The sequence below is a fragment of the Lycorma delicatula genome, chromosome 2 (assembly GCF_047948215.1).
Source record: "Lycorma delicatula isolate Av1 chromosome 2, ASM4794821v1, whole genome shotgun sequence".
Taxonomy (NCBI): domain Eukaryota; kingdom Metazoa; phylum Arthropoda; class Insecta; order Hemiptera; family Fulgoridae; genus Lycorma; species Lycorma delicatula.
The window spans coordinates 127,907,521-129,048,539 of NC_134456.1; the positions used below are offsets into that span (position 1 = coordinate 127,907,521).

General features: G+C 29.7%; 8 protein-coding genes, 1 long non-coding RNA gene and 1 other non-coding gene across 16 annotated transcripts; 6 read left to right on the plus strand and 4 right to left on the minus strand.

Moving 5' to 3' along the window:
* The first annotated feature begins 4,725 nt into the window (after positions 1-4,725).
* LOC142319216 (sodium/potassium-transporting ATPase subunit beta-2-like) lies at positions 4,726-126,462 on the plus strand. 2 transcript variants are annotated; one of them, XR_012755137.1, is made up of 8 exons: positions 4,726-4,928; positions 103,326-103,466; positions 108,983-109,096; positions 114,010-114,197; positions 115,903-116,007; positions 117,699-117,867; positions 121,198-121,361; positions 125,304-126,462. XR_012755137.1 is itself a non-coding variant. In XM_075356245.1 (7 exons), the coding sequence occupies exons 1-7, from the start codon at positions 4,766-4,768 to the stop codon at positions 121,305-121,307; spliced, it is 990 nt and encodes a 329-aa protein (XP_075212360.1). In that variant the 5' UTR covers positions 4,726-4,765; the 3' UTR covers positions 121,308-122,351. The 2 variants fall into 2 exon arrangements, 1 of the variants encoding a protein (XP_075212360.1); XM_075356245.1 differs by lacking the exon at positions 125,304-126,462 and having other exon boundaries at positions 121,198-122,351.
* A 7,188-nt stretch (positions 126,463-133,650) lies between these two features.
* On the plus strand, positions 133,651-142,926 carry LOC142320249 (tetratricopeptide repeat protein 19, mitochondrial-like). The gene is made up of 5 exons (XM_075357950.1): positions 133,651-133,784; positions 135,157-135,391; positions 136,288-136,574; positions 139,620-139,812; positions 142,112-142,926. The coding sequence occupies exons 2-5, from the start codon at positions 135,176-135,178 to the stop codon at positions 142,403-142,405; spliced, it is 990 nt and encodes a 329-aa protein (XP_075214065.1). The 5' UTR covers positions 133,651-133,784; positions 135,157-135,175; the 3' UTR covers positions 142,406-142,926.
* A 333-nt stretch (positions 142,927-143,259) lies between these two features.
* LOC142319217 (uncharacterized) lies at positions 143,260-148,983 on the minus strand. Its single transcript, XR_012755138.1, has 3 exons — positions 148,796-148,983; positions 146,409-146,540; positions 143,260-144,921 (listed from the first exon to the last, which is right to left on the minus strand). It is a non-coding gene; the product is annotated as an uncharacterized LOC142319217 (long non-coding RNA).
* Positions 148,984-149,360: 377 nt separating this feature from the next.
* On the plus strand, positions 149,361-163,077 carry LOC142319219 (BTB/POZ domain-containing protein 6-B-like). The gene is made up of 7 exons (XM_075356248.1): positions 149,361-149,613; positions 152,615-152,748; positions 154,007-154,211; positions 160,401-160,566; positions 161,096-161,204; positions 161,820-162,075; positions 162,405-163,077. Exons 1-7 carry the CDS (start codon positions 149,410-149,412, stop codon positions 162,894-162,896), a joined length of 1,566 nt encoding a protein of 521 aa, XP_075212363.1. The 5' UTR covers positions 149,361-149,409; the 3' UTR covers positions 162,897-163,077.
* omd (integrator complex subunit 5 omd) lies at positions 154,292-227,171 on the minus strand. Of its 5 annotated transcripts, XR_012755140.1 has the most exons (18): positions 226,856-227,171; positions 226,252-226,313; positions 204,640-204,893; positions 201,307-201,451; positions 198,252-198,428; positions 193,197-193,333; positions 188,580-188,672; positions 181,747-181,867; positions 180,412-180,612; positions 179,545-179,703; positions 179,120-179,333; positions 175,361-175,581; positions 173,857-174,071; positions 168,512-168,790; positions 166,445-166,750; positions 165,488-165,708; positions 157,097-157,287; positions 154,292-154,616 (listed from the first exon to the last, which is right to left on the minus strand). XR_012755140.1 is itself a non-coding variant. In XM_075356247.1 (16 exons), exons 2-15 carry the CDS (start codon positions 204,868-204,870, stop codon positions 165,490-165,492), a joined length of 2,718 nt encoding a protein of 905 aa, XP_075212362.1. In that variant the 5' UTR covers positions 204,871-204,893; positions 226,856-227,170; the 3' UTR covers positions 154,294-154,616; positions 165,488-165,489. The 5 variants fall into 5 exon arrangements, 2 of the variants coding, with proteins under 2 accessions (XP_075212362.1, XP_075212361.1); XR_012755141.1 differs by lacking the exons at positions 226,252-226,313; positions 226,856-227,171 and adding an exon at positions 206,769-206,790; XR_012755139.1 differs by lacking the exon at positions 226,252-226,313 and having other exon boundaries at positions 154,293-154,616; positions 226,856-227,170.
* PIG-S (phosphatidylinositol glycan anchor biosynthesis class S) lies at positions 215,440-216,669 on the minus strand. Its single transcript, XM_075357625.1, has one exon. It carries the CDS (start codon positions 216,667-216,669, stop codon positions 215,440-215,442), a length of 1,230 nt encoding a protein of 409 aa, XP_075213740.1.
* A 15,334-nt stretch (positions 227,172-242,505) lies between the features above and the next one.
* Positions 242,506-683,296, minus strand: LOC142320250 (uncharacterized). Of its 2 annotated transcripts, XM_075357951.1 has the most exons (6): positions 683,198-683,296; positions 677,135-677,342; positions 481,027-481,237; positions 366,447-366,538; positions 247,515-247,826; positions 242,506-243,390 (listed from the first exon to the last, which is right to left on the minus strand). In XM_075357951.1, the coding sequence occupies exons 5-6, from the start codon at positions 247,824-247,826 to the stop codon at positions 242,809-242,811; spliced, it is 894 nt and encodes a 297-aa protein (XP_075214066.1). In that variant the 5' UTR covers positions 366,447-366,538; positions 481,027-481,237; positions 677,135-677,342; positions 683,198-683,296; the 3' UTR covers positions 242,506-242,808. The 2 variants fall into 2 exon arrangements, with proteins under 2 accessions (XP_075214066.1, XP_075214068.1); XM_075357953.1 differs by lacking the exon at positions 481,027-481,237.
* A 120,443-nt stretch (positions 683,297-803,739) lies between these two features.
* TRNAE-CUC (transfer RNA glutamic acid (anticodon CUC)) lies at positions 803,740-803,811 on the plus strand. The gene has a single exon. It is a non-coding gene; the product is annotated as a tRNA-Glu (tRNA).
* A 97,825-nt stretch (positions 803,812-901,636) lies between these two features.
* serp (chitin deacetylase-like protein serp) lies at positions 901,637-981,608 on the plus strand. The gene is made up of 6 exons (XM_075356250.1): positions 901,637-901,748; positions 939,171-939,355; positions 958,947-959,096; positions 960,923-961,022; positions 977,812-978,133; positions 979,643-981,608. The coding sequence occupies exons 1-6, from the start codon at positions 901,691-901,693 to the stop codon at positions 980,472-980,474; spliced, it is 1,647 nt and encodes a 548-aa protein (XP_075212365.1). The 5' UTR covers positions 901,637-901,690; the 3' UTR covers positions 980,475-981,608.
* Positions 981,609-1,050,906: 69,298 nt separating this feature from the next.
* LOC142319949 (uncharacterized) lies at positions 1,050,907-1,051,524 on the plus strand. The gene has a single exon (XM_075357626.1). The coding sequence runs from the start codon at positions 1,050,907-1,050,909 to the stop codon at positions 1,051,522-1,051,524; it is 618 nt and encodes a 205-aa protein (XP_075213741.1).
* The last annotated feature ends 89,495 nt before the right edge of the window (positions 1,051,525-1,141,019 follow it).

The window sequence follows — 1,141,019 nt, forward strand, 5'->3', positions numbered from 1 at the left end:
AGGAAACCGATTGTAAATAAAGCGCAATAGAAAAAAAGCTGACAATGCAATTGTAGAAATTTCAATTGTTGAAAGTCCTACAACTATGGGTTGTTTCTGATGCATGGTTTACACACACATACATAGGCAACTTAATTTAAAATATTTATTATTTTATATAAATATAATATTTTTTTCGTTTATTTAATTCAATCATTTTAACTAAAGCGAGCGTGCATACCGTATTAATTCGCGCGAGTGTGACGTTACTAGCGGCAACGATTAGAACTAACTAAACTAATGTAATTTCACAACTTACGTACAACAAATTTCGCATGTGCCGTCGGCAGACTAGTGTAGCCGCGCCAGGTAAAGTCTCAACCGGGGGATCTAGTTTTAGATCTAGCCAGACCGAGCTACTTTTTACACTTTAAATATTATTCATTTATTTAATTCTACCGCTCACCTATTACGTCATAACATAGCAGACTACTTACTACAACAGAACGTTTTTTGGGGTGGGGTGCGATTTTGAAACAAATGTATGTTTCCAATGTTTTTTTTTTTTTTTTTTTTTTTTTAACAATTGTGTTTAAGAAAATATGAACGTAATTAGGCGAAATCTCAAGATTCTCAGATTGACCTTGCTCTACAGCCTCACTCCCTCGAACTTTTAAGTAGAAAATTTAATGGAATCAATGCTCCTTATATAGAAGTAATCTGAATAAGTTTAGTCAAAATCGGTCCAGTAGTTCTGGAGATATAAGGGGATTTAGAGGCCAATACCGAGCGCGCGCGTACATACGATGATTAACATTCGGAAAATTTCCATCCAATTTTTTGAGTCCCTTAGGTGTCAAAATGTCATGATAGGTGAAAACCACATATGCCCAAATTGGACCGATTACAATACTTTCCCTTCTAGAGCTATAGCCTTGTTATCTAGACGGGAAGTAAAAAAAGAAATTATATTTAAATTTAATATTTATTTAACAAAATAATTTAAACATAATGATATAACGTTCTTGAGGATGATGCTCAGGAAATTAAAATAAGTTATTGCAGTACTTGTCAAAGTTTGTAAAGCCCTGTTGATGCGCAAGATGAGAATGGATTACTGCTGCCTACGATGTCCTACCGTGACACACTAGACTCTCCACTTTTAATAGTGCTATCACTAATTCAATAGAACTACTGCCAATCTATGCGTTGTCTTTTCTAAATTTTGACAATTAATATATTTTTTCTTGAAAATGCCTGATATTTCAATTTATTTAAAATCACTTTTCTAAATTTAAATTTATTTTAAAATTATAATTAATTTATTGACCAATTGTATCCAGATAAATTTTAATTTATGCATATATAATATCATAAATTATAATTTTTTGAATATAACTGAGTTTTAAAGACTAAAAGCCGTTCAGCTACCGATGACTATGAATTAAGTGTATGTAATTGATTACTGACAGTGACTGTATGTACGCGTACTAGAATTAATCTCTAATACGAGTTTTATGTGTTTGCTGGTAGTTATAATTTTGCTGTATCTTATACTACTCTATTTCGTCATGAGGGAATTTTTCCTGACTTTAAATTTCTATAGAATTACTTACTTCACGGTATTGTTATTTGAAGGTAAAAAATACAGAAAAAACTGAAATGAGCGATTAGAAGTAAATAATTTCATTTAGAAATAATAATTTTTAATTAACTGACTGAACAGAAAAAACAATCAAAAAATACAATATTGTACCAGGATTTGTAGGCCTATTATTTCTAAAACATTTAAAGGAAAGTTTATTTGTAGTTTTATTTACCTGTTAATAACACTTATTTTTAGAAGGTATTCAAAATTCGATCAAGGTATGAAGCAAATAACGTCACTAAACGTAGTAATCCTTTTTCATGAACTTAAATCAGTTCATGACGTTATTACGTAAGCATCTTAAGGGTTGGGGGTTCGCATTTTCTTACTATTTCTGATAAGAGGCGAGGGGTCTGTTCTATCTTAGCTTATGTAAAATAAAACAGAGGAAGGAAAATCGTTAAAAGTATATTGTCAATAAAGTTTAATCTATATCAGAATTAAATAAATTGTTTTTCGTTATGTATAGAACATTCCAGACATGTTTCACAAATATTTGATTATTGTAATGTCATAAGAAACTTTTAAAAACGTTCAAGAATAATGTTGCAGTTTTGATATATTATGAAAACCTCAAACTTAAGAGATTCATGGGCCTCTATTCGTCAAAATTAAACTCTTGATTACTAATTATCTCAGCAATAATACTACTTAATTTATATTCATGAATCTGGTTTTTAAAAAATTGCCTTAGGAATAGACTATTTAAAAGTTTTTTGTATGTGTATCAACGTTTTAGCTGATTTTTCAGATTTTCAGTTGATAAATCCGCAGATTCAGTGGACGCTAAATCTCTGTTTGCATATCACGTCCTATGATCTTTCGGGTAATTTCGGCAACTTTCAGCTTCATACGTTCCTACTTACGTCAAGTTCTGAAAACGATCTTAAGCAATTAATCATTAAATGAGGAAATCTTTTTAATAAGTTATTTTTTTACTTTTATTAAACTAATAAAAAAAAAATTAAATACATATTTTTACATAATGAAATTTAACATAAGCTTACAAAATTAACTTTAAAAAAATGTATTTCTTTTTGTTAAATGAAAAGAATAAATTATATTAATGAACAACTTTATAGTGGAATAAAAATAATAATTAAATGTAGAAATCTTAAGTAATCAAGGGGAAATATAATATTTGCTTAAACGAGAAGAGTTAGTCACAACAAAAATAATACATGTTACTTGAATGGCTCATCAAAATGTTTTCTTAATCAACCTTTAGTTTAAAACACACGTAGAATTTTTCGTAAAACTAGTCTTTAAATGAACGACCAGCAACAACGAATGACTGCAAGCAATAGGTGACAATGTAATTAAATGGAACGCTGTTTAATCTGATCAAGTGTTCGCTCTTTTAACATTGTTCCGAAATATTGCATCGGGTCATGTGTCCGCAACGTATAAAGACGGATCAACGACAGACTGCAAACACAAAACGGCCGGACCGATTCTCATAAAACAGGAACAAAATATCCGCCTCAAATTGCACAAGTAACATGATGATTTGGAAATATTTCAAGAGAATAAACCAAAAAATCGTTCAAAAATTATCAATTGGACTTATCAAAATTAAATACTTAAAAAGACTGATATTTAAATATATAACAGGTTTCCATAACAATATTATGAATGGAAAATACTACCGTTTATTTACTACAGACACTATCTACAGGTACTACGCTCAATTATAGTTACGCAAGACTTTATTTGGCGGTATAAACATCGCTGTAATAGCGAATAATAATTCGTTACTCGCACACCTTTATCATGCAACCTCTAAGTAAATAAAGGGGAAGAAAAATGAAGTAAAAATTCTTTACAAACACAACAAAGGAAGAAATAACTTATTGTATTATCAAGCTATTTATTTTTATTAAAGACAGGTTTTTTTTTGTAATTTTATCATCGTTCTTGATTTAAAATTTCTCTTTATTTAAATATGCAAAAAGGAAAAATTAAGAAATGAAGATGATCTACAAAATTTAATTTATCGTAATGAAAGACACAGATAATATCACTAGACAGCAGATTTCATAGTTAAAAATAATTTATTTGAAACAGTTATGAAAAGCCTAATTAAACCCTATTTATGTGTAGATAGTTAAAGAATCAATTGATGTGAAGAATAATACGTGTAAATAACGTATAACAAAGTTTAATTCAATTATAAAAGAAATAATTTTTTCTAAGTCAAAGGGTTAGTTTAAAATTGAAGCTAAAAGAAAAAAAAATTATCGATGTTACAAACAAGAGATCTGAATGTTATTTAACGTGGTTAAGAACTTTACATTTTTGAATAGAGTATCAAATTGTTTTCCCAAATCCAGTAAATTATAATAAACAATTAATTATGATACATGCCTATCCATTAAAAAAAAATATTTTTTAGCAGTTTGAAGATTTTACAGCCGTTTCCGGGCTAGAGAATTTTGATGTCAGAAATCATATGGATTTTCTTCTTCTTCTTTTATTGTAATAAAGAAAATATTTATTTTCTCTTGTGAAAAAAGTTTTGATATAATTTAATACAGAATGTTATGCTTGTGTATTATAGTATTATATGAGATTTTTACGTAATATCTGTTTGTTAATTTTTAACGACCTTCTTCTTTTAAAGTAAGAATTATATTTAAAAAATTTAACTGTGCAAATAAATATTTTGGAATTTCTATAATATGAAAGCATTAATAACTATTTTGATTCAAGTGCCACTTTTAACACAGATGTAAAAAATGAATACGTAAAAAAACACCGAATAAAATAACTGATTTATTCACAGTTTTAAAGAGTAGTTTTTCTGTTGCGGTAAGTGCTAATAAAAAATTCTGTTACGCTAATAAAAAATATATGAATAATAAATTACAAATTTAAATTATAATCGTGTATAAAGATGGACAGGAAGAGATGAAGTTCGTCGGTAATAGAACGATATTACATAATTGATAGTGCTTTATTAGCACCTGCAATTCGGATACCACAACTTGAAATCGAACAAGATCTGACCGTCTGTGACCTTGAGGTATCTTATCAGTAGGAGGTCACGTGACGCATGTAGAAGGGGAGGGAGTTCGCAGCGTGCGGCCACGCGCTCTTCTCTGCTTTCAGTAGCTGTGCGGTGTTCGTTGTGGTATCATGCGGAAAACTCCCTCCACAGCGAGGGCTGCCAATAACGGCGTCGGCTACGAATGGGAATACGCCAAACCTCAGGATGACAGGACCAGATGGGAGAAAATCAAGCACGGCATCTGGAATCCGGAAACTCATCAGTTTCTTGGACGTACGGCCAAAAGCTGGGGTGAGTATTACGCAGATATTTTGTCTTGCAAAATATATTTATTATTCGGTTAAAATTATTTCGTTTACATGTGAATATTACTACCGCTCATCAAAATATTTTAAAGGTTTCTGGGATACTCCCTGTTAAAAACCTTCTTTTGAAATCGATTACAGATGAGTTAATCATTCTGATTTGTCTGAATAATTTTACTTTTTCTCCTTAATAAAAATCTAGTTTTGAATGAATAAAAATGAAAAACATTTATCACTGTGATCATTGTGAAGATTTATTATTAATAATTCTAACAAAATTTACATTAATTTTTGTAAATAAATTTTTGGCCTTGGTTTACAATAAGAAATCAAAATATTATTTTGAATCTAAAATTTATAATCTTATTTATTTTATTTTTCCACGACCTCCTTGGACGTTTTAATGTGTGTGCTCGTCTTTTCCATTATGCGTGAGCATATAGGCGTATTTGGGTCAAAATAAAAAAATAAAATCATCAATCGATAGAATTGTAACAGTTATTGTTATTATTAGAATTAGTTTTATTTTTTATTTTGATATTTTCTTCCAAAATCTTTAACGTTGTTTTTTATTTTTTATTATAAAATTCGGTAAAACAATTAAAAAAAAAAAATTATACGTTAGTCTATATGAAGAATAATTTAAAGCAATAATTACATTTTGCCACTTAATATTTAAGTTTATGGTGGGTGAGTTTCTGTTACTGTATTTACGTTTCGTTCAAATAGTACACCAGATAATATTCTATAATAGAATAGTTATTCCTTTCTTACTACGTTAGCTAGTGTTAATTCGATAAACGATTGACTGTTAAATTTAAATATGTCAAAAAAACTATTAGAAGCTATATAATAAAACAGTTATATCTGTTAAATTATCCTAAGTATCTTGAAATACATTTTGATTATTAAGTTAGTAAACTACTTACGGTTTTTACCAATATAAATATAACTTAAGAGAAACTATTTTAATTGACATTAAACGTAAGATTCAATTAAATTATCGTTTAAAAATTCAATGAAGAATAATATTTTTAAACAAAAATGAACGAAAAAGTAATTTTTTTCAAAATCTTAATATTAGAGCATATTTTTAATTTTGTAAATGTTAAACACCCTCGCCATTACGCATCATGTAAATCGGTAGCCGATTAAGAGATCGGGTATCTATTTTAATCGCGTACTTCTCTACCAATGATTTTGAAATACAACAGTAAAAAGTTAGGGTTGATTTTATTTTATTTTTGAATATTTTTTCTATAACCTACCCGGTTTTATTTCATTATTAAATTTATCTTAAAGAATATTTTTAAAAAATTGAAGAAATTTAGCAATTTTTAATCTAACTTGAATTTATTTAATATTAAACAAACAGAAACAGTCTAAATACATTAATTGCATAATAACTAATTACTTCTCATTGTCCTTGTTCAATTTAGGTACCTTGGATCAATAATTTTTTAGTTATCGACAATTTTTTATGTAAGAGCTGTCTCAATCAAAAATAGTAATTTTTAAACGTTAAAACCCAGTTTTCGTATCGATGCTTAAGAGATTGTTAGTAGTAGTAGAAAACAATCGTTATCATTTCGGGATGGAAAATGATCTATAAATAAAAAAAAGGGTTAAATATTTCTCTAAGGTACACGGTCGATGTTTAACAACTGAAGAGAGAAAATGATTGACTAGGACCTTGACTTATGAGCAGCAGTCCAAATAACACCTTTGTAGTCTTTAATCTTCTTACTATCTTTACAGTACTCTCTCCCCTAGTTTAATGTTGTAGATTTACATTTTTTTTAAATATCAAAACCACTTCATCCCTAATGAAACTTTTTAATTTCAATAATGATGACAATAGTAATGATGATATGCAGTAATGATGTCCTTTGACTTTTAATTACACGAGTTTATTGTATTCAGATTACAATTTTTTTTTTAATAATTCCTGGCTGAAATGTCGTTATTTCAAAAATGGTCGATAATCGTTAAACGAAATTTACTGGTAAAAAAAAACAGAAAATTGAATGTGGACATTGAGAAAAAATTAGTTAACTGGGGAAGCGGAAAAATAAGACAAAAATAAAAAGTTGCACTATGATTTTTTTAAAAAGAATTACATGATGAGAATGTAGGCCTCAATTAGAAAGTTTCTTCAGATTTTTGATAAATTTGGGGTTTTCATTTTGGAAACAGACATCAGATCAACTTTTTATTTATATCATTTTTCTTGTCTTAAAGAGACTTTTAAAATGATTTATCACACAAAGGGTGTGACCATTTTAAATATTTGAGTTACAACCTCTGGGCCACCTCCTTCCAAGAAGGGGATGAAATTCTATTTCTCGTCAAAAGGTAAAGTAGTTGACCGATACCTTACCCTGAAAGTTACAGTATTCTATGTGGAATGGTTTTAAAGTTGTCGAGGGGTTTCCATATTTTTGACTCGCTCTAGTGATTTTGCGTAGATCTAAAATGAAAGTAATTATTGTTGAATATTTCATACAGTAACAGCTTGTTATCTGTTGCAAAGTTGTTAAAATATTTGTATAATCGCGCATTGCTAAAAAAGGAGTTATTTATTTTTCTATATTTTATAGCTTCATTTAATTTTCTTGATATATGTTTTTAAATTTATTTTTATTGTATTATAATATTTACTTTTCGCTTTATCTAATAAGCCTTGGATGTTTAAACTTCTCGAGAGTGGTTAAGTCGTTAACGGGATTGACGTGTAACTCATATATCAGCTACATTTCCCAAATGCAAATAAAAAAATTGATACCACGGAGTTTCCGAAATATATAGTGAATCAACTATATTTAATAATAGTCTCTTAAAAGACTTAAATAATATTTATTATAATATTATTTCCTTTAAGCAGCCATTGTACGCCGACACGGGCTTTATTTTTTCTTTGTGTGCCAACGGATTTTTATTTGCAAGGTTATGTTATAATTGTTTGCTTAAAAGTTTAACGTTAAATTACATAATTATCATTGGAGAAGCACATATGTAAAATATAAAATTACTTTTTTATAGTCTTTCTATTTACAAGTAGGAAACATTTCGTAGGGCGCACGTATATATAATCAATAATTACAGTTAAAATTTTTTTATTCATTGATAAAATAATTCCATTATAATAATAGTTGGGCTGCAAACCGAACTTTGATAAGTACTCTATTATGACTTCTTTTATTGTAAGCATTCGATGATAATTTCAAAGAAATTTTGTATAAGATTTTTTATTTTAATTTTTTTTAAGGCAAAAGGTTCTTTAAAGAAAAAAATTGTCGCTAAGCCGCCTAAATTTAAAAACGGAGTCTCAAGATGTATAAACTTTTTTAAACAAAATTTTAACTGAAAATAAAAGTAAAACTTTGTCGTAAAGTAAATATTAAATTAATTTGGCAATAATAAGTTTATATTTTATGCCTTACAGGATGGTAGTCCAAATACATTATAAAATATTAGTCTAATTCACTATAATTGATTAATAATTAGTGTTATTTAAGAAACTTAAAGTTCATACTTAAAAAAACCTGTAATCATCCTCATTTGCGTTCTGGGTAAATGGATTATATCAAAAACGTGATTAATATATTCGGTCTTTTCTTACGATTTTAGTTTAATTTGCAGTTAATTTCAACGTGCTATGTCACTTTCTATCGATTAAGTACAACTTTCGATTTTAAAATCAAGACGCTCTTTTTCGGTTTTTTGGAATATTGCCCCTGGAACATAATTTAAAAAATGGTAATATTAAATAAATTTTAAATAATGCCTGTTTATTGAAAAAGTACAGGAATATATTTCATTAAAAAAAAAAAAAAACATCAATTTTGTTATTGACAAATTAATCGATTCTTATTAATAATCATTATTCTTTATTCTAGACAGTCATATCGAACGTTGCATTTCGTTTGACTGGACATCCCACTAGGTTTTTAATATTTTTAAGTATTTGAAGGAAAGGACCTAAACAGATTGTCTGTCGATTAAGTTGCTTCTTCACTATGGAAATATGACTGAAGTAGAATGTACCTGTTGAAATGAGCTTCAGTGATATACGAGTATATCGAGAGAAAAAGAACAGTTCTAGATCGTATTATTAAAGGACAAAGCTCTTACGTAAACAATTTAGTGAATTATTTAGCCCGGTAGAACAATGTATAATAGTTATCGTATATCCGAATTTTAGACTTTGACTTCAAATAATTCGCAGAACTTCGCTAATCCTATGTAGGTGCGTAGCCGCTGAAATTTGTGTTTAGAAAATAAAATCGAAAACAATATTATAAAGGAGAGTCTAACCTCTAAATTCGTATCGTTAGATTTGTAACGAGTTACTGTGAATTCATCTGTCGTGTTAGTTTGTTCTTGATTTAACTTTGACAAATAAATCAAATAATTTTTACTGAATCAAGAAGTATTTTTTGATGTATCAATAGTACTGATTATTTATGTTTCTTTATTTTGTAAGATGTTTTATACTTTCAGGAAGAATAACGAAAAAGATTCGTTTTTGTGTTCTAAATTATTAATATTTTTTAAATTAAAGATTATTTTCCTATTTTATTTATACGGTTACGGGATCGACTGCTGCAGTCATTTAGCAACAGTGGAAATTTGTAGCTTATGAGAAATGCCATACCAAACTGGGATTCGAACCCGAGACCTCCGGATGAAAGGCCGAGACGCTACCACTCCGCCAGGGAAATCGGCGAGATTATTTTCATACTAGAAATTTGTTAAAAATATTTTTACAGTATCTATGTTATTTTTTCGAAAAATGAGATAAACTATTTTTTCAAACTTTTATTTATTGCACAGTTTTTATTTATAGCCTACAAGCGGGAAAATGAATGATAGTCATAGGCTGCTTGGAGTAATTTTTTAGCAACTTCAAATAATGAAACAGGTTCTCAACCAAAAAATAAATGAATAAAAAAGTTTATTTATTGAAAATATTTGGTATAAAAATTATTCTGAAAAGTATTTCAAGACCAATGTAATGAAATTTACTTTCATTAAACGAAGTTATTAATTTTTGTGTAATTTGGTCACGTATCAAAGTTCATTGAATAACATCGTCATAAAATCTTATCGGTAGAAATATCTTTTATTCATCCATTAATTTTGGATAGCTGTTTTTATCAGAAATCGATTTATCCTAATTATTTCGTAATTAACAGCTTTCATACTCATGAATACTATCTTCATTTCCTTTTCATGTTACTTTTTTAGTATTGTAAACATTTTTTGTTTTACTGGAATCAAATTACTTTTACATTCAATAAACTATGATAAATTTATTACAGTTTAATGGCTGTTGTAACTGTCAATTAAATGTCGGGGTTGGTTTGTTGATGACAGAATGCAACTTCGCTTGTCGAATATGTATGAATTATATCGGTAATTCATTTAAAGGTATTGCAGAATATTTTTGTAATCTAGTCAACAGGTACTTTCCTGTTGAAACTGGATTTTTTTAGAATAGGTTAATTTTCCTTAATTAAATTAGGTTAATTAGGTTAATTACATTTTGTAGATAATACTACTAACCAGTAATTTTCATTTATAAATATATTTATTAAATAAATTACTTTTTGAAATTTTATTACTGAATTATTGATTGTAATTGAAATGCTTATTGATTGTATCGTTAATAATAAAGCAATAATTTTATCAGTAAAAGAGTTACCAGGAATTTATTTTTTCGCGAACAATTTACTGAAGGAAATATTATTAAAAATAAATAAAAATTATGAAGTATTAGATTCGCTTTCACGTCTTATGAATTAAGGTTGAACTGCTAGAAATGTAAAATGAAAAAAAGAATTAAAAATAGCAGAAAGAAAAAAGTTACAATAATCTTTTAGAAAGAAGAGACTTTAGTAGATGCAATATGTCGACTACATTTATCTTGAATTCGTGTGCAAGTTCTAATTTTATACGTACCGTAATAGTTCTTCAGATTTTTCTAAGATTATTTTAGATCGTCCGATTTATAGCTATTTCTTCTCCAGTTTTCTATTTTATTTTATAACATTTTTTACCAGATTGGTAATAGCTAATTTTTGAATTTACTGAATTTAACAGTATACGTTTACGATACGTATGTATAACCTTTTTATGCGACAGATCTAGTTCTGATTGTAATTTCATTACGTGATCACTATATTTAAAAAAAAAAAACAGCATGTAAAATAGAAATTTATACATGAATTATGATTACGTTTATGGATTTTTTTCTGTCGAATAATGTTTTATTTAAAAATTTCCCTAAATATAAAATACAAGTAAGCTTCAAAAGTCTTCAAAAAGTATACCATTTACTTTTTCCTGCAAACTTTGATTATGAATTTGCGCTTACTCAAAATCAGTCACAAACTACGTATTTGCAAATAACTTGAAAATAACGTAAAAAAGTGAAAGCATTGGACTAATTCCGTACTTCGTGACTATTTTTAATTCACGTCGTTAATTCAAAATAAGAACATGTGTATTTTAGTATATCATATTTTAAAGTTGTTGTTGAGGTTGATTAAATATTTTCTTCTTCTTCATTACAGGGATTCATTACTAGATCTGTTCCGATACCCATCTTTTACTCGATCTTCCCATATCTCTTCTTCCCACAAGTTGATAAGCTAATGAATAGGCATGCTAGCTCCTGGTTTTCTTTTCTCGTGTCATCCTACACAAGCGGTTACACCACCTTTGTCTGTTTTGTCAAAAAAAAATCATGTTTTGTGTATTTCAGTATACAAAAACCTGTCGTGTAAAGGTTGTACTGACCTCTTCGTATATCTTCATTCCTGATCCTATCCTTCCGTGTGCAACCATATACACTACGTAAAAACCTCATCTCCACCGTCTGAATTCTGCTATCCAGCTTTTAGGTGTCTACCAAAGATTCGCTACCGTATAATAGAGCGAGGACGGCTATCGTGTTATAGAATTTAATACATGTATCTTTCTGTGTTTTATTTTACAGATGGCTGTGTATGTTCCCACATATTAGCTGAAATTTGCTAAGTTTTGCAAATGCATCATTATCGAACTGTGTCACATCACAGCCCAGATATTTAAAATGCTTTACTTGCTCAATTATAATCCTTCAATCAATAACTTTGTACTTCTTGGACACTTCCCTTTAAAAGCCACAGTTTTAGTTTTCATCGGTGATATTCTTAAATTATATCGCTTTTCAAATTTTCCAACATTAATACTGCTTTCTGCAATTCGTCTTCACTTTTCCTATATAAAAACTTTATCATCAGCATGCATTAAAGAGTTTATTTAAGTGTCGGCTGAGAGCTGCACACCAGAGTCAACCAACAACTTCTATGTTCGCAACATGTCGTCAATATATATATTAAATAACGTCGGCGATATACAGCAACCCTGTCAAACACTCGTATTTATTGGTTGGGTCTCCGTTACGGCACCATCCACCTCAACCACAATCACCGTCGCCAAATACAAACCTTTCAAGACTTGAATTAAATGAGCTGGAAATCCTCTAGCTTCGAGGACATCCCATAGGATGGAGCGCTTAACAAAATTAAATGCTTTAATGAAATCTATGAAAGCTGTCTGGATTTCAATGTTGTATTCTCTTTTCGTTGATATTATTTGTTTCAGAATAAAAATTGCAAAGAAAATGATCTACCCTTCCGGAAGCCCATCTGTTCTTCAAGCATTAATGATCCCGCTATGTTTCTCAATTTATTATTAATTATTCTGGTATAAAATTTATACGAGGTATCGAGCAAACCAATGTCTTTGTAATTATTTTATTTGTTGTTGTGCCCCTTTTGAATAATGGGATCACTTTAGACTGCGCCCATTCCCTGGGAATATTATGATGCTTCCATCACATATTAAAAGGTGTAGTGAACATAAATGCAGCGAAATAGCTAAAGTCCCATATTTAAACCATTTATTCCCGGGACCTTCCATCCTTTGCTCCTTTTAAGGCTTCAAACAATTCTTCTAAATTTATGTAATTCTCAACACAGTTCTGACAATTAGTGTGATCGTCATTTCTTTCTGTTCCATCATACCAAAGTTCAGTATAGTATTTTTCACCTAGTCTTCCTTACTTACTGTTTATTGTAATCGTATTCTTCTTTACTTTTTTAAGAACTTTCATAACTTTATACGGCAAAGTCTGTCTTCCGTGAACATCATGCTGAATGGTTCCAATGAATCTTTCCCGTGATTGCTGATGAGGTTTTTATTGGGTTGGAAAACGTCTCTTCGTATTTTAACGCAAAAGTAAAATAATTTTTCTGTTATTTCAAATAAAGTTTTACAGAATTTGTAATTTTTAAGTTACAGAGTATGTTGTTTTGATCGGACAGTTTTTCCCATTTATGAGGTAAAGTCATAATCCCTTATAACTTCTATGTTTTGCGGACGAAAAACAGTAATAAATGATTTTCACAGGCTTCTCTTGAAGTCAACTTTACGCCGTTCAGAGAGTTTTGTAGAAACCGAAACAAATAGTAGTCTGACGATATAAAATCAGAACTGTACACGGTGGATGCATTAAAACCTGTTGATCAAGCTCATAAAGCTAAACGTTGATTGACAAATCTAATGAAAATTACATGAAACAAAGTTCGATCATATGAAAATTAATATTTAATAATTGAATATTTAAATACACAGTTATATTAATATATTTTGCAACCGCCTGTAATTTTTTAAAACTTGAATAAAGCAGATAATGACAAAAATCATTGGTTGCCCCTCTATAATGTGATTTAAAAAAATCATGTCAAGCATAGCATTTTTCATATGCTACAAATTTCCATTCTCATAGAGCAAAAATTACCAAAGTAGTTGATGACCGTCATCTCATAAAATAAATAAAAACTTTCCACACAAACAGTGTAATACACCGATCATTTAAAGTCGTAACAACATAGGAAAATAAAATACGCATTTATAACGTGGCATCATTTAGTAACAGGCATCAAGTAGCCCTCATACAAATGCATTTTAAAACAGTTAGGTAGGGAATTTTCTTTGGTTTCCCTTCACCTTTGGAGATGTATTTTAATCAAATGAAACTTGCAAAATCAGTAGAAAGTGACTAGGAAATAATACTATTTATAAAGTATTGTATTTACTTGACTTTTACGTTGTACTAGAGGCCTGTAAGTTATTACAACAAATATCAATTTTTTGTCGTTTTCCTTGTGCTTTATTTCAACGATTATAATGGAAATGTATTATGTTTTGCATAAAAAAATGCGATTTAACTGAATAATTAAAAATTTGAACTTAAGTTAACTTAAATCAAATGTAAACACTCTCTTACTCTTTCACTATATATACTAGTATATTTACACTTATGTACACACATTCTGTAACAATCAGTATCCCTGGAAGAAGTTACCAAACAAAAAGTAAACAAAACGTTTTTTCAAGACCAAATACCTCTCCAATTTAATGCAATATATACATATTTCTGTCTTTGTTTATGTGTATCTTTTTAATTTAAATTTCCAACTCTAGAACAGTTTGAGAATCTATAATATTTGGGTTTCTTTTTTACATCAACTTCTCTAAAATATATATATATATAGTGATTTTATATACTCAAATTTAAAATATGGCGATAGTTTAATTTTTCAAATATTAATAACTCTAAAATTTGCAGTTTCAAAAAATTATGTTTCGTTTGATAAAATTTTATGCATTTTTTGTGAATATTTACTCCAATATGATTTAAAAAAATCATGGAATACCATATCTGTTCCTATTCATGTAATTATTTAGCATCGTATCTCTTAGGCTAGGGATTCATTCTGTAGAGATTTATTTATATATATATAGATATATATATACATGCACTAGCCGGTTAGGGTTCATTTCGCTCCGTCAAGAAGCCTACCGTAAAGCCAAGGGGCTCCAACCCCTGGATACCCAACGCGCGTCCATTATCTTCGCGGTTGTGAGAAATTTTCGCATTTATATGCTCATTTAACCTCAGGGAGCTGATCTCTTTCCTCTGTCGTATCTTATTCACCTGAAACCTTTCTTTTTTTTTTTTGAACTCTACTCCCCTGGGCCGGTCCGACTGGTTGGTATTGCGCCACCCAGGGGAGTGCCTGTTCTACTCTAATGGGCCTTCCCAACTACCGGCTATAAGTCCGGCATGGCAGGTCGGCCCACCGGTCAGTTCTTTTGAGTTCTTCTGCCCCACCCGTATATCGCCACGTTACGACAATACCAGCATTGTCGCGACGCGGCGATTGGGACTTCTCAGATCTTGATATTAACCTAACGATAAAACCCTTAGGAGTCCCCAGTGGATCATCAGAACCGACACACCTCGGCATGTCAGCCCTCACCACTGAGGCTGTCCACCCTGCCCTATGCTAAAGTTTAAAAACTTAGTTTCCTCTCATCATTGTTTTTCTGCGTAAGTATTCTTTTGATGACCAACTCAACTTTTTTCCAAGTTTCTTCACTGTTTATCATGTTATTGATTAGTCTCCCAGTTCCATCAGATGACAGGTCAATACCGTCTGTCTCTTCCCTCCATTTATGACATACAGTGAAAGTATGTTTGACATCATCATCACAGTTACAGTACATACAGGCTGCAGTTTCCCTTCTACCGACTCTATGCAGATAGTAATTAAAACTACCGTGTCCTGTAAAATACTGTGACGTGTAAAAGTTTATTTCACCGTGTTTTCTATATATCCAGTTCCTTAGATTGGGGATTAGCCTTCTGGTCCTGTCTCCAGGGCCTGCTGTGCTCCATCTCTCCTGCCATCTCTCTATTAGCCTATGCCTCGCTTCATGTACTTCAACACCTTGATCTCTTTCGACTCTGAAATGAGCCATAAGGTCGATCGGAGGCACTCCTGATAAAACGCATAAAGCCTCATAGGAGACTGTCCTGTACGCGGAAACCACGCCTAGCAACAGTCTTCTATGGGTCCTAACTAAGCGTGCCAAATTCTTCTTTATCCGTACTGAAGGCCACCATACCGGGACAGCATATAATATCGATGAAATAACCGAGGACGCAACAACCCTCCTTTTAGACGCTTTAGGTGCTCTTTGAGAGGTCATAATAATATTAAGAGATTTAGTCATCTTATCAGCCCTATTGCAAACCTCATGTATGTGTTCCGTAAATGCACCATTTCTCTGAAAGGTGACCCCCAAGTACTTTAATCTATCTGTTTCTGCTATTACTTGTTCATTGACCTTGATATTTAGCCGTTCGATGATCCTTCTGCCAGTAAATGTAATAAAATTACATTTACCAGTATTTAGCGTTAGATTCTTTTCACATAGCCAACCATTTATTATCTGCAATGCCAGATTTGCCTTTTCTTGTGCCTCCAATTCATGCCTGTCACTCGCCAAGACCACCAAATCGTCGGCATAGGCCATAACTTCAACCCCAGCAGGATAGTCTAGATTTAAGATCTCATCAAACGTTAAGACCCATAATAATGGGCCTAAAACTGAGCCCTGGGGCACTCCACCATGTATATCTATCTCCATTTCTCCTTCTTGCGTTGCCACCTTGCATGTTCTATCAGAGAGGTATCTCATTTCTTGCCTCCTCAAATATGGACTAACATTTTTTGCTAATAGCGCTCTATGTATATGGCTCCATTTAATGGAGCCAAACGCTTTCTTGATATCCAATGAGACAAGCAATGGAACACCCCTCGTCCTCCAGGTGCCGCGTCTTACATCTGTCATCCAGGAGACTACTTTCTTGGCGGCCATCACTGTGGAGCGACCTTTCCAAAATCCATATTGCTTTTGGCTAATCCCCACTCCTTGCTCAATTTCTCCAATAATCCTTGCGGCAAGCATCTTCTCGATCACCTTGCTCGTATTATTTAAAAGGCATAACGGCCTGTATCGAACTTGTTCTTGTTCCTTTCCACCCTTGGGGAGAAAAACAACTCTTGCTTCTCTCCAGCACCGCGGATAGCAGTCATTCTCTAGCCCATGGCTGGCAATGTCCATCATTTCCCAAGGCCGTTTTTTAAAAAGTCCTTTAAGTATAGCAACTGGAATTCTGTCTACGCAGGGGCGTCTTTTATTGCCAACCTGGCCAATGGCACAATTCAGTTCGGCAGGTGTAAATCTCCTGGGCTCAAAATCAGGTAAGGTGATAATCGCTTCTTCTTCGCACGGAAATAACTCGTTGAACTGGTCCCTGGCGTGATGCTCGCTCAATATCGGTAAACGCCTGCCGAACTTCTTCGTGACGATTTTGTATGCCTGGCCCCAGGGATCATTGTCCAACTCCTCGCAGAGTCTGGCCCAATGATCCCTTTTGGCTTTCTTGATAGACCTATTAAGCTGACGCCTTGCTTCTAAATAACATTTGACTGCGGTGTCATATTCAGAGCCGCCTCTGATCCTTAGTCTTTGCTTTTTCCTCCTAGCTTGTTGTAGAGTATTGCGAAAGCACGCTATCTCATTAGACCACCAGTATACTTGTCTTCTACTCCTGGTGGCCCTTATCTCCCTATCCATCTCTTGTTGAATAATTGATGTGAGAGTATCAGGTGTCAATTCAATTATAGTGCTAAGTCTTTGTGACACTTTATCGACTATTTTATCAACCTGGCGAGCCGTGGGTCTAATCACGATAGGTCTTTCTACTGCAGTATGAGTACCATCTCTTATGACCAATTGTAATGAAAAATGGTCACTAGCGACATCATTGTCAAGGACTGTTAATTCACACTGATCCCTCAACCATCTGTTGTCAATGATGACTAGATCAAGTATCGAGTAATGACCTCGAGCCTCATAGGTCGGCGTGCCATCATTTATACAGTGACCATCAATCGATTCCATAAACTCTTCAATTAATTCACCGCGTCTATTACTCTGCGAGCAGCCAGCATAAACAGTTTTGCAATTGAAGTCCCCCAACGAAACAAACTTCTTATTCTGCCTAGACAGAATTCTATATATGCTATCCAAAAACTTCTCATAATCGATGATTGAGATGTTGGGGGAAACATACGCCGCTACAATAATTATGGAATCCAACTCCGTCGCTATTACGCCTTCAGCTCTCTCCTTAAAGCTCAAGGCCATTCTATTGCTTACATTCCTGATGACCACGTCACCCACTGTGTCAGCGATCCATGCTGATTTCGCCGATTCATATCTATTAGGTTCCGTGATCACCAACAGGTCAACATCACGTTCAAAAGCCAGTTCATGTAGCAAGTCTTGCGACAGCGTGCTTCTGTTCGCATTAGCTAAGAGGAGTTTAGTCATGTTTATTATGAGAACACGCCCAAGCACCAGTCCGATGGTCATGACTTCCACAATTGAGGCAGCTCTTAGGCTCCCGACACTCCGCAATCCTATGCCCTTTGCCGCCACAGTTAAAACATAAGTCCAGCCTGTCTGGGCTCTTGCAGTCTTGTCGACGGTGCCCAGAGCCCCAGCATCTGTAGCACTTTTCGTCATCTTCCCTAATAAAGGCTCTGCAGTTCACCCAGCCGATACGTAAGCGTTGCTGCACCATCCTACAGGCTGCCTTATAGGATGTGATCACCGTAACATTCTTAGTCTCCGCGATTCCGGGTCTAATTGAAGAGATCCTGACGTCCTCAGGAATAGGTTATAATAGTATAATATTAGTGAAAATTTTCTAAGTGTTTGAACAAGCTATTGCAAGTTAATAGTTTTAACAACCACTTATAAAAATTTTAGAGAATTTCATAAGAATTCAATAAGAGATTTTTTCTAAGTCCTACAAGACTTTTAGTAGAGGGAATTCCTTTCCTTTATAATTCCCGAACCAGACATCATAATCCAAAAATTCTTTGACCAAAATCCGAACCATAAGCTTCCTGACCCTTTGACCCCCTCCCAAAATTTGACCCCCCCCCAATTTTTTGGACCTCATTTTTGGCATCATACATTTTCGATCTCCCCCCAACCCCCCAATGTTTTGTTTTGGGGCACCAAGGCTTGTGGGTACTCATAGGGCTTGGGATAGTCCCCTGAGTACTGTGATACATCATGAGAAGACGAAGTTCGCTCCCGCTGGAAGCTACAGCCATGCAAAGCACCAGTGCACAGAAGTTATCTCACGTCAAGAAAACCGACGTTAAGGGAAAAAAGAGAGCGCGGCAAGGGTCCACAGATGAGGAGGAACCTTTGCCAGAGACATTGGGAAGTCTGATTCACCAACTAGGGCTCACGATGGCGGCACTTAAGCAACATATAGGGCCCGGCTTGCCCAAGTATATAGGCACCCATGAAATGGAGCTAAAGAAGATTTATGAAGGCTTAAATGCCTTGACTGATCTGTCGGCGCCTTTGACCTTAATTTCGCAGGCCACACAAACGACGTCCACCTATAGAGAAGACGATATTGAACAAATACTCACAAGAAAGCTAGATGATCAAGAACTTATTGAGTTATTACATAGGAGATGGCCCAACGTACTTAGGGCTAAATTGAGTTTGGCCTTCTGGAGTAGGGGATACGTGTAGCTTGAGAGATGTTTGCAGAATCCGTGACAGTGAAAATTATGATGCAAGGAGTCCCAAATATAAGGCGGGGGATATTATGAAGGATGAGCAAACTGTCTTTGGAGAGGAGACAGAAGTGAAGCGGAGAAAGTATAAAATTTACTATGACCCTAGCATGGATGAGAAGAGTACTATGCTTACCATACTGAAAGCTCTTAGAAGAATTAAAAGAAATAATTATAAATTAGCATATATATTGCCTAATAATAGTATAGGAAACTATACTAAAAAGATTTTGTCGTACCTCTATAAGGAAAAAGAAGAAGCTATCAAAGTTCTGACTCTACATACGGACAGTGCTGATACCCAGGTTAGGCCCGGGCAAATGCGTATTAAGAAGTCAACCCTCCTACGGAGCATAGCAGAACATTAGTCGTTAAAGCTGCGGGTAAATCATATGCTGAACTTTTGGGTGCCATGAAGACGGCGGTTGCAAAAGATGATGCTAAAGATGTAATTTCTCTAAAAAAAGGAAGAAATGATGAGGTACTGGTAAGAATTCAGGGTTCTAAAAGTGCTGAAGAATTTACGAGTATTCTAAAAAGTAAAGCTGCAGACCTAAAAGTGGATCTTAAAACAAGAGCCGGGCGTCGAACCATTGTCCATATCAGAGATGTCGAAGTAGATACCACTGAAGAAGAAATCTTAGCGGCAGTAACGGCAAGAGTTGGTGATATTCACGTGAAACCTGGCTACGCTTATCGACACTTGATCTTCCTAGATCCTCTCTTTTTCCTGTTTAGCCTCCGGTAACTACCGTTTAGTTAATTCTTCAGAGGATGAATGAGAATGATATGTATGAGTGTAAATGAAGTGTAGTCTTGTACATTCTCAGTTCGACCATTCCTGAGATGTGTGGTTAATTGAAACCCAACCACCAAAGAACATCGGTATCCACGATCTAGTATTCTAATCCGTGTAAAATTAATTGGCTTTACTAGGATTTGAACGCTGTACCTCTCGACTTTCCAAATCAGCTGATTTGGGAAGACGCGTTAACCACTAGACCAACCCGATGGGTCAATCTTCCTAGATCCGATCTCTTCTTAGAGGGCATAATGAAAAAGATTGAGAAAACTGCATGGAAAAAAGTAAAAGAAAAATTAATAATAAAAGGGACGTTATGTACAAAAAATGAAAGAGGAAACGACGTACAGATTTTACTTGAAAAAAAAAGAGTTACTAAAGGCAGAATAGTAAGTAACTACAGAAATTTGAATAATAAATATTTTGCAGATAGTCATTAAAGAAAATATTTTAGTTATTTTATTTCATCATATTTCTGTTGCCGTGGTGACAGAAATATAAACGAGTAAAAGGATTAATTTTTATTTCTAATGAATATCTGTAATTCACAACTTCATCCCCAAGGGGAGCAGGACCTTGATCTGTTGCTTTAAACCTTGCCAGGAATAACACGAAAGTACCCTGAAAATTTGAAAGCAATCGGTTTTGTTTGTTCTCATGTGATGCTGTTGCAAACAATCAGATAAAATTTCGCATTTACTCGTGTAAGTGATTAAACGATAGAAAGTGATTCAGAAGTGTAGAAGTATAAAATTACTATTTTAAGGAAAGTTCTATCCGTCCTTATTTATACAAAAATCAACCATATGTTTACCTTATTACCTTATAATTACCTTATTTTTAGCAAAAAATCAAGTGATAAATAAAATAGCCAAATAATCAAATGATACAGGATTTAAAAAAATGTTGACGATATATATACGATTTTCTTGATGATAAGGCGAGGGTGAAATCCGGTATTCAATAATTTACTCCCGCTTTTTGGGATACAAAGAATGAAAAAAATCGTGAAACAATTGAAATGAGGGAAGTATGTTTTATCAGGTTTCACCATCAAATTGTATCAATAGTATGCTTGTAACGATTACTGTTGTAAAACTAAACACCCATTCTAAAACACCCATTCAATTCCATACTCTTTTACTACCGTACTGTATCAAATTGACGCGTCGGTTTGTTTACTGATGGACAGCGTAAATCCTTTTGATGCACAGCTTTTGCAAGTAGAGCGTGTACATCACTTGGATATTCGTGCAACAGGTTGTTCATGACTCAGTCTATCTTATTCACTTCACTGTTATTCATTGCTGCAAATTCATAAGAAATGAAGACTGATTTCTGTGACCTTTGTCACTTAGTGGTAAAATTTGAATTACTAGGCAGACTCTCTTATAGTTTAATTCGCTAGCTTACGAGTAAATTCTGTATTACGTACGCGCACGCCCACACACAAGATTTAGTAATGTTACAGGTAAATCCTTTTATTTTACAAATTATATTAGGCGATTTAACTACTTTTTGTTAGAAAAAATATAAGTAGTCCTTAATTATAATTTAGGTTTTGTTTAAGAAAAGTAAAAATGTTTTTAAGTAGTACACTTTTTTACGTGTTATGAAACAGTTTAATAAACAAATCATTTAACAATTTATTCAATTATAAAATAATATTTGTTATTTCACTGTAAAACAGAATAATATTCATTAACATTTGAATGTGTGAAGAAAAGAAAAATTTGTTACTTAGGTTATTTTGTACTTGAATCATCCTAAAAAACTATAGTTTGGCTAACGAAGGAAAATATGTTTATGAAAATATGTTTTAGTTTTGTAACATTGGTTTCACCCGGTGTAACTAATATCGGTTTCACTTGCTGTGATATAAAAACACGTAATATATACAATAAAATATTGTATATATCCTCTTTGTGTTACTTTACTTTATTAAGGCCTAGTTTATACAGAATGAAAGTGTCATTTACATTTAAAGACGTACATGCACATACGGTTTTTCTTCCTTTTTGTACATGCAATTTCCGTGCTGTAAATTTTATATTCAACAAATCTGGAAAAATGTACAGTTACCATATGGTAAAAAAATATTAAAAAGAAGTTTTTTTTGTCCTCAGTCATTTGACTGGTTTGTTGCAGCTCTTCAAGATTCCCTATCTAGTGGCAGTCGTTTCATTTCGATATACCAGATGTAGGATGTACCGACATCCTATATCCCTAACAATTTGTTTTACATATTCCAGACGTTGCCTACCTGCACAATTTTTCCCATCTACATGACTCTCCAATATTAAAGCGACTATTCCAGGATGCCTTAATATGTGGCCTATAAGTCTGTCTCTTCTTTTAACTATATTTTTCCAAATGCTTCTTTCTTCATCAATTTGCCGCAACACTTCTTTATTTGTCACTTTATCCACCAAATTGATTTTTAGCATTCTCCTAGAGCACCACATTTCATAAAGCTTCTAATCTTTTCTTGTCAGGTATCGTCCAAGTTTCACTTCCATATAAAGCTACACTTCAAACATCAAACATATACTTCCAAAAATGTTTTCTTGACGTTTAAATTAATTTTTGATGTAAGCAAATTATATTTCTGACTGAAAGCTCGTTTCGCCTGTGCTATTCGGCATTTTATATCGCTCCTGCTTCGTTCATTTTTAGTAATTCTACTTCCCAAATAACAAAATTCTTCTACTTCCGTAATCTTTTCCCTTCCTATTTTTATATTCAGTGGTCCATCTGTATTATTTTTTTATAGCCCCTAATAAAAAAACTGCTTACTAAAAACATTTTCATGGCTTAAAAAAATGATTTTTTTTATTTTGCCCAAATAAAAAACGGCTTCTTAAAAAAAAAAAAATCTCTGTCATCATTTGTCGTATCAAGATGGTTTTCTTAACTAACCATCAATTAGGTAAACTGTTGCTGACTTTAGATATCACTATGTTTTTCATTTTTATTTTCCTAATGTATCCGTTGCAATCTTTCTTTCTTTTTTCTGTTTAACCTCCGGTAACTACCGTTTAGATAATACTTCAGAGGATGATTGAGGATGATATGTATGAGTGTAAATGAAATGTAGTTTTGTACATTCTCAGATCGACCATTTCTGAGATGTGTGGTTAATTGAAACCCAACCACCAAAGAACACCAGTATCCACGATCTAGTATTCAAGTCCGTGTAAAAATAACTGGTTTTACTGCCACTTATTTTATCCGTTGCAACTGTTCAATTGATTTGCAACGACGAGATAACCCATTAGACCAGCCCGGTGGGCTAGTATGTTTTTAATCATTTTTTTTTTGTATCAGCTGATTATCAAAACATATTAAACAATAATAAAAATTTTAGGAAGTTTGACAAATATTTACTTGTTTTTATTTGTATATTTTAAAAACTACGGTATTTTAGATCAATTTATTGAACTCCGGATTACATTTTTTTTTTTTTTAAATAGGTTTTAAATATATTTGCCACACTCCACTATCTTTACATTACAACCTTTTAAGCTACTTACTACATCCTGCAATTCCCCAAAAGCTAAGAAGATTGGAAATTTGGTAAAAGTTAGTTGATATGATAAAGTGCTATGAAAATTAAACGTTTTCATCTTAAAAAGTAAAGGTTAGTTAAAGGATATTAAAAAATAATTTCATCTTCAAGTATTAAAGAATTTGAATACACTGTATGCTCACATATATAAGAATTTAAACATATACGTATGCATAAGAATTAATATATACTAGTGAAGAATTATTAGTGTAAAAAAAAAGTTACATGTAATTATTAAAAACGAGTTCTTTAAAAAGTCGTTATTATAAATATGAGTAATTATTTCTATTATTCTGATAACTACTACATACTGGTATTATCAATATTATTGTTTATTGTAAATAATAAGTTTGTGGTAAATAGAAAGTTTTTTCTACAATTTATTTTAAACATTAACCATTAATTGATGTTATACACATGTTAATTTTGTAAAATTATGTAACGATTTTTGATAAAATGAGATTTATAATATTAAATGTCTAGTTCAATTAACTACATATATAATATGAATGTAAACAGCGAATACATTTTTAAATAAACAATAAAATGGTGTTATACTTTTGTAACGAAGTTATTTAAAATAAATCTAGGTACGTGTGTGTAAATCCATTACAACACACACACACACACCTATCAGGTATGATAGGTATATGCATTTAATTATATCAGACATATATAACGCAAAAGGTGTTATGCTAAAAATAATAATAATAATAAAATTAAGTAATTTTAGGGAAGCTAAGAATTTTTATTTTATAAATCATAAATAAAATATTCTAGTTACCGTAGAAAAGCAGTTTTCTCATAACATTCATCGCTGTACTTCAGAACGAATAGTGTCGCACATCAAAGACTGGTCAATATTGGAGGAAGAGTTAGCTAGTGATCACCGTGCTATAGTGTTTTCGATAGTCTATGAGAGGACGGGGCGCCGCACACGACTACAGCGTAGGAAACCGTCGGAACTTCAAGCTAACAGAATTATAGAGAGAGTTGCTTAGGATCTCGGTCCCACAAGGAATGTCAAGCCTGAAAAACTCATGGAAGATCTCGTTCCAGCGTGTAACCAGGCAAGTAGGCTGACCACCCGGTGCAAGAAAAAGGTACACTGGTAGACAGACAAAATTGCTGGCCGGAGGGTGGCTGCTCTGTCGGCAAGGAGGAAACTACAAAGGGCAAACAGGAGACTACATCCTGAGACGGGGAGGCTGTAATTGGAGTATCGAGTAGCAAGGAAAACCTTATGTGCTACTATTAAGACTGCTAAGATAAAGGCATGGGATGACCTCCTGGAAGACTTGAATATGGACCCGTGATGGCGGGTCTATAAACTGGTTACGGACTAGTTTGGTGAACTTGTCTCCTCTTTGTCTCGTGGGAATGCATTGAGAGCCATCCTTGAACTACTTCCGGGGATTGAGACGGACCGACAAGAGATAAGAATCAATCATGGAAATAGACCAACCACAGAGGAACTGAGAGGTGCAGCTATGAAGATAAATCCGAACAAGAGCCCTAGACCGGATCAGATTCCGAGATCCATTATTAAAACGTTTGTGGAGAAGCATCCGTGGAGTATTCTGAATACTTTTAACGGGACACTTGGGGAGTGTCATTTCCCCCTATGTTGGAGAGAAGCCAAGTTAGTCTTTATACCAAAGAAAGTCAGGACATGTCTGAATAGGCCATCTAGAACTGGTCCCTAAAAAAACCTCCATGGTAGCCATGGTTGGGAGGAGAAATATTACAGACATCCAGGTAAAGATTGGTGAAGTCACAATAACCACGTCGGCGTCAGAATAACAAATACTTTGGCGTCTGTTTGGAGAAAAGAGCACTTTTTAATATGCTTATAAAGAAAGTCACAGAACGAGCTGAGAAGGTCGTTGGGAAACTAAGCAGGCTTATGTGTAAACATAAGGGGCCTAGGGCCTCCAAAAAACAATTAATTCTGACTGTTATCTCTTCTGTAATCATGTATGCGGTACCAGCATGGGGGTATGTTCTTGAGAGGAGGAGGAACGCGGATAGGCTGGCCTCCCTACAGAGAAGGGCTGCACTTAGAATAGCGGAGGTATACCGTACTACTCCTGACCTTCCGAGGCCGCGCAATGCTTAATTGCCGGTCAGGTTCCGGTAGGGGGAGCTGGTGAGATGGATAGGATTAGTCGGTAGGGCACAGGCATACATACGCAATTTATTAACACCTTGCGGAACCTGTTGCGAGTCCAATACTGATCCCTTGGGGGCGTACGTAAATGGCATTCCCCTCCTCATCAGTACACCAAAAAAAAAAAAAAAAAACATCGCTGGATACTTATTATATTTTCAGCTCAATTTAGGTTATGTTGAGTGGCAAAGTTAGCTTTTAAATGAAATTTCTAAAAAAAATGTTTTCATTAAGTTTTTACATTCAACCTCCCAACTCATAGAATATGTAAGTTACTCAGATAAAAAAAGAGATATCGTAAAAAGAGCCTATTTTTGAAATGTATTCGATGAGTTTCTTTCTATTAAAAACAGTTTTATTGGTTTATTAATAAAATAACGTGTAACGAACAAGCTTTCACTCAGCTATTTTTTTTTATTTATTGAAGTCGATATTATAAGAGCTCAAATCTAGGTATCTTTTTTTGCTAACCAGACTACAGTAAACTAGATTCAAAATAATCTATATTCATTCTTTATTCTGATTATTTATGTAGTATAAATCTTTTTTCAGCTGAAAGTGTCTAACCTATGTAAAATCGAATAGTTTCTGTTTTAAAAACTTAAGCAAAATTCATGATTAACTTGGTTGCAATGGCCAAGGTCATTAGGAGAAATTGAATACAGTAGGATTTTCATACCAAATATTTATTATTTGTTTGAATATTCTTTTAAAATATTATTATATCGTAATAAATTTCATCAAATTTTTATTAAATAGGTTTAAACATTAATATCTGTTTTAGTTAACAAATAAAACTGTTTGTGGTCAGCAAGACTGCATACTCTGATATCTTGGCCATCCTGAGATAACCGTAGGCGAGATTTGTTCATAAATGATTTATATTTTCTGTTTTGATTTATATTGTTCTGTTATATTCATGTAACGTGTTATTACATCTAATTACAATTTTAAAAAGACAAGTGTATTAAATAGGATTTTTCTTTATATCAATTAATAAAACTATATTTGTTATTTAGGTGCACTCAAGATTTCGTTTTTAATCACAATAGAGAAACTTGATTTTATTGATGTAATGTTATAGACACGATTATACTTTATTTGAGTGTAATCAGGTTTACACGTTGAAAAATTAAAATGGATTTTTGACATTTAAAAGTTATTACTAAATGAATTTTAGTTAGAAATGACGTTTCGATTAATGTTGAAAAGAAAAGCGAAATCGGTTAAATATGTATAAACCATGTCTATAAGATATAGGTTCAAAAATTAAGCTGAATTTTATTTGAGTGTAAGAACTATGCCAATCAACGCTGACAACCATTTATCGATTATCTCAGAATGACAAAAATGCGAATGAATAGTTCTGGATAGATATCGATTGAGCTTGAACTTTAAGCCCATGTAGCCATTATCGATCTAAATACTCCTGTCAATAAAACTCGTACAGTTTTCTACCGTTTATTTCGAAGTAAATAATTTAATTATTCTTTCTATAGGTATATTGACAGCAACATACAGATATCACGTCGACAGCCAATATTATTAGTCTATATCTACCCTCTACTGTTAAAAGAATAATAGTTGAAAAAATGTTAAAAAATATTTTAGAAAAAACTTTTGCAACGTTTATGAATATAAAATTACGTTTATATTTATTAAATTATGTCCTTACTATAAAAGTGGGAAAATGGTATGTATTATAATTACAACGTAAATCCCTTTATTGTAAAAAAAATTGTAATTTACATAATTACTTGTTACTTGCATATGTAATTATGAAATGGTAATAATAGCATATTACTGTCATTTAAAAAAAAAGTCTTTAAATATTATTCATTTATTATTATTTTTTAGGTTACTTTGTTGCCTATTAAAAAATATTTACTTTGCAAAAATTAGACGCTTTAACGAGTAAATTTTCCTGTCTGTTGGTTTTCATTTTTAATTAACAAATCTATACACTAGTTTGTTTAAGTATTTATATTGTATTGACATGTCCATTTAAGTGGAATAATAAATGATTTAAGGTGATTTTTCTTAACACTTCAATATTTCGTTTACATAGTAATTACTTCTCAAGGCCACTCTCATTATAATTAAATTGATTTTGAAGAGGTAGCAGAACAGCTTATAATTACTCCTAATAACTACCTCGAATCATTTTTTCCTCTTTATGATTGGTACGATAGTGAATTGTATTACTGTTTTATATGTGTGCGCGCGTCTGTATATATATAATATTTGTGAAACGGTAACAAACTTAGTTTGAATATTAAAATAAAATCAGTTTTATTTTAATCAGAATTTCAGGTTACTGTCATTACATTTTCGTAACTAAGTATTCTACAATAAAAAACTATCGTTATGCCTTAAATAGCACTGTTATTAAGTAATATTGTCTATATAAACTATTAATGTCATCGCTAACAAAAAAATTTCGATTTTTTATGAAGTATTTATTATAAGTTAAAAAAGAAAAGGTTTTTCTTGCTCTTTAAAAGGAAATTTTAATGCATTAATCGCGTTAGGCTTAATTCCATAATAATTAAATAAATGTGGCATTAAAAATTATTTCAAAACATTTAATTTATTGAATGTAATAACATGACTTAAAATACTTACAAATCATAGCATTCAGGCTGGCGGTGATGTAAATTTTTAAACTTGAAGACGTGCCATATTCAAATTCAGTAACGCCAACACTAAAAGTAACCGCTGCAAACTTGGAATAATCAAAAATATCACTATTGAAAAAACTGAACTGAGAATTCATATGTTATTTTTACTACTCTAGAATGGATTTGAAATGAATGAAACACGTGAAAAAATATTTAAAAAAAAAATTATAATTAATTGGTATCTGATTATTGTATATATAAATGTTTAACAGATTCAAAACATCTTAATATTTCGAAGGAGAAGATTCTAAGGTTGTTATAGACCATCTAAATTATAATTTTGCCCTGTCATAGTAACATTAGACACCCGAATTATACAAGGATGATTGACCATTACAGCCTTAATCAGGCGTGGGCAGTTGGTAGTCGATAAAGGACATTCGGAGGTCTTATTGGGGGGCCTGGAAGAGGAGAATTGGGGGCTTGTTCTACCATTGTCGTAGATTCTGCTGCAGGAGATAAGACTGTGGTAGAAGATATTTATCTAGCGTTAAAGAGGATACAAGAACTGAGTGTTACAGCCGTCTACGGAGTAACAGCAAACAGAGTAGGCTGGTTTCTTAAGAAGTTAATTGAATATCTTAATAGGAGGAAGGATAACAGAAGTTCCGTTTATCTTGAAGAGGAAGGGCAGCAGAGGCGGGCCGGTTTGAGCGGCCAACAGCGGAGTGGTGAGGGGTCAGTGACGATTCTCATTAAATTCGTAGGGCCTCATATGCGGATTTACTTAAGAAAGTTAAGCAGGAGGTGCATAAAGAAGACCTGGGAGATGTGTTATCTATCAAAAAAAGGACAGTGGGAGGTGGTATATATAAGGGTCAGAGGGCCAAATAAGAAGATGGAGGCTGTTCAACAAAAGGCAAAGGCAAAGCTGGAGGGCGTCAGCGTCGTAAGGGGAACAAGGAGCAAACCTGTCTACATCCTATATTCGTATTAAAGATTTAGAGGAAGATGTCACCGAGCCTATGATTTTGGCGGCAGTGCGGAAGATGGCGGATGTACGAAGAATACCACCGGTACATTACCGCATGTGGTGGCTGTGCATTTTGTTAAGGCGGAAAGGATTAGAATTGGCTGGATACTCTGTCGGGTCTCCATGAGTCAGAATGTCGGACCCAAGTGTTTTAGGTGACATAAGGTGGGCCATATTGCGGCCAGATGTAATGGGCCTGATAGATCAGGTACATGTTTTGAACTGTGGCAGGGATGGTCATCAGGCCTCGAAATATAGAGAAAGGTCTAAGTATTTGGAGTATGGCCGGTTGGGCCACAGGACCGGGAGTGGAGTGTGCATCAAGGATGGTTAAATTCCTTCATATTAATGTGAACAGAAGTCCCGCCCCCCATGATACCATCTTTGGACTGGCGAGGAATATTGAACCGGATATATTCGTTATATCAGAACCAAATTTGGCGAGGTCGGCCACTGATGGGTGGTTAGTGGGTGGTTCTCGTGGAGCTGCCATCTATCGGCTTAACGCTCGTATGCCTATATTGCATCATGGGTTGGGCCGTGGATATGTATGGGAGAGTTTATGGGTTTTATCCGTTATAGCGTATATGTTTATTCGAATAGTGGATTTGAAGAGTATGAAATTGTCCTGGAGGAGTTAAGCAGGGAAAGGTATCAGCATGATAAGGGAGGAGATTTCAAAGCGAAAAATGTTGCATGGGGCAGGAATATTACCAACGGAAGAGGCGCGTTACTTGAAGAGATGATGGCAGGCCTAGGACTTGTGTGTCTAAATGACGGTGAGGCACCAAGATTAGTCAGGGACAGGGGGTCTTCCTACTTATAGAGAGAGTAGGATGTTGGTCGGTGTTGCAGGAAGAGATGCTCAGTAACCAGAAGCGCTCTGTTTTGGAGTGGATGCGGCGGGGTTGTTGGGCTTCATGACATCGCACAGGAAGATTTTTGATTGTGGGCTGAGTAGGCTTGAGGTAGTGATAAGGGAAAGATTAAGCTATCTCGAAAGGATATCGTCGGAGTTCCTCACGAGTGTGCTAGGAAAGGCTTGTGAGGAAAAATTGCGAGATAAGAATGTTACGGACAGAAAAGTATATTGGTGGACAGGAGAGGTGGCCGAGGAGGAGAGGTGTACCACACCTCTCCTATTTGAGTTATTTTTGAGGTGTGTAGACCACTTGCTTTCAAGGATGCCAGGTGAGCCGAACGAGGAGATAGCGGCGGTGGACATACTCAGGTTCACACCGAGGGAGTTACTGTATGCAGCGTCTACGGTAGGAAGGAAAAAGAGTCCGGGATTGGATGGGATCCCGGACGAAGTGGTTATTGTTGTGGTGAAGGCAGTATCGAGGCAGTTGTTATCAGCCTTTAATAGTGTTTTGTTGGAAGGGGTGTTTCCTCAGGATTGGAAGAAAGGAAACCGCCCTCCTCGGTTTCCTATTAAGGAAACCGGGGAGGGCGGTCGATAACAGGGATAGTATCGACCTCTATGTTTGTTAACCAGCGTAGCCAAACTGTTTGAGAAGCTCCTGAAGGAAAGACTGGTGGAAGAAATTGATAGTGGCGAGGGGCTTAGCCAGCACCAATTTGGATTTCGCAGAGGCCGTACTACGACCATGGTGGTAGACTGGGTCATGCGTTTGGTGGATGATGCGGCGAGTGGTTCCTGGCGGAGGAGGTCCATCCCGGCGGTGGTGTTGTTGGATATTAGTAATGCTTTCAACACGCTGCCGTTCGGATGGATAATTAAGGAACTGAAAAGGCAAAATGTAAAGGCATACATGGTTAGGATTATATATGATTAGGAGAACGATGGTGGCTGTGCGGAGAGCAGGCAAGTGGAGGTAATAATGAAGGCTGGAGTTCCACAGGGCTCTATTTTACCACCTATTCTGTGGAATGTAGTTATGATGGGTTGTTGCGTCTGCGGTACCCAGAGGGGGTACATCCCACAGGATTCGCAGAAGACCTGTCATTGGTCGTAATGGGGAAGACGGAGGAGGAAGAAGTGTTGAATAGAGGAAATGCTGCTTTGTGGCCGATGAATGATTAGTAGAGTGAAAGGAAGCTTTGTTTGGCTGTTGACAAAACTAAGTTAATCATAATGGCAGGGTGGAGACACCTAAGCCCGATAATACTCGAAGTGGAAGGATTGGAAATTATTCCGGTGACCAGAGCAAAATATTTAGGCGTCTGGGTAGACAATAAGAGATCGTTTACGCCTCAGGTTGTGGAGGCGGTAAACAAGGCGAAGAGGACGGTGGCTGCTGTCACATTAGGCTGACCGCTGTTCCTAGTTCCTCAAAGCGCCGGCTGTTGGTGGCAGTGGCGAGATCGGTTGTGCTTTATGCGGTGCCAAGTTGGAGGAGAGCCTTGCAAAAGAAGACAGGGAGGCAGAGGCTCATCAGCCTGCAGCGGCCTTTGGCCATCGGTGTATCCCGGGCTTATCGGACAGTGTCGACGGAGGTAGCGCCAGAGATAGCGACCTTGCCTCCGTATTATCTGGTCGCTGAGGTGATTATCAGCAGGTCGGAGGGCCTCCCAAGAAACCAGGTGAGACAAAGGCTGATGGAGGATTGGCAAACGAGGTGGAACGGGGCCCAGGTTGGGAGGTGGACCTGGAAATTGATTCCGAAGTTGAAGCCGTGGCTGGCAAGGAAACATGGTGAATTGACGTATGAACTGACGCAATTCTTTTCCGGTCACGGCTGTTACAAGTACCTCTATGAAAGAAAACTGAGGAGGTCGAAGAGATGCTTTTACTGTGATTACAGTGACACAGCAGAGCATACCATCTTTTATTGTAATAGATGGGTTGCGGACAGAGAGGTTCTGGCGGTGATTGGTGAGGTTACACCACAAAATATAGTGGCAACGATGCTCCATGGTCCGAGGAACTGGGCTTTGATCACCGGAATGGTTGGGCGTATAATGAAGACAAAAAATGTTGAGGAGCGTCAGTTTGTGGAGGAGGCGGAAGGGATTTAAATTACCGATTTGTGGGAAGCAAGGGTGCCTTGGATAAAGGGGGGTTATTGAATACCGAGCCCGGCCGTCTAGGAGATGCCGCTGGAGAACGACATAGCCGGGGTCCGTGTGTTCACTTGGACGGTTAGAGGCAGGCACATGGTAATACCAGAGTCCCGGTGAGGGTCCCCCTTCGGGGATCCACATTAGATGCAAGGAATGTAAGGACCTAGTCCCGGCTTCCTAGGTTGTGCAGTTGGGAACGGTATAGCCGGGCCCAGTGTGACCAATCAGGGGTTAGAGGCAATGGCACCATCAGGGCTGAGTTATGCTGTATAAGCGGATCGCCCCTGTGGGAGAGGGATAATTTAAAAAAAACCTTAATCAGGGGAAAATACTTTAAATGTCTAGTAAAAACAATCTGTTGCAACTAGAGTATTTTGGCCAGTTAGTTATGAATGTAACGATCGAATCATCATCTCTATAAAAAAAGGATGTTGCGTGTGTTTGTTGTATGTGCTCAGATTTTTGTTTTAGCTACTGTTGGCCCAGAGCGTACCAATGGTGGTGCGCCGGGCGGCTGCACGCAGCGCACGAACAATTCATTCGTTCGCACGATTTATACGAACACGATCGTTTACGAGCAGGTTTACGAAAGATTTTTTTAAAATTATATTTGTATTTTGGTGATGAAAAAGGAAAACATTGGGGTTAGAGCTGTGTTATAAAATCACAACGCAAGAAACAAAAAAATGTTCAGGATTTTGAAGCTTTTCTTTGTAAAAGTATTTGTTGTTGTTAGTAAGCTAAATTCATGAACATTATTTATTTACAACATAAACCATGTAACATTTTCGCGGTGGGCCATAGGGACTATGGCCCACCGCGGGCCAAACCAAAAAAGGCGGGCGGGACGCCCGCCTTTTTTCTCGTTTTCGTTGGTTACAGAAGTGAGCTTTGGTTACAAAAGTGAGAAATTATTTCTGTGTATATGGTGTTAACAAAATAAACATTAACAGGAATGAATACATGTCAAGATTTAGAAACGTATGTATAAAGTTTAATCTTGGTCATTTATACTTATTGCAAATCTGTTTTAGAAATAAAATGCCACATTCTTGATTTAGATATGACGTAACAAAAGATAGGAAGATGACAAATTTTTTTGGCCCTTCATATTATTATGTATATCTTATCTTTAACCGTATTGAAATGACTTGCAGGAAATGGTTAACCCTGTCTGCTTCTCATTTGTTATCGTTTTATAATTAATACGAATAACGTTTGGTTGAAAGTTTTTAAAACATGAATTCTTTCATGTATTTTTACTGGACCTTCCTTACTATGAGGCCTGGACAGATACACTCTTACAATTCTTCCTTTTGGCATAAAAAGGAAGATTATGTCATTTACCAGCAATTAGAAATTGGATATTCTCTTCTACTCAGTTCTACAGAAGTTTCACGGGAGCATCACATTAAAATACAAGTGTTCGTTAAAATGGTATCTTAACTTAAAACTTTAATTCTTATTATATCGTCTGTGTTCCTAGACTTTCATCCACACGTGTTTTTTAGGTTTTGAATTGATTTATGTCATTATTTTTTTTTTAGAGATGTATGGTGGTCAAGTTTGAAAGATTCGAAGATTTTCAATTAATTTCCTGAATATATAAAGGATTTAAAAATTTTTTTTATACCTTTTATTTTTATACCAAGAATTATAAGAATAAATATACGAACATGTAATTATACTTTAAATATAAATAGATTTTAATGACGTAATTCATAAAAATTAAAATGTATCATGTATTATTTGTAAAAGAACATATAAATTCGTAGTATATTATTGCTTAAAATAATTAAAAATATTTTAATAAAAAAACCAAAAGGAAATTTGCAGAAAGAAATTATAATTTCATGGCATTGTAACATACAACTATAACTTGAATTCATAAAAATAACAATTTATTTTCCACTGAACATTGTGAAAATAACTACATAAAAACCATATTGTATGGAAACATTTTTTGTTTATTTTCTTACAGTTGCTTTGAGAGTTGTACTTCTACATGAAAGAAAAGTTGTGTTTCAAGATGCTATATAAAATATGTTTTCAGGTATAAAAGAAAAATGTTGTTATAGATGACAATCTAAATTATATATTTATATATTGTTTTACAATAAAAGTTTCAACTGGATTGTGTTTTTTTTTTTATGAAGGGCGCTCCTGGTTGGCTGCTTGGTGGCGTTCTAAATGAATTTATCACACTATAGCCATCACCCATAACAAATGATAAAATTGCACGCGAGTTCAGTCACTCTATTGTTCATCTAAGATGAACGTTTTTTTGTACTGTGTTAAAATACAAAATCAGCATTTTAACTTTGATATTATTGTTCACTCAGATTTGATATTATTCTTAGTTTAATTGATAATAGTAATTATTGTTAATAACACTCAAATTATATAGGTTTTATGTTATTGATTTTGTAAAGGTAGGAAGTTGTGCTAATAAATTTAAAAATGTTGTTTGAGTAAAAATGATAAAAATAATAATTAGTAAGAAACGTATGTTTAATTGAAATTTTAATTTGCCTTATCTGAGTTATTTGTTGTGCATAAAAATATCCACAAATTGCTTCGGAGGAATAATTTTTATTTATTATTTTGTTGAAATTTAATTCTTTCTAACCTTATATTTTGGTCAGAACATAAAATGGTTTCATTGTTCTACCTGCTATATGTTGGAGGCGTTTCTTAAATTTTAGGACGTGGATTGTTTGCTTGAAGCTAAATTACATTGTGTCTTGCTGTTAATATCATTCCCCTTTTAGGCTTCCTTTGGTTCTTAAAAAAAATAATAATAAAATTAATAACAGGATTAAATATATCGAACACATTTTGATGATTCAGAAGACCTACCTAAAAAGGGTTACGAGTAAAATGAGTACTCATATAACGCATTAAAGGAAATTTTATGATTTTAAAGATCAAGAAAAAATAATCATGCGCATTGGATCAGTTCAAATGATATCAAAAATGATTTGAGTATATTTAATGATTGAAACTAAAAAAACGGAGCTTATTGTGAATATACATATGCCTGCGAATTTTTACGCTTTTTTTACTCGATACACTTACGAGAAGTGTAAAAATGGGAATTCCGTATAATACACGTACGAAAGTATATATAGTTAAAGAAAACTGATAAAATAGTGAATGTAGTATTGAGTTGTTCTACATACTTATTTTTTTTTAAAAAAAGGTATTTATTTAGAATAGAAAAGAATTTGTTCAGGTTGTCAAGTGATTGAAAAACGTAGTAATGAAGACGGTTACATTACAGTATTTTGTGTAATCATTTTGTTCTAATAAAATATTAACGCGCGTCTTAGTTGTCAGTCGGCCTTGGCACAGATGATAAATGTTACATTATACCGTATCGTTACCGGTATCGCGTTTACAATAAACTCATAATATATTCATCTGCGTATCTTTGACTTAATACCTCTTCTCTTCTTTTCATAAAATATTTCAAAAGTTAATTTGTATGAATCTACAAATCTAGCGGTAATACACCACAAACGGAACACATTTTAGGTAGATTTCATAAGAAAGCTTCCTATTGTAATAGGTACCATGATTCGACTTCCGTAAAATTTCGACCTATCTTCGCGTTTCACATCCTTCAGACCCCAAAACCACCGTCAGTCCAAAAGTTTATATATATTACGTATGTACTTCACTTTCTTTTGTACACGATAACTGCCGTAATTTTGCGCCAATCACTTCCAAATTGATACATAAAATATAACGATCCAAAATATCGGTTGAGTTCGTTAATCAGCAAAATCGGACCATGGGAGTGAAAATGGGGGGCTTTTTTGAAAAAACAAAATATCTCTATAACCTTTTTATTAAGTAAAATATCGAATTCGTTTAAAGTTCCTACTATTCTTTTGATAAGGGCCTAAAACTTATCTAAGTAAAGTTTTTGGATATCACCAACCATTGGTCCAGGGGATGGAAAAAATGGGGATTCGAAGACAAAAAAATTATATCTCCCTTAATAGGCACAGTATCGAATCGGTTTAAAACTTTTGTCTGAAACAATTTTTGATATGACCAATTTTTGATATAATACGGCAAAGGATGACCAAAATGTTGCTGGAATTGTAAGATGGGGCTTGTCGTATGCTAAACGTGTGAAACATTTTTTCACATGCAACCATTGTCGTATTGAGTAAATTTGAAGTTTTTCTTAACTTTAAGGTGGACATTTTTTTTATCCCCTACTTAGCACCGTTGAAATCTACCTACGCCTTCCGGCGTGCCAAAAGGAATTTTTAAATTTAAGTTTATTACTAATTACGTTGCTGGAGACACTTTATGAATATGGGCGTAGTTATAAAATGTAAAAGTGTGTACTCTATGGTAGCGAGTGCTGTTGATAACTTTAGCTTTTTTAGTAACCTGTGCATTATACATTATTTAAATATCATTTCTAATTAAGTAATATGTTATAATATTATGCTTATTAGTATTATGTTCTATTGCTACTGAAGTTAATGAATCTTTCGTACAGAAATAAAGAAAAACTATTTAACATATTTATTATACGTTAGTGGTGACAAAAGAGCCCACGACTTTTGAAATTCAGAAAAAAAAGAATTTTTAAAATAACATTTACAATAACCGTTAACAAAAATGATTTTTATTTTGATACTATTACCTTGTAGATTTATATTCTATGAAGCCATTATTGATTGATTGTATACAAATTTCAGATTCATGCGATAATAAAACTAATTTAAATTACCAATAGATAAGAAATAAAATGTACAATTTTTTTTATTAATTGTATAAGTAAACGAAAACAAAAAGATGATTATTTGTGGAGAGCAAGGTTTTATTGACAACTATAAAAACGTTACATGTTGCTAACCTTGACGGTATGAAGCTTTGTACTGATCTGAAGCGCATCGTAGTCATTGTTCTTTCTGTTGAGTGGTGTGTGTTTGTCTCGGATTTTTTAAGTAACTTTCCTAAGTTCATTTATATATGTGTCCATAAATAAATACTTATTGCATTTGTATTAAAAATTTCCTAAAACTAATTTTCAGGATGAACCAGATTTTTTTAAAATAACAATTTTTTTCGTCTTTCATCAATATCTAGGTTTCTTATTTTTCCATTAAGATTCCAATGGAATTTATTGGTGGCGGTAGTTTTTTTTAATTAAGAACTAGAAATTTTGCTGAAAACTGCATTAGACTTAAACCTTATCTGTCCGTTTGATATTATAATATCAATCAGTAATATCATACAGTTATATAAATAATATTATTATAACATAGTCACATTTAGACTGAGTTACAGGAAACGTTTTAAACGTGAATTATAACAACCAAAATACTACATAAAAATTAAAATTAAAAATGAAGCAGGAAATCTTAAAATATTTGAATATTTAGAATAACAATTTTATCAGTAATCTGTAAAGTATATATATATATATATATATATATATATAAGAATATATATTAGAATGGAAATTTAAACTTTAGGTAAAGTTAAACTAATTTTTTTAAATGGCTTGACTTTTCATCTGGAGGTCCTGGGTTCGAATTCCGGTCAGTCATGGCATTTTCACACACGTTACAAATCTTTCGGCCGCATGGTGGGAGGAGAGTGAGAATGAGTTTTCTCTACATTTTGAGGTTTGAGGACTATGAAAATACCATCCAATTAAAATATAATCTCCTTATATATATATATATATATATATATATATATATACGTATATAGATCTATGTAAAATATTTTGTAGCTGGGAAATTTCCAAAATTGCATGATCAATTTCATTGAAATTTTGTTATGCTGTAATAGTATATCTAAAGTTGTACATGTGAAAATTTTATACAGATTAGTTGAGTCGTTCTTGAGTTAAGCATAATTTAAGGTAAACAAAATTTTAGCGTGGAAAAAAGTTAGAAAATATGTAACATCATATTATGTATTACATGTTTTCGAATAACGAAAAGTTGGTCGTTTTGCGCAGAACTAAGCAAGATTTTTGCGTCTTGACAGCGTTTTATGTAAAGCCAGTTTATATTTTAAATAAAAATAAAACTAAAAAAGTAGGAATGAAAATACTTCTTTTAAAAGTAAATTTATAAAAATATTTAAAAAAAAGCTTGCTTAATAATTATTTAAATTTTTTTAAAGGCTGCACCAAATTAAGGATTTGTAAGTTTTTGATCCATATGCAAGAGCTTATTAATTTGGCGTTGACTTCTAAAATAGAAATTTAAAAAAATAATTTAAAAAGTTCGTATTATTATTTTTTAAAGATTATTAAGTCTGTTTTATAATTTTTTTAAATGTTAATTTCATTTTTTGAATAAATATTTTTGCTGGCATAGACCTATTTCACTCTTTCCAGATTTTCTTTTTTTCCTGTTACTTTTTTTAACTTTTTTTAGTCATTTTGTTAATGAAATTAACTCCTTCCTTATATATCGGTGCAAAGCTAATTCTCATTTATAGATAAAAATGTTAAAGAATAGCTCATATTTACGCATAGAAATTTAGTAGATTCAGGCGCTCTAATGAACGAAATTCATCAGTTTTTTTTTGTATCCAGCCGACCAGTAGAGCGACTATGTATGCGTTTTACAACCTAGTTATTAGCTGACATATGGTGCGGAAACAAGTAAGGAGCACATATGTTGAATCCATCAGTCACGTAATGTGTCAACATTCGCTGGGGTGAAATAGCGCCGAATTATGCGCATCTCGTTTAATAGGTTGTCCTTGAATGAAAACAATATATTTGGAATTTAGGTTAAAAACAATCGGTAGAAAACATTGCTCATTATGCGAGAAGTAAATAGCATTCTGTATTTCAGTATATGTATTTGATCCAGAATTTGAATGATAGTTTGCAAAATGATTTTATGGCGGATATGATAAGCATTTCTCCCGCACCCCTTTTTTCAATCTGAAATCTACAACTTACAATCTAGAGTATTGTATAGTGAGAGAAAATATGGAGGAGAGGAAGTTGGCAAGATAATTGCGTCTCGTAAAAAACTGGATCCAGAGAATTAAAAGTATTAATGAAGGACGGTACTTTATAAACAGTTAGATTTTTGCAGTTTATAAATGCACGTATTAACAAAATAATGTCAAATTAAAAATCATCTAAACATATTTTGCAAGGACGGATTGAACGAAGAAAGGAGAATGAGGCGGTGGTTACAGAAAGACGTTTTTATCTGATTAAAAAATAATAATATAAGAAATTTAAAAAGCTTGTTTTACCAAATTTTTTAAAGTTACATAAAATTGTTTATGGCAGATGTTAAGTGTAAGTTTATTTGTACCAAAGTTCATAAAAAATAAATTAAGGATAAAAACGTATTTGTATCTTCTCTTGTCAGTTTTATTACTGTTAATTGTTTTGAGGGAATTATGGTTAGTATTATAGAAACAACAACCTAAATTGAAGACCGATGCGAGGGCAGATTGTACTCTAACTACTCTACTTAGAAGACAGTTTTGAATTATGTATACACTGTTGGTTGTTGTATATACCAAGCAGACTAACCTCACCAAAACCGGTTTATAAATTAGCTATTTTAAACCGCGAAAAAGTACCTTGTGCAAAATTATGCAGTACCTCTTCACAAGTTGATTTTGTGATTGTACGATTGTTTTTTTCTTTTTTTATATTAGATTCTTTACTTTCACCCTTGATCGTTTCTGATATGATTTGTATCTGAAGGAAATTTATTTAATCATTGGATTCGTGTCTAACGATAGTATAACCAACTTTTTATTGTTAAATTGTTAAAATATTTTTCAGCCGCCTCTAAAACCACTACTTCGACACAACGTTTGGATATTTCTAACTTTTCAGAATTCTGTCTCTTCATCTTATCGTACTCTAATTTTTCCTTTCAATTTTATTTTAATGTTCTCAAAAACTTTTCTACTTATTTTATTATCCTTCTTCGTTTGTTATTTATAGATTTTAAAACCAGTTGGAGCATACCGAATTGTGTTGCAGCAACGTAGTTTTATTAGGTTATATATTTCTCATTCAGCCACTTCAAAATTTACGTAAAGTTTTATGGTTGAACTATGTAAGCGGGTTTCAATTATCATATTAGCCAGCAAAATGAACAATTATTTCTTATTATAAGAGACATTTTATGAGAATTATCAGACTTGTTCACCGGAGCGGCTGGTATAGCGATATAATGCACAGTAAGTAGGATTACTCGTAGGGAGGTTTTAAAATAAATTTTTTAGAGAAAAAAAAGAGAAAATGTCGAGACAGTGGAAATATTATCTTTCAAAACAGGTAAAATATCACAAAATATAAACAAACAAAACAAAGAAAATAAACAGCAAAAGTTAAAGTATGAAAACTGCACTGCTCTATGAAGTCTTCATTTTTGAAGCTCAAAATTTCATGAACTATTTTTGTATTATTAATTGCAACTGTTTTAATTGATTATCAATCAATACAGTGATAATCAATTAAAAAGAAAACCTTATTAAATGTACGGCTGTTACGGTTATAGAAAATTATATATGATTATGTAAATTAAAATCAGACTCTAGAGCAGTGATCTTCAACCTACGGCCCGATATTGGATTAAATATTTGTTGCTTGACTTTTAACTTTAAATCTTGGTGAAAGATTTAGCGAGAAGAAGATGTAACATCTTTTAAAAAACTAGTAAATTTAAAAATTATGCTGATTTCATACGCAAGACGAATGTTTACATTGATTCGATGCATAAATATTCCATGATCATTTTGACACTTTGCCTTTTTAGTGTGCGCACGGTACAGTTCATGTTCCGGGAATTTTCGTTGCGCACTATTGGCAGAACTGATTTACTGGTACCCCCACCACTGTAGAGTGTAGCCACGGAACCCGAGCTTGGGTGTTTGGTCCGCACGTCCTTCCTATACTATTGTTCTCTCTGAAACATTGGCACACCATCATTAGTCACGTCTTAGTAGCATAAACATGATGCATAATACGTTTTTTTTCTTTTTTTTCCCTACTCTCCTCGACCGGATATCCATTTAAGTATACTCAGTCGAGGAGAGTGTCCTTTTACTCTAAGGGAGCGTCCCCCGCCCACCGGTTGTACACCCGGCACGGCAGGTTAGCTCCCCCGGTCTCGGATCTTTAATTTTATTTTATTCGCCTGCCTTTAATCCCCTGCGTCGGAGACGGGGTATGGCTACGCCACCCCCCATCCCCTCAGCAGGGAACCGGGTCTCGGTCATTATGCCTTTGCCTCTAATCAGCGGCACCGACCCCACTAAGCGCCGAGGCTCCCGCAGGCGCGGCACCGCCAACCGGGACTCGGTCTTTTATTTGTCCCACACTCTCCAGGAGTTCCCCCCCTTCTCAGGAACCCGCACACCACGGCGGGCCCTCCACGGAGGGACTGTCCTCCCTACCCTAATTTCACAAACCCGTCCTTCTGTCCTCTTCTTCCTTGGTGGGTAAGATTTCCCCGGCAAACCTACGGAACCAATCCCAGTTATCGTCACTATAGACCATCCAATTTAAGAGGTTTTCAGGTGTAAGTCCGTTGTCCGAAATTTCTCTTCTATTTGGAGCCCATCTTGGGCATACAAACACAGTGTGATCCTCATCATCAGTCTCTGGGCAGTACACACATTGTGAGGTAGGTCTTTTTCCAATTCTAAACAAGTAATGACCGAACGAGCCATGCCCCGTCAACAGTTGTGTGGTATAAAAATCTACATTACCTAGTCTATTATTAGTCCACGTATTTATGTCGGGGATTAGTCGCCTGGTCCAATCCCCAACTCTAGAGTGTGTCCATGTATCCTGCCACTCTTGATCAATTAGCCGTTCAACCTCATCTTTGGGCATACCCCTATATCTAAGTGCTCTTCCTTTAATTTGTAAATCAATGGGTATAACCTTCGTTAATATACACAACGCGTCGTATGACACTGTTCTGTATCCCATGGCTATACGCAGTAAAGCAAGCCTGTGTACTCTTTAATTTTGTTTTGTTTCTCTGAATATTCATTGTATCTCCCCATATCGGGGCCGCATAAAAAATTGCTGATGTGGTAGCCGTAGTTATCAGTCTCCTTATTACCATTTTCGGTGTACCATGGTTCTGGAAAAGAGTCCTCAATGCCTTAATCAAAGGAGTGACCTTCTTAAAAATCATCTCTACGTGTTTGCTAAATCTTAGGCTTTTATCCAAAAGAACCCCTAAATACTTTGCTTCTTTGACCTCCTTAATTCTCTCTCCTCTAATGTTTATATTGAGGTTTCTAATAGGTCTTCTACCTGAAAACACCAAACAACAGGATTTGTTAGGGGATATCTGTAGCATGCTTCCTACCAGCCATTCATTAATTATTCGTAACGCCTGATTTGCTTTATCCTCTAGGTTATTAACTTCTCTGTCTTCCACTAGAATAGCAATCTCATCAGCATATCCAACAACAAAAACCCCCTCGGGATAATCCAATCTTAAAATTTTGTCATAAAAAATATTCCACAGTATAGGCCCAAGGACTGATCCTGTGGAACTCCTCCAAATATATCAAATGTGGATTTTCCTTCTAACGTTTTAACCTCAATGAATCTATGGTAAAGGTATTGATTAATCTGGTTGACTAGATAATCACTTATATTCATGGCTTGTAATGCTGCGATAATGGCTTTCAAAGGAACAGATCCAAAAGTATTTTTTATATACAACATTATAATAAGTGGGATTTTCCTAGTTCTCCACGTGCCGTTTCTACTATTTAATGCCCAGGTCTTAATTTTGTCGATCGCGTTTATCGTAGACCGGCCTTTTCTAAAACCATATTGCTCCTCATGTAAACAATCTTTTTCCTCGATTTCTTCTCTGGGCAGCTCTGACTACCTTACCCATGTTATTTATTAGTGTCATTGGTCTGTATCCTACTTGTTCTTGATTTGGTCCTATTTTAGGAATAAAAACAGTTCTGGCTTCTTTCCAACTATCGGGGAAGTTACGGTTTTGTAAGCCATAACTTACAACATCCACTAATTCCCAGGGTATGATCCTGGCAAGGTCTTTAATGATGGCGGCAGGTATGCCATCCGGTCCTGGACTTTTTTTATTTTTTAATTTCATGATGGCTTCCAAAACCTCCTTTTGAGTGAACCTGCCACTCTGACACTCAATTACCTCTCTATTGAGATCTTCTATTCTGGGAAATAGCAATTTAACCTGTCGTGCCGACATTTCAGCACTCAATGGAAGATACGTGCCGACATTGAGTGCTGAAATGTCGGCACGTATCTTCCCAGGCGTTTGGTCACTATCTTAAATTTAGCTTGTTTGATAAGGAAGTTGAGTATTTTCCTAGCTTGTCTGCATTGCTCTATCGCAAGACGACCTTCTTCTTCCGTTCTATTTCTAGCGCGTAATCTCTGAGCTACTCTTTTGTATCGTTGCATGATTCTTCTCTGCTCTTCTATCTCTGCAGACCACCAATAAACCGGGTGGTGTTTATTGTTACTCGGCGGTATTTTAGCTATCTCCTCTTTAATTATATCCTGGAACGCCTCAGGAGTTATTTGTGGACAAATTTTGATTCTGTTTGCTGCGTTGTTGGTAACGCGGTGAATCTGTTGTTCTGTCATTCTACTGAAGATGTTTAACTGTCTTCTTCCTGGTGGGTACTCTCTAAGGGTCACTAAAATGGCCCTATGGTCACTAGCAGTTTCTTCGTTAAGGACCTCAAAGTCAATTGAGTCAGTACGGATCCTACTGTCGATTATAGCCAAATCAATTATCGAATTATGTCCTCTTGCGCTATAAGTGGCGGTCCCGTCGTTAACACAATTCGCGCCAATAGCCTCAAGCAGTTCCTCTAGTATTCTTCCTCTAATATTCGTGCAGGCCGCACCAGCTAGCGCTGTCTTACAATTGAAATCGCCTAGGACAAGCGTTCTCTTACAGGAGCGCGTCATGACTTGCTGTAAGTCAAAAAGTCTATTTTTAAAGGCTTCCGTAGTACAATTAGGACTAATGTAAATTCCTATTATTATTATATTGCTTAACTCTACGGCTACAATACCATAACCCCTATGATACAGGTCCACATTGCCTGCAATCCTCCTGATGGCCACATCCCCATTCCTGTCAGTCACCCATTGTCCCCTGGCCGCTAAGTACACATTTGGTTCCGTGGCCACCAAGAAGTCGGCATCATACCTTGTTGCAATTTCTTCAGACAGATCACAAGACAAGCGACTTCTATTATTATTAATTAGGAACACTCTATTCATGACTTTTATCACAACTCGTACTGCCAGTCCTGTGCAACGTACTATTACATTCCAGGCCTCGTGTTGCCTTCTTACAGTCTCTGATTTCATGGCCAGGTTTCCCACAGTTAAAGCATAAGTCCGAGCGGTCTGGACCTCGACATTCTCTTCTACTATGCCCGGCACTCCGCAGCGGTAACACCTCTCGATTTCTGTCCGGATGTATGTCTGGCAACACACCCATCCTACTCTTAGCCTTGATGCAATAAGTTTTACTGCATTCTTTGTGAGGTAACCATAGTGGCGTTCATTGTGTTTCCATACGCCTCCCTGAGGGATGTAATCTGAAAACTTTCACCCGTACCCAATACTTTTTCTACCGCCTCCTTGACCTCACATTCCTTGGTGTCGCACAGCATATCCTTTAATATTTGTAATTGTAATTGTAATATGTGATAATTGCTATTAAATTTGTTTCCGTGAAAAATTCAATAAAAACCGAACATAAAACAAATTACATTCAACTTTAGTGTGGCAAACCCACGGCACACTTATATAAACATACACAAAAACACACGTTTACTCTAATGTTTTGATACATTACCATATATGGCCAATATTTGTATATATCATTTGCTGTGCGGCCCGCAATCCCCATTAAGTTCAGTCATGTAGCTCTTTATTTCATAAAGGTTGAAGACCATTGCCTTAAAGGAACGAATTTGAATTTTAAATTCACGGAACTTTTGAAGTTAAGTTTCCATTGATAGGTCTAAAATTTTGCCTAAATAGCTCCGTAGTAACTTGTCTTAAAACTAGTTTTAAATAATGTTTTATTGATTAGTAAATAAAGAAGGCCTGTCTGATAGAATATCTAACATGATTATTTGATCTAATGATATACGTTTAACTTTGATAAAACTAATCCAATGGAGAAATTTAAGTAATCATCATGTATTACTTTGTATTACATCTGTATTACTTTGTTTTTTGTTTGCCTACATCTGTATTACTTTGTTTTTTTTTTGTTTATAATTTTAGTAGATAGTTTTTTCTATTTTTTATTATATAATAAAATTATTTGTTTGCACTAATTTCTTCTCCACTTATCATTTACTATTTTTCAATTTAAAATAATTAATTTAAAAAAAACCGAAGGAATCGACGCAATAAATAATTTTATGATAAATAAATGGTTTTAATTTTATTTTATCTTACCATTAGCTGTATTTTATCCTGATTATAATGCACAAAAAATACTTTCAAGGAATTGGTGGAATAATAATGACTTTGCCTCTTTATCCATAGTAATTTATACGTTTTATTCTTTTTTATCAAAATTAAATACAAAATATTAAAATTCAAGATTTGTAAAAAATTAATATATATATATATATTAATTTTTTTAACACTCATATTATACATTCAGCTCAATTTTTGGCAAATTTTATCGGCTAGTTGATAATTGTGTTTGATATTAACCATTATTACGGTGTAAAACAACTCCCTTATGCAGCTCGCGCGGTAATTCATGATCATTCTAGAGCTCTCTTTTCAAATTCAGTGTTACACAAATCCAGCTACTTAATAATAATAATTATTAAAAATTCGCGGAATTTTTTAACGTAGAAAAAATTATTTGTATTGTTAAATCTAGAAATAAAAACCTATATTTTAATCAATGAAGTCAAAACTGGGTATCAGTTAAGAATTAGATTTTAAATTACATTCCTGAAAATTGTATAACGTCGATAGGATATTGGATCTATTTAGGTAAGATTATCTTGTACGTATGATATCAGAATTCGGGATAGTTATCTGCAAATTTGCGTCACCGTAGTATAAAAAATACTACTTCATAATAACGGGACCAAATTATTCAATATGTTAACACCGGAAATCAGATAGGCTTTAATTAAAAAAAAGCTGCGATTTCTATGAATAAAAATCATTTTATTGAGTAGAAGAATTTATTTCTGAGAAAAACTGATAAGAACATCTGTGTACTAATATGTTTTATTATTTTTATATTATTCTGCGTAATGATGTTTTTATGAATTAAATATAATGTGTTGATATCTTTTATGTATCAGCAAATAATATACATTATTTGTGTTATTTTTTTTAGTTTATTTTAACAATATAAATTTGATTTTTTGTTGTACTCTGTACTACATATAAATAATGTGAAGTAATGTTGTAAGCAATGCAACTGTAATAGTGAATTATTGACTATTAAAATGTGTGTTCCATCAGTTATCAGGGTAAACGGTATTTCCCAAAAATTTATGATTATAAAAAAAAAGGTTATATCGTTTTTCTTATTTAATTCTATAAACCAATAGAATTTACATGAAATTACGTTTATAAATATATTCACACTTTGCGATGAAATTTCTATTACATTTAATTTAAGTTATATTTCGATTTAATGAAATTTGCTTATATAGAATTTAATTCTATAAAAACAAAATCATTAAAAAATAGTTCACAGTATTTGAACCGGAACAGAAATGAAAACATCATAGATAGTGGAGTTTTCTTACTTTTAATTTTTACTGTTTGATGATTTAGTTCCTCCCTCTTCAAAGGAATATTCAACATTGTAGTGTTTAATAAAAATCTCATCAATTTTCTTTAAAATCCACTCGGCCGTTCGAATTTTTCACGGGCAAAATATAAAATACTGAAACAGGTGAACCTTTTTTGTTCTTTGAGAATAATTAAGTGACCTTGAACAGTATCATTGATGCATAATATATATCAATCCCAATTAACATATAGTTCGTGGTTAATTTTTTATTCTAGTCGGATGTAAAACAAAAGCTACTGAAAATAGTTTCCTACTTTGTATGATAATGAACACAAATTCTAAATCTGCTTCCACGATACTGTTTGTTAGTTCAGTATGTTTTTTATGAAGTTTTTTACATACTAATATGTACATATAATTTTTGTTAATTATTTTATTTCATATGTAATAAGTTTTATAGTTACTCTGTTTAGAAATTAAGTGATATATTTTATTAAATGAAAAATAAATAATTAATTCATTACTTTGAACAACATTATACCATTTGTTTTGTTTGTAAAATAATAAAGGTACATTTTTTTTTTAGATATTATAATATTCTTTTACTTTCCTAGCATCATAGCTCTAGAACTATGCAGCAAGAAGGAAAGTATGGTAATTACTCAAAAAATGGGCTATAGGTTTTTCTTTGCATTTCTCGACGGTTCATGAGCCAGGGACTTCAAAAAAAAGCGGGGGTAATGTTCGTACGTACGTATGTATGTGTATTGGTGTGTTTGAAGCTTAATAATTTTTGACTGGATAGACCGATTTTGATGAAATTTAGCACAGAGATTCGTGAATATGGGGAAATTTGTTGGTAAATGTGTGCGGTCAATATCTCTAGGGAGTGAGATAGTTTCTTTAGGGAAGAATTTTCTCAAACTTTTGCAAACATAACCCCACTTTAGATATTAAGCTCCATTTCATGTGTAATCAGCTCTTATCTTAGTTTTTTTTTTAAGAATTTTCCCTCAAAAATCTCCCCTTACCTGAAAATCGAAAAAAGGTATTTTTTAATTTATTTTTTATTAAGGAAATATATATCGCATATATTATGATATCTTTCGTCAGTATTCAGCCACTGGAATGTTCCTTTTCAGTTTACAGCAGTAATAGGTAGGCATATTTGGCCCATTTTTGCTAATAGCATGTTTCCATTATTGGTATATATCCTGGTGAAGTAGTTCACCGTATTATCACTTACAACGCTAAGGTTACGTAGAAAAAGTCCAAATGGTATTTTTAGAGACATACTACACAGCTTTTTGTAATTTCAAGAAGTTGACTCACCAGTTCTACGTTGTTCTCAGCCCTTTTGTTGCCTGGTTATTTATTAAATCAAATTATTGTGAAAGATTTATTTTTCGTAGAAGGAATGTGTCATAGTAATGAGTTAGTATCGATGTCATTCTATGAAGTAATACCATATTAATTCCACTGGTCACTCCTTCAAATTATTCCACTCTAATATAAATTAACACTAGACCGTTTGGTTAAGGTTCAAACAATGTTTTTTTAACCTCTGGTACCACCGTTAGGTACTGCTTCAGAGGATGGAGATGAATGATTTATAGCGTTTGTGAAAACGCCATGCCTGACCGGGATTCAAACCCGGGACCTCCGGATGAAAGGTCGAGACGCTACCACTCGCGCCACGGAGGCCGGCAAAACAGTTTTCATTGAAGCGATTTTCTGCCATCCAGGTTCTAACTATTCATTAGCGACACTCAATCCTGGACCCTTTATCTGAATCTTACGTAGTCATATAAAAGAAAGTTTTATATATATTTAAAAAGTGTTTGAAACTTAAAAAAAGTTTTGTTATTTGATTTTTTTAATGCCTTAAAATAAAACTATTTTAGTAATTTGATAACAAACATTTTTGTAAATTGATCTCTTGTGTACATGCCTAGCTCTGCATGATTTTATGAAGTTATGTGGGTGGTGGAGATAAGCTTTTAATACTGTAATGTCACGTAAATTTACTACAAGATAAAAATGCAAGTACTAAGGTATTTCATTATAACTTCTACATAGATTAATCGAATTTGATATCTTTTGTCAGATACTTTCGCGTTTTTGATACTGTTCTCTGAAACATAATAATGGCAATGCGTGTCTATTTATATTTATTCTCTTCGACAATTTATTTTATGAATTTTTTGATTTTAATTGTGTAATATTTTATTTTTAATAATATTAAAATTTTTACTAATATGTATGTATAACATGATGAATAGCTTATAAAATTGAAATCTCAAAAATGGAACATTCTTGAAAGTAATTAATTTAAAAGAAAGTTGTAGAAAAAACTTTTTTTTTCACTAATTATCCGTCGGGTAATTTGTAATCATTTTGTTGATTGCTTTAAGCAAAAGTGTGGCTATTCTTTTAGATACTGTTTTGAATTTTTTCCTTGAATAGATTAAAAATTATACACTAAACTATTATAAAATCAGAATCACTAATATTATAATAGGGGGGACATTATTGCTCTGAATCATTAATGATAACTTGAAAATTAATAATTTATAAGTAATATAAATAAACAATGGTGTTATCCTCCTGAGACCATCATTTAATCCCCCCCACTCCAAAACTAGATATTATTATCTTTTAAGCATATTAAATAAAACAGATATACATGTTATAGTTTTTGAATGATAAAAGTATGAAAATTGTTCAGGAAACAACCTAGTTTGTAACAATACATTTTTATTATACTTGTAATTAAATTTTCTGTAATTAAAAAGAGTTACGCAAGAAATTATCCTTTTGTTTTGAGTTTAATTTTGCGTTGCAGATATATTTCACGCGGAGAAAATATTGTTTTTTTATTACTCAGATGGCCTTAGCAATCCGAATCACGTAAAATATAATCAAAGGAAACTTTTTAACGGCCTTAAATATCACATTATAATATGTTTATTGTCTGTTTTAAAATTATACGACAATAATATATTTAAATTTGCAAGACATATAACCGAGAAATCTTCGCTTTTGTAAACATAGAACCGAAAAATATTACTTTACTTAAGACAGATTTTTAATCCTGTCACTGTTTATTCGAAAAAATGTACAGTGTAAAAGGGCCGGTTAAATTTATCTATATTAAAACACACACCATGTCTGCTTTAATTAAAAAAAATTATATTTATTAAAAGTATGGCATCGAGTAATTTAGCAAAATCTTTTTAAAATTCCTTAATGCAGTTTAGCCAAAAGAGATATGTGGATATAAGCTTTTATTTGTTGTATTTTCTGTTTTAATATATAGGTACTACTTGTTTAAAAACAATCGACATTTAATATTTCCTTTAACTGAAACAAATGCAAATTAATTAATGTAATAAAATATCAAAGCTAAATGTTCAACAACCGTAAAAAATTCGAAAACATGCTGATTTCAATCGGTAAAAAATCATCATTAGTAGATGGAGAGAGATAAGATGAAGTAAACGTAATGTATGTAAGAAAATAAACCTATATTGAAAATAAACTAAAAACCAAACAACAAACAAATTAATGAATATGTAAAATGTAAAACAAAAAACAATCTCTACAAATGAAAAATTAAGGATTTGAATACAATTATTCGTTTAGAAGCCTCGTACGCTGCAAGAATATTTGACAAGAAAAAAAATGGGGTTTTAAAAGAAATCTAAAAGAAAGAAAAGAAATTTCTAAGGAAAATGTTAGGTCCTGACAGGATGACAGACTTAATATATAAAAATATGCCCCTACAAAATGCTGTCATAGAAATTTATCCACAGAGGCGATTTAATTTCATAGACCACTTTTTAAGAATGAGTGATAATAAATTCAAAGAAAATCCTTCTCTTTTATTTAGAAAATAAAATTTTCCTTAGCTTTTTTAACTAAAACAGTGTATTGGGATAAAGTTAAGAAATACTTAAACAAAGATGAAATAGAAATACCGGACATAAAATCGGGAATTAAGAAAAAATTAAAAGAAATATTGGAAAGGCAAGTTTTTTACGAAGTAACTTCAAAACAAAAACGGTAGCCACAGAATAATTAAGGAAAAATACCAATGACAGACTTAAAATATACTGGCTGGAAAGGAAGGAGAGGGAAGCTAAGAAGTATTAAACGTGGTCCAGTAACTGGTGGAAAAGAAAAAAATTTAAGAACTTAATTGTGTGATGTAAATAAAATAAAAAAAACAATACAAAACATTAAAAAATGTATTTATTTTTGTATCTATAAATATAGATCAACTATTAACTGAAATACGTTTACGATATTGTTTTGGAACAGTCCAAACCGAAAATGGAAAAATTTCTTAAACTATTCAGTCGGACTGGGCCACCTCTTCTATGATTGTTATATTGAGATGGTGTTTTAAAAAGATGTCGGAAATGCTTCATACTTTAGTATTAACAAAAAGTAAAATGTTCTATATTTTTATGATAAAATAAAATAATTTATTAAAAATAAAAACCGGCTTCAACAAATAATAGTTCTAAAAAGTTAAAAATAATTATGTTTTTATTTATTAACTAAAGTAAAAGTATTTACAACAAATAGCTATTTTTGAAGTCAGTGTGCCAGCCAGAACAAATCAAACATAAAGTTACGTAAAGTTCGCTAAGACATATATACTTGGTGATAATATATGTACTTAAGCATCTATGAAGTATTCTTCTATCGCATTTTTGTATGTCACATTTTATTATTGTATTATATTTTTGTATATCTCATTTTATTTCAGTAAAACTTCTATTACCAATTTTGCATCGTATCAAGTAGGATTTGTATTATATACATCATAGGTTTTTTTTGTTTAATTTGTGATGGTTGGCTCCAAAAATAGTTATTTGTTGTACGTACTTTTACTTTAGCTAATAAATAAAAATATAATTATTTTTAACATTTTAGAACTATTATTTGTTGAAGTCTGTTTTTATTTATATTTTCTAAATTATTTTATTTCACAATTTTACTTATAGATACCTGTGTGTGTGTGTAAAATATTTAATATATTTAAATAATTATATATTTAAATTATAATCAAAATATGGGTAGGCCTACTAAACGCGACGTTTAAAGGAAAGTTACCAAGAAAGGAATGATCGTTTAAGAAAAAATAGAGAAAGAAGTATCATGAAGATTTCCGCATAGATTTCTCAACTACGAGAATGTACACTCACAAATTAGAAAGTACAATAGTCTATTTTTACGGAATGAAAGTCTAGGGAGTCATGGTCATCGTGCCAATTTAATACACAAACGTTTGGTACGAGTGGCAAGCGGCTAAGGGTGTCGAGCCGTTCGGTTTTTATGGTATTTTTCCTAAGATTATAATCGGATTTGGTTAAAATTTATTTGGTATCATTCCGAAAGTATACTATTTCGATTAAAAAAAAAATGATCAAAATCGGTTTACTAAAGTCGGAGATATTGCGTACATACATTAAAAAAAAAAAAAATACAGTCGAAGTGATAACTTCCTCCTTTTTTGAAATCTGTTAAAAAAAGTTTGAGTGCTTATTAAATTATTAGATATCGGTCATTTATCGTTGTTTAAAAATGAATTTTCTAATCAGTAAATGTTTTCTCTTATTATCTTTACTAATAATGTACGTATTCGACTCTATATAACACTTATATTATACTGACTCAAATATTATCCTTTTTTCTTTTTTTTTGTTAAAGAGGTAGGGAATCCCATTTACGGACGCTTAAGCAGTGTCGGGCTCGCTAACAGGTGCCGCAAGATGTTATTAATATGCGTATGTAAATCTGCGCACTACCGACTAAACCGCCATCCCTGGCTACCACCCTTCCTGAAACCGCTAACGAAGCATTCCTTCTGGAAGAGAGGTTACACGCCCACTCACACACTCATACGTCATAGTGCAATCGCATCATAGTGGGATATCAACAGAAACATATCAGTTACAGCAAAACAACAGCAAACAAGAAACATCACCATACATCAAGATACAGAAACAGATTATGAAACTACATACTATAGACTACACACAAAAAAAAAAGTCACACAATATCTGTGGACGCCAACCGATACGGGAGCGAGTGTCCGCAGCCTCTTCACGTCAAGGCGACCCTCACATGTACGAGGGACCCCCTAGTTGCTCACTCACGAACCTGTCCGCCCCGCACTCTCCGACGCCGCCTATTGTTTCGTGACTCCTCCCATGCTTGGAGGTCCCTCATCATGATTTTCATATACATAGTGACCGCCTTCCAGTTTTCTTTCTTTTCTATCATTATGTCCATCAGCTCCTCAGGCTGGAACATCACTTTAGTACGTCAAGTAGCTCTGTCCTAGGTCCTTCGTATCTCGGACAATGGAAGACACGTGGTATGGCATTTCATCCTTCTCGCATACCGGGCAGTTCTGTTCATCGTCGAGGCCTTACTTATGAAGATATGCTCTGTATCCTACATGGCCCGCCATAAACTGGGTAAGGCTGTAATCCAGCAAGCCATGAGCTCTCCCTCGCCAGCGCCTTACATCTCTCACCAGGCGGTGTGTCCATCTGCCTTTTGTGCTGCCGTCCCACAGTTCTTGCCACTTGTTCTCCGTCTCCTCCGTCAGTGTACGTGTCCATCTTCTTCTGTCTGCAGGGGAGAGAGCCCCAAGCTCACGTAATCTTATCCGTATTTCGATTAGCAAATCTATCGGAAGCATTCCCGCAAGTACTTCTATCGCATCCTTCGACGGTCCTGTATGCTGCGGTGATTCTTAGGCAGCACCTCCTGTGTAAGGACTCCATCATGCCTTTGTACTTTTGGTACTTCGTTACTCTCCCCCATACCTCTGCTTCGTAGAGTAGCGTTGAATAAACTACGCTTACAAGTAGTTTCCTCCTTTGCTGCTTCGGGCCATGGCAGTTCGGAAGAAGGGCAGCAACTAACTTCCTTGTTCTTTCAGCTTTTTCACATGCCTCCTGTACGTGTGTGCCGAAACGAAGCTGGGCATCTATCCAGACGCCTAGGTACTTAACCGCCGGTTTGTCCTTCTAGTCGTATCACTATGGTGGGTCTTCGTTTGGCCTATGTGATCACGACAGCTTCTGTCTTTTCGGGCACCATCTGCAGCCCAACCTCGTTCATCCATCCGCTTATTGTGTTGTAAGCATTGGTTATCTTCTCGACTGCCTCTCTCCTGTTCTTGGCTTCAGCCGCGAGGGCCAGGTCATCAGCATAGCCCAGTAAGGAAACTTTTGGGGCGAGCGGGAGCCGGAATACCCCGTCATATGCAATATTCCATAAAGTCGGTCCAAGTACCGACCCCTGCGGAACTCCCCTTTCGATGATTCGCTCCACTATCCCATTCTCCACTTCACAGCGCAATTTACGCCCGGTCAAATATTATACTTGACCGATTTCAAAATATGTAATTGGATGTAAGAAAAGAGACTCTGTGAAGTAAATTTCACAATTAAATTAATGTTTTTCGTTTCACATTTTATATAACTTTCCTTAATGAAAATAAAATAAAACATTAATTTATGAATTATAAAACCAGTTGAATAATAAAATCGATGCTATTTTATTTTTTTTAACGAAACTATCCGTATCCTTGTCCTTCTACTGACAAGTTAATTCGAAAAAAGTCTTTTAACCTTACCTTAATTGTCTTACAATTATTACTACGTGCTTTGTTATAACAGAAAATAATTAATTATTTTACTATGAATTCTTAACCTTGAGTATAACGTTACTATTATTACGTGTATAGTAACTTAATTCATCTTTCTGTATGTATTCATTTTTGTACTATTACGTTATTAGAGTTTAAAAATAAATCAAAGTCAATTAAGTTAATTGTATAGAGTTTAAATTTTATTCTGATTTTTTCACAAGCGGACATTGAATTGTCTTTTTGTATTCGTATTTTTCTTGTAAGCTTTTTTAATCCCCGTTATTTATATTCATCTTGGCTCCTTATCTTTGTCGTATTTACGACGGGGTTAAAGTTGAGAAGAAATGATTAAGCGCTTGTGATAATGAATTTATTTAAATAAACATTTTTAGCTACAAAGTAATAGGTAATTAGAGTTAGATCTCTTGGTACTAAATTTTTAACCAGAACTTCAATTGATAGAATATTTCTGTACCTATTTATTTAAGTGTATGTGTTTTAGGGAATAGGATCTGCTATAATTTTTTGTTCTCTGTAAGTGACCGAATAGAAAAAATATAAAGTGTAAAGTTATCTTGCCCTACCAAAGAGCATTTGTATATGTGTATGTCTCTCTCTCTTCTCTGTGTGTGTGTCCCTTAGCTTAGCACCGGAATGTACCGATAACTAGCGGAAAATCCCGATTCGTTAGTACATATCTCGTGGTGGTGAGGTTTATACTTGTATTATTATATAATAATATATCAATATATATGCGAAATATACAGAGTGTTTCTAAAATGGTGGGCTGGCTATACTTCTTCGGATTTTACTTGTAAAACTAAACATAAAATATCCGTAGGAAAAATGGAAATTTCTCCTTCGTTCTCCCACTGTCCGCCATTTTGTTGTTTTTATATAAAAATTTATATCTCAAGTTCGGATAAACGAATTACATTAATATTTGGTAAGCGTCTTGGTAATAAAGTTTTAAAATTAGCAAAAAATCAGAATTTAAATAACTTGGCAAATTACAAAATGGCGGCCATTTTTATTTTTCAAGCCGTTATATCCCCATAAATATTAGTTTTATTAAAATCTATGTTATTTGATAAAATATTAAGCCTTTTATTTTGAATAAAATGAAATTTCTATTTTTTTAAATCGGTTAACCGATTCGGTTGACTCGGCTAGCCTAGTTGTCGCAGAAAATTGATGTTATAATTTTGTGTCATAATTATTATGTCTATTATTGTGAGAAAATTATTACTTAATTTGATACTAATTTACAATTCTAGAATTAACAATAAATAAAAACAATTAATATTTAATCGAATTGAACGTAAAGTATAGGATATGAAAACAGACACAAAATTACAACATAAATTTTCTGCCAAACTCGGCTATTTGTTAACCGATTTAAAAAAATGAAATGTCATTTTATTTGATCACTATCGGGAAATCCCGAATTTTTAGTATCAATTATCGTTATTCGTTAGTATCTAGAGTTAAATTTCTAATTTAACCTTTCGTTATATCAATTTCATCATTCAGAAAAAAAAAATGTTTTTACACAATAGGTAATCAATTTTGGACATCTAATAATCCCATTCTGAGACGCCGCCCGCCCTGTTAGGCACGCCTCCGCAGCTAATATTTCATCTAAAACGATAAAAAACTCTTTAAGTGTTATACCGTTCTAGATAATTTTGCAGGGATTTTAAGTACAATTTTTATTTTCTGAGAATGAGCTGGAGTGAAATTAGTTTTATAGAATTTATTACTTTTTTTTAATTAAAAATATAAAATAAATAAAAACAAATTCGACCGCCTCAGTTGAAAAGGCGGTAGGTAGCATTCTTGCCTGGAACACCAAAAATCCGGAATTTGATTCTCGGTTAGGTCTAGAAAATTCAGTGCCAACGTAGTTACTGATAATCTTAATAATTGTTACGACTTGAAATTCAAAAAGAAATTATAGAATTAATTAAAATAACTACCTTTTACCCGAAAAAAAATATTGTAAACAATAAGTTAACGAAGCAGAATATTTGGTAACTAAATTAATTATTTTTCATATAATGGTTAGAAACTGTGGGGTGTATAACTGTGGAACAAACACAGGTAAAATCTAAAATATAATTAACGAACATGTTAGTTCATCGGATTTTCTTGACAGCTACATGATTGCATGTCCCAAGAAGCGAAGGGCATTATTAGTCGATATAAAACGAAAGAAATGTACCAAAATAATATTAAAAAAAGGTTTTTAAACTACAGATTTAAACGTAAAATAAAATAAAATTATCAATATTTTTTAATTATATTCGTTTATTTATTATCTTATCATACTACTACTCTACTTTGATAATCAGACCTTAGGTCCCAAATACATAGTTACAAAACTTTCCTTATCATAACTTTATATTTCTTTTAATTTATGTTTACGTTTATTTCGATATGTGTTTATTTTCGTTTTGTGTTCCTTATCATTAAAAATGTACAAGTTCCCACACAATCAGCGGTAAATTATACAGTAACGTCTTAAAAATGCTGGCTTTTTATACTTTTATAATTGTAGAAAATTTAGACCTATCATCCATTTTTTTGCCCAAATTAAATAAAGCTTCTTGTGATTTTCATTGTAAGGCTTGTTTAAAGTGAACGATCATAGACGTAGAGATTTATGTGCCCTTCTCATCATGAGTTTGGTTTCTAGTGTGGAATTTGAGTGATCGCCTTGAAATGTTAGTGCTATTTAGAAAAAAAACCTTTCCGTTTATCCCGGTTTTGAAAGTTGATGCTGTAAATTGATACAACGATATAATGGAGCTGTAAAAAAAAATTTTCATGTTGAATTTTAAAATTTATTCAGAATTTGTCAGTGGATAGTCAATGGATTTTTTTTGTTAATTTCCAGTTATCTTCTGCAGTATTATATATCTCATATTATTATTATAATTGTGATTTTTATTGCTTGAAAGTAAAATTAAATATTACTTTAGTTCGTATTTTGAAAAAAATAAATTAAAAAAATATGGAATATTATTACCTGACCAATACGGTCTAACGAATTTATATAAATTTACTAACTACAGAAGACACTTAAAAATAACGGATAGTTTTTTCGTTCTATATTATTATTTGAGATTATTATAGCTTAAATTAACATTTATGATAAATAGTGATTATTTATTTGGTTGAATTTCTCTGTTTAAACTAATTATTACTTTCAGCATTTTATATTTGATTATAGAGAGTTTTGTTACATTAAAACGCAAATATATAGTATTTATAACAACGCTAAATAGCAAATGAAATTTTTTTTAGGAATTAATGAATGTACGTGTAGCCTGCTTGGGGATAAAGAAATAGATTTTTTAGGAAGGTATTAATTCCCGAATTAATTATTAATATTATTATTACAGTTTCCTGGCGTAAACTATGCGATGAAAAGTTTTGAAATTCGATCTTTGTGTGTAACGATTGCATTTTTACAAAAATTTGGAAAATAATTTCAGGGTAATTATATTGTAAATGATTTGTCTTCAGTACAAGGGACTGAAGTCTTATTATAAGATCTCGTACGATGTTTAATGAGAAAGGTTAACAGTATTAATAAGATGATTTCGAAAACCTTCTAATTGAAATAAAAAAAGCTAAATCGAGTTTAAATATATAGTTTTTTAAATTTTACCTGAATCTAACGTTTTAGGATCTTCATAAAATTACGACAAAAATATTACGTTCTTGAACCTTATTGAGATACAGAATGTATGGTCCAGAAATTATTGTTCAGAGGGTATAGTTACCTAAATTAAAATTTGGCTTTTATTCAGCTAAAAATAAAATTTTTGTTGAGGATTTAAATAATATTAATTTCTTAACTATTACTATGTTTGGGTATGTACTCAAATATTAAAAAAAAAATTTCCTCTTACGTTTCTAAACTTTACCTCGCACTGACATAAACGTTTTGTGTATTATGCTGTTTGAAAACGTGTATGTATGATTTTAAATACTTCTATACAGCTACTCAGCGGACTAAGTATAAAATCCGGGTGTCTTCTAACCGGATTAGTTAATACTTTTTCGTAAACACGTTTAAAAAGATGAGTTATAGAGACGTTTAACAGATCTTCTATGAATGTAATTTGACCAGTATGAATAATATATTAATATTATTCGCGTAGAAAAAGAATCATTTGATTTTCATTGATTGGTAATGATTAGTATTTTGAACGGAAAACAAAATCTCCGGATTGCCTCGGCCTTTCATCCAGAGATCCCGGGTTTGACTGGCATGGCATTTTTCATACGCTACAAAATTCCATTTCCACATTCTCGCGGACAACCCCGGGCGGGAACTATGTGTGGAACTAATTTATCAGGGAAAAATTCTAAGAAGGTTAGTTAGTTATATTTCCTATTGCGAAATAAAATGCAGCATAATGATGAAACATGAACATTTTTGCCTGAGAGCAGTAATATAAATTCGACGTCCAGTAATACAAATCCGATTCGAGAAAGAGATCGAGTGAATGATCAATCGAATGTCTTTCAAATGAATAGTATGATGATATTTAAAACTGGGAACGTACGACTACCGCTTACTTCCTCGAGACCAGTGTGGAGGCATTTAAGTCAAGAATTTTGTATATCAGTAGTTTTTACACGACCGTCTAAAAATTAGTGTAATTATTTAAGGTATAATGTATGTATATTTGTTCCACCGTAGCAGCTCAACGGCTGAACCGATTTATATATATGACCCCGCGTTGAAATCCTTACGTTACTGGGAGTGAGTAGGATATTATGTTCAATCAATTTAAAAAATTATACTATATTCAAATAATATATTCAAAATTGTCACCTTTACGCTCTTTAATTGTACTATATTAGTAATTATTATCCTCTATTAAAGAGCAATGTTTGTCAGCAATGGTTTTTTTTTAGTAGTCCTGTTTTTTAATATTTATATTTTTTAAAAATTAATCCATTTTTCCAATCAGATTATATCGTTATGATGAATTACTTATATACGAGCGCAAGTACAAAAAACGTAAATATTGATATTGTTATTTATCATTACTTATGTCTTATATATATATATTTATTTAGCTCATGTTAACATATTGATTGAAATGGTGACGTGTTTAAAACAATTTATAATATCGATTGGATTATTTATAAATAATATTGTTTGAATTGTAAACAGTTGTCCTGCTATATAATTAATGGAAGTAGTATTGATGTTTTTTTTTGTTTTTTTTTTAATGAAATGTTTCAGGTTCATTATATTTTTATCATCTGATAGATCTTAAAATGTCGTGCTAAAATTATTATTATTATTATTATTATTATTATTATTTTTATTATTATTACTTCGAAGTGTAAATAAAAATTACATTATTTTTTAATACTATTATTTTATAATGATAACTCCTCCTGATTTCTTTAGATAATTTTAGAAAAGTATAACTACTAAGTATTAAAACTAAAAATAAATCTGAAAAGTATGTTTCGTTTCTTGACATACCACATAATAACGGTATTATGAAGAAAATAATCTTTTATCGCATAGTTATTTCAACATTTGTTATGAAATCCTTTAATTTATTACCGTAACCTATTATTTGATAGAAAATATTCTATTCTGGAATATGAACTAAGCAGTTAATAATTTTTACATTTTATTAGCCTGATAAAACTTATGTAAGATTACTTTTTGTGCGACAGATGACTTTTTAAATGTCATCTCATGTTGCTGCGTAAGTCGTCATTCTTGGTATTTATTTAAACAGTAACAATAGACTTACGCCTACGTACAGTTACCGATGGATGATAAATGAATTTTGTAGGGTGCGAAAAATGCCATGCCGAACCGGGATTCGAATCCGGAACCTCCGGATGAAAGGCCGAAACACTTTGCATTTGGTATTCTACTTTTTCTCACAACAAAGTATTTCCTGGCGTAAACTGAGTGATGAAAAATTTTTTAATTCGAGGTCTTTTGTGTGTAACGATCGCATTTTTACAAAAATTTGGAAAATAATTTCAGGATAATTGTGTTGTAAATGATTTGTCTTCAGTACAAGGGACTGAAGACTTTATAAGATCTTGTACCATATTTAATGAGAAAGGTTAATACCCGGTTTGTAAATATTTGTTAGCTTCACAGATGGAAGTAATGCGTTGGGGTTTTTATAAATCTTAAAGGGCGGGCTTTTACTATAGGAGTAGAATTAGATTTTTTTTATTTAATATAAAGTTAGTTGGGGGTAAAAATGTAGTGGTATATGTTTCCTCTCTCATTAATAACGAGAAATTTTATTGAAAAATCAAAAAAAAAATGTTCAGACCTAATATTTATTCTATTCATACGATTTGTTTTAAAGCGTTGATTTTTCTATGCACTTATCGCTTGTCTTTTTGATGCCATAACAGTATTATTTAACTAAAAGAAATATCTATTAAAAAATAAGAAATTTTATTGTAGGTTTTAGTTATATCAAGTAAAGTAAACTTGAATGATCGTTTCAATATAATTACTGAAAATTTTCTCGTCTACAACATTTTCTCTTGGTTATTTTTAAGAAGTATCGATTCTTTTATATTTTAAAACGATCCAAAAGATAATTTTAAGATTATCCAGTTTTGTCGGTGAATATTTTCTAAACATGCCGTGATGAGGTGCAAGTAGAAATACAGTCACTTATAAGCTGACTATACTGTTTTTAAAATCTACATATCTAGTCTTTAAAATCTGGGTATAAAATTGTCAAACTGAATAGAAGTATTTAATCAAGCAGTGGTTTACAATATATATAATTTCTCGTAACCGATCTTGTAGAACTCTCAAACGAAGTAGAAAAAAAATTGTCCTTGAGATTTAAATATAGCTTCAGATGTGTTAATTACTTTTTTAACTTATTATTTTATATATTTAGTACCAATTTTTTTATATTTTTTTATTTTTAATAAACTTTCAGTTAAAAAAAAGTTTATTTCTTATCGAAATAATTAATACTTTTACAATTTTTTTTTTCTTAATGTTTGAGCTCAAATATCTTGCTCGAAAATATGGAAACTGGCTTATTTTTTCATTGTTTTAATATTCTATTTTTCAGAAGTATTTACTCTATTATTATTATTATTCTATCAACTTTTTTAATGTAAAATAATTGATGACTATTTGCAATAAAAGGTAAAGTTTTAGTACTCGTTTTATGAGATAAAACTAACTGCGTACGGAGAAAGATAAATTATGGGACTATTTATGTAGTATATAAAGTACACAGAAAATGAAAGCTATTGGATTGCCTTCACAATTCTCATTCATTAAAAAAAAGCCTTATCTTAAAAATAAGTCAAACCTTGTTATCGTTCTGCTTATTTCTGGACCTTAGCCCGTTGGCGGAGAAACATTACTGACCTATATTCTGAGTAAACTCATTATCGCCTATTTTTATTTCTTTATTTGGTTACTTCTACGTAATAGTAGTTATAAATTCTTTCAATTAGTCTTCATTCATATTTATCTATATTATTTCATTTTCAGATATTTTATTAGATAGTATGCTAATTAACAAAATTATCTCGTTTAAAACTCAAAATGTTTATTGGATAAAATAAGTCAAACCGAATGTATTTCAATATAAAGTTAACTTCTTAAGATATTAAATAGGTGAGTATTTTGCTGTTCATAGTTAAAATTAAAAAATTCTACACGTAAATTCTGTACACAAATAAACTCATAAATTCTACAGAAAATTGAAAAATATTTGTAAAATTATAAGAAAAAATATGCAAATATTGGGTATACACGATGAGGTAGTTTGCCGTGCAATTAAAAATTTATTTAGAAAAAAGGCGGGCCTACCGCCCGCCATGAAAATGTTACACTGTTTATGTTTCATTAAACATAATTTTGTTAAATGTTTTTGCCTATTGTGACTAAATAAAGTTTATGAATTTAGCGCACTAACAAAAATAAAAACTTTTACAACGAAAAGCTTCAAAATCCTGAAAATTTTTAGCTGTTTCTTGAGTTGAGATTTTTTAACACAGCTCTAACCCCAGTTTTTTTCCTTTTTTATCTCCAAAACACAAATACAATTTTAGATAAATCGTTTGTATCAAAAAGTATGTTATTTGAACGAATGAATTTTTTCGAGAAGTATAAATTGTTCGAAGAATGAATCATCGGTGCGCTTCATTCAAAAGAAAAATGTTAGCATATCAGCAAACAAACCAACATACCGTGCTTATTAAAAAAAAAAAAATGTATACAAGATACATTTAACATCTATTACTAGTTAATTTCTCTATTTTCCGACTAATTTTAATATCATTTTAAAGTTTTTCAATTAAATTAGAACTTAAGTAATTATTATATTTAAAGGTTCATCTGTTAAAAAAAACGAAAAGTAAAAATCAATACTTTTTTATTTATTTATATTTTAGCTGTTAAAGTTTGGAGCCTGATTAAAAATAAGCAACTACAAACGACTAGTTTATTTTTAATTTAGTGCTGACTGCAGCTAATCGAAACTAAAATTTAAAAAAATTGAAAATACAGACTCTTATTTTTTAGTATAGTTTTTAAAATCAGGTTTATTATTTTCTTAAGATTTTAATTTATTATCTTCATATTAGGGATGGAAAGACTTAAACAGATTTCCCGAATGGAAAAAAAAAATATTCGCCAGAAACTCAAAAACGCAAAGGCTGAACTAGATAAAAATATAAAGGTATATTCAGGGAGAAAACTTAAATAAACTATTAATGATAGTAAGGAATAAATAACGAATTATCTAAATCGATATATTTGGCAGAAATGTACGTAAAAATTTGCACACGAATCGAATTAAAAACCATATCTTTTTTTAAGGTTAAAAATTCATTTTCAAAAGATTAACCTCGCTGAAATCGTCAACGGAGTTAATCCGTTTAAAAGGGTTAAAAAAGCCTTTTTTTAATTTAATTTAATTTTTTTTATGATCTGTTATAAATTAAAAATAACATATTTAAGCTGTTGAGCTCTAAACTCTATAAACTAAAGTAACGTTGAATAACGAATATATCGCTGAAAACATTAGACCTGACGTCATCGAACTTACCCTTTGTTTTATTGCAAACTGTGCCGGCCATATACCCTGTCAGTTCGGTATATTGACCTTTTGCATCCAGAGCTGAAGGTGACTTGCAGCCTACACTTTTAAGTTCGTTTATTGCACGTTAAAAGCAATTCACTCTTGTAGAACACGGTCCGAAATAGTAATCTGAATGGGAAACTAGTCATATGTTTGCAAACAAAATAATGTAACTCATTATGATTTATTTATTGAAAATTAAACTAATAAATAATAATTATTAATATATATCAATATCTATTAAATATTGAAATTAGATATTATAAGAATAAATGGCCAATTCATCAAATTTATTAATAATATTATTACATTTTTTTATTGAAAATTTTGGTAAAAAAATCTTCAAATGATTTACTTTTATGAGAAGAAATTACATTTATGAAAAATAATAAGATTTTCGTTTGAAAAAAAAGTTTAATTAAACGTTTTGGTGCTGAAAACTCTTTATTCCAAAAATTAAGAAACAAATATTTAATTACTTTTCCCAGCACTTGGAAATGTTTATAAAAAATAAAATAAAAAAATAAAATTTATTTGTTGTCTGAGATTTCTGGACAGTGAGAAGTTTTATATTTATTGAATAATAAAACATTGACTTCTTGGTTGAATATTAAAATATTATTGAAAAAAATAAAATTTGATAATAATTTGTAAAATAATAAAAAATGCTATTAAGTAGATGGTCAGCTAAAATGAGACGTTACAGTCCTTACGATATTTCTGGCGTGTAAATGTTAGCAGTACTATTTTTGGTTGCTTATACCACACAATATATTATTTACATTGTATATGCAATATTTTTTTCTACTTCTGATTAATTGCACGTCTACAGAACATTGATTTTGAAGTTATCAGAATTTATGTATTAAAAAAAATTTAGGAGCATTTAATAAATACAAATAAAGAACTAAACGGTTTTTAAAATCAATTGTAAAACAAGGTAAAAATTGTTCATAAATATACTTTATGCAAGATCTAAACCTAGATGATTATTTCAATTGTTAAGTAAGTAGTGGACATTAAGGATAAATTATATATAAACAAATAAGTAAATGGAAAAAATAATAATAATAAAAAATATTGATTCACAAATTAATAACTGTTACGAAACACTAAAAAGTGCATTTTTAGCAGGAAGCGATGAAAAATTACTAACCGTTGTTTTAAACAATCCTATTAGAAAGCGTAATTTTAACTTAAAAACATCTGAACCATTTAAACCTTCAATTCAGATTGTCCACTACGAGTTTTACAGGTTGCATGCCTCATGTATGATGAAAAATAAAACTGTCTCAAGAAATATAAAGGTAGTTTGAATCTTAAAGCAGTCAAAGAGAAATCCTCACCTGTGAAATTTAAAGGCTAGGATAATTTATAATTAAGAACATTAATTATAAGAAAGATTAATCATTAATTTATACAAGGATTTTTAATAAATTTGAATTCGTAAAGTCTATTGGATATTGGTCTCCTACCTTACTTCAACAATAAATTTTCTTCTTCGTTAAAGATAAAGTAAGTTTCTAAGTAATTACGCATTTTTAAAACTAATTACGTATAATTTTTAATAAGCTTAGTTTCCAAGCAATGGTGGGCTGTGCCAGTTTTACTATCTTCTATAAATATAGTAAAACACACACACACACACACACACAATACTCGTGTGTGTGTGTTTTATCTTTCTAGAAAAGATAAAATTAAATCAGCTTAAAAGAAAGACTGAAAGTAGAAAAAAGAAGCATTTTTCTTACACACGCGCGCGCGCGCACACACACAATACTCGTGTGTGTGCGCGTGCGCGCGCGTGTGTGTAAGAAAAACGCTTTTTTTTCTACTTTCAGTCTTTCTTTTAAGCTGATTTAATTTTATCTTTTCTAAGGAAGTGGCCAAGTTTGAAGATTTGTCACAGAAAATATTAAAGGTGTGATTAAAAAAAAATAATAAATATTTTTTACATTGTTGCTATGTTACGCGAAAGTCAATTATTTGGGTATTGTGATTCTAGATTCTCTTTTCCGTGTTGTAGTGAAGTAAGGTTATTTTGCTGAATTCGTAAACTTGTTTTATATTCTGTTCTGTATGCTGTTAATGAGCTTTCTAACAAAACCGTTGAACTCAGCTGTGTCGTAAATATAATTTATTTTTCTGCGAAAATCCTCCATATTAAGCGACATGCGATTTGCCTTGTAAATCATCGCATCAAAAGCGGCATCTTATGTTGCATAGGTTGAAAGTAATCGTTGATAATATATTTATCAGTGTGCGTAATAAGTATTTTAGTTTGAATCATTTGACGCGTTGTTTGAAATATTTTTCTTCCAGTCAACTGTTTTATTCTGTAATCTCCCACAATAATGATTCCGTGCAGTAATCCTTCGCTACGAACGTTGTTCCATAGACTTACTTAGTAATCTTTAAATTTGATTCAATTAAGGCGGTGAAAATATAGCTCGGCAGTCTTGTTAAACAGATTAGTGAATGAATAAGAGGCGTGTGAACGTGAATAAAACTGAGGTCATATTCTTTTTCTTTCTCGTCTAGCTAACGTAAAATTAGGTAGTGTCGCATTCAAGATACCCTTAATGTGCACTGATTAATAGTTTATATATGAAAATTCTGTGCATTATTTTACTTTTATCTAAATGCAGCAGGTTTAATGAGTTTTACTCGTTTCTAGAGAATGGATTCTTTTCACACGGCCAGCGTTTATTGTGGATCTACCCAAATTTTAAATAAAATATTTTTAAAATGCAATAAAATGGCTTTGAAAGACGCACTGAAAAATAAACAATATTTTTATTATAATAACCATTCTAATTTTCTTCAAATTTCGATTTTTAAAGTCGTTGCTAAATTAAAAACAAAGAAGTTGTGGGTAATTGTTTAATTTTAATTTGTTGGTGACCTCAAATACTTAAAATATAAATAATTATGTTATAATTTAAAAAAACATTTAATGAGTTTTCTAAATTCGGTTTTATTTTTAAATTATCAAATTGGTGGAGAGATATAGCTATTTTTTCAGATAATGGCAGGAAATTAAAAATAATTCAGTTTGCTGATGATAAGGCAATTATAATTTCGGAACCGCCCTTTTACTTCCTTGTACGAAGTAAAGGAAGTATTGTGATCGCGAAGAATGTTGGTTTTCAGATTTCAGCGGAAATATTCATTTTGACCATCCCTGAATCCATTTTGACTAGTTTCAGCATGACGTCGGATGTACGTATGTATCTGACATAACTCAAAAACGATTTGGCGTATTATGTTGAAATTTTGGATTTAGGACTGTCGTAACATCTAGTTGCGTACCTTCCCTTTTTATTGCAATCGAAGAGCCAAAAGTGACCAAAAAAACTCAAAATCCAAAAACGTTTGGATTTTGGAGTTTTTCTAAACTGCATTAATAAGCTCTCATTGAGAACTTTTCAACGATATATCCTAAGTGGTAATTATTATCATTGGTTCCAGAGGTAGTCAAATAAAATTTTAATTAATGAAATATTTGGATCTTACATGGGAAGGCACATCGGTTCGAATCAGATTTCATCTCCTTTTCTTTCTTTTTAACTTTTTTTTAAATTTAAATATATTGATTTATTAATAAATATTATTAACCCGTGATTGTAAAAATACTTTTACAATAAATAATTATTCAATAATATCAAGAAAAAATAAAACAAATAAAAAAATCATAAGCTATTAGTGAATAAAATTTTATGAAATAAAAATGTGTATATATAATCTAATAGGCATTATTACATGTATGTATGTAATAGATTTGGTGAAACATCTGAGTATTTAATATTAATTGAAAATTATAATTTAGAATCGTATTATTTTTAGATTTTCTAGTTTAATTTCTGTTTAATTTTATTTAACTATTCTGGAATTTCTGTTTAATTTTATCTACATTAAAGTTAACTTCAGAGTGACTGAAAAGTAGACCCTCTCAAGAGCAATTTATACACTGAGGCATACATGCTTGATCTTTAATAAATTTCAAAAAATTCTTTTCTTTTAGTTCATTACTCCTCTGATGTTGTCGGACAATATTCTCTTCCTCTTTATATTTATCATCTTCTCTTAATTTTTGTATTCTTCCCTTAACATTTTCTTCCCCTTCATATTCATCTTCTTGTAGTTTTTTTTTTTAGATATATTTCTTTGCTACCTTTCTTTTTCCTGTATGAATGTTTCTTTTTCATTTTTGATTATTCACAAAATAATTCAATATTAAAAACTGAATATTTTATACCATAAGGTCGAAGTTATCATTTTTAACCAGTATACAGGAGTTCACTAAACGGAATAGTTTAATTATTATTAACTTTTATTTATATGAGACATCAGAAATCTAAAACCTTTGTTAATAATCAGCAACTCACGAAGATACGAATAATACTGATCTAGTAATACGAGTAATAAACGGACTTTTACTCTATCCTAATATTTCATCTAAAATTGTTGAATTAATAATTGTATTAATATTTGTTGTTAATAAAAACTAATATTTCAGCAATTGTGTAACTGCCCACTTTATTATAGAATTGGAGGATCGTATCTCACTTTCAAATGAAATAAGTTTAAATGAAGTGTAGCAAAAATGTGTATATGTAATTTAATAGGCGTTCAAGGGTCATGTGGTGTTCACATGAGATTTTTATTTAAATTCTAATATAAGGCAAATGTCATAATAATAATAACTCAAATAAATCCTTGATTAAACAATAATTAACTTCATATTATTTACTACAAGAAATAAATTATAATTTTACTATAAAAATTGATGGATGAAATGTAAAAAGAGTTACACCAAGACATTTAATGTACTCAGGTACATTAAATGTCTTGGCAATTAATCTATTTTAATGTACTCAGGTACATTAAATGTCTTGGTATATTAAATGGTGTACTAATTATCAAAATTTAGTTAACATGGGACGTAAATCTTAATCCATTTTATCAGAAATTAGAATCTTATATGTATTTGATTAGACGACATATGTCAACTTTGTAATTTGAACATTTTTTGTTAATATTTACCACGGTTGGTATTCAAGACTGATATATAACATTGTGTAATAATATTTGGGTATTTATCCACACAAAATTTATCTACGGCTGTATTTCTACACAAAAAAGCTATTTGGGTAATGTTAAAACTGAAAAATGGGTACTGAATAAAATCAGCTTTTAATGTTTTCTACAAAACATTAAAATGCAATTGAATAAAAACAATTAATGTTTTTTTCTTTTATAAATGTAAATTTAAAAAGTCATGAAGAAATTTACGATAAAAAATATAGTGATAACTATGTCTCCTGTTTTTTAGTGTTAGGTATTTTGGTTTAAAACTAAAAAATAAATCCCTAAAAAAAAACCTTAAATAAACCCCCAAAAATGTAAAAAGTAACATTAAAAATTTGTTCTTTTAGTAATAATTTAAACAATTCTTGCTTCACAAAGTTTTCTACAAAATAAAAATAAAAGAATAAAAAAATTTTCTGAGAATAAAATGAACAACAATAATCCGCTCAGACAAATCTGTACCAAAGACAGTTTATTAATTTTACCAGATGATGTCCCGTTTGGCCCTCCAGTTTGTATAGTATTTGTGGAGTTAGGTTTTCTTCTGATATCTGGTTAAAGAATAGATCTTATCCACCAAGAATATAACTCGCAGACTTTCCAGCAGTCTTCACTGTTTATTATCGGTACAATAAGTCAGCTGAAAGTTTGCCCCTCGCCAACTGCCGTGTCTAGTGTACTAGTCGTGCACAAAACATGGATCGCCTGCTCATATTCTTTTCTTTTAATTTCCAATGTTTTATACGTTATTATAAACGAATTTATTAACCACACAAATTTTTGTCCTTGTTTTTATTTCACTTATTTTACTTTAACTACAAACAAATGCTAATAGCATAACCGTAATGGAGAAACTGTTACTCCTTAAACTGTTAAGTTTTTGCTAAATCTTCGTCGCAGTAATCATCTTCGCTTGTAGTAGAATAATCACTGTCTTCATCACTACTTTCTCGTAAATTTATAACAAATCCTTCCTCAACTAAATGTTCTTCCTCCAAATATTCATCTTCTAGTTTATTGTATTCTCAAATATCGGTGACCAGTCTTTCTCTGTTATATTAAAAATTCTTTCTTCACATAGCGTAATCGCGGGATTTAACTTGAACGTGACGTTTCTTTGTGCTGCATATCCTTTTACGTTTGCCCATATCATTTCGATGGGATTTAGATATGAGTGGTGTGGTGGCAGGCGAATGGCTCTGTGTCCGTGATCTTCTAGAAGGCGATCCAAAGTATACACCTTGTGCCTGTTTGTGCAGTTTAAATAATTTGTAAAGTTCTGATTTAAGCATTTTAGAATGAAACGGTATTTGCTTTTCCTGTAAACAAGGTACCATTTCCGATTTCTTAGATTTTATGGTAGGTGCCTTAGCGTATTGATTATTATGGAACGCAGTACCATATTAATCAGTACTACAACCGATCGCGGGGGAAAATTTAAACAGAATTTGTTTTCCACCATTTCAAGAAATTTTCGGAGTTCATGTTGTCGTGATAATCCCCACTTAACGTGCTTCTTTTCCATATCAGCAGATCGTTGTTTATGAATCCTATCTCGCCGCCACCGTGCTCGATTATCGTTCGGTCTCCTTTTGATATAGGACAATGTATGCCCTGATTAGAATTCTCCGACCACGTTTTGTTTGAGATATGAGAAAATAAAATGTACGTTTACATAAACAACGGGACGTTTTTCTTCTCTGTAACGTTTAATACATCTTAAATAACGTATTCTTTTTTAATAACGTATTCTTCTATTTCATCATTTTCGAAGCGAATATTTCTATTATTTTTTATTCTTTTCCATCGAAATCCTACGGATTTCGAGATACACCTGATGCTCCATACACCACCCTGAAAACTTGAAGCCTGCTTATTATGAATATGTTTAGCTGTAAGAAGCACTTTTTCTTGCAAATAGAAATCGTAAATATTCGCCTGACTAAACATTTACCTCAAGTTAGTAATTCTGTTTCCCGATTATATTTTTGGGGGGGTTGAAACGAGCATTCACCCTCCGACGTTCGATTCTTTTCTTCTCTAATAGTTTTCACAGTCGTGACCGAAAACCCACATGTAGGAGCAGTTCTCTCTATACAACTTTTCACAAGAATAATAAATAATACGCTCGGACCACCTGTTTTTGGAACTGTTTGCCGTCTCTTTCCAAAAACTGATTAACGTTCTACATTATTTTCTGAGCTTGACTAAGGAGAGTTTTCCCTCTCTTAAGTCGTAAAACTCTCCATAATTGTTCGGAGAAAAGAAAACTAAAAATATGCAAGAAAATAAATAAATATTCAGTAATATTAAAATATAATTAAAAATATTATACGCAGGATAATACACTCAACAAATGAAAAACAAAAATACAGACTAGTGTAAACAAATTAACTCTACGCGGCCCGCAGTACTTCACAATTAAACTGTAACAAGATTCTGAATCTATTTGCATTTTATAAACGAATGTGTCATTTTATTAGTAATCGGATGTCGTCATCTGGTTTGATAGTACAACAAACCCCGCTCGCCCGTCCCGCTTAAGTCAGGCGACAGTTCGGTTGACAAAAGCAGAGGCAATCCTTCAGCTCATTTAGTACAGTCCGACTCCTAAAACCGTCTATTAGAAGTACGGAAGGTTTTCGTAATAAAACGCCTGGTCCACATTCCCGGACGCATTTAATCGAGTCGGAACCCTGTACTAATCCATTATTAATCCAACTCTTTTCTTGTGCTCGTACTACAAAATCGGGTGGAAATTTTTCACCTTACGGTAGCTGTTTTCTTTTAAACATTACACGGGGGTGGGTAATTTTTTGCTATCCGAAAATAATATCGAGCAACGTTGTTTTCGTATCTGAACACTCTTTGCATCTAGATTTCCTATTTTTGATGAAATTTTAAAAGTCACTGGTGTACAATCCACATTCTCAATTTCATCTAGAGAATAATTGTTCCTTTTTCGTAACTTTATAACATATCTTTGAAAGTTTTCAATTTACCTTCGTAAGCTTCTATTAGCCGCTGTGCTATTTTCGTCCTTCTTTGGATGGAAAAAATATGTCGCCAAAGAAATCGGCGTAACCGGTTAAGACCAGCTTTAAATTAGTTTCTACCGATATTTAATTCCTTGGAAAATTCCAGGGCTTTCATCTGACACATTCATGTAAAAATTCCGAAACCAAACTGAGGAGCATTCCATACATGATCTGCAAGTCTTTCTTTTATTTCCGGATATTTCGGATTTTTCTGTCGAAATGCTCTCTTGTTTTTAATAACAACGAGAAATTCATTTTCTTCTTTCGCCACTCACGAATGCTGGATTCTATTATATAGAATTTTCTGTTTGTATCATGATTTCCATTCTCCTTTGCGTAAACAATAACAAGTAACTTTTCTGTAAGCGATTCAACTTGCACTCTCTTTTTTCATTCATCCTAAACTTCTACTGTATATAAAACGTTTACGTACTGAACGGTCGTTGTCACAACGAAAACTGATCATAAAATGACTACTAGATGATCGATAAAAAGTTTTTCGTATGAAATAAGAATAGCTATTGTACGAAAAAAATACAAAGGGCAGCTTCCGATTACTGGCGCGACCTCGTAGATAAGAGTAATTTTCTAATTCATTCGATAATTACTCGTAGCCAAATTTTTTTATTTTATCTAAATCATTTTATTTCACTGGATGCAGGGTCGTAGTCAAAACAAAGCAATTTGTATTACAATTCGAGTGGATTGATTATATTTGCGTTAAATGATTATATTATCATCAATGTGAAGCCTTAAAAATCTGTAGACGACGTGCAGGCTATTTTGGAATCGTCATTCGGGACAAAATGATGCGCGTGGTAGATGGATGTATACGTTATTCATTTAAATAATATATACTTTGATTTTATAATATTGTTAAAGACTTGGATTGTCGTGGAAGACTTTTGATTCCATTTTAATCGATTAAAATGGAATATGGTGAAGTCTTTAAGTGCTGAAGTTTTTCTAAGTTTTTCCTAAGTATAAACTATTATTAATTATTGGCGATACTAATATAAATATTTTAGATAATGATTTAATTTCAATCGATTATATAAATGTAATGAATAAAAATGAGTTTGCTTTAAAATATATATATATATACTAGCATCCCCCTCTGCTTGCTCGCGTTGTTTGTTTACTTACATTTCCCGTTGCAGTCAGGGGATGTTTAGCTGGTCGAGTTACACACCATTCCTGTCTGGTCCCCCTGTGTTCATTAAACTCATGCTTGTGAGAATAATAATGATAAATAAAAATTAAACTGTTCAATTTATAAAAACTTTCAGTGTAATGTAATTTCTTCAAATCAACAGTTTGTTCAGTATAGAACCCACTAATTGGTTTTTAGATTTCCCGTCGCGGTTTCGCTCGCATAACACATAATCAAAATTACAAACGTAAATTATCATCACAATGTTGCTAAATCTCATAAAGATTGATTCAATAGCGGTAGCGGTTGCTGTAATTTTTCGATATGTAAAAGGCGTATGAAACGGCTTGGAGGAGAGGCGTTTCTCTTAGCTCTAAATATGCTACTGTATATTACAATAGTAATATACTACCAGTGCCTCCTGTTACTCAACATTATTACCTCCCTTGGCGGCCTTCTCTCGTGAAATATTGCTTTAGTCTTGCCCAATATAAAAAAAGAACACGAATTCGGTTATCTTACGAAACAAATATGTTGATACTGTCAGTAGCGTGAATCCAGATGTTGTAGCTTATACAGACGGTTCCAGATACGATAATTCTTTTGTTTGTGTTTTTGTGATTGGCAATAGGACATACATGTTTGGCCTTCCTAATATCGCCAGTGTTTTCGTCGCGGAGCTGTTTGCGATTAACAAGGCATTAAATATACTTAGGCCAATATTACGACTTGTACTTGTCTGTTCAGATTCCATGAGTGCCTTGCAAGCCATTAATGTTATGTACTCTATGATAGTCTTTCATCTCTGAAATGACTCAACGTAAGTATGAGCTTCTTCTGGATCCTCAGCCGTATTGGAGTTTCAGGCAATGAGCGCGCTGACCGTGCTGCAAAAGAGGTTTATTAGTAGCCTCCTTTCACTAATTGCGTTGTTTCGAATGATTTTTTATGTTTTCTGAGGAGTGTAGTTCGTGATGAGTGGCAGAGGGAATGGAATACTACCATCAATAATAAACTTGGTCCACTAAGGACACTGTGCCAGCTTGGGGATCTTAATATAGGAATAACCGTCGTGAGGAGGTTATTACTTCCCGTTTGCGAATAGGGCACACTAGCCTCGCTCATGGATATCTCATGACTTAAGACTGATGCACCCGTTTGTGTTTGCTGCAACTGCTAACTGACGGTACGCCACGTACTAATGGACTGTCTATTGTGCGGCACTGCACAGAAATTTAAATTTGGATCAGAAATATTTTTGATAACGATATGACTGTGCTATGAATGTCCTTCGATTTCTGAAGGTCATATATCTGGATTTAAAAGTTTGATTATTCATACAATCTTTTTAGTCTATTTATGCCGTTTGGCGTATACCAGATGGTATTAATTTTTAATAATACAAGTAACAAATTTAAATTGGCAATATTTTTTAAAGAACCATCACGGATCATCTTTCAACCACGTTTCATGTAGGTTGTGACTTATCTAAGATGCACAAACAGAATTTAACTAGTAATAATTTTTGAAAAACTTAACATCGAAGATCTGATAGCATATCTTGAAAATGATATCTGGAATTTTGTATTATGTAATAATAAGTAATGTTTCATTTAATAACTTAATAAAAAAAAATATTTGAAGGTTAAGAAAGTACATTTAACTTTCAAGTAAGTTGATAAATACTTCTGATAAGAATAAATCTCTTAAGCCGTGGATTAAACTGGAGTCATAAAATCTATTATCATGAGGTATAAAATGTATAAAAAATTAAAAAAAGAACCATCCAGTTTGAATCTTAAAACTAATTTTAGGTCTTACTAAAATCTGTTCAATGTCATAGTGAAACTAAGAATAATTATAAAAAAAATAAAATAAATAAATGTAATAATATTAAAAAAAATAGTATGGTTCTGTATTATTGATATTATTGACAATAAATTAAAAAATTACATGAAAATTAGTTGAGTCGTTCTTAAGTTACGCTCAATTTAAGGTCGACAACAGATAACATAACCTCAATTTGAGATTATGTTGATTTAGTATTGATATATTTTTCATACGCGCTTTTGCAGTGAGTCGCAGAGAAGAGTGAGTTTAAACTTGATGCTTGTGTGTGTAGGTTCTACTTATTAATAGAACGTATATATAATATTGCGTTGTATTCTGTGCGTCTCTGACTGCGGAATAGAGAGGGCGTCGGAAACGAAAGTCGCTTTTCTTACGCAGAACTGCGCAAAAGTTTATTTTTAAATTTGGACAGCTGTTTTATTTTTCTCCTGGTGGTAATTTTCCTCGATCACGTTTTTTTTTGTATAATAATCTCGGAAAATATTATTTGTATGCGGTTTTTAAAAATGAAAAATTTTCAAGCATTTCAAAAATTTATTTTGAAAAAATTGTTTTTTATACAATTCTCTTTCAAGCATAATATACTAATCAGAGATAACATGTGTTATTATTCATAATCAAATTTTAAATATTATACATCATGTGTATGACATCAGTATAGTAAGCGTTTTATTTTTTTTAATTAATGAATTCATTACGTTACAAAAGGCTACTTTTTGAAACAATGTACAGGTACGTTGGAAGTCGCAAGTGGAGGTAAAACAAATTCGGTATTTTAGATTTAAAGGAACGTATACAGTGGTCTAGAATAATATTTGTATTTACCTTTACTGTACTAGTAAATACATGTTTTTATTCTCTTACCTTTTTTTTAATAAACTGAAATTGGACGTTTAATAACTTTAAAAGGTTAACAATAATTATAAATAAAATATTTATATTATAATTTTTGTATATATTTAAGAAATTTTTTAATGACACTATGATTCAATTCGTACAAAAATAATAGTTTCATAATAATAAAATAATAGTTAAATCAATATAATAAAACAATAGCAGTAAGAACATGCTGGCGACAAATCATATTACCTCGGCTCTAATTCCAACATACCAGACTGGTCAGTTTTTAATTGTATTTTCATTCAGGAGTTTTGTCAATGCTTGTTCAAATTCCAGTGACAAAAAATGCGGGAGCCCATAAGAACACAAATAGAAACCTTTACTTTTTTTCTAACAAAAAACAAAATTTAAAAACAAAAAATTTAACTATGAGTACTGACTGAATTTCCCCAAAAATCATATAGTAATGTGTGGATAAAAATTTAGCTTAAAAATTACGGATTTCCACTTTGGATGTTATTTGAAGCCCGTAGAAATGTAGTTGTTATTCTCCATACAAGTGACAACTTCATTTTTTAATTAAAGGACTCGATTGAGTAGGAAATATTATTATTCTTCCAGAATGTAAGTCCTGGCGTTTCTTGTGCATCAGATGGTTTACATAAATCACACATATCAGGCAAGATAGTAGAAAACAATAAATTAAATATACCCATTTATGTTATGAAACGGCAAATATTCTCTGCCTCTATACTCAACAGAAGTTTTCCATTGGTGTAAAGATTACAGATTATAATTGTTTCGTATACTCGTATTTAGTGTAAACGTCATTTTTATTTTTAAATCGTAATGTTTTTACGTTATTTATTACATTTTATATAATCATTAAATAACTAAGAATAGTGAATAAATTACTGTAAGTACGTATATTAATGCATACAGAATTTGAATTGTAGAAATAAAAATATCAACTGATGAAATCTTTCAATCCGGTCCTTTTGTGAACGTATTAAGTGACAGAGTTCGTTGACATCTTTCTTATATGTGTTTCTTGTGAACAGGATTTTACAACATAACCTAGAGTGTAGCGAGTGTAATGTAGTAAATAGACCAGGAGAAAAAAAAACCAATCAAAATGTTTTTTCATCTCTTAAAGACGAACATTTTCTTGGTAAAACTGAAAGTTGTTCTCATTTTGTTTTCTGTCTAAACATATCAAAAATATTGTTTGAGTAATTCAGTTATTATTCCGTTAAAGTAATTCCCGATTTGAATCTATGATCTTTTTGAAATTATTTTACGAAAATTATGGTTTATAATGAAAGTGTTGTAATAGAATCAATATATTGGAAGTTTTGTTATAGATAAACCACATCAGTTGTAAGATACATAGTGATAAAGTATAGTCGTAAACAGAAAACATAAACAAAAAACCAAAAATCATTTTAAAACTAGATATGAATTTCAATCGTTAAACCATCAACACATCAGTAAACGTAGTGATACATATCATCAACACCTTTAAACAACACATTTAAACAATGTATTTCTGTACGCAAGTAATACAAGTACAGATGTATAATCAAAAAAGAAAATAAATATGAGACTGAAATAGCAATATTTACAATAAATAAATAGGAAATACTTACGAAAAAATAAAAAAAATGTGTTTTCTTAATAAAAGCAACTAAATATCTTGACCGACATAAATGATTCCCTCCAAGTCTCTAAATATAAATTATGGAAAATCAACAATGTCAATAAATTTAATCAGGAGCAACAATTCAATTTAATAGTTTAAATAAAATAAGTCAATTAAACAAGAACGAGAAAAATAAAATAACTAACATAAAAATTGTATTTACAACAAATTATTATCTCAATAAAAGCCAAAATCAGTCATTACAATATGGTAAACAAATCTGTACTCGTCAGAATGCATCTTCAGTTTGAAATTAGGTAAAATAAATGCAATAGGAAAAATGGAAAAGCTTAAGCCCAATAAAAATAAGTTAAAAAGAATACGAATTCAGAAATAATAAAAACTTTTCCCAGTATAATAAAACTGAGAAAACTTCAGATGCTATCAGAAAAAGAAGAGCAACATTCTTTAGCCGCCTTATGAAAGCGAATGATAATAACCGATGGACTTTAATAATTTAAAAAGATTTAAAATAAATGAAAATATCTGAAGAAATAATACAAAATAGAATAAAGTTCAGAAAATTTGTAAAAGATTTCAAGAGTTTCCAAGAGAAGGAGAAAATAGAAACTAACAACGTCTGGTCAGAAAAAAGTAGGCAAAAACTAAAGGAAAGAATGAAGAAATATTGCAAAGAAAACGCTTATAAGAAAGAAAAATGAATGTAAAATTTTCAAATTATTTTCTCAGTCGGACAAACTCCAAGAAAAAAGAGGTAAAAAGTAATTAACGCTTTTATTGTTATTATGTTTTTTAAATTTATAAACACATGTCGAAATAATTTTTTAACGTTTCGAATATGTTGGTTGATTAGTTATTTATATTGTTATTTTTAATGGTTAATATTTCTTTTTTAATTTAAGTTCTATTTCATATTAATATTTACTTACCTTTAGCGTACTAATTCCCGTGTACTTAATGACGATGAATGTTTAACAAAATGCAAATCTAGTTTTAGATTTATTTTTGTTAATAGTCTTTGAGCTTTATCAATCAATGATTTTATTTCAATAACAGTTTAGAATAGATCTTTGTTTGTATTCAGTTAATTCTTACTTTAAACAGATTTTCTGTTTTTTAGATTAAAAAAAGCCTTAAATTACAATCTTCTTTACAGCTGTGATTTCAAAACCAGACGCTATCGTCTTTTTGGAAACTGAAAACGTGGAAGTATTTCCTTCCATTTAAGTATTTGGAATTTAAATACTTTTAAATTAAATATGATGATAATTTCTTTAGTAAATAAATAAATCAGCAAACAACTGAGGCTCGATAAACAGCTACAATAAAATCAAACATTTAGAAAAAACTGTATTTATATTTCAGACATATAATATATCAATTTAAAAAGATTATGTGAAATGTAAAAAAGAAAGCCCGTTGACAAAAAATGCATAATTTTTAGATTTTTATTTTTACTTTTTCGGCTATAGCATTATATGCTGCTATAGCTATAACAAGAAAATACATAGTCAAAAAAAAAAAAAAAATATTCGTCTTTTTTAAATTTTTTGCCGTAAGGAGATACTAATAAAAAATGTTCTTACAAAAAGAATTGATTTAAATAGATTTTAAATAATCTGTGAAAAAACTTTTTTATTCCAATCCTCTCAAGTCCAAAAAATCTATTTTTGTCAGACGAGTGTTAGCTCGTTTGTGTGTATGTACTTATTTCTGTCTTATAACTCTAGATCCCGTTGAACGATTTTCTTCAAATGGGATAGACCTTCGGGGGAAAGAATTAGATTTTTGCAAAGATTGGAAAAAGGGGAAGGAGTGTTTTGGCTGATATAAAATTTCAAATATTTATCGGGGCATTTTAACAAAAAAAAAACCTTTCTTAATGAATATCACAAATTTCTAAATTTGTTTATTTAATATTAACCGTACTCCTTAAAAAATGACTATGTAGTTTTCTTTTTTCAGCTATTTTTACTTCCTTGTACAAAGTAAAGGAAGTATTGTGATCGCAAAACATTTCGGATTTTATATTTAAACGGAAATATTCATTTTCCCCATCCCTGAATTCATTTTGACTAGTTTTGGCGTGACGTCTGTACGCGTACATACGTATATGCGTACATATTTCGCATAACTCAAAAACGATTAGCCATAGGTTGTTGAAATTTCGAATTTAGGACTGTTATAACATCTAGTTGTGCACCTCCCCTATTGATTACAATCGACTGTTCCAAAAGTGTCCATAAAAAACCCAATTTCCAAAAAAATTTGGATTTTGTATTTTTTCTTAACTGCAGTAATAAGCCCTCATAAAGAAATTTTCAACGATATATCATAATTGGTACTTATTTTCATTGGTTTCAGAGTTAAAGCCAAATAAAATTTTAACTAATAAAATATTTGGATCTTACAAGGGGAGGCACATCGGTTCAATCCGACTTAATCTCCTTTTTTTCACTTTATTGTTTTTAAATTTAATTATTAACCTGTGATTGTAATTTTTTTTACAATAAGTAATAATTCAATAATAACAATAAAATGAAAAAAATATCAGAAGTTTTATTATTATTTATTAATGAAATAAAATTTTATGTACTTTTCATTTTAAAAAAAAAAATGTGTGTATGTAATTTAATAGGCGTACAAGGAAGTCATGTGATGTTCACATCATATTTTTGTTTTCTTGCTTCTGAAAACATGTTAATCTTTCAGATTTCTTGCATGTATTCAGATTTCATGGAGAGTTTCTTGCATGTATATTTTCTACATCAATAGTCTTTCAAACCACTATAAAATTCTTGCCTGTTCCACTCCGATGGTCTGTGCTAATAAAAAATAATTTTTATTTAAAAAAAAGATTTATTTTAAATTTAAATCCATGTTGGAACCTACCCATTGCATCTAATAATGTAAAAATCTTTTACATTAAAAAAAAAACCTTATTTGTTATTCCAAAAAACATGGGTAAAAATTCGGTTGCGATTGATTGGGTAGATTTTGCTTTCTTGTACGAAGTAAAGGAATTATTGTAATCGCAAAAGATTTCTGTTTTCAAATTTCAACGGAAATATCCATTGTGACCATCCCTGAATCCATTTTTACTAGTTTCGGCGTGACGTCTGTACGTACGTATATATCTCGCATAACTAAAAAACGATTAGCCGTAAAATGTTGAAATTTTGGATTTAGGACTGTTGTAACATGTAGTTGTGCACCTCCGTTTTTTATTGCAATCAACTGGACCAAAAGTGTCCAAAAAAGCCCATAATCAATAATATTTGAATTTTGGACTTTTTCTTAACTGCAGTAATACGCCCTCATTGAGGGATTTTCAATGAAGTATCATAAGTGGTACTTATTTTCATTGGTTCCAGAGTTATAGCCAAATAAAATTTTAATTAATGAAATATTTGGATTTTACGAGAAGTCCATCGGCTAGAATCTGACTTCATTCCTTTTTATTTTTAACTTTTTTTTTTAATTTCAATATATTGATTTATTAAAATTATTAACCTGTGATTGTAAAAAAAAAATTACAATAAATAATAATAAATAATTCAATAATAAAAAAAAATTTGAAAAAAAATCAGTAGTTATTAGTGAAATAAAATTTTATGTACTTTTCATTTAAAAAAAATATGTATATGTAATTTAATAGGCTTACAAGCAAGTCATCAATTTTTTGTTTTGTTTATCCCAAATAAACAAAACCCTCTTCCTCTTTATACAATAGTATAGATATAAATTACAGTTAAGCGCCTCATCTGTTTCATTGAAAATAAAATACTGATAACGTTTTAGAAAAAGGCACTACCATTAAGATATTTGTGTGTTTATGATTCATTATCCCCCTCCTAATTAAAACTGCAGCACCTATTTATATCTTTGTGCAGTTTTATTTTTTTAAATTAATGTATGATTAACAGCAGTTATTTTATTTCTGATTACTTTTGTGCAGAACAGCATTGATATGAAAAAATAGTGTTAAAAGGAGATTCAGTTGGAAAAAGTACGGAAATCACTCGTCGAGTGTAGGCGTCAGCAAGCAGATGTTTATGCTTCATGTTTTTTTTTTTTCATATACTTGTGTGAATCAATTTAAACGCTTTGAATTCAATACAGGATTCTGTAATGGACCGCGATCTATCTGTAATGCGATCTATCCAGGACTATTGGTAAACATTTTTCTGTTTAGCACGAACGATTATCAACTGAAGAACATCAGGATACACTATTATGATAATCGGCTTTTTCATGAAAATATAAAATAAATGAATTACCTTCTGCTGTGTGATTGCTATCAAATTTCTGAGTTGCAAACAGAAATTGATTACGGTTTTTCATTAGTACCTTTCATTAAATAATAAAATAAACTATTTGTCATTGTTAAAACGAAAGATTATTTTATAACATGAAATAACTAATAAGTTTTCATCTTTTTACATTTATCTCTTAGTGGTTTGAGATAAGCTAGGTGATGATAAACTGAAAAGGTCGGATTGAATCGATAATAGCCCGCTATAAATTGTGTCACACAAGCTTTTTAGTATACCTAATTATCATATTATTCCCTTAAAGATAAATAATTATTATAAAATTATTATGAGCATAGTTGTTTATTATAGTAGATAACAGTTTCTCAGTAAAAAGGATTATTCTACTTTGTGGCGGATTGTTGATTATTGCACATAATCGTTTAATGGAATTTATCAACCAATCCACAACAATATTTGTCATTTTATAGTAATTATGAAATATTTTTTATGAATAATGTAACTTTTTAATTTTTTTTTTTTTTTTATATAATTGAAACAAACTTTTTTCATATAACCATAACAACAGTGTTTTTTCCGTACTAAGTTGTTTACATAAAGTATTCATCATAAGAAATTGAATTTATTATTAATTAAAAAGCTATACTTTGTTCGGGTTGCCATTTTCTTTTTTTTTTACCGAATTTTCGTAGAAAAGTACGGTATTACTTTCGGTCGCGTGGTGGTATTTGGGGGTGAAAATTACTTTACGTTTTGGGGTATGAGGAGTATGAAAACACCATTCGTTTAAAATCGGGTTTCCTTATATATATATATATATATATGTACACATAAATATAACATTTTGTAATTTTATATTTAATATGATCAATAACTACTTGATCAGTTCATTAAAATTTAGTTATATTGAATTAGTGTATCTGACGTTGTGCCTGTGAAAATTTGATGAAGATTAATTGAGTCGTTTTTGGTTGAGTCTACAATTAATTTAAGATCGAAAAAACTTGAGCGGGGCAAGTTAAAAGTGTGGTTCGTTATTATGCAGCAAGTTGAACGTTGACGTTTCTTTATCTGCGTATCTATTGTTAGCAATATTAAACCTGATTAAAAAAAAAGAATTAAAACTAAATTAACGAAAATTCGGTCTTCTTGTGCAGAACTGCTCTAGTTGTTTTTTCATTTAAATAACGAAAAAAAATTTTTTCATTCATTATTGATATAGTAGTATTATTTTTATTGTAAGTCTATACTTGAAACAGTATAAGGAAATGATGTTTGATAATGCGGTGCGACCCTCTTGTGATTTCCAAGATTCATCCCAGTTTTTAGTTGTAAATTACCAGTTCTAAATTATTGTTTTGGACCTGATCAATTCTACATTTAAATTTCATGTAATAATTAGTACAAATAAGCTGTCGACCTTTAATAATTTATAAATTTAACTTTATTTTTTTTTTTTTTTAGAATCAATGATTCTAAATTATAAATTAAGAAATAAATTACTAATCTCTTAAAGATTAATAAATATTTGTAATTTAATATTTAATATATTAAATAAGACATTCAGTCTTATTACTTAGTTTTATTTTGTATTTAAATGTATCGATAAGAAAAGAAGTAAGCATCAGAAGTATATTATTCTGGTATAAATGGCATGCACATTTTACTTTCGGTGGGATGAATCCACTAGCGTTGCCACACCCTTTTATCAATGTATTCGTTCCATTAACCTAATTAAATAATTTTTGTTTATGTTGTAAATGAAACATTCATTTATAATATTTAATGAAAATTCTGTATATTTAACGCATTCCATAATAAACTAACGAAGGAAACCTTGAAGCTGTTCTTAAAAATAGTACTAAGATGAACGTCATCAATAAAAACCAAAGCTCGTTTGTGTTTTTTACCCCTGTACGGACCCATCTTTAGAATTACATATACTTTTATTTGACCTGCTTTTGGGTAAATTTCATAAGAAAGCTACATATTTTAATGGATATCATGATTCGACTTCCGGAAAATTACGATATATATTCGCGTTTCACATCCCCCAGACTCCAAAACCACCGTCAGTCCAAAAGTTTATATATATATATATATATATTTATTTCACTTATTGTGAACACGATAACTGCCGTAATTTTACGCCAATCACTTTCAAATTGATACATAAAATATAACGACCCAAAATCTCGGTCGAGTGCGTTAATGGACAAAACTGACCATGGGGTGGAAATGGTGGGGGGGGGGGGGTGAGGTTAGAAAAAACAAAATGTCCCTATAACTTTCTTATTATGTAAAATATCGAATCGAATTCGTTTAAAAATCTTACTATTTTTTTTGGATAAGTGCCTAAAACTTATCTAACTAAAGTTTTTGGATATCACTAACCATTGGCCCAGGGTTTCGAAGACAAAAAAAATCATACCCTTCCTTAATAGGCACAGTATCAAATTGGTTTAAAGTGGTAATTAGTCCTCTAAACATTACCTAAAACTTTTGTCTGTAATAATTTTTGATATGACCAACCCTTAAGGCAAGGGATGACCAAAACGAAATATTCAATAAGTTTCTTATTAGTTTATATTAAGTTAGTTTATATTAGTTTATTATAGGTTTCTTATTAAAATATCGAATTCGTTTAATAAAGTTCCTACTATTCTTTAGATAAGAGTCACGGGGTGGAAAAAATGGGATTTCAAGGACAAAAAATCATAGCTTCCTTAATAGTTACAGGATCAAATCCGTTTAAAAAGGTTAAGGTTAAGGTTTAAAATCGTTTCAGGCAAACTTTTATGAAATATTTATAAGACTACGAGTCCTATAAATATTTCATAAAAATTTTGCCTGAAACGATTTTTGATATGACTTACGGCGAGGGATGACCAAAATATTGTTGGAACTGTAAGAAGAAGAGGCGGCTTCCCATATGCTAAACATGAGAAACTTGTTTACATATGAAACCATTGTGGTATTGAGTGAATTTGAAGTGAACGCATTTAAACTGTCGTGACTTAGTACTGTGTATATTTTCATCTTTGCAAGTGACGATATTTTGTCGCCAAGAAATGTGATTTTTCTGTGTGTTATCCCTGCTTAATGTGAAAGTGTGTGAATATGCCTAGACTTAAGAAGAAAAGTTACCGACAGCAAAAAAACTCCAAACGGGTGAGTCAATATTTGACGAGGGAACGTAAGGACGTAGATAAAGACAATTACAGCCCCAGTCGTCAGAGAGAGGCTCGTCTTAAGCAGGTCAAGGAAAACCAGCAAAAATGCCTTAAGACACGGGTAAAGTGCGCTCTTCAACGTGAGCGTGAAAAGTCATCCCAACAGAAACGTCTTCTTTCTCCTACGAAACGCGCTATTCAACGTGAGCGTGAAGAAAAGTCTTTCCAATGGAAAGTTCATCTTCTCAACATCACTGTTGTTACATTTATACATGTTTTTAAATAAAACGTTTTGAAAACTTTGTTTTTTTTATCAATACAAAGAGAAAAACCTAGAATCTCCTACTAATCCCCTGATAGGTGTGCTGTCAAACAGTTTAGGAAAAATCATAAGGAAGTATTGATAAATTTAGCAATAGCTTGTAGTTTAATGAGAAATCGTAGTGTCCGTAAAACATGGTAAGTAATGTTTGATACGAGCTCGTACAATCCGAGTTCGCCTACCCCTATTTTGGCCCGGTGAAATCTACCTCCGCCTTCCGGCGTTTCAAAAGGAATTTTTTGTTTCAAATGAATCATATCAATTTGGTACTATATGTCGTCATCATATGGTTAGTGGATCCTAAGGCAGGTCTCTTGCATCTTGTCCGTCTTAATTCTCATCTATTCCCAGATAGCTTTAACCTTAAGATCTTGATAGCTTCCATTTTCTTGTAGATTATTAATAATTTTTACTCTTTTTCATCATCTCTTTTCACATCTTCTACTGATTTTTCTAGCACTGTTTTAATCAATCCTTCTCTGTCGTGATAAATTCCAGCTACCTGGGTTTTGGATTATAAATTATCTATCTTAGCTTCTATTCTCATTACTTCATTTTGTTTATCAATTTAATTTTCTCCAATTTAATCCTTGTCCACATTCAAAATTCCTACAGCCTTTCGTTTTCTTTTTTTCTTAGTGTCCTTATTATAGATTCCAAATACAACACTTCACAAGAGATTTCAAGAATAACGCCATCTTACTAAATAATAGCTGTTGAATGCTTCCTTAGCCATTCTTATTGTTAGTTTTTTTTTTCTACTTTTGTAGTCTTGTGTTAACATCTAAATATCTGTGGTGTTTTACTCGATCATTGTTTCCTTTTTTGTGCTGACTTCCATTGGCTTATGGTTTTCTGTCGTTAAGTTTTGTTTCCTAACATTCATTTTCATTTCAATTTTCTCTCTTGGCAGCTTCTAATTTTGAAATAATTAGTTTAGTTCTGTGTTTCACCTGCTAGAAGAAAACTTGTCGTCTGTGAATCTTATACTTTATTCTCCTTCCGCCTGCACTGATTACTTCATCTTCTTCTAGAGCAGTTTTTGATCACATCTTCAACACGTTAGGTGGTAGGCATTACCCTTCCTTACACTACTTCCTAAATCAGACCACTCGGTTTGAGTATCTTTTATTTTATGATTCAGCTACAAGTATTTAATTAGTCTTCTATCTTTCCAGTCTACTCTTTGGTTTTTTCTTCATACATCTTCTTATTCTTTTACCTCTTAATATAAATATCGTTGAACAACAGTAATTAGCCCCTTTGCATCCTTATTCCCTTATATGTATTAACAAAATTAATTTCTGTTAAAAGACATAAATTCGTAATTAAGACGTAATTATAATTATTAACCTTTAATATTTGTTCGAGTAATTAAACCAAATAAAGTAAATCTTCTCAGCCATGAACAGAGTAATAACTCTATTCACGATTGAATTTTGTTGTAATCATGGTTTTTTTTTTGTGCAACGTAATTTTTTGTACGTCATGTTTTTCAATACTACTCTGTCATATGTAATTTACTTATTTATAATTTATTTATATGCTACGTATTGTTATTTTCAGCCCTGATGTAACATTCATTTTAAAAGTGGGGGACATCACTTGAAAAATGTTAAGGGATCACTGATAAAACTCTTAACCTTACAATATATACCTTTTTAACTTTAAAATATATTTATTTACATGCGCGCGCTGCCACAACACACACACACACACACAGAGAGAGAGAGAGAGAGGTAGTGAGAGAGAAAGAGAGAGATAAAGATTGATAGACTCTCTGTAGGTATTAATATGAGATTAAATTAAATGGATTTAAGTATGCTTAAATGTAAATATTTAAAATCTATATCATAAGTTTCACCTACAAGTACTTAATTTAAACGTAGGAAGAAATAAAAAGAGATTATAACAAGACTTTGCTGTTTTGGAAAAAAAATTCGTGATCCATTTATTGATAATAAATTTATGAATATTATTTATGTTAGCGTTAATGTGGCTACTTTTTTTCTTTTTTTGTTTAGCCTACGGAACCACAATAAGATGATGATGAGGTTGATGTGTGAAATGAAGTGAAATGAAGTGTAGTCTTGTAAAGTCTCAGGCGACCGTTCCTGAGATTTGTGGTTAATTGAAACCCAACCACGAAAAACACCGGATTCCACGATCTAGTATTAAAACCCGTATAAAAGTAATCTTTACTAGGATTTGAACCTTAGAACTCTCGACTTCGAAATCATCTGATTTGCGATGACGAGTTCACCACTAGACCAACCCTGTGGATCGAAAAAAAAGAAAATACATAATTTGTATTTATAAAAAAATAGTTCAAGTTAATATTTGATTCTTAAATAAATTTCTCTAAGTATATTCCATCGCTGCTTAAATTTAATTAATTTGCTGCTATAATGTCGGTATATGTTAGTTCCAAAAACACACACCACACAAATTTAAGTTTTACTGGTTATTAAAAAGTTACTTTATTAAAATTTATCTATTTTTTGCGATAAGTAGTTTATTTAAATTTTAACCAATTATTTTTCATTTAAAAAATCAATCAAAAAAATATAATATTAATTGTTTCCTCTTTATTTAAAAATTTTGAATGAAATCTTTCTTTAAAATATATATTTTCTTAAAAACTATTTCGTATTAAGAAAACATTTTTATTATATCTTATTTATCCTGTTTGAGAGAAGTTAATAATTTTAATTTAAATAATAATTGTTACTGCCAAAATGGCTTTACGTTATCAAAAATTGTTATAATTTTTTAATTGTCAATATGAATAAAATTACCACTTAAAATAAGCGTAAATCTTATATAATATAATATTCTTTTAATCTGCAGGTGTATTAATAAACAAGTCATAATTATTAATTAATGTAAGTTAATTAAGTATTAATTAACGTGATTCAATACGCGCACAGATAGGTACTGATGGTGGAATATATTAAAATGTACGGAAGTAATACCCACTTACAAGATAGAGTAATATTTTCCGGTGTATTCAATATCTTTGGTCGTTACGACTAATTTATCATACAACAGAATATCTAACATCAATGTGTGCTAGACAGGAAGGTCGGTTCAGTAGTGTGGCATAAGACTAGGTTAAGCGGTAGCTTGCCAAGTCTTCTTTTCAGTAAGTTTAGGCAACTTTTAGAACATAAATAATTTTAATCTACTTGCGATTACCAATTTTAAAACGGAAAAAATTATGATTTTGTAAAAAGTAAAATTAAAATAATAACGAATGACTACTTTACCTAGCAACTAATAATTTAATTTGCGTGGAATGCGGGATCGTTTTTAATTCACTCTGACTAAACCAGAAAATGTTTTTGAATTACTCGGAATAGTTCCTGTGATCATAATTACCTTTTGATAAAAATTTCTGTAAAAGATTTCGTAGTTGTTCAACGTATTCTTTCACACATCCATTACTGTGTATTTTAAGCAGATTATTTATTTTATTGTTAAGTTTATATAAAAAATTAATTAAAATTGTTTTAGATAAAAAAAAAACTTATTTTTATTTATGTTTTTTTATGAGTATGTGAAAAGTATTTGTCGAGAATGTATCCCATTTACATCCATGGGTGCAGTGTATAAATTTAGTCACTTATTATCAGATTTTTTTACGTCCAATTTCTAATAAAAAAATTCTACTTTCATGAGTTCTAAACATTGATTAAATAATAAAGCACGTATATTGTATGTATTTTTTATAGTAATTAATAATTTGTATACGGGTGCATTATATATTTTAAAGTTAATCACATTGAGTTCAATGAATTAAAGCTGAACGCACTGCAGATATTTTTACAGCTGCGCGCGGTTTTATGTAGCGGATTATTACAACATTGAAGGTTGGCAATCGCTTTCTTTAAATAACATTAATCTTGGCAAATGTGCAAACGTTGATATTTTGCAGCGTTAAAGAATGAAAAATTGACGCAACTTTTTATTTAAAAAATTTTATGTTCATAGTGATTAAAAATGAGGAAACCCCTGTAATAGTTAATCGGAGAAGTTGATTTATTAAACATTTTATCCAGGAATTTATTAAAATTATAGACTAATAGTTTATGTTAAGCCAATTTTTAAGTTTCAGTTAAATCATTTATTTTTAAAAAGCAAAAGCATAGATAATTTTAGAAACTTTAGATTAAGGTGGCAAAAATGATGCCGAATTTTCTCGGAAAAGTAAAATTAAACTGATGATAAAATTAACTTTTTAAGAAGTTGAATATTATTTTTATTATATTTATTTTTTATTATTTTAATTCTCTGAGAAAAAAATTCATTATTTCATTTTCTCAAACCTTTATAATATTACAAAAGGTTTCACGGTAAGAACCTTTCTTTAAGGTACTATGTTCTGAAGTTTTATAAAATTTTATGAAAAACTGTTCTTCAAAAGCATATACTTTTTGGGCAATTTGAACAAAAAATTGTAACAGCAATATAACATTTACGTTTATCCTATGTAATCATACATTAAAACTGCTCTCACCTTAACAAAAAAAAAATAATAAATAAATAAAGAAATAAAAATAAATTCAAAAAATAAACCCCTTATAAATAAAAAAATAAATAAAAAATAGCTCCCAAGTCGTTCCCCAAGATTCCTATAAATTTGGTCGAGGGTATTTGAAAAAAATCCATATAAGTTGAAAAATGCGTGCAAAAAAATTTTTAAGGTGAACTTAATTCCTTTCCAGATATAGCACTCTCCTTATCCCCCTATCAGTCATCTGTCTTTTTTCAGAATTGAATAGAATTAATCCCGTTTGTAAAATTTCATTGTTGTTCCTATAGTAATAAAGTTAAATTTTGTATGGTATAAATGTTACTGATTTATAAAGCGATAACATACGCAATACAGACAAATCCTCGCTTGAAGATTTTTGTGTTTTGAACTCAAGAAACTCTAGAAATTCAAAAGAGCAGAGAGATTGCCTTTGAATGAGCTGGGAGATCGCCTTTGAATGATAAAAAAGTTTACTTGTGTTAAAACAAGTAATTTACTCGGACGAACTAGGTATCGATGTTAATTTACCCACGTCGAAATTAGTTTTCTGGTTTCAAAACGGGTGTAGTTAAGTATTATTTGTATTATTTAAATATGTCAGTTTTAAATTTAAACACACCAAGATAATTGTAAACATTAATTAAAATAAATGAAAATCAACAATAATAATAATAATTTATAAGTACAATAGTAAAATATCTATGCTGCTTGAAATCATCAGCAGTACGATCCATTCATGATTGAACTATACAATTTATTTTGTATAAAATAAGAATTCTTGTTAACGCCATATAATAGTATTATCATATCGACCCCTATACAGCTTCCCTAACCTACCGTTCTGAAAACCACACTGTCACGGAAGGGGTGACGTTTGTTACTTGTTTAGACTAACGCATGGCAGATGTATCTAGTTTTATCCAGTTCAGCGTTTTCTAATTTTCTTTTGTTTGTGGTTGCTTTGTATTATACGATATTTGTTTTAAAAATAATTTTTATTCTGTTGCCCTTGTTTGAATAATTTGATAAATGTTTTTTATTGACTACCTTACGTCAATTTCTAGTTTCCGTATTTATACGCAGAACGTTTGAAAATTGTGGTTGTATCAGTTTCGAAAATTTAAAATAAATATGACACTTTTAATAACTAATGTATGTATATAAAGTTTTTAACAGTTGTAAATTAGTATGTATATATATTAAATTTATTTTTTCAGAAACTTTGTACAAAAAATCATTTTCTTGGAATAATTTATTTGAAATTTGAACTTTAATAATAGTTATTCGCACTGCCCTCGTTATGATAGTAAGGCACAGCTCCAATAGTCCGGCGGAAGCCATTTTGAATGAAACAGTTCTCGTACTTCACCGACGTAAAAAAAAAACAACCGTTGGTTGTATTCTTCTTGCATGCTGTTTGTATTTATTAATAAAAGATAATTGCATTTGGCGTACTTAGAAACTTTTAAAATAAAAAGAACACAAAAAAGGTTTGATAATGTATGTTAAACCAGAAAAATCTTTGCGTCCTCTTGCATAAATTTTTGTTGCTTCTCGTTTGAAAGGAATACTTAAAAAATAATAAAAAAAGATGTTTACCACAGAAAACAAACCTTTTTACATTTAGAAATTTCATTTGTTTATTTAATTTAAAAAGTGAAGATGATTCTCAACGTTTCAAAGAATACGTACGGAAATTTTAATATAACCTAAGGAGAAAAGTTCAAAATAAAAATACTTTAATACTTATATTTTTAGTGATAAACTGTGCTTTAAAAGTGTTGAACTGTGTTAAACAATGAAATTGATATTCAATTTTATTAAAGACAGTATAACTACCAATAGAAGAAATAAATTTGTAATGCATCGAATTATAGAATGTCAGGGGTTTTTAATGTACGTATATTACACGAATCATTTAGTTTGCATTATTTTATACTTTCAGCGTAGAAAATTAAACACATATTTTTCTGTCTTTCACTTATTATTCATGATGATACTCCCACAGAATCGTTACGTGTAACTGCACAAATTAAAATTTTAATGATTCAAAAAATTAGTTTGTTTTTTAGCAGAAGAAAAGAATCTTATCATTCATTATTAATCCGATTTATTTTCACGTATATTGTTAGTGAATATTCTCAGTTTTACTTCACACACTATGAGTTTTTCTCGTTGTTCTTGGATAAAAATTATTTTACTTTATACCCAAAGAATAATCCCGCATAAAACGAAACCACTTGTTGCTTTTTAAACAGTAGTAAAAAACACAACAAGAACAACTTGTCTTTATTAGTTGTTATTTATAATTTTTTTTTATTAATTTATTATATGTATACAAGTTTTACCTTATTATGTAATGAATCTTTGTATTTACGGAGAGTATCTACGGTAATGAATCATTTTTGAAGGAATTATTCTAATTACAGTTTTTTTTTTAAATATATGTTTAAACAATGTTAACTTGTAACGTTAAAGAAAAAAAAGCAGTAGATCGATAAAGTCTCCAATGCCATTTTACTATACTCTGAAATCCTGAAAAACAGCGCGAAGAGGCGTCCCGCTTTATCAAAATACATTTCTTATTACAACTATCTGACTCCTAAGTGCATGCAGAACTTATCTGGTTGAAACATTCTTAAGTTGGTTTATTATGAGGATCTGGGAATTGAAATTATTTTTTAATATCGTCTATAGTACTTACTAACGAAATTTTAAATTAAAATAAGATTTTAAGTTCAATATTTTAAACACATTATTTACTTTTTTTGTGATGAATCGGACAACAGCTGATTGCCACACATTTGACGGCTTATTCATGCAAAAGATATAAAACCATATTAAACCTTTGGTTTTACTAGTAAATCGGTTTACAACAATTATTTGCATTTAATTTAAATTGAGATGGCTTGACATAATTTATACTTATTTGTATAGTTATTTGAACTATCGTATATTACCAAGTTGCTTTCACGGTTTATATGGAAAAAATTATGAAAAACTGTACTTATGAAAAAACCTGTACTCGAAGACTACGATTATTAACTATGTGTCGGTCCGTGGTGATTTTGTGGCAGTACAATGATTATACTTAAAGTGTGAATCAACGGAAACTTACACGACGTTAGCACAGTTCTTCTAGCACAGTATTGAAGCAGTACCTAAAGTGTAAAACCAACCAGTCTTTAGACATCAATACTTAAGATTATTAATTACTGCATTTTTAATACTTTAAAGTTTACACCTACATTTTCTCTATATCCTTATCATATTATTGATAATCTTCCTCTGTTGTTCGCCGCGATCGAGACGCGGCCTTCCACAGCCGCATTCCCTGATTGGCTAGTAAAAATCATATTCTTACCCAACTGCGGTATTACGGTAATTATAAAATTGATGATTATAATTAATTAAAACCTTAAGATAATAATTTCAGAAATAGCTTTAACCTCTAACTTAGTTACAGAATTTTGATTGTGAGTTTCGTCTCTCACTTACGGGGATTTTTTTTGTAACTTCGCTTATCTTTTAAACGTAGAAGGAGGCTTATAGTAAAGTTGAAGATGAATGACAATTCTGTTTTACGCGAGTTAGATTTTATAAATAATTTTTTCTTGAAAAAAACATTTCCTAGAGGTTCTGGAAATGTAGTAAGTGTTATGTAAGATATTTTTTACACCGGAGAGATTTCAGTTTTTTGCTGAATTAAAAATTTAATGCTGTATAAGCAAACGCATTGTTGGTTAAACTTTCCTTATCCTTGTCCTTGATGTGATCTACACAAGTAGTATGAAAAACTATGAAACCTTTGTTCGTAATGTTAATAGTACTCTTAGTGACCACCTACGTGCAGTTCATGTTATGATATGAAATTATTGTTAAGTATGGAAAATATGTATTTTTTTATATTTCCTGTAAAAATGATTTAGTAGGATATGAAGGTAACTGAATATTTTTAAAGTTATTTGTTTTTTTTTTGTTTTTTTTTAATAGTTACGTGAAAAATAATTTTACCAAATTATTTGATATTTACGCAAAACATTTAAAAATATATAAGCTACTATCTTATCATTAGTAATTACTTAATATTTATTTACTCATACTTATACTATAATATTTTTATTTGTTAAATATAGTATTAAGAAAAATTATTTAAAATTTGTATTATTAGTTGGTCAGATCTGTTCTCGTAAAAGTTAATGATTTCAGTGAAATTATGTAAAATAAATATTATATATGTACATAGATAAAAAAAAATAAAACACCAATACTTCGGTAGATGATCTGGGACATTATTTTAAGCAAAAAGGCTTTTATTAAAAATGTCCGGATACGCATTGATTCTTGTTACGAATCATAAGTTTCTAAAATGTATGAGTTTTTGAAACTTATATTTTTTCTATTTACATGAATTTTCTCAGAAATAGATTCTCTACAAATTTTGAAAGAAATTATAATTTTTTTATGGCATCAAAGTTAATTTACAATAAATCTAAAAAAATGGGATTTTTTGATTCCAATCTTTTGGGCACTGCAACAGTTTTCTTAGAAAAACACAAAAATTGACCCTTGATTATGGTTCCAAGAATTTCAGGAAAGCTTTATTTTGCTTTTCTTGTAGAAATCAGGGTGAAATATTTCTCTAGTCGTAACACGAAAATAAAGCGTTTTTGAATGTTTTTAAATGAAATCTTTTGTGTATTTTAACCTCCCATATCAGCTCCCAAAGTATTGCGAAGCATTCTTGAATACTATATGTATATTGTCTATATTCTAATATCTACCACCGTAATTTATATTTAACATAAATACACATTTAATTGATTAAATTTATATTTCAGTAATATAGTTTTATTTAATAAAAATTTTTAAATATTTATGGTAGTACGATTAGAAGCTTGCTCTTGTCTGGATTATTTTCTATAAAATATACTTTATTAGATTAATAGTATTACACTTTATTAGATAGTAGTTAATTTCAGAGGTTCAATTTTCAAGAGTTCAGAAGTTTTACCATCTTTAGAAAATATAATGTTTTCAGTCACAGAAAAATAAAACAAAATACAGGTGAGCAACTAAAACCGAACCCGTAATGAAACCTCTACCCAACACTATTTATGAAAACTCTCACATAACTAGCGCGATTATTGGATGTATATTTTACTACTGATTGTTGTTGCCGTTTGTCAAGTGGTTACGTGTCAGTGCAGTATACATTTTGTTGCAATGCAGTGTTGTGAGTGAACTTGCAGTGAGTGCAGTTTGTATAACACCCTCCGGGTTAGTCTAATGGTAACGCGTCTTCCCAAATCAGCTGATTTGAAAGTCGACAGTTCTAGCGTTCAAGTCCTAGTAAAGGCAGTTACTTTTATACAGATTTGAATACTAGATCGTGGATATCGGTGTTCTTTAGTGGTTGGGTTTCAATTAACCACACATCTCAAACTGAGACTGTTCAAGACTAAATTCATTTACACTCATACATGTCATCCTCATTCATCCTCTAAAGTAACACCTGAACGGTAATTCCCGGAGACAGGAAAAAGAAAGAGAAGTTGCATTTGTATAAAATGCCTTATTCAGTCCAGGAGAGGATAGCTATAGTTGAGGCCTATATTCGATGTGGATCGTTTGAAGAATCACGTCAAGTATTCATAGAAAAATTTCCGAATGCCTGTATCCTAGCGAAGAGTAGTATACACGATTTAGTTAAAAAATGGCGTGCAACAGGTTCGGTTTCAATTGCAAAACGAAATAGGCAACCTTCTGTTAGAACTAAACAGGCCATTGCCGATATTAAAAGGAGAATTACTGCCAGTCCAGAAGATGCCGTTTTCGAAGAATTCTATGCGCACCTAACTGATAATGAAAATGAATACAGCTTCTTCCAACAAGACGGATCAACGTGCCACACATGAAACGTTTCACTGAATCGCGTTCATGCAGCTTTCACGTTCCCCATAGTTGTTTACTTGCGATTTTTTCCTTTGGGGCTAATAAAAAGTTTATGCATCTAATACCCACAATATTGATGAACTGAATGTGAACATTCAACGAGAAATCAACGCAATTGACAAAAACTTTTTGCGTCAGACGACTCTCAATATAATCAGTCATGTACACAAGTACATCGATGCCCAGGGTGGTAATTTTGAACATCTTTCATAAAATTTCATTCCAACATAACCTACCGTTTCTGCAGCGGTTACGTTATGGGTTCGGTTTTATGTTGCTCACTCTATAAATAACGTTATTATTCGTCTCTTAATAGATAGTTATAGATAAATGAAGAAGAAAGTTTAGTCCTCCAAAAGAGTTTTTCTCTTGAAAAGAGAAATGTGTGACGAGTTTACATTCACTTAGTAATAAAAGTTCAAACGCCCACATATATGGGCCTGAGTTCTACAATTAGGAGTTACAATTTCTAATCCTTATTTTTCTAATTATTTATACTTGAAAAATCAAAACTGTACTGTTTTTCTTTTAATATTATTATTGCTTTTTAGTTCCTTGTACGATGTAAAAAAGGAAGTACTGTGATCGCAAAAAATTTAAGTTTCCAGATTTCAACGGAAATATCCATTTTGACTAGTTTCGGCATGACGTCTGTACGTACGAATGTATCTCGCATAACTCAAAAACGATTAGCCGTAGTATATTGAAATTTTGGATTTAGGACTGTTGTAACATCTAGTTGTGCACCTTCCCTTTTGATTGCAATTGACTGGACCAAAAGTATCCAAAAAAGCCCATAATCCATAATATGTGGATTTTGGACTTTTTCTTAACTATATTAATAAGCCCCCATTGAGAGCTTTTCAACGAAATATCATAAGTGGTACTAGTGGTTATTTTCATCGGTTCCAGAGTTATAGCCAAATAAAATTTTAATTAATGAAATATTTGGATCTTTGGGAAAGGCACATCGATTCGAATCAAACTTCATCTCCTTTTTTTAACTTAAATATATTGATTTATTAATAATTAATTATTAAAATATTACGATGAATAATAATTCAATAATAAAAAAAAATGAAAAAATATCAGAAATCTTTAATGAAATAAAATTTTATGTACTTTTCATTTAAAAAAAAAAGTGTATATGTAATTTAATTGGCGTACAAGGAAGTCATGTGTCGTCCACATCAGATTTTTTTTATTAATGACTTTAATAAATACTATGACGTGTTACTTGCCTCAAAGAAACATAGCCTACAAAGAAGACTGATAATTTACCAAATAATAGGAAGTATTTAATTTATAGCTAAATCAAAACTAATACATTTTATTGGATTATTTATGAATAAAAGAAATGAATTTTTATTGTGGCACAGTACTAAATATTGTATTAATTATATTTTTTTGTGTGTTGATTGTATTAAATTATGTAAAGGATTAAAAATCCATACAGATTAATAAAGGAATGTATTCAATCCATTTAAAAGTAAATACATTATATTTAAAAGAGCAAATATTTTATAATTATCGCATTGTTTTTAAAGTATAAATTAAATTAAAAGAGAACATAAATGGTTCTATTAATTGACACAACTTACCGACGATTTCGGTCATTTACTTCATGGTGTATTTCACTTTCACATTAAAAGGCTAAGCCTGGTTGACACTCAAATAATATATGAGAATGAAACCAGAACGTATTAAAATACACATAGAATCCTTTCCTAAAGGATTTTTTTTTGTTGCAAATTACAAATTCTGTGTAGTCTTAAAAAAAGTATAAGAAAAATGGTCTAAAAATTGGAAAATGTTTTATTTAAAGAATTTAATATGCTGTTAATAACTTTAAAAAAAAAAACTTAAATGTAGAAAAAATTTCATTCTACGAAAAACGTTTTCCATAATCTAGTAAAAAAAATAAATTAAAATATAATTATAGAAATAATTTAATTATCCACACATCTCAGAAATGGTCGACCTTCTTTTTTCCTGTTTAGCCTCCGGTATTTACCGCTCAGATAATACTTCAGAGGATGAATGAGGATGATATGTATGAGTGTAAATGAAGTGTAGTCTTGTACAGTCTCAGTTCGACCATTCCTGAGATGTGTGGTTAATTGAAACCCAACCACCAAAGAACACCGGTATCCACGATTTAGTATTCAAATCCGTGTAAAAATAACCGACTTTACTAGGACTTGAACACTGGAGCTATCGACTTCCAAATCAGCTGATTGGGGAAACGGGTTCACCATTAGACCAACCCAGTACGTAGGAATGGTCGACCTAAGGCTGTACAAGACTACACTTCATTTGCATTCATTCATCCTGTGAAGTAATACCTTACGATGGTTCCAGATGCTACTTTTACTAAGATTTAAACCTCAAAACTTTCGACTTCGAAGTTCAGCTGTTAAATAACTGATTTGCGACGACGAGTTAACCATTAGACTACCCCGGTGGACTGATGAAAGAAATGTTTGAAAATTATGTTGTTTAGGAACGGTCGAAGGACATGCATAACGAAGAGCATTCCCGACGATCTTAAATTCCACTACTGACTTCAAGAAGCGAGTCAATAATGAAATTAAAAAATTCAAGTCTAAATATAGGATTTATTTGGAATTGATTCTTTCAAATACTAATAATTCTTGGTAAAGTTGTTCACTAAGATTCAGGTAACAAGATATGTACGCGCTAGGTGACACAAATGTTTTTAAACGATTGAAAATGTAAACGAGGGCCAATCCACGTTTGAATTTTGCTTGCTATACAGTAGAAAAAGAAAAAAAGATGAATTTCTTGATTCGATGTTTAGCGGTGATAAAAGTAGGTGTATAACGTTCTGGCGATGAGGTAGTCACTTAAGTGACTGATATTTTTCACCGAAGAAATCACGCGAACAAAATGTTTTGCACGTAATTTAATGGCTACGATGAATTAAAATCGATTTGTTGTCCGACAGAACGACTTTATGCCCGAAGAATAACGATTACTGTTAATGTGTAATGTGAAACGACCCGACGTTGTACGGCGTTATAAAAATCGGTAGCTGTTGTGTTCTATATGAAAAGTGCGTTCACATCGTTTTCTTTGAAAGTTTATATGGGACTTTTTATTCAACGGGCACATGTCCCGGACTAGATTCATGCGAGAAGTTGGCGGCAAAGAAGTATAACGACAGTTATACATGTCATTTTGATCCAAAACGACAAATTTTTGGATCAAAATGACAAATATCTCTCGATTTTGTCACCATTATGTGATAAGTAGTCTACGGTACTAAATATAGTTTTCCTGATGGGCGATTCCAAGATATATTAGAAATCCTGCTAACTAACGAGACAATTTAGCCAACAAAAGAAATACCGTTTTTGCTCTCGTCTGATCTGCTCTATGATAAAAGCTATTGTAAATTTCTGTTTAAAACAGCGTGGCAGAATAATTGGTAAGCCGTTTTCAATAATTCGGACATTTATATTTATTCATTTACGTGCAATTTAGTATAACGGATAAATGATCTCAGTTATTTTCACATAATCATGCTGAAATACACGATTATGTTTTGACGTAGAAATATCAATACAGGATTTTGTTGTGAAGAAATCATTTTTTGACATTTGCGGTCGTAAATTTGTATGTACATTTTTTTTTAAATTTGCGGTCGCATAAATTTTTAATTTTTCCTGGTTGATTTTTTACTTTATTGTAGCGTAAATTATCAGTCACAATCTTTTTCGTATTTTTAACGTAGTCAAAAATAACCTTTTTAAAAATTGATAATGATTTTGTATTCAAATGAAAATAAGTCACTCTTAAATGAATTTGTATATATATGTATACGTAGGTGTATGGTTGTGTGTAAAATGTACACGTGCGCGTGCGTGCGTGTATAATGTATATATATATATATATATATATATATATATAGGCAGAATGGAATAATTCCCCTTGTTTATTACAATAAACAAGAGGAATTATTTCATTTTATCTTGAAAAGCAATTATTATCTTAAGTTGTCAGTTGTATTGAGGTTAGGAAAATTATGTTGTTTCAGACCTGAATAAATATTAAGAGAAATAAATCCCATAAAACTTAATTACAGTCAAGTCAGTCAAATATAGTATTTTTAAATGTATTTTATAATCGGATTTAATAATTGACCTTCAAAAGAGAAACGAAAAAACAACTGTCTTCCCCTCGGGAACGCCATTGATCGTTTTCATTTCGGTCAATGCGACGCCTTCCCGGATCGATACACCTGATTCAACAACGGCGCCAGTTTGACCGACTCCTCCGTCCCTTGACTATCTTCCCCTACTCCTTTTCTTGAAGGGTGGTTGTTCATACAACTAACTCCGACACTTTTATTCCTCTCTTTGACAAATGTTCCAAAGGTTGTTATTCTTTCCATAATAATATGTAATTGTGTAACTGGACACGTTGTTATTACTAGAAATTCACGTATAAAAAGACAGTTTAATATTAAAGTACATTGTTTTGTATGTGATAGGTTGTAATGGACATTCAGTATTTTACTAAAAGATAATTTATTGATTTACTCATGGCTTATCAATAATAATAATTTTAATCACGTTATCGAATATCATACCAATTACCGGTCGATTTTAGTGCACCTAGCTTTTGCGACTGTGAATTTTGTTAACTAATTTCCACGATATACGTAGTTTAAATGTAGAATATTTTTTTTTTTTGTTAAAGAAAAATGTTCAAGCGCTACATTCATTCATCTATACATGCAATATACGATGTTCGATCAAAAAATAACAAGAATTTTAATTTTTATCAAACAAAATTTACTTATTCTTCTATACTGATAGTGCCCTTTTAAATAGTCTCCCGTTGATGCAACCCGCTTATGCCAGGATTTCTTCTAATTTTCAAAACATTTGTAGAAAGAACTTTTTTGTACAGCCTTAAGTTCACTTAGTATTTTTTCTCTATTTCATATATCCAAACATGGTCCTTTTAACGTTCTCTTAATCAGTGAGAAGAAAAAAATTCGCAGAGTGCCGTGTCTGGAGAATATGAAGACTGTGGCATCAGTATGGTTAATTTGGCTAAATAATCACGAATTAATATAGAAATGTCATTGTGCATTGTTCATTGTGCGTTGTCATTGTGCAAAATCCAAGAATTGTTTGCTAACATTTGTAGTCCGTTTTCTTTGGATTGCCGCACGTAAACAGCGTAACATTTCTAAGTAATACTGCTGTTGACCGTATAATCTTGTGGTAAAAAAATTTATAATGGACGATGCGATTATAATCGAAAAAACCCTAAGGAGAAACTTAACATTTTGTCATACTCAGCGTGCTTTTTTAGTTTTGGTTCCTTCAGGAAGCTTCCATTGGGATGATTGGGCCTTCGTTTCAGTAACATAACCGTAGATCCACGTTTCTCACCTGTTATAACACGTTTAAGTAATTCTGAGTCGCCGGCGATGTCAACTAACAATTATCCTGCGATGTTACTTTTGTTTTAAATTAAACAGATTTGAAACAAATTTTGCTGATATTCGTTTCAGACTCAACATGCCAGTCAACATTTTCACGAGCGATAAGAGATTCCCATCTCTTCAACGATTTTTCTACTAGCAATTCGATAATATTATGACAGTCATCAGTTATTGATGCGGTAGGACTTTCAACCCTTTTGTCAGCCTTCTTGAAGACCGCTCATAAACACTTACGTTGACATAACATCCTCGCGAAAAGCCTACATCACTACATCGCTGCACTTCTATTTTAACGCAAACTTTAATGCAAATCAGTGATTTGTTTTTTCTGTTATTTTCAAAAAATAAATCACCAAAATAAAAATACACTAATTTTTCGTCTAGTAAATTTAAACTACACGTCTAATTTGCCTGAAAATATTGATATACATTTTGGACAGTGCTACTAAACGATAATAAAATTAGTAGTGAATCTGATATTGAACATTTTATTTTTAATAGAATACTAGTTTATTCTTAATAATTTTTTGCATTCTGTTTTCCAGATCTTCATTCCAGTTTGTTTTAGGATCTTGTATATATAAATATACTTTTAAATTTTTCTTGGATGGAGAGAATTATTCAGATTAACATAATAAGCAGGAGAAGTTACTCATATTTTCAATTGGATAACCTAAGAGAGAGCCGAGTAACATACAAAGCTCTAGAAGCATTTGTTTAAAATTTAATTTTTTGTTACTTTTTTTATTTATGGTAATAGAAAGTAAGATTATTATGGAGAGAGCCGAGAGTAATAGTGAGGATTAGGTAAATAACATGAATTATTGACGTGTAGGTTATTACGAAAACATAGGTTTTTTCTGAGAGAACATAAGGAAAATTTAATTTCATCTAAAAAAAAATTAAAAGAATAAATGTAAGAAAGCAGCTGAACAACAGAAAGAAGCACAAATACTTGCTCGATATTCTTTTCAGATTACCTCTGTATAAAAGTAGATATATACTTATTATCTTACTAGCTCGTTGTTTGTTCAACCATAAATTTGATTAACCTCCACTCTCCACCATCATAATTTGGACAAACAACCTAACTGCAATAACTGCAGTTACTGAGGTGTTATGTGTTATATCACAGGGTTACTTACCATGATATCCCTACCTCTTTCCATCAATTGATCAAAAGTTATTTGTGGGAATAAGTTATTTACAGGGAATGGATTTTATCTTATTGCCCTCAAAAAAGTAGCACATAAAGCATTATGTGGTATTACAATACAACTTATATTACAAGTAGTTATACGTTTTTTCTAAATACATAAAAAGGAAACTTAGATAAATTCCTAAATCTGAATTAATAAATAAAAAATTTTTTCAAAAGTTTTATGATTACAATCTAAAAATCTCTAAAATTTTGTAGATTATATATAAAACTTTAAATTCAAAATTTTAAAATCCATCATAGACTTTGGACATGGCCAAACTTATTCTTTTGATTTCTCACTGTGCTCAAACTCACTGAGCAAGGCAGTGTATATATTTATATGTAAACTATTAATTTTATAATTTATACTTAAAATTTATTTTATCTTTTTTTTAGGTGGAATTATAACATTTTATATCATCTTCTACGGCTGCCTTGCTGTGTTTTTTGCAATTTGTATGAAAGTGCTTTTATCTACAATAGACGACCATGAACCTAAATGGCAGCTGGAAGATTCTATTATTGGTACAAATCCAGGTAATAAAACTACTTAATAACATTTAAATATTATGTAACTAATTTTCTTTATTTTGTAATTTCATTATTTTCTTTTTCATAAACATTTTTTTTTGCAATTTTTGTTGAAGGTTTATTATTACATAGAAACATACTTTAGACAAAATAATATTTTTCTCTAACTTTTTCTTTAACAAATTAAAAATTTTACTCAGATTATTTTTAATGATAGAGCAATTATTTTTATTATGATTTTACTAAAACGTTAATCTTTTTGGTAAAAATATTAACTTTGTTTACAATATGCATATTTTAAGTTGGAAATGTGATTCAAACTTTCATCTTAATCACTTACAATATTTTCAAACAAAATTTATGGATGCTAGTTAACTCTTGCATATTCATTTTATTTAACTGTATTAACATTTTAAAACTAGATTAAACCTTTTAAACTAGCTTAAAATTTTTAACTATTATTTTACTAGATTGAATCAGTAAATGTGAACAATTGACATTTGTCAGCTTGTTAACATTTGACTTTTGAAGTTAAGGATATATTTATGAATCAGGCATATTTACAACATACTTTGTATGTTCATGCAAATTAATTGCTTTAGATTTTTTTCAGTTTAAGTTAAAAATAACTTAAAAGTTAAATAACTAGTTTAAGTTAAATAACTTATTTTCTATTTTGAGTCCAAATTCCAAAAGCAACTCAAAGTAGAATAATTATGAGTATTTTATATGAGTATTTTATAACAATTCAAAGTTAAAGTTTAACTTTGATAAACTGGTCAACAAAATTTAATTTTTTGTTAGTTAAATGTGAGTGAATGACTGATTCTTATAGTATTTTTTATGCTGATTTCATATATGTTATGGATTTTTTCTATCGGGCTCAGTTTTTTTATAACTGACATTTTTTTTGAAAAATTAAATGTGTGGTGAACATAATTTGACAATACATTACATACATTTTATAGTCGCCTAAAATCTATTTCTTTTGGATTTTTGCTGTAATTTGCTATAGATAGATCTCTTTCTAGATTCAAACAGTAGTCAGCTAACATTTTTAGGTTCCGTTTTCCCTGGTATTGTGTTTCAATTGTAGATATCTCCTGGTGAAAGCGTTCTCCATGTTAAGCACTAATAAAAAAAAATCCAGTTTATCACTGGAAAAACTCTAAATGTGAATGTAGGAAATGGATTTTGAATGACATGCTACACCCAAGTTCTTTGTAGTTTTGAAAGAGTTCACTCACAAGTTCTCTGTAGTTACTGGTCTTATGATTTCCAAGGAAGTTGTTTACCACATTTTAGGACATTTTGGAACATTACAAAAACTAATAGTGTTTAAAAATTAACACTTCATAAACACACTGATTTAATAAACATACACTCACTTTACTGAACAACATATACCCACATCCAAAAGCCAGCTACGTAGCTGAATGTTACACACTCGAGAACTCGCACTTGAATGAGAATTAAAAATATTTCTCTAGTCTGCACAACAATTTGTAAGTAAATATAATAACAACAGAAATAACTAATGAGTGAATGATATGTTTATAGTATGATGAAAATAGGAAGAATGAGTCACATTCTTGTTCATTTTAATTAGTGTGTAAATAATAAACATTATGACTAGTGTTTAACAAATCAATTTGAAAACAATTAAGATTCTGTAATAAATGAACAAAAGCTATTTAGTTGATGCATAATGTAATAAAATATGTTCACAAAATGCTATGCTTTGGAGTTCATGCATGATACTTCCTGAAAATAGGAATGGTAGTTACAAAAAAAAACTGGTAGAAAAATTCTGATTTCATATTTGAAATCAGCATGAAAAATACTATAAGAATCAGTTATTCACTTTCATTTAACAAAATCATTGTTGATCAGTGTAATTTTAAGTTACCAAAAATCATAACCATAAACTTTACTGATAAATCAGAAAAACGAAGATTTTTTTATTAATTAAAGTACAATTTTAGCAAATTATATTCGATTGTGAATGTACCATTTCTTGAATTATAAAAAGGTTTACAGCCAATCATTTGCAACATCTTGTAACTTAGGTCTTGCAATATCACAAAAAACAAGTCATAACAGTTACCATCCAACTACAAACAAAAGTAATACGTGCTACACATGCACACACACACATATATATATATATATATATATATATATATATACACACACATATATACACACACACATTCATTCAAAGACTTATGTGTAGTTCTTGCTATGGGTTCACCTTTATCATTACCTGAAATATACTTCAACACTTTGAGAGAATAATAGTATATAGCATTACACATACACGTGATATATTATTATGGGTGAGATATGTTGACAACACATTAGTGATAAATAATGAAAATATAAAAAATTAACATAATATATTAATAATAAATTAAATATGTATTCGTATAACAAAAATAAAAAATTTATACAAGAACTGGAAATAAATTGTTACTGGTATTTATAGAAAACCTAATAGTAGCTTATGCACAATTCACAAATCTGATAAACATACCTTGGATACACAAAACAAATATTCATAAAAATATGATACATAAAGCATTTACGTATACAAATAAGAATGAGAATAAATAAATAAAGAAATCAAATATAAAAGGAAATTACAAATATTAATGCTTATAACAATGATGATTTCATTGGTAAATTATATAGAAAATATATAAACAACAATTATATGTCTTGAAAAACCACACTTTAAAATCACTAATAATACTGGTAATTATAAAAATGAACATAATTTACCTGTAACATATATTACATTTAAATATCAAAACAATAATACAATAATATAACATTTTGTATAAAACAGTTAATAAACTTATAAAATATGTATATCTTTCAAAATAATGAAATTAATAAAACTTTAACTTTGTGGCATATATAAAATTAAATGCATGTGATATTATTTTCATGTACATGTATGTGCGTATATATATATATATATACACACACATACATACATACATTCACCACCAAGTAATGGCGAGCTTGGAGTGGTGATGATTACTACCAAACGTAAAAACATGTTCCTCACTTTTAGTAATTCCCTTCTATTTTTAACAAATTAATGCAACAATTTTGAAATTAAATACAGTTGGCTAATTCTGTACTGTACATTGTAAATTGTAATAATAGATAACAAATTACTACCTATTACTAATTAACATGGTAAATATTGCAATAGATGGTTACTTTAATTACATATTGGAAAATGAATTAAATGTTTAATTCCTAAGCTAGAAAACAGTAAGGTTTCCATTATTCATTGCTCATCAAATTCATTTTATCTCCTCTCAGTTTCTGCACTTCTAACATCTTAAACATTGTGTTGTAGCTTGCAACATGTTGTTTTACCTCAGACCATACCATCTCGATTGGATTTAAATCAGGATGGTAAGGTGAATGCTGCAGGACTTGATGTGCACTTCTTTCCAACAATTCGTCAAATTCGTATTACATTCTGTTACTTTGTTCAACTTAATTAGTTCATACAATTTGAGACGAAAATGGAATATGATGTTCATGTTCATGATGGAAGTTTTTCAGAAAAGGTATTATGATATGATTCATTGTTAATAACTACTACAGACTCAGGAGGAAGGCTAGGAACATTTTTCTTCAGCCCATTTCAAATAATTTTTAGTATTCATGCTACCATGGTAATTGCCACTTTTTTGGTAATCCAAGTTAACATTGCATTTGGAATAAAGCCCATTTCACCTCCGGCGTGAATCATAATTGAACAAACCTTTATTTATTGGTAAATGAAGTTCTGCACCGCTGTCATCAGCCTATTATTTTGCCATTAAATGAAATGATAAAACATAAGATTCATCTAAGTGTACAATCAACTGGTTACATTTTTTTAAATCACTGATTATCTGCAAATATGAAATCCTTTTCTTCCTAATATCATGTTTTTCAACTAAATTTTTTTTTGTTTAGCGCCTTTTAAAAACTAATTCTTTCAAAATTCTTCTTAAACTTGTTTCATTGCTGTTAAAATTAATTGTGATTTTCAATTCTTTATAGTCTGGTAACTGTTGGCTGCTTCCCTATCTTTGAGTGAAATTCATTCACAGTTTACCTAACCACACCTTTATCAAAATCATCTAATCTGGTAACTGGTTTAAATCATTCCTTTTTCTTTTTCGGGATGATGAACAAACATTCTACCCCTTGGATCAAAAAAGTTATATTTTTTTCTTTTCTTAGGCTTTGAAACTGAGTCCTGGAAATTCCACAGGCAGCTGTAGTTCTCACTTCTGTACAGCAATTAAATGGTTGTCATTTTTTAATTTTCCTACAGCTAAAGATTCTTTCTTCATGAAATCATACACGTTTATAATTTTGCACACCTGTCTTCAAAGTTTTTTACCTTTCACAGCAGACTTAAATTCTGACATAACTATTTGCATGTGAGCCAACTAATTTAAAAAGTTTGAACCATAAGCTGTGATAAAAACATTTTACAAAATATCATATTATACATTAATTGACTGTGTAATAGAATACACGACATAAGCCAAAATAACCATACCAAGAGGCAGAACCACAGAACTGAACTTTATATACATGGAAAGTTAAAAGAGAAACAAAAATATATTAAAATAAAAATAATTGTTTTGCATTTGAAATATGATGTCACTTTCTTAATACTGTAAACACACAAAAATACACTGCTTTGTAAACAATAGTTGTATCCTTTTTTATGCTACTAAGAGATTACTAATCATAATGAACAATAGTATAGCAGTGACATGTGAGTTGATAATCCATGCTAATTGTTACCTGGTGGCTACTGTACATATTTAGTTAAAACCACCAGATCTTTCATTAAGAGGTTTTCTGAACATTTCAATAATTATAAAAGAGGTAGTAGTAAATTTTTAAATGTAATGGATCATAAAAAAAAACAAACATACAATTACTGATATACACAATAATTTGGAAATAGTAAAAATAAATAATAATAATAATAGAGAAACTGAAATTCTTGAAAAATATTATATCAGTAAATTTTAAAATAAATGTAAACTAATAATGTAAACAAGTAGAATAAGATGTTTCATTACATAAATTAATAGAGTTGATATCATAGTATCATAATATTTCAGTAAGAAGTATTATTCAATGTCACGCCATGGTATTGGATGGAGGTTTTAATAGTATAAGACAAGCAGATATTTTTTATGCATAATTTATAATTTTAACTGCTGATAATGAAATATTGACTTCAAAAGTGCTACAGTTGGTAAGTGTCTCTTACATTTTAATGTTCTGTATTTGGTGGTTTTGATTTCATAATTTTATTATTGTTTAAATCATATTTATATATATATATATTTTTTTTACTTATGACTTCATTTGTGTACAGATGTCAACATAACCATTTTAAAACTTCATACCTGTAAGTTCATACTATAAGTCAAACACCAGAAATACAATGTTACATTAAGATTACACACTTTTTTGTTTAGGTATGGGATTCAGACCAATGCCAGGAGTGGATGAGGGTTCATTAATCTGGTATCAAGCAAGAAATACATCAAATGTAGAAACTTGGTCAAAGTCATTAGACTTGTTCCTCCATAGTAAGTAATATTTATTCACTTTTAGTTTTAGTCAAACCATTTGAGTGTAAATAATTATTAATGATCTCTTCTTTAACAGTTAAAAGAAGAAAGTTAAAAAAAGCAGTAGTTGGTTATTTTTTAATAATGTCACATTGTATTTATAATAATAAAAAGGCAATTTCATATCAAACCAGTATCAACATGAAAAATATACTTAAAGTTTCTCATTTATGTATTTACCAAAATTAGTTATGCTTTTACTTGTAATAATTGATGATGATATTAATTAAAAAATATAAGCCTTTGCAATTACAAAGAAACCAAGATTTGTAATAAATGTTTTTAAAAATCTATTTAAAAATGTTTTCATTCTTTTTTGATAATCCTCATTCTGATGTAATCATATAGATCATAAAAGTTTATACTTTAGTTCAGTGGCAGCTCATAGCTAAAAGTAATGGGGGTGCTGCTCCAGAAAATTTTTTTCTGGTCCTTTTCAAGGCCATGTGGTTAAAGTTTTCTGTATAAATAAAAGAACTGAATAAAAATGAATAAATTAGAATAGCTGGAAGCAGTATAGTAATCTAATTCCACACTTTATCACATTCAAAAATATGGTCACTCTATGAGTGTATTAGGTTTAACTGAATCAATAATAAAATGTCAATACAGAGATAATGTTTTTTTAGTATTATTAGATAAGAACTTAATAAAATGTCCGCCTAAAAACATTGTAGTCCAATGGTGTTTAAATTTAAATGTATACAGAAATTTAAATTTCTATATTTGTTTTACTAAAAACAAATACATAATTAGTTTTTACTAATTACCTCTTCTTTCACCCTTGTTTTTTGACAGATTTGGCAATCAAAGAGCTCTTGCTTTCCACCATCTTCTGATCACTACTGAAAAAACAACTTAACCATTTTCATATTCCTTCCACAGACTAAACTAGAAAAGGGAACGAACAAGGGACATTCCATACACATGTTGAGTAAAAAAAAAATTACCTTCCACCAGCATGCCAGGGTTGACACTGCGAAAGTGACAGTGCTCAAACACAACGCTGTTGGTTTTTGGCTGTTGTATGGCCAAACGGTTGTTTGGCAGTTTGGTGTTGGCCATGCATAGATTTTTATATCTTTTTCATAATCTGGAGGATGGCTACTGACATTAAATTTAAAGATTATATTTTGTACAAGTATAAAGAAAGAATTAGAAAAAAGGACTCATATTAAATGTTACCAATAATATCAAGTGGAAATAGGGATTGCTGCAGTTCTACAGTGCCTATACGCAAGCTGTCATTGCCTTAGGTTATGAATATAAAAAAAAAACCACCACTAATAAAATATTACTTATATTTCAAAATATTTTATGAATATTTTCAATCTAATGTTGTAATTTATCTACTGCTTTTTCTGTTTCATAAAATTATTATGATCATGTAATTTAAAAAAAAAGTAATTAGAATTAATTTTTGACTGCCATTATGGTGGAAAGAGAAAAAACTTGGTGTTTTGAATCCTTTCATATTGTATAGCCAAGTTTGGGAGTGCATTTGTAGACCCACCTAGATCATGAAATAGAATTTTGTTTTCCTCATTATGAAAGCACATTTTAATTGATTTCAGTATTAACACAAACAAAATCACTCTTGATAATAAGGCATATTAAAAACACTAATACTAGATTTTTAAGAAACAATTTATATTAGTAATAAATTCATTTTTAATATCATATTTTGATTATACATGAACAATATAAATTACGTGAAAATTTCCCTTATATTAGGTAGAATAACATGAGAATGGAAACAGTCTATTCAATAAACCCAAATAAAATCTAAGTTATTAAAGTAATTTTGATAAGAAAAAAACTAAGGATTATAGCAAATGATAATGGAGATTTGTAGAAGTACCAGCTATGAGGATTGCAGCAGTTGAGTAATTAGAGATTTCTTCATTGTGTAGTATGAAAGAAAATCATAAAATGCAAAATATTGATGCATTAAATATTATGAAAATTTATGCACTCACATATGTCTTCGATATAAGTCTACAGCATATGCTAAGTATTAGGATATTACAGCAGGGTCATTCTAAATTTTTAAATGTGAAATTTGAAAAAAATGCCCACACTAAAGAAATATTAATGTCCAATACAATGAAAACCAAAATTGGAAATATGCACTGGAGGAAGAATAAATTGACCTTGGAAAGAATTTATCACTATCTTGCTCAAAACATGTAATTACCTTATATATACCAATCAGCAAGTTAAAATTTCAATTATATATATGCTTACGTGGCTTATTTTCAGTTTGGTTGCTATTAGTAATTGTATGCATATGTGTATGTACTTGTATATGTCATGCTGAAAACAGTTCAAGGAATTGTGATTCTTTGGTATAACAGTGTCAACAGTTAGAAACTGTTCAGTGTGAAACTGTATAGATTGCTTACCCAGTCTGTCCATGGGAGGTAAATCATGTGACTTTGGATATTGGTATCTATCTAATCCTAACTTCACATTCTTCAATTTCAGCTGTTGTAGAAAAATGGTCACAACTTGAAGATTGTAATTTAGAAAATGTGCACTTTTGTAATTACAGAGCCAAATTTTAAAATAAAATGCTTTAAGTAACTTACTTCAAAACATTTTCAGTAATTTTTAGGTTATTGATCATGGTCACACAGCTGACTGAAAACGTTTTGAATTAAGCTACTTAAACAACCAGATTTAATTTGTTATTATAAAAGTTAGTGCTTCTAAGTTACAACAAAAACATAGGAAACTTGGTGATTTTAATTTCCATGTCATAAGAGATGCATTGACTAATTATGAAAAATAATTATTATTAATTGGTTGATGGTGAGGATAAGATTTGTTGGTTTTGTTATGCTCTAGCTTTTCATTAAATTGTTATGAGTTGGTAATCTATTAATGAATTACAATTTTACTCTGAAACAGTAGCTCCTTACTAATCACAAAGAAATGGTTTGTGTATTAATACATGTTAATATTCAATCATTTTTTTTTATCCTTATCAAGCAAACAGATGATATCTTGTAAGAGGAAATTGATATACTCCTCTTAAAAGAAAAAGTTCCTGGATTCACTTGTTAAATTGATAAAAAATAAGCAAAGTTTTATGAAAATGTATCAATAATAACCCAACATGTAATTTAAACAAGCAATGTAGTTAAGATTTTAATTCCATTATTAAAAATCTATTTTTAGATTTTATTTGAATACATATTTTTTAAATTTGAAAATTACATGATTGCCAATTAATTATATACTGCTTTAAACATGAAGATTATGCTAGTTCATTCTTTTGATTTAGGATTCGCATTGTTCAGAGTGAATTGCATTATTTCTATTGTCAGTTGAATTCAAGTTTATGTTAAATTCATGTTTTATTTCCAAATGTACCTATTTCTTCTGTTAGTTTGTATATAACTAGATCTCATTTTATAACCCACTGGATTGGTCTAGTGGTGAACGCGTCTTCCCAAATCAGCTGATTTGGAAGTTGAGAGTTCCAGCATTCAAGTCCTAGTAGTCAGTTATTTTTACACGGATTTAAATATTAGATCATGGATATTGGTGTTCTTTGGTGGTTGGGTTTCAGTTAATCCATATCTCAGGAATGGTCGAACTGAGACTGTACAAGACTACACTTCATTTACACCCATACATATCCTCTGAGGTATTATCTCTGGTAATTACAGAGGCTTTCAGAAAAGAAAAAATTAAGAAAAGAAAAGATCTCATTTTATAAAAAATAACTGTTATTTTATGATTAATATTAATATAATTATCAAAATGTTTACAAAGTTAACAGTAAACTATTATTCTATGATCACATTCCTTAAAAAAGATTTGGTTTAGCAAAAATATTACATTGTATAAACTGTAATTACATTGATATAAATCTACCAGAAAAGTTATCAGTAATTTAACTTCAATTTGTAAAAAATTTGGAAAAGATTCTGGACAGACAGGCAAAATTTTTCCTTTATGAATATTAATTACTGATTATGAGACTTTTTTTATATTAAGAAATTTAACTTTTGATATTGTAATTTAATTATGACATTATACTTTATAATGTTCATTGTAATGAAAAAATATAGCCATTATTATCTGAAATATATTAATTGTAGATGATCATATAAAAATTTTTGTTATATAAAGTTACATTGTGCTTTACCATTTTTGTTATAATTTTTCTTCTCGGCCAAGGATATTCAGAGATTTATCAGAAGCAGAACTTGTACAGTCTGTTATGAAAATAAATTAGTTCAAAGTTCTATTTTGTATTTTATTTTTAGGATTTGTTTGTGAAGATCTTAAAATTACCCTTGTTATTTAATTTAATCTTTGAATTGTAACATTTTTTATATGTGTAATCCCTAAGGTAATTTTTTTTTTCAGTTGTTGATAGATATCAGAAATTTCCTCTATTGACTGGATTAAAAATTGAAAGCCTGCTTCAGTTGTAAATTTAAGAGTGATAGGTGCTATACCCAGACACTTGTAAGGAGCCGACCTCCATGGTGCAAGTGGTAGTGTCTTGGGCTTTCATCTGGAGGTCCTGGGTCTGAATCCCAGTCAGGCATGGCAGTTTCACACGCTACAAAAATTGTCATTCATCTCATCCTCTGAAGCAATATCTAACAGTGGTCCCGGAGGTTAAAAAAAGAAGACACTTATAGGAAGCCTAATATAAAGCTACAAGTATCCTGAAAATGGCATAGTGAGAAACAAATAGCATCCAATACTATGCTCAATCATTCAAGCAAAAGTTTGGAATTAATGGTTATAATAGTTTATATACCAACTAGGTTATACACTTTTTTATGTATTCAACAATTTATTAATTCATATTCTGCATTTTATACTTTATTTGTAATTTTTTTTAGACTACAACAACTCTGATTCACTACCAGGTCATGGACATAATCAAATGATATGCGATTACAATATACCCCCTCAACCAGGTAAAGTGTGTGCAGTTGATATCAATAGTGCATCATGGGGTCCTTGCATACATAAAGCCAATTACAGTTATTCAAGATCTAGTCCTTGTATCTTCTTGAAACTGAACAGAGTAAGTAAAAACTTAATGTTTTATATAATGTGCAATACTTATCTGTAATACTTTGGGAATTTCTGTTATTTAATTATGTCTTAAAAGGGATGTGGAAATGTATTTTATATGAAAATAATTCATTTTCTTATGTTGATTGGGGATAGGATTTGCATACGTCTTATAAAAGATTTATAAGCATCTTAAACTTACTATTCTGGAATTCTCCTCTTATAATGAACTCCTAGATTTTTTCTTAGGCTTTCTTCAATTTCTGTCAACAACATAACCTATAGATGTTTTCTATTATCCTGTCTTGTATTCTTGAAATAAATTGTTTAACAGGAAAACATTTATAAATTTTTATATTGTCTGCAATATTAACAGCGACTGTTTGTTTTTTTCAACTGTAATGTATATAAAGAATCTAAGGCACAAGTGTCTTTAGCAAGTTTTCTTTTTTTATGGTAATGATGTCCATTATAGAGCTACCTTAGAGATGAGTATTACCATCCACCACTAAGGATTTTAATATATATGGTATAGCATGTTGTTTTGTGACAGTATATTCAGCTCAATAAAGAAATCATTCTACTTATTACATTTTTAGAGGAATACTTATAATTTTGGGAACAATGGTCTTTCTTGTGAGCATAGTGTCTTGCATCAGAAGATGCCTACAACCACTTGGCTGTTGCACCTGACACACAACTTCAGAAAAGTGCACTTAAAAAGTGTACTTTTTTACAAATTTCAAATTTTAATAATTCTTAAATTTTAAAATTTAGAATATATAAAAATATTTTAAAGGCAATAAAAACTTAATTTTTATGTTTATTACAACTTAACAGTCATCTCCAAATATTTATCTTTAAACTCAACTCAAGAAAAGATGTTCAATTCTCAATTTTAATTCTATCTTCTGAACATCTTTTTTTTAGTGTTAGGTAAATCATTCATCTTATTTGATTAATTATTATGAATGGTTGAGTTTAAAGATAAATATTTGGAGATGACTGTTAGGTTGTAATAAACATAAAAATTTAGGTTAATTGCCTTTAAATTTTTTTATAAATTTTATTTAAAAGGTTTTATCAGTAATTATTTTTTGAACACTTTTTTATCACTGTTATGCTGTATTTACATTTTTATTCATACTTGGTGGATAAAAGTAGATTTTTTATCTTTTTTTATGATTGTTAAAGAATGTTTTCAAGAACTTTCCACAAAGTAAAAATTAAGAAATTAATGAATATTTAATTTGTTAAAACAATTATTCAGTAGTTATAAAGAAATTAGTAATATGAAAAAAAACAACACTAATAGAGAAATACAAAACATTCAGTTTCCAGGATTCTACTCCCATAAGTGTTCTAGGAGCTGCAGAACAACTGGATTTTAAGAGAGAAAGGTATAAATTTACTGTCTTATCCAGAACTCTTGAAACTTTTATTATTCAATTGTTGATTAAATTAAACCAAAAAAATTAGCTAAATTCCTTACTGTTCAAGTAACTAATCAAAATCAATTAAATGCACTTGTCATTTTCAGTTGTTACTGTTGTTGGTTAATTAATAATATAGTAATAATTAATAGTAATAACAGAGTAAAAATAATAGTTAATCATATAGTAGTAGTTGGTTAATTAATAATTGAGCATAGATAATTTCTCCTCTCTCTCTTAATTTTTTTTAAAAATTAACTGTTTTTCACTGATTTTGTTTAGATATATGGATGGATGCCTGATTTCTACAATGATAAAAGCAACCTTCCTCAACAAATGCCTGATTCTCTGAAATCATATATTAAAAATGTAACGGATGAGAAGAAGGTATTTCTTAAGAATTACATTCCTTTTGTTTAATATAACTTGGAGTATTATGTAGTTAGTGGGTAGTTTACTAAAGCATGAAAATGTTTAAATTTTACTGCCATAGAACGTATTGAATGTACATAGAAAATTTATTTATAATCCCCACTGACATATAATCTGGTTATGAATGAAAAAAAAAATTCTAATTGTACTTTTAGAAATATTGAGTTTATTAAATATTTTCTAAATATATATATATATATATATATACAGGTGTTTCCTAAATGGTGCGCTGGCTATACTTTTCGGATGCTACAGGTAAAACTAAACAAAAAATATCCTTAGGAAAAATGGTGATTTCTCCTTCGTTCTCTCCCTGTCCGTCATTTTGTTATTTTTATATAAAGATTTGTATCTCAAGTTCAGATAGAGAAATTACATTAATATTTGGTAAGCGTCTTGTTAATAAAGTTTTAAAATTAGCAAAATATCAGGAATTAAATACCTTCACTAATTACAAAATGGCGGCTGTTATTATTTTTCAATTCGTTATGTCTCTGTGGTGAAATTTGGCTATATACTAATTAAATGATTTTTTGTTACTGTAAATACAACTGATATTTTACTCTTGAAACTGAACCAATTTAATAAATTGTAGTTAAATTAACTATTTAATTTGGTACAAAATAATAAAATACAATATATTTTATTGAATAGTGTCGATTGTAATATGTAACAATATTTAAAAAAATTATTAATAACTACTTTTCAGGTTACATGGAAATTTTTTTTCAAAGGACCTTTCAGAGCTAATTATGTAGCTCATCGTTGTTTTGAAGTATAGTGAACTCTACTTGGTTCAAGTAATTCATAATTTTGAATTATTATGAGATAATAAATATAAAAAATAATCAGAGTTATTTGTAATACTATGTTTCATTATGTTTATAACACTGTTATATAAAATACTCTATTGTATTTATATTACATTTTAATACGTTTTGGAAGGCAGTACTTCCTTTTATTTTTTGACTTGCATTTTGCAAAACAGAATTTTGTAAAATTCTAAGAAAATTTTGTTGATAAGTTGACTTCTTAGTAAATAATTTATTCATGTTTCTTAAGTATGAGGTAGAATTTGAATTACATTTGAAAACAAAGCAAATACATGTTGTACTGTTTGCAAGTTATTTCATCATTTCTGTGTGCTTTCAATAAAATAATTTTCATATTTGTATTAGTGCTTTGTTCAAAAAGCATTAATTTTTTTCATGATTTTTCCATTCTGGTTTTAGATTATCTCATTTTAGAAATAATTTAAATATTCATTAAAAAATAACTTAAAGTTCAGTAAAAAAAAAATGTTTGACCATAGTGTAAATGCTCAAAATAGTTGCTTTCTGTTGAGGAGAGGAAAAAGGAGGATGAGATTGATTCATTAAATATTTTTACATTAATTTAATTGAAATATCATGAAATACACTGTTTTGAATGGTTTATATATATGTAACATACATAAACATAACTCAGCTATAATTACACTTCATAAATATAGGGCCAATTAGAAAATTATGAAATTTTTATTCTTTCATTAAAGGATCTTTCACCTCAAACAAGATTATCTTTATTTTTATAATCTTTTTTTTATATTTTATAATTATTTATTAGTTTCATGTTTTAAAATTGCTGTGATCTTTTTTTACTTATAGTTAAATACGATATGGGTTGATTGTTATGGAGAAGCTCCTGCAGATAAAGAACATATAGGAGAAATTAAATATTATCCTCAAAGAGGTTTTCCAGGGTACTTTTATCCCTATATTAATACAGAAGGCTACTTAAGTCCTTTAGTTGCAGTTCAACTTTTAAGACCAAAATGTATGTATATTATTGCTTATTACACATAATATCTGCCCATGTTTTTTCTTAAATTAGTCTTTTATCAATGAATAATATTAAACATAAAACTTTACAGAAATGATTGAATCATATGAGAAGTTGGTTGCTTCATGCAACCAGCTATAACAATAAAGTAAATATAACAATTTAATTACAATTGTACCATTACAACCATGTGTAATGATGCAGTTTTATATATAATGGATATATATATATATATACCTTAAATGCATTTTTGTTATCATAGATAAATTATTATTTGTAAAAACTGATTTTTTCACTTGCTGTTTATTACTTTTTTCTTTTCTTTATGTTTAGTGTTTTTGAAGACACCGCACTTTGACTGAACATACATAAAACCGTTATATATTTGCCAAATTACTGATAAATTCAGACCAAGTTGTGTAGTTTGATACCTTTAGAGCTCTATAATAATATTATTATTATTGTTTATACAATCTTATCAGTTTCATAGTGATAGTTGTATTTCCTTTATCCACTTACATTTTAAATTGGTATTTGTTTAATGTTTTTCAGAATTAAAATTTAATTGTTATTACTATTATTGAATTAACTAGAAAAAACGTGGGGGCTATGACCCGCCACGAAAGTTTTACATGGTTTATATTTCATTACATATGTACATATGGTTTTTTTAAAATCTTTTGCCAATTGTAACTAAATAACATTCATGAATTTAGCATACTAACAACAACAAAAACTTCAAATTCCTTAACATTTTTAGCTGTTTCTTGAGTTGTGATTTTTTAACACAGCTCTAACCAGTGTTTTCCTTTTTTATCCCCAAAACACAAATATAATTTTATATAAATTGTTCGTATCAAGACAGAAATCGTTTGAACAAATGAATTTTTCAAAAAGTCTAAATCGTTCAAATGAATGAATTGTTCGTGCACTTCATTCAAAATAAAAATGTGAGCGCCATGCTTTTTATTGTAGAGATTCTATATCCACTGTCAACATTATATTGCTTTCTATAATTTTAAACTGACTTTTGGGATATAATTTTCATATTCAGCCTGAATGATAGATAAGCATGTAAATTTTGATCCTTAATGACAAGAATTTATCCTAAATAAAGGATGTCCATAAAGTCTTTCCATGATTACAAAAAAAAAAACTATTACTGTTACAACTGTGCGGTTTATGACAAAAGAAAGAAAAAAAAATTATCAACTTTGTTTTACCATGTCAACAAACTTTAATATGTGCACCTTTTGTCCCCCATAGAATGTCCAACCGATAATCATGCCATGTGTTGGTCAACATTTCTTCGATAACACTAGCAACAGCTTCAGTTATTCATTGTCTTAATGTGTCCAGATCAGGTACGGATGTTGCATAGATCCTGTCTTTAACATGACCCCAAAGGAAAAAGTGTAAGGGAGTCTGGTGATTGTGGTGGCCAGGAAGTAGGACTGTCATGCCCAATCAATCTGCCATGAAATGATTCAGAAAGTCACTAACTAGTAAACCCCAATGTTGTGGTAAACCATACTGCTAGAAAACCACCCCAGGTTTTAAGTCATTTAGCTGAGGTATAGTAAAGTGTTGCAGCATAACCAGGTAAATGTAGCTGTTATTGATTGCTCAATGAAAAAGAAGGGACCAACGATTCTGTTGTGCATCAAACGGCACCTCAAATTCACTTTAGGGGAATCTCTCATTTTTTCCAAGCCCCATATTCTCACATTATGCCTGTTTACTTTTCCCGAGATGTGAAAAGTAGCCTCGTCTGAAAAGCACACACACTGCAGGCACTGATTGTCATTATCAATCCGTTGCAAAACCTCGGTCGCAAAGGCAGCATAACGAGGGCTGTCATCTAGTTGTAGATATTGCATTATCTGAACTTTATACACGTGCAACCTTAGTATCTTGCATAAAATTTTGTGCACTGTTGACCGGGGAATCCCTAGCTCACAAGATGAACAATAATGGGTAGATTTTGAAGGGCTATGTAGAAATGCTTCCTGCACAACCTCAATCTTCTCTTCACTAATGGACGGCTGTCCTGTTTGCAGAAGTTTAACTACCCTTCCAGTCTCTTTAAACTTTGCATATCACACAACGATACTCTTGCTATCAGGTACTGGTCATCTGTATTCCCTTCTAAAATTTTGCTGCACATTAATTGGTGATTTTGACTCTTGATACAACACACATTACACTTTCTCCTGGATTAATGCTATTTTATATAAAATTGACCACAATGCCTTCTCCTCTGTCTCTACCTGCAACAAACCAATATAAAAAACTTGATAATTTTTTATTTCTTTTGCCACAAACTGCACAGCTGTAACTGTAATAGTTTTTTTGTAATAAATTTTTATAATCAAGGAAAGACTTTATGGACACCCTGTAATTCAACAAATTCTAGGATTTGCAGTAATGAATAGGATGGAGCTTACATTGAATGTTACTTTTAATGATGTAATTGCAGTTTTTATTTTCATGTAATTTGATGAAACACTAACACATACTAAATTCCATATCTTAGAGATCAAAAATTTAAATTCTAATGTTGAAAATATTTTAAAATAGAGGTAGAAAGTTAAATACTAAATTGAATGATGTTTCTCTGTTTTATATTTAAAAGAGAGAAAATGTTCATTAACTTTCAGCAATATATCAGTCTTCATTCAACAAATCTGTACATTTATGTATGCAATACTGTATGTATGTAAGTAACAATAAAAATTACTTAAACTATTATTAATTTTTTTTTGTATTATTACATAAAAAAAAATTCTTTTATTTGTAATAATGAGGGGTCAGACTAAATGAAAAACAGAAATTTCAGATATTTAAAATCAAACTAATCTTCATCACCTAAAAATTAACGCATTAAATTTATTTTTAGAATAATAGTATATCTAATTTATACAGGAATTTTTATGATCTGTACTAATGAAAAAAGAAAGGTGAGAAGAACAAAAATAAAAAAGATTGCTGGTACACGTAGTTGTACATCCTTTCTAGCTATAAAACACAGCCAATTTGAGAAGGCACTTGATGGCTATGATTGCATTTAGCAGGGAAAATCACCTATCTGTGATATCTTACTTTTCTTAAAAAATAAATGCAATGAATCATCTGGCCACAAATAAAAATGAAATTTAATTTTTTAATGCCAGGATTTGAAATATATGAATTGACAGTTTATTATTACAAAAGTGGTATGTACATATAGAAATATTAATTGTAAAACTGAAAAGCTTAATTTGATCTTTTCTATTAAATATCACTTATGTTTAAATTAATGATTACATTATTTTCTTATTGCAGTAAATACACTGATTAACATCGAATGTCGTGCCTGGGCAAAGAACATAAACTATCGCCGTAGTTTGCAAAATAGAGAAGGTTCTGTTCATTTTGAAGTGATGATAGATTGAGTGATATTATTTAATGTGAAAGTGTTCATTTTTAGATATATTGACTTACAAAAGGTTTGAGAAAATTCAGTGCTTATTTAGTAATTAACATATTACTAAGTTTATGAATAAGTAGAGTTTATGCATTGTATTGTGTAAGATCTCATGTTCAGTACAAAATCAACTGTACAGATTAAGCATGAGTTATTTATTTTAGTGTATATTATATATAATTTCAATTTAGTTCCTTTACTAAACCTTAAATTACAAGCTGATAACTTTTTTTAATTAAAGAGAAACTAATAATTTCTTCCTTAAATTACATTTTATTTGACTGATAGAAGTTAAAAAATGTTTTTTTGAAGTTAAAAACATTTGTTGAAGCTTTATTTTCATTAATTAAAATTTATTTTAGGTAGCTTGTAATTGATGTTTATTTAGCTATCCAAGAGATTCAACTTGTAACCTATACAAGAAGCAATTATTATTATAAATACAAATGACATAAATATGGAAACTTTTTTCTTTATCTTTACTAAATCAAAAAAAATGAATTGTCAAATTCATGATGATTTAATTTCAGTTACAATGATATTTATTTTAATTTTCACAGTTAAGTAAATTTGCAAATGATAATAAAGTACTTTATTTATGTCACATTTGATCAAATTATGAGGTACGTTGTATGTTTATTATTGACCTCAGAGCACAGTATTAGATTGCGTGAATAAATACTTCGTAAAAATTTATTTATTAGTAATGTACTTTTAATGCATATATTTTTTATATATGTTTATTTAACAGTTGTTTTTAAGTTAGTTTAATATATTAATTTATAGCATTTAATATTTAAAATAATTAATTATGAAATAAAACTACGTCCAATACAATAAAAATAACAATAAAGTTCAGAACAATACATACAGAATAAAATGTAACAGATGCAAAACTGTTGTGGAAAAGTGTTAGTTAATGTATGTTTAGAAGTTAATTTTAAAATTAATTCAAACTTCCAATTCTTTTAAAGACATCTTATACATTTTATACTTATTTTAACAAGAAAGATGATATGCTAGATGAAAAAATGTAAGGCTTAAAGTAAGACACAAGTTAATCTATTTTGATAAAAGGATGAAATTAAATAACAATGGTGATTAAAGTTAAAATGATGAATAAGATTACTTTGAATAACAAAGTTACAGGGAAGTTAATATTAGAGTATTATTTTCAGGAATTTATCTAATAAATTAATTCCAGTATTTTTGTGGATTTCTATATTGATACCAGTAATGCAATTTGTAAAGTCTTGGATACATCTATGCATCTGTATCACCTGTAACTTTTACTCTATTATGGATTTGCATTTCAAAAGCTTTTTGCTTGAATTTTGATAAAATCTTCTAATGCAATTGTTGTTCATTAAAAACTAATAATATAAAATATTAACAATTGAAAATATTTTGTTTATTAATTTTTTCAGTAGAGTTTATTAAAATAAAGAGTAAACATTTTTCAATTAAAGTCACTCAAATTATATAAACTATGAAGTTTAGGACTAAGTATTTCTGTTCATTAAAAGAACAAGAATCTATCAAATAACATTTCTTAATAAGTGCCACAGTAATAAGTATAAGTATTTATCAAAAAGGTAGTATTGATTTTTTAGAATATTTTACACATGGAGACATGTGTAATTTGGCTTTGTAAATGTTTAACAAAAAAAGTTTTGAGATATTCTCATATGAGAATAGAGAGCATGTGTTCTTATCCTCTGAGTAATTGGTATGATACATAAACATTTCTGAACTGTAAGCTTCAAAACAGGTGTATTTATCTTGCTTTACATTAATTTCTAAGTAGTCAGATAGCTATACCACCCAAGTAGGAGTAATAACTGGTATCTTCATTCACTAAAAAGCATGAGTGTTATATATCTCCTTAACTTGGATGTAGAGTAAATATTGTCTAATTATAAGATGTATCTTTTTTGTGTGTACATGAAATACCCCTCACACATACATATATACGTTGCCTTTTGTACAGTGCATCTCATACAAAGGAACTGCTTTTTTTGCCTCAAGACTGATATGGTTGATAGAAATTGTTTTTATGAATTTCCATACAGAAAATTCTACCTGGGAAGATTATACTTTTATAACCTTTCACTTTTGAAAACCATTCAGTTGTATTTAAAATTTAAAAAAAAAAAATTAAATGACAAATTTGTATTGTTATAATGTTCATTATTTTATTTCTTAAAGTTTACATTATTTTATTTCTTAAAGTTTATTAAACTTAAATTTAAGATTTAATATATTAGTATCTATGTTTGCCTTTATATTGTTTAACATGATTTAAAAAAAAAACAATATCTCTGTTCATTATACTGTAATAAGTCAACATCATGTTCATTTTGTCTAATGATTTAAAAATCGACATGTATTTAATTTTTGTATTTTTAATATGAAGAACCACAATGCATATTATAAGGACCCTTTTCTATTACTGTGAAAAGGAGAAATTGTTTTTAATTAATATATATTAATTTAAATAATAGGAAGACACAACTCTCTTACAGGTTTTAAAAACATATATTTTAACTGTAATTAAATATAGTCAGTTTCTTTTTTATTCAAGATTCTAGGGATTATGTCCTATTATTATTATGTCCTAGGGATTATGATACTGAGAGAAAGATATGCTTGTAGTTCTTCATGGACAAAAAACTATCCATCAGTAAAACAAATATTAATAAAAAAAAAATATATATTAATAAATATTATAACAAAAAATATTTATTTTAATTTAATATCAGAAGTATACTTACATGTACTGTAACAACTAGATAATATAATGTAATATACACTGATAAAAAATTTTATTTCTTCATAAAAATGTTTTTTAATAGCACTCAACCTTCATGAACTATACCTGTCATATTTTAATAAAGTAATTCGATACCATATCCAAGTTTTACTTATAATTATGAATTACTTTTTATTTATTATTAGTTATACTTATTGATTTGTTTTTAAGAAATTCAAGTAATATTATTTACTTTATGAACAAATGTGGATGTGACTTAGTATGTGGATGTATAAGAGAATCTCAATGCTAAAATTATAAAATAACTCAGCAATCTTTTTGTGTTAAATTATTCATGTAAGTTTGTTTTAGACAGTTTTTAAAAAGAAAACAATTAATATATTTAATTAAAAATTAATTCTTTTTTCATTACAAAATTATACAAGTACAAAAATTATTTTTTATTCAAAAGACCATCCAGTTAATTTATTTATTGTACCAAAATAAACAAAATAAGATTTATTATCCCATTTTTCCCACATTTTGTATTTTAAGCATGTTCATTAAGACTAACACATCATTTATGCACACATTGTTAATGTTACAGCTTAACAAGTATAAATGATCACTTAAAATATGAGTATTCTTTCTGACCATATTATAACAACAGTGTCTTTCAATGAACTATATTTCCATGATTTATAGCTTAGTGCAGATCTTGAACTTTTGCTAATTATAAATAAAAGATTATTTCTTTTTATTAAATATTTATATTTTAATTTTAAATTTGAATACTTTCTCTAAATTTTTTTATCAAGTTTCAGTATTTCTAATAACATTTTTCTAATTTGAAACGGTTCTATATCCTTTCATATGCTTCTTAATAAGTAAATTTTTTATCAGTGATATTCTGCGACTTATCTGTGATTTTTTTTTTAAATTTAATTATAGGCAGGAGAAGTGTACTTAGAAAGTATCACAAGTGAATTTTAAAGTATCTATAAATGTTATGAAAATTCATTATGTTGAAGTGTCCTAGTAGTTAATAATGTTGAATAACTTTAAAAACAAAAGTGTTTAGAGTAATGTAGATAATATATTGCAGTATGTTTATTTGTAAATAACTGATATTAAATAATCGTAAAATAATATATAAAAAAGCATTATTGTATACAATAAAAATCTTATATTTAATGTTTTGCCATGTTTCAGCTGCCTTAAATGTAATGTTAAAATATGAACCAAGATTATATTAAATGGAAGAAAATATTTAAATTTCCAAGTAATTTGATGAATAGTAAAACATTTTGTCAAATTACTTTATTGTTAACACAATAGTAATACAAGATAAAACTGTTGATTGCATACAATTTGTATGGAAACTTAAAATTGTGTAGTATATTCTTGTTTATTTTATTTAAGAAAATGTTCTTGTGTACTGTATCCATTGTATTTTTATAGTAATTTATGCGAATCACATTGTATAAATTTGTTAAATTAGTTTTGTTGTATGGATATATAAATTGTTTCATTTATAGGTATTTAAAATAAAACACATATTCTGTATATATTTTTAAAAAGTATGTACATATGTGTAAAATTTTAAAATGAAATGAAATAAATATTTTAATTATCAAATACATCTTAAGTTTAATTAATACCATTCTAAACCCAACACTAGTAAATGGAAATACTTTTTCCTTATTTGAAATTCTAGATCTCATCTATTCCTGAAAAAATGATTAGTTTAATGTTAACAGCAGTCAGTGACCTGTGGTAAGCTACTTATGACAAGAAAGTAACCTGCATTAAATCATTTTTTTTTTTTTTTACTTGATCTAAGGAAAGCAGTCTGTGTGTTTTAACCACAGTAAAGTGGATTCAATTTTGGAATTTAATTCTTAACTTTTTCCCTTTTTTCCATGGTGCTATTTCTTGGGAGAGAGCCTATATATACGCTGAAAAAGCTTTGTGGGGAGTAGCTTTGAGAAAGTTGTATTTGACAATTGATATTTAACCCTTTGAATCCTGACCTAAGTATTTTTTTAAATTCAAATTTTTCATTGCATTTTCTTTTTTCTATGCCCACAAAATTAAAAAAAAAAAAATTAAATAATTTTAGAGAAATCTGTTATATGTTTTCAGAAATAGGGCTTGTGAGTCCTGTCATGATTTAAAGGGTTTGAAAAGTTTGAAATTAATTAGTATAATCTGATATGTATAAAACAATATTGTATTTATTATCATAAATATTATATATTATACTATTACTACTTATTTACTTATTAAATTTTTGAAATTATTATATATACTATATGTACGCAATTAGTTAAAAACATTTGTTTCATAAAGTGGTTATATATATTGATAAATAAAAAAAGTGAATAGTTATGCTGTGTAATAATGAGTACAAGAGATTCAGAAGTTCCATCAGTAGTTAAGTGGTATCTATGGATTTCCATTAAATTTATATTAAATTTATAAAAACTTAGATCTGCGAGTCTCATAAGGATACAAAGGGTCACTAAAATAAGGGTAATCACTAAAGTAAGGATTATATTCTACTTTAAAAGTAAAGTAGGAACCTTAAGTAATATTTTAGTCTCCTTCCCAGCAAGAACTGATCAATGGCTTTATAGGTAATCTTTATGGGGAAAAAGGAAATATTATAAAGGAATATTTTTAAAACCAATAGGAAAAAAATGAGATACTGTTGAAACTGATTGGGAAGTCATATTGGATACAGTTGCATTATTAGAAGTGTCAGGGAACAAAAAGGCGGAAATTGTTTCATGGTTAGAGGAGAAGGAAATACCACAAATACTTTGTTCACAATTTCCCAATTACTGTCTGTTGTTAATGAACTCAGAAAAAAATACAAATAATATGAGCTTGATGACACTGCAACAGAAATGGGACATGAAATCGTTTGACTACTAATGCCAGTAAAACCCAATCGAGCTAATTTGTGCACAGATAAAAAGATGAAATGGCAGCCAGATACAATATATTTCAGATACTTGATGTAAAAGCATTATTGGAAGATGCATAAACTGTATAACAATAGATGACTGGAGAAAATGCATTAGACATTCAGAAGACCTTCAAGTAGAAGATTTTCATAAAGAAGGATTGCAGGACAACTGCCTACTAACAAGATGACAGATTTATCAGGTAATTTAGACATATAATTCATTTAAGGTGAAGTCTGTATTTAAATTTAGTGGTAATATTTAAAAATTTTTGAACATGTGGGAAAATTAGGGAAATATTTTATGTAAAATAAATTTCAAATGTGAGATAACTTCTTATGTGCACCAGAGTAATGCAATAAATACATAAGATGAGTTGGTGAAATGTTGACCTGGAAAGAAAAAAGGAACAATTCAATATTGTACTGTTACCATAGTATAGGGGAAATGAGGAGAAACCTTAAGCAATGGAAGAAGAAAGAGCATGTGACCTTCATCTGGAAGATGATTTCAAATCTGTAATAACTCAGTTGCTTCTTGTTTTACTCATCTTCAATTATTAGGGGAAAATCAGGCATTTAATAAAACATGAATTTCATTTTACAAGAAAGAATTACGTTGAAGATTTTATAGAATTTCTGAATGCTGACATTTGCACAGTTTCTGACAACATGTATGAGAGATTATTCTTGGTTTATAGACTAAGGAAGAAATAAAGTTAGAAAATTATACAGGTAGCTAATAGTTTCTTCAGATTTTTATTCAGAAATTTAATGCTCTATATAGTATAGGGAATTTCAAACGAAATTATTCTAAACACTTATTGATGTAGGACAATTGAATATCAGTTTCTTAAACAGTACAGAAAAGAATTATCTACACATTATACTTATTACAATTTTAAATGCTGTAATACACAAACTGCTCTACCAGTTAGATGAAAATTTTTTTAGTGATTTTTGCTAATCTCAGATTGGTCAGGGATTTACAATTCTGCAGATGTTATGATGCATTTTTAGGTAAAATCAGTATAAATATTTATTTAAAAAAAGTAAATGAGTGGCTACTTCTTCAATTTAGTAGATGTTCACAATAAAGGTGAATGGGTGGAATTTTAGGAATTCACATTTCATGCAGACATAAAAAAAAATTGACTGAAATTAAAAAACAAAATTGTAAAACTTTAATCCTTGCAAATTATTGTAAACTGTATCGTAAAATTCTGTGCAAAGTCACAAGAGCAGTACAATTAATAAATAATAATGGAATTATTTCCAGATCTTCAAATAAATCTATGCTTGAATGGGATATATAGTAAAAATCTGATAATATGTAGAAACTGGATGGAATAGCGAGTGAAATTCTAATAGAAAAAAATGTTAGGTAATGACAAATAAATGATCTGATCCATATAGCTTTATGGTGTGTAATATTGTGCACATCCACAATCTTTGAAATGTACTAAGGATTAATAAATCCAGAAATAGATGACTGTTTCATTGCTCATAAGACAAAAAAATTATATTAAACTCTAATACTATACCAGTGCCAGTTCTTGAGTTCTGGCACCCGATGAAGCAGAGGAGTGAATGTAAGCACCTTGACTCATACTCTTAGTAATTTATTACATCTTGCATCAGACCAAGCTAAAAAATTATAGTTCTTCATTACTTTATTAATTTCAGACAAATAGTCACTTTTTATATAAAATGTATGTTAGTGCAATTCATATATTGTTCCGCACAATATTTATTATTTATTGTTTTAACATTTAATAAACATTTATTCTTATTTTACTTTAAAATATCTTCTTGAAAAAGTAACAAAATTAAAAGTAATTCATTCTGAAGGGTTTGAAATTATTGCATCAGTTATTGAAAAGTGTGATATGTTATTGTTATATGTTATCGAGAAAAAGTGCATATCTGTATCCTATTAAAAGACTTAGAAATTATTCTGGTGTTTTCATATGAACAGTTTCGATGATCCTCAGCAAAACAAAAACAGTTTAGAGTTGCCCTGACCAACATTTCAATACATTAGGGAAAGGAATTTAAGAATATTTTTCGAGCATAATAAACAGTCTACAAATTTAAACTACATAACCTTTTGAATATATTTTTTTTTACTTCATGGTAATTTAAAAAAAATAATATGATGTATGATGACATATAATAGTTTGAATGTTTTTTAAAGAATAAAATAACTAGAGAAGTTTGATCTCTCATGTTGTGAAATGCAACACATTCCTAATAGGACTCTAGAACAGGGGAGGGATAGTATGTAATATTCTACAAAACTGTAATTAATATACTAAAAGTATGGAAAATAATATTCATACTTTTTTCATAATGAAAAAAATGTGGCAATCTTTTGGATAAGTCCACCACCAGAGGTTTTACATTGCATACTGTAAATAAATGAATCTATTTATTATTAATTGAAACAACCAAATGCCATATATAATAATAAAAAAATTATCATATTATAATAAATTATAACATTTTTTTGTAGAATTGTGTAATTTTTAAATAAAACACAATAAAAATGGTTTTCTAGTACATGCCAAAAATGCCATACCTGACTGTGATTAAATCTGGATGAATCTCTGGATGAAAGTCAGAAACTTACCACTCTGCGATGGAGATCAGCATATGGTAGCCAGAACTGTTTTATATCTTGCATATTGATTTAAACTAGTCATTGGTTTGGGTTTCATTTTGATGGCACCCCATCAAAACTCATAAAGCGGTAGTAACCCATGTGACATTACTCTTATCAAAGACTAATTTTGGAAAGTAATATCCAAAATTAGTCCTGCTAACTTGCAATTTAGGAGTTGGCTGTCCAGAGGCTAAGGGAAGAAACCCTAGATAGAAAATCACTTGGACTTGCAGGTTCAGGGTTGCAGCTATGGGCACAGGACCATGACTGCAACCCCCAACTCCATCCTCTATCAAAAATGTTTCTGCAAAAATCCCATGATGAGCATCAGAACAAGACTGTTATGGTTAAATAAATTGGATACAATATAAAGAAATAAATATTGACATACAGTTTAGAAACGTAAAATATGATCAAGAAGGATGAACAAAGAGTAAATAGAATTTAGATGAATTTTTATGATAACTTGTAATGTCCAGACTTGAAAATTTAAGAAATGATGAAAAAAGAAAAATAAACCTAACAATATCAAAAAACTGACAAAAATCCATATTTTTGATGCACAAGATATTTAGCTTTTATCTATTTAACAAACAAATAAACATAAGCACATTGTGCTTAAAAACCATATTCGGTTTAACCCAATAAATAATAAAATGTCAATACAGATATTATTTTTTAGTATTATTAGATAATAACTTAATAAAATGACTGCTTAAAAACACTATAGTCCAATAGTGCTTAATTTATATTTCTATGTACACAGAAACAAATATATAATTAGTTTTTATTACTACCTTCTCTGTCACCCTTCCAGCATGTTTTTGGACAGATTTGGCAATAGAGCCCTTGCTTTCCGTCCGTCACCTTCTGATCACTACTAAAAAAACAACTAAACCACTTTCGTATTCCTTCCATCAACTAAAGTAAAAATAGGAACGAACAAGAATGTTCCATACACATGTAGAGAAAAAAAAAACCACCTTCCATCAGCAAGCCAGGGTTGGCACTGCAGGAGCAATAGTGTTCTCTCTCTCTGCAGCCTCACATGCAGCTTCCTATGTGTGCATGCACACAACAGACAAACACTATGTCACTGGAACTGTGAAGCGCACAGTTCCATACAAAGATTTTTGTATCTTTTTCATAAACTGGGGGATGACTACTGACATTAAGCTTAGGGATTATATATTGCACAAGTATAAAGAAAGAATTAAAGTAAAAAGGACTCATTATATTAAATTTTATCGATAATATCCGCATCTGCAAATAAATAAAACAAATCTGTTTATAAGAGAAGTTGAATTAGATGCATCTGTTTTGACAAAGCAAAAACAATTTCAAAGAATTTAGTGTGAGTAAAGAATTAAACTTACTCAAAAAGGTTTAAAATATTCTGTCAAATAAAAAGAATAAATATTTTGATACAAAAATTACTTTCTGAATTAAGTAAAAAGAATACAAATTGAAGACTTTCCATAATGCTGGAAGACTGTATGCTGTTAATATTAAAGTAAATGAATAAATAAAAAAATGAGAATCTTCAGCCGAAAGGTTATATGAACTGAATTGAAATCGGCCAGCAATATAGCAGGCATTAGAGTGGCAAAAATAGAACACGTAATCGAATGGCAAACAACCTCACACGTCATCTCTCTCACTCATGAAACTGCTTTTATTGGTGCTATTCCATTTATTGTTTAATGTTGTCACTCTGTCATTTCTATCGGCATCCTGCTTAGCAGGTCCCACACTTTTTTCTATTCTAAATGTTGTGCTGCCACATCTTTGAGTATGTGTTCATCTTTTGTAAGAAAGGGTTACAGTTATATGTTTGATGTTTGAAATCTGTACCAGGTAACTGGAGAATAATATTGTACGACTGACTTACATCAGAAATAATAGTTGTATCCAACCTAATACATTCCCGAATAATCCCTAGAACAGCCTGTGCTGTGAGGTCGGGATCAGCTGCTTTTCTTTCAACATACATCTCCAAAGACCCATTGCTGGGGGTATATTCTACCTCATAATATTTATATTGCCAGTAACAAGACTGAACTATTTCTATAGATAAATTAGACCTTCAAAATTTCCTCTGATTTCTCAGAAAAGATGCGGTGCAAACTTCACGGAGATAATTTAATCAGTCTGTTACTGTACATTCACTCATTCCCAATGCCCACACAAAATTTTGTACTTGTGTGCATTAATAACAGCAGTAAATGAATAGAGCAGCCGTTTGTAAAGGAATGTTTCTTAAACCATCTATTCTTCCACCTATTCATAAACCAATCTCGGATTTACAACTATTACATAGTATCACCAATGATCATTTTTATCAGAAAGATGTAAAGTCGTTTCATGCTAAGTGTTACACACAAACATTATGTAGAATTCTTTTCAATTGTAAAATTCAGCTGTTTTGTCCTTAGAATCAATTTGGTGTACAAACTGGGATAGCGATATGATGAATTAATGAAGATAAAACAAAATTTAAATGGAAGTTATATTCTACTGTGTTCAGGAAATTTAAAAACTTGTTGAAACACTTACTCACTAGTCATTAATATTATTACAGCCAGCAGCATCCACAGAAGTAAATTACAGTTACATAAATAGATTAAGGATGGTTAATGTTATAAATTATAAATAAGTACATTAAATAATAATTTTCAATAAACAATTATAGCACTTAAACTCCCTGGGAGAATAATGCAAAAGATACTTAAAAAATTAAATGATCCACACAAATGAATGACAACTCTTACATAGCATCACCAAGTCCTGTTAAAAAATGTATTCAATATTCTGGTTTGTCAATCAGGCTATTGGCGAGTCGACTTTTAGAAAAGGTTGTGATCACAGTAATTGGCGATCACTGTAGAATGTTTACATTTGTTACAAATAATATTTGTAACAAATATTATGGAATAAATGAAAATTACAGATTTCCGTGAATCTCAAGAAAACAACCAATTATGTAAATTAAGGTAAAGCATTTAAACAGAGTAATAAATGCTAAATTAATTTATATAAATACGATTTATGAAACTGTTATACCTTCATAAATGTAGAATATTTTAACTTGAAATATTGAATACTTTAAATTGTTTAATTGAAGTAATCTATATAAACTTCTGGGGAATAAATAAGAATCATGAGAGTGTGTTTATTAAAAATTAACCGAGTACACTGGTAATATCAATATTTAAGTTGAATTAAATTTTAAAATGATTAAATAGTAATTTTAATTTATTCATTATCGCAACTAGGGGTTAATGACCAAACAGTGGTTTTTGAATCAGTAACAAATTTCATAGTGTATGAAAATTGTCAAAGCTGACCAGTATTTGAGCTAAGAACCATCTAGATGGTTGAGCTGCCACTGGACTGCTTTGGAGATTGTCTTTTGGATTTGAAAACAATTTTAACTCAGTTGGTGAAATAATATAGTTATTTAAGCCTCAAATATTATTACTTTTTTTCTTTTTTTTAAATTCAGCACTTGACAATTAGGAGAGTTCAGCAACATTCATATTAGTGGTTACAGGATCTTGTATTGCCTCAATACAAACACATGAAAAGTATACATTAAATGTTTAATACTTTTTGAATATAATCAAACTAAATAAAAACTCCTGAATACTGTATATCTTACCCATTATCTTAATTCCTGAAGAACAACTTTTCTAATATATTTATATACAATAGCTTTTAAGTACGTAAATGAATATGAAGGGTGATAATATTTAAGCAAAAACTGCTTTACTGTTTCTCAAATTTAATTTTACTTAGGAAAGAGGAGATTATGAAAATAATCAATTTATAGTCCTTTAAGTAAGTAAACATAAACAATACCATCATAAACAGCACACATGAAAAAATTCTGCTTTTTTTTTAATAGCAAAATTTTTTTGTAGGTATAATACTACTATGAGAAGGTTTTAATGGGCCAGAAATGTAGAAACAACTTAGAACTGCTGAATAATATTAATAAATATAACGTTCATTAGGATTCCTGGTTTAAAAGAAATTAATTAGTTTGCATCAATTGGTAAGTATTTTACAGTGAAATATATCTTAAAAAAAAAAAAAAAAAATTAGGCTTGCAAGCACCTATTTTTCGAAAAGGTTTTATTAATGCTGTTAAAATATGAATAAATAACGGTTACTTCAATCCTACAATGGAAATGTTTTGGTTTAAAAATATTTGATAAAATTTATTATTAGAAATATGATAGGAAAATTGGATTAATGTTGAAGATTTAGGGGATTTCTCTTTACTACTGGAAAATAATACGAAAGTACCATACTTGACAACTTGCACTGGGTCAATCATATATAACATGCATGGTAGAAGGCCAGAAGTAATATTCTACAAAGGTAAAATTATGTATTACTTTAACATTTTTTTATATAAAGTGAAATATTAGATTTGTTTCCAGCTTCTTAATGTAAATTTTTTTTTTTACATTAAAAAAAATTCATTGGGCCCCATAACCCAATGAAATGAGGATTAGACATATGACATGTAAATTGGATATAGTCTTGTACAGACTCTGTCTTAAATGTAGATTAAAACCCATTTCTTTTCTTTACAAATTAAGTAAAAAATGTTTATATTTGTTTTTCAAGTTTTTCTGGGTTTAGGCAATGGGACGGATGAGCCTTTTATAAAGAAATAAATATCTTTCTTAACATCATTCTAATCAAAAGAATGCAGATTTTAATATTTGAAAAATGCCAAGTATAAATGTGATGAATTAACTGAGTAATAAATAGTAATTAACAGCTGATTACGTAGTGATTTCAGAAGGCATGGAAATAATGTTTTCTTCCTTTTCATTAAACAGATATTTACAAAAATATAATATTAAAATAAACACTCTCACAAAAGTTTTGACTTTTAAATATATGTTGTTTAAAAATGATTAAAGCACAATAAAAAAAAAAAAACAAAAACACATACATTAGCATGAATGAAGCACCTGTGTGTTTCAAATTGATAAACAAAAAGTGAAATCTTAAAATACAAATTTACGAACATAGTCTAATTAAAAAAAAAATCATAAATTGGACCATACTTAATAAAAAATATTAACATAAATTCACATTTATAAAATTATATTTTTATCCCATTATTTAAAATAATTATTTTAGTGTTTACAACTTAATTAGATGTAAAAGAAAAATAATAAGTTTATTTGGACAAGCACAATTCGGTTGTACAATTGCCAAAAAATGAAATTACATTATATAAAAATATTTTTTATAAGTGCTTAAATTATGAGTAAAATAAAATGCAACATAAATGATGGTGCATAACCAAAATTTCAGCAAAGTATAATGTTTTCAAGACAAACAGCAATTGCATTTTTTTGGGGAATAAAAAGAATAAATTCTAATTATTCAGTAACCTATTCTAGTTTACAGGTTCAGAAAGCAATGGATCCAAAATTAAGTAAGAACATTTGTAGTGATAAACCATACTGCAATCTAAACAGTAACTGCAATCTAAATCATACTGTAAATCTAACAGCATTGATGTTAGCTAGTGGATCAGTAGAGAATCAGGCAAAGGAATTTTTTCAAAAGCTAAGTGGGGATGAAGCAGCAAAAGAGATTATTAATAAAATTATTGCAGCTAAAACTGCACTTGACGTAAGTTTTTATTTTTAAACTATATATTAAATTTACCTACTCTTCCAGTTTGAAATTGAATATATTGTATTGTAAATGAGATCCAGCTTGATATTTCCAATTCATCTGGAACAACTTATAATGTAGTATTAACAAAAAATAAATTGTGGGAAAATATAGCTAAATAAACATATTGTTATGCTGTACTTTGTGAACCCTTCATCACTTGACCATTATATCAATATAATTGTAAGTTTTAAAAACTTAAGTAAATGTATTTATATTGATTTTGTATACATTTATCCTTTCTGTCTAGCACAGAGAAGAAAGTAATATTTTTCATCAACTGGATCCACATGAATTTATCAAATTTGTTGGAAAATATGTAGACTAGCTGGTCAACAAATAAAAAACTCACGTATTATGGAATTAGTCAATTAATTATTTAAAAAAAACCTACACTTCTCTAAAATGTACTTAAACTTTGTTTTGGATAACATTTAATCAAAACTTCAAGTATTTGTTCTGATATTTTTTTGTATTAATTTTTGCAGGTACTACCATTAGCCAATAAATTCCAACAAACACATAGTTTATATACTCATATGTAGACTAAAGCCCAATATGTTGCAGTCAAGGTACAAATATTTATACTACAGAGCCAGTTCCTGTAGTGAAAAAATGAAGGTATTGCTTTAATTCTGAATATCACATATTGGTTGTGGACTTGCTGCACTGCTGTTCTGGAAGTAACTTGCTTCCAAGACCAGTGATTACGATAGTTTCAGTACTGAGGTTCATGTCAAGTCACTAATTACAAAATTTATGGCCCTTACCCACTAGATTTTATATAATAGTTTATTAGGAATAAATGCAAGATAAGTTTTTGAAGTTTTTGTATTTCTTTGTGTTAGTAGGAAAATAAAACAGACAGAGCAGAAAAAATCTTACAGAAAGCCATCTCAATCGGAGAAGAAGCAAATGGTTTACCTACTGGTTTAGCTTGTGCTTATGAGATGTTGGCTAGCATTGCCTGTCAAAAAGGAGATATTGCAAAAGCTGAACATGTGGTGATCAGTGCACTGAGAAAATTTAAATCTGTTAAATATTCTTGTTCTAACAATATTGTAATCAGCTTCTCCATGAAACTTGCCCGATTATATCAAGAAAACAATAAGTTTGAGGCTGCAGAAACAATTTTCAGGTATGTTTCCATTCACAGAATGTCTTAAAAAAATACATATACATATATATAATACATGTACATAGATAGTTACTATCACAAATTGTAAAGATCTTGTACAAATTTAATTATGTGTTTCTTCTATAGTGTATAGAGTTTACCTGTGGCACTTATAAACATCAAAAGAAGTTGATAAAATGAGTTTTTTTTTGTCAAAGTATATCAATTTTCACACTCTACAAACTTTTTTAAATTATTATAAAAAATAAAAATATTTTAGGATATTTCTTGCAACGCCTATTACAATTTCACAAAACAAACTGTACAAATTAACTTATCATTAAGACAGTATTTGTCTGCAGAACTTTTCTGATATCTAAAAATTAAAAAGTGCACTAATATTATGTTAACTATCAAAACAATAAGCAATTTAGTCTACAAAAAAAACATACCAAGAGATTCATTAACACACAGACAATTATTAACATTTTGAAAATTGAAAGAAATAATACTTGTATTTAAAAAAATTAGTTATAATTTTTTGAGTGCATGTTGTAATTGTTTCTGCCAGTAATATAAAGTAGAATCAAACAGTTAGCCTTTTATACAGTTGATTATGCTGCTTCATGTACAATGGAATCCAGTCAGTAAAAACAATTTTTGTATAGTTGTATCCTTAAAAACTGTATTTTAAAAGTGTGTCCTTATAAACTCTATCCTCACTAATCTTTAAAGTAGTATTTTTTCAATATATGTGCATGCTCTTTCATATTACAAAATAACCAGATAATAAAAACTAAGACACAAATCAAAATCATACTGTTAATTTTCTAATTACTCTTTTGTGCTTGTTTTTGTAAGTAATTTTTATTATTATTATTAACTACAGCACTTGATTTTTTATGACAGCATTGATGCAAGTTGTCTCCAATTGGGTTTCTTGGTATCGTGTCTGCTGGTTAGAAGAATCATCAGATAAGGGTAAACACCTCTGCTGACAGAGCTCTGTTCGGGTTTGCTCAGCTGAATATTGTACTCTCTGTTATTTCAAGATTTACAACATCTAAGATGAAAAATTTTGTTAGGATGATCTCTTATAAGTTGTTCAGGTAGGCAGCACCTAAATCTGATTGGATTCACTCTCCAATACTTTGAAATCACTTGTAATAATTTGTATCCCTCTAAATCCAGCATCTTCGACTGCAGGTGGAACTGTTTGATACTATTTCACGATGTCAAGTATTTTGGAAGACTTTGTAGAGGGGCTACAGCATATATTGTCTGCGTATATTGATCTGAAGATATACCTTTTATATTGCTTTCATGAAGAATGTGAGAAGGATATGAGTTTTCCACTCATATAATGTTGATATATCTTTGGAACTGATGGTGGAAGGGTCCTAACTATTCATAAGTATTTGCTATTTCAAACATTTGATTGTTCTTTTGTAGTTCAGTTATAGAATTTAATCATTTGCCGAAATGTGCTTACTCCTGATAAAGGCTGTATGTTGAATTCTGGATGTCTTTCAGAATTTTTTCAATATCTTACTAGTTATATTACTTTTTGTTTTATTTAGATATTAAAAATCTTAATTAAACTTTTAATATCTTCATTGATTTGGATGTTGTAAAAGAGGCTTATTAATCAATACTGCTGTGATGTGAGGTCTGTAAATAAAGTACGAGACTGGTTTACTTTTTATTTACAATCCAATTATATATGGATTCACATTTGAAATAGTTCTCTTGAGAAGTCACGCAATGCTTCAAACTGTTTTCCCACTCTTCATTGCACTATTGGAACTCTAAAACCGGAATAACCTTCAGGTGGTTGGTTACATTTTTTAATGTTTTTACTGTTCCACAATGGTGTCTTTTGAGGTGTTCTTCAAAGTCTGGGAGAGGAAAAATTTGCAGGGACTCAAGTCAGGTGAATATGGTGGTTGAGGAACTACAGGAATGTTTTTCTTTGCCAAAAACTCATTAATTGAGAGTACAGTGTGAGAAGGTGCATTGTCATGATGCAGCATCCAGTTGTCTTTGATGGCTGGTCTCACGCGGGCAACTCTTTTCCACAGTCTTTCAAGTATTTCTTGGGTAAACATATTGATTTACAGTCAGTCCTGAAGACAAAAACAAGTCTCTGATTCGCTCCACACTGTCGTCACTTTTTGACGATAATGGTCTACCAGAGCATGAACCATCTGGAACAGATTCCTGGTCATCTGAAAATGCTATAAACCACCTAAAAACTTGGGCTTGTGACAGAGCATAATCTTCATACACCCTTTTCACTTTTGAAAAAGTTTCAGTAGCATTCTCAGAGAGTTTAACACAAAACTTGATTGCACAATGTTGCTCATAATAGTATCACTAATTTTTGTAATGCATAACAAAAACTCATTTCATAAAAAGTCTGTTTACATTTCACATGGCAACAGTAGACTAAAAATAATGCCTAATATAAATCAGCTGTTCATATAGCCATATGTTTACTAGTAACTTTAGTGTTACCACGTTGGCTGCCAAAAAAAAAAAAACTAGTCTCTACATTATTTATAGACTTCATATGATAATAAAGAATCAAACCATATTTTGTGTAACATTCACATGACCTAAATTATCAAAATATTCTGGTCTGGATACTTACTTTCATTTTGCTATAAACAATATGCTGCACCCCCAACAGGCTGTTGAGCACATTCAAGCAAGCAACTGATTTGAGGTATAATCAAAAGTTACAGAATTTATGTATTGCAGCTAATTGATGATCACTTGACATTAATGCATGTGTAAGTTAGTCAATCAGGTCAGTTGATGAGCAAGTTAATCAGGGTGGGGTATAGACCAGTGTGTGACTTATATCTAAAAAATAAAATAAATGGTCATGTGCCAAATATTTGCTTTGATGCTCAGAAGTAAAAAATGTAAAATCACAATTAAAAATCATTAGCACTGTAGCAAGACTGTGGAGAATTTAAAATTTTTATATATTATAATTTATTTTTTCTTTGTTGACCATATTCAATTAGTCAAAAAATGTTAATTTTAATCTGTTATCAGAAAATGCCTTGATGTACAGGAAAAAAAGTATTACAGAGGACAGACAGATATTGAAACATCAAAATTATGGGTAAATACGTTGTTCTGGTACGGCAAATTACTTCATGAAAAGCAACGTTACAAAGAAGCTGTGAAATGTTTTGAAACATGTTATCATTTATCATGTCAAGTTAAGTCTGTTCAAATACCTCAGGTATAAATTTTTTTCTTTATGTTCGTAGGCATAAAACAATGTGTAAAATAAACCACAACTTCCTAACAAGTTTACAATGCATTTTTTGGTGTTTTCAGCTCCTTTAAACACAGATATGTTTAAGACACATCATTGTATTATAAAATAAATTTCTTACACAAATGTGAAATTTTATGAGAAATTTAAATCCTGGCCTTAGAATTAGACAGTATAAAAACCAAAATGCAAACAGAGTTTTAATCTGTACTTAACTTTCATAAACTAAAGTAAATTTTCTTAAAATAAATTATTTTAAGTATTTTTATTAGGAAACTTAAGACTTATATTTCTAGGATGGAATAAGTTCTTCATAACCGTGGTGAAAACTTTTCAGTCATAATAAAGTAATTTTCTAACTTTTAAATGATTGTGAATATGGTAAAATATGTTATTCCACATTTTTATTAATAATGTGTAATAAATATACCATTTTACTATATTTTATTGGTCTAACTTTTATTTGATAGAATTCAAATTTCAAAACTGATAAAAGTGAAACTTTAATACATTCTAACAAATATTTGAATAATTTTTTTTAAAAATTAACTGCACACTTGTATTTTTACAAATTATTTTGCACCAGAATGAAAAACCAATTTTCTTTCGCTTTAGTAAAAAAAATAACCTATTAGTACAATTTCAGTTACTCTATATTCATTCAACTGAAAATTCAGTGTAAAAAAAAAGATTTTTCCTAATCAAAATCATTATGCAAGAAAACATTTTTGCTGAATAATATTTGAATATTAAACGTATAAGAGTAAAGGAATGAAAAAAATATTTAAACTACTACAAATTTATGATTATAATCATGAAAATTAGCAGTAAAATTGGCAACAGTTGAAATTTCATTCGACCAGGAGGCATTTACTGCCATTCATTAGATATTAGTAAAATTATTGTATTTAATTTATCAATCAACATAACTAATACTAAATTCATTGAAAAGCAAACTTTTAGTAGTGGCTTACATTATGGTAGTTAACAACTACCACTGTAAAATATGTGAACTGTATAGCTCCTGCAATCTCATATTCAAATACTAGTTAGAATTAGAATACTTTATTAAGAAACATAATGCATCGTGGGTGTATACTGAAAAAGAGTATAAATCTTGAAACATATAACCTACATTTTTTTTTTTTGTTTCTTTGAACACTTACACAATGAATTAATATTTATTTCTCAGACAAATTTAATTTTCATGAAGAGAAAATTCTCTGTAATTATTCTCAAAATATCTAAACAAATTGCAAGGCAAAACACTAATCAAAACACTTCAACAAAAAAGAGTGCATTGAAAAGATTGAACGAGATTAAATATGCATTTAAAAGTATTTTGTTTATTTTAAACCTCTATACTTAAAAATGGTTTAATATAAATTTCTACATGGACCTTAACTAGTTAAATGGTGGAAAATAACATTAAAGAAATTAGTCTTAGACATGCAATTTTAGTTTTTAATAACTTTAGTAGTACTTATCTAAAAGTAGTTAATCCTTATTGTAAATTGGTTTAGCCTTAACTCAGAACTATGAATATAACCTTAAAATAACTTAGTGAAAGTTAACCTAATAAAATATACATTTAAATAACTACTGGTTTCAAAGATTAAACTAAGTGAACAAGAAAGAACTCTTGTTTCGTGTAACTGTCATAAGGTTCATACTGTCAACAGGTTATCCACCTTTTTTTTCTCTGTCTATCCTTCTTCAACTGTAATAACTTCAGGTCCTATAATAATGCTAACAATATCCCCAATCATACCTCTTATTCTTTCCTTTAGTCATCGACCTTTGTAAACATCACTAGAAGAATTACTGTATATTTAATGTGATGATTCTTAAACTTATGATTGGGTAAAAACCTTATCTTGTTTTTTTATATTACCTTGTTAATATACTTGTAAGTGCAGAATATTTCATATCAGTAAATAGTCCCTAATTTTTAATAATATTACATGAATTTATAATAGCAGACTGATTAACTACTTCTGACATATATATATATATATATATACATACATTCAGATCAGTTCATAAATTACACATTAAATGTCATGTTAAGAATGGATGGAGAAAAACAAATCGAAAAGACAGATCACAATCTCATCATAAAAAATACTGTGACAGAGGTTGAATGTTACTGGCATATTATTTGAAATGTTATTCTACTAAACAACTTGTTTGTCACAAAGTGGTAATTATGAGATCGTATTTTTGTGTCCATCTATATAAACTATTTTTGTTTTAATTCTAGGTAATGGTTATCTTGCATAACTTAGCAGAAGCTGCATACTTCAATGGGGATAAAGACAAAGCTCTGCGTCATCTTCTACATGCTGTTATGTTAGGTCGTCTAACAACTTTTTCTGAACTACCCGTATTCTATATTAGAATAGGAAACCTCTATACGGAGAAAGGTGAATATATTGAAGCTAAATTATGGTATGAAGGAGCTCGAAAAATATCTAAAGCTATGAAGAATAAAGATCAAGAAGCAGAAGCTGAAGCTACTTTAAAAAATATAGATAGCCTTATGGAAAACATATAACATTAAACAACAATTTACTGTTGTTTAAATTGTTAATAAAAATACTTTATGTTAATTTATAGACAAAAAAATGAAATACCAGCTGTAATTTCAATAAAATATTTTACTTTGAAATTAAACTGGTATAAAAAAATATTGTGGACATAACTTAATGTACTATGAACATTTATATAAGAAAGTATTTTTTCATAAAATAATTCTCTAAATACTAAAATAATTGTACATTTCAGTAATATTAGTACTTATAAATTCTACTTACTAATACTTATTTTAATATGAATAACTGAAATTTTTACTTAATACTAGTCACTCTGCGTAAGCGTAACAACAGAAACGACAACCAATGTGTACAGGACAAAAACTTATTTTATCAAAATCATATAATTCTCTGTAATGTAAATAACAGCACATTAAATATACTAACAACTCCATTAATTTATGTCGTTGTTATAGTGTGATTGTTTTGTTCACTAGTTTAATTGTGCTTTGTAAACAATATTTTTCAATAAATCTGAACACAATTCTCTTATGTAAACTGTTAATTTATTACAATTTTAAATATTATTAGAAAAACTAAAGAGATAACATAATCAATGTAAAAGTCATACTCAGCTGCATGTAAAATTTTAATGTTAAGTGGAGTAAAAAGGAAATGTCATCTACATATTAAAATCTTACAGAAGCTTTTTAATAAATGGTGAAATTGATAAATTGGCTGCAATTTTCATCTTATTATTAATTTTAGAAAAAAGTGTACACACACATTGTAAATGAGACTGGTTCAGTAAAAAAGTTTTTATTCACAATCCAATTATACATGGACTCATATTGGAAATGGACTGGATTTGTTACATAGATTTGAAATAATTGTAAACTCTTGTTTAAGATATACTTGAAAGTAACATCACAAACCATCTATTTAAAATGTATGAAAATAACTTTTTACTTAAAATGATCAGAGAGTTCTGCTATAAAAAAAAAATTATTCCCTGAGTACTAGTATATTTATACATTTACATACCTTTTTCTCAATGTTTTATTTATTATTCGTCTCAGTTGGAAATTAGATAAAAAGTAGTTTTGTGAGTGGTCTAGCCAAGAAGTGACAAAACTTGATGCCAAGTCTCATAAGCCAAAGTAAATTGATAACTTGGCAATTCAAATCCAGACAGATGGAAAGTCATCTTAACTATGAAATTTATCAGTGAAAGATAGTTGCTGTAAATAAGCATTTTTAGTGAAGTCACTGCATTGCATTTGTATACTCCTGGCATGCAGTGTTTATTGGTGTGTGTTTTATCATGTATCTGCACACTCAACACACAGCATAATAAAAAAAAAACATGAATCACTAAAAATGACTAAACAGTATGTGCAGAAAACCAGGTGGACAGTCGCTCACTGACAAAAAAAAAACAACACAAAAGTGTAACACAAAACACTGGATTCAATCTTAGAAAATCTACTCACAAAAATATATTATGTATAAGAAAATATTAAACACAACATACCAACTTTTACTTATATATTTACATATAATTTTACAAATTTTACATGCCAAATTTATATATTTTACATATATTAAAGCTATAAGCACAATATAATTTAAAAATACGAAACCGAACGATGCAAAAGTCAACTATTGGTATTACATTTTTTAGGTTTTTCTGTTACTGTGTTGGCAAGTTGTTGTTTTTTGAGTTTAATTGATACAGCGGTTGGTATATTGATGAATTATTTGAATTTCCAGAAACTAGCAAATATTAGCAAGTATAAACCAACTTTCCAAGCCAATTTAAGACAAGCACAATTTAAAACAGAAACATATGCAATACTACTCTGTAGAAGACTACGTCATAGTCTTGTAAAATCTTCAGGAAGCATATTCCAAGAAGAGAATTTATAGTGAGTTGGGAAGTGAAATTGTGATTTTTATACGAGTAAAAATCATTTTGTCATTCTAATATGGAAAAATAATTCAATTTTGGATCAACAAAATTATCATTGATAATTGCAGCACTTGATGGAAAGATTGTTTATATTTTATACTTAATATATTTTCTAAAATCAAACAATCTTAGCTTTATGGTTGTTAACTTAACCATTGACAATAGGAATGCCTTGGGACCCTTCCCTTTGTTTATTCACAAATATACATAATATTTCTTTTTTCTTTTTTGGGAAGGAGGTGGAAATGCATTTGCACACAAGAGTGCCGGGCTCCCAATGGTAGTTTTTATCAAACCGTCATCAGTAAACTACCAGCTAAAACCACACCTCCCTTTCTACCAGGACTCGACCCAGAACTATTTTACACAACACTTAAGGCCAAGTCCTGCTATCCAAGCCTAAAAAGGTCGTCACCCAGTTTTCACCTAGCTCAAGACTATCCAGGTCACTTTTTGCCTTGCGGTCCATTGTCTTCTGGTCTTGGGTTCCTAGGTCTCTTGTCAGCAAGGGATGTGCATTTCCATTCCTCCACAGCGATAGTCTCCCAGTCTTCATCTGCCTGTGACCTGAATAACCCACTAAACATTAATAAACAACTTTCGAAAGTAAAACACCAATCATGAGGGAGGAGAGAAAATTGTTGTATGGTCATCATACAGATTATCTTATTACTGAAATAGTAATTACATTCACTAAACTGAATAACAACCAAAATGAGAATAATAACAAAAAAGAATTACTTTTTAAAGTTTTAAATCTGATTCTCTTCTACGAATTATGTAGGCCGTCTGGCACTCCCTTACCAAAAGAGCAATGGGAATTATGCTGGCAACTACCAGAACGGCAGGCTCGGACACTGTCCGATATGCAGAAGCGACTCGCAAGACAGCGGTGCACTGCACTTGCACAAACCGCCTCTGGTTTCTCTCAAATCTTAACGGGGCCCACAATTCCACCCTGTATCTCAAGACGGAATGCACTGGACATCAGCAGTGGCCATCTGCTACCCTTCCATTTGCTGGTCCACCGAAAATCATCATGAGCCAGCTGAGAACGATTATGGCTCTCACGAGTTTCTTGGAGGCTCTACATAGCTGCACAGCAAAGCTGGGTTTCTGATCAATCATCATACCGAGGTATATGACGGCCGGCTTGATCTCGACAACCACAGCCTCGACCCCCAAGGGAGGAGGGTATCAATACGCTTCTTTGTAAGAACCATGATCTCTGTCTTGTTGAGGGTTAGAGACAGCCCAAGGTTGTCCAGACTTTGATGAAGATGCATTGCTCACATGAGTCTCAGGTGCTCTTCACAGCACGACCTGGAACAAGTAGCGTGACATTGTCAGTGTACCCAACCAAGATCTAGTGAGTAAGTTTTGGTTCTATTATACCTACATCCTGCAGGTCCACTCTCTTTCCACGTTGACTACAAGCATTCAGACTTGTACACCACATAAGGTGGTAACATGTCTCCAGTTCAATTTCCACAAAACAATAGTGAGGTACAAGATTTTGTAGATTCCGTAATAAGTTCTACATACTTTAGTCCTATTTTACAAGTAACCTTACTTGACCCTGGGTCATGTCGTAGATTTGTCTTATCATAGTTCCAGATATTTTCATCTGGCACATCACTGAGGATAGTAACTAAGTTGTCAAAATAATCTGACTATTTTTTCATCAATAGCAGCTCTTACTCATTTTATGTGGAGCATTTATTGCTCATTTACTCATTTATTGCTGTGGAGCATTGTTAAGTTTGAATGGTGTTTCCTAAACAATGCTGCCCAATCAGGTGCTGGGAAATTGTTTTTAAAGTTATTTACTGTATAACTGTAAATAACTGTTCTGTATGCCCCTGTTTGTCAAGAACGTATTTAATGGAGTATATCAAATCAAGATCAGTAATTGGAAATCCAAATTCAGCCAACTTGATATGAGCCTCAAATGTATGTTCTTTGGAAAACACTGTGGGATGGCCATGTTTTTTTAACTTATTTGTTTTAAGCTTATTTATTATTGGGTAGATGAGGTATATTATAATACTGACTTGCATCTGTTTGTGTTCTTATTCAACTTAATATATCCATCAAACAAGCTTTCTAAGGTATCAGCATTGTAATTAGCATACTTTCTAGAACCTGCATTTTTTTGTAATTTCTCGTCATGATGTCCTCAGCAACTGTAACAAAAACAATTATTATAACATTTTATAACAGTAAAATTTGAAACAGAATGTTATTAAACAAATTTTTTAAAAGATTTGGTGGCAAAAAAAGGTATTTGTAAGAAGCTACTTTGGTTCTGGCACAAAGTAGCCCCAAAAACTAGTTTAGGTTACACTTATGAAAACTTTAAAGTTTAGTGTCAAAACAAAAAAATTTAAGAAAAAACTATGATCACACACTAGCAACATGTTACTTAAGGTAATATTTTGACACGTTATTTTTAACTATTTTCCACATTTTCGTGTTGGACCAAACTAACCCCGCAAGGACCAAAGTAGTCCAGGTTGACGGTAAGTAAATGTGGTACCCGAAGATAAGAGAACAGTAACTTGAATAAGAACTAAGTCTTTAAATGCTTCAAAAGAATAAAAAAATAACAAAGTTTCTCAAACAAGGCAATACATCTAGGAATAAATACAAAATGAACATAATGGTTTATACTTTAAATATAAAATTCATAAAAGCTCTTCAAAAAAAGTTTTCTTCAATATTTGTGGTTAAAAGCATTAATAACAGTAAAACCTTGATATACAAAGTGACCACAATGTTACCAACATACAGGTTGGTAACACTGTATATTAAGTAATTGTAAAGGCTAATCAGCTGTTTTATTTTAGTCAACAAAGAGCAGATTTGGTAGATGTTGATATTACTTTCATGAGTTCAGAAAGAATTTTGTTTGGTGCAGTGTTAATTTAAAATGGCAGACACACATGATTATTCAACCGAAAACTTGTTTGGTAATGCTTGTACGCATAGGTATACAAATGCAAATGACACTGATAATAAAAGACAAATTCATTTAGAATTTTGGTAAAAAAAGCCCAATCAGTAATAACACTCTTAACAGAAGGGAAAAATATTTACTGGGATAGTCCTCGATTTGATACGATCTGGACATCCTTCCAGTTGATTAAATAACTGATGGTATTGAGGTATCCGTGTGTAATCTACTCTTAAGTCAACCAAGAGGTCTACACAGAGCCTTTGCTATTCAACACTTCAGAAAATAATGATAAAAGATCTGGGTTTAAACCCTTTAATTCTGATCAAGTTGATGAGCTTTCTGACCTGGTCATGGCTTTAAATGTAACTTATTGCAAATTTCTTTTAGGGTTTTCCCAATATTTCTATCAAGGGAATTAGGTTTCTTCTCCAAGTGTGCCATTTACCAGAGTCATAAATAATGGAACTTCAACTTTTGGTGTATAGAAAATTTCACTTTTATGAGAAAATCAGGACCACCTACCACATATAATGATGTGGACAATATCTGATAGTACCATACTTTTTTGAAGGAAGTATTAACATTTCATATTTTAACGTGCTTGAAAATTATTTTATTCCTCAGCTTCCATTGATTATTATGAAATTAACTGCCATTTTTTACAGCAAGATGGAGCTCAGCTCACTATGCTGTCAATAGGAGACTTTTATCTTAACATTTTGAAGAGCGAAGGATAGGCTTCAACAGTCATTAGCTACCTAGAAGTACAGACTTAACCTGAGACAACTCCCTGTGAGCATAATAAAGAAAAAAAAACACATTTGCAGCTGAGGAATGTTTTAAGCGGTGAAAACTGCTGTCCCTCAGTTTTTATAACTGTTCCTTCAATATATGCGAGAATGTCTCGACACACTTGACTGATAAAACCGTTTATAAACAACAGTAGCAAGATACAGACGCAATTTAAATTTAGTTTTATGTGTAAAAATATTAAATAAACCTATGATAAAAATTTTATTTCTTTTTTTAAGCAAAATGAACTTTGTTGCAACAGTAAAATACTTTTTAATATTATGCTAGTTTCAGTTTCGTCATGAACAGTAATTTACTTTTAAATATTAATTAATATTTAAATGAAACCACATAATTAGCTCTGTTTAGTCCCAAAAGACGAAAATTCCTGAAAATGTTACTAAATCTTTGTCATGAAAGAAGATACGAGTAAAAGATATAACACCACCGAATATTATCTTTTAGATTTCCTGAGTTATGGGCGTACACAAGAACTACGAAGTATATTATCGTAAACCTTTTTAAGTATCTTGGAATATGCTACTAGAACTTTTAAAAACTTTCTTTTCTTACAAAAAATATGGAGGAATATTTCAAATTATTTTGAATAAGGGTCGCATTAAATTTATTATTTATAAAAGTTTACATAAAAATTTCAAATATGAAATTAATATTTCTGAATCGACTCACGAGAAGAAAAAGTTTGGTTCATAACCTGAAATTCTTTACACTCTTTCGCAAAAGTAGTAATTAACTATGTGGTTACCACAATCTATGTTTTTCCATCATGAACCATACTTTGTTCAATCTAACAATTAAAAATACATCAACACCAACCCTTAGAGACACTCTACCATTAATTGCTGCGGTCTGCCGATTGCATAATCCACAGCCTTATTAATCTTACCATACAAAGAAGTTTTCGTCTTAAGCAATGAAAAATATAATTATTTAGACACTATATGTACATTTAAAATATAAAAATGAAAATTTGGAATCAAATTTACCATATTTCCTTTTCCTTGGATCTGATTTTACTTCAATAACTTTGTAAAATATTATGCTTGTATTATTTTACACAAAATATTATTTACCGACTAAATCGAAACAAAAAGTTTTTTGCTATCAGATGATCCCATGAAAAACTACTAACTAAAAAAATTAATGTATTTTTATAATTTAGAAAATAATTAGGCGGCACTGGATAACTAATTTTACTTCTATGATTCAGTTACCTCCTCTTCTTTCGGCATTGTCATGGATTTAAAAATAGTTTTGCTTGAATTTTAGTACGATGACTGGATATGCGGTTTTGTCTCTTACTGCGACTAACGACACCAAAACTAAGGTACAAGTATTTTAATCTGACAAAATTAAAAATGAATAAACGCTGCGAGTCAGATTGGCAGCTTAAGAAAGAAAAATTAACGGAAAGGGGGAAATATTTATTGGAAAGTGGATTATGGAGCGACTGCAAATTTTTAGTCGGGGAAATACCCAACCAGCAAGTAAGTGTTTTTTATTACATAGGATGGTTATTTATCAAATTTTTATTTTATCTGTATTTATACTTTAAAATTTATTTATTAACACTAACAGTATAAGTATTGCATATTCAAAACATTAAGAGAGCAGAGAACAAATTTAGTGAACTGACATCCACATCACAGAGAGTTCTTAACGAAGTAGTTTAAAAACAAATTTTTTAATTTAAAGTGCAAAACTGCAAATAAAGGATAATCATAGTTATTTTCAGTTACATTAAAGTACAGCAACAAAACTTCCGTGTAAGTTAACTGATAAGATATATATATAAACTTTGAAATACCTTCCTTGAAATCACATAGGTAAATAAAATCAAAATTTAAGAATAGAATCGTGATTTATTTGTTGATGTTTGAATTTATGCATTCAATTTGAATTCTAACACTTTTTCTTCATGAAATATGTGTGTAGTATATTTAAATTTATTAACATGAGAGTATACGTATGATTTACTTTTTGTATATCTGAGAATGCCTTTCCTTAAATGTATATAACTTTAAGCAGTGTAAAAGATAGGGTAGTTGTTATTGTAGGATTTCTCAAATTTTGTGATTAACTATGTCAGCAGTTTTTTGTACCAGTAACGATTCAAACCACAACATATGCTTTCAGTGCTCTTGTGTACCTTTAGTGGCCAAATTGACAACCATTTTTAAACAGTTCCTCTTTAATAAAAGCTGGATACACATACCTAGATACAGTCACTAATTCTTGTTATGTAATGCATTCATAAACTAGATAGGAAAAATTATTTTGGCTAAAAGAAGAAAATATGTATTGCACAAAAAAGTTAAATAATGGTTCTGTAAAAATAGTAGCAATTAAAAATTTTTTGTATGTAACTAGGTAGCCCCTTGCTGCTCTGCAGCATTATTATTACAAAGTAATGTTTTATATTTTAAAAAATTGTGTGCTAAAATCTTATAATATTTATGATATGTCTTGCCCCCAATTCCCTTGTTTTTTCTTTCCATTCCTACCACAGGTAAAATGTATGTTCAAAACCTATTTCCACTGTATCCCGACATTTTTTTTTTATTCTACTGTTAATGCCAGCAGATATGTCAAAAACATTGACATATCCTTGGAAAATATAAATAACCTTGGAAATTTCCTCAATTAAGGAATAAATTAGGATTTCTCAAATTAGATTCAAGTTTGGGGTCCAATGACATCTGATGACAAATCTGTCAGTAATTTCTGAGCAGATTAAAAGAAATCAGACCTATCTGTCTATTAAAACACTCAAACGGACTGGAAATAGATTTTCAGCCCAATTTTTTTTAATATATACGATTTTGTTTTTCTATGATGGGTTTGTTGGATTAACTGAAATGACTTATTTCTGTCTTTAAATTGTACTTGCAATCTATATGATTAATTCTAATACTGTAAGAGTATAAATGAATAATTGAATTAATATTGTTTATAAACAATATTCAAGCACTAACAATAAAATTACAACAGAGAAAAATAACAACAAACATTTGCAATTGTAAATATTAAATTTACAATTGCACAGAGTTATTGACTAAGGTTTTTTGATCAGTTCAAATGAAAGGGCACTCCAATTTTGTTTTTAGAAAGTATTTTGGTTGTATCAAATGTATTGTTTATTTTTCAATGTGTTTGGCTTTTAATTAAAGATTATTCTGTTTTTTTTTTTTTATTAAGCTGTATGTTTATTATAAGTTAATGCAGTTCATTCACACAACTGCAGTGGTATTTGAAAAATAAATATAAATTCTCATCTTTCTTGAGAAAAGTAGAGGCAAAAAAAATAAAAATAAAGACTTCATGTAGGTTCATGAGTTGTATATGAACTCATGATGGTATAGTAGGTTAGCTATATGTCACTTATGCTTGTTGCCTACCTCTGTGGCAAGGTAAAAGAAAATAATTCAGTCTAAATTTTTACTTTGAAATGATGTTAGGAGTAGAAACCATTCATGAGAAACTTTGCTGAATAATGAAAATATCAACATTGTGGTAATAAACGATTTATGGCAAAAACTTATTACTATGTAATTTATAACTATTGTTTCCATAAATAAACAACTACTAAAAATTTTACCTTTCTGCTTTTGTTGTTAAGTGTATTTACATTTTTATAATAGAGTTTAAATCATTTTATTTTACATATATATCTTTTACTTTATTGTAATGGGTAGAGAAGCTTTCATAAAGAAGAAAGAGAGAGAAAGTAAAGAAAGAAGAATTCAAAAGGAATGACAAAGGGTTCTTTCTAGAAAAGGACTTATAGGAAAACTCAGAAGCTGCAGACAATAAAAATTTTTATTTTTGAACAATCAAAAGGATTTGTCAGGTACTGGTTCTGCAGGCCAGGAGGAGGTACTGTTGGGGACCAGTGGAGGACAATTAAGTAGTTTTTCAAGTTTGAGTTCGGTGCAGGTTCTGATAATAGCAAGTGTTTGGTAATGTGTATCACAAGAATTCCGATTTGGACAGTGCTTGAAAACAAGAAGCAGTTCGGCGAGTTATTTGTGAACAGCAGTGTACATATTCTATTCACAAAACATTGGGTAGTTCTTTTATAAAAAGTAAAAGTAAATAATACTTCCTGAAATTGAATTATATGCGTTTCAGTTATATCCATTGTTATCTTATTAATTCAATATTAATTCCTATTAGTCAATATACATTTTTTTGTAAATCTGATAGTATTTAGGTATTTATAATTTTTTTATTAAATCAATTTTGTTTGTAATCTGTATCACTGTTTTAGATGTTATATTTATTATTTATTTCATATATTTGAGGGTAATTAAATTATATATATAAGAAATCTTTCCTTGCATAATTTCTCAGTGTCCTTGTTGAACTAAGAACACGCAACAATATATATATTTATATTTGAAAATATATGCAGCCACAGTATGAATAAAACTTGTGTTGTCTAAAAATCTAGCATTGTGTTTTTTTAAAAAGTATTCTTTCTTCTAGGAATTGGCTGCACATAAAATATTTTTAACCATGGCAAGCCCTGTTTTTGAAGTGATGTTTCATGGTGAAATGGCAGAAAGGAATATTATAACAGTAAATGACATTCAGCCAGATGCATTTAAAGCAATGCTTTTGTAGGTATTCATTTATTTCTTTTACTTATTTTAATTTTATTCTAATACAGGGTCACATAAGAATCAAAAGTTAAATTTTATCAAGATTGCTGTTCACACAAGACAAATATTTTTTATGACTTTAATTCATGGCTTTCTCCATAAGAAATACCACTCACCAGAGTAGCAAAAGTGTTTTTCACAACCAATTGAGTCAGTGAAATATCACTGCATTCCACACAAATGACAATGTGACTAAAATAAAAAAGTACAACATATAATAATGTGGTAACAGATGAAACAATATCATAAGCCTATGTATGTTACACAGAGCAAGTCATGTAATATTACTGGCGCTTTCTGAGCTTATTCTACTACAAAAATAATGAAAAATGTGTAAACATGAGTCTGTAAATGCTCTGTTAATGAGATACGGCTAGCAAAAGATTTCACCCTAATTCCGAGGCAAAGACTGAAATAAAACTATTCTGAAATTTTAGGATCCTGAATTTGTAAACTTGATTGTTTTTTATGGTTTTTGACCTGACAAATTGAAGAAATCATAAAGTTACCCCTTAATTTGGATTCCTAGAATTTCAGTATGGTTTTATTGAATTCTTTGCCCAGGAATTGGGGTGAAATCTTTCGTTAGTAGAGCATTTCTGGTCACATATTTAAATGAACTTTTTTAATTATTTTCACTGGTAGAATGAGCTCAGAAAATGCTGGTACAGGAATTATCCTGTAGGGTTGAGTAAGTAATTAATATGAAGTAAGTTAATACTAATAAAACAAACTTTAAATTGTACTATATAATACTAATGTAAAAAAATTATAAGAAAATTGATTTTCACAATGATGTAAGAATTGAAAGAAAAGTAGAGCTTGTATCTGCTTTTTCTCTCACAAGTAACCCCTTTATGTGCGAGACCCTGTGTAGTCATGTACTATGCCTATTCCTAAGATGCCATAGCAGTTGAAAAAATGCATAGTCAAAGGAAAACATTCTTTTCTGCAGATTAAATAGCAAAGAAAATCATAGAATTATGTATTAGAGCTCCCATTTTCTCTTTGAGTTCCCAAGGTCAACTTTATTATTTTACTCTTCCCCCAAAAAAAAAATTCACTTGAAAATTAATATAATTAAAATTAATTAATTGAAACTATTATCTAATTTCTTTAAACCGCAGCTGCAGTTTAAAATAATTACCTCTAACACTTATTCGTAACTTTTCATAAACTTAAATTACATTGTATTTCTTTTTGTTCTATATTTAAGATATGTATATTCTGATATTGTTGACCTGCAATCATTTGATCAAGCTTGTGAACTTTGTTATGTTGCAAAGAAATACATGATGCCTCATTTAGTGAAAATTTGCACAGATTATATATGGAAAGATCTTAATGAAGAAAATGCTTGTAGAGCTTTTGAATTTGGCAGATTATTTGAAGAATCCATTCTAATGGATAAATCTATGGTGGTATGATAATAATGAAATGATTGATAACTAGAAGTGCTTGAAATTTGAAAAACTTAAATGCTTTTTTTTGTTACTTTGACATTTTTTATTACAGTACTCAGTTGATTTATTCTCTAACTATTCTATTAACAAAATAATTTAATTTACTTACATAAGTATTAATAAAAGGACAAGTTAAAAGCATTAAAATATTCTATATAAAAAATTAACTAAATTTGCTGAGATTAATCAGTTATAATCCATTTTCAGGCAGTTCATTTACATTTTTCATCCGATGTTTTTTTTTTTAATTTATTGCAATACTTTTATGGAATATAAAAACCACACAAGCAATAGGAATGTTACACATTTTGTACTGTCTAATCCTTTTCTTTTGCAAATTTATATCAAAGTTATTTCTTCCCCCTGCAAAAAAGGAAAAAAATTAAAACATTCATTAATAACTTCCTTTTTAAGTCCATTTGCACATTTTTGTAGTTGTCCAAGGATAAGATCAGAATCTCATGACTTATCCAGAGTATCTCTGGAGATACTCTTTACTCTAAGTATCTCTTTACAGTATGAGATAAGTTAATGTATTTTTTTAATCTGAAACTGCTTTAAATGCACTAAATTTACCTTTCTATTTAAGATTTGCTCTTATAAAACCAGTTTTAAATTTTTAAACAGAAAAAGACAAAAGTTACTATAGTGACACTTGAAGGATTTACAGAATGAACAAACTTTTGTTTTCAACATGCTCTTCTTATTGCATTCATTACTACTGGCAGATTATAGTTTTGAATGTAGAGTTTCATTAACTGAATCCTACTACACTCTGTTGCAATGTATAAGTCAGGAAAAAATTAATCAATGTCTTAAAAGCGCTTGAATTTTGAGCTAATGAATAATAAATGAGATATATCAGAAACAAATTCACAGATCTAAATTTTTTGTAGTCTTTTTAATATCTTAACCATAATAAAAAGTAATTAAATATGTTTTGAATAATATAATTATTTCTTGCAGTAAATAGAAAATGTGTGCTGTAACACTAAATTGTTCCGGTCTTTTTTATGGGTATGATGCATGTAAAGCATCTGAGGTACAAGTAACACTATATCAGTCTTACTTTTTCTCAGAGTACTGCTCATTATATAGGCGATCCATGTGGTGAATATAGTGAAGGTGTCACCTGTTAAGGCTAAACATCTGAATTTTTAGTAGGCTTTGTATACCGATATAAAATAGTATATTTGGTTCAGTAAAGAAGAAGCCATTTCACAGCTCCCTTTTTCTAGTAATCATGCCATGAAATGCTTGTTTACCTTGGAAATGGCCATACTATTTTCAGGAGTCATGCCACATGGTTTTTTGTGGCACCCAGCATTCACATATAAATTCTGGGCACCAGCAACCTTTTTTAAGTAATGAAATAAATATTTAATTTTTTTTTATAACATAATTTCACAGTTTACATGATATTCTTCAATGAATATACAAAAAAAAAAAAAAAGCTGACCTCCACTATAAAGGGTAGCGTCAGCCTTCCTTCAAGAAATTCCCAGATTCAAAAACTGATCAGGCATGGCATTTTTCACAAACTACAAATTTCTTTTCTGTATTCCCATCACAAACTTTGAGAGCTTAAAGGTGAATTTACTAATTAACATAAAAAAATCTTACCTTGTACTACCTCTAATTCTATAAGACCATCATAATCATAAGTAATATAATTCTAAAATAATTTGGAAATCCTTTCAAATTTAGAAAGACAATTCTTTCTTGTAGCAAGCCTTATTAACTTTCACAATCCTTATTTAATTAACTATTACAGTCTAATTGTAGTAAGCATATTCTAGTCTCATCAATGAGCAAATGTTACTTCCATTCTGTGATGGCTCATCCAACATATTTCCTTTGAAAGGTTTTTTCAAAGTAAAATTTACAAGAAAAACTTCTGTATTGTTTACAATGTGGGAAAGATTATTCTGATCTTCTTGAATGAAGGCCAGGTCTTCTGAAATAGCTTTGACTTATAATGAAACAATCCAAAGTAATGCACCATTGCCTAACTGTAAAGTGTTGCTTTTAACACTATCAACTGAATGGCTCAACGCCTTCAAGAACTTTTAGACCTATTAACTACGCATCTGAAGTAAGTAGTCCATCTAAGAAGGTTCATTTGGAGAGTATGTGAAGTGACTAGGGTAACGTTATACTGTTGTGTCCTTTACCCTACTGCACAATATACAACAACGTTCTTCTAAAATCACAAAGTGATGAGAAAGCCTAAAAGAAGCATATATTACATAAAGATGTGCTCTAATACATCTGTTGTTGAAGTGAAATCCATCATTCTAAATGAGTCAGATATAAAATATTTTCTTAGTTAAACAAACTGAGGCAACTCTAACATAACTGATCAAATTGAGGAAGACAAAATAAAAAATTGTTTTAAAATCGATTGATGATTGAATCTTCTTTGTGAAATTGTCACGAAGAAATACACAAATATCATCTTGATATCTCTGTATCCTGAACTTAAATTTCACATTAAAACTATGTACTTGCTTGAAATATACTTTGCAGTGAACATAGAAAAAATGTAGACAATGTGTTTATAAAAAAGATTTTGAGATCTCTTGTTATCTACATGAATTACTGATTTTCTTTTTATTACTAAACTAATAACAATTCTAAGCCTACTATAAAGTGGCAGATAAAACCTTTCTTAGTGTATTTAATTTTAATCTTAACACAAATTACTAAAATGCTTAAAGTGATTAATTTTCACTTAATGAACATGATAGTAAAAATATCTAAGATACATTATATCTTAAAAATATATATTTAAGAGTGGATTATAACATTCCCTTTACCTTTTAATTGCATTTTTTAATTACCTTTTCAAATTTTCAATCTTTATTGTCACAAAAATAATTCAGTAATTTAAAAATGACCCATGGTTTGTATTAATAATAAATTGTAACATTCCTAAGTAGTTACTTCTGCTTTACATGTTTTTGTGTATTTTTAGCTAACGTTTTGTGCTTTCATAATGTTTTCATTTACACAAATGAATTATTTTCTGCTTCTGAAATGTAAAATGTAGTACTAATGCTTGGTTTAATATTGCAGTAATAAAGTTAAGTGCTGAGAAGAAAAATATGTAAAATAATCAATAAAATAAATATAATAAAAGATTACAGTATAAAAATCTCAAAAACTGATCTATATTAGTGATATAAATTATCATCCACAATCATATAAAAATCAGATCTTGAGATAAAGTAAGAGAGTGAAACAGCTGGACGTAAAGTGTAATTTAAAAATAATTTTGTTTATACCAATATTTAGATTGCTGACAGATAATTGTTATTGGTGGACATAGCTCATAAATGCAGTTGCAAAGTAATCTATGCTTGTTAGATACCAACATTGTTATACAATGTTTTCGTTGCTTGTGTAATAAGCTCAATTTTAAACTACTAAAATTGAAATAAAAAATCAGTTTTCCTTCTGTGTATAAATCTGAATATATACTTTCAAACTAGATAATAGATAATATCAGTCTTTATTATGTTTCTCATTAAAAAAAATAACAGGGTTCAGTAGAAAAGAATAAAATGTTTATTCATATTAAAAGTTTATTATTATTTCTAATTCAAAAAGAATTTTTTACTGAATGAGAAATAGATTTATGTGGTGTCAAATTGAAAAGATGTCATTCTTAAAAGTATTTAAAAAATGTTTTTAACATTTGTCAGTTTTACAGGTTGTAGTTTCTGAGTTCAGGTTATGTAAGAGAACATAATTAGAAAACTTATTTTTTCAACAATTTTAAGTTTTTTCAAAACTTAAGTTTATATTTTTAGCTAAATACTAGCCAGGCTTGGGACAGCTTTCACAATCACAGTTTGTTTGGATCAAATTTTAAGTATAGTTTTTTGAAATCAATCTGATTATTAACACTACCAATCCTGATTATTCTGTGGCATAGATGCTTATTATGGTTGAATGTAAACAGTTCTATATTGAGACATAATCACTATGTTTTGAGTTAAAAATGTTTACTCACTTAAATGTATGATGTTTAATTTCAGCTATTAATATTTTATGAGATCAGTTCATATTCATGTTTTTAAGTTATGTATTTCAAAGGACATGAGCATTTACAATTACTTTTTAACAGAATAACATCTGCAATTTAACTTTAATATATGGCAGTTGTCAACTCAACAGATGCTCTGTAGTGGGGTTTGTACTGTTACTTAAAATTAATTGGTCAGCTGTTCATTTGACAAAATTACTTACTCAAAATTGTACTATAATTACACAAGTTATGTAAATATCCATATTAAACAAAGTTTACTCAGTTGTGCTTCTAGATTTTTATTGTAGAGTCTGTATTCTTTACTTTAAAATTTTATAAAAAATATTTGTAATCAGTTTAGATGTAACTGTCAGTTATTCTAAAAAAACACAATTTATTCTGCACATACATACTTAAAGCAACTTAAACATAATGAACCAGAGCTACTTTTGAAGTGTTTTCTGCAATACAAAAAGTGACACAGTTGCTGTTGCTATGTGTACTTGGTATATTTAAGTGCAAATGGTATAAAGTATTTTGTTGAAATCTATCAATGCTGTATCTAATAATCAAGTGGCAGGACCTTTTATGAAATCATGAAGAAAATACCTGAAAAAAGGGTAATTTGCATACAATCATCATAAGGATTATGAGACCAAAATTTGGAGTGCTTTCTTCTAACTTATACAGTGATAAAAATTTATCAAATATGTTTAACTGAAGACTAACAATGATTTATTATTGCCTTTCATATAATTTTTTTGTGATTATAAACTTTTACATTTATTTAACTTTGCCTTAATAATTTTACAGTCGGAAATATGTTTATTTTAGTTTAAAGTATTAAAGAAATTTAAATAAGATTAAAGAATATTTTATTGTAAAATAATTTTAAAACTGCAACAGCATCACAGAATTAAGAGGTAATTGTATTTTACATTATAATTTTTTTTATAAAAAAAAAAGTTTTAAAATATTTCACTCTATTGTTTAAAAGCTTCTTTTAACGAGGATTTGTTTATATTTTTCCCGAAGTATAACATTTTTAATTACTTTTTTATAACCTACAAGTATACAATTAATTTGCATATCTGCAATTAAATAAACACATTTTCCTTTTCGCTTATATTTATATTATTCAATCTGTGTTCTCTGCTTTGTTCATAAAAATTTCAGTAAATATATCAAAAACATAAATAATAAAACATGAATACATCAGTAAAAATACATATTTTTTTTTCATGGGAGAAAATTTAAAATGAAACATATATTTTCGTAATTTAATGATAGATTTAATCATTTTTTAATAGAAAATGTTAAACGTGTATTAAACAGAATAAAAAAACTAAATCTATTTTAAAGTATGATAAATTTATTTCTTCTGTATACTTAAAATGTGAAAAAATTGCTATTAACAATCCATTTCAAAAAACTTATAGCAGTATTTTTCTTAGGCTTAAACATGGTAGTGGTCAGAGAAGGTGTACAGCAGATCTATATGGTGATCTTTTAGATATCTGTATGAGATTCTTTAAATTTAAGCTTAGGTTTTTTTACATTTGGACTATTTGAAAATATTTTTTATAAAATTCTAATGTGAAAAGCAAAGATCAAGACTGAACAATATAAATCTAGAAACACAACACAGTACAATTTTTATAATATGGATATACATGACTCAGGTAATTGTACAATTACTAATAAGCAATTTTCTCATATCATATCAAATATATATCAGCCAGTCAGTCATTTTCTTGTGACAACAGGTCAGACTACCTGTTGTCAGGTGTTGACTGACTAGTCATAACACCTCAATCTATCTATTTATGCTTGAGGTGGAATATCTTCAGTTAACAAGTGTTTAATTTTAAGGTCTCATTTATACGTTTGATAAAATGATTGTTTCGATTTTACTGACTGCTAAAAATATGGATTTGATTTTGAAATATTACCAATATTCATCTGTATGCAAACATATATTTACTCCTTGTTTACTACTGGTTAGAACTAAATTTTAAGTCTATGAAAAAAATATGAATTAGGGTTTGATAAGGTAATAAAACATTTATATGAAAGCAGAATAATCTAAATATTTTCCTTTTTTTTTTTAACAGATTATTTGTGCTGAGACCAAACATATTTTAGAGGATCCTAAATTCACTGAAGTTGAACTAACAACTTTATTAGCGATTTTGGATCAAGATAAACTTAACATAGATTCTGAAATGCAACTCTTCAATGCTGTTCATAAATGGGCTGTAGCTGAATGCAAGAGAAAAGGTACAAAAAAAATTTATCTTGACTTTTTAAGTAAAAATGACACATTTTTTTGCTAATAATTAAAATGGATAGTTTGTTTTCAGTCAACTTTCTTAAATTATGTAAGTGACTTCAACAATATGCCACCAAGTTATTATAAATACCTAACTGTTATGGAATTTGGTATGTACGAAATAAAATGTACCAACTTGCTTCCAAAGTATGTAAAAGTGTTCAGAAACACAATGATTATAAAGAGTAATTGTTTAATTTTTTTAGCCAGCACAATTATGAAATTGAGGTGAATGTCAAAGTTATCATAAAAGACAGATGTATATCACCTGCTATCTATCATTAACATGATAATTTTGTTTTCTAAACAACTTTGTAATGTGAACCAAAATTTTTCATTCCCTACATATAAAAATCTACAACCTGGAATTGCAGTCAGCTGAAATTCCAGGCTGTTCTTAGCAAACATCTCATACAAATAATTAAAAATAAACCAAGGGTAATTAATTAAATAACTGTCATCTTATTTTAATTTCAGAAATGCCAGCTGATAACTCTGATTCTTTACGATCAATTGCACTACCTGCTGTGCAGAAACTAAGATTTCTAACAATGAAACCTTCAGAATTTTCAACAATTCCAGCAAAGTAAGTAACTGTATTATAGGTAATCTTGCATTAAAAAACAGAAAAAAAGATTATCACTTACACAATAGACCATTTTTAAAATGATGTAAAAATAACACTACTTTCTGAACAGATTTGAAATCTAATTCTCAATGAAATCAAGACAAGAGGATGTAATTTGTGAACTGTAAACAATGATGAAATAAAAATTATTGATTTCCTATAGAAGGGATTTGAGAAAAGTATTTTTTAAGTGAGCGAGTATTTAAGTATGTATTAACATAAATTAATAATCTCCAATTTTATAAAAAATGCTATTAAGATAGTCATAATCACTATGATTATAGGCAACCAGACATTTAATAAATCAACAAAATCATTCTCTGAGGAACAAGCATCCTAAGCCAGGCTTTCAAGAAAAAGTAAGTGGTCTTTGTTGCATTCTTCACTGAACCAAATACAAACATCCTCATTTAGTGTTACTAAAAGTTGGAAAACATCACACAAACCAAAATCCTCAAAATTTATTTTTAAATATATTTTAATTTTGAACAAATAGAATCTACTCTAAAGATACTTTAATTTAGATGAATCAGAAATTTTATTCATTATGTAATGAAACACATTACTTTTCAGATCTCAACTCCTGCAGCAATCTGAAGCATTTGCAATTCTTATGAATCTATGTTCAGATAAAGAGAATTTCCCAATGCCAGTAAGCTTTTCAACATCCATTACTCCAAGGTATAAGGTTATGAATGAAATTGTTAACTTTCAACCAAACTATTGTGAACGAACAATTCTTCAACAAACAGCAATACATAACTTTGGAAATTCTGAAAGCAGCCTGTCGTTCAAAGTGAATCGTGATGTTCTCATTCTAGGAATTCAGGTAAAAAAATTAATGTTTAAAAGTGATCAGGTTGAATTTATTATTTTAAGTGTAAAAATAGAGAAAAAGAAAACCCATTCTTATAAGACTAATGGCCATCTACCAGGTTGGTTGGTATTCAAAAATAAAGTAAACTAACTAAAATAATTTTGGTAAAGAGGCTGGTGAGATATAAATTATTATCTAATTTGAACTATTTAGTAGTAAGGTTTCACTAATGTGTCCTAGGGATATAATATATATATATATATATACTTGTTTATGGGATATATATATATATATATATATATATATATATATTTGTTTATGGCTTTAAAAAAATGTTTCAGGTACATTCTCAAGTTTTGGCTCAGTCACATTCACAAAATATGTTTACATCATACAAAGATCTCGCACTTAATCATCCAAATGGTCTTTTAAACTGTACATTTCAGGGCCATGGAGAAGAGAACAATACTGGAAATCACAAGGATCCTTCTCAGAATACAACTTACAGAGAAAGTCTCTATGCCCAGTTATTAGGTGATGACAATTCATGTATAACATTCTGCCATTTTCAAAAATCTGTTCATTGGAATAAGATACTTGATGTACATTTTAATGTGCCTTATAAAGTAATCAATAACAAGACATATAAGGTAAATGTTATTTTACGTAAAAGTGGATGGTATCCCATGGGTAAATATATACATTCTACAAACACATGTGGTCCTGTGACATTTACATTTTCTAATGAAGAAAACCAGCAAAGCCAGTTACCTCAGCTAAGCCAGCTTGATCAACAGTTCTGCTTTGTCCATTCAATCATTTTTTATGTGTAACTGTTATATTAATCAATTTATGAAAATTTTTAATGTAATTGCCATGAAATGGTGAACGTTTTTAATTTAATGTACTTATTACAAACATATGTACGAATAAATATATAAATGTATTTATTATTAAAAAAAAATTAATGCAGTTGTTGATTTACTTAATTAAAAGCAGAAAATATGTCAATTATATATATATATTCATTTTAATAAATCCATTAGTAATAAATCCAAATAATCCATCCAATAAAAGATTGTGTTTTCATTTTTAATTTGGTTTTCCTTTGTTTACATTTCCAAATCAGATCAATGCAAGATGGCCGCTGTCACACACAACGACCAAATTTCTTTGAATTATATTTAACAGCTAAAACATCTGTATTTTATTAAAAAAACACAATAAAAAAAAATTTTAGCACGATATATAACCCACAAAAAAAAGATTATTTTCATCTATTTTTAATAAATCTATCTATTTTTAATTTGTACAGTTTTTTAATAAATAAGGGGCTAATAAATCAGATGGAAATGTAAACAAAGGAAAACCAATCAAATCAATGCAAGATGGCCGCTCTCAAACACAACGACCAATCACAAAGAGCCCCTATGGCCTTTGCCAATGTAAACAAAATCACAACTGATTAAGTAACAAATTTCTTTGAATTATATATATTTAACAGTTAAAATATTTAACAGTTAAAACATCTGTATTTTATTAAAAAAAAATAAAAAAACCAAAACAAAAAGAAAAGTCACCAAGAAGGATGACTTACAGTAAATAAATTAAAACGCCCAACTTTCATACCCCAGATAGACTTAAGACTATGCAAACAAAAAAAGTAGAAATAACCAAATACACAGAAAATAATATTCCTACATAATGACCAAAAAATCCTTTGTTAGGTTATTTTTTTACATATATATGAACTAAACAATCGTTTTTTGGTTATTTAGTGTTCTTTGCTATGTAAAAGCAAAGAACAAAATTCACAAATAGTAACACTGAAACCACACAACTAAGTATTCGTTTTTTTTTTTTGTTTTTTTCTAACCTCCAAAACCACCATTATGCATTGCTTCATTTGATGATATGAATGATTTATAGCGGATGAAAATGCCATGCCTGACCGGGATTCCAACTCGGAACCACTGGGTTAAAGTCAGAGACGTTACCACTCGCGCCACGGAGGCCGGCAAACATATTAGTTAGGAGCCGAATAAAAACACGACTTACCAATATGGCGTTGTGTGTCAAATCAGTTTTATACGGACTATAATTACTTTTAATACGCGAAAGCCTTTGCAATGATTGAACATTAACTTAAACCTCTTCAAAAATTATTATTCCTTTTGAACTAAGCCACATTTTGATATCATTGTTTTTCTACAACACGGCTGGAATTCTTTTTGTTTAATGATAAGAAGCGTTGTCGAAGACCTTTTTGTTTAATGATAAGAAGCGTTGTCGAAGACAATAACCGAATTCTCTTCCGAAGGACATACACCGCTAAACTATTTCTAAAAGGACATACACCGCTAAACTATTTCTAAATAATTCAAATTCGTGTAATTTTTTTACAAATCGCATTTTTATAAAAATCTCACCTTTTTCTCAATTGACCTGCGGGGTTTTGTTTTCTTTGGAGACCGTAATTCATTAGTAGATTCATACTCGAGAATCTCGTTGTACACTGAAGCAGCACAACTTCTACTTACATTAGCAGTTTATTAACATCTGAAATCAACGCAGTTTGATTATTCTGTAATTTGTAATCATTACTCTGCTTTTGTAAGCATTTAAAATGTGTTTTTTCGCACGACTTAAGGGCTTTTTTTCGCAGCCCACCTTTATATATAAAAATGTTAAGTTCGTTTGTGTACACTTCAAAAACTCAAAATGTTCTGCACCGATTGAGCTCAAATTTTAGCACGATATATATAACCTGCATCAAAGATTGTTTTTATCTATTTTTCGCATCAGTCACATACCCGTGACCACGAGAAAACAGTTTTTTAACGGTATATTGACTGCTTGCTTCCCTTCATCTCCCACAGAGTTATGGGAAAGATATCGATCACATATGGCTGAGGATATTTTGCATAGAGTATGCCTAGAAAATATCAATATGACCATGGAATTTACAGAAGGTATTTACAACGAAGCATTGATAAATATTGAAGACAAGTGCTTAGCTATTGCAAATAAAGTTCTTAGTCAATTGGGAATGCCAGCACCCACCCGAGTTGCGATTGCTTCATTTGATGTGGATTTATGCCGTAAACAGAGTTACAACATTGGTGATCTTCAGTAATATGTTCAATCAAACATTCCCAAATTAACGCGTGAACAGAAAGGCATTTATGATCGCATAATGCAAATGATAAATGACGGAGTTGGGGGGACCTTCTTCTTGGATGCGCCAGGAGGAACTGGGAAAACATCCCTCATTAGATTGATAAAAAAAACCATAGTTTTTTTTATGATCTGAGATTAATTGTCTGAGATTTTAAGTGTATAACTTAAAGGTTTTAATTAGCATATAACAAACAGGAGAATACAAAAATTAACAAACATTTATGAATCATTAAATATTTTTTACATTTATGCATCATTACTAAGAAACAGTAACGAATAAAGATGACCAAATGTAGCAATATTTCTCTGTAATACTAGTCTCAATGTTTCTGTATACTGTTTAGCTGGACGGGCTAATGCAGGATCTCGCCACATAACACCACTTGCATCACGAGCAAATAATGCTGGAGAAGGTACATGGTCTCTCATGTAATTCCAAACACAGTCTCTTAACACCATGACAACCTAAAATCAATAAAACTTTATCAATTATTTTTCCTGGGAATCCTTGGGCTCTATGAGAAAGGTATGGTGTAGGAAAAACTTCTATACTGACAAAAGAAGGTAAAGAATAATGTCCTATTTATACCTATTTATACCTATTTTTAGTTTACCCAACTGGATTGTCCCTTGTCCCACCTCATAAAATATAACTGTTAAGTGGTGGTTGGGTTTCAATCAACCACAGGTAATTAAAGGTAATTACCAGAAGCTAAACACTGTTACTTCCAAGAAGGAAATATTTCCATTGCCATCTTATACTAATATTGGTGATATTAGTATGATACCTGCTGTATTAAAAAAATTTCCTAAAAAATACCCATCTTTTATCAAACCAGAAAATCTAAATCTAAATCTTGTACTTTGATGTTCATAAAATAATGCTGAATATAGTCTTATGGCCATAAATTACATTAATAAGTAATCTTATTAATAAGATTATGATGAATAGTTTTGATGAATTATGATGTTGTTTTTACTTCATTGTAATTTCACATGAAATTACATTTTCAGTTTCTTAATCTTGAATGTTTATATAAATATTTTTGTAAACCTAAATGAAGGATTAATTAAAATAGATTATGTACAGTTATGAAAATAGAATTTGTAATGCTTTAAAGGTAAACCTCTTTCTATTCCATAAATGATATATAATGTTGCATTATTAAAATCAAGTAGAGGCATAAAGTATATTACTTGCCTGTAAGGGTGGCAGATGAGGAATTACATCTGACAAACAGGAAAGAGGAGGTGGCAAAAGCTGACCAAGTGCCATAACTTGGAGTAACGTCACTGTCGCTTCAACAAGCTGCTTATCTTCACCAGGTTGCTGACGCTGCTGACCAGCAGTTGACCACTGTCCGATTAGTGTAGCTGTAACAGCCCTTAAAAGTACTGAACAATAACAAAGAGCTGGTCTATGACTTGCTATGAACTTCAACAGAGTCCAAAGTAAAGGTAACCAGTTAAAAAGTCTCCTAATACAAAGGTCACGTTCAACTGTTACCTGTAATCACAAATAAATCACTAAGTATATAGAGAAATTACAATGTAATATGATAGTGAACATAAATGTGTTAAAATTTCACTTTTTTTAATTTGTAAAAAAAACTGATATTTATTTGTAATTAATAACTCCTGTACTCTTGTAATTAATGACTCCTGTAAGTAACAAAATAAGTAACAAACATATCTAAATAAGTAACAAAACTAAAAGTAAGAAAAATATTGAATATTAAATAAAAAGGATAGCAAAATAAAAATCCCCACTTCCATGACTTCAATATTAAACCAAAACTTAATTCATACACATTAAGGTAAAACACACATGAATAATAATAATGTATGTATGTAAGCATTTTATATAAAAACCTATACAAAGACTTTTTTATGACAAATTGCACAATTGATGTCTAAAAACTGAACAAGTAAAACAAAAATGGCACAAAATGATAATGCATTTTTATATAAAAGCTCAAAATAATATATACTAAAGAAGGATAAACTTAAAAAAAATGTTTGACAAATGCTACAGGTGACTAAAGCATCATCTTTCATTGCAACCACTATAGTCACCTGTAGCATTTGTCAAACATTTTGTCTTTAAACTATTGTATCATCAGAAACTGTAATTATTTTTGCACTATCTGGATTTGGACAATTTTAGTTACCATCATTTCATCTGAAAAGCGTAAAACACAATTTTTTTGCACTAATTTTGAGAACATCAACTTTAAATTACTATAAAATCAAAACAATTAGAGATAAAAATCTTCTACTTATAAGGTAGTTTAAATGATTGCTTCCCAATAATTATTAATTAGTTTTCTACTATTAATACCCCAATTTTTGAGGTAACTAAAATTTGTAACTAAATTGGCTGAATCCAGTTAGCTTAAAAATAAGTTTCCATAATACAAGTGCCATCTTTCATGGTGACCACTATAATATCATACTATTTAATCTAATAAAAACAGATTTAAAAAAAAATGTTTGATTTTTAGAAACTTTTGCACAGGATTAAAATTTTTGGATTTGCACCGTAAACAATTTCAAAATAGAAGGAATAATTGATCACAGAGAAAGTGGGAGATTAAAATTAAGTCGCAGAGAAAATCTGCATATTTTTAAAAGAGCAACAACAACCATCATTTTTTTGTGGTTTTGTCATTTTGTAGCTTCATCATTTATAAAACTACATTTCTAATTGCTCACAACCTTTATCAAGTCTGGAGATCATATTTTTGCATTGTCACAACACCTTCATTCTTAAAAATTGTAATACTTATTCTTACTGATTTTCTATACCTGATTCTTATTATAGTGCTTTCATAATGATCATAGGTTATTTTCACAATTTTTAAATTATAAAAACATTTAAAAAAAATTTTCCCAGAGAAAGAATCTGCATATTTCAACACTGATCATGTAATTTAATGACATTAATTACTAATCCTATTGATATCTTTACTAGTAACAATAAAGGCTGAGATAGATCTTACTCCAAAAGTTGAATTAATTCTCAATTAAAATCTATGATTTGAAAAAGTACTACGATTATGAAGGTGCCCACTAGGATATCTATAAAGAAGAGCAGTAGGTGTAAGTTACAATTTAATATAAAAATCATACTATGCAATTAGGATGCAATTTAATAGATTACTTTAAGATACTTTAAATCTTAGATACTTGTAAGATACTTTAAATCTTACACTGTTTTGCTAATATTGCTTTTATCAATAAGTATTTATTATGTAAAGACATTCACCTTACAGAAATCCTCTTCTGGCCACGGAAGTCCATTATACATGACATCTGGTGATATCAATTCAACAAGAAGAAGTGCTAATGATATTACTGCATCAAGAGATGCCTGGACATTTTCATTCAGACAACAAGCTCTAAGCATAGCAATCAAGCACTGTGTGTTACATGCTACTTGGTCTTCTTTAATTTCTGGCACAGATGGTGTAGATCTTAATCCACAACCTATCACACCAGCATGAAATACTGACGAATGCCTTTGTGCCAACATGCTACTTGTTCCCTGTGTAAAATGAAATATTATCTTAATTATCATGTAATTTAAAATTAATCAAAACTATAAGGCGTATATGTAAAAATAATTTTGTGGCAAAAGATGCCATACTATATACAAAATGTAGAAAGCAGATTTTATTTTGAACTGTTTTCATTATTTACTTATCTTCAAAATTGGTAGTTTAAACAAATTTGGAATTGCTCAGAATTCCCTTCCTGGTTAGGTTCATCAATATTAATGAGAAAAGTTTACATTTGAAAGGGCAACTACTTCTAATGATCCAATTTATTTTTTCTTTGTGACCAATAAAAGCAAAAAATAAGCCTATGGCTTCTTAAAGTAGCCACATTAATTGACAGTTCCTCTGTACTTGGAAAATGTTCAATTATAGATTATCCAAGTACAGAGGAACTATCTATTTTTAAATGGTTTATTATTTTATACCTAAAGCTCTGAAAATAATAAAAATGTGCTTTAATGATTTAATGATTTTAACAAGTAGACATTTATTTTAGTTTTTGGTGCATTAATGCAAAAACTCTAGCAATAATTATTATAAACGTAACACTAATCATCAAAGTTTAACACAATTTACAATCTAGTGTATATTAATATAATTTACTGAAGTCAACCAGCTTAAATATTTATTGCTCAGGAAATGAGGTGAATAATATCTAAAATCTAGCCTTTATTCAGTTTTTATATTATAAATTTGATGACTGAAATTTATTTATCAAGCACATAGATGACACACATATAAGACAAACACTTAAAAGGTAAAGCTGAAATTCATGATGAAGGAAGGTCATAAAAAAAATTGGATTTTTGTAACTGCAGGATTTTGATTTATTTGATAAAATACTTGGGAAATGCTTAATTAGATGAATGTATTTAAATAAATACATCCAAGGGTGGTGGTTACTTGACCAATTAATAAAAAATTGAAATTTACCCACTTCTTTCCTAGATGTCTCAGGACATAACTATTTTTTATTTAAGCTGTTTACTGTGGCAGCACAGCTTTTATTATGGTGTGCATACCTATTTTTGTGATTGCAAGGTTTCACAGAAAAAATCGTAACTAAAAACTATTGGTCCTGGAAGGATGAAACAAAAAGCAATTTATTCATATTTTCTCAAGGTAAAAGGGTGGTCTACTTACATATCTCTCTTCTTTCTATGAGAAAATTACCAAAATAAAGTTATATGTAGGTATATGTTAGTAGTTTTACCATAAATAATATTAATGGTGATATATACTTAACCCTAAATTTTTTAATTTTTTTTTTAAATTCAAATTTTTGCTTCAAATAACTCTGAAGGGGCTGGGAATAAGAATCCCAAATTTGCACAACTTACATTGTTTTTATAGATGTTTATGGCAAACAAAAAGGTTTCTTGTGTACTTACTAATAAAAGTTATAATCTTTCAAAAATGAAAAACCTGCTAAATGTGAACCATTTTGACTCGTTAAGTAAGTGCTCCAAGGGGGTTTCTTGTCTTCTTGGCACTTTAATATTTTTATACTTATTACTATAGTTGAAATTCATGTTGCAACATGCACATTTATGCTTATTGCATCATTTAGCTTTGCAGTTACAGACTGGTCAGTCTGACATTAGTCAGTGACCTGTTCACATCTTTACTGAGTGCCTCAAATTTCATATTCTGTGTTTAGAAGTGTTCATTAAATAAATAAGTTTTACTTAATATATTTGCAAATTTTAAAATCAGTTACATTTTTACAAACAATTTACATAATACAATGTTATAGAAATTTATGTGAATGAAGAGTGTCATAAAACAGAGTATGGTAAGTGTCAAAAAACTCGTTAAAATTTGTGAAAATTAAAAATTAGTGATGAAAACCAACAACTTATTTTTTAATGTGTTAATTAAGATGTCACTAGTGTTTATAAATATCATGAAAAAAATGTTTTTGTCAAAATTCAGTTACCTGTATGGACAGTTCTGTTGTGGCCCTTTGAGAACTCATAAAAAATCAGTTAAGAAAAACTTAGGATAAATAACATTAAAGCAAGCTTTTAAAAAACAAATTTTTCAAATTTAAATTTAGTTCCTGGAAAATCTCTTTGTGTTAACTGTTTCAAAATATTTTTTCAAAAGTGGTAGATAGTAAAATTCCACCCAGCTGGACCACATACATCATTTCAAAAGTCTGAACAAAAAAAGTGTGGGTACTGATCTGCAAAGCCCTGTGAAAGTTGACACCACTTGAACTAACTACAGTGATAGGTTGTTCACACGCAATTTCAAGAAAATCATCAGAAGAAATATCACAGCTGTTGGTTAACTATACTAAATACAGGCTATTTCATTGAAGAATAATTAAAATTTTGCTACAATTTATTTTTTCTTCGATAGTGTTTACAGAAACCCATATAAAAATAAAAATGAATTCTTGAAAAAAGATATAGGCTACTCATCGAAATCTTAGTTTGGGTAAGTTTTATAAGCATTTTTGAATCAAAATTGTAGGTTACTGATATTGGTTAAGTTATTAAATTACAACCCATCCATAATAATTAAAAAAAAAACTATTTTAAAAATATTGAAAACTTCAACATAAGGGCTAAATATAAAAAATGTAAAGTGCAAAGAAGACAAGAAACCTCCTTGGAGCACTTATTTAATGAGTCAAAATGCTATCGCTTTTAACAGGTTTTTCATGATTTTTGAGAGGTTATAACTTTTTTATTTGTAAAATACACAAGAAACCTTTATATTTGCCATAAAATCTATACAAACACTCCAGGTTGTGCAAATTAGAGGTTTTTATCACCAGCCCCATCAGAGTTATTTGAAGCCAAAATATTAATTTAAAGAAAAAAATTAGTTTTCAAAAGTTCATAAACATTTAGGGGTAAGTATATCACCATTAATATTATTTATGGTAAAACTACTAACATACAGCTACACATAAAAAATATTTCTAACTGTGTATGCCATCCCTGCCTCTTGAAAAAAATGACCAAAAATGAAATTTCACTGTTTTTGATGTTCAACTTAATTGGTAATTTTCTCAGAAAAAAGAGAGATAGGTAAATAAACCACTGGACCAATCTCTTACCTTGAGAAAATATGAATAAATTGCTTTTTTTTTCATCCTTCCAAGACCAATAGTTTTTTATTATTTTTTCTGTGAACCCTTTCAATCACAAAAATAGGTGTGCCCATCATAACAAAAATGGCCGCCTCACATGTAAACCGCTTAAATGAAAATAAAAAAGGTTTTAAGGTCTTGAAACATGTATGGAAGAAGTGGGTAAGTTTCAATTTTTTTTGAATTGGCCAAGCAACCAGCTTATGTTTTTTTGGGACACTTCAAACGGATTGACCCAAAAGCAGCAATCAAGACAAATAAAGTTTCTGGGGAAATATTTATTTTTATTTTGTTCTTGAATTATACATCGACAATCCAAAATTTCTGGCCTTCAAATCAGGGAATCTCCTTGTTAATCTTCTGTAAGATTCAATTCTGCTATAATGCAACACTTTAAATCTACAAGCTGTTATGAATAATATTCAGACATGGAAAAACTGGCAAATGATATCAATCTCCCACTTTATCAGTGGTCACTGTTACAATAACTAACAAAGTAATGTTGCAGAGTAATCATAATAGATTTTGAACAAATCTGTTAAGGGTTCTTAATTACTTCACGCACAAAAAAATTCAAGCACAGTTCAGGAATTACTGTTCGTAAAATACAAAAGCATATAATTGGTCAAAAATGATTTGTGAAATAAAAACCAAATGGAAAATAAATCTCATACTTGATGAATGAGGCAACTCATGAATGGATCTCACGAATAAAAGTTTATTTTAGTTTATTTTCCAAACTCTAGTTCAAACATCATTCTCATTTAATAATGTTTAAGGAAACTACTTCAATAAAATGTAATAATGTGACATTATTAATTAGTTTAATATTAAAATCCATTATCTCTATTCATTCAATAGCAATTAAATTCTGGATTACTTTATCTGGCTTCAGGAGAAAGCATGTTATCATCAATTGAATTGATGTGTACGTGTGTGTGAAAAATAAATATTTTATTCCTATATAATTATGTAGGAATTATAACATTATTATGTGCATAAATAACTGAAATTTAAGTTGATCTATTTCTGTAAAAAACTTTATGTTAAAAATATGCAAATCAATGTTCTCTATAAGTTTTCTTTTAAACATTTACCTACGCCTATTGCAAATGACAGAGACTACCTAATAAAGAAAAGCAGAATTTTAGAAAAAAATTAAATATTGAATGACTACTACCGGCCTTGTTAATTAATCATATAATGAAATGCATCATATTACTATATTAAAATGTGTACAGTATATATTCTCAGATGGTATAACATACTAAAATAGTTAAAATACACAAAGAGAATAATTAAATTTTTCTGCAAAATAAAAAGTACTTTTGCAATGTAAGATTGTGAAATAGATGCAAAGTAGAGTGGGCAGTTAAAAATATCCTAATCACATTTAAGAATATGTTGTGAATGTAAAAACACTCATTAAATTGACTGGAACATTATTATGATACAAAGGAAAGCCTAAGGAATGTTTAAGTATATAGCTATTTTTTTTTTGAAAACGTCAAACTCTTCTAATTTAACTTGATTATAAATTTAAAAAAAATGTTATCAAAATTTAAGGTTTACTTTTCCATAATTAAAATGAGTTGACATGGAAGATAAAGTCTGGTTTATAATAAAAATAAATAAATCTTGAAATAATCAAAAGTTCCTTTAATTCTCCACACACTACTATAAAAAAAAAAAAATAATAAAAATACTAAGTTACAAACACTAATGAAAATATTTCTTAATTATAAATGTTTTGCTTTTTTACAGGTAATTGAAACCATTAAAAAGATGATAAGTGATGGATTACTATTATCAATATGTACACTATAAAAAAAAAATTAAGTTTAATCAGGTCAAAATTAGTCCAACTAAATGTATGGTGACAGCTAAGTGAATGGGAAGTTAGAATAAAAATGAAACTTGGTCTACAGTAACAACTGTCTAACCAACCTGTTTTTGATTTTCTTGAAGCAGTGATACAGAGGGTGTAGTAGAATTTAGTGAGAGAAGCTCTCCAGTTGCACCAAAAAGATATGAAGGAGGGTGGAATAATGCAGTCTCTAAAAGTTCTCGTAAAGCAAGAGCTCTCGACACATTTGATGTAGTAGCCAATCTTTGTAACAATCGTCCAGCAATTTTGGTACCTTGAGATCGCTGATAACCTTCTGTTAAATGGAACAAAATTTATACAAATAGTAGACATTATGATTATCTTAAAGTTTATTAAATATTTAGCAACATTAAATAATATAATGTAATTTTTATCCAAATGTAATTAAATCATGTGAGATTTGAGTGAACTTAAATCTACCATACATCAGCAAATTTAAAAAAAAATAAGAATAAGTACTGGAAAATAAATAAAATTTAAATATAAACTTAAATGCAATATAAATAAATTTAAGAATGAGTATTGGAATGAATATTGCATGCTACTCACATCTTCAATAACCCTAGGAGTTTAAAACTTCAGCATTCTACACTAAACACAGTGCATCTCTTTCAGCAGAGGTAATGTTGCTTTTCAACTAGCATTCATTTTAATTTGATAATCTGCTAAGTAACTCATGATAAAAATAACAAAAAAAAATCTGAATGGATGCAGCAGTAATTTTTAAGACAGCACTGAATTACAGTGGAAGTAAATATGTTTTCATATTTCTAATTTTAATTATTTAAAAAAATTAAATATAATAATCTCCACACTCATTGTATCACAACTCCTATTCTTTTTATTGATAAACTAGAAAGTTGTCACATAAACCAAAAACATCAGTTGATAATATTAAATAAAGATATCTGCACATGATTTTGTAAAATCAAAATAAAAGAATTCATATAAAGATGTTTAGTTGGTAAGTATTAAGAACACTTCTCAAAGAGTTAAATACATTAGTAAATTTAATTTAAAGAACAAGTATAAATTGAAAAAAAAATAGTCAAATAATGGATAAGGAAATGGGAAATTCCCATACATAATTTTCTAAATAACTGCCATAAATATCTTCCTTTTTTCATGTTTTTGTAATTCATAATCACCTCTTAACTATGCGTTTGCTATCATATGAAATAAAGAATTAATTATTGGCATCTTTCTTGATAGTACCAATATTTTGTGGTTGTTGTATTTGGTAATGATATTAAAAACAAAAGAAAAAACCATTTTCTTTTAACATCATGGATTCTGTGCTTTATGGTTTTAATTCAAGCAAATAAACAAATTATTCATGTAGAACGAATATGACAGGTGGCTTATGGAGTGGATAAAGAATAACCTCCTATCCCCATTCAAAATAATAGTGGTGGAACCTTTTAAGCTCAGATTTTAAAAGATTCACTATGTAATCAGTTTTAATTTTTATGAAAAAAAAAAAACAGACTAAAATATTAATATAGAGATATTCATAACATTAAAATCCAGTAAATTAAAAATCAAAATAGTAAAAGCACAAACCAGACAAAGAAAGACAAGTATAAAAGAATGCAACAGATGCATGAGTAAGCCATATTGTCAGTTGAGTAGACAAATTTTCTTGTGAAATGTTCAAAACCAGTTCAAGAACAGTAGCAATAGTACAGGAAACTATTGGTGAACGACACTCACAAAGACTTTCTGCAATTGCTCCCAAATTAGGCCACAATCCGCTGAGGGCCAATTTCTTTGATTTTTGTTCTCTAGAAAAAGTTAAAAGAAATAAAACAAATATCTAAAGAAAAAATAAAATTTCCTTAATTAAGAACAATTTAAATTAGTATTTATATACAATACAATTTTACAATTGTACATTGTATAATACAATTTTACAATTGTTTTTTTTATTATACAATTTTTATTAATATTTATATACATTTTTAGAAGCTCATATATTATAAATATTAAGTCACAATTTTCTCAGGTTTTGTATTCTTGAAAAGTCTTTTTTCATATAGACAGCATTCTTTGTACACTTATTCAGAGTTCAACTTACTTTGTAAATAAAACTGAAGTGGGATAAAAAATAAATTATATAACCATCTTAAAAAAAAAACTTCCTAATATTGAAAATAACACTACTCAGTTCTCATTAAAATCTCAACTTTTGAAGTAAGTGCTAAATTATGGATTAAGTTGTCTGTAATTTGATGTTGACCTTCAAAAGTCAAAATTCCAAGGATTTAATAAATTATTTCTTACATTTTTTTTGGTCTTAGTTTAGAAAATGCAGTTGTTGACACTGGACATTTTAAGAAGTAATTATAAAATATCTAAAAAATATTCAAATATCTTATTTGCTTTCATTTTACTTTTCTGAGACACTAGATGTAAAAATTTTGAAAATGTTTAAAAAAACAGCCAACTTTAACACATAAGACCAAGTATTAAGTTTAAAAAAATACATATTATAGCTACAACAAGCTGTGTCCTAAAGCTGTTACCAGTCTAGAGAATATTATTGCCGCTATCTTTTGGTAGCATCTCTCTTTAGAGTATGGTTACCTAGTTCCATCATTTTTTATTTTCTTGCATTTCATAATAAAAATGTTATTTAAAATCTTTCTACATATGTATACTCCACTGTCCAAACTACCAATAACTTCAGAAATGTTTTAACAAAAGTTTATCAAAATTATATTAATATAGTATCATTTAAAAAATAATAATTAAAATTAAATTAAAGTAAGTTAATGGCAAAAAATTTGAATCAGATCAAGTAGGAAGTAGTATTGTAATGTCAGCATATTTTGGAAATGCTATATAACAAAAACCAACGAATGAATGACGAATCAACCTGTAAGCTTCATTTATTAGAATCAGCTATTCATAAGTGAAGCTTGAGCTGACAGCGACTTTCATTTATAAATGTACAAGGGTTATCTCAAAAGTATTGCACTGTGTGTGCAGGCTTGCAAAAAAAAAATAACACTGAACAACTCGACGGAACCAGTATAGCCTGAACTGTCACAAAACAGACCATTTAAGCTGTTCAGGGTTTAAATGCATAACAATGTCAGTGCATTTCAAAGACAAGACAGAAGTGAACTTGGGGTCATGTAATAAAATTTAAGCATTCTGGGTACTTCAAAATTGAAACTTTAAGAGGCAATACTGTGCCAATAATTTACCAATCATTAAGGGAAGTGTGTGGTGATAATACTGTAGATTACAGCACCAGATTGGCATAAAACGTTTAGAGAGGGCAGAAAAAGTATAGCAAATGAGTCAAGCTCTGGCCGGTTGCCACTATGATCAATGAAAGTGAGAAAAATCAAAAATGAAAGTGGAATACCAAAAAACACCACATTTTAACACAACAATTGGACAAAAAAAAAGGTTGCAGTGCAATGGCTACCACACAAACTGAATGAGAAGCAAAAAGCAGAATGCCTTGAAATTGCATGAGAACTGCTTACATGTTACATGTCATCTACATCCATGGAAAATATACGAGTTATACAAGATAGGATTTCACCTTTGCTTTTCAACATTGCCTAAGAGGAGCTCTTAAAAAAAGTAAGAAAACCAAACTACGGCTAAGGATTTGGGAAAAAAATTGTAGCTCTTGCATTTGAAGATACTGTGATTATTTTAACAAAGAAAAAGGAAGATATTGACGTGTTATTAAGAATCCAGCAGAAAGAAATACAGTATGTGGGACTAAAATTAATAACAATACAACCAAATATCAAGCATTTTGGATGAGTAGAGGAAAAAAATTACCAGCTTTAATATATTTTCAATTACATTCAATTAGTAATATATTAAAATACCTTTGTACTTATTAGTTCTAGAAATAATAAAGAGGTAAAAACCTAAGTCTCTTACCAACTACAAAATTAAGTCATGATTAATATCACACCAATCAAGACTAAGAACTCACAAAAAAACTGTTCATCTTGTCATTCTAGGCAACTGAAATATGGTTAATGAATTAAATTATGAAAAAAATCATTATATTTGAGAAAAAAATCCTTAGGAAAATACCTCAGCCAACAGAGGAAGGAGATCAGTGACAGAGGAAGCACAATCATGAAATAAGATACTTGTTCAAAGAATCAAATCATCATAAGAATTAAAAGCAAAAGTTAAAATGGGCTGGGCATATCATTAAAAAGATGATGGAAACATGATAAAGTAAGTGTAGAAAGTAACAGCAGCAGGAAGGGAATTTCCAGGATGACCTACATATTGGTGGGACCACCAGAATAAGGACATGGAAAGGATCAAAATCACTGTAGAGAATGCTCAGGGAGAAGTAGCATGTTGATGATGCTGAAGTAGTCTGGGGTAAGTATGATCATGACTGTAAGCACACTGATTCAATAAAAATATAACTGACTTTGATGCGTTTGTATCAAAATCATCCTCAAGGTGAAATATTGAGAGATTACTATTAATATTACATTAGTATAGATGATAATCTAATTATCTGAGAATAGAAATACTTTAAAACTCAACTCCTTAAATAACACTAAAGATGTGAAGAAATGTACATACTCTTATAATAAATTTTATGAATTATAATGATATTAAACTTACAAAAAGCAGCAAGGGTAACATAAGCAAACTGCTAAAACAGGGAATAAAGGATAGAACTACAGATGTTGGATATTTTTCTGTATGTGCATGCATGTGGTGCTTGTATGGTGTTGTAGGGAGTTCTTCCACTCCCTTGTTCATGTGTGTTGTTTGGTCAGTTGGGTTTTAAAGTGGACATGGAGTGTCATTCTAATATAATAAAGATGTCATCATTTTCAGTTACATTCAAACAGTGTCAATCTTATTATACAGTCCATTTAACCGTTTTATAATAAGCAACCAACAGACATTTAAGTCAGATTTCTAAAAAAAAAAGACAAACTAATCCGAGTAATATGAAAAAAAAGAATGGTAATAACTGATCATGTTATCAATACACTATTTCTTATAAGAACAAATGGATGTTAAGTAAATAAATGGGGGTGAATAATCTGTTATAGTAGTTATGAGCATTTTCTACCTTTATGATTATGAGAATATTACTAAATCCCTATTGCTTAAAATGAGAAAAAAAGAAAAGTAATATTACTTAAAATGTAAGATCAATTTACATTTATGGTGTAGTATTAAAAAACGATGAAATTGTTAATAATTCAATAAAGAAATAAAATTATCATTCAAGCGAATTAGGAGAACTTTGTTTATAAATTAGTATACAAGTAAAATATAATAATCCAAATATAAAAGGTAAATTACCTTAACAGTTTTTCCAAGTTAAGCCAAAGATGTACAGGCTTACCAACTTCTAATTCCAAACATGAACGTAAAGATAACATAACCGCTTGTGCAAAACAGTCCTGATCTTGTTGAAAATGGGCTACTTCTACAAGTGCTGCTAATTGTCGATCTGTCATTGGTCTCATCATTACATGAGATAAAGCACCAGGAAGCATACTGGGATTTTGATAACCTGCAAATGTTATCATTGCATCTTAATATTTAAGAAAACATTTTAATCCACAAATTACAAATGATAGTAATAATGATCGTAGTAATAATCGAACCTTTCAACGTTAAATAACAGAAAATTTTTTGAAAAAACTTATAGGATATTTTTCAAAGTACTTGAAAAGACCTTTAATAAACTTACTTTATTAATTTTTAAAAATTAATAAACTTACCAAGAAAAGTGAGAAGGCGTACAGCAGTTTGCAAATAAAGAGGCTCATCACTAAGTAAAAGAGGTTGAAGAGTAGGTAATTTTTGTTGGACACAAGTTAAAAATGGAACAGGAGATCCTTTTAACCTAACAAGAAGATCAACATCTTTTAACAATAATTCTGAAAATAAAGAAACGCACATTAAGTCTCAAAAGTATAAATTTAGAATGTATGAATTAAGAATCTTCAGTGAGCTCTTAAAATTAACAAAAAGAAAAAACTAGCAACAAGAAAACCTCATATTGTTAGTCTTTACAAAATTACTCAATACATTTATCGAACAATTAAATAATAATGTAATGTATTTGTATGTATGTATACTCTATATATATATATATATATATATATATATATATATATATATATATAAATAAACACATTTGTTTTTAAAACATGTCAGTAGACATAAAGAAAGGAATTGCAGATGGGTTCAAATCAAGGTTCATACAATTTTCAATCAGTTATAAGAAACTTTAATTGGATCTGAACTTGGGTCTTGTAGCATCATAGAAAAACTGTCATCATGTCTGATTGGTAACAAAATAATTGTTATATCAACATCTACTTGCTCATAATAGTAAGTGATGCAGGTTATATAAAGTAATTACTAATTGTAATTAGTTATATAAAGATACATTAAACTTTGAAATACAACAAAAAGAATTTTTTATTTTACTTACATTAACATTTTCTACTTATTCAATGATAAAAGCTAATATTTTTAATTGATTACTCAGAAGTAAAACTTCAATGATTATTACCTGTCATAAAATAATGAAATTTTTGAATAGTAATACAATAAATTATGAATAATAATTATACTTGTACCTAATATTTCAAGAGCAGTCAATTTAACATTTTTGTTAGGATGAGATGCTGATTCAAGTAATAAAGATATAAATTTTTCTGCTCCTTGCTCACTGTTCAACATTAAATGAACTATAAGATCAAGCAATGGCTGCCTTCCCTGAAAGAAAGTTGCCCATGCTGGACCATTATCAGCTAAGCATCCAAGTACATCACAATTCACTGTAACAATATCAAAAAAATATATACATCAATAACTTTTATAAATTTTCTGTTGGAAAAGGTTTTTAATTTAAAATAAAAACTACTGATTCAAGAAAATTAAGAAAAAAATCTTACAAAAAAAATTATTATTATAAAAGAATAGCCTGTTAGGGGAGTAATGATAGGGTCTTTATTAAGGTTTGTATAAATTTATTGTTAGTTTTATTATTTCAGGTTTATAAGTTTTTTACATATTTCAAATAGCATTAAGTTGTGTGAGCTAAACTAAAAAGTGAAAAATAAAATACAAACATTCTTTAATCTTCCTGCTACCGTGAAAGTTCAAATTATTTATTTGTTTGATTGACGATTAATTCACCACATAAGTTCAAGCTTATGTATGGGAATATTTAATGAAAAAGTTTATAGTGTATGAAAAATGCCATGCCTAATTGGAATTTGAACATGGGACTTTCCACAAGAAATGCTGGAACATCTGTTAACAATGATAATGTCTAACATCGAAAAAATTATTGATGACAGTTACTTTGCACATTTCTCATCACATTTAAGATCAAATTAACATTTTTAACTTTCTGAATAAAAGAAAAGTCCTACACATTCAAAAATATTTTCAGTTCTATTTTGAAATATCATTTTTTCAAAAAAGAAAAAAATGATTGTTACATTTTTTTTCTAGATGAACTAATTCACCACAGAAGCTTACAAAAAAGCTTGTACATGGGAATATGGAAAAATAATTTTGTAGCATATGTGAAAAATGCCGTGCCTGACTGGGATTCAAACCCAGTCCCCAGATGAAAGGCTGAGATGCCTTTCATCTGCTACAAAAATCAACAGAGTGGCCATTTTTTTTATTGTAGAAATTCATCTTCAGTCATCCTATAAAAATGGCTGAAGTTGTATTTGCACTATCAGAAATGTTAAGAAAGACTAAACACTGTAAAAGTTATATACATAAATTTTAACTTTTTCTTGTATAGATTACTCCCAATAATGTTAATAACACAATCTATAATAATTTAATGATACATATTAAAAGTAAAAAAAATGGTCTGCAGTAACAAACAATATTTATTATAATTACTTTTAAAAAAAGAACTTAAATTACAAAAAAAAAAGATCACTTACATGACTGAAGAACATCAGCATTAAGAGCACGTAATAATGTTGGAGAAAGTGATGCAAGCTTTAAGAGATAGGGTACAGTAGCAACTCGTTCTTGTTTTCTATCTCCAGTTTGTAAACTCCACTAAAAATAATAAAATAATAGAATAAGTAAAAGACCCTATATATAACATTCCAAAATACAGAATACTTCAATTTTAAACATAGATTAACACATTTAAATTATTAATGCATAAAACAATAGTGAAAAGTATTAACACAATTTGTAATAATGAAAAAATTTGAAATAGTTGTAGTTACATTATAACTATTTAGTTATTAAATATCAAACTAAATAATAATCACTGAAAATTTCAATTTTTAATTTTTTTAAAAATATAATTCCAATTATTCTGATAGTTATAAGACTAATTAATTATTAAATCTCCTCTATAAACTACACTACCCAAACAATATTAAGTACATAAGATTTAACTGTATCAGAAATATACATTATGCAGTTATTCACAATATTAAAACTATAAGTTAAAAAATTTCTTAATTAAGGATATAATTTAATACATTTTTTAGTATTGTGTATTTTGAGATACAAATAACCAAACTAAAATGAATGCAAAGTGTACAAGTTTTGTACTATAAATATGATTACTACTTATATAAATTCAAAACTAAATAATTTAAAGAAAAAGTAAAAAAAGTAAATTTAATTTAGATAAGTTTTAATATATTGACTATAATAATATGTAACACATATATCTGATAAATGCATGCAATTTCCATAAGTTATTGAAAAAATTAATATTTATTTTAAAAAATAGTAGTAGTATTAGTATCTCAAATTGAATTCTGAAAAAACTGTTCACATGATTTTGTTAAAATTATACAATATTAACTGCAATGCACTGACACAGATGATTTGAATGTTCTCTGGCATGTATGACCAGGGCTGTAGCCACTGGTGAAAAAAAATAAATAAATAGAATGAGTATTTATAGGATAAGAATTTATTTTACAAAATTAATTAATATCAATCTTGTGAATAGCGTATTTTCCTAGGTAGCATTCCACAACATAATATTACACAGTAGTAGTAGTAATGGAACTTGGCATATGATTGATGTTAATTCAAGGCTTTAATAATGTGTGCAATGACTATGTTTTGCAACTTAATAATAGTATGTCAATTCAACATATTATTATAAAACATACATATTACACAGCTCACTCCTTCGTATTTCAAATTTGTATATGTTACAGAATTTGATAAAATTTAAGAGTTCATGCAGAGCATTAAGCACTATAGAACATAATGTTATGATTCTTCACATTTACTTTTTTGTTGAAGCAGTGACAAAATATGCTTCTATTTTGTTCCATTATGATAATACTAAATATCTGCACAATTTTTGGCATCCTCAGGTTGAAAACTTACTGAAGAAAAACTTTCTCTAATTTAAACTACAGCTTATGATCAACTGCTATTTTTAAAACAGTGGTTAATCCATATTTTCACGCTCTGATGCACTGGTCGTAAAATTATTTCTTAGGTTTATAGATGCTTCTGAATCATATATATGATTTTCGTTACTCAGGTATGTTTATTTATCGATTTATGAAATGTTGCAAAAACGCAACTTCAACAGGAAAGGGTGTCTAAATTAACACAAACTGATATAGCTTACTATTTTTTAATATTTTTATGAATGTAAATAAAAATTAAACATAACAGAAATTAGGATACAATATAAATGAAATGTTTATGTTTTATTTCAGTATATAATGAATATATCAATTTAATTTTTATGGTAATCAATAGAACATTTTGGGTGATGTCCAACTTTACACTTATTATATGAAAATACCATTGTAATTTTACATTGTCGGCAGTGGATTCTTCTGTTATTACATTTTTTTGAGGACGATGGTTGTCAACTGAGTATCACTAAGTTGCTGCAGCTGAAAATACTGTTGGCTGTCCAAGTGTCTGCATTTGTGGAATAGCCATTTCTTCTGTGTTATTTGCCTTAATGATAATAATGCGATAACTACAAGTCATCAAAATTTGAGTTGCTTGACTTGTTCTTTGTAAATGTATTGATAAAGCTTCCATGAATTTACTAAAGCTACATCAAGAAAGTTTGAAAACAAAGACCACCACCATTTTTTACCTTTCATTGTTATTTAATAGTTGCTGAAACCATTGCCCAGTAAATCAACCCCTTCCATATAGCGATTGTATTGCTTGATGAGGTCTGGCTGTTGGATTGAATTTTCATTTTTTTCACCTTAGAATACCTTTTGACATTATTCAGAGGTTCAATGGATTAAAAATTTGTAATTAGAGTAACAGGAGAGTTGTTGTTCCATAATGCAATAAAAATTGAATTGGTAGTACCAAACTGATAATTGTATGTTCCACAAGGTTCCTTACACAAAGAACAAGAATCTTCCACAGGGCAGTTTTGAATTCTATTTTCCCTAACTGTTTCAGTTGTGAAAAAGTCTTCCTTCTTCAGTAAACTTATCAGTTTATATAAACTAAAAATCTATCAAATAATTGGTGTTTAATTTTTTAGGATTATCTAAAAAAAATGCGCAATAAATTCTGAACTGAAGCACTTAATCCAAGGCTAGAATTTACTTCTGCTTCTTTTCCTTGATAAAAGAAAAGTTGAAAATGTATCCTTGAGAAGAACTTAAACACCACACATTGTAGCCACAATGTACAACACAATTGTACAAAACACTGTATTTTCCAAAGTTTTCATTCAGAAGATCAATGTAAGGTTGCACTGTGTTTATGGATGAATATACATGTCAATAACAATGAGTCATTCTGAATATTCATTGCTACTGAAGTTGCTAAAATGCAACATCAATTTTTTTCTGTCAAGATATAGACATAATAAACAACTATGATATGATAAGTTTACATAGAAAAACTATAACTACTTTTGAGTAATAATCAGTTAAAGTAATATTATAAATTGGAGTTTATTCTTATATAAATTATTTATAAGTCATCTCAGAAGAAGCAAAAAATGATTAAATTTAGTGAACAATAACAAAAAATATTTACTACCAACAAAAATTTGTTGCTATTATTTAATTATGTGCAAGATTTTTATTAAAACAGGCTACTTGAAAACAGTAAACAAATATTATTTCACGTAATAGTAACATAAAACAAATTACATTGCGTTATTGCAAACTTCAGCTGAATATGGATTAAAAGGACTTTATATTCAGACAATATATATATATATATATATTTCTTATTTATATATGTGTGTGTAAAGATATACATATATATATATATATATATATATATATATATATATATATATATATATATATACACACACACACACACACACACACATACATATATAAATAAGAAATTCTACATGTATACTATTAAAACTCAAAATTGATTCTCTATAGCAGGGGGTGGCCAACTTTTCTCTATATACGATCTACTTTTTATCTTAGAAGTGTGTCGCGATCGACTTGTTGTCAGAGGCATAGTCTAAGGGGGAAGAAGGGGTGTGAAATGCATACTATGTTTATATACTGTGTTTCAGTATAAGGTGCATTCCAGAAAGGTATGGGTAGATAAGTAAAATATATTTTTTAAATCACTTATTAAGTTTTCGAGATATAGTCTCATGAAGAAAATAAATTTCTAGACCCAGCTTTTGATAGCAGCATTCCGTACATGCGATACCTAAAAAATTTGATTTTCCGACACATTTTCAAGAGAGATTTTTACTATTAATGGGAAGACTGAGTTTGCATGTCTCTAACCAAGGAATCATAATTAGGTGTATATCCTGACAAAGACAATAATAATGAGTAACCATAGTAAGGGAATCAGTCAGGACAGAACGCTGTTTAGTCTTCGTTAGCTACAAGTATGAAAATGCCGATTCGCATTGGTGTGTAGATCCGAAACAAGAATAGATATATTCGCTATATTTGGTGATACTGGGATATTTTTCTCGGTTGACATATTTCCAAAAATCTTCTTCAAATTTTCTGGCTTGCAAGATTAAGTCAGTTTGCAAAATTATAATTTCATTTTCTAATGCCCTTTGATCCATATGAGATATGTCTGAAATTTTTTTACTTATGCGTTTCACACTTAAATCTTTTTTAAAAGGAAAAGATATAAATTCCACAATTTCTTTAATTTTTTCAAAATCCTGGAATCTTACCTCAAAATCTTCAATTACTTTTTGGATTTCCGCAATGTATTTGTCGATCTTATAATTAATATTTTTATGTTTTTGTAGGTTATCTGCCATATTTGGAAAATGATTCATATTATTTTGTTGCAGATCTTCTATTAGCAAAATAAACTTTGTTTTATATGCGTCTATGCAGCTGATCATATCAATTACTGTTTTATTTTTACCTTGTAATTCTAAATTTAAATGACTTAATACTGAAGTAAAATCGGTAAGAAATGCTAAGTCACTAAGCCAAGTTTCATCATTTAAATTTTCACAGTTTCCATCTTGTTCATGAAGAAAATCTATAATTTCAGACAATAAATCACGAAATCACTGCAGATATTTACCTCTGCTGAGCCATCTGACATCGGTATGTAGTAATAATTCAGGTTGGCTGGCCTTCATCGAGCTGCAGTTGGAAGAGAAGCCGTTTGAGGGAACTTCCTCGAATTGAATTAACAATTTTAAATGCTATGTCCATTTTTTCTTTTGTGTTTAGTCTCTTGCTAGCTAACGCTTGCTGGTGGATTGTGCAGTAATAGTTCAAAAAGGTTGGGAATTCATCTTCATTTTGACATAGGGCTATAAATCCATTTCTGCAACCTATCATTGCAGCTGCGCCATCCGTTGTTATTGAGACTAATTCAAAAAGTGGTACTTTCAAATCATTGAGCAAGTTTTTAAAGGCTTTGAATATGTCTACACCTCTAGTCCTTTCCTTCAAAGAAATCATACCCAACAATTCTTCTTTAGATGTAAAATCCTTAAAACCATATGAACGAAAACAAGTATTTGTGCTGTGTCACTTATATCTGTCGATTTATCACACTGAAGGGAAAAACAAGAACATCTATTAATATCATTATATAACTGCTTTTTTACATTCCCACTCATCCTTTCAATCCATCGCATCACTGTGTTTCGAGACAATTGTAGATCTTTAATTGCAGCAACAATTTCACTCTTGTTCTTAAAATCGTTAAAAGCGAATCTGACATTTCCAAAAAAATTTCCTTTACAAATTCACAGTCGGAAAATGGCTTACATTTTTTTTCCTAAGAGATAGCTTATTTTGAATGATGCAGTAGATACTGCTTGTGACTTCAACCTTGGCTTTTTAAAAACGCTTTGTTGATTTGTTAATTGAGTTTTAAGATCCCTAACTTTATGTTTTCTCAATTCAGAATTTAGTGGATAATCTGTTTGATACTTGTTATGTAAAGCTAAAAAATGTCTCTCCAGATTACCCTTTTTAGCAATGGCTACCGAGGTAAGGCATATTAAACAACAACATTTATCATTCACCATTGTAAAAAAGTAATCGAGTTCCCATTCTTCATTGAAGTGATAAGTTTTCGATTTTTTCAGTTTACTACTCATGTCCATGGGTATACTAGAATGAAAAGAAATATGACAATTTAAAGAATAAATATTGAATTAAATATTTTCCTAGAAAATTCAAAAACTCATGAACTGCGACAATTATCTCTGTTACATTGAGAGAAATAATAACAATACTGCATATTACGAAGTATATTAAAATACAATATACAAGTATATTAAAATCTAATATAGATATATTCAAATTTACAAGAAGTATGTTAAAGTTACAATATATTTATTATGGTTTACAATACTGACTTCTTAATTTAAATAGAATTATTGTTATTCCTAATATATTTGTAATACTGTCCCTTATTTTTCTCTCAGTATAATGACCGCAGATCTGTTGCTGAGAATGCTCACTTATCAAGTAAATAGATAGGTAAGAAAAGAAATTTAATTTAAAACAAAGAAAAGGTACTTACTTACATTTTAAACAGAAGAAAAATTGAAACTCAACCTGGTCACAGAGGATAAATTATATTGATTAATAATAATACTGTTAATACAAAAGAAAAGAAGCTACCGTGTGACACTACCAAATATTCAAGCTAACTGACTGTGTTCTTCAATTAGTCGAGTCGTAACTGTTGCGTTCACAACAACTGTTGTGTCCGGTGACAGGTGTAACACATAAGTCAAAATGTATTGTGCTGGGTGGCCGGAAATCACAGTGTCAGGCTGTCAGAATTCTAGGAATTTATGACCTTGGCAAATTCCCAGAATGCATTAAATTATTGCTAGAAAGTTTTGTCTTCTACAATCGCTTCAAAGCCCATGGTACACGGAATTCCACCCCAGACATTGCGAGCAATCAACGATGACCAAAATTGGCCTCGCGGTCGACTTGTTGGCCACCTCTGCTCTATAGAGTACGCAAATGATGTTTCATTCAAATAGAATTAAATTGTAATCTCAGAAAGAGAATTAAATTGTAAAGTCTCAGAAAGTTCCATTTTTTATGATTAAAAGATTATAAGGTATTTCTATTATGGATAACAATTAGAGCTAAAATAACAAATAGACCAAATCCAAATAACTGGTTGTAATGGTAATAAATTATGTACCGTAATCAGAGTAAACAGTAACAAGGAAAATTATTAAATAACTTGCCAACATGTAACATATATATATAGTTACAATAAAAGTTGTATACTCTAATAACTAATAATTTTCAGTTTTAAAGAAAAAATTGTAATAAAAAAATTTAATCCAAACCTGAAACAATTCCAGTAAAGCATTTCGAATGTCTAAAAAGTGACTGCCTGCAAGATGACCCAATATTCCAACAACTGAATTCATTTTTGCCACCTAAATCAAAGCAAGGATTTAATTAAGTAAAATTGGCAATATAAAACATAACTTAATTCAAACACACAAGATAACAAGAAATAGATTTAAGTATAAGTATTTGGTAAAAAAGACTATTAACAATAAAGATATGAAGATTGGAGGCCAAGAAAATAAATATTGTAATTATTTAATAAAATAAATCTGTACATAGTTATATCCTCTTTACTGACAGTATTTAAATTGTATTTATACAATAATAGGGTTGAATGAAACAAATTACTGTTCTGTTTAAATAAAGTAAATCTCAATGTGCTCCACAAAATTAGTTTGTATAGAGAATGAAATAGTCTTAATTTAAAAAAGTATAATTTTTAATTTACCCCAGAAAGCAGCGAGATAAACTGAAGAGCTACAGATTAGCTTAATATTTTATGAATAAAATTATCAATTTTTACAATTTATAAAATAAAAGAAATAATTGGTAAATTAATTAAAGTACTCAGTTTTAGTAAAAGTACACCTGTGCTTTTATTGCATAGTGTGTGTGTACCACGAACTACACAATTTTGGTAATAAGGTTAATGATAAATAACTAAATTTTAGAAGGCAAGCTAAAGTAAAAAAAGCAAACTACATGTGACTTGTAGATTTTGAAAACACATTTGATAATGTGAAATAAAAAAAAGATTAAGACTTAATACAGAGCTAAAATACAAAGATAGAAGAAATATTTAGTTCTGTAATCAGAGCATAATAGTAAAATTACATGAACAGACGCATAATTTTAGATGAGAATTCTGGGGAAGATGGTAAACTATTTCTGTATAACACAACAATTCTGCAATCTCAGGAGATAGTATCTTGGAAATTGAAGGGTTTGAAATGAGGATAAAATATTAACCTACAAAATCAGGTTCAATAATAAATAGTTTCACTAGAACATCAATGCTATCAATTTCACTGCATGTTGTTGGCTATTGATTGTGGCAGTTGGTACCATTCAAAAAGAGGAAAAGCAAATTGTAGAAAAGAGATCAGTGAAACAAGGATGTAGCCTATCTTCCATTGCTTTTTGTTTTGAATGAAAATGAAACAATAAAGAACTAAAGGAAAAATTTTAGGCTGGAAAAACAATCAAAAGATGTTTATTAAGGTAGTAAAATTGCAAAGTATGGATGAAGTAAGGAAGCATAAAAAACAGACATGTACAAGCTAAAAAGCTTCCATGCACAAGGAAATCTGCTAATATTTCAGAAAATATAGGACATAACAATGAAACCAAAACAACAGGACCACCACAAAGAAGAAATTGTACAGCATTTAAAAATGCAGTTAGAGGAGGATATTAAAAAACTGTGTGCTGATAGGGTATAAAATAAGGAGATTTTCTAACTACTGGGTGATTTTTTAGTTCTGTTACCCAATTGTTAATGTCTGGTAATTTTTAAGAAAGGGAAAATTTTGTTTTGTGACACGAAGTTGGTAGCGCTACTTAACCGGTATAGATACGGCAGTGTGAGTTGATTCTCCTTGAGCTGTGTAAACTTTTGTGCCGTTTCTGGTCGTGTTACGAACAGAATGTCTTTTACCATAGAACGAGTTTTCATTCTTGAACAATATTTTGCTATGAAATCATATGTGAGTGTAAAAGAATCATTTCAAGTTAAATTTGTTGGTGTTCCTCCGCCAGAAAAATGTCAATTTCTAGGCTAGCAAACTGATTTCGAGAGACAGGTAGTGTTTGCGACAGAAAACGTAGTGGTCGACCAACTCGCTTGACAGATAACGTTTTAGAGAATGTGAAAACAAGATTGCTCAATTCTCCACGGAAAAGTTTACGAAAACTTTCCACGCAAGTTGGTTTGTCATATTTGAGTGTTCAGAAAGCTGCTAAAAAATTGAAATTGTATCTGTATCGCGTACGATTAGTCCAAGAGCTTCAGCCTCCAGATTTAAACAAGCGATTGCAATATTGCCGTTAGTTTAGGTCTCTCATAAATGATAACGGAATTGAATTTTTAAACAGTGTTCTTTAGTGATGAAGTTTGGATCCATCTCGATGGTTATGTGAACAGCCAAAACTGTCCAATTTGGGCGGTTGAAAATCCTAATGCTTTACAAAACAAATCTTTGCATCCTGAAAATTGGTGTGCGATATCTTGTCATCGTATAGTCGGACCCACATTCTTCGAACAGACAGTAAATGGTGAAGTATACAGGAATATTGTGCGCCAATTTGTGTTCCTCCTGGAACCTCAAAAACGGTATTGCTGGTTTCAGCAAGACAGCGCTACATGCCACATGTCTCGAGAAACCGAGACGTGTTTCTTGCAGAAAAATGGATTTTCTGCAAGAGTTCTGTGATGATCGAATAATACGCAAGGGCTTATGGCCTCCAAGGTCCCCAGACCTCACATCTCCTGACTACTTTTTGTGGGGCTATATTAAGTCTGAGGCCTTCAAAAACAATCCTCACACTATTGATGAACCTGAAGTCAATATTACAGACTTAATCATGAATATTTCCAATGCAACTTTTAAAAAGGTTTCTGCTAATATGCTGAAAAGAGTCCGTGCGTGTATAATCGCAAGGGGTGGGCATTTTGAGCATATTCTTTAACAATTATGTAAGAAATAGCTTTTTATTAAATCTCTTTTGTAAATAACAAATACATTTTTTTATTCCACCTAAATTTCCCTTTCTTAAATTACATTTAAAATTGGGTAACAGGACTAAAAAATCACTCTGTAGAACAGAAAGACATTTCAAATCTCGTAAAAAAAAGAAACACTTTGTTGACTAATTATTAGAGTTTCCAAGGTTAATTAACGTGAAAGTGGTGTAGGATTGAAACTGTAAAGATTATAAATATTAGAATACATTTACAAAACTTATACCTGAGGACTATGAAGATAAAATAAAGAAAATACAGAGTAGAGTACTCAAATCAGCCAAATGTCAACATGCATAATAATAAAAAAAACCTTTTTGATCATGAACATATATTTTTGTAAATTTTTAAAATTCAAATTTCTTGTTTTCAGTGGTAACATATAATACAATAAAATTTGTTGTTTTTTTTTTACTCAGATTAAGGTATTGAAGGAAATTTCAAATTGCTAATTCCCATACAACAGAAAGCAACATTAATATATTTTTTCTTCTTACGGCCTATTTATATAAAGCTTGGTCTTCTTTTTAATAAAAGATTCCACTGCATTATTTATAATGCTGCAATATAAATAATGTTCAAAATAAATAAGTAAATGTTAAGAAAAATCTGTTCTAATAATGTCATCTTTATTTCAGACATTTTAAAGATCTGAAATTCCTGGATAAACTTTCTTGATTCCAAATCCCCTTTATAATCAATGTAAAATTAACAAAAAGAGAAGCTATGCAAAGTTCCTTATAAAACGTTTATCTGTTTGTTTATAAATCATTAGTTACATTTAAAAATAGAGAAAAACTTCACAAATAGGTGAATTTTGATATGAAGTAAGTCCTGCCTTCATGGTGGATCACTTTCAAACAGAAGGTTCTGGTTTTGAATATGTTTGGCATTGTTTAATCCATTGCACTCTATTTGAATTTTAATTTTGAATGTTTTTAAGGAAGGTTATAGCACATCAAAGCATAAACTTTGCATCTGTCTTTGACTGATGTAACAAGACATTTGGAAGAGTTGTAATATGTATGTTTTAATTTTTAATTTCAATAATAGTTGTTGGTTTAGGAAAATTCTATTGAGATTGCTCGGAAATTTTGTAGCATGAAAAATGCCAAACCTGACTGGGAATCGAACCCAGGACCTTCTGGATGAAAGGCTGAAACGCTACCATTTGCCAAGAAGATCAGTAAAAAGTACTATTATGTGTTGTGTATTAATAAAATGTGATTTTACATCATACAATTCTACAGCTGCCAGCTGGTAATATGATTTTTGTATTACATGAAAGTCTGAAAGAATTATTTTCTCAATTAGTAATTTAAATAAAGCATACTAATAAATACCAGCTAAAAAAAATTAATTCCATAATAAAAAAATAAAACTTAGAGATTGACAAATTATTATTGTGCAACAGAAGCAATAAATCATTCTTTTATTATTTATAAATTAATTTTAAAAAATGATTTGAAATAATGAAAAATAATAAAAATTCAGTAGTCATATGGAGTAATGAAAAAATTTTGGAAAAAATTAATGTGGCTAATAAGGATGATGATGATGATGATAAATTTAAAAAAAAAAACTTTAAAAATTATAGTTTACTTTAATTATAAAAAAAATTATTGCATTATCAACATAATGCAAGAGATTAACAATTTGTTATGGTAAAATTGGTAGAATATGGAATGTTGGGAGTGCAATGTGCAAAAATCATAATTTTAATATATATTGTTCACATTTAATCATTAATATTGGTCCTAGTCTTGCTTCTAAAAATAAAAAAAGTAAACGAATCCAAACCAAAAGTAAAGTATTAATTTAAGCTAGCAAAAAGTCAATTATTCAAATTAATTAAGATGATATAACTTACAATTGAATCATCACTCTTCTTTTGTGAAAAATCCCTTAAACCACAAGAAAGTACTCTTGTTATAACTGTATGTGGGAAACAACTTCCGACATGGGCAACAACCCAGTCAAAATGAGGACTATGATGAACACTAGTGTCTGCAAAACAATTGTACAAGATATATGAAAAAAAAGCTTTATAAACTAAACTAATTCAAGTAAATTGGTATACTCTCCAATTTACACATTCTAAAGGCAGGTTTCCTATAGGAAGTGAACAGAATGCAAATTTTTCTAAAATAGGTTAAAAACGTATATGCCAATGATAATAAGATTAATTTAATTTTAAAAGTGATAATAACATCTTAATGAGAGTATTTTCTTTCATGTGAGTAAAATAGATCTTTGAGACTTTAAGGCTCTCTTGATTAAAGGCCTGTTGGGAGCTGCGTTCCTTGTTCATGTAGTAAGTGTACTTGTAACTTATTATATCTGTGGAGCAAAGGACAAGATGGATTGTTAATCAGAACCTAACAGCAGAGTGGTGGTTGGGAACAATATATTGTTAAACTAATAAGCAATATATAAATTCAATTAAATAGACCATCTAGTACAGAATATTAAGATAAGTCATACCTTACTTTAATTTATGTCCTACCTACCTTATCTTATCTACCTTAATTCCTGTTCTACCTCAATGTACTGTGTGGTTTATTTAACAGAATCTAAATGTAATTTAACAATACAGAGGAATAATATGAATTTTACAAAGATTAATTTCAGTAAAATAATAATAAATAACAAATTTGATTACCAAAATGCATTATTATCAACACTACTTAACTTATAAATTTATCAATCCAATAGAATGAAACACATAAAAATTTCAGTCATTTTTAACACAACTCGAGTTTCACAATATTTTCATTTTATTTGGAAGTTTTGGTGTTAATTTAACATAACACCACACAATTTTCACTGTACTGAAAATTGTAGTACTACGTATTAGAAATACTACTACTTTTTCTGTTTTGCCTCTGTAACTACTATAAGATAATTACTTCAGAGGAAATGAGGATAATATGATGTATGAATGTAAATGAAGTGTAGTCTTGTACTGTCTCAGATCGACGATTCCTAAAATGTGTGGTTAACTGAAACCCGACCACCAAAGAACACCGATATCCAAGATCTAGTAATCAAAGCCATACAAAAATAATTGTAAAAACTCTAGACTTCAAAATCAGCTGATTTGTGATGACATGTTCACCACTAGCCTCAATCTAGTGGCTTATGCATTAGAAATACTGAATACAAGCACAGTATAAAAAGTGAGAAGCCTAACTAAAATGTAGCTGTTTTGAGAATTCTCATTATTATATAGTTGATATATAGATATATACAGTGGTGGCTCAAAGCTAAAATTAGTGGAGATGCTGCTACAGAAAATCTTTTTCTAGGCCTTTTCAAGGCCATGGTTAAAGTTTTCTGTAAAATAAAAGAACCTAAAAAAAAGAATCAAATAGAATAGCTGGAAGCAGGATAATAATCTTTTCTTTTTCCTGTTTAGCATCCGGTAACTACCATTTAGATAATTCTTCAGAGGATGAATGAGGATGATATGTATGAGTGTAAATGAAGTGTAGTCTTGTACATTCTCAGTTCGACCATTCCTGAGATGTGTGGTTAATTGAAACCCAACCACCAAAGAACACCGGTATCCACGATCTAGTATTCAAATCCGTGTAAAAATAACTGGCTTTACTAGGACTTGAATGCTGTAACTCTCGACTTCCAAATCAGCTGATTTGGGAAGACGCGTTAACCACTAGACCAACCCGGTGGGTTAGGATAATAATCTAATTCTACACTTTATCACATTCAAGAATGTGGTACATTGTTTTCAGTTTAAAAAAATAAATAATACAATATCAATAAAGATAATATTTTTTAGTATTATTGAATAATAACTTAATAAAATGTCTGTTTAAATGCACTACAGTCCAGTGGTGCTTAATTTAAATTTCTATGTATACAGAAACAAATACGTAATTAGTTTTTACTAATCTCTCTTTCTCTTTCATCTTCCAGTGTGTTTTAGGTCGGGATTTGGCAATCACAGAATCCTTGCTTTCCGCCATCTTCTGATTACTACTGAAAAAACAATTAAACCGCTTCCACATTCCTTCCACTGAATAAATAGAAAAGGGAACGAACAAAGAATGTTTCATACACATGCAGATTAAGAAAAAACTACCTTTCAACAGCAGGCTTGGCACTGCGGGAGCGACAGTTCTTTTCTCCCTTGCAGCCTTGCGTGCAGCTTCCTACGTGCGCAAGCACACAACAGCCAAACATCACACCACTATAATTGTGAAGCACACACTTCCATACAGAGATTTTTGTATCTTTTTCATAAATTCAGGGATGACTACTAACATTAAGCTTAAGGATTACGTATTGCACAAGTATAAAGAAAGATTATAATATTTACTCTTAATATTACCCCCTTTACACAATAATGTGTATAAAAATTCTATAATTGAAACATCAGATGATGTTGATACTTTATTATCTTACTAATCAATAACTGATTTATTTTTAACATCACTCCCGCTCTTTCTTCTCTGATTTTCTAGCTTTTAATCATGTAAAAAGCTCCTGTAATTTGTTTCTAATCTCAACATTTTTGATTCCTCTCTTTTCTTCTACACTGGTAGTTTGAACATTGTTTTATTGAACCATTCTAAAAGTATTTTACTTCTAGAATTGATTTTAGCTTATAAAAAACCCTCTTTTTTATTTTTCACACATTCTTAAGGCCATTTTCATTTTTTTTCTAATGGTAGCTTCCATTTGCTATGGTACCCATAGCAGTGATAAAACTTCTGTTTATTTTAACCACACTTTTAAATCTGCTCTTAACATAACTGATGCTAGCTGTATTTTTAGTGGAGACTTCTTCAATGTAGTCTACTGTCGTTTTGCTAAGTTTTCTTCATCCAAAGATGTTGGCTGTCGAAAGTTGTTCGATTGATCACTGCTTTCATTTAATGCTTAGTATTCTCTATTTTTTGCTTCTAATAAATGTTATAGCATACGCATCATATTTATGGCTTAACCCTGAGACATGGTATATATGTAAATATATGGAAGCATAAAAATCTACACAAATAAATTTTGTACAAATTTGGCAACATATGACTACAACACAACAACATATGAAATTTAAACTATTCAAATGAAAAGATAAAAGTGAAAATTGGTAATTCAATTAAAAAAATGTTAGTATAGTTGGATAAAGTTATATTTTTTAGACGCTTCAATCTCTTTTGGCAGACTGGTTAATTTCCCATGTCAAACTCAAAGTTCTGTGTGTTTTCGATTGAAAATAAGATATGCCAAAAGCCAAATGCTCTTATTTTCCTTTTAATCACTCAGTTAGTTTAATGTAGCACTTGATGCATGCTACATGTGGAGCCCAGGATTTATCTTGGTCTCCCAAGGAACAGTTAAAATAATGTTTGAAAGCAGTTTTCAGCAGAGTTGATACTGATTTTCATTGACTCTTCTTGGTGAATTCTCCGCAATCATAACAAAAAATATTTGGAGAATTTTACAAACCAAATTTTACCTCATTATAAAATTCAAAATGTTTCAATGAATGAAAGTAAACTGAAATATTACAGAAATACTTAATTATAAAAATATTTAAGTTTTAATTTATAAATACTTAATTTCTTAAAATATTTCATAAAATTGTTTCACAATGGAATGCAATAAAACACAGTGCAAAACACTCACACAACTTAACAAATCTTGACGGTTAATAAAATAATAACAAAAGTTGTTCTGTCATAAAAATCTTTCACTAAATTTATGGCATCACTTATGAAACAATCTTTATAATGTGTATGATAACACCACTACCACAACTAAAAAACACAGCAAGTTATACCAAGAGCTGAACAAATACTGAAGAAAATTTCATTTTGTTGAATTACTCATTATTTGACTCATTAACATGTCATTTCTGACTCATTAACATGTCATTTTGACTCATTAACATGCCTGTTTCTGGTTTGACATGAAATGGACATCATTTGACTGTTATGTATCAAATAATGGTCTACATACATCACAATTTAAATTAGATGTGAATAAGCAAACATATAGATTTACTAACTTATTTGTATTGTTTGTTTCATGAATGATGGAACAAATAAATTTATGGGATTGCAACTTAAGAATGTTAAGTGATGGGTTGTTTCAAAATACATATTCAAATTCAGCATGCAAAATACTACATAGTACATCTACTCGCTTTTTAGTTCCAAATTTCATGTTGACCAGTGCTGTAGTTACAATCTAACCTACAATATTTTATTTATTTTTGTTACCATAGAACCGGTAATTCTGTGCGATTCATTAGCTAGGCAATTAAAATGTATGACAATAACTGTACAGTCCCTGTGGGTTAATTGTTCCCTTCCTATTCCTTACCCTTTCCTTAAATTTTATTCTTTCTTCTTTGTCTAGGTGCTAAGAAAGCTGGTTTTATCTCTGATTTGCCATGTAGGCAGCTTCTAGTATTTGGTAGAAGAGCAGATTTTTTATTGGATCTTAGTGGAACAGTGATCCTATGCATCAGAAGAAGTGAAATCTAAGGTCTCAGTTTTTAATCTAGGAGTTGGACAAACAGCCAGATAGTGGCTGAGGCCTACTAATAGATTATAAAGCCTGGCTCAAGCCAGGTTTATCGCATAATCCTGCTCTTAATCAATCAATCAAAACTGGTCAGTCAGTTGGTACAACAGTTAGCAACTTGGCTTCTAAAATGACAGAGCAAAGACTCACCCTTCAGAATATTTCTTGTACTTCTTAATCAATATTAAATAACAAATATGAAAAATTATTATGAAACAACGATTTTGGCGTACATAAATATTATCATATTAAGTTAAGGATTATTTGAAATCAAATAATACATAGTAATCTCAAATGGCAATGATTATTTTAAGAAATCCTTATGCATAAACAAACAAACAATAATGATCATTAACAAATAATACTATACCTAATAAAGCATTAATACAAGCATCTGTATTTGAATGCATAAGGCAAGACAGACACTGAGTGTTTATTTCAATCAATGTTCTAGTAGCACGGCAGGACATCCATATATGCATACTTTCATTTAAACCACCATTAGTATGTGCAAGAGCCTGCCCAGCAAACTTGCTAGATAGCTCACCTGAAAAAAAAACCAAATACAATATACAGAAAAGTAATAAATAAATAAAGCTTTACTTTTCAGAATAATTTATATATAAAATACTATAGTACAATTACACTAGTACAAAGTAATAATGGAAATCAATCACTTCTGATGATTTACATTGCATCCTGCCTTTGAAGTAATTTTCTACTAATATAACAATCCTTGTACTCTTCCGTTGCTTCAAATGCTCCCTGAAGTCCTTTTCTAAAAGAATAAATATGTGATAAAAATTCATAGAGACTGCCAAGAGAGTCTAACTCATAGGACCTAATGGACCTATAATAGTTTGTACAGGCATACTGTTACAGGGTACATGCAAAAGTTCTCAAATTCACTGAGAAATAAATGCAAGATTGTGACTGAATTATTTGTTATTATCACAATATTTATAAAAAACCAGGTTTAGTGAACATATATGTTTATTAAAAATTATAAAATGATACAAAACACTTAATAAAAAATCTGATGTGGACCCCACACAACTTCCTTGTATGCTTATTAAATTTTATATACACATTTATTTAAAATGAAAAGTACATCAAATTTTATTTCATTAATAACAAATGATATTTTTTCATACTTTTTTTTTATTGTTATTGAATTATTATTTATTGTAAATTTTTTTACAATCAGAGGTTAATAATCATTAATAAATCAATATATTTAAATAAAAAAAAAAAAGTTAAAAAAATAAAGGAGATGAAGTCTGATTCGAATCGATGTGTATTACCCTTGTAAGATCAAAATATTTCATTAACTAAAATTTTATTTGGCTGTAACCAATGAAAATAAGTAGCACTTATGATATATCGTTCAAAAGCTCTCAGTGAGGGCTTATTACTGCAGTTAAGTAAAAGTCCAAAATCCAAATCCAAATTTGGGCTTTTTTGACACTTTTGTTTCAGTTGATTGCAATCAAAAGAGGGGTGCACAACTAGATGTACAACAGTCCTAAATCCAAAATTTCAACATACTACGGATAGTTGTTTTTTAGTTATGCAAGATATATAAGTATGAATATACGAACAAAGTCATGCCAAAATTAGCCAAATGGATTCAGGGATGGTCAAAATGGATACTTGAAATTTTCAAAAAATTTCAAGTCAGATTTCAAAATGGTTGAAATCTGAAATTTTTTGCCATCACAATACTTCCTTTACTTCGTACAAGTAAGTATAAATGAATATACTGAATTAAACACCCTGAAATATGATAAATTAAATTATCATATAGTAGTATGTATTATATATCATACAATACTCCCTCTATGAATCATGAGACCTTGCTGATGGTGAGGGGGCTTGAATGCTCAGTGATACAGAGCAGCTGGACTGAAGATGCAACCACATTGGAGAGGTATCTGTTGAGAGCCAGACTAAGGAATGATTCCTGAAAGAGTGTAGCAGCTCTTTCATTACTTGTTAAGGGTGTAAGTCAGCAGGACTTAAACGGCCATATCAACTTCTTCTGAGTACTGCAGAGCTGAAAGCAATGGAAAACTACAGCTGCTTTTCTTCCAAGAAACACCAGCATAGTTTGTACCAATAACGATTTATTGGTTTTTAATGAAATGCATAGATTGCTCTGGCCTTGAACCAGATTCAAATTTAGGCTACAAAGTAATTTAAAAAACTCTTCTTAATCAAAAACTGTTTTGGAATTAATATGAAAGAACAGTACTAATATTTCAGTGTTTCTTTTAATTGCTACCTTAAATGTGGCAGAATGGTATATAAAAAATTCTACATTGCCATCATGATTCATTATTATATTTGACAGAGTTAATAAAACATTAATTGCAAAAGAGACTGGTATTAAACCTAGGTGGTTCCTAAATACTAAAAAGTATTAAATATTTTTTTCAATTTTTAAAATTTTATAAAAATAAAATACTAATTAATATTGTAATATGAAATATTTGATATCAAAATAGAACAAAAGATATTAATATAAATATAAAAAATCTGTTCCTTTACCTTTTGTATATTTTATTTAGTGCTAGTCATTTCATTGCTTTTTGTTTTTAAAAGCAATGATTTTAAAGTCATTGCTTTTAAAAACATTAAAAGCAATGATTTTTTGATTTGTAATTTATTGATTTTCCATTAAGTTTAGTTACTTTTGCTGATACTGTCTTTATCATTACAACTAAATGAATAATGTTACAAATTGTCTAAAAAAAGAAATTTCTATTTGACCTCATTTAAGTTAAATGATTCTGATTTTTCAGTTTGTAAAAATTCTCAGTTTACATAGGTTTTTACAACTAACAACATGTATCTGTTCAGAGTCACTTAAAAAATTCAGATGAATCATTTGATATCTATTTCATGAAAACGAGGACATCCAGTCTAGAATTACAGTGTTACAGATATATAAACACGAATGATTGCACATAGGTAAAAGTATAAATTTCAGTCGGGTAAAAGTATATACTAACTAGTCAACCAGGATGCTTCTGTAGGATGATACATGTATAATGGTAACAAATAACTATAGACTTAATGTAAAAATAAATGCTTACAAACAATAAAAATAAACATCCCAATTTATCCTAAATCACATTATGTACAACTTTGTTGTATGTAAACTACAGAGCATAAATTGTAGTCTCTATTCTCTATTGGCTGGTGACTGCTTTATGTCAGCAAATTATGTTATGTTTAATCCTAATTGGTAGTAATAATTTGTAGTTATTATACATATACTTATCGCTTTAGGTGCAATGATGATTAGAAAATTGAGTGGAAAAAATTACATAACTCATTTTGCTCAATCTGAAGATTTATCTCACTTCGTGCAATGTAACTTCTTTAAAAAAACTACAAAATAATCACACAATGTTATTTACCTAATAATTCAAGAGACCATGTTGATATTATAGGTGCCCATGCTTCTGGATTTGAACTAACAAAGTTACATAGGACACTATGAATCTCTGATATCACCATTTCATCTTGATTCTGAGGTTCATTTGATGTTGTGTTTTTTCCTGCCTACATGATAAAACAACAAGAGATTATAACAAAAATAAAATGTTAAAGTTTACCATATTTAAAACAAGGAAGAACTAACTGAAAGAACAGTACTGTTTTTATCATAAGTTATCCCAAATAAATAAGAAATATTTTTTTCTGTAATCAGCTTCTTGCGAGTGACTTTATATTAATTACATGGAAGCTTTACTTAATATATGTAAGATACATTATACAGAAAAATTTACTTAATTTGTGAAATTTGCAACATAACCAAATTGTTCACAAAAATTCAACATAATTTTAGAAGTTTTAATAATGAATCTTCATATTAAGCAAACAAATTTTAATCTCATACTTCAGCATATATATATAGACATTTTCATGTGTTTAAACTGGCTAGTATAGTTATGTTATTTCCAATAAAATCTTATGAAAATGATATTATATATTTTTTCTATAAACTGTTTAAAGTTACATTTATAGAATTATTAAATTCAGTTTTATTAAACATGTATGGGTAAGGTATTTTCATAAATTTATAAGTAATCTGCATTTTATTTTTAATTGAAAGCATTTCAAAACAGATTTTAATGATTATGAGCTTAAAATATATTTGCAATCAATGAGACATGTTTAAAATGTTTCCCATCATTTGTTTAATTATTTCTTTAGTTTACTTCTGATATTTAGTTTACAACATCTAATATTCTTTTCAGAAACTAAGTGACTTTTTAACTTATGTAAATACAGCAAGTGAATTTTCAGAGATGGAACAAACATTTTATTAAAAAATGTGAATGTCATCTGTAAGGGTGAAATCACCACCCCTGCATTAAAAAATCAAACATTTATTGACAATATTGACTTCATGGTCATGGTAATATTTAGCATTATGAGTTGAACAAAAACAGGTTCATACTTAATTTTATATTATATCTTTGTACATTCTAAGTACAAGGTCTGTAAATAAAGTAATGAGACTGGTTCAGAAAAACTTTTTATTTACAATCCAATTATACATGGATTTTATCACCTTTGAAATAGTTCCCTTGGCAAGCCAAGTAACACTTCAAATGGTTTTTCCACTCTTCATAGTAGTGTTGGAACTCAGAAACCACAATATCCTTCAGATATTTGGTTACATTTTTTTTATGTTTTCTTCTGTTCCAAAATGGGTTCTTTGAAGTGTTTTTTTAAAGTTGGGAATAGGAAAAAGTCACAGGGACTGTGACTTTTTCAGTCACAGGTGAATATGGTGGTTGAAGAACTACAGGAATGTTTTTCTGTGCCAAAAACTCATTAATTGACGGTGCAGTGTGACAAGGCGCATTGTCATGATGCAGCATTCAGTTGTCTTTGATGGCTGGTCTCACGCGGGCAACTATTTTCTGCAGTCTTTCAAGAATTTCCTGGTAAACATTGATTTACAGTCTGTCCTTTAGGCAAAAACTCCTTATGGACAATGCCATTACTATCGAAGAAACATTTTAGCATGGTTTAATTTTTGAATTGCTCATTTTTGAGACATGCTGAGTTTGAAGTGTGCCACTCCTTGCTCTGGCGTTTTGTTTCTGGGCCGTACTCAAATATTCAAGATTCATCACCAGTAATTAATATTTTTTAGAAAATCAGGATCAGTTTCAATTTGTCCTAGATCATGGCACACTTCCACCCTGTTGTTTTTCTGTTTAACAAGTGAGTTTTTTTGGGAACAATTTTGCACAAACTGTTTTCATGTCCAATTTGTTTGTCAAAATTTGATGAACTGTGGTATGGTTAAAATTCAATTGTTCTGCAATCATTCTGACAGTTCATTGCCAGTCGTACCATAACAAGTCTCTGATTCACTCAACATTGTCATCACTTTTTGACATTAACGGTTCCCAGAGCATGAATCATCCGCAACTGATTTCCAGCCATCTGAAAATGCTTTAAACCACCTAAAAACTTGGGCTCATGAGAGAGTGTCATCTCCATAAGCCCTTTTCAATTTTGAAAAGATTTCAGTAGCATTCTTAACAAGTTTAACACAAAACTTAATTGCACAATGTTCTTCATAATTAGTATCAGTCATTTTAGTAACACACAACAGAAACTCGTTTCACAAAAAGTTTACTTACGTCTCACATGGCAACAATAGACAAAAAATATTAATACCCAATATAAATCAGCTGTTCTGCAACCATATGGTTACTAGTAACTTTACAGTGTTGCCACTTTGGCTGTCAAAAAAAACTAGTCTCATTACTTTATTGACAGAAGCATACTTCTGGTTTTATTTTTTTCTGGGCGAACACACTTTCATGTTATCATTATCCAGAAACAATATGCTTACTGTAAAAAATAAATGTTAAAAAATGGACAATTAAAAACTAATAACCCAGAAATGCAAAAATATATCTTCAAAGTAAAATGCCTGCAACACATGCTTAAAGCAAAATAAAAACTCAAAGATATATCACATTATATATCTCCACTCAATTATAATATACAACATTTAGAAAATTATTTTTAGAAAACAATATCAACACATGCTCAATAAATTTATTCAAAAGCACAAAATAATTCCAGTTTCATGTATTTATATAGTGAAAATGATGGTAAAAATCTTAGAATATGGAAGTAAGATTGTGGACAATTGTTGCCATAATTTCATAAAATATCAACTTTCATGTTAAATACAGACTTCATTTTATGAACCTCCACAAAGCTTTCTTCTTTTTTTTTTAATGTATAATAGGTACCTAAAAGCAAAAGAATGAAGAACATCTACAAATGTTTAAAAAGAATATAAGGGGAAAGTAATAATAATATTTTTTAACAGAATTTATCAGAACTCATACTTATTAAACTGGTAATGTAAAACGAAAAAATGGTTAAAAAAAGATAATCTGAACAAAAAATAATAATTGAAAATACTAGAGAGAAATTTGTGATTAAATACAGATGTTTCTTTAACATTTTTTTTTTTTTTTGCTATATTGCCCATTTAAAAAAAATATATTTCTGCTAATTTATTTCATTTATTATGTAATTTATATGCTGTAGCATTTAAGTTTTAATAAAAAGTTAGCTATATTACTAAGACTAATTATAAAAAAAATAATCATAATATGTATGTTTAATATGTATAATAAAGTAATCTGTCAGTTATTTGTACTACAGACAAAGAAAGTTCATCATATAAATGTTAGATTACATTTTACCTTGAGCTGCTTAACGTAATTGGAAACAGCAGAATAAAACAGTGTGCAAAAATATTCCAGAACTGCATCACGAGCAGCAGGAAGAGTCTTTAGCAATGAGAGAGCTTTCCGTGCTAATTCAAGAGGGTGGACTTTTAGAGAACGAGTAGCACCAGCAATAAAAAGACGCAACTCGGCCAATAAATCTTGCTGTGATAATACAGGTCTAATTACACTTGTACCTCCAGACATTATGATCTACCAGTTCACACAGTCTAAAACATAAAAACAAAAATTATCAATAATCTTAAATAGGACAAATAAAAAATAAATTTTCTTAATATATATTTTTATTTTTGTCAAATTTTTCAGTGTGCACAAATATATTAAAACTTTGTCAAAAATGCTTTACAACATTAGAAAATTAAACTGAACATCTTTTATTATATAATATATATATTTAAATACTGATAAAAAATATTTTGCTTACAATTTTAATTAAATTTATTAACCTAGCCTACTGATGCGATTATTTACTTGAGATGAGAATACTAAATTAACTGTATAAATCAAACATATGAATGAATTATTTCATTCAGTTCAGGGAAATGGATTATTTCCTAGGACTATTTTCCAAGGATAATCAAGCATAATGATAAATAGATTTAATGAGAAAAATCAGTTGAATTAATCAATAACTTCCAGATCATAGCAGGAATTTAATTGTAGAACTTATTTACAATGCAGAAATGCTATAATTACAGTAGTTGTCTGGCCAATAATAAGCATCTATTGTGTTAATAAATTTTATTTTCTTATCTGTTTTAAATACAACCTCACAAGTGGATTTGTAAATGCATTCTAAAGGATAAACATGGAATGAATGAATTAGAATGAAAGATATTATGAATAATGGTAACATGGTAAAGTGTGATAATGAGAACCAGTCAACAACTAAAAATTTAACCTGTAGAAAAGTTACTATAATATATATATATAAATAAAATTAAGCAGTTAATACAACACACAAGTTAAAAATTAATGCTGTTGCACAAATGATAAAATTCATCAATAAAAAATTACCTGTGCAGAAAGTTTTATATCACATAAAAAAAAGGTAATAGTTATGGGTAATTTTTGGAACAAAAACAAACCTGTTACAATTATTTATTTTTTTTGTTTTCCGGCTGGATGATATCGCCACATAAGCTTGAGCATCGCATATGGGAATGGAATTTTGTAGTGTATGAAAAATGCCATGCCTGACTGGCATCAAAACAGGGACTTCTGGATGAAAGGCTGAGATGCAACCAGTCCACAATGGAGATCAGAATGAATAATTATTTCTTATTTAATAATAATTGTCTTTCAATGATCTGAATTAATAAAAAATAAAAGCTACAAAAAACAAATAAACTGTACACTAAGAAGCAGTTTTATCATGAAATTTAAATAAATATTTTTAATATTACAGTAAATACTTCATTTATTTTTAAATTATATATAAATATATATATATATAATCCAATACAGCTAAGTCAATACATGGCAATGAGTGTACACACCTATACATAACATTTTAAATTAGTCAGAAATATTAGTGGCAAGCAATAATAATGATGCCACTAAAAAGTATGTTTTTATTATTTTGTGAGAAATAATTTCATCTCGCTATCATACAAATGGTAAAACTATGGTAACCAGATAATACTGGTCCCTATATATAATACCAATACAAACTTCAGAATGTCCTCTTAAAGGACAGAGTTCACATTCCATTCATTTGATAAGTAGACATCTGCAGTAGTAGTAAAATCTAAAATCTTAGATAATGTTATGATTTCTAACTATTCCACTGACATAGCAAATTACCATTAGTCTATCAATATAAAGCCTTTTCTGCATATTATATATATATATATACATAAAAGCATTAACTACTTAGTTGGCTATATGATAGTTTAGTCAAAATAATAAAATTTCCCCTATGCATAGCCTAATATTTTAATAGAATGAACTTTCACACGTAAAAGGAAAAATATTTTCTGAAGGAGCATCCACAATTTTTAAAGAAATAATTATGATAAAAAATCAGCGACAAAATCTACAGAAGCACAATGAACTATTGATAAACATTTTCATAATCATACCATTTTGTAAATAAGGTTGGAGGAATACTTCATATAACTAACTCTTCCTTTGAATTCACAAGTTACCTGTCAACAGCCAGAATATGATGTTATTACAAATAAATGTAACATCTGTTAATTTTAGGACAAGGGATTGACTTATATGTGAATCACATTTTATTGGCAATTCCCAATGATGTGTTTATTCCCATCTCATTAAAAATGCACTAATTATTAATCATTTTCCTAACAATAATACTGATACTCTATCCATTAACATATTTTTATTAGAATAAATCATTGTTAAATAGATTACAAATCAATGGCTAGATGGTAATTCATGATTATACGATGAAAGTAGGTAAAAGTTTTACAAAATAATATAACATACTTCCCTAGCAGTGAAGACAAAAAACTGAGTAGTGTAGAAAACACTGGTTTAAAAAATTGATTTTTATTCACAACAGAAATAAACTGTATTTTAAATAAACTTATTTGTACTTATCAAAATATCTCTGATCTTGTCTTAAACTGTTTTCATCTTTAAGACCTTATTCAGTATCACTGAAGAAGTCAAAATGAGGGGTCAAAGATGTTATCACAATTGTAAAAAATATGCATTCATTTGAAGTAAATTTGGTTTTACTGCCATTTAGTTTTGAGTAATTATAAATCTCAGTGATTTGCACAATACTCTTACTTTGTTTTTTAATTAGCAACTATACTTTTATACTTATACAGTAATCTAGCAATCTCCATTTTTGTTTTCTTTAAATTTCTATAATGTATCTTAAATTTTGTTTCACAATATGGTCTTTTTCACCGAAAGATCATCATAGGAATTATCAAATCAAATACACTTAGGTAAAAAGAACATTTGTTTAACATAAAAATGACTCTTTATTATTAAAATGACTTATTTTTGTATAATCTTCAATGCTAATGATCTCGTCAATGTAAAAAAAATATTTAGTTGAAATTACAGATTATTGCTCAGTTACAGCTGCTGATAAGAGATGAATTTTGTAGTGTGTGAAAAATGCGTAACTAGGATCTGAATTTAGGATCTTCTGCATGAAGGCAAAGACACTGCCATTTACAATCGAGGATAGCATATGATTATATTTACATGTTAAAAATACATACATCTTAGTTATAGACAATACAATCAAAACAAAAATACATTAAACATAATATGAAGAAAATTACAAAAACTAACATTAAAAATTACATATTATATATAACTGCACACTAATCATAGAATTTTCTTACATCCATTGCATATGAATGATTGATTTCAATGGATTACAATGACGCATGAAGCACTGTCAATAAAACAAACTGACTCCTATTGAATAGCATAGCTTTCTCAATAAAACAAAAATTTATAAAAGCGTAATAAAAATTCTGTTTTTTTTCAAGTAAAATGATTATAAAATATATCAATATTAGTCTTGTAATTGGTAGCATTAGCTTATGGAAAATAGGACATTAAAAGAAAGTGTAAGAGTTGAATTCATGCTCATTGTATAATTCAATAGGTGTTTCAAATCTTCACAGCTAGAAGTAATACTAAATGACTCCTGATACACTAGGTTGTGTAATCTTAAAAACGACACTTTATTAAATACATTGATGCTTACTTAGATGATCTTCCTGATGATTTGATACGTACATGTACCTTCTTTATAATTAACCAAAATCTTAAGAAAAAAACAATGTGAATTTTTTAATTAATTCCACTTATTTCTAAAGTTTGGCAATTATTTATTACTTTTGATTATATTGCCTCACAATAGATAGCTATAGACTTATAGCAATTTGTCTTCAGATTTTACTACAGGCCAAATAGTCCTATGACACCAGCAGAATCATAGTATTTTTTTTTAATCATTACCTATGCTTTTTATACTACATACAATGTTCAATGAAAACGGGCAATTATGGGCACTGTACACATTATTTTTCCGTTTAAACAGACAAAAGAAAAACACACGCATATAACTCAAAGTCAAAAGACATTCACTGAAAAATGTATTTTTTGTAGCAGAGATGCAGGACAATTACTTTTACATGTTTGGTAACACTGAACATTTTTTTTTTTTTTTACATAATGTGTCTTGCACTTTTTAGTAAAACTGTCTATTTTGTAATGTGCTGGTTGTGTTGAGGATGTAAAATCAGTTTTTCACTAGAGCAACATTTTTATTTTTTTTTATTTTAGAGCAATATCTTGTAAACAAACGTTATGTATAGAAGTAAGTACTATTTCAGAGTTTATTTCCATGTGAGTATAAAATATTCTTTACTTTGACTGCTTTTCTAAAAATGGTGGGGTAGGAGAAAAATGCTCTACCCACTGGGTTGGTCTAGTGGTGAATGCGTCATCACAAATCAGCTGATTTCAAAGTCAAGAGTTCTAAGGTTCAAATCCTAGTAAAGGTAGTTACTTTTATATGGATTTGAGTACTAGATTGTGGATACCAGTGTTCTTAGGGTTGGGTATCAATTAATAACACATCTCAGGAATGGCCGACCTGGTACTGTACAAGACCACACTTCATTTACATTCATACATATCCTCTGAAGTAATATCTTACAGTGGTTCCAAAGGCAAAAACAGAAAAAGAGGGGAGAAAAGTGCTCTTGTCACCTTGTAACCAGTGCTGAGAGCTCAAAATTGTTTATATTAAAAACCAACTGCTATAGTCTTTTGAAAAATCATTACTTCAACTATCTTCTCAAGTTGAAATTCATGAAAAAGCTTTAAGAGCAATAAAACATTTAAAATTAAAACCTTACACAATCAGAGTTATTCAGATAAAGCTGACTAGACTAATTAGTGGAAGCAGTTTCAAATATTTTTAAAAGTATGTATAGAATATTGGATAATGTTTTACTTCAGTGATGTAACATGGTTCCATCTAAGTAAAAGTGGACAAAATCAGAAAATTTTGATCATGTTTCAAGAATTGTTTTTACATAGTAAAAAAGTTTGTGTTTGGTTACCATATCATTGAAAAAAAATTACAACGATATTTTTTATAATAATATTGTAAAAATATATTCACTAAGTCATTATAACTAAATTTATTACACTTTCAGACCCTGAAGATAGGAGGTATTGTTGCTGACAAGATAGTGTTATAACTCATGCAGAAGCTAAGACCATGAATTCTTTTGATCATCAACTATGTTACATTAAAGATGTATTTTATTATTTACTTAGTATTTTTAAAGTTGTAATATTTTCTATACATAAAAATACATCCTATGTTTTATGAAAACACAGAATTGTTATAAATATACATTTTTAACAATTAAATTTGATTTTATAAAAAAAATCACAGTGAACACCTGCACTAATTGAAATATTTATTATTATTAATCTACCTCATTACAGTACTTAGCTGAAGATAGTCCCTTATTTTATACTCATTTCCAGAAATAATTTTTATAATTTCACATATATCAGTTGGTACATATATCATAAATGCATAATTAATCAAAATGTACAAACTATTAAAGGTTGTTTCCCTCGGTCAACATTTTTCAAAAACTATTAAAGCACTTGATACTAATATGTTTTGTATAGCATGCAAATTAATTTGAATACAGGGAAACGTTTATTTCTATGTTGGGGCTACACTGCTTGACTGCACCCATTCTTTACGTTGACTATATAATGCGAGGTTATTGTTCTTTGGTTATTTAGCAATTTTCATGTTATAAATAGTATTTTGTGAGTTTATTTCATTTTTTATTACAAAATCATATTTTATGTTCTGTGTGCCTTGAAGATATAATGGATATAACTCCAAGAAAGCATTTGAAAATTGTTTCTGTATCAGAGTATACTAGTATGATACAATGACAATTTGCTTCCAAGTATGATGTACTGAGAACAGTGAATAATACTTTAAAACAATTTAAAGAAACTTGTTCCTTTTCACCTCAAAGGAAAGATAAATGTGGTTATAAAAGAAAAATTACTTTTAAAAATAATTTTGACAAAGGGAAGTAATCTCAAATTTTAATGCAAGTTTTAGTTTGAGTAATGAAAAGTGTTGACTGATCCTATGAAAACATTTACGGAGTTAAAAATAACAAGTATCTTCAATTCAATTCTGCATTCTCTAGTGATAATTATAATAACCCCCTCACAAAAAATGTCTTGGGGTTGTTTCACCTTTGAAGAACATTGTTCATTACTTCCAGTTGATGGTATGTTGAAAAGTGATGGATACATCAAGATTCTGAAGGAAAGGTTTGTGACCCAACTTCAAAACAAATTCCCACAAGGCAACAGTGTTCTAACAAGATTTGGGGCCATGCCATACTACCAAAAAAGTGGAAAAATGTTTTGAAGAACAAACATTCAAGTACTACCTTGGATAGACAACTCCTCAAGACATAAACCCAATCAAAAATCTCTGGGCAATAGTAAAAAAGAACTCTCAAAAATGAATTGTACCAAAAAAATTGACTTCATTAAAGCAATAATATCTGTATGGTTTCATGATGAAGTAATAAATAAAAAATGAGTAGTACAATTGTTGAATTAATGCTAAATTGTGTATGTGAAGTGATTAGGAATGAAAGAGGACATATTAATTACTGGATATTCACAAATTATACAAGTATGATCTTTTTTCTAAATAAAGTTACTTTTTATTAAATAACATATATGTTCGCATTAATCTGCATGTTACTGTAGATGCTGTTCGCTTTATTTAAGTTATTACAGTAAAAATGTAGCTTGAATTTTTATCTTAAATTAAATGGAAATTACTTAAATTACTGTATAACAATTTTTAAAACTATTTAGTTTTGTAAAAATCTGGTTTGAAATAATGTTTTATTTTTAATATAATTTTGGTGATTATAATTAAAAATCTTGTTCAGATTTTTTTTAGGGAACTGATTTGTTTATTCTTTAAATATTCTATAATGGGTTTATTAGGTCTATACATAAGTTTAAGTTTATTTTTATTTAGGTGTTTGTGATGAAAGGTGTTTTTTTAATGCTATTTGTGTATATGTATTTTATATCTTTTTTAGGCACTATTACTATAATCACTGTACTAACTACTAACTAGAGTTACTGTAATATTCTTAAGTTTGTAATTAGTTTTTTTTTGTGATTTATTACAAGTAACTATTTGTGACAATTTTTGATCATTTATTAATGTATTTATCACAAATATACAATCTAATTTTTCAGTAAAATTCTGTTTTAATAATATTAACTTTCTTTGGCAATTAATTTTATTATCTTAAAAACTATATTGACAGTAACATTTTATATTCATTTTTTTTTTCTTTTTTCTGTTATTTAATGTGTAGTACTAACACTTAAAAGACATTACTGACATCACCACCATGTGCATGACATTTAAAATAATTTTAACAAAGGGAAGTAATCTCAAAATTTTAATGCAAGCTTTTAGTTTGAGTAATGTAGTAATGAAACGTGTCGACTGATCCTATGAAAACATTACAGAGTTAAAAATAACAGGTATTTTCAATTCAATTCTGCACCTCTGGTTAAAAAAAAAATTATGTATAAATTTTTTTTTTTAATATTCAAATAGTTTGTTAACATGTGTTAATAAATTTAATATAATATGAAATATAAACCATCAAAACACATAAGCTAAGTTAAATTTACCACAGTAATTTCTTATAACTAATTTTCATGGTATCCTGAATGTTCAGTTGGTATTTAATTTTATATCTATTACAATAAATCATATTCTGTTAAATGTTTATCATTTTATTGGAAATTATGTTTTATATTTTCACATTTTTGGAATGAAAACCATTCCAGTACTGGACAGCAAAATTTGCGCACTAAAAATATAAAACATAATTTTGAATAAAATGACAAATAATTAAAAGAATATGCTTTAATGTAATAGATATAGAATTTAATACCACATGAAAATGCATGATACCGCGAAAACTAGTTACTGGAAATTAATATGGTAAGTTTAAACTTGTCTAATTACTGTGCTTTAGTGGTTTATATTTCATATATATATATATATATATATATATACAAAACAAAAATTATTCACATTAATAATAAATAAAAAGCAAACACTATCTGCATCTGATCACAGACTCACCCCAGGTGTTTTTTAAGATAGCTAGTTATGTATTGAAAACATAAAAAATAAAATAAAATTGAAAACCAATTAAATAGTGAATACTGGGATTGAATTAAGAAAAAAACAAAAATATGAATACCTAAAATAAAAATAATACATAAAATGCGATAATAAAACAATAGCCTATTTAAAAGTATGAAAATGAACTTAAATGTTAACTCTTTTTGAAACTTCTATTCAGCTTCCTCATCAGTGGTATAATATAATAAGGGCTCCTGCTGTTAATTATGCCTATTTTTAAGTTGTTAAGAAACATCAAAATTTATTGTTCTATTTTCAATTGTTCTTTCAAAATTAAAACTAAATAAAAGCTATATAAAATGGATGAATTTTAACAATTCTTTTCAAATTCATTTAAATAATACAGAAAATCAGTAAAAATGTCTATTTAAAAATACACTAGTATCATTCACTAATATTCAGCTGACGTAAAAATGATCATAAATATATATAAAAAATTACATTTTATAAAGATTAGTAACTGAATAAAAAAGTAAACTAATTACATAGCAAACATTTTACAAACTGTTGTCAAACAATATGTTTTTAGTAATAAAAATGAAAGGTTAAACAACAATAAAAAGACAAACCATTTTTTCAGTTCATTTTATTACGTTAATAATACCAATGCAAAAACAAATATAAAAAGATTACCACAATTACAGTAAGAAATATTATTTACAACCAACCATTAACTTAGAAAAAAAATTAACTCACTTCAGTACAAGGATATTTTTTTTCTTTAATAAAGGCAGCCATTTTTTAATAACACATATACTAAAATGATATTACTAATAATAAATTAATTACATACATGAGTGATAAATATATATATATCTTAATAAAAAGATAATTTTAAACAATAATGGTTTTAGATATGGGAACACATCATTATACCCTTTTTATTGGGTTGTTTATCAATACTTAAAAAAAACCCATAAACAATAAAAAAAGTTTTTGAAATTAGTCAGTACTCAATTATCATCACTTGTAAGGAAATGACAAATATATTTATTAATTACATCTAATATCAATGAATGGATTTTGTAATATTCTTTTATAGTTTTGGCTAGGGGTTTAAAGCTACTTGAAATTAATAATTTTATCTAATTTGATGGATAAAAATTAAAAAAAATTTAAATGGTAAATAAATGTTTTCTGAAATAAAATGGTGCAGCAATGGTTTATCTTTAAGTAGTAATTATCAACATTAATCAAGAATATTAATTAATTAAAGTGAAGTACAAGCAATGAGAATAACTTGTTTACAAAAAATTCTGATCACTGAAGTATTGTTAAACACCATAATATTTCAATAAAACTACATAAAATGAAATATGTAGCATCATTTTAGAACTTCTAACTTCATCAGAGTAAATTCATAAAATTAAAACCTTGGCTTACAATGATCATTTGAATTTCCAAAAAAAATGTGCTTACGGTAGAATGTCCAATGCCTGATTAAGGAACAAAATGAATCAAACAAGCCAATGCTACTGTCTCTCAGTACACACATTAAAAAAAAAAAAAAAAAAACACTAACATGACTGTTAATGGGGGTGAATAAAATGTAGATCATTATCTAATGGCTGATCAAATTTCACAAAAAGGTTTTAGATTATGATATAGCAAATACAGATTATTCTTCCCAACAATAAAAGGGTAGTGCATGGTGAATTAAAAAAAAACTATATTTTAAAAAAATTATGTAGGACTTTAATCATGAAAATATATCTGCCTGTAATAGAATAACAGTTTTTTTTTTTTGGTAGATAAAAACATGTAAATTTTCTCTTATTCTTTGTAATCAGTAAATAATCTGTTAATAATTAATCAATGAGTAATCTAATTAACAATAAAAATACAAGTTGTACTTTTTATTATATGACCATAACAATATTGTACATAATTTTTAAAAAATAGGGTACAGAGTTATAGCCAAATAAATTTTCCCCTACCAGTTTATTTATTTATAACATTTTACACTAACACTAGGAAAAAAGGAAAAGAAAATTTTGAAACATTGAAGTATCAGCTGAGTATATCTGCATTTGCTTACCTTAAAAAAGGTAATTTTTAGTAGCTAATAAGAATGAACAATGAAGAATACATAAAAATGACCTTAAGGAGTCAAAGCTTCTGTTTATCATTAGGTAATGGGACATGATAGACCTCAGTAGTCTTCCACCAAAATGGAATTCTTATGAACAAGATGATAACAGCAAATGATACTGCAGCTCCCCTACTTAAGTGCTCATTTTCTTTGGTTTTCATTGTTTTGCTTGTATTTGTTAATAAACTTTTGTTTTAGAATTATTTTGTGATTATATGAAATTTAACACATACACACATTTATAAATTTTATCACTAAATAAAACTATAAAATTAATCACATATATTATGTACGTTAGTTTTCAGTATTTTTTCTTTACCATTGCACATAGTAATTTTAACAAAAATAAAACAACCCAAAAATATGATGGTAATTGCAAAAATAACAATTATACAAGAAATGGACTTCAATTATTCTTTTTTCTTTTTAAATTCAAACTTTTTGGATAGAAAGTAATAAAGCGGATAGAAAGTAATACAGGTATCATAATCGGAATGAATAAAGGAATATAAACAGCATATTTCTGATCATCTGGAAAATACAGAAGTGCTAATAAAGATGGATGTGTAAAAGCATTTTCTGCAGAATCAAAAGCTTCTCTTGCATGATATAAAGCACCAGTTATGTTACCACTGTGAAGATCTTCCTGTCCAAATCCAATATGACTAACAGCATTCTTAACAGAAGCTCCAACTTCTTCATTAATAACAATATTACTTATTTCCTTTAAAAGTTGAGATAACGACTGAAGAGTCATTTGTGCAAGACTTATCTGTTCTAAAGCTCGTAACCTATACAGAAAATCAAGCTCCCACAGGCGTAATTTAACTGATTTCAAAGGAAGTACAGTTAATTTGGGAATAGCAAAATCTTGATCTGTGATACCAATAAGTGATCTTAAGTGAGCTAAAAATGTGCTCATAAACATAGAGATATCAGTATTCAAAACCTGAGAACCATTGCAATGTACAGGTTCTGGATTTAGTATTTGTATGCCACCCCATCTAGGAGACAAGACTGCATTTACTAGCAATCCATCATTTGTACGGAAATATAAAGGCGATTCTTCACACAGTGCTGTATAAATAATAAAATGAAGACAAGGCTGTTTTGATACACCGGACCCTAATTTTTTCTCTAATGGTGATATAATATGTGGTAACTGATCACTTGTAAGCACAAAATTATTTTTACCATCACGTTTTGGATGCTGACCCAATTCTATAAAATATAACCACTGCGATTTCAATTTATGTTCAGCGACTAAATTCAATTGAGATACCAGAGGTTGAAAAAACTTAACAACTGAATCTTCTTGATCATATAAGATATTAACTTTCTCTGGTTGTGGACTTATTGTTGTAAAAATAATATCATAACTTGATGAAGCACGAACTCGACGTTCTTGACGTTTACTTCTGGTTAATACATCAGTGGATCGATGGGTCAACACTGATGTAACAGTTTCTTCAAGGTCATTATCTTGCAAAATCCATATTTTCAAAACAAATCCTATTTTATCAACAGAACCTTTAACAAAATAAATGGTGCGATAATTACCAACAATGATTTCATTTTCTTTATAGCTATTCTTTATTTCAACAAGTAAAATCTGACCAGGAATTTTAGGATGCATGTCAACTTCTGATTCTAATTCAATTACGGATTTACTTTCAACATCACAATTGACTTTTAAAAATGTTACATTGAACATTTTTACATCACTTAAATAATTTTTAAGTTCATTAATAATGTTAATAGACCTTGAGGAGTCAAATGAACAAACAGATATTTTAACTGAAATTTTATAATCAAAATATTTTAAAGCTTCTATTTTATCATTAGGTAATGCGACACGATAGACCTCCGTAGTCTTCCACCATAATGGAATTCCTATGACCAAGATGATAACAGCAAATGATACTGCAGCTCCCATACGTAAGTGCTCATTTTCTTTGGTTTTCATTATTTTGCTTGTATTTGTTAATAGTCTTCAAATTCTGTAAAAGAGAAAAGTATCAGAAACAATGATAAAAAGGCTACTTAAAATTGACTCAAAATTTAAAAACTAGTTAATTGTTTGTGAAAAAAACAATAATGAAACAAGCCCAATGGAAGTACGATTCTGATATCCATTGACTCTTAGAAAACTAGTGGCATAACTGCTGCACCTGCAATGCAGGGGACCCACAGAGTAAGAAGACTATTTTTTTAAGAGAATTTTCACAAAACAATGAATTCTATTAAAAATAAATTTTTACCTTATTCTTTAATGTAAGAAGTTATTTTCACATTAGTTTTACCAAAACTAGATGGTGCACTTTAAAAACAATTAGATTTAGTGAAAATTAGAACAGTATTTAATGAACCTGTAATGCCTGTCGGTCTGGTGCCAGCGTACGTGCGACCTTGTAACCAAGTCCAAAACAACTGCAGTGACACATGGAGTGAGATAGGAGATGTTAATTATTCCCACCTCTTTCCCCGCCCTTCATTCAACTCTTAGAATTTGCAAACAGTGTATGTTTTGTTCACATACCCAAACGTTTGGTTAGTTGTCAGAATTCTTTGATCAAGTTCAGACTTTATTTATTTGCGCAGTTATAACTACCGATGCGTAAATTTTATAATATTTGAATTACAGCTATATAACTATGTAAATAACAGTAAGCTATATTTTTATGTATTTTTGCAATTCTCTGTAATTTTTTGACTATATTGTGAGCTAGTGTTTATTAAAATGAAGCCTTTTGAAAAACGTTATGAATATTTAATTGACACCCAAAAAAGGTAACTCAAAGAAAAACACAGAGGCTGGCTGCTTCAAAGCTTGGAAAATTGGACTCATTTTTAAGACAGAGTGTTCCTTTGACTTTCAATCAGCAAAACAATAATGATAAAAGTAATGCCGAGTCCTCTGAGGAAATTAATAAATGTAATTTGGATGATGTTTGTAATTCAAATGAAGAGGCTTTTTATGAAGGCACTGTAGCTATATCTTTGGAAAATGTAAGTGAAGATAAACACAATTTTTTTTAAAATTATTTGCATCAAAAACAATATAAACTGAACCTGAAATGATAACTATGCATTTAATGTAACCCAATATTATCCCACAGACCGCACAACTCTCCCCGATGTATTAAGATGACATGAAAAAATTCATTCTTTGAATTAGTCCTTGTAAACCAACAGGTCCTTTCCCAAAGGATCCAGAACAGAATAACAGATCATTTTTCAATAAAAAATATACATTATGAAAAATATATATATATATAAAAAATTATATATATTATGAAAAATATACAAAAGTAAAGTTAAAAATACAAGAGTGGTTTTGTTATTCTTTAGAAAAGGATGCAGTATATTGTGAAGCCTACTGACTATTTTTAGAAAGAAAATATACATCATCCTCCTCCTGAATAGATGGCATTTGAGACTGAAAAGGGGCTTCAAAAAAAAAAAACTGACAGTAAATGAAGAAAGCATATCACATTTGAATGCATGTGTTATTTTTAATAGCCAGTGAAAAAGTCACATTGTTGATATTAACTTGGAATCTGAGTAGAAAAAGGAGACTAGTAAATAGGCCAAAATTTAAAAATATATTACCCAGTAACATGCAAATTAATCCGAACACAGATGTTATTTAATAAAAGGTTACTTTATTTAGAAAAAAAAATCATACCTGTACAATTTGTGAATATCTAGTAATTTAATGTCCTCCTTATTCTTAATCACTTCACGTACACGATTTGACATCGATTCAACAAAGAGTACTACACATACTTTTTGATTTCTTCATCTTGAAACCATACCAATATTATTGCTTTATTGAGATCAATTTCATTAATTTTTGACTACTGGCCAAAGAATATCAAGTGGGTATAAGTTTGGGGAGTTGGCTGGCCACAACACCAATTTAATGTTTCCACTTTTTTTGGCAGTATGGCATGGAGCCAGATATTGTTGGAACACTCCATTGCCTTGAGGGAATTTGTTTTGAAGTTATGTCACAAACCTTTCCTTCAGAATTCTAATATATCCATCACTTTTCAACATAACATCTACTGGAAGTAATGAACAAGGGCCTTCAAATGTGAAACAATCCTAAAACATTTTTTCTGGGGATGTTTAACTGATTGTTGGGTATGATCCGCTAATGTATTTTCATCTGTTGCTTTTCTAACAAATGGAACCCTTGTCCCTGAACATAAAAATGTCAGTCATTCGAAAACTACATTTTTCCAGTCTTCTTTGGGCCCATGTGCTTTGGTCCACAAAAGCCTTTTTTTGCAAGTTGCTGGTGATAAAAGCTGCTTTTTATCTGGCCAACGAGCTTTCCATCCAGCTGGAAGAAGTCAGTGTTTAACAGTTATCACATGTAAATTTGTTCCACTGGCTGCTAATTCTCGATTTAAGTCTAAAGGAGGTAATTATGGATAAAGTTTATTTTTTCTCACAAATAATTGATCCTGAGTTGGAGTAATTTTCCTTTTACGGGCATACTTACTTTTCCTTTACAGACGAAAAGCAACAAGTTTCTTTTAATTATTTTAAAATAGCATTCACTAACCTCAGTACAATAGTCACTCGGGAGCTATTTGTCATTGTGTCATACGGTATGTTAAAAAACAGAAATAATTTTCGAATGCTTTCTTGGAGTTATGTCCACTAGTATATTTTCAAGACATATAGAACAAAAAATATGAATTTGTAATACAAAATGAAATAAACTTTCACAAAATACTACTTATAAAATGAAAATAATTGATAAATAACCAAAGAACAGCAAACTCACATTACACAGACAACTAAAGGAATGGGTATGGTATAGTCAAGTAGTGTAGCCATAATATAGAAATAAAAATATTCCCTGTGTTCGGCTTAATTTGCACCCTACTGTAAATGTTACCTCGATATTGGCAGCATTAAATTTACTTTTTAGAGGTCATAGAGAACAGACAGGGAAAGCTCAATGGCAGACATATTTTGGAAAAGTCTTACTTTTAAGTAAATATGATCCATTGTTGTAAGAACTAATCAGTGTGCTAAGAACAACGAAAAGTATAAAAGTCAAAAAAATTCAAAATAAACTGATTCAGCTATTACCTAAAAATACTGAAAACACAATTCTGAAACAGATTAAATCTGCTCAGTTTTTCCCTAAAATAATGGATACTACTCAAGAGATCAACTAAGTTATGTAATCAAATATGTCACAATTTCTGAAGACCCATCAAGTTGGATATTAAAGGATTCTTAGGATTTAAAGAAGTAACTGATCAAACTGGCCAGGACTTAGTGGAAAAAATGTTAAAGTCTTGATGACAGAGGATTAATGTTACCAAAATGCTGTAGACAAGATTATGATAGAAAGGTAAACATGTGAGGTGTTTACAAGGGTGTAAAAATAATTATCGAGAAAAAGAAAACAGCAGCTAGTACATTCACTACACCACTCACAATTTAAACTTGAATCATGCTACAAATATTCAAGAAAACAGTGCTTTTTTGATATTGTTGACAAACTGTACATCTTTTTTGGCCACAGGATCAAAAGATGGGAGCTCATCAGCTCAATTTGCTACACTCTAAAAAACATAGTCCCACACTCTGCTCATTGAGACTTAACTCCTTAAAAGCTTTAATATACAAATATGTTGTTATCATGATACGTGCTATGTTGGTTATCATGTTGTTATTATAAAACCTCTAACAAAAATAATTTAGAGTTCAACTAAATCAAGTAAAAAGGCAGTGGCTACCTCTTTGAAAACAAGCATGGAGAGCTTTGAATTGTATTTCAAGTTGTTATACACTCAATAATATCCAAATCATCAAACAAAGTGTCCAAAGTTCTCAAAATCCAGATATACGGCCAACAACTTGCTAAAGCCAATGTTCTGCTAAACAATGCTAAAGAAAAGCTAAGCAATATATGCAATAACTTCGATAGTACAGTTGTAACTGCTACAGCTATTGCTCAAGAGTGGGGTATCAACACACAGTTTAAAAACAAAAGAAAATGAAAGGGAAAAACATGTTGATAAATACACCTGTACTATCTGAGAATGAATGACTTACTGACCTAAAATGTACTTCAAAACTTATGTATTTTATGATACATTTGATATTATAAATGAAATAACAGGTTTGAAGGGATGACAAGTGCAGCCAAAATTTTCAGAGTTCTCACTCCTGAATTCTTCTTATTAATTTCTGACTAATAATTCAACAAAAAAGCGACCCAACTCAGTCAAGAATATAATGAGGGCCAAGCTTTATCGGCAAAGAAGAAAAGCAATTTTTTTGCTCTTAAGGAAGGCACAAAGAGAAGAAATCAAGAAAAAATCCATTAAAGAGATCACTGACTTTTATTTATTGATAATTTCTCAGTGACTTGTAGCATCCCAGATGTATGCACAGCTTACTTACTGTTCCTTACATTGTTAGTGACTGTGACTTTGGTTGCATGAACTTTCTCTAAACTTAAATTAATCAAATATTAGCTGCAAGCACAATATTGCACGAAAGATTAGTGTAGTGGACTTACGAACTTAGTGTGTTAAGTGTGGCAGGTGAAATTGCAAGATCAGTTGATTATCTATGAATAACAAAACTTCTGCTCAAAATGCAATTCGATCATGGAAATTTTTAACAATGAACACTAATTCGAATTAGTTTTTCATTTTACTGTTTCAGACCAACATTTTTTTTTTTTTTTGGTAATAATATCTCGGTGGTGTATTATTTTGTTTTTCAAATATACAAAATCATTCCATTATGCTTTTAAATTACCTTATACAATATAGTGGTTATAAATATTTAAATACAAAAAAATTATGATTATATAGTTAGCATTTCATTGTTATAAAATAAAGTTTCTATTAGTCTGAATGTTATTCTTTATTCATAATTCCAAATGTATCAAGGGAAAATGTTTCAATCATAAACTCAATTTTTATGACAGATAAGTTTTTGAAAGTGAAATTGAATAATTTTTATTTGTTCAAAAGACAAGAACTAGTCAACCAAGTGTATGAAATGAAATTTATGATGATATTGTCTTTATAATTTTAATATATTAGATTTTGTTTCATTTTGTAATTGCACACAAGTTCAGTAAATTATTGCATTTCATTTAGTGTTTTGATGTCTGAATTCCACTGAGATTTCATTTAACAAAAAACTGAAGATAATGAATAGATAATCTAAATTATCAATCAAAATAATTCATCAATTATAACAAATAACTTTGTGTAAGTATTTGTGTGTTACAACCTTCTGCTGGATATACACTACATATGAACTAGAGTTTTAGGCTATGCTATCACCGATATCGCACTGGTATTATTTGGACATGTCATATACATATAAGGCAAGTGAAATTTACTATGATGTGACATTATTGTATAAAATATTTTACCAATTTAGTGCAAGTTTTCAATAAAATTTTACAAAGCATGAATTTTTCAAATGTTGAAATTAACGACTCCTTAAGGAAATAATATTTTAAATGTGTTCCCTTCCCCCAGAATTTTGGTTCTAGCACAAGTTATGCTGGGGACCAGAAAAAACAGTTATATCACCATTCGAAACTCACTATTAACAAGCTCAAATCATAAATACCAGAATATCTTTTACAAAAATTATTTATGTTATGTATTTCAATTATAATTTAAATATTACATATTTTTTGATGATGGCATCTTTATACACAGAGTATCAAAGTTCTTCTGGGACTCTCATAAATTATTCTACTCGTGAAAATAAAGAAAAATGTTCATATATTGTTATATTAATGTCCTTAAATGTTGTATTTGTAAGTTATGCCAGGTGAAAGATTTCAGCTACCCAGGTGAAGTAAGGTTGTTCTGACATTTTTAGGATACTAATTAAGCAGCAGAATTAGTCTTATGATTTTTTACCTGAAAAATCAAATAAAATAGGTCACAAGCAGTAGATTTTGAGAAATATAGATGAGAAAATTGGGGTAAAAAACCGTTTTTTTATGTTTAACAAACAATAACTTTGTTAGATGGGTAATAAACACATAAAACTATTAAACAAAATTTGTAGATAATTTAATTGTGAAAAAATGGTGTAGGATGAATAAAACAATGAATAAATGATTGTTAAATAGAAAAATTCAAATTTTATTTAGAAACACTACACCCAAGTGCATTATACACACCAGTTAATAATAATGCTCAAAAATGAGGCCCTCATTTTCAGCACATTTCTTGGCAGGCTTCTGTACTACTTTTGTTGCTTTTTAAAGTTTTCAGGGCTGTTCTTAAGTTGCTCAGTTGCTTTCATAATGCGAACAATTAATTCCTCATGAGAATTTATTTTTTCTATGCATTCAATATTTTTCATACATCCCAAACACAAAAATTTAAAGGTGTTACATCAGGCGATCTCAGTGGTCAGGAATGTAGACCTCCAAGACCGATCCATTTCTCAGGGAAATGATGATTTAAGCAAGTGGAAATTACACAAGACAAGTGGAAGGGTGAACCATCCATTTTATTGAAGTATAATTTGCATCTTAGCGCTAGAGGAACATCTTCAAGCAGTTGTGGCAATTCTTCTTGAAGAAAGTGCAAATAGACTTTCTGGTTTCTATTTAGCCTCCAGAACTACCGTAAGATATTACTTCAGTGTAATATACGTATGAATGTCAATGAAGTGTAGTCTTGTACAGTCTCAGGTCGATCAATCCTAGCTGTGTGGTTAATTGAAAGCCAATCACCAAAAAACACTAGTATCCAAGATCTAGTAAATAATGTAATCAGTCCAAACAGCTAATTGTAAAGAAGAATAAACACCATACATTGATTTCAACACCATACTTTGATGCTAGACTAGTGTTGAAAATTGACTTCTACCTTTTTATGAGAATTTACTCCTGCCCATGTATGCTCATTGTGTAAGTTGTTGATGCCATTTCAAGTGAAATTTGCCTCATTGTAGACAAAACATATTTCTAGAATTGTCAATTTGTATTCCACCAGTTGCAAAACTCTAAGCAAAGTGGACCATATCCTGGGTTTAGATGTTGAATTGGGTGTTTATGATAAGGATAAAACTTGTTTTGTTTAAGTATCCTCCAACCATCAGATGCAAAACACTGATCTGCTCAGAAAGACGTTTACTGATGCCTGGACTGTGCTGAACAGCAATGATAATAATTTTATCAATAACAGTGTCATGTTGGATAAATTGTTAATAGTTGGTATGAATACTAAGTAGTGAACCCATTTCCTAAAGATATTGAAAAGTCATGCTAATTATTTTGGGATTTGAAATCCTGCGATTCAGAAAACTTATTTCATATTCTACTGCAGCGCTGTAGTATTACCATTATACACCAAAAATGAACATCATATCAGCATATTCCTGTGTAGTAAATAAGTATGGCATTACTTCAATGCCAAATAGATAATGTTCAAATTATATTCACAGAAAACCTTCTCAAATGACAGCACAGTTTACAGTACCTGATATATTTAATGTACCTTACAGAATGATTTAAACACTAATACAGTATTAAGCATTGTTGATCAGCTGTTATTTTATTGCCAACTTTGAAATAATAATTTTTCAAATAATTTATTGTATTTCTGTCATTAATAAAAAAAATTATTATCTAAGTAATTTTGGTTTATTTATTTTTATTTCACAATTGTTTAATTTCCCTTTTTTTAATAGCAATTTTTACAGTAAATTTTGTTTTTGCAATTTTTACATCAAAAAAGAATTTGGTTTTTATTTATATTAAATAAGTAATTTTCTGACAAATGTAGTACTGTAGTTTCTAAATAAATTAAAAATTTTCTAACTTTCCTTTGTTGAACATCATTTTGTTCAGAATCAGATTATCTGCATGTTTTGTTAAAAGTTTTATGTTTATTACCCAGTTAACAAAGTTATTGTTCATCAAACATAAAAAACAGTGTTCTTTACCCAAATTTACTGGTTTCACCCCACATTTCTCAAAAACTACTGCAGATACAGTTCTGTAACCTATATCAATTGATTCTTCACATCAAAAAATCATAAGAAATCATTAATTCTGCCCCTTAATTAATGTCCTAAAAATTTCAGTACAACCTCATTTCACCAGGTCAGTTTAAATCTGAGTGAAATCTTTCACTAGGCATTTAAGGGCATACGTTTATATGAACTTTTTCCATTTTTTCCATGGGTAAAATAGGTTATTAAAGTACCACAAGAACTTCAGGATACACCCAGTATATTCATAGAGCAATAAAATTCATGTTGTTTTATTTTTATAGATATGATAAATGTAATTGGTACATATATTTTCCTAAAAAATAAATAGCGATAATTCTAAACAATTACTTAATATTCTTCAATTCTGTTCATAACTTAATATATAATAGTAGATATGCTTAGGATCAGGAAAACAAAAAGCACATCACCTGTGCAAGGCCAAAGTTTGCGTCACGTTATCAGTACTCTAGTCAATTATCAATCAGTTTTCAGTTATGACAACCTGTTCTGCTATTTCATTTTGTGGAGAGTGGTTTGGGTTAAGGTTAATGATAGTTCTGTGGAGAGAGGAATAAACCATCAACTAACCTTAATAATCAGTTGTTGAGGATGACTGACATGCTCTTTGTAAGGTGATTATCTGTAATATAAATGACTAATCACATGGGACATGTGTTGTATGTAAAAATTGGCCATATAAACGTAAATTTGGCAAAGCGTCCTTTGACATAGTGTTAAGTATTGCCATACCATGGTAATTTATCCCTAAACTCTCTTCCACCAAAGTCTAACCTTAACCTCTTTCCACCGAACGGAACAGCATCTTGATAACTCATAAAACTGATAGGTAATTGACTAGTAAATTGATAACAGGGCACAGATCTTGTCCTGGCAGGGGGTCACCTGCTTTTGACATTTTGTGTTTTCTTGATCCTAAGCATATCTATTATAATATATTAAAGAATGAACAAATTGAAGTTAATCAAGTAACTGCTCAGAATTATAAAAATAATTTGTAATATTATAATTGGCAATAAAATGCTATGGTATCCTACATCATAATTACAAATGATTGGTGAAATTATAAAAATATGATAAAATAAAAAACTGTACATTCTGTAACATCATAGAGCTTTATATATAACAGAAATTATCATCTAATTAATAAATTTTGGAATAAAGGGATTTTTCTCACCTTCTTCAATTAAATGCTATATCTGGGCAATAAGCTGTAACCACAGAAGTCTCCTCTAAATGCTGTAAAATTGATTAAAACAAATCCAAAATAAATTTTTGCCCCGCATACAATAATGGTATAAAAAATTAAAAAAAGGGAAACATGTGTTGTTAATATTGTTAAGGTTAGAAATTTTTTAATGACAATTTTCAACATACTTTTCTTTAACCATTAAGAGGAAAAAATCATATATCAGCAAGAAATGATTTTGATGGTTTAAAAATTAATTTTCATACTATAAAGTAAAAATATATTCGTCAATATTTAAATTAAATTAATTATACATGCATTCGTATCGGGCACAATTATATATATCATTTAATATATTTTAATTATATAATTATACTGCTATTCGAAATAGTATATTAGATGTATCCAGTATAGTATTTCGAACAGCTACTTCTCAAACACAACTTTTCTATAGAAATTGTTATATTTAGAATTACTTCGCTTCTTCATTAAAAAATAAAAATTTTATTACGAACTCAATTAAGTCAACTGAAAAATCCGGCAAAATAATAATCTATCCACATCATTCTAACCTAAAATACATTTGTCTTACCTAATGTACCAAATCCATTTTAATATCAACATGAAGTTACTCTATTAGTGTAAACTTAGAATAAATTACTGATAGAAGGTAGAAATTTCCATATACAAATTTCTGAGGATAAAATGTTAAAAGCCGTTGTAAAAATTTCTAACCACAACTTAAACACTCGCACACAACGTTAAAAGTCTCTAATCAAGAATACAATACAATTTAAAACAAACTTCCATCTTTAACCAGAAGAATGCGCAAATGAAGAACACTAGCGCTATCCTTCGTATTGATGGACAAGCATTCACCATCCTGGTAGAATGATTTATTATCACTATTTTTTTCTACTGATCGTGATTTCTAGTAGCAAAACATATCAATAAAAACTACGTTCACTCCTGACTAATATAAGCATGAATTTAACCACTTTGTTTAGAGGTAATATCTACTAATACTTACGCCTTATCTGTAAACAGAAATACTGTTTACAGATAAGGCGTAAGTATTCAATAGTAATTTTATTCCTATTAGAGGTTGTAAGGATTACAACCATAGACCCCAAACCAGTAAAGAGATCAATGAAATGAATAACGAATAAATTAATAATGAGGAATCATTATTAATAATGATCTGTCAAAGGAGGAATCGGCAAAAGACAAAAAATCGTTATCCAAAATGCTTCCAAGTAACTAACGCTCGTTTCACTCACAACCTTCAGAAAATGCCAGAGATTGTGACCGAAGTATTTAAAATTAAAGCGGAAATGATCAATTCTCGTGTTAATGAACATAATTACATTCCAAAACAAATGACTTTTCTCAGGAAACTAAAACAAGGGTCATCGGAGACAGCTTCCTGAATTCCAGAATTGAATTGCTTGAACCACAAACGCTTTCAAACCAGATCCAGAGAAATTGTTACCTATATAGTATTTTAAGATAAAGTATTCGATCAGAAACAAGTTTGTTAACAGTTACGACGGATTGTGTAGAACGTGAGTTAAAAGATAGTTTAAATAATATATCACTTTAGTCTTTTGCTGTCAGGTATCTAACTATAAGCTAGAATTTGGAATTAAGAGTATTTTCCTCAGATTTATCCAGTTTATTTCTAAGCCTCCCATTTTTTTCTGATAAATAATAGTTTTTTCAAAATAAATTGTACATTCACTCTAGAAAAAACTCTAATAATTGCATAAATCAAGGACATTGTAAAACTATGAAACTGCATTTTTACCACTTTGCAGTTGTACTCCCTGTGTAAGATTTACTATTGAAACTGCACAGCCAATATGTAAATCTAGAATAACATTTTTCCTGTTACCATTTACTATTATTAATGTTATTATTCTCTATAAAAGTTGAAACAGTGTACATAATGTATTGTTTCGCAACAGAAGGGTGCACATTAATTTACTGGTTTGTATATATACCCGTCTTTCTTATAGCTGTGGTTCAAGAAAAGCATCTTATGTACAAGAGGCAACACTCAGAGATGCCTCTTGAGATTAATGGTGTCCAATACTCTTTCAGATCTCAGGGTTAGGCATAAATACGTACAACAGTACATTTGTCTTAGTAAAGAAAGAAATGGGAAACTGCTTCATTACTCACTTTCATTAGTAAGCCTGAGGCTTGTTACATTTGAGAATGGATATTTTTGAGTTTTTTTGGAACAACTAGTGACTTATTCAACGTTTTCAACAACTATAATGGTATCTAAAAAAATATATTATTATTATTTTTTATTATCAACGTATGGCTATGTTAAATATCATAATTGTAATGTTTGTAGGTGACCTGATATAAATCACAAATCGCTCATGAAAATTACAGCTATTTTCAGGAATAACAGATGTCCCTTGTCAGGTTTCCTAGGCATAAATATGGAGTGCAGTAGTATATTACTGCCTTTTTTTTCTGAACCAAATCTTCTCCTGCACATCAGCATGCAAAGCCATTGAAATGCAGGTGATATTCAGCTTTCCAAGTATACTTCTCTCTTAATCAAATGCTTACATATTTTTAATTTGTTTAAAAAACTTTTTCAACAAAAAAAAAGTTAGCTTGATTTATTTTAATATGTTACATACCCAAATGTTGAATTGTTTCACTATGTTAAAATAACTATCAAAAGAATTTAAAAAATTGTCAAATGGAATCATTATGATAAGGAGGAGAGATCCTGTTTATGATGCTGTTAAAACAAGAATAAATTATTCAGTTACTTGTCCCTGAATTATGAAGAAAATAATCTATCAGGGTAATCTATAAATTAAATTTTGACTTTTTAACTGTTGAAAAATATGAAAAATAAGGAATATTAATATTTGAAGTATCAATATAAAGATGCTGTTAATGAGTATTCAGACAGAGTTTTTTTTTTTTAAACAAACTTTTCATAAAATGTTACACCACATCAGAGTGTGTAGGGTGAGATATAGATTCATAAAAATTTATGTCTGACCCATTCTGAAAAGATTCATTGTATTTATGATATCAAAGTGTGAAAAGCACAGTTATTGCCTGTTTGAGAAAGAACATTCCGCCTGTGTTGCTTTGGTAAATCTACCTTCGACCTACAATAACAATAATTCATAGAAAAGTATCTGTGTCTTAAGTCCATAATCCTAATTTCATTAAGATATTTTAACAATTCTGTACTGCATTTACGAACAAATGAATCTGAGATATGGGAAAAAATTAATCCAATTCTTGATGCTTGATGAGTAGACTTTTTTTCTTGTCTGATGAATTAATTTACCACAGACGCTTGTACTTGGGAATATGAAGATGAAAATTTATAGTGCATGAAAAATGCTACGCCTAACTGGGATTTGAACTGGTACTTCCAGATGAAATGTCAAGATGCTGTCACTCTGCCACAGAGTTCAGCAAACATTTCTACATACATATTTTTACTATATTTGACAAGCAACTTCTATGTGATAACTTGTTATTGACAGGTATGTTAGAGCATGTCGTGGAGCACAATATGATCTTGCAGTACAGTAAGCTTCTATTTCCCAGCTTTTCATGACTCTGCCCTCAGATCAATATATATATTTAGAGTACAACAAAAACAAGGGTTTATTCAGAAACTCATTTTTATACAGTTACTTTTTTATTAAAAAAAGGCTTTTAACAACAAAAAATTTACTGATACATTGATAATATATTCTCATTAAAATATTTGTTTATTTATCAAATAAAAACCAATTAACCTAAGTTATATGGTAAGTGAATTAATTACATAAACAATGAACTTTTTATGTTTATTTAGTAAAAAATTACTAAGAACGTATGAAAGGTAAATTTTCAACAATCAGATCAGTTAAATTTACAGATTTATTTATTTATAAAAATTGTGCATTTAATCTAAAATACAAATAAAGAATTTAAAACTAAAAAATCATATAATTACAGAGATTTTGATTAAGAAAAATGATTTAATCATTATGTGACACAAAGAAATCAAACTATAAAAATAATCTCTAAAACAAAATGAAGACTGTTCATTCTTCATAGTTAAAAACCTGAAATAATGATATTTTTGAATTGAAAGGCTCACACAATCAACAGATTTGTTGACCAGTAGTATAAAAATATATCTGAATACCATACATCATCATCATATTACTCTAATTAATCTATTTTAGTGTTGTCTGCCCTTCCTAGCATTGTCCTCTAACATCTGTAGTTGACATGTTTCGGAGAACCTCCATTCTCAAAACTAGTTGAACACTAAAAGTTAAAAGTTTGTCAAATGTAATTTTAGTAAGAAGGGCAGAAAATAGCACCCAACTCAATTATAATAATCCAAGTGGAAATAATAAATTTGGTGAAAATTATTCTATTAAACTTCTTTGTAAGTTTAATCTTCTTAAACACAATATTTATCTCATATGTTCAACAATAACATAAGCTAAAACAGTAGTTCAAATATTTTTCCTTAGAATTGATTACCTGCTATCTTCATTTGCAAATTACAATTTTCTAAATTTTAGTTTATTTTATTAGGCCTATTTAGATTATCAAAACATATATTAATTTTTTAGTTAGATTACCTTTTATCTGCTACTGAGCTGTAGCAATTAATAGATTAGATAGGGAGTTCACAGCAGTAGGTGCCAGGAAAAGTGAATACTTTTAGATCCTTATTAGTTTACTAAACTAATGTGAAAGTTTACTAAACTTTCACATTATGTCTCCTTGTTCTTCAGAATAGTAGAAAATATAAACTGATCAATTTGATGATTTTTGTAATTTAAAATATTTTTCTCTTTCTGTTTTTACTTTATGAGATTTCTTTCATGAAGTATGAAATCATAATGTTAACATAAATACATTAAACATGTGAATATATGAAATATAAAAAAATAATTCACAATTCAGAAGCGTTTTGAAAAATAATTGAGCAAATATTTATGTATTCATGAACAAGTTGCAGAAATTCAGAGTTTTTAAAAATTTCTCACTTATATTATTATTACTTAAAATTTTATTGAAGTAGTAAAAAAATCTTTTAATTGTTTTAAATAAATTGGCAGGAACATTTTTTTAGTGGTTTGGTAATTTATTAAAAATAGCAATAGGAGCATAATAAATCCTACCCTAAGCCAAAGTATTATGTTCTATTACACAAAAACAGTTTCTCTTGGTAGAGGTGAATATCATTATTGTTTTTAAAAATAACAATTACTTTTTTTTTGTAAAAATGCAGATTAATAAATAATATAAACTCAAAGATACGTTAACATATGTAATTTTCTAAATATCATTTTTACAATTTATATTTATGAGCACCAAAATGGTTTGACTGCCTGCTTTTATATCTTGAATAGATATAATTTTTGGGGACCTAATAAATGTTTAATAATGTTGGAAAGCTTAGTATTTTATTGAGGCTCTTCAACACAAAGCAGTACAATCTGATTTTGTTGTAAACAAGATCATTTTGCTCATCTGAAGAGAATATCTCATCCAATAGAGAACTTGTCACTTAACGAAACAAGAATAATAGTAATAAACAATTAAGTAAGAATAAATTAAAAGAGTACATGATAAAATATGCACATAAAAGCATCAGGTACACAAACTCACAAAGAAGCTTTCAGTGCTCATATGTTGAGAAGCACATGTAGCATCAAAGTTGAAATTGGATCTAAAATTGCATAATATCTTTTTGGTCAAATTAGCTAACACAAATACTTTTTGTTTAATAACAAAACTTCTGCACTTCTGTGAAATTTTCTGAAGTGAATCCAATATAAGGTATGTAAAAAGTAAAACGTACAATAGTTTTCTGTTGCCCTCTAAATGAACCAAGGAAGAAAAATTAAGAAAACCATAATTTCAAAAAATCATTATGAAATCTTAATATTGCTGAATAGAATAATGAACAATTACAAATTACTATCAAATTTCCATGAATAGTTTTTTTGAAAGGCCTTTTGGAGCTAATTACCACTGTCTTCTTCAGTTAAGTCTCTAGTAAAACTGTCTTTGATGGTGGTGTGTTACTTGATAAAAAGGTAGGAGACTTATTAAGTATGTAATCAAGTAATATATTCACTATGATTTTATTGTTTAATATGCATGTTTTTGTCAAATTTAATTTGCTACATGTAAAATTTTTGTGTTGGGATAATGTCTTGGGTATTTGTCCTGCTCCTATGAGATGACTAATAAAAGTTAATTCTGTTCTGTTGTATATCAGATTTAGTATATAAACTCTGCTGTTTAATTTGTAAACTCCTGGTTGCTGGGTTTGTCTTCTTAGGTTGGTGTAAAATCAGATGTATTGTATTAGTTGTTTTGAAAGTAACAGAGTAATATATTTTTTTGAATGTTGACAATTTTATAAGATTGTTGAATGATAAATGTTAGTGTACATATTTTCTATCATTAGGTTGCTTTTGATTTCTGTATTTTATGTACAATATTATTTTTTAATGTTGAGGTAACCACTCTATATTAAATGTTTTTTTTTATATTAAATGTTTTACTTATATTAAATTCTTTGGTGTACTTGTTTGCTGATAATGTTGGATGAATTAGGAAATATAATACGGGTAAGAAAGCTTATTTTGTGCTGTGTGGAGTGGTAATATATGTTGTGGATAATTGTGTCAGTTGTAGTGAGTTTTTAATATATTTTACAAGTGTGTTTGTTATTTATTTTTGGTATGGTGAAATAGTCGCCTTCTGAGGCACGAATGTTCGTGTCTTGGCCTTTCACCCGGAGGTCCTGGGTTTGAATTCCGGTCAGATATGGCATTATGCCTGACCGGGATGGCATAAAAGAGCTTCCCTGCTCTTAAATACTCGTAGCTCTTGTAATAGAATCTTCACTGTAGGAAGCCAATATTTTTGCAGGTGAAAATGATAAACTGTCCGTCTTACCATACATTTATCCAAAGTTGTCCAATCCTGTGATACACCTTTTAGAAGATGGTTGTTTGCCTGGTGTTGAAAAATGTTTTGTTTTGTTGTCATCATCATCTGTTATTTTTTCAGTTCGCTATTAATTGTTGTCACCACACATTCAGATACACCACATGCTGCAGCAGTTAGTTTTAACTCAAGTTTTTGATAAAGGAATTGTCACAGCCTTGTTATCTGCTTCTTCCTCCATAAACTTGTAAATATTAGAAATAATTTCTCTGCCTTGACTGTGAATGATGCGATGCGTCCTTTCAATTTTGATTGAACGCCAATTTTTTATGTCCATTTTTAAATAACTTTTTGTGCAAACAGAAACTTTTTAAATATTAAATTACTACCAATGAAACTCCATAAAATTGTTTGCAAGCATAAAATCACTGACAACACGTTATTTGATTTATAACAGGAAGATTACTACATAAAAATCTTATTATATTACACAACTTCTCAATGCCCAGTTGAATTTATGTTATCTGTAGTTTTATAAAGGGATTATTTGGGGTAGAGTTATTTAAAATTAATTACAACATAGTTACCAAACTGCAATAACTGGTTGTTGCTACTGTGTACTGACATTAGTCATCACATCAGCAAATCCTTAGATTAATACTAATGTAAATAGGATGACTTAATAATAATACATTAACTATGGTAAGTCATTGCTTATATAATTTCAATGAGACAGTGTGAAAGTGTCTTGCTGACAGACAGTCAACATGATGTTTTTGGAAGAGAGATCCCTCCCTACTGCCCGTGCATCAGTCGGCCGGCCTGGCTGTGTGTGCAGATAGTTTGGCACAACTGTACCAAGATAGGTTGTCCATTTTAATCATAGTAAAGGGAGTTACTTATATATGGATTTGAATACTGGTACTTGATTTACTTATACTTGATTACTTGATTACTGGTACTTGAATACTTATATGGATTTGTGGATACTGGTATCCACAATGTAGTAACCCAGCCAGCATAGAACTCCGTTAGCGTTCAGCCCGGAGAAAACCATGACAATGCTCCTCAAATGCCATTTGGCAGTGAGTTGGTGAGTCTGTGCTTTGATGGCAGGCCAGCACATAATGTATGTTCAGGTTCAAAAGTACTTCAGAATGTTTCTAGATGAGAAAATGCAATTTAAGAAGCACCTTCAATACATCACAGAGAAGGCATGTAGTGCCTTCTTTGGTATTCGATGTGTGGTCAATCCTGATTGGGGTCTTAACTTTAAGACTATTAGTATCCTGTATAAGGGTGTCTGCGAAGCAATTATGCTATATGTGGCACCAGTTTGGTTGGATAGGCTAAAATTCAAAAGCTATCAGTATATATTGTTGAGGGCTCAATGCCTAATATTGTTAACGGTAGCAGGTGACTACCGTACATTTCATGGGAGGTGATCTTGGTGATTGCAGAAGTGAAACTGATAAATTTGCTTGCGTCAGAGAGGCAACAGCATTGTTACCAAGAAGTTGAGTTAACTTCTGAAAAAATTCTGAAATTGAACAACATGGTAATCAATGTTTTGTGGCAGGCCAGATGGGATGAAGCAGAGGGTGGACGTTGTATGCATGGTCTCTTTCCAGATGTTGTTAGTTTGTAGGCGCCTCATGGGGTAAACCCAAACAAGTATGTGACACATTATCTTTCTGGGCATGGACAGAGGTTCAGCCAGGTGGACTGAGGAATGTGTCTGCAATGCAGACAGTTGGATGACATTCATAATGTTTTGTATGAATGCTCCAAGTATGAGTTGATGTGCACAGATACTATTTGTCGGCTCGATATTATCGGGTCGGTGTTAGATCTTCGTGTTAATTGGCCAAACCAGACTGAATGGGTCGTAGTGGAGAACTTCATAAATTACTTGGCAAAAGGAAGGATTGCTGAGAGGTTTAGGGTGCCGCTTGGGCTTTCCTGCTTTCTGTTTCTGTTTTTATTGTGTTACTTTTCTGTTGCTGTTTTGTATTCATGGTTTTTTTTTGTGTTTGTTGTTGTTCTCTTATTCTTTGTTATTACGTGTTAAACTGAACTCTTTACCTTTTGGGTAGGTAGTAGATTTCAGTTCCTTATTTTTGTTTTTCAGTTTTGTTTGAGGTTTAGTTTAGATGTGTTTTGTTTTCTTTTCTTGAGAATTCTTAATGAAACACTGTCATACGTGGCATTTGCATTGGTAGCATCCTGACTGAGGTAAGAGCAAGGCTGGGAGATTTTTTTTGCTGAGGTTTTGAAGATGACCTTTGGTAAAGCTCATAAGGGCTATGTATGGAGGGGGTGGCATGGTGATCAAAACTGCCATACGGAAAGTGTTGTTCTCTACGGAGTCAGGATGCTAGCATAAATAGTTCAAGAAAACAAAGTTCAATCTGGAGGAGTATGAGTATAAGGGAAAATTCTTAAATAAATTAGATTGTACACCATAATATTATTAGAGAGTATTTATCCATAATGATTGGCAATAAGTGATATACTAATTTAATTTTTATTTAAACCAAATTTATGTTAAACTAATGTATTTTCAACTTACATCAAAATGCTTTCAATGTATCAGATAAACAGACACAATCCAAATCTGATTCAGTTAACGAATTAGATCCTTAACATGAGCTTTTCTACTCAATAAACCTACCAGTACTAACATTGAAAACAGTACTATGAAAACAGTGACACTGATCACTAGCTTCAAGAATGGTTGGAAGATAATTAAATAATAATTGAAATTTTTAACTTGTTTTATTGGAGCCATTCCTCTGTTGAGCCCTAGTAGAAAATTAAGAGAAAAAATTATAAATGCCTATGTAAAAGAAATGCATTTGTAAACACATAAAACTGAAACACAACAAGAAATCAAACTGGTTTTAGAGAGAGATTTTTATGTTTTTGTAACTTTAGATAAAACTAGGAAACACATTTCATTAATAAAAATTAAAATTGAGAATAATATGCTTAGTGTATTGCCTGCCAATGGCTTTGACTTTTTCTGTGAACGCCATTTTTGTAATTGTTACAAGACTTTGTAGCTTTCAGTTTTAAAATGTTTATTTACATAATCTTTTACAAAAATATTCTCACTTAATTTGAATCTAAAAATTTTTCCTTCACATTTTCTTGTTTATTGCAAGCATTCGTTTATTAAACAAGCAATTATTTATTGACAGCAGTCATGATATTTTTAAATGACTGGGTTATTTATAATATTTCATGAACAATGTCAATATATATTATGTAAAAATATTTATTATGCATTGTCGCCGAATGGTTTCATAACCTTGCGGTAGCCCTAAAAAGGGCCGTTTTTTCGATAGTTGTGAGAAGAGCTGTTGGGTCCGGAAACTGGTCTCCGGCGAAGTCTGGGAGTTGCAGCTCGTCCATTGAAGTCCGACCGGGCTTTCCCTCAGCGGCAGCTGGGTTCCCACTACAACGTGGCAGTGGTGGTCTCCAGAGAACCGCAGTGTCGGGTCGGCGTTGGTCGTCCTTTTCCGGCTCGGCCGAGGCGGTTCTCCCCGAGCTACCCACGCTGGGCCGGCTCCTGCTGCTGAGCATGGCGAGCTGGAGCTGTAGCAGGAAGGTAGCGTCCGCGTCCAGCGGCTCTCTCGGTGGGCTAGCCATGGTGATTAAAGCTCGGCGGGCTGGCGAGGCCTGCTGCTCCGGCGGGGTTATTGGCATCCGCTGGGAGATCCCACGTTGAGGCGGCCAGGGAACTTCTTCTGTCTTCTTCAATCTTTTTTTTCTTGGTCTTTTCCAGGTGGTGGTCAATGATGAATTGAAAATTCACTCTCGTGCACGCTCTTTTATTGGAGCCTGAGAGTGATGGGGCTGCAGCGTCACTATGGTGGGAGAAATGCGCGGTCATCTGCGCAGTGGAAGTGATGCTTGTATCACCGCGTCTATATACTGTGAGCCAGCTCACATTGTTGCTATTGTATTCACCCAGCGATATTAAATTAGGCATATATGTAGTAACAGCATCCTGTAACCTTGGTTAATAAGACTGAAAGGAACCTTCCCAAGACTCCTTCTTGGCAAGATTTGGGAAAAGACAGAAAACTAACAAAACTAGTAAAAGTATAATGATATTTCTTAAAAATAAATTATTTCAAATTATTATAATGTGTGTTATTCAAATATAGTCATTCAATGCTGATAAGTGTAATAAAATACTGAATGTAAAAATATAGATTTTTTAAAAGGATGTTGTAAGAATTCAAATATTTACTTAAATATGGTAAAATAATTTTTTGAAAACAGTTGAGCAATAAATGTTGTGCTTGTTACTAAATCATTCATCTGTGTAAAAAAACTCAATTCAAACACTTAATAAATTGCAACATGATCATTCTCTAAGTTTTTCATAATTCCTGCTACTATATTTAATGCCCTACTGTGTGGTTTTAATTACTTAAGTCTCATATCATCTTCACATTGTCATTGTAACCAACTGCTACTTTAATTGTGGTTTGGTTTATAAAATTCTTCAAAAGATTTTAACATACATATCAAGATTTTAACACACATATTTAAAATACATATATTTTTAACTGACGTGTTATTTCATTGGTCCAGTTGATCTGCCACTTGATAAGTAGAACAAAAATACGAGTATGTCAATGTTAGCAGTAAAAGTGTACCTTTTGCAGTAATTTTAGCTAATTTTACATGCAAACTTTTATGTTTAAAATTATAACAAAATATATAAATATCCCCAATGAAATATTGTTTAAATTATGAAATCAGTAAAACAGTGCAAATTATACAGTATTTGACTACTAACAATTTAATTAGGTAAACTGTATCAGCTAAACTAATACAAATAAGAAATTTTGTTTTAAATATGAATAAAGTAGCACTTTTTTATGTTTTTATTCTTGCCTCAAACATAATATTATAGTTTTTATAATGTTATACTGAAGATAAAAATAAAAAAAAATGTTTGATTGGACAACATGTAATTTTTTATTTTTATTCGCTTTTGTATAAACAACATGTATAAACAATTAAGATATTTAAAAGAAACATTAAGTACATTGTCCTTTTGTTAACAGCAAAATTCAGTTAATGGAATGTAGGTTTAAGGACTAGTCATGTAATAAACTTTTTCACATCTCTAGTTTTATTTATATGAATTATGATGTAGATTATGGGAAAAAGTATTGTGAGATGAATTTTTGATAGTGAAATAGTTGCGCATTATAGAATAATTCATAAGCATTCTTTATTTTTGTTTCTGATTGTACAAAATATAAACATTTTGCCTTTTAGTTTCACTTTAGACTGCATTGTTGCAAGGAATTCAGATATTTTATTGGTAGTGCTGCATATATTGGAATGACTTTAGAATGTACAATAAATAGTTCAAAATCAGTACAGTATGGTTGTAGAACTATGAGCTATGAGAGGAGTTTAGAGAGAGCAGAGTATGTTAATTTTTGGGGGTCTATATTTAGCCTTTAATGTTCAAAAATAAATTGTGATTAATGAAACCATACAATGTTAATTAGTGGGCTGGCTGATGAAACTATAGATATATAGTGTCTTAAAGGCTATTTAATAATTTCACAGGCTTAAAGGCTGTTTAATAATTTTTCAAGTAGAAAAAGTAAAAACAAACTTTAATAAAATAAATATGAGTAACTAAAAAAGATTGCAAAAACAAGAAACTGATTATTGTAAAAATAATTGAAAAATAAAATCAATAGCACAGAGTAATAGAGTAAAGGTTGAAGAGGGGAAAGGTGAAGAATAAAGGCCCATGTAATAACTAGAGATTAATCTGCCTATAATGCAAAATCAATAGTTATATTTTGCCGGTCTCCTAGGCAGAGTGGTAGCATCTAGGCCTTTCATCCAGAGTTCCTGGGTGTGAATCCTGGTTAGGTATGGCATTTTTCATATGGTACAAAAATCATTTTCTATATTCCATGCACAAGTTTATGTTGTGATATCAACAAGCAAAAAATAAAAGGAAAAATAATACTAGGGTAGTAATAAATGAGGTTAATCATTAAGCGCTTTGTAAAACCTTAGTGATATTTCCATGATTATAAGGATTTTTATACAGAAAGATACTGCATTTATGATTTATGCAAATGTTTAGTAGTTTAACCAGTTTCAGTATTTTTCTGTTATTATACAATGAAAAAATGTTAAATTTATAGATTTATTTTTTGTAATATAAAAAATAAATAGCAAAAAAATAAAGTTAAGTTTTAATATTTTGTTTTTGTGTTTTTAATTGAATAACTAATCACTTAATTTCAAAGCTTGCATCTGGGTATATGGTATGGAAATTTTTAAGCATACAAAAAATGTCAAACCTGATTAGAATATTAGCTCAGGACCTTCCAAGCCAAGAGGCTGAGACCTACTAACAGTTCACCAAAGAATTTGGTAAGTGTAGTAAAATTAGAAAAAAAGTAAATTTTATTCTGAAATCTAGGCAAGAAAAATAGACAAATAAAAATATTAAATATTTTTCTGTATTAATGGTAAATATGAAACTCAATTTTCAACTCACTTTAGTTTGTGAAATATTCTGGTTTATGGACTGATTTTCTCTATTATAGAACTTATCCCACTAATTGGATTTAACTGTATAAGCTACTTAAATACTCATACTGCACTCGAACAAAATCATGCTTTGATTCTTTAATACTGTGTGCACCTTAACAGGAAAATTCATCTTAATGTTACTCATAAAAAAGTACAATACTTTTCCTATTTAAAATGTATGAAAAAAGTTTAAATTACACTTATTAGATTTTAAAGTTTAATTCTTTACATTTCCAGTAAAGCTTGCAGATGCAAGTACTCTAGTTTTACCTAGAAAATGTTCTACATGCTTCAGCAATTAAGCAAAGTTTGAATTGGTTACTCACAATGATCCTTCTCTGACTTCTTCAGGCATTGCAAAGAAATTTCTATGTAGTTAATATGATTCTCATTAGTTTAGAAATAGATCAAGCGGTAAATAGAAAAAGAAATTCTTGAAGTATGAATTTATCATTTTTTTTACTGATATTGCATTTACAATTTTTCTGTTAATACTGTATGCTTATCTTTCAGATGATTTTAAATATAAAGTTTGTATGGGATTAGATATGAATATTTTTTTATGAGAAAAATGTCAAGCTTAATATTCAAACTTGGACTTTACCAGAAATAGGTGGAGAATGTCACTAGTTGTCTTAGGTGATTCATATTTTTTTAATTTGTAAAGTGGTAGTAGGGAGTTCAAATAACTATTTAACAGGTATTATTATTTTATTTTTCCTGTAATTTGAAAGTTATCTGATTACAAGTACATAGAAATTAATGTAAATAATATATCTCATTATCACATGTTTTTTATAGTCTGAAATGATTAGCAATCTAATGAAGTAATATTAATTATAATAATTAGCGGTCATTTGCAACTGTTACCACTATGTTGTCTTAACTTCATTCTTTTTTTAGCAAAAAATACATAAATATTGCCTTTTTGCTTAAAAGATATGTGTAAGGACTATTCTGAAAGTAACTGTACAATAATTTCTCTTACAGATGTTGGCAAACTTGTGGGATTCAAGATTAATTGCTTATTGACTGACATTTTATGTTATAGTTTTTTGCTTTTCACAATGTTTAGTATTTATATATATGTTTATAGTATTTTTTTATGTATGAAGTGTAAAGTTCTCAAATGAATGAAACAGTTCAGATTATGAAATCTGGGTAATAATAATGTTATTTGCTTTGGGAACGAGATACCAATAGAAATTCTTGGGCAATTGGTAATTATATATGGTGTAAATGCAATGAATGAAAAACTTCAGAACTTTAATTCAAATGTGCACAGCAAAGAATGTACGAGACAATCCAGCAAGATTTAAGCTATAAGAGCATTTATTCGCGTTTGCTACTGTGTATGTTAACAAAAGACCACAGACAAATGTGAGTGGTGGTATACTTTGAATTTTTGACACCTTAAAGAAAGTTAATTTCTGGATTCCACTGTACCTGCGATATTGTAATATAGTTATCGGAAAATGAAATGGCAGTTGCTTGATTTGTATCGTTTTCAGTCATCGAAAAGACAATGAACATTTAAATAAAACTAGTTATATGCAAATTGATTGTCACAATCTCTTAGAATCAGTATAATATGCTGTCATTTGACGCCATTCTAGAAGAAATAATAATGAATGTCTCTGAAAGGAGCATCATGCTATTTACAACAGCTTGGGAAATTCTGACAGAGTGCACTGGGTCTCTGTGTTATAACACACATCTAGGCACACGTTTTGCAACTGTGTACATTGCTGAAAAATTTCTGGTGCGACCTTTTTATTTATTCATCATGCTGTCCAAACTTAGCTCTGAGAGATTTTGAATAGGGTTTAGATTTTTTTTAGATATGTTGTGATTCATAAATAACGACAAATGGAAAATTCATCAAGCAGTTGTTAAATGGGATGGCAATAGTAAGTGTAACAAGAGTATTCTGTAACTCATGAATCACTTCACGTCTCTATGTGGCGGCGTTTATACGAAGTTAGGCTAAAGTAGATGTTTTAATAAAATTTATTTAATAAAAAACGTTACGTTCAACGGCCTTCAAGATACTTTCAAGATACTTTTTTAAAGATTTTAAAACATTTCTACAATTTCTATGGTTTTTAATTTTAAAAAGCACACAAATCAAACATTTACATAATTCAATAAATCCTTATCTAGCTGTTGAGATAAGAAAATAAAATTAAAATGATAATGATTATTAAAGAATTTAAGTGTAGCTGATTTCTTCATGATATAGGTTTACCACAGCTGGCATATTAAGAAATTAGGTACAAATATACATATGGCAGCCCTCACATCCATAAAAATTAAGGAGAATCAAGCTAAGAATATTACACTGCCAATTCTTTCTTAGCTTAATGGTGCCCAATCAGTTCTCAAATTATCTAGGTGAACGTAAGAAAGTGGTACAAAAATTCTTTGTCAGTATATGATTAATTTATAGTTGTTTACAAATGGCAAATGATCTGTTTTTGAAATAAACTTATTCTCAGCTGATCATCACAAGAATAATTTATTCTATAGGATAATTTTATTCATAGCAATCTAAAAAATATACTCTTTTTAAATTTCCGTAATGGTATTTTGTAGCTTCAAATAAAATGTTATTTAAAAAAAATTTTTTTTTATTGTACTTTATAATTATGAATACATAAAAGCTACCCTATATACATGGGACCTGTATAGCAAATCATTCTCAAAAACATTATTAATTTAGATTATTCGTTTATTATTAAAAAACTGTACAATAAATCATTTAATATTGAATAAATATTTAAAAAATAGTACTGTAAAAGGGATTTGAAGTCCTGAAATGTAAATATATATGTATTTTTATATTTGTAAAGAAGGCATTATTGATAAGTAAATTAGGCCTAGAACATATTTTGTGTCCAAGAATTTGGGCCACTGCTATCTGGGGCCATAATGCGAGTCATGAGGCAATTGGCCGTGTCCCGTCTGAGGGGACACAAGCAATCCTCACGTCCGTACAAACTTATACACAACACCAAACACCATTACACTGACAAGCATTAAAACAAGGGCTGTAACTATTTTGGCAAATGCATTTAAACCAGAGTCATTAGGATCAAGGGGAGCAGATTGTGTTTGAGATGGTCGTCTTTTGCTGGCAAGTCCTCGAGCAAGAGCAGGGAAGGCAAGACTCTGAGTGAAAGTTAATTTGTGCAATGATTCTGACAAACTATATGGACCGACACTTCCACGAGCTGCAGCACGAAGGAGAGCATATTCTAAATCCAGAGCATCCAAAAGTGAATATCTTGCTGTGGCAACAGAACTGCGTCGACGATCTCGTTCTCTTTCCCAAGGGTCACTTAATCGTGGGCCTCCACTAGCTGCCACACTTGTCATAGAAGATGCTGTAGATGAGGACCGTGATCCTGCTGAACAAGGAGGAAAATCTTCTTCACCAGACATGTGCTCCGGAGATGATGGTCGTCGGAGTAGGCGGGCATGGTTAGGATGTAAAAGAGCAGAACTAGGGCGTCGTCCTGCTAAACTGGGTGAGGGTTCTCGTTCTGCAGCACATCCAGGACTAGCCTAAAAACAATCATTAAATTAGAAAAATTAATTATGAAAATATAAACAGATATTGGAAAATAATTTTTAAATAGGTTGAATATAGTTCAGAATATTCTAATAAAAAAGATACAGCCAACATGCAAAAATACAGCCGTATTTAGAAGATACATGCCAATCGGGTTATTAGTTATATTAACCACTGATGTGTGGTTAATCGAACCACCAATCAGAATGATCATAATTCCAAACAATTCTGTAGGCACACTCAGAAGTCTAACATTAGTAGTTTGGCCATTATAAATTAGTGTGCTTGCATGGTTAGACCGAGCACCGTCAACAGACAGATCTAGGCGATATTACAAGAAGAAGGAGAAGACACTCAGGATGTGGTGTAATTTTATTACTGCCAACCTAATCTGGGGTCTCCCTACCCCGGCCACTACTGGCGAGTCAAAACAGTTCTTTTAAGAGTTATTCTCCCAGGGTAGCCTAGCTTTTGCTGTTTGTAACACTAGAAGCAAACATTTTTTTAGATCAAACTTAATAAGGTAGGTTCCAAGGTGGCTCAGCCACTACTGTATACCCCAACCTGATGGTCAAGTTGGTGTCTAATGATAATAACAATGTTTAACATTTTTCATTTGTCTAAAAGTTCTAGATATTCGGTGATGGGAAAAGCCTGTTATTCATCTTCCTATGGTAGAGAGGAAGCAGTGATTGTATAATCTACTGTTGGTATATGTTATAAGTAGCGAATGAGGAAAGGGGCCGAGTTACTCTTGGTATAAGGAGTTCCCCCCCCCCCACCACTAAAAATGCCAATGGCCTCCTCAGTGGGTGGTTGAACAGTGGGGGTATAGCAAAACTATTGTCCTGGGAGCGTAACTGCCCCCCAAATGTGAAGGAAGTTCTACAGGAAGTCAATGATATTAGAATACAAACCCCTGTATTAAAGCTCCTAGTCATAATTCCTTATATTATCCTATGATGCTGGGGCTTCTTCTGTTAAATCTTCCAGAATTAAAATAGCTTTTCTGGATCTCTGGGAGAAGCAACAAACGAAATTTAAGGACTGATTGCATATAGGAATGCCATGGATTACAAGGTGCAGTTATCAGTAGTGATTACATGCTACTTACGAAGTTGAGAATAGCTGTAAAGAAAGTAGAGAAAGTGAAGGTAATTAAGAAATGGAATTTAGAAAATTTGAGGAAATTGGTAGAGTAAACAATGGGAGAATAATTATATAAGGAAATTAAAGAAAGCAAAAAGGATAATGAGAACAGTGAGGAGACTTGGATGAAAACAAAAAATGTTACAATAAAAACAGCAGAGGAAGAAATAAGGCTATTATGAGGGAAATAGAGCCAAGAAATCACAACAGATATTTGGTTAACAACTGAATTCTAAAATAGAAGAAAGAAGGCAGTATAAAAATAAGACAAGAGAAAGTGAAAGAGTGAAGAATTGCAAATTAAACAATGAGTTAAGTAGAAAAACACAAAAAGATAGGGATAGGAGGCTGAAGGAAGAATACTAGATCTAGAGAATCTAGAGAAAAAAGAGAAGTAAGATGTGATGTATAGGAAGGTGAAGAGCATTATATGGGATAGATGGAAAGGAAATGTGATGTAATGAGAAAAATTGAGGATAAAATGCTACATGAGGAGAAAGAAGTAACAGAAAGATGGCTAGAATATATGGAGGATCTGTATATGACAAGAGGAAACCTGAAGTACTAAATTTAGAAAAGGAATGGGAGGTAGCCGATAAAGAAAAAGGACAATTGATATTAAAATGTGAAGTACATAAATCAGTTAAAAAGATTAAGAATAAAAATGAATGGGAGAAGAACTTTCCACAGAATTTTACAAAGAAGAATTTTTAAAGAAGGAAGAAATAGTTGAACTGTGTAATAAGATATACAGCTTGCAAAGACTTTGTGAAAGCAGTATTGATACCAGTTCTGAAGAAAATTGGTACCAGAAAATGAATAGAATGCAAAAAATAAGTTTAATAGCCCATCCAGCTAAAATATTGTTAAGAGTCCTAAACTGGAGGTTCAAGAATAATGGAAGAAAATTCAGGGGTGAAAAAATTTGGCTTCAGGAAAGGAAGTAATCAGATATAACAAGGGGCTACTAAGGATGGCAGGAGAGAGAGGTATTTAGAGATAAAAAAAGGAATGAGTTTGTTTTTCATAGATTTAGAGAAAGCAATTGTTTGAGTCAAATGGGAGAAAATGATGGAAATTCTTAAAGAGAAAAAGTAGAATGGAAAGACAGAAGGGAATTCTTCCCTTACAATTTTTTTTTTGGCTTCAAATATCTACCTCAAGAGTGCATTTGCATATTAATTGTAATATTGTTTTAAAATTAAATCTTGTTATCTTAAAATAAATAAAGGTAAATAAATTTTTATTTAAAGACTAAAAAAATATAAAATGACTTTTTTTTCAGCATTACTCAATAGAGATCAGATTACTATGATATGTATTACATAGATAAATTGTAAATATAAAAATATAAATTTCAAGATAAAAGAAAGATGTAATTAAAGTCCATTTTAATTAATTAAAATATAAACACATAAAATAATGTATGTACATTAAAAATGAAAAATTACTATAAAGTAATTTATTCATAATTCAGAAAGTTGTTGAAAATTATTTTTTATAAAGACATACTGAACAAGATGCAGAAAGTTCAGGGTTTTCTAAAACTTTTTCATTATCTTTATTTAAAAATTCATCAACTCAATATTATTGCTTCTCTAAAAGAAAATCTTTTGATTGTATTTTAAATGAATTGGTGGAAAGATTTTTTTTGTATGATTTGGTAATATACTAAAATGGGAAATTAAGGCATAGTAAGCCATTTTCTTGTAACCTGAAGCATTAATTGTTAATTTAATGAAAATAGTTCTATTGTTTTGTTTGATAGGGGATATTATTTTTTAAGAATAACGGGCTATCCTTTTTAATAAAGATTGAATAAAGGAAAATATTTAAAATAAATGAGATATTCTTGCATTAATTTAAATTGGAAATCCAGAAACTGAAGAAAACTTTCAACTAACAATTATTTAAATTACTGTTATTTTAATTATTAAGCATTGTACATATTAGAATATGAATAAGTTGATAAGTCAGAATAAAAAAAAATTACAGTCTGTCTACATAATAAATCCAAATCCCAAAGTGTAATATTGATAATTGGACAGCGCTCAAGTGCTGAATTGAGGATCTGTGTAGAACTTTCAACATAATTTGGAAATTCCCTTTAATGTCTTATGACTTCCCTGATTTTAGGAGTATAAGGAGGACTTCCTTTTTACTGAAAACCTTTTAATGTAAAACTAGTAAACTTTACATGACAAGCAAATCACCTACTTTTTGTACTATGACTTTTTGTATGCTCTGTGTATATGTACAGTCTCTGGATAGTCTCATAGGAAGAATTGCCTTTCTACTGCGCTCCAGTAAGAAGAGACTGTCCTGCCATTACTGAATGGTATGTTTTGTAAATGGAATATAAATGTTAGTGTTTAGATATCGGTAGCTGAAACTATTCTTTAGGTTCCTTTTTAACAAGAATGATAAAAAAAGAATGGGAAGGAAGAGAGTAAAAGGATAATTAATTTACAGAGGGACTGTTTCTAACTGAAATAAAATTAGTAGTTTTCTATCTTATCTACAACCAGTGCATCTGTCATCCTTTGTATCAATTTGTGTTGTAGTACTAGTTCAATTCATGTTCCAGTGTTTTGTACCTGCTTTTATGTTTCAACTAGATTATTATGATTAGTATTTTGATGATGCAGCATGCTTCTCAAGCAACCCTTTCTCTAGTCATAGTCATTTAGTACAACTTCTTCTCAAAACCAATATTTGTTTTTTGAATAACCCCCTTTAAGTTACCATCACCAACAAATCCATGGTTCATTATAATACTTATGTCATCAGAACTCAATTAACTTTCAACATAACTGTTTGACTTGAAACATTGATTCACTTAAAATATAGTAAACATTTATCTTTAAGGAAGAAATAAAATATTCTTTGTTAGTTTTGTTACTTCATTACATAATTTTTTTTTTCTATTACTTTGCTTAAAAATGATTAATAAAAAAAGTAATTAAACCTGAACTGAATCAATGCCTGAGTCTGGATGGGATGTTGTTTGAGCAGGTACAGTACCATCCTCGGTTGAAAAAACAAAACTTTGTCCGTCTGCTTCTCCACGTGGTGAATCTTGGCTAGGCCAAACTTGAAGAAGTGGAAGAGAACACATTCCAATTTCCTTTTCTCCTCCACCTCCATTCCTTCCACCAGAATTTCCTCCTCCTATACCATTGCAATCTTCAGTACCACTGCTGATGCCTTCCTCTCCACCGCTTCCAGTTGTGCTCTGCTTCCTCACTCCCCACAATTTCCTCAACTCCTTCAGTGGCATCTGCAAATAATATAAAAAATTACAATCATAAAAATTTATGTTTCTAATTAAAAAAAACAAATATTCTGAACTCAGCTTTTTATAAGTGTAAATGGAATAAACCAATAGGTAATAAAAGATGCCAGTTGCATACAGGAAACTGTACCCAGGTTCCTAAATTTGGTGATCTATAGGATCTAGTTCCTTCAAAGTTACAGCTTTGGCTATGGGCATTTTACTTTACATCCTTCAGTTTTCAGTATGCTATTCCCTGGAATGTTCTTGTTATTATAAAACCATTAGGTTTGGACTGTATTGTATATCTTATTTAGGAAACATTTATTGTCATTAATATTATTATAAGAATGAAAATAGACAATATTCTTAAAAACAGAAAACATTGAATTTCCTATTTAATATCTGTTATACTGGACGTATTAGTTTTAATCTAATTCATGATTCCCATACAAATTTTTACAACATAACTACTGCCATCAATGCTATTCAAAGAGAATTTTCCATACGTTAATCCCTTGATGGTATTTCTTAATCAACACAATATATAAAATAGTCAAAAGATTTTAACCAGGGATAATCCCATTTACTACAGCTATAATGTCTATTCTTTCAAAAAATTCTGGTTTTATGATTATGAAGCATTAAGTATATTTGATTTTGATATGAATAACAAATGTTAAGATAGAACTGACCAATCTTTCTTCAACGCAATCAGTTTGTATCTTCAAGCTTTTCTCTCTCTATTGTTCTCTTATGTCACTTTAAATTGGTAGAGAAATAGAAAATTGTTTGCACTTTACTTTTACGAGTAATATTTCGTTTTATGCCTCCACTTTTTTGGCATTTTTTCACACAAAAAATTTGTAATTGTTTCTATTTTTGAAAATGAGGACCATCTATTTCTATCATCATTCCTGGACAACCTACCTTTTTTGGGTTTTTTAATAAATGATCAGCATACACCTCTCTAAGGTACATTTTCCAATCCGTTACTGCTTCACTTGGCATTAACTTACGCTCACTAACCTTAACTAATTTTTTTTTTTTTAATACCATTTGACAACTTTCAACTTTTTAATATTACTACTATTATTATTATCTTTTTTGTTTACTACAACTATATAATATCTGAAACTGGTGTATTAAAAAACTTAACTTTACTTCAAACAAACTTAAAAAAAATTCTTGTCATTGATTAACCTATTAAAATGAAAAAAAATGTTCATCTAAAATTATTGGTTCATTTAAAATGTGCAATGAATTCATGCAAGGACTCATGAAATAGATAGACACATTTTAAAAGTCATGCCAATCATTTCATATTGCATGATTCTGTATCTCCTGAGTAGTAACAGCTGAATAAATAGCAAAGTATTGAATTATCACCTGTAATTTTTATATTAAATGTCTTATGTTATGTTACTTAAATTCTTGTACTAAATTTAAACAGTTTCATTGAATTTAATGACTGACTTCCTTCATTGTAGAAACTATCTAGATACCATAATTAAAAAAACCCAAGCATCAGTCAATACATTATAACCAAACATTTGATCTCATCTTTGTACCAAACTTAGACAAATTTTATGGTATTTATTTTTTTACATGGAAGTAAAGACAACATTAAACTTTAAATAAATAAAGCAGCAAGCTGTTGAGATGTTGTTGTTTATCTTGAAAATAATCAGTAAGTATAAGAGCAGTATACAACGTTCACGTTTCCTGAATGATGTGGCTGTTGTTTTGGTGCAATCTACCTTCACCAATCTGTAACTAAACTCATGTTAGGGAATAGGTGACCCATGTAAGGGAACTTCATAGCTGTAATACAGTTTGGATTTATGCGCAGATTACACGCCAAGGTTAAAGTATCTGGTCACAGTATCCGACACTTGACCAACTGATATCCTGTAATGGACAAATTTTTCCATTTGTTACTTCAGAATTATATTAAATAAATATTAAGTGAGTTTCAGTTGCAAACTAGATCAATAAATAACTAACTAAAATGCGGATTTATTGGCTGATTGATAAAACCTTGATTCAGTAAAATTCTATGTTTAAGTAATTTATTCAAAAAACATTTACAACAAACAATGAAAGTTAGTTATAATAACCTCAAATAACTTCCATCAAAGAAGAACTTTCATGTAAGTGTTTAAAATAAATTGAAGAAAGTACAAGAGGATATTTTCTACTGGGAATATAAACATGTAAATATTTATACATGTTTATGTTTACACACATGTCAGAACAAAATAGATTCATTAGTCTAATATAGAGCAAAAACAGTCGGTAAGTCAAATTAACAGAATATGATGGTATTATGTTTTACTTTACAATAGTGTATGCTTTATCTAACTTGAAACAATCATAAACATCTTTGTTTGAAGTAAATGACATGAAATTCCATAGCTGTGCTTTTGAAGTCTCATTTATATAATTTTCCTCTAGGCCTGTTGTGTGTAATTACTAACTCAGCTAAGGATATTGAAGTAAATATAAATAATGTTATATATTTTTCCACAGTAAAGAATAATGATTAATTTTAGAATAAAATTATCATATTTTCTTACATAAATTTTATCAGGTTTTATTAAAATCAAACAAAATGAAAAAATAGATAATATCTCTTTTATTAAAGAAAATATAAGATTTATTTAAAAAGAAGAAGCACATCAATAAAAAAAAGAAGTATTAAAAATTTATCTAGGTAAGTTTTATAATTTTCAGCATTAGTAATCATATCCTGCCTGATGAATGTATGGAGAGATGCCAGTTACATTTAGCTGGATCAAACTGCACCGGGTTGATCTAGTGGTGAACTTGTTATCGTAAATCAGCTGATTTCCAAAGTCGAGAGTTCTAAGGTTCAAATCCTAGTAAAGGCGTTTATACGGATTTGAATACTAGATCATTGATACCAGTGTTCTTCGGTAATTGGGTTTCAATTAAGCAAACATCTCAGTAATGGTCGACCTGAGATTGTACAAGACTACACTTCATTTACATTCACACCTCTTTAATCCTCTGAAGTAATAACTTATGGTGGTTCTGAAGGCTGAACAGAAAAGAAGTAAAAAGAGAGAAAGAATCAAATTGATCAATTTTAATGAACTATATAGTTATTCCTAACATATTGATTACAATATATTGATTATTAAATCATATGGCAAGTTAAAAATTCACAAAATGCTAGCATATCAACTGCCAAATGGTCTGTGGACACAAATAGTGATCTAAGAAATTTTAAACTCTCTTTAATTTTCTTTTGGCATTAATACTAAATTAATCTTTGATTAATATTAAATTAAATTTCTGAGAAAATGAAATTATGTAAGCCAAGAAAAAATTTATGAATGTCTTAATGACAAAGAATATAAAAAGACAAAGAATTGCCATCTTTTTTTATTTGTTTTACATTACTTTTAATTTTTGTTTTCTTTATCTATTTCAAAATTTAACTTCTAGGTGTCTAGCTGATTGTAGTATGATTTTGTAATTTCTTTTATTAATAAATATTTTATTTTCTATTTTAAATATCATTGTCTGAAATTAATAGTTTGAATGATAACAACTGTACATGGAACAAATTTCTAAATTAATGAATAAATAGGTATACTTATTATATAAATTAAATAAATTGTTTCACTGGCTTAAACAAATCAGTTGGCTAGCATAAATAAATAAGGATGGCAATCTGCCAATCTCCATGGCGAAATGGTAGCGTCTTGTCTTTCATAAAGAAGATTCTAGGTTTGACTCTGGTCAAGGTTGCTATTTTTTCAAACACTACAAAATTCATCTTTCATTATCGTTAATTATTATAATTCAGTGTAGAACTCTTATTTATTGGAAAAAATAAATCATTAAGAGATTTAATTTTTTCAATGTTTAATAGAAGTAACTGTTTTATTTTTTTGGGAGTTCTTACAGATCAAATATTAAATTGGGTTTATTATGACCTACTTATCAATAAAACTTATAATTTTTATAAATTATTAAAATTGAATGCTTTGTACCATCTTATCTGAATAACCTTTAGTGTTTAATTAGAATCATACATTTTTAATCCTGTCATAAAATTAACATATATTTATTAAATCTGGGTATACTAGGCTCAGCCAATATATGAACTTGTGACATCATGAGCAGACTGCACATTACTAGTCGGCCTGAAAACATCAACTCCGTGTATCAAATTGAAATATTACTTATATTGTATGCGGTAATAACTATCATATTTATATCTACTAATTATATACAATACATAATTAATTCTTTTATGACCTTTATTTGTACTAAATTATTAATTTTTAATAATAAACAAAAGCTTACTTGAATTTTCTTCATGCTTCTAATTCAAACTTCTAGCAAGTTCACCATCATCACTTAATGATCACTGTCACTTTCACTATCAGAGTCTACACATATAAAATAAAATTCTAGCATTTTATCTATCAGTGGTTCCAGTTTTTAATACTCTTTTTAAATATTTTTTACTTTTTCACAAGAGGGTTTCCAGTCATCTTCACTCATGGAATTAATTTTCTCCGTAGCTAAATTTGTGAAAGAAAATGTTGTGTTAGGATTTGCCACATGTTTTTTTACAGCTGACCATACTATCTCAATCAGATTCAAATCAGGGTGGTATGATGGCAATCTAAGAACACGGTAGCCATGTTTTTTCAAAAGGTCATCTAAGTGATATTTTTGTACTTTAGTTTTATGTAACCTTACTAATTCATATAACTGTGGTTTCAGCATTTTTGAACTATATGGAATATGGGTTTTCTGTAGCCAATTGGTCATATCTTTTCTTCTGGAGTTAGAATTTGGCGCTTTATCAGAATTTACCTGTATTGTGACAAGGGGCGTTATCAACAACTACAACTGACATTGGTGGAAGATTTAGAATCAATTTTTCATATTGCCATTTCATGAAATTGTCTCTATTCATGTTGTCATGGTAGTTGCCACTTTTCAAACTGGCTTTCCAAGTTAGTAATGCATTTGAATAAAACTGATTTATCCTTCAGAATGAATTGCTAATAAAGGGTCATCTTTATTAATCAGCACATGAAGTCCCTCAGCAATACCATCAGACCATGACTTTGTTGAACAATGCGAACTTAAAACATATGTTTCATCCAAATAAACAATTGTATCATTGATTTTTCTGTACTTAGCCATTGCCTGCAAATATTCATTTCTCTTCCACCTGATATTGGATTTCTCAATTAAAAGTTTTCTGTTATTTTCAGTTTTATACCATTTGAAACCTAACTTTTTCAAAATAATAGCTAAAGTTGATTCACTGCCTTTAAAATCAATAGATGACTGAAGTTCTTACCTTATTTTTTTTAAAGTAGATAATTCATTCTTCTTTGAATGAAATTCATTAACTGTTCTTTTAACTACACTTAAATCAAAACTGTCCAGTCCACTGACAGGTTTCAAACATCGTTTATACATTTTCGGCATGCTTAAAGAACACAATTGGGATGTTGATTGAAGAATCTTACCTTTTTTTCTCTTCTCAGTTTTGAACTTGTGTTCTTGATATCCCACAAGCAGCAGCAGTTCTTTCTTTGCATTTTTGAATGTCAATTATATGTTTGTCATCAGTTAATTTACCTACTTTTAGAGCTTCCTTATTCATAAAATCATGAACATTATTGAAAGTTTCATGTGCTTGACTCCTAAATTTTTTTTCTTAACTATTTATTTAAATTCTGCCATAACAAACTGCACCAATAACACATGCACAAAAATAAAATTAAAAATAATACTTAACAAAAAATTTGTGAAAAACGAGTAATTATAAAATAGTGTGACTGCTATTCGAATACCTTCACTGAACACGATATAAATTGGACTAAAGCTTATTTCTTTATATACACATTGTGTACTATGAATGACGGATCTAAATATAATCATGACGAAAGATATCATTTCTAACTGCTTGTATAAATTTTTATAGGCCTGTACATAATACCAATCAGAGCATTAGTCATTGGTTAAGGAATTATTATTGTTTACAAGATTGAGTCATTAAGCATTTTTATATATGTAATCAACTCAAGCGGAAAGAATTGAACACACAACATAAGTGTATTGTTTAGGCGCCCTTACTGTTTGTAGGTCGAAAAATTATGTTTGAATGATTTCAAAAATAATGTTTTGAAAAACAATAATATAATGGGATGTCAGCACATGACGTCACAAGCTCATAGATTTGCTGGGGCAAATATACCTGGTTGAAGTTTTAAATAAAAATTGAAAAATCTTTCTGTAGCTATAACTCGAAAACTTAGATAAAACGCATATGATTATCAAAACTTGAATTTTGTTAGTACTTATTTCTAAATTGTTTTTATTACTCTACACACACACACACACACACACACACACACACACACACACACACACCCCAACTAAATTTTAAATAATATTAAAGGAAGTAGTAAACATAATTTCTGATAATAGGTTTCGCATAATTGAGTTGTTTTAATTTTTAAAGTTTTTCAAGATCACGAAAAACCAACAAAAAATGAGTTTAATTCATAAAAGAATTCATGAAAATGAAAGAATGAAAGATTAAAATATTTGTAAAATCAGTTGAGACATTGTTTCTCAAACCGCATGTATTAATAATATTTCTACTTCCTTGTACGAAGTAAAGGAAGCATTGTGATCGTGAAAAATTTCGGTTTTCAAATTTCAACGGAAGTATCCATTTTGACCATCTCTGAATCCATTTTTACTAGTTTTGGCGTGACGTCTGTACGTATCTCGCATAACTCAAAAACGATTAGCAATAAGATGTTGAGATTTTGGATTTAGGGCTGATTCCAAAAATAACTGGATTTTGGACTTTTTCTTAACTGCAATAGTAAGCCCTCTTTGAGAGCTTTTCAACGATATATCATAAGTGGTACTTATTTTCATTGGTTCCAGAGTTATAGCCAAATGAAATTTTAATTAATGAAATATTTGGATCTAAGGGGAGAAGGCACATCGGTTCGAATCACCCGTTTTAAAAACTTTTTTAAAAAATTTAAATATATTGTTTTATTAATCATAATTATTAAGCTCTAATTGTAAATAAAGGAATTACAATAAATAATTATTCAATAATAACAATAAAAACATTTAAAAAAATGGAAAAATATCAGAAGATATTAATGAAATAAAATTTTACGTACTTTCATTAAAAAAACAAAAATGTGTATATGTAATTTAATAGGCAAACAAGGAAGTTATGTCGTGTCCACATTGGATTTTATTTGTTTAAGTGACTTTTTTGCATTTTCCATTTTAATTTTTAACTTAAAAAGAATTTTTTAAAGGAATTTCCGGTAATGAAATTATAATTTATTTAAAACTAATTAACTGAATCAAACTAATCTTAGTATTTCAATCTATAAAAAGATTTTCAAATCAAATTCAATTACCTCTGTTAGTATTTCTATCATTAGTGAATGTTTAATATTCTCACTTGGTAAGCCGAACAATATTTTTTCCGTATGATCTTGGTTTAAACATTAACCAAGTTTTATCAAGAAATTTTACATATACCCACCCTCTATTTGGGCGATTCGGGTGAATACTCAATCAATCTACAGCATATATATATATATATATATATATATATGCTGTAGATTAGATATATATATATATATATATCCTATCATGTAGGTATTACTTCTGTTGTTCGCTCAAAATAGAATAAAGACGTTTTGAAAAGAACTGGACAACTGGCTATTTCAAAAAGAAAAGCAATTACTTAGCAGCAGAGCTTTTAAATGTTCCTTATATCAGTGAACAGCATTGTTTTTGAAGAGGAGCTCTACCAGAGACGCCTGCTCACCCATTTATTTTTTCATCACTCTCATCATTCTACAGTTTATTATGAATTGCATTCTGCTTCTTTTGTTCTGCTTTTTATTTTGACTCTAGAATTTAAAAAGAATTTAAATTACACAAAGTGCAGTGTTTTACTTTATTGCTACTATAATTCAAATTTTTTTTGTACATTTTACGACAAAAGTAATATTTCTAATTAAACAGATTGGAGGCTGTTTAATTCTGGAAAATTGTAATCGGCGATGGAAAAATGAAATTAACCAGTTTATTAATTTAATAATTGCTGATTTTATTTTATAAACTGAACAATACCTATATTAGGTATAATTTATATGTAACTACTCTGCGTACAATGAAAAATAATGTTTGGCTTAGAAGCGTGGAATTAATCAGTGGAAATTCATAAAAAAAGACTTCGCACTATTTTCTAAATTAATCCATAAAAAACCCGTAAATTAATCCGTATATGGTACGATCTATAAAATTTACTCGATTTGTTAACTAAGTTAACGTACCTGATTTTTGGTCCATTTTTCAAGTACATAGTCTTTATATGTCTAATATACTTTATAATATGTCTAATTTTAAAGATAAACTGTTTATTTTGCAGAGGGTATAATTATTTTAATTCAGCGTGTTTTCTTCTGTTTAGTGGAAGGTTTACAGGTGCTACAAAGAAGTCATTGTTATTTTCGATCTGATATGCAGTATGGCAGTTATCGTTGATACTACTAAAAAAGTAAAAATAACTATCAAAGAAAATGAAATGGATGTGAAGATTTTTCCCTGCTGTTTGGTGAAGAAAGTGATACAGATTCTGAATTAATTTTTAGAAGGGGAGGCACTTAATGACGGTTTGATATATTCTGGATGTAATACTTATTATACACACGACAAATAGTTATTTTTGTGTTTTATAATTATTTTCCTTGGAATATTTACTAACATTATTATATTATTCACGATTTCATAAAAACACAATGAACCCAACTGTTTTGATTATTGAATTTGAATAAGAAAGGAGACATCAGAAGTTATAGTCTAAATTAGACATAATACTTAATAAGAGAAGAATATTAACTGTTAAATACTAGAAACTACTCTGTTAATAAATTAAAAACAGAAGAAAAAATATTTCTCTAATATTTTCCTTTTATTAGCTCAACAGCAGACCCGGCAATGCTTCGCTATTGCTAGATTTGAGTATATATATATATATATATATAGTTTAAATGAACGCAATTGAAAGTTTGATAAAACATTAACAAAATGAAGATTACGGAACCTCACAAAATTTAACATTTTCCTTTTACTCTTTCTCCCCTTACCCTTTCCCAATTTCCTTTTTCCCTTGTCCCTTTTTCCAATTTAATTTTATCACATCCCTTTCCATCAAACCTCCATCCACACCACAATCCACCCCCCATTCCCCTTTCCCTTTCCTCCCAATTTATCTTTCTCTTTGTTTACGCCATTGCGTAAAGTTGTTTTATTCCAATAAATTCATGGTTATGGTCGAGTCTTGTAGTTTACAGGCTTGGTAAATTTATTTTGCATTTTTGTAAGGCTTATCTTATGTGTACTTTTAATATAGTTTGGTTTGATTTGGCTTGTTGTTTTAGTTATCAATTTCTCTCGGGCTCCAGTTTGACTTATTGTTGCATCATCATATTGGTGTCAGCTTATTTCTATCACGCATTATTTATTGCTGTTTAGTCTTAATATATGTATTTTTCTTAAGTGTTTTTGTTCTCACCAATTTTAATATTGCCATAGTTCCTAGAAGTCTAATTCTTTTTGTCTGCCCTGATGTCATTTCTTCAACTTGTGCGTATTCAGAAATTTATTTTATCAGTCTTACGTAATTCTTTAATGGTCTGCTTGCTTGTAAATTATTTTTGTTATGTCTTCGTTCCCGAATTCCACACGTTTTCTCTAATCGTTCTCATAATAACACTTAGGCACTACTTTTGTTGTCAACACACACACATTCTTCTGTCCATTGCTTTGTTCGCTTCCCCTACTTCTCACCACGCCACACGTTTAGCATTCTAGTCCTGGCTTTCACGTTGTGAGGATCCACAAGGCTGATCCTCCAGCCTTGGAGGATCAGCTAGCAATTGTCTCTCTCTTATAATGTTTAAGTACTTTCATCGCATTCATACTCTCATAAACGTTGTGGTATTTCTCTGTCGAAATATTCTCTAGTTCTACTCGTCAGTGTTTCGTGATTTCACCGATCTCTATGTTTTGTTTTGCCTCGTTTCTTTGTTAAGTTAATCTTCAAATTCTGTATATTACGTCTCTCTTGAAAGTGTTTCAATCGCTACAAACTGCCAATTCTATCGACGCCGAATCTTCTCCAGCTGCTGATTACATTTTTCATCGATGCATTTTCTCTCCAAACTCGTTGCTACATATCTGAGGTGCTACGTAATTATTCAACTTCTAATTACAAATTGTTACTTCTGTTATTTTTGATTCGCCATTACAGACTACACCAAGGATAAACTGTATGTATATGTGCACTTTAATTTCACGAGTTCATTTTTTACCAATATTCGTGTGTTATTAAGGGATGTTCAAATCCTTCAATATTATTTATAGTAAACAGTTACGTTATTAGTAAAATTTGTGAAACATTCAGTTAATCATTATGCATTTCAATTTCAAGTTTGGTTTAAAAAACCATTTATTCACCTAAGTATAGTTACGAAAGGTGGCTTAGATAAGGTCATGTTATTTATGTCATGTGCAACATATTTTATGTGCTTACTTATTACAATTTGTTTTTATTGTACTTGACTCTATCATTCAATTTAATGTAATTTGTTAATCGCAGAGATTAATTATTACCTACTCATGAACCGAATTCATATTACTTCTCTTAAATTAATCTAAAGAAAATAACTCCTGCTGTGAAGTTACGTTTTTGGACTTCTTTGTAATTTTATATTTTCAAGAAAGCTTATTTACCAAAATGAACTCTATTTATATGTTTACCTATTTCAATTTGTTTATTGTAATTAACTCTATCATTTAATCTATTGTTATTTGTTAATCGACGGGATTAACTCTTATCTAATTCATGTACTGAATTCATTTTACGTTTCTTATGTTAATCTAAAAATTATATCTCCTGAAGTGAAGTCGTAATTGTGGACTTCTCTGTAATATTGTAATTTGTTCTAGTAATATTTATTGTTTTTGTATTCCATCCTGTAGTTTGATTAATAATGTAATTTAGTTATTTAAACTGTTTTTACCCACGTATTTTAATGCAATATTTTCAAATTGATTATTTGAAACAAGTATATTTATGTTTTTGTCGCTTATTATTAGAATCGATATGTTGTTTCAGCCGATATTATTTTGCGTAAATTCTGCATAGACTTAAGTTAAGTTTCTCTCGCAATTTCATTTAATTTTGTTTAAATATATTATTGGAAAATAAGGTGTCTTATATTCCTTTGTTTTTCAGGCTTTGTTTAATTGTAGATTCTCAAAACTATTATTTGAAAAATGTTTATTTTCTGTATTTGTTATGTATTATTATAAGCTATGTTTATTAAGTATTATTAAGTTACGTTTATTTCATAATATCTTTTAATTTTTTTAAGGTTATAATTTAACATAAGTTCAGTTGTTTTCTTTCTAATTAAAGTCCAATTTCTTTTGGCAAATACGAGCTGTGTGTTTTTTTATCTTTGTTAACTTTACCCAACACCCTTATTTATACTCCCCTTCCTCTTTCCCCTATACCGTTTTCTTTTTCTCCTTTCCCCTTTCCATTTCGTTTTCTCGGGTTTATTTTCCCCATTTCCTCCTTTTTATTTTTTCCATTTTCCCCTTCTTCCCTTTTTCGATTTTCCCTCTTTTCCTTTACTGATTTTCTCTTTCTCCCCTTTCCCCGCGCGTAAATCGATTCAAGAGTTTTTAGTCTATAGCGGACACATTGGAAACATTGAAATGGAATCGTAAAATATTTAGTATAGCGTTTCTTGCTTTTACGTCCAACAGATAACGCTGTTTTAAAAAAAAAAAATGTTTTTACCTGTCACAGGTGTGAAATCTTAGGTATATAAATAGTAGGTATATCAAAACATGAGCGTATTCGAATGCAACGTTGTGTCAAAGTTTCAAAGCAATCGGTAAAGAACTTTCGGAGATTTAAGATTTTGAACAAACAAACATTTACATTTTTACTTATCTAGATTTAAGGGAGACTCTTCAAGAGCATTATATTTCTTAGAATCTTACTTAATTCTTTAAGGATGGCAGAACATGCACTATTTCGCTTACTATTCTGGAGAACTAGAGTAAGAAGTTTTATTTTATTAAACTACTGTAAAATCCTGAACATTTACACTACAAGGCTAAGTGTTTACCGATACTCAAAATATATGTGGAGAATATCTATGAAGGAAAATTTTTATGTTGAAAATTGCACTTTAACGTTCTCTAAGATGAATATTATGGATTATATTTGCTAGATCTTAACTTTAATAATAGCTATAAAATTACCACATAAAATTTATAAACTACATTTTTCATAAATACGTTTTAAAATAGCATTCAACACAAGACATTAATTTACCACTTGTTTATGGATTTGTATTGGTGAGGTATGCAATTATTCAGTTTCACTATGCAAAGAGAATCATAGAATAATAATTCGTGGAAACTGTCAGATATAGCAAGGGCTTACACAGCAGAGCTCTTCACTACACAGAACGTTTCTGCGAAGAGAAAGGGCTTATAAGTTCCGACTCTTCAACTGTCGCTAACTACTATTCGGAACAAGAACATCGAGGACGTCCTTCTTACAGACATCCTATCGATTCTATATGTAATAAATAGAATGGAACAGCGATGTGTATTTGTATGGACTTAGGCCATGCTGGTGTTTCAGAAAATGAAAGCGCAGACGAAGCTGCCAGAATGGCAGCCTGTGAAAACATGGACATGATTCCTGTTCTACTGGTAGACGTTAAAAATTGTCTAAGAATGACTTCCAGAATCACGTGGAGTAATGAATGAAGAAAATTAAATATGAAACTGAAATTAAAATTATTCCATTTAAATGGAAGAGAGACGCGAAACTGACTCGCCGGGAACAAGTAGCATTCACCAGATTCAGAATCGGTCACAAGTGAATAACAAATTCACATTTTTTAAACAAAGAAGAAGACCAATATGGAACGTATGAGACAAACCACTTACTGTTAAGCATTTACCGGAAGAATGTAGAATATATGAAAACCTCAGAAAGAGGCATGGATTAACAAATAATATCGCTGCGATTTAGACACTGGCAAAGAAGAAATAACAGTTTCCATGACAGCCGTTGTCTACCTAAAACCCGTTTGTAACAAGCTTTCAACGAAAGTCAGTGTTTGTTATGTTAATTGAGAATATCATATACGAGGACCTTTTGCACCTAAACATAAGGTTCTCACAATCTACATGCTATTGTCCAAACGTTTTGGGTATTTTATTTGAAAGAGTGTTTAATGTTTTCACTCTGTATGTTATGTATCTGTTTTGTCTAAATATATCATAGTATACACCCTTACTCTGACGATCCAACTGTTGATTTTATTTTCTTTGTAACGAATGTGACGATTGACCTTAGAAGTCGATGCCCATAAACTCAATTAGAAAAAAAAAATATACATATAATAATAATAATGTATGGGAATGGAACAAACTGTACGGTTGCGACAATTGTGAAATTACTGACAATTCGAGTCGAGGTCCTGTTTTACTCTACCTTTTTGTGTTTCACCTATTTGTGAAGTTGATTATTCATAATGCGTTTTTAAAACGGAAAAAAAATTCAGTAAAGTTGCTTGCTGCTAAGCAAAACAACATATATGTAACTATTTTTCATAAAATTTGTCACTTCAAAATAGCAGCTAGTGTACATGTGTTGATAAGGGCTCCGGATGTTCGTTCTTACTTACCTAATCATGGCATTGCGGGTGTTCTTTGTTAATAATAAAAATAAAAATGGATTTGTGGTAAATATTAATTATTTTGTATTATATACACTGAAGATAAAAACAGATTGAACATAAAAAAAATTGGGTACAGTGGAATTACCTGATATCCAACAGTCAGTTACGAGTATGTCCGATGTCCTTGAAAAAGTGCTTAAGATATTAACTCGTAGTAAGATTATTTTTGGAATTTATTTCGCAATAAACTCGGTTTTTACTTTATTTTAATTTTCACATTATTAATTAAATTTCGTTATGGACCTCAATTTGTTAATTTTCAATAAAAGAGAGACCTCCACTGTTCACAGAATTACTAACACCAATGTCTAAATTATTCTTCACACCTAACTATAATGAAACTCAAATTACCAATCTATAGCAAAAAGAAATCTATTTTTAGTTTATAAAAGACATTTGGAATAATAAGTATTCTAATGATCTTAAATTAACACAAATTTATAAATTTATTGATGAGAAAATGGGAAAAAAAATATTTTTAAATAATATAAAAATGTTTTACCCATAAATTATCAAACTATTGTTCCATCTTCCATTAAAATCTTTCTTAATTGCTACAGGAATAGGGGGGATGAGTCTCAACTGCTAGAAAGCGAACTAAATCGATAATAAAGGTCAGGCTCATCGATACCTCAATAGGTTTCAAATATTTATTCTTCTAATTGATTTATTCAATATTTAATTTTTAAACTTTTTCACTCCGGTTTAAATAGTTAGTTATTTTGTAATCGGGAATTAAAAACTTCAACATATTTTTGTTCTGCGCCGACTTTCTCAAGTGCTAAAAACTGATTAAGTGATAAAACTGATAGCTTTTTCTTTTTATTTCACATCTCGTTTTAACATTATCTTTATTCGTCCTTCCTTTCAAACACTGTTTTTTTTTTATTTCATTATTTTTTATTTTTTACTTTCGTAATAGTAATAAAATGGTAAATCAAGATAGTAACCAATTCATGAAAACAGATAAATCTATCTACGGATACCAACTACATAAAGCTACACCAAATACCCTTGTGGCGGATTACGTTTCAATCACTAATTCATTTACTTTCCGTATCACAATAGTTTATTTAAGTTAACTAAATGTAAAAAAAAGTAAGTATTCCCTGCATTTTTGTAAAAAATGTTAAGTAAAATTATTATTTTTCAATTTTATTTTTATTTAATCTTCTATATAAAGCCGAAAATTTGTCTATTTGTTTATGTGTTCTAGCATTACGCGGGAACCAACCGACCAATTGCTTTTAAATTTGCAGGATACTTTTGTGTTATCCCAGGGAAGGTTTTAAGCCATAGACTGAAGTCCTAGCCCCTTTGGGAGTGAATTTGTAAAAGATATTCTTTAAAGAAAAAAATCATTAATCTTTTTAGCTCATTATTACACGTTTCTTTTTTTTAACTTACTTTCGTTCCACAATTAACGCTTTGGTTCTACGGCGTAGTACATATGCGCAGTAGGTAGGTATGCACGAAGGTTATTCGTTCGAACGATTTATACTTTTTTATACAAAGGATTTATCTAAAATCATGTGTTTTGGGGATAATATAAAAAAAGTTTAAACTCTTTTCCATAAAACAGAATGGTGCGTGAGTTTGTTTGTTTGCTGTATGTGCTCACATTTTTGCTTCCTTGTATAAAGTAAAAGAAGAATTGTGATCGCGAAAAATTTTGGTTTTCAGATTTCAACTGAAATATCCATTTTGACCATCCCTGAATCCATTTTGACTAGTTTCGGCGTGACCTCTGTACGTATGAACTTCCCATTACTCAAAAAAACGATTAGTCGTAGGATGTTGAAATTTTTGATTTAGAATTGTTGTAACATCGTTGTTACAACAACGTTGGAATTACTACTTGGTCTGTCATACCCTTTTTTAAAATGTCTTTCACTTTATCAGTCGTATGCCCCCGATAACTATCCATACTAGGATACCGGTATTTTTTTTATTAAGTAAATCTCCTGATCGCTTTTGCCATACACACTTGATCCAATCTAAAATTAAGGTTTCGTCCATACAACCTGATTTCTGTGCTCTGATAATAAATTCTGTGCGTCTGGAAGTCGTTTAGAAATGGTTTTTTTTCGTCTTATTGCCAAATCATTTCGTGCAATAAATCGTGTTATCCATCCACGGCTTGCTTTAAAATCAACTTTATTCAATGATTTAGCGATTTTACGAGCATATGATTGACACATTTCTGTCGTGACAGCATAACCGCATTTCCTTTTTTCCATAACAAAGTCATACAATTTTTTTTCTATGTCTGTGTATTTTGGTTTTTTCCGTAGGCGTAAGGTGGGCTTCGCCAGAATTACAGCATATGCCAGGTGTCTCACCCTTCCACTTCAGAGAATTACAATACTGACATTTGTATCATAGTGCCGGCATTGTTTTCGTAAGCCACATCAGGATCGTAAGTCAAACTTGAGAGTCTTGTTTTTTCGTCGCGGCTAGCGACATTCCAACAGTTTTCCAGGATTATTTTTCTCATATTGACAATGCGCATCTCTGTACTTCAGGATGAATTTTCTGATAAACAGCCACTGCTGCTTGGTTACTTCGGGATAAAATTTTTGGTATAAGGCTTGTGAATCTCCGTACACTTTTGATGGTAATAATCAATTGCTGCTCTGTTCACTTTTGGGCTTTTCTGTCAATATTAGGTCACTGCTCTTTTATTTATTTTTTTTCTTGTTTAACTTCCGGGATCACCGTTAGGTATTGTTTCAGAGAACGAGATGAATGATTTGTATCGTGTATGAAAAATGCCATGCCTGACCGGGATTCGAACCCGGGACTTCCGGATGAAAGGCCAAGACGCTACCACTCGCGCCACGGAGGCCGGCAAACTGCTATTTTATTTACCTTTTATTTACCAACTTTTTTTTGTATTTTTTTTAAGCTTGCCTGATTTATTATTTTTTTGAAAAAGTCTATTTTTTAGGATTTTTATTTCGAGTTTGATGGTGCTAATAAATTTGGAAAGTTTATTCCTGAATAGGCAAACACACATCAAAGTGACTTTTGGAAAGATGCCCAGTTAAAGGTAATCTTTTCACTGGGCGAGTAGCTGAGCCGAATTTCAAGTAAAATTCATTGTTATGATTTACTTAAAATAAAAATAGTTTCCAGCAGGATCTAACTCGCAAGCTCTTTCGTAAGTTGATTGACGGGACTTTTGCATACGTAATCGGTGAACATGAGCAACTGTCGCCGTTTTCATCGTGAGATGAGTAAGAAAACTCGTTCCAGTTATTAGCAAAGTTATGATTGTGTCGCGCATCTCTCCTGACAGCTCTTGAGTATTGTAAATGAGATAAGAAAGGGAACGAAAGAGGCAGGTCTGCCCATTTGAATGATTTTATGGGTATTGATTCCTCCCCCCCCCCTTCAATTTGATATATTCCACTGACATATTTAAATCCACATCATATTTAACTCAACACCAGTACTGTTAAACACGCTAAAATTAAAACGAAAAGCATTGCACTGCTATTAATGAAATCTGATAAACAATTTCTGTGTTTTATTTTTATTTATTTAATCTTATATAATTTTTTTTATTTATTTTGATCATTTTATTTATTATTTTTTAAATATTAGTGGTGAGAATGCTTGGCTGGTGTTGTTAACAGCAGCTTAATAATAAAGACAGATGATTTTGGTACTGTTAAAATATATTGTAATTTATGGTCTTAGATAAACATAAAAGAGAACGAAGAAAATTATTATGTAAGAAATATTTATGATGTAAAACTGATTGAATAAATCATTAATTTTAGAAGATACCAACGATGTTTAAAAATTAACGTTCGATCATATTTCACTTCCTTTCACCACTTCAGAAGCAAGATATCGAAAAACGCAGAAACTGATATTTAAATATCCGCATAAGGAATATTTCAGACAAAGATCAAATCGATATCTCTTTTAGAAGCAGAGAAAATTGAAAAACTGCAAAGTATCATTTCACCATACTTCATCATCCCAGAAGTCGAATTTTACAAACTCCGTTCTTTGGACACCTCTAATATATATAATGAACATATCCTCAACATTTTGTGTCTCTAACTTTAATAGTTTAGGCTTGTCGTTGATGAGTGAATAAATCAGTCAGGCAGGATATTTTATATACATACATATTTGATATATAATGGCGTTTTCTTTCAGTAAAATAAATAAATAACATTTCTTTCAAGACATATAAGAACAATTTGCTAGTGTGCTGAGAATATTATTATTATTTTATTTTTAATAAAACAGTTTAATTCTTTATACGAAGTAATAAAAGTATTAGTTCAATTTTACAAAAAGTACAAAATTTTATTTTACAAAATGAGAATTGACAGATTTAATTATTAAACGGTCCAGAAAAATGCTTTTTTTTATAAATATAACTTTTTTCTTTTATTTCTTTAAAAACTTAAACATGAAACGAGAAAAAACTACTTGGGTTTTATGACTTCTTATTAAATTAACTCAGATTGGGGAATATTTTTCTTTGATGAATAACAGTAAAAGAGAAAAACAAAGTTGATATTAAATACGGGTAAATCTCAAGCTTTTACGTACAGTAATTTTAAGTTTATTTTTAGACATTTCCTAAAGCTATCGCTGTTAAAACACCTAGTGTATTCTATAAAACCAGCGTATTCTATAAAAATTTGTGTTCACTGAGGTCATAATTTTTGACACTCTACTCCCAGGATTGACTGGTAGATTTTACAGTTAGAATTGTTAATTTTTCATCTTAATTAAAAATTCTATTCACATTGATATATATCGTTCAATTTTATTCGTTACGTTAAAGTAGAAATTTAGTCATAACATTTAGTAATTCCAGTTAAAACGTAGAAATAATGAGTACATCAGACATTATTTTACGTCAACCTAAACAAAGAAGTGGAACAAAAAACGGATATACATATTTTGTTTTCCAGATGGGTAGATTCCATAATCTAATATTATTATCATAGATGGAGTAATTTTTAGCTCAATTATTTTTGTTCATTTTTGAGACTTATATTTTATACTCGTAATTAAATTTGTACACAAAGTACCATGAAGATAGTTGGTCAATATTTTGTAAAAATAATAAAAAAATTATATTTTACATCGTTATTTTACCCGATCTTCGTGGAGAAGTGGTAGCGTCATGGTCTTTCATCCGGAGGTCCCGCGTTTGAATCCCGCTCAGGTATGGCATTTTTCATACGCTACAAATTTCCTTTTACTTTCCCGTCTAGCGCTACAGCAGAGCTATAGCTTTAGAAGATAAAGTACTGTAATCGGTCCAATTTGGGTATATGAGGTTTTCACCGGATCTTGATGTTTTGACACCTAAAGTACCCAAAGAACCGGATGGAAATTTTCCGAATGTTCGTATGTACGTGTGTGTGTTCGGTATCGCACTCCTTATATATATATTCAGAACTATCGGACCGATTTTGACCAAACTTGGTCAGATTAATTCTATATATGGGGCACTGATGCCATTAAATTTTCAATGTGAAAAGTCAAGGGAGTGAGGCTGTACAGCAAGATCATCATCTCGAAATTTCGCATAATTAAGGTTTTATTTTTCTTAGGCACATTTATTAACAATTAAAAAAATAATAATATTTGCAAAAAAAAATTTTTAAATCGCATCCTAACCCCAAAAATTGCTCTACTAGTGGCTTAGTGGGTATACTGCGTTAGTATCCCTTCTAGCTACAAGGAGCGCTATTGTAGCACTGACGTACAGCTGTTGTAGTCGTCTGCTATATTGTGACATCACGGGTGAGCGGTAGAATTAAATAAATAAATAATATTTAAAGTCTAAAAAAGTATTTAAAGTGGCCGCTATTACCGCTGCACCCGCGCGAATGAAGTACGGTGTGCACGCGTGCTTTAGTTAGAATCATTGAATTAAATAAACAAAAAGTGTTATATTTAAATAAAATGATAAATATTTTAAATTAAGTTGTGTGTAAGCCGTGCATCAGAAAAAAGCTGCGTGACGGGAAGTCCTAAAACTGCTTTATCAGCTTTATTCACATTCTCACGTACAAGCTTCTTTTATGTAATCTTCTTGATGTTAGAAATTCATCAGTAAAAAAAAATTATTTTATTTTTAAATGAGACTATGTAAGCAGTGAAATACTTAAAAATTTAGAGATAACATATTAACCTTATTAGGATGTTTCATTATCTTACAATTTAAAAAAAATATAACAGATCTAAAAAAAACTTAAAATTTATTTATCTTTTGGTTAAATTAGTTTATTAATAATTAGAAATTATCGTGCTTTAGCTAAGCATTTGAAGTTGATGCTACGAATCAATTACAGCAAATCTCACCAAAAAAAATCTTGGCACAGCTAACATAAGATATTTGTTTTTTTAGTCATGGATTTAATTTTACTTATTAACATAAAAAAAAAAAAATAATTGCTTGACTATGTGTACGAGAAAATTTTCTCGTATAAATTTTAAGATTATAAATTGAGGTCTTTTAAAAGATCTTTTTGTAAAATTGTTAAAATCTAATTTCATAAGCAAACGATTTTTTTTTTACAAAAAGTTTTAGCTGAAAAAAATTCATAGAATTATTGTGCTCCGATATCCGTGGCAGACTAATAGCGTCACTGCTTTTCTTGCAGAAGCTTTTACGTTCGAATACCGGATAGGTTTGTCATTTATCAGACGCTAAACAGTTCATGCCAACCATCTTATATATATATATATATATTTATATACATATTTCTTGTGTGCGTGTGTATGAAAGTGAACTCCTCCTAAACGGCAGGACTGATTTTGATGAAATTTTGTGTGTGTGTTCAAGGGGATTCGAGAATGATTTAGATTCACAATTTGGTCCACTGGAAAATGTTTATTTAATTCATTTTTTATTTATATGTAGTTGTTGATTTTGGAATGTTTTACATTGGATCCGGCAGACTGCACTACTATCACAGTATCGAATATTCAATAATATTATATTTTAATTTTAGTTTGTCCCGACAGTTGGTGCTGCGATCAAATTGAGAAAAATATTTCGTAATTTTGTGTTACAAAAAATCGCGAGAAAACAGTTTTTTAATAAATAAGAGGCTAATAAATCAGATGGAAATGTAAACAAAGGAAAACCAATCAGATCAATGCAAAATGGCCGCTGTCAAACACAACGACCAATCACAAAGAGCCCGTATGGCCGTTGCCAATGTAAACAAAATCACAACTGATTAAGAAACAAATAGGCAGCACTGCGATCGGGTTTAGAATTGCGCGCGTATTGATAAATATTATATTATATTATTATTTATTGAAATAACGTTTTAAAGTTTAATTAAAATATATACATTGTGCAAATTTGTAAGGTACAGTATTGAAGTGAAAATGTTTTTTTAATTTATTTATGTGTTGTTGATCTTGGGATGGTTAATGTTCACAATTGGGTCCGGTAGGCAGCGTGTGGGTCCGGTAAGCAGAGCTTCGATAGCGTTTTAGAAGTTTTTTTTTAATTTTTGGTTTATCAGTCAAACCTGGTAGTTGGTGCTGCGATCGGATTCTAGGAATTTTTTTTATTCTGTTGCTTTTTCGCATATAAGTTACTTGCGTCGTAGCTTAGTGTTGTTCTTACATTAAGATTCGTATTTAGAGAATAGTTTGAATTAAATCCGATAGGTAGTGCTGTTCTGACAATTGGATTTATTTACATTCTGAATTTTATAAAGTTAAAGGTGAAATTTTATAAGGTTCCGTAATGTTTTGTAAGTTTCTTAATGTTCAGTATTAATTGTAATGATTTTGCAGCCATAACACTTTTCGTTAAAAAATTATTTTCCACCGAATACTGTGATTAGAGAGTGGTGTGAATTAAATCCGATAGGTAATGCTGTTGTTTTGCCATTTGGATTTATTTACATTCTGACTTTTATAAAGTGAAAGGTTAAATTGCTAAAGTTCAGTTTCTTAAGGTTTTATGAAACTTTCAATTGTTGTCATTTAATCTGTATGTATACTCAGATCTAGCAACAGCAAAGCATTGCCGAGTCTGCTAGAATTGTGCGCTTATTGAGAATATTATATTATATTATTTTTTATTGAAATAACGTTTTAAAGTTTAATTAAAAAATGTACATTGTGCAAATTTGAAAGGTGCAGTATTGAAGTGAGTATTTTACATGATTTTTCATGAATTTTAATGATGTATACACGTGCATTCAATAACAATCAACTTAACCTACAAATTTAAATTGCCAGTTCTCATTTGATTCTATGCAACTTATGAAGTATTGAACGACTCTTTGAAAATAAAAATTTAAGTTTGTAAAATAAATTATAACATTTATAAAATTAAAATATAAGTTACTTATAATATAGTTTTAAATATATTTAAAAAATTGAATTTATAATGTTTTAGTTGATTAATTTTATAAAAAGTTTTATAAAATTATTTTTAATTTACGATTATCTAAAATTTGGTAAAATAGATGTTAAAATAAAGAATGAGAAAAATGATAAAAATTTCTACTAAAATTTTAACTACGTTGCTTTTTTACAGTGCTTTAATTTTTTATTAATTGATTAATTAAGCTGTTACATGGTTATGAAACATCAAAATTATTAAATTAAAAAAAAAAATATGAAGGAGGTACTTTTTAGAATGGTGTTAAGTGAAAATTAGTAGTAATGTGGATGAAAATGTATTAATTATACTAATTATTAATTTTACGACATTTCGATTTTTTAATTAAATTTTCATCGGACATCTCAATATTTAGTGAAAAAAAAAAAAAAATATTAACCATACTACACATAATTAATCAATAAACCCATTACAATAATACAACAATCACAAACTGATAATATCATACTAATAGTCATTTTAATGAAATTTAGAACACATTCCTGCTAATTTTAACTTAATTAAGTTACTTATATTTATGTGTGTGCATTTATTACAGAATAATGCCGCCTCAGGACAACGTCTGTCGGGTCCGCTAGTATATATATATATTTAAAGTGATTCTAATCGAGCGTGAGCCCTTTACCACTACCACTGGAAGAATAAACAAATTAATGTGAACTTGACATAGAAATCTGTTGTTTTTTCTTCTTTTGACGTTGAGATTATTTTTTATGCTTATGTTCTACGATATTCATTGTCTTCGTATTTATTATATTGTAATTCAGAAAATAGACGTCTACAAAAAGTGATCGAAAACACCACTACAAATTTTCATATTTACATTAAATTAAACGAAAATGAAAACATTTTTTCTTAAATTTAATCACAATGTTTTAAAAGTAGAGTAAGAGCTATTATAAAGAATTATTAGAAAATCTGGGTAATCTGGTTCCTACAGTATTATTTTATCATTTTAACAACAAAGAGGAAAATGGTTTGTCCTTTTTCATAATGAAAATGAAGGGTAGAACAATAAGTGCATGAAATATTTAATCCTAAATCACTGATGATGCTGACATGAGGGATTAATAACGAGAAATTCTATCTTATAATAAACCTTTCAGAATGTCTGTAAGTCTTAACATACTTTCTCTACAATATGTGAGAAAGCTACTATTTGCAATTAACCGCTTTCATATGCTTAGTTCTTAAAATCGTAGCGTTGATATCATATTTAATTAAAACAGCAAATTCGGTAATTAAGAAGTCTGGTGGTGAACTCGTCGTCGCAAATCAGCTGATTTCAAAGTATAGAGTTCTAAGGTCCAAATTCTCGTAAAGGCAGTTACTTTTATACGGATTTGAACACTAGATGGTGGATACCGGTATTTTTTGGTGGTTGGGTTTCAATTAGCCACACATCTCAGGAATGGTCGACCTGAGACTACAAGATTACACTTCATTTACATTCATACATGTTATCCTCATTCATCCTCTGAAGTAATACGTTACGGAGGTTTCAGAGGCTAAAAAGAAAAAGAAAGAACAAAGTAAAAATCAACTAGAGAAGGAAATTTCGAAAAAAAATTAATATTGCAAGAAGTGTGTGCTTATTTATAAAAATTTTGTTTAATTCTCCCATTTTATAATTATTTATAAATTTTAACATTTCTGAGACACCTTTTTTGTACGATTTATCAATTTGTTTTTCAGTCAAAATTAATAATTTAATTTTAATAATGTTTAAAAAAAGAATCACTTAATGAATTCCTTGTGTAGTAAAATTGCATGTTAAACTGCATCGGTTGTAACAAATTTTTATTTTACGTAGTTATATATATATATATATATATATATATATTTTTTTTCTTTATTTTTATTTTTTTTTAAACAAGTTGTACTTTTGATTTTTTCCTGTTTAGTCTCCAGGGAATCACCGTCAGGTATTACTTCAGAGGTTCAGTGAGGATGACATGTATGAATGTAAGTAAAGTCTAGTCTTGTACAGCCTCAGGTCGACATTTCTATCCATCGGATTGATGAACGCATCTTCCCAAATCAGCTGATTTGGAAGTCGAGAGTTCCAGCGTTCAAGCCCTACTAAAGGCAGTTAATTTTATACCGATCTGAATACTAGATCGAGGATACCGGTGTTCTTTGGTGGTTGGATTTCAATTAACCACACATCTCAGGAATGGTCGAACTGAGACTGTACAAGACTACACTTTGTTTACACTCATACATATCATCCTCATTCATCCTCTGAAGTAAAACCTGAATGGTATTTCCCGGAGGCTAAACAGGAAAGAGAAAGGTCGACCATTCCTGAGAAGTGTGATTAATTGAAACCCAACCACCAAAGAACACCGGTAACCACGATCTAGTATTTAAATCCGTATAAAATTAGCTTCCTTTACTAGGATTTTAACATTGGAACTCTCGATTTCGAAATCTGCTGATTTGGGAAAGTTCACACTTATAAAAGTGTGAGCTTGTTCCTCAACTGAATTTAATAAACATTACGAGTAATTTGGTTATATTTTAGTTTTAGTTTGTGTTTGGTTGAGGTACTATTAAAAAATTTTGGTCTTCTGCAAATTCAATTCAGCCTTTCCTATTTTGTAACTAGTGTAATGTTTCTTACTTATCAGTTATATTTTTTTACTACAGTTATTTGCATATTTATCGCAAATAATTTTGATTCTGAATTTATATGAAAATTTAAATATAATGAATTGCGTGTTCACGTTTGGATAAAACTATTCTTCAGGTCTTCTTTTATAATTATTTTTTCTTGTAACTTCTAAATTTCAAGAAGTAGAATTCTGTCTTATAAAATAAAAATTAAATTAATTTTATTTTAAGTAATTTAAACTTTTTTCAAGGCAAACGAAATTGATTTTGGGATCTCCTATTTTTTTTTAAAGAACTTATTTACACAGTATAAAAAAAAAGTTTTGTTATAACTTTTTCTTTTGATTATATTTGTAAAGTTATAGAGGAATTCAACTCCTTTTAGATCTACAATATTTTTTATTTAAGAAATTAATTCTTTTTATCCTACTATTTGTAAAATATTAAAATGTAAAGGGGGAATGATTAATATAAAAATGGTAAATAATAATAAAAGAAGGATAGAACTATTAAAGTATGGAATTGTGTTCCTTTTAAAAGTTTTATTGTTATTATTAATTTTCTTTACTTAAATTGTAAACTTGCAGAACAAAACAACTAACTACATTGCTGTAACAAAGATGTCAGTTATGTCGATAATTTAATTTTGATGACGCAATTTAATTTCTAATGATATTAGATGTAAAGGCTTAAAATAACTTTACTGAAGCGTACTGTGCTTTATGCATTGTGTATTGTATATTATTGTATGAAAATTTAATTTTATAATTAATTACATAAAAGTATAGAATGTAAAAGAGCTCTTGGTTTTGTTTAGTTTTTAACAAAGAAAAAGAAGAGCTAAACAAATTTAAAAAATATATATATATATATTTATAATTAAACTGAGATAATCTAGTTACTGCATAAAAAAATTAAATTGAAATTTAGCTTTAGTCGCCTAAACTCAATTAATTATATTTGTTAAAATAAAATTGTTAAATAAATTTTTCGAAAGTAAAACGTATTCTTACTTGAAATAATTGTTGGTTATCGCATTTTTTTTTACATTGATATAAATTTCACATCTCGTAAATTGTCTTTATTCATAACAAAATAATGTTTAGCAATGTTTTGCTGTATGTTAAGTTGTGTTGTTAGCCAAATCAACGTTCATTTTACTTAAAATAAGAAATAAAGTATTGTAATTTCAATTTGCTTCGTTGTTATCACCAGTATACCATTATATTTATACCAGTATATTTGCTTCGCACCAGTATACCATTCCCAGAAGGTATAACAAATATAGCCAGACGGAATACATCCCCAAAAAATAACTCATAAAGGAAACAAAATAGGAAAAACTAGTTTGTATCCATTTTGTTACGCTATCGTTTAAGATAGTTCTCTTTTTCTCTGATTTATATCGATGTAAGATCTCATTAGCCTAAGGACGATCAAGCCAAGTAGTTTATAATTAAATATATTTTTAATATTAAAAATATTTCAGTAATATCATAATTCATTTCACTTCATGAGTACTACAATTTTATCACTGATCGAGGAGTCGTGCATGCATATTGTTTACGTAAGTCCACGTGAACATGTGACCGTAGCTCCCCCGTCTGTCATTTGAACAATTCTTCAATAATATATAGACCTATACTCGCATGAACCTGTAGATAAATTATCTATGTATATGTCAGTATTAACTGAGTTTCATCGCACTATCCGGACATGTACATCATTCCTCATTAGAATTAATTAACCGCTTGAGATATTCATCCATTCACAGCAATATTCAGTTCCACTGCACTTACTCTGTATGTCTATATACATATGTGTATATATATTTATTTATTTATATATATCTTTAATACTCTCTCTTTCTTTAATATAACACAGATTATAATTCTACTATTTTAGGAAAAAAATGTTATAACTATTAATATAAATACAAACTGTATTTATATTAATATTTGTTATATGGAATTGCATATTTTTCGCTAAAATAAGTATAAAGTACAAGAATATACAAAAATTGCAAAATAAGCATACTAAGCGCCCAATACAGTGTCAGCGATAGCGAGTTTTGCAAATGAACACCTTCATTCTGTTTACTTCAGTGACAGGTAGTTCCATTACTCTTTTTTTTTTGTCTTCAGTCATTTGACTGGTTTGATGAAGCTCTCCAAGATTACCTATCTAGTGCTAGTCGTCTCATTTCAGTATACCCCTACATCCTACATCCGTAACAATTTGTTTTATATACTACAAACGTTGCCTGCCTGCACAATGTTTTCCTTCTACCTGTCCCTCCAATATTAAAGCGACTATTCCAGGATGCCTTAATGTGTGACCTATAAGTCTGTCTCTTCTTTTAACTATATTTTTCAAATTTCTTCATCTATTTGCCGCAACACCTCTTCGTTTGTCACTTTATCCACCCATCTGATTTTTAAAATTCGCCTACAGCACCACACTTCAAAAGCTTCTAATCTTTTCTTCTCGGGTACTCTGATCGTCCAAGTTTAAGTTTCACTTCCATATAAATCGACGCTCCAAACATATACTTTCAAAAATCTTTTCCTGACGTTTAAAGTAATTTTTGATGTAAACAAATTATATTTCTGACTGAAGGCTCGATTTGCCTGTGCTATTCGGCATTTTATATCGCTCCTGCTTCATCCATCTTTAGTAATTCTACCTCCCAAATAACAAAATTCTTCTACCTCCATAATCTTTCCTCTTCCTATTTTTACATTCAGTGCTCCATCTTTGTTATTTATACTACATTTCATTACTTTCGTTTTGTAATTGTTTATTTTCATGCGGTAGTTCTTGTGTAGGACTTTATCCATGCCGTTCATTGTTCCTTCTAAATCCTTTTTACTCTTAGGCTAGAATTACTATATCATCAGCAAATCGTAGCATCTTTATCTTTTCACCTTCTACTGTTACTCCGAATCTAAATTGTTCTTTAACATCATTAACTGCTAGTTCTATGCAAAGATTAAAAAGTAACGCGGATAGCGAACGTCCTTGTCGGACTCCCTTTCTTATTACGGCTTCTTTCTTATGTTCTTCAATTATTACTGTTGCTGTTTGGTTCCTGTAAATGTTAGCAATTGTTCTTATGTCTCTGTGTTTGAACCGTATTTTTTAAAATGCTGAACATGAGAAAGAAAATGTAAATTTGTTTTTTTGGGACCCACAACGAAGATTCGTTATTAACGCCTGGAATCGATGCTTCTACAATAAACAAACTAGTTTAACAATAGCAACAAACGCTAAATATCACGGGCGTATAAACTAAATAATACGAAAATAAAAAAAATAAAATTATAAATAAAAAGGAACAATATCACAGAAAAAACAGTAAAAATCTGAAAAACTGAAACACTAAAAATCACATACAATAATTATTAAATATTCGAATACAGAAAAATTTAACATCAAATATGTTCAAACATTATTTTACACTTAAATCTTTCTTTTGATATAAAATTAATTAAAAGATAAAAGTTGCATTGATTCAGCAAACGTAGAAGTACTTCAAGCTATTGAAAATTGTGAATTAATGGTATGCAAGCAATGCCAATTTTACTAAGTAATTGCTAAGATGGAATACAGATAGAAAAATATTAAAAGTTATGATTTTCTTTTCAACCTACTATCCGTAAATAAAATTATGCTCGTGCAAGTCAATTTATTTATACATTTAATTAGGACGAATTTTTTATTATTAATGTCCTATATTAAATTAAATTCATGTAAAAGTGTAATTATGCGAAATTTATAAAATACAATAAGTTTAGGATTCTAAGAAAAAATAGTCAACACGTTTGATTAACAAAATAAACAAAATTATGGTTGTTTATTTCATTAGTAACATGGATATTTGAATACTTTTCAATATTATTTTATCGTTTAGAAACTATAACCTGCGCGTACACATTAGGTACTTCATCCTTTAAAAATGATTAATTCTCTTATATCTTGAGATCGTGATTTTATTAATTGTAATAAATTCCATTTAACATAAATATATTTTATGAATCATATTCATCTTATTGGATAGAAAAATCTTTCTTTTTTCTGTTTAGCCTCCGGTAATTACCTTTCAGATACTTCAGAGGATGAATGAGGATGATATATGTGTATGAGTCTAAATGAAGTGTAGTAAATCTTGTACAGTCTCAGTTTGACCATTCCTGAGATGTGTGGTTAATTGAAACCCCAACCACCAAAGAACACCGGTATCTACTATCTAGTATTCAAATCCGTGTAAAAATAACTGCCTTTACTAGGACTTGAACGCTGGAACATTCGACTTCGAAATCAGGTGATTTGGAAGACGCGTTAGTAGAATAGAAATGCCGGTTTAAGACCAATTTCAAGGTCATTCGACGCTGGTAGTAGAATAGAAATGCCGGTTTAAGACCAATTTCAAGGTCATTCAACGCTGCCGGGTGAGGTGTAACATGAGTGAACCCCTGGTGCGAGGCTAGATGAGGCGAAGTGAGCACCTCGTGCGAGGCTATAACAGCGAGCTACTGACAGCTCCGTGGCGCGAGTGGTAGAGTTTCAGCCTATCATCCGGAGGTCCCGGGTTCGAATCCTGGTAAAATAATAAAACCTTTTAAAATAGACATATATAAATTTAATAAAAACTATAACAATTACGTCAACGAACAAGTAGATATAAATCGTTATTATTTTCCTTATGAAAACGCAAAATAAAAGCACAATCATGTTTAGACCTGCTTATCTATTGCACACACACCTGCTCAAGTTTTAACAACTATTTTTTCCTTATAAACAGGAAACGCTTATCAACCGCTTGTTTCGACATCCTTATCACCAATCACATCCGCTCGACTCCGATTAAAACAAAAATTAATCTTTTCCTTATAAAACAAGAAAACAGTCAACCCACCACATCCTACCAACTGGTATAAATAGCTAAGTTCGAACAGTGCACTACCATTTCAAAAGTAAATTTGATTGCAGACGAAGAATTTATACTGTACGTTGTTAAAGGCGATATATTTGAAAATTTTGATCCGAATATTGGTGAAGTATATGTTTATATTGAATCAATTCGGAATATATATTTGAACCAAAGAAGAAGCATCATATTAAATAATCAGGTAACTGTTTTGACTCTTAATAAGAAAAGTTTATGTAGAAAGCCGGTAAGCACTAATGGTATTCTCACCTAACTTCTAGTTAAAACACTATTTTAAAACTTCCTAAGATAAGTCAGTGTCTTAGAAATTAGAAATAATAACAGTAAAATCTCTTAAAATATAAATTTAATAAAAAAGTAGAATAATACGATTTTAAAAATTGAAAAGACAACTATTAACAATGTCCTCTTTTATGTTATGTCACATAGATATAATTAAAATTAAATTTTGATATATATCTGAAAAATTAAACATATTTATTTAATTAAACAAAATCGAAAATGTATGACAAGTTTACGAGCACAAAATGCGACATCCATATTGTTTATATCGTATCGTATTATAATTCGATATATCGTCCTAACCTAAAGTATTCGATATATCGGCATAACGTATTTTAGTCGATGTTAATTTACGCGCGCAATTTTCCAAACCCAATACCGTTTATATCATATCATCCTAACTTAAATTAATCGGTGTCAATAATAGGCGCGCAAAGTGATATATCGAGTATAACTAAAATATAAATTATCCATATCTATCATTATTCAAAAACTAAAACAAGTATTTTTTCTTATTTGTTTAAGATATGCACAATAAGCCGCCTTATAATATCGTATTACAACTTAACATAACTCTTCAAGTTTTTACGGCGACAAATAATAAAATTATTATAAAAATTTTAATTTTTATTATAAAAATTATTATAAAAATTTTATCATGCTTCATTGGGTAACAAAAAAAAACATGAAAGATACATAAAAACGAAGTAAACAAATATAAAATGAACATAAAAGGAACATAATCGAACGTGATACACACATAAACGAACATGAACCATACCTGAACAGTATACGAAACGAACATGAAAGAATCAGAAACTTACATGATAAAAACATGAATTCAACATTAACGAACATGAAACAACTTAAACAAACATAAAATGAAAAAGAAAGAGTAATAATTCGAATATTAAAGGTCATAACACAAACGTAAAAACATCCTAAATTATTATAAACAAATATGAAATGAACATAAAAACAATGAAAACTTTGAACGATTCCTTCAATCTTACATTGGAATTCGTGAGAGTAAATCGTGCTAGTACCTTTATCTTCTGATAACCAGAATTAGAGTTACTTAAACAGTCAAATTTAACTGTAACTCAGATGAGATTGGTTTAATTTACGACTACATTAAAACTTAAGTAAATATACAAGAGTACTAAATTAAATTATCAAATGGACTATTTCATATTTGTTTATAATAATTTAGGATGTTTTTACGTTTGTGTTATGATTTTCAATATTCGAATTATGACTTTCATTTTCATTTTATTATTGTTTAAGTTGTTTCATGTTCGTTTATGTTGAATTCATCTTTTTATCATGTTAGTTTCATGAACTTTTATGTTCGTTACGTGTACTGTTCAGGTATGGTTTATGTTCATTTATGTGTGTATCACGTTCGATTATGTTCCTTTCGTGATCTTTTATGTCATTTTATATTCGTTTATATCCATCGTTTTTATGTACCTTTCATATTTTGTTTTTTGTTACCCACCTGAAGCATGAGTAGTCTATAACTTAGGTTGTACAGATTACAATACAATTTGCAATTTAAAAAAAAAAACATGATTCGTTATATAATCTGAGCGAAGATTATATGCACACACAATGTAATTATATTTACTTTTTTAATTAGATGTTTGTATAATGGAAACAACGTTTTCGATTTTGTTTAATTAAATAAATATGTTTAATTTTTCAGATATTTATCAAAATTTAATTTTAATTATATCTATGTGGCATAACATAAAAGAGGACATTGTTAATAGTTGAAGGGTTGTTAATAGGATGTGGTGGGTTGACTGTTTTCTTGTTTTATAAGGAAAAGATTAATTTTTGTTTTAATCGGAGTCGAGCGGATGTGGTTGGTGATAAGGATGTCGAAACAAGCGGTTGATAAGCGTTTCCTGTTTATAAGGAAAACATAGTTGTTAAAACTTGAGCAGGTGTGTGTGCAATAGATAAGCAGGTCTAAACATGATTGTGCTTTTATTTTGCGTTTTCATAAGGAAAATAATAACGATTTATATCTACTTGTTCGTTGACGTAATTGTTATAGTTTTTATTAAATTTATATATTTCTATTTTAAAAGGTTTTATTATTTTACCAGGATTCGAACCCGGGACCTCCGGATGATAGGCTGAAACTCTACCACTCGCGCCACGGAGCTGTCAGTAGCTCGCTGTTATAGCCTCGCACGAGGTGCTCACTTCGCCTCATCTAGCCTCGCACCAGGGGTTCACTCATGTTACACCTCACCCGGCAGCGTCGAATGACCTTGAAATTGGTCTTAAACCGGCATTTCTATTCTACTTCTACTCGCCTTTACTACTAGACCAAGTCGGTGGGTCTATAGAAAAATCTGACACATTTTTCTAAAACAAGACTTCATCAGTGTACATAGTTTACATTAAATTCATAACTGCGTGAATTACTATGTAATGAAATCAGACAAAAATCAGACAGATGACAAAACAAAAATAAATACTACAGAAGTATTAATATTTATTATTACAAAAAAATAAAAAAACTGCGGTAGAATTAAAAAAGAATGCGCAGCTTCTAGGTAGTGAATTATTGTTATTTTGTTTCATACAACTTTCATCCGATGAATTTGTAGTTGAGAATATGTGGTGTACTGGAAAATTAGAGAACAGATGCCCTTGAAAACTTGCCACCAAGTCTAAGTGGATTTAACAATAAAAAAAGATTACTGATTTTACTTTGGATTTTTAAAGTAAAAAGTCATACAGGCATAGTAGCCTACAACCAAAAAAGTAAAAAAAAATCTGATGCAAACACCACATCATTTCCTCGCACGCCTATTAAATTACTTATACACATTTTTAAAAGTAAATAACATTTTATTTCACTAATAACTTCTGTATTTATTCATTTTTTTATTGTTATTATTAAATATTATTTATTAAAAATAAAATTTGCAATCAGAAGTTAATAATTATTAATAAATCAATATAGTTAAATTAAAAAAAAGTTAAAAAAAGGAATGATGTCGGATTCAAACTGACGTGCCTTCCCCGTATACGATCTAAATATTTCATTAATTAAAATTTTATTTGGCTATAACTCTGGAACCAATGAAAATAAGTACCACTTATGTTGTATCGTTGAAAAGCTCTCATTGAGGGCTGCTTATTACTGCGAAAAAGGTCCAAAATCCTAATTTTTTTGGAATTTGGGCTTTCTGGGACACTTTTGGTCCAGTTGATTGCAATCGAAAACGGAGGTGCACAACTACATGTTACAACAGTCCTAAATCCAAGATTTCAACATCCTACGGCTAATCGTGTTTGAGTTATGCAAGATATACGTATACGTACGTACAGACGTCACGCCGAAACTAATCGAAGTGGATACAGGGATGGTCAAAATGGATATTTCCGTTGAAATCTGAAAACCGAAATTTTTCGCGATCACAATACTTCCTTTACTTCGTACTAGGAAGTAAGAAATGAATCTATTTACCACAAGGGAACTGTGTTTTTTTTGTACGCAGTACCAAATTGGTCAACTGATTGATTTTTGATATAGTAATAAAAACTCTATTTGTTTATATTAGCAAGGACAGACCGAGCCCAATTTCTTACCTAAATCTTTTTACTTATTTTTATGATAAAAAGATAAATCATTTACCATTGGTTTGATTAAAAATATTAATTTATTAAAAATTTAGTTCTAACGATTTATTTAAAAAATATCACGTAAATTTTAAACTTTTTAAATAATATATAAATATATAAGTTGAATAAAAATACAGTTATGTAGAGACCGTTCTGAATTAACATAAGAAAAAAACAATATTAAAATATTTACATAATAACTGTCTAGGATGACATTTTCTTTGCCAATAAAAGGATATATTTTTATAAAATTCTTAAGCATAATATGACTTTAACGTAATATTACTTTTAATAAAATGTTGACTAAATTTATTATTTGAATAATTAGTAATATAATCAAAACGAAAAGGAAATAAAAGTAGAAAACTCTTAGAAGAAAGATGTATGTAATTATTAAAAGTAGAATCTGTTTAACCGGATTTCATAAGAAATAACAAAACCAAGATTTTTTTGAGGTTTAATTAAATTTTGAAATCTTAATATAATTTTTCTTTCATTCAACTTTACGATTTACATCTGTTTATAAATAAAAGCAATATAGAACAGTATTCTTCATTCTTATCCGAATTAAAAACGAAATTAAATTCTTTTCAAAAACTTTTTAAGTTGTCTGACTTTTTACAGAGAAATAAAAAAAGTCTTCTTTTACTAAAGATACACAGAGACAACAAACGGGTTTTATTTACATTAATGAAAATGAATGTGCGGCTTGAACTACTACGAAGTGAATTTCTACACAGTGCAAGAACACTGAACAAATTAGGATGCGGTGTACCTTTTGTATATGGTGCTACGTAAAGGAATAAGGTATGTGCTTACTCATCCGTAAAATCCACTAATTAATTAACAACCCAAATGTCACCCTTTTCTAGTATTTTGTAAATATAAAGATACACACTATAAAACCATTTAAATATCAATAAAATTCATTAATTATAAAATTCTCGCTCAAGAAAAAAAATTAATCATTTAAATTTTAGTTCATAAATGACATCAGTTTATTTCAAAAATTATACTATTAATAAAAGTAGCGCTATCCATAGTGACTGTAGAAAATTTTTATTGAGGTAAACTGGTTTTAATAAAACTGACCGAAGAATAAGAACTTCTATAAAAAATTTATTGAGTACAATAATGACAAATAAATAGTCTAAGGTAGGTGGATCGTCCAAAATCATACAACTAACGTAAATTAGTAACTTACGAGTAATATGATAAAAGTTTTTCATTATTAATATAGTGCCGAATGAATTACAAAAAAAAAAAAAAAATATTGCTTTAATTTTTACTTCCTTGTACGAATTAAAGGAAGTATTATGATCGAGAAAAATTTCGGTTTTCAGATTTCAACGGAAATATCCGTTTTGACCATCCCTGAAATCATTCTGACTAGTTCCGCCGTAACATACGTTCGTATGTATGTACATATGTATTTCGCATAACTCAAAAACGGTTAGCCGTAGAATGTTGAAATTTTGGATTTAGAACTGTTGTAACATCTAGTTATGCACCTCCCCCCTTTTGATTGCAATCGACTGGGCCAAAAGTGTCAAAAAAAGTCCAAAATTCCAAAAATTTGGATCTTGGACTTTTTCTTAACTGCAGTAATAAGCCCTCATTGAGAGCTTTTCAACGATATATCATAAGTGGTACCTATTTTCATTGGTTCCAGAGTTATAACAAAATAAAGTTTCAATTAATGAAATATTTGGATCTTACAAGGGAAAGGCACATCGGTTCAAACCCGACTTAATTTCCTTTTTTAAACTTTTTTTAATTTAAATATATTAATATATATATAATTATTATTAACCTCTGATTGTAAAAACGTTTTTACAATAAATAATAATTCAATAATAACAATTAAAAAAAAAAATATGAAAAAATATCAGAAGTTATTAATGAAATAAAATTTATGTACTTTTCATTTAAAAAAAATGTGTATATGTAATTTAATAGGCGTACAAGGAAGTCATATATATATAAACACCTTTTTTGTAAAAATATGTAGTATTAGTAAAAATGCTTATAATTTTATTCACTCAAGACGAAAATGATTGTTCTGTATGGAAAAAAATTACCATGAGAGAGCAGTTAACCGGCATATATTACGCGTTATTCGGTAATGTATACGTCACTGAATAACGATTTCATAGCTTTAATATAATAATCCCTTTTATTGAAGGAGAAAGAGCAACAAATTTTTTTTAATTCAAAACTCTTATAGTGTAATATAATGATATAGTATAATAAAATGACATATATATTGTAATATATATATATCATTTTATTATCCGCGAACGAACAGTTAAATAATAATTAAATATGTATTAAATTCAATATGTATACATGTGTGTGACAATTTTTGTCTCAGATTTTGATTTTGTTTTGGGGTTCGGATTAGAATCGCTACAGAATTACAAAAAATATACGAGTGACCGTGATCCGGCGTCAGGTTCATCTTAAAATGGCCACCATAAATTAAAATTTTGTAATAATCATTACGCAATAACGTATAAGCTATCATGTTGATTTAAACGCACTTACGTAAGGTTTACTAAAATGCATAACATATATAAATATCTATGTTTTAAATCAAGTGTAAGATCTCAAAATGGCAGAAAAACTAAATTTTTAATAATTGAAAAAAAATTTCATAAAACCGCCAAAATCCAGGATAAATAAATTTTATTAACTTGGCGTATATAGCATAAGTAGAAGTAAGAGATAACTTTGTTTTGTCTAACTTTATTAGAACTGAAGAACTTTGTTTGAAATGGATTAATAATTAAGAGAACAGTAATAATAATAAGAATGATCGTTTGGGAAAGTCTTACAAGACTTTTCATTGATTACTGCTTTTATTTTGAAATACTTTTTTCCGAATTTAGACAGCAGTTCTTATCTTGTGATGTATTAAAGGTAATTTATTAATAAAATACTCACTCCGGCACCGAGTTAACCTACTAAAATGATTTGCTATACGATGGAAAGTTTCCAACCATAACAGTGTTGGATTAATTGCAAGGCCCAAGTATATCATATACGTATATAGTCAGTGCATTTATCATATGTTATTTGTCTTTCCATATACGAGCCGACGTAAAGAATACTAGGGCTTTAGAGGATTGACCACGTTTTCTAATATATATATTATTTTACACTTCCAAACGTTTATTTCTGAATGAGCAAGGTAGTTAGTTTTTTATTCAGTATTTTAAGCGAGCCTAAACATTTACTAATTATTTATTTTTATACACTATTTAAATCTTTCTGTTTATGAAACAATTCTTTGCCTGGATGGAATAATTTTTTTTTTCAGAAAAAAGTCACCATTTTCCAAATCACACCCGATTTTTTGCTACGGATCCCTTAGCTTGTTAAATTTATCTGCAATTTGAATTTTCTTTCAACAAAATCTTTATTATCTACTTTTTTCAGGGTAGAGTCATTTATTTTTCCTGCTATCATAACACACTACAGTACAAGGTAGTAAAAAAATGAGAATTAATTTTCCAGTTTTACAATTTTACATTGCACTTTTTAGGAAATAATTCAAATGCTTATATATATATATATATATATTAAAATGTATATAAAACATATTTAAATGGAATAATATATTTTACATTTTCTGTAACTTTCAATTTTTTCCTACTAAATCTCTTTACAAACGACGTTAAGGGCGGTATACATTACTAGAAAATTATAAGCTGCATCAAAAACATGTAAGGAGTAAAGTGAGTTACATCTTGTAAATCCCTTCACAAAAATGTTTTTAGTAAATTCTGTGCATTACAGTTGTTACTAAGCATACATTTTGAAATAACAAAAAATTGTTTATACTACTCATAAAAAATCAAAATTCTTTGTAAATTATCATTTAAAAAATAATTTAGACAAGCTTTTAGTTACACTAGAAAGCCATTATATATATATATATGTATTTCATCCATTTATCAAAATCAGGTGGAAATAGATCTTGTACACTTATATGGTTAGGTATAATTGTTTCTGTAACGTTCGTGTGACGAACGTTACAGAAACGTTCAGACCGTTATGATGTTCAGATCGCATTCATGTTACGCAATCCGATGGATTGCGAAACATGAATGCGATCTGACAAACTTTTGGTGCTTCAGGTGAGAGATATTTTTAACGGATTCAATATTGCTTCTTCAGTGTTGGCATTTCTCACAAAACGTTCACGAACAGAATCGAATCTTTGTGATTTAAGTATACCTGTTTCTCAAACTCGCCTCTCCAAAGCCTCAAATGTTTTACGATAAGGTATTCTTCGATTTGGATAATTTTTCCGGTATTACGCATTGCAGTCAATCCATTTTTATCTACCTTATCATAAATTAACATGTCCATAAACTTTACAATAAACTTTACTTTTTTATTTTATTTATTAAACCAAAACCCATAACAAAACACTAAATTTACCCCTCGATTTGTATCGCAAAGATTTTAGTACGGTCTAATTTCACAGGGGGAGCAAGAAATCAGGGCTAAATGTATCAAGAGCCGAAACTCGCTAACAAACCGTTTTCTGACCTAAGTTTATATGAACGTTTTTTCTTATTTTTGACTATAGAATCATCTCCCAAGATATTGCCGTGCAATTTGGAATTACTCTGTATATAATAGAAATAGGAAAGTATGAAACCTTTATGAAATCTTTTAGAGCTATAATCAATGGCGATTCTTTATTATTTATTCATGACGCGTTAATAATCATTTGTAGTTGATTATACGAATTGATTTATTGATTTTATTCGTTTTATTATTATAATATGATGTAATTATAACAAAAATATCATTTAATATTACTCTCAAGTAACCATGTCTAACACCAAGTACTTTTAGTAATTGCTGACCTAGCTTTAGGTTTTACTTATTCTCTAAAAAATGCTAACACAAAGTAAATGTAGCGTGTTTGCGTGATACAAATATTAAAGTTGTTTATTGTAAATGGAGGAGGATGATGGTTCAAGGAGGCTTTACCGTATAAATAAATGGCAATACAACGCATAAATGTGGGTTACCTTTAACTGAATTATCATTATGTTAAAAATCGGAAAAAATATTTATCGCTTTGTGAAATGTTTCTTTCTATATAGTAATGAATCTATAAAGAAATCCTCTCTTACCTAATTATAATGAAGAATAGAATTATAAAAAAACAACAACTTAGATTTAAGAAGAACTGTGAATTAATTATTTTAAGATTTAAATTCGGTTAGGGTGGTTAGTTACCCTAATACATTTTTAAAAGGCTTTGGATATTACGTGATGTGATTCCTCCTCCCTCCCTTCCACTTCTTAATATGATCTGGTGAATTAAACTAAAATTTCAGAAGTAATTAATTGACTGAAAGTAAAATAAGACCCTTTTATTATAATTTTGTTAAGCATGACCCGTTGGTATAAGTATATAATTAATGTTAATATACAAAAAACCGTTTACCAACAATTGAATTCGAAGTGTTCAAGCACTTTCGGAATTAAAATCCATCTTCAGGAACTCTCATATTCGTCCTATTTGTAATAGTAATTAAAACTTCACATGTAAATTAAAAAAAAATTGTGATATTTGCTTAAAACATAACAGTTGGTCGTCATATGTTATAGAATTATGACAACGTAAAAGTCCTGTCAATTTGGCGGTTTCAACTGTTGTGTCTAAGCGCTTGAGCGCTTCGAATTTAGTTGTTAAGTGATTTTTTATATATTAACTTTAAAACCCTTTTAGTTAAATTAATTTATGTAGAAATAAACAGAGAAAAACTATGTAATTAACTCGTATAGGTAAATAATAAATTTTTTTAGAGGTAATTATTAAATCATTAGATAAAATCTATTTTTTTTCTTCAGAAATCAAGTCAGCAGCTGAGAATTAAATGTAAGGATCTGGTTTAGGAATTTTTCTAATGCCATTTCGTTATATGAGTTGTGGAATATTTAAAAAAAAGAAAGGTTAAGCTCCAAAAAAGAAAGGTTAAGAGTAAAGGAGTATTTGGGCTGAGTATAAATACGACTATATAAAATCAAATAAATCGGTGGCCATGCAATGGCTAAAAACTGGACAAGAAATTAATTTATCAAAAAATGGAAGTTTAAAAAAGAATCTTCTTATTAAATAGAATTAAACAGCCAGGAAACAATGATATAGAAACTTCGATATTAACGAAGTTAATAATATCATAATTATCTAAAATTTTAAATCTATTATAAATCATTTTTGAAATCATATGAATATCAAACAAAGATTTAAACAGAATTGACGGATCCAAACAATCTCTTTATAGGAATCAGTTTTTATTGTATCCAATCCTCTATTGTAGGCGTGGATGCGGCCGTAGGGAGCCATCTCTGTCTGAAGTTTGAGTGGTTTAAACTATTTTTAAGCTATTACACTTTCGAATCTGACGGTATTTTATTTTTCGTCAGTAATATTTTCATTTTATTATTTATTGCATTATTATTTATTTAAAATTATTATTATTATTCTTCATTATGGTTTTTCCTTTTATTTTTTTAAGTATTTGTTAAAACATTAATTTCTCCTTATTTGCTGATAATGACTGTTCAATAATGAAAAATACAATGTCGTTTCGGATTATTAATACCTAGTTGTAGTTGAGTATTTTGTACTTTTCGCATTCATTTAAGAAGTTATCGAATTTTGAAACCTGGCAAAACACCCCCAGACCGAGGAAGCTGTCGATCTACCTTTACAATAAGTGTGATCCATAAATTATTAGAATTATTATAAAACAGCATTGTACTGGAACTTGATAAATAACTTCTAGAATAGGCCAGATTTCGATCAGGAAGAATTTGTATTTGACTAGATCGATTGAGGAAAGTTTTCAAAAGGGACTCAAGTCGGCATCTTTTTTTCACCTTATATGTATATATGTGCATATGTGCATATGTGTATATGCATATATGTATAGTTTAATCCATAGATCCGTAAAGGTTAGTTGGTGTAACATCTCAGGAATGGTCGAACTCTCTCTCTTTCTTTTTCTTGTTTAGCCTCCGGGAATTACCGTTCAGGTATTACTTAAGAAGATGAATGAGGATGATATGTATGAGTGTAAATGAAGTATAGTCTTGTACAGTCTCAGTTCCACCATTCCTGAGATATGTGGTTAATTGAAACCCAACCATCAAGGAACACCGGTATCCACGATCTAGTATTCAAATCCGTATAAAAGTAACTACCTTTACTAGGACTTGAACGCTGGAACTCTCGACTGGAATGGTCGAACTGAGAGACTTTACAAGATTACACTTCATTTATACCCACAATATCATCCTCATTCATCCCTTGAAGTAATACGTGAACGGTAATTCCCGGAGGCTAAACAGGAAAAGAAAAAAGAAGGAAGTTGGCCGGAATAATAAACATGTAATACCTAAGAGGAATTAAAAAATTTCTTCTTTGATTGTAATGTTTGCAAGAGTTGTGTCCTGGGTAACAGTATGGTTGAACATCTGACATTTTACTAAAGTGCACATTTAGCCTAATTTCAAGATTACAATAATCAGAATATTCATCAGAATATCATCATTCCGTTAAATGGATACCCGCCGTTTCAAACGTATCGCCTCTTAAGATGGATGAACTGCTCTAACTGAGAAAGAAAATTGAAAAAATATATCTGTTTCAATTTAGAAAATTATCAACAACACAGAAATAAACAGGTTACTATCTAGAAAACCTCATGGAAAGTAGATCTAGAAGTTTCTGCCCGTAATTTTAGATTATAATCAAAACTGTTAACAATATTGGGATACTTCGAATAGCCATTAATAATGATGTACTGTTAAAAGTGAATTATTCTTTCTATGAGAAAGTCACTGAATAGATTATGATTGGTACGTAGTTGGTACAACGAAATATCGTTGAAAGTATCGCCTGAGATTGTGCTCATCAACCACAGACGCTTTGAACATCTAAATACAAATTATCTAATAAGATAATATGATGGACATATTGCGTGGCATTCCACTACATTTGCATTCTTAAGTTTCTTAAAAATGTTTGATTAAATTACACATGTAATATGATTACTAAAAGTGTAATTTTAATTATTTTGAAAGTTGTATGTAGTAAACTTACACTACTACTTATTTATGTTTTTTAGTAATAGTTTCGTAAAATTTCTACCCTTATTTATTAAAGGTCATACGACGAATATTTCAATCTATTCACAATAAATTATTTAAAAACAAAATCTGCAGCAGAACAAAATCTTTCATTTCTTAAACTTATCTCTTTTTTCTCTATTAAATAATAATTATTTGGTTTTCAGATCGCATAAAAAAAAATCATAATTACTGTGATTGATGACAGTACGCATTTTGTGATGGTTGCAAATAAATATTCACATAAACACTCATATCAAGAGTTAAAAATAGAAAATGAACTTGTTAAATGTACAAATAAGAACTCTTACCTTAAAAAATTATTAAAATTTATTTATTAGTAGGAATTAATTCCTTTTAAGCTGAACGAAATAGAAGAAATAGTTCTTAGGAAATTATGAGAATTTATTTAACGAGTAAGTAAAAGAATTATTCCAATACGTAAACAATTCTTTAACAAGCATTTACTCGAGTTAAGTCATTGAATTTTAAATAATTCATTGAAATAAACGAAGTGAAATAATTTACTTATGTTTTATTCACTAACCTGGATGCTACATTATCATTAACTGAAAATAAGTTACAGAAAGAAATAATTCGATGTAGGTATAAAAACCGAAGTCAAATTTCTACACATTTGAATTAATAAATGTTTTTATTTCGAATTTCACGTAAATTTAACGAAGAATTAATTTCATTTTTCCAGGATGCCCGTAAAAAGGATATTCTTGAACCAAACGGAAACTAAACATTTCGTTTTCAATTGACAACGCAATTAAAAATTTCTAATAAGTAGAAACTTTTGCACATATTATTATTAATGTTTAATTAATAATATTAATTAAATATTATATTAATAATATAATTCATATTTAATATATATGTTTAATATATATCTTTTAATTCATATTATTAAATATGAATTATAAAATTACTCACTGAATATATGCTTTCATCTCTAGGTAACTGGGTCCTTAAGGCTTTAAGAATAGGTAAGATATCAACAGTTTTTTCAGTACTATCATATACTGAACAGCTGTATTTGAAAAGGCCTGACTTATCTACTTATCGTACTCGAAGAAGAAAAAGAAAAAAGAGATAAAAAAGGAGAAAAAGAAAATATATGTAACTGGGTAAACAGAACACCAAATGATTTCACTACTTTTTATTTATCCAGTAAGTAACAATAGAAGAATGGGCTGGAAGAATGCCAGATCCTACTTCGCAAAGCTTTTATTTATTTTGAAATTATTTTCAACTAAAATTTCCAACCTAAGTGCTGTGCTACACTTTCTTAAAAAAACATATTATCTGTAAGGATAAAACTCTGACCTAAGGGATCCACCAAGCGAAGGTCCTCTGATGTATATTTAATTAACTGCGTTTACGAATTGTTTTTATAATATTCTACAAGAAGTGTTCTTCGTATTTGTAGTTATGTATGAAGAAAGTTTATTGTTACTTTTAGTTTTTTTAATTGTAAATTTACGCTATTTGCAAGCGGCAGCTATGGATCTTGGTCAGTCCTTGATTCAGTTTTTTTTTGGATAAAGCTCTGAAATAAAACTAAAGGTATAATATGTACTGTAATATTTTAATTATAAATAATATTAACAATTAATGAAATCCACCTTACCCTCACAGTGATATGAACTCAAGATCTTTCGGCTTACTTGAAAGCCATCATCAAGAGATAAAATTACTACGTTAAAGTAAAAAATTTAAAAGATCACAGTTTTAATGTAAAACAGTCAAATTTTTTACTTTAATGCAATAATTTTATCTCCTGATGATGGCTTTCAAATAAGCCGAAAGATCTTGAGTTCATATCAATGTGCTGCTAAGGTGGAGTTTTAATTGTTATCATTATTAATTTAACATATCAGCGGTGCCATGCTTGAGAAATTAACTTTAATTATAACCTAGAAGAATGTTCGAAGCAATATTTCTTTTAATTACGTGAATTGAGACTAGATTATTTGGTATACTTGAAAATAAATAGATATAAGTGATAATTTGTAACACTAAATTCTGTAATTGCTCGTGAAATTTTCGTAAATTTCACTGAAATGTTTGAAAGTGGTGGTTGTGAGAATATAATTTTTACATAAGTATTGCGCACGAGGCGTGTTTGTATTTATTTTTGGACAATTGTTTGAGTTTTTCATTTTAATAGATTGATAATGATGAACTGGTTGTCTCCTGATATGCTCAGGTCCAAACCTATGTCACAATGTAAATATTTTGATTATGATATGTTTACGAGTATCATAATTTCAATTGCAAAGTGAAATTATATATATGTACTATATATAAAAGTAATGTTTTTAAGACATGTTTTTTCCTAATCATCCGAAGGAAAAAAAAAAATTAATTTTTTAACACGAAATAGACACAAGTAAACTTTAGCATACTAATAAATTTTAAGTTAACAACAGTGTTAAATCGGTAAGAATTGAAAACTTCTCAAGGAAAGCACGTTAATACATTTTTTGAAAAATTAAATGGGATATCCAATAACCTCCTTAGATATAAATTAGCATCGATCAGTTATTATTCTATAATAAAAATATTAACGAATGGAAAATAATTTTAAAATTAATTGCCATTCGATCGAATGTAAAAGTGAAATTTATAGATCCCATTCTGAATCATTATTTGAGAATACCTTTTAATGAAACTTCTTTTATTAATACATAGTGAATACCTTGATTTGAATTAAATTGTTTAGATACTGTAATGAACCTTTACACGACTTATTAAGGCAATAATTTGCTTTAAAAATATAAATATATAAGATCGTATTAGTATGTATATTATCTTTAAAACAAAATTGATTTTTTTCATTTATATAAATAAAAATTCTTTGAAAACTATGTCTTTGTGAGTATATACTTAGATCGAATTTTTATGGTTTTCTTTTATTTCTAAGGAAGAAAATATATTTTTTTCATTTCTGAAAATATATACTCACATGGAACTATTTCATAAAAGAGGAACTTTCATCTTTCAACCATTATGCCCACGCTGATTGTCCCGGTTTTAATGTGTAGTATTGTATGAAGTACAAGTAAAGTTGAGCATATGATCAATTCATGAGCCATGATCAACAAAATATGCGAGACAACAAAACAAATCAAACTACTGAAGAATCAACTTAAGACCTCAACTTAAAACATTTTATATCATTTGTTTATAAAAATAATATATAAATACTATATATATATATATAGTTTATAATATATGTCTGAATGTTTATAGTTTATATATATGAATATAAGTTTATTTCCCTCTTGATTGGATAGAATTAAATATAATAAAAATACAAATTTTACTTAAAAATATTATCTTTATTAATTTCTTGAGTTAACAATCAACTATACAAACTTATAAATTAAAGACAAACGTTTCACTTAGAATTCTCTAAGCTTCTTCAGGTGACAATACACATTCATACACACATCATAAAAAATTCTCTTCCATACAGTTATTACACTATTCTCTTACATACTATATCCTTATTTCACGTGTAGTAATATTTTGAGTCGCTGAATAAATTTAGGTCGGTCAGAGACAATAAGTGTATCAAGTGTAGTTCAATACACGTAAGAATGGATTTTGAGAAAAAATATGAATATATATAATATTTTAAATCATTTGTTAAATACCAATTTTTTTATTGTACCGCTGTTTTTGCAGATAACAAGGGATAGGGTTTTTGCTGCATAAGAATATGTACTGTTTTATGCAACTTAATTTGTGTAAATAAATTTCGCTGAGTAGAAATGTCAGTATATCTACTATTTCTTCACAGGAATTTTTTAAGAAGTGATTTTATATTAGTTTCCAACTGATCAACGTTAAAACTCTGATATTAACAAAACTAATTATAATTTATTATTATATTCAAATTTTAACTTGTTGGTCTTTTCTTTTCAAATAATAAATTAAAAGAAACTTCAAACAAGTGGGAAACAGTAAAAAAAGACACTCGGAAGATAATAAATTACAAAAATTATACAAATAAATAAACTTCTTTATATTCTATGATTAATAAATAATAAATATTAGCCGAATATTTCTAAAAGTTTAATTTAAAACTTAAGATACACTATCCTTTTCTGTTATTCACTATCGTATAAATAAGTTCAAATTTCTTGCTTTCAAATTGATATAAGAAAATTCTTTCATTATGCATGTCAATGTAAAATTGCAAAACAAAACTTAGAAACAATTTCCTGAAATTTTTCAGGAAACAAAATGAAGAGATAATTATTAAGTATTTATTTATGAAATGGCTAATACTTACTATCTTATAAGATTATGTAAATATTTATATTAAATAATTAAGAATGAATTTATTTAAACTAGACATATTAATTTACACAACTAAATTCTTAACAATATCAGCTACTCTTTTTCACTTAAAATCTTTACGAGTTTGCTGCCCTTGATTAAAAATATATTTTAGTCATTTAGTCTTGCTCATAGTAGATTTACTAAAAAATTACAACATAATCGTAAGCTAAGAAATTATGTCATCCGTCTCGCTTGTAGAAAATCTTTCAAAACTTCGTTGTATGTTAGTATAAACAACATATAACCTTATAATTGTCTAACTGTTAGGGATGTTTTTAAGTAATTATATGTAAAAATTAATTAATGCATGTGCCCTCTAATATTCTACTCCGGTGTTTCAGTTTTTTGAAACGAAAAAAAATTTACGAACGAGACATTTTAATATTTAAAAGGTATAATTTAATTTTGCATTAATTTTTTTAAATGGCCGCCTTGATTTTTTCCTAAATAAATTAAAAGATATCACGACAGGCGAGGAAAAAAAGGCAAATTTAACAAAGCCCCTTTTTTACTGTTTAAATTGATAAATAATAACCATTAACAAATTTGGTAAAAGTAAACAAAAAACTAACTACAATGTAATTTTCTGTAAGTCACGGATAAAAAGTATACTACTTTTCTCATTACAATTGAATATATAGATATTAAATGTTTCAGAGTAAAATATGAATATTGTTTCCAGTCCTACTGAAAAAAACAAAGGCACCAGCGCATGTGTATGTTTACACACACACACACACACACACACACACACATTTTGATTTTTGCGTAGTTGGCTGTTCGAGTATAACGCCCATTAACTGGGAGAGGTTGTAGAGTAGTATTTAGCTCAGCAGAAGAGATTACTTTTGTTGCACGAAAAATCTTTCCAAACCATTTTTTATCATATTAATATTTATTTATTATTGACTCTCTCGTAAAATCCATTGGCGTATTTATATACTCAATGTAAAGTTTGCCCCCTTATTTACCATGATATTTTGTTTACCACATCTAATCCTAACAAGAAGAAATAATCATGCTAATTGACCTTGACCAGAAGTGTGTTTTACGATAAAAGGATCTTTTCGTTGCTATCTTACTCACATACGAAAGAAATCACCTCCCGTTCTGCTTTGCGTATAACATAATATGTGATATAAATATACACTGATTAATCCAATTGTATATTTGTTTACACACTAAAAAAAGCTAAACATCTATTAATTCAAAATATCGTTGTTGTGTGAAAAAATACGTAGAGTTATTCTTTTTTTCAAATGAAAGAGATAAATTCATATAATTACAAGATTGTGTAAGTAATATAATCAAGTTGTGAGCGACATATTTATTTACACATAATGTAAATACTAAAAAGTAATTTATATATGCTGTACGTTTTTCCTTAGAGACAATTTAAAAAAAAAACATTGAAGAAATACAAGAATATTAAATAAATAATAAGATATTAAGAAATATCAAGGACATTCAATTTTAATTTATTCATATAATTCATTCACTTGCGATAACTTTCTTCACATACATACATTAATGCCTTATTTGTTTTTTATGTAATATTACAATGACTGCAAACTGCAAGAAAAAGCCTCCGTCAGATTAACACGTGATGAATTTATTATACATACATTTGTATTTCATTAGGAATATACTGCTTTTAGTAATTTAGAGAAGTAATCTATAAGATCGTGCGTAATATAAAATTTTATACCTATATATATATATATATATATATATATATTAAATTATCATAATTGTAAATCTTTTTTTATTTACTTACAGAATAAATAGATTATTATTAATGCTTCACTAACAGTGATCATTTTGATTAGCTTAAAGATGTCTTCTAATTATCAAAAAATGTTTTTCATATTGAATAATATTTATTTTTTGTTAAAAATGAAATAAGTAACGGATAAATTATAATATTAAGGGACATATAGAGTAGCAAAAAATCTGAAATTTAAAATGATTTTTCGTACTTTATTTTCTATCTATAGATCCAAGAAAAATAATTTTATTAATTGATGACAATCGGCTCAGTCAAGCGTTACTTTTTAAAAAACAATATGAATGTGCGTTAAGTTCCACAGCTATAAGCCATAACTGGCTGAAAGTAACTTTTTTTTTCTATTACGTCTTCTTGAGGCTGGACCTGTGTTGAATTTAAACACAGCTTCAAGGGAAAATCAGGATGAATTCACTCCCGTACTTCTTTCATCATCTTTGTGCGAATAATTGTTACCAACATTTTTGACACTGTGAGTAACTTCCGAACTTTCGTTCAGTTTGCAGTGCAGTCCTTGTGGTGTTATCGGGGTTATGTATGCTAAATTGTCAGGAATGCTTCCTTGTGGTGCAAGAACCGATCGCACTCGAACACCATGTGTTTTGCGATTCCTCCTTTCCACAACAATCACATTGGGTGGAAGGTCTCAATGCCCGCACACACCTGTATGCTTTAAAACAACTGTTACCGGTCAGAAACTGGATCAGCTTGTACCCTGCATCACGCTTCCAGCCATCGCTGGAGGTCCCGGATCAATCTGAAGGGCCATTCACTCTTTTTTGTCTAATCTCATGGTTGAAGGTACTCTGATATGAGTCATAAAACACTCCCAAAAGTGAAAAACCGAATTTAAGAATAACAAGATCCCATAGCAAGTTGTCAAGAAAAAATGAGAAGTGAAGTGGTTTCTTTACGCCGAATAATATACACAATTGCATATCAGCATTTTAAGTTCATAAGAATGCAGGTGATACCCAACCTTGCAAGTGACACCATTTGGCTCACCATAGAGAATTATTGTTTTATCACAAGATCGCTTTTAATTAAATGAAAGACCCGATCTAGACTGCACATTATTATTTAATACAATATTAAATTAACTAAACTCCAGAAAAAAAAAACAGCCTGATGCTCAATCACAAACTGGTTGAGCCAATTACAATGATTTAATGATTCTGATGCCCAATTACAGTTTCCTAATGTTAGATGAATTTTTAGCTTATGAAAAATACCAAAGCCTGACCGGGATCCAAACTACAACCTTCCGGATGAAAGTTAGTGACGATATATACTCTACCATGGAGATGGTGAAGTAAGTACATTAAAAATATTAATTAAATTATATTGAAAAAAAAAAATATATGTAACAAATGATAATAAATAATACTACGTAATAATAAATAATTAATGAGAAATTGCTTCATTACATCGTTCAAAATAGTCAAATTTAATATAAGTTAATTAAAAAACTTCGACTTCTCAAAAACGTCGTTGGTGAAAAATCCACTAAAAAAGAATATATATATAAAAGTTCATGTCAGGTTAATCAGTTTTCAGTCGTTAATAAGAATGTTATATAAATATTTCAATTCGAAGAATCAAACCGATTTACTAGGATTAAAATTCAACCCTCCTCTACAGAAACTTTTGAAAACTGATGTATTTGACGTTAGATAATGGAGAGAGATTTATATCTTTAGAAATTTGTCGTTTAGTGATTTACTGCGCGTTCCATTCTCTGTGTACTAGTGGGAATTTTTTCCCGTGTAAAAAAAAAACAATTCCTCCTATTAATAAAAATTTACGTTTTTCTTTCTAAAAGCCCTCATAAATTCCCGTTTGCATTATATTATTGAAAAAAGTTTCGTACAAAAAATATTAAAGAACTTAAAATTCCTAACGTCCTAATGAATTAATAAATTATAATCATTGTAATGAAAAAATTTTCAAACAGCTAAAGTTTACTTTGGGTGAGCGGACTGTTTCAGTAAAAAGGTGTATTTTACCACCAGAATTACAGCTTTGTTACCTGAGTTAAGAAGACTGACGATTAGAAGTGGCGATGACTATAAATCAGTATAAATCTTTATTGTATCACAGCTAAAACGGCATCAAATTCCTTGTTAGATTGTGGAAGTGGCGCGAGAACTTTGCTAAATGGCTATATTTGTTTTTTTCACAAATATGACAAAGTTATTTCAGTTTTTATTTATATTAAATTTTACTATAATTACAGTCCACACTTATCAATTATACTTTCTTTCAATTAAATAAAAATTTCAGATTTACAGTGTGATTCATAATCATATTTTCAGCATCAATGTTGATCGGTCTAATTTATTTCACTAAATCCAACTACAGACTACACAAAATAACATTTATAAATCCGTATTTTAAAAATTCATTCCTTTATGATAAAGGTCTAAATTTATTAATGTTCGTAAAGTATTAAAATGAGCTACTTGGAACATTATTTTTAGCTGAAAAAACAAATTTTTCACTCAGTTGTAAAGTAAAAACAATTGTACGTTAAATTCATCGTACAGTTACAATAATTTAAATGCAGGTCTCAGTTTGTTTAATTAGTAAATTAATTAAACTGAATGGACTTCTACTTTTATTACCGACTTTTTGAAGAAAAGTACGGTATTACTTTCGGTCGCATATTGAGTATAAAATTTTGTGGCTCGAAAATCTCCAAAATTACTGGACCAATTTCACAGAAATTTAGATATAGAGCAGTAGTGTAACTGAAATTGTGTTCGTAAAACTTTTATGAAGATTGATTGCGTAGTTCTTGAGTTTCGCTCAATTTAATGTCGACACAGACAATATAATCTCAATTTCAGGTTATGCAGACGGGTTAGTGGTACATTTTCATACGTGCTTATGCAGTAAGTCTCAGTGGTGAGTTAATTTACTACTTGTGGGAAAGTTTGTTTTCATTTACCCATTTACTTCATTTACTCATTCATCAAACGTAAGTAGTATATTGTAAACTGAAAATGAGTACTTTTCTGACTGCGAAGTAATTAGGTCATTGGAAACAGAAAGTCAGTCTTCTTGAGCAGAACTGCGCAAAAAGACTTTGAGATCACTACTAGCAGTTTTTGAAATCAATAAAATAATAATAATAAATTATCGGAAATATGTTAAACAGAGGAAATTATCGGGAAATGTTAAACAGAATTGTCATGGTTATAAAAATTTTTAGATAAAAATAAGCTTTTTGTTATAGTAACTGTGATTAGATGTTTTTTTATGTCTTTTAACTAAGTCTCATTTGAGTATATTTTCCTTCGTGACAAATAACACGAAGATTGTTATAAGTATAGAACTCACTAAAAGTGGTTATCTGAAATTCTAAAAAAAAACTTGTATGTACATGAAAACTATTTTTTACGTTAAACGAATTACACAACTCCGTCATATAAAATGCTAAATTTAATATCAAATGCAAAATTAAACGTCGTCAAAAATTAATTTCTACAAAATGTAATATATGATTAAAAGACTATGCCCTAAAACATATTTTCATAATAGAAAAATAGTTTTTGATCTTTTCTGATAAATATATTTTTAGTCAGATGATTTTGAATACAATGACAACATTATATCCTCTAAAATCGAGCATTGTATAATTTCTTGAACGTTGACTATTTTTACGTGTAAATAATACTGTAGCTTATTTGTGTGTTCTCTTTTTACTTTTACTTTTACGTGGAGGCCGTTGTCAACTATGACAAAACCTGCTTATTAACCGGTGATTTCAATGCCAAGTGTGTAGAGTGGCCACCAATAGGAGGAAGGGCTCTCCTCTTATTTGTGAGTGAAGTAATAGCAGGCCTGGTCTGTGGTGGGAGTTCCTACTCAGGAACTTCCACATTCAGGTGGGGAGGATACGCTTCTATACTGGATCTTATCTTCGTCAGCGAGGAACAGGCTGTTACAATTATCAATTGGAGGGTTCTCGATGAGAAAAGCATGAGTGACCATGCGTATTTTACCTTCACTGTATCCATGGCGGACCCAGTGCTTATGTGATAAGACAATTATTAAGATTCTGCCCAGTAATTCTTCAGAAGCTCAGGGTGATCCTTGCTGATAGGTTGAAGGAAGGAACTATCCTGGCTAAAAATGCGATACAAGATACCTTAGAGGCATGTTGTGAAGTCGAGAACACATAGCCTACAAAACAAGAAGTAAGCGGTCTCCAGAGATTACTGAATCTCGACGGAAATGCCAATGAGCCACAAGAGCATGGCACAGGCTCGGAAGCCGACGTCGCCAGGAAACGTTTCTCGGCCTAGAAGAAGCACCTCAAAAAACACATTGAGAAAGCCAAAAAGGATAAGTGGGCTGGGCTATGTGCCCAGTCCCCAAGTTCCCCAAGATTCGTGGGGTGATGCTTATAAGATCGTTAATAAATATTTTGGCTGAACTCCCTCAGTTATAAGTCGCAGCCAATTGATAACGGCGATGCCTTGTTCTCTTGTGATGAGCCCTTACATAAAAGTGAGATTGTAGCGGAAGAGATTACATTCTTTACTCTGGAAGAACTGCGATTGGCTTCTTAGAGACTGAGAACAGGGAAGTGACCAGACCATAACAGAATGCCTGCTGAAATATTTAAAGTGGCAGTTGACGTTGCATCTCTCACATTGCTCGAAGCGCTTAATCCCGCCCTATCGTGTGAGTGGACGCCCCGGGTGACGCAGCTGGATGCAATATTGGCGAACTAGCTGGGTACAGGCCGATCTGTCTCCTGAACTCCTATGTAAAATTGCTAGAGGCATTAGCTAGGAGGCTGCAGGATGCAGTTGACGCATGCGGTGGGTTTATCTGTACGTTTTCCGATGAGGAAGTCTACAGTGGATGCACTGACGAGGGTCACCACGCTGATTGAGAAAGAGGTTCGTTCGTGGCACTTTCAATTAAACCACACATCCCAGGAATGGTCGACCTGAGACTGTAAAATACTACACTTAATTTAAATTCATACCTATCATCCTCATTCATTCTCTGAAGCAATACTTACGGTGGTTTCGAAGGCTAAATAGGACAAAAGAAAGAAAGGTTCGTGACACCAGACGCACTAAGAAGCCACTAGTGATCGTGAATCTGAATGTCCGGATCACTTTCAACCATATGAGTTGGTCGGCGATCCTCTAAGATTTGAAAAGGAGGGATATCCCAGCATACCTTAGCAGAATATTGCTTGCCTACCTTTTAGATAGGGATTATTACTGCGGCCGTAGGGTTCGCTGACGATTTAGGGCTGGTAGTAGTAGATGAGACACCTAATAACCACATGACCAAGGCCAACCAAGCCGTTGAAACTGTAAGGACACGCCTGGAGAGTAAGGGGATGAGGCTGGTCATGGACAAGACGGAAAACATTATCCCGGGCGGCAGGAGAAAGCTTCCCGAAATAACTATCCAAGGGGAAGAGTCAGTCACACACCACGTTACGACTGGTTAGATATCTGTGTGCATGGTTGGACAGAAGTATGAGGTTCTCAGTACATGTCCACAAAACGCGAAAAAGGTGGCGATGGCTCTCTCCAAATTCATGAGGAATATTGGAGGCCTACGAGCATCCATAAGAAGGTTGTTGACCACAGTTGTGGGGTCCGTCGCTTCATATGCTGGTCCAGTTTGGTTCAGTGCCTTGTAATACGAAAGACGCAGAAACGCGCTGAACAAGGTTCAGAGAGGGATGTTGCTTTGAATCGCTTCTGCATATGGAAGCGTCTCAACCGAGGCGGTGTTAATTGTTCCTGGAGTGCTACCTCTGGGGACCTCAAGATTAGGGAATAGGCAGCTGGGCAAAACGACGGGACAGATTTGGACTTCACTACTGAAGAAGTGACAAGAGAGATGGGATGCTGCCATTACTGGTCGATTGACACACGAAATCATCCCGAGCGTGGAAAAGAGGTTATGTCGGAGGCATGGGAAGGTTAATTAATCTTTTACTAACCCAATTCCTGACGGATCATGGTGCATTCAAGAGCCCCACGGTGATTGAAGAGCAGGAGGAGAAGAGAGGATGCAGGGTTTGACTACATGTCCCCATACTTTCTTCGAGTGCTCCAGGTGGACCGAAGAGAAATTACAATGCATTGAAATCACCAGAAGGCTCGCAAACCTCCTGGATAAACTGATTGACAGCAAAATTTATTGGAAAGCGATTTCTACCATGAACCGGGCCATTCTTCAAGCAAAAATGGCAGAAGAGAGCTATCACCAATGATTACTACTGGGTTGGGTGAGGATGAGACAGCCTGGACGAGGAGGTAGCCGGGATCCATAGGGGTCACCACTACTGTTGAGATGCCCAGGACTCTCTGAACCACTCTTTAAAGCCCACAGGAAGTACACCATGCCCCTGAGTAATGCTGAAAGGCGGATATCAGACGTTGAATCGGGGGAGGGGTTGTAATCAGTGAGAGCCCGACACTGCCGTCTATGTAGGCATACGGCCACTGGAAGAGCTTTTACCTCCTCTGATGGAAAATAAAAAGGATGCACTGCATACCCTTCTTAAAAGTGATAAACTATAGCTACATATCCAGCTAATATGAATTTAAAATATTAACTATTGTCATTAAAATATTTCTTTATGTTTTGGTAAGCTATAGATTCATTTACATTTTATGTACGTAGATTATACTCATAAAAAGTTATAGGCTAAATTTATACTATTTTCTTTTTAAATTTATCATAAAATATTATTAAATCGTAAAAAAAACAATAAAATTGTTAGAGATACATTTTTATGTATTTTTCACACTTTTACACATCATATCAAAATAAAAATGTAGATATTTACTTGTCAGTCAGTTTATTTCCCATACAGCGTCTGTATAGTAGGCTCTTATTTAATACTAAAATGGAAAAACAAATATGTAAGGTAGGATTTTAGAATAGTTACGAGAAATATAAAAAACTGAATTAATTGAAGTTTTCGAGTTTTCCCAGTAGCTAAAACATAGTTTACAATCATTTGCAGGATTTCAAATTTATAATTTAATGCAAACCTTCGTTTAAAAATTGAAAGAAAGACAAGAAAATATATATGGCACAACGAAATTCGTTTAAATGTTACAACGCTTCTTTATGTGTGATTCTTTAAGCACAAAATTGTTAGAAGAATTGAGAGCAATATCACTTCAATCTGTACCGCTATATGTATATTTCTATTTCAACGTAACATAAACATTTCTCTGGAAATTATATAAAGCATATATTACTTGTAGATTAGTGTAATTAAAATTTATAATTAAATAAAAAAAACTATGTACTCTTATTTACTTACAGAGTTACTACCACTAAATCTGAAGTTTAGTTTATCTGTCCTTGGTAGGTTGTGACGTAAAATAGCTTTGATAGATTATTTTGTACAATAATTAATGTAAATGTCCTAACCCATTAATAATCTTTCGATATGGATTTCTGCTACCCATCTGTGTACTCTAATATAAATTCTTTCGACATATTACTATAATCTTTTTATTTAAAATATTATACATTTTTGGCCCCACAAACAAAAAGGAATTAATAAATACAAGTAACTTCCTATGTACTGCAGATATACAGTAAATCTGCATCCATACTTATTGTATAACATACATTATTTATTTAATAATTCCTACAACTGTTACTGAATAGTTTTAATAATTTATAAACATATAGTTATTTTTTGAGGTAATACTACATTTTTTAAAGACTCCATGTGAAATACTGAATTATATGGAAATTTAAAAAAGTTTTTACGTTTAGTTAAAATTAAAATACAGGATAATTTAGACGGAATAATTTGGGAACTGATTCTAGAGCTTGAAATAAGGAAAACTGTTCATACATTCATACATCCGAAAGTTATACCTAGCGGAAAAATATCACCCGAAATTCAGTTCCTCCGGAAAATTAGGTCATACTGAAAATTCTAAGGTGTTAAGTATGGCGTAAACTTGATCGTTTCTTATGTTTTCTAACCTGCAAAATCGAATAAAACAGGTCTTAGAACTGTATTTCCCTTAGTGTTATTGATATCCAACGTAAAATAAAAACATCTGATGATGAAAACGCGGGTTTTTATTTAGATTTGATGTAAAAAATAATAAATGAGTAAATTTTAATATCAAACCGTATACAGACTTCGATTCTGAGAAAACTGATGTAATAAAGTTTATGAAAAACAAAAAGAAGTCACTTTTACGATTAAAAACAAAACAGAACAAAACTTAACAGAAAAATATTATGAATTTGTAAAAATTAATAATCAATAGTAAATTATCCCTTATATAATGCCCTTAAAGATTTCAGTACCTCATTTCATCGGGGAACTGAATTCCGGGTGAAAGTTTTCGCTAGCTATAACTCGATAACAAACCGTTTTCGGACGTATGTTTATGAATTTTTTACCTTGTTTCAAGCTCTAAAATTAGTTTCCAAATAATTCCTTCTGAATTAATCTGTGTTTTCATTTTATTTAAACATAAAAGCTTTTTTAATTTTCACCTTTCTCTTGAATCACTCTGTATATTAAAGGAATTCTTTCATTGCAAAAGACATTTAAAGTTAAATCCTACATAATTTAAATTTCAAAAGCTTAATACATAATTTTAGATGTAGATAACTTAAATTAAAAAAAATGTACAGTTTTTCAAATACATATTGTAGTAGTAGTTTAAAAATAGTGTTATAAATAAAAAAAAAATCTTGTAATAAGAATCTCGTTATAAATAAAAGAGTCAATCCTCAAAGGAATATCTTCAACATTTTTTATTTAATACCAATCCAACAATGAAATCGAAGAAAAGAAAAGCAATTTCAGTAGTTATACCTTGGTTTCGATACAAAAAAAAAATAAAGAACTGGCAAAAGTTAAATATATTAAATAGAGGAAATTCAAAGTAATAGTTAATTCGTTTAATTAAAATGTTCCCTTTAAGATTTGCCATAACTATTTTTATTTGTTAGAACAATTTGATTAAACTTTTATTTATTTATTATTATTGTAGAAGTTAAACAAATCATAAAATATTCATCATATTTTCATATCTTGTTCCCAGCAGTAAGTGGTTTAAGGTGTAAAAACATTCATAAAACAAACAATAAACTCAACGTGATTCTCATAAAACTGGCGCTATACTTCCGTAATCGTATTGACTGGAAAATATTTTTTAAAAATAAAATTGATTTGAAAATCAGTAATTAAAAAACATAGCGTACATACATTGGTTAAAATGTTAACATAAAAAGTTAAAATACTTCTAATTGAAAACGATTTAATTAAAACAATAAAAATAATTGTTAGGTCAAGCTGTAATTTAATTTTTAAACGACATTCAATATACATGATTAAAAATGATTACAAAAAAAACTGCTAGATAAAAAAATGTAAATATTTGCTGATATAATGAAACAGCTTTGGAATAATTACAAGTCACGCAACTAAGTTTATAGCTTTGCAAATAACACTGCTTTCATTGTTAATGGAATTTTCACCTTCTTTAATTCGAAAGCAGACAGGTATTTGATAACAGTAGAATTGCAAAACTGAAAAAAAAATTCATTTTACCTAATATTTATTTAAGGAGCTAAATTAAAGAATAAAAAAATATAAAAGGAATATTTTATTTGACGTATAATCGATCTGTATATAGTATTACAAATTTTACGTTAAGATCAATACGTATAACTTGAGTTGTGTTCATATACAAGTGCGTCTAAACAAACCTACTGAACTCTCACCCATATATTTTCCAATGTGCGATTTTACTGAAATGTATATAATGAATTCAGTATTAAATTCATATCTGTATTAATTAATTCTACATAATAATATATTATTCTATATTAAATTGTACCAACATATATATATTTATATATATACATAAGTGTATTGAAAATGGTGGGCTGGCTGTACATTTTCGGATTCTACGTTTCAAAACGAACAAAAAGGTCCAATGAAAAAAAAAAATGTTTAGTAATAAATCAAAATAATTAATAGAATAATAATAAATCAAGTACTTGATTTAATAGAGGTTGAAATGAAAAATTACAAAAAAAATTATATAATACATTTTTCGTCATAAATTGGTTATTTATCAACCGATTTTCAAAAAAAAGGTGCATTTTGTTCACTATAAAATCCTTAAAACTTTTGCAAAACGTAATGATAATAAAATTGAGCACTACCGGAATGTAGAGGATTGAAAAATTGACATGGCCAGCATTTTAAAATTTTCGAAAATGTTTACACTATAATTTTTTACTTATTAGACAACGTTGGTTCAAACGTGTGTACCAGATATTATTAGGATTCCTCAATATAATATTGAAATATAAATTTTTCATTAATAATTACAAAATTGCTGACAGAAAGAAAATAAAGGAAAAATTGACATGTATTATATGAAATTTTTTGTTCATCTTAAAACGTTGAAACCGAAAATGTTTAGTCAGCTCTGCAGTTTATGTACACCCTGGAAATACCACATTAAGTAATTATCTTACGATAGTTGTCCAGTTGTCACCGGTACAATAACTAATCGGTTAAAAATTAATTTTTTATGTTCATATTCCAGTGATCACAGCGACAGCGACAGTGATCGTGTTTAGTTTGTATCATCTGATTCGTGTCTAAATGATGACTAATCAATTTCCTTTCTTAACTATGTATCACAACAAAAAGAAGACAGAGATTTAAAGTAAAGTATTTCAGGGTCGTTCCAAACGTTTTCGGTCTGACACAGCATATAATTATGATATTTATCAAGTATGATCCTATAGATGGAGTTCTACGATGTTTTAGGGTCGCGCGTTTAGTTGCTTATTTGTAGCAATAAAACAAACAAGTTTTGAAATGTTCTGAAAAAGGAATAAAATTGAAGTTGAAACTATTAAAAAGTACTTTGTTTTAAATGGTTTAACCCCAATGAACATAAAAAAAAATTAAATTCCTTCGTTAAAGGATTCGTTTTAGACAGTACAAAGTGAGAAACTGAATTTAAACTGGGTCGTACGGCCATAGCAAACTATCAGGATGTTTAAAAACCATTACGACTGACGAAATCGTCTCAAAAATCCGCAATGTCGAATAAATAATCGCCGACTGTAGGTACGCGAGCTTACCGACGTCGCAAAACACTTCAATAAACCATGACCATTTCACTTTACGAATGTTTTGGGCATGAAAAAGCTTTCCAGTCTGTGGGTACCGAGTTTGGTTAACATAACCCACCGGGTTGGTCTAGTGTTAAACACGTCTTCCCAAAATCAGCTGATTTGGAAATCGAGAGTTCCAGCGACCCTAACTAAAGGATGTCCTCAGTGCAGTGTTCTGAGACCCTTTGGATTATAGAATTCGATTCCATGTTGCGTTTGAGGTTGCCATGTGGTTGTCGTATCATCGTTTATGCTGACGACTAATGAGCGTCAGGAACGCTACATTTCCAAGGTAAATAACCTATTGACGTCAGAACGAAAGCAGGAGATTGAAGACCGGGGACTTGCGTCTTGGCAGGTCAGGTGGCAAGAATCCCCCACAGGTCGCTATACGCATGGTGTATTTCCTATAGCATCTGATTAAGGTGCGATTAGATGGGTTTACCCCAGTCGGTATATTACACAGTTTCTCTCCGGGCATGGTGCCTTTTTGGGCGAGTTTGGCTAGGTTTCGTTTGGTGGATTTGAGTCAATGCCCGGATTGTGGGACTGATGATACAGTCGACCGCGTCCTCTATGTCTGTCCCCGATACGAGGTCGAACGTTCACAAGCTGTTAGGGAACTTGAGAGAATACATTCCTTTCTAGTTCTCCGTATTAACTAGATGATCCGCGAGGAGTGGTCTATAGTGGCTGATTTTCTTCGCGCCCTTGCGATGTGTAGGTTTTCAAAGGGAGTTTAATCGAGTTTTTTGATCATGGTAGGATCCCGGGTGGCTAGAATTCCGGCCTAGGCATTGGATTAGTTGGAGTTAAGCACATTGGCATCGTGCCACGGTTATATTGGTATTGTTTGTGATTCGATTTGGAACTCCCACTGGCGGGGATGGTCACGCTACCGAAGAAGGCAAAATTTGATTTGTGTTTTACTGATGCAAATGTCTGCCGAGGCATTTACTTCGGTGGAGTCCCGACCGAGACCTGGCTGTGAGATGTAATCAGTTGGAGGGTCTAAAGACGACCTCCGGTAAAGCCCCTCAGGACTCGGAACGTAGGGAGTGGTGTGGCGAGCGGTAACGTCACAAGATGGGTTTCTTTCCCTACGGGGTTGGGATGCAATAAATAAGGGTAGTTATAAGTGTATACAAGTCAGAAGAATCAGCTGTCAATACTGCAACAAGGAGGAGGATATTATTAACATTAAAAAAATTATGTTAATTTTAATAGATTTTATAATAAAGTAGGCTATAAATACATTTAATTAGTTATTTTAAAAAGAATATCTCTTGTTAGCAGTTTGAAAGTCAACATATATGCGTTTCCCTTTTTAAAATCGTCTCTTTAGTAAATCAATGTAATTAATCGTCAGAATATATTTTTAAATACAGAGTATGAAATAATAAATAAAAAAAAAATGAAAGAGAACGAAATAATATCACTTACGAACGCAAATTAAGAGAAAATTTCAATATAAATTTATAGAATAATGGCAAAAAAAGAATTGGACGAAAATATTCAAAGGGTACATTCAGCAGTCATAATTCAATTAAATCTGAAGCAGATATCTGCTATGTACTCCTATTTAATTAAATAAAATAATATTTTCCTTGGTTTTAGATATAATTAAATTGAAGTACGAAAAACAGAAAAAAAATCTAATTTAAAAGAAAATATATGTAATTTGAAATCACAAAATGAAAACCAGTGCTATTCAAAAATCTTGTCTGTTTAAATACCGTTTTTTTTCTTTTTTGGCTGGATGATTCCGCAGGATAAGATTAAAGCTTGTGTGAGGAAAATGGAAATGGAATCTTGTAGTGTACGAAAAATACCAAGCCTGACCGGGATTCAAATCCGGAACCTCTGGAAGAAAGGCCGAAACACTTCCACTTCACCACTGGCAAAAAATAAAGATAAGGATTTGATGAAACTGTAATCAGATTTCATAGACAACCTATGCATTTAGTTGCTAAAATAATTTTTCCAATTTTAAGAAAAAGGAATAGATATTTTGTAGGCAAATGATTATGAAAAAAATACATTACAAGTTTCAGTGATATTAAAACTCTCTTTAAAGAAAAAGAGAAAAAACAGTTCATGGTGAAAAAATCTAGTCATACTGTAATACGAAGTAATAATAAAAAACAAATAGTAAATAATTTAATGAAATAAATCCTTAAAAATTTAATTAATTTAAATCGTAACTAATAAAAACATTTAACCACTGTAAAATCTGTTACAATCATCCAAAATTCTCTTTAGTAACAAAAAAGATGAAAAAACTAGAGTAAGAATACAATTTTAATATTCTGCATAATGAGTAATAGATAAACCAAAAAACAATCAAACAGTCGATGCGAAGTATTAATGCGAAATATTTGAAATTACATGATCCTAATGTTTTACATTTGTTACGTCTATGCCAGAAGGATGGACTAATGAGTTTGGTAGTATGTTTCAATATTATTTTACTGTAAGTATAGTACAGCAATTTTCAATTCTTGTGAATTACGTCACAAACGACATATTAAAAGATTGACAATAAAAAAAAGCAGTTGGAATACCTTATATTTTAAAAAAGCAAACAACATTTTAAAACAAATTAAGTTAACTATCAAATAAAGCATTAAATAAGTTTTAAAAAAAATTTCTCAAAAATATAATTACAGGGTTCCGTAAAAATATTAGAAATGAGAACAGTGTTAATAGCATTACCATAGCATTTCTTATTTAATATATCATGTTTAGACAAATAATGGATTTACCTTAATAGTTGTAAATAATAGTATAGTTTTCAATTTATTTAATAAAAGTTACAAAACCCGGTCTAGTTCTTTTGGCTGTTTAATCATGTTCAGAAGAACGATTTGCGTAATAAAATACTAAAAAAACAAATTTATTCTAACTAAGGTAAGCTTTTTGTTGTACCCTTAGCTTTTATTCTGTCTTTTTTAAAATGCACTAAAAAAAAGAGAAAAAAAGGTAAATAAAAACATAAAGAAATAACAGAGCACTAACTCTATATAAAAACGGTATTTTTTTATACGTAAGTTTGATAACACCACTTATTTATTTTAACAATCCATTCATCATTTATGTCAAATATTCTGATAAAAGTGGAATAATCATTTAACATTGACCTCAATATGAATGTGTTTTTAAACAAATTTTATAACTCATTATTTTTTTATAAGAGAATTTTTTTAAAAATTTTTGTATTGGTTTTACCTATTCATTATGATAAAAAATATTTTTTCTTTTACTGTGACTCTTTTCATGATCTGTTTTTTTTTTGTATTTCAATCAATGGTGGAAGTGGATAAATTACAACATTACAATATTGCGACACAACGACACTGGCTAAAAAGGCAAATGTACTGTAGTCGCAGAGAATCCACTAGTAACATATTACGATACTTGTAAAACAGTCCTATAAATAAAATTGATGGTTTACGTATTATCTACGATGTAGGATCGTTACAGTTCGTTTATTTTAACGTAAAATCTTAATCTTGAGTAATAAATAAACTATTCTATCAAGAGTGATCATCTTAAATTAGAATATTTTCATATAAATTCATTAATTAATAAAAATTGAGATTATTTAATTTCCAGTAACTACTACTAAAAAAAAAGATGTGAAGTGGACCAGAAAAATTACTATACTGCCTAAATATTTATTTCAATGATTTAAATGTTTCAGGTAAGTAGCTTACGTAGTATAAATAATTTCTTAATCGTTTTTCAAATGATCCTTTTTAGAAGTCTTATCTTCTTCACTTTAATCTTTCTTCAGGTTTTTTTTAACTTTTAATGAATATTAGATAAACAGTTACAATAATTAAAGTATTATTCTATACGAAAAATAATAATAATATATAAATGTTTTTAAAACTGCCAAAATTAGAACCAGTTAAAAAAAAGATTTAAAAGAACTGTCAAAATGTGACTTGTGCAAAGTTTAAAATAAATTTAAATATTTCAAAATTAATACAGGTAGTATTTAATCATACTCGCAGTATTGATATTTTTTCTCGATGGGTGTAAATTACTCTGTTATATTTATTTCAGATTGAACGAAAATAACGATGACCTGGAAAATAATTTTAATTACAGATAGTGATGGAACCTATAAACTTATTATTAGAAATGAGTGTTTTGCATGACGAAACAGATCACATAACTAATAAGCCAGTGTCATTTTCAGACCACTAACTCAGGTTTTTCATAAAATACGTAAAGATTCTTAGACAAAACCAATAAACGTATCTCTTCCGATAAAAAATTTTATATTAGTCTCACAAAATAACCAGCTTTGCTATTCATAAGGCGCATCCTCCAATTTTGTATATTAATAATTAATACTAACTATAGAATTAATTATCAATTATGTTAAATTGATGAAACTATCCGTTACAAAATTTGGTAAGATTAAAGCGATTCTAATTATTATTAATAATTTATTAATTTAATATTTTTTATATAATTAACATACCTATATTTACGTAGTTATGAAACAATTTATAGACTACGAGGTTACTCAATCTTGGATTGTTATTCTGTAGAATTGTATTTATCTCATTAAATTTAAGATTATGCTTGATTTAGAATTTGGTAACTCATCTGTACAGTGAAATAAAACTGAAAAATATCTTGTTTTAAATTTTCCTTAGTGGGCAATACTTTTTTTTTAATTTCTGAAGTTGTAACGAATGAATTGCTGCAAGAGTTATCTAACGAAAAAACAGAGGAGACTGAAAAAAAAATTAAATAAATTTTCTAATTTGAGTTCCGTATTAAAAAACAATCAAATTACATTTTTCATGCAATGTCTTAAGAATCTCCAACAATCATGCGTTTTTTAGACGAATTATAAACAATTTTGTGTTATTGCATGTATTTATTATATGTATTATAAACAATATGTAGTAACCCCACATATTATTGTAAATTTAATGATTGTGGTGTACCAAAATAGGAATTTCTGTTCTGGAAAAATTCAGCGGTAAAATATTAAATAGTTTTTAATATTCATTCTTTATTATTAAAATTTTAAGAAGATAGTCAGCAATATAATATAATTATGCAATAAAATATCGTAAATTTTATTTGATGAAAAAAGATTTTTTTGTAGCAGTGATAAAACTGCTACTATTAAAAATAATGATTTTCCAAACATTATTTTAGAAATGAAAACATATTTTTTTAATGATAGAATTTTTTCTATTCAACTTACACACGTGAACGTAAATTAGTGAGTCACAAACAACATATATAAATGTATTACCTTAAATCAAGTGAGAAAAAAGCTGTTGCAAAAAAGTCCATTTGGTTCATTTGTGTTTATTTAGTTTATGTTCATCGTGAAACATGAAGAGAATTTTTTTAAAACGAAAACTTTTACGGGGATTTAACCTTTCCATAATTTGAATATATGTTATATTTTAACATGGAATTATTACTAGCGGGGGAGACATTCTCCTTTTACCAGATTTGTTATTTAAAAAAAATTAATCCCTATAAAGATGAATCCAGAAAAAATAAAAATTTATAAATTTTCATTAATCTTCATAGAATCAATTTGGAATTTCAAGAGGAATTATGTTTTTCTTGTTTAGCAAAAAAAAAATTATTGATTTGCTCATTCATGATTAATTTAGCAAATATACTGAATAAAAATAATAAAGGAATTAAAATTTGAAATAAAGTTTGTAGGAAATATCCTTTAAACTACAATTTTTATATGAGAATCCCCTCCTGGAATATTAAGATTCACAGAAAACGTTTTTGCGTTTATTTGTTTATATAAATATTTATTATTTTCTGAAAAATAGCTGCAACAGTTCAATGACCTATAATCTGATAGCACACACAAAAAAAATATAATGTAGATGAAAAATATAATATATTATAAAAATATAATATAATAATTTTAATATATAAATATAAAAAAATAAAATATAATGCTTATTATTAAAATGATGTAAACGTGTTTTTAAAATTAACACACACACACACACACACACACACACACACACACACACACACACACACACACACACACACACACACACACACACACACACACACACACACACACATCTAATCTACCTAATGTAAGCTTTCATCTGTTCAATTCAATTATAAAAAAAATAAGAATAACTATGAGTACAGTCAAGTTGAGAAGCAAGGAATAATAAATTATCTTCCTCGACGATCAATGGTGCATAGTATAAAAGAGATCTGTTTAAACACCTCAATTTCTCATGTTCCCATGGGGACGATCACAGCTGAGAATAATGCAGCAACATGGATTGGATAAAAACGTAGATTACTGCTGGAATGCGTGAGGTTATGTACAGTTAATTTCTACATTCTCTCTCTCACTCACTCTCTCTCTCTCTCTATATATATATATATATATAGTAGAGTGATGCTATTGATAAATAGGAAAGAAAGATATAATATAAAGATAGAGACTGATTAGATTTGATTTTATTTTTTTGTTTTCAGGAATAAAACCCAGAGAGAGAAAAAAACGGGGGTGAGGAAATGTTTTATTATTTTTTATAAACGTATGCTTGCTGCCTATACTAGCTATATAAAAGCAACAATGAAGAGATGTAGAGGATTGATATTACTAGCAGTAACCCTTCAAACAAAATAGTTTTGTCCAAAATGTCAGTACAAAGGTCGTAGATTATATCTACGATTGACGCAGAGCTTTAGTCGAAATACGAAGCTTACTTACAGTAATAGTTTACAAACATCATCGTAACAAAACTAAATACTGTAGTAATTAGTAAGAGTAAATTAGAGTATAAATTTAAATTACAAAAAAGTACTTTCAAAATTATATTTTATAACATTTTGTTTTTAAATTTGACGATATTACACAGTTTGTGATACACTTTTAAACTCCAGTAGAATATTTAGGTATTATAAACATATCTATACAGCTTATATTCAAAAGAATATATGCAATAAAAGTTATTGCATTGTTTATATATGTACTTATACATACATTGTATATGAATTAATTACCAACTATTCTGGTATAATTTTTGGTTAAATTTTCATACAAAATCTTTTGTAATTTTCTTCTTTGTGCAACTACACGTTGATTTATTTTTAAAACTTGTTTAAACTTATCAACTTGATCAATCAAACTCTTATATAATGATTTAGAAACTACGATTTTTTTAATGATAGAAACTAACTATCCCTAAAAACAGCTAAGTAATATAATTGTATTGAAAAGCGTAGGAACCGATGAATTTTCACTATCGTGTCTTTAGTATCGAGTATATAAGATGTAAAAAAATATTAAAATTTTTTTTAATTACAAAATGAAATATTTTATTTTGTATTGGAGTAAGTAAATATTTTATATTTATTGTTTTGACAGGGAATAAACATAATTCTAATAATGTAAAGTGTTGATACACCTAATAACACGAAAACTATTGAAAAACATTTTAGATAAAATTTGTTAAAACATTTTAAGAACTTGAAATAATTTAAAAAAAAAAAAAAATTAACATTCGAGCATGAAAATGAAAAAAAAATTTCTGACCTCTAGATAAGTGGCACCAATTAGAATATTTTGAAATCTTATGTGGTTTAATTTTGAATCATCAGGAAAATCAAGTGGATCAAGAAGTTTTATTTAGTAAACTGTTTAGGAGTGACGACGAAACGGAGAGTCCATTAGACCTCATTTAATTGAAGTCTGAAATGTAGTAAATAAATGTAGCAAATTAAGTCTGAAATGTAATAAGTATGTCTTAACAAATTAATCAAAATTTCAACTTATACGCTAACTCTTTCAACAGCTACAACAATAGACCCACTAAATTTTCATTTTACTATTACCATTAACAATTCAAACAAAAATAAACTATTAACGTTTTCTTAAATGCTGGATTATTTATGTTTGCAGCCATTTGAAATTTTTTAATTTATTTATTAAATTTAAAACGTGTCCCATTCAATTACTCCAATGAGATCGACGGAAGTCGTTGCGGAGAAAATTAATAGGGGATGAGATTGTTGAAAATATGAGTGGTTCTTCGAGTAATAGCAGTGACTGATATTGCGGACTCGATTCCGGTCCCTCCGCTATGGCAAACGATGCCGGTTTTACGCACGTAGCCGGTAGCTGACACGACCCCTGGGATTGACATACTTCTCTCCAGGTATTTTTAGGCAAGTAGCGGCGGACGCCGTCTCTGTGATGCACAAACTTAGGACGGTTGCTCGGAAAGACTATGGGTTGTCGGGCTGTCAAAAGTACTTGGTGTACCGAGGTATCTTTGAAAGCGTGACCTTTTACGAGGCGCCCGTCTGGGTGCATAGGTTGGATATAAACAGAGCACTTGTTCAAAATTTAAGGAGTGCCCAGCGCAGAGACTTAATTGTATGCACTGGTGTTTTTAAAACAACTTCCTACGAGGCTATCACCTTATTGGGGAAGGCTCTTACAATCGATTTAGTGGTGAAAGTTCGGGCAGTCATGAGAAGATTGCGAAGAGGCAGGGAGGCCAAGGTATTTGGGATGCGGTTTCGAGCCGGGCCAGTACCAAAGCGGAACGGTGATCATATTGCACCGGGTCTAAATTTCGAACAGTCGGCCGTCTCCCGCCTGCGGAAGAGGCTTCAGAGCCTCGCGATGGAAGCATGGCGATGGAAACATAAACTGTTTTGAGGCTCAGTTTCCGTTTGTGGTACAGACATTCGGTCTTATGCTTTAGGGTGACCGATTGGGTGGTTGGGGCGGGAGAAATCAATATCTCTTTCGGATAGATTTGATCGTCTGCCGGTGGAGGAGACTGTTGGTGCTGCTCCACAAAAGGAAGAGGTTAAGCTGCCTCCGCTATTATTGGTTGGTATTTCGGATATCACAAAGTTGTACGAGTTGTTGGAATCGATGGTGAATAAGACGGAATACATCGTGAGAATAATAAACAGTAAACAACTTCGGCTACTGTCGAAGGATATTGAGAGCTACAAAAAATTATTCGTGTTGTTCGCGGTAACTCCCGTTAAAGCCCAATAGGGCAAGGAACGGGGGGTGGTGTGGCGACCGGAACGTCACTAAGCGGGTGTCTTCCCCTACGGGATGGGATGTCGGTAACCTGATAGGGCATAACTTCAGGAGGCGTGATGAGAGATTGTTTTGGGTGATGGTTAAGAATCTTCACCATTCAATCCCAGTTGCAGTTATACAGCAGCAGATTGAGAGTCGGGGGCACAAGGTCCGGAGCCTCGTAAACACACGCAACGAGTAACAAAGGAGCCGTTGGCGTCATTTTTCGTAAATCTAGAACCTCAGGATAATAAGGAGGTGTTCGGGATAAAGTAACAATAATAATTGCTGAGTTAGGTTTGAAACACCAAATAGAACTTCAGGGTTGGTGCAGTGTGTGAAGTGTCATCTGTACGGTCACACTAAAAATAATTGAATGAGGCCGTATCGCTGTGTGAAGTGTGCTAGGGAACACAGGACCACCGACTGCCAGAAGGTAGATAGGAGCACAACGGCGATTTGTGCATTATGCCATGAGGATCATCCTGCAAATTAATAAGGTTGCAGGATCTATAAGGAGATCTTTGAAAGAAAGAGAAAAGGAGGATGAGTTATGCTCCAAGCACGCTCCTGCGAGATGCGAGGGTCTGAGAAACACATTGTACGACCTAGGCCATGACTTCTCGTCTTTAGGCCAGTAGTAATGCGGATAATAGTAACTGAGACACTGACAATATTCACTGGAATCCGCATCCCAGGTCATTCGCTGAGGCAGTAGCGGGTACCAAAAATAAGGCTTCAGTTACACTGGATAGATTTAGAAGCTAGTAAGTAACGTTGAGTTCTTGGTTCAACAGACTGGAAACCCTCCTCGGTCTGCTGACGAAGGTGATTTTTAAACTTTTTTGATTAGGAATTACATGAGAAGGGTTATACGGAACATCAATGATGTAATGAACCAGCAGGGAGGAACTGTAGACGCTGATCTTCTGCGAGCTGCTAGATGTTTCTTATTTCGGAAACTCATTTTACTGATAGGAACTATTTGAGAATTAGGAACTGTTCAGTATACACAACCAACCACCCTGATGGAAGGGCGCATGGGGATACTGAAATTGTTGTAAGGAATAGGCTACGGCACAATCAGCTACCTCCGTTCAGCACCGCCCACATTAAGGCGACCCCGATTGAGATCTTGGATTGATTAGGGTCCTAATTTAACTATCATTGAGTAAGGTGACTGAGATGCGAATATCGTATTCTGGGCATTTCGGCTTACCACTACACATGGAAGGTCCCTAAAGGTGTTTGTTGAAAGGATGCAGGGTTGGAAAGTGAAGAAGTGTTATCCGAATATCAATTCGGTTTTAGGGGTGGTCATTCGACTGTGGAACAAGCCCATACAATTACTAGTGTTATCGTCAGGTGTCTGGAAGAAAAAACAGTATTGTTCGGCGGCCTTTTTGGACAAAGAGCAAGCATTTGACAAGGTTTAGATATCAGGTCTTCTTTTCAAATTAAAATCGTGACTACCACAGCCATACTTTCTAATACTAAGCAGCTATTTAGATGGTCGCTTCTTGGCGTTAAATACAATCAAGAGCTAGCTATCTGGGGTTTTCGCTAACAACTCGGGGTTTTCCGCAGGGCTTAGTTCTGGGGCCGGTTCTGTTTCTAATCTACACTTCTGACCTGTCTACTACAACCAATGTTACGGTTGCGTCATTCGTGAATAACAAGCTATCTTGGCGGTTGACGATAGTCCGGCTACTGGCTCGGAGAAATTGCAACCTGCAATGAGCGATCAGCATTTGGTTGTGTACATGGAGGATAAAGGTTAATCCGACGAAGTCCAGCCACGTGACATTCACAATGAGAAGGGAAGATTTTCCTGCAGTACGGTAAAAGCACAGCTACAGTACGGTAGTGTGCTTTTACCTTGATCGACGTTTGACGTGGATGGATCATGTTAGGGAGAAGAGGACGTTGCTTGAAATTAAGTTTAAGAAGATGTACTGGGTGTTGGATAAGAGATCTCAACTTTGTTCAACAAGGTTCTATTCTACAAGACTTTATTGGAACCGATATGGACGAATGGAACTGACCTCTGGAGAACAGCCAGTAACAGCAACGTGGAGGTCATTCAGAATAAACTTCTACGGAACATAACCCACGCGCCGTGGTTAGCGAGAATTGCTGAAATTCACGATTACGTAGGCATTCCATACGTTTGAGAGGAAGTTGCACGTCTAGTTTTGAGGTATGTACCCAGATCGGATAAGCATATTAATCATCTCGCTTTGAATCTGCTAGACAACAATGTATTTGATCTTGTTGATGACCTATTATGATGATCCAGTTTGGCGGCTTAACCCACCCGGTTAGACTAGTGGTGAACGCGTCTTCGCAAATCATCTGATTTCGAAGTCGAGAGTTCCAACGTTCAAATCCTAGTAAAGGCAGTTATTTTATATGAATTTGAATACTAGATCGTGGATACCGGTGTTCTTTGGTGGTTGGGTTTCAATTAACTACACATCTCAGAACTGGTCGACCTGAGACTGTCAAGACTACATTTCACTTACACTCATACATATCATCCTCCGAGGTAATACCTGACGGTAATTCCCGGGGGCTAAAAAGGAAAAAACGTTTGGCGGCATGATGTTCACGTTTATTGTTTCTTGGGTGTGTCAAAGTTACTGTTTCGTTTATTGTTCTATTTAAAGTTATTAATTTGTTGTTTTAAGGTTAATGTCAGTTGGACATTCAAAAACACTATCAAATGTTATATTATTATGTTATATGTTATACTATGGTTTTTGCATTACTTGATTATCATTGAGTGGTTCCTTTTCAAGGGATGGTCAGTCATACGACTTATTTACAGCTATGTTGTAGTAGCTGATTGTAAGTAAATAAAGAAATTCAGTAAGATTCATTAAATTTAATTCGCATCAACTGTCATTAGCGATCTCTCTGGAGTAAAATTGTTATATACATATCAATGTTTAACTGTGTAACAAACCTGGGATCTTCGATGTAACTGACAAACAGCTGGTGACAGCTGTTCCAAAAGTAGTTAATATACTAATAAAGATTTTTGTATTTTTTTTAAATATATTAAAAATTTTCTTTTTTTGTTTAACCTCCTTGACCATCCTTAGGTATTGCTTCAGATATTGAGAATGAATGATTTGTAGCGTGTGTGAAAATCCCATGCCTGACCGGATTCGAACCCGGGACCTCTGGATGAAAATATTAAAAGTGATAATTAAATAAAACCACGTATTATTATTTATTTATTTTTTTTTTATCTGGAATTTTATGGGCATCGACTGCTAAGGTCATTAGCCCTCGTCACAATCTTTAAAAGAAATTACTATCACCATCTGGATCGTCATATGTAAGGGTGTAAAGGGCCCTTACATTTTATTTAAAAGCACAAACTATACAAAACATTTAAGACATAAAAGACAAGGACAATCACAAACACTTACGGGGTGTAAAGGGCCCCGATATTAAAATTTGAGATAAGGTTCTCAAAAGACCATGAAATTAAAATTAAACTTATCAATACCATTTCTTTCTTTCTTTATATATATATATATATATATATATAAACTACCGCTTAGAGTATCTTTTACCACAGCTTTAAACTTTCATTTTATAGACTTTTAAGAAGTCCACTGGCGTGTAGAAATGCAACTATATTTTCTTCATTTCCATTATCCAGATCAGCACTAATATTATTTGTAAGACGGAACCTCTTTCTGAGGTCCTCATATATAGTACACTCTTCTATTAGATGCTTGATTGTCAGTGGTTTATTACAAACACCGCACATGGGTCTCACTTCGCCGGTTAACAAATATAAATTTGTTAACCGCGTGTGACCGATTCTAAGTCTGGTCACCGCTACTTGTTCACGGCGAGTCAACTTAAAGTCGCTTTTCCATTTATAAGGAGAGTTTTTACTGAGTTTAATTTTGTATTTAAACTCCTCCATTCAGCGTTCCACTTGTTTCTTACTATGTTTGTTAGACGGTTTTTAACATCTGCCACTCTTACAGGAAATGCATCCAAATCATCGTAGACTGTTGCCTTTCTGGCAGCTTCGTCTGCGATTTCATTACCTGTAATACCAGCATGCCCCGGAGTCCATACAAATACGCATCGCTGTCCTCGTTGTTTTAGAACGTATAAAATGGACAGGATATTTGCAATTAGGACATCCTTAATGTTTTTGTTCCGAATTGCGACAAGTGCACTTAATGAATCGGAACATATTAGCACTCTCTCTTCGCAATAGTGTTCAGTGTGCGAAGAGCTTGCTGAATTGCAGTGAGTTCTGCCGTGTAGACACTGGCCACATCTGGCAGTTTCCAAAAGTGAGCTTCTTCATTTATTATTATTATTAATAATAATTCTTCTTCTTCTCCACGTATTATTATTATTGACGGAAGAGTTTAAGTGGGAAAGTAATTCAATAGACGGTATAAAATAAGTGAGCGAATAAAATAAATTTTTTATAATTTTTTAACTTATACTAAATGCAGAAAGCATTTTTATAAAATATTTATACGATCCTGGTGTGCCTATATTTATATAATTTGTGATTAAATAATATTCTGAAATTTTTTTCTAGAGGAATATATAGTTTTTATTTATAGAAGTATTTATAAAATAAAGCGAAGTTATTATTGAACACAACAACCAATAATTATGCATGCATGCATGCATGAAAGGATAGGGCGCGTGTGTATTTTCATTTCAATATTCTCGCAGTAGTAGTAATAATTTCATTCGTACGTACAATAACATACATGCAAGCGACATCAAAATGTTAGAGCAATGAAATTTTACTTTTCATGAGTAAAGTTAATTAGGATACTTTTTCAAAAGTATTAAACTAACGTAAAAAATCTTGATTGTTTTTCATGGCCTTTGAAATATTGTAGCTGTAGTTCATGAAATATACAACTAGGAATTTATGCTTGCAAAGTTAGTTTCGCTGCCAAAACATTTAAAATACAAAAGGTGAACACAATTTACCACACGAAAAACAACAAGGAAAATGGGATCTTTGAATCATTCAGTACCTTTTCTCACAAAGGACTCATAAAGAAGTACTGTGTTTGTTTTATTTTTTTATACCTTTGAAGATGAAATATTCTTTCTGAAAAAGGTACATCATGATTAGTTATTTTTCTTACCTAATATTTATTACTATTAAAACCACGCTGGTAATTTAAATATCTGTTTTTTATATTAAAATTTAAAAAAAAAGATATCCTATTGAAGTTAATCAAGCGTAAAAACATATGATTAATTAAACAACAGAATCTGAATATATAATATCATCTTGTAATATACTAGAAATTAATTTTTAGGAAAGATTTATGTGAATTCTAACCATTGAAAGAAGATATAAATGGAAGGTAGTTAAACTAAAACTGGCAATCATCTTTATTAAACCGCATTTATATTTTCAAAACACGACATATTCTTACTACGTCAATTATTCCGACAAGAAGGTGGGTTTTTTTTTTAAATGTTCGTCAAACTAAATATTTTTCTCTTAAAGCTGTGTAATTTATTTTAATTTAAATAAAAAATCAAAAAAATTGAATTATATAAGGCTGGGTTTTTTTAAACAGCATTTATATTTTCAAAACACGACATTTTCTTACTACATCAATTATTGGGTCAAGAAGGTAGTATTTTTTTTAAATATTCGTCAAACTAAATATTGTTCTCTAAAGCTGTATAATATAATTGAATTCAAAATAAAAAATCAATAAAATTGATTAATATCAAGCTGGGTTTTTTCAAACCGCATTTATATTTTCAAAACACGACATATTCTTACTACGTCAATTATTCAGACAAGAAGGTAGTTTTTTTTTTAAATCTTCGTCAAACTAAATATTTTTCTCTTAAAGCTGTGTAATATAATTGAATTTAAAATAAAAAATCAAAAAAATCGATTAATATAAGGCTGGGTTTTTTTAAACAGCATTTATATTTTCAAAACAGGACATTTTCTTACTTCGTCAATTATAGGGTCATGAAGGTAGTTTTTTTTTAAATATTCGTCAAACTAAATATTGTTCTTTAAAGCTGTATAATATATTTGAATTTAAAATAAAAAATCAATAAAATTGATTAATATCAAGCTTGATTTTTTAAACTGCATTTATATTTTCAAAACACGTCATAATAATACTACGTCAATTATTCGGACAAGAAGGTAGTTTTTTATTTAATCTTCGTCAAAATAAATATTTTTCTCTTAAAGCTGTGTAATATTATTAAATTTAAAATAAGAAATCAATAGAATTGATTAATATAAGACTGGTTTTTTTTAAACCGCATTTATATTTTCAAAACACGTCATAATAATACTACGTCAATTATTCGGACAAGAAGGTAGTTTTTTTTTTTAAATCTTCGTCAAAATAAATATTTTTCTATTAAAGCTGTGTAATATAATTGAATTTAAAATAAAAAATCAATAAAATTGATTAATATGAAGCTGGGTTTTTTTAAGGAATTTAGTTTTAAACAATTTTAAGGTAGATAGTAAATGGTAGGGCAACAGAGTCGATTTCCATGTTAGTTTTACATGAGCATTAGCCGGCTGTATTCTATGTGTGAATTGGTAGCAATTATATTTATTTTTATATTATATTTTATATATTTTTGTATTACATTTTGAGTTTAATATTTTTAAGCTAATACGAAGAAAGTTAGTAATAATATTTTTTTTACAGACTTTTAAAAGAAAAGTACGGTATAACTTTCGGTCCCACGGTGGGATTGTGGATGACACTGAATTATCTTTACATTTTGAAGTATGAGGAGGACAAAAATACCATTCACTATGAAAACTGCCTTGCCTGACTGGGGTTCAAACCCGGGACTTCCTGATGAAATGCCGTGACGCTATCGGGATCGACGGAATTTAGTTAAAAATCGTTATAAGATTATAATAAAGTTCGTGAATTAGAAAAATTTAGATATACATTATTGAAACATAGTGATAGTTTATTTTAATATGAAAGATTATCACAGCGCGAACTAAAGTATCAATAAGAGCTACCTACACTAATCTCGCATCGCCATCATGATTGATGTCCAAACTACTGTTAGTCCCATTCAGGAACTAAACATATGGTACAATTAATATAAAATTATATTTGGATACTCGTTACAAATCTTCACCTTTAATTATATATCTAAATCGACTGAGCATTCATATGTAAAATAGCTTCAGCAGCAACCTCAAAATATTTCAAGCAGTTTGAAAAATATCATCAAATTCTTCATTTGTAGATAGGACTTCTCAATCGTAAACTAAATATGGCACAATATCAATCTTAATTCTTTTGATTTCAACCAAAATCAACCTTTAAAGGAATTATCTTACATAGTCATTATTTTACGTAGTAGTTAGTGTGATATAACTATTTTATGTTTTTTAAATATATGTTTATATATATATATATATAAATTCGTTTTTTTTAAACAATAATATCTTTTAGACCAATAAATTCCGAATCCTTTGAACCCAGATAAGAAAAACATTACTCAATCCGCATTATAAAATGCTAATGAATTTTCTCTACTAAGGCGATTACAGTTTTTTTTTTCAACGAATCTCGCTAAAATTTTAAGAGTAAAATTAGCGCACGTATTTTTATGTTTTAAAAATAAATTTTAAAACAAAATTCCATTAATGAATAATAACATTCATTATAACAAAAATATTATTTCCCGATTTAGTAACGTTTAGTTAATTAGTACAAGGTAGTAGCAGTATTGAGCTACCTGGATTACATACCACTCCCAATTATAATTTAATTATTTGATGAAATTGTTGTCTGTCGATGAATAAATTAATATTTCATTCTATAAAAGAATTTGTTAAAAATATAACATTAAATGATTTCTGAGATTAAATTCGAATCGCAGAAGTTTCATCAAAATATTTACAAAATTTGTATCGCAAATCCAATAGTTTATTGAAGTATTACAATATCAATTCTAGAGCACATGGACATTATGCACTTTCTTTATGAAGGCTCAGTTTTCACATTGTTTTTACAACAGTTTAAAGTTAAATATATTATCATTATATCAATTTAATTATATAAATATATTAATTTCGAATGGTGTACTTGAAGTAAAATTTAAAAATGTAATTTGCGAAATGAATATATAAGGAAGAGTTTTGCTGCATCAATTAATGACGGACATCCAAATCATGAGAATTACATTGTTTGTTGAATTCATTCTCATCTCTTAAAAATTTTACCGATAAAATTAAATTAAAAAACCTATAGCCTAACTATTGGTGAAAGGGCTGGTTTTTTCTGAAATTAAAGCTATTTATGCTAAGTTTATACTTAGTTACTAAGTAAATAATTAAATGTACTTAGTTCAGTTTGAAACCGTAAATATTTATTTGATTATTGAAATAATAATAAAAGAAGTGTGTCTATTGAATACAAATCAGATACAATACAATACAAAAAATTTGTAAATAATACTCATAGTCATTCAACAGTTATTTCAATCCTTTTCGATTTTTGTAGTCAAGGTGAAATTAAAATCAATACCTACAACTGACAAATCATTTAATTTGACACTCTTTAGAATGTATAGTTTTAAAATAATACTTTTCACTTTTATGATGTGCTTTTTTTTAATCAGTTAATCTGCGTCTTGATAAAAGAAAGAAAATAAATATAGAAAAAGGTGGTGAAGGCATTGAACGTGATGTAAGGTTATTTAGAATGTAGGAGTGTATATTAATTTTTACCCTGTTTTCCATTTAATTTTCACCGTGAAAATATATTGAGTATCAAAATGAAATTAAGCTAATCGTGACCAAAGTTAGTAATAGACGTTTTATCAATACTGTGCTCAGAGCTGGAAGTGAAATGAATGCTCTTTTTAAATTGTGTGCAGCTTGGGACAGAGCACAATCAGATGAGTCTGCTCCCTGAATAACAAGGATGAGAAGAAAATCATTGAATATTTTTTAAAATCCAGTATCGCTGGAATTTTTAATCGTAGGGTAAAAGAAGTAGGGAGAACAATAAATACCTGTAATGTCAATGGTTATTAACTTACATTTTATTCAACAATATTACCGGAAAATACATGCGAGTCGCTCACAAAATTTAAAAATTTGTTATTCATCATGGAATCAAGGTATAAAATAAATCTAAGGGGATATCGTATACCACACAATTAAACTATCTAAATTTGTGTAGCTTATTGTATTTAGATTTATTTTAGGCATTTTTACTAACCAGTACTGTGATCAATAAGCATGCATTATACTTTTATTAAATACAATTCATGTAAATTAATTTTAAACGAGTTGTAATAAACTGTGCACTGTGCAGTGTAAATTATTGGTGTCTTTAGTTAAATATTTTATTAAATGTTGTATTATATTTTATGAAAATCTGATAATAACAGTACGAAAATTGAAAATGCAATGTATTATTATGTTGTCAGAATATCAACTATTGACAAACAGTAAAACAATAAATGCATAGTAAAGCAATGGACGTAGAGCAGACCTGATGGATGTATAGTAATTACAACCTATGCACTGTACTTAATCTAGTGACAACAGATAAAAGCGTTATACATAGTGGTAATTAATTACCACTATATTATCTAAAATATTTTCAGTTAAACATGTTCATATACAAGAGACTTAAAACGACCAATCAGTACTAGGTTTCTTTAGGGGTTTTATTAAATAAACTCTAATTTTATGGCTTATTATTTTTTTTCTACCATTTATATATTGTAAAGTTTTGTAGCATAAATTATTTCACAAGTAATTATTTTATTTTCAGTTTTTATTTTAATACGAGATCCTCCTGTTCATACATTATTACATTGATCCACGATTTTGCTTGACAATAACAATTCAAAGACAAATTAGAAAACATCTGGAAGGACAGATATCTACGGTAAGCGCCCGAATTACGGTTTCCAATTCGATATCTTAAACATGTCATACGCACATCAGGTTATGCGTATGTACCTACTTATACGACAATTTTCTACTGTACTTTTATTGTTGTTATATATTTTATTTTGATGAATGATTGGAATAATAAAATCTTCAATTTAAAAACAGGAATTAAAAGTAAAATACATGGATTTAAATATTTTTATTTAGTGTTAGTAAATAACAGATTAGTCATAGCTTATACTTAACCAACCGGGTTGGTCTAGTGGTGAACGCGTCTTCCCAGATCAGCTGATTTGGAAGTCAAGAGTTCCAGCGTTCAAGTCCTAATAAAGGCAGTTACTTTTATAGGGATTTGAATACTAGATCGTGAATACCGGTGTTCTTTAGTGGTTGGGTATCAATTAACTACACATTTCAGGAATTGTTGAACTGAGAATACAGAAGACTGCACTTCATTTACACTCATACGTATCATCCTCATTCATCCTCTGAAGTAATACCTGAACGGTAATTCCCGGAGGCTAAACAGGAAAAAGAATGAAAAGTCATAGTTTATACTTAGCGAAGAGATTATATTGCACATAGAAGTAAGCAAATTCACAATGGAATTTAATTTCACAGATTTTAAATTTCCGTCCCTCGGTTATTTATTTATTTATTTTATTTTTTTCTGAATTTTTATGGGCATCGACTGCTAAGGTCATTAGCCCTCGTCACAATCTTTAAAAGAAACTACTATCACCATCTGGATCGTCATATGTAAGGGTGTAAAGGGCTCTTACAGTTTATTTAAAAACACAAACTACACAAAACATTTAAGACATAAAGACAAGGACAATCACAAACACTTATGGGGTGTAAAGGGCCCCAATATTAAAATTTGAGATAGGTTCCCAAAAGACCATTAAATTAAAATTAAAATTGAAACTTATCCTACCATATCTTTCTTTCTTTCTTCTACGAGTCTCATTTATAGTTTGTTTAAGCACCCTCGGGGCGACCAGAACCGCCGTTGAGCAGTATATCAGTCGCGCCAGGGTGCCGTGGCAGTTGAATCCTTCTTATAAACAGGCTATAGGCATGCACAGCGTACACCCGCAGCCTCGCGCCCTCAATCCACCCTTGAGGGTCCCCCATGCCATCATCGGACAAAATGCCATCATCCTCGGTTATTTATTTATTAATTGGCTCCAAGCAAAAGTAAACAAATTTTATTTTATTTCATTGATATAATCTGTTTGACAGCAATTACGAGATAGCAAAATAAAACTTTGCTCGTATTTTTAAATAAACTGTAGAAATACTGAATATTGAAAAGGTAACTAACAAAACATAAAAAATTCTTCTTTATTTATAAACTTTCAGGATACTAATAATTTATTACCTCCAAAAAAATTAAGGAAAACATAATGAAATTTATATAAATTTCATTATGTTTTCCTTCATTTATTATTAATTTTTATCGTAATTTTAACGTAATATTGAAATTATACAAAGTTTTCAGAATAAGAAAGCTAGATCCACTCCAGAGGCACAGCGGTTCGCACGGAACGACGATCTACACGACTATCTTGAATTATCTTATGTTTGTGAAGAGGTCATACGGTTCGGTTCAAATTATAGGAAGCGGTTACATAATCCCGTGAACTTTTTAGCAGTTATTTTTCTAGAAATTATGCTGATGTCATAAACTCAATACTTCTCTGTTAAATCACGATCTTGGATACTGCGCTGGAGAAGGAGTCGAACAGGCGCATCTGGAAGGGGTCCAAAGGAGAATAGTCTTCAGGATTGTATCTTTTACTCCTCAGTCTCAACAGAGGCTGTGCTAGTTATTGCTGAGTTCCCAGTCTTCGCCAGTTGGTAGTGATGCGGTGTGACGTCATTTGGGGAGGAAACAAAGTAACTGCTCGGGCGGGCATGATACGAGAGAGGCAGAGGAGGTTGGATCTATCATGAACGAGGCGTTGGACCCACCCTTTAAACAAACAGGTTGAATCATGGATTTGGCCGCAAATTTGGTCAACCCAATTTCTGACTAACCCAGTTCTTAACGGGGCACGTGGCGTTCAGGTCATACCTTTTCGGGAAAAGTAGGGCTATTACCTCTGAACATATTGTGATTCCCCTGAACATATTGTGTTCAGGTGTCGACGGTGTATGGTCGAAAGAGGCATCTGCTAACAGCTAACTAATGTAACTCTAACTGATCGTGTCTCGATATGGACACGATTGTACCGAACATGCTATCTGGAATCGAAAAATTCAGGGCTGTGTCAGGATATATAACAACGATACTACAGCACAAAAGCAGGGAAGACAAAGCAGCGAGGGGTGATAGACAGCCTCCTGTGAAGTCATCGTTCGTCCGGGCTTGCCGGGATGGGCGACGTCGATAAGATAAGAGGCCTCCGTCGCTCTCAAGCTGTTAAGACCGATATCCGGCAGGGGCCCCCTCGGGGGATCCGGTTAGAAGCAGGCAGCTGTTAAAAACCGAGACCCGGTGTGGGCCCCATTTGTGTGATACTCACATTGGAGGCAGTGGCATCAAGACCGAGTCCTGGCGCTAGGGTGGGGTTCACGAACGACATAGTTGGGGCTGGATACCTTGCCTTAGGGGTTAGAGGCAGGCACTGAAACCATCCGTTAGAGGGGACAATCCCCTCGGCTGTGCTATGCTTCACGGTGAATCCGCCTAGCCGGGAGGGAAACAAGCAAAAAAAACTCTCCGAGAAAACAGCGAGGATGTCCGGCGATTGAAACGCCTAATGTGCTGGATTTGAGAGAATATCGTGACTTTTAGGCTGGTTCAATATCACATATGTGATGAACATACCTTAATGTGGAGCCCAGCCTCTTTCAATGTATCTTAAAGAGCTTGTTATATTACTATTTTGTTTTATCTTTAGCTATTATTTAATGATGTTAAACATTTTTTTGTTTGTTTTTCATTAGACCTTTGAGAATCTATAAGACCTATGTGGTCTTATTCAGTGCGAATATTTTTATATATATGTACTTTATTTATATCATCATGTATATGCATGTTTTATTGAGTGTATTCCATTGGAAACCTCACATCATGTGCTTTTTGTAATATGATTTACTTGTGGTTCATTAGTCGGAACCGATTGTAAATTAACACATTGTGAGGAAAAAATTCTATATTATAAGAAATTGTTGAAATAATAAGATAAATATATAAGGATTAAAAATTTGTTTAATGAAAGATACGCAATTAAAAAAATTAGTAATATATTTTAGGGTGTTGAACACAATTTATAACAGAAACTAAATACCCGTAGCAACAATTTGTATACCATTTTGACAGGTTTAAAAGAAACTATAATGACTAAAATTTAAACGATCGAATATTATGATAAAAGAAAATATATGGACTTCTGATGGAATAAAATAATCCAATTTTTTTTTTGTGTTGTCGTCTTGTAGATTACTAGAAAGTTAGGTCTTCTATTCAGTACCTTAAACTAAGGTTTTTTCACAGAAAATGGTAAAAAATGATTTGTTGTGATAATTCTCATAAACCATACACAACCATCTCATAATATGAAATGTAATGAGATTTTAATCTTAAAGTTAGTTTATATAACTATTAATCAGTTTAATTATAATCAGACTTACTTGTTTTAATTATACCTTGCTTTAATTATACTTGCTCATTAAACCCTTGTTTACTACAACTGAACAGTTGATTTTTTTCTTAATATGTATGTTGCCGATAAGAAAAAAAAAATCGTGTTTAATATAACACAGCTCTGAAATCAGTATTAATAAATTGTCCATTTTACTTGTATCAATAATGCCTTCCGACTGAATTTAAATTTAATTTAGAATATAAATTATGAAACTGCAACCGATTAGTTTTCTTTCATCCATACATCTTTCCATTATCTTCGCCAGATTAAGATTTTTGTGAGCTTCCCAGTTATCTTTATCGCGTTCATCAAAAACGATATCTTCTAACTATTTTAACCGTTTTTTAAATGCTTTAATTTTCTTATACTTTACAATAATTTTTGTAAAAAAATGGAGTCTGTTGAAATAGAAGAAGTTTTTAATTGTTCAGTTCCAATGCTTGTAAAAAAATAATTTTTGATTTAGTTTCAAAATGCTGAATTTAATCAGGCATGTTTACTGAGAAATTGAATACCATTTTAAAAAAAGAATTGCTGAAAACTTTATTGATATTCACCCTTCTTATAATCCAGACCCGAACTGTAAATTTACACACCACTCAAACGCTATTCTTTAAACTGATATTAACAATTCAACATTCATAAAGAAGATATTTCGTGAAACATTTATGAAGAATTTTGCTTCTGTCATTGAAAAAAAAAATAAACAAATAAATAAAACGTGAATGACAGACAAGCTACTGAAAAGTCGTCCTAGACACATACATGTTCGTAGTCTCAATTAAATTAATTCCACACCACTACCTTTCACATTTTGTAGCGTCAACACAACTTAAAACCGGAATTTGGATTTATCTAAATTATCTAAAATTTCCAACTGTAATTATAAAGAATAAGGGTGTCGATATAAGATAGTAAACAACAACTGAATTTTAAAATTCGGACCCCAAATACTTCCTTCAGTTTCTTCATTTAAATGAAATATAAATGAAGCAAATATGATTGTAAAGTTTGGCATTCTTATTTCAATCCACCAGAGGTTTGTTTCCTTCTGAAATCAATTACCCTTCTATTAATCCAAACATATAATTTCATACTTCCTACGGACGTTTCATAAAATAAAAAGTGTGTAAAATGCACCTACATTATACAACTTATGCCAAAGTTTTTGTAAGTTCATATTATTGAATTCCGTCTTAAGTAAACAACAAACTGTTTTTAATTTCTTCGGTTATTTTAAATTGAATATGCTTCATACCCACCCAGGTACTCATTTAAAATGCTATTCCTCTAAACCCAGTCCTCTTTTAGGAATAATATCCAAAATGGAAATTCCTCGAAATTGTCCCAAACGGATGTTTTTTTTAATAGGGAAAGAAGTAGGTTTGGCGGACGATTCCGTTTATCAAATGACTAATTTGATAAGATATCGAATATATACTCGATATCGATATATATGACATTATATTGTGTTTTGTTTTTAGGAAAAAATAAACGTGGCTGGAGGATATTTAAAGTACAGATGAGGAAGAAAAGAGAAATGACAGATGGATAAATTAAAATGGCTATTTATGATCCATCGAGTTGATGGATACTGAATAAGAGAAAGTAGATGTTTTACGAGTATTTCTGTTTTTACGTTAATAATTATAATAATTAATTTTGTAATAAATGCTTAGAATCAACTAAGAAAAGTAGAGTAACATAAATTATAACATTATTAATAAACTAGAGTAACATTAATTATGAAGCAGATCGGTTAGTGATAATATGATTAACAACGTATCATTTATAGTATTACTATTAATAAATGGAATTTTTTTAAATATTACAATTTATAATTTAGTTACAAAATTAAATGCTACAGAGATATAAATAAAATGAACTTTTCCAGTATTTCCTGACTTATAACACACACACACACACACACACACACACACACACACACACACACACACACACACACACACACACACACACACACACACACACAAAAACTCCAATTTTTACAGTAAAAGCTGTTCATCTGGGAAAACAATATAAAGCTAGTTTATTTTCTGAAATGAAATAGAACTTACTTTATTATTTTTTCGTGTCACTTAGGTTATATCCATTCAGTTCCTTTCAATTTATTTGCAATATGATTATTTACAACCCTTTTTTTCCTTATACATTTTCAATTATTTTCTTTACATAATTAACATTTTTTACATCCCCTAAATTTTATAAATTAATTAATGTCATAATATATCATGAATATTTAAGTAATATTCAGGTAATAATTAGTGTTTCTAATATTAATGCTTATATTAGTTTATGCCGCAGTATATTATATATAACTACATAATAGTAAAGGGAAAGCAAGAATATTATTAACGTGATTTTATTAATTTAATACAATACATATATCATTAGATGAAATATAAATGCGTCGTATGCGATTCATGACACCATTTATTAGTAGTATAATTTCACTTAATTTGTAAGTATAATAATTATGAAATGATGATAATAAAATTTCATACGTAATTTAAAAAAAAGCTATAATAACTGCGTGAAGATGTGCATTCGTCAGCATTTATAACTTGGAGTAATGGTTCATATGTTAAATTAATTATAATAATTTTTAAAATATTCACGTTTTCATTGCCAGAAGATAAAATTTGAAAATAGGTTCTATTAATATTAAAGGAGAAAACGTATTTTAATTAAAAGTTTAAAACACCCTAGTAGAGGGTGATATTAATTTAAAGGTACTGTGTTTCATTTATATGATCTAACAAAAGATTTGTTGTCTGAATTGAAGGTAAAGTGCTTACAAAGCTGACTCAAAACATCCCTGTTTAAACATTTACCAAGTTTACTAAACGTGCCAAGTTGTGTGTATATCTGCAAACATAAGCAGAAATATATATTTACATATGTACTGATTAATGGGCTCAAATTTACCAAAAAAATCTGGATATAATAATTTACATACAATTTATTGCTTTTATAATTATTCTTGGAAACTTTAAATTAAAATTACGATTACAAAAACAATTTCATTGTAAAAGTGTTAGAGAATCTCCTTATCACCCCCCAAAAAACATTTAAAAAAAGAGGCCCAAAAACAATTGTTTATCCTAAAAACCATCAAAAACAGAACGATTTAAAAATAATTCATTAACCAAATGATAAACAACAAAATAATGTTACTCTAAATAGATGTATTTAATTATTGAGTAGCTTGTTTGGTTTTTTTTGGCGTTTTTCTAATCCAGTTTTATGTTATATTTTGGAACAGACCCGTGGCAAGTGAAATTTTGTAATTTTTTTCAGGTTTATGTACGACTTAATCTATTAAATATTTTTTCTCTGTGTTTGAATCAAAGAATTGTGTTTTAAAGAGAGTGTAGCAAATAGTATTCAGTTTCTTTGTATATAATCTTTTTTTCGGATTCGAAGCAAACAATTGTTTTTTGAGGGATATATTTACAGTGTTAAGTGTTTTTCGGGGGGGGTTGTACTATTTACTTTTTTTAAATATCATTCTGTTTTTTTTTTGTATTCAGGAAAAACAATTGTTTTTTTGGGATGGAGATAAGTTGATTCACTAACACTTTTACACTGAAATGTTTTTTTTTGGGGTTGTGATATCAGTAATTTTTGTTATATTTTATTGTGCATGTTGATTATTTCTTTAGGTATACGATATCACAATTATAAAATTTTAAAATCTTTTAAATATTTAATTAGGTACATGTTTCCGTAGCTTTAATGGGAAACTGTTATAGCGCCGTTAATTTTCGGCGTGACGTACAGTATCCCATCGTTGACATAACTGGCATTCAGTTACAATCCTGAGTATACGATTCGATAGCTTTGACGGGAAACTAATTATGACAACATAAAGTTAATAAAAAACAATGTTTTTAGATCAGTTTGATAAAAAAATTAGTACGATATATAAAAATTACCTTTAGATTGTAGTTAACGATTTCCTTACATTCCCAGCAATGACCGTCGTTGTCTATTGACATCAAAAATAAAATCGTTTCTTCAAAGCCGACAACACCGTTTTCTCGGCAAAAACACTCATAACATTTTCCACTTCACTACACTCACTACTATAAATCCTGCAATTTACTTTCGATTCCTAAGTACAAAATTAGCACATTTCAATTCAAAAGTGTGCTGAAACAGAGTGCTTTGTTCGGAAATGTTACTTTGTGGTAAATTTTTATGTAAGAAACTCTAAATTGAAGTGGATATAAATAGCGAATAATTTTTGAATGCTGCTTTCAAAAAACCACATTAAAAAGTAAAAATTCCTTTTTTTAATTTTCCTTAAATTCTAACTTTTTAAAATTACACTAAATTAAAAATACCTAACCGTTAATTTGGGAAAAACAAAAATAATTCAAAATTTAAAAGTTATTGATGTATATATATTTTAAAGTTGATTTATGTAATATTTGTTTTTAAAAGTTAATTTTTTTAACATTTCTTTTTTTTAAATTGGATGGCCTAACAAAAAAACGCTGCCATATTAAAAAAAGAATGTTTTAATGGAACATACTGGTGAAAAACCTGCAACCTATTAAAAATAAGAAAAGGAATTTGACGAAATAATCTAATAAAACTACTCTATGAGCAAGAGTTAACGAGTTTCTATAATGCAGGAATGAGTATTTTTGCCTTAGGTTTTCAAAATGAAATTTCCAATGAAAAATTGGAAAGAGAATTCGTAGATACAAATAATTTGGAGAGAATGCCAAGAAGATAGTAGTAATAAATATACTTAGCAGGAATAAGACCAAAAGAAAAACACAGAAAATTATGGATAGCTATGGTGACGGAGGATGTAAACAAGAGGTGTGAGAAAGTGAGACAGTAACTGAGGAAGAATGGAAGCAGGAAAAGTTAAAACGGGGAGGAACATAATTCAATACCCGATTCATGAACTTGAATAAAGGATTTACATGGAGAAGAAGAAAGGGTTTAGTACACTATTATTTACAATATTTAATAATCTTACATATATATATATAAAAATGAACGTTTGTATGTTTGTCCCGTATGCGTTCCTGTACCATTCAACCAATTGCGATGAAACTTTGGTGAATTGTGCGCACGCCCGCGAAGGTTTCTGAATTAGTTTGAACCCGCTAGATGGTGCTGGAATCGAGAAATTACGAAAAATTATATTTATGATCCGATTTGGCTCATATTCAGAATATATGTTAGTTACGTGAAAATAAATATTTTTGCAAAAAAAAATGGACCCGCAAGGAGGCGCTGGGGTTGAGATATTTACGAAACAAACAAATATACAAACGACTTTCTTCTTTTTTCTTTCTTTTTCCTGTTTAACCTCCGGTAATTACTTTTCAGATAATACTTCAGAGGATGATTGAGGATGATATGTATGAGTGTAAATGAAGTATAGTCTTGTACAGTCTCAGTTCGACCATTCTTGAGATGTGTAGTTAATAGAAACCCAGTCACCAAAGAACACCGGTATCCACGATCTAGTATTCAAATCCGTGAAAAATAACTGACATTACTAGGACTTGAACGCTGGAACTCTCGATTCCCAAATCAGCTGATTTGGGAAGACTTTCTTCTATTTCTATATAAGGCAACGTTCGTATGTGTGTCCGCTATAGACTAAAAAACTGCTGGACCGATTTACGCGCTGGTAAAAAAGAAAAAAGGAAAAAAAATTGAAAATGGAAAAGGAAAAACAGTAAAAGTGGAAAAGGGAAAAGAGACAATGAAAAAATTAAAAGGGGAAATAGGGAAAAGGAAAAGGGGAAAAAATGGAAACAGGAAAAGGAAAAATAAAAGGGGGAAAGGGAAATTGGATAAAGTGAAAGGTTAAATTTTGTGAAGTTCCGTAATGTTCAATTTTTAATGTTTTATCATACTTTCAATTGTGTTCATTTTATCTATCTATCTATATATATATATATATATATATATATATATATATATATAGCAAACTATTGCCGGGTCTGCTAGCACTTTAATAAATATTTGGGATTTAAAAAAAATGATATACAAATTGAAAAAAATACAATGCAAAAGTTATCTAAATATAATCACAACTTCCCAGTTAAGTTATTACAAAAAAATCATGTTTAAAAGAAAATTCCATAAGGCTTCTGAAAAGTGTATATTATTAGTGAAATTATAAAATTAAAAATTAAGGGATGATTTTAAAGCAATTTCAAGAAACAATAAAACATATATATTTGAGTAAACAGTGAATCATGATTCCTGCTTAAATAATTTTCTTATACCAGTCATTAAATTATAATATGACTTATATTTTCCTTTATCATAAAGTAAAGTTATTATGGAATTCTCTTTTATTCTAACATAAAGGCAGAAGCTACAATTTAGAAGAAAATTTGACTCGTAGTAATGTTGAAAAAAGGTAACAAATATTTAGTAGAATAAAAGGTTACTTAAATACTTTGTATATCTATTATAATAATATGATAAAAGTAACAAAGAACCACAAGTTGAATGGAAAACCAAATTGAAATCAAAATTTAAAATAGGTTGAATAAAGATAAAATGCAGATGACTTGGAATGAAAAAATATTGGGAAGAAAAAAAAGAAACATAATATGAAGAAATTGTAATTGCAAGCTTATGAACCAGTGAGACTAGAATGAATTTAAAAAAAAAAAACTCTTTCATTGCAATTAAAGAATACAGGTTACAAAAAATGTTTCTTGCATCGAACAAAATGTTTGAAATGTAAAGCTTTGAAAATTGATCAAGTGTTTCTAAAATTTCCTAACCAAAAAATTTGGGTTGAGAAAATTATTTTGAAAGTTTCAAAATAAACATGTTTATTATTATAAAAATGAAGAACTGTGATGTATAGGATATTCTGTTTTCATTGCTATAATATGAGAAATTCAGTTACTTGTAAAATAGAAAGGAATAATCGTTATTAAATACTCATGTAAGAATATGATAAAATATAATATAATTTAATATAATTAAATATTTATGTAAGGTTATATGTCAGAAGTTATAGTATTTTGTATTTAAATACTGTTGAATTAGAAAGGATTTATATTCTAGATTTTAGGAGAAGGTTCAGGTTTACAAGACAGATAGATTGGTTTTGTTTGCAACCTTTAGGAAAGGAAACAAGAGTACCTAAACACTATCACAGGGAACGTAAGAGCAAGTTAAGAAAGATAGAATGATAAATTAAAACCAAAAATACTTTATTAGAAGTTGACTGGGGCTAGAGCATATTCTGTAGGGAAATTTAGAGCATATTTATGTTACAGTAATGTGTCCCAGGGAAGGCATAGATTGAGGGCCTAGCTCCCTTGCGGATTAATACATTAAAGCTATTCATTAAAGAAACAAAAATTTATCCTTTTACTGCATTATATTTCTGCTATGACAGCAATACAACATGACTTTATTATTTAATGAATATCTGTAAAATATTTAATTTGCCCACAACCATCAGGATAATAAATGTATTGGGAGTCCATGGGAGGAGCCTCCTGGCTAGATGAACGGAATGTGCTCTGACCAGGTAGAGTGTATATATATGTACGAGATGTGATAAAAAAATACGGTGAATGAATTTTTATAGCGGCAACTGCCGACGCAAAATCCATATGCTGTAATTTGTCCAATAGCGTGATCAACTGAGACAGGCAGGGACAAGTTGTAACACGTTCGAGCTTGCCAGTCAGCTGCCAGAGCCGCTAGAGTGAGGTTGTGTTTATCGTGTCTGTCGCGCAACATGGATTTTGAACAACGCATTAACATTAAGTTTTGTTTTAAGTTGCAAAAGAGTGCCAAAGAAGCTCACGAAATGTTAGAATCGGTGTACGGCGATAATGTGGTAACTTTGAAGACTGTGTACAAGTGGTATGACCGATTTAAAAACGGAAATGAGTCTGTTGAAGACGAGCAGCGTGCGGGACGTCCAGTAACCTCAAAAACAGTTGAAAATGTGCAAAAAGTGGAAACAATGGCTCGTTCAAACAGGCGAATAACTATTCGAGAGCTGTCGGAAGACCTTAAAATCTTGTACGGATCCGTTCAAAGCGAAACGACGTACGAAGAAAGCGACCAGAAAAATGGACCAATGGCTTCCTTCTTCACCACGACAACGCGCCGTGTCACACCTCGCTTCTCATTCGCGAGTTTTTGGCCGAAAAAAGTGTTCCTGTCTGTCTACATCCGCCATACTCACCGGATTTAGCACCATGCGACTTTTGGCTCTTCTCAAAAATTAAAACTGTGCTTAAAGGAAAACCTTTTGACACCATTGCTGAGATTGAGAGGGCCACGACCGAGCAGCTGAAAGCCCTTCCGAAAGACGCCTTCCAGAAATGCCTCCAGTCACGGAGTCAACGTTGGGATAAGTGCATTGCTAGCCAAGGACAGTATTCTTTGAAGGAGATTAAATCGAATTCTATGTAACCTTATTACTTTTTTTAATAAAAAATTATTCACCGTATTTTTTGACCACACCTCGTATATATATATATATATATATATATAATATTACTAATATTTATACTATATAAATGACTAAGTTGTTTTACAGGTTTGTAGTAAATAATGTAATCTAACTACAGAATGTATTAATTAAAATGATCTCATCATGAAAAACTATCAGTAAAAGAATAACAGATACATATTTAATTTATACTAAAAAATTTTATGGAAATAAAATAAATATCAATGCTTTTTTTTCTGTAGTAAGATTAACAATAAAATCTAAACTGACGACACAAACTACCAGTTTAAAATAATTAAAGGATATTCCAAGATAATATTCTACACTGCAATTGTGGATAGAAAAAAATTAAGGTGTATGTATATTAAAAAAAAAAAAATGAATAAGTTTGAATTAATAATATATTATAAACTAGATCTGGTTTGCCGACTCGGGAACACGCAACATACAGTTGCCTATGTGAGAAGCAATCCGCATCTAAATCTAAACTACACAATTCTAAAGATTGACCTTGAGCTTTATTGATTGTGATTGCAAATGCCAATCGAATTGGGAATTGTAATCTTTTAAATTAAAATGGTGTATCGGTCGGGATTATGGGTATTCGAGGAATGAGGACATCTTCACCTTTGAAAGGCCCCGTTAAAATCGTTGCTTCATACTACGTTATTCATCAATTTCTTAACTGCAAGTCGCGTGCCGTTGCAGAGTTTTGGCTGATTAATATTCCGCAACAGAGTAATTGTAATTTTTTGATCGAACCGTTGCTAGAATCAATCTAATGAGGAATGTTTTCCCAGTTCCTCCTGGCGCATCCAAGAAGAAGGTCCCCCCAACACCGTCATTTATCATTTGCATTATGCGATCATAAATGCCTTTCTGTTCACGCGTTAATTTGGGAATGTTTGATTGGACATATGACTGATGTACTCCAATGTTGTAACTCTGTTTACGGCGTAAATCCACTTCAAATGAAGCAATCGCAGCTCGGGTGGGTGCTGGCATTCCCAATTGACTAAGAACTTTATTTGCAATAGCTAAGCACTTGTCTTCAATATTTATCAATGCTTCGTTGTAAATGCCTTCTGTAAATTCCATGGTCATATTGGTATTTTCTAGGCGTACTCTATGCAAAATATCCTCAGCCATATGCGATCGATATATTTTCCATAACTTTGTGGGAGATGAAGGGAAGCAAGCGGTCAATAAAATTGCGAATAACGCGCGAATTTGGTTTGGATGTGCAATGTTGCACGCGTCATTAATACATATATCCCACTGTTGGTCGTTTTCTAATAAATTCAGAGCTTGGTGAAAGGCGCAGCTCAATCACGACACGATCACACAAAAGTACCTCGATTGAAGTGAATATTTAATTCAGATTGTATAATAATCTGAATCAGATGCAAGTGGATACGTTTTTTTTTTGTTAATAAACAATCTAATTGGGAACAGGTATTGTTTCACATGTTAGCTAGTATGGCGAGTGTTCCCCTCGCTTCCGGCAGATGGCGCGGTCACTGGTACACAGCTGACCGTTAAAAAAACTGTTTTCTCGCGGTCGCGGGTATGTGACTGATGCGAAAAATAGATGAAAACAATCTTTGATGCGGGTTATATATCGTGCTAAAATTTGAGCTCAATCGGTGCAGAAAATTTTGAGTTTTTGAAGCGTACACAAACGAACTTAACATTTTTATATATAAAGATTTGTGGGCTGCGAAAAAAAGCCCTTAAGTCGTGCGAAAAAACATCGCACGACTTTAAGGGCTTACATCATTTTAAATGCTTACAAAAGCAGAGTAATACTTACAAATTACAGAATAATCAAACGGCGTTGATTTCAGATGTTAATAAACTGCTAACGTAAGTAGAAATTGTGTTGCTTCAGTGTACAACGTGATTCTCGAGTATGAATCTACTAATCAATTACGGTCTCCAAAGAAAACAAAACCCCGCAGGTCAATTGAGAAAAAGGTGGCATTTTGATAAAAACGCGATTCGTAAAAAAAATTACACGAATTTGAATTATTTCGAAATAGTTTAGCGGTGTATTATGTCCTTTGGAAGAGAATTCGGTTATTGTCTTCGACAACGCTTTAAACGAAAAGAATTCCAGCCGTGTTATAGAAAAACAATGATATCAAAATGTGGCTTAGTTCAAAAGGAATAATTTTTGAAGAGGTTTAAGTTAATGTTCAATCATTGCAAAGGGTTTCGCGTATTAAAAGTAATTATAGTCCGTATAAAATTGGTTTGACACACAACGCCATATTGGTAAGTCGTGTTTTTATTCGGCTCCTAACGAATATGTTTGCCGGCCTCCGTGGTGCGAGTGGTAACGTCTCGAACTTTAATCCGGTGGTTCCGAGTTGTATTCCCGGTCAGGTATGGCATTTTCATACGCTATAAATCATTCATATCATCATCTGAAGCAATGCATAACGGTGGTTTCGGAGGTTAGAAAAAACAAAAAAAAACGAATACTTAGTTGTGTGGTTTCAGTGTTACTATTTGTAAATTTTGTTCTTTGCTTTTACATAGCAAAGAACGCTAAATGACCAAAAAACGATTGTTTGGTCATATATATGTAAAAAAATAACCTAACAAAGGATTTTTTGGTCATTATGTAGGGATATTATTTTCTGTGTCTGGTTATTTCTACTTTTTTTGTTCGCATAGTCTTAAGTCTATCTGGGCTATGAAAGTTGGGTGTTTTAATTTATTTACTGTAAGTCATCCTTCTTGGTGACTTTTCTTTTTGTTTTGGTGTTTTTTTTTTTTTTAATAAAATATAGATGTTTTAACTGTTAAATATAATTCAAAGAAATTTGTTACTTAATCAGTTGTGATTTTGTTTACATTGGTAACGGCCATACGAGCTCTTTGTGATTGGTCGTTGTGTTTGACAGCGGCTATCTTGCATTGATCTGATTGGTTTTTTTTTTGCTTACATTTCCAAATTAAAAATGTACAAATTAAAAATAGATAGATAGATTTATTAAAAATGGATGAAAACAATCTTTGATGCGGGTTATATATATCGTGCTAAAATTTGAGCTCAATCGGTGCAGTACATTTTGAGTTCTTGAAGCCGTACACAAACGAACTTAACATTTTTATATATATAGATATAGTATTTTAATTTAATTTTTCTTTTTTATTACGTTTTTGATAAGTTCCAAAATAATACTGGTTTTAATAGATTTAGCTAACATTACATTCATAAGACTTATAATTGGCTTATTTATTTTGCATTTTCTGGTTTAATAGTGATATAATTGTTGCAAAGATACCGTCCTTTCAAATGCTGTGTTAATAGTTGATAGTCAATTAATTAAATGGCATAGATTTTTTGTTAGTGAAGTTCTTGAATGCTTACTACGAAAAGTTACTTGATAGATTTACTGATTGGCTTCTGTGAATAATGAAATAATATTTTGTGCCCATGGTCCTCTAACTAAAAGTATATAATGACATATACATATTTAATTTGTACTAAACAAGTTGATGAAAAAAGTAATGACGTTTAGTTAGTTAATTTTTTTCAATTACTGTATGTAATATCAAAGTGAGTTTTTGAAGGCGGCGTTACACATTAAATATTTGTAGAGTTCTACTTGATAAATTGTTATGTAGATAAAGTAAAAATATAAGTGTTTTTAAGACATTACATTTGTAGTTAATTGGACCAAACAGTAATTTAGACCTCACTTTTTACATACATATTAGATGAAACTTTTTTTTTTACTGTTTTAATATTTTCTAAAAAATCGTTTTTCTAACATGAACTGATAAGTTCTAATCACCATGTTAACGATTTTATTCAATATTATCAGTTACATATTGGTTTTTCTGCTGAATATTAAGTAGCACTAATGATTTCTCCATTCTAGCTGTCTATTTTAATGATTTACTTAAGGTATTTAACATTTGTACATAAAGAAACGTGTAAACGTTTACTTCCTGAAAGAAGTTATTTAAATTTAAAGTTAAAAAAAATTTATTCATAAACTCAAATTTGTAATAATACGAATGTGAAATTCACAGTATAGTATATTTATTCATTTAACAATATAAAAAAAAGAAAAATGCCTAAGTTGCTAAATTATTTTCAAATTGATCAAATTTTTCTTACAAAAGTCTTTTGAAGTTTCTTAAATCAGCTCCTTCCTGGAGTAAATAGGAATGAGGTAAAATGTATATATATTTTACCTCATTGGACCCGTAAGTCATATGTACTCTTATATTTACAACGGTAAGTCAATTATTATCTGCAATGTAGTTATACATTTTATTGCAGTATAAATAAGAAACTTACCTGTACATCATTTTTCAACATAGTCCCCTTGCATTTCAACGCACTTGGTCCATCGCTGCACAAGCTTCCTGATGCCCTTATAAAAGAAGGTTTTCGGTTGAGCTGCGAGCCAGGAATGCCCCGCTTCTTTCACTGTTTTGTCCGAGGTAAATCGACGGCCCCTTAATGCCTCTTTGAGTGTACCAAACAAGTGGTAGTCAGAAGGGGCAAGATCAGGACTATACGGAGGATGAGCCAGTACTTCAAAGTTGAGTTTCAGCAGTGTGGGCAGCAGTATGTGGACGGGCATTGTTGTGCAACAACACGACACCTTTCGACAGCAGTCTTCGTTTGCTTCGAATTGCAGGCTTCAGCTGGGCAGTAAGCATCTCACTGTAACGCGCACTGTTTATTGTCATGCCCCTTTCCTCATAATGTTCCAGTACTGGGCCTTGTGAGTCCCAAAAAACCGTAAGCATCAGTTTTCCTGCGGACGGTTGGGTCTTGAACTTTTTTTTGCAGGGCGAATTTGGATGTTTCCACTCCATACTCTGCTGTTTACTCTCCGGCTCGTAATGATGGATCCATGTTTCGTCACCAGTGATGATTCTGTCAAAGAAGAAGTCCCGTTCGTTACCATACCGATCCAAAACTTTTTGGCAGATGTCCAAGCGCGTTTGTTTATGAAACTGTGTGAGTTGTTTTGGGTACTATCTTGCACAGATTTTATGAAACCCAAGTCTGTTGTGAATGATTTCGTAGGCAGAACCGTGACTAATTTGCAGACGATGTGCCACTTCATCGATAGTTACTCGTCTGTCTAAGAAAACCATGTCACGTGCACGCTCAATTTTTTCCTCATTTGTGGCGGTAAACGGTCGCCCGGGTACTTCGTCGGGCGTAACACTTGTGTGATCATTTTTGAATTTTTCAATCCATTTGTAGACACTCCTTTGCGGCAACACACTGTTCCCGTGCTGTACCGAAAATCTTCGATAAATGTCGGCTCCTGATATACCTTCTGACCACAAAAAACGGATCACTGAACGTTGCTCTTCTTTGGTGCAAACAGAAAGCGGAGCAGCCATGGTTAACGGCAGGGTAGCGATAATGGAACTAACCTAGCAGCATCAAACCTGCACAGACATAACAACAATTAAACCATGCATGTGTCATCTACGCAACACGACAGTACTACCAACATAAACAAAAATATAACTAAATTGCGGATAATAATTGACTTACCGTCGTATATATATTACATTTTTGTGAATTAGTGTATGCTATTAATAAATAAATAATTAGTTACATAAGGCACTTGGAAGAAAGAGTTTTATTGATCTGAAACAGGGTCATTTAATAACTTTAAACATAATTATTTAGCTTTTCCTTTTTTCAAAAAAAAAAAAAAATAAAAATATTTCGTTAATTTAGTTTCATCCATTCAATTTAAATGACCATCAAATTTGAGTTCGTTTTCTAAACATTCCAAAATTTTGGTAAATTTTTTCTGATTTGATTAATTTATAAGTATTATCTTCAAATTTTGGCTGTAGAGTTTTCTTAAAATAATTTTTTGAACAGATACTAGATTTTTCCTAAGAAATTCTGTAGATCTTATGTACTACACAACACTTTTGTAAAACTCTGCTTTTTTGTGCCTTAATTAGGGGATTTTGAATAAGGATTTTTTTTTTTTTTACGATGAAAGCCACTTTAATTTTTTGTGTTGTGTCTTTTACTACTTTAAAAAAAAAAAAACATTTAGGGTAATTATTTCACCTAAATGTTGAAACTTCAATTGATCAATTGAATCTGTCCTATCCGCAATCGACAGAGAACTATTTCTTCACGCCGGGGTTTTCTGTATGAGGAGTCAAATGGTAACACAGAATCTTTAATCTGACGGAGTTTATTATCAATGGTAGCCGTCCAATCACCTTGCCACCTTGCTCTTAATAATTGTTTTACATAGTTAATGAAATCAGAAGTAGAAACTCGGGTGGTGAAAGGAGGCTGGTTACATGCTTCTTTGGCAGCGGAATCTGCATGTTCATTACCTGGAATCCCTACGTGGCTAGGGACCCAGCAAAAAACTTAATTCTGTGTTGCGATTATTCAACTCAGCGATTGCGTTGTAAATTTCAATGACGATAGGATGTTTGGAATAAAAGTTTTTTAAGGCTTGGAGAGCACTACACGAGTCACTGCAAATAAGAATTTTTCTATATTTAGGGTTAATGATGTTTAGAGCCTTATTTATAGCGTATAGTTCAGCGGTAAACACACTCGTAATACCGGGTAGACCAAACATATAAGTTCTCTCATTGACAACAAATGCACACCCAACTGTATCGTTTTGTTTCGATCCATCAGTGTATACAACCGCGTCTGGTTTCATCTTGGAGAGAACACACTGAAACACAATAGATGGTGTTGATTGTTTATTGTATGTAGTCAGGTCAAAATTAAAATTTATAAGGTTTATTCTCCACGGAGGATATGAGCAAGGATACATAGGAAAGAATGACAGTGTGTCAACATTTATATGCTGCAGCAGACGCCAGGTACGGATACCTACCGGTGCAGTACGACGTGGATGGTCCTCATACTTTCCTAAATTAGGATTTCTAAAGACTGACTCAAGAGCCGGGTGATTTGGTTGTCCTCTGAGACGAGCAAAATAAGATAATAAAAGCTGGTCTCGTCTATCCCAAAGTGATGGTTCACCACAGTCTACAAGTAAGCTTGCGACAGGACCTGATCTAAACGCGCCTGTGGCAAGCCGAAGGAAAGCATGATGTACACTATCCAGCATTTTAAGCATGGTTTGACGAGCTGAAGAGTAGGCGACACAACCATAATCTAAACGGGAGCGAACAAAGGAATAGTAAAAACGTATCATACATGATCTATCGGCTCCCCAGTTGGTATAGTATTTCTTGACGCCCAGTTGTTTGTGTATTGTAAGTTAGTTGTTTGAAGTAAATTTATTCTTGGAATTGATTTACATTATCAAGTAAAATATAATATACTGCTTGCTAAGTTGAACATTTTTACAAACTATATTGCCAATGTCTATCAACAATATAATCATTACTGTAATCTCAAATGTACAACAAACATTGGACTCGATGCATTCAAAGTTGGAGTATATGATGCTGTCTTGTGTTTCAGTGATGTTGCTTAGGAAATTATGTTCATTGAAACACTTAGTAATTGAACTCAGTATCCTCAAAGAAATTGATTGAGCAAGAATAAGTAAGGGATTATTTCATACAGTTAAAAAATTAAGTATAATGAAGAGAAAGAAAGATGACGCTGATGATCCAGTATATGGGCATGACTTATTTTAGAGTAAGTAAATTTTTAATCTGCGTTTTCTGGAAACCCTTATTCTTAGGTAGCCTACATTACCTCCCCTTAAAAAAATTAAAACATTTTCAATTCTAGTGATGGGTTGATCCCATAGAATCAAATACCCAGTTTGAGTATATTCTTTGTCAGAAAATAATTTTTATAACATACCTAAGGGTAAGTGATAAAAATTATTTTCCTACAGTCAGGTTTTATTTTTTGTATATACAAGTTAGTAATGAAATTAGAATGAAGGAATGATTACCAAGGATGAAATTGGGTAGAAAAAGGGTATGCATTGTATTATATGATACTATAAGTTTTAATTTTTATAAGTATGTTACATTTTGTTATTTACAAGTTATATTTGACACTGATCTCATTAATTGGTCCTCAGTAAGACTTTTAATTACTCCAATCTACTCCTGATCATTCTCTTGCACTGTGTACTTCCTTGAAGAGATAGGAACTATGGAAATTATATCACTCACAAACATATTTTTGGGGGATACAATTTCCAACAAAATCCATCTATTGTGCCATCGTGGTATCCTTAAATAGCCAGCAGGCCAGCTGCTTCTTTATTGGTACTAAATGGGATGTAATCTCTACCTGTAGTAGTATATGGAAACAGTTTTTTCTTACTAAAAGTTGCATAATAAGCCAGAATTGGCTTAGCTGCATACTGGGGAAACTTAAAATAATTTAGATTTAATTTTATTATTACAGTTTTGTAGGGCAAGCCCACCTGACTAATCTTGTAGTTAACTTGTCATTGTAAATCAGTTGTTTAACGGCTGATTTTCAAAGTTGAAGGTACAGAGATCTTAGTAAACGATAGCTGCTTTTATAGGAATTTAAATACTAAACAATGGATACTGGTGTAATTTGGTGGTTGGGGGTTTAATTAACCACTCAGGATTGGTAGGTCTGAATCTGATACAAGACTACACTTCATTTACTTGTCACTTGCATCATATCTTATTAGGGCATTGGGGTGTTGCTTATTGTTCACTAGTTGAACAGATTGCAAAATACACTTTATGAATATAAAAGATTTTGGTACAGCACTATATTTTTCTATATTATTATTTTGCTTTGTAGTTGATTTTATTAAATCTTATTTAAAAAGCAAAAGCTATGCATGAAATTGAATATTGTTATTTAATCCATATAGAAAATATATACAGAAATTATCTCATTAAAATGAATTTAGAAAAGTCCAAACTAACCTCAACCTCAGTAACCATGTAATCAAGATCTCTTTGAATTCTGATTAAAAATTAGTAAATCACATTCACGGTCAGAGGAAAACCATTATTGATAGAAACAGAAATATTACATAATTTATTACTTCTAGAAGTCTACTACAAGTAAAATATAGTTTAGGTATGCATATGTATTTGCTGGTACAGAAAAGATAACTTATCCCTCTCTTTTATTTAAGAAACTTTCAAAGCCAGAAGGAGAGTGATAAAAATTCATTTATGAACTGTGACTTAACAAGAGTTATTTGACCCCTTGGCCAACTTCCACAGACATGAGGTAATTTAGTTAAATATGGAAAAAAAAACAATTGCTTTTTGCTGTCCCATCCTGGACAAAGTTACTCTAAACCAAGAAGGAGTTGTGGGTGGAATGAGCATGTGCTGCCTGGAAGTAACTTTGAAGCTATTGCCTCTTACTGCTTTCTTCATTGTTAGATTGCTCATACGTACTATCCATCTCTTTTACATTTACTTGATGTGAATGCTGGTCAGATACTCTACCTCTTCCTCTACCAGAGGTTACTGAGACCTTAATAGCCAGTGCATAATAAGTGTGATGTGCGTATAGATCATTTGTGGTGTTTATTACCGATTTGGTGGCTAAACATTGAACCTAATAACTTAAGTTCTTTCAGCTGAAGCTTCTTACGCTCTCCTAAAATGTAAGTGCAAATATCCTTTCTTTTAATGTTAAATATTTTATTAGCTTCATTATTAGTCCATTGACTACTGTTATTATTATTTTTATGAATTTTTGCATGAGCTATATGAATAATTATGAAAAATTTTAGTACTTCAATATTTTTTATAGAAACTACTACATTTTTCAGAGGCATAATATTTATAAAAATCGAATTTCATCTACTTACAAAATACAAGTAAAATTTAGTTAGAAAATTTATTTCTTCTGACTTGACTATCATGTAAATTTTAATCATCATTGTATGAATTCCCTGTCAGGGGAATCACCAGACTTAAAATTTTTCATGCTAGCTCATGCTCACACTCACAAACTCAATTCATTATGTTCTGTGTTTGGGTTGCATATGTATTGTGATGGACTACTATACTTCTATAGTATTAGTAATTATTTTTAGTGGTAAGTGTTGTATTGTGTAAATATAAAAATTTCATATACAGTATAATTATCAGGATGGAAAAAACACAGAAAAAACTATACTGTTTATATTTGTAATTTCAAAAGCAAAAAGAGTTGGTGATCATCTAGCTGAAAGTGTTGCTTTGACATCACAGGGCAGTAATGTGACTAAATGTGTAAGTAGTAATGATTCACTTTCGGATACTAATTCATCTAGCACAGCTAAAGAACAATTTAGTAATGCCTGGGTTGATGAACCTTAATAAAATCTTGGATTCAGCCTAGTGATAACAAAAAACAAATGTTGTATTATAAATACTGTAATATCAAAATTAACAGTAGCAAGAGCCTTATACTTAAACATGCAAATACTCCTTAACATAAAGTAAATGTAGAATTTGCAATCAGCACCTCTAGTACAGCCACTATTTTATTGACAGTATCCGTTCCTCATTACATTGTAAAGTTACTGAAGCAGAATTACAGAGCATAATCTTCCTTTAGAATTAATGGATACACTACTATCATTAATAAAAGTAATTACTCCTGATCTGCAACCACATTTAATATTTTAATTATTGCACTATCTTCATATATTGCATTGATACTTCATATCTAATAAGTAATGTTTTACTGGTTGATGCTAGAAATATCTTATCAGAAAAACTAAAACAAACTTTTTCTCTTTGATTGTTGATGAATCAATAGACATTTCTTTTACAAAATCATTAGCTGTTCCTATTCAGCATTATGATAGCGAGTCAAAAATGGTAGAAAACTCATTCCTAAGCATTCACTAACAAAGTCAGTAGTTCATCTTTGTTCAAAACAATTATTTCGCTATGTGAAGAATTAAAATACCACTAACAAACCTGTTAGGATTTACCACTGATAATGCCTCTTTGATGATGGGTCAACATACAAAAATTCAAGCTAGGCTTTAAGAGTTGAATGAACATTTATATATATCTAGATGCATTTGACACAGCTTTTGTTTGTAGACTTCAGAAGCTTGTACTGTAAATACCTTTCAGATACTGTTGAAGAGCTTTGTAGTGACACATCCAATTTCATTAAAAAACAAACCATAAAAATTAGAAGAATTTAACGAGATCCAATATTTATTGAATCTTAAAGCTCATAACTTAAATTAGCTGAAATACAATGGTTTTCTATGAATGATGTAGTTCAAAGAATTGTAGAACATTGGATTGCATTATTGGCTTATTTTAATTTATGTGTTGTAGAAGATCGAATAGAGCAAGCCCAGTCAATTTTAAATGTTCTTCAAGACTCTGTCATAAAGGGGTATTTTTTATTCGTGGCCATTTTCCTACCCATCTAATTATTCTAGTATACACCTAATTTTAAAGTGTATCAGGGTACTTCATATAGGCTTCACCAGTTGCTCTTAAAGCTTGCAGATAATAAACACTTCTTTTTTAGTTATTTAGGATGTATATTTAGGAGGTAGAGTATATCCTCTTATACTGGAGCTGAAGAACATGGAATAAATTGAAAAACTGGAGTTAGGATATAAACTGGATAAGTACTGGATATAGTGAGCCCTTTGGTCACATTTTTAACATGTTCTCCTAAGGTAAACCATTTATCCAGGACCACTCCCGGGTACTTGACTATTTTCCCAAAGGGGATTTTCTCTCCTGAAATTTCCAGCTGTCTGGCTGTAGCACGTGTCTTGTATGTGAACATCACTGCCACCGATTTTTTACCGTTGACCTTGATTCTCCCCATATCGAGCCACAGCTCTACTAGATCCGATTGCCGTTGGAGTCTCTAGATCGCGTAATCTACACTTCTAGATTCATGTCTCTCCAGTCTCTCCAGGAAAATCCTTTCGAATAGCTTTGACAACACTGGTAATAAGGAGATCGTCCTGTAATTCTGGGGAAAGAGCAGACTTTTCCCAAGTTTGGGTAGGCATACCACCTTTGCAGTTTTCCAGCAATTCGGAAAATATCCAATGTAAAAAATTGATGTGAATATTGTGGTTATGATCGCTATAAGAGGATGGCACATTCCGGAATGCGCGGACACCGATCCTGTCAACACCCGGAACCTTGTTGGGGCTTGTTGCTTTGATTGCAGCTGAAACCTCTGCCTCAGTGACTTGGTCTATTTCTAGTGGGGCGTCCTCCACCTGTGCTAAATAATCTACGCAGAATGACTCCACCTCGGTTGTGGGGTCGTCGTTCGAGGCGGAAGGGGGGTTTGGAGTAAATTGGTTCTCCACGGTGTCGGCGAAAACCTCCGCCCTGTCCTCTTCCGAATATGCCAGAAAACCTCGTTGCCCCACAACCGGGTGGCGGGGCTTCATACTTGCTACCAACTCGTCAACCTCGTAATTTTGTATAGATTGGGATTATTAATAAAAATATAACTGGCCGATCCAACATAACAAAAAATTAAACGGCAACCTTTACCGACAGTAACCTTATCACTACCTGTACTTGACAAATTTTGCTAAGTATAATTTTTCGGGTGGTTTTGATTTACCAAAGTTTCATCTAAATAAATAAATAATAGGGCGTGGATTTTCTTCTTTTCGAATATTATGCATTTTTTTTAAAGGAACGCCTCCCGTTATGAAACAATATCTTGCTTTTCCATTAAAAACTTACTACCAACGTAACATTTTTTGAATGAAATCCAAGTTCCTTAAAAATTCTCCATAATGATATAACGCTACCGTTGTAATTCGTTTTCTTTTGTAACGTGTGTTTGACTTTGTGAATAGTAGGATACTCCCCACGATCATAGAACTCAAGGACGGTTCTACGGATCACGTCCAAATAAAAATCATTCAAAACTGTAACGTGTTTATTATGTGGTCATTTTTCTTCGGAGACGAAAAAGAATTTACACTTGCTTCGTTATTGGCTTTCCTTTTGGTAGCGCTCTTATTACCCTTGCAGTAATTAATTCGCTCAACAGTTCAAAGAGAAACACAACATGTTCAACAGAAACAGCAACATGTTCAACAGTATGTTGAACACAACAGTTCAAGAGAAACATGTTCTGTAGGTTGTTGAGCGTTGGCAACAAACGAAAAACGTCACTGGATGTTTTTAAATGTTAAAAATAACAATAAATATTATAAACGATGTTCTTACTCTGACTTGTAAATCAGGTGAAACTAGACATTTTTAACAATAGACCACACAACCAACCAACCTACCACACACATACACACACAAACACACACAGAGGAAAAAACTCCTAAAATCACAGTTATAAAGACACGTACACTGCAGAGCGAAAGCACGGCACTATTTTCGCGGCAACTTGTACGCAGTCACGCGGAGTAGGAGAGTTGGGTCATAGTGGGTGTGAAAAGGCAAGTAGATGCTACTGACAGGCGGTGGGGAAACCGCCAATATAAATGGAAATGAGTATAGTTTACAGCTAGTGATATAACTATGATAAGACAGATTGAAATATAATTACTAACGACAGATACGGTAGACATTAGCAATTAATGTTGCATATTATTATTCAATCCATGAGTAATTTATATAACGATATTAGTAATTCAAAAAATGAAAATTAAGGAATGTCTCTACTTTTGAAATAAGACCATTACTATACCAAATTAAATTAAGATAAGCAGGAGGTGTAACCATTAGAATATAAATTAGATTATCTTCGTAAATGCTATCAGCAATATTAATAGGCCATTGCATGAATAAATAATGTTATGGAAAATAAAATCATTATTATATTTTTCATGATTTAAACGCCAATTTTAATACAGACTATTCAAATAATTAATATTTAAAAGTTTATATTCAGCCAACCGAATGATAGTGCAACAAAGATAGTATAATTACTACACGGTGTATTTTATCGTAATCTTTCTTGCCCTTCTATAACTCATACAAATTTTATTAACATTTTAAAACTATTCATTCTATAGATAACAACAAAAAAAAACTAACCGCTCAAAGTTGTTTAGATTTTACAATTTGAATAAATATACTCTAAACTTTTTCTCTCCTAACTTTCAACCAAAATAGAATTATAAGTAATAAGTAATTACTTATACGTAATTTTGAACAAAGAGATTTATTTATAAATTTCTCTTGCGATTTCGAATATTCTTGTGTCCAGATTTCGTGCATATAAAAGTGAGCTTAGGCGCTTATGCAAAAACTGTATTTCTCGTACAAACCAAGTTACTGGTGTTTCTTTCAGTAAATGAAAGAAGTTTAATACAATCAATCAGAATAAATTAATGAAACTTATACAAATTTGAATGGATTTATTTGAAAAAAGATTTCTCCATGAAGAATCTGAAAAATAACTCTAAACATGATGTTTAATCACTATAAAAATATAAAAAATACGAAATCTTTTATTCGATTGGTATATATTAATGCATTATATAGATCCACGCCAGGAATGTGTACGATTAATTAATTATAGGGTAAAAAGGTCAGTGTGGTTTAAAGTCCGTATTAATTATTTAATACAATGCAATTATGTTAAGATGAAAATTTAAATACACAAAGATATTAAATATAAAAAAATTAAAAAAATAATTCCCAATTTCGAAGGCGTTATTGAAAATTATTTAACACATATTTATGTATATTTTTAATGAGATGCAGAAAATTCAAGGTATTTCAAAAATGTTTAATCGGTATTATTTAAAATTCACCGACAGAATAATATTATTTCTATTAAAGAAAATTTTTTAATTTTTTTAAAACAAATTGTGGAAAGATTTTTTAACGGTTCAGTAATTTAATAAAAATGGTAACGGATACATAATAAGGTACTTCATATATCATGTATCAGGTAGGGTATATGACGGATACCTCTAACTCTCAAGTCAAATTATTGTGTTGAGTTATACGAAAAATTGTTTTTTTCTTTGTTTGGTAAAGGTGTATTCAAAGCTTCCACATTCATAAACCCATGGATAAGTTAACGGTAGACAGGAATCATACTTATGAGCCCCAAACAATGATCTCTAACCATTTTTTATATCCTGAAAACTCGTTTTAATTTTTTTAGGAAAGACAACAAAAGATATTATACTTTTATAAGGATATATATATATATGTAGGTAAATAAATATTTAATAATGATGGTAAGCCGCCGGCCTCCGTAGCATGAGCGGTAGCGTCTCGGCCTTTCATCCGGAGATTCCGGGTTCAAATCCCGGTCAGGCATGGCATTTTCACACGCTACTTGTCATTCATCTCATCCTCTGAACCAATAACTAACAATGGTTTCGGAGGTTAAAAAAAAGTGATGAAAAGCTTAGCGTTTAATTATCGATCGTAATAAAATTATTACAAACTACATAATTCTTGAAATGCAATCTAATATTTCAGAAGAATGCAAGTTTACAACATTTTTTATAATAGAATTTTTCAAAATTTTACAAAATAAAGTTGTAGACACCTATAATAATTTTCAGTAAATATATTTTTGGCATTATTTCAGACTTCCTCGCTCATGGAGTATTAGAATGAAGTTCTACTGTTTTTTAATAGTACAATGTAGCCATTTTTTCATAGATTAAAGAATGAAATACTATCTTAAAAAAAATTATGTTTAATCTTTACTGTAATTCTTCCAAGTTCTTTTTGTTCATTTGAAAGAACACAATTTAATCGGTGTTTTTTATAATAAAAGTTTTATATTTAGTTTATATTATAATTTTGTACAAACCACCTTTTGGACGTACGATTTTTTAATTTCTATTAAAATAGAAGGAATAAAAAAAAACTGTTTTAATATTGTAATGTATTATATAATATATTGTAATATTGTAATATAAGATTTTCTAAATCTAGATATCTACAGGAAAAATTCCTTGAATAGTTAAAAAGCCTGAAATTCTTAGGCGTATTATACACTGTAGATTTTTCTACTTGGGACAAAATATGAAAAATAAACAAAAACAGTTTGAATAACTTTAATTCGAAGTTTTTAATTAATTATTGCTAGGAGAGATTAGTTCTTTATGGAACAAAATGATGATTCAGTTAACATCAATAAAATCATAATGAGAAGTGACATATATAAAAAAAATTAGGCGTAGTATGTAAACCCTACATTTTTTGATAATGCTTAATTTATCTCCTCCTCGATTAAAAAATAAAATTTTTCTTAGATTTATTACCATTAATGAAATTTTGTAACTTCGATGTGGACCAGAAAAAGAGAACCAAAAAAATAAAATAAATATACCGGACTAAGAATCCATTCAAAATCTTGATGAGTTCCAGAGACCGCTAAATGAAACGTAGCTGTAATCTTGGTTTTTTTTTTCAGTTCGATACAAACAAAATTAAATAAAGATTCGTTAACCTGAATCAACAAAGATTGTCTTAGATTCAGTGCAGGTGAGATCAATCTTGTTTGTACCTAAGAATTAGTTTTCATTTTAGGAATATTAGAAAATCTTTCTCTAAAATAACGGTTCTAAGCAAGTAAATAATGAAAAAAAAATCTTTTAATAAACAGGAGACTGCTATGTTATTACTTTATAGTTTTGTATTTCTAATCGTTTAGTTTTAAATTAGCTAAATGGTTTCCTTGATATTATATTTCTTTTAAAGTTTTTAATGAAAGATACTTCCTACAAATATTTAACATTAAATAATATTTCAATAGTTTTGATTTCAGTTACGTTAATCTACGGCAAGTATTTCAATACATGCAAGGTAAAATTTAATGTTTACCGAGTTAGGAAAGGTCATAATGGCAAAGAAAAAATGAAGACATAATATAATTTAACATAAATAAAATATGGAATTTATTCTAACCGGTATTTTTATTTCTTTTTGAAGGTTTTTTTTCAGTTCACTACCCAATAATTCTTCGAAATAAAAAACCGGATTTCCAGAATGCAATTTTGTAATGCAATTGATTCGCATTATGGTTTTAAAACATCATACTATATTATAAAGTTTTTATTTGTAAGACATCTGAAGGTATCATGAACACCAGTTTATCGGAAAACTCATTACAATAATTGTATAGGGGAAAAACAACGCTAATTACTGAGTGTACAGGATTTTTGGGAAAAATTCCAATAGAAAAGTTAATAGATCATATCCAAATTTTTGTAATATAACTTGATAGTGTAATCATAAAAATATAAAAATCAAAGACACGGCTTAAGGAGCAATTTTATCATTTTGTAATTTATTTTAATTATATATTATAATTTACCCGAAAACATTATTTAAATTTTAAATTAATTTTTTTAATATATATTTACCTAGAAGATTTATTTATTTTTATTGAATCTGAGTCTACAAGAATTATTATTTACAACTTGAAATTATTAAAAATTATAAAAGGACCATTTATTGAGTTGAAATTTTTCTATCATAGGATCCTTTGGTTTGAAGTACTACAATATTTCATTTCGGCAAAAAACGGTTTGAAGAAAAAATAATTCTGGTATTGTAATATCAGATCGATTTCCATACCTTTTGGGGACAAAAGTCCTGAACCATTTCTTTTATATTTTTGTAGATTTAGTTTTTGGAATTAGGACACCGTGGAATTACTAGTAATTTAAATTCATTTCAACCTGGTAATGGGATGGCTGTGGTGTCGTAGAATTCCATTTCAAAGTCCATTTACCCGGAATGGATTGTTTTCTTACACTCACACCTTATTCTTTATCTGTATATTATTAATCAGATTATTATCACGGGGTGCCAAGTAGGCAAAAATCTGGAAGTATTCGGAGGTTAATATTGGTTTTCAATGTACACCCAGGTAAAATTTATTTTTATCCTTTTTATCTTTCTGGAGAGTATATTCAAGGGTAAAGTATGACGTTAGTGTTAAAAATGACCTTATATTCAGGATCGATCAAACCGATTTTTTTGCATATTTCGCTAAGTATTTCTATTTATAGGGCAATTGTTGTATATTACTTTTTCAAAATTCGTTACGAGAGATGTTTACGCCGTTGGCGTAAAGTCGTTTTATTCCAATGAGTTCAAGGTTATGGTTAAGTCTTGTAGTTTACAGGCTTGGTAATTTATTTTGTTTTTTTGTAAGGCTTATCTACGTGTATTTTTAAATAGGTTATTTAGATTTATTTTCGATATCAATTTCTCTCAGGCTCCAGCTTGTCTGACTATTGCATCATCGAATTGGTGTTAGCTTATTTCTATCACGCATTATTTCATTGCTGTTTAGTCTTAATGTATATATTATGCTTAGTGTTTTTTTTGTTCTCAACCAATTTCAATGTTTGTCATAGTTCCTAGAAGTCTATTTCTCTTCGTCTGCCCTGATGTCATTTCTTCAACTTGCGTATTCAGAAATTATTTTTATCAGTCTTACGTAATTCTTTAGTGGTCTGCTCGCTTAAATTATTTTTGTTATGTCTTCGTTCCCGAATTCCACACCGTTTCTCTAATCGTTCTCATACTAACACTAAGACACTACTCTTGTTGTCAACACACACACACACACACACACACACTCTTCTGTCCATTGCTTTGTTCGCTTCCCCTACTTCTCACCACGCCAGCTTTGTTCTTTCTAGTTCGGACTTTCAAGTTGTGCGGATCCTGGTCCTCTTGGAGGGCCAGGCTTCGATGTTTTCTTTCTTTCACTTAATGTTAATACTTTCGTCGTCTTCGCACTTATAAACGTTGCGGCATTTCTCTGTTAAAATATTTTCTAATTCTACTCGTCAGTTTTTCGTGATTTCACAGTTTTCTATGTTCGTCCAGCCTCGTTTCTTCGTTAAGTTATTCTTCAAATTCTACATTACTTCTTTGTGGAAAGTGCTTCAATCATATCAAGCTGTCAATTCTGTCGACGCCGAATTTTCTCCAGCTTCTTATTACAATTTAAGCGAAGCAGAATTTCTTCAAACTCGTTGCTACACATTTCAGATGCCCAGTCTTGCTCAACCTCGAAGCCACATTCTCACCACTGTATTCCTGATACACCACGGCGGACTACGTCCAGGAATTTACTGTATGTATTCGTTTTACCTTCATTCATGAGTTCCTCTCTTACAAATATTTGTGTGCTACAGGCAATTTCAGTTTTTCATTACTTATTACGTTAAACAGTTATGTTATCATTAAAATTTGTGGAACATTCAGTTCATCATACCTATGCCTTTCAAGTTTCAATTTCATTTTAGTACAGTCACATCAGGTTACTTACATAAGGTTGTCATTGTTCAGCTGCAACCTATTTTACGTGCTCAATTAATTTCAATGCAATTATATTGTAATTAACTCTTTATTTTTATGTTTACTTATCACAATTTGATTATTGTTATTAACTCTTTTTGTACTAGAATATCATTGTGGCCTTTTTTCTACACGAAACTAGAATTACATGTATTAATTATTTAACGTTAAGTTTGTTGATGTTCTTAATTCAGAAAAGGCCAGTGCTAATTAAAATTTATTGTAATTCGTTTATCTAAGTTAATGACATCCGTTCATTGCTATTTGTCACATTATAGTATATGTCAGTAGTACAACTGTTGGCCAGTTACATTTTTCTATTGATATTATGTTTTTCTAAATTTACAATTAAAATTAAGGTGTTTCATGTTCTCTTGTTTTTCAGGCTTTGTCAAAAATGTATATTGTCAAAATCTGTATTTAAAAATGTATATTCATGTATTTTTTTTCATTTAATATTATTGTTATGCTGATTTCAGTTGATATTCTTATGTATCATTAAATTATGTTATTTTTATAATTTCATTTTAGTTTTTAAGGTTATGATTTAACATAAGTTCAGTTGTTTTTCTTTCTCATTAAAGTCCAATTTCTTTTGGCAAATACAAGCTGTGTTTTTTGTTAACTTTATCTAACAAGGGATATCGCGAAAAAAATTTCGATTTTCTTAAGAAACATTATAATAAAAAGTTTATTAAAGCAAATTTGTTACTTAAAATGCATATTTTAAATAATCCAAAAATTAAAATAAAAAATCAATCCCAACTTTTAAAATTAAAATATATTTTTTGTTTGTTCTTTTGGTCTATTTCCCTTCAGTTTAAATATTTTTCAAAAATTTCACGAATGTTTATACTTCAAATAGAAGAAAGCTATCAAGCCCAAAATAAAAACAAAATGGATTTTGGACTTTTTCTTAACTGCATTAATAAGCCCTCATTGAGAGCTTTTCAAGGATGTATATCATAAATGGTACTTATTTTCATCGGTTCCAGAGTTATAGACAAATAAAAAACCTCCAATTGTAAAAAAGGTTTAACAATTAATAATAATTCAATAATAACAATAAAAATATATATATATATATATATGAAGAAAAAATATCAGAAGTTATAAATGAAATAAAATTTTATGTACTTTTCATTTAAAAAAAAAAGTGTAATGTATTTAATAGGCGTACAAGGAAGTCATGTGGTTTCCAGATCAGAATTTTATTTTTTGGCAATCGTGTTTTTTAATTATTATAGTTATTTTTATTATTTAATACATTTTAGTGATCATCGAGAAAATTCACGATTCGAAAACCTATGGATACAACATACTGATGGATACAACAAATGAGGAAACTATAAACATTTCAATTTATTTATTTGATTGGCGTATACAATGTAAACTTACAGATTTATCAAGCGGTTGAGTTCCTCGAAACTTTTTAATCGTGCGGATCATATAGCAATTTTCTGGTATCCAAATAACTAATGACTAAACTTTCCTATTTTCTCATGCGACTCAGTGCTACATAGGCCTGGTCCTTGGCAAATATATAACTGCTTAGATCTACGACAGCTCTATTTAGGGTGGTTGTTTGTAGTTTATGTACCGTTACAGCCCAGCACAATATTAGTGGCAGCATACGCCGATCTCCTTTGCCCTGTCTCCCTAAAGCATCAAATTCGATAGTAGTGGGCTCAATCCTCAATCCGATGCCGACAGCATTCTAATCGTACTCTCATCAAACTCTACAAAAACCGTTTGTGGGAGCTCATCGGGCTCAAGCTGTTCTTGACGTAGCACAGGCCACTCGATTTTTCTGAGTATATCAGTTAATTTTTATTCTAGTTTGGTTCCATTACGATTTTGTATTTTGTACTGATTTTTGAATTCACAATTGTAACATCGATTTAACTTTGAACTTTGTGAAATGTTGTTTTCATCTTTTGCATTTCCTTGAATTTTTTTTGTACGAAAGTCGCTACATTTTCTATATTCTTTTATGTGTAAATTATTTTTTAATTGTTCTACGTTTATAAAATCTTTTTTTTTTGTAGTTTTAAAGTATTTTTACAGTCGGTTACATTTATATAAACCTTGAGTAAATTGGATCACACTTGCAATTACATGATAATAGTTCCCAGCGAAACTTATCAAAAATTACACACTAGTATTACAAAGAACTTCTGTGGCAAGCAGCACATACACTACGTAATTATGAACAACAATTAACACCTAACAGTAGAACAAGAGAAATAAAAATTAAAGAAATCAAATCGCAAGAAAAACAATGAAACAATTATAAGAAAAAGAGAAGGAAAAGAATATGCAATAAATTTTAAGGTACTTGTATATTAACCGGCACGCATATTATGTTACATAATTTTCTTATTATTATGTATTTTTTATTTATCTAACGCTAGTATTAAAAGGAATTTGAAGTAAATTAAAAACAGGATTTACAAAATAATCATTTCATACTGTATCATTTTTACACGACTGCCCAAAAAGAAGGAGTGTAATGTTTTAGAGTGTGTGTATGTTTGTTGCACCGTAGCAGATCAACGGCCGAATCGATTCGGAAGTATGACCCCGCGTTGGAATCCTTACGTCTACGAGAGAGTCATAGATTATATAAATGTGTTTATACTCGTATATTCTATATATATTAGTGGAAATTTGCCGGTTGAAACACAAAGTTTAATTAATTGAATTAAGGAACTGTATGAACTGTAAGTCTCTATCAGTGTTAGCTGGGTTTGAACTGAATAATTCAAATAAATCGAATGAGTAAATTACAATAAAATAAAAATTCAAAAAAACAAAAAAATTACAAAAATATATTTGATTACATATAAAAAATTATTTTTTAAAAAAGCTTCTATTTAACTAATATTAATATTAACATTAATAAAAAAAGGAAACAAATTAGAAAACCCCTCTAAAAAGTAAAAAAAATAAGAATTAAATCAAATTGAGAATTTTAAACAAAAAAATATATCATTAACAAATATAAAAATGCACTGAAAAGTAAAAAATAAATTATATAAATATCTAATAAATAACCAGTAAATAAAAAATAAATAAATGTAATAATTATTAAATTTTAAAATTAAAAGTAATGAAAATATTTAGTTAAATAAAAGCGTGGCGCAGTTTTATAATTTATTTAAAACAACACAACATTTATTTTTACAATTAATCTTCATTTTAATTTTCAATAACGACGCGAGGAGGCGGAAAGTCTGCTCTAACCTCTCCAGTTGAGACTGACTAGCTGCAAGTAACAATCTGGGAAAATGCACCCACTCATTTTCTTTGTACGTGTTCTCACATAGTTGAAGTTCATCTTCGAATTCTGCTTGTAATCTAAGCCAAATTGAACGTACTCTTTCTGCTAAAAGTTTCATTTTAATTAATTATGAATTTTTATTTAATGAATTCATAATTACGATTACAATTATAATAATAATTAATAATTTTTCAGATTACCGTCAAAATGTAATAACTTGGTGCAAGATTTCTTAATTTAATTTTTATTTTTAATCTTATTAACCCTTAAAGGTCATCTCGGTGCAAATTTGAACCATCAAAGAATTAAAACGTGAGTTATTTTATTACAGATAAATAAAGTATATGCATTACTAAACAACCTCATTAAACAAAAAATATATTTTAATAACAGCAAATGTCTATAAATACATATTCGCAAAGATTGTTATAAAAACTGTGCCACGCTTTTATTTAACTAAATATTTTCATTTTAAAATTTAATAATTATTACATTTATTTATTGGTTATTTATTAGATATTTATATAATTTATTTTTTACTTTTCAGTGCATTTTTATATTTGTTAATATACTATATATTTTTTTTAAATTCTCAATTTGATTTAATTCTTATTTTTTACTTTTTAGAGAGTTTTTCTGATTTGTTTCCTTTTTTTTTATTAGTAAAAATAATTTTTTATATGTAATCAAATATATTTTTGTAATTTTTTTTTGTTTTTTGTATTTTTTACTTTTTAGCCTTAATGAACAATAAACTTTTTACATCCAAAAAAAATATTCTTAATAATATTTATATCTGAATATTATTGTTTGTTCAAGCTTGTTTGTTTATTAAGACTAAAAAGTAAAAATATTTGTTTTTACACATCGAAGTTACATACGTGTACCAAATTTCATTGATTTTTCATACGATAAATCAAAAGATATAGCAGTTGCAAGATTTGATTATAACTAAAGTAAGTTAAATAAAAGCTTATAAAAATAGTAAAGTTAAATTTACGTTAAATAAAATAAAATAATCTATATATATATATATATATAGATATATAAATGAATGTTTGTCCCGTGTACGTTCCTATACCATTCATCCGATTGTGATGAAACTTTGGTGAGTTGTGAGTACGCCAGCGAAGGTTTCTGAATTATTTCGGACCTGCTAGGTTGCGCTGGGGTCGAGATATTTTGAAAAATTGTATTTATGGTCCGATTTGACTCATATTCAGAATATGTATTAGTTACGTGAAAAGAAATATTTTTGCAAAAAATGGAGCCGCTAGGTGATATTGGGGTCGAGATATTTAGAGAAATTGCATCTATATCTATGGTCCGATCTGGATATTTACGAAACAAATATACAAACAGACTTTCTTCTTTATATGTATAGAAGATTACCCGTGTGGACAAGATACATATTACAGAATTTAAAAATTTTTAAATTCGTCCGGAAGATCTCTCAAGCAAAAAAAACCTTAAGATCTCGCAGGTAAAAGCATCTAAGCTCTGACACGTTTTCTTAAGTGGTTAGAAAAAGGACTGTGAATAAGTGAATAAAATATAAAAAAAATTAAAAAAAATGTTAAACAAACTTGCATACGGTTAAGATAAGGGTTACATGCGGTTATTAAGATAATACAATTTTATTAAAAGTTTTGTAAACAAAAAACAAAAAAAAATACATTTGAAGTGAGTTTGAAGGAAATGTTTTTTGTTGTTTAATGCTTATCTGCTACGGTTTCAAATGGAAACAAAAGCAATAAAATATCGCGGGCGAAGCCGCGACGGGGGTGCTAGTATTAAATAAATTTAAACAATTCTGTTTAATAATAACGGGTTTCCCGTGGGGACTGCATGTGAGGTGATGAGAGCACATCGTTTGACGCTAGACCGATCATCACCATCAACTGGTAACAAACGGGATGCCTGAGGGGCACTATTTTGGAAGGTGCAATGGGGTGCTGTTATAATATCTCTGCAAACAATCGTCCTATTTTCAAAATTCAAACGATGTATTTGTTCGTGTGTTTTGTAAGCATCAGGTATACTTTCGATCCAACAGATCACGGTTATTCGGAAATGTTATATTTTCGCAATCGATCTTACGATTTTAAAAATTCAAACGGGATTCTTTGCTATAGCTTCTGTAACGCCTACATGTTTTGGAAAAAATTGGAAGCGGATAGTTACGATGACTCAAAAGTACAACATTCATATAAAATATTAAAAGAAAAACTGGTTTATGAATATCCAAAAAGCTGAAAAATTTAAATTTCAATAGCCGGGAGAAAAAAATACAACGTAAAAATGTGTTACAAAATATTAACCAAAAATATTTAATTAGCCAGCTTCAGTTATTTCTTCGTCGACAAAAAAAAAATGTATAGTTTAAATTTTAATGTTATTGATTTAAAAAAAGAAGATTTTAATAAATATAAACTTACTTGTCTGATTAAATCTTATAATTTCAATTTTTGAAGCCAAAATTCTCAATAAAATACAGCAATAACAAAAATTTGTAATATTATTATATTAGCGTCACAATTTCGAAAAATATGTTTCGATTTTTTTGAAAATTTGGAGGCTAATGCATCAGGGATTTTTTAATGATTAAAATATTCACTAAAATTGATTTTAAATAAAAACAAAAAAACAAATTATAAAAAAATTCTATTATTTTAAAGGTTTGGGAGCTCCCGCAGACGGAGAGGGCTATTACTATTAATAACTTTATTGTTTACCAAAATACATTTTGAGCATTCAAAATTAGACATTGCTAATTCATTTTTTTTTTTTCATTTTAGGGTCTCATACTCAAACGAAAGGATTTGGGTAAAATTTATCTCTAAGAAAATAAATCCGTTAATGGTGAGAATAAATTAAAAAAGTACTTATTAAAATCGTTTAAAATATACAGATACCGCTAGTTGTAATTTTGTATGAAAAGTGAGGAAATCTTTGGCTAATTTTTTTAAAGAAATACTAAAGAGTATACTACGTATGCAGTTACGTCAGGCCTGACAAGCCAGTAGTGGTAATGCATTTGTCTACACACACGTGCGCGCGCCCTGGAAAATTGGTTGGAGAAAACAAACTAAAGAGTAAGGGCTGTTAAAAAATTAAGATTTTTACATTTTAAATGCAATGCTAACTTGCGAGATGATTTAAAATAGATTTTTTAAATGTTTAAAAAATGTTCTATTACATTTCCTTATGTGTACGTTGCAATCGGTTCAACTAGTGAACAATAAAGAACCCCCCCATTGTGAAATGAAATGAGGATGATATGTATGACATATCCATGAAGTGTAGCCTTGAACAGACTCAGGCTGACTATTCCTGAGATGTGTGGTTAATCAAATCCCAATTACCAAAGAACACTGTTATCCACTGTCTATTATTTAAAACTGTATAAAAACAATCAATCTTTACTAGGATTTGAACCTGAGAACCTTCGACTTCAAAAATTATCCGTTAAACAAATGATCTGCGACGACAAGTTTACCACTAGACCAGCCCGGTGGGCTAAAAAGTCAAACAAATATTTTTTTCCATAGACCGTTTGAGTGCGATGGGCAGATCAAACGTATAATGGTTTGAAGTCCTATTGATATAGAAAATGTAGATGCAAATACTACCGTTTACTCGTCTTCTTAAGCAAGATATAGCCAAAAAAAGAAAAATGTGTAGTCACTTTTGGGATTCGGGATGAATATAAAATAAAAATTTTTGGCAATTTATAATCTAGATAAATAAATCTTCAACTTTGTACGAACAAAATTTTACTAAACTGCCCCAGCAAAGGTTTTTAATTTTATTTCATCCAAAACACCCCCATCCTTTTTTCTAATTTTACAAAAAATTTACATATATTTTACTCCCGAAGTTAGTATCTGCCTACCAAGTTTGAAAAAATCGGTCAGTAGGGTCCAGAATTATAAAGCCCATTAAGGCTGGTAGCGGAGGGGGTGGTGTGGCGATCGGGATCGTCACAAGGCAGGTGTCTTCCCCTACTGGGGTCAGGATGATGATTAAAAAAAAAAACATAATCTTTTAGAAGAAATAAATAATAACAGATGGCTTTTCTCAACAGCAGTCCAGAAGTTTTTAAAAATTAAATGTAGATATAAGGAAACAGTAATATTAAATTTTAGATCAGGAATTATTTCACTCTCGGAACAATGCCAAGCTTAATCCTCAGAAGTTCAAATAAAATCAATGGGAATACAAACATAGATTGCGGAACAGTATCCCCGTTATTTGAAATAAATATAAATGTAACAGCTCGTACTATTGGAAAACTTAAATTGCACATGGACGAAGAGAAAATGAATAATTTTGAAGAAATGACATATTTGGGAAAATTAATCTGAGAGTTGATACAAGTAGATGTCAAGTCAAGCAATTAATTTTTTTCATTGTCTAAATAATCCTTCTGTGTCGATGGCTACATCGTTCGACTTCCCCGACACCGTTTCGGAGCATTTCCTGCTCTTTGAAGTAAGGGGGCTACAGGTTGTAAAAAAAGACAAGGGGTCTTTTCTACACGAATCGTGGTTGCCGTGTAGGGCCGGGAGATAACCCCGTAGCTTAGGATGCTTTGGCCATCCAAGAGTGGGGGGGTTGGAGCTTCCCGATGATGGCATCAGGGACCCTTGTAGTTTGATGAGAGGCCTGCGGGGAAGCGTCGGATGTGCACAACGCACATCCGACGCTTCGAACGGAACGGGAAGGGTAGCTTCCCAATGGTGGGGCATCACTGCCCGACTGGGGCGCGTATAGGTGTGCCCCTTCACTGGGACGAATAAGTGTGGATGCCACACCTATTATGAACTATAATAATAGTAATCCTAATAATAAAAGGAAAAAAAGAAAAGTTGTTGAGAAGATGATGTAAAGGACAAAAACTTGTAAGTTTGCGATGAACTTTACGATTCCTATAAATCCGCGTCAGTTATTATTTTACCTTCTATTTCTATTTTTGTTCTATTCTTAAAATAAATCGTATATCAATATTTCCTCGTTTGTTAAAAAATCCGTTGTTGATCACGTGATGTAGCAGTATATAGTTTTCATCTTAAAGTTTCCGTAGGATAATGATCGGTTGTTACTATCAGAATTCTGTAGATTTTATTAAATTGTAATTAATATACCTATTCTAAAATAAAAAAAATTAAAAACGGAGAAATCGCAGAAATACACGATTAATCTGGGGTACCAACCGTTCAAACACCGGTATGCACGATCTAGTATTCAAATCCGTATAAAAGTAACTGTCTTTATTTTATTTATTTTAATAGATTTACTGTAGTTATTTGCATTTTTCTGTTCTGGAATGGAGGTCAAATAAATAGGAAAGTGTTTTATTATACTTTCATTAAAAACTAGAGGATGGAATTAAAGCTTTCCAATTACCTTGGTCAGAAATGCACATGTTGAATTTTGACACTTAATTCCTAATAATTCCCATTTGACCTCAACATTCAAAATTATAATTTTATGTTTATCACTAAAACCCACATAACATACCTGTCTGTTAAAATTTTGATAAGTAAACTTTAATACACGTTACAGTTCATTTAAACGTATATAGAAGAACAGTAGTGTTAATTAATTTATTTGTGCTGACCTGTTAGTGCTGCGGTTGATGCTGCACTGCACCGTTGATAAGTTAATGCCACTCTGCTTTTCACATTGTCCAATTAATACAAAATATGGTCACTGTAACATAAAATAAAAATAAAACAACTATTGAAAAAAATGTATAATAATAAAAGTTAATGTAAATTTAGTTTATTATATAATGTTTAAATTATTATAATTTTCCAGATCATAAATTCCGCTTTTATTTTTATGAAATATATGGAGAATTAAGATAATTAAATTAAAGTCAGTTACTAAAGGTTATAAATAAGATATAGTAGTACAATTTTTAATGATGTTTCTCATTTCATAACAACTAATTTTGCTTGAAACTCTTAAGTTCGCAAATTCTCTTTGCGCATGTTAACGGATGTGTAGTTATATGACAAACATCCGACAGTTGGATCCCTTTTTGCGGTATAAACGATACCAAAAGACTTTCAAATGACACCAAAGGCTGTTGGATAACTAAATAAAAATTACGTAATACATAGAAAAAAATTTAAAAATCGGCCAATTAACAAATATCTATTTTTTAACTATACTTTTTAAACAAGGAAAAATAAATGATATTGTAAAAATTATGTTTTAGGTAGATTTCATAAGAAAGCTACCTATTGTAATGGGTACTATGATTCGACTTCCGGAAAATTTCGACATATCTTTGCGTTTCACATCCCCCAGACCCCAAAACCACCGTCAGCTCAAAAGTTTATATATATATATATATATATAATTAATTAAATAATTATTATAATTTATTTAATTTATATATAAATATATATTTCACTGTCTTGTGGATACGATAACTGCCGTAATTTTGCGCCACTCACTTTCAAATTGTTCCTTAAAAATAAATCGTCCTAAAATCTTGGTCGAGTTTGCTAACGGCCAAAATCGGACCATGGGGGTGGAAATGAGGGAGCTTTTTCAAAAAATACAAACTATCGCTATAACTTTCTTCTTAAGTAAAATATCGAATTCGTTTAAAGTTCTTAATACTCTTTTGATAAGGGTCTAAAACTTATCTACATAAACATTTTGATATCACCAACCATTGGCCCAGAAGGTGGGAAAAATGGGATTTCGAAGACAAAAAAAAAATCATTTCCCTTAATAGGCACAGTATCGAATCAGTTTAAAGTGGTTATTAGTCCTCTAAATATTACCTAAAACTTTTGTCTGAAACAATTTTTGATATGACCAACCCTTACGGCAAGGGATGACCAAAATATTGTTGGAGTTCTAAGAAGATGGGGCTTGTCGTATGATAAACATGTGAAACTTTTTTCACATGCAACCACTGTCGTATTGATAACTTTGAAGTTTTTCTTAACTTTAAGGTGGAAATTTGTTTTTATCGCCTACTTAGCACTGGTGAAATCTACCTCCGCCTTGCGGCGTGCCGAAAGGGATTTTTTAGTACTGAAATTAAAAAGTATTCTGTGATTTACACTATAAAAAAATTGTAACGTAATATTTTTTAAAATTAAGTTCTATTTTGTTAGTTATTAGATCTTTTTTTATACATGTAGACAGCCGTAAAGCTAAAATGAAACAGCTACCTTGAATGAAGAATCGATTATCTGGTTCACCCTTTTATCTAAGTTAAAAATTACTTGTCTCGATTAAATTATATAATGTATATAATTATCTCTCTCTCTCTTTCTATATATATATATATATATATATATATATAAATAACGCATAGTTCTATCATGGTTATTTAGTAACAGACAGCCAGCATAAAAATATTTCTTCCATGTCGTCGGCCAATTTTTATTCCCTCAATAACTACTTCATTTAATAACACCACTGCTATATTCATATACTTTACTAGATTACGAAGGTATGCCCTGTATTTATAAACCTAAATATAAATCATTATACCGTTTTCATAATTTAATAAAAAATCGAAACAGAATGATTTATTGTATCTATTTTAGATTAATAGAAGAGTGGGGTGGTACACTCTTTCATTCAAGGCACAGTGGATTTTCAATTTCAACTACTAAAAAATTCGTTTCTTTTGCGATGTTTTGTTTCAAATATTTTCTCCTAATCTATAGCTTTTTTCAACAATTTAAAAATCCATAAAAGAGGGCTATTATGTGTTAATGATACTATTAGATAAATTATTTTTGGCATTAAAAAACTGCATTCGATAACTTCGTTTTTGATCGTTGGTTATGGTAGATATTATGTACTCTTCTTCACTTGGAATAAGGAGTGAGTACATCCATTTCATAAACCTTTTCTATTCTGTTTTTGAATATCTCACTAATTTATATAAACCCGGTTCTGAAATGAATACACTTTACGGTTACCAATTTGTAATTAATTCAACGAGGATATGTTGATTTGGCAGATCCCATATTTTCAATTTCATCCTATATTTGTCATCCTATATTTCGCGCTACAAATATTTTTACATTTTATTAATTTTTTCTCTTGCTGTTACAATAATAACTTTGTGTTAATACAATAAAAAGGATAAAATACTTTTTCATAAATATTTATTAATTTTACAAAAGCAATAATTTTGTCGTGACTCTTACCCTTCGTAATAGTAGTTGTAATATGTATTTGTAAATAAGTACATTTATATACGTACTGTATTTATTATCAACAAATTTCTTTTTCATTTTTGTGAAATTCAGCTAGTACAGTAATAGATTGCTTATTAACCAACCTTATAATACATCAGTATTACTATAGATAAATTATTATTTTCCTAACATATTTGTCTGCAGTAATTACAATAATAATTACTGATTCATTCATGAAAATGAATGAGAATGATTCAGAACTTTCCTCCTGGATATTGAAAATCTTTGTCTACATTTACTTACTCTCAAATTAGTTTAATCTTTTCAAATCCAAATTCCAAAGAAAACAACAATGTAGACAACGTTTATTTTTCATACCAGTAAATCAATTTATTTGTTGGGTAGTAGTCACTCAATCATGATTTGTGGAAGACCTCGGTTCTTGGATACTAAGTACTATTTGTTTTTTGAGTAAAAAAAAATGGTGTAAAAAGAAATACGGTTTAGAAATACGTATCACAATACCTTAGCATTAGTTTAGTTTCGGTTAGGAAAACTGGGTGGTAGAAGAAAAAGATCCTAACGCGTTGAGGATACTCAATCTACAACTTGTAAAGAGAAATGCACTTGGTGTGACAGTAATTAACAACTTTACAATCAATGATATCCGGCGAACAATAAATAATATATAAATCTTTAAACTGTTCTTGGCAGTAGAAAAATTCAGGCTGAAACACTAAAGTAGAATTCCGATTTGCCTTCAATTTCAAACACAAAACTACAGCAAATTGTGGGAAACATTGTACTTCGATTTAAAAAAAAAAACTAGTAGAAAGCCGGTACTGTTTTAATCTACCTACATTGCAAGTGTTTGTCACAATTTCTTCAGCAGAATTTGAGACCTTCTTGCTTTCATTTACTGAATCGCTTCTACAAGTGAGATGTGGTGTAACTAAAATCGTACGATCTCTTACGGATAGCAAGAAGACAATGGAAATGCTTTAGAAGGAAACTTCTACGAATGAAGTTTATACTATGGTTCTATAAACGACGTATACCGATGGAGAAGAGGATTTCAGTAACAGTCAGATACTAGTTAACGAGTAGTTATTTTAGACATCGGAAATGATGATGGGTTTATAGAAGAGGTGAAGTATTCTTTTCTACCTCTTCTCCCAGGAATAAATTGATTTATTCTTGGGGGAAAAAAGGTAGTGATGATTACCGCAGTGAGAAAAACGTTATGCATTTGAAGAATGATTCAGGAAAGTATTAACCCTTCTGCCACACAAATTCTCTCTCGATTTAGACCAATTTCCGTAAAACACAATGCTTGATCCTGAAACTAAAATTTTGAACAAGTCTGAAGTAAAGGTGACATTCTGTAGCTAAAGAAAATTAAAATTGAATTTTCTACGTGTTAAAAATTTCACCCTAAAAAATTTCTTAAATACAACAGATTTTTGAAAAGAAATCATACAATATTAATAAAAAGCAAAAAGTCATTAGGTATTAAAAGTAAAAGTCAATATGGATAAGGAGCACGAAAACGGAAATAGTTCTAACGTAACCTGTGAACTGTACAAGACCAAGTTGCTAGTCACGCCAGAATTGTGTAAGAAATGCGTGAAACATGTAAAAAGAATTAAAAACCATTACAAGGGAAAAATTATTTGTTGCAAGCAGCTTCGGAGGTACAGATACACTGGTAGTTGAGCTAGATAGCTTTAGCTCATATAATTGCAGTAATGGCGACTGCGATAGGGATTCATTTTAATAATGCAATAATTTCTTTTATTGATAATGTCTAGAAGATTAGTAATTTTTATCTGAATGTTACGGAAGGGAGAAAGAATGATAGTTTCTGTTGCTTGATGAGCTATTTGTTGTAATAGTGATACCCTGAGATCGCCATATCAACCAGTAGTGCTAGTAAAACGCAAATAAAAGACGAGTCGAGTCGTACATTCGATGCCTGTCACTCTAATTCTATTTCTTCCCGTCCGTTTCTCTTTATAGCACTATTTGAACAAATATGTAACTCTGTCCTCTCAACTCTCAGTTTTGCTACTTTATTTTATATAATCTTCAACTAACTAATACTCCTTCATAAACAGTTGTTCTTCTCATAAATAGATTGCAATAACGTTTAATGGACAAAATCTTAATCGGTAACCGTATTTTTTTGGTAATCTGTTTAAGTAATTTAAGTATGTATCTAAGCTAATATCGTACAGTTGCGCCAGCCGTGGTACGGCTGGCGCAACTGTACGATATTAAAACAGGACGTAAGTTGAAAACCGTGCATACATAATTGCACTAGTTACAAAATCTATTAGAAAAATCACATGTCTAGCTTACACATTTAATGGCTATTTTGAACTAAATCCATACATTTTGAAATTTATTACTTGCCTTACAATAAGAATTATATTTAATATTGCGAAGAATAATATCTAAAATTTCATTCCGTTACCAATTTACTTCAAGGCTTAAGTTTGAAATAGATGTAACGGATACGGGTTCAAATAAACTACATATTTTGGTGATCAGAGACTACAGTTTCATAAAGGCTGAAAATCTGAATAAAGAAAATAAGTTATTAATAATTAAAGGAAAATAACGAATAATCATACTGTAATCTTTGAGAGAAATAGGATTTACACGCGCACTCTAACGAATAACGATAAAAACATCTGAATGACAAGTCAAAAATAACTTTATAAATCTATTACAATAGATTGCTTAATGTTCCTTAGAAGATCTAGTTAAGATAAAAAAGATCTGGTTATAAGCTTCATTGATCTGGAAAAGTGGAGAAATGTGCACTGAATTTTTAATTCGTTAGTAGATATAAAACCTAGGATCAAAACGCAGCGAAATCGATAATCTTTGCCAAACCCTACACAGGTCACATTAAGCACTTTCTTGTTAAATAAAAAAAAAATCGTGAATAATTAAAAACTCTTCATACTGAAAAATTATTTTTTATCCGTGTAATTACTACGTGAATGAATCATTCTCTTTGTTTAAACAAAAAATACACATGTGAAACTGATAAATTTAATTTAAGTCAAGATTGTCAACAAAAATTTGATGTGATTAGTGTGCTATAATTTAATTCTTATGTTTCGAATGAAATTAATAGCGTTCAACATTAGTTAGTCCTAAGGTTATAATAAGAAAAATAAAAAGTTAATTGGAATAGAAAGAAAAAAATGTAAGTTATAAAAATTACGAACTTCATTAACATCAGTTGAAGAGCATTATCTATATCAAAATAAGTCCCTGTGAAGGAAAGAGGTAAAAAGATTATGACGAAATGTCATCATTCAGTACTATAGGAGAACAGTGAAAGATAAGACAAGAAACTGTAAAGGCTGGTGGTATAACTATTAAATTGAGAAATTCTTACTATTACAATGTGGAAAGTAAAATAATGAAAATAGAAAAATAATTTTATAACAGAAGATAAATCTTTTTACATGAAAAATTGCTAAAAAAAAGAATGAACTTAAAAAAATATAAAAACAAGTGGTTTTTTACAGGTAGCCTAACGCACAAAACTACCATTGAGGAGTATTCATAGGAAATAAAGCTCAAGCGGAAAAAAAATTAAGTTTTCTGAATATGTACAAAAATAAAAATATGTATGATTTGTTATAGAGTTCAGTAAGGGTTACTTTTAATTAAATACTACATCAAAATTTTCCTGTATGTTACAGGAAAATTTTGTATACGTATACAAAAAAAAAATAAAATAAAGCTTTCAAACAAAAATAATATTCGCTCTAAATAATAAAAATTCGATTAACACACTACAATCTCATTGAATGTAAACTTAGGAATTATTTTTTTAGCTACATTATACAGTAGGGTATTTTCATTAAAGAAAGAAGATAAACTTGTAACTAGCAGTTTAATAAGTGGCACAATTAGACTTATTTTCAAAATTTAAAAAAATTACGATTTTTTTATCTCAGATTATTTTTTGGTGTTTGAATAAAAAACAGAAAATTTGTTAAATAATATAATTAGTAATTATTAATGTGGCTGATGTAATAAATACCAAAACCCTATGGCGCACTGATGTTACTTTTGTTTAACATCGTCATTATATGAGTGGTCTGGTACATAAATTTCTAAAATTATACACTGCAACAGACCTAGCTTTGTATGTTTGGAAGGAATATGGTTTTGCATACGGTATGATTGATAAAAACACTTTGGTTTACTTAACTAAAATATCTGCTTCAAAAAAAAAAAAATAATAATAATAGCATTAACCTTTAACTAAAATTAGCTAGCTTATGAGTTTTTACGAGCTATTCGGATACGTTTTGAGTATAGATTACCAATAAAATATTATGTTTAAATTATAGCTAATACTTTTTAACCGCTTCCCTTTGGAAGAAAGAACGACGGCTTAGCTATTTCATCAATTCGGATTTAAAATGAACGGTGATTAAAACAAAAATTGATTGATCGGTGGTTGGAAATGAATTTATTGTAGGGTAGATATAAAACTACCATATTAAAAGTTAGGGATTAACTCCTTTATGGTTTAAATTATTTTTTTTAAATTATTTAGTAACGAAAATGTTAAATGAAAAAAGATGTATGACGTAAAATTATTGTCACTCTGGAGACAATTTAGTAAAGAACTTTTATAAATTAAGAATGAAATTGAGTTACTTTATCAATATAGAACTGTTGTTGTTGTTGTTAAGATATGTCTCTATATGTAGTACTGCCTACCTTTCTTAGCTTAATTTTTTTATCACTTGTTGACCCGTTTCGGAAACACTCCATTGTCAAAACTTATTGTACTGGTATTTTTAAATATACGTTAATCTTTAAATAGCGATTCGTCAACACTCCGCCCTTTATTTGATGTGTCATGCTTTATTTGGTCTTCTTCTTGTTTATTTGTTTTTAATGGTTATACTTATCTTTCAATTTTATTTCTCTATTTCCTGCTTTCAATAAATTGAGGTTCTTGAAAAGGGCATCCGCTTGATTGTTGACGTATGCCTTAAAATAACTATTAATTATAATTACACTAAAAAATTATCCAATATCTGCTTTTCTATAGATTTCTCTATTCAGCCTCTAAAATGTCCCGTTTTAGTCTCAATAGTAATTGGAAACCATATTTAGGCTCCATTTTCCCCGATAGCATTTTCCATCAATATATTCTGGTTAAAGCGTTTGTCGTTTTATCACTTACATCATCAAGATTAGTTTGAAAAACGTCCTAGTAAGAATGTAACATGTGTATTTTTAAAAACATATTACATCCCAGATTTTTATAGTTTTAAACAAGTTCAATTACTAATTCTACACATTTCTCAAATTTCTTTTTGCCAAAGAATGAGTGCTGCCTTTTCAGATCTATTCAAACTCCGTTTAAAATCCTATCCTTCATTTGCTTATGTATCTGTCGTACAATAAATATTCCTTCTTTGACTTACTGATGGTGCTAAGATTTCTTTTACAGTATTACAAATCATTGCAATCCAATAAGTTGAAAAAATGTTTCATCAAACTGATTTTTTCGTGTAATGGTGAAAGATACACATTCTTAGGATTCAAAAAAGTTTGACAAATAATTTTTTTTTTGCCCAGCTTTGAGAACTTCTTCGTTTAATCAGTCTGTAGTGGTTTTTCGACTCTTTACTACTCCACTCGCAAAGAAACGAAATTACCAAATATAACCTAACTGCAGTCCTAATTTACAAACATTCTCCCATTGGAGAATGTTCCATAGGATTGTAAATCTGTCGTAATAAATTCAATAAATAATTTACATCATTGTGAAGTACAGTATTATCATGTAAGGAGAACAGCTGCTGAAATTTTTGCTACCTAACAGGGAAAAAACTTATTTTAATGCCATTTTTGAGAAGCCTCCAAACTTTTAACCTCAAAGCCAGTAGGTCTGACTGCATTTTAGACAGATTAAGATCACAAACCAAATCAATGTTCTGTTTGCCAAACGTATAGAGCACTTCGTAATTTTTATGGTGCACATAATCGCCCATCAGGGCAACTTATTCGTCGAACTATTTATAAATTTCGAAAAAAATTACTCTACTCAGTGAAAACCAACAACAAGATAAAGATCTGTACGCACAGACGAAAATATCGGTGCTGTCAATGATAGTGTTGAAGATCCGAATGTGTCTTTTCGTCGCCGTTCTCAACAAGTTGGACTTTGTCCAAGTTTTCCAATGGAAAATTTGACGTAAAGATCTTGGTCTACACCCGTACAAGATGTAATTGGTGCAAGGACTGAAGCCGCAAGACCATAATAAGAGTCGTTTGTTTAGTGAATGGTGTCTAAATTAATTGAAAACTGATCCACTTTTTTATCGAACAACTTTGTTTAGTGACGAAGCTCATTTACGGTTAAATGGTCATGTCAAAAAGCACATTTACCGTATATGAAGTAAGACCAATCCTCAGGAAATTTATGAGTCTCAATTGCATCCTGGAAAATGCACTGTATGGTGTGGGTTACATGCTGGAGGCATCTTCGGTACTTATTTCTTTAAAAATGAGGCCGGAACGCATGTTACTGTCAATAGTGATCGTTACAGATCAATAATCAGTGATTATTTGTTTCCAAATTTGCATGATATCGACCTGCAACAGTTTTGGTTTCAGCAGAATGGTGTCACACCTCATAATGCTACCGAAAAAATCGATTTATTGAAACAACAATTTAACGACAAAATTATTTCACGAGTTCACGAGGACAGTTCACTGTCCTCCAAGATCATGTGACCTAACGCCAGTGGATTATTTTCTTTACGGATATGTGAAACTTCTGCTTTATGTTGATAAACCAGCAATAATTGACGCTTTGGAAGAAAAAATAACTCTTGTTACTAACGAAGTACGTCCCCAATTACTTGAAAAATTGATCTGATCGAATCCGGTTCATCAAAGTTAGTTTGGTGGACATATACCGGAAATTATTTTCAAAAATTAAATGTCAGAAAGTTATCTTTCAGACAAAAACAAAATTGGCTTCAAACTTATATTTTTATGTGCTTCATTTCAATTCAAAGTTCTATCACTCTAAAAAAACACCCATGATAAACTGTGACTCACAACAAATCTCTACAACTGTTTCGTATTAATAGAAAAATAAAAATTTTAACAATTTTAATTTTTTTTAGTGATAATAAAAAAAAGTTATACCCTTTAGGACTAATTTTGAGGTCATCAAATTTTGGATTGAGCGTCAAACAATACATAGGAATAAGCTGAAATTGTTTGTTACTAAACCTTTGTAGACTGGATGTTACATTTGTTATAAGTAATTTTGTCGAATTTAGATTTTATCAACTTGGATACATTATTTGAGTCGACAATATATTGTTTAACTTTAACTTTCTGCTTGTTCATAAAAAATATGTAAAGTATTTCAAAATTTTACTAAAATCTTCCCAAGGAAAAAACCTGCGTATTTATATCAGTGAAGTACAAATGCTAGGATTTTTACGAATTTATAACAAGGAGCATATTTTATATAAATCGTGAAAAAATATTGTAATAAAATTTTATCATCTTTTTGACCGGTACTTCTTATTATTTTTCTTACGCTTATATTCACAAAAAAAAACTAGAAATTTTTTTTTCATAAATATTTATATTACTAGCATTTCCCGTCACGGCTTTGCTCGCAAAATACAAATCAAAATTTGAACGTGAATCAAAAATTAATTCCTCAAGCTTATTTTATTGTTTGAATTACAAAAAAATAAATAATTATTCAAAAATACAAAGAATCTTGAAAAGAACACAACTATTAAGAAACGTATATGAATTAATATGTATGTAATGTGTATGGTTATTTGTGTTTCCTGTCGCGGTCAAAGGAATTCCGATCCCATCTAGCCAGGAAGCTCTGCCCCTGGACAGTATTTTATGTTTTTTAATCAAATTATGCAACAGATGCAGGTGCTGCCTGTTGCGTCGTACATACAGTAACGGTGGCAGTGACTGTGTTGGTTGAGCCGCCATGCCGTACACCTCGCACCCATTAACAAATTTTAATTCATACCCGAAAATGGTTTCTAGGTATTTATCTGAAAAGTATTTGCAAACCCAAATTTAATGAATATCTTGTTTAGTATGGTCGGAAATTGGGAAAATTTACTATCACTGTTCAAGAATTTTTACCTTCATCACAACTTTTAAGTCGAATCTCAAAAAATCTAAAAAAATAATTTTTAGATATTCACATGAATATTACACGCACCAAAAATGAAGTTGATGTGTTCATTTGTTACAGAAAAATTCAAAAAATTGTAAATTTGATTGTTACTCCACTTTAATCCTTTACACTCGGAATTTCAAAAAAATCCTTTCTTAGTTTGCAATTACATCGTAAGAAGAACGTGTACAAAAATTTTCATCAATTTATTTTCAGTAGTTTTATCTGGGTATTAAGTGTGAATCAGTCACAACATGTTTTTACACGACTGCCTGTAAAGGAGTATATTATATTAAGAGTGTAAGTATGTATGTTTGTTCCTCCGTAACAACTCAACGACTGAACCGATTTAGATGTATGACTCCGCATTGGAATCCTACGTTACTGGGCGTGTCACAGGCTACGTAAATATATATCATATATCTTTAAATAAATTTAAATATTTGAAAGAAAAAATTATACTATATACTCCTGCACGCTCTTTAATTATCTTATATTGGTAATTATCCTATATTAAAGAGCAATGTTAACAGCTATGCTTTTTTTTGGCAGTCGTGTTTTTTAATTGTTAATATTTGTCTCTTGTTTTTGTACATAGAACATCCAAATTCAAATAATATTTTCATTGACGGCGATCGATAGTATTTATTTAGTAGAGATTATCAGTAAACTGTGGAGAAAACTTTACACTTTATATTAAAAATTCGATAAATAAAATCATACTTTGAATAACAATTATATATATATATTTTTTTTTTTTTAAGAGTTGTTTTAAAAAGTCTTCTGCCTTTAAGAAAAAGAGTTAATACGAAAAGAAGTCAGATAAATTTCATCAGTGTAATAAATTCAAACAGATTGTATATGAGAGTTCAATTTTTTACAGATTAAAAAATATTTATATTTTTTTTATAACTTATTTAAATTTTGTTCATTTTTCATAATTATTACACTTAAGTAGATTTCTTTTAAAAATTAGGAAAGAACTACTGTCTTATTATAGATAAACATTATTTATTTGTAAGTTTTTTTATCTTTTTTTTTCCGTAAAGGGAGGAATAAGGTATGCCAGCCACCGTCAGGCCCGCATTGACGGCATCTCCCCCGCTAAAAAACCTCTCCCTCTTATCACCCAAGAAGTATTAAAATTATCTTTATATTATTAACAAACATTGGATCATATACAGAAAAAAATAGAAAAAATAATAATTTTTTTTTTTTTTTAATGAAAACTTGAAAAATATTTCTGCTGTAAAAATATTGTATCTTAAATAAAAATCAACCTTAATTAAAAAAAGTAGAAACTTTAAAAAAAAAAAATAAATAAAACAGATGTAAATTTTAATTTGACCGAAAAAAACTGTTCACGTGTAAGGTAAAGAAAAAGAAAACTTGAGACGGTGGAAATGAAAAGAAATATATAGTACAGTAGGCTACTATTGAATTCTTGTTTACCATAAGAGAATAGCTAGGAATACAGGAATAGGAATCCCATTTTACTTGTCGAGATTACGCGAGAGGAAGTATTCAACGGAACCGGGAAATAAAATAAAAGAATAGTCTTTTAAATTTAATGCGGTGTAGAAGATTTCCACATGGAATGCTCAGTCAATTTTAAATGTAATTTACTGTATAAAAAATAAATAAGTGATTGATGTCTCAAATTAATTATTTTATTTATGAAATGAATAAGAAAATCACCTGTTATGTTTTATTGTAAACATTTTTACACAATTTCTTTTTTACTGAAAATAAAGATGATAACTAATAACAAAAATTTTACATATGTGAAAAAAATTTACATAATGCTGAATAATATTGATGAATAACATCTCAATAATTATTCATTTTAATGATACACTGTGAAATTAAGAGAAAACTTAAAGAACTTATTTATTTTCAATTATATTTCCTTGTTCTATACTTATTTTTTGTTTCTATATAACGAAGAATACGCATGTATTCTTTGAAAGTAAGAAACAAATTATTCAACATAACCGTAACAAGAAACATAGTTTGTTTCTTCATATAAATTATGTTTGCAATTTCTTTTCCTATAATTTCTATGCAAGTTAATATTTAAATTGTAACAAAGAATACATACGTATTTTTTCTTTCTAAAAGTACTCTACGTAAGAGTCCGTTTTAATTAATTCTGGAATTGATTATATCTATTTATTTTATTAGTGATTTATTCTATATAAGTCAGAATACATTATTAATAAATTAGAATTCTTACGTAAAATATGTTTCATTTGATTCTTATCGCATCTTTAACGGTTATAGGTTACACTAATCATAAGTCACTTCTGAAACAGCATAGCCTCTCTTAATAAAATGCAGGATTCTGTGCAAGACTTTAAAAGAAACTTTACTAGAGAAGTGGTTTTTTGTTATCTTCTTCTGTAAGTCAAAACAGTTTGCGCATCAGCATGCAAGCTCACTAAAATGCTGATGCTATTCTGCTCCAAATGTCAACTTCAGTTCTTTAATAGTTGCAGAGTAGTACGCTTACTCACTCTGACGTAATCTGTGTAAATTTATGCACTTCTGCGAATGAAATATTTATTTATTATTATAGTAATTAGTACTCCTCTGTGAAGGAAAAGTAAGGATATCTTAGGGTTATGGCGTTAACTTTGCATCTAGTGGCTATTGCTTGAAATTTGATGGAAAGGATTTTATAGTAATCAAATTTTTTTAAGTTAAAATGTTCAATTGGCTGTAATTGATTATCTTTATTATTAAGGAAAGAAAAACGACAAAAAGCACCTTATGATTTGTTAATGTAAGCTAGCTTGTTAACTTTTTATTTTATAACTCATATTTTTATATTTATAAATTTGATTATGCAGATTTAATTACAGCAGAACTTTTGTCAGTATGAAACGATTGTGCCATGGAGATAAGTATTAAACCCTTGTCTAATGTTAATATTCAAATAAGAATCTACAACAATAGGTTTATGTAAAATTCAATACGTTATGAGTATATTACAGACAGAATTTGATATTACAATATTAAACCGGTTAATAAAAGTAATACAAGTAATGCAAAACAGATTTGTAATATTAGTTCTGAATTAACGAAAAATGTAAAAATTACTAAACATGAAAAATTTACGTATAAGAAAATGAAGAGAAGTAATAAAGGCAAAGAGAAACCTTTGCGTGAGGTTTGAGGGAGAAGATTGGTGTAACCAAGGAAGCAACTCCAGAGTTACCATGGCAACAAAAACAGCTGTTTAATCGATGATTATTTTTTCAAAGACTGTGATTCTTTCATAAGTTTTCCAGTTGGTAAGTAACTGTAGAAAATAATAATGATATAAGAATATAGGTTAAAATTTACGTTAAAACAAACATTCAAGTGCTTCGTTGTTATAATATTTGATGATTTTCCGACCGATTATTTCCCATCATAATGAAAGATGTATTACTCGATAGTAAAGTTGTTCAGAGACAATTTTATTGATTTACTTAAAAAGTATTAAAATATTACTTGTTCATTTCATGAAATGTAATTTAAAATTAATTGTAATGAGAAAATTACTTTTTTTCATTTTAATATAAAAATTTATTTTAAGCAGTAAATTTAGTTATAAATTTATAATTCGGTTCATTTTTAATGTAACAATATTTAAAAAATTAATTTTTTTAATAAAATTACATTCCCTGTCACGAACTGTATTAGAAGATGTCACGCGATCAAAACATGTAGTTTGCATACTTATTAATACGAATTCCATTCATGTTATTGAATCTAGTAAATTCATAGCATGCTGCCATAAGTTAACATAAAATATGTAATAATTGGAAATAACTTTCCAACTGAGTTCCATTGAAGTCTAATCATTGAAGCTTTTAACTCGTATTAGAGAACATAGGATAAACTATTTTTATTTATTCATAAAATTTACGAATTCCTTAATGTGGGATCGTAATACTAAATGTTACCTACGAATTTTTTCCCGTATAAACTAAGCAATTATAACAATAATCCAGTAATTTACTAAAGCAAACAATCTTTAAAAAAAAGTTATATTTTTTAACAGAATAAGCAGGAAAAATATATTCCACATATTCTAAATTTTCTATTCCAAAAGTTTTGTTTATTAATGAATCAATACTACGTAACTTGCGAAATAAATTAAAATGCAAATAGACAAATATATATTTCATGTATGATATAAATTTTAAAAAAATAATAAACTTTTACGAGTAGAATAGATGTTATGAAAGTCCTGGGAAAACTTCATGATACACCTGTACCCACATTCGCATGCGCGCGCGCGCATACACATATATCTCTAAAAAATTGCAGGAGCTAAAATGTTTAGGCTATTCATTTTCTTACACTAGCTAAAAAGATTAAATTAATTTTAAAAGAGAAAAAAAAATTACTTTAAACCAGCGTTTTTATAATAGTTTCTTTTATTTCACTATACAAAAAATAATATTTTGATCTTTATTACGACAATTAATTTTTTAATTATTTTTACTTACAATAAAATATGATAAAAGGTAATTGGAATAAATGAACTACAATATTTAGGAACAGTTTACATAAAGTAAAAATCTACAAATTATTAAACTAATTAGTGGTAATTAAAAAAACTTAAGTAATTATTAAGTAATATTTAGAGAGAATAAAATATAAAAATATAATAGAATGCTTCATCGAATTTAAGCGATTCCAACAGTAAAATCAAACAATAGAGTATGATGTCATTCAACCAATGGTAAGAGGATTGAGAATGTCATTTACGTTGACTTATTTAGTACGATGTAATTCGGCACAGTAATTCGATTTTACCTTTGATAAAAAACAGTTTGCTTCCTTTTTAGCAGCCCGGGTTGAAGTAGCGTGCAGTTCCAAGGTTATGTTTGGTTCGCATTGTTTATTCATGTCATTCGTGTTCGATGTTCAAATAAAGGTGTAATATAGAAAAAGTTTTTATTTTATAGTCCCGTTGTATGTCAAAATGAATAGTAAAAGTTTGAATCATGATCATAGCAGTAACTTTTATATGGGAATACTGAGAGGTAAGGTAACACGATGAAGTTAACGGTTATAAATAGTAAATATTTTTAAAAATATGATCTTAATATTATTTTCTATAAAGTAAAAATTATGACTAATTGTAAAAATAGATTCTTTATAACAGAACGGTGATAAAGGATCTGTATCAAACTAAACTTAATAGGTCTTTTTTTTGTAACAAGTGAACACTTGGATGGTAGTTTAAGAAAATAGAGCTGGTTCATTAGTGGAAATAAAAAAATATTATTCAACTACGGAACTACGAAAGAAGCGTAGTATTAGAAAGTAATTACCAGATAATTTGTGTATCTGATATTTGAAGGACAGCGTATAACAGGTATATTTCATATACATGAGTAAATATTTATATCGATAATATAAATTCAAGCGAAGCGCAATGACTACATAAAAAAAATAAAAAATCTAAATTAACATCGGTTTTTAGACAAAAAATGAGTTTGTAATGAAGATATCAATCAATCTTTCATGTCAATATGTCAGTTTTTTTGGCAATGATGAAAAATCTAGATTTTAAAAATATATAAAATGATATGTATGGCACGTATTCAAAAAATAATAATTTTCCAAAACCTCCCCCGAAGACATTCAACTCAAATACAGCATTAATCCCAGTGACATAAAAATGACAGTGAAATTTAGTGATATAAAAAATCCATTTCGGCACGCCGGAAGGCAGAGGTAGATTTCATCGGTACTAAGTAGGGGATAAAAAAGATTTCCGCCTTTAAGTTAAAAAAATTTCAAATTTACTCAATACGACAATGGTTGCGTGTGAAAAAAAGTTACACATGTTTAGCATACGATAAGACCCATCTCTTCTTACAATTACAGCAATAGTTTGGTCAACTCTTATCGTAAGAGATGGTCATATTAAAAATTGTTTCAGACAAAAGTTTTAAGTAATGTTTAGAAGATTAACAAAACTTTAAACCAATTCGATACTGTGCCTATTAAGGGAGGTATGATATTTTTGTCTTCGAAACCCAATTTTTTCCATCCCCTGGGCCAATGATTGGTGAATATCAAAAAATTTACTTAGGTAATTTTTAGGCCCTTATCCAAAGAATAGTAAAAATTTTAAACGAATTCGATATTTTACTTAATAAGAAAGTTATAGTAATATTTTTTTTTTAAGTCTCCGTCTCCCCATTTCCATACCCATGGTCCGATTTTGGCCGTTAACGAACTCGACCGAGAATTTGGGACGAGTTATTTTTAAGGAACAATTTTTAAGTGATTGGTGGAAGATTACCGGCAGTTATCGTGTCCACAAGATAGTGAAATATATATATAAATTTTTGAGCTGACGTGGTTTTCGGGTCTGGGGGATGTGAAACATGAAGAGAACTAAGTTGAGAAATCCTGAACAATAAGATTCTATCTGTTTTTTATTAGAAAAAACGTTTAAAATAACTCTTGAGTAATAAAAAAAACTAATGAGAGTGTAAATGTTTTACAGCTACTAACCAACCAACCGTCGAGTTTTAACTTAACAAAGACTAAATCCTACATTTTTAAAACTTTTTTACCATTTCTAGAAAAAAAGAAAAATATGAAGAGGTCGGGGCATTTTCCATACGCTACAAAATTCACCTATCAACTGAGTATCAGCCTGTTATTTCTATTTCTATTTATTTATAGAAATGGATTTCTTTCAGGTAGTAGTTGAACGTTGTTTTTCTATAATCTATTTAATAGGAACAACGAATAGATGAGGTGAATAATCGTAAACGTCTTGAAGCGGAAAGCCCTACAGCAATTAACTATATATATTTACTAGTTACAAGTATTTATTTGATGAGGTCTCAATATATAAAGTTATTTATGATTTATTAAGGTGAATCTGTGATGGTGCGTAAAATTTTGGGTTGAAAAGGATATAATCACCAGAACCCAATATAATGTTATTTAGTATAATCTTATGTTGGATTTTGATGAAATTCCTATAACTGGACGTCATAGGACCAGATCGGCAAATTTTTAACTTGTTCGGAGATAATTCATAGTTTCTATTTAGAATCAAATACATAATTGAGGAAATTTAATATTTCTTTCTTGTCAAAATGTGAGTTTTCCATATGAGTATTTGTCAAGGTATCCAAATATTTTACCGAATCTAACCGCGTTAGCTGAATTTTATCGAGTGCAACAGGTGAGCAATGGAAAATAGTTGAGACGATTCAGTCTGGAATTTAATCTTGAAATATCTATAATTTAAACAAGAAATGAAAACGTTAATACGTAACATGAAGGTTGTTTGCTTTAAAAAAAAAAAAAGGCTAGTGTGTTACACTTTATTGAGGGCTTGGCAGAGGTCAAGAAAATCTGTTTTAAATAGATTCTACTTAAAATATTCAATTAAATAATCGCCAAAAACATACTGCAGAAAAAAAGACACAAACACTTTTGAAAGTTTTGACTTATTGATAAGTATTAACGAATTAGAAAAGAAGTGGTAGTAATATAGTTTTACGAGTATAGATTTCTTCTTAGATAAAAACATTTGCACTGTAATTTCAAAAAAAAAATACTGTATTTGTTTTATATTTATTCACGTTATCCTTAGATGAATCAAATAATAAAATGAATGGATTAAAAAAGTAAGCTGAATACACATAATACTTGGTACTTGGATTACATAGAAAAATCCAAACGATAGAAATACATTTTTCGTTTTAAATAATCCTATTCTTTTACATAAACAAATGAATCTTTTATGTTAAAATTATTATTTTTATTTGTTTAAAATTATTTTTAAATTTTTTATGATTCATAATACTGAAAGGAAAAATATCTCATAACTACTGAACTACTGCTCTTTATACTAAATTCTAAGATTTAAAATTCATAATTAATTATGAATAATAGATTTTAACGTTTGTTATTATTTTTGTTGTAAATAATGCAGGAATGAAATAATTTTTCTTTTTAAAGAATGAGTTTCTTCTCATAAGAACAAAACTTTACCTTTGATTTTTCTTAAATACTTAAGGCAAGCATCCTTATTTGGCTTATAAAAATTACTTTTTAATACGCATGATTTATTTAAAAATTATTTTTCGAAAATCTATTCAAAAAGAAATTGAAGACAATTTATACCATGCTGATAGTTTCCATTAGTATTAAAAGGAATGAAAAAAACTGATAGCTGTAAATACATGAATAAATAATAAAAATAAAGGTTAAAATAAAAAACATAAGGCCAATTGATAGAATGTGACCTAATTTTTAAAGTTTACTGTAGTATAATATTTTTACGATTATTATTTTAATATTAGACATTACATTAATTTAAGTTTAACTAACGTATTTTTGCATAGAACATATTTATCTATAAATATATGTAATTTCATGGTCTAATTCCTCTTTATTAAAAAGAATGCATTTCAATTTCCTTTACTGATGAAAAGTATTTGTTATTTATATTAGAATGCTTTTCATTATTTTATGTAAGCTTCTATTAATTTACGACTAGAAAAATCTCGAATATTAAGAATTTCTTGAAATATCCTAACTTTGTACCATATCAAAATTTGGACATAATAACAGTAAAACAATTTGGTTATAAATTAATAAAATTTGAAATGATTTGGTTTTATTTTACGAAATGTTTGTCTGCAATTTTAAGAACTATAAAATAAAACTAATATACTTTGAAACATTTGTAATAAATAGATATATTGTAATAAAACTTTTTACATTTTAATCCTTATTTTATATTTACAGTACAACGAAATGTAGTATTTTAAATATTATTAAGTTTATAGATTATACATTAAATTCTACAAGAAATTTTTAAAATAATTAATACTTTGAGAATTACTTCTAGTTTGCTATTAGAAAATATGTTGATATAGTAATTACATATTCTGAAAGTGCTAAATTTTTTAATATTCTGTATATTTTTATTTTGTTCATTTTTTGTTATAATGCATAAATAAAAATAAAACTGATTTTTAAAAAGTACTTGGGCGTATATATTAAAAAAAAAAAAATCAATATATCAAAATATTATTAATACAAATGATTCAATAAAGTTGAATGTAAGTAAGCCTATGTTATATTAACTTATTTTCTATTATGCACGCACATGAACCCTTATACATTTCTAAAAACTTCCAGAAGCTAAAATTTTTAGGCTCTATATTTCATGTATGACATAAATTCATTTATGTCATACATACACGAATACACAACATTCACGAATAGAATAGAGGTTATGAAATCCCGGGAGACTTTGTGATATACAGTATACACTGTATAGCTAAGAAATATCCTATCAGGAACCTTTGTTTTTTCAGTTGATAGCCCTATTAATTAGGTACATTTACTTTTTAATAAGCAGCTATGTATAGAAAAATTAATGTTCAGTGTATCCCAATCCTTGTAACATATACCAAAAAATCTATAATTGTTAACATTTTCATCTTTTTAATGCTCAGCATTCGTTAATATTCCACATTGATAAGGTTCTTGCTGACATGTTTCTGCAAAGCTGCTAATCGGAAATCCAATAGTTTTTAACATTTTTAGTTTAACTGCATACTTTATACCTGGTGACAGTATAATGGGATCACGTTGGAACTGAGAAGAAAATTTATTGTAAAAATAAATTAAAATCAGAATAAATTCACAAATTAAATAAAATCATAAATTTCAGTCTTGCTGCTTTTAAATACAAAAACACTATGTCACCAAGCCACCTAAAATACTGCCAATTCTGAGCGGTAGTTTTAATTCCCATGGCCATGAAAATTACATACTCAATCGAGAAAGATGTGATGACTTGTTAAAGAGCACATTCAAATTTTGTAAGATTTGCGCATGTAGTTAGTGTATGTCGAGAGCAAAGATCAGGGAATCACTTCGTGGTGAGTGTATCACAATGAGAATTTCTATTTCTACGGCATTATGGCCCTAAATGTGACCGTAAATGTTAAATGTGCTTGTTTTCATGAACAGATAATTATTCGTTCTATTAAAGTGCCTTGAACCAAGATTTCAGAAAGCAGTCGCAGTCAGTATCGATTAAATACTCTCTTAAATAGTCTTAAACCAACCTTCGTCAGCTCATTTATCCTGGGGATTTCTTCGTGCTAATAACTAAGCAGAAACTCTTTGAACTGTGAATTACTCGTATGTTTGCTGATTATAGCCTCTGGTAAAAGAGAACAACCTATGAATTTCGGTGGTCGGTATTTTTTTCTATTTTGGTAATTTACCTGCTTCTGGTGTGAATATCAGAAATTTGTATAATAATGGTAAATTATACATTTAAAAACAATTTTTTTTTCTTTCAGTTTCCCGCTAAGACAATGGTTTGGGTTTCAATACGTAATGTTTTTAAAAATCACATCTATATTTAAGCTAACCTTAATACATATTAAACTTCGAGTGATGATCTAATCGAAGATAATCTAATCTAACAGCTAATCCCAGCTGTGAAAGCTGGTATATATTAAAACTGTAACGCGGTTGCAAATTTATGACTAAAATCTACAGATTTTAATGAAGCAGAATTCAAAAGACTGTGTTTAAATTTAGACTAATAGTACTTCTTTCAATTTATCCCAAGGCTAAGGTGTATAAATTGAAATGTGCTTAAAAATGTAATTAAATGATGGTCGAAATGCCTTTTTCTTTTAAAGTAATTTCTAAATATTTGAAATACTCAATTTCCTATGAGTAACATTTTTTTTATTTTTAATTACGCTGGGTTAAATACTTAATGTTCATATGTTATTAAAATGTATTTGCATTTTATTGATTCAGTTAACGTTCTTTTTTTATTTCATCTCACATCAACAAAAATAAATTTACAAGCAATAATTTATCGTCTAAACGTCTAATTGATACAAACTTCTAATATATTAAACGTCTAATTGATTTCCTAAAAAAAAAAGGTCTACCCAATATTTTTGAGCCAGTTTCTGATAAAGAGAAAAAATGAAAGATAAAAAGGCATTACAATCGGGAGTAGTGAGGACGATTTTAAAATTGATAGGTTAGAACTTCCCACGTCCTTAAAAGATCGAAAAAAGAGCTTAATAAATATGACACTTTTTGCATTACACTACTGAAAAAAGAAGACCTATTTGGAAAATCCAAACTCTGTTAAAATGATGTAAGGGAGGTCAGATCAAAACTGATTTCTATGAAGAAAATCTATGTATGAGACCATGGTCAATTTTGGCACGAGTAAGCCGCATTAGTAAGTAAATTTCAGGATAAGATTTAAGTTATAAAAGTTGAATGCAAAAGGCCAAGATCTACTTAATTTCTATTAAAAAATATACAAGTCGCTAGGAAAATAAAATATTCAAAACAAATTTTGGTTATCCAATCTGCAATAATGCATCACCGTGGTCAAATTTAATTACAGTTATATTGTAAATACGTCTTAAGTTTTCACAATGTAATAAAAATTGTAAAAAAGTTAAGGAACTATCCATTGTAAGTAAAATTCATTCAATCGAAACATTTTATACGTTATCAAGACGCAATGAAAGAAAAATAAAACGTAAGTCAACCAATATTATATTAAAGTGGCTTCTTTTTGTATGTAATCCTTTAAATCTTTGAAATCCTCGATTCAACTTGATTTGTTATTAAAGAAAGGATAAAGTAATAACATTTTTATTGAAAACTATATAGCAGTATTATTTTCTTATCTATCTTGTTAAGATTACAAATTTTGATAAGTACAACTATAAATTCAAGGATATATTTTTAATAATGATTATTTTTTATTAAAAAACTACATAATACATTACTGCATGTATACAATATAAACGTTTCAAAATTGTTATTACCATTACATCGACAAACGCATTTCTGCAATCTTGAGTTTGCTTATCAATGTACTTTAGACTGATTAACCCTTTCACAACTTTTTGTTGTTATGAAATTAACTGTACATTAAAAAATTACTGAGTGGTACAACAATCAATGCAGATTTTACTTTTAATACTGCCTAGATTATTCATAGTGATATATAATTTATTACTAAAGATAGCCCCAATGGGATTTATAGTTTTTTGAAAATATTTGCGTCTAGGTGACCTTTTGGTTATATTTTTCTTTTGGATATCGCCACTGCTAAATCAAAACTTTTGTATAAACTTCGTAAAAATTTTAAAACCATACTAAGCCTCTCTATTTTGATTTATTATCCTTTCTTAAATTATAACGTTCTATAGAACTAAACTATTTTTTGTTTAACCTCGGGGTCCAGCGTTAGGTATAGCTTCAGAGGATGAGATGAATGATTTGTAGCGTGTGTGATAATGCCATGCCTGACCGGGATTCGAACCCGGGACCTCCGGATGAAAGGCCGAGACGCTACCACTCGCGCCACGGAGTCCGGCAGTACTAAATTATTATTAAAAAAATACTCATCTTTCTCACAATTTATCTAAAAACTTAAAATTTAACCCACTTCCCGAGTGTTAAAAATAAAATACTCTTACTGCAGTATTACCCGAATTGATTTATAAAATCAGTAAAGGTTTTACGTGAACTAATATGGTCCATTTCAAAGCATCATAAAATGAAACTAGAAACGACTAAGACTAAAATACAGTAAGTATCATTTATAATAACATGGAATATAATGACATATAGGATATAGTGACCAAAAATTTGTCTCTTGGTTGATCTGGTATGCTGTTAATACCAGTATGTATCGTTCATAGTGAAATCGGATATAATGAAATATACTGACCAGAAACTTGTCTCTTGGTTGGTTTGGTATGCTGTTAGTACTTACAGTATGTATAATGTTTATAATTAACCCCGATTGTAGTGTCACATCACTTATCATGACTTAATTTTTCTACTACTATGTAACATATTATCGCTTATAATGACGGACGGAAGTGACTCGTCAGTAACTTACTATATCTACATTATAGCTATAGACATATTTTGACGGCTAAAAATGAGTCAGCTTTGCCTTTTTACCTGCATATGTACTGTAGTTCTTGTTTTTCTTATCTTCTTCCTGTACCAGATTACTGTAAACTGAAGTAGCCACATTCAGTTGTTATTAATCTTTTATTGTGAGCGTATCATATCGTACCGGTACAGTATTTTATTTTAGTATCCTAAGTAATTCATCTAATTATAACTTTGCGAAAAACATTCACGATAGAGGAAAAGGCTCACGCTATCTGGCGGTTAGGGAATGGTGAAACTAATAAGGACATTGCCCAAGAATTAGGTGTGGGTCATGCAACAATATCGGTGATATGGAAGAACCGTAAAATAAGATAAGAAAAATTTTGAAACAAATTCTATGAAATCAAAAAAATTACTGCCTAGTCAACATAATGATGTAGACCAAGCGCTGTTAAAATGGTTTAAATACCAAAGAACTAGTGACATACCTATTAGAGGTCCTATATTGCAAACTAACGAATTTTTTGAAAATTTGGTAAACCACATGAAATAACTTCAGCCTTGGGTACAACGGTTCCGTCAGCGTCACGATATTGTGTCAGGAAAAATAAGCGGCGATGCCACAGCAGCTCCAACCAATGTGTCAGAAAAATGACTAGAAACCATTTGACCAAAATTAAAAGAGAGCTATTACAATGCTGATGAATCCGGTATTTTTTTAAACTAACGTCAGTAAGATCCCTTCGGTATAAAGACGAAACATGTTTGGAGGTAAAATTATCAAAAGAAAGGCTAGCAGTATTAGTAGACTAACAGTAGTATTTGTAGCAAATCGCTGAAAATATGACTGGAACTGACAAAAAAAAAACTTCTGGTTTTAGGGAAAAGTGCTCAACCCTGAAGTTTTAAAAATTTGAAATCTCTTCCTGTTATGAACGAAAGTAACAAGAAAGCTTGGATGACAAGTGATATCTATGCATCTTGGTTACGAAAATGGGATCGTGAATTAAAGATTAAAAATGAGAAAATAATGCTGCTCATTGACAACTGTTCGGCTCATCCACACGTTGAAAATCTTTCGTGTATAAAAACAACAGTAGTCTTACAGCCCGTAATAAAAATTTAGTGGTGAACATTGATAAATGCAAATTTATCACTTTCACTGGAAGAAGGATCATTGATCGGCTGGATATCAGGATCAATGGTGAACCAATAGCAGAAACTGATAAGCTGAAGTACCTAGCCGTTACCTTTCAGAGGAACGGTTCCTTCACCGAACATATAAACGAAGTTTGTAACAGGGCTGACAGAATGATAAAATCTTTAAATATCATTATGACGAACCAAAGAGCGCCTAAGGCGTCATAGAGAAGGGTCGTAGCGTCTTCGGTAATATCGTCCGTGCTTTATGCGGTGCCGGTTTGGTGGATTTCAGTGCAAGTAAAGAAAAACCTGGCACGTATGATCAGGACCCATAGGAGACTGTTGCTTGGAGTGATTTCTGCATATAGGACGGTCTCCTATGAGGCTTTGTGTGTGCTCGCTGGTTGAAAGAGACCAGGGAGTTGGAATTCACGAATCAATGCAGCGGCTAATGGCAAAGTGGCAGGACAGGTGGAATAAGAATGGCCCTGGAGGTAGAACAAAGAGACTCATCCCCGATATTAAAAGTTGGATATATAGGAAGCATGGGGAAGTGAATTATCACCTGTCACAATACTTTACAGGGCATGGCAACTTTAATTTTTACTTTCACAGAATCGGTAGAAGAGCATCGACGGAATGCATGTATTGCGATCGCGAAGATGATGTTGAGCACACATTTACTGACTGCCATAAATGGAGAGACGAATTAGTAGACATCGATCTATCATCTGATGGTAACGGCAGATTAATTAATCACATGTTGCAGAGTGAAGATGCCTGGAAGAGGGTTGATTCAGCTATTAAGAAAATATTAACGCAGAAAAATGAGGACGAGAGGAGATCGGGGTTCTGATCTTAGTATAGGGAAGGGCGGATAACCCCAGTGGTGAGGACTGACATGCTGAGGTATGCCAGTTTCGATGAGCCACTGAGGACTCCAAGGGTTTTCTTGATAGGAAAGATCAAAGAAAAGACCAAATCGTCACGTCAAGACAATCATGGTATGGCGTGGCGATATATATAGATGGGCATATCAATAGACTCAAAAGAACTGACCGGTGGGCCGACCTGCCATACCGGACATACAGCCGGTAGGTGGGAAGGCCCATTTGAGTACAACAGGCACTCCCCTGGGTGGCGCAATACCAACCAGTCGGACCGGCCCAGGGGAGGAGAGTCAAAGTCTTACAGCCCTTAGATCAAGTCGGTAAATGCCCACTACAAAAAAACACCTAATTTTACAAATGATGAAGGATTTCCAAAAATAGGAAACACAAGTAACTGTTCTGGATACTATAATTATTTTAGAAAGATCATGAAATGAGGTTTCTCCGCTGACTGTAAAATATTGCTTTTGAAATGCAGGATTTTTACCACAGGCTGGCAAAGTTACTCACGTCGCATGCGAAGACGAATTTTTAGCGGAATGGGGCAATAGTCTGCAAAACCAATCGTTGTCAAATGCATTGTTTGAAGGTTAGCAAGAGGTTGACAAAGATTTATAAACGCATGAAATTGTAACAGATGATGATGTAGCTTCAGTACTAGCAGAAATAAACGGGGACGTAGATAATGACAACGAAGGTAACGATAATGATAATAATGATAATAATGATAGCGAAGATAACGCTGAAGACAACCCGCCAAATCTTCTAGAGGTTTTAGCGGCAATGAAATCCGTTTGCCAGTTTCTCAATTTTACAGAAATTGTTAATGAAGAAACAAAGTTTTTGTTTTGATTTAGAAAAGAACCTTCAAAAACTGTATTACAACACGAAGAGTGACAATCAAAGCAAAATAACCGACTTTTGCAGAAAAATTAATCTACAATTTTTTTCTATCTTCTTTTACTCTACCGTATTTGTATTTATTATTGCATATTTTTGTTTCTTTATAATATTTTATTCGGAAATAAATTATTGTTTACTGTATTAAAATACCCGTGTAGATGGCATATTAAAGTAATACCACCAAGCTACCTAAACATTATAAACGGTTATTGTGACTATCGGTTATAAAGATCTAAAATCGTCGGTTCCTTGGAGATCACTATAAACGATTTACTTTACTTTGAACAATTAGTATGTAAATAATAATAATTCTCTAAATAAACTTTTTTCTCTACCCTATTGATAAACTATTCACACACAAATAAGTTCTCATTTGAAGAAATGACACCCCCAAAAGTGAAATAAGGTAATAAAAAAATACATTTTTTGAAGTTCGGGTGCGATTTGAATTTTGTTTTTTACAGACTTTTCGAAGCAAAATACGGTATTACTTTCGGTCGCATGGTGGGGTTGGGGGATGTAAATGAATTATCTTTACGTTTTTAGGTATAAGAGTACGGAAATACTATTCACTTAAAATGGAGTTTTCGTGGCTTGTAAATGCCCGTAACTACTGGATCAATGAAATTTAGACTGTATTACTGTATCTGAAGTTGTGAATATGAAAGATTGGTTGAATTTTTCTTGATTTACGCTCAATTTAAGATAGAAAAATAATTTGAGGTTATGTTGATTATGCAGTGATCACAGTGATGAGTGAGCTGAAGGCTTGTGTGTAAAATCTTACTGGTTAATAAAACGTATAATGCATTGTAGTCTGAAAATCAGTGCGTTTCTGACTGCGAAATAATTAGGACGTCGATAACGAAAAGTCGATCTTTTTGCGTAGAACTTAAATAAATTTGAACGATATATATTATTTCCAAACGTACTTACGATATTGCACTTATTATTATTATTTTTTTATTTTTTTGACTAAATAACCCACTTAAGAGAAAAATTATCATTTAGTCAAAATGACTTTGTGTAATAGTATACTAATATCTTAAAACCATATTCCTTTGTATCAAGGACATATCTCCTTAAGGACAATAACTCCGTCGTCTAACTTTTGTTTATTTGTTACAAACCAAAGTACTATGCCAGTACATATCTTTAATATTTTTTGTTTGCTAATATAAAAAAAAAATGTTTGATCTAAAGACTAAATTTACTAATGATGTATAAATTTATTCAATACTTTAATTTTTTTTTTGAGAATTCATTATTTTATCACGAAATGCATAAGTACTGTGGCACTACCCAATAAAATAATTCATTAATGAAGTAAAAAAAAAGTTTAAGAAGATAAAAATTATATCATTTTAAACTTCTTTATTTTAAATACTAAATTCTACCATAACTTGGTTTATACCTTTGTAATTTCAGTTTATGATTAGCTCGATTTTTACGAAAGTATCACTGTTTTAGTGAACCTTTAATTGATATTTAATTGGTATTAAGCGTAGAGAGAGTCTGAAATATTTTCTTGAAAACGTTTTCAAGCGGATTATACACCTCCTAATTTAAATTAATAATAGCTCAGTTACGTTAACTGTAGGTTCTTGGTTAATGTTTAAAGTAATTAGGTTAAATTTAATTGAACGTTATTCCTTTTACATTTTGAGGGTTGTTCCAATATATTATATGTAATATTTTTTATGATAACAATAGTGTTTTATTTTCTTTAAGTAGAAAATAGTTATTTTATTCTATTGTAAAAAAAATATTGTAAGCTTCACAAAGAAAAAGAAAATTTATACGGTTATAGGAGAGAAGCTACTGTACACCTGAAAAACAACTTATTACAGAGGTTGAGATATCTAGACAGCGTAAAAAAAATATCATCGGTCCAAGGTCCTTTGACAATGGCCATTTTAACAATGAGAAGTCGAGGCAATTTCCTCGACTTGCCTCTTAACCATATCAATTCTGTAAAACTCCTTCTGGCTGCTTTGACATTATAAAACGATTGTTTTAAATTTTACCATTTCAGCCACCATAATTTAATCCATCACAATATCTGATGAATATTAAAACAAATTTCAATATTTTCCTAATTTTCAACTTTTATCGCTATTATTTCACGAATATATGAAAATAATATCAATTATAAACTTTAGAATGGAGTATTGTTAACTGTATTGTAATAAATGTTTTTTGACTCGTTATTTAATCAATATAAATCAAGATGAAATGTACCAGGCTCGGTTGATAAAATTTGCATACTAGCGTGCTACACGGCGACGGTAGTGCCACTTGGTAGTACCTTGCCCACTAGGTACTACCAAGTGGGCGGGGCAGCGCATGATAGCTAAAATCCCTCTACAAATCTGCGATAATTGGTTGAAATCCGTTTACCGGTTTTTTTTCATTAGCAGCGCGCAGTGATCGAATTTTTAACAGCAGAAAATGCGAATCCTATGAATATTTTTCATCGTTTAAAAGTGATTTATAGAAGTAGTTAACTGTTGACAGGAGTACTGTGAATAAGTGGGCATTAAAATTCCCGAATGTGAAGCTGGTAAAGCGACAATTGAGGACGCACCTCGCAGCGGACGACCAGTTTTGTGACTAACGAGAAACACCGGAAGGAGGTGTACGATTTGCTACATAGCGACCGACGGATCACCCAGCAACGCATCGCTATTCAGTTAGGCATATCTAAAGAACGAGTAGGTCATATTATCGAGCAATTGGGTTACCGTAAAATCTGTGCACGATGGATACCACGCAAACTGTCTGAGATGGCTCTCTGCAAGCTGAAGTTTGAGTCTATTCCGCATCCGCCATACTCGCCAGATTTGACTCCGCGTGACTTCCATTTCTTCCCTCATCTCAAGAAAAATCTCAAAGATGATAATCATTACACCACCGACAATAAAGTGAAGGAAGCTGTGGCCACTTAGATCCGAGAAAGACCGCGAGACGTTTTCGGTGACTGAATGCAAAAACTCGTCAAAGGTTGGGAAAAATGTATCAGTGTAATCGGGGATTATATTGAAAAATAAATACTGAATTTTGTAGCTAAGGCATTGTACTTATAATAATTTTTTATCTTATTCCAATATCTCTTTCCATTCCCATGCTACGCATATATGTGCAAACTTTATCAACCGAGCCTCGTAATATGAAATTGTGTACGTTAGAGTATTTTAAGTATTTGTAATTTTCGAGTTACCAGATCAATAGTAAATTTGTCTATAGAGTCTAATTTGTATAATACATATTTTATCTCATTGTATAATCATATACAATTTATAATTATTCACAAACAGCTACACTATTTTAAGTATTTGACATAGAAAATTTCAATTGTTTATACTTACCGAATATTGGGCCTTATAAAATAATTATAACTATTATCTGCAAATAAAATTCGTAGTTGTTAAAAAAATAATAATAAAAAACTGTTGCTTGGAGTGATAAAAAGTGGTTACCGGAATACGTAAGAACATGGAAATTATTGGTTTGTTTACTATTTAAAGTTTTTTCCTTGGTTGGTTTTTAAACTGACCAATATGAGAGGTTCTAAAGCAACTAAAAATTTTTATATAAAGTATATTTCAATTCTAAAGAACTTTTGCGTTATAAAATATATTATATACAATAAAAAACTGTGTACAGGCAAAAAAAAAATTATTACCTTCTACTTAGATGGGTATACATAAAAAACTATCCAGTTTATAGTATATTTCTAATTTTTAACAATAAATCATATCATTTTTCTTATTATCAAATATTTAAATATTTTTCTTTAATTCCTACTGATCTGAATTAAGTTTATCGCAGCCGCTAGGACCACTATCGAATTTTTATTAATCTAATATATTGCATTTTATAAGTGAAAGCTTAATATGTTGTTTGGTTAGTTGAAACACCCTCCTATAAGTGTTAAGTGAATGTTTAGAACCAATTAAGTCAGGAATCCTTCAGACGTGAATTTCATAAAATCATGGAAGGTAAATTTTGGAAAATGGTTCACAGAGAAATGGAACGTTTTAGCAGAGACCGTCGTCAGTTGCTGTAAAAGGAGCTGAAGCGATTCAAGATGTGTTAACTCAATCTCCAAATTGGTTAGAGTGATATCCTTCAAGCCTTGAAAAAATTCTTTTATTCCATTTTATTAAAGAAATTAAAGCCTTGAAATTTCTTAGTTACACTTATCAAAGTTTAAAATATATAGTGTTACAACGTGTGAAGACAGAGACGCTATTACAACTGAAACCAATCATCACTGTAAACGAGAAGAAAATGCTAAGACCATATAAGAGAAAAATGACGTGGAAAATTATTTTTGAACAGCATCTGGTTTACCGATGAGTTTCATATTTGTGAGATAGTGAATACGGATGTAATACGCGTATTTGATTCGTGTACTTGAGGACCGGTTAATTTGGATGGGATTAAGAATGGGCTATTCCTGGATATTGTAGTCCTAAAATTTACTAGCGGTGGTATTAGTCTGTTTAGTAGAAGTTACCTCTATATGAAGCCTAGTTAGATTAAGATTTGCTTATTACTATTTGATTTGAGATTAGCTACTGAAATTTATTGCTTTTGATTTTTGAGATTTATTACTATTTGAGATTTGGTTATTATTATTAGTATTTATCGAACACGAGAATGACAGCGCAATGTTATCTCTCATCTAGATAAAAATCCCATTCTCTGGGCCAACATTGTTCGTGATACTTTAGGTGCGAAATTTCCAAACCTTTGGATTGGCCGAAATAGACCAATTCCTTCGCCTGCAAAATCATTAGATATAATTCCCAATGGATTTTTTTCTCAGAATATGTTAAAAATATTAGTCATATACTCCTGTAACAGAAATTGACGTACTGGAATAAGGAACTGGAGATTCACTATCCCACGGATGTTGGAAAATGTATAAAGATAATGTGAATATCGTCAGTGAATTCTCAACCACAAGTGGTACACCTATTTTAGTTTTTTAAATCCCATATTACGAATAAAAACTATATGCTTTAAATTCCCTTTTTATGAAATTAGGTTTACCTACTGTGTTAAATTTTATGTATGAATGTAGCTAGAATAATATTTTAGGATGACATTAAAAATGATGTGAAATACAATAAAATATTTTAAAGTATGTGATAGAAATGCAATCAATGGATTGAAAGCGAATTCATAACATCTGCCTAAATATTTCGGTACTCTCATAATAATATAATAGACGATGATTATGATCAGTTTGCTGAATAGAATAATTTTCAAACTATTACATTTTGAAATGTTATATAGCAATGTCAGTATTTACACAATCAACGTTCACAGAAGCTCACTAGAAAACGTTTTTTTGTTGCTTGTATAAAATTGATTTAAAATTACGATTTAAAAGTAAATTTAAAAAAAGTCAATTTTTGTCATTTCTTGCAAACACAGGTGTAGAAAGAACAAGAATTCTTACTCTGCTTATAATATTCTTAAACTTTAATGTTAGGTTTCTCTGAAAATCCGTAATCAAGAAAGTATTTTCTCTTTTATATATTTATATGAAAATTATAAATTATCTATGTCCTATAACAAATACATATGGGTAAAACAGCACTGTGATGCAGCTAATCCTATTAAAAACATATAAATTTCAAATGATTCTTGCTGTGATTAACAAGGATACTGAATATAATTATGTTGCTTGACCTTCATGGCAAAATAATAGCGTCCCATCATTTCATCCGGAAAATACAAGATTTGAATTTCACTCAGGTAAGGTATAATTTACTAATGGAAATCATATCCTATATATTTCCATTCCAAATTCCCATAAACAAGCTTGAACTTTAGGTGGAGAATTAATCATAAAATGCATAAATATATATATATATACTAGCGTTTCCCCGTCACGGTTTCGCCCGCGTTGTATGGTTACTAGCGTTCCCTACCGCAATCAGGAGATATTTAGCTGGTCATGGTTCGCCCTTCTCATAGGGCTCTGGCCCTTGGACTCCGCTGTTTCATTAAAATCATGCTTGTAATAATGATAAATAAAAATTAAAGCCTGTTTAATTTATAAAAAAATATTAGTGTATTGTAGTTTCTTTAGAGTAACAGCTTGACAGTAGAGGACCCGAAAGTGATCTAAGAATGTGGGTTTCAGAAAAGTCGGCCTTCATCTTAAAAAATATTAGTTATAACGGTTACCCGTACAACGTACGGGTAAAAATGTATTTTGCCCAGTTCCTAGCGTTACCCGACAAACACCACTGACCGAAGGTGACCGTAGGGGTTTCCTCTATAAACATTTTTACATAACCCCAATTATAAACATCCTATGGGCTTACTTCTAGAAAAGGAGATGGCCACAAGCCCGTAGAAGTGATTCGATGCAGTTTTATTGAATCCAACCATTATTAATTTCTTTAATAAGTTAAATCTCACATGAAGTGGTGAATTATTTCACAATAACGATCTGATTTATTTTTTCGGGCAAGAATATTGGGTCTTCTATTCCTGGATATTGTAATCCCCGCCTCAATCTTCTGGTTACGTAGAGCTTAACCAGAATGTGTGATATACAATATGTGAGTTGTTGGCAGACCATATAAAGAGATATAGAAAACAGTCCAAAATTGTTAGCTAGAAACTGTTAAAACCATTCACAATATTGAATTTGCTTCCTCTGTATATGGCCAATAACTTCTGAACCGCGTTTATTTTATATGAGATGAGACTGAACTTCTTACGAACTGACTTATGTGCAGGATTATGATGCATAGCAGCTAACAGGTCTTGCAGTTTTCTTTATCGAATACTGCTGATCTACCACTTTGCTCATAGTTCTTTACCGATCCCGTCCCCATACATTTTTCAATTAGCACTCTATTAGGAATAGGTGTAAGTAGTCTTTCATTGTCTGTTTATTCAACATGTTCACGGAAGACGTATTAACGAGAAATATTCTCTATTCTTAAAATTAAAACCAATCTGAATCCACACCATCTCAGTCGTTCAATGGCAACGAACACACAATGAACAACAAAGTATCAGACACGGCTTCTCTTTTCAAATCATCAGTCTGACTGGCTCGCGGAAGCAAACTGCGCGCAGAACAAGATTAACTTCCTTTACAGAAAACAATCGCGACGCAAGAAATACAATCCCTCAACATATAATATTGTATTATATGTTATAGGTGTATAATTAATTTTTGAACTCACTGTACTACATCCAGATTCTATAAAACGTTAGAAAATTTAAATCAGAAAATACATGTTTGAAGTTAAGGATTGAACTGAAAAAATGATTTAATTTTACAGCTATATTATAAATGTTTATAATATTTCGATTCCCTGTTAATTTACTGTATTTTGTATTCAAATACGAAAATATCATATTACTAATTAGGTAATAATTTAGTTTTACTGCGTAAATCATACCCGTTAAATAAAATTTAATAATATTACGACTTTTAATTAAACAAAGAAGAATGATTTAACTAACCTTAAAAAGTACTTGTATAAAATTTAATTAATTTAGCATTCTTTCTACAAAACAATAGCTACTTTTGTAGCCTTTATCCATTGTAAAATGTAATTCTTCTTAAAGTATTAATTTTAAACCTTTTTTTATGTAGGTTTAGATAAAAACAATAATAAGTTACTCAAAAAGCTTTCGAGAAGTTTCAGAGCGTAGTCTTTATCCATTGAATAAAATTATATGATTAAAATATTGAGATAAAAACAGGAATAAAAGGAGTATTATTTTTTAAAACGGGGTTTTTCTAGAAATAAATATCATATTTAGGTAAGTAATAGAGAGTAATAAACGTTTTATAGATCGTTAACATATGCTAGAAATGTTTATTAAAACAGAAACGAATAATAGTTTTATTTTAATAGTTGTGACTGAAATATAAATAACTACTTATTAATTAGAAAACACAGGTTTGGCAGTTTACAGATGTTTAAGACGTTTGTCTCGATACAAAGGCGGGTTAATACCTTTGTCACAAAAGCGAACTTACAGTGGTTTGGGCAAAATACGCTATTAAGAAAATCCAGGTCGAGGAAAAAATCATTTCTATAGTAGATGAAATTTCCTGTATTGTACTACACGCAATGGAGGCTGGAATGTTATTTCTTTATGTCACCACCTTATCCTTGTCCACTCGTATCCTACACTTGGATACTTCCCATAAATATACAAATGAATAATATATAAGAAAATATTTTGTTGTATTTTTTTTAATACTGTCGGTATTCAGTTTTGTAATTCCTAAAATATTTATTTCGTAAAAAAATAATTATGAACACTTATCTTAAAAAGTAATTTGTCTATCGTTTTAATTTTTATAATTTGTTTTAAAGCATAAAATAACATAATTTACTGATAAAATTCAATATTTGAAACCCTATGTCCAAGATCCTGTAAATTATCAAATATCAAAATTATAAAGCATTATTTCGATTAAATTATGAGTAAAAATAAAATTTAATCTTTTATATAATTTCATTTAGAATGTATTATGTGTGTGTAGTATATATATATATATATATATATATATATATATATATATATATATATATATATATATATATAAAATATTATATACATTTATATCTATTGTAGAAAGTAATTTTTTATACTGCTCAAAATTTCCTTCAGCAACCCATGTTTTTTATGCTGCTAAATAAATCTCCCTAAAATTTAAAAAAAATAATGACGAAGAGAGTTACAGAAGGTAAAATTTCGTTCGATCGTAGCCGGTTGAAAGTTACGGATAATTTCTCATTCACAGAAGAACAAAGAAATCTGTAGCAGTAATAGCTGTGAAATCAGGATATGACAGAACAAAAAATTTTTCAAATATGGATTTAAAGGAATTTCCAGTGATTAAAGAGGAAGTTACAAAAAAACACTTACTTCTTTCTCTCGGTCCGTGAACCTGAACCCTGCGAAATGAATCATATCTCACTGCCTAATTTGAATATCCCAGGACGAACAATTATTTCAAAGTTTAAAAAATTATTACGAGACAATACATGTGAAGATATATTAAGTACTTTTAATGAGTTGGGAAATATTAATTCTGGTTTGGCTAATTGTAAATCCTCTGTGTAAAGAATTCAGCCTTATTCAGATACCAAACTTGGAATATTGGTACAGGAAAAAAATTACTAAATAAATGTAAATTAAAATTAGGTTTTTCATTTAAAAATTATAAATTCTGGTAATCGAATATATACTGCATTAAATTGTTACCGGGATATGTTATTTTTAAAATTCGATGTAAGTAGAAACTAAACTTATTTTAATCTTCGACCGTTCGCATTACGGGGTTGTACTATACTTGTACCATCTTTTACTATTCCCAATTCAGTGCATATTACCGATTTTCATTTTTTTTTTAACTTCTAAATATACTGACTTGAATTGAATACAAGGTATGAAGAAAAATATTATTTCTTTATAACGAGAAAAGAGGGTGAGTAACAACATAATCACAGGTTACAAAACAGCTGTTACTAGTGTCAATGAAATGTGTCAAAAGTTACGGGATTTATTTTTTCAATAGTAGCTAAACAAATTCCTAACTTTTTTTACCTCCGGGACCACCATTAAATATCGCTTTAGATGATGAGATGAATAACAATTTTTGTAGTTTATGAAAATGCCTTGCCTGACCGGGATTCGAACCTGGGTCCTCTGGATGAAAGGCAGTTGACACCTGTTTAATACACCATTAGTAAACTATTACTCGTATTCGTAAAATTCAAAATCATATGTTTAATTTTTGTTATTAATGATGGTAAAATTTAATGTATATATTTTTTTGTAACATTAAATAATTTATTAAAAAATAATTATTTCCAATTATTTTTATAAAACATTAAAATATTATTCTATTTTTTTAATCAATGATTCATGTTTAATAAACATTGTAATTTCATTTTAGGTTTTTTATTATTATTATTCTTTTTTAAATTTGTCATCTTAGATTAGAATACCTGAATATTTGAAATAACAAGGCTTAATATAATTTTTGAAAGTTCTGGAAATTGTAATTTCTAATTTTAATTTTCTATTAATTTTATAAAAAATTCTTGCGCAGCCTACTTTTCGTTAATTTAGTTTGATCTTAATATTGCTACAATATACACTACAGATAAAGAAACGTCAACGTTCCAACTTGCAGCACCATAACGAACCACACTTCCAACTTGCCACGATCAAATTTTTTCAACGTTAAATCCAGCGTAAATCAAGAATGAATCAACCAGTCTTTATAGAATCGGATACACTGCTACAGATATCTAGATTTCAATGAAATTGAAAAATTTCAATGAAATTGGATCTAGTAATTTTGGAAATTTTTGAGTCACAAAATTTTATGCTTATATACGCGTACATTATGGGAAACCCCATTTTAAATGAATGGTATTGTCATACTTATCATATTTCAAAAGGTAAAGAAGATCCATTTTCACCCCCCCCCCTACCATCATGTTTGTGACCGAAAGTAATCTTCTTCTAAAATTCGGTAAACAATAAAAAAACTACAGTTTTTGTTTTCAGTATAACGTAACAGTTGAGATACAGATCATCTCAGGAAAGGTACACTGGTATCACAAATCTAAGTATAATTCTACGTTTTTCTTGAGTTTGAATCTGAATCCTAAGGATTTATTGAACAATTATTACAAAAACTTATTGATAATTTGACTGTCATTATTAGACTTAAATTGTCACCAATAGTTAATTACAAATTTTATTAAAAAAAAAATAGTCTTTTTCAGTCGTTTAACTATAATTCGCTTTAATAAAAATAAACAAAATAATTTAAAATAGTGTACATGAAAATTATTAATATGTCAAAAATTTTACCTATAAGGTAATTGTGTATAAAATATATCGTGAAGAGTATAAATAATTTTATTTTATTTATTTCTGTCGTATGAGAAAGGAAAAGTAATTCTACAACTGTGAGCACATGCTTCCACGTGAGTTATTATAACTGAATCAATATATAATCCTATTAATAAAGTAATTTTATAAGTAAGAAGCACACAGTGATTTGTCTGATTTTTCCATAATCCTAAGAGTTTAACTTTACATAATATATTTTAAAGTCAATATCTGCTAAAGCGCTTCAAGTAAAGTTATATTTGTCAATGTCCACAGTTCTTAACTGCTTCCTCACCTGATTGCATCTAATTTTCTATTCCGAGCTCAACGTCTCACTGACATTTATAACATTTAAATTCAAAATATAAATATTATTTATTATGAATTTAAATTAATTCACACAATAGGAAACATGGTTTGTTATAATTTTGATGTATTATTTGACAGACTTTATTTTACAAAATTCTAATTTTAACTCTTTTAATAGATTCGTTATTAAAATTTTATGTTGTATCAGAAAAGTGTAGATGTAATTGTTCAAATTTTATAAAAATTAAACATGAAAACTTTTTTTGTTCTTAAAAGCGTACTCCTGCCGAAATTCATTTAATGTGGACGAAATTTAGACAGCTAGCGACAAAAAAATACAATCTAACAGCACAAGTGGATGGCTTTGTTACAAATAGGTAAAATAAATGTCACTCAGTAAAATCAAACAAGTAATCACAATGAAATTTATTCTAAAATCCTAAAATAATTAAAAATCAGAGGATATTTTTAATTTATCATCACTAATATCTATATGGCCAAATAAAAATTTAGAAAGCTTCAGGTTACTTTAAATTAGATTTAAATAGTCAGAAGACAAATGCACTTCGATCGTTGAAATTAGATGAAGGTAACTGTTTCAGATCATCGAATCAAAAGACGGTTTGAGAGCAGAAAAGACCGCTGGTAAATAGAGATTGGGAATAGACCGTTATTAGACAATATAACCTAATATATCTTGATACGAGACCAATGAAGTATGATTTTCACTGTAGTGAAGCAGTTTCTTCACTACAGAAAAGAATGTGAACTTTACATAAAATCGGAATAAATAAAAGATTTCTTATAACTAATTGCCCAGTAACATTAATCAGAACTGTATATGAATATTTCATTTTGTTTTCATTAATCATAAAATCAATTTTCCTTGTATCTCACTTAATATTTTAAAATAATACTTACATACATACTTACTGTTAGGGATCAAAATTATAGTAGTATATTTTACAAAGGCAAAAATTTGAGTAAACATTTTGCCGTCTGGATATTAAAAATCACCTCATATAAGGTTAATTTGAACTACACCAATGTCAATCTATCGCTCTGTTTAAAACCAGAACTTAAAACTGTGGTTAATTTAATCATATTTATTTAACCTTTTCTTTTTTTGCATTTTCCTCTAATCGTACTAGTCTATCTACTCTTTTTTTTAACCTACGGGATCACCGTTAGGTAATGCTTCAAAGGATGACAATGCAGCGTGTGAAAATGCCATGCCTGACCGGGATTCGAACCCGGGACCTCCGGATGAAAGCCTGAGGCACTAACACTCAACCCACGGAGGCCGGCCTATCTGTAACTCCTAGTTCTCATTTATTTCATGTATTTTACAATTATTAAATAATTTGTTGAAAATAATGTAAGTTTATTTATTTATATTCAAAGCAATAAAATGTTTAACGTTCTGGAAAAAATACGTCCAATACATTGTAAATAGCATGCAATGTAAATCTTTAGTATATTAATACTACTAGAATTGTAAATACAAAAGTTGTACCGTATAGTTATTTATAGGACTCTAAAATGTTCTCGTTTGAATCCATAAAAGTTGCAATAAAGAACTTATACATACTTTTTATTTAAAACTGTTAGTTATTTATTAGATACTAACATGAAATAAAAAAAACAACTAAAATGTTATTTAATAAGAATATACATAAATTCCATTTTTATTTGAATAAGCTCTATGTATGAGAATTAATAAAAAAAATACCACTGTTAACAGTTTACTTCATTGTCATTCATTAGTTATTCTATCAATTAATGGAGTATACACATTTTATTCTAAAGGTTAAAGTTTACTTATGTTTAATTTATCAATAATTTTATAAAATATTCATGTGTTCTGTATTCTATCGATTTAAGTCGACGTTGTGAGTTCTGTATTGAATTATTATTTTTTTTTAAGTTAAAAGTTATAGTAATATCCAGATAACATGAGGCCATCCGAAGTAATAAGTTAATTTACTAAATTCATTAAAAAAGTATTTTTTAATGAATTTAGCAAATTAAGATTGTCTATATTGTTGGAATAAATAGAAAAACTAATATCGGTACTGTTTTTTGCTATCATAACGTCAGTCATTGTGTAAATCAAATGAAAAACGTGTGGGATGCTGTCACGCTATTCGGAATTTACTACACAAATATTGATCTGTAACAACATGCTACATTTATAAAATAAAGCGATATAAAAAAATAACACTTTTAAAACACAGAAATCTGTACTATTTTTTTAAGGAGGATTATTTTACGTAGCGATTTCTTTTAATGCCTGAACAAAACGGTCTCATTAAGATGTAAAATGATACTGCAATTTATACAAATAGAAAAAATATTTCAAGTATATTTGTTTGATGATTAATATCAGTAGTATAAAATCTGTACAAAATATGATAAAAAAAGAGAGTAAAGAAAACGAATGGATTTATTGTATTTTCCACTATTGCCTGAACTCCTACTTACATACAGTAACTTTTTGCCTAATCGTTTATCCGATATCCATAAAAAAAATTCTTATTTCCAAATTGTAGTAATTTGTGATATTATGTTAAAATTTAATTAAAAATTTTTTTAATTTTTTCATTCTTAGTTTACAATATCTTTATTCAAAGGTTATTATGAGACCATTATTGGTATAATATCAATTAAGTTTATTGCTTTAAAAAGTAACTTTGAGTACAAGGAAATATTTAAACCACGAACAATTACAGTTTTCAGATTTCAACGGAAATATCCATTTTGGCCATGTATGAATCACCTTCACTACTTTCAGCGTAACGTCTCTACGTATGTATTTATGTGTCTCGCATAATCAAAAACGTTTAGGCGCAGAATGTTGAAATTTTGAATTTAGTACTGTTGTAATATTTAGTTGAGCACCTCCCCTTTTGATTGCAATCGACTGATCCAAAAGTGTCCAAAAAAGGCCAAAATCCATTTTTTCTCGATTTTGGACTTTTTCTTTACTTAAGTAATAAGATCTTATTGAGTGCTTTTCAGCGATATATCATAACTGGTACTTATTTTCATTGGTTCCTGTGTTATAGCAAAATGAAATTTTAATTAATGAATACTTTGTTCTTAGGGGAAGGCAGATCGGTTTGAATCAGACTTCATCTCCTTTCTTTTAATTTAAATATATTGATTTATTAATAATTATTAACCTCTGATTGTAAAAAAAAATTACGATAAATAATAATTCAATAATAATCAAAAAAATATCAAAAGTTATTAATGAAATATTTAAATGAAATACTTTTCATTTAAAAATAAAATCTGATGTGGACATCGTATGACTTAGTTGTACACCTATTAAATTACAAACACACATTTTTTGTACTCTTACACATTTTTTAACAATGAAAGAACATAAAATTTTATTTCATTAATAAAATCTGTATTTTTCATAATTTTTATTGTTATTATTTGTTGTAAACATTGTTTTACAACCAGAGGTTAATAATTATTAATAAACCAATATAATTAAATTTAAAAAAAATTAAAAAAAAAAGGAGATGAAGTCTCATTCGAACCGATCGATGTGCCTTCCCTTTATAAGATCCAAATATTTCATTTATTAAAATTTTATTTGGCTATAACTGCGGAACCAATAAAAATAAGTACGATTTATGATGCATCGTTGAAAAGCTCTCAACGAGGGCTTATTACTTCAGTTAAGAAAAAGTCCAAAATCCAATTTTTTTTTTGGATTTTAGGCTTTTTTGGATACTTTTGGTTCAGTCGATTACAATCTAAAGGGGAGATGCGTAACTAGATGTTACAACAGTCTTAAAACCAAAATTTCAACATATTAAGGCTAATCGTTTTTGAGCAATGCGAGATACGTACATACATACATACATAAGATGTCAAGCCGAAACTAGTTAAAATGATTCAGGGATGGTCAAAATGGATATTTCCGTTGAAATCTGAAAACCGAAATTTTTCGCGATCACAATACTTCCTTTACTTTGTACAAGGAAGTAAAAAATGTGTGTGTGTAAATTTAATAGGCGTACAAGGAAGTTACGTGGTGTCCACATCAGATTTTTAATAAAAAATTAATGTAAAAAAAACATTTCCAAGTGGGGATCATGTTATATAGATAGAAACAATCTTAACGAATATAAACTATTTTTTTTTTTTTAATTATTTATTTATTCTTGCTTGAAATCACGCAGAAGCTTTAAGCTTGTACGAGGAATATATAAATTGAATTTTTAGCGTATGAAAAATGCCATTCCTGACCGGGATTCGAACCTGGGTACTCCGAATGTAGGCCGAGATGCTACCGCATCGCCATGGAGATCGGCTTGTTTCGGAAATGATGAAAAAATTGGAAATTTAAATTTATATAATTTTGGACAAAAATGTAGTAAAAGTAACTTATATATATGCAAGTAGCAACAGAAAAAAATTTGAAGTAATAAACTGTAGGCCGACATTTATAAACTCATACAAATGTTACGTTTACTCATTCCCACAGTTTTCTATAATGTAAAACGTAAAACCCATCTGTAGTAATATTTAATGTACTCATTTTTCTTGTTGCTCAATAAAAATTTCTCCCTCAACTTAACTAATTAGGAAGACCTATAATGTTTTAAAATCCCTCAAAAATCAAATAATAATGGATGTAATTCGGACAGACTAATCCTGCACAGCAGGTGCAGGATTTAGTAGAAATAAGAGAATTTTTTTTATCAGAAATATTTCTTAAACATTTAAAAAATTTCAGATATTTATGTTGTAATTTTAAGGAAATGAATGAACGTAAATTTTAACATAATATTTAATTTCATACTTAACATTCTATTTTGTTTTTAGCTTAAAAGTAATGTAATTTAAAGCTCTGATTCCTAAATTCTTTATTGTTTTAGTACCTTTAATCAACACAAAAATGATTACATGGTTATATTTGCTTATTTACACATATTAACTATTTTTATAATATTGACAGAGTAAATCAATCAATCGATCTGTAAGTGTTTTCAGTCATTTGTAATACTGTTCTCATCCTTGCACCAACTATGTTATCGCTTCTGTGTTTTTTTTTTGTTGTTTACTTCGTTGTATGAAGTAAAGGAAGTATTGTAATCGCGAAAAATTTCGGTTTTCAGATTTCAACGGAAATATCCATTTTGATCATCCCTGTATCCATTTTGACTAGTTTCGGTGTGACGTCTTTACGTACGTATGCATATATGTACGTACGTATGTATCTTGCATAATTCAAAAACGATTAGCTGTAGTATGTTGAAATTTTGGATTTAGGACTGTTGTAACATCTAGTTATGCACCTCCCTTTTTGATTGCTGTCGACTGAATCAAAAGTGTCCAAAAAAGCCTAAAATCCAAAACAAGGTTGGATTTTGTATTTTTTCTTAACTGCAGTAATAAGGCTTCGTTGAAAGCTTTTCAACGAAGCATCACAAATGGTACTTATTTTCATTGGTTCCACAGTTATAGGCAAATGAAATTTTAATTAATTAAATATTTGGATTTTATAAAGGGAAGGCACATCGGTCGGATCCAATGAGACTTCATATTCTTTTTTTTAACTTTTTTTTTAATTTAAATATATTGGTTTATTAATAATTATTAACCTCTGATTGTAAAGAAATGTTTACAATAAATAATAAAAATAAAAAAAAAAAGATATGAAAAAAAGTAAAAAAAATGATTAATGAAATAAAAGTTTATATACTTTTAGAAATGTGTATATGTAATTTAATAGGCATTATTATATATGTGTATATGTAATAGATTTGGTGAAACGTCTGATTATTAATATTAATTGAAAATTATAATTTAGATTCGTATTACTTTTGGATTATCTAGTTTAATTTCTGCTTAATTTTATTTAATTATTCTGGAAATTCTGTTTAATTTTGTCATTAAAGTTAACTACAGAGTGACTGAAAAATAGAACCTCACAAGAACAACATTTACACTGAGACATACATGCCCGATCTTTAATAAATTGCAAAAAAATTCTTATCTTTTAGTTCATTACTCCTCTGATATTGTCTATAATATCCTTCCTAAGTCGAAGTTGATCATCATTTCTTTTATTTGTTTTTTGTTGCCAGTCATTTATCACTCTTTGGTTTGATATAATTCTTGTGATCTTAATTTGTGAACACGTTCTCTAGTTTTCAAATTTTCTCTCTCTTTACATTTATCCTCCTCTCTTAATCTCTTTATTCATTCCGTGGTCTTAATGTTTGCTTCCTCTTTATATTTATCACCTTCTCTTAATTTTTTTAATCTTTCATTCTTTGCAGTATTTTCTTCCTGTGTTTTTTTTTTGTTTGCAACATTTTCTTCCTTTTTCCATTTTCTTTTTTTTTTAACTTTTTTTTTTTAATTTAAATATATTGATTTATTAATAATTATTAACCACTAATTTAAAAAAAAATTACGAAAAAATCAGAATTTATTAGTGAAATAACATTTTATGTACTTTAAGAAATGTGTATATGTAATTTAATAAGCGTACAAGGAAGTCATGTGGTGTTCACATAAGATTTTTTTAGTTAGACAAACACACATTTAAAATGTCATCCTAAATAATGAATTGAATAGTTTATAAAACAAATAACTATAACAACTATAAAATAATAAAAAGTATATAACGGATATAATATAATTAGATATTAATTTTTAATTATATACATTATAATAAAATGTGTTTGTAATAAATAATTTTGTAAGTATATAAAAATAAGGGATTACATTTTTACTACAATTTTAAATAAAAATTTTATTTTATTAATGAAAGTTTTTCTCTCGAAAATCTCAGAAAATTAATTGAAAAAATTATGTTAATCAAATTCATAATCCTGCATATCCTTCATATAATCTCGTAGAGATTTTGTTCACTAGGTATCTAGTCTTGAGCCACCGGGTTGGTTTATTGATGAACGCGTCTTCCCAAATCAGCTGATTTGGAAGTCGAGTGTTCCAGCGTTCAAGTCCTAGTAAAGCCAGCTATTTTTACACGCATTTGAATACTAGATCGTGGATACCGTTAGATTGTGGTGGTTGGATTTCAATTAACCACACATCTCAGGTATGGTCGAACTGAGAATGTACAAGACTACACTTCATTCACACTCATTCATCCTCTGAAGTATTATCTGAACGGTAGTTACCGGAGGCTAACCAGGAAAAAAAGGTATCTAGTCTTAACCTACGTGCGGTAGCAGTATATTTACATCGAGTTCTACATTAATTTTTTTTTTAACGTTTGAAGGCTTTACATTCCCTACGAATAGATTATTTTGGCTTTGATTTTGTAAGCATATCCAAATTTTGAAAAAAAAAATTAAATGATTTAAAAGTTTAATTTAATTCAGTTTTTTTTTATATTTCGATTGAAGTTCACTAACTTCCAACGAAATTTTTAATGAATTAATTTTTTTTTAAATTAAAAATTACCGACATTTAAAAAATAATAGTAATATATTTTTAATCGTGCATATATTCAGTACCAAAATTATGTAAAAATTACCTATTTTAGAAAAAAAACTAATTTTAAACGAAAAACAATCACAAAAAATGCACTAAGGGAAACGAGACGGTACAATAAAATATCTTAAAAACATTACAGATAGGAGAAATTTCAGTAAGTTCACATATAAGAAAGAACATTAATAAAAATATATCAGAAGCAATTTCGAGAAAATAATTTAACTTTAGGAAAATAAATTATTTATTTTACCTATTTAAATTATTTATAATTATTTAAAATAATTATTTATTTATTTAGATACTAGGAACTGTAGTTATAAATGTTAGCTGAAATTATTGAATTGGCTTTTTCTTTGTAAATAATAAACTACATGTAAGTTAAATACAAGAGCTGATTACAATAAACGATATTTAGATCTTTAAAAAGACTGTATGAGTTAATATATGAATTATTTCGCAATAGATAGTATAAGTGTGTAGAGAAGCTCTTTAGAATTAATTGGGTCAAGAAGGAAAGATTGAAGTTGAAGTCTTAACTTAAGAAGATAGTAAGTCTGATCTCGCTCCCCCTTTCTTTATTAATATTTTAACTTTACAACAATTAAATCCGTAAAGTTAATGTGGTTATGTTTAAACCACACTTCATCATGTTTGTTACTAATGCAAAGCGGATTACAACAGTAATACTACTTTGTAACACAAAAAAGATAGAGTAAAAAATTGGTTGATTTTATGCTTAGAACAATATGAATAATAAATACAGTCTTTAAACGAATACGACTGTTATACAAAGAAATATAAAATTATTGAAACGGCTTCATATTTTAAAGGATACTAGGAGGTAGAAACAAGTGCGGGTCTACATAGTAACAAAATTAGTACTTTATGGTGTGTTTGAAATGTTTTTCACCATTTTTGAATCTGCCACATTAAATCAAATTTTTTTTTAAATAGAAAGGTGACATGATTTTAATGTAACCTTTCATGATAAAATTGATGCTCAAAACTCGTTTTCCGATAAATACCTTTGTTTTTGAGTTATAAACTATCAAATTTACAAAAATTGAAAAATTTCGGCAATAATAAAATGAGGTAAAAAACGCTCCATAGTAACATTTTAATTCGTATTACCTTCGCAATTACATCCAATAATAAATTTCCCACAGTTAATGTAGGAATTAATAATAATAATCTAATAATTTGCAACACGACTAATAATAATAAATTTTAATAATAATTAATTTGTATTCTACAACTTAAATGGCTAGATCAATTAAAATTATCTACTTTAAATAACACAATATTTAATTTTAAAATTTCGTTAAATATTTTCGATTTTAAATTCTTTAACACAATAAATTTTGAAAGTAAACCATTCTATAGAATGTTCAAAATACTTCCCCTTTACAGCTAGGCAGTGTGCTAACTTTAACTAATATCCGTTTACAACTTGTATCATGTTTAATGATACGCGTGCAGGTTCGTCAATTATACGCCTTTTGAAGTCGTTAATGTTACAGATTTTGTTTTTGTATACTCGTACATTATGATTTAAGTAACCCCAAAAACAATAAGCTACAGGAGACAGATGTGGAGACCTGGCAGGTCATTCTATGGCTTCTCTACCACCTATCCAATGATGTGGAAATGTTTCATTTAAAATTTACCATGACGCTCCATAGTGATAAGTGAGGTGACATCCCACCTTGCTGAAACCATAAGTTACCTAATTGTTCAAAAGTTTAGTTGATATTTGGTAAAATCCGACGTTTATTACCAACGTTGTTTCCAAACGTTTACATTCTCCGAGGTACTATGTGTGACCATCTAACATCCATCTGGGATTATCATTGCTTCATTGGGATTATCGACAGTCATGCCTCTTCTAATGGCTATTACATGAATGTAGCTTCATTTTTAAATATTACTGAATTAGAAAAATTTGCTTCCAAGTCAGTTTTTTGCATTAAAATATCGAAAAACTCAACAAGAGATGAAAATCTTCTTTTGAAAGTTCTTATACAGGATTTAGCTTATAAGGGTGAAAATTATTGTTTTAAGAATTTTATTAATTGAAAAATAACTAGTCATGTTGGATAACAGTTTTTCCGAGTCGTTGGATGAGGATCCTTAACAAATGTCTGCAAAACATCTAATGATGCAAAATCATTAGATGTTTTTCAGACATTAGATTTTTTAACTGCGTGTTTGTATCACCTTTGGGTTCAGCAGGAATATTTAAATCTCATTAACAGGATGTTTCCTCAAAGATGTTGAATTCGTTGAGGAAATTTGTTAAAGAATTTAAGGTTGAAAATGGAGAAGTGGGTAAGTTAAATCTCTTTACGTAAGGTACTTTAGGTAAATTTTTTTAATGAAATTACTTTGGAAATATTTAAAAAAAGAACTGAACTGGTGGAATACGGTTCTTAAGGATCCAAAAATCTTTTACATTTTTTCACCCTTTTCACGGTCAAATTCTGAAAAATTTAGAAATCATTTGTTAGATATTCACATTAAGATTACATACATCCAAAATCAAGTTGATATCTTCATTTATTACCGAAAAATTAAAAAAAATTGTAGATTTCATTGTTATTCCATTTAAACTCGGAATTTCAAAAACTCCTTTCTTAATGTGTACGTGCACCGTAAAAAGAAAAAGTATACAAATTTTTATCAATATATCTTCAGTAGATTTTTGCTGGGCGTTTATCAATCAGTCAGTCAGTACAAGTTGCTTTATAGACACAGAAGATATATACATATATATATTGATTAACTTTTTATAATGTTCTACTCCGAATACATGGAAAAGTAGTTATCCAGGTTTGCAATAAACGGTATATAAAACGGTAATGATGAAAAAAATTTCACTGTTACTTAGTACTTTAAATTTCTTAGAAATTTTATTGACATGAAGTAATTTCAGTCCCAAGCTTATTTTATTTATATGGGTTCATTTCAAAGATGCCTCTCACTCAGAATCATAATAAGATAAATTTTTCATTTAACAAATTTAATGTAAAATTAAGTTTACGTTCGTTATCTGTGTCTTCCTAATTTTTTTACACTTCTTTCTAGCATTCTTAGTTACTATTCTTACAATATTTTTCTTTCAATCTATACTGTAATATTCAACATGTTCTTTAATGTTTGACGAATCGCGAGGTCATAAAACAAAAATTAATTATACTTTAGTCTAAAAAGATATTACAATTACGAATTAATCAGTTTTTAATAGCCGAAAATACTAAAAAAGATAAATATAAATTATGCACTGAGCGCGAATAACACAAAAAAAATTAGTAAATCAGTGAATTACGAAAATTACTGTACGTTATATTATTAAAATTTAAATAATTGCCTTCTCCTTTAAGAAAAACTTAATCCAATATACTGATTTTCTTTGCCCGCAATTTCAACGCAGTTTTAGTTAAATGACGTAATATATATTGTAAATAAAAATTAATAAATTTAAAGAATAGTATTTTTATAAAATGCTTTAAATTTAAAAAAAAAAATACTGAATATTATTTAAGAAAAGTTCAGTAAAAAAAAAAACCTATCGAAATACCATTAAAGAACTAAATACGGTGTCAGTCTGCCAAAACTGTTAAGATTAAAATTTATAATCCTAATTAGAAAGTTCGACTACAAGTGCAGAGGGAAGGCTAATGAAATATGCCAAGGCATCAGAACCATTCATTTAATATTTCCCACCTAATTATCCTTACCGCATATCCGAAGTTCAACTTTAATTTTAACTCCAATAATTTTAATTTTTCAAACTTTGAAAACACTTCTATGATATGAAAAAAAAACAATTATAAAAAAAAATTAATAATCCACAATGTAAACGATTTATATAGTAACTGTGTAAAATAAACTTTAATAACTAAATTTAACAACAGTGTCTAAAATTTTAACTTAGGTAAACATAATGCAGATCTAAAATATAAAATTCGGCATTAATTTTGAAATAGGTTTAGCATTTGAGAAACTCAAGTAGACAAATTACAAACAGAATACTAATAATCAAATAGAAATTCTACATGTAGCGAGAAGTAAAAGGATCTCAGTGTGTCTAAACATTTCCTTTACAAACAAATCATTCCTTTTACGAAATATCTTTACAGAAATAAATAGACCAGATAGACTATAGTACAAATGTAGACCTTTTACATATTATATTCAAATTATTTTCCATGTCTTCCAAATTATGAAAGACTTCTTTAGTTGGTATTAGAATGAAACTACAACGAAAGCATCAGCAACCTTTATAAGCAATTAGAAAACCTTTTCTACTTAAAATTTAATTAAATTATCTAACCAAGTTAATTTCCATTTGAATACAACTATTTTATATACACGTTATATACAGTTAAAAAATAGATTTAAACTACAATTGCAAAAAAAAAAAAATAGATTTTATGTAATAATAATGTGCAATTTGAGACGTATTTGCAGTAAAACTCATCAATTAAACGACACACACACAAATATGTATTGAATATACATCTTTACGTTACCTTCACTTGAAAAATATTAGGCTTTTAAACAAAACGTTATGTAAACATCACCAATTTTATCTTTATTATTTTTTGGATAATTTTAGTTTTTTTAGGTTTATACTGAATATTACTTTATCTATACTGTATGTATATATTTATTTTAACATGATTGGTAATATAAAGAACAAAATTTAAGATAAGATAATGCTGAAAACTTATACCTTAAGTTTTATTTTTGGATGCTTATAATGAATGATTTCTATATATAGTTATATGGCACACACACACATACACACACACACACACACACACACACACACATATACACACATATACAGAGTGATTCAGGAGAAAAGGGAAATCATTTGAGAACTGATTCTAGAGCTTGATATAAAGAAAAAAACTCGTAAAAATATATGTCCGAAAACGCTTTTTTATCGAGTTGCGGCTAACAAAATCTTTCGCCTGTTTTACGTTGGATATCATGAAAACTGCGGGAGATACGGTTCTGGGACCTGCATTCGATTTTTCAGATCAGAAACATAAGAAACTATGAAATTTACCCACCTTTCATAAGGCCCTAAAAAGTTTAGTATTACCACATTTCACCGTGGTACTTAAATCCGGGTGAAATGTTTTGCATGCCGTAACTCGATAACAAAGCGTTTTTGGACATATGCTTGTATGAAAGTTATTCCTTATTTCAAGCTCTTGAATCAGAACCAATATATATATATATATATATATATACTAGCGGACCCGACAGCCGTTGTCCGGACGCGGCATTGTTCTGTAATAATAAATGCACACACATAAATATAAGAAACTTAATTAAGTTGAAATTAGCAGGAATGTGTTCTAAATTTCATTAAAATGACTATTAGTATGATATTATCAGTTTGTGATTGTTGTATTATTGTAATGGGTTTATTGATTAATTATGTGTAGTATGGTTAATATTTATTTCACTAAATATTGAGATGTCCGATGAAAATTGAATTAAAAAATCGAAACGTCGTAAAATTAATAATTAATTATAATTAATAATTAGTGTAATTAATAAATTTTCATCCACATTACTACTAATTTTCACTTAACATCATTCTAAAAAAGTACCTCCTACATATCTTTTTTTTTTAATTTAATAATTTTGATGTTTCATAACCATGCTTAATTAATCAATTAATAAAAAAATTAAAGCACTGTAAAAAAGCAACGTAGTCAAAATTTTAGTAGAAATTTTTATAATTTTTATCATTCTTTATTTTAACATCTATTTTACCAAATTTTAGATAATTGTAAATTAAAAATAATTTTAGAAAACTTTTATAAAATTATTCGGCTAAAACATTATAAATTAAATTTTTAAAATATACGTTAAACTATATTACAAGTAACTCATATTTTAATTTTATAAATGTTATAATTTATTTTACAAACTTATATTTTTATTTTCAAAGAGCCGTTCAATACTTCATAAGTTGCATAGAATCAAATGAGAATTGACAATTTAAATTTGTAGGTTAAGTTGATTGTTATTGAATGCACGTGTATACATAATTAAAATTCATGAAAAATCATGTAAAATACTCACTTCAATATTGCACCTTTCAAATTTGCACAATGTACATTTTTTAATTAAACTTTAAAACGTTATTTCAATAAATAATAATATAATATTCTCAATAAGCGCGCAATTCTAGCAGCCTCGGCAGTGCTTCGCTATTGCTAGATCTGAGTATACATACAGATTAAATGACAATAATTGAAAGTTTCATAAAACCTAAAAAAACTGAACATTAGCAATTTAACCTTTCACTTTATAAAAGTCACAATGTAAATAAATCCAAATGGCAATAATTCACACCACTCCTTAATCACAGTATTCGGTGGAAAATAATTTTTTAACGAAAAGTGTTGTGGTTGCAAAATCGTTACAGTTAATACTGAACATTAAGAAACTTACAAAACATTACGGAACCTTATAAAATTTCACCTTTAACTTTATAAAATTCAGAATGTAAATAAATCCAATTGTCAGAACAGCACTACCTATCGGATTTAATTCAAACTATTCTCTAAATACGAATCTTAATGTAAGAACAATACTAAGCTACGACGCAAGTAACTGATATACGAAAAAGCAACAAATTAAAAAAAATTCCTAGAATCCGATCGCAGCACCAACTACCGGGTTTGACTGATAAACCAAAAATTAAAAAAAAACTTCTAAAACGCGATCGAAGCTCTGCCTACCGGACCCACACGCTGCCTACCGGACCCAATTGTGAACCTTAACTATCCCATAAACACATAAATATTTTAAAAAAACCTTTTCACTTCAATACTGTACCTTACAGATTTGCACAATGTATATTTTTTAATTACACTTTAAAAAATTATTTCAATAAATAATAATATAATATAATATTTCTCAATACGCGCACAATTCTAAACGGGATCGCAGTGCTGCCTACTTGTTACTTAATCAGTTGTGATTTTGTTTACATTGGCAACGGCCATACGGGCTCTTTGTGATTGGTCGTTGTGTTTGACAGCGGCCATCTTGCATTGATCTGATTGGTTTTCCTTTGTTTACATTTCAATTTGATTTATTAGCCTCTTATCTATTAAAAAACTGTTTTCTCGCGATTTTTTGTAACACAATAATAACACAAAATTACGATATATTTTTCTAAAATTTGATCGCAGCACCTGTCGGGACAAATTAAAATTAACATAGAATAATATTGAATATTCGATACTGCGATGGTAGTGCAGTCTGCCGGATCCAATGTAAAACATTCCAAAATCAACAACTACTTATAAATAAAAAATAATTAATTAAAAAAACATTTTCTAGTGGACCAAATTGTGAATCTAAATCATTCTCGAATCCCCTTGAACACACACACAAAATTTCATCAAAATCAGTCCTGCTGTTTAGGAGGAGTTCACTTTCACTTTTTTGGCTCTGTATGCTTGTTTTTTTTTTTTGCAGCAACTTCACGCGATAACCAACCGACCCATCGCTTTCAATTTTTCAAGATTCATTCATTTTATCCCAGGGATAAAACGAATCCCTGGTCATGGATCAAAGTCCATAGATTTTAGTCATGGATCAAGTTACTAGCTTCCCATTAGGAGTTAAAATGTTACAGAAATTCATTAAAGAAACAAAAATTAATCATTTTACTTCATTATCTGTCACCACAGCAACACAAATATAACAAAGTAAAACGACTAATTCTTTTTTCTTTAATGAATATCTGTAAAGTATTTAATAATCTCACAATCATTAGAACAACGAACGTGTCGTAGATCCAGGGGGCGGAGCCCCTGGCTAGACGATCGGGCATGCGAACCAAGACCCGACAGGCTAGTCTGATATATAAATGTGAAAATTTATGGCGAGTTCTGTCAGTTTGCAACAGCATAACATGAGAACCAACAAAACGATTGGTTTCAAATTTTCAGGATACATTCGTGTTGTCCTAGGGAAGGCTTTTAAGCTATAGTTTAAGTCCCTAGCCCTCTTGGGCGTGTGAAGTTTTGAAGTGCTCCTTGTCAAAGGTCTTAGTACTTTAGTTACTACTATTGTGTCTTTAGTAATTTAGTTTCTTTTTCAGGTCTGAATACTTTAATTTTTATTTATCAGTATTATTCTCACAACCATGAAGATAACCCAGCGGTGGTCCAGAGGGTGAAGCCCCCTGACTAGACAGGAAGGAAGAATGAAGCAAGCCCTGAACGACTTTAATAATTAAATATAAAAAATAAATACTCCGTACAAGGTTTTAAAAGAAATACTATTTATATGTAAATATATAATTCCGACTGAGAAAATATATATCATAGGTTAATATATGTATAATTAATTATTTATTACATTCCACAACATAAATAACTTTTAGTAATTCTATTTTTCTTCTCCATACGGATAAAATACCGTAACATTAGCATCCTGTTAAGATAATGCCATTCACTCATTCAAAGTTTGTCATATTTTTAATTTTCCACTCGTTTTTAGTTATATACGAATCTTTGCAAATTGATAATCAGAAAATAATATACAATTTCAAAGAATTTAATAAGTAAATACATGCGAAAATTTACGTTGAATTAAAAACAAATTTCTAATGGATGATTTGATTTTATTTTAGACCATTACTACGTTTCTTCGTAAATATTTATAAAAAAAATTATTCTTTTTTCTTTACTCTAAGATCTTTAATGAGGAAAAAAAAGAAATATTATATGAATTGTGTACGTGACAGAATCGTTTAATATATAAAAGGAAGTGACTGAATCAGCAATCACGACAGAAAATCGGTTAAAAGAAGGTCTCAGGAAACTGTTGAACGAACAGAAAATTGAAGACAGTTAGTGTTCAAGCATTGAGTGTTCTTAGAACGGCTTCAATAGATCACAAATCTAACTTATATTCTGCATGTCATATCTGAGGAAATCAGTATAGTGACATTAAATAAAGTTCAATTTTATTTGTCACGTAACTTATGTTGTAGTACAAAACTGTAAAAAAAAGTTAAATTTATCATCTTTTTTAAACACTAAAATTTCTATAAGAAACATTTTATTAAATGTTGGAAATTTGTCAAGTAACATTTACTTTTTTCATATAGAATGTTAAATGTAGCGTTATAAAATTTAAGAAAAATTAAGTTCATATCTTTGATTTTGTTCAAATTTTTACAATTTTTCAGGGGAAATACTGCATTTATCATAATTAAATAAAGAATCGTAATCCCCCCAAAATTTTATAGAAGCTTGAAACTATAATGAATAAATTTGAACACTTTTAGAGAACCTATGACTTTCAGTTTCGTTGAAAATAGTTCTTTACCGAAGGACTATCTGATTATTCAAAGATATAAATAAAATTGTTCATGATTGAAAGGTTAGTTGTCTGTAACGTATCTTGGACTACATTAGTGCACCATCGAAGAGCACTGATTAGTACATGCTCAAATCTTGGCTTTCAAAAATATTAAAATGAATAAATAACAACGATCAATAATCTACAATTGCAAATAAGCAAATAAATAGATTACACCAAATAAATAAAAAAAAAAAAATTGCAACGTGAATTATTTTACTTAAAAAAGGAGCCCGTAAATTGTTTTCTCCAAAAAAAGGAAAAGAATTTCCAGTTTAAAAACCTATGTATAATTATGACTATTCAACAGCATTTCAAATTGTTTACGACATTCAAACCTACAAATACAAATAGAGATTCATTCTGTTCAGCAAAGGGACTGTAATTTAGACTTTAACTATTATTCTCGGAGAAGTAACTTGTGTCTATTGTATCTCAGGTGCTTTGTACGCGTCATAGCTTTTAACAGACAGGGACAGTTCATGAAAAGCAACAAGTTAGGAATTTCCATCTGAGTGAAACGATGCCTAATGTACATCATCTTTATTTGAGGAAGAAATTTATTAAACTTATTTTGTTACATTTTTAATATATTATATTTTGAAAATACAATGTTCTAAATAATGTGTTTTTTATTTCAGTATTATACAGATTTTAAACAACAAAATTTAAAAAAATCCTATATTTCTCAGGTAAAAATGTAGTATATATGTGCATGTTGTTTATTTACTCTTATTTACTGTATGTACTATACTGATGTATATTTATACTACATATTATATAAATAGGGAGAGAGATAGAGTGAGAGCGAGAGAGATGTTTAAATTGTTACTTTTTATGTTTTCATTATTACATATGATTAAAAAATTGGTTATAATACTCGTTAAGTGCGTATAATATTCGTAGACCTTACATTTATGTAATATTTTATGTAAAGATTAGATAAAGATAAGATCATAAAAAGATTGGAAACGGTACATTAAGTAACAATAACGCATGTGAAGAATATTCTTTAAAATGAATTACTAAGAAAATATGGCTTAGTAAGTAAGGAATGACTTTATATTTCGTTAATTTGATATTTTTAGACACAGATTTATATCTTTAAAGTTACATTATAGTAAATAATGATTTTAATTCAATTTTAATTCATTTTAAAATGTTTTAGTCGTGAATGATTTACATAATCATACTGGTATTAAAATTTAAACAATATTAAAAACGTTAATGTGTTTACAATGCTATTAAAAATAAATCAAGGTTTAATTCAAGTTTAAATGTATGAATGGGGATAATATTATAAAAATAGCTAATAAATATTACCGGAAAGTCATTAAAAAAACATTACAACAGTTGAAAAACGAAAGCTGTATTACGTTATAATAAAGTATAAATAAAGGTAAATACTTTACATGGAATACTTTGATATTATAAAATCAAATGATATTAAAATTTCCAAATAAAAAAAGGTCATTTTTATAATTATTTAAAATTAAAATCAGTTGTCAGCATGAGGTAATGATGTTTTTATACTTTAAATAAAACTAATGATAAGCATAATTCGCTTTCAAAATAAGTAGAAGTATGTGCTTTCATAAGATATTTTCGATAATATGATCCAGTCTCACACTCGGTGATATTGTACGTTTTTAATATTGTACTGTTAGTGAAACTCGTCTCAAAATGGTTAGGAGATTCGTTTTATTTGTTAATATATTGTTTTGTCACATTTAGTACATACATTTTGAATTCATGACTATTACCACTAACAAAATACAAAAGATCATATGATCCAATAACAAAATTTAACCTATTAATACTGCAACGTAGAGATAAACAAATAGAACAGTATTGATTGCACTAAATAGTAAAATAGATAATCTATATGTACAAAGAACACATGTACGAGTTCAAATATTACGCACATCTGAATTAATTTCTGTAGTTCACGTTTATAAAGTTACATAAGTAATTAATTAAAGCATTCAAATATTAATGCAGAAGTAAAATTCATGAATGTACTCGAGGCATACAATATCTTAAAAAATGATAAATTTGACTAGACAGCGACACAATATTTGACCAAACACCAAAAAAAAAAAAAAAAATAATAAAATAACGCACCTAATTTAAAATTGTTTATTTAATTTAATATTATAAGAGATATAAAGAAAATATTTGAATAGAATTTTATCATTGTTGAAAATATCCACCAGTTAATCTCTCTAACAAGCTTTATTAATATTAATAATATTTGTGGATAATTTTCGTAATTAGCTCGTATGATATTTACAATTTAATTTTTTTACGTTGTTCTTTAGTTACCAATGGTAAGAGGATTATTATGCTCAATATTTTTAAAAAGTCTCTGGAGAAAAATAAATGAGGTCAAAAAACTGTACCTTTTTAGAAATTAGACGCTAATCAAAAAATTCGTGGTTTTGACTGAAGAATGTACTGAAACACCGCCATTTTTTAAATTAAACATATCTATATTCAGGCTCTAAAAGAGTAGTAAATATAGTTAAAATGTGTTGGTAAATATATTAATTAACAGTATTAATAATTAAAAAAAAACAGAATAACTCAATAATTTCCTCCGACGATATGTACCCAAAATCAATTTTTTTTTTATCAGGGAATGACAATTCTTGAGATTTGTTAATTTAACTGTCTGATATTATTCTGCAGTAATGCAATGACTTAGATAAAATTACGCTTCATCATTAAAATAAAAATTTTCTTATATCTCATGTGTACTCTTAATAAACGATTACAACCGCTTCATTTGCAAAAATTATTAGATTTAGCTTCTGGCATTTAAAGTTCCTGAACGTCATTGATTTTGTTAGGGCATAATTTCAAACGTTAAGCTGCTCATAAAACTTTTTCTAGGAAGTTTACTTAACGATTTTCCAGCAGGCTACAGCGATCAGTTTTTAAAATCATCAACTTTAACCGTTAGAAATGAAGGACGGGCGATCGGTTAGCTCATTACCCCATCCTTTTTACGCTACCAATCAAGAAAGTTACATTCTCAATTTATTTTGTACATAGCGTCGAAAAATAAATTCAGAAATAATTTTTTGTATGTGCATATAAAAAAATCATTCACTGATAGTGTTTTAATATTAAACTCGCGTCATTAGAGAAAAATTCATTTAAAATCTTTACGTCATAAATACTTAAAGTGCGACTGACTGCAGAATTAAAGGCACATTTGCAAGAAGAAAAATGTAAACATTGCGAAAAAATAACTTCAATGTACATTTTAAAAGCTGTATTTTAAAATTCTGAATTGCATTATTTTCTGTTATAAAAGGGCTATTAATGAAAAAAAAAAATGGAATTTTCATCTGAAAAGAGATTTATATAGGATTGCTTAATCATACTGTTACAAACTATGTAAAACTTAAACGATACGAAATGAAAAATATGTTACAGATTAATAAAGTATGTAAGTATTTTAAGTACGCGCGCTCGCGCGCGTGTATGTGCATATATACACACAGATATATTTGTTTACATTAAGATAAATGGAAGTAATTAAGTGATATTAATTAAATACATTTTGTGAAAGAGTACAATTAGTTATGTAATGTGTTGTAAGGGTAATTGTTTGGGTACTTAAACTAGATATGTAAAATTGTAAAATTTAAAGAAAAGATAATATTGCAACTATATTTGAATGCTCGTATATTGCACCCACAAATTAGATGGTAGTTACCTAAGAAAATTAGAAACGCCTAGGAATTAATTGTACATCGACTACCCCCACAGGTTGTCTACAGAAAGAAAGAAATTTAATAACAGTACAAATAATTTCAAAAGTAAACATTTGGCTATTTATTTCATAATTTAAAGGTTAAAAAGCAACACTTTATTAATTTTTTAAAAACAAATTTTACATGTATTTTTCAACAAATTATTCAACTGAATTGAATAATTGCATACCGTTTACCAGAACACCAGACCGACTAATTCAAATTCAATTCTACTCCTAAAATTGCCTCTTTAACAAAGTGGCTGAAACAGATAAGATAAAATACAACTTTTCTTCCAGTCTTTTGTGGAAAATAACATCAGTAACTGTTGTATAGCATCAAAGGGCTTCATTAATATTTCACCTATTAAACTAGGGAAGAGAGAAAAGAATAGGTTAAATACATGTTAATTTAAAGATATGTAACCGATTTTCATGAATTTTTTTTTAAATCCCTTTGAAAAATATACAGCATAACATCAAAATTACTGCTGTATTACATTTACAATAAAAGTAATTTAACATTTATGAAGAAACAAACTGAAAGGAAAATATATCGTCAGATAAAGTTAGTAACCTATTAACTAATACCCTTTTTTAAATAGAAGAATAGTAATGCAAATTAAGGATTATCTTATTGACAGTTTCTGAAATTATTCTACAGTGATCATAAAACCAATAACAAAGATTCAGTATTGCCTCTTATAAACAACAAATCTTGTGATATTGATTAAATATCATGTGTGATTGTAAAATGTTATTCGTAGGGAACAAATATTAGATTCGTGGCGAGTAGGATTGATTAAAATATTGATTAAAATAATCAAGATTATAATTGCTCAGGGATTATTATAATCAAGATTATAATAATCCCTGAGCAATTAAAGACTTAATTTTAATCTTTTGCTTTCAGTAGACTATAATGGTAAGAATCTCATCTGAATGAAAATATGATATTAATGTTATTTGCAGAACAAATATGTTTTTGGAAAAATGAAATCAAAAAAAGAATGGCTTAATTACTTGTGTACAAAATATTATTAATGCTGTAGATTCTAGGAAAGATAGACATTGTTATTTTTGAAGAATTTTGACATGGGAATTTTGAATGTCTTCAAAATTTGGAGATATTAAGCATGAGTCGGTTATATCATATTTTATTTGTAAGAAATAACATGTCTGTACACGTGATGTATGTTGTTATCTACATGTTGTTTACCTCTATAAAAAAAATTATAGAAGGAACAGTCAAAAGTTGCCAATTGTTGGAATAGTACAGTGCTTAATAATTGAATCAGATTATTCTTAATATTTATTAATGAAATACCATCAGTGATAAAAAAAAGACCCACTTAATTTATGGCTAATTATCTAAAACTATCGCATTGAAGATAAATATTTTTTTAGGTAAACATATGACTATTCAACATTTAACCAGTTTAATTTAGAAATTAATGAACCTAAATTAAATTTTATAAGCATTGAAAATATATATATATATATATAGTCGAGAAGAAAAGAATGTCAGGTAATGAATTATTGATGTAATGATTAATCCTAACCTTTCTTGGATCGATCATATTAATTACATTTGCAAAATATTAAGTTTGAATGTAGATTAATGTAGACAATAATAAATTGATACATACACAATATTATGTTTCTATTTTCTTTAGTAAAGGCCAGTAATAGCTGACAATAGAATAAATACATTATAGAAGAAACTTGCATGCATTTTTGTTTTTCAATAACTGCCATGTAAAATGTGTAAGTACTTCCACGAAGGTCGGTCAAATTGTTTTCTTACTCCCTCTTATTACATCTGAAAGAAAATCGATGTACTCAAAAGGCGTGCTTCTCAAGTATATAAATATTAACCCATGTATGTGCCTTTCTCTTAGGTGCGTGTTTTACGCAATTAAGAAATTACGTACAGTATTTTTTGCCAATAAAATATAGTAAAAATACACGAATAACGATTTATTTTGACCCTCAGATTATGAAAATAGCAAGTTACGCTATAATTTCTTCTTGAATTTGCAGCAGGACAATAATTTTAAGTATTTATCTAAAACGTTACACATGTTTTGTTTTCATTTTATTTAAAAAAGTCATTTTGATTTTGACAGATTGAAATCAACCTCGATCTAATTTTTCACGTTCAGCAATAAATAAATCTCTCAAATTACGTTTAATTTTTTAGGCAAAAATTCTGTCAAATTACCTAAAAATTCTGATAAATGTTACTGGTTTGAAATAAACTACCTACCACTGTAAAAGAAAGATTAATCTTGTTTCAGTTTGTTTATTTTTATAATTTTATAATCGGTGTACCAAAGCAATGCATTTAAGTTTAAAAACATCTAATTTAAAGAAGAAATTATAAGAATTGACATTTTAAAAGAAATAAAAAATACGACGTAAAAGATTAAATCTCAGTTTTATATCCCAGAGTTTTATTATACGTAATTAATCGTTTGGCAGCAAACGTCGCAATCCTGAAAAAGTTTCTCTGAATGTTTCTGTAACACTTGACTTGAATGTTGACGCACCTTCCTACATAAAACACCGTATCCTCAAAATCATGTCTAACTAAAACTTTTTAAATTCTTTTGCTTAGTCTTTTTTATAATGTTTATTCTCTTAGAATTACACTTTATATTATTAATAATAAAATATTTAACTATACAAATTTATTAAAATAAATGGCATTATTATATGTCTGAAAAAAAATTTAAAAAAACGATTTTTTTATTAACGCGTTTAGGTGTATTAAGAAAAACTAAAATAAATTCCCTTTGAAATTTGCTTAAGAAAAAAATTAAAAATAGTATACGAAAAGGCAGAAAAAATAGACTGTAAATTAATGATCGAATTATGTAATTTTAGTTCCACAATAAACAAAAATTTTCTCCTAATAAAAAAAAAATCTGATGTGGACACTACATGTGTATCATGTTTACATGACTTCCTTGTATGCCTCTCTCTTTTTCTGTTTAGCCTCCGGAACCACCGTAAGGTATTACTTCAGGGGATGGATGAGGAAAATATGAATGAATGTGAATAAAGTGTAGTCTTGTACAGTCTCAGGTCAACCACTCCTGAGAAGTGTGGTTAATTGAAACCCAGCCACCAAAGAACACCGGTATCCACGATCTAGAATTCAAATCCGTACAAAAGTAAAATTAATTCTAAAGGTGATATATTTACAGTCTTTATTAAAATAATTTATATTATAATTTGAAAATTTAATAAAATAAAAGAAGGTTTAAATGGGAGAAAAAAATAATTATGAAGATCAAATATACGGACAGCCAAGCAGTGTTAGTTCAGAAGAGACAGTTAATGATAGCGTTGAAAGATTAGTAAAAGAATTCGGAATGAAAATAAATACAAAAACAATTGAAATAATGATGGTTAGAAAGAAGGTTCTATTAATATGTACATTCAAGGAAAGATTATGATAAGGTGAAGTCACTTAAGTAATTAATATTTAGGCTTGTTGAATTGGAATAGAAGCTATATAAAGGAAGTAAGAAGAACATTGTATACCAGAAAAAGAGCTTTTGAAAAATTTCAAATGATTACTGACAGGGAAAGAGTCTCAGTAGAGCTGAGGAAAATGTTTTTCAAATTTTTGAAAAGTATTAATCTGAATCGTAAGCTATCAGAAAGAAGGAAGAGAGGTAAGTAAAGAAAATAAGAAATATATTAGAAATGCGGTTGCAGAAAGCAATCAGGAAAGTAAAATGGATGGAAAAAAGAGAAATCATTAGGATCAATAGAAAACATGAAAACCTGTTGCTTTAGGCAAATCCTAGTTACATATTTTCGTTAATACAAGATCATAGAGGAAAAATTGTAAGAGAAAGAAGAGGAAAACCAAGGTAAGGGTTTCTTACAGACATTAGTCAGGAAAGGAATAAGTCGTATGAAAGTTGATACCCAGGACCAAGAAAAATGAAGGGGTTTGGATAAAATCTTTTGCAAGATACATTTACCAAAAAATAACAATTGCTACCTAGTAAAAAACTAATAAGGACGAATGAAGCAAAGAACATACTACAGAAAAGCAGAAAAGACAAAACCATGATCTTTTTTAAGTAATGACTTGGTTAGTAACTATGTATGCTACTAGTATACCCAGATTAGCAGAAAACGAAGAAGGTATGAAAACAGTTTTATTATTAATTAGATTCTCATTATTTTTTAATGTATCATTTGATGTAGGGAACATAGAAGCTACGAAAATAAGGATGACAAAAGTTAGAAACATTTAAATGGTGAAAAGTTAACAACATTTTAGAAAATATTATGTGTGTTGATAAAGTTAAAATAAAGACGTCTTAAAATGCATTCAAGAATGTATTCTAAAGTGGCACAACAATAAAAAATGATATCTTTGGTGAATCGCACAGCAAGCTATTCACCATCAGTTGATTTGGTAATTGAGGAAAGTTTTAAAAACAGGTTAAAATCGATTACTGAACGCAGAGGTTAGGATGTATGAATTACCTAACCTAAAATTTTGAGATGAAGTAGGTATTAGTAAGACTAATACCTACTGAATAGAAAGTAACGGTAAAGTGCATCAAATAAAGAAATTGGTAGCGAAAAGGAAGGTTAAATAAAGACAAATAAGAGAGCTCTACCCAGAAGGAAGCTCTGCGGGGCCCCCGTCAGAGCTCGCTTCGCTCGCCATTCCCGCCTAACCAGCACCCCCGCAGTGTTTGTTATTCTCATTATTGTGAGAATAATATTGATGAATAACAATTAAAGTATTCAGGCTTCATGTAAACCTGAAAAGAAACTGAATTACAAAAGACAATATTAGCGACTATGGTATCTAAAGTACACAGACCTACGACCAGGAAAACGTCACAACCTATTTCTGGTACAAGGTGACAGAAATTAATTTAATCTTTAATTATTTATTAATTTTTTTTCTTCTTTAACTAATATCTTTAACCGATAATTTAACCCACAAGGTGGCTAGGACCTGGATCTATAACTTAAAAACTTCCCTGGGATAACAAAAATGTTTCCTGCAAATTTTGAAAGGGATCGATCCGTTGGTTCTTGTGTGATACAAGAACAAACCAACACATTAACAAACAGACAAACTTTCGGATTTGTATGTAAGATAATTGATTACATCAGCGAATCAATACAAGTAAATTACTACTGCCTGAACATAGATATGATCCAAATAATTATCTTAATTAAATAAATAAAACGTAGGCCTTTATAAGTCTGCAATTATTTTAACTACGAGTGTAATTATTTGTTATGGGAAAATTTACTGTAAGATTTAATAATAATATTCTTTGAATAAAACATATAATAAAATATCTTGAATTTCCGGAACTTAAAGCGGCTAGCTAACATATTATTTGCTCTCATCTAGCATCTGGCTAGCAAGATCAGAAGTTTTGAGCAAAAGTAAGAAAGAAAGATTGAGAAGAAAAGATCTTTATAAACTTAATAAGAAAGTTAAGAAGCGAAAACACTTAGGGATATGGCTTTCCAGCCTTCATCACTTAATAAAGTGAGATATCAAATATGTTTTCTACTATAACATCTAACTGCAGCAGTTTTTAATCCATAACATTGAACAAAAGTTATTTTAAGTTATCCTGTTATCTTTTATTTTTCTTCCGTAAATAATTCTTTAAAATTATTAAAAATAAAAACGGTAGCTTTGCTTGAAATTAATTAATCTGTAAAATAAAAATTAAAATCTTATTTTAAATATATACTATCGTAGTAAGACGTTCGTAAATAATATTCATAAAATACAGAACATCCTAATGTTGTAACTTTCTTAAGACGTTTTAGAAGTTAAAACAGGCTATACAAATAACATCTTTTACTTTTCAAAGAAAATTTACAATGTACAGTTAAAATCACATTCAACAAGTAGTAGTAATCGAAATACAAGAAGTATTTGATTTTTTATTCTTAATAATTTAGTTAAGTTTATCTTAAATCTATTCATTATGTGAATTTTAGTAACTGATTAGTAACAGTTTACTTGTAGCTTAACTATTTACACACGTTTTTGATAAAAATTACTATTTTAAGTTGTAGGCTTAGTTCATGTAACTACCTCTTCCCGTCATAAAAGATTTTTATTATACTATAATCATTGGTTTATTGGTTAGGATCATACTGGCTATTTACTGTTATAAGTTACCCTTTTATAATAAATTAATATTTACTTAAAAATATATCGAAATTTAATTTACTAAATACTTAACATGTATATGACATTACTTAGTTAACATTTAACATAAAGATCTTATTCAAAGATAGATGCTTTTGACAGAAGATAATCACAGTAATTGACACTAAAATAAGGAATTGTGAAATTACACAGAAATTTGGTATTCCATATTATATAAATGTTTAATTTATTATCTTATGATTAATGTAATAAATATCATATTTGAATGCGAATAGTAAAGACTAGAGTAAATGATTACATCAACTAACAACAGAAAATTGACTGACTTCACTTAGTAAATAAAATTAAACCTTGCAGTAGATGACAAAATACTAAACGTTATCGTATGAGGTTTTCTGTGATCTAAGTTTTAATATAAAAATAAAAACTAAAATAAAAATAACTGATTCATTCTATTCATTCCTTGTTATTATCTTTTAATTTAATTAATTGCGTAGACCAAACATACCTATCTGGTCTTTTTTTTATTTTACTCTTTTTAATGAATTTGATTTTAAAATCTGTACAATAACTGAACCATTTCATGCTAAAATTTAAAAAGATTATTTGTATTACGAGACTATAGAAGTAATCCATTGATCTCATTTCTGTTGTTAACTAACTTATCTGCAATTTGAAAACATGATAAGAGGTTTTATTAAAACAAAGTTGGAAGATTAGAAGAAATAAAAATTATATGAAATTTTATTTAAAAGAATAAATTATTATTATTAATTATATAAATAAGGAAAAATTTATTAATATTCGAACAATTTTTTGGAAAGATCTAAATTAATTACTCCTTGATTAAACTTTTTGTGTAAAGTAAGAACTTTTATAAATCTTAAAATAAAAAGAAAAAAAAATTACGGGAAGTAAGTTTAAAACTCTTTTTTAAATTTCATTAAGAGATTCTAGATCTCTGCTTAATTCAATAGTGAAGTTTTTATCTCTCTCAAATACTGCTAAAAACAGAGTTCTACTTGTTTTTGATGAAATAAGATTCAGAATTTTCTACAAGAGTTACTTAACGAATCTACAGGCTACTTAAATTTCTAAACTGAATATTTAACATATTAAAAAAAAAAATCTTTTTTTAGAAAAGTTTTAACAATATGTTAACATATAGCAAGAACAGAACGAATGTATCGTTATTTTGTTTAGACAAAAATAAGAAATTCTTATTAAAAATCCTTTTAATTAGAAATAAAAAGTAGGTTTGAGTAACGCGAAATTACCGTCGGGTGCAATACGAGAATGGGTAAATGTAAAAACTGACTTTAAAAAAATTATATCAACCTTTTTCAAAACTCCAGATAAACGTTTAATATTATCTCCAAGTGTTACAGTTAAGATTAAGTTGTAAGGTAACCTAGCACTATTCGGTTAACTTGTTTAGACATTTTTGACCAAAGTTAAAATATATAAGTAAGCACGTAATTCATACCTTCAAAAAGTCTTAAAATGATTAAAATATTATCTAGAAAACCTCTTAAAATACAAAATCAGAAATTCGTTCTATATATATATATATATATATTTTCTTGTAATAATATGTAATCTAGAATAAAACAAACTTTAAAACTTAAAAGTAACAAAAAAAAAACTTATGATATTGATTTAAAATGTCGACTTTTTGATTTGATACTAAATTCAAAACTACATTTACTAAAAATCTTCTCAAGAAGAATTTAGTCATTTAATCTGAATAATTTTATTTTAAACAATTTAGCGAGCAACTTTTAAAGTGAGCAAAATAAAATTGTGCTTGATTAAAAAAACGTCCGATAACGAGACTCGCTCAAATTGTAACAAAATTCCCCCTTGATAAAAATAAATTAATAGAAAGAAACGATAATACAGAACGTGAGTAAAGGAAGGTTGGGATATGAACGAATACGCAATAATTCTTTTTCTTTAGTTTTCCAGCCAATTTTATTGAAATTAACGTGAAAATTTATTGAATATTATTTATTGAAGTTCTGATGAAGACAAACAAATAAATATTTTCTTATAGTTCAATACATCATCTAAGCTAAATAATTTTTTTTAATTTAAAATTATCATTACCGGTATCTCGAAAGTACTGACTACAGAGCTACCAGATTAAATTCCATGTAAAATACTCGTAAAATAGATAAATTGGAATCGGTGAAATACTGATTGAATTGAGGATCTCCTCTTTAAATCAGTAAAAAATGGATTAAGAACTTACGGTTTCGGAACATTATGATCGGAACATATGATTTGATAATTAATAGATTTTTATTATTGGTACATTCTATTTTACTATTAAATATACAGTTTAATTTACCTTTTAGATCACTAATTGTCTCTAGTTAAAAAAAATAAAGCTCTTGTTAAAAAACTGAAATTCCATGTAACTGTTACGATTATATATAATAAAAATTATACAATAAAAATGTTTATTATTTAGAAAATACAACCAACATAAATATGTAATATTAAAGTACTGAGAGTAATAAAATATGATAGTCGCGTGCATGAAATGCGATAACAGCACTTCTCTTAAAAGGGTACATTTATTCAACCAATTTTTCTCTTATCTCATTTGCGTGAGTAGCCTTAAAGGGGGACGGTTAATAATTTTAAAAAAGAGTAAATGTAGCCAACAATTGTAAAATGCGTGAACGCTAATATAATATTTTATTAACGCCTTTTGTACTGTAATCACTTAATGTAATAAAATTATAAACTAGAATGTAATATTTATAACGCTAATACTGTTTATTATTATTTTTTATTTAAAATTTAAACCGGTTCAGCAGAATTTTATTTTTCTTCTGGTTTTTTATTTTATAAGATTTAAAATTATTTTTTTAATTTCTTAACCATTTTACGAACTTTAAAGTTACAATGTTTGAAGTAATTTTAGAGAACTTTTAAATATGTTGTTAAACTTGGGTAGTACAATGTTAAATTTTTTCTGTCTTTTGTTGGACCACAAATGACGAATCAAAATTAAATTTTTATAACAATTTATCTTATATATTCGATTATAGTAAGTTTAAATAAAATAATATTATGTTTGCAAATTGTTTTTTCTTTTTGTATAATTTTTAGCCGAAATTTTTGTAACGATAAAAATTTGTTACAATCAAGAAAATTTGTGTTCACTATTCTGCAAATGCTGTAAAACACATTTTCGGAATTTTCATAAAAATTAACAATTAACCCTTTCCAGCATAAAATTATAAAAATATTTTTACCCGTAAAACTTCTTATGCACCAACTTTTAACGCAAAAATAACACAAATTCTTGATTGATTTGAATAATCAATAAAAAGTTATAAAAGCGTACAGAAAGTTAAGATTGTGCTAAAATAAATTATATTGTTCAAAGGAATGATAAATTGTTGGAATGTAAAAAATATCACAAATGAAAATTTTTATACTTAAAAAAAAACTAAAAAACATTCATCTATCTTCTATTTGTTATTAAAAAACAAAAATAAAGTTCGAAAACTATACCCACTCTGATATTGCTAAAATATATTTCCCAAAAAAAACCTCTTTAGTTCCATAGTTTTGTCTGCAATTAAAATAACTCATACAGCAATATTTTCAAAATTGTTAGTATGAAAATTTCAATCCTGTGCAAGATGTAGCACATCTTTGTGTACCTTTTCTTACTTTTAAAAATATAGGAAATCAATAACACTTTAATATCCGACCTAACCACCATATTTCAGGTGGTTTTAATTCGGTATTTTTAAAACACAGTATACTCGTTTCTTAAAAAAAAAAGAATATATACATAAATTTATACATCCGTTCGTACACAATGTTTTGAACAAATTATTACATTTTTGATGTAGTACCTAATAAAAATTGGTACAGTAAATTTTTTTATGGAAAGCGATACTATATTTCTGTTATATATAATGAAAAACATTCTTCCTTAAAGTAAGATTATGCTTTCAATATGATAAGAAACCAAATTAAGTGCATTATTGAAACTGGATGGTTGTATAATTGAAATATTTAATGAAAATATTTAAAGAAATGAAACCTTTAATTATTCTATAAAGAGTGAATAACTTGACTTTTTTCTTCTAGTTAAATTCCTAACTATTATATACACAACATATTATATTAAAAAGAAAAAAATTATTGAAGTAAACTCTTTTGACAGTAAAATAATATAATTTTATTCTTTTATATGATGTTAATTTAAGTAAAGTCTATCAGAATGATGAAATAATGAACGTAAATTTCTTTTGTTGACAAATTGTGTTAAAGTATAAGATTAAAAAAATAAGGCAATCTATTTGATGAATAAAACCAAAAAAAAGAAAAGAAAAAACTAATTTCACTAGAAGATTTAAGCTTAAAATCCTCAGTTTTATATTTTAGCATAAAACAAGAAAAAATATGTAAGATTTTAATGTAAGTAGTAGTAACAGATAGTACGCGTGCTTGTAAGTCTGCCAAAATTAAACGACCCATTTATCTGTTATAAAACTTGCCAAAATCTGGTTTTATTCCTTGTGCTAAAGAGTGAATAATGTCTGTTTAATTATGATACTCAGTAATAAAAACTGGAAAATTTCAAATTAAGATAATCTTTTATTTCCCGTTTAGTTTAAAATAAAAAAAAAACATATCAGGTTTATTACATTAGGAAGAACATCTAAGTTCTTAGAAACAACTTAGGAAGAATATACTAAGTTTCAGTGTTCATACATGTAATTATATATATTTTTGTAAGTGCAGAGATTTTATTGTATATTTTCTCCTAATGATCTAAGTAAATTTTTCTTTTCAAGCTTTAAAACAGGATTTAATTTTTCATTTAAGTTTACCTTTCTTTTCCCAAAGAAATAAATATTATTCTTTACATATTTTTGTAGGAATAATAAATATACGTTATTTTTTACTAAATACACCCAAGGTTCAAAACATTGTGCTTTTACGTGTCAACCTCTTTTTTTTATCAATTACATTGTAAAAAATTATCTTACCTTTATTTATTACTTAAGATAAAACATTGTAACAAAAAAAAAAGTGTTGGTCACGGTAATTTCTATAATTTGGATTTTCTAATAACGTGCACCTTTTAAAAAAAAGTGTGTGGATGTGTGGATCACAGTATTACTTCTGTTTTGTACTTAAATACTATTAAAATGTCGTTCTAATTTAAAAAAAAAAAAAAAACAGATTGACATGAAATTCCTGATTTACTTCCTCAGGTTCATATTTTGTCATCGAGTAAAATATTCACTAGCTGTCATCAAGATCAGCAAAAATGTATTATTAAGACTAATCTGGCTCGAGCGAAAAACTTCTCATATTGACGTTATATTTTCATTCTTCTCATATTGCACGTTATAGCCTTTACTTGCTTTAAGCAATTATATAAGTTAATAACTAAGAAGGATCATACAGCCAATAAGCATATAAATCCCGATATTACGGCTGTTTTCCCATTGGTTGATAGAGTTAAGTGAAAATTATTTTACTGAAAATAATGAAACTTTATGAAATTATATTTTACTGAAGAATTCTTCTGGCATACAGGATAATTCAGTAATTCTGGTAGATAATTGTTTTTTTACTTATTTACTCTTCTTGTCCTCCTCTATGAATCATGAGACCTTGCCGTTGGTGAGGGGGCTTGAGTGCTCAGGGATACAGAGTAGCTGTAGAAGGTGCAACCATATCGGAGAGGTATCTGTTGAGAGCCAGACTAAGGAATGATTCCTGAAAGAGGGCAGCAGCTCTTTCAGTAGTTGTTAGTGGCGTAAGTCACAATGACTTAAACGGCCATATCAACATTACTCAGTCCTCTGAGTACTGCGCAGCTGAAAGCAATGGAAAACTACAGCTGTTTTTTTTTTCCAAGAAAATGTGGCTCTGCATTTTCAAAAGCAATAATGGAGGCGCCTTCCTTGGTAAAATATTCCGGAGGTAAAATAGTCCCCCGTTCGGATCTCCGGGTGGGGACTACTAAGGAAGGGGTCACCAGAAAAGTAAAAAATAACATTCTACGAGTCGGAGCGTGGAATTTTAGAAGCTTAAAAAAGGTTGGTAGGCTAGAGAATTTAAAAAGGGAAATGGATAGGGTAAACGTGGATATAGTAGGAATTAGTGAGGTTCGGTGGGAAGAGGAAGGCGACTTTTGGTCGGGTGACTTTAGAGTAATTAACTCAGCGTCAAATAATGGGCAGGCAGGAGTAGGTTTCGTGATGAACAAGAAAATAAGGAGGAGAGTGGAGTATTTCAAGACGCATAGCGATAGAGTCATTGTAATAAGGATAAATTCAAAACCTAAACCGACAACGATTGTTAACGTCTATATGCCTACAAGCACCCATGATGATGATGAGGTAGAATGTGTATACGAAGAGATTGATGAAGCAATTAAACACGTAAAAGGAGATGAAAATTTAATAATAGTTGGAGATTGGAATGCAAGCATTGGAAAAGGCAAGGAAGGAAATATAGTGGGTGAATACGGGCTGGGCAAAAGGAATGAAAGAGGGGACCGACTTATAGAGTTTTGCACGAAGTATAATTTAGTAATTGCCAACACCCAATTTAAAAATCATAATAGAAGAATATACACTTGGAAAAAGCCAGGCGATACTGCAAGGTATCAGATAGATTATATCATGGTTAAGCAAAGATTTAGAAATCAACTCGTGGACTGCAAAACTTACCCTGGAGCAGACATTGATAGCGACCATAATTTGGTGATAATGAAATGTAGATTGGGGTTTAAAAACCTGAAGAAAAGGTGTCAGATGAATCGGTGGAATTTAGAGAAGCTTGAGGAAGAGGAGGTAAAGAAGATTTTTGAGGAGGACATCGCAAGAGGTCTGAGTAAAAAAGATAAGATAGCAAATGTAGAAGAAGAATGGGAGAATGTTAAAAAGGAAATTCTTAAATCAGCAGAAGCAAACTTAGGCGGAATAAAGAGAACTGGTAGAAAACCTTGGGTTTCAGACGATATATTGCAGCTGATGGATGAACGTAGAAAATATAAGAATGCTAATGATGAAGAAAGTAAAAGGAACTATCGGCAATTAAGAAATGCTATAAACAGGAAGTGCAAACTGGCGAAAGAAGAGTGGATTAAAGAAAAGTGTTCAGAAGTGGAAAGAGAAATGAATATTGGTAAAATAGACGGAGCATACAGGAAAGTTAAGGAAAATTTTGGGGTACATAAATTAAAATCTAATAATGTGTTAAACAAAGATGGTACACCTATATATAATACGAAAGGTAAAGTCGATAGATGGGTGGAATATATTGAAGAGTTATACGGAGGAAATGAATTAGAAGATGGTTTTATAGAAGAAGAAGAGGAAGTTGAGGAGGATGAAATGGGAGAAACAATACTGAGATCTGAATTTAAGAGAGCATTAAAAGATTTAAATGGCAGAAAGGCTCCTGGAATAGACGGAATAACTGTAGAATTATTGCGCAGTGCAGGGGAGGAGGCGATTGATAGATTATACAAACTGGTGTGTAATATTTATGAAAAAGGGGAATTTCCGTCAGACTTCAAAAAAAGTGTTATAGTAATGATACCAAAGAAATCAGGGGCAGATAAATGTGAAGAATACAGAACAATTAGTTTAACTAGTCATGCATCAAAAATCTTAACTAGAATTCTATACAGAAGAATTGAGAGGAGAGTGGAGGAAGTGTTAGGAGAAGACCAATTTGGTTTCAGGAAAAGTATAGGGACAAGGGAAGCAATTTTAGGCCTCAGATTAATAGTAGAAGGAAGATTAAAGAAAAACAAACCAACATACTTGGCGTTTATAGACCTAGAAAAGGCATTCGATAACGTAGACTGGAATAAAATGTTCAGCATTTAAAAAAAATTAGGGTTCAAATACAGAGATAGAAGAACAATTGCTAACATGTACAGGAACCAAACAGCAACAGTAGCAATTGAAGAACATAAGAAAGAAGCCATAATAAGAAAGGGAGTCCGACAAGGATGTTCTCTATCTCTGTTACTTTTTAATCTTTACATGGAACTAGCAGTTAATGATGTTAAAGAACAATTTAGATTCGGAGTAACAGTACAAGGTGAAAAGATAAAGATGCTACGATTTGCTGATGATATAGTAATTCTAGCCGAGAGTAAAAAGGATTTAGAAGAAACAATGAACGGCATAGATGAAGTCCTACGCAAGAACTATCGCATGAAAATAAACAAGAACAAAACAAAAGTAATGAAATGTAGTAGAAATAACAAAGATGGACCACTGAATGTGAAAATAGGAGGAGAAAAGATTATGGAGGTAGAAGAATTTTGTTATTTGGGAAGTAGAATTACTAAAGATGGACGAAGCAGGAGCGATATAAAATCCCGAATAGCACAAGCTAAACGAGCCTTCAGTAAGAAATATAAGTTGTTTACATCAAAAATTAATTTAGATATCAGGAAAAGATTTTTGAAAGTGTATGTTTGGAGTGTCGCTTTATATGGAAGTGAAACTTGGACAATCGGAGTATCTGAGAAGAAAAGGTTAGAAGCTTTTGAAATGTGGTGCTATAGGAGAATGTTAAAAATCAGATGGGTGGATAAAGTGACAAATGAGGAGGTATTGCGGCAAATAGATGAAGAAAGAAGCATTTGGAAAAATATAGTTAAAAGAAGAGACAGACTTATAGGCCACATACTAAGGCATCCTGGAATAGTCGCTTTAATTTTGGAAGGACAGGTAGAAGGGAAAAATTGTGTAGGCAGGCCATGTTTGGAATATGTAAAACAAATTGTTAGGGATGTAGGATGTAGAGGGTATACTGAAATGAAACGACTAGCACTAGATAGGGAATCTTGGAGAGCTGCATCAAACCAGTCAAATGACTGAAGACAAAAAAAAAAAAAAAACTCTTCTTGTTTTAAAATGTAACATGTTACATTTTAACATCTGAAATTAAAAATTAAAACTACATAAAATTAGATTCAGGTTGAAGAAGTGAATCTAATTGTAAGCATCTTAATTTTTGAACGGTTTTTAAATCTCTAATTTTTAGATTTTTTTGTTGTTGAAAACCAGACTGACAAAAGAAATAAGAATCTTTACCTGGTAAAGGTACTAAAGAATGTAATTATTTAATTAATTAATTATTTTCTTTATGAAGTATCTCATATTTCAGGTACTTCATACTCGTATCAGTCTCACAGGGTTTTTATTGTAATCTACATTTTAGATGTTCTCAAAGAACTCTCGTAACTTTTAAATGATTGCTTTAAGTACTACTTCTTTTTTTTGGTTGAGTTTTTTGCTGGGCGAAAAACACTACTTTTACTTAGGAAAATAATTGATTACCTTCCTTAAACTTTATCTCTGCAATTTAAGAAAAAATAATTCGAGATTTGTACTGGATTTTTATGAGAAAGTTATAAATTTCGTTGTAAAATTCTCTCTCCAACAATTATTTACTTCCTTGAGGTTCAAAGTAGACTAAAAATTTAGATAGTGTTAGGATAAGTTCACATATGAATTCTAAGTTTCCCGACTTAGAATCGATCTTGAACGAAAATCAATTCTGTCATATGCCAATTGCTCCGATACTCATCGTATTTATACTCTACCAAGGAATGAGAGGTGTCACAAACGTATATGACTTTTCAAAAATCGGTAAAGAATCAAAACACTTGTTTGAACTAATGTGTATAATTATTACAAAGGATTATATAATTGTAATAATTATTACAAAGGATTGTATAAGTGTTACAAAGGATTAATATTTTTTCTTCAGGTTTTTATATTAATTTATTCGAAATAATTACAAAAAAATATCAGTGATTCCTAAATCTTAAATTTGATTTAAATACCTATTTGAAATTTTTGCTCATGAAAAATGTCATACCTAACCGGGATTCGAACCCAGAACCTCCGAATGAAAGGCTGAGACCCTGCCATCCCGTCACAGAGATCGACAAAACATTCAGTAGCTGCTCTATAAAAAATTGGTTGTGCCTTTCTAGAATTGTAGGGAAATCTTCTGTTAACATGGTAACTTCTGCTTGCTTGTTCAATTCCTCCTTCATTTATGCAGACATTCATTTGCTTATTGTCTCCGATCTTTAATATTTTAGTTTTTCTTAAGTAATATTTTCATTCCATAATCAGTGATAGTTCTTATAATTTAAAAATCATCTGTTAAATCATCTCTGCTTCATTTAAAAATTCTATATATATATATATAAATCTATATCAAATAAATACACAAGCACATTAATCACCAAACATACCACTTTTATCATAGCGTAATAAGTAACCATGATATTAAATTAAAGCTAAATGTATGAAAAATCATTAGATTATCTTTTATCTTGAAATCGAAAGTAAAAGATAAAAATCTATATTTATCTTCTGAAATATTTCCGGAAATGTTTTGTTTTATTAAATAATTTTACCCATACTTATTCAAAAAGTAAATTCTGATCTATCGGGTGACGTAACTGTTATTATAATTATTACTGTATTATTTATAACATAAAATAAAAAAATGTTTATTTAATTTAAAGGTTTATTTTACGAAAGAGGAACCGTAGTATAAAACAAAAGGATTGATGTTCCTTATTTAAAGTTTTCTCACACAGTGAAAATTAATCCCTCATGAGTCGTCCGTGTAAGTCTACGTGACCCAAATTTTTTTGCATCGCATAAAGACGATTTTCATAACATTCTGTCACAAGAAATTTTGAGTTACTACAAGTAGTTTTGTTGATGAAATTCCTAAGAGAGAAAAACGTAAAATACAATTACAAATAAATTAAATTTACAAAATAAATAAATTTATAAGTAATATTTTCTATATCTAATAATTAAACAAATACTCTTTATAATATTACATACATATATTTACGCGCGCGGGCGTGTATGTATGTATGTGTTGGTTACTTGAACCAGTTCATTCAACTAATTTCCATGTTTTTATCCAACTAACACTTAATTTTTTCGGCCGGATTTTAAGGAATAATTCAATATATCAAAAGATAATTGTACGAGTATATTAAGGTATATTGATAATACAATTATGATAAATGTTTTGATAATTATCAATTTTTGTTAATCTTTCTGTGTACAAAAATTATTTACCATATGCCATTTTACATAAAAGTAACAATTCAGCTCAATACAATCATATATATCGTCAAATAAAAGTCCGTTAAACGAAACGGAAAAATCTTATGCACAAGACAGGATAAGAGAAATACTACATAGTAAATAATTATTATATACTATCCAGACTTTAACAACAAAACACACTCTCAGTCATTTAATAAATGCAAACATCAGCATATGAACAGTGGCAACAAAATCAAAAAATGTATCAATAGCTCTAATTTTTTTTCCCACTAGCTGACTCGGCAATGCTTTCCTATTGCTAGATTTGAGTATATATATGTATATAGATTAAACGAACACAAATGAAAGTTTGATAAAACATTAAAAACCTGAACATTACAGAACTTCATAAAATTTAATCTTTCCGTTTTCCCTTCTTCCCATTTTTTCTTTTCCCCTTTTCCCCTTCTTCTTTTGATCTCTTCTCCCCTTATTCCCTTTTTCCCTTTCTCCATTTTACGCAAAGAATTTCTTTTCATGTAACTAATATATATTCTGAATATGAGCCAAATCGGACCATAAATATATTTTTTCGAAATATCTCGATCCCAGCACCTTTCAGAAACCTTCGCGAGCGTTCGCCCAACAACTCGCCAAAATTTCATTGCAATCAGATGAATGGTATAGGAACATATACAGAACAAGCAAACAAACATACAAATATTAATTTATATATATATATAATTAAATAGAGATCAATAAAGAACTGTGCAAACTATAAAATTGAAAAACGCAAGAATATTATGTTCCTTTTAGATCGATATATCATAATTATATCGATATACGCAAAAATGTTTTCTATAAAATATTTTTTCAATTTTTTTTTGAAAATATACCTATCGGATTTAAAAATGTATGCTATTATTTTTATTTCTTTTTAAAATTTGATATTTTATTTAGGAAATATATTTTTTTACTGATTTATGTCATAAATTGGTGGACATATCATTTATGTTAATGTTAAGTTATTAGTTTATGATCACAACCGTAAGATAATAATGATTTTTCTTTGCTTTTCAAATGCATATTTTATGAAATTTAATAAAGCTTGAAAACTAATTAATGTTTCGAAAATATTTTTTATCAGATAACTGTGATCACCAACTTGAATGATTTTAAGTAATACAACATTTGAAAATTATAAAAATATATTGTTTTATTTTAAAATAAAAATTGATAAGAAAATAGAAGTGAGCTCCAATCTGTACTACAAAAATTTAATTGTAACGTCAAAATGTATACTAAACTTAAACGACGAACTTTATGTGGGAACGATTTAAATAATAAAAAAGTTAAGTCTTTAGAACGAGAAAATTTCCGGATGTAGAATATCACGAACGGAAAGATTAATTTAAATGTGTAATTTTTACATTATGTAGGAGTTATTGCTGCTGTGATTACAATTACTACTGTTGTTTTTATTAACTACTGTAATCTACATAATTTCGCGTGTATGAAATTTTTACGTTTAGAATGTCCATAATTCAAATATTAAGGAAGTTTTTTTATATTAATTTTTAATATTACTCATTATTAAGTTGTAAAAAGGAAAAAAAGCTGAAAAACCGTTTCAAAAATTTATAAATGTATACTAAAATTTGAGGGTTTTTCGATTGATACACACACACACACACACACACACACACACACATATATATATATATATATATATATATATTAATACACCCACGTAATGCTTGCCTCTTATTTAGGTTGGATAAAATAAAAATCTGTTTCAAAAAATGTAGAGATTACATGAACCTTAAAACGATATTCCTCCCATGAAAAAAAAAAATTAGGAAAGGATAATTGTTTAATGTTCTTAACAATATTTTTTAAACATAAAATATCACAAGAATATAAATTTACTTTCACAAGATATTTTAATGAATTCAATATTCTAAAAGGCTAATAGAGGTTAGTTTCCTATCGTTGTTCAAGAAGGAAGTTTCGGCTCATTATTGATAATTAAGTTTTTCAATTATTTAATTCCTGTATGAAATTTTGTTTTTTTAATAATTGTTTCTAAAAAATTAATTTCCTTATCAATTTCCACTCCAGGGAACAATTGGATTGACAACGTATTTTTCTAGTACTCTACATTTATGAGAACCAAATTTTCCTATATTCTAATTTCAAATCTTCTTTTGTTTGCCCAATTCTCTGAAGTTGAAATTATTTAAAATGATTTATAGATAAGTTCATGATTATAAATGACCATTCTGACGAATGGTTTTATATTTAGTGTTTTCGTGGACAACAAAAGGTAATTTGATGGTAACTTTAAAAATATGATGTTTAAATTTTTTTTACCATTTTGTTATACAGAAGGCAATATGCAATTTTTGTCCATGTTTTCTCTGATCCTGTTTCTATCTTGTTATGTAGTAAGATTGTTTTGCTAAATTTTATATTAATTCTATTTTGTTTGGTGTAAATGATTTCTTAGTAAAAACATAAAACTTATTTATTTAATATAATTAAAAATTATACTTATATAATTATTTTCTCAATATTCTCTGATAATTGTTTAATAATTGAAATGACCACCAAGTTTTGGATTTTAAGTTTTAGATAATAAATATTTTCTGAGTGAATTAATATTTTTGATTTGAATTACCATTCAAAAAAGTGGTTTCGTGTGTGTGTGTGTGTTGGAGGGCCTCGAGGAACTTCCATCAACCTCCAACCACACAACCATCTTTGAAAACGTCTGCTCAGTCATGGGGTAAGAGTGATAAGCAGAAGGATTAAATATTTGGCACTAATTTAAGCGATGTTTTTTAACCGCTTGAAATACCAAGTCCTCGTGAGGAAGAAATTGTTGGTTTCTCAGATATCCCGATCCGTACAGGTTTATCTGGTTAGCCTTCGTCTACAACTGAAGTTATTCAAGTGATCAAGAAGGAAATATCTCACAAAAGAGCCCTGGTTTTGATTTAATCAGAAACTGAATGCTTTTTATGCTACCTTCCAAAGCCATCGTATATGTAACACACCTATTTAACAGTATTCTCCAGACAACAAACTTCCCCGTTGTAAAGCTTTCCACTCCGATGAGTGGTAAGCTTTACAAGTAGTCACGGTTCTGAAACCAGGCAAACCGACAAAATATGACTTCATACAGGCCAATAAGTCTGCTATCTACACTATCTAAGGTATTTGAAAGATTATTGTTGTTCCTTCGGAGGAAGTGGCTAGTTAACATAGTACTATACCCTGGCCTTTTGTACAAATTAAAGATTAGCCTTCCTCAACCATACTGCCTAATTAAACGCGGCTAACTAGAAGGATGATTCTCTCAGATGAAATACAACTAGCGGTTATCACGTTCTTTGAAATCAAAGTCGGGAGTTCCTCAGGGCTCTCTCTTGGGGTTCGTGTTATACTCCATCTTTACTGCAGACCTTCCGACTACAGATAACTTCCTTTGCAGATGTCACGGAAAACAGTCTGCAGTCTCGCGGTTGATGCCAGCCCAACTATAGCATCAAATAACCTACAATCGAGACAATTGAGTACATAGAGAATACGCGTTAACCAAGAAATACCGAACCATATGACATTCACAATCGGGACAGTTGTCTGCTCTTGGGTCTACCTTGACGGCGTTGTATTCCACAAAACTGGGAATGTCAGGTACCAAGATCTACACCTCGATCGTTGACTAACGTGGAAAGTCCATATAAGGGAGAAGAAACGACAACTTGAGATAGAATTCAAGGAAATATTCTGGTTGTTGGGCAGACGTTGTCGTTTGTTCGGTGTAATAAACTGCTGGTGTACTCAACAATCCTAAAATCAACTTGGACTTATGGGATCGAATTATAAGACACCGCGATCAGAAGCAATTTCAGAATCTTGCAGCAGTTTCAGAATAAGCTAGCGATGTGTGTAACAGTGGCACCTTATTTTACAAGGAGCAATGTGATCCAGAATTATTTAGGATTACGGTCCGTGCGGGATTAATTCTAGTTATTATTATATCTTATTTTCCTTTCTATTGTTCTAGTAGTGGTTGAGTGAAATTTATAATTGTTAACTGTATGTGCTTTTGGCATAAAAGTTTTTACTATAGTAGTGTGTAGTTAAGAGGAGCTTCGTTGAGGACTCTTTATCTTATGATTTGATATATGATTCAATTAGTAAAGGTTTACGTATATGTAACCGATTGCATATAATTTTTGAAACAACTAAAAAAAAGTTTTTTTTTCTTTACTCGGTTCTCATTTGTATAATTTTGCTATATATAACAAAATTCAGTTTCATTTTCACATTATATTCAATTTTAGAGTAATTTTTTTTTTTTTTGTAAACCGAATGCCATAAATGTATATATCAATTAAATAGGAACAGAGAAGAATTTATTGCAAAGAATTAAAATTACAGAAGGGATTGATTTAAAATGTAATTCACTTTACCAATACATACTTTTCTCCATATTTAAGAGGACAGACTGACTACCTTAAAGTAATTCAGTGCTCAGACGATAGTAATTCGAAGCGATATATCATTTTTTTCTTTTTAGAGCATAGCTGAAAAGGAATTTTGCCGAATTTTCCATAAAACGTGTAAAATCTTCTGTATCATTACAGTTTTGAATATTATCGATCTTGCAGAAGCAAATTGAATTTAAATTGATTAAAACATAAAAGTATAAGTATTAAATAGAGAAAGAAGACTCATTTAAACACTTTTTTCAAATTTAAACATTAAGAAATCATCAAAGATAATCCAAAAGAATAAAAATGTATTCTTTCAAATTAATAAAATTTATACCTATTCTTTAAAAAATTCCTATCTATTTTTCGTACAATATACGAGTAATTTATAGTAATTAAATGCCAATATCTTCTTAATACCAATTTTTTTGCCTTGGGTCTTAGAAACAAACCACAAATTTTTTTGCGAAATCTCTTCAGCCATTTAAAAATAAATCATGCAATAGACAAACACACGTAACAAAGCCTTTTATATATATATCGGAGAGGCGAGGAGATTTTTCAGGGATTCAACGCCTTGTGCTTCACTCATTCCCACCATTACAAGTGGAGAATATATAAGATTACAATAAAGTTCAATTAATAAAAATGAGTAGATAACTCGTACAATGAAATAATTACAAATGATAATTATCACTTATCAATAACTCAGTAGCACACGAATTACAATATAAGATTAATTCAATTTAGAATTCAAATAATATTAAAACAACTTGCGATAGACCGAGGCTCAGGGAAATAACGAATTCGCGATCACCAGGACGTCTGTTCGATCTGGGTTCCAAAGCAAGACTACCTTTTCTCAATATTCTCAAATAATATACCTACTGCATATTTCCTTTTCCTTATTAATTTTATGATACCCCTATCGTCCTGGGATCCCGACTACGTTGACAACCATGTGCCTACCTAGGCCTAAGCCTACCGCAATAAAACAATTTAAACCTTATTTTACAAAACATTACAAGTAATAGTACATTTCTTAAAACTACTAAAAATACAGATATTCTAAAGAATATTCTCATTGTTTTGTCGGAAGATACTCCACTGTACTTTATTCTCCGACATATATATGCATACGTATACGCGTGCTTCTAGGCACATGACACCGGATGTTGTGATATTATAGCACACCAAATTTAATTAAAAACCTAATCCGAATTATTTGTTTAATATTGCTTGGAGATTCTTATACAAAACGTAATTTTTAATCAACGAATACAAAGAATCTATTTGAAATATTTTCGTGTGAAAATGAATGTGCGTGCAACCAGAAAAGAGAACCAGCTGTCAGTTTTCTAATTCTAATTATTAATCTGCGAGTTTAAGCTTGGAGAAATCTTTAACTTAAAACGCCAGAAACTTGAGGGAAGTTGTACGTATAAATGTCGGATATTTAATAAAACTATTACCATAATATATATATATATATATATAATTTTATCAATATAACCGTTTTATTTTATAAAAATAAATAGAATTTAAAAGATTTTGTAGGCAAGTAAATTATTTGTGCTGAAAATCTTATTGACCGAATAATGTTTTAAGACGTAATAATTAATATTATGTAACATATTGTTTTAAAATTTATTGCCTGTAAATGGTTATCGTAAATTTTTTATAACACACAATTGCTGCTTTTAATATTATAAGACTGAAAAGCTAATAAGGGAATGTAGTATATAATATACTTCGTTTTGTTGACGGCTCGACCCGGAATATCCTTTTATAAGGAAATAACAAGAGAAGAGAAATGTAACATTAAATTTATCAGTTTTCCTTAGTAAACAGACAGAGTGAACGTGTGATTTAATTTTTTACATCTAATGTCGTATATGTACTGAAAAGCTATTGTATAAAAGTTATGACAGATCTTTTGAAAAATGAATATTACTCATATACTGAACTCCATTACTTTTGTTTGTCATATTTTAGACAAAATTTATTTTCAAAGATATTTTTTCTTTTGTAGAATAAATGTCAACAAACATTTCTGACAGATGACGTTACTTATTCAGACAATTATAGCTGCAGTATATTTATATTCTTAGGTTTATTTTTAATAATATAACTAAATCTAAATATACTTCATAATAAAAGAGTGCTTTGTAACGAAATCTTATATCTTTAGCTGACCGATTCGGTCTTCAGCATACTAGCTTCTACATCAGTTGGTATCAGGTTTAAATTCGGGTAAGGGTATGGAATTTTCACCTACCTCATTATATCTACAGCATCCGGTAAGTAAAACCCAAAGGTCCAGAGGGCGTATTACTAAAATATAGATAACTTGAATCATAATAATTTATATTAACTTACTAGTATCATTATTGTCTTAATACCGACGCAAAATCTCTAATAAAAAAAATACGTTATTTTCATTCTGACACCTAGATCTACCAAATAATTGTTGCTGGGATATTTACTGCTGGAGAGAACGCCACCTCTTTGGTTTTGGTAGTTTCTCTTTACGGTGTTTTGTACGTAAAAAGTCCGTTTCCCACTATTTACCTTTTTCTTTAGCTTTGATTTCTTCTTTCTTGAAATGCGGTGCGGGTTTTAGTAAAAATTTTCCGTATAAGTGTGCTAAGGATATTTGGAGTTACTGTATTCTTGGAATTGTGTGCTTGATGGCTCTAATTATATATCCATCCTGGAGTTTTTGCTTCGTTGTTGTTGTTCAAAATACCCTCAACGCAAGAGAGAGAATTGTCAAGTAATTCCATATAATTTACATACATACATCTTGCATAATCATTTTTATAGTAACAATAAATAAATTTTCATAATTAGTTGTTATAACAATGAGTTGATAATAATTATAAGTTATATCTTTTGATTAAACTTGGTTTTTGTTTTTTGAATTTCACGAAATTATTTTTTTAGGTAACTTTTTTATCGGAAAGTAGGATCTTGTTGCTTGTCGAAGAAATAATTTCAAAACTGGTGAATAGATTACACTGTTGTCAATTCAAAGTAGACCGTAACCTAATTTAATAATCTATTATTTTGTCGAAATCAATTGACAAAAATTATACTCTGATGGAATTAATTTATGAAATGTAGAATTATTATATCTAATGTAAATATAACATAAAATATATTTTTATAATGTTATATTAGTTTTCAGTGTTGTATTTAATAATAAAATTATAAGTTTTACAGTTTATGTTTTTCACTTATAAAACATCTTATCTTAGTTTTCATCTCAGTAAGATAGATCATTATAAAAAAATGTGCGTTCAATATGTAATAAAAAATAATTTCTATTCTTCTTCTTCTTAGGAAATTAAATTTAAATAAGTGTAAATTATGTGTTATATCTTCATAATAATAACAACAATTTATCCGAGTAAGTTACTGAACAGTATTTAAAAATATAAAATTTCTTTAAAATGATTTATTAAAATAATAATATCCATAAATTACCAGATTTAAATTAAGGTTACAATATAATCATCCCATTATAAATATGTAGCAATAGATACCTAGTTAATTATATACCTATTTCCGTTTTTAGTTTATGTAATTAATTTCACTTTCGATTAATAGGGATATAATCCTTTGGGTATGCTATTGTAAGACTGTAATCTCAAAGAGGATTATAAGAAAATCCTCTTTGGATCTTCTCACAGTTACTTCAGTTAACAGAACCACTTTTGAAATTCTTCTATGAATGCTACATAACAATAGGCAAAATTATATAAAATTTTAAATAAATCCGATAAATTACCAAGTACAATTGAAATTAAAAGTTAACATAATAGGTTGACAGATTTATGCTTTCCATAAAATCCATTGAGTGACCAACGTTTCGAGTTAATATCTGTATTATATTACATATATGAAATATTTTAATGTTAAAGACAATTTTTAATCCCAAAATTTTGGTTTTCAGATTTCAACGGAAATATCCATTTTGACCATCCCTGAATCCATTTTAAACTAATTTCAGTGTAACGTCTGTACTATGTTTCTCGCATAACTGAAAAATGATTAGCAGTTGAATTTTGAGGTTTTTTATTTAGAACTGTTGTAACATCTAGTTGTGCTTCTCCTCTTTTCATTGCAATCAACTGGACCAAAGTCTCAAAAAAAGTTCAAAATCCAAAATATTTGGATTTTGAACTTTTTCTTAACTGCAGTAATAAGTCCTGATTGAGAGATTTTCAACAATATATAAGTGGTACTTATTTTCATCGGCTCCAGAGTTATAACCAAATGAAATGTTAATTAATGAAATATTTGGTTCTTACTAGGAGAAGTCACATCGGTTCAAATCCGACTTCATTTCCTTTTTTATTAACTTTTATTTAATTTAAATATATTGATTTATTAATAATTAACTTCTGATTATAAAAAAGAATTACAATAAATAATAATTCAATAATTACAATAAAGAAAAAAAAGAGTATGAAAAAAGTTCAGAAGTTATTAGTAAATTAAATGTTATGTACTTTCAAAAATGTGTGCATGTAATTTAATAGACATACAAGGAAGTCATGTAGTGTCCACATCAGAATTTTTAATATAGAATTGTTTTATTAGGGATGAAAAAGGTACAACTTAATAAAATATTCTTATTTATAACTAGTTTAGTATTATAATTAAAAAACTAAGTACTACGCCTTTGTAGTATTTAGAATGAACGAAAATAAATAAAAAAATACTAGTATTTTTGAAATTGGTTAGTTTAGATATTTGAGAACTGATATTTTAGAAAAGAATATTGTTGTTTGAGTTAAGAATATATGCGTTAAGAATTCGAGTCACGAATATATGCTTAGCATCCAGACGTTACCGTATTTAAATTTATGTTTTATGCAAAATTATAAGTATTCTGAGCGATTTGCGTTAACTTATTAATAATGTCTGTGTATTGTATAAAATTATCGTGTGCTGATTGTTGTACATATAAGTTAGTGTATTACTTCCAAGTTTGTGTTTGTGTTCGAGAGAGATTAGGGATTAAACGAAGTTAGATTGTGTTACTTTGGCGGGTAGTCTGTTTATTCGAATTCATTTGAAATATTTTAAACTATTCGATTTGCTAATAAATCTACTGAAGCAGGCTATATTTCATTACAAAATACCTAATAATCAGTTTTAAACACCTTATATAAATCAAAAGTTCTTTTATTTATTATATTAATCTAACTATACTATATCAAGGTATTACAAGCGAATAGTTAGAAAGTCTTATTTATGATGATTATAATCTATTGAAAATCATAAATTTAAAATAGAGTTAAAATTTCTCAAATGAAAAAAAAATCCGTTATAAATTTTAATAATTTTGAATTGCACTTTTTCCGCTTTTAATAATCTATTCTATGATGTTAAAGTAAAAGAATATTTGTTAATTTTTACTACAAAATAATAGCATTTATATAAATATAAAATAATTCTACGAAAAAGTAGATTACATTATTTTAAAAATACATAGTTATTAATGAAATAGAATTAGCAAATTACAAAGAGGAATAAAATAAGACAAAACTGTAAACTAGTTTCATAGATCAGTAACTTTTATCAGTGAAATGTAAGCCTCATGAATCGATAACTAATACAAAAAATCAGTATTCGATTAAAAAAAAAATATATGCATATGTATAGATATATAAATACGAGTATATTAAAAATATTATGCTTTTTTTTAATTGCATACATAAAACATATACACACCTAATGAAATAGTTTATGCTAGACTAGTGTACCCCGTCGCGATTTCGCCCACAATATAGATGTAGCTTCACTCACAATACTTTTTTAACAGCAAACTTATTTAACAGCAAAAATATTTAATCAACAATATTATTTTTAGATTTTTTTAAATCCTGATAAAACGTTAAATAAAAATTTTTATGAATAATACTGAAGGAATATACGATAACAATGAACTGTTGCCCAAAACTTAAATAAAGGAAAACAAAAAAAGGGAAGATAAGAAAATTGAACAATATTTATTAGAGCAATCCATTTTATGAATGAATTAAAATAGTTCAGTATAAAAGTCCAATAAAGATAAACAAAAAAATTATTATTACAATCCTAAATCTAGCATCCCTATCGCGGCTTTGCCCGTGCTCTATGGTTACTTGCGCTTCCCGTCACGATCAGAGGGTCATGACTCGCTTCGCTCTCCCTTCCCGTTTCTCTTTCCATTACTTCCATTTCCACTTCCTCTTCCCCCATTTCACTTTCCCCTTCCTCTTTCCTCCTTTATTTTTTTCTCTTTTCCCTTTACATTTTCTTTTCCCGTTTTTCCTTTTCTCCCTTTTTCTTTTTTCCATTTTACCCTTCTTCTCTTTTTACCCTCTTCCCTCTTCCCTTTTACCTTTTTCGATTTTTCCCTTTCTCCCTTCTTCCTCGCGCGTAAATCAGTTCAGTAGTTTTTTAGTCTATAGCAGACACACATGTCGGACACATTGCAATGGAATCGTAAAATATTTAGTATAGCGTATGTTGCTTTTACGTCCAACAGATAGCGCTGTTAACACTAAATTTAGTTTTTTATCAATTTGAACCCCTTAAAATCCAAATTTCTCAAAATCCTTTCTTAGTACACATCTAGTAAAGATACGAATACCGTGAAAATTTCAAGTCTCTACCTATAATAGTTTTGGTTGTATGTTGATTGAGTCACTGAATCAGTCAGGACATTCTCTTTTATAAAAGCGATACTCTTTTAAAAAACTATATTTCTATGAACAAGCCATTTTATTTAATTAATATATTTTTATCACGATTAAAAAAAAATTACCTTTGAAACTGGATTTTCTTTTACTACTATCTACGATTAGACATAGTAATTATTAATTATTAAATGAAAAGAAATTATAAATAATTTAAAATTAATTTTATTAAAGATAACTTGACATTTTTATGTATCTAAAATTGTCTAAAAGAACATTAAAGAAAAGTGGAATTAAGTAACATCATTGAATTTACCATAAAAAAAATAATAAAATTTTCCGATGGACAGTTTTATTACTCAATCAAAAATACGTTAGAATTTTAAATGGAAAAAATGTGATTACCTATCGTTTGGCTGAAGTACGTGACAGATACATTAGCAATACGTGGAGAATTTTTATTAAAGCACGTTGCTTATACTCCTTACATCATTTTCTGAAAAATTTAGCTTAACGTTCATTTTTATCTTATTTTTTTTGTAAATAGTTTATCCGTGTTCCTCATTGTAAACCATTGTATAACTAAGCATTTGATTCTAGGTAATATCTTTCCTTTTTTTTACATAATTTTCAGTGATCCATTAATTTCAGTTAAATTATAATTAACATTTTCACGTGATTAAAAAGTAATCATTATTGACATTTTAAGTGAATGAGGTACATTTAGTATATTGATTAAAAAATTAAATGTGTGTATATATATATATATATATATACATATTCCATATTACCGCAATAAAATAAATTTCATTTATTTATTTTTACTGTCATTAACTCTTATAAAACATATTTTTAAAATTTACGATATGAAGGTAAGTAAAAAAAGACAGTAGGACACAGGTAAGTAAAAAAGGTTTAAAAATTGTAGTTAAATATTTGTTAGATCTTATGATTAATTACACAGCGCTAAAGAAAGCATATAAAAATTATAAAATACGATTTATAAGTTGAAGAAAAAAAATTAATTTACGAAAATAATTTTAATTTTAACCATTTCCAGAGAAAAAGATTAAACTCCGTTAAATGTATTAACACGACATCAGCAATTATTTTACATTATAAAACTTAAAAAATAATATAAAGAAGTTTTGTAAAACTTCTCACAATAAACGGAATCACGAATCGCGTGTATTTCTTGAAAAAAAAAATACAATTAACTGTATTAAAAATTTTATTAAGTTGAATGGTGCCAAGAAGTAAAGGAAAAATATTTCAGCAGATCTCGACTTATAAATATAAACCATACTAAAACCATTCGATTAATATTTACAAATTTATTAAATAAGTTGTAAATGTTTAGGTACGTTTATTATCTATTCTGCTTGCAGGTCCACAGCTACGAAAATACCAGTTTTTAATGACTGGACTATTAATACTGAATAATATGTTTTGTATGATATCAGTAGCTGAACAGCTTGCTTGGCTAAAACTGTTATTATAAACAAACATTCTACTTAATTGAGTTGACCTATTAAAGTTAATCAGTGTTTTATTATTACTTTTTATATTATTGTTTATTTAATTTTTTTTTCATTGAATATGTGAAAACAAGGAAAAGCTAAAAATGGATTCAATAAGTTCCCTTAAAATGATCCTTAAAGGGATTGAATTTAGTTGTCTAAAACTTACTGTCTGATACAAAACCAAATTAAACATATAACTTTATTATTTCATAGCTTCTTTAGAATAAAGAGTTACGTATTGATTCCAGCAATGTGTCTAAACAATTTATGAAGCAACCTGCAGAATTATCCTTTAAATCTCAACAAAATATCGACTAAATGAATACCGACTAAATGAAAATCAAGAATACTGTTAATACATTTGTTTAAACATGAAGAAACAAACAAATCATTCGATCAGTCAATATTAACATCCCAGTCATAAAATATTTAGTAGTTTTTACTAAAACAGTGAATAAATTAAAAAATCGTTTGGACTACCGTCATTATACAGGAAATAAAAGATTTAAAAAAGTTAGGTCAGTTAATTTCAAAAAAATTAACTTGTAATCGTTCTTAAAGATTAATTTAAAAAAAAAATAATGTAAAATTAAATTTTTAATTACTTTTTTAATCAACTTTTGCTAAAGCTAATAAAACATAAAAAATAATTTAATATCTTGAAAATATTTCTTATATTATAAAACTTTCGCTTCATCAAACATGAATATATTTTCCCATGATTAAACAGTTTTATATTGAAAAAAGTGTCACATCCTGACTAATTAATAGGTGTTCTTTAATGTTTCCACACAGTTAAAAAAAATAAAGGAAAATAATAACTTTTTCTAATAGGGAGCAGCCAGTAGGAAACAGAAAGAACCTTTTCTTGATATATCTTATGAAAACTAGAGTTATTAATAATTTTTTTAACCCTCGGGACCGCTGTAGGTATTGCTTCAAAGAATGAGATGAATGAAAGTTTTTTTAGCGTGTGAAAATGATATGCCTGACCGGGATTTGAACCCGGGACCTTCGGAAGTTATTAATAATTTATAATTATCTAAAATCACAAATATATTTTTTTTTTTAGCTTTTTGGGGCATCGACTACTTTGGTCATTAGCCCAATCAAACTTAAAAAAAATTTAAAAAAAGTTCAATAATTCACATTCTCATGAATCAAAAAATGTTCAAAATTTTACATCCTTCTATAACTTCACATCCAAAAAATTACCGCCTAGGCTTTCCTTCGGCCATCCTTTCTTGTACCGTTTTTCCATTCTGCGGACGGCCTCAACTTCCGATGACAGTGTGTCTGAGGCCTCAGATATGGCATCTTCTTCTCTTTCTGATGCCAATGACGTTCGCCGGCTTACATCAGGTGATGAAAGCTTCATTGGTGCTGTTAGCATCGTTGCTATGGAATCTAAACTAGCAAGCGATGCACTTTTGGCGGCTGATGAGCTGGATTCAATCTCTAATGCAGTACTGGGTCCAGCTGAAATATATGCTCCCGCTGAAGCTGTTCTTTGAGCTTTTGGAGGCTCCATTGTTGCAGTTTTTATATCATCTGCGTCTGGTGCTTTTTCAATAATAACTTGCACCTCCATTTCGGTAGACGTAGATTTTTCTTGTACTCTTGTCGCATTTTCCTTATTTTTCTGACTCGACGACGGAGTGATCTGTTTCTGTTTGTCAGATAAGTCAAGATTTTTAATTTTTACGTCAGTTGGTGGCTTTACAATCGCAGGTTGGCTGGTTTTTTAAACGGCGCTGGTGCGTCTCTCATGTCAATGGCGTCAGTCCGGGGATGAGCCTTCTCATCTTTACTTTGTTTTCTCTGATGAGTCGACTCAATCTTTGAATCAATGATTCTTTCAATCATTGTCGCAAGACTTGGTGCCATCGAGTTAAGCAACTGCTCCACGTTAATTTTAGATGTGGAAGGGGCAGCCGCTGCTTCTGCATAAGAAGTCGATGGTAGAGGTGTACGCTGATTATCAATTTTCTTCGCTTCAGGATAACTGATCTTTTGAAGCGTTTTAACTTCCTGAATGGCTATTTCAAATTTATATATATATAGGGCAGTTCCTTGAACGACAGTTGTGGTGCCCTTTACAGTTAACGCAGGTTGAAGGGTCTTCACACGGGTCACCCTCATGTGTTTTCTCTCCACATATACATATTTCCTGCGCTTCACATCTAGCTGCTGTGTGTCCGAATCGTTGACACTTAAAACATCTCATCGGCTGTGGAATGAAAGCCCGTACTCAAATATTAACACTGGTTTTAACTTTAATAAAGCATTATATTTTACTGCAATTTTTATTTCTTTATACATTAACATACTGCAAACAAAACTTAAAAAATTTTTAACTTCATCACAAGGATATTGGGGATGCAACTTTTTCGAGCTCTTCCACCAGGAAAACTTTCCACTTCTATCAGTAGTTCGTAAATTTACTCACCACTTCCTCCTATTTTACTCTCTTCTACTAATATTATTTTGCACCATAATTAATAGAATTATTACAAAACCTTCTTATAAGATTATAATAGTTCAGACGAGAGGACTGGTTAAGTGTGACCGGTATTCACTTTTGTATTAGAATATTAAACCAATAAAATAGTTAAAAACAAAGAGTGGTATTTCCTTAGATAGACAACCTTAAAAAAGGGACTAATCTTAGAACATTTTTCTTTCTTTGCTGTGTATTGTACACAACTGTTTACAATAATTTTATTGTACGCAATTGTGTATATCAATTATTGGGTTTCAGATTATCTTTTGTTTATGAATTCCGTGTAATGATTGCCTTTTTCAATGGCAATATCTTTAAATAAAGTCTTATTAAAAAAAATTCGCTACAAATCATTAGTAGTACATATGAATATAATAACACATATTGTTGTTGAATAATGTAATATTAGTATATTAATGTAGTATTGTGTTGAATAATGTATTGTGGTTGTATTAAATCGAAAACTTATAGCTGAATTGAAATGTTCCAGTATTAAAAATGTATTTGGAAACACGTTTCACATTGTAATTAAAATTATAGACGAATTTCTAGTTAACAATGAATGTACGCAGATGAATATATTTATATATATATATATAAATGTATATATATGTATAAATATATATATATATATATATATATTAAGTATGTAAAATATAAAAATAATACACCCAATTGCTCAGTTTGACTATAAATTATTAATTTATATAAATTTGGTTAATTTATTAGTTTATTTTGGTAAGTATGGAGATGAAACACTATGTTACGTGAAAAAACAATTTTTACAACAGGATGTTGCCATAAAGTTATAACAAAAGGGGAACAAAAGTCAAAAAGTGATAAAATGCCGTGGGTTGTTATGTACGATCTTTATATAGAGTGTAAAAAGGATTAGAAATAGTAGCAGTAGAAGCGAGTGTCTTTGTGTGTGTGTGTTAAGTTACAAACTCTTAAAGCGATCGTTATCCATTTTACTGGAACGTTTGTGAAAAATTACAGAATCCCTACAGTTTTTTATATATTATTATTTTATATTTTGTATTTTTTTTTTTTAATATCCGGAACCATCGTTAGATATTTCATCACAGGATGAGATAGATGAATGACAATTTTTTTAGCGTACATCAACATTTGTTTGATGATGTAAATGATGCTATTGATTATGTAAAATAAATACAAGAAGAGTATGACTTTAATAGTTTGCATATAAGTATTAATTTTTTTTTAATTGAAAGAATTTCATTACGGAAAATAAAAATAATTGGAGTATGCAGATTCCACACAAAAACTCTCACATAAATACCGCTTTTTAAGATAAACAGTGCGTTCGGAATGTTGTTGTGCACTGGAATTACGGAAGTATAATAGCGAAACTTTCTTAATTACTACTTGATATTTTTATTTCATTATTTAGTAGCAAAGGATATTAGAATAACCGATTACAATAAATGATATAAAAGATGTTGAAAATAACCTCCTTCAACATCAATACAACAATGCACACGTTTCAATTTGTTTTCAAACGTTTTAAGCAACTGATGTACCGAAATATCTCGTACGTATGCCGTTATTGCAGTTTTTAGTTGGTTAATCGTGCGTGGTCTGTTGCTACACACTGCTTGTTTCGCTGATCTCCACATAAAAATAATCGGGCGTTAAAAGTAAGATCGGGCGATCGTGCAGGACACAAATATTTCAAAATGATTCGTTCACTAGACATTTCGTAAAAACGTTATAGCTGTGAGCGCTGTGGCGCCATCTTGTTGGAACCAACCGTCGATTGATTTCCACTTCTGTTAACTGACTAATGAAGTTTGTTAAAACAGCAGAATAACGATCACTATTAACTGTAATCTTCAAATAAATTGGACCAACAATGGGAGTTCTACTCACACCGACCCAAATTCAAATTTTCGCTTCCTGTAAAGATTGTGTAATTCATGCAAGTTACCTGTCGACCACAGTAGTGAATTTTGTAAATTTATATGCCCTTCCAGATGGAACCACTCTTCCTTCATCTGTAAAAAAACCTAATGTTGAGGATATCTACAGAATTTTGGTTAAATAAAATGTTTGAATCATTTATAATAATTTAGTCTTTTGGCAAGATCTGTAGGTTTCAATTCTTGATCTCACATTAGCAGGTTCAATAACTTACTCTCTCTCTCTCTCTCTCTCTCCCTCTCTTTTCTGTTTAGCCTCCGGTAACTACCGTTTAGATAATTCTTCAGAGGATGAATGAGGATGATATGTATGAGTGTAAGTGAAGTGTAGTCTTGTACATTCTCAGTTCGACCATTCCTAAGATGTGTGGTTAATTGAAACCCAAGCACCAAAGAACACCGGTATCCACGATCTAGTATTCAAATCCGTGTAAAAATAACTGGATTTACTAGGACTTGAACGCTATAACTCTTGACTTTCCAAATCAGCTGATTTGGGAAGACGCGTTAACCACTAGACCAACCCGATGGGTTAGGTTCAATAACTTGCTGCTGTGTTAACTTACGCATTGATTTTGTTGGACTTTCGGCCGTAGAATCCAAAATATCAAGCAGCTTCTGTTTGTTTAAGTTAGGTGGTCTTCCAATTCGATTAACGTCTTCAACAGAACCTGTTGACTGAAATCTTTCGATAAGAGTTGTGCATTGCGATAAGGATTTGGAAATTTTTCAAAAACTTGTGCTTCACTAAAGCAATATACTTGTCACCTTTACAAAAGGTGACAGGTTCAACGAGGAAAATGCGTACTTCTACCGAAAGATCCATTACGCTTCTCGCAACTATTGATTCCTATAAACGAAACAACACGAATCGGAAACGAAGCACGTTTCAAACACAACTCAACAACTGACAGCTTGGTTTATTATTGAGCAACGACCAACAAACCCACAGGGAAACCAACCGAACGCCGAAAGGACAGAATGTATCGCATAATTCTAGAGCATACACAGCGACTTTCCGAACTCTCTGTATTTTCTATTTAGAAAAGGAGTTTAATTATTTCTTCGATAAGTCCAAACGTTTGTCACCAAATGAATTTAAAAAGAAAATTATACACAGCTAACATTTTGGTTAAAAGAAAAATAAAATGTATTAAAAAATAAGAAAAGAACGATTAGTGATTACACCAGAGAAACAAATAAAATTTTCATTCTTTGAAAATTAGTCAAAGAAAATAAACAAATGAATCAAATATTGTTAAAAAAAAATAATTTATAAAGAATTCTTTAAATAAAAAAAAATTGTTTTGAAAGGAACAAATTGTTGACTATCTGATTGAGGAAGAGAAATTGTCTGATTGTATGGAAAAAATTGAGTAAAAAGTAGTAGTTTTCTTTATCACTGAATAAACACATTTAAAGTACTTTATTTGCAATTTAAAGTATGTACTCGTACATACAAGCTTCATTACATTTAAATTTTTACAATCTACGAATTATAAAGTATAATAGTAAGTAATAAAATTCTATGTTTAAATACAACGAAAACTAATAATTAAAGACAAAAGAAATGACTTCATTCATAAATAATTTTTTTTTTTATGAAAGAATTTAGTTCATACTGCAACAAAATTGACTGTAAAATTAGTTCGAATAATTTGAGGATTATACCTCAGTTGTACAACAACTTTCATGGCTGATTGCTTTTATTTGAATTCTTAAAACAGAAGTTAATAAATTTATTTTGGACGTACAAAATTACACAAAAAGAGAAGCATACATACGTTTACATCTGCAAATGATGTGCAAAGGGATAACAATTCTGTAATAGACCCTATCACAGAATTATTCTCGGTTTTAAACAAATTTAAATTAAAATATTCATCATAATTAGTGTTTAGAATAGTAATAATTAGTTCGTTACTATCCTAGAGAGTGAGAATAAATTTCAAATTTTTAAGATTTGTTAAAAGATTTTTTACATCTTAACCAAATTGATTTTGGTTAAAACTAACTGGAAGTTATATTTGAAGTCAGTTGTTTAATTTTTTAAAAATTAAAGTATTACACTACATGAATAAATCATTGATCTTAGAGTAGCATTCTAAAAGGAAATACTTGAAATTTTCTAATCAGGTTGATGATTAATGCGGCCATGTTCCGCATCCGAGAATTCTACAAGAATCTAAGGAATTCATGGAAGGGTTAAATCTTAACGACTGAAGTATCAAAGGAATTGACCTTACAAGGAGTTTAGAATTCTGACTACAACTTTCTAAACTTACTCGTATGAAGTAGTAATAGCTGTGTGTATTAGAATTGATACGATAATAATTTGAATCATTTACATGAAAACAGATTTTTTCGTAAAATATTTTTAACTAAGATCTAATAGTTTAAATTATTCCTATTTTTCACTACTCTAAATTAGCGGTGTAGAAATAAGAGACATAAGACCACTTAATTAAAATTTAATCAAGCCACCTTAATATATAGCATATTTTTTTTAAATAAAATATTTTTCATATTAATCAGAAATTATAAGTAACTTCTTTTCCTATATTTTTTGGGATTGTTTTCTATTTCAAATGCTAAAGAAAAATATTCAATCAGAAAAATTGTACCTTCACCGAGTTAATTACAGGGACTGGTGGCATAGTGAATATCACTATTACTTTCAAAGAGAGTAGCTGTGATTGATGTACTAAGTACTTTAAGTACTTAATTACTTTAAGTACCTAAGTACTTTATGTCATCATGGTCTTAAGAAAGATTGTTTAAATCAGTAAATTAATGCACATATTTTTATTTTTCAACATCGCATTACGAACATTACATCTATCTATTCCTCTAGTAGAAGGATAAACGTATAACTGTCATTAAAATATTTTGATTTAGTATACACTGAGTTATGCAGCTTATTTGATGGTAAATTGATATTTATTTGTAGTAAAATGTCACTGTGTTCACTGCAACTGAATTATTGTGTAAAATACGAGTATAACAGTAGCAAAAATATATTGCTTAGAATGCATAGTAAGTAATTTATGTAGTCTACGTTTAAAAATTGCGTGTTGGAATTATTGAAGTACAAAATTAGATCTACCTTACTACCGCCGCTTCGTGACAGTAAGGTAGTGCTGTTCCAAAAAGGTCATCAAACTTCTTTATATATATATATATATATATAATTTAATTAAATTGAATCACATTTATTTCGTTTAAAATTATGATAAATTATTTTCTTACTGATGTTTTGTTATTTATATCTTTGTTTTATTATACAATACGATTTGTAATAGATTCGTTCAATTATATTGTCACAAATATTGTAGAAGTATGGAACTGAAATCTGCTTTGAACATCTGTTTTTCAAACAGCTATTATCAAAATTAAGCTAAATCGCAGCACTGTTGAGATTAGTTCAGAACTTACTTTGTGGTAAATTAATAAAATCATTATGAAATGTAGCACGATGGTCAAAAAAAGCAAAATGTAAAATAGATAAAATAAAGTGATTATTGATCAAGTGGTAACAAAGAGTTTAAAAAATAAGCTGAGTTGATAATTTTTAAGATTACAAAGTATTAAGACAATTCATAATCAACATTTAAAAAAATATATTGCTATAAGAGAAACTAGGAATAAATAATTACACGTTAAAGCATCGTTATATTGAATTAAGTAGGTGTAAAAGTTGAAAACTAACGAGGAAATGAGGAATACGCAGATAATCGGCAATGAAAATTACGTAAAATAATAGAATAAAATGCATAGTTCATTGATAGATAATTGCCGGCCTTCGTGGCGAGAGTGGTAGAGTCTCCGCCTTTCATCCGAAAATACCGGGTTCAAAGACCGATCAGGCATGGCATTTTCACACGCTACAAAATTTGCCATTTCATGATCTATACATCATGCAACTGTGGTGATGGTAATAAGAGATTATAACCTTAACGTTAACTAGAAAAATGAGTCAAATCAGTCAAATGAATAATGGTTGAACAAAAAACCATAAATATTTTGAGATGGGTTCCTGTTAATATTTTTAATAGCTTTTACGAAAAAATTTCATTATCGTGATGAAAACAAACAATTTTAAAATTCTTTGAATAATGTAAATTATTTTCCGGTTTCTTCAGAAAAAATACATTATTTAATATTTTTTTCTTCTAGAGAATACGACGAATTTCATAGACAGAGAGATGCATTAATCGGCTAAAATTTCTTGTCCGCTGCACAAGCTCTTATGAAATATGGGTAATACTTTCCGTAGGAGGACGACTAATTATTCTTTAATTGAAGGAATCAGTCTCAGTATGTGCAACCTTTTGTTAAAGGTATGAATGAAACGGATTAGAATGATGTAAATATTTTAATGATATGGATTGAGTTATACAGTCTATAGAGTGTTCTCAGTACTTAATGTTTGACAATATATTTATTCCATATCTTTCCGCTTGACAGCAGAATTAGCACAACTGACAAATCCTGAACTGAAAGCCTTCTGTGTTTTGCAATTTGTAGTTACATTTTAACGTGCGTTCCGTAAAAAGTTTAATAATGTTGTTAAGAAAATACCCATAAACTCTTACGTTGCGATAGAGAATCCCAAAATTTCCCAAACCTTTCTGTACAATAGCAAGTTTAAGGCATTCTTTTCACCAAAGCAAGCGTAAAAGGAGTTGCTTGAAAATTCTGTGTGTACAGCTTTCTTCTTAGGAGTTTTATAAAGGATCTATCATCATAAAGAATCTAATATAAAGGAACCTACACCTATGTATGTGCCTTTGCTACCTACTGGTCTACCCAATTTGAGGCACAAGAGTGAAGCAGTTATGCTTTCGTTAATCCAGACGTGCTGATCAAAGTATGGGACGAACTTTGTCATCGGTTGGATGTGTGCCTCGTGACGTAAGGTGCTCACATTGAACACTTATAGGAAATAACTGTAAGAGTTTTTCTTTCATTCCATTTGTGATTCATTATTGTAAGTTAAGTTAAAAGATAATAAATAACTTTAAAACCTCGATATTTTTTTTACACACTGTTTTTTTACACACGTTATTTTTGATACACAATGTGTATGAGATATAAATAAATACTGTACAAAAGTTACACTATTATTTTGTTCATTTCTTGACAAGATGTACTTGCAGTTTAAGTGTAAAGTAAAAAGAAGTTTGACTGACATATGAAATAATAATATTCTTTTCAAGAAGTTTCAATGAAGTACATATATATGTGTGTGTGTGTGTGTGTGTGTGTGTGTGTGTGTGTGTGTGTGTGTGTTTGTGTGTGTGTGTGTGTGTGTGTGTGGTGCTCACATGTAATAAATAGTAATAGTTTAATTATAAAACCGAATCTACTAGTAAATGTTAATTTTACTAAAAAAAAATTGACGTTATAAACACAGAAAACCAAACAAGTCGGTCATATAATAACGTTACTTGCAAACTGGTAAACACATAAGGTTATTATAAAACAAAAAAAAAAAAAACATTAAAAAAGTATGTCATAATCATAAAATAAATACTTAATGATTTTACTTTGTGAATAATAATATAAAAACATCATTACTGATTTACGAAAAGAGACCGATATCTAGCGTTTTAGACTTTTAGATTTTTTAAAAATCTTTTTGCAAAAGTTTCTGGATTACACGGTGATAATTTCCGGCAATTTTTGTTAATAGCAAGGATGTAAGATGGTTTAAGGTTAAGCCAAGTTTAAGTTCAGATACGTTTAAGTTTAACGTTTAACTTCTATATAAAGGTGGCTGCTGACTTGCAACCAGGTTCGACGACCTTGTAAATGAACCGTTCGTTAAAATTTTCAACTTATCATCTGCGGAAAACGTGACTGAGCAACACAGAAACGGTCAGTAGTCTCGGTTCATGCTTATGTTACTAAGATGCAATATGTAAACCTGCGGTTATAATTTTTCACTCTATTTTCATATCATTCAACTTTTATTATATCAATAAATTTTTTGTCTGTACAATTTACATATAATTTAATTAAATTTTTGATTTGGTTAGTTAAATTTATAATTGTTTTTTTTTTTATTCACAACGAGTACTTTGTTTTTTCATAGCTTTTATTATTTTCTTTTCTTTTCCTGAGGAGAAAAACAAGTTGGTAATTTTTCTTTCACACGATTCCGGATAGATATTTTAAGACTGTCCAATTTCTACTCAATGATCGTTCTTTTTATTCTACTATAATGTAAAGCGAGCTTTGCATACTTGAATAATTTTTCCCTTCGTATAGTTCAATTAATTTTGTATACATTCCATTTGACCGCTATACAGAAGAAAAAAGCTATAAAAAATTGAAAATGATAAAAGAAACCACTGAAAAAACAAAATAGGTTCAACAATAAACCGAAGCAGAGTATAAGAGAACAGCAGCAGCACTAAAACCTGTACTAGTATTTGCTGTTCTGTTTAAACAATTTGCTCTGCAACGTACATTGGCGGCATTCATTGATGATTCTTTTAAATACCAACATTTTTGCCGATAAAATAACAACTAAAACAAAAAGTTTTTAAATAATAAGTGAGTTTTCGTAAACAAAGATTGGTTACTTTTCATGTAAGAAAACCAATATTATGAAGTAGTTAACTACATCGAATAACAATATACAACAAAACATTTTGATTTTAATTGTTAGCTTTTTAAAATACTGAAATATATAAGTTTTTTTAATCTAATTACTTAATTTTGTCATATTATATATTACATATATATATGTATATATATATCCCGACAACCGTGCTTATTTGGAATACTTTTCTATAACTAAGATTCCTATATCTTTCATTTTCTTAGCCTAAGTAAATTACTTTAAATCGCATCGTAAATCATCACCGTCTTGAACAACAAAAAATAAAACGATGTAATATCTAATTAAAAAACAAACATAGAAACGGTACAAAAATCAGCTGTTTTAAATGTAATTTTAATAAATTAACTTCTCGTTTTCTTACTTTTTTTAAAAATTTTTCGCAATAATATTTATACCAGCAAAATCAGTTCTGTTATTGATAAAATTATTATTTGAATAAGTTATATAAAAATTTGTTTTATTAATAATGGTTTTTACTATCTAAAATTTATTTTTTATAAATAAAAGAATTTGGTAGAAATTTTAAATTAATAGTTGGTTAGCGCTTTATAAATGTTTTGACTAGAGAAATAGTTGTCTATAAGAGGAAAGTTTGGTTCTTCCTGATAAAACTTGATAAATTTGCGAATTGTTGTTAGGTTATAAATACCGGTTAACTTATAAATACGATTAAAGGTAGCTATAATAACAAAATTATTTAGTATTATATTTTAAATAAAACTAAATCAAGAAAAATTATATGTTAACGAATTACTGCTACTTAAAAATTATATTTTCCTTCATAGAAGGCTGCAAAATTAATTAGATGTTAAATTTGTGCATCTCAATACATTTATCCTTTGATAAGCCGTTACGAAGGCAATAAGAAGATTGTAACACTTTAATTTAAACTGCTAAAGTAAACTCGTAACACATGAATTCAAGATTGTAAAAGAATTAGTAGATTTTTACATGTAATTATTCTACATAATTATAAATCATTTATAAATACTCGAACACATAAATATAAATTTACTTAAATTTAACCATATCACATAGTACGATAAAGAATGTACGATATAACGGGTGATCATGTACAAACTAATTTTTCAACTAATGTTGAATCGAAAAAGATGAACGAAATGTAGTATCCGAAAACTAAATAAGTGTTTTCTTAATGAAAGTATAAAGTACTTTATACTTTATAATTTGTGTATCTTCTATGGCAAAATCTATTCTGAGATTTTATTTTGCAAAAGAAGAACATTTTTGTGGATTGCTCACTGTATTTCAATAATAATTAACAAATCCCAAAAAGTAATGGATAAGAATATTCTAATAAAAAAACTAAAAAAAAAATAATTACATTATTATTTATTTTACAGAGGCAATGAAGAAAAGCATGAAAGCTTTTTATATTAAAGGATATATCAAAATATATCCTGCGGTAAATAATTTTGTAATCATAAAAAGAAACACTCTGTAGATTCTTAAAATTACAAATATACTAAACATAAAACTCTTATAAAATAATAGAATATACAGATATAAATAGTATCAAAGTACATAAAAAATTGTGTTCAGAAATAATTAAGACGTAATTAAAAAATGAAAGTAATTATTTAACTACAACGATTCTGATAATTTTATAGTTTATAAAAAATATCCATAGTTCATCATTACTACACAATTATTTAACAGCCCGGAAAAAATTGAGAAAATTTTTCTCAGGTTCGAAAAAATCGATATCTTTCCAATATTTAACAGCAGTAGTACAGCTATCAGAACGCGAAGTGAAACGATGCTGATGAAAACTGAAACAAACAGGTGCTTATAAAAGAATAATTTATCAAAGAAATTTCTTCTCCCTGCCAGGGTAGGCAAGTCAAAAAGTTGCCGAAGGTCCTTGAGGCAAAATCGGAACTGCAGCGAATACAGAAAGTTGTTCTGAGCACCCTCACCTTATTCGTTGTGCAAATACGCATTCTATTCCAAATGGAAATATAGTGCTTAAGCTGACTCTACATACAACTGAGATAGATAAAAGGGTACTTGAATTTCCTCTCTATTTTAATTAGTCGAGTTTGCGTGTGGCCTATAATAATAATAATAATAATTTTTTATTTATTTTATTTTTGTATATGGTCTCCTCATCTTCCCTTACAGGCATTCCAACCTCCCTGAAAAAAAATCCCTAACTAAAAGAGAAGCTGAATGACCAACTCTAATGTGAATATAGTAACAGTACTAATGGGAGTATAGTAACAGTATGTGAATATAGTGAACATAGAACAGTAAAGAAAACCTTCGTGTATGTACTAGTCCTATCAAGAGACTATTAAGCAGGGGAACGTCAAAAGTAATACATTAAATAAAGAAATACACAAAAATAACAATACAAAAAACAAAATATTAATCTAAGAGACACCAACAAGAAATTCTACTTCAATAAACTTATTATGTCGCAGGGTTTAACTCCAAACGCATCGACCACACTACCATATTCATTTACCCTGCTAATGCACCTAGCTAAAGGTGTCAATCTGCTATTGTTACACCATTTAATCAGGCAGTGCCTATTAGAGCAAATAAAAGGAACACGTATGGTTATTTCTTTAATTAGCATTCAGTAACCCCATTAAAAATGTTATGGGCAGGGATACAGTGCGCCTGACCTTGAGCAGCTGCATCTTCCAAAAACAGCACTCCTCCTGATATCTTTCAAAAGAAGAGATTTTAACGCGAAGACGCAATATAAATAGTCGCTTCTGCACGGCTTCTATACTATTATACGTAGATTTCCTAACACAATTCCAGATCACAGGACAATATTCAAGAATGGGTCTAACCATAGATTAATATAAGTGCAAGATGGTATTTATATACTGGAAATGCCGACTAACCCAAAGAAGAAAACCAAGATTTCTTCGGACTTGGAGACTATCCTACTTATTTGCTCACTGAAAATTTTTTTTGAGTCAAAGTAAATCAGAAACACCCAAGATCAGAAATACCTTCAATACGTTGAATTAAGTGCTGACCAACTCTGTAAGTATATTTTGTCTAAGGGTTTTCCTAGAATAAGTTACAAGAGCTTCTTTGCAAAATTAAGCGACATTCTGTTATCAACTGGCCATTTATAAATTCGATTAATACCAGACTGCAGAAGACTCACAATCAGAATAGCTGTTAACCCTAACCATAATTTTAAGGTTATCAGTACACAATAGTGCCTTAGAAAGGATATCCAGTCCAATATCATTTATAAACAGATATTTATAGAACAATAAAAATAATGCCCCGGATAACTCCAACCCCACATCCGGCCACATTCATGCAATTACATCTACGCACATATCCGGGGCGGGCAACGACATGGTACTTCGGTACCTTCACTTATGTCAGCCAACGGTGAAATGGTCTTGCTGAGGAGTTCCCTGTGGAGTACGGGATTGGCGGAACCGAGCTCCGGTGGTGATTCACGATTTCGCTGCAAGAAGCCCGGGGGGGGGGGGGGAGCAATGACCGTGATCTGTTTTGCCGACACTTGGCGGAATGCGGACGGGGAGTGCTCATCCCTCTTCTCGGTTGTGGAGTAGGATTGAGGTTGGGCTGCTGTCATGGGCTTCTGCCGAAGTCTTGCACCGTCAAATGTGAGTCAGTAACTTCAGCCTTTGGCAAGCATTTTCCACGAGTAAAGGAATCGGAGCCCTTTCTGCTACGTGCGAGACCTAGGATATCGCTATCGTGGGTCAGGCAGTACCAGGCTCTCTGGCTCGCGTTAAATCTGTGTGAGGAGGCTGACTGGGGGAATCCAGGCAGGAGCAATTATCAGGAGCACGCTCAACCGTCTTTGTCCGTAATTTGTGACATATTGACTGGCTAAATGTAGGTTATGGAGAATTCAATATCCACAATTTCCACGGCGGACAGTCTTCGTAAACACGCCCGTCTTGGAAAGCTTTTGTTTTCAAAAGCAAAACGATGGAAGAGTGAAAAATTTTCTAACGTAGAGAAGCGAATCAAATTTTGACCGAATGGAAGCACAGTGTTACCAAAATATTTGGTTAGAAGGGAAGGAGATTTTGGTAAAATTAGTCCATTCATGACAGCTCGAGGAATCACGGAGGTCGCTGAAGGACCGGTAAAAGAGATTAAGAAGACCGCTGTTGGACTGCTTGTAGAAACTGTGAGCGATGTACAATCATCACGGTTACTGAAGGCTAAGAAAATTGGGGTCTCATTGGTTAGACAACCACCACTACAAATGTATAAAATTAAAGAAAATAAGAAAAACAAAAAAATACTGTTACAAAGTCGAGGTTAGCGAGCGTAGATTAAGTTTGGTTAGATTACATTTATATTAGATTATATTGCGTGTATTGCAAGTGGTGTTCGTATAACTCAAGAAAACCGAAAATTGGAGTTCTGGACATTAAGGTCACGTCGAACGGTACATTAAATACTTAAAAGAGTGTTGTTCTGTGCAGGGGCTTACTAAACTGCATTGAAGATTAAATCGTTGAAGAGGTACACATGTACAAGGAGTTGTTGCGTGCCAACGATTGAATACACGGAAATACAGAGAAGTTGTTCCATCCGCGTTGCACGTCCTGACCATCGAAATACCGAAGAGTCCGAAATAAATAAAACAGAATTTCACAGATTGGATGTATATCCTTCTATCCTAACTTCATTGCAATGCTTTGGATGTAAACGATCAGGCATACAGCGGCAAGATATTTCAGGAAACAGATCTGTGTTTGCGGTGAGTCATTGAATCCTGGTTTCCTGGTGACACGTGTAGGGATCCAGCTGTATGTGTCAATTATCATGTACACCACTCTGCGAGATTCCGGAATTGTCCGACTTACAAGGAAAAATTAGCTGTTCATGAAGTGAAGACCATACAAGCTATGAAAATTGTGCTTAGTAGAACGCCAAATTTTGCATCTTATGCGCAGGTTGCTGCAGCCCATGTTGCTTCAAAGTACGTAATCTCCGAACTAGCACTGATCCTAGCAGATATGGTCAAACATATTATCAATTAGAAATTGAAGAGTCAATCATCAGGAGGAAATAGCCCAGATCCGACACAGAAGAAAGCAGAGGTTTTCCAAGAAAAGAACTTCATAAAGCCCAAGAATGAGCCACGACTAGTACGCAAATAAAGCAAAATTAAGCCAAAACGGAGAAAAAGCCTGAGCCAACTACTTCCAAAGTAAAAGTTCAGATCGAAAAAAGCCCCATTCACGAAACTTCGAAATGAAGATAATAGTTATTAGAAAAAGAGGATTTAGAACAAGCAAAAATGGAGCCCCAGATAGCATGGAGGCTTTTAGGTGAGAGGATAAGGATTTCAGCCGCTCCACATGCTTTAGCGGGAAGTGCATCGAATTTCAACTCTGATGTACTACTGACAGCACCATCAGAGTCAGTATCATCTGATTTCGGTAAAAAGGCATCCTCCGCAGTTTATTGTGAAGGATCAGATGATTCAATCTCCAAGGCCGCAAATACCATTGAATTCGACATCGAGGCCTTCAGAAGATGGAAAAGAGAAGCAAAAAAAAAGATGACCTAAGGGTAAGCCAAGGGATAGAATTTAAGAAGAAGATTATTTTTGTGTGTTTCATGTGTAAATGTATACGTTTTAATTTTTATATAACATTGAAGTTGTTTTAAGGTTATTTATAAAAAGTACTTATTTTTAAGTGAGTATTTTTAAGTGACAAGGACCCTTGTCATCTGGTTTAAGAAATTTTAATATGTCGTCTAATTTTTTATATGGCAATGGGTGTTTAGAGATTTTGACTACATTTCGTTAGAAGTGGTTTTAGTGTTTTTAAGTGGTCAGTGCCCTTTACATCATTGTCATCTTCTGTTTCTTTGGGGTTTCAATAACGTATGACAAGTCTATTTATTAGATGATCTGCTTTTATAAGACTAGTCTTTAGTCTACGTTGCCAGTATTCTTATCAGAGAGGAAAATAATTTTTTTTCTTTTTTTGATGTGCTAATGATCACAGTAGTCATAAAACTACAAAACTAAAAACTTTAAAATAAATAAATTAATTCTAACTCTTCTTTAGTTATTTGTTTTTAGTTATTCATTTATAAACTATGAGTTGCAAAACTGAATTGGTTGTAAGCTTCCGCAAGCTAACTTAGCTTATTAGAGATTCATACAAAGAATTTACAAGAAACAATTCAAAATTATATTCAAAATAATATTATTATTAATGTTATAAACAATTCAAAATAATATTTAAAATAAATATTTTTATATTTTGTTATCAACTATTATCATTGTTTGTACAATAAGTTGTATGATTAAAGAAATAACATATAATTAATTATTACTAATGTGAATAAAAAATTAATGTAAAATGATAATTTATAATAAAAAGTATGATAAAAAAAATAATTAATTATTCAAATTTTGTTATTTAGGAAGTCAAAAGGTAATTAATTTAATCTGATAATAATAACAAATACAGTAATTGCTCAGGAACAAGAAAACAAAGAGAAAAAATAAACCACCGAGCAATAATTCTTTAAATGTTTCATAGTCAAGAAAAATAATTTTAAAAATATATATTTTTTTTTAATTTTATAAAGAAAAAGAAAGCTATTAAAATAATCAATTAAATAAATAACGTGGTAAATAATAATTAAGAAAGAAAAACGCTTTATATTAAAATAAATCAGTAGCCCCTATTAATAATAGGTATTATAAGAGATAGACAAAAAATAATTTAGCAGAGCAGAAAATAATATGCCTAATAATAAATAATAAAATTGAAATGAAAATGATCTATGGAAAATATTTAAACAGTAAATTTAAATTTAAAATAAAATCATAAACTAATACATTAAATTGTAAGTTCATATTTTAATCATTTTGAAATTTTAACTAAGGAAAAGTTTTTTTTTTAAATATAAAAGTATTAAAACTCACATAATATTCCAATATGATGAAAATATAAATACAGAAGAACCAATACTGGCAAAAAATAAGTTACGAAACAAACAGAGCAATGATATTTTTAAAATTACCAAAAAAATTAATTTCTAAAGATATGTGATTAAAACAGAATCATTATATTATTAAGTTAAAATCTCTTTATGATCGTTTTGGATCAATATAAACCGTAAAATATAATATCTTGTTTTTACTGTTTTATTATATTTATTCCGAAAAAGAAAATCATTTTATATTTTTCTTTAAATTTGATTTGAGTATGCCGATCACGTAAACGAAGCCTCTACAGAATACATTTAAGAATTTTACTTAAGAAAATTACAAAACTAAAGGGTACCAGTTCAGAAATATGAGCCCATTTATTTCTATATTTTCTTCTGATTTATGTTTTAGGAAAATGAAACTATTTTATATATAAAACAAACGTGTTAGCCTAAATTATACTGATTTATATTTTATGCATCGATATTAAAATTATTAGACAAATACGATTTTAAATAAAAATATAAAAATGTGACATAATATTTACTTAGACATAACAAAAAATGTCATATTTTGAAATACAATTTCCGAAAAGCATATTAATTCTTTATAGACTAAACTATTTTTGATGTATATTTTGTTACTAGATGGTGGTTATTTAATCCATAATATGAATCTTATGATTAGTGGCCTTTATTGTTAGACATAAGGCCAAGCAAAAAATTTGTTTCGGATTAATGTAACAGGTGAATTTGTGAATTGAACAGTTTTTAACATTGAAATCAAAGATTGTTTTTAACATTGAAATCAAAGATTATGCTTACAAATACGGAATATAACAATATTTATAATTAAAAAAAAAAAAAAATGTTTTACAATATTTAGTGTATATTTGTCAGTTATTAAAAATATTCATAGTTTTAAAAATATTCAGCAACGGTAATTTAAATTAAATTCTTTTCTTATCGTAACTTTTCATTATTCACATACTTATGGATGAGGATGTATACAATAAAAAAGTATTTTTATTCAATTTTTTCTACCTTAAATATTATATTCTCTGAATTATAATTTGACTATTATATATAAATTGGAGGACAGTTGGCAAAAAAAGGTTCGTACATGACATTTTGTTTCTGTGCTTTATCTAGATGTAAAAATAATATAGATTGTATAAACATGTCTGATGAATCATTATACTGGAAGGCCAGAAATCTAATAACATTGTATTAATAGAATGAGCATTGAATAAAAAATAAATTAAAAAAAAAAAATCTTTTTAATGTACACAATTTTTTTTTATATCATGTAATATTTTTCCTGAATGTTATCATGATATTTTTTTAGTTAAATTTTTACAAATTAAACTATTTTTCAAATATGCACAACTTTTTGAGAGATAATTTGTAGTATATAAATATAGCTGAACAAGCTATACATCAAATCGTCTTTCTGACACAAATCTGCTTTTATACACAAATGTGACAAGCTTCCATTATGTCCGCTCACTATTTTTACAGTTTGAAATAAAATTTGAAACACCAATATTTTTGTATACCAATTTTTTTTCTTATATAGATTATTGTGGGCGATAAAAATACCTAATATAAAGACTGTTATGCAGAGGGGTAAAATTTTAATAAATTCTCGAATTATGAAATACCCGATAGGAAAATGATTTGTATTATTTACCGTTTATCCTTTTTCTCTAAATAAGTTAATTTTTGAGTAGATAAAAATGAAGGTATTATTTTTAGACATCAAAAAGATGTTATATTAATATTTATGCAGAATATCATGATATTTCTTTTCATTTTTTATTCGGTGTGAAATATATAAACTACTAGTTATAATTTCTAAAAGAACATCTAAAAGAAATTTTTTAACCGTAATTTTACCGCAATTCAATTTTCACAAAAAATCCCAAAAATTGTTATTGAAGAGGGGGGTTAGAAGATGTAACGCTAAAATTTTAAATAGTTAATTTTTTTTATGAATTCGAAAAATCCAAGAATTTCCCGATTTTTTTTTATCTGTAATTGAATGTTATGTTATTTGAAAAATGCCATGTTGATAATATCAATTGCAAACTGAACAAGAAAGTTACCAAATAGTACCTTCAAATCCCAAGTGATTTGAATTTTATTTATCCAGGATATGTTTTTACTTATAAAATATAGACCGATATAAAATTTAAATGTACCTATCAATTAGGATTAAAGGCGATAAATTCTATGTAGTTAGAATCCATGTATGTGTACCAAATTATTTTTATGATTTTATACACAATCTGTTAACTTCCATGTACAGTTGGTAGATTAAATTACCATAAATGAATATATCCCGTAAAATCAAGGATAAAAACATGATTTTACTTTAAATTGTGTACATAAGAAAACCACTTGTTTTGTGGTTAAGAAAACCACAAAGTTTTTGTGTGTTGCCTGTATACAAACACATAGGCGCATGAGGGTACATACAGTATACAATTTAGCTCAGAGGAATAAAGTAACACTACCAAGTACAACTGGACAGTTAAGTAAGTCGGTTGCTAAAATTTCCTCGGCCAAATTAAAAAGTAATTGTAAAGAGATGATACACGAATTAGATTGCATTACACAGAAATAAATTACATTTGCAAGACTGCATCTACTTTTATGTCCAAATGTTGGCTTTATATCTCAAGTTCGTACCTATTAGTGTTTTTTTAAAAATAAATAAATAAATAATAAAATTTGTGACAAAGTGAAAGTAATGAAATCTAAATAATATAGTTTAATAGTACCTAAACATATCAAACTTATAAGCCATTCTTTTGAAGCTCATTACGACTCATGAACTGCAATAAACAGTGAATTTTTAAATTCAGTTTAATACAGGAACGGACAAAAGTAGGAGAAGGTTCATTCATAGCTCGTGCATGAGCACAATTCAAATAAACTGGTACCGTCTCTCAATGAAAATTTTTGTTTATCACAACATCAAAATGTAAATTTATCCAATGTCGCTTGTAAGATCAAGTAATAAGACATGTTGAATGTGATAATAAACAAATAAAAATACGTACTTGAATACAAAATTTTACATATGGATATATGGAAAGCATACAAACACACACACACACACACACACACACACACACACACACACACACACACACATATATATATATATATAAATTGGTTTCAATACAAAAGCTAATATTAAAATATAAACGCAACGTCACACATGCAGGAGCTAAAGTATATATCCTAAATCCCTCGGCATCTTGTCATCTATTAATTTGCTATTATTTAGACTTATTACTATGATTTATTTATTTGTGATAACTGTGAATTGGTTGCTCACTTCTGTTATATGTTTCTGCACTATTCTTTTTCATTAAAATTTTAACAGAGGAGAATGAAAAAAATTACTAACCAGATGTTAAAAACATAAAAATCAGTTCAGTTTTCACTTCACGCTTTATCAATCAGATACAACTAATAGTTTTTGTCATGTACTTTTACTAAATCTCATAACCCATTCTAAAATAATATGCAATTTGCGAAATATTATCAACACCGAAATGATAGGGTTACATGTGAGCTTCATTGCTCGGTGTTTAACGAATTACTTTATTCTGTAATTAAAGCAGTCACTTTAATATACCATTAATATCTGATTGTTAATTTTTCATTTATTTATCAACGCTCCGGGTTGAATAGTACTAATATGGTTTTAGGTGTGTTAATTTATGAAAAAATTATGTTGAACCGAACAGCCATTGTTGCCATCGATTTCTGTGATTCCCAGCCAGCCGGTCTTTAATGTGTTTGATCATGAGGTTGTATAACAGCTACAATTGATGTTTTCTTTTAGGACGGAAAAGTTTAGTTTGTCCTGTATGTTGAGTAGAATGTTTTTTCATGCCTCTTTTTGTCCTGTAGACGCACCTGAACCAATTCTCATCATAAAAGGATAAATGTGTTCTACTCCATTACGTAAAACATACAAGGTATTTGAAGATTTTAATAAATGACATACAGTAGATTCCATTTTCTTTAATCCTTCGAAATGAAGAAATGTATAATTGTAAAGATTATATAAAGGATAAAATATGGTAGTGCAAATTAAATAATATATGTATATATATATATATATATATATATACATTTAGAATTCTGTAGCAATATAATATGTGAACAAAGGAAAAGAAATTAATATATATCATTTATAAGACATTTTTACGAAAGACAGTTACGATGTATTTAAAAATAACTCCATAAGTTAATAAATATGAAAATAACTAATAAAAAGAGGTAATTAAAAACAAATTTAACTTTAATCAGTAAATTCTTATAAAAATAGTAAAACAAATTAACCGGTACAAAAATTAAACTCTTATTTTATTTATTTGGTATAACTTCTACATTTAATGGATTAAAAGTGCTTATCAGTAATGAACTCTTTATTAGTGATTTTCTTAAGTGGACACTGTGTTTTTACATCGAGTAAAAGCATAAAAATAGAACAAATATGTCATGCAAAATTTTGATCTTATAAATATTATTGTGCTAGGGAATCCTGAAAACGGGCCGTATTTTGTTTATATATACACGCAATCAGGCACGCAGCACGCGCGAGCATATGTACCTATGGTTGCTAAAAACATGAATTATCAGGTAGATCTGATATTTTAAGAAAACTTTCTCAGCCTGCTGCCTGCTTATTTTGCTTTAATATTTCACTTAACATAACATTTGAGACTCAAATGTTATATTAAGTACAGTTAGCCTATTATTAGTACAGTAGGCTACTAATAATAGTTTACCACTAATAATGTTTTACAGAATATTTCCATTTAATATTGAAATTTTATAAAAATATTACCGTTTATCTCACATAAGCAAAATGCAGATGATTACACGATGATATATATGTATAGGGTTCCTGGGAAGATTCTGATAAATTTCATAGGTGTATTTGTCTCATTAAAATAATGAAAAAAGTTCATATAAACATGGGTCCGAAAACGCTTCTGTTAGCGAGATACGGCTAGTGAATGATTTCACCTCGATTTTTGCTCCTCTGTTGAAATGAAGCTCAACTGAAATTCTGTAAAGGTAATTAAGAAGCGAATTTAGTGGTTTATTAGTCCTTGATCTGAAAAATTAAAAAAAAATGGTTCCAAAACTGTATTGCCATTATTTTTAATCAAATATGTGTGTTAACAGAGTTGAAAAACACAAATTTTAGCTTTGGCGTAAAATAACTTTGTTAATAAACAAATAAAAACTTAAATATTATTTTAAGATAATAATCTATTAGTTATATTATTTACATTATGTTTAATATGTTTTTAAATAATTAAATTGATGACATAAAATAATGTGGTACATTCTCTTTATTTCAATATTATTTCTAAACATTTTTTTATTTATTTCAAAATTTTAGCAATACATTATGTTAAGTCAAAACATCATAAATTATAGCCTACTATCCATGATTATATTATGATTAATATCTTGGCAAAGGATCAAATCTTGTTTTAGTTTAAATATAAGATATAAGGATATTTATATTTAGAGTTCAAAAAAGATTTATACAGTTTGAATTAAAATAAACAGTGGAAATAAAGTATCAATAATGAAAATCGGCAATAAAAATAATAGTAGATATAATTCTGAAAACAATACTGTTGTAACAGACCTAATTAAGAACAAAAGCTTAGAGATAATATTGGATTCATATCACTATACATTTTAATCATCCAAGTTTTTGAAAAGAATATTAAAAATTGTATACATATATATTTTTTTAAGAAGTATTTCTGTTATAAAGAAAATATGGGCAAATAAATCTAAAGCATATTTAACCATTTATACAATATTTTCTTTTTAAAAAAATTCCTGAAATAATTTTCTTGCCCGAAAATAAAAATCCTTCAACATTTTTAAAATTTAGGCGTTTTTTTTAAAATCCGGTCCGATTCAAGGTTCTACCACGACTAAAATAACTTTGAATATAGTGACATCTTAAAGTAAAAAAAAAAATTCATGATAATAATAGCAGTGCAAAAAATTGATAGAAATTTCATCGATTAAAAAAAACCAATGATTAGAATATTCGTAATTTTAATTGTTGTATAAGATCAGATCCTTTATAATGATATTAAAAAACTTTTTTTTTTACACGTAATTCCAGATTTGTACATTATGATAATGAGTTATTGATCAAACAATCAAAAACGTCAACAGAAACCAGTTCAATAAATATTCGGAATAACTGATCGACGCCGGTTGCTAAGACACCTACTTGAGAATTTTAATTTCATGACTGATAGAGAAATATTCCGGATAGGATTTACATAGAAATAAAACATGTAATAATTTAATAATTTTTATGTTTACAAAATACATTGTTTACCAATTACAAAAATTATAGAATAAAAGAATATATTTGTAAAAGTGTGTTATCATGTTACAAAAAAAGGAAAACGACAGCGATTATGAAATAAAACCAGCTAAAATAATATAAATGTTTTCTTTTTCTGTTTTTGCGTAAAATATCTCCACTCTAAGTGTTAAGTCAAGGAGAAAAGCTTACACTGACTACATCATGCTAAAACGAAGACCATTAATCACCCCCAAACCCAGTTTGTATTATTCTGTACCTTCTTTTCTAAATCGGTAAATTAAAATAACAGTTAAACAGCTAATTATTTATGTAGCTTTTTTTTATAAGCAATTTTCTTCCACAAGTTCGACTACTGTCATTATCTTTCTAAGCTAAAATAATCATTATAAATTGGATTTTTTTTTTAGTACTGATTTTTTATGTGAGAAAAAATACCAATCTTACCAGGATTTAACTCATAACAACAATCACTGGATGGAAAGTAGGAACTCTATAACTTAGGCACAGGAATCGAAAATTTTGACATTTATCACCTACAACAAACCGTGTATTCTAAAAGAAAAACAATTCACGATCGCGTGCAACAAAAATGACACATAAAAACCTACTCATATATTTACTAAACGAACAAATAATGTAATTAGTTCATGAAGCATAAAATTTTAACTCTAGACTGAAAATAATATGTAAGAAAATAAACTATTATAGAAAAATTAACATATAAACGATTTCTTGGTAAATAAAATAACAGTAAAAAATTTTTTTTATCAATTAGATCATGAACGGTTGAACGTGATTTTTCCTATAAGAAGTAAAAAAAAAATTACTTCTTAAACTTATTCAGAATAATATGCATAGTTTGACAGAAAACTAAAGCACAATTATACTTTAATTACACCAATCGGTTTTTTATCAAACAGAAAACACTTTTTTCTACGTTAGTTAAAAGTCAAAATAAGAAGAAAGTCTATTTAAATCAAACAGAGTTCATCAGTCGTATTTTCACCGATTTTAAAACTGAAGGTTTACGAGTTTAAAACAAAGAATTTATCACGTTTCATTCATTATTTGTCCTTAACACAAAATTTCAAAATTGAATAAGAAAGGTCGTTTTGACGCCCAGAAAATTCTCAACAAATACATTTCAATTTAAAAATTACTGATCTAATATCACTGCAAAGAAAATTTTACGGCGATCGATGAACTGTCAGGAATTAGGTCTACCTTTTAAATGGCCTGATTGGACATTAAATTAAATGCCATTCTCTAACTGGACATTATTTTAGCGCCCAAAAAACAAAGAAAAAATACAATTAAAACAACGAATAATATTTATTCATTCATCTAAAAATAATTAAAATATTTTTCAATCTTTTTAATAATTCATTACCATATTCTGCAATTTATTTTTGATGAAATTTCTTTAATTATAACGAAACCTATTTACATAAACAAATAAATTATAAATTTATTTTATTTTATTTCTGTAGTTTTATAAAAATATAGTAAATTTTGGTTTGTAAGTATTGAATAATTTAAATTATTTTATTTATAATATAATATTCTCACCTTGAAGATATATTTGATAAAACAATAGTAATAACGTGTAGGTGTGAAGTTAGGTTTACTCGTACATAAGCCTTTGGTCGCTCTGTAGTTGACGTTTATTCCTCGTTAAGGAAATTCCGTCGCTTGAAATTTTAATAACTTCTCTGTATTACCAAACAACTGCCATTCTCTTCAACCGCCGGTTAAAATTACACACACAAGGACCGCCAACCTGAAAATTACAGTTTGTTGTTTGACTATACACGCACATGTATAATAACTTTTAACATGATTGTAGAAGCACTAGAAAGGAAACTAAATTACTAGTATTAATAGAAACAGTTATTTATTTAGGACTGTAATTACAATAAAAATAAATTGCAATTAGTAATAAATAGTAAATTAATAACTATTACATAAATAAGTATAACTAATAGTAAGCTCAAGAACCATTAACGCAATAAAAATATAAAAAAGTAAAAGTTTATTTCGGTTGTTAAACAATCATTCTCACGGAATAAATATCAACGGAAATAGTAAAAATGAAAGTAAATATAAAAGACCTACTGATGAAAAAACATAATAATGGGTTAAATCAAATCATAGTTAATATTAATGGAAGATATTTAATTTTACTTGAAACGAAAATAAATATACTAATATTTTGTACATTAATAATGTAACATTTTGAAATTTAAGCTGACCACATCCATTCAATTGATATGGAATTACTGTGCTCTACAAAATTTTTCTTTACTTACAAGGTTTACAATTCCATCTCAAGAACAGTCGGGTGGATCGAACTGAAACTTGTCTCGCTCATTTTCTCGAGTGCTTTTCATGCCCACAGGAGAATGATTCAATTTTTGAATCATTTTTTTCTTCTTAGGAATCATTTTTTTTTCTTAAGAGACTTCTGTATAAATCTTAGTTGTTTGAATTCTGATGAAGAAATCTTAAGAATAAAAATTATAATTTGAAGTACGTTAGTTTATAGCTAACACTACACTGAAACCGAACTTTCAGTGTAGTGTTAGCTATAAAATTAGACAATAATTCTTTAAGGTAACTTAAATTACCTCTACAAAATTATCTCTACAAAAGGACAATTTAGTAAAATAATTAATTTTATTTAAACTGCTACATTGATTTGTTAGTAAACTAAAATTAGTACAACATTTTTATCTAAATTATATCAGATTTTAATAAATTATGAGTTACAAGATGAATAAAAATCTTAAAATAAAATTAATTGATAAATAAAATATTAAATTAATTGTTTTATATAGTTTTTTCTTACTCTTTATTATTCCTGAGGTGACAACTATAATCTAATATGAATCTAGTTGATCATTAACAGAAATATTTGTAATTTATCACAGTTTATTAAAACTGTGTTTTAATTATTATTCGGTATAAAAAATCTAATTCTAAATTTATAGCAGAAAAAATATGAACTAAAAACGGAATCTTTGAAAGTTAAAGGAAGAAGAATTTTTATATCAGGTACTAAGAGAAAATATAGAAAATCTTGCTTGTCTTTTAGTTCTTTACCCTTTTCTATCAGTTTAGACATGCAGAATTTTCAATATTTTCACCTACTGCCTTATGAAAATTTCCTTTCCTTATTGTTCAAAAACTTCTAACACGTTATTCACTTGTCCGTATATTTTATTACTCGTATAACTTTGTAACGAAAAGAGATAGTTCAAATATGTACTATACAAATATTTATATTTTCTTGTAAGAGAGAAAGAAAATAATGTACGTAAATATATTTAAACTAGCGCATAGTACAACTAACATATTCAACCAGCATTATTAATTTTTTATAAATCAGTGGACTATGAATTAGCATCTTCCTATTTGTATAATTGTCACTTTCGTTAAAAAAAAACTATTAGTTATATTCATATATTTTATTTAATGCAAGTTATGAAGCTTAATTTAAAATTATATTTATATGTATTGTAGTATCATAAAAATATCAAACATGAAAAAGTGGTTTTCATGTATACATCAAGAGTAACTTGAGTACTCACAATTTTTATTATTTATATATCCTATACATTAGATTTTCTAATTATATTTTTGGAGAGCACAGAGCAGAAAACTAATCTACATAGTTATGCCATATTTTATGAAGTTCAAGTCAACAGTACTTTTTAATCTTTACAAAATATTGTAATTTTATTATTATTGTTTTGGATATCTGTTTTAAAAATTAGTAAACTCAATAAATAGCGACTGTATTTTTTTTATTAAAATTTTCAAAGGATACATGATCTTATTTATAAACTTCGCAACTGCTAACACACAGAAATATTATCCATTACTTAAAATTGGTAGCAAATCTGAGTAACAAATGCTATTGTAATTAATAAAAAAAAAAATAAAATCAATGAAATAAATTTAAAAAAATGTACGTATAAAAAAAACTCTGTACTAAAGAATACAGAAGACTATCTTGTACAAAATTAGATTTTGTTAATATCTATGGTAGCTGTTTTCTCTATGGAAATTGAACCTTAGCAACCTTTACATATTTTTCTTTATTTTGATATTAACCCTTTTTCATTTTCTTTCAGGCACCTTCTCTGTTTAATCTTTCTTCACTTTGCGGACTGAAGGTAAAATAAAACCTACAATTTCACACGTTTCATAATTTTTTTTTCATTATTATATCTTCTTGCGTTACATTTTTAACAATATATTTACTTTAAACTTAAAGGTTAAGGTTGTCAAACCTTAAATCGAGCAAAACTGAAAAAAAACTCAACCAATCTTCATAAAAGTTTCACAAACACAACTTCAGATACACTACTACAATATATCTAAATTTGAGTGAAATTGATTCAATAATTTTTGACATTTTCGAGCCACAAATTTTATACATAGACATATATATATATATATATATATATATATATGTATATAAGGAAGATATTCACAAGTAAAGATTCGGCAACTTCACAAAACAGGGATAAAACTCAGAAAAAATCATCAGACCAGATCCAGAATAACTGAAGGCAAACAAAGACAAAATTATCGAAGAAATTAATCAGAGTACAACAAAAAATGGACAAAAATTTCTAACACTGTTCAGAATGTAATGCGTTGGGGGCACCCCTCAAGGTAACGTAAACATAGACGGTGAAACATAACTCTCGATGAGGCCATTGAACGAAGAATCCAGGCATGAAATTGAACATGGAAGATTTGCCATGAAGTTCAGAAACAGTCATCGAAAAAAATTAGAAGAAAAATGCACATACGACGATACTAGACTAAAACACAAGACAAAAACCAGAAAACACAAGAAATGGCACAAATTAGGAGAAACAGAACCGGAAATTTCTATAAAACATTCAGGAAAAACCTTAACGGTTATTAGCCTCCAAACCTCTGCTTCCAAAGAGCAGACGGAAAATACGAAAGAAAACCGCAAAATTCTCAGACAATACTTCAATAAACTACTCAACTGCGAGAAACCCTCTGAAAAATGAAACTTCGGAAAAACATTACCAAATCCAGACTCAAAGCCACCCACAATCAGAGCGATAGAGGAGATCATAAAACAATTAAAAGACAACAGGGCGCCCAGTGAAGATTGTATTATCACAGATCTGAAAGCTCAGAGACAAAAACAACACAAAGCAAATTTACAAACTTTTCACGGGAATTTGGGTCACGGAGGAAATTCCACAGGAATGAAAGTGTGTGTTAATTCACACATTACACAAGAAAGGCGAGAGGACAGACCACAATAATTACAGGGGTATCTTATTACTACCGGTCACCTACAAGATTCTCTCCAAGGCTTTCCTCTATAAACTAGAACCACAGGTAGATCCATAGTTAAATGCATATCCGGCAGGCTTCAGAAAAGGAAGATCATACGTCGAACAGATCTGGAGTTTGAGTACACGTTTGAAGGTTAGAGAGACAAACAACACTGTGGTCACGTTTGTGGATTTTAGGAAAGTACGACTCCATAGATTTCTTTGATACAGACTTAGACATGATGCTAACTCTCTGAACTGAGATGATAACATGATAATTAATACAGCACATAAGATGATAATTATGTTTGCTTAATTGATTTCTCTTGAATATTATTGATATATTATGTTATATTAAATTATATTTTGAAAAGTAAGATGAGTATTATTTTATCGCTAAGATTAATTTTACTGATAGGTAAGGTGGGAATTCCATCTCATTTATTTTATATTCATCGATTGTAATTATTCAACTTCAGATCATTGTTGATTGTGCTTGTTTAGTTCTGTCATATCGTTTATTTTATTGTTTTCTTTTATTAATTTTTATTTATTTTATTGAATATTGTTGCATTATTATAAACTCATTATGTATTGTTCCAAAGAAGTAATGCATAGTATTGTAATTTGCATTCTTCAAGGAGTATCAATTGATATTCCACTCATGGGATTATTTGTTATTCGATTTACTTATGGTTTCAATGTATGAAGAATAGATTTTAAATAAAGCATTGCAGCAATATATATATTGCTGCAATGCTTTATTAAAAATATATATATATATATATATATATATATACGTAATTTATAATCTTGTGGTGGCCCTGAAAAGAGTCGTTTTTTGGCATTAGCTCTGAGAAGAGCTGTTGGGTCCAGAAGCTGGTCTCCGGCGAAGTCGGGGATTTGTGGCTCGTCCATTGAAGTCCGACCGGGCTTTCCCTCAGCGGCAGTTGGGACCCCTTCTTTGATACTTTAGAAGAATACGGCGTAGACGGAAAAACAAGGAAGATAAAAGCAGGAGTTAGACAAGGAGACGGGCTCTCACCGTTGTTATTTAACGTGATCTTGGACAAAATTATCAAACAGTGGAAAAAACATATCAAGGGTATTCGTCTGGGAAGAACACAAGATATCAAAACAATCATCACACTCCTGGAAGTTGCAGATGATTCGGTAATACTCAGCAGCAATAGACAGGAAGCCCGAGAAGTACTGGAACTCTTACACGAAATCGCTGCTAAAACGGTGTTACTAATATCGTATGAGAAAACACAATACACGGGAAGGTAAAACAACGACACAGAAACCATACGTACAAAATACGGAAACATAGAGAGAATCGAAAAATTCAGATACCTAGGGGAATATATACAAATGAGAGGATCAAACAAGTCATCCAACACTTCAGAAAGCATACTGACTCACATCGTCTCACTATAACAAGTGAAATATTTCAAGTCAGCCAATTATCAGATACTGCAGGACAATTGTACTACCGGAGGCATTGCACGCATCAGAAACTGTTACAATTGGAGCATTCAGGCATCATAGAAACAGAAAGAATAGATCGAAAAATACTTAGAAAACGTTTTGGAGCAGTACATAGAGACGGCATATTGATGAAGAGACTAACCAGGGAATTATAAAAATGAACGGACACACTCACAGACGTGATCAGAAAATGCAGACTTACACTCTACAGGCATATACTGCGAAGAACAACAAGAGACTCATAAAGAGGATCTTCGGTGTGCTGAACGGTTCAATCAGAAAAACCAATCAGCATTATGAAATAGAAAAGGACCTAAGACAAACAGGGATCAACAGGGGAAATGATGGGAGAAATAGGAAAAATTAGAAACAAAATTATGAATTACGAAATTTAAAGTGAAAGAAAAGAAGTAAACAGGAGCAAAGTGGACAGAACACAGAAAACAGGAACAGTCAAAGAATGAAGAGATTTTGGAAAGAGAAAAAAAGGAGAAAACAACTTAGGATCGCATAATCATGAAAAATTCAAGTTCAAAAACTGTTAATAATGGCAAAAATGAACAACAACAACAACAATAATAATAATAATAATAATAATAATAATATATGTTACTTTTCACTCATAAGTGTGTATATGTTTATTATTATTATTATTATTATTATTATTATTATTATTATTATTATTATTGTAACTAACAGCAAAATCACAAAACTACATTGAGCAATTAATTTAATATATACGAGTATATATAGAACAAAAGGAAATTGGTTTAAAAACTGTTACAAGGAGAAAAAAATATTGATCCACTAACTATTCATGAAAGGAAATCTTCAAATCTGAAAAATGAACAGCTAAATTTGATAAAATTTATTAGATAATTCAAAGGTTTCCACCTTTTAAGCCTTAATAAACACGGTACCACTACTGTACAAAAGATTCGTTATCAAATGAGTCAGTTGGTCGTTAAATCGTTGTTCGAAATTTTAGTGAATGCTCCAATTTCCTATTTTAGTATATTTAGCCATATATTGTTGTATATAAATGAATATTTAATATACCATAGTATTCTTAGAATTGTCTTAGATATTTCTTTAGAAACTCTTCAGGATTTGAATTTGCAGAGTTACTAGATTTACTCTATAGCCAAATTCTATACATCGATACAAGTTTCAAAATTTCCTTGAACATACAATCTTAGATTTACTTAACAGCCTGTCTTCTAATCACATTCTTCCCTCCGTCAAATCAAGTTTTTTCTTTTTTTTATCTTTACGAGTATTTACCCGTATTGATATTTCGATATTTAAATGCCATAATTATTCTTATACAGATAAGATGCAACCACGAGTTATCTGGATTCATTGACAGATCGGGGGCTCCTTTGGGCTATGATTTGGGACCAGTCTTGTACTCAGTTTTCACTCTGGACTTTCCAGCTCGAACCATGTAACTCCTCTCCGGATCATCGCCTCATTTGCTAATGACACACCGATCCTGGCTTTTGTTAAAGACCCTCATCTGACCTCGGGAAAGTTTTAATCGGCGTTAGACCTGATCGGCGAGTGGCTAACAAAGTGGAAAATAAAAGTAAATCACAATAAATCGAGTCATGCCACGTTTGTGTTAAGGAAGGATGACTGTTCCCGGGTCAACCTAAACAGCATTTTCATCTCACATTCTGACAGAGTACGATAACTCGGGCTTCCCCTTGATCGTCACTTGACATGAAAGAACCATTTTTAAGAAAAGAGAAAAGAGCTAAACATCAGGTTTGATGAGCTTTATTGGTTGTTGAGCCGGGGTTCATATTTGTCGCTGTTCAACAAAACGTTAATATTCATGATCATTGGAAACCCAATCACACTGTTTGTATTATGGTATACATCAAAGGGATACGACGAGCAAGAGCAACATTGAAGTTATACAACGTTTTCAGAATAAGTTAGCGGGAATCATTACAGAGGGACCGTGCTTTGAACGGAACGAAGAAAAAATTCATAACTATCTGTAATTGCCTTTTGTCCAAGAGGGAATCAAACGATTCGGTTAACAACGGCTAGGTAATCATGGGAAGTAGCTAGCGCTAAATCTTCTAGACAACAGTGAGGATGTCCGGCGACTCAAATGTCATGTGCTGGGATTTTTTATTTTTTGTTAGGGTTTTACGGGCCTTTTGTACTTTTTGTGGAGTGAATATATGCAAGTGAATTTGTACAAATGAATTATTGTCTTATTTTAAATGTTTCAGTGAGGAGATTCATTGAAAACCCTCAAGTGCTTATTATACTCTACATATGGCTCCTTCTTAGAACCGATTATAAATAAACAAATAATGATACAAAAAAAATAAAACGATAAAATGAAAACTAAAGGGTTACAAAAAAGAAAAACATTAAAAAGAAAGCAGGACACGACAGAAGGCCAGGAAAGACAGGAGATACGTTTTTATGAACCTAAAGATAGAATTTCGCAGCGAAAATAATTCTTTATATTAGGTGGTCGGTTTTAAGTATTTTAAGAATAATACAAAAAAATAAAATCAGTATGCTATGTTAATATTTATATTTCCCACTACTGAAATAATTAATGAATAACATTTTCAACTTCTTGGTTTATTTGTTAACGAATTATTTTTTTTTAATGCCTAATGTTATAAAAAATTAATAAAAATAAAATTATTAAAGGAAGTTATTTTAGTCTTAATTTGACTAATTAAAAAGAAATAAATCAATGTTTTCGAAACTCTCTGATTTTCTTATTATATAAGCTTGACAAAAGGAATATAGGTGCTTTCAAGTTCTAACTCGGTCTCTAACAAAATGACAGCAAATCAATCAAATCAGTTAAGATTCTCAATAAAATAAAATTATTTTTACTTTAACTAAATTAAAATGCTTGTCAACAATAATTTATGATATTTTTGAAGCGTTTATTAAAATAAAAAGAAATTTAAAAGGTTTAATATATCTGTATAATGATAGAGTAAGAATAAATATAAATTAACTTTATATTTAGCTAATTTATTATTTATTTAACTTTATTTATATTAACTTTATGCTCACCACATCGTTTGACTTAGAAATTATTAATTTGCGTTAGAGGAGCTAGATTCGAAATAAGCTTGACTATTTTAAAAATGCTATTAAAATTTATCACGTCTAAGAAATAAGCAGAAGAAATATTTTTAATTTCCGTCCATCTTCTGTAAAAAAGTTCATTATTCTAATTCATCCTGTCAATTTTAATCAATAAAGAAAAATAATTTACCAAATTAAATTTGGTAATTTAATTTTTTCCATAAATTTTATGAATTTTTGCGATATTTAAACAATTTATAAATTAAAAAAAAAATTATATTAAAAAAATTGATAATTTAATCAAATTTAAAAAAAAAATCAATTATAAAAGTAATAACAATAACACTTTAAATTAATCAATTATTACTTTTTTTAGAGTTAATTTACCTTAAAATTAATAATGAAATTCATTTTATATATATCTATTCTTATTAAAATAAGAATTTTGAAAACATTTTGGGCTGTTTTATTGTCAACAAAAAAATTCTTTAAATACAAATAGTACCTTCTACCATTGCAACAAACTTGGAAATTATTCCCAGTTAAAATCTGATTTACAAAAAAAATTCAAATTTGTGGGTTAAAACTACTAAAGTTAGAAAAATCAGTAAAACTTCATTTGTTACTAGTTGGATGCTTTATTATTATTTTCTCCAGATATATTTTATGGCATTATCTCTAATGGTTTTCGTTGGACAGCGAAAATCACGCATTAAAATTTTCATTTAATCCAACCAACCTTCTGACATAACTAATGTAAGAGAATAATCTTTTATAAATAAAATGCAGTTTATTTTAAAGATCGACCTTAAAATTCAGCGAAAAGCCTTATTGACTAAGCCAACAATAATACACAGCTATGTTAAAAAGGAACTGAATTCTTTTTTCTCAAAGAGACAAACCGCATTTTAAATCTGTCTATTCTTAGGAAGAGGAAAGTGGTTTTCATCCCTTTCGGAAGTTAATAACAAATCCATATCGCAGTGAAAGTTTTCCAAATGACTGAAATAATATATTGAAAATTTTACTTCACTTTCTATGAGGCATCCATACATTTTCATAAGTACAATAAGTTTCATACATTAATTATAAGATATTTTGATAAAACAACCTATCCCTGAAATTTATTATAGACTAAATTTATATAAATCTCACTCGGAAGTTATAAATCTAAAAAGCCTTGTTTTGTAAAAGACGTAAAAACTGAATTAAAAATACTTTCCTTTCCTGAGATAATAAACCAAACTGATCATCCTTCAACATTTAGCCATATATTCACTTTAATTTAAGGAATACTACTTTTATTACAGTGAAGGTTATTTCTGATTCCCCGTAGGTTTTAATAAAAAAATACTGTATAACGCACACAAGCTCGGATTTAGGCACAGGTAAAATGGAATCAAACGTAGGGAAGTGAATTTTATGTGGATGGCATAGTCTTTTAAGCCAAAGATTGCTAAATTTGAAAAAAAAAACATGCTGAGTTTAATTAATTAATTGAATTTTGCTTATCTGTATACATAACACGTATCGTGACAAAAAGGGGATACATTTTCTTGATTTGCACTATCTTCGTTAAAGTCCCAGTTTTTCTTATGGGTGCGACACATGACATAAAACAGGTAACAGTAGAATCGCTTTAAAATAATAATTTTAAAATGTTTTGATGTTAAAAACGTTTTTAAATATTAAAAATAACAATGAACTGTTCGAAAGAGTTTACTATACACACAGACTACAGAATATCTGTAACGACTGCACTGCGTTGACCGTAGGTTTAACAAAGTGAAAGTCGATTACGTGCAGGGTTGAGTGTCACCTGATTATTGGCAGAATTGGCATAGCCATGTTCAACAACAGTACAATATACTCGGCTCATTGTGACAATTGGGATCCGCTTCGCCCTCAATTTTCTAAGTAAAATTAGCTGGAGATGCTGTTCCTAACAGTTATCCGATTTTCTGGAACGAATGTTTTCTCATGTCAAGACACAACAAAAGTTAGGGAAGCTAATTACAAGTTTTAATCTATTATTTATTTTTTCTATTTTATATTATTTTTTATAAAAACAACTTAATTATGAAAAATAAATAACTGTTAAACGTTATTAACATTACATTCGGGTGTTTGCTTTGTGAAGTTGCAAACAGTTTTTATTGGTTGAAGCGTTAAGTACAATATTTTTTTATATCGTCGTTACCGTTCGTTTTTATAGCTTGAAGAGAATGTACGTTGCGTCATTGCTTAATATTCCTTTGTTTATGTTTTCGTAGAGAAATGACACCTTATGTATTATGCTAATGGTGATCATTCTTATCATGAAAACTAGTAAAGATTTGTTGTAATACGTTCGTCTTTTCCGTTCCTCTGCAGAGAATTAATTATTTTTTAGAGACTATTTATTTGTTAACTTATTTAAAGTAATTTAATTAATCGGCTGATTTGTATATTTTTAATTCGTAATTTTAATTTTTCTTTTTAACCATATACAATACATTTTTAATAATTATGTATAATAAATTTCGAAATTAATTATTTACTGGTGGTAAAATATTATTTGATGAAAAAATTGTTTACCATTTTTTCCTGAAAATTAGCAAATACCGTTTATAGATCTATATACATTCAGATGTATGTGTGTTTGAAAGAGAGAGATAGAATGAAAGAGAGACTATATATATATATATATATATATATATAGTTTATAAATCTATAAATAGGTTTGTGAGTGTGCGAGTGCTTGAGGCAGAAAGAGAGAAAGAAGGAGGGAGAGGGAGAGAGAGAGAGAGATTGAGTGTGTGTGTAAGAGAAATTATTTCTTAACAGTAAAAAAATTTAAAGACTTCTAAATTAAATAGTTTCATTCATTTTCACGTCCTTGTACGAAGTAAAGGAAGTATTGTGATCGCGAAAAATTTCGGTTTTCAGATTTCAACGGAAATATCCATTTTGACTAGTTTTGGCATGAGTCTGTACGTATGTAACACAAAAACGATTAGTAGAATGATGAAATTTTGGATTTAGGACTGTTCTGCACTCGACTGGACTAAAAGTGTCCAAAATCCAAAACATTTGGATAATAGACTTTTTCTTAACTGCAGTAAAAGCTCTCGAGCTTTTCAACGATATATCATAAATGGTACTTATTTTCATTTGTCCAAAGTTATGGCCAAATAAAATTTTAATTAATGAAATATTTTGATCTTACAAGGAGAAGGCACTTCGGAAAAATTCGACTTCATTTCCTTTTTTTAACTTTTTTTTTTTTTAAATTTAAATATATCGATTTATTAACAATTATTAACCTCAGATTGTAAAAAAAACTTTTACAATAAATTATAATTCAATATTAACAATAAAAAAATGACGAGAAATAATCAGAAGTTATTACTGAAATAAAATTTTATATGCTTTTAAAAATGTGTATATGTAATTTAATAGTCGTACAAGGAAGTAATGTGGTGTCCACATCAGATTTTTTTTTTTAATTTTAATAAATGTATTAATGTAAGAAATATTATTTTATTATATCTTTAGCACTCTGATGTAATTTATTTTTAGCACTCTTATGTTCTAAATCCAAAATTTCAACATCCTACGGCTAATCGTTTTTGAGTCACGCGAGATACATACGTACATACATTCACACGTATCTACAGACGTCACGCCGAAGCTAGTCAAAATGGATTCAGGGATTCAGGGATGGTGAAAATGGATGTTTCCGTTGAAATCTGGAAACCGAAATTTTTCGCGATTACAGTACTTTCTTTACTTCGTATAAGGAAGTAAAAATAGGTATTTTCATAATTAGGCAAGATTAAAAATAAATCGTTTTATAACTCTTGAATATCACGAATAAGTACTAGTTTTTACGCTCCGCTGTAGCTGGTGCAATTTTTATTTTTTTAAATAAGACAGAAAAAATAAATATTGAAAAAAATAATAGAACAGAATTAATTGATTAATTTGAAAGTCGTTAATTTTTATGGTTAATATAAATTTTATTATGTTTTATAATTATTCAGATTTTTTTTTATCATGAATTACAGAATAATTAAAGATAATATTTAATTATCTCAGTAGATGAAATATGAATAATCAGTAATATTGCTGTTAGCTAATAGCTATTACATCAATGGATGAAACTCATTAAATAATCAACACGATAATATACAAATGCTTTACCTGCAGAGTTAATCACATTAAATTTCAATCCATGTTTGTTAACTAAACTACAACAGTTGAATTAGTTTAAATTATCGTGTCAGATTGTCTAGATACTAAGTTTTGTTACACAGAATATAATTTTAACTTTAGAAATTACAGCAGATTATTCGGTGAAAATGAAAGATAAAATAATTAAATAAATTAATATGTTATTTACCTAATAACTTAAAAGTAAGATATAAAAAATTACAAAAATTCTTGAATAGATTCAAATGTTTATCATAATATTACTTCTATAGTGTTGCACGTAAATTAACTCTTAAACATGACTTTTCAAAATTTTAAATCAAATTTATAAAATAAATATAGTTAATTCCATTATTATAAAACAGAGTGTTTTCACTCGATGTATTGGTAATTTTAGTGAGAGACAAACAGTTCTTAAATTTTGAAATATAAATTTAGGGGTCATCTAAATTTAGGGATTATTTCAAATTTAGATCCGGGACCACATTATATCGATCTTGTGAGGTATGAATATTGCGGGCTCATCCAACGAGTAGTGTTCCAGCTCCATGTTTCCTCCCCTATAAGTTGCTGTGTTTCTCATCGTACAGCGCCTGTCTGGTTCACTCCCTTTTCTACTGTTGTTGTAGCAACAGGTGCCACCTGTGCGATTCCTCTATTCTGGATTCAGTTACGTTAAATTAGCAAGAAAACTTTATTTACTATAAAAAGTTTTGGGTAAAGAGAAAAACCTGTCCTGCCGCTTCTGTAATCCGGTATACTTAAATGCAAAATTTGTCGTGTATTAAAGAAAATAATTAAATGACTTAAAAATAAACCACGATTAGGTATTTGCTTTAAAAAAAATTAGAAATTTCTTTGAATGAAAATTATAAATTAGTTGAGTATTATAAAATAATTGGTTGAAATAGTTGAAATTAGTTGAAATGATGAATTTCAAGTTTGGATTATTTTATAAAAATCAATTCTTATCTCTAGGTTACAAAAGATTTTTCAAGAAATTTTTATTGTATTTTACAACCTTCATATTATTTTTATCTTTCTTCATTATACCACCACTTTTATTGAAACAAAAAACATACTAAAATCAGTATTTATTATTACGTAAATAAATAGCAAGATAGCAATTGGGTGTTGCCTTAGGTTATCCTAAGTCCATTGGTTGATGTAGAATTATAAAAACATTTAAAAAATCTAATCTGAGGCTATTGCAGAAGAGGTTAATGTAGATCTACTTATTTTGGTTTCAAATAAATTTAAATTAAAGGAACTGCCGTCAGAACTAAATTATTAGTTGAAATTCAGTAATTTTGGAAAAGTTTTAGAATCGTAAAGTTTTTTATTTGTATTAAATAAAGTTTAACAAAATATATTTACAAGAGGAAATACATTACATAAATATAATATTTATTAATTATTATAGCTTTTTTTTTATGAAAGTAAAAAAAAGCTAAATAATCAACCTAAATAAAGTGTGACAAAAATATAGTATGGTCAAAAATATAATAAAAAAAATTTACTTGAAAGATTTTGATAAGACTCATCGGCTTTCTGAGAGAAACTAACAGGTACATGGTTTCTAAAGGATAACGCTTTCCGTTTCTGACATATAAGGCATGTACTCGTAGAATATCTAACTTACCTTACTTTAGGCTCACTTTAAACTGGAAGATATAATTTTAGATGGCAGAAGGACTTCTTTAAGGACATTTTACATAGGCAAGGGTCGTGTTTTGATAAAAAGCGAGCAAATGGTCCATCCTTCGTGATATGAGAGTTGAGAATGGTGCATTCACGGCAAAAATATATAACAACCCTCATAACGTTAAACGTCCCGGCAGCTGAAGAAAAAAAAACTGATGAAAGGACTGCTACTGGCCGATCAGTACTTGGCTAAGATATTAATGGGTAAGGAACTGGACGAAACGCAAGAACAACTTACACAGTGGTAACTGACTCCTCTGATGGGGAAGAGAAGATAGTAGACGACATAAGGAAATGCCTGGGGATTGTTTATGAGCTGACTGTCGGCAAAGTAGTCTTTGACGCTAACACCCAAAAATAGAAATGTTGTAGCAGTGTATAATTTTTTTTTTTTTTGCGGAGGGAGGTGGAAATATATTTACGCACAGAGTGTCGGACTCCCGCTGATGGTATTTTCCAATCGCTATCAGCAGACTACAGACTAAAACCACCCCCCTTTCTACCAGGACTCGACCCAGAACCGTTTAACACTTTACTTCCTCATAATCGAGTCCTCCTATACTAGCCTGATTAGGTAGTACCTAATTTTCAAGGCTATCCAGGTCAACCTTTTTGGTCCTGAGAATGTTGCTGACGAATCGGGCTACACTTTCCAGCTGCTCAGATTACGGAGCATCACCGCAACCACACTGTGAGGGCTCAGTGCTCCGAGATCCGCCTGTAGTGTCCCTCGATCTACCACCCACCGAGCACATTTGAAAAAGGTGTGCTCAGCGTCATCCCGTACCGGGGCAATAGAGGCAGTCGGGGGACGGCGTTTTCCCTATGACATGGAGGTAAGCGCGGAAGTACCCGCGACCCGTTAAAAATTGTACTACTCTTCATACCGCCGCTCCGTCCATGGTCTGACCAGAGGGATAAGCCTTGCGGTCCATCGGCTCTGATCTCGTGGTACCAGGTCTCTTGCCATGCGAGGAACGTGTGAGTGCGTTCCTCGTTGGCAATGATCTCCCGGTCTTCGCCTGCCCGTCGCCTCCTGTAGATCACCTGGTGCTCCCCTTGCCAAAATAGCAATGGGTATAACGCCGGCGACCACCAGTACTGCAGGTTCGGAGACCGTCCGATACGCGGTAGCAATTCGCAAGGCTGCGGTTCGTTGCACCTGCGCGAGCCACTTCCGTTTTATTGTAGTTCGTAATGCCTGGGCCCTCACTTTCCCGTATAATAGAATGGAATGCACTGTGGACATCAGCAATCGCCGTCTGCTGGCCTTCGGTCCGCCAACATTCGCCATGAGCCGGCTGAGAACAATTACGGCTCTCGTCGAAGGCTGTCCGAAACTGCTCAGCAAACCTGAGTTTCCGGTCAATCATCATACCGAGGTACTTTGCGGCCGGCTTGGTCTCGACAACCTCTACCCTGAATTTGAATATCATGTTAGGAGTGTACTTTAGCTGTCAGTGTTTAATAATGTCGATTTTAAATCAAGAAACTAGGCTTCAGACTGAACAAAGCCTCTCTGAATTAATGCTTACAGACTTTTATGAGGCAGTACAATAAAAATAGATAAAAGATAAATAGAAAGAAATGAAATGCAGTCTATTTAAGTTTAATTCTATACTGTAACTACATAAAAGAGACTTTATAAAATCTACGCTTGAAAACAGATGTTTATACATAAAAAGATAACCTTTATAGTAGCTGAAATCAAAATCTATGGGTAAAGGTAACTTATTCATCACTTTACAGACTACTAAAAAATTCACTTTTAAAAATAAAAAGGATAAATACATACGGTTAATTGAATTATGTTTTAATTAAGTCTAACAACCTAGTGACCTAACTGTTAATAATTTAAACGAGACCTAAATTATTTATTTATGAATTAGAAATCAACAAACCTTGATTGTACTAAAAATACGCTAATTACCTTCTACTTCAAACTGTTAGAAGAACTCAAATAGCACATTGATACTTTTACAAAAAATAAATTAAAAAAATAATTCAAATAAATAAAGTAAATCTAAGTTGTTTTAGTGGATGGAAATCTCTGCGGCAATATTAAAAGTATTAATTTATTAAAAAAATATTGAGGGTTTTATATTCATTTTAATATTGTACGTTATCAAAAAATTACTTTCATTTATGTTTAAATTAAACATTTATGAAACATTATCCCATTAATTATGTATTACTATAAGAAAAAAGAAGGGCTGTACATTTTTAATAGAAACAAGAAAGAATGTAAGGTTAATTTGTTTTTAAAATTATTATATTTTCTGGAGATGGTCTAAGATGTTAAAACAATCCATGAATGATATGTAATTACAGATTATTAATTTTGCGATTACTGTCTGGGTGAGGTGCTTATAATATTTTTTTCATATTTCACTTCTATTAATCACAGGTGCTACTTTAGTAAACGCTCTACCAACATCATGAGGTAAAAAGTACTACTGTCTCACCAAAAAAATTTAAAGATTAGACTAATATTATAGGTTATGTATTAGGTTGTATATTTAATTAGACTAGTTTTGCGAGTGAAGCTAGCAGCGTTATGTTAAGTTTGGTTAGAAAACATTGTCAAACCCAACGGGTTGGTCTAGTGGTGAACGCGTCTTCCTAAATCACCTGTTTTGGAAGTCGAGAGTTCCAGCGTTCAAATCCTAGTAAAGTCAGTTACTTTTATACGTATTTGAACACTAGATCGTGGATATCGGTGTACTTTGGTGGTTGGGTTCCAATTAACCACACATCTCAGGAATGATCGAATTGAGACTGTACAAGACTACACTTCATTTGCACTCATACATCCTCTGAAGTAATGCCTGAACCGCAATTCCCGGGGTCTAAACAGGAAAAGAAAAAAAGAAGGAAACATTGTTACCTAGCATCGTTATTCCGTTGCCACAAATCGGTTTATTTACTGTTTACCTTTTGACATTGTTTTTTCTTACGTTATTTTTTATTGATGTCTGATCCCGGCGGGTCTCGGAGTGTAACAGCCTACGGGCGAGAGATTTCTAGCCCCTACTGGAAGGCGGAGGACTCGTAGGAGTGGAAGGGGGTCCGGGGTCTCAGAGGGGCATGTACCGGAGAGAGTGTGAGCGATCGCTCAGTGACTCCGGATGTGGAGTCGAGCAAGTTGCTGGAGTCCTTTCGCATGACGAATAAGAAGAGGAATTATAAGTACGAAGCACATTTGTTACGGTACCAGTGTTCGTCCTCCTCGGTATCTGACAGTGATGACTGTGATGGTACTGATGAGTAAGGGAGTGGTGTTTCTGTAACTGTGGGACCTGGTTTGGTCCCCTTGACTGAAACTGGGAACCAGATGGTAATCAAAGTGGCACTCGTTGAGTCTATGGGTAAAGGCAAGAAGAGGAAGAAAAAGCTGAGTGACGAAGATACGGAACAAGAGAACGAGTTGGTGACTCTTTTAGAAGCGCTATAGAATATAAAGTAGGAATGCTCAACAGGCAGCTGCCGCAACAGTCTATGGATTCGGCCGAACGGACTGGGATGCTGGTGCCTCAGATGGTTGCTTGAAATGTATGTGGTGCTGGAACTAAGACAGGTGTTGATATGGCTACTCAAATTCCCAGACAGATAGGAGTTGAGGAGTTAAAAAAGAAATTAGAAAAAGGGCGTTATTGTTGAAGAGATCCCCATGCTGGTCACTACGCACTGGGCTGAGGATGTTTTTAAGATAGTGCGTATGGTAGACGGCCCCTTTTCTGAAAATGATGGTCGAGATGCGATACAGCTGCTTTACCTGCGTGATACTGCCCAGGAGTACAAAAAAGCAGGGCTTACAGGCTGGCCCCGAGCGACAGGACACTGACAGACATGAACAAACGTAGGAGAGGTCAGCTATTGATTGACAGTCCCATGAGTGTCTAGCTCAATAGCTAGAAGTGTTTTTTGTGATGAGGATATCGATGTAGGAGTACGACCTACACGATATTCGTGAATTCTGAAGATGTTGATGACATGGCAGCTAACAGCTTCCGGTGCACACGGAAGCTCACTGATATGGGAGTAGAAGCCTTATGTGTCACCTGTAGTACGCCTGGGACTTATTGAAGCGTCTGCTAGAGTGTAAGTAGACGGGCAGGGAAGAAACAGCTCCTCTATCTGAAAGGATCAACTGGAGAATATAAGGCCGCAAGGCATTAAGAGTCGCGTACCATCTCGGTCAGGCCGAGGGGCGTTGATTTGCTGACCTGATAAAATCCGTCCGGGAAGGCGTCGACAAGGGAGTGGCCGAGGTACTCTCAGTCAGGAGGTGAAGAGATGACGACATTCAAATACGTGTACGGGCAAAACAAGCCGAGGCACTGAAGCAAACAATCAGTCAAAAGGTCGAGGGGATTGCGGTCAGACACACTGGCCGGAAGTCATGCCCGGCATACCTTCATGTGAAGGATCTGGAGCACAATGCCACTGCCGACGGGGTGGCCAAGTCGGTGGCAGCATTTCCAGACTGCACCACCGTAGAGTTGAAAGTCACCTCCCTGCGGCCGGCATATGGTAGTTCCCGGAATGCCACAGTCTTGGTTCATGGTTTAGTGGCATGAACGTTGATTGCGGCGAGGAGGATACCGGTGAGCTGGATCAACTGCCTTATAATCGAAGGGAAGGTGAAATGAAATGCTATAGATGCGGAAAGTGCCCCCGCACTTTGCTGCAAAGTGCGGGGGCCCGGACCGTATCAATCTTTGCTTCATGTGCAACGGTGAAGGATACAAGAGAAGTGAGTGTCCACACGTGACACGTGACGAAAATGTAGCGGGCAATGCGATGTTATCTGTCGGACGTGGTGGTAATAATGCCGTGACGAAAGCAAAGCCCGATAATGCGTGTTCTACAATTTAACAATAATCGGAGCAGCAGGGCCATGGATGCGTACTGGTAGAGGGCTGCTTGGTTAGACACCGAAACTATTGCGATCAGTGAGCCTGATCGGAGGGCGGTAGTGGACACCAAATGGACCGTGGTAGCAAATACCTTTACGGAAGTACTGATGGTCTCTGGAGCCAAGGCGGTGTTTAGCATGGGCTCGGATCGAGTTTTGTATGGGTCGCGATAGCAAGGATGGTAGTGTATAGTGTTTACCTGTCCCCAAATATTGAACAAGCAGCCTTCGAAACACTGGTGGACGAATTGGTCGGTGACATAGGGAGCTGGAGGACGAAGGGTGCCCTAGTCGAAGGTGATTTCAATTCAAAATCAAGGACGGAATCCCTCCTGAGGTCGTAAAGGTCACAGTAGAGGCCGAGCCTGAAAAAGTCTTACAGGCAATGAACATGGTTATCAAGAACGAGTGAATATCATAGGGGTGGAAGAATGTGAGGTTGGTCATGCTGCGGAAGAAGGACGGATTTATGAGCGTCCCGACGGCTTGTAGACCGTTATGTCTGCTAAACTGCTTCGCCAAATTGTTAAAAAAGATGCTCCTCAGAAGGTTAAATGAAGGAGTGGAGGCCTCTGGAGGGCTGCATTTGAGCCAGTAGGCTTTTTATTTGAGCGCACTGCGCTGGACACCGTTGTGAAAGTTATAAGCATAGTGAGTCCAGCGGTAGAAGGGATGAAGGACCAGGAGGATCGGGGCAGTTATGTTATTAGATATTCGTAATGCCTTCAACGAAGTTCCGTGGCAGGTAATATTTCGCGATTTACGTGGTAGGCAAATCCCACCGTACCTCAGGAAAATCATACAAGAATATTTCAGGGAAAGGTATGTGTGATCGGGACGTCTGAGCAGGGAGAAGGGAAGTTCCCTGTTCAAAGAGGTGTCACTTAAGAATCAGTCTTGGGTCCGGCCTTGTGGAACATCGCATTTGACGGAGTATTAAGACAGATATATTTGGAGGGAGGTCACATCAGTAGCATACGCAGTCGACCTAGCGTTAGTGTTAGTGAGTAAAACCAAAGATAGCTGATGGCCGCGGGAGAGGAGGCGGTGAACGTGGCTGACCAGTAATGAGCTGAGGATGGCAGATGAGAAAGTGAAAGTGGTTGTCATGACTGAGCGGCGGAGATTGAATCTTCTTCGGTTCCGGATGGGTGAAACGGTTGTTTACTCCATCCTGGCGGCGAAACACGAAATATCTGGTAGTTTGGATGGTTGTGCACAGGCCTTTCTTCATACATGTCGAGGAGGCTGTCAGAAAGTGCGAGAAGGTTGTCGAAGCGCTGTCAAGGTTAACAAGCAACATGGGCAGCCACAGGATGGTGAAGAGGAGGCTGCTGTCCAGTGTGTATACTCCTCAGTAATTCTCTATGGGGCGTCTGGCTAGGTGGTAGCTTTGGGTAGCGCACGCAGCAGAAGGAGATTGTTGGGCTAGCAACGAAGGCTCAACCTGCGTCTTATCGTCGGGTAACGGACAATAGGTACAGAGGCGGCATCAATAATAGCTTTTATTCCACCGATTGACCTGCAGGCCAGAATGAGGTATTGCTTCGGGAAGTGTGAGAAATGCGGCTGACGATGAGATGTTCAGAGCTTGGAACGACATAGGCAGCGACAGGAAGATGAACACACAGGCTCATCACTGACATTAGGAGCTGGGTAGAGAGGCAGCACCGTGATATTAATAATGAGCTCACCCAGGTCCTCTCAGGGCATGGCTGTACATGGCTCGAAGCATGGCTGCTTCCGAGATTACCTGTACCGTATGAGTAGGAGTAACACAAGACGATTAGGATTAGGATTAGGTCCGGCTGCTGCGTGGCTAGATGGGGAGGATTTTTAGTGAGCGAGAGCTCCACACTTGCTGTCAGAGTGAGCCTGGCGGCGGCTGGCAGAGCTTTTTCTTCCCCCTACGGGGGAAAAAAAGGAAAAAAGGTAACATCGTTTCCGTGTACCTGTGAACTTCGTTTACGAAGCACAGGAGTAAAGCTCAGGCTCGTACACGATGTACACGCTCACTTAGCTGGCTAAACTTGCCTAATTAACATTAGCTATACAAATTATATTCAATTACATTCATATCGGTACCGTAGATCGCATGTACTCTAGCAGTAGACTTCATGATGATGGTAGACCCTATGCTAAAATAGGACATATCATATTTTATGAATATTAACAGGCACGTTTTCAGATAACTAGAGTTAAAAACCATAAAAAGTATCTCATAGTCATTTAACCTGCGTAGCATTTCACTAGAAATATGTAACTCGGTCAGTAAGAAAGAAAGGTTTGGTTTACTTGTAAGGGGTACATTTGAGAAAGTACAAAAAAGTTTAAATGTAAAAGTTATTTACAGGTTTACGTACTTAATCTTTATTCAATTATTTTTCTTTTAGATAAAAACGTTTTTATTGCAAGTAAATCACAAAGAATTGTATGCTTCTAGAGGAGGGGATCAAAGCAAAATTACCTTCCAACAGACGAAAAGCTCAATGTAGTGTCAAGTTTTCTTAGATCAAGTTCATCCCTCCTAAAAAATACAGTTAATCGATTCCCATTGTTCAAAGTGTACCAGTTGCAGCAGCTTTTAAATCTAAATAAATATATTTTATAATAGTACGTTCAATTCTTTATATTCACCTTCAGCGGTAAATGAAAATGAGTGGACGATTATACTAGAATAAAGAAAATTAATGCATTTATTGATTTTAAATTACTGGGTAAAATAGAAAAGGAAAAAATCTACAGGAGCTGAAAGATAAAATAATTAAAGAAAGAGTGGAGAAAAAAAATCACTATATGAACCACTAGTATCTGGTAAGACAGTTTAAGAGTAGAGTAAATTATGATACCTATTATTATTTATTACCTAACGCACAGTAATTGATTATAATTTTTATTTTGTTATTTTGGGGGGAGAGAGTATAAATACAAGAATTTTAACTGGTATTTGTCGAAAATTAATAACGTAACGGTTAGATTATCCCAATATAGAGTAATTTGAATCTGTGACTAGTGCGCTTTTACAAGCAGTAATGGAAGCGATGTGATTAAGAAATATAATATTACATTCGTAATCCATTTTTAATGGTAAAATTCCATAGCAGAGTTTACATAGCAGTTTAATTTCATCGTTAAATTGTTTTAATTAAATATCTATAGTATTACTCTTCTTAAATTCCAGATTTAAATTAAATTCCTTCCGTATCAATGTAATTTATGATAATTATTTTTAACGAAAAACAAGATTTTTTTTATTTTCTCAATTTTGAATTCTTTTTTGTTTTAAATAAAAATATATAAATTCCTTTTGAAATACGTTGAATTAAAAAAGTAATTAACAAATTATTTTAAAATAGAAAAAATTCCATTCGTTGAAATGTAATTACTATTGATCTATTAAAGAATGTCTTTTGTTATGATGGATAGACTGAATTCATCAATTTGGAATGATGGATAATATTTTCTGATAAGTTTTTCGTAAAATTTTATATAACTAGTAACTATTTCTTAATTTAATTGACTAGGAATTGAATCCTAGGCATATTTCCGCAGTCATCTAAACTACTAAATCTAAACTACTTATAAATCACTCATAACTTTTATAATAATTAGATCGATCTGTTTGTTCAATTTTTTAAATTGATAAAAAATCAGCAAAATTTAATGCATAGAAAATGCATAATGATTTTCTATTCCCATACGCAATCTTGAACTCTAGGCTAACATAACTAATTTAAACATTTTTTATAGACTCCAATCTTAATGACGAATATTTTTTTACGTTTTCCCATCTTGAAGTGAAACTTACAAGAAAAACTAAACAATTTTCATTTTGTGAAACGTTTAATTAAAATCCTAAATTCAATTTATTTTTTAGTAAATTTCTTTGGCGAAAATTCTGACCAAAAATTATTTACTTTCACTTTTCACAACATAATATTCCGTCAAAATACTTGTATAGTTACTAATCCCATAATATCTCCATATTAGTAAAGGGAGATGGAAAGAGAGAAGTTGCACCAAAACTTATTGTTAAGGAAACTTATTTGTTTTAGTACGGAAACTTTCAAAAACATTTTTTTCGTGATTGTTTGCACCAAAGTAATAACGTAATTTCTCCAATGACTTGAGACGTATTAGTTAAAAAAAACTATAACAAAGAGAGTAATATTATTTCTATACAAGAAGAAATTTTAAATAAATTGGTTGAAAGATATTTTATATTGTTAGATAATTAAATGTGAAAAATGAAGTAGTTTTAAATTCTTGGTATAAACTAAAGGCCCTTCTCTGGTTAAAATTATTATGCCGTGTAACGCGAAAAATAGCTGCGTATTGTGGTTTGTAAAAGATAAGGATCATTATTTATTTATTTTTAGCTATATGTCTGTGTTTTTGTGAACTTGAACATTCCTAAATATAAACTCGTTGAAAAAATTTAGAATTCAAAACTCATTGAAAACGTTTACTTATTAAAAGCAAAACTGATCTACACAGTCACTGGCAGCAAACAAGGATCTGACAGCCTATTTTTATCCTGAAAGCCCAATCTAACTCTTTTTAATGTAATCTTGATATATTAGAAAGGAGTATATCTAACCAAAATAAACATTTAATTTCAGTTCAAAATTTAATTCTGATTACCTAAAATATTTCAAAGCAAAGAATGAGAATTGATGTTGTAAGAGAGATGAATTTGGTCATTCCACAAAAATAGTTTCATATTATAAGACAATTCAAACGTTTTTCAAAAAGGATAAAATGCAGTTTTTACTTCATTAATTACTGATGGGAATACTGTCCATGCAATTAACGATGGTTAATTGCCATCGTTAATTGCCAATTAACTGAGAATTACTTAAAACTGAAAATTTTCTTTCGGTACGTTCATTTTAAATATTTACTGAACTTGTTTAATCAGAAATACTGATTACCACTTTCTTCATCCAGACAAATAGTGAGGTTTCATCCACCCTTCAGACCAGTTACTCCGGCATAATATATAAGATTATTAAGTAAAAATCTTTTAATTTTTTATTTCCTTTTTTAAAAAAAAGATCTGGAAGTTCTTTTCATAAATTTTAAACGTGAAACGCATCACATTTTACTAACATAAGCAAATTGAACTAAGAAAATCAATAGCATACACAGAGATAAAAAACCAACTTTGAGGAAAATATATGATAAAAAATTTGAAATAGGATAAAGACTTCGTATCCTAATTAATGCACTTTTTTTTTAATTTTTAAGTCTTCTTAATCAGTGTATAAACAAGCTTTACAATCACCTCATAAAAAGCACTTCACCTTTTTCCTTTCATAAGTTTGTTTACTCGAGATCTTTTCTTAAAATAGGCGAGATTTTAATATTTATACATACTTTTTCATGCTTACAAAGTTTTAATGGTAGCAAACTAAATATTATAACAATGGTACGGTACACCCCCCGCGCGCGCGCGCCCACACAATACAACACACACACATTATGTTTACACTGTAAAATATTATAAGTATGCAGAGAAACTGCGTATTACAAACTTTACCAAAATCGTTTTAAGTAATGATATTACTTTCCTTTGAAAAAATTTTACGTAAAAACAAATTATTTTTTCATTATGCAATTTGCCATTTATTTTTACAATCGATAAACATATAGAATGTAGGATAGGATTTTAAAAATATGATGAATAATTTACACAACCATTCTAGTTAAATTAGATTACTTACGTATTTAAAATCTGTTACACTGTTATTATCTTCCAAGATATTACGTTTTAATGCATTTAAATATTAGCTAAGTACCCGATTTAGAGTTACAAGTAATTAATATTAATATCAAATAAATCTGTTAGCAAGCTTTTCAGTTTACTTACACAGACAAACAGAATATCAGTTAAAATTTTCAACTTTTACAAAGTTCTAAAATACTATTTAATAACTGCCTTCAATTTTTCTTTCATTATACTTTATTATATTAATTTGTTTTCTTTTTGTACTTGATTTATCTTTTCTAATTATATTTTATGTAATTTTTATAACTGTTTGATTTTTATCTAGAATTTACCAAAATATTATAATTAACCAAAATTAAACCCTCAGTAATACTTTATTACCAGCAAATTGAATTTACATTGACAAAATCAAACACTGTTTTATTTTTAACTTATAAGTTTTAGGCATTTCACGTTTTATTTAACAAAATAGTTTTGTGACTTAAAGGAAAAAGAGTCGTAAACGAATAGAATGGGTATATTTATTCCAGTAACGTGATTAATCAAATTTTTTTTAATGATACAGTCATAAATTTGAATAATATTGATAAATATAATAATAAACAAAATTACGAAAACTATATTTATGTAATTTCAATTATATGTTTTTTTTTTGTTTTTTTTTCCTATAAAAATGAACCTGGTTTGTAGAAAATAAAATATAGTCATAACTGATCTAGTATACGAATTAAACGTTAGAAAATTAATTTTTAATTAATTAAGTGAGTTGATAAAACAAATAAAATCTAAAATATCATTTAAAATAAATTAACAATTACATTTTTTAATTGTTACTGTTGTTATTCAAATCAGGTAGCGTTGTTGTCATATAGTTGAAATTTATGTGGATAGCGAGTTAATACTATTATTCGAATCCAGTTTCGATTATTTTTTAATGATGTACGAACTGCACAAAAGAATTAAATAAAATTTCCTTTTTCCAAAAAAATAAAACAATAAAATGATTATTTCCAAAATCATTGTTTTTATCATAAAATCCATTAAACAGAATTATAAATTATTAAAGTGTTTAGGTAGTATGTATACTTTTAACGCTACTTTTTTACTAAATGATTGCTTTAATATAATTATATCTTGTTTTATTATACCACAGATATTATGCACCCGTATTTTACGGAAATTATTTTTTCAGATTTTTTCTTCCTACTAGATTTCTGGAGAAATTAAAGTAAAAGAAATTAGTTGTAGCATTATATTTGTATATTTAATAAAGACTTCGTTATTCTACCTTTACCTTTAAAGTTTTTATTATTAGAGAAGGACAAACAGAAAAAAATAATGGATTAGTTGCCTTTAAGTTGGGTTCATATTTTGAAAGTTTGATTATCCTTCTTTATCTCAAAAAAAAAAAAAATATATATATAGTATGAATAATAAGTATATAAACATATGTAGGGTTATGAAATCTAATAACACCTGATTTTTAAAAAGAAATCGAATGACTGAAAAAAAAATTAATGGAATACAAACGCAATAATTATTCTTTCAGTTTATAAATATGTATAACTACATACTTTCGCATCTTTTTTATAAACATTTTTCTTTAAATTATAATTATATAATTTTCTAGATTATTGATTGAATTTATTATTTTGGTAAAAATAAAATTAAATGACGTATTATAAATAACTTTTCCGTTTATAGAATTTTTAATAGATATTTAGGGTTTTTAGTTCCCATATTACGAATATTTATCGTATTTTTTTATGGTTTATAAATAAACGTATTGGTTTCTGAACTACAGAACCTTGTTTAGAGTTAGGAGAAAATTCTACTTCTTCGTTCGGCTATAAATCGGTAATCTGTGCGCGATTATTTAATAACTTTGAACCAGAAATAAAATGAAATAATAAATTAAATAATGTTAACCAAATCAGATTTTTGTTGGCAGTACAGTCGATGCTATACTTCATTCCGCTACACTATTTCTGTGTGGATATAAAATTTTCAAGAAAGTTTGCTAGATGACGCAAAACTATCAGGTCAGCTACGTTTGATAATGAAGAGGATACGATCGCTTGATTGTTAAGTTTGGTCATACGAGTTTGAGAATATTCACTGAAAGATATGCAACTACTTTGATTGTATTAATATGAAATATTTTCAAGACAGTTAAGGTGCTAAATTTCCATTCCTATAAATTTCAAGTAGTATATTTTAACAAAAATACAATTAAAATAAAAGTAGTTTAAAGATGTAGTCATATAATTATATTTTAACATTAAATCATTACACAATTTATTTGTGGCGAAGAAGTATATTTTCTTCTTTAACTCAAATAATATTTTTTTCGGTTAAGAAACAGAATTGCAGTTATTTAGCAATTGAAAACCTCACTAACTTTATTAGTGGCCTTTATGTACTCTGAAGTTACTATTTATTTTTTTTACTTAATGTTGTACTGCAAAATTGAACCTAATATTTCTCTGAAGATTATGATGGGGGGACAAAGAATGCATGTATCTATGCAGACACATTATACAAAATTTTTGCTCCTATAAAACATTTAAATCCTGAATTGAGACAGTTTAAGGCACCGAGAAAACTAAGCATTCAAAATATGTGATGAACACAGTTCCTATGTGTAAACTCTTTTTAAAAATAATGTATATTTCACTATTTCTTCAGAGGTGTGGGTTACTTGATCCGTTCTCTTGGTATTTTACCTTTAGATATATTTATGAGAATTATTTAATGTGTTAGTTAAACTACAAAACGAGATACATCGGATCATTTCAAACAATGGAAATTCAAACATTTAAATAAAACAAAAAAAGGAAGAGCTACTAAATTAGTATTCATTATAAATGTCCTTTGAGTTAGAGAATTAAAACTTGATTAAATCTTCAAAAGTGAAAAGCGATGAAGCTTTATAATTTTTAAAACTATCTTATGTTTCTGCTCATTAATGCAATTTAATTATGTTTTTAAACCAGAAATAAAATTTCTTCAAAGATTAATACATTAATTTAAAAAATTAAATTGTATTCTATAATTAATAAAAAAATGGTGTACTAATATTATTACTGACAGAAACCTTTTAAAAAAAATTATTCTAGTCAATTTCAACAATTAAACTACTGAATATAAATGTAATATTTTATTCATTTCTGGTGTAATGAAGCAGCTATAGACGCTAAGGAAAATAATTAATTTTAGTTTTAATAAATTAAAATAATTAAAAGATATGTAGAAATTAATTATGTGTATGTTATTAGTAATTAAACAAAAGAATTTCGACATCGTAGATTACTTGAAAAATTGTTTAAAATAATTTTTTTAGAAATAATATGCTTGAATTAATAACGTTAAAAGAAAATATAAATAAAAGGAAGTTATAATAATACTAGAAATTGGATTTGTTTGGAATGTAGACTTTAAAAAGGATGAAGAGAAAAAGAGAAGAAACTATTATATTTTATTTAGTAGTATTAAGTAAATTTATGTTTATTAACTTCATATAACTTTACTTGTTATCTTGACTAAAATTTAAATATTTTAAAGTGCATCTAGAAATAAGCGTGGAATCCGTATACTACAGTTTTCAAAAAAAAAAAAAAAAATATATATATATATATATATATGCAAATGATAAAGTTTTCAGACGTTATGCCTTTAATATAATTATAAAGGAATTATATTATTATTTAAGACATAGTAAAAGCGTCTGCGGATTGGAATATAATGCACTGCTATTACATTGTCAATGTAATATAAATGTATATTTTAGTAATTCTACAATGAATGGCTCAAATTAGACTGGAGATGAGTAGCACGCAATAATAAAGTAAGTAACAATAGTGTATTGAATTTACATATTATGAACCGAGTGAAATAAGGAGTGAGTTAGTAATAATATAGTAAGAGTAGTACAGGATCGTAATAAAAATAATTAGTAAAAGTTAGTATCATATTCTTGAAATACAATATCAAATTATTTTAGTACAAAAAGATAACAAAGAGCGTATAATATAATAAAATGATAATAATATAACTAAAATTGCTTTCATTGCTCAGCGTTGATAAGTTCAGCGACAATTCCCAGCTACTGTAAACTACATTCAGCAGTTTCAAGATCGCATACAGTATAATTCAAATATTGTTATTTACATATTTTCCATAACTTTTAAATCTTTATTTTTAATTATATTTGCCTTCATGTTTATTTATCTTTAATTTTTCGATCAACCAAAGAAACATATAAAAATAATTGTAGCAGGAACCTCGGACTACAACGCAGTGGAATACCTATCGACAAAACCGTTATTTGTTTACATAAACCAGATCACTTTACAACTACAAACGATATTGGGCACTGACGCATCTCAGAATAAACACAACTGTACGTTCTGGGATCAGTGGAAGAATGTTATTGTCATTGTTTTATTGCAGTTGTTCGGAAACTATAGCATTATTAAAATTTATGTTTACATGAAATAAATAAATGAGTTTTTCATTTATTTTACGAAAACTCCTTTTCCAAAGCAATAGTTGTAAAAAATGTACGTATATCATAATACATAAAAGGTTAATGAAAACGGATAAGGGTTGATAGATTCGGAAAAACAATTCTATTATAATCTATTTGTTCTTCTTTTGGTAAATAACTTGCAACAGATTTTCGTGGTTATTGTAACATTACTTAAATTAATCAAATTTAATTTTTCGTATATTTTGTTAGTAATTGTAAATTTTATAAAAAAGCGATGAAAATCTGTACATATCAGGTCATAAAAAATAAATAAACGTAAGAGTTTACCAAATTAATTTTCGAAAATAAAAAATATTATCTTTTTATACTAATATTCGTGTTATAATTTATGTTCATAATTAAGGCAGTACCTTGGAATTAGTTGTATTGCAGCTCACATTAATTGTTGATTTATTCTTATCTATCCGCCATTATTGTGGCTGTGAATCATGTAAAGCATCTGAAAAACCTGTAGCTTTACCCAGTATATTTTATAGTGAAAGTATAGAATGAAAGGTGTTTCTTTTAGGGCTATATAATACAGGTGATACTTGTATTACGATTGATTTGGCATCCTGATATGAAAAATTGTGCACTGACCATGAAAGAAGGCAATAGGAAACAACTTCACTCCTAATTTTCCTTGTAAGATTGGCACGGGTGCTTGTTACTTTTGAAAATGACTGGTGTCTTTCTTCAGATCTCCTACGACGTTTTGGTTAATTTACGTAACATACACGCATATAATAAATAAACATATTTAAAGAGCATTCTACAATTATTAAATATGAACTAAATAAATTTATTCGTCGATTGATGTCGTGTAACAAGTTAAAAATAATAAAGAAAAATATTATAGTTATCGTTTTTTATGGTTAGCTGCATAGGTAAATAAAATCTGCAAACTTTATTCTTATTACAATATTGCCCAATATTTGTTTGGGTCTTGAGAAATCGCACATTTTCAAATGTTGTTTTCTAAGAAATGTGCTAGAAGAAATCAGAATCAAATAAATTTTATTTGAACCTATATAAACAATATTATCATCAGAAGTCACTTTATTAAATGACAGACGTGACTTTTTGTAACTCTTGAAATAAGGTCACAGAGAATTTTTCATTTCAAGAAATATTTGTTTTGAGAGCGTAAAAAATATTTTAGTTATATCGTTGGAAATCGGTCACAGATTTTCTTAAAATGAATTTTTCTATTATACAGAGTATATAACAAAGTTTTCCCGGAACTTTCATAAAAGTTAGAAAAATTCGAATTTTATTTAGAAACAGTATACTAGGCCGAAGTGTAACGTAGTCTTCTCTACTGCTAAAGCTGTAGCATTACCATTACACATGACGAAGATGAATACCATATCAGCGTATTCGTCTGTATTAATTAAGTACGGCATTACTTCAATGGCAAACGGATCACGTTCAAACTAAAATTCACAGAAACCTTCGCTAACGACAGCACAATTCACAATACCCGATATATTTAATGTACCTTATAGAATGATTTTTACATTAATACAGTACTGCGCATTGTTGATAAGCTGTTGTTATTTTATTGTCAACTTCAAAGTAATAAGTTTTCAAATAATTTATTGTACTTCCGACATTAATAAAAAAATTATTATCTCGTAATAAAATTATTTATTTTTATTTTACAATTGTGTAATTTTCAATTTTTGTTTTTTTAATTTTTAACATTAAATTTTGTTTTAAAAAATTATTCACATCAACACAAAAGAATCTGGTTTTATGTTCATTAAATTATTTACATGGCAAACCGCTCACGTTCAAACTAAAATAACAGAAAGCCCGATATATTTAATGTAACCTACAGAATGATTTAAATCCTAATACAGTAACGCGAATTGTTCATTAGTTATTTTATTGCCAACTTTGAAATAATAATGTTTCAAGTAACTTATTTTATTTCTGTCATTAATAAAAAAAATATTATCTGTGTAATTTTTATTTTAAAAAAGGTTGTGTAATTCCGGCTTTTTAATTTTTTAACAACAAAAATTTTTTTACAAATTTCTCTCATCACCAAAAAATAATTTGGATTTTTTTTTTACATTAAATAAGTAATTTTCTAATAAATGTAGTAATCTACAGTTTCGAATTTTTCTACATTTCATAGTTTTATTCAACTTATCTTACACCATTTTAATCAAAATTAAATTCTCTACAAGCTTTCTGAAACGTTGTATGTGTTTATTACCCATTTAAAAAGTTATACATCAACATAACATGACATTTATAAAAGTTATAACATATAGGTTAAAAAATGTTTTACGCCAAAAACAGGAATAAAAACTTGTGTTTTAGCTCAATTTTCATCCCAGATTTCTCAAAACTTACTGCAGATACGGTCCTTGGACCTTTTATTCGATTTTTCAGGTCAAAAACCATAAGAAACCACTAATTCTGCTCCTTAATTAAGTTTTTAAAAATTTCAATACGATCTCAGTTCACCAAGATAGCTGAAATCCGAGCGAAATCTTTCACTAATAACTCGCAAACAAGCACTTTATGACATATGTTTATTTGAACTTTTTCCATTATTTTCACGAGTAGAATAGGTTATGATAATTCTGGGAGAATTTAATTATTCATTCTTATAAAAAAAATAATTTACCGGTAGTTTAAATATACAATTTATCTCTATCCACTCGATCTCGGAATAGTACAATAATTTTTATGTGTTTCAGCCTAAAGAATCTTACTTCAGTTATCTGGTTTTATTTTTATTCAACTGCCGCAATTCGATTTATAATTAACTTCCTCAATAATTTTAAAATTTGGAAAATAATTTTTTTCAGATATTTGTCTTTAGGATTTTCCCATAAAAATTATTATAATTTTGCTTTACCAATTTTACGAATTAATTTAAAACTATTATTAAATTTATCACTTGAAACAAATAGTAAATTTATTTAATTTTATTTTAATTTTACTGTAATTCTCGGCAGAAGCACCTTTTGTATTATGTATAAGCTACAACAGACTGCTTTAAAGAAATAGTTCTGTAATTTATCTAAGCGAATAGAAAACCCATAGAAAATTTATTATGTCTTTCCAGTCTACGTGGGATCTAAGTTCTCGACAAACTCAGTACTAGCCAGAGTTTACCCATTAAATACTGAATAAAATTAGAATATATAACTATAGAAATTAAATTATTTATGCATGGAAAAATTTTTAAGCTATAATTTTTCACAAGTTGTAAACAGAATTTAGAATAACTTACACATGAAGTTTATTTATCCTATTTTAACTGTAAAATTTAGATATATAAACTAATTTAATATCAATAAAAATATTAAGGTTATTAAGTTTTTCAAACATGGAACCGTTGATAAGATATAATTATTATAAATATAATATTAAAAACAGATTACCAATATATTAATTGATTTCCTCAAACGTTTTCGGTTATTCTGTCATCTTCAGGAGAAATTTATAATAATTTAGAATTAAAATATTAAAATACGATTTGAACAATTTTTTTAGGTCATTAATAATATTACATTATTACAGCGTAATTTTAAATTAAAATTTTAATCTGATATTGAAAATATTTTCATAGATAAATTCAAGAAAATTATTTGAATAACCTATGGTTAAAAATAAAACCAATTTTTGTTTTTTAAATAAGATCATTCCTAATAGTAGATTTCTAACATCTTTTTTCTTGCCTTTGCATTTATTTTATTTTAAACAGATAGCCTCTTTACAAGCCTATCCGTACTTTAAATAAAAATAAAATTTTAAAATATAATAAATTTAAAAAAATAGCACAAATGAATTCAAAAAAAGAACTCAAATATAAAATAAATAGTTTCCAATGTTTTTTTTTTTTTTTTAATTTAAATTTTGAGGATTCCACGTTCTGCTAAAACCAATCAATATCTTATTAAGTTGGTGGTAGTTGTTTTTTCTTGATTTGGTACCGAATTTTAGTAAATTGCAAAATTATTGAAAAAAGAAGTTCATTTTTATTTTAGCTTACTTTTTTAAGTCGGTTCTATTTATTATTTTATATAATTAAAATATATTCCATACCGAGCTAGTATTTATACTTCCTAATGACATGCTCATTATTACAATATTAGAATCAAGCAATACTCTATTTCCACAATTATTATAGGTGTGATACAAAATTTGAAATTTGGTAAAGGTAGTGGAACCTGCTTCAGTTAGCATTCTACAATTTTTTAAGCATAATATATGGTTCAGTCATTTTTTTGTACCGCTATTGTATTTTCTGGTAATTTCACTAGTCAACAAAAGTTTTTTTTCATGTATCAGGAGTAGTTATGGTGATTTTAAATAATTTTGGGGTACTGAATTCAAAACTATAATCAAAATGTGTGTAATACGTCATGTTTTTTTAGATACGTACGATTTAGACATCTGATTTATTTACCAATAAATGCGTAATCACTGTAAAATCAATATTAAAAAAAAAATATTTATCTGTATTCATTTAAAATTTTGTTAAATCAACTAAATTATTATTTATTCAAACACAAATAAAGCGAAATACATCAATCCAATTTCAGAATAACAGTTTCTAAAAGTCTAAATCATTAGAAATGTCTCTAAAATAACAGTTTTAAAAGTTTAAATCATTGGAATTGTCTAACCTTTAATTTTTAAATTATATACGAACTTTTTCGCTTGTACGATTTTGAACAATTTCTCTAAACAAAAATCAACAATAATCATCCATTATTCCACAATCCCATCTTCCTTTGTACCGATGATCCATGTCCAGAATATCCTGATGGAAACGCTCTTCTTGCTCATCGTTGATAGAGCCCAATTTTCGGAAAAAACTCTAGAGGAGTATAAGAAATAAGTTTTTAATAAAATCCTACATCCTAAATATTTTTAGTTTTCTAACAGCTTATTAACGTAAAAAACATAGTTTTCATTTTTTCTGTTGTCTAAAAAAACACCAACAACTTTTTTGAAGGACACGCAGCTAGTTCATATTCAGTAAGTATATCGTAAAAAGTAGAACCCTTAAGCAGTCTCTTGATTTACGGACCGATAAATATACCCTCCTTGAATTTACCATCACTCAATTTAGGAAAAATTATTTTAAATGACTAAATCCTGGTCCATCTTTGTCTAGTGCCTTTATAAAATTTTTCATGAATCCGAGTTTTGTGTGAAGTGGCCGCAGTGTGATTTTACCACCACGATTAATAATAAATGCTTTACATTTCTTTCACCAGCCACTATGTTTTGCTGCATTGGCCAGTTTATGATAAGCTATCAATTTTTATTTTTAATTTATGATAATTGTTATTTGTTTTATACACGATGCTATATACTCGTAAATATTATACCTATGATCATACGGGTTATACCCTATAGACATACTGTGTGTTAGGTCATTTAAAGAGAGTATGAGTAATTTTTACAACTAATTTTTCCGCTTTATAGCAGATTTTGTATAGATTTGCAGCGTGTTTTTTTCAAATACTGGATAATAAATTTTCATAATAACAATTTTAATAATATATTATTTTTCAATAAAACAAAATTACTGGTACAAGGGTAATAGTTTAGTAATAATTATAATGTTAATAATACTAGTAGTATTATAATTAAAATTACACCTAATCTATTTGCGGCAACAACTTCTACGAAGAGCTATAATTAGTAAAGTGGATTTTGATTTATGAAAAATGTCAGGAAGAAGTAATTTTTAAATGGTTGATACACGCGTAACAACTAACGAGCAGCAAGCGTCAAATTCTGTGGTGAGATCTATATTATGAATAATCTTTCCTTCCACTTTGATTATACATGAAATAATCTATTTTCTGACTGTGTATATGAAAGTGCACTTTCAGTTATGGGTTTGGTTTTTTGAAAATAACATTTTTAATTTGATAATTTGATTTCTATCAAAATATAACGTAGAAGTTTCGTTTTATCCGATTAACGTTTGAATAATACTTACATAAAAATATTCACCATTCAAAGAAGATTATGAAATAAATTATCGTACTATAATTGAGACGTGAATATGAAACATACGTATTTTCATAAAAAAAAAACAAAAAAAAAACAATCGAAAAATAATTTTCATTTCTATTTGTTAATAAATTTTAATATTTATTTATTCTTTTAATCTGTCAGTATAAAATAGATTATTCATAAAAGTGATTTCTTTTAGTCGAATAATAATAATAATTACTTGATAACACTTATAAAGTAATATCTAAAGATATATATACAGTAATGTATTCATGCAAATTTTACTACAATAGATGTGCACGTGCAGTAAAATTCAGTACGGTGGTTGCTGACGGTACAAAAGTATCGATCGGCCAACCTGCAACCATTTGCTACATTGCGACTGAACTGTTATTCACTACTGCATACCATTTAATACCAACGCTACAACTAAGTTCATCATTTCACGAAGATAATTAAATTTTGAAGAAAAAAATCTCATTAATTTATTACTGCTCGAAAAAGAGAATTTAATCTGGTAATAATTTGCTGCATATTTTTTATGAAAATATATAATAAATATATTAATATATTTAGAAGAAATAAATTTAACACCAAATAAACAGTAAAAAAAGTTTTTATTTTTTGGAATCCCTGCTTTATTTTTTTAATTAATCGGTCAGACTGTATAGAAACATTACTAATTCAAGAAGAAACTTTTTTTATATAATCGTAGTTCAACAAAATACTAACATATTTAAATATTTTGATTTGATTTTCATTTTTGTTTACAAACTGAAAATATAATTATCGCATAAAATTTATAATACTATGAATATTTATATTTAAAAATGTGTAATATATATATACAAGATAATGGAAATATTTTTAACGAGTGAATTTTTAATTTTGTAACGGCTGAATCGTTTCTGTTTTTTTTCGTACGCTTTGTCTGTCTGGGTAAGAATAAATTTCCTGAATTACAGAAAGAAGGAAGTTCGTTAAAGAACAACACTGAACGTAGTCCAATTAGAAAATGATACCAATTTTAGCATTATTTTATATCTTCAAACAGCTTTAATTTACATAAAAAGAAACATGACATCTCAAAAAACAAATTCTCTCCTCACACTGTCTGTGTGTGTGTGTGTGTGTGTGTGTGTGTGTGTGTGTGTGTGTGTGTGTGTGTGTGTGTGTGTGCGTGCGTGTGCGTGTATCTATTAATAAAAAAGATATATTCGTTGATCAGAAAAAAGGAATATATTAAGATATTAAAAACAGAGATAATTGTCCAGCACCTTCAACACTATTATAAGTAGATCATAATTGTATCATCTACAATAAAGAATGATAAACAAATGAAGAATGATATAACATTAGAAAAAACTAAACAATTTATTTACTACTTAATAGCAATCCTACCTGCAACACCAGTAATGAAGATAAATTTCCTTCGAAAAGGTCTTCTGGGATCAATTTTATTTGTATTTAAAGTGTAAGTAATAAACAGATTTTTTTTGGGTACTGTTGCATTTTTGCGGGTCGACCAGGATATTGAGAGAATAACAACTAAAAAATGTTTATATAAATATAATTTATTAATCTGAGCACATAGAAAAAGATAAAATAAATAAATAATAATAATAACAATAAACGATGTTAATAATAATAACAATAATACGAATAATAGTTGTGAGAACAACAACAATAATAACAATATTGATTGCCCTTTTTTTTTCCTACTCGCCCCGACTGGATATCCATTTAAGTATACTCAGTCGGGGAGAGTGTCCTTCTACTCAAAGGGGCGTCCCACACCCACCGGCTTCACATCCGGCACGGCAGGTTGGCCCCCCCGGTCTTGGATCTTTTGTTTTATTTTTTGCCTGCCTCTAATTCCCCGCGTTAGGGCCAAGGTCCGGCGATGCCGTCCCCCAGCCCCTCCGCAGGGAACCGGGTCTCGGTCTTTACGCCTATGCCTCTAACCGACGGTACCCATCCTAAAAAGCACCTAGACGCCCGCAGGGAGAAACACCGCCGGCCGGGACTCGGTCTTTTCTTTTATTCCCATCACCCCTGGAGTTCTCCCCCTTCGTAGGAACCCGCATACCAGGGCATACGGGCCCTCCACGGAGAGACTGTCCACCCTTCCCTACTTAACTTAATCACAGTCTACCGCCCTCTTCTTCCTTAGTTCTCAGGATCTCTCCAGCAAACCTTCTGAACCAGTCCCAGTTCTCTTGATTTTGTACCATCCAATTAATTAGATTATCCGGTGTTAATCGATTTGTTATAATTACCCTCCTGTTTTCAGCCCATCTGGGACATACAAATATAGTGTGCTCCGCATTATCTGTTTCCTGACAATAAACACATTGTGGTGTGTCCCTTTTTCCAATTCTGGCTAGGTACTGCCCGAAAGATCCATGCCCCGATAATAACTGTGTCATATAGAAGTCAACGTTTCCGCGTCTACTTCCATACCACCTACCTATATCAGGGATTAGTCTTCTAGTCCAATCCCCGACTCTTGAGCGTGACCATTCCAACTGCCATTCTTGCTCCAATTGAGCCGCTATCTCGTCTTGTGGTAGTCCCTCATATCTAAGCATCCTGCTTTTAATCTGCAGGTCTATTGGTAGAACCTCTGTTATTACGCAAAGCGCGTCATAGGACACCGTTCTGTAACTAGCGGCCACCCTCAACAGTGCAAGTCTATGCGCGCTTCTCAATTTTCCTTTATTCCGTTTAATACTAATTGTATGTCCCCAAACCGGGGCCGCGTATAATATCATTGATGTTGTTGCAGCAGTTATTAATTTCCTAGTTTCTATTTTTGGTGTTCCATGGTTCTGGAAGAGTCCTCTCAGAGCTTTGACCATTGGAGTGACCCTACTACATATCATATCGATGTGTCTGCTAAATCTCAAATTTTTATCGAGTATGACTCCCAGATATTTTGCCTCATTGACTTGCATAATTGGCTCTCCTCTGATATTCAAATTTATACCTCTAATAGGTCCTCTGCCGGAAAGGGCAATACAACTGGACTTCCCTGGGGTTATCTGTAGTTGGCTTCTTTGTAACCATTCATCTATAATTCCTAATGCCAGATTGGCTTTGCGTTCTAAGTTATCTACATCCCTATCCTCAACGAGGATTACTATGTTATCAGCATAGCCAATTGCAGTAACTCCTTCAGGATAATTTAGTCTGAAGACTGCGTCATAAAAAATGTTCCACAAGATTGGGCCCAGCACAGAACCTTGAGGAACGCCACCAAACATCTGGAAAACTGCCTTACCTTCCAAAGTTTTGATCTCAAGAAACCTTTGATGTAGATAGTGATTAACTTGATTTATTAGATATTCGCTTATTCGCATCTCATACAATGCATCCATTATAGATGACCAGGGGACTGATCCGAACGCGTTCCTAATGTCCAGCATTATCACTAGGGGGATTTTCCTGGTCCTCCAGGTACCGCTCCTGCTATTTAAAGGCCAATTTTTAACTTTCTCTAAGGCATTTAAGGTAGATCGGCCTTTTCTGAATCCATATTGTTGTGGATGTAAACAGCCCTTTTCCTCAAGCTCTGCCCTGAGCCTGCCTTCTATCAGCCTCTCAACCACCTTTCCCATATTATTAATAAGAGTAATCGGCCTATATCCATTATTTACCCCCGCCTTGGGTATAAAAACCGTCCTGGCTGCTGGAAAGCAGCCAGGACGGTTTTTATAAAACTTTATTAAAATTTTATAATTTTTATAAAATTACAGTTTTGTAGACCATAACTAGCCAGATCAATTTCCCAGGGTATTATTCTTGCTATAGTCTTGATGATGGCCGCAGGTATGCTATCTGGCCCTGGACTTTTTTTCGGTTTTTCAGCTTTGTAATAGCCTCCATTACCTCTTGTTCTGTGAATCTGCCACCTTCACAAACCATTGTTTCCCTATTCAGATTTTCAGGTCTTTCTTTTTCCTGTTTAGCCTCCGGTAACTACCGTTTAGATAATACTTCAGAGGATGAATGAGGATGATTTAATGTATGAGTGTGAATGAAGTGTAGTCTTGTACATTCTCAGTTCGACCATACCTGAGATGTGTGGTTAATTGAAACCCAACCACCAAAGAACACCGGTATCCACGATCTAGTATTCACGTCCGTGTAAAAATATCTGGCTTTACTAGGACTTGAACGCTGGAACTCTCGACTTCCAAATCAGCTGATTTGGGAATACGCGTTCACCACTAGACCAACCCGGTGGGTTAGATTTTCAGGTCTAGGGAAAAGAATCCTAACTTGTCGTTCCGCTTCCTCCTTACTCAACGTTGGCACCTGTCTACCTAGCCTTTTGGTAATTATCTTAAAAGCTTTCCCCCAAGGGTCAGTGTCAAGTTCGTTACAGAGCTCTTGCTATTTATTCCTCTTAGATTGCTTAATAAGAAAGTTAAGCTTTTTCCTGGCCTGTCTATAGTCTTGGGCAGCACGTCGACTTTCTTCATCGTTACTATTCCTTGCTCGCAACCTCTGAGCAGTTCTTTTGTGACGCTGCATGATTTTCCTTTGGTCTTCGATTTCTCTGGTCCACCAGTACACCGGATGATATCTATTACCGGATTGCGGTATGTTAGCAATTTCCTCTTTGATTATTTCTTGAAATTTCTCCGGTTCTATGTTTTCAAAGTTCCTAATCCTATTTGCCGCATTATTTGACACCCGGTGTATTTGGAAATCCGTTAATCTAGAGATAATATTATCCTGCCTTACCCGCCTTGGACAATCTCTGATGTTAACCAATACGGCCTTGTGATCACTAGCAGTTTCTTCGGTAAGGACAGAAAACTCGACGGTATCTGCTCTAAACCTACTATCTACAATTACTAGGTCTATTGTTGATTGGTGACCTCTTGCACTGTATGTAGGAGCCCCATCATTTATACAGCACGCACCCGTAACCTGCAACAAGTCCTCGAGAATTCTACCTCTAGCATTTGTAGAATTGGCACCCGCTACAGTAGTTTTACAATTAAAATCTCCAAGCACTACCACTCTTTTTCCGTGATCTGGTCATGATCTGCTGTAGGTTAAATATCCGGTTTTGAAAAATAACTCTATAGTGCAATTGGGGCTGATGTATCTACCCACAATAATCGTGTCACTTAATTCAATAGCTATTATTCCGTCTTCTCTGCTGTACAAGTTATAATCCACTCTATCGAGTATTCTTCTGATGGCCACAGCCCCATTCCTGTCGAGTATCCATTGACCTCTGGCTGCCGAATACACATTAGGCTCCGTAGACACCAGAAAGTCGACATTGTATCTTGTGGCTATTTCCAGTGTCAGATCTCCTGATCTTCTATTATTATTACTTAATAATATTTTAATCATTATGTTTATTGCAGCTCATACTCCCGGTTCTGGGTTCTGTACTTCTACAATCGAGACACTTCATTGCTTGCCTACAGTCTTTGATGAAATGCCCCGTATTACCACAGTTGAAACATAAGTTGGTGCGGTCAGGGCCCCTGCATTCTCTTCTACCGTGCCCCATGCTCCAGCAACGGTAACATTTTTTGTTTTCGATGCGGATATATGCCCTACAGCAAACCCAGCCTACTCTAAGTCTTGCTGTTATTAACTTTGTTGCGCTGCGTTGAGTAGTAATTACTGTAGCATTTTTGGTACTACCGTATGCGTCTCTCAATAATGTTATTTGAAATCTCTCACCCGTTCCTAGGACCTTCTCAATTGCCTCTTTTAGCTCACCTTCCGTAGTATCTCCAAGCATGTCCTTAATGTGTACAACTGTTCTACGGTCTCCCTTGTTACGTATATCGACCTGAAGATCCCCTGCTCTATCCTTCAGCATTGCAGAAAACTCCCCTGCCTTCTGTACTCCACTTACCCTAACTTCTAGCTGTTCATCTCTACCCTTTCTTATAGAAAGAATTTCTCCAGCCTCCTCTACTTTAACTTTCTCTTTCATAGTTTTAATAGATCAGCGTATGTTTTCCCTTTTGCTTGTACAACAATGGTTTTACTCTCGGCGACCGGTGGGGTTCCTCGCCTTAAAGACGCCGATCTGGATCTTGGTCTCGCATTGTCACTTGGATTGGGGAGGACCATCCTTGGTAAGGTCTTCCTCTTCCTTAAAATATATATTACTATTTTCCTAATCAAAATGCCCGGAGGGCCATTTGGTATCACGAAAACTGAAGACTCAGAGTTACCCACTACTCTTCTTAGTGCCTTAAGTACGTGTGACGCCATTTCCTTATCCCCGCAACTGTAGTCATAGATGACTGTGTATCTTGTACCATTAGTTGTGACCTTACTGTCATTGATTCCTGAAGAAACATTGCACCAGGCGTTGCTCCTGCATATAGGCTGTTTGGTTTTATGCCATTCAAGTCTACAAAGTGACAACTACCCTCTCCAGGTTTTGCTGCGTTAACCTGAGTGATCCTGTTCATCACCCACCTTGACCATCTGGAGGGCAGTCTCTCTATCAATTGCTCGTCTGATAGATCAATATCCAAAATGTCCGACATCTCGCTGTTATAATGACCTTCACTCTGAGTGGTCTGATTACTTGTCTCCGCTTTCTCTTCACACAGTCTTTGTAAGTCTTCATATATTTCTTTAAGTTCCCTTTCATGGGCTTTGATTGCAGTTTGACTCCCCTTGCCAGTCATGCGTCTCAGTTGTATGATTGCATTACCTAATTTGTAGGTAATTTCCTCAAGAGTAGGAGGATTTTCTTCCTCCTCCGAAGAACCCGCTCTAGGTCTTTTGGCTACTCTGCCCTCGGTTTCCCTCCATTTATTCTTTTCCTGGGTGCTCACCGTAGTATCCATACCTTCAGTGTCCACTGTGCCACTCTCTCTCCTTCCAGTTGCTCCCTTCGACGGTCCAGCCCCTTGTGCTGTATCCTTAGATGGGAGGGGCTACGACGTCGCAAGTCTCAAAATTGTACTTAGGGGACAATTCCGCATCCATTAATACAAAAAAAAAAAAATAATAAAAAAAAAAATATATATATATATATATATATATAAAAATGATAGCTTGATAAACTAAGCTACAGCAGTCTATCTAATCAAGAGATAACAACAACCGAAATTAATTAAATTAATTCCAAACTTACGAAAAAACCCGTTCCATGGTGGAACGATGAAATAAATGAAGCTATAAAAACAAAGAAAAGGGCGTATAACGCCTTTAAGAAGCGTCCTAGTATAGAAAATCTTGTAGCCTTTAAGATATACAGGACGTATGGAAAAGTCTTATGATAGACTCCAAAAAACGATCGAAATAAACATATCGAAAACATAAAATAAAAGACACTCCATATGAAATTGCAGAGCTGTTATCCAATCACTTCGAAAAGGCCAGCAGAACGGCCAACTACGAAGAAGATTTTCGTACTAAAAAAGAACAACTTGAAGGTCTACTAAACTTCAGAACTGAGTATAATTACTCATATAATGTACCTTTTAAAATGGAAGAATTCCCGAAAGCGTTGGAAAAAGCAGGTAACACAGCTGCTGGTCCGGATGAAATCCACTATAAAATGATCAGGCAGCTGAATACCACTGCAAAGCGTAGATTATTAGAACTTTATAATAGAATATGGCGGGATGGAACGTACCCGCAGCAGTGGGAAAAAGCTCATGTTGTTCCAGTACCAAAGAAAAATAAAAATTTAACAGACCCCAATAGCTATCGTCCTATTTCTTTGACGTGTGGTATGGGAAAAATACTGGAAAAAATGATTAATAATCGACTCGTCTGGGTTTTGGAAAAAGAAAACCTGATATCACCGTATCAAGTAGGTTTTCGGCAATACTATTCTACCACTGATCAAATGATCAGCTTAGAGGATGTTATATATAACAGCTTCATTAAAAGGAAACATTGTGTCGGAGTCTTCTTTGATCTTCAGAAGGCTTTCGATATGACCTGGCGTCATGGTATAATGCTCCAGATACATGAATGGGGCATTCGTGGCAATCTGCCTATACTGCTCAGCAACTATATGAATGACCGTACTTTCCAAGTACGAGTCAGTAGCGAATATTCATCTGTAAGAAATTTGGAAAATGGCATACCACAAGGTTCGCCGTTGAGCGGTAACTTGTTTACCATTGCCATCAATAAATTGATATTAGCCACTCCAGCAGAAATCAGCAAAAGCGTCTATGTTGATGATCTGGCAATTGTGTATGCCAGCAACAAGACTGCTATGGTGAGGTACAAATTGCAACGAGCGATCAATGCTCTAAATGAAGTTGCAAAGAGTAACGGATTCCAATTTTCACCAGAAAAAACGTGCTGTGTACACTTTTGTAGGAAGAGAATTCCTCATCAAAGTCCTGCGTTGACAATTGATGATAATCCAATACAATATAAAGACAGCGTAAGATATTTAGGACTAGTATTGGATAAATCCCTTACATGGGGATTACATATACAGGACTTGAGTGATAGATGCATAAGAGCCCTAAACATTATAAAATGTTTATCGAACTTAAATTGGGGCTCAGACAAAGAGACATTATTGAGATCGTATAAAGCATTGGTTCAATCTAAACTAGACTACGGATGTATCGTATATTCATCCGCTAGAAAGTCGCATTTAAAAAAGTTAGACGTAGTTCATAATAGCGGAATAAGATATGCAACAGGCCCTTTCCGCACAAGTCCGGCGGCTAGTCTGATGTCTGAAGCCGGAATAATGCCACTACATTATAGAAGGGAGATCCTCTTGTTAAGATACGCAGCAAATATATGGGCTTATCCTGCTCATATAAATAATAAATTGTTTACGAATCATCCCATGGCTGCATTATACGAACGTCGTGCTACCTATTCCAGACCAGCCGGAATTAGGTACCACGAATTAAGAAATAAATATGAAATTGCCATTCCAGATACATTGGCAATTTCTACTAGAGAAATACCGCCATGGCTCTTGCCAGCGGTAAATACAAGTTTGGATCTCTTTCAAGGAGAAATAAAAAAGAAACCAGCAGTGATCATCCAGCAGGAATTTTTGGCAACCGTCAGTAGCTACGAAGAACATATTAGAATTTATACTGACGGTTCCAAAACCGAACATGGTGTTGGATGCTCAATATATGTAAATGAAGAAGCCCACTTTTGGAAACTGCCAGATGTGGCCAGTGTCTACACGGCAGAACTCACTGCAATTCAGCAAGCTCTTCGCTACACTGAACACTATTCCGAAGAAAAAGTGCTAATATGTTCCGAATCATTAAGTGCACTTGTCGCAATTCTGAACAAGAACATTAAGGATGTCCTAATTGCAAACATCCTGTCCATTTTATACGTTCTAAAACAACGAGGACAGCGATGCGTATTTGTATGGACTCCGGGGCATGCTGGTATTACAGGTAATGAAATCGCAGACGAAGCTGCCAGAAAGGCAACAGTCTGCGATGATTTGGATGCATTTCCTGTAAGAGTGGCAGATATTAAAAACCGTCTAACAAACATAGTAAGAAACAAGTGGAACGCTGAATGGAGGAGTTTAAATACAAAATTAAACTCAGTAAAAACTTCTCCTTATAAATGAAAAAGCGACTTTAAGTTGACTCGCCGAGAACAAGTAGTGGTGACCAGACTTAGAATCGGTCACACGCGATTAACAAATTTATATATGTTAACCGGCGAAGTGAGACCAATGTGCGGTGTTTGTAATAAAACACTGATAATCAAGCATCTAATAGAAGAGTGTACCATACATGAGGACCTCAGAAAGAGGTTCCGTCTTACAAATAATATTAGTGCTGATCTGGATAATGGAAATGAAGAAAATATAGTTGCATTTTTACACGCCAGTGGACTTCTTAAAAGTCTATAAAATGGAAGTTTAAAGCTGTGGTAAAAGATACTTTAAGCGGTAGTTTTATATATACATATAAGGGAGTCTCGAAGCGTGGCACGTATAGTGACGGGAGGTAGCCCTCTTGCCTAGGCCATTTTGGCTCACCTGCATTCAAGAGCAGTGAGTCGGGGTGTGTCCGATTATGGCATGGGGGACCCTCAAGGGTGGATTGAGGGCGCGAGGCTATGGGTGTACGCCGTGCATGCCTATGGCCTGATATAAGAAGGATTTAACTGCCACGGCACCCTGGCACGACTGATATACTGCTCAACGGCGGTTCTGGTCGCCCCGAGGGTGCTTAAACAAACTATAAATGAGACTTCGTAGAAAAAAGAAACAAAGATATGGTATTGATAAGATTAATTTTAATTTTAATTTCATGGTCTTTTGAGAACCTATCTCAAATTTTAATATTGGGGCCCTTTACACCCCGTAAGTGTTTGTGATTGTCCTTGTCTTTCATGTTTTAATGTTTTTTGTGAAGTTTGTGTTTTTAAATAAAATGTAAGGGCCCTTTACACCCTTACATATGACGATCCTGATGGAGATAATAATTTCTTTTAAAGAATGTGACGAGGGCTAATGACCTTAGCAGTCGATGCCCGTAAAAATTCAGTTAAAAAAAAAAAAAAAACAATATAGAATAAACGATATACAAAATAGTACCTCAAATAAGAACAAATTTTGTTTAAAGATAGTTAAATCATAAAAGCCAGAATACAGTCAAATTGGCTAGATATTATAATAACCGCTAATATTGTATTAACAACAATATAAGATTAGATAAGTATAGACTTCATACGATTCCTATATCTGCAAATACTAAAACGTTTGTTGTTTAATATAAAACTACACTTTTTGAATTAATTTAAACTGTCACTTTCACTACTGTCTACCAATAACTCACCGAACAAATTCCTACATTTGCCTACTGTTCTCACTGGAATGCTTGTGAAATGCTCTTCACTCGTTGTTACTACACGCTGACAGATAACGCGATCTCACAATCGCGTCGAACACGGCCTCGCGGTACTATTCACTGTGATCGCGACTACACCAAACGCGGACTCGCCGGACTGCTCGCTTAATACTAGTCCTGCAGTCGTTAATACTACTCCGTTAACTTATAGTCCTGAATATTGATATCCTCTAACCCACCGGGTTGGTCTAGTGGTGAACGCGTCTTCCCAAATCAGCTGATTTGGAAGTCGAGAGTTCCAGCGTTCAAGTCCTAGTAAAGCCAGTTATTTTTACACGGATTTGAATACTAGATCGTGGATACCGGTGTTATTTGGTGGTTGGGTTTCAATTTACCACACATCTCAGGAATGGTCGAACTGAGAATGTACAAGACTACACTTCATTTACACTCATACATATCATCCTCATTCATCCTCTGAAGAATTATCTAAACGGTAGTTACCGGAGGCTAAGCAGGAAAGAAAGAAAAGTATTGATATCCTCTGGCCTGAAGAACCAGCACCCGCCTCATTCCTTAACTGTTGAAATGTAATAATTTCAACGTCCGCGCCCTTACATTTTCCTATAAATTCCTATACCACCCAGGTAATCCTTCTTGTAAAACAACAGCTGTTGGAGGTGTGCCTATTGTTAGTATTACAAAGAAAAAATTGTTAAACAGACCTGTTAGCCTGAAAAAGGATCCCTTTTAGTTCGTTTCTGGATTCCTTTCATTATTATTCCCTCATATTTTCTTTTTAATTGGAAGGAATCCGTTACCCAGGTCCGTTATACTGGTCCTGTTACAATATGTTTAATTTTAACTTTTATTAAAATTAAGACAAATCTTACGATAAAGAAAATTATGGATAATCACGTAAAAGATATTTAGTCTAATGGATTGAATGTAATCTATAACCAGTTTGCCATATTAACTAAATGTTTACGTAGGATACTTTGAAAGAATAATCCCATTATTTTTTAAATAATGACTCTCATCACAATGTTAAATTAATGAAGCTAAAAGTAATAATATTCGATGATTTCTAAGATTTTTAGATAAAGGAATACAGATATAAAAACGTTTTAATTCACTTCAATCTACATTTGAATCACTAATTATGCAAAGTATAATACCAAGAGTCAAAAAGCAGGAATTAACATTAAGAATACTGTCTTAATGTTGATCCTTTACACATAGCTTTAGCTATTGTATAGAGTTTGTTAATGTACACATGCAAATGTAAAATAATAAAGGAGGTTTTACTGAAACAAAGATTGTCGTATCAATGATATAAAATCTCTTTCGCAACATTAACTGATGAAAGCACACTAAAATTGAAATAAAACTACATATTAAAAAGTGCAAATAATTACTGTCAAGCTGTAAACCGACCGACATGAATTGTGAAGTTAAAGCATCTGTAAGATGTATTAATGGTATATAGATTTATATCAGTCTAGGTAACTAACTTATTTTATCGATAAAAAACTAAAAATTGGCGATTGTAGAAAAATCGCCAAGAGAATAACAGCATTTTTAATAATTTTTAAAATGTAATTGTGAATTTGAGTAACAGAAAAGAACAGATGTTGAACACACACTAATCAGTTTGCGTTGTACTCCGAATAATAATCATAGAGGTAAATTCATTCACTTGGATTTATACATTTACATTACACACATTTATATAACGTGATCATATGACCAAAACACTGCTACTGTTTACTAACATTCTATTCCTGGTAACTTTTATGTAAATTTGCATGTCACTGACATACCAAAAAGTTTCAAAAATTTTATTCTATTTCTCTCTCTCACTCTCTCTCTCTCTCTCTCTCTCTCTCTTGCATACATAACGCAAAACAACCATACATTTTTTTTTTATTTTCAAATAATTATAAATATTTATAAGTATTTTACTTGTTTACTCTTGTATCTGTGTGTGTGTGTGTGTGTGTATGTGCGTGCGTGTATGTGTGTGTGTGTATGTGCGTGTGTGTGTGTGTGTGTGTGTGTGTGTGTGTGTGTGTGTGTGTGTGTCTGACAAAAGTCACTCCAAAAAAGTCACTACAATACCAAGTTATAACGGAAAATGAGAAATTCCCCACTTCCTTTTCTATTGTGCTGTATATAAAGTATATCAATATGCCAAATCCACTGAAATGTAAATGATATTCAGCCCTAAATGTAATAATTTCGCTATTTTAAACAACTGAGGTTGACAATATATGTCATTATTCTCAGAGAAATTATCTCTTTTTAGATCCTCTTGTACCTCAGGTGCTTTACAGGTCTAGAAACATAAAACCAACTGGAACAAGTAGAGAAAACAACGAATTAATATTCCTCTTTTCTCTCTTTAAATTTACATGAATTAAATTATATGTTAAAAAGTTTAAATCTTATGATCTTCAACAGTCATATTAGTTTTAATGAGTAAACAAACAAAACATAAAAAAATCCAATTCAAAATTATACACAATATATAAAACAAGAGGTTACGTCCATAAGTTTATTAAGCTATAACAATACACCGCAAAAAAATTACTTTCATACGTCAAATATTCTCAAACATTATGCTTAATTTGTAGCTAACGCATTCTTCCGTTTTTTAAGTAAATAACCGTACGGATTAAAAAATGTAAAAATAAATTTAAGAGGATTAAGTTTGTATACGTCTTTGTCGGAATTTTTATTAAAATAAATAAATTTATAAACATTGTTTTTTGCTCTAGAAGCAAAACTTACATCGATTTCTTCTGACGAAACCATAGTAAATAATAGTTTAAAAATATTACATGAGAGGCGGCCATCCAATGATGCCCCCCCCCCCGCCCGGGGAAAAACGTTCAAAATACACGGTCAGACTAAATATAACATTAAAAAACACAAGTAGTATTAAAAGGTCTTCACATAAATATATTCATATATTTAAATTAATATAATATGTATATTTACAGATATATACAATTCACAAAATGATTTAAGTTCATTTGAAGAATCTTAGGATCAAATCTGTCCACCTAAGTAAAGTAATTTTCGTATCCTTTTACTTCAACGCTGTTTTTAGTTCATCTAAAAAAAAATATCTCTATCTCAACACGTGCTGATTTTTTGAACTACTTTTATACATAAAATAAAATACCATGAAATTTTATAAAAGTGTACTGACACAACTCGGGTAAAAAGGTTTGATAGTTTATAAGTTAAAAATATATTTTATCAAAAGATTTCAAGTACATTTTGTATTTTATTAACCTAAACAATCCTTTTGAAGAAAAGAAAAGCACAGTCTACATTCTTATTTTTCATATTTATTTACCGCTAAAAACGTTTCCTCTTCATTTAGAAGGATTACGGTTGTTGAAATTGTAAATATTTCTTCCTTTAATTTCTTTTCATTTATCAAGTCTAACGAGTAGATAAGATGGATTTACCTAAATGGTAGCTACAAAGCGGCTACGATTCAGCAGTATTGAAGACGACAGTCTCAATAACTATAGATTACACATTCATTAAGGAACAATTATACTAGTTGCTACTTGCTGCTACCGCCACCACCAAGCCATCGCTGCCGTCTCCACCACTTCTTTTACTACTACTGCTACGACTACTAACAACTCCACAAAGGTATCAGTACTCTACTGGATAATACAACATAGACCACAGTTTTTTTTTTACATTATAGGTGTTTTAGCAAAAGATTTCAATAATAATAATTTTTTTTTAAATCTTAATGACTAAAAAATATATTTCTGAAAATTTCAAATTCACTTCCACTCTCTTTTTTCCAAACATAGAACAACCTAATATTTTTTGTCCAAAATTCATATTAGCATTTTCAATATCTAAAATATTTAAAACATGAAGTTTACACAAAAAAAGGTAATCGGTTTTTAACCTTTAAAAATGGATCAATGGAAGATCAGTCGAATGATGATCAGGTAAGGTATTTTCACTTATTTAAAAATATGACAAAATATTCCATAACTTTCCATAGTATGCGGTCAAAAAAAATTAATTTAATTAATCTAATATACTTTAAAATAAGTTTGAAATAAATTAAAATTGAAATAGAATTTTTTTTTTTAAATTGGGGACCTTCGCATTTTGTGACTTTTATGTTTAAAAAAAATAGGTTCTGGGCACTGATAATTTGGAATTGTAAAAAAATTATTTTTGGCGGCTCCCTTATTTCAGGGGAAGTAATTGGGTAAAATAAATTAATTAATTGGAGGTTTCTTTGGTAACCCCAAAAAAAAACAATACTAAATTTTAAAAAAAACTTCAAAAATATTAAAAAAATAAAACTTTATAAAAATACTAAGATTAATGTTTAAAAAAAATTGTTTTACGTAAGCAAGTTATCTATAATTATGAAAGAAAATAATTATGGTGACCTTTTTCTATAAAACGTTAAATCAGTATAAGACACCTAAGATCCACATTACTGTAAGTAACAAGAGGAAGGCACGGGCTTCGGGACACCGATCTGAACCATACTGCGTGTGTGAATAGTACACTGTTTACGTGTCTCAATCACAAAATACTAACGCAAAATTATACTCAAGAAAAATTGCCAAAAAATTTCCTTAGCATTTTATATTAGTTTACATATTATCTTTGTTTCACGTCGCTCAATTAGATATGTAGTGTAAGTGAGAATGTGCGGGATCCGTAACCATGCACATATCGGTTCGAATCCGATTTAATATACGTGTATTTTTTTAAATTTAAATATATTGATTTATTAATAATTATTATTAACCTTTGATAGTAACAGTTTTTAAATTAAAATGAAAAATACATAAAATTTTATTTCACTATTAACTTCCGAATTTTTTTTCATTTTTTTTTTGTATTATTATTAAATTATTATTTACTGTTAAAGAATTTTTTACAATCAGAGGTTAATAATTATTAATAAATCAATATATTTAAATTTAAAAAAAAGTTAAAAAAATATATGTGTATGAAGTCGGATTAAACCGACATGCCTTCACGTTGTAAGAGCCAAATATTTTATTAATTAAAATTTTATTTGGCTATAACTCTGGAACCAATGAAAATAAGTACCTCATGGTATATCGGTGAAAATCTCTCAATGAGAGCTTATTGCTGCAGTTAAAAAAGAGTTCACAATTCAAATGTTTTGGATTTTAAACTTTTTTAGGCATTTTTGGCCCAGTCGATTGCAATCAAAAAGGGAGGTGCACAACTAGATGTTACAACAGTCCTAAATCCAAAATATCAACATTCTACCGCTAATCGTTTTTGAGTTATGCGACATACATACGTACGTACAGACGTCACTTGAAACTAGTCAAAATGAATTCAGGAATAGTCAAAATGGATATTTCCGTTTAAATTTGAAAACCGAAATTTTTTCGCGATCACATTACTTCCTTTACTTCGTACAAGAAGGTAAAAAACGATTTAATCATTTTTTGGGAAGAGGATGAATATTTTAACAAATTTTATAGAATTTGTTATCCTGATAAAAAGGGTTTCAACTTTTGTAAAAAAAGAGAAGCAATTTGATAAAATGGTTCAGTAAAATTTTTAAATTTTATTTTGACTAAAACACCTCTACCTCTTTTGCCAGTTTTTACAAAACTTTAATATAATAAAACCCACTGAGAACGGCATCTTCTACTAAGTTTGAAGAAAATTGGTAATTGAGCTCGGAATTATTAAGCTTCAAACACACGGAGAAATTTAATTACAAAAAATATTCACAATAAAAACAATTCTTTTGGGCACAGGGATAACTTTAAAAATTGTTTTTGGAATTCTAATAATATAAAAGCATTAGAATTTTTTTTGTGAAATATTTTTCCCCCCAAAATGTTCCCATCAGGCACAATTTAATAAAAGAGTAGTCATACAAAGAGTCATAAAAATGAGTCATACTAGTCGTTCAATAAACATTTTCTTTTATTACATATTGATTTAATCTGCATTTTACCGAAAACATTTTAGTAAACAAAATATTAATAACTTTAATAAAAACTATTTTTAAAAGAAAAAGAGGCTGTATATGAATCTAATTACGTTGTAATAAAAGTTTACCCCTTTAGTAACAAAATTTTTACAGTCTGCATTAATTTAACACGAATTCTCGGTAAAAAGTAAATTAAATGAATTGGTAAAGCAGGAGTTGCAGAGCAGCTATCAGTTTAACTTCATAAATAATGTTATTTCAATCGATAGTAAAACAATTTTTTATTTATTGCGATTTCTAAAGCAATTTTCTTTGAAAAATACATTTTAAAAGTCTTCTGAACGACCTCTTTTTCTCTCAAAGGATTTCACTCTAGTGAATGAACCTTTTTGATCGGAGAATACTTATGGCTTCTAATATCATGTTACTTAGTGATAACGTGATACTTAGTGATTACGTGTATTACATTACATATAAATTTTCATCATCAAAAAATTTAAATTTTATTACAATTTGATATTAAGCATATAAATAAATGAATATAATAATTAGTAAATAATTATAAAAAAAACGCAAAAATAATTCAATTAATTATTCATGGTTCATTCCGAATGCAGATTACAAGTAAATTTTTGTTTAATTTTACAAAATGAAATAAATAACCTATTTTATTTTTTAATTTGGTACTTATTTCAAGGCAATTGTAAATATGTAGTCTATAAGAAGAGATTATTTAAATTTGCACAATGTAAAACGAACTTAAAAATCACGCCTGAAAAAGAAATAAATATTTATGGTATTTCATAACTAGATTATCCAACGAAAAGTATAAACTAAAAGTATATTTAGCAAAACAAATAATCTTTTTTTACTTTCAAGTGTCGACCGATTTATGCTGAAGTGTATAACATTTTCATCAGGATAAATTTGTTTTCTTATCACTAGGTGATTCTGAGGTCGTGAAAACAACTGATAAATAACAGGCCATCCATTTACATTTAATGTTTCCTACTTATAATTAATTTTTTTTTTTGAATTTTATAAGCAGAGAGTCACTTGAAGCTAAACCTATACATTTTTTTTTAATCAAAAAACTTCTTTTGTAGTAAAAAAAAAATAATAATAAAAACGGTCTGTATTTCTATTTTCTATGTCTATTTATCGCTAAAAACACTCCCTCATTATTCAATAAGGATTAGGGCCGTTGAAATTGTAAATCTCTTTTTTTTCTCATTTATCAAGTTTAACAGCGGATAGGTAAATCCATCACTAAGTGACTACGATTTAGCCGTATTGAGCTGTAACTTAACTTGCAACTTAGTTAACTTTTTTCGTAGTAACAAATACTCTACCGGAACCGGAATTTTCATCTTGCAAAAAGTTAAAATACTCGTATATACTAAAAAAATAAATACGAAGTTTAATGCTTTCAACTTACAAATTGTGTTTTAACTTATAAAACCGTTTTGTAAATATTACGAAGACATATTTATAAAAAAAAATATAGTCTGAAACATATTTTACCTCTTTTTTGTTTACAAATTATTTTTCTAATTTTTTTTAAAAATTCCTGATCAGTTACAAAATATCTATTAAAAACTACATAAAACAAAAAGTCTTAAAATCTTACAATGAAACCTATTTTAATAAGTACTGCTCTCCTTATTTTTAATTTCATTCGGTCAATATCAGCAAAAGTTATTAAAAATACAAATAACATAAAATTTGATTTGATATCTTTTTTTCAGAAGAATAATATGGTTCCTTTAAGAAGAATTAGTTCATTGGATTTCACAATATGTGACTTCCAGGAAAAGTAAATGAAAACAGGATATCCTTTAATAGAATATCAATGTTACTTCCAATTTGCACTTTATAGAATATAAATTGCTTATTACTCGTATTACAAAACAGAAAATGATTGCTTTGTAAACATACATTATGTGTTATGAATCATTTAAACGATATTTGGAGTTATCACCTTTTAGGCTGTTAATTGATCAATTAAATGATAAATTGTTGGTACTTCACGTACTGCATTTAGTGATTATGATAACTCAACTGAAATGGTTTTCAATAATTCCAAACCAATGTAAATGCCATAACATCTTGGTAATATGCATATAAACACAATTTTGTCAGTCTGCCAATGCTGTATCCAGATTAACTCTTAGCTTTAGAGAAACGCTATACGCTACTCACAATATGTAGGTCTTTATATACAAGTATATAACATTATCCTATAATAAATTTATACTTCTCAAGTAAAAGTATCAAGTTTTGGTTTTTATTACTAATAGATTAATGGTTAATAAACAACCGAGTTACGCCAAAAAATAAACTGGTAAACACCAGTTTAAAAATGGCAAAAAATGGTGAACTGCCAAAGCAAATTTTGAACTACTTCCATTTCCTCTATTGTAAAATACCTTTCTTGATAAATGAGATGTACCATTGTTTCTATTAAATCAATATTTATCGCAGACCTAGGAGACTTTAAGACCTAATCTTTTATATGTCTAAGGGACTTTTACGACTTTCTAATTCCTAAGCATGTGTGAAGAGAAATAATTACTTTACTATTAATACTTTTTTAATGTATATCCCTTATAATAAAGCAAAATTTACTGGTTAAAAAATTCACACTTAGTTTTTCATTTATTTTTTATCTGAAAATATAAAATATTGTAGTGCCAACCGAACCAAATTTTATAAAATAAAAAGTCTTACCTCAAAATATTTTCACTTGTCCACGCGTTCTCCTCTTGGCTGGTACTGCTGTTTTTACACTGGGATTAGTTGGGACAACAGCTTCCAGCTGCTTCTGCTGGGAAATTTTAAAATAGAATGTTACTGCGAAGGACTTTTTATTAAAAAGCATCACGAAAAATTGACAATCATTTTTAAATTCTAGCGAGATTTCCAGAAAACTTAGAAAATTCAAACTTGGTATCAGAAAAATTCATGGCCTTACGAATCTTAAGCTCAAAAATTTTCAAAACTGTGCTTGGAGGTTGAGTGGAAGAGTTATAAAAAGGAGCTTGGAAAATGCAATAAACTGCCACCGGACTATTTTAATCCACTGTTTTAATCTCCTAATAGAATTATCCGATTGTAATGAAACCAAAAGCAAAATAAAAATTAAATTTTATTTTCTTACACTAATGAGTTGGCTCAATATTGAAAATTTCACTTACAGAGAACGTTAACTGATGTCAGTTTTAAATTACAATGGAAATCATATAAGATTTGTTTAATTTTCATATGTGTGACTAGTATGTGAAGAGTTTAGTTTTAATACGAGTTTTAAATGAACATACGTAATGTTTAGCTATTTAGAGTAAACAAATGTTCTGCAAGTACTCGCTTGCTTTCGGCTTCTCCGAAAGCAAGCGAGTGCATTAATCCACGATTAGTGGATACATTCATCCATCCACTCATCCACAATCTTCTCTTCTTGTGTACAAAAGTGACAGTCAAAAGAAATATTATTAGTGTACATCTAATGAACGTATGAAAATAATTAGTCTATAATTAAGCATAATATTATTAGAAATTTTTTTACAAAGATCGGTGCTTTTATTTACTGATATTTTTTCATCAGTCGCTAGGCCTTGGAGTACATACCATGGAAAGCGGATCCCTAATTTTCAAATTATCCAATGGTGGTTGGCAAGTCATGCTTATTCCAAGCTGTGCTGTATAGTATTTACAGAGATGCCTAACGGCACATGGACATTAGAAGAGGTGTCGTGGAATTAAATAAATTTAATTCATGTTAAAATCTATTAAGGAAGATTAAGTCTTTAAAAAAATGAGAAATTCCGTGGATGTTTCAGCGGGAACGAGAAATATTTTTTATATTCGAAAATACAGATTTTATTAGAAACATTTTAACCAACACTATAAAATGGTAGAATGTAATAACGGCAAAACAATTGTATTAACCAGAAAAGTAATGAATCCCATCGATTTTTCACCGAGTTAAAACTTTTTTATTGTTACTTAGCATAAATGTTTTATACTCATCTATATTAGTTTTTTTGCATATGAAAATATAATTTAAAGAATAAACTCTTTTTTCACATTTTATAAACTTACAACAGTGTAATATTCTTATCAAGAGGTCGCAAAAATAAAACGTGGTGTTGTAGACAACTACTTTTGCTCATTATACCGTAATAAACTACTTAGTTTCTCATAATACGACATAAACTCTTTTCATAAACAATGTGTAACAGGATAAAAACATCCTTTTGTATATTTTTATTTAAATAAAATGTTGTCACAGTGAACAAAAGTAAAACAATTTGTACAAACAAATATGTGTCTACGCTATTATTCTTTTAATACCTATGCATCCATAAAAATAAGTTACTTATCCTTATAATAACTATATTAAAAAACAAGAAAGTAAACATAAAAAATAAAATTAAGAACAAAAGTTAACATATATATATATATACTAGCATCCACGATGCGGCTTAGCCCACACTATATTGTTACTTGCATTTCCCGTCGTGGTCATATTTTTTTTATTTTGTTTTTTAGTCAAGTAAACGGAGGCAGGTGCAGCCAGTTACGTTAGACATACAGTAATAGTGGTAGTGGCTGGCTATGTTGGTTGAGCCGCCGTGCCGTACACGGTAGCATCCATTAAAAAATTGAAATAAAAAAACCCAAAAATGATTTCTAAATATTTATCTTAAGAATATTTCTAAGCGCAAATTTAGTGAATATCTCGTTTAATATAGCTATTAATGGAGAAATTTTCAATAACTTTTTTGAAAAGTTTTTACCTTTCTTCACCCCTTTCAAGGTCGAATTTCGAAAAATCTAGAAATAAGATTTTAGATATTTACATGAAGATTATACATATCAAAAATTAAGTTAATATCTTCGTTTGTTACCGAGCGATTGAAAAAAATGAATAATAAATTTCATTTTTTTAGTGTACTTACACCGTGAAACACTGTAAAACACTTTGACACCGTTTTATATATATATATATATATATATATATATATATATATAGTTTAGACCAGAGGTTGGCAACCTTTCTGTCAGTAAGGGCGCAAATTAAATTCAAACGTTACTGGGCGCGCCACACTATTATTACACTATAAGCAGATACATTTGCCTTTAAAGTCAATAAAACAAAATTGTTCTTCCCAGTCATAATTAAAACAATAAATTCTTTTTCTTTTACAATTATTCATGATGGTTGTTTATAAAATCCGTTTAACCAATACGATACATATTTGATAGTGAAAAGACTATTTTGCGTGATATGGTTACTAATAGTTCGTAAATAATAAAATATAGTCAATAATAATAACATTCAAAATACGTAACACTCAGAATACGGTAACTATACTACCAAATTTATCAGAAGCGATAATACTCCTACGTGCTAAATAGCAATAGTGTCAGTGTATGACCTTGATTGCTATTTGCTGACATTAAGCTTGCGCAATTATATTGTCTTATATACGCGACGCCGATACGGTTATTGGGCTTAGTAGGTGTGTAATACAGTGAGGGCGTATAAAAATCTCATTAAGGGCGCCATGGCACCTGCGGGCTCCCCGTTGTCGACTCCTGGTCTAGACTATAAATAGAGAGTGGTTAAACTCGTCATCGCAAAATAGCTGATTTTCGAATTCGAGAGTTCTAAGGTTCGAGTCCTTGTAAAGGCAGTTGCTTTTGTATGGATTTGAATGCCCCGATTATGGATATGGTGTTCTTTAGTCGTTCGGTTTCAGTTAAATGCATTTCTGAAAAGTGGTCCACGTGAGTCTATTCCAGACTACATGTTTACTGGTACATGTTTACTGGTACTTACACCAGGAAAGCCGATAGCAGTAATTGTATTTGCCTACACACACACACACACACACACACACACACACACACACACACACACACACACACACACACACACACACACACACACACACACACACACACACACACACACACACACACACACACACACACACACACACACACACACACACACACACACACACACACACACACACACACTTGTATAACTGTAATATGATCTTTTATTATATGTGATGAAATAATAAATAATTATTGAATTTATTATTTTAAATAATTTCAAGGGGTAAGTTGAAGTCAAACCAGACTTTAGACATAATTCGTTTTCTATCTGATTGAGGCAATGTATCAAATTTTGCATGGTAATTTATAAGAAGGACCACCAAAATATTGAAAATTAAAGTTTTGGACAACATACCACTTACAAGTTTTTACTCCAAATAAAATATAGGTCTGACGGATAATTAAAAAAAAATAGTAGAACAAACTTACAGTATTTTTGAAGGGATATTTCTTACAACATACATAGATACATATAATAAACTCAGAAGATCATAAGATCATATAATAAACTCCAGAGGTAATCATGGAGTTGATCTAAGAAGAGTCCTCTTTGACCGTGAAAGAAAATCTCTTCATATAAAATTGACTGGGGACAAAATTTGATATTTTATCGAAAAAATGATTATAATAAAAAAAATATTTAATATTTAGTTTAATAAATTAGTTCAAGTAGTTTAATTTTTATTGTATTTTTTTCGAGTTGTTAACAGGATTAAACACTCTTGTAAAATAAAGACAAAAAAGAATCTAAGAAATGTGGAATTTGTTTAATTAAACTACTGTTTTTTTGTTGCTTTTTTGAAGCAATTGTTCCTGTATTTAAATTATTTAAACGTATAATTAAGAAATCTTATTTTCAAAATTCAATGTTCTTATAATAAAACACGAGCATTTTGATAGTACAACATAAACTTGAAAGAAAGATTTTATCATGATAAAAATAACACACATGATTAAACTTTTTTTTTGTAGGAATACAACAAAAAAAGAATTACTAAATATTTTTCGAAAATTATTTAATATGAAATCTTTTCAGTAATACTTTTCAAATAAAAAATAATTTTAAAAGAAATCAATAACTTACAGATATCTAATTTCAATATAACACAATCAGAAACGCACTCAGAAATACTCTATTTACATTTAACTTTCTATAATCAACAATTTCAATTTTTTTTTAAAGTATGAAAACTGTTCAAAAAGTATTTATTTTAAGATTTAAGGTGTTTTTAGAGATCTTTTAAAATTCTTCAATTTTACAATTTTTCTAATAATAATTAGTAGTTACATAAACCTATCTTAAAAGACTGCAATTAATACAAATATGAACTGGTATTTTATATATTAAAATATGTGTTTTAATACTGATAAAATACAGAACCATATAATTAAAAATATTCACAGTTATAGAAGAAGATATGTTAAATATCATGGAATCACTATACTTTGTTAAGTGCCATAATGGAAAAATTATGACTTGACGTAAGCTACAAGCCAACGTGGCCGTTCTGAATAATAAAATACTTATTCATTTCAGACTTCTTGGGAAAATTTGAAGTGATGTGATATACCAAAATCTTTTTCACTGAGCCGAATACGTTGCTGCACATCAACACGTCAATTCCACTTAAATGTAGATATATTCTATCCTACAAGTAACAACTTCACCCTGTTCACGACAGGGGCTTATGAATAATTAATATCATTATTCACAGAGAAATGCAACTCTGATGGATTCTGTTGTGTTTTACCTGGCTTATCGCCGAAATAAAGTACGGGAAATACGGATTGAAAGAAACTTTATTGTATTAATTTTTCTTACAAAGAAATTCTGATATATCCAATTTAAAATCAATTGGATAAATAAAATCTATTATAATTAATGGTAAGCTTCTTTTATTGATAATTATTATGAGTTTATAAATATAATTCATACTACTGAAGTCATGAGAAGTAAAACATGATCGACACATTATTAAATTTAATTCAACAAGGTACCAGACCATTTAGATTTAATCTAAATAGATTAAATTTAAAAATCAGAAGGTGTAAATTATAAAGCCGAAATGGTGAATATTCGATATGATTAGTGGTATTCAGTTAACATTTCATATCACTTCCAGTTTATCCCGTATTGAGCTTTTCTTATACTTAAATAGGTTTTTAACCACTTAAAAGCATCTGTTTACAACTCTCCCAAAATAAAATTTCGCCTGAATCCGTCGACGAGAAACAAAAGAAAAATAAAAGCTCAACAGATATGAAACAATTTAAAGAAATATAAAATACAATAAATGTAAACAGTAAAAATAGTTAATGATTAATCTAAAAAGTTTACACAAGTTCTACGGAAAAAAAGGAAAACTTTTTACACTAAAAAAATACTGGATAACAGACATAGATTCCCCATTTTACCAGTTACGAAAATAATCAGCTGGAGTAAGCATTTTTTTGAATATCTGTTCAATCACTGCATTTTATCAGATTTCTTAACCTTATTATATTTAACACAAAACAATTCGGTGATTTATTTGACATTGACTATTTGTCCAGGTAATCAGAAATTATCGTTATGAACTGTAGAACATATCTGATATAGATAGTTTTAAATTCCTTTCTGTATTTTTTTTAATAATGTACTGTTAATAAGAGTATGTAGATATGTATATTATAAAACGAATGAAATAAAAATTTAAATACTTATTAATAAACCTACTCAAAATTACCTCGCTCAAGAATATGTTTTAAAAATATACAGTCATGGAAAACACTTGCTGCAATTTAAAAAATCGTATCTCAGAAACTACTAGAAATAATGAAACGAGTATTTTTTTTAAAAAATTCACCAACTCAAAAAGTCTTTTTATATTCTTTAAAACGCTTCAATATGAGCGCTATTGGTCGCTCTAAAAACAACCAGCCGATAATCGACTTCTGCCCAGGTTCACTGATTCAAGCGGATATGAAAAAAGCGATCTACCATGCCAGAGATCATTTCAACCGCCATAGTTGTAGGATATGGGGATCTCAGCAACCCTGTGAAGTTATTTAGTTTGTCGTGATTCCCCAAAATAAACGTATGATGCTGTTTGATGTCCGATCGTGTGATTGTCCTATTATTTTTTCATGAGCGTACTGTCACAGGGAATGTTTATTTAGATATGCTGTAACTGCACGTTTTCCCACAAGTTGACCAAAGTGAACAAGAAAATAATGTTAATGTAATGTTTCAACAAGATTGTGCACCCCACACTTTAGCTCAGGCGTTCGAGACTCTCTCAATGAAAGATTCCCTAATAGGTCGATTGATCCTGTGCTTTGGCCTCTGAGAAGCACAAATTTGACACCCCTAAACTTTTGTTATCAGAATACGTTAAAAATATTGTCTGCAGTAAAAAAATCGGCTGCTATTACCACAGTTACGCCTTCGATGATCCAGCGAATCTGGGCAGAAGTTGATTATTGGCTGGATATTTGCAGAGCAACCAACAGAAATCAAATTGAAACCTTCCAAAGTATGTAAAAAAACTTTCTGATTTCTGAGATACGAATTGTTTGGATTGCTGCAACCTTTAACGATTGTATAAGAAAAACTGATAGCTTTTTCAATATTTTTTTTTTTTTTAAATAAATGTTTTAATAAGAAAAATTACCTAACCGAAGAGGAAAGTTTATTTTTTAATAAAGAAGAGTTTTATCATTAAAAAAAGAAGGATATTTATCATAAAAAAATTTTAGAATTCTATAACGTCGAAATTCCTCTTAACTGTGATCGAATGAGTTTAGGTTAGGAAAATATCACTACAGAAAAACATATTAAAGTTTTTACATCGCAATGTAGAAAGTGGTACATTTTACTCGTGCAAATATAATTTTTTACTTCTACAAACAGAGAAAAAGATTAAATAAAAAAAAACCGGTGAACAAGTTTAATAATACGAAGGATTAAATTTTGAACTGGGCAGACAACCGACTGTAATCCGTCTATCCCTCTGATCTTGTTATATAATTGAATCGCTCTGCAGTGCCACCCTTATCTCATCTTTCCATCTGTAACAATCAGTCCCCTAATATTCCCTGAATAGTATTACGTAACCTACCTAGCTGCGAGTGCTACATTAAATCTCATTGCCTGTTTGGGAAATTAAAATTTATTAAGCGAAACAACTTTCTGTATATTCAGTGTATGATTAATTGTAAAATACACTTTTTTCTTTCCCAAGTAAAATATTTATTTACAACTTCATCAGTATATGTTGATTAAATAGAATACAAAAAAATATTTAAATTGTGAAATATCAAACCTTATAAAATTCTATAAAATTCATTAAAAATCCATTTAATTTAGAACTGTAATATCAACCAAAAATTACAGTTAGAATTTTCTCACGCATTCATTTATAAACTTATTTTTCAAAACGTTTTTCGTAAATTCATCATAGAAAGTAATATTCAAGATATAAAATTAAAAAATTATCACAATGAAAATTGGTTGTTAATTATAAATTGGTTGTTATTAGTAGAAAGATATTTCAGTGACTTTACATAAACTTCTGAATTCCTCTCTATTGTTTGAAAACCTACCATTGATAGTATGTTTCTTTTTAATTATAAAACCCACTGTAATCCTTGATTGTTTCTTTCTTCGTTTTCTAACGAAAACTTGTATTTATTATTTTTTAATCTTCCTAGAAATAAGTTACCCGCTGCCTTAATATATGGTTAATCCCAAAATATTATTATTTTTATGCAATATATCGCTTAAAAATTGTCTCTTTCGCAGTTTGTTCGGTTTCCTTTTCTTTTTCAGCCTGCTTTATTTTTAAAATTTTTTCATTGGAAACAAATTTCAAAATTCATTATTTTCTTTTTGGTTAGATTTCCAACCGTCAATTTTCAAATCATATACATCGCGTTACGCTTCATTCAAATAAATTTTTGTAACATTCTAAAAAGTAAAATTCTGTTCTTTTTTTCATCAGTTAGATATCACTTTTTTATACTTACTTTTCTTTATTCATGCATGCTACAGCAAGCGCTTTTTTGCCTTTATATGTCAATCTTGTTCCAACAAATTAGAATCTAATAGATTTCTCACATGATATTCAACTTGAAAGTATATTTGACATTTAATTTAAGCAAAGATTGTGAGAAATATTGTATTATAATTTTATTTATATTTGATTAGGTTTAATCGTTAGAGAGAGACAGAAGCAAATGGAGATCTAAACAAGAAAGAACCGGCCTCACCATTAAATTCGCCAGTACTTAAAGTCGTATATTTTAAAGGTATAAGTTGATTATAAATATACTATCGCCTTACAACAGCCTGGTTAGCGTCAATAAAAGGGAGAAAATTCATTTAAACTCCAATTTTTTAATCCCAACACGGCAACTGGATTTTCGTATTTAGTCAAATTTAAGTGGAGAAAACAGTGAAAATACTTTTTTATCGCTATTCTTTACAGATTAGATAACTGAACACAATATCCCTGGACACAATATGGAGCTCAAAATTAAGTATTTGCAAATTTTGCGTGTGTTTTTTAAACAAAAAGGAATCGAATATTGTACCATTATCCGATAAGTAGTAAAATTTTGAAGAATTTTTGGTATGCTCGGTTTCATTTACGTAAATACTTGTATTAATTTAATCACAGTTTTTTCCTCTATCCAATATCATTTCTTTTGTTTTCCTTCTAATTTTTTTCAAATAAATGTCTTTCCCAACAACCGTTATCCACCCTTTATTATTATAATACATTCGTTCCTTCAAAAGAACAAATATTATTTTTTTTAAAGCATGCCAATAAAGTTGTAAGCAAAAAACTTTCAACGGTATTCAATAACTCAGCTAAATGAAAAATGGTTTATTAACTAGTCATATATGGATAACGATTTACGAGACCTTCCTTTGACCGCCGGAATCTTATTCTTACTTTACGTCCCTGAAGGAATAAATTTTTCTTAATTGTAATTCTTTACTAAAATTTATACTTCAGTCTGTTTATTATTTTTATTTTGTGTTAAATGATTTCTTAAAAACTCCGTAACAGAATATTGCGCAGATTATAAATAAATATATTTTCTTTAAATTAATCTTTCGTCACTTTTTAAATTTTTAAAGTCTAAACAACATAAAATTCAAATAAATATCTTAGATTTCTATGGCTTTCTTTTTATGACTTATATCAGTATTATAATTCATAAAGTTTTCTATTGATTTTATCAGTATATTTCTTAATACCGAAAAAACTAAGATCTAAGTGTAAGTTTTCCAGTTCTTAGCAACCATTAATTAGTTATCATTCAGAATCATTTCTGACAGAGCAACGCCGTCAGCTCCAAAAAGGGGAATAAATTCTTTCAGGAATTATTCTTTAATTCAAACATAACCATCTATAGTTATAGCAACTGTGTCATGCATTTTATTTTCAAAGGTAAAAAGTTCCTTAATCAATAAGAAATATGTCATAGTTTCTAGAGAAAAACAGAATAAATTTATAAAGTAAAACTAAAATTAGCATAAAAAATGGATTTTTTTTTTACAGATTTAGAATCGCCATTAGTTCAAGCGAAACTATCATTTTGATAACTGACAAACAGAAATAATGGCTGTGAAGTTAAAAATGAAGAAAGATGAATTGAATTAATATGTATGAAAATACAAAAGTTTAAATGTAATGAATAGAAAATTTAACTTTTTAAAAATTACCTGGAAGAAATACTAAGCCGTAAGCTAGATTTATGATTTAAGTTCCTCAGAGAAACTAAACATTTTATTACACTATAATAAACAAAAATTGTGAATCAAATGGAAGTAAATTTTTACAAAATTAATTGTACAGTTTAGACAACAATGACGGTATTTATTAGCTACAAAGAAAGTGAACTATTTTGAAGTAACTTATATTTTTGAACAGATTACGCAATCACTGCATTACTGAATTGGTTTAATCGATCAATACTACTATTTTATTAAAAAACTAGAAAAAAAGAAAGGCCGAGTAGATACTCGTAGATGGGATTAGTAAAATTAAATATTGAAATATAGCTTTTTCGTATTTTGTGCTGTATTGACTTTAGTGTACTACAATATTTACTAGTCAAGACTGCATCGAAGTTTAGCTTCTTGCAGGCGACAGGGAATGAACTTCAAGCTCGTTTATTCAGTTTATTTAAACGGTAAGTGAGCGGAGAGTACTAGGATAAAACACCGGTCTGTTATTTGTCAAGTGATAAAAAAAGAAAGCGCAAAAGTGAAACTTTAAGAACAATAACACAATAACAATAATAATAATTTTGTAATTTTGTTTACATTGATAGTTTTATTATAATTTATTATGATTTTTAAAACAACGATACTGGTTCCTAAAAGGAATTGAAGCTTTTTATTAAGATCATTTTACTTCCTTTATATATATAATTTTTGTTTTTTGTCTGAAGTATAATATTTACAATCGGTTTTGTAGGTTAGAAACGATAAGTAAATTTCATCACAATAATCACGTTATAAAGGAGTTTTCCCTTAAAAACCTTAATTTAATACATTCTAGACATCAATAGTAAATAAAAGGTAGCATAAGCATCGATAAAGTCCAGCCAGTAATGAACTAGAAATCATAATAATGTCCAGTACTACGGAAAAAAAAACCACAATGGAAAAATAAAAAAATAGTAACACAGGCACAAATAACATTAAAAACATAAATGATCATAAGCAATACTTAGATGATGCACAAATTAAGAGAGGCCTCATGCTGTTTATTACTATTAGGTTCCTAGGTCCAGTACATGTACCCGCTTTAATCCTCTTACATCTTACTCACTGCCTAAGAAGTAAAGAGCTTCATAGTTTACGTGGTCATTAATTCTTACTTTGTACTTAGTTGCAACTCGATCGACTTCCTCTCGAACACACGGTAACTCTAATTACTCATGAATTTCGTTGTTCCGTACCATGGGAACAACCATGGCGCTTGTATAATGCATCTCGCAAATTTATTCTCGAAACGTTGAATAATTTCTATATTTGCTGGTACTTGCTGTACCCCATAGTTGAATTCCGCAAATCCAAACCGGTTTTGTACTTTGTACAAAAGTAGCTTGTTAAATAGGGATAGCTGCGATTTACTGCCTAATAACTAGTATACCTCCTTATATAGCCGTTTCCTTTTTGCCTTAATGTGAACCTTCATTATTAGACGACAATCTAAGTCAGCACCTAAATACCGTAGACTTTCAGCTCACGGGATGTAACTTCCATCTAAATGGATTGCTGGGCAGTTGTCCCTTTACATGGCAAATGTCATCAAAGTCGACTTCTCTTGACTTTATTTTCCACTTGATTACATGAGTAATTACAATTTGTAAAGTTTGTAATTATAACAACAATCATATTAACAAAATTTTTAGTAAAATAAAATTTTTAGTAAAATAAAATTTTTAATTAACTAACGTACTGTATTTAACAAATATGAAACTTTAAATTATTTTTAAATTACTTCAATTCTTGCTAATTGGTTAAATTCCATTTTTTTTTGTTGTAAAATATAAAATAATTATAATTTATTTTAATTAAACTTTTTTTTTTCTTAATTATATATTTCTGTTAAATGCACATTATCTAGAGTCTATAAGGATTTTTCTGATAATTAAAATGTTTTGCAAGATTGAGCAATTTGAAATGTAAATATAGGCCGCATAATATCAACTTCAGAGCATAAATTATAAATTGTGGAAACAGTATTTAAAAAATTATATCTACTGCAATGGTAAAATATATTAGGTAAAGATAAGAAACGAAATGTTTTACCTGATTTAATTGGAAGTAGGAAATGAAGTATATAATGTCAGTTTAAAAGCAATGTATTTTAGTCTTGTAAAGACGACATAATTTAATTCTGTTCCCAAAAGACATTTGGAAAAAAAATCGTGGAAATTATAAACGTGTTTGCATATTTAATCATCTGTAATCTTAAATAAGATAATATTAAGTCGGTTGTACAAAGTAATATTTAGACTTAAGGAAAAGTATCAAACCTGGAGAGCAATTTTTATTGCTCTCCAGATTTGATACTTTTTTAGTTTCTTCTCCGAAATCTTTTTTTTTTTATTACGTTAGCTAAGGAGTACAGGACACAAAACTAAAAAAAAATTATGAAATGTATTTACTTACACAAATCTTTAAATCTGATATTGGAAGCACATAAATACATTTTTTCTTACAATTCTGTCATCGATTTCTATGAAAATAAATCTATTCCTTTTATAATCAGATACGGAGACATATTTGATCTATATTAATGAAAAATACCTCGCCATCAGCGATGAAAAATAAGTTTTTCATCGCTGATGGCGAGGTACTCTATACCGGAAATTACCTCAGGGTCATTAATAATAAATACTTCCATATTTTTTCTAGTTTTTCTTACAGTTTTATCACATATTGTTATACATCTGTTATCAGTTGATGGTTTTAAAAGAGGAAATTGATACCTTTTTCATGAAAACCGATGCATTAGTTTTAGACTTTCTGTCCCTCAAAAATACATACATAAACAGAAGTAAATTAGTAAAGATGTGATTCTTTTACAATTTGGTAAAAATATCAATATTTCATCACAAAACTTTTTTCTAGAACAATCCGAAATATTTCACGCTATTTTCTGGAACCATCAAAAGTTCAGTATTTTACAATTGTTTAAAAAAAAATTAAACAGCAGAGAGAAGCTGCTATAAGTGACACATAGAATAAAATAAAAGTTAACTTATCTCTCTCTCATATTGGTATGGCATTTTTCATTATATAAAATAAAAAAGTTAGGAATACTCCCCCCCCCCAAAAAAAAAATGGAATTTTATCAACAATATAATCTAGAACCATCAGTTTATCAAAAGAAACAATGCTGTATTAATTTAAAAAAATATATATTTTAAATATAAACGTAATGTTAATTGTGTTTATTAATTTTATAATAATTGAAAAAAAAATATCGGTTAGGAAGATTTTTTTTTTTTATCAAATGATTAGTAATTTCATGATGATTAATCAGTCCATTTCCTTAAATTCGTCAAGGAAAATAACGCTCGTTCATCCAGTAACCAAGTAAGAATAAATAAACCAATTGATCAATTTAAATATCACTGCTGTAATATTATTTTACATAAGGAAAAGAAAGAGAATAATATCACATAAAAATAAAATAATTAAAATATTGTAAAAAAATAATAGAACAGTGTTGGATATTCATGAAAGCTTATCAATCTTATTAGACTTCATACATATCTCATTTAAATTTTCACATAGGAGCGATTAGTAATGTTGAGAAAGAAATTAATATCATATAAGAACAATTGTTAAAAAAAAATAATGATGTTTTAAATAAATCTTACATAAACTGACACAAAAAATCAAATTTAATAAGTTAAAAAAAAAAAATTAATAATAGCATGGCCGTCAGGAATCCATAATTCAATAAAAAAAATTTCTTTCAAAGCTGTATTGGAAATATACTAAAAAGGTCATAATTTAATTACTCAATAGTAATAATAATTTTTTAATGTTTGTATAATCAATAATAAATATGTATTATTAATAAAAATTATGAAAAAAGATTTACTCAGTGATTTTATTGTCCATTACTATTAAATATTATAATAATTGTATACAAAAGCAATAAATAGTTAAAATTAATTAATATATTTAATACTTTTACTACTTAGATTCATTTTTGGAATTATATTTATTTCATGTCTTCTCAAAGCATAAGTGTGCTAATATGAGAATAATACAATCAATTACAGAGACCGGTAAATAAGATTTCTGCGTTTTCAGATAACATAAAAGCTGAACACAATTTTATTTATTTCGTACAAAGGTAAAATCTAAATAATAAAATAGTACAATTTTTTTTTTGTCTCACAAATCGTGTATTTACAATCGGTTCCGATTACGGAACAACATGTAAACTGCATTGAAAAAACACGTGAAGAGGGGTTTCCAGCAACACTTTCAATATAGCAAACATACATAAATATATATATATACATATATATAAACTACATATACACAAAAACTAACACATTATATAAGCATAATTGCATTAATTGCATTAATTGGGATCACAAAGATTCAAGAGATCACAATAGTCTACTGAAAAAACAAACAAAAAAAAAATCCACACCGTTATTAAACAATAGATAGAAATAAATAAAATAGAAACATAACAAGTTCACGAAAAAAATAGAAGGGCGTTTAAATATTAAAATAATAATTATATTTGACAATTTTTTTATAATTAAAATGGAAGAAATTTTTTACATTTTATCTAAAACTGAAAATCTATAAATTCTTCTAATTTGTCTAAGTTACTTATTCACACAGTAAGATGTACTGGACTTACTACTTATTAAATTTAAAGATATGTAATTGGAATAACTTAGTCATAAAACTTTTCCCAACAAAGGACCCAGAATTCTAATAAGTAATTTTGCTATAGCTAGACTATTAGTCCGATACCTTATTTCATTCATTTGAAAAAAGAGGTTGAAGTTTGAGAAGGAAGAACATAATAGAGTTGTCAACTCATACAATTTACTGGCTTGAGATCTGGCGGGAAATGAGCGAGAGGAAATGATTACTACAAACCGTATTGTCTTAGCTAGTTGCACGATTCATGAATTGCGAAAGAGACTTCATTATCATGTTCTCGCGCAATTCTTTGGAAAATGACAACTTTTATGCATTATTACTGTAATGGATTTTATAAATACCAATAGCGCCTGGTTTCTACCCACATGCATAACGTTAGATAATTCGTATCATTATTATTGTAAAAATGTACATCAGTGCATAACTTAATAATTTTATTTCAGTTTATGTTGAATCCAAAGTAGAAAAAAAAAATAATGGAAAGAAAATTAAAGCAATCTATAAACATAAAATATTTAAAAGAAATATGTGAATGTAAATATATATATAAATATATATATAAAAACGAGTCATATGAAAATAATCTTAACATCATGTAAATGAGTTAAACCAGCTGAACAATTCCTGGTTCTTTACAGTCGACTGGAATATTCAGTATGTAGCATCGCAAGTAGGTTTCGACTACCCAAGTTCTTCATAACTGAATGTTGGGATTTCTGTAATTCAGAGCAAGGCAGTAGAGAAAGTTTTAGAAATTACGTTGCTAGTCCTGATAGTCTCCAACCCAAAATTTTGTAACAACAATTCAAACCACCATACCGTTCTTTATTGTTCCTGAGGTGTGTTTAGTTCCTTACTATGTTAACTATTCAAGAAATCAAAGAGTGTTTTGCGGCAGGCTGAATTAAAGTTCGTAATTTTAGTTCAACGTGCATTTCGACGTGAATATGGAAAAGAGCCACCCCAAGAAAATAATATAAGACGTTGGTTCTAACAGTTCGAAGATACTGGATTTGTCTTCAAGGAAAAATCAACTGGCAGACTACGAGCATCAGATGAAATTATTGAATGAATTACACAATCTGCAATCAGAAGTTCTAAAAAAAATCCATCTCTCGACGAAGCCACTAATTAGATATACCGAAAACAAAAATTCACAAAGTTTTGAATAAAAGATTGAAATTACACGAATATCCAACAACTGCAGGAATTGAAAACCTGATGATGGAGAAAAATATTTCAATTTCGCTGATGAAATTTTTCACAAACTTAAGGAAAATAAGCCATTTTTAGACGATATAAATTTTACGGATGAAGCGACTTTCCATATTAATGGGTGTGTTAATAGACACAATTCACGAATATGGGGATCTGAAAACCCACTTGAAATTTTTGAGAAACAACGCGACACGCCTAAAGTTAATGTTTGGTGCGGCGTGATGAAAAATTGTGTAATCGGGCCTCTTTTCTTCGCTGAAAAGACTATTTATTAATGGAAAAAGACTATTAAGGAAAGTACTAGTGAAACAATTGTAACCATAACAAAAGATATGTTAATTCGGGTATGGGCAGAAACTGAGTATCGATTGGACATTTGCCGAGCGACTAATGGTGCGTAGGTATTGAAATATATTAGTTATTTAAAAAACTGTTTGAGATGACAAATTCGATAAATAAACATCTATCTATTGTAAGTATTTTTGTTTTCATTTAATCCATGTTCAAAACCCCACCATTATTTTACGAAAACTCTATTCTGTGTTAAACCTTTATATTGCCTTGGGTGGTGTCACTGGATGCCTCCCTTTTACGTCATTGTTATACCGTAAAATTTACTTATAGTTTCATTGTTCAGGAAACTGACTGTAAATAAAGCAATACAAAAAAAAAAGTTTGGTAAGAACGTAATTAAAGGATAATTATTGTAAAAAAATTATTGTTAGAGTTTGCTTTAAAAAAGTACGTAACAACAAATAAATATTTATATGTTTGTAGTGAACCTAGGAATTGATTATTTAGTTGAAAATTTTATTACTGTGTTACCAGTACTTTTATTCGGCCGTCTCTGAATAAGTACATTACGAAGCAGATCTTGAGTACGATAAAGCGGTGCATTGAAATGATATTCAGCGTTGTTTACTTGAGGATTTCTTCTGTCAAAAACACTTTTCAACATATTCTTGTAGCAGGGAGTCGGTAGTTTTAGATTTACATACTGCAAGTGAATTTTATTTATTTTTTGTTATTTTACCATACAATTCATTATTTATGCGGTGGAATAAACTAAGTTTTATTTATTATTTAATTAACCATTTAAATTATAACATTAAATTTATTTAATTATAAATATTAAATTTTATAAATTTATGTTTTTGTAAAATTTATTCATAAAATAGTTTTTTCAAAAGAAAAAAATATTATAAAGCAAAGTAATACATCACAAAAGTTGGAGAAAAATAATAATAAAGAAGATAAGGGAAAAAAATCTGGTAGGATATGACATTTATTTTAAATTCAAATCCTAATGGGGGCATTCTATGTTGCAGTCGGCATGGTAGCGCATACGTCAAAAAACCTAAGCCTACAGGGATTTTATAAACTTAGATCTCTCTTACAACAGAATCCGAAAAAAGTTACCGCTTTGCATTAAACTCAAGTAATATTAACTAGATAACTAAATTTTCACGTAAACTAACGTTTGTCCTCACACGTGGTTATCATATATTTATATAAAAATAATTTAATTTTGTACTACAAAATTCAATATTCAATATTGTTTTAATAAATACAATATTGAATCATACTGTATTTAATGAAAGAAATTAGTTCCTTTCGTTATAATAAAAATAATTTTTACGCTAATAAAATATCCAAATTAATTCTACGGTATCTTTACCGATGAGTTTGAAGCTTATTATTAATAAACAAAATATTTTACGTTTTTCAACTGGCCTAACAAGATATGTATAAAAGAAACAGTAAAAAAAAAATAAGATTTGCGAATACCTAGTACGTTATTAATATATTTCAGATAACACAACATTATAATAATAATAATAATAAAATTCCAAACATGTTAAAATAATACATAGGCCAGCATATATGGACAGAATTTTATAACTAAGATTTTTAATATTATTTGGACTTAAAAATGTCAAAATTATTTTAAAGGATGATATTATTTCCTATTAAACCTGTTGGAATAGAAATAAAATTATTGAAATTAGATACCCAAAAGTTTAATTAATATTAAATATTATAAGTTTAAGAATAGATAAGTAGGTAAAATTAAATCAGAAATCCCTGAAATTGTATTTTTAGAGTAACTTTTAATTACAGATTTTGTTCTGAATAAGGAAAAAGGATATTGTTTAAAGAATATATAACTTTACGATTTTGAAGAAGCAATCAACTAACTAAATAAATATAAATGTTATAACGAGAAGCTATCATAACCAGACCAAAAACATTTATATTAATATCATTTTTTTAAATTCATGTCGAGTTAAAACATCCATTGCATTTAAAATTTTGAATTTATAACATTTATCTATGTACCCTGTTTAAAATCATTATGGAAAAGTTAAGTACAGACAAATAAGACTAGTCTTATATTCGTAAAAATGTACATTAGCCAACGATTAAAGATAGGAAATCATATAAAATCCAAAAATTAGCGATATGAAATCTCTTATAACTTTCTCAAAGACTAACGTCTCACAATAATCAACAAAACTGAAGTAATAATATTGTAACTTCTTACAATTTATATCAGATTATTTTCAATTTTATGAAGTAAAATAAATATTTTCAACAACACAAAATTTACCGAGATATTACACACAGACCAATTTAATACAAAGTTCCGAGAGAAGTCTTTGAAAAATATATATCTTTTTCTTTCATATTTTCTACTTTTGTTATATAAAAAGATGTTCTTCTTTTACTTTTCCTATAACGAAGGTGAACATTATTATTTGGACTTATATTTCAAAAGTCACGTTTCATTTTTTCTCTTTTATCATTCTTATTACATCATATCCTTTTTTAGACGTGTTTCTTTTACTACAATTTAGTAATGTTAAATTTATCTAGTTTCTGTTCTGTAAGTTGTAAATTGCCAACATTTTATTTAACTAATTTTCATGTCTATTTATTCTTTTCCTCGTTTATTTTTAATTACTAATACATTAAACGTTTTAGTGTTTCATTTTTCTTTGATGTTTCTTAAACACTAGATGAAATAATATTAAAAAAGATAATTCCTTTGAAAAATAAATTATGGTTTAAATAGTGATAATTTACCTAACAGGATCCAATTATCAAATATTTATTTTGTGATGCAAGTCATAATTAAATCTCAAGAAAAGTTCATAATTATTTATAAATTTGATAACGAGAAGCTGTCACAACCAGACCAAAAACATTTAGATTAGAATATTTTTTTAAAGTGCATGTCGAATAAAAACATCCATCGCATTTAAAATCTGAGATTATATTAAATTGGTATTTATAACATTTATTTATGTACTCAGCTTAAAATCATTATGGAAAAGTTAAGTACATACAAATAAGACTAAGTTTTAACTTAATTAAACTTCTACATCAACAAAAAGTACAGTTTGATTTCACTAAATCAAGAAATACAGTTCAATTAGTTTAACTAGTCATGCATCAAAAATCTTAACTAGAATTCTATACAGAAGAATTGAGAGGAGAGTGGAAGAAGTGTTAAGAGAAGACCAATTTGGTTTCAGGAAAAGTATAGGGACAAGGGAAGCAATTTTAGGTCTCAGATTAATAGTAGAAGGAAGATTAAAGAAAAACACCCAACATACTTGGCGTTTATAGACCTAGAAAAGGCATTCGATAACGTAGACTGGAATAAAATGTTCAACATTTTTAAAAAATTAGGGTTCAAATACAGAGATAGAAGAACAATTGCTAACATGTACAGGAACCAAACAGCAACAGTGATAATTGAACATAAGAAAGAAGCCGTAATAAGAAAGGGAGTCCGACAAGGATGTTCCCTATCTCCGTTACTTTTTAATCTTTGCATGGAACTAGCAGTTAATGATGTTAAAGAACAATTTAGATTTGGAGTAACAGTACAAGGTGAAAAGATAAAGATGCTACGATTTGCTGATGATATAGTAATTCTAGCCGAGAGTAAAAAGGATTTAGAAGAAACAATGAACGGCATAGATGAAGTCCTACGCAAGAACTATCTCATGAAAATAAACAAGAACAAAACAAAAGTAATGAAATGTAGTAGAAATAACAAAGATGGACCACTGGATGTGAAAATAGGAGGAGAAAAGATTATGGAGGTAGAAGATTTTTGTTATTTGGGAAGTAGAATTACTAAAGATGGACGAAGCAGGAGCGACATAAAATGCCGAATAGCACAAGCTAAACGAGCCTTCAGTAAGAAATATAATTTGTTTACATCAAAAATTAATTTAAATGTCAGGAAAAGATTTTTGAAAGTATATGTTTGGAGTGTCGCTTTATATGGAAGTGAAACTTGGACGATCGGAGTATCTGAGAAGAAAAGATTAGAAGCTTTTGAAATTTGGTGCTACAGGAGAATGTTAAAAATCAGATGGGTGGATAAAGTGACAAATGAAAAGGTATTGCGGCAAATAGATGAAGAAAGAAGCATTTGGAAAAATATAGTTAAAAGAAGAGACAGACTTGTAGGCCACATACTAAGGCATCCTGGAATAGTCGCTTTAATATTGGAAGGACAGGTAGAAGGAAAAAATTGTGTAGGCAGGCCACGTTTGGAATATGTAAAACAAATTGTTAGGGATGTAGGATGTAGAAGGTATACTGAAATGAAACGACCAGCACTAGATAGGGAATCTTGGAGAGCTGCATCAAACCAGTCAAATGACTGAACACAAAAAAAAACTTATTAAAGAATTATAACATTATAATAAATATTACTACTAAAACTAAACAAGTTAATGTTTCTCGCTAACTTGGGGTTGCTAGTAGGAAGTTCTGTAACAGAAAATATTATATAATATGTATATATATGTAATCAATATCTAAATAAATTCTGTCTCATCAATGATTAGAGATAAAAAATTAGATTCAGGATTTCAATTTTTTATTAAAGACATTATACAAGTCTTAAAAACTCAAAAATTAAAAATTGCACATCATTTTTACACGTATACTGTACTGAAACGTAACCACCTGACAAACGGCAGCAACAAATAGTAGTAACATATACATCCACTAGTCCCACTAGTTGTGTGAGTCTCATAAATAGTGTTGGGTAACGGTCTCATTATGGGTTCGGTTTTATGTTGCTCGCCTGTAAAATGATCTCGGAATGTATTTGCATGTGTTTTAACGAGTAATATGACGTAAATAAAACGATAAGAGTGAAAAAATGCCAGACTCTCACTGAGAATCGACTCAGAGATTAAATGATCTAGAAGGCTAACTATTACACCTTTCAGTATTTGTTGATTAGATCAAACTTTAGAAAAATTGGATTGGCTACTACACCATCAAACCAATAATAGAGTCTTAGTAAAAAACATTTTATGTTTTCTAAAATTACAGTTTTGAATTTAAAAAGAATAACATTATTTATTTGAGTTCTTTTACTCGTATATATACAATTATGTAGAGAAAAAGTAAAGTTGAATGTGGAAAGGCTACAATGCTTTCAATGCAAATCTTTCATAAAGATCATTTACAATAACCAATAAGTGATAACAATAAATAAAAGAAAGGAAAAGAATTATGTACATAAAAATAGTTATATTTTTTCGTAAATTTAATGTAGGTTTCCTTACTTTCATACGTTTTATTAAACAGTACCAACTGGTTTAAAAAATATTTTATCGGAATAACAACAGTTAATAGAATTATTATCTAGAAAATCAGAATAGTATAATTAAAAGGAAATTGCTACAATAAAATTAAGAAAGATTTAGGGTTGTGGAAACCTATTTCATTTTCATCCAAATATTACAAGAGAAGGAGTATTGCGTCCTTGTTTGAATTTATTAAGGATGTACTCCGAAATAGAATTCAACCTTCTGTATAAAATATTTCAATTCATACGCGTTTTTATCAAATAACATTGATCCCATTAAAGTAGTTTAAGAAGTGAGACTAATTATGAAGCTATGAATGAACGTAATTAATCCTTTGCGTCTGCGTAGATAAAGAATAATAAGAATGAAAAATGCGAAGACTGAGACTCAAATCGTTCCTGGTATATTAATCAATTGCTCTGACAACTATTATATAAGCCTTATTAATTAATTAACATGTCAATTTTATATGTATATGTACTCTTTTTTCCTTATATTACGTCTCAATTTGTAAAAATCTATAAATCAATTTGAAATGGACAATTATATATCATATTTATTAATAATATAATTATATTATTAAAACGCCTGTTACTTGTGATAGTGGTGTGTAAAAATTGCTTCTGATTAAAAGTTATATTCGTTTTTAATGACTGTTTATAAAAAACGTAATTATTCGTGGACAATTGTGTTATGCTTGCAATAGTATTTTATTATTAAAATTAATTTTTGTTTGATATTAGGATTTTATTTTTATTTAGTTTGTAGGTTATATGCACAATCTAGCCTAAAAGCCCTAAAGTGTTTTAAGGAGGAGAAATCTAAAACTTACCTCAGTAATCTTTCACCTTCAAAAGAAGAAGGATTCTCTTTGACAAAAGAAGAGAAGGCTTCAAAAAGAAGAGAATCCAATTGTGGAACGCCACAAGGAAATTTCAGTAGCCATCGCCTCAGTTCCCTCCACTAAAGAATCAAATGGATCTTTAGTTAGAAGTGACAATAAGAAAGCCGAACTTCTCGCTAATAGCATGCGATTGTTCTTTCAGCTTAACATCTAGCTCTGGTGAAGAGAAAATTCTCTTCGGAGAGTCTGATTCCGATTAAGCCTTTCTCACCTAGGGAAGTGCTGGAAGTGATTGAAAAGGAGCGAAACTCAAGGAGAGCCGCTGGTTTTGACTTGGTTACCAACAAAGTGCTCGTTACGCTTCCTTCTATACCCGTAATTTATATGACTCAACTGTTCAATGGAGTCCTTTAAACGTCGTATTACCCGTCGGAGTGGAAGGTCTCTCAAATAGTGTTGATACCTAAGCCGGGCAAGTCATGCATGACGTATCCTCGTACAGACCAATAAGACTTCCCATTATGTGTAAGATATTCGAAAGGCTATTTCTTCAGAGGTTGTGACTTGTATTAGAGAAGGAACAAGTTATTCTTGACCACCAGTTCGGTTTCCGAGTTGGTCACTCTAACATTGAACAGACACGCAAAATCATTTTCGTCACCAACTGCTTGAAGGAGAAAAAGTTCTATTCAATCAAACAGAACTTTTTCTTCTCCAAGCAGATATACAGCAGCGTTCGATAAGGTCTGGCTCCTTGGTCTACTATACAAACTAAAAACAAATCTACCTCATCCTTTCTATGTAATATTGCGTAGTTACTTAAACGGACGCTTCTCTCAGATTAAATTCAAGGAAGAGTTATCTGCATTATTTGGTACTACTTCGGGTGTTCCTCAGAGCTCGGTGTTGGGGTTTATCCTCTATTCTATCTTCTCTGCGTACTTTCCAGTCACAGGTAATACCACTATTGCATCGTTTGCCGAAGACATGACAATAGTGGCTGTCGATAATGATTCAACTCAAGCCTAAAGTAAGTTGCAATCTGGGTTAGACCTTCTAGCCAAGCGGGTGAAGAAATTGAAAATAAAGGACCATCAAACGAAATCGACTCCCATGACATTCGCTATGAGAAGAGGTGACTGCCCAGCAATCCTGCAAGATATATGGAGGTTACATCCCGCGAGCTGAAAGTAGGTATTTAGGTATTCCTAGATCGTTGTCTAACGTGGAAGTTTCATATTAAGGGAAAAAGGAAACGTCTAGATATCAAATTTAATCTGGAAATCGCAATTATCCCTATATAACAAGTTACTTCTACAGAAAGAGTGATTTTAAAAGCAGTTTGGACTTACGAAATCCAGCTCTGAGGTTCAGTAACTCTGATGGTACAGTAAGTACCATCAATATAGAAATTAATCAGCGTTTCCAGAATAAATTTGTGAGATGCAATACACAATCGCCATGGTTTGTACGAAACAACAAAATTTATAGTACTTAGAGTTACCGTGTGTTCGAGAGGAAGTCGATCGATTTGCTACTAAGTACAGAATAAGACTTAACGACCACGTAAACTACTTAACTGTTAACCTCTTAGGCAATGGGAAAGAGGTAAGGCGATTAAAGTGGGTATATGTATTGGACTCAGAAACCTAATAGTGAGTGATACTCAGGACGAGGCCTCTCTCTTAAGTTGTGCATCATCAAAGTATTTATGTTTATGATCATTTATGTTTCTTATGTTATTTGTTCCTATGTTACTAATATCCTTTATATGTTGTGATTTTATTTTTAGTACTGGACATTATTATGATTTCTAGTTCATTACTGTTGAATTTTATTAATGTTTATGCTAATTTTGCCTTGATATTGATGTCTAGAATGTAATTAAGTTTCAAGGGAAATTCCTTCATAACTTTATTATTGTGCTGAAATTTACTTATGTTTTTATAATATATAAAATTCTTTGTAGGTATAATTCGATATATAAAAAAAAAATTATTAATACTTTGTTTAATTAAACAAAAATGAATATCTTTTATTTATCTTTAATATTACAATTTGTATTTATCTTCAATTATATTTCAACGACATTATTAATACAATAAAATTTAATATTTCCGTTAACATTCAATTACATAAATTTCTCTAACAATTATTCTTTTCTAAATATATTAAGAAAAAATGCGATATAATTACACCGCCAATAAGAAAGTAGAAAAATCTGCACGGAATATTATGTTGCGATTCAGTGCTTAAAAAAATTCAAAGTTAGAGTATTACAAGATGAAATAAATAATTTAAGTAATGCAAGCTATAAATAATCTACATTATGTACATTAAAGATTTCAAAATAGATACGTATTATAAAAGGATCAATACTCTGTCTCACACAAAAATACATGGAGATAAAGAATAGTATGGATTGAATAAACAATCAGTAGAATATTGAATTAAAAATTCACGAAGATATTCAGTGTAAAATTTTATCTTTTATATGCACTACAAGATTACAAAGAGATATTACAGAAAGATAATGATTATAATAAAATAAAGTCTACAATTAACGACAGTATTATAAACATAACCAAAGCAAAATGTTATATAGGGGATACAATAAATTCGATAAAATTTCAGTATAAATTTAGGCTTAGCGGAGTTAGTAGCTCAAAATCTTATTTACGGAGGGATGATATATTGACAACTAAACTGCAGGGATAACACCCAAGGGAAACTGAAGCTATGGATTAAAAGGCGAAAAAAATAGTAGGCAGCAGAGTTCAATACAAGTGGCCGATACGACGTTACGTTACACAATTATCTAAAAATTGAAATTTTATAAACAAATCAAACGTGGAAACACTGGTACAGAAATGTAGCAATAAATCAAATGTAGAATCCGTAAAAATAGTGATCACTAAGAAAATTTGGATACCTATGTTTCATAATGTATTACGTGAGAGTGTATGTTCATACCAAACCAATGAGAATGTATTATGTAAGCACATCTGTATATATATATATATATATATATATATATATATATATATGTGTGTATGTATCAGTAATGATATATTCAGCGCTCGTTGAATGTGTTTGAGTCCGACTTGTTGTGGATTACCTCTACGCGGGATTACGTGGTTAAATCATCCTGTTATCGATTCATATTAAATACTCGTTTAACTGCTTGCTGAAATATTATTTTATTTACTTATTATTACGATCTGTGTTGCTTAAAAAGTTTTAATACACGTTGAACAAGACAACTGTTTTGTTCAACGTGTATTAAAACTGTAAATGAAACTTAGGGAGTTTGTGGTATCTGTCCCGGAAACTTTCATTCGTTATTTAGATTGCGCTAGCGAGATAAGGTAATTTAATATTATATTAATGAAAGGAAGAAGTTTATCGTACTAGAACAAGCTGCGGATGAAAACCAAATAAATTTTAAAGATGTAATCATGTTACTAAATGAGACTCGTGAAAAAAAAAGAAATGGAATGAATTCTAGGAAAATCAGTACAAGCTTGCCATAATGAAATTGGGCTGTCCAGTAAAAAATTGGATGATGAGAAGTAGAGTTAAAGAACGCCTTAAATCAAAAGAAGACCTAAAAATGAAAAATCGATAAATTTATACCTGAAACATAACTTACAAAACTGGAACGTATTAAACACAATAAACTGGAAATTCTCGGTTTGCTAATAAAACAATTGTGAATCTCAACTTGGTAGTACAAACTATACCCAAAGATTGGGATTTTATAAAATAATATAGACATCTGTCACAGAGAAAACTGATGTCATTAATTCTGTTGTTAAATTTACAAGAATATAAATTAAAGAGGAAATTATAAATCATAAACGAGTGAAACGTAATTTTTCCACAAGAGATACCGGCTTCCAAATTGATCAACAAACATATATTAATGAAAATCTTGCTGAAGAACGAAGGAAGGTGTGTGAATCGAAAAGATAAACAAAGAAACAAAAAGGTTATAAATACTTAGGGTTGCGTGAAGGAGCAATATTGTTACGTAGAACGAATGGGGTGGCTTTTGTAGTTATGCTCAACACAATGAAAATTGTTTAACTTTAATTGCAAGATACTGCACTTTTTTATTATCAAACAAATTATATGTAGTTTTTAATAATTATGTTTTATGTATTTTTTTTTTAATGTATTAATTCTCTTCCCTCCTGGAGCCGGACGTACAACTAAGCATTAACACAGATCCAGGGGGTGCCTTTATCTCAAACTGCCTACACGAAGCCGGGATTCGGTCTTTTGTTGAGCCACAAGGGAGTCCTCCCCCAATCATCGAGAGTGGAACACCTAAGCGGCCCACCCCTCCTGGATGGGACTGTCCCAACGCTCAAGTCATCACAAGAGTGAAGACGATGATTCATTTCCGGGCACCGGCCCTGCAGCCACACCCCTAAGAGCGTGCCCACGGGCATTGCAATGCGAACACTTAGCCTCCATTGGAGAGTCCTTACGGAGATGGCCCTCAGCCCCACAATTGAAACATCGCCCCCGTCTGTCAGGACCGCCACAGGTTCCCGCCAGGTGCCCTATAACCAACATCGATAGCAACGTTCTTCATCGGATCTCCTGGATACCCGACAAGACACTGACCCGACTCTAATTCGGATAATCTGCAACAGTTCTGTCTCCAGCAGAGGAGGGACCGTCACCGTTGCCACTTTTGTTTCGCCATATGACGCCCTCAGGGAGAGGAAATCGATGGTAACCGAATCTTGTGCATCTGGTCTTGTGCATCTCACGCACCTCTGAGGTAACGGCGTCAACGTCCTTAATGAATAAGTGTACCCGCCTGACCATGGTGCCTTCAACCTTGTCCAATATTTGTTGCTTTAATATGGTAGTCACATCTCCTGTGTTTTGGACTTATATGTGAAGGTCCTCTCCCTGACCTCTACGTGCCGACAAGATGTTCACCTCATCCATCGACACAGTGGCTCGAACCGTAGGATTCAGAGTATACTTACTTGTTTATTAATGACATTATTTATCTTATTACCAAATATTATATAATATCTTATTGCCTAATATTATTGCAATAAGTGAAATATGGGTTATATGTAACGAAATTAAGCGTTTACATAATCGATGCTTACCGATCGTATGCACCTTGTATCCAGACGTTTCGGCCTGGAGGAATAATTATTTGTATTTAAAGATAGCACTCCATGCAAAGTCGATAAATTAGTTTCATTATCTGTTAGAGGCTTAATGATATCTTCGTTCATAAGTAGTTCTGAATATTGTATTTTTGCTCTTTAAAGGAATCACTATATAACTGCTGGAATATTTATTAATGAATTAATTTTGCTTAGCTTATTCAATTAATGTACCTGTAGTTTTATTGTAGGAGATATAAATTTAAATTAATAGAAGACAGTGACAATATTTCTAATTACACAGTTCTATTGGAATCTTCGGCATGTAGCCACTATTAAATTGTCTTATTATCCTGGAATTGGGATCTTGTCCTTGAAATTTTAAATGACCTATGGTTTTTATTTTGATTTACATCTTTTAAATAAGTAATTAAATTGTATTAACTTCATAAGTTTGAGAAACGGATAAGTAAAGAGAAATGGGAACTAATTTATAACGATAAGGATGTTGATACTGCTAAGCTCTTTTATATATTCTATGTACATGCGTTAGTTACTAAGAATAAAGAATATAAATCTAAGACAAACAAACTTATGAAGTTTAAACCTTAAATTATTGATAATTTATTAAAGATAATTTAAAAAAAATATATGTTTTTTTTGTACTCTTTTATTTACAATTAGTTTCCCAAATAACGGAACTATAAGTAAATCGTATAAATCAACAATGACGTGAAAGAAGTAATCATTGATCTCTCCCAAGACAATACAAAAATAGTTTGAACAAAGAATAATACAATTAAAAGTACAATGAATAAAACAAAACTAACAATCCACACAATGTCCGTAACAAAATGCACATAAATCAAGTAATGAAGTAATGGTCAACAAAACGTTTAAATTGTTAATAAAACAAAGAAAGTACAATATTCACCGCACAACAGTCTCAAGATCTAATAAATGCAACCTTTTCAGTCTTCTCACATCCTCACTGTTATCCAGTAGGTTAACAGCCAGGTATGTAGTTTTCATGTGTTTATCTTAAGTATATAATTTTCTTAAACGGTGAATTTCTTCACGAATAGATGACATCCCTAGGTAATCTTCTTGTTCTTCGCAAACTATGGCGCTTCCGATATGTTCCTCAGCACTTTGTTCTGGAACCTATGGATAATGTCGATATTGCTATTGCTTGTCGTTTCCCAAAGTTGTATTTTTAAATATGTTATTAAAAAAAAAAAATTAAAAAACCTGTAATAATAATAATAATAATAAAATAGTATAACTGTCATAGAAATCGGATAATAGCTGAAATAAGAACGATGAAATAATAATTTTTTGATGACCTAAGTAAAACTAATGTTAGGAATGTTAAAGAATAATGGAGGATTGCAGATTTATTAATTTATTAATAGCTAAAAAAACTAAGACGTTTGATGTTGGGATATAAGATTTTATAAATCGCCGGTATTTTTTATAACTTGATGATAGTCTTTATCCTTAACCAATTGATAATGTTGAAATAAAAAATATTATTGAGATGCATGAAAGTAGAAAGATAGTCTGGCTTTGACAAGCCAAGCGATTTTCTCCTTAAGCACATATCGGACGAAATATTCACGTTTTTTATCTTTATAATTTAAGTTTAGAATAAGAAAAATTATTTGTAAAATTAAACCGGTATTTAAGAAAGAGGATAGGGAGTATGTTGGTAATTACAAATCTACTGCCTTATTATCGAAATTCTCAAAAATATTAGAAAATGTGGTTGAAAAAAGATTAGTCAAACTCTTATAAAAAGGAAATTATTTCAGTGTGGAATCAGAGAACTAACTACAGAGAATGTAATCCATAGTCTGATTTGGTGAGTACCAAATAACTTTAATATTGGGAACGAGACGTTTTACCGGTATAAAAAATGTCGAGTATTTGTTCACGATGTCTTGATGGATAAACTCTGGGCAGCGCAGTGAGAATAAGGGAATTAAATTTAAACTGCCAAGATCTTATTTAGGACATTCCCAGAAAGCCGAAGTTAATGGCATTTGAAGTGAAGATGGGTTGTTGAGAATGGGAGTCCCGCAAGGTTCTGAATTGAGGGTAATGTTATTTTTAATACATATAAGTAGTTTATGTTCTGGTAGATTTCAAAGAAGTCTCACTTTATTTGCTGAAACTTTCCCCTCTTAATTATGAGGAGAAGGTTCTTGTAAAATCGGGAGAATGATAAAGATTTTGCCCAATTTAAATAGTGGTATAATAAATGGCTCTGAATAAACATTAAAAAGACTAATTACATCTAGTTTCAGTTAAAGGGTAGTGTATACAGAATTCCTGAAATACCGTAGTTTTTCCAAGTACTGGGATTATAAGCTTTAATTGTGAAATAATTGAGCAGGTCGATTATGTAAGTACTTGGGTTTAACCGTTTATGGAACTTTATCTTGAGAAAAATCATACTTTTATTTGAAGGATTAATGTGTTATCAAAGTTTTCAGAATGCTTAGCGGCTGTTGAATGTTGAGAAGAAGCTATCTTATTTTAACAAAATTCGCCCTGCTACCATTGGCCAAAAACATCTGATTTGAATAATTTAAAAAATTCCTCGTAGAGTTCATTATTTTCTATTTTTTGTAGGAATTAATTTGCTGCGTTTGAGCCATTTGTATTTTTAAGTACTGTTTATTTTTTCTCTCGATTGGTGAAGAGGTAACTCAATTATTCGTCGTAAAAAATCTTTTAAGAGATGATGTTAAGTTAATAATAACTAAACCGATAAAGGACTGACTATTTTCGTAGATACTGTTTACACATTATGCTAAAACCTTTTAATTATTTATAAAAAAAAAATTGAAGGTTTGTAATAATTTATAATTATATTATAATTTACAAAATGTAGATTTGTAATCTGACAATATTATACCTGATTTCACGCATAATTTTTGCGAACCACTTTGACAATATCAGCTACGTATCACTGTCTGTCAACCGATTTGATATTTTATTCCCAATATAAGGCTTAAAATTTTATGTAATAAAACAATATCTCGTTGAAACTAATAATTTTCGAGCTATTAATGATTAAAATCTTTTAATGAATGCCATTTTTGAATTTTCAAATGTAAAATTAAATTTTCAAAATATTTATTCGTAGATTATGATGCACACTAAATTTCATTAAAATATCTCAATTGGGTCTTAAGATAAAAATTGTTATTAAAAAACGCAAAATGGAAAACAGAGGAAAAATGTAGATAGGACATTCATTTGTCCTCATAAGTATTTGTTTATTTTGAAGTCCTGCATCAGTTCTTTAAGTTTAGTCAACGCGTCCAGGGATACTGGTATGTAAAATTAAATTAAGGCACTTTTCATACAATGGGTTTAGTAATCTTATAATATGTTATGTGAAAGAAATTTGCCATATTTCTTAATACAGCAAATAAAATTTGATGTACAGCAGATAATTACACTTTGCTCTAAGTTAGAAGTATTCTGTTAAACACTAATAAATGTCTTTTTCTATTAATATGTAAATGCATTTTGTCCGTATTTTGTTCTGAATACCTATTTATTTGAAAATTCGAATTGATTAATTGACGCGCAGCATGATGACGGACTGCTTGATCAGCGACTGGCTTCTTTTTAGAAACAACATTTCATGGTAGACTTTACTTCAGCAGTACCAACATTACTTCAGATATCCAGGTGGAACTATTGCACATCTTTATCTATATCTATCTATCTTGCGTTTTAAAACTCTTTTGAAACTTTGACAAGAATAGTTTTATCATTTTTATTTCATATCACAGTAGTATAAAATAGTCATTATTGTTTTCTGTAAATCATCTGTTCCGTTCGTTCATTTGTTCGTCTGTTTGACGTGGCATTAAGAAAAACCGCTAGATTGAATCCTCAGTTGCATTAATTTAAAGTATTTACAGAGTTATTTTTCATTTATTAGCTCAGAAAAAAGTTTAAAAAAATAAGTTTGAAAGGTTTGAAACAACTTTAGTAAGAAAAGATTCTTTGAATCTTTAAGTGGGTATATATGACAACACACCCCACAGAAACTGAATTTTAAAGAACGATTTCAAGATAAAACAAAGTTAGAAACAAGTTTTATAGAAAACATTCATTGAAGTATCGATCAGGACTTGGCTCTACTTTTATCAAAAGTAGGTTTCTGTTTCACATTTTCACCTTAGTGAAATTTTAGTAAAATATTTGATATATTTTGAAAATATTTTCCTGAGAGAAATCGTTTAAAATTTTAATGCCTCCCTAAGAACAAAATTCTTTTTCAATGATTTATCTGAATTTGAGTAACACAATTCAAGCTTACAAATTTATTAAAGAAAAAATAACTTTAAACTTATTACGAAAAGTAATAAAAGTTTATAAATTCTGGAAGTATAAAGTTCTCTTTTACTTACTTATTGGAAGTTTATTTAATTAAAATATTTTGCGGGAAAAGGAATAAATATTAAAAAAAGCTCAATCAGGATATATTTTTGTTTTGGAAAAAATTGTTTTCTTTAATAAAATATTTGTTCCTACGAGTATTTGTATCATTTTTAAATTAGTACTCGTACTTCACCTAATACAAATGTAAAAATATTTCACTTCATATTCTTATTGAATATTCGTATAGATCTAAAATTAGCTTTATGTTTACAGTTTCCTTTAAAGATCGTTAAACTGTTATTTGTAATGTTGTTATTTTTCTCAGTTAATGTTAGCCTAGATAATTTGAGATTTGCCTTCTCTACTTGAAATTAACATCATTGCTTAGCTAGAAACATAAATTATAGCTTAGATAAAATTTACATTAGATAAGAAATATATTACTGTAAATAAATTAAATATTTTAATTTACGAATAAAAACAAAATAGAAATTAATAAAAGAACGAAAATATTTAATAAATTACAAAGAATATAAACAAAGATTGTTAATTAAGTTAAAGACTAACCACTAATGAACTAAATTATATTTTATGAAATACAAAGAAATCGGATGTTATTAGCTCTTTCTATTTAGTTTAGTAATGCCACTGGCTTAAAGCCAAGAGATTGAATTTTGTTCATAGAGTACTGCATAACGGTTACAATTCACGACACTGTAATTGAGATAGTATAAAATGGATTTTAAAAATAGCACACTATTTTATTTTTATTTTTCAGAAAAGTAAATTAAAATGTTTAATTATTATATATTTCCATATTTATTTGCAGAATATATATATATACTTATCTCAACTTGAGTACATAATCGAAAAAATATATTTTTTATTTTAAAACAAAATACTATTGGTACGCATGTTTTTGAAACTTTAAAATCGTAATTTCAACCCATTAATTTAATCTCTACGTTTGTATTTGAAAATGTTAGGATTGAACAGTTTGGCTCACATATAATCGAACAACAGAACTTAAAAACATGATTTAGATATATTTATGATTATGTTCAGTATTGCTACTGAACATTCTTGTAGGCGATATTGTTATCGCGTACAAGAATAGTTATAAAACGTTTTGGTACAAAAATATTGGCAAAAGCTTTAGTAGGAAAGAACTTTTTTCTATTTTTATTGATTGCGGTCATCCTTTTCTTTTATGATTTTCTCCCAGAAAATGAACACATTCTCTTTCCAGTTTCTGCTAGTTTTATAAAATATTTATACACAGTGATATAATACATATGCAGTAAATAAAATAATGTAAAAACTGAAAAAATAACCTAAAACGTTATTTATTTAAATATTAATGATTTATAAACGTACACTTTTAATATATATGTATTTGTAAAGAAAGAAAAATATTATCTAATCCCACATTATACCTTTGACCTAAAAGTTTCTTTCGTAGAATAAAAAGTATTCAGAAGAATGAATATCTTTCAGTGTAACAGATTTTTAGAATGATAATGTCATTTTTTTCTTCTATTTGTTTTCAAGATTTTTCCAAAAGCTATGTTATTGAAAAATTATTTTTAATGTCATTTCATTTTTAAATTATATTTTTATTGGATCTTCGTGTGTTTTCTACTGCGGTACTAAATTGAGAGTATAACTAAAATATATTAAAATAATAATACATATAAATTAAACTGAACTTTTAAAAAATTAATGAAATTATATCTTCTTTAATTATTTTACTATTAATCTTTATTTTTAAACTAAATTACACAACCATTAAAAATTTAAAATACGAAGGCACTCACTCACAAACTGTTTTGAATGTTTTACAGCCTAAATTTAAATCAAGACCGTGAAACGAACTAATCAATCTTTGATTTTTAAATATGATAAACAAACAGGTGCAGTTTAATTTACACATGCTATCTTGGATGTTTAATTTTATTAATGATCAAGAACGATTTTAAAATGATAAAAAACTAAGCTAATTTTTGAAAGTTATTAAGAATTCTATTATAAATAATGACATTCAATTAAGTTGTTAGTTAATGTAATTGTAAGGATAACTGGGACAACTAATCTCGTTTAAAAATTGTACTGAATACGCAATGTCCAATTGTGTCATAAAATATTTATAAGGAATAAATCCTATTTGATAGAATGTATTGTTCAATACTTCAACTTAACCATTTCAATAGTAAAGAACAAAAAAAAAAAATATTTATTTAAGTCAGAGATTAAGTCAATTCATAGTTTCATAGTTTGATTTTGAAATTGCATGGGAATAGTGCTTAGAACGTGCATGAAGACAGATACAGTAAAAATTTTCTCATTTTATGTTCAATAATATAGAAAATTTCAAGTTCAAATTAGAAACTTACAAACTAGTTTCAATATCAGTCTGGATTATCCGTACTTTATCGGGGATTATTCGAGCCTGTTATAAGAAGCCTTTATCAGAGTTCTTAATTTCGTAATTAATTCAATTATGACAGTAATTATATTCATATTGTAGTCACACCCTATAATGAAAACAGAAAAGATATCACTTATAGGGCTGAATACGATTTTTAATGCATTTCGGTTAATGTGTAACCAAATATTCAGCTCAATAAAGAAGACATGGAAAACTATTTCATTTATCATAATTTATCGGGTATCAAATGATAGTTCCTCTTTGCGATTTTCGCGACTAACTTTTCGGCAGCTAGAACCGTTTGGTTACTACATCTCAATTATGAAATTAACATTCCGAAAATAAGTAACTATTTTTTTTTTTATTGATGTCTGTTTTAAGTAAAAACTATGTATTTTTTTTATAAACGTGTAACAAGTGAATTTTTCAACATAAAAATAATACAGCTAATTTATAATTCACGCAACGTATTCTCACTCATGTAAAAGGTAAATAAAACATCCAGCAATGAATAAGACAGTAATATGATTATTCTAGTAGATAAGTCGTATAGATTATGTTAAATACATAAAAAGAATTTTGGAAGTAGGAAAATAAAACGTACAGGTATTACTAAAAGTATCACTCAAAATATACAACTTCAGTACAAAATAAATATATATATATATATTTATTTATTTATACATATATACAGAAGAAATTTCCATTGAACAAATAAAAATAAAGGCATAAGGTAATGAATAGAAAAATTTGTTTGTATTCCCTGAAATATAAATCTTGCTATATCATAAGGGTAATAACTCTTTTTGCTGAACTTTTAAACCGACACATTTTCTTATAGGAGAAAATATTACATATGGGTAGAGGCTCACTGGATGCCTAGGGTTAAGCTAAAAGTAAGAGATGAAAAATATGGATTGGAATATATCTATCATAACCCGATCTTTATAGTCTCTTTGGAGATTACAAAAATAAATTTAAAGCTAGTAAAACCTTCATCTCTTACCTAAAACAGGCATAAAAACTTATATAATATTAAATAAATTTAAGAAGGATATATTGGAGTAATTATTTTTCTTTATAAGACACATTCGACATTATTCGAACGTCTCACCGTTACTCGTAAAATAAAATATAAAAAAAATAAAAATAAATTAACTGGCTCAAAAGAAAATACGAATTTCCGTTAGTAGCTTCAAATTTTAATAATATAAATAATAAACAACTTATCAATTTTAGAGGAAACTATGAATACATCATTCTCACATAAAAGAAAAGCAATTATTCAGCAATACTGTATAACTGTAGAGTATACTATATAAGGAAAAGCATGCTAATCGAGTAAAATTTTGCATGTCGGGAAAATGCAGATTTTGACGTTGCATGACTCCTTATAACTGAACACCATAATAGCATTGGAAAGTTTCGTAGGATGTATCTATCTACTTATATATACAGAGTTATCACGAAATTCTCCTGGGACTTTCACAAACTATTCTACTTGTAAAAATAATGGAAAAAGTTCATACAAATGTCCTAAAATGCTTCGTTTGCGAATTACGGCTACTGAAACATTTCCCTCGGATTTCAGCCACTCCGGTGAAATGAGGTTGTACTGAAATTTTTAGATCGTTAATTAAGGGACAGAATTAGTGATATCTTTTGATTTATGACCTGAAAATTGAATAAAATATGATGTAGAACCGAATCTGCAGTAGTTTTTAGAAATCTCAGGTGAAACACTGTTTTTATGTTTGACGTTCAAAAACTTTGTTAAATAACTAAAAAGCCCATAAAACGTATAAAAAACAATGTAGAGAATTTAACTCTGAAAAAATGGTGTAAGATAAGTTGAATAAAACAAAGAAAAGATTAGAAAAATACGAATTTTATTGCTGCGTTTGTTAGAAAAGTACTTATTTAATGCAAAAACAGAACTTACTATTAAAAAAATTTTAAAAAGTGGAAATTACACAACAATTGTAAATAAAAATAAATAAAAACTGCTTCGATAAAAATTTTTTTATTATAGATAGAATACATAAATTACACAAGCCTACGATGTTTGTGTTTTTTTTATTTTTTGATAATTGATTCTTACGTATTTTTTAGCGCTAAATCCGAAAATACCGTTCATTTTTTCCATCACGTCAGGATTTTTCGCAAATTAAAAATTTCAAAATTTGTAAAAAGTTGAAAAATTGAGAAAATGTGACACAATAAAATAGATATAAAACGTTTTTTTTTTTTATAAATTAATATAACATATTCACCTTTTTGATCTATACTATACATTCTTATAGCTAAACAGTTGAACGGTCTGAACAGTAGAGCGCGGGGTGGTCAGTGACCCCTTAATTTCTAACGAAAATTGCCACAAAGTAAGCCAATTTCTATTATAGTGTATTTTTAAAATTAATTTACTTTTTTTATTTAATTAATTTTTATGAAGTAAATCAAGCCTTTAGAAACCACTCCCCTGTTCACCCACCCTTAATGACGAAGTATGAAAAATACTTAAAATTTTATTCCATGAGTCGAAGTTCCTTTGGACAGCTTATACTCTGCTTCGCGCTTTTTCTTCTGTGTTCTCTATATGGTTCATCTCGGTGTAACATTCAGCAATAGTCTGCCATCATCGTAGTAGTTTATTTTCCTTGATACCTCCTTTCCATTTCTTTTATGCCCTGATGATTTCTCTCACCCATCTCTTCGTTAACAGTATCCAGATTTTCAAGATAATAGTCCACAAGTGAATTTAGGAACAGCCCATGCTCATGGTACAGACTAGATTATTGTACTTCTGCAGCATGTTCTCGACGATTGATTTGAAGTTCGGATTCTTCTCATTGCCAAAATATTTGGTTACTACGTCTTTAAAGGCTTCCAGGCTTCTTTTTCTGCAACTTCCATTGGTTTCTTAAAATTGTCATCTTTGAGAAGTTTTCTAATGTCAGTAACAGTAATGACAACCCACCGGGTTGGTCTAGTGGTGAACGCGTCTTCCCAAATCAGCTGATTTGGAAGTCGAGAGTTCCAGCGTTCAAGTCCTAGTAAAGCCAGTTATTTTTACACGGATTTGAATACTAGATCGTCGATACCGGTGTTCTTTTGGTGGTTGGATTTCAATTAACCACACATCACAGGAATGGTCGAACTGAGAATGTACAAGACTACATTTCATTCACACTCATACATATCATCCTCATTCATCCTCTGAAGAATTATCTGAACGGTAGTTACCGGAGGCTAAACGGGAAAAATAAAGTAACAATAAAGACACCCTCTTTTAGTTTGGTGGTTGATAAGACTGGAAATGTGTCACAGATGTATTTCACACGTTTACCTTCTTTTGGTAAGACTTTGAAAAATTGCTTCATGAAGCCTAACTTGATATGCAGAGGTAGAAGGAGAACTTTATTCGGATCTATGAGATCTTTTCGGAGCACACTTTTAGTTCCAGGTTCTAATGAAGCTCTTTTTGGCCAATATTTACTTAACCAATTATTTTCTCTATCTCTGCTATCCCATTTACACAAAGAAAAAGGAAACATTGTCTATCTTCCTTGCTGTCCTACGATCATCTATATTATTTTGAGATCGCCGCGCGTGATCCATTTATGATTGTCATATTTAATTTTCTGAAGAACGAATTCCAAATTATCCAAATTATAATTTGTACTACTATTATCAGACGGGTATTGACGGATACGTATTTCCACTATAAAGAAGGAGAACTTTAAGGCTTCTTTTGGATGACTCTATGAACATAAGGTTAAATCGAGTCAAGAGTCGACGTACATCAGTGCGGAAGACTAATTCTCCTTCTTCGGAAAATATGGAAGAAAATCCTTTTCTCTGTACCTGAATCAGGAAAATGAGATTCCAGCTACTGGTAGGTTCTTCTCTTTAAGCCTCGAATCAAGCAATTCTGAATATTCATTGGTCAGATGCAAATCTCGAACCAAATAGTTTAGTTTAGACTGTGAATAAAACTCTGGTGCACAGCTATCTTTAGGTTCGTACTCCTCGATATTATCTTCATTAAATCACTTGTAGGACCATCTATTTCAGGTAAATTATCTGGTGAAATTGGCACTGGTACGTCTGGACCATGAGGAACCGGGCATAAAGCGGATGGCATATTAGGATAGATTATTTTTTTTTATTCTACAAATTGAAACCGTGAAACCAGTCGAACCAAAGTAAACATCATTGGTGTGATTTCATGGCTCTTGTAAAACCACTGGAACTCAAAATATGAACGCTTCTTGTTCACCCTTTGACCACCGTCTAAGTCCTTCAACACATGTCTAGTAAACGTTGGGTGCCCAAGTTTTGTCTTGATCTCCTATTTTCACTCCGAAATACGTGAGGTACACTTGTCGAACGAAACTTTTTATATTTATTTTTTAATGTCAGTGCCGCCCATCCTTGCGAACATACTGCTGTCTGATGGGCGTGTTCGCATTGTGTGGGTGGCCTGTCGGGTGATGCGGCATACCTCCGATGACCTCTGCTTCAGATGTTGATGTCCAGGCCATAGGGCCAAGTTCTGTGTTGACACCTATAGGAGTGGCCATTGTTTCACGTGTGGCAAGGCGATCCATACACGTAAAGATTGTAAACAGGAGCCTTGATGTACACATCCTGAAAGCTGCATGGTCATGCGCTCGGAGGTCGGGGATGTAAGACGGCTCCATCTGCGTCAGGAGTTGTGTCTTCTCCATAACGTAATGATGTGTTTGAGAGACAGTCTCATTCGGGAGGGGTAGGAGGCTTTGGTCTTTCACCTTCCATAATCGGGTGATACCGTACTCCTTTGAGATACCATTGGGGGGAATGTAAGACCATAGTCCCGGTGAGGGATTCCCTTGGGAGTTCCCCACTAGACGAGACATCAAGACCGGAGTCCAGGTGGGTGGTTACCTTTTGAAAGCTGTACCCACTAGAGGCATGGCAAGCAAGAAAAGATCGAGTCCCAGTTACCTGGGCGAGTTATTGTGTCCTTCCGAGGTAGTTTGTGGTGCTGGCACACTTCGGATCTAAGTTTATGCTTATTTGCTGATCGGAATCCGAAGGGAGGGGAAAATAAACAAAATAAAACAAAATTTTCATTAAATACATCGGGTATTTAATGAAATACCCCATCGGGTATTTAATGAAATACCCGAGTTAAATATATCGGGTACTGAGAACTGTATTGTCGTTAGCTTTTTTCTGTGAATTTTAGTTTGAACGTGATCGGTTTGGCATTGAAGTAATGCTATACTTATTTACAACAGAGAAATAACCGATATGCTATTAATTTTGGGTGTGTCTAATGGTAATGCTACAGTTACTGCAGTAGAATGTGAAAGACGTTTTCCGAACCGCAGGATTCCAGAACTCAAAACAATTAGAGCGACGTTTTATAATCTTCGGCGAATAGGTCCACTACCTAGTATGCGTACCATTACGAACCATCTGTCCAACAGCTTCGTGTTGGACAGATGATTCGCAGTGGTTCGAATACGTTAGAGTATGAACTGAGTTTATTAATTTTTCCCAGAGCTATTAGTTCACTTTCATAAGTACTAATAATATTATATAAACAGATACATTATATATATTTATTTCGAGTAATCTAGCAACTAATTAACAGATTTCTTTCAGTACGAGTATTTTTTTTGCTTTAACTTCATGCTGAATGACAAGCTTAGTACTATAAACAATTACTAGCAAATATTACTACAATTAACAAACGTTATATAATTAGCAAATAGTAATTATATATGATATGTACAGAGTGTATCACGAAGTTCTTCCGGTACTTTCATAACCTCGAAAACTCGTGAAAATACTCGAAAACGTACGTATGCCCATACGTCCTAAAATGCTTTGTTTGCGTGTTACAGCTGGTGAAAGATTTCGCTCGAATTTCAGCTACCCTAATGAAATGAAGTTGTACTGAAATTTTTAGGACGTTAATTAAGGAGCAAAATTAGTGACTTGTTACAGCGTATGACCTGAAAAATTGAATAAAATTGGTTCTAGAACCTTACCTGCAGTAATTTTTCATAAATCTAGAAGTGAAAACCAATAAATTACGGTTAAAAAACCCTGCTTTTTATATTTGACGTACAATAACTTGTTAAATGGGTAATAAACACATAAAATGTATAAATAAAACTTGTAAAAAATGTAATTCTTAACTAAGTGGTGTAAGATAAGTTGAATAAAATAAAGAATGTTTAGAAAAATTCGAATTTTATTTAGAAACTACATCACTAGGTTTGTCAGAAAAGTACTCATTTAATATAAACAAAATCCATATTATATTTTGTGATGAGAAATATTTGTAAAAAAACAATACTGTTAAAAATTAAAAAAACAGGAAATAAAAACATTTTTAAAATAAAAATTACACAGATAATAATTATTTTATTAATGACAGAAATAAAATAAGTTATTTGAAAAATTATTATTTCAAATTTCGTAATGAAATAACAACTGATGAACAACACGCAATGTGTATTATTTTTTACCATAAATCAAACCTTTTTACCTTTATTCTGTAGGTTACATTAAATCTATCGGGTTTTCTGAAATTTTAATTTGAACGTGATCGGATTGCCATAGAAATAATGACGAATTTATTTACAGCAGAATAATTCGCTGATATAATATTAATTTTGAATGTGTGTAGAAGTAATGCTACAGTGGAATATGAAATATGATCTGTCCAACACGCTGCTGTCTTTAGTGAAATAATTATCGAAGGAGTTTAGCGCAGTCCAGGCGTCAGTAGACGCCTGGACTGCGCTGTAATGCGAAACTCCATTAGCGTATGGAGTTTCGCATTCGATGGTTTGGAGGACACTTAAATGAAACAAGTTTTATCCTTCTCATAAACAGCCAGTTTTATATCTACACGCAGGAGACAGTCCGCTTCGCTTCTAGTTCTGTACTGTAAAATACAAATTGATAATTCTACAAGCATATTTTGTTTACCAACGAGGCAAATTTCACTCGAAATAGCGTTAACAACTTACGCAATGAGGATACATGGGTAGAAGTTAATCCTCATGAAACTGCTGGAAGGCAATTTTCAACACATTGTTTTAGCATCAATATATAGTGCGGCCTTCTTCTACTTTATGTTGTAAGAATTGCCACAGCTGTTTGAAGATGTTCCTCTAGCGCTGAGACGCAAAGTATACTTCCAGCACGATGGCGCTCCTCCCCATTTCTTTTGTGCTGTTTCCACTCACTTAAATCATAATTTCCCGGAGAAATAAATCGGTTGTGAAGGTCCATACTCTTGGCCACCAAAATCCCTGAATTAACACCTTTACTTTTTTGCGTCTGAGGATTAATGAAAAATATTGTATACGAAACAGAAGTACATTCTCGTGAGGAATTAATTGGCCGCATTATGGATGTATCTGACCAAATTAAGGACAGCCCAGAAGAACTAAAAAGAGCAGCAGAAGCTGTACTGCTTTTGTTGCTTTTTTAAAAATGACGGAATCATTTTTGAATATTTATTATAAACTGTTACGTACGTTTAATGCATTTTGGTCTAGTGTACAGGTTCTAAATAAAATTTGTATTTTTCCAACTTTTCTTTGTTTTATTTCAACTTATCTCACACTAAGTTTTTCAAAATTAAATTCTCTACTAGTTTTGTTTAAAAGTTTTAATGTGTTTATTACCCATTTAACAAAGTTATTGTACGTCAAACATAAAAAAACCCGGGATTTTTACCCCAATTTATTGATTTTCACTCGAGATTTCTCAAAAACTACTGCAGATCTCGGTTCTTCGATCTATTTTATTCTATTTTTCATATCAAAAACCAAACTAAATTACTAATATTTCCCGCTAATTAACGTGCTAAAAATTTCAATAATACCTCAATTCACCGAGGTAGCTGAAATCCGTAAGAAATCTTTCACTAGCCGTAACCCGCAAACGAAGCAGTTTAAAATATATGTTTATATGAACTTCTTCCATTATTTTCACGAGTAGAATAGATTACGAGTGAATAGGTTAACTTTGTGATACACTCTGTATCACCAGTCAAGAGTGCAGCATATTTTTTACTTATCTCCAGACTGCGTGGACCGATTTTGATGAAATTTTTCAAATTCAAGGGGATTGGAAATACGAATCTTATGACTTTCAAGTCTCAAACTTTTTCTCAAAGTGTAAGGAAACCTTTTCACGTTATTAATTGCCCTTAGAAACCTAAGATACATCTGCTTGTGCTTGGCCTGATGTTTTGGATTGAAAATCACATGTTTTCACTAATTAGATTATTAAATTACATTATTATGTAACTATGCTTATGTATTTACCCGATTTCGTTCAAGGATGGGGGATAATAATCCTATTTTATTAAATCGTTTTAATTAATATTTTCAAACAATATTAAGTGATTTCTAAGATTTTTTTTTGGAAAACTTCTGAATATGGGTCGTTGATGTCATTTACATCTGGTATAACCTATGTTAATTTCAATAAAAAAAATGAGCTATATCGTTACTCATAAATAATTCATAAAGAAAAGGAATTGATTTTATTTAGATTTAAACCTCTGTATAGGTTTTTACAGAAGTCAGGAAAACATTCTTATTGAAAAATGATTATATCAGTTTAAGAAGGAATAAATTTACGATATATTGTGTAACATTTTCTTACACCTTTAAATGAATCACAAAAGTTATCTTTTTCATAGTTTGAAAAAATTTACTCATAATTTCTTTGATTAGATTTTATTTAATTGTCCAAAAATTGATGTAACTAAATTATTTACATTAATAATTTCTTTTCATCAAGACAAATTAAGCTAGCTTCACTTCTATGTGTGTCGTTCTACATGGAAACCTATGAAAATGAATTATTAGCTGTAACTTCAGTGCTCATAGTCAGATAAGTTATTGTATTAAAAAAAGGAAGGAAAAAATCTAGTCCTAATCTAACTTAGTAATTATAAGATATAATCATAAAAAAATAAGTGATATCATATAGAACTGTAGGTGCTTTATTTGACTACACATCGTATTTGCACATGATAATAAATTTCTGTGAAAATAAAAGATAAATCAATCTGATTTTATTTAAAAACTTAAGAAGAAAAAACGTACATAATAAAAAAAGTTCATATAACCAGTTACATCATTTACTAAATTATCAAGCAGAAAACCATTAAAATCTAATTTACCATTGTTGAAATCTAAAGTCGAAGTACATTTCAACAATAGAAATTATTTTTTTTCTTTCCAGAAAATAACTTTTCCCGGTATGTTCTAATAATAATTTTTTTTTTTTAGACAGAAGAAACAGAAAAATAATTTAGTGTGTAATAATAAAGGCAATGCTTTGTATTTCTGTCAGAATGATTTATGGGTTACAAAGCTTAACAAATAATAAAGCTTTACAAATATATTAAATTTAAAATAAAAAAACAAGAAGTATTTTAATAACATTATTATTACCGAAGGAAACTGTAACTGCTAATGGCAATTCTGATAAAAAATAAGACTTTAAAAGAAAAATAATGCGAATTAATATTTTTAAAACTTTGGCGTAAACGTAAACTAATAAAAGACATATATGATAATCGAAATACGAAAAAATATTAAAACAATAGATCGATCGAAATCCGTGGAAATAACCAGGTGTTTTCTTCTGTAATCCATATATTTGATATGCATTCCAAGCGTGTTGTACTACTTCTGAATGTGGGAGAGATATAACGTATTAAAAGGAAAGCAAAATTAATTGGAAATCTGAAAAACAATATTTTTTCACTTGAACAGGATTTTTTTCTCTAAATCGGTTATAAAAAAAAAAAGCTGCTCTGGAAATTGGTCCACTTAATTATTTTCTAATTTTTTTATCTTCCATAGTCGGAATTATTAAATTTGTTACTAATGTAGTATAAATTTCAATAAATTTGTAATGTGTAATCCGATTATGACATATTTGCAATTTTTATCAGTGTATTTACTGAAGTTTTCTCTTTGTGTTAAAATAGTCGAGAAAAAACGAAAAAATTCCGTCGAATTTAGATTTTAATGTTTCATAGATTGATTGATTTTTTTTCGTTTTATATATATAAAAAAATAATATAATAAAGTACACACATACGCGCGCTGGCGCGCGTGTGTATTTTAATATATTATTTTTTTAATTTTATACCTATATTTTTATTTAATATAAACCGATAACCATTGATTCAGCTGATCCCCATATTATCAAAATAATCTTACATTTATGATAGAAACCCTTTTTTCAGATTTTAAAAGATTAAGCAGAATCAAATAATATATAAAATCCAGGTATCAAAGTAGGAAAAAAATAATGCTTAACTTTTAGCAAGAAAGGTGATAGAAGCATCAATATATCGACTTCCCATTGAGCCAAACGTTTGAATAAAAAAGAGGATGTTTCCAATTTCACCCAAACGTATTTTATGCAGTGTGTGTAGCGCACTCGCTTGCCACCATAGTAAGTTTAGTTCTTAACACCATTTTTTTGCACTCTTCTTGTTTTTTATTTAAAAACAGATTTATTACCTTTTGAATTTCGAATAAATGGTTTTTACCAATAGTTTTTAACGATAACTTTCAGCATATATAAATTAAAAAAGTATTAAATGAGATTAACTTAAAAATAATAATAAAAAGCATTAAAAAAAGTATAATTACTTAAATGTAAACTTTTTGAAATAAAGCCAAATACTGGATTATTAAGTTATTATACTCAGCTATTTATTTGGTTTAGAGCTGATTTAAAAAATGAAAATTTAAAGATAATTTTATTAGATTTTGTTTTTCGTGGGATTTCTGAAGCCGGATTAAATTTTTAAACTGTTGCAGTATGGAAATGTTACTCATTACAGTACTTTACGGATTCCAGTTTAATTAACAAAAAGTAGATTTGCAACAGTATTTTGAAAAATATTATTAGAAAAGAATAAAGGTATATAATTATGTATTTATTATTTTTACAGTACGGAGGACCCTTGTACCTCCAATTGAGTCTACGCAGCGTAATCAGTGGCTATGCATTTAAATTTCTAATCATACAAGAATTTTTCCACAACCTTTCAAATGGATTAAAAAAAATAACATTTATCAAAAGGAATAAGCTATGCTATAAGCATAAAATAAGCTAAAATTTAAATCAATATTTGCTCTTTGTTAATAATTTTTTCTAGACTTTTTCCAAATCGGTTTTATATTCTCAAACAATTTTGAATATGATTTTTGTGACAGAAAAATTTGCACTTAGTTTATATATCACAACTGAACATATTTAGTAAATCAATAATAACAATTGATGGCAGATGTTTTAATTTGTATTATTCTGATTGTAAAAGTAGAAAGACGTTTTTATTATTATCATAAAAATTTAATAAAGTTGCTTAAAATGTGTATGATCTTTATCAGAAAAAAAAGATTAACCACAAAAAAAACAGCCTATTGAATTTTTTCTTTGTATCTTTAGATTTTATTAGTATCATTATTTAGTACTTAATTTTTTTACATTTTAATCTATAACATAATTATGAAAACAATTACGAAGTAGGCTAAATTAGATTTTCTATATAATATTGATTATAACACTACTGACGAAGAATTAAATCTATTCCATTGAAAGTAAGTCATGTAGCAGACTATTAACCTGATAGATACATGCGTACTATATAAAATATATATAGATAGTCGATCCCATTTATAAGATTAATAATACGTTCTATGTAAGCAGTAAAGTTAATGGTGTGTGAGCTCTTTCAGGTTAAAATACCGAACCTGTTGATACAAAATTCAATTTACTACAAAATTTTATTTCTAATATATTTCAGACTAAAATAAAAATTAGCTTAGCTTAGTAATAATTTTTTTAGAAAATTTACTTATTCTTGACTCAATTATGACATAAACAATTAACTATGTTATCAATAATAATATTAACTATTCACTTAGTGACAGATTCTGAATAAAGAACTATTATTTATTAATTTAAGTTTCAATTGCATTTGATGAAAGAAAATGATCTCGTTCATTAAATAAAATAAAATTTAACGTATGTTTTTTTTTTATTTTATGTGATTACTTTATATTTATGTGCTTAGTATGTATTTCTAATTCTAATAATCAGTTGTTAACCATGAAACAATAACTGAATATCATAACACAAACCTCGCATAATGACATCACACCTCTCTATTGAAGCATATACCATGTCTGTACAATTCAAAACAACACAAAGCTTGTTGGCTTTGTTAGTCTATTGCTTTAATAGTATAATCTCTTCAGTCAATGTGGTAACTGTATTAATTGAGTGACCACTGAAGTCTAATAATGACTCGGAAGTGTGTGAATGATTCGGAGAAATTTTGTTACATGTGCTGTAAGTTCACTATAAAATCACGTAAGAAAAACATTACATCTTTAATTAAAAAAGCTTACAAATTGTACTTTGTAAAATCGGTAATCAGGATAAGACATGGTCTTGTAATAAAATAAGTAGTAATTGTGAAGTCGACATAAGTGGATGGCTAAAAGGTCTTTCCATTTGGTATTTCTATGGTTTGGCGTGAACTAAAAGATCACTTTCCGAATATTATTTCTGTTTAACTTAAATGTGTGGAATTTTTAAGAAGTCTAACACACTGTACTCTGCCCATTGCTATCTGCACTCAGACCTCTATCTCACAGTGAATCCATTCCAGTACATAAGATTCCTGAAAACTTGTTTTGTGAAAATAACTATGAAGTGGATTATGGAAGAAGACAGTCATGATTGAAACTTTGAATTTTAATTCAGCGAGCCAAATTTTATATCACAAGATGAGCAAAATGACTCGGTAAAAGATTTAAACTTATCAAAAAAGTCAAACTAAAATTTTAGGCTCAAGATTGCAAGGTTGAAATTTACTTTAAAAAATACAATAATCTCGGGCTATTGAAGCAGACAGAAAGATTTTTCTCAATGCTTTGCTGAAAAAACTACTTAGTTTACTGTACAAATATTGTTAAGCTTATGTTACAATTAGGGTAAGTTCATGAACCTGAAGAGTGGTGCCTTTTTATTGATTCCTCCAAGTATAGTTTAAAAGTAGTTCTGTTTAAAATAGTAGTAAATATCTTTTTACACTAATCTGTTATGGAATCAATATGAAATAAATGTATATTATGAGAACTGTTAGTGAAAAAGTAAATTATAACAAGCATATTAAAAATCTGTGTGAAAATTTAAAACTAATAGCTTTTTTGTTAGGCATGCAGTTAGGGTATACAAAATACTGTTTTTTTTTATTTGTGAATAGAAAACAACAATGTTAAGTTCAGCATTATGTAGTAAAAAAGTGGAAAAACATGACAAGTAAACTGCAAGTGAAAAAAAATATTCATGCGACTCTAGTTAAACCAAAAAAAAAAACTTTTATTGCTCCTTCATATCAAACTGTAATTAATAAAAAAAATATCTATAAGCTATGAAGAAGGATAATCAAGGATTATTAAACGGAAAGAAATTCCCAAAAGTGTAGCAAAAATTAAAGAAGGGATTTTTGTTGGCCTGAAAATAAAGGAACTGGTAGTGATAAAATGTTTTAACTCTGTGTTGACCGATGTAGAACTCATTGTTTAGACAGCATTTAAAAATACTTGCAAACATTTTCTGGGTCCATAAGTCACAAAATTACCAGAATATTGTAAATGAAAGTGATAAATTCATATAGGGCTGTAAGATGTAATATTTCACTAAAAGTGCAACAAATGAACATTTAGTCCATTTTCTGCAGTCACAACTGGATTTATTCCTGCCAAACCTTGGGGTAGTAAGTGATAAAATGATTAATGTTTCCACCAACATATTTTAGTCTTGGAAAAGCGTTAGGAAGGCGAATGGGGTGTTAATATGCTAGCTGATTACTACTGGACACAAGGTCTACAAACGGAACCCATGTGTTAACAAGTTTTAATGCAAGTATTACATTAGTTATATTAACCTTTATAAAATTCTATGTACATTTCAACTAAACTAAGTATGATAGAAAGATTCTATTCACAGATCTGAAATCTAAGCAAAAAACAATACAGAAAGGTGTCATTCTTATAGAAACATAAAAATGTTTTAATTCGTATATCAGTAAATTTACCAGAATTCCTGTACATAGAAAAATTAGCTTTGACAAGTCCTTTTATCTTAAAACGATCTGCTTTTGGAATGACACCAAGAAATGGAGAACAAGTAAAACATTTGAAGTTAGAAGGGTAGAATTGTGACATAATTTTAAAAGTAATTGAAAAAATCTGATATAAAAAACATTGAGCTACGACTACTTTTCAAAAAAATAATGTCAATTTAATGTTTCCACAATTCGTTTCCAAAGTGATTTATCGTACCTGTTAAATAATTGCTCAACAGTGAAAAATTAAAACGGAATAAATCTTCTAAAGGAAGTAAATCTACCTCAAAAGATTTATTTTTTGGTATGAAATCACTTCTGGAGGTGTATAATAGACCACTTTTGAAATTAGCTATGAAAAGTTTTTAATAGCCTCCATTATTGTTGACTTGTTGGTTTGATTTTTTACGTCATTTTTTTATCTTTTTCATTTAAAATTTTTGAGTTGTCCTAGCACCGTTGGAGAATTAATAGCCTCATATTGCAATAAATGTAGTTTTGATATAGGCACATAAATTTCATTTTTCTGTATTTAACGGTTGAAAAGTAATTTAAAAGAATTTTAAAAACTGATATACACTTCTCTTGCTTTCAGTGTGTGTGGGTGTGGGTGTGGGTGAGTGTGTGTGTTTCTAAGTGTAGAATACGAGTGGATACATTTTTTTGATAGTCTTATATACTCATTTTTCTCTAAGTAATTTAGATTGGAGAAATTTACTGGTAAATTTTATGACTTAATCCCTGTAAATCTACCTAAGGTAAAATTTAAAAAGAAATCTACAACATATGAATAAATAAAAAAATGTCGTACCAGAAAGGAAACGTTCACTTTTCGATTTCCTAGAAAATAATAATTTTAGATATATAGCCCATGACCTAAAGAAATATAATAAAAAAAAAAAAAATACTTCCCATTAGGAAACCAAAATCAGTTTAAGATAAAATTATTAAAAATAAAATTTATTTAATGTTTTTAAAAGGTTAAAATATAAACTTTAAGTACATTTTTACTTCATTGTATGAAGTAAAGGAAATATTGTAATTGCGAAAAATTTCGGTTTTCAGATTTTAATGGAAATATCTACTTTGACCATTCCTGAATCCATTCTAAGTTTCGGCGTGACGTCGGTACATAGGTACGTATGTATCTTGCATAACTCAAAAACGATTAGCCGTAGGATGCTGAAATTCTGGATTGAGGACTGTTGTAACATCTAATTGCATACATCCCTTTTTGATTGCAATCGACTGAACCAAAACTGTCCAAAAAAGCCTAAAATCCAAAAGAAATTGAGATTTTGGAATTTTTCTTAACTGCAGTAATAAACCATAATTAAGATATTTTCAACGATATATCATAAGCGGTATTTATTTTCATGGTTCCAGAGTTATAGCCAAGTAAAATTTTAATTAATGAAATATTTGCATCATAAGGAAAAGGACCATCGGTTCGAATCAGACTTCATCTCCTTTTTTTTTAACTTATTTTAAATTTAAATATATTTATTTATTAATAATTATTAACCTCTGATTGTAAAAAAAAAATACGATTAATAATAATCCAATAATAACAATAAAAAAAAAAATTATGAAAAAATATCAGAAGGTTTTAACAGGTTGAGTGCTATGAGAGACATATTTATTTCTCGGGGAACAAATCCAAGACTGATTATTCAACAAAAAAAAAAAAATTGGGACATATTTGCTGAATGTTTTTTTTTTTAATATTTGAATTTATTTTAAAGTAACAATTAATCAGAAATATGTGAAGTATTATTATGTTTTTTGTACTATTTATAACCAAAAAAGCTTGAGAGAAAAATTTAACCAAAATACGGTGTAGCACTGAACTTGTTTTAATGAAATAAAATTTTACGTACTTTTCATTATAAAAAAATGTATAATGTAATTTAACAAGGAAGTCATGTGGCGGACATCAGATTTTTACTTATATTCACCGATTTGATGAATTCATATTTTAAATTTAATAAAGTAAATAAGAATAAAGAATCCTGTAAATGAAAAATATTTTAAATCATTCCTGTTTTATTGATGTTTACTACGGAAAATATTTCTGTTTGTTAATAAATTGTGACCTAAAATTTTACATGAAATATTTAAATAAGAAACCGCAGTAGAAAAATTGTACAGAAATTTGGATTTAGAAACAAAACAAAAAAGTGCAAAAGAGAATTAAAACGAGTAGGAAAGTTCCCAAATTATTTCAATGTTTTTATAATATAGCAAAACTGGTCTAAATAATCTAGCTATTTTCTACACTGGTAAAAATGACATAAATTTGGCAATACGTTAATTTTGTAAGAGCAAAAATTTTGGGAATATGGGAATAAAATTAATCATAAAAATCATAGTTTTTTATTTTTTTAATTTATTATTTTATTTCCAACCATTTGATATGTTATTGTATCTATTGATATTGACAGTATACCGAGGATTACTTGGGTTACAAATTTTGAAATTTTCATAATAATAAAGAAAAACAGAGAAGAAAGTGATTAAAGCTACAAAATTTAAAAAATGAATCATTAAACATAAACAGAATTTAGAATGATAGTAAATTATATTTACTGTAATGAATTTTTCTAGGGAAAAGGTACTGAATGAGAACCATTTAAAAGTAAAGAATTTAATTTATTGAACAACGTACTTGTAGACAAAAGTAAGAAAAACGGATTGGTATTTAAAAAAGTAGATAATCGTTACAGTAAAAAATACAGAACATAAATCTTGAAATAATATTAAAAATTATTAAAATTTAAAAAAGTTCTGTTAATTACAATTAGAAGATTTCATAAGCAAGACTTTAATTAGGTAAATATTACTTTTATTTTCAATTGAGATTTATACATTTTATAAGAATCAATTTTTTTATAACAATCATTTTTAAGAATCAATTAAACGGTAATTTTAACTAAAATACATTGCAGTTCAAATATTACTAATTCGAAGAATTTATTGTTTTCTAATTAGCTACGAAATTATTTGAATGTAAGCTATTAAAATAAGAAATTTTAAAAGTGCATCTTAAATTTAATTACAATAGATTATGAGAAAATTTAAAGTTAAAACAGGACGCATTCATTGTGCGGTAGTTTCAAGAAAGGTAATAGAAATATTAAATAAGTGAAAAAATAAAGTGAAAATGTTTTGAAAATAAAATCACCTTGTAAAAATTAAAAAGAAACTATATTCTTGGACGGTGTTTATTACAAAACAACAACTTGATTGTGTAAGAGATAAAAGTAAAAAGACCCTTCTTATTTATTGTATAAAGATTAAAGGAACTACTTGAAACTTTTGTTTTTGCGAGAAAAAATAAAAAGGAGATGCTTGCTAAATTGTTTTTAAACTCCTTGCTTTACAGACTCACAATCATTTATTAAAAAAAATATAAAATAAAATATAACTTATAATAAAATATTTTACAGAAATATAACACTTCCTATCATTGTTCAATAAAATGATAGCATCTCTTTTAAAAGAATCTTGGTAAAAATAATGAGTAGAGAAAAATATTCTCATCATGTTTGTTTTTCTTTGTCATAGGTTTTGAGGGATAAAAGTTACATGTGCGCTAATTTTCATCAGTCATGTTGAAACTTTGAAAAATGGATAAACAAGTAAATGAATCTAATTAAATACTGTTTCTGAAACATGAAAAGCCTCACTTTCTTACACATAAATTACATTTATGTGTAAGAAAAACATATTAAATTTAATTTAATTTTAAACTAAAGAATTATTTTTTTTAAACTAAAGCCCACGAAGATCGTTTTATGTTTTAATGTACCAATTGTACATATATATATATAATATATTATATTTTATTATATATTATATATATTTATATTTTATATATATATATTTATAAATTGGAAAATTTGTGGATCTGTATTTGCAATAGCATCACGCGAGAACCAACCGACCGATTGCTTTCAAATTTCTAGGATACATTTGTGTTATCACAGGGAAGGTTTTAAGCCATACATCGAAGCACTAGCTCCCTTGACGATGAAGATATTAAAAATATTCATTAAAAAAAAATTATAATAATAATAATAATTAATCCTTATACTTCATTAAATTTCTGTCACCATGCAACAGGAATGTGATGAAGTAAAATTACTAATTATTTTTTCTTTAATCAATACCTGTAAAATATTAAATATTCTCACAACCATGAGGATAACGAATGCGTCGTGGATCCAAGGGGTGGAGCCCACTTGCTAAACAGTCGGACAATCGAAGCGAGCTCTGACCAGCTGGTATTACCATAAAAAATTATCTAATGTTATGGGAATGTTAAATTAATAATAATATTTAATATTTCGATACCTGTATATTTACTGTGTAATGGTTTTGAGCTTCTCAGTGCGCTTTATAAAACCATAACTCATCAATTTTTTGTGTTTAATAATAGCGATTTTGTCTTGTCTTAATGGGTAATAAATCAACCACCAATACGCTTAAAAATCTGGCAAAAATATAGTGAAGTTCCGGTCATTATTTAAAAACGGGAACTTTATAAGTGATAAATATTAAATTATTTTTATCATTATATTGCTTACCTTGTAAATAATAATAATAAAACATTTTATTTTGATAAATTAAACGGATGGAAACTTTGAAAATTCAAACCTATGTTAAAGTAATCAATCCTAAGATATTTTAATATATACTTAGAAGTAGCTTAAATTATATTTTGAAATATTTTATCAAGAATTGCTTTTTTAGTAATTTATTTCGTGTGGTAAAGATTGATTCTAAATTCATAATCAATCTACTTCAACAGATGTTATAATTTTGGTTTAATCGCTCATTAAATCAAATAGATGCCATTACAAATAGAATTCAATTTTTCACGATAGGTATACATTATTCTTTTAAAAAAATATAAAATCCAGAAACGCTCTAACTTACAAGAAAATGATGCGAAACATATTTAGTCTTTTTTCTTTATCTTTTTATTATATTGTGTGTTTTCTTAATAATAAACATCTACTAATGAAGTTAATTCTTACATTTAATTAAGATTTAAGACGTTAATATAATGTATGTGTTATATTTTGTTTCGCACGTCTTATAATAATGTTTCTCAATTTTGTGTTTTTTTTCTAGAAAAGAGAATTAATTGTTTGATTAGAGGTTTAATTTAATAGAGTTAAATTTATACTAAATTAATCTTTCATTTGTTTTATATAATTCCAAAATTATCTTGTAGACTGCAACATGAAGAGCATCCGGAAATAAAACAACCAAAGTAATTCTATTCTTTTAAACCAAAAACAAAATAAAATCTTTATTATTTTCATTAATTCGGGTATTATTAGTTTTAATAGTAAATTACTTATTTTCAGTAGGTTAATCTGACTGGTAGAAACAAGTTTTATTTAAATGTATTAACATTTGTCCATAAAATCTAATTTTGGAACAATAATTATTTTATAAGAACAATTTATTGAAATAAATAAATATTTTGTTTAAAATTAGTCATTAAAATGTGTGACAAAATTCAAAACTTAGATGAATATCGTATCATTAAAAATAAAAGACGAATGAAGTATTAAATAATATTGCTATTATTTTATCTATCATTACTACTGTTTACTTATTACTCACCGCCAGGTATTTTGTTTAATTTTATTCAACAGAAAATACTTCTGCAAGATGACACTACTATATTATTAATATACGTAGTCCATGTATCTAATGGATCAGAAGATACAAAATAAAAGGATATCAATCACTATAACAATGGTACACAGGTTCCAGAATTAAGTAGGTTGTGAAGAACGATTTGAAAGAAATAAGGGTATTTATCAGTATTTTTTAACGATGAAGCAGGTTCAGTCAACCGTAAAAAAGACAGGGAATAAATAGGTTGGATGTAGATAAACTAAAAAGAATGATTTGAGACTAAAGAGTGAATAAATTATTGGAACAGAGTTCTACTGGAAAACAATGGTACCTTAAAAAAAGGAAATGTTAGATGTATAAAAAAAATCTGTAGGGAGAAAGTAACAATAGGCTTAAAAAATTCCGAATAATTGTGGTTACATTAAGATTGATAGATGAATGTAAGAATATAAAAGAGTGAAGAAAAAAACAAATAACTAGTAAAACACAATACACACTTTTTGAAAGTGAAATATTAGCGAATGCAAAGTAATAAAAAATTCTGAATGATTGGCATGGCAAAGATATCTAAGATTCTTTAATTCGGAAATTAAAAGAAAATTATTGATTACTTGCAATAGTTATTTTACCCCTACAATATTATTCTAAAGTAAGATGTTACAAGATTATCTATGATATATGGAAAGAATATACTTTAAAAGAAGCCTTAGCGGAAAAATGAAATTTGCATAATATTACATACCTACATGTTATTAAACACTGATTCTAAGTTATTTTATATTCAAAATTTTGTAGTTTTTATTATTCGATAATATTTTTAATTAAATGAAAAACTACCAGTTTGAGTGAGAATTTGTAGGAACATCCAAGTAATTGCTTTTATTCTGTTAGAGCAAAGAAATATGCCATATGATAACAATAGAAACAATATTAATGTGTCTTTTTCTTTTAATATTTTTTTGTTGTAGTATAAATTGATGAATAATCTTAGTACCCTGTGTCCGAAAAACAACTTTCAAAATTGAATACAGTTTTTATTTTGCAGTAAAATTTATTTTACGTCTAATCTTGAAGCGACAACAATTAAGTTAATATTTTTCACATTCTTCGTCAGAGAGCAGCTGCTTTACTCTGTTGCAAAGGCACGACTTTGAGTCAGTAAAATGGCATCACCACAAAAGAAAGCGCAGTGCGTGTCAGAAATAAAATTACTACCTATCATAAAAAGAGATTATAAGTGATCGTAAAGATCTTCCGAGAGACTAAAGCATAAATAAGAGGTGTGAACAGTTTTTGAAAATCGGAAGCGTTTTAAAAGGACACTCACCAGGTAGATTTAAAACAAGTGACAAAACACAAAAGGAATTCCGACTGTTTTTTTCAACAAAATCCAAATCGTAACGATTTGGATCATGAAATCCATCATCATGATTTGGATTTGAAATCATGTTAGATTTGGTTTCTACTGATGAAAACTACTTGCAGCACATTTTATTTTCAGATAAAGCAAATTTTGTGGTCATGAATCGCCATACTTGTCGAGTACGATGCTCAGGAAATCCACAAGCATCAGTGGAATTCATCCGCAATTGTCCAAAAGTGAATTATAGTGTGCTACCTATAATCTTATTTTTCTTATGAGCAGATTATTACGGGCACAGTGGACATGTTAGAGAACTGTGTTTTAGCCGATTAAATTATGGAAAATTATTCATATATTTCCAACGCGTTGGAGCACCTACACATCATGAAGAAATTGTGCGGACTACGCTCAACGACAGGTATCCAAAAGGCTAGATAGTCAGAGATGCTCTCATTGTTTGGCCAACCCAAATTCTTCATTTGACGTCGATGGATTTCTTCTTTTGGGACTACGTAAAAGACGTCATATGCAAAGAAAATAAATCAAGTCACTTGGAACACTTGCGCCAAAGAATAATGGCAGTCGTAGAAGTTTTTCCTGCAGACATGCTCGCCACAGGTGGAATGAGGTGGATTATCATTCCACATTCCTAACATGGACTTACTTTTCTAAAATGTTGTAGTAATGTAACATTTTAAAACTTTTATTACCAGTTTTTCTTTGTGTTCTCAGATAATTTTTTTCTAATCTTAGATCATATTAAAAATATCCTTGGTAATGTACAAAATCTATTTTTAAATTAATTTTTTTTTTTGTGTTTAATCAAGACAATTGAAAGTCAAGGCAATTAACCAACTCATTTAAATCACAAAATTTTATAATTTTTCTAATTTCTTAATTATGGAAATATTATGAATTCTTAATAACTCTGGAAAAATAGGTCTTATTTATAATTTAATTAGATGTATTTACTGATGAACAATTAAATTTCCGTATTAATTAATTAAATTTGGGGTAGATAAGAGGGGGGGATATTTTATTTTAAATCTCAAAATAATTGTTAAATGTCTCAAGTAATATTATATACATTAATCTAAATGTAGAGTTGAATATTTTAATTATTGTTTGTTTATGATTCATAAATCTAATCCAAAGGTGAATTCATTTATGAAAAAATAAAATAAAAATAAACTTCTATAACAGAAAACAGCGTGCTACAAATATTCTATGAATTTTGGTTTTCTTCTGCGCAAATAATCATGGAAAGTGTACCACAATTCATAATATCATATGTATATTATATTATTATATGAATTTAATTACGTTAACCGAATATACGAAATGTACAGAAATCTGGATCATTAACTGCAAATTAATTTTAATCCTTTTATCACGCTAATTTAAAAATAATGAAATACGAATTTAAAAATGTATAAATTTAATAATACGGATCTCTATGAGTATCTTATGAAATGTATAATCCTATAAAATGTATGTTAGAATACAGAACTATTGTCAGATAATTAAAGATCACATGTTTTTTTTTTAAATGAAGGTAAAATTTAATTAAGTATTCAAAACTATGTGCAAACTCAGGAATCCGCTTGACTGCATTATCATAAATAATTGAATAAATGAAAAAAAGAAGGTCATAAATTATGTAGAATTTACCGTATACACAATTCAAAAAGAATTACTAATGATTTAACTAAAGATATGTCAACCCGAATATCATTATTTACACATATAGAAAGGTTTTTACAAAGTAAATTACTCTCCCTAGAGTTAGAAAAGAGAAATATTTTAGTATTACTGGCCTTTATTTATAAATTGATGTTAGCTGATTAAGACTTATCAATTATTACTGACTAATTTAAAAATTTCCAGTACAAATTATAAACAACGAAATTATACTGAATTATTCATTATCTATTGAATTATATAATAAGATATAAGGCGTATTCAGTTGCGAAAATGTATTTATTTTAATGATTACGTCATGCTCAATAAATTTGTGAAAAGAAATTAATTTGTTTATTTAAACTAGCCGCCCTAGCCGAGCGAAGCGAGCCCTTCTGTCTACCCAGGGGGCTCCATCCCTGGAACCCCTCTGGGTTCGTTGTCCTAATGCTTTTGAGAACAATACTGATAAATAACAATTAAAGTATTCAGGCTTTACAAATATCTGAAAAAGAAGCAAAATTACAAAAGACAGAGTATTAGTAACTGTGTAAAGCACTATTTAGGAACGTGTATAAAGTACTTAAGTATTTTTTTGGCATAAATCGTTATGAATGCAGAAATGAAAGAGAAAGAACTCAAGCATTAATGCTTGAGTTCTTTCTCACAACACGTTCCTTAAGGAACGAATTTATACAACACGTTCCTTAAGGAACGTGTTGTATAAATTCGTACCTAGACCTATTAATGATTTATAAAAATATTTAGTCATATTTAGCTGCAACATTTTTTAATCTTCTACCTTAAAATAATTTTTTAAAATTGTCAAAAGGACTAAGTTTTTGAAAACGGTGAGGGTATTCGTATTTCATTTGGGATGACGTTTCTTCATTCTATAATATAATAGAATAAGCGCAAAAGAATTCTCCAATCTGTAACTACTATTTTTTTTTAATAATAATTTATCTAAATAAACTAGTAAATTAATAGTGTTTTCTTATGAATTTTATATTTTACTATAATTATAATATTATTATACAAGTTCTATTATGGATCACTGTGTTACTGAAATACGTAACATTTGAAAGACTTGAAATATTACATTGATCGCCAACTAAAAATTAATAAAACTGTAGTGTAATCATAAAAAAATAAAAACGTATAATTGCATAAAATACGTATAAATACATAAGGAAATAAGTTAAAAATCGATTAGTATACCACCTGGGAGATTTTTTTTGGGCGAAAAACGTTTATGTTATCGTCGCTCGGAAAACAAAAATATATAATATAAAACATAATATAAAATCTAATAAAAAACTAAAATGAAAACAAAATAAAAACTAAAACTAAAATATTTATAAAAAAATAAAAAATGTAAATTACTTAACACGATAAAACTTACTATCACCGCTAACATAATAAAAGATTAATTATAACTACTATCACAGATACTTCAAAAATACATATTTAAAAAACCAACTAAACATTTACATGTATAAAACTAAAATAAATTTAACGAACTCCTAGAGGAATATAAATGGCTCGTCTCGGATAACAAAAAAATAAAAATTTAACATGAAAATCATAATAATAAAAAAATTAAAAATAACACTATTAAAAAGTATGTAAAATACTAACACGTCGAAGAAATAAAAACACCCGGTCAAAAATTTCTTTATCGTTGCCCAAGATTTAACGAATGTTCCTGGGCAATTTAAATTTACGACGCAAGCCCGCATAACATATGCAATCCACAAAAATGTGGTGCACAGTCAAACGGCAGAAGGAATTTATAATTGCCGTTATAATTGTAAATGCTGTAATTGCATATAGATTAACGAGGGAGACATTCGAATTGTGTCTACGCTTTCATTGTTCCAAAGCAATATTGTTTCTTTCCGGATTAATTAAACAGAAAAAAAATTAATCTTTTATACTTAAGATTAGAACTGTTTAAAATTTTCTTTATTTTTGAACGAACTAAGAAATTTTATCTATTATTCCTGTAACTTAGGAAATTAATTGACAGTTGGTTTACGATTGAAAGTGTAAAAATTTTCATCGTTTCTCTGATTAGCCCAAAACAGCCAACTTTTCGGATCATAAAAATAAATTTTAGGTAAAAATGTCATAACCAGTTAAATTTAGAGAAAGAACCTTCATTCTTTTCAAGAAGTAACTAGTATGTTTGATCGTTTTACTTCCGAAAGTTTATGCGATAAATTTTCGAAAATAAGAAAGCTTAAATATAACACTTAAGTACAAAAAAAATAAATTCGATGAAACTGTAATTATTATTAGTTTAATACGACTAAACAAGTAATTTTTATTAGATGACAAGCTCTTTCATAAATAAGTTTCAACCCTTTCATTAATCATATAATAAATATAAGTTAGGTGAAATTTGATTAATATTTAAGTAAACATACATATTTTTAAATGCTACTGATAATTAAAAAAATTCTAATTATACTTAAAAATATATTTTTGATTTACATTAGGGATAATATTTAAATAAGAATGGAAAGTGAAAATAATTGAAGAATTTTTATGAACTGATTAAACATCGATTCCGTAAAACGTAATAATAAGCTACCTAAATAAATTAATATTCTACTCCAAATAAGCTTTTCCATCATGAATAAATAGTAATTTAACTTTTACAGTTTATGATAGAAAGAAAAAGGGTGAGGTAAGGTTAATAACCTAAACCAAATAAAAACATTTAAAAGTCATTATGCTGAAATTCCTTTTATAATAATATTAATTATATTTTAATAGGGAAATTTTGATTCATTGGTAAAAAAATCTTTTTATGTTGATTACAGCAGCTAAGGTAAATTATAAACCAATACCGTATTAAAACCTTTTAAAACAGTAACCGTATAAATTGAAAGCCAGATTTTAGAAGTTCAAAGAAGGAGTTTACTATACAGAAGTTATTTGAACTTCTGTGTATTAAACTTTCACTGAACACATTTAAAACTGCTACTAAGACTGTTGTGTGGACTGCCTATATAATTAATAAAGTTTACATAAAAATATAAACTTTTCTATTCCAATATGCTTCGTTCAATATTATTCGAAATAGCTTGCATAATTTAGGACAGTTAACTATTTAATTTACTAATTAATTTTCATAGAGAAGTAGCTTTATTAATAATTAGTTTTATCGGTTTGTAGTAATACGATATTAATGTATTTATTAAACAACTTCATACAAGTTAATTAAAAATAATAATTAATTTATCTTTGTGAAGTTCTTATATACTTCCATATAAACAATTCTGACATTTTTAATATGGGCTGTCTAAACAGTTTCAAACCATATTTATTGGGTCATCCACGGTTTAGCTGGCTCTTACATTGTATTGTAACGGCCGTTAACCATTCCAAAATTGTAAAAAATACCGCATCAAATCTAGTTTTCAATTTTTGTAGGTTTTTATGTTGGTTTTAAAAAGAAACTTATATCAGTTAAACAACATGCTTGCTGCTTCAAAACTTGGTAAATGAAATCACGCCCAATTTTGAATTTTTCAAGTACTAATTTTTAGTTTAATGAGTTCTCCAGTAAAGATATTCTCCCTAGTAACTTTAACATTGCGTTTTGTAGATGGATGATAATAAATTCACAATATATTTCTTCTTCTATATATTTTTTACCAATAAGTCAATTTTATCCGAGACTTCCGTTAACTGAGTCAGCAAGTAAACTATAAAATTTATAGGAAATATGTAGAGAAAAACATGTCCAGTAAAGAATCAGTAAGATTGAAATAAATTTAGAATTTAGATAAGTATATCACTGTATTATTAAATCTATATTTAGACGAACTTCTAAGGAAATGGATCAAAACTTTACCAATTATACATTTCTCCTTAACTGTAGAAATTTTGTATTATTAATTATGTTTGCAGCTGATTTAATAGACATTATTTAATTTTAATATATATTGTTCCCAATTAGAAAATAACGTACAGAAAGCTCTGTTTGAACTTGTTAGCAGTTCAATTGAATATAACATGGTAATGATACCTTCAAAAACAAAAGTGATGACTTTTTATGGATAAATTAAAACTTTTAATGAAAAAAAAACTCTACCATCAGAAAAACAAAGTAGAAAAAACTATATAACATTTTTATACGTAGGCATCAATCTCGGTTTTTTTATATGCAACAGAAGTAGGAGGTGTCTTAGCAGGCGATCTATAAAAAGAATTTAGTCAACACACAGTATATAATTTTTTTTTGTCTTCAGCCATTTGACTGGTTTGATGCAGCTCTCCAAGATCATTTTTCATCAAATGAAATCTCCAAGATTTCATTTCGGTATACCCCCTACATCCTACATCCCTAACAATTTGTTTTACATATTTAGTAGTAGGTAGTTTCTTTTATTCGGATTTGAATGCTAGATTGTAGATACCCGTGTTTTTTTGCGGTTGGGTTTTCAATTAGCCACACGTCTCAGGAATGATGGGCTGAGTCTGTTTAAGACTACACGTTTACATTCACACAGATATTGATGTGTCGCTAATGATTTTAATTGTTGATGCGATTGTAGATAAAAATATTAAAAAAATAGTACAAAATTTTCTAAAAATATGATTAGCATCAAAGATAGCAATAAAGAAAACCGATGTGTTTTCTAAAAAAATATTTTCGGTGATAGTAATAAAGATTTTTCTTCTAAAATATAGAACAAAAATGACACGATTACATTAGAATAGACTATTCCAAAAATAATATAATCAATAAGTAATTATAATGTATAGAAGAGATCTAGGAATGGTTCCATAAATGAAAAACTTTTAATATAATTATATCATTTAAAAATTATGTTCAATTTATATAAAGCCGTTTTAATAATAATCTTTCCTCGGCAAGTTTAAAAAACGTTCGATTAATTTGTTGTACGTTTCACGTTTTAGAAATACTTAAGTAAAAGGAAACATAAAGTACGTTGTCTTTCGTGATTGTACTCTTGTTGCGTTTAAAATAAACTACCAGAAAAAGTGAAAAACGCGAAGGGATTTGGAGCATTAAAGAAGCAATTTATTAAGAGCGATGAGGAAAAGCTGTAGTATTAAATAAATCATACGTCTTATTCTTATCATGATTTAATTTATTGACTATATTTTTTTGTATTTTACGGATTATTTTTTAACACTGATGTCTAATTTTTTTCTTTGTATACGTAAAAACTGGTAATTAATTTAAATCTTTATGAAACATTATTTAATCTTTTTGAATGTAATAAACTTAAAAATAACTAAATAAGATATAAAGTAAGCGCAATTCTTTTACTTAAAAGGTACAAAATGGACGGTTAATTGAAAACGGATTAAGTTTTATAAGTATCCATTTAAACAATATCTACCGATAATTAGATAATTAGAATGAAATATAATTTCTCGATAATTAGAATTAACGAGAAACTCAACTAAAGACAAATATTTTAAATTGTTGAATTTTTTAAATTTTAAAAGCAAACTAATACTACTAAGAATTTTTTCTTCGTCGATTTCCCCGCCCCTCGAAGCCGGATTCGCAACCAAGCATAAGCTCAGCTTCAAGGGGTGTCATTGCCTCAAACTACCTCGGAAAAGCAGAAGGCCCCGCCCAAGCAGCCGGGCCTCGGTCTTCCTAGCTTGCCTTGCCACAAATGAGAGAATTCCAAAAGGTTCCCCTCAGTGGGACTCCGGTCTTAACGCCTCGCCTTTAACGAGGAACCCCAAAGGGATCCCCTCCAGGACTACGGTCTTACTTTTCCCCCAACAGCACTACAAGGGAGTTTCCACCAAATCATTGAAGATGAAATTCCGGAGCCTCCCACCCCTCCCGGATGAGGCTGTCCCTTGGAGATACCGTAGCGCAGCTGTGTACATATTCATGGTCCTGGCGCAGGTGGGGCCACCTTACATCCTCGACCTCCGGGTGCATTTCCGTGCGATCTACATGACCGACAGCGAGGTTCCCGTGTGAAATCCGTCCTCACCTGGCCAGCCATACCGCAGGCAAAACAATGACCACTTCGGTCTGACACCCCAACACCGAAAGCAAAGGTCATTTGAGGCACGTCTAGTCACCCGGCAGGCCACCCAGCTAATGCGGGTGCGCCCGTCGGATACTAATTTCTCTGCAAGAAGAGGTAGCACGGCGAAAGTGACCACTGTTTGACCCGCAGGCCGGACAGAAATTCCACGGACACTGACTCCTTAATTACTTTACGAAGCTTCTTCATAAACTCATCCCTCGTTGTAAGTACGTCTAAGTCCTTGACAACAACATGAATCCTCCTGCCTCATTTCTCAGTTAATGCCGCAGTGGTGCCCTTGACCTTCTCCACAATGTCTCTGTTGAGTTATTCTGCAACACCAACGTCAGCACACCCTCGGAGATGCAAGTCTTCTCCCTGACCCTGCCTTGCAGATAAAACTTCCGTCTCCCCTGATGATACCGCACTCTTTACGGAGTGGAGGGGGTCCGCATAGGTACCAATTGAGTACCAATTGGGGTACTACCAATTGAGACAATGAAACTCCAAGAAAATATACTAAAAAAAATTCATATTTTTTACAGCTAAAGAAATTTAAAAAAGAGAGATATCTTCTACTATGTGGATGCCAGTGAGAAATATTTTGATTAAAGGAAAGGTTTTGAGTTCGTTTCGATGTTTTTTCTGTGCGTAAAAATTTAAAACCGATTGTATGTGTGTTACATTAAACACCAATCACAAGTCATGCCAATAAAAAAGCTATATCTTTTTAACACAAGGTTTTCATATGAGGAAAGTAGAAAGGGAATCTTTTTTTTTTATTAACCTGAACTACAATTGAAATAATCGTGAAACGCTAACCACTGTCAGCGTGATAATTAGCAATAATTAGCAGTGTAAGTGATACCTACAGTTTCTCTATCACAGGAACTGGCTGTGCTGTAAATATCATGGAACTCATATAAACTCGTATGTTTTAATAACGTCACAGCTATATAAAAAGACTGAAATGGAAGATGTTTATAAATAAATTAATTTACACTTCCTGTCATAAAATAATGCTTATTCTTTGCATATAGACAGTAGAAGAACTGATTTTAATTTTATTATTAATTAAAGAGTTAGTTATGCTTATTATTTTATAAGCACAAATTAAACATTATTCTTGAACTTAGATTACCACTCACTTCAACTCTCTCGAAAAATAATGTTCTATTATCACCATTAAGAAAAAAAGTAAAACTATACACGGTAAGACAATTAACACAGAAAATTCTTAGGTAAAATAATCCAAGACTGCTCGCAGCTCTTTTCTTCTACATTTAAGTATTTAATTATATACGTATTTCCGAACTGGGTAGCAGGCAAGAGATAATTCAGATCCCTTTTTTACCAAAGTTACTGTAGGCTAGAAATTATTAACACAGTTGCAAATAAATGTACAGTATTTAATTCCAGAAATTTAACTATCTAGTTCGATGTAGTAAATAAAATCGTTAATTAACATATGCAATTTAAAAGGTATATGATACAAGAAAAATTGACAATAGATTATGTTTTATAAATATTCACATAAACAATATATAATATAATTCAGTTAGTTAATAGGATTATTAATATGTTAAAAGAATTTTATTAAAAACATATTTAGTTTGATAGAGTTTAGAGATTATTAATTAATAGAAGTTAATTGGAAAATATTACATAGGTAGTCCAAATAATTCTTATGAGCCAAAAAAATAATGTTTTATTTAATATCAGAAAAAAACTTGTAATATTCTGAATTAAAAAACTATTTATTAGAAAGTAAATCTATATCTGTTCTAGGCAGAAAAAAGTTCACGACTTCCTAGTAATTTTAATTAACTACTCATAACGCTTACTTGATGTGTGATGATACATGAGTACTAATGAAAATAGATATTCCAAGAAAAGATTTAAAAAATAGATCTGTAAATTTTATTTATGATAACATTTTAAAAATATCGAATGCGTAATATTAGAAGTATATAAACTATAATTTGAATGATGTGAATGATCTTGCAGGATGCTGCAAACTGCATAGACTATTTAAAACCTTCTGTAAATAAACTTACAGCTTGTGACTTAAGTATGTTTTAGCAACGGTTAGATAATTTTTCCTTCATGCAGTAATAAAATCAAGAGCCATTAAAATACACATTTATTTCGGTTTCACTAAGTGACACTTTCGAGTAATTTTATAAAACGTTGTTACATGGCTGTGGAAATGCGATTATATTTATCTTGACTAAGTTAATTAACTGCTTTTTAAAAACAACATAAAATAACAGTTTTAATATTCAGTATTATTAATTGCAGTAATACCATTTTTATAATAGCACAGCTCTAAAAATAAAATATTTCTCTGTGTTTCTCTACCATTATAATGGGTAAAAAGAATGATAAAAATTAATATAAAGCTGTTCCACGAAGAGGTTTACGTCTTCGACTGACTATCTGTGGTAGGTAAAATCTGTAAAAGTATGATGTTAACAGCTAACAAAAAAATTAATACTGTTTTACCATTACGCAGTATAGTGATAGGATGACAAATGAAGCAGAACGAGCAGTGAGTGATCTATTTACAGAGATTAGAATAAGTATTTTTTGAAAATCTGGACACTAGCGTAATCGATAATGGGTGATGGTCTTCAATCATTTTCAACGTTAGCTCGTACAATGAAAAACAAGGTAGTGCCAAATTCCTTGAATTTCTACACGGGAGCGTGATTAATCCTCTGTTTTGCATTGTTTTGTTTGTCACAATTTTTATATTAAAATTTTTAAACTATAAGACGATTAAACCATAAGAAGATAGATTTCATAACGATGAGTTGCTACTAATTGCTGATGGTTTTAAGAGGGAAGTGGGATTTTGTTTAAACTTTCAAGTAGATAAATGAACTTATACAAACTGAGATTTAATGCCATGAAAAATATTACAATATTAATGGTGTTTTGACCAATTTTTGTTTTCATAATTAGTTAAATTCTCTAATTATAACATTATATATGTTCCACAACAGAGATATTTTGGTATTAATTTGTATCAAATACCACTTTTAATCTTTTGTTAGCGTAGTAAGTAGGGGATGGGAATTGAACCTACATTTTGTTTTAAGATGCATTCGCTGTTCTGTAGGTTAATTTTTCTAGTTGGAGTTGGAATTTTACTTTGTGCACAAAGGATAATATTTTTGTTTGTAAGTCTTATCATGAAGTACCTGTCAATGCGCTGCATATATTATCAAGATATGTACCAATTAATCTGAAAGCGCTCCCACGTTAGGCGCTTTAACTATGTCGTACAATTACGACATAGTGATCATTAGAAAATAGGACAGGAACTGATAGAAATGAAGGCAGAAAATTGGAACGCTAATCTTGCTATTAGGTGTATGCAAGGACTTCATACTGTCCATTTCTCAAAGAATATCTTAAACGTGGTTGTCCACAGACCATTAGTTGATACGGGTGTTAACAGGCCATGGGATGTTAAATCACTGATTAAGGAAGAAGATGAATGATTTTTACTATATTTTATAAACGATTGTTTGGGAATCACGAAGGTGGTGCAAATTTTGTTTATCTACAGACAAGGGATTTTTTATGAAGATTGCTAATAAATGCTTGTGATTATAAACAACGTTCAGTCCAGGAAATAATTCAAATTTATTTTATTGACAATCTAATTACGAAGCGCTGGGTGAAATATAATTTAAAAAGTAATAAATTTGTTGTTTTGTTTCTGTCATTGTAGATATCGATTAGAAATCCCATTGACATTATTGAATCAATTTGTTTTTTTTGCCTTGTGGCAATAAACTTAAGTTATGTTTGGTTATGGGCTGAAGGGTTTATTTACAACCACTCTACAGGTTTTAAAATAGTAAGGAAGAAAGCTATTCAAAGAAGAAATACTGCTAGCGTTATGGTCAGTGTGCTAGATACGGTAGAAGTGGTTGGGGTACTGACAGGACTATCCCCTACGGTGGTTATCTCTCTCGTCCCCGTTATAAATAGCTTCAATCTTCCTTTGTATACAAAAATGATGGTGACCTTCCAAACTAAAACATACGTTTTCAAATATTTGATCCCATAAAAATTTCCCATTACAATAATCGATGATTTCTTCTACATTTTTTTTTTTTTTTTCTCTCAGCTCCCCTGGGCCGGACCGACTTGTTGGTATTACGCCGCCCAGGGGAGTGTCTTTAAACTCAAATAGGCCTCCCCACCTACCGGCTATATACCGGTAAGGCAGGTCGGCCTACCGGTTAGCTCTTTTTGAGAGTTCTTTATCAATATTGGCCCCTTGGGGACCCAAAAGGGCAATACTAATACACCACGTCAGACCCAGTTCGCCGCGACGCGGTACCGGGTCCCTTCAGTATTCAGTGTGCTCTTGCCTGACTGTTACCCGTGGAGTCCTTGGTGGCTCATCAGTGCCAACACACCGCAGCATGCTGGACCTCACCAGCAAGGCTGTCCACCCAGTCCTATTCTAGCCAACACCTTGTCTTCTCTCATCGGAGTATTTCTGTAGAACAACTTGTCTAACAAAACTAGCGAAATTATTCCAGTTTGACTCGCTTCTTAGCATGTAGTCTATTGTTGTCTCTGGAGTTATACCTGTGAGTGCCTTACTATGTCTAAGTGTGTCCCACCTATTGCACTCAAAAAAGGTGTGCTCAGCATCATCTATCTCGTTGCAGTAGTTGCAAATTGGCTCTTCTCTCTTGCCTATTTTGTGCAGGTAGTTATTGAAGGAACCATGTCCTGTAAAAAACTGCGATAGGTGATGATCAACCTCACCAAATCTTCTCGACAACCATGGCTTGATGTTGGGGATGAGGGTTCTCGTCCACCGACCCACAGCTTCCTGCGACCATCTTTCCTGCCAGATATTATAAACGGCATCCCTGACCTCTTGTTCTGGAATGCCTTGTGCCCTCTCCACCCTCTTTTTTGCGATTAGGTCAATAGGAGGTGTACCCGATAACACGCACAGGGCGGCATAGGACACTGTCCTGTATGCGGACACAACACCTAGGAGCACACACCTGTGCGTCCTCGCCAGTCTCTCTTTGTTGCGCCTGATGGCGATGATTTCTTCTACATGCATGAAGTTATCTTTACGCAACATGACCAACTCGATTAAATACAAAGTAAAGCTTTATGATTAGATTATAATATACGAGAATTCTTCACAGGCAACAAGATATTTCATAGTTACTTATCCAAACATCAATCTTTCATCAAACACGTCATTTAAAATGTTACTTCCATAACCTAAATACTGACAAAAATTTGACCGGTCATCGAAGACCAGATTCTTTAAATCTCTAAGTTTTACGGGAATCGTACCATTTGTAAAGAATTACTATCAGCGCGTAGCTGTGAATGACGTCAGTTTGAGTAGTTTAATTTTTTAATTAATTGTAGGAAATTTTCAGTTTAAATAAATGATCAATAACTATATAAATAGTGGTTATTATTTCAGTGTAAAATAAATTTCTAACTATCCAAAAGTAGCTTTTTATTTTAACAAACTGCCATTTTATTTGTATACAGTAAAAGTATTTGATATTTGTAGGATTTTAGGTGGTCGGTTTGGTACCATGCAAAATTTAAGCTGATCGCTAATAAAACAGCTACAGACAATAAAAAACGGAAACCTCTTCAAGTGATAATACTACACAATATTTTTAAAATGTTTCAAAAAAGAAAAAAACAATAGGTAAAAATATTTATTCGCATCAAAAACAAATCAATGAAAGTGATAAAAGTAAGATTTAAATTCAGCAAAAGTGGAAACGGTAGCGGTTCCGCTTCTGCTCGCGAATAAACTGCTGAAGGACGACCGCATTCGCATTGAGTGGGTGTCTTGTCAGGTTTTAAGGAGATTAGCTGAGGAGATTCCTATAAATGTTGGGGGATTGGGCACTGGGCTGGGTCCTGCAGCGGTCCTGACATTGTTTCAATTACGGAATTGCGGGGCATCTACATAATGATGGCCCAACGGAGGCCAAATGTACCCTTTGTAATTCTCGGGGGCATTCTTTCGGGGAACGCGGCTGCAAAACCAATACAAATAATGATGTACTTTTCCTGTGTTTTGCGGAAAACCTGGGTTGGGACAGCCCTGTTCAGGAGGGGTGAGCCGCTTGCATGTCCCGCTGCTGGTGATTGGACAGGGACTCCCTTAGTGTTCCGATCGGATTTCGATGTGGGGCAAAGTAAGACCGTTGTCCCGGTGTGGAATCCCTTTGTGGTTCCTCATTTGAGGCGTAGTGTCAAGACCGGAGTCCGTTGGGGGGATTTCTACGAGGTCTCCTCATTAGAGGCATGGCGACTAATTAAAGACCAAGTCTCGGCTGTCTGGAAAGAACGTCAGTTCTCGACTAGGCAGTTTGAGGCGATGACACACCCTGGTTCATGCTTGGTTTCAGGTCCGGCTCCAGGGCGGGGGGATAAAAAAATGATGAACTCAAAAAAAAAAACAAAAAAAAATCAGCAATATATGAGTATAAAAGATTCAAAACTTCGAAGTAATTCCTTACTTATTTTAATTCATCTGTTCAAAATTTTTCTCAAACTTAAATTAAAAAAAAAAAAATATTTTTTTAAAGCGCAGGATTTATTATGAATTAATTATTCATTAAAAAATTGTGATACCAAAACATCGATTCTTTGATGAGTAAATTTTAATTTTGTATCTTCATATACAGACAGCAGGTACCATTGTTCTGAAAGAGGTCTGTAATTTGACAAAGCAGATTTTACGATCTAATTATTTGACAAGGCAGATTTCTCTTTTAGAGATCGGTTAAAGAATCAGATAAATGGATGACTTACATAATTAAAGAACTAATTTTTACTTTATTTTAATATGCTTTTTCATTCAAAACTAAAATTTACAGGAAAATATCTATCTGAATGCCAGTTAGAATATAAATTTAATATTCCTGTTATGAAATTAATTAGATGACCTACCTTGAATTATAATGAAAACGTTATTTAATAATATATTGTTATTCGTATGTTTTTTCTTCTAATAATTAAATAATATTAGTCAATAGTGTGTTATAACATTTTATTGCTATCCTGGAATATATGGATACAAGTGAGAAACTCGTTAATTTTTAACATTTTTTAATTATTAAATGGATGACGATCTACTAGCTAACAGAATATACGTGGCTACCGAAGTATTAATATCATAAAATACAGGAGATTTTATTAAATTCTTTATGAAACTAATAATAAAAATTCCATTTCTCTAATTAAAATTAATTTATTATTGATATCAAGCTGTTGCAGAGATGATGCCACTACTTCTAAACCGCAATTGCTTATGAACTCAAACTAAAGATTATTTTAAAATCATGAACCAATTTTACTTACATAAAAAAATAATAAATAAATAAATAAAAACCAAGTATTTCTTATATACAAATGTTTTTTTCGTCAACCCACGATCCAAAGTTTATTATAAAAAATTTGTTAAGTTTATTTAATTAAAAAATATTTGCTTAAATTGTTTTAATATTTTTTGTAAATATTTTTTTATTCAATACAAATATGTGCCTTTTTCGAATTTATTCAAGTACTAGCTTTTACCCGCGGCTTCGATCGCGGTGAACCTTTAAACGAAATACGCGAACAACTATGTCACGTCGATTAGTGGCTTTTTGACCGGGCATTAGCTCTTTAGTTATATCCTGCCACGAAGGATTACAGATAAAAATTACAAAGAGGTCAGGCCTGCCGTAAGTTCGTACATAAGCGAAAGCGTCTTGAGTGTATTCATGCAGATAACGGGGACTGTTCACAAAAGTAGAAGGCAGAATAACCATCTTGCCTATGTCGTTAAGTCTAATATTACCAACTGCGCTAATCGCATCTTGTAGATGAATGCAATTTTCAGCTCATAATTTCGTCTGGTTTATAGAAATGTAACGAAGGCGTTCGCTCTTTACTTTAATATACATATCTACCAAGAATTGATGAAAGAGTTGCCTTGACCGCGAAAGGAGATTGAAGTCGTGCCCTCGAAGCATCATGTGATACGAATAAAAATCCATGCAGGAAACTTTTTTATTGGGAACTGACTGTCTTGTTGGATTAATGACTGGAATATTGAAATGATATCCTGGCTCACCTTTACTGAAAATTAACGAGTACTGCAAAGCATCATAAAATTTATGAGTATCGGCTACGCGTTTCAGCGTTTTATCATGTGCGCATAAGACTATGTCTCGTGGAGAGCATGGGTCACCAGTAGCCAAAACAGCAACTTTATTGATCATCGGCGCATTATAACGCCTCTCATGTTCGCCACGTGGAGTCCGATCAGCATGAATGACCACTATGTAATTATCTGGAGGCCAGTTTTCTATTGCACTTTTAAAGGTATTTACCAACAAATTATGGCTGTGTAACATTCGTTGAATTTTCAATACTATCTCTCGGCTCCTTCAATATACTGACAACGACGGTTTACTTCATTTTCTTCATCACCCATAAAATACACCTGCAAAAATTTATGCTGTACATTATGTGCTGAAAAAAGTGATCCAATTTAATGATATATCTGTCCTTGTACAGTAAAAGTTGGTGAAAATCCGGGCATTCTTATCACTTTATCTACTCCAAAGAATGTCATTTGAAAGCAAGAGTTAAACTTTCTGATTTTACTTAAAAATTGCTTCGACTCATCTGTAACACTTAAATATAGAGTTTTCAAAGGCTCCTCTGGTTCACCAAGTAAAGGAAGCGAAACTTTACCACTGGAACAGCACATTCCAGAAGTTTCATCTTTCCATTTCAAAGCATCGCAATGCTGACATTTTCTATTCATTGAGCCAATACCAATTAAAGAATGCTTATGGTATTGAAGTGAAGGATCATATTGAAATCCAGAATTATTAAATACAGAACAAGTGTTACGCATGAAATTTCGACGGCGCGCGATTTGCATTTCTGCAAGAACGATTCTTCTCGCCTGCGATTATTCTGGAGTTTCTCTTACTCTTATAGCTGCCTGCTGTTCAGCTTGTCTTTCTAAACGAATTTGTGTTTGAATTGGCGTTTCTACTGCTCTTAATGTAGCTTGGCGTACAGCTTGCTCATCTAACCTTTCTTGTCTCTGAGAAGTTGTTTCACCAGCCCTCAAAGCACATTGTCGCCTCGCTTGTTGTTGTCGTCTTAGTTCTGCGTGAGCGGAAGATTCTTGAGTTCGACCAACTTTTGCCGCCCGGGCCCGTGATGAATCCCTGGACAGGTTAGATTTGCGCTTCCAAGGAATTTTAGAAAAAAAAACATAGTAAAACCTGAAAATAGCGTTAGAAGTAAAACAATAAACAGGCATCTAACCTCAAAAACTGGAAAAGTTTCAGTATAGTTTTAGAAGTGACAGAAGAATAACAATAAATATAGAAGGATTCGAAACAGCAGAAGCACTATTCTCAACTGAATAGTGACTTGACTGTCGGTATTACAGTGTTGGATTGGCACTTTATTTCATTTACTTACTGGAACGCTTGATGGTGTTGAATTTGGTCAAATTTTTTGTTGGACGATCATACCTACCAATATAAATTTTTTTACCCTCCCGAAAAAATATTGTTTTTTTTTACTAAAAAGTGTCCTAAGTCCTTCGCAATACCTTTGAGAATATGTGTACGAAGTTTCATGAAGATCGGTTGAGTAGTTTCTGCGTGAAAGCGTAACATACAAACAAACTCACATTCACATTTATAATATTAGTAAGGATATATGTCGAGTATTGTTGGGGTGCCTTTTACCCTTTCTATTCCTTTTATCCGGAGGTTTTCTGTCGAATTCCCGGTCCGCCAGGGTATTTTTTTTCGCAAAAGTTATACTTTTCTCGTACTCCCTCTACAAATAACCTTACTTCTTCTTAAAGATGTCTAATTCTTTTCTCTAAGATCTTCGTAGAAAGCAATCAAATTTTTATAGTAATACACAAACATTGTTGCTGAGAACTCAAACAGTAATCATTGAGAAACTTCTTAAAAAAAATTTTATTTTCTAACCTCGACAGGGTGAATGTAATAAATTCTTCATGCGAATTACTTATCCAGAATTCTAAATAATGAAAAACTGAAAATTGTATATTTCCAAAAATTGCAAGTTCTGAAGAAAACAAATTAAATTTGCCAACAATTGCAATCATATATTATTTATAAACTGCAGAATAAAATGAATAAATAATACAAAGATATACGTAACTGAAGTTTAGTTTGTAAATTTGATTTCTAGATCGTTAATTTACTAGTTGGTATCTCATAATCGTGACCCCCGAAAGGGTAGACACCCAATATATGACATTTCCGGTCGCTGACCGACCCCCTCCAACCCACCGGATTGGTCTAGTGGTGAACGCGTCTTTGCAAATTAGCTGATTTCGAAGTCGAGAGTTCCAACGTTCAAATCCTAGTATAAAAGTAACTACTGTTATACAAATCTGAATACTAGATCGTGGATACCGGTGTTCTTTGCTGGTTTTTTTTTTTTTTGTTTTCCGCAGGAGGAGGAAAAGGTTCTGCCAGCCGCCGCCAGGTTCGCTCTAACGGCAAGTGCCGTCAGAGCGGACCGCTAAAGCACCGCTCTCACCCGCTAAAAAACCTCCCCCAATAGTCACACATGGGACAGACCTAATCCACACGGTATGTACACAGCCCCTGCTCAACCACCCGGGCGCTCTTGTCACCGAATTAGAATAGCCTGGTTGGGTTTCAATTTACCACACATCTCAGAAATGGTCGACCTGAGACTGAACAAGACTACCCGTCACTTAAACTCATACAAATCATCCTCTGAAGTTATTACTTCACCGTCAGGTATCACCGGAATCACCGTCAGGTATTCTGACGGTGATTCCCGGAGGCTAAACAGAAAAAAAGCCGCACTCTCTGTACCTATCCCTGACGGACTTTACCGGAGGTCATCTTCAGTCCTAACGTAATTATTATAACAAAATGAGAAATTTACTTTTGAAAATAAATTTCCACGGTAATAAAATAAATGCAGCAGTCTTAACGCCGTCATGATCACAAAAGTTAGCGGAGGAAAACACTGGATATACAGATTTAAAAAAATATAAACGAGTATACATATTTGGCAACAAGAATAAAAATTACAGTAATATGAAATCACACTCAATGAATGACGCATGTGTATAGTTAATATCTGATGACCGATAGAGAAAATTTAGTCACTAATTATCAATTTAAACAGGTTTCGTTTTCAATTTAATACGCTACTTTTTAGAGCGTACACACCGATCTTAAAATTAAATTGTAGCCTTAATATTTAGATTAGAATTTTAATAAATATTCCTACACTAAATAATTCTTCCTAAGTATTATATTTAAAAATTTTTATTTAAATAATTTTTAAGCAAATTAACCTATTTTTCCATGTGATTAAGCTTGTATCCCCTAAGAATGATCTCATGGAGATATTATAAATTCTAGAATTCTGGAATTTCAAAAATTCTAGATTCTGTTTTATTTTGTATTTATTCAAGTTATTAAAAATGCGAATGAATGATTACTTCATTCCAATAAATTATTATTTGATAATGAATTATTTATTATTCATTTATGAATTGTTATGAATTCATTATTTATTAATGAAATACCATATAAATAACTGTTTTTGCAATGCAATTTTAATGACTACATTGCTTCTTAGCTACAGAATATTCCTTCGAATTATCCTTTCCAATTGGATGATTACTTTGAATTATTTAACTATGCAGAGCAATCATGGACTCGAAATCCAGAGGGTGTATGCCACACCAAAGCAGAGCCTCTGATAAATTTGTCTAACGACAAGAGACTTTATAACATTGATTACAAGCATTACAAGATATTTAGCATTGTAAGGATGCATTTGTATGGATGAAGAATTAAATAAAGTACATGTATTAAATTTATTTATTTAAAAAAATGGAATAAAAACCTATGAAAAGTTTTTGTGTTCGTTTATATAATAGATATATTTACTTAAGCTCTTTTGGCCAATATTTATATAAATAAAATGATTCTTGTCAAGAAGAAATGACAATATAAGAACAATGAACAAAACTAGACTCTCGTAATAACAACGTTCTAATTGCAACATTTCAGGTATAAAATACGAATTACGCATTTAAAAACGTTTCTTTAATAGCACTTTTTATAATTTTCGCTGTTTTAAAAATACTACTTATACTTCAATACTTTAGATGATATGACTTTTCAAACAGTATTAATAACACAAATTTCAGAGATTCACTATTATTTTTACAATTCAATTTAAAATCATATTTTCAATTTATTCCACTATCTTTTACTATCACATATCCGTAACTAAAATATTGCAACACAAAATATAATTCGTTTTATTTTTTAATGATTTACAAAAATTTATTTTTAAACCAGTAATAATTCTTAAACTAATAACAAGAGAGACAAATATTAAAAATTAACACAACTGCCAAAAAAAAAAAAAAACACTGCCCTTTAATGTAGGATAATTACGAGTATTAAAGATCATGCGGGTGACAACTTTGTATAAAGTGGATAATTTTATTTTCAAAATTTTAAATTTATTTAAACATATATATATATACACACACACACACACCCATACAGCCACATATTTATACAGCCTATGACACTCTCGGTAACGTAAGGATACTAACGCGGGGTCATGCATCTAAATTGGTTCAGCCGTTTAGCGGCTACGCTGGAACAAACACACAAACATACATGCACATATATATCAATATATATATATATATATATATATATACACACCCTAAATACATTACACTCCTTTTTGGGCAGTCGTACAATTAAATTGTGAAGTAAATATATTTAAAAAATTTATAAAGCATATACGTGTTAAAATTTCAAAATAAAAATATTGTTTTATAACATAATATAATTATGATAAATGGATTATAATTTATATTGAAAAAGTGGTTATGTAAAGTAATATAAAGGAAGGATCGTTGAAGATAGGCCCTTACTTGGCTTGTTTGCCTATCCTACGGGGCTACGTAGATATTGATTGTTCCGCTAATGAGGACTGAGCAATCCACCAAGAGAGTTTGGGTTTCAATATCGTCTACTCAAATACTGCATGCATACAAACCATAAAATGAAATGAATTTCGTAATAATTTTACCAACGATTATTTAAATCGACATTTTCTTTTGATAGTTAACTTAAATCTGTTCAAAGCATACCCGTTTAAATTTTATTAAATTTATTTGTTAAGATTTTAATAATGATTAAGTAAATAAATCGTTCGTAATGGTTGTGCATTAAGAAAATATAGAAAACATTTCTGATATGATTTAGACCTGTTTTTGATCTTGTCCTTATTAACAAAAAAGTGTTTACTATCTATGTGGTATTTAATATTTAAACACGTATATTTATATTTTTACTTGATGATTGATTTATTAAATAACTAAGGAAATATTAAAATAAATTAAAAATATTTCTCTATCTCATTTCCAACTTTGTAGATAATCAGACTCTTAGAATTTGTAAATAGTTGATTTTATAAATGGTTCACAGTGAATTTTATTCACTAATTTTCCCTTCATATAATGGTATTTTTAAGACGAGCTTTTCATCGAAATTTTTTTACATGAAAAAGTAAGAATATTTGTCAATTTCGTTTAGAAGTGTTATAAAAAAATCTACAATCATCAATCTTCCAAACATGAAAAATAATGCAGTCGTAAATTAATAATGGTTATAAAAGCAATTTTTTTCCCAGTACTTATTATTAAACTAACTTCATTATATGTTTTAGCCTTCAATCTTCAATTCGTTCATAAATCTTGCCAATAAACGATTACTATAATCCTAAAGGTCTAATTCCCCTGTAATGGAATTTTCATATGAATTTGAATTTTAATAACTCGCTTCATTGAATGCTTTAATGTAGGTACTGTACGTTTATCATTCAAAGAATACACTGTTATCCAAGTACATCTGTTCATAACAATATTCTCTTTTTTTATGTTTTGGCACGTTATGATTTTTTTAATTACTTTGAAACCCACAAACATATTTTATTTATTCTCTTAATGTGTACGTTGCAATCTGTACAACTAGTGAACAATAAGCAACCCATCCCCCCCCCCCCACCGGCCCAAATGAGGTGAGAATATTATGAAACATCAAGTAAAAAAGCTTAATGCCTAAAAAAAAAAGCTAAATAATGAAGTAATGAAACAAAATATTCACGAACACAACAAAAATTAATTAAAATTATATCACCAGAAAATAAGCCATATTGAGTAAAAGAAGAAATCAAAACTCTATAACAAGTAGAAAAAAAACCAGTAACGAAATAAAAAAACTTAAATCTTCTTCAGAAGCCCTATAGCAATTTTAACTTTGAAGGCTAATGATTTTTTTAATTTAAATCCTTCTTTGTACTTATTTTCCTGGTTTATTAGTTTATTTTTGACATTATTGTTATTGGAATTCCTATTAAATTTAAAATGATTGATATTCCTCTTTTTTATATTTATTTTTAATTTTCATTTTATCGAGTGTTATGTGGTCTAGCTTTATACAGACTCATGCCGACCATTCAAGTACATCGGTATCCACTGTCTTGTACTCAAATCCGTGTAAAAGTAAATAGTTTTTACTAGGATTTGAGCCTCAGAACATTTGACTTCGCAAATCAGCTGTTAAACAACTGGTTTGTGACGACGAGTTAACCAACCACAAGACCAGGCCAGGTGAGCTTAACTTCATACGACATAAATTTAAATAATCACAGATTAATGATACTTTACTAAGCAATCATTCTTAATCAATTTCATTTCGTTACTGAAACTTTTTTAAAAATTGAAATTACGCAGAGAATTTCTTGAAAAACGGCAGATATCTGGAAAATATTTTACTAGAAACTAAATTACAAATTATTAACGGATAATATTTTTAGAATAACCATTATGTGTTGTTGGCGAAATTAAAGTTAGGTTAAAAAATAGTTTAAATGTTGAGTACTTTGTTTTTAATTTCAGTAATGAAACTGAAGTAACAAAAAAATTATTAGGAAATAAAATAATATTATAATCAATATATTTTTTAATATTATGAAGCGAATTATTAAGCTTTAAAACTTATTGGAAAAAATGGGATCGCCAAGTATAAATCAATTAATTATTGCTAAGACTATTTAAAAAATCTAACTTTTTACGAAATTTTTTTTTTCTCGAAATATAGTACTTTCGCAGAAATCCCACTTCATCAGAAGAGTTAGTGAAAATTAAATTAAAAATGTAAAATATTTAGAATATATCTATTATTTTACCAATCATACTAAGAGTGACTATGATGATATACATACCTCTCTATATCTCTAATATTATAATTATTAGGTTTTTCTAATTTTAAATTAAATTTAAATTTACATTAAATGTTCTGATATAATAAAAATATCTGCCAATATAATTAAATCTAGGGGCAGAAAAGCAGTAAGTGGAAAAAATTGATTGTTTAAAATAATTACATTTTTCTGCTAGAATTCAATTTGCAATTCTACTTATTGATTACATCTGTTTCTTTTATGTAATTTTTTTTCTTTAAGTTCTGCATTTTATTTATTTTATGCTGATGTTAGAGTTTTTGTTAAACCAGTCTTTATTTTATTTATATTTTATGCTTCCGTTTTCTTTATCCTACTATTAAACTGTTGTAATTTTTTTTTATGCAACTTACAAAAATAAAAATAAATTTAGTTAAATAAATATACATTTAATATTTTAATATATATTTAAAACTTAATAATTATTATGCTAATTCAATTAAAATACACATTAAATAATAAAACATAGATTTTGAATTTAATAATCATAGTAATAATCTAATAATAGTAATATAATAATAATAATTTATAAAAAGGAATAGCTACTAATGATGCAGAGAGGATGAACATTAGATAAAAGATGAAACAGAGTGGTATGGAAGGTTTAAAATAGATCATCAAGATAAGTTTTAACTCATTGTACATATTGAAAAATAAAACTGACAAACAGGCTGTTTGGTAAATGAAAATTGTTTTTGTTTTAATCTGTAAGCACAAGTATTAACAAATATTAACGGCTATACGATTATTTTTGGCTAAGATCTTCAGCGCTATTCATCTCTTATATAACAGTTTATTAATATATATTATTTCCAGAAACACTACGTATTAGACCTAATTACGCTACGTTTATTCGATTAAATTTTGACTTTATTGAGGTTTTTTTGCTTGATGATATCACCACTTAACCACGTAAGCTTGACTGGAATTCAAACCCGGTACCACCGGATGAAAGGCCGAGTCGCTACCACTCCACTACGGTGAGAAGTTGTCATTACACCCTTATAAATAATATATATTTTCATTACTATGAAACAATAGTCGTATATATTTATTAATCATCAATTTAATTGAATATAAAGTACGGCGTATTATACCGACATATAAGCCGATTTTATTAAGTAAATAAAGTCTATTTATTAAATAATTCTGGAAATCTGCTTATAATAACGATTTAAAAACACAACAAATCGTATACAAGCAGTACAAGTGATTGTACCACTCTCTATGAGACTACCTCTCTCTAATAATGTAAACTCAACTAGTAGTACTTCCTCATCCTGCTAAACTATGGATTAAGAATTCGTCCTGTATTTTGTTAAATTATGTTAATATGTGAAGTAGATTTAGTGCTTATTCATGTATATTATCATTATATTTAAGTTACACCACTTAATTTGTGATTAAAAAGATAAATAACTTTGCATAAAGAAATTTTTTTGAGATAGACTTACTTACATTTTACGTACAACGAAGTATTTATTACGAATTAAATGTAAGTCATTAAATAAGTATTTTAGTTTTAATTCAAAAATTTACTTAACATGCTCAAAAATTTACCGAAGATAGTTAACGAATTTGAATTTATGAATTTTTTAAGATATTTCTTATTTAATATATCTTTTATATTGATATAATTATACTTCATCCTTAATAAGAAAATTTCACAGCGGTTGTAAAATTAATTAGCATATATGAACATCTGTTATGTTTTGTACGTCTAAGCCTGTGAACTGTGATGTTTATATGCAAATTCATAGTAAGGCTTGAACTATGTAGAAATTCTTCTCATAACAGTATGAATTATTTTAAAATAGAATAAATTAAATTTACATAAGATTGGAGTAGTTTACAGAATGGTACATATTTTAAGGATCAGTATACAGTTTACTAGTATACTATACTGAATTATGCTAGTTTACTTTTACGTATGGTTTATATAAAAGTAAACTAGTATAATTCACACAGTTATTTCAACGTTAAAATATTACGTTGTATGACACATTGCTAATGAAATAATAATAATAGTAATAATAAAGAGAAGGGTGAAGAAATATTATCATCCAGGAAGAAGAAATAAAGCAGTACTTATTAACAAAATAGTATAAAAAAAAACGGAAATACAAGCAACTGACAGGAGAAGAAAAGAACAGTCCGAAGTCATGAGGCATTGCACTTTTGGTAACGTTAAACAATATCCTTATATGTGATTCGTTTTATAATAAAATGAATTGATTAAGAATTTAATGAGATTAGGATGTCAGCTGATGGGAATAGAAGTTTTATTATAATTTTGACAGGTTGTTAGAATTTATTAGAATGAAAGATATTGTTTATCAACTATTAAATGAATATTATATAGAATGTTAATTCAGGATCATAAATAAATAACAAGGATGAAATATGAGTGACATGAATCCATTTTATTAGTGGTATTTATTCCTTTGAAATATTTAATGATTAAAACATCCATCTGTTAAAAAGATACAGATTGTCGTAGGTGAAAGGTTTCCATAAACAAAGTAGTAGTGCATAAATGAAATAATCAAAAACTACAATATTGAAATTTTGGATACAATAATGTCACCCATTGATGTAAAACTTTGTGATAAGAATGCTTTTTGTAGTCAAAACAACAATCTGTGGTTTCAAATAGCTGGCGAGTAAAAGAAGGAAAGGTTAGAATAATCTGCTCGTTATGTAGGTCAGAAAACGGAAATAAATATCTTTTATGGAGAAAGTTCAAATCAGGTGTGAAAAGCTGAAAACGACCTAAAATATGATGCTGGTTGTAAAGATAAGCGAGTTGAATAATAAGATATAATAACGATATTTTATTTGCAATTAAGGATTTTGAGTAAAAGATAAATTCTTTTAAATATCCCTGATCCAAAGAGACAAAACTTTAGGTTTGAATCGTTGAAATACAAAATTTAATGAGAACTGCTATATTCCTATTTGATGTTCAGAGAAAGAAAAAACGGAAGACAGTTTTATAAATTACTGTTTATTATCTAATCTTACATAAATATTGAATAATTTATGTAAGTTAATTCATAATTTCTAAGGATTGCATTCTTATAAATCTTATAAGAATATTAAACCAATATATAACTCTTATTCAACTCAAAGTAATAAACACAATATAGCTACAACAAAGTTAATTATTTAAGTGAGTAATTCAATAACAATACACTTTACTTTTAGAAACAATAATAAACTCTAACATTACTTAAGTAACTGTATTACTGAGAAGTATATTTATATAAACATATTATTCAATTATAGTTCTGCTAGAACAAGTTGTGGTTTTGTCATATTATGCAAAATACGATTCAACTAAACAAAACACAGTGCATTTCTGAACTTCTTCTGTTGTCCCGTGAATTAACAGTTCCAGTGCGTTATAATAATCACATTCTATATATTGTTTCTCAGAGTTTCTTTATTTAAATAGAATATTCGGTTTTAGTAAGACATCTAACGCTTTAAATTCCTTTTGTTTTTTGAAAGGATTATAATTTTAATGAGAAAACGCAATTAGAAAATACAGACGAAGCAAAGGTAAATCAGAAGAAGAAAAACAAATAAAAATATCTTCCATAGAAAGAAGTAATTTACTATTTCCTATTTTAGTTAACGATAAAAATGCTTTGACAGATTTTTTTTAGATTGCAGTGATATTATTGTTAATTTATTACGATTATAGTTAAACTCCCGTGTTTTATCGCATAAAGGAAAAAGAAAGCTGACAACACAGTTGTAGGACTTACACGTCACGCGGCTTAGCCACGTTTCCCGGGAAAGTCCTACAACTGTAGCTTGTTTCTGATTCAAAGCTTACACAAATATACATACACAACTTAATTTATCATTTTATTAAAATATAATACTTTTTCGCTTATTTAATGCAATGAGTCTAACTAAAGCGCGCTTGCATACCGTTTTTAATTCGCGTGATGTGGCGGTGCTAGCGGCGACGGTCAGCACTAACTAAACTAACGTAATTTCACAACTTATGTAGAACAAATTTACCGAGTACACCAGGCGATCGAGTTCGAGACCCATCCAGACAGAGTTACGTTTTTACACTTTAAATATTACTCATTTGTTTAATGCTACCACTCATCTATGACGTCACAACATAGCAGTAGTTTAGAGCATTTTTTGGCGTAGGAGCGCAATTTTGCAAAACCTTTTTTTGTAAATATTGTTATTTTTTTAATTGTTAACAAATGTGTCTAAGAAAAATATGACCTTAATTAGGCAAAATCTCGAGATACTGAGGGTGAAATTGCTCTACAGCTTCACCCATTGACCTTTTAAGTTGAAAATTTAATAGTGTCAGTGCTCCATATATAGAAGTAATCTGACCAAGTTTGGTAAAAATCGGTCCACTATCTCTGGAGATGTAAGGTGATTTAGAGGCCAACACCGAACATACACACACATACATACAAATATTAACATCCGGAAAATTTCCATGCGGTTTTTTTGGGTTCCTTAGGTGTAAAAACGTCAAGATCCGGTGAAAACTGCATATGCCCAAATTGAACCGATTACAATACTTTCTCTTCTAGAGCAATAGATTTGCTACAGCGCTATCTACTGAGAAAATTAAAAGATCAATGTGGTATTACTGGAAAATTAAAATGATTGTAGAACAATCACTGTAAAAAATCTTTAAAATAATTACAAGAAAATTTTTTTTGAAATATAATTTATTAAAACTGCCGTAATGGAAAGTATTAGATTATTTATAAAATACGGAAAATGTAGAGGTTAAAAACTATAAGGAAATATAGACATCTGGAAATAGGGGTATATCATGGGCAATAATGATGAGATAGAGAACATTAGGATAAGCCCCCCCAGAAAACTAGCTAGATGTATGGATTAAGTCGTGGAGAGTAGTCTGAATTGAAAGTTTAAATGGTTTTGATGAATAAAAAATAAATTTATATTTACTTTTGGAACTGCCGAAAAGGATAACAGATTGTTTTTACTTTTAGATTTTATTTTAATTAAACAATCTCAATTAAAAATAGAAATCGCGTTTCATAAGTATGGATTAGATGTAAATTAAAGTTATTTATTGTTATTATTTCCTGATTTTTTTTTTTTTACATTTTTGTGTGTGTGTTTGCACACACACACATACACATATATATATATATATATATATATATATATATATATACTTTTTTCCACTATCATTGGTGATGAATACTTAACAGTTGAACAGTTTATCAAATTTAGGTTTAGATTTTAAGATTTTTCTTTATTGAAAACAGTTTTTGGAGTATAATTTTGTTTTCCAGTTTATGCACCTATTACATTTAATATATATATCAGATAAAACTTTACGTGTAATATTAGCCCAGTACTATCAATACAGAATAGGTTTCGCTTAGTGTTATTATGTTTTTGAGATTACTGCAATTACAAACAGACATCATTTAAATTGAGTTAAAACATTAGCGCGCGCGCTTAGATTGACTGTAAAATAATTAATACGTATTTAAAACCATATTTTTTATCTGATTTTAGTAATTAAAAAAAAAAAGGTGATATTAATTTTTACCGCTGAACACTTGTGCTCAATATTCTCTATTTTTAAATTCCAGGACGGTCCCATTAGGAACGCAGTACGTTCCTTTACACTGCTCTTCCATATAATATATTGCATGTCAAAAATTATCATTTTTTAGTTGTATATGTTGTACTTAAGTTTTCACTTCCCCTTCTTTACGCTCTCTACCATTCTCGTACGGTTTTGTACTTGTAGTTTCGATAACTTCTTCCACATTTATAATCTCATTTTATAAAAGCGCATCACTCAACACCCATTACTATAGTCAAATCATACATTTCTAAAACCTCGCGGTGACTTCCCCGTCTAGATACCTTAAATTATTTAGCAATCACATATTTATAATTTCTTTTTAACTGAATTTTATACTAGTACATTACATAAAACACTGTTTTTGATACCTCTTTTTCTAATCAGTTGCTACTTTTTGTAATTGAAGTTTGACCTTATGCTATGTTACGTACCCAATATTTAATTTTTTTTTAGTTTAATAATCTATTGAACTAACTGCTGCGCTACACTAAGAAGTTAATTTATTGTTTATAATAATATTAATAATAACTATAACAGCTTTTGAACTTGTATAATTCAAGACAGCGGGTTTTTCGATTAACTCAGAGAGGGATTGTTCAATTTAAAACGGTAACGTAATAAAATATTACATTTATTAAAATAAGTGACATTAATAAAGCGGTGATCAATGAAATTAGTAGAAGTACAATAGCCGCCACGTAATAGCGAACTAGGATGATCAACTTGCATATCAATGCCACACTATTGTTCTCTGAAACATTGGCACACCATGATTAATCATCTCTTAGTATCATAAACATGATTCATACGTTAAATAGTAATCGCACCACTCCAAGCTCGCCGTTGGCGGCGAGTGTACTATGTATTATTTCAGAAAAATTAAGATCAACATAAATGGTTCAAGAGTGTCATAAGGTAAGAAGAACAACTGTTATGAACCGTTTTATTTTCGCTTTTCTAGGTGCTAGGAAGAGGAAGGTGCTAGAAACCGGTTCATAATGAAAGAGCTAAGAGCTGCAGAAGTAGCCCGAAGGAGTCATCGGAGGGTGCCGGGGCGGGCAGGCCCGCGGCCGAGCGCCTCGGGAGTCGCGTTGGTGCGATGAAGCCGTGGTACTCTATTCCTGGTGCCCGATGGCATTCTCGTTACTACGGAAGACAGTTGCCACTTGGTGAGTACTGTACTGGTAAGTTCTGTATTATGAGTCTGTGAATTTTTCCTGTTGGTTATTGTGGTTGCGTGAGTGTGCGCTACCATGAGTGTTCTCAGTATGGAAAAAAAATTCCGTGTTGTGTGTTTTATTCCTTTTTGTGATGAATGAGCGATTTTTTACTCCTTGTGTTGGTGTTATCCTTGGTTTTGCCCGAGTTGGGTTAGGTAAGTGTGTGTATGGATGTTTCAGTTGCGATTGCGGTGACTGATTGTGTGTGCGGACGTTTCCCCCTTTCCTGAAGTAATGCTGAATAAGCGTTTCCCAGGAGGGGTGGAGGTTTATTCGGTAGTGCGCAGGAACACATACGCACTTAACAACATCTTGCGGAATCTGTTAGCGAGTCCGAAACTGCTTCGGCGCCCGTAAATGGGGTTCCTCCAACTCTATAACAAAAAAAATATGCGACCGATCGCTTATAATTGGTGATTCTTTAACTATTAATTCGTTTAATTCAATAATTTTATGTTAAATGTTCAAAAGACAAAAAAGAAGCTTAAATTTAAATAGGAAATAAAAGAAGTTTTATAAAAGAGATTATAAACAAAATTTCTGAACTGATGGAATAATTGAATACCGTATGATTCGATTATTTTTGTTCGGAATATGATACATATTTTGTAAGTTTTAATTTTAGACGTATAAGTAGTATATTAAGTTCAAATATTTAAACCATACTTGTTGGTATTAAATACGATATAAGTGTTAGTAATAATAAAGAATAAGTATAAAAGCTTAGAGAATTTGTGAGTAAAATAATCTTACAAGGAAAGGAAAGTTAAATAAAACAAACCATTTTCGATGAAATGAATTGAACAACTATAAAGGTGAAGAAACACTATTTTATTTTCTTTTGCATACAATAAATGAAATTAAATGTAAATTTTCCCGTTTTGTTGATGTTCATGTATTTTAAACACACACGCTTGCATAACAACAATCCTTTTCAAATACTCGACATCAAGTGAAACGTATTACAGCACTAGAATAAACCTGGAATCGTAAGTAAGGTACTGCGGAAGTTAAAAATTTACGAAGGAAAAAGTCTTTATTTAGTACACCGCGGATAAAAACATATTATCATGTATTTAAAATGAATGTATTCATTGAATTCCAAGTGATATAAAATAATTAATCAAGCATCTATATTACAGAAAATTAAATTCAAGCATCTATATTACCACCGAAAATAAACTAGTGATTTAATTACGATTAATGATCAGTTTAGCATTACCGAAGCATAGTGATATAAAATTAATGACTGTTAAATTTTAATTATAATTGCACACGTACAGACTAAACATAAATAAGTAAGTGAACGGAATGAGTTTGTTTTATTTAATCAATGGTATCATTAATGGATAAATATCATCCTATGAATTATTTCCCTAGGCAACCTAAATTCCCTAGGCATTCAAATAAATTTTTAGAAAAATTGTTACTATTTTTTATAATTATTTAACAACTAATACTCGTATATTTTTATTTGCTAAAAAAATAATAATCTTAAAAATAGGGCCACTGAAATCCATCAAAGTCCGGTTCAATAATAGGTTAATTATTAAAGATCTAGTTAGACAAATAAATGAATATAAATTCAAATATTATAAGATAAATTATCAAAGTAGTTTATAATTAACAGTACTATCTTAAAATCGGTTGGCTTGAAATTGATCAAAGCTCCAATACTGAATTATAATTGAACTTACAACTTGTTGCAATGGAAGTCAATGAAATACTCGTATATATGACGTAATTTGTTATAAAACTTATTCTACTAACTTCCTAACACACTTCCAAGGAGCTTAAAGAGTAATCCCTCAAAGGACAGTCAAAGTAATTTTTTACCCTTGTTTTAAAGAAAGAAACTCTCAAAAAACCATTTAAAGAAATTAATTAACATCGAAAAGAGGTGCTCATTTTTACTGTAAAGCAATCATCATCGTAGTAATAAATAATCAATCAGTTTAAAAAATTATATAATGAATTAATAAATTTAAAATATAATTAATATTAGCAAACTTTTATGGGGTTTGATTGTTTATTTTAAAAAAGTTTACTTTAAGAAAGAGAAGTAACCCTCCTTATTACTCAAAGTCTGCTAAAATAATGAGAGTATTTCGGTCCTTTAAAATAGCTAAAATGCGTGATTATCGGTTAGATGCTGATCGGGAGTGCTACGCTCAGACTCGAGCTGCAATAAATTTCCAACGCGAGTTGCAGTTAAATTCCTCAAGTGTTCGTACTGATGTCATTATAAAGTTACTAGAGTTACATAAGGATAGAAGTGGCTTTAGTTGTAATGAACAGACTAAGTACGCCGATCATGAACATAATGGCGGCATGACATAAGTATGTTCTTACTAATCTTGCTCGGAAATGGAAAGGTGAAAATAAGAGATATGTTCGTCTACATCAAGAGTGTATCAGAGCTTTGCGTGAAGAACGAGGGAAACGGGAGTTTTTCAGGCTTTAATTGTTATTTATCAGTATTATTCTTACAACCATGAGGATAACAAACATAGCGGGGGTTCGGCGAGAAGGACGAAGGCAGCGACCCCTCACCGGCTAGTTTTATATAATTTACCTTATAATTTTTTCGTTTATTACTTTTTTAAATAATAGTAATAATTTGTATACATATTTATACTTATATCAAGTGATGATTCTTAACGATCAAATTGCCATGTAGGCTGAAATAAGAATCTTTTTATACTTACGGCTTAGGCGTTTTTTATTATATTGCAGTAATCGTTCAACAAAGCCTAATGATATTAAACCTAATTATTTATTAATCTCATTCCGTGAACTGGAGGCTACGATCATTTATAGCTTTCTGTTCACATTTTATATTGAGAAAAAAATGTCAGAGTTTATAAAAATTGACATGTCTAACCAGGATATAAATCTAGAGCCTTCCGAAAGAAAAACAGGGCCGCTACATTTCATCATGAATGTCAGAGATGTGGTAGACTCTTAATAGGTGTGGGGCGGAGAGTTTGTCATTACTAGACTAAAGCAAGCTTTACCTTATGACCTTCATAATATTTTTATCTAATCAAAAATAATTTTTAAATTATTCTACATTGATTTGTTGCTCCAATAAAAAACTGGTGTTTAAAGGTTTGTCTTAAGGTATTATCAATTATAAATGAAAAAAAAAAACTACGGCTACATAAAATTATAAATTTTGGGCAATTTGAACAAAAATCAACAGCTAAAACAAATATCATTACAAGCAAATAAAAAAAAAAAACTACTACAACAATTAAAGGCCTAAGAGAAAAAACATCATACAAAAGAGAACAACTGTTGTAAATTATAAGGATAGAAGGATAGTGATAAACTCCTTAAAAGTATAAATAATAAATATTCCTGTTTTTGGGATAGAATAATGTCTCCAAAATTACATTGCCCAATTCAGAAAAAAAATTAAAAAATTTAAGAGGGTCAAACAGAAGAATTTATAGTGTTAATTTTTATAGGAAATTTTCAAAATTTGTTAGTTTTATTTCCAGTTGGAATTACAACTGCATACCTCCTTCGGTAATTATTGGTTATTGTAGAAAGAAAAAAGTATTCCTAAGGGAAAACAAACTCTCCTTAAGTCTACTTTTAACCTTAGCAGAATTTCTACTTTCTAAAAACCTTTTAAGTCCCAGTTTTGAAGAAAAGATTCATTAGAGAACCCCTAGTCTCTATTATTTTTAAATTAAAATAAGATTAAATATTTAAAAAATTAACTGTTGTGTTGAAATGTATCCTTTTATTCTAGAATAGCTGACGGTAGATTAGAAACTATTCTAATTCCCTATTATATTATGATTAAAGAATATAAAAAAACAGGAGGTCTATCTAATCCAATTTATGAAGGGAAATTTATCAATAATTTTCTCTAAAAGAAACGGAATATTATAGAAGAAGCTTTCAAATATTTTCCGAGAATATCCTTTTTAGAGATACAGCAACATCTCATACTTCTCTAATCTTTCATCTTATTAAAAAAAAATAAGTTAATTAATCGCTTTAATTTACAAGCTATCCCCAAATTTCATGGTTTTTCAGTTAAATCCGTTTTGAAATATGAGGTAAAAGGACTGAAATTCCTAAGTACAACATATTGTAATGAGAATTTTTAGACTCAAAAGGGCTACGAAAACAAAAAGTCTGGATGGAAATATCTATTGACAGATACAAATATTTTTCCTTTTTAAACACTATTTATTTAATCGATCTGCTCAATTTTCCTACGGGTACTGAATATTTTATTTATGCTCCGGAAGGAAACCCTCAGTCAAAAAAAAAAGTTGAATGAAATTACTTTAAATATTATAACTTGATCATCTTCCCTGAATTCTTTTACTAAAATTTATCTACAGCGCACTTACAAGGATCTAATTTCGTAAGGTGAAATAAGGACCTCTGTTTGATGCTTTAATATATTTTGAATAAGAAAGCTAACTGGAAAAATGTATGCTTTAAACCCTATGTCAAATTTAAAAAAAAAAACTTTGGTGTAATAATTTTGCTGATCGTCCTAGCGATTCTCAACTTCTAAACGAACATCAGTAACAATTTACGTATATCTATATACTTACATTTATACAAATACAGAGACAGGCATTCTGGTTCTTATATAAAGATTACCGTGGGAAAAGCATTTAAATATGTGTACTAGGTATATGGGCTTAACATTCATGATTCTTGTAAAATAGAATTAAAGGAAATGATAAAAATACTTGTGAAAATAGAATTGAAAAGAAAACAGGGCATATTTTCCACTTGCATGTAAAAAATTCAGTGAGTTTCACTCAAAATAATCGGATGTGAACAATCTTTTTTAACAGAAGAAATTATTTTTATATTTTTAAAATTATAATATGTCGTCTTTGTATATTAAAAAATGTGTACGTGCATGTAAAATGAGAAATTTATATTTTATAACTGAATATATGTTTTACAAAAAAATAACTCATCTAGAAACATACTTAAAGAATAATACGTTTTCAAAAAAAAAAAACGTAAAAAGAAAATAATATAAAATATACGAGTACAGTTTTACTATAAAATTGCTGCTCTTGAAGCGTAACGATATTACATTTCCTTATCTAACTCCTTTGTGTTTATATTACTTAGTTGTGGCGGAAGATTTACGTGATACAGCTCAATATACGTGTATTTGTTAACAGATAGCCTACCTCGAATACAGTGAATGTGAAACTGACTCAAAGTAGAACTGGTAATCCCGTCACCTCTTAATATATATATATATATATAGAGAGAGAGAGAGAGAGAGAGAGAGAGATAGAGAGAGAGAGAGAGTGTGAGAGCGTGACTGAATGAGGGAGAAAGGGATACGTATATTATTTGTGTATAAAATGTATGACTAGTATTTTATATGAATTAATATTATCAGAATATTAACCCACAAATCTAATATTTTAGTAATCTTTGACCCGTTAAGACAGTAATACTAGTATTAACATTTTATTTTCTATCACGTCTTTAACAAAAATATGTTATTAAAAAACATATTTATTTTTTCTTATCGTCAATAAGTACTTACAGAAAAATAACAAAAACAAAAAAGTTTGAAAAAGTAAAAACAATGAAAAATCCAATCCAATGAAGTTACACTGGATAAATTGTCTACATAGCGATTTATTTTAGTTTAGATTAATTAAATGGTACAATTTGAGACTTTAATTTTTCGTGAGACTGGGTAAAAGTAACTGCTGAACTTAATGGAAGATCATATCTTATTATAAAAAACAAAACACAAAATTGTTGTTGTATGATTAAAGAATTTGCTTTGTCGGTTTTAGAGTTCTCTTCATTTTTAAGAACCTGTTAAGATAATTTTTTTTAAAAATTAAAGCTCTATTACGTTTTAAAGATTATTCATTATTATTAAATGTTTTATATATCATAATTCAATGAAAGATCTGTAAAATCGTAGGTTAAGACCTTTGAAATTGATTATATTCAAATCTATTTTTGTAAGTTATTAATCTATTTGTAAATTAAGTAAATTTTGATTTATTCTGTTTGTCAAAAAAAATTGAATTGAGTTGAAACTCTTGTTCTTTATTAAGATTAATTTTCAAAAGTTATTGAAAAATAAAAAATATGTAAATTATTCAGTAAATCTTAGTCTTTAAATTAATTCTTATTTTATACAAGAAAATGAATGAAAATTAGCATAAGATAGAAACTGAAATTCAGGTTATTTATTATTAAACGACACAGAGTTCTTGTTCTCGTAGTTAAAGGCTTTGTGACTAATCAAATACTACAAAATTTATTAGAATATGAACGTCATAATATTTTCTTCCACTAAAGATACATGACTGTAAGCTCACGTGCGCGCGTGTATGTCATATTTTACAATAAATAAAAAAAAGATCGTTCTTATTGGAAAACTTTTGTGATAGACTAAACTTTTCTTATAAAAAATAAAAACTTAAATTGACAAATTATGTAAATTATAAGTATTGTTATTCTTAAACGTGAAAACTTTATTAATATTCAACTACTTGAGAATCTATGCTGGTTAAATAAAATATTCTTTAGGTACTTACTCATTGAGAACAGAGATTATCATAAAAAAACTTCTTGCTAAATATAATAAACTGGAATTAAGTAAGATAAGGCTGGCTTTAAGTGTAAGTAAAGTTACATATTTATGTTCATGAACTGTATTTATATTAAAATAAAAAAATAAATCAATACTAATTGTACACATCTATCAAGAATATTTATGAAAAGCGAACAAAACAGTTAAAAAAAGTTTGTCGTTCTTTTCTTATAGGCATTTCTCCGGATACATTAAGTTAAACAGCGATGTGAAATCTCTTACTTCAACATTTTTTGTTGTAGTCGGGTGCTTGTTTGAACAGTTAAGATATAAAAATATAAGTAATTATAATACTATTGTCATTGTAATTAATATTTATATTATACGTATAATACCTCATCAGAAACAGAATTTCAGAACACGTTATACGAATGAAAACAAAGTTCTGGTACAGAAATGATTCGCTTTCGGGTTTAAAATTATAGTACATTATTTTTCTTCCACGTTTCAGTCTGTTTTGTTTTTTAAAAAAAATTTAATTTGTATTGTTATGGTCAGTTGACGTTTTTAAATAGATTTTCTCAGAATAAACTATCTACAAATTTTGTTTCAACATTTTATTTAATTATATCAACCTGAAAAAATTGTATTTTACGACACCGATATTTTTATTTTTCAATAATTTAAAAATAAGTGTCAAATACAGTTCTTTGATCTATTTTATTAGATTTTTTTTAGGTCAAAAGCTATAAAATTTACTGCTTAATTTAAGCTCAAAGAATTTCAGTGTAGTTTTATTTTATCCGTTTTATAAGGGCGAAAACCTTTTCTTCTTTATTTTCACCGTAGAACACATCCTGAAATTTTTTTCGTTTTTTTATATGTTCCTATATTTTCGTATTATATGAATTAATTATATGCAATATAATTAACAGTAAACTAATTTAAAATGTGACTTAACTATAAAAAGTGATTTGATTTAAAAGTGAGATGATTGCGCTTTCATTAAATATTTTATATTTACATACATCAAACTTTTAACCCTACTTAGAATTACCTTCACGATAAAATTAAATTCTACTCTACTGTTATTACACGATGATGTGTAAAACAGTCTGACATACTTGGAGTTAACTGTCCTATTTGATTTAATTTTGTATGGATTGCAATGAAAAAGGCTATTTTAAATAATATCCTGCCATCAAAAACGAATTTTAAATGTAATCTGTGTATTTTAATAGATAAAAAGTTGCGTCAAGTATTACACTTTTCCAAATCCAATTGTAAAAAACTGAGTGTCTTCAGGTTTTTCTTTTTATTGAGGGTGTCCGGACTACTTCAAAATTACTAAGATTTTAATAATATTTAAAAATATAATTAATTTCAACAAGGGATGATTTGAATACCGCAATCGTTCAACATTTTTTTATTGTAGGAAGACCATGAGGTGGGAAGCTTTATACGACAACACAGTTATTTACTTAAGAAAAAGCGTGCTCAAGTAATAATATTTCAATTTTTTTTTTGCATTTAAAGGTACTAAACCACTGTGATGTAACACCGTAGAGAGGGATTTCTTTACGTCTTCAGATGTTGAACTCAAAGCGTAAAAGAACGATTCGTATAACCGCCATACGTTTTTTTAAATGCAGGAAACTAGGCCTTAAGTTATTAAGTAGGACCTTAAGTTATTAAAAGGAGCTAATAACTCATTACATTTTTGTATTTAGTCTAGATATAAATTGTTTTAAAAAAAATCTGATCTGAGCACCAAATGACTTCCTTGAACGCCTATTAAATTACATATACACATTTTTTTTTAAATTATAAGTACATAAAATTTTATTTTATTTCATTAATAACTTCTGATAATTTTTCTTTTATTTATTGGTATTATTGAATTATTATTTACTGTAAAAGTTTTTTTTTTTACAATCAGAAATTGATAATTCAATATACTTAACTTTAAAAAAAAAGAAGTTAAGAGAATGAAGGAAATGAAGTCAAATTCGAACCGATGTACCCTCTCATTGTAAGATCAAAATATTTCATTAATTTAAATTTTATTTGGCTATAACTCTGGAATCAATGAAAATAAGTACCAGTTATGGTATATATTTGAAAAGCTCTCAATGAGGGCTTATTACTGCAGTTAAGTAAATGTCCAAAATCCATTTTGGGCTTTTGGATTTCGGGCTTTTTTGGACACTTTTGGTTCAGTAGATTGCAATAAAAAGGTAAGCTGCACACAACTAGATGTTACAACAGTCCCAAATCCAAAATTTCAACATCCTACGGCTAATCGTTTTTGTGTTATGCGAGATACATAAGTACGTACAGACGTCACTTCAAAACTAGTTAAAATGGATTCAGGGATGGTCAAAATGGATATATCTGTGGAAATCTCAAAACTGTAATTTTTCGGGATTACAATACTTTCTTTACTTCATACAAGGAAATAACTATTTCAAATCACAACTCTTTTCAATTTTATCATATTTAATCAACTGAATTCAGAAGATATTTCAGGGCGTCTGCGGGGACGATTAAATATTTCTGAAACCCAAAACCCAACCTCTTTTCCCAGCCCGTAAAATATAAAATCAGATTTTATATTTTGCCCAAAAGGTAGTATTATTAATTTTATGACTCTACTCAAGTTAGTTATACTACCACAAAAAGGCGCAAAACGATGGTGAAGGGGGATAAACAGGGTTTATCACGACGTTCTCCTGAAACTTTCATAACCTATTCTACTCGTAAAAATATTGGATAAAAGTATATATAAAATGTGTCCTAAAATGCTTCGTTTGCAAGTTATACTAGTGAAGGATTTCTCTCGGATTTCAGCTACTCTGATAAAGTGAGGTAGTACGAAAATTTTATACAAGTTAATTAAGGAGCAGAATTAGTGATTTATTATGGTTTTTCACCTGAAAAATGTAATAATGTAGGTTGTGAACCATATCTGAAGTAGTTTTAGATAAATCTGTGGTGAAAACTAATAAATTGGGGTAAAAATACCTGTTTTTCGTTTGATGTACAATAACTTTGTTAAATGGGATACAAACTCGTAAAAATTATAAACAAAAGTTATAGAGAATTTAATTCTAAACAAAATGGTGTAAAATAATTTACAAAAAAACAGAGTAAGATTAGAAAATTTAGAATTTTATTTAGAAACATTACACTAGAATAAAGTGCATTATACGTACCAGTTCATAATAAATGTTAAAAAATGAGGCCCTCATTTTCAGCACATTTCTTGGCACGTTTCTGTATTGTTTTTTGCTCTTTTAAGTTCTCCAGGGTTGTTTTTAAGTTTCTCATCCGCATTCATAATGTGGATAATTAATTCTTCACGAGAATATATTTTTATTTTGTACACAAAACAAACAATTTTCATCCACCCTCAGACGCAAAAATATAAAGGTGTTAGATAAAGCAATCTTGGTGGCTAGGAATGTAGACCTCCACTATCGATCCAGTTCTTTGGGAAACTATGATTTAAGTGAGTGAAAACGTCACAAGGGAAATGGGGAGATGTGCCATCGTGCTGGAAGTATATACTTTGCATCTTAGCGTTAGAGGAGCAATTTCAAGCAGCTGCTGCAATTTATCTTGAAGAAAATGCAAGTAGACCTTAGCATTTAAGCGGCCAGGTACTATGAACGGTCCAAACAACTGATTATAAAGAAGGCCGCACTATACATTGACGTTGGAGTCGAAAATTTCCTTCCACCGTTTCATGATGATTTACATCTGCCCATGTATCCTCATTGCGTAAGTTATTGAGGCCATCTCGAGTGGAATTTCCCTCGACGGCATACAAAACATACTTGTAGAGATATAGATTTGTATTACACCAGTCGCAGAACTCCAAGTAAAGCGAACCGTCTCCAGGGTTTAGATGTTGAACTTCTGTTTATGATAAGGATAAAAATTGTTTTGTTTAAGTGTCCTACAAGCCATCGAATGCGGAACTCCAATCTTAAAAATACGTCGTATACTGACGCCTGGACTGCAGTGAACTGCATAAATAATAATTTAATCAATGATAGCGTCTTGTTGGAAGATCGTTCGTAGCTGGTACGAATACTAGATAATACATGTCTCCCGAAGATTGCGAAAAGTCGCGCTAATTGTTTTAGGTTCTGGAAACCTGCGATTCGGAAAACGTATTTCATATTCTACTCCATATTGTACAGCTGTGGTATTACCATTATACATTATCAAAATGAATATCATATCAGGATATTCCTTTGTTGTAAACAAATACGGCATTACTTCAATGGTAAACCAATCACGTTAAAACTAAAGTTACAGAAAAACTTTGCTAACGACAGCACAGTTCACAGTATCCGATATATTTAATGTAACCTACAGAATGATTAAAATACTAATACATTATTGTGCATTGTTCATCAGTTATTTTATTGCCAAATTTGAAATAATAATTTTTCAAATAACTTATTTTATTTTTGTCGTTAATAAAAAAATTATTATCTGTGTAATTTTTATTTTACAAATGTTGTGTTATTTACGTTTTTTTCGTTTTTATCAGTAGTTTTTTTTACAGATTTTTCTCATCACCAAAAAAATAATTTGGATTTTGTTTACATTTAATAAGTACTTTTCTAACAAAAGTAGTCATGTACTGTTTCTAAATAAAATTCGAAGTTTTCTAAGCAATAATTGTTTTCTTCAACGTCTCTTACACCATTTTGTTCAGAATTAAATTTTCTAAAAGATTTATTTAAACATTTTATGTGTTTATTACCGATTTAACAAGTTATTGTACGTTAAACGTAAAAAGCAAGGTTTTTCACCCCAATTTATTGGTTTTCACCACAGATTTCTTAAAAACTACTATACATACGGTTCTGGGAGCAATTTTAGTAAATTTTTTGTCGTAAACCATAATAATTTACTAATTTTACTTCTTAATTAACGTCCTAAAAATTTCAGTACGATGTCATTTCATCAGGGTACCTGAAATCCTTGTGAAATTCTTACTGTGCGTAACTCGCAAACGAAGCATTTTAGGACATATGTGTACATGTACTTTTTCCAGTATTATCACGAATAGAATGGGTTATGAAAGTTGCCGGAGAACTTCGTGATACACTCTGTACATATTAATATTCGCTTGTAACTGTATATAGTAAAACTGTATATATATCAAAACGTAATTGCTGTCTAATAATAAGCTGATGTCATTCAACAAGAAGTACTCTAAACACTCGTACTGAAAGAAGTCTGTTAATTAATTGCTAGATTACTTGAAATAAATAAAATTTATCTGTTTTTATAATATTATAATTAGTACTTGTGAAAGTGAATACGTTACTCTGGGAAAAATTAATAAACTCATTTCACCCCCTAAAATGTCTCATTTTAGTAAGGTTTTAGCTTTTTACTATTTGAAACTATAAATTTTAAATTTTTTATTATTTTTAATATATTAACATAATAAGGTTTGGAAAAATATTTAATCACAAAACAAAAATTATACAGATGAAAACATAATTATATATTTTTAATCACGTCAGAAACTGTTACTATTCAATTGAAAGTCAATTTCTTTCAGACAACTCATCAAATATTATCCTTCAAGGAATATTTACCTCTAAAAGTTATTTCATAGTTAAAATAACATAATGTTTTATAAATGAGCAAATCTTAATTTTTATTAACTGTTAATACAAAAAAAAATTACGTTGGAAAAACTGTCAAAATATGTAAATATTAATCATATTGATAAATTACCATAAATATATCACATGATTTTAGAGAAGTATTTAATTAAGTTTACGAAATGAACTAAGTGAACGTACGAGATCAAGTTAAAAATAAAAGCAGTCAAATAAGTTCGAATGAAATCCCTGTTAAAAATGAATACGTTATTACAATGACATATTCAATACTTGCCAGTAACTTATACTAATTTTATTTTAAAAATATCTAAATATTAATTAGATTGAAAAATTACTAGATTTTCTAAGTTAGTTAACAAATACTAAAAAATTTATTTCGTTTCGTTAGATATTCATTTTTATAAACTATATTTAATCAAAATGCAGATTTTACAAAGTATAATATTAGTAAAATTTGAACAATAGTATATTCTCATTAAAATTTAACAATATTAAACATTAAACAGAGAGAGCTACTGTCACAATTTATGTAATCATCTATGTCATTATGATTACAAAATGTAACATACTCGCATGGCATAACATGCCAAAGACGACAGTAAGACTCCTTTAGCAGCAAAGCTATCATAACATGTATGATAAAAACGTGCATAACAGATTAACAAAATACTGTTGATTCTAAAAGAATTGTATTAACTCCCGCTTTATCTATTTTTTAACTTATTTACGAATTATTCTACAATAAATATAAATTAGTTTTTATTTTTAAATAAATACAGATTATTAAAATTATATTTTATAATCATATATTCTTTCTTTTTCCTGTTTAGCCTCCGGTAACTACCTTTCAGGCAATACTTCAGAGGATGAATAAGGATGACATGTATGAGTATAAATGAAGGGTAGTCTTGTACAGTCTCAGTTCTACCATTCCTGAGATGTGTGGTTAATTGAAACCCAACCACCAAAGAACGCTAGTATCCACGATCTAGTATTCAAATCCGTGTAAAAATAAATGACTTTATTATGACTAGAACGCTAGAACTCTCGACTTCCAAATCAGCTGATATGGGAAGACGCGTTCACCACTAAACCAACCCGGTGGGTTATAACTGAGTGTATTAGAATATTAGTAATAAATAATAATTACATACTATTATCACATAAAAAAGTATTTTTTTTATTTTAAGATTAATGTAATTTTACTATCTAAACATTCCCTCTAAGAAAATGTTTTATAAATTGCATTACTATAAGTTTGGATTATTTTGTTTTTACTTAAAAATTAATGAAATATTTTAACACTAATAAATTAAATTTATGCAAAATAAAATTTAAAAGTAGACCTCATAAAAAAAAGTGTAGCTTGGTAAAGTTCACAATGATAATATAAAAAAGTTTTCCAGACATTTCATTACAGTATATTGCAAAACATTTTGTATTAAAAGCTCTAAAACTACTTTCTGTTTAAAGGCTTTTATTATGTGTTTTTATTACAATCTACCTGTGGATATTAAGTGTACAATAAAAGTGTGCTTTCCAAGCAAATATTTCTTACTTTAAAAAATAATAAATAAATAAATATAAGTATTCTAAAATTGCTCATGAAGATGAAAATTAAATGTTACAAAACCTATATTTTCTTTTACATCCTTTTTTATATACGAGACTGTTAAATATATAAGCAAACCTTTTATATCAATATGATTCAGAAGTAAAATTATCACAAGAATATTTTGAAACTTATTTGTTTCACTAAATTTCAAAATGATGTAAATAATAAGAATATTTAGGTATTAATATTATAAACCCATCGGGTTGGTCTAGTGAACGCGTCTTCCCAAATCAGCTGATTTGGAAGTCGAGAGTTCCAGCGTTTAAGTCCTAGTAAAGCCAGTTTTTTTTTACTTGGATTTGAATACTAGATCGTGGATACCGGTGTTCTTTGGTGGCTGTTGGGTTTCAATTAACCACACATCTCAGGAATGGTCGAACTGAGAATGTACAAGACTACACTTCATTTACACTCATTACATATCATCCTCATTCATCCTCTGAAAAATTATCTTAACGGTAGTTACCAGAGGCTAAACAGGAAAAGAGAGGTATTAATATTATATTTTTGTTATACATCAGCAGCGCAGATTACATTCTAATCGAAAGGAAAATTTAACTACTTTTGCGATTTAAAAAAAGTTTTGTCTATTAAAGTGATAAATATTCATGTATGTATTTCAATGAATAAGCCAAATAATTCAAATTAATATTTGAATTAGGATTTCTTAGAAAATCGGGTAGAAATACTTTTCACAAACTTTACCTTTAAGTTATAAAACAATGTTTTATTTTAAATTGAAATTGATACAAGCTAGGAAGTTGATCATGCCAGAGGTGGGCGTATAAAAAAAACGTAATATTACCGTCTATTTCCAAACATGTGGGTAGTAATCCTACGGGATTCCCAATACCATCATTGCGATATCAAGAGATTTTGTTATCTGATATATATATATATATATATATATATATACCCTCCAACAAACAAAAAATATTAATTTGGCAAATTTTTTTTGAGGTATTTAAAATTAAATATATAACTAAAAATAGTTATGAAATTATTAGGCTCATAATACAATACAATTTTATGTATTTGTTTCAGGCATGATTAATTTGTTGTATTGCTTAATTTTTTGGCTGAGCGCACAACAAAGTGACGTTATCAGTGGCTCGACATAATATTACTACAGGAAACAATTTAAGTTAACAAAGGATGCTGCAAATAAGCCTCTTTTGTCGTACTATCAGCGCATTCATTGTCTGAAATTCCAGTTAGGCTGGGGATCCAGCAGAAGCTCATATTTGTGTTACGTTGAGTCATTTCAGAAATAATAGGCCGTACCTCACGCACAACAGGATGCAAGGTGTCTGGAGTACATGTTACTAACCGCCTGCAAGGCATTCTTGGAATCAGAACAGATAAGTACGTGTCGATATATTAGGCTAAATGTATTTAAGGCCTTATTAATAGCATACAGCTGCGCGACAAAAACACTGTATCGCGGTTTAAAAATTTTAAATTTTTGTAGATGCATAAGTTTTTTTTTGTCTTCAGTCATTTGATGCAACTCTCCAAGATCCCCTATCTAGTGCTAGTCGTTTCATTTCGGTATATCCCCTACATCCTACATCCCTAAAATTTGTTTTACATATTCCAAACGTTGCCTGCCTACACAATTTTTTGTGTAGGCAGGCAAGTAGGTAAATTTATGTTTCATTTTTTAGTTCATAAATTCCGTCCTAGTAATCTGGTCTATATATATATTTCTTAATTTTTTTTTTCTACTAAGGTCTTTTATCCGAAAAACTTTCGAAACGCTACCGCCATAAAACGCCATTTTAGCACTTCCTTTTGTAGACAGTTAGGCGTTATTACTGATTATTACATATTACTTGGAATTTACTGCTTTGCAGTAACTTCCAAAAAAAGGTCATCGGATTTTTACTTCACCACATTTGACGTCTTCGTGTTTGTGACTTTACCGGATTTAAATTTATCGGTTTTTTTTCGTATGAATAGGGAAAGTGGTACAGCTTTCCCCCATCCCCTTTATCAATACCGGTGTAGGAAAATAATAAAGTTTATCTTAGAAATTTAAAAATATTTCAGTAGATTTGTATGTTCTAGGCAATTGAATTAAAAATATAATACAAAACATTTATCCGGTATTAAATAAAACTTAATCATTTTAATTTGCGTGAATTTTTTAATAATAACACTGGCTAGTCTGCTCAATTTAATATTTAACTTTTAACATCTATTACGATGAAGAATAAAAAAAAGGAAAATGGATTCCAAAAGAATTAAAATATTAATAAATTGCTAATTTTGTATTACTATTTGTTTACTAATTTTTCTCCAGAGTGTTTCAAGTTTGTTTCAGGTACAGGAAATTGCCATATTTTAACTAATTAATGCTGGAACAACACACTAAAGTGATGCTTAGAAAATTGTAAATGTGATGATGAGTGTATAACAAAAATTAAATGTAAAGGCTAATTTCAAAAGAGGTCAAAATGATGATCAAATTCAAATTAATACAATCAACATCTAGGTGACATGATTCAGTATAATTTAAACTTTAATAAGATTATAGGAAAATAATGTAAAACCTGATCAAATTTCTTTTACAAAGTAAGTGAAGGGTTTTTTTGTAAAAGTTTTAATTTTTGGCATCATAAAAGGTGAAACATTTCATGGAATCCTGCATTTGAGTTTAAATAGTTTTAAGTAAAAATAAACTTGTATAATTAATTAGCCTTATTTATTAATAACATAAACTTGTGAAGATTTTTACTACATGAAACATTTTATATGTCTGAAGATGAATCAATGGTACTAGTTTTAAAATGAATTTTTTCAATAATCATTTGTAAAGATTTTGCACAATATTATATTTTAAGTGTTGTTACTGTTACCTTATTTTTAGTAGTAAAAGAGTTACTGCATTCACTATAAACACATTATATTAATCAAGTAAGCATTTTATATCTGAATTTGCCATAGTCTAGTTCGTTTTATTTTATTTCACATTAAAGATGGGCTCTCTTTTTCTGTTTAGCTTTTGGAACCACTGTAAGATATTACTTCAGAGGATGAATGAGGATGATATGTATGAATTTACATGAAGGGAAAGCCAAACTTGTATGTACTATTGCCAATCACAACCAACAGAATTATTGTGTTTAGAGCTGTCTGTATAAACAGACGAATTCATGCTATTCAGGATTCATGCTAATTAAAATATTAAAGAATTTCTCTTTTAAAATAACCAGATTCGTGTACGTCTTCTGATACAAACAAAAAAAAACGAAGAAATTTACGAGAGAAGGCCTTGGTGCCCTTCTCTCTTAATTGAGTAACCATAACATTGAGTAACCGGTAAAACTGGAGGTAATTGTATAGTTATAAGAAAAGGCGATTATCTCTGATTCCTAGAAGGGCGTTAGATCTCGGCCGTTTCTGATATCGATTAAGATGTGGATTGTAGAACACTGCGTCAAAGGTCGCATGACATGGTTGCGCTTTATGAGAGCTACATCAATTGGATCAATTAATAGGAGCAGATCAATTGGATTCTTCTATAACAAAGAGGTGTGAACGGTTTTCTAAATTGTGGCCAATTCGGCTTCATGGAAGGGGTTGGTACCGAGGATTGCATCTTAGATGCTCTTGCCGAGAAGGAAAGCGCCGACTGTAAATATGTTTTGAAAATTGCTATTGACGTAGAGGCACATTTCCTTCTTTGTACTGGAGTTCTGTCTTCTATGAGTTGGAACGCCGCAATATTTCCTAAGTCCTGCAGGCCGACCGCTGTGCGTGACTATTTATCTAACCGCACGGCTCTATTTAAGGATGTGCGCCTAGTTGTGGTATAGTCCTTCACCAGGGAAAGCCCGCAGGGTTCTGTTCTCGGTCCACTGCTGTGAAAACTGGTTTTTGATGAGTTTCTGGGATTGACATTCCCAGATGGGATCACAGCCCAGCCTTTAACCGATGACTGACTCCTATTAGTTCGTGGCAATTCACGACCGTAGATAGAAGAAAGAGAAAGCAGTCTTGTTAGTTGCAAAAGGCTGGATGGACAATCAAGATTTAAATATTTCTGTGCACAAGATAAAGTTTATGCTTCTGAAGTGTGCAAATTGTCATAGTCGTAACGTCCACATTAAATATAAAGGTTGTGTAATCAGCAGAGTAAGAGTTCACAAGTACCTAGGTGTACAATTATATGAGAAGTTGCTGTTTAGTAACCACATAAAACAAGTAGCGGCGAACACCGTCTCTATGATGCAAAAGCTTAGTAGAATTGCTCGGAAGGACTATGGGCTGTCGCGACGTCAATTGTACATAGTGTACCATGGATTCTTTGAGAGTATGACCACATACTCAGCGCCAGTATGGACGCATAGATTGGAAAGGAATAGAAGATTTATTCTAAATTTAAGGAGTTCCCAGCTCAGAGCTTTCATTGTATGCACTGGTGTTTTTAAAACAACCTTCTACGAGGCTACTACCGTATAGGGAAAGGCACTCCCAATCGATGTAATGTTAAACGTTCGGGAAGCCATGTGGAAGTTGAGAAGAGTTCGGGACACCGAGGTATTTGGGATGCGGTTTTGAGCCAGGCGTAAGCCAGGTTTCGAGCGGAACGGTGATCACAATGCATCGGCTCTAAATTTCGTACGTTTGCCCATCTCCCGCTTGTGGAAGAGGATTCAAGCTTCGCAATGGAAGCATGGCAGCGTAAATGGTACACCCCGACTAAGGGAAGGTTTTTGTATAATTTTATACAAGAAGACTTGGGGGGATGGTACGCCTCCAGATCATTTTTAAGGGCAACAAGGGCGCAGGTGCTCACCAACCACGTAAATTTGAAGCATTGTCTGTTGAGGTTCCACCTGACAACGAATATACGTATTATGTACGACTGCCCCGCTCTTAGGGGGGGGGGGCAGAACTAGGGCTAGCCTGAAACTTAGTGGTGAAGGGGAAAATTGGTCACTCACAAGCGGCAAGTCAATCTGGCGAGAGCCGCACTGTCGGACTGTGTTCCTTGATGCAGTTGCGATGTTCGATAGGCATCAATAGTTTATTAAAGGAAAGACTCTTATCGCGTTGCTGGAAGAAGCTACCCTCGAGGAACGGTCGGCGAACTACCATCAGCTTCATGCGGCCATATATGGTGGACAGGTTAGCATTCACTGAGCTAGGCGAGGCAGCGAATTTCTGTCTTTTATTTAATAAATTATTGAAGAAATATATTTTTATTTAAGGCTATCATATACTTTAGTATAATATGGTGTGCACCTACTCATTAAGAAAATAGATGACATGTGAACGGTTGGATATAAAGCAAACAATGACATAAAACGTGCTTATAGGGTTCACGCAATTAGGATAGCTGTAGGAGCTATTTAGGATCCTAGTAGCATAAACTGTTACGAGGTACAGTAACCCTTCATGGCACGGACATTCGGTCTCATGTTGAGGACCACCGAATGAGGTGGTGGTGGTGGCGGAAAGGTGCCAGTAAACCAACATAACCAAGGGATGATTCACCACAGTATCCTAGTAGACTTACCATGGAGCTTGACCGAAACACACCTGTAACAAGATGAACAAATGGCTGTACATTGTATGAACAAATGTAGAATACATCGAGCATTCTAAGAGTGGTGGCCATGCGGACGAGTTAGCCACGCAGTTTTCTTTCTAGTAGAAATTACCTTCTTGTCATAACACAATTTTTTTTTTTTTTTGAGAGCGGAAAACGCATACGCGTTATCATTTCCCGCGACGAAACAAACATAATATCATACATTTGAGAGTACCCTCACATTGTTTCCTGGAATTTTGGATTAAGCTACTAATTTAAATTTTTGGACGCAATAACACACACACACACACACACACACACACACACACACACACACACACACACACACACACACACACACACACACACACACACACACACACACACACACACACACACATACATACATACATACATACATACATACATACATACATACATACATACACAGAGAGAGAGAGAGTCCACAAAAATGTGTTATATCGTTAATTGGCAGCCGCAGCGAACACAAACTGATGCACCGGTCTGATTCATTATGAGCCCATGAGTAAGGTTTGCGTCTCTTATTCGTAAACGGCAAATAACAAACTCCTCTCGACGATTATTACTGAATGTTGAGTTCCACGGAAGCACAGTATCCTTGATATGTCAGAGTTTATTATTTTTTGTAGCAGTTCTGTCACCCCGTCACTTTCCTGGAAGAGTATGTTTAATAGAATTAATAAATGGTATTATATGAGTGGGAAAGACGGTTGGATACATGCGTCTACAGCAGCGGAATCCGCACGTTTATTTATCGGGATTCCCACATGGCTATGGATCCAGCAGAAACTTACTTGAGAGTTACGGTAGTTCATCTCAGTGATTGCATTATGAATTTCGGTGACGATACGATGTCTAGAGTACAAATTTTGTAAAGCTTGGAGTGATTCTACACGATACTTAGATTCGCTACACGAATCGCTACAAATAAGGATGTGACGGTATTTTGGGTTAATGATATTGAAAGCGTTATTGATGGCCAACAGTTTAGCACTGTAGACACCTGTAATACCAGGTAGACCGAACATATAGATTCTATCGTTTACAACAAAAGCATATCCAATGGTATCATTTTGTTTCGAACCATCTGTGTATACTACTGCATCAGGGTTTCTTTTGGATAGAAATTGGTAAAACATTTGCTGAAAGACGATAGGAGTTGTTTACATAGGAGTCGTTATAGGAGTAGTTATAGGAGTTATACAACTCGCGTATATAAATGTTAGATGTCACAATAATTGCTTTAAGAGTGATCTAATATATGATAGCAATTACACTTAAAATGCACAAACATCCTCATAAATAGCATCATGCCAGGCTTGCCAAGGAAATGAGGGATTAGATTGTTATGATATTTTGCACCAAGTAGACTCCATAAAAACATGTCCCCCAAAAAATTCAGGCGACAATCATCCCTCCAAGTGACACCCTTAGTATCTTTGTCAAATTAAGTAAAAAGCATCATTGCTCCCAGAGAAAATATCTTAACTAGTGTTACTTATATGTCGGGTGGTTGCAGCTTGACACAGATGTTTAAAGCAACAAACTGACGTACTCGTCCTTTCTATTGAAAAGTTCATTATTCTAGCTCGTTCTGGGTTATTCTAGCTCAACTGTCTAGTAGTGTTAAAACTGTCAAGTAGTGGTGAAATACTGATTTAATTACCTGATATTAAATTTAATATAATTTATAAATGATAAAAATGAATTTTTTCCTCATTAATTATCAGTTTGACGTAAGTCATTCAAATTATTACTAAAAATGAAATAATTATTAAAATTGAATTAATTAATGATTAATTGACTAAATCCTTATCACAGAGAAATTTTAGTATGTTATTATACTAAAAGAGGTACCGATAAATCCATGGATATCTCAAAATATAATTTTTAGAAGTTTATATTATTTCATACAACGTAGTCATCTTCTTATATGAGTAAGATAAAAATATGGATGGTTATAAATAAATCCATATTTCTATTCTAAAATAAATTTATTTAAATAATAAGCTTCATAACGAATGACATATCTGGTTCTGAATTCAATGAAGTGGTATTTCTAAACTACTTAATTTTCATCATCATTCATTCATTCATAGCGTGACACATACACAGACATATACAAGTACAAAGTTTATATATATATATATATATATATACACAAAGGGTGAATATTAATAAATTTAGTGATATTAATTTTCCTTCATTAATTAATGAATAAAGATTAGAAAGAATGTTATTAGATGCTAATTTGATTCAACATGATTTTTTTAAGATATTAACCAAGATTATAGGCTACTTATATTCATGTAACCTATGTCACACGTGAGTGTACACGTGCTTGTAAGAGTAATTTGACTATTTTTACTCAAGCAAGTCTTTCATAGAATTAATTTTAAAAATTTTAACTAATACATATGCGTATGAAATTTTTAATGAAAAAAAATATATATATGTGTAGAGTCACGCCTTTCGCTGAAATAGGGATTACACTGTTACCGTACATTAAACATTATAATGTTTCTGTTTCAAAGTAAACATTAATTTTCTGTCATACAAAATAAGTTTACCATCGGATAAAAAGGGGTATTACTTTAAAAAATCCCTTTATTTTCGGTAGATTATAAAATCAATAAAATTTCCATTTAATTTTCTAGGATTCACCTTTAATGCATAGTACCATTCGTAAAATAAAAGTTCACATAAGTGGTTTTTTTCAATTAAGTTTAAACGTGCCGTTGTTACCTTTAAAGCGAATCTCTTTTTGTAAACCAACATTCAAAATATTTAAACATTATTTACAAAAAAAAAAAAAACGTTTTCTTTAATGTAAATTTTTATTCGATTAAAAATTTTAACAATCATATATGCTATAAGACGGTGTAATTTTATTTATTTTCATCTGTGCTCTAAATAATCAATATAAAATATTCTTATCTAAAAGTGAAGAAATTTTTTCTAGGTCAAAAAAACGAGACAAAATAATGATCCCATATCTATTTGGCATTTCAGTCGTATTTGACTAAATAAACACCGTTTATCTTAACTAAATCTCTATCTACTGCGGCCTCGCTAAAGAGCAACACGGAAAAAGTGTAACATAGTTTAGTAAAGATTAAGCACATGAGACGCAAAGAAATATAGAAGAAACTCGTTTCATTAAAAATAGGAAGCTGAGAGAGAATCTTTTATACAATGTCTGAAAACTATCAGTTCACCCAATTAAAATTTTTTCTTAAAGTTTAAATTAAGTAAAGCTTTACATTTATGTAAATAACGCAATCACTACTTATTGCTTCAACATGTAACCACACTTACGCTCATTTCAAAACTTCAAAATGAAGCAACCCGATTATTCCATTCAGTATTACAAAATTTCACATCTTATACTTATTAATATCATTAATTACAACTTGGTGGTTATTGATCCATACAATCTTTTAACATTTTCTTACGACGTAAAATATATATCTAAAAAGATATATATATATATATATATAAAATGATATCCTATTCCACAATCCTTTATTGTAAGATTTAAATTAAGTAGGTTATAAGCTGTAGTAAACAAATCAGATATGTACTCTGTTACTGTACCGGTACTCATTAAATAGACTGCAGTTTCTTCATTATTCTCGCAACGTATACTTATTGTAGTACCTAAATATAATCTCTATTTTATAGAAATGACATGAAATTAAAACAGCTTGATTTATACAGTCTATTTTTTTATAATAGATATTGTATATACTCAATAATAATTAAAGAGAGAAGAACTATGGATATTATTATTATTATTATTATCGTATCAGAAGCATTATTTTAAACTAAATCTAAATTAAGTTTTTAAAAAATCATGAAAAGGTTCAAATTAAACAAAATTAAATTGGAAAAAAATATTAGATTAAGGATTAAAACTGTAAGTAGAACATGAAAATATGTGTAGTACAGGTATATACACATTACAGTTCAAAAGCCACTTAAACAGTAGTAAACCAAAAATTAGCAACATCAAATTGAGCCTTTGTTGCCTCAAGCAGTTCCTTCTGTGTGAATTTGGCTGGGAACAGATGACACTGAAGCAAATGGGCTGTAGTCTGCGTAAACCACAATTGTATCTAACAGAGTCCACGGTTAAACACCATCTCTGTACTTTCATCCTGCATTTTTTGACGCCTGAGCGCAGCGTATTCAGAGATTTCCAAGTTTTCCAATCCTCTTTGAGTCCTGAGAGAAGTTCTTCTGAGTGTTTTCCACCCTTTGGTGCCACAAAGTGTGTACTCCATTGACCCCACAAAGTCTCGCTTGCTTGGATGTTCTTCGAAGTTCCTGAGTAGTTATCAGAAAACTCTTTCTTGACGTAAGACGTGGCTTTGCTGGTTGACAGCCATACAAATGATGAGCCTGAGATCTTACATCCTTGTATTTCTCCTTACGATCCGCTACTTTGCTTCGGATATCAGATGGTGCAACGCCAGACAATTAAGGATATACCTTACACATATTAAAACACTTTTGGATTCTATGATAAAAAAGAGTTGCGCGTATATAGAATTTTGATTTAGTGAAGAAAAAAAAACCAATTTGGAAAGTTTCGATACTAATATTAAAATTGTTTAGGGTCTACTTTATTATTTTTTTATGTAACAATTTTTGTTGCAGCCTCCTCTCCTCATTGCAAACATCACATGAATCGACTTCAACGGATTAACTTCTATTTTACATTTACTTACCCACCCGCTGATTCAGATTCAGCGCAGATTGCAGTTTAGTCGAGGATAGAATTGGGTCACCGTCAACTGCCAAGATTGCGGTGTCATCAGCAAATGATGCAACAGTGACATAGTCCGGATTAGGAAAGTCTGCAGTGAAGATGGAGTATAAAATTGGTTCCAGAACTTAACCTTAAGGATCTCCTAACTGAGTGTCAAGAAGTTAGACAACTCCTGGTTATATTTAGTCTGAGAAAAGTGACTATCCAGGTATCCGCATAATATTAAGTAAAACATTTGAGGGAGGATCGACTTCAACTTGAAAAGTTGATCAGTCAACCGTTCTTGTCAAAGGCCTGCTGAACATACAAAAATGCCGCTGAACAGTACTCCTTCCTTTCCAAACACCTGTTGATAATATTAATAATTTTATGTGTTTGTTCAAGAATGCAATGGGGAAGCTAAACAGGTGGACAGGAATAACATTTTTGTTTACTAAAATAGGTCATAATCTTCGAAGGAATAGCCTCTCAAAGATCTTAGAAAGAATAGGCAATAAGCAAATAGGTTTATGAAGATACTCCTGTGCAGGTTTAAACAGTTACAAGACCACTGTGATACTATGAATACTCGGTTATCTGCGATACTTTTCATTCGGACGGGAAATACGTCGTGTGAAAAATTTTATTAAATGTGAATTATGTACAGCCGAGTTTTAGTTAGCAACATGAATATTTCTTGTGAGTAATTAAGTCAAATCCCGAGCCTATTTAAAATTCCTTATTCTGCTAAATCCTTGCGACATTTCTGCAGATGAAAGCGTCCTTTAGGGAGACACAGAGGAAACGAGCTATTCCAGAATTTAACAATTTATTTTTTGTAACAATTAACTTTTACTATTATTTTCAACAACTGTTCCTTTTCTGAGAAAAAAATAATTTAAAATGATTTTTTTTTTTTTAATACATCAATGTCGATTTTTATGATTAAAAACGTTTGCAAGAATTTTTATTTATTATGATTATTTATTCTGCAGATAGTATTTTTTAATACTTCATTTTTTGTACAGTAGCACGTGTTACTTGTGTGTCCGGTTTGGTATAAACGAATCGTGTTTTTTTTTTTTGTTTTTTTTAACTGAATGATTTTGAGAGGATAATATTTTTTTTTTTTCTTTGCCTGATGAATTAATTCACCACAGACGTTTACAGAAAAGATTGTACGTGAGACGCGCGGATGAAAGGCTGAGACGCTACCACTCCGCCGTAGAAATCGGTAGGATAAAATTTATTGTTATTAAAAACAGTTTAAAAAAAGAATATCACTAGTTGGAAGTTGCAGAAAGTTATTAATAATAACATAGTTATCATATGTTGAAATATTAAAATTAAAAACAAAGTTAAAAATGATTCATTTATAAATTAGCAGTTTAGTTTACAGCAGTTCATTAGTACCCTTCTTTATGATAGCAGTTCTTTGCTACTAAATAGATACTAAATTAGTAAACCTTCTCTTCTAAACCGTACAGTCCAATATAGCCTTAATTACTACTGCAGTAATTAGAAGAAATTTTGCTATATTGCAGATTCCTTCAGTAATATTAACTTAAACGATTTTTATACTTAAATCTGTGTCGTACAAACATTTCATAAAATTAGACAGCGTATATTTAAATTATGTATTCTTTTTTTTACAACTGTTTTCAATCATTTATTTTTTAATAATTAATTTCTTTTTCTTCTCGTTTGCATTATTTAGAAAACAAGTAGTGAACTTTTCACTATAGATAAAAGACAGTCACATACAGACGTATAAAATATATATAATTAAAAGACATTAATTAAATTAGGTTATATATTAATTACATGTAAATTATTTAAATATCTAATTACAATGTAAAAATTCTCTTTTGTAGTTATATTTTACACCTAAGTCACCAATTCAGATCTGCTAGTAGTAACAATCAGAAAAAGAGAAAAAATATTCTAATTATTTATTAAAGATAATAAATAAAATTTTGTTTTTACCTTAAAATAATGATAAATATTCTCTTTTACCTTAAAATAACTACGATAGTTTTGTCTTTAGACAAAGAATGGAAAATAAATGAGTATAAGATGATTTCAAATTAAATTAAAATCATGAATAATAGGTATAAATAAATTAGCTACTTGAATTATTATTGAAATAGAACTGCAATGAGAAAAAAATTAAAAACTCTCAATTAAAATATAAAAACTTGATTCTCATTTCAATTGTAAATCAATTTTCTTTATTGCATACATTACAAATTATTAATTAAATACAAGTACAGAAAACCCACGAAACAAAATAAAAAGGTATTCTTTCTGGAAAAAAATTAGTACTAATAAACAGATAAACACCTGTTGATGACGAAACAAAACAATCTTTAGCCAGTCCGAGTTGAACGCAAAAAGGCTGTTCAAGTACGGTCGACCAAAGAATAACACTTCCACTCAAATCCGCCATTCCAAAAGGCTATTATTGATAAGTTAGTTTTATGTATTCAATTGTTTATTATATTTATTTACTGTATCTATTTAATTTATTTATCGCTAATATTTCTTTTATTAGTATCTATGTTTTGTTTTATATTATGTTTATTTGGTTAATTCTCTTCAATTTATTCTGATGATATTGTTAACATTGGAAATAGGAAACTAGGTTACTTTTTTATTTTTTGAAAAATATTTTTAAGCGCTTCCTTTAAAAGGTTTTATTAGTAACAGAAATCATATAAAATTAAACAACAGAATGTATACCCACCTTCAAAAAACGAATGTTGAAAAAAAAACAATAATAAGAAAAATAGCAGCAAAAATTAGTATGGTAGATCTATTAATAACAATAATATTGTTATTACAAGAAAGTTAATATAAACATCGATCAGAAAACGGTTCGTTAGCGAGTTTGGGCTCGCGAAATATTTAGCCCTGCTTTTTGCTCCCTCTGTGAAATTAAATGTACTAAACTATTTTAGGTACAAATAGAGGGAGGAATTCGGTGCGTTTTTCGGTTTTTTCTAAGAAATTGAATAAAAGTGGTCTCAGACCTCTACATCACTTAGGTTTAAGAAAAACTGGGTAAAACAGAAAAATATTTTGTCGGAAAATACATTTTTTTAGATTTGGAATAGAATAACTTTGTTAATTTACCAATAAAAAAATAAAATTTTCTAGTTAACGGGTTTTCTAGTTTTCTAAGTTGCAGGGAATTTAATTCTAAGAAAATTGTTATTAACACCGGTTATTAAAATTAATCACAAATTTGAATAGTTCAACTGTAGAAACAAAACACATAAACTGAATAGGAAAAGTAAAACGATTTATGCTACATTAATTTTTCCAATCTATCTGTACACTGAAGCAAAAGATAGGAGAGAAAGAGCGTGGATAACCTAACAACAAATGGACAGAAAAATATAACGGAATAGTTTAATGAAAATTAAAATTAAAATAAATACAAGGAAAAAATGGAAAATGATAATTCAGAAAAGTGATCGATGCAGGAAAGTGGAATACGGAGGAGAGTAAAATAAAATGGAATTAGGTAATGATAACATCTTGGAAATGATGTAAAGCGTATTTACTCTAAAAGTAATAGTATATTCCATTACAGTCATATAAGCTATCACACACTGTAAATTAATTTCATAAGTCTATACTCTAGTCAAACTAAACGTAACATTTATGCAAGCTTCAAATCATATAGGCCTGAATTAATTAAACATCTACGACGCTATCTAGTCTACTTGTTGCTTTCTCTTATCGCATATGACCACGCATTTAATAGTCCCATTTATCATAAACCAATATTGGTGGTATAAATTTGCAAAAAATTACAACGTGATTTATACGTTCAGTCCCTAATTTATAATACCTTGTGAGTAAATTATTTTGATAATGCATTTTCTGGCATACTAGACAAACATAATTCAATGTCATTGATTTAATGAAAAGAGAAGAAAACAGAACCAGACATAAAAACGACCACAGTCACAAAATGAAAGCAATTTGAAAGTTTCCAATCCTTTCTTATCATGTTATTTCAAACATCTTTAATTTCTATTCTTTAGTCTTCATATAATTACGTATTAAGTCGAGTAATGTAATTTTATTGTATTTTATAATAGCAATGTCTTGTAAAGTTTTTTTTTAAATTCTTTGTCTTATTGTGATCATTCTTCCAAATTTAAATATAATTTTTATATTAGAGGTAATTTTTGATCAAAGTATTAGGTATTTCAAATTCATTTAATTAAAATTTATTATTAAAAAATTTGATGTGTACACCACGTGACTTCCTTGTACGCCTATTAAATTACATATACACATTCTTTTTAAATGTGTACATAAAATTTTATTTCATTAATAACTGCTGAAATTTTTTTATATTTCCTTTTTTATTGTTGTTATTGAATTATTATTTATCGTAAATTTTTTTTTACAATCGGAGATTAATATTTTTATTAATAAATCAATATATTTAAATTAAAAAAACGGAGATGAAGTCGGATTCCCCTACCCCTTGTAAGATCAAAATATTTCATTAATTAAAATTTTATTTAGCTATAACTCTGGAACCAATGAAAATAAGTACCACTTATGATATATCTGTGAATAGCTCTCAATGAGAGTCTAATACTGCAGTTAAGAAAATGTCCAAAATCCAATCTTTTTGGATTTTGGGCTTTTTTGGACATTTTTGATCCAGTCGATTGCAATCAAACAGGGACGTGCACAACAAGATGTTATAATTGTCCTAAACTCAAAATTTCAATATTCTACGGCTAATCGTATTATACGAGATACAAACATGCGTACGTATGTACGTACAGACGTCACGCTGAAACTAGTCAAAATTGATTCAGGGATGGTCAAAATGGATATTTCCGCTGAAATCTGAAATTTTTTGCGAACACAATACTTTATTTTGAACATGAAAGTAAAAGCAATAGTTAATTTAATATTTTTATTACAATTATTTTATTGCAGCTATAAAACTATTCTAAAATAATAGTTTTTAACAAGAAATAAAACTATTATTTTTTTGTTACATCCATGAAAACTATTAAAACTAAACTTTTAGGTTCGGAAAAGTGAATAAATTTTGTTTATTGATTCTAATAAACTCGTGACCAAATAAAAAAGTCTAATTTTATACAAAATGAAGTAGAATTAATTAATATTAACAAAATAATATTTTTTTTTTCTCTTCAGTCATTTGACTGGTTTGATGCAGCTCTCCAAGATTCCCTATTTAGTGCTAGTCGTTTCATTTCAGTATACCCTCTACATCCTACATCCCTAACAATTTGTTTTACATATTCCAAACGTGGCCTGCCTACACAATTTTTTCCTTCTACCTGTCCTTCCAATATTAAAGCGACTATTCCAGGATGCCTTAGTATGTGGCCTATAAGTCTGTCTCTTCTTTTAACTATATTTTTCCAAATGCTTCTTTCTTCATCTATTTGCCACAATACCTCTTCATTTGTCACTTTATCCACCCATCTGATTTTTAACATTCTCCTATAGCACCACATTTCAAAAGCTTCTAATCTTTTCTTCTCAGATACTCCGATTGTCCAAGTTTCACTTCCATATAAAGCGACACTCCAAACATATACTTTCAAAAATCTTTTCCTGACATTTAAATTAATTTTTGATGTATACAAATTATAAATAATATATAAGGAAAGACTAAAATTTTAGCCATAAAAAAATTCCTTAGTTTATGTCAAAACTTTGATATCGTATTTTGGAACTAATGGGAAACTGAGCTGCTGTGGAATTTGTACTTGCTAAAACAAACGTGTTACCTAAGAAGTCCTTTGTATGAGAAGCTAGAAATCTGTTCAAGTGTGGAATATCATCGTATTTTTCTGTTAACATTTAGTAGATCTGCATGCAAGTGTAATGACGAATGCAATAAAGATTCAACTATGTATTCTGCTGGTAAGAAAAATAATTCAAATTTACCAAAACCATACAATATTAAAGTTAGATTGCATAATTCATCCTTCAAGACGTGTCCCAACTTACTTTAACTGCTGGTTTTACGCAAAATCATTCGGAATATAAAATGGACCCTCGAAAACAATATTTATTAATTGTCGGTTTCACATCGACTCCTTCAAGATTTGGATGCTACTTGCAATACATTATTATATTCCTAGTTTTAAACTGACTGTCAAAGAATCTGATTCTGATCTTCATTATTGGTTTTAAACCAATTCCTTCCGTGTCAGATGCAACATTCTGCAATACTTTATTGCTAAATTTATACAGACTCCTTCAAGGCCTAAGACATTTACAATATGTTAATTAATTGCTGGTTTTAGTAAACATTTAACTTGTAATATTTCAAAATGTTTCAATTTTTTAAAACAAAGACGGTTTGCATTTATTAGAAAATCCCTATAAAATAAAATTCGATTTAAGCTTAAACATAACTTTAACCTCAAATTTTAGGCTTTATGTTTTTCTACTGGAACATTCTATAAACGAATCTCTACAAAAATAATATCATCTGTAAAAAACAATACAAGTTATGCAACATTAGTTGCGTAAAGATACTAAAAACAAAAATAATGATAAACCCACTCATATTAGGAAATATTAAAAGTTGCAAGTACATACTAACTACTCTAATAAAGGATCTAGTTGTTCCACTTTCCAAATCAACGTAACTAAACCAAATTCAGTTAGCTTATATAGAGTTGCTATATATAGTTGAAGTAAAAAAAAACTGCGCGTACAAATGTTCAGGCAGCCGATTCACAAGCATCTCAAAATTGAACACGAGAGCAAAAGAGTAATCATATGAAAAGATCAAGGGTTTTAATAGAACTGAAAGACATAATATTATAAATTTATTAATGTTTTATTACATGAGTGACTAATTAATTATACGGTGAATGATATGAGTAATGATGATTGAAATATATATATATATATATATATATATATATATATATATATACGGCCGCGTTGTGAATCGGCACTGATACAACGGACATGACTCAGCAGAAACATCACAAAATACTGCATATACAGAACGCTTGTTCATTTTTCACTCTAGAAACAAACTGAATACCGTATACAAAAGATATCTGACTATTTCTAATAAATAATTTGTATGATCCATATCTCAATTTTGACTGTTCTTTTCACTATGTTGTTCTTCTCGTACTCTTTACTTTGTATGTTATTTGAAAATTTAATGTTTGCACTTTAATATAACCTGTTCAATTAACAAGGACTCGAGCTCAGATCGAGTCCTAGAGTATGGTTGTATTTCTTTTATCAGACGTTCTATTTACCTCATATCCTTCATTAAAATGCAAACACTAACGGATGGATGAGATCAAAATTATTTGAAAAGGGAAGTCGCGATATAATTCAAACACAATAAAAAAACTATCTCTGCACTAGAAATTCTGGATCTATGTTTACACAAACACAAACACACACACATATAAATATATATATATATATATATATATACTTGTAAATCAAAGTAGGAATAAAAATACATATATTTGTTTTAATTGAAAATAGAAACTGTATATTACGTTGCTTGTTATTAAGATAAATAATAATAACGGAAAATAGGCGATTATAAGAATAAATATTCAATTGCACATTAGACAGACATGAAAACTAACCAAACGTCTAATTTATTTCCGATACATTTCCTCCTTTTTAATTTTAGTATTATTACTCAAAATTAAAGTTAGTATGAAACTTGATTATTGCTCAAAAAAGTCCCTAGTAATAGCAGATGGTATTTAATAACAATAATAACATTTGTTTTTGGTGGGAAGGAGATGGAAATGCAATTTACGCTCGTTGTGCCGGGCTCAAACTACCGGCTAAGACCAACCCCTTTTCTAACAGGGCTTAGTCCGGGACCGTATTACAGATTATTTCGAGCTTGAGTCCTGGTATTCTAGCCTGAGAATGCAGCCATCTGGCTGAGGACGGTCCAGGTCGCCTTTCTTGGTCCTGAGGATGTCCCCGATGAATCGAACCACACATTCTCCTAGTTGCTCAGATCCCGAAGCACCGCTGCAACTACATAGTGGGAACTCTGGGTTCTGAGATTTGCCATATTGTCCCTCGATTTGCTACCCACCTAGCACACGCGAAAAAGGTGTGCTCGGCATCATCCCGTGCACCGACACAATAGAGATAGTCGGGGGACGCACTTTCCTTATGACATGGAAATAAGGGTGAATGTTATTTAATAATAAAAACAGTAATAGAAATTTCTCTGTGCAGGAATGATTTAGATCGCTAGCTCCTAATTTCTCACGGAAGAGATGATAATTAGAAGTTCTGCTGGATCAATTGTATTTTAATGCTAATAATTCCTCAATACTGCCTTTTGAGCCAAATTTTTGTAATTTTTTAATTAAATAAACGTCTAAGTTTGGTAACCTAATAGTGCATAAACCTGCAGGTACCCTACTAAATATTCTAATAAAGGTGTTGGATAAAGTTAACAAAAAACACACAGCTCGTATTTGCCAAAAGAAATTGGATTTTTAATTATGTAAAACAACTGAACTTATGTTAAAGCATAACCTTAAATTAAAAGAAATTATGAAATTAACATAACTTAATGATACTTATAAATATCTAATAATAACTGATAAATATCAGCTGAATCAGCATATGAACAATGATATTAAATGAGAAAATACATGAATAAACTTTTTTCAAATACAGATTTTAGCAAAGACTGAAAACAAGAGAACATAAAATACCTTATTTTCAATTAGATGCTTAAAACATAACATCAATAGAAAAGTGTAACTGAAAAACAGTTGCACTACTGACATATACTGAAATATGAAAATTAGCAATGAACAAATATCATTAACTTAAAATATAAATAAATTACAACAATTCTTATTATTGGCACTGGCCTTTCCTGGTTTATGAACAACAAACTTAGCATTAAATAATTCAAGCATGTAATTCTAGTTTAAGGTGAAAAAAAGGCCACAATAATATTCTAGTACAAAAAGAGTTAATTACAATAATCGAATTGTAGTAATTAAACACGTAAGAAATTATGAAATTAACATAACTTAATGATACTTATAAATATCTAATAATAACTGATAAATATCAGCTGAATCAGCATATGAACAATGATATTAAATGAGAAAATACATGAATAAACTTTTTTCAAATACAGATTTTAGCAAAGACTGAAAACAAGAGAACATAAAATACCTTATTTTCAATTAGATACTTAAAACATAACATCAATAGAAAAGTGTAACTGAAAAACAGTTGCACTACTGACATATACTGAAATATGAAAATTAGCAATGAACAAATATCATTAACTTAAAATATAAATAAATTACAACAATTCTTATTATTGGCACTGGCCTATCCTGATTTATGAACAACAAACTTAGCATTAAATAATTCAAACATGTAATTCTAGTTTAAGGTGAAAAAAAGGCCACAATAATATTCTAGTACAAAAAGAGTTAATTACAATAATCGAATTGTAGTAATTAAACACGTAAAATAGGTTGCAGCTGAACAATGACACAACCGTATATAAGTCACCTGACGTGACTGCACTTAAGTGAATAAATGGTTTTTAAACTAAACTTGAAATTGAAAATGCATAAGGTACGATGAACTGAATGTTCCACAAAATTTAATGATAAAATAACTGTTTAACGTAATAAATAATGAAAATTGAACTTGCCTGTAGCACACAAACATTAGCAAAAGACGAATTCGTGAATGAAGGTAGATGAATACATACACAGTAATCCTGGGCGTGGTTTAGAGGTAGAATAATACGTAGCATCTCAGATATGTAGCAACGAGTTTGGAGATTCTGCATCGATGAAAATGTAATCAGCTGCTCGAGAAGATTCGGCGTCGATAGAATTGGCAGTATGTAGTGATTGAAACACTTTCCACAGAGACGTAATATAGTGAATTTGAAGAATAACATAACAAAGAAACGAGGCTGTACGAACATAAAAAACTGTGAAATCACGATAAACTGACGAATAGAACTAGAGAATATTTCGACGGAGAAATACCGCAACGTTTATAAGAGTATGAAGACGACGAAAGTATTAACATTATACGAGAGAGAGAGAGAGAAAGAACATCGAAGCCTGGTCCTCCAAGTCTGGAGGACCAGGATCAACGTGAAAGTCAGGACAAGAATGAAAAACTGGCGTGGTGAGAAGTAGGGGAAGCGAACAAAGCAATGGACAGAAGAGTGTGTGTGTGTGTGTGTGTGTGTGTGTGTGTGTGTGTGTGTGTGTGTGTGTGTGTGTTGACAACAAGAGTAGTGTCTTAGTGTTAGTATGAGAACGATTAGAGAAACGGTGTGGAATTCGGGAACGAAGACATAACAAAAATAATTTACAAGCAAGCAGACCACTAAAGAATTACGTAAGGCTGATAAAATAAATTCTGAATACGCAAGTTGAAGAAATGACATCAGGGCAGACAAAGAGAAATAGACTTCTAGGAACTATGACAATATTGAAATTGGTTGAGAATAAAAAACACTTAAGAATAATATATATAATAAGACTAAACAGAAATAAAATAATGCGTGATAGAAAATACGTTGACACCAATATGATGATGCAATCAGTAAGTCAAACTGGAGACTGATAGAAATGATATCGAAAACAAACACAAACAACCTATTTAAAAATACACGTAGATAAGCCTTACAAAAATGCAAAATAAAATTACCAAGCCTGTAAACTACAAGACTCGACCATAACCCTGAATTCATTGGAATAAACGACTTTACGCAAACGGCGTAAACAAAAGGACCTAGAAAATTCAGAAAACAATCTACGTTTCTCGAATTAAAATAATTATAAAAGATATTTTAAAACTTCCAGTATATAATTCGAGTCGATAAAGTAAGAGTAAAAGTCAGTCAACTATAATAACGATATTTCAGATCACTAAACATTCTTAAGATACGCCTTTCTGTCAAATCATATTCAATACTTGATTTAGACTCTTAGAATAACGAAATAGCAATAATGAATTAGGTAAATAAATGTGGAAAATATATAAAAAAAATTATTTAAAAGTTTACCATCCGATTTTTATGAAAAGAATATTGAAAAATTGTTCCAAAGGTTCGATTCCCACCCGTCTCCTTTACCTTCCCCTATCACTTTTCCAACAATAATTTCATTTATATTAAAAAGTAATTATAATAATATAGTTACAGTGATGTCTCCATTGATCGATGGAAACGAAAATCATGCCAACGCTGTGATTAGATAGTCAAATTTCAACTTATTTGATCAAAAAACTTTTCAAATATGAGCAAAAATGGTTTAGAGATAATGCTGTATATTAAGTGAAGCCTTATATCCAGTGAAGTTTAAACTTTGAAATTTTAAATGATTTAAAGATTCATGATAATAAAGCATAATTTTCTACGACCATTATACAAAAAAAAAAATTGTAATTCAAAATGGCGAAATTACCCTTCACATTTTTTAACTTTGTTTAAAATTTAATGCCGTCAATGCCCCATATATAAAATTCTTTTGAATCATTTTTTAAGAATCTGTGTTGAGCCAATCCAATGATATTAATCAAAATACAGGCCCTAAAACTAACGTATTGTTCCAGAACATACATCTTCCCAAAATTTCTATAACGTTGTTGTCCGTTTTTAGAATACGGGGATCTTGAAACTTCAAAATTTTCAAAAACCTTCATATCCTAAATTTTGGCCGTTTCTATAATTTCTCTTTATATCTATGTCATTCGCAGCAGCAGTCAAGCTGCTTTCCGGCAATAGCCGAAAAATAAATTCGTTTTCGAATTTTTCTATCACAAAAGAAAAATATTTGGGATGATTGTATACTTTATATTATTTTTCTTTAAATAAGATATCATCTTCCTAAGCAAAGCGTTAGTTTGTAAATAAAAAATCTTATTAAGTTTATTTGTGAAAAATGACATTTCATCAAATACGACTTGACATGTGCAATAAATGAAATGTCAATTTTCGTTTCGATTCACTACTATTTCTAAATACAAATATTTTTCATAAATATTCTTTTCATCTACTGTCATACAGATTTCTAATCTCGATAAATTTCCCATCTGTTCAGTGTCGTATAATCACGTTTGAAATGTACTAAATAATATTGGTTGCGATAGAAAATTTGAAGCAATTTATGAGAGCATAAGCAACAATTTGTTTAAAAATATCAGATAGTACTACAGTTTCTCTGTTATAATATATAAATTAAATGTAACCTCTCTCTGGGATAAAGTTAAAGAATCTTTATTCCTTTAATCTCTTGTTCAATAAAAAATTATTGCCGAGATAAGTACGCAGCCATTTATAGTCATAAAATAAAGTTACACTTCAAAAAATAATCATATTTTATTTTTTAAAAAGACATTATTTACTTAAGAAACTAAAAAGATTTTATTTACCTCCCTGTTTCTTGTAAAGTAATGAAAATTACCTATCCTTTTCAGATAATGCCATGTTTAGAGAAAAATAACATTTTATGATCTAGAAGAACATAATTTATAAATTTATACACACACACAAACACATAAATTACAGAATATAAATTAAAAGGTTCAGTGTAAACCGAGTGAGAGGATGTTTTGAATTTACGTGTGGGATATGATGGAGCCGGAAGTAAGTGCTTATCTGAGTCAGATCATATAAGATGTATAAATATAATCTGATCGAATGTTATAAAATTCCAACAAGAGAACAGTAAAAGTAGGCTATACATTCAAATTTTTCCATGACTTCCATTTTATTATTTTTCTTGACTAAAACCATACATTCTACATTAAGTATAAGTTTCATTAAATTCTATCCTCATTTAAGTTAACGCACCGCAATACCTCTTAGCTGATTTTTAATGGATTTAATTACTACTAATAGATAAAATTAAGAATACCTTTCACGGATTTTAAGTTAAATCTTCATAAGGATAGCATGAAACAATATGAAAATACAAACAACCATGCGTAATTTATTATTCGAACGAATAAAAAACATTTAATCACTTATTAAACTAATGGGGTTAGGAATTATAAAAAAATAAAAATATTTGGCATGGCATTCTCTAGAAGATTAAAAAAATTTCCTTGTGGTAAGGATAGCATAATTTTCCTTTTAGCTAGAAAGGAAAGCTTTCTTTCCTAACTAGTATGAAAGCTTTAGGAAAATCTTTACTAGTAGGAAAGTTGGCCTGTAGTAGTTACGAAAGAAAACTTTCCTAGCTACAATAACAGGTAAATAAAAACTACTAATGACGAAACGAATAAATATTTTGAGAATGAGAGCTGATAAAATGGATACTGCCACTTCAGTCAGTTTATTTTACGTTTCAACATACACTAATTTTGCAGTAATTTAAATTACTAGTTGAGATTTTTATATAGAGTGTTCGTAAAGTCACAGTGCAGCTTTAAATTACTGCATCTTTGAAAAAAAATTATGGATATGAAAGACCTATTAAATTAAAGAGAAATTATTTTAGGTCTCCGTTTCAATTGAAGACCCTTCTCATCGAAACAAAATTAGCCATCGGAATAAGCAATTGAATGAAAAGCAAATTTACCGGAGAAAAGAAATCTTTTAGCTAGGTCATTACTTACTTACGAAATCATTAAAAAATATTAGAGTGATAAAATATATTATATGGCTGATAATGTCTTAATCAGATTAACGAAAATTTAAAAAAGAGCATGAAAATCAATGATGAAGCTACTTTGTTATTTTTTGAATAGCATTACGTCTTTAGGATTTAGCCTACAGAAAATTCACATGAATTAACTGAATTTGAACACGATTTTGGAAAGTAAACTTTTGGTGTGCTCTAGGATAATACCAAATTGTTAGATAATTATTTTTATTCTGGGAAATACTTTTGTGACATCTCATAATTAATTTTGGTATGTTTGAACTGTTAGCCTTTCTCCAAACAAGTCGTGATTAGATAATCTTTCGATACAATGGTAGTCCTTGAAACAACGTAAACAATTTCCTACACCAGACATTTATCCAACAATGGAATGCAGGATATGGATGAAAGTAACAGTTCCATTACGTTTCTATAATCTTATCTATTGGCTTTTATTTCTGAAGCGTTTTGAAGCAAAATCTGTATACTGTGATTCACGGAGTTCACACAAATTTTATTAAATACAAGGTAAAATCTTATTTGGCTTTTTGAACATATCTCCGTTATTTTTACTTTTAAAGTTAATGAAGTTTAAAAGGACAAACCAGCAATTTTTTTTTATATAAAATATTTTCATATTCTGCAATACATAATATTAATTCCTCTTGCAAGCTTTATAAGATTATTAATCATTTGTAAGAAATCTTTTTAATATTAAAAATGTTAAAGTATTGGAGAAATTGAAGTTAGATAGATTAATCAAATAAAAAAAAAAAAAAATAATGGATTAACGGAAAACAATATCCAAACTGCGCGAGATTATTCGCTCAACTTATATTTATTCGCGTCATAAATAAGTAGGTATGATATAGCTGAATACGAATCAAAGTATGAAAAGGTATTAATAATAAAACGTAAAGTAATTGAAGTGAAGGTAGAAAGCATTAGCCTAATTAGTTTTAAAATCACAAAATTCATTTTGCTAATTGGAAAATTAACAAAAGGTAGAACACAAAAATTCTATGTTTACAATACTTTTAAAAAAACGTAGAATTGTGTAAAAAATAAAGCTGAATATTATTGTTTATTTAAAAATGAATAATATATTAATTAATTAACAAGAACTCGCACTTTTCTCTATCATTAATTCACTTTAGCAACATTCTAATAGAGAAAATAATAATTTAATCACGATTTAGATTTCAGAGTAAAATTATATACAAGTATAAAGTTCCTAAAACATTATTTTCCTTTACAACATTACTTAAAAGTGTGCGTGAGAGTTTTGTGTATGTGTGTGTGTGTGTGTGTGCGCGCGCGCGCGCGCTTGTGCATCTAGATATACAATTATTACAGAGTAACATAATCTCTACACTGCATTATGCTATTCTGAAATATTATATTACATCACAACAACTTTACCCACTATCACTCTGTAAATGTATGCAGTAAAATTTTATAGCGTTCCTTCCGAACATTTTTATCTTATTTCCATTTTCTTCAGTAGATTCACTCTGTTACCATAACTTCATAACGATGACGATAATGAATAACAAAAAGTTATACATAAATAAAAAATTAAGTAATTGAAAATAAGTGTTCATAAAATAATTAATGGTCTTTGTATAAATCAAATAAATAGCCAAATATATATATATATATTTATTACATAATTAATAGCAAAAGGTTTTCAAATTCATCTAATCAGTTATAAAATACTTATTCTATTATTAATACAATACCATCTTTACACGGGGTCCATTTTTTCAAAATTTTACAAACATAACTGCATTTTATATTACGCTCAGTACATGCGCACATGCTTATCTTAGCATTTTTAAAATAATTTCCCTCCCAAATTTTCCCCCTTCCACAAATATCGTAAAACAATAAGTTTTTTGATATTTTTTTATTGCATACCATTTTTTCTATTCTATTTGTTAAACATCCCCGGGGCAACTGGAACCGCCGCTAACATTTCGTCAGTCGCCCCAGGGTGTCGTGGCAGTTGACCTCCCCCCTCCACCCTATAATTATCTCTTTGGACCTAGCCCATCGGGGTCCCACGCGTCACAGAAGTGAGTCGACCTCCTATTCAGAATGCCAAAATACCCTTCGGCGGGGGGCTGCACTTCCCGGTCCTATCCTACTTGGCTCCAAGTATGCCTTGTATATACCCTTCGCTCCCGTACACACCCCCTGCAATCCACCTTCGATGGTGCCTCGTGTAATCATCAGATACGCCCTGACTGCCCCGCTCTTGCTTGCAGGCGTGCCCAGGCGCCCTAGGCAAGGGGGCTACCTCCCGGTCTTAAACATTGCCACGTTTCGATCCTTTTTTTTTTTATTCCATCCTCGTGCCAAACACTTTGGAAATACAACAAAGATGCAGAGTAGCAACACGTACAACATACAATACACACACATCACAATAAAAAGACAATAAGATTACAATAAAATTACAATACAATAACAACATATACATTATGCAGGAAACACATATATAAATTACAGTCGTATCCACAAAAGACAACACAAATGACTGCAATAATAAAAAAACAACACAATAACGATATGTACATAATAAATACACATAAATTTCAATCATGTCATATAATTTACATAAATCAAGCTATGAATTACCTAAATAATTTACATAAATCAAGGCAAAAATTATAAGTTACAAATCAAGTTACATAAATTACGTACAATAGTAAGAGATAGCGTACACAAATTACAACCAGTACCACAAAACGTATATATTCATGTCTTAATTTCGCAGTCTTAAAGCTGAAACCACAATACTAAGTGTTTTTTAACAAAGGCTCCTCCTCGCCCTTGATGGTCAAGATGTGATTTTCCAAATCAGCCACTTCGTTCCAACCCTGTTGGTTGCGAAGCATACGGGAGACGACCACGGGCGTTATCGCTACAGAGAGCCTACCTGATGTTAATCCACCTAACGCAACCAAACCAGGTGTGCTCAACGGGGTCGTCTAACCCGTAGTATCTACTCACAGTAGACTTCCTCCTCCTACCAAAGTGTGTACCTTTTTTGTAAGGTGTAATAAAAGGTAATTTGATTTTTGTCGATGGTTTTAGAAGAACTGGAGAACGAATTTCATTGATTTCATTATTTTACTATTTATAGAAATTGATTGATCTATCATTATTTTTTATTACTACTATTAGTTCTCATCGTAAAATTTAATTTATACATTTTGTATATAAGAATTAGTTTTGTTAAATGACTGAAAATGTTAATTTTTGATAGTACGGTGTTATATTGCTAAAATACACTAACATATCTAGTCCAAAAGACGTTGCAATATATTTATAAATATAAGTTATACAAAGACGTTTAAAAATGGGAAGGTAAATTTTAATAAATTATGAATTTATTTATTACATGGAATAAAGATAATGATATTCTACTTTGTAGTTGATGGTGAATCCACGTATTAGGAGAGCCCTTGTATAAATTTGTAAATTTATAATAATATATATGAATAGATAATTTTTTTAATAATTAATAATTAGAAGACACTAGAAAACGTTTTATGCATAGAAATTTATTTTTATGCGCCAGATATATTTACAATGTATTTTAAGAATGAAGAAGAGTTAGATTTCGGAGTAGAAGAAAAAAAGATTTTAGCCTATTCTGGGAATTATAGCTGAGACCAGCTGATCACGTATTTGTCAAAGTTTAGAATTTCTATAAAATATCATTTATATTCTTTCCTAATTAGTAGAGGTTGACGCATATTTTCCACAGGAAGGAGGAGATTTAATTTATTGCTTTCTTCTATTTGACTCAAATTTTTTGTGCTGTAACCTGAAGATGCGTGGTAAGAATGCTTTATTTTGATAGTAATGATTTAATTATAAAGCGATAAAAAAAAATCACAATTACATAATATGCAAATTATCCATGTGAATACAATTATACTACTTTACTCTTTCAAACATGACTACTCTCTCAAATAGTTTTTGTTTGTTGAATCTGAAATAGGTGCAAGTTGTACGAACATGGAATATTTCGATACACGTTAGTATATATTGCGAAAGAATAAAGTTGTCTTTGATGAATTTGATCTTTTGAATCAAAAGTAAAAAAGCTGACAACACAGTTGTAGGACTTTCCCGGCATGCGAATTTTTTCTGATGCACGGCTTACACACACAACTTAATTAAAAATATTTATCATTTTATTCAAATATAATATGTTTTGTTTATTTAATTCAATGATTAAATATTTTAGTAGATGTTATTTCATTCTCGCGAGTGTGGCAGTACTAACGGCCACTTTAAATACATTTTTTACTTTTTAATTCTACCGCTCACCTGTGACGTCACAACATAGCGGACTACAACAGTTGTTCATCAGGGCAGCACTAGCGCTCCTTGTGGTGAGAGAAGGTACTATTGAGTCAGTATACCCACTTAGTCGCTTGTTTATTTAGATCATTTTTTGGGATGGGGTGCGATTTCGCAAAAACATTTTTGCAAATACTATTATTTTTTAATTGCTAACAAATGTTTCTAAGAAAAATAAGACCTTAGTTAGGCGAAATCTCGATATATTTAGGGTGACCTCGCTTTACAGTCTCACTCGCTTGACCCTTCAAGTTGAAAATTTACTAGCATCAATTACCCATACATAGAAGTAATCTAAAATTTAGACAAAATCGGTCCAGTAGTTCTGGAGATATAAGTGCAAGACCGAATACACACACGTGCATACGAACATCCGGAAATTTTCCATCCGTTTTTTGGGTTCCTTTAAGTGTCAAAACGTCAAGATCCGGTGTAAACCGCGTATGTCAAAATTGGACAGATTGCAATACTTTTCCTTCTAAAGCTATAGCGCTGGACGGGAAAGTAAAATTGTTAACTTTATTAAGTGTGTAATTTTTTCGATACTATTGTGAGTTGCAATTTATTTGAAGAAAATCTATACGACTTAAAAAAAACATATACATAAAAAGTTCAATTTTTGGTCTGATTTCCGATTGTGCAATTTCACCACAATTTCTTTAAATGATTCACTAAAATTTTGAAGAAATAGCGCAAAAATAATTCAAAGCAAAATTCCATCTATAGTGTAAGTACTTAAGGATTTTTGTAACGGCAAGCTTAATTAAAGTTATCATAAAAAAATTTATTTCGACTCTTGTAAAAGAAGAAAAATATTTTTTTTCTTTGAACCATATCTTTTAACAACACAGTTATAGTACGTTCATAACTTTACAACGGAATGGAAAAGGGGTTAAGAAGGCCAGAAGAATTTTCATTAAAACGGGAAAGATTTTTTTTTAAATATTACAGTCGTTTGACGTAAGAGCAGAATATAGTACTGACCTTGTACTCATCCAACTGTCTTCTTGTATTACCACTAAACTGAAAATCTCAATAATATCACAGACGAGAATAAAATTTAATACAATGTAAAACTTAATTAGTTTCATGTTCAAAAAGAAAATTTTTATTTTAGTAACCTATATTGTAGCTGAATATACGTACATACTCATACATCTGAATAAATCTTTTAATACTCATATGTAAAGTAATATATGCTGTTGTACGAACGAGTGTGTTTGAGCGACATACCATCAGTATTTATGAAACCTTTCTTTTATATATTTTCATCTTTTAATTAAAGTTATTTATATCATACAAAAAAAAAACGTTATTGTAACAAAAAACGGTATACAGTCTACAGCAAATTATTTTTTTCTACATCGGACTGCTTTAACAATCAATCCGCAGATAGATTGAAAATTCGTCTAACCGTTTAACACAACATATTTTGATATTTCCAGTGACTAAAAATGAATAACAAACATTTCATTTGCATTTGCCTACTGTTTGATATGTGAAAAAACCTCTATATGTATGTATACAGTATTTTTTTAAAAGTGATTTTTATTTTTTTTATCTCTGTAAATAAAATCTCAAAAAGAGTACAGTAAAGAATAATTTTATAAAAGCACAATAGAAGCAAAAACCAATCTAAATACGAATAGAAAGTCTTTGATTAATAACTTTAAAATTCATGTCTAGATAGTACAGTTAACTGGTCATGTAACTATTCCGAAGGCACTTTTGTAACTCAATATACTCTGGCTAATTTCATTTAGATTCAGAACATATTTCTAATCGAGACACAAAGATTCTGAAACTCATTAGACATGTAGAACTGGACAGTTAGGTCACTTTCTTTGAGAGCGTACACAAGTTTTATGGCTCAAGTGTCTTGAGGGAGCCTCTTCACTACTTACTTACTTAATAATATAAATTCTACGTGGACTAGAACAATGGAGCTAACAAGGTTTTGTACCAATCTGTTTATGACTCCGCGGAGGAATTAATCGATCAACTAGTGTTGTGAACCTATGCATAATAGAAATATTCAGTTTACAGTCTCCAGTTAAAAAGGATAGAATAATTTATTTTGGCATGAATGAATGAATTTATCTGATGAACAACGAAAGGTATTAGTGGTTTATATATTGAAAAATAATTGCATGAATTAATAATACGAGTATTTAAATAAGCGTTTCGTTATGAATAATAATACAATGTACAAGCAAACATGCATAAATAACTATTTTATCGATGCAGTAATATTAGTTAATTATGAAACATTCAAGCGTAAGCTGAATGCAAAAAACTAATATCATTTTATTAATATGAATGGCAGGGAAATTTTTACATGATTTTTTTATATGTTTAAAATAATAATTTTTATATATTAGTTTAATTAAGATTTTTTTTTGTCTTCAGTCATTTGACTGATCTGATGCAGCCTCTCCAAGATCCCCTATCTAGTGCAAGTCGTTTCATTTCGGTATACTCCCTACATCCTACATCCCTAACAATTTGTTTTACGTATTCCAAACGTTGTCTGCCTGCACAATTTATCCCTATCCCTCCAATATCAAAGCAGCTATTCCAGGACGTCTTAATATGCGGCCTATTAGTCTAATTTTTTAACTATAGATTTCCAAATGCTTCTTTCTTCAACAATTTGCCGCAATACCTCTTCATTTGTCACTTTATCCATCCATCTGATTTTTAACATTCTCCTATAGCACCGCATTACAAAAGCGTCTAATCTTTTCTTCTCAGGTATTCCGATCATCCAAGTTTCACTTCCATATAAAGCTACGCTCCAAACATACTTTCAAAAATGTTTTCCTGGCGTTTAAATTAATTTTTTATGTAAACAGATTGTATTTCTAACTGAAGGCGTGTTTTCCCTGTGCTATTCGGCATTTTATATCGCTCCTGTTTCGTCCATCTTTAGTAATTCTACTTCCCAAATAACAAAATTCTTCTACCTCCATAATCTCTTCTCTTCCTATTTTTACATTCAATGGTCCTATTTCTACTACATTTCATTACTTTCGTTTTGTTCTTGTTTATTTTCGTGCGGTAGTTCTTGCGTAGAATTTCATCCATGCCATTCATTGTTTCTTCTAAATCGTTTTCTAAATCCTTAGGTTCTTTATCTTTTCACCTTGCACTATTACTCCGGATCTCAATTGTTCTTTAATATCATTAACTGCTAGTTATATGTAAAGATTAAAAAGTAATGGGGACAGGAAACATCCTTGTCAGACTCTCTTTTTTATTACGGCTTCTTTCTTATGTACTTCGACTATTACTTTGCAGTTTCGTTCCTGTAAATGTTAGCAATTATTCTTCTATTTCTATATTTGAATCCTACATTTTTTTAAAAGGCTGAACATTTTATTCCCGTCTACGTTGTAAAATGCCTTTTCTACGTCTATAAATGCCATGTATGTTGGTCTTTAATCTGTCTTCTACTATTAATCTGGGCGCTAAAATTTTTTCTCTTGTCCATATACTTTTCCTGAAACCAAGTTGGTCTTCTCCTAACACGTCTTTCAGTCTCTTCTCAATTCTTCTGTACGTAATTCTAGTTAAGATTTTTTATGTATGAGTAGTTAGCTAATTTTTCTGTATTCTTCACATTTATCTGCTCCTACATTCTTTGGTATTGTGACAGTAACACTCTTTTTAAGTCTGACGGAACTTCCCCTTTTTCGTAAATATTACATAGCAGTTTGTATAATCTATCGCTTCCATACCTGCACTGCGCAGTAATTCTGCAGGTATCCCGTCTATCCCAGGAAACTTTCTGCCATTCAATTCTTTTATTGCTTCGTATAACTCTTCAATATACTCTACCCACCTACCGACCATTTCTTTGGTATTATACATCGGTGAACCATCTTTATTTGAAACATTATTAAGTTTTAATTTATGTACCACAAAATTTTCCTTAACTTTCCCGTATCCTTCATCTATTCTAGCAATGGTCATTTCTCTTTCCACTTCTAAACACTTGTGGATTTTGTGAGGGACATTATTTGTGACTAATTCGATCTTGGATTATTGATCCAATCTTGGATCTTAGACTGCATGGAGTGGCGGACTTCTGGACGACTCAGTGATTGTCGAGTCATGGGTTGTTCGGGGTCTACATCTGCAGGATCGGAAAGAGGCGCACAGAACTGTTTCAGTATTGTGATGACGAGGATACGGTTGAGCACACCTTCTTTGTGTGCCCCAGATGGAGACAGGAAATACCACGTGACGATTTGAACTCGCCGGGAGAAGTCATGCGGTTGATGGTCTCTTTCGGTGAGGGATCTGCTTGTGCCCGGTGGATAAAAAGCGTGCTACAGCAGAAAATGATAGATGAGGACCGCAAGGCGGACAACGGAGATGGCGGCTGAGGGTAGCGATGGGCGCCAACCTTCGTGGCCGGGTGGCGGGGGTGCTACGGCATTTTCGTCACCAATCGCTACCGCGGGACGCGTTCCTCTTGTCTGAGGCCGGCGTAGCTGTGGTGTATATATTCTGAGCTGTATATATTATTGATTGTAAATGGTGTCTGAATGTGTTATGTAGTGTATATATATATATATTTTTGAAAGTAGTGTGAACGAGAGGTGTAAATATTTGTATGAATTTGAGGTGTGCCCGTGACGCGCGTGGTGCTGAGGTTATGCCATCGGAGGCAATTCCAGCATTACGTTGCGTGAGGGAGTGGTTTTTTAGTGGGTCTCACTGCAGTAGGCGATGAACCCCACACACCCAGTATATACGGGCTACTGGGCGTTTTTGGTTGAGGCAAATTTTCCCACTTCGGAAAAAAATAAAAAATAAAATCCGACCTTGGAGCTGGTGGATATTAAATAATATTTCAAATATCCCGCTAGGACATAAATAACGATTATTTGAGGTTAACAAAGCCAGCTAACCCCAAAATAACCTACTAAGGGCTTCTACTTCGATGTTTGGCCCACCTGATTGTTGTTAACAGACACTCCAGCTCTACCACTTCCTCTGAGTACAGGGGAATAGTTATGAGTATGAACGACCAAGTAACAGTATTTGAAAATGTATCAGAGAAGACGCTCGAGGGTGATAGATTACAGGCAACCTGGATGAACCGTCATGACGAACCGTTGATTGAAGCCAATCATTTAGGAAATGACGCCCGTATTACTAAACAGATGCAGAAATCAGGGAGTTACGCCACCGTATCCCAAAAACTAGCTTACCCGAATAAAAATTAAGCCATAATACTAGACGCCATAGGTGACATACCAATCAGTACCTATATGGTGGCCATTGGCAAATTAGTCAGTTCTAGGAACCTCTTATATGGATCCAAGATCTCCATGAAGCGAGTGTGTATCTACCTGGCGAATAGTGACGTTGTCAAATCGATCATCGACAAAAACAATAAAGTAAATGTTGGCAACCACCTCCTGGAAATTCGCCTCCTTGTTGACCAAATTCAAACGGGTAGTCCACTCTAATCTGTGCCCAGTTATCCCTAATGAGATACTAGAGAGATATTTGAGAAATATTACAGAGATTAAAAAGCTTTGACATCTACCTTGGATTAGCTATAATCTTCTTGGGTGTGGTCACACAGCCGAGCTAGGAACATATCCTGAGGTATCATTATCAGGTATACCAACAACCTGACGATATTAAAACGTTACCAAGTACCGCGAACCTAACCCAATATGATTCGCAGTACTGGATATATATCTCGGCCGCACCGTGTCCTACTTCCTCTATAAGCAACTGGGGCATGTAGCAAAAAATTGCAACCTACAAGAGGGAAACCCCTACAACCTAGAAGCGTTTTCAGCGTCTACAGACCGTCAGGATTCAGAAACCGCTCTGCCTACCCTCTACTAAACTGGAGTTTAGTAGAGGCCTTTAGTAGAACGCCTTGGTGGATTCGGAATGCACCAAGGCGCAGAAGCGGGCGTTGTCCGTGAACTCTAGCTCTGACGACCGTCGGGAGATATTAGGAACACAGCAGAAACGCCAGACAATCCTCCAAGCCAGAGAACTGTCAGTAAAATAACATGAAAGAAGCCAAAGGAGCATACTGACAACCCTAATGTGGGCCTAGAACCCCTAATGGAAACCTTACAACCCAAAGACAACCCCTACATCCTTAAGTATGCTGATTTCAACAGCGGTACGCTCCAAGCAAAAGTTGGGGATATTACAGTTGTTACCATAATACACGTCAAATACGATGGAACTCATACATATGCTTCGGGAAACACACCTGAAAGTACCGGAAAGGAATATTAAAAATACACGTGTAATAAACAAATTAGTTAATTGACAATTAGTCATTTCGACTAATGAGTCAATGGAGTTGCTGATAAATTCATATATAATGCATATTTGATAAGGATTGTAACGACAGCAGCTCTGAGATGCCTCTCGCAGATAGCCCGCTGACTGATCCAAGTGTATAGTCATCCTTCCGAAGAATTTCTTAATTCACAGACAATATTCACCATATGAACAACTCAATCCTACAATGGAATATTAATGGGTCCCACCCCCAAAGGAGAAAATTTCCATTTTCTTATTAATCGGCTTGATCCGACTCTGATATGCATTCAAGAAATTAATTTTAAGGATAACCACTTTGCAGTACTGAAGAGTTAAGCGTTATTTTCAAAAACAGATAGAACGTTTCCCACGTTTTCTAACCCTGGACGCGCATGAACACCTCAGCAGCTCATATGGGACCTTGAGTGCCATCGACCTAACCATATGTAACGCTTCATTAATCCACCTCTTTGAATTTGGAGTCCTACAGGAACCATACGGCAGTGACCATTTCCGTATTGAGATAGCGAGTAACACCGAAAGTGACCAATATTCTAAAAAGAGTAAGCCAAGAACATGGTCAAATTAAACTTAGGCGGAGATGAGATAAAGGAAATAAATGAGATTTAACTTCTAAGTGTGACTTTTGATGAAAAGCTGATTTCTCGAGCCACATTAAGTACACTAAGGCTGAATGTCTAAGAAGAATTAATATCTTTAAACTCATATTATCCTTGAACTGGGGTGCTGACAAACACACCATTCTTAACACATATAGAAGCATTGTTTTGTCGAAGCTGGAATATGGATCTATCCTGTATCACTTTGCGAGAGAAAAAATTAAGAGCTTACTAGACTCATTGCACAATACTTGCATTTGAATACTCATAGAAGTACTTGCGACTATCCCTATATTAAGTTTACTAATTGAATCCTATGAACACCCATTACATTACAGCATTTGAAATACCAGGCTCAGGCTACGATCCGCAGGTCCCGTCCTCCAACTGATCAAGGCAGATTAATTGTATATTACCTCAAGGGGAAGAAGTCCTTTACAACTCGAGGGGAAGAAGTCCTTACCGCAACCTGAGACTGTTTCTCTGTCTCCAGGAACTAGACGTGTCTCTTCCGAGGTTTATCGGAAAGGATGCAGCGCTACTTGGTTGCACGCATCTCTGAAGATTGAATTTTTACTATCTGGAAGACGTAAACGGGACCCACGTTACCGATTTTCTAGCGTCCGAATTAGCGAGATGACTAAGAAGTACAATGAGTAGACATACATCTATACAGATGGCTCTGTCTCGGCCGACGGATCTGGCTCTTCAATAATACTGCCTGAAAACGAGATAATATACAAGCTTAGTGGCTATTCCTTTGTGTTCTTTTGCGGGACGTACGTAATTTATTTCACTTTGAGAGCTATTGAGACCCGTAATGATGACAGCTTCCTCATAATAACTACCTCTATGAGAATATCTAAGAGCTTGCTTGAGCTGCAGACGATCTGAACTCATCGTTCAAATAATCTATGATACCCTCCAAGAATAAAGAAATCTATTCGTATGAATTAACAATTAATTCTTAAGAATAAACAAGAGTATTTATATGGGTCCCGGGGCATTCTGGCATCCTCGGGGACGAATGATCTGATGAGGCTGCCAAAAGAGCGGCAACAAATAGCCTCCGATTAGAATTAACAGGTGAGAGCGACTTTAAGAGGACAGTCCCGTGTTAAACTACGTAATCAGTGAAATAACTTCTGACTGCTAAGTCTTCCCACGGCCTTACATGGCATCCGGGATAATGTGTTCAAAAAACCTTTTATTCCAAAAAACAGAAGAAACCAAGTTATCCAAACTCAGCTGAGAATTGGACACACGAAGTCACCCACGCCCATCTATTTGGCTCTCCTCAGTAGAGCTGAGACGTGCAATCTAAAATGTTCCGTAAACCACTTATTCATAGACTGCCCAATGTTCGGGTCTATTCGATAACAATTAAACCTGGGTTTAAGTGTGAAGTGTTTACTCAACCAGAAAAAGTGCATCAAAAGACTGTTGCGGTTTCTCTCTGATAGTGAAGTGAAGAACATAATTCAGCAGTTTTGCTTACTTGTGATTCCTCACGGAATAATGTGTGCGCAGTGAAAATAGACTAGTAGTGATATTCCAATATTTATTACCCATTTATTATTGTTGTTCTAGTTTGTGTGTTTTGCTTAGTATGTTTGGTGTTTATTGTTTAATTATTTATGATTATGTACTTATATTTAAGTCGCTAATGACTATTATCGTCGATGCGACAATAAATAAACGATGAAGAGAAGATATAAGAATAGATAAATTTATAAAACTAATAATATTTATACCCTTAAAAATAAGTTCAATAAATAAATAAATTCTTGTAACATTTAATTTACCCTATTAAAGATTTCCTAATACCGTTATATTTTGAAATTTTATTTAAAACAAAACTCAAATTATTTTCAAAAAAGCAGTTTAAAAAGATAAAAAAACTAGTCGAAAATGATAACAGAACTCCTATAAATCTGATTGTTCATTCTTTTGTGTTAAGCCTAGAAAAATTATAAAACCGAACTCGCCTAATGTTATGGTTTTTGCTTAACAAAAACGTATGATATATTTATATTATTAGTTTTCAGCAACGGCAGAAGAAATTTACAGAAAAGCCGCATATGTTTATTTAAATAGGTTCTTATACTTATATATCTTAAAGCTAAGATCTAATATATCTACCTTAAGATCTTAACTTATATACGACTTGTATGTGTCTTCGTGTACTTTTTTCGAGGTTCCTTGAGTTTCTTGTTTTGTTATTTTTGTTCTTGTAGTTAGTTTTTATTTTTGTTGTGTTTTTTGAAACTTTTTGGTTGTTTTTCATGTATATTTCTTATTTTAGTTTTAATTTTACGGTTCCTAGATGACCGCCATCTTGTTTTAGGCCCTAGGACTTTTTGATTTTAGGTTTTGGAGTTTAAGAAATATTTGGCGGTGTTCTAGTGCCTAGGCGAGTTTTAGTTAAAGAAGTTGCAGTAATGAAAATTAAAAATTGTAAAAAACATTAAATATCAATTAATTGCAACGAATATTCAATTTTAAACGCATTCATTTCGAAATTATTGTTTTCTCAATTAAATGAATTCTAATTTGTGGAACTGAACTGGAAAAACGATTAAGTCATCTCTGTTTTAATCTACACCAACCCATTAACTCATTGCATTCATAATTATCTGTTTTGAATTCACTCGGAAGGAAAAGTTTTAAATACTGTTCTCGTTTAAAAAGAATACTTAAAGAACTTTATCGAAATTTTTTTTTCAATTCTTGATTACAGAACTTTTTTTGATCACTATATTATTTATCTTAACTTCGACAGTAAAATAAAAATATGGTTGAATTACACACGCGCACACAGTTCTCTCTCTCTCTCTCTCACTCTCTCTCTCTCTCTCTCTCTCTCTCTCTCTCTCTCTCTCTCTCTCTCTCTCTCTCTCTCTCTCTCTGTGTGTGTGTGTGTGCGTGCGCGCGCGCGTGTGTGTGTGTGTGTGGGTGGGTGTGTGTGTTGGGTGCACATTTATTATACACATAATCAGTATTTATAATTTATACGTATATTTAGTTCTTAAATTTGTATATTTTATATTTTAATTATTATATTTTACATCAATTTCTCTTGTTAAAAATGGACCTAAACCTCTGCATTGTCGAAAATTAGAATAACTAAGAACAGGAAATAATCTAAATATAAATTTTTTCGATCGTAGAAAAATATGGGACTCATAAAATTCTGGAAAATCTGTTCTTAGCCGGTTAAGCAATAGGTAGTAATTATAAGTAACAGGTAGTATTTATTCATCTATTATTACTGGTAACAGGTATTTTTTATCATCGTATTTTTAAATATTTTTTAGTAAAAAATAACATTTTTCATCATAATAGTGTTGGTAAATTTTTGGTACTAATGTAAAAGATATTGGAAAAAAAAATTTCTGTGTTTATGTATTTAAAATAAAAATGATACTTAATATTGTGGTTATATAACTTACCTTAAAAGCAATCGATGTAGCTTAAGTAGTACCATTAAGATGTTATTTATACTAGTATTTTGTCAACATATTTTCAGAACTCTATTTTTACAAATTTCTTTCACTCTTCACTCATTTTACTTATTTTAGATGGATAGAGTAACCAGAACATAAGATCACACTTAGTACAACGTTCAGATCTCCTTTTTCAGCCCACTTCTCTGTATTTTACAGGCTTTACCCATTCTCAGGCTTCTATAGCTTTCCTAGCTTCTAAACCATTGCCCAGGCTTTTATATTTTTTTAAATATTTTTATTTAAGTGCAAAAATATGTTTATATTGAAAATTAAAAAAAAAAACAATGAAAAATTTTAATTTAAGGAATATTTAGGTTTATAATTGTTTTCTATGTTTTTTTCTTTTTGAAAAGAAATGAGAAGTAAAAATACTATTATTATATTTCAGTCAAAAATACATGAAAAACTAAATAAAAAAAAATGAAATAAACTGAATTTTTTAATTCTCTAAACTAAATCTATGGGTCAGTAAGATTTTACGCTTATTTAGGTGTAGATTAACTTTAATGTCTAATAAAATTCTAAATACTTATTAACAAGAAAATGTTCTTTTTGTTCTGAACGTTAGCAAAAAAATATTATTTATTTTTATTTTCTCAACTTTTTTATGATTACTGGATTAATAAGAACTGAAAATGGAACGTACATTAACTTAAAAATACTGAAAAAACTAATCCTTCAACAAAATTCAAATTGAGTAGAGATATTAAATTCAAATTAGAGATACTGGCTGACATATACTGGGTATCAGGTTCGATTGCCAGTTTGAAATTAGAACTTATTAATTTATTATTTTACTCATATTTTATTAGAAAGAACTACTTTAGTCGCAAGCAAGTATTTTAAAATTTATAGTATTAACTTCTTCCTGAAATAACAGTTTGTTTATTCTACATAAATGTTTACCGATGGTAGGATATTATTAGTATATTATTAATACAGATTAGAAATCATAAAAAACCCAATAATTATTAGACGAATATAACAAACATAGAGGCAAGGATATTTTATTCGGTTTCAGTAGCAAATAATCTGCAACTAAACAGATTGTCTGCACACTTGGTGTCTGATAGGAGTAATAAATAGTAAATAAAAGTACACTTCAGAATAACATTATTCAAAGGTATTAAATTTCGGGCACGAAGACAGAAATACTTTTAAATTAATAAATAGCTAAAACCAATTAAATAATTAGTTAAGAAAATTAATAACTAAATAGATATTAGTTTTTTTGTTAGACACATAAATTGCTAAGGTAATTAGCGAATAAGTTGAGGTTACAAAAGTTACGAATAGTTACAAATTTTTCAGAACCTATCCGCGAATCGAACCCAGGACCTTTGGTGAAGCAGGCAAGCAAGCTAACTCTTGTTCGGTAAAATACTAAAATTTTACACATAAATTTTAGCAACGATTGTTTAAAAAAAAACTATTTTTATAAAACAAATTTGTAACACTGGAAATAAATAAATTTTATTTGAATAAATTATTTGATTTTATTAGACTTAAAATTTTTGTTCTTATTTGTAGTAGCATTTTTGATTATTATTATTTTATTGTAATAAATTGTAATTACTTTTTTTGCAGGTGTAAATGAACTGATCAACTACTTATGTATGTAAACTCATTATCATTGGGCCTTGTTAATTTTAATTGATGAAAATTAGTATTTTAATTAGAATAATCAATAAAATAACGGCAAAATGTAAAGCTTTATAATAAAAAATGTATGGCAAAATTAATAATTACTGTTTATTACAAGTTGAAATCATTACGTTTAAAACTTGGTGATACAATAAAATAATTTATTTATATCCGGAAGTAAGAAAAAAACACAGTTAAAAAATATTTTACTAATTTAGTACCTAACCGAAAATATTAAATCAGAAATATAAATAAACCTGAGCTGTTAATACATTTAAAATAATTCAGTAGAATTTATACACTTTTAATTTTATAACAATTTTATTTTTAGTCGGTAAAAGAATTTATGAAAATTTTTAATGAATTCAAAAAATAAATTTAAACATAAAAATTAATTTTTATTCTCACATTACCCAATATTAGCCACTTCTTTTTGGTAATATTATAACCCAAAAAATAAATAATAAACCACATTCATTAGTTCTAATTAAACAATAGAATTTAGTAAGAGAATTAATCTCTAGTAAGATATTAAAAACCGAAATTAAAATAAAATCAGAACCAAAAAAAATTAATACTTTAATGAAAAATAATATTTCATTAATAAATTTACTCGTACGTAAGGGAAAAATATATACAGATGAAATTTACTAATACAATGTAAAATTTGAATTTAGTTAAAAACTAACGACAGTCCTATACTTTCATCAACAAGGATAAAAAGAACGATAAGGAAATTAGCTGAAGTAAAATAGCAAATTAATAAACAAAAAAAAGAAAAAAAAATCAATAAACGAACAAAATTCAAGTGTAAAAATACTTATTTTTGTGAAATAACGAATTCACTCTATAAAATAAAACAAGTGTAAAAACATAGCGTTCGCTTTTTTCTTTTTCTTTTTTTCATAATAGTATGTAAATTAATATTAGAGAATTTTTAAAAACATTATACATACTGAGTTATCTGTAGTGAAAACAAATGACTAATAAATATCACCTATAGATTTTTTTTTTACAATAAAAACATTAAATAAAATAAATAAAAAATCCAACAAAGGCTACGTAATTGAAAACTAAATTAAAAATGTTAGAAATATACCTCATCTTAAATGATGCCGTCTTTACATTCTTATGCATACTTTTCACAACGTTGTCTGTAATACGTTTTTATTTCCATATGTGTAATTAAACGAGAACAACGTGATTGAATCGCAACATCAGGAAAAAATTTACATTTTTTTATTCACTCACTACACACAAGCTTTTGTTTCAGAATCATAAATTAAAAAAAAAAAAAAAATGAGAACAAGTAAAAATTAAATTAAAAATCATAAGATGATTAAATTATTAACATATATATTTAATAATGTACCAAGAAGTTACCTTAAAAAAAGCGCTGAAGAACACGAGCGGCTGGGTACCTTAAAGCCGAGCCTGCCCCAACGTAGACTGAGGTTCGCGCCAACTAGTTTGCTCATGCGCACAACGGAGGTCAAGGCTGCGTCGAAGACCAACGACCAACCCCACCTGCCCACTACTTGCGCCCTGCATCGATATATGCACCCTTTACTCACCGACTACTCCTCCTTATCTTAAAACAAAAAGCAAAACAAATATTATCATTTTTTATGATAACAGAATATCTTACTTTGAGGGTGTAACTTTTCAATTTACTTTGATAAATGATTAAAAAAGGTTAGAAAAATTCTTTAAAATACTTGATTCAACAGTTCTTATCAAATATGACAGTTTCTAACTTTTTATTAAGTTTTTAGAAGTTAGGGAAGACAAATTTAGATAAGGTTAGAACTACTAATCATAGAAAATGACCTTACGTGTCTAAAATTCCTACAGAAAAAAAACAGAAATAAAATTCTGGATAAAACACCGTATCTGAAGAAAATAAAAATTATGAATGAACGCACTGTTATAAAAATGAATATATTTTTCAGTTATTAAGAAAAAAAATTAACGATTTTTTTGAATTTACGAACCATTATTTTTATTATTGAGATATTGGTTATTAAACTTTACAACGGTTATGATGAATGCCATATCGCTGAAATTAAATATTTCGTAATGAATTCAAATCTAATTTATACTTCCACAAGGTTAAGGAAAAGGGAAACAAAGTAAAGAACAAAATATCACTTTACTATAAAAACAATATTCGCGCATTGTTACTCATTTAAAATCATATATAGTATCATATATATAGTAATCATATAGTATCATAATCTCTTTCTTTGAATTTAAAGTTTGTTTTATTTTGAATAAAACTTGTTCCTTTTGTTTTAAATTAAAATCATTAACGTACTAAAGAGGATGAAGCTATGTGAAAAAAGCAACATTTTGATGCGATTCTTAAACAAAGTAATTTTGGTAAAATATCGTAAACATACAGGTATTTTTAAAAAATACCACTAAAAGGTTTTACTCAAAAATAGATTCTATGTCAAGCCTGATAATATATTTCTTAGGTAGAATAAAGCTTCATAAATTAATTTTCACAATCATATTACTGCTCCCTTGGCTTTGATTTCTTATAAAGTATTCCAGCTTATTAATAATTAATAAGTCAAATGTTTTATCTATCTATTTACGCAACTCTCTTTGAGTTTTAAAGTTAATAACTACGAGACTGAAATACTGAAATAATTAACAAGAAAATAAATTTTTTCCAAAACGGTGTAGTTTAATACCCATTAAAAAATAATTATTATTAATATTAACAATAATTAATACATCAACTGCCATTTCTATAGCCTATTAATATTTAAAACGCTCTGTTAACAGAACAATGATCTACGACCATCAGTGTGTTTCTGTTTAATTTTATTCTTCTCTGTTATTGGATTCTAATTAACAATACTTCATGTTTTACAGACACATGGATCTATAAAGCTACAGGTACAGTCATTATTTAAAGGAACGCATCTGCCTACCGGCACAAATCAAGAAATTTAAATTTGTACTAAATATCTGGTACTAAATATCTACTTCCGGTAATAATTATCAGTTTTTATTTGAAATAAGGCGACTAGAAATATTGCTTCGAAGACCAGGCCTGAATCTGTCACTGTATGATGATTGATCCTTTGTACGTTTGAAGTAACGGGTTGTTAGGTCTACTCTTATGTAATAAGTAATCTCTTATCTTAACTCAATTTGTCTTTGATCCTTTAAAAAATAAATAATTTGTTTAACAGTTTATTAATAGTAATTTTCTGTATAAGCAGTTTTATATTACAATGAAAAAAAAGCAAATCCAACCATCAAAACCCGCTTTTAACACATTTATTTTGTAGGATTTTATATAGAAGAGGAATGGAAGGAAACAATTTAAATATGCAGGAAATTCAGAATTAAATAAAGATATTCATAATGAAATATATCAGGACGTAATAATTATTGTATTAGTAATTGCACAAAAGTGGCTCAGAGCTGCCAAACATTTTAAAAAAACTCTCTTCACATTTAAAAAGAAATATTATGATGGGTCGAAACTACTCAAATATTATCTGAAGGAGTTTTTAATTAATAAATGTTTAAGTAAGTATAATGAAAAAGGGATTTTCCACTTTAAAGATGAGTACTATTTAAAGTTTTTTTTTGGCATTTGTATACGTTTTTGAACTGTTAATGAACTAAATATATGTCAAATTAATAAATAAACAATTGAATTACTATAACAAGAATTTAGGTCAAATATCGATTCATTCAATACCGTATGAAGTCCGCTGCAAGGTGCTTCCTCAACTGTCGCTTTACCAACTTCACATTCGAGAAATTTCTACGCCCACCTGTTCACAGTACTCCTTTCAACAGTTTCACTATCGGAAACCGCTTTGAAACGATGAAAACTATTCGTAGATTCACATTTTTTGCTATTAAAAATTCGATCACTGCGCGTTGTTTTAACGGTGTTGACGTATTGACGTACTCAACTCCATTTTAACTGCTACTGAAAACAAACCGGTAAACGGATTTCAACGCATTATCGCATATTTGTAGAGGGGAATTTTAGCTACAATGTGCTGCCACGCCCAACTTGATAGTACCTTTTGTCTCCATGTAGCACGCTAGGTTGCAAAATTTATCAGCCGAGCCTCATACAAAATCTTTAAAAATTACTACCAAATCGATAGTAATACGTAAACATGTAATTATAAACTCGTTTCTACATAAATCATATGAATACGTGCGTATTAATTGTCTTAACAAATGTTTATAGGTGCTAATATAGTATATTATAACTGACGTTAAACTATAACAAGTAAAATTTCCAATAAGTAATATTTTACGTTTGAAAATTGTTTATTTGATTAAAACGAAATATTTTAGTTTGAAAATAAAGATTTAGAATATATAGAAAGAACAATAAAATCTATGTAAATGCTGCTAGACACTGTGGATACCGATTTTATTTGGTGGTTGGGTTTCAATTAACCACAACCTCAGGAATGGTCGACCTGAGACAAGACTACAATTCATTCATATTCATTCATACATATCATCCTCTGAAGTAATACTTTACCGTGGTTCCGAAGGCTGAACAGAAAAAGAAAGATAAATAAAGAATTATATTGTATTTTTATTGGATTAGCATTTAAATAAAAATAATTATTATTATATCTTATGAATAGGAAGTCTTCAAATATCCCATGCGGCTTTCTGGATTCGGGGCCCGTAGGCAACCACGTCCCTTATCTGTGACTGAGGTGTAGTCTTGTACAGATTCAGACCGACCATACCTGAGACGTGTGATTAATTAAAAACCAAAGAACGGTATCCACAATATAATATTCAAATCCGAATAAAAGCAACTACTTTTTATTAAGAATCGAAACTGAGAACTCCCGACTTCAAAATCAGCAGATTCACGACGACGAGTGTAGTCGGGTCGTTTTAACTATGCATTTTTTTTTTTTGCTACTATACTTTATTTACAATTTGTTTCATATTTACTTACAATAGAAACCATATAAATTTCATTATATCCATAATTAATAAATCAGTAAATGGGCTGATAAATAATGATATGAAGAGAATCCAGAGATACTCCTCGTGAAATACCGACACCGATTATTTACATTACTTCTCCTGATAATAAATATTTACCAAACAAGCACATGGATATAACAAAACACGTGGATATAAAATAATATTTTTCGTTAAGTTTTGCACTTTAGTCCAAGTTACTTGTTAATCAGAACTTTAAGCTACAAAGAACGAAGGAGCTGATTATTTACCGTATAAATCTAGGCCTATGTAATTCTCAAAATACGTTTTGCGCATTTTATAATAATCGACAACAAAATTAAATTGTTTTTTATAAATATATACGTTCGTTATTCATACTTTTTCACATTCAGTTTAAAATGATATAATGAATAGAAATATTCATGAAATAAATTTAAATTTAATTTACAATTTTATTTTAAAACTTGGTTATTTTAGCAATGGAAAATTATTAAGCAGGTGTATAAATGCCTCTAACTTGCAACACATTTTTCATAGCATTTCATGAGCTTCCTCATTTCTTCTTCAAGACAATCCGCCGCCAGTGACTTAAACCACGCAGTAATGCCATTTTTCAATTTGTCACCGTCAAGCCTTTGTGATGCAAGCCGCTGTTAAAGACGAAGAAAAAGGAGATAATCGCCGGGAGCTAAGTCACAGCTACAGGTGGATGATTGAAGATTTTCAAACGAAATTTTTTCACTCTCATTACTGTCTGATTTGCCGTGAATATAGTATCCCACGTAGTTTGTTTTTAACGTTTTAACGTTTTGCAATACATACTGGCATTCACATTAGTTCAACAATGACTAAATTCGACAAGCAAGTTACTTTTTTTGTAAAAAATATAGTATCCATAATCTTTTTCACCAAACGTCTTCAAAGAAGTTCAACCAAGACGTTTGAACTTCTTCGGTCCAAAAGATGATGAATGACATCATTAAATTGACAGCTTCTTCAACTCCACGTTCGAATAAAAAATCCAAGTTTCAACTTCAATACCAGTGTCATAAAACAATTCATGACCATTTCGTTACCTCGCAAAAATTCAAGTGCTACAGCAATCATTTCTTATTTTTGATTTTTTTCTTGGCTACTTCCCTCTAAACTCCATATAAATGTTAAACCTATGTTTAATATTTACATAAACTGGTGAAAAAGTGTATTATCCTTAACTGCAAAATTATAATATAAATATTTATATTATAATTTTACAATAATAAATAAATAATCAGACAAGAAGCTCCCAACCGATATCAGTCAGTATGAAGCGATTTAAATATTATAATTTTACAATAAATATTCTGTAGTTATTATAAACATTTTTTTTAACCGAGTACTCGCAAACCTTGTCAAGAAGCCTACTCGCAGTAATGGAACCTGTAAATCTGATAGATTATACAACCTCATCATTCTGTCAGAGATTTCTCATCATATGGTCTACTTAATAACTTATTTGGGTTTAAATCAGACAAGAAAATTCTCTCTAAAGTTCTCGACTAAGAACGACATAAATCTGCCCGCTGACAAAATGTTCTTTGCCGAGGTCTATGCCCTGTCAAGAGCTGTACCCTGCAATTTGTGAACAGATACAGCTCAGCTTAATAGTAGATAGCAGAGTAACATTCTGCGCTTGACATATCCGTATCCCTTTATCGCTTGGAATGTTGTAAAAACTGGTAAAATGGCTATGCAACCATCAGCATCTTTCATTTTGATACCAATAGTCTCGACATCAAATTTTATGAGTGCAGCTTCCGATAAGTCTCCTTTCTCATATATCTAGACGAGGCGGTGAGAACGTTGCTTTTGCTATTTGTTTGACAAACGCTTTTGTATAAAACTGATACGATGAGAATCACTCTCTAGAATTTCAATCCGAAAGAATCGACTGTTGTACGTTCTTACTTGTGAGAGTCTACATTCTCGTTGTTGAGAAGTCTCGACGGAAGTATTCACGGCATTTCTTTCTCTGTTTTTTCTTAAATGATCATTCCTTACTCGGTAACTTTCCTTTAAACGTCGCTGTCCCATATTTGTGCAGGGCATTTAGTAGTCTTAGTAGTCTTTATATATATATATATATATATATATATATATATATATATACAGAAAGCAAACTTAAAAAAATAATCGCACTAAAAATTTACAAATAATTATATTTTTATTTATTAACTAAAGTAAAAGTATTTAAAACAAATAACTATTTTTGAAGTAGGTGCCTGCCAATTCAAATTAAACAAAAGAAAACCTATGATTTATATACACAAATTCTATTTCAAACAGTGCACAATTGTAATAGAAGTTTTACTAAAATAAAATTAGATCTACAAAAATATAGTACTAAAATGAGACATACAAAAAAATTATATAAGAATACTTAATAGATGCTTATATACATATAATATCACCACGTATACTCACCTTAGCGAACTCAAGATGCTATGACCGTGAGATCGTGACACTCTCTCTCTCTTACGCGCTTTTGAGATCCCATTTTACATGTGGGAATCCCGTTTAGCCGATTTAGCCGCCTAGCGGTTGGTTGATGTACTAACTTTTCGTAACTTCATGTTTAATTTGTGTTGATTGGCACCGAATCAAACATAGTTATTTGTTGTAAATTCCTTTACTTTAGTTAATAAATAAAAATATAATTATTTGTAAATTTTTAGTACTATTATATTTTGACGTCCCTTTTTATTTTTTTTATTACTTTAAAATTATTTATAATGAAGTCAAAATTTGTATAATTATACAAAAAAATGTCAAAACCGTAACAACCGTTTGAATTTTAGATCTGATAGAGAAAAACACTCATTCCACACATTTTTTCCTTACGTAAACACTTTTGTAAAAGAAAAAGTTTGAAAAATAAATAATACCAATAAATCAATACGAATTAAACGAAATACGAGTACGTACTTTTTTTATTAAGAAATATTAATAAATTTACAGTTAAAAATTAATGAACACCAGAAGGCATTACACTATATTTATGGTCTAGGTTAATTATAATATTAATCTAAGGCGGTAATGGGTAAAAATTAGAGATATTTATGATAGAATAAAATTTTGAGTTAATATTACGTTAAATCTAAAGCACTTTACATAAACAAAATAACACTAAAATATTAAGTTTTAATAATAATAGTAGATATAAAAATAATAAATTTATTTTAAAACATATTTTATACGATTAATCATTTTATTAATAAAACACTGGTATTGTATGCATTCTTGTAAAAAAAAAAAAAAATGTAGATTTTGAGGAGTAATTCAATAATCTATCTATTCTTAAATTGCTTAATGTGTGCAATTATTTTGATAAAGAAAATTTAACACTGAAAAGACGTAAATTTTTATAGTGCTTTTTAGAAGCTAAGCTAATAAAACTGAGTTTTTACAAAGTTCCAAATGAATGAAAAGATAACATTTTATATTTTTTTCGTAGCTTTACATTTTACGTTGATTGTCTTTTATTCTATTGTAAATATTTGTAAGAAAAACTTATGTTGAATTAAAATATTTCATTCGTTTTAAATTTTTTAATTTTTAATTTTCTCCCTCATGAAAATATTTTATTAACCATTTCACATCTATATTCTTCATTGGACATTTTCATTCAGGAACTGCATCATAAATTTTACCTCATTTTTATTAACTAAAAACTGGCCTGTCATGCTAAGTATCGCATACAATTTAATTTGCAAAGAAAAAAAATTCCCTCAAGTGCATACTGTAGCGTGAGATTGATCAAGCTCAGATACGGAGCATTTTCGTTATGTGGTTTGTAAAAATGTAACTAGTAAAGCCTTTTTCTATTGTCATCGTTAGGATAAATCAGTATGTAATTTTCATTAAAGCAGATGGTAACATTTTAAGGATACAGAGATGATAATTTGAATAATTATTTTTAAAAATATCTAGTTTCAGAATCTGCGTACTAATACTCTTGAGGAAAGTTTAATTGTTTGACTTTCCTCCAGCAACATTAGGTTAAGCACAACCTAGAATATTTGAAAATTTATGGATGTCAGATTTGTACTCTTTTCTCAGCTTGTCAAACAGATTCCTCATAAACTCAACAGACTGAACCTATATGAAAACTTTTAATTAAGAGTTAAAGACGAAGCGTAAGTTTTTGCAGGTTTCTAGAACCAAAATGAAGATCAAACGAATTTAAATTATCATCTTTACTTACGATATTAATAAATAATTGGAAAAATGGATTTGGAAACATTGAACTATCTGTCCATGCAAATGTCAATGACCTGTGCCCAAAACTTCAAGTATAGTACCGTAAAAAAATATAATCTTTATCCATTGTCATTCCCTAATAGAAAAAAAAGAAGGTTTTCCTTTACTTATCATAATTTTCAATACTTCCAAAGCAGATTGTAGTACCTCTTTAATTCTGGTAGCTTGAACAAAAACCAAAAAGAAAGCGAGATCTATATTATCACAAATTTGGAGCAATTTTCCATAACACCTTTCAGAAATTATTTTTTTTGGTCAATCTAATATTATATATTTTTCTCCCTTTTGTCCACTGTTGTTTCGGTGCATCAAAGTGCAGTGTAGAAACAGCAGAAGTTTTACTGTAATTAATATTTTCTGCTGAGTATTAATCATAGAATCAGATTGTGAGTAAGGAAAAAATATATATGGAAATTTTTTTTTATTAATGTTGAAAATTTAATGATAAATATAATTTTTAATGAACATATTTAGAGAGAATAATAGTTTAAAGAGTGGAGATAACAGTTTTATAACGCCAATATATCCTACTTACGGAAGGGATATATGCATACATAATAGAAGGATATTTTATTTACTGAGATACGATTGTAAAGCTTGCATACGTTGTATACAAACTAAAAGATAAACATTAAAATAACATACAAGTACCGTTCCATTATGCGAGTAGTACAACATTCATGTGAATTTATTACGTTATCTCAATTTTTTTATGAAAACCTCGATTTTTGGGAAGGATTAATAAAAATACAATTGTATATTTGAAATAAATCTATTTTTCGAATATTAAAGTTTATTAAAACAGAAATTAAATAATTTATTTAAAAACCAATAATGTCCTATAGAGTTTTTATAATGACGTCTATTATTAAATGGGTATACATAATATATATTAAACCTTTCATTCGGAGGTCTCGGGTTCGAATCCCAGTCAGGCATAATAGCATTTACACACACGCTACAAATCCTGAATCTCATCTCTGAAGCAATACATAACGTAGTCCCAAAGGTTAAAGAAGAAAAAAGTATAATATATATATATATATATATATATATATATATCCGTTTAAATTATTTATTTTACTAGATGTTAAGAATATACTGATAGAAATTTTACAATTAACTTCAACAATCTTGTTGAAGTTAATTGTAAATTAACTTGACATTATAAATGTCAACAATTACTTTTTATTAAAATATATAAAAAACTTTTAATAAATTACATTTAAAAAGCTATTACGTTGTTACATGTTTTAATTTTTCTCAAAAGTTTCATTTTATAAGAAAGCATCTTCAGTGAACAAATATTTATAAATTGAAACATAAAAAAAATATACTTCTGTGAAATACTGTACATTTATTTTATTAAAGTCCTTCATAATCCTGAAAAACACGTGAATGAAAACAAAAAATCTTTTAAATGATTAAAAATCTTTTAATGAGATAGATATACGGCACAAACAAATACACTCGTTTAAATTTATTTGCGATGAAATATTTTTAATTCACAAGGATTTTGCTACAAAATTTAATAAAACTATTTTCAAGATTGATACAATAACTATTTTAATGCTACAAATAAACAAAAGGAAGATTTCAATTCAGTCAGCAATAGCTAAATAAATTAGGTCAAAAGCTTTAATGTTATTTCTTGTAGAAAATTTAAACATTAATTGCTATTGTTTTACTGTATAAAAGACAAGTTTATTTGCAATGTATATCGACATTCTAAAATCTTTATAGCCTTAGTTAAGAGAAAATCCTTACAATATCTCTAGAATTAGTAATATAATGTAAAAAAAAAAACATATATATTATCATATAACTATGATAAATATATTTGTATAATTTGCCATACACTTTATTAAAACTTCCATTTATGGACATTATTAAATATTTCTTACATTTCTGTATGACAGTAAAAGGTAATTTTTACATGACTGCACAACGCACTAGCACCGAAACAAAACATTTACCTTGCAATATGCTAAATCCAGATTCAAAGAACCGTATGTTCTGGTTTTGTTTTAAGACACTGGGAGGGAATTTAAGAAAATAATTTAAAATTGGAGAGAAAAAATATTAGATTTATTTTAGTTAAGATTTTGATAAAACCAGTACTACAATTATTACGTTTCTACTGTAAAAACAAGTAGTGTTCGCTGGATAAAATTATTACCGAATTATTGAAATATTTAAATATTTTGAGCCAGTTTAGTAATAAAAAATTTTACTTCAGTACATAATTTTACTGTTACATTAACACACGTGAAGGAAATTTGATTAAATTTATACTATAGAATATTTAAATTTAAAACGAGAACTTTATTTAAGATGAATCTTAATATTATTGTTCTCAAAGGCTTTTGGACTAGAGTAATATTCCTAGGGGTAAAGAATTTTAATAAAGCTGCAGTGTGGAAAACAGTAATAAAGAACTATAAATATTCTGATGAAGTAATTTTAACTTACCGAAACTAAAACTGTATAATTTATGGGAATGGATAAATAAAACAATTTTTTTAATTTAATAATAAAATTATTATTTTGAATAAATCAGTGTTTTCTAAAGGCAAGCCTTTTGTCCAATCACTTGTTTAGTCAAAATCAATGAAACAACTTTCCATTTTTCTTTGTTGAGAAATTTGACTAACTTTTACACTACTGCACGATACACGTCGCCTACGTTTTGCAATTTTTATAACGATTTTTGTTATTTTTATATTGGTGCAGTCCAGAGCACTTTTTACATTCGGTAAACGAAAATGTCTTTGCCAGAGAACTTTTGCTGTATTTAATTCTGCTGCTGTTGCTGGAAAGTGGATCCATTTAGAAGATTTGTCGTTACATAACTTATAGTTTTACAATCCCTAGATCTGTGTACACAAACATCGTTGGCAGTTCCTGACTGAAATCCTGAATCGGCAACAAAACGTAGAAATATCTCCATTTGCTTTCTTCGATAAAGAGCTTCTCCACGTGCGTCTGTCTCATTCAAGAATTCGGCGGCTAAGTAATTCACACTAATCCTAACAATTCTTTACAATTACGTATTTCCTGGCGAATAGCGTACTCCTTTTGTTTCCACACAAACATAAACTCCGCCATGGCTAAAATAAAATTAACTACTAGCTTGAAAGCTAGCATGCCCCTTGCCTGACTTAACAATCCCTTAGAAACTGCTAAGAATAAAAGTTAGAAATTTCTCTTTATTCACACTAATTTTTAAGCTACAGATAGAAGCCCGGAAAAACTTAGAAATTACTAAGCCTAGTTATATCTAAGCTTTTTATTCACTCAAAACTTAGCACTTTCTTAAAAAAAGGTAAGAGTTAGAACTGCTAAGTTTTATTCACGTCGCCATTTATAAGAGAATTACCCTTTTGGTTAAGCTTATGAAAACACATCAAAATTAACTTGGCGATTTAACATAGAATTTAGTAACATACGTGATAACAAAACGAAATTACAGTAAGATTACGCAACCCGTAGTTTTGTGAAGTTTACTTTTGCACAGCTGAGTAAATTTCATACTGAAAACATTGATTAAAATTATACCAAAAATAACAGAGACTAAAGTAAGATATGACCTTTTGTAATTTAATCGGATCTGATATCTTTAATAAATTTATATATTTTTAATTTTGCGTATGATGCTGGAATTGTAGTGCGATTTTGTTCACAGTTTGCACCGGTCATAGTAACTAGTTTTTTCTACAATAATTTAAAATGTTATAGAACATTAGAATGTAGACACTTTACTAATTAATAGGTATGTAACTAGCAGAAACTTTTTTTAACATTAACTACTATTACGATGCCTAATTGTCAGTGTAATTGGGTGAGAAATGTGACTGTTGTGTGTGTGTGTGTGTGTGTGTGTGTGTGTGTGTGTGTGTGTGTGTGTGTGTGTGTGTGTGTGTGTGTGTGTGTTTTACGTGCTAGTCCTAGTGCTAGCAGGAGTTAATGTATCTGTTTACATGTACAAAGTATATGTAATTGGAATACATACAAACGTTGAACTTTAATTACAAAAGCAACATCATGTTAAATTTAGATTAAAACTTTTGTCAACATCAGATTAAATTACAAATTTAAATAAGTTGCTACGTGTTTTCGGAACTACTTTGAAGCTGTTCTGGTTAAGAAAGAATTTTTATTCATTTTTCACATTATAATTTAAAATTGTCTGATGTTATTAACATCATCTTGTCTTTTTAATGATATTTAGTATTTTTATATTAAATTTTTCTCAGACACAAACTGTGAAAAAAAGAATACAACATAAAACAGATATAAATAACAAACTTTAGAATATTATTTTAATAATATGATAATCATATTAATTTGAATTAATTCTAAAAAGCCCATTAGTTAATTAATTGTATGTACAAAAGTAACTACACGAATAATATATTAATGAAACTATCCTTGTAATGTAGAACCTCATATGTACAAAACACTTCGTAAATTGGAGTTAATTAACTTATTCCAAGTATCAAACATTCCCAGTAATTATTATCATTTACTAATTATTCATTAACTTCAAATAATGTAATCATAAATTCAAGGAAATGTATCAGTTCTTTTTTCCTATTTTTTCTTGATTAATTATTAATTCTGATCAAAAACTAACAACCAATAAATCAGCACAATTTAATAACACTGGGGGAAAAAAATAATTTATTTTTTTGTCTAAGGCAGAAAAATATGCGATTCTGATAGTATGTTTTCTCCTGAATTCAAATATGATACCGTATTTTCCCCATCACGCAAGGTTTTAGAGAGACAGGTATTTATCATTTCAAACGTTTTAATACTTTCTGCATTTTTAACTGCACAATATTCAAACATTTGACTCACCTATAAAATAAGAATTGACGATTTTCTGCTATATTTCGACTGTGGAGCTTCCCTCTTGATGGTCTAACAATAACCAGCCAGGATATTAGGATTCCATTTACCTAGACACCGCTTTTCCATAGCTGAAATCTCCTGATGAAAGTGTTCCGCTGCTCATCGCTTACTGCGCCAAGATTTTCCGGGAAGAAATCTAGATGCGAGTACAGGAAGTTTACTTTTAATAACATATTATAACCTGAATTTTTATAAGAATTTATAAGATCGCTAACAATATCACGGTAAATTTCCGCCTTTCGATTTCCCAAAAATCTCTGAGTAACATTTTTGAATGCTTTCCAAGCTGCTTTCTCCAGTGGATTCAATAGTCCTCAAACTTTTAATCATGCATTAGTTAGAATAATAAAACATTGTGTTTGAGGTCCCACAAATATTTTTTCTCTAACTTTTGCATCACTAATTTTAGGAAACATCTGTTTTAAGTAATTGAAGCCAGGAGAATTGTCCAGGGCCTTGACGAAATTCTTCATTAATCCTAATTTGACATGTAACGAAGGTAGATACACATTTTTAGTATTACACAATGGGTCATCTTTCACATTTTTCTGTTCAGGAATGAATGATTCGTGTTTAGGCAATTCTTTTCTAATAAAATGATTTTTTGTGTTCCTACTATCCAATTCACACAAAAAACAACAGTACTTTGTGTAACCAAGCTGCAGACCAAGAGTAAATGCATTACCTTCAAATTACCACAAATATTCCATTCATATACTGCATATTGAAGCATTTCTAATGTAAATTTAAAGTTTTCATATGTTTCTTTCACACTAGAGTGAGCCACAGGTACTGATGGTGATTTATCGCAATAAATGCGAGGAGATTACCTTGCGCACCCCATTCATGAAGTGTATTTAGGATTCCCCTAATCCATACCGTATCGTACACCTTTTAATAATCAAAAAATACAGCAACCAAGCGTTGGCGAAGTAAAAAGGGGTTTTGAATAGCAGTTTTCAGAGCAACTACGTGATGAGTAGACGATTTGCCCGCTGAGATTTATTTTTATTAATTTTTTATATCTATAATTACGTTTGATATTTAAATAAATAAATTGCAACTAGAGAAATATTTGACACTTATTTAAATCATTCTAGATTTATTCAAACCATCTTTCAGCTTGACCCTACCTGCTAAAGTGTTAATGCTGTGCAGAAGACTCAAGATGAACAAATGACCTCTTAACGTCGAATTGAACGGCTGAATAGAAACATTTAACCATTTGGAACTGATGTAATTTACAAAAAATTCATAAAATAACAAATTTTAAGGTTAGATTACTCAAAAACCATTTGGAAGTTTTTCCTTTTTTTACAGTACTACGTCATGCGTTTAATTACTTACTATAAAATGATGGTGGTAATAAATACATGTACTGTATTGCTTTTCGAAAGATTGATTAAAATTATTTTATTGCTTTGCAATATCTGTACTTGTCTTTATTTCGTCTAAGATGAATATAAAAAAGCACTTGATTTACAATAGGAACATATCAAAGTTGTATTATTGTGAAAGTAGTGATGTTCACCGTACAAACATATTTTCTTGGTGACAGAGGGAAGGTATGTATGTACATTCAGGGCTGAATGGAATTAAAAATTTCGGCTAACTTTGCAACGATTGAGCTAGTTTATATTTTCCCAACAAACCAGCAACAGAATACTTGTTATGAACTACGCAATTTTCTAGTAAGTCTTATCTCAAGTCCGGTTGCTTACAACCAGTCGTTTTAATCAGTCGAATAACTTCGGTATTTTTTAAAAATACAGAATAATTTTTTTGAAATAATTTTTATGAAATGAATAAAAATGAATAAGTTTTAAAAAATTATCAAAAAATTAGTTCAAGACTTAAAAAAAATACTATTTTGTTAATAAGCAACTCTACAATTTTTATTTCTTATTCTGAAATGTTAAGTATATTATAAGTATTCATGGTTTTTATTTATATTTTGATTTTATCAAATTAATTATAAAATAATATGATGACGGAGAAGTTTTCTTTAGTGATATTATTGAAGTACTTTCCTCGTACATTTTTAAGCATTTAAACAAGCATTACTTCATATTTTTATTTATTTATTCATTATTTCTCCTCTCCTCTTTTTTACATAATTTCATAGCTACATTATTAAATTTTCATACGAAAATATTCTTACATCAACTTAATTGTACTTAAAAACTTGTAACATTATTAAAGTTATTATGTTTCTAGCAGTACCATTATATACTTAGTTATATTATGTTTTTAATATATTGTGTAATAAACACAACTTTATTTAGTGTAAAGTTATCAATTTTTAATTTCGTTTTGAAAATATTAATATTTTTTCTTATTGTAGGGTTTATTGCAGGATTTTCTAAATGGGGTCTGTAATAAGAAGTTTCCAAGTTGTCCTAAACTTCCTTCACCACTCAAATAGAAATCCTTTTCTATAAAGATGGATTTGTAAAGTACTTATCTATAGTTGTAAAAGAGCTCTTTTGGTTTTACAAGGATTACAAGAAAACTTGGTAGTATTCAGTATAATAAATGAGTATGAAAAGAAAAGTCAAACAAAAGATTTTTGTTAAATTATATATAGCACATTTAAATTTCATAAATTCTTTAATAATGAAATATATTAAAAGTTAACGGTAAAATATACAGTATTATTATAGTTAAACTGAGCATAAAAATTAGTATTTCACATCGTCTAAAGAAATTTAAAAAAATTTAATTTTATTAGGAACCAACTGACCATTAAAGTGCCGCAACAGTAATTTTCATTGAAAAAATAAGGTACCTATTATTGAATAAAGAAGTTTCCAGATATTTCAGACACCTAGAAAGATAAATAATGAGTCGCATTAATAATTTATGCTACAAATATATATAGAAAAAAAGAATGATGACGGCTGTACTTATGGTAAACTTAATAAAAATATCCTACTACAAAATTTACGATTACTGATAAAATCGTTTCGATGACATATGAAAAGTTGAGGGTCAAACATTGACCCCATTTTTAGTTCTGTCCTTGAGTCATACACTTATTGATCCCATACGTTGAAACAGGTCTCTCTTCCCATCTAAATAACCTCAACCCAAACGTTAATGTACTCAACTGAAAGGATGATATTGTTCGGGAGGTGTATTATGGTCTTGTATAAAGGTAGTTATTTAGGTTCTGGTCTATTGCATTTTAACCCTTGATTATTGATAATAAACAAACACAACTTCTTTTTTAAATTTGTACAATGTACATTAAGTAAGACAGATTTTAATGGAAAAGAATATTACCGTTTCCAAGATGAACAAAAAATAATACAATAAATATTGTGTTCTAAATAAAAAAATTTCTTATTAATTGATAATATAATTCTACTAGAAGATCTTTTGAGCTATTAATAAATTTCTTCGCCACTTGTATCGCAGATGGCATTATCTACAAAACCCCAAGTCATTAACAACGTAGCTAGAAACTAGTTTTGAAATCTTTTTCATATCTGATTAACAAATAATTTTTGATTAAGTTGTTAATTGATTTTTAAATAACTGACACTTAATGTTTCTGGTCTACCTATTAATTTGAGCGGAGCACTGTATAAAATAGTTTTCAGCAACTAGTAGATTTGTTGTTTCATTCTACTGTTGCACTCAGCTGATTGGCCTTCCATTGTCTCTCTTTTTGGAATCAATTTTGTTCTTTCTTTCAAGTATATATATATATATATATATATATATATATATATATATATATATATATATATATATACACACACAAAATTAATGTTTGTTTGTTTGTTAGTCCCGTATGCGTTCAAATACCATTCATCCGATTGCGATGAAACTTTTGTGAGTTTTGCGCACGCCGCGAAGTTTTCTGAATTAGTTTGGCGCTGGGGTCGAGATATTTCCAAAAACTGTATTTATAGTCCGTTTTGGCTCATATTCAGAATATATATTAGGTACGTGAAAAGAGATACTTTTGCGAAAAATGGACCCGCTAGGTGGCGCTGGGCTTGAGATATTTAGCAAGATTGTATTTATGGACGATCTGGCTCATATTTAGAATATACATTAGTTACGTGAAAAGAAATGTTTTTACAAAAATTATACTCGCTAGGTGGCGCTGGTGTCGAGATATTTCCGAAACAAACAAATATTCAGACAAACTTTCTTCTTCTAAAAAATGACTTTCTTTCTTCTAAAGGCAATGTTCGTATGTGTGTCCGCTATAAACTAAAAAACTTCTGGACCGATTTACGCGCGGAAAAAAGGGAGAAAGGGGAAAATCGGAAAAGAGAACAAGTAATGAAGGGAAAGAGAGAAAACGGGAAAAGGGGAGAAGCGGAAAGGGAGAAAAGTGGAAAAGGGAAAGTTTAAATTTTGTTCAATTTTTCAAAAATGTTCATTTTTTGGTATTTTATCAAACTTTCAGTTGTGTTCATTTAATCTATGTATCTACTCAAATCTAGCAATAGCGAAGCATTGCCGGGTCCGCTAGTTGGTCAATAAATTTCAGCCGATTATCTGTTTATGATCCTGTATGTATACACACAGGATCTTAAGGATCAAGAGGTGTGTATACACACCTCTTAGGTAACTCCACGTCAGAAACTTAACTGTTTGGATTGCGTTTAATTGGTTTAATATTTTGTTAAATTTAACGCGTTTTTAAAATTAATTTTTTTTCAGATATGCAGAATTCATAGCTTTTATATATTACGTGTAAAATTATCATTTTCTAGCTAACATATTTTATGTGTCTTGTTTCTATATATGTATTAGCAAAGACTAATTTTTTTTTAAGTTATATGTATTTTTTGATGACAAATATCTATCTGTTATCCCTAACTCAGATCAATTAGCGACGTTTAATTTTTTTTACTCTTTGCCTGATCTGTTTATCTTGTTTTTGTATATGTAACTGTATTGTTTTTATATTTGAAATACAAAGTACGAGCAAAGCATACATTCTTGCATACCTTTACAAATCGTTCTCAGAAGCAGTTTACTCATATAAAGCTATTAACTACAGCTTGAAAATTATACATGCAGCATGTACAATCGATGATACCAATATTAGCACTGATGTGAACTCTTAAAACGAAGAAAATTTGTTGAAAAAAATTGTCGTAAATGTAGAAAGTATTATTAATATATATATTTTTTTTTGAGTCAATTTCGATTTTAATTTTTAACCGCTGTATACCCAAAATTTATTAAACCAAACAAACACAAGTTTTATTTTTATTTTACAAGCTGGTTATAAAAATATTTTAAAACATGGTTTTTTACTGCGGTTAAACAAACCGTTCAGCAAACGTTATCTTTGTTTTTATTGTTTATTTATTTATGTTACGTTTCTTGCCTACATATATTTCTTTTCCAAGTATTTTACTATGGTATCTTTAAATCTTTGTTAATAAAGCGACGTTTGTATAGTTTAATAATTAAAAAAAAAATCATTTTATTTAAATTATTATTATGTGATCTAATAATGTGGTACAAGATTACTTTTGACATTTCCTCATTCTAATTTAACTCGCTTTGTAGTAGTAAGCTTTGTTTTAAGAAGAAAACCTCTGCTAATAATTAATAATTCAATAATATAACTAGTATATACTAATCTCTTATTTCTGAACACAGTTCTACTTAATAAAAGATTAAGATTAGACAAATATACAAAATATAAACATCAATATCTACATATAGCTGTATGTGAAGCTACAGAATGGTTCGACTATACGGACATCAACGGTGACGACGTTGTAACATTTTTTATACGGCCGTTACTTAAATCCTTCTGTAGTAATTTTACAGATAAACATATAGTATATGTTTAAAATCAACTGATTTTCGAAGTCAAGAGTTCTAAGATTCTAATCCTTGTAAAGCTTTTATGGGATTTGAATGCTAGATTCTGGATATCTGTGATTCTATGGCGGTTGGATTTCAATCAACCACACGCTACATGAATGGTGGACCTGACTCTGTTCCAGGCAACATGTTTGCCGGTACATTTTCTCTCTTACATTGCACCATATATGCAGCTACGTCAGGCCTGGCAAGCCGGTAATGGTAATTTTATCGGCCTGTAAACCCACATCCAGACCTGGCAATAGCTGGAAAACTGTTTGGAAAAATACAAGAAATTCCTGTTTTTATAACTAATCACAGTAAATTCAATATCACTATTTTTCGAACTCACCTGCGCGTAACCTACGTTTCGACTATTAACGCGCATGTATAATACAGTAACAGCTCTCATGATGAACCAGAGTATACATAATGTAGAAACTTATTTACCCCTTCAACGAGATTTAAAGACTACATTTTTAAACATTAAATAGCATGTGGAACAGACTAGGCACAAAGTTTATGAAATTAAAGATATTGTACTTTTAAAAACGTAAGACATATCCTTATATATAAATATGCCTCATTTTAATCCAAAAAAATAAACCAATCCATTGTATATTTCTTATTTTTTATCCATAACTGATAAAATTTTAATTTTTTTTATTTTTCACTTTTTATTTAACTTCGTCAACATCAGAGTTTTTAGAAGCAGTAAGCTTGTTAAAATTTTATAAATAATACATTACGTGTAACTAACACTGTACAACAGCAATCCACTCTAGAAGCCACTAGCCGTTCACAATATCTTTACTCATAAAAACAACATAATCATTTATTATTAGAGTACGTTTACGGTAAAAAATTATCTTCATCATCTATTAATGTTTAATGTTTAACACATTTAATCTTTACTGTTAGGACACATTTAATGTTTCCTAATAGTAATAATGCATTTGGTTATATAGTTATTACTGCTTGCCATTCAAAATCTTTAAAAATTTTCCAGGTCGTTGTGGTAAGATTATAGCGGTACTAGATTGACTTTACCACTTTTCAATTATTTTTTTAAATATAATGTAAATACATGCTATTTATACCTTCTCCCATTTATGATCTAAAATCATTACGAAGAAATGAATCATTTTAACCTACGCCCTTCTGTTTATTACATCTCTTAAAACTAACATACGTTGTAAAATGTTTAATACGGTAGCTTTAATAATAATATGTTGATGTCCAAATTTTGCTGAAAGTTAATAGTACTATTATTCATTCCTTGATTAATTTCTACATATTTCCTAATTGTCTAGAATTACTGAATTTAAAATATTATAATTACCTTTTACAATGTAATGTACGTTTTACCGTATTTCTATCTGTCTTTACTTATTAAATGGATTTAATTTTCGAAATAAAAACCATTCTCTCCACCCAATCCATCCTTTATTTACCATCAAATCTGAACTTGACAGTACTCTTGTTAAAATTATTTAAATAATACATTTATAATTGACAAAATAATAATGAATTTAAAATTAATTACAGTATTTGCATATATGCAATAACAATTTTTATTATAATTATAAAAATTCCAAATTTACAACTTCATTAAACTTAATATTAAGGCCGTCTGCCAAGTTGGTAATAAATAAAGATAAAATACCGTAAAATTCCAAAAGAGAGCTACTGGAGTCTCAAAATAAAAAAGTTATTTTAAGTTATTATAAGACAGTTGTAAATAAATAATATCTTAACTGAAATAATACTAAAACAATAATAATCTATATTTTTTTTTTGTTTCAATATTTAATTCAAAATCGGTTCCAATTTGCATATCTTGTTCAGTATACGTAAATATATTCTAAACAAAAATAATTACATACAAAGATGAATCCAAAGAACACTGATCAAATTTCAAAGTTCAGAACGTAAAAAGCAAAGAATACACCGGAAAATAATGTTATCAATCACATAAAGCATAACTAATCAAGCAAAGGATTAGTGAGATTAATCATAAACCAACAAAAGCAAGTGGCGTAACGAAATGAAGAATTTTGATGATACATAACACCCTAGCATAGCTAATTCAACTCAAATCTCGGAAAAGTAACAGATCTAACATATGCAATCGCTTTAGGCATCTAACGTCTTCACTTCTACCCAGAAGGTTAACCGCAAATCAGTTCACATGTTTATTCAGTCTCACATTGTACTGAATCGCTGTATCTCCTCTCGAACAGTTGGCAACCTCAGACAATCGTATATTTCAGAGTTTTTCGCAAACCACAGCGCTTCTGTTATATTCTAACAATAGTTAGTTCTGAAATCGCCATACCACTTCGATGTTGCACTCGCTTGTTGTATCCTACAATTCGATTCCGTAGGTCCAAATCGGTTTCAGGACAGTTGTTTTCAGCAGTCGCTTGTTAGATAATGGTAGTTGCGACCACCTGCTTAGCAACTAATTGCCCAGCAACTACTTCTCCTGTGGCTATGGCTGATTTTGGAAGATGGACGTGTTAATCCTGACCATCGGTTCGACTTCAGACGTGGTCACTCAACAGTCGAACAAACACACAGAATTGTCAACGTTATCAGCAAGTGCCAAAAAGAGAAGATGTAATGCTTAGCTGTTTATTTTTGTTGATTGTCCAGCAGGCGTTTGATAAGGTCTGGCTTCCTGGCCTTCTCTATACATTGAAATGAAGCCTGTTTCTCAAGGCTCAGTTCTGGGCCAGGTTCTATACTCGATCTTCACAGTCACTCGCCCGACTGCAGGTACATCGTTTGCGGATGATACGGCAATCCTAGATGTGGACGCTGGCTCTGTCCTAGCTTCTTGTAAACTACAAACTGTGTTGGATCTAATAACGAATCGCTAGCTAGAGGGAGAATGAAGGTTAATCCGTCTAATTCTGCCCATGTTATATATGTATTAAGGCAAATTAACTGTCCACGAGTTCAACTTAAAATGGCGTTTTCATCCTGTATGTTAACAGTGTACGATAGTAGGACTGCATCTAGATCGCCGTATGATGTAGAGGAGTTATGTCAGGAAGAAAAATCTAAAATAAAATAGGAAAATTGTAAAAAAATCAAAAAGTTTAGTATTTCCTGTGAAATTTTTGTTACACATCATTGTAATAATCTCATATATTGTTATAAATAATAATACTTTATTTCTCGGCTTCTTAACAAAATTTATACTATACAAAATAAATATACTTTCTAAAACTTTAAAGAAAATCATATAATATAGCTTAAAACCTTTTCAGATCATTTAGTCTTGGAACTGGTTATGTACGGCGTCAGTTTTAAAACGCTGTTATAAAATCATTTTATATGGCATCTAAGTCAGTTATTTTGTATTATATTCACAAAGAATCAGTTTTATTACACAATTTGAACGACGTATACGATGTAAAATGTTTTATTTAGACTAAAAGAACAAGCACATTTTCTCAGAAGAGTGCTTGTGTGTGTGTATGTAACTTGTGTATTATAATTGCTATGACGATTATGGATTTATTTATTATTTACAAAAATAGTATCTTAGTAGCAACATATCAATGTATTGAAACACATAATAAATTATGATATACGGCACACACAAAAAAAAGGAATTGTGGTCATAAATACGTCACTTTTACTTCAGGTCTATAAATATCTTTTCTGAAAAATGATATCGGTAAAAATGTAAAAACACATAACGATTCGTAATGAATGAACAGTATACAGTAAAAATTGTTTTTTGTCAATCTGAAAAGCCTTTTCGGTGGTGGGGATTTTTATAAAACGTAGTTTTCTAAATTTACTTTCACTTATACTAACATATGTTACTAATCTGTGAATTATGACACGGGTTTTTCATCATATTTTGCCCAATTTTCAACCGATTTGCATGAAAGTATTATTTTTAATATCAGCAAACTATGTTTCATAAACACAAAGCAAGAAAAAAATTTCGCTAATAAAAAACGCAATAGAAATGCGCAAAAAAATTCTGCAATTAAATTATCGTAATTTTTTTGTTGTTACAGGCATAAAAATATCCAATCGTAACGTTTTTTTTCCACAATCTGTTAAATCTCTTTAATATATTGTAATTTTTTGAAATTTTTTTCACCAGAGGGTAGCATAAGACTATGAAGGGAGGCAATCAGATACCAACATATTTTCGCGGAGCGTTAATCAAGCGCGGATCATTGTGATGGGGAAGGTTAAATATCATTTAATTGTTAAATTATATTTTTAACCTGTAACATCAAAAAAGAGGAGATAAATTTTTTGATGTACAATTACGAGTTTGGAATCATTTACAAAAAAAAATGTTAGCATCAACACTAAATAAAAATATATAAATTTAAAACTTAGAAAAATATTGCTTTTACGTTTTTACATGTTTAATATTATTTATTTATTTAATTATATCATAATCCTACCTTCCGTCAATTAAAATTACTGCACACACATGGAGACATTACTGCACATTACTGAACACATTTATCACTTTACTCATGAAGACAAAATAAATACATTAATACATAAAGAACTCCTTATCAGTGTTATGAACCTAATTTTCTTCAGAAGAGATAAATTATTAAACCCATTAATAAAAATAAAAATTATTTCTTAAAAAAAAATTAATTTTTTTTAATAAATAGATTTTAATTCATGAAAACTGGTTCACGGCGGCGTTTTCCTTTCTCAAAAAAAAACAAAACAGGAAAGTAGCTGTTATTACTTTCATCAAATAATTTATGATCCTGACTTTTCTTGTGAGTAACTTGCTTTAACAACATACCACAACGATATTAAGAAATTGCACCAATATACAAATCTTTGCGACTGAGCTAGTTATATTCTCACTTACCTTTTCTGTACATAATTCGAGAATAAACAATCTATCTGAACAATATCTGTAATAGAAAAAAATCTTATGTTTTATTTAAAAAGAATTTTATATAAAAGAGTAATTCTGAAATATTCGTATTTTATAATAAAAATCAATCATTGCTTCCTTAAAGTGTCTTCATAAATAATGTTAATTTAATTTTTAAATTATGGGCACTAATTTTTATTTAACGCAGATTTTTACTCCAAGATTCTTTCTACTTTTGTTTTCATATAGTATTCTGCATTCAGTTATTTCAATTCTTTGTAACTTTTAGTTTTCTATACAAAAATGTAGCGTCAAGAATTTATTAAAATATTTTTCTATAAATTTACCTCTGGTTTACATTTAACCATGTTGCCAAGGAAATCGAACTTGAATAGCGGTAAAGAAATTACGTAACTTACGAAAAAAGTTTCGAGAAATTTATGATGCTTTAATCTAATACTTTTAAAATAGCTTCTTTAATTTCTTAACATGATAGCTCATTTAATTTTTTGAAGATATATGCCTGGTGGACGAATGACAATTTTTATAAACTTAAGTAATACTTGTTTATTCAATGCTCCAAAGATTGTATTTGTAAAAATATAAAATATGAGATACAGAAGTCATATATACACTGTATTATTCATAAAACAAAATGTTTAACCACAGGATGAAACAGCATTGTGTTTATCTACATTAAGATAGTAAAACATTTAATCGCTTTACTAGAATAATAAAGTGACTATTCTAGTTACTACTATTTACAATTCTAGTTCTACTAGAATGATAAAATTTGTTAAAGTGACTTTAACTGCATTTACAGTATAGCACATTAATAAACTACACGTATAATAGCATAAATTATAATACTATAATAGCATACATTTTTTCCGGTAGGTTTGAACCTTAATTGTGGCTTTATAATTTCAGTCATTTATTCTAAAATTTTACTTTAAAGAACAAAGAAAAACTAAAGAAATTAGCAAAATTTTACCCACCTATAGAAATCGTAGGAAAAATTCTTATTATATTCTCTAATTATTAAATTTTCTCCTTATGCTCACCCAACAGGACTATTTTTCAACCAACAGTTTCCCAATTATCGGCTATTTTCCAAAATGTACAATATCATATTAGGGAAGTGGTTTTGTTTCAAATTTATAAGAAAAAATTTCATGCACAAAGAATAAGTTATGTCATATCTGCTTTTATACACCGCAAACTAAAAAAATGTCACTACATTAAAAGATATTACATTTACAAGTTACTCATAATTTTTATGAGTTTACTATTAATAAATATAACTTTCACTAATCATTAAATATAAAGAAGTTTAATTTTTCTAAACACAAAAATACAAGATACGTAGCAGAAAAACTATACAAGGATATAAAAAAATTAGTACTCTCAAAAGTAAAATGAACAAAATTAAATATTAATCGATATTCGTGCTTCTGAAAATAATAATAAATAAGCAAAATAATTAAATTAAAAATGAGGAAACGTTACTGAAGGATAACTGTAGTCGTATAGAAATTTTTGTTGTTTTCAATCCAAAGAATTCGTACTAGTGACATCAGATTTATATAAATAAATTTAGTTTTCCAGACAACCCAATTTATAGTTGGCCTGGTAAAGAACATTTTTGTTTAAAGCTATTCAGCTTTGTAATTTAAAAAAAAAGTTATTGGTATAAAAATTTATTTTGGAAGTGTAATCGATAACATTGAAATTTTAAGTTAACCACTAATAATAACCTTACACATTTTTCCAAAGAATATTTTGTTTACACGACTTTGAATGACATGACAGCTTTCTACGCCAACAGGTAAGACACCCAGAATAAAAAGATATGTAATTGTTTTATTTCTTTCAAACAACTGTCAAACTGAAATTGACATTTTTGAAGGGTTCACAGTTTTTATTTGTTCTTATTTTGTAAATTGTCCCACGCAACTTATAGATAAAAAAACTGTTGAATATGGTTTATCAATCAATTTTAACCAATAATGTTTTAATACATTACTAAAAAGATAATTCAATGGATATTCTGCGATAAAATAATAGACAATTTTTTTGTTTGAATATTTCCCATGAGATATTTTTTTTAATGAGAATATATACTTATCAAGTACTTCAACTCTGTTCTAGCTTCAAAAACCAATTAATAACTTTTTTATTTTCGTCACTAGATTAGAAAGAAGTGCAACAATTCAATCCTTTGGGTAATGTAAGATTAGTACTTTTCTGTAGCCAAGACGTTTAACTAGCAGTAAAAGATTTTTTCAATATTATCCAAAATAACTTAATTTTCATATTATCAGGAGCAACATTTACAAGATCGACATTTAATGGATTACACATATACTTCCGGTTAAAGAAGGATACTTTTCTATTTAAAATTTTCAGCAGAAGAATCTTGATATCGGCTCCAAAATAGATTAAAACATATAACTTCGAGGCTCAGCTGATAAATTTTGCACATATATGCCTAGCATGAGAATGAAAAGAGATATTGGTACGAAATAAAAAATAAATAAAAGTACAATATCTTAGCTACGAAATGCAGTATTTATTTTTCAATATAATCCCCGTTTACACTGATGCGCTTTTCTCAATATGTGACAAGTTTTTGCATACCATCACTGAAAAATTCTGGCGGTCTTTCTTACATCTTAGTGGCCACAGTATTGGTTACCTTTGAGATCCCTCTTGAGATGAGGGAAGAAGTGGAAGTCGCACGGAGCCAAATGCGGCGAGTATGGCCGATGCAGAATAGGCTTAAACTTTAGTTTGCGGAGAGCCATCAGAGAGTTTGCTCGGTACCCATCGTGTACAGATTTTACGGTGACTAAATTGCTCGATAATTTAGCCTACTCGTTTATTAGATATACCTAACTGAATAGCAATGTTGCTGGGTGATTCGCCAGTCACTTTGAAGCAAATCGTCCACCTCCTTTCGATGTTTCTCGTCATTCACAGAAACTGGTCGTCCGTTGCAAGGTGTGTCCTCAATTGTCGCTTTACCAGCTTGACACTCGAGAAATTTCATCGTCCACTTATTCACAGTACTTCTGTCAACTGTTTCACTACCGTAAACCGCTTTTAAACGATAAAAATATTCGTAAGATTCACAATTTCTGCTGTTAAAAATTCTATCACTGCACGCTGTTTTAATCGTGTTGACATATTGGCTGTACTGAACTCCATTTTAACTGCTACTGAAAACAAACCGGTAAACGGATTTTAACACCTTATCGCAGGTTTGTAGAGGGGCACTTTAGCTATAATTTTCTACCACGCCCAACTGGATAGTACTTTTTGTCTCCGTGTAGCACGCTAGTATGCAAAATTTATCAACCGAGCCTCGTATTAATTATTCATACAATAAAATTTATTTACGTAAATTATATAATTTAAATATTTTTCAGTGTAGAAATAAATACAGCAAGCAGATTAGTCTGCATGAACAGCAAATAGTCAAGTGAATGATTCAGTAGACTTCGGATGTCTTTAACAACAGAAAAGTTTAAAAATTAAAAACACTACTGCCAAAAAAACGTTGCTATCAAACATTGCTCTTTAATTTAGTATAATTACATATATATCATAATTAAAGAGCATACGAGTGTTTTTTTTTTTTTTGTGTGTATAGAATATAATTCTTTTTCAAATTTTTTTAAATTTATTCAAATATTATATATAATATTTATATAGCCTACAATACTTCCGTTAACGTAAGAGGATTCCAACGCGGGATCATACAACAAAATCGTTTCAGCCATTGAGCTGCTACGATAGAACAAACATACGTACATGCACCCTAAATAAAGTACACTCTTTTTTAGGTATTCATGTAAAAACAGTCTCTGTTTTTTTCTGTTTAGCCTCCGGAACCACCGTAAGTAATTACTTCAAAACATGAATGAGGATGATATATATGAAAGTAAATGAAGTGTAGTCTTGCACAGTTTCCGGTCGACCATTCCTGAGATGTGTGGTTAATTGAATCCCAACCACCAAAGAACAACAGTATCCTCTGTCTAATATTCAAATCCGTTTAAAAGAAACTGCCTTTACTAGAATTTCAACCTTAGGACTCTCTACTTCGAAATAGGTGATTTGCGATGACGAGCAGACCAGCCCGTGGGCTATGTAAAAACACTAATAAAAAAAAACCTTCACACATATGAGATACGAGGTATCCGAATCGTTCAGAATGAAGGGTTGAGATGTAAGCTATTCAAAAACGACTCATTCATTTGACCTGTTCTTAAAAATTTTTAATTTATTCAAAAAAACACACACACCTATATATATATATATATATATACATATGTGTATAGACTATGACTCCCGTTAACGTAATGGTTCCAACGCGGGGTAATACATCTAAATCGGTTTAACCTTTCAGCTGCTGTGGTGGAACAAACATACATACATACGTATACCCTAAATATATTACTCCTTTTTGGGTAGTCGTGAAAAAAAGAAACGCAGAACAGTCTCAACTCAAATTGTCATAAATTTTACAACCGAATATTTGTGAATCGTAACACACACTCGTAATTTATCATTAAAAATTCCGTTAAAAACAATCAGTATGGTTGAAAAATTACCTCATAACTATGAATAATATTGTTAAATAAATCAACTGGAAGTTTGGCTTTCGTTGCTTTCTCCTTTAAATGTACTTCAAATATGTATTTGAAGTACATTTGTACCTCAAGTATGTACTTGAGATTAGGCGTAATTCAAGATATTTGTAGTTATTTACAATTTTGAAAATGTGTGATTTGAACAACCAAAAATCAAAATTTTTGGTTTTTTATGAATTTATTTCCAGATTATACTTGCCACTATAAGATTCAAATTCGTTTTTCATATTTTACATCATAAAGCCGTTTAAAGTTAATAATATGATCTGCATACATCAACAATCTACAGCTTGTCTATCCACTCGATCAAAACCATAAAATATACAAAAACTTCTGACGCAGTACGTTTTATACGCAGTAACAGTGCATATAACATACAAAAAACGATGAAAAACTCCTTTTCATATGTATTTTATGCTGAAAGTAGAATTTCAGCACAAGTTTTATCTAAATCAGATAAATTTTACATTTAATTTTCAATTATACATTCAGTTAAAATTCTCTATATTGTTGATTTATTTTAGTACTATAACCTCAGAGATACTAATCACCTTTTTTTACCGTGTAAATAAGATAAAATTTATAGGTGAAAAAATAAAACCCTTGTTTGGAATTAAACCGGAGATCAATACATTTTAGTCAAGTTAAACTAAGTTTTTATAAATTTTATAAATTCACTGGAAAACGTGTATTGCAGCCAGTAGATATACGAATTGGAGACTATAATATTGAGGAAGTAACAGTATTAAAATATCTTGGAGTCATCTTACAGAAAAACTGCAGATTTACTGAGCAGGTACTAAGTGTCTGTCAGAGTGCGGAGAAACTGACTAAATGCCTAAATATAATTTTGTCAAAGCAGAGCGCTCCTTGGGCATCAAAAAGAAGAGTTTTAGCGACAACCGTAATGTCAACAATGATGTATGTCGTGCGGGCATGGAGTTGTGCTCTCACTATTAGCAGAAATAGAGACAGGTTGAAAAGAGCACACAGGGGGATACTACTGGGAGTAGTATCTGCCTATAGAACTGTTTCTTACGAGGCCCTCTGTGTGCTCTCGGGAATATTACCGATTGACCTTATCGCCAGATATAGAACTGACAGGTTTTTAGGGAGAGCAGAAAATGAAGTCAGGGAAAACATACATAGAATCTGGCAGGAGAGATGAGCGGAGGCTGGAGTGGCTGGATGGACAAGAACATTAATTCAAGAATTAACAGGATGGATAAACAGGCGGCATGGAGAAACTGACTATTGGATCACGCAGTTCCTGACGGGACATGGGTGTTTCAATGGTTATCTCCATAAGGTGGGAAGAAGGAATGAACCCACGTGCATGTACTGCGAACAGGACGATGATTCTGAGCATACGTTTTTAGTATTAATAAATGGATAAGACTAAGACACGACGCGGGTATTCATGGAAAAACGCCGAAGGAAATCATGGATTTCATGCTCAGCAGTAAGGAGAACTGGAGGAAGGTCGCTGATTATATAAAGACAGTACTAAAACAGAAGAATGAAGATGAAGGAAATATGGGTATCTAGTATGTTAGGTCGGGTGGTCAGCCTCAGCGGTGAGAGCCAGCATGCTTAGGTGTGCTGGTTTCAATGATCCGCTGAGGACTCCTTGGCGTGTGCTGTAGGGACAAGAGAGTATTATGAAAGTTCCGGGGATCACATCACGACTTGTAGGTATGATGTGGTTCCATAGAGGACATAATAGAGAATAAAAAATCTCAAAAGAGCCACCGGTAGGCCTGACCTGCCATGCCGGTATATAGCCGGTAGGCGGGGAGGGCCTATTAGAGTAACGGACACTCCCCTGGGTGGCGAAATACCATCAAGTCGGTCCGGCCCAGGGGAATAGAGAAAAAAAAAATGTATGCTTGGATTCCCCTTTGCTACACTGAGGTATATATTGTAAGTAAAGGCAGAGAAACAGATAAGACAGTAGTCCATCTCGTATAAAGAATGTTCAAGTACTGGAATATTTACTTCAACATAGTTTTATTATTTTAATGGGCACAGATTGTTTTCAAAGATTTTGTTCAAGTATCTGCGCTACTGCAAAATGAACAAATACGTAAATTTTTCTGAGCATTACTGATATCTATTAATGAATAAAATTCTTATAAATCTGCTGCTGAGATTCATCATGGTAGCTCGAATAAGTCTACATGATCGAAATGGTTTTTTAATGAAAATGAAGGGACTAAGATCAGAGATAACAGGAAAAACTGCATACAGTCCAATATAAAATCTGCCAAACCTTGCAGAATTTCTTCCTAGTGTTCTTTATGCATACAAGATATTCAGTTTTTTTAATTGCAAATTGTTTCCAGATAAGCTGAAGAAAAATATTTACTATGTCAAAAAAGGTTTAAATTGTTTCCCTGATCCTGCTAAAGGTTATAGTGCAAATTAGTTGAATGAATAGCACGAAGCATTATAAAACATTTAAATTTGAGTGTAAATTTAATAACATTGAAAGAGTTGTGACGGATACACTAATACTGTATTAAACTATAAAATTATAGTTATTCTTATGTAATAGAGTTTTATCAGCAATAAAATAAATTACAAGTAAAATAATAAAAGAAGAATAGGGTCCACATTTAAATTTTTATTACCGACTTTTTGAAGAAAATTAATACTTTTGGTCGCACAGGGGAACTGGAGGAATGAAATTGATTTTTCTTTACATTCTGAGATATGAGGAGTACGAAAATACCTTTCATTTAAAATGTAATTTCCTTTTATATATATTTATAAATCTGCGTATAAAATTTGTGGCACGAAAATTTCCAAACTACTACATCAATTTTATTGAAATTTTGATATGCTGCAGTAGTATATGTGAATTGTCTTTGTGAAAATTTGATAAAAATTGGTTATTCGTTCCTGAGTTACGCTAATTTAATGTCGAAATTAGATAACCTCAATTTGCCTTTATATTATTAATACAAAAAAATAATTTTGAATAACAGGATATTAACACCAAGTTAAGAAAGGAAAAAAATAATTAAACTATATTAATGTGTAAGGTATACACATAAACAATCGTACATCGTTATACTAAGTGCGTTATACTCGGAAAATCAGCGTGTTTCTGACTGTGAAATAGTAATTGCGTAGGAAATGAAAAGTCGATCTTTTTGGGCAGAACATTGCGAGAGCTTTTTTACACTGTTATAAAAAAAGTGTTTGTATAATATAAAAAGATATTAATTTTACGCCTTCAAAAAAATGTATGTTTCTCTTTTACTAACATCTTATAAGACGCTGATAAAATGGAAAAACTAAAGAAAAATAAAATGAAAAGACGCGAGGTTATTAGAAAAGTTAACTAATACATAATCATAAATAAAATAAAAATAATATTTCTTAACTTTTTTTAATTTAAAAAACAAACCTTTTAAAATTATTGACTTTTCTTAAGATTTTAAATTAAGCATACAATTATAAAAGACGTAAATATAACATGTTACCGATTTGAATAAAGAATAATAATTTAAGCGATTAAATTATGTTATTAAAAGAAAGAAATTCTATTTATTATTTTATCGTGTCACAATAGATCAATGCACAATTATAGGTTCATTATATTTACGAGTAATTAAAAATGAAAGCCAAGTCTTTTCAGTAATTGCTTTACTTGTTAGATCTTTACACTTCCAACCACATAAAATAAAATAAAAAAGCTAACACGAAATGAAGATATATACTAAATATTTCAATTTATTTTCAGTTTGGTTTTGTAATCTGTTTTATATGGTTAATAGAATAAAGAATTAAAATTAAATAAAATACTGAAAACATATGACTTGGCTTTCATTGGTATAAATATAAATTTTACTCAACAATGTAAAATATTAACTATATTTTCTCATTTAAAACTAAATTTCTTTAAAAAATATTTACATATCGGGAGAACTATCAAATTTTAATAAAACTTTTACTGCTTTTATATTATAAATACCGAGAAATAATTTTGGATAATAGGGTATTAACACCGAATTAAGAAATGAAAAGAAATTATTAAAGTATATTAAATTGTTAGTAAACTTAATAAAAAAATTCTAGATCCTATCTGAAGATCGAAATATTTTATTTAAGTCAGCACACTATATAAACATTTCGTCAGCTACGTGGATGTACTGTATGGTTTACGAATGAACAACCCAAAAATCTGCCTGAAATAATTAAGAAAATTTTGAAAAACTTTGATCACAATAGCATTTCAAAATACTAAGTAAACAGAAAATAGTGGTAACGGTAATTCATATTAATGTAAAAAAAAATTATGTGTTACTAGATATAATTTTTTATTTTAAATTAGTTAAAATCATCAATAAATAACAGCAGAATATATTAAAATAATAATTTTGAAGGAATTTATTAAAAAATATTTGAGTAAATGTAATGCACATACGTATTAAAAGATGGTGAAAAAAATTCAGATTTAAATACTATTATAAAATAAATTGCTTGGAAAAGCTTTTATTAGCAATATCATTTATTATAAATGACAACTTGTACAGAATAAATATCTTACTCGTATGCTGAAATATCATGCTTTAAAATTCGAAATTATTCTATTATTTTTAATTTAATTTAATTTTTTAAGGAAGCAGTAAAACAAGCGAATGGAAGAGTTAAATTACTTCTAATATACTCAGTGTCGGTCTTTTTGTTTCAAGGAGCCTAAGATATAAAATATTATTTAATATTTTATGATAAAATCTAATAGTATTAAAAATAATGTAGATGTAGTAGTAGGCATTCAATAACCCTTATCATCTTAAATGCTATCCTAATTTTTTACTTATTAAGTAACAGGATTTCAAGTACTTGCACACGAAATTAATGTGGTCCACTCTCCAGTATTTATTGTTTAACAATGCACGCAAAACTTTCACATTTTGGAATCAGAAATCATTATGCAAGTATTAAGTTATTAAAACTAATAGAGACAATTACGTTTATAGATAACTACTAGACAAATACGTCTACCTGAAAAGCAAATTTTCTGGTTTTATCCATATTTTTATTTAGGTAGACATAGACCCACTTTTCGAACTTAAAATGTTGAATTATATCCAGGCGTATTGACGTCAAATTAAAGAAAAGACACAATTCAACATGGATGATTTTATTATCTTATTTCTAAGAAAAGCAAAATAGCTGAATGAATTCTTATACATTCTGATTTATTGCGCGTATTTTCTTTAACTTGTTTTGCTCTAAGTAATCCACTCTACCCATTTAATAGAATTTTGACAATTATAAGCTAATATTTTGGATCTAAAAATCATTATTAAAATACATTTTATAACTTATTCTCTTTAATTTTTATATATTAAAAATATAACGTTATTAATCTCTATTTAATAAGTTTCGATTTTTCACGGCTCTACTGTAATTATTTAGTTATTATTTGTCTTTAAAATATTTTCTTTATCCTAAGAAGTAAATAACACATTAACATTAATTCATCACTTCTGTTAAATTTTACTGATTATCTAATTAAATACAATAATACAGATTAGTACACTGCTATTAAGGGCTAAAAGAAGACATGAAAAACTAACGATTTGTAACTTTCGTTTATTTTTTCAACATTTTTAGTTATATTTTGTGAAAATAAAGATTTTAATGGGTTTCAAGGCAGAAACTATGAAAGATGTTTATAGCATGTATTCACTAACAAGAACTACTTTACAAATAGAAATCATTCTACACAGGTAACAAACAACATGTATAAAAACGACATTGAAAAGAAGAAAAGAAAATCAATTGCACGAACAACATTTCAGCATACTAGTCATTCGTGACCCAACTACTTCATAGTTCATTCATCGTTTAAATAAATTAATTTAACTTATGAAACTGAATTAAATTGGTTTTTGTCTAAAACGGCATTTAATTGTCTTTCCTCAAAGTTTTATATTTATAACAAATGAAGAAAAAAAAAGCGTAAAAATTTATGTTAAAGGCGTAATAATATCTCTACTATAAACAAAAATTACGAAAGACATGAAATATTATTTTTATTACATGCTGGAAAGTATAATTACAAAAATTAAAAGGAAACACAATTTTTTAAGATTCAATTCTGTTAATATGTAATGCAGATCTTAGTATTAGATCAGCTAATCTCTTGGAATCGATCAACAAGCAGAATTTCTCAAATTATTAAAAAAAATTAAACTATTAAAAGTAGAAGTATCTTCTATTTTATAATATTTATTTCAGTAATCTTTAAACAGATCATGAAATATTTTAATTGAATTGAATTATGAAATTTAAATATTTTATCAAAATTATAGACTGTTATTGTTGACAGATATTATATATCATATTTAGTAAAATATTAATGAATCCTTTACATTCAAATGATAAAATATCTTTAAAATCACATGTTCTTACTGTATTAAGATTATTTTTCTGATGAGCATAAAAGTGTTATAGAAAACTATCAAATATTTCCTTTTTTCAATATGGTAACCGATTGCATGTAACAATTATATGAATTTTGGTATGTTTTTTCAGTATTGTACATTTCCTTACAATTCTTCATCACCTCTCAATGGAATTATTTCCATTATTTTCAGCTGAACTCAGGCCAAAAGTACGAAAATTACTACTAGTTTTTTCTGTATACATATGTGTGTATTTGATGTACGTTCGTATATACATTTATATGTTAGTATCTTTTTTATCTTCACTACAGTTTTAAATAAAAACGTAAAATTTGATAAGGTCAAATGCGTATCTGTAAAATTAATTAATAAAAAAGAAAAGAAAAAATGTACGATATGAAAAGGGCAAGGATTTCATGAAGAAACGTTTTATTTCGATAGGAGTTTGATTTATGAAAGCTTCACTCGTTTTTGTTTACCTTTAAAAAATATATAATCGGTAAGTAGTACCACAATAAAAAATAAAATAATTAAAAAACAATCAATATGAAGTCAAATTTTTATGAATTTTCATTTTCTAATATTGAAGATTTTATCCAATTTATTATATTTGTTACGTGACGCTTTTTCTGTTTTCACGGATTAGGCAATACTGGATGTTTCGACACCCATCTCTTCTTTGGCCCCCAAGCATCTCTCCTTCCCCTGTCGGTATTTTAGCTGGGAAAAGAAAATTTTCTGTCACCTATCCTATTAAGATATTCACTTCACTTAAATCTATATTCTTTCATTTTTTCATCGAGGATAAACATCTACAATTTTACATTTATATCCTCATTTCTTAATCGATCGAATCGAGTGCATCTCTTTACCGATCCGAGGAATTTGACTTCCGCTGTCTACTCGTGTATAGCAAATTTGTATTTCTTCTGCCTACATAAATAAATATATAACAGTTCTTCTATAGAATAATGTATATGTAAAACCCAGTCGCACAGCCTTATTCGTCTTGATATGGTTATTCAATTTATCTTTCACACTAATTGTTTCAAAATGTCCTTATATAATGTTCTAATAACATTAATGAAATGAAATTGATATTCTTTTAACAGTATGGAAATAATTTTTACTTCTTACCACTGGTTTCAAAATGAAGATGAAAAAATGTATAAAAAAAAATTGTAAATGTGTAAATTTTTTCTCTGATATTCTTTATCTAACAAAACTAAAATATTTAATTTAAGGTGATTTTAATTTTATTATAATGTAGCATAGATTTAATTAACATAGAATTGAAATTTTATAAATTTCACTTGTACATAACAATTTAAATTACTGATTATTTTTCTTTAGCGTTAAACAAATTAAAAAAACAAAAAAATAACTAACATTATTAAGGAAAAGGTAATCTTAACAGTTTTTGTCTGGAAAAATTTAACTTACTTAACTCCATGCCAGGATAGCTCAGGAACGTTTTTATCAGCATTGCTTTCAGTTACGTTGGTTTAAGTGTACATCTATTGTTAACTTTTTTAATTTTATTCGGTTAATTTTTCTTGGTTAAAAACATGTTTTTTTTTTGTTGTTTTTAAGTTCAAACGACGCATCGAAGCAAAGATTGCATAATGAATCAGTTTATAGTTTTGTAATAATAACAGCTTATCAATAATACAAAGCATAGTAACAAAAAAAAATCAATGTGGAATGAATGAACGTACTTAATTGCATGCATATAACAACTAATACCATTAATTTTAATAAGTACAGTAGTATACTATTAAGTGCTTTTTCCATTTATACGTAATGCATTTTAATTTAAATTTCTGCGTATATTGTGTGTTATTCATGAAGAGGAATGACTAAAAGCATGCGTGATTATCTGCAAAAAATATATCTACTTTATTTAAATTAATGTTAAAACGTAATAAAAAATCTCTTTACAAATAAGTTTTAATTTTAACTAAAATGTTAAACATTCTATAAACTTTTTATTTTACCTTATAGTGAAGTACTTAAAACTTTATTTTTTGTTGTAATGGCCGTAATAAGCGAATTTCATTCTACATGGACAAATTTATATTAATAAAATCTGACACCAAAAATTGGAGTTTTAGGGATTTACATTATAAAAACACCATCTTTTTTCTACATTATAAATGAAAAGTTGTAATCTTCTTTAATTTTCTTTTCTTTTAGCATTAAATCTCTTTTGCGCGTCTTAAAAAAAGAAAATTAATAATAAACTTTCATAAAGAGTATAAACTAAAACTAATAACGATTTTTAATTAATTCAGTTTTAAATCTGATTTAAAATAAAAGTATAAGTGTGTGCAATCATTAACGTTACTCTTAGTTTTTCATTATTAAAAAGCAGTTAAATTAATAAAACAGTTAAATTGAAAATGGTATTGATATAATAATTATGATTGATTAACGAAATATATATATATATATATATATATATATATATCACACACCAACAATTACTGTTATTATAAAGGAAATTCTATTTTTTTTTGTTTACTTTTTTTATCAAGCATGACAATAAGATGATACTTTTATAAAAACTAATACAAGTATTTAAATTTAATTTTGTAAGGGGAAAAAAGAAATATTCTACTATATAATAAATGTAATATTCTAAACAATGAAGAAGTAATAGAATATTTCAAGCAAATTAATGTAAGAAAGATAACTTTTTACCTTAAAAATAAACGTAATCTATCAACGTTAAACAGTAAACAAAATAACTAGAAACTCATAAATATAATTAGATATTTAGAAAACGAATAAATAGAAATTTAATATTACATAAACACATAAAAAAAAATTACAGAAATCAAAATGAATGAAAAATATTATGAATAAAATTACCTCCGCTGGTAGTTCAACCGCTCAAAAAGGAAAAACTTCTTCAATGATTATCAAAGAAAAAATTACCCGAAAAATGAATAATTTAATTCATATCCTATTTGTCTGCTACTATCCTTTTTGTCACATTCTATAAAAATATTTTATCATCATAGATAATGTTCTCTAAGCTACTAAAAATGTTTCAAAAATACTATCTATAACAACGTTCAATTCAAAATCCTTTCTTTTTTTGAGAATATAATTTCTGTTTCAGATAAATCCCAGTAAATAAATAGAAATATTTAAAATAACAGTTCTCTGCAATCATATTTTTAAATTTTAATGTCATTCTTCAACGATAAATAATTTCAGTGTTATTATAAATACACTTCTCTTCTTAATTCCACTGCTACACACTATTAATCATAAATATTCTTTATATTTGTCCTTATCAATATTTATTATTACGCAAAACCTTTAATTACACCTTAAAATTTCAAGCAAATACGATAAAGCCAAAATTAATTTTGTTTTTTTTTTTTAATTTTGGCGGCTTCTGATAATCAAGAAATATACAATAATTCCTATTTATTATTGATTATTACAAAAATATAAGTAAAATTCCAATTTGAGAAAGACTGGTTATACATTTATTCAAGAATATTTTTTGAAGTGTTATATTTCAATCGATTTAACTGGTCTCCTATACATGTATATATATATATATATAAACCCTCATCATTTATATATATATATAAATGTTATATATGTATATATATATACATTTATATATTTTCTGTTACTGACATATCAATTAATTTATGTATTCATTTTTAATGAGATATATATATATATATATATATAACATTTATATATATATATATATATATATATATATATATATTTTCTGTTACTGTCTATATATATATTTACGTTTTAGCTATAGTGAACAATTAATTAACCAAACAAAAGGCATATAATAACAGTAAATTATAAATATTTAATTATTTAAACACTAAAAATACATATTTATAAATTAAAACGTAAACGAATTAAATAAATTTCTAAATATCTTTTTTGTTATTTGGTTTTTACATTGGGGATTATATTCTCTTTATTTGTACTCAGTGTATTATAAAAGTAATTAAAAAATAAATCATCAAACAATATTAATAAATAATTTAATTCTATGAAAGAGAAGAAACAGAAGGATTAACCGTTTTAAATTCACGTTAGCATATGGGTATATTTCTGTGGAGTTCTACAAGAGAATATTAAATTCACGTTCATGTTTCCAGCAGAAATAAAAACATATTTATAGTTCGTAGCCATTTGATATTCATACAAGAGTACAGATTTAATCCGTCATTGATGTGAACAAAGGGGGAGGAATGTGTGGTTTGTAATCCCACCAATCGACCGATGTAATGTGTTAACATTGATTGTGTATGCATACAGGTGTACCTTCCTTATAGAAATGAACAGAAACAGACAACATTTTAAAATTTAAATTCTTTAGGCTTTTAATATACAGTTTGAAGGTAAAAAACAACATGTAAGTGAATTTTATAAAGAATAAAGTTTAAAATTATAACTTTGTTTAATTAATTTTTGTCATGATTACTTTAAATAATTCAAATCACGAGAAAGAAGTTTCAATGAGATTTATATCAGAAGGGAATAGTGTAAAATCTTATATTATTAAAAGAATAAATATTTTTTATTTCTTGGTTGCACAAGTTGTTTATTTAAAATCTGTTCCGACTAAGGAACTACAAGTAAATCATATTATAAAAAGCCCATGATGAGAGGTCTCCCTCTAACTAACACCGTCAATAAAACTTATATACATAAAGATACATAAAGTACGTACGGGTACAAATATTCTGCCAGTTCCCTTATTTTTCCTACTTTCGAATCTTTCTACTTTTTGCACATTCCTTCGAAACACCTTTTTCTGTTATTTCATTCTCGTTTATGTTATTTCTTTGTAAATCTTTTTTTATTTCCTGGATCCAACTTGTTCTTCTTCTTCCAAAGGTACTAAAAAATCTGTTCGTTAAGCTGTTCATTCATTTTATTTAAAAGTGCCCACAGAAAACCAGTCTTTCTTTTATGGCAATGATTCCGAAATTTTTTTCGTTTTTATATACCTCAGCATTACTTCTTTTTTTTTCAGAATTCACTAGATTTTTGGAGACCCAATAATCTCTTTGTAACTCTTCCTTCTAACAATACTAATTTACATTTAATTCAAAAATATTCCCAACCATATAAACATTCTGTTTTAATTAATTTGTTACAATGCGCTCTTTTTCCCTTTTTTTTTTACCGATATTCTTAATCGGACCATACGGTCTTTACATTTTTTTGGATTCTATAATCTGTGGCGGATTTCTCTTATCTATTTTCTTGGATTGTCTCTCAAAGATATTTAATTTTTTTAACCTTTTCCATTCGACCGATATTAGTTAACTAAAATCTTGGTGCACTTTTAATGTTGGTCATGAATTTAGTTTTTTCTACAGAATTCTTAAACCTGTTTTACTAGTTCTTTTTTAAAAGATTAATTTGTGTAGTAAAATGTGTTTTATTATAAGAAATATTTCTATTCATAGAAAAAATAAATACTATGAAAACAAAATTAAATTGAATAATAATATTTAATGATCATTTTTATCTAAAAATAACGAATTTTATAAAAATATAATAAAAATTAAAATAAAACGCCAAATAAAGTATAACCCTTTCTACTTAATTACAAATATGACGTTGCCCTCCGGTCATCTACGGCGTTGACTCATCCAAGTAATATAATTCTTTTAAATTAATCAATTAACTATAAAAATGTAACAATTGAAATTATTATTGTTTTTGTGTACTTTAAGTCAACTCAAATATGCTTCGCTAAACTAACCAATTTCTCTATATTTAATAAATTATTCCCTTTTCCAACTAGATTCTACTTAAAAAAAAATTTCTTTAGTCCAAACTACAGCACCTACCCTAGAAGTACAAAATTCATTTCTCCTCACGTGATTCACACAGAGTGATTTTGCATTTTCTTCTGTATCCATACTATTATTAACACGAAAAATAACATTTAAGGTTTTAAATATTACAACCATAAAACTGCGCGTATACTCTTATTTTAAATATGTCCTATCACATAAAACAAAATTCAATTTTTGTGAATACTGTGTGATTGTAATATATCCACGTTTGATTATACTGCTCTACTACTCTTTTTTCAGTATTTCTGCTCTAATACTTTTTCAGAAATGCATTCAGTTGTTCCTTTCCTGCCTACCGTTATATAATATAAAAATCCAATCCGTACCTAGCTTTGAAATATTCTTCTTAATAACCTATGTGCCAACTTCCTTGGTAATCTCATAAACACAAATGTTTTCTGATATATTTAAAATTTATTTTTATTGAATGCAGAAAAAAAAATATTTGGCATCTACCTCTAAAACGAGAATACATTTTGAAATTTTCTAGATAAAGCTATCATTCTCTTAAAGAAAAACGCTGCAAACGTTTTAGATCTGAACCACACCTACATCACCACAACTGGTTGGAATAAGTCACTTTTTCTTTGTAAGTCCGCTTCTTAAAAGACTTGTTTTAGTGAATTCCTTTATTATCTTGAAATATTAAAGTTTATCGTGTAGAAATTTAAGAAATTTAACTCTAAAGTAGTTGATCTTCTTTAAAGTCTGAGTTAATGAAAGTTAACATGTAAAAGTGACTCTTAAATACTTATTAGGATTAACTATTTTTATCATCTCGTTCCGTACTTCCATTTCTCTTATTTTCTTAAACACCCCTCGTCTGAATACCATTATTTTTGGCTTAAGTAAATTGAACTTCAAATTCCAACCATTATATTACTTTTTAAAAATTGTTAATCATCTTTTTTAATACTTTAGGTTCTAATTCCGATAGAACTGAGTCATCAGTATACACTAGCATTCTTAATGTTAATATCTCCAATTCCACAGATCCCCCTCAACAAAATCGTGAATTTCATTGGTAAATTAAACAAATAATATCGAAGAGAACAAGAAAGGAAGCAGTTCTGTCTAAACCAACTGAAATCGACAATTTTTCTGTTAAGCCTCCCTAAATCTATGTATGCATAAACTTACGCCCATAATCCCCTTAATATATTTCAATTATATTATTTATGGAAAGTGCGTTTCCGCTAACATAAATTTCTGATGCAAACATAATAATGATCATTACATGATGTTTTAATTTTACATGAAAAATGTAAATTACCATAAAAAAAATTTCAATAGTAAAAATTTCAATAGTAATTTTATATGATTTCTGTTCTTTCTTAAAATAAACATAAGAGAAGAGGAGCTATACACGGGTTACAACCCTTGTATAGCTCCTCTTCCCTACAGTATTCCACTTCTAGAATCATTCTAGTTTTATCTGATAAGTTTTTGCTTCATACATTAAATACACTGTTATTCTTTCTAGTTATAAAGGCATATCTCTACTCTGACATTGTTTTCAACATAGTTCATCTTCTTGTTACAAGTGTAGTTTAAAAAGGGCATTAAAGGGTTTAAAATCCTGAAGTCGGAACTACTGGTAGGGGTAATGCGGGCAACCCAAATCAGGAGGTGGCTGCTTGCTGAGGTGAACCGCACCTGATGAGTGATTGGGGACCCCGGGGTCTCGGGAGTGGAGCCTGTGGCTTACGCGGACTGTCTAAAAAACAGTGTTCATGTGGTGGGTCCCTAAAGGGACCCACCACATGAACACCACCTAAGGCAAGGGATAAAGACCATAGTCCCAAGGGGGATCACCTGGGGTTCCCGTTAGAGACACGGCATTTGCAGACCATAGCTCCTGTGGGGGAATCCCTTTATGGGGTTCTCTCACTTGAAGCGAGGCGTAGAAGACCGTATCCCGGCCGCTTGGGTTGCTCTGCGTGGACGGTATAGCAGGACGCGCCGGTGGGTGTGCTTGGACGCTTGATTTCAGGTCCAGTCCTGGGAGGCTGGGAAAAAATAAAAATAAAAAAGTCAATCCCTTTAAAATGTAATACATGCATTCTCATTATGAAAAGGATTGTGCTAAATCGTTTTTTTATATTATGATAATTTGTCTCAGTGTATTTTGTGTGCTATTTAGGACAAAATAGAGCATTTCTTTTACAGCGTGCATTATGAAGCAATTCAAATAAGCTTTTCAGAGGTTTCATAATAATACTAAATACAGTACTTGTTACAAAAAATAAAAAGTAAAACAAAAACGGAACACTAAAACAAGTAGTACAAAAAATTCTAAAAGAAAATATAATCTTCTACCCTTACGGGATGACTTCTGAGAAGACTCGTAGGATGGGGATCGCCTGTTTAGATCTTTATAGGATTCACTGTTTTTGTTTTTAATTATTTTTAAGAAAAAATATTTTTTCTGAAGAACCTCTGTGTAAATGTTAAGTAGAAATAATTAAAAAAAAAAAAAAAAAAAAACAAAAAAACAGCGAGTATAAAAATTTATTCATTAAAAAAAAAAGATTTTATTATAATATTTTATATACATTTAAACACTCACTCACACACACAAATACACAATTTTATTTGTAGAGGGAGATTCATAATTCAAGTAAAATTAAATAAATATATATTGATATAATCAGTATAGCTTTAATATAATTAAATAGGATCATTCAAATATAAATAGAATAGATAAGAGCATGAATGTAGTTTGAATTCTGATTCTTTCTTTACAACTAATTCGATCTGGATGTATTAAACACACAAGATAATTTAAAAAAAAAAAAAATTATATATATTTTAATTACATATATTTTACAAAATAAAAAAATATTTAACGTAACTCATTAACTAAATTTGTAAATTTGCAAAATGTGTAAGTTTATACAAAAATTTAACTTACCTAAATAAAAATTACCCTAAATTTGTGTTTTTTCTTTTAAAGCATCAACGATGCAGTTAATAATTTCAATCCAATCCTTTTCACGAAATTGCTAATTATTTCTTTTAATCTCAAAATCCTTTTCCCAAATCAATTATTACCTGTGTCTGATATTTTAAAAATATTTTTGTCCTCTCACAATACTCAGTTGGGAGACTCGTCTAATAACTGGACGGAACAAACTAAAAGGAACCACAACACCTCTGAACACAAAACTGAAAAACCTGTCTTATCTTTACCAATTATACTTCGTTACTTCTAGTTATAGAAACATGCTGAAATATGTCTTGAAACTGTAACTAATTAGCTCTTTACAGTCATACACTTATATATTTCGCACAACTTTTCCTGTTTTCTTTATCGCAGGTATTAAACGTGATTAATCCTAATGCCTAACTATGTCTAATCAGTTTTTAAAACATTAAACTTTCCTATCTAATGTTTATTTTTAGCATCCAGATTCATGTTTTTAGTACGTGATTAAAGAAATAAGTTTACAGTTATTTTAAATTATATAAGCTGCTATTTTGTTCTTGTTCATATTCATACTTCCTATCTTTTAAATTGTAAAAAAATTTTGGAATTATCACAAATAAATTGAGCTTAAACTTCAACTTTTCCCTTTGATAAAATGTGAGAACTATTTTTATCCTTAAAGATACAGTTAATATTACAAATTGATTTTTAAAGCATTAACAATTTATTGAAATTCAGTGTTGTAATAAGATGATCTGTAAAAATAAAATAAATAATAAAATAATTTATTAAAAAATAAAATTATTATTCGTCCCTTAATACGATGATATGGGTGAATAATTTTATTCCCATCCCAGTAAATATCTCATATCGTAACGCAATAAAACATTTCAGATCTATAAGTTGTAAAAGTAAAAATAATAATTATTATTATTATTATTAATAAAAAAAAGAATATTTATGGAAAACAAAAGCATTTTTAATGTTAAATATGTTAGTTTACAGATAGTTATAGATCTAGTAAAAAATATGGCACACAATCAAGTAAAGTTTACGAAATAGATTTGTCATAAGGTTAATCAACCAAAAGTGTATTAAATTAAGATTGTTTTGTCTGATGGTATTATATTTTTAATAAGCTAAACCAAACATACAAACAGAATTTTTTGTCAATTAAAATACTTTCTTAGGTATTTCAATCTTTATTTCACCATATCCCCCACTTTTAATTTATTTTTAAAAAAATATAGTAGCATCAATATTCCTACATAAATTTCAATATACACATATTTAGCATCCTTTTTTTGTCAAAAAAAGACGAGATACGCTAAAACTCGAGGAGATAATATTTTGGCACTGTCATATTAAAATTATAAGATAAAATTTAAAAAAATGTAATTTGTAATTATACTTTACATATAATCTACTTCCTCTGTTCTCTATCCTCTGGTTATTGTCAAAGATATATATTCCCCAAGTCCCAGACTAAACTTACTGATAACAATCTCAAATAACTTCTCAACAAAAATTAAATTTCAGTTTTTATTATAAATATTTAGGAATGTTACTGCGTAATTACTTTATCGTCTCGTATTTAAAAGAAAGGAAACACATTTTAATGAAGATGATAAACTACAACATGGGAAGATAATAACTACACATATAATTGTAGTTAAATTTTTTAGTTCATATCCATTTTTGCTTCCGATATTAAAATAAGAGAAACACACAAAATGAACAATAACGTGAAGATTTAAAATGGCATAGGTTGAGAGAATTTAAGCTGAGTGGTATTTAAGTGTTATTTAACAAGAATAGAAATACTGAATGAGTGCAGACTTTGATATTTTCATTTTCTAATAAAAGATCGTATTCAAAATATTCATCGGAAATTAGAAAAATGAGAATTAAAAGATTCATTACTTTTTCTGTATAAATTCTAAAAAAATGTCTGAGTAAATTAACGAATAAGACAAATAGAGGATAATATTACAATGCGGAAAAAATACGAGTGTATTTGAATAAATACATTTCTGAAAATTAAATATTAAAAGGTAATCATGCCATAATTTTTCATAAATTTATTTCTTTTGTTATTTTCTACAATAATGAACTTAATTTAGGTGAAAGAGATGAACACTTAAACATAAATATTGAAAAAGTAATAATATTGTATTGTTTATATTAGAGAAAGCTCTTCTCTAAAGCGGTTGTTTTATATATATATATATATATATATATATATATAAACTCTTAGAAAACAATCTACTTCCGAAATAAAACGAAATATCCGTGTTTCTTGTTATTGTGCAGTTTTAATAAAGAGAATTTGTACGAGAAATATTCTTCCAACTCGATTAAAATCCTTTTTACTATTATGATTCTTTTTCGTTTAAACTTTCAGAAAAGAGAAGAATATTTTTTAATATAGATTGTAATTACAATTTAAATCATATTGTATTTAGTTATCAACAAAAGGAATGTTAAAAATTAATATTTATTAAAGGTTAATCTAATTTACAAATTGCAGTTGGTTGTCCCTGAATTAATATCAATAATTTCATTAATTACTGTCATAAATTCTGGAAAAGGTAAATAAAAGTAATTTTTATTGTGAAAGATGAGCGAGAATAAAAAACCATATGATTTTTGATGATAAGATTTCTATTCTTTTTCTATCATTCTGATACTACTACCAATTGCCGGAAATTTATTTGGTTAAATATTGGTAATGATTTTTATTTACTTCAGAAACTTAAAAATTACCGTTATATTTCAATCATTTTAGTTTTAAATAGAAATCATTTTATTCTAGTTTTTGATTGAATTCTTTTACACAGATTTTTTTTCTTAGAATAAAATTTTCTATAAATTATTATGCAAGACTTATTTTCTATTTTAATTTAAGATAGGTAAATTTACTCCAAACCTAATTTTTTTTTTTTTTTTACTAAAACCTTTTTAAACATTGTAAAACTTTTCTCAGAAATGAAAAAAAAGTTCATTTATGAACTGATTTTTTTTTTTTTTTAACTAAAAAAAATGTTTATTTTTATTACTTAACTAAAACAACAGTTTGGCTGTACAATGCTTTCTTCGGAAATTTGGTGTAGTATTGTTTAACTTTTGAATAAAAAACACAGGAAATTATTCGCTACGAAAAAACCCTTCTTATGTTATATTATAAATTTATCACGGAAGGTATTACGTGGTATGAATTAATTTTAATACCAATTTCGGTATTTGAGTCTTAATACACGCACAGTTCTGAACTTCTAATATTTTCTTTACCTCCTTCTTTTATTTCGTACTTTTCCACTATCAGTCAAGAGCATCTCTGGAGATTATCTTTCTACATTAGTGCCATTTAGTGAATGGAAAACTATCATTAAAAATCTAAAAACAACAGACGTAATTACCTTAGTAAAAATGTGGAATACTAAGTAGAAATAAAAATCTAGAAAATAATTCATGCTAAGCAGCAAGGTGATAGCAAGCCCTGGACCTGGAAGTTAATTAATTTTCATGATTCTTGAAAAATTTGCATTAAGTATAATGTAATATATTTAAATAACAAAAATTTTGTAAAATAAATTATTAACAATTTTTTACCACTCATTAAATGTTATTACGTATAGAGATGTATAATATATGTATGGGAAAGTTTTAACGTTTCATTTTTGAAATTTTAATAACAGTTTACGTACTTTTACTTTTTGTTCCATTTTTTACTTAATGCTAGATATAGTTTGACAATTTATTTTATGGAGACTACGCATAAAAAATTTAGTTTTGAAACAAAATAATTAGAAGAAAAGAGTACTTTTTAAATATTATGCTTATTAATCTATAATTTAGAAAATATCCTATTTACGGTGGAAAATATAACTGACCATGTATTGGTAAATATAACTAGCGCATGTATTGACATTTATTATAAATAAATGTCAATACATGCGCTCCGGTCGTTCACAAAAATACATTTATCAAAGCCGTATGATGCTGAAATAAATACATTTGTTCTTTACATTAACGTGTAAACGTTGCAAATGCCTGAAATTGATTGAAGATGACTTAAAAATTAAGGGCTTCTAATTCATTTACTTCTTAAAAATTAAGATTACTTGGTGTTAAAAAGATAAAAAATTTGCAAAAGGATGTTTCTTTCCATAAAATTAGAGCGGAAAAATATCTAAAATAAAATTTCGTTACTTATAAAAGCAGTTGTTTTAGAAAATAATGGTTAATTTTAATATTTTTATAGTGTTTTGTGTATTTGTTTTTTCTTTCTTACTTTCGTTTAATAGTTTGATTCTCATCTTAATTAAATTATTACGTAAAGAAAATAATATTATATTAAACTTTCTAAGTCTACATGTAATAATGTTACCATAAATTTCAGCGAAACATTCGTGTTATAATTTGCGAATATAACACAAGTTTGCTTATATTAATAATTACTTTTTGTTTACGTTAGTGGCTAAGGCATTTATCTTTATCTCTACAAAGACGAAGACTAATATCACAATCGGTATTCAGTTTTCAGTATTTTACTTTTCAAGTCACACGAGATTATGAAAATAAAGAAAAAATTCGAATTAAACTAAACTGTAAACAAAGTTTTTTTTTTTTAGATTAGGTACAGAAAAATAAAATATTTTAGTAAAAGGAAAAGGAAAGACTTTTAAGAATTTAGTAATGTTTTAAAAATTATTATTTCCCCATCGCAAGGCTTGGAACAGACGGAGTTTTAGTTTACAGCAAGCAGGTATACTTCTAGCCTTTCTTTTTTCTGTTTATCCTCCGGTAATTACCTTTCAGATAATACTTCAGAGGATGTAATGTATTAGTGTAAATGAAGTCTTGTACAGTCTCAGTTCGACCATTCCTGAGATGTATGGTTAATTGAAACCCAACCACGAAAGAACACCGGTATCCACGATCTAGTATTCAAATCCGTGTAAAAATAACTGACTTTACTAGGACTTGAACGCTGGAACTTTCGACTTCCAAATCAGCTGATTTGGGAAGACGCGTTCACCCCTAGACCAAGCCGGTGGGTTACGTATACTTCTATCACCAAGGCTGAAGATTACCTGCACACACCTCCGGCGAGTACCTTACGTACAATCATGATTATGGCCAACATTGCGGCTCTCTGGACCGCTTCAACAACGCAATTATTTTGTTTTCCATTACTTTATTCAAGATTGTGATTGTCTTCCGTGGTTTGACACCTGTGCCAACATCATTACTGGTAAAATATCTACAGAATCGGCCTGCTTTTGGTTCTTGATCTCCACGCCAGATTCTTGTATTTTTCCTTTATTTCTATTGTTTTCTTGATGCTTATTGTGTTGGGCACAGCTATATAAATCAGGAGTATTTTCTTCGATTTCTTTGCATATACTTTATATCTATTTCTGTCTATTTTCCTTTTTTTCTGCTTTATCTGTTATACCGTTCTCACCCATTATATTCTGACGTCCTCGTTTTCTATTACTTTTACGGTTCATATTAATATATTTTATAAATAAATAGATTCAATTATTTTCAACTATTTTCTTTGTGTATTTTCTCATCAGTACCCTAAGCAGCTTTTATGCCACATTGTTATGTTTTTCGGTGTACTTTTCTTTGGCTAGCTTTTCACACCCTTCGATTATACGCTGAAATGTTTTTTTCATGTACACTTAGCATTTGTTATCCTCTTTCTTCTTAGTTATATACCTTTCATAGTTATTTGTGCTAATGACCTGATCTTGAATCACCATAATAAAACTTTCGGTTTCTAGAAACAATATTCTCCTCGTTAGTCACATTTACTACGCTGTTTTATTTATTCTTTCGGCTTCCATTTCCGCAGGGTATCGTCCATACAGGCTTCTCTGCACCTACATTCGAGCTTAGTCTGCCATAATATCTTGATTACTGTTTGATGCATTTGCAGATCTAGTGTGTACAGTCAGTACTTATTTACTGCTTTTATCGTTTTATGCGGTACTGACTCTTGGCTTCTTCGGTGAAAATATTTTTTCAGTCCGTGGACCTTATCATGAAGGTTTACAAAATCAATTATTCTTCACGCTTTGGCTGTTCATGGTATATTTTCTCTTTCTATCGCTACATTTGTATTTAATTTATTGCTTTGTATCAGTATTACTGGGATCATCCTTTCTACATCCTCCAGCTCTGTTCTAGACCATTTTATTACACCACAGGAGTCAGTTAGTGGAGGTATTATATTATATTGCTAGCGGACGCGACCCCTTTGACGACGTGAATTTATTAAAAAAATATTAATGTTAATAAAATACTTATACAATATTCAAGTTACCTTTAATAACTTTACAACAGATGTTCGAAATGATTTCCTGAGATCCCGGTACAGGGTTTTACACGTTTGATAACATTTGCAGTCACTTTTCGTAATATTTGCTCATTAATGTATGAAATTTCACATTCAATGTTAACCTTCAATTCGTGAAGTGTATGAGGATTGTTTTTAAAAACTATACTTTTTATATACCCCCAAAGGAAACGTCTGCTGGTGTAAAATCTGAGGATCTTGGAGGCCACAATCCTTTCTATATTAAACGATGGCCAAACAATTCCTGTAACATACCCAGGGTTTAATTAGCAGTATGACACGTTGCATCATGCTGTTGGAACCGACATTCTCATTCGTGTAAATTTAACATGGCAATAAACTGTTCGATTCAGTTGCGATAAACCACACCGTCTACAGATTTGTCAAAAAATAAAGGCTCTGGGAGATCGCACACCAAACACCAATTTTACTTGCGTGTAATGGTCGAACATGAATACGTGAGGATTTTCAGCGCTCAATATTCGGCAGTTTTGGCTGTTAATGTAGCCATCCGAGTGAGACCATTCCTCGTCGCAGAAATAAACACGATCCAAAATTTCAATACCGTTGTCATCAAAAAGAGAACGAAACCGATGACAATACTGTAAACGTTTTCCGTGGTCTACGTCTTTCAATTCTTGAACGATACGGATGCGATAAACATTCAACTCTCATTTTTTAGTAGTCCTGAAAGCCGTAGATAGTGAAAGTCCAGCCTATGAAGATAACATTCTCAGTGATTTTCTGGTTGAGCGAGTCAAACGTTCTTTCACATCCTCCAGAACCTCTACTGTTAACACTGATGGTCAACTTGTGCTTTTTCGATTATATACACTTCCAGTCTCTCGAAATTTGTTAATAAAACGCATCATTGTCGACTTATTAGAAACTGAAGAATTGGGAAATTTTATCCGAAACTGGTCTTTCACTCGTTCGTAAGATTTATACGCGCAATAGGTCTCAATAATAAATGCAAGTTCGTCCTTGGAAAAGGACATAGTTAACACAACAAAGACGAATTTGTACTGGTATAACACTAGTGCAAAGGACATTTCAACAGTTACAAGGTGTTAAACTTGAGTACAGTGTTGCTAATTGATATTTATGGAGAAATAAAATTTACCCATGCGTGACTTTTACCTTCTTAATCTAAGGATTATGTCCTTTTTGAAATACCCGTTATAATTTCACTTAAGGTAATTTTTACAATAATGAATTCATATTAGGGTATTGTATTTTATGTTCACATTTTTTGATTGTGAAAAGAATTCTGTCTAATAAAAAAATTAAACCCTAAATATAACATTAATTATTTGAAGTGCTAGCAGTATACCATGGAATTATAAAGAAAAAAAATGTGACACAAAGTTATACTTTAGTCATACTCTACTAGCTGTAGTCATAATTTCTCAGCATTAATTATCTATTCATATGCATAGTGGAAAATCATTGATACATGAAAATAAATCAAAAAAGTTTTAAGAACTCGATATTTTTAAACTTTGATCTGCTCCCCCACCAACAATGATCCCAAGTATTCTTTTATGTCACTTGCACTTCTATGGCTAGGAAAATAAAAAAAAATTTAGTTAAAAATATACAATAAATAAAAAGATGGAAAAGGAGGAATTTTGAGGGAAGTTGTTTTAAAAAGTGGGGTATGTTAGCAAGGTTTTAAGAAAATTGATCCCAGAAAATCGGTCTACCCCATCCCCTGGAGTTATTAACCGCAAAATTTTAACAAAAAATTGCCCCTTACATACGAGTCTCTGTGCCAAATTTTATCAAAATCGGTTTATCCAGTAAAAGTTATTTAACCAAATGGTGTGTGGTATCACCTACATACGTTCGTACAAAAATTATCCTTAATTGTTTTTTATTCTTGGACCCTTGAAATGTTTAGAAATGCAAAAAAAAACCCATAACCCATTTTTGGCTAATTACTGTATTTCCTTCTTGTAGCACATCTATGATCCCAGGAAAGTAAAATGGATTTATTCATTTAAAAGGATAAAATGCACGAATAAAAAAATAAAGTCATAAATACGTAGTAACTTAAATTTATCTATACTTTGGGTTAAAAACGTTTTTATTTAAATAGAAATTCATTATAAATAAATTACTATTAACTATATGGATTAAATAAATCAAATGTTTCACTAAAACCTCATTGTAAATAAGCTAATGTGAAATGTTTTTTCGGTCCATCGGATTTTCAATTTCCGCTGAAGGTATTCACTTTGTATAAATCGGAAACGGTACAAAAGGGAGGTGAATATATGTAGAGAAATTCACTGTAAATAAATGTATTTTACATGAAAGCTTAAATTTTCTAAAATACTTCCTGCGTTACTCTTTTATTTATTATTCACACACACACGCGCGCGAGCGCGCATACACACACACACTGTTTGTAATAGATTATAAAAGAGAAAAAATGTATTTATATAGTGCACATTAATTAATTATGCAACACTCAGATTATAATTATAGACCTTCGTGGAGTAAGTATACTTATAATGTACGGCCACATTAATTTTACAAATTTAATAGTGGAGGGCATCTTAGTTTTCATGAAATGAATAATATCCTCTAAATGAAAGGATAATTATTACTTTATCAGATTATGAAATGCAAGTTGTATCGATCAGAAGATCATAATACTCGTAAGTATCCAATCATATATAATATGAAATAATTTTCATAAATAATTCTACCAAAAAGCAGAACACCAAAGAGTCAAAGTCCAACAATAGTAAAGACAAAACACCTATCTACACGAATAAAAATGTGTAGAATGTAAAATTTAAATAGAAAAACTGTACGATAGCTTCTCCACCGATAGCCTACACAGCTGGTGTAGTGAAACGGAAGGACTGGAGAGCAATGGGATAGGGGTCAGCCCTTCGTGGAGTCGTCGTTCATCTGGGCTTACTCAGGTGTTCGGCGGCTTGGAAGCGGGGGGACTGTCATATCCCTGAGTTAAGAAGACCGGGACCCGGATCATTAGAACCAACTGATTAGGAAGACCAAGTAAGCTGCACGGGGACTCTGGATGCCCCGAACTCAAAGACACCTCCCGGGCCTGTGCAATGCTTAATTGCGGATTTGGCCTCGGGAAGCGAGTTGGTGAGATAAGAGGTTTAGTCAAAAGGGGGCAGGGACACATACAACACTTCGCCCGTAAATGGAGTTCCTCCGACTCACCGAAACAGAAAAAAAAATAGAAAAAACTCAAGTCACAGAAATTAAATATACGTATTTACCAAAAATTTCTGTTACAGAGTGGTAGCGTCTCAGCCTTTTATCGGAAGTTCCGCGTTCGAATATCGGTTAGGCATAACATTTTTCATACGCTACAAAATTTCTATTTTCATACCGCACGTACAAGCTTCTGTGGTCAATTGATTCATTAAGCCTCCCCAAAAAAAAGATCTGTTTGCTTTATGATCTTCCTTTTCATTTTCGGGTTAGGCACTAAGCCTGTTTCAATTACTTTCCATTTCATTCTTGGTCTGCCCAAACTTGTTCTGCCAACCGGTCTATAATTAAGGGCCTTCGGCGGTGTAGACCTCTTCTTTTAACATGTTCCTTCCTTTTCCTATAACATCTTTCCGTCGAAAAATATTGTATTAATGAATTCCCACATTGACTGAAACTTTTTAATTTTTCTTGGTACCTTCTTTTAAAATCACAGCTCATGTAGATAAAATGAACCACGTGTTCCAGAACTGTATGCTAGAGAACAATTTTGTATCTTATAGGGTCGTCTATAAACCATCACTTTAGTTTTAGTAATTGATATTTCATAGTTATACTTATAATCCAGCCTAGTATACTTTTGATATATGTCTTTACTAGAATTTGAATCATAGAACTCTCAACTTCGAAATCAGAAGATACAAAAGGAATATTTTAGTAAAGAATGATGATAAAAGATGAAAAATTAAAGTACATAAAATTTTGAAAAAATTAACACAATTTTTTAATAACGGCCACTCCCTCTAATAAAGTGACTGTCTTTACGATGTATATGTATAAGATCAGGATCCATTTTAGCAAAATATTTCATTGAAATAAATTAAAACCAATTTCAATTGATTTTTAATTTTATAATTTAGTAAACAGTTATAGAGAACAGGAATCTTATTTAATAAATGATAAGAGACTAAAACAACTTTTGGATAACGGATTAAAATTGTTACGCGTGTAACGTCGGATAATTTAACAAGGAGAGACAAACAAAAATCTATCTTCCAACAAACAGATAGGCTTCCAAAATTAATATTTCATGATAATGAAGGGTTACTTTTTATTTTAACCTCCGGGACCACCGTTAGGTATTGCTTCAGAAGATGAGATTAATGATTTGTAGCGTGTGATGCTACCACTCGCGTCACAATGGCCGGCATGATAATGAAATCTAATTTTCTTTTAAAAACATTTGAAACATTTTTCTATCAAGAAAATCCATCAGATTTAACCATTTGGATGTTTATGTTATGTGTTCGTTTCTTTAAATTATCGTAATTAAGCAATATTCCTACAGGTAGACTGACCGAGTAATCTAATACCTCCAGAGATGGTTATGCCGAAAAGACGGAGGACTGGAGTTCAAGTTGACCCAGTTCCTTACCGGTCATGGCTGTTTTAAGGCATACTTGTACGCATGGACGCTGAAACTATTCACAGAATTACTGCGGGAGAATGGTACCACAGAACATACGGTGTTGGTGTACTACCGTTTATTGCAATATAGGGAAAAATGCAGGAGAGAATTCAGCGTGCTTATCCCAGCAAACATTATTGAACTAAACTGCAGACCGAAAGATCGTGGCACGCGTTGCACGATGATGGTTAAGATCATCCGGAAAAAGTTGGCGGAGAACGTCCAGGAGTGAATAATTACCTCTTAGTCTCCCTTGGGTTTGGTTCTCGGTCCCAAGGTCGAGATTAAAAATAATAGTAATAAATAAACCGCAGGATACCAGTGAGTTCAAGACGTGGTGCCAGCAATGGAGGTGCAGATGGTGACAAGACGAATGGGGTGCTGTGATAATTCCATAAAGCCAGCCCGGCATCCCATCTTGTAGAGGGGCTTTTAGCGGGTAGGCCCGTAAGGGAGAGTTCCACACTACGTTGGGATACGAGACTCACATGATGCCTACAAAATGTTCCCTTACTCTGACGAAAAAGTAAGCAATACTCAACCCTTTACCTTTGTCTAGAAAGGACGGAATTCCCAGAAGAAATTTTAGGATAAATAATACGTTACTGCTTAATCACTTAGATTAACAGTTAAATCGATTTAGCAATTATATCTAAGTCTTAACTATCAGGTAAAGAGAGAGGCAAACCAAGGATCTATTAATAATGATATATTGATAACTTAATTATGTTTGTAAATTACGATCTAACGGGAATTAGCATACGACATAAGCCATTCACAAAAAAAAAATGACAGCAATTCTCAGGAATAATAATCACTCCATTCTAAGCATACTAAAGAAGATGAGAAGTGAGGTACTTTCCAGTTCCTTTCTTTATCCTTATCGGGCGTACTCCAAAACGCAGGTGATGTTCACCCCTATAAAGGCAAACTTGCAAATGAACATCACAAAAATTGGTTGATTGTGAATATAATCAGTCGAAGAGAAAGTCCCTATAGTGCTTTTTGTACAGCAGGTATAAGCATCACTGTCGTATAAGTAACTGAGAGAGGTCTTATAAAACAAGAAATTGAATAGTTTATTTCTATAAGAATGAATGGATTATTTACGTATCCTCCAATTAGTAGAAGAAAAAATTACTCATGTGCAAAAAAGTCATAAAAACATTTTCAGTTTACATATCAATCTTCATTGTATTATACAATATTCATTATAAATAAAATTTTCATTAATTCTAATTCAAAAACGGCAAAATCAATATTCAAAGAACTGATGCAAACATAAATAGAGAAATATCCATTTATTTTTTGCTTATTGAAAAAATGAAATAAGTACAGTAAAAATAATGAGTTATAAACTAACACAATTTTTCATTTTTATTTCGTTGTTTTATTATTTAAACCAGGAAACTGACAACATTTATGGGATATAAATCTAATTTTTCTCATTTTCAATACACCTATCGGGTAAGTAACAACTTTTAATTCCTGTTACAATGTAACGGAACTGTCCATCGTAACATTGACAGTTTTATTTTCTTTTTTCTGTCGAATGTGACTGACACTAATAGCTGTAAATAGATTGAAAACCATCAGGAAAGTTAAAATTCTCTTTTTCGAATTAAATACGATTCTTTGATTCCCATGAGCGATCGATTTCGAAAAAAAAATTTAATTATTTTTATGTGTGTAACAGAACTAATGAAAATCATATGGGAAAACAATTCTTGATATATAAATTATTTGATGTAATTAATTATTGATAGAAAGTTATCAATTATTTTAATTCAGATAATAAGAAAAAAAGTTTTAGAGGTTTAACATAATTGATTAATAATTACCATTTATTTTTTAAAGAAGACAATAAATCTTATATATGATAAGAAAAATCGTTCAAAGTTGTAGTAAATGTTAATCTTCAAGATGGAGATTGGAAAGTTATTTAATCCTCTACAACAGTGAAATATAAATTTTAATTATGCTCTTTTAGTAATTTACTTGGCAGAATAGTTGAAAAATGAAAGGATTTCAATGGTTTACCTGTTAAAAAACTAAAGGTTTACAGATTATAATTACAATACTGTTGAAAATTTGTGACATTCCTCCTTGATTTCTGAAACGTTAATTATTAAGGGTATATGTTTGTCATAACATAAAACAAATCTTTTTCCATTTTCTGAGGATAATGATTTCAGTAAAACATGTGAGTTGAATATTCTAACAAGGAAATCTTGTATATAGTTCTGAAGTGGGTGAAGAACCTGTGATTAGTTGATGACTGACAGTTGACAACTGTCATACCTTCTTACACTATAATTAATAAATAAATCTTTCATTATGATCTTTATATAATAATACTTAATATAGATCATATCATTATAAAATAATTGATAAATGTAAAAACAAAATAATAGACGTGTGGTTAAAACCCGTATTAATTATTTAAAAACAAATACAAGAAATTAAAGAAAATATATTAAAACAAAAAATCCCTTTCGGTACGCCGGAAAGCGGAGGTACATTTCACCAGTGCTAAATAGAGGATAAAAAAAATGTCCATCTTAAAGTTAAGAAAAACTTCAAATTTACTCAATACGACAATGGTTGCATGTGAAAAAAAATGTCACATGTTTAGCACACAAGTCTCATGTTACAATTCCAGCAATATTTTGGTCATCCCTAGCCGTAAGGGTTGGTCATATCAAAAATTGTTTCAAAGTTTTAGGTAATATTGAGAAGACTAACAACCACTTTAAACCGATTCGATACTCTGCCTATTAAAGGAGGTATGATTTTTGTTTTGTCTTTGAAACCCCATTTTTCCAATGGTTGGAGATACCAAAATACTTTACTTAGATAAATTTTAGGCCCTTTACCAAAGAATAGTAGAAACTTTAAACGAATTCGATATTTAACTTAATAAGAAAGTTATAGCGAAATTTTGTTTTTTCGAAAAAGCCCCCCTATTTCCACTCCCACGGTCCAATTTTACCCATTAAAACCTCGACCGAGATTTTGGGTGGTTATATTTTATGTTTCAATTTTCCGGAAGTCGAATCATGGTACTCATTACAATAGGTCAATTTCTTATGAAATCTAGCTAAAAAAAATATTATTAAAAAAAAAAAAAAACACGAATCAGAAGGCGCTACTGAAAATTATTTTGAGCACATACTTATATGCACGTTGAATGGAATACAGAAAAGCGAATTTTTTGTTGTTTTTTATTAGTATTATTTAAAAATTCATCGACTAAATAATATTGTTCTCGTAAAAGAAAATCTTTTAATTGTATTTTTAACAAACTGTTGGGAAAATGTTTTAAATGGTTTGGTAATATATAAAAAATATCAATGGGATTGTAAGACCCTTTCTCCTAATCCCGAAGTATTGTTTGAGTTATATGAAAACAGTTCTGATGATTGGTTTAGTAACGTTGCATTTCGTTATTTTCTAAGAATAAGTGACCATTCTTTTTAGAAAATATTGCACACGCGTAAATATAAACACTAGGATAAATTAACATATTTCATTATAAATTACCGGTCTACATAATTCATACTTATGAAGACTAGAGAATGATCTGACAACCTATTTTTGTCTTAAAAACTCATTCTGACTTTTTTAGGAAACCCCAAGAAATGACATTATATTTTAGATGGGAATTTACAAATAATAAATTTTTAATAATGTAAAACTTGTAAAGCTTAGCATAATATTAGATGATTCAAAGCAAAACAGTTGATTTTGTTACAAATGAAATAAATTTGAGCATCCAAACAGATATTGTTGCCTAATAAAACATCCAGAAATTTATCTTTGTGGGCAATAGAAATACTATTATCATTAATGGAAATTCCATTAACTTGAAAAGCAATGTTATCTGATTAACACTGATTCAGTGTTACCTGATTAACACAATATAGAACTTTCAATTCCTTTCAAATAATTTTCTTCAGACAAAGACAAAGTTTATCTGCGAAGAGTGCTGCAATGAGTTTAAGATTTTGAGGCAGGTTACTAATAAACAATAAGAAAAACAGATGATTAAGGACACTGTAAGCCATCTTGAACTGAAGACTTAAATGTTACATGTGTATTTTTATCAAAAAATGAAATTTTTTGATATTTTTCTGATTACTTGTTTAAGATCAGCAAGATAAAGCTTTAAACAACGGGAAGAATTTTTTCAAATAAAACAGCTAGTAAGCCTTTTCAACAATAAAACATGTGAAAATAGATCAAATGCTTTATTGAGATTGCAGAAATTCAATCATTTTTTTGTCATCCGCAATTTAAAATATTCTCAAAAATTAGAAAGTGGCTATTATAAAACCAAGCTGAAATTTCTTAATATGTTATGTTTTTCAAAAAAATATTATAAGTTTATTTTTCATAATTTTTCGAACATTTAATAAAATATGAACAATAATGTATAATTTTGTAAATTAAATGGCAAAAATTTCTAAGTAGGGAAATAACAACGGAAGTTTTAAGACTACTAGTAAATACCTGTTGTTGAAACTTTCATTAATTGAATATGTTAGAGGAATACTAGCAGTATCTATGACTTCTTTTAATACTGACAGGAATTTTCATTAGTTTCTATTGAATAATTGATTACTTTTTATACTTTAAATATAAATTTTAACGTAGATATGAAAGGGAACTAAAAATAATGATTCATCCACAAAACCATTCAATGTTTGTTTGAAATGGATCACGGATCACTGTTATTGTTTTTAAAGTACTGGAAAAGAAATTACGTACTAAATTCATCGACTGCCTGAGCAAGGGATGAGAGAACGGAAATTTAGTTCTTTTGTATTTTTGGTGAAGTTATCTAATCTTTTTATTCCCGATTCTGTTTTTACTTTTGATAAATGTGGACATAGGTTTAGATTTTTTTTTTTTAATTAGTTTTAAGTTTTCATAGTACTTGTATAATGTTTTGGCAGTAGAAATAAATTTCTCTAAACACGTTAGCAATTTATCAAATAATTTTAGAAGTTATCATACAAATTATAGTTAAGACTATCACGGGAATTTCTTAGAATTTGGCTGGATTTTACAAATCAATTAAAAATCTCTGAGTTTTTATTTTTAGGTTTATACTATTTCTTTTTTACTAAAGGGCAAGCTAGAACGAAAGCCTTCGGAAAAATTCAGTAAAAAAACTGTTAAATGTTTCATCATAGCTAATATTTTCCAGTTTCTTACTGATAAATAAATTTTAATTAAACTTTATTAATCATCCTTTTATAAGAATTACAATTTGTCAATTTTAATCTGAAAGACCGTAATTTGTACAAGGATATCGTAATAATATAATATTAATATCGTAATATCTTATGATATATTTGTGTGTACAGATATATTTTTTATACAATTGTTCAATATTTTTTAGATAATATATCATAATTATACAAATTATAATATTATACAACTTATAAATTATACAGATGTACAGTTTATACAGTTGGCCCAGGTCCTATTATTTTAGTTGTCTGGGCGATAGAAATATTTAGTCCTGCAAACTCAATCTGAGTTTTTGCTTCAAAAAATTAGAATAATTTAGAAATTAATATTAAAATTGTGACACATTACGACTTTGGATTGATTAGGAATTTTAAAAAAAGTTTCCAGTAGTTTACGTAGAAAAGTTTCAAAAGAACCGCAAGGAAATCTATAAATTGCAATCAGTATCAGTTTTAGACTTCTGCGAATATATTGTAACTTTCAACTTTATTAAAAGAGTAGCTTTTAACAGAAATTGAGACTCCCTCGGTTTTATCTACAGTTGTCCGTTTTATCTGCATTCTAGAGTAAGCTTGAAATTCAGAAATGACTTATATGTTGGCCAATCAGAGGAATCAGAGTTTCCTCCTCAAATTAGCCGTGAATAGATAAGCAGTATTCATCCTTTAAGCTCCAGCTTTCACAGTATAATTATTAACATAATAAAAATTTCCATGGTATCACCGCCATTATGGCAACTGGCAGCTTTTGTACCAATCTTTTTCTTACCAGTATTTGCTTACGAGTTCTAGCCACTCTGCGAATTCCTAAAATTTCAGCGCAATACAAAAAATAAGAAGAATTAAAAGGAAATAATATTATTACTTAAATTATACTTATATTAGCTTAATATCGAAGTCAATTTTTTAGCCTATCATACATTACTGTTGTTTTCCTCTGTATAAAATCTAACACGTTATACCTTTTAAAATTATTAGATTAAAATTAATTATTTATTATTATTATTATTACATTAATTTAAAAATGGAATAAGAAAATAATTTCATTAAGTTTAAAAAGTTACTAAAATAACTTCATTAATCATAACTTTATTATTTAATGTAAGAGCATATGTACAATATACTGAATATGTTAACAATGTAATGTAATATTTATCCTTACTTATATTTTTCTTTTTACCGAACAACAAAGTATCAAGTACAGAGTATCAAGTATGTAATGTAAAGTAACAGGCGAGGATAAGGAAATAGAGGAGTTGATACGAGTTGGGTGGTTTTGTAATTGAATTCCCTGCCTCCTGTGATACATCCTGCAATTTTGATGGAGCCTGAATTTCATTCTTTAGCCTCATACCGTCGTTGGATTTTATAGATTCACAATAGAGCCCCTAACGCAAGTGAATAGACAGACACATGTTATTCAAAATATTCTGTCCGTTACACATTCTGTAGTGTATCTTCTTTTACAATACTTTATCAAGAATATCTAATTAGATATTAAATTATATTTCATTATGCATCATATAAATTTATTTAACAAAATTTAGCTGACATTGATAATATATTTCAATAAATCCTTCTCTATAATGTATTCTTTACCCATTCAGCAACCGCTTTATTCTAAGATTCAAATGTAACTTTACTAGAAACTCCACTATTAAAACGTAAATAGGGTAATTATTCATTTGAATTGACACATACATGTGCAGGCAAATATATATACACGTATTCTACTGTTACAGTTAAAAATGCACACTGGCAAACCAGAATTGCATTTAAAGTTTCACTGGGATAACAGTAGCATAGATAAGATATGTAATGAACAAAACAAATAAAAACCAATATTTTATACTAATTTTTACTTCTATGTTTTGAATGTTATGGAAAATTTTATACTGTAAACACTTCATACGGTTAGAATCATAAGTTATATTTTCACAAACATAATAGTGATTTTTCAAAAATCTTTTTTATTCTAAAACTCTATCTATCGAATAGTTCTTGAAAAGATATTATAAACAAATTATCATCTACATCGATCAATATTTTTAATTTGGGTTAATATAAATACAATACAGATTGTAGAGCATCTAAATTTTTTTTTTAGATTCCAATGAAGACTTGAAACAGAACTTTGCTGAATGGTTATTATTATTTTTTTATAAATATTTTTTCCATCGTTGATAAAGAGCGAATTCATATTATGAATATTCAGGCAACACGTTTAGTTGCATGAAACCTATTAAAATAATTTTATTGAATAAAATTTAAAATAAACTGAAACATATAAATAATTTTAATCGTTTCTGGTTGTAAGACTTACGTTTGCATTTTACGAATGCTTGACTATTTTTTATGTCAATTAATCTGTTTACTATTAAAACTAGGAACCGATGTAAAAATATATCGAAGCTTTATTAAAGACACATTTCTTTAACTATGTTCAGCTAAATTTGTTTTATATTTAATTTTGTTGTTTAGTGTCCAAATCGCGTATTAAAATAAAATATTTATCAATTTTTATCCTTCAGTTATCTTACTTTATATGTAGATTATTGCAAGGAATTGCTTACGTTAAGTAATTACCTTAAAGTTATTCTAACGTAGATTATTAATGGAATTAGTGGTGTAATTCAATTAAAAAGTAATTAATTTTTTTGTAAAGTATTACATAGGATGATCTGAAAATAATAAGGATAACATTTAACACGTAATAATATCACAACATATTAACAAATTACTATCACCTCTTTTTTTTTTGTGAATATTGCTGTATCAATATTCACACTTATACTGAGCTTATAATATCACTGGATTTGTTAAAAAATTGCATATAGTGTAGATGCTGTATTATTAATTTTTATCAATTCCCTGCGAATAAAGTAATAAAACGAATAAATTAAACCGAGTAAAGTAAGTTTATAAGCGAACAAAGTATAGGTAAAACAGATTAAAAATTGTGTAGAAAAAGTAAAACTTGTTTGAAATATCTTTTTCAATTTTTTTTATTTATCTGTAATTTTTACTTTCAGTACTTACTTTTCTTTTTTACTATTTATACTTCAAATACTTTTTTTATCAATTTTTTTCCTCTTATACAATACTTATGTTGCTTGATTTGCGAGACGTACGAATGAAAATGGAAAAAAACCCTTTTTAACGTTAATTTACACTCTACAAAAGAAGAAAACGATTTGTTGAGTGAATTAATTTTATTTTTCTGATCATAAATTTAACAAATTATTTTGTGGATATTTTTACTGAAAAAACATCTAAAAAGAAAATGATACGCTACACAAACAAAGAAAAACGGTCGATAATCGTTCAAAAACACTTAAAAATTGCTGATTTCTGTTACATTACAAAAATATTATTCTTTAAACAATCGATTCGTTAACAATCCTAATGTGATTTCACTCATAGATTTTATTTTTTTAAACAGTTCTCGTAGTTTTCTTTTTGATATTTTAGGTAATAAAATATCTATAATATTAAAAACTCGAAAACTTAAAAAATTTAACTGGATAGTAATTAAATTTAACATCCTGGATTATAATGATAATGAACCCACTCAAAACTAGTCTGTAACTACATTATACTTACGTACCAAAAAGTAACATAACATTTAAACATTTTTGTTCTTTCAGATTAATATAATTGTGAAATTAAACAAAAATAATAACAAGTATTACCAGAAAATGGAATATATGAAACAGATTGACCCTTAATTTATCTAAACAATCTGTCTCAAGGATATAAATATTCATGACAGTGCAAACGTGTAATATGTGTATACCTGTACAGTGATACTAGGGCAAGCATCCAATCCTTTACACATCTGAGATCTATTGCTTAGCCGGATATTCGTGTTCTAGGGCTTAAATTATGTTCTAAAGCTGGACTCAAAGGAGGAAGGAATCCGATCTCACACAAGAGGTATGCTATTAGTAAACCAACTAGTCCTTTTATACTGGTATATTCCTAATAACGGAGTTAAACTGAGTTAAAAGTTAATTTTTAAATTAAAACTGGAATCATGGTTACAATTAATTTTAATGTTGTCTTCTTTTAAAAATTATAGGAAATATTTCGACTGTGTAGTTCGTTGTATAAATCCAGACCGTAGAAAAATCGAAATAGATGTAGAAAGATACACGCAAATATTTGGCAGAATATTTATGAGCAGCTAAATAAAAATTACCTTATTTACACGTAAAATAAAACCTTTTAATTTACATTAATATAAAAAAAGTATTAAAGTAATTAACTGGTTGAAAATAAAATCGTACTGGATAGTTTTAAAGAATTTTATATTCCACAAACTCACCACTTAAGTTTTCTTTAGGCACACTCCTTGGATTCTTTACTTGAATGTTAAATAGCCAACATTATAACCTAAATATCTTGAATGTGAAAAAACATTAATTTTAAAATAGTGATTATTACTAAATAAGAAAAAGTATCGTAACATCAATAACACTAAATAGATAAAAGAAAACAATTTTTCTAGCATAAACTTCCTTCCAACACAGAATGATTAGGGAAGAAAGATTTCACTTTTATAATAGCGAGTAATAATTCATATTTTGCAAACAAGAAATTAGTGTTATAATAAATTACTTTTAAATGCTTTATCAGAATTTTTTCATAACTAAATAGAAATAACTTTGAATATAATAAATAGGAGCCACCCAACAAATCACTAAATTGAATGAATCTCCTCAAGAAAAGGTATGCTTGCTGAATTTTCCAGCTAGATGCATCCTCTATTACCTCTAATATACTAGTTTAGCAATAACAGTTGCCATTGAAAACTGTATTTCTTACATTGTGTGTTTTCATCGGTTTATATTATTAGTTATTATCCGTTTACATTTATAGTGATTGGCGATTGACGATAGACTGATTTAAAAGAGCAAAGAATATGCGTTAATTTTTTTTCACAAAATTTGAAAGAAAGTGATGGACACGATCATATTTGAGACAAGATTTTGGTGATAAAGCTATAGATTAGACTCAAACCTACGAATAGTTCCATCTAATGGAAATTATATAAGTCCTGAAGACTTCCATAACTTCCATAAAAACACAAGCCATTTTCTTAAAGAAAAAACTCATGATCCCCAGCCTAGCCAATCGTACATTTTTTTTGTTGTTCTCCAAATGAAACTCAAAAATAAAAATTGGCTAATTTATAATGTAAAGAGGTGGTTTTGAAAACACGCTCAATAGGCTAACGTGAAGCAATTATTGGAGATTACTGACTTCTAAATAATTATTTAGAAGGTGATTAAATCAGTTTATTTATTTTTTAGCATATGATTTTAACAAATAAATTCTGCACGTTTTTAGAATCTATTAAAAGAATACTTAAATATAATTTGTTTTAATGATATTATTGATCTCTACTTAGGATTTAGATTGTAGGAAATAAAAGAAGGCAAGATAAAATATTGCAATGAATTGCTGTTTTCTGCTGGGATTCGTAAAAATTAATTTAGAAATTAACAGATCCACTGCAACTAAAATATATAATAATTTATTTAATGCAGTATATATTCTACTGTGTCATTTATTTCTGGTTATGTAATAGATCATTTCATATTTATTTTTAGCCAAGGTTAGACGTATTTCAGTTTACATGGTCTGTGGGTGGGTAATTTTTATGTTATTAAAATATAACATTGAATAAATAATGAAAATATGAAAATAAATTAATTTAAATTACATGTTATTATTATGATTATTTATTCTGAAAAATCTAAATTCAGTACAGTGAAAATACATTTTTACTTTCTTGTACCAAGTAAAGGAAGTATTGTGATAGCGAAAAATTTCGGTTTACAGATTTCAATAGAAACATCCATTTTCACCATCCCTAATCCATTTTGACTAGTTTCGGCGTGACGATTTTACATATATATATGTTCTTACATATATGTACATATATTGTATATGAGATATATATATTGCATCTCGCACAACTCAAAGACGATTAGCCGTAGGATGTTGAAATTTTGGATTTAAGACTGCTGTAACATCTAGTAGTGCACCTCCCCTTTTGATTGCAATCGACTGAACCAAAAGTGTCCAAAAAAGCCCAAAATTATGTACTTTTCGTTTTAAAAAAAAATTTGTAAATTAATCTAATTTTCTTATATGTCCCTATTACGAGTTGAGGGCGTTAATAAGCAGGATTTTAAACCTTTTAGAAATTTCATCTCACATCTGCGCCACATAGAAAAGAGAAATCTTTATGTAGGAAGTCAAACGACGTATATGACTGATATGACTGAAATTTTTAGAATAGACTAAAAGATTATCTGAATTAATATTCTCAAATTAAACGACATTTAATTTTAAATCCAATAAATACCCTGTTGTCAAAGAAAATTCTACTAAAAAACTAAGTAACGGTAAACAATATTATTAAATTAATTTAATTGTTGATAAAAGTAGTTTGCTTTGTATTTTTGTACTAAGGAGATTATTACGTGTAAAATAAAATAATAATAAAAAAAAAAACATTAAATATTTGTACACAGCTGTTTTTTCCTAGTAGTAAATTAAAAAAGGCAGTAACGATTTTGATGTATTCTCGAGGAAAACGAAAAACCTAAAACAAAACACATTTCTCAGGGGTAAAGTTGTTAACCAAGAAAATTATTGTCACCCTTACGACCTTAACTATTTATTTATTTTTATCAAAAAAAAACTAATAAAAACCATTCTAGAATGATCTGTTGAGTAAAAAGAATATAAAATATTTACAAATTTCAACCTGTTGAAAATGTTAGGTAACACATTATCTGGATTTTACTATGTTTTTTTTTTGTTTGTTCTTCTGCTTTCCTGAGCCGGCTCAACAATCAAGTACTACTCAGCCCAAGGAAGTGTCCTTGCAACTCAAAGGATTTTACTATGTTAGATGGATCAAAATGTATGATCTCTTTTTGAACGTATTATAAAAGTTATAAGTGATATTTGAAGTTTATTAATAGACTTCAACCAGATTTTTTTTTTGCATTGCTTATTACTGATAAAATGTTAGTTAAAGCATAGTAAATGATAATATTTGACGATAAAAATTACCTCTGATATAGTTTTAAAAGTATCTACACTATGATAAATCCTAGTTTATTTTATTAAACGTTAAAAAAATTTTAATTAATAATTTGAAACTTATGAAAATGTTACATAAAAATTTAGAGGAGAATGTTCTTGTATGAAACGTCTTTTAATGTAAGAGAATTATTGTCACCCATTTATCTAGAATATTTATTTATTTCGAATAAACATGTAACATAACATATTTATTTATAATTATTTGTTACATCTATCGTAATCACTTTCAAATGAAGGAATTTAAGTTCCTAACATTTTATTGCCAAAGATTACCAACTTAAATTATTTTCCCTAAAACCAGATATTAAAAGTGAGATCATTTTTTTAAACATTATCTTTTTAAAATACTTTTAGAAAAAAATTATTTTCTTTAAATAACAGTAATTTTTTACGAGGAAAAATTTACTGAGGAAAGGTTTTAATTTTAAAGTATATATTTATTAAATTTAGAAAACTTTAGCTTTTTTCTAAAAAAAAAGCTAAACTTTTTAAAACATTTTTTTATTTAATATTATTTTTTGAGTTTCAAATTCCCTATTTTTCTTTTCTAAACATATTTTTCATCAACCTCTCTGACTTTAGGCGACAAAAGTACATTTTATTTGTATAACTTGAACTTTTATGATTACGGGCATATCTTAATTAAAAAAAGATTACACAGTAAAATAACGATTTACTATAAAAAAAAGATTTCTTGTCTTTGTGTTGGTAGTCCTGAGGTATTTTGTTTTGTACTCAATGTAATGTGTCAGAAAAAAAAGGTTTTTATATATAACGAAACTAAGTGATTCTTTTTATCGACATAGAGATAGATGACACAATATAGGTAAAAGAAAATATTATTTCAACTATGTAGAATGTTTTAAATAATTCTATTTAGTGCATTTATGTAGTAATGAGTAAATTATATGTGTATTTTTTATGGGTACTATTAGATTCTTTTACTTAATACTACATTTTAAAAGGTTAAAATTAATGTAATATATATATTAACTTGTTGATATTTTAGTGTTATTATGCTTTATGATCATAAAGAAAATTACAAACTAAATTAGATAATAGGTAATGAAATAATTAATTAATCTGCTGAAAAAAATGCATGGGACAGTACTTTTTAGTTGTTAAACAAAAATATTAAATAGCAATCATCATTGTGCAATAGTAGAAATACTTTTGATTTATATTGTTAATAGCATAATGTATTGTACAGTAAATATTCATTAATTCTGTTAAAGTTTTTCAGAGTATTTCAATGAAGATTTATTTCATTATTATATAAATAACCTAACAGTATAAATCGAACTATGACCTGACCTAATAAAGGTTTTTCTGTTCGATTGTAATGGAAGCGATGAAAGAGAAATAACATCGAATTGAATGTTTAAATATTTAAAAACGTTCATCAAAGAATATTTTGTCTCTTTTATTTAATAAGTAAATGCTTTTATTTAAGTTAAATTTTTATTCTTTCTTTTATAATCGATCGCCAAAATTATTGCTACCTGAGTAAAATTGTGAGTCAGGAGACATCTAAAGACAGCCCACCTCAAATACAATATTAATAATATACATCAGCTCTCGTGACACAAACGAAGCAAATAGTTAATAAGATGAAAGATAACATATGATAAAGGTACAGAAAACAAATAATAAATATAGATAAAGAAGATGGTAATAATAATAACGTCACTAAACATTAAAATCATCCAAGAAAAGTCACAAATATTAAAGTCAGATAAATACAGGTAAAAATAGCATTGATTCTAAAATTTTAAACTACATTTAACATAATAACCACAGTATAATTACTGCTTACCCAATTTAATGATCATCCGTGCCTTCAAAGATCAGCTAGGTCCAGTATACTAACCTCCTCAATCACCTTACTTGTTCACCATTTTTTAGTAAATTCAGCGCCAGATGATTCACAGGCTTGTCAAGCTTTGATATGTAGTCCCTACTGGTTCTCTGTATATCTTCTTCTACGTGGCACCCAAAGATACCCGTACACCTCATCATTTCTAGCGAACCACGAAGCGCCTGATACCAATCTGAGAACTTTGTATTAAAACCGTTGGGCGATGTCAACATTAGTATTATAAGTAGTCCACCTTATTTTTGCACTATATCTACATATTGGCTTCAGAAAAACCTTATGCAGCAACAATTTATTCGTGAAAGATAAATGATACCGTCTGTCAAGGAGTCAAGAAGAATTTGGTCATTTGTGCATATTTCGCATTCAGTTGTCTCCTCTTCTCTCTGACGTAATCCTTCCAAGTCAATCGACGATCTGAATATATCCTAAATATATATAGGTACTGTACCATCTTGTCCGCATCAGGAATGAGAGTATTGACCACTTGAACCGGAGGACAATTATTCCTCCTTTTGGTAAATACTAATGTGTATAACTGCATTAATAATAGTGCTGTATGATTAAAGTAGAACAGTATAGTTAAAGTGTAAAATTGGTAAATAAAGTTAAACCTCATTTAATTTATTGGCATACAAAATATTTTGTAAATATGTAGCATATTTTCAGAAAATAAATCAATACCAATCGTATCACAACGTATTCTGCTTGTATAGAATATAGAATAAATAAGCCTACAGTTATTTTATTAAATCATATGATGAACGTCGGAATTTTCATTTTATTAATGGTCCACAAATGTATAAATATAGAAATGTAGTCCGAAATCATATTTACTTAATTTTTATTTGAATTCTTTTTACATTTTGTACTGAAAATACACTTTACTGGTAACAGTACAAGCAAGTGTCACAAACAGGACCGCAGTGATCCAAATAAACCGCCAACATAATCATTAACAAAATAAATAAAATTAACAAAGACATACTTTAAATTGGATTATATCTAAGTCCTACAGAATCATAGAATAGTTTATTTACGATAAAAATTAAAGAAATTCAGTAAAAAACATTTTCGAATTATTCAAAATATATATGTTAAAGTTTCAGAAATATTGTAAGTGCTCAGAATTTTATTTCAAATGTTAAACATAAACGACAATAAAACACAAAACATCATATATCTATAACAATATAAGCAATATCAATAATACAAAATAAAAGAACGAATGGAATTTATATTATATCACAACAACCACTGTCAAAATACAGCTGTGTTGTTTTAAGTGAAAGCACAAATCTTCCACAATTAGATGACTGATGGTGTGTAAACACACTAGTAAATTTGCGAGTCACCTTTTCTTAAAGATAAAAAATGTCGATAAGTGAAGAAATAATAGTAATAAAAATTAATAATAATATGATTAAAGAAATAACGTGTGATTTATTTAAACTTAAGCTTATAGATTTTTCGTAAAAGTAAAGAGTAAACACACATAGTTTTTACAAGAGGAAACATATTTCTTTGTAATACCAGTATTATTATTTTCTATACGGGTAAATAAATAATAATAATTTAAATAATAATTATAACAATTTTAATTAAAAGTAATTTTGAATAGTCTAATTTTTCATTTTTTTTCCTTTTTCATTAATTTTCTGTATTTTGGCAAATATAAATAACCTACTATATCTGTTTATAAGTGCACGATATGTCAAATATAATTTTGTTTTAAAAACATGCAAATAATAAAAATGTAAGAATATATTTTAAAGTAAAATAAAAGGTAAACTCATTCTATGAAAAACCTAAGAAAATCACGAATTCAGTCTGGATGATATCACTGTTTGGATTGTAAAGGATTGCGTAGGGACTGGGACAACCATCAATTCAAGTCAAGAAAAGATCAGACAGATAGAAATAGAAAGATATATCTGTATTAAAGATAGGTATGCCCGCTGAGAGAGTCGTTGTTTTAAGGGATTTAACGCTGAACATTTGACCTGCGGTTCGCTAGTAACTTCACAAAGTAACTTAAAGATCATCAATCATAGCGACAGGGGTCGCTTTGTAACAGGCTAATTGTCCCTGAATCTGTTAAGCAACACTTCATCTGTCCGCTACAATATATACACAGTATATTGTCCATTATCTGTCAAATAAATTCAAATTGTCTTATTATAAGCTTGTCAGCAGAAATAGCTTAGTTACTATCGTTAAAACAATAAATTTATATTACTACACTGTGAATAAAATTTAATTTTGTTAGAAAAGTATTAATGAATCTTTATTACAGTCAGTTTTATATCCAAATTTATATGTTTTTGCCGATATAATAGTATTTATATTTGTTATGAATCTGTAAATATTACCACTATAATACCACAATCCATTATAAAGGCATGGATCTACTCATGACCCATTAAAATAAATTAATAGTAAGTAATAAGTTTATGTAGTATATAAGCACTAATAGTGAATCTTTTTTTTTTTTATTTACGTGTTATGCATTTCCTTTCATTATTTTTCTTTAAACAGGTAATAATATTCTTTCATCATTTTCTTGGAATATCATTGAAACTTTTAAACGAACAGAAGTTTTAAAGTAAAATGCACTATAAATTAGAAAACGTAAATTGAAACAAAAAAATTTATACTTTAAGAAAACAACTAGTGTGAATTAATTCTACAGTGCTTAAATTACGAAAAAGTTTTTTTTTTGCCGCAATCTTTAATTTACAATCAATTCCAATTTACCGGAACAAAAAGTAAATTTGAATACAAAAACAATGACTTGCAGAGAGGGGTTTCCATTATGATAAACAGTATTAAGTATATACAAACATGAGTCCAAGAAACATTGATACAGTACAGAACATAAAAAGCAAACAAAATACTAAAAAAAAAATAATAATAATAATAATCTTACTTTTCCCACATTTTAAAAATCCCACTGAAGAAAAAATTGTAATGGTTTTTTTTTATCTTTAACTCACATAAAAACGTTCTAAATATATATTATTTTAAGATTAAATCTAATTCAAAATTCTAGTTTTGAGATGTGAGCAAGAAAGCGTTAGGAACCTTAAGTTGGGTAATGAAATCACCAGATTAGGAAACAGAGCCCCTCACTAATCCAGAATTCCGGAACATCACTGTGAAAGAAGTAAAATGCCAAGTGGTGAAAAATAGATGATCTATACATACAGGAATCTCGAAACAATTAAAATTTGTTGAAAGGAGTTCTTTAAGGTTCTTCTAAACATCCATCTCGTCCCAGTTCCACAGAATATTGGGATATTTTACACAAGATGGGAGGAAAATATTAATGATCGACGACATTCCTTTAGCAATCTCTTATACATGGTATATTAAATTTTATATCAAATTTTCCTCCCCAGGTCGAGGAAAGACCACCAGAAATCAATTTCAGAATTCGTTAAGGAAGATATTCGATCTTTCCACAAGTATAAAATTATTCTAAAACAGTATCATTGAATCATAATATCGAAATCTTCTAAATACTGTTTTTTTGTTTTTTGTTTTTTGTTTTTTTTTTTTTTTTATAACTAGCTTAACTAAAAACTATACACCTCATCGACGGACAAATTAAAAGTTTCTGTCTTTCTTTAATATACTTAAAACATTTTTTTATGATTTTACGTTTTTAGTTTTATGAAAACACCTTACCGTATTACTTTATGTTATAATGAATCTGCTGTACTGTAGTCTAAAATAAAAATTACTGCACTTTTGAAGCAATGTATTGAAATTTTATTAAACTACTAATATACTAGAAACACACTGTAACTTTAGATTTAAAATAAAACTTTAAAACTTAAACTTAGATTTTAAATAACTTAAAATAAACTTAAACTTTAGATTTTAAATAAAACTTTCGTCTTTTGGTTGTTTAGAATTCTGGAAAGGTTACTTATCTAACCTTAAAAATCCAGATTTCTGTTAAGTATCAAATGAAACGCCAACAGTTTACTACTGAGCAAAACGAGAGTAATTCCTGAGGTAATCGATTATAAAATAATTTACTAGCTGAGTAATAACAACCCTTTTTAATTCTCAATAAAAATAAATTTATTTTTTAAATTTATCATTAGAACATTTATTTCACTGTATTAGTTTTTAGTTAAGTGAATGGTACTTTCTTATAGTTTCTCATGGTAATAAACACCCTGTTAAGTAAGTATAAAACCCCTGTTAACTACTAACCGTAAACTTTGTTTTTAGTAGGCATTTAAAAAAAGAACAGCAAACGTTATCGTTATGAGGGATCGTAATTGTATTGGTAATAAATATCTTATTTAGCTAATAAAATTTTAGAAAACGTAAGAACAATGAAATATATATTGCAAACTTTTTTAACATTTATTAATAAATAAATAGTTACTTTAAACATCTTAATTAGATATTACATCCTTTTATTAAAATCATAACGGTTGTGTAGATAGTTAAATTTATACCAATTAAATTTGTCTGTCTTTATCGTTAGTACCTTTGTCCACAACAAACTATATTAGAAAATTAAAAAAAGTTTTGTTACGACCTTGATGTACTTTATCACTGCTGTTTTTGTTACTTAAGTTTATTAATCTTATGTATTTATAAGTATTTACAGTAAATAGAATAGAATTAAAATAAAATCACGTTAAAATTTCCTAAAATTTATAAAAAAGTAATGGAAGCAAAATCGTTTACAAGTTTTAGCCGAGGCGTCAATTAACGTATATAAACCACAACAGAAATCAACTAATATTTAACTGTATATATCATTTTCCAGCGACAAACCGAACGAAATTAAATATTTTTTTTAACTTATTCCCTGTCGTTTTCAGTCATCTATCAGATCATTTCCAATGATTAGTGCTATTGTTTTTGCACCGATGTCAGCTGTTATTAATGGTGAAGCTTTTATTTGTTTTTTACCGAATTTTCAAAGGAAATTATGGCATTTCTTTCTGTCTCACGGTGAGATTGCGGGATGAAATTGAATTTTCTTACGGTTTGAAGTATGAGCTGTATGGAAATACCATTCACTTAATTTTCTTATATATATATATATATATATATATATATATATATATATACACACACATATGAAGCTAAAAAACTCCAAAATTCCTCGATCAATCTCATTGAAATTTTTTACATTTGCAATATGAAAATTTAAAGTTATGCATTTAGATTTTCATGAAAATTGATTGAGTCGTTCTTCAGTTACGCTTAATTTAAGGTTGACAACAAACGAAGTAACCTCAATTTAAGGTTACGTTGAATTTGTATTGGTGTATTTTTCATCTCGCTTAAGCAGTAAGTCACAGTAGTGAGGCTGTGTATACTTGATGCTTGTGTGTATGGTCTACTGGTTAATCGAACGTATGTAACGCACTGTACTCTGGAAATCAGTGCGTTTCTAACTGCGACATTGTGGGTGTCGGAAACAAAAATTCGGCCTTCTTGCGCAGAACTGTGCAAATGTTTTTTTTTTTTTATCGGCAGATTCAATAAGTTTACTATTTAAATGATGTCGTTTATTCAGTACTTCGCTGTTGTGATCACTGATGTTAGAGTTTAAAATTATAAAGTAAAATAAAATAATAAAAATGTATAACTATATATAATTATTACAATATTTTTGGTGCTTAATCTATTCGTTTCAAAAATTTTAAACGTCAGTAAAATTATATTTTATACGAAAGAATAGAGATCATTATGAAAAAAAAATTATTTCGAAAAAATTTTCCAATGTTTAAGTTCAATCCTTTTTTAAATGCTGAAAAAAATTGGTAAAGTAACTAATAATATTTACTAACAGTACTAATTGTGGTAAATCTATCGGCAGAAAATTAGTATTTTAATGTTTGATATCTGTGTGCGCGTCGTGTTTGTTGATATTCTTTTTGTAGTTATTTTCATTATATGAATCGTATTACGAATGGTAAAGTACAGTATTCACGGCTAATCCGGTTTGGGAACTGGTGAGTATTTAATAGCATTTAAAATAGCCCGCTAGGGCGTAAATAATGAATATTTGGGGCTAATACCTCTATCTAACCTTACCTTAACCTACTTAAGGACTTTACTGTTTCTTCGACGTTCGATCCAACTTATCGTTGTAAACAAATACTCTAACTCTACCATTTCCTCTCAGTACAGGGGAATAGCTTTGAATATGAAGGAAAATGTAATATTGTTTGGAAGTTTATTTGAGAAGACGCCCGAGGATGGAAAATTACAAGGAAATTGGAACGATCATGATGAACCGTTTAGTGAAGCTAATCATTTAGTAAATTGTATAAATTAAGTTTCCACTTGTCAACAATTTAAAAAGTGTAAATCCTAGTACTTTCGGAGCTGTTACTCCATCTTCAGGGATTTTCTAAAAGAAGTTAATTTAAACGCAAATCAATAATCGTTTTTAAATTGAACTGTAATATTCATAATAGTCGGTAGTCAAAATTAAAATTAATTACGTCAATAAGTCACTAACGTCATGTTTGTAAGATGTTTGCGACTTATTATGAAATATATTTAATATTAAATGAAATTTTACCAACCTATTAATAATTAATTATTATTTGTTTATAAACGATATCACTATCGGATAGGATATGATTTATCATTACAATCAATCAAGATAATAATTATAAATTAGAAAAACAAGGAGTATATAGTCTTAGTTGCGAAAATTGTAATTTAAATATATTGGAATGACAAATCTTTCATTCAACATAAGAATTAAAGAACACATTAATTGTATTATTAAAAATAACAAAGAAAATCTAATTTCGCTAAACAAATTTTTAGTAACTGGACATAATTATAACCTCAACGAATATATTAAAATAGTAGAATATAATAATAATTATTATAAAACCAGTATCTTAGAAAAAATTCATATATATTTGAATAATAATAAATTGATGAATGAACAGGTCAGATTCGATAATGATATCCTAAATAATGTTTTATACGCATCCACGATCTCCATGAACCAAGCGAGCATGTATTTGGCACATAATGAAATTGATATATTAAATACTAGGTTATAAAATACACCGTTAGCAGGTCCCGTCTGTCCGAGTGCTCAACGCAGGCGACCAGGCCCACTGGTATTAAAAAATTTGAGTGGAAGACCTTACTCCACCCTTTCGACCTCAGACTGCTCCAGAAATTACTCCTGTAGGAGTAGTTCCTGGAGCAACTTCTCCAGGAACTGGAGATTGTTCTCCAGGATTGGCAACTTCACCAGGAACTAGGCCTGTCTGTTCCGAGGATTCTCGGAATGAAAACAGGATGCAGCGATTCTTGGCTGCTCGCATTGTCAAAGACTGAATATTTAACATCTGGGAGACGAAAACGGGACCCACATTACCGATCTGCTAGGGACCAATTTAGCGAGATGACTAAAAAAAAGGTATACACGCATATCTATACAGATGGCTCTGTTTCGGCCGATGGGTGTGGCTGTTCGATAATACTCCCTCATAAGCTTAATCCCTACGTGTTCTTTTTCGAGGCTTACATAATTTACTCTGTCTTGAGAATTATTGAGGCCTGTAGTAACGAAAACTTTCTGATAATAACTGACTCTAGGAGTGTACTTGAGAACCTGAACTGGAGACAATCTAAACCCATCATTCAAATTACTCTTTCAAAATATTTTTTCACTGTTCAAAAATAAAAATTATTATTTTATTGATTTTATCCGATCATAGAAGGAAAATATTCCTAAAGTAGTAAATTAATTAAAACAGAAACAACAAAATATACCAGTAAAATAAGACAATACATTGCTAATACAATTGAACTTAGAACCTGCAGCACCACTGAAATACTTATACAAGGTTAGTAACTTTACAAAGATGTACGGTTCTTCTGTTATAATTAACTTCATTTAAAATACTTAGTTTTAGAATACTTCATTGAGATTTATTGAGTCAAAAAAAGGGATATCTATTTGTGAAGCTGACTAGAAATGTAAAAATGGTTCATGGTAATTTAATATGTTATTTAATTTTTACTGCAATAAATTATGTTAATAAATTATATTAAAATGAAAAAGAGTGAGTGAGTGTCGTAAATTTTGACAGGAGATATAATAAAACTAATTCATGTTAAACAGCCAAATGATATTACGGGGTAATCCCACTCTTTTCACTTGTTGCGCAGAATGTCTAAGTAAAACATCGCACCTGATGCTGTACACGTATTAAAATAAATTTCTCCGTTTATTGCTTATGTTTTTATCCATGACTTTCGGCAGTCATCTCTGCTTTATCAGAAATTTCTATAAAAAATTTAATTAAAAACTCAATTTAAAATATTAAAGCTACAGAATGGTTTATTTACTACCTCAACTACTGAAATAGATTTTTTATTAAACATCATAATTTCATAATTATTTATAAATTTTTAATTTTACGTCAGTGTCTGAAATGGCAAACATATCCGTTTATAATTGTAATATTCTGAATTATTTTTAATTAAATTTCATAAAAAATCGCTCTGATGAAAAATAAATATCTGCGAAAATACTGAACGCGGATAAAAATATAAATAGCAAGTAGAAAAGAGACTTTTAATAAATAATTATATTCTGCTACCAGGATGCAATTTGCTAAACTATTATAAATAAATAAATACGTATAGTGTCTATTGAAATAATGAATCATTATGTTAGATATTAAACAAAGGCGATCGGCTGTGCAAAAATCATCTAACAAAAAGGATGGAATTGTTCACATGTTAATTTAAATTTGTTGAGAAAGTAATGACATTATTAATTGCTTGTTACAAATATATCAAAACATTACAATATAACAAAGGAAACACTTACACGAACAACATTCATTACTGAATTGCATGTTATAAATAGCAATTAATTATTTTAATTACTATTTTAATTAAAATATTTTATGTTTTCTGGGTAACATTTTCAGCTATGTAATTGAATTTTAAAAAATTCATATAATTAAATAGCTTTTGTTAACCTTTGGGGTAAATTCTACCAGAAATTAATTTTTTTAAATTTAATACTTCCCTTCTGTTAAACACTCATAAACTTTGAATAATGAAGTCAATTTCATTATCAAGTTAGATAAACTATCAAGTTAGTTTGTCTAACTAAAACTAGTATAGATCAATAAAAAACAAATTAACGAAATAGAAAATTCAAATATATGAAATTCATAATTACAAATATACCTACATTATTATTAAGGAGTATATCTGTAGAACTTCTTTCCATACAAAAATCTGAATGACGAATGACATTCTCATATTTGAATTTTAACCTTTACATCACCATCTGACTACTTACGGTAACCCAGTTCTCAAGAAGGTTGAAATTGACAAAAAGTATAAATGCTGCACATATCTAAAAACTATACATATTTTCAAAAATATTTATTTTAATATCTATGAAAATTAAACTTGGAATTTTTTGTTGACAACTTAAAAACCTTTTTTCAAAATAATGATGAAGTGAAATTATATATAAGAATTAATCGGCAAAAAATAATCGATTTTATAAACGATTAATAATTAAACTGAATATTTAATATATTATTTTATAATATAATAATAATAATATATTATTATTTGTATGACGCAATGTGACACAAGATATAAACCATGTACATAAAGTGAGTGTGTGAGAGAGATAGTGTGTGTGCGTGAGTAAATCTTTATTTTATGCGATTAATTAATAAATGAAAAATTCAGTAGAATATGAAAACACTTTAATCGCGTAAAAAAAAAATAAATAGAAAATAAAAACAATAAATATGTCACAATTCGTCAAGTATTGCTTACAGTATCTAACTGCCTGAAAAATAAGGATCACTGGCGAAAAATTAGATAAATTACCTTTTCTCTGAGATCAGTAACTGTTCAACAATAGTTAACAGCACACTAATCAAAGTTACAAACCAACTATATTAACCACGTATTCCACAGACACACACTTGGAAATGTCACATAATTCACACTCGAAATTTCTCTGAAACTTAAACTTCCGCAAGTTACACGGTTTTTAATTACAAAATTCATCACTTTCTGCATTTAATAGTCAATATTAAGACTTGCATGGAGTTTTGGCAGCTTTGCATTGCTGTCATAAAACTACATTAAAAATAATATAAACAATTAATTAATTAATTGATTTAATAAAAACAACCGAAACCTTTAATAGTCATGGCAAACGCACCGTCACCTAATAAATGATATCCAGCATAAGTTAAAAATTTCTTCCATTTTTAAGTACATTAAACACTTTATTGTCTGAAATCGTAAATATTAAAGATTAAAATTATATTGTTAAGTACATTATACGAGGTCTATTCAAAAAATAACCGAACTTTTTTACTTACGCGCCAACAGAGATATTTAGTGATGTACGGTTGGCAGCATTGTGTTCCGCATAACGTCCTCTGTAACCAAATTTTTTTTTATTGTTGATATCTCGTTTTTGTGTTGTTCGAGTTCATGTTTAAGTGTTAGTAGCGATTTTTGAAATGTGCGATTGGTACTTATATATTACAACGAAGTCCTTCTTGGTCGACGGTCTTCTTCAGTTGACTGACGACCAATTTTAAATCGAGAAAATCATTGGCAGCATTGCGTACGACCCAGAGCATCATCTTCGTAAGCTTGTTTCAAAACTTGAAAAGTTTTCCCATTTTCACGTAAGATTTTTCGCTGTATCATTGCTCCCGAAAAACGCACAGTACAAAAATCGCTACTGATACTTAAACACGTTGCACTCAAATAACAATAACACGAAAACTAAATGAGATATCAACAATCCAAGAACATGCGGTTACAGAGGAGGTTTTGGGAATCACAATGCTGCCAACCGAACGTCACTAAATATCTTTATTGGCGAGTAATTAAAAACGTTGTTTTATTTTTTTAACTCTCGGTAGTTCAGATAGTTTTCCGAAACGTTTGGTAACAATCAAATGCATCAATCGAAGTTTACTGGTAAAAAACAGATAAGAAAATTTGTATATCAGAAAGGGGCAATGTAATTAGATTGCCCCTTGTCTACATGTCTACTAAATCTGCCGATTTAGTAGACATGTTTCTTTGCTTTTTTATGTCTACTTCATTCGTTCCTCATTCTTTAGTGGGCTGAGGAAAGAAATGTGGGCTGAAAGATATTTTAATTTTGAAAAAATTCAGAAAACCAACTTATCAAACTGAAAAAAGCAGAAAGCAGATTATTATTTTCCCGGTTATAACGGTATATGCTACTTTAAAAGCTATAGTGATAACATGAAAGTATAAAGATTAAAAAAAAATGTAAAAGATCGGTATTTTCTAAGTTTTGTGCTTTAAGAAGATATTAAACAGTTTTAACAAAATATAAATAAATAAATTGTAGATCATTTGCGAATGTACTTCAATGCTCACAAGTCCAAAAAAATCTATTTTTGTTATCAGACGGACGTTTGTGCGTACTTATGAACGTACGTATGTAGGTATATATGTATATACATACATACGTATATTGGTCTGAATTTGGTCTTATAACTCTGGACCCCGCTGACTAATTTTCTTTGTAGACAGGATCTACCTTCGTGGAAAAGAATGTATTAAATTTTTACAAAAATTGGAAAAATAGTGATGGGGGGGTGTTTTGGTCAAAATAAAATAAAGTTTCAAATCTTTTCCGGGAGATTATTGGCGTAGTTCGTGTACTGCAGTTTGCGGTCAATGATACATTCGGTCAATGATGGTCTATGTGCAAATCGCATACCTGGTGCTTCGTAGGTTAGGGATGGGAAGGGCAGCTCACCAGTTGAGGGTTGGGCTGGCTGTCCAGAAGAGGAAGTCAGAGTGTCCTGATGAGCTAGGGATAATCTAGGGATGCCTCTGCAGGGGGCTAGACAGGGAGTCTGACTGCTGCCACGACGCCCTGAGGTGACCGAGTGATGTTTAATTGCTAAACTGGTTGCCTTGGGGGTGTTTAAATCAGAAAAAAAATTATACATAAGAAAAAGTAACGCAGACGATGGCGGTACACCAGGAGGAGATAGAGAATATGAAGAAAATTAAGGCGACTTTAGACTCAGGAGACTTAAGGATGACTTAGAAGAGGTTATTGAACTTCGCTGGCAACGGAACGTCTTCAAGAAGATCGAAGCCAAACGTAGATTTCCGAATGCGATAGAGGAAGGCACGAGGGTCTTCGTGATTCCTAAGAGCCAGTGGAGGAAGAGTTGCTACACTGATGCTATTAGAAAATTAGCACCGGGGATTGCGATAGCACTAGATTCTGGGGCAGTGATGTCTTGTGTAACAGTGGTTTGAGACTCTCGGAACACGGAGAGTTACTATCCAGAGGATGCGGACGAGGTGAAAACTACAGTTTTTGCGATAGTAACTGAGGAAAACGAAGAGCAGGTTAGTCATGTACTGAGGACACTAAATAGAATAAAGAATGCAAATACAGGCAGACTGGAGTTTTGAAGTAGACAAGAAGGTTTACCACAGGGGATTGTGACTTTGCACCTTACTGATAAGGTGCTCAAGAAGAAGGTACTTCAGAGGTCCGCGACATCAGTAGTTACGGTTAAAAAAGTCGATATAAATTACATGGATTTGTTGAAGCAAGTAAAAAGGAAGCATTGGAGAAGATCTTGCGGACGATATTCTTTCCGTGAAAAAAGGAAAGTTGGAAACAGTGGAGATTAGAGTTAGAGAATCAACCAAGAAACGTGAAGATATAATGCAGCGCCCGGGATCCTTGATGGAAAATGTAGTGGTGAGTGATCGACATAACTCGCGATTGATGGCGTTTCATGTCAAGGGACTAAATTTAGACACCACAGCGGAGGAAATCGAGATGGGAATCAAAAATAAAGTTGGTAATGATATACTGGTACAAGTGTCGTCGATTAGACCAGCGTTTGGGAAAACCCAGAGGACCACAGTCGTCCTTCCAGCCCGAGATGGTGGGCTACTAAGCAGGAAAGATCGAGTGAAAATTAGCTGGAAGTCATGCCGAGTCGAACCACCGGTTTACGACATTAAGTGTTATAGGTGCTGGAGCCTTGGTCACAGGGCGGCGGATTGTCATGAGCCCAACTGCTCTAATTTGAGTTTCAACTGCGGAGAGGTGGGACATAAAGCAGTAAAATGCAATGACCTAATGAAGTGCCTTGATTGCGTTGGCGGGCACCAGACCAAAAACCTGAATGTGGAGAGTCCCGATCATGAACTGCCTTCAAATAATATGAACAGGAGGAGGATTTCCCACGATTTGGTACGGAGGAAAGCGGTGGAGGATGACATACATTTTATGTTAGTAACTGAGCTCTACAGTAGTGTGGATATCTGAGGGCGCTGGATGGTTGACGAATACGGAGATGCGACCGTAAAAAAACGTCACTAATCGTTTTGCTGTTCTTGATGTGAAAGCGGGAAGTGGCTTGGTGGCAGTGATCCTATCTCAGCGCACTCTCGTAAATGGCTATTTTTCACCTAATAGCTCGGGAGATAGATTTTATGAGTTCTTGTCCGACTTGGAGGAGATGATGAGAACGGCGGGTTGATCTGTGGTGCTCACAGGCGATTTTAATGCTGAATCCGTCGGAATTCGCAAGACGACGTCGACTCACAGTGGATACAAACTGACTGCTTTACTCAGTTCGTTAAACATGAAAGGGATTCCCTGGAGGATGTATCCTTGCTTGCGTATGCGGACGATTTAGCGATGCTAATATCGGGCCACTCGGAAGAAGATGTCAAGAGGACAACTAACACAGCGATCCGACCAGGGATTATTTAGCTGGGGAATAGAGACTGAAGACTAAAGTTAGAACCTCAAAAGACTCAGGTCGTAGCGACAGTCGACCGGAGAAATATCCGACAGATCAACATCACCGTAGTTGGGGTCCAAGTGTTTATGGAGCCCCATGTCAAGTATCTTGGCTTATGGTTTGAACAAGCAGGGCTGTTCAATAAACATATTAAACAAGTGTCGGGCAAGACGGATCGTGTAATTGGAATCTTGAGGCGATTAATGGGGACTACATGGGACCCTCGAGCAGCAAAAAGAAGACTGCTCATGTCTGCTGCAACGTCGGTGTTGTTTTATGCGATACTGGCATGGTTTGTGTCGTGGACAGAATGAAACAGACTCATACCTAGGTTGGAGCCGTGGCTGGGGAGTGGGACATGGGGAGGTTGGATATCATATCACACAGTTCCTTTCCGGTCACGGCGAATTTGGGGAATATCTCTACCGGTTTGGTAGGAGGTTTCAGAATTGGATATATTGCGGGCTGCAGGACCCTACTACACCTTTGAATGTCCTCGGTGAGATGGAGCTAAGTTAAATTGTAATCTCAAATGGTTGACCCCTGAAACCGCTGTCCCGTACAAGTGAAGGGTTTAAGGGAATTGCTAAACATGGAGAAGCTGATTGCAGACATCCTAAAGAGGAAGGAGAAGAATTACAGAGAATGAGGGCGGACTAAAGCCCAGGTGGAAGACGCGGAGGGGGGAAGGACAGCCACCTGCTGAGTTTCCGTTCGTCCGTGCTTGTACGGGTGGGCGGCAGTGAGGTGGCACGCAGACTCCCAACCACCGGTTCAAAAAAAAAAAAAAAAAATAGTGAAAGACCGAGTCCGGTGGGTGAGGCAAGGTTACCCCTGCCTCTGATGTTATAGGAAGGCAAATTAAAATAAGAAGATCCAGAACTGGCGGGCGGACCTGCCACGCTGGATGTACTGCCGGCAGGCAAGGAGGCCCATTAGAGTCGCAACGGCACGCCCCTGCACTGAGTCATGCTTGACTGCAGATCTGGTCCAGCGGCATATGAGGAAAAAGATAAATAGAAAAATAAAAAATCGTTTACGGAGCACTTTAGCAAAAAACCTTTCTTACAAAAGTCTTTTTTATCAAAATTACAAATTACAAAAAAATGTTATTTAATGTCAAAAAAAATTATTTATAAATATATTTTTAGCTATATTTTTTTCACAAAACTAAAAGAAGTTAATAGAAGTTTTTTGCATCAATATTTTCTAAATCAATAGGGCTTAAAACCCCTATAAAAAACCTTTAATCCATCCATGTCCATGGTCTGTGATACCAAAAAATATTTTTTTAACTTTTTAAAAATTTATTTTAAATTTAAATTTATCTCACAAGTTACGACTTCAATTTTAAATACAAGCATTTAAAATAAAAAAATCTGATTTTGATAGCCCTAAATACCCACTAACATTTCTAGAAAATCAAAACCTTGTTTATTTAGAACTATGGCTATATCTTTGTATTTTTAAAACAATTTTAGAAAGTTATTATTTTTTATATCTATTATCACCACATAGGGATTATTTTCTTAAAACTCAAGTTTACTAGAATACTTCCCCTTGAGTATGGAAGCCTCTAAAATGAAAAAAAAAATTCTATTTCAAACTTTAATGGTGAAATCATTATTATTTTGTTAAATAATAAAATCACCAAAATAAGTTATTCCCCTTCCCTGATGGGGAGTTCCCAATTCAAAAAAAAAAAAAAAAATTTTAATTACGATTTTATTTATTTAAAATCAATTTTAGTGAATATTTTAGATATTAAAAATGCCCCCTAATGCATGAGCCTCCAAATTTTCAAGAAATCGAAAACATTTTTCGAAATTGGATGCAAATATGTTATATTAAAAATATTTTTACTGGTAAAGTAACCGGTCGTTACGTAATTTAATTGCCGGTTTTTTCTTTTACATAACAAAAATTAATTCAGTGTGTGATATACATTTTTCACATTCATTTTTTAAAAATATTTTATCGATATATAGTATTTATTTTTCCCACAATATAATTTAATACCTTATTATATTTTACTCATTAAATGACTTTAGTAATAAAATTGCTTTGTTACCAAATTGAACACATACTTATAAATAAAGATACGTATTTTAAATCGTTGTTGCCCTTATATACTCGTAAAGTTCCAATTTACAAATGAAAATGGAAAACTACTTTGAAAATCCGAATTCATTTGATAATTCAATAAATATCCGATTAGTAAGGTTTAAAATACTTTGAAAACTGATTTTATTAACCGCCTTCAGTGAACGGAGAAGGTTTTTAATTCGGCGTGTAAATATTTATCTCTTACTTTTGAATAAATATTCAATCTTCTTGTTCACAAAATAGCCGATTTCGGTATTCCTTTATAATTTTTAGAGAATTTCCCTATTGTGGTCTGGTTGTAAGTTTTTCCACATAATCTAAGAAGAAAATCTCTTAAGGAAAAAATACGTTGTCTTTATAAAGAATTTAAAGATATTTCAACATTTCTGTATTTATCATTGCTTAGTATTGATATTAAAGAAAATAATGCAAAACGGTGCCATCATCTGATATTCAAAGCATTTTAAAAAACATTAAATATTATACATAATTATTTGTAATAAAATGTAATAATCATTGAGAATGTTAGCTCACTCACGGTGGTGGGTTTCTTATCACCTCTCATCATTTTATTATTTATATCAAGACGCTGGTTTCTCGTCGTCGTGTTTTTTGCGAGCAGTTTTTTACAAATGAGAGCGGTTTTTGTTCTCCTATAAAAAGTTAGGAAAACAATTATAAATATGTAAAATAAAACTAATCTTCAAAAATAAATTTGCTTCGAAAAACTAAACTAAAAATAAAAAATAAAAATAAAATATTTTTCAATTCTCCTTTATACTCCGGATTTACGAAGCGACATAAAATTATGAATTATTTAATTGTACTTGTTTGTTTTTGAATCGGTGCCGATTTCTAAAAGTTAAAATTGAAAGAATTGAACAATTTTAAGTTTTTTAAAAGTTTTTGGTTGCCTTATTTAAGTCTGTATAATTTATCAATTTTTTTATCTTCAAACTTGTCATTAATTTTGCTGCGCTATAAATGAAAATGAGGACTTGTATCTAAAACATTTTTTTACCAGAAAAAAATTATTCAGATTCAAAGCTTTAGTTCTGGCATTTTGTCGGAGTTTATAATGTAACAAGTATTAAATCAAATTGACTACTTATTAAATACCTATTGAAGACTAAAAAGTATTGATCAAAAATTAATTTTTCATTGCTTGGCTAATTAAACAAAGCTATCACTAAAAATCAAAGATAATATTGTTAAAATAATTTCGATAGATAAATAATTCCAGAAATCATATTACTTTCTCAACTGTATTAATGTTGTTACTTTCCTGTTATACTAAATGTAACTATTTAATCATAATAGTAATTTGAATATAATACTACATATTAATTTGGATTTAACTTGCCACCATAGAACAACTGTTATATCGGCAACGAATGAAAACGGTGAAGATTCTTTCTTAGAATAGCAAACTGAAGAAAATGTAATTGATAGGCGACGATAAAATCTCATTTTCCTAGCTGCTGAATATCTTTGTTATGTAAGACGTTAGTTACGTAGTTTCTGATTGTGTAAACTAAACGAGTATTAATATTTATTTGCTGTAAATTTAACATGTAATAAATAAATGATGTTTTCTTTTTGTAACAAAATGCGTGATGAAAGCTTTTAAATTAAATGTAGAAATGTACAGTCATTAAATATGAATCTGTTATGCTCAAAATATCTTAATTTCTTTTCTTTTTTTTCGTTAAAAGGCACATTAAAATCTAATTGTATCGATTTGTTGGCTTTCACGTTCCTGTAGACACACATTAAGAAACAGCGATACTTCTTGTAGTTTACTGAAATGATGCGTCTTTAAATCCGCATTTGCCTTAATGTAACTAAAATTACGATACAGAATGTATGCAATAATTTACTTCATATATAACCACTTACTTTTATTTAATTTGTATTTTTACTTAAATGCAGTTTTACGAATTTACATTTATTTTCGAGTATATTAGTATACAGCAGTAATTTTATTTTTTAAATGGTTTTTTAGTTTTTAAAGCTATCTTACGTAAGGTTATGTGATTCTAATTACGTAGTTTTTCCTTTAGCTAATTTCTTCTATAATTTGAAAAAGTAAAAACTAAATATGAGTACTTATTATATCAAATCTTTTAATATTATGTACATTCTATTTACTACATTTAAATTAGGTTATTTACAAAAAAAATTACAGAAGTCCTTCTTTTAAATGAATATTAAAATTTGCATGGTTCAAACATAAAAACGGGTAAGTTGTCACATGTCGAAGTTATTTCATCAATTATACTGAATAAAAAATTTAACATCAAGATTACATCTATTCGTTAAATAAAATTTTAATCAAGCTGGATCTGTGGTTCGTAATCAGGTTGTGAACGGGCATAAAAACAATAGGTTCACATTTGAATTTAGCAAATTTAGTCTAGATCTTCTTTTTGAAGCCGTTTAAAAATGAAAAATTTATAAAAATAAAATCTATAAAATTTAGAAGCATTTTTAAGATTAAAATAATAACCAAATATTATTATATATTTTCTAAAGGAAGAAATTAAAAATATATTCATTATCCAAATTTAAAAATCAAAATTTAACACGAAGGGATTTTAAATTATTTGAAAATTAAAGGTGAAATTTTCCAAACAAATTTTTTATGCGATAAAACGATGAAGTAATGACAATATAAATGATGTGGTTGCATAACTCGAGTTGAAGGGAATGGGTCTAAGGCAATTAAAATACGGTTGCAACTTGTTGATTTCGTCTCATGAGATCATTACTTAAAAAGTCGATAAATGCAGGACTAGTTTTAGGCTACGAGAGGGTGAGTTTATGGAGGATATAGAGGTTAGATAGGGTCGAAACAGTTAGCGACAATCGATCGATTACTGACATTAACCATACAGTTTTAGCTTCAACATAGAACAGGACTTATCCTGTGACTGGGCCTTGAACTCCAGATACGCCTGCGCTCTAAAATGTGGGGCACTCCACTTCCTGACAGACTTAGAAAGGCCTCGATACACATACACACAAATGCATACGAGTACGTCCCACATTAAATATACTAAAATTAATGATAACGGCGGGCAGTAAATTCATCTGTATCGGACAAAATTCTAATTACTTTATACACATAATATTTTTCCTTTTTTATAATAAATTTATGTATAATGCCCACACCAAGTTTTGTACACTACTGTGTAACATAAATCCTACGTACTAATTTGAGGTTTTTCTCAATGACGCCTGTGTACTTAACTCGATGAACATAAGCAAATATATTTACTAAATTGTATTCAAAGGGTAAATTTTAACAATAAACTTATTTGCTCTATTGTAAAATATTATATTTATACCGGCATGAAAAAATCAGCAGAAAAATTAATATTATTTTCTAAATAAACAGACCCAAATAAAATATATTTGTGAAAAGCTATGATTTTAGTTTTCTTTAAGCCAGCTGATATAATAATTAACATATGTTGTATTCGTAATATGTCGGTGACCTTAAAAATCTTTCAGAATAAAATAAAATTAATGCAGTTCATTTTGTTCTAGACTTGCAGTCCTTTATTTTACAAACTAGTGGCTAAATGAGAAATTAATTAACAGGATTATTTCACATAATTTTCTTCAAAATTTTAAGAATAGTGTTATTGAAAGAAAATTAATCTAATCCCTAAAAAACTAAAATCACGCTGAAATTTACATTATTATTCGATCGTTTCTCTAATTAATTGGAATTCACCATAATTCTTCTTGCATAGGAGTGCTTTTAATATCATCTAATTATTCTTACAGATAATCTTACGAGAAGCAAAGCATCTCTAAAGAGACTTTTATCATCAGTGACTGATTACTACTATTTGATTGATCGTTAGTTACTTAATCGTTCGTTATCGTTGTTATTCAACCATATTTCAATGATTGGGTACTCGCTCTTCCCTGAATCGTTCCAATTAAATTTTCTTTTATTCGTTCTTTTCAATCAATATATTAAAATCCATTAAACTTCCTTCGTTTTTTTATCAATTAACGAAGAAGATTTTATTTTTAAATCTCTTTTTCGTGAAAAATAATCCGCATGAACCTTAAGTAAAACGTAATAAATATTTTGAGGTCGTTATACGTTCAAACAACTTATTAAAAGAACAGTTTTTTCAAAATTAAATTTTATAAAAATAACAGCCACTTAAGGGATTCAATGTAATCACCCAAATGAAAAATATTATAAATAAACCTGTGTTTTGTAAGAATTTTAGAACTAGTAGAGATAAAAATGAACGAAAAGCAGGCGATGATATTACATACTCGTATAATATCTAAACACGCAAAATAAGGAAAATTAAAATGATTTGTATACAAATTCAAGCAGATTACTTAAAAAATAATTAGTCATTTTAAACTTTGATATTTATTTCTTTGCTACTTACACGAAAAAATCATATTAAAAAATACATGTAATCCTAAAAAATTTTAATCTTTTCATATCGAGAAAATTATAATTATAATAATGTAACTAAAAAAAAAAATGTACACGCAACTTAGTTAATAATGTTTGAGATATTTACTGTTTTTGAATAAATTAAGTCAATTTTTATGAGGATCCTATTTGAATAGAGAATTTATTTGTAAGAGGTTGGCAATTTCATGCTAGTCTTTAAAGATTTTAACCACAACAGTAGTTATTTTTATTGCAAGCTTTATTAGTTTGGGATAGAATAAGTTGTGTTCACATCCATCCTAAAGCTTATGATTTTTACTTGAAACGTACTGCTAAGAGCACAAAAAACTACACTGAGCACTTGTGATTTTATTAAAAATAATAATTTAAAATATAAACTTATTTTAGAAAGTCTATTAATGACATTAATGACATGAACTCTGGGGGAATGGTGAGCGAAATATGCTTTAATTATATAACTGATTTATCTTATATTTAAAGCCGAAGATTTGTTTGTTTGTATTTTGTTTGTTCTCACATTACGCGAGAGCCAATTTTTTTATTTTTTTGTGCTTAGTATCTAATGCTTTCAAATTTGTATTTACATTAGTTTTATCCCAGTGGTTATCAAAACCATAGACCGAGGTCCTAGCCTCTTTGAAGGTAAAGTTGTGAATGAAAAATATCCATTAAAAAAAAAGAAAAGACTATTTCTATAACTTAAATTTTATACTTCTGTCTCCATGAAAACAGAAATAAATTATGAATTTTTCGTCGTCAAAGATGTGTGTACTTTAGTTATCATAGTTACTACTATTCTGCGTTTTGTAATTTAATTTCTTTTCTAAACGATCGCTATAAAGCCTGACTATTTAATTCTTATTTATCGGTATAATTCTCACAACTATGAGGGTAACGAACCTTGCGGTGGTCCAGGGGGCCGATCCCTCTTGCTAGAAGAGAACGGTGAGCGAAGCGAACTCTGGGGGAATGGTGAGCGAAATTCTAGTAGAAAAGTACGCTTCAAGAAGATCTTTTAGTAGTACTTACTCAGATATTAATTTGTTTGACCGTAATTGGTGTTGTAGTTAAAAAATGTTAGGAGGCGGTCAGGAAGTCACTTCGTTATATTTCTTTACAATTTGTTCAACCTCAGTTGCGTTTTCATCATTTTAGTCGGATGTAGTGTTTGTAAATTGTATATTGTTCGATTATATTGAGTTTATGTTTTTTTTTTTTTTTTACTTTGTTTTATGCATGAAATTTTTATATTCCGGCTAATGTTTGTATATGTGTCCATTACCAAATAGGTAATTTTTAAAACTTGAATCTGTTGTGTTATACTTAAATATTTATTGCCCTTAATTGTATACGCATCCAGACTCATCTTTGTAAGATTTTTTACAGTTGATGAAGTTTAATTTGTGTACTTTTGTATTTTTTGTGCTTTGTTAGTATCTATTGTTATTTTGATTGAAATTATAAAAACAATACAGCAACCTTCTTTTTATGAAAACGTTAGCAATTTTTATGAATTTCAGCTTGAAGTATGTCGTTGTTAAATACTTTCCTTCACAGTATTTTTTTTTTTTTTTTTTTTAATTTTGTTCTGTATTTGTTTAACAAATATATAAGTGTAGTAGTGTCGGTATTATAATTTGCTAGATGTTGCTTTGAGTTCTAGATTGCAATTTGTAGCTGACATGGGTTTATGTTGCAGACAACTTAACATGTGTAAAAAAGAACAGCATGACTATCATATGTGGAATCATTAAATAAGTTGTGGTTAACTAGGTCAGTCGTGCTGTATTTTCTACACAATTTGAATGTATCCTTCTTATGTAAAGAGGTCTAGGAAATTGAACATTTTAATTTTATGTTATTCACGAAACTGTAAACTAAGAAAATTTTTTTAATGATTGGGAAGAATGTAAGGAATTGTTCGTTTCCTTTATATAGAACTACGATTTCATTGATATTTAATCCCAGTATAATATTTTCTTGGTAATTTTATAATATTTATGAGCATAAAATACATATTATTTCAAAGAAAACATTTTCTGATACTACTTAAATAAAACACTTCCATTCTGCAGTATCAATGATAAAATTACAAATGATAAACGTTAAAAAGTTCATTATTTTTTAATTAATGAATCTTATAACTTTTCTGAACACACGCGCACACAGGCAGGCAGGCACATAATAAATGTATTAAATCTCTAAACATTTTCTTTTAATAAAATCTTTACTGAACAGTACAATAAATTTTGCATAATATTTCCCATTCTCTTTCGTACTTTTACCAGAAGACCCATTTTACAAAGCGCAGTTCTATTAGCGGGCTAACATTATCACGTAATTATGTTAAGAATGATATTTATTTAAATATTTAAAACATTCTTAATTAAAATGTTTTAAAAAAGATTTTTCTATATTTTAAGCTAGCAAATTAAGGTATATATATTTATCAGCTCATATAAATTATTCATACAACTAAAATGTCAAATAATATTAAGTTATTCATTCCGTAAAATTAAAATTATTTACACATATTTGTCCAAAATATTACACATTGCTCTATTTGAATAAAATATTATTTTATTTAATTAACCTTATCAAAATAGTATGGGATTTTTCTTCAAATAAAATTTAAAAAAATATAACTTCCACTTTTAATATAATTTTATTCCTTTGCTAAAATAAAAAGGAATAAAAGTTCGTTTTATATTATTATTAAACTTACTTATCAAAAGAATTGGTACCGATATTAAAATCTTCGGCATTCAACATTTGTGATTTTCTTAATAAAAAAAGTTTTCAATAAAAAGACGTATTCTGCTTTCAAAGCAGAATTGAATGTTAAGAGGAAGTATATTCTAAATCTCCGTTTTATGTTTTGTTATGCAACGCTGCTCGAAATTGTTAAGTAAAAAAAAAGCTGGTAATATCAGCGTGCAATAAAAACACAGAAACATATTTAATAATAGCAAAATACTGAAAAAAATAATTTAAATTTTGTTACATTGTAAAACGAGAGTACTACAAAATGATTTTCTAATTCTTTTAATAAAAATTAAATAAATAGGCAGAATTCATCTGCTGGAACATTTTTGGCAAAAATAAATTTTGAAACTGAAATTAAAAAATTATAATTGTTAAGTTATTCTTACTATTTAAATCTATATAAGAGAATATACATAAACGATGACTGACACTAGAAAATTAGAATCCTCAGAATCTTTTAGATTCTGCTCATTAAAAAGTATGTATGTTAGTTGATATAATATTAGATGCCAGTCATTTTTTTACTATTCTGTGCAATAACATTTCTCACAAATTACAAGTGTTTTAACCCAGGCATACAAATGAAGAAAGCTTTGTCGGAGGAAAGCCCAGGCTCTCCTCCGAGAAAGCTATTTTGTCAACCTTCCTTGCTTTTCCCAGAAACAAATATTAAATATATCTCAAGAGGTAAAATTTAAAAATTGTTTTTTCTCGTCATTACTACATTTTTTAAAACTTTTCTTTATTTTATTTACTTATTTATTTAAGAAACATTTTTTAAATACACGCAGTTAGTGGTATTTTCACCCCCAGTCGTAATTAACAACACCAAAATTTTATTGTGTATTACATAATTTATTTTTACACCTAAACAATGATCAATAATATATATTGTTCTAGATCTACTTGTTAGGCCGTAAAATATTATGAATGTTCTAAAAAGTCAGGTGTAATAATAATGAATGTATCATAAATATTTAATGACACTTTTTTATCTAAAAAATGTTCGTATAAGTTAAAATAATTTACTTGCATAACTGAAAATGTAAAGAGGTAGAAAAAATTATAAAATACCATTTTTTAACGGTGTATGCTATTTTAACCGACTTAAAAAAAGGAGGTTATGGATTCGATCCATATATTTTTTTTTACGTTTGTTCGCGCTTAACTTTTTTTCTACTAATCCGATTAAAGTAAATCATGTTGCAATCGACGAAGCTGGTTTTTGCGTGGTACCATGTTGTTGAACAAACCATTCAGACACAAAATATTGACCTAAAAATTGACAAATACCTTTTTCGCCGTTCGGCAAGAAGGTAGGGACAGTGGGAATTTGATATTCTCACTGATATTCTTTTAGTGTGAGTTGTGCACAAGATATGTAGCATCATTAATAAACTCAGCAAAAAATCGAGATAACTCATTTTAAACCTTTTAGACCTAATATACATTATACATACAATAAACAGCAACGGTTGAGACAGAGGGAATCGAATGTTATAATTATAAATACGTGCATCACATTGCATGGTCTTTTGCGGTCTCTCGCAAGGTCAGACAACCAAATTTCTTCATAATACTCGTAACAGTGTCTATATGTCATTATTAATCGACGTATCAACGCCTTGAGCAAAGTGTAGCACATTACACAATCCTGTGCAAGGTTTCTCAATCTTGTCATCTCAGCTAGTACTTTATTATCGTGTGGGCTATTCAGTACGTTACATGGATCTAAACCACCCTAAGATAAACCATCTAAGCTTCTGACTCGACTGTGAGCAACATAAATTTGTCTGTTTGCAAATATTTTTTCTCAAATCTACTACAACTCTACTTCTTAATGTTTTAGTTTTGAATTTTTACAGCCCAACTTAAAATTAAAGGTAGCATATATTTCTACATCTCCATATCCTTTAGTAGCTTGAAACGTTTTACTTACTGGTGCAAGAGGTATACAACCACACCTTCATCTTTCACTTTTGTACGTTTTTTTCGTCATCGAATTTTATTAACTCACCTTTTGGTAACTCACTCCTTTCCAGTTGATCCCTTAGTAGAGTATGCCATTTTTTTTTGTGAGTCGAAGGTACCCCAGTTACTGGAAAAATGTCAGGCTTGCTAACAGGATCCGCCAGATGTTGTTTAAGTGCGTACGTGTATCTGCGCCCTACCGACTAAACCTCCTATCTCACCAACTCTCCTCCCGAGCCCAGACCCAAAATTAAGCACAACTCAGCCCCGGGAGATGCCTTCGAGCTCAGGGGATCGACAGTCCCAGCGCATCATCATCACCGTATTCCATCCACGCAAGTTCGGACGCGCGACAGCACAACAGGAGCCTGTCCGTCACCTCTTCCTTCTACAGTCGATTTCTTTTCCACAGCTTTGGAGGTCTTATTCCAGGCACTTATCTACATACCAACCAATTTGAGCTGAATTCTATTATTCGGTTCAAGGACAGGTCATTTGAATTTCTTTACAATTCCCATAGCGCCGTTAACTAAACCACCAGAAATCGATATATTACGTCTTAATATAATTCTTGAAACCTCTGACGATTGTACATTATGCTGCAGGTTATATTATGCACCACATTTATTGACGTCTACGAAATAACATTCCCGAGGGGAGTTTTCCCATATGTTGCAGCTTCTCGTGATTCAATAGCGTTAATAATATAAAATCTATTTCTTTTTGATATTTTATCTGTCACACTACGATTATATGCATCAATTAATTTAATAGTTGGGAGTATTCTTCCAGTATTTCCATCTTCATATTCGTCTGTTAAAGGTACTCTTCTTCTGTCGCAAAGCATTTCCAGTTGGCCAGTTGTAACTTCGCCAAAACGCAAGTTACTTGGTAAATCAATGAACTCCTTGACATTTCTTTTTGTCATATTTATTGTTAGCTCACAAAATGAAAATTGATGCCACCAATTTATTTCTGCTTCACACCAAGGGGGTTAAACGAAACTGCAATGGACTTTTAATTGGAGGTAGCTGCATTATACCATCAAAAAGGGCGCATTAACTCCGTCGAATAAATTATCGTTATTAATCAGACGCCGAAAATTATGAAATAATTATTTTAAAAAATGGAATTGACAGCAAAATACGCTAAAAGATAAGAAATATTTCGTCCAAATACTTAATGTGGGCCAAGAGTCCTGGCCCGGATGGCATCCGGTCGAAGTAGTAGTCCGCATCATAGTGGCGGAGATACCGGCGGAGCTTCTTCGAGTATTTCATAACATGCTGCACCGTGGTCCTTTCCTGAAGAATGGAAGTGGTCGAGATTGGTCTTGGTGAAGAAACCAGGTACGGTGGAGGCGCCCACTTCGTATAGGCCCATCTGCCTTATTACTAATCTCACGAAGCTTTTCGATGCCAGGCTCCGTGAGGAAATTAGGGTGAACAGAGGGCTGCACGTGAGGCAATATGGCTTTCGACCAGACCGGTCGACGGTCGATGCAGTTGATATCGATATGGTTGGTGAATGGATGGTCGGGGTGGGACTCCATCTATCCTGCGATAAATGGCAGGATACTGGTGATTGGTGCCCTTCCCGATTACGGTGAAGGTAACGATGGTCCAATCACGGGAGGCCGCCAAGTGTCTTGAGGTGTGGTTGGAACTTAGGCGGTCATTCACTCATCACGTTCGGGTGGTAAGTGATAAAGCTGGTAGACTGTCAAGAACTTGGTTAAGTTACCATCGAACGTTGGAGGACACCGTACGTCGAAGAGGAGCCTGTACGCGCATGTGGCGACTTCCATCCTCCTCTATGATGCCCAGTGTGGAGGAGAGTCATTGCCGTAAAGCGTAATAGAAGACTTTTGACAAAGTACAGCGTCGTATGGCTCTTAAGGTGGCGTCGGCATACGCCTCGGTTTTGACTGAAGTGGTGCTGATGGTGACTGAGATGCCGGCACTTCATCAGCTGTTGGTAACTCGTGCGGAAATTTATCAGGATGTGTCTAAGGACGATGCCAACGCAATTGTCTGTGCGAACAAATGAAGTTCGGTGCTGATTCTTAAATAATTGAAGTCATAAGTTGATGTTATTATTAATTCTCTATTATATTTGAAAATACTTTTGTATATATAAGTTGAATTTTTAATACACTTGAAATATTAAATGAATTATTTGTATATAATTAAATGTTTATTATAATTAAATTACGAGCTGGAACTGTTGCTGAATGCGATTGTACAATAATAATGCTACTGTCATTTGTAGGGACTGGCTGTAATTGCGGCTGCCTGGAACTGAACTAGAGTGACGACGGAAGGATGAATAATTAATGATCACAAGATTGACAATCAACTTCGTTAAATAATGTTAAATAATGGAGCCAAGTGTACTGTAAATATCCGAATAAATCTGACCGAAGCCAAAGATATTTAAATTTAAAAATCCTATTAAATACATTAAAGCGCCAACATTTAAACGATAATAACAAAATACAAATATATAAAGAGTATTTAAAAATTAAAAAAACCTGAGTCTGAAAAACTGTCTACAGGGATTGGTAAGATAGATCGGATGCGTCCACGAAAGGGAGGTGGACGCATCGTTTGATCACGTACATTGAGTCGTGCACCGGGAGGAAGTTTGGCGTACTGGAATTCTGTTTGACTCAATTCCTGACCAGCCATGGGGTCTTTCACCCCATGGGTCGTTCACACCTGTGTGGACGAAGAAGAGCTGAAGACCCCTTCTGCCCCTACTTTCGGGACTTAGACACGCCGGAGCAGGTGATATGCTCACGGTGGACGCGGAACGCCGTGACTGTGCTGCCGTAACTAGACATCTCGAGGTAGGGACCGTCATTAGAACGATGTTACACAGTCCGGTGGACTTCGATACTGTGACGGGTTTTGTGTCGGGATTATTTGAAATGAAATATCGGGAAGCGAGGGTGTGAGAGAGACGGAGCTCCCGTTTGCCCGTGCTTGCATGGGTGGGCGTAGGTGATGAAGTGCGGAGACTCTCGAGCCCCTGAGCTAAAATACTGAGTCCCGGCGGGGCCGTCCCTTCGGAGGTGTTTCCATTAGAGGCGAATCTCAATGGGCCGAGTCCCGGTTGCCGGATGATGAGGTCGGGAACGGCATAACGGCCGGGCGTTTCCGTCATCTGGCGGCTAGAGGAGAAGGCACCTCTCGGAACCGTGTTCATGTTTAATTGGGGGTCTGGTTCCGGGAAGCAGGATTAAAAAATAATAATCTACATTAATTCCTTAGATACATTTTTGAATCGGCGCCGAAGTACATTATCATACTTACGTGAAACTTTAATGGACCTATAGATGGCGTATATAAAAAGACGTAATAATCGCAATAATCGTAATAATCGAATAAGCAATCAAACACATAAACATGAATTCCACTACTGTAATGTCGGTATTGGTTTTTTTTATGAAGTATACATATTATATCATAACAAATTTATATTATATCTAGAAATTAATTTTATAGAAGGCATCGATTCAAAAAAGTGTCTACGGAATTAATTATTTGGACGAGATTATTTCTTATTTTAGTGAATTTTGATGTCGGTTCCTTTTTTTAAATCATTATTTCGTAATTTTTTTAATACTTTTTTATAAAAATAAATTTTAATTTTCAGTGGGCTACTTCCAAAGTTATCTTTTGTATAATACGAAACGGAGTAAACGTGAAATTAATTTTTTTCAAGACGTAATTTCTTCCCAGCTCATCCAATTTTTTCAAAGGTTTAATCGAATCAACCAACCAAATGGTGTGAAGCTATCGTAGTATATAATTTGTTCTCGGGTATGATTATCGGCAAGAATGTGTTGTTCTTTTTACTTACCAGTTCACTTTTCATCTAATTTGCCTCATTAAAATACATACAAAATTATGTTTAAAAAACTGATAAAGAAGTTGTAATACGTCCATGGCATTGCTTATTTATTCTTTTATAATGGAAAAATAATGATAGATAAAAATAAACCAAGTTTTAAAAATTTGAAACATCAATATTTTTAAACTTTGATCGTCTTCCTCACCCTGAATACTGCTCCCAAATTATTTTTTTTTAGTCACTTGTTCTACTACTAGGCCTAGAAGAACATAAAAAAATTCGGTAATAAAAATATGCAATAAATAAAAAAAAATAACTTTTTCGATTTTTATGAAGGTGGAATTTCGGGGGATTTTTTTTTTTAAGATAAATAAGCATGTGCGCATACACGCATACACTGAGCTTAATATAAAGTGCGGTTATATTTGCAAAATTTTTAGTAAATTGACTCCAAAAACTATTTACCCCTGGAGATAGATTGACCCCAAATTTTACTGACAAATTTCCCCATATACACGAGTCTCAGTACATAATTTCATTAAAATCGGTTCATCCTTTCAAAATTTATTAAGCTTCAAACAAGCCAACACATGTGCATACTATGTACGAAAAATACCCCCACTCTTTTTGTTTTTTAGGGTCCCTGGGTCACGAAATGTCGAGAAATTAAAAATATCTATACCCCATTTTTTGGCTGATCACATAAATTCCTTCTAGTAGCATAGCTATAATGTTATGATGCCAGAAAAACTACCACATAAAAATACGTAATTATAAATTAAGCCTATGAAATATAAATGAAATGAAAGCCGACATTCACACATGTATACCGGTAGGAGTTTATAACAGAGGTTTTTTTGGCTATATGAGTATCAAAATTTCGGGAAATAAAAAATCTAAGAGAGATTTTATTTCTGACAAAAAGTAGTATTTCATCTCTTTTTTATATTTCCGGAGGAAATGTAAAAGTAGAAACATAGAAGCATTATTTTATAAAATACCCGTTTAGGCTATACACTAGTCACACATTAATAAATTTAAATCATTTTTTAAATTAATAAATACCGTTACTAAAAGAAAGTAAAATAAAAAGGGTAAAGTAATGCGAAAAACAAATTTGTAACAAAATTAAAAAAGTGTATTCATACATGAAAAAAAAACTACTGACATATTTTGATTAATTTTTTGTCGGTATACGCATCACTGCAAAAGCATTATCCTTGTAAACAATAGCAGTTAAAAGATACTGCACTAAAAATCAATATCATGCCTTTTGTTTAGATGCCCTTTTGTGTTATGTATTCAGCTACGTAAAGTAAATTTCAAAACACAATATGGAAACATACTACGTGAGTAACTTAATAATAAAATGACATTTATAGAAATAATACATCCTGTAGATTTTAAATAAAGCAATACAGTAATATAAAACAAAATAAATGAAACAGAACTTACGAATACGTAATATAATACTTTTAATCTTGTCTTTCTAATTTAATTACTGAAGATACAGGATTTAATTATTTTATCAGATATATTGTCTTCCTGGGAAATATTTAATTAAATTTCTTTTTTGTTATTTTTCGAGTTTCTGCGCTATAATATGAAGGAAATTAAAGCTTGGTAGTTACTAAAATTCTATATACGAGAATTAAAAGCAAGCGTTTATCAGGGTAGTAATTACAATTCATCAAACGTATGTTTTACAAGTTCAAATACATTTTCCGAATAATATTAAATATAACTATTTGTAAAAACATATCTAAAATGAAATTTAGTTACTTAGGCAAGTTTCTTGATTCTGAACGATTTAAGAATTATTTTCCCATCATGAAATATATACCTAGCAGTAACTTGAAAAAAGCTTTTCTTTTGTTTTTGAGTAACATCTAAAACTTTGACCATAATAAATGCTTCAAATTAAAATAATTGCTATACTTCTTATAACACAGGAAAAATTTAATGATTTTATATTTTACTTGAATAATTTAAAAGGTCCCACAGATGTGTCTTCAACAGTTTTTGAGAAAGCAGTTGTAAAATTGAAGGAAAACGTACACCGTTTAGTGCAAAGTAAATTCTTTAAGTAAAAAAAAGTAAAACTTGCAACGACGCTTTCAGAAAATTATTTTTAGAAAAATTCGTAAAAATAGTCAATTGAGTGTTAAAGTCAATTGAAAATTAAAAGTTTAAGAAGTTAAACTTTTTTTAAAATAAAAAACCGAAAAAGTCAAAACATTGTAGAACAAATTTTAATGATTTTACCACAAAGATACTGTATTATGACCTGGTTATTTTTTATTCAAGCTATAAACTAATTTACTGCACGTATTAACTATCCAGTACAATTTTCCAAGTTTCAGATACGTCAAATTCGGTTGATACACATTTTGGCCGTATCTGAATAACATGTATTTAATACTATGGTTACTAAATCTGCTTTTAATATCAACTTCGCTTTTAATTTAAAATATTCTTGATTCAAACCCTGCAGAGACGTTTTTCATAGCTATAAATTTCATCTATCACCAGGAATGTGAAAATAGGCATCACACCGTTATGAATGAAGAAAACAAATAAATTACTGTCAGTAATTCTTATTTAAAAAAAAAAATAATAATAATAAATGAATGCTAAATTAAAATTTAAGGATTTTTTTTTAATAGAATCATTTTTCCTATCTTCAGTAAATATACGAGTAGAATGAATGGATCTACATCACGAATGGTAGAATCTATATTACAGAATAAAATATTCACGTCTTCAAATACGTGTCTTTATTACTGCATTTTATTGTAATTATAATTTTTTCAGTTAGTTATAAGTTCTTTATAAATGTATCAACATTTGACCGCACCCTTATAGATCGCGTATGTACCTCTCTGCAGTTCCACTAGGGTGAGTTGTGCAGTGGCATTCTAAACACAAGCGTATACCCGTGAAAAGTTTACTAATGCACTTTCAGCCAGCATAATTATTTTTTGTAAAAATATTTTTCATCCATCCCTATATACATAAATGTAAAAGGGGTTAGATCTCTAATTTTGGATGTACAATGATTTGAGCCCCAACCTATCCAGCTCATTGTGAAATGTTGATTTTAGTCAGTTGACATAGAACAAGGGAAAAAAGAGGCATGATTTTGAGTTGATATAAGTCATCTTGATGCTAACGGTGCTAAAGGAACATGAAACCAATTATGATTATTCTTTTAGTAAGTTAAATAACACTTAGCAGTTAATATTCTGTGAAAACAGATTTTTCAAATAGCAGACCGTATATAATGCCACACTGGCCACTGATATAAAATCAATTACAAATTATCTTCCAGCACTGTTTAAGAACTAACTTCTGCTTTCTAGTATTTTTTATGCAAACCTTGTAAAGTGCGACTCTTCGCTTAATAAAATTAGCCAATCCACCTAATGATTCAACCAGTCGCAATATTATAAGTGAAAAGAAGGGTCTGCTGTTTATAATTTTTAATTATAAACAGCAGACAGGGGGGGGGGTGTAAAAATAAAGTTAATTTTTTATAGTTGTATTTGTTTTCGACTGAATTTTGTTACATCAGTTTTCCCAATATTAAATTTTGTAAAAATTTGATTGCCAAGTTTTCTGAAAATTTAATAAAGTTAATATACTCCAAACCTTAGAAATAACTGTGTATATCGTTTAAAGTTTTTTAGCTTTACGACATTGTTGTCATAAATTATTAACGATATAGTTCTATATTGTGATATAATTCTGTTACATATAACTATTGTGAAACTCGCATATTTATTATTAAAAATCACTCTTTTAAAAACATTCCATTGATTTTTCGAAGATTTAGAAAAAGCTAAGAAAATATGGATGAACAAGATATAAATTAGTTAATCTTGAAGACTTAACAGGGTCATTTGGAGAGTTCTTGGCCTGATACAGAGATGGTGCAAATATGACCGAATGTTTATGATATTTGTCAAGTATAATTCTTTAGATGGCGTGCTGTGATGTTATTTGTCACCTGTTTGTGGGAATTGAGAAACGCAAACACACTATTTTCTGAAAAATGAATAAAATTGAAATTTGAGAGAATTCTAGCCGTTATAAAATTGTTTATTTTAAAAGGTTTAACCCCAACCGACATACAAATAGAGTTTTAGATTCCACATTAAAGGATTTTTCCCCTTCATTTTCGAGGGTAAAAAAGTAAGCTGCTAAATTTAAATCCGATTGTATAGCCATTCCAGATGATGAACGCTCGGGACGCCCAAAAACCATTACAACCGACGAAATCGTTACAAAAATCCACAATACCCTGTTAAGTAGTCAGCAAGCATCGCGTATCTATCATTTCGCAATGCCCAGCTTTTTCATACCCAAACCATCGTGTAAACTGTAGCGCAAACATCTTTATTGCATCTGAATAAAACTGTTTCCATTACATTTTAAACGATGGTTTTTGGTATGAAAAATTTTTCCGCTCGATTGGTGCTGTATTTGTTAACAGTCGACCAAAAAACTAGTCACATTCAACTGAACACTTCTCGAGGGTGTTTATACTAATTTAAACGTAATTCCGTTGAGGTTCTTGGATGTTTTACAGCATTAGATGAAACACGAATTCACAATTAACGCCAGAAACCAATCAGAGGGTGGGAGATGAAAGTGCGCTAAGAAGGCAAAAATGGTTCCATCTGCAGGAAAAGTCACGCTACGGTTTTTTGGTGTCCCGTAGAATGCTGAGATGCTACATAGAAAAAGGCAGGACCGTTCCCGGGAATGTTATACTTCACTACTGGACTGATTGAATAGTGCTGTTTAGATTATACGTCCACATCTAGCCAAAAAGAAAGTGCTCATTTACCACAAAAATGCTCCAACATCTCGTGTTTTCTCAGAAAACCTCAATGACCTACGTTTAAAGTGGTTCCAGATACACTGTATTCGCCGGATTTGAATACTCTCTCTTCCCAAGCCTGAAGAAATGTCTCGTCGGACAAAGATTCACTTCAAATTCTGATGTAAAAGTTGGGACAACCGATTATTTTCCGACGTAAGACAAATCGCATTGTACTGAGGCTATTAAAAAGACAAAAAATTGCTGGTCTAAATGTATCGATTGAAAGATCAGTACGTTGAAATAAAAATTTTCTAATTTTCTAAAACCTTTGGTTTTTCTTTGTCAGGCCGTGAACTTTTCGAAAAGCCTTAAACACGTGCATAAATCTAGGTGTGGTTATTACAAATCACGTTATAATGAACTAAAAGGAAAACAATTTTAATTTTTGAAGTAAAGTTTGCATTTGATGAACTTTTAACCGCTATTTATATTTTAATTACATTTATGTTTAAATGTAATTCTTTCATATTCGTTCTTGCTAGTGAGGATGTGTGTAATCCGTGAATGTGTCTGTTGTGTGTGTTTGTGCGCGCGCGCGCATTAGAAATTATTATTTTCGTTTTCCACACAAAAAAATTATTCTAATTTCAACTACCACAGATAACTCCATTAATTAGAATTAGCAAATTTTTTAATTAAAATGTTATAAAAACCGTGGAAAATAAGATCACAAAAATCTTAAATGTGATGTTAACTTCATTAAAAAGAAGTAGATACCAACATTTAAAACTAACTTCAAGTACAAATTCAATTTAGATACAAGATTACTTTGCATTTAAATATTCACTGTAAAAATAACTAAAAAAAAAAAATCAATATTAATTTAACGGAAATTTTTCGGTGTTAATTTAATTTTTGTTAATTTAAAAAAAAATCAGAACACGTAAAAATTTTGGTCAAGTTTTTTGGACAAAACTAAACTCTTTTTAACAGGCAATAAAATTAAAATTAATTAAACTCAACTTTTTTCCTCGCCGTAAATTGTCTAGATAAATAGTGAATTTTCCTTACTTTATTCAATCTGACCCCAAATTTTCTACGTGTATATTTCACGATAAAGAGATAATTTGTAAAATAACACTGTGTATTCACCTTACTCTGTTTACAGTAGATAAAATTATACTTGAAAACTGGCAATTGTTTCAGCAACCGGATTATAGATTTTTAATTTTAAAAGCAATATTTTAACAATTCATACCAGATATTGTATTATGTATTTTATCAGGTGTTTTAAATACTTGTAATTATATCAGTCAGTTAGTAGTCAAATAAAGTAGTTCGTATAGCTTAACAAGTCTTCATTCACATTTTTCAACAATCATAAAAAAAATCGTGCAACAAAATATAGTCTTAAATGAAATCATAAATTAATTTAGCGAATTAATCCACCATTTACAGAAAAAAAAAAGTTAATTTGAAATGAAATTAAATATTTTCATTCAGACTAAGATAATTTTGTTTAGTTAATTTTAAATCAGATTTATAAAAGCTATAGTGCAAGTGAACGTTAAATGGGTTTTGACACTTAAGTAAATGTGGTCTACACTTAAAACTTTGCATTAAAAGCCAGCCCGCTCAACTAACAAATGCAATTACCGATCCGCTAGACTGCTGCTCTTTATGCACCTTATGTGGAGGTTAGAACACCCTAGTAACTCGTGTTACATTGCCTTCTAAACTGCCTTTATAACTAACTTCTACGAATGAAATGTGCGAAGGGAAATAAATAAAACAGGCGTCGTAACAGTACTTCATTTACAATTAGAATATATATTTAGACTTTTATTACATATAGTTACAAAGGGCGCTGTACATTTAAATATAAATATTTTAACACCTGTATATATTACTTTAACAGTCTGATAATAAAGAGTTAACACCTGCATTTTTTTTAAATTTATTCGGAATTAAATAATAAATAAAAATCACGACTCGTGAACCATCTATAAGAAAATGCAAACCTGTGACAAAATGATATTGTGATAATTAAATAGGGCTTAATTTCAGAACCAAGCGTGTTCTATTTAAGGGTATATGCGAAGCTATAATGCTGTGTGCTGTACCTGTCTGGGTTCATTGAATGAGGCACAAATGTTATAGGAATATTTTGTTGAGAGCGCAGTGGTCTCCTATTATCTGCAATTAATGCCTATAGGACTGTTTCTTAAAAAGCGGTCCATTTTTAGTATTAAGCCCATTGATATCCTTGCGACTGAGCACGAATTACGGTATGATTCTAAAAGGTAGGCCAACTTACCTCTGGGCATATAAAAGAAATAGACGTTCCAGTTTTCCATTTGTGGCAGGTCAAGTGGACTGAATCGCCCAATAGCCGTTACATGGATCGTTTTTCCCTGATGTGAGAAATATGCTGGTAGTTTAGATGCATTCCCCCAATCGAAATAACAGTTTCTTTCTGGTCAAGGTGCTTTTCGAGATAGGTTGGCCAGATTTGGTTTGATTAATTCAGGCTTGTGACGGAAGTATAGGGCTATTGATGACGTGCACTATGTCTTATATTTTTGCCCCAGGTACGAAGCTGAACGTATCAAAATAGTGAGAGAGCTCGCAAGGATCAATTTTGGTTTTGATCTGCAAGTTAATTGGAAAACCGAAAAGGAATGAAACATAGTTGCTGGCGCCTTAGATTCATAGCCCTGCGGAAGATGGCTGAGGGGGTCTGTTGCTGTTATAGATCTATAGATAAATAGCAACCCGGGTGACTAGGGTCCACTCCTTGAATGAATGCTTACTTTGTCAAGATAAGCTTTTTAGCATAGAACCCCGGTTAGCTGAGATATTCACTGTTAGGATGAGATGGGTGTGTGGAGAACTCTGTGATGAAACTGCGGTGTGAGAGGGTGTAGACATTGATCTTGCTTCCGAAAGCGGACCAGAGCAGAGAGAGATAGGGTATGTTTTCGTTAGAAGTTTATTACAATTGTGAATCTGTTTCATGATTCTTAAGTAAATCAAGAGGACTTTGGGTAAATTGAATTGTAGAACAAAATTGTCGTTGTTGTGATCAATTTGATCAACTTGTTTTGTTAGTATAAGATGTTTAAAAATTCACTCAAATAGTCTGAGCGTATAAGTTATCATTTTATATTTTGTTTATCGTTACTCAATAATGATCTGAGTGCATAGTCTAATTGAAGTTAGATATGGGAAGAGTTTTTGTGTGAAACCTTAGATGTCAGAGGAAGGCGCGGGTTACTAGGCATGCAGCCTAGTAGGTTACGTTATAATAGGTTGAATAAATACACTGATTAAAATGTCTGGTGACATTTGTATCGGTGTCAGTGCTCAAACTGATGATTAAGTTGTGTTGGTATTGTCTAGCTACATCTCTATACAAAAACACTAGCAAATGACAACATTTATATGTCAGTAAACGACTATGATTAAGGCAATTATCTGCGATTCTACGATTCTCTGCAATTCTACAATTGGAATAAGAATCTACGAAAAGCAATAAGAAAACAGGAGATGTCTGTATAAAAAGAAAAGTATAGGAAGACTCCCGCTTCGTAAGAAGTTGATCGTGTTCGTATCGTGTACTCCTGGTTAATCATATACCAACAAGTTTAAAATTACAAATTCCACATCCAACGGTTGTAATTTAACAGCGGTGTATTTAAACTGTGAATTTACAGCTTAAATGAAAAATTTAGCGAAACGGTTGTAAATGACATTTAAATTTTTCGTAAAACCTTTTGAGCAGACATGCAAAGAAACTTTAACGAAAAAGATAGTTTTTTTTCTGGAATAAATTTTTGTGATATGCGTAGGAAAAACTACGGTATGATAAGAAAATGTTAATAAAATTCATTCTTCAGCAAATATTTCTTTCTGACAACTTACAGGATTCAATTATCACAATATCATCAATATACAGATATTACAAAGTAAAATCTGCAAGTAAAATCTTTTATGCTGAGGTTATGAGGTCATGAACGTTCACCTCGAGTAAATGATATAGTTTTAAGTTCATATGCCAATAGGTTTTTGTGTAATTCACGAATCAAAAAAAAACAAACGTACAAATTTCATTTTCTAATCGATAAACTCATAGGGATAATTCCAATTCCTATTAATTTTCAGATACTACTAAAGCCTAGTAAAACTGGAAATGATAATCAAATGACATAATTAAACTAAATTGCTATTAACATTACAACTACAAAATCAAAAATAAATATCAGTCTGATAATAAGTATGTTAAATTATCACCTACAATGAAGTATATTCTTCTTGCTTGTAACTATCAAACTTTAGTAAATCCATTGAGTTGTATTATCTTACCATGTATTAAATTATTCCGGAAATAGATTTAAACGATTATAGTGGGTTTTGATTTTATTAATTAAATTTTACTATTTAGTTTATCAGTCAATTTTTAGTATTATATATCATTATTTTTATTTTTATTGTTTTTATTGTTATTATTATTTAGTTTAGTTAACGTGAGTCTAGATAAATTCATATTATGGTTAGTCAAAATTTCAATACTCAGAGAAATATCATGTATGAGTCCTGATGACAGATAAAGTTGAAGGGTTTGTGATTCGTTGATATATGTTTTTTTTTTTTAACCTCCAAGCCCACCACTAGATATTGCTTCAGAGAATACGATGAATGACAAATAGTGTGTGAAAATGCCATATCTGACCGGGATTCGAACCCAGGATCTCTGGATGAAAGGCGGAGACGCTACCAGTCGCGCCAAGGAGGCCGGTAATTGGTATAGTGTTAACAGTGTACAGATTCACGATTACTCAAAAGAGCGATTGGTGACTGTTCATAATTGGTGCGTATCGATTAGTGTCGGTATTAGTTTTGAAATTTGATTAAAAGGAAATGCCCTTTTCGTGCTGTGATTTGTGTAAATTGCTGTTTTCCGATTTTTCAGGTCACATACGGTAATGTTAATTAAGTAATTCTGAGTGGGTGAAAATCGATATAATCTATAATTAAACCAACAATAATTTTGATTTGGTTAATTTTTTTAATAATTCAAAGCTTTTAAAATAAATTGGTGAGGACTATAACAGAGGCACCGTGGTTTCTTAGGGGTAGAGAAATTCATGACTATCTAGAATTAAATTCTGTTTACGAGGAGATACAAAAAATTGGCTCACGAAAAACAGAGTCCAGCAAAGTTTTCATGTGCTGGACCTGGGAGAGTACCAGAGAAGTGATCTGGAGAAGGAACCAAGTAGTGGGACCACAGGATGATTCAGTAACTGTGTTGCGAATATCACTTTTATAGTCCAAAAATTATAGCTATTTCTACTTACCGACAAATATTTGATTTATTTGTAGTCTTCTTGTTTTCATATACTGATATTGATGACGTTGTTTTTATTTTTTATTCCTGCGATTTATTTGTTGGGCTATGTTAAGTACTGAACTTTACTTGAACTACCTGTACAAGTGGCTTTTTTACATATGAGTATTGAACCTTTGTAAGCTTTAATGAGGGGTTTCATGAGGGACGTCTCTTCACGTGATTATCATGACTCAAATTTACTTATGGTCCACTAAGAAGTATCGATTGTAAATACTAACAGAGACAAAAAAGAAAAATCGTTTCTCCCGGCTTTTGATTTACGTACTTCAGTATTTGAAGTGTTTAAATCGAATAACATTTTAAAACAAAACAATTCTATATTCAGTTCATTTCAACACACGTTAATACTGGATTCATTCTAATCCACAGATACACAGATTATAATATTTATTTAGTTTTAAATATTGCTCCCTTGATTCCTTCTTCTAAAAAAAATTAATAAATTACCAGATATATTGAATAAAACTTCAAGAAAAATTATATTCAGATTTTGAATAAGTTACTCATACGAAAAAATGTTTAAAAAATATTTTTTGCCGAAATAACCATCAAATATTAAAAACTAATAAATTTCCTAACAGTTTAACAAAAAAACAATACATTATCATCTTCTGTTTATCACTATAAAACATCGTCAAGTAAAATTAAAATTCATGAAATTATTGTATGTAAATTATACATTATATTAAAAAATACATGTACAGTATATAAACACAGAGCGATTACAGATGAAATAGACACTTTCGCCTGCACACACATACACACCACACGCACACGCACACACAAAGCAATATAGCTTAGCAATGGTAGCAGTAGTCAAAAGAAAAAGGTTAGCAAACAATATTTTTTACACGAATTAATTTCTACCTCACTCTCTGTTATACACTTATATAAAATAAGGTTTATCTCATGAAAGACCAACAGCTCAAGGAAGATCAAACGTAATATAGATATTTACAAAATATAAAATCGTATATCTTTATATTAATTTCAAAGTATTAATATTTTTTAATGATAAGATTAAAGATAAATAATTATTACTCTTAATGTAATAAGATAAACACTACCTGACTAATATTACTACCCCCTAGTTCAATAAAATAGTTAAGTTTGAATGGTTTGATTGTAGTGATAATACCGATTTTTTGTTCACACAATTCAATTAACAACAATATTTCAATTATGATCCAGCTAAGGTTCTGATGTTTGTTGTCTATGGACAACAAACATCAGATCGTAATTAGATTACATTAATGTTTGTTGCAGTATAACCAAGTATCTCTGTGTTTGGTTCTCCTCTAATCAAATACAACCCAGTATTATTCTATACAAATAAAACTACCTAACATGTTAAAAATACAGGTACTTGTTAGATACATAGGTACTAAACAAGGGAACAAAAATAATTTCTAAAAATATAATACATATTCTTTTGGGACTATGGTTTTTTTTTATTCTTGGAATAAATAATATACGGTTTTATTGAATCTAAAGTTTTACATGTTGTAGGGCTAAGCGCCCCAAGATTCGGCGCTTAGCCATACACGGGAGACGATTATATGTAGGTATAGGCGAACAAGTAAAGGCAGTATAAAATTAAATGTATGGTACCATTATCCCCAACTCTTTGGTAGGAAGAACTATGGCTCTTTTCAGCGATCGGCGCTGAGGTTGCTGATCTCCACTTGAAGACGGACTGCTCTGATCCTGGGATGTTATTTCTGCCCGTCTGCGTGAATCCAAAGTTTTGGTGGCTGACAATCATTACTGACATCTCTGTCTCTTCTAAGGACTTCATAGCCTCCCCTGAATAAGTGCCATCACATTGATTTCACGTATATTATACCAGTCTGGAGGCGCATTTCAAGATGTGTCTAAAGTCACGACGCTCGTGACTGGGGGAAAATATTGGTTCAACTTCCTTCAGCTGGAATAAAGTTTTTGAGTCAACATTTCTTGGTTCATACTGGTGATCGAAATGTTGTCGGTAAAAGGGGTTTTAAAAAGCTGGAATAAAAGTCAACGATAACAACTACTGTTGACCGTCTTATTGTCCAGTGGAGTGATGGAATTAATGTGCTCGCTTCTTCTGCAGAAGATACTCTCAAGGGTCACGTCATCATCAGTAATTTCTGATGTAGCTATGCCATCTTTCTCAGATTTTCCAGCTCTCGTGGTATGGCATTATCTCTCTCTTTCTCTCTCCCGCTCTCTCTTTGCCCTAATGTAACTTCCAGTTTCTTCTTGAAAGTAGTAACTGTTCTGCCGGAGTTTATCCTGCTGTTGTTGTTGTTGTTGTTGTTATTGTCTTCTTCTTAACATTGAAAGTAGTAAAGTGTTCAAGACTTTAAGGCTGGCCGAGACCACTCAGATACTTATTAAGCGTGAATCAGTTCTCCTTTCTCTTTTAGCTTAGTTCAAGGGCTATCTTCCTGATAATATGTGAATATTATCTCTACCCAGTGAGAATAGCTTTTCTTCAATTTTCTACCTCTCTCGTGAAGTGGTACATCGAAGAGAATATGCTGCTTGTCATCGTCTCTCCAGAAGGAATGTCTCAAGGGCGGTGGAGGTTGTGCTGGATGGCTCTTCTTTCTGAGGGATCGCAGTATAATTGCAGGCGTAAAACCGATAGATTTTTGCTTAAGTCAGAGAGGCAACAGCGTTATTTTTCCAAGAATTTAGGCGAGTTAATTTCTGAAAAAATTCGGGAAATTCAACTACATGGCAATACTTTGTGGCAGGCTAGATGAGATGAGGCAGAGGGTGGACGTTATGCGCATGGTCTCTTTCCAGATGTTGCTAGTTTGCAGGGCGCTTCTTGTGTAAACCCGAACAAGTACGTGACGCAATATCTTTCTGGGCACGGGCAGGAACAGGCTGCAGAGATTCGGCCAGGTGGACTCCGCAATGCGGATAGTGGGATGGCGTTCATCATGTTTTGTGTGAATGCTCCAAGCACGAGTTAATGCCCACGGAGACTATCTGTCGGCTCGATATTATCGTGTCGGTGTTAGATTTCCGTGTTAATAGTAAAGAACTTCATAAATTACTTCGCAAAAGAAAGAATTGCTGAGAGGATCTAGGGTGCCACTTGGGCTTTCCCGTTTTCTGTTTCTGTTGTGTTATGTTTTTGTTGTTTTGTTTGTTGTTCTCGTATTCTATGTTATTGCATGTTGAACTCAACTCTTTACCTTTCTTTAAGAAGATTTCAGTTCCTTATTTCTGTTATTCAGTCTTGTTTGAAACTTAGTTTAGATGTGTTGCTTTTCTTTTTTTTTCTTGAGAGTTCTTAATAGTAGTAACCGATGGGAATATCACACGTGGCATTCGCATCGGAGGCACCCTGACTGAGGCCAAAACAAGGCTGAGAAATTCCTTTTGCCGAGGTTTTGAAGATGACTTCCGGTAAAGCCCATAAGGGTTAGGTACACAGGAGGTGGCTTGGAACCGAAATTTCCAAATGAAGGGTCTCTCCCCTACGGGGTCAGGATGACAAGGGCTAGTACGGAGGGGGTAGAGTGACGACCATAAACGCCATGGAAGGTTCTTATTGAATTCTTATTGCACAACATTGTGCAATAATATTAGGGTTAATTGTTTGCATAGTAATAGAATGAAAAAAGACCCCAAGGACTTGTTTATTAAATAATTTAATAAAAATTAAATTATTTAATAATAAACAATTCTATTTACTTATTTTTTTCAACTTATTTTCTACAAATCTTACTTTACTTAATTTTAGAATAATATATTAACAATTTTTGTCAACAGTTTACCACTGATATAAACTATTTTATCATCTACGCATTGTGTACAATATTTATATTCCACATATATGTATATTATTTCCGCAGCATACTCTGTACAATATGAATAACACGTTATACAAATACGTATATTATTTTACTTACCTGAAGGCTACCTAATGTCGTAGAAAGAAAATTATTGTTATCCTAACCCCTCTGAACATTTACAATTCTCTATGTTCTGAGAATTCTGAATCAAAATATACTAAAATTAGTAGTACATTCTGTATGTAGGATACGTATTCGTATATGTATAAGTTGACTATTCTGTATTAAATTCATCTTAGAAAAAGTTTAATTGAAAATTAACTAACTTTGGTGGGGTAGCTTATGTATTATAGGCATCGTTTCTACTAAAAACGACCAGCATCTAGAACCTTTCAAGCCAGGTGATAAGTTTTAAAATATTTTTAAGTTTTCAATGGAGAAGTGGTAACATTTTAAGCTCCATGCAAATAATGGGAGGAAAAAGCTTTTATAAAAGTGTTTTATGAATACTAAACTGATGTTCTCGATTTTTAGCTCAGGAATTTTATTTATCCGTGCATTAGATAAGCAAACCTTCAGACACTAAATTACCTAGCTTAATGGTATTTTAGACCTTGTCAAAGTATTTATTTATTCAATAACTTAAGTAACTACAGGTAATCTATAAATTCAGTTAATGTTAATGATGAAAATTAATAACAAGAACAAAGATGTAATGTCAGAAAAATGACCACTGTGGTCAGGATTCGAACCCAGATCATTTCGTATGAAACGCACGTACGGTATTCAGCAAGATCGGCTGTATAAAAATAACAACAGTAATTACTGTTTTAATAATAATAATAATAATCATAATAATCTATGATAATTTTATTAAAAGCTCCAGTTATAAACTCTCTTATAAACGGAGTTTTTCCTCAATACGGAGTTCAAACACGGAGTTTATACATAATGTGTATTAGATTGGTCGGTCAATGTTTACACATTTGACCGACCATTTAATACATATTTTTAATGATTGTAAATATTTAAGTACATAAAAAATATAACTGAATATTAGTATTATTAAATGGGATTACGAGTATAATGAATTATTGCAATGATATTAATGAATGAGATATAAGAAATTAATTTTTTTCTTTTTTTCTTTCAAAAAATATCTGTTCCTTCTTAATGTAACCTCCTGCAATAACTGTTTGGTATATTTTGTGAACGCTTAATTCTAATGAAATTGAGAATATGTCACCCTGCCTTACAACAAAATGGTTCGTAGTAACTTTTCCAGCTACGTGGTACTTGTAAATCTTTCGTGTTGCATAATGTAGCACACATACTATAATGAACTATCCTAAGGAAAGTTCACCTGTAGATGAGTTATGCGACATTGCCAACCATGGAATAAATCTAAGTATGGTCATGTAATGTCATTTTGAAATTCCTGAAAGGTTTTATCTGTTACCTTTCAGGAAACAAGTACACTGTCCACAAAAACAAACAAGTATTGAAATTAAAATAAACGAAAGAAAAAATATATTACATTGTTTTTTCCATGTTATCTTAGCCATTTGTAGTTATGGACTATCCAGAATATGGAATATGTAAAATAAATTGTTAGGGATGTAGGATGTAGGGGGTATACCGAAATGAAACGACTAGCAGTAGGTAGGGAATCTTGGAGAGCTGCATCAAACCAGTCAAATGACTGAGACAAAAAAAAAGAACAATGTAGCACCAGAAAGAGATAGATTACCTACAGAAGATGGGTGTTACAAGCCAATATGGCTATCGCTGATTTTACTGAAAAGATATGCCGGCAGAGTAAATTTTACAAAAAATAGTGATCAAATTGAGCCCAGGGAGAACTCTTTGCTTAAATTATAGATATATAGAATAATACGGAAGGTTTTGTTTTAAATACGATATAAATATTAATACCAATGCTATATGGCAGAGTAGTAGCATTTCTGCTTTGTAGTACAAAGATTCTTAATTTGAATCCCAGTCACAGGCTTTACGCTTTGCAAACTTATAAATTTTTATCTATCTTTATTAACGGTAAGTGTAACTGGCGTAATACATACAGTTACTTATATGATTAAGAAAATAATTTTTAACAAAATATCAAAATAATCGAATCTTAATCTTTAACAAAATTATCATAAATATTAAAAGATACTAATTTTTCTTTATATTTCAACGTTTTAATAAATATATACACAGAAATCCTTACCTGATGAAACCTACCTCGTTTAATAATAACATATATAACTATTAACGAATCGAATACGTAACCCTTAATTTATTTTTAATTTCTTAGTTTCATTTCTATTTAATACACGAATTGGTCTGTCTACAAAATATGCACCTGTCAGAAAATAAGTCGTTCGAAAGAAATGCAAAGGAAGTCTTTGCAAATGCAAAATCTTATACTAAATTACTCAACTAATTTTCTTATATTTTCAAATGAAAATATTTGTAATATCAATACATCATTTGCTAAAAACAAAAATCACTTACTTTTATTAAAAATTAAAAATAATTTTAAAGTACTTTTTGTAGAAAATGTTAACTGTTTACGAAATGATTCCTTTAGTTATGTACAAAAAAAACTTACAATCAAATCATCGAATGAACTTCCTCTAAAAAAAAAATTAAAATTCATAGAAATCAGTGGATTTAGTAAAATAATTAAAGTTGTAAACATATATAAAAAATACATACCATTAATTCATTTTTTTTTTTTTAGTTTAAAATTAATAATTTTGAACTTAACAGCATTTTTAAGGTAGAGCATCATGAGAAAATTATGTGTCTTAAGAGCCATGACCGGCAACTTCAAATGAGAAATATGGCGCCTCAAAATTTTGAAATGTGGTGCTACAGTAGAATGTTAAAAATCAGAAGGGTGGATAAAGTGACAAATGAAGAGGTGTTGCCGCAAATTGATGAAAAAAGAAGCATTTGGAAAACTGTAGTTAAAAGAAGAGACAAACTTATAGGTCACATATTAAGGCATCCTGGAATAGTCTCTTTAATATTGGAGGGACAGGTAGAAGGAAAAAATTGTGCAGGCAGGCACAATTTTTTGTGCATATTTTCAAATGAGAAATATGGCAAATAACATAGGTATTTTAACAAATAACAAGTATTCTGGGCTTACTAATAAAAAGGCAAAAAGTGAAATGAATTTTCATTGCATTCTTCAATGAGACAACATGCTGTTGGACATTTCTAGTCCAAGCTTATAGCTTAATAGTAGGAGTGATATTCAATTCTCTAATATTTGCTCCTCTAATATTTGCTCTGTTTAACAAAAGGGATTGACTGTATACTGAACATTATTACTTTAAGAGAAAGTAACTGTAACTGGTTACTAGTGTACATCTAATTTTATACAAAGTGATTCACGAAAAATATAACAAACTTCCAGGATATTTCTACTGGTGAAAATAAAAAAGAAAGTTCATATAAACATAGGTTCAGAAACTGTTCGCTACCGAGTATCGGCTGGTGAATGATTTCGTCCTGATTTCTGCGCCTTCGGTAAAATTAAGCCAGACTGTAATTCTTAGGAAACAGATATATTTACTGGTCTTATATGAAATCTGACCTGAAAAACTAAAAAAAATAAAATAAAATAAAAATAAGTCGTAAAACTATATTTTTAATAGTTTTTGAGAAATCTTGGATAACAAACAAAAGATTGGGATCAAAAACTCGCTTAAGGGACTAATGTTTTTCAATTCGTTAGGGACAGGTTTCATTCAAAACCACAGTGGCGAAAGATTTACTCCTTAATTTGTGTCTCAAAAATTACAGTTTGGCTTAATTTTACCTAGGCGTAGAAATCAGGGCGAAATCTTTCTCCAGCCGACACTCGCTAACGAAGCGTACCCGAATTTATCTTTATATGAGCTTTTTTCTTTATTTTTACCAGAAGAACATGACCTGAAAATTTTTTACATTCTTCGTGAATCGATTTGTACATGCCACAATTATAAATATAATCTTTCAGGAATTATTTAGAACAAACCATTTTAAATATTACTTTTCAAAATCATATCACTTTTAATATGTAATCCATATTTCTGTCTGATTAAAATTTAAAAGATATTTGTAAACAATATTCTTACTCACAAATTATTCGATAAAAAAATGGTTCCGATAGTTTTTTTTTTTGTCTTCAGTCATTTGACTGGTTTGATGCAGCTCTCCAAGATTCCCTATCTAGTGCTAGTCGTTTCATTTCAGTATACTCTCTACATCCTACATCCCTAACAATTTGTTTTACATATTCCAAACGTGGCCTGCCTACACAATTTTTCCCTTCTACCTGTCCTTCCAAAATTAAAGCGACTATTCCAGGATGCCTTAGTATGTGGCCTATAAGTCTGTCTCTTCTTTTAACTATATTTTTCAAAATGCTTCTTTCTTCATCTATTTGCCGCAATACCTCCTCATTTGTCACTTTATCCACCCATCTGATTTTTAACATTCTCCTATAGCACCACATTTCAAAAGCTTCTAACCTTTTCTTCTCAGATACTCCGATTGTCCAAGTTTCACTTCCATATAAAGCGACACTCCAAACATACACTTTCAAAAATCTTTTCCTGACATTTAAATTAATTTTTGATGTAAACAACTTATATTTCTTACTGAAGGCTCGTTTAGCTTGTGCTATTCGGCATTTTATATCGCTCCTGCTTCGTCCATCTTTAGTAATTCTACTTCCCAAATAACAAAATTCTTCTACCTCCATAATCTTTTCTCCTCCTATTTTCACATTCAGTGGTCCATCTTTGTTATTTCTACTACATTTCATTACTTTTGTTTTGTTCTTGTTTATTTTCATGCGATAGTTCTTGCGTAGGACTTCATCTATGCCGTTCATTGTTTCTTCTAAATCCTTTTTATTCTCGGCTAGAATTACTATATCATCAGCAAATCGTAGCATCTTTATCTTTTCACCTTGTACTGTTACTCCGAATCTAAATTGTTCTTTAACATCATTAACTGCTAGTTCCATGTAAAGATTAAAAAGTAACGGAGATAGAGAACATCCTTGTCGGACTCCCTTTCTTATTATGGCTTCTTTCTTATGTTCTTCAATTGCTACTGTTGCTGTTTGGTTCCTGTACATGTTAGCAATTGTTCTTCTATCTCTGTATTTGAACCCTAATTTTTTTTAAATGCTGAACATTTTATTCCAGTCTACGTTATCGAATGCCTTTTCTAGGTCTATAAACCTCTATAAATGCTCTCTTAAATTCAGATCTCAGTATTGTTTCTCCCATTTCATCCTCCTCAACTTCCTCTTCTTCCTCTATAAAACCATTTTCTAATTCATTTCCTCCGTATAACTCTTCAATATATTCCACCCATCTATCGACTTTACCTTTCGTATTATATATAGGTGTACCATCTTTGTTTAACACATTATTAGATTTTAATTTATGTACCCGAAAATTTTCCTTAACTTTCCTGTATGCTCCGTCTATTTTACCAATGTTCATTTCTCTTTCCACTTCTGAACACTTTTCTTTAATCCACTCTTCTTTCGCCAGTTTGCACTTCCTGTTTATAGCATTTCTTATTTGCCGATAGTTCCTTTTACTTTCTTCATCACTAGCATTCTTATATTTTCTACGTTCATCCATCAGCTGCAATATATCGTCTGAAACCCAAGGTTTTCTACCAGTTCTCTTTATTCCGCCTAAGTTCGCTTCTGCTGATTTAAGAATTTCCTTTTTAACATTCTCCCATTCTTCTTCTACATTTTCTATCTTATCTTTTTTACTCAGACCTCTAGCGATGTCCTCCTCAAAAATCTTCTTTACCTCCTCTTCCTCAAGCTTCTCTAAATTCCACCGATTCATCTGACACCTTTTCTTCAGGTTTTTAAACCCCAATCTACATTTCATTATCACCAAATTATGGTCGCTATCAATGTCTGCTCCAGGGTAAGTTTTGCAGTCCACGAGTTGATTTCTAAATCTTTGCTTAACCATAATATAATCTATCTGATACCTTGCAGTATCGCCTGGCTTTTTCCAAGTGTATATTCTTCTATTATGATTTTTAAATTGGGTGTTGGCAATTACTAAATTATACTTCGTGCAAAACTCTATAAGTCGGTCCCCTCTTTCATTCCTTTTGCCCAGCCCGTATTCACCAACTATATTTCCTTCCTTGCCTTTTCCAATGCTTGCATTCCAATCTCCAACTATTATTAAATTTTCATCTCCTTTTACGTGTTTAATTGCTTCATCAATCTCTTCGTATACACATTCTACCTCATCATCATCGTGGGCGCTTGTAGGCATATAGACGTTAACAATCGTTGTCGGTTTAGGTTTTGAATTTATCCTTATTACAATGACTCTATCGCTATGCGTCTTGAAATACTCCACTCTCCTCCCTATTTTCTTGTTCATCACGAAACCTACTCCTGCCTGCCCATTATTTGACGCTGAGTTAATTACTCTAAAGTCACCCGACCAAAAGTCGCCTTCCTCTTCCCACCGAACCTCACTAATTCCTACTATATCCACGTTTACCCTATCCATTTCCCTTTTTAAATTCTCTAGCCTACCAACCTTTTTTAAGCTTCTAACATTCCACGCTCCGACTCGTAGAATGTTATTTTTTACTTTTCTGGTGACCCCTTCCTTAGTAGTCCCCACCCGGAGATCCGAACGGGGGACTATTTTACCTCCGGAATATTTTACCAAGGAAGGCGCCTCCATTATTGCTTTTGAAAATGCAGAGCCACATTTTCTTGGAAAAAAAAAAAAAACAGCTGTAGTTTTCCATTGCTTTCAGCTGCGCAGTACTCAGAGGACTGAGTGATGTTGATACGGCCGTTTAAGTCGTCCTGACTCACGCCCCTAACTACTACTGAAAGAGCTGCTGCCCTCTTTCAGGAATCATTCCTTAGTCTGGCTCTCAACAGATACCTCTCTGATATGGTTGCACCTTCGGTCCAGCTACTCTGTATCCCTGAGCACTCAAGCCCCCTCACCAACGGCAAGGTCTCATGATTCATAGAGGAGGATTAGTAATTAACTAATTAGAGTTCCGATAGTAATTAACCAAAATTAAAAAAATTTCAACAAATATTGCAAAAAAAACAGTATTAGTGGTTTAAAAAATTCTATTGATTACATATTTTACATGAAGAACAATTTGTTTTTCATTAATATGATCTGTGCTGAATAAACTGAGTTGCTATTCAGATGTATCGAGGTACACATTTTTGTTTGCGGTGATCTGAAAATTTCTTATGATTGGCTAGAATTTGGTTCGTTCAAATTCTGAGATTAATATTTTCTTAACACTCCATTCAACATTTAAAAAAATGCTTCTTAAAAATTTTTTATACGCGATTACAGTGTTAGTATTTTATTTGGTGGCTACTACTTTACTTAAATGAAAAACTCTTTAATCTCTTTATTTAGGGTTACGGTTGAATACAAACGAAAACACTTTATTAAATAGATACCATACGTCCTAACTTTCTTCAAAGGACGGTAAATTTAAAAGAAATCTTAGAAATAATAATTTCATTTATTTATCATCACTTTAAAAATGCTAATTTTGTGATAAAATAGTACACTAAGTGTAGACATAAATTCCATTCAGTTGAAGACGAAATTTGTCTTTAACTTTAACAAATTTCAAAACCATAATTAATGAATATGGATAAAATGGGAGGTGGCAGGCTTAACCTGTTAATCCTGCCACTCCCATTTTAAGTAAAATGGTGGTTATAAATAATTTTAATTTAATCTCACTAAATTAATAAAATATTAAATTTTTGTAACTCTTAAAAATTTTATAATAATTTAATTAATCTTTTATAAAATCTATTCAACAAAATTGAAAATTCCTGTTATGTTTTAAACCGAATGGATATGACTGAAATTGGAGTATAATATAAGAATACGTGTAAGTTCGAAATATTTTCAATAGATGAAAAAGCAGCGCTTCGTTGCACGTGAAAGGAATGCAATCTTACTTTTTTAATTAATGACTTAGTAATCGAAGTCGCTTCTCATAGTTTATCTCACTGTGTCACAACGTCTTACTAAATTAATTACCTTGGCATAGTAAGCTAATTTATTTATATGCACAACACAAACGCACGAACTCATATTTACAATAACTGTTAATTAATTTTAAAATCTTACATAACTGTGACAAATTCATGAAGACAAAAGCAATTAAATTGAAAAGTGTTTAGTCACCTTTTATCACTTTTTATAAATAAATACACCAAAATTAAACTTATATTTGTATATTTCAGGAAGGAATAGAAAAATTTGGAGCTTTATTTTACTTAATAGGCTTTTCACCCATTATGCATGCTGTATAGGAAAAGAGAGTTTCCGGGAAGGTCTCCTACAACCAACAAACATCAAGGACGCACCGGGACTGCAAAACATTATTTGATGGAACAAGAATAAGAAATAAGAAGGTGGGATGAAAAGATGATCTAATTACTGTTGGCATTGTTCCTTAGAAATCTTGACGCTTACATTCGTGTAGGAACAAACTGAGCTCAACCAAAGGAAAATTTCTAGATTTCGGGAAGCAAAGAAATTTCACCCAAGCAAGACGTCAACTTAGCTGTAACACCTCAATAGATTATCTTGGGTAGGAAGTACATTAATCATAAAGATTTTTCATAGATCAACACGCTTATAGGTGCTGCAATATAACTGTTCTTTTTTCAGAATCTAAAGGATCACCCAAGAATAAACTCAATCTTTCTAAAGCTTGACTCTGCCCAGGCATAGTTCTTTAATTGCAGCAAATTCTCAACTAAAATTTTTTTCTGGTAACTTTCTTTTATCTTGTTTCGTTAAAATATTGTATAAAAATATTTATAAAAATTCTTTGTGCGGGAAAATTCAAGTAAATTATAACCCGTTCATCTACAACTCCCCCATTTAGGATGTGCAGTTTGATGTAACTTCTGCAGCTTTTATGATGTTATTTAGTGGCATAATTACCACACTTAATACTCTCGTTAACTTACGGTTATTATATAATTTACGTTAATATTAAAGATAGTTAAAATTCGTATACTATAAGAAATTTTCCTATGTGTATCAATATGATGAGAAAGGTTAACTATAAATTACTATTTTCAGCTTTTATGGTATAATGTCGATGGATCTATGATAAAATATGGCTAAATTTTATTTTCTTTTGCCTTGATATGGTAAGAAGGTAAAAGTTAAATTTGAGAAAGAGCTACTGGTGGATCGCTGTACAACCGGTCGTAAATCCGTGTTTTACATTTGACTAGAGGGGCTGATACCACGGGTGGCTGCCTCTTAGTTATCTGGAGATAAAATCAACATTAGTCAGCCGATTAAATCCACATCGTTCAAGAAAAAGCAGGAAGGTTGTACTTTACGATCCAGATCGACCTCTCTTCTGCCTGGAACATGTATCACAATCTGACTTTGCAGTGACTTCCACATCTGAAACTCTGAAATCCAGGTCAATGTTCTCATGCCGCATAACGTTAGTTTCCATCTTTACATGGACCCTACAGTCAGTAACTTATTCGAGTGGTTCTGCCAAACATAATGAGTCAACTAGATCACCAGGACTACAAAAATTTGGCCAGGGTCATATCCTGAAGTCTTCCCTGAAAACAACTTTCCATAAAATTTCATTATTGTTAATATAACTCTCTGGTACGGTTTACCAAAGACATAGTTTGTTCATTTGATAAATTGGCGTCAAAATTATATATTTAAACACTGCATACTGCTCCTGTACAATGTCATTGATACACAAATGTACTTTCACTACAATGGATCAACCACAAATCCAGATTTAATTCTGGTCTCTCCTGATGTCCATTGCAAAGCAGAAAGAAATATTTCTGGAGGAGCAGCTTGTGGTCATCGTACGATAATTACAGTAGTACGGCTTGATGGGAGGAAGGGAACAGCACCTCTCAGAGAAACTAAGTGAAACTAGACTTTCAAGAAAGCAAACTGATAAAAATTTAAGACAGCCCTGGAAGAAAAACTAGCCGCAGACAACATTGATTTCAACACAACGTCTGCTAGTAATAACCCCCATAAACTATGCTGCCTTATACTGAAGACGATTGTCCAGCATGTACCCAACTGTAAGGTCTAAAATTGCAAGCTCTTATGGACAGAATCCTTGTCAAGACTCAGGAATGAAGAGAGGAAGCCAAGAAGAAGGTGGAGAGAACCAAACTGGTGTTGGATGTGGAAGATTGGAGGTGTAACACAGCAGTAATGAGAAAAAAGGTGATTAAATAAAAAAAGAATAGCTTTATCAAATTTATCGATACTCTAAATTAGAGGGATAAATCTAGCAAAGTCTCCAAATGTATATCTTCCTTGGACATCAGTTGAGAATAATTTAAGCAGCCGCCAGTCATTAGTAGCCAGAAGAAGATCCTTGATGAGAGGGAACTTGCAAAAACGCTTTACGTATACTTTACAAAGCATAAACAGGCGACAAAAAAACTTAGGAGCAGGGGAAACGTATAAAGCAACAAATGTTAACACATCTTTAGTGATGAAAGGGAGGTTGAACGTGTTCACTATTGTGAAAGTCCGGATTGCGATATGATGTTGAGACAATTACTCAAAAACTTTGGGCTGTTTGCGTTTCGGATACTGCTATCACTATTTAATCAAATATCAAACCTCCAGGATCCTGGAGGAAGGCAATAACAGTACCAGTTGTGACCAAAAAATTTCCCGATTCTCTCCACTCTCCAGCTTCCACCCAATTTATCTGACCAACAGTTTGAATAAAGTTATAGAGAGAATGGTGAATGCTCGGCTCACATGTTTCATAGAAAGCTGGAATATTACTGGTCAGGAGCTGGTAGGCTTCAGGGAATATCGATCAACCATTCAAGAACTTTTACGGTTTAGCCAGGAAATTGAGGATTCTCTAGATATATCTGAAACAACTCTTGCGGTTTTTGCAAATTTCAAAGATGCTTATGATTATATGTTTTCATTACCGAAAAATAAAATACATAAATTACCTACCAAATTGAACACAGCTCTTACCACTCTAGCAAACTGGTCCTATGAGAATGGCATAACGCATAACGGTTAGTACAGTGGAAGATCTTTTACAACTTATTCTCTCTTACGTACAAATTACTGCACAAGTGTGGCGATTCCATGTACCTTGTCTGTTCCTGGATACAAAGATGACAAGAAAAAAATATGAAAAGACATCTAAGAAAGTAAGGAATAGATTAAATATACTTAAACGATTGGCTGGGAAGCCGTAGGGAAGTTCTTTATCATTGTTAAACTTTAACATACAAGCTTTATATTAAACCTCTCTTGCTGTACAGGTGTGAGGTGCGTGACGTCGGCAAACTTGACTGAGATTGAACGGTTACAGAACCAGGTCATGCGACTTATTACTGGAACTATGAAAACAACACTGATCCTGGCACTAAAAACGATTAGCGATTAGCCCCACATAAATGTCATTTAAAAACACAAATGCGTTTTATGCATCAGGTCAATGATATCAGATAAGAGCTTGTTCTTCCTTGCAATATAGAAAATTTTGATCTTCCAGAATGCCCACTGCGTACATTCAACATTGAAGTTAGGCTAGCCTTAGGTGAGCCGTTGAGGAAATCGGATATTTATGGATGTTATTAAAGCTCATCGCTAACCTGAGCCAGAATTGTTCATATTTATACTAACAGCTCTTTGACGGAGGGTGGAGAATGCAATGGAGTTGGTATCTTTGATTCTCTTTTCAGTATTTATTTATCTATACCACGACATCAACTCATTTCTATGGAGAGCTGGAGGAGGATTTACATCACTTTAAAACAGCTGTTGACCAGATCTGAAATTCCCAAGAAAGTAGTATTGTTTTGTTATTCTAAATCTGCCACTACGAGATATCGTCGTTCCGTTTCCTAATAATGTCAAGAATATCTGAAATTAGGCAGTTTGTTGGTAAAAAAGGTAACGTTTCAGTTATCATTCAGTGTAAAACATCTCAAATTGGAATTGAAGGAAATGAGAACGCTGACTCGTTGGCAAAGCGAGGAACCCGAATAATGATGACTAAGACATGCAGTTTGTCTTAACAGTCTATTAAAAATATAATAAAGTAAAAGTTTAAACGAAATCTCCGGAATTATCTAACAACTCAGATGGAAGGTAAATAGTACATAGCTCTAATTAATGGCAAGAATATAATTCCTTACAACCCTCGAAGGGAATCTTTTGACAATGTTCAGGATGACTACAGGTCATGACTGCCTTGCAGAATATTTTTTTCAGGATGAAAATCCTTGCATCTCCTGTGTATTTTATCTGTAGAAGTAAAGATTCTGTTATGAATTTGGAGCGTTTAATTAGTATGTAAAGAACCGATTAATTTTAGAAATATGTCTGATGGAACAAACATTGTATTAGAAGGCCAGAAATTAAAAGCATTGCACCAATAGATTGAGCATTGTATAAATAAATAAAATTATACATCTACTGATAAAAATATTCAACTATGTAAACATTAAGTAATATTTTAGTAAGTAAATATTTAGCTTAAAAATTTATATATCTGTGAAAAAGATAATCAGATGATAATAGTATAATGAACAATTTTAAAAACTAACATTTAAGTCTGTTTGTGATTCATATAAACTAACTTTAAAATATTACTACTTCATACTAATGTAGAACTATTAAATATATAGGATTAAATATTAAATGACGATAGAATTAATAAAAATCTATTAAAGAATTACCGTAATAAAATTACAAAATAAACCCAATGTAGAATTCGTATACCTTTACTTCAGTAAAAATAACAGTGTTAAAAATTACTTTTTCAGTTTGAATGGGGGAAAAATGAATTGATGTATTATAATAATAAACCTTTTTTCTGACAGTTAGACGTGTTCTGTTGTGGAAAGGAAGATTATTTAATAAGCCTTCCGTAAAAAAAATTTAATGCAATATGTTTTATTTGACAAACTGGTACGATGAAACAAGCATAAGTGGACTGTAACGCATTCTGTTGTGCAATTGCTGAAATTAGTAAATCAAAATGCAACTGCTAGATAGCGTATGCTATTTAATATTTAAAATCTGAGAAAGCAACTAGCTGAAAGATCACAATTTAAAGAAATAATTAATGAGATGTGCTAATTAAAATTACAGTAGATGAATGCAATAACAACAGAGTACAAGAGTAACCCAGACACTTATAAATATGTACATACGGGTTCTAATATCACAAGCATTCTAAATAAATTTTAAAGCGGAACATTTTTTATATGTAAAAGATTTACGTAACGTTCTTAGTCCTGAACATAACGAGGAAAAATATATAAATAAATTACATTTGAAATTATTACTGAAACCATTATTATTAATTAAAATGATTAAGCTCATTCTAATTATTTATTATAATTTTTTTATTACGTTTATTATTTAAAATGATATTGATGCAAATAAATCAAAATTTAAAATTAGTCATCTCTGTAAATGAGATAAACTACAAATTATAACTCGTGAATAATTTTAGTGTTAGACTGACTCTTTTTTATGACAGTAGTACAGCATAATATTTATGTTGTTCCGTTTTCAAACCTAAAAATCAATAATAAGCGTGAAAAATAATCATGAGTGATCTGACGCTCGACATGGTTTTTTGAATGCAATTTGAATCCTCTAGGTTAATGCAGAGGAAAAGAATATTCAGCAAAAGTGGTAAGAAGACAGAGGAAATATTTCTATGTGGAGCAAAATTAATTCTTAATAGTATTAAATTCTAAGAAAATTGGATAAATTACAGTATTTCTTTTTTTAGATTAAATGGTATCCATCAATTGAAAAAATAATTTATGAAGTAAGATTGAACTTTTTCCTCTAAGTTTTCCCCTTTTAGTAATTTTAAACAGATTTTATAAAAGTTTAATTTAATATTTTTATTAAATTAATAAAACACAAAAAGTAAATACTATTTAGTTAGTCCTTCTAACCTATTGATGGATTAATCACGAAAATTATGTACATTCCGGCAAGGACAGGAGATGCATATTGTATTTTGTGGCTATTTAGAGGATATATCCTTATGTTTTGTAGTAAAAATATTTGTTAACTTATTTTCAATGTTTTTACAAAAATTAACACCAACATTATTTTTCGAGTTTTATTTATTTATTTTAAGTACTTTTTGGTATTATTTTCATTTAATTCATGGCAAAAGAAATAGAAATTGTTGTGTTTTACGAAATACAAACACAAGACCTCTTTTTAATCAGAGGTTAAAATCCTATTTTATTATTTTTCTATCAACTTTTGAACAAAGTTGAAAAAAATATTTTTATGCCAGTAAATAAAAACAAGTTGAAAATGTTTTGCAGTTACCTTTTGGTAACAAGAAATTGTATGTAGTTATTGATAAAATATCACTTTTAAAGGTAAATACAATCATAAAATTTTGTAATTAATCTGCGAATAAAAAAAAGTAAAATAAAATTTATACTAAATAATATCATATTTGTTTATTTTTACATAGCACAAAATGAGTGTTGCACTGTTATTTGTATTTACGTTGTATATTACTTGTATTTAACTAAAACTGAAGAAATTACACTGTTACTTTAATAAATGTTTAAACGCATAAATAATAATTGTTTAACGCACAAGTATTTTTTTATGAATTCGTTTTTCCTCCCTTCCAAGAATACTTCCTTTATTTCATATTTTGATAAACTTATAAATGAGGTCCAACTTAGATGAATAATAAAGAATTTTTTTGAAAATCCTTAACAAGTCCGGTATGGTCTAGTGGATAGGATACCTGGCTCTCACCCAGGAGGCTCGGGTTCGATTCCCGGTACCGGAATTTTTTTGGCGGGTCTCCGTGGCACGAGTAATGTCTCAGCCTTTCATGCAGAGGTCCCCGGTTCGAATCCCGGTCAGCCATGGCATTTTTCATACGCATTTTTTCCGAATTGTTTTTTTAACATTCGTTAGTAGAATGAAACTACTCAGTTTTTTTCCTTAGCTACCACAGAAGAGAATCATAAACGATTAAACATTTTTTAATTTTTATAAGCTTAACCTAATTCAAAATGTATCAGAAAAATACACAAAGCTTCTCGACTATTATTTTGCTGCATACGATGTAAAAAGGTAGTTCTAGAAATATCGATTCTCTTTGTCATTAATTTATTTCTTTTTAATTGCTTTTTTTTTTAACAAGCTGTTGTTTTACGTTTGATGTTTCATATTCATACCACTGAATAAATTCCAAAAAAATGATAACCTGCAATAACTCGCAAAATTACCCGAGCTACGTATAAATACTAAGGCAAACATATTTATCAGTTAAAAAACAGATAAACTGGCTATAAGTAAATTATTTTAGAAAACTACAGATTACGGTGCACTATTTTCAAATAATTTATCTACTAACAAATGACACTATAATATAAAACTCAAATTAAAAGTTAAAAGTAAATTACCCAAGTCTATCTAAGACTTGACATCAAATTTATAATACCTTTTAGTTTTATTTGCATATGTACAAGTAAATATGCAACAACAAAAAAATGAATATATAAAAATGTATACAAATATATTAACAGTTACAAAAATATTTTTCTGAATCGTGCAGTACTAAAAGAGAAAAGTATTAATTTAATTTTCTTTTTTAATTTATAACTTTTAAAAATTTTCAAGAAAACGTTTTCTAAAACTAATTGACCAAAATATATTTTATAATCGGTTACAGATAATTACTATTAAAAATAGATCAAATACTCTATTTCCTTTAAATCAATAAGTCTCATAATAGGCGTAAAAAATGTAATATTTCAATTAATCGAGTTGAAAGCTGGAATTTATGGTGGGATGTGGTATATTCAAATTGGCAGCGGATTATTCTGACGTTCCAGTTAGTATTTTGTAATTGTATATGTGGTTAATAGAAAAACACGCAGTTGGTAGCCAGGCGTTACTGATGAAAACCCTCAACTGTTCACGCTGGTTCGGTCTGATTACATCATATGATGTTATTTACACCGTAAAAAGTATATCAAGCGTAATTTTATAAAACAGAAATAACGAAAAGATAATTATTTTTGTAGGTTACAACGCAATAAAAAAAAAACAGAAAAATAATACGAAATTATTCATTTTTTTAATGCGTATATAGTGTATAGTTAACATATATGCTTATCGGTTATTTACGAGGATCAACCAAGAAATGTTTGTATTTTGAAAAGACTAATTCAATTATGCGACCTCTCTTTCAAAATTGAAATTCCATCTGTCAATTGTTTTTGGGAAAAAACTTTTTATTCTGTTTGATCAAAGATTGTAATAACGTTACTATTTGTTTGTAATGTAACGTTTTAAGTATACACTCCCAAATATAAATTAAAATAATATTAATTTAAAGTTATTAATTATAACGTTCTTAATTATTCTTACAAAAAGGGGAAAAGCGTTGATAATTATAAAACAATGAAATAACGTCGTTGATATGAACGTATTTTTTTTTTGTAATGTTAAAAACTGTAAATTTTTGAAATGAATTGTCAGAATTATCATTAAAAAAACATACAAATTGGTAGTTAAAAACCACAGAAAAATTAACTAAAGATTTGCTTAAAAAAATCAATAAAATACGAATTACTTAACAAAAGGTTGGTAGTAAACGAAATTAAAAATTTAAATCGCTGCAAAGAATCAGTGTTGCATTACTATTCATATAGAATATAATCCATCAAAATAATTAAATTTCACCAAAATCATTAAATCATGGAGAAAATAGTGCTTCTTTTATGTAAGAAAAGAAAATAATAATGACCCCTAAATATCAGAAGCCCTACGTAATTTCACGAAAGAAAATTTAGGTAATTTAAGTTCTATTGATTTGAAAGTAATTCATAATTTTAAAGGGTTATCACACCTTATCAAGCTATATTATGAAAAGGAAGAACATAAATTCGTGCAGATTTTGCTCGTGAATTTCAGTTTATTATTTAACCATATCAACTGTCGTTGTACATCGTTAAACACGATTACAAAGCGTTACTTAAAGTAATATTAACGTTTGTGAGTGACAAGATGAGTAAAAAATAAACAATAACATCCCGTGGTAGGTTTACATAGAATGTGAGGAATGAGGCCATTTCCCTTTTCTTTTTTCAGAGTTGAGTATTATTCTTTTGGACATTAGCGTACCCACCCCACTAAAATGAGATGATATTAGCCGTACATTTCACTTCAAGGAATAAAGTGAATCATTCACTGTAGTGAGAATCCTTACATTGATAGAAAAAACCTCTGACTAGTGCCTGTCACACCATAGGTTTTTTACATATGTTGCAGCCTTCATTAAGATAATTCACTAAAGGATTACTAATATGTTATACAAACAGAGAAATTCATTTATACAATATAAAAATTGTTCCAAAATAGAAAATATTTACACTTTTATAACAATATAATAAGCGATGAGAGATAACATTATACGTATTGATTTCAACAGGAAAAGAAATTTGACATATACATAACAAGTTTGGTAATCGATTAACAAACTGCTCTGTTTATTAGATTGAAAAAACAACACGCTAGATTAAAAATTAGCAGCTCAAATTTAGTCTACATGTAATAAAAATTAATGTCTTTATAATAAAAATATTAACTCGAATTAACAATATCGTTTTATTTTCTGTTAATCAGAGAGGACACCACTGATTTGATATGTAGAAGAGTGTCTCTGGAGGGAGTGCCTAGAAACATTGAACGATAAATGACGTACACATTCCATAGCAAGGCGAGCAGGACATACGTCATTCGGCCTTGCCCCGCCCGAGTGTCGACTGCACTTTCCTATCAACCCTTGTGCATTATAGTATACTGTTCATGTAGAACTGGTACAAGTACCTATAGTAGTACCTCAGTAGGGTTACTTTATTGCATCCGGTACTTGAACACTACAACACTATGTTTCTTGTCGTTTATTTAATACTGCACTCTCAATCATCGTTGCTACATTCACGCACATGCGCATACGCAAAAATGTTCAATAACCTCGATTTAAATAAATTAAATAATTCACTTCGAGACTCTGTCGTATTATTTACGAGGACATGACAATTCTTTACTTTTGCTGCATAATGAAAATAATTGTCAATATCCGGGAAAAATTTAAATAATTTTATAGCAAATAGAATAAAAAGCAAACACAAAAAAAAATTCCGTATAATCATGTTATATAAATATATAAAAAAATTGGAAATATTCTATACTCCCAAAGTCTCCACCCAGTAAAGGAAAGATCAACGGAGTTATTTAAGTAGATGCAGAGCAGGATAATGAATTTGCGTATTCAGCATCACTGCAGATCCAATACAAAGTAAATAAATAAATTTATTAATAATTAATTTTAACTGCAAATTATATTAAACTAATGCATATTGTTCTTCATCACGATAAACCCAAAATTACGTAGTCAACCACTAAATTATCCTGACATATCCAAAATTTATGAATAAGTTTACTTAATATAAACTAAATATAAATAAACAACAGAATATAAATATTTCAAAACTCTGTACAACTTAAAATTAAAATTTACAATAGTAACGATTTTCTTTCTACAGAACATCTTAAGCCGAATGAAAAAATGTAACTTCTTTATGATAAACTTTGCAACCATACGGTATGATAAAACAAGCAATTTGAAACCTAAATATACTTAAAAAATTATTATTTCCTTTAATTAATAATTTAAAATACTAGAAGTTCTTAAAAAAAATACAATATAAAATGAACTAATAAAAATATATATTATTTATTATCATATTGTAATATGATTATTGATATTAGGAATATTACAGTTTTTAATAAATTTTTAGCACTGTAGGTAAATATCAATAAATAATTGAAAAAAAAGAAATCATTTTATCCAGTTTATGCCTAATTTTTTTAGTAATATTACTGCAATATTGTATCACGGGAATTTCTGTTCAAAAGGCTATTTGTTGTCGCTCATACGGACTATCGCATGAACAATCATATGTGTTATAGTGTACCCAAGGTAGGTTACGGATCTACCGAAATTTAAATTAACCATTTTCAAGAAATTTCAGTTCTGTTTTTTGTTTTTTGTTTCAAAAATTTTTGTTTTATAATTCCTTAGATTATAGAACACTTCTCTTTACTGCTGTATATCAAATTTGTGTTAAAGTAATCTTGAGAATGCTTTCAAATCTTGTGTGGGTAATTATTAAAAAAAATATTGATTTAAAAAACAAAAGTTTTAAAACTAGATTTTGACTATTATTAACAGAATTTACACAAAGTGCAGCTTATTTTTTAATAGATAGATTACAATTAACAATTAAAAAAATAATAAATAAATAAATTTTAAAATGTAAAAGATTGTAAAAAAAACCGATGAAATAATTTTAAATCCTCTTATAATGTAATCTTTGTAAAGAAGAAATGCACACATCAAAAGAAAACTAATATTCGGCAAACATTTTTCCAGTTCAGGCAAATAAATTTAATTTAATAGATTATTTAAGTTCATTAACCATAAAAAATAAGTGTTCGTTATTAAATTATAATCGAAACCTAAAAAAAAAAAAAAATCATAATTCTTTTTTGTCTCGCAAACATGTATTTACAATCGGGTAAAATGGATTAAAAAAGCACGTGAAGTGGGATTTCAGTGAACACCCTCAATGAAGCGCACATATATAAACAAACATATATATATATATATATAAAGTCTACAATTTTATATAAATAAGCACACTTGAAATAATTAGGATCGCAAAGATTCGAGAGATAAAAATAGTCTAATAAAAAAAAAAAAAAAAAAAAGAATGTACAGTACCATTAAACAATAAATAGAGATAAACAAAATAGTAGCACTACAAGCACACGGAAAGAAATAGGAGAGTGCTAGACTCCTCACTAAAGCACAGTAAAGAAGTTTATCCAGTTCAAGTATCACCCAGATATCCCAAGTACAGCAAGTGTAGGCGTTTCAACCACCAAACATCTTCACTGTTGTCTAGGAGATTAATTGCTAGAAAGTTCACTTGACTGCCTACGCTGTCTGTAACTAAACAGAACCGTTTTATTTCCGTCACGAACATAAGGCAATCCAAGACAGTCGTGAATTTCCTCAGTCCGAGCGAATCACGGTGCCTCTGCAACTGGTTCTCGCCAACTTGCTCTGAAAATGTTGTATAATTTCAACGTTACTTTTGCTCGTCGTGCCCTATAGCTATATATCATATGTCAAAACCGGTTTTAGAATTACTTTGTATATCAAAAGTCTATTGGACAACGGCAGGTGCGAGTTCCTTCTTAATAACCAATAAAGCCTCTTATACTTGATGTTATGTTGTTTCCTATTTTCTTTCACATAGTACTTCCACGTTAAACGATGATCAAGGAGAGCCGAAGGTACCAAATCCCGGTCATGGTATGGGATGACGAACCGGTCCAGATGGATTTACCCCCCCTCAATGCAAATGTAAAATGACTTGACTTATTTACTTTTATCCTCCATTTTCCTGGCCACTTCCCGATTATCTAAATGGATTGTAGCTTCGTTGAGGCCAAGTGCTGGCCTACAGGAGAATACCCCGTGCGCAGATTTACCCGCCTTCGGAATCATGATTTCTTGAGAAATCTTCCATTCTGATGGAAAGTATGACGTCCGAAGGATACCTTTGCAGAGGTCCGTAATGTACTGAACGGGAGCATAATTAACATTCTTTAAGTTATTAAGTCAAAACCTGGAGTTTCCTTGAGCGTTCCATCCATTTAATTACCAGTAACACCTCTCTAGTTGAGATGGGCCTAATCGGAAGGCTAAAAGGCACCGGGCTATCAAAAAAGTAAAAAATTTCCTTATCTACAAGACTGTTTTTTCGTGTGAGCGAAATATCTTGCTAAGATGTGCAGAAAACAGGTCCACTTTCTGACTGACGTTCAATTATCAATCAGACGCTTTCAATGAAGGAAGTTATAGTTTAGATCGTTGAAAACCCCTCGTGGCTTTCCACAGGGTGCTTCCTTCTCTGTCCAAGTGGAAAAAAAATCTCCATATAATCAACATAATAAACTTGGAAAAATTAATTATTAAAAAATAAAATAATAAACGAAACTGATGTAGATGAAGAATAAAAATGAAAAAATAAACATTTTCAAGTTATACGATTTATCAAAATGTGTAATAATATTTTAATGATCGTATCCTAAAATAATGGGCAGTCTACAAACAACTCATATCCTCAATACGATAATTCAACAGGTGTTACCAAAGCTCAACAGGTAAAACGTTGCTGAATGAAGAACATAAATTTAATTGAACAGCTATTATAAAATAGTGTATACAATCATATTTCATTCCAGCTAAACGTTACGGACAACTGAAATTTATAATTTTTTATATAATAAAAACCATATAAAATACATAAATTTATACTACACTTCACAAAATGACGATTGAAAAAGAAATACTCCATGTAAAATAAAATATTTTCATTTTATCTTCTAAGTCACTAAAATATGTATGAGAATTTTGTTTTTTATTACTTAAATTTTCTCTTTCACTGCAGATTAAAGTTTTTTTTAAAATTATAGGGTAGAACAGATGCTCAAAAATTGGTGTGGCGCACACAAACCCTGAACCCGGACATCGTACCACAAAGACGTTTGTGAGTTTTCATAAATATTTTGGTTTTACTACCACTGACATCTTTTAAAATACTTAAAATATATTTATTTAAAAATTAAGCAAAGATAACACCTGCATAGAAAATTTTAAGTAACTATAATTAATAACGTTTTCCACATAATTATTTTTACTTAGAAGTATTGTAATCGCGAACAATTTCGGTTTCCAGATTTCAACGGAAATATCCATTTTGACCATCCTTGAATCTATTTTAATTACTTTCGGCATGACGTCTTTACGTACGTGCATACATACATACGTATGTATCTCAGATAACTCAAAAAGTAGGATGTTGAAATATTGGATTTAGGACTGTTGTAACATCTAGTTGTGCACCTCCCTTTTGATTTTTAATCGACTGGACCAAGTGTGTAAAAAACCATCCAAAATCCAAAAACTTTGGATTTTGGATTATTTTTTTAACTGCAGTAATAAGCTCTCATTGAACGCTTTTTAACGATATATCATGAGTTGTACTTATTTTCATTGGTTCCAGAGTTATAGCAAAATAAAATTTTAATTAATGAAGTATTTGGATCTTACTAGGGGAAGGCACATCGGTTCGAATCTGACTTCATCTCCTTTTTTTTAAATTTAAATATATTGATTTAATAATAATTTTTAACCTTCGATTTTAAAAAATAATTTACAATATATAATAATTCAATACTAACAATAAAAAAAAATTAGACGTTATGAATAAAATAAAATTTTGTGTGCTTTTCATTAAAAAAAAAAAAAAAAATGTATATATCTAATTTAATAGGCGTACAAGGAAGTCACGTGATGTCCACATCAGATTTTTTACAATTTTATTTTAAACGTTGAATTTAGGAAACATTTTTTTATGGAAGGATTGATTAATATAATTATTTAATCATTTAATATTCGGATATGAATAACAGTCTCTTTCTTCTTTTTAAAAGAAAAATTTTGGATTTAAAAAGTAATTATGTAATAAATTAAGAAAAAGAGTCTTACTGGATAGTCTAACAACTCATCAGTTTTTTAAGAACTTATATCAATAAACAAAATTTAATTTAAATAAACTCTCCCAGATATAATTTAACGATTTTAACCAAAATCAGGATGAGTTAAAGATGCTTGAAGAGCATCAATCAAAATGTTCTCTCGATACTTTTTATTCCTGTTAGACATGGAAGGAGAATATCAAACAAATATTTATGAAGGATCAACCGTTTCCGATAGATAATAGAAGTTAAATGCTGGTAGTACATACTGCTGGCGCTTTTTAATCAATCAACTGATTCTTTATAATGATATTATGCAAATATTACAATAAATTGCTAATAAGCAATTCAAAATTGTGATTTTATTATTGAAAAGACCTCATTCACACAAATTCAATGTAAAATATTTCTGACCAGAAGTTTTGGAATTTAAAATAAATCTTTTCAAAGACTTTTAAAAATTTCTAATTTTTTATAAGAAATATTTTTTTTAATTTACTTTAATAACTTAATACAACCCCAATTTCAGAGTTCCGATTGTGTTACACGTTTCTTTTGTTAAAGTTAAATCACGAATATTTCCTAACGACTGTGCTTTTTATATTTAATGTATAAATACGACTAAATCAAACTAACTCTACGGCTTAGTATTCAAAATAAATCATTCAGTTGGTTTTCAATACATTCTATTTCATTATTTTTAAACGATTTTTTAAGAAAATGGATGGATATTTAATATGAATAAGAATGAATTTTATTTACGTACGTAAAATCCAAATATAAATATGCAGTTTAATATATATAATTTTTGAAATAATTTAGATTAAACTGTAAAAAGAAATATCTGTTAAAAAAGTAATGATTTTAATTTCTAAATTCTCTTATCTAGCGTCTATTTCATAATTATAAAAAATTTCTCTCACAAATTTTACAAATAATTTGAATATATTATGCAAATTGTATAAGTGAAATATTATCGATATGAGACAGATTCTAAGTAAAACGATTTCAGCTAAATGTCACTGACTTTAGCAAATACTGTCTCGCATATTGATCAGTGCATCAACCTATATAAACTACAGTTACATTCTAATTATAATGAATTACTAATAGAGAATATTGCACATGCATATACTCTTTCACCTGAAGTGAACATCCATATTTATTATACACTTTTATTTAAGGAGGAAGAAGCCTGATTCACTTATTTTCTTTCACGTCGGAAATAAACTTAGAGCGTTTTAGCTCAGATCAAAAGTAAATTACTTCAATAACACGATGTAAATAGTGTTTACATAATCCACTCGCCATCAAAGTTATCATTGAAACAGATATATTCTTACAAAAATACAATGTCATAAAATATACGTGGGTTTACATAAATAACCTTAATAGAATATTACTGTTATTTAAATTAAGGTTTAATAATTAAAATTATGTTAATCATTTTATAAAAAGGTGAATAATCACATATTTAATTTATAAGGAAGTATACGGAAGCAGAAGTAATTATATGTATTTAAAATACAATTATAAAATTTTCAATAAAAATTAATCGATATTAGGATTAAACGTTAACATATTTACCTATATAATAAGAATAATAAAAATGGTAACACTTACAGTCACTCAAGGTGATCGGGACAAAATTAACTTTAAAGAACAACTTCACTCAAGACAGGAACAAATTTGATAAGATCAAATAATAAATAATAAATTATTTGTAGATAAATTAATTAAACTAATAATTCAATAAAAACTGGTATTTTATTTTAGGAGAATAAATTATTGTAGTTTCAGACGGTAGAGGGTGCTGATGCATTTAAATATAAAATACACCTTTAGTAATTACGTCATAAGCCGCTGGCGGGGAAAGTTTACTCGTCTTCTTTCCTTTCACTGCCGTATGCTGTCTGCGTTATCATAGCTAAGCTGAATCAGCTTAAAGCTTCTGCTGCTGTTGCTGACTACAGATTTTATTGCTGAATTTTTATTTTATTATTATTACTATAAATTACTGTAGAAGTTCCACCACACCCTCCACGTAGAAGACATTTAAAAAGAAGGTCAAGAAAGGAATTTTTTTTTAAACAATAATTTACAATTATACAATTTAATAGTCATTAAATAATAATAAAAATGACATTTAAATTTTAAATTACCAAAGAAAAAGTAAAAAATTCGTATTTGCATACCTTAACGTACTTGAGTGTTTTAAAAAGTAATCTGAACGTGACGATAGATCGATGGTGTGCGCATCACAAAAGCTGTTTTATAGAATTGAAACGATACGATATACTGAGAAATATTGATTAATTTCATTACGAATTTAATATAATTTATAAAATCATAAATATTTTGAGGTACAACCGACACATTTATTATCTATCCTATTTATAAAAATTTAATACTATATATTTAAAATTAATAAGCAGCAATAAATCAACTAAATTCTCTTTTACGGTAATCTTCGAGAAAAAAAATTAAAGAGAGAAAGAGAAACCAATTAATGTTACAATTCTACTAATCTTATTCGTTTCTCATCTCTTGGATCAGACTATCACGTTTTGGTAGAATGTTTATGTTCTCGAAATGTGGAGTAGTGTACTAATTTTCATGAAGCAATTATCGAATAATTTCTTCTGATGATAAATGATGATGGTTATAACAAACTATTCTTTAAAAACAAGACAAATAAAAACGCCAATTTTCCTTAATTATTAACCAAAATGTTTAAATATAAATTATCTGAAGTAGAATTATTAAATGAAAGTTCTTAAAAAAAGAATTTCGAAAAAAATTACATATTATTCTTAAACAGTCCTGTAAAATACAAAATAATTTAAATACTTAGAGAATACCATGGCACCAGACGATAGAAGTAAAATAGATATAAACAAAAATCAGTCTAGCAAAGAGATAGCCATCAACAAAAAGAAGGAGCTAGCTGCTAAGTCCCAATAATAAGCTTAAAAATAGGGAAGCAGTTTCTTAAAACATACGTCTGGAGTGTAGCAGTGCATGGGAGTGAGAGTTGGACTGTTAGAACTTCAGAGAAAAAGAATTTAAAAGCATTCAATGTATGATGCTATAAGGAAATGTTAAAAATCAGATGAACAGACAAAAGCACTAATAGGAAAGGTACTCAAACGAATGAACGAAACAGAACCCTCTGGAAAACTACAACAAAAGGAAGAAACAATAAATTTGAAATTAAATTGAGAGCAACAAAAAATCAAATAATATTTGCTCAACTTTTTTTAGAAAAAAAGTTTGAAGTTGTCTTTGAAGAAAAATATAAAAGCTTAAATTGCATCAACTGATACGGTTTGAATATTAATTTAAAACAATATCCTTAAAGATTAGTAAGTATGAATATATACAAATATATATATATATAATTCAGTTACGTTTTATTCTTTTTCATTTAAATTACAATCAACAAATTCATGATTTCAGGAAAACAGAATAAAGCAAAAAAGGATGAATGAAATGAATCCCTGGAGACCCTCTCCGAGACTACATGAACAAGCTAAAAGAAACGCGATATAATCTAAGTTTAAAATATTTACATTTTTTATTTTAATGAGATGGTTTATATATAATAAAACTAATTAAAAACGATCTGCCCTGTTAATTTTGCATCGTGACAATTGCTAAACGTGATAATTACACTCACTATATTATTAAGTAAGCTTAGTCAGTATTCCTTAGAAGGCTTACAGAATACTTACAGCGTATTCTTTAGTTTCTACCAATAATTTTTTTTCTTATTCTTAATATATATTCTACCTTGCCTGTTATCGAACTTAGCAACAAACTGAAGAAATTTTGATTTTGTGTACAGCTGATCGGAATAAAATTTGATTGATAAAGAAATCTATTTCAACCAAGAACTTTTCGGTCAGCCTACATTTCGGTTTCCTGTAATTTTCCCTTTAAGTATAAGACATTGAAGTCAAAATTTCATTTGACAATCATAATTATGTGAAAAGTACGCCAATTTGTTTTTCTTAACAAGCGTCACTACACCATCTGCGCTAGTATCTTACCCATTTTTAGTACATCCTCATTGCGAATTTTATCTTCCCAAATAAACGTAATCAATTTTCAGCAAACCTGCATTTCAAAAGCATTAGTTCTCTTTAACTATGTTTTTGATAAAATCCACGACCCAACACCGTTCAGTAGCTTAGAAAAAATATATATATAATTTTATTAATTTACATTAAAATATATAGTTTATACTTTTATATCAGTTTTAAACTGAGGTATATTAGCAATTATATATTTAGAAAGATTAAAATTACTTCGTATCTGCGTATATTCTTAACTGATATATCTAAAGTTTTCGTTCTGTGCAATCGTCTCATAACTGTTAATTTATAATGCTATTTATTCTCTTACAGTATACCGCAGAGGGACAGTAGTCTAGAAGTAAAGAAAACCAGTGTCTGAAACTAAAAAGAAGAATCTAATCTATTGTTGGGTTTAAATTTTTAATCATTAAAATGTGATGTACATATATGTACGTTATTATCTTTAGATTATTAAAAACTTGTATATATAATATCTCATTTCAACGAAAAATTAATGTATAAATTACAACGTGCAATTGAAATTCATACCGCATTATTTGTACATCTGTTATTAATATAATAAATATAAATATTAAATTAAATTACATACATTGCATAAATAAAATATCATGCCCATATCTATTTCACAAACTTCTATAGAGTAATAATAGATTTTAGCACATTTTAATAGACTACAGAAAATACACTGAATCCATTACATGTTACACACATAATTGTATAACTCAAACAATGCAATTTAAATTAGAATTAAATAATATAACAAAAGGAAGAAAATAAATTTAGTAACAGTATTAGGTACAAAAATAAATAATAAATTAATTTTTTTTAAAAACAATGAAACTATTCATCTCATCTTCTGAAAAAGATCATGCTTAGAGAAAAAACTTATATTATTACATGAAATCGACATTTAACGTTTGACACCAATGTTTAACTCGAATGAAACATTACCAAATTCATATGAGGTTTTTTTTAATAACAAATAAGCTATATGCTTATAACATGTGCTTATTGTGTATGCTTAGGCTTATTTATGCCTATACAAAAACTTGAATCAGAAAGTTTCATACGCTTATAAGTAAAGTACGTATATGTAGTAAGGGTAAAAATATCTTTATTTTTATCTTTATCTTAAAAATAAGATAAAAATATCTTTTTCAAAGATTATATACAACATAATATTAAGTTATATGTTTTATTTAATATTCTGTATAACAGTATTTTCATAATTACTTTTGACAAAAGTTAGTAGCACATACTTACAAAAGACCCAGTAACTAATTCAGAAGTTATGCGATTTTTTTTACAGAAAATAAAAATTTCTATTATAAGATATGTCCTGTCATTAATTAATTAATAATCGATTTCTATTCATCTATTATTATATTACTTTAATAATAATCGAATCGTTATAATTTTTTTTTTTTTACCTCTGGGATGAGATATGAATGATTTTTAACGTGTATGAAAATGCCATGCCTGACCGGATTCGAACCCGGGATCTCCGGATGAAAGGCCGAGACGCTACCACTCGCGCCACGAAGGCTGGCAAATCGTTATAGTTATTTATCGTTTATATTACTCAATAACAGAAATAAACATTTAAAATGATGTTTATGTTTAAAATGTTGTTTAGTATCCATACTACTCCTAATTAATGTTAAAAAAAGACGCTATTAATCTTCTTAGAACGGATATTGGATAGCCATTCAAACTCTGTGAATGGAGATAGGAACTGGAAGGAAGTGTATAGTATAGGAAATAATACGTACGTGTGTATGAAAGATGATGGAGAAGACTTTATTTTTGATAAGATATTATTTCAACTGGAAAGATTAAATTAATTGATAAAATTTGAAAAATACAAAGATAATCAAGAAATACAATCAAGAACTATTAATATCATCAATTTATAACGCTAATAGCTCAGTTATTAGGATAAATTCATCGGAATATAGACTCTACAATGTTACCATTACGTATGCTTTTTTGCATCGACTTCAAGTAAACAATAATCTTTCATCGCCGTAAACTACATTACTCGTACTGTGTTTAAACAGGATCTTATTTCTTGGAAGCAAGATTAATTATACAGGCTTGGTTTTCTCGTTTTTAGCGTTTTCTATCCTCAGTTATGCTAATATTGTTTTATCATATTCTTTGAACATTATTTATGAGATTCTATTTAAATCGAAAATTGAAGGAACTAAAAAATATGTTTTTTATCAGTAACTGATTTGAGTAGGCCGATCTCTGTGACGGGGAGGTAGCGTCTCGGTCTTTCAACCGGAGGCTTGGATTCAAATTGCGGTCAGCATGGCATTTTTTGCAAGCTACAAAATTCATTATCATTCATCAGTAACTGTAAGTGGGCGTAAGCCTGGGTTACTGCTGAATAAATAAATAATTTTAAAATGCAAATCATACTATTATTACAAACTATTACATCTTGTAGTCAATTTTATAGTAATTTATGAATAATAATATTAAAGAATAATAGTTATACTACGGTGTAAATCAAAATGTGATAATGCTTGCTTAGAAAACGTCAACTGCGATGCTGGAAGTAATGTTATTTGTCTGGTGCAGCACATATTCTTTATCAATGAATACAAAAATTACACTCCTTAAGTTTCAATAAAATTTATTGAATTTTTCGGTGAAAAATTGCGGGAAAATGTAAAGAATTAAGAAACGTGTTAAATGAGTAATCGAAAGAAAAAATTGGTTCTAGACTTGTAAAATATTCATGAAAAAAATTTTAAAAGTCAATTCTTTAAGTATTTTCTGGTTTGATTTTAATGGTTTAAATTAGAGAGTAAATTACAAAATTATAAATCAAAATGCTATTGAAACAAAATAATTTCTAAAATAACAAATCGGTTACACAGATAAATTGATTAGCTGCAGCTCCATCACTCCGCCACAAAGATCGGAGGAGTTATCTAATCTATTTTAGTTTTATAAACATATTTTATATTGTACTCGCAACTTCTTTCTATTTCTGTTTAGCCCCCGGGAATTACCGTTCAGGTATTTCTTCAGAGGATGAATGAGGATGATTTGTATGGCTGTAAATGAAGTGTAGTCTTGTACAGTCTCAGTTCGACCATTCCTGAGATGTGTGGTTAATTGAAACTCATCCACCTAAGAACACCGGTATCCACGATCTAGTATTTAAATCCGTATAAAAGTAACTGTCTTTACTAGGACTTGAACGCTGAAATTCTCGACTTCCAAATCAGCTGATTTGGGAAAACGCGTTCACCACTAGACCAACCCGGTGGGTAGTGTATTCGCAAATAAAATGAATTAATTTAACCGACTTAATTTTTATTATTATTATTTAGACGGATTAATTTACTTTGGATATTTACCGTGAATATCCAAAGTAAAAAAACTTTACATTAATTGGAAATGGGTTGCGGAAAAACCATTTACAATACTATACGACTAGCTAAATATGTATACTGATATATGTACAACTTCATTGAAGAAGCCACGTTCTACAATACAATGAATTGTTTTATTAAAAATATCAGCGTCATTCTATCCTTAACCCATTATACATTCAATCAGATAATAACGTTATTAACTGTCAATATGTGCTGAACATTTGTTTCCTTTGAATTTTTCCTTACCTCCACACAGTATCTGCATTCTGCGTCACAAGATGAACAGAGTGTAATGGAAACTGTGATTTACCGTAGAGTTTACATCTGGTATTTTGCTGTAGAATCTTCAATAGTTTTAAAAACCAAAGCCCTTATAATAACAATCTAGCGAAATCTAGCAATTATAAGGAAAACAATCCTGTTTTTGCGACACATACTACCGGAAACAATTTGGGTAACTATCTCCTTCTGTGTATTTTCATCTAGGGAACTTAGCACATCGTCTATTTCAATAAGTAAATTGCACTCACCAATCATCAGTTATTTATTAAAAAAAATCACTGTCATGATGTAAGTGTACATAACTTTCAACATAGTATAATTATTAATTTTCCGTTCACATTCAGGAAATTAGTACACAAAACTAATATAATTCTTTACACCGAAGTTAATAAAATATATTATCATGTAGTTGTGTAAACAAGAATTTAAAAAAATAATTTTTTTTTCTCCTGGTTTGGATTCAACAGACCAAACAATCTTTATTTAAATCGAAAAGTTTTATTTATTGCTAATTTTAATAAAAACGAGGGTTACAAAAATCAGTTTAACTTCTAGAAACTTTATGGTTGAATCTTTACTTTGAATTAGTTAACTCTCTTAAATTTATGATTTTGAATATAATTACTAGGTTATGATTTTGAAACTTGGACTTATGATCTCAACTTGATAAATATCAATAGTATTATATATGGTTTTATTTACAGAAAAACCAGACTGAAAAGTGGAGAATATAGAAATGGATATACAACAAAATTTAAATAGAAGTGTATCTTTCTATGGCGACTGGTTAATTAAACAGTCGTGTTTAAATTTTCCGTCTAATTTTAGAAATGCTGCCGGCTACTGAAAAAAATTGTTTATGTAAACTATATTAATTGATTTTTGGAAAAGTTTTTTATACCAAGTAGTATTAGTAGAATGTTAAGAAAAGTAGGTTATCGTAGAATTAAAATTAAAAATGGAGAAGAGGAAATTTTTTATGAGGATATACAATAAAAAGACAAAAGGAAGGATAATTGTAAAAAATAAAGAATAGAATATATATATATTATTATTAATTCTGTGTTCTAATATTTTTGAAAATATTTCTTGTCTGGAAGAAAACTGAAATTACTAAAATTGTTAAGTATTTAGGGAGTTCGATAACCACGAATGAAAGCCGTTGGTCTGCTTGGGATTTCTACCGCCACCATCCCATTCGGTCGCTCTAAAGCATAAGACCGAATGTCTGTGCCACAAACTGTCTGAATGTCTGTGCAACTGAGCCTCAAACCGTTTAGCGACCAGTACCCTAACATAGCTTTTAGAACTTACCAACCGCTCATTTGTCATATATTTGCTAAAATGGGTAAACGCACCCCGTCAACTACTAAAAATATATATGACATACATAATAAAATTTATTTCGTTTAGGCAGCAATTCGCTGTCACGCTAGATCGCTGAATGCCAGCTAGTACCTGTACACCATTTTATAGCGCTTGGAGCCATAATAATTGGCTGGTGGTCAACCATCCTCAGGGTTAGCTTCCATGGCAATGCGGTAAGAGTCTTTCCCTTAAGCAAACTACGGATGCGGGTAGAACAAAGCAACCCCATCAAGGAATTCTCACACGGTCCGAGAATGCGGCTCTCGCCACATTGACTCGCAGCTTGTGCGTGGCCAATTTTCACTTTGATCTCTAAGTTCCAGGGTGGCCCGGTCTCTGGCCGCTCTCAAGAGCGGGCAGTCAAAGATCAGGTATTCATTTGCCTGGACCTCCCCGCTGACGCACAACTCATCAGCTGTCAGACGGAACCGAAACAATGAAAGCCACATGGAAAATGTAAATAACTGAATATTAATAATAAAGGAGAAACGAACTTTCACAACCCAAATATTATAACGAAAGAAACAGATTCCGAAAATACTGGATACTGTATAATTTTATGCGGTTCTGAATCGTTAAAATTGCATAGAAGGAGGACAATATCTTGAAAGTTTTGAAACATAATTTTTGAGAATTCTTGAGGTAGCAAAACGATTAGACAAGACTAAGGAATTAGGAGATCTTAAAGAAAGTAATAGAATAAAATAATGGAAAGATGAAAAATCGTGGTTGGATCACTTACTATGTAGCAATTGCTTTTAGTGGTCTACAATGGAGACAAAATTGGAAGATAAAAAAAAGAAGAAAATTTGGACTTCTAACAGTAAAACAGAGGGAAGACGTTACAAATAAGAAGATATTCTGAATCAAGAAAATTGAAAATGTCCTTTTGATATCTGTTACGGAAAAGAACCATAGAAAAGAGACCGGAAAGTTAAACCTAATTTAATATCGTCCTAAAACAGGGTGAAATTAAATACTATGCTTTTAAACCACAGGATTAAATATGGTTTTAAATACAGAGCAGAAAATAGCCACTTTTTCTGAAAGAATTCTAGGAAATCAAAAATCCTATTATCACTAGATTAAATTATAATTTAAATATATAAAAAGATAAATTTATTGACTACTTAAAGTAAAAAATAAATTAAATAAACATCGTTTGTAATTATTTCTGAAGCCTAAAACGTTTTTCAATTGATTTTAAGTGTTAGTATCGGAAAACATTTATTTTCATAAAAGAAATGCATTCTGGGAATAAATAAGACAAAAAGTAAATAACATCAAAACAAGGGTTATTAAATCTGACACATAGCAGAATAATGAAGAACAAAATATTAAGATAAGGAAACACAGTAAAAAAAAAATTAAAAAGTAGGAGAATGTTATTTAGATAAAATTACAAATTATAAACGAAGTGGTGCAGAAATTTAATGCAGACTGGAACGTACAAGAAGAGTAGTCATGTAAAACAGAAGTATCAAGTATAGATCTAAGAATTAGAAATAAATTATTGAAAATATCTGTATGGAGTGTAACGCTTTATTTAAATGAAACATGAGTAATAAATAGCAAAGATCGAAAGGAAAAAATAAAGGCTATTGAAATGTTATATTACAGACACATAATGAAAATTAAGAGAAACGATAAAATTTGAAATAAGAATAATACCTGAGGAGAGAAATCTTATAGTGATGAACTGTTTTTTTGGCCCTTTTAAGACAAGTGTAATTAATTTGTTGATAGAGCAATGTGTACCGTCTGTAGAAAGACAAAGACTGGGATATAAAAAGCAAATAAATGAGGATGTAGTAAATAAGTTCATTAACATTAAACAAAAATGAGTGGAAAACTGATCAAACCATCCAATTGACAGACCAAGAAAACGTTTTTAAATTAAATTATATTCATAAAATATACAACATATTTTTACGCGAAACAGTAACCATTCCTAAATTCAAAATTTAATAAATAAGATCAAACTTCAATTTTGTCGCACGCTTTTGACCATATTATTTTTTAAATTAAAAAATAAATCAAATAGTTTTTTAGTCACTATATTGTTGCAAATAATAGGAAATAAATCATCTATATGCCAACATGATGTGAGTCACGTAGGAAAAACATTTATTAGGAATTTACGCATGTAACACAGAAATTACTATTTAAATAGTATTTTGCAACAGTTTTAAAATTTGCTAATTTCTCGATAAATTAAATTCAATACGACAAAATGTACTTGACCTACAAATTTTAAGCAACAGAGTATTAATGAATTCTTGTTGAAATTAAATATCGGATAAAACCGAGTGATTCATTCGATCAATAAAATCACACAGATTCTTCCTAGAAAATATGTTGAATCAAAAATAATAATAATAATAAAAAAAACAGGCTGATTGTTTCTACTAGCATAACAATTTGCATACGAGTATAACAAAATTATAAATTATACAACAATTGTTTCTTATTTAACTGAGCTGAAAAATTCTATGTACCGCATTTGATTAAAGGATAACTTTTACTATAGTGAAAATAACTTTCTTGTATAAAAACGTGTTACTTCATGAACACAGACATATTGTAATTATACAGCTAAGTAGAAATATATATTGTTATATGTGTACGTGTGCGCGTAAATACACATTGTAATACTACAGTAGTGTAAACAATATTATGATAAAACAGGCGCAGCATATTCTATTCTCAACCGCAATCAGTAGCCTGTAATTTGAAATTTCTAAAAAGTAAAAGTACTTCGACATAACTATTCATAAATATACTAAACGAGTTATTTGATGTGTAATTTAAAATAGAAAAAAAAATACTTCGGCAATTTTAAAATAATTCAAGTTCTTTGTTTTAAACAAAGTCCTTCTAGCATATATTTATTTTTAAAACTCATGTTTCAGAGAAAACGTTTCCTGTACGATTTTCTATCTCTATTCCGCTTATCTTTCATCTGTGTTTTTTGGGAATGCTTTCCAATCTTCAAGCTGAACAAATTTTAACTCAACAAGATTACGGCTTAATATGTCGTTGGTTTGTAATCAGGAAACTTAATGGATACAAATACGGATGTACCGTAAAGAGATTGCTTCATTTCATGTAAACTTTTCAACGTGCCACCAAAACGGTACGCACGACTATTATAAAGAAATATGTTCTATAACGATAATTTTGTAACTTTTTGGTGGAATGTGAAATTTTACAGAGATTCTGGTAAAAAGGGAGTAAGATTTTGGATTGATTTTTATTTTATTTTTTATCGTAAGGAGAACAAATTATGTGGCAAAATTTCAATCTCGTCATTATTAATCTCAAAATGGAAAAAAATTCTACAAAAAAAAAAATCTATTATTATTAATCGAAAAGAAATTATTTCTTCTTAGTAAATTTACGGAGTACAAGATTATACAAAAAAAATTATATAAAATTTAAATTTTAAATTTCTTTTCGAGAAATTTTGGGTGAAATTTATTAATATATAGATAAATTTAACAAACATTTAGTGCTTCTTTATTTAATGAGCCGGTTAGGTTAAAATTCCGGTCACTCGAAACCTTACGTGTTCTGAGGTATGCGAGTTTCAGAATAGTCGGCTCCCAACTTAAAACAGTAGTTATTGTGATTCTTTTTTTTTCTTATATTAATTTTTTTATAGTTTTTATATGAATCATTCTCTTATTCTTGAATTGAATATTCATATCTTAAATAGTGGTTCTATTTATATTTTGATTATTTGAGGATGATTATTTTACCTTTTGACATAAGGTTATAATACCTATTTGTTTTCTATTCGTTTATTTTTATTTTTTAATATTTTAGGTTGCCCATCTTTCGTACAAGTAAAAACGTATTTTGCACGGTTCTTAGATTTTGCTGAAAAATTCCACGAGGAGATCGTATTTCTTTTTCATATTTTATTATTTATTTTTATTTTTTTTATTTACTCTGCATCCGGTTACTTAGTAACCGGAGGCAGATGCAACCAGGCGCGTCGCGTTACATACACTATATCAGATCAGTGTGGGTTGAATGTGCCGTACATCGTCGCCCTTTAAAACTACTTTTATCGATAACCAAAAGAGATATCAAAAAAGACAAACATATCTTTTTTATAGAAAATTTAATTTTAGATACTACAGATGAAATCAGAATTCGATTTCACCAACGGTTTGGCCATAGTAAAGTTGGATCACAGGAAGTAACATAATCCGGTTATTACTGCAAACCATTAAGACGGCCACCTTCTTAATACGGTAAACATTTCGTATCGGCAATAGTCCTTAGTTTTTTTTTCAGATATAAAAGCTAACTTAGTGCAAAATTTCAGTCAATTGGTTGAGGAATTTTGCATTAAAAAGAGTAACAACCGCACAAACTCCACTATAGTTTTAAATTTATTTACCTATGTATCTTATTTACAAACAAAGATTAAATAATAAATCAATTATTCGATTTCATAAACGGCTAAAAAACGACTAATTCAATTTCTTTAATCTGAATAAAAAAAAAAAAGGTAATTATGACATCATGATGTTGCAGGAAGCTTATCATTATGACGATTAAATCTCAGTTTAGAGGAAAATGAATAGTTTGGATCTGTTTAGGTCCAAAACAATAACTGATGTCATTAATTACGATCCTACCATATGTAATAGTTTCCAATTTTTATTTTAAATGTAACATTTTTAAGCATTAGCTACATATAAGGAGAAAATAATGATTTTGTTCCTTTTTCCTTACATATTTTATTTACATGGAATTCTTTGTATTTCCTTTAATATTTTTCATTTATAAACAATCGATAGAAGACATGAATAATAGAAAAAACCTATCAATAAATTAGTGTAGGTATAACTTCAGCACCAACTAATTTTTATATTTATTTATTTCTTGTCTTCAGTCATTTGACTGATTTGATGCGGCTCTCCAAGATTCCCTATCTAGTGCCAGTCGTTGCATTTTGGTATACTCCCTACAGTTTACAACCCTAACAATTTGTTGTATATATTCCAAACGCTGTTCACGGGGTGCCTTAACAAGGGCTGGTTCCCGACTTGCTGGAAAGTGACTTTGGTGAGGATGCATTTAAAACCAGGAAAGGATCCTAGTGAGGTGGGCAGTTATCGGCCCATCAACCTCTTGGCGGTAATCGGCAAGTTGTTTGAAAGGTTGGTTGTGGAACAGCTCTGAGAAAGAATTTGAGGTGAACTGTTTTCTAAATCGAGGCCAGTATGACTTCACGAAAGGTGTTGGCATCGAGGATTGCATCTTAAACGATCTTGGCGAGGTGGAAAGGGCCGACTGTAAATATGTTTTTGCAATTTTTATAAACAAAGAGGCAGCCTTTCCTTCCTGGTGTTGGAAATCTGTCCTCTATGAGTTGAAACGCTGCAATGTTCCTGTAGCCCTGCAGGTCGTAGTACGTGACTATTTGTTTAATCGTACGGCTTTGATGCACACCTAGCTGTGGAAAAGCCCCTCACCAGGGGAATCCCGCGGGGTTCCGTTCTTTGTCCCCTGCTGTGGAACCTTGTATTTAAAGGGTTTCTGGGATTGACATTCTGGAATGTCAATCCCAGAAAGGGGTCACGGCTCAGGCTTTCGCCGATGACTGTGTCCTGTTAATTCGTGGTAATTCACGACCGCAGCTGGAATATCGAGTGCATGCGGCCTTGTCAACCCGGAGGACTGAATGGACATTCAAAATTTAAAAATTTCTGTGCCCAAGACGAAGTTTATGCTTTTCAAGGGTGCAGACAAATTATCGTGCAGTCGAAACCCCCACATTAAGTATAAAGGCTGTGAAATCAGCCGAGTGAAAGTTCATAAGTACCTAGCTGTTTTTATATTTTGATGAGAAGTTGCTAAACTTCTTTTTCATCCTCTTCGAGTTCCTCTTCTTTCACTACAACATCAGTTTCTAATTCATTTCCTCCGTAAAACTCTTCAATATATTCCACCCACCTACCAACCTTTTCATTCGTATTATAAATCGGTGTATTATATTTATTTAACATATTATTAGATTTTAATTTATGTACCACAAAATTCTCCCTAATTTTCCTGTATGCTCCGTCTGTTTTACCAATGATCATTTCTCTTTCCACTTCTGAACACTTTTCTTTAATGATTTTCTTTATGATTCCATCATAAATTATCATTTATTGCTTTAAATAGTGACCTATTCGCTACTACCTTACTTATAATTTTTAAAATTATGTTTCGTTATGTAAATTAGAATAGAAAAATGTAAGTAGGAATATAATTGACCAACGTATGTTTACTAACAAACTATTATAATAATATTTTGAGGAGGAATTAATATCAATAAATCCCATTAAAATAATAATAAGGTAAAAGTTGTTCAAAAAAAATTGTTCGTCTGCTTTATCTTAAATAAATAGATAATTTAGATAAAGAGAATCTGTAAAAATGTTAAAAATTCCTCACGCCATCTAGTTAGAAGAAGAAGGGTCAATGATTTTTAACTACAAACTTTCATCAAAAGAGAAGATCGTACGTAATAATTATTGTCTGGATGCAGTTTATTAAAGGACTGCTAAGATATGTTTTCTCGTCAGCTTGTGGCCAAATTAAAAGCCATAGCTAAGATACTACAGCTAATAAAGCTACTATAAGCTACTACAGCAAAGCTATAGAATGGAAAGAATCCTTCCCGCACCAAAATTAGTATATTGATATTTCAGTTTTGGAACAGTAGAATGCTGATATTAAACGCTTATATACATACTAGCTCCCCGTCGCAGCTTCGCCTGCTCTATATGGTTACTTGCGTTTCCCGTATCGGTCAAACCTTATTTTATGTTTATTAGTCAAGTAACCGGAGGCAGGTGCAGCCACTCACACATACAGTAACGGTGGTTGTGGTTGAGCCACAACCACTGCCACCTTAACATCCCTTCAAAAAATCGGAATTAAAAAAAACCGAAAATGATTTTTAAATATTTATGTAAAGAGTATTTGCAATCCCAAATGTACTGAATATCTCGTTTAAAATAGTCAGGATTGGAAAAATTACAGTCATTGTTCAAAAAGATTTTACCTTTCTTCATCCCCTTTGAAGGTTGAATTCAAAAATCTAGAAATTGGTTTATTGAGAAGATTACACTCACCAAAAATAAAATTGATTTCTTCATTTGTTACAGAGAAATTAAAAAAATAACAGGGTTTCAAAAAAATTCAAAAGTCAATTGTAACTCTTGAAACACGAATGTAACAAAAAGCCTAGAAATTGATTTTAGATGTTCATAATCAATCAGTTCAAACCCAGCTCACACAGTGATAGACATTCACAGTTCACAATTCATTAAAGTTTGTGTTTCAACCGGTAAATCTCCACTATTATATATTATATAATATATATATATATATATATATATATATATATATATATTTAGACATTTTTCGAGATGAAATATATCCAAAAACCTTCTCAATTATGCCAAGAAACATGAGTAAAAATTTAATAGCGATAGATCGGGTAGTTTATTTTTCTAAATTGCAAAAATATTGCTCAGACAAATACTATTGTTCGATTTTTTGTGAAGGCAGATTTTTAGTTAATTGCAAGTATTTTATCATTCGTATCGTGCATATTAAATCACATTTCTTCCCAGTGCAGAGATACTGATTTCATTAAACTTTGTGATTGATTATTTTAGTATCTTATGCCCGCTCAAAATTTATAACAATATTTTCGCAATCTGTTGCAACCGAAGATATGTAGATCGTTATACGTAACATGAGTACGGCTAATATCCTTATATTATCCATTTTATTAATCCGTATCATTCCAATTAGTTTACCGATAACGGTACGTTTGAATGATAACTCAAACCCATATAATCACTGTTTACAATACTGCGATGTTACGAATAAGGGTAATAATACTATAGGAATACATGACCCAAATTTAAAAATTCACTTCTTTTAAGTGAGTAAACAATTTTTTTTTTCTAAAAAATAATGAAAACTAAAGACAGTATGAAAAACATTTATGAAAGTCTTTTGAAAAACAAATTTATAATTTTACAAAAATAAATATGAAATATATATATAGACTATATAATAAGATATAATTATCAGATAATTATACCATAAAAATACATCTTCTGTAAAAAGGACAGAGTTGCATAGCTGTAGTAATAATTCTTATGTAATTACTTAATTTCTATGCAGAACTAACGCAAGAAACGGCATTTTAATGACAGTACAGCTGAAAACAATTATGACTCACAGTTATTAAGGGACAAAGTAATTAAACGTAATATATATATATATATATATATATATATATATATATATATATATATGTATATCAACATGATTCCATATTTAGACTTATAACGAAGATTCTTCTTTTTTTTATAAAGAATGCATTGCGAGAGTAAACAATTAAAATAGAATTTTAAAAAATTCAAAAGAATTAAATAAATAATTCTATTGATTAATAAATTCTTTTTTCAATTGTTTCTCATCATCGAAACTTATTTGTTATAATTAAAATACAAAAAAAGTTTTAAAACATATTTCTTATCAATTTATTTTCACAATACTCTATTTCAATTAGATGACACAATATTTTATTTATTAAACTAATGTAAGTGAAAGAATTAGAGTATTTGTTAAAACAGGTTAGTATCTGAATATTTTGTCTTATTTGCTCGCTTAAATTATGCATCATTCTTAAACACATTTTTGTGAATATCTGTATCAAAATAATGTTCTTTTGGGGCTTCAACCTTCTTAGAAATAACATTTAATATTTGTAATATTTTCATGAACAGTACTAATTAAAGAACACATTTACCGAATAAGAAGGTAGTTTTCGTAAAAACTCAATAGTCTTTGAAAAACATTTGTGTAAAAATTTAAACGAAGGGTATAACAATCTTTTTTTAACATTATTTATAATATATTATTAATTTTATTATTTTTTATATGTGTAGTATTTTTATGATTATTATACAATTTAATAATAGTTTTAAACAAATTTAAGAACCATTACATTTTTAATGACATTTGCAAAATATAATGTAATAGCTATACAACACGTTGACTAAAAATTTCATATGCATTAAGTCAGAAGGAAATTTTTAATGTTCTAATCAAATCTAGCTGAATATTAGGAACTCAATCATACAACTCAAACTGTTACAACTGAAACTAACTTATCAAATGGGAGAGAAAATGAAATGTTAAAAAAGGGAATTTAAAAAAAATACAAATGCTTTACGGTTGGGTTCTGTAACGATAATATGCGAGGACAACACTTATAGTTATCGAGCATATAGAGGATTTGTGTTAGTTATGATGGTGAGTGTACATTAATATTTCTTTAAAAATTTGATTCGAAATTTTTGTTAAGAAAATCAAAAGAAAAGTTAGGATGATGATAATAATAATAATTTGTTTATTTGCTTTGTTTGTGCAACAGAACAGTTACACAAAACCTTTGTATGTTACACAATATCACATAAAATCACAAAAGAACAGCCACAAGTCAACAACCCACATATAAATTAAAAATACAAAAATAATTTTTTTATTTTATTTTATTTGCTTTGTTTGTGCAACAGAACAGTTACACAAAACCTTTGTATGTTACACAATATCACATAAAATCACAAAAGAACAGCCACAAGTCAACAACCCACATATAAATTAAAAATACAATAATAATTTTTTTATTTTATTTTATTTGCTTTGTTTGTGCAACAGAACAGTTACAAAACCTTTGTATGCTGCACAATATCACATAAAGTCACAAAAGAACAGCCACAAGTCAACAACCCACATATAAATTAAAAATACAATATTCAAAACACAATAAAATAATAACAATTATACAGTCAAATACAAAAAACAATCAGAACTTTAAAAACGGTAGCTACGGAGTGATAATAAAAACACACAGATGAAAACATACAAAAACAAAAACACAACATTACTAATACATTCCAACTAAAACAAGTTATAAGCAATAATCCTTAAAAAAACAACAACAATTTTAAAATCATGAAAGTGAGCATTACACCAAGGACAATAATCCATCGCCACGTAACCCTCTCAAATTTTTAATGAAGATTGCCTCATCTTCCCAAAAGCTCAGCTTATCCTGGAACTCCACTGCAACCAGCGGTGCAGCGGTGCAGATTGAGCGGTACACCGCTCAATCGGAGACACGGTGGAACCAACCGGCGTCACAAATTGCCTAAAAGACCTCACTGATCTGGCCTGGTTCCGCAAGACAACATGGTAACGCGTCGGAAGTCTGTTGTGCAGAGCTTTATAAAAGAAAACCAAGTCAAAGTACGTTATTCTATCAGATAACCTGGAAAGGCCTAATTGCCTCAACATATCCTCTCTTCTAGCACCAACAAAACAATCTCCAAACTTAAAACGCATCAGTTCAAGATCCTATCCTGAACACCCTCAACCAGATCAGATCAAATTTTACGTTGGTAATTTTATTCATATCAGCTACAACGTTATATTTTAAGCATATTGCTTTTATTATAAAAGTCATTATTAAGTTACTTGTTCACTTCATCAGAAATACATACAAATTGCAATTTAATTAAGTTTTTTATCATCAACTTTTCATGAGTTCTAAACAAAATAAGTTTAACAATATTTCTTAATTAATAGCAAATAGAATAAAACAACTATTAACCCCATTAAATTTCTTTATAAATTTATTAAAATATAAAATAATTACAATCTTAAGATTACAATCATAAGATAATTTTAATTAGATACTCCTATTTATATTGTCTGCTAAACGAAGTAACACTTTAAAAGATCAAAATATTGTGATTGATTTTTTTTTATATTGTACAGAACTACTGTACTGATTTTGGTCAAACTTGCTCAGATTACTTTTATATGTGGGGCATTGATGCCCCACATACAGAAATTATTTTTATAAAAAAACAAATTTACTTGCTACTAGTTTGGGGGTTCTGTAGGCACGATTTTTTTAAGAATTCAAGAGCTTATGAGAATGTTTCAGTCTAGTCGTTTCGAGTTTGAAATGGAATTAACAACGAAGGTAATTGCTATGACATAAAGTATAGGTAATGTAAAATTAAGATTCATTACTTATAAAATTATGCTCTTTTATTATAATGACGAATGTATTTTTATATAACTGTTTTGTTTTGTTTTTTTTTTTTTTTTAGTTTTGTTGAGTATAAAACTTTATTAATAGCTAGAGAATAAAAATATCTTTGGTAAATACTAAAATCGTGTTGTATGATATATTATAATAAGAGATAATTAAAGGAACATCACAAGATAATAAAGATTTTATAATTTAAAAGCAAAGAAACTTACTACTACCTGAATAAATGAATAATCATTTTATAAAACATAATAATCATAAAATTTCTCTTTCACAATTATTATAAATATGTTTTCGTTATTAATACTTGAAAAAATTATGTTGTAAAAAGTGAAAACAAAAGGAAATAACTTCTATGAATCAACTTTATAGATAAAATACTAATAAAAAAATTTTTGTCATAAACAAATAAAATAATAATTTCTTTATTTAAATAAAAAATTAAATTGATTCAAATACATTCTCAAAATAACAGATTTTGGGATCGAAACCTAAGCACATTTGAAAAACTACACATACACTGAAAAACACTTTCCTCTTATAAAAATGTAACAGGGACTGTAAACTGAAAACTAAATAAACCGCTAAGAAATTCTAAAAAAAAAATCATCAGGTGTTTCAAGTAATAAGTAAGTGTATTTAATGTACTTAGAGAATTGGGAGAAACTATGATTATTAAATGTGAAACAAAACCACAATAATTCATATTTTCATCTCCTACAGTCGGTTTCTATTTTTAAACTTGGATAAAACCTCAAAAAATGAAAGTCAAACTGTTAATCTATTAGTTCTTAAATTTTTTACGCCAGAAACTCTTTTTCAACAGTATTATATTTATCAAAATTTAATTTTAAAACTACTTCGAAGAATTAAAATATTTCACCTGTAGAATAGTTTTATTGCTTGTAAACTGCAGCTGCTGCATGAAATTAAACTTAACGATATGCCTCAAAGAGTTTAATATGAAACAACTTTGTTGTTACTCGTTTCTACTAATAAAAACCAGAAGCCCATTTTATTTTTTGATGAAACATCATTTCGCGTTCATAAAGTCGTAAATCACCATATACGTATAAGGGACTCAGAAAACTTGGTACCGCGAAGTTTTCTTTTCGAGCTACGTGAAAGACACTGTATACCAAGAAAAAATCCAGCTTTTCTATTACTTGGGCCAAAGAATAGCAGTAGCAATGAAAGAAAATTCCTGCAGACATGCTCATCAGAGTGTGGAACGAGATGGGTTATCGGTTTGATGTCCACAGGGCTGTAAACTCAGATTGAGTTGCAGTTAAAAATTAAAAAAAAACTGACAACACAATTACAGGATTTTCCTGTCACGCGGCTTACATACGCATACACGCACAACTTAATTTAGTAAATTTAATTTAATTTTTTTTAATTTTTAGTAAATTTAATTTAGTAATTTACTACTACACTAGCGCTCCTTGTGGTGACAGAGGATACTAGTGATGCAGTTAGTTACCCACTTAGCCATTAGTTTAGAGCATTTTTTGGGTGGGAGTGCAATTTTGCAAAACGTTTATTTTTTTGCAAATATTATTATTGTTTAATTGTTAACAAATGTGCCTAAGAAAAACAAGACCTTAATTAAGCAAAACCTCGAGATACTGAGGGTGACCTAGGTCTACAGCATCACCTCTTGACCTTTTATGTTTAAAATTTAATGGCATCAATGTCTCATATGGTGTCCCATATAAAACGCAACCTAACCTTATATTGGTAGGTATTGAAATAATAAAAAGGCATGTGTAAATGTAAATGTAATTTTTATTATTATCATCCATTACCTTACATTTAGAGTAAATGTTGGAAGTGGCCGCCATCTTCTTGAATACAAGCTTCAATTCTTTTTACTGCGTTTCTTGCAATTTTTTTCAAAGTTTGTGGCTGGATATTTAATACAGCTTGTTCAACATTGACTTTCAATTTTTCAAGTGTTCGTGGTTTGTTGCTGTAGGCGTTTTCTTTGAGGTAACCCCGTAGAAAAAAATCCGCCGCAGTCAAATCTGGAGATTTTGGTGGCCACAAGCCTCGACCGATAACACGATTACCAAAGAATTCCTCGACGAAATCAGAAGTTGAACCTGCGTACAGCGATGTTGCACCGTCATGTTGTAGCCAGCATTGTCTGTCTTCCTCTTCCAAGAGTGCGATGAACTGAAATAAAATATCCTGATATCGTTCTGCATTAATGGTGTACTCGAAAAAGATAGGACTGATTATTTTCTTCCGCGATATCGCGCACCACACGCCCAACTTCTGCGGGTGTAATTGTTTTTCGTGATAAACGTGGGGATTTTCAGCACTCCAAATTCTACTGTTTTGGCTGTTTACGTAGCCATCCAAATGAAACCGTGCTTCATCTGTGAAAAATAACGAATCCAAAACATTAATTCCCTCGCGCAGAAATCGACGGAACCGTTGACAATATTGTAGCCGTTTTTCTTTGTAGGGCTCAAGAAGTTGATGAACCGTTTGAATGCGATAAGGTCGTAATTGTAATTATTTGGTCGCCCGATGAACAGTTGATCTAGACAAATTAATTTCAGCAGGCAAACATCTGATCGATTTATTTGGCGAGGCGAGTAATCGGTCTTTGATTTCAGTGACTGTATCTGTATTCAACACTGACGCAGATCTTTTGTGTTCCTTGTTATTAACAGAACCTGTCTCTCTAAATTTTGCAACTAACCTTAATACTGCTGTTTCGTTAGGAGCCGGTTTATCCGGGTACTTATGACAAAACAAATCTTGCACTGCAACCACTGATTTCGTACTGAAGTACGACTCAACAATGAAAACACTTCATCTTGCGAAAACACCATCTTGTCTCTAGAAATACACTGAACGTTATGATTGCATTGTTGTTACTATCAGTAGTGTTGTACTGCGTCGCCGCGATGTTAAGATGTTGAACGAGTGCATTTCAGTAACGAGTAGGGGAGTAAGCTTGACTTTTGAAATTTCATGGATGAGTGATTGATGGGTTGCGTTTTATATGGGACAAAAGTAATATGACCAAGTTTAGTCAAATTCGATCCAGTATTTCTGGAGATATAAGGTGATTTAGAGTGCGATACCGAACACACATACACACATACGTACATACATAAATACGAACATTCGGAAAAAATCCATCCATCTTTTGATTTTCTGGGTTCCTTAGGTGTCAAAACATCAAGATCCGGTGTAACCCGCATATATCCAAATTGGACCGATAACAATACATTCCCTTATACAGCTATAGCTCTAGACGGGAAAGTAAAATCTTATCCTTTGTACTTGTTTAATGAAGGACATACATTTTTATTTCTAAACGTAATAAAGTAAATTCAATTTAAAACCACAGAGTTCTTCTTAGGAAACCTGTAGCCCGCAATGTCCTTTTTCAACAGGTAATATCCGTTTTCTTTCTTAAAATTCAAGAATCTGAACCGAACGGAATCCAAACGTTTTATCTTGCGTATCACTTGAAAACTTATTTTTCTAAACTGCATCATTTAAATATACAGAGATTGTAATGAATTTTTAACTAGAAGTAAATAAGCAAAAAATGGGATTATAAACAGTACGATTACTTTGTATACTGCAAATTTTATTGAAAATTCAAAATATTTAAAATCATAATGATTTTAATATATAAATTCGCTAACCCTTGAAACAAAGTATTTTTTATAAAGCTATTACAAGGAAACCCCTTTTTTTAATTAGGATAAACGTAGGTAAAATCAAAAATGTATTCCATTTAAGCTGCAGCTGAATTTTCATTTATTTTTTAGAGACTGTATATCAGCGTTATAACTTTAATAGTAAGAAAAGGTTGAATAATATTTGACTATTTTTTATTCAAAATGAAAAATGTAATCATTTTTAAATTAATCATTTAACTCCTAAAATAGTTTATCAAAACTTTTGTTGCTAAATTTGTTATTGCTAAATTAAGATGTATAATATTCATTAAAATCCTACCTTTTTTGTGGGCGACATTTGAAAAGATGAAAGTCTGTTAAATCATTGCGGTTTTATAAATATGTTCTTATTAATTATGTGCATGATAAATTTATACATAAACACGGAGAATATATATATATATATATATATATATATGTGTGTGTGTGTGTGTGTGTGTGTGTGCGCGTGCGTGCGTATATATATATATATATATATATTTCTTTTATTACAGTATATATATTAATTTATTGCACATATATACCGTAAAGCAATTAAGTGTAACCTAATAAAATGTAAAATTAAAACTGCACATTTTAATAGAATTACACATACAAGTTTCTTAAAAAATTAAAAAAAAAATTGATCACGAATATAGGTAACTATAAGTTAATCGATATAGAGTTATAAAATTTTAATTAAATTTAATAACAAACTTTCTTATAGGCATCTACTTCAGCCTATATTATAAAATAAATACAGCATTGTTATTGAGTAAATTCCTAATACTATTTTATAAGTCAGGCTGATAGGGTTGAAGAAAGCAGACAACCTTGACATCTGATTAATGTTTGATTAAATATTAACCTAGAACACTTCTTACTACAGTTGGTACGAAAACAATGTTATACAATAAATTTTAATATCATTTATTTAAAATGCACAACAGCCTATAGGTTATAAGTAAACATATTTGCCGTTTATTAACAGTAGATTAAAGTTAATTGTCTAGAACGAAACGCGCTGTTAGCCGTATTTAACAGTAGCGCTGAGTTACTGGGATAAAAACTATATTTATTTTACGACTACTGCAAGATAAACATACTAATCATTTGCATGGAACCAATAATTTAGAAAGAAAATATTGATAATATTTATTGATCACCACTAGGAAATTATACTCGAATATAAAGTTTATTTTTTTTTTTAGTAAAGACTAAAAGTGGTTAATATAAATTCTAATGGTAAAGGTTATGTACTCTCGTCTAATGAACTTCTGAAACATTTATATCATAAAAAATTATTGGAAGAAAGCCCTTAACGACTTTGTTGAACTTTCTTGAAAATTTAACTAGCTTAAAATTTAATTCTTTAGAGTGATAAAATTAAAAACTTTTATTGATTTTTTTACAAAGAAAATAAAAAGATTTCTAAAATATTTTTTAAACGATTAAATAGGCATAAAACTCACAAATTAAAACCTGTCTAAAATGCTAAATGATATTTACTTTAACCAGTTCAAACACGATATTCTAACTATGAAAACAATTTACTTCTAAAATAATAATAATAATATACAAGGTTTTCTACCGCACTTATGAACGGGAATATCTCTTTCACTCTTGTAGGACACATTTAAGATAAAAATTTTACATAAATAAATGTCAAGTTCTTAAAAAGAGTAGTAAATTATAAGAAATTTATTTAAAAAAATATTTATTTATTCTTTTTTTTATAATTGCCAAAGGAAGTGTCCATACCCTGAGTTAAATTGTATCAATTCTACAATTACTCATTTACTATAAAGTAAGCTTAAAAGTTCTAAAATGATTTCTTAAACCAGTAAAAAAATTTAAAAATTTACTATTGTTTCAGCCTTGAGGTAAAATATTCTATTTTAAGTACCAAAAAATAATATTCCTAATGAAAATACAGCATCTAAGTTACTGAAACCAAATTTGAAATTTGGCCAATAAGAAATTATATTAACCCTGATAATCTGTATACTGAAACATTTTGTTTCAGCAGATAACAAGAAAAAGGTAAGATAATTTGATGGAAAACTTATTTATGCGAGTATAGGAGTAGATTTTATTACTATCTAATCCTTTGAAATAATACAAAAATTATTCCCACCTTGTACTACATTTATAAAAAAGTGATATGGGCCCATATGACTTTATTGTACTCCTAATAAATTATATATACACATTTTTTAAAATGAAAAGTACAAAACTTTTATTTCATTAAAACCTTCTGATATTTTTTCATATTTTTTTTTTTTTTATTGTTATTGAATTATTATTTTTAGTAGATTTTTTTACAATCACAGGTTAATAACTATTTTTTTTTTGTCTTCAGTCATTTGACTGGTTTGATGCAGCTCTCCAAGATTCCCTATCTAATGCTAGTCGTTTCATTTCAGTATACCCTCTACATCCTACATCCCTAACAATTTGTTTTACATATTCCAAACGTGGCCTGCCTACATAATATTTTCCTTCTACCTGTCCTTTCAATATTAAAGCGACTATTCCAGGATGCCTTAGTATGTGGCCTATAAGTCTGTCTCTTCTTTTAACTATATTTTTCAAAATGCTTCTTTCTTCTTCTATTTGCCGCAATACCTCTTCATTTGTCACTTTATCCACCCATCTGATTTTTAACATTCTCCTATAGCACCACATTTCAAAAGCTTCTAATCTTTTCCTCTCAGATACTCCGATCGTCGAAGTTTCACTTGCATATAAAGCGACACTCCAAACATACACTTTCAAAAATCTTTTCCTGACATTTAAATTAATTTTTGATGTAAACAAATTACATTTCTTACTGAAGGCTCGTTTAGCTTGTGCTATTCGGCATTTTATATCGCTCCTGCTTCGTCCATCTTTAGTAATTCTACTACCCAAATAACAAAATTCTTCTACCTCCATAATCTTTTCTCCTCCTATTTTCACATTCAGTGATCCATCTTTGTTATTCCTACTACATTTCATTACTTTTGTTTTGTTCTTGTTTATTTTCATGCGATAGTTCTTGCGTAGGACTTCATCTATGCCGTTCATTGTTTCTTCTAAATCCTTTTTATTCTCGGCTAGAATTACTATATCATCAGCAAATCGTAGCATCTTTATCTTTTCACCTTGTACTGTTACTCCGAATCTAAATTTTTCTTAACATCATTAACTGCTAGATCCATGTAAAAATTAAAAAGTAACGGAGAGAGGGCACATCCTTGTTCGGACTCCCTTTCTTATTACAGCTTCTTTCTTATGTTCTTCAATTATTACTGTTGCTGTTTGGTTCCTGTACATGTTAGCAATTGTTCTTCTATCTCTGTATTTGAACCCTAATTCTTTTAAAATGCTGAACATTTTATTCCAGTCTACGTTATCGAATGCCTTTTCTAGGTCTATAAACGCCAAGTATGTTGGTTTGTTTTTCTTTAATCTTCCTTCTATATTAATCTGAGGCCTAAAATTGCTCCCCTTGTTCCTATACTTTTCCTGAAACCAAATTGGTCTTCTCCTAACACTTCTTCCACTCTCCTCTCAATTCTTCTGTATAGAATTCTAGTTAAGATTTTTATGCATGACTAGTTAAACTAATTTAATAATAATAACTATTAACAATACAATAAATTCAAATTAAAAAAAAAAATTATTTAAAGAAAGGAGATATAAAGTCTGTTATGAACTGATGTGCCAACTCTTCTAAATTTCCAAATATTTCATTAATTAAAATTTCATTTGGCTATTAACTCTTGAACCAAGGAAAATAAGTACCCTTGATATATCTTTGAAAAGCTCTCAATAAACGCTTTTTACTGCAGTTAAGAAAAAGTGCAAAATTCAATTTTTTTTTTAATTTTGGGCTTTTTTAGACACTTTCGGTTCAGTAGATTGCAATCAAAAAGGAAGGTGTATAACTAGATGTTACAACAGTCCTAAATCCAAAATTTCAAAAACGAACGGCTAATTGTTCTTGAGTTATGCGAGATATATACGTACATACATACATACGTCACGCCGAAACTAGTCAAAATGGATTCAGGGATGGTCAAAATGTATTTTTCAGTAGAAATCTGAAAACCGAAACTTTTCGCCATCACAATTCTTCCTTTACTATAAGGAAGTAAAAATATAAAAAATCTGATGTGGACAACATATGACTTCCTTTCACGCCTAGTAACTTACATATACACATATTTTTTAAAAATGAAAGGTACATAAAATATTATTTCATTAAAAAATTGCATATTGAATTATAATTTTTTTACATTAATAATTATTAATAAATCAATATATTTAAATAAAATAAAAAGGAGATGAAGTATAATTCGATCCGATGTGCCTTCCCCTAAGATTCAGACATTTCATTAATTAAAATTTTATTTTACTATAACTCTGGAAGCAATGAAAATAAGTACCACTTATGATATATCGTTGAAAAGCTCTCAATAAGAGGTTAGTACTGCAGTTAACAGAAAGTTAAAAAATTCAAATGTTTTGGATTTGCAGCTTTTTTGGACAATTTTTGTTCAGTCGAAAGGTGTAGTGCACAACTAGATATTACAACAGTGCTAAATTCAAAATGTCAACATCCTACAGCTAATCATTTTTGAGTTACATGAGATACATTTGTATGTACATATATATTACGTACAGACATCACGACGAAACTAGTCAAAATGTATTCAGGGATGGTCAAAATGTATATTTCCGTTGAAATCTGGAAACCGACATTTTTCGCGATCACAATACTTCCTTTACTTCATAAGAGAAAATAAAATAAAAATAAAAAAAAACTTTGTTATTCTGTCGTTTGAAATGGTAAAAAATTATATAATCAAATAAGTTAAGTTGGTAAAAAATAAATAAAAGATACAAATTCATATTTTTAATGACGGGGTTAAATTATCTCTTAAAATTTAGTAAGGATTTAAAATCATTGTTTTCATCCTGATTCCGATACTAATTTAGAACATTTAAAAATCCATTGCAAATAGAGTTGATACAGTAAAAGTTAACAAATTATAGTAATCCAATTTATATTGGAAAAAAAATTTATCCAATAAAATTTAATCATATTATCTTTTTCTTCTTTGTTTACAAGGTTAATAAATCAATATATTTAAATTAAACCTATTTAAATTAAATCTGTTTATCTGTTTCATTCATTTTATGCTATACCATTTAGCAGCTGGTTGCTTTCAAATAAATTCCTATGTAAAATATTCTTATTAAGTGATCAATTTAGTCGAGCGGATACGTTATAATAATGTAATTTAATGGATTAACATTTTATTTATGCTTATTAAACTTCATAACTGAAACCATCTCTCCTTGAAACCTTTTGATTCCTCTTAAAAACCTCATTTCTGCTGTCTGTGTAAATTTACCTGACAATGAGTCATCGTCAAAACTTACTAAGTTCATAAGTTTACTAGGTACATAAGTTTGAACTACTGTATTATACAATTTTTAAATCCTTTTATCAGTTAGGATTACTTTATTATACAAATAAAAAATTCTTTAAATTAAAAAAATATTCCCGAAACTCTTTGTAAATAATCCTTTAATTTTGCAACAAACGTACAGGAACTTTTTAACTTTATTATCATGATGATTGTATTTTATATATCGTATTATTTCCTGTAATATGATGTTATTTTTTTATGAGATAAAATATATATTAAAAAAAAATATTTCATATTGTTTTCCTTCTACCAAAAGAAGCACTTTTTATCTGATTATCCCAAAATGAATATTTACCTATTACTCAAAGAAGCTCAACCTAGGGAACAGCACCAGCTGTACCCGAATTACTCATTCCGAATCTAGTCTACTGGCCGTAACCGTATGGTCAGTAGACTATCGTCTTTGTTCCTGAACATATTTTTTACTTTCACTAAATCAAAAGTTCCTCAGCATAGGTTATTTATTCCTTAGATATAAAACTAAATAGAAATCATTACGAAGAGACATCCCTAACCTACGTTCGGAATTTTTTATAACAGATATTAAAATTTTTCCAATCACGGATTCAAATCTCAGAGAAATATAAAAACGGAAGTGAAAGACAACAAAAAAGTTTCCTTTTTAAAAACTGTACACTAAACATTGTTATCCTACATTAATAGAATAACTTTTCGTAAAATGACAAACATGAACATGAAAATTTAACATTTTTAGAAGTTTAACTTGAATTCAGTTATATCGTTTGTTTTTTCAAACCTTATTAAAACCAAAGCCAATATAACGCTTAGAAGGATATGTTTATAGCTCCTGTAATAATATTGTACTATGTATTATGATTCGAAAATTAAAATAACCAAAAATAAGCATTTTAATTGATTTAGAATAAGCAGTAATGTTTTATTAAAAAAAATTAAATAAATAAATAATATACAAAATGAAAAATTATAATTTCAAGTATCTCATTTTTAAGTTTAGTTTATCATTGAAATAATCTAAACCGGAAAATATTATAAATAAGGAGGGCAAAAATTTATAGGTGAATAGGTTAAGGTTATACGAGTATTAACGTTGTTTAGAAGATGGTCTTACAAACGTCAAATATACGTATAATATACCCGTTGTTCGTATATATATATGTGCGAGCATGATTTTAAGCCTGCCCTGCTGTGAGAAACGTCTGGCATTCTAACCCTTCACTCTTAAACAACACAGTATAGTGGTACAACACCTTACGACCTTACACGAAACCATCCAAGACGATACACCATGTTACTTCATATCGAGACAATAATGTAGGCAGTGCGCTCTAGTGATCGGCTAAGAACACGATCTTTTTGTGATTCGTAAAAAACCTGTGTATGTGTGTATACGTACACATACACCTTAAATGTAAATTGAAATAAAGTAGTGTTGAAATATTTATCTCGTATCACATATAATACAAATATCTTATTACGTTATTATTAAGCAATTCCATTCACTTTCACATACGTAGGCCTAATTAATATATTTATCAATACAAAAAAGTTATGAATCGGTTAAAAAATTTTATTTATGATAGTGCATTATCGTTAATCCATAATATCTTCGAGATAAACTGAAATCTTGAATTTATTTTAATTAAAAAGTCAAGATGCATACAATAAAGTAATTTATAACCACAATCATAAGTCATTTCTTCAGCCTATGTATCTATCTACAAGCTAGTAAATCTTAAAATATGAGTGTAGCTGTACGAATAAAAATGTTTTTCACCTTTTTATTATTTTTAAATAAATAACGAAATTATCATAAAATAACTTTCACAATTTAAATATCAAGAAATATAAATAACAATAATAGTTAGTACATTTAATAATTATTACCTTTATTTTTTAACTTAAAATTTTACTTAAAAGTTTCTATTTCCATAAATTATATGTTAAAAAATAAAAAAGGCTGTCAAATTAAAAAAAATGTTTATTAAATAAATAGAAAATAATTCCTGTAAACCGTTATTATATTAGTACTAACTATAAATAAATTATTTAACTTAGAAAATGTTAACAATATAGTAATTTTTTTATTATTTAGGAAAAAAATTCGCTTTTTAAAAAATTTTTTAAATATTAATATCGAATTTTCCAAGAATTGGACATAAAAAAAAACTAAATGCTCCAAACAGAGCCAGCTTAAAAAAAAATACTTTTCGTAAAATAAACTTTAAAAAGGGCGCTCGGGTGTTATTGGTTACACAAACACCAGTTCTAGCTGGCGTATTTTTCGATCGACCTACAGTACTTCACTTACATTATTTATATTTTAAGAGTACTGCAATATATTTTATTCTTTTCTAAGAAATACTGTATCCATCTTTTGAACCGCCACAAGAATACTTCCCGACACAAATATAAATCTGCTAAAATCCTACCGATTTAATTTTCGTAGTGATAAAAATACAAGTCAGCAAATTACACAGGACACTAACAATTTTTGGCCAACAGAATAATTTTTATAATTTCTAACTGAATTATTATTTTTTTTTGCAAGAATTAAATTTAAATATACGTTCATTTTTCGAATAATAAATAAGAGCCAAATGCACTAAAATTTAACAGTAACACAAACCAATTCGTTATTCTCCATATTAACATATTTTACATATTAAAAATACAAGCATTATTGCTTATATTTATATAATAATAAATTTAATCTCGCTTCGCTCGCTAACCTCATCTAATTAACAGTAATGTTTTGACTATTTAAACAGTAAATAATTGTAATAATTACAGAATTTTTTATTTAAATACTCAAAATCTTACTGTTAATTAATCAACGTTAGCGAGTGAAGCGAGCGTAGACTATGTTTCGTTAGATTATATTTATAAAATAAATAAATATAAATGGTTATAAAAATTGTAATGTAATTGGTTATTGGGTTATTTTTCCAACATGATTATTGATAATATCAATATTTCCTTCTATTTTGACTTATTTCCCGGTGAAAAAATTACAATATTTTGGTGGGATAGAAACGAAAAAGTACCAAATGTCTTTCTATTTTTCTTTTTTTGAACTGTAAAATAATTTATTCACTTTTTTAATAAAGATGATTAGGCCTACAAAATGCTATAAAAAAATACCAGTTTTTAAAAAGAGAAAAACAAAAGACAAGAAACATATTGACAAAAACATGAAAAGAATTCAGAGAAACGATGAATATAGATAACTGCTAAGGCTGAGTAAAGCTCTCTAGTTTGCAGGATTATGTATTACTATTTTCCCCTTAATCTTCTTAAAGAAGTTTCATGAATTATTTTTGTTAAAATACATTGCAAACAGAATGAAATTATAATTACGTATTACTACGCTAACAAACAATTGTTACGTAATGGTATAAATAAAAAGCTACGATAACAATTATTAAAAATAGAATTTAACTCATTAACCTTTTACCAAAATTTATTTACACTTTAAAACTTAATAGTCATTTCGATTGTTCTACAAATCAGTAGAGTGTGAAATTTTTATCTGTTGAAGTCATATATGTATAGACTGCTTCACTACAGAAAGGGCCACATTAATATGCTGATTCGACTACATCTGTCTCAGTTTTTTGTGTGACTGTGACACATCTAAATCACCTGTAGTAGAAGAGGTTTCAGATACAGTCGCTTTCATTGACAGTAATGATGTTAAATGAAATTTTGTTTTTCAATTCGTTACATAATGATAAAAACACATTTGAGTAACGATAAGAGTACCTTCAAATCATTTATGAAAACCAAGAAACATTTTTTATTTAAAAACGTTCATACTAATTACCTGAAAGTAAAATACTTCGAGAATAACATTGTAAATCGCATAAAAATCTGATGTGAACAATACATGACTTCCTTGTACACGCCTATTAAATTACATTTACACATTTTTTTAAATGAAAAGTACATAAAATTTTATTTCATTAAACATCTGATATTTTTTCATATTTTTATTTATTTTTTGTCATTAATGAATTATTATTCATCGTAAATTTGTTTTGTAATAAAAAGTTAATAATTATTAATAAATCAATATATTTAAATTAAAAAAAAAAAAAGTTAAAAGAAAGAAGATGAAATCTGATATGAACTGATGTGCCCACTCTTCTAAGTTCCAAATATTTCATTATTTAAAATTTTATTTGGCTGCAACTCTGGATCCGATGAAAATAAGTACCACTTATGATATATCGTTGAAAATCTCTCAATGAGGGCTTATTTACTGCAGTTAAGAAAAATTCCAAAATCCAAATGTTTTTGGATTTACTACATACGTACGTTCGTACATACATACATATGTACAGACGTCACACCGAAACTAGTCAAAATGAATTCAGGGATGGTCAAGGAAGTAAAAAATAATCATCCAAATCGGTGCTTTATTTTAGAGTAAGACGTGAAGACTAAAATATATACAAGTACATTTGATATACAAATATATATGTAGAATTGAAAACCTCTCCTTTGTTTAAGTAGATTGATGAAACAGTGTGAAATTTTTACGACATGTATTATAGAACTTTGAAAGATGAACGACAAGATAACTTTAAATTACATATATACGCCTGTAAATCTACAAGCTTAGCCCTAGAATTAAAATCACTGTATGGGGTGGCAGAGTAGTAATGTTAAATAAAATAATGATATAATTAATATTAACATTGCAACATAGCAAGAGTAGAGGAACTCGAGGCAGAAAATACCTTTCTATGAAACAGATGGAAAACATGCAGAAGAATTCCCACAATCTAGACTCAGATTTCCGATATGAAAGAAAAGATTAATGATAATTTCTATAATGATATGAAGTTATAACTTATATTCCATCATCGTCGGTATCTTTTTGGATCTGGGAAAGTACTGTAGCTAATTATTAATAATAAATAAACACTAATATCAAAGAGGATTCAATTTTAGGGATTTAAAATGTCTTTAAATAAGGTTATTCATATTTCTTTCTTTTTCCTGTTTAGCCTCCGACAATTACCTTTCAGATAATACTTCAGAGGATGATATGTATGAGTGCAAATGAAGTGTAGTCTTGTACATTCTCAGTTCGACCATACCTTAGATGTGTGGTTAATTGAAATCCAACCACCAAAGAACACCGGTATCCACCGATCTAGTATTCAAATCCGTGTAAAAATAACTGACTTTACTAAGACTTGAACGCTGGAACTCTTGACATCTAAATCAGCCGATTTGAAAAGATGCGTTCGCCACTAAACTAAACCGGTGAGTTAATTATTCATATTTAAACTGCAGGAAGCCCACTTTCTAGATTGAAAGGATCATTCCACACCCGATTCAACGAAAAGAGTTCTAAAATTCAGTAAAACTGAGAAACTTTCGGTTAAAACACTTTTATTATAAGACTATTATGTATAGAAAAATCCCTTATGACTGGAACGAAACAGGCGTCGAAGGGTGAGGGAAAATCTTTTCTAATTGTAATAATTATGAAATCTTTAATTTATTACAGATCTACGTGAAAATAAATATAAGGTATTATTTAGATGTATTAAAGTTCAGAAATAATTTGCTGATGTCTGAAATACATTTAGTAATTAAAGGATATTATTAGATAATAACCTAATTACTGTTGGCTAATGCATCTGTGAATCTTCAATAAAGATTTTTGAAATTGAGGGTTCATAGTTATTACCTTTCTTTCTTTTTCCTGTTTAGCCTCCGGTAACTACCGTTTAGATAATACTTCAGAGGATGAATGAGGATGATATGTGTGAGTGTAAATGAAGTGTAGTCTTGTACATTCTCAGTTCGACCATACCTGAGATGTGTGGTTAATTGAAACCCAACCACCAAAGAACACCGGTTCCACGATCTAGTATTCAAGTCCGTGTAAAAATAGCTGGCTTTACTAGGACTTGAACGCTGGAACTCTCGACTTCCAAATCAGCTGATTTGGGAAGACGCGTTCACACCACTAGACCAACCCAGTGGGTTCATAGTTATTACCAGTACCACCAATACAGCACTAATGGATTTGATATTCATGAGCAGATAGGCTACAAAAGTTGAGAAAGTATTTACTCTTATTCTAATATAAAAATCAAAATTAATAAAAAATAATGGTTCAACTATAAAGTAATGCTATAACGTCTCGTTCATTTAAGCATATCTTCATTAATTAGATTTTTTTTGTTCATACATTAAAAATACAAAGTTTTATTGGAAACTCTGTTACTGTTTACTTTTATATTTACAGTTAGCAGTTAATACTAGATTTCAATTTATACGATGCATAAAATTATTAATTTTCTTTCGCAATTACAAATGATTTAATTTATTACTTAAAACACTTATAATTTTCAATTACTGTAGTTATCCTTAGCTGATCGATTAAAATTAGGTTTTCTCGATAAAAAAAAAAATGTGACAGAAAGAAGAAGTGTGGACAAAGAAGTTAATTCGAATAAGTTTAACCTAATTATTAAAACAAGCGGATTTAAATCAACTTTTCAAATAGCTAGATTTATACACAAAATCGTGCAAACTAAAATTAAAAAAAAAATTTAGATCATAAATGTATAAAAACATTTCAGAACGGATTAACATAATTCAATCGGTGTTAGAATTCAAAACTTCAAATAGAAAAATTATTTCATATTTCTGCAGAACTATGACCTTATGAGTATAAAATACCTGTTACTAATCAACCCAACTGCTGAGCTTTATCACTGAAAACCTTTTAAAGAGAATGAATTAATCCACTGTTTGAGCTATGATTAAATATCACAAAAAGGAAGTGGAGTTCTAAAATCATTAATATCACTTAAGGTTGACCCATACAGGAAATGAATGTGGTAATAATTAAGTTGAATAACGGATAAATGTAAGGGGTATTTTTGTAAATATGACTTTTTAATATGATATAACCCACCAGATTGGTCTAGTGGTTGACTCGCGTAGTAAATCAGTTGTTTAACAGCTGATTTTCGAATTCGAATCAGCTGTTAAACAACTGAAAATCTGAGTTTCGAATCCTAGTAAAGGTTAGTTGCTTTGGTACTAGTGCACTTTAGGTGGTATCGCAGTATGAAAAAAAAAATTATTTTTCTCTAAAAATAATTACCATTAAATTATATTCCCATTTCTATAACCATTCATATTTATTTACTTTATAAATATAATTTAACCAAACCTAACTAACGCTTGCTTCGCTCCCTAACCTTGACTAATTAACACAGTAATGTTTTGAGTATTTAAATAATAGTAATAATAATAATAATAATGAATTCAGTAATTATTGTAATTATTTATTCATTTTTTTCTTTTTTTTCTGTTTAGTCTCCGGAAGCACCGTCAGATATTACTTCAGAGGATGAACGAGGATGATATGTATGAATGTAAATGAAATGTAGTCTTTTACAGTCTCAGATCGACCACTCCTGAGGGTTATTTATTCATTTAAATAATCAAAAAATTACTGTTAAATAGTCAAGGTTAGTGAACGAAGCGAGCGTAGGTTAAGTTTGGTTAATTTACATGTGTAATTATAAGCAGCAAACTTTTGGGTTATTGTTAAATAACATCACCCGATATCAAAAACTATCAAAAGAATAACATTTTCGTAATCAGCATGTAAAATATGTCTAGAATCGATCATTTTTAGACAAAACGTTTTTTCAAACCGTGATACCACCTAAAGTTCACATTGTTCACCGTTGCATTTATACGGATTTGAATGTTAGATAGTGGATACCGGTGTACTTTGGTGTACTGTGGTTGTACTTTTGGAATTAAATTAACCACACGTATTAGGAATGACCGGCACAAGTTTGTACAAGACTACACCTCATTTACATGTCATATACACATATCAACCTAAATATTAGTAAATATATATAATATATATATTATTGAAATGCATAAAAGATAAGCCCCAAATAGATTATTATTAATTCTTGTTACTGCAATATTTTTAGAAAATTAACTTCGAATTTTTACAAAGAAACATCTATAAAATTATTGCCATGAAAGATACGAATAGAACAATAAATCTTTCTTTTTAAATTTTTTGTATTGTGATTTTACTGAGCGGATTGTTATAATAAGCAGTTTAAAAAAAAAAATATTTAAATAATTATAGTTTCGCCTTTCCGGACATTAAAATAATAAATTCAAAAAATAATTAAAATTATTGATCTGTACGTATGGGTTTGAGTATGTAGGTCGACGTCTATTCCATCTGTATTCTAGGAACGTTTTGATATAATCTCATGAAAGTTGGTGTAAGCTTGTGTAAATAATAAATAAATAAATCGATTCAATTAAATTTTTTTTTAAACAGTTGTGGTGATAAATGACTTTCATACAGTCGGAAAACTTGAAAATAATTTAAGTTAATAAATATTCATTCCATCAAGTTTTAGTTTTATGAAGAAAATCCTTTAAAAAACAAAAGACCAATTTAAAAACTAAAGCTTCATAGATTTTTCTAACATTTTATGGTTTTAAAATATTTAACATATTCTAATTGAGAAAATAAAGGTGATATTTAATAATATATTTTAATTCTAGTTTGGCAGCCATATTAATTTTAAATCATTTATAATTAGGAAACTACTTACTAACAGAATAGTACCTAGTTACAGTTAATTAAAATCATCGGCATTTCAAAGTGAATAAATTTAACATCGTATTTGTACAAATAAGATTTTAATCTGTTGAGATCTGAGTAAATCAGAATTTCTATCCATCAACAAACAAATAAAATTATCAGATAGATTATAAAACTTGTTTTTACGCATAACACACAGTTACAGGACATATGTCATACAATACTAAACTAAATAATTATACAATTAGTGGCAGTAACAGTTTCAGTCTCAACTGTAACACATATAAGTTGATTATTTTAATGAAGTATGATTTTTATTTTGCAATACGTAAGGTTTTCATTTTGAAGTACTCAAACAAAGAATGCTTGGTACTGAAAATATAAATAAAGTCAAGCTGTCAAAGAAACACACAAAAAAAATATTCGAAGAAGCAATAGAATTATATACAATGATTGATACGACTTGTTTGTAAGAATTATTTTTACATCATAAATGTTATATGTAATAGCATATTATTTACCTGAACATAATCATTTAACGGCAACATAAACGAATTAACTAATCAGATGAATTTCTGACGTTTATTTTCCACAATTTTTAATAAAGTAAACAAGTAATCGAACTCTCCGAACAATAAAATAATGTATCAACTCACACAAGGTGCTTCCGTATCAACGCATCACGCAACAGAAAAAGTAATATTACGTTAACCTTGCAGAACGGGAAAACAACGAACTAACACATTCATTTAAATTTAAGAAGACATTCGGAACGACTCGTAGTAGGTTCGTGCGTTTCCGTCGTACAGCTGATTACCTACTAATACGTCGTACAGAGACAACGTTTGTTCGTGAAATTCCGTATTTTGTCGGCGGCCGTAAATCTCTTCCCACAGTCTACCACCGAATAAAACTAACCATTGCTCTTGGCTTGGTATAGGCTCTGCCCATAACTCGTGCTTCTTTATTAAACACAGCAAAATATTGTTCATCTGAAACAAATACTTTAGTCCACGTAGGTTCCAGATTTAATTTTCTGTTTTTTTTATTACTTAGTTTTTAGACCAAATATAAAAATAAATCAATTGACTATAGTGTTTATCAGAAAATTTCCAATTTTTTATTGTGTTGACTAAAAGTATTTTATATAACAACTTTCCGAGGCGGAAGTGGTTTTCAGCCCTCGTAATAAGAACCAGACTAAAATCCGAAGTTATTTTATTTTAATTTTTTTATCCAAATGAACTAAAATAACATCATATATGATTTTTTTCTTAGATACATTGCATGATATCGTAGGAGAGAGTATCCTAGAGCAAGGTTTAAGGGTTTTGTTAATTTAAATAACATTTTTAGAGTTTAACAAATTTAACAATTAGATCTTTATTTACTTCATTCTTTTTATTTTCTTACGTATTTGCGTATGTATCTCGCTTAATTCAAAAATGATTAGCCGTAGGTTGTTGAAATTTTGAGTATAAGACTATTATAACATCTAGTTGTGCACGTTCCCGTTTAATTCCAATCGACTGGACCAAAAGTGTCCAAAAAAGCCCAAAATCCAAATGTTTGGATTTTGGACATTTTCTTAACTGCAGTAATAAGCCATAATTGAGAGATTTTCAAAGATGTATCATAAGTGTTACTTATTTTCATTAGTTCCAGTGTTATAGCCAATTAATGAAATATTTGGATCTTACTAGGAGAATGGACATCGAGTTTAATCCGACTTCCCATACATTTTTTTCCTTTAATTAAAATACATTGAATTATTAATTATGAATTATTATAATTATGAATTAACCTCTGATTGTAAAAAAAATTTACAATAAATAATAATTCAATGATAACAATAAAAAAAATTCAAAAAAATCAGTAGTTATTAGTGAAAATTTTTTTTTTTTTACAGAGGTTAATCATTATTAATAAATATATATGTTTAAATAAAAATAAAAAAAATTAAAAATATATATGTATATAAAATCAGATTCAAAACGATGATAGCATGGTTAAGGATCCGAGACGTTCTCACTTACACCACACAACTACTTGAGTGACGTGACACAAAATTAATATGTATCATAAAATAATAATATGTATCATAAAATGCTGATAAGGACACCACACACAATGTGATGCAATGTGGTGTCCAGAATGGACACCACATTTTACAGTTACAATTTTGGACAGTTACAATTTTGTAACTGTCCATTTTATTAAGTAATTGGAGGATCGTATCTCACTTTCAAACGAAATAAGATTAAATGAAGCGCATCAAAAAATGTATATATGTAATTTAATAGGCGTACAAGGAAGTCATGTGGTGTCCACATCAGATTTTTTTAACAAGTAGGGAACTAACTAATAAATGCTGAATTCAAATTCTTCCATGAAAGTTCAGGATCTTTTTAAAAGTGTTTGATTAATTACTTAACATAAAAAATTAGACAACAATCTTTTAGGCTTGTTCATTCACAAGTAAAACTATTTAGAAATGTCTAGGGCTTTAACATCAGTTAAAACATTTTCCTTCGGTTAATTATAAGCGTTCATTATACCCGTCAAGAAACATTCATGTTAATTTTTTTATTAAATTCCAATTAATATTTAATGATATTAAAAGTTTTATTATCATTAAATGAGATGTGAGCAATTTTTATTAATATAACATCTTAATAAACCTTGTAATGACCTAGTGTGTGTATCATTCATGAATAATACATATTACGTAGACTTGCACTAAAAAAGAAGATAAAAGAAACCCACACAAGTATTAAAAAACGATTTATTTCATTCAATTTTATTTTTTTAGACTTCATAGAGATATTAAATATATATATATATATATATATGCGTATGTATAAAATTTGTGGCTCAAAAATGTTCACAACTATTAAATAAATTTCATTGACATTTAGATATACTGTAGTAGTAAATCTGAGGTTTTGCATGTAAAAATTTGAGGAAAATTTCTTGAGTCGTTCCTGATTTACGCTCAATTTAAGGTCGACAACAGACAACATAACCTCAATTTGAGTTATTATTTTCGGTCGCATGGTGAGACTGGGGGGTGAAAATGAATTCTCTTTACGTTTTATGTTATGAGATTCCCAAATATCATTGATGTATAAAATTTTATGGCTCAAAAATGTCAAACTCTAAATCAATTTAATTGAAATTTAGATATATTGTAGTAGTATATATGAAGTTGCACATGTGAGAATTTTATGAGGATTGATTAGGTCGCTCTTGAGTTACGTTTAAAAGTTTCAAAAAATTGGAATATCTTGTGGCTCGAAAATTTCTAAAACTAATAAATTAATCTCATTGAAATTTAGACATGCTGTAGAACTCTATCGGAAATTGTGCATGTAAAAATTTTATGAAGATTGGTTAAGTCATTCTTCAGTTACGCTCTAATTTATGTTCGACAATAGACAACATAACCTCAATTCGAGGATATGTTGATTTATTTCAGTGTTTTTTTTTCATAGGCGCTTATGCAATGATTTACAGTGGTGGATGAGTTTAATCTGATGCTTGGGTGTGGGGTCTACTCATTATTATTAATCATTTCATCAGTTTAAGGAAATAATTTAATTTTCTTATAAAGAGAAAATATATTTTAATATTAAATAAAAAAATATATACCTCTTTTAGTCTACTAATTTAATTTGTTTTGTATATTTCTTATGTAAAAAAAAAGTATATGAAAACTATTATACAAAATAAAATAACAAACAGTTGGTCTTCTTGCGTAGAACTGCTCAAAGTTTTTTTTTTTATTCCGGCCGCGACTTTATTAACTTTACATTCATTAGTTTTGGGTACCTTTCGGCCTAAGAAGCATTTCTGTTTTTCAGACTTAAGATCTCAAGCAAAAAACAATTCCCAAAAAAAGATATTTTCTAAAAATATTCTTCTAAATTGTTATAAAAATGAAGTATTATCGAATTTTTGCTTCGAACTATTGCAGTATGTCAAGGAAAATTCTATAGATTATAATTGAAGGTAATAAAGGGAGATAATTTTTAATTCACTGTCGAAGGATTTCTCATCGAAAAATGTATAATGATTAAAAAAAAATAGATAAAATATAGTATATCATTATTAATATAATTATTTTATACAGTATTGTTTTATACTTTTACATTAAAAATTGTAAAAACAGTTGAGGATGTTTGGAATTTCTTATACTATCGCGATTTATATTTGATAATCTTTAAGTAAAAATAATAATGATAAAAAAAATTAGAGATTTGGTCTCAATTTTTTTTTTTTTAACAACGATTTTATGTTTTAAAAAATTTCACAAATAGTCTTTTAAAATTAATTTTGGTATTAAATTAATAAAATAAAATTATTATTAGTATAAATGATGTTTTCTTTGTTGCCTGTTGTAGGAGGCCTGATATCAAATTCATATCATTTCTGGGATTGGTATAAATGTCTTAGAGAAAGTGATTTACTAAGTAATTACCTAGCTATTGAAATCTCTTTACTGAGCCGAATATACTCTTACTTATAAAATGGCCGGAACATTGGAGATACCAATACAAATGACACCTTCACTTTAGTCACATAGGGAATGACTTTACGATGATCTTACTAATTTAGTACTTCTGACACTTTATTCGTGTTGCAGTCAAAATGAAGACGGATGTAAATAGAAAAAAAATTAAAATATTCCTTTCTGTTATAAAACGGTGCATTGTGTACATACCTCAATTCAGCAGGGATGCTTAATTAGTCAATTTAACAAGTACTGTGTAAAATAATATGTTTTTTTAATCCTTTATTTTTAGATGTAGGAAGTGAAAGGTTTATAATATGGTATTTAAGTAATAGTTTTAGTTCACCGATTATATTTAAGCTCAATGGTTGCAGAATTGCAGTGCATACACCAAGTAAATTCCGAATAAATTTAATCAGCCAATATTACATCATATATACTCAGATACATGTTATTAGTTTAAAATCCATACAAACAATTCAAATCTTACCATACTCTTCATTTATTTTGTTAGTTTGTACTAACCCAACAATAAATTATCGGCTTTTTACTTCCTTATACGAAGTAAAATAAGTATTGTGATCTCGAAAAATTTCGGTTTTCAGATTTCAACGGAAATATTCATTTTTACCATCTCTGAATCCATTTTGACTAGTTTCGGCGTCACGTCTGTACGTATATCGCATGAATCAAAAATTATTACCCGTAGGATGTTAAAATTTTGGATTTATAACTGTTGTAATATCTAGTTGTTCACCTCCCCTTTTGCTTGCAATCAACTAAACCTGAAGTGCCCAATAAAGCCCAAAATCCCCAAAAAATTGGATTTTGGACTCTTTCTTAAATGAAGTAATAAGCCCTATTGAGAGCTTTTCAACGATATATGATAGATAAGTAGTACTTATTTTCATTGGTTTCAGAGTTATAGCCAAACAAAACTTTAATTAATGAAATATTTGGAACTTATTAGGGGAATGCACATCGAGTTTAATCCGTCTTCATATAATTTTTTTTTTCTGATATTATCAGACAATATTCTCCCTAAGTCGGAACTGATCATCATTTCGTTTATTTGTTTTTTGTTGCCAATTAATTAGTACTGTTTAGTTTGATATAATTGTTCTGATCTTAATCTGTATACATGTTTTCTAGTTTTCAAATTATCTCTCTCTTTATATTCATCATCCTCTCTTAATCTTTTTATTCTTTCCATGGTCTTAACGTTTTCTTCCTCTTTATATTTATCTTCTCTTAATTGTTCTTAACATTTTCTTCCTCTTCATTTTCATCTTCTTGTAGTTTTTTGAAATATATTTCTTCATGTTATCTTTCTTTTTCCTGTACGATTGTTTCTTTTTCATTTTTGATTATTCACCAAATAATCCAATAATAAAAACTGAATATTTTACACCGTAAGGTCGAAATTATCATTTGTGATCAGTATGCAGACCTATGTCAGTATCTAACTAGTATCTAACAGTATCTAACTAACTATGTCAGTATGAAGTAATCAGTATGTTCACTAGATGGAATTGTTTAATTATTATTACCTTTTATTTATAAGACACACCAGAAATCTGAAACTTTTGTTTATCAGTAATTCAGGAAGATATTAATATTACTGATTTAGTAATACGAGTAACAAAGGGACTTTTACTCTATCCTAATATTTCATGTAAGATTGTTGAATTAATAATTGTATAAATATTCGATGTTAATAAAAACTAATATTTCAGCAATTGTGTAACTGTCCACTTTATTAAAGAATTGCAAGATCGTATCTCACTTTCAAATGAAGTAAGTTTAAATGAAGTGCAGCAAAAAATGTGCGTATGTAATTTAATTAATTTAATAGGCGTACAATGAAGTCATGTGGTGTCCACATCAGATTTCTTTTACAATTAATTCGAATAAATAATAAAATTATATGGACTATCAAAAATGCAGTGTAATAACATTTTACTAGATAAAGAAATTTTATTTTTCGCTCCAAGTAATATTCGAATAAGGTTTTGCAAACTAAATTTAATTAACTCACTTTTTATCAAGTATAAAAAAATTATTTAATCATTATTTAAAACGAAACAAAAAAAAAGAAATAGGATGGTGAAAATATAATCAAATGATGTATCATATTTAACCATCATAAAAAATCATTGGAAAAGATACACGAAATCACGAGTGCGTGAATGCGTGAGTTAGCAGATTTAGTTTCACTATTTACGTTAGAAGAAATATTAGCTGTGATAGTAGTAAGTTACCACTTTAGTAACATGTTATGACCTTCATTTTTCATTTGGTCAAGTTCAGTTTCGTTGGTGGTCACCCAGTTCTGTTATGTTAACGTAAGTCGTTACCTCTAATCGTATTCATAATTAAAAATTCAACTTTCTAATATGGTGATATCATATTTAGTAAACCATCTTTTAGATATTTCTTAAGCACATTATTCATAAATTCTCTGAAAATAAAATATAAGCAAGACAACAATTACATCATTTTAAATAAAATAGGGTAAATACTCGTATCTATTTTCAGTTTACTTAATTTTATTTATATTTTTTTTTATGAATCAGGGGGGTTTTTTATGACAACTTCCAAACGTTTTTACGTGTAAAATATTTCCATCTCATTTTTTCTAATTATTGAGCAATTCCGAAATCAATATATGGTAGTAAACGTAAATTCTCGATAATATTTTATTATTATTATAATTTTTTGACCATTTATGTTTTTAGTTTAAATTACGTAGAATAACTTATTTTTACATTATAAATTACTTATATAGCCTGAATACAAAATCAATTATTAAAGCATCAATATCTGAAATTTCATAAAAATAGATCCAGTTTCAGTCAATCAGGTAAAATGTACTATTTTATCCCCAGGGATGATTGATACGAAGCATTTATAAAAATTAATTTTTGTGTTTTTGTGTTCTAAGGTTTTTTTCAGGTTGCTTACTCCACCTAATAAAAAGACGAAGTTTTAACTTCCTCAGAAACTGATAAACTACTCATTTTTTTTTTGAAGGAAAAGTAGATTTAAATTTGACAAACCAATAAGCTTTTTTTTTAGAGAAAAATTCATAAAAGAGAAAAATTGCCTTAAATTTCTTTCATAAAATCTTTACAGAATTTAGAATTTTGCTCATTTTCTAAGAAAAGCTTTTTTTACCATATTAATGATTCAGCAATGAGTTTTACTGCTAAATTAAAAAATCAAGCATTTCTTTACGAAAATAAAATCTATTTAATTCATTTTAGATTAAATTTCGTTTTTTTTTTTTGTTTCTGCGGAAATTATTTGTTAAATAAAATTAAATTTTCAGCTTTAATTTATTTATCGACTAAAATTAATAAGTCACCAATCAGAATTACGTTTTCCTGTTTTTCTAATCTACTCAAACTCATACTACTTCTATAAATTGCTTTCCTTTTTGTTCCTGTTTATTGAAGAGACTGTTAGTTGCTAAAAATTCTTCATAACTTAAAACTTTAATGTTGCCAGTAGAAGACAAGATCACATTTGGATATTAACATTATGTGTGTGTATTAGAAATATCGTGTATGTTTTATAGTGTTTTTCTCTTTACATTGATGATCACTTAAATCTCAAAAAACGTTATTCCTCAAGAATAGTCGTACGGGTAATAACAATTAATTTTTATCAGTGGCGAAAAAGTTAAATTTTAATGTCTATGAAAATTCTCCTGAAAGATAAAATTTCTTTCTTTTTTCCTGTTTAGCCTCCGGTAACTACCGTTTAGATAATTCTTCAGAGGATGATGTGTATGAGTGTAAATGAAGTGTAGTCTTGTACATTCTCAGTTCGACCATACCTGAGATGTGTGGTTAATTGAAACCCAACCACCAAAGAACACCGATATCCACGATCTAGTAATCAAATCCGTGTAAAAATAACTGGCTTTACTAGGACTTGAACGCTGTAACTCTCGACTTTCAAATCAGCTGATTTGGGAAGACGCGTTAACCAACCCGGTGGGTCCTGAAAGATAACCTAGTTTTTTCATACTGCACAATGGCGTTTTCTTATCAATTTTATTGTAGGTCGGCTGATTTAGGTGGTATTACAATATTATTCCGTTTATAAAAATACCTCCTTTTAACAAATTTAATCTGCATTCAGCATTCCAACTAAATATATCTTTATGTTACTTTGCAAATACGTAACGCAATCATTTCATAAAACCCAAACAGTTATGCTAATTTATAAAAATATAATGAGGCTTTCTCCATTATAAACAAAATAGTGTTCTCCAAGTACCGATAAAATATGTTTACACGTTTTGAAGATACCATTTAATTATTTACAAATTTAAAACCTTACAGATGTTCTTAAAACCTATTCGAATATATGATGCCCAGAGGTCGTCACACAATTTTTTAACACATAAGTCATATATAACGACGTCAGATCGCAATGCTGCAGTGCTCCATATACATACATATGTTTCAGTTTATTGCTCATAGGTGGCATTGTAATGTATTCTGAAGTGAAGTGCTGACGTGATTTTCGTAAATCTCCTTTGTAGCCTCGCTCACTGCTTGTTATTGAAATAGAATAATCTCTTTTTTCGTAATTTTTTGATGACCTGAGTAGCCCATCATGGCGGAGAAAAGGTTTCGTGGTGATGATGTGGAAGAGTTGACAAAGTGTTTAGAAAGCGTTCTAAACAGTGATAATGAATGTAGTGATTTTTCTGATGATGAATCAAAGTCTGAAGAAAGTTATAGTGATATTTTTATTGAATCTAGTGATGAAAGCAATGATAATAATGATGATGCACCAGGTCCTTCTAAGCTCGCACGTATTGCGACGCAGATAAAATAAAGCGATTAGAATTGGACAAAACTCAATATAATCCCATTATATTATATTTTTTTACCGAATATAGTGACGTTTGTAAAGATATATTGAATAAGTTTGAATCAGAGCCACCTTCAGAACTAAAAATTGTTTTTGAATTTATGGAACCTTTGTTTGATAGAATTTGCGACAAAACTAATGCATATGCTACGAAGCAACTGAACAATCCCGTTAGAAAAAACTTGAAAGATGACGATCAATTGTTTCAAACTACTGCAGATCAAATTAAGGCTTATTTTTCTTTAGTAATTTTGATATCTCAGGTGCGAAAATCGCGTATCCAATTGTATTGGAGTAAAAATAGATGCAATGACACACTTATATTTTGCGAAAAAATGAGCAGAGATAGATTAAAGCTAATTTCACGTTTTTTTTTTTTTATTTTACTACTGATCACAATAAAAATGATAAAACAAAAAAAATTAGGCCTATCGTACAACATTTTTCTACAACTTTTTCCGAATTATATCTCGCTTCTCAGCTTTGGATAAAAGTCTAATGAAATTCAGAGGTCGCCTTTCATTTGTGCAATGTAATAGATCTAAACGATCAAGATTTGGAATAAAATTTTACAAAATTTGTGATCTAGTTCAGGCTATTGTTTATATTTCAAAATTTATGTATGTGATGAAGTGATAAATCCTACTCTTCCTTCCAGTACTAATGTTGTGATCGACATGTGTGAACCATTGTTGGACCGAGGTCACACATTGTTTTTAGGTAATTGGTATTCTTCTCCACATTTATATAGAAGGCTAACAGAGATAAAAACAAATGTAATTGAAACTATAATACATTTTCAATGAAAAATCTTTATTGGTTGATTTTATATGTATTACTATGTTCCTCAATATACTGCCAGGGGATTTAAATAAAATTTCTAAGTCAGCTGTGTAGGCATTTAAATATGACTTCATTGCGTTCATTACCCAATGATGTCAAATTATTATTGCATTACACGAGATGGATTGATTTAATGATGTCAAAACATTATTCCTACAAAATAAACATAAAAGATTTGCATGATTTTCACCGTTTTTTAAGGAGAAAATACAAATTTTTAAAGTAAAAGAAAAAGTACTGAATGAAATATTCACTCTGTTGGAAAATACTTCACATAAAGCATATCTCACAATAATTGACTGGTATAAGCTTATTTCAAGTAATCGTGGTCTTAAGACATTAATAATCAGTGTCTATGGGAAAATAACTAAATAAGAAAAACTTAATTTTAAAAGCGGGTAATACGTTTTTAACCGATCTTTGATTACTCTGTACTTACTGTGAAATTTCTATAGTACAAATGCTAAAAATATCCATGAATTCATGTATTACTACGTACCGCATTAAAATGTAATATGTAAATAAACCACCGTAAATAAATTTAAACATCTGAACGGAAACCAAATCACGTCATTATCATCGTCATTATCTTTGACAATAGTAATGAAAATCACATCAACTGAAATGTCACGATGCGACAAGATGGATATCGTGACTAAAGATTTTAAATAAATAAATGTTTTACAGTTAAAAAAAAATAAAAGAAATACGAGACAGATAAATAAACAAGAACTTTTCATCACCTCTTTATTAACTTCCGTTCTGCTTTCAAAGCTCTAGTAAAGCAACGACCATAAACTATGTTGAAAGCAAGACTTTCTTTTGCCCTTGTTTTCCTTAAAATAATTAAGCAAAGTATATATATATATATATATATATATATATATATATGATTAATATAATTAATACATATTATGTTATATATAATGGCGTATACTGAATATAGTAGGTAAAACATACTATATTTGTGTGTATATGGAAGTACACACACGCGCGCGCCTTTATGTTGTGTATGAATGATATTGCTATACACTGCACAGCGTACTATACCGTACAACCTAACAGTATTAGTCTTAGGAGGTAATTACTTAAATTTTTTTGTTAAACTTTGTGTTTAATCTGTTGCAGTATTTAAAAATTAATAGCATTTTAATCTAACTGTTCGTTTTGCAATAAAACTAATTAAATTAAATGTAATAACATTCTCCTAGCAAAATTCCATCGTAGATTTTTAATTATTTATTTTTACGTGGCCTATGTAACTTAAAAGAATACTAAGTGGGTTTTCTAGAAGGAGTGTTTACAAACTTTCCAATAAAAGTGAGCACTAAAATTTGGCTGCTGCTATTTCGTACTGAATATAATAATTCGTATCTGACTAGTTCATTACTGTTTGTTCATTACTTTATTTCCAGTTATTTATTTTCAAATTTCAATTATATTCAAATATTAAACTCTTTCTAACTGAATAAAAAGTGTATGGAGTGCATTTTTTCAAGCGAATTAATTCGGTACACCCTCTATCCCATTCTTTCGTAGGGATATATGTTAAGCACATATAATGTTCAAGAGATAATAGTTAAAGTTTCTTTTCTAAAAACATTGATTTTTAATAAACGTAGTCCATATGACGAGGTATAACCTGTAAGGCTGAACTTTACCTACGTTTTGTTCGGTTCAACATGCTGTTTTGCAATAGCACGTTTGATTAAATGAAGAAAGTAATAGAAAACCACTTCACTTTTAACTTTTTCTTAGAAGTCTAGTATGAGATGCATGTCATTCATTGGAACGATTTTCTAAAGCGATGGATGTCTTGTGTCACATAAAATCATCTGGTTGTGCCATTTAAACATCCATATAAGTTCCCACACAATTAATTCCAACTACTTGTAAAGAACGTTAAACATTTTTAGTTTTTTTCTTCTTTGACTAAGACTTCAAAAATTTCGATTATCCCTTTTTAATTACACAATTCTTTCTTCAGTACGTATTTAAAGGCAATGGAAACGTAGAGTACATACAGCATAAGCTTTTAGAATAAGATTTTTCTTGATTATTGGTATGTTTCTTTTTTGGCCTTCTACTTTTATCAAATCAAATTGGTTCTCAAACTTGTCAGCAGATATTTTAAAAAATTAATTTCACCGGCATCTTAAGGAAAATGTTTTCTGGAAACTATTTGATCACTTAAACTGCTGTCAAACACGGACCAGCTGAAATTAAAAAGTAATAAAAATGTAGACCAGAGATAGAAAGGTTTAGTCCAAATTATTTAGTATTCGTGTAGCTTTAAGCTTTTCATTATAATAAAAGCAAGGTATATTTATATACTAAGTACGAGACTCGGCTGACAAATTTTGGACATACATGCGTAGCATGGGAATGATGTATTGGAATGAAATAAAAAATTAATAAAAGTACAATACCTTAGCTACAAAATGCAGTATTTATTTTTCAATATAATCCTCATTTACACTGATACACTTTTCCCAACGTGTGGCAAGTTTGTCCATTCCATCACTGAAAAATTCTGGCGGTCTTTCTCGGATCCAAGTGACCACAGCTTCCTTCACCTCATCGTCGGTGCTGTAATGATTACCTTTGAGATCCCTCTTGAGATGAGGGAAGAAGTGGAAGTCGCACGGATCCAAATCCTGCGAGTATGGCGGATGCGAAATAGGCTCAAACTTCAGCTTGCGGAGAGCCTCTGTACTGGTGTGCGATGTGTGAGGTCGCGCGTTGTCATGTTGCAAGATTATGGGCATGGTGGTCTTTCGAACGCGACATACTCATCGACTGTGTCTTAACGTCTCAATGCACCGTTAGGAGTTCGTAGTCGTCCCATGTTCCAGATAATCAGTCACATAAACGTGTTTGGCGTCCCAAAACACCGTCAAAAGGAGTTTCTTCTCACAGACTTGAGTTTTGAATATTTTTGGTTTCGACGATTCGTAATTTTTGTATTCCATGCTTTGCCTTTTTTCTTCCGGGTCGTAATGATGTACCCAATTCTCATCCCCGATCACAATATTGAAAAGGAAGTCGTTTCCTTCGGTACGATGTCGCTGTAAAAATTCTTCTCTATATTCGACACGACACTGCTTGTGTTCGTCCGTCAGTTTGCACGGTACCCTTCATGCACAGAATTTACGGTAACCCAAATGCTCGATAATATGGCCTACTCGTTCTTTAGATATGCCTAACTGAATATTGATACGTTGCTGGGTGATTCGTTGGTCACTTTGAAGTAAATCGTCCACCTCCTCTCCATTCGATATTTTTCGTCAATCACAGAAACTGGTCGTCCGCTGCGATGTGTCCTCAATGTCCAAACCAGCTTCACATTCGCGAAATTTCAAAGTCCAAAATTCGCAGTACTCCTGACAACAGTTTCACTACCGTAAACCGCTCTTAAATGATGAAAAATATTCGTAGAAATCACATTTTCTTCTATTAAAAATTCGATCACTGCACGCTGTTTTAACCGTGCTGACATATTGACCATACTCAACTCCATTTTAACTGCTACTGAAAACAAACCGGTGAACGGATTTCAACGCATTATCGCAGGTTTTTAGAGGGGAATTTTAGATATCATGTGCTGCCACGCCCAGCATGATAGTACCTTTTGTCTTCGTGTGAGACATTAGTCTCTAAAATTTATCAGCCGATCTCGTAATATATTTTTTCTTAACAATTAACCAGAATATATATATTTTAATTCGGTTTCATTTTAATATTCTCATCCAATTCTTTTTTCTTAATTTTATGAACTAGATTTATTTTATAACTTATCAGTTGCAAATAAAATAAAATATACTTTTATTCATAGTGCGAATTGCAGTGACATTTTTGAATAAAAATGTTACATTACATTCTGTAATGTTTAATACTTTATTTATTTATTTAAGTACTCTTTCAATTACCATTTTGTCGCTGATATTTTATAAATTCTTAAACCACACTCCCATTATCAATAAACTAACACATAATATCGTGCTATATCGAAACTGTTCGCCTGCTGCAGCAATTTCTTTGCTTAACTGTATTCGCTTTAGTGCACCTAACTGTTCATTATTTATAATACATAGTGTGTTGTTTAGCGTGCAATTAATTGACCTCAGGTTGAAGGTTGAATATATTGTATACATTGGCCATAAGGTAATCTAGTAAAAATACTTTTGTACTATTAATATAACAAAAAAATTATAGGAATGATGAAACATTAATTTAAAAAAAAAACGTAGAAGATTTACTATTGGGAAGTTTTGATGATGATAATCTAAAAAATATATGAGAGAAACCTGTAGTATTTGCATTATCGATAAAATAGTCAGTATATATTTTTATAAGTGTTTGAATTTGTTAATGTCACTAAATAAATGCGCACATATAAATTTTATTTACATTAATTATTTCTATTGTGTGAACGTAGCCTTTATGAGCGCACGAATTAATTTATGCAAATCGGGTTCCATTACCTAATGGTTGCAGGCAGCTTAATACAAAACACAATTCACATGTGAATCCCGAAGTATATGATTGTGATCATATGAGATTCCTTACACTCCGGCATGTAAAACTGCTATACCATAAAATGGAGTATTATGGTTTGGACTTAATAATAATTGTACTGTGGTTCTTACCTTCTTTGAACAGAATGTTAACAACAATTATTTAATATTAATTCAACAATTAATTTCATTTATCAACTCCCAAAAACAAAGATCCATATTATTTTGTTTCCAACAAAATAAAGCCGTAATAAAATTCACATGACAAAGACATTCTTGATGTATTTTTTCATCTTGGAAAAGAAAATCTTTTAGATCCTCGATCACTGTATTTAAGCTTTCTCCATTACTTTCTGTCGGAATAAGCAAAATAAAGGATATTGGAAATGATCATATTGGCTCTAATAAATGAATTCATGCATAACTACATAGATAGTAGTTAGCAGTACGTGCATTCCAGGAAATCTGCTAATTAAAATGTTTCGAGATTAACCATATCCTATCCAAAACTTTAAATTCCTACTAGAAGATTAATTCCACTATTTCTTTTCTAAGTTAATCTGCTTAAAATCTAAATAAACCTACTAGCAATTAATCTATAATGTCAATTAACATTAATTAGCCAACTGAACAGCGACGAATACGACGAATATGAATACATATTCTGAAAGGGTAAATTTTGACGTTTTTCGGTGTTTAATACACTTAGATATATGTATCATTCGTTGTCCTCCATACGTTCAGATGGTAATCCAACTCTTCTTACGAATTCGCCAGCATGTCAGAAGTAATGGATGCTACTACCGCAACAATCCCCTCCCATAGGTGGTTGATGTCACGGATTTTCTCAAAAAAAACAATATTTTTCACATGTCCTCACAAAAAGAAATCTAGTGGGTTCATGTCTGGGCTCCTTGGTGGCCCTGCGATAAACCCTCCTCTTACAATCCACCTGTTTTGAAACCGATTGTTTAACGAAGCACCGACACGGTTGCTGTAATGCGGCGGAGCGCAGTCTAGCTGGTAGAAAATGAATCCTTTTTTTTCTTCAATATCGTCAATCTGTAGAAAGAAGTAAACTTCCCCATTTATTGTGTTTCTTCAAAAATGTACGAATTCACAATACGGTCATTCATCAGTCCGCACCAAACACTGACTTTGAGAGAGCCACGCTGACGTTTGAATCCTGAAATTGATTAGATTTACTGTGAAAATCCCACTAATGCAGAACGTCGTCGTATCTGAATGTCCTCGTTTTCATCAATTTTGTTAAGCATTAAAACAGCGAATTCCAATCTTTTCATTCTGTCATTGGGTTTCATTTCATGTAAAAGTTATGTCTTGTACACACGTAGTGAAATCCTTTTTCGAGCTAAGCGCACAATGCTAGGATCCGTTCCACATTCTGTTCAGATACGAAAAAGCTGCCTGGTGAGAATCGCTTTAAGACATTGTCTATTTTCTTAATCTGATTGAACCACTGGAGTATTATTTTATTTGTAGGCACAGCATCACCATATTCACGTCGATAATTATGCTGAACTGTGATAACCGATCTTGTTTCGTTAAATCAAATCACGCACTGAGCTTTCTGCTACGGTGTCATGACTGAGAGTGAGAGAGCATACGCTGTAAATATCACACAGTGGTGCCTACCGTGATGAATATTTGCGATAAAAAACTTAATATTACAACAAACATAAATATGAAAATCGGATGCTTTTAACTAATTCCATTATTTCATTTTGATTTTTTTTTTTTTTTTGGAACAAAGGAGTTATTTTATGAACATTCCGTATTGTATTATTTAATTTTGGAAACTTATTCTGCGTTCATCAATCTTAAATACATTACTAAATGATCTGGTTGAGTAAAGAGTAGTTAGTTCATTGCATGAGATAATAAATGTTATGTAAATAAAACAAATTTCTTTATATTACTTATCCACATATTAGTTACATTAAGTACAATCCATTTTTTGTAGTATATAAGTAAATTGTCTTATTTATATTTAATTATAGTATCTTCTACTGTATGTAGGTAACCGTAATATTTATCTACTTATGTAGTTTGTGTAGACGTATGTCTCTTAACAATAAGCAGTATTTTTTTCAAGTTGAGATTTATATTCTTGAATTTCTCTGATTTTATTATTACGAAATATTATTACGGATGAATTACAAAATAAGTATGTCAAATTACTTACTGTGACTATTCTTCTTGAGGCTTTATTAAAGTTGATGAACTGAAACGTGAAATGGACATTGATTGTACATTAACCATCCGTTCTCATAACCAACGATGTTAATAATTATTAACGATGTAATAATTTTTTGTCTTTACTCAATATGCTATCACAATATACATTTAATAACTCGATGTTTTAAAATAAACTTCTCTACATCCTCCTAGTATAAATAATAAAACTGTCTTTAATCGTAATAAGTTTTGAGATTAAAATATTTTAATCTTGGAACTATTTTTATGATCCTAATTTTTATGAAGAACTTGCACAATGGAACGAGCTTCAACCAGCATGAAAGTTTACACCTGGTTGCCTGATTGAGTTCAAAACAGTTCAAATAGGCAGGAAGTGTTCTCGGTAGCAAGCTTCTTTAAAACTAGAAAAAACCATTTTAGAATTCGTTTTACAATGTCTAGGTTTATCTAAACATAATTATAATTTTGGATGTAACGGACTAAATCAATTATTTCCATAATTTTTCCACTGAGACGATTTCTTTTCTTTAATACTGAAAGATTATTTGAAACGGTACCAAAAATAAAAGAAAAAGATCAGAAATTTGAATGTATATTTAATATTGTTATAATATATATATCGCCATCGTCTAAAGAAGAAAGAGCTGTTATATTCTAATGAAATCGATGTATAAAAAATGATAAAAATAATGATGACAAGAAAAGTTATAATAAAAAAACAGGTATTAATATTTCCTAGTTTTCTTAAGGAAAAATATAACTTCATAAAATAAAAACTTGTAAGAAATATAAACAGTAGACATATAAAAAATAAACAAGTCATGATAACTATCTCCTAAAATAATCGCGCTTAAACAAAGATGGATATAATGAATAAATATGTTTGTTATTGTATATTAAATTATAAGGACTACAATAATAGCCTATAATATTATTAAAGAGCGGATACAATATTAAACTGGTAGTCTGATAAATCATGACAACGCCTCCTATAGCGCCCACTTTCCATTTCAATAACCCACGAGCCCAATTCATAGCTGTCATTCATCCCTAGTGAAAGTTAAACACTGTCTAGCCATATTTACGAATGAATCTGTCTTCAAAATTATATATTCAGAAACACATTAGATTGTATTCAATGATTTTATTGTTATTTTTATTATTATTATTATTATTATTATTATTATTATTACTAAATTAAAATTGAATTAGTATTATAATTTTGAAGACATTTTAATTTAGATTAGTTTAGCTTTATAATTTTATAGATTAATGATTCTTTTAAGTAGAAACACATACGAACAAATTTTCCAGAAAAGAACAGCCAAAAGATTTTATACAACAATTTAACAAATTTATCCTTAGTCTACGTAAAGAAAAGAGTATGTAAGAGTAATAAAAATATTGTTCTAGTTAAGTAAAGCGAGTTTATTGTGAAGACTGTCAGATTAAGATGGACTGAAAATGGAATGGGCCAAGGTGGAAACATAGTTGTTTTTAAAGTTAGTAGCTGATGTTACACATTCACAAAAACACTGATTCGTATGGCATAAACAATGTTGTGAGATGGAGATGACCTCTGAAAAATGCTTTCACCATCCCATATATACGCATTGATATGAATACGCACTGATGAGGCAGTAATTGCCACGATTTTATTTTACAGTCAATTTAAGTAAAAGGAATTTTTAAGTTGGACATCACACCTAACCGCCTTTAACTTGTTCCATGGAGGATAATAAAATATATATTACAGATGATGAGTTGAGTAAGGAGTCATCTTCTAAAGTACAAATACTAACCGGTTTGATCTGTATGCAAACTAGAAATCTCCTTATTACAAAATCAGGGTTATACCACTGAGCTATCCTTAAACTGTGAAATTAAATTGTAAAAAAAACACGTTAATTTTTATTTTTTAAAACTTGTTAGGCAAAGATTAAAACCAGTCTAAAATGTGTTTCTGATAATTTATTAATAAAACTGTTAAATCTGAAGCTAATTAGTTTTATGTAATATAAGGAACCTATATACATTTTTTTTTTTTTTTTTTTTTTTATAAAATATATAAGTTGTCGATAGTTGCTATATCCGTTTTTACACAAATAGTAATTTTAATACGTCATGTACGGAATTTTTATTAACCATAAAACTCAAATAATTTAATGTGATGAATAAATTTACTCCTTATTTGAGAACCAAATGAAATGGAAATCATTTTAATGATTTGTATTCGATAGATATCCTTTATTTTTGTTTTTTACGCAGTTAACTTTCTTAGAATTAAATAAATCAGTAAAAGTTAGGAATAAGAAAGTGTTGGAATAACCCCAAAAATGTAAAACCGTTGGTCCAACTCCAAATAAAATGTTTAATATAAATCAGCTAACAGACAATAAGTATAGAATGGAAACCGTAAAACTAATAGTTTAAATAATGGAAAAAAATATTATACATATTGCAACAAAAGTTTGGTCTTTGTTTAATATTACTCGTACATATCTTTTCGGTAAATCTTAAAAACACGGATTACAAACATTCCTTTAAAAACCTTGAGGTTTTCTAAATTTCGTAATATTCATTGTGCTTAAACAAATTATTTTTGACTAAAAGATAAGAACCAGGTTTTTATCAGATAGTTTATTTGATAAGTTGATAGTTTATTTGATGAGTTGCCTTGGCAACTGGACGTGCTCCGAGAGAAGTTCACATAATATTTTCACATATTTTACAATATATCAATAATTTTTAAGATTCTAGTCAAGAAATTTAGCGATTTCAGGGGTTAAAATTGTTGTTATTTTTGTTCTTGAATTAGTAAACATATAGTCAAACGCTGATATCCATATTTTTAAGCGATACTCAAAAAATGTGCAAAAATATTCATTGAGAAAAAGAAGAAAAAATTGTTATGAATTTGCTGTTATAAAGTAAATCAGAAGTCCGTACTTCATCTTTTGTTTAGTAATGAACACTACGTTGAAGACAGGAAAACTCAAATTTATTTGTAAACATTACACAATAAACATGGCACTATAACTGGCTGTGAGTATTTTTATAAAAATTTTGTTTTTTTTTGTTTTTAAAAGATTATATAAATGTAAACAAGTTATCGATGTTGAAGTAAATAAATAAATACAATCATCAACGAATATTTTTTAGCCTTGAAATTAAAAACAGCTATAAAAAAATCATTTGACCTAAAGAACTGTAAAATTAAGAATCTGTAAAATTCTAATAAAAGAAACTGTAAAATTATACGTTTAAATTGCTGGAATGATTTTTTGTACTGTTATTATAAAAATACATGTATTTCATCTTATTATTTGTATTGTTCGTGGTAATCATAACTGAAATGGTATTATCCCAATTTTTGTTAACCTTTTTCTAAAAAAAAAAAATATATATTTTATAAAATACTTAAATAAATTGTTAATAAAATCTTAAATGTCAGTAATTCAATAGTGTAATTTACGAATAAACTACAATATAAGGATAAACCATATTTATCTGATGAACCTTTTTTCTTTACAAAATAATTATTTACTGAAAATAAAATTCAATTTAGCGTTTATTAGAAATTTTAGCAATAGAAGATAAAGGATTTTAATAGATTAAATAATATATTTTATAACTCATACTACAACTATGCGACTAATGTATCCAGCTTATGTCTAACAGTGCAGACGTATTTTTCTTCTGGCTCTTAATAAGTTTTCGTTTTTTGTGAGTTTTAGTTTTCGAGTTCTTGTTCATGTTTTGTTTTGTGTTCTTTTTTAGTTTCTTTTTATTTTATTAAGTATTTAATTTAGAATAATTTTATTTTTTTCAATAGCGCGTTGCTGTGGACCAGCCACAAGCTGTAACTCATAGCAACAGCGAATCATCGAATGTAGGCAACAATATATTCTTTTTTTTTTTCTGTTTAGCCTCCGGTAATTACCTTTCAGATAATACTTCAGAGGATGATATGTATGAATGTAAATGAGGTGTAGTCTTATACAGTCTCAGTTCCACCATTCCTAAGGTGTATGGTTAGTTGCAACCCAACCACCAAAGAACACTGGTATCCACGATCTAGTATTCAAATCCGTGTAAAAATAATTGACTTTACTAGGACTTGAACGCTGGAACTCTTGACTTCCAAATCAGCTGATTTGGGAAGACGCGTTCAACACTAGAACAAGCCGGTGGGTAGGCAACATTATATTACCTCATCTGAACCCTACGAAAGCAACGAAATACGCGGACTAAAATATTCGGACAGGGATCCTAGAAAATCGACGCGGCGTAAGTTGATTAGAAATGTCATTGTCAACAACATGAGTGACGTATCAGGAACAGAAAGTAAAGATAACATTACAGACAATTAAGAATTTAGTGAGGCAAACCCTCCCTGCCACGTAGTACCTCGCATGCAAACCGAAACGGTCAGATGGTAGACCGATGAAGTTCCAGTGACGAAAATACGCCAACGAATACATTATACTGAATCTATTACTCGCGTTCAATCAGCCGGTCAATCTAGTTTCACAATTCCTACATCTAATAACTTTAGTCTTCTTAAAAACTTTGTAGAAAATGAAGGTTTTCAAACGAAAGCATTGAAGCCAGAACCTATTTTTGTGACAGGCGTTAACTCCATTACTGTATTAAAGAGTTTCTTAGCACGCTTATTTCCTAATAACAATATTACGAAATATACTTTGTTGACAATGAAATCGGGCCATACGGTAAAGGTTTTACCAGTGATCATTAAAACATAAAATCATCAGGTCAAAAACGCTTGAGAACATTGTCAGTCATTGTACATACAAGCTTAAACATGAAATGGCAAATAGAGTGTCATGCGAGGCATGCGTCACTCGGAAGACAAAACGGTAATCATTGATGAATTGACTAAATTAGGCCACGACGTTAGAAATGTTACAAACGTTCTCCATCGTCAAACGCTGCCACTTTATTTCGTACATTTAGAACCGAAGTCTAATAATAAGGAAACCTTTAACGTGAAATCTCTGAATTATGCAATTGTACGTTTTGAGGCTCCGTATGTCAAAAGGGAATGGACCAATGCAAACGTTACCAAAGTTTTGGACATACCAAAAATCAATGCAATCGGACACACCATTATGTAAAATGTGGTGCAGTTCAGGCGACTATAAACTGTTCTAAGGCACCACAAGTCCCAGCTTCCTGAGTTAACTGTGGCGACCGACACCCAGCGAATTACAAAGGATGTAAAATCTATCAACAATGCAAGACTAAGGTTCGTCTAAACCAGCCCTATATTCTAGTGTTATATCTACTAGCAATTCCAATGGCAATAATAGTAATGCTACTGACAATAATAACACTTCGCGTGCCAAAGGGGGAGATGTACGGGTAATTGGCTCGAGTGACAATGATTCTCATGTTTGTAATAGTAATAACATTAATGGTAACAATAATACTGACTTTGTTAACAAGCTGGATATTTCTGGTCCTACCTACGCTGAGAAAGTTATAATGCATGTACCCTCTGATAACAATGAATATAGAAATAGGCCGAATGCTTCCGGTCCTACCTACGCTGAACGAGTTAAGATGAGTGGTTCCTACGGACTGTAGGTGGAGGAGGAATCAGTACCAGTGGATGGTTCTCTCAGAAGATATAGCGAGCGACCACCGCGCCTCTATCTTGGACCTGAAAGACGTGGATTTCAGGCGAGAAGTGCACTCCCCCCCACTGAGATTCTCATCAGAACAAATAGAACAAATCGTCAACAGGACTGCAAGTAGATTGTCTGATAGACATCAACAATCACCTGATGCTTTATCTAATATAATAAAGCAGGAAATGGATAGAATGGCAGCTCACAACACAAGGAGGAGCTCCATATATTGGTGGACTGCTGAAATTGAAGCCATGAGACAAGAGCTCCAGTCCCTTAGGAGAAAGAAACAACGTATTCTTAGGAATAACAGAGAAAGGTACCAGGAAATAGCCAATAGATACCTCGAGGTAAGAAGAACGCTCAATAAGGCGATGCAATAAGAGATGCAAAAGGGATTGCTGGATCAGGCTCTGCGAAGAGCTTGACAGCAATCCCTGGAGCCAGGCATATTGTATTGTGACCAAAAAGTTCGGGAGACGTATGCCTATTCTCAATAAGACCGGTGTTGCAAGGGAGGTAGCCAGGTTGTTCCCGCATACAGTGCGTGATATCGTGAGATCCACACCTTGCGACAATAGAAGATTCACCATGGAAGAGCTACAACTCGCGGCGAGGAGTTTGGTAACCAAAAAGAGCCCTGGCCCGGACAAGATTCCCACAGCAGTGATCAAGGGGCTGGTTCAGAAGGCTCTCTGGGAGATGCTCGAGATTGCCAGCCACGGCATGGAGAACGGAGACTTCCCCGACTGCTGGAAGGAGGCCAGAGTGGTATTCCTACCTAAAGGCACCTCTTCGGAGGAAGATATAACCTATAGACCCCTGAGCCTCCTTAACATGATGGGGAAGCTAGTAGAAAAGATGCTGGCTGGCCGCATCATCAAAGAACTAGAAAAGGGAGCCGGAATCAGTCCTATACGGGTTTATGCGGGGGCGATCCACCGTGCAGGCTATCTGCCAAATTTCGGGATGGGCCGACGAGGTGAAGAGAGGCACTTGGCGAACCAGGAGAATTCCACTGATGCTGTCACTAGACATAAAAAACGCGTTCGGGGCTATTGGTTGGGATCACATTAATGACGCAATTGCGACTAGGGACGCAATTGCGAAGTACCTGCGTAGGCAAATTGAATGTTACTTGTCCAACAGAGGATGTCTGGTATAAGCACATGAAGAAACAGTACATTTTCAAATGCACGGTGGAGTTCCGTAGGGCTCTGTTCTGGGGCCGTTGTTGTGGCTGGTGATTATAGATGAACTCCTTCAGAAGGAGTTTCCTGTCGGCGTCCAGGTCCTGGCTTATGCAGATGACCTTGCAGTCCTCGTAGAGGGAAGGATGGTCTTGGAGGTGCGGGAGAGGGTGTATGCGGCCATCGACACTATACAGGAGTGGTTGAGGTCCAGGGGATTGCAACTGTCTACGGAAAAATGCCGGTGTATTGCCTTTACGGGTAGAAGAGTGCTAGAACCGTTCAATATTTCCATCAACGGTCATGCTATAGAAGAAGCGAATAACATCAAGTACTTAGGAGTTATCCTCCAGAAAAACGGTAGATACACCGAGCACATAGTCAATGTATGCAACAAGGCAGAAAGGATGATAAAAGTCTAAACATCATTATGTCATCGCAGAATGCCTCTCGGGCCTCAAAGCGCCGTTTACTGATGACCATCGTCGTGTCTTCGCCTGTGTATGCCGTTCCGGCAGGGTGGCGCTCTATCAGGCGCAACAAGGAGAGACTGGCGAAGACGCATAGGTGTGTGCTCCTAGGTGTTGTGTCCGCATAGGCATAGGACAGTGTCCTATGCCGCCCTGTGCGTGTTATCGGGTACACCTCCTATTGACCTAATCGCAAAAAAGAGGGTGGAGAGGGCACAAGGCAAGCCAGAACAAGAGGTCAGGGATGCTGTTTATAATGTCAGGCAGGAAAAATGGTCGCAGGAAGCTGTGGGTCGATGGACGAGAACCCACATCCCCAACATCAAGCCATGGTTGTCGAGAAGATTTAGTGAGGTTGATCATCACCTATCGCAGTTTTTTACAGTACATGGTTCCTTCAATAACTACCTGCACAAAATAGGCAAGAGAGAAGAGCCAATTTGCAACTACTGCAACGAGATAGATGATGCTGAGCACACCTTTTTTGAGTTCAATAGGTGGGACACACTTAGTCATAGTAAGGCACTCACAGGTATAACTCCAGAGACAATAATTGAATACATGCTAAGAAGCGAGTTAAACTGGAATAATATAGCTAGTTTTGTTAGACAAATCGTACTACAGAAATACTCAGATGAGAGAAGACAAGGTGTTGGCTAGAATAGGACTGGGTGAATAGCCTTGCTGGTAAGGTCCAACATGCTGCGGTGTGTTGGCACTGATGAGCCACCAAGGACTCCATGGGTAACAGTCAGGTAACAGCACACTGAATACCGAAAAGACCCGTCACCACGTCACGACACACTAGGTATGGCGTGGTGTCCAAAAGGGCAATACTCTCAAAAAGAGCTAACCGGTAGGCCGACCTGCCATGCCGGTATATAGCCGGTAGGTAGGGAGGCCTATTTAAGTTTAAAGACACTCCCCTGGGTGGCGTAATACCAACAAGCTACACAAACTACTGCTGATAACCAGAATTTTCATGGGCTCATGCATATCGTAGACCATATGTTTCAAAGATTTGAGCGAATGATGGACAGGATGTTCGGAATTTTCTTGAGTCGTCTTGAGAAAAAATGAACAACTTTCAGACAAGCAATCTGGAATGCTAACGGGTTGTCTGGTGAGAAACTAGATCTGGATATTTTGTTTCGTTATTATTATTAAGTCACAAAACCACTGGATCTGTGACTACTTAATGTTGGTTCAAGTAGATCTTATTCACTTATTGTTCAATTATCTTACTGAACAGATTGTAAAGTTTCTGTGACGTTATAAAATAAAAAATAAAAAAATACTGCAGCTAATTGGGCTAGTTCTGATAACTAGCAATCACACTTTATAATTTAACTAGCAATCAGTTTATAATTTATAACATGATTCTAAACGAATGATTTACTTCTTGTAACTCGAATTAAATCTGGACGATTTGCATTCCTGACATGATTAACAGTTTCCTAAAATATAACTCGTTTAAATAATTAATTTTCCTCCACCTTGCCTATACAATAACGTAGGCTTAATTATTAGCGCAATCAAATATTTTATGTCTAGTTACCTGTTTTAGAATTAAATGTGACACCGGTGGGAATAAAGAATTTACAGCAATAATTATAATGTATAACTGATATAAAATTTAACCAAAAGCAAAAAATTGTTTTATTTTATCAACGTTAACAGCGATGAATGTAAAGTTAACTTTACCCACTCACTCGCTTCTTTAATCAATCAATCTATGCTTTCTAAAAAAAATTCAATATCTTTTTGATAAAACGAATGAAAATTTACATCGTGAAGTTATTTATCGGTTTCTTATGATAATTAAGAAAAAATAACCTCTTTTTTGTTCAAAATTTCTAGTGTACATCTCCTGGAGAAATATAAAATACAAACATTGTTCATCCCGTATCCCAAAAGCACCCCATGTAACCAGAAATTTTATAGGAATTTGTAATATTAAAGTGTGCATTACTGAATATATAATTTAGATTTGTAACAGCCCTTAAATAAAAAATTATAAGAGTGCATGCTGTTTATGTTATTCTTTCAGATACACATCTGTTTCTGTCTCAATTAAGTTCAATTTTATTGTTGCATTAAATAAAGTGAATGTTTTATTATAAACATACCTTCCTTTTAATTATCCTTGTTATGTAAGGAAGTGAAATGACATTGCTTGATGTATGTATGTAATTATAATATTAAAGTTACATATGCACAGCCTCTTTTCCTTCATTTTGGTACGATAATTTACTTTATAATTGTGTATAAAAACTAACTGGAAGGTTGAATTGAATTACAACAATAAAATTATTACATCATACAAAATAAATAATATTTATAAAAAGGAATATATATATATATAAATATATAATAACTTTAGAACAGAAATCTTTCTTGTTTAAAGTAAATTACTCTATATTATAATCTCAATTAATTTTCTTTGGTCATATTTGATCAGAAATTTCATATTTGAGGATGAATTAAGAAATAATTTATAAGATTACTAGTATTCTATAAATGATGAAACCGCACATATTTTAAAAGTCCTTCAATATTTCATTATTGAATTGATACAAATGAAAATAATATAAAAAATTTTTGATGTTTAAAAGCGATTAAATCTTTATGAATTCATAAATTAATTTCTATTTGTTTATTTGGTTAATAAGTTGACAAGATTAAAGAGTGAACAAATTGAAAATAAACTAAGCTAAATTATATCTCATTTATTAAAAAAAATTAAATAGTTTTAATAATTAACAGGTAACAAAAAGTATTTATTTTTTTAAATTAGAAAAAATCGTACAAAAATTATACATTAGTAACTCAATCTAAAGATGTATTACGCTAATGTTCTAAGCTTTAATTTCTTCCTGGTCGTACTGAATAACAATATCAAGATATTCGGTATAAAACTGAACAACTCAAATATTTATTAAATTCACTTTAATTGAATAGGATCACGTCATATTTAATGATTTTTTATTAAATAATTAGTTTGTTCAAAAAGTATATTTTTAAATGCTTTGCTTGTGATTAAATATACATTTTTAATTAAGAATGTAGAATTACAAATAATCTTAATACAAACGCGGAAACACACGCGCGCACGCACATACACAAACCAAATAAATGATGTCTTTTACATCAAACCTTATGATATACCAAATAGTTATGATTTTATCTTTTTGAATCAAATTAACTTGACTAAAACTATTTACAATAATAAGACAATATAATTTTTGTTTCACATAAATATCGCCACGTTGTTTAAAATATGTTTTCACGATGTATTCGTGATGATCCAAGTTAGCAGAAGTGCAAATATTTCTCAGCTGGAAAATGTGAAGTTCTTTTCTTATTATTACTACTACTACTGCTACTACTACTACTACTACTACTACTACTACTACTACTACTACTACTACTTCTGGTAACATAATTTATTATTTTAATAATGACAAGTTATATAAAATCTCAAATTTTATTGAATATTTTATTACTTATTTGCAGAACTTTGAAGCAAGTACAAAATAAATTTTTCACATTGAAGATTCAGAAAAATCTTAAAAACCTTAAAAGGTAAAAACTGTAAGGTAAAATAACGATTAAAATATTTGTATCAGATAATTCAGGATGTAGCGTATATTTTGAGATTAAAAAACTAAAACTGAAATAGAACTAAAAGTAATTAAGATAATTATTAAAACAAATGTCTGAAGGCAAAAGAAGAAATGGTTTATTACTTATTCTACCAATGAGTTCAAGTAAAGTAGATCTCAACCTAATTTAAAGTTGTTGTCTGATTTTGAATCGGATGACCACAACGGTTGTTTAGGTAGGAATTCAAGATACGTATAAGTTTTTTTTAATAGAAAGACTTTTAACAGCAAAATAAGTTAATTTCAGAGAATAATGTTGAAGAATATATTGCTTCTCTCTATTGAACAGAATATTAAACAAAAACTAATTTCTATATTTAATTGAGTGACATACTTAAATTAAAATTACAATTTTATAAAGAGAACGTAAACAAAGTAAAGTGGAATTTTTAAGAAAAAAACGGTATGTGTGTAAATATACTATCAATTTAAAAAAAAAAATAATAAATCTAACCGTAAACGCACTAAAAAGTAAAAACGATACGTTTTCAAATCCACATTTTTTTTAATTTGCTGGCCGGCATATTTTTTCCCCTCACTCCTGGACCGGGTCTTTGCAATTAAGTATAGCACAGTCCAAGGAAATGTTCATATACTCAAACAGGCCTCCCTGCCTACCGACAATATCCGGCATGATAAGTCGGTCCGCCGGTTGGATCTTTCCTCCGTGCCTGCCTCTAAATCCCAGAGTAGGGTAACCAGGCCTGACTACCTCGTTCCTCAGTCCCACCCCAGAAGCCGGGACTCGGTCTTTACGACAATGTCTCTAACGGGGACACTCCGGAAGGGGCAGCCCCGCCGGGATTCCATCTTTTTTAGCGAAGGGGTGTTGGAGTCCCTGTCCCTCATCCCCAACGCCCACCCGCACCCCGCACAAGCACGGACGAACGGTGGCTTCGCAGGGAGCTGTACGTCACTCACTACCACGCTGCTCCCCACACCATCATGACGACTCTCAGAGATCCTCATCGTGACGATACACCCCTCAGACCGGTGGCCCTCCATGCCACATATCGCGCACGCCGCAGGCACTGTACAACCGCCCCCCGGTGTCCCGGCCTCCCCAGTTTTAACAGAGCTGTGACCTATCGTTCGTCGTACAGGTCGCCGAAACTTACCCCACGGACCAGCACCGATAACAACTGTTCTCATCCTCCCGGATGACTGCCCTAGAATGGACCCATCGGGTTTTGATCCTATCTTCTGTCATACGTTTAGTCGCGCGGTACGTGGTAATAATCGTGAAGTTTTTAGTTTCTCCATAAGCGGGATGGATGGACGTCACCCGGAAGCCGTGAGGCGTCCCAATAACAGCTGCTACAGCGTCGTGTATCTCTCGGTCAGTTGTATCCGCATCAATTGGTGGCCGCATATTAAAAATAAATAGCCTAACTAATAACAAAATAACAACTTACTAATTTTATTTATTAATTTAGCGCAGTTTAAAAAATTCAAATGTAACGGATTGAAAAATTACATTATTTATAAAAAAGTGTAAAACATTAGATTAAAAAAATGATATAGTATAAATAACTAAAAAAATTTCAAAAGACCCGCTATCATTTATTTATTTATCACGGCAATGCTTCGCTATTGCTAGACTTGAATATATATATAGATTAAATGAACACAATTGAAAATATAACAGGTCTTAGGTATATAAATAGTAGGTATATAAAAACTCGCGTATTTGAATGCAACGTTGCGTAAAAATTTCAAAGCAATCGGTGAAGAACTTTCGGAGATTTAATATTTTGAACAAACGAACATGTACATTTTTATTTATATAGACGTGGTTCATAGATGTGCTGTGTCCAAAATATTAAAACTAAGCATTTAAAAAATTATAGTAGCCAAGTATACGACATTTATGAAGTATAATTACAAATTTCATTATAACTAAAAATTATCAGTCAGTGTTTTAGCCATTCGACTCCAAATGGGGTAACACTATATAATCTTGTAGATCATCCTTGTATGCTTGCTGTGGGCAGTACTTAATTAGATGTACAACAGTTTGGAGTGGTTCACCTCATTCAAAACCAGCCACATACACCACACATACATAATGATACACCCCATTTGTTCTTATAGTTCAAAAAGACCAATTAAAATTCTGCGTTTTATAAGTTCTATTTTTTAGTTTTACTTTTACATTTTTTGTTTTATCTATTTAAAAGCCTACAAAAATAAACCGCCTTTATGAAAAAAAATCGTTTCTAAGTAATTTAAAAGAAAGAAAGGTTTTGATAAAAGTAAGAAAATTTTAGCAGAGAAAAAACAGATTAAAGCTGTGATAATCAAGTCTCTTTAGACTGCGAAAATACATTATCTTCAGCTTTCCAACCAATTTTCGTTACATTTTACATAAAAATATTTAAAATTTTAAAGTAACATCAGCGTACCGATCATTACGCTACAATTCATAATTCAATGAGCTGTGATAACAAAAAACCAGAAAAGTATTATAACTATTGCAAGTAGACCATGCAATTTTTCGCTTCAATAATCTTTTTATAGCTTCCACTGACGTAATTTAAAAAAATGTATTAAAAACCACCAGAATAACTTCTAGAATAAATCCAAATCAATGGAATTTTTAAAAATAAAATATGATTACACATAAAACAATAAACACTGGACAAACTAAAACCTCCTCCTTTTTCAGCTGTTGATTAAAAACATAAGGTCAAGCATAGATTATACTGTCCTTCTATACAGAAACCGAAGAATGTTAGGGAACAAGAAAATGGGAACTAAAGGGAAGGCAAACAAACCTTGACAATGACACAATAAATACACTACGTATAATGAGTTTCATTATAACAATGCCGTGAAAATTTCTTGAATTATCCTAGTATATATACCTAATATGCCTGAAGATATTTTTATAATTGCATGTAAGTAATTAAAGCAACATAAACGTCATCAAAATGATTTACAGTAGTTCATATAAACTGTAATTGTTTTTTTTTGTATTATTACTATTATTATTGTTATCAATATAGTTTTACAATATCTAAGCTTAATTTACAATAGTATTATAATAACTTATCTTAATAACCTGTATTATTATTGAAGCAATATAGTCTATTGCAGGTTGTAACCTCACCTTTGTTACAATTGAAAAATATAATGATGCATTGTTCTTTAAGGATTTATTATAGAACAACAACAATCTCATTACACTTCACATTAAATTTTCCCACGGACTAAGAGTATTGAAGAAAAAATAAATTGATCGCGTTTTAAATAGTTAATCATCAGTGGGCGAGAAATATTTTAATCAGCTTTCATAATTAATTAATTCTTACGTTCCTATTTTTAAAAGTAAATGGTTTTTGTTTTTTTTTTTATTTCATTTATACAATTTACGAATATAAAAGTTCCCTCTATAACATTATTTTTTTAATCTCTTAATACACCGATATATTTTGTGAATCATCTCGTAAGTGATGGTAGCACAAAACATAAGTTTAAGTAGCAAGTACGCGCCTCACCCATTACCCTTGGAAGGTTTTTCCTCTTTGCAAAAAAGAGAAGAAAAAAATTGGTACATAATAATTTTTTATTTCATAATCAATTTTCTTTAACCTGAGAAATCTCATTTCGTTACTAAAATATCTTTTCAAAGATTTAAAGAAAAATGAAAGAAAAGTACACTTTTTGGTAATATTTTAATACAACATCAAATTTACACTACAACCGGTGGTATAAATAAAAAATTCTAAAATATTTCTCATTACGAAGTAACAAGTAACATTTTTCTCATTTTCCTCGTTCAGTTCGAGGAGCTTTTTATCAACGATTACCCAGATACACTGAATCGAAAATCAGCCAATTTTCAAGTAAAAGCTTTTTGAATGACGAATAGTTATTTGTATAAATGAAATAAAATCTTACCCTGTTTGTTTTTTACAATGAATATAAAATCAAAGTACTGTATGAAGGAGTAATTAAAAAAGCTTTTATTATTATTATTGAAATAAAAGTGATTAGAAAATTAAATACTACTTCCTACAATTTTTTTATTTATATTGTAATGTCTCGAAGAGATTGATGAAGCAATTAAACACGTAAAAGGAGATGAAAATTTAATAATAGGTGGAGATTGGAATGCAAGCATTGGAAAAGGCAAGGAAGGAAATATAGTGGGTGAATACGGGCTGGGCAAAAGGAATGAAAGAGGGGACCGACTTATAGAGTTTTGCACAAAGTATAATTTAGTAATTGCCAACACCCAATTTAAAAATCATAATAGAAGAATATACACTTGGAAAAAGCCAGGCGATACTGCAAGGTATCAGATAGATTATATCATGGTTAAGCAAAGATTTAGAAATCAACTCGTGGACTGCAAAACTTACCCTGGAGCAGACATTGATAGCGACCATAATTTGGTGATAATGAAATGTAGATTGGGGTTTAAAAACCTGAAGAAAAGGTGTCAGATGAATCGGTGGAATTTAGAGAAGCTTGAGGAAGAGGAGGTAAAGAAGATTTTTGAGGAGGACATCGCTAGAGGTCTGAGTAAAAAAGATAAGATAGAAAATGTAGAAGAAGAATGGGAGAATGTTAAAAAGGAAATTCTTAAATCAGCAGAAGCGAACTTAGGCGGATAAAGAGAACTGGTAGAAAACCTTGGGTTTCAGACGATATATTGCAGCTGATGGATGAACGTAGAAAATATAAGAATGCTAGTGATGAAGAAAGTAAAAGGAACTATCGGCAATTAAGAAATGCTATAAACAGGAAGTGCAAACTGGCGAAAGAAGAGTGGATTAAAGAAAAGTGTTCAGAAGTGGAAAGAGAAATGAACATTGGTAAAATAGACGGAGCATACAGGAAAGTTAAGGAAAATTTTGGGGTACATAAATTAAAATCTAATAATGTGTTAAACAAAGATGGTACACCAATATGTAATACGAAAAATCGATAGATGGGTGGAATATATTGAAGAGTTATACGGAGGAAATGAATTAGAAAATGGTGTTATAGAGGAAGTTGAAGAGGATGAAATGGGAGAAACAATACTGAGATCTGAATTTAAGAGAGCATTAAAAGATTTAAATGGCAGAAAGGGTCCTGGAATAGACGGAATATCTGTAGAATTACTGCGCAGTGCAGGTGAGGAAGCGATTGATCGATTATACAAACTGGTGTGTAATATTTATGAAAAAGGGGAATTTCTGTCAGACTTCAAAAAAAGTGTTATAGTCATGATACCAAAGAAAGCAGGGGCAGATAAATGTGTAGAATACAGAACAATTAGTTTAACTAGTCATGCATCAAAAATTCTAAACTAGAATCTTAACTAGAGAGGAGAGTGGATGAAGTGTTAGGAGAAGATCAATTTGGTTTCAGGAAAAGTATAGGAACAAGGGAAGCAATTTTAGGCCTCAGATTAATAGTAGAAGGAACACTAAGGAAAAACAAACCAACTTACTTGGCGTTTATAGACCTAGAAAAGGCATTCGATAACGTAGACTGGAATAAAATGTTCAGCATTTTAAAAAAGTTAGGGTTCAAATACAGAAATAGAAGAACGATTGCTAACATTTACAGAAATCAAACAGCAACAGTAATAATCAAAGAACATAAGAAAGAAGCCGTAATAAGAAAGGGAGTCCGACAAGGATGTTCCCTATCTCCGTTACTTTTTAATCTTTACATGGATCTAGCAGTTAATGATGTTAAAGAACAATTTAGATTCGGAGTAACAGTGCAAGGTGAAAAGATAAAGATGCTACGATTTGCTGATGATATAGTAATTCTAGCCGAGAATAAAAAGGATTTAGAAGAAACAATGAACGGCATAGATGAAGTCCTACGCAAGAACTATCGCATGAAAATAAACAAGAACAAAACAAAAGTAATGAAATGTAGTAGAAATAACAAAGATGGACCACTGAATATGAAAATAGGAGGAGAAAAGGTTATGGAGGTAGAAGAATTTTTTTATTTGGGAAGTAGAATTACTAAAGATGGACGAAGCAGGAGCGATATAAAATGCCGAATAGCACAAGCGAAACGAGCCTTCAGTAAGAAATATAATTTGTTTACATCAAAAATTTATTTAAATGTCAGGAAAAGATTTTTGAAAGTATATGTTTGGAGTGTCACTTTATATGTCCAAGTGAAACTTGGACAATCGGAGTATCTGAGAAGAAAAGATTAGAAGCTTTTGAAATGCGGTGCTATAGGAGAATGTTAAAAATCAGATGGGTGGATAAAGTGACAAATGAAGAGGTATTCCGACAAATAGATGCAGAAAGAAGCATTTGGAAAAATATAGTTAAAAGAAGAGACAGACTTATAGGCCACATACTAAGGCATCCTGGAATAGTCGCTTTAATATTGGAAGGACAGGTAGAAGGGAAAAATTGTAGGTAGAAGGGAAAACAGGCCACGTTTGGAATATGTAAAACAAATTGTTAGGGTTGTAGGATGTAGAGGGTATACTGAAATGAAACGACTAGCACTAGATAGGGATCTTGGAGAGCTGCATCAAACCAGTCAAATGACTGAAGACAAAAAAAAAAAATATTGTAATGCAGCTTATTGAGATTCAAACTCATCGGCAAAAATATAACTTTATTACTATAATTCTGTAATAGAACTTACCTAAATCATTCTGAAGGAGTTGGAACAGTTGTAAAGCCTATTCTATATTTGGAAAATTAAAAAAAATATCCATCAATAAGTTTCGTTTAATAAAACAGCGTAGTAAAGGAATGAGGCATTCATAAAATAATTTATTAATTAATATTAAAAAAATCGACTGTTATAACTAAATAATGCATCGATTAAAACCAGACAGGACTTAATAAACAGGTCAACTGAAAATTACTTTAAAAGGATTTTTCAAGTCTGCATTTTTTCGTACTGATTATTAGTTTGGTATGAACTAAAGCTTATTATTTTTTATTGCTTATAAAACAGTTACCGATTATCTTATAAAATTAAATCTTTTTTTTTATTTTTTTTATCTATTTTTTCTTCTTTTTTTCATCAACTACATTAAATAAAATCCAAATTATTATGAATAATTTATTTTTATAAATTCCTAAGCTGATTTAACAAATACAGACATAGCTTTGAGCTAAGTGTTAAATTATAACGTTCTGATGAATATTTTTTATTGTTTTTAAATAACTTTTACTATAATAAATCTTAAATAATACCTTCAAAATGTTTATTTTATTCGTAAATATATAATTTGTTATCTCCTCATATTTTCACCAAAATTATATCATACATTAAACCCTTTTTAAATTAGTACTTTTAATCCTTAATAGTGTGTTTAAAATTCACTCGCTACGGGACTGTTTCAATTTTAAAATAATAAATAGAAACAACCTTACTCTTACCGATTGAGTAGCTTGCTTGTTTTTTCGAGTTTTTGCTAAACCAGTTGTCTGTTATATTTTGAAACAGCCCGATGGCGAGTTAATTTTTGTAATATTTTTAAGTTTTTGCACTTATTTTTTAATATTTTTCTCTCTCCGTTTGAAGCAAAAATTGTGTTTTGCAGAATTTTGAGAGTAGCAAATAGTATTAAGTTCCTTTGAATATCATTTTTTGGTCTGAATTCGGGGCAAACAATTTCTTTTTAGGGATACCTTCACACTGTAAGTATTTTTCGGGGGGTTGTATTTTTCATTATTTTTTTTATATCATTCTGTTGTTGTGACAAGGAGATACACAAACACTTTTACAATGAAATTACTTTTTTGATAGTTGTGATAACAGTTATTTTTGTTATATCTTGTTAATTTGTATTGATTACTTCTTTTTCTCTAAGAAAAATATATAGGCATCTCTTGAATTTCTTGGTCATCTTTCTTTATGAATGCATAAATCGTCGGAAAAAAAATCCGATTCCAATTCTATTATATTTATCTGTAATTTATTAAATAGCCTTTTCATAATAACCTTTTCAAACATATCCTAGTATTTTCTGAATCCTTATAGCTTGCGCCATCTGTAAAAATATAGAGGAAATGTACGCCTGCTGGCTGTCGGAGTAGAATAAAAATGGCAATTTCATTTTGCGTGATGAGAAAAGAGTAAAAACATGTGAACGTGTTTATTAATGAATTTGATAGTGAAAATAGCTTTTATTTTAAAAAAAAAAAATGCATAACATAGCGGTGTTACCGGTTATCATGTTAGTGTATGTTTTTTTTTTAACGAAAGGTCACAACTTTTCGTGAGAAGCATTTCTGTAAATAATTCCCGCTTGTCGTTTTCTTGTTTTTTTTTCTCTCTTGTTTTAAGTTTTTGATAAGATTCAATAAACTCCCAAAAGGAAGTCTTGATATATATATATATATATATATATATATATATATATATATATATCTTTATGTTTATATAAGTACTATTTCTATAGTTTTCTGTTATAAATTCTATTTTCATCTACTAATGATTATTTAACCATCGAATGACATTTTGTTAAAGTTTAAGATAATTTATCATTTATCATAGTTTTTTATTCCATACCATTTATTTTATTTTTTTTTCTTTGGTATTTTGTGTGACTTAGTTAATATATTTTAGAGTTACGTAATATCATACGTAGTTGATTATTTTCTAAATATGTAGTATTTATATGTAGTATTATGTATAAAATGTTGGATGATAGCTATTATTAATTAGCGGTAGATAACTACCAGCTATTATAACTATCAGCTGTCAATGGAATGACTGTTTTGAAATTGAGAAACAAAAAAGGCTGATAAAAACTAAAAGAGAAAATACCCTTTTTCCCATCCCCTAGGCCCGGACTCGCCGCGGAAGTACACTCGGTCCTAGGGGTGCCATTGCCTCTAACCTTCCGGGCGACCATGCCGGGGACGGCTAGCCGTCCCCGCGGCATGGGGTACCACCCGATCAGCCGGGACTAGGTCTTCTCAATCGCCTGCCTCAAATCTGGGATCCCCAAGGGAGTCCCGTAACCGGGTCTCGGTCTTTATTTGCCTGCCTCAAATCAGAAGTCCCCCAAAAAGGGACCTTCGATCGGGACTCGGTCTATGCTTTCTCTTCCTACTCACCCCAGGAGTCCCCATTCACTCATCGAAAGTGCGGCTTCAGCATCGCACACCTCATGAACGGTGCTATCCTCTTCAACTTCCTCCATCGCCTTCCTTTTCAAAATGTTGCCCACCATCCTCCCAATTAGGTTCCAGATTTTAGGGCTTTGCAACATTGCCACTATCACATTATCCGGTGTTACGGCATCAACAGTAGCCAGCACTTCCCCGCTAGCCTTCTCCCATCTAAAACAGTTAAACCCCGTGTGTTCAACTGTATTGCATTGCCCACAATACCTACACTCCGGCGACCTCCTCCTCTTCCTATCACAGAGTAACTTATTAAAGCAGCCATGGCCAGTCAAGAATTGCGTCAATTCATAGTTGACTTCGCCATGTTTCCTGACCAGCCATGGCTTAATCTGCGGCATTAGCCTCCTCGTCCAGTTCCCCAACTGACTCCTTGACCACCTCTGCTGCCACTTATCCAACATTTGCCCTTCTGCTCTTTTCATCATTTCGGCCGCCACAAGATCCCACGGCGGTGTCCCAGCTATCACCAACGCTCCCTCGGTCGAGACTGTACGATAGCCCTAACTGCCCCAATAGCCAAGGGCCTTTGAAGGCTTAGGAATTGGTTCCGGCCTTCTTCTTCTACAACGCTCGTTTCCATGCCGGAACCGCATACACGACGACGGACCCGATGCCAATAGCCTCCTTTTCGCCACACTCGGTCCGCTAATCCTGCTCATTAGCCTGCACACCGCAGCCACTGTTCGTTTACTTTTTGTACTGCCTCGACCACATGAGGCTGAAAAGATCCGCATGGCTTCATTGGCCTTCACCAATTCATCCTCCGTTTTAGCCGAAATAACCAGAGATAAATCACCGGTTGGATACACGCCCTCTGAATAATCCAGGCGGATCTCCTCATCATAGACTACACAAGGCTACTACTTCCACAAGGCTGGCCCCAACACTGAACCCTGGGGTACTGCGGCTTGCATCTAAATCTGAATCTGGGCCCCCTCACCACAGCCTACCACCACTCGTCTACAAGGCGCCGCCTTATTCAACCCACCCGAATGGCAGTGAGTTTAACGCATTACTTACGTCCAACAACACCACCACCGGGATGGACCTGGTTCTCCCTGGTGCGTCCCAGACGCAGCTTCATCAATGATCTTCATGATTCTGTTTATCGCCACCGTAGTTGTATATCGCTTCCTAAGTACAAATTGGTTCGAGCTAAAACCCTCCCCCCACTCAATCTCTTCTAAAAGTCTCAAGACAATCATCCGCTCAGCGAGCTTCTTATTTTGTATCTGTATACACACACACACACACACACACACACATATATATATATATATATATAAACATACACACACACCTCTGTATATACGTTGATTGTTTATATGGTTAGTGTTTTATTTAATGCATTGTTTATGTCAAATTCAGACATTTCTTGAGGAGGCACAGCGGACCCACTCGGGCCATCCACTTTCCTACCTGCCTTCTTCAGCAATGCAACTTTTGCAGTCTTCCAATCTCACGGAAAAACACCATCCAATAAGATCTTATTGAACGCCGACAATAATTGTATTGGGAACTTCGTTGCCGTCACCGCCACAACCTCATCCGGAATATCATTCCAGCCCGAACTTTTCCTCTTGCTCGTTTTCATTAGAGCACAAAACAATTCCTCCTGTGTAAAAAGAGGAATTTCCACAGCCGCAATTTCCTCTACCTCTTCCTGTTGCCTCCTCGGAAACAATTTCATCAAACGCCTCTGCATCATGTCACTTGATTAGCACCGGCAGCTTCCGTCCAAACATTTCACTACCAATGCGAAAGGCATCTCCCCACACATCTTTATCTAACTCATCGCATAGAGCTCTCCACTTTTCTCTCTTGCTATTCATTATCTCACCTTTATACCACCTTCTCATTAACTTAAATACTCTCTGTGCTTCCTCCATCTCCTCAGCCCTTCTCCTTCGGTTAGCACGCTGAGAGAATACCTTGCTTCCACTCTAATTTTACTGGTAACTCTAAACAAAAAAATGTAATAAGTAAAAAAATCTACAAATACACTGAATTTGACCAAAAAAAATGCATTAAATAAAACACTAACCATATAAACAATCAACTTATGTACAGGTGTGTGTGTGTGTGTGTGTGTGTGTGTGTGTGTACAGATATGATTTTTATAAATCATATGACGGTTTCCATTGACAAAGATGATAAAAAATAATAATAGAGTTGTAAGCCTGCTGGATGAGGCCCTTTTGCTTATCTGCCCCTCAATTTTTTTGCACTCAATATTTTAAATTCCATTTATTCGGGTTGTTTATTGTTACGAGGCGAAGTTTTCCTTCCTTTAATTAGAAAAATATTTATAGCATAACTTACAGTTTAATTTTTTTTCTGAATTATGACTAAAAAATTCATAAACCGGGTAAAAACAATTGTAGACGTATTAAATGTGTTGAACAAATGTTGAACGATCTAAAATATTAGACATATGCCAAATCTTTCAATAATCTACAGTAACCTGAAATTGACGATTTCTTCAAATTCATTCATAAAGAAAATTTTAGGAAAACCGATTCAGAAATAAAGGACGTGTCAATAAAATTAACATATCATATTCATCTACTTCAAATTCACTTCTTTTTAAATTTTACAGAATGAGACACCAAAAACGAAGCAAGCAAGTTTGTCCAGGTCCGCAGAACTACATTATTTGAATCTAAACCACAGACCTGCAACTAGAAAAAATTCCTATTTGACATTGCCTGTTTCTCAATTAAAAAACCTTAGAAAAAGACTAAAACTAGCTTTTGTTGTACCGAATAAGCCACATCACATTTCAAATAATAAAAATTTAGGAAGTTGTGTGGCTTAAAATATATTAAAGTTTAACGTTTGACACATCCTATATTCCGTAATTACTCATCATGGGCTAAAGTAAAACATAAATTTATTCTTCTGCGTTCTTCAGAGTATAAGCGATTCGCCTGTTTCGATTTCAAAAGAATGCTTCAACGTGTCCAACGTCTTCCTTGGTCTTCCTCTGTCTCTTCGATCCATACCTTCTTGGATTGTATTCCCATACCCCTTCGAAAATCTTTTATCCGGCAGTCTTTACAGTTACTATAACCATACTTGTTTATTCTCTAAAATTGTCTATCCTAAATGTATTTATTTCTTACGGATATCATCATGTAGAACCTATCCAGTCTCGTACAACTTCTCACAGATCTCAGAAACTACATTTCCTATGGTTGAATTCTGTTCTAGTGTTTTGTACTGGGCACTCACTTCTCTGAACCGTATAATAAAACCCATCTTTTGAAAAAAAATTTGGTCTGGTCACTTTCCTAGTCTTCTTCGTCAATGTTGCCGGATCGTTCCACGTATTAACAGGAACTTGTTCAGTTTATGGTCAATATCCTGATCAACGTCATATGTAATGTCAGAACAAAGGTAACAAAATTAAATACCTGCTCTATTAGCTTATTATCTCTAAATATATATATATATATAATAGTGTAGTAGATACACTGCAGCCGAGGATTACATTCTCTTTAATAAAAACTTTCTTCCAACAATTCATCACCTATATTTAATATTATACTTTTATTATAGTACATACTCCCTTAGCCTGTACAGTGCTTGGTGTAACCTGCACTATTCTTTGGGAATATCCCAAAGAAGCAGACTCTTTTGACTCGTCGAAAGCTTTCTCATAATAATAAAGGCGAAGTTCGTTTCTAAATTAAACTCTCATCGCTTTTCAATCAATATATTTAGAAGAAATATATCGTCAATACAGGATAGTCCTGTGTAAAAACATAAAATTAATTACAATAACCTTTATAAACACTGTTTGTAGGAATACGAATCATTACTACTGTACATTATTTTGATTTACCAAATAATTTATCAATAGTATGGATGTTAGTGTTATTAAATACTCGAATTTTAGAATATCTAACATGTTACTTAAATTGATTTAATTAATGTATTTATGCATTAGTTAAACTGTTTTAACAATTTATGTTAAAATACGAAATGTAAAGTAAAATATATCACGATATAAAATATTATAAATGATGTATGTATTAATTAAGGTAAAAAAATTGCTGACCCATTAAATAAGCCTTTCACAATTTTAATATCGAGTAATAAAACTCACCATAATAGATTACTAGTTCAAATTCAAATTAAAATACCCTAACGTGCATTTAAATGAAGCTTCATTTATATACCCATTTAAGCGCAGCTTCAGGATCTAATACATTTTCGACGAAGATATTTTATTAATGACTTAAATAATGATTAGAATTATAGTAAATTAAAGTGTTTGAAGCAGTAAGAGGTAAAGTAGACTTACGGGAAATAAACCTACCAGTACATATCCCTATAAAACTTGTAATCCTGTCAGTACCTATATTGTTCAAAATTGTATGATAAGTATTAAAATGAATTAATAACACTGTTTCTCTATCGGTATTGGCTCGAAGCCATAGCAAATTGATACGACCATCACAAATGATGTGGAAATATAATGATTCACAATATTATGAAACCTGAAGTGTATAAAGAGATGTTATGATGTAGGTAATAATGATTATAACCGCATCTGGCATTACTTTGACTATCATCTAGCAATCTCTGTGTGGAGCAATTAAAAAATAAGAATAATTTCAATATGTTACAAGATATCCTGATCTATTTATATTACAATTATATTCATATAAACATCCATCTCAATAAAATAATGCTTTTACACTAAATATTGTGGCATAAAAATAAGAAAAGGTACTTTGACAGCATAATTAATTGATGTTCTTTAATCTAAACTACTATATGTGAGCAGGGAAATCATTAAATATAATTTAAATTTTGAAAGGAACGAATTTGATCCTATTTTACAACTTTTGGATCAGAAGGATAGCTCTACTATTCAGCAACCTTACTACTTTAAAATCAAGAATGATTAATTATTTGTTTGAGACTTTGAGAAAATTATTTGAAATTATATCTAATAACTATTTAACAGATAAATCTATTAATGAATTAGGAAACAATACCTTGAATGAATTGATGACGGTTTCAATTGGTTGGTATACCTTGAGCAGGAAGCAATTGTTAGAAGAACGTTAGGCCAAGGTTGAATAAAGTTTAAATGTCAAACATAATATCGTAATTTATTTATCAAATAACGTTAACCATTACAATTACCGTGAATTCTATTTGAAAAAAATTGTCAATAGAATTATCTCTTCATGATTTTGAGAAGGAATTCTAATAATTTATCTTACATTATTGTCTATTTAGTCTACTCGCTTACTAATATTATATCAAAGGTATTTATAGACTTAAGTCATGAGATACGTATTTTTTAATGTTTTCTTAGGTCGTTTATTTCTTTTATTTTATTTAAAGTATAAATGTATTTTACCATTAAATGATTACCGCAAAAGATCAATTAACCACAAACAATCATTGGAAATTAATTTATCAGTTTTGTAATAATACTATCAATTATATAAAACAGTATAAAACCGCTAACATAAATAAGGTAATTGAGAATTGTATAAAACATAAGGAAAAAACAATTCCTGGAGGTAAACTTATAACTATTAATTAATATATTTATGAGAATTGAAAATTGTGTTGCAATAAAGGCGATCTTTTTTGGAAAATAAATTAAAAAGGTGGATGTAGTTATGTAAAATTAATAAAAACAATTCCTAGGTTTTATCTTAAGCCTTCTTTACGTTATAAACAATCATTACGAATAATCCAGTAAAAATCTTTTGAATCAAAAACCGATAAAATATTTTTAGTATTTATGATTTTTACTTTTTATTTTGTCTACGTCTTTTAATTGTGTGATGATATATATATATATATATATATATATATATATATATATATATATTTACACCTTTACTCCTTTCTATTATTTGCCAGTTTCTTTGCCTCCACATACTTCTTACATCCTTTATCCAGACATAAATGATTCATATATTGATACCCTTTACTGATTTTACGATTATACTTTCTTCCAGAAATCAAAAACATTATTTTAAAATACTTTAATAATCATAATTCCAAATTTTTAATAATCTAAGTTCCTAAATGGCTTAATATAGCACATCAGATTTGTTCGTTTAGATGATTATACCATAAACTTCTTACTTCTAAAATTCATCGTAAACATCCTCATTTATATCTCCATCAGCTCACCTAATTTTCAGTGCTCTACTGTAATATACATTTCAAAAACCAATATTCCTTATTGGCTTGACTGTTCATGCTGCCATAAAGTGCTAGAATCTGTAAAAATATTTTTAACGAATTATTTTCTAATTCCTTACTTTTATTTGATAACAGTAGATTTCTTTCCTGCAACGAATCATTCCTGGATTATTCAAATCTGATTATAATATATTTTTTACTTCGTAGATCCTTTGTAACTTTATAATCGAAATAATAAAATTCTGTATTAAGAGGCATATTATATTAGTGTTTACAGACTCAAATTAATTTATATATTTGTTAATGCAGCTATTTTAAGGTTCATTTGATGAATGATTAGTTTGTGTCCTTCGGTGTTAAAGTGAGGCGCGCGATTTGCGCTTCAGCGGAACGGTTAAATAGTTGAAAGGGCTATAAATTAGAGTAGACAAGTGAAAATATATTCAAAGAAGCTTACAATGAAGGCGATAGCAAAGTCGAGTTAAAACACTGATAGAAATGTCTACCGACATTTTGCATCAGTGGCATCCTGAAGGAGGCCATACTGATGACTATAATATTGTAATCAGAATTCTACAGGAATCCTGTAGTCATAAATAACTTATTTCTCTTTAAATATTATACACTTTATCCCTTTCCACATTATCAAAACCCTTTTCAAATTCTGGAAAATCATATACATAATTTTTTTTCAACCTGCCTTCTCAAATTGTTGTGTCAGTTAAGATTTCTTTCTACTAAAAGCCAATTGACATTTGTCAATTCGCTTTCAGAAATTGACGAAAATCAATTCACTTTTTACGTAGAAGGTATAGCAGGTTTTCACCTACCATACTTTCTACCTCTTCTTATTCACATCTATAAATTATTATTCTTAATAATTTGGAAAATTAAGATTTTACATTTAAAGTATGGTAGTATTTACCTTTATTTACTCCTGCTTCTCTAAAATCTAAAAATAATTTTCCATCACTTAAATTCTGCACACTAAGGTATACAATCACAATTCCTAAAATTTTATTTTTTCATTAATTTATTCCAGAAATTTTTTTAAATTTTTGTTGTAGTGTAGGAGTCCCTTCTGAAATCATCATCAGTTTTCCTCTATTTAGAAAGAGCTAGGTAGGTTAGTCAGGATATATTAGATAGGTAGAGCTAGATCTAATAAAATATAAGATCATTTTATTAATTCTAAAAAGTTATAATTCTTCTTCTAAAAAATGATCTCCTTTATTTCTCTAAGAACCGGTCTTCGCTTTTTTTCACTATCTATTAATTTCATTTCACGTAAATCGATATAATACCCATTATTAATTGATACAACACATTCTCCTTGAAATCATCTGTGCCAGCTTTTTCCTTAGTTACTTAAACTTTAATACACTCCATTTTTAGTAAAAGTTCCTTATAATCAATCTTTGCTCCTGTCTATTATTTACGATTCATAATTAGATTTTGAAAATCCATCCCTTCCATTATGAATTCTAACTCGTACCGTCCGTTATCTCCTAGCCTCGACTAATTTAAAAAAAAAAGGAGTGTTAAGATTTACTGATATACTTCTAAAACCATAGTTCATTAATTTCTTTGAACAAGTTTGTTTTCTCTATTTTCACTCCATGACCCCTTCTCATACCAATTTCAATTTTCCTTTATCTTCTTTTATTGACTTGATTAGATAATCTAGTTCATATCATATTTTCATTTTCTGTTCAATTAGATGAGTAAAAATTAGCTTACATATTCTGATACATTTTTTCTTTAATGTTAATTATTCTGTAATTCCTAGAGAAAAGCTTTCCAACCTGTAAATCTAGGCCTTAAAAATAAAATTGATAAATTATTATAAAATAAATGTGTAGAGATGAAATCAGCAGCTAATGAAATGACAAAAAAAAAATTTTATTTTTCCATTTTTTTAAATTAGATAAAAGTAACAAAAGTTAAGTTAGCGATGAAAAAAATATAACTTTTGATTTATTCAATCAAATAGAAAATTTAACAAGTGATTTTAGTTACAATAAATTACTTTTAGCAAAATAGGAGTCAAAATGAACAATTTTTTTACTTTTGACAGCCGATATAAGTTAGCCGATATTTTGATAGTAATTTTTCTTTCCATTTAGAGAATACAGTTCTGATGTAGTATCTTAATTAAATTCAAAAAGTGAGTTGAAAAAAAAGAGTCAATTTAATATAGTTACATTTTTATTTTTATTAATCTTATGCATTGTTGTACTTTATCAAAGAAAAACTATCTAATCAGCAATAATACTACATTTACCTCATTTGTAGAGTTTATTTTTGTTTTATGGAAATATTTATTTTTGTAAGATATTGTAAAAGTCCTAAAAAATTAATTTGAAACACATTAATATACAACAAAGACTCAAACTGCATATGTTATCGAGTTCAAATTTTAAATAATAAATATAATAACTAAAGGATTAATACGTATGACTTCTATAAAAGTTTTGAGACGCTGGAGATAAATGGCCGTCAAATTTTTATGACTAAGAAACCTCAGCTAATAGACAAAACTAACCTGTCTATTCTAAGTTAAGAAAAATTTCATTCTACTGTTAATTTTTCTAATATCCAACCAACGAAAAGAAATGAGAATCATTCTTTCACGGTTTTCAATTTTTGTTGTTTGAATTTAAAAAATTAAAAATCCTGCGACCTTGAAAAAAAAAGCAAAATATGTGTAGCTCATTAAATCGAATTAAATAACTTAATGGCATAGGCTAACGTAAAAGAAAGTGAAATTATTATCCTATATACCAGATGGTTTATGAGCCTCCATCTTCTATTCACTTGGATTTCTGACAATATTCTAGGCCATGTGGTATCTACAAGCGAAGTCGCATATTTTGTTGTATGGGACTATTTCCCATCTCAACATTATCTGGCTCAAGTCGTGATTACTTAAACGAAAAACAAGTTCCCATAACCTCTTTGTTTGGTAAACCTACATACACTAGCTTGCACACAAACACAAGTTCACACACACACGAAGGGAATGAATAAACAATACCTCTGTTATATCTACTCTTTCGTTAAAGATAGAAACACATTACCACATTTCTTTCCATGTTTAACAATTCTAATTGTGCTAGTTTTAATTGAAAAAATATCGATCCTCATAATTTTATGTGTTGCGATTCATAAAGTAATTTACCCTCTCATAATTTAAATTTATCTTAAACATAGTTTCTTTTTGGAATTGAAAAGAAAACTCAGGCCCAGATTTAAAATGTTTAATCTTTAAAAAGTTAAATTTTTTAACAAGTTCAGTTGTAGCGCTGTGGCACATTTAGTTGCCTAGAACCACCACTGTTTTCATAAAAATAAAACAGGAAGAATGATAGTTGATTATTTTTTAAATAAAAAATTCCTTTGTTTTACTTCAAAATAAAAGTTTTTCCCAAACATACAAATAATAGAAAAATACTAAGGGAGTATAAAAAATAATGAAAGTTAATATTAGAACAGCAATATACGTTCAGTTGTTATAGAAGAATTTTGTAAATAAAGTAATACTAAAGACGGACAAGAAAAATATTAATGACAGTTAAACACAAAAAAGAACATTTATATATAAAGTATAACACTTTCTAATAATTTTAAATGCTACAATTTTAATAATTTTCTTGTATTTAACATAGATTTACGAGATAAAATAATTTTTTTAAATATTTACAAATAGAGTACCTCCTGACAGAATTTAAAACAGAGTAAAATAACCAAATTGCAGAAAAATACACAGAAACTTTGTATTGAGAGATAAAGAATGCTGAGAATTAAGAAGGTTCTTAAAGACAGAGATGAATTAGGTTAATTTTCTCTGTTTTGCCTTAAAACGCAAAGCAGAGAAACTTTTCTCTGCTTTGCGTTTTAAGGCAAAACAGAGAAAATTAACCTAGCAGAAAGTTTTCACTGAAAGTAAATGAAGGTTGGTATTTATTGAAGCAAAATTGATTAATTTATAAGTGAATGAAATGTAAATATTGTTGGAGAAATCAAAGGTTAATAAAATACCAAAAAAAAAATACGCAAGTAAATCTGTAGAATGTAAGAAATGCATTAAAAATAGGATTAATATGGAAGAGCAAAGAAGTGTATCATATCAGTTGGCTGAAGGAAAAGAATATCTTAATACATGTATAAATGTGCGTCCCAAAACAGTCTACACACAAATATATTCTTTAAAATAAAAAGCTTAGTATGGAAGATAAACAAATAACTTTATCAAATTAGAAAATTCTTTTATCAACAAATTGAAAATATTTATACACAAAGTAAAATGTCCGTTTCTATATCTTCACCCCATTTGCTTAAAATTCAAACTGCAGGGTCAATCTAAATTACTACATTACTACCTCACTAATGTTTTCTGTGAACATTGAAGATAGTTTTAACAGTAAATTTATTTAGACTGGGCTAAAAGTATATGTTAAACAAAAATTATACACCAGAACGTAATTTTTTGCGTAGGGATATATTGCGTCACTGACTGACTAAATTACGTACGTAAGAAATGCTTACATTGGTTTCAAAGGAAATTTAAAAAGAATATATTCCAATTATTCACTATTTTACTTTTCAAAACCAAGTAAACTATTCTCGAGATATCAATGTTGAAATATAATATATATATCTATTACGATTTTCTGAGATATGCGAGTGATTTAATATTTAGAAGCAAGCGCAATCTATAAACTGTATATATATATATATATGATTAAATTCTCTGTAAAACTTGCTTTTAAAAAAGCTAAAATTATTTCCATATTATCTGCCTGTCTAGTCTAGTAGTAAATTCATTGTCCTAAAATCACTCGTTGAACAGCTGATTTTCCCAAGTCGAAGGTTCTGATTCAAATCCTAGAAAAATTAATTTACTTTTAGACGGATCTGAATACTAGATAATGGTTACTGGTATATTTTGGTGGTTGAGGTTCAATTAACTATACAATTCGGGGAAGGTCTGTACAAGACTACACATCATACACATCATCCTAATTTCATTGGGTTGTGGTGAGGTTGCTTATTGTTCACTGGTTGAACAGATTGACACGTACACATCTGCTTTACATACGAAACTAAAGAAAAAGACTTCTCTTTCAGTGGCTTGGGTTGCTTAAATATTTGCCTAATATTTCTAATCGTGTATTTTTCAGTACTTGTAAGGGACTATTAACGCATAAACGAAAAAATTTGTTTTTACAAACATCGAAAAATTAACTAATTTATTGTAATTAGGCATAGCAAGTGACGTAACTAAAGTTTAAAGTATAATGTAAGTCTTCATTTTTTATTTAAGATGTTTACTAAGGGGTTGGGTTGGGTTCTCCTTATAGTGAAAAAAATATTTTTATAATTTTCTAGCTCAGGATGCAAATAATAATAATAACACAGTAAACAGGATAAAAATAACCCCCCCCCCCCTTTCTTTTGGTAGAGTATTTTTAATTGATACACATAGGACACATTTTAGAAAAATTTGAAGCAATGAATTTAATTAATAGATTTGATAAGGTTTGAAAGCTATTATATTAAAGCTAATATAACCCATTAAAACCGGAATAGGCGCAAAAATATTTCTTCTTTTATAACTTCCAGTCAGCCCCATCCATGAATTTTAAAATTAAATTTAAGTTATAGAACAAAATTATAGAGTATATGTGTTTTCTTCTAAATTTATTATTATTGTGTTTTTAATCTTAGAACACTCAATTCACTTTAATATCGCTATTCTTTATAAAAATAATCAATTTTCCCTCCTCATCAAGGATCTAAATTCCAACGCATATACAATTTATAATATTTTATTAAATAACTCTTAAAATCGATTATTTTAAAGGTTAAAACGTTTCCAGATTCAATTTATAATACTCGTAATTTTCGTGGTACATTTTTTGTTTATATTAACAATTTTCTTTATCTTCTTCCACTTGATAGCTATTCTTATATTAATAAAAATTAATGAATAAATATAAACTATACTTAGGTAAGCTAATACAATAAACGAATGAAAGGGGCTTTCATAAGACCTTGAGATAGGATATAGTAATATATTCTCGAATCACTAGAAGGCCAAAGCGATATGTTTTGAATTTATTATTATTTTTTTTTAAATCTATATACTATTAGTGTTTTTAACTACTTTTTTTATCAACAGTTTACGAACAACTGCATAAAACTGAATTTTTAAATCTCATTGCAAAGTAATTTTTGAAGATCTTTTTTTCTATTATTATTATTATCATTATTTTGTAGGAACTTATTGTAATTTCTAGATCAATAAGTTTATATGTGCAGAAGTATCATGAAACGTTGATGGGATTTTAATTTTATTCATTATAATACAATGTCAGCACATAAATAATAATAGAAATATGCGCGCGAGCGCACACACACACACACACACACACATCTTCAAGAAAATCCAATCTCCAGAAATAAATTGTTTAAGCAATAAATCATTTTAATTTATTTTGTTTATTAATTTTATTATGGCCTAACCATTATATAGAATTTATAAGAGTAAACAATTAACGTTTATTTGTATTTGAATATATAAAAAATTTCTAAATAAAAATAAACTAATATGATTAGAATGTTTACACATTTGTAAATGTTAAAAAATAAAAATATGATAAAACAACATAATATATCTTCATTAATAATGGTATGTAACTTTAAATATTTGTTATGTGTCATCAAATAAAAAATTAATGAGTAGTCTTTTTGTATTGTATTATAAATAAGTTACTAATGTCATACTATACCTGAAGGGAGATTTTTTTTTAATATATATAAATTATCACATTTTCAAGATAATATAATGAATTTTAAACATATAATAATTTCTTACTTAAATTATTTATTATCAATTAGTTTTAAATGAAGAAATCAAGAATTTAAAAAAAATCAATATTTATACCTTATATATATTATAATCTCTTACGTATATCGGTATCATACAAACACCAAAAACGATTTTTTTTTCTTAGTAGACGTTTGTAATTTAATTAGTTAGCTATTTAATTATTTTTTAATAAAAAATTACCGACAATTAATTAAAACTATTTATTATCTAAATAATAAATAATAAAATTTATTTGGTGTAATGTATAAAACAACAATGGTTGTCATTGTTGTTACAGTTGTGTAACATTTTCGGGTTGGTTACTAGAGGATAAAATAAGAGGAAAAAACAACAATAAGTTAAAAACTACACAGATATAATCTACGTGATACAGTAAATAACATTCTATCTAAATAATAAAACATAACTCTGTTCCGAGATATATTAAAGTAATTTAATGATAACCCCGTCACACATTTAAAATTTTAAATGTTAACATTTCTAAATATTTAACTCGTAATTAAAGTACAGGAAATAGTACATCCTAAATCTAATTACACTGCATATTCACATAGACCTGTGCTTGGTTTATTAAAATTGTTACGGTACATTAAAACTGGCTACAATTCTCACCGATGCTCTGTTTTTTTTTTGTCTGTACAGAAGAATGAAAAGAAATTACTAAAATTTACCATTAACCTATTGACTGAATTTAATGGTTAATCAATTGAAATATTTAATCGGAAGACTTACGGATATTTTAAAAGTAGTAAAGTTTGGTAATCCTACATTGTTTAATTTCTAATAAATATACATTAAGTTATTTTATTATTGAAATTGTACTAAAAAAAAAAACTTTGTTTACGTTGTTACATTTTAAAAGCGGTTATATGATAACTCATGCAATCACAGCTTCAACATTTTTACAGTGTACTCACTTCACTAATTTTCTTCTTATAGTAAAATATAAGAACTATATTTAAAATTAAAATATAACGGTAAGGTATATTTTTAAAATACATAAAATAGAAATGCTGACGAAAAATATTAAAAAGTTGCAATATTTCTGTAATTATATCTTCCGCCCTCTATAATAAAACATCCCGGTATGTTGAGATTAAAATATTTTAACTTAGTTCATTTGATCACTTTTAACATCTTATAATGTTGCTATAAATAACTATTTTACTTTACTAAACAATCTAAATCTCACTTCAAACGGTCAATAAAATAAAACCAGAAAACTACTTCTCCGGACCAGAATGCCCTATTGTAAGCTTATAATAAAGAAAAACATTTTCAGCAAAAAAATACAGTTATGGTTCACAACCTTGGCTTTACATACTAAAAACCTACTTTAACTTTCATTAAATTATGAAACATATTAATTAAATATTCTTGATTTTAAATTGCCCATAGAATAAATTACTTCAATAAATGAATTATGCTTCTAAGAACTAGATAATTAATATGAATGTAACTAAATTCTGATCGTAAAATTAATAAATTTTATTACAGTTATTAAATTTATTTAAATAAAAGAAACACGAATTAAATAAGTTACCAATTAATCGGACTATCGTCAGTAAATAAAATTGTTTAAAATTAATATATTTTACTCAAAAATAAAAATCAAGCGGATAAAAAGAAAAATTACATATAAATTTTTGAGTCACCCCTGTCCTCAATGTCAGAGGGTCGGTAGTTTGCGCGTGCGCCGACTACCAGTATCAGCCAATGGGAGAACGTGGCGGCAGTAATGTAGGCCGCATATATAAGCAGTGGTACACTGGGCGGCCGGCCCACTATCAGTGATGGAGACGTGGAGATTTCTGGTGTGTAGTGTGCTTCTCACGATATGTCTACACGCCGGTGAGTAGTGCGTGTGATGTTTAATTAGTGTTTAAATAAATAAGTGATAATTAATTATAATTAATTTGATAAAAATTATAGAATATTTAGTATGCTTAAATGTTAACAGTTAAACAAACCTTATTTTTCATTATAAAACGAAGTAAATATTTATTTCAGTGCATAACTTATCCTAAAATAATGGCTGACAATAAACTGGAAATAACTTTTACTATTATTGTTCATAGATTTATAAATTAAATCATTACTGTTCAAATATAATATTATATAATTTAATAAACGTTATAAAAAAAAATGAATTTTAAGGATCAATAAATACAAAGTACTAAAAAATGCGTGTTATTTTTAGAAAAAAGTAATTTTTTCTAAAAATAACTATTAAATATTATTTATTTAATAAATTTATTAAACGTAAATGAAGTTAAAATAAAAAAAAAAGTAAAACATGATAAAAGCCCAAAGAGTAATAATACTTTCAAAAGAAAAAAAAAATTTTTCACATATCTTAAATAAATTAGATGAAGGTATGTTTAAATTATGATACGTTATTGACAACAAAGAAGAATTTATGTAAGTTGCAGCAAACTTAAGATTTAAAATACACTAACAACAAGAATAAATTAAATAAAATTACTAAAATATAACAGCATATCTACATAGATTTTGTAATATTACAAAATATCATTAAATTTTGAGGTAGTTTTACTGTATTTTATGCTGAAAAAATGAATGCAAAAATTAAAGGAAAAAGATATATAATAATTTATTCGCTAGGTTATAGCAGCATAAGGAAAGTACATAACATCGATAAGTAACAAGTAAAATCATATTATCCGACTTACTTTCGTGAAAATATTCTAAAAATTTTAATAAAATTAAAAGCATAATTTTCTGAGATATTTTATATTATACTGGTAAAAATCATAATTAAATTAATTTTATAAATATTAGACTAAGTTAGTTAAAATAAATCACACGGTAAATATTTTGTTACAAAGCCTAAGTGAACAGATTCCCCTTCTAATTAAACAAGTTCGATCAACATAAACCTATTGTAGAAGTGATATATTTATAAAAATATAATGTAAAATAAACATTTTTGGATACATAAAAAATGAGGAAAGAAATATATAATCAGATAATGACAATATATTCTGAGGAAGAGAGATGGAAATAGAGAGGTGGGGATAAAAGAAAAATACATTTAAGTAATATGTTATATCCGTAAAGCAGAATATTAATATTATAAAACTCTTAAAATTAATTACGCTCTTAAAACAATATAATATAAATAAATATTATATTTTAAATAATAATAATAATAATAATTGTTAAATAATAATCTTTAACAAATTCCTATGACATATTTGTAGCCATATTGTAGCCAACAAATGCTACAGTGTATAATACTGTCATCATAAAATGGCACTTGTCTAAGAATTCAAGGTAAACGGGGAAATGAATTTTATTTAAATTTTTTTTAATAAGGTAAATTTATTTTTTTTATAACATAAAAACCAATTAGCAAAATAAAAACGCAGGTTTTAAATATGAAGAAATAATTTACAACAGTTTTCAAGCTATAAATTTTTTTTTCATGCTTAAAATTTATAATATAATTTTAAATTGGCAAAATCAAACAACTACTAAATTTTATGAATGAATTATTCCAGTATGGAGACTTATAACATGAAATTCCACGGTTACAAACTCACTCGCAGATTTATACACTGTGTGTCATATATTCTCATGTAATTGTAAAAAAAAAGTCCACTAAACGTAGATTCTACTTGTATATATTTTTTACACGTTTCGCTTATGAAATTTTCTTTATAAATTACTGAGTAAATGAAGTACTAGTATATAGTAAAGGAATAAATGGTAAAATGCGTTTGAAATTAGTTTTGCAAGAATGTTTCGTATGCTACTGAAATGTTCTTTACTAATATGGCTGTGCAATTATGAAATGTATTTTTACATAAATATTATTATCATTGTTGTCGTTATTAATATTAGTACTGTTACCAAATAACTTTAATTAACTATGAACTTCATATAAATCTAACAGTTTGAGAAAAAATTGGGAAGTGAAATTTAAAATTAGTTATAAGCAGTTATCCGATCAGTTAATAATATCGCCATTTTTAAATTACAATTATTTACTTTATACAATTAAGAATTCAAATGAACTTAATGCATTACACAGTTTTTAAATACATAATTAATTTAAACAATTAATTATTCAAGATATTTCTCTTATTACTCAATAAAGTATTTCCTGATGATATTTACTCGTTAGAATTAACAAGAAAATAAAGTAAATTATAACTATAATCTATAACATTAAAATACGTTCAAGGATATGAAAAAATACTTGCCTTTACTTATAAAATTTGCGTAGGAGTTGATTAGAGCAATATAAAATCTTAATTAAAAACTGTTAAGTCTATGAATATTTATTTGATAACAGAAAAAACCAGCTTTATTTTATAAATTCGAAACCAATAAACCTGCAATTTGATATTTTTCAACCGTATTATGTATACAAAATAAAGAGAAAAATAAACTTTCTTGTAGAAAATAAGATAACATTTAAATAAATTAATCTGTAGGCTGTTTAATTGTGCAAAATAATGACTTAAAACACTTCTTTATAAATAATAGCGTTAGATAACCAATAAGAAACCAAGGAAATAACAAAATTCACAGTTATTTTACATAAGTGGACCGCTGTTTTATGTTAATTTCTTACAGGTTTTTATGGTAATACAATTTCCTTTATTTAAAACAGCACCGTATTGCACTACTAACAAGTTTTTTAATGCAAAAATTTCAAGAGGTTGAAACGTTTCATTATAACTAATAAAGGTATTTGTAATTTATGATAACAATAAATATATTTATGATTACAATCCGTGAAACAAAAATCGCAAAAAACTGTGTAGTCGTAGCATTTTTCTTTCATATAGTCGTAATTGAGGTATATTTTTAGAACAACAAAATACTTTTGAAGTTTACGAATAAATCAATAAAAAATACTGGAAATATTACAAATTTCAATTGAAAATAAGCAAGCGTATATATGCTTATATTTACTTCTAAACACTACTTAACAGAGCTTTCTTTTTATAATTAAAAATTAAACCTATTATACTGAAAAATAATCTTATCATTTCTTTACATAACTCGTAATATTTAATATTATACTATTATTACTTTGTAGGTAAAGAATTTGCAAAAAAAAGTAAATTTTAATATTACATTTCGCTTTCTCTAAACAAAACTCTACCTGCTTCTGTTAACTGAGTTATTATGCAATCTTTGTTAAGAACCAACTTTCTCTTAACGGACAAATAACAAAGCTGTTTTATTTTAATTATAACTTTGTACTTATTAATAATAAAATTATTTATACAATTTAAAAATACTTGTAATTGGTTTATTTTTGTATTTTAAGTTAAAATAAATCAAAAATTTCATAATTTAATTATTTGTTTTATATATGTATCCAAACATCAGATTTCTATATGAATTTAAAAACAACGAATGGCTTTTTTCAACATATGCAAAGCAAATATTTAAATGTTTTTAAGTACTTAAACAAAGATTAAGGTTATAGAATCCACGTTCTCAAGCATGGCATCCTTATGTATACTTTCACATTCTGATAAATAAATTTTTGTATAGGTTAAATGCTGTTGTGCTAATATACTTAGAAGAATTATTCATTAGTATTACGGCAACAACAAAGGAAAAGTCGATTTGACTTATTATATTATTTTTTATAGCTTTTACAAAATACTATATAACACAGATATTATTATTTCTCAATGTAACACTTATAAACAAGTTACGACTTAGAAACTGATAATTGGAGCAGTTCAAGAATACATAAATGGAGTATATAACAAAACTAGAGCTTTTTAGATTTATTTTGTAATTTCGTAACATAGGTAGTATAAGAATTTATTGATTTTTATTTGTTCAATTGAATTTCATTAAAGTTATTTATTTAGTGTTTCGAATTAGTTTTTGCAAGATTAATTATTTTTAAAAAACAAAACAAAAAAAAACAACTATTTTGTAAAATTTTTAAAAGATGTTAAAATAAGTAAAATAATTTCATAAACTTTTTTTTTTTTTTTTTTTAATAAAGTTCTTTTTATAATAAAAAAATTACAGAAAAAAATAATTTGTTTTACATGGATGAAGGTGAAACTCTTTAACATTTATAAAATAAAGACTAAAGCAATATATTCAAGTTAAATAAATTTATTTGTATAGAATAAACATCTTTCTTGCATTATAAAATAAGTTTTTGAACGGAGACTTTAATGTGCGATAGAAACGTTGCTTTTCAAATAATAAAGAAAGGTGGTAATTTTTTTTCTATCATAAAATAAAAAACCTGTAACATAGAAAACATTATACTACTGTTGTACATTTTTTTAATAATTTGCATCATATTAACCTTAAATAATATTTGAAGAAAAATAAGAACTACATTTGTGATACTAAATTTAAACAGATTTCGGTAAATGGTTATTTTTAGATGAAATTGCAAATTGTTGTTTAATACTCTGTTATTCACATACGATAGGATCCCAGTAATTTGATGAAGTTTATATATTGTAACGATTTATAATTTATCTAGCAGATTTATGCTTCACAGTTATAATTTAAAAATTATTAACTGAAGATTCCTCATACGGAATGCCAACAAAAAAAAAATAGTTCATTGTACGTGAGATTTTTCTTTTAGGTAAATACTTTTACCCACAATTTACCTAGATTAGCATAAACATTTTATTTAGGTATAAAGTAAAGAGAAATCTATTATATGTCTAAGTTACCTCACAATACTGAATAATTTTTAATTATAATCAATTTTGTTTATAAGCAAACGCATATTATTAATAAAAGTTTATTAACTACTATATTATGGAGTTAATAAATTAAAAAGTAAATTTAGCTAAATTAGCAGATTTATTTACTAGTATAGCTCAAATTTTACTACTGTTCCATCGCTAATTTTTTCCAAACTTTAGATCTAAATATACGAAAAGATATAAAAACACAAAATAATACTCAAAGTACAAATCGTACATTCCATTATAGATCAGTATTCATTTACAACATTAAAGTTATTTATTTAATACATCTTTAGCAATTCAAATCATTTTTGATTATCCTAAAGATTTTATTATATTTGACTAATGTATAATGAAGCACTAAATTCAGCGATTTCACTTTTAAATGTGTGTTTGCGACAAATTATAGAATTTTTCTCATTAGTATTTTATAACTGTAAAACGTAAAATAAACTTTCCGTCGATTTAGAGTAAGTTAACAGATACATGTGAATAACTTCCCTCTTTTTTCTTATAACACTATTATAAATATTACATTAGAATAATTACAATTTTTGTGAACGTTTTGATGTTATTGGCTCTATTGCAGTAAATATAGCAAAATTAAAAAGTTAGATTATATAGTGTAAAAAAAAACAAATCAAATATCTTCAATAGAAAGCGAAAATTTTTAATTCTGAATTGAAGAATTATTTTTATTAAATACGTTTAACCAATAAGCTATAGATTAATTAACCTTTTTCAAAGTATATAAAAGATCGAAAACAGAATAATAAGTTAATGAGGATTTAAAATTACAACAAATATTATGAATGAATCTGAATTGGTGAAGTTAATTCATAATTAATTTATTTCTATACAGACTACAACATACATCTGAATTAAATTTAAACAATTTTTTTTAAGGTAGGTTGTATTTTGAGTACAGAAGTATAAATTTGTCTTTAATTTGTTTTAAGTAATTAAATACTATTGTATTTAACATAAATATTTGCTAATAATTAAACATAATTAAGAATTTTACTCAATTCCCGCATTTGCGACCGATTAATCGTACTTATAATATCCTAATTAACAAAAAATACAAAACCTTTTTGTAGACCTACTTGTTATGTCATCATTTTTTTGCCATTAATAACATTCAGTAACCTTTTTATAAAAATGTTTAATTTAAATTTCTAGAAAATTACAAGATAAAACTATTTATTAAACTTTTCTGGATGGATAATTTCATTTTATTATATTCTCTACAATATTTTTAAGTATTCTTTATATTTATGCTCATGATTTCAAGTAATACACAAAATAATTAAAAAACGTACAAACATTCCACAACGTTTTACCTTAACAACTCCTACAGTTTAAAACACAATGCAACAAAAATTATTTGTATTTAAATGAAAAGGACATTTAGAAGTTAGGCGAAATATTTCCCGTGTTTAAAAGTTGCCAAGTTTATAAATAAAAATACCCGTGTATATACATAAAAGCATGCATATTACAAAGGAACAAATTTATGAATTTTAAAAAAGCTGTAAACACTTTTAAAGTATTTAATTTTGTATAAATTAATATTGATTAGATATGGATTTACTTCGATATTAAATTGTAGTTTATAATTTTTTCCTAGCAAAGTGTTAGATTCACCTTCATTTATGATAATTTATACACCAGATAGTTGTGTTTAAATTACACGTCTATTCAGAAATATTAAATATTTATTCATCTTCTTTACTTAAATTTTTATTTAATAATCTTTCTTTTTAGTGTTTAGTTCTATGAGTCTCATTAAAAAAATACCATGTATATTTTAATTTTAGAACGAATTGACTAAAAAGAAAAAAGATCGTAATTCATGAAATAAATTAAATGTCTCATTACAAATGTTGAAAGAGTTATTTATATAATACTTATAGGTTTAAACAGAAAAAGTAACTTTTTTATATACACTTATAAAGAACGTTCTAGAAAGCTATGGTATCATTTGCATATACGTATTACAAACCAGTTTTATAACGATACCAACACTGGGTTTACTTCGTTTTCATCTGTAGTTTAAAATGCATATATTTACAATATATTATTATTTATTTTAATAAAAAAATTTACAGTTGATAGCATTTAAATATTTTTAGCATAATGTGAATTTACTAAAGATATTAAAAATAAAACTAAAAACAGATAAATTTAACCTAACTTGGACGATAATATTTCCAGAAAATAATAACGATTTTATTCTTTGCCAGTCGAAATATTTCAAATTAATAATTTTTTTTAATACTATTAAAATTATTTTTCATCCTAACAAAAAAAAAACTTGTTAGTATTGTTTTTTTTAAATTTATTAAAGTCAAAAATAATTTTGAAATTGTACACAATAATGAAAAGTAACAGTCTTCAACATTGTAATAGTGTTTTTAAAATAATTATGAAATCTCTTCTTATATTAAGGAAAACATCTATAAAAGTAATTTAAATTTCTTTCCTGTATATTTTCGATACTTAAAATTTAACTTTTTTTATGTTATTATAATAAAAAAATTATCAGCATTATATAATCTACTTTAAAAAGAAAATCAAAAAAGCATCCATTATAAACTGATATTCTTATTTAATTATTTATTATTATTCTATTTAAAAGTGATTTTCTTTCTAGAAAAATAAATTACAACTTGGATTAAATAAGAAATATTATTTTTATTTAGCTACTACTAAATTCCCTTTAAACAAACTAATAATATAGGTAAATAAATGTTAATTAGTTGCAGTTGTGTTCAGTGACTGTACTTGTTTGTTACATCATGGAATCCCAGGCTAGGGGTATACTGTTAATTAGTACCTAACAACAGAATATGTAATATCCTTCATATTATGTACCCAACTCTTCAGTAAATCATAATACAATATATAAATCACGTCAGAATGGGTAGGAGTGCTTCTTCACAGATCTAAAAAAACTGCTCCAAATTTGCCTGGGTAGATCAAAAGTAACCTTGGTTAAACATTGATTAAAAATGTCTCACAAAGTAAACCAACATAAAAATTACAAAATTAAAGGTGTAAAGTGTATAATAAAATAAAATAAAATATAAATACACGAAACAATATTAAATAAATTCATGAAGTTACCAAACATATAAAATATTTTGTGGTTAAAAACGACAAAATTTAGACGGCGTTAATAGAAAATATTTAGTACGTAATTACGTAATTGTTAGATGCAAGAAATTCAAGTTTTTTTTTAGTATTGTTTAAAAACTCGTTGACAGAGTAGTATTAGATCTGTAAAAGAAAATCTTTTATTTTTAGTAAACTGAGATGTATCTAATTTATAAAAATGTACATAAGGTCTTTGTCTTAAGCTGGAATATTGTGTTAAGTTAAATGACAACAGTTCTGTTCCCTGATGTGATTAAGTAGATACTTTTATTTTTTAATTGACTGTCAAGATCATCTTTTACGTTCGTTTAACGTTTGGTTTATGTTAAATACATTGTTTTCGTAAAGTTAATATTTTTCAAATATTAATAATTACCTTTTAATTAGCTAAATACTAACAAGAAAAGAATATTATTCATTTCAAAGTGAGTCGATTAATTTTGTTTATTCCCAAAGTGTACATTGCAACTAATGAAAAATAAGCAACCCCCACTTCCCACGGCCCAATGAGATGAGGATGATATGTATGACATGCAAACGTGATGTAGTCTTGTACAGACTCAGGCCTACAATTCCTGAAATATGTGGTTAATTGAATCCCAACCACCAAAGTACACCGATATCCAGTTTCTAGTATTCAGATCCGTATAAAAATAACTTAAACACGGTTACCCCTGATATGTTAATAAATTATAAAAAATTATTAAAAAAAGTAAAAATCCACCTTACCAGCAAATAGATGTATTTCTCTAGATCTTTCAGTCCTTAGATCTTCGTCAGGAGAATAAAATAATATTATAAAATAAAGTTAAAAAATTAAAATGTTTAAGCAGTCATGACTATTTGCTAGTTATCAGTATATTCAAACTATACTGAAATAAACTATACATAGTTTACTGATAAACTATAATTATTAATATATTGATAACTAGCAAACAGTCATGACTGCTTAATAATTTTAATTTTTACCTTATTTTATGATATTATTTTATTCTCCTGACAATGGTCTAAGGACTGAAAGATCTAGAGAAACACATTTAATTTTCTGGTAAAGTGGATTTTCACTTTTTTAATAATCTTTAATAACGTATTAAAATAACTGATACTTACTAAAATTGGAACCTCCGAATCTTCAATTTCGAAAGTCAGCTGTTAAATAAGTGATTTGCAACGAGTTTACAATTAGACCCGGTGGGCAAATATGTTATCGAAATATTTCTTGAAAATGTTGTGTTGTTAGAAAATCAATAATAAAATTGATGTAGTTTGTAGTTGCAAACAATATTAATTCAGAAATTATCATAAAACAGTAAGTCCTAAAATTGAATCCCCCAATGTAACTTAAATTCAGTTAAGTTTTTAATCTAAATTCTCTGATAATTTTTTTTTTTATACAATTAATACCTCATTTATTTTCACTGATCTTATTTTTGCCTAGGTTTAAAATTTATTATTCAAGTATTTTGGAGAGTCTTCTTTGCTTTTAAATACTCTATTTAGCAAAACCTTTCCAGTCAAAGTAATTAATAGAAACCAAATGTCAAAGTAATTCCCACTTAGATAACAATAACAGTCCTTCATAATATTTTTTTTTCGCCGCAATGAAGAACACTTATTTGAAGTTAGGTTTTGATTCTCACCGTAGCCTGAACACAAAATCAAGTATCATCTTAGTTAATCAAATAATCTCCCTTGATGGTCTGAACGATTTAAAGAGCTTAATTTGATTTTACACAAATAAACTTCAAACGAGTAAATAATAATAAGCAAACTAGTAAGTCGTAAAGACAGTCTTAGAAATAAAATTTCAATTTAATTTTGTGTTTCTAAATAATACATATACATATATGGGATTCACAAAAAAAATATTGAGATAACTCAAGATAACATAAAGTTAATTATGATTACCTGAAAGCTAAGCAATATCTATAGAAAAACAACAAACAACCTAGTTAAAAATCAATCGGTCACAAAGCCGTATTTGTACACAATCAACAAATTGTCATTAAAAACTATTGTCGTATTGAATGATGGATTGCAAACTAGCACGCTCATTTTGAAAGGACAGACTGGCTATGCCAATGCCTTTTGAAATGTTCAAAGCTCACGACAACTGCCACACCATATTTATTATAGATCATTCTTTATATAGCTGTAATAATACAACCGTAATGATATAATAGTAACAATAAAGATATGGTGTGTAATAATATGGATATTGAACTAAATTCAAAATCTTATAATCAGGCTTTGTTGGAAATAAAAGTCTCTGTAATATCATTGTGACTTGAAGCTAACTGAAGTTGAATCACGTCATATTTACTAATGTAGTCGTCATTTATTATGGAATACGTAACAACATAATACAGCACAAATATATAAACAAATAAATCAAAGTATCATAAGTATAAATAAATCAAAGTAAACAAATAAATCAAAGTTGTAAATTTCAATATCCTAATTTTTTAACTAGCAAAGCATACTATAGAATAAAAGTTTTAAAATTTGTTTTTTATGTATTTACTTTAGAATTATTTCCTTAATTTGCATATTCAATCATTTGGGGTTTTCCTGATATTTTTTTAAAATATTTTTATAAACATATAATTTTCTGGTTAAAAATTTTAACCAATCACTTGGTTTAAAAAACGTTTAGCAACTTAGCCAATTACATATTTTATATTGCTGTAGGATTAAGTTCTAAATTAAATATAGAACATATTGAATTTACAATATATAAAAAACAGTAAAGTGTTTACTCTTGTAAACAGTTGATAATTTAAAAATTTACAAAAATAATTGTCCATCCGATTAAAAATTTAATTGTATATAGATAAGAATTAGAAAATTTAGCTTTACCCAATAAATATCTCAGGGTTCAGCTCGGTCTGTTTGAAACCACAGGAAGAGAATCAGACTTTCTGACATGTTCATTAGTAGAGCTACTCTCACCAATTTACACTAATATCTTGAACGCCGTGAATTTAAAAATCCATATATTGTCAGCATCCTGCTCCAAAGTAACCAAAATCCAAAGAAAACCAAAAGGGAGAAATAGATTGCAGAAAACCAAACAGTTTACCCAAAGAGAATTCACGTAACGAGAATCCTGTCGGTAGGTGTATTTCAAAACTTCCTCTAGGCAGTTAGCTTCCGTTCTGTACTTAATTCCTGAAGACTAGAATATTGTCAATTAAGTTGGAAAACGTTACTAATTACTAATTAATGATCAAGTATAATTAAAATCTATACAATCCTATTAGATGTCATTATTACTGGTGTTATTTGGTCAATGAAGGTAAATAAATAAAAACGGCTTCAGTGCGTAATTGGGTAACGCCGTTTTGTCTATTGCTGAGTATTTTTTGCCTTGTAAGCAAAACATACATATCATTTATAATCTCACTAAGAGTAGAATACTACCATAAGTTTCACTTTTCAGAGATGAAGCTTAGATGAAAATAAAAATAACAAATACATACTCTTTGTGTTATAATCTCTTAGATTTCATACATTATAAAATTTCTGGACCATATTTAGTTTAAATTATTCTTTTAGGACAGAAAGTTAATAGATAGAGAATTTAGACTACTTTGAAACCAAGTATATCGCTATTACTTCCTACAGTTCCATTTACAATTTACAATTTTTTGAGTAAACATAAACAGTAAATACACGACTACTGGTGATACTATGAGAAAATATGTTCTTTTGAATTTTTATTAAATATAAATACTATGTACACTACATATTTACGAATGAAAAATTACTAAAGTTATACTTACCTGTACATGATTAATAGTTTAATAACAATAATAATTACAACAAAGAAGTTATTTCACCTTGAATTCAAGGGTACTCTTATAACACTGTTTCTGAAATATTATTATTTTAAGTGTATTTGTAAACTAGTAAAGAAAATAAATAAGAAATTTATTAATTTCAATTTTAATTAATAGCGTCTGCTTTACATAAAAATATCCTGAGAATTACATAACTTACGAGTGGATTTAATAGGCCATTCTTTTGGAATATTGATAAATTTTACTACTGCAATAAGTTGAAGCAGGAAATATTTCTATTCTCTCAAAATTCTTGAAAGTACTGTTAAACAATAGTAATCAATGAAATTCTTCTTTGAAAAATAAAATTTAAAGATGCAACTATTTTATATGAAATGAACTGTACACGTGCTTTCTTATCTAAAAAAAATATCGTTTCTTATCTTGAAATCCTATAATTTTTTTTCGATAATCTATTTCTTACTTATTAAAAGAAACATCTACAATTTATACTGTATAAAACCAGTATTATATTTCATACAGGACAAAATGTTAGTAAAATCGTGAAACTGGAGGACTCCAGTAAAAAACTAATTAAAAATTAATTTTATTTTAACTCAGCTCGCGTTAACGTGACTGATCGCTGGGTTTCAATTAACGGCTCAGTCAAGGATTAATGATCTAAATTTACAGTGTGTGTGTGTGTGTTTCTTTGTGTGTGAACTCTATTTTCTACATTACTAGTTTCCTTTCAAAAAGACGAATCTGGTTTGAATTAAAAAATTATCTGATCAAAAACATTACTTCACTTAAAATGTTTTTAAAATTTTATTAAATATATCTACTCAAAAAATAAAAAATATATATATGACTTAACAATTAAAATTTACCGCAACAGATAACCATTTCAGTGTACAATAAGAAAACTTTTACTGAAATAAAATTATTAAATCAAGCTTTTCTTCTCTCAATCGTACTGTGAGAATAGATTTATAGATATTTATACTGTGCTGTGTGATTATATAAATGTGTCATATGATATTAATATTTTTAAATATAAGGCATAAAGAAAGTAACTTAATACCAGCACAACTTTTATATTAAAAAATAAATAAATAATTTACATTAACAGGTACAAGTGACCTTCAATGGATTTAAAATCAAAAGTGAAAGCATTATTAAGAGAAGCATTTCTAAAAATATATTATACAAATAAGTGACTTTTAAAAGAAAGGGAATAAAATAAGCTGCTGTATTAATGTTGTAACACAATGTTCAGTTTCATCTATAAATTTTTTTTAACAGTTAATGTATCAGCGAAAGTAAATAATTTATTTGTTATCGATTGTTTATTTGAATTTTTTTATGAACTACCGAGCATGATTGCTTTTATCAATTTTAGTAAATCTATCATTTTAACATACTGTAAAATCCTTATAAATTTAAAACATAACTGCAATACAATGCTGAAATTTTCGGCCTATTTTCTCACATTAAAACCTGGAATTTGTAATTTAAAAAAATATATTTATGTATAATAATTTAACACTTAATTCAAAAATAATTTCATACAATTATTTTTTATGACCTTTTAATAAATAAATTACAATACTATTTGGAATACATTAGATAAATCTGTATACAATAATTGTAATTTTAGATCTAAATATATCTACCTAAAATCTTATTACCGTTAAATGACAAAGAGTAAATTTGACAGAAGTTACTTTGTAACAATTATAATTAGTTGCTTTGTTTTCTTTACATAAATTATCGCATAATATGGACATATTATGAGATAATTATCACATTCCATACTAAATGGAAATTTTCAAAACAAATTAAAAATGACATAAATAATTTGTAAGCTGCAAAATCTGAAGATTAAAATCAAATGAGTTTATAATTAGGATCTTCGTTTGTGTATTAAAATATAGTTCTGTTAGGCGAAATGTGTTATTATAGGTGTATATGGAGATTACAAAGATAAAATCAAAATTAAGAATTAGAATGACTCCTAATACAAATTAAAATCATTTACTTTTGCAGAAAAATTACAAAATAAACACCGTCGTCCGAAGTATGATAAAAATGTTTCTCTTCTTATCGCACTAAAAGTTTAGATTATAAGTCAAAAAATGGCTACAGCAAACTAATCCCATAATCCAGTAAATTAAAATTACAACCAAAATTATTTAATTACAATACAATTACAATACAAAACTCAAATGGTATTTTTAACATATTATTTACGAAGATTATATTATGATTTTACTGGGGATTATGGTTTATTAAAATATTTTAAGCACAAGATAATTCATAATTTGAAGTAAAAAAAATTGTTAGCAAGTACATTATTATGACCGGGTCAAAAAAAAGAAAAGAAATTTTTAAATAAATTTTTCATTTGTATACTAGTTGAACCGGGACAGTCATGCTGGTTTTAAATTTTAACTATGATTTTTAAAATTTGACTTTAATGCATTTATTTTAACTCCTGACGATGGCTTCCAAGTAAGCCGAAAGATCTAGAGAAAGTATCAACGTGCTGGTAAGGTGGATTATATTAATTGCTAATTTAAATGTTTAAATCTGTTATTGTTTTTTTTATTTATTAATACTTCAGAACTTACAGATACAAAATAGATAAAATTTTGTTTTTCCCGAAAACATGAAAAGATACATAGTTAAGTATAAACAAAATGATTGGGGAATAAAACATATATAATGATTAAATAGAGATACCCAACAGTCCCTATTGAAAATATTGTAACACAATAAATAATTATAAATCAAAAAATAATTATCTACTACCAAAACGAAAGAGTAAATAACTTCCAGTACAATAGAATTCTGATACTCATTCCTTAACAAAATATAATTAACAACACACATAATTAAAAAGAAAGAGAGAAGGATTCAAGTTGGATTATAAAGGCTTCCGCCTGAATAGGGAATCAATCTTTGAATTATTAATTTCTAAAATTTGTCTTTCAAAAATTAATAATTAAGATCAGAATTTTAAAAATAACCAAACTAATTTGAAAATCAAAATAAATTATCAGTTGCTACCCCTTCATACTGTCATTAATTAAATGCCGTTGGGTAATCAATCAAACTCCAATTTTAAATAATACAAAAGAAAGAATTTTAGTTAATAACTGAAACTTCAGTATTTTCTATAGATCTAAAAAAATTATTTGTAAAAATACGAGTCATAATAAATAATATTTATTTATAAAAACGTAAAACATAATATTAAGTTATATAAAATATCTATGAGCTATTATTTAAAAATATTTTATTAAACGTAGGAGTCTATTGTAGTTAACCACTGCGTTTCCATATTTTTCTTTACGTTGTAAGAACTATGTAGATAAATTCCACACAAAAATTATCTTTACTTGTTCTACTTTTGTTTATGTGTAAATTTTAAGTCTTTTTATGTAGGCTGTCACACGCTTCATTTGCTTCGGTATATGATATTCGAAAGCATAGTCTATATTGGTTATGTACGCATGGCTGTCGGCACCTTTAAATTATTACTCTAAAAGGATATCAGGTGAATGATCGTTATTTTGTTTTAATCGAAAATTAAACTGCGAAAAATAATTTCAAAAACTTACAAATTTCAGAAAGGAATAAGGTTTCTTAAGGCCTAAGTATTACGTACAATATTAATGAAATCATACATACTTTTTTAAATATATTTAGTTGATGTTATTTCCCGTTTCCAACTAATTTTTAATAAGTTATGGGTAATTAGAAAAACTATAATTTTTAAAACCATCTTTAGACATTTTCTTATATGTCTTCCTAGATTTTTATAACTGTACAAACCAATGAAACTTGCCCATGTAACATAAAATTGAAAACAATTTTTTGAATTAAAATACCGTTTTTTTTTTTTTCAATAAATCTCTTACTTTAACTTAACTCTTAACAAAAATGTTGATATATTTTAATAAAAATTATTAGTGATTTTTGAACCGAAATTTTCAACTAAATAAATAGCATTGTCACAATTTCAGAAAAAAATAAGCCATAAAGCGTTGATAACCTAATATTGCTCGGGACAGGTCTCTCTTCTTAAGTTGTGCGTCATCAAAGTGTTAATATTATGTTTATGATGATTTATGTTTCTAATGGTATTTTTTTCTATGTTTTATTATTATTTTTTTGTTGTAGTTTTATTCAACATACTGGATATTATTATGATTTCTTTTTCATTACTGACTGGACTTTATCAATGCTTTCCTATCTTTGATCTCCTGTTGATGTCTGTAATGTGTTTCAAGAGAAACTCCTTTATCACTTGATTATTATCACAAAATTTACTTATTGTTTCTCTAAGAAATTATTTGTAAATATAATTTGAGATACAAAAAAAAAGACAATAATAATGATAAATCTTTGATATTTTAAAAATTAATTATTTCAGTAACTGTGTGTTATTTAATTAAAGTCTAAAAACTTTATAATGAACAAAATTAACCCTAATTTGACAAAATTCCAACTTTCAATAACCTCTATATATTACCGACGAGGAAAATACATTAGAGAAGAAACGCTTAAATTCAAAACAGAAAAATAATTTATTCTGAAGATATGACTTTATGTTTGATTTATTTAATTTCTTCCACTATGAAAAACGTACTATTTCTTAATTAATCGTTATTTACAAGATATTATTGTTTACTAAGCTAGCACATATAATTAAATTATCTTATTAATAAATATTAAATTAATATGTTGTTAATTTACAATAAATACTTATCTGATTTCAAAAATTTCTACAAAACTTTCAAACACATTTTATTGGAATAAAATTATTTTTTATTATGATAGTATTACAAAATTTTAAACGATATGTAGTCTACAATGCGTGATTTTTTATAAGATAAATATGTTGTTAATACATTACACTTTTCAAGAGTTCTTACAGTAAATGTTTTCTTAGAAGTACCCAGGTTAAATAAATTTTGATATATCAGAGAATTAAACATTTAGTCATATAGAGTAATTTTCAACAGAATAAAGAATAAATAAATTAAATAATGTTTAGTTACGAAAGCATATTTATAAATTTCTTCGAGCTTGCTTAAACATTATTTCTGTGATCATAGTAGAAGGTGTCGTATTCATTAAAGCCGGTATATTAACATAATATTTTATTACGTAACAAGTGGTTATGTTATGATAATGAAATTCTTCGAATGAAAGTTAAGATGAGAATTATAAGCGTATTAGTTATTAGTTATGATGTTTCTTTCCACTTTTTATACCGACCTCCTACTGTTGTAGAGTAGAATTAGGGTATAAACCTTCAACTCTCCGATGAAAAATATTATTAGGCCTTTCGAGATGTTACTAAGTCTAGTCTGTAACTATATCGTAATATGAATTCAAGATTATAAACAGTATTATATATATATATATATATATATATATATATATATATATATATATATATATATATATAGAAAGTGCACAGTGGCGATCACAGCATAGGTGAAAGTATAACCTTGCAACCGACCAATAGAAACATGATGTCTGTCAGTCATAAAATAAATTCTAGACGATATTTTTGTATATGGACATTTAGATACCACTCCCACCAAATAAAATATAAAATTAGTATATTAATTTAGTTGAACAGAAGAAAAGAATAAAAATAATAGATAAATAAATAAAAGAATAAAATCGTTAATTATTCATAAAAACTTTAGAGATTGTCGCAAAATATAATTTTATTAAAAAGCGGCTAATTTTTTTGTTGTCATAAAATAAAAGAATAACTACAAAAGAAATCACAGTAAAGTTTTCTAAGTTTGAAAATATATAATAAAAATAGTTAACTTAAAACGTTAATCTAGGCAAAAAAAAAAAAAACAGTTTGAAAAGAAGTTTAATTTATACCTATATTTAATATAATAAAAATAAAAAGGTTAATATAAATTCACTTTAAAACGCCCATTTTTTTTTTCACTAAATATAAATATATACTATATTTACCCGATTACTATTAAAATATAGTTATTATGTTAAGGTGGTGTTTGTTCAATTTAATTTTTTGGTATCCGTAGTCCCAGTGGGAGATCCCTTTGGGATTTCCTCATTAGAGACATGGCATATAATTAAAAGACCAAATCCCAGGTACCTGGGTGGGACCTTGAGTTCCTGCCGACGTATTTTAAGGCAATGGCACCCCTCGAAGCTGAGTTTACGCTTAATTGGTGGTCCGGCTCCGCGGTAGCGGGGTAAATAAACATGGTACAAAAAAAAATGTATTGGTATCCGACATCAATTCTATTATCCTAGGGATAATGAAGATTCAGAATTTATAAAAGATAAACGATATTTTGTTTTTAAATTGAAAAACAAAAAACAGCTTCGAAATGTTTTAGTGTAAATTTAACTAAACGATCTTGATAACAGTCGTAATTATACAATTTAAAACATATCATTTGATAGAAATAATCAATAAAAATAATTAAGACAAATCTCGAGATAATTAATAAATTAATTTTAAGAGGTAATAACAAAAAAATAAACTGAATCCCTAAGAAGTTTTTTAAAAACTGTCAAAAATGACAATGAAAAAAAAACGTAATTATTTATATATTAAATAAAAAAGTGGGTTAAACAACAATTTTATACTATCTTTTTTCTCATTAATAAAATTTAAAAATATTGCATATGTATTTATTTACAAATACATATGAAATATTTTTTAAGATTTAATATGAAAAACCAGTTTCTTGCGGCATAAATTTAATGTTCTTTATACGTAATCATCACCTAACAGTAAGATAGTTACCGAATAAAGTCGTACGACCTAATACGATACAAATACTAGAGATTGGAAGAATATATATTCGTAATAATTAATAATTTTTTTTCAAGATAATTTTTCCAAGTATTTTAAAAGATTTCAAGTATTTTTTTTAAAGATAAATACGAACAAAAACTCAAATTATTGTAAAATCTGAATAATCTAGTCATTTTACGTAATTTTCACGTAATATTCTAAAAAATTATATTGTACTTATTCGATTTTTATTGCAAAGAAGCAATAAAGATTTGATGGTTCCAAGAATACGTAAAAGCTTTATTATGACTTTTTTTTACTAAAATAGAAAATTATAATTCACATTTGCATTAAAATTATAATTTCAAGGACGCATATAAGAAAATAATTGAATTACACAACCGTTGTCTTACATTACTAGTTATTTCACATAAACCAACTTAGTACTCTCAACATTTTTATGCGATGTTTAAGTACTTCTCAATAAACCTCTGCGTGTTGAAAGAAAATAGATGTAGGTACTTCTAAATAGTTTTTACTTATAATTAAAAGAAGGCCGTTAAATTACAACGATAAATTAGCTAATTTAAATTAGCTATTTTTAAACTTGTTTTAATAATTAAATATAGTTTCATGAACATAATTTAGAACTTTATGTAGGATTTTAAAAGATTGTTAGATAAAGTGTTTATCAGATACGCTGTAGCACACTCTAACCCACAACGCATGTTTGACCTCAACGCCTACTGGGGTTTTTTCATTTACTAATTATTTACGGTTCAACTCCGCTCTTTTGCACATTGAGAGTCTGTTTAGTCGCTTCACAATCTGCACTCATTTAGTAAAATGTCACTTGAATTTACTCAGACATTTATAATCAGGATTTGATTGTAACATTAAAATTCATAGAACATTTTTTATAATTTTTCATCACATCATTATATAATCTTCTTTATTTTCCATAGTTGAATTAGAGAAGCAAAAAGAGACACTAAAGGATACACAGGAAATAATTTTTTTCTTAAATTTCCATTAGGTATATTTACTATTTTAATTTAATTGTTTGATTTTATAAAAACATATTTGCATCTTGTTCTATTAATATCAATTTTGTTCAAATTAAAATGTTATTTTCTTAGTAACAGGCTTTATCAATACGGACATTATTCATTGTATTGTAGAATATATATATATTTATATATAAGATACATATAAGCGTAATGACACCTAATGTTTATGATACTTGAACATTAACCATGAATAACAGCTGCTTTACTTCGTTCAAAATGTGTAATGCCGATGAAACTGTTTTGAATTCAATGCAATAGAACACTGTAATCTCATTGGAAGTTTGTATCTTAACGATATCAACATAAAAAATTATATATCAGAAATGAAAGAAAAATATATACTTTAATAAACAATAATTATAACGGTTATTAAAATAATTACATAATTTTTTTCATTCATTGTTTTTTTAATAATATATAAATAATTTTCTGAAAATTCAAATTTTTCATTAACATACTACTGTGCCAATTAATGCCAAAATAATTATTGTAAAAAAATGATGTGGACAACACATGCCTTCCTTGCATACCTACTTACATATACACATTTTTTTTTTTTTAATTAAAAGTACATAAAATTTTATTTCATTAATAACTTCCGATATTTTTTCTGTTTTTTTTTTTTGTTATTGAATTATTATTCATCGTAATTTTTTTTCAGTGAGAGATTAATAATTATTAATAAATCAATATATTTAAATTTATAAAAAAAAGGAAATGAAGTCTGATTCGAACCGAAGTGCCTTCCCTAAGATCCAAATATTTCATTAATTAAAATTTTATTTGGTTATAACTCTGGAACCAATGAAAATAAGTATCATTTCTGATATGTCGTTGAAAAGCTCTCAAAGAGGGCTTTACTGCAGTAAAGAAATAGTCCAATATCCATTTTTTTTTTGGATTTTAGGCACTTTTTGGACACTTTTGGTTCAATCGATTGCAATCAAAAGGGGAGGTGCACAACTAGATGTTACAACATTCCTAAATCCAAAATGTCAACCTCCTAATCGTTTTTGAGTTATGCGAGACAATTACGTACGTACATACATAATTACATACAAAAATCACGCGGAAACTAGTCAAAATGAATTCAGGGATGGTCAAAATGAATATTTCCGTTGAAATCTGGAAAGCGAAATTTTGCGCGATACAAAACTTCCTTTATTTCGAACAAGGAAATAAAAACAAACAGCAATCATAGTAAAAAAGAAAAAAGTCTATTTGTTTAATTACCAATAGTTAACTTCGCCGGAATCCCGCAACATCAGTTGATACGTAATTCAATAATTATATGAAAAACAAAAATCTAAATGAAGATGTAAAATCTAGCAATCATAAAATTAAAATAACATAACTATCAGTTGGAATTAAGTAAATTTAAAATGTCATGTAACTTTGTTTGTAAATATTGACAACTGCCACAACTTCTGTATCTTTAATTAAAGGGTCATTTTTAAAAACTCTCTTTTACTATTTTATGTGTTTTCTTTACATTTATAAATGTAGATAATATTCTTCGAGTATATTTTTTTTATTATCGTGACAAATTTCTAAATTATTTTTATAATCAGAAATACTATGTTTATATTCTACCAGATGTTCATGTTAGACTTTTTTTCTCTATTACTGTGTATAGTGTTTTATTTACAAAAAAATATATATATATACTGAATTTAGCAAGAAAATAAAACTGCAATTTTGGTATATTCTGTCATTTGTTATAACTGATGTGTGATGTTTCAAAAGTCAAATTCAAATCCAAATAATTCTCTTGTTACATAACAGACCAATATTACCAAATGTTTACTGAAATTACAGCCTTAAAATGGCAGCATAATCTGTGAACGAATTGCACCGACTGTAATCTAAAAATAAAGATTCATCATGATATTGGAATTATAAACATCCAGTATTAAAACAGTAATAACAAATTACAAATTTTTGATCTTAATGTTTAAAATTTTTGTTTTTATTTTCTTATAAGTGTGGAGAAATGTTACTGTCTCTACCTATTACCATCTCATCGGTTTATCTAAGAGACTCCGTGCGATTAGGTCGTTTTATTTTTTTAACCCCTTTTTATTTATTTCCCGGTCTGTTGTTTGTAGGGGCACTTTTTTTAAAAGATTGTTTATAAAAATTTCCCCACAACAAAAAATTCACATAAACAGACATACATAAATTGTTAAAACAGAATTTACTGCGGTGCTGTAAATATTCAGTGTTTGCATAAGTAGAGTCGAGTCTACTCGGTATAGAGAAAGAATAAGTGAGAGAATAAACGTTGAGAAAAGTGGGACAAATTACGCAACTTCATACAATGCACCTCTTCAAGCACAATAAAAATGAATTTAAAATAACTATTAAAACTCACTTAAGAAAGAATGCAGTAACAACTAACAAAGATAAAAAATATTGTCTTAACTATTACTATTACTACTAAACACGCGCGCACGTGCTCTCTCTCTCTCTCTCTCCCTCATTCACACACACACACACACACACACACACACACACACACATACAAATAAAGAGATAATGTTACTTTAAAATCTAAAATTTTGTTAATATAACAATGATAGAAAAACTTGCAATTACGCAAACGTTCCATAGTAAAGTTGTGTATTTTTCCAGTAAGTTTTTTAATGTTTAATTTTACCTGTTTGAAAATATGTTTATATTAGTTTTCAATGCTTTAACTTCCGAACGGCTACGGAAAGGATTAAGAACGGATATCTGAATGTATTTCGATTTTCGTAAAATATATACAATAATGTTTCGAAATTGCACGAGTGATAAAAATCTATGATTTAAAAGAAATATTGATATGATTGACGGTAGAAATTATTTGTTTCAAGCCCATCATAAAGTAGTGTATTAAGTAAAAGCGATTATAAAAACGATTTCAAATATATATATATATATATATAGAGAGAGAGAGAGAGAGAGCATGTTTTAGATATTAAAATTTTCGTAAAGTTACATGCAAAAACGTTACACAGTAGCAGTAAATGAGGATAATTATAAAGTTTTCTCACTATATTTTAGACTAGACTATTGTACGACTAAACTAACTGGTTTTGTGACATTAATTAAAACAAAAAGCCAAAAAAAAGAATGGAACAAAATAGGAATTTTAAGAATTAGAATAACATGTTATTTTATTTTATTCCTGAAGTTTGCTTAAAACAATTTGCTTTGATGTATTTTATCAGAAAAAAATTTCTTTATATGTAAGTACTCGTCAGCGGACTATAATTCTGGTAAAATAAATTTTGGGTTTAATATAAAAGCAATTAGAAACATTCTCTAAAACACAACAATAATAGTAGGATATAAAAAAAACAATGAACTCTTTTTATAACTTTTTTACGATAATTTTTAATCGTAATCTATAAGAAATGCAGTATCAAATTATGTTCATATTTCCGTTGTTAGGGACTAAATAGTGAAATGCGGATAGGTAAGACTGAGATACTGAAATCGAAGAAAGTGATGTAACATGTGAGTAACAGCAATAAGGCGAGGTTAGTTAAGTCGAGGCAGTAAAATTAAAGGGAAGATAAATTTGTGATGGTGGGGTTAAGAGATAGAGGATTCAGGAACTGGGTGCAGCATTGGCGGTGACAGATGCAGTCGGTGGTGACATTTGACCGTTCCTTCTTCGCTCGAACTTAACTTTCACTACTTACAGGAACCGGTCCGTCACCGATCCTTTCGTCTTAATATACGTACAAGCAGTATACAGCCGAATAACAGGTTTGCATGTTCGTCAAAAATTATTTAAAATTCCACCTTTTGAAAGCGAATTCAGTGTTATAATTTGTAGGAAGTCAGAAAAAATCTCACGAAGATAATGAAACTGGAATTCGACATTAAAATATTCAATTTAATATAAGAATAACCAAACAAATTACGGTACCTTTTTTTGATTCTTTCTTTATTTCTTTTATAATAAAAATGAATAATTACTCTATTATAATCGAACTGATTTAGACAGTTGAATAAATGCAATTTCAACAGGAAAGTAACTATAATGATTATATGTAACAAATTTAATTAACTATCATTATTAAGAATTTAGGATTGTGATCGGTCATAAACTAAGCATTTAAAATTAAACACCTTAAAAACTGAAAATACAATTATAAAATGTATAATATTAATATACAAAACTCAAATGTCTGTTCATTTACGTACAATCGACATAGGTCTAATCTGAATTCGTAGTCTATAATAATACGTGCGTATCTTATCTTCACGCTTGTGTATTTGAACGGGGAAAGGAACACAAGGACGCCGGAAGCCGCAATTTCCCTCTATGAATTGTAGTATACAATTTTGCTACTGGATGTTTCCAAAAAAACTGAAAGCTTATAAATAAGAACTGACCAGTATTAGCGGGGTGCGAATTGTGGGACTGTTTTCCGCTCCTCAAAGAGTGAGTTTCGGCTTTCAAGTGACAGAAACTCAATGAGGAAATGTTCTTTACATTTTTCATCTTTCGTGGCATAGATTGTGACAATAGATTTTGACTAGCAACTACGCAGCACATTACTGTAAATCGGTTACAGGTTTATGTTAGTCTAGTTAGTGTTAGCTAGTGTAGGAAAATACTATTTACTGGAGTTATAGCTATCGAAACTGGTCATCTATATCCTCAATCGTATAATAAATGCTAATGCCTGGCTTTAAAACCCTAAATCTTATTGCTGAAAATCAATAGAAATTTGAAATATGAAGTACTTTAAACATTTTATGTATACATTTATATTTATTTTATTTGGCACTAATAAAGAAAAATGAACAAAAACTACTAAATTTATATTCATTTATATATTGATAAACATTTCATGTAGAATATTTCTCGAGACCAAATAATATTTTTAGCATTCAACATTCCTCTTTACAGAAGATCCTCTCTTATACTCGGTAAAGGACATAAAAGTACTTCCTCCTAATTTAAAAAATTCCACAGTTAAAAAAATAATATATTATTTTCGGTCTCGGAAGAACTAAATAAACCTTTTTATACTGCCATTGGCATTAAAGGTACTGTTAATAAGTCTTGTCACAATAAATGATTTTAAGTAACGGAATATATATTTTTTACAGAATAATTAGGCCAATGGAAAAATCTTTTAAAATGCTCATTAGCCTTCGGTATTAATTAAACAGCATGTGTACATTCAACAAACATGTGTAAATTCACACACGCGCACACACACACACACACAAGCATATGAATTTATCATATTTATATTAAATATCGTCATGAGGGCGACAAACATTTATGAACAATTACTTGCATTAATATCGATAACTCCAGAGTTTAATAAACGGTAAAAAATTCATTATAATTTAATAAAGATTTTGAAATTAAATAGGATAATAAATAATTCCTACATACAAGTTTACAATGACGAAATAGCTTCTACGTAAGAAATGTGTAACATATTGTCAAACAGTAACAGTGTTCAACATTGAGGAAAGTAAATGACGTTTATACAAGTGAACAAAATAGCCTTGAAGCAAATTTTTGCAAATACTTAACTACTCCCTACCACCCTCACCAAATAGGATGTTGTTTGTAATTCATAGAAAATGAAAGTGAATCCTAAACGCTTTCACTTAAGGCAATTATTTTTTAAAAAAATTAATTAGTTAATTAACTATTTTCAGGTTATATTAATTATCGATAATACATCATAAAGTTGATTATACATAACTAACAAAACAACGAATAAGAAATTGAATTTTTTTAAATTGAAATTAAAATAAACATGTATGACTTTATTCTAACGTGTATGATGTAATATATGAACTAGTATAAGAATCTGAAAGAATGACGAAAGTTACATTTTTAAATAAGTTTTAATCACTTGTTTTTAACTTCTTAATCAGTAAATATTAACAAAAAAAATGCGAAGATGTAAATATCTAGGGAGTATTATAAAGTTATTAATAATGTTTATTTAAATATTTTATATGTTAGTTATCAGACATTTCGTGGATCTCTATGTAATCTGTCAATATCAAGTAAATAATCAGTCACGATTTCATAACCCATATGAAATAGAATTTTGTTTTTTAATTACAAAATTATGCAGTAATAACGTTATTCAGTAATAACGAAATAACTTATGAATAATTTATCTTGTAATAGGCTACATAAATCAAAATTCCTCTTTTATTAGCTTAATTAGAAAATACATAGAAAGTCAAGAAAATCTTTTTAGGAGGCAAATTTAACGTTCGAAACATAAACTTATAGTGGCATGTGACTAACTTAAAATTTGAAACTCGTAAAAAATAATTGTCATATTTATTTGTTACATTATTTACTCAAAAAATAATATGCAATGCCATGTTTGGTTGATTCCTTACAACTGTATTGAATACGTTGATCAGTTAAAGTCCTATGCGGAATAAAAAGATACAATACATTTTTGACGCCCTTATTTCATTACGTTTATTAGATGTGACAGTAAAGTAAAGTGTATTTCTGTAAATACAATTAAAGTAATACTTATTTACATTTTTAAAGTATTTCCTTATTTATTTGTTGTAATACTGCTTTAGTTAAATAATACTGTTGTTTAGGTAAAATCACTACTAATGTAAGTTTTTCTTGACGAACTGAAAGTTCTGATTACTACTAGTCGAATTTATGTTACAACTAGCTAACTACTCGGCTTCGCGGGCTTCACAGCCAGGCATTCGTTTCGCTCTGCTGTTTGGGGCGTAAAAGGAGATTCGGTTTTTGAAAACTGATTTATTTATTGTAATCGTGTAAAAATACATAACTTTAACTTTAGTTATAAAATTCACTAAAATTTTACAAAATAATTGTAACCGTTTTCCACACAATACATGGTGTACAACCAAATGTTCGTGTTTTTTAAGTCTTAAAATTTTTTTCAAGACACAATTCATTATTGCGTGCCTCACATTAACTGCGTATTACGAAAAATTACTGTAATTAAAAGATTTTTACTATTTGTTTTTCTGATACTTTAATTATTAATTTCGATTTCTTATCTCTGTTTCATAATTTTAACGTTAGCTCTTGTTCTGCTGTCAAATGCGCTGTTTGAATTTAAAAAATTGGTCGTACCTTTCCGGAAATATAAGTAATGGATAACCGAATGATCCACCGTACATATTTTTTATGGAAACGTTAGCACTCAACGTGATTGAAAATAAGCCGTTTGAATTTTTAAAATTGGTCGTATCTTCTCGTCTGTATAACTGAATTTGGGAATAAGATAATGTCCGGATAACCGAGAATATAAAAGAAAACCATAAAAACGTCCCTTGCAATAAATAGAAACTTTCTGCTGAATTAATTTTTATTGTTTACCTATGGGATCTTTAAACTTGTATTTCAAAGGAATCTACTCCTTTTTTGTACAAATAGATTAGTGATCATTCTTTTTTTACAAAACAGATCATTTAGGAGCAAGTATGACTTTATCAAGGTGGAACGCTATGGATAATTCTATCTTCAACTCTATGCAAAAAATGAAATCAAAACACATTCTGTCAAGCTTAAATTTTCGTTCAATCTTTCCTATTACATAAGTTTCTTTCATATTTCAATATAAGACATTATTTTCTACATACAACTCTATGCCTAAACATATTTATGTTAAACTAATGGTTTTTCAAACCATTTATATATTAAATATCAATGAAAGAGATGTGATGAATAAAATGTATCACAATTTATTTTTATAATATTCTTATAGTGTTTCGTATCTTACCTAATTCATCCTGTAGAATTCATTGTAGGAATAAAACAATATAACTGGTATTAAAGTGGAATCCGTATAGAAAAAAAGGAATCGACAAAATAACCCACTTTGTTAATCGATTTATTTTCAAACGAAAACACACGGGACTTTGACCATACTTGACCCGACTTATTTTTTTTTATTTTTCTGTTTAGCCTCCAGAACCACCGTAAGGTATTACTTCAAACGATAAATGAGGATGATATGTTTAAATGTAAATAAAGTGTAGTCTTATACAATCTCAGGTCGACCGATTCTTACATGTATCGGTTTATTATTCTTATTATTATTTAACAATTATACATCTGACCACCAAGAGACATGTACTAGCTAATAGGGATGTTCTGCTAGTGATCGATACATTCCGTTGCCTACGTTTTGGTTATAGTTCATTATTTAATGAAAAAAAAAAGCAATCACATAAATAAAATGTTATTAATATATATTTCGCATACATATCGATTAAAAAAATAAATATATATTACAAGTATAAATAATAACAACAAGTGCAAGTAATAAATATATAATAATATAATAAGTATACTCCTGGTCACCACGAGACATGTACTAACGATTCGGGATTTTCCGCTAGTGATCGGTACATTCCGGCGCTAAGCTACATTCGTTGCATTCCGGTGGTAGCTTAGCACCGTATGTGTGTGTGTGTGTGTCCATCCGAACACACACACACACACACACACACAAATACCCTTTGGTAGGGTAGGATTATCTAGCCATCTGAATTTGGTTTTTCATGCTTGGTAAAACTTCTGGATAGGAATCGAGTCAGAAAGGATAACCAATGCATTTATGTACGCTTGCAACGTATTCTCATTTTGTTAATCTATACCATCAAATAGCAGAATGTTTTTGATGTAACCGAACAATTTTAAATAGCATCATGGTTTTTTCCTAAAAATTAATTGATTTTCATTAAAAATTATAATTTTTGGCCCATTTCATCTGTATTTCTATTAAGACAATCAGTTTTTAAAATTATTTTCAATATAAATCATTAAATCCTAGAATGTTTTGTTTGTTAGTCCCACAACATTATTACTTTTTTATATTAATTGATAATAAAACAGTGCTTTAATGAATTCTATTACTGTTTAATAAAGTATTATAAGAACATTAGACGCGAAAGGACTGCAGTAATGTCGAAATTTTATTTGAAATAACAGTTAGTGGTTTGTTTGGTGAGCAGTTACGGTAGAATGTTGACATGGAAAACGGAGCGTAACACTTATTTACTGTTTTCAATCTGTATTTATCCACTCATATATGTAGTTTTACCTAGTTTTGGCTTCTAAAATAAAATTATGTTAGTTATATACATTCAAACTACTTCACTGCTACTTAACCGACAAATTTCTAACCTCAGACACTCTCCTTAAAAAAATACCTCAAAAATCATTTATATATTAACCTCCCTTACAATATAATAATAATAATAATAATACAATTATGCAAAAGAGAAAATAAGTTGTAGTAAATACGTCAATTTATATATTAAATTCGAATAGAATAATCCTACAAATTTAAATTAAATACTGGTTTGCTCACATTTGCTTCGGTAAACAATCATAAAGCCGTTATGCGAGATTTAAATAAGTTAACTATGGGGTGAAACTACAATTACTTTTAGCATTAAAAAGCTACTAAAAAAAAAATATATTAGAAAGAGTAATTACAAATAAATTATATTTTCTTTCCTGATGAAATCATTTCCTATGAAATTAAATTGAAAAAACAAATGTATTTCCTGTTTTCAGAATATTTTGTAATCTAGCTACCATAATAACCTGTTGCGATAATTTATAACAGATAGGGAAAAACAGATATCGTTATTTCTGAAATTATTTATTTATTAATTAACATTTATTTGTACATTGATAAAAATATTCGTATAATGTACCAACAATATTACATATTAGGTACGTATTCTTAGGAGAAAGCAGTCGTAAAATAATATTTCTTTTCAACCAATTAAGAAAAATGATTTCCTTTATAAGATTTATTAGTGAAAGGCATCCAAAAATAATATAGAGAACATGTTAATAATATAAAACTAATAACACCTTATATAAAATAATTAAAACAAATTTTTTTCAGTAAATTAATCTTTCTACATATTATTCTAGTTATTACTATGCACAAGAGAACGCATTATTTCCCTTTTCACTACGCAACATGTGACTACAATAGTTGCGTGTAAATGACGTAACTGATAAAACAAAAGGCAATTAATAAAAATAAAAACTAAGGCAAACGACTATTTCAAAAATCGATCGTTTCTTTCTTTTCATTCAACCATTAAACAATGAAAATAAGAAATCAGGTGTGAATTGACGAAATATAGTGACAATCTCTACTGGACGGGAAAATGATAGAATCGCCAGATTTAGATGGAAAAAGATTACTTTCTTTTCGTTATAATTTATATATTTTTGTTGTAATGTATCATGTAATTTCTTAACTATATTAAAAATCTTAACAAATATGAACCACCTTGACCACCTTAACAAAGTTGAAGAGTACCCTTCAAAACCGGCCTCCGTGGCGCGAGTGGTAGCGTTGCCTCAACCTTTCATCCGGAGGCCCTGGATTCGAATCCCGGTCAGGCATGCCATTTTTCATACGCTACAAAATTCCATATCTCACGCATAAGCTTCAAGCTTATGTGGCGATTTCATTAAGCAAAACAAAAAACAAAATAACCGTTAAAGTTTATTTAATCGTTTATTTATTTAGGTTTACCTAAACTAAAAATATAAAGTAAAGGTAAAAAGATAAAGATGTTTATTTTTCAAACGTAAATTAAATTAAGGATGAATTAAAATTGTATATATTACCACAATGCCAACCTACCTGTTAACTTTACATCCTTTTCTGGCTACGAAATCCCGATCAGGCGTGGTATTTTTCGTAAACTAAAAAAAGTTCTTTTCATATTTCCAAGCATAAGCTTCAAACTTACACGGCGAATTAATCAATAAATAAATTAATCTGAAAGATGAAATTTTCTAATTTATTATAAATAATCTCAAATATTGAACAGTGTATTAAATAATTTAATAGCTAGAGATGAGATGTGAACGTAAATTTTATTTGGTTTTATTATAATTATTTTTTTGTTAATAATATACCTTATGAGAAAAAAGTATCATGATTTATCTCTTCACTGATGCAGTAAACACACTACGATTACGTAGGGATGCTTATTTATGCTCATTTTAGAAATACTTGCTTCAATTGCAATTCTTACCTAACAAGATTATAGTGTATCGCGTGAAATAGAATATAACAGGTTACGAACATTACAGCTAAGTGAGTCTCAGATCAAATCGTTTAGCTGAAAAAAACAAATTGCTTACTTTTTAAAACCGAAAATAATTTTATTAGAACCGAGCTGTATTCGTAAAGTGGTTTCATAATATTTCTCAGAATTTAATTTTTATAACATAACAGTGGTGTATTACGATTTAATTCTCATTAAAAAATAAACAAATAATAACCTGTAACGAAAAAAAAAGAAAAAAGACAGCTGTTATAAAAAGTAGTTTATATGTGGTCTGGTTAAACAGAAAATAATTATAGAATATTTAATAATGAATGATGAAAATTCACTTTTCAAGATAATTATTACATTACAGTGTTTTATATTTAAATACCTTTTTAATCATTTTAAATTACCAGTAACCACAATTATCAAAGTTTACGCAAATTTATCATTATTTTAGATTAAAAAATAATTTTTAAATCTATTAATTACGTAAGTTTTTAGTTTTCTAATTTCTAACTAAAAAGTAGTTCTAGCAATTACGACTACATTTCTAGCAAAAATAATAAAATATTCAAATTAATAATAAAATGTGGTTAGACGGCACAAAAATAGTAACAATAATAATAATTTGTTTGACATATTGTATAAAAAAAAATGTAATTACAAAAAAAAATACAAATTTCTTTTAAGTTATATAAAACGTTTTTTTCATAACATTTTTAAAAATATTTTCTAAAATATAATCTTTTTATCATTTAGAATATATTAGTTAAATTTTCATCTTTTTTATAGACCTAATAAAGATGGATGAACTTTTCTTTTACTAACTGAAAGTAAACTAAACAAAAAAGAAAAAATGTTCTTTACTAAATAGAGGTCTACTAATGGACTTATTACTTAATCGAAGAATAATATTAGTATACATAATAATAATAAAAAAATAATAATTTTTAACTTTTTTTTTAAGAAAATAAATGCTTAAATTATGTTTTAATGATAAGTAATTTAAATATTGATAATGAGTTACTTAATCTTTTTAAGTACAACAGATATAATTTATCTATTAAATGGAGGTTTCTGGGAAAAAAATCTTTACGCTTTCATAATTATTATTGCTGTAATCAGTGAAGAAGAGAGATTTAAATCATCCTACATTCAGTTTCTGATTAAGTAGGTGAACAACATATCTAAAATTAAAAGGATATTAGTCTATAATAATAAAAAATATCCTCACCACAAATGTTGCATTTCATTGAATAAAAAAAATTTATTTAATAATAAAATTTTACTAAAGAAAAAATATATACCTTCCTCTTTCCAACAGAAATATTATCTTTTTTCAACTCCCAAATAATTTGTTTATAGAATTATAATTTTATCTACTCTGAGATTTGTAAAAGAATAGCTATTCAAATTTAGGTGTTTCTAGTCTCTATGATCAGGATTATTTCATTTCCTTCAGAAATAAGAAATAATTAAATTTTTAAAAAAGAAAACAAGTCTTCTGTACAGATTAGAAATTATATAAATCATTTAAATAACAATGACCTTAGTATTACAGTTATTTTTGCATATACCCCTAGACACAATGGTTTGATGAAAACTCAATATGCGATAAGAAATAACGGTAGTTAATATACTATAATAAGGAATAATGATGCAGAAGAGTCGTTTCTTACACAGTGTCTAGATTATACAATGGTGTAACAGTTACTTAACTGTAGATTAAAAAAAAAGGAATGAAAGAAGTTTAACCTGAAAAAATGTATTACAATAAACGGGTTGGTGTTTTTAAACAACAAGGCCGCATTAATAAAAACGATGAGTACAGTAAGAGAAAGGGTTAAGATGTTGAATGATCTAAACAGATTACAGAGGACGGAACGAAAACGTACAACATAATCCGATCATAAAATTGATAATTGTTTCTTTTAATCTTACTAAGAAAATATCTAATGAATGATTATTATAGTTAACATAAAAGATTGTGTTTGGATTTTGCTGTAAACCTACTATAAACTGTTGGTTAAAGAGAAAAAAACCTGCAGCAAAAAAAAAAAAACAGTTGCAATTTTCAACTGTTGCATTTAACTGAGGATGCAGTCATCTGACAGATAGTCCTTCAAAGGTTTTTCCTTTCACTCCCTTCTCTTAACAGATGTAATCTTCATTTAATAGAAACTGCATAGACAGTACATCACGACATGACAGAGAAACAAAATAATAATAGTAATATATAATGCAGACACAACCAAGATTCAACTCTTACATAACTTGTATTTCTTATATTTTACTGTATCTTATTTTTTCATTAGTTCAGTTTTCTGATAAAGATTGTTTTACTTTTTACTTGTAAAATTTTCAATTCGTTTTCAAATGATAAGGGAAAATTTATTTCGAAATTTATTCGTTTCTTATTTTGAATATTTATTTATTTTTTATTTTTTTAATCAGCTTTTATTATATTTTGCTTTAATTCGTTACGTGCTAAAATTATAACAATATACTAATAAAATATTGTCAGAAGTATAAATCTAGCATATAAAATTGCAAAGCATATAACAGTGTAACATCGCAAAAGGCTACCCTTCTTGTAAACATTTCATCCTGTGTTCATTTCAGATTAGAAAATTATCTTTTTGAGAATGATTCTCTTGTAAAGATAATGAACATATTTATCTTCTTTTGTCAGAACGTTATGAACTTCTGTTTTCTTAGATTGTGGCATTCCGTTGTAATACTTTTAGTCAACTAGATCTCAACTTAGTCCCTTCCCGGACATCCGAATGAAGGGCTGTTTTTCGTCCGGAATGATCTCCATTGAGAGCTTTATCATGAGCTATACAGTAAAGCTGTCTTTCTTTGCGACACAAAAGCAGCTATTCCGGCTATCACATCTTTCCAATATCCAAAATGGTAGAGAATGAAGTTATTATATTTGACAGTTCTAGAAGCGAAAATGTAGCCATAATCAACAACTGGCCATGACTGTCCTGATGCCCATCTGCACCAAATAAACACAAAACAAAAAACCTTAAAATAATGAAAAATATAAACACCTTAAAAAACAAAAAAAATCAAAATATAATTTAAAACAACAGATAAATAACTCTAAATAAATACTCATGTAAGGAATCCTGTAGTTTATTGTAAATAATTTATTTAAATTGTATTCAATCTTAGCTTCCTGTTATGATTCACAAAAATTACCTTATCCTTTTCAGATCATTTTTTCTATTTCCTTAGTATTTATTTAAAAATCTCCCAATAAAGTTGTAATACTCTCCTGACATTGATTGTTAATTCTTAAATAATGAAAACAATTATACAAAAAGAAAGTTACCTTAGATTTCTTTTTTGAGGTGGGAGTATTTTATGCTGAAGTTTTATTGTAAAATTATCATTTTGAATTTAAATAAACCAAAAAAAGTTTTAAAAATTAAAAAATCTGTATATTTATTTTTTCGGCAATATAAGGTAAATTATAAAAACAAATTACAAGATGAAAAAGAGATATGTTAATTAATTATAATTATTTAACTCCATATTAATTATTTAAATACAAACACATTAAATAATGTTAAATTAAATATATTAAATATAAAAAATTATTAAAAAATAATTCACAATTCAGAAGTAGCTATTGAAAAATATTTTATACAGATATTTATGTAAATGTCGAATGTGTTAAGTATAAATCGACTTTTTGTTTGTTTTTTTTTAAATTAGTGTTATCTAAAATTTCATCCACAGAATAATGGTATTGTTTCCCTAAAAGAAAATCATTTAAATATATTAGAGAGGAGATTTTTCAAATGTCAGCAATTTATTAAAACTGACAAAGGAAGAATAATAAGATCGTGACTTTTAAGTTGAGGTATTGTGTTGAGTTATACGAAAACAGTTATGTTGTCTGGTTTCGTAAAAGTGGAAATTATTTTTTTTTTAAGAATAAGTGCAATTCTTTTTAGAAAAGATTACATTCATAAATATAAATACAAGGAAAATTTAATTTTTTAAATATAGGACTAGACGACTCATACTGTTGGGCGCCAGATGATTTTATAGTTCATTTTTGTATCTTAAAAATTCGTTTTTAAATTTCGAGGGAACCCAAAACATGAAATTATACTTTATACGAGAATATATGTAGGCATAATAAATATTGAATAAAGATGACAAGGTTAGCTTTTTATTAAGGTACTTCAAAGCTAAAAAATACGGTTTAATTTTGTTACAAAGGAAATCAAGTTGATCATCCCAAGAAAAGTTGTCATCTAATAAAACACGCAGAAATTTCCCATTGTAGACAATAGAAATATCATTAATAGGAAATCTGTCCACGAGATATGATAATAATTAAAATATTTAATAACCTAATTTGCCACTCAACTTAAAAACCCTCATTAATTTTTAGCATTTTTCATTTTTTTCAGTTTTATTTTCTTTTCTTTGCAATTCTTTGTTCTTTCAATAAAATACATTGACAGTAGTTGGTATTCTATCGGAATAACTAATCTAAGAATATAGCTTCTTTCATCTAGCTAAATAAACTCCAGTAGGTTAATAATTAAGCCTTCTTGCACGGTTTTATCAACCATCAATGAACAGCTAATAATTTATACCAGCAAGCCGATATTATAGTATAGTAGATATATATTTCCAAGTTAAGAGGTTATATCCAAGATTAAAGGACGTGAATGAAGTATTCAAAATTTTAGTATCAAATCAGACAAATAAGTTTTATATATATATATATATATATATATATATATATATATATATATATATATATATATATATATACTTTATTTATTGTAATCAAAGCACGAAATATTTTTCCCTTATATTTTTTTTTAATTTAAAAGGAGAACATTGTTGATGGTAACGAAGTCTTTTCGAATTCAGAAAAATTGATTGATGTTCGTAGATAAATTCAAATTATTTTTTTTAAATTAAACAACTAATAATACTGAAAATAATCCTCTCCTTCCAGATGGCTAGGAATACGAACAAACCCCTTTTTCCACATAATAGTAGGAATATATAAAAATAAAAATAAAAAATTACTTTAATGCTAATCTATTGTACTTTAATCATCGTACATAATTTCAAAATTTACCTAAATCTACTTAAAAGCATTAAATTTCCTTTACTGCGTCATTATATATATCAAGAAGCATTTTATTACTTTTTTTTATGGATACCATTAGTATCAGATTTTTTAATTTTTTTCAAATCGTATGATAGGTTACAGAATAGAATTTGTGTGATGTAAAATATATGCTCTATCTAAATGCATTTAGTTTAATATAAGATTAAAAATATTTATCTTTTTTTTTTGGGCTGCTAGTAGTAGATTAATGGTTGGTGACTATTATTAGTACTAGTATTTCTCTATAATTCCTAAGAATATTCTAAATATTAAAACTCAAGATAAATTATCAAAATTTGTAGATATTTACAAATATTCTTAAATGTTATAATAAATAGAAGATCACACATCTCACATCTCACGAATGATCAACTTGAAACTGTAAAATACTACACTTTATTTACATTCATACAAATCATCCTCTAAGTAATACCTTACGGTGGTTCCGGAGGCTAAACAGAAAAAAAAAAAAAAAGAGGCTAGTTAAAATTGTCAAACTGAATCTTAATTAGCTGAATTCTTTATAAATATGAAAAAAGTTTAAAAAGTATCAATAAAATAAAACTAAATTTGAAATGATATTCGGCCTTTTTAACATAAATATTACTATATACCAAGACGTAATAATTTTAGTAAAATCATAATGTATAAACACATTGTTTTTACTAATCTTAAATAAATTAATAAATTAGTATCTCTCATACCTATTAATGAAAATAATAAAAAAAACTTTTATTAAAAAAAAAAAATCATTAATTTGAAGATTCTCTTCCCATATAGCAAACTGTATTTTTTTTCAGTAAAATCCATTTGAGATTTATGAGAAAAAACTTTATTGCTAGACGAAACTTAAAATCATTATATTATATAACAATAATAATACAGAATTCTCAGCTATTAATACGATGTATATGTAAACACAAAGGCCGGAACAAGTGACCCAGAGGAAATACTTGCAGTACTACTATTAAAGGACACAGAATATTATTCAGGTCTGCAAGCAGTTCCTATTTACTTATTTGCGTACGAAAAAAAGAAACATAAATAAAATTATAAAATAAAACAACATTAGATTTGGAAATAAAGCCAAGTGCCATTATCAAACAAAATGTTAAAAACTGCTAACTTTTCATAGTTAGCAGTATAATTTTTGATAAACCAACAATAATAATCTAAACAAGTTACCTTGAATAATGAATAGGTAGGTAATAAGTTGAACACTTAATTGGTTACATGATAGCTATAAATACGAAGTGGGTTTTCTACTAAATTTTTACAAGTCACTTCCGCCTATGCGAAATCTTCCGCGTAGGCGTATATTCAAGACGGACTTATAAAAGAGCTAATATTATATAAATATAAAAAAACATATAATAAAAAGTTAAATAAATTATTACATTAACAGAAAAATACTTTAAGTTATTCAACATTTTATATTACTTTTATAAAATATTAATAAAAATAAATTTATGATTTTTTTTTTCTTCTTTAGTTTCAGAAGCGGCGGTAGCACCAAGCGCTTTAAAGCCACGTGTAAAAAGGCAAGATGAAACAACGACTAAGAAAGAAGAAAGCTTCGAAGCGGAGTTGTGCAAGGACAAAGACGCCGGAGAATGGTTCCGCTTAGTAGCCGGTGAAGGTGATAACTGTCGTGACGTCATCCAATGTACATCATCGGTAAGTTCACATTAAACAAAACGAATAATTTTCGTATAATTATAACTAATTTATCAAACGATAATCATCAATTTAAATATCAAAAGTAAAATTTAACTTGGAAATATTTGGAATAATTTTATTTTACAAGGCCCACAAATATTAAAAGAAATATTTCTGATATTTCTCTCTAAATATAGACGATATTTCAAAGTATTTTCATTCTTTTTTTTTTTTTTTATTGTTTCATGCTTATTTACAATCGGTTACATAAAGTGGATCACATACCAAATCACATGTTATATAGTCCTCAGCGAAACTCCTCAAAAAGTTACACTCAAGTATAATAAAAACTTTTAAGCAAAGCATATACAATTAGCAATTACCAATGAAACTTAACACTTCTATAATAACAGAAAGCAAAATAAGATATAATATATAATAAGATATATATTGCTAACATGTACAGGAACCAAACAGCAACAGTAACAATTGAAGAACATAAGAAAGAAGTCGTAATAAGAAAGGGAGTCCGACAAGGATGTTCCCTATCTCCGTTACTTTTTAATCTTTACATGGAACTAGCAGTTAATGATGTTAAAGAACAATTTAGATTCGGAGTAACAGTACAAGGTGAAAAGATAAAGATGCTACGATTTGCTGATGATATAGTAATTCTAGCCGAGAGTAAAAAGGAATTAGAAGAAACAATGAACGGCATAGATGAAGTCCTACGCAAGAACTATCGCATGAAAATAAACAAGAACAAAACAAAAGTAATGAAATGTAGTAGAAATAACAAAGATGGACCACTGAATGTGAAAATAGGAGGAGAAAAGATTATGGAGGTAGAAGAATTTTGTTATTTGGGAAGTAGAATTACTAAAGATAGACGAAGCAGGAGCGATATAAAATGCCGAATAGCACAAGCTAAACGAGCCTTCAGTAAGAAATATAATTTTTTTACATCAAAAATTAATTTAAATGTCGGAAATGCGGTGCTATAGGAGAATGTTAAAAATCAGATGGGTGGATAAAGTGACAAATGAAGAGGTATTGCGGCAAATAGATGAAGAAAGACGCATTTGGAAAAATATAGTTAAAACAAGAGACAGACTTATAGGCCACATACTAAGGCATCCTGGAATAGTCGCTTTAATATTGGAAGGACAGGTAGAAGGGAAAAATTGTGTAGGCAAGCCACGTTTGGAATATGTAAAACAAATTGTTAGGGATGTAGGATGTAGAGGGTATACTGAAATGAAACGACTAGCACTAGATAGGGAATCTTGGAGAGCTGCATCAAACCAGTCAAATGACTGAAGACAAAAAAAAAACAAAAAAAATATATATATATATATAGTAGTACAAAAAATTATGAACTAATGAAAAAAAATAAAAAGAAAAGTATATGTAACAATTTGAAATTAAAAATTAAATAGATAATGCGCAATACTCACATCCGAGTTAATTATAAGACACTATAGGGACACTTAGGTCTAGAATGTGCAGTCGGTTCAACCAACCTTCTAATGTCATTCCCATAGTCTAGTAGGTTTACTGTCAAGTGGTCGGTATGATAGTTAAGCAGTTTTTTGTAATTTCAACTGAAACTTTAAAACTCCTCCCGCACGGACCGCAATCCTAAGTAATCCTGGATCTCATTGTTCCTCTTAAGCCAAGATGTCTCGGTTATACAATTACCTAGATTATTCTGAAAGCGCTCTAAGATTTCCACATTGGTTTTACTCTCGTCTCATAGCTTGATCCGATTGGTCCAGATAGGTTTTAAAATTGTTGAGTATAGTAGTAGCTTATCACATAAAGATAATTAAGACTCTTCGGCCGACAACCAGAACATTTCCTTGAATTTTACCTCAACTTGCCTTCTCATCCCTCTTATTTGAACTTTCCACGTTATTCGACGGTCGAGGTGTAGATGAGGTATCTCACGCTCTCAATTTGCGGAATTACTACGCTATCAAGGTGGACCTGGACCCGCGGGCAGTCACTTCTCCTCATCGTGATTATCTATGGTTCGATTTAAATTATTATCATTACTACATTTCAAGTAAATAATTTCATTATACATGTTGCGTAAGTCGAAATTGTTTTCCACATTATAAAAGAATTGTAATTAGAGTTCCAAATTCATCGAAAAAATAATGTTAAGTAGATCAAAATATATTAAACATAAAACAAGAGTTTAAGCTAGAATTATTGGAATTAAAAACAAAAGTGACAGCTTTCATATTTAGCAAATTGTTTGTATAATAATTGTTAAAGTAATCGATTACTTCAACAGTTGATATTAACAATAACCAAAAGTTTTAGTAATGAATGAGTTCAATGATTTATAATCGGAATATAAGTCACTGTGTAGATGATGTAATTAGTTGGATCATTGTAAAAAAACAAAAAAATAAATATTATTGTTATTTGGGTTGCATAGGTATCATCAGTGACTGTACATGTTTTTATGTGATTATATTATCCAGGGAAATATTTATTAACACTCAGTTTATTATGATTCCTAATAAAACTAAAATTCCATTCTATATATTTATTTCTGATTATAATACATAAAAAACCTGTTGTCAAATAATATACGCTTTTTCTTATTCAATGAATATTTTTATGCTTTTTTTTATTCTAGAGCTTCACGCATTATATAAAGAAAAAGAAAAAAAAATTAATATAGACATTAAATAATTAAACTACTCTTATCAAAATAAACACTTAATTTTTAAGAGACTTTAAATGGTAATTTATTTAATTATATATCAAATCAGTTTGTCAGTTAAACTATTTCTATGCTATATTTGTTGGTTACATATATGTTTTTCAATCAGTAAGTGGTTCCGATATGATTACAGTAATAAATTTAAAAGTTATCTTTAATTTTTCTTGTACGTGATTACCGAGAGTAGATGAGAAAGTTAGTATACAAACTAAGATTATTTAACAACGTTTTACTATAACAAATAAGCTCAATTATTATCTGTAATCGATCTAAGTTTACAACTAATATTTGTGTTGATTTCTCATTTGAAAAATTATTTAATGGAATTAATTTTAAAATTTGTAAAAGTTACATAAAAAATTGTACATACTTTTATTAATAGGTTAACAATCTGTCATTATCACAAAATGAATTTTTTTTTCATACATTGCATTCAACATTTAATATGAATGAATACCTTTTATAAGGCTACATATATACTAGCATAATTTATTTAATCGAGATAAATGTCGTGTTAAAATTGTTTAATGATTAAGTAATAAACCGTAGTTTAAGAACATAATTATTTTCCTATTTAAAAAGACAATCGTGAAACTTTAATAAAACGAAGACAAAATAATTGCTTTTTAATAGTTAAAAGCGGAATTAAGTAGATAAAAAAATAATCATTGTATTACGAGAATTAAATAACGGGATCGTTGAATATAACACTCTTTAATTTTTCAACAATTCGTTGTTTTCTTTCGCATTAAAGAGTTTTTTCCTTTTCTATGGCAAGTTGGCAAATTTATTGTAATACGATCAATTTCATCATTCAGCTTCATTTTGTCTCTCATACCATTTCGTTAGCATTTTATCTACTTCCCGATACGTTACATTTGTTATTACTGGGTAAAACTCACATTCTTCCTTTTCAATAAATGCGTCTCTACTTTGCATGTACGTAACTATTTCAGTTACGTAACATTTCACCATTATTGTCTTCTCGTGTCCTTTCTATTAGGTATTGGTTAGATATGTTTTCCGTCCCAAGTGTGTTGAAGCATATTCTTTGGATTCTGATATGAAATTTTTGTATTCCGTCTCACCAATAGAAATGCTTCTGGCAATTTCTGTTAATACTGGCCACAGTTTGTTGCAGAATGTTATGCTATGCCTCCGAGAGATTAATTATAGGGTTTTAAATTGTATAGTTCATCCAAAAATCATAAATTTGCATTTCACTCACAAAATATCTGATTTTGCAGAAAAACTGTTCTACAGTGTATGTTTAAACTTTCACTTACACCTTTTTCCATCGGCTGAATCAAACAGGAAGTGTTTGTTGGAATAAACACTCTGTTACAGCATTGTTACTATTAGATATCTCAAGGTACTATCAGATATTTTAACTTAATATGCTGAAGCAAAATCTGGCACCAGCAGGTTCTTTTTCTTGTAAATTTTTATTTTTTAAATGAGTTTTAACTTGAATAATGAAGCACTCATGGAACCATACTTTGAAAATTTCTTGGGTCATCTATGGACTCCTCTGAGAAAAATATTTTGCTGGCAACATGTCTAAACTCATATTTTTAAGGCATTCACCTTTTTAGATTTGTCAGTAAAAATCAAAGGTAGTATGTGAATTCCTCTGCCATTAGATCATACAACAACGGTAATTCGTTCTTTTTTACTTTAAAACCAGGAGAACAATTTTCAGACATAAAATCCAGGATTTGATTGGGTAATGCCTTTCAATTTAACCCAGTCGCATTACAAATCTGCACTTGGTCACGAGTTAAGCAAGAATTTGGACCATAAACTTCTTGGCGTATTGAACCAACACTTCAGTGTTAGCGCTTAATTTTTCGCCTTTGATATTAAGCTGACGAATTCCATCTCATGCTATAAACTTGTCTAACTAGCCTTGACTGGTCTTAAAATTTTTATCTCCTAACTTTAAATTCATCTGAAGAACTTTTTGAATTAAAATCGAACCGTTTAATAGAAAACCTAATAAACGTTACCAAGATTTGTGTTATAAAATGTAAAAAACATATTGTCTTGAACACTCTATTAGATGATAATTTTATTACGAATGAACCAATTAGAATTTTGTTATCAATGATTTATGCGTTATTAATCAGACTAAATGATTCAAATGTGAGTATGTATTGTACAGTAGACTTATAAGTATAAATTATAATTATAATTTTTATATACCATTATAAAAGTACTAATTATACGATCCAACAGATTTTCCTATATTTTACATTCGATTTTGGTTAAAACATACTCTCTCGCTCGTGCGTACATACACACATATATATATTCAGACACATTCAAACTGGTATAGAAGATGTCAAATATAGTATATAGTATAGAAGATAGTATGGAAGATGTCAAATTAGAGTGGTTTTATTGTATTTAGATTCAATAAGTCCATTAAACAAGTGTCAGTTTCTGTAAGTCTACTAATCACGTAGTATATACAAGGCAATAAAATAGAGCCGCCGACCTAGCCGCTAAGAAAATCGAACTCAGTCGGCCTTCGTCAAGCATGTTCCGTTCTGATTATCCATGCTTTCTCAAACGAAATTGAAAATATTTTTAAATTCCTTAAATCTGTTATGTTTGTCTGAATAATAATATATTTTTTACTAATAATCAATTTTCAGTATACTCCCACTTCATTGGCATTAAAAAAAAAAACTTAATATTTTAATGTTTTCTTTATTTCATGTATCGAATTAATGAAATTTTATTATTTCATCTCGATCTGTACAATATAGATTTTTCTATTATAATTAATTCAGTTTTAATCAATACACCGATAAACTGACTATGTAATCGTAAAAAAAATAATTAACTGAAAAGATTAAATGTCAATCTCGGGATGAAAACAGAGTATCCGGCTAACTGATAGTTAGTATTAAAATTTTACATTTTACTTTTTTAATTGTGGTGGTAATTTTAATAAGCAAATATTAGATATTATTTAAAATCTTATTCATTAGGTGTTTTCAATCCTATTAACTTGATAGAAACGTTTATTAATTTAGAGATTTAAAAAAAGAATATTATTTTTTAGTTTTCATATTAGATACATGATTATGAGCTCGCCTAATCAGGCTAAATAAATAACTAGTTAATAATTAAAATTACAATGTTGTAATAATTATTTTGATTTTAATTCCTACTCTAATATTCTCGATTAAATAAACTTATAAGAATTATTTTCTTCAAATTTAAAAATTTAACCAAGCTATGTAAAAATTCACCATTTATTGATTAAAATTACCTTGTTGTCTTTGACAGAAAACCAATGCCTGCGGGATGAATTTTAAATTACTAATTTCTGCATAATGTGACTGTACATAATTTGGGTTTCAATAAGGACATGTTGTCCTTCAAGACAAAGTTATTCTTTAATGATGAGGAAAAGAATTCAACAAAGATATTAGCCGATAAATATTCTTATTATATTTTTATTACTATTACCATGAAATGCTTATTATCTTGAGATATCTTTGTCAGCCTGGAGTAACTTGTATCTCACGTCAGATTGCCTACAATGTTTTCTTTATGGTCTTAACATCACATTAGTTTTACTCTAAATACTATTAATATAAGAAACAATTATAATATAATAAAATATTTCATTTAGGACGAGGTATAAAAATAATGTGTAGTGACTTTTAAAAGAGGATGCTAAATTATAAATAACTAATCAAATTTGGTCAAAATTGAAATTTATATTGAAATTTATCGCAGACGTTCATGAGGTTCACTTTTCACAGAAATTATCATTTTTTAAATATAAAATTACATTACAAAAAGATCTTGTAAAATTTTGTTATTAGATCATGCAATTAACTGATAATGAAAGATACGAAAAACAGTTAATGCCACCGTTAACATAAAATCTGGCAATTCCAAATTATAGAGCTCGAAAGAAAACAGATATCTGAATGAAATATCGGAATATGACTGCAGTATAGACATGGATTTACAGAAGTTGATTGTATATAACATAATAGATCAACTTAGAAATTAAATATTGCACTGAATTCACGTTATAAAATATACGTACCTCCTTCATTGTTTTTCCCCTGAACATCCATTGTTTGTAAATTTTACAATGTAGATTCTACCATTAAGCTAAACTCGCATGATTATGCATTGCTACTATAATTGCAAAATTTTGCCATTTTCTAGCAGTATTTCCATTTCTAACATTAGTCACTACTGCCAATGAAATTATTTTTATTTTAATTGCATTTTACTGTACATCAAATTCTATTACCATATTTACTTCTCTCAAAACAATAATGCTCCAGGATTACGTGAACAGTTCGTTAGTCGTGAAACACATTTTAATCAGCGTCTACAAATGTGTTTATACCCATATAAAAAAACATCTCGCGTACACGTTTGTCTATCGCGCCTAAGATCTACAAGGTTACGCAAGTAGCATCATACATTATACATGTAGATAGATATTACAGAGAAAAGTGATGATAATTTATTGCCTTTTTTGTTTTTATTTAAATATACATTTTGCATATTTTTCTTTACAAAACTGTTATCCTTTGACATATTTCCCACTGTACCATCACTAATAAATCTTTTAAACACCTGTAAATGTTATAAATTATTAATAGAATTAGTTAAAATTCAATATGATACTAAACACAAGAGCAAATTAATATCTAAACAACACCGATAAAGTTAAACAAACTTAACGAGTATCTCAAGGCCTTCTTTCCACTAAGCAAGATGGAGGAGCAATAACTCGTACATATTGCCCTTTTTCTAACACATCAGTATAGATAGTTACTAGACAGTAGATCAATAGCTGACTATTCCATTAAATGCAAGTCCTTTTGCTTTCACTTATGCTGCAAAGCTGGTGAATAAATATTCACCACAATGTTAGCAGCTGACCGACTAATTGGGTATCCACAAAATTTTTAATTTTTTAGTTATTATTAATTAACTCATACATTTTTAAAAATAAATAAAGGGAAAAACGAAATTACTGAGTATAGGCATGCCAGTTTAATCATTTTTTTTTTATTGTGTGATAAGTCGAAATACAAAATCTTTTAGAAATAATCTATTTATCATATAAAACACAAAATAGTTGTTAGTTAATTGTAATTTTAACAGTAATTTGTTTAGAAAGAAGGCGGTATTTTAGTTTTATAATGTATTTAAGTTTTATTTAATTGCAGCAGTTATAGATTATCGTTTAATGAGTGATAAATAAATACAAATTTATTTGTATACATTTGATTGTATATTTAAATACATGTACTACGTGCCAAAGCCAGTAATAAACCGGATGTATACTGTTACTTTTTTAAATAAATTTACGATACTGGAATAACGTATTCTTTTGACAATAGATTACTGTATAATTTTTTGGGCTTATGTTTGCAATATCATCCGGTGATGTCTAATTTAATTATTAATTGCACAATATTTTTTGTTATTTATTGAAACAATGAATATTAACTGAATTAAAAGTAATTTTTGCACAGTATTTTTCTTAATGTAAACACTTTATTACCGTATTACTATTTTAAAATCGTCCTTTAATATATATTGTGTACGGCTATTATTATCTCCCGACTCCAGAGAACAACACAATTGCATCGTTTTCGGATGACACGGCGATCCTGGCTGAGGATGCTGACTCTATCGTAGCTTCAAATAAACTACAAACTGTATTGGATCTAATTAAGGAATGGCTAGCTATATGGAAGATGAAGGTTAATTTGGCTAAATCTATACATGTTACATTTCCGATGAAGAGGGAAGACTGCCCGTTAGTTCAACTTAATGGCGTTTTCATTCCGAATGCTTACATTGTGCGATACTTTGGACTGCATCTGGATCGCTGACTGGCGTGGAGGATTCATGTAATGGAAAGAAGAGGATACCATTTAACATTAATTTCAGGGAGATGTACTGGTTGTCAGACAAGGGTTCGCAACTCTCATCATCTAACAAGCAATTACTTACTCAGCGGTCCTGAAACCGATTTGAACCTATGTAATCCAGCTACGGGACACGAAAAGTGAGAATAATATCGACGTCGTAATTCCAGATCAAACTATTGGGAAATATAATAGAAGCTCTGTGGTTTGCGAAGACCACGGAAATACACGATCATCTGGGATTGCCAACCGTTCGAGAGGAGATACTGCAATTCAGTACAAGATACATAACTGAAGAAGTATGTGAACTAGCTCATGCTTAATCTCGTAGAAAACAGGGAGGATGTATGGTGCCTGAAGGAAATATTAGCATATATAAACATGAATTAGATCTGTAAGTTGTCCGAGATTTGAAATGAATCAGCTATCCTAAGATTTGTGCACCGTCAAAATTCGTCTTTTCGTTTCGTCACTCTTGTTGGTTCTTTGATTTATTTCACTAATTCACTGTTTCTATGCTTGATTAATTATTGTTTTTGTGATTAATAAGATTATTTTATTTTAGTGTTTTGTATGCTTTTCATACTCTGAACTTTATCAATATTTCTTGGACTCATGTTTGTGTATACTTATTAATGTTTATAACGTATTTATGTATACTGACTGAATAAGGTACAAATATATATGCATACATATGATTACATATACATTTCTTTGAGGGATTTCAACGGAAATCTCTAGGTAAACAGAATAGTACTGAGCAATAGCCTAGCTAACAATTCGTTTTATCGGACGATAAAACGTAAAATGTATATTCGATACATAAGATAAATAAAAAAATAAAATAATTATGGAAATTTGAAAGGTTACATATGAGTAAATTAATTACATGTTCATATTTTCAATTTAAGTTACATACATTTTAATGTAACCACTTTTAGTGTTTACTATAAATACAGATTTATAATTCTAAACTAATAATTATACAAAATTGTTATTAAAAAAAAGCACGATTAAACAGTAAAAATAATTATGTTTATTCATTGAAAGTATTACTTCACAGCGTCGGTAAAATAGGAATGTACAATACAGTAAATAACAATTCAATGAAGATAAAAAGTAAATACATTAGATAAATCAATAAAAAAGAAACGTGCAGACGACCTTCATTATTGTAAACTTCCTGGGAGTGCAAGCGGCGAGACAAATAATGGAGGAAAACCTCTTTTTGTCTTTCAATAAATGTTTTTTGTTATAACGGTTTTTTAAAGTTTAAATTATTTACTTCTATTAAGGTAAACAAGGTTTAATAATAAGAAAATATGTCCGTATTCAATTAATTAATGTCTTCCGACATAAGGTGTAATTTAATAACATAACTGTATTCCTGTTCTGTATAATTAATAAATATTAAGGCTAATTCACCAGTGAAATGAAAAATTAAGTTAATAATTTCAATAGGTTATTGTGTAAGTAATCTTTTTATTTTAAAAATGGCCGTTTGAAGCTTTACATTTCTAACGATGTAAAGTATTAAAAACCTTACTAAAGTATTAATCGTTACCAAAATTAATAATATAGATCTGTTCAACAAAACAGTACTATTTTCTCTGATATCATTAGACCTTATACTTATTTAATTACGGTATTTCTTATTAATATTCGCGGACTACCGATGGTTCACAGCAAGATGTCAAACGATTTCCGTTTGAGGGATTATTAGATACGAAAACAGAGAAATAAGTACTACGTTAATATTAAACTCTTTCTAATACATGACTGCATCATAATAAGACTAATGTAATCTATTTTATTCTAGTTTGATTTAATACTACATAAGCAGATTTTTATCTGCTTATGTACCCTAGATTATAGACTAAACCTAACAGACAACATAACTCATTATTTTTTTTTTTTTAAATAGTTGTTCCCAGAATGGTTTTGATACTAGGTTAAATTGAAACCCACTTTACATGACTGTATCTCCTCAGTTACTGATAATCTTACGAGGACCATAAGTAAGCCTCATTTCAACTATACAATCTACATAAAACATTGAAATCAATTATAAATGATGTAGTCAATCTTATATAAAATTTTTGTTTTATAATGTTTCCTCTTCTTGCTATAAATCTATCTTTTGAGATTGAGTGAATCGTGTGATAATCCAGAGATCTCTCTACCTCTCGTTAATAGCGATAGCTAGTCTAGTCATTGCCGCTTGTTTGTGAATTGATAGTGTTTATGAGGCTGGGTAATATCTATGGTCCTCTGATGTTTGATAATTAACATCTAATGTTAAGCGCGAGACAAAAATGAGGAAAGGGTAGGGTTAACAATTACCTGGACGATCAGATCTAGAGCTGCTACTGATGGATATAAAAATTGAAGCCATTACATTTTATCGACACGTAGTTAACAATAATTTACACACACACACACACACACACACACACTCACACATATATATATATATATATATATATTATGAATCAGGAAAATAATATTTCCTGATTGTAAGTATTTAAATATTTATTTAATGGCCCCGGAAGGTTGGAAAAGCTTCGATATTTTTCTGTTAGATAACGTAGGCTTATACATTATGAGATCAAGTTGGAAATTATTTATTTTTCATTATAAAAAACCAAAATCCGATCTTCGTTGTGGAGTGGTAACGTTCTGACCTTTCATTCGGGAATCCTGGTTAGGCACGTCATTTTAAAATTCCATTTCCTTATTTTCACGTTAACGTATCAAAGGTTTTTGTGGTGAATTAATTTATTAAGCAAAACAAAAATTAAAAAAGAAGAAGTGCAAAATATTATTTATCTTGTGATATATGAGTTGATATAATTTTGTAATAAAACATAAGTCATGGAGGAAAATCTCATTTCTTGTTACTATAATTTCAAAAATAATTACTAGAGAATAAATCTAATGTAAAATGTTTTTGTGAATTAGTCGGTTTTTATACTGTAAAATAGTGTGAAAATTGGTATACTCAGAATTAAAGGAAAAGATAAACAAGTTGGGTTATATTTTGGAATATTATATATAAAACACCGAGAAAAACTTTTTTTTTCAATGGATAATGTAGCCTCCATGGTTTAAAAAATATCTTATTAATATTTTTAAAAAAAACCCTCTTGAATTGAACTAACATTTAAGTAATTATATATAGATAAGCATACAATACAAAGAGCTATGTGTATTTCATACTAAATATCAAGATCTATTACATCTTTATTAAGCAGGATTTATAATAAATCATTAAAATAATTCAACGTAATAGAAATAGAAATTTAAATTTACTTTTTTATTTTAAAATTTACATTTTTGAAATGTATAATTCAAATTTACTCATAAATATCTGTTTAGTTGTAATAAGTTAAAAATATAGTATTCGCAATTTTTCCAATCTCCGATTTAATTTCATGCGGATGAACGTGATCGCGGTTCTTTAATTTTTATTCAGATTTTTTTTAAGAAATCGGTTCTTACTATAAGAAAATAAAACAGCTATTGTGCTTGAAGTCAAGCAAATCTCATAATAATATAGAAACCTGAGAAATGGGTTTACATTATTCTGATGTAGAATAAATGAACATCACTCTATTAATAAGGTTCGGTAATAATGCTGCTAAAATGAAATCATACTCAATTTTAACCACAATACTCATCTGTGAAATTATTTAAACCATGTTGGTCGCAATGGAATTTTTAATTGAATGAAAGTTTTAATGTGGTTAGTACTGTGAAGTGGATATATATTTTAAGTTAATAATGTCATTGCATCATGTTTAGCATGTCTTCAATAATAATTTTTAAATGTGATTTTTTAATTATTTATTTTTTTTTTAAATTTTAATATCATGTTATTCTGGTTCTAATTAAATTAAGGAAAACGTTATGCTGATTGTTTTGTTTATTTTAAATACTTATATATATGTATGTATGTATATTAAACTATCAGATTAAATTTATTTTTTCTTAATATTTTTAAATTAATATTTTTTTCTGCTTGGAAACATATTTCGGGTACGTTTCGGTTTCCGCCGTTTTGCACTTGGCGATGTTGAAAAAGGAGCATTAAAATTGATCAACGATGTACAACTGTACACTTCACAAATATTATTGTGATTTTATAAAATCCAAAATTATTTAAATAGTTTTTTTAAGTAATAAATTAAACAAATTAAACGTAAGATTTTGCGCATTACAAAATACTATTTAAATCTAATTAAAAATTGTAATTTATTAAACTTACGTAGGTTCTTTAACAAGCACTAATAATTTTCCTTATTTTGAAGTTAAAATAACCACTTATAAATTATTTATCTTAATTTCATATATTACTTAATGTTATGTAATTTATTTAGACCTAAATATCAGTTGCACTTTTTACATTATTTGAATGCAATTTTCTTTCTGTTCACTGGGCATTTCTAAGTGCTTCATTCAGTTGATACAGTTTTATATTTCATAATTTTCTGTACAGTTTTTATATATAGCTTTTAATAACATATTTAGTTTTTTCCTACATTAAATTACCAAAAACGTTTAACTGTATACAGCATTCTAAAAAGCAATTTTTTTATATTCAAGATAACAATTTTATTTTGTAATTTGGTATATGTTGAAATAAATTAATTAAAAAGATAATTTTTTTTTTTTTATGGTTACCACTTACTTGAATTACTGAATAGAAAAAGTTAACTTCTTTTCAGGTAATTATTGATACAGCAAGTAGTGATACAGGTTATCTGATTAAAATACTTTTATAGCAGAAACAGCTAAGATTAGACAATTAGTCCTGTAACTAGTATTTTGTGTTTTAATCTAACATCTAATAGACTGACAGTAATAACTCTATAGTGTCATTCACATATTAAACATATCAACTTGTAATTATATTTCACTTTCCAACTGCTTTTAATAGATTAAACACATGTAAAAACTAGTTTCCGATCAGATTTATAACTAAGCAAAATAATTTCATTATGAAGCGGGTCGTTACTTTAAATTAGAGTAGTAAAAAAATTTTATATATATAATAAATAATATGTTAGTAGAGATATTACATGATAACAAATGTTATTATTAACTTGAAAATTCTTCAGATAAGCATTAAACTTGCTCAGAAATTTAAAATTTGTGTTTTTGTTTTCCTGGTACTATAGTTCTAATGCAATACTGAACTGAAAACTAAGATAATCAGTCAAAAAATGGGGTACGGGTTTTTTACATTTCTTGACATTTCATGACCCAGGGATCCCGAAAATACAAAAAAAAAAGTAATAAGCCATTCAAATAATGGCTGATAAATCAGCCATTGCATTGCAATGAATGCCTGATTGCATTCAAATAATGTAAAAAGTGTAACTGATATTTAGGCCTAAATAAATTACATAACATTAAGTATTATTTAAAATTAAAATAACTAAATTAAATAATTTATATGTGGTTATTTTAACTTCAAAGTGGGAAGTAACGTTCATATGTAAGTACGCAGGTGGGTTGGCGTGTTTGATGCTTAATAACTTTTGATTGGATAAACCGATTTTGATGAAATATTGTACAGAAAATTATATACATGTGGCAATTTATTCGGCTTCAGTATCACTAGGGGGTGGAGTAGATAAATCAATTTTCAGAAAATTTTGCAAACTAATTTTATATTAAGCTCAGTAAATGAATTCATGCTTATTTTACAACTTTTTTTTAATTTTTTTCCCCAAAATTCCCCCCCCCCTCTACAAAGCTATAAAAAAGCCATCTTTTTATTTATAAAATATTTCGTAACCGATTTTTTTCTATATCTTCCTAAGTAAAGTACGAGTAGTAATGCAACTGACCCAAAAAATTACTTTGAAAGTAATATTGTGGGTGGGGGAGCCGATCAAGTTGAAAAATAACTCTTTTTTTGAATTTTTCAAAACTTTTTGGTTATTTTAATAATAATAATAATAACAAAAATAATATTATTGATAATAATTTAATAATAATATTACAATAAAATTTCATCATGATTTATCTCCCACCCCCATAAATAAATCTTAGGTAACATTTTATTGATTGTACATTTTTTAGCGGAATTTTTTTAAGTTTCTACCACTGAACATAGTAAACGTATAAAAATGAAAAAGACTATTGGAAGGTGATTTTGGTGGTGAGGAAGCAGAAAAATCTTTTTTTTAAAACAGAGTTTTTTTTATTTTTTACAACTTTTTTCGGTTTATTTTTATTTATTATTGTTTTTCCACTATATTCTTTCTTGTATTTAAATATAAATTATCGTTTCAACTTAAATAAATACAGGCATGGAAAGTATCACAGCAGTAATGATTGTAGACGGTTCATTATGAAACAGCAGCCAATCTTCGAAATTTGGCAGCCGCTCTCAAAAATAGAAATCTGTAAATGGCTTTCAAAATATTAGTAAAAATATTAATTCCAAGTGAAGTTCTTTTCACCATAAGGATTGGCTGTATAATGAATTATTTCTCTAAAACAAAGAAGTATTGATTAATATCAATTATATCTTAAATTCTTTTCACGTAAATATAACAATAAAAAAGACTAGGATAGTGTAAATTACAAATAATCTCCCTACGTGTGACATTCACAAGATTTACTACTGTAGAAGTTTTTTTGTGTGTGTGTGTCTGTGTGTATTTTAATGTTAATAAATTTTATACCATACCTGTGTGAATTATAGCTTACTTTCTAATACCTGGTTTTGTTACCTAAGTATAATTAATTATGTTTACACTTCATTCTAAAGGAATCCTAGATAAAAATTTTAAAAACTCTTTTCTACAAAGGTTTTTGACATTTATCCCCATTAATTAGTATTAACTGAAATTATTTAGCTAAACTAATATACAGTAAAATAAATCATAAAATATTTTTCAAGCTCATTTTTAAGTCCCGATTTAAATATAAATATAAAAAAGTTTTATTTTTATATTTTCAGGTATGAATAACTTTTTAAAAATGTAATAAATTATAAAAATTTTATTTCATAAAATTTGTAGCTAATGTTGTTTTGAAATTTTTTGGTCAATTTTTATGAAAATCAAAATTTCAGTAAGGTTTTATTTTCAACTTTTTTCCGTCAAATTTATTTGTTCTTTAATGCATTTTAAATTAATAAATAAAAAAAAACTGTGTACTAAAATTAAGATTTTACTTCGTAATTGCAAAATTATAAGAAATATATTCTAACGTTGTTAGTTTTCTATTCTCTTATTAATTTTTTTTATTTACTGCCTTCTGACAGAGTAAATTCGAAAAAATATATTGATAATTTTTTCCTAAAGAGATACTGGGATCACTGTAAAATACATAAAATACGAGTAAAATACAGGTATGCCAGAGTTAAGAATTGTTCGATGGACAAATTTGATTAACAGTGATTAAATCGTTTCTTTAAACAGTTGAACATAGAAAAATCGAGATAATAGCCCATTTTACTTCAGGTTTATATCAAACGCCAAGTTATTATTAAAAAAAAAATAAAATCCTTTTTTCTGTGCAGTTTACTAAAAAAAAAACTTGATTTCATTTCCCCCTCTCTCTCTATATATATATATATATATATATATATATATAAATATATATATATATCGGAGAGGCGAGGAGATCTGTCAGGGATTCAACGTTTTGTGCTTCACTCATTCCCACCATTACAAGTGGAGAATATATAAGATTACAATAAAGTTCAATTAATAAAAATGAGTAGATAACTCGTACAATGAAATAATTACAAATGATAATTATCACTTATCAATAACTCAGTAGCACACGAATTACAATATAAGATTAATTCAATTTAGAATTCAAATAATATTAAAACAACTTGCGATAGACCGAGGCTCAGGGAAATAACGAATTCGCGACCACCAGGACGTCTGTTCGATCTGGGTTCCAAAGCAAGACTACCCTTTCTCCATATTCTCAAATAATATACCTACTGCATATTTCCTTTTCCTTATTAATTTTATGATACCCCTATCGTCCTGGGATCCCGACTACGTTGACAACCATGTGCCTACCTAGCCTAAGCCTACCGCAATAAAACAATTTAAACCTTATTTTACAAAATATTACTAGTAATAATACATTTCTTAAAACTACTAAAAATACAGACATTCTAAAGAATATTCTCATCGTTTTGTCGGAAGATACTCCACTGTACTTTATTCTCCGACATATATATATATATATATATATATATATAAATATATATATATATGTATCTTAAAATCATTTTTTTTAAATCCGTATCAAATTTGCACACAATAAATATAATGTTAACAATTTGTATAACTTATTTTAGTGTTAGAGACGGTTTCTCTGACGTTCTTCATTGACCTCAACAATTTGTCATATATTATTAACCAAGGTAATTTGCTCGAGCAAATCCTCGTCATGTAATTTAAGCTTGGAAAGCTTGACCATTGTCAGCAGTTCATTATAACATCGACTGGCCTTCACATTATAATGTGTCATCTTTTGTTCACATTTCGCGATGCACTCGTTTTATTTCAAGTTGATGAGATTTTGCTAGCGCTGAAACCAGTTCAAGGCCATGTAGTATTAATATCACCTGTTACTTTTTGATACGGTTTATTGTAAGAGAGTCGGTTAATTTACCTAAATATCGAGCGTTGTGCAGATGCATTTTTACTTACTGCATATTGCACAATAATTTACTGAAAAAATAAAAGCGAAGTTATAAAATCGTATTAATTATAATATAATGTAGAATTGAAATTCAAATTATTAAACATTTACTTACACCAGTAAGGACGAATGAACTTACATTGAATATATTATCAGAAACTGTACTGCATCATTAAGATATTTGTCGACTCACTTTAAAATATCATCTGATAAGTTAAAATTAGCATTTTGAGATAAAATTATTAGCAGCAATTGCTTCATTTAACAGATTTCCTAGATCACATATAACGTATTTAATTGTTTAGCAAACACTAGTTTTATCTTTATGTAAAAAACTATGAAGGCTTACGTAAAGCCTTTACACTATTAAACTTTATTAAACAGTAAACGAATTATAATAAAATAATGGAAATTTGAAAGTTAGGTAGTGGTGTTGTTTGATTTTGAAAATCCCCTAAATGGTGGTAGTAACGGTTTGATTTTGGAGAAAAATAAATAGAAAATCAGAGAAAGTTCTTAAAATAAATATTTTATTTCCAGATATCTAGGGAAGGTTTTTTATTTTGGTGTGCTGAATTTTCTTTGTTTATGTAGTTATTATACCTATAGTTTTTTTGCATATCTGAATGTATATTTCATTAGAACCTAAAAAAAAACCGGTGGAACAGAGAACAAATTGCATGGAGGAGTACCTCATGGTACTGCATGGAGGTACCTTTAAAATATTATTGACCCATCCGCACTGGATTTAGTAATTTAAATTTACTGATCAGGATAGATTCAATTTGCCATCTTATCAAATGATATCAAGAGGAATTAAATAAACCTGTTCTTTTGTCAACGCTACCATACGCGAGAAAATTTACACTACGGAGTTTATTTTCATGAGTATGTATGTTCTTTTCTTAAAATTATAACAGTGATAAATGTTAATGTTTTTTTTTATAGTCAGTAGACTTCTTGCACCAACACTGCACATTAGTTCCGTGTATTGAAATAAAATTAAACATTTATTAGTGTATTAACATACATACTAACAAACTTTGATACCAAATTAACTATACGTCTTTGGTTAATTATTTGTCAAATGTGGAAACCAATTTTAATAAACAGTCATAATAATTTAGTTTTAAAGAAGAAGTAAAATAGTTTACTTTAAATTATGTGTATAAATATAATTAAATAAAGTACAAACGTTTTGTATAAAGTATTGATATGTTTATTAAAAAACAACTCTGAATTTGCTTAAGTAAATAATGAAAGAGGCACGTAGCATATTTTTTTTCTTACATTACAAACCAAATTTATTTACCGGCTATCCACATTTTCTAGTTATCGCAAATTACCAACCAGTTCAGGTTCATTAAACACTATTATATATGCAAATTATTGCACGCCAATACAGAAATAGCCTACACTTATGTTTAAGTTATAATATCGTTTATTTCTCAACGTAAAGTAAACATTAATGTATTTTTCAAACGGGGGGGGAACAGGATATAAAAATTCCTTTTTCAGCTAACTAAATCCTGAGAATCCTGAGAATGTTTTAATTCTGTTCTAATCTTTTCCAATAAGTACTTAAAAATAAAAAAACTTCATAAAAAGTTTTTGTTTTTATTTGTATATAGTCTAAAAAAAAAATCATCTGAGCATGTGTGATTATCCGCTACAGAAAAATTATTTATTTTTGTTGAATATTAAAAACCGGGCTTTTAAACGATAAATAATTTTTATACACGCATGAGAAATATATATAAATACACCAGATTAATAAAAAAAAAAAAGCTGTATTAATTAATTACTTCTCAGGATTAAAAAAATATATAATAATTAAGTTGCCAACATTTTGAGGTAGTTTGAATTTTAATTCTGAAAGGTTCTTCTATATCCCAGTAACTCTCCTTCACCCACTTCAAATATTACCTCTTCAAATATTACGTACTGTTGTATTAATCAACTCACGAATTATAGAAAGACATTACTATTCCTAATCACATTCCATACCTGAGCTCATTGTCTCCAACGTTTTTAAAATTATAAAGAATCCATCTTAGATAAATTGGCAGGAGGAAAATTTATCTACAACGATTGATGTTTTCAAGAAAAGTTACCTTTTAATCTACATAAATAAAATTTTAAACTGTGAATTAACCGAGGATGATCTCTACAAAGATGGATTTTTCTTGCAAACTAAACAAGTATTTTAAGTAAATTTATAGTCTAATTTATTTTTTTTTTTTACATGTTTCAGGGTCTTCAAGCTATAAGATGTCCAGCAGGTCTTTATTTTGATATAGAAAAGCAGACGTGCGATTGGAAAGATGCAGTTAAAAATTGTAAACTAAAAAATAAGGAAAGGAAGGTCAAACCTCTTCTGTATACAGACGAGCCATTGTGTCAGGTCAGTAAACTTTATTTTACGCCTCATTGGTTACAGACTAAAACTACTTTGATAAAAGTTATATTTAACGTAAATAAAAACCTATTTATAAACCGTAAACTATTCTTGAAGATAGAAAAAATATTAATTAATAATAGAGACAGAGTTGTACTAAAGATATTTCGTTATTAATAACCGGATTTTTTTTTACTTCTTATAATAGATCCAATATTAATTGAATCCCCATAAATATAAATACAGAGCCCACAATTTATTATGTTTAATAGTCACAATAGATACTAAATAGAAAAAAAGATAATTAATTACAACCGTAGAAATTAAAATACCTCACAGAAGCTTTCAATCCAGCAACTACCAATGTTTTAATTAATTGAAATAAATGTTGAAATAATATAACGTCTAATTAATGATCTAACAATTTATTAGTAAAAATTTGACCAAATTTCTTGCATATTCAGAATTAAAATAAGAGGGTAGACAAGTTCATTTTAATACTCAATCTAATTTAAAAAACGATAATATTTTGTAAATACACACGACACTCATTTTTACTGTTTTTCTCCAAACCTTATCATCAGGTCAAAATAAATACCTTTTTTTTTTACATCTGTTTCAAGTCCTTTCCAACTTTAAGGAAACGTAAAATGTGTTGTATTTATTATTAGTAAGTAGTACTTTACGTACACGCATTGATAAACTAATATAAAATAAAATTATTACCAAAAACATACTGTACATTCACGAAATGAAAAATATTATAAGTGAAGGAAAGAGATTTAGTTTAATTAAATTTTAGTTAAGTAGAATGTTTATTAACGATTCATCAAAAAATTTGTAATTTTTTTTAATATGTAATAGTTGCTTAGAAATTCATACAACAATGTAATATATCCTTATTTACATGTTTTAAATTTATAATTTATTCAAGGAAGAATCAGAAATTTTATTAATTTATATTGTTTGGGTGTGTTGAATAAAATATAAATTATTTTTCCATGTAATTAATTGATCCTGTGTTATTGGTTGTCTTATTAAAATTATTTTTTCTATTTTGAGTTAAATTTTTTTTGTTAGTTTTATAAATTTAAATTAATTAAATGAAGATAAAAATCATAACAAAATTTGATTATTCTAAACCACATAGTAAATTATTTATAAAAAAAACTTCGGTCGTTAATATAAATTAATTAATGTAAATTTTGTGTAAATAAAAAACAAATAATTAATAAATTAAGCACACTAAAATGTAATATTATACACAAAATATAAATTAAATTGACAGGAAAAATCTAATACTATTAAAATTGACTTACTATCAAGTAGCTAAATAAAAAGATTTAATTGTAATTTGAAACATGTGAAAACCTTTCACTTTGAATTTCATTTAAAATATCAATAAAACCATTAGAATAATAAACATAGCTAATAATATGAACCATATTCGAGTCATAGAACTGTTTTATAAGGTTATTACTAAAGGAGATAATTGCAAGACGTTTACTTGTTTTTATTTTCTTTAATAAAATTCGATATTGCAAATAGTTTTACTCGACTTCAAACATTAATTATAAAGAATAATCTTTAAATCTAGACTATGCAAGTACTTGGAAGCCTAGTTTATAGAAAAATAACTAAATATAATTTCAAAAAATTTTCAAGTAATGTCAAAAAAATCCTGGAACTTAATGTTAACAATGATTCTTACTTTCTACTTTAATATTTTTTTAAAAAGATATATTAACAATTACGTTTGATAGAATCGTAATCATTAATAAAATCGTTTATTGAAATTCATGTAAATTAAAACGTAATATTTTTTTTTACAGGATGGTTTCTTGGCTTGTGGGGACGGTGCATGTATAGAAAGAGGTTTATTCTGTAACGGAGAGAAGGACTGTACTGATGGTTCTGATGAAAACACTTGTGGTAAGTAAAAAAATTTATGTATTTTATTAATATAATTTCAAATGTTTTAATGTTATGATAACTTAGAAAGTGTATCATAAATGAAACAGTTTCATAAAACAAAATATAGTTTACTAACTAATGTATATATTTTTCTATTGTTTTGTCTTTTGGTGTCATCAGTTATTTGACAGATTTGGTTCTATTCACCATTCCGTCCTGTACTGTGGTAACCTTTTAACTACATCATTTTTACTAGATATTTCATACAAATATACTATAAGTGATTTTTACAAAACGATATAAATCAACAAAATTCTTAGTTAAGTCAAAATTGCATTATCACTACTCGTTATTGTGATCAGTAGTTCTTACAATTGAAACAAATAAATCAAAAGTGTTAAAGAGAGAGTTAATTTAAAAATACAACAAACGTAGTTTGTAAATTTAATAATTAATTGTATAATAAACCATTGTTTTAATTGTTCTTAAACCTTTACGTTAAATTTTATTTTATTTTAAAATTATGTTTAAACATTTTTACAGAATCAATTTAGTCTCATTATAACTTACTGTATTACATAAAAAATTTCACATTTTTTTATTATGCTGCAATACAGGAGCATAACGAAATATAGATATGGACCTGATCGTATTTTATAAGTATACGATCAGGTCCATACATATCTAATTATTATTAGCCTTATTAATTCTGGATTGTTATCCAGAATTACTTCTTTGGAAGATTAATAATTTGATTTTAAATAAAATGTAATACTAGCTTTTAACGGGATATATTTAGAGAAAAAACGAATTATAATGAAAAATTAAAAATTACTAATTATAGAATAAATGCTAATTAATAAATTTTTGGTAAAAAAATTCGTTTGTTGACAAAAAATAAAATATTATAGTAATTGCACTTTAATTTTTAATTAAAATTATTTTATTCGAATAATAAAATATTTCTTGTTTATTTATATCGGATAATTTGAATTTTTATAATTTAGTTATACGTATTAACATAATCTCATACAGGAAAAAGTGTAATATATGTAGGACTATTATTAAATCATTGACCAAATTTTAAAATTTTATACTACAGGTTACGTAAATATTTTTTAAGATAATTTCAAATCGTTTATGATTCTGCAGCTTGGTGATTTTTTGGTCTTAATTAGCATAAAAATTAATATTTTTAAAATATACTAGTCCTATTAGTTATACAAAAATATAAGATAATTACTTATTTAGCGTAATTTTTTTTTCAAAAAGTACGAATACTTCTATTTTAGCAAAATATAGGTTTGTTCTGCATATTGATTAGATGAAAAAATTATCATAATATTTATTTTTTTATAATTAATGAATAAATTTTATTTTTAATAACGAATAATTAATTTAATTCTATTCCTAGTTTGACACTACTGTCCTTGATTTAAGTTCCGTCAATCTAAAACAAAAAAGGTTATATATGATAAATTATTTCTCGTAAATATGTAAATCAGTGTTATAGTTTAAATTAGAATTATATAATAACATAATAATAAGGATATTCAGGATTGACAGTTAATTGTAAATTGCAAGGAAAACTTCTATTTACTGCACGATTAAACTCGGTTAAAAACTGCAAAAATAAAATAATTATAGATTATAAATTATATACATACTGTAGATTCTTATTAGCTCTGAAATACAAAATTACGCAATAAGCCGGTTTTTAGCTAAATATATTTTTTTAATTTCTTGAATTCTTTCTGCTACCTGTATTGATTTTATTCAATCAGTTATTCTAATATATAAGAATGTATAAATATATATATTAATTCACGTAGGATTCATAGAAATAAAGTGACTGGGTGTGTATCGTTGCTAACACTTTTTAATGAATCCACGGCAGTTGAACATTAAACAAGTTAACGGCATGATAAAAAAACAAATCAAGTTAGACGTTGCGCTAAATATAGTAAAATATTGCAATAGCCTCCGACTGTAATACCAGAATTTTATTTGTATCGCAAAAAAAGATTAAATCATGATATTTATTCCGAAATAATAATACTTTTAGAGATTTAAATTACGATTTTTAGGCGAGGCAAAAAATTGAATTAAATTACTACCAGATTATTAATCCTTTACTTAACACCGACTTAAAAAAAATTGCTTCAAAATTAAAATAGTTTGTTTTTTATTTTTATTGTATTTTTTTAAGTTAATTTAAAATTGTTTATTTTTATTTAGAGCAGGAAACCTGCTTCTTGTTAAACATACGAAAAGGAATACAGAAGGACTACCGAACGTACTATAACTTTTTTCATGACATTTACATAACAATTTTCTTTAATTTTTTACAAAATATTTTTAGTATCAGAAATTTAATAGCTACTTATAATGCAATTTCGCCACAGTAATCCTAACTACCGATAACAACAAATAAATAATAAATTTTTTCTAAACACCAATGAAGACTAAAATATTTTTTCGTTAAAAAATCTTTCATTTAATCTACATGGAAGAAACTTACTCCTCAGCCTTTAAGGTAAGTTCAAATTAATTTTCAAAGAAAAGGAAGTTAATTATGTAACGTCAGGTATAAATTAGCCTACACGTCCTAATGCTCATTTTAGATTGCAATCAACAGTTTTCATTCCATTGAATGAAAAATTGTACTTACTAAAAAATTCTTATATTCATATTGCTAAGTGACTGCTAATAATTTTGAAGTTTGAAGGAATAAAAATAGAAGAATACAGTAACAGAAAATTTGAGTTTACACTTGAAAAAATATTATCTAAAAATTAAAATAAATAGCACTATAACACTTCCTGAGTTTTTAGAAGACGACAGTAATTCTTTATTGTGTTTATAAATTTAAAAAAAAATATATATATATATAAAATCGTTAAGTACGAAAAAAAAGCAAATACAAGCGAAAGCAGTTAACAATCTAGCATATAAAAACAAATTTAAAATTCTAAAACAAGACAAAAAATAATAATTATTTTTTGAAAAATAGTTATTTACTTTAAAACACATAATCAATTTACTATTGTTGTGAAATCACGTAATGATATGGAAAGTATCGTTCTTTTTCCTGTGTTTTTTTTTTAATTAATACCTACAGGCAACAATCAACAAAATTGACATTTCGAATACTTTCGTAACTTATTAATGAACTGCATTTTTTGCAGACTAGACTGTACTGTAAACATATGCTCACCATATGGTCCCCACGTGAAAAAAAAATTATTTTCATTAATTCTCGTAAAATCTGCAAATGCACTCTACTAACTCATATAATTAATACACATGCATACAAATTAGTGATTTATTGAACCGAATCAATAAGGATGTGATTTTAATATTATTATACTAGTTTATTAATGTATCAATATTTTATGCTCTAAAATATAATTCATAACTTTATCCAAGATACCTAATTTCCTAAATATATTAAAAAAAATTTCTTAACATATAAAACGTTTGAATAATTAATTAAAACAGCAAGTGTGTTCCGCGTATTTGCGTGCTGGCTTGTATACAGAAATGTGACATATTGCAAATCATATAAAAAATATCTCATGCAGTTTTAATGTTCTGAACACAAGGCTATCAAAATAATCTTAACTGTATTATTTGTCCTCGTTTAGTAGTAACTCCTTCCGTCAAGCTTTACTTTCGTTATTTAGAACACTTTCCTGAAAGTAGTTTACCTACCTAATAGCTACGTACAAATATAAAAAATTGCAAAATATTTTAATCGAATTTATTTATTTTATACGGCTTATCCTTTTCCTTTCCACAATGTAATTAATAAATTGGATAATATATTTAAAAATCCTACATCTTCTTATACGTACGTAGAAGATTCATAATAATTTAATATCAGTTTTTAAAAATACATCTTTTTTTGTAGTAAGCTTTTTAATTGTTAAAAAATGGTTCTTTGTAAACGTTCTCTATACGCAAACCATTTCTTTCCCTTTACAGCGAGCTTTATTTAATCCAAATGTTTACTAATTAAAATTTGACTGATAAATATTTTTACCTAATATAATTTCTTATTAGATAGTATTTGTATTTAAGTTCACATTGACTGCCAATAAAAAACGTCTATTAAATTATATTTACACATTTATTTTTTAAATGAAAAGTACATAAAATTTTATTTCATTAAAAACCTCTGAAATTTTTTTTTTGTTGTATATTATTCATCCTAAGAAGTTTTTTTTTTACAATGAGTGTTTAATAATTAATTATTAATAAATCAATATATTTAAATTAAAAAAATAAAAAGGAGATGAAGTCTGATTCGAACCAATGTTCCTTCCCCTTAGATCCAAATATTTCATTAATTAAAATTTTATTTGGCTATAATTCTGAAACAAATGAAAATAACTACCATTTTTGATAAATCGTTGAAAAACTCTCAATGAGAGCTTATTACTGAAGTTAAGAAAAACTTCAGTCAATTGCAATCAAAAGGGGAGGTGCACATGTGCATGTCACAGCAGTCCTAAATCCAGTTATTCAACAACTTACAGCTAATCGTTTTTTAGTTATACGAGATACATACATACGTACGTACAGACGTCACGCCGAAATTAATCAGAATGCATTCAGGGATGGTCGAAATAGATATGTCCGTTGAAATCTCAAAACCGAAATTTTTCGCGATCACAGTACAAGAATGTAAAAATCTTTGTTTGTAATCTTGATAAAATGAGTGTGCCACTCTAGATAAGGCACTGTAGTCTACCCTACAGTTATCTTTCAAATATTACCTTAGGTATCTATGCGTTAGAGTAGGGTACATAATAAATACGTTAGCTGCAATAAAGAGTTGATGGTAGGAAATATCATATGAGACAAAACTTAATCCCAAAAACTTCACAGAACCGTCCATAACAATAACAAGATTCTTAGGCCAGATTTTCTAGATAAGGGAGTAAAGTGAAAGTATCTTTACTTTCAGAGAAAGCAGATCTGTCTCGTACTTACAGTACATCAATGCTTTACATACCGTACAACCTAAAGAAGTACTAGGAAAGATAGTATAAATTAAAGCATGCATTCCTTTCTTTTGTAAAACAACCCATTATGTACACTTGATATTGGATTTAAATGAAAAATTTAAACTTAACTGTTCAAAATAACTTTAATTTAGTCGATTAAAATTTTAATAAATTTAAATAATTGTATTATTTAATAACATTTTTATAGTCTTTAATTCTTTGAAAGAATAAATGTTATTCATTTTAAATTGCTCTAAAACAAAAGATAGTATAAATAAAACAGAATAAATTTGATTCTTAATAACCCACAATGAATGTGCACGAGAGGAAGTGTATAAGTGATCGGCCTGGAACCGATTATTAAAACCACAATTCACACGAATCGTGGTTAATTCATCTGCTTTCAGCCTTTCAGCCAACCTTATTGGAAATTACATAACGATTTTTTATCACTCACGATCTGCTTTATCATTAAATTAACATAAAAGTAGTCTGAAAGAGACGATGTTTTTTTTTTTTGATTCGTGTAGAAGGTAATAATAGAAAGATAATTTACATAATGCAGTCAATAGGTGACTTTCTCCCAAAAGTTATAAAATAAATATATCTATATTAAGTTTTTCTATTTTATTTTCATAATGATTTTTATTTAAAATTTTTTTTTCTATTAAGAAAAGTTATTTTACTATATTCTTGTGTAGATTATCCAGTAACAGAGTATTTATAATGTTGGTGAGTGAATTAATTTTTAGAAGAACCATAAATACATTCTTTAATTTAAAATGGGCTCTAGAGTCAATGTGACTGTGTGTTATCTATAAAAAAAAAAAAAATAATCAAAACTAATTCAGAATAGAGAATATTTATATTTAATTTATATTACAATTTTCTATTCCTTTTAATTAAAAAAGATTCTAAATGCCATTATAATTAATATTTAAAATTTATCAAATTGTTTGTTTTTTGATAGAAAAAAGATTCGGGTAACTGTGATTTGGCATAGCCTAATAGTTACCGGAGAAAGAAAAAATTAATAAACCTAAACTTTTTTGAGGTAAATTGATATTGCTTCAGTAATGTTAAATTAAAAAATTATAAGTTACTAAAAGTCATCGTTAAAATTTATTTAATTAAAAGAAAGAAAGAAAGTTTTTTTTAATACTAAAACTATTTAAATTTATACTGAATAGTTTTCTACAACTTCTCTAAATCAAGGAATAGCTTTATACTCATTGTTTTTACTACTTTTAAGAAAAATAAAAATCATATTTATGAGCATAATAATATATTGTTTTGCAAATGATCTCTTTATCACTTGAAATAAAAAAAAAAAAACATTTTTTTTTATTTAGTAAATCGTCAAGGAATATTTTTTGAGTGGGCATTCGCAGGTTACAATTAAGGAGCAGATATACTCGGCTGTAATTTCTGTCACTCTGCTCCTACTTTAACGTTAATTTATTGACAGAAAAACCCACAGAAACCTGTTTTAAAATAATGTTTCCAGGAATGAAATCTTATAGCCTCCTTTTAAACATGTCGTAATTTATAAAATTACCTACCTTATCTAAGGTGAACTTCTTTACTTTTTTAAATTCATTTTATTGCAAAATAAAATTTATTGAAATTGAAATGATCAATATAGCCGGTAATTTTTAATAAAGCACAATACTCTCATCATCTTTAATCTGAAACATTTCTATAGTAAACAGCTGAGGGGAACGAATGATTTTTAATAAATTAATGACTATCAGAAAAAAAAAACCAGAAAAATATGTGAGCTAACTGTTTGAACTAACAGCAACTATTTGAGTCGTACTTTGAATCTCTCATTATAATAAGTATTGGTGAAGATACTTTTAAAACAATGAATACTTCTATAAAATTTAAAAAATATATATTTTTGATTTATTTTGTAAATTTCCACTAATCTGATTAAAACTTAAAATTACCTTAAATCGTACTATATTTTGTGTAAAAATCGTTCTATTTTTTCAGATTACTTTTAATAATTAACCTTCATAATGTTATTCCTTTTAAAATTAACATTTTAGTTTCTCTTTATCAGGTGAAATTAAAAAAAATACATTTTTTATCTTTAATTTAGTTGTTTTTTGTTTTTTGTTTTTTTTTTTTTTGTATTTTAGACCTATTTCCTTTATTTGATATCTTATTACAAAAACAAACCAACATACTTGGCGTTTATAGACCTAGAAAAGGCATTCGATAACGTAGAATAAAATGGAATAAAATTTTCAGCATTTTAAAAAAATTAGGGTTCAAATACAGAGATAGAAGAACAATTGCTAACATGTACAGGAACCAAACAGCAACAGTAATAATTGAAGAACATAAGAAAGAAGCCGTAATAAGAAAGGGAGTCCGACAAGGATGTTCCCTATCTCCGTTACTTTTTAATCTTTACATGGAACTAGCAGTTAATGATGTTAAAGAACAATTTAGATTCGGAGTAACAGTACAAGGTGAAAAGATAAAGATGCTACGATTTGCTGATGATATAGTAATTCTAGCCGAGAGTAGAAAGGATTTAGAAGAAACAGTGAACGGCATAGATGAAGTCCTACGCAAGAACTATCGCATGAAATAAACAAGAACAAAAGAAAAGTAATGAAATGTAGTAGAAATAACAAAGATAGACAACTGAATGTGAAAATAGGAGGAGAAAATATTGTGGAGGTAGAAGAATTTTGTTATTTGGGAAGTAGAATTACTAAAGATGGACGAAGCAGGAGCGATATAAAATGCCGAATAGCACAAGCGAAACGAGCCTTCAGTAAGAAATATAATTTGTTTACATCAAAAATTAATTTAAATGTCAGGAAAAGATTTTTGAAAGTATATGTTTGGAGTGTCGCTTTATACGGAAGTGAAACTTGGACAATCGGAGTATCTGAGAAGAAAAGATTAGAAGCTTTTGAAATGCGGTGCTATAAGAGAATGTTAAAAATCTGATGGGTGGATAAAGTGACTAATGAAGAGGTATTGCGGCAAATAGATGAAGAAAGAAGCATTTGGAAAAATATAGTTAAAAGAAGAGACAGACTTATAGGCCACATACTAAGGCATCCTGGAATAGTCGCTTTAATATTGGAAGGACAGGTAGAAGGAAAAAATTCTGTGGGCAGGCCACGTTTGGAATATGTAAAACAAATTGTTAGGGATGTAGGATGTAGAGGGTATACTGAAAAGAAACGACTAGCACTAGATAGGGAATCTTGGAGAGCTGCATCAAACCAGTCAAATGACTGAAGACAAAAAAAAAAGATATCTTATTTATCATTATCTCTCACAATTTTTTTGTAGAACTAGACGTTTAAACCTATGAACAAATACCTTCTTTAATTTAGTCCCTGAGCCAAACATTTGGGGAATGCTACAAACATAAGTTTTGATCGTTGAAATTATTTAACGTAGAAACAAATCCTGTGTCACTATTCCTTTAAATGTATGGTGAGTAGTAACATCAATCTGAAATTAGAAAATTTTTGTTTATCCTGAATCCCATGAACAATCTTCGAGAGTTACATAATGAATTAATCATCAATCAAAAACTAAATGAATTAAACTCGGTAAGCTTAAAATTCATTCTAAATGAAGTAAGGTGAAACTGGTTTTAATGGACATTTTAACCGCATTAAATCCCCTCCTCCCAAAAAAATTAAGAAAACATTTTAATTATACTGGTAGGAATGAAATGCGTCAATAATTTTATTCGGACAACTTGTGTAAGTGCATGTATTCCTGTGTTTTTCTTTTGATACTACTTATTTTCAGTCAGTTAAAAAAAAATAATTCAGAGAAATTATGTAATGTATAACAAGAAGATGGACTCCCAATAAATCTTTCTCCATATAAATTCTAAAAGTTATGGTGTATCTGCTTTTCATAAAAAATTTAATTGTTTTATTATTTACGAGAAACACTTTTCAAAATAAATTCAAAAATCAGTTTTAACTTAAAACTAAAGATGAATTTAAAGATGAATTTAACATTTACATCCTTTCAAAAACATATATTGATAAGCATTTTCACTCTTAATATTTTTACAATTTTCGATTTTTTATAAGTTCATATAATTTAAAATTGTACTGCGTTTTAATATTTACACCTTAATAAAATGTCGTTACGTTTACTGAACCAAATGCACTATATTCAGTTACAAATACTCAAGTTTTTAATTTTAAACCATTTTATTTTTATTTAAACAAATATCCACCAATTTGTGACAAAAATTCCATTTAAAAGTTTTACTGGTAACAGACTTCCCTTTTTTAAAATATCCGAAAATATCCGATCCCTATTTTAAAATATCAGAATGAGAATTAGTTGCGTAGTAATTCTGGAATTAAATGTTCTTTGTCATGAAGTTGTAGGAAGTTTGTACTGGTTATATTAAAGTTTTAAAAACTGAAATTTTGAGCATATCTCATTCAAATTCTAAATTTTCTTCTTTCTAAGTTTTCGTTTAAAGATTTCTTTTTAACATGTAAAACTTTAAAAATTATAATTTTGTTGATTATCATATAAATCCGACCCACGTGTTTTATCAACTGAATTTTAAGGTATTCAGTCGCATTTTATGTATTACTAGGGAAGCATTAAGTTATATTCATACTTCTGGCATCCAGTATACTGAACAATCTTATGAAATATTCGTTCGTTATGATTATGAAAATCATTTAGCAACAGATAATATTATTTTTTAAAAATCAGAAAATAGAATAGAAAAATGAAATTCTGTCGAATAGATATGCGAAATCCTGTTCAAGTATCGCTTGATTACAAAATTAACCGACTGTCTCTGGACATTCTGAAAAATTTGAAGGTTTACTATACTTTCCAAAACACGTAAAAATATTTAATTACATAAATTTAAAATAAATATATATGGAGTAAAACACTTAAAAAATGTTATAAGTGTGCAAATCAACAAACCTACTCAAAAATCTGGACATTACTTTCAATACCAAATAGAAACACGATAAAAAAAAAAAGGGTAAAATGTGACTTGTTTGTATAACTATATACGTATATGAGTGGTTTGTGTTTATATATATATATATATATATATATATATATATATATATAAATATATATATATGTGTGTGTGTGTGTGTGTGTGTAGGGGGCTTGCACAAGTTTAACCTCCTTACCTTGGTTCCTGTCAGTCGTCAGACAAGAACAGACACACAGTTTTTAAACGGTATATGAATTAAATTAATCCAGCAGTTACGTAACAATAAAACTGGAACACTATTCAGCTACATTACAATCATTACAATACTTATGTATAGTGTCAAGCCGCTCCATTCACAATATGTCGGTAATGTAGCCTACATAGTAAAATAAAAACTAAATAATAAATAAATACCTAGCGGTATATTATATAGTGATTAGGGCCACCCATATACTGATCGTTTGCGGTTTTTTATTTATTTATTTAACATTAATTTTTAGGTCACGTTTAGCTATTCAGGCCACAGCGAAACACAATTAAGAAATAATTATCTTTATAAATTGCAAATTAATATATTAAATTGTTTAAAACGGGGAATTCACAAGGTAAATACATCGTACAAAACTCAATAGATTTATTTATATTTTACTAATTTTATATAAATATTCATTACTTATTCAGCTCGGTTACTTTTTAACGTTTATGTTTATGTGAACCAACCACTAATTTAATTGTAAAGACAAAAAGTATCGAAAAAATTCAATATTCATAAAATGAATCTTTTATATGTAGATAATTAGCAATTGAATATTTAAAACAACTAATCATTAACGTTAGCGAAATTGTTATATATCAACCGAACTATTTATTATTAAGCTATAAACAGATGAGATGGTGGCCAGAAATTCCCACAGCAGACTGACGTAAAAGGATTGTAGATTATTTAATTATTTTTTACCAATTGATGTAATCAAAATTCTAATTCAATACAAAGTTTCCTCATTACTATTAATGTATTTTTCTTTCTTCCTAAATTAAAGTAAAGGATCTTAGCAATATTATTAACAATCTTAATAGAATGTAATTTTTAAATTAATAATTTTTGTTTTTTAATAAAAATAAACTGATTAAATCGAATAACAAAATCAAATAAATTGAATGATTTATTTGTTGTATGACATTTCAAATGTTTTCAGAGAACTAATGTAATTTTCTTAAAGCGTAGACCATAGACAGCCGTCCATTTTTTGTTCACTCATTGTAACTAGCTTATTTTAATTAACAGGATGTTAATTAAAATTCCTTGCAATAAACAAATGAATCAAAGATTACATTAATTTTTTTATTTAAATTATTGCTGCTAGTATTCCGTAGAAAAGTTATGTTAGAAAGGTCACCTGCTGTAAATTCATCACAAACCACATGACTTAGACGTAGATGATCCGGTAGAAAGTGGACGTAAACGTATAATAAAAATGAGATAAAAATATATATAGCTAAAAGAACCAGCCTAATAAGCTATTGATATAAAAACGACCACTGTTTTGTGAGGTTAAGAAATTAACTTCTATAAAATAATCCATAAGATTTTTATAAAATTTCAATATATATAGAACTAAACTTTTGAAATTTTTTTCAATACCTGCAATTACTTTTATTTTAATAAAATTTACAGTTTAAGCGTTTCATATTTTAATAACAGTCTGAAGATTTAATATTAATTCAAGCTCAAGCTGTTGCTACAATTCATTCGAAGAAAATAAAAATAAAATTGATCTAACGGATTTTTTACATCAATTAGTGATGAATACGTTCACACCGACATATATTGGATAGGAATAATCCTAAATTATAGTGTTTCATTATTATTTTGATCACTTTATAAATCAGTTTTAAAAATGACAATATTTTATAATCCCAAAATTGTCCTGCCGAGAAATTTAACAGCCCCAGATAGGAGTTACCTACCATACAGTGAAAACTAATTACAGTACTTCCAGAAAAAGTTAGAAAAATTATCTTCATTTCCATAATACTCAGATTTCAAAAACGTTTAGTAGCAAATAAATCAAAGGTTATCAAATAAATTTATTTCATCCACATACTGTTTGAATTACGTTTATCTTCATTTGTATAAATAATTGTACAGTGAATGAGGTCAAAGGTGCTATAAAGGATTCCGTTTTATTATATTACGCTACAAACGCTATCTGGTCATAAATGTAATTTAATGAAGCCTTTTTTCTTGCAACATTATTATTTATTCGTGTGTAAAATTATTAAATTAATTAGCACAACGATATGTGAAAGCATATACTATATAGTCTTTTTTATGATATTTGTACATTTAGAACGTATAAATAAATACAATAAACGATAAAAATACCGTAGAAGAACAGTTGTTTATAATGTCATTTCTATTGTTATTGGAGCTATAAAAAAATATTTTTTAAATTATTAACATGAAGTAAGAATCTAGCCTGTTACTGTAGTAAGTATGCATGATCCCCTAGCTAAAGTGTTATTTTCCAAGGTTGACCGTTAAGTCAACAATATAACACATAACAGTCAAAGAAATAAGAACACATGCACGAACCCATAAATACCGACGCTCTTCTGCGAACATTGGACGGGTACAAATTATAATTTACATCGAGAACAAGCACAAAGCAAAGCACGAATTAACCTCGATAAGAGAGCAGACTTAAGTAGAGAAAATAAAAGAGAATGAGAAATTAAATTAAAGGAGAGAGGCAAGGAAGAGAGAGCGCAGAAAGAATAAAAGGGACAGAATCAGGCCATACAAGAGAGGAATGTATCTTATTCGAGTAGGGGTTAAATTTTCGTCTGTTACTCTACCCCTCTCTTATGTCTGCATTATAATTCATGCAATGTTTTTAATTTCTATCGTCAAAACGTTTCCTTTCATTTCACGGTCTCGATTATCAGAAAGCAAATACGGCGCTAACCCAAATTCCGATGCATGTTTTTAAACAACGCCCTTTTAGTTTATCTTACTGGGTTTCATCGAGATATTCTTCTGTTCTGACACAATAGTTATTTCAGATACTACTATAATTTAATACAAAGATGTGAAGCTGATGCTCTGTATTCTCCGTTTAATTTCTTTGTGAATTAGATCTTAATCTAAAACTATATTTTATTATGTTTCCTTCATTTAAATTTTTTATTCTTTAGAACTCCAACATTTCCTATAAACGTAGATCCTAAGAAAAATAAATGAAATAGATATTGGAAAAGTTTTTAATTTCATGATGAAGACAATAGTCTCCAGTGTAATGAAGAAACTAAGATCATCACATTACTTTCAATAAATAAATCATGAAATTTTTAAAAATAATTCTATATGGGTAATCACTTTATTTATCTATAAAATAACTGTAATAACTGAAAGATAGCAGTTGCTGGTTCACCATCACATTTCTTTTTAAATTTAGAGAAGAATTAATTAATTATAAAAATGTAATACTAAAATTTAGGTCAAAAGTATGATAATAATGCTGATCAGAGATTATAAAACGAAGTGAAACTTTTGGATACGTTTTCGATTTACATACTTTGAATATTCTAAGAATACCACTATATTTTAAGGAAACCTTAAATACAAACGCCACTTTTATACTTCCGACTTTGTACGTAATTTGAAATGTTATTGTGTTACTGCATTTATAATAATACTAGTAGATCCGGCAATGCTTCGCTATTGCTAAATTTAAGTGTATTGTTTAGTCCCCTCCTATATGTAATAAACACTTCATGCCAGGCTATATGAAACTAATAAGATATAAACACTCCCGCGACAAATAATAAATTGTGAAATTATCTCCGAAATCGGTTAAGTAGTTTTTTAGTTATTAAGATATACACTAAACGAAGGTTGTCTTTTATTTATGTAGATAATTCTTACCAATGACTAAAGACATGAATGTGGAAAGATACGAGTAATATCCCAGAATGAGCATCTAAACAAATTTAATAATAATGGTGTACCTGATCAAACATTTATTAATCGTTAATATATTTTTATACTTTGTGAAAAGATTATACATAATTAAATAAATGCCTTTGTATATAGAGAGAAATTTACTTGCACATCATTTTATACTTTAGATATTTTTTATAATTATTTAAACTAAGAGAATTATGAAAATAAAATAAAAAAACATTTTATTAAACATCAAGAAAAGTATTGAAAAATTATTTTAAAAGAAAATCCACCTGTAAAGCTTTCTAATAATTTATGTATACATTTTTGCAAACAAAAGTTCAGTTAATTTCAATTAAAAAATTTAATACACATTTAAATAACAACGAATTAAAGGTATAAAAATATTTTTAAATACTACATATGACGAATTTCGAGCTTGTACGCAGATATAACAAAATATATATAATCCGGGAAAGAACACGTGTTTGTTTGTTTGATTGTATTTGTGTCTACCTTGGTATAATGATAAAAGTAGAAAATACCTCTGTGTAAATAATATTGTTGCAACGCAACAAAAATGAATGAAAGAAAAGAAACTGAAAATAATGAAAGAGAAAGTGGAATAAGAAGCGTGAAAAATTAAATGATAGAAACGTGTGGAATAGTTAAATAAGCAAACAGATATTCAATTTTATTTTAAAACCGCATTTTTTATTTAATTAAAGTTAAAGCTTTTAGTAAATTAAAATTAATATTCTTAATAAAAAAAAAAACAAAAAAAACATGATGTTACAAACAATAATTAAGATTTTAAAAATAAACTTTTTTAAAAAACCTAATTTTTTCTTACAACATTTTTTAAGAAAAAACTTAGGTTTTTTCTTAATTTTCAACGAATTTTTTAAAATTAAATTAAGATATATAATATTGATTTACTTGTGTAATGATTTAAAATAAATAAATATTAGATAGCAACAGAGTAATCTCTTTTACAAAATTCAATTACATTTTTATTTAAAAAAAGAATAATAATGAATGTAAAATTACCATTTCAATTAGATTGTCACAGCCGTATCATTCAAAAAATACTTTAAAAGATAATGGGAGTTTACTTCACTTGGTACATAAAGCTTTGATTATATTTAAGGTAACATTAAATTAAGCCCTTCATTAATATATCGCTGTTAGTTTTTTCTACTTAAAAAGAACTTCTAACTTTTTAGCTTCCTTTAAACCATCAATGATACGTGTACCACGGACATATAAATCATAGGTATCCTAAAAAATAAATAAATTTGGTTCACGACTGCTGGTGGAAAACACTTACGATTTCAAGAAATTGTAAAATGTATTTATACTTTACTGAATTTTGCAGTGTGATCAGATTTTTTAATAGTTTATTTAGTTTTTTTTTTAATTTATGTATTTATTTTGTAACTTAATAAAATAATATAATTAAAATTAATGCCGTATTGAGACCTTGAGTGACGACAGCATTCTGATAACTGATTCTATGAGTGTAGTTGAGTGCTTGAACTGCAGATGATCTGAAACCATCGTTCAAATCCATGACACCCTCTCAAGAGTAAAGTAGACAATGGTGTTCGTATGGGTCCCGGGCCATTGTGGCGTTCTCAGGAACGAATGGGCTGATGAAGCTGCCAAGACAGCGGCAACTAATGGTCTCCGATTAGAATTAACATGCGAAAGCGACTTTATGAAAACAGTCCGTGTCAAAATCCGTACTCAATGGAATAAGTTCTGGCTTCTCCCACGGCCTTACATGGAATCCGGGAAAGCATCTTAGAGAAACCTTTTATCCCAAACAACAGTAGAGACCAAGTCATCCAAACTCGGCTGAGGATTAGGCACACAAAGCTAACCCACGCCATCTAATTGGCTCTCCTCAGCAGAACTGTGAGGCTTGCAATGTAAAATGGTCCGCAAACCACTTACTCATAGCCTGCCCAATGTTCGGGTCTATTCGACGTTAATTAAATCTGGGTAAGGACGGTAAGTCCTTACTCAACCGGATGAAATACATCAAAAGACTGTTGCGGTTTCTCTTGTGATAGTGGAATGAAGATCTTAAATTTAGCGGTTTTGCTTACGTGAGATCCCTTACGGAATATGTGCGCAGTAAAAATAATCTAGTGGTGATGTTGCAATATTTATTCCAGTTTGTTACACAATGTTTGGTGTTCGTTGTCTAATTATTTATCATCACTTAGTTTTATTTAAGTCGCTAATGGCTTTTGTCGTTTATGCGACTATAAACAAACTATTGATAGAAAAATTGATGCATTTCCTTTTTATTGTTTTGTGGGAAGAAACAAAAGTTTTACAACTTTTGCAATGAATCAAAAATGATGAGGAATTAATATTGATTGTTTTCCTTTATTATTGTTTCTCATTTTAATAAGTAATCATGTATTAACACACCAGACTTTTATAATATTTTTGCTGTTATCAACATTTAAAAAAATGAGAAATCGATAAAATCTAAACTTTCCTCTTGACAATTTTTTCCATCACGTAGAAGATAGGTTTGTTCCAGATGTTTATTAGGAGCATATTGTACAATAATAACTTCATTTAGTATAATTAAAAGAGAGCGTAAATATTGTCTAGAATTTACAAAAAATAAATTAACATACTAAGTGCAGTTTTAAAAATTTCGTTGGCTAGTCAGTGTAGTAGTCAACATGTTAATTTCTGGTTTCTGATTAACATATAATTTGATTCCTATCATGTATCTGACTTTCATCTTTCGTCCTACATCGTGGTTTAAATTAAGTAAAAAAATCATTATAGTTCAAATTTTTTAAATATTAATTCTAAATTTTTGTGTATTTACGTTTTGTTTAGATAATGACAACGATCCAAACAGAGCACCACCTTGCGATCCGGCAGTTTGCGTCCTTCCTGACTGTTTCTGTTCAGAAGATGGAACATCAATTCCCGGTGATTTGCCAGGAAAAGAAGTGCCACAAATGATCACCATTACTTTTGATGACGCAATAAATAACAACAATATTGAGTTATACAAGGAGATATTTAATGGAAAAAGAAAAAATCCAAATGGATGCGACATCAAGGCTACATTTTTCGTTTCGCACAAATATACCAATTATTCTGCCGTACAGGAGACTCATCGTAAAGGACATGAAATTGCCGTACACTCTATCACGTCAGTATTTTTTATATAGTTAATATACACTGACCTTTATATTATAATTACATAAACAGATATCTGAATTGTATTCAAATATTAAATATCTTTATTTATTCTCACATCAAATAATTTTCTCATTATTAAGGTCATTAATAACGCATTAATTTAAGGCACAATAACACATTTTATTTCCACAACTGGTAATAACTTAATTTTTTTTCCAAATATTGATATTTAATATAAATATTAAATATTTAAAAACGAATTAAAAATGACCCAGATACACTACTGCTACTGCTATCTATTCATTAATTCGACAAACTTAATTATATTTATTCGTTTGAAGAAAATTAAATAAAATATAATTTATATTAGTACTGTTTACAATATCATAAACAAGATATAATAAATAATTTTAATAAAATTTATAAATTTTAAGGATTAGAACATTGGTTCGATTTTTTATAACGTCTTTTAAAATTAATCTTTTGAAAATTAATTTTCAAAACAGAAATTCTGTTTTTTTCTTACAAATAAGAATTTTCTCTAAATTTTTTAAATTATGTTCCTAAATAAAGGAGATCATTAAGTACATTTAAGGAATTTTCAAACATATTTCAAGTTCTAAATATATTAAATAAACCATTCGTTTGTACTTTTGAGACACAAATAATTTTAATACGCTTAATTCAATCAATCTCCTGATGATAGAAATATTAACTTATGTTCGCAGTAATAAAATGAATGGCATTACCTTTATAAAATAAATAGATATTTAATGGAAAAAAGAAAAAATCCAAGTGGATGGGACATAAAGTCTACATTTTTTGTTTCTCATAAATTGACCAATTAATCACAAATAACCAATTAATCTGTACAGGAGACCATCGCAAATAACATGAATTTCGTTCTCTTAACATAAGAAAATTTTCAGTTCTAAAACTTTTCTTGAAATATGTACACCTTCACCAAACTATATAAATAAAGAAGACAATTGTTAATTAGCAGTATAAGGAAGTAAAAATTATGTTTTAACTAATATAAATTGTAGATAGGATTAAAAATGTTATATATATATAAAGGGTATTTTAGATATTAAGTAAAATGACAAAAATAAGTGATATTCATTTATATATTGTAAATAAATCAAGGAACCTATTCCATGATAAAAATTTAATATATTTGTTAATGATAATTCAATAATATCGTGCGATAAATAATAACATATAAGTCTTTACTCGTTCTTTATAACTTTCATGTAATTTCGTAAAATAAAAGTGCTGATAGCCTGAACAAAGTAATCCAATTATTTTTAAAAACAAAAAATTTACTAAAATTTATAGTATTAAACTATTATACATTAGCAAAACTTCAAATTGTCTACCCTTACATTCTAAAATTAGGTTCACAATTTTAAAACGCATTCACTGTAACATATATAAAAATTCGATAATATAATTCTTTAGTATTATGTATTATACTACTAACATGTTATACTTATAATTTTTTTTATGTGTATTTAAGGCATAATGACGAAGAACAATTTTGGAGCAATGCAACTGTAGATGATTGGGCTAAAGAAATGGCTGGTATGAGAGTAATTGCTGAAAAATACGCTAACTTGACTGACAACAGCGTAGTTGGAGTACGTGCACCATACCTCCGTGTCGGTGGAAACAATCAGTTTACAATGATGGAAGAACAAGCTTTCTTGTACGATTCCACTATAACCGCTCCACTAAGCAATCCACCATTGTGGCCGTACACCATGTACTTCAGAATGCCGCATCGTTGCCACGGTAATTTACAACACTGTCCGACAAGAAGTCACGCCGTATGGGAAATGGTAATGAATGAACTCGATCGAAGAGAAGATCCAAATTTTGATGAATATTTACCAGGATGTGCTATGGTCGATTCATGTTCAAATATTTTAACCGGAGATCAGTTTTATAACTTCCTTAATCACAACTTTGACCGCCATTACGATCAAAATCGTGCACCGTTAGGTTTATATTTTCACGCCGCTTGGCTTAAGAACAATCCAGAATTTTTGGACGCATTCTTATTCTGGATCGATGAAGTTTTAGAAAAATATAATGACGTATATTTCGTAACGATGACTCAAGTAATTCAATGGATTCAAAATCCGAGAACGATCTCCGAAGTTCAAAAGAGCTTCGAACCTTGGAAGGAGAAGTGCTCCCCAGAAGGACCACCGGCATGTTGGGTTCCACATTCGTGCAAGTTGACCAGCAAGGAAGTTCCTGGGGAAACCATCAATCTTCAAACTTGTGTCAGGTGCCCGAATAACTACCCGTGGTTAAACGACCCCACCGGTGACGGTTTCTTTTAATCGATCTCAATATGAATCAAACTTGACTCCTTAACATCATCTGCCCACCCCATTCCTGCAGTGACTGCGATCGACTCTTTATCTCTTTTTTCTAATACTATTTTTATCTTTCTACATATATACATATGTGTGTGTATTAATTCAAGGACTAATTTAGAGAAAATTAAATAATTTGTTTTACTGGGGTGGGGTGATGAGCAGAGGTGATTATATGTGATCCAAGTGCCGATAAAATAACGGCTAATTTCATAACCATGATGACTGTCAAATTATGTTGCAAGGGTCGTCAGTTATGTACGTTCATATTAAGTGTTCAAATTAAATTAATCTGACAGCTCAATGATCAGTTTTTTGTTTTTTTTTTATTAAAATAAAAACTCAAGAAAAAATACGTAACCATAGAATAAAAATTTAACTAAATATATAAAATCTGTGATGTTTATACGGTTATAAATATGTCGTCATTAACAAAACGGTTATAAATATAATTTTTATTTTTATTCTAAACTTTTCACGTGTTTTTTCTTTAGTTTTTATATAAGTATTGCTTCAAAGAAGAGAATGAATAATAATTTATATCTATTCTATACCAAAATTATTAAAAAGAAAATCCGTACAGTATAGAAATCATTGTGTAAAAAATTATCATATATTTATTACAAAAACAAAAATATAAACTAATTTTTCAACTATTCAAAAAATAATCGACGTTATAACAAAGTATTAATGAAATTTAAAAAAAAAACCATTTCATTTTATAAAAATGTGTGTACGAAATAAAATAATACTAAGGACATTATCATTATAAATATATAATTATAATTACTTGTAAATAAAACGTAATAAAATATAAATGATATATTATAAACTTCTGTTATGTATTATGTATAAATAATTTATTTTTAAGTAGTTAAATTTATTACGCATTTAAATTATTTTATATAAAATTAAAATAATTGAAGTTTAAATATGAAAAAAGACAATGTTTAGTAGGACTAGATTATAAGAAGTATTTTTGTAAAAACATTTTAAATAGTGTGCCTTGATTGTCAATAAATTTATTAGTAAATTATATCTCCGATAGTTGTACAGATATATGAATAAAAATAAAGTTAAAATTGTTTAAACATTGTACTTTTAACTATTTTTATTTTACCACCTTCAACATTTATAATCTAAGTTACATTAGAGGTTATTCTGATTTACGTTTCACTCTTTATAAAAAAATTCGCTGCAAACACACCATGCTAAATCTTACATTTCACTGTTTTTATTCATCAAGAACAAACAAAACGGTAAGAAAACCTAATCTCAATTTCTCTTAGATATCCAGTGTTACCAAAAGTGTAACTTCAAAATAATTAATTTCCCACACTGTGTGTGAAAGTAAATCACTAAGTCACCTAGTATCCAACAATGTGGTTGAGATAATTCTAAATTTCATTTACCTGTTCATCTCAGTTTACCTGTAACAATGATTCAAAATCCTTGTATTCGTACTTTTAAAAATTAATAAATTAAAAGTACTGTAGTAATGAAAACTGAAACTAATACAAGGAATACTGATTTTTTATTGCTAGATGCCATAACCATATGTTGCAGGCGACCTGACATAATTTTCCTAATAAGTCACTCCTTATTAGGGAAAGTGTGGGAGTGAAACAGTTTCCTGTAGCCTTCTTTAAGAAATGAATTAAAATGTTTGGATAATTAATTCTATAAAAGGATATAGCCTAACGATAAAATATGTAGACCACTTCATAAATTAACAATATATATATATATATGTGTGTGTGTGTGTGTGTGCAGGTATTTATTTTTCAGATTCAAAAGCAGAATTTACTTACATTTTATCTGGTTATTCATGTGTAAAAAATTAAATTGAAATCATAAACAAAATAAAAATAAACTTGTTGAAATTGAAATGTAAAAATATAGTGCTGTAGCCTTTACGCTACATATCATACCACGGCTGCTAATGTATTCATCCCCGACATTACAGAAGAAAAAATAAGTAAATGTAACATTTTACAACATATATTTTGCTTGCTGATTTATCATGAAGAACAAATGACATTTAATAAAAATTAAAAATAAAATAAAAAAATAATTAAAAAATATTAGAGATAAGAATTCGCTAACAGTAAAATATCTCAATCCGACAATAATTCAAAAAATAAATCCAGTCATAAAACAACCAGCTAAGATGAGACATTTAATTAATTAAAAATAAAATATGGAACTTTATTTACAGTAAAGGTTTTTAAAAACAAACCCTGTTTCACAAGTTCTCATTAGAAATTGTTCAGTATCCAAAACTTGAAATATAGAAAACTTTCTTAATTAAAATGATATCCATGTGTGTCGCTACTTCCACTTCCTTAAAACTTAACGCAAAATTTAACTCCTGATAAAAGAAGCCTATAAGGAAAGATTCGACCAGTATAATGTTATCGGAACAAAAATTTTGTTTTTTAATTAACTGGATTTATAATTAATATTCGACCAACAGGTCTGGTTTCGCAATAACCAAACGAGATTTTGTAAAACCTGAAACCCCATCTACAGTCAGAGGAAGACTCCAGTGGATTTTTTTAATATTAATTTTATTTTTCAAAAATGTACGTATATTTCCAATTTTTCAACTTCAAATTTTTTATCAGTTTTTTTTTTCAATTTGATTATTATAAACAAGTAATTTTTGCTTTGATTATTCGTCCTAGAAGAATATTACATGAAACCAGTCTCCAAAGCCTTAGCAACAAACTAAAGTAAGCACATATTTTATTAGGTCAATAAAAAGTTTTTTTATCATTCATGCCATATAAGTAATTCAGTTCTTTTCGTTTTTGCATAGATAACGATCTCTTGAAATAATTCATAGTTTTTGTTATGATTAAACCTGTGTGCTACCCCCAAATATTTTTTTAGAAATATGCTCAAGAATCTTTTTTTTTAGTTAATTATACAAAACGTGTACATAGTGTTATTTCCAGTGTTAAATATACTCACACACATATGAGTTTTATACGGTACAGTTAAATAGTTCCTTACAACTAGCTTGTATAACAAGTTTAACAGAAGTGAAGAAAATTAAAAAAATCATTAACAGCTTAGTTTAATTCTCGTCTTGGCTAAACATTTATCAAGTATTTAAAACTTTAAACGAAAAATATAATCAAGTTACAGTTATACTAATCATATATAACTTAGTAACAAAGTTATACTTTTTGGTAGTCGGTTGATTATTCACTCTTGTATAAAAAAGAAACACAATACTTGTTAGTAAGTAAGCTACTTCGAAATTGACAGTTTTCTAAAAACTGTGAATTATGCGTGTTATGTAGCGTGATAGTTTCTAAGATCGTAAATTTAGAGAATATAAGTATGCTATAATAACGCCTCTAAATACTGTACGTCACTGGTTGAAGTAAAGAAAATTTAATCCTGGTTTTAAGGAATGCAATGAGCAATTACAGTACACAGCCTTTAGATAAATATAAACTCAGCTATATTAAATCTGATGCTCTTCATAAAGTTAACCTCATGAAGAAGTATGATTCGTTGGTTTGTTTGTTGTATATGCTCACATTTTTATTTTGAATGAAGCTAGGTTTTCCAATCGTTCACAATGAAGCGTTGAGGTGAGAATTATTCAAAAACGACCCATTCATCTGATTATTTATTTTTTTTCTGTAAATGTTTATATTTTTATTTTGAATGAAGTGCTTCTTGGTAAAATGCAACAAAGTAGCAAACTAATATTTGCTTGCTTTATGTTTTTGGAAAATTTCATTTTTTGTGGAAAAAATATAGCAAATTTATTGCAATTCTTTTTATTATTTTTTTCTTTTTTTTTGCAATTTGTTTTTAAATTATAGAACCTTTTCATTGTAAAAGTTTTTGTTGTTGTTAGTGCGCTAAATTCATGAACTTTTTTTAATTACAATTGGCAAAAACATTTAACAAAATAATTTGTAATAAAACATAAACCATGTATAATTTTCGTAGCGGGCCATGGGTCCATCTTTTTTTCTGGTTAAAATTAAAAAAATCATGCTAACATTTAGATCAGTTGTGTTTCGCATTCGTTTTTTTTTTTCACTGCATAATATATTTATATCCTATTTAAAAAAACAATCGTTAAATTTAAAAAACATAATTTCTACTTCCTGACCGATGAAAAAATATAAAAATTAGTGCGAAATATTAAATATCAGTTCAATCACTATTTCTTTATTTATTTACATTGTTATTTGATATTATACAAATATTTCTTAACAAGTATTTAGAACTTAAGAAATATTCCAATTTCAATTTCTTGGAATTATGTTAAATACAGTTTATTATAGTTCATAATATAGTTCATAAATTGATGGCCTGAATGTTTGCTGATTCCTTTATCAGCAGATATATAGTTATATAGTCACCCATAAATTCAATTGCAAAGGACTGAATATGGGTGAAGTAGTCCAAATTCTGCTAGTCTTAAATATTACAAATAATGAAAATTTTCTTTAATTTACATTTATTACTAGATATATTTATCTAAATATAAATATATCCTAAATATAAAAATATAACTAGATAATTCAATCAACGTAAGCAGAATATTAATAATATAATTAGGTAGAATATTATGTTTACAAAAGTTACAATGGAATACTACATTTTGAAGAAGTTACTTACTGATATATAAGTCATATAACAGAAACTGAACCAATCGCCTTTAACAAAGAAATTAACAAAATCAGTTAATATAAGTAAACAATTTGGATTATGACAGCCTATTGTAGCCTATCTATTGTAGATTCTCTAAAATGCCCTATGCTTAAACACATACTTTTAGTAATAAATGTGTTACATAGTGAGATCATATTCATAGCGTACATAAAAGCATACACACATAAAAAAGACACATAAAACACACACACACACACACACACACGTACAAAACAAAGATTGTGCTGTGATAATAATAGTCTACGATAGGTTATAACATTGAATAAATAGTAGCTAAGGTACAGTTACAGTTTTTAAAATTAACAAAATGTTTTTTTTTAAATAAATACTATCTTAATGCCTAGCTTAAATGGTTATTTATTTGTCTTTTGAACCAAGCACTCTTCTCCATTACGAGGAATAAAAGAAAATTGAGTAGCACTACTTATGGCTATCTATTTATTTTAAAAAATACAGTACTAGAGTAACAGACTTAAAAAAAAGTGTTATTTATTTCATATTCCACGTTTTATAAAAAATAATGAAAAATTATATAAATGTTCGACTTTTTATTAAAAATAAGGAAAAGAATAAATAGTGTAAATTAATTCTTGATTTAAGAATTCAAATTTATTATGACCTTTTTCCGTCACTAATGTACTTATTACCTCATTAAAATCACTTTTTTTAAATTGTAAACGTGCTTTTATAAATGAATAAAAAGGATGTAAGTAAAAATATGATTAGCATTATAAATAAAACAGAAAACAAGTAAAATTATAAACATATGTTTATAATTTTTGTTTTCAGTAGGTTTTTGTTTTCAGTAGGGGGAGGAAAAAGCCCTGCCAGCCGCCGCCAGGCCCGCTCTGACGGCAGTGCGGGGCTCTCACCCGCTAAAAAACCTCCCCCTCTAGTCACGCAGGGGCCGTAACCAATACCTATGTCATGTACTCAACTTCACGTGATCACCCGAGCTATCTTCTGTCCGATTCTAAACGACCCCTTGGCGTCCCTTAGGGGCGATTGACGGACGGCGACTCCGCGGAGCCCCCGCCGTCAACCCCCAGAGGCTGGCCTTACAATCATTCGTCTTCGGACTCCGTGGGTCGGTCATCCGTTGATCGATATTGTGTCAAATTCTCTCCTCATGTGCCTTTCCACGTATCATGGTGGAGACCACCATCATTACTTTATCCCACTTGTCCTTGCTGCTAAGCATTACTCTTATTACAATGCTCGCGTCCACTATTCCTTGCTCCACCAATCCGACTGTCAAATCTTGCCATATTGGACAGGAGAACATCTTAGGTTCCGCTGTGCCCTGTTCGCCGCAATTATGACATTGGTTGGTGATGCTCCTACTCATCCGTTGTAAGTAATCACGAAAACACCCGTGGCCAGAACAGAAATTGGATAAACTCAGGACAGAAATTGGGTAAACTCGAAGTTCGTGTCTCCATGACTTCTCTCTGTCCTACTTCTGACCTCCGATGAGCTCATACATCCATCTACCTTTGGGTATCGTTTGCCACATTCCGTTCCACTCCGTGTACAGCTCATCTACTGCAGAGCTCCCCTGTCTCTACCGTTAAAAATTAAGATCCTCATTCTAGCTAAAAATCCACCGGAGGAACTCCCGCTATCACCGATCCCGCCTCTGTGCTTATGGTCCTGTATTCAGTGATTATCCAGAGGTTAAGTCTGCGTTGCAGCCTCATTAGTCGACCAACTTTCGAGCTCTGGAAAGAGCTCCCTGACAAATCTGCACTCCGTATATACTGACGAGAGTACACTTGCCAGTAATCTCCTCTTCATGGTCCTTGGACCCCTTTTATTAGTCATGATTCTACTCAATACCTGAACCACCTTCTCGCCCTTTCTGCTGCCTCTTCCACATGTATGTAAAATGTTCGATTCCTGTCCAGCCACACTCCCAGGTATTTTGTGGCTGTACTAGGGTAGATTATAGTGTCGCCTACACAGAAACTGATGGGACTGAGCTTCCGTCATCAACACTACCTTCACATTCTCCTCCGCGAAGCGAAGACCGTTGGTGGACAGCCATCTCCGTACTTCCCTGGCCCTCTTCCTCTCCGGCAGTCCTCAGCTTACCTTCAGTTTTTCCTACTAACACCAGGGCCAAATCATCAGCATATACCACCGGTATGGCGCCCTCCGGATATCTCTTCCTGAGCATCCCGTCAAAAGCTATGTTCCGCAGGGTAGGACCTAATACCGAGCCCTGTGGAACACCTCTCTCCACAGTGAATTTCACCTCATCACAGTTACCTACTACAAATTTGTCCTTAAAATATTCTTGGATTACTCTTATCAAATATGCCGGGATTTGTCTAGCCCTGAGTTCACGGAAAATCACATCCCATGGGATCTGATTGAATGCATTAAGTATATCTATACTTAATGCAAATATTTCTGTAAATTAATACAATATTAATTTACATTAATATTAATGTAATGCAAATTTTTCTGTATATTAACAGCAGCTAACTTCCTAATTTTTATATGTTGTATTAGTTTATATGTTTTATATTTATTTATAAAACACAAAAGAGATAAAATGAATTATCTAAATACGAGATATTTTTACGGCGACTAATAATAAGATATTTTTTTCTGTCATTTCACAGTTATTATGTTTGTATCATTATACGTAAATAGATTTAAACCTATCTTTTCGTAACTTATAAGAATTTTTCTTTTAAATTTACGGAAAATAAATTAGTCTTAGTGGATAAAATTAAGGGTTTAATGAATGAAAATTGACCACTTAATAACTTACTTTTATATTTCAAAGTTTTTCTCATTCATTAATTTTAATATAACACTGTGATATTGTGATAGAGAGGTTTTAAAACCGAAGAATAAATTCCACATATGAATGAAAAAGTCTGTTGTTTGTCACTTTAACGATTTTCTTAAATCTATTCATAAATGAAATTTTTTGCACTTTTTACTCCTTGCGCTTCCTTCTATTAAATTAACTAATTCTGAATTTCTTAATTCATTGTACCCAGTAACTAATTTGAACAGAATTCGAAGAAGATTTTTCAGTCAGCTCGTCTACAAACCTCTTCTTTTAGAACCTGCAATAATGATAACAGTCATCATCATCATCATCATCCGTCATGGATTAGGCTCACTGGCCTGTTCCAGCATCCATCTTAAGCGTGCTATATCTATTCTTCCCCTCAGTTTGCCATATTCGAAAAGGAAGATTACAAAGAGGCATACACGTAAAATTATCACCCCATTTTTTACGATATTCCTTAAATGTACCCAACAATGGCATCACCCTTAGCTGCCTTCTTATCTCCTCATTCCTTACTCGATCTACTCGAGTATATCCTTTGACCGCTCTCGAAAACCTCAACTCAGCAGCCTGAATACATGCTCATGCCAACGTTGCAAAACCCACACACTTCACTACCATAAGTAAGAATAGGCACAGCCATTGTTTTGTAGAATCTTAACTGAGTCTCCTGTCTGGCCTGTTTCCCTAATTTCCTGTGTACTAAACCAAGGAGTCCTCCAAATCATCTCAGCTTCTTGTCGACATCTGTATTTCTGTCGTATGATAAATCAAGACCAAGGTAATTATCCAAGCTCTGCCTTTCCAAGATTAAATTCAAGCGTGCTGGCAATTTATCTTTTAAAGCCATACTCTTTGATTTGCAGGCGAGATTTTCAATTGCTTATTTGTTTGATTTAAGACATAAATTGAAATTTGTAACTTTTCCTCACTATCAAAAATAATTACGGTGTCGTCTGCCCGTGCGGAGTTTTGCGGTCTCCCATCGGGCGCCTCCCCAGGTGGCGCCCGATGGAGTGCTCACCAGATATGGTGGATACCCGGGGCGGACCAAAACCGGTAACAGGTCAAAGGCCTCTAAAGCGGAAGAGGAAGAATTTCCCAACGGGGAGAGGGGGAAGATCCTAAGACAGTAAACTCTGAATGATAATCCTGCAAGTCTGGAAGCAGAGAAGTGGCAGCCCACCACCAGTCTTACTCTACACAGCGCCCGTAACGCGGATAGAGGAATCTTCACAATACTGGCAAGCAACCATTAGCCTCGGATCAGGTTCGGAATAATCGGCAAAGTAAACCGGAAAAATCAAAATTAAAAAAGTTTAAATGGATTATGGACACAATACAGGTGGCAACTTGGAATGTTAGATGTTTGTATTGTAAAGAGATGGAATTAGCAAAGCTCTTTCATGATGCTAAGATAAAAAATGCGGTAGTTATAGAGACTAAAAAGAGACTAAATATGTGAATAATTACATTATGTTGTACAGTGGGGTTCGGCAGGACCAGAGAGCTAGCAAGAGGATATCCATATATATTGATAGGAACTAGGCTTCAAGAATTAAAGATTATAAGTTTGTGAATGATAGAATTATCACAGTGAGAATAAAAGTGACAGAGGTTACGTTTCGATTCTTGGTGTGTATGCTCTGGAAGACAATACAGATAATGATAACAGTAAAATGACTATTAACACTAAATTCAAAAATACAACCTCATTTAATTTCAACTTAAACTGTCTCTCAAGTAAACTATTTATTTCGTTTTAAATTTAACAATAAAAATGAAATAAATAAGAGAAGAACGATGTTTGAAAAAGAAAAAAATAATTAAATTGAAATAAAATTTAATACTTGAATGAAAATTTATTTGATTCGTGATGCCCTTGAATTTTTTTTTTCAGAAATTTCAGTTTAATTCAAGCCTTTAGAAAAAAATAACTACAATAATATAATAACAAACAGTAATTTAAAGAAGGAAAACACTAATTAAATTAATCGATAAATTAATATTTAATGAATACTTTCATTAGTTCACAATATTTAATTAATGTTTGTATGTGTCCTTGCATGTTAACAGCAAAAAGTAAAGAGCAGACCATTTAACACTACTAGGAAAGAATAATGTACAATAAAAACAACTACTAAACTAACCAAAAAAAGTTAAAGTGAATAAAAACCTGATTAAGATAATAAATGTTTACCAATTCGTATGTGTACCAACATGACAACTGTAAAAAGTAAATGTCCAGGTCTTGTTAAAAAAAAATACAGTAATAAAACATAACAAATACAATTAATTCTAAAATTGGTGTAGTTAAAATAGTAATTAACAAATACAGTTAATTATAAAAATGTAATTAATTAATAATAATAGTAAAATAATAACCAATAATTGAAAAAGGAAAATTATTTAATAATTGAATTTTTCACAATAAGTCCACGTATGTTTACAGAAAAAAACTAAGTTTAGTCCACTTCCCACCATTTATAATCATTTAATTCGTTTGAACTTAAGCTCTTCGTTTAGTAATTATCTACCCCTCTAATTTTCAATATTCTCCCATTAAGCTACATACAAAATTATCTAGTCTTATCAACTTATGTTATGGCCAGTTATTCTACTTCATAAATTACCATCTTCCAAATAAGTAGTATTATTAATTTGTTTTTTTTTTTAAATCTAAATCTATACGTCCTATTAAGTATCATAACCAGCTAACAATTTTTACTCTATACGAGTACTCCCATTGTAGTTATCTAGTTGTGAGATCTTCCTTACTTTACCCAGTTAATTATTTTTTACAGCCTAACTCTTTTTGACTCTTTTTTTAGATGGGATCACCATATAAAACATATATGTAAAAATTTAAGAGTGGTTGCTATGAAATTCCACCACATCTCACCCCTATTACCAATTCACTGTAAACGCTTACTCTATTCATCCTTGTTTGAATCTGTTATTCGATACGGCTTGACAACATGGGGATCAGCCGCAGACTATCTCATAAATAAAATAAATTTAATACAAAATAGGGTCCTCAAAGATATTGCTCTTTATGATTCTGATAACAATTATGACACTAATTTAAATAATCTTACAAGGTTTCTGTCAGTTAGAGGTCTATTTAAATTCTTAATTATTTTTAAGAACTTTTACAACAGTGAATACAGGGTAAATATAGAAAGTGGATACAATTTGAGAGCAATGAGCTTTATCACAGATAGATATAATAATACTTACGGTAAACGATTAAAGAAGTACGTTGTTCCTGCATTACTTAATTCTTTACCGAATCACCTCAATAATGTAAAAATAAAAAAAAATGATTTAAAAAAACTTCTCATTGAGTGGGCATTACTTATAACGTAATAGGTACTAACAGGATTCATGTTGGATTTATACTGGCAGTCCAGACAATTATAACATGATTATAGTTATTATTTTAATGTTGATAATTATTGTAAATCAATAAATAATGTATTGTTGAATGGTTAAAGCTTAGTTATTTATTTTCTTTAAGTAATTGTTGCAACAAGATATTAATTGTGTAATTCGTTGTTGTAATTAAGTATATATTTTGTATAAGTATATTTTGTTTCTTGAATATAACTTTAGTTACTAAATCTAATACATTACAATTATTAAAGAAATAATTTGTTCATTAGTTTTTAAATATTTAGTCTAATTTTGTAAAATTAATTTTATAATTGTACTACTATTATAAGTATTATAAAACTAATAATATCTTTAGTTGTTACATAAAATTGGTTATTACATTAACCACTTAATAATGTAATAATACTCTTTAGTATATCTGTCGACAGACTTAGGTCTGACGGATGACCATGTAAGTTTTAAATTGTAAATAAATAAATAAAAATAAAAACTCACCAAAATTATGTTATTTACATTTCACTCCTCTATGAATCATGAGACCTTGCCGTTGGTGAGGGGGCTTGAGTGCTCAGGGATACAGAGTAGCTGGACCGAAGGTGCAACCATATCGGAGAGGTATCTGTTGAGAGCCAGACTAAGGAATGATTCCTGAAAGAGGGCAGCAGCTCTTTCAGTAGTTGTTAGGGGCGTGAGTCAGGACGACTTAAACGGCCGTATCAACATCACTCAGTCCTCTGAGTACTGCGCAGCTGAAAGCAATGGAAAACTACAGCTGCTTTTTTTTCCAAGAAAATGTGGCTCTGCATTTTCACATATACAATAATGGAGGCGCCTTCCTTGGTAAAATATTCCGGAGGTAAAATAGTCCCCCGTTCGGATCTCCGGGTGGGGACTACTAAGGAAGGGGTCACCAAAAAATTAAAAAATAACATTCTACGAGTCGGAGCGTGGAATGTTAGAAGCTTAAAAAAGGTTGGTAGGCTAGAGAATTTAAAAAGGGAAATGGATAGGGTAAACGTGGATATAGTAGGAATTAGTGAGGTTCGGTGGGAAGAGGAAGGCGACTTTTGGTCGGGTGACTTTAGAGTAATTAACTCAGCGTCAAATAATGGGCAGGCAGGAGTAGGTTTCGTGATGAACAAGAAAATAGGGAGGAGAGTAGAGTATTTCAAGACGCATAGCGATAGAGTCATTGTAATAAGGATAAATTCAAAACCTAAACCGACAACGATTGTTAACGTCTATATGCCTACAAGCGCCCATGATGATGATGAGGTAGAATGTGTATACGAAGAGATTGATGAAGCAATTAAACACGTAAAAGGAGATGAAAACTTAATAATAGTTGGAGATTGGAATGCAAGCATTGGAAAAGGCAAGGAAGGAAATATAGTGGGTGAATACGGGCTGGGCAAAAGGAATGAAAGAGGGGACCGACTTATAGAGTTTTGCACGAAGTATAATTTAGTAATTGCCAACACCCAATTTAAAAATCATAATAGAAGAATATACACTTGGAAAAAGCCAGGCGATACTGGAAGGTATCAGATAGATTATATCATGGTTAAGCAAAGATTTAGAAATCAACTCTTGGACTGCAAAACTTACCCTGGAGCAGACATTGATAGCGACCATAATTTGGTGATAATGAAATGTAGATTGGGGTTTAAAAACCTGAAGAAAAGGTGTCAGATGAATCGGTGGAATTTAGAGAAGCTTGAGGAAGAGGAGGTAAAGAAGATTTTTGAGGAGGACATCGCTAGAGGTCTGAGTAAAAAAGATAAGATAGAAAATGTAGAAGAAGAATGGGAGAATGTTAAAAAAGAAATTCTTAAATCAGCAGAAGCGAACTTAGGCGGAATAAAGAGAACTGGTAGAAAACCTTGGGTTTCAGACGATATATTGCAGCTGATGGATGAACGTAGAAAATATAAGAATGCTAGTGATGAAGAAAGTAAAAGGAACTATCGGCAATTAAGAAATGCTATAAACAGGAAGTGCAAACTGGCGAAAGAAGAGTGGATTAAAGAAAAGTGTTCAGAAGTGGAAAGAGAAATGAACATTGGTAAAATAGACGGAGCATACAGGAAAGTTAAGGAAAATTTTGGGGTACATAAATTAAAATCTAATAATGTGTTAAACAAAGATGGTACACCTATATATAATACGAAAGGTAAAGTCGATAGATGGGTGGAATATATTGAAGAGTTATACGGAGGAAATGAATTAGAAAATGGTTTTATAGAGGAAGAAGAGGAAGTTGAGGAGGATGAAATGGGAGAAACAATACTGAGATCTGAATTTAAGAGAGCATTAAAAGATTTAAATGGCAGGAAGGCTCCTGGAATAGACGGAATACCTGTAGAATTACTGCGCAGGGCAGGGGAGGAGGCGATTGATAGATTATACAAACTGGTGTGTAATATTTATGAAAAAGGGGAATTTCCGTCAGACTTCAAAAAAAGTGTTATAGTAATGATACCAAAGAAATCAGGGGCAGATAAATGTGAAGAATACAGAACAATTAGTTTAACTAGTCATGCATCAAAAATCTTAACTAGAATTCTATACAGAAGAATTGAGAGGAGAGTGGAGGAAGTGTTAGGAGAAGACCAATTTGGTTTCAGGAAAAGTATAGGGACACGGGAAGCAATTTTAGGCCTCAGATTAATAGTAGAAGGAAGATTACAGAAAAACAAACCAACATACTTGGCGTTTATAGACCTAGAAAAGGCATTCGATAACGTAGACTGGAATAAAATGTTCAGCATTTTAAAAAAATTAGGGTTCAAATACAGAGATAGAAGAACAATTGCTAACATGTACAGGAACCAAACAGCAACAGTAGCAATTGAAGAACATAAGAAAGAAGCCATAATAAGAAAGGGAGTCCGACAAGGATGTTCTCTATCTCCGTTACTTTTTAATCTTTACATGGAACTAGCAGTTAATGATGTTAAAGAACAATTTAGATTCGGAGTAACAGTACAAGGTGAAAAGATAAAGATGCTACGATTTGCTGATGATATAGTAATTCTAGCCGAGAATAAAAAGGATTTAGAAGAAACAATGAACGGCATAGATGAAGTCCTACGCAAGAACTATCGCATGAAAATAAACAAGAACAAAACAAAAGTAATGAAATGTAGTAGAAATAACAAAGATGGACCACTGAATGTGAAAATAGGAGGAGAAAAGATTATGGAGGTAGAAGAATTTTGTTATTTGGGAAGTAGAATTACTAAAGATGGACGAAGCAGGAGCGATATAAAATGCCGAATAGCACAAGCTAAACGAGCCTTCAGTAAGAAATATAAGTTGTTTACATCAAAAATTAATTTAAATGTCAGGAAAAGATTTTTGAAAGTGTATGTTTGGAGTGTCGCTTTATATGGAAGTGAAACTTGGACAATCGGAGTATCTGAGAAGAAAAGGTTAGAAGCTTTTGAAATGTGGTGCTATAGGAGAATGTTAAAAATCAGGTGGGTGGATAAAGTGACAAATGAGGAGGTATTGCGGCAAATAGATGAAGAAAGAAGCATTTGGAAAAATATAGTTAAAAGAAGAGACAGACTTATAGGCCACATACTAAGGCATCCTGGAATAGTCGCTTTAATTTTGGAAGGACAGGTAGAAGGGAAAAATTGTGTAGGCAGGCCACGTTTGGAATATGTAAAACAAATTGTTAGGGATGTAGGATGTAGAGGGTATACTGAAATGAAACGACTAGCACTAGATAGGGAATCTTGGAGGGCTGCATCAAACCAGTCAAGTGACTGAAGACAAAAAAAAAAAAAAAAAAACATTTCACTACTTCAATTTTTAATTTAATGTTTCTCCCTTTTCTGTCTCAGTTCATGTATTCTTTTTATTTTTAAAAATATAATTTCTTTCTTAGTAATCAACCCTTAGCGTAAGTATTTCTTCTAAGTTACAGTAGTCTCCGTTAAAAGAAAAAAATCATCAAAAACGTTTAACAAAATAATTTAGCTATCTTCATAAAACCTTTACTGCTTTTTCTACAACTGTACATGTAAAAAACGTATTGCAGAAATCTATTTTCTTATTTCATTCCCTTCAATAACAGAACTACCTACATCCTGGCTTTCAGTTTTTCATTGGAACTGAATTTTATCCTATCTTTTGAACCGAAGGTAAATATTCGCAATTTCTTTACACTAAAAAAAAATTATATCCAATTCATGCTACTGCTAAAAAATAAAATAAGAACTGAAGTGGTTACCGTTTCCTTCTTTATTGAGCCATATATAAAGTAGAAAAAAACGACCTTATTACAAAAAGCACTAGGTGAGCGTAAAAGACTAGACCAGACTAAAAGAGTATAGTAAAAGGAACGTTTTATCATCTCACTCAAAAATACAGATGATAATTCTTCTAAAAACTAAAAAAAAGAAAATAAATAAAGTAAATACGAATAATAATCGGAGCACCAGATGTAGCATTCCCACGAATAAATAATATAAGATTTTGACTTCTACTCGTACCGCCTTCAATTATCCTATTAATTTCAAGATCAAGTAAACAAATGGAATAATAATCCGAATTTTTTTCGTAATTATTTTTATTCGGGAATTTATTTTTAATCAAGTATCACGCTTAAGTTCTAAACGCTAAAGTTCATATAATTGAGTTATATGAAAACTGTTATCATTTATTTTTAGTTATTAACCGTTATTATTTTTTGTTTAGGTCTTTTTAATTACTTTTTTGTTTCTTTTCATTATAAAATTGTTATTCCTGCTTTTTAAATAACGAATCATTGGTGATCCTTTTATGTTGATTGGGAATTAATCATTTTACATATTATACCTATCATCTCATTGACCTGGGGGGGGGGTTGCTTATCGTTTACTAGTTGAAACTTTTTTTCAGAAAAATTACAATAATCAAATGAAAATATTATATACAAATAATGATGATCAACTAACGAAGATCATAAAATTTCTGTTTAAATTCAAAGATTTGAAAGTTTTGTTTAATTACAAAACATTCTGTAGTGTAAGAATTAAGTAACAGTTAATAGTTTAAGGTCGGTTTAGACAAATCACAGTAAGTTACAGTCAGCAACAACCTAATTGATTCAAATACGTTTAGCCCACCGGACTGGCATAGTGGTTAACACATCATCGCCAATCAGTTGTTTAAAGCTGATTTTCCAAGTCGAAGGTTCTGAGGTTCAAATCTTAGTAAAGGTTAGTCGCTTTTATACGGATTTGAATAGTAGACAATGGATACCGGTTCAATTAAACACATGTCTCAGGAATGGTCGGCCTGGGTCTATTCAAGACTACAACTCATTTTACAAGTCATGTATATCATCATCTGATTGGTTAGTGCGGGGAGGGTTGCTCGTTGTTTACTAGTAGAACAGATTGCAACGTGCGCATTAAGAAAATAAAATAAAAAATTATGCTAGGATAACAGAACATTTGCACTCAAAATTGATAAACTGTAGAAAAATACTCTTAAAACAAATATTTCTAGTAAATATGTGGTAATAGTTAATTAAGCGTAGAAAGAATAAAACAAGATGGAAGATAACGGTTGGATTTAACGGTATACATAAGCCTTTTTGTTTTGTATCCACGTGCAGATGAATGGAGAAATGTAAATAAACAAGAATATGAATATGCGTATATAGTTAGCCATAATATGTAATTTATTAAGTATATTCCACTGTTTCTTTTAAATACACTATATATTAATAGGCTAAGTAATAGAAATAATTTTTTATTAAGTGTTAATATTCGTGAATAATTTTAATTTTATAGTCAATAACATTCAATCAAACCGGATTTTTTTTGCGTAATTATTTTTAATCGGGCATTTATTCGTAATCAAGGATCACGCTTAAGTTATAAACGAACAATAATCAAAGGTTAATTATAATTGAGTTATATGAAAACCGTTATATGTTAGACGTGTAGCTTATAGGCTATATATAGAATTCGCTGTTATAAAAATGAGGAAGTTATGACACTTCTTTTGGTTCTTTAACTTATTAATTGGCATAGTCATCGGTTGGTTGTAACAAGCAAAGCCTTACCTCACGAAGACGCTCACCATGAACTAAAGAATAGCGAACGCTTTGTGTACAAGTATTATCTTTTAATATGCATTCTTGTTTGCCGTTATTATGGCATCATATATTAAGCAACAAATGCTTTAATAAGAATTTATTTATGCAAGAAATGTATTGCGTACAAATTGCAGATTCTTATGTACTTGAAAAAAAATTTCTTATTAAATTGACTTCTCAATTTTCTTAAGCAATTTTCTACCCCATTAAACAATTTAGGTGCGCCCATCGATAGCAATAGTTATAAAAAATGAGCATTAAAGTAAAATTTACGAAACAAAATACACGATAGCCCTATTCTGTGAAAGCGTTCACGTCGTGGGCCGTAGATAAAACCGAGAATAAATTTTCTCATGACAATCACTCGCTATCGTGTTTGGCCAGAATTAATTTATATACGGTATTGAAGTTTAACAAAAGGATATTTACATAATCTTTAGATGGAATTTTGAAAAAAATAATATCTTTCTTTTGCAATATATTAAATTCAAGATAACTACTTCTAGATAAACATCAAGAGATAGAATTTTTAAATTTCATAAATTAGCATAAAACGAATTTTTTATTTCAGTATTATCTCTGAATACCTCTGAATTAAAATGTAATAAAAAATATTGCTTATTATGAAAAAATGAATCTTTTTAATTTAACATTAAATAAAATTATTGCCTGAGTGCTTAAAAAATTCTAATCCATAAATTAGTAAATATTATTGAAGCTTAAACTGTAAAGAAAAACAGATCTGTAAACATTTTTTTTTTTTTTTCATTTGTACGGTTCAATCTTCAAATTAAAGTAAAACAAAGATTTTTTTAAAACCAAATTAATGTTTTTAATTCAGATAGTATGATATAATACAATCAACTTTAAATAAATATTATAATACACCACAAAAAATGAAATCAAATAAACAAATTCAATTAAGAAGGAAAAAAGTTTTGAAATAATAAAAAGAAAATGTAAAAAAGGTTCCAGCATGAAACTTTGTAAACCATGATTGAAAAAATAATCGAAACGAATTTATTACATTGGATGTGTAAATCTAGTGATTCAAGAATATTTTTTTTTAGAGGTTTAACATAAAATATTCACTAGTTAACATAATTATTATAATAATACGCGTAATAACATATTGTAATTGCTTATAGTATCGTAGTAAGCTCGAGTTATTGGTATTCTTTATTCGTTAGGTTTAATTTAACTTCAGTGCTTAAAGTGATCAGTCTATGTTTGAATCAGCCTTCTAACTGGCAATTAGTATTATTTAGAAGATAAAAATTGATTTTTTTTAGTGTTTGTACTCCTTTCTTTAATTTAACGTTTAATCGTCAATGTCTATTTTTTTTTTTTTTTAATTTAAATTTATTTAAAAAATTTAAATGATAAAAAATAATTATATTTTTTAATCACATAAGATATTATAAGATAAGAAATATTTTTAATAAGACACTAATATTTCACTTTGCGGAAGAAGGAAAGGTTAATTGGTTGAGGAAAGTAGTAAATAAAATGTACTTGAGGGAAAAATGTGAGTGGTTGGAATGAAAACAAGTGAACTCTAAAATCAAGGTACGACTGCTGGTCACCGCAAAGAACCATAACTTTCTCATAAGAAAGCCTACATTTTTTACATAAACTTTTATTCTATTTACTATTATGGATAGTACAGAACTTTTGATGTATTTAATACATCATGACTTACAAAAATATCATAACTAAAACAAAAGTTTTGTTTAAAAATATAAGTTCAAAATAAATTTTATTTTGTTGGTAATTGTTATTAAAAAAAAAAAACATTGTTATTGAATAAAGTATTATTATTGTTATTATTGTACTCCAGCCTTCAAAATTAATTGGTTGAACTACTCTAGTTAATTACTATATTAATAAAATTAATTTAGCTGATGGTGTCATATTAGAATGACATTTATTATAAATTTTGTTCAAAAAATAATATTGATGTTACGTTTATCAATCACGCTAATCAATAATAAAAACTATTACTCAAGAACAGTAACGTTTCAGAACAATTTAAAACTACCGTTTCATATAAACATTGATTCAATTTATTAAAATTTTGTAATTTTTTTTTTTTTGTAGTCTTCATGAGGAATAAAATCACCAAAACTATAATTACAAATTGTAGAATAAATTGCGAAGATGCCGGAGCCTAACAAAACTACTTATTCTAATGACAACTAAAGAGGTTTAACAAAACATATTCACTGGTTAATAATAATAACAACATATAATTGCTTATAATATATTTTCGAGATGTCTTCTTTATTCATTATGTTAATTTTTTTTTCCGTAGGAGGAAAAAGCTCTGCCAGCCGCCCCCAGGCCCGCTCTGACGGCAAGTGCGGGGCTCTCACCTGCTTAAAAACCTCCCCCTTTAGTCACACAGGGGACAGACCTAATCCACATGGTATGTACACAGCCCCTGCGCAACCACCCCGGCGCTCTTGTCACCGAATTAGAATAGCCAGAACGACGTCCCCAGGGGATGATCATCGGCGAACGACAACTCCAAGGAGCCCCCGCCGCCAATCCCCTAAGGCTGGTCGCCCATAGCCGTCCAGCATCGGTCTCTCCGCCTCAAGTCAACTGCAGTCTTCCAGTCTGCCTGCCCTTCTCCTCCGCTGCCTTGTTTCTAATTATGGCAAGGAAGCGGAAGTGATCAGCCTGTTTTTGAATCAGCCTTGTAATCGGCAGTTAGAATTATTTAGAAGATAAAAATTGAATTCTCTTTATATTTTTACACCGCCTGTTTATTTAATGCACAGTTCAAGGCGGTAAGCATAATTTAATCAAAGAAAAAGTTAATTTTACATAGATGGAAAAGGGAAAAAAAAGGTTCCAGTATGAAAAGAAACTTTGTAAACCATGATGATAATAATCGAAACGAATTTATTCCATTTGGGTGAACGTACCTGATACAAGATCTTGTTGGGAATGCCCGAGGGAATTGGTAGGTTGTCTAACCGGAAGTTGTAAAATACTGGCTTAATTCCTGGTACTAATTAAAATTTATTTACATATCCACCACTTTATATTGTAGATAGCAATTTAATAAAAATTTATGGCATACGGAGTACCAAAGATATTTATATTTTCAACTTATTCAAACATTGTTCAAAATACTGAACTAAACAAAATTCTAAGGAATATAAAATTAAATTAATTAATTTTATAATTAATAAGGAAACTTAAACCGTAATGTTTTCTGTATTCATAAATTTTACGAAAATGTTTGCTCTTCGTATAAATTAATGTAAACTTCAGCCTCAGTCACAAAATTTGTCTAAACCTGCTAAACATATGGATTTTTTTCTCATTTGAATAAATTCCTTTTCTTCTAGATATCTTAATAATTTGTAAAAACACAACATTCGTTTGTATGTTTTATTTAAAATAATATATTTTATTTTCAGTCTACTTTTTTACTACTTCATTTTTGTATTTCAGATATATTTCCACTTTTGCTACTTGTTGCAAATTCTTATTTAGTTCAATAAGCTCATTTAATCGTAACTGATAAACATATATTATTATTATTATTATTGCACAGCCTTTTGCCGATGACATTCCCTAAACTAGGAGTAATTTATAACAACGATATTAGGCTTGCTAATATTTTGCGCCTGGTGGAACTTTCTCTTCACAATGGCGTTTATCTTGCATTTACTTATTCCTAGCTATATTTTAATGTCTTCGGTGAAAATTTCAAGTTTGAGCAGTTGCTGCACTGATGTTCAGTCCCTCCATAAATCTTTAAGTCGTCCATATAGAATAGGTGTGCCAGTTTGTAATCTCCTGCTCGCAATTTTATGTCATTATTATCATTATCATTATCACTATTACTCCGACCTCCATGGAGAAGTGTTCTGTCTTTTTCTTTCATAAAAGGAAAGGAAAGGAAAAGACCTTTCCTAGATTCAAATCCCTATATTCAAAGGCTTTGACATTTTTCACAAGTTGCAAAATTCATCTCTCTCATCAGCGGTTTTAGTAAATGGGCATTTACGCTATTGTTGCATAAAAAACGGAAATAAATAATTATTATATATATTTATTTCTCATAATTATTAATAAATCTGAAATATGTGGCTGTTTATTCTTTTACAGATTAATTTTATGATATTTACGAATGTCTATTGTAGCTTTGCTGAATCCAGCCCGTAGACAGCTAATACTTTATTTGTTTAGTGATTGTAGAGTATCTGCAGAGGTATAATGACTACATTTAAGAAACCAAATCAAGACATATTGTTAATTAGATTTATAACAGAATAGAAAGCTGGCCGAGAGGCAACATCAAGGAATCGATAACGTTTTAATATTTCTTTTCCGGCTTGGCCTCGAATTGATCTCGGCTTCTGCTTCCCGCAGAGAAGTCCTTCTATGTCCTTCCTCTGATCTTACACACTATTATTTATTTATTTAACAATTATTAACGAACCCTTTCAGACCTAAAGTTAATTGAAATGTTATTAAAATAGTAAAGGCTACATTCATTTTTAGATACTATCAGCAGAACTACGGTCACAGTTACTTCAAATATAAAGCTGCTTTGTTAAACAATAAGGGTGAAACTAGTAGGTAGTCAACTTGCTCAATTCAGTGAGCTTATCTTTCTGATACATATAGCAGCACATTTTGATCAGTAAAGGCAAATGGTAAACCACAATGAGCTTGGCTTTCTGACATACACTGCAGCACATTTTGATCAGTAGAAGGAAATGGTAAACCACAGGACACATCTCATTTTCGCTTAACTTGGTCTAATCATTATAAAATGTTCATATCATTTGTAGGAGTGATAAGTATCACATCAGATCGTCTAAAACGAAATTTATGGTGTCCGTACCAAAGAACATAAATACTCCACTACATGTTTCTGAAATAGCAGCCCGTGAAGTGTAATGCTAAAGTTGAATAAAGTAAATCATAGATGTATGATAAATTTCAAAAATACTCAATATTCTATCTAAAAATGTACGAGTGAAAATTTAATCAAAATTAAGTTTTGCAATTTTCCAAAATAGTTGTGGCCCTTATCCTGAAACAGTAATACCCTCATTCAGCGTAGGCTGATCTTTCTCTTAGTAAATACCTACCAGAATTATACCTCCAACCTATCCGGAACAAAATATGTACGAGAGGTTATCTCTAAAGACCGTTTCATTGTAAAAAAATTATTCTGAAAACTTTATAAATATTTTTCTCTTAAAATAGAGGAGATATCTTATGTTACTTCTCTATATAATTGCCACAGGAAATCAGACATTTATCGTAGCGATACATCAGCTCCAACATACCCTCGTCGTATTCTTCTGCCGCCAGTCCATTTAGCCACTGATTAACAGCATTTTCAAGTTCATCGTCACCCGGGAATTACTTACCACTCAAAAATCCTTTTAATTTCCCTGACAAATGGTAATCAGAAGGAGGTAAGTCCGGACTATATGGTGGGTGATCGTAAATTTCCCATCCAAATGTTTTCAGTAAATCACGTGTCGGACCCGCAAGATGTGAACGTGCAATATCGTACAGCAGGACGACGCTGTCGGTCAGCTGCCCACGCCGTCGATTTTGAATGGCGCTCCGTAACTTACGTAGAGTTTCGCAGTAGGCTTCTGCATTTATAGTCGTTCCACGTGGCACGAAATTAATCAGCAGTGTGCCAAACCGATCCTACAAAATTGTGGCCATCAGTTTGCGTCCAAATGGCTGTGACTTGACCTTTGTTGGTCTGGTTGTTGATTGAAGATGGCATCATTCTCTAGACTGCCTTTTTCTCTCTGGCGTGTAATACGAAATCCATGATTCATCGCGAGGAAAAATGCATTAAGGAACTTATCACCCTTTTCTATGAAGCTCATCAAAAATTCCAAATCAGATCCCATTCGGATTGTTTTTGTGACGTTCCGTTAAGACGTTCGGCACCCAACGTTCACAAACTTCCTGAAGCCTCAATGGTCATGAACAATGCGACCAATAACAGCTCTTGAAACGTTACGAAAAAAAGAGCCAAGTCAAAAATCGTTGATCTCGAAAAAAAGTCGTTGATCTTTTCTGATTTCATCATTGACACGTTTCAACAAGTCCTCGGTGATTATCGAGGGCCTCCTCGAACGTTCTTCATCGTGCACATTAAAGTTGTTATTTGTAAATTTCACACCATTTTCAGGCGTTTCATTCATTCATTACATTATCACCACACACAGCAACCAAATGCAAATGAATTTCAGCCGTCTTTAGATTCTGATGGTTTAAAAAACGTATGACTCCACGTATTTCTTAGTCGGTGGCAACATCGATTTTCCTATTCATTTGATAACGTAACCACTAACACGTAAGCAAAAATACTACAACGCGACAACTTACAGACAACAATGCCGTGTGTACATTACTAGCGTGGTCATGAACGACACAAGTTCGCCAACCTTAAGGAGAGAAATTTCCCAGCGGTCTTTACTTTAAAGGCATCCCTCGTACATGGAAACATGTTTATGGTTGTTTGAGTCGTATTCTCAATAATTCCCGAATATCTGATGCAATTTTGGCATTGATATGTTATTTTACAGAATTTAATAAGAAATCATAGCCGGATTATAAGTGGAGGAACCGTAGTATTGAAATGCAATATGTACTCTCGATCTGTAAAGAAACGTAAAGGTTTTTAACTACTGGGCAACCCAGAAAATATTTTCTTCTATTCTGGTTACAAAATTCTATTCTAAATAAATAAACTGAAATCAGTTTTTATCAAAACAGAATCATGTCTTTTCATATTAATTCGTTGAAGCAGTTACGCACACACTGGCTTCCAATTTTAATATCAGGTCCTACAAAATCTTCAGCTCCATTATAGTAGTCCTCGCCTTTAATAACAAAGCGGTAGTCTATTCCTTTCGCCCTTTAGAAGTATATATTATTAACTAATGATAAAATCGCTAGTGTTCATCATATTTTAGTTAAAATATATATTGAATTATTACTAAATTAATTTGCTTTATATATTGCAGGCATACAGCTAACCATTTAGTTCTGTGCACGTTAGCTTTCAACCAACCACTCTCACTATTATCTGAGATTTATTGTCCACAAACACAAAACTTCGATTAGGATTTTTCATGGAATGATTGGAAAAAGAGCTGGGCTAAAAGATTATAATAACAATTTTCGATAGATGTGTACTAGATTTATAGTGAAGCGGCTTTTATAAATATATTTATTTACAGATTTTTTCGTATGGATTAAAATATTCTTACTGTAAACGAAACTAATACAACAATGTTTATAGACCTTAAGAGTAAATAAAAATAACACTTTCGTATTTAATTTTGGAAAATAAAGTAAACGTACATAACAAACCAGCACAGTACAAGAAATCCGTATCTTAAAAAGATGAAATTAAACTTCACAGTTCCGGACTGATGTTACTTTTGCTCATTGTTATTCCTGAATAAAACACAATTATGTATCTAAAAATAATCACAGAATAATATTTTTTTAAATACTTTCCGAATAACCGAATGGTCATTTACGGTAAAGTTAATTAATACTAGAATTTAGCTATAACAATGTATAAATTACGATATTAACCGTAACTTTTACAAGGAAGATATGGTATTTAAAACCGATCACCCAACACTTAGAAAATGGTAACCTATAACCAGTATCGATTGCCTAATATACATAATCAAACTTAAAAACCGGTATTTACACCTGGTACTATCTGATGGCATAATAAATTATACGAAATCAATTATAATAATAAATTAAAAGTAAATGTTTTCTTTAATTAACATTTATAATCGAATATTTTATTCAGAATAATTATTAATAGTCATGAAAACTATTTTCTACGTGTAAAATACTTGTAATTTATAACAAGCTAAGAAGTGGTATTTTTTTTTCCAATTCCTATTAAGTTTAAAAGAATGATTACTTCATAATGTTTGTTTTTCTATTTTGCAAACAGTAATGGGTTTTTTATAATATTAAAATAATTAATAGGGCGATAAAATAAGTTAATTATTTCTCCCACATATTTATAATGAAATGCACGCACGCGCACGCACACACACACACACACATATATATTGTGTGTTTGCAATATATATATATATATATATATATTGCGTTAATTACCTTAAATTAATTAAATGAATGTGATAAAGCTTTTGTTCTACACTAAACATAGAATACACCTTGTAAACAGCATTCTAAAGAAAATAAATTATTCTATAACGGGAATAAATAATTCCAACAACTATGAAACAATACCTTAAATTTATATTCACTATTTCATAGAGCATTTCATATTATTAAATATAATACCTATTTCCATAAATAATATATATATATATAATCACCTGATTTCAAAAATGTTTTTTAGAAATGTCTTGAATTTATAAAATGCTTTGTTAAAAATATCTTGATTAAGATCAGGACAGAAATAAAGATTAAAGTATCTGTAATTATCTATTAATCAGCAATGAAGATTAATATCCATATATCTATCTGGCAAACAAAAATTTTTACAGTTTCTCAAAAATTATTTATCATAAATATCAAATGGATTTTCATAAATGAATAACTTAAAAACTGGGTTTTACTTTTTATTAATTTTATTATATTTCAAATTCTATTATAGCAGAGTATGTTTTTTTTTTTTTTAATAAAATATTTTAATAATAAAGCGATAAATATTAATTAAAAGTGAATTAAAGCATTCCACCATGTCAAATGGAATAAATTAAAGAAACTAATAAAGTAATATCTGATCTAAGAGTAGATCGGATAGGTGGAAGATTAAATAAAATAATTGAAGCTGAAAAAGAAGCTGAAAATGAAGTTGAAAAAGATGATGCTCAAACTCAGGAAGAGGGCTAAGGCAAGGCTGTTGTGTATTGTCAACCCTGGTTAATATTATATTGAAGAGCTGATCAAAATTGATCCAGAAGAAAATGAAGGGATCAGAGTAGATAGAAGGAAAATAAATTGTACAAGGCAGATGACACTTTTTTTAGGAGATTAAGCACAGAACATTCAACAGAGGATTTAAAAATTAGAAAACATTGACAGAATATAACATGAAAATTAACGTTAAGAAAGCAAAAAGAATAAGGATACAACATAATAAGCCAATTTTTTTCTGCAAAGAAAAAATTAAGTAAAATATTATGTACTAAAAATTAACAAAAGATTGGAAAAATATTTAAAAAATTAAAAATAAGAATGAATGGTAAGGAACCATTTAACAAAAATGAAAGCTAAGTAATATGTTGAAGGTACGGTTAAAGAAGCATCTTGTGAAGGTTTGTTTTAGGGTGTACTTCTTTATATATAAGATATGTGGAAACAAAGAAAAAAATAAAAGAGAGTCTGGATACTTTTTAAATTGTTGGCATGATGGATATTAGGGATGATTAAGTGAGCACATGAGATAATACGGAGAATGAACACTGTATTTAGACAGAAAATGTCTAAATAGGAATCTTAGTACTTATCTCATATTATCTGATAGCTCTGAGCAGCAACCCTAACTGCCTGAGGGAAATCCTGAGAAGAGAAAGCTTGATTAAAACAGTGGTAGAGATGATGTAAAATAAGAGAGAATGAGAAAGAGTAAAAATTATAAGCTATTTGAAAGGAAATGGGATCTTTCCAGAAATATTTACTGTAATAATTAAATCATGAACTAAAATTTTTAGCCAGGAATATAGGAGAATAGAAATGAACATGGTACAAAGAACCTACCTCCGGGCAGATAACAATGTGGCTATAATATAAGATTCAGTAGTATTGTCTAAAAGACATAGTTTCACTATTGTTTTAATTTTTCATTATTTCCTGCTTCTCTTCATTGAACCCTCTATTGATTTTTTTTTCATTGTTCAAATCAAAATTTTCTCCTCTCATGATATATTTTCTCTCCTGTCTGCTTCATGACCACATTTCAAATGTTTCTGCCTTTCAGTTTCCCATTTCCTTGCATCCATGTTTCACATCTGCACTAATGCACACATCAAATAACATTTCACATAGATCATCCTGAAATCTTAAGTCCATCTTCTCACATAATAACTGACCTAATTTCCCTTGGTACTCTAGTTTTTGTTTCATTTTCATTTTCATAATCTTCCGATAATATCATATCTGTTATAAGTACTTGTAATGCTTTATTCATCCTTCCTTTTTTTGTAGATATTTTTTTGGATTATTGTCTGTTATCTTCAATACTAAAGTTTTATTAAAATTCATTTTCATTACATAGATTGTTACAATGTCTTCCAATTTTAAAATAATTGCTGAATAATCTGTACTTTATTCATAAGTTCATCATGTCATCTGCTATCTTCTACAATTTATTTTCCTTCTTCCTGTACTGATCTCTTTATCCTCTTCTAAAGAATTTCTCATCATATCTTCAACATATATGTTAAACAAAACTGGAAAGAACATAAATAGTGTATCTTCTGAGATTAAGCCACTCAGTTTAGATATTCCTATTTTCATTACTTTTTTTTCTAATTCACATACAACTCTTTAATTAATCTTTTATATTTCCAAACTTCTTCTTTGGCATTTTAATATTTTCATTAATTTATCCCATTTGATACAATCAAATATGTTTTCCTTCTTTATAAAAAATTGTTCCTTCATTTTTTTCTATGCCTCTTTTCAATAATTGTTATTAAACTCAACTGCATTAGAAGGATGTCTTTTCCTTTCATAAATTCATTTATCTTCTTGCAACCATTTGCTCTATTATTTACTTAGAATTTTTGGAATTCTGCTCAGAGTTCTTGGAATTATTATTTTTAACAAAAAATTAGGCTAATTGTCTTCAAACTTAGTACTTATACGCACCATGCTTTCGGGCATTGAAATCATGGTTGTTTTAAGACATTCATTCTAACATCCCATTATAGTAGATTGTATTACTAAATTTCACCATATTATCCTTCTTCATTTAATCACTTCTATTGGCAACATCAAATTGTTCTATAGCTTCTCCAGTTTTGGTTCTGTATTTATTATTACTTATGATACTTTTTTATTGCTTATATACTTTGTATATACTCTTTTATTGCCTTTATAATTTCTGATTATTGAATAATTGCTTCTATTTCATCCTTTTAAATTTTAAACTGATTTTCTGTGGGAAGATCATTTGATTGTCTATTAGAATTGTAAATTTCTTTGATGTGTTCCTTCCATCTTTAAGTACACCTATGTATAACACTTGGCATTTCTACTGGTAACTTCTTCAGTGCCTGTACTTTTCAAAAACTTATCCTTAGTTACTGCTGTTACTTTTTTAATATTAGCTCATGCTGCCCTTCTAAATTTTCTATATCTGAGCCTTCATCTGCAAAGAATTTCTCCTTTGCTTTCTGTGTTATTTATTTTATTTTATTATTCAATTTTCTGTAGAGCCTCTTAACTTCTTCATCCTTCCTGGTAACCCATGGCCTCTTTATTCTCCTCCCTTGATGGAGACTGCTGACCCAAAATTCGATTGTACTATTGCCTTCTAAATTTTATCTCATTAATGCTTGAGCAAACTTCTCTCCTAATACCTAATTTTCAATTGTTATTTCTTACATAATCCATTTAGTTTTTTAACTCTGCTTTGTTTTTTTTTAAATTCTGTTAATACTTCTATTTCTGCTAAAAATTTTACTAGATGTATGTGATCGTTATTTATGTTAGCTCCTGGTAACTTATGTACATTTTTTCATATTTCCTAATTTTTCTCTACAGTTATACAGTCAGTTTGGTGCAGTTTCCATGTGATTTTTCTCCTATGATTTTTAAATCAGCTACTTGTTACAAATATTTTATTATATTTGGATAACTCAATAAGCTTTTCTCTCTTTCATTCCATGTGCCCAGACTGTACTTTCTTATTAACTACTTATCCCTAAAAGAGGATTCCAGTATATTATTATTATTATTATTTTCCCTTCTCTTCAACAATTTTCTCTATCTGTTCATTACTTCAATTTCATCAGCTTTGTATTGATTGGTTGGCATGAACACTTGTAAATAAAGAGATTGTACCTTGTATTAAAAGTAAGCCACTGAACTCATTCCTTTTCTGACAGCTATTATTTCATCATTAATAAAAACCAGTCTATTTTGGAATGAGATGATTTCTGTTGTGTAATATTTTACTATTTTTTGTTTATAATGATTTCTCTTTGTAACATCATTCCTGTTAATATCACATTTTCCTTTTCATATCATTTTACTTCTCCTAATTACACCTGTTTTATGTAACTTGTTTGTTTTCATAAATATTTCAGAATTTTCTTTTTTGCCTACTTGCAGAATTATTCTTACTTTCCATGTACTGAAATCATCTACTTTCCAAATCTTGATGATTTCTTTAAAGTAAATGACTGTCACAAAAACTGGGCCATGATACTAATACTTGAAAAATTATATTTTATTCTCTTCTTCTACATATCAGACGTCCTGCATGCGGAACTGATGTTTTTTTATAGTATTTATTAGTCTGACTCCTAATCTACTTTATAGAAGGCCTTTTTGAAGGCCTACTAGTAGCTAAATTACTGTCAGCATAACTCTCATGATCAAAAACGTATGCAAGCTCAATTACCAACAGAAAATTTTGTACTTCCTAGGTGGGGAAAATAGTCCCTAAAAACATCCTATTCGATTTTGAATTAATAATATTTTGATTTTTAACGTCTAATAATAAAAAGGATTATTAATGTAAAAGATTCACTAGTTAAAAATTATTTTAAAAATTCATTAAGTTATAATTTTCTAATTTTTTACAGTTCAAAAATGATTTTAAAACATAGATTTTTTTTTTTTAAGAAAATTAAACAATAATAAAAATAATTATATACAAAACATATGGTGAAGAGGATCAAAATAATATTTATAATATATATTATTACAGAAAAAAGTCCAAAACAGAGAATAAAAAATTAAAATATTTAATTTTTTATTTTGATAACATCATACTAATATTTTGTAAAGTCAACATCAGGAACAGATAAATAATCTATTCTATGGGTAAAAGAAGGAAATGCTTAAGCATTTCCCTGTATGGATCAAGGAAAAACATGGTAAAACCTTGATCAGAATAGCATAAAAAATACAAAATTATCGTTAAATAAAATGTAGATATGATTAAATTAATTGATCCATATTAATTACATGAAATTAAACATTTTAAATAATGTTAAGGTAAATAAGTGACGACACTAAATATAAAAAATGGCTATAAAATGTATCATAATTCAAAAGGCGAAAATAAATGTTTTTAAAGCGCAGATTTATGTACACAAAGAACGGAATCCAGAAAATCTGGGTTTTTTATTTATTTAATTGCTGTTTAATAAGTGATCGATAAATTAATATTGTTTCTATAAAAAAAATTTAATAGTATTTTAAATAAGTCGGTGGGAAATCTTTTAAATGGTTCTATAATTTATTAAAAATGCCAATAGAGGCATAATAAGACCCGTTCTAGTGTTATGTAAAGTTCCACCAAAACAGTTCCATTGTCTGCTTTGATCGAGATGGATGCGGTTAGTTTTTAAGAATAAGTGATTATTATTTTCAGTAAAGATTGCAGATTCATAAATATAGTAAAGATTCATTCAGTAAAGATTCATAAATATAAACATAAGATAATACGTTTAATTTTCTAAAATTATCCTTCGATATGGTTCATACTTATGAAAGCCAAAAAAAAAGAACTGAAAGTCCATTTTTTATTATGAAAATTTGTTCTGATGTTTTAAGGTAGCCCAAGAGATATTATATTTTAAGGACAGAAATATACTTAAGTATAATAAATATTTAATATTGATGGCAAGCTTAGCGTTTTATTAAGACGCTTCATGGGGGAAAAGTACAGTATGATTTTGTTGCAAACGAAATCAATTTGATCATCCCAAAAAATCTATCATCTGATAAATACACATAAATTTAGCTTTGTGGGCAAAATAAATATTTTCCATAAGCAAATAAAAATTACTAATAAACAACTAAATCTACAAAACGCAAAATGAAAAACTTTATCATTCAAAGAAACTTATTTATAAACTTGTTCAAACAGTATCACAGGCAACCAGTTGTGTTAAGTCTCACCAAGAATGTGGAGTCAATGCCCCTCCGTTTATACTTTTATACTTAACGTGCAGCCAACGAAAACACGTTTATTTAAAATCCTTTCTTTTATTCTAAAATTATTTTATTAAAAAAAAAGTTGATTTTTTTTTTTAAATCTTTTATTATTTTGAAAAATATACTTAAACTTCGATAAATAAATTTTAGAGGGCGGCACAGAATATTTAATAATAAGATATAACATCATAAAATTATTTAAAACATTCATAGAACATATTCATTTCAAATCATCAACAATATTGATTTTTTTCTCTTTCGAGATTAAGAGCCGAAATTATATAAAGCAAATCTAATAATTCTTCGTCTCAATAAAGCTTTACTTCAATATTAAATAAATCACTATCAAAGAGAACAGAAAACTTAGGACTGTTTAGAAAACTAAGCTTGTAACGACATAACTTGTAATGACGCCATTGATGAAAACTTTCTTATAACAGACTAGTTTTGTTGTACATCATGTTGTTATTACTCTTCAGTAATTTCAAATGTATTTCTTATGTAATAGTTATTATTCTCAAAACATTATGAATTTATTACATTACGTATTATTTTATTTAGTGTATTTTTCAATATAAAAACTTTCTTACTGTATTTTTTTAAATTGTTCTATTACGTATGATATATACTACTGTTATTATTATGAGATGTATATTTTATTTATGTTTAATGATTATGCGAAAGTTATTTGATGACAAAGCCAAAAATAATAAACACATCTGAGTGTACGAGTACATTTTGTAAGCAAGAAGAACAAAAAACAATCCAAAGTACATAATTAACAAATGAACCTCTCAAACATCTCATTTTCTACTTTCACGCGTGCATAATTGAACGTTACGGTGATGATCCATTTGGGAAAATTGTTATCCGTTAAGACCAATACGTTTATTGTAAGCTTGCAGATACTATCGTAAAATATTTTATCATGAGAAATAGATCATTAAAAATTTGTTGTAAGTCATACCCTTTAATACTTTTCCATTGCTTCTAACTGAATTATTTATTATCAATATTTACTGAAAATAGTATGTATTAACACTATTGTATATTAATTCCTTTTTTACTCATTATCTTTTTTTATTCTTTTTTATTTTATTACCGTACATTTTAAACATGTTTCATTAAATATAATGTGTACTGTTTTTTTAATGAAATGAAAACAAATTTCACTTTATTAATTCCAAGTTCAGCTAAATTTAAATAAATAACGGCAATATAGCACATAAATCAACAAAAAATAAATAAAAAGTAACAATTATTTTTATTCCTCAATTAATTTTGGTAATCAATAGTTTAAATTAAGAATTAACAAACAATTTACTTTTATATATCCATCTAACATTACTACATTGCTCTTTTTGTGTCTGCCTCTAGTACAATGTAAAGAAGAGTTGGTGCTCCCTACTATCTGGATAAATGTTTATTTTCCTCAATTAATACATTAAAATTAAAAAATTATAAATTAATATAATAGATCGATAATTTTTATTGGTTATTTAATTAGTAAATTCGACCCGTCCGGCAATACTTTCTATAAATTTATTAGTTTATTCTTTGATATTATTTATACAAGAAAAACCGCAACAAAAAAAACAATTTGTATAATGATTTTTGTGTCGTATAAACGAATAAAACAATGAATTGAAACTGTTCATAGCAGGTTTGGTGAAACATACACGAATAGAATATAAAGAGGAAGGCGATCGGTTTGTTATTCAGGTTGAATGTCGGTTCGTTGAACTTTACAGTGGACAGACGGACACGTACAGATTGAACTAGCAGTGGCTATATTTTTCGCTCTCAGTTTACCGGGCAGAAAGCAGAAAAGGTGCAGGATAAAGAAAAGAAGGTACCATTGTTATACTGTTCGTTGACGTACACTAAGTAGCTCAGCTAGTGTCTTCGTTTATTGCATGACTGCCAAATCCAGGTCTGCATTCAAGACACCTATAGCTTTTACTTCAATGTCAATTGAAACACTGCCACCCATCTTAATAAGTACAATGGTAATGAGTGATGAGTAAATAACTATAATGTAGAATAATAGTACGTATAAAAAGTTTTTAAAGTAAATAAACACATGCAATCTTCAAATTAAGTGAAAATATATATTAAAAAAAAATCCAGTATAACTGTGATTACTACATACTGTAGCAAAGCTATGTATTGCGGATGCCTATTGTATACATTTTATGTTTGTTCCCATTCTTTTTAAGCTAATTTACTTAAAGAACTAATTAATAATTTGTTTTTAAACTATGTAATTAAAAACTGATCGTATTCATTTTCATTATGGATGCTTCCGTTACTACCAAACAACAAAAGTTTACATAATATTTAAAATCAACAATAAAGAAAAGTTACAATTATTTTTAGATATTACCGCAAGAGTGGAGGTTTGGTAATCACAAGATCACCAAAGTTAAAACTCTTAAAAATATTCATTAAAAAACAGAGGTTTCAGATAATCAAAACCTCCCTTTATAAATTGTTTGAAGACTATATGCAGTCGAATGAGTGCACAGAAAATATGAATTAACTCATCTTCATAGTTTAATAGAACATACTCATACGTACATAATAGAATATAAAATACAAATTCAAGGAATCTTTCCCCTCAAAAAATTGTTGTACAAAAAAAGACGCCTGTAGTAAGTGCACCAGGCTGAGTGACATCAGATCCTTCAGTTACATGATACTCTAATTATATGATAGTCCTTCTTCAAGCTCAACACTCGAAACCGTGGAAATACACAATTCGTTTTCCTTTAATGAGGTCTTTAAGCAAAAAAAAATCAAGTTTATTAATAACTAGTCGACACGGCAATGCTTCGCTATTGCTAGATTTGAGTAAATATAAATAGATTAAACGAACACGAAAGTTTTATAAAACATTAACAAAATGGACATTACGGAACTTCACAAAATTTAACCTTTCCCTTTTCCCCATTTCCCTTTCCTCCATTTCATCCTTTTTTCCCTTTCCAATTTTCCCCTTTTCCTTCGTTCCCTTTCCCCATTTTTCTTTTTCCCATTTTCATTTTTATCATATTCCCTTTCCCCTATTCCCCCTTTACTTTTTCCCACTTCACCGTTTTCCTTCCCCTTCCGTGTTCTTCCCCCATTCTTTTTACCGTATTCCCTTTTCCCGTTCTCTTTCCCCTTTCCTCTTTTCTCTTTCTACTTTCCCATTTCCATTTCCTTTTCCTGTTATTTCTTTTCCTCGTTTTCCCCTTTTTCTTTTTTTCCATTTTCCCCTTCTTCCCTTTTTACCTTCTTCTTTTTTATCTTTCGATTTTTTCTTTTTCCGATTTTTCCCTCTTTCCCTTTTATGATTTTCCCTTTCTCCCTTTTCCCCGGGCGTAAATCTGTCCAGTAGTATTTTAGTCTACAGCGAACGCACATATCGCACACATTGAAATGGAATCGTAAAATATTTAGTATAGCGTGTGTTGCTGTCACAGGTGCGACATCTTAGGTATGTAAAAACACACGCGTATCAGAATGCAACGTTGTGTCAAAATTTCAAAGCAATCGGTGAAGAACTTCAGAGATTTAAGATTTTGAACTAACGAAAATTTACATTTTTATTTATATAGATTTTATCAGTAAAAATGATTAAAATAAAAATATTCTGTTTTATTCACAAAACCTTTTCTTAGATTTAAATATTTTATTGTATTTATAAGCCGCACATATGTTAAATATACGTATAGATGTACACCTAAAATAACAAAAAAAATTCAAAAATTTAAACTTCTTTTTTTTAATTGTAAGCAAAATGAATATTTAATATACAAGTAATAAAAAATAAATATTGCGTATTTTCTTTTCAGGAAAAGGTGTAAAAACAATCTGTTTAGCTGAGGATGTAGCAAAACTTATTAAAATGGGCGTTGGCAGTATAGAATAACCTTACATTAGGCTAAGTCCTTCTATTCGATTCATAGAATTATAGGAAATAAAACAATAATATCCACCCAACATGTAACTTACATGACCTCGAATTAGTCAGCATTTGTCTCAGCAGCATAATCATTTCATGTTATACCGCTTAATTGATTGTAGGACTATTACTGTACATGATGAATCATAAAATTTCTGTTAAAAAGTCAATACTGTGCAATGAAAGTTGTTTTGTAGATTATGTGGAACCGCGGAGGTCTAAATTAACATGAATACGAAGGGTAGCTGTTGATTCATCAAGAATGTTTTGATTTTTATTTACTCAGTTTCCATTGCCTTTATATAAGTTCAATAACAATTAAATCACAATACTAATTAGTGAGAGAGACAGCGCACATTCCTGCACACCCACAAACACGCGAGCGCACAAACCTAACAATATTGAACTCTGTTTGACTAAAAAGAAACTTAATTTATCGAGTTGGAAGGTAATAAATTCAAAAAGCTATAAAATCTCAACATATTACTCGTACGGAAAGATATTTTTATAATTCATATACACAAATAGAGAATCAATTTCTCTGTAGAAGAAAAATACCATCTTACCAAAGAAGAACTGGAAATAAAATTCAATTCTAAAATTCAGGAATTTCAAGCCTGAGACTATGTACACAATTTTAAAACTATATGTGCATTATTTTTAAATATTACAATGAGGAGTTCTTTGGGATGGATATTATTACAAATGGAAGTTAAAAACTTAAAATATTAACAATAAATATGATTTCAAATGATCTGAAACTCCCCTGGATTAAGATTTTGTATAGAAATTTCATATATTTCCATGGTATTGCGAGCATATAAGTCCATTCTTAAATTTCTACTCGTGAACTAATTTGTTTACATCGTTTTGATGTATTTTTTTTTTTTAATTTTATTATGGTCTAAATTAATATTTATTCAAAATTAATCTCTCCGATTAATATTTTTAAGATGTCAGTCAACAGCAAGGGGCGATTTACTTAAAAAATAGTAACCGTTTCAGTAATTTATTAACAATTCTCTGCATATGTTAAGTATTTGTTTAATTTAGTAGTTCACAACAACAGTCGCATATTTTATGAAACTCGCATAAATCGTTTCTGAAAAATTCAGCTTTAAATTTATTTTTAATTAAGAAACAGATAGTTTTTGTTAGGAATGAAGTTTAATGGTAAAGTGATCCATAACTTGTAACTTTAGAGTTAAAATTAATATTTATCAACGTATATAATTTTTATCAAAAAACTATTAGTGACTCGCACTCAATCTTCTTAAAAAATAACATCGTTTCATATTTTTTAAATATAAAAAGCTTATGTAAAATATTAAAAATAGTCTTCCCTGCAATACAAAAGTAAGACTATCCGTTCTTTTAAGTTACATACTCGCTGAAAATTTCCCTGACTTTCCCCTGCTAAACATTTAGCTCTAGTCTTTAAACTAGACAGTGAATTCTACCACTGCTCTCAAATGCATGAAAAATAAAAATAACGTGACTGAAAGAACCTTGATTCTTTTTTCTTATTGTTCAGCACCAGTAGATCACAATGCGATAGATGTATACAAACTTTAGGCATCGCCTTAAATGAAAAAAACACCTTCCATTTGTAGCTAAGTATTAACGCATACAAACATATCGGTTTAACCATACGACTCTTCTTTAAGGTGAATTGTGTAAGGTTAATAAAAAAATACCAATTCAATAATAGTCTCCTAATCTAAACACATAAATATTTTATATATTCTTTTTATATAAAAATTTAGTTTCAATAATTATTTTAAAAATCAGTATATTTTCTTACATGAAATTACTTGATTTTACTTTTCACCAAAGTATGAAAACAAAATATATCAAGGAAAAACAAATCAGTTTTGAAGCTACTAATCACAAAAATATCAGGTGTATAATAATACTATACAATGATAATCATAAATTTAGAGTTTTTGTAGCGGGCGGCATTATTTGCAATTACATGCATTTAATTAAAATAGTATTTTTTATAAGTTTTGTTTTTAGGAATGTAGATATGTAAAAACATATGTAGACGAAAAGAACTTATATACAAAAGAAATTCTGAGTTAATTAAAATTGTTAGGTAGTTACTTTGTTTAAATTGTTGCAGATCCATTGCAGTTCATATTGGATCAAGTCGTGTTGTTGCCTTATTACAATGAATTTCGTGTATCCGGCTTCGGGGGTGGGGAAAAATTAATTTCATATGTTTATGTATTTATGAACGGAGGGATTTAGATCAATCTATAATCCACTCAAGTCATCAAATACAAGGGAAAAAAGGCTTTTTCAAAGAAAAAAGATCACTGTCATTATGACCAGTAGACTAGCTGGAGTACACCCGGAACTGTATGGTACCTTTTGATAATAATTTGTATAATAGATTATATTATAAATAGGATAACACATAATAATTATATATGAAAATTTAAATACCCTCTCAAATAAAAATAAAAAAAATGTTTTAAACAGATCAAATCACACTTCTGATTTACCAAAAGTCGAGCTTTTAGGCGATTCGTGTAAAATAAGAAAAAAAAGAAGAAATTATGTAAATTACGGAAAAACAAAATATCCTAATTTTTACGAAAATAATACAGTACATCGTTGATGGTAAATAATTATGTTAAAAACAATTTAAAAGTTTCACGTTTTAAGCCTGGTTACAAAACTGTTACGTAATAATCTATTTAAAGATATTTACTAAAACAAAATCCTTTTTTAAAAGTGCACTTTCATTTGTAAAATAGAATGTATTATATCATTTGTCAAATACCAGCAAATTTGTACATAAAATTTGTATAATAAATATAATAGAATAAAGGTAAAATAAAATTGTATTAAAAAACCTTTCTTTTGGACCACATTGGACCACTTATTCAATCAATTTCCTGTAGAGCACTACCTTAATCTTCCGGTTCTGCCATTACATTTTAAGATGCTCTGATCTTTGTTTCCGCATTTCGTCTGTGACCTCCACTGTGCGTCTTTGGGTTTTTTCTATAGAGAATCTGTGTGCTTTGAGAGTTGTTTATTTTTGTCTTTTCGAAAACGTCCTCGATTCTCAGTTCAATTTCTTCGAGATCGTTCTTAATTTCTCTGAGGTATTTTTCACTATTTTGCTTTTCCAAATCCTGAGAACCAGCTGTTTTAGAATTCGGCCTTCAGGCAATCATAAGTTGTGGAAAAAATGAGAAATCCTTCTCTTCTTCATTGTGTTGACAATCTGGACGGATATCTTCGCATACGATTCGTTAGTGGGAATCCGTCAGACCCCATTCTTCTGATAATTTTTGTTTAAACAGGTTCTGATAATCCTTTGTTGTATTTTAAGTAGTTGGTCGATTTTGGCTTCATTTTTAATTTGAAAAATAATTTCACAGGCGTACAGAAGAACGACTACTTTGTAGTGGCGAATATTTTATTGTATTGAAATAATTTTTTATTGTAGATTTTCCATATTAAACCTTGTGCTTTTCTAATTCTAATCTTTCTTTTAATTTGCAGTTGATGATTTCCCCTAAATATTTAATTTTATGAACTAGTCTAATTTCATTCCTATTAATTTTTACTTTATTTGTGAAGGGGATCAGTGGCTATAATTTCTGTTTTTTCATAAGAGATTCTTATTCCAACATTTTGGTCTATATTTTCAAGACTATAAATTCGTGAGTGAATTTCATTAATGTTCAAAGTCAGGAGAGCCGAGTCGTTGGCAAATCCTAAGCAGTTTATATGAATAACTTTCTCCCTCTTCCAATTTTAGTTTTCGGAGGATTTTTATCCTGCCAGATTTTCATTATATAGTCCAGAGCAATGTTCAAAAGTAGAAGGTAGAGTCCGTTCCCCTATCTTAGTCCAATTTTAATTGTGAAGGGATCCGACATTTCTCCTCGGAATTTCATCTTGGATTGGGTGTTTGTTAACGTCTGTTCGATAATTTTTGCTAGTTTCAGGTGTAGCCTGTAGATTTTACATTATTTATTGTTATGTTTTGTTAATGTTTTTGCGTTGCGTTTTATGATTCTTTGTGTGTCAAACTCATTTTTACCTTTCGGGTAGATAGAGTTAGTTCCTACATTCTTAGAAAGTCATTCTTGTTTGATGCTTGGCTAGATGTGTTTTGTTTGGAGTTTATGTTAGTTAGTAGTACACCGATGGGAATGTCGTTGGTGGCATTCTCATCGGTGGAATCCTGGCTGAAGCTTTACTGAAAGATGTCATTGCTGAGGTACTAAAGATGACCTCCGGTAAAGCCCATAAGGGCTAGGTACGGAGGGGGTGACGTGGCGACCGAAAACATCACGTGGAGGGTGACTTCCCCAATGGGATTAGGATGTAGCCCGTAGTACCTGAGGATCTTAAGTACAGTTAGTCTGTTAATGTAATCGTAGGCTTTTTTAAAGTCGATGAAGGTAATAAAAAGTTGCTTTTGGTCAAGTTTGTAATTTTCTATTATTAATTTTTCTAGTGGTGAATTTTGGAGTGTATTAAAAGTCATTTTTTATTGTATAATAATTAGGAAATAATGTCAATGATTCTAATTAGATCACACCAAAAAAAAAAAAAAAAATGGAAAGATACATTTGCGTTAATTTTCAGACATATTATAATTTAAGAACTCTTATAAAATAAATAAGTAAACATAGGTAACAAAATTACACTAACTTACCATGTAAATTTTGCAATTTATTTGATCAAACAGAGATATATTTAGAAAATGTAAATTAAAAAAATTTCTGAAGATGTTAAAAAAAAAAGTTTTTTTCGATGAACAAGTCTTTTTTAAAAATAATTTTAAATAGACTTTTTTATTTAGTAGAATAACTTACCATGTTAATATAGTATAATTTTACATTCTTTAAAACATGCAGTTAAATATTTATATTTATTCTAATTAGTTTTTTAAACAAAAAATGTATTACATTCTTTTTTTAAATTTCATTAACATATGATAAAAAAACCCTTGATCTTTCATTCATTTTCTATCAATTTTCAAGGGTAAAATTAAACCAGCTGAAATAAAATTTACTACTTTTACTTAAAGACAATTTAAAAAGATTTCAAAACTAAACTTTTCAGAAGTAGTTTGTATGATTTTAATAAAATATGAATTTTGTTATTTTTACGTATAATTGTAAAATCTCAAGAAATTTCAAGACATTTCCATAATAGTTATTTTTTTGTTTCTCAAAAACGGTACTTTTTTTTAATTTTTGAATATTTCTTGAACAATTCAGAAAATTAATATATATATATATTATACATTTTAGAATCGTTTACTATATTAATGTCATATTTTTGTATCTTCAAGTATTTTCTAAATATATACATATAAAGGAGACTTTTTCACCGCTTCGTTGACGGTCAGATTAAAATATTTGGTCGGAATAATTTCATATTCATATAATATAAAGTTATAAATCGTAATTAATACTTCAATAAAATGTAAATGCCAAATGTAGTTACTAAAATCTATCCAAATCACCATAAACAATTTTTTTATTAATTTTTTATTGTATAATTAGGAAAAGCTTCATCAGAACATTACAAAAACAAATTATTAAAACATTAATTAACTATAAGATTAGTGATTACGTCTGCACTTGAAAATAAATATTATCTGAAATATTGATTATGGAATTTGTAAAGATATACGTAAATAATATTATTATTGAATAAAATAACAGTTTTCAATTCAAATTTATTTAATTAGATTATTCCGCTTGAACATGGTTTTTTTTTTAATGAGTACTTGTTCATTATAAGAAAGTTCAAGTTAAGTGGAAATATGTAAACTAAATTAAATTTTTGTATTGATCATTCCTGTACAGAGACAGCCTATGTCTATGTTTCTAAAGAACTCATTAAAACTTTGTGGACAACAAAATACGCAGAAAAATAGTGATTAGCGTGTTAAAGTCAATTAAAATAATTCTATTTTAAATTAATCAACAGCAAAAACTCATAAATATTATGTCAGATCACGATAATGTGCTACAAAACAATGCTATAAAATTTGACCGGTAATGATTTAATTTTACATTAATATTAGTGTATGGTAAATGTGACTGGAAAACAGTTAAGTAAACAAAACAGTAAACGCCTGCGCACCTGACACTGCAGGAAGTAACTAACAGTTATTTAATATACCGACAACATAGAATACAACATGCGCGTGCACATTCACACAGGTTTTGTTTTTGTTAATTACGTTCACAGACGTTATTCGTGTAGCAACTGTAATGATTTTGACAAAAATTATGACCCATGATACCAAATACAATTTTATAAACTAAATTTCCTGATTTTTGCTTTCAAGATTATAATATTTTATGATAATATTAATGAAATTTAATTTTTTCACTTACTGTAATATATTTTTTCCATGTTTAGTACATTCGCAGAGATATCTTCATCAGAAGAACGTGGAACTAAATTGAAGAAATAGCTAGAAACATTAAAAATATGCAAATTGAATTACCGAATTTATATCAGTTACTAAGATGATCTCTGTTTTTTAATAATTGGATTTTTTTAATTTAATTTCACATGAGCTACTCAATGAGTAGAGTATCCCAGAAAATTTTGTAATAGTACTAATCGTGGAATAAAACACTAAGCAAGAAGCAAAAAAATTAATTTTTGAAAATAATTATATTCTTCTGCTAAGTTGTAATTTCGTAGATTGTTTATATTATGGTGTACATGCAAGAAAGAAAATAAATAATTTCGTTAATAACTGAATAAAAATAGCTTTTTTACGTACTTGTAATATGTAGTAAAAAATTCTATTTAATAATTAATTACTGATCATACTCCCAGTTATTGTAAAACACGTTCGACCACAAATGGATTTATCATATGATATTTATTTAGAATACCATCTTATTCAATTTTCAGATTAGCTTACACACACACACGCCAGCGCGCGCACAAACACACACACACAACATATATATTTATATATATATATGATTATAAAATAATTAATAATCTTAGACAACCAATTTAATATTTATCTAATAGCATTCATTTGAATATCAAAAAGGCCGATCATGCCTGTTGAATATAGATATATTTTTATTTTAATAAATTTATTAGGAAAGTCAGTCTACCAGCCATCTTCCCACAGTTCATTAAGTATCTTTGAAACTCTTATCATAACTCTTTGAACATCTTGTATTACTTCATATTATTCAATACCTTGATAAAATAGAATCCATTTCTGATCAAAATTTTTAGCTTTCGTCATCAATTCTACTATACAGCAATCATATCGGATAGTCGGACTTCATACTAGATAGCTTAGAAAGAGGATTTATAAATCAGATGTCTTCCTCCATGTCAGCTCCGAATTTTGGAAGGTCTATCAGAGAGACTACTGTCAAAACTAGAATAAATATTCCTTGATTCCTTTCACCTATGCTATCATTAGGTTGTGTTGTCGCGGGTCGGTAAAAAAATAACATTAAATTTAATAAAACGCATAATAACTGTCAGAAGAAGTTGATATTGACATGTTCGATACACACAATGACAATCGATATAGACAATATCTATCTATCCAGACAACAACATTAAATTTGTAAAAAAAAAATTGGAGGTGGACACCACATAACTTCCTTGTACGCCTATAAAATTACATATACACATCTTCTGTTGCACTTCATTATAGTTATTTTGAAAGTGGGATACGTTCCTCCAATTCTTTAATAAAATGTACAGTTACACAATTACTGAAATATAGTTTTTATTAACATCAAATATTTACACAATTATTAATCCAACAATCTTACATGAAATATTAGGATAGAGTAAAAGTCCCTTTATTACACGTATTATTAAATCAGTATTATTCGTTTCTTCGTGAGTTGCTGATTAACAAAAATTTCAGATTTCTGGTGTCTAGTATAAATAAAAGTCACTATTAATTAAACTATTCTGTTTAGTGAACTCTTGTATACGGTTACAAATGTTAATTTCTACCTTACGATGTAAAATATTCAGTTTTTATTATTGGATTATTTGGTGAATAATGAAAAATGAAGAAGAAACAATCATACAGGAAAAAGAAAGATAACATGAAGAAATATATCTCAAAACGAAAAGAAGATGAATATGAAGAGAAACAAAATGTTAAGAACAAAGTAATATAAAAATATTAAGAGAACATTAGAATATAAAGAGGAAGAAACCAAGAGGAACCAAAGAGGAAGAGACCAAGGAAAGAATAAAAAGATTAAGAGAGGATGATGAATATAGAGAGAAAACTTGAAAACTAGAGCACGTGAACACATATTCAGATCAGAAGAATTATATCAAACCAAAAAACAATTAAATGATTGGCAACAAAAAACAAATAAAAGAAATGATGATCAACTTCGACTTAGGGAGAATATTTTCCAACAATATCAGAGGAGTAATGAAATAAAAGATAAGAAATTTTTGCAATTTATTAAAGACTGGATATGTATTCCTCATTGTATACGATTTTCTTGTGAGGATCAATTTTTCAGTCACTTTGTCGTTAACTTAATATAGATAAAAATAAACAAAAATTCCAGAATAATTAAATAATACTAAACAGAAATTAAACTAGAAAATCCAAAAATAATACGAATCTCAATTATAATTTTCAATTAATATTAAATAATCAGATATTTCACCAAATCTAATACATATATACATATGTTACAATGCCTATTAAATTACAAATACACATTTTTAAAAGTACATAAAATTTTATTTTACCAATAACTTCTGATTTTTTATTTATTGTTATTATTGAATATATATTTATTGTAAACATTTTATTTTTACAATCACGGGTTAATAATTATTAATAAATCAGTATAATTAAATTAAAAAAATATATGTATATGAAGTCGGATTCGAACCGATGTACCTTCCCCTTGTAAGATCCAAATACTTCATTAATTAAAATTTAATTTAGCTATAACTCTGGAACTGATGAAAATAAGTACCATTTGATATGTCATTGAAAAAATCTCAATGAGAGCTTATTATAGCAGTTAAGAAAAAGTCCAAAATCCACATTTATGGGCATTTTTGGTCCAGTCGATTGCAATCAAAAGGAGAGATGCACAACTAGATGGTACAGCAGTCCTAAATCCAGAATTTCAACATTCTACCGCTAATCGCTTTTGAGTTATGTGAGATACACACGTATTCAGACGTCACGCCTGAATAATCCAAAATGGATTCAGAGATGTTCAAAATGGATATTTCCGTTGAAATCTGTAAATCGAAATTTTTCCCGATCATAATACTTTCTTTACTTCGTACAGGGAAGTAAAAAGTTCTATGTTATTTAATCATAGATTTTTTTTTAATTTATGGTTTATATTGTATCGTTAATGGAGTAGTTTCAACTTTGGTAAACATTTCGGAGTCATAAAAAAGCTACCGTTAAAATTTCGTAATGGTTTTTGTCGTTTTATTTAATAATTAGATAAAAATTAATTATATTAACTTAGTAAAAGTTATCAAAAATGTAATGTTTATTGATATTATTATAATACTTACACTGACACTACAATACTAAAATTTATTCTGATCATGAAACTGATGAATTTAGTGGTCAACCTGTGAAGATTCAAATACCGTTCATTAAATTTAGCGGTAAAAATGCATAAGTAAAATCTTTGTAAAGAAGGTAATTTGTAGAATATTGAAATTTAGCGCAAGGTCTCACAGGAAAATTAAATACTTTTTTCTCGAAAAACAAATCTCTTTTCAAGATTTCCTGAAGACAAATATTATTTGCTGAATTTCGCATAACGTAGATGGAATAAATGACAGGACATAATTTACCGTTTGAATTAGAAAATTATACAAAAATATTATTTAGTTGGCCTGTACATAAAACAGTGAAATAACTGCTGAATACAAATTTAGAAATAAGAGTATCGGAAGGATACGTTTAAATAAGGAAAAGCAAATAACTGCCAAATTCCGTTCATACTGTCACTGACTTTCGATTACCAACAACGTTTAAATAGTAGTCAGTAATAGTTTAACATAAATATGGGCTCATTATTCAAATTAGCAGAAGAAAAAGCGAAATTCTTCAATTTCACCAATTATTTATTAAACTCTCGTTTCAAGTAATAGGCCAGCAGAATTTAGGAACAGTAAATTAAAAATAAAATTAATCGAATTTAAATTAGGAATATAAATATTTATTTTTTACTAATTTTTTTTAAAGTTGATTTTATCTTTTCATCCTCAGCTTTTATTAATTACGAAAATCAGTTATTTAGGCGATACCTTTCGTAAATTTTTTTTATATTTACTTATTCACATATGCTCTTATATTCTAATTTTATATAACCTTGTCGGAGTCAATTAAACTTCTGTGTAAACGTGATACGATTAGAACTATGCCCAATTTTATTTTTTTGGAGATCAATCAGAATACAGTCCGTCATACCTTAACTCTCTTTATTTGTTTAGCCTCCGGAACCACCGTAAGGTATTACTTCAAAGGATTATATGTATGAATGTAAAGAAGTTTAATCTTGTACAGTCTCAGGTCGACCATTCCTGAGATGTGTGGTTAATTGAAACCCAACCACCAAAGGACACCGGTATATTCACGATCCAATATTGAAATCTGTATAAAAGTAATTGCCTTTACTAGGATTTGAACCTTAGAACTCTCGGCTTCGAAATCAGATGATTTCACCACTAGACTACCTTAACTAAATTAATTAAAATGTCTATTATTGAATTAACACCGTAATATAAAATTTTCCCTAACGATCTAAATTTATAGAAAATATTTCGTTGGTTAATTTTATACAGCGTAGAACCAAGAATTTATTTATTTTAACTGTACTGAATTCTATTGATTGGATAACTAGACACAACGTAGCTGTTATACGATAACCTCATGGAGCAAAATCTAAACGATTGCTGTGTAAAAGCTTGTGCATTTTAATTTCACTTAAGACAGATTAATAAAATATTGCAGACAGTTTTTTAAGACTGCAGTTTTTTGTTCAGAGATCTGTTTGAATAAACATTTGATTGATCTGAACTTGTAAACATAGAGTTTGACTTGAAGATAAAGTTTCTAAAACATTTTTTATACTTTGTTTTCAAGACAAAAACAAAAAAATTTAAATATTCCCACAAAATGTTATTGGTGGTCCAAAAATACCTACACATATGTCAACCTATATTAGATAAAGTTATATCGATTTTTATGAGATAAATATCCTTAATGACTCCGGTAAATTCCAGTATGCATGTTATGACCCTTTATTAGATTTGGTTTCTTCTACAATAGGTGTCTAATTATTGTATACGACTTACATATTACGACATATTGAAGACTTGTTCCTCATTACGAAGCATTAGCTTTCATAAAAGTGTTATCCTCAGATAATATTTTAATAAAAATATTTTTATAGTTTATTAACTTAGTAAATATATTTGTAAGGAGACAGTATCATTCATTTTTTTAAACGTATTGCAGTTTGAAGTTATTCTTTAATATTATTGTGACCAGTTGTGATAGACTAGTTGCAACGACCAACGTACACAACTATGTGTTTTCGTATCTATTAAAAACTTGTTACCGTGATCTTTACTTTTACTTTTCAGGTAACTGCTAGAACTGAATATCACTTCCATCTTGGTGGGCTTGGGATATTAATGTGAATAAGTATATCACACGCCGTGAAAAAGTAAGCAAAAAGAATTTTACTCTTAATTTATGTAAAAGTGATTTCAGAAAGAAACAGTTTTTTTGAAATAACTTGTGTCTTACGTTTTTAGAACCATCAGGTTGAGAATCCTAACTGATAGGGTATTAATTATTTCCCGTACATGAAGAAGTCTTTTGAAAACTTTAAATGAAACTATTTCACTTATATCATTTTACATCATAACATAATTTTATCCAGTTATGGGTACCGATAAGTTAAATTGACTTGTAGCGATTGGTGCCTTAACATGAAAAATATTTTCCTAATTAGCGTAATTCTGTTAGAATCTAATGAAAATTGCGTATTACAAAGTAAATAATCGAAGTATTTTAAAACAGAAAACTTTAGACTAACATAGCAAAATAAAATTAGCAAATATAAAATTTAAAATGTAACTCTTAAGTACCCATTGTACTCGCAAATTATTGACTTTAAGCTATATTATTAAAGCTTTAAGCTATAATTAAAGCTTAAAACTATTATTTAAGCTTTAAGATACATTATTATTTTTAAACTTATTTTAATAATAAAAAGATTTACTAGTCTAGATTTTTAATTTGTAGTCATAATTAAATTATCCCACATGGATAACGCTCTATTTCATAAATTATTATGAGATTCTTTTAAGAATATATATTTGACATACAGCAACTTCACATGTATATAAAAATAGATCCATCAGCAAGTTATATTTCTTTCCTTCAAACTCGCCTTTATATAGGAAAATCTTTGTATTATATAAGTATCTGTTTTAGCTCCGAAGGATTTATTTTCGCCAAAAAAATTTATTGTATTTTTTTTTTATTAATTAAATATAATGACCTACAGTTATTTTTGTTTACAAAAATATACTGATAAAAATAATTTAAAAAAGCTGACTACACAGAAGTAGCACTTCCCGTTACGCGGCTTTATTCTGATGCGCGGCTTACACACAAAAAAACATAATTAAAATATTTATCGTTTTATTTAAAAATAATATTTTTTCGTTTATTTAATTCAGTGATTCTAACTAAAACACGCGCGCATACCGTATTTCATTGGCGCGGTTGAGGCAGTACTAGCGGCCACTTTAAATACTTTTTACACTTTTAATATTATTCATTTATTTAATTCTACCGCTCACCTGTGACGTCACAACCTACAGTACAAAGCTGTACGTCAGTGCTACACTAGTGTTCGTTGTGGTGATAGGGGGTACTATTGACGCAGTATGCGCAGTATCCGCTTGTTTATTTAGAAATTTTTCGGGAGTGGGGGTGCGATTTTTCAAAACATTTTTTTCAAATATTATTATTTTTTAATTGTTAACAAATGTGTCTAAGATAAGACCTTAATTAGGCGAAATATCGAAATACTGAGGGTGAACTTGTTGCACAGCCTCACCCCCTTGACCTTTTAAGTTGAAAACTTAATGGCATCAATGCCCCATATAAAATAATAATCTGACCAAGTTTGGTCAAAATCGGTCCAGTAGTTCTAGAGTGTGAGATTGAACACACACACACACACGCGCGCGCGCGCACACACACACACACAATACTTTCCCTTCTAAAGCTATAGCTCTGCTATATCACTAGATGGAAAAGTAATGAAAGTAATAGAATTAAATTAAAAATACAAAACTTACTACTAATTTACTAACAAGTAAAACTCATTAACAAACTAAAGAAGTCAAGAAAACTAGCTGGAAATGAAAAGAATAAATTATGTAAACGTTAAAACAAACAAAGTTTAATGCTTCAGATACGGTAACTGAAAATGTAATATTTCATACAATGTATATTTTTTTTAATTCTCTACATTTTTTTTCAATGAAAATAAAAATATAATCAACCTATCATTTTGTTAAAATACTGTTCCTGATTTTTCAGTTTATTTCAGGTTTTATCCTTCGTCAATTTAATTTTACCTAGTGTTTCTGTTTTCGGTAACTATGTTAAATTCCTGTTAGCCATGAAGAAAATTACTGTATTTTCTGATCCTGTTATAAGAAAAAAGTTCTAAAAGAAATTGTTCTTTCCAAAAACAAATTTAAATTATCTATGAAAAAAAAACCTAAAAACAAATAATGTTATATTTATTATTATTATTATATATAGCAGGAATTTTCAATTCATTTCTTTAATTAAAAGAATTTTTTTCTTAATTATTTTATTACCTATTAAGGTCATATAGTAAGTATATCCTATTCATCTGTTGGAATGAAAAATAATTAAATAAAATAAAGCATAAACTGCAGTATATTCTACTATACATATATATTCATTCTACTATTACAAACAATCGTATTGGCAGATTTTCAAGGACGTCTTCTGCTACTTGTAAAGTTATAAATACCTTACAAAAGAAACACTATACTAGAAAAATTAACTGATGAAGATATTTCTTTTATCAACGTTACAAGTAACAAATATTTTAAATTAAATCACCTATATATAAGAATCTTATAATTTAAAATGAGTTTTTATCACCGAGTTCAGTTTTTTATATTAATCCTAAATTTACACAAAACTCATTTATTTTCTTTAAGTGCATCTTTTTAAATTAATAGCAAAGAATATTAAAATCTTAGAATAAAAGAGAAAAACGGAAATTACGGCTTTACAGAATTTTTTTAATTTAAAACACAAATCAGAAAAAAAAATAAAGAAAAAAGATACTTGTGATTAAATGCTTTTTAAGGAATGTTGTTTTTAAATCTTGAAAGAACTACCGGATTCAATTACAAAATTTTCTGTCCTTACGATATTAAACTAAATTAATTGTAACATTAAACGATTAAAGAGTGAACCACGCTTATAAAGGTATGAAACATTTAATTAAAGTCAAATATTTTGTTACATAGTTCTTTTAGATTTTTTTTTCATTATACACTAGTTAAGAAACATGCAAATGCAATGTAGGATTTATATAAGAACATTTAGGGTACTTTCCATAGGGTTAACCATAAAGGGATCTCTATAATTAATTCAAATTAAAAAAAAAAATTTAAACAGTTATAATCACTACCAAATGTATCACAATAAACTTATAACCTTGTTGAAGACTCAAAAATTCTCCAGACCACTCTCATGCTAAATATTTTGTAGTAAAACTTTACATCAGCTATTAAATTTTGACTCCAAGTTATTTTTTTTTTTGCTGATATAAAGAAATATATTACTAAAGATAAATTTGTCATGTCATATATATCTGTGAGAATGTGATTTCGGTATTCTCAACCTAATAAATTTTTGTTAAAAGTAGTAATCGAGTTGAAATTTTTTGTCACTTTATATATTGTATTTCAAAGTTGAAAACATCTAAAATTACAAATGAAGAATTGCGCTTTTATATATGCCCCATATGTTACATATATGCTTAGTCGCCTTTTAAATAGAAGGTTCGGCAACAAACATTTTATAATTAAAAAATATTATTAAAACAGACTAATAAAATATTAATACTTCATAAAATTGAATATAATATTTCATATTTTGATAATTTTACCTTTTTCAGCACTAAGTATATTTTTATTATATATACACATAAGTACAGCTCTGTTGTTATTGCCACTGACAAAAAGGCCGGTCGATGTGGACAATGCTGTACACGGATTGACCAAATTGATTAATCAGAGTCGTGGGCCTCCACGCCCAATTTGGATTTTGCTCCCCCAGCTCAAAATACATATCCGACCTTCATCAGAGAGAAGATAGAAGAACGCCGGAGATTACGATGCATATTGATCGTATTCAGAATATTTCTGATGGGCAGGCTGCTGAGTACACTTTATGGAAAGCAGCAAAGACGTTCAAGAAACCACTGCAGTCTATTCCTCCTCTTCATAACAATGACAGACGTGGGTGAGAAGTTTTCAGGAGAAGGCGACCTTATTTACTCAACACTTTTCCGATCTATTCCAGGCTGATGATGTCGAGACAGATCCGGAGAAGATCAGAGAAATCTCCGATTATTTGGTTTCACCTTTCTAAATGTCCTTGCCGAAATGAGCTATACCGTACACGAGGTCTCTTCAATCATTAACGATGAAATACAATCTGCGAAGGCGCCGGGGTATGATTTGATCATTAGTCGGGTTCTCTAGGCAATACCTCGGCATGGTGTACGTTTGGTTACTTGATTTTCAATGCTATTATCCGAATTGGTCATTTTCCTGGTCCGTGGAAAATTTCACAGTTAATTGTTATAGCAAAACCGGGTAAAGAGCCCACAAATGTAACATCTTATAGGCCTATCAGCCTGCTTCCTGTGCTCTCTAGGATCTTTGAAAAGACTGAAGCGGTTTGTTGACGATCATATTCCGGCTCACCAATTTGGGTTTAGTGAGCAACATGCTCCTGTGGAGCAGGCAAACAGGATTGTTAACGATATAAATCATGCTCTAGACAAGAAAAAGTATTGTTCAGCGTTTTTCCTCGATGTTAGGCTTTTGTCAAGATTTGTCATGTAGTGTTGCTCTATAAACTGAAAAAGGTTTTACCGCATGTTTTCTACTTGGTACTAAAATCTTGCCTAGAATACAGGTGCTTTCAAGTTAAATATGGAGAGGTTTCGACGGATTTGTTCCTTATATAATCAGGATATATCAATTATATATATAATTGTTGCTCTTTCTATTAACCCACCAACTTTAACACCTATAATCATCTTAATATACATTACAATTCTGCTGTAGGGCACTTGTAGACTCTAGTAGATAATGTCTTTTAGCATTCGATAATAATATGAAGAGTGTTTATTGAACATAAACTTCACCACTTAATTAAAAAAATAAAAAATAAATTATTCTACTGAAAAGATACATGGCCATGCAGTCCAACAAAATCTAACTAAAATTATATTATTAACATAATTCCCCTATAAATTATAATCTAACCTTGTGATAATTTAATTAGTTTTAAGAAAAATGGAGTAATATGCAAATAAAATATAGCCATTTATTGCATAATACTTCCATGAAATTTAATATTATAATAATAATAGTAATTACTAATACTAACAATAAAACTATCAGTAAATCCTAAAATTTAGAAAATAAAACATTAGAAATAATTGATTATAATAAGTAGCTCTGTCCATGGCTTCTTTAAAAGTATTAGGAAAATATTCGTGCGTAACGTTAATCTAAAGTAATTGAGATGCGTTTGTTTATTAGAATTAAACATAAAAATTACTACCACGTTAAGTAATAATTTATCATCATGACAAACCTCTTATTTTTATCACAATAAAATAACAGAAAAATAAATACAGAAAAATTAAAATTAGTTAAACTTATAGTCAAAGACAATATGAATAAAACATTCCAATAAAATGTTGTTGTAGATCTATTCATATAATAAGCTTGTCTTTATTATGTATGAATAAAATACCTAAACACCATAGACAATATTACAAATAATCATAATTAACAATAATTTTTTTTTTTTTATTATTATTTTTACTATTATTACTTAAAAGGTCAACCAGTTGCAAAATAACTAAATCTAATCTGGCAATTATATAAATATTAATATATAAAAGATAAAAAAACACACGAATGTACATTCACAAAGAAGACAAGGGCATTATTAAAATTATTATAAATAATAAATAAATCAATGTTTACATAAATGTTAGAATGAATAGTTTTTAATATCATGTATAATAATATAAATACTGTACACAATGTACGTAGATGAATACAGACTGAAATATACGGTACATAAGGATATTTTTACTTATCGATAGTTTATAAAATTAAAATAAAAAAAAATAAAAAATCACTAATAATAATCATTCTTAACATTTAACGCTTTCTTAAATTTCTAATATTAACAATAAATAGACGTTGAATGGTTCTTTATAAAAGTAAATACATAAATACTATAAATTTATTCTCACGATAAAATATTTATTTCAGGGACAAACTGAATTTCTCTACGAAAATCTTTATTATCGTAACCTACACATTGAAAAAGCGTACACCTTTCTTAAAAAGATATTTGTAATAAAAATTATATATTTAAGTTACAGAATATAGTCCACATAAAAAATAAATATATTCAGAATTTATTTATTTACTAGGAAATTTTAATACATTTAACTTACCAACCATCTAAAATTTATTAATTTGTTTGTGTTTTTATTAGATTTAAAAAAAATGTGTGGTGGTTATAAATATAAAATATATCTATCTTGGTTTTAATTTTGTTTTATCCTTATTTATATAACTCAAAGAATATTATTACCATATTTTATATTAGGTTTAATATTTCAAATTATAATATATTAAGTCATAATTGTGGATTCAGCTGTGACGTATAGAAGAATAAATGTGCTTTAGATACACACACACATACAAATATATATATATAACAGTCGACAATATTACGGAAATTATGGAACTATCCAACCGTAAATTAATAGCCAACACACATAAATTCTAATGTAAGTAAAAATTATACATGTATTTTTCGTTACATAATTTCATAGGTATTTTATTTAGTTACACAATTTTCATCTCGGCTATCGAAATATAATAAATAATACATAGTTTACTTTATCATCAAACAATAATCGAAAAACCAATAAAGAATTTTATGTATTCATTACTCGTTGATTTATTGATATAAAATAATATAGTACCAAAAGAAATATAAAAATATTACCGTTTATCAATATCGTTTATAGGTTTTTAGACTTTAAATCTTCAAATGATTATAATTTTATTACAAAAACTATGTCTTAATATTCTCTGTCCAAACTTGTTCATAAAACTATGAAATTAGATATTTTCGTGAGTTCTCTTTCTAGTGATGATTTAGCGAATAAGACAGCAGTAATTTTTCCTCAGTCTCCCGCTCAAGACTCCTTTTTTGATGTATCAAAGGTTATTTCCTCCCACATAGAGGTAGGAGCAGTCAGAAGATCGAAATGTAAATAATAAAAGATGAGATGTAACTTTGAAAATTAAACACTGTAAAAGATTCAAGTTTTATAAATTCTGAAAACATTATTCAGAACTTACGTCTGCAATCCCAACCATTTTATGTCAGGCTACTCTATCTAAGAAAACGAAATACTGAATGGACCCGAAAACATGTTTTCCTAAAACTACAGTAGATTTAAAGTCAAACAATAAAAACAATTATGTGCTCGGGAAAAATACAACAAAGTTTGAAGTAACCATTCTCTATAAAAAAGGATGGTTCGTGGTTTGTTTGTTTGTTTGTTTGATGTATGAAGTCGCATTTTTATTTTTGATGCTATTGGCTCAGAGAGGACCACACGTGGTGCGCCGGGCAGCTGGATAGCTGCTCGCAGCGCACAAACGATTCATTCGCTCGAACGATGTATACTTCTTTATACGAACGATTTATCAAAACTATATTTGTGTTTTGGGGATAACAAAAGAAAAGACGGGTAAGAGCTGTGTTAAAGAATCACAACTTAAGAAACAGCTAAAAATGTTCAGGATTTTAAAGCTTTTCGTTGTAAACGTTTTTGTTGTTGTCAGAACGCTTAACTCATGAACATTATTTAATTACAGTTGTCAAAAATATGTAACAAAAACATGTGTAATGAAACATAAACCATGTAGCATTATCGCAGTGAGCCTTAGACCCGCCTTTTTTTCTATTTAATAATAGAAAAAAATGTCTTTGTCACTAAATCAGGTTGTGGTATATATTTTATATTAAAGAACTAGCCGCTATAAGAACGTTATTTTGAAAAAAATTAACGATCTTATAAGAGATGATTACCAAGGAAGAAGAACATCACGAAAATTTTAAACTTAAGTTAACCTAAGCAATTCAGCTACTTCAGAAAATAAATTTATTTAAAATAAAATAATTAAATGGTTTAATTCATATTTGGATCGGCTGAATAAATGAAAAAAAAAAAAAAAATATATATATATATATATATTTAAAATATTTATACATACAATAAAACCTTATTGTATGCGCAATGATGTGCCCATGATGATGATGAGGTAGAGTGTGTATACGAAGAGCTTGATGAAGCAATTAAACACGTAAAAGGAGATGAAAATTTAATAATAGTTGGAGATTGGAATGAAAGCATTGGAAAAGGTAAGGAAGGAAATATAGTGGGTGAATACGGGCTGGGCAAAAGGAATGCAAGAGGGGACCGACTTATAGAGTTTTGCACGAAGTATAATTTAGTAATTGCCAACACCCAATTTAAAAATCATAATAGAAGAATATACACTTGGAAAAAGCCAGGCGATACTGCAAGGTATCAGATAGATTATATCATGGTTAAGCAAAGATTTAGAAAACAACTCGTTGACTGCAAAACTTACCCTGGAGCAGACATTGATAGCGACCATAATTTGGTGATAATGAAATGTAGATTGGGGTTTAAAAACCTGAAGAAAAGGTGTCAGATGAATCGGTGGAATTTAGAGAAGCTTGAGGAAGAGGAGGTAAAGAAGATTTTTGAGGAGGACATCGCAAGAGATCTGAGTAAAAAAGATAAGGTAGAAAATGTAGAAGAAGAATGGGAGAATGTTAAAAAGAAAATTCTTAAATCAGCAGAAGCAAACTTAGGCGGAATAAAGAGAACTGGTAGAAAACCTTGGGTTTCAGGCGATATATTGCAGCTGATGGATGAACGTAGAAAATATAAGAATGATAGTGATGAAGAAAGTAAAAGGAACACCCAATTTAAAAATCATAATAGAAGAATATACACTTGGAAAAAGCCAGGCGATACTGCAAGGTATCAGATAGATTATATCATGGTTAAGCAAAGATTTAGAAAACAACTCGTTGACTGCAAAACTTACCCTGGAGCAGACATTGATAGCGACCATAATTTGGTGATAATGAAATGTAGATTGGGGTTTAAAAACCTGAAGAAAAGGTGTCAGATGAATCGGTGGAATTTAGAGAAGCTTGAGGAAGAGGAGGTAAAGAAGATTTTTGAGGAGGACATCGCAAGAGATCTGAGTAAAAAAGATAAGGTAGAAAATGTAGAAGAAGAATGGGAGAATGTTAAAAAGAAAATTCTTAAATCAGCAGAAGCAAACTTAGGCGGAATAAAGAGAACTGGTAGAAAACCTTGGGTTTCAGGCGATATATTGCAGCTGATGGATGAACGTAGAAAATATAAGAATGATAGTGATGAAGAAAGTAAAAGGAACTATCGGCAATTAAGAAATGCTATAAACAGGAAGTGCAAACTGGCGAAAGAAGAGTGGATTAAAGAAAAGTGTTCAGAAGTGGAAAGAGAAATGAACATTGGTAAAATAGACGAAGCATACAGGAAAGTTAAGGAAAATTTTGGGGTACATAAATTAAAATCTAATAATGTGTTAAACGATGATGGTACACCAATATATAATACGAAAGGTAAGGTCGATAGATGGGTGGAATATATTGAAGAGTTATACGGAGGAAATGAATTAGAAAATGGTGTTATAGAGGAAGAAGAGGAAGTTGAGGAGGATGAAATGGGAGAAACAATACTGAGATCTGAATTTAAGAGAGCATTAAAAGATTTAAATGGCAGAAAGGCTCCTGGAATAGACGGAATACCTGTAGAATTACTGCGCAGTGCAGGTGAGGAAGCGATTGATAGATTATACAAACTGGTATGTAATATTTATGAAAAAGGGGAATTTCCGTCAGACTTCAAAAAAAGTGTTATAGTAATGATACCAAAGAAAGCAGGGGCAGATAAATGTGAAGAATACAGAACAATTAGATTAACAAGTGATGCATCAAAAATCTTAACTAGAATTCTATACAGAAGAATTGAGAGGAGAGTGGAAGAAGTGTTAGGAGAAGACCAATTTGGTTTCAGGAAACGTATAGGGAGAAGGGAAGCAATTTTAGGCCTCAGATTAAAAGTAGAAGGAAGATTAAAGAAAAACAAACCAACATACTTGGCGTTTGTAGACCTAGAAAAGGCATTCGATAACTTAGACAGGAATAAAATGTTCAGCATTTAAAAAAAATTAGGGTTCAAATACAGAGATGGAAGAACAATTGCTAACATGTACAAGAACCAAACAGCAACAGTAACAATTGAAGAACATAAGAAAGAAGCCTTAATAAGAAAGTGAGTCCGACAAGGATGTTCCCTATCTCCGTTACTTTTTAATCTTTACATGGAACTAGCAGTTAATGATGTTAAAGAACAATTTAGATTCGGAGTAACAGCACAAGATGAAAAGATAAAGATGCTACGATTTGCTGATGATATAGTAATTCTAGCCGAGAGTAAAAAGGATTTAGAAGAAACAATGAACGGCATAGATGAAGTCCTACGCAACAACTATCGCATGAAATAAACAAGAACAAAACAAAAGTAATGAAATGTAGTAGAAATAACAAAGATGGACAACTGAATGTGAAAATAGGAATAGAAAAGATTATGGAGGTAGAAGAATTTTGTTATTTGGGAAGTAGGATTACTAAAGATGGAAGCGATATAAAATGCCGAATAGCACAAGCGAAACGAGCCTTCAGTAAGAAATATAATTTGTTTACATCAAAAATTAATTTAAATGTCAGGAAAAGATTATTGAAAGTATATGTTTGGAGTATCGCTTTATATGGAAGTGAAACTTGGACGATCGGAGTATCTGAGAAGAAAAGATTAGAAGCTTTTGAAATGCGGTGCTATAAAAGAATGTTAAAAATCAGATGGGTGGATAAAGTGACAAATGAAGAGGTATTGCATTTGGAAAAATATAGTTAAAAGAAGAGACAGACTTATAGGCCACATACTAAGGCATCCTGGAATAGTCGCTTTAATATTGGAAGGACAGGTAGAAGGAAAAAATTGTGTAGGCAGGCCACGTTTGGAATATATAAAACAAATTGTTAGGGATGTAGGATGTAGAGGGTATACTGAAAATAAACGAGTAGCACTAGATAGGGAATCTTGGAGAGCTGCATCAAACCAGTCGAATGACTGAAGACAAAAAAAACACAATAAAACATATTTATATTTCATTTTCATTAGCCTACCAATTGTCTGCATCAATAATGAATTTATTGAATCATTTAATACTTATTGATATGACAATTCATTATGAATAAATGAGGAATTGGTAGAGTAAAACAATTGAATAAAAACATTAACACTGCATATGTATGAATATTAAAATAAAGTAAAAAAATAAAATTAAAATAAGGACCAACAAAATAGTCTCTTTTTATGGCTTTCCACTTATTTACTAACTCTTCTGTTATACGTAACGAATATAAAGATAATTAAAATTTTTCTTTCGTACAGAAAGTATTACATAACTAATTAATTTTAAAATCATCATCTTCTGTCTATAAAAAAAGATGGTGCGTGGATTTGCTTGTTATATGTGCTCACATTTTTATTTTAGCTGCTATTGGCGTAGAGCGGACCAATGGTGGTGAGCCGAGTGGCTGCGCGCAGCGCACGAACGATTCATTCGTTCAACGATTTATACTTTTCGAACGATTCATTCATTCAAACAATTTGTACTTCTTTAGCTGTTTATTGAGGTGTGATTTTTTAACACACCTCTAACCCCAATGTTTTCCTTTTTTATCCCCAAAACACAAATATAATTTTAGGTAAATCGTTCGTAAAACATTTCGCTAGCAAAAATATTTAACAAAATTATGTGTAATGAAACATAAACCACCTTACAATTTCGCTGCAGCCGTAGGCCCGCCTTTTTTCTAATATCAATTATACAAGCAGATATGTATAATACAAAATAAAAGGTATAATTTTATTACAAATTACAAAAAGATTTATTCTTTTCTAGGCAAACTTAATATTCAAAACTGACAATAGCCAAATTGTTTTTATTGAAAGAAAAATAAAATTTTCATTGAAAGAAAGGTGCCGATTTATAACCGATTTAAATATCAATTAAAATTTTCCCGAAAACCTGACGGTTTGTAGATTTACAAGAATCATAATGTACTAGGATTAGAAAGTACGTAAAATTTTATTTTCATGAACGAAAAAATTTCAAAATATTGTTTTGAAAACTACTAAAAAACACTTTTCCAAGAACAAATAGAAAATTGTAAAATAGTGCTGTTTGAATTTTTCAGTTGTCAACAAACCACCATTAAGTGATGCCTATAAGTTAATTATATTAATATCAGTTAACATACGTTACTCATACGTCATGAGAGAGAAGGAGACTAAGTTTTTTTCCGAAAATCACCTCAGTCTCAACTTGAGGGGTTTTCTTACGGCCATCTTGAAATCAGGATACCTGGACAAGCCCAACGGTACAGCTGCATCCCAAACCAAATAAACGTTAGTTTCCAATGTTGTATGGGCTGATAATACTTAGAATATTACAAATCGTTGAAAAACAATTTTTAAAAAGATTCAATTCTAAAATCAGCAAGAGTTTTATTTATTTTTTTTTTTTTTAAATAAAAGAATTTTATTGCGAACAATCTCTTAAACGCTATTTATTTACTAAATAGGCTTCTCTAATATCTGCAAACATTAAGAAACAAATAAATTAATTTTATCTATGAAATCAAACTTAAAATGATAGCCAAATAAATTGACCACTTAAATTGAGATTTTTCTACGCATCAAGACAATTGTAAAATAACATTTATTACCGTTAAAAATCATCAACGGTTGTTGCATTAAACGTATAAAATAACTTTTGAATATTATTTTTCATTTACTTTTGGTACTAGAAAGGAAATAATTTTAATGAAGTATGTGAAAACTACTAAAACACGACAAAAGACCTAGATGAAATATTTATATGGTTCTTTTTGATCTAGTATTAATGTAAAGTTCTACTGACTACCAACGATCTTTAAAATTATCTGAGCTTTTTCTAAATAAATCCGTTTTGAGATGTGAGGGTTGTTTAAGATCAGTATCCTAGATTAACCCTAACTATTGCAGCATTTTGAAATCAGTACAAAATGTTTTGATAGAGTAAAATTACACAGATGTATTTGTTTGAAAAAGGGAAATTAAGATCTGGCTGATAATTTTTGTGTGCTGATACTAACACATTTACGGTTTCAGCAGTAATGTCAGAGTAAATCTTTTTGTAACTCAGCAGCAAATAATGTGGCAAGCACTCACTACACCAAAGATTATTTCATTACATTAACAAACGACTTACATTTCTTTAAATTTTCATAAATCAAGCAGAATTGTAATTCACACACTTATACAGCTTTACAGTAATTCATCTACAGGCAACGATTAAAGATATAAAAGGAAAAGTTATTAATAAATTTACTCTTCTTTTTATATCATTCTTATCTGAAAAAAACCAAGAGTGAAAATAAACAAAAATGTCAACATTTTTTCGAATGCGATGCGACACGAGTATCTGGATTGAAATAGTGAAACAAAACTGCTTTGTCATTTAGTACATTATATCCCGTAATATAGCAGCTGCATTCTTGCGGTAATGTCTTACAAGCACAAGCGGTATGACAGGCGCCAGGTCTAGGCCAGGTCTAGGCTCTCAAATTGGAGCAACTTTCCAAAATAAGCAGGTTTATGTAGGCGTGGCATAAATCTTGCTTATGTTTTGTTTCTCTGCCTAATTACTAAGGGTTAAACCGAATAATAGAGCTGTAAGTAAGTTTATATGCGGTAAGACAGTTGAGTTTATAATTATTAACAGAATTGCTTTGCAAATTATGGAGAAATAAATTATCCTTTACGTAAAATGTATTAGAAAATAAAATTAAATGTTTTACTCTTTAATACTATGACCTTGAGTTAATTTTAAACAAATACTCGTATAGCATCGAAGTAAGAAAATTTGCGAAAATAAACTTACAAAAACTTCATCTCGGCATTCAGCAGTAGAAAATAATAAGAAAAAGTAAAAATATTTAAATAGTGATTTTTAAAACAATCCATCGGAAAAAATATTTCTTTAAAATGAAATTTAAAATAAAGAATTTTTTTTTGTATTTGAGGACGAAATGAAACCTAAACATCTTTTCAGGATTAAATTAACTGAATGATCGAAACTAATATTACCGGAGATGCTAAACACTATCAATATAAAAAATGTATTGTGGAAACCACATGACTTCCTTGTACGCCTATTAAATTACATATACACATTTTTAAAAGTACATAAAATTTTATTTCATTAATAATTGCTGATATTTTTTCATATTTTATTTTTTTTATTGTTATTATTAAATTATTATTTATTGTAAAACTTTTTTTAGAATCAGAGGTTAATAAATTATTAATAAATCAATATATTTAAATTAAAAAAAAGGAGATGAAGTCGAATTTGAACCGATGTGCCTTCCTCTTGTAAGAACCAAATATTTCCTTAATTAAAGTTTTATTTGGGTATAACTCTGGAACCAACAAAAGTAAGTACCACTTATGATACATCGTTGAAAAGCTCTCAATGAGTGCTTATTACTGCAGTTAAGAAAAAGTCCAAAATACAAATTTTTGGAATTTTGGGCTTTTTTGGACACTTTTTGTCCAGTCGATTGCAATTTAAAAGGGAGGTGCATAACTAGACGTTACAACAGTCCTAAATCTAAAATTTCAATATCCTACGGCTAATCGTTTCTGAGTTATGCGAGATACATACATACATGATACAGACGTTACGCCGAAAGTAGTCAAAATGCAATCAGGGATGGTCAAAATAGATATTTCCGTTGAAATCTAAAAACCGAAACTTTTCGCGATCACAATACTTCTTTTACTTCGTGCAAGGAAGTAAAAACAACACTATAAATTTATGTAAATAATTAAAACGATAAAAAATTAAATTTTGTGTAAATTGTTTTGAGGTTGTTTTCGGACTAGATTTTCATTATTTCGCTAACAATATGGAACATAAAAATAACAACAAATATTAGGAGCCATTGAACTTGACGGTTTCCCAAAACTTATTTTCTACTGCAGAGGAACTTTTAAGTAATGTACGTTAGAATTTTTTTTAAATCTGCAAACGTATTGAAAAGTGATTTACAATTTTTTTTTCAAAAAATTAACTTCAAGTGGAAAATTTCCGGTATACTGTATCTTAAGTAGGCTAAATAATTTTTAATATAACTTCATATTTTACCCAATTACCTATTAAGTAATAAATTCGCCTGGATAAAACTATCACAGAAGAAATCAAAGGAATAAAGTCTTTTTAATGAAAGTAACTAGAAATTAAAAAATAAATAAATTTTTCCTTAAGTTATACTGAAAGTGAACCACATGTGATCTGTTTATTCCTAGTTTTTACTTCAGGCTTTTGATAATAATATTCTTTGTTGAAGTACAAAATATTTGATAAAACTTAATTTTTTTTTAATAAATTCGGTTGTTTTATATAGAAGAAACCATTGCATGTAAGTTATATTGATAAATTACAGAAGGTCAGTTGATAAATATGAAATGAGGTCTGTGGGACAAGTTAAACATCTCGGTATTTTACGTCTTTTTGTTTCCCTCTGTTTTTCATATATATATATATATGAACTCACATACGTGTGTGTGCACGCGCGCACGCGCGCGAGTGCGTCTGTATAAATTAAAATCATACACTAAAAATTAAAAATTGTATTTTTATTACACAAAAATTCATCATTCATTCATTAATTACGCAAAATTATTCGTAGCCTTCGTTATATCTATATCCAAATAACCTAAGTATGTAACTTGTTTCCGGATTAGTGGATGAGGAGCCATTACATCGGTGTTAGCTTTGCTTAGCATGATTAGACTATAAATATAAGTGTGATTTTGACATTAACTTTGGAGCATCTGAGGATTTCCGTAAAAATTCTATATCTTGTCCTTCAATATTGGTAAAATTCCCTGTCCGTCAAAAAGTCAACAAACATGTTTCAAAATTTCTGTGAAATTCATTCAGTTCACAGGATCTTAATCAGACAAATATACAAATAAGCAATCCTCTATGTTAGATTGTAATTCTCTTTCATAATTCCTGTGAAGGTAGATCGTCTTTTTCACTATCCATCTCTTTTTTTCCTCCATGATCCAATGGGTTTACAGAGTGGTTTTACGAGGATTGTACGAATAACCTTGAGATCTCCACAGCATTGGTAAGTTTTCCTTATTGGGAGGAGACTGCCTTTGAACGAGCAGAAAACTGTTTCTGATGGTTTCCAATAAATAACCAGTATTGTAGGCACTTTAGTGGATAACTGACGAAGCCAGGCTCCCAGTCCTTATTGAAATATCAATACAAATACGCTGCATACTTATTACTTATGTCATTTGCACAATATTATACAATTTCTTAACATTTAATTTATATTTACACACACACACACACATCAATATATATATATATATATATATATATTGGTTAGATAAGTTTTTTATGCATGCATTCTCTATAATTAAAAAAGAATCAAAAAATAATTAACAATTATAATCAAAAATAATTAAGTAGCAAATAATGAATACATTTTCATAAACTAAGTGTTACATTTGAATCTACTGGCCATAGTATCCCAATTTTTCATGCTCTTTCCTGTCCATTGCCAACCTAGATCAATTTTTTACTGATACCTCCAAATCACTGAAGGTATTTCTATCAGTATATTTTATTCTTTTTAAATTCTATGCAATTTTTTATGTATGTTACAACATGAGAAATATAAATTAAAATATTACAAACGTTACAAATGTTATTAGGTTACTTTAGATTATCATCAATAATAGTCTAATGAAATAGCCTACAAAAAAACCAGTAAATATTTTTTTGTTATATAAAATATACATCATTTAAAAGGCTTAAGTAGTACTACTTCTACATAGGGAGCTAACCATAAAAATGTAAAAAAATAACATGCAACATATGTAATATAAAATTAAACCTGTTTCCAATTTAAACATACGAGTACCACGCATAAATATATAGATACTCTATACAAAATGCTACGGAATATACGGTGGTATTATTCACCGGGCTATAAAACATTTACAATTAGCTAACCGTACGGTTTAACAAAAAAGAAATAATGATATATCATGTATATTCATTAGGCAAAAAGAACATTAGCATTGTTACGGCAATCAATTAACCAAAAATAGAGTATAATTATTTTGCCGTTTTTAAATGAGTGTTCTTATTTTTCCTGAACAATTAATCTTAATTGTCTTTTAACTGTTCTAATTAATCATATCCATAAATATAACTTCCTGTTAACCTTAGCGTTGAACTTCGGTTACAGTTAAGTCATCGATGTTCACTTTCATAAAGCATTAAGTAGGTGCACTGTATTACGGAAAATACTGTTATAAAATCACAAAGTAATATATTAATACTAAAAACTGGAATACCAACTCTAAGTGAACATTTATATTCTCTTAATAAAAAAATAAAAGCTTCCTAAATGCGGGTGTAATGAAAAGGTAGAAAATAATAATTTGTTACCAGAAGATAACAGATAAATGAAATATATTTAAAAACTTCAACTCATATTGAGATATACCAGTTGAACAATCTGTCAGAAACATTTATAATAAAGTTTTGAAATTTCAATAATTGTTTATTTTTGATTTTTTTAGATTATATGTCAATCATTAAGTTTTCTTTTTAATTGTTAATTAATACATTTTAATTTATTTAAAATAAAACTAATTATTAATTTTCTTCACTGTATTTAATAAAATAATTAATTCACTCAATAAAATCAGTTGTAAAAAGAATATCGTTCTTTATTACTTCATCAAAAAAAATATTTTTTCTTTTTTAAACATCCTATCTTAAATGCAACAGAAAATAGTCAGACAATTAAAAGAGTCGCTAATTTTAATAATATTAAAATTCTATTACTTTGGTTTTAATAATTTCTTAAGTACGAATTAAAAAGAAATATTATATGCAAGCAAGGTATTTAATTCTACTTAATTAATTTTGCTTAGGTAATTTAAGGTCAGATATTTTCCTGACTTACAATCTTCTAAACTAGAAGGCAAACTCTCGAGAATTAAGCGTATTTTATTCAGAAATCTTGCAATCTGTTTCTATTAAAATTTACTAAAAAAAAGGATAGTTATTTGAACTTCATTTTTTATTTAATATTTTGTTTTTTGAAAGCGTTTTTTTTATAGGTATGATAAAATTACTAAGTAAGTAATAACATATAGATTTGAAATATAAATAATTAAAAACAAAGGGTCATTAAAATTTAGTGTGAATTTGAACTGAAAACATTTTTTCCTAATATTCATTTTATTAAGATAATTACAAAAATAAAATTATTAGAAGAGAATTACTAATTAATAACTTGCTTTTGAAAAACAACAAATAATACACATTATTTTTTTTTTTTTAGAATAAGATAATTTTTTGATAGTATTTTTTCTTTAGAATTATTTATGATAGTACTTTAAATAATAAAAATTAAAAAATACGATTGCCAAAAAAAGCATTGCTGACAAACACTGCTCTTTAATATAGGATAATTAAACATATATGTGACAAACATATATTAAACATAGGTGACAATTTTGTTATAACATTTGTATAGAGTATATTTTTTTCTATTTTTTTTAAATTTATTTAAACATGCATATATACTTTTTTTTATTTATATTTATATAGCCTATGACACTCCGGTAACTTAAGGATTCCAACGTGGAGTCTTACATTTTTTTTTGGTTGCCCCACCATGACTTGCTCCCCCAGAGGCCCCCGTTGGGGTCTCCCCTTTATTATAGGAACAGCCTGACTTCCGCTTCTGGATAGCGAGATGTCCCTCCCGGCCCTAACCTACTAAGTTCCAGGCATGCATTTCGCATTCCTCTCATATCATCAGGGTCCTCCGTGCTATCATCGGAAGCACCCCGACTCCCCCGCTCTTGTGTACGGGCGAGCTAAGGTGTCTTAGGCAAGGACCTGTCCCTAGACTTCGCCACGTTTCGTTCCAACTTCCTTCATATTCTGAAGTCGCAAAAAAATAGATCAAATATAAAATAAGAGAAAAAACTACATAATAACTTAAACAATTACAATTCAGAATGCATTAATTACTAAGAACCTTAATCTAATAACTAAGCTTATTAAGCTTAAGGCCGGATTCAGCTCCAACTCTGGTAGATTGGGTATCCCTATTCCACAACGTTTTTGTTCTTTCCAAAATATTACTCTACGCCCCAGAGTGCTTCTTCCCTACCTTTAGTCTGCAGTATCTGTGAGGCCATTGACGCAAATTCAGCCCACTGCCTCCGACTCTGGAGCATGTATCTCACCAAGGTGTCTGGGGTCAACCAGCTTAGTCCCTTCAGCCGTTTGACCCTCCCTCCCATCTTCTACATTGAAGAATTCATGCTCCACTGTATCCTGTTCCTCGCAGTAGATACAGGTCGGAGTGTCCCTCCTGCCAAATCTGTAGAGGTACGCCCCAAACCCTCCATGCTTCAAGAGGAGCTGGGTCAGGAAGTAGTCCACTTTCCCAAATCCCCTTCAGAGCCATGGTTCAAGGCGCGGTATGAGCTTCTTCCTTCAGGCACCATTCGTTGACGCACCTGATGTCATCACCTTATTCTGGCACCTGATGTCATCACTCTCAAATTCCTGCTGTCACATCAAGCCTTCATGTTATCAGATACATGTTAAGTCAGAGTCATTCCTAGTATTAAATAATGTGTTATTGAACTATCCTTTGTTTCCTTGTATAGCCAATCCGTTGTTATCTAATTCCTAAGTTTAAACATTGTTAATTCTATTAATACCTTCTCATAATACCTATTAATATTATCCCTATTATTTACCTATAAAAATGGACAGCAAATAGATAGCCAAGTTAGTAAAAACTCGTGGGTTCCATAAAGCAGTGATTACTCGTACTGAAACCTTCCTCAAAAACTTGAATCCTGACGGTGAAAATGTTAGCGAAATAAAACCCAGGTTAACATTGTTAGATGAAGCATGGAATAAATGTGTAGAGGTTCAGTTGGTATTAGAAGTTAATAATGATAAAACAAGCCATGCTAATGATATGTTAGAAGTAGAAGAAAACTATTGTAGGATTAAGGGTAATTTAGAAAAGCTGTTAAATGATACTAATAAAAATGAGGAAAATGCAAACCGTTCTTTTGCTTCAGGTTCTAATACTCAACCAGTTCGATTACCAGTTATTAATTTGCTAACCTTTAGTAGCGATTTAAGTCAGTGGGTACATTTTCGTGACTTGTTTAAAAGTTTAGTTATTGATAATGAGGCTTTATCAGACATTCAATGATTATTTAAATTATTCATTCCATTATTTAAATTCATCATTGATAAACGAAGCTAAGAACGTGATTGAAAATATTCCATTCAGTGAAAATAATTTTTCTGTGGCATGGGACTTAGTTGTTAAGCGTTATAATAACTCTAGGATAATTGTAAATAGTCATATTAAGAATTTGTTAAATTTGCCTAATATCACTTGAGAATCAGCAAGTGATCTCAGATCGTTAACGAATGTTATCAAAGGCAATATGAATGCTATTGAAGCATTGAAAGAAATCAAAATTCCTTTACATGAGCTGATAATCAGTCAGCTGATATTAAAAGGCTTAGATTCCACAACAAAAAAGGCGTGGGAGCTTAAGGTATCAGGAAATGAACCTCCTAAGCTATCTCAGTTACTGACATTTTTAGAAGAAAGGTGTCAAGCATTGGAAACAATTCAAAGTAATGAATCTAAAGCTAATATCACTGTAAAATGGTCAGAAAAAAATCAGGTGTTAAGTCGTATGTTAGCACCCAAAATAATTGTTGTCTAGTATGTAAGCAAAATCATTCGTTGTTCAACTGTTTTAAGTTTAAGACTTTAGATTTAGGAAAGAAACAAACAATTGTAAAAACTAACAAGTTATGTTTCAATTGTTTACGGCCCAATCATGTGTCTTCTAACTGTACTTCTCAATGTTGCCACAACTGTGGAAAACGTCATCACACACTTTTGCATAAAGAAAATTCTGTTAATCAAAAGAGTAATGGTCAATCTGATTCTGATGCTCTGCTTAAGCATAACTCAAATAATATTTCTAATGATTCACGAGGGGAGGCAGTTCAAAAGGAAAAGCCTTCTAACTCTTATTGTTCTTTCAAGAATTCACATTCCAAAGAAATATTGTTGGCTACTGCTGTACTTCACATCCGAGATAAAGTAGGGCAGCTTCATGAGTGTAGAGTTTTACTGGATAGTGCTTCACAATCAAATTGTATTACAGAATCTTTTGTTCAAACATTGCAATTACCAAAGCATAAAAATCCTATGCCAATTCAGGGAATCAATGATGTTCTTTAAAAACGAATCATTGTGTGACTGTTAACTTTCAATCAAGGCACACACCTTACAGAAATGTCATTAGTTGTTCAGTATTGCCAAAAATAACAGGTCTTACACCAAGTTCTCAAATTAAGTACTCTACATGGAATTTACCCACAAATTTAAATTTAGCAAATCCTAAGTTTCACTGTCCTGGAAAAATTGATTTACTCATAGGAGCAGAATTGTTTTATAATTTGTTATTTCCAAATGAAATGTTAACCAATCCTGGTTGTCCAACCTTAATCAACACCCATCTGGGATGGATTATTAGTAGAACTATGCCGTCAACTAATGTTATGAACACCGACAATAGTAATCGTGCTTTTTTAATTAGAAACAATGACATTCAAGATCAGTTGTCTTGTTTTTGGGAAATTGAGGCAATCTCAGAGCCAGTCCGTACTACATCTGAAATACAGTGTGAAGAACATTTCCGACAGTATATTGAAAGGGATGCAATTGGAAGATACAGATACATCGTTCAGCTGCCTATTTCAAAAGAACCATCTCATTTTGGAGATTCCATGAATGTGGCAAGAAATAGGTTTTTTCAAATTGAAAGAAGATTGATGAAAAATGAGAAACTTCGTCATGATTACATTCAATTCATGGAAGAGTACGAGTCTCTCGGCCATATGAAAGAAGTTAAAGATTCTGCGCCAAATACAGTATGATTACATTCCTCATCATCCTGTCTTTAAGGAAGATAGTTCAACCACAAAAATGAAAATAGTTTTTGATGCATCAACGAAGACTTTGTCAGATATTTCACTAAATGAAATACTACATGTGGGACCTACAATTCTGCAGGATTTGTATTCAATCGTTTTGAGATTCTGAACACATCAAGTGGGCTTTTCCACAGATATTGGTGACTTTCCTAAGGCCGCTGTAATTTTAAAACGTGATATGTATGCTGATGATTGTATTTCTGGAGAAGCTACAGTTGAAGATGCACTGAAGGTACAAAGGGAATTAATTCGCTTGCTTGAAAGGGGTCAATTTCCGCTCAGGAAGTGGTGTTCGAGTATTCCTGAAATTTTAGAAGCAGTGCCTGAAAGTTATAGGGAAACTCAACTACTCTTGGAATTCAGTGATGAATCAAACATTAAGACATTGATTGGGTTTTTTGTGGCATCCTGGGAGTGATAAGTTTCAGATTTCTCACCATGTTTGGAACGTTCAGGGAAATTTCACAAAGAAAATAGTTTTGTCTATCTCCTCAATTTTTGATCCACTAGGATTTTTAAGTCCAGTTGTTATATCCTGCAAAATTCTATTTCAGAAATTGTGGGAAGCAAAACTTCAATGGGACGAGGACCTTCCAGATGAGTTGCTACAAATCTGGACACCTATATATGAGCAATTAGCAAAACAATCAATGAAATTCGAATCGACCGTCTTGTTCTTGCCAATAGAACACCCAATGAAATCCAAATCCATGGATTCAGTGACGCATCAGAAATGGCGTACGGAGCATGCATTTATATAAAATCAAAAAATCAGTTTGGAGATATTGTAGTTAAACTTCTATGTTCAAAATCAAAGGTTGCTCCGCTTAAAAAATTGTCTCTGCCAAGACTTGAATTATGTGGTGTTTTACTCTTGGCACGTCTCATCAGTAAGGTCTTATCTGTTATTAATGTTAATATTTCTAAATGTCAGTTGTGGACTGACTCTGCAATAGTGTTAGCCTGGCTTTCTGCATCCCCATCTAAGTGGAAACATTTGTTGTGAATCGGGTGACTGAAGTTCAGAATAAAACAAACTGTGCTCGATGGAGCACGTTAAGTCAAACGAAAATCCAGCTGACATGATATCGAGAGGAATATCTCCTGAACAGCTTAAGGGTGAAAACCTTTGATGGAGTGGTCCATCCTGGTTACACAACTTTGAAGACTTGCCAAATCAATGTCCTCTTCCAGAATTTAAAGATATTCCAGAGCAGCAAGGACAAGTCATGAAGTCATTTGTTAGTAAGTCTGTACATTGGGAAATTCTAACTAAATATTCTAGTTTGTCTAAATTGCATGATGTTATTGCTTACTGTATATAATTCTTGAACGTCGCAAGAAAACCAACGGGACGGAGCCACTTAGAAGTGAAGAACTAAGGAAAGCTCTCCAAATTTGCATTAAACATGCACAACTTGCCAGTTTTAGTCATGAAATTCATGGCTTGAAGAAAGATGAATCAATTTCTATGAAGGGTGAACTTAGATCTTTAGCACCCTTTCTAGATAATGATGAATTATTACGTGTTGGAGGTCGCTTACATAATTCTGCATTGCCTTTCAACGGCAAATTTCCAATTATATTGGCCAGTAGAAATCATTTAACTGAAATGATTGTCTTACATGAGCATTTGAAACTTTTACATGGAAATCAACAGTTGTTAATTTGTTCTTTCTGTCAGAAGTACTGGATACCAAGAATTCGTCAAGTAATAAAAAAGGTAATTCATAAATGTTTAACATGTTTCAAATTAAAGGTGAAACCTGCCCAACAGCAAATGGGAATCTTACCAACACCTCGAGTTCAACCATCTAGACCCTTTATCAATTCTGGTTTACCAATTTTGTTAAAACCTGGTTTACCTCGAAATTGGTCAACAATTAAGGCTTATGTATACATTTTTGTTTGTCTATCTATTAAGGCTATTCACATAAAATTAGTAACTGCTCTTAGTACGGAAGCATTCATCGCAGCATTTCGGCGCTTTGTCAGTCGATGGGGACGTTGCTCGAACCTTTACAGTGACAACGGCACTAATTTTTTAGGTACAAACAACCAACTTAAGGATTTAGCAAGTTTCCTATGATCAGCAACTGAAGTTGAAGGACTTTGCAGCCTCTGAAGAATTCATCTGGCACTTCATTCCACCTAGTTCCCCTCATTTTGGAGGACTATGGGAGGCATCTGTGAGGTCAATGAAGTATCATTTACGTCGGTGTGCAGGAAATAGAGTTTTTATTTATGAAGAAATGAGCACCCTTCTTTATCAAATTGAAGCCTGCTTAAATTCAAGACCCCTCTGTCATATATCTGATGATCCAAATAACCTTTCAGTCCTTACTCCCGGACATTTCCTTACTGGTGAGCAATTATCCTTTCTACCCGATACTGACTTTACTAAACATGTGTCTGTTAACAGTCTCTCCAGATGGCAGCAGGTTCAAAGAATGATGCAACTTCTTTGGAACCGTTGGTCAAATAGAATATTTGCATGGTCTACAACAGCGTACTAAGTGGGTTTAACAAACAGGACAATATAAAACCAGGAGTTCTGGTATTGATCAAAGAAGAATGTCCTCCATTGCAGTGGCAAACTGCATGTGTTGAAAATGTTCATCCTGAAGCAGATGTACTTGTATGGGTTGTATCCGTTAGAATCCCCCCCGAGGAGTGATGAAACATCCCATTCATAAACTATGTCCATTTCCAGAACAATAATGTTTACTTAAGTTTCTGAGCAATTTTTTTATAATGTTTTATGTGTTATTTGTTCTAGATAATTTTTTTGTCATTTTGTATTTATGTTTGTTTTTTTTCCACTTTAATATAGTTTTTTGTGGGACTTTACAATTTCTGGACATCCCATTTTGTGAACATTTCTCAATGGACATACTTTTCTGTTTTTTCATGTTTGTTTAGAGGGGGAGTACATTTAGTAATTAGATTACATAATTTCGTTAAGCTTATTGTTGGCGGCTGGGTTGTCTGGGCCTACGCATTTTTTGTGTGTAAGTCACTGTGCTGTGGCTTTGGCAATGCAGCTGCTGATAAGCAACTCTCTAATTACCATTCTGGAGTGCGAGTTAATGTTTCACAGAGATCAGATGTATGCACTCCACAAGGGAGTTTTTCTTCATTGTTCAATAAGTTAAGGTGTTTTCTTTTTTGTATAATTTAACATTGTGAATTTCATATTCTCTTTTCATTGTGGACCAATATCTTACCCTGTAGATTCGGTCGGGATTAACTAGCGATTTACAGTCCACTTAATTAATTTAATTTACTATTTTTAAACATTCTTACCTTAACATACTGTATTGTAAAAATTATAATAAAAATCAAAGCCCAAACTGCAGTGAGTCTGTGAGCTTTAAATGATCGCATCCTTCTTTAAAGAACATTAACATTGTTTACTGAAACCAACAAGATTTTGAGATAACTGCAAAAAAACTTCCTTTATTTACTCTCTAGGGCTCACCAAAACAAAATGAGTAAAAATAGACATGCTAAACAAAAATAAATCGTTGCCTTCAAATTACTTCCCTATTCAATCTATTTTTTATGTATTACACGAGATCTTATAAGATTTTACTTATGGACATATAAATTATTCTTTTACATTTTTCATGGGTAACATAGTCATAAAATAAATTTAGAGAGTTACCTAAAAGTTAGCATGGTATCCCGAAAATCACTTTTTGAGGCTTGGGCTTCTTGAAAAATTAAAAGGGAATATACTGATCTACTCTGTATTATCAACATGATAGGAGTAGTATGATTCTTAAGTTCTTGAGAAATAAATTTTATAAAAATATTACTCGTGTAATACCTCCAAATTTAAGTAAAGCAAATTTATAACGATAATTTGCGGTAGATTTTAAATCTTATATGTACTATTTCACTGAGGAATGTGTTTGTTTTTAAATTCAATAATAGTATTTTAAATTCACACTGTTACAGTAGAAATAATTTCTCTATCAGCCTCTCTCACAGCCATTAATCTTTCAGAGTAGACTCTTACATAATTTTTCACAGTAGTTTGTTCACATACATATTTTTAAGATGAGCAAGCAAATTTTCTCTTGAGTATTTATTCTCAAGTGAACTTTGTACCTGCTTTCATTGCTTCCCTAGACGCATTTACAGTGAACCAGTACAGCATACAGTTGTTCCTTGTATCATTTACTGCATTAAAATAATTTCACTGGTCTTTGTAGAATAAAGCGTGTTCATTATAGGATTGCTTAGAATTACTGGTGTGTCTACCTCCCTTTCAAATAACTGTTACACTACACTTTATAGTTCCTAGAACAGAAGTGAAGCAGTGTACACTGATACACTCAATAAAGGCCTACAGATTTATCAGTCTATTGACTTTACATTGTCTTTACATCTCTTTCTCTTAAATTTAATGATACAAGTAAAACTCCTCAATAAAAGAGGCACAGTTTGAGTTATTTCTCTTAAAGTAATGATGTTTACTGTAAAACCAGAGTATAATAATAAATTATTCATGATTTACTAGCAAACAATATTGCTAAAAAACATTTTCAGTAGTCTGTTTTCTTCACAGCTCTAAAAATCTGCATCCTACAACAAACGTTTAGTAATAACTACAATACTGTATTCTATAAGTAATTTATTTCTGTTATCTCAGTTGAAATTTAAAAAGATTCTACAAGTAGCACTTTACTTGATTTCTTGAAAGAAATCTAACTGCAATCGGTGCCCCAGGTCACTATCATCTTCTTCAGTAGTGTCAATAAATTATGTCTTTATGCAATTATGTACATTCAGAATCTCTACGTCTCCAGAAATTTTATCTACCGATCACAGTTTAGAATTTTCAAGGTAATCTCCGACCTTTTGGAAGCCTCTGTAGTAATAGTAAAATATTACTAATAACTCTTAATTTAATATTTGATTCGACTAATTTACTTATCTGCTACAAACTATACAATTACATTTACCGCATCAAAAAGCCTCTGTACCCTGTTTCTATTCAATAGACGTAAACGCATGGTGCAAGATGTCTTTGAAATAGTTCACATCCAGTGAAAAATGATAGGACCTTTCACAAATATTCCTTGTCCATTAGGAAATCTGAGAAAGCTGCTGAATTTGACAATTAATGTCTCTCCCACACATTACCTTGAAAATTCAAGCAAGCTTTTGCATGGTTTCTACGATCCTCTTAAAAATCGTAACCAGCTTATTCGCTGAATAAACGAATGGAAATTGACATACAAAAGAAAATTTCGTTGCGATTCCATTGCAATTAAAATATTAAATTCTTCTCTCAGTTTAGTCGGAATTTTTTATTTAGAAAATGTGATTTTCTAAATAGATTTATATTATATTAGCTTATCTGAAAATCAGAAATATGCTTTGGAGGACTCCAAAATCAACTCAAATATCCTTGTCATATTTTAGTTCGATCTTCAACATCATAGGCTAATAATAAATGTACAGAGGATTAAAAAAATTTATTGAGAGCACAATTTCCCATAAAATTGATTCTAACTTTAAGATTATAAATAACTAGCTCTACCCGCCACGCTTCGCTGTAGCACATTGTGGTTGCATGGATGAGAAATGAGAAAAAAAACATTGAGAAACATGAGAAACAAAGCATATGTTTCATAGAAGTTTAATTTTGCAATACTTGTGGATATACAATATTTTTTGTTTTTCCACTGTCTGCGTAGATATAAAGGCTATCTGGTTTGCCGACTCGGAACACGCACATACAGTTGTCCATGTGAGAAGCAATCCGCATCTAAATCTAAACCACACAATTCTAAAGATTGACCTTGAGCTTTATCGATTGTGATTGCAAATGCCAATCGAATTGGGAATTGCAATCTTTTAAATTAAAATGGTGTATCGGTCGGGATTATGGGTATTCGAGGAATGAGGACATCTTCACCTTTGAAAGGCCCCGTTAAAATCGTTGCTTCCACTACGTTATTCATCAATTTCTTAACTGCAATTTGCGTGCGGTTGCAGAGTTTTGGCTGATTAATATTCCGTAACAGGATAATTGTCATTTTTTGATCGAACCTTTGCTAGAATCAATCTAATGAGGAATATTTTCCCAGTTCCTCTTGGCACATCCAAGAAGAAGGTCCCCCCAACTCCATCATTTATCATTTGCATTATGCGATCATAAATGCCTTTCTGTTCACGCGTTAATTTGGGAATGTTTGATTGGACATATGACTAAAGATCACCAATGTTGTAACTCTGTTCAAGGCGTAAATCCACATCAAATGAAGCTACCGCAGCTCGGGTGGGTGCTGGCATTCCCAATCGACTAAGAACTTTATTTGCAATAGCTAAGCATTTGTCTTCAATATTTATCAATGCTTTGTTGTAAATGCCTTCTGTAAATTCCATAGTCATATTGGTATTTTCTAGGCGTACTCTATGCAAAATATCCTCAGCCATATGCGATCGATATCTTTCCCATAACTCTGTGGGAGATGAAGGGAAGCAAGCGGTCAATATAATTGAGAATAATGCGCGAATTTGGTTTGGATGTACAGTGTTTCACGCGTCATTAATACATATATCCCACTGTTGGTCGTTTTTTAATAAATTCAGAGCTTGGTGAAAGGCGCAGCTCAATCACGACACGATCACACAAAAGTACCTCGATTAAAGTGAATATTTAATTCAGATTGTATAATAATCTGAATCAGATGCAAGTGGATACGTTTTTTTTATTTTTTATTAATAAACAATGTAATTGGGAACAGGTATTGTTTCACATGTGACTGCGGTTGTCGTTAGCTAGTATGGCGAGTGTTCCCCTCGCTTCCGGCAGATGGCGCGGTCACTGGTACACAGCTCACTGTTAAAAAAACTGTTTTCTAGCGGTCGCAGGTATGTGACTGATGCGAAAAATAGATAAAAACAATCTTTGATGCGGGTTATATATCGTGGTAAAATTTGAGCTCAATCGGTGCAGAACATTCAAAAAATAAAAGAACATTCAAAAAATAAATAAGCGTACACAAACGAACTTAACATTTTTATATATAAAGATAATCAATACTGAGACTTTTAAAACAAATTAATATAACAATTTTTTTTTTACAATTAAATTTCTGATTTCTTAAAAACTTAAAAATAAAAATCTTTAATTTTCCCTTACCTTAAAAAATAAAAAATGAAAGTTTTCTTATGAAAGAACAACTATAAATATTAGGCGTATTTTAGCACAAGAGATACTTCTATACTTTTTTTAACATATTTATAAATTAAGAATAAAAGAAGAAATTTGACTTAATTTTCATCAAAATATTTTTTTATAAAGTTTTCTTTTATTTAGACTTGCCTGAGCGAGCCGACGAAGAAAAAATCCTTCGGTAATTCCGAATTGGGAATGGAATTCATTCTTCAGGAAAAAACTTTCACTCGATTTAGCTATCGAAAAACTTCCTTTTTTATTTTTTAAATAAACATATTTTTATAGTGTGGATAATTCAGCGGTTTCAGATTATCATCCAGATATGCGTATTATCAAATTTTATTTCTCATTAAAAATATAAATTTATATTAGATCACTATTTCTATATTATATATTATCAAATAATTTAAACTCTGATTTTGTACTTCTATTTAGTTTCACTTTAAAACAATTTTTTTTTTCGAAATGTCTGTGAAACCAATACAAAAAGTATATAAAATTTGTGTATATTGTTTAGATTCATATTGTAATTAATTCTGCTAATTATAACTTTCACAAATTATTTCTCATACTGTACACGCAAATGAAACTACTAAATTCTACTGAGAAAATAATACAAATTTACATCACTAAAATAAAACATTTTCTACAGAATATTACTGTATTTACGAATTAAATTATTAATAATAACAATAAAATAATATGTAGCCTATATTTAAACATAATAACATACAAGTACATTCATTTATAAATGTTTATACATTTATACTCTACACTAAAAATATTTACGCAACTATAATTCATGTGAATATTTTAATACATAAAATTAAAAAAAAAAACTTTAACAAATGTTTTAAACATACTTCTTAATTAAATTTCCAAAATTTTTATTCAAATTAAATTAAAAATATATAAATAATAGTTTCAAAATAAATTACACAAGAGATAAAAAAAGAATAGAAAATTATGAACTGTTAATGCCATTTAAATATATATAAATATTTTTATAATGAATATTCAATGTGAACAATATTACTTTCAAATTACAACACAGAAATATTATGTAACAATGAAAGCTGATAATTTTGGAGACAGTATAATTTATAGTGAATGTACTTTTACGTGTAGATTACATTTTAAATGCTTATTACGTTTTTTTTAAGGTAAATATTTATTAATATAGCTAAATAATTTAATAAAAATGTTTCAACCTTTAAAACCTACTTTACTTTTTATTCAGTACGTACAAAAATATTTTTTATACGTGTGAAAATCATCTCATTTAATTTTATTTTTAATACAAAATTTTATAAGAAATTTTTTGAAAACAGATTGAAATACCGGGTTTTCCTCCAGAAATGAAATTTTACTGCTATCCCGACGAAAATTCCTAGCATAGATTATTCTGTAGGAAAATCTTTTCGAATATCATTCGCTTTAATTCTTGCCCCCTTGTAATATTTTTCTTAAAATTTAACCACAAAATGTAAAACTCAAAAACTGTCACTGTCCCTAGAAAATGGGAGAAATAAAATCCTTTGAAAATTTCAATCAAGCTTTCTGTAAAATTTTATTTTATAAAAAGGAACTGAACAAAATTAGATGAAGAAAAAGATACATTATTACACGTAATGATTTAACTTCTGACATTATAAAATACATGTGACTTCATGACGCTAAGTACTGCTAATTAATACTACAGTCCTTTTAACAACCAATCGACGATGGTAGTAGAATTTAGTAATTTTCATATATTTTGCAAATAATTTTTTCAAAGATATTATTTAATATTAGGTTGTCGTATGATGAATTTTGTAAATTATACTAATTCCAGTTCTCTCTGATGAGTTTAATCTTTTTTTTTTTTATTATTTTATTTATTTTCGCACGACATTAAGTTATTTAAAGAAAAAGTTTAAAGAGATATTCAGAATGTTATTCCTACCCATTAGGTGAAGGTTCGTAAACAGTGGTATAGTTGAAACCACCGAGATGCGTATCGCGATGTTAACATTGCTTTATAACAATTTTCACTTACGAAACTGTGTCATTCAGAATCGTTTCATAGATTATTCAAAGTAACTCGGATTGTACATACTTGTAATACAGCCCTAATGATTTAAACCATTTATTTCATTGTCGTTACATTAAAATCAAGCTTTTAGTGTACTTATATTTTTAAAACTAATATGACACACAGAATGTTCTTAATTGTAAAAATTTAGTTTTATTCACCATTAATGGGGAACAACTCAAATCAAAGAAAATGTTGTAGCGTAATAAAAAAAAAATCACCGAGAAATTTTAAAAGTTGATATAATTGCATTCTAGTGCGCTACTTATATATGGATATAAAAATTTATAATTAATTTATAACATGATATAACTAACTCAGCATAATAAATTATATAACTGTTTATTTAATATTTAAAAAAATTACCAGAAAAACTTTTTCATTTCATTCTTTAAAAATTACATTAACAATTTTCTTTTATATATAAATTTGTTTAGAAAGTTCCAAGTTGTAATCAAGGTACAAAGAAGCGTTTGTTGTTTTTTTTTTTTTTATTAAGAAGCAGTGAGTCTCTTATTCGAATTCTGCAGAAATGAATAGATAGTAAAAAAAACTACTTAAAAAATTACAGAGTAACAACGTCATCTAAAATACTTGAAGTCAATGATAAATTTCAGTTCTTGAAAGAATAAAATATATACAACTGTGATACGTTTTTAATTGTTTAAATTTAACAATTTAAACAGAGAATTTTTAGAATTTTGTCAAATTCTACAATTTGTAGAATTTGAAACAATTGATTACTGTGAACTTAAATCTACATAAGTTTTAAATAAATTTTTCTCAACTATTTACGAAAGGAATACATATTTTAGGTAAATATATTATTAATTTTTTCATGTTTAGAAATGAGTACTCTTACGAGGAATAAACAATTTAAAACATTAAAAATTATTTATTTGTTAAATAAATTATATTTATGTGTTAAATAATATATTACTGGATTTTATTAATAAAAATTCTTCAAATATAACTTATCTCCGATTCTTAGTTGCAAGTTCAATATTACCTTTACGTATTTTTTAAAAGAAGAGTGTATTCAGAACTCCATAATCAAAAATTCAGTAATCGAACTAGTAAAGTATTACACTACATAGTTTTTTATCTTTTACAAAGTAATTATTATAATTTTTATTTTGTTGATTTAAAACAGGCGATTTTGAATTTATTTTAAGGAACTATGAAATTATTTTATACCTGCTTATTTGTAAATTGTATTTTATTATTTTATTTGTTAAGTTAATCTACAGCTTCGTAAATATCTGCCTCTGGATTTCCAAATTAATTTAAATACGAGATATATTGGCAGGAAAACAATCAAGATTACAGCTCTTTTATTGTCATGATTTTAGCAATCTTCATTGAATGTAATTGAAATTTCATCATATATATCATCCTAATTAGTATGGGTATAAAGTCATCTGCCAAAATATTAGTAAATCTTATTGAGGAAGTAAAATCCTTCAGGACATAAATAAACAAGGAATAATTTTGAATAGAACCCAACTCCCTCATACACTTAATTTATTGCCAGTATTTTCCACCCATTTTATAACATTATTTCATATGAAAATAAAAAAGCCGGCAAAAGTTCCAAAATATCACCGGCTTTGATCTTGACAGGTTTTTATTTCAAATATGTCACAGGATTTTTTATGTTAATCACTTTTCAGCAATATTTAGAAAAAAAATTGAGAAAAAATCAAAATATTCAGTAAAACATATGAATCCGATTTTATTCCCTTGATTAAATGACTTTTTACTTTCAAAATTATGCAATATGAAAAATATAGTTGAGAAAAAGTCAAAATATTTTATAAAAAAAATTTGGATCCTATTTGAGCCCTTTGATAAACAGTTACCTCATTTAAAGTTTTTAATAACATCCAGATCTTAAACAACAGTCAGAAATTATTAAAAAATTGCAAACAATTTTTTTTTTAATTCTTAAGTCGGGGTCCTTTGGGAGCCCTTTTTTAAAAAGTTTCCATGTCATCCAAATTAATACTAGACGCAGCTGGATATCTTGAAAATTAAAGTTTAAAAATATATTTTAAATACAGTCACGTTCAGTCCCTTTGCTTTTTCGGGCTTAAAAGTTTATTTACTAGACTAATTATTTACTTCAATAAGTTGGGCCAAAAAAAAATTTAGTGCAATCTAAATAAGGTTAAAAGAAATTTATTTTACTTAAAAAATATGGCTACCGAGATGCCCTGTTTTCTAATGGGTTGAAAATCAATCCGAAACTGTAATATATAAATATATAGCCAAATATTTGTATCAAATTTCAACGTTTTTGGTCAACGGGTTTTTGAGTTGTGAGGCTAAAACTGTTTAGAAATATTTTTGTAATTTTGAATATCCCCTTCTAAAATCAATTCACATAAAGCTTTGAAATTGCTTAACTCAGTTTTAAATTCATCACTCAATTTTCTACGATCACTGAACTAATATCCAAAATTATAAAAATTAAAAATGGCTAAAAAACCCCTCCTCAATTGTTTTAATTTTGCCCAAAATTTAATGCTGTCAGTGTGTTAAAAGTTTTAGCCATTTTCGAAGAATTTATGTTTAGCCAGTCCGGAGATATTATTCTAACTAAATACAAACTAACACCGGTACATACAGTTTCTGATAATTTATAAAATTTTCATTGCATTTTTTTACTGTAAGAGGTTTTTTAAATTAACAAACTTCGACATTTGCAAAAGAAAAACCTGTATCCAAAATTTTGGGTCGATCGTTGAATTTTCTATTTATGGTTATGCTGCTGCAGCAAGTAAAAAAGCTGTTTTTTTCCTCTGAGTCGAGGAAAGTAAAAATAATTTCATCAAAAACCGTACAATATACTAGGTTTTTCTTACAAAGAATAGTACAGAAATTACAGAAGTAAGAACTAAAATTTCTACCCTTAATTTTTGTTTTATTTAATTAAAGTGACATTAATATTCAATTTATTTGTTCCTGTGAATTATCTCTCCAATGAGTGAAGGAAAGATAGTAAGATTCTGCATTGAGTTCGCACAACCAGCAACACTCAAACTTTGGTCATTCAGGCCAAAGGTTGACTTGAATTAAGAAGGTGATTTACTCATCAACTACAAAAGCCTAGATAATATAAGAAAAGAAAATTAATCAGTGAATTAGTGACATAAGGGGGAGTTTTCTCTAAGAAATATCAATTATAAATAATTATAAAATTAGCTAGGTAAAAATTTTCATTATTATAATACCAGTTGAATTCTTAACCGTGTCCATCAGCTTCAATCATGATCAGAGAATAAAAAATTTTCCAGAGACAATATTTAAATCCATTATAATTTCATGTTTGTAAAAATGAAATGTAAGTACATAATGTTAATTTTGCTTACGGCTAATTTTCCTGTAGCATAAGAAAAACTCAATTAAAATAATTGAACTTTTTAATTATTTTTTTTTAAATTAAATATTTTTATTATTTAAAAATGCCATCTTGTGTTCATTTATAATGATAATAATAATATTGATTAAACCCGGATTACTTTAGTTTATAATTATTCTGCTATGAGTTAAGAATAAATGCTTTATTTTATTTCTATCTTTTAATTAAATTCTAAAAGTACTAAGTGATTTAATCTGCTCTATTTTTAAAAGAAAATAAAGAAAATTTTTCACTCGTTTTTTCACTTGCATCATAAGGATATATCTTTACCTAAAAATTTCCTATTGAGCTGATATTCTTTCATATCAAATTTTTTTTACATAAAAACTGTAATATCCATACAATTTTCATTATTGAAGACATCGGAATTGTAAATTCTCATAGCGATGCATTTTCATGCGAAATAAAAACAATTTCGTTGTCTGTTTGAAAGACTCAATGGTTAAGTAAAACTTAACAAAATTGATTAATTAATAATATTTATTTTTATTATAGAAATGATAAATACCATTAAGAATCCGTTTTTAAAAACGACTTTGAAGCTTTTTAATCTGGCAACAAAGCTCTCAAAGAATAGACAGTTACACCCACTATGTCAGATGGAAATATTCGATAAGTGTTAGTATGTATATAAATTCACTCTGAACATCAGACTTACTCATACTAATGGATTAAACCCACACTAATATTAATTCACTTCTTATTTACAGTCAGTTGATGACTCATCGTGGATTTCAAAACTCAATTGATTGCGAAAAAAATAATAACAAATAATCGAAAATAATTTAAATCACCTCCGGGTTTACGGTTTTCATCAAACAATCATCTGACCTGTTTTCATGAAGGTCAAATATTATTATAATTCATAATAGTGAACGATCAAAGTGCAAACCTTATAAAATTTCTTCAGATCTGAATGATACTCGTATTGCCGCCTCAAATAAAAATATCAATACGGATTAATCTAATGGAAAATCTGAGTGCTCATACATTTTCTTTCATTCTATCATGATAATATGCGTACACATCATAATAATAAGATTTATCAGAAGAATATTTGTTAAACAACTCAATTTAAAATAATTTTTTATTTACTGAATTTTGTGGGTGAAGAAGTTATGAAGCATCTCTTCCAATCGAAATGGAATATCTATGTATCGTTATGAATTATCCAAGCGAATGAATCTGTAAATCGTAAGAGGCCAAAATAACTTCTGTAAATTTCTACTGTTAATAACTGGAAAAAAATTGTCTTAGAAAAATTATATCGATACCTAAATATATGCATATTTACTTTTGAATGAATTCTACTGAATCGAAAGAATATTTTCATTATAAGTATTAGCAACTGGTTGGTAAGTAACACGCTTTTTCCAACATATAATTTCCAATCTCTTCTTAGGGCTTCAGGGGTATTTTTTACCGACACTATCGGTATATAAGATCGCTTCATCTAGTCCATCGGTAGAGTAGGAAAGGCTAAGTAAGTATTAACAGCGCACTATTCGCCCTACTGAAAACATTAAATTTTATTAGGGGTTTAACCGATAAAACTATAGTCTAGTCTTCAGCTTCAATTTTTTAAATTAAAAAAAACTGTTGTAATAAACAAACTTTAGCAATAAGCACTTTCCCCCTGCAATTAATCAAACGGAGAAGACTAACGGAATTCGTAACGAATTGATACAGATTCACTTTTATTTTTATTAATATTCCAGATTCCATATTATCAAAATTTTAACCCGTTCTTCTCAGTAGGAATTTTTCACAATTTATTTTTCGTAACTGCTTCCTCTCAATAATGTTAACAAATCTTCATTAGAGGTTCAGGACTATCATTCGAAGTAAACTTTTGTAGTTTTTTCATCCGTTTCTTTTGTTTCTCATTAGATTTAAAATTTAAAAAAGTCATATACCTTCTTAATAGCTTTGGAAAACTCCTTGCACTCAAGATAAACAATAGAATATCATTTTAACTTAAGAGTTTTAGTATTTTATTAATCGGTTTGTCAGTTCGTTTTAGTTTTACTTCTTTTAATATAGCAACAATTCAAAAGCTTTAAAATAAATTATATTTGTTGTCAAAGTACCTAAATTTTTATTTAATAAATTATTTTAAGTCAAACATTCTCTTAAAAATGAATGATAGTATCCTGACAAGATTGAAATTTTTTTTATTTTCTTTGGCTCCTTTATCCAATAAGAAAAAGTAATATTACAAATAATGAAACAATAAAATTTTTATTTAATAGTAATATTTTACTTATACATCTTTTCCAAAATAAAACCATTGATATTTAGTTTTAGAATTTCAGATATTTTAGCATGATACATAAAAGTAGGCTTATAAAAATGTATGAAATAGAAAACACATCCGTGTAAAATCTAAACAGCATAGTATAAATAACACTTACGGTTAAATATTTTGGATAAGGATTTTTAGTTGAAATAAGCTTAATTTAATAAATTAATAAGCGAAACTAAATTTCGTTTTTTTAATTTACGCTGATACAAAAAACAATATACAAGACCTATATCAAATAATATTATTGAATAGTGACTACTTTCTTTCGTAAATTAAACTCAATCAAACTGACAGCCACAGGAAGTGACCTTGTTTGCAATAAGACATGATATCGTGTGCTATATTCCGTATTGCTTTAGCGGAGAAAGAAAGAAAGAACTAAAGAGAGTTCGCACTTCAAGTACTTTGCTTTCTCTTAACAACTGCTAGAGGCAGGAAAAGGATGTAATTTATATTAAAAAACAACATTAAAAGGAATTGTAAACAGATAAAGTTTACAAATCATATAATATTATCTTCCTGAAGCAAGTCTATGCAGAAACAAACATCTTGCTTCGAAATTTCAGCACAATAATTGTAATGTAAATCAGTCATTATTCATCGTTACACTTCAGGAAATAAATCAAATTTTATACTCAATTACGTTTTAATGAAAGAAAGGTTTTATGCTTAATGAAAATTATTATTGGCAATACATTTGAAGTATACCAAATAGTAGTGCGCGATGTGTTAAGCAATAACGTTTTATTAGCAATACGATCAGTCTTGATCTTTTTAATGAAAACTAGTAATTTTATACTTCTCTAAGAAGTATACCTATCGGAATTACTTATCAGCCGTTTCTAATAAAATCATTCAAATATAAACCAACTGAAAGATTAACCTAGTCCTTTCTAACGCGTATCAATACCTAACCGTACTCCGAATGAATAGTCTAACTAAATTACGAAGAAAATCGATTAAACCTGATAAGTGATACATGTAATATATTTCAAAAATACCGTACCGTTCAAACATACAAATTTCACATTTAAATTAACAAAGATTATCAGATACTTTCCTAACCAAGGAGAATTACTAAGAACTCGGAAAATAGAACAGAAAAAATGCATCCATGACAAAATACACAAGTATGCTAATAAAAAAACAGTTATATTAAGAACAAAGCATCCTTATAGATACTTTCGAAACAATAAATAAATAAAGACAATCCAAATACTGTTCTAACAATTTATTGAAAGTAAAATATTACGATAAATACTAAAGGACAGGAAGATAACTTTAAAACTATAAAAAATAACTGTAAAATTGCTAGAAAAAATTATAGTTGCGACTATTTTTCTAAAACGGAAAACAAAAATAAAGTAAGAATTAATTTTTTGAAGTTACAAAAAAAGTATAGGGACAAGGGAAGCAATTTTAGGCCTCAGATTAATAGTAGAAGGAAGATTAAAGAAAAACAAACCAACATACTTGGCGTTTATAGACCTAGAAAAGGCATTCGATAACGTAGACTGGAATAAAATGTTCAGCATTTTAAAAAAATTAGGGTTCAAATACAGAGATAGAAGAACAATTGCTAACATGTATAGGAACCAAACAGCAACAGTAATAAATGAAGAACATAAGAAAGAAGCCTTAATAAGAAAGGGAGTCCTACAAGGATGTTCCCTATCTCCGTTACTTTTTAATCTTTACATGGAACTAGCAGTTAATGATGTTAAAGAGCAATTTAGATTCGGAGTAACAGTACAAGGTGAAAAGATAAAGATGCTACGATTTGCTGATGTATAGTAATTCTAGCCGAGAGTAAAAAGGATTTAGAAGAAACAATGAACGGCATAGATGAAGTCCTACGCAAGAACTATCGCATGAAAATAAACAAGAAGAAAACAAAAGTAATGAAATGTAGTAGAAATAACAAAGATGTACCACTGAATGTGAAAACAGGAGAAGAAAAGATTATGGAGGTAGAAGAATTTTGTTATTTGGGAAGTAGAATTACTAAAGATGGACGAAGCAGGAGCGATATAAAATGCCGAATAGCACAAGCTAAACGAGCCTTCAGTAAGAAATATAATTTGTTTACATCAAAAATTAATTTAAATGTCTGGAAAAGATTTTTGAAAGTGTATGTTTGGAGTGTCGCTTTATATGGAAGTGAAACTTGGACGATCGGAGTATCTGAGAAGAAAAGATTAGAAGCTTTTGAAATGTGGTGCTATAGGAGAATGTTAAAAATCAGATGGGTGGATAAAGTGACAAATGAAGAGGTGTTGCGGCAAATAGATGAAGAAAGAAGCATTTGGAAAAATATAGTTAAAAGAAGAGAAAGACTTATAGGCCACATACTAAGGCATCCTGGAATAGTCGCTTTAATATTGGAAGGACAGGTAGAAGGAAAAAATTGTGTAGGCAGACCACGTTTGGAATATGTAAAACAAATTGTTAGGGATGTAGGATGTAGAGGGTATACTGAAATGAAACGACAAGCACTAGATAGGGAATCTTGGAGAGCTGCATCAAACCAGTCAAATGACTGAAGACAAAAAAAAAACTTTTCAAAAAAAGCTCGAATCATTTGAGACTTGCCCTAAACAGAAAATAAATATATATACAATTATACATACAAAACTAACGCTTAAAATCGTTACTGATAAAATACTAAAAAAAAAATATATTATTACCTGCACCCAAAACCAAACGTTTATTCTTAGCTGAACGATTTACACAATTTATTATTTCCCCCTTTCTTTCTTAGAATATGAATCTATAAATTTAACTTCCTAACTAGTAAATTATAATTTTAAAATAATAGACATAACCGTTACATCTATTTTAATATTGTCAGTAAAACATCAGAAATTTTTATATAATTTTAAAATATATCATCAAATTATAAGAATCACATAACTGACACGTAATAAAAGTTACCTTGTTCTTAGAATATTACAATAATAATGTTATAATGATAGTTACAAGAAACAGTAGAGCTACGTAACTATTTGCAAAGTACTGATCAAGTAAGTCGTATAAAGTTCATAGGGTAAGTGTTGAGGTTATAAATTATTACAAAAACGATAATTTTAAGTAGTTTTATAAAATTATACAAAAATAATCACCGACTATAGATTATTTATTTCTTTCAAAGCCTGTTCATAGCTATATTAACATAACAGAAAACTTTCCCTGGGAAGAAAGCGCAAGTAGTACTAAAGTAAAAGTGGTTTTTCTCAAGGTCAGATACCTCTTTCTTACACATAGAAACACATACCACACAACACAAACGCTTGTGTTTGTAGGGTTGCGCATGAATATTACTTGGTGTATTGTGGTATTATGAAATATTATGTACCGATACTAGTAGTACTAAAGTAACCAATTTTTAAGAAATCCGTGGGATGAACAATATGATTCCAATTTCAGTGTTCGTGAACCAGTCTTTATATATACATTACTATTATTACCTTCGTTTTTTTTAATCTAGTCTTTCTACAAAATGATTTTTTCAGAAATTTACATCGTTATTTTCAATATTCATATTTCATGAAATTTATCTTTCAGAAATGATGACTATGAGATATCTATTTTTAAATGGTTAATTCTTATATAACTAAACGATTACGTGTAGTAATGATATTGCATCTTGATTTCGAAAGTACCTGTTTCAATTCATTAATTTTACTTTCTGAATTTGTAAAAAAAAATTGGGTAAATTTTTTATTCATTATTATCAATGTAAGTTTCATTTGTATATATATTATATATTTTTAATAACATTGCTTTTTTTATTTCAAAAGTTTTTTTAAATACCATCAATAGCGGAAATATAAATTACGAATAAATAATCCATTTAAACCAGTCATTTTGAAATATTTGAAAGCACAAAAATACTTTCTTTTAAATAAAATCTACATAAAAATTATACATTTTGTTTTTTGGTTTAATTTTTCCATTTTTTGAAATTGAAATAAAATGAAATATGTACAAAATATTTATTTCATTATTATTTCTACTGTCAAATTAAAAAGTCTATACTTTGAAATAATAACATTTTTGTGATTTAATTGAATTTCTTAAATGTTTATTTATTTAATTTTTTATTTTATTTAAAATATTATAGACATAGATAAAACTACTGCCCGTACCTAAAATAAAAATTTTGTATGAAATTCTAAAGATAAGAAACCATGGGTTTGATAACACAGTAACTTGTTACCTCTGAATGAAACAGTTTATTTTTCATACAAAAAAAATTTTCTCTTTCTGTACGAAACAGAGAAAAAACTAACTTAAAAAAACAACTGCAAAGCTTGAACTAAGGCATTATGGTATGATAGAATATGTAAATATGAGTATCTGTTACTTATAAAGATAACGAATATTAGCTCAATGAGACAATATTGAGTGATATAACATCTGTCAAAAGACTATTACCGCCCAAAGGCTCACTGAAATATAAAATTATTGTATAATGACGGTTAAACGCTGCACAGAACCCTATCTACCAGAGGTTACAAACCGAAACAGCTGACGAAATTAATAGTTTCTCGAAAGACTACTCGAAGAAAAGGCTACTTTTTAATGATTCTTTTATATTTTATTTAAATACAACTAAATTTATTACGATGTGAATCTTTCTATAAATGTTACATTATCTTATTTTTTATCCTATCTTATTTTATTGTAGTATAAGTATTACATTCACTTTTATCTATTTAAGGAGAAATTATAATTCAATTCTATTTGAAAGTAGGAAGATAACGGGAAAGCTAAAACTCTTGTTCTGTTATCCGAAATAAACATAAAAATGTTTTCTGAGTCTCTTTTTATTTTTTATACTAATAAAATATATTAATACAAAAATAAAATTATCAAACATTAGAACACTTGCTGTACTTAAAAACTTTCCTAGTTATACTTTTGGGTAGAAAATAGTGTTGTACATCATTTTTTAAAGAAAATTTAATAATTAATAACATTCCAGCATTGTAAAATTTATTTATAAAGTAAGTTAATTTAATACGAGTATATAGATTTTCTCTATTTGTGAATGTAATACCCAAATTAAAATTATTTTCTCTTAGTAACCCATATAAATGTAATACTATTACAATATTTTTATTTTCATAATGTGTAGGTTGCAATTTGTTGAATTAGTAAACAATAACCAACACCCTGCACAACCCAATGAGATATATGACATGTAAATGAGATGTAGTTTTATACAGACTCAGGCCGGATATTCCTGATGTGTGGTTAATTGAACCCCAACCACCAAAATACATCGGTATTACTAGGATTTGAAACTCAGAACCTTCAATTGCGAAAATCAGCTGTTAAACAAGAGAAGCTGTTCTGTTCGGCTGTTTTTTTAGATGTCCAGCAGGCATTTCATAGGTCTGGTTTACTGACCTATCCTTCTACATGAAAAGGACCCTTTCTCAACCGTCTTATTTGATCATGCACCGCTAACTGGACAGAACTTTCTCCCAAATGAGGTAAGATAAGGACTTGTCGGTATTCGGTCGACGTTTGTTCCTGAAAAGTCGGTCCTAGGGCCTGTTTTATTCCCGATCTTCAAGGCGGACTTCCCTACTCCAGAGGACGTCACAGTTGCACCATTTTCAGGTGACACGGAAATCCTGGCTGTGGATGCTGACCTTATCGTAGTTTTTACTAAACTGCAAATTGTACTGGATCTGATTACTTAATGGCTATCTAAATTAAAGATGAAGATTAATCCAGCTAAGACTACAAATTTTACGTTTCCGATGAGGAAGAGTGACTACCTGCGAGTTCAACTCAATGCATGCTAATAGCGTGCAATACCTGTGGTTGCACCTGGATCCCCATCTGACGTGGAGGATTCACATCAGAGAAACGTAATCAGCACATTAAGTTCAGGGAGATGGGGAGATGTATTGATTGCTAGGCAGAACGTCTTAATTATCATTATTCATCAAGCACTTTTTGTACACAACAATTCTGCAACCTATTTGGACCTATGGGATCCGGCTGTGGGTACAAAAAGCGAGATTAATATTGACATCGAACAGCGATTCCGAACAGCGATTCGGGGGGATCTTAAAATGGCAAGTTTTATTTTTGTTTATTTTCATTAATTTTTAAGTTAAGCAAATTAATCGTGGACAATACTACAAAATTTGACATCTATTTGAAGGACTTTGCAGTAGTTATATAAACTTAAGGCAATTTAAGTTAAACAAACGTGAATAGAATGATGATAAATAAATAATGGAGAAAGAATTGTTAGAAAATAATGAACAAAGACAATGCAGTTGACTGTTACAACAAAATAAAATTTGAATATATTTACTTAAAAATGCATATAAATAATAACTATTACATTATTTATGATGGCTCATAATAATTTATATTCTAGAAAAGTACTTCCCTGAATTAAATGCTGTACAAAAATGTTGCTAAGTTAAACAAAGAAAATATTACAATATTGTACTTTAATACAAAAAAAAAGATAAAGTTTTTAAGTTCTTTGTTATTGAAGGAATTTATTTTTAAATTAGACTGACGACTTTTTGATATTCTTGTACCTGGTAAACAAAAACTTGTTTCACCCGATTAAGGTTAGTGTTTGTTGTTACAAAATTAATCAGATCTTTTTTTATTTTTTGTACCTTTTAAAGATTGAATAAAAAATACAGTTAAAGTTACAATAATGATGACTTTAATCAATTTTAAAAAATAATTTTTTCGTACCTACCAAGATTCAACACTTTTTTATACTGAATTATTTAATAATAGTTAAACAAAAAATAAATATTTTTTTCATTTATTCGCAGTAAATGTGAATAATCCACATGAATTAAAAACATAAATATATTATTAATAATTATATAATTTATAATAATACAACAAATGTTTGTGAACATGTGAACCTCTAACAATAGGTACCATCTTAAATTTGCTAGAGTACTCTCAAATAATGTTTCAATAATCACTAACAGTAATTTTTGTACATAAATTATAAATAGTCTAATAATATAATTATTTTGTATCAAAAAATTATTTAACCATGAAATCAGAGATAATCTTGTATATTACCTCTAAGATCTACATTTTGTTTCTTGTCCTTTATATCAACTATTTTACACGTTGGAAAGATCTGAAGAGTTTTCCAAAAGTTTTTTTTGCTGTTTTTACTAAAGGTGAATTCATCAATACCTTTTGGAAAATGTTTTACATTCCCTAGGTTCTTCATATATAATCAAGTGTTTCGTTTTATTTGAAATTTTATAAATTTTTAACAATTACGTCGTTATCAGTACTAACAGGTTAAAAATTATAAAAAATCAATTGATTTTTTTAGTAGGTTATTTAATATTATTAGAAATTAAAAAGGATGATTTCATTCTACCTAAAAAACTATTTATAATATTCAAAAGAAATACTGATTAAATAATTACCATGAAATTACCAAAGAGTATTTATTCGTCAAATATATATGCTATTATCACATCAAGATGAAGATATTTGCAAAAATAAAATGAAACTCTAATTATAGAGATATCTGCTAATTAAAATACAGAGATGAGAGACAGTATCCATGAACAATTAAGTCAAAATTCCAATTCATCATTAGTGATGCATACGGGAAAAAAACTAACATAACGTCCGTAGTTATAATTACTTGAGGAGAAGTAAATTTTTCCACCAATATTTTCCAATGATAAATCTTCATCAAAAATTTTGATTGATGTATTGTTATTAATTTTCTATTGATTTTTCGTTATTCACATGTCTTTATTCACATTTATTAATTCCATTTTTAAACAATTTAGATGTGTTAGTTTCTTATTTGTTTTCCAAAAACAATATTTTCCATAACCTCATCGTAACCATCAGATGGCGTAAATCTTTTATCAGCTGATCCAAAGTAAAGGCACCAATCAGATATTTATTTATTTTTTTATATATATTTCCTGCTCAACAATATCAACTAATAATGAAGTAAAGTCCCTACAATTTAACAAAAAATGTAGTTGTATGCTGTGTACTGTGTACCTTCATACAATACAGTTACTTTAATAAAGATACATAATAAAGATAATTTGGATAACTTTATCCTTCAGAATATTAAAGAGAAAGGAGTAACACAAATAAAGGGGAACATTTGTGTATTTTTAATGATTAAAGTATACTAGAGAACATCATAAGAACTATTTAGGAAGTAGCTGTTAAATTTGTATGTGTAAGCATTGCACCAGTAATAACCCAAAGCTGGACTTGCCTCTTTGCCGCGTTTCGAGAAAGTCCAACTTTGGGTTATTATTGGTGCAATGAGGCGTAGTTTTGCACTGTTCAGGGAAGGGAACAATTTTCACTTCGGGATTTTTTTTCATCTGCAGACAGCTAAATTTAAGTGCTCTTGAAAACTTAAATTCTCTTTATCAAAAAATATTAAAAGAAATAAAATAATGAAATACTTAAAAATTTTAATTCTTGAGTACACATACTCATGGATGTAAATATAATGTTAATATTCATAAGCGTACAGCATTTATTTACTCTACTATAAGATTAATGAGAAATCACTGTACCATGTCATATAAATTTAAATCATTTACAAGTTTGCCTGCAGCTTTCAAATACGTCTGTGTCTCAGAATTTTACTTCTACATATTAATTTTGTTTAAATCTCACTAATTAAAAAAAAATTTATTAGTTTATTTTTCAATACAGTTTTACATTAACATTTTTAAAAAAATTTCCAATCGTAAAAAACAAGAAAATCAGGATGAGGCCTCCCCTCCACCATAATGTTATGGTTCTACCATTTCTCTTTTTGTTTTCTTTTTACTTAAATTAACTTACTTTTCGTGAAATTTATAAAAATACCTCTTCTTTTAAGATGTCAGATGTTGTAGATATTTCTTTTTTTTACTTTAGTCTCCTTTGATTGCATTCTCTGAAAAGTTTCTTAAATTAAGTTTCTTAAACTAAGTTTTCCTTGTTTTTACTTGAGTTAATTCAAAAACCTTTTCTTATAGAATTCTTTTCTTGGGTTTAGTAGTTTTTACACTTGAAAGTTTATGAGATTTAGACTTAACGGTTTTTTCTTAACTTCTGAGTTTTCTTTTGACTTGACTTTTTTAAGTTAAATTTTATTTATTACTTTCCTTGGTTTTTCTTGGATTTTTACTTTTAAAAAAAGATGTTCTTGTATCAAAAATTCCAATAGAAGTGATTTTAAAATATTATTATCCATTAGCTCTGATTTCTTAAGAAGGATATCAAGAAATGCGGTACCAACGGTTCGGATCTGCCTTCAGGTAACGCCTTCCAGCAGTGTCCTCCTGGTAATGTCTACCAGTTGTGCATAACTGCATTTCATGAATCAAATCAAATGTATCTCTGTATTATAGTACATAGAGGAATTATAGCGTCATGATGTGTACGATAAAATGTTCTCAGTATATAATAAATTCAAAATATATACATTAAATTCCGACTAAAGGTTTAATTAAAATAAATTTTATTTTAAAGATTAATTTTATAATAATTTATTCTTATATGTACACAAAAAGGCCAACATTTTTAATGTTTAATTATGTAAAAACATTCTGGAAATTTCAAGAACAGATGATTCGAAAAGATAATATATTTTTGTAATGCAAATGAGATATTATTTAAAATTAAAAATTGAATCCCAAAATGAGAAAATGTAGTTATAAATTGTAAACTTTATTAGATGTATTTAAAAATACATGAAAAACGAAATACAATAATAAATGCGATCATCTTTCAAATAATAAAATAGTTGAAATAATATCACTATTTAAAAAAATATATATTATTAAATTAAATAAACAATCACCTTGTATAAAAACAACTGTGCAAATCAAGATCACCTTCAACATAACTTATCTTTTCAGCAATCTAACTAAAGATAAACAGTTTAAAAGTTACGTGCGATTTTAAGGAAGTGTCTTCTGAAATGCGTCGACAGCAATCTTATTAAAATATTTGGTTTTTTTTCATAAAACCAAAATGGTTATTCAATTATATTTTAAATTAAAATTTTATGTTTAGAAGTAGTAATATTACTATCGCTATAACCATTACTTTTATATTTAATTTCATCATTTTTTCAGGGTTTTAACCAAAACCAAATTTAACAGGACAGAGGACATACATAATCACTTTTTCATTCTAATTCAAATATTTTGATTGGTTCTTTTTATTTAATAATTTATTTTCATATTAATTTTTTTTTTATTTCATTTTTTCTGTTGTTAGAGTTTAAAAAATAATAGTAGATAATAGGTATAACTTAATGGCTTAGAAATATATTTCTATTAATAAATTTGCTTTGCTACCTATCGGTGGTATTGACAATAATCAAAATAATAATTTGACCTTAAAATCGATCATATAATGTGAAGCTTAAATTTGTTAAATTAAATCATATTATTTAGTTACGCCTAGAACTATCTCTGAAGAATCATTCCTAACTTACAAAAGTTTTATTACTTATTTTATCAGTTGAGATGTAATACAAAAGAAAAAAGGCATTAAATTAGTAATCTAATTTGATTTTTTAAGCCCGTTAAAGTACACGAAGTAAACGTAATAAAATAGTAAACATGAGCAATTTTGGAGTTAAACATTTTATTTTCTGCCCTCTATATTATAAAAAATTATTTTATAAAATTTTTGTAATATAAAACAGCGAAAATTAATTTTTTTAGGTCGCTTTCAAATTTTTTCCCACTCGATTTACCTGTGAATGTCATATAGATACAAATAAACTCAAGCAACGAACAGACAACAGTGAGCAAGCGCACATTCTTCTCCCACGTGTACTGACACAACTTTCTACTAATAAACTCTGGTTGAGTGTCAGTTGTCTTGGTCAACAGCCCCGGTAATATCACAGACATTTAAGATCTGCATTCGTTCCGAGAATTATGATGTATAACTATGAAGCTTAATTGATGTCGCCAATTTATATAATCTAAATAAATATAATAAAATATTATACTATGTAGCAATCTGTGTGACATTTTAATACATTTTACGATGGATATTTTTATGATAGATCTGTAGGAAGAAAAAATAAATATTAAAAAGTTGCATCTAATCAGAAAAATTTCTCTCAGGAAAAAAAATAATAAAATGTTACTTCAATAAATCAGCCATAAAATACGAATGTAATAAATAAAATTTAACATTCCAGATTTTATGAAAATTTAAAATAATGAATGAGCAACCACTGTCCTAAAAAAATGTTATTTTATGCTGTAATAATTATATAAATGTAAAATTAAAAAAAATATCTTGTTTTAAGTTGATGAAATATTGTACCTTACACACGAACTTTGATCACTATTGAATTTGATTTACTTATTTTTGACTAAATATTTCCAGACAGAACAAATATACCTTTAATTAGCACATAATTTCGGATTTCAGAACCACCTGTAATTTGCATACAAGTTGAAATTATTAAAAAAAATTTGCTCATTATATGTACCTATCTTACAATTTTTATGTAAACTTTTTATAATTCTTAAATCAGATATCTGATCCCTGAATCCGTTTCCACATTCTTAAAATTTCCATATTTAATTATATTATGTTTAAAAAGACGTTGATATAAACGTTGATATAAAATGTTCTTCTCACTGATAAACTGGGAGAATTTTATCATACTGTTGATAATATATTGGAAGCAGGAATTCGTTTCTTCTTATTAAATAAAATTTCTAAAACCACAATTGAATATACTTTATGATCTTGTTTTAAGAATCTCAAACAAAGGTTCTCAAAAAAAATTACTACTAAAAGACTAGAAAAAACTATTTAAAAATTATTTAATTGAAAACCCTACAAGAGTGTAATCTCTAATAAGTGTACACATTATATTCCCTAACATGAGACTAACATCAGTGATAAATGTACAGATGTACCGATTAAATTAGGAATTTATTTAAATAGGACTCCATTAAAATAAAAAATACATAAAATAAAACTGTATGCAACAAACTAAAGAAAACCGATGTTGGTTATTTGCATATCACACTTTGAACAAGACCGAGGTAAATACAAATCAACAACAAAATGTTCACTATTTTAAATTTAATATAAAAAAGCAAAACAAATAATTGTAACATAACGATTTTTATAAAAATTATTTTTAACTTATTGCTTTGCAGAAATATTCTACATATTTAATTTTAACAAAAGAAAATACTTGGGTTTAGTTGGTTGCAATTTTGTGAAAAAAATAATTTTTTTTTGCATTATTTTGTTAGGCACTTTTTATAAACTCTGAAAAACAGGACTTTTGTGCTTCTTTTTTATGTTATCCCCAAGCTTTAAACTTAATAAGAAAATTCTAAAAATATATATTTAAATATAAACTTATTTCTTTAACTTCATCAAATTTACAAGTTGATTTTTACAATACTTCTCTAATGATTGCCTTTCAAACTATGGTTTATTTGTCTCAAATTATAGAATCAAAACAAAAGATCGGAGCTAACTAAACGTTATAGCTTATCCCAATATTCTGCCACATCAACGTTATGAATAATGTTATTATTAAGCTTCAACGGATTTATTAAACTGTTAATAATATTAATATCAAATGTCATTATCAATTAAAGTTTTGATAAGAACCTTTTAGATCAAACGTGAATCTATCATTGTTAACAAATTCGTAAATGCGATTGCCAGAGATATATCAGCTTTTTTAAAGAATTAAATACAATCAATAACACATAACAACATACTGCACGGTGGCAGTATTCTTGTGAAGTCAAATTTTATGTCTTTGTTTAGTTTACTAATAAATGTAGCTGTGTAATGCTCTTAATGTCTCAGTAAGTGAATGTAAATCAAGTAGAATATTTTAATAATTAATTTTTTCTAAATTTAATTATTAGAAAAAGGATCAACAATATTGTTTGTGATAATGCTAGAATCCCCTCTCATAATTCAACACGTTCCCTCTTAAATTTATAGAGTCATTAAATTATCAATTTTTTTATTCTTAATCAAATGGATCTAAATATGGATACATGAATAAATTTTTGTATTAGATTATTTTACATTTAGTGACAAAGAATATAAAATGTGTGTTCTACCAAAGATGAGGAAGGAATATAATAATTCTCTCATGCAGATGATATAAAGTACAAGTACGTCCATAAATCAAATAGATTTATGCAACATCCCGCAATGTTGTAGTAGGAACTACCGTAAACAAAGATATCTTTCCTTTTTCCATATCAAATATTATGCCAAAGATCTTTCTTAATTTAAAAAAATTAAATAAAGGTACTTTAGAATATAGTATTATATAAAAATATGAAATTATACTTTATGTATTAATATTAAGCTTCTGACGATACATCAGTGGTGGTGATGTTCTGAGATAATTGTAAAGTGTTGCTGTTTATCACACTGTTAAAAAATTTAAGGAATAAAAGTCTAATCCTTTCCTCTATCGTATTCCTAAAAGTTATTTATCTCAGCAATTATAAGGGCCTGGAAATAAATAAAAACTAGAACTAAGGAACGAGAAAAAAGTTTATAGATGATTATACTTTATCATGCCCACACTTGCAACTTGCATACAAAATATTTCATCTTCCTGCATAATTTTAATATGAATTTGACGTTAAATCCTGTTCATAAACCCGGCCTACATTAAAAATTGATTGACTTACTATTTCTACATCTAAACGTGGTGAATTCATATTCTATTTCTAAATAAAAATTATTAATATTGCGAGAAAACTTAAATTTTACTGATAAAAACTCAGATAATTGCATATCCAAAACGATTTATAATTACTATTCAAGGAGACTAATCAGTCAATTACTATTTTCCATCAGTTACTTTAAAGATGTATAAAGCCGCATTTATTACGTGAGGAATGAAATAAAATTTACAGCTAATAATAATAGTAATATTAAATTCCATAATTTTATTTCTTCATGATAAATATAGCCAATAGTTTCCCAATGGAATGTGAATACATGACGGGCCGTATAAAATTTTAATAGCTAAAAATAATTTATTTAATTTAAATTTAATGGCAAAGAGAATTGTTTGGGAAGAACGATTACATCCTTTTAAGTATTGCACGCTGAGACGAAACTCATAAGTCCTTGAGTTATGTGGGTAGGACAAGTAAGTATATACATGACTTGGAGATGACGTCATTGCCCACTAGCGCTGTTTAGATATATATATACGCGAATACAAGTGTAATACTAATATCAGTAGTACAATAGTATTATTACTATTACTATTAGTAAGTATTGTCGTATCTACCTATCAAATCTATTACTTTCACCTCCAGCTTTAAAAGATATTATCAACAACATATTAATGTGGTATTTTTTTCTGTTGTGGTAACACTGAATATTTTAACAGGTTGGACACATTTCTGATGCAGGAATTCGTATAATTCAATTCTTACCTGTATCAAAAGCATATGTTAGTAATGATGCTCGTAAAACTTTCTCTGTGACAATAAGATTATATTTGAAAAAAAAACTGAAAGAAATCTATTTTGATTGAAGAGATACTATCATGAAGAAAAATGCCCGAGTCTTTTTTTGTTAATTCTTTTATATGGCTTTATAGTACCTAACAACAGTAACCTTTACAATCGCAGCTCAAGATATGTTTGAGGAAATTTACAATCTTTTTAACATTTTTTTTTTATAAATTCACTTCATATTTTGTTTTCTCATTATAGAATTTAATAAGTAAAAGTATTTAATTAAATCTGAACGATTTAATATGTACACAGGAGAATGTACTGTTTAATAATCACATAGTTGAAATTATTTTACAAAGTAAAACCTTCGATTTTTAAAAAAATAAATTCAGAAAAAACGGTTATGACAATTTAGTTGACCGTTAATGGCTATTAAATTTTATGATATGTATGTTTTTTTTCTTTTATATTTAGTAAGAATCGCTGTAATTTTTTTTTTAATAATAAAATTGTTATCTTTATTTATAAGGATCCTTACAGTACTGAAATCAAAATTATTACAGTGTCGCACTAGGTTTGGAAATTGAAAACTTTTCATGTTTCAGTCTCATAGGACCAACAAAAAAATACAAATATTTCCTCACTTTAATTTTAATCTTCAAAAATCTCCATTAGGTTCACCCATCTAAAATAATTACCCCATACTACTTTGATTGTATAGTCACAAATACCGATTCTTGGAATTAGTCTTACGTTATCCCAGGATTTTTTTAAATAATTCGTTGTTTTTCAACCAAAACTAAACAAAATCAAATGTTATTACTCTTATTTAAAATAAAATATCAGTTAAGTGAACCAAAGCATAATTAATATTTGCTGCAGATGCACCCAACACGTTTTTTTCTCTAATATTTTTATTACATAAAAGCCTAAATCTGAAATCAGTCTTCCTGTTAACACTGCAGTTACTAACGAAAATAATTGATAATTGAAATATAATTTCAAATCATGTTTGATGGCGAAAAGAGAAATTAATTAATATAAGATGAAAAAAATTGTTAAATATAAATATTTTATGTTATTATAAATAGTATTTATTTTTTATTACGGATTTTTTATACTAGTTATAATGGTAATTAGATATTCCATAACAAAAAAGCACAACAGTAAAAAAAAAAAGATAAAAAAATTGAATATATACATGTACATTAAACTTAAGTACATTTTAAAAAGGTAAATGAGTGAAAGTATTGAAAAAATTGCAAACGTGACTTTATAGGGAAACTGCATATTGTTATAATAAAACAAATATAAATATTTCTTTTCAAATAATAAAAATTTATTTCAATCTCCTTTTCAAATTACTAAAAGAAATAAGGATTATATTTTTAAATTAATTTTGCAGCCCTTAATTTCTAAACATATACTTCAAAAAAAAATTCTGTAACTTAAAAACGCTATTAACTTAAACAACTCAAAATTAGATTTTTCATGGTACTGAAAAATAACTACAAATAAAAATGTATGTTAAATTTAAATTTAAAAAAAAATGAATTTAAATTCAGTTTAATTTAAACTGAATTTAAATGGTATCTGTAGATGATCAACAAAATAAAATCTGATAATGAAGTTTATTAAAACCAAATTAATATTAGTTATAATTGCATTTTTAATTTTAACCTGGTTCTAAACCAGAACTAACAGAATTATGAGAGGCTGAATAAAATTACTTCTTTTTCGGCTCTGTAAAAAAGCAATTAAATAACCTGAGAGTTATAGAAGAAGTTTTCAACGAAAGAAATTTTCTTTGTAACGGAAGAATAAAAGAGAAGCAAACGTTTCCTACTGAAAGAAGGTATTGATCCTCCACAGATCTAAAATTTAAACCAAGATCCACAAAATGCAATTAAAAGAGGGAAAGAACAAGGTGAGTACTTCACTGAAAATCCAACTTAGTCAAATGAAAGATAAATTAAAAATGAAAATGATAATATGAATGGTTGCTGGAAATTTCAAGATATAAAGCATATGCTAATTTTCCCGAAGATTTATGTAATGCAAAAAATAATAATAGTATACCGGCCAAAAAGTGAAGAAAATCAAAACTAGCACAGTTTGTGAAAACTCGAAATTTTCTTATCCTGTCCTTCAACATCTGAATATTAATCCATAAAAGGATAAAATATATGGTTTTACAAAATTCTTCAGCTGGTATTTAAGGAACACGACAATGAACTACTATTACATGTTATTTTAATTAAGGACATAAAATTAAGATATCAAATGCGGTGAAATGATCAACATTTTTTAACAAATTTTTAATTCAATCTTATTAGAAGTTTAAAAAATGGAGACCGTAGACAAGTAAAGCATAAAAAACGATATACTCGTATCACTCCTACGTATAAAAATTTTAAAACAATAAATATGCATAATGCACGAAAATGCATGAAATACATAAGTTGAAATACTGTTTACATTTTCACATATTTTAGCTGTTTTTTAACCACTATTCCTTTTTACTATAATTTCCAATTTTTTTAGAGAGCTTTTCACATGTATGTATTTCTGATTCTAAAATAAAAAACATATTTATTTCTCGAGTGAAAAGGTATCTTACTTTCTAAAATCAAAATATTCGAAAAATTTTAATATCAAATAGTCTTAAAACCTTACCAAATGCTCTTTTAAAAATCTTGTTTTATTCTTATCTTCTATTAATTTTCAGTAGAGTCCTATTAATAACAATAACATTCAATATTTACTTACAATGAGGCACAAATCCTAACATATTTTAATTTTTGTACTCCCGAATGTTTTTCTTTTAAAAACACCCTCCTGAATATGAAAGTTTCAGTTGAGTAAATTTAAATGACTGATAAAAATTACAAGATAATTTTAAGACAATATGTGAATATTAATAAGGGCTTAAAAAAGGATATCAAAAATATTAAGTCGAAATCGCTATTAAACAATGATTATACAAACAGCCATATTTACTAACAGTTTCAAATCCTTTTCTAATTATAACCAACTTAAAAGAAAGAATTAATTTTATAAAAAATATGTAAACGCAAACAAAATCATTTTCTAAATAAGATTGGGATATGTAAATCTAAATTTTTTTTATATGTTTGAATCTACTTAGCTTCAAAATCATTGTTTTAAGCAAAATCATTAATCTTGTTTTATTCTTATCTTCTATTAATTTTCAATAGAGTCCTATTAATAACAATAACATCAGTTACTCCGTTGAAAAAGGACAAAACTGCATAATTATCTCCTAAAAGTGGATTTCATATAACTTTAAAGTGAATTCAGTATAATTTTAATGCATTTCAACGTGTAAAACGTAATAAATGCAATAAATGTGAAAAAATAAACTAATTTATATTTGAGCTGATCGCTTTCAACAAATGTATTTTCTACATTAGTCAAAGTGGGAACTTGAGATTATAGTGACAAAAGAAGACAATACATCAAAGCTAACTTGTAAAATTTAAAAAGTCAGTAATTTCAGTATATATCTTTTAAGAGGATTGTACGTCCAGTTTTTCGGTAGCTAAATTTCAACTTAAAGAGGAAAAAATGAAGTTAAACGTTTCTTTTCTGACAATGGGTTAGAGAAATGTCCAAATAATAAAATGATATGAACCAACAAATTTATAAAAACCTAAAATTCTAGTAGAATTCGTTGTGGTTCCGATATCTCAAATGAGGAATTTACGGTAAAAAAACGTAATGTGTTCTATTTTGTGAAATAAAATGATTTTTAATAAACAATTGCCAAATATATTCGGTTTCATATTCAGTAAAATGAAAAAAAATATATTTATTTCATTAAACAACACAAAAATGCTCTAGCCAATATAACAAACATATGTATTCAAAAGAAAGGAAAAGTTGGGGTGCCTGCGGCATTCCCTGGTGAAACCGTGTCCTGGCTCGTCGCGTTGGTTGTTGGCGTTGCTAGCTTTCAATAACACTTTTCACATTCTTTAGCTCTCCCACCTTTGTCAGTATCATTCGTCTTCAAATTCCCCGCCCCCTCCAAAATTATAATATTATAACATTCCTGCTTTGTTATCTATTAAATTCTTACGTGATACTCGCCTAACCTGTCATCTACCATCAAACACATATTTAATATTTATCAAATATTAAAAACACATCCAATAAGAGATTATTTATTATTCCATCATTTAAATTAAATACTCCGCGTTATTTAAAATATTATTAAAATAGAAAAATTTCTTGGCTTTATGTCAGCAGGTATTTTTACAAGCAGCATTGAAAATATCTCAGGTGTCTTATTTTACGACATAAATTAATTCCATATGAATTATTTATTTCACAACTTTTTTCTGTGTTTGAATAATTTTAATAAAAATATACATTATTATAACGCAATTAACTTTATGTATATACCAGTAAATAACTCATTTCAATATAAACACTTCCGGATTTTTTGTTTGCTGTTGCAAAAAATTATAATTATCTAAAGTTTGTTCAAATATATTACGGTATATATTACGGTGTATATGTATATATTACGGTATATGTATTACGGTGAGATCTTCATTTGTTCTTCTGCATAATAATCCATCATAATTAAGTTTTGAAGTATTTATTCGATCAAACAATATTTAAGCATATAGATATATATTGTATATTTTATATTTATATGCATGAGAGCAAGAAAAAGTTGGCTATTTTCAGACAGTCCTCCAGTAAGACTCTATGTGAACGATATATATGGTTCAGTTGGGCAATTCCACATGCTAAAACATTCCGAATATGAGTCATGGTTTAACAAAATTCTTCAAGTGATATTTATAGAAGATGACAATGAACTATTGAATATGATTTTAATTAGGGTGTAAAATTAAGATATCAAATGCTATGAAATAATCAACATTTTTTTAACAAATTCTAAATTCAATCTAATCATCAGAAATTTAAAGATTGCAGATCATAGACAAGTAAATAATAAAAAACTATATATTATAGACAGATTGCCTTAAGGAATTCTGAGCTTGTACTCTGGCGATCTTTTTTATCTGAAGGAAGTTCTATGACGTAGTAATTAAGCTGTTAAACGCAAAATTCTACAGTAATATGTCCCCATTCTGGATAAATTTACCCATATCTAGAGAGTAATTGTAGATGGAGTAGAGCCAACAGCCTAGAGGAATACACTGACTTGAGGTACTCCTTTGGTTGAAGATATTCTCATTTCGTAGTCGTTCTAAAGGTAAATGAGCTACCCAAAAAAAAACAAGGGATGCCTTTGTCAAACCCAAACCCATTCTTGATCCTTTCTTTATCGTATTTTTATATTAATTTTGGTTAAAAGCTTACTGGAGTTTTGCAAGGATACGATGACCTTTAAAAGGACTGGGTCCTAGTTAATATTTGAGTGGTTTGCGGGAAACAGTTGGAAAAAGACGGAGTGAACTTTTTCTAAGCAATGGTTATTCAAAAAGCCCAACATAGAATTTGGATAATTAGGATTGGGATATACTTATCTCATAATGTTGAGTTTCTTAATCCTCCCTCATACATTACAGTAACTTATTCATAATTTCCTTTACTTTTGGTGAAAATTCAAAATGTAGTTAGGAATTGATTTCTAAAAATCAGACATGATTTTAGGTAGAACATTGATTAACAATTTAAGTAAGTATGAGTACATTTAGCTGAAACAAATAAAGTACAAACAGGTTAGAATACGTATATGTGTAACTAGTAGAAAGTTTTTTTGTGTGAAGTACATCGTTTAGTACATTTTATCCAAGAAAATATAAAATAATTTATAAGCAATTCATTCAGTGAACTGCATTTTTACAATCATCTTCATTTCTGTAACATGTAAATCTGTTTTATATAGTACTTCAAGAGCATTTTCTCATGATAATTGTGTTTTAACATGTAGAATAAAGATAAGTCCAATTGCCATACAATTTTCTCGATTTTCTATAACGTGTAAACATTTCTTTAATTTACCTTAAAATATTATTGTAACACAGACGTATCAAAATTATTGAATATAAGAACAGCAGTCATAGTAGCCATATTTACAGTAATAAAAACTGAATAACTGGATAGTTATCTGAGAACAATATTTTATTTGTTACCAAGAAGGGATTCCTATCTCAAAAAAAATCTCGTTTGATCATTATTTCAGATTTTACTCTTATCCCTTGGAATTGAAATCTTTTACAGAAATTCATTTACAGCTTACCAATTAAAGTGTAAAGCATTTTGTGTGTAACACAATGCTGTAAAAAAACTTGAAATTTCTGTTTTTTTTTAAAATTGTTATGAATTCTGTTTCATTTAATCTACATCTCCGGAAATCTTTTTCGTTAAAATACATTGTGAGTAATTAAATTAAAAGACTTTTTTTCAACAGAGGAGAGAGTGTAATTTTTTACTAACTAATTGGTAAATAATTATATAGAAGAAATAGCAGATGTTGAGATTGCAATCGTATTGCAATACTACGTACTACAACTAGTTAAAATACTGCTAAGTTCATTCCTCAAGTTTTTTTTTTTTTAGAAACAGGTTATGCTGTATATATACAATTCCATAACAACAGGAAAACAGAGACAGATCTAGATAATGAGCAAAAACTAATAAAATAAGCCAATGAAGAAAAAGCTCTTTTGCTTTCGTATTGAATGGTATGCAAAGGTAACATGAAAACAAAAGACATTTTAGTTTTTGTGTTAACATGTTAAAAAAAAATTAAATCACTTGCCTACATGCAAGATATGGTAACTCGAGAACAGTTAAATCGAATCTCATAAATAAATTACAAAAATAAATCATTCTAAATTTTATTTTCTGGAATTATTTACCTTTTTTCAGAACATAATTTAACATAATTTTAGAACACAAAGAATGTAATGTAGAAAAAATGTTACGTTATCTATTAAATCTTTATTGTTTAGCCAATCAGTTAGGAAAATGTTCTTCCAAAACTATAGGAAAATTTAATTAAAAGTATTTTTAAAACGATTAGATTCTCTCAGCGTTTCTTAAAATTAAATACACATGGATCTGATTTATATGAAAATATATAAATAAACAGAAATATTTTTAATAGTTTTTTGTCGTCTAAATTAATTGCAGTTTTAAAAAACGTCATAAATTGTTAATGTTTAGGTAAAATTTGTTTAAGTGTTTCAAAACTTCCTACATTTATAAGAATTATGTATATGGGGAGTAAGATAAAATTTAAAGCGATTATTTTTTCATACCTTAATTATAGTATTTTCAATTAAAAAGTAAAGTTTTTTTTTTTAAAAGTAGAAATAAAATATTAATTTTATTTTTGAAATTTTTTTAGTAAATAATAAACCAACCTAATTGTTTTTTTTTAATAATACCTATACAAGGGGTATAAATACAAGTAGGTACAATATAAATACAAGCGGTATTGGTACAATACAGAGGTAACATGGTAATATGTTACCTCTTTTATCGTACGATAGTGTTACGATACATTATTACTCCCTTACTGCACCATTTATTTTTTTTATAGTACGTTCATAAAAACTGACTCTATAACGGTATTGAAATAGTTTGCACGAATATAATTTTCGCCTAGAAGTTATAAGAAATACTGACAGATTTAATTGAATCGTAAAGTCAAAATCATCAAATTGCAATAGTTATTTCAAAAGTTGATTTTAGGTTAAAAAATTTTTAAATCGGAATAAATTTTTAACAATGGCTGTTAAGAGTTTTGTGATGAACCGATTGAGAGAATCTTAGGTCCTCTTGAGAATATTTTTTTTTTTCATACTAGATGAACTAAAAATTACTTTAGTAAAAGAATAATTTAAGATAATGAAAAATTAATGAATTTTATAACTAGCATTCGCTTTGCAGTTAGATCTTTTTGAAAACCTGAAATCTGTGGAAACATTTTTCTTTTTCTATATTTGTTGAGTATCAAGGGTTAGGGAGTGCACTGAATCCTACTTGAGGAGTTTGTGCAGATTTTGACGAAACGGGTTACATAAGATCAGTTTTTTTTCACTGAGATTATACATTAAAAAATTTAATATGGGAAGCTAAAATATGAAAGAGTATGAGTAATATTTGTGTTTTATTGATCTGATGAAGGCTTTTGGCAGAATTCCGTGGAATGAATAATTGCGCGTATTAAGAGTCCGGAATGTTAATTAGAATCTTATACAAATTATTCAGTTTTTTACAGATTGTAAAACCCCGTGAAGATAGTGACTGTAACCTTCTTAAGTACTCCCTGACTCCAACATGGGAATGGATTTTTTTCACCAATCTTGTCCAATTTTTTTTTTTTTTTTTTTGTAAATGTTAAGGTTAAATGTTATCGGCAGAGAGAAAAGGAATTCGTGTTACAAAGTGGAGAATGAAACCTGTATATATATATATATATATATATATATATATATATATGTCTGATCTGGTGGTTCCTGATAATTTGGTTTTTTTGGTATGGTCTGAAGGAAAATTACATGTTAGTATATCGGTTGAAAAATTGTTAGTGAAGAATATGGAAGTTAGTAAACAGAATACAATACCACGGCTATATCTAAAAAAGAATTACAACAAATCTGCTATAGATAGTTGGAAGACGTTAATTCTTTACCTACCTTGGTTATTACCAGAGAGGTAAAAGAAAATAGCAGCAAGTAGTAGTAAATCGGACTGAGCCCAAAAAAAAGGGAAATCCACTAAAACAATAAAATATCTATCTGTAACTCAACGTTCTTACATAATTTACAAAGAGATGTGAATCATGAATATATTTAGGGAGTCTCACGAGGACGATTTAGACCTAAGAGATGAGATTTTTAAGAAAGGTGTCGAAGGAATAAAAGAGAGATATATGAAATATCCACAACGAAGCGTGCTTAAAGTGAACCTCATCACAAAGAAAATTGTAAATAATCAGTTGAAGTAGCTAAATCATGTGATAAGATGTTATAAAGTGACAGGTGATTAGAACTGCAAAATGAGAATGCAGATAGGATGATCGATGAACAGAGATATACAGAATGACCGAGGAGCACACGGAAAGATACTGTTTGTGTTACGACTCAGTTAAGGAAAGTTTAAAGAAACTGACGGATAGACAGAAATAAAGAGGTTTTTTGTTCTTTGACAGCTTACTAGTAAAAGAGAACTTATAAATAAGTAAAGCCTTTTACATTCAAAAATTAACTTACATCATTTTTAAATGTATTTTCTTACTTTCTATCACACTTATTATTCTGCAATAAAATTCTCTTAAAAATTAAGTTCCAATATATTATCTTATTTAATATTTATTTACCGTTACTACCATTTAATAAATAACCCATATATTAGTTAACAGAAAAAGATGATGTATTTATATGATTCTTGTATGTTGGAATACTTTTTAGCTTTTATACTTTATCAAAAACTAAATAAAAAGGGAAATTAGATATATTCTGTTATAGCGTAACTGGAAGAAACTAGCTTTAAAACCCGTTTTAAGTAAACTACAGAAACAGATCTTTTTTATTTATTTACATAATGATAACCCGCGATTCAAAAGCGTAAAACTTTTTTTCTATAAACGAACAAATTATTCAAAACTTCCAAAATATTAAAAAATTAAATTCTATTTTGTTGTATATTGAACACCAGTGAAAGTGTTACTTCTTATTGGTGTTTAGAAAGAATAATATATTTCTTGTTAGACGTTCCATTACGGACGTTAACCTTGAAGTCGCTGACCCTATGTTGTCGTAAAACTTATATAATTATCATCATATTTATATTATGTAGGTTTATTCGCAAAATTATTAACAGATTTTAATTAAAGCTCTTCTTTTGCTTCATCAGAGATTATAATTAGCACTTAAATTAATTGAATTATATGTCCAAATAAATTTAAAATATTGAAATTTATTTTTTTTTTTTTTACATTTCAATACATATACTAGCCTTTTAGAATTTGAGGATAAGTAAAATATGTAAGTAATATATATAAAAAAATATTTTTCAATGAAGAAAGTTGAAAGTCATTTGTCAAAATTGTAAAAATTACGAAAAGACAGAAGTTACAAAATTTCTTTTTATTATTATTTATTTTTTTTTTTACCAAATTTTTATCGGACACAATTTCAAGCAAAAATTATTTTACTTACAATGAGGCACAAATCCTAACATATTTTAATTTTTGTACTCCCGAATGTTTTTCTTTTAAAAACACCCTCCTGAATATGAAAGTTTCAGTTGAGTAAATTTAAATGACAGATTAAAATTACAAGATAATTTTAAGACAATATGTGAATATGAATAAGGGCTTAAAAAAGGATATCAAAAATATTAAGTCGAAATCGCTATTAAACAATGATTATACAAACAGCCATATTTACTAACAGTTTCAAATCCTTTTCTAATTATAACCAACTTAAAAGAAAGAATTAATTTTATAAAAAATATGTAAACGCAAACAAAATCATTTTCTAAATAAGATTGGGATATGTAAATGTAAATTTTTCTATATGTTTGAATCTACTTAGCTTCAAAATCATTGGCTCACTACATATTAATGCTGACTATTTTTTTTCTTTAGATTCAGTATCTTTTCAGTTTTTTTTTAGTAAATTACGGCTCTGCCCACTTTTATCGGCAGAGCATTTTGAAAATTTCCTTTATTTTAATGCATAGAATGATTTTTAGAAAATTCTTCAAAGAAAGCAAAATGGAACCTATAAAATTTGTATAAATTTTATTATTTAGTTACGGTTTCTTACATATTATTTCTCGGGTTACATTTAAAAATAACAATTAAAATAGGCTTAAAAATTTTAAAAGTAATACAGATAAATCTTATGTCATCAATTTTAGAAAAATTATAAGAAAATTGCCTTTTTAGGAATCTTTAGTTTTAACACATTTTATATAATTCTATTCTATTTAATTTTAACACATTGTTTCTATATTGACCCAAAATGTTAAAAACAATAAATTCATAAAAGTGTTTTTACGGTAAACAAAATTACCATACAAAGTTGCATCTTTTTTTAAAAAAAGGCACCATGTTTATCTCAAACATTTCATTAGAATCTTTGCGATAATGTTAACAAAGCGGAAATTTTCTTTTCATTTTGGCTATATTATTAATTTAAAAGATTAATAATATACAGTAAGACGTTACCAAAAATGAGATTTATATACGGTTAGATCCTAAATTATAATTAACAAAAGTCTACTTACGACAAAATAGCTTATAACGATTAACATTAATTACATTTCGTGTAATTATAGTTATAATACCGAAAGAATTTTCCAGGATAGACATGAACAGAAGGAATATGTTAGTTGGAAGTGGAATTTGTTTCTAGAGAAACAAACCCATAGGATGCGACCATCATATATTCACAGCTCCCTTGCAACCCAACATCACTCCTGTCATCATGTATGCCTATATTAGTTTCTGTAGTCACAGAATCACAATAAATCTGAGGTCTAGAGTTCTGTGCACATCATACTAAAACAGAAGTAGGAATAACACTTTTTATTCAAACAATACTTTTCGTCTTGTTTTTCAATTGGTGTTGTTTAAAAAGAAAATACAGACTTTTAGCTTGGATATTACGTAACTTGTATATATTTCTTTTACTATACACTCAATGTTTAATGTTAATTAATTATCTTTCTAATATGGGACCTGAAACTTTAAGCAGAGATTTTAGTTTTATTAATATATATGTATATATCTGGAATCTTGCTGGCTCACTAAACCTGTTTATTATATTTTTCTTTTTAAACAATAAATAACAACAAACAATCATCCAATTTAAGGAAAAATATTCAGCATTTTCACCTAATTTGAAGGTCTTACTTTACAATTCACGGTCGACTGAACTGTTATTTCCGCAGTATTTTATATCGGTGTAATTCTGTAATATGTAATCGATTATAAATAATATTTTATTTTTAACACATTTCAATAACTTTTTAACACATATTATTATTTTTTATTTATTTTTATACGCCATTTTATGCACGAGTTATTTTATTCATATTTATTTCAAAACAAAAAAAAACAGGCTACATTTTTAAAATGAATTATATTCTTTTCTTATAGGTATAAATATTTTTAAAAAATACTAATGCACGAGTACCAGAGGCTACTTTTGTTTTAGCCTGTGCTTGTAGTATTACTTGCTGGTCCAGTAGGGAATTCCTAAGACAAAGGTATAATAGTTAACATGTTTTCCAGTTAAATAATAAATTTCATGTTTCAGATCATGGATCTGATAGCGTGGATTGAGTAGTCTAATATCTTATTTAATAAGAGCTGAAATCACGTAAACATCCCTCTGGCATTACTGCTATATTGCTAAGTTTCAGTTTTAAAGACAATAAATCGCTTATTATTGTCGCTAAATATAAAATAAATTTAATTTTTATCATTTAATTAAATTTTATTGAAAAATTTGGCTACAGTTGTATAGTAGCATTAATTCTGAAAACATCTACTCAATTAAGTAAAGATTTTCTAAAATAAAATAATCACAAAAAAAGAGAAATAAATAAAATTAAAAGTTTTTTCTTTCATAAAATTAATTTTAATTTAATAGCCGTATTATTTCAATTAACTATTATAAATTTTAGGAATTATTAGAAGTTGTGAATAATAATATTTACGTAATAGATTAAATTTTTAACATACAAATAATCTTTTTTTAATAATATTTTTATAAAAAGATATAACATAAGATTAATAGATTTTTTATACTGTTTATATTATTTAGTTCTATATCTAGTTATACTGATAAAAACATAGGTCTGCAACATCACTAATGTAGCTTAAAGGAATCACCTAGCTATAGTCCAGGAAAGATCTAACAACACTTCTTAGGAATACGGAAGAAAATGTGGATGGTAAAATTTGATAGAGCAAAAATTATTAAATAATAATTGTTACAAGATGTTTCTTTGTTCCAGTATCATTCTAAATACTTTTCAGATATTCCTGGTAATATGAATGTTGTTTGGCTTCCAAATGAAAACAATTTTTAATGTTAAGATTGTCTAAACAGTCAGTAGAACGTTTTAAATGTATTTTATAATATATGTTACTTTAATGTAAAACAAATTGTTAGGGATGTAGGATGTAGAGGGTATACTGAAATGAAACGACTAACACTGGATAGGAAATCTTGGAGAGCTGCATCAAACCAGTCAAATGACTGAAGACAAAAAAAAATGTTACTTTAAAGCAGAAATATAAATTTAAATACATAAAATTCATGTTTTGAAGTTAAATTATTCAGATAAAAGTCTGTATTTGATATTTCATACAAAACGAAAGTAAATAAGTTTATTATAAATGAGATTTATTAATAAAACGCTTTATTAATACTTGTTTCGATCCTTTTATGTTAGATTATTTGGCCTGGATCATGTTATGTTTTAAATTAAAATATTTAACTGTTGGCCGGCCTCTGTCTTGTAAAATTTTTTCTGATTAATAAATAATTTTTCAGTTGAAGCACATTTGATACATAAAATTCATGAGACAAAAATTGTCAATAGTTATTCAATGTTTACGACGGAGGTCTGACCAGTTCCTTTTTTCTATTTTTTTTTTTTTTTTTTTTTTTTTTTTTTAATTTACTTAGGAAGATACATTTTAATAAAACATTTAAAAATACAAAAATTGAAGCCACTAAGATTCGAAAAAATCGTCAAACATTTTTTTTAATCAGGGGTTGGTTGGTAATGGTTTGTACGTGGAGGAATAGAGGAACACTGAATAAATCAGCTAGTAAAAAAATAAACAAATATTCGTTGTTTTTTCTTTTTTTTATTAGGGTGTTAAATGATTAACTTAGAGTAAAAATGATAGGATGGATTTACCGGAATGGAGTGAAATGCTGTTGTGAATAGGTTAATAATATTGGATATCATCACTAACTGTAGACAGTTTAACAACTGTATGAAATTTACACTCCCCTGGGTAAAACAAAAATTTCTTTCTATTTCTACACCAGATATTTTTACATATTTAAAAAAAAATCTCTCCAATCTCTTTTTTTTCATTTATAGTATAAATCCCTAATATAACTTACTGATATTAAAGTGTGGAAGTACAGGTATATAAATATTCTAGTTTTGTTAAAAGAAAAAATAAACAATGAAATTATTAATACAAACTAATTGTTTCATATTCTGTTTGTTACAAACTAAATGAAAGCTTTCACATGAAATTGGACACGCCTTTTGCATTGAACTAACTGCGTGTTCAAAAGAACATCCATAGAGAAATCACGTATTCTAGAACGACGTGAAATTCTTGTTAGAAACACCTTCACAGTCTATAATGTACGAATTCTTATTATAAAATAGAATATATTGTATTAAACACTTTCCCATCGCGATCTTTATGTACGCAAAAAATACATTTGTAAAATAAATAACGTGATTTCTTTTTTTTTCTTTTAATTCTTTAATTCTTGATAAATATAGTAGGCAATTTTAAACAAAAATCTGAAAAAAACATATTTCTAAACATTTATATAGAGATTGAAGAATTTAACGCCTCTCCAACTCAGAAAAAGTAAAATTTTTGTTTACTGTTACTACTTATTTCAAGATAAAAAACAATAAAAGATTGTTCTTATTTGAAATTTAATTAAAACATAAAAAATAACAGAAATCTTGTTTATAAATACATTTATTTTAATAAATATTACATTTTAAAATTCCAAAACTTTTCCTTTGTCCTTATAATTGATATCGTTTAAAAAATAATTCCAAATATAATACTTCAAATTTAAAGAAAAAATGTAATTCTTCAAATAGATAAGTTGAAAGGGAAAAATAATTTATTATTGCCAAAAATAATAACTGAATACAAGTTCTATAGAAAATAAAAATAATATATTTTTGCCTTAAATAAATATTAGGTGAGACAGTGTGGAACCTAGTCATGAAGTGTGATTGACCACCATCCAATCACACAAACGAACTGTCATATATTGGTGTATATAAAAAAAAATGTTCTACATTAATCAAAATTTACAAAATGTTTATTTTTACGGATAGAGGAGTTTTTTTATTGTAGCAGTTAAAATGTAATTTTTTTAAGGATCTATTTACTCAAATGATATTATTCTTAAATTACCGAAAAAAGGCGAATTTTACACGTATAAAAATGAAATTCTCGTTAAGTCCTAGACCGTTCAGGATATAACATTCTCTACATGATGTTTCCATTTCCTTGTACTATTATTTAAAATATTTAATATAACCAAATTTCGTAATTATGATTTAGATTCTTCCTGAAACAGCAGGTAGGATAGATACTATGATAAATACTTACTTATAAATGAATTATTAAAGTATGCGGTGACATACACATGAATTGGTCTCCATAATTAAAATAATAATCTACAAGACGGCAGCTGCTAAGCCAGTCGATGGAACTCCATTTGTTCTATTTTCGTTGAACTAGAAAGAGATAGTCTTATAAAGTACAGTCATTTTTACAGCATGCATAATGTAAACTGAAGTTTCAGTTTTTACTATACAACACCGTATACCGAAATTATAGCAATAAATAAAGTATCTAATCGTCATGTAAGAAATATTTATATGACGTAATGAAATATTGTTTTTATTTAGTTGAATTGATGATTAATAAATTGTAACTTGTACGAAATCGAAAAAGAAAAAAATTGTTTGTCATGAAATAAAAAAACATGTATGATATAAGTAATGGAATTATTTTATAACTAATATGGTAATAAACTTTCTACATTCAACAATAGAATAAATTAAATTGTGTAATATGATTAAAAAGTGTTGTTCTTAAAAATAAAAATAAATATAGTAAAATAAATAATTAGGTTATAGATGGCTGAGTAATATTGAAAGACATCGCAAACAAATATTGTAGTGTTCTATTTGTAAGATTGTAATAGTAAAGTCAGATTAAAATAAACAAGTTTAGTTCTTCCAACAGAGGTTTGTCATGTAATATGTAAATAAAATATATTTTAACCAAGTTGTTTTTTTATTTCTGGCTCAAGGAATCTCAAACATAGAAGTAATAAATTGACTCGGTAATAAATTCATGTGACTCATGTGAACTTATTACTACATAGTGATTTTTTAGTCCTGTTACCCAATTGTTAATGTCTGGTAATTTTTTTCTACGAAAGGGAAATTTTGTTTTGTGAAATGACGTTGATAGCGCTACTCAACCGGTATAGATACGGCAGTGTGAGTTGATTCTTCCTGAGCTGTGTAAACTTTTGTGCCGTTTCCGGTCGTGTTACGAACAGAATGTCTTTTACCATAGAACAACGAGTTTTCATTCTTGAACAATATTTTGCTACGAAATCGTACGCGAGTGTAAAAGATCATTTCAAATTAAATTTGTTGGTGTTCCTCCGCCAGAAAAAATGTTAATTTCTAGGCTAGCAAACCGATTTCGAGAGCCAAGTAGTGTTTCCGACAGAAAACGCAGCGGTTGACCAACTCGCTTGACAGATGACGTTTTAGAGAATGTGAAAAGAAGATTTCTCAATTCTCCACGGAAAAGTTTACGAAAACTTTCCACGCAAGTTGGTTTGTCATATTCGATTGTTCAGAAAGCTGCTAAAAAATTGAAATTGTATCCGTATCGCGTACGATTAGTCCAAGAGCTTCAGCCTCCAGATTTAAACAAGCAATATTGCCGTTGGTTTAGGTCTCTCGTAAATGATAACGGAATCGAATTTTTAAACACAGTATTCTTTAGTGATGAAGCTTGGATCCATCTCGATGGTTATGTGAACAGTCAAAACTGTCGAATTTGGGGGGGGGTTGAAAATCCTAACGCTTTACAAGACAAATCTTTGCATCCTGAAAAAATTGGTGTGTGGTGTGCGATATCTCGTCATCGTATAGTCGAACCATATTCGTCGAACAGACAGTAAATGGTGAAGTATACAGGAATATTGTGCGCCAATTTGTGTCCCTCCTGGAACCTCAAGAACGGTGTTGATGGTTTCAGCAAGACGGCGCTACATGCCACACGTCTCGAGAAACCATGGATTTTCTGCAAGAGTTCTTTGATGATCGAATAATAAGCAAGGGCTTATGGCCTCCAAGGTCTCCAGACGTCACATCTCCTGACTACTTTTTGTGGGGCTATATTAATTCCGAGGCCTTCAAAAACAATCCTCACACTACTGATGAATTTATAGTCAATATTACAGACTTAATCACGAATATTTCCAATGCAACTCTTAAAAAGGTTTCTGCTAATATGCTGAAAGGAGTCCGTGCGTGTATAACCGCAAGGGGTAGGCATTTTGAGCATATTCTTTAACATTTATGTAAGTAATAGCTTTTTATTAAATCTCTTTTGTAAGTAACAAATACATTTTTTTATTCCACCTAAATTTCCCTTTCTTAAATTACATTTAAAATTGGGTAACAGGACTAAAAAATCACTCTTGATGTATAATTAACTTATTACTATTAAGGCTTAAACTATCGCTTTCTTTGTTTAACAACCATGCCAGTAAAATGTACATTAAAAACATTTACTGAAAACAAATACTTCTGAAGTTAAAATTAATAAATAAAAGATTTCGTAAACTTCATTCCATTTAACCGTTCTTTAAAAGACAACACACTACTTGGGATATTTTGGGTGGAAAAGTAGTTGTTTAAAGTATTAACATTAGTAATTTTATTTAATTACTTAAATTCAGATGAATAAAGCAGGTCACTTTCTTTTTCTGTTTAGTCTTCAGGAATCATCGTTAGGTATTACTTCAGAGGGTGATATGTATAAGTGTAAGTGAAGTGTAGTCTTGTACGGTCTCAAGTCGACTATTTCTGAGATGTATGGTTAACTAAAACCCAACCACCAAAGAACACCGGTATCTACGATGTAACACCTCAACAACCCGGCAAAAGAAATATTTTTATAATGCATGAAATTGGAATTATATTCATACAAAAAGCAAAAGTTTAAAAAGAACAAAGAAAAAACTTCGCAGGAATCTAGTTTTTCTAACTAGTTTCCAAGTCGTTTTAAACTTTTAGATTTTCTAATTTTTCATAACTGTTATTGCATTTTAAGTGTATAAATGGAAAAGACTTTATGAATAAACAACTATAACTTATAAGTAGAAATGTAAAACTGCATATGGAATACAGGAATAAATCGAAAAGTTTAACGAGAACTAGCCTTTACTTAGAAATACATAATTAAGGGTGTAGATTTTTGCGATTTTAAAGTAAATTTTAGTAAACTACCCTTATTCGTAAACCTACTTATATCTTCATTACTTTATTGAATTGTTTTGTATTATACTAACCGGTCAGGGCTTACTTCGCTCGCCCGACCTTTAGCCACGGGAGTAGAGCCCTGGGCCCCCGGATCACAGGTCGGCCCAGGCGAACCTCGGAGCCGACCAAGGGACAACAAAGCTCGCTTCGCTCGCCATTTCCGTCTAGCCAGAGGGCTAATCCTAATGGGTTATCATTAGCATTAGTACTTTCCAGTTTTCAGTTACTGATAATTTTGTTTTATGTAAACTAATATGTTCAATTTTTCTCTTATCAAAGTCATTCATTACGGAATGTTGTTTTATTATTACTTTATTACAACTATTAGATTGCAAATAATATTTTTCAATGTATATATGTTCTGAAATATAACTCCCATTCTTAAAGCAGGAAGCACTTTATTTACCAATATTATTTAAATCCAATCATCAAAATACTTTAAACTTCAAATTCTAGATCGTGTTGTGAATTATTCAATTATTATGATAATAAAGAGTAAAAAATATTTGTTGTTTAATACCAACAAAAACGTTAAGACGATAACGTGATTATTTTACTGACGTAATCAGTCTTACTGTTTATTACATATTTAAAAAGACAACATTCAAATCCGTATTGAGTAATTTCCCGTTATAGGTATGATGCTTTATGAATTCGCTAGTAACGTATACGTTACAAATGAATCATACATCTCATGGTCATAAAGGTTACTACTATATCTTTATAAAATTTAATTCATAAACTCAATACGTTCAACATTTTAATTTGCAATTTTAATTTAAGTAAAATTTTCAGAAAATTGTCCACCCAACGTTCAGAATTAAATGTTAATTAAACAAGATCTTTTATGTGAGAGTTCATTATCTTCAAAAGATAATGAAGATTCTTCTTTAAAGTTTAAATAAAACTACTTATAACATAATTGAAATCCTGCATTATTAACATAAAAAATTTACTTTTTCTAATATTAGACTTCTAACAAATAATTTTCTTAGTATAATATAAATCTTATGTCATCAAATTATGATTTTTCTCCATAAAATTAAGAAAAAATGCTATTTAATTATCAAAGTACAATTAATTTAATAATCCATAAAAAAACTTTTTTTTTAATACTTTTATTTATAATCTCATCAACAATTAAAGTCATTAGTCATTTTATTATCAGTGTAATGTAACTGCACCAGTAAATTTGTAGTCTTAACAAACTCAGATCGACTACTGCTGAGTCGTGTGGTTAATAGAAACCCAACCACCAAACAACACCGGTATCCACCATCTAGTATTCAAATCCGAATAAAACTAATTATTACCTTTATTAGGATTTGAACCGAGAACTTCGACTTTGAAATCCGATTTACGACGACGATTTTACCACTAGACCAACCCGCTGGTTTAAAAAACACTTGATTGCGGAAATAATTAATTAAATATTAAACACAAATATTTATCTTTTTATTTTTATCTCCTGTTATGTACATACCTCTTTTATTCATAAAATTGAGTATTATTAATTTTAAATTTAATCGAAATAATTTATGAAAGAAAATGCAGAAAACTAGAAGAAATAAAATATTATGATACCAAATAAATAGACTATTTTCAGAAAGAGGTTTATCAGTATATTTTGTGTAATGCAGCATTTTATAGTATCGAAAAATTGAATAAAGGACAATCGGAAACAACAAATATTGATGCTTTGAATGCAGTGTTCAATGAGAACGTTGAAAATTATATTTCGGTTAGTGAATGGAGAAAGTCGGTTTATTAGACAATCTTAACAGGTATGTTTCGTATTAAATCTGATAATAATCATTATAGAGATGCATTTAGAGTACTGTTTTTAAATAAAAAATGGGTAAAAAATTTTAGTATTTTAACAACGATTTAATAACTGTAATGTTTTGTATCGATAATTGAACACATACATTAGCAAATCGATATCCAATCGAGATAAGTTAATAAACAAATTTTTATATATTTTAGAGCTTATTGTATAACTTAATATGCCTAAAAAAACTATATTTATACATTTTAAACATATTTTAGTATTTTTAACAGTCATTGGAAAACTTTATTGGGTTAACTACATTTTAAACAAAACCATAAAACACCAAATATTGATAAAATAGAGTAATAAACAAATAAGAAATTTGCCAACTTAAAAAAAAAACTTAATTAAAACTTATCATTATTTTTCCTTAAAAATTCACTCAAAAGAATGCCATATATTTTTTTTTTTTTTTTTAGTCCCTTTCCACGTAAAAAAAATGTATATATATATATATATATATATATATGGACCTATATATATATATATTTCTTTCCCATCCCGATATAAAAACACTAGCGACGTAATCAGAAAACTAGTCTTTTCAAAACAAATCATCTAATAAACAGTCTTTTCATAGGATATTAAAACCCCCAAAAGAAATACAATATGGCAAGGGTGTAAAAAGTCCTTGCCAGTTAAAATCACTCAAAACTTACACATTAAAAACACTTAAAACACAATCCATTTCAAACTAAATTTTGTTAAACTTTCAAATGCTACAATATTGTCACACGAATAAAAAATTTCTAAAAACTCATCTCAATCTTTAATGCTGTTGCCTAGGTTGACGACCATCTTAGACAAAGCTAGTATCAATTCTTAGACCGCATCTTTTGTTTTAAAGGAAGTTGCAGGAGCGCCGTAACTTGTGCGTATGACGCGATCTTTGGCGTTTTGCCAAGCACAATTTTCTTTAAGTCAAAGTGGCTGGCTTTCTGTATTGTCTTGATCTCTTGTCCGGCTACTAAACTGTTTATAAATAGAACAATTGAGTGATCTTGCAGAGTGGTGCCCGTGACAGTTGATACAGACAGGAGGATTCCTACACAAGTCCGCAGAATGTAACGGGTTCACCACATATTCAGATTTGCTTCGTCGTGCAACGAGCCGTTGTGAATCCAAATCTCTAACATCCAAAGCAACGAAAAAGAGCAGGGATAAACGGACGTAATCCAACCTAGTTTCATCTTTTATCTTCTCTAGACACTTCGGTTTACTAAATGTTAACGCGTGTGACGCAGAGGGTAGAACTTCTCCTTGCGTCGTATGTTTAAGCGACGACACGCTGCTACTCCTTGTTCCTAAAGTTCATCTAAAATTTCTTCCTCTTCTGTACAGTTTAACAAATCCTTGCACATGACTACACCCTTTGAAGTATTCAAGGTACTATGAGAAGCAACCTCAATATCCAAGACTCCGATTTTCTTGGCTTTCATTAGCTGTAACGACTGAACATCGTTGACAATTTCTACAAATAGTCCCACAACAGTTTTTCTTCTTTCTTTAATCGGTTCTCTGGCAGCTTCCGTGATACCAAGAACAATTACGAAATGGCTAATTTTCGAGAAATCCTTTTCTCTTGATAACTAAATATTTTGACATTGATCTGCTATTCTTTAGTTGAAACTTAGTAGTTTCCTTCTTCTTTTCCAGATCTTTGCACTCTTCCTTGTCGTTGAATCTACACTCTTCCTCCTCTTTGCTTGCGAAGACATTAAGACGTAAAAACGGGGGTTTTTACGTGTGTTCTCTTCCACAGAAGTTGTGGAAGTAGAAGATTCTATAATCCTATTTTCGCCACTCAATATGTCGCAAGGTGCGTACAGAGAGACGGTTGTGCGTGGCCCGGATCATTAATCGAGGCTGGGTACCTCAGTCCGCCGCCTCCCACAGATTTAACCCAGATCGGGGAGTCAGATACTGTCTGATCTACGACACCGATATCCCAGGACTCGCACGTAGCAGTAAGGGCTCCGATATCCTTACCCATGGGACAATCCCTGCCAAGGGCCGAAGTGACTGACTCACACTTCAGCAGAGCAACCTCTCAGCAGCCACCTTCAACGTAGCTTCAAAACCGGGAAGAGGGTTGACCAGAACCCGTTTGCACTCCGTCCAGCATCGGCAAAAACAGATCACGGTTATGCCTCCCATCCCATCATCGACAACTTTGGTCATTAGCCCCTTTTCCCCTCAAAAAAAAAATAATAATAAAGAAAGACTTAAATCTTTCACACTTCTAATGGATTTAGAACTGCTAATTCTTTCTCCCAAAAAAAAATCTATCTATCTGAAGACTCGGACATTGCATCTTCCTCCCTTTGAGATAACAGTGATGTTCTACGGCAGACATCAAATGATAACACCTTAGACGGAGCGGTCAACTTAGTTTATATGGAATCTAAACATGATGCAATCTCTAGTGATTCATTTTCGGCGGCTGAGGAGCTGGATTCAATCTCCAAATGCATACTTTGGGTGGCTAAAGTAATCACCCTCTCCTTACGTATCCTCCACAGGAGGATATGTAATACTTGGAGACTCCACAGGTACGGGTTCTACAGCGTCTATATCCGGTGCTTTCTTATTGTTTATTGTTACTTACACCTCCATTGCAGTAATCTCCGACGTTTTCTGTACCCTTGCCACACCCTCCTTCTTCTTATGACTGGTCGAAGGAGTGATGTTTTTGGCTTTGTCAGATATCTCCTTATCTTTACGTACAACATCAATTGGTGGTGTCATCGTCGAGGGTTTTGCTGCTTCTTTTCGCTCAGAAGATTCAATCATAGAGTTCATCCGTGTATGATTCTTCACGGGTTTAATTGCTTCCTTTCGCTGACTAGATTGAATCTTAGTGTTAAAAATGTTCTCTATCACTGTAGCAAGAATTGGTGCAAGCGTAGTAAGCAACTGCTCCACGTTAACTTTAGACTAAGGAGGAGCAGCAACTGATTCTGCATAGGTCGTTGTCGTTGGATGAAAGCGCGTACATCCAGCTGACATATACCAGCATGTACTTTCTCAGGAAGATTGGGTATATTGAAGGTCAGCACATGAAAGGCTGAAGGAAGAACCTCACTATTTCTCCTTATGGTTAACTTGTGGAATTGAATCACTCCATGACTCGATCATTTCCTCTACTATTTCTTCTTCCGTACAATTAAGAAGGTCACGGCAAACAACGACTCCTTTCGATGAGTTAAGTGTAGTATGTGGAAACAGGAAAATCACCGATCTTCTTTAGAGCTTGAACCTTTATGCTTTGATTGCCATTGAGGTTTCGATATATAAACCATTAAATATCTTCCGAATATCTTCAACAGGACCACCAGCACAATTCGTAATCTCTCGGGCGTAATCTCCATTCGTAACGTACTAACTTTCTGGAAATTTCCATTCTCCCTCGTGATAACCAAATGTCTCGGTTTTGGCGCATTGTTGCCAAAAAAAGTTTTCCTCAAATCTTTTTTGATTCTTTCATTGTATTTTCTAATTTTCAGACTCCTTACTGCATTTCCTCTTCGCTTCGCCAGAAGCGAAGAGGTTGTTTCTAAACGAAGGGGTTTACGTGTACTCTCTGCCACATTGAGTTGTTCAAGTTGTTGCATTATATTTGATCCCTTCTGTAGCAAGACTAGTAACCTTGGAGGTCCGATCCAGTACTCTGCTGGAACTGGCATATGCCCTGGCAGAGAGCTGATGCACGATCTCTACACTTACTCCAGGCCGCTACTCACCGAAGTTTTCAGGGCTCCAATGCCCGACATACATGGGCACCTTCATTACATATTTGCCATCACAGGGGACATGTGGACAACGGAAGGGTCTCCGTTACACATGCAATACAAAAAAAAATCGACCCTGACCACCAAATCGCCAGCTCTGAGTGTGATATAAGTCCATTTCCGAATCATTTTCAATGTACTTGATCTGCTGGTAGCCAAGAAAATACAATCCAACTCGGCCTGAAGTAATGTGTAAAACGGTTCAGAGTCGAGTCCAGGTAGAAAAGAGGGTGGTTTTAGTCGGTATCTGCTGATGGCGGTTGGATAAGACCCCCAGTGGGAGCCCGTCACTGCATGCGCAAATCTATTTCCACCTCTCCACTCCCAAAAAATTATTATTATTATTATTATTATTATGACCATATAAAAAATATATATTAAGTTTGTATGGCATGATAAGTGATAGTAACGTGTATATGCATAATAGATTACCTACAATTTTATATTTTTATAATACACAGAATATATTACAGATTGCAGATCCGAAGGGATGTAAAGATATTTAGCAAAAAGTACGCATGCGCAGGCATGTATACTTACCAATTTGCATGTGTTTTTTATCAATTAAGCCATTCAGTATATGGGTTAATAAAGTTCCAAATGATTAGAAGAACAAAATTTGTATCAGAATCTTGTAAGTCATTAAACTGAGCGAGACGGACTTTATATTAATACAGTGCGGTTAATTTTGTAATTGAAAGATTTGTATAGGATAAAAAAGAGAAGACAAAAATTGGAACATACAGAGTGATTCAGGAGGAAAGAAAATTTTTATTTTTTCAGGGAAATTTGGGAACTGATTCTAGAGCTTGAAATAAGGAAAACATTTCATACAGATATCCGAAACGTTAGAAAACGATTTGCATAACGAGTTACGGCTAGCCAAAAACTTCGCCCGGATTTCAGTTCCCCCTGAGAAATGAGGTCATTCTGAAATTTTTAAGCTGTTATATAATGGGTAAACTTGATGGTTTCTTATGGTTTTCACCTGAAAGTCGAGTAAAACTGATCACAGAACTGTATTTTCCCTAGTTTTTATGATATCCAACGTAAAACATAAAAATTCAGTGACGAAAAATGTGTTGTTTTTTTTTTTTAGGAAAGATGTACAATAACATTTTTAAATGGCTAATAAATTAGCAAATTTTATTTATCAGAACTTGTAGAGAATTTAATTTTGTGAAAATTGATGGAATAAAGTTTTTAAAACAAAAAAAATCATTTTTTATTATTAAAAACAAAACTTAACAGAAAGATGTTATCGATTTGTAAAAATTAAAAACAACTGTTTTTAATACATCACATTGTCATTTTAAAAACTAAAAAAATTTTTATTTTTTAATTTTTTTTTTTTTCTAGAAACTCTCTGGTATTGTATTAGTGCACAATAAATGTTCAAAAATCTCACTACTGATACCATGCACTTTTCAACTAGTTTTCTTACATTTTCTGTCGCCAACCAATAACATTTTCGCGTTCCTTGATGAGAACAGCTGCATTGAGATTGAGAGTGATCACTTCATCACGTGTGTCTACTTTGTCCTTGTTTACATCGCATTTCAGCCATCTCCATAAACAGTAATCTAAGGGAGTAAGGTCCGGCGATCTAGGTGGCCAATTTGCTAATTTAAATTTCTTTACGAATAATTTTTCTCTCTTCTTTATAAAATAAGGCAATCAATAAAACTGCCTTATTTTATGCTGTGTTTGCTCATAAATTACAATAATTTAGATTTATTTTCCAAACATCATTTAAATATATACGTTTTTTTATAGTTAGTTCTTTAAACAACATACTTTCAGTAAATATAAAATTAAACGCAGTTGTAAATATTTATCTAATATAAGAACTTATTTATAATTAGACAACTTACAAAAGAATGATTAGTAAATAAGACAATTTGGAAAATTAGGTATCCCTTGAGGAAAAAAAATTATGTTTTAGCTATTACATAAATGAAGAACAAAATGTTTTAAAAAATATATTAATGTTGTACAATAATGACTAGAATCCCATTTATTAAACTGATTTTTTAATTACACCTAACTAAAAATAAATGCCACATTAAAATAATCTGAAATTCAAAATTCTTAATATTTTTAGGGCCTAAATACCAGACAACATTAGAAAGTACAGCATGCTGATTCACGCAAGCAAATTTTTTTTTTTTAAATCACTTTTCTACGTAAAATAATACGTTGACAGAAATTAGGGAGAGAATATCCTTTGCATACGTAGTAGGGTTCTCGTATTATATAAAGTCCTACGGATTTTTCATATCAATGTTGAATTAGTAGTTATTCATAGGCGATATCCCAAAGAATTTTTGTAATGTACAATTGTATATTGATGAAAGTTTGTTTAATTAACGGCTGTTACTTCAACTTAAAAAATATATCGTAGATAATCTATTTATTTAATTTAATAATATGAAAAAATTAGGGTTTTTTTTTAACTGCAGCCTTAAATTTTGAGCGAGTAAAGAATTGATTATAAGTTAAATAAATATAAAATATTCCTTAAAGGAATGAGTGTTGTAGAATAACAAATTTAGATTTTTCACGAACTAAAAACCAAAGAAACCAAACGGAGATGTTAGGGAGCAGCCAACAACTCTATATGCATGTTGAACTAACTGGCTGAAAGACAACAGCGGACAAGTTCAGGTATATAACAAAGATAAAAAGGTGTTTGACACCATGTTGTGTGTAACAACAATAGTATACGCGTAGTAGCAAATACTAGTATTAAAATAGTACGGGTAGTATAGTACAGTAAGAACAGTTGCACAATGGACTGACGCTGACATTTGGACATGCATAACACAGGATGGACCTGCGCAAGATGAAAATGTCAAGGCTGCAAGGAGTGTGAAGGCCATCAACTTCCCGACTCTTTTTCCATACCAGCGTCAAGTTAATTCTCCAGCAACAGAATACGTGTTGTATAGCGAACAGCAGAATTTAATTATCTGATATGAGCTCTATCAATAAAACAATTATTTAACTGCAGTAGATATGATGCCAAAATTCTCCGAACGGTTATCCGCTAATATCATTCGATAATACTGAGTTAACAGTCTTAATTAATTCCAATAATACGTGAAATTTAGTCTTCTAAGAATGTTTATTCTTGAAAACTCTTCAGTGTTATTTCGTTTTTGCATATATTTACCGGTGCTTGCAAAGTTTAGTTTATGGTTATTCTTTTCGTTGTTTTTGAATGTTTAAATAACTGCATCAGTTAAAATTTCAGTGCGGCATTTTTGTTGTTGGTTGGCGTCTGAATGATATTCGACGAATAAAAAAATCTGTCAAATAATGAATTTCAATTCTCATAAAATTAGTCTCTTTTTAACTATTTCCATCAATGTTAAATCTTCTTTTTTTCATAAGCCATATCACAGTGATACTGTCATATTATTATCACTGTGATACTGTAACCCTTCTTTCATTATCTGCTGATATTCCGTAATTTCCCACTTTTCTACTACACGAGAAATTACAGACTTAAAAAAAGGTTCTAAATAATTAATTATTACTCTCCATTTCACCTTCAGAACTACAGAAAAGGAATTAATTTTAAAAATGAATTACAGTGCAACTTTTTTTTATGGTAATTGAATGACAGAAACCTTTTGTGAATATTCTCCATTAAAATCCCTCCAAAAAAATGATTTTTTTTATCCTATAAAAATGACGTAAAATTGTTTTTAGACTTGTTTTTCATGTACCTCAAGTTTCATTATTTCACTTAATACAATTTTCAATAATATTTAATACAATACACTGTCTTTAATACAATTATCCACATTAATTCGTAAAATTATACTTTTAAACCGTATTAAAGTAAGTTATAATAAAAAAAATTCCCTTCTTCGCTGTAAATGAACTGTAATACGCCGCTTATAACCAAGGGAATCTCTTCACTAAATCCTTAATTAATGCAGCAGTTGATATAAATTATTTACTTTGTTGTGATATTAATGAGTATAACGAGTAATAATTGAGAATAATTATATTCTGTATATAAGACTAAAAAAAAAGTTTTTTAACAACAAAAGAAATGATGTTTTTTATTATTAGAAAATGCTTTAATAACTGTAATCACATTAATATTCCATCTGAATTCATCGTATTACATACAGCAGTGAGCTTTTGATTAGATTTATTAATCCTCATACAAAAAAAAAATAATAATTTTCATAGAAGTTTGATAAAAAAGGTTTCCACTTCATGTTCAACTGAAAACGTTTCCCTAATATATAAAAATTTAGTTTGTCATTTTTACTATACGCACGGAATCAGACATACATAAAATACACGATTTCATTCTTTAAAGATTAGCGCTCTGTCTTATCATGACACAATAATTTGTTCTAATTAAATAAAATTCTAACAAATTGCATGCTTACACCAAACTTCTGTAAATGTCATGCACACAACCGGGAAGAGATGAGTCACGATAAAGCGAGCCATTAAAATAAGAACACTGCAGTAAGGTCAATAGGGCATCGTGCCCCACCTCACTTTATTGCAGATTACGTAATAATCGGGAAATCCCATTAGTAATGAATGCTTTTATGGATCTATATAATTAATATCACACATAAAATTCCATGAATATCGATTTCCATTTGCGTAGATATATCACAGTGATATTACCCTGAATAATGATTTAATTACACTATTTTAACTAAAGATTTAAGGTTTCAAATAAAAAATGTTCAAATGAAACTAAAGAAAATCACTGTGGTAAGGGAGGTAAAAAATCAAGAACCTTTCTCTTTTTAAATATTTATTTTTAGTAGTGTTAATAACTACTTCTAAGAAAGTGAACGTAAAACTCAAGGAGTAGTAAGTACATTGTATGCCCTTCCATCTGCTATATTTCTTTTATTTAGATGTGGAACAAAATGTTCTATAACTAAACCAAATATATTGGCTTAATTTTATTGTTACGCTTCTGTAAGATACATATCAATTCCTTATTATTATTTTTTTTAAAGTATGGTCACATAAGCTCGAAGCTTGTGCGTGGGATATGAAAATGGAATTTTTGAGGCGTACGAAAAATGACATGCCTAGCCGGGATTGGAACCCGGGACCTCCGGCTGAAACCCGGTCACTCCGCCACAGAGATCAGCATTTTCTTATAAATATTCGGGAAGTCTCCAGATATCTCGTGCAGTTTTCTAGATTCGAGGCCCGAAGGCAGACGCGTTCTTTGTTCGCGGATCCGTGGGTTACTTGTTCGTGACGTATAGTCTCTTACAGACTCATGCCGACTATACCTGGGACGAGTAGTTAATTGAAACCCAACCATCAAATAACACAGTATCCACAATCTAGTATTCAAATCCGAATAAAATCAACTTCCTTTATTATGATTCAAACCTGAGAACTCTCGACGAACGAGGTTTACCACTAGACTAATCCGGCAGGTTATTTAACTTCTTTTATAATAAACATAATAATTAGTTCGTGGGAAACTACATTAATAAACATGATAAATCATCATTTATCGTCAGTAAAAAAAGAAAAACCTAAGTAAAAAAGGGGTATTTCCCCTTAATCAAGTCATCCGGTGTAGATAAGTATTTTATTAAACTGAAATCTAATAGTTAGTTAAAAATTGCCTGACTATCCTCTTTATTCTTTTGTTACGGACAGAAAACCAACATCACAAAAAGTTGATAGAAAGCAAACACTTTGCACAAATGGTTGAAAAAGTTTTAAAAAATTTGAAATTTTTTTATGGAAGAAATTATTAAAATCATTAAAATTGACGTTTTTGTTCCTGAAAATTCATAATGTTATTATTAATTTATTTTTACCTTCTAAAACGAAATCATCAACAGTCAAATCTGATAAAATTAAATAAATAGTAATTAGAAAATAAGAGCACGTAAACCAAAAAAAAAGTTCCAGGTATTTTATGTAAATATTTGATATTTTCCTGTAATTTTCATTGATTTATTTTATTCTTTAATAAGCTCTTTCCATTTGATACAATTATTTATTTTTGATTTTTTTTGCGTTTTTTTATAAATAAATAAAATAACCTCTGTTCTTATTTTGATCGAATTCAGAGGTTGATTTATCGTTATTATATTTTTTCCAAAAATAAAAAACTAAAAATATATTTTGTTAAATATATTATAAAAATCAGTTTGTTTTTTTTTTTTTTTACTACAGCAAACTTCCCTTTGTTTTTTCTACGTTTGATATTTTGATCTAGGGGAAAACTAATGTTTTTGGGATATAGGTTTTTTTTAATAATAACTTTTCTCTTATTTAAGAAATATATCAGAGGAAAACTACTCCAAGTGAGAAATATAATTGAATCACATATTTCATAATTGCTAACTTACAGTCAATCCCAAACAAACAGCGCTAAAAATTTGTCGTTTCATATTACCGCAAACCAAAAAAAAAATTACACTTGTCGAACAAAGTACATTAACATTTTACTTATTTTCATCAGCGTGGTATATAATAACTCAAAAAAAGTGGCCTGTGTAATTTAAACAAAGCGAAGAAATATGTTATGTAATTTATTTCTTACAAAAAAACAAAATTTACTCTTAGCACCAAAGGGCAACAAAGAACTAAAACAATGAATAATTAAGTCAATATTTATAAAAGGTGCTAATAAATCGCATAATCGAAAGTGTAACTATTTTTGGCTCTATTGTAATAAACAATTATAATTTATTAATTCCAAACATAAAATTATTAGAGTAATAAAATACACAACAGGATATGATTATAACCACCCACTAATAATAATACAAAGAACGTAAATGAAAGAGAGAGTGTAGGGCTGGAAGTAATGAAATCTTACATAGGGAGAGAAAGGATAATAGCATATATACGAGTATATAAACTGATAGAAATTAACGTAATTTAAATTAAATTTCAACAGTAAACATTATTACCTTTCATCTTTACAAGATGCCACATACAAATACAAATTACAATTCATTCTTCAATAACATTACATTACAGAAGTGCCTACTTAACTTTTAAATACGTATAAATTAACTTGCTTACTATTTAACGATTATAGCTAGTACACTCAACTCAAGGAAGTCGAGAAAACTTTCTCCCATTTTTGGTACCTACGGTCTACGAATGAAGATGGTACTGACGTTTTAAATAATAAACATGATCTAGTACCATAAAAAAATTATCTTATGTAAATAATTTTTACTTATAAAAATCTTGTTATTTATGTACGTATATATTTTTTTGTTTTAATAAAAAAAAGTCTTTTAAAGTTAGCATTACAATAAACAGAGTATAATTCTTTTCTGTAATTTCTCTGATATGAATTACTGTTTTTTTTTTATTTTATTCTAATTTAACACCCCTCCTTATCTAATCACACACACACACACACAAAGAGAGTGTTTCCTAATAAATTAATGAAGTACTATAATTTCATTGTAGATTATAATCAGCGGCTGAAAGAGAAATGGTAGACTCAAACATAACTGATTTATCACAGTCTACATAATTATACAAAGAAAAGTTGTAGCTACTAACAAAGATGTGTGAAAAACCAGCGAAAAAATAAACGTAAATATATTTCAAACCAAATTTGAAATTGAATTTGAATTATAAAACACCTTAATACGGTAAAGAAACATCTAAATACCTCAATGCTACTAGTTAGTTGAATTTATTATTTTTGACCAGCAAAGCGATGTTCTATTTTAACTACATCTTTTGGCACTTTATTTATGTTTATGATGCATTTCAGCAAAACACATTTTTTTTGATTTTTATTACATTTTTTGGTAAGATTTCTTGTTATTAGTATGAACCAATATCTATAATAATTTTTCCTAAAATTTTTTGATTCAAAGTGACAGCTGATCTATCTATTTAAATGAAAGATGAGATATATTAAAGGGGTACATTCTGTTCCAAGCCATTGCTGTTCAGACTCACAAGCGGTCTCTTCTTCTCTCGAGCCATGACTTACTTCTGACCACATATAACTTTCATTCTCTCTTAGCAACTTTGCATTAGATATTTTTTTTTTTACAGTTTACTTTATCTTCAAAGCTAAATTTTACTAGTGAGACCCTTCTCCTGTTACGTATAGAATTGTGCAATAAGTAAATAAATATTAAATCTTTATCTTACGTTTACCAACGTTTATAAATATTTAAACGTGTATTTACGTCTATAAATATTTAATCTTACGTTGGTTTCAACAAAAGTATTTTCTGTCGTTTAAAAAAAATAAAAGATAATACTAAAAAAATAGTAAAATATTTATATTAAGAAATAATGGGGGTACAATTGAAATATGATCCCATAATCATTAGATTGTAATTTTTTATAGTCATTGCTCACCTTATTTTAAAATAGTAACATTATTTTTTGTCACTGGCTAAACAATTTGCAGTCAGTTATGATCTGCTATCCAGTTTTTTATTGCGCTGTAATTTTCACTTTATTTATCTAATTAGTTGCAGAATTCTAATCTAAAATTCAGAATTCTAATCTGTTGTGGAAGTTCTAAAGAAGCAAAGCAAATTTATACAATCATCTTCATCACCTTATGCTCTGTCTAGTGGCAGGTCTCTTACGCCACTGCTGTCTCCATCTACACTTTTTCCAACCCTTCTTCTTCATCTTCTTGTAGTTTGCTGTTTTCACTTCATCTATTAACTTCCTAATATATATTCTTCTTCTTCATCTTTTCCTTTGTCCTTCTTTTCTTTCCTCCTTCTTTTCTGCTTATCCTTTCTCGATCCTTCCGATGCTTGTGAAAATTCCACTTCCTGTAACATGTCTAACCAGTTTCCTTTTCTTTTACATACTTTCTTCAAAAACATTCTGTTTTCTTTAACTCTGTTCATTAGGTATTAGGTATTCATAGGTAGCGGCCAGTCCGCTGATCGGAGAGTGTCTGGAGCCGTCATGAACGCTGCTTCCGGGGAGCCGTTTGTTAAACGCAAGCAGAAACCCGGAAAAAGTGGTGGTTCTCTGACCTTAGCGTGCTGCGCGCAAGAGCTAGGTGCATTAGGAGAAGATATCAGCGTCGCCCCCTAATGGGGATTATCGTTGATGACGTGCGCACGGAGGGTCTGCGAATGTAATGAGTATGTTCATGCCATCAAGGAAGCCAAACTCAAGGTTCGGCAAGACTCCATAGTTGCAGCGCAATCCCTGGCAGCTCGCGAAGTCACCGGCCAAAACCACTACACGTGCTGTCCAGTGTTCGATGCGGGTTTGGTGGTTGTGATCACACTTTAACATCTGTAGCGACATATCAGGCGTTCCTGGATACTCTGTTTCCAGATGCTCCGGAGTGTGAAGCAGAAGTTGGCGTTAGGGCGGGTGAGTCACCATTCCCTGGCGTACGGGCTGTGGAACCCGCAGATATAGACCGAGTGGTTTCTCGAATGGCACTGAGAAATGCACCGAGGATTGACCAACGTGACCCGGATGGATATTTTCTATTATCTGCTGTCTGTCATAAGAGAGCCGCTTGGCAGACTGTTCTCGGGGTCCCTAAACTGCGGTTGCTTTCCGACTTGTTGGAAGGTGGCTTTGGTGAGGGTACTCTTAAAATCAGGAAAGGATCCGAGTGAGGTTAGCACAGTTATCGACCCATCAGCCTCTTGCCGGTAATCGGAAAGTTGGTTGAATGGCTGGTTGTGGAACGACTCTGGAAATCATCGATATGAACTCATTTCAAAATCGAGGCCAGTATGGCTTCATGAAAGGAGTTGGCATCCAGGATTGCATCTTAAATGCTCTTGCCGAAGTGGAAAGCGCCGACTGTAAATATGTTTTGGAAATTTTTATTGACACAGAGGCAGCATTTCCTTCGTTGTGTTGAAGTTCTGTCCTCTATAAGTTGGAACACCGCAATGTTCCCGTAGCCCTGCAGAACGTAATACGTGATTACGTGTCGGATCGCACGCCGCTGTTTAAAGATGCGCACCTATTTATGGAAAAATCTGTCACTAGGAGAAGGGCACCGTTCTCGGTCCCTTGTTGTGGTACCTGTTGTTTGATGGATTTTTGGGATTGACATTCCCGGATGGGGTCACGGCTAAGGCTTTCCCCGATGAGTGTTTCCTGTTAGTTCGTGGTAATTCACGATCGCAGCTAGAAGATCGACAAAGCCGCAGGCGGCTTTGTCAACTGCAGAGGGCTGGATGGACATTCAAAATTTAAGGATTTCTGTGTCCAAGACAAAGTTTATCCTTCTTAAAGGTGCAGGCAAATTATCATACAGTCGTAGAGGTCAAGGGAAAAATTGGCCACTCACAAGCGGCGAGTCAATTTGGCGAGAGCCGCATTGTCGGACCGTGAGGAGTTCCTTGATGCAGTTGCTTTGTTCAACCGACATCAGTAGATTACTTAAGGGAAAAGACTCCTACCACGCTGCTGTAGGAAACTAACCGAGTGATATGGCTGGCTACCAGTCAGATTAAGGCTCCAAGCGCTTTAATGGTGGACAGGTACTTGCTGGCATTCAGTGTGGTGGTGAGACATCTTGATGAAAGTAAAGGTTTGGTTGGTGATCTTCAACTTGTGGTACTGCATACTCCTGTAATATGTCTAAATAATTTAGCGCTAGTTACCGTTGCCTTGGAGAATAAGAACGGTTAGATCACTTCTTAAGCATTCAACGCGCACCAAACGTTAATTTTCGGGCTATCATGTTGTGTTTTTCGAATGGGATGAGGGTTCTCAATATCCCAAATCCGACAATTATGACGGTAGCATGAAAGGTAGCTTCTAAAAATCATTATCTTTGTTCACTTTACCCACATTGTCTACTGCAGAATTTTAACGGCGTGGTATATCCTCATCTTTAATTGCATGCACCAAATTCATTTTCTGTGCATGAAATTTTAGGTGCTTGTGTAGAACCTTCATAATTGTCGTTGCGGTATTCCCAGTTCTAAACTCACACGAGTCGATTTACCAGGGCTTCTCAGAAAAGTTTCTCTTACTCGATCCACAACTTCTTCGGAGGTGGACGTCTGCCAACACCTTACTTGTGTACTATACTTCCTGTATCTTTAAACTGCTGATATCAACGTTTAATAGAGTCTTTTTTAGGAGTATCACGGTCGTACACAAAACCAATACGTATGCGAACAGTAATAATAGATCCGCTTTCATGAAACCATAGTGCGCAAATTGCTTCTTCCTGCACGGTGGCAACCATTGCTCAGCTGACAATCTCACTTCTCGTTACATCGCGCCGAGATGTTCATTCAAGATTATCAGCAACTCTAATACCTAAACTGTTTGAAAAAGATCAATGCTCCCTACATTGCTTTGTTCATTTTTTATTAACCCGAAAATTTGCTGAATAATTTATGTTCATTCTGAATAATGGAGAATTAGATGTAATAGTCAATCTTTATCAGAATGTTCTTGTAATAATAAAAGTATGAGCAAAAGACTTTCGGCAACTTTTCGACAGTAAAACTAAACATAATTTTCACGTTTGAAAAACATAACTCTTTAAGCTTTGTAAATAATGAAAAAAAAAAAAAATTGTTTTATGATTTGAAAATATTATTTTTAAGCTAAATATTTCTTCACAAGTAAAATATAAAATGTTGACTGGGGAAAAAATTATTGGCTGAAAGATATAATTATTTTCTTTGTAACATCTTTCATTTTTAGCAACCAAAAATTAAAAAAAATACAGGTCTTATTAACACAAAATTCATACTATTGCCCAAAGAAATTATAAATATTCAGCTTTAGATTTGTAACTTAAAAAGAATATATATTGACTTCTTGCATGTTTAAACTTCTTGACTATTTACAAAAAAATTAATTTTTGAAAAAATATATAAGTATTTTAGACGCAAGCATAACCATCGATAGATATTAAAATGCTCTTTTCTTGTGGTAATATGATCCGATCAAAACCAGTTTTAGAGGTAGGAAACGAAATATTTATAATTCACTGCTCCCTTGCTAAGGAAGAAAATTACATGCATTTTATTACACAACAGTTTTTTTTAAATTGTTTCCTATTTCTTAAAAAAATAAAAGTAAGGTAATAATAAAATAATTCCCTATTATAAAATAAATCATTCTTCCGAATTATTGTAATTATATTTTATTCAATTTCAGACGGTAATATCTCATAAAAAGATCATTGTTATGTAACATAATAAAGAAAACTTTTTTTCTGTTAACCTGGGACCACCGTTAAGGTATTTGCTTCAGTGGATGAGATGAATGATTTGTAACGTATATGAAAATTCCATGCCTGGCCGAGATAATAAAGTTCTCAGGTTCAAATCCTAATATAGGTAGTTACTTTTATTCGGATTTGAATACTACATGGTGGATATCGGTGTTCCCTGATGGTTGGGTTTCAATTAACCACACGTCTCAGGAGTGGTCAACCTGAGTTTGTTCAAAACTATGAATTTACCTGTACAATTATATTACACTGATAAGTCGCCTTTAACTGTTTATGCGACAATAAATAATGAAGACAACTTACTATTCTGTAAGTGGATGGGGAACATTTTATATATTTTATTCATTAATGTAAATGAAATTTATATATTAATAGTTAAAAATGTGGTAAGAATTGAATTTCTAATATTACTTTTCATTAATATAACAAAAAAGAGAATAATAATAATAATAATAATAAGTATCAATCGACAAAAATTTTGTTTGTTTTTATTCTTAAAAAAAAAAAAAAAAAACCAAGATTATTTTAAATATGTATAAAAATGCTGTCAATAATTTAATATAAATAACAGACTTACTCTCACTGACATTAAAAATATTAATATGGATTATTACTTACTTAAATGTCACGTCCCAACGGATGTCTAAGTAGATTAAAATTAGTTCTTCAATAAATAAAAAAGATATAATCCCACAGCCACTATTACGACAATCCAAACAGATGTTAAGAAGAATATTACGTTACATATTTATATAGTGCTTCCAGTTTAAAAACAAATTTAAGTTCAGAACAAGAAGATTAAAATAAGTCTTCATTAAACTAATGAAAGATACTTTAGTCATTTAAGCTGAAAAATCGAATTATAATATATTAAAATAGTAAATCTAATTACAATATTATATTAATGTATTATGTAGAATAATTGTATTAAATAAAATGTTAAGACATAAAAACATGTTTCTTTTTGTTCTTCTGAACCGATTTTAAGAATTTGGGATCTTTGAAACTAGTCTACTTTCAGGAATCCTTAAAGTGCCCTTTTTTACCGTTTTTTTTCGAAAAATAGTACGGTATATTTTCGGTCACATGGTGCGAGAGGGATGAAAATGAATTCTCTTTACGTTTTGAGGTTTGAGGAGTACGAAAATACCTTCATTTAAATTAGGGTTTCCTTATATAGAAATATATAAATTTAAATTTGTAAATTATACATATACAATAATCTTTATTCCACAAAATAAACAGATTACAAATGAAAATAAAATTATTTACAATTACAAATTCTTAAGCTTAGAAGACATACAGCCAAACAATATAAAATATAAGCCGATAAAATATAGGCCGATATATATCGGCCTATGTATAAAATTTTGTGGCTCAAAAATCTCCAAAACTACTCATCAATTTCATTGAAATTTATATATACTGTAGTAGTGTGTAGAAGTTGTGCATGTGGAAATTAGATAAAGATTGTTTGAATCGTTCTTGAGTTTTGCTCAATTTAAGATCGAAAAATTTGAGCGGGGGAAAGTTAGATGCGTGGTTTGTTATGATGCTGCAAGTTGCAACGTTGGTATCCCTTATCTGCACAGAAATATACATTTATTTATTACCTATCACAGAAATATACTAAATGTCAGATAAACTGAAAAAAATTTAATTAAGATTAAAAATAACTGCAGTTATGTTGTACAGGAAAAGAATGCTTTAATTGAATAGAGCGCATAATTAATTAAAACTGAATATGCCTATTTTTAATAATTTATAAATATACAGTACTATCATTTTTACGATATTTAGGTTGTTCTTTGGCTTTTTTACATTTAATCCAAATATTGAATTGAGTAAAACTTTCAAGAAGGATCTTCTACATTTTGTACCCTATCATTTCATTTCTCTTACTTTCCTCATTAAAATATGAGTAGCATGTTTCCGATTTTATAATACTAAAATATCTTTTTAAAATTAGATTAGAATTGGAAGGGTTTTTTTTTAATTTATTAATTTGTGTTATTCCTTGAATCAAGATTATAAACATGTTTGCTGTTTAGTTATCTTAACATTTTACTCATGCAGGTATGTTACAAAGAACACCTAAAACATGGTCTTGAAAATACGTTGGTTATTCCACAAAATTAAGATAACGTTGGTTATTCCAAAAAGGAAGATAAAAAATCATAGGTAGTTTTACTTGACATCCAAACTCTTAATGCCGATAGCTATTTCCTTCATTAATTAATAATTCTTAATATATTACTATTACTTAATAAATTATTATTAACTTATGCTATTACCTTATCAACTAGCATATTGCCTCATCGATAATGCTAAATCTATTTGTTAGTAGACAGTATGTAATTTATCATATTACGTAATGAGTAGGTTATGTCAAGTGCCATAATCTCAGAGATTTTAGGTTACCTGACAAAAGACGAGATCATTTCCAAGAATTCCAAACACTAGCTAGGAATGAAGTGATTTCCTATCTTTGCTCCCTTCACCGAGCTGAATATAAGTCGTCTATCGACATGCAGAGCCATACATGTTATTAACTAACCCTACAAGCAATACATTCACTGATGTTTATTTTCTTTTTTTTTAGTCTCCGGAACCATCGTAAGGTTACTTCAGAGGATGATATGGAAGAATGTAAATGAAGTGTAGTCTTGTACAGTCTCAAGTCTACCGTTCCTGAGATGTGTGGTTAATTGAAACCCAACCTCCAAATAACACCGATATCCACGATTTCAAATCCTTAAAAATGAATCATAGAAATCTTGACTTCGAAATCAGCTGATTTACGATGACTAGTTCATCACTTGACCAATCCAGTGGATTACTGGTGTTTACTACAAAAAGTAGCTGTATAATAAGCATCATTAATTTCATAAAAAGAAACTTGATAGTGTAATTCATAGCCCAAACATTTAACATGCACCACTCATATACTGATAGACAGATGAATACATCAATAAATTAATACACCCCTTTCAGAAAGAAATAATGCTATATACACACTTTCTACTGTCAGTAAAGGAACTATTATTATCACATAGTAAGTTTCATAAAATTAAAAATTATTACAAAACTTAGCTTCTTTAACTTTTTTCTTTATTTCATGTTTTTTTTTTTTTTTTTTAATTATTTATATATTCATATGAAAGTTTTTTATGGAACTGTATTATTTCCAACAAAGTTGCATTAAGGATATAATTCTTGGGTGTATTCCAACACTTTGTTTCTCCAACATTTATAATATTTTCTGTTTAAATAAATAAATAAATTTTAGCATAATATTTTTAAAATAAATAAATGGCGTATCGTTAATTATTATTATTTTTTTTATTTATTTTTTTTTTTTTGAGGTTTTTAGGGGCATCGACTACTTCGGTCATTAGCCCATCCCACTTCAAAAAAATAAATAAATAAAAAAAGGTTTCAATATTTCACATTTTCATGTGTCAAAAAATGATCAAAATTTTACATTTTCCTATAACTTCTGATCCAACAAATTACTTCCTAGGCTTTCCTTTCGGCCATACTTTCTTGCACCGTTTTTCCATTCTGCGAACGCCCTCAACTTCCGATGACAGTGTGTCTGAGGCCTCGGACATGGCATCGTCTTCTCTTTCTGATGCCAATGACGTTCGCCGGCTTACATCAGGTGATGAAAGCTTCATTGGTGCTGTTAACATCGTTGATATTGAATCTAGACTAGTAAGCAATGCACTTTCCGCGGCTGATGAGCTGGATTCTATCTCTACAGCAGTGCTGGGTCCAGCTGAAATAAATGGTCTCGCTGAAGCTGTTCTTTGAGCTTTTGGAGGCCCCATTGTTACAGTTGGTATATCGTCTACCTCTGGTGCTTTCGCAATAACGACTTGCACCTCCATTTCGGTAGACTCGGATTTTCTAGTGACTATTTCCTTAGTTTTGTAACTACACGACGGAGTGATCTTTTCCTCTTTTCTAGACAAATCAAGATTTTTATTTACTACTTCAGGTGATGGTATTATGATCGCAGGTTTAGCTAGTTTTTTATGCTGCGCTGGTACGTTTCTTTTATCAACGATGTCAATGCGGGATTGAGCCTTCTCATGTTTAGATGGTTCTGTGCGATGAGTCGACTCTATCTTAGCATCAATGATTTTTTCTATCACTGTTGCAAGGCTTGGTGCCATTGTATTAAGCAACTGCTCCACGTTAATTTTGGTTGAAGAAGGGGCAGCAGCTGCTTCAGCATAAGTGGTCGATTGTCGAGGTGTTCGTTGACTAACAATTTTCTTCGCTTCAGGATAACTACCCTTCTGAAGCGTTTTAACTTCCTGAATGGCCGTTTCAGATTTATAAACTGGGCAATTGCTGGATCGGCAGTTATGGTGCCCTTTACAATTAATACAGATTGGAGGGTCTTTACATGGTTCATCCTCGTGTATCTTCATTCCACATATGCAGATTTCCTGCGCTTCACATTTAGCTGCAGTGTCCTCGAAACGTTGACACTTGAAACATCGCATAGGCTGCGGAATAAACGCACATACATCAAGCCGATGTATACCAGCACGCACCTTTTCAGAAAGGGTAGGCCTGTTAAATTTCAATACATGAGAGGCCGAAGGAAGAACTTCGCCATTTCTTCTCATTGTTAGTCTGCGACACTGAATCACTCCTTGACTCGACATTTCCTGTACTATTTCCTCTTCTGTACAGTTTAGAAGATCACGGCAAACAACAACTCCTCTGGATGTATTAAGGGTGCTATGCGGTTGCACTGATACCGCAAATTCACCGATCTTCTTCAATGCCTGGACTTTTTTACTTTGACTGTCGTTAATAGTTTCAACGTGTAATCCGTTAAAGGTTTTACGAATTTATTTAACAGGACCACCACCACAATTAGTTATCTCTCTTGCGATCAAGAATGGACTAACTTTTTGGAAGTTTCCATTCTCCTTTGTAATAATTAAAAATCTTGGCTTAGGCACGCTATAGCCAAATAAACTTTTCTTTAAGTCTTTACTGATTCTATCAGCATCTTTCTTTATCTTATCAGATTCCTTACTTTTTTCCTCTTCGCTTGTGGCGAATCGGAGGTTTCTAAACGAGGGTGTTTTCGTGCACCCTCTGCCACGTTGGTTTGTTCAAGAATATTCATGAACATTTATCCCTTCTGCAGCAAGGCTAGCCGCCGGGGTACACCCCCACTCCAGGGCTACTAACCTTGGAGGTCCGATCCGGTACTCCGGTGGAACCGGAATATGTCCTGGCAGAGAGCGGATGCGCAGTCTCTGCACTCACTCCAGGCTCCTACTCACCGAAGCATTCACAGCTCCCATGCACTGACATACATGGGCACCATTACTACATGCTTGCCATCGCAGGGGCCATGTGGACAACGGAAGGGTCTCCGTTACACCTGCAATAACATTGACCCTGGCTGCCACACCGCCAGCTCTAAAAGTGGTATTAGTCCATTTCCAAAATCGTTTATTATTCCATATCCTGCAGGTAGCCGAAAAATCCGAACCATGTGAGGACCTGAAGGTGGAAACAGGTCAAAAGAAAAGCATATCCGAGGAATTTACTCGGAGCCCCGTTAGCCATCTATATGTATTGTACGTAAGTACAGCTGTTGCCGCCCTGGACGCGGAACGTAGATGTTGTGTTCCGGACGTGGGTATTACCTACCTCAGGGCATTATTATTATTATTATTATTATTATGTATATAACTTAAGTTATATATTATATAACTTCCGTATCGCAGCAGAGCCCAAGTTCGGAGGCACGGCGCAGGCGAGGGTTTCGTTTGGATCTGCTGCGGTGAAGCAACGATTTTTAGCCGTTACCTCACCCCAAATGATTCGATATCGGACTTTTGCCGGAAAGTTGACGCGCTGGAGGATGTCATCCTCGCTGCCGCTGGTGAGATGGTGGTAGCTGGGGACTTCAACTCCAGGGCGGTAGACTGGGGTATGGCGCATACCAACTCCAGAGGGAAATACATTCTGGACATGGCGGCACGTACTGGACTCGTGATTCTCAATACAGGGAACACGACGATGTTCCGCCACCCAGGATATTTGGAAACCATTCCTGATATTTCCCTCGCCACGGAAGAGTTGGTCACGCTCGTCCAGGACTGGAGAGTCCTCGAGGATTATACCGGTAGCGACCACCTCAATACATCTCATTTAGAGTCCTAGATGGTACACGAGAGTGCCCGGGGCCCCCACTGCTGGCGAAAAGATATAACATCAACAAAATCGACGAGAATAAATTCAACACAAAGATCTCCTCAGGGGTGGTAGCCCCTGAAAACTTCGCCAACGAGGGGGGGGGAGGGACGCTGGCGCTGAAGCCGTAGTTGCTACGACTATGCGGCTGATCGCTTCTGCATGCGACGCCTCCATGACCCACGGGGGGCCGAGGCACCAGAAGCGACCTGTGTACTGGTGGACACCGGAGATTGCGGGGTTGCGCTGAGAGTGTCTTCGACTAAGACGAGTGGCGCAACGTGCGAGGAATCGCATAGACCCGAACGCCAGGTTAGCCGAGTATAAGACGGCAAAGAAGCGGCTCCGTCGAGCCATCAACGTGAGCAAGGCACGCTGCTGGAGAGAACTGACGGAGACCGTGGATGCAGACCCTTCGGGGCTAGGTTACAAGATAGTAACTCGGCGATTGGGGGTCTCGCGGTCACCAGCTCCACTAGACGAGGCTAAAGCGGAACACGTCGTTAAGACGTTGTTCCCGGCCCACTCGGTCCGTGCCGAGCGGGACTTCAGCGACATGGGCGACTTCCCGCTCTTCTCGATGGAGGAATTGGAAGGAGTCCTACGGTCGCTGAAATGCAAAAAAGCCCCTGGTCCCGACGGTATACCGGCCGAGGTACTCAAACTAGTGGGGCGCTGCAGGCCCCGTCTTCTACTAGACATGTATAATGCATGTCTGAAGGCTGGGTCTTTTAGCGCCAGGTGGAAGACCGCGCGTCTTGTGCTAATTCCCAAAGGAAAAGAAAACCCAGAATCGCCGTCCTCCTACCGCCCATTGTGTATGCTTGACACAGCTGGGAAGGTATTGGAGAAGCTGTTAAAGAAAAGACTGGTTACGGCGATGAATCAGACAGGTGGCCTGTCACCTAACCAGTACGGTTTCCGGCAGGGTCGGAAACCCTAGACGCAATTCATGAGGTTGTTGAGGCAGTGCGGCGAGCAGAGGACCACAATCATTTTTCGCGACGTGTGGTCCTTCTCGTTACGTTGGACGTAAAAAACGCGTTCAACTCCGCACGGTGGAGCGATATGATTCGGGCCCTGGAGCATTCGTTCCATGTGCCTCAATACCTTCTGAGAATGGTAGACGCATGCCTGAGGAACCGCGGTCTCATTTACGAGACCGCAGCAGGCTGGCGTAGGACTACGATCACGTCAGGGGCGGCGCAGGGGTCGATTCTCGGCCCCTGGAGGCATCTCCAGACAGGCTGGAGATGCCTGAAGAATCTGCCTTGGTTGGGTACGCTGACGACGTTGCGCTACTTGTCGCAGACCGCGCCCAACTGAGGCTCAGTCGGGCCATGCACAGAGTCGGTGCCTGGCTGGACGATCATGGATTGTCTCTAGCTCTCAGCAAGACGGAGATCGTAGTTCTCACGAAGAAACGTATCGAGACCCTTCTCTCCCTGCAGGTCGGGGTAGAGGTTGTCGAGACCAAGCCGGCCGCAAAGTACCTCGGTATGATGATTGACCGGAAACTCAGCTTTGCTGAGCAGCTTTATACAGCCGCCGACAAAGCTGCGAGAGCCGTAGCTCTCAGCCGGCTTATGGCGAATGTCGGCGGACCGAAGGCCAGCAGACGGCGATTGCTGATGTCCACGGTACATTCCATCCTGTTATACGGGTCGAAAGTGTGGGCCCAGGCATTAAGAGTTGCGAGAAACCGGAAGCGGCTCGCGCAGGTGCAACGCACCGCAGCCTTGCGAGTCGCTTCCGTGTATCGGACGGTCTCCGAGCCTGCAGTACTTGTGGTTGCCGGGGTCATACCCATTGCTACTTTAGCAAGGGAGCGCCAGGCGATCTACAGGAGGCGACGGGCAGGCGAAGACCGGGTGACCATTGCCAACGATGAACGCACTCGCACATTCCTCGCATGGCAAGAGACCTGGGACCACGAGACCAGAGGACGATGGACCGCAAGGCTTATTCCTCTGGTCAGACCGTGGACGGAGCGACGGCATGGAGAAGTGGAGTACTACATGACCCAATTTTTAACGGGTCACGGGTACTTCCGCGCTTACCTCCATGTCATCGGGAAAGCGCCGTCCCCCGACTGCCAGTATTGTCCCGGTGTACGGGACGACGCTGAGCACACCTTTTTCAAATGTGCTCGGTGGGCGGCAGATCGAGGGATACTAGAGGCGGATCACGGAGCACTGAGTCCCCACAACGTGGTTGCGATGATGCTCCGTGACCTGAGCAGCTGGGAAAGTGTAGCCCGATTCGTCGGCAACATACTCAGGGCCAAAAAGGTTGACCTGGATAATCCTGAAAATTAGCACCTAACAGGCTAGTATAGAGGACTCGACCTCGAAGTAATGTGTTAAACGGTTCCGGGTCGAGCCCTGGTAGAAAGGTAGAAAGGGGGGTGGTTTTAGTCGGTAGTCCGCTGATAGTGATTGGATAATACCATCAGCGGGAGCCCAACACTCCGTGCGTAAATGCATTTCCACCTCCCTCCGCAAAAAAAAAAAAATTATTATTATTATGATATATGATTTGAAACAAGGTTATTTGTGATTTTTGGTGACACGTTGTGAATGAAAGGAATAAAGAAGATCCTAAATATCTAGAAGGTTATAAATTTTAATAATTTCTTAAACAAAACGTAAAGGCTTCATAATAGCCTATATTTTACATTCAGCTGGTATATATATATGGTCCTTATACCTAATAGAAGTAATTAAACCATCAATTACTATTAAAACAATTGGACATCAATGATACTGATCCTATGAATATTCAGATTCAAAAAAAATAGAATTTGAGTCATATATAAAACCACAGAATGACTTATTATCATTCCGACTAATTGAAGTAGATAACCGAATAATTATCTCATTCTCTACACAAATCCGAATAATCGTATCATCATCTTATCATCGTATCATTATATATATATATATATATATAAACAGCGGAAGTATAAATAAATAATGCCTGGAGGTTATTTTTATATAAGTTCCAGATGAAACTAAAACCTTACATTATTATAGCAAACTACAAATTTTTATGTACGTAAGCAAGTAGTACCTATTTGTGTGTGTGTGTGTGTGTGTGTGTGTGTGTGTGTGTGTGTGTGTTCGCGTGTGCGCGTGGAATTGCCGAAAGTAATTTTAGATTATTTAAAATCACTTTCGCTGAAAAATAATAGTTTTAAAACTATTCTATTATCAAAGATTATTATTTTACGAAATACAACCTGTACGTATTATTAGTTATATAACTTTAAAAATGTAATCTCTGTAAGAAAAAAAGATGCAATAACAAAAAAAAGAAAATTTTAATCAATCTGAATTCACTAATAAAAATTGAATACTTTCTTGTTCTGTTAACATTTATTATACAATTCACTCATGATCATTTTTTTTTTCAGTTTAGCTGAAACAAAGCGATTTTCACGTCAGTTATTTAATAATATTTATAAACATGTGTAAATGTTCAATTTTTTTAATATCTTAATTTCTTTAAAACATAACCGAAGGCTTTCATTTAGGTTCAGTAAAAAACGTTAAATATCTATCTGCAATAAAACTGTAAAATAATAGTTTTGTAGTAAATTACAATTTGATCCAGTAACTGATAACGCTGAAGTATAGTGCTTCTATAACGTTATTTTTAATTATTTTTTATTATAGTTTGTAATAATTAAGTGGTTGACGAGGGCTCCTATGTGTTATTTACGAGTTTAGTACCACTCATGTCAGATAAATACAAAATCGTTTATAGATTCCCAGCGTAGTATACATATATTTTAGTACTTGTACCAATCTTAATATTTTCAAATTTACCATTTCATTTTAACAAGTAATGAATTGAAAAATATTTGATTTTCTTGTGTTATTTTATAATTAAGTTGAATTTAGTAACTTCATTTAAGTTGAAGCAACACTATCTGTTTCTAGAATGTGTTATGTTGCACATTTTTCATATTTAAAAATAAAATAAAAGAGAATCTGCGCTTGTAAATTATAATCCGCTCTACTTTTGAATAAATGAGTACTATAAATAGTAAAAGGATTCAAAAAAAGTTGTTTTTTTATTAAAATACATATTAAGCTATGTTGTTACGTGTATAGTATTTCAACCGCAAGTACTAACATGGAAGTAAATTACCAGCTAATTAAATATACGATATTTTGCAGGAACTAATGACAAATAACTGTGTTCTGTAGGAAACTACACGCTTATGAAACTATTAACTACTTTTTTATGAGATTGAGCTATATTAATGGTAGTTTCCCATTTTTTATAACTGATTTTCTTTCTCTAGTAAGCTTATTAGTTTCATCGTCTTACAATCTCATTTTGGTTTTATTTCTATAATAACAACTGGCATTTTAATTGTCTAGACGCTAAATATCCATCATTCATTTAATAACAATAAACTAATAGTTTTTTCAAAATTCCACTTTGACATTACCTTTGCATTACTTAATAAAATATCCTAACAATGTTGTTACCAGCAAGTAGTTACTATAACCAGTGTTGCCACAGGATAAATAGAAGTCAGAAGTAGATCACGAGATTAGCAATAAGTTAGGAAATTAACTCGGGTCTGAACTTTACTAATCACAATCTCCACTAGCGAGCAATTAACTAGCAAAATATTTTCAATTACGTAAATTTAATTATTTATTAATTAGATCTAGCAGCTAGGAAACCTTTACTATAGCAACATATGTTCAAGGTAAGTAACACTATTACAAAAAGTCATAAAATGAATTCAGTCTGTTTACGCGTATAACACTAACGCATCTCAGAATTTTTACTTCAAGTTCTTGCTCGTTCTCAGAAAGTCCTTGCGACATAAATACTTTCATACATTTATTTTTACGATACATAACAATTTATATCGCAAACATTTTCTTAAAATCCCATTACCTTCAGATCTAACTTTATTTCATCGATTAAAAAAAGACTTTAGGGGTTAAATTTTGAGAGTACGGTAATCAGTAGTTCTTGAACTGGCCAAAATAGTTGTAAAGTTTCTTCTTCCTCCTGCATTTCACGTAAGCTATGTACCATTCATTACTTCATAGATAGAAAAAATAACTTAAGATAATAGTTTATGATATTTAACCGATCCCATCGGATAAATATTGGAAAAATTACATTGTTGAACCTACAAATCCTAGACTGTGTGTCTCAGTCAACGTAATAAAAGTAAAAGCTAAAAACACAAACTTCTGGTTCACTATTTTTTGTCCATTGAAAATATCAATTAGAAATTTCTACTTTAAAGAAAGTAGTGATTTATATTTTTAACTTTTTCTGGATAATAAATTTTTGAGTCCTGAATAAAAAATTTGTAATATTATAAATTCATAAATCATTAAATCCTAATGTATTTTTAGCATATATATTTAATGCGATTAATTATTTAATGCGCCGTTGTATATGAAAAAACAAAGGATCGAACAGAACCTTTTGGCCGCTATGTACTCTAAAGCCGGATTAAAAGCCTCAGTACTTTCTGAAAACAATTTAACGCCCTACTCTTTGTCATCACAATGATTTTACGAGATTTCTTATTGAATGTTTTCGATTGAAGAATATTGAAAATTCTAATCCTCAGCCTGTAACGGGGTAAAAGAGGAGTACTGGAAAGGTCATTTCAAGGTCTAGGTACATTCATAGCACTATCAACATGTTCCCTACGTTATGATTTTAGAATAAGATTCATTAGCGAAGCTAATACTAAAGATGTAAAACGACCTTAAAAATACACTGTTTCCAAAAATACAACAAATTAACATTTAAAAAAGGTCTAAAGAAATAACAAGCTTCTTCCAAAATAACAGTAGTTCTTATCACTGGTTAAGAAAAACGGATCATCTCATATCGGCATGCTCAATAATACCGAAAAATGATATAAATACTTTTACAAATAAGATCTAAGTGTAGTTACAGATTGTTCAGAGTTAGTAGTTTGTTACGTGTATGGTAATGACGAGAGAAAATATTCTGTGCTAAATTTAAACCCCAAACGTTTTCTTGAATATTAAATTTGATCACAATTAAATAAATTATGAGCAAACAATAGATCGAACTTTTTTAACAGAAAAGGGAGTAAGGATATGAAACAGATTATTTCATACCTTAACTCCGACTATAAATAGGCAAAATTACCAAAAATTCTGATGTACCACGACTTGCTAGTATTCAAAAATTCATATGATCGGATAGAAATTAATAAGACGTATCTAATTCACAATCGTTTATATTAAACGTGTAGAATAATCAAAATGTAGAGAATCTTTTTTCAACTACTGATTTCCGCCGTTAAAATTACTAACGGGATTAATCTCAACAAAGAACAAAAACAATAATAATTTAACACGTTTAAGTTATGTTTAACTATTATCAAGGAATAACAAAAAAGATTATTTACTCGCTAATGAATCTAGTTTTGTAACGAGCTGAGAATTAAACTAGTAAACCAGCTTGAGTAACAAAAGATGTAATAAAATGATTAAAATTAAGATATGGAAACTATATGCAAATAGAACAAAAAGAAAAAGAAGAAGATGAAGAATAAGAAAATAAAAATGATGAAAAAGTTCAGTTGGGAAATTCAATTTGGGTCAGATATTAGATAATCATAATATTGCAGGCAGGTTTATAAGACGTGGGAAGAAACCACAACGGTTTAGTCGCATGAAATAAAATAAATGTGGTGCAGCGAAAACGTTGCACATTAACTTATTATTGTTATTATTAACCATGTATAATAATGAATGTAGGCCTAACCCTTTTAAACAAAACAAAGAATGAAATATTATTATATACAACACACTTTCATGTTTAAACTATATTTCATATATAATGCAATATGAAAATACTTTTATATATAAAGATAAATTGAATGTGATGTATGGTATAAAATTTATCTATTTACTTTTCTTTTAATTATTAAAAAATACATTAAAATAATTTGTTTGTTAATTCCTTTAACTACATAGCGAATAAACATTATTGTATTATACAGCATTAAATCTAAATTTTTTTTTCATATAGAAATTTCAGTATATCGTATATGTGTATTTTAAAACTACAAATTCCAATAAAGATTATCTTCTCATCACTAAACTAATATTTTTATTAGCTATAAAGATATATTTTTATTGGCATCAGTCCGGTAATTAGAAGCGTTTAACATGAGAATGTTTACGTTATATACAGGTGTACAAAGAATAGGCTTCCTTTTAAACTATTTCTGAAATTTTTGTATTTCAAAAGAGTCAAGAAATGCTTAATTAATTTGGGGTAAAAGAAAGTATCGACAGAATGAGAATGAGAAAAAGTTAAAAAACATTATAATAAAATTTAAACTTTTGAAGCTGAATCTATGGTTTGAGTCTTATATTCTCGTAAGAATGTATTATTTAAATAAATAACCGGCTGAAAAAATAACACCAAATTTTTACAACTTAATTTGCAGTTTCCTGCGAAAAATTTATTTATTATTGAGATATAGTATAGTTATAGAATGCTTTCTGACAAAAATAAAGCTCAACTGAACAAATTATTACTAGAGTAATAGATGAGATCGCCTTCTCATTCATGAATTGACTAGTTAGGTAAACCAAAGTTTATCTGTTTCACTATAAACCATCCATTGTTGTATTGTTGCACGTTAGAAACTAGAAATGAATTGGAAATAATTATTCAGTACTGGGAGTATTTTACTTCGATCTAATCAACAAAAGAATTTAACGAACACCATTTATGATTATCTAAAAGTCTATGAGGCTTATTATTAATGGGAAGAATATGTATCTGTGTCTGTTGTTCGTTACAGTAAGCGTGAGACAGTATTGTAATATAGAAATTTTTCAGGCAAAGATATGTTTGTAATTTGGACCTAAAAACAAAAAAAGATTAGTTGGGAAACAGAACTGAAAACTGAAACATAAAAATAATTATTTTTTTATTCTATTATGATCTATAATCCCATTAAAATATGTATCGTAGTGGCACAGAAAGTTAAACTCTCTAGCCTTCCTGTACAAGAGATTGATAGTTCAAAACCCTGCTAAACCAATTATATTTTAACAGTTATCGCTCTTCAATACCACTTGGGTAATAATTCTGTGGATAACAACACATCTGATGGCCATGAATGTCAAGCTACAGATACAGTACAACCATCACCTGAAAAAGGCACACAGCTACCTACAGACATCTTGTCAAGAGAGATGAAATAGATTTTTACAGACATCCAGAATATCGTAATAATGTTTAAAAAAAAAAATAATAATAATAAAGCATTATCGAATTAAATTTGAGAATTTTAAGTATACGCAAAATTTAAGTTTAGAAAATCTTTACCTGCAATTACAAAAGAGCGCTAAGTTAATATTATTGAAACGAGAGAGAAAACACAAAAAACAGTTTATAATTAAGTACTTCAAAGAATTATATTTTACAATAATATTATTCTGATAAAAATAACTTCTAAAATTATTCTTTAGTTATATTTTTATATAGACGATCATTTGTGATATCCTTAAACTTGCACCAAAAAAAAAGCGCATCTACTTACTGAATTTCATAGTACTGGCTTTTATTAGGTTTCTTCTTTGCAAAACAACATATATTTAATCACTTTAAGGATTATAAAACACAGATTTCAAAACTAATTATGTAAGCTGAAGATCACATAATCCAAAAGTTAATTTTTAAAAAATTAATTTTTTCCCCAAAATAGTTCGTTTTCAGATTAATTAACAGGCAGTTAATTAATCACAGATAAAAAAAATCTTAAATGAAAAAATCATTTGCTGATTCTTTTGAACCGGATCCAAACGTATTCCTAAATTCACTCTAGTGCAAAAGAGATTATCTGTGTATGAGAATCGCTGAGAGTAGGGAACTAAATGCGTAAATAGTCACTCAACAGAAAATTTATTAAATATATTCTTTTTGTAAGGTATAGACTAATAATCATTCTATAGGCGAGATAAATTACATTACGTTTAGCTATGACAATGTAATAAACTTATAACATTTGCTGTCATACTGCTGCTTACACTGAAAGAAAAATTACAATCAGGTGTTTTACAATTAAAAAAAAAATACACAATAAATATTAAATACCAGGTAAAAATTAATTATTACCGTAAAAAATAAATTATATTACATTGATGTCGTAGTAAAGTAGGAAGTGAAGAACAAGTAATTTATCTCGAATATACACTGATGTAAACTTAGGATCACGTCAACATAAAAATGTCTGTTTTTTCTAATATCTTTTAAACGCTTTCTTTTATTAATAATTAACAATAATTAATCACTTGTAAAGAGTAATAAATAATTATTGTAAGCAAGAATATTTTAATAATTAAAATATTAAACAAGCCAATGACATTAGTGAGATTTACAAAACTGACGTTTTATAGAACGCCGTAAAAGTTTGCTAATTTATTCAACTAGTAGAAAAACACCGCTACTCGAATGTTGTAAAGGCACATTTAAAATCACCACTCTTTTGCTATTTATTTGAATTATCACCCAAACAAAGTTCTTTGTTCAGCTCAGACTGCATTATAATAGTCAAAAGACAATTCTATCACGGTTTTTAAAGTTAGAAATTTTAAATTATAATTTATGAAAAAGTTTTACAAAATAGCACTTCCACGTAGGTATTTCGAAATACTCGTTCCTAAAATTAACTTCAAATACTACATTTATTTAGGCTTTTCATTATTTTATCATTAAAAGATTGTTAAGCTTTATTTATACAACGTTTGCAATCATCTCTCCTCTAATAACTTCCCACTTATATGCAAGCGAATATTAAGTTAAGAGACAAGCCAGAATAAATATTATTTATTATTAAAATAGCTTTAAAACTAATGAATTAGACTTTATATGAAAAACAATATTTATTTCAAAAACTCAACGTTGTTACATATAGTTAAAGCCCGCGCTTAACAAATTGTTCATTTTACTCGGGTGTCTTCATAGTGCAATAGTCGTACAGAAAATATCATAAAATAAGTTTTATTTTACAAATAAAACAATTTACGAATTGAAGAAATTTTAAAAAATGAATGCTTAATTATACAGTATTAATTGTACTTTATTACTCAAATACTTTTACTGTCACAAAAAAGCAAATGAAGAAATCTTCGAAGTAACACAAAATATATGTTTTTTACAACAAAAATCAATTATATAATAACTATAAATTTGTCTCTGTAACTTTTTTTGAACCCTTGCTAATCAACCTAAAGAAATAATACGTAAAATATAATATACAATATATAAAATTATATACTATTTGTAATTTTTTTAGCAATAAAAAACTAGATTATTATAATTTTATGAAAAGTATAATTATTTTAATATATTGTTTAAGTACTGTTTACCTCAAAGCTTTAGGTGTAATAAAGTATATTACAGGCTAATTAAAAATAGGAAGAACAGTGGGAAATTAAACATTTTAACAAGGTTACCACCCTGTTGTCATGGCCGACAAAAGTAAAATATTATTATGATAATTGAATAGCCTACTACATTTATTACCACAAAGATTAAAGGCCGTATAAATGTGTGTGTGTGTGTGTGTGTGTATGGGCGCGAGTACGTTTTTTAATTATTGATGACAAACCTTTCTTAATGTTTTTAGTTTTTAAATATCTAAACACAACCTTGACCCCTCATTGTTACAATTAAGATTGTATCATTACACTGTACATAGCAATAAATAACTAATTTTATAAGTTTTTTTAACCGCGGTATGTTAAAAGTGGCCTACGAAACAGATTTTATTACGAGTACATTTTTATTACATTGCTTGAACATTAGCCTAAATAAAAGCAATTATTCATTATAACAGGAAATTAATAAAAAGAAAAAAATATGAAACATAAAATAACACACAATCATTATAATTTTATTAAGCGTACTTAAAATATGTAACTAATATAAAAATATCTCCCACCCTCCCTTATAGAAACCAGTTATTGTCAACCAGTTTAATAAAAGAATATATTAACCTTGTTTTGACCCTGTACAACGTATAGATATAGCAATAGGCCTATGTCTACATATTTGTAACGGGACTAAGACAGAGGGAATTTCAAGGGTAATAGGCCTAACAAATGATTACTATGCAAAATAAAAATAAGTAAATCTCTACAGTAACGAAAAATATTATAAAAGTTTTAGTAAATTAATTAATATAAATAGAACATAATTCTTCAAATATCAAACTTATAAAATAATACTAACAACAATGGGCTTGATTTAATAAAAAAATTATTAAATTTAAGATTACGCGACCGTGTGCTTGAACCATTAACAAGATTACAAAACTGTCAGAAAGTGCGTTTATACATTTGCAAAAAAAAGTTTCTTTAATTTATGAGTGGTATTTCACGATATAGTAATTTATTAATTATTAATTTCTAGAGATTGCAATTAATAAAAACATCAAAAGAAGAAATTTCATAACTTATGGTAATAAATATGTTTACCTTTAGTCCCAATTGCATTATGAAAAAGGTTAAGTAAACGAAATAAAATTAAATGTTTTATTTTTTTTTTATTTAGAATGGGATAATTATAAAAATAATAATAGGATGTTGGTTAAATTTAAGTATAAAGCATAATCATATACAAAATGTTTTACGAAACATAATTTTTCCAAAATAAAACATTCCGTATGTTTTTTATTTAATATGACTAGTTCTTAATTAATAATCTTTTTTTTACTAGTAGATAAATGCATCTCCTAACTTGCCTAGACAAGTAAATTTAATGGTACAGCTTCTAATTTAAAGCCCAAGTCAAGGTACTCCTAATTAAATATATTTAAAAGCTTTATTTTTTAAGCATGATTAAGTTCACAATCTTAAAAATGAATTTATTAAAGTAGAGTTTATTTCTTATTGAATTTCTCATTCTAATGAATCGACAACGCCTATGCTTTTTTTGTATATACTCTTGATTTTTCAACTACCTGTTCTTTACGAGAAGCCTACATGCTCTTATATGCTTGTTTGCGGAACTTTTACAATATTTAATGAAACTTGAAACACAATAATTTAAAATAAAGATTTACGATATTTCCTGTTAATCTATTTTCTAGGTTCTTATCAATAAAATAGACTAACTAAAATAAGTTTCTCTATTAAGTCGATAAGTGAAAGCATTTACACTAGAAGTAGGTATATTACATCTTAATTACTATTTATTAAACATGAAATAACAGTAGTCTTAGTAAAAAAAAACAAAATTTGGAAGATATTTGTTGATTTAATTTTGTTTATATATTTTTAAGTTATATTAGCTAAATATAAACGCAATCATATTTAATTAGATCTAAAAGAGAAAAGTGTTAATGGAAACAGATATAACGTAACATTCTTCTGATATATATGACTACTTGGATATGAAAGTATTATTGACATTAAATAGTTTTAGGAGAAATTAAAAAGAAAATTAGAAAATTTGTTATATAGATAAAATGTAAAGTGTAAATTATGGATTAAGATTGTCCATTTATATTAAATAACAATAAATATGTAAATAAAGATTGTTTAACTTGATAGTATAAAGCACTAGAATAAAAATACACAGTAAAAAACGTAATCTATATTTTTTAAGCATAAGAAATCTAAATTTAAAGAAATTTATATTTGAAGAATTTTTTGAGATTGTAATATAACAAAAAAAAAGATTATTTTTAGGAAATAGAAGATTGATAAATATTTTGACAAAACGTAATAGGAGTATGGACACATTTATTCGAAAAACGAATCCCCTTTTTATTCCATCAGTAATGCAATAATATTAAGAATAACCAATTTATACCAATTATATTATTTATACCAATTTATAAAATTAAAAAAAAAATTATTGCTTACAGTGAGAAGGTAATTACTGATTTTCGGATAAATATTTTAACAAAGAAAATGACAGCAAAGAAATAATATAACTCAAAAGATAAAAAAAAAAATTTAATTACGTCATTTAGTTTTAATAATTTTCCACAAACTCTTAGAGACTTTACAGAAGAAATTTAAGCATAAGTATATTTTTTAATGAAGGCAGGCTAACGCTCCTCATACTTGGTGATGCGGAAAATATAAAACTAATAAATTTTACGTCCGATAATTAATTAATTATAAAAAACAATGTTATGGAACGTTTTCAAAAAACCACAAATTTATTCAAAAGAATGGATCTGTTTGTTTGTAGAAATTATTCTCGGTAATAAGGCTATTGAAAAATACAAAAGAAAAGTAAATGAGTTAAAGAGTAAGTTAGATTACTAACAGGAGATGATTTACTCTATAAAAGTAGAGAAAATGACAACTTCAATAAGGATTACGATAACTATAAAATATTAGCCTTACTTTCCAACACAGAGTGAAAACAGGAGTGGGTAGAGTTGAAATATTTTGAAAAGAAACATGACCTATAAAATTAGGAACATGTATTATTAGTTAAAGGTAGTTAGAAGCAGAAAAAGCTGTAAGCTAGGTAAAATTAGATTCCGGCCAAGAGTATTACAACCAGAACAAAGTAAACTTATAAATTCACAAAATATATAAAGATAATCTTGAAAATAAACGTGAATAACACTGAAAAAATGTTTGAATTATACTTAAAAACATCAAAACCGCTCTATATAGCATACCATTATTGTTAAAACAAATTTTTATAACTGACTGTTTATCCAAATAAATTAAAAATCAAAACAGGCTCCAAAAATGAAATTCAGAATTTGAGCTAAATGATTCATTAGAAAAGAAAACAAATGAAGTTAGAATGAGAAAGGTGGTTGAAAGAAATTAGCTAGTAAACAGATCCAGGACTCCAAGATAAATGTGAGTTGACTGGATATTATCACACAATATAAGGTAAAAGGAGATATAATAATGAAAAAATTTATTTATGTAGTCTAGTAGAAAGAATAAAAGATTAATTTAAATAAAGATTGTTGGTTAGGAAAGAAAATGGGAAAAGAAGGTAACGTATAAATAATTGTGTTAAAATATCTGACTATAGATTATATAGAAAACACATCAACAAAGAAAATGCAATTAAATCTTGAAAAAATGTTATACTTTTACGTTTTTTTAAAGTTTTTAAAGAAAAAGTTTTCTTTAAAATTTTAGTAGTAAAGTTTTGATTTATAAAACAATATGCCCATCATTTAATTACCTATAAAATTTACGTTTGTATTATACGATGCTACAGAATTTTATGTAAAGTACAGATGGGGGAGTTTAGAATGTAACTGCCTTTATAAATAACCAGGAAACTTAAATGGAAAAACATTTGAAGGAATGGTTTTAAAGTTAAAATGTTATCAGCGTATGGAATCTTTACAAAAATATTCTGGAAAGCAATAATACATAAAATGTGTGTTTGTTCGTGTTAGCATTTGGTATTTATGTTAAAAAACTTTGATAAAAATAAAACAGTACTAATTTTGGTAAATGAATGGATAAAATTCAGAAACAAAGATTATAGAGATCATAAAAAATTTCTAGTGATTTCCATACTAAAAAAAGAAGGAAATAGGGAATATTTTCTTGTAGTCGTGTCCTGGTAATAATAAATATTTAAATATATAAATATTTATATAATTTGTATTGCAAAAAGTGATAAGATAGAGACAGGTATCTAAAAGTCAAAAATAAAATTATTTTGAAATATCTCGCAATATTGTAATCATTTCGATTTCTTACTTCATGGAAGAAAAAGGAACAGATTAATTTATCCCATTCATCCTAGAATGGGACCAACTATCGATCAGTGTTAGCGTAATGGTGCACAACTCTTTCGATTTTTGTTACATCACGCCAAAAATGTTGTTTAGGTCCTTCCATTCACACCTCGGCATGCAGGTTTATAGAGTCTTCTGAGTAGTCAATAACCTTCATTCAGGATTTACTGGTCTTTTGACCGCACCAGGATCTTCAGTCATTAATTTCACTTGCCCGAGGTTCACGTACATACCCACTGGTCAATAGAAAAGGTAACTTTAATAATAACTTCCGAGCCAGATCAAGAGATCACTTTAGGAAAACAACTTGATAAATAATTGTATAGGAGTTTGGCTTACGAGAAAATATCATTTACAACTCAAATACCACTCGAAACAATCATTTTCTCTATGTAGTAATTTCGATACCTATGAAATTTTATCAAAGAACGAAAAAATATACGATAAATATAATAAAAAGGAAAATTGTTAAATAAATCAAAATCAAACATACTTGGACAGCAGATAACAAACAACACAAAGAATTGATTGGTTTTCTGATAAAAATGCAGCATTATCACCGATTTCTTTTTTACTTTTAACAACTGTTTTTATGCAGGAAATAAATATTCGACAAAACTTCTGCATTGTAATTTCGTAAAATATTAGCAATAGACAAAACATGCCAGGGAGATTCTGGAAAAAACCACCTTAAGGGTGTTTAGTTACTTTATCACGATAAAAGCTACAATATCGCCAGAGAGTAGTGTGATCAGTTGTAATCTTCTTGGTAGACAGTGCTGTATTTTTTCATCAATTGAGTAAATATTTTTGTTAATAAGTTCACTTTTTGAGATACAGTTCTTCATTTTTTGATAATCAAAATGTAGTTTTGAGAACAGTCAAACTTGGCATTTTTCATCAGTAACTGTAATTGTACAGCTAGCCTGTTATTGCTAAAATAAATATTGTAATTGCAACCATACTAAGATATTAAAGAACTTGAGATTTGCTTATTGTTAATACCAAAATAACGCTATCCAGTTATATTGCATTGCCGGCCTCCGTGGCGCGAGTGGTAGCGTCTCGGCCTTTCACCCGGAGGTAATCCCGGTCACGCATGGCATTTTTCACACACACTACAAAACACTCATCTCATCCTCTGCGGAAAGAATTGCTTGACCCGGAGGTTAAACAAAAAAAAAAAAAAAAAAAAAAAAAAAAAGTTATATTGCATTGAAATTAAGGAAAATTTAAACATATCTCAAAATTATCCAGCCTATTGCAAATATTTCTAGTGAAAATTCACTAAGAAAAGTGTGATTTGTATTTTTATCAAATTTGGGGACTCTGAAAATAAGGGGTAAACAGGATCAGAATATTATAAATATATTTTTTAGTTATCTTTTAAATTATAGCTTGCAAGTATTTTAGAGTAAAAAGACTTTTATAAAAGCGATTTTTTTTTCAACTGGTTAAGTTAACATACTGACCGAATTCCTTCATTATATCTTAAATACGCATTCCTGTATACGAGGTTCCTATTATATTCGTTATAGCGTAGAATTAGAATAATGAGACACAGATATTAATGTACGAAACAAAGTAAAAACTTTAAGGCTGATTTATAATTATCTAAATTACTAAACATTTACTCCTACTAAAATTATTACACTAATCTAGGATCATTTAAATCTTAAATTTAGAAAAAATGCACAGCAATGAAGCTACCTTCAAGAGTGGACTAGAATCGATCAGAAAAGGTTTTCATTACAGAAAACGTGTAAGCAAGTAGAATTAACCTAAATCAGGAATAAATCTATTATTTTAATCTACTGCTATATAACAATTTCATTTTTACAAAGGAAAATAATGTCATTAAAATTTTGAATGATAAAAATTGTTGGAAGTTCAATATTTGAACTACCTACTGCAGCCTTTAGCTATAATAGGAAATGAATAGATTTAACACCTATTGCGCAAAATATATGTTACTAAGTGATGAAAAAGTTCTTTAATCAATAATATTAAACACAAATGAGCTTTACTAAACGGTTACTGAAATAAAATAAATTAATACTACGCTCAGAAACAACAAGTAAATCCATAACTTTAAGGTATCTAAGATTAAGTAATTTGTAAAGGTAAGGAAAGATAACAGGTAAAAACTAGCTGGAAATTTTTACGCTAAAATAAAATGACTAGTCAAGATTAGTTAACATAAAGAGTAATGGAGAACATCATCAAACTTGACCTAAATATGATACTAAAAATAATAAAAGGCTTGTGTAAAATTATTTTTAAAATCACTTTTATTGCTAAATAAAATTACATTTATGAATACCATACAATAAGCTATTATTAAAAAAAACTTGGAGCAGAGTTAGTACGAATGGCATATGATCCCTATTTTTATTTCTTAAATATTTTTACAAATATGGTATTTATAAACTATATTTATCAGTAATGCACTTGCAAAAATAAATAACGCCTATGCAATTCAATGAGCACAAAAGGATTTTTTTTAATTCTCAAAAAAAAGTTGTTAAGCCATGACAAGAGGAGGAAGCGAAAAAATGCACAATAGCAAAGGCTTCTTACAATGAACATACAGGACAGGTGTGTGTGTGTGTGTGTGTGTGTGTGTGAATATTATTTATCAGATTACAATTAATAATACATTCCTATACAGAAATTAAAATAACTTGTTCAAAAATACACGGGAATAGAGTCGTCTATACTTACGTAAATTATTTATAAAGAAAAATATTAGAATAGTGATAAAAGTGAAGTAAAATGAATAGAAATGTCAATAAACAAAATTTTCTTCACGTTTTAGAGTCCACTGGGGTGGTCTAACGGTTAACTCGTCCCCGCAAATCAGTTGTTTAAGAGCTGATTTTCGAAATTTAAGGTTCAAATCCCAGTAAAATTTAATTGCTTTATTACGGATTTGAATACTAGACAGTGGATACTGGTGTAATTTTGTAACTGGGGTTAAATTAACCACACGTCTCAGGAATGGTCGGCCTGAGTCTGTATAAGATTACACCTCATTTACATGTCATATATATCATCCTCATCTTATTGGGCCTTGGAACGAGGGTTACTTATTGTCACTAGTTGAAGAAATTACAACGTATACATTAATGTTTTTTTTTTATTTTAAAGGTATTTTTAAAAAAGAATATTAAAAAGCTGAAGAATGAAATGATTGCTTTTAAAAATTGTTAAAACCTCAGACAAAGGAAAAATTATATATAAAAAAAATAATATAATAATAATAGCATATCTCTCTCTCTCTCTCTCTCTCTCTCTCTTTGTCCGCGCGCGCGCGTGTGTGTAAAATAAAATGGTGAATTATGAACTAAAATTATGTAATTGTACGTAGAATATTTTTGTAGGTAAGACGTAAGAGACTACCACCACCGATCATCATTTGTTCTGTGAGGAAGACCAGTGATTTTAAAATTCAAATTAAACTGTCATTTTTAATTAAAATGAAAATTTTAAACTGTGACGGTCTATTTTTCAAATTTACTTTCGTTGACATTTTGTTCTTGTCTTTATCCTACAGTCAATTAATTACATGCAACATTCCAGGATCGGTCAGTCTGTTTGGAAGTGACCAATATCTGGTATTTTGATTAACTGCGACTTGCAACATCAGCATTACCTTACCTAATAAAAAATTTAAATACATTCTATTGTTTGTTTACCTTCTTTGATATAACATATCATTTTTGTAGATGGCTTCCACTCTTCCATTTTAGATATTGAATCCTTTTGCTGCAGACTGTAAATTCAATATCAAATAAAGAAAAGAGATCCTTAAAAATTATAATGCATTCCCCTTTTCTTTCTTTTTTTTCCAGTTTAGCCTCCGGTAACTACCGTTTAGATAATACTTCAGAGGATGAATGAGGATGATATGTATGAGTGTGAATGAAGTGTAGTCTTGTACATTCTCAGTTCGACCATACCTGAGATGTATGGTTAATTGAAACCCAACCACCAAAGAACACCGGTATCCACGATCTAGTATTCAAGTCGGTGTAAAAATAGCTGGCTTTACTAGGACTTGAACGCTGGAACGTCTCGACTTCCAAATCAGCTGATTTGGGAAGACGCGTTCACCACTAGACCAACCCGGTGGGTTATAATGCATTCCCCTAGTAATGTAAAAAATACTAATAAATATACCTTTCTCGAAGTTATTTAGAGAACGACATCAACTTTCCCACACATTAAAGTCACCAAGACTTTGAAAAAAATTAGTAAATTAACACTTTTCAAGGTCATTAAAAATCATATATTACATAAAAACAGAATCATTATCGATTACCATAATTATAATAAACATCAAATTTCAGAAAAAATTTTAATCAGAAATATTCACTTTAATGTAATACGTAATAATCAAAGCCTCTTAAAAAATATTGAAATATATTCTGCAATACAGATTTAAATATATTCATGAATTGCAAAATATATTAACGAACTAAAACAATTAAAGAACGTTAAAAATAAGATAAAGGTTAGGATAACTATAATAAAATTTATTTAAAAATAAAAAATATATAAAAATATTTATAATGCAAATAAATCACTGTAATGGTTTTATTTTTTTTTACCTGTATGCTATATTACGAATAATTTTACAATTCCAGTTTTTTTTTTTATTACTACACTTGCAATGGCCTAATAACCTCTTTTATTTAAAAAAAATTAGTGCTCAATAAAAAATTTAACATGTTTCGCCTCATTTCCCATTTTATATATTTTGTTTACAGAAAGCTTAAAAAGAAGGTAAACAATTAGAATGGAACAGTGGTGATTCATTTCTTTTATATGCGTATAAAAAGAAAATGATAAAACATTAATGCTACAAATCAAGAGGAAATAAAACCGTTAA

Bases quoted from the DNA above. Each gene is read 5' to 3' on its own strand.
- LOC142319216 (XM_075356245.1), top strand. From the start codon at position 4,766: ATGCGGAAAACTCCCTCCACAGCGAGGGCTGCCAATAACGGCGTCGGC. The intron at 103,467-108,982 runs GTAATAAAACTA...TTTTTTGTTTAG, and splicing joins TATTATTGGTACAAATCCAG to GTATGGGATTCAGACCAATG. The intron at 117,868-121,197 runs GTATGTATATTA...TTCTTATTGCAG, and splicing joins TCAACTTTTAAGACCAAAAT to TAAATACACTGATTAACATC.
- LOC142320249 (XM_075357950.1), top strand. From the start codon at position 135,176: ATGGATCCAAAATTAAGTAAGAACATTTGTAGTGATAAACCATACTGC. The intron at 135,392-136,287 runs GTAAGTTTTTAT...TTGTGTTAGTAG, and splicing joins CAGCTAAAACTGCACTTGAC to GAAAATAAAACAGACAGAGC. The intron at 139,813-142,111 runs GTATAAATTTTT...TTTTAATTCTAG, and splicing joins AGTCTGTTCAAATACCTCAG to GTAATGGTTATCTTGCATAA.
- LOC142319219 (XM_075356248.1), top strand. From the start codon at position 149,410: ATGCGGTTTTGTCTCTTACTGCGACTAACGACACCAAAACTAAGGTAC. The intron at 149,614-152,614 runs GTAAGTGTTTTT...TCTTTCTTCTAG, and splicing joins GGGAAATACCCAACCAGCAA to GAATTGGCTGCACATAAAAT. The intron at 152,749-154,006 runs GTAGGTATTCAT...TCTATATTTAAG, and splicing joins GCATTTAAAGCAATGCTTTT to ATATGTATATTCTGATATTG.
- omd (XM_075356247.1), bottom strand. From the start codon at position 204,870: ATGTCTGGAGGTACAAGTGTAATTAGACCTGTATTATCACAGCAAGAT. The intron at 179,334-179,544 runs GTAAGTTTATTA...TAACATTTGCAG, and splicing joins ACGCCTTCTCACTTTTCTTG to GTTATCAAAATCCCAGTATG. The intron at 175,582-179,119 runs GTAATTTACCTT...AACTTTTTCTAG, and splicing joins AACTTGGAAAAACTGTTAAG to AGAACAAAAATCAAAGAAAT.
- PIG-S (XM_075357625.1), bottom strand. From the start codon at position 216,669: ATGCATCCTAAAATTCCTGGTCAGATTTTACTTGTTGAAATAAAGAAT.
- LOC142320250 (XM_075357953.1), bottom strand. From the start codon at position 247,826: ATGCCACTGAAGGAGTTGAGGAAATTGTGGGGAGTGAGGAAGCAGAGC. The intron at 243,391-247,514 runs GTTTAATTACTT...GATTGTTTTTAG, and splicing joins CAGGCATTGATTCAGTTCAG to GCTAGTCCTGGATGTGCTGC.
- serp (XM_075356250.1), top strand. From the start codon at position 901,691: ATGGAGACGTGGAGATTTCTGGTGTGTAGTGTGCTTCTCACGATATGT. The intron at 901,749-939,170 runs GTGAGTAGTGCG...TTTCTTCTTTAG, and splicing joins CACGATATGTCTACACGCCG to TTTCAGAAGCGGCGGTAGCA. The intron at 961,023-977,811 runs GTAAGTAAAAAA...CGTTTTGTTTAG, and splicing joins TTCTGATGAAAACACTTGTG to ATAATGACAACGATCCAAAC.
- LOC142319949 (XM_075357626.1), top strand. From the start codon at position 1,050,907: ATGAAGGGTGAACTTAGATCTTTAGCACCCTTTCTAGATAATGATGAA.